This window comes from Taudactylus pleione, unplaced genomic scaffold (genome assembly GCF_031769625.1).
Source record: "Taudactylus pleione unplaced genomic scaffold, aTauple2 ptg000015l, whole genome shotgun sequence".
In the NCBI taxonomy this organism is placed as follows: Eukaryota; Metazoa; Chordata; class Amphibia; order Anura; family Myobatrachidae; genus Taudactylus; species Taudactylus pleione.
Window position 1 is genome coordinate 37359776 of NW_028284417.1, and position 1153433 is coordinate 38513208.

General features: G+C 42.8%; 1 protein-coding gene and 1 long non-coding RNA gene across 3 annotated transcripts; one reads left to right on the forward strand and one right to left on the reverse strand.

The window, feature by feature from the left end:
- Window positions 1-33846: 33846 nt before the first annotated feature.
- ASCC3 (activating signal cointegrator 1 complex subunit 3) lies at window positions 33847-918525 on the reverse strand. 2 transcript variants are annotated; one of them, XM_088472337.1, is made up of 42 exons: window positions 918441-918525; window positions 878495-878644; window positions 877633-877780; window positions 876707-877293; window positions 766704-766824; window positions 759249-759456; window positions 751669-751807; window positions 751465-751587; window positions 670461-670661; window positions 669756-669896; window positions 557160-557324; window positions 499694-499870; window positions 487790-487861; window positions 413992-414126; window positions 298147-298338; window positions 292495-292719; window positions 265147-265266; window positions 264545-264709; window positions 260760-260846; window positions 254555-254731; window positions 254068-254293; window positions 248639-248793; window positions 236563-236661; window positions 234125-234293; window positions 233560-233780; window positions 232932-233017; window positions 230204-230370; window positions 229972-230117; window positions 229424-229544; window positions 224011-224153; window positions 203591-203728; window positions 203385-203505; window positions 202408-202540; window positions 201467-201592; window positions 188947-189058; window positions 181442-181576; window positions 92130-92354; window positions 49784-49935; window positions 49372-49522; window positions 45348-45554; window positions 37598-37773; window positions 33847-37424 (listed from the first exon to the last, which is right to left on the reverse strand). In XM_088472337.1, exons 2-42 carry the CDS (start codon window positions 878582-878584, stop codon window positions 37277-37279), a joined length of 6630 nt encoding a protein of 2209 aa, XP_088328463.1. In that variant the 5' UTR covers window positions 878585-878644; window positions 918441-918525; the 3' UTR covers window positions 33847-37276. The 2 variants fall into 2 exon arrangements, with proteins under 2 accessions (XP_088328463.1, XP_088328472.1); XM_088472346.1 differs by lacking the exon at window positions 918441-918525 and adding an exon at window positions 918369-918427.
- Window positions 918526-981292: 62767 nt separating this feature from the next.
- Window positions 981293-982904, forward strand: LOC148542237 (uncharacterized). The gene is made up of 4 exons (XR_015878279.1): window positions 981293-981508; window positions 981645-981893; window positions 982030-982278; window positions 982397-982904. It is a non-coding gene; the product is annotated as an uncharacterized LOC148542237 (long non-coding RNA).
- Window positions 982905-1153433: the final 170529 nt, after the last annotated feature.

The window sequence follows — 1153433 nt, forward strand, 5'->3', positions numbered from 1 at the left end:
TTAGAATAAAGAATTCAATCCAACCATACATATAAACCAATCAACTGGTTTACATATATACATATATGTTCCTGCTAGGCTGTTTTAGCTGGCTGCGCACCCTGAGACGATTTAAAAATGCTAAAATGCCCCCTACCCTTATGGCAGTGCCCCGCTGAATCAGGTGCTGTCCCCAACCGTGGGCCAAAGTGTTCCGCAGGAGGAAGTTGCAGTGAAACAATGACCGCCGGGTGAATTGATGCAGTGCGCATGCGTGGCATCTGTTCACACTGCAGGGAGAGCTTGTGGGCAGCCCAGCATTTCCATGCATGCTCCCACAATGATGTAAATGGGGCACGTCTCAATGACATACCCTCTTTTGAGTGACCATGCCCCCTTTTCGGATGCATGCGAAAGTGCCCTTTTGACCCTTGCCCTCTAGAATGACTTCTAAAACACAGCTCCAATCATGTATAAACATAACCGTGAGTTCACAGTGTTCAATGCTGTTAGTATCAGGGCACATTTCTCCAGTCACATGATATAAAGCTAAGGAGCTATTGGTTGGTGATCATACTTGATAAGTCAATCGTTCGCCATTAGCAGTTTCCATGGATATCATGTATGGAGCTGCAGAGTTGGGTCATGACATCAAATTCTATGTCAATTCAATAATGTTCTAAACTTTCTGATAAGAAATCAGTTTCCCAAGTGTTTTTTTCCCTTTCCTGCCAACAGCAGCAGAAATAGTGTATGTCTATCCACTTAGAAGTAAGCATATTGAGAGGGCCTACAATCACATGGCAGATACTATTGATAATAAATCCAGAGATATATATTTGAAGCACTTTAGTAACTAATAAAAAACATACAAGGTATAATTCCAAATCATAGGGTCCTCAGACCAAAGTGGAGACCAGGGTATGAGTTTCCAGTAAACAAATTATATATCACAAATCAATATGGAAAATAGTATACAAAGATGAATAAAATAGAAATATACCAATATTATAAAGAATACTTGAGTTGTTTTTTTATGTAGAATGCTGTAAAAGGTGGGGTCGAGTAGTCCTGGATACTCTGCCGATATATTTTAGATTACAGCTACAGCTTAGCATGTAAATGACATAGTGTTAGCCTCAGTTGATGAAGTTGTTGATGGGGTAATTTCTATCATAACCTGGACTTTCTAATAATCAAAAAACAATGTAATGAGCAAGCACAGATGGATATGTGTGTAGTGTACATGTTATGCTATGACAATAAATAATAAATGGAAGATAAATACTCTTTTAAAGTAAAAAAAAAAATTGGTTTTGGAAAACAAAATTTGGGAACAAGAATAGTATGAAAACTTAAAGGGGTTGCCAGGGCTTACCCTGTCCTGTCCCCAGTTATTCCTCTGGAGTCTTCGTTTGCAGTGTGGAGTCTGGCTCTTGGCCATCCTGTTCTCCATGTGTAGCTGGTTTTGTCATCCGATGCGGCTGGAAGTGATGTAGCGGTTAGGCAATGGGTACGGGAGGCACAGTGCAATGACAGTCTATACTGTACAACACATTTCATGCTTCAGCACTATTTCAAAGTTATTTATCCATTTGGATGAGGGTGTTACATACCCTGGCTAATTGTACTTTAATAATAACTTAAAAATGGAAATCAATGCGTGTTTAAATTAGGAAATAAAGTCCAGACTCATTTGATTAATAAAATGTATCTAAAAAATGTAGATTGGTGTTTTTATTCAACAAGGTGTTACAGTTATAGCAGTAAGTGAAATTAAACTGATATATTCATATATTACGTCCTAAGTGTTTTTGTATTGAGAAGGGTGAAATGAAAATGTTTGGAATATAGGGGGTTATTATTATTATCCTTTATTTCCTTTATTTTTATGGCGTCACAAGGGTTCCGCAGTGCCTAACAAAGTACATAAACAATTGAGCAGAGCAAAACAAGAGAACAGTTTCTTACAGTACAAGACAATGCAGGGCAAGCACATGGTATATAAACATTGCTGCAACAGCCAGCGGTCATAATCCTCAAATAAGTAGTATGGTGGCCGAAGTCAAGGGTTAGGCTGAAGGTTATAGTTAGTGAAGGAAAAGCACATGGCGGAAGAGGGCCCTGCTCATGAGAGCTTACATTCTAAAAGGGATTCTTATATTCTTTCTGTAGTGCTTTTAGCTTAAAACATAATTCAATTCAAAGTCTGTATTCAAATCGAAGGGGGTCAGTGTTTTCATATTGTAAATCCAGACACTTGATCGCCCACTCTCCAATAAATATTAACCTTCTTTATCCCATACAATTTCAGTCCTTTCAGTATCTTTATCTTGAAATAATAAAAAATATTTGAGACACTGTGGGTGGTTAATCCTTTTTTTTATAGTGCATATGTGTTCTAAAAACATGGGCAATTCAGTATGTACATTGCAAAATGAAGAAAATAAAAAACAACATGCCAAAAAAAAAATGAGGGGGGCATCTTTAAATTAAGTAGAAAAACTCTTAACTTAGACCAAACTGGCTTTCTTAACATGGGTCTAAAATTTGCACCCAATTTAACATACTGTACATCAAGCAACCTTCTCCTGTCATTTCACCCAGGTCATGGTAGCCCTGAACACCCTCTGCAACACCTGTATCTGCTTCCCGAGGAGTTACAGTGACAAGATAAAAGTAGCTTTCTATATTCTTGCAGGCATACCTAATGTCCTGGGAGCTATAGAGTGCACACACTGGGGCTGAGACCACCTAAGAATAGGGCTTATACCTTATGAATGTGCAGATGGTGTGTAATGCAAAACAAAAAATAATGAGTGTTGTAGCCGGTTATCCTGACATGTGTCACAACGCCTTCATCCTCAGTCAGTCATCCCACCACGATAAATTTGAGGTAGGACAAATGGCAGAAGCATGGCTTCTGGGTATATAGACATTTGTTATACAAATTATTAAAAACTCACAGATATATATATATATATATATGTGTGTTGTTTCACATTTAAACCCGTAATAATTATTTTGTTTAAAGGCTATGGCCGTTTCTCCTGGCTTCTACCTCCATTGTTGCTTCCACAGACTCTGGCAGAGCATAAGTATAATGAGGCACACAAATCCATTAGATCAGAGTTAGAACACCTTTTTGGTCTATTAAATTTGTAGGTACAAGTGCCTTGATAAATCGGGTGGAATAATGTTATATAGTCCAAGGAAAGTGTCCGATATTGTGCTCTGCTACTGTTTATGGTATAATCTGGTGTTACATAAACTTTGCTCCCCAGATTATGAAATAGCCAGAGAGCAGGTAGGTGTGTTGTTACCATCAGGTGGCTCTCAGAGCACAGAATGTGGGAGGCAGGTCAGGCAGTAATTAATTGAAGCCTTTGCACCTGGAAGTACACTTTACACCATTAGGGATGTCCAGGAAAAGTTACTTGGCTAAAGTTATTGTATGGTAAATGGACAAATATTGTTTTGTAACCCATGTAAATAAAGCTGACCCTTAACTAAGGTGTGATATGTACATTTACAAATATTTGTGTGTTAAAAATCAGAGACCAGCAGTTCGGTTTTGACTCTGTTCTTTTTTGGCAAATTAGCGCAAGTTTGGATTTATCTGATTAGCTATCCAAAACATGTGAGAGCCGGATAGCCAATAAGATTCTGTTTTTGAGATCTGAACATAACCGAGTAAAACCAAACCGCTTATCCCTATTAAAAATCATACCAGTCTTAGTAGTGTTTTATTTATTTTCTTAAAACACTGCTGTTGTTCAACTACTATTTCTAGTGAGTGGCCCATAATGTAGTGTTGTACTACTGTTATTTAGAGTTAATCTTCCCTTCCACAGTTCGTTCAATGGGCATGATTCAGTAACACTATTGAGTACGCAGCTGCAATTTCATACGGAATGCTATAGCAAAGATATGCTAATGCTTGCAAAAGTACCGCAGACATAAAGACGCCTACTGCTGCTTTCCCACATCTGTCTAACCTCACACTCATATGTATGCATCAGTTCTATCAACGCACATTGTCCCATCATGCAGCATTTACAACAGGTCTGACCAGCCACAGACACTGCAAGTCTCATCGCACGCAGAGAGTACTCAAGATACGTATGTAATCGCAGTGGCTAATTTATGCCAACCCATGAACCAGCGATCAAATGGACAGACACACCTGTGTTTTACCAACCACTCTCCTGTCACCACCACCAAACGCTCCCAGCCTGTCACTCACTCTGCAATGGATTCCTCAGTGCGTCCGTAATCACAGGGTAATCGTAGCACACGCACAGTGCGGTGCATACACAGTGGCTAGCAATCGCTCAATCTGCGTATGTAATTGCAATTGCGTACACTCCTGAATCAGGCCCTATTTGTTAACATCATTTTTACTTGTCATACATAGTTAAAGCATTGTCATATCGGTAAATAAGATGTAGAAGTTGTTGTAATTTATTTTATGAAAAATTCACATCAATTAAGCATCAGTGTACAAAGATCATGAGACCAAACAAATACAAATATGGCCATCAATAACAATATTGTATGTTGGAAACAAGGCATCTATGTTGTAAAAATACATGTTTTCTGCATTTTTTACTCTCTCCTTTTTGCAGGCTGAGTAGAAGGCGATCCACCAGGGCTTCTTCCACACATTCACCTCTTGTGCGGATTCCATGCCTGGGTCGTGTTGTTGGGGGTGAGGTAGTGTGTGAAGTGCTGGTGGTAGAAGAACGAGCCTGTGTCTCAGGTATGTGTGCTAATAATTGACTTTCAAAAACAAGCAAATTACTGATTATATCCCTTCGGGCATTTTTGGGGATTCTTGCATCCTAAGAAAGGATTCTTGTACTCTAATAAATGATTCATGCATTCTACTGGTTGAATCATGCATTCTGTTTAGCAAGATATTGACATTATCTACACTTGAACACAACCTATTGAGGCCTGGGGGTCACATTAACAGCAGACAATGTACGATTTCTTCTCCTCAACTGGTTATAAATTAAGCCCAGTTCTACCTGCCTGTCCTCAAAATTGTACTCCTGGATCTGCAGCAGGTGTGGCCGTGGGTGCTTGGGCTTGAGGGCTTAGACTTGGTGCAGTAGGTGATGATATACAGATATGTCCTTCCTTGTCTATCCTCCATGTGTTATGAGTTGCGCTACACATGGCACATGAAAGCTGCAGGTTTCCGTGTGACTCGGCCAGTGCCGGGCATCTTTTCCACCGCAAATGGGTCCTAGTCGCAATGCGCCCTAGTGGCAATACGATGTGAATAAGATGTACATTGACTTTGCTGATTAATATATGTGGCATGTGTATGTTCTGTGTGCGACCGAGTCTGTAAAATCATCACAACCTAACGTGGTGTGGAATACAGCCACTGACTCTGTAACTTAGCAGATACAGCTGCAGTCGCACACAGAACATATGCTACATATCGTTTTAATTGGCAAAACTGCTTGTGCGTCATATTCACAATGCATGGGACTAGGTGCGACTGGAAGGGCTGTTTGACGCGACTGCAGCAACGACGACAGAGGACACATCTGTATGAAACAGGTGAATAGTAATCATGTCTTCTTCCTCTCTATGAACAGGGTCTTCTGCAGGTTCTATTGCAGTTGCTGGTGTGATAAAAAGTGTTGGATCTGTGTGGAAATAACTGGTAAGTGTGTTTGTTCAAAGAACAGTTTTTGGCCAGTGCTGCATCATAAGGGCATATTCAATTGGGCGCAAGGTTTAGCAAGTAAAAATCCTTGCGCCCCTCGTGCCCAATTTTGGATTACCGCGGGTATGCGTGCTTCCGATACACGCGGTATCCAATTTTTAAAAAGTGGTTGCGGGGTTTTCAGAGATGAAAACCCCGAGCCGCATAAAAAAATTAATAAAAAAAAAATGACACTTACTTGCCCGGAAAAATTGGTTGTGCTCTGAAAGGTGCGGGAAAAAAAAACCTCCCGGCGCTCAAAAAATCAAAAGCCCCACTCCTAATTGAATAGCAAAAATACTGCACCTGCAGGAAAACCTTGCGAGTGCGGAATTTTTGCAATTCTCGTCCCCAATTGAATATGCCCCATAGTGTTTGGGTTTTATTTGTTTTACATAAAAAATGGAGAATGCACATGGCTTTTGCAAAATGTACCAAAGGACACTGTACAAATAAACCAAAAGATACTGCACTCACTGTAACCACATACAATAGGATGAATCTAAACTGTAGCTTTACTCATGATTGTGCAGCAAAAAAAGAAAAAATAGCTCTAAAACTGCTGTTAAAATAAGACTGCAATTAATGCAAAAAAGCCACACACAAAAATTCTACCTATTAAAAGACTAAGGTGATTTTTTACTATATATTATATACATGACATGCACCAACCATTTTTGTGTTTATATTTCACACAGGTACTCACCTACTGGCTGCGAACAAGGTGGAGTAGATGAGTCCCTTAAAGGCCCAATGACTGGAGGGCTTGTGCAGTTTCAGAAGGAGGTTGCAGTAATGGTGGATGCGGAGGAGCACTTGCTGACCCTACAGAATAAAGAGTATTTTTTTTATTACATTTGAAATGTATCATGTGGCCACTATGCATATTTCATTGGTACATATAAATTACCTGCCACCTCGTCATCCTCAATTAGAGTAGGCCCTGATGTTGCTGGTTTGTTTTGTGGTGCTGTGAATAAACAGAAAACATACAGTAAATACAATAACATTGTAAAACAAAAATCATGTTTTTAATGTCTGATTGGTTGTGGTTACAAGACACCATCTGCATGGGCACACAGCAGCAAAAGTTACATAGGTGCTGCAGCTGCTATGGGCCGTCCGTTATATACATTTATACAATTGTTTTGATTCATTTAACACCATTAGGTATTAGTTAATGCACATTACTATCTATTGATATTACAGCATGAGCCCTATCCCAATTAGGCATCTTAAATGCTACCTTGTTTCTGCAATCGGGACCCTCCTTATCCGCTGCACCATCTTCCTAGTGATATTTTGGAACATGGAACCCGACTGCCAGAGCGAGGTCTACTTGGGTGCAGGGTGTGCAGTGATGGGCCCCCCTGGACCCAGGAACTAGTGTGCACAGCACACCCTGCACCCATTCAAATACGCCTATGTATTACAGAGGTTGGGTATAAGATCCCGGCCGGACTGGATGCCGCTAGTCAGAATACCAACAGTGTTATCCCGACAGTCAGAATCCCGACACCCATAAGGAAAGAAGGTAAGATTAACCCTTACCCCTAACCCTCCCTCCCCAGTGCCAAATTCTTACCTCCCCTCCTAAGTGCCTAAACCACACTTCCCCCTCCCCGCAGCCTAAACCTAACACTCCCTCCCTGGTGCCTAAACTTAACCACCCCCCCTAGTGCTTAAACCTAACCTCCACCTCCCCGCACCCTACCCCTCCCCCTAGTGCCTAACCCTTACCCTCCCCCCAGTACCTAACCCTCCCCTAATGCCTAACCCTGTACCCTAACCTTCCCCCTAACACCCGATACTTACCTTCAGGATGCCGATGGGATTCTGCTGACGGGATTTCGACGCCGGTATTTGCCCGTCAGCATCCCACATGCCGGGATGCTGACTACATCCTGTATTACAGACATCAATGCACCTTTGCACTAAGAATGAATGTAACACATATATGTAATACATGTATGCAACAATTACCATTATAAAGTGAGCATTGATAAAATTGTAAGTACTCACCATGCCATGGCAGGTGATAAGAGTCATGGACATGGAGGTCCTCTACTACTTCTGCTGGTATAATGGCACACATAGGTTCTTCTTATCCCAAAAATCCATCTGGACTGGGGGGCTAAACCTAACCCTTGCAGCCTTCCTCACCTGGATCATCATGTGTTTAACTCCCCTTTTCATTACACTGCCCCGGTTTTCATTTACATGGCTCAATATCCCTCTTAAAGGCATTGACAGCCTGCACCACACTATTCCATATTTGTTTTTTCCTGCGTCTAGTAGTTTGCACATCATGCTACCATACAGCACATCATAGTCCTTAAGTACTGCATTCACAAGGGACATAGGGCCTGATTCAGAGTTGGGAATAGAGTAAGCTATCTCACTTAACTGATCATCTTGGTGAAACCATGTTGCACTGCAGGTGGGGCAGATTTAAAATGTGCAGAGAGATTTAGATTTGGAAGGGACGTGTCCAAACTGACATCTAAAGTGCAGTATAATAATAAAGCTGTGCAGTATTTGTGAGCTACATGCAAAAGCAGCCAGTATTTACACTACATGCAAAAATTTTTATGTATTTACACCCCTTGCATTGCAACATGGCTTGCCAAGGTACACAGTTAAGTGCTATCTCTCTCTCTATTCCCAACTCTGAATCAGGCCCATAATTAAACCTAATACCTGCTTTGGTCTTTGTAGGATGGCTAGAATCCTCTTCCTCTGACTCAAAACCCCCCCTGCTGCGCATCCTCCCCTAACACAGACAACTAAAAACAACACTAAAGCTGGGTACACACTGGCAGATATATTGGCCGATCAATTGATAGGCCAATATATTGGGTGCCTGTCGGCCTATGTTTACCAGCGATATATCTGTGAACGACGTTGCTCATAGACATATCGCTTTGGCTGTGCTGCACAGCTGATGGCAGATATATCTCCAGACATACAATATCTGTCTATCGGCAAGTGTGTACGGGCGATCAGCCGACTGCCCATACACTTGCAGCAGAAGCCGGGGGAGGGGTGCGAGACCAGCGGCCAGAGACAGATGATGGTCATTCAGTGTGTATGAATGACCATCATCTGCAGATATATTTGCAGAGCACTTGATTTGCAGATATATCTGTTCAGTGTGTACCCAGCTTAACAGTTAACACACCTCAGACAACAAGCTAAAACTATCATATTCAAGAAGCAGACAGGAGTTGTTTTTTATGGCGCACTACTTTCAAATTAAAATATAACTTTATTTATTCTCAATAAAACATAAATATTAACAGTGAAATAGATAAGAAATCACAATATACTTATAATGAAGGCTACCATAAAATATTAAACTAGCTGAAGTACCTGGCATTGACGGTTTTAAATCTTCAAGTTATTAAGTTTTATTATATGATGTCATCAAAATCCATCCAGTGGAAAACCCAGAACAGGCTCCATGGGTCAAAGTTCTGCCCGGTGCACTCCATCGTGAGGTCCAACCAGGACCCCAATCACTCCATTATGCATCCTAGACCAATTGCCACCCCTCTGTGAAGGTTTCATCCAAATCAATCCAGTGAAAAGCTCAGAACAGGTTCCCCGGGTCGAAGTTCTACCCAGTGTACACCAACGGGAGGTTCGACTGGGACTCAACCCCCCTAAAACCTGGCCAGTATCCAACTGGACCACCTCGCATTGGTTTCATCCCAATCGTTGCAGGGGTGTCCGAATGCATAACCAGGTAACCAAAAACAAGCAGACCAATTAATTTTATATATAAGATCCACTGTCCCAAACGCTGGGATTCCATCAGTCTGAATGCAGACGCTGGAATCCCGACCACCGGGATTCCAAAAGTAAGTACTGGGGTTATGGGGATGGTTAGGCACCAGGGGGAGGATTAGGTTTAGGCTATGGAGGGAGGTTAGGTTTAGGGTGCAGGGAGGAAGCGTAAGGTTTAGGCACCAGGGGGGGAAGGTTAGGTTTAGGCTGAGGGGAGGGAGGGTTAGGGGTTTGGTTAAGAGTTCTGCTCCACAGCTCGCCGTTAGGCATTGTGACCTGGCCAGGATGCCAGAGTCAGAATTCTGACCACTGGGATCCTGAGTGCCGACATCCCATACCCATCCCATGCTGGTGAACAGTCACTGACAAGCAGCTGAATTTGCTGCTTCTCCCCTGCCTCCTCTTTCCTTCCAGCCCGAAGACACAGCCAGTAGGTGAGCCCTGGACTGACTGGTCCTGCAGCGGATGGAGTAGAGGAGCGGGGAGCAGGGAAGCAGAGAGCCGCAGGTAAGACACAGACCTTTTAGACTGCTCAAAGTGCAGTGTAAAAGGCATCTTCTGATGGGTTTTGGGTGCTGTACATCATCTCAGAATGGCGTACGGTATCACTCACAAGTTCCAAAAACAATGCTTTTTGGAACTTGATGAATTACATAATATCAGTGATATCTCCTGTGTTACATGGTTAATGAATGGCCCTGAGCCTTAATTTTTATAAAAGTAGGTGAAAGTGTTAATTTTCACCTACTTTTGTAGAAATTAAGTGATGATAAACATGGCCCACACACACACACCACACATATGCAGCTTCCGATTAGTTTTGGTGGAGATTTAACAATGCCTAGGAGAAAATCTTCACTTGGTTGTGACAGTGCAGCGGGTAAAAGGGTGCGTCTGACTTGCGTGATCACCGACATCCACCAGGATGTGGACTTTTGCTTTATGGTTGTATGTATGTATATATCTATTTATCAAGTCATTCATTTGTATGTATATTCGTGATAAAGTCGAGAACTACTGAACCGATTTTGATTGAGATTTTACTGAAATGTTCCTTGAGATCATCCAAGGAACATAGGCTATACACACACCAATCCTTTCTCGGCATTATAGAATTCAACAGCTCCTTGTGTAATCTAGAGGATGGAGCCTCTTGGCCCCACGTTACTTTGAGGGGTGAGGCAGCTATTGTTGTCTCCCGACCTCCCCTGTCTGCTGCCAGATGGCCCCTCCCATCCCACCTCCTCATTGGCTGGCTGTAGCATCATGCAGCCCAGGTGGAATGGCTACTGCATCTAGCAACTTCATGACACCACTTTGGGACAGCGGCATGGCAATTGATTGTAACGCATCTTGCTTAGCATGGCCAGTGCATGGTCAAGCTCTGGTTAGCTGGAGGAGTGTGAAACCACATGTTGATGTAACCAGTTGTGGTGAGACGAGTGCGGCCCAAAAGACGTTTGTGTCCTGCAAGCAGAGGATTCCGCAAAGCCGTTTCCGTCTGACAGTCCCTCTCGAGGCCTGGAGCCCATGTCCAGTCACACCAAGCTCCCCATATGGTGTCGGCTGTGTGGTGTGTTGTGAGATGTTTGCGCCACCTGGCTTCGCTCTGTGCCCGGGGAGGTGGAGAAGGGGCTGTCTAGAGCTCAGCTCTTTTATTATGTCTATTCTGCTTGTTTGATTCCTCTGGATCTACCTGGCCATCATTTCCAGGATTACTTCTGTATCCAAAACTTACCCGGGAAACTTTGCTGGAAATATCAGACCGTGAATAGAGGAGCGGACATCCGGGAAGCAATCGGGAGTGCCTAGGGTTCTTTCTCCTTGTCATTGAATAAAATCAATAATCACTCGGCAATGACGGGTAGGCACTGCTAATGAATAAAAAATTTATATTTATATATATTTTATATATATATATATATATATATATATATATATATATATACACACACACACACACATTTTTATACTTTATATTTTAGTATTTAAAATTGAAATATGTAGGGCACAGACAAATAGATGATTTATATTTTATATTTACATACACATATATATACACACACACACATATATATATATATATATATATATATATATATGTCCTGCTTCTCTCCTATTCTTCAGTCCTAAAAAGGCTACAACAAGATTATCTTGCTCAATTTAGTTGCTTTTACCATATATTATATGTGGGTCATATAACAGTATTCTACGTGTTTTAAATCAATTGAAATATATCTGTAGGAACACTATTGATAAACTCAGCAGATCGTTAAAGTCCAGACAGATATTTACAGTTGGGTCCTCCATTTTTGGTGACATATTAGCCACAGTTCTAAACTATGGCAAATGGATCAAGGTCTAATTTTGTGTGAACAACTTTAACATGCAGCCAATGAGGACCTCATATTGGTGTGTACAGTTGTTGACTAAGCAATTGTGTCTTATACAATTTATACTGAAATTAACACAAAAATCCCCACCAGGACTAATGTATTTACTAGCAAAAAACCCTTACTCAAAGAGTAAAAGCATTTGATATAAACCAACTACAAAATAGAACTTCTCTTGCCCATGCTCTCCTTACTATAGTAATATAATTTTAAAAAGAAGTTAGCATGTAACTTTGGCATTATGCAGTGATCCAAAGCTGTTCTCTTCACAAAATCTAACGCATTTGTTTAGAGACCACATCCATTCCTCAATTCCTTGTCTCCCTGGCAACTATTTTCAGTGTAATGTCACAATAGTAGACCTTTCAGCATATGTGCTTTTAAGTCTAGTAAGCAGTTGTATGAACAATTGTACAGTGGACTTTCGTTATACCCCTTACCTTTATAAAACCACCTTTTTTAATTTTCTGTACTAAATTGAATACAAAATGCATAAATTCCAATATGCGACCCTCTTTATTAATGCAACTCTCATTACACTGAAGTGCCAAAAGTCATGGGATAGATGCCTAATATCATGTAGGACTCCCTCTAGTCCGACAAAGTGCAGCAACTTGATGTGACTTCTATTCCACAAGTGGATGGAGGACCTCTGGAGAGATGTTGACCCATGTCATGTGGATAGCTTCTGATAGCTCCCTGTTATATGTGGGTGCAGGATCTTGGGTGCTAATGTACCTCTCCACCACGTCTCATGAATGCTTGATTGGGTTTATGTTGGGCGAATGTGGTTGCCACATCACTCTCCAAAATGCTCCTCAAACCAAATCTAGGCAACTTGGAACCGATGACACAGTGCTTTATCCTGTTGGAATAGTCCATCATTGTGGGGGTACATGAAGTTCATGAAGGTCTGCAAATGGTCATCAAGCAAATGTAATGAATCTCCCCAGTATTTATATAAGTCCTCTAGAGTCACTCTAGGGAGGGCTTCTGCATACAACAACCATCCATTGTTTCAATAGAGTACAACACACTCACTGGTAATAAGGATGCCCCCAGGTTATAACCTGCGGACAGTGAGTGCTTATACAAACAGCGGGAGTTTGCAAGGTAAACCTGGAGTAATAGTACAAAGGTAATATTAAACATGAAGCAACCTACAGCCATGGCCACAAGCAAGATTGAATGCACACTAATAAACAGATAGTGTGAATATCAGCAATACTAAGTATTATGGGAGGGTAATTACCACAGAGCAGCGTGCACTGCTATCAATAAGAGAATACAATATAAACATAACTACATAAAATAGTGGCAATCACATTCAGCTGGCAGTACGGAATTGCAGCATAACATAAAATGCAGAATGGAATAGCAATATAGAAACCAGTGTGTGTTTTGTAGAGTATAATAGCAGCAAAAGATAAGTACATATATAGCAGGATGGAATAGCAACAGTACACAACACGAATGGCTTGCAGAGTGGATTTGCAGCACAATGAATGTTCCAGGTATACCTGCAACAGGTACAGGTAATGCAAGGCAGCACAGGAACCAGGAATACCAAACAGCAGATACAGGAACAGGGACCGGATAGCACAAATTCCACAAGAAACTATCTCCAGCAAGGCAGGAATGTGCTGGATGCCCTATAACAGAAGTCAGAGCCAATCGGATGTGAGCAAACAAAACCAGACTCTGGTAATTACCACTATAAGCAGCTGAGTGCTGCATGTTCACAGAGGTTTCCCAGCTGGGAGTAAGCAGCCTGGAGCAAACCTCACTGTGGCTGTCTTTGCCTATTAACCCTCTCAACTCTGGCTGGAACCTGCTGCAGATAAGAGCTGCCATGATGGCTCATAACAGCAATGCAACGTAGCAGTTTCTAGTCAATTACGTGTTCTGGTAGACCAGCAGACCTAACCCATGTCACATGAGCACACCCCACACCATTATGGAACCACCACCAGCCTTCACAAGGCCTTGTTGACCACTGGAGTCTATGGCCTCATGGAGTCTGCTCCACACCCGAACCCTACCATCAGCCCAAAACAACTGGAACTGTGATTCATTGGACCATGCCACATGTTGCCAGTCATTCAGGGTCCAAATAGAAATGTCACAAACCCAGGTGAGGTGCTGTGTCCAGTGCTGAAGTGTTAACAGGGCACTTTGGTGCCCTGTTCTGCTCCCATATCCCATGGAAGCTAAAGAGCGCTGCTAGTACCTCTTGCATTGAATGTGGATGTGATTTGAGGTAGTGTCACTTATCTGTTACCACGGACATTTCTGGCCAGATGCCACAGGAGCAGGACCGGCTCTAGGGGTGTTCGACCTGAGCGATCGAACAGGGGCACCACCCATAGAGGGCACACCCTTCCCCAGCATCCCGTGGCCCGCGGGTGGTCAAATCAGGGGGTTGGGGCCCCCCACTGCAGCAGCTGTGCGGCGATGCCAGGACCCCAGAGTCTGAATAGATGCTGCGCGCATTCAGTGCTGTGAGAGGGCTGGGGGAAGCCCAGCTAGTGAGGCTCCCCACAGTCTGACATTATTTGGAGGCGTGCCATGTGGGCACGCCCCTCAGATAACATCATGTAAGGAGGCATGGCCTATGATATTTAGCATTGTAGCAATGTGTGCTGCTTAACCATAACAACATGTCCCTGCCTAGATCCGTGTTTGCTTCTTTATTGCCAAACTCCCTGCAGGAGAAGCAGAAACCTTATTTTCATGCAAACTCTCTCTTGATTACACCCATAATTGAGTTTGTCAGTAAGAGAATAAAAGCAACAGTATATGCATAGGTGAAAAAAAATTGTATTTGAGAAGACAAAATACCCTTAAATTTAAGGTTATAGTATATAGACTGTTGGCTGTTTTATCGTGATGTCTAATGTAGTGGTTCCCAAACTTTTTTGAATCACGGCACCCTAGAGTATCAGCATTGTTTTCACGGCACCTCTAAGCCAAAAGTGTCCCAAGGCATGCACAGTTTGGGAACCACTTGTCTAATGTAAGCTTATAAGTTGTTTTGACATCACAAGCTACTAGTTATTTTTATTTTGAAATGTACAATGTATTAAGAACAAGCACTTTATTTAGATTTTGAAATTCTAATATACTGCACAGTGGCTTTTCTATAATGGCTGCAACCATTTTTTAAATACTTACAACTCTGGAGTCCCACACCAGTGCTGCACATATCCTTGGGTAAATGGTGCGGCGGCCATATTCCCGGCATTTTGTGCATGGGCAGGAGAAAAATTGTCAGGAAAATGACCGCTGCTCCATTTCCCCGAAGACATGCACAGTATACTCTGACATAGCACCAGAGTCTACCAGTGCCAACCTTGCGCTGCAGTAGTGGGCACATGCACAGAAGGCTGGGGACACAGTGCAAGAGTCTACTTGCTGCACTCACTTGTGCTTCAATGGCAGATAGAGAGGAGGGGGCCTGAACAAAGACTGCACACAGGCCCCCTGCTCTCTTAATATACCCCTGACTACACTAGTAGGCACTGTTTTTCTTCCCAGGAGGACATTGAGCAGGGAAGCTAACAGGAGACCAATAGCAACTTTGGACATACAAGTCTTTATGGCTGAGATTGGTCAGCCTGTACAAGTGACAACTACCTCACAAGCTTTACACAAAGCTGGCCTGTACGGCAGGGTGGCAAGAAAGAGGCCTCCTCTGAAAAAAATGTCTCATTTACGCTTTGCAAAAAACACTTAGAAGATTCTGCTGCCATATGGCAAAGGTTGTATTGTCAGATAAGAACAAGATAGTAGTTTTAGTAGTTTATGGACTGAACTCCAAGAGCTATGTTTGGTGATAAAGTAAACTTAGTACACTACCTAAGACACACCATACCTACTGTAAAGCATGGTGGTGGCAACCAGGGCCGCCATCAAGGGGGGACCGTCGGGCCTCGAGTCCCAGTTTCAGAGAGAGGGGATAGAGAGGGGGGCCCCGGTATCACTGCAGCTGCAGCAGCAAGCGATGGCAGGGAGGAAGATTCAAGCAGGGCGGCCGCAAGGCAGCCAGCCTGAGTGAGATCGCGGAACAGCAGCCAATCAGGAATGGCCGTAGCCGCTGCTCCTGATTGGCTGCCGGTCTGTGAGCTGTGATTGGCTTGCGGCCCGGCGCAATAAGCTGCAAAATGTCAGCAATGTATCCTATTCTATCTCTGCTGTCCTGGCTGCCACTGCAGCACCACTACCACCCGGGGCCCCATCTCTCTCCATTCTTCAAAAGCAGCCAGCTTGGATTCTAACTGGCCAGCTGAACACACCACTAACCAGGTACTCCCTGACCTTGACATGTGGTGCCCCCCTAGTTCAGCTAGCCTGTCCACCCCCCTGTTCCAGCCAGTCTTCAATACCCTCTGCCTCCCCCCTTGTCCAGTCAGCCTTCTGTTTACCTCCCTCCACCCCGTTACAACCTTCTCTGCCCTGTACCTACCCCCATAGTTCAGCCAGCCTTCCCTTTCCACCCCCTGTTCCAGCCAGCCTTCAATGTCCTGTGCCTCCCCCTTGTCCAGTCATCCTTCTCTGCACTGCCCCCCCGTTACTGCCCTGTACCGCCCCCCATAGTTCAGCCAGCCTTCCCTTCCCCCCATAGTTCAGCCAGCCTTCCCTCCCAGTGCCCCCCAGTCCAGCTAGCCTACCCTATATATTAGAATCAAAGTTGATTTCACTATATATAATATAAATTTAGTTCATGCGTGTGTGAATTTTATAGCAGTTTTTAAACTGGTTTACGCGCCAATTGATGTCATGCCCCACCTCTTTTCCATCCATCCCAGGGGGGGGAGGGGGGCCCTGCCTATTTTGCCAGTACTGGGTCCCACCATTTCTGATGGCAACATTATGTTCTGGGCAACGGGATTGAAGGGAAAATGGATGCAGCCAAATACACCCAAATTCTTGTGGAAAACCTGTGGCCTTCTACTAGTCAGATGAAGATGGGCAGGTTGTTCACCTTAGAGCACAGCAATAACCCATAACCTCTAAAATACCACCAGGAAAACAATGCAGTGACTTAAGGATAGGAAGATGAATGTCCTTGAGTGGCCAAGTCTGCAGTCCATTGCCGCTCACCACAGAATTAGACTGAACTTAAAAAATTCTGCAAGGGAAAATATTCTCCAATCTAAGGCCTAACAGCTGGTAGAGATGTATGTAAACAGACTGATGGCCAACCCTGTTATTTTAGGATTTTGTCAAAATATGATTTTCTATAGAGAAGATCCTGCACTGTCATCACAGAAACAATCACATGTACTGGGTGCTTCCTAATGAGCCACCATAAGACACTGCAAAATATACATATTGTACCTCCAAATCATAGGAAGAGGGCCCTCACCAGACTTCAATGTTAAGTCAATGCTTTATTTGTTGTAATAATCAGCCAAATGCTGTGTTCAATATTAGGGTTAGAGTTAGGGCACAGCCACTGGCCTCAGCACACCCAAAAATGCACCTGACACGCCCCCATTTTCTGGGACATTGGCTGTCCCTGCCCCTTCCCCACCACCAAATGGCCGCAGCATGTCAATCATGCGCAGATCTCCAAACATCGGAGTTGTATGTAAGCCATCGGGGTGTGTGTATAACTCTGAATCAGGCCCAATTTTATTTTATTTTTTTGGCATATTTCAACAGCTCTATTGTCTCCAACTTGTGTGCTTCATTGAGAACTTCAGTAGTGAATTTTTCTGGGTAGTCTCCATCCTTAAATCTTTGAACATAAAGGGTTAGGTGTTCTTCACAAGTTTATTAATTGTTGCAATTTTGTTTATTATAAATTTTTTTTATGTGGTGAAACTATGATTAGGGGATGTTGGTATTCCATTTCCTCCATTACCACTTTTAAAATGTAGGTAACTGTTTGTGTCAATCTTTTTAATATAGTTCCTGGACATAATTATATTGCATTATTCCATAAGTAACAGATCTAAAAATGCTTTGCATCATTTATTGGTATTTGATGAACAACTTAGATTTAAATAATTTTTGAACCTAACATATTCTAAAAATTTAGCAAAACTTTCAAAACCATTATTCCAAATCAATATATTATCAATATATTTTTTAGGGGCAGATTTTTTCCTAAAGTGGAATATTCTGATATAAAAAAGCTTTTTTTTCCAGCATCCCATTAAAATGTTGGCATAGCTAGGAGCGCATATTGTCCCTATAGCGGCACCACAAGTTTGTAAAAAGAACATACACAGACATGTAAAATAAATATGATTCAAACTTAACTCACAGATAAAATCTTGTTGGGGTTTGGTTAAAATGTCATCTTCATTTAAAAATCCTTTGCATGCTGAGTTACCCTTTTGATATTCAACGCAGGTATAGACTGAATGTCAACTGTGACTGATAGTTTTCCTGCTATTTAATATCTTTGATTATATTCAGTATGCTGGTGGCATCCTTCATATAAGACTGAAATTTTTTTACATATTTGTTAATTAAGATATCAATGTATATTGATAAATGTGATGTGAAGGAGTCAATATCTAATGGGACTTCCTGGTGGATTCTTAAAATTCTTGTGGATCTTTGGCAGTTAATAACATACAGGAAAAGTGGTATTGGATGGCATTATGTATTGAAACTCAACCTTGTTGATCAGGTTAATATGTAGACCTCTTACTAATACATTTCTTAAGTCATTTAAGTATCCATCTACGGGGTCTGGTAAAGTATCACTGAGCAATCTATTAGCTTTATTGATGTAATGCTATCTTTTCTTGCATAATAAACCCACACCATATGTCTGCTTCGTTAAATATTCAGTATTACTTCATAATGCTTTAAATGCATTTTTCTCTTCATTGGTTTGTATGATGGTTCCATATTAGTCTTGCAAAGATCTTTTTAATAATTTCATAAAATATGTTGATTTGGCTACCCTTATGCTGGGCACACACTAGATGATATTATGAATACATTTGGCGATTTCCAAGCATCGGAATGACAAATCGTTCATATTGTCCAGTGTGTATGCACTATGTCACTGACAGTGCGCGCTCCCACACGTCATCAGTGACATTGTCCATCAGACCTGCATGCAGGTCCGATGGGTGATATCGTCAGCTGGGGCCATGCTGCCAAATGCAGCATGGCCCCCCGCCATTGTTCCTTTGCTGCCAGCATCGGCAAGTGTGTATGCACTTGCCGATGCCTGCCCCCCCTGCTGGGTCACGTCGCTAACGAGGTCGACACACACTAGACATTGTCTAATGTGTACCGGCTTTTATAATCCATGGGGTAGTATTTGGGGTTTGATTTGATTAAAGATTTAAATGTATTCTCATAGTTTGACATGATTGCTGATTCCCTTTTGGCCAATTGTCTCTTCTGGGTTACTTTATGGACATATTTGTTAAATCTGTTAATTTTTTTGCTCCAGAACAAAGTAGGGAAATTTCTGGTTCAGAGGTTATGTTTGGAATATTAATGTTAGAATGTTAATCTTCTTTTGAAGCGTATTTCGCCCATCACCCCTTTGCCCTGTTCTCTTTAGGGGAGATGCTAGTCTAATGTTATCTAGTGTTATTTTCTGTTAAAATTGACTTGGTGCCAGATATACTGTAAATAAAAATAGCTGTTACTGTTGTATTCAAGACTATTTATGCTGAGAAAGTACAGTAGGTTTTGTGTATGGTGATTTAGAAGAATTATCATGATAATTCGACTTAGTTCTATACTGTTTGGGGACCAATTTCCAATCTTTATAGTTACGGTTCTACTAGTTGCTTATCTGGATATGGGCTGTTTGAATCAACTCCAGTTCTTAATTTTACTGTTCACATTATCCTGTTTGTAAAACCCTTGCACACCATTATCTGTTGTCAGTAGTATTATGACTCTCCTTGATGAAATCACACTGGACGAAATGCATTGGTCTATTTCCTCCAGCTAATTCTTTGGACTCCCTCTGTTGATTGTGCTACACTCCTAGTTTTTGGATATCACCTTGGAGCCAACCTGCCCTATGAAGTTATCATACACTCTCGGAGTTTTTGTGGAGCAGATAATTACTTTGGCCTGATTCTGAGATGAACGCAGTTGAGCTACTTGGCTACTGCGCATGCATGAAAAGTCCATAAATTGTGTACAATATTGATGTCACTTGATAAGGTGTTTGCGATTTCTGGGCGTTTCAGGGTGGAGACTGGGGAGGTGACCTTAAGTGATAGCAAAAAAGGGCTGATTCATTGGCGTGTTATGGGATTGTCAAGTGCGTGTCTGGGAATTAGTAGCTAGAGTAGACCCCAGGCTACTGCAAATCTCAATGGACTGAGGTTGCATCGAAGTAGGAGTTTTTTCAAACTCCATTACAAATGAACAGAGCACCTGGAGTCTCACCTCTCGTACACTCCTTCAAACAGTGGAGCACAAAAGTTAGACAGATTAGCATTTTCATTTTCCCACAACAGCTATTGTGGCTGCATTACCAACCATCTCTGAATCAGGACCTTTATCTTTTAAAATATACATTTGTTTTTGATTTATTGGCTTGTTGCAATAAATTATGTAGATCATACTGCACTAAAGGGGAGATTTAACAAAGCTTTGAGAGAGATAAAGTACCAACCAATCAGCTACTACTAACAATCATTTTTCAAACACAGCCTGTAAAATGACAGAAGCTGATTGGTTGGTACTTTATCTCTCTACATTTTATCTCTCTTCAAAAATGAATAAATCTAGCCCTACGTATGATTCTCTTTCATATGGGCTGATGTGAGATGTTCTCCAGAAAGAGCTTAACAACTTGAACTGATAGAAATTACAGATAAGCTAATAACTTATATATATCTAATACGCAATTTAAGCGCTTTCTTAACCTGCACAATACTTGGAGTATGCACAGGCACTTTTCATTTTTGAACATATACACTATGTTGATTTTCTTGCGTCCACATAATATCAAATGGTGAGGAATCATTGACTCTCATTACCATCTTGAACATTCAGACAGAAGCAAAATACATGGACAAGCTGTTCTATTGGGGCATATTCAATTAGCCGCGGGGTTTACCCCGCGGCTAATTGACGCGCTTGACGGGATTCAATTAGCGGGGATTCCATGCGCGGGTGTCCCTGAGACCCCGCGCGCGAGTCCCCGGTGTTTGATATTACCTCGCACCTCATGTAGGTGCGAGGTAAAATCAGCATGAGGCCGCCCTATTCGGCCTCGCATGAGCAATATTAACACACTGATTCCGCAGTTCTCGCGGAATCACTGTGTTCTTGCGTGGAAGTCCTGTTTTTTGGACGTGGGGAAAAAGCTATTCTATTGAATAGCTTTACCCCGCGCCGCGGGACTTTCACCCATCAATTACTCGCGGGAGAGGTTCTTATATACTACATGCATTCTTATATGCAGTTCTTATATACTACATTAGTAGGCACCCTTTTCCTTCCCATCATCTCAGACTTATACACCTGACCAACAATCAATATATTGGGAAAGAGCTGCCACCCACAATATGACAGTGTATTTTAATGATTTCTCCTTATTTAATAACTATATTGGTATGGTTTTATTTATATATGCTGTTTATAGGAACAATTTGAAACATATTATACAGTAGGTACTGGATTAGTTGCCTGGGTGAAATTATATATTAGAGATGTGCGCCGACCCCTGTGTTTTGGTTATGGATTTGTGTCTACTCGTGTTTTAGATTTGCAAACCCGACCCTTGCGTGTTTTGTTTTTGGATCTGTATTTTTTCAAAAAAAAATCACAAAAACAGCTAAACACATAATTTGGGCCTGTTTTTGTTTCTACAGTATTTTTAACCTCAATAACATTTATTTCCAGTAATTTCCAATCAATTTTGACCACCTCACAATATTGATTTTTTTCATCTAGTTTATGGCCAAAAGGTTGCATCCAGCTAGCTGGCTGACTAAGCTAAGCAACAGCAGTGGACGGCACTAACATGTGGCAGTTCAGCTTCCAACATGGATACAGTGTGTTATACAGTGTGGGTTGGATACACCAATAGTGCACTTACTGTGACAGCAGTGTCGGCAGTGCTGGAGGTGTCCTCAATGCGGAAGTGCCGGCGGTGTTGGCAGTATGGCGGTATTGGCAGAGTGGGGGTCCTTTCAGTGTCCTGAGTGCATAGTGCCGGCAGAGCATAGGTGCCAGCGGTGTCCTCAGTGCAGGAGTGCTGACAGTGTCGGCTGTGCGGGGATGCCCTCGGTGTGGGAGTAGCGGCAGTGCAGGGTCGCTGGCAGCATCCTCAATACGTGGGGAGTGCGGGGGTGCTGGCAGTGTCCTCAGTGCAGGGTGTCGGCAAAGTGGGGGTGCCAGTGGTATCCTCAGTGCATGTGTGCTGACAGTGTCGGCAGTGCAGGGGTGCTGGTGGTGTCCTCAGTGTGGGAGTGCCGCCAGTGTCAGGTTGCTGACTGTGTCCTCAGTACGTGGGGAGTGCGACACAGTGTTCAGTGTTTTATGATATTGCTCTATTTCACATTGCAGTATAATTGTAGGTGAATATTTATTATTGCTTGAATTTCATTAAAACATTGGAATATATTTCTATGTGACTATTAGTGTTCTTGAGAGCACAACCAATTTTTCCTTTTTTCTTTCAGTATACACACTGATTGATTCAACTTTTTCTCATTCGGCACCTGAGACTCAATTTTTATCCTCACTCCCCCTTAGTGGTTTTTTAGGTCAAGAGTTAAGGGAACAAAAAGATGACAATCTGGTTTTCAATTTATCTAATTATTCTCTATCCCCAGCAAAAATATCTCTTATCACTAGGTCTTTCGATTGTACCTACAGCTAAGCATAACACATTTAATCTGGCCATAGATCTTTACAAATTTCTTAGAAAATTGAGGTTATGTGAATTTTTTGGTGACTCACGGATGATCAATAAAATGGAAGTTGAGGCTAACCCTTGTTTTCTAAACCAGGCTTATTTGATCCACAGTCAAATAATCCAAGTATATGAATTTTTCAGAGAATGACTAACATGATTTCAACACACCACGTTCTAGAATTAATTTGATAGTGTGGATTAAAGGAAAGACCTTGAGTCTTTAAAGAATAATGACACAATAGTATTACACCCCACCGACAAGAGTGGGGCGTTTGTAATCCAGAATGCATTTGATTATGACAAGGAAATAAAACATCAATTCATGGATGTAGATACATACATGAAATGTGATGCTAATCCAGTAACAATAATTTAGAAAGTTGATTAAGTGTTTGATTTGTAGGTGCGACATGGTTAGTTAAGTGAACAGTTGCTGAGCTTTTTAAAGGTTGAGAATCCGGTTGTCCGATTCTTTATACCTTACCAAAGGTACATAAGAATTTAGTGGATCCCCCACGTAGGCCCATCATCTCTGCCAGGGGGTCAATTTTACAACCTTTGGCTATATTTGTTGACAGCTTCCTACAAGTGGTCTTGTTGATCCCTAGTTACTTAAAAGATACAGATTTCCTAAACAGGATCAATTCCTTGGGCCTTATACCGGATGGTGCATTATTGGTTTCATTAGATGCATCATCGCTATACACAGCTATACCCCATGATCTAGGTATAGCATCTGTACATAATATTTTAGTTGATACACCTTGTGTAGGACCACCTACAGAATTTATTTTACAGTTGTTGGAAATGGTTCTTATAAATAATAATTCCATGTATGGAAGTGAGTACTTCATCCAAATAGAAGGAACCGTGATGGAGACAACTGTAACGCCGTGTATGCGAATATTTTCATGCACGAGTATGAGTCCAAAAATATCATGCCTAAATATGGTGATAGGATTATTTATTACAAAATATTCTTGATGATATATTCTTCATATGGAATGATATTGAGGACAAACCGATGGAGATGGTCACTGAACTGAATAGCCTGGACTGTATGGTGAGATGTATTTGTAATTTCAGTCCTACTTCATTAAATGTTATATACCTAACAGTTTTTCGAGATGGGATGGGTTTAGGAACAACTTTGTTTCGTAAAGGACACAGGCAGGAATACATTACTTTTTGCCTCTAGCAATCATCCAAGAATAAAGGAGTTTACTGATATCACAATTTTTGAGGGTGTGCTGCAATAATGCTGATCCAAGTATAGCAGAAACACACATTAAATAAATGAATTAAATTTTTGTCTTGGGGTTATTTAAAAAAGATTGTTGAGGGTTGCCTCAACAGGACGAGAAATTAATTATCTGGAAAGACAAAAGTGTTGAAGGAAGAATGGATGATCTATGTAACCCAATATGATAAATCTTCTGTGGTTGCTAAAGCTATTAAGAAACAGTGGCCAAAAATTGCTTCTGATGTGATATTGGGCTACTTAACCTACTGTACAAAAACCACCTATGATGTCACACATGTGTGGTAGGAATTTGAAGCAAATCCTGATGCATCCAGCATGTCTGCCTGTGAAGAGAATACTTGGCTGAATACACAAAGGCCTGGCTGTGTGAAGTGCAGTGCATGTGTCACCTGAAGATCAATGATCCCTTTCCACATCCCCAAAGTGGTATACCTATTAGGACTCGGTTTAAATTATGCTTGTTGATGGAGTTTGTGGTCTATTTGCTGACCTGCCCATGTGGTTTAGCATATGTGGGAATGACCACAGTGTTTTCGTGAGAAAGTGGTGAACCATCAAAGTTGACGACTGATAAGCCTGTGGCAAGTAATTTCCTTCAACATGGACACCAGGTGGCAAGCCTCAAATGCTGCATCATTGACTGAGTGCCATTACCGAATAGCGTGGTTGCCGGATTCTGGAGGCAAAATTGGAGGCAAAATGGATCTTTTTCTTGGAGAAAATGGTGCCGAAAGGCTTTAATGAAAGCAACGCTCAATATTTTTTAAATATTTTTTTTATAATATATTATCTAGTGTTTATATTTGGCTTTGTACACATTGGAATATTGATGTGGTTTACCATCTCCTAGTCAATCCACTCTTTTCTGAAATATTTTTTAAGAATTTTGTTCTTGTTTAGGGTTTGGGTATTATAATACTGTAATATAGCATGTGCTTTTTTCTCACTGTGACGCAAATCCAGCTTTCTATTATGCATTGATTTTCAGGTGTATATGTGTCCCTATTGGTTGCACAATAAAGCTCCTCACTCTGTAATTGATGCTTTATAATAGTATCTACAGGTATATTTGAGCCTGGGTTGATGGTATAATAAAGTTGTATATGTTCTATTCTATAAAAAGTGATTTGCAAGTGTGTTCTCCAATATGCCTTATTGACTATGAGGACGCACGCCGATAGCGGGATCAGAAGTGAGGTCACTGCCTTCCATAATGGAACATGGAAGTTATATGTTCGTACCAGAAGTGAGGTCACTGCCTTCCATGATGGAACACGGTAGTTATATGTTCGTGACTGCTTGTCCCCACCGCAGGGGTATGCCTTTGATGGCCCTGGTACATGTATGCGTTTGGCGACAGACATTGGTGCTTTTAAGAGTTACAGGTGATTATTTCACATAGCATTTGGAGTGGGTAGCACCTGCCGTACCGGAAGTGACGCTTGCATGTCAGTGTGGACATGGAAGCAGTTTGGCGGCAGTTATGATTGCTGGTCTGCTATTTAGGGAGCTGTACTTGCAGGGTAAGTATGTTTTGTGTTTTTAAAGTGCTGGCTGTCTTTTTGATGTTATGATGTGCAGTTGTAATTCTTGACAAAGGTCCAGTTATTGTACCGAAATGTCAAATTGAATATGTATGTATAAATGATAGTACTTCCTATATTTTTTTTAAATTTTGCGAACCCTGTTGATTGCCCCCCCATTACATATATATATATATACACACACACACGCACAATACTGTGCAAAAGTTTTAGGCAAGTGTGGAAAAATGAAGCAATTATATGGATAAGTGAGAAAGGCGCTCCTGGGGATATAGAAATTGAATAGATATTCTTTAGCAACCTCTTCACCTGAGGTGTAAAACTACCTAATCACACTGAATGAATGGTTCATGGGCACTCCCCCCTACTAGTAGACTAAAATATGAACTCTGGATATATCAGAAAAAAATATATATACAACTTTATTTAGCAAATAAATTTCATAAAACACATAAAATTCAATCGTAAATAATAATAAATGGTAAAGAAAGGAACTATCAGTGATTATATAGCTACCTAAAGAAAGAAAATCCTTCAACTCCAGTGATTTACATCCTTCCAAAAGTCCACAAAAATCCAGATAATCCCCCTGGAAGACCAATTATATCTGGGGTAGATAGTCTTACCCAAATTAAGAAATCAAAGGAAAGATAAAAAAGCTGAATGGGCATTCTTTACACAATACAGCAGTAAACGTAAAGATGTAGAAAGAATAGTGAAGAAACATTGGAACATCTTACGCAGTGACCCGGTTCTTAAAGATATTCTTCCATTAAATCCTTCTTTTATCTATCGGAAAGCACCAAATTTAAAGAATAAGTTGGTGAAGAGTTCCTCTGATGAAAACAATAGATCTCTCGTAAGGAGGAAAGGTTTCCATAGCTCCTGGCGATATTTAATTTCTATATCCACAGGAGCGCCTTTCTCACTTATCCATATAATTGCTTTATTTGATTCCTATATTCACCAAGGATTAGTGAAGGCAGCACCAGTATGTTTACCCATTTGGAAAGTAGACGATTGTTAGTAAAAGATGCATTTGATGAACGCATAACAAATATGGAGCTTAGAGATGAAAATCTGGAAACAGCCATGAAGAGATTGGAGACATGGCTTGTAAAAGAGAACAATATCTGGTGGGAAGTAGCAACACTAGAAAAGTACCAAGCCGAACAATTAATTCCAAAGGGATTAAAAATCAATAAATTACCCTCTTTCGGAGACACTAATACCCGTTTTTTTGAAGAATGGAATAATATTTTACGGACTTGTTCCTTCTCTCTTATGGAGCTCATTCTCAAAGAGAGAAGAGAAAAATTAAGGAGTATTAACGATGAAATTGAGGTTCTACAGACTTTAGTGAAACCATTTAAAAATGACGAGGAGTTTGTAATTTTGGAGGAAAGAATAGAAAACAACATTCAAAAGAATACAAGGAAATTAATTCAGAAAAAAACAAAAAAAAGCTTCTGAGAGATCAGAATTTGTTGAACCCAATAAAATAAAGAAAAAAGAAAAAGAAGAAAAGTAGGGAGGAATTAAGTATAAGAGAGAAAACACCTAGACAATATAGAAACCATGACTGGAGAGATAGAAATGAAGACAATCTATATCATCAGGAAAGGAAAAAATATAGAACTACACAAGAATTAAATGATAGATATGGACAGGAAAGGAGACATAAATTTATAGATAGAGAATCCAGGACCCTCAGAGTGGCAAAGACCTAAACGTTTTTGGACAAAGGGAGGAACAATCATAGATGGGAGAAACCCTTACCATTGACAAATAGATACAATTCTCTACAAGATTATATTCCCTCTAGTTATTCAAATCGAGGGTATAGAAGATTCTGACCAAAATTATTAAAGAAGTAGATTAGGAAGAAAAGGGGGAAAAGAGGGGGAAAAGATAATAAAATCAAAAGGAAGGAAAGAGCAAAATTAAAAAAGATCTCTAATAATACAACTTCCGTACCCCCTATAATTAATTCCAAGATAGAAGGAACAAAAATCTTTAACTTAATTTCAAAAGTCCTGGATAAAAATGAGGAAGGACTATTAAAGAAAGGACTCAAGTTTGCCCCCACCCATGAGACTAATCCATTTGAAACATATATAGATCTACAGAAGTTTGTCAGGAAAGTTACCTTGAAAATTTTTTTTTATAAAAAGGAGAAAGAGTCTGGGAAGAAGATTGGAGAAGATGGAGAAGAGATACCAACTACATCATCAGAGGGGGAGATACCGGGATTTAAAAATAAATCACACTTTTTCCCCACCCATATGAAGGGGAACTTCATTGAGACCTTTTCACAACTGGTACAGGAAGAACTTGAGAAAAATTCTACAGATAAAAAAAAAGAAGGATAAAAAGAACTTGACGCGGAAAGAAAGAAAAGCGATCAAAACACTTAAGGATGATAAGAACATCATAGTGAAACCCGCTGATAAAGGTGGAGGTGTGGTGATCATGGATAAAGACAAATATGAGGGAGAAATCACTAGACAACTTCAAGATAGCAAAACATACCAAAAACTTAGGCGCGATCCCACAAGTAAAATAAAGAAAGAAATGGAAAAAATGCTAGACTGGTATGTAAAGAAAGGAACTATCAGTGAGGACGTACATAGCTACCTAAAGAAAGAAAATCCTTCAACTCCAGTGATTTACGTCCTTCCAAAAGTCCACAAAAATCCAGATAATCCCCCTGGAAGACCAATTATATCTGGGTTAGATAGTCTCACATCCAATCTTTCATCATTTATAGACCATCACTTACAGCCTTTAGTAAAAAAGAATGATTCATACTTAAGAGACACTATGGACATTTTAAAAAAATTGGAAGAAATCACATGGGAAAAAGAAAATATGTTTTTAGTCACAGCGGATTTTACATCTTTGTATACTATTATTGATCATGAGCAAGGGAAAGAAGCCATTTCACATTTTTTTATCCAATGCAGATATGACCGAGGATTTTAAGAATTTTATTCTGGAAAGTATTGATTTTATTTTAAGGAATAATTATTTATTTTTAAAGGTGATTTTTATCTTCAAAAAAAGGAACCGCCATGGGGACCAAGTTCGCCCCAAGCTACGCCAATCTGTTTATGGCGCATTGGGAAACTAAGAAGTTACATGAAGGTACCTATGGGGCGAACTTGGTCCGGTGGTTCAGATATATAGACAATATCATTTTTATTTGGAAAGGGATGGAGAATCTTAGACTTTTTATGGATGATTTAAACACCAACAATTGTAATATTTCCTTAACTTATACTTCCAGCAATAAGTCTATTCACTTTTTAGATTTGGAAATCTATATTAAAGATACTCAAATCCACACTAAAGGTTATCAGAAACTCACGGATTCCAATATGTACATCCATACTAAAAGTGAACATCATAAAAAGTGGCTCGAAGGAATTCCGAGAAGCCAGTACATAAGACAGACGTAATTGTACGTAAAATGAAATATTTAAGGAACAGGTTAAAATTATGGAGAAGCAGTTTCTACAAAGTGGGTATGAACCCAATCTATTAAAAAAGGCAGAGGAATTCGCTCTCCAAACAAGAAGGAAAGATCTCCTTATACCCAATTTAAGAAATCAAAGGAAAGATAAAAAAGCTGAATGGGCATTCTTTACACAATACAGCAGTAAACATAAAGATGTAGAAAGAATAGTGAATAAACATTGAAACATCTTACGCAGTGACCCGGTTCTTAAAGATATTCTTCCATTAAATCCTTCTTTTATCTATCGGAAAGCACCAAATTTAAAGAATAAGTTGGTGAAGAGTTCCTCTGATGAAAACAATAGATCTCTCGTAAGGACGAAAGGTTTCCATAGATGTGGACTATGTATAATGTGTCGCTCAATAAAAGGAGAAGGAACAAAAACTGAAGAATTCAATAGCAATGATAGAACATATAAGATAAATCAATTTATTACATGTAACACCAGCAATGTAATCTATTTATTGGAATGCAAGTGTGGCCTCAGATATGTGGGCAAAACTACAAGACCACTAAAGACGCGGATGGGAGAACATCTGAGAAATATTAAAAAGGGTACAGCACCACCCTCTACCTGAACATTTTAAGAAAGTTCATAATTGTTCATTGGAAGGGATGAAATATTTAATTGGGATTGAAAACATCAGACCAAATTGGAGACAGAAAAATATTGATGAAAGATTGGCAAAAGCTGAAATGCGCTGGATATTTAATCTAAAAATGCTGACACCGGGTGGCCTCAATGCTGACTTTGAACTAAAATGGTTCCTTTAGTCCTTGGGGTTTAAATCCATATCCGTTATCATCATTTCCAGCTGAAGTTTAGAGAATGAGTTATATATATATTCATTGTTAATCATTCCATCTAGTTGGATTAGTTATATAAGAAGTCTTAGAGGGCTCTTTATTTTAAATTTACCAATTTATGTTTTTATTGATTAAGGACTCATATCTATATGTCTCTTATTTCTCATAATCATTACCAGCAATATTATATTCTTTTTTTTCTTCTTCTTCCTTTTTTTTTACATGACAAATTGGAACTATACATACATTGAAGGAACTTTTTCCCACAAGGTTGCCCATAAACAAAATGGTGGATAACCGATTGGGGCCCCGGCAGAAATCGAGAGTCCTGCAGGTGACGAACCACGTGATGGATCATCATCAAATTAACACTTGCCCATAAACAATATGGTGATCCATCTACGGAGAAAAGGACATAACATCACTTCCGGTAGACACTGGAAGTTCGGCAATCGACGGGACCACGTGACCAGAAGTGCACGTCATCTCCAGTTGGGCGGCAATGAACAGGAAGTGAGGAGTCCCACTCAGGGAAGATGGGAAATTGGAACTATTCATACATCGAAAGAACTTTTTCCCACAAGCTTGCCCATAAACAAAATGTTGGATAACCGATTGGAGCCCCGGCAGAAATTGAGAGTCCCGCAGGTGACGAACCACGTGACGGATCATCATCAAATTAACACTTGCCCATAAACAATATGGTGATCCATCTATGGAGAAAAGGACATAACGTCACTTCCGGTGGACACCGGAAGTTCGGCAATCAACGGGACCACGTGATCAGAAGCGCACGTCATTCCAGTTGGGCGGCAATGAACAGGAAGTGAGGAGTCCCACTCAGGGAATATAAGTTGTTTTCCTCATCACCATGGAGATCTGGTGGTTTATTAGCCACAAGAAGATAAGATAGGGGATCTTTTCAGGAATGGACTAGTGCGGTTACCGGAAGTGAGGTCACTTCCGGTTTACCGGTTTGTTTTGATCCATTTAAATTCATAAAAATAGTTTTTATATAAACACAATATGTATTTGTCTTCCACATGGGGCCCATACAGGACGCCACATATAGAGAGACATCATAGCAACACATTTTATATTTATGTGCCTTGATATCATTTCCAGTGGGGATAACCCAAACAGGAAGTGAGCTATTTGAAGCATATTTAAACCCATCTCAGTCACAGGTTAGTTAAGCCTTGATAAAGACCCCAGGAGACGGTCGAAATGCGTTGGCGGCAGTGACTGAGGATTGGAGTCATCAGGTACAAGTTTTTGGGCCCAGAACATCCTTCCACTTATTCAGCCTTCTGGAGTTCCTAGGTCCCGGGGTGTTAAGGGGACCCATACTTTCTCTGATGGTAGGAATCCTATTGATTATTATATACTTGACAAGCACTGGCACTTTATTCATAAGGTGTATTCACTATTAACATCGTTTGCAAAAGGAAAGTGTTTTTATTTATATGGAAATTTGTCCTTCTATTGATTATAACATTGCTTTTGAAAGTGTTTTATACCCTCATGTGATTGTTTCCTCTAGTTAACATGAACATTGGGAGGTCTTTTAATAGGTTGGACAACTATATTACCACTTGAAGATTTTATTATTATTTACGATTGCATTTTATGTGTTTTATGAAATATATTTGCTAAATAAAGTTGTATATATATTTTTTTTCTAATATATCCAGAGTTCATATTTTAGTCTACTAGTAGGGGGGAGCGCCCATGAACCATTCATTCAGTGTGATTAAGTGTGGAAAAATGCTTCAAAGTAAGAATGTTTTCATAACTAGAAGTGTTAATAGCTTATTCTTTTATCCATTAACAAAATGCAAAGTGAATGACAAGAGGAGAAATCTAAATTAAATCAATATTTGGGGTGACCACCCGTTGCTTTCAACACGGCATCAATTCTTCTAGGTACACTTGCACAAAGTCAAGGATTTTGTAGAATTATAGTCAGGTGTATGATTAACCAAATTATAGTCAGGTGTAAGATTAACCAATCATACCAAACAGGTGATCGTGATCATCATTTTCATATGTAGGTTGAAACAGCTGTGCAGGAGGCTTAAAACGGAGTGAGGAACAGCCAAACTCTGCTACAAAGGTGAGGTTGTAGAAGACAGTTTCATGTCACAGGTCATACACCATGGCAAGACTGAGCACAGCAACAAGACACAAGGTAGATATACTGCATCAGCAAGGTCTCTCCCAGGCAAAGATTTCAAAGCAGACTGGGGTTTCAAGATGTGCTGTTAAAGCTCTTTTGAAGAATCACAAAGAGACCGTAGACGCAATGGTCGACCAAGGAAACTTAATGCATAAGATGAAAGACACATCATGCTTACTTCCCCCTTCATAATCGGAAGATGCCCAGCAGTGCCATCAGCTCAGAACTGTCAGAAACCAGTGGGACTCTGGCACACCCATCTACTATTCAGAGAAGTCTCTCCAGAAGTGGTTTTCATGGAAGAATTGCGGGCAAAAAGTCATATCTACGACATGGAAAAAAGGCCAAGCGACTAACCATGCATGAAAACATAGAAACTGGTGTGCAAAAAATGGCAGCAGTGCTCCGGACTGATGAGTCAAAATTTGAAATATTGGGCTGTAACAGAAGGCAGTTTGTTCGCCGATAGGCTGGAGAGCGGTACAATTATGAGTGTCTGCAGGTGAAGCATGGTGGAGGTTCCTTGCAAGTCGGGGCTGCATTTCAGCAAATGTAGTTAGGAATTTGGTCTGGATTAATCTTGTCCTGAATGCTGAGAATACAGGCAGGTACTTATCCATCATGCAATACCATCAGGGACATGTCTGATTGGTTTCAATCTTATTCAGCAGCAGGACAACGACCCCAAACATTCAGCCAATGTCATTAAGAACTATCTTCAGTGTAAAGAAGAACAAGGAGTCCTGAAAGTGATGATATGTCCATCACAGAGCCCTGATCTCAACATAATTGAGTCTGTATGGGATTACATGAGAGACAGAAGGATTTGAGCAAGCCTACATCCACAGAAGATCTGTGGTTAGTTCTCCAAGATGTTTGGAATAACCTCCCTTCAAAGTTCCTTCAAAACTGTGTGCAAGTGTACCTAGAAGAATTGATGCTATTTTGAAGGCAAAGGGTTCAAACACCAAATATTGGTTTTGATGTAAATTTCTCTTCAGTTCATTCACTTTGTATTTTGTTAACTGATAAATAAAACAACTATTAACACTTCTATTTTTGAAAGCATTCGTACTTTGATGCATTTTTTTCTACACCTGCCTGGAAACTTTTGCACAATATATATTATATATATATATATATACACACACACACACACGGTCAAGGTGAGGTGACGTCATCCAGATACCAGGGAACTGTCTCCACCACTCATTGTGACTGCCATAAATCCCTGCTTAATCTGCTGTATCATTCATTACCTGCACTTGTAGTAGATCATATCAATGTTAGAAAATCTTAAGCAGAATTAATAGGTTTGAAAAATGTTAACAAAATTTTTAATATTTGTTAAAATTTGTGAGTTTTAACACAGTATACTGCATATTACATTGTCTAAAGTCAGTGACCCAACCAATGTTTCCATGACTTGATCAAGGATTTCAGGTAATTGCTATTTCCAGTTTGTCACGGACACTTACAAATTATTGGCTTCCGTCTCAGTAATTGTACTACTCATACAAAATATCTAGTCTCATAATAAATGCGACATGCCCTCACTGAACAATTCTGTCTTCATCTCAATATGTCATCGCAGGCTATCTTATCTTGTATCTTCACCCTTTAAAGAAAAGCATAAGAATCCTTCTAGTGGCCATTACACAACTTTAATTTATCTTTACTTCAGCCTGAACATAAACTTGAAAGTATTTAAGATTAAATCACCACTGAGTAAAGTACAGGAACTGTAATAAAACAAAAAAAACACAGACAAAAAATATATTGGATTGCAGGGAACTCATTTATTAATTGAAAATTATTATTTTGATCGTCTTTTTGAAATATTGGAAAGCACTATTTCAAATCTTAACCTTAAATATAGTTAAGATCTGTATTTATTACAGATTACACTGTAAAACAGATTACACTGTACAAAGCAATTAAACCTCCCAACTTCGATACAGTTTACTAGTGTTTAGTAAGATGACGCATTGTAATGTACAATTGTACAATATGCAAACATATAGTACAAAAACTTTGTAACATACAACCATATTTGTGAATTTGGCAAAAATTATATTGCATTTACAAGACAGAGTACATTTTAAACATTATTGTGTGCACTTTGGTACTTCTTTAGTTACTCAATGCCTCTCATGCATATGTCTAACTTTCTGGAATCAAGAACAAAAAAAATAAACAAAACAAAGCAAAAAAAACAACAACAGGAAATAGCATTCCCTTTAAACAGCAGTAAAAAAACAAAACAAAAAAGTGTAGTCATATTTGTTAGTTAGACATTGGTTTGCTATGGTGTTCACATCCTAAACTTTGTTTAAAAGTAATTTTGAGATAAAATAATCCTGATTGGATATATTTTCATGTGATATCGCAATCAGAAAATTATTTTAACTGTACAGCTACCTATACCTTAATCAGAGAGGGGAAATGTCCCTATAAAGAAGTAACATCACCAAAACTATCAAATCTGGTATTACGTGTAGATCATTGAATTGAGATTAAATATGGTGTATTACTTACCTGGGCGAGTAAGTTTCTTGTGGCCCCTCTGACCACCCCATGCTGCTGCCCAATAAAGCAGTCCCAGTACCCTGGAACAGCAGAAAAGCCTATTGGCACTGCTCCTTCGCAAGAGCAAGCATAATTTGTATGCAGCGGGATGTACAAGTAGGAGGGTGACAATCGCATTGCCTGTTTAATCAAATGAACAGGACTAGAATACACATAAGCAGACAGGGTTTGCTGTACACTTCCAGGATCTTACAGTTTAAATGACCAGCACATCAGGTATAGATGCAATATAGGACATAATGTTATCATGTTAAGATCTAATCAGTATTGGAACTTTCTTTTTAGATGGACTAGCATTATTTCACCATTTTATGCAAAGAGCAATGAAATCTCATCCAAATATTTTATTTATGCATGCATAAGATGTTATTTGGATAATTGTGTATTACATTTTATACTCTTTCGGGCGATTCAATTGTTTTGTGGGTGGTGATAATTATTGGGCGCCCAGTGTTGCTATTCAATTGTTCTGGCGCCCATTAATTATCATGTTCTTCACGCCAAATTAGACTGGGTTTAGCATCTAATGTGCTGGTTAGGGCGTCCAAACTGCTGTGGGTGCGAGCAGAAATGCCGGTGCTGGTGGTTATCACTCTGAATGAAGCAACAATTGAATTGCTCCATTGTGCACTCAAAAATATAGCCGTCTAAAAAAAACAATCGAATCGCCACCTTATCTTTACTGTAGACAAAGCGGCTAATGCCTGAACTGGATAAAAAACAACGAAAGAACATGCAGGAGTAAACCCAGTTGTAGGCAGAAATATATGTTCATATACTTTATATACTGATCATTAAAGTTTATATGTTGTATGATTTATCATGCTGACTAAAACAAGAGACTATCCATGTATTTGAAATGATGAGCAATTCCCTTTGAAGGTGGAAGATGCTGTCTGCTCAGAAGTGTAGTCCCAGAGTAACCGGATTAAATTAAAACAGCCAATAACATTTCTTTTACTATGTTGCTTAATAAAATGCTTAACATTTTTATGATTATTATTTGCATGTTGCCGATGTTTTATTGATCTGCAATTTATCAGGAGGTAAATGAAACCTGAAAGAGTATGACCATGCACGCCCCTCCCCAGTATCAGGGCCTGCCAGAGCTCATAACGACTCTGCAATTGATAAATGTAAAACCCCATGTGAGCATTTACCAAGTTTTAGAGCACTGCAACAAAACAGTATCATCAAAATAAAATTCAATGTTCCAATCTATATGGAACTGCCCAACACATGACAAACTACCTTGAGAATACTTTCCACTTACAATTATTGGTTACCATAACCTTCAAAAGGTATGTGTAAGCTCCTAGCTTGGCAACCACTGGTCCATATTCTTATTAAGTGCACAAAACACAAAGTCATTATTTGCTTTATCAACACACAGGTGATATTGTATTTATGCCATCATCGAGCAAGGTATTATTGGGAAGCATAGGCCTAAAGAATGAATTGTGAGGACACAGTTTAAACACAGTGAGTGGAAGAATTTGGATACAATGTACATCTTTGAAAGTAAATGGCTTACAAGTACTACACTACTCTGTTTTGTTCAGGTGGTAAACTTTGTTACAGAGATTAGACTGGTCATTCTACTGTACTTCTGATTCCAGTTTTCCTATGCAGATATAAATTACTAATAAAACACATCCTTAACCCCAGGCACAATTATACTAAAGATGAAGATTAGCAAGTGGTTTGTTAACGCCTGTTAGTACAAATTAAAGCAGACTTTTGGAAAGTGTGTATCAACCACTATGATCTACACTGGTTTGGTTATCCATGGTTTAGCATTTGCACAAGCCATTACCTACTTCAGCTGCAAACAACGGAGAATATAAGGCAGGTTTATTAGCAACCATTGAGGCACTGTGAATGAAAGGTTCCAGGAATTGTATAACCCACATATTAGCGTAGTATTATGATCCTCTCTCTAATCAAGGCTTGACAAACTATGGCTGACAAGCTGTTGTGAAACTAGAAATCCAAGAATGTCCAGCCAAACTTTCCAGAGCAGATGAAAAACCATAAGTTCTCCTAATAGTATATATACTGCAATAATTCATCTGCACAAACCATACATTGCAACATTGCACATTTTTATCTTCAAATATACAAAACGCTTTTGATAAACATTCCTAAAATGTGATATTTTTACTCATGTACCTATTGTACACCTGAATAGTAATGGTCCATTGCTAGCACCAACAGTACGATGTGTTGCTTACATGTTATGTCATTTTCATTGTTGTAGAGAATTTCTATACTCTTAAATCAATCATTAATATTTGTCTGTACATAAATCAATGTAAACATAATTATGCATAACCCCTACAGATTAGTCATTGATAAATAATCAGGGTTATTTCTATTTTTTGCAAATATTGTGCTATTTAATGAAATAAAGCAGCAATGGTTCATACACGTTATTAATCACAAAAGGCAACTATAAATAAGGCCGATGTGCCAATGCATTTTTAGTCAAACTCTACGTGTGTATTGAGGTTGAAATTTGACTCGTCTGCAAGAATTATCAAGCAATTCCCTTCAGTTCAGAATGACTTAACAGCTGTTTTCACAACAAAGTTCCAGTAGTGGAAGTGTACAGTTCAGGTTACTTCAGTGCAAGGTCACCCAAGGAAGGCAAGACCTCAGTGTTCACTTGGGCTGATACACTGGCCGGAATAATGTTTAGATATATGTCATACTGTTGGTCCATGCCCAGGTAACTGTCACTCATTAAATACAAAGTGTATATGCACCTAGGAAACAGAAGGAGAATAATACGATTAAGCAATGTTACTTTGTCAATGTTATCATTCAAATTACTAAAATTACTATAAATTATAATCCACGAGCAGTAATTGTAATATTATTGCAATGTATAATGAATATCTAACACTATTCTTGAGCTACTAAAGCAGCCACTACTTACCTTCCAACATTTTCTGGAGTGTAAAATGCAATGGATACTGTGCTCCTGTTTCTTATGTATCCCACTCTTTTTAGTGCAACAAGTTCTTTTTTGTCCACCTCACCCAAGATTAGAAACCATCCCTCGTCCTTTGTTTTTGGGAACTTTGGCGCAATTGCTTTACTGTCTTGTTTTCCCTAAAATTAAAACAATATAATCAGAATAATGTATGAATAAAATAGAGGTAGAAAAATATGCATTACACAATATGTCTTTTTGACATAATATGTAAACCCAGTGAAACAACTTTTTCAAGAAACTACCATTTGTGTCAATTTGTTTATGAATCAAATATGCTTAAAACTGTATGGTACTGACAAATTGGCAATAATTGCAATATAAATGATCACTCTCACAATGTCCCAGATACAACAAACAGGAAGTGAATCTGTGCATATAATAAATCCTTGGTAAAATGCCTGATGCATGTTTCATGGGTGTGTAGCCCACTTCATCAGTACAGTATCATTAATGAGCAAACAGTCATGAGAGCTTCCTAGCGCTGACTGCTCCTGCTGAGGTAATCTCATGGGACTGGTATATTATGTAGATGGTGACCATGTTGACATTCATAATGTCGACATGACAATATCAAGAGGTTGATAATGTAGACAGATATGTCAACATTCAGCAAGAACAAAAGAAAAATACACAGCGCTAAAATGAGGTAGATAATATGTAAATTATAAAAAAATCTAATACACTAACAAATAGTCAATTATTAATAACTGTATCCAAAAAAATCAAAAATGGATCAAATATGTCAGCCGATAATTCGTCCCTCACCATTTAAATGGTGATATCTCGTTGCACTAGATAATGGATGTCAGGGGTTAGAGTCAGCTACAGGCACACTGTAAGAAGAGTCAAGAAAAGTCTGTGTCTACGAATATTAGGGGTCTATTTACTATAGTGCTACAGTAAATAACATTATATATTGCCACTTATTGCAGCTATATAGATATTATGCCACAGCTATATTTCCTGCAAAGGCTGCTCTGGGAGCCCTGCCAAAATTCCTGCTCTTCCCTGTCACCGGCAGCCTAATGTTGCAAGTGAAGGGTTAAATTGATATGAGCAGCAAACATCTACACATACACAGTGGTTTGACTTGGAGGGGATTGAAGATACTCCAGCTTTACTGTTTCCCGTTGCTGAAGAGGAAAGCAAAGTTGGAAGAATTGGTGCTCCAAGTCCTAATTCCACAAAACTCCCGCATTAGCCAGAGCGGGAATCTGCCAGCACTATCATTTTCAGCCACTCCTCCTGCATCCTCCCTGGCAGTGGCGTAACTTCATCCCAGGTACCCAGAAGCAAGATAAATGCTGGTGCCGCCCCCCATATTAAAATATGCCACCTCCCCAGCACCTATGCCAGTCCCAGCTGCCGCCGCCCCCCTATGCAATTCCTTTTATACAATGCCCCAGTAGTGGCCCCCCTATGCAGTGCCCTCAGTAGAGATCCCCTATGCAGTGCCCGCCTATGTAGTGCCCCCCAGTAATGGTTCCCTTATGCAGTGCCTCCAGTAGTGGTCCCCCTATGCAGTACCTCCATTAGTGGTCCCCCTATGCAGTGCCCCCAGTAGTAAGGCCCCTGTAGTGCCCCCATATGATACTCCCAGTAATAATGCTGCTGTAGTGCCCCCATATGATGCCCCCAGTAGTAAGGCCCCTGTAATGCCCCCTGTAGTGCCCCCAGTAGTAAAGTCCCTGTAATGCCCCCTGTAGTTCCCCCTGTAGTAAACCCCCTGTAGTGCCTCCAGTAGTAAGCCCCCTGTAATGCCCCCAGTAGTAAGCCCCCTGTAGTTCCCCCAGTAGTAAGCCCGCTGCAGTGCCTCCAGTAGTAAGCCCCTGTAATAACCCCTGTAGTAAGCCCCTTGTAATGCCCCCTGTAGTGCCCCCAGTAGTAAGCCCCCTGTAATAAGTCCCCAGTAGTAAGCCCACTGTAGTAATCACCCTATAATGCCCCCAGTAGTAAGCCCCCTGTAATAACCCCAGTAGTAAGCCCCCCCTTTGTTGTGGCCCCCCCTGAACACACACATACCAAAAAAATAAATACTTACCTTAAACCCTGCTCCAGTGCTTGCTGCCGTCCGTCCCCGGCACCCGCTCCTCGGAACTATGGGAGTGATGTCACTCTCATAGAGCACTGCGGGACCCGGAAGCTGGAACTCAGGAGTGAGCTCCGTCCTCTGGCTACCGCCGGGGGGAGAGAAGGAGCCAGGCGCCCGCTGATAACACACTCAGTGGGCGCCCGGCAAATGGAGGGGGCAGGAGGTGCACCCTCCGTAGTTACGCCACTGGAGGTGGAGCGCCGATCAGCAGTGGTCCTTCTCCATGCAGCTCCGGGTGACAATGGAGCCAGGTACCCCCTTCAGGGCTGGCGCCTGGCGGGAAAATGACTCCATTGTCTCCAGAGTTCCGCCACTGCTCCCTGGCTACAACACTGGGATAAATCCATCCTGAGATGCTATTACTGTAGCTTGTTGTAAAAAGAAAAGCTTGATGATGCTTAAGAAATTGCTTACAATCACCACACTCATTGAAGTATATGGACATAGCGATAAATTGCAGTAACTATGGGAAAGTCAGAGAAACTTTGATTTGTCTAGTGTTAACCTTTTGTCAAATAGCAAAAAGTGAATTAGAGCAATTTGACGGCTCTTCACCATTTCTTAAATCAAACCCATGATAGACTAATAGTGCGTACACACGGTACGATTAAAATGCACGATATGAACAATAACGATATAGATCATATCATTATCATTCATATCGCGCATTTTTCAGTGCCTCCAACCCATCCAACGACCTGCAATACGCGGGCACGTATGGACGATAAAGATATTGTCCATCGACCGTGCATGCAGGCCAACCTGGTCCATATCGACCAGGTTACTATAGGGACCCGCGATCAACGTTGGTGGTGTGCTGGATGATCAATGTCGATCATCCAGCACACCCGGGAGATCGTTCAACGATATTGTTAACGATAGTCTCCTGTGTATGCACCATTAATCAGGGATAAAATAGTCTAATTTGCTCTAGCCAGCTTTTTATTCATGTCTATAAAATTAGTTACGGGCTTGCAGGCACTACACACTCCATTCTTGGCCTTCAGCACAGGTCTGGATACGTAATAGTGCCAGCAAACTGCTCACAAGCCAGCTAGAGATGGAGCCATATGTGACATAATAAGTTTGAGAATTCCTCTTTTTTTTTCTTTTTTCCTTCATTCGGACCCTTATACAAATGTTTGCTGGTGGACTTTGTATGCTTGGACTGGTTTTTAAACCCAGTCTAGCTTAGTGTATATTTAGAGTAATGTGTACTTTGATCCAATAAAGGATATATTTCTATTAAGCCATGTGCCATTATATTGCAAGTCACAGGTTGTATACTAAAAAAAGCACAGACAATGTATACAGGCTGTCAGCCATTACCGTTCAGTACTATAGACTGAACAAAAATCATTCAGTTGTTTAATGGGCTGGTTTGCATGATTATCGTGCAGTATATGACCAGCTGGAGATACAATTAAACTATATTAGAAAGTATGAGGGACCACTAACAAATTCAAATGTTGGGAACACTGAAAGGTGATTATGGGGTAGTGCAGATTAGGAAAGCATTAGATTATCTGCTGGCTGAGAGAGGAGGGTTTAGTGCCATGATACAACAAGACAGACAGTGTACAGGGACATTTAGATGACACACACCTGGAGAAGGTTAAGAGCCGTTTGGATGGTTATGCAAATGATTATTATTATTACAGGTTCTTTACAATACCCTGTACTAATTTTAATTCTTGTGGTAATGACCTTGCTCTTCTTAAAGTGCATCCATGTGTTCCTAACCTAAAGATTATAATGAGTACTCAGTATAAAGATTATAATGAGTACTCAGACATCTGAAAGGGAATATCAAGCTATGACGTCACCCAAATTACAAATTATGCTATTTGATTAATACATTTAAATCACCTCTTACCCCTCCCACACTCAACCCATTTAGCTACTATCAGTGTACACAATCTTGCTTCCAATTTCATGCACATAAGATTCATAAGATTCAAAATGAAATGGTATGTTCTTCCCCAGCCCTCAACCAGCTCATTTCCTTCCCTGAACCCTCTGGCACCTTCTCTTCATTCAAGCACACAAATAAAGATGAACTATCTAAACTCTTCTCATTTTCCTACTCTACTACCTCTCCTCTTGATTCTATAACCTCCTGTGCTCATCCCAACATTAATTAAAATCTGTAACTGACAGTAATGGAATATTTCCATCATTATTCACGTATGTAGTGATTACTGCCATTATGAAGAAAAAAAAAAATCAGAATTCTGACCCTAACTCTCTCTACAATTACCAGCCTATCTCTTAGCTCCCAAGCCATTTCAAATTACTTAAGTGATTTGCCTACACCCGCCTCATGCACTTTCTTCACTTGCACAACTTATTGGAATCACTTCAGTAAGGCTTTTGTTCTCAAAGCTTCACAGAGACAGCACTGACTAAGGCAGTGAATGATTTGATTACTGCTAAATCAAAAGGCCATTACGTAATTCTTATTCTTCTGGGTCTCTATGCTGCATTTGACACTGCTGACCACTCTCTTTTCATACAAACTCTACAATCCCTAGGTCTTCAGGGCATAGCCATATCCTGGATCTCATCCTCATTATCAAATCACTCTTCCAGTGTTCATTTTTCTGAATCCACCTCCTCTTTGCTTCCTCTATCAGTTGGAGTACTGTAAGGGTCAGTATTAGGTCCCCTGCTTTTCTCAATCTATACCCCCTCTTATTTCAAATGTATCAGCTGTTTTGGATTTCATTATTATCTGTATGCAGATGATAATCAAATCTACCTACCCTCAACAGTTTTGGCACCATCTGTAGTGTTACTGAATGTCATTCTGCCATTTCATCTTGAATGTCATCTCCCTCCTCCAACTTAATCTTTCCAAAACAGAATTAATAATATTTCCACTGGCCAATAGTAGTTAACAACCTGATATCTCTATCACTGTTGATAACTCGACAATCAACCCTACCCCACAAGCTCGCTGCCTAGGTGTCATCCTTGAATCTGAACTGTCCTTTGTTTTCCGTATATGTTATCAAATCATGTTACATACATCTAAACAACATATCCATAATACTACCATATCTTACACAAGATACTACAAAAACTCTCTCATTCTCTCCCGCATGGATTATTGCAATAGTCTCTTTTACTGGTCTCCTACAGACTTTCACCTCTACAATCCATTTTGAATGCAACTGCAATGCTGATCTTCCTCGCTAAACGTTCATCGTCTGCTGCTCCACTCTGTCAGTCTCTCCATTGGTTACCTGTATTCTACTGAATTCAATATAAAATACTTTTACTTACACATAAGGCTATTATCCAAACTACACCAACATACATCTCTTCATTTATCTCAAAATATCTCCCAACTCAACCTCTCAGCTCTGCACAAGATCTGTGTCTCATCCACACATATTACCTGTTCCCATTTATGGTTACATGGCTCTTTTTTGGGGTGCATCCATCTGTGGAATGTCCTCCCACTCACAATAGGACTTTCCTATAGTCTGCAAACCTTCAAGCATTTCCTGAAAACTCACCTCTTCAGGCAAGCTTATCAGATTCCAGAATCATCCACATAACCGCCATAAGCTATACTACCCAATTACATCCTCTTTATACAGTTCACACATAACTTTACATATTTTCTCTTTCTTCACTTTCACATCCTCCTGACCCAGGGCCAACATTCCTGTGTGATTGGATCATACAGCCCACCAAGAACCACTACAATCTGGCTGGACCAACATGAAATATGTAGCACTTACCCTTGTGTATCAATGCCTATTTGCCAATGGTTTTATAAGCCTGCGAGCAGGGCCCTCTTACCTCTTTGTCTGTTATTACACAGTCTATTTTATTGCTGTTTTTCAATTGTAAAGTCAACATGAACCAAAAGCGGTCAAATGCTTATTATAATACAGAATTTGTTTATTTTAAACAACTTTTTTTCTCAAAAGTAAGGGAGTGTCTTAGATGCAGTACATATAAAGGCCATGTTTTAAAATGCATGTATGCTTACTTTACAAATGATCTTCTCTGTGTGAGAGAATTGTCCATGCTAATGTGAATAAATGTCATAACTCACTTCAAATATGAGGTATATACAGATTCAATGCTTTCTTTAACACTTGCATTTGAGACTAATCTTCGATCAAAACTGCATGTCAACCCCATACAACTGGACAGTTAGGAGGAATTGTATAGACATTCCACTGTGCAAGGCACAATAAAAGAAAATAATTTTTGGAGGATACAAAAGCAAGCAAAATGTTTAAGTATGCATCCTCTTTATATAATAATAGCCACATTACTTTTTAACCTACTGCATTATAAAAACAGTTATATATTCATCTAAATCTCCAGCTGCAACGATATACTATATCCACAATAAGAAGCAACTACAAATATGGTCCAGCATATTTGGCATCAGGTCTTTCCAGAAGCCAGCAATGCTCCTTCCTTTACTTTCAGGCAACAGCAGAATAATGAAAATGATTACTGCCACAAACTGTATTGTTATTATACTGGGAAGCTCGCCATGTCAGTTGTACTGGAGCGGTCGACTGTTGCATTTACACTTTAAGGGTGTGAACAGAAAACAGTTTAGTTTATCAGGTCGAATCTATTGAGTTTAAAATAAGAAATTAAACACAATAAGTACATAATATTTTATGTATAGTATATCTGTATAATTGGCAGAGGTCTCATGGACCCCTAGCTATTATACTGTGATGTCCTTATGGAAACAAACTAGCCACACCAGAAATTTAAATGTTGTTTTTATTAACCGTGTACCAATAGGCAATCGTGCCAGATGGAGCCCCAGATGTTTCCGTGTGGGGCTGGTAGACTTTGGGATAGGTGAGTGGGTGAGGCAGGTGGATTTCTCCCCTACCCCAACATAAAGGATCTAGCCCTACATAAACCAGCCTAATTCACACTATGACAGGTGGACCCCATGCTACCTATCCCTGGGCTCATTTTTGTTATGACAGAGTCTAGCCAGGGGATGGTTTCCACGCTAACAGGGACACTGCATACCTGTGGGCAACAGCCCAGGCTGCCCAATACTAGAGCTAGTTAAGGATTAATTTATTTATGTTTGGCACTTTCCTATTAATTTCAATAAAGTTTCCATTTTTAGTGCATGTGCTGGAAATCCTGCTGAAAAGAACAGGAATAATCAAAATTGACTCAGTTCACTAAAATAAAGAGAGTTTGGTCCTAGAATTCCGAATTTTGTTATGATGATTTGGATTAAACTGTTGAATAAAATAGAATTCCCCCTATAAACTACTCTGCAGCATAAATACATGTATGTATTCAGACAGGATGGGTAACACAACTATTTAAAAAATCATAAATTCAGAAGGTAAACTTTTAAATTAATTTGATATCCCTTTACATTTACCAACAATAAAAACAGCTAAATGTTTTAGATGAAGTACACAGAAAAGACATCAGGTGTTTGAAGAAATACAATAAATGTAATACATGGTAACTTATCAAGAAGACAAAATAAAAAATATTGATAAATATAAAACGCAGATCATCACCACAAAAACATATAATGAGTGATTCCTTGTAGGGGCGAGGTCACCAGTTCTGTACCTTTTTGAACCCTGCTCGAAGCCTGTGTAGATTTACTTGCAGCACATATTCTTGATCAGCATGTAACGTAAGCCATTTTTTCTCCTGTAACCCTGGAAAGACTATAGGTATAGGAAGCTCATTTTCTGCTTGTACTGAATCCTCCCACCAACCTTTAATGGTTAATTGAACATCAATCACTGGAAGATTTGACACAAAGTTCCATGCCTATAGCGAGATAAAAAATAACAACTGTAAAATACTACAGTACACATAAAAAACACCTAATATATAAAGAGAAAACGTTTTATAATTATATAAAGGAAGATAACATGTTCTAAATATGTATTTTCATAGATCTAATGAATGTAGACATCCCTCAAAGGTATCACCTAATTTGGCTGTAGCGACTGCATTATAATTATTTAGTGGACTTTCACTATTTTTAAAAAACTGACGCTATTATGTATTCATCTGATGCATTCATGGATCATAGCTAAGACCTGAAATTCCATGTGCCTCTTAAGTAAACTTTACTGCTCACTAACATAGCTTAATAAAAAAACAGATGGCACAAGGACTTTTCAAACCAGTACTGCACCACCTCTCCATCAACCACGGCATTAGCTGTCGTCCATAGATCTTTAACAGGTCCACAAATTGTCTCCGTATTTTCTTTTCTTCAAATTTGTACATTAGACATAAATAACTAAGTCGTGTTCAGAAAATTAACAACCTGAACAGACCCATATGACGTTTGAATATAAGACTGATTCCAATTTATTGTTTTATTGTAACAACAAACTGAATCAAATTAGTTTTGTATTGGTTACATCAAGTGAAGTAATGCTAAATTGCTTGTGTGGAGAATAAAGAAGGCCCTTCTTAATACACATCTATCCATGAAAGGGACAATGCTTTTATAGTCTGATATACTGTAGATATATACATTTATCTACACATATCAAGACAGACATTGGAAATGCACACTAGCTATTTTTGCAGGTACTCTGAACACCAGCCAAACATATTTATCTGAGGATTAATCTTCATCTATTGAATCAGACAAGGACGCTACCATGCATACAATTATTTAATTAGCAGCCAAATCCTCTTCCAGTTAGCAGCCGTTGAAGGCATACTGATGTGGCAAAATATACAAATCTCACAGTAGTACTGCTTTTTCTCATTACTACTGCAATTAGCACTTAAATAGATGCTTTAAACCTGCTAATTTCTGGAATAATTCAGAATTTTTATGTTACCTGGGATTGCCTCACAGTAGAGTCGGCACCAGATTGCTACGCAAATTGAAGTGCTTTTCAGCCAAATAACCATCATCATATCAGACAGAGCCAATTTGCATTTGGTTTTAAAGATAACAGAATGACAATTTATGCAAATATATTAGTTAAGTTTGCTTCTCAGTTCTCCCAGAGCTAATTATAACAATGTCCTGATAATTTTTCATCACATTTGAAACTTGTTGTGAGCTCAACTTACATTACTACAGAAATATGGCAAGTAAAGTCGTGTTCCAATTCACACAAATAACCTTTATTCTGATTCTTTTTTTTTTGCTTTGAGTAATTGAGTTACACATGTAGATATTTAATTGGGTTTATTGAAATGTTATTCATTCATATTCGATTGTTACTAATCTGTATCCACTGAAATTTATCAAAATGCTGTGATTATAAATGTCATTATGTACTGTAGACACAACCTTTATACAAATAACATTCTACAGTAAACTACAAGAAACACTACAAGTTGGTTGTATGAAATTTGTATTATATAAAGTGCGTTTTATATAATAATATATTATTATCGCCACAATTTTACAGACTATTCACATTAATACTGTTAGCAGTACTAGAGCCCAGCTCTTTCCAATATGTAATGTTGGACATGCATTGGCCAATCCAGCTACTTGGGGACTTTTGGCTCCAGGGTGGATGGGGAGAAATGGGGCCCTTCCCTCTTTGGAGAGGGTCTGAAGACTCAAGCCCCCCCGCAGTTTTGTACTGCATTGGGTGACTGGATAACGCATCTCAGGCTTAAAAAAAAACTCCCAAAACCTGGCAGTGTGCCACAAATCTCTGAGGCCTGGAGGCATGTCTTGGAAATGATCCCTGGAGGGATCAAACATTGATTATTCCAATAATTCAATTATTCACATTCTATGCATTGATAATAAATGAAAACAGAAAACACTCTCTGATCATGATTGATATTTTAAATGTATCAACTGTATAAACTATGTAGTTAAAAAAACTCAAAACAGCATGTACAATTTATTGATACATAGCGTTTTATACTGGATGCACTCAAGGGACAAAGAGGTTCTAGATGAAAATGTTTTCCTCTAATGGAAAGCACATAATAGGCTGTGGAGAAACATTTCATGTGTAATAAAAACAGCTTAATGAGTGTAAGCAATATTATATTAAGCACCTAATGAAGTGGATAGCCATAAATTCAGTTCTTTGTTGGTTAACAAGTTTAGTTAAATGTGAATGTCATTTCCATATAAAATATAAGTGAATATATTAATTCTATTTTGAATGCTCTAAATTACATGAACATAGGTAAAAATTAGGACAGGGATGTTAAAAAGCAGAAGCTATTACTTCTGCATACTGCAATTTACATGGCATCATTTGGAGTTAAAGACCTACCAACTGACCATGACAAGAGCAAACACTGAGATGAAATCTAAATCTACACTACATACACACTGTAATATATTACGACATGCAGAAATAAGAAATAATCAACAGTGACACATTAAAACTCCAAATGCCTCCTTTCATCTCCACATTGACCAGCTTCACCTATCTTGGAGGGAAACATGAGCAGTAGCCAGGGCCAGCAACAGAAATCTCTGTGCCCGGTACACTGATGTCTCTGGGGGCCCTACCTTCTCACCCCTAACCCGATCCCGCACATCCGTCCCCTGCATGTGTGATATTTGAAGCATGAGAATGTTAACTGAAAGATATGCCAGCCTTTAAATAAAGTAAAAATACACTATGACTTTCCACACTGTCTCTCTATTACTGATGATGCAGGCTGTAGTTCTTGTCTAACGTCTCTTGCAAGATCTTCTTGATAACAGTGCTGTGGATGCCTCAGGGGTGGGAGGGATGGTGTCTGCAACCAGCCATTCTCAGTCTCTCATCACCTTCCTCAAATTCAGCCTCTCATCACCATTCTCAGCCCAGAAGCCCGCATCACCTTTCTCTGCCCCCAGTCCCATTACCTTCCTCTGTCCCCAGCCCCATCACCTTCCTCTGCCCCCAGACCATGTCACCTTTTGCCCCGAGTCCCCTTAACCTTCTTCTGCCCCCAGCCCATGTCACCTTCTGCCCCTAGCTCCATCATCTTCCTCTGTCCCAATATCCCATCACCTTCTGCCCCATCACCGTCCTCTGCCCCTTCTACTTCCTCTATCCCCAGCCCCCATCACCTTCCTCTGCCCCAGCCCATGTTATCTTCTGCCCCAGTCCCCTTCACCTTCCATTGCCCCAAGCCCATGCCACCTTCTGCCTCATCACCTTCCTCTGCCCCCAGCCCATGTCACTTTCTGCCCCCAGCCCCCTTCACCTTCCTCTGCCCCCAGCCATTGCCATTTCACCTTCTGCCTCATCACCTTCCTCTGCCCCCAGCCCCTATCAGCTTCCTATGCCCTCTTCACCTTCTACTGTATCCAGGTCCCACTCCCATCATCTTCCCCTTCCGCAGCCCTTATTCCTCTACCATCCCCTCCACACCGCAGCTTTTGCTTGCCGTGCAGCAACGTGACCTATGACATCACGCCACTGCGGCCCGGGCCGCTGCTGAGCCACCTGTAAGAGCCCAGCGCTGCCCTCTGGACCCGGTATGGGTGTTCCCTTAGCCACCCCTTATCGCCGGGCCTGGCAGTAGCATCCTAAACATAATTTTGGGAAAAAAGATTTACATGGGCGTCCTTTCAGTCAACACACTCATCTCTTCTCTATGATTCTGTAATACTGTCTTGTGAAAGAAACAGCAAGATTACCTGGGAAATGTGTGTGGCTTGGAGTTCCCGTTCTACAATCGAAGTGAAAATATCTGCTTTGTTTTGACATGCAGCTATCAGCTCTGGAAGACACTCAATAGTTCCTGTCACATCTTCAGAGTTGCTAACCCTTTTTCTGGAGGTCCATTTTCTAATGGGGAAACACATGCAAACCATTACACATGTGTTATGTCTCACACAGTGGATGACGATCACAAAGTATATCCTATAGGAATCTTTCACTTTCACACATTGCTAAATTTCCATTGCTTGTTCTGGACTATATTTTCAAGTCAAGATACACTCTTCTCGTAATCTATTGGGCAAAGCATTTCTTTTATTGTATGAATGAACTTATGCACTATGCCAGGAGTCCTAAGCTATTTATCTGTTTGTTTTTTACTGTATATACCTGAAGAGATGAAGATGATGTTTTTCAAAGTTAGGCACTGTTAATAAACAGGAGTCATGTATCCATCGAGCTTGAATTACCATTTGTACCAAGTATGTTATGTTTAAAACAGTGACCAGCGAACCATGGTGTGCTGCAACATCCAACATTGCCTAGGAAAGATGGGAAAAAATATTATAATGAATCTCCAATTGCACCTTCCAAAAGATAACAAAAAATAAAAATGGTAGGATACATTTAAGCTAATCATAGCCATGAGATTCTTACCCTGCCACAAGTTATGTTTTACGGATTCACAGATTTATCGGTCATCCATGCATAAATAATTACTAAAAGTATATATTTTATATTACATTCATACTGTAAGTGAAGGAGCTGAGTGTAGTAGGGAAAAAATACTTCAGTAAATTCAATAGAGGAGAACCAGGAAATAACTTTCTCCATAGCGATAAGGCCAGGTAAGAAGAGAAAGAATCACTTAACTTGCTTAACTCAGCTGAAAAGTTCTCAAAGTGTAACTCCAATGTAAAATGGGTACCACAATTTACTAGAACATGTCCTGGTACGTGAAATAGGACTTTTGCATGAAATTAACTAGATGTTGTAAAGTTATAAACACATTAGGGCTGAAGCTGGGTACACACCATTGCAATCCCGGCTGATCGGGTTAAATGCTCCCGATCAGCCGAGCAGTGTGTCCCCAGTGTGACCCCCTGTGAGCTCCCTGCAGGCCCGGCCGTTGCAGGAGCGTTATAAGCCATTTATGCAATGGTCGTCGTCGGCCCGATCGCCCCATATCGAGTGATCGGACCAAGGATTATATAGGTGTACACCCAGCTTAAGTAATAAGACCAGGGGTTAAAATGGGCCGGTACAGGGCGAAACTGCGTTCCGTCACTTCTATTTGAAGATTGAACCAGTGCTGCCTCCTCCGGCCCACCTCAGCCTGGCGCCGGCTGAGATTTCATTACCAACCGGCGCCCGGCTCCTTCACTGCAGCACCAGCCAGAGGCTGGCGTTCACTCCTGAGCTCTGGCTTCCGCAGTGTGCACAATGGGAGACAAGTCATGAGGAGCAGCCTGTCAGAAAGCTGCGGTCGCAGGAAGGCAAGTATACTTTTTTTTGTGTTAGCGGCAATACTACAGGGGGCATTACTATTGGGGGCATTACTACAGGGGGCACTACTACAGGGAGGATTACTATTGGGGCATTACTAAAGGGAGAATTACTATTGGGGCACTAATACTGGGGCATTACTATTGGGGGTACTGCGGGCACCACTACTGAGGGCACTGCATAAGGGGCATTACCATTACTGAGGGCACTGCAAAAGGGGCACTACTACTGGGGGCATTGTATAAGGGGCACTACTGCTGTGGGAAATGTATAAGGGGCACTAATACTGTCTGCATTGTGTGTATTAGGGGCACTACTACTGTGGTGATTGTGTATAAGGGGCATTACTATGGGCATTGTGTATAAGGGGCACTACTGTGGGCAATGTGTAAAAGGGGCACTACTGTGTGTCATAACATGAATAAGGGACACTACTATGTGGTGTAATGTGAATCAGGGGCACTATGGGCGGTGTAATGTGGATAGGATTGTGCTACTATGTGGCGTAATTTGAATTGGGAATACTATTGTATGACAAAGCCCCTTTCTTAAGAAGCGCCCGCTGTCCCTTTATTGAAAAATTGCCAAGGGGGGTGAGTTCTACCACTTCTCTAGGACCATTCTAAGCACCGAATAAGACAGCTAGAGAGTGTATCTTGCGTGATTTATGTTGGCACATGCCCAGAGAGCAGGTGCAAGAATATGTGACTATGCAGACTTACGTGGTTCCTGCTCTAAAGCGGCCCATACACGGGGTGATTTTACACACGATATGCATGATTTCGATCGATCGCAACGATCAATTGTGCATATCGTGTGTGTTTTGGCATGCTGTACGACGGCGATGCGCTTCCCGCCGTCGTACATCCGCATCGTAGATCTTATGGAAAAACCATAAGATCTGCGATCCATCATGCTGTTAAATGGGAAAACGAAGCATCTTGTAAGATGCATCGTTTACCATTCACAACAGCATGCGATGTATGGGGCTAAATTTGAAAATGTCTGAAGGTGTCATATGTTTTCAAATTGCACCGTGTATGGGCCGCATTACTCCTGCCTGCTCCCAGAGGGAAAGGACAGGAGAAGAGATCTAATGACAGCGAACTGCTTCTAACTGCTTAATTGTGAATGTACTCTACAGTATCACTGATATTGATAGGTGCTGTTCTCATACCTCAGTCATATAAAATGCTTTTGTGGGTGTATTTTCATAAATGTGTTTTATATCTATTGATGCTTAATGACGTGTGTGCATTGTGTAAGGAAAACAAAAGATGAAAAAACCATGGGCGCTAGCTGTGTGTTTGACGTAATACTACGGCATATTGATGTCAACATGCATCCTTTTTGTGATGCACACACTTATGCATATGGTCCTATTGTTGCTATCATTTGACAGATAGGTTGGTAAAACGGACCTTCTTTAGCAACATTTGTAACCATGGAACAATCCATGGACTACATCAATTATTCCATGGTTACAGATGCTCACAACCTGTGAAATGGAAGCAACAGCCTGTTTCTGCCTGTTATTGTCAGACCATTTCTGGAAGAAATCCTATTGCATAGAATAGGATTTATTTTTCCCAAGTTGCATTACCCAGTTTGAATTTTTCAATAAGGAGAATTCAAATTTGAGTAATATATATCTTGCCTGACAATCTTGAATCATTTCCAGAGGCAGCTCATTTGCTTCTATTTACGCAGTACCTATGGCAAAATCCAAATCTCTCCACATCATGTAATTTCAGCAGTACCACATACTGAAGACTTTAAATAGATTGATTCTACAGTAATTACTCCAGCAATACCAATGGGATTTTTTAGGTAGTGTTTGGATAGTTAAATATGTAAAGATTTTGCAAATCATACAAAACTGGCTTCATGGAGGCAATTTGATGGGACTTAAGGAAAATTACATTATGACGAAGTTTATTAAAAGCTGATCAGTAAAGACTGTGAAAATGTAAACAATTACTAGCAGGTAGATCCCTTTCTGGCAATGGAATCTGAATTTGGTATTAGCTATTAGGGAGAAGCTTAAAAAAAATCTAAGCTTTTTGGAAGCTTGATAAATTAGTCCAGACGGCTATAATGACAATAATGAAAATAATGGGTACTGTGGTTTGCAGTGTTAGTTTTCCTTTACTTAAATTGCACAGATACTTAAACTGCTATTTCTGAATGTTTATAATTCACCTCAACTTAAGGATCAGAGATAATATTAATCAATTCGGTGTTGAATCTGTGTTAGACCAATGACAATCGATGGTTAACAACCATTGATTGTTCTCCACTCTCAATGGCAATAACGTTTTTTTCTCCTTGGCTCTGAGGGTCGGAGTTTAGCCCCAATCCTGATGGCCCACCAATTGCTATTACTAATCAATGAAGATAAACTTTTGGGGTGGAGCACTATGAGTATTTCAGTCTAAGGTGGCTAGAACCCTTAATCAGGCTTTGGGTCCAGTGTTACCCAGTATTAAGCAACTACTCTCTTGTTTCCAGTTGTGCACTGCAACGGAATATGCTTGCACTGTATAAGTAACTGATAATAGGTGCAGGTTCAATTGTTTTTCAGGCCCCATCTAGAGGGCAGACTCTATCCTGAGTAGTACAGGGCTTTTGTATCATGCGGTTTGGCCTGAAACACATGTGGTTCAGAAGTTTGTAAACCGTATTGGATGTCGATTCAGTTTTCAGATTCCACATTTTACTAACATGGGGTTTGGATCTTAAAACCACAATTGATGTGTGGAGGTTCGCAAGCCATATGCAAAACCGCTCTTTAATTAAATATAAGTTATGGTTCCCGATGTCTCTTCAAAGTTGCAGAAAGGTGCTTTTGGACTACCTTGTGAACATGCCTTTATCCAACAAATTGGTACAAATTATAAGTTGATGTATCATTTAGACAAGACCACCAAATGTTGCTCTGTGTGTGTTTTTTCAGCACTTAAAACATAAGTTCCCTTTCTGTTTGCCTAGCAAATAACAGTGCATGATAAACCAGTCAAACTATACATATAACCTACATGTTTTACTGCCCACCAGAGGAAATGTACAGAGAGCTGTTCCTATTAATCTTAGCATTGAATCTAATGTTTTGCAGACAAACAGAAGGCTGTGGTTACTTAAGACAAACTAAACATGGAAAGCTTCTTTCAACAAAGCAGTTGTTTACACATTCAGATCTTTTTCAATTAAATTAGACAAATTCTCAAGAAGCGCAGAACTGGTTTAGTAATAAAAAGATATGCAAGCAAGTGTGCATCAATTATAGTAGGCTTCAAAGTAGTACACATTTGATTCAGCTACATACCGTCAATTTGCACAACATATACGTACACTAAACACACAATAAATAGACAGGTTTTCAAATATTTAAATGCACAGCATTGAAGAGAGTACTGGAATTTTCAGTAACTGATTGATCCTCTGGAGCCAGAAATGCAGCTATCATGTACTTGCCAGGAATTGAATAGCTTGGATACCTGCATTTTGCAGGGTAAGCAATTCTGTTCACACCAAAATTTTTATCAGTCAAACAGGAAGTCAAGGTACCCCTGTATGTATACAGAAGACAACTGCTACCAACATATATTATTTCAAACAGTATACATTTTATAAGATGATAAAATCCAATTTGTTATAAATAAATTTTTTTCCAATGTACTCTTTTCCACAAGTTTATGTAGATCTAAAAAGACTTATTTAACACTGTGATTTAAAATAAAAAAACATAAGACATACACAGGGCACCAAACAAACTGTATTATTATCTGTATTTAGCTCTACATGAAATAAAAAAAAAATATATAAAAACATTTACTGCATAGGCAGTTTGCAAAGTAAATATGTACCTCACTACTGTAAGGAGAAATAAACTGAATATTAAAGTAAACTTGAAATATAATTATTAGTAATTAAGAGGACTCATGTTTTAACCACAATAGGGTTTCAAGTGAAATATCCACTGTATGACAAATGATCTTCTGAGGTAATACTACAATCTACACAGGTGAAAATGTATTGTTTCAATTAGTCAAGACATGATAACTATCGCTTATCAGAGCTTTGAAACTTCGACACTAAAGCTGGGTACGCAATATACAGATATATCATACACACTGAAAGGCCATCATCTGCTTCTTCCCGCGGGTCCCGATGCCCGGGGGGCGTGTCCCGCCCCCATCCACACGGCTACCGCTGTATATGTACACACTTGCCAATGGACAGATATGTCTGCAGACATATCTGTCTATCGACTGTGCAGCACAGCCAATGCGATATGTCTGTGAACGACGTCGTTCACAGACATATCGCCAATATATCAGCCAGTGTGTAGCCAGCAAGTAGAGTTGGGAACTGGGGAGGGAATGGCAGGTTCATGTAATTGTGACTAAAGGCCGATACACACTAGACGATGTCTAGGGTGTACCGACCTCTTTACCAATACGTCCAGGTGGGGTGCCAGTGTCAGGATGGAATTCTGGCGGTCTTCTGCCGGAGGGCAAGAAGTTAGGGTACTATAGTGTGGAGAGAATAATAATCGAGGGGGCTGTATGTAAGTCTTCCTCATCAGCTAGATCCGAATGTTGGCGAGACCTGACCAAAGGCGCGGAGTCTAACTTACGGGTAGATCTCCGCCAGTGACCCCTCCAATTGGGAAATGGGCTTCTGCTGCACCCAGTAAGCAGGTCGCGGCCCCTTGGTCAGGTAGCCGGAACTAGCAAGAAGAGTGAAGTAAGCTTGGAGGTATACAGACGTGGGGTCAGTACTGGAATGTAGTACTGGAAACTGGTACACGGACTATGCACTGAGGTGTAGCTGAAGTATCCAGACACAGGTTAAGTACTGGAGTGTAGTGCTGGAGACTGGTATACGGACTATGCACTGAGGTGTAGCTGAAGTATCCAGACGCAGGGTAGCGTCGGAGTAGAACACTAGGAATCAGCACACGGAGGATGAACTGAAGTATACGCTGAAGAGTCAGATGTAGGGTAGCGTCAGAGTAACACTAGAGAAACTAATTAGGAAATGACACTGGAATAAACACTAGTAAATATTGCTGGGAACAATCACTGGTAGATACAGTGTGGAGTCTGAAACGATGTCACAGCAAATTGTCACTGGAAGTAGCGAAGTTATTCAGGCATCTTCCTGTTCCTGGAGTCCGACTATATACCCTTAGGTAGCTTTCCATTGGAGGAGAGAGTCAGCTGAGCTGCCAAGGCTACCATTGGATGAGAGACTGTCAGGTGATACAAATAACATGGCCGCACCCATGACTGCCACTGCAGGAACTCCAATAAGGAGGATTGTGTGGAAGTCACCTGGGCCCCAGGGAGAATACTCAGTGTGCCACCCTGAACGTGTATTGCAAAATATCTGTTTTGCACCAGTGTATCTGGTTTGCACATCCAGGTGCATAACTACTCCTTCTCTTGGGAGATGCTTCAGTGCTTATTAATTATATGGGTGCTATCTGACTGATCCTGTAAACACAGCCTGTCAGCCTATCAAGAGGTGCAGTTAGAGGGGGATTCCCATTAGCAATAATCCCTCCTTCTCATCATGGCAGTTCTGTGATTGATGAAAAACTTCTAGGAACCTTTCAGCTTTGCAGTCAGGGGTAAATGTAATAGCCCGCGTCTTGGTTTTGCCTTTTAAATGATTGCTCCTGTAAAACATTGTACAGACTCACCGGAATATCGCCGATGCTTACAAGTCACAGGCTAATACATTTACACCTAAAACTTTTGTGGGAATCCGTCTATGTTTTATTTAATTTTAGTTAAATAAAATAGCCACCTTTATATTTTAATTATGTTTTGATTCTAATGCACTGTTTTTATGTCTTTATATTTTTGCTATAGTGTTTTGTTTTTCCACGGAAAATTTAGTTTAATGAAGACCGCAATTTGACTGGTGGTGTGTCAAAGTTCTAGTGTGCAGTGGGGAAATTTAGTTCAGGAGCAAAAAAACTTTCAACACTCAAAATAACTGAATCCTCTTGATTGACTGGTGGATGGAATCAAGTGGTGCCAGTTTAATTAACATGTTTGTTATGCCTTCAGCAATTATAATTGTTATATGCATGTATTTCTGTGTAAGCTCCACCTAGTGGTCAGGCTGATATCTGTTGGTATGAACTTAGGCTGCTAGAGCAAGCTTCCCAGATGTACTCTGGATAGGTATTAGTTACAAACATATTAATTTACACAAGGACCCATGTAAACATGTGATATACATTTCTCCCCTTCACACAGCACCAAAGGAAAGATCTGATGTCAGTTGTGAATCCTTTTTATCCTTGTATTGCATAATATCAGTGTATGTTGTAATTCTTTAATTCATAAAATAAATGCTTTAGTATGATTCTATTACATTGTTCAGAATTCCATGCCAAAGTGGCACATGGAGGCGCAAAATGTGCCCCATAAAAAGTACAGGACAAGACCCACAGAAACAAAATAAATACCCACAGAAACTGTGCTAAATGATAATGAGTTTTAATCTCATGCTGTATCACACATATATATGTGTGTGTGTTAAAATATATATTTTTTTATTTTTAACAGCCAAATATGTTGGCTATTGAACAGGTGTAAAAGAAACACTTGTTTTGTTATTACATCTTGGATGCATTGTATTATTTGCCTTTTTTTCTTATCACCTTAGCAGAAACTCATTCCTATGAGAGAGTAAACCGATAAGATAACAGTAGGAAAAAAACTGGCTAATTTAGAAACAGAACAAAATTAAGTCACCTCTATGTATTATGTTGCCTATAGTAGTCTATTAAAGTAAGCAAGACTGCAGCTGAGCCTTTGTTTCTCTGCAGATTTAAGTTAGCTGGACAGTAGCAGGGAAGCTAATTGTAAATCAAACAGAAGTTCATGACACTCCCTGCTATTCATTAGGACACCAGCTGATACCAGAATTGATCAAGCCTTGCTGTAGTAAGTCAGCAGGTCTCCCTTGACAACTGAAATCAGCTGTATTCTTTAGTAATGAACATAACAACAGTTGTGTTATTTACAAAGCTTTCATAATGATCTGCAGTTTTTGTTGTTAGCAAACTGTATGTACACATGCAGTATTATCTGTGAAGTATACTCTACATCCTGAAGCATCTATTTTTATTCATCATTAGTAACTTTACATTTAAGTATGTGATAAGCATATTTTTGTTCCTTTCAATCTTAAATATCATTGAGGTTACATTTTACATATCTCATCTTGTCAGCAAATCCCTTGTGTAATAGGGAATTCTTTCTCAATGTTGGATTTTGTTCTTAATTAATGTCACTGGTAACACTGTCTTTGGTGTTCACGTCTATTGCAACATGTAGACAGCTAGGTTTATTAACCTGGGATTTGGTAGAAGGCTTTGGAGTGCCTTTAACCCTTCATACAAATCCATCAGTTGCTAAAATTTAGAAGCATATTTAACACAGTTTGATGAATATAAATGAAAAGTTTTGATCAATAATAACTTTAAATAGCACCATAAAGTGGGTGAGTTGAGTATGTTGTTTATTTATTTTTCTAATTCAACACATTTAAAACAAAGAAAATTACATTTTAATTTGTTATCACTTAAGTTCAAAATCACTATGCTAGAAAAAATGTTTGAAGATTGTTGAGTGGTGAAAAAGGAACTGTCCAAATGCCACAAATCTTCCAATTTGTAGACGTGTCCTATAAGCATGAAGAGAGACTTGTAGAGAAGTCTGCTAGATCCAAACTTGATTATGCGGCTTTAAAAGTCTTACGTAGAACAAGTCACATTCAAAATACTTGTCAAACAGCAATCCTATTAGGCAAACATATGTACTAATGAAGATATTTTGCTGCATTTATTTTGAAGATTACATACACTGGGTGATAAGCTTATTAGTAAGACCCAGGGCCGGTGTAATGTGGTAATCTCCTCCCCTTCCCTGTTTCCTCTGCTGTTGGAGCCACCTCCCTTTCTGACCTAAGCACCTTCAATCATATTCTCTTTAATTTAGAACATTTCAAAATACTGTCATAGCTGGGACTCAAACCTATCACCTCACACTTTGCAGTCATTCACCTTACCAATGGAGACATTTGATGCTACAAAGTAAGCCTGTGAAATCTAACTATATGAAGCTACTTCACATTCTCCTTAATGTAAAATACAGTCATACCTGGGATTCAAATCTATCACCTCATACTTTGAAGTCAGTCACCTTACCAATGGAGCCATTTGCTTCTGAAAAGGAAGCTAGTGAAATATAACTATATGAAGCTTCTTCATATTCTCCTTAATTTAAAATATATTCATACCTGGGATTTGAACCTATCACTTCATACTTTGCAGTCACCTTACCGATGGAGCCATTTGCTCCTGCATTAGAAATCTCTGAATGCTATCTAACTATATGAGGGCTCAAATTTATAGTTTGCAGGGGGGCGTCGAACACCCTAGCTCCGACCCTGGTTAGACCTGCCCTTTCTATGTAGCATAGGGGATAAATCAGGGAATGTATGATAGTGTGCTTGCAGTGGGTTATGGAACTATGAAACACTTTAAGAATGTTACTGTCTGGTCTGCTTAGTCTTATTACCTGATGTTTTATGCTACTGAAAGACCAGACAATAGCAAAAAAACTACACAATTTCATGGCTCAAATCTGCAGACATACCGTACACTCTAAACAGAAATGGTATAAGAAAAGACTAAGTGCGCAGTCAATTAGCAGCTAGTTAGAGGTTGTCAGCCTCTTGAGGTATAGGAGAATATATATCTATGGAAACCAGCGCTTGTATTAGCAAAAATTATTATAAAAAAATCATTGACTAAGAAACCAATGTATAAAAATCACATGTATCCCATTTATTACATATCAAGTATAAAATTGACACATAAAAGCTCAATAATTATTGTCTGCTGCTAGGAGGACTTCTGTATCAATAATGAGTTAGACACTAGCTGTAATAGGAATTATCCTCAGGAAAAAAGTATTTGCAAAGTTCATATGCAGCAAATATTTACCAAGTGGAGTAATCTTTAGGCAAGGAAATATGTATCCAACAGTCCAAAATCCGTGTACAGCAGGAGTCACATCCAAGATTTATGCGGCAATGGTGAGAACAGATTAACACGTTTTTCTGGACAATAAACGTCCAGCTTCTTCAGAAAAATGTTTCTTAGTCAATGATTTTTATTAATAATTTTTTGCCAATACAAGCGCTGGTTTCCATTACCGTACACTTTGAAGGTGGTAGGATAAGGTGCCAAATTAAAATGGCAAAGTAGTAATAGCCTTCCCAGTCACAAGGTTTCAATCAAATCTGTTTATAGTTAGAGGGGATTGTAATGGAGTGTGATTTTGTACAGTCCTGGAGATATCAAGGTTTTGTTTTTTATTTGGGTGAGTTGCTTATCTCCATATGTATGTCACCAGGTTTCAATCCAATGTGTTCAGAGTGTATTAGGGATGTAATGGAGTGTAATTTTGTAAATATCCCAGCTTTCTGTGATTTTTTTGGGGGGGATGAATATTGCCATAAATATTAGAGTATAAAATGCAGAAAAATTGCCAGGAAACAACTGTTCTAAAAGCTGAAAGTTGCGGTCCCAATTTTTCATTATATACAAATTGCAAGAAGAATAGGTGTCAGTCATTGCCAAACACACCACAAAAAACATTGCTAAACAACAGAGGTGCCTTTGGGCAGCGATATAGCTATCTGGTCTCTCCTATATAATATATAGGGTAGTCCCCTTCCCTACTTTTCCCATAATAGCTCCATGCTGTTCAGCAGTGAGTATGCTCCTGGGGGGATTTGCATATAATCATGCCCCCCCCAACATAGAGGTAACTAGCCCATTGCTGTATGACTTTGGGTCCTTCCTGGTACCAAATAATAATGCATACATTTGTTCCCCTTATAAAATTACAAATGCTCTCTGGTACCTAAATAAATTTAAAATAATAAATTAGTGCCCACTTTTTACAATATAGGATGTGTTTCCTATTAAAACAAATAATTAAATGCTGCCCCATCTAAATAAATAAATATTCTGCCACCTTATTCATATAATAATAATAATGTAGCACCCCAATTGGATAAAAAACAAAAGATTTTTTCCCCTGACAATATGTACTAAATCCCTTGTTTGTTGCTTGATCCAACACGTTTTATGGATTTATTTATTTTTAAATAGAAACAAAACAGCCCAAACACAACTTGCTTCGAAGGGTCCAGGCTGTGAAATTAGTTACATTTAGTCAATTTGGCTAGTTAGTATTCAGACAGCCAATCAGGGGCTTAGTCTTATCTCCAAGATAAGACACAACAAATCAGGCTCTCCTTAGCTCCAGATCTGTCTGCCACAGAATATACATATTTTAGGTGAAAAAAAAAGGTCTGAATTACAAGTAATGACCACCTCATGCAAGGATTGGCATGGTGCAAGTCAACCACATCAAGGTTCGTCATCAATCACAACAACTAATGAACCTCCCCCTTAAGTAGTCGAAGAGGGTATTGGTTTTAATTTCTTGGCAAGGAACCCATCCTCCTAAATACAAAACTGGATGATTTAGTTCCTCAAAGTCTTCACACGGAAGCCCAAAGTACTACTCAGAAATATTTTAAAGAAACCATATTGTCTAAAAGTTGAGGACCTAATGAAAGGGCACTGACATAGTACCTATTTTCTCACAAAATACAGCCCAACATCTTGTAGACCAATGAATGCTATTAGAGGAGCTGTTAGGAAGAGACAATTGTAACGGCAGAAAAAGCTGGTGATGCTCAGAGAACAAGTGTACCTCCTTTTTCATTTAGACAATGTGTAATTCAAAGGCTGGACTTTATTAACTAACATCTTAAGACAGCTGTTTTCTAAATTGCACTCCAGATAATTGACTTAATGTTTAACCAAGGCAAATTTAATAAGGATTTCAGTAAGACCTGCAGTATAAAGATTTAAGGACTGCATATAGTCTATTTAGATGACCCTGACAATATAAACTTTAAAAAGTATGCTGCAGCATAATGTTGAGGAATGAGGAATACCTAATCAAAAAGTAAGCAAGGTGCAATTGAGTCCAATACAAATTTTATTGATTGGCCCCAACATGGAGAATTAACGGGTTATAAATCATAGCGAGTATGATATCCTAACTTTTGTTTTGACTTCATGTAAGGACTCTCTGATGTACCTAGGGGTCCACATAACTAAAACTTATCAGTAACTTTATAAGGTTAATTACCCTCGCTTTCTAAACATTGATAGCACATGTACTATTTTATTTCTTGGGTAGGTCAGATAAATGTGAAAAAAAAGATTAATTTATTTTCTACGGTTCTGTACTTTTTTCAAACGCTCCTGTTCACAGTACCATCTTGTGTACTCAACTCACTTCAATGCTCATATTGTAAATATATCTGGGATAATAAAAAGCCAATAAACAGTATGTCGGGATATTTTGGCTAAGCAGTCTTCCAGAGTGTCACGGAATCGGGATTTAGTCACTCTTATCCTGTCTGGCAGTGCTTTATTAAGGTGGGTCTATCTATTACAGAGCACTGTCAATCTATTCCGAGGTTCACGGGCTCAACCATGTTGTCTGTGATCAGGTGAGCATTAACATCCAGTCTTTACCTGCTGCTGGGTTCACATGACTACCTCCTTCTATCCCTGACAAGAAAGTCCTATTTAAGCCTGCACCTGAGACCAACACATCGTCGGAACAATGTGGTTCTTTACCTCCCTGTGATCTCACTCACCAGTGAGTAAGAACTACCTCCGATCCAATGCTGAACCTACGCTGCTGACTACTGGATTCCTGTAAGCCACTGCTTCGGAGTCTGTTCCATCTACTCTGCAGTATTGTGCTGTGTCCAGCTTCCAGTCTTAACCTTACCAGCCTGTGTTCAAGCTCTGGTCCCAGTCCAGTTCTAGCCCGTGGTACTACTCTGGCTAGCTGCTGTTCTCACTGGCACCATTGTGGTTCAAACCTGCAGTTCTATTCCGTGGCTGGCTGCTGTTATCACTGGTCCCATTCCGGCTTCACTCTCCGGTTCCACTCCGGCTACTCTGCTGTTACCTCTGGTCATATTCTGGTTCAAGTCTCCGGTTTCATCTCAGGTTCCACACCTGCAACCTCCGGTTCTTATCCGGCTTATCTACAGTCCAAGTCTCAGCTATTCCAGTGATTCCAGCCTGCTTGTATTCTGAAGTCTCCTGGGTTTACAAAGACTTTCCTCTTAAGCCGCAGTGACATCATCTACTAGCAAGTCTCCTGAGTATATCTCTCCTACTCAATGCAGGTTCAAGTGGACTTTATCCTCATTGTGCTTCAGTTTACTTTCTGCTCTGCATTATGGGCCTGATCAGCAAGGATCACTATTGCTAAAGCGTATGCGGACTGCCGACTGTTGCATACTGCGCATGCATCGCAGTGCGCGAAGGCATCACTGCAATTGCAGTGCAATTATGGAGACCACATAGAACCATCGCAGAATGATTGACAGGCAGTGAGCGTTTGAGGATGGTGGTCAGAGAAATGCAGACGTGCCTGTCCGTTTGAATGCCGTTGCATGGGCATGCATAAATTAGCCCCTGCGACTGCATACCCAGCTTGAGTACTCTCTGCATGCAATGAGGTTACCAATTTAGAGGTAAGGTCAGGGCTGCTGTAATTCTGCGTGAGGGGTCAATGGTACTCGATGTTTCCGATGTTTGAGGTTTGCAAGGTATTACAGATTTGAGAGAGGCAAAGTGGGTGTCTGCATGTTGTCCGTGCGAGTGCTTTGCGATTGCAAGCATTAGCATACTTTCGCAGAAGACCTGCGTGCGCAATTGCAGGCGTGATCACATCAGCGATCCTTGCTGAATCAGCCCTATATTGCTTACACTCAGCACTGAAGCTCCTGATTTACTTTGGGACTCACTAGTCACTATACCACTGGTACCACTTTCAATTGTGGATGTTGATCTGTGGGTCCTCTCCCTAGAGTGTTGGGGTTTGCACTGAGTTTCTGCTACAGCACTCATTCCGGTGGTAGGGACTGGGTGCTGGACCTAGACTCCTCCTTGAAGATTTAGGCTCCAATGACCCAGCTCTGATAATCCGTCTGCAGCATCTGTTAGCAGATTCCAGGCGGGCTACCGATTACCTGAATTACTCACTGCTCTCTCAAACACTGGTTCTGGCCCCTTATTCTTATGTTTTGCTCAATTGGTTCCAGGGGCAGACTGGTAGCCTTGCAGGTATCACTGACCTCTCTGAAGGCACCAGGCATTTACCACATGAGTCCCACCCATGAGTAGACTACTGAGTCAACCACCACTATTCTGCTACAACCAGTCAGGCCAGTCCATGGGTCCTAACTTGGATCTAAAAACCCTAAATGTGACACAGAGGAGGACTGGGGCTGCCTATGCTCCTTAGGTATTATAATGCTCCTGTCAGATGGTTGCTTGGCATTCTCATCATCAAACTAAGCGTTGGGTGGATCTGTAGTGTGCCATGGTGGGGGTGGATTCAATTTCATCTACCTTGGCTATTGAACAAACACACAGACCTAAGTTTGCCCTTCCGGTTCCTAGGGTCATGTCCACGCTGTCCAATTGGGAAAGGCTTAACTAGAAATTTATCATCTCCAAATAACCGTCCCCTTAGACTCCATTATGAAACAATTCTTTTTGTCATTCACTATGGCGCATTCTGGATTGTTGAAGTTATCACTTGTTTTTGACATGTTAGAGGTAAATTGCCCTGCAGTCTTTTGCAGATATCCAGGAAAGACATGGAATTCCTCACGCTTGTTTCTATAAATATCTACAAATCTGCCATTTTGTAAACTCCTCATTACCCTATGCACGTCTCATAGCCCTTTCCCAATGGAAAGACTCTGTATATACAGACCCAATGATAGAGGAACCATTTCTTTTATATTCCATTCTATTATGACATTGGAGTCCCTTCCTCTCGCCATGCATGAACTTGCGTGGGAGACGGATTTGGGCCTCTTGCTGGGCGATGACACTTGGGACATGGCATGAACCACCATATCAAAATGCTCAATTAGGTCTTGTTTCTGAGTTATTATTATCATCTTTTATTTATATGGTTATAAATATTGCTGCATAGCACTTAAATAAGCAGCATGGTGTCAGCAACCAAGTGTAAGGTGCTGTTGCACGCAATCCACATGCAATGCCGACGTTCACGTAATTGAGCGATTCTTAGCAGCTGTGCATGTACAGAAATGAAAGAAAAAAAAAACCTATGGTGAGTGCGTGAAACAGAGTTTATGCACAAAGATGCTGATGTGATCGGGACAGACCATATCAGAAATGGGGAGGAAAAGTGACCAGCGTTAATGGGCGGTGTGTAGAAATGAACGCAGAAAAAGTCAATCTCATGGGCGAGTTTTGGGAGCATCATGGGCATGCCAGTGAATTTGGCTGCATTCTCAGATGCACAGCTGCATCCATAGGAGGCCAGAGTCAGACAGTGAAACTGCACCTTTCACAGGGCTGGTGCTAGGGTCAATGGTATGCCGATGGTGGCATCTAAAGAATCACTGGTGGTATTACAACATGCAGAGACGCCAACAGTGAGCGTCTCAGTCCTTGCACATTCAGATGCGCACTTGTACCAGGGGAAGGACTCATAATAGCATTTGCAGCCGTGACTCCAGCAACAAACGCAAGAGTGAGCGCAGCTGCATCTATCTGTGTATCAGGCACAGAACTTCCTGTTTAGATATTTAAGCCCTACAGCAGGGGTATCAAACTCGTGACCATCCAGCTGCTGTGGGACTACATATCACAGCATGCCCTGGTACAGTTTTAGCATGCCTTAACAGCAAAACTGTGGTAGTGCATGCTGGGATATGTAGTTCCACTGCCGCTGGAGGGCCGCAAGTTTGACACCACTGCCCTACAGCCACCACAACCCTGCATTACATCCTGAAGAAGAACTCAACGCTCGAAACGTGTTAAGGACTGCAGGACCACACCACAGCAACCCTATACCTGAACCGCTTGTTAGACACTGCTGGCATTATCAGGATTGCCCTCAGTGCACTTAAAATGCTGAATATACATCTGAGTTGCGGTACACAGGTCTTGGGCCACAAATTGTTGTGTTTTTTTTTTCATATGCATCATTTACCATATAATTTGATGCAGGATTCCAATGTTTCTTACTTATTAGCTATCTGGAGCCTAATTATTTTTGTTTTAATATATTATATATAATATCATATGCTTTTTTTACTTCACCTATTGGCTATTTGGAGCCTAATTAAATAACAAATTTAATACATTATTTTTATATACAGTACTACGCTATATTTTGCCTTCGTTTCTCTATCCAAATATATGAAACTCCATTGAAATCAAACCCTAAGACAAGTAAAACATTTTTTATTCTATTTATATAAGGTTTAGTGCCACTTGGTTTGTACACCACCTTTTATTATTGTGTATAGGGCAGTCCTGGCCAACCAGTGACTTCACATCTGCTGTGAAACATGCCCTGCAACAGATTTGCTATTAGAGACTGCGAAAACTGTGGCAGGGCAAATCTGGACTTGTAGTTTCACAGTAGCTGTAGAGCCACAGGATGGCCAGGCTTGCTCTATACACAATAATAAAATTTTTTTTAAAAGTCACTAATTTGCATAGAACTTTTTTTTTTGTTTTTTGGGGGGGGGGGGAGCTGTTTCATGCCGTTCCTCAGCAGTTAAGCTAAATTTACAATTCCTTTGAAGGATCCAGCATACACAACAAATATTAGCATCCAATGAGCTCTTCTGGTAGGCCTCATTTATGAGAAAGCCACACACTTACACAACCAAGTCAAGGTATAGAATGTTGTAATCAGGGCTTGCTGGTAAGTTGTTGTTAATGTGATCATCATATATTGTTGGAAGAAAAAAAGTATTGAAATGTTTGATTGTAGTTTTCTGGGATGCAGTGGCGGCCCTAGCGAGTAAACTCAATAATTGTCAGAGATCCATGGTCTTTTCTTCTGGGGCTCCCTATTACATCTTTGGATAAACTATCAGATAAGCTAGTCTCCCAGATCCTTAATGCAACTAGATGACTTATAGCTTCTCATTGGAATAAACCTGACCCTCCCTCCTTACAAGCAGTCTACAATAAAATATGGCATATAGCAGCTATGGAAAAGATAACTGCTTTCCTTCACAACAGACACCCAAATTTATTCAAATTTGGAGTCCTTGGTTTACTCTAAATCAGCCCTCCTTCACTAACGCTGCTCCTAGAAATATTGTGGATCTTCTCGTTTAATTACTTATCTCCCTCACAGACCTCACTTGCTGTATGTCTACATGGACGATTAGAGCTCTTTCGTTTCCTTCTCTTTGATACCTCACTTTTCTCTCTCTTTTTGACCCCGGGCAAACTCCCCCCTTCCCTTCCTTAATTACATTAGCATTTATCATCTATGTGTTTGTATTCATTTTCTGTTACGAGGGTTGTTCAAAAAGTAATGCCTAAATGCTCACAACTCAAATTTTATTATAGATACAGATTTGAAAATTTGCAGTAAAATACTTTGAAGTCTTAGTAACAGAATGACTCTACTCAAAAAATTCACCATCTGCCCTCAAACATTTTCTCCACCTCTTAACCCAAGCTGTGAATCCACTTTGGAAAAATTCCAGTGGTTGGTGTTTGACCCAGGAACGTATGGCATTTTTAACAACCTCTATGTCTTTAAAATGTTGTCCCCAGAGACAGTATTTGAGAAGGCCAAACAGATGAAAGTCAGAAGGGGTCAAATCAGGACTATATGGTGGATTTTGGCAATGGCCGCAGATCGAAGTGTGAGGTCTGGCATTGTCGTCGTGTAAGATGACATTTGACAGTGGAATTGTTGACCTTTTTTTGCGGCTGGCTTCTTTCAGCTTCTTAAGCATAATAATGTATCGATCACTGTTGATTGATTGGTTTGGTTCCAAGTAATCGATGAGAATAACACCTCGGCAATCCCAGAAGAATGTGGTCATGACTTTGTTTACGGAATTGCTGTGATTTAAACTTTTTTGGCCTAGGCGAACTTAGGTGTTTCCATTGCTTTGATTGGGCCTTTGTTTCTGGGTCATAAAGGAATACCCAGGTCTCATCTCCTGTAATGACATTTTCCAAAAACGTCTCAGGGTTGGCTTCAAAGTAGGTCAAAAGGTCATTCGCACAATTCCACCCTCTGGGCTTTATGATCCCTGGTTAATTGCTTTGGAACCCATTTAGCACACACTTTACGATGTCCCAAATCATTGATTTATGTTTTTACAGTGCCATGGCTACATTCAAGTTCATCACTGATATCTCTGATGGTCACACGACGGTCTTTCTGAATCATGGCATTGACTTTGTGTTGGTTCTCTGCTGTCACTGCAGTTGATGGTCAGCCACCACGAGGTTTGTCGCACACGGACGATACTCCCGATTGAAAACGCTTCATCCACCTTCTGACATTGCTAAATTCAATTGTATGCTCACCATACACTTTTTTCAGTCTTCTGTGGATTTCTGTAGCACTGCAGCCTTCTTTTTCCAGAAATTCAATGATGGCTCTTTGTTTCATCTTGGATTCCATGGTATTTCTTGGACTACCTAAACAAAAATACATATATAGCTAACAGACAAATTAAACTACAAACTGACAAAGTTTCAAATAAATATTGCATATTATTTCAGAGTTATGAGCATTTAGGCATTACTTTTTGGACAGCCCTCGTATTTCTATGATTATGTACTGCTACATTTGAAAATACAATGAAAAAAAAAAAAAGATTGAAATGTTTATTCTTGGAATATGCATTTTCTTTCAATACAGTAGAGTTTACATAATTATTTATTTAAACAAATGCTACATGTTAATTATATGAACACCACTGTAGCACACCAACGTAGCATGGCCTCCACTTGGACCACTGTTTTCAAATATACTGCTATCTAGCTCAAGTCAAGATTAGCTGAGGCTAAAGATTTGAAAGCAGCAGTTTAAGGGGCCTATTCATTAAACGTAAAAATTCAATTGAGATAATTAGCTTTAGAACTCTCATGGAGTTCTAGCTAATTATAGGTGGAATTCATCATTCCACCTCTCAATAAGTATCTATTCCGAAAAGCTGTCATTTTTGCGATGACAGCTTTTCGGGAAATAGATACTTTTCCCTGCCTACACTACCTTATCGCGTCTGGAAACAGTGCTGCGCATGCGCTGTTACATCTGTAAAACCAGCGCATGCGCAGCACTGCCTACAGATGCGTTCAGTTTCGGACAGGTCAGACCTGCTGCAAAGGACGCTGGATAAAAGGGGACGGGGCCAGCGCCGGGCAGAGAGGAAAAGTATGGTGATACAATTTATACATGAAGCAGGGGTGCTGCTGGAGAAGGAAGAACCTTCTCCACGGGACCCCCTCCATGAATCGCTGAAAGCAGTGAAATGCCCTGTTTTCAGCTAAACAGGACTTTTCACTGTTTATTAATAAACTCCAATATATTTCTATTTGGTACATTGTGTTTGTAGCCTCTGTAGACTAGGTATGTGTGCCGTTTTACCGTTACACACCTTTTATTCTTTATTCGGCAAGTGTCTTCAATTTCTGTTACTACAAATACTGGTGTTATAAGGACCGATTCGCTGTCCTTAAAAGTAGGTGAAAATATTAATTTTCACCCACTTTTTGTAGACTTACATTTTGTCCCTATTTTTTTACCGGAGCTCACAGGAGATTTCAGTGTATGTGGTATAGCAGTCACCGATATACTTTCTCTGCACTGCAGAGGACATTAAGACATTATGATGGTCACTGGTTTCTGTGCAGCATGGCTGTTATTGCGATGCTGTGATGTATGGTGTTCACTGTATTCTATGGTGGTTGTGTTATTTTACACCTTCACCAATATGTTTTTATGTTCTTAATAATTGATGCATGTACACACTATATTTTGTACTCATAGCATATATAAATATATTTTGTGATGCCTTGATCCCACTGTCTTGCACTACAGGAGGTACAGTATCTATGATCTTATCTTACAGTAGAAAAAAAGCATACAAAGTCTGTCTGTCCTGTCTGTGTTCTATATCCTGCTTCTGCCTGTCCTGTCTGTGTTCTATATCCTGCTTCTGCCTGTCCTGTCTGTGTTCTATATCCTGCTTCTGCCTGTCCTGTCTGTGTTCTATATCCTGCTTCTGCCTGTCCTGTCTGTGTTCTATATCCTGCTTCTGCCTGTCCTGTCTGTGTTCTATATCCTGCTTCTGCCTGTCCTGTCTGTGTTCTATATCCTGCTTCTGCCTGTCCTGTCTGTGTTCTATATCCTGCTTCTGCCTGTCCTGTCTGTGTTCTATATCCTGCTTCTGCCTGTTCTATCTGTGTTCTATATCCTACTTCTGCCTGTCTTGTCTGTGTTCTATAACCTGCGTCTGCCTGTCCTGTCTGTGTTCTATAACCTGCATCTGCCTGTCCTGTCTGTGTTCTATATACTGCCTCTGCATGTCTTGTCTGTGTCCCATATCCTATATCTGCCCGTCCTGTCTGTGTTATATATCCTGTGTCTGACCGGCCTTTCCGTGTTCTATATCCTTAGTGTTTGTCTGTCCTGTCTGTGTTCCATATCCTATGTCTCCCTCTCCTGCCTGTGATCCATACCGTGTCTGTACTAACTATATTACCTGAGACCAGAGTCCCTGGGTCAGATACTTAGAGGTCCCTTTGAAGGAACAATAAAATGTGTTCTGTGGCAGGTTGTCAATTTTTCAGCGGGCCCCTGACATTGCATTCCCCTAGTGGGCCCTTCATGTCCCAGTCTGCCTATAACCTATGAAAGCCTGTTGGATTAATGCTACATCAGCGAATTACATGGGTGCAATGGCCACACATATATGTCTACACCAAACATTACTTGATGCAGCCATGCCAGACACAATTACATTATTGTTAATATAGGACTCCCATAGGTGAAAGGAGCTCTGTAGGAACAATACCATGTTACTGAAACACACACCCTTATAGACCTCCTGCGCCTTGATAAAATACAACTAGTCTGGTTAGATGCCAGGTTATCTTATTCCATAAAACTCAGCAAATGCCCTCCAAGCAAGCCTACCATCACTGATTGCAATATAAACCTAATAAACCCCCACCCCCCAAAAAGGCACTTTTTTTTTGACTCTCAGAAAAAACAAAACCGAAAAAAAAAAAAAATTTGACAAAGTAACCTATTTTTGATGCAAGTTAAACATTGTTTCCAAGAATTAAAAAAATAAATTCCACACCACAAATTACAATATGTATTTATATATTAATTTCCTTTGCAACAGTTATTCATAACATCAGCTGCTGTCAAACAAACTTAATTAATGAAAAAGTAATTTCCAAGCACTATCTGTGACTGTAAGAGCTTCAAGTATACCAGCTAGTGCAGACCTAATCAAAATGCTAATGTGAAATGAATTAAAGTTGTGATTAACATTTCACAGCTAATGCTTAAGTGAAATGATCACACCAAATGGGTTAAGCACTAATCATGTTACCCACTCCCATTCAATAAAAGATGTCGGTGGGAAAGACTCGGTTTAATGTGTTCACATATTTATGTGTGCGTGAAATCTTAGCGTTATTTATAATTTATCCAAAAGCTTTTAAAATATACACTATCTGTATATTCCACACTGGTCTCCAAGTCTCCAATGACTTACAAATATTTTTAAAACAGTGACAGCTAAGTTAAAATGCTAACTTGTTTTAAAGTAAAATAAAATAAAATATCCTTTCTTAGAAAGTATCTGCAATATGAACTACTACAAGTTAGCTGCTCCCGGTTACTCAGAGTTCACCATTAGGTCAGTGGGGGGTGAGGGGAGAGATTTACTATTGCCTTAAACTTCACAAAAATGTAACCTCTGTTCACAAACCGTAACTAATAAGCAAATTGCTTCAAGCACATATTAAATGAAATACTCAAATAAATTATGTTAAGCAACTATTTCCAGTCTGTACATGTGTGCTTTTTTTCCTTGAAAGATAATTTTTTATTGTAATAGCCACAACATGAATGTGTTTGCTTGCTCACACTCCTGTTACAAATACCCCACTGCTAAATGTTTTTGACACTTTCTTTGGAAATATGTGGATTTTCAAAAAGTACATAAATTGTGTAGAAAAAAAATCCTGCAATTTCAAAATGAAACTTAGTTCTACAAACTGAAAAATATATATACTGTATAGTATAAAGCATTACGTTAAATGCACTTTATCAATCATACTGAACTTTGTTAAAAGTAAACAAAGTAGTCTTCAATCCCTAGTGACATTTGTGTGAAAAAAAGGAAATCTAGTTTGAACTATGCAGCTCTTTCTAAATTGAGACCTGTTATATAGGAGAGTATCATGTTGTTCAATGTAATGCTGGGCATACACTATACAATTATCTGTCAGATATCTGTCCAATCTGGCTGGTTGGAATGAAAACCTGGTAATGTATAGGAGCAAATGACAATGGACCATTTGCTCACAAACACTGGAAAACATACAAAAATGGTTTAACCAATTTGAACAATTGTTTTTTGTCCGTTTTCCAGTGTTTAAAACCATATGATCGACAGTCATTTGCTCCCATACATTACCAGGTTTTCTTTCCAACCAGCCAGATTGGACAGATATCTGACAGATAACTGTATAGTGTATGCTTTCCTTCTTTACTGATATCCTAAAATTTGCAGACAAATAAAGGTCTAATATGTAAGTATGATAGCTATCCTATTTTTCTTATCATTGGTTATTGTGATTTAAATTGTGCAGACAATGAACCGTTGAAACAATATGGGTATGGACATTGGACTGTATACTGCTGTTCCCCTGAAGATTTGCAAGAGAGAAAGCTGTAATCCACGACAAAAAGGACATGTATTATACTCTGTGGTTCTATTATTCTCATTCTAATGGAAAAATACAATAATAGTGAACTTCTATATTAACTGGTGTCCAATGAGAACGATTTATGGCATTATACTTAGCTATGTATATATTTTACTAAATGAACTACATTGGTCTGTAAAATCAACTGACAATTTTCTAATTGTAAATAATGATACTATATAATTTTTTGTTTCACAAAGCCTAGTATTCTTTTAGTGAAACACTATAGTAACAACATAAGAGTAGCACAACAAAAAGGTTTACTTTTCCAGCACCAACTTGTTTAGGGGGCTACACCTGCAAAGCTTTCTCACAGTTTGTACACAGGGGAATTTAAAGCACTGGTTAAAATAGCATATCTAAAGCAACATGTAACTGATGAGCGCTGACATACTAAAATGAGGGGGGGGGGGGCAGTCACGACTACTGTCCCAGGCACGTACACTCCGACAGAGAATTGAGGCCTGGTGCATTCCTACCACCCGCCCGCTGGTCGCTTCTGTTGCAAGGTGAAAGGGGCCCCTGTCCTATGCCCGCCTGCAGCCGCTACTGCCAGTGTAAGGGGCCCCCAGATGGTCCGCCCGCCCATTTGCCAAGGGTCCCTCCGCCGCTACTGCCAGTGCAGCCAGTCCTGCTGTCCGTTCCCCAGTGCGCGTGACATCATGGCGTGCCACTGAAGGAGAGAGGAGTCGCGGTGCCTGAGGAGCAGCAGCCGGGACCAGAAGAACAGAATAAGGGTAAGATTCATATGCTGGGTGAGGCAGAAGGAAGCTGAAACAACACTGTGTGCGAGGGCTGCAGAGAGTGAGGCAGAATGGGTCTGGGAATGTACAATGCAGGACAAGGACTATATAAATTGCTGCATTTGCGATCATAGCACTCAAATAAGCAACAGGACGTCAGCAACAAGGTATTAGGTGCCCAAGTGGGGAGTAGATGAAGGTACAGTATAAGTAAAGGGATGCACAAGATGGTAGAGGACCCTGCTCGTGAGAGCTTAAAATCTAATGGGGAGGGGAAGACAAACAGGCGTGACACAGATGGTGTAGACAGGGAGGAAGGAGCAGGTAGCAGCAGGTTAGGAAAGCTTTGATGAAGTAGTGGGTCTTGAACGCCCGTTTGAAGATTTGTAGAGAAGTCAAGAGATTGATGGGGAGAGGGAGAGTTCCAGAGGTAGGGAGCAGCACAGGCAAACTCTTGGAGGCGGGAGAGGAGGAAGTAATCAGTTGGCAGAAGAGGAGGCATGCATTTGTTGAGCGAAGAGGGCGGATAGGCGTGTGAAGTGAGATGAGGTCAATTATGTAACTGGGAGAAGAGTGGGTGATGGGTTTGTGAGTGTAAGCACCTTCAATTGGTTTCTGGAGGGGAGGTGGAGGCAGTGTAGGGCTTTTAGGGGAGGCAGATGTTGAACGTTTGGAGAACAAAATAAGCTGAGCAGCAGGATTGAGGACAGATTGGAGTGGAGAGAGGTGGGAATCAGGGAGGCCAGATAAGAAGAGGTTACAGTAGTCCAATCTGGAGAGGACGAGTGAGTAGATGAGGGTTTTGGTAGCATCCTGGGTGAGAAAGGGTCTGATCTTGGAAATATTTTTGAGATGGAAATGGCAGGAGGACTGTGAGAGGTGCTGAATGTGTGGTCTGAAGGAGAAAGAGGAGTCCTGGATAACTCTAAGACAGCACACATTGGGGCTAAAGGAGATAGTTGTGCCGTAAATTGATTAAGAAATTGTGGGAAGTGAGGTTATTTGGGAAGATAATCAGCTCAGTCTTAGACACATTAAGTTTAACCACTTAACTGACAATTTTAAAAAAAAAAAAACGCTCAGAGTTTGTCGTTTTTTTTATGACTAAATTAGGTCAAGAACATCTTTTTAAAACTTATTCAACACGATTTTAAAATAAATATATTTTTTTAAACACCATATACCATAAAATAGCAATTCTTATGGTATACTGTAATGATGGCCATTGACTGCTGTACCATCGATGGTCGATGGGTTCAACCATTAATAGAAACCATCAATTGTTTGAGACTACAGCCACCGATGTTTCATTAACATCGGTTTACAAACCATGGATGATCGGTGACCATTCCAAGTATACTGTATAGTATAGAATCCCTAAGCGTAGGCCCCGAATCAAGTCTTGATCGTACAGGACCGCCATATATGAAAGCCAGAGCGAGGCGCCATCTAACCAGTCTGTTGGCCGTGTAGAAGGATAGAAGACCTGCTGAAGCAAGAAGACGCCGTGGAAGTCCTAGATGGGTGGGGGCCAGGAAAAAGAGCTTAAAGGCCGCCACCCTCCAGGTGAAGACGCTGTGGAAGTCCTGGGGGAAGCGGCAGCCATGAAAAAGAGCTTAAAGGCTGGCGCCCCCCAGGTGAAGGTGCAGAGTTATAAAATATTTTTTAAAATGGTGTCTTTGTTTTATTTTAATATTTCTTTTGCAGGGGGTACTATAGGTACCAGTGGGCCCTTAATGCCCAGCCTGCTGGTACTTGTGGTTCTCCAAGTACCAGCATGTGGGGGAGGCTTGCTGGAGCCTGTAGTGCTTCTGCAAAAGACAATATTATAGGTCTTTCATTTGCACTACACTTTACATAATCAACCCGGCACCCACCAGCCAGGGTTGCCGGGGATATCCCTGGGCTATCAGCCTGGGGTGCCCTGGAGAGGGGGACCCCTTTATTGGGGAGGGTCCCCAGGGAGCCACGGGCTGGGCTGACTAGTGGTCAGGGGTGATTCTGCGGCTGGGGGGCCATGTGAAAGGGTTCCCCTGGCTGTGGCATCACCCCCCCTCCCCCGCTAGAAAGGGTGCGGTGCAGGTTCTGGTAAATACAAGGGAACCCTACTCATTTTCCCCCCTGTATTTCCAGAACCAGGACTGGCTTATAGCGCAGTGCTGGTTGTGCTGAATATGGGGGACCCCTACGTCATTAGTCTCCCGTATTTTGGCAACCAGGACTGATTCTAAAAAGCCTGGTGCTGGATGTGCCTAATATGGGGGACCCCTACGTCGTTTGTCTCCTATATTTAGCACAACCAGTACTGGTACTCCAAAGCTCGGTGCTGGTTGTTTTTTAGGGGGCGGGGCCACGCCATTTTTTTTTTTGACACAGGTTTTTTTTTATTTTTAAACAAAGCAGCACAGACAGGTCACACAGATCACGTCTCTGCTTCTGTGTTTGTTTATTTATACACAGATGCAGGTATCACGGATCTTTCAGATCTGAGCCTGCATCTGTGTGTTGCTACCTCCCTCGGGTCCTGCAGCCCACACCACCTCAACTAACGCCCGCTATCGTCCCCAGGTCCCGGCCGTAGCTAACGCTCGCTAACCCCCCTCTATCGGGTTCCGGCCGCAGCTAATGGCCGCTTCCTTCCCCCAAGCTCACTGCTGCTACTGCCCACACTGACCAGCCATCTCGGTGCACCCAAGTGAAGCCACAGTGAGTACACCTCCTTGAGGCTCCTACTGAGGCTGCGCAACAAGTTGAAAGTTCCTATCGCTATAATGGCGGATTCGTGAGGTAATAGTTTAAAAACTGTAACTTTCTCAATTACCTAAACTCCAAAAGCACCTACCTTGGAACAATAGCTACCTAATAAAACAAACCTGAAGACTAAGGCCCTCATTCAGAGCCGTACGCTCTAAGCAGAGCGCACGCTCTGAATGAGGGCCGGCCTCCATAATTATGGAGCGTCCTCCAGGACGCTCGTATAGCTGTGGGTCACCACCCACAGCCTATACGAGCGTGCAGTTTGATGGTCGCGATGGTCTTGACCATCTCGACCAACGCCACTGCGAGCCGGAGCCTGCGGTTGAGTTTTTCAACCGCAAGGCCCAGAGTGATTTTGGCTCTATCAGAGCCCAAATCACTCCCACTGACATCACTAGTGATGACAGTGGGCCGGCTTCTGACGGTAGGCGTTCCCTTGGGAACGCCCCCGTCAGGGAGGCACGCCCCCGGCACGCCCACCAAAGGGGGCGTGCTGTCAATCAACATCGACAGCACGCCCCCTTTGATCAGACACAACGAGCGAAGGAAAGTCCTTCGCTCGTCGCATCTGGCGCATGCGCACGACGGAGCTCCCGCCGTCGTGCGCATGCGCAGTGGACAACATCGACCCACTTGCGAGCGGACAGCCGCTTGCGAGTGGGTCTGAATCAGGGCCTAAATTCGCCCCCTACCCTGAGTTATGCCTTTCCATAGAGAACAGCAGAAAAGTGGTCCTAATTGAGTGTCAGAAAAAAATGACAGTTGGAACCTTAGATTATTCCCAAATCCTAATTTTTATGTTTTTGCCCTGAATTTGGCATGCATCACCAAGCGACAGTTCTATCCGCCCATGCCAAATTTCCGTACCTCTAATAGCTTTTGAGGTGTAGCCCCTTAAACACCATGACACCCCCTCCGGAATTCTCTGTGGAGATTTCCGTTATTTTAGATTTAAGCCTTAATATAAGGGCACGACTGTAATATATATATATATAAAAATATAAATCTCTTCAAATCCTGCACTCACATCCACATTAGTCTCCAGCATAGGGGTGCACTCCAGCCATACTAATCCACGTTTCAGATAGCAGGCAATAATATCAGTCCCAATGGAGGCACTCACCAGTCAGATGTAGCCAAATTGATCTATTTCAGTAACATGCCAGAAGCCGAAATGGCGACGTTTCGGTCATATCCAGACATTTTTCAAGCCGACAGCATTTGTCAATAGCAGCATCAATCAAATGTACATAATATACAGCCACAGCTCCAGGAACTGTCCTACCATCAGAGCACCATAAATACCGGCATCAATCACATCAACGTGTGCGCCCACCGGCGTGCATACCCATAACCCGGAAGTGATGTCACTTCCTCCTGATCACGCTGTATCCCCGACAGCGCTAGCTTGCATTCCAAGCCATGGAATGCATAATGTAAGCAGTGGTAATACCGCTACTAGCTACGCTTTGCTATTAATACACTGTTCGGATACGTCACATGGGCTTAGAACTAGGGGTGAGCGGGTTCGGATTTCTGAAATCCGAACCCCCCCGAGCCCCCCCGATCCGAGTCCGATCCGAGTCAGGCTCGACTTTTCCCGCCTGACTCGGATCTGACATCGAGGCAAAACGTCATCATCCCGCCTTCCGAGTCTCGCGGGTTTTGGATCCTATATAAGGTACCCGCGTCGGCGCCATTTTCTCACTCGGCTGTGGACAGTGAAGAGGGAGGGTGGGAGTTAGTGCTGTGTAGTGTAGTGTAGTGTAGTGCTGCTGTTGTCCACTACTTCAAAGTCCATAGGGGCTGGCTGTGTTGTGCTGTGCTGCTGTTGTTAATAGGGGCTGTGTCCACTACTTCAAAGTCCATAGGGGCTGGCTGGACTGTGTTGTGCAGTCAGTTCCAAAGTCCTGTGCAGTGTCCCAGTCCTAAAGGGGTGCTGTAGTGTTGTCCAGGGGGTGCTCTGTCCATCAGGGGTGCTCCCCCCAAGTGCTAAAAAAATAATATATTTTCTGTGTTTGTGAATTGTGTGCGCAGTAGCCGCACGTGCATCAACAAAGTAGTGCCAAGCGTGCGCCTGTGTCATAAGTAAAGGGCCGGCTGGCTTGACCGTTAAGGGTGCTGTAACCCCCGAAAGTACACTCCAGTCCAAACCAAAAAAAAAATTATTTTCTGTGTTTGTGAATTGTGTGCGCAGTAGCCGCACGTGCATCAACAAAGTAGTGCCAAGCGTGCGCCTGTGTCATAAGTAAAGGGCCGGCTGGCTTGACCGTTAAGGGTGCTGTAACCCCCGAAAGTACACTCCAGTCCAAACCTAAAAAAAAATTATTTTCTGTGTTTGTGAATTGTGTGCGCAGTAGCCGCACGTGCATCAACAAAGTAGTGCCAAGCGTGCGCCTGTGTCATAAGTAAAGGGCCGGCTGGCTTGACCGTTAAAGGGTGCTGTAACCCCCGAAAGTACACTCCAGTCCAAACCAAAAAAAAATTATTTTCTGTGTTTGTGAATTGTGTGCGCAGTAGCCGCACGTGCATCAACAAAGTAGTGCCAAGCGTGCGCCTGTGTCATAAGTAAAGGGCCGGCTGGCTTGACCGTTAAGGGTGCTGTAACCCCCGAAAGTACACTCCAGTCCAAACCTAAAAAAAAATTATTTTCTGTGTTTGTGAATTGTGTGCGCAGTAGCCGCACGTGCATCAACAAAGTAGTGCCAAGAGTGCCCCTGTGTCATAAGTAAAGGGTCGGCTGGCTTGACCGTTAAAGGGTGCTGTAACCCCCGAAAGTACACTCCAGTCCAAACCAAAAAAAAATTATTTTCTGTGTTTGTGAATTGTGTGCGCAGTAGCCGCACGTGCATCAACAAAGTAGTGCCAAGCGTGCGCCTGTGTCATAAGTAAAGGGCCGGCTGGCTTGACCGTTAAAGGGTGCTGTAACCCCTGAAAGTACACTCCAGTCCAAACCAAAAAAAAATTATTTTCTGTGTTTGTGAATTGTGTGCGCAGTAGCCGCACGTGCATCAACAAAGTAGTGTCAAGCGTTCGCCTGTGTCATAAGTAAAGGGCCGGCTGGCTTGACCGTTAAGGGTGCTGTAACCCCCGAAAGTACACTCCAGTCCAAACCAAAAAAAAAATTATTTTCTGTGTTTGTGAATTGTGTGCGCAGTAGCCGCACGTGCATCAACAAAGTAGTGCAAAGCGTGCGCCTGTGTCATAAGTAAAGGGCCGGCTGGCTTGACCGTTAAGGGTGCTGTAACCCCCGAAAGTACACTCCAGTCCAAACCTAAAAAAAAAATATTTTCTGTGTTTGTGAATTGTGTGCGCAGTAGCCGCACGTGCATCAACAAAGTAGTGCCAAGCGTGCGCCTGTGTCATAAGTAAAGGGCCGGCTGGCTTGACCGTTAAAGGGTGCTGTAACCCCCGAAAGTACACTCCAGTCCAAACCAAAAAAAAATTATTTTCTGTGTTTGTGAATTGTGTGCGCAGTAGCCGCATGTGCATCAACAAAGTAGTGCCAAGCGTGCGCCTGTGTCATAAGTAAAGGGCCGGCTGGCTTGACCGTTAAGGGTGCTGTAACCCCCGAAAGTACACTCCAGTCCAAACCTAAAAAAAAATTATTTTCTGTGTTTGTGAATTGTGTGCGCAGTAGCCGCACGTGCATCAACAAAGTAGTGCCAAGAGTGCCCCTGTGTCATAAGTAAAGGGCCGGCTGGCTTGACCGTTAAAGGGTGCTGTAACCCCCGAAAGTACACTCCAGTCCAAACCAAAAAAAAATTATTTTCTGTGTTTGTGAATTGTGTGCGCAGTAGCCGCACGTGCATCAACAAAGTAGTGCCAAGCGTGCGCCTGTGTCATAAGTAAAGGGCCGGCTGGCTTGACCGTTAAAGGGTGCTGTAACCCCTGAAAGTACACTCCAGTCCAAACCAAAAAAAAATTATTTTCTGTGTTTGTGAATTGTGTGCGCAGTAGCCGCACGTGCATCAACAAAGTAGTGTCAAGCGTTCGCCTGTGTCATAAGTAAAGAACCGGCTGGCTTGACCGTTAAGGGTGCTGTAACCCCCGAAAGTACACTCCAGTCCAAACCAAAAAAAAAATTATTTTCTGTGTTTGTGAATTGTGTGCGCAGTAGCCGCACGTGCATCAACAAAGTAGTGCCAAGCGTGCGCCTGTGTCCTAAGTAAAGGGCCGGCTGGCTTGACCGTTAAGGGTGCTGTAACCCCCGAAAGTACACTCCAGTCCAAACCAAAAAAAAAATTATTTTCTGTGTTTGTGAATTGTGTGCGCAGTAGCCGCACGTGCATCAACAAAGTAGTGCCAAGCGTGCGCCTGTGTCATAAGTAAAGGGCCGGCTGGCTTGACCGTTAAGGGTGCTGTAACCCCCGAAAGTACACTCCAGTCCAAACCTAAAAAAAAATTATTTTCTGTGTTTGTGAATTGTGTGCGCAGTAGCCGCACGTGCATCAACAAAGTAGTGCCAAGCGTGCGCCTGTGTCATAAGTAAAGGGCCGGCTGGCTTGACCGTTAAAGGGTGCTGTAACCCCCGAAAGTACACTCCAGTCCAAACCAAAAAAAAATTATTTTCTGTGGTTGTGAATTGTGTGCGCAGTAGCCGCACGTGCATCAACAAAGTAGTGCCAAGCGTGCGCCTGTGTCATAAGTAAAGGGCCGGCTGGCTTGACCGTTAAGGGTGCTGTAACCCCCGAAAGTACACTCCAGTCCAAACCTAAAAAAAAATTATTTTCTGTGTTTGTGAATTGTGTGCGCAGTAGCCGCACGTGCATCAACAAAGTAGTGCCAAGAGTGCGCCTGTGTCATAAGTAAAGGGCCGGCTGGCTTGACCGTTAAAGGGTGCTGTAACCCACAAAGTACACTCCAGTCCGAACCAAAAAAAAATTTATTTTCTGTGTTTAGCCGCACGTATATATCAAATCGATATAACATAAATGGAGGACCAAACTTTCTCTGATAAAAATAAAATAGAGAAAGATCAAGAACCACTTCCTCCTAGTGCTGAAGCTGCTGCCACTAGTCATGACATAGACGATAACATGCCATCAACGTCGTCTGCCAAGGCCGATGCCCAATGTCATAGTAGAGGGCACATACAATCCCAAATGGCAAAGTTCAGGAAAATGACCTTGAAAAAGACATTTAAATCAGCTGAAGAGAAACGTAAACTTGCCAATATGCCATTTACGACACGGAGTGGCAAGGAACGGCTAAGGTCGATCCCTAGTATGTTCATGACTAGTGGTTCAGCTTCACATGACGATGGAAGCACTCCTCCCACTAAAAAAATCAAAAGAGTTAAGCTGGCAAAAGCACAGCGAAGAACTGTGCTTTCTAAGAAGATATCACAAATCCCCAAAGAGAGTCCAAGTGTGGTGGTGGTTGCGATGCCTGACCTTCCCAGCACTGGACGGGAAGAGGTGGCTCTTTCCACCATTTGCACGCCCCCTGCAAGTGCTGAAAGGAGCACCCACAGTCCACTTGCTGATATGCAAATTGAAGATGTCACTGTTGAAGTACAACAGGATGAGGATACTGGTGTAGCTGGCGCTGAGGAGGAAGTTGGCGAGGAGGATTCTGATGGTGATGTGGTTTGTTTAAATCAGGCTCCGGGGGAGACAGTTGTTGTCCGTGGGATGAAAAAGCCCATCACGGTCATGCCTGGGCAGAAGACCAAACATTCCACCTCTTTGGTCTGGCAATATTTCTATCCAAATCCGGACAACAACTGTCTTGCCATATGTACCATATGTAAAGGTGAAATAAGTAGGGGTAGGGACGTCAACCACCTAGGAACATCCTCCCTTATACGGCACCTGCAGCGCGTTCATAAAAAGTTACTGTCAAGTTCAGAAACTTTGGCTCAGACCGTAAGCAGTCCAGGGACACCTAAATCCCGTTGTCCTGTTGTATCCAAGCGCCTGCAAACCACACCGTCAACTCCCTCCTCGTCAATTTCCTCCTTAGTCAGGATCGGAAGTAGTCCTGCAGGCCATATCACTGGCATGACTGACTCTCCTATCCGGGATTCCTCCGGAGGATCCTGCATTGCTACGCCTACTGCTGCCGCTGCTGCTGTTGCTGCTGCTGCTGGGAGTTGTTCATCATCCCAGAGAGGAAGTAGGAACACCACTACTTTTACTAAACAATTGACCCTCCAACAGTCCTTAGCGAGGAGGATGAAGTACGACAGCAGTCATCCTGAAGCAAAACGTATAACTGAGGCCTTGACTGCTATGTTGGTGTTAGACGTGCGTCCGGTATCCGCCATTAGTGCAGTGGGATTTAGACAATTGATGGAGGTAGTGTGTCCCCGGTTCCAAATCCCGTCTAGATTCCACTTCACTAGGCAGGCGATACCGAGACTGTACAGAAACGTCAGAAAAAGTGTCCTCAGTGTCCTGAAAAATGCCGTTGTACACAATGTCCACTTAACCACGGACATGTGGACAAGTGGAACAGGGCAGACTAAGGACTATATGACTGTGACAGCCCACTGGGTAGATGTATCACCTTACGCAGCAACAGCAGCAGCGTCACCAGTAGCAGCATCTCAGAAACGCCAGCTCGTTACAAGGCAGGCTACGCTGTGTATCACCGGTTTCAGTAAGAGGCACACCACCGACAACCTCTTAGAGAAACTGAGGGAAATCATCGCCCAGTGGCTTACCCCACTTAGACTCTCCTGGGGATTTGTGATATCTGACAACGCCACCAATATTGTGCGGGCATTACATCTGGGCAAATTCCAGCACGTCCCATGTTTTGCTCACACAATAAACTTGGTGGTGCAGAATTTTCTGAAAAGCGACAGGGGCGTGCAGGAGACGCTTTGGGTGGCCCGAAAAATTTCTGGCCACTTTCGCCATTCAGCGACTGCGTGCCGAAGACTGGAGCGCCAGCAAACACTCTTGAACCTGCCCCGCCATCACCTGAAGCAAGAGGTTGTGACGCGGTGGAACTCAACCCTCTATATGCTTCAGAGGATGGAGGAGCAGCAAAAGGCCATACAAGCCTATACATCCACCTATGACATAGGCAAAGGAGGGGGTATGCACCTGACTCAAGCGCAGTGGAGAATGATTTCCGTGTTGTGCAAGGTTCTTCAGCCCTTCGAACTTGCCACACGTGAAGTCAGTTCAGACACTGCCAGCTTGAGTCAGGTCATTCCCCTCATCAGGCTTTTGCAGAAGCAGCTGGAGAAAGTGAAGGAGGAGCTAAGACGGAGCGATTCCGCTCGGCATGTGGGACTTGTGGATGAAGCCCTTCATTCGCTTTGCCAGGATTCCAGGGTGGTCAATCTGTTGAAATCAGACCACTACATTTTGGCCACCGTGCTCGATCCTAGGTTTAAAGCCTATGTGGTGTCTCTCTTTCCGGCCGACACAAGCCTGCAGAGGTGCAAAGACCTGCTGGTGAACACACTGTCAGCTGAAGCGGAACGTGACACGTCAACGGCTCCTTCTTCATTTTCTCCAGCAACTGGGGCTGCCAGGAAAAAACTTAGGTATCCTAAGCAACCCGCTGGCGGTGATGCAGGGCAGGCAGGACCAAGTTTGGACATCTGGTCCGGACTGAAGGACCTGACAACAATTTCTGACATGTCTACTGTCACTGCATATGATACTGTCACCATTGACAGAATGGTGGAGGATTACATCGGTGACAGCATCCAAGTAGGCATGTCAGACAGTCCATACCTGTACTGGCAGGAAAAAGAGGCAATTTGGAGGCCCCTGTACAAACTGGCTCTATTTTACCTGAGTTGCCCCCCCTCCAGTGTGTACTCCGAAAGAGTGTTTAGTGCAGCCGGGAACCTTGTCAGCGAAAGGCGTAGGAGGTTGCTTCCACAGAATGTGGAGAAGATGATGTTCATCAAAATGAATTATCAGCTCTTCCAGGGAGACCAGCCTCCAGAAGGTACAGAGGGACCTGTGGTGGTGGATTCAAGTGGGGACGAGTTAATACTTTGTGAGGATGAGGATGTACACACTGAAGAGGGTGAGGAATCGGTGGATGAGGAGGATGAGGATGACATCTTGCCTCCGTAGAGCCAGTTTGTGCAGGGACACATTAATTGCCAGCTTGTTTTGTGGGGGCCCAAACGAACCAATCATTTCAGCCACAGTTGTGTGGCAGACCCTGGCGCTGAAATGATTGATTTGTTAAAGTGTGCATGTCCTGTTTATACAACATAAGGGTGGGTGGGAGGGCCCAAGGACAATTCCATCTTGCACCTCTTTTTTTCTTTGCATTATGTACAGTTTGGGGCCTAGTTTTTCTAACTGCCATCCTGCCTGCCACTGCAGTGTCACTCCTAGATGGGTCACGTGTTTGTGCCGCCCACTCGTGTCGCTTAGCATAGTCATCCAGCTACCTCGGTGCAACGTCTTGGACATAAAAACACTATTGTGAGGTGTGAGGTGTTCAGAATAGACTGGAAATGAGTGGAAATTAAGGTTATTGAGGTTAATAATAGCATAGGAGCAGAAAAACCTACAAATTCTGTGATTTTAGCTGTTTTTATGCTTTTTTAAAAAAAAATACAGATCCAAAACACAAAACCCAGAACCCAAAACACGGAAGGGTGGTTTTGGCAAAACCAATCCAGATCCAAAACACGAAGAAAGATCCAGATCCAAAACCAAAACACAAAACACGAAAAGTGGCCGGTGCACACCCCTACTTAGAACCCAGGACAATCAAATACTAGCCACGTGTGACAAAACAATGAAATTAGTACTTCCAGAGAGTTACATAGCATAGAATTAACCCAAACATATAATTAAGCCACGTTACTGGCAAAACTATGTTTATCATTCAATTCTATATGCCGGTATCTCAAAAGGTGCCCCCATGGTGTACAAGTAATAGATTAACACAATCCTGCACCAAACTAATAACCCTATCTTACTCAGATTAAATACATGTACATATAAATACTAAGTAGACCCCTATTTTTAGTAATATTTAAAATTATTTTCTTCTTATATATTTTTTCCCATTACCTATAAAAAAACTTTATATCCACGGAGAAAATGCTAAAAAAATGGTGGTTTACCGCCTACAGACTAGCCTGACACATTGTTTCAATAGACTATAATTCTAATATCATAGTCTGTCTCATAAAACATCCAGACTATAAAAATACTCGTAGTGCGTTATGCTCATTCAAACCTCTTGAATAAACAGTGTCCAGCCTATATATCCAACGTGCCTCCAATCTTCTCAATGCTGATTCACGATCACCACCCCTGATTGGCGGTGGGACCCAGTCAATGAGCCTACATCTTAAGGAAGACATCTGATGGCCTGCTTGTACCCAGTGTTTAGCCCCTGGTATATCCGAGGTCCCAGTATTGAGCGCCTGCCATCTGTGATTCACAGCTTCTGTGATTTGCTATCCGCTCTCTAAAATTTCTTGTGGTAAGCCCCCCAATTGGCAAGTCCAAACGGACACGTTAGTAAATAGATTACAAAGTCCATTGTACAGTGCAATCGGTGTCTGATTGGTATGGCAACCCCACTATGCGGTTGGTGGTTCCTGAAACCATTGACCTACAGGTCATACAATAAGTGCATTTAAGCATCCCTTTTTAATTTGTGGAAGCCTTGTCTCACTTGATGTTATAGATGAGTTAGTCGCTGGTCTCATAAGGAGCTGTTTTAGATTCGGCCCACATCTATATGCCATAATAGGCTGATGTACAGTATCTTTCTTCAATACTGGGTCCGTTGCTATAATAGGCCAGTTATTTTTATAGGCTTTGAAAATATCATGAAACTTGTCAAAACAGCTGGTGAAAATCATCCTCTTATCACGGGCTACATCTTTTCTGGGAGAATGATTTAACATCCTCTGCCTCGCTTTAGTCAGACATCTTTCAATTGTCCTCCTATCATATCCATGTTGTTCAAAGCATTCTTTCATCTCACAGATTTGATTTTCAGATAATTCAGAGTCTGTATTAATCCGTAGTACACATAAGAACTGTGAGATTGGAAGGCTTTCTTTCAGCCTTGGTGAATGTTGGCTTGTTGCGTATAATAACGTATTCCGGTCATTGTGTGCTCATTGTGTATTTAAATGAGCACACAATTCTGTGAATTAGCAGCTCCACCATTTTGTGAGTGACAGCAATCTCATTCTGTGTGAGTGCTGAATCTGCAGTTAACCACAGGGTGTGATGGCATACCATATCTGTATTGCGCAAGGAATATGTCCATTAAGGCGTCAGCCTTAATGATCGTAATTTCATTGCTTTTTGGAGTTTGTGTGGCAGAAACTTAATAAGTTTTGTGAATTTTCAGATCATGTCTAAGCAGCCTTAATGGGACATGTGAAACCGTAAGGTTTTTTGCCTATGGAATTTTATAGCTTTTAAAAAATGTATTAACTATCAGGGTTTGGATGAGCAAACCGGGCCACGTGCAGGGGAGAAGGGCAACAAAATGGTACAGTAACGCAGGTGGAAGAGGGGACAGCACACAAGAGGTTGGTTTAGGAGATGCAGAGTGCGAGACGGCTGTAGGCATGTGAGGTAGCGGCAGCAGCGGTGGTGCAGAGCAGTGGCAGCAGTGCAGTGCAAATGGCGCATCAGTGGGCGACAGAGGGCTCACTGGTAGTCCGTATGCACCTGAGAAAAACAAATCAATAAGTCACAGATGGACGAATGCAGCAGTGAGATCCATCTACGCATCTATGTTAAAAATTGGATGTGTAAATAAAAAAAAGCATAGCCCCGCCCCCCCCCCCCAGAAAACAACCAGTGCCGGGCTTTGGTTGTGCTAAATACAGGGGACAAACGATGTAGGGGTCCCCCATATTAAGTACAACCAGCACCAGGCTTTTCAGAACCAGTCCTGGTTGCCAAAATATGGGGGACAAATGACGTAGGTGTCCCCCATAATTAGCGCAACCAGCACTGGGCTCTGAGCCAGTCCTGGTTCTGGAATTCAGGGGATAAAATGCATAGGGCCCCCTGTATTTAACAGAATCAGCACCGGACTTTTTCTAGCAGGGGGGTAATGCCACAGCCAGGGGAGCCCTTTCACGGGCCCCCCAGCCAAAGCATCACCCCTGACTGCTAGTCAGCCCAGGCCAGGGATCCCTGGGGAGTTGGGGACCACCCATTAAATGGGTCCCCCGCTCCAGGGCACCCCTAGTCCCAAGATGATAGCCTGGGGATATCCCCAGCAGGGTTGATTTATGTTGTGTGGTGCAGTAGTACTACAGGTCCCAGCAGACATCCCCCGCATACTGGCACGGAGATCCACAAGTACCAGCAGGCGGGGCACGAAGGTCCTCCTGGTACCTATAGTATCCCTGCAAAAAAAATATTAAAATAAAACAGACACTGTTTTTTAAAATATTTTATTTAACGGGACCTTCACCTGGGGGGCGGCAGCCTTAAGCTCTTTTACATGGCTGCCGTTCTCCCAGGACTTCTATGGCGTCTTCACCTGGAGGGCGATGGTCTTTAAGCTCTTTTTCCTGGTCGCCCAGCCAGGGCTGCCGCGGCGTCTTCTGTCTTAGGCAGCTCTTCTCTGCTGCCTCCTCGCCGCCGGCTGAGTGCACTGCAACTCGCGCTGGCAGTATTTAAGCCAGCTGAGGGGGCGGGGCGATGACGTCGTGAGCCGTGATTGGCTCGTGGCGGCCATTTTTAATTAAAAAAATGGCGTGCTTGGTTTTCACCATTGAATTCAATGGTGAGAACAGCTCATTGGCTGAGAGGCGGAAGGCTCCCATCTCTCAGCCAATGAGCGCTCTGCACCGGGATTTCTGGACTGAAATCCCGCAGCGGAGCTGTCATTCGGGTAGTAGTGTTCTTAGAGAACACTACTAATGTTCCTGGGCTCGGGTAATTGTTTTTTTTTTGGTTTGCCTACTTTGGAATGAAGAGGACAGATCCGCGCAGAGGAGGAGGTGAGTATGATATTTTTTATTACTGGTAATCCATTGGATTGTCTACTGGAGAAGAGGACAGATTGGCTTCAGGGACACTAGGTGAGTATGTGAGATAGTGTATGCATGTGTGAGTACATGTGTGTGTGCATGTATGTTTTAATAAAGTTATACTTTTCTACAGTGTGTGTGTTGTGTGTTTTTTTAATATATGCAGGGGAGGCTTGCTGGAAACTGTAGTTTCTTTATTGGGGGGTCCCCAACTCCCCATGGATCCCCAGCCTGGGCTGACTAGCGGTCAGGGATGATGTTGCGGCTGGGGGGCACGGTGAAAGGGTTCCACTGGCTGTGGCATCAACCTCCCGCTAGAAAGGGTCCGGTGCTGGTTCTGGGAAATACAGGGGGGCCCTATGCATTTTTTGCCCCTGTATTTCCAGAACCAGGACCGGCTCAGAGCCCAGTGCTGGTTGCGCTAAATACGGGGGACCCCTACGTCATTTGTCCCCCGTATTTTGGCAACCAGGACCAATTCTGAAAAAAAGCCTGGTGCTGGTTGTGCTTCATATGGGGGACCCCTACATCGTTTGTCCCCTGTATTTAGCACAACCAGTACTGGGCTCCATAGCCAGGGGCTGGATGGTTTTTTGGGGAAGGGGCCACACCATTTTTTTTTTTACATTGTTTTTATTTTTAAACACAGAAGCACAGACGGGTCTCACTGACCAGTACGTGCTCCTGTGTTTGTTTGTTTTTTAAACACAGATGCAGTTATCACGGAATTTTCAGGTCCGAGCCTGCATCTGTGTACTGCAACCTCCCCCAGGTCCTAATGCCTGCACCACAGCCGCCCGCACCGTCACCGCTAACGCCCGCTACCGTCCCCGGCCGCAGCTAATGCCCGCTATCCCCTACCCCCTCATCCCGGCCACAGCAAACGTCGGCTTACTGCCCCCCGGTACCAGCCATCGCTGCCGCCCGCAAATGACGACCATCTTGCTGCACCCAAGTGAAGCCACTATGACTCCACCTACTGGAGGCTCCTACTGAGGCTGCGCAACAAGTTGAAAAGTCCTATCTCTACAATGGCGCAATCTTAAGGTAATAGTTTCAAAACTGTTACTTTCTAATTTACCTGAACCCCAAAAGCACGTACCCTGGCACAATAAGCTACCTAATAAAACAAACCCCAAGTCTAAATTCGCCACCTACCCTGAGTTATGCCTTCCCCAAACACCCCCATAGACTACAGCAGAAAAGTGTCCGAACTGAGAATGTCAGAAAAATGTGACAGTTGGAGCTTTAGATTACTCCAAAATCCTAATTTTTTAAGTTTATGCACTGAAATTTGGCATGCAGCACCCAGTGACAGTTCTACCTGGCCATACCAAATTTCAGATCCGCACCTCTAATAGCTTTTGAGGTGTAGCCCCTTGAACACCCTGCCCCCCCCCCAGGAAAATTCTCTATGGAGAAATCTGTTTTTTTAGATGCAGCCTTAATATAATATATATAATATAATATATATATACGCGTGTATCAGCCCGGCACTCGCCAAAACAAAAATATTACCGTAGTCGGGTGCCTCCTGTATGGATAGCTGATAAGGTAGAAAATAACCAGCGGCACTTCGAGATTTGAGAAAATGCAAAACGATGTCAAGAAAAGGCAGACATTTCGGGGCACACACGCCCCTTTGTCAAGGTGAATACTTGTGTATATATATATCTATATCTATATATATGTATATATATTGTGTGATTTTTTTTCATGCATTTACAATGGCCAATCACTGTGTCCAGCAGTGATCGGGACAGAGGCGGAGTTGTAGCCAGAAGGAGGGGCAATGGAAAGGGCACTAGGTAACTGCATGGCCAGGGGAGGAGAGAGTGGGGGACGGGGACAGAGCAGTAGCCGCTGACAATGCCGCAGCTACTGCTTCTGTAGCTCTGTCACAGGCAGCCGAGCCGCTGAAGGAAGAGGTGGGAGAGCCGTCGGCTCCCCGTGGATAGAGCAGCAGCCACTGCTAATAGGAGCTGCAGCTGCTGCTTCTGTAGTTCTAATGTCACTGGCAGCCTGCGCCGGGAAAGGAAGGGGTGAGAGAGCCGTCGGCTCCCCGGAAGCAGAGCAGCAGCCGTGGCCAACAAGCCGCCACTGCTGCTTCTATAAGTCACAGCCACACCGGGGGACAAGGGGGTGGGGGTCCCGCCGGCTGCCCAGGCCAGGGACACAGCAGGACAGCCGCGCCGGGACGGGGGTCACGCCGGCTGCCCAATCACTGCTGGCCACAGTGATTGGGACACACAGGAGGAGAATCCGAAGATGCAGAGGGACCAGCAGGTCCCTCTTATATAGGCGGCTGCGGGAAGATCAGCTTTCCGCAGCCGCCCAGTGGGTATTTCTGACTGGTCGTATCAGATACGACCATGTTAGGTAAAGCCCAGTCTGGTATGGTCGTACCTGATACGACTGTGCCAGGTAAGTGGTTAAGAAAGCGATGGGACATCCAGGAAGAGATAGCAGAGAGGCAGTTGGAGATACAAGTGAAGAGACAGGGGGAGAGGTTAGGGGAGTAAAGGTAGATCTGAGTATCATCGGCATAGAGGTCAAAAGAGCTGATGAGTTCAAATAGAGAAGACATATAGAGGGAGAATAGGACAGGCCCAAGAACAGAACCTTGGGGAACATATACCGTTAGTGGAAGTGGGGGGGTGGGAAGGAGTCATAAGAGGAGACAGAGAAGGAACGTCCAGAGAGGTAGGAGGGCAGCCAGGAGAGGACAGTGTCACATAAACCAAGGGAGTGAAGGATTTGCAGGAGAACAGGGTGGTCCACAGTGTCAAAAGCAGCAGAGAGGTCAGGGAGAATGAGCATAGAGTGATGGCCCTTGGATTTGGCATCTAGCTGTAGAAAACCTGGCACATATGCTGCATGTGCAGATGCAGTTTCATACTGAAGTGCGTACAACTCTACATATTGATATACAGGGCAGCAGGAAGGGGTGACCTGGGGGCGGTACCAGCCATAAACTGCAGCCAGTGCCCTCCTCCGGCTACCACGCTGTGTGGGAGCGGGGGAGCTATTTTGTCAGTCCTGGGCGCCACAATTTCTGATGGCAGCCATGTATTTAGGATCCTGTCTGAACAAGAATTCTAAAAACAGAATGGAGTGAATTTAATATCTATTTTACTCCCATTTTTAGCCATCATTTAATTTCTCTCTACTTTAATGGTTCACAAGTTCATCATTCCCTTTCAAAATACATTTGCAGAACAGGGATTATAACAACTGTTAATCATTATTACAATGCAATGCAGAAGCAGCGCTACAACTGTTATTTACATTTGGCTTATTGAGTTGTTTTAAGCATTCATGAGGAACATAAGGTAGCCATGGTAACTATAGCAACTTCGGTAGGGGAGATGGATTAAAAACTATCTATGTAGTGCAGGTGTAAAATAAAAAAAAAAAAAAGTTGGATACAGTCCCCAACACAATAGTAAAGCAATAGAAAATTACTTCTGAGCTTTTCTATTTCCACATTACAGACAGCAAGATGAAGCATTAGCAGAGCACACCTATGTTCTACAAAAAGGTTAATACTATAGGCCTACACATGTGTGGGGAAATAATACAAGAAAACATAACCAACAATTGAATAATTTATTTACATATCTAAACTATTCTGTTTTTTTTATTTTAATCTTTTTTCTATAATGAAAGATACAAAATAAGTCCCTAACATGTGACGGTGTTGTACATACATTGCCTTGCAGGTTAATTTAAACAAAAAAATGTATTAAAAGAACTATTCAAATGTAACATTTTAAAGTTAAAAAACTAGTGCACAATGGGTCTTACCTGGCAAACTCTAATGGCTTGATCTAATACTGTTTTGGTGTCAGTAGCATAGTCAGGACAAGGTAATGTGGACCTGCTGAAATGGGCTTGTAAAAGAAGGTGTGCTTTGGTATGTCCGGTGTCCATGGAATGAGGGTTCACTTCAATGGGAAGGTGTTTTGCCATATCACTGTTCAGTTGGTCTTCGTTGTGTCTTACGGGGAGATCTGTGTACTCTTCAGCATCCTTTAATATACAAAATAAGAAGTTTAAAAAGAAACAATTTGCAACTGTATAAAGTTCAATACTACACCTTAATCAACTATTTAATTCACTTTAATGTAACCACTGCATGGTTGGTGAGACAAAGCCCTTAACGACAAAATGCAAACCTCCATTGTAACATTGTTTACATGGCTATAAACTAAAATTAAAAATCCATAGATTCAAATTGAATAGAACCTCATGAACCATACACTTGCCAGGCTCATAATATTTATCCACTGGATGTTCCACTTTTCATATGGTTTTTACATATCAAACAACAAATGGCAGACTACAAGCACAACAACAATTTCACATTTCACAGCAGTAAGCTAGTGTGGTAAATACTAGAGTGTGAAAAATTACATTACACAGGCTGTACAATATTTAAAATAATATATCAGTCAATATTTTAAATAAATTTGTATGAAGAAATCACACGGGCTGCAATTGTTGGACTGGCTATTAGTATTAGTAACAATGCATTTATTACATGGTGGGTGATCTGGCGTGCCTCCATGCTGCCTGTCAGGAGTAAACATAGTTTCCTCTCACAGTTACTGCTAACAGCTCTGGTGTTATTTGCCTTGCAGAGGGGTCTTACCAATTAAGCTATAGAGATGTACTACCATATGGCTATTCTTCTGTTCTTTTTTTATGCACTAGATGTACAATTAATGACTGCCTACTGACTTGCTAAAGGCTTCTAATATAGAAGCTGCCATTAAATATCCTAATTGCCAACTGTTCTTAATTTCTACGATTTTATGATCTGTATATGCCCCTATTTTTCAGTACTGACCAAATACTCAATAAAATTTCTCATTTTTGCATGTCAGATCTAATTGCTACAATTTATCCTTATTGCCTAGGCTTTGTGATTCAACATTTATTGAAGAGGCGTTTTTAAACTGCAAACATATATTAGAATCAAGTTCCAAAACCTGCCATGGTGGGAACTGTAGTGGTCCAATATGCTTTGATGCAGTGAAACTACAAAAAAGTGTCCATGGAATTTATTCTAAAATGTTAGCAATTATGAATTGTGTGTCCAGCAGAGAGCTTTATACTAAAGAAAGACACCAGACACACAGCAATAACAAAGTGACTTTAACCATAAGAGTACTCATTCAGCAGATTCATTTTCCAGAACTAGTTGGAGGAGTTTCTATTAAGATAAAAGGTGAAGGACAGTTATGGTGGACAATAGCTGCCTTTTTTAAAACTTCAACAGTGGTTCATGTTTCAGGTTGTCACCTTCCACTGTCTTTCCTAATTACTTACCACAGTACCATACCACAGATACAGGGCCGATGCAAGGTTTCTTGGCGCCCTAGGCAAAAATTCACCATACCAACGCTGCTCCCCTCAGCCATCTACTTAAAACCTCACTAACACGCTTTTAACAAAACCTTGGGAACAACATTTGTATGTACACTCTGTGGACAGTAATATGGAAACATATTTTTTCCCCAATAAATTTATGCCACACAGCTGTGCTCCCAATACATATGTTTGCCAGACATTAGTGCCCCAATACATAATTATGCCACATATAAGTGCTATAATAAGTAATTATGCAGCACATCAGTGCAACAATACGTAATTATACCGTACATCAGTGCAACAATACGTAATTATGCCGTACATCAGTGCTACAATACGTAATTATGCTGCACATCAGTGCCACGATACGTAATTATGCTGCACATCAGTGCCACGATACGTAATTATGCTGCACATCAGTGCCACGATACGTAATTATGCCACATATCAGTGCTACAATACGTAATTATGCTGCACATCAGTGCCACGATACGTAATTATGCCACATATCAGTGCTACAATACGTAATTATGCCGCATATCAGTGCTACAATACGTAATTATGCTGCACATCAGTGCAACAATACATAATTATACCGTACATCAGTGCAACAATACGTAATTATGCCACATATCAGTGCTACAATACGTAATTATGCTGCACATCAGTGCAACAATACGTAATTATACCGTACATCAGTGCAACAATACGTAATTATGCCGTACATCAGTGCTACAATACGTAATTAGGTGCCACAATACGTAATTATGCTGCACATCAGTGCCACGAAACTTAATTATGCCACATATCAGTGCTGCAATACGTAATTATGCCGCATATCAGTGCTACAATACGTAATTATGCCGCACATCAGTGTCCGCAATACATAATTATACCATGTTTTAGTGCACGGAATACATAGTTATGCCATATGTCAGTGCCGCAATACATAAATATGCTGCCCGTTAGTACCTGCAATACAGTAAATAATTAGGCCATACATCATTATTTATTGCTTAATTGTAAATTTGAGTCAGTGACCTACTAAATAACATTCCCCGCCCCTTTCTGTTCTCAGTGACAGTACACCTGCTAGCTACAGTATCTTTTTTTTTTTAAGTTCTGCAGAATACACCAGCAGACCCCTCTGCTGCTGTATGCTGCAGTGATTGTATACAAATAATTACACTAACTATACACTCAACCCAAAGCTTGCTGAGCTGACGTACTGTACCAGCGCTGGTTCAGGCTTGGTTAATGTTTGTTAATATTCTACTCATCAGGCTCAGCTCAGCACTAACAGTCCTGCTACCCATCTTCTGCAAAGGAGGAAGAGGAGTTAAGAGAGGGAGAGAGCAGGCCAGTGGGCGGGCGCCCACACTCGTATACAGCACACGTCAGTGCTCCTTGCGCTGCTGACAGCCTGGGCAGACGAGGAGGGGAGACCTCACACTCAGTGCCAGGGACCCAAGGTCATATATGGGTGAGGTGATAGCGGCGACAGCGGCTGGTTAGACCCGCGGCCACCGCTAATTCATTGTAAAAGAAGGATGTCTCTTTGAGCTCTTTGAGACAGCCTTTATTTTTTAGTTTAATTAACTCAGTGACGCCCTTAGGCAGTTACCTAAATCTGCCGGTCCTGCACAGATAGCTACACAGAAATACTATTAACAGTGACTGCTTTATTATTGGAGACTCAAAATACTTCTGCTGTACAATAGTTACATGCGCTAGCACATGAGCAGCTACAATTGTTCTTCCGCTACCTTATGTATCAAGTGCTGTGCACAAATCTTAAGCTCATTTGGACAAGGACATCTTTATCCCTGTGAATATCATGACACACACAAATCACATGCAGTGATATGAAACAATGTACAGTACTGTGCAGTGAAAAGTATAAACATGGCTTTGGATCAAGGGGAATGTGAAAAGACAATGTTGTAACAAGACAGTTTTCACGCACAAAAATAAAAAGGAAAAGTAGCTGCCAAAAATTCAGAACGCACTGGAAGCGCTCCACAAACCTGCTCAGTGTTGCACTGGTGGACTTAGATGGTCTGCCCAGCACATTTGAAGGGGCATGCCTACTCTCTACCCTGGGGATACAGAAGAAGGGCACTGTGCGTAACGTAAATGTTGCATCAAGGTCTAACCACCACTTTACCTGGACCCACTTACATTTAATAATCTTCAGTTTTTCTCCTAAAATACTGCTCGGTTTAGCTAAGTTTATGGCCTGAGTCATATAAATTATGAGAGTGACAAGACTTCCTTAATGTGTTTTTTTATATAAAACAATGGAAAAAATGTACCTAAAAATTATCTATTCTGCAATAGTGCAACTGGAAGGGTATCCAGATGGAAGATTAACAGTCAATAGGTTGACACCAGATGGTCAACATGGTCAAAATGTTGACAGGGACAAAAGGTCGACTGAAATATGGTCGAAAGTGTAGAAGGTCAACAGGGTTAAAAAGGTAGACAGGTTAAATGGTTTTGACACAAAAACGGTCGGCACATGTTTTTCAACATTTTTAAGGTTAGGGTTAGATGCTAAATGTAAAAAATAATAATGTCGACCATTTGAACCTTTCGACGATTTGCACTTTCGACCATTTGTAAGTTTACCTTTTGTCCAGGTCGACATTTTCAGCATGCTGACCTATTGCCTGTCAATTATCTGGTGTCGATCTATTATACCACACCCACTGGAAGGTGCAAAATGTGTCCAATTAAATGCATCGGATGAGACCGTTCTCTGCCAATTCACTGTTTTTGTATATATGTATTTGCCCTTCTCCAAATAAAGATCACCCCTAAAATTAGTTTCAATACTCTCGTTCTGCAATATGGAATCTCATTTTTTCATTTCTCCACGGAACTAAAACTACAGGTGCACCTATTCCACAGTCTGCAAGGAACATCTTAAATCCACCCAACATTCATACAACAAGATCTGTATGAGGAAAGTGGAAGATATGCAGCAGAGAAAGCCGTCAAGTGAAACTACTACCACATAAAAGAAAAAAAAAAGTGGTTTATTTTTCAAAGTAATATTTAGTTTAATTTTCATATTATTTTCTTATGCGCACCCCACTAACATCATCCTGAGAAAAGTATGGCGAAGCTGTTGCCTGGCAGGGCCATTGTCCTGGCACTTGGCAAAAGCGACTGCCGGTGGTAACCTTTGTCAAGTAGCGAAAAAAAAACACTATATCCAGCTACAACAGTTAAGCTGAAGATATAATTTTTATGGCTTAATTAATCAAAGCCATAGCTAGGCATATTGGTGCCCTATGCCAGAAAGAGTATTGGTGCCCCCCCACCTATATTTTGAACAGGGATAGTGCACGGGGAAGACATGTGCCAATCATAAAGGGGGCCTGGCCTCACAGGGATGGGATGTGGCCATACAAAAGTGCCAATTTACATTACACTGCACATTAGTTTCCGTTATTCACATTACACCGTACAGTAGTGTCTGTTATTCACATTACATCACAAAGCAGTTCCACAAACCCCTTAATACAGGTTACGCCACACAGTAGAGCCCCTTATACACATTATGAAACACAGTAGTACCCCTTATACACATTATGTCACATAGAGCCCTTATACACATTACGCTACACAGTAGTGTCCCTTATACATGTTATACCACTCAATCACAGCCCACACTGCCCCCACTCTCACTGCTTCCCGTCACAGTGCCCCCACATCTCTCCAGTCCCACTTATAGCTATCACTGCCCCCAATCACAGCCCACACTGCCCCCACTCTCACTGCTCACAGGCCTCACCTACAGCTATCACTGCCCCCAATCACAGCCTACACTGTTCCCTGTCACATATGTCAATGCCCCCACTCTCACTGCCCCCCCTTATAGCTATCAGTGCCTCAAATCACAGCCCACACTGGTACCACTTCTAGCTATCACAGCCCACACTGCTTCCCCCTCCCTGCCCCCACTCATAGCTCACTGCCCTCCTCACACAGACACCACTCATCTATCTCTGTCCCCAATCTCATCCCCACACTGCTCCCGCTCACACTGCACCCCTCAAAGCTTACTGTCCTCCTCACACTGCCCCCACTCATAGCTCATTGCCCCAACTCACTACTCAAACTGTCCCCTCTAACAACTCACACTGCGCACCCCCAAACTTGCCCCCCTACAGATCACACTGCCCAAACCCCCTCCACCCCCTATAGCTCTAGCACACTAACCTGCAAACTTTGTTGCTGTCTCCTCTCCTGCTAGTACCCTCCTTGTGCTGGACAGCTGGCCTCCACAGTCCACCACACACACCTGGTTGGGCTGACTGCAGTGCTGGCTGATGACTAAACAGGACAGTTAATGCCCCTGGCGATCCTCCTCCTGGCCTGGTCAGCTTGCTGCAAGTTGCTTGTTGTTAATAATGGCTCCCCTCCTTCCTCACTTGGCCCGCCCCCTTCCTCCTCACAGCCAGCCAAGCGCTACGCATGTCTGGCTGTGACATCTCCACTTGCAGTGGGGACGGCAGCCGCTGAGTGTGGTGAGTGGGCCCGGCTGAGGCACCGGCTGCACCACCCTCCCTGCGGCCCTTCCCCTCTTTCCCTCAGCCAGTGCGGCCAGTGTTAGACGCTGAGTGTGCGCTGGCTTTCATGCATTAGATGCACTGGGAACATTGTGGTGGGCGGCCGGTTACGGCCTCAGGGCTGTTGTGGTCTGTGCGGCGACACCAGCTGCACCACCCTAGTTACGGCCCTGTAATTAATTAACCTCTTAAGAGTAAAGCAGAGAGAAAAAATGCCTTATTATGCTTTTGGCAGCGAAATATGAAATGTGTAGCAGAAATGTTACCAGTCTAATCCCAAGGATACATGCAACAGAATTATCCTCAATGACTGCAAGTATTCAGTAACTCTATGGCCAAACCTATTTTCATGTATTTGTGAATGTTGGTTCACTGGTAATAATTTTTTTATCAGGGCAGCACAGAAAATGTAATGGTTAGCATTACTGCCTCACAGCACTGAGGTCGTGGGTTCGATTCCCACTACAGTACTAACTGTGTGGAGTTTGCATATTCTCCCTGTGCTTGCATGGGTTACCTCCTGATGCTCCGGTTTCCTCCCACACTCCAAAAATATACTGGTAGGTTCATTGGCTCCTAACAAATATGAACCCTAGTGTATAAGTATGTGTATGTACATGCGGTAGAACATAGATTGTAAGCTCAGAAAAAAACACAATTCTGGCGCTTTTAGCTAATCACTGTAAATCAAATATAAGAAAATAGAACTGCAGCAGATAACGAACCTCTGTGTATGTTGATAATTTGGAGAAACTGAAAAAAAGCAAAATCTGCGTTGACGCTATATTAAATCAAATAGATGATTGGAAAAGTACTAATGCGATAATGAATGTACATAAATATTTAATATCCACTAAGGATGCCACATAAAATCAATAACAAAAAGAAAATACATATAACACTCTAAAAAATCAATCTGATATTGTACTTTGAAATGATTATAAAATTTTGTAACTATTAAATGTATCGATACAAAAGTTGCCAATAGCTGTAGTCCAGCACAACAGAATAAAACACGTATAATAGATGCTGAGAGCTGTAAAGAGCTGTGGATTATGTTTTGCGCTCATATATATAACTGGTAGAAAATAAATAAGTAAATTGAATTTTTTTTTCAGGACAAATATCACTGCTCTGTTAGCATAATGGAACTTTATTGTAATTGAATTATCTTTGGACAAACATACAAAAATCTCTTTTTGAAGACTGTTGATAAAAGACAAACCACATGAAGTTGACCAAACATTAAATTAACTGGTTTCTTTCAGTTACTGGCCCCAATCCAGTACCCCAAAGCTGTCAATAATAGCAGTTGTCTCCCTCACTCTTCAGTCATTTAGAAGCAACAGAACGCTCTGCGTAAAAGTCTTTGCGGACTTTACAGCTCTGAATTTTCCTGGGAACCCTGTATGGTGATGTCATCACAAAGTTTAAGAAAATTCCCCCAACTGTTGAGCAGCCTTCTGTCAAGGAAAGGAGTGAAAGCGAGAGAGAGAGTCTCAAAGCCTCCAAGTGTGGTTGCTATCGCTGTTACTACTATCGACAAAACATTTCCAACAAATATGGACAAAGTGTGTATAGTATTATATCGAGTCGTAACTAACTAGACAGCCTGTGATAAAACTGGGTTTGAGATTTCTTTAATTACTGTACATTGCACAATGAACACTTAATTGACAAGTTACTAAAATGAATCCCAATCCATTACTATAAAATACCCACTGGGACTGCTGAAATCCACTAAAACATGTAATCTCAAATAAAAACCACTGTTATAATAAAACAATATAAAAATCAAATCCAATTACACAAAAACCTTTATATTTCCAAAGGACATTTCTGGCTTCTAGGTCTATTTTTTCCTCTGCTTTACCTGATTAATAATAACAAAACACTTGAGAGAAACACAGCAAGTAAATGACTAGAATCTCACAACACAATTCACTAAAAATACAAAGTACATCATATAAAGACATACTCTGTGGTTTACAAGACTCAGTCAGACACATTAACAAGCTCAATCTTATTACTTACAGATTGCATTTTTAAACTGGAATAATTGGTTTACTTAATTTCCTGTTTGAAACTTTTAAGTACAAATTGTTAATTCTCTTGTCTTCATGTAGGCAGTAATTAAAGGAAATTGAGAATAGCAAGTGAAGCTTTGATTCAGATACAGGCGAAGATGAATGGAGGGCAGTAGGGTCAGCAGAGTCCATTATATTCTTATGTGAGATGCTGGTGCCAATGCCCTGTCTTTGTTTGTTTAGTGGAGGCTGGACGGACTACTAACTGCAAATCTCTACCTCTGATTTGACCAGGCAGGCTAACATAAAGATGTCTCCCGGTTGCAAATGTTAAATGACAGTGATTGACAATCATACGATGAAGTCTGCTTGTAACCCCCTGCTACTGTTTTCAGATTGCAGCAGAAAAGACAGAATCAAGAAACATTCTTCATAATCACATCAAATGGACCCTGCTGTTCACTCAATATTTTTCATTTTCGTTTCCCTTTTCATTACAAATGACAATCTGTTCTGCAAATGCCAAGAACTCAACAGTAGTAACAAAAGGAAGAATGAATTTATCTGAGCACATTTTGACTGTGTGCTTATTTTATAGTTGTGCTAAAATTGTATACAATATCTGCTTGTGTACCAGCAGAATGCTTGAAATAGCTGCTCAAATTTTATATTAATACAGCAAGTTAGATTTGATGTTTTACACACAAATAAGCTGAGACATAAAATAATGTTTTACCAATAACAACTGTACAATACTGTATATAGTACAACCAATTTTATGATGTAGGGGTCATTCACTTAACTGCAAGGTTCTGTAGTAGCATTGTAGGTAATGTTTCTGTTTTCTGTTTTGGTTAATTAGCTTTACTTAAAATGGTGCAAGCAAATATAAGCAATGTTTCCATCACTGTAATTGTAATTTTTCGGCAATGATGGAAGCTTGTGGCTAATTGGTCTCCAAAGGATCTTATAGTAATTATTATCAGTCACTTATATAGTGCCAGCATACCCCATTGTGCATTACACTTGTGAAGAAACTGTAATAGAACATGACTGGGTAATAAAAAACAGACATTGAGGTAAGAGTGCCCTGCTCACAAGCTTACAATCTATAGGGGAATACACATTGATACAAAAGGATAGGTGTTACCTACTGTATTACGTTGGTCCAGCCATATTGCAGAGGTTCTTGGTGGGCTGTATGATACAGTCACACAGGAATGTAGGCCTAGGGTCAGGAGAATGTGAAAGTGAATATATGTAAAAGTTATGTGTGGACTGTATATATGGGATGTAATTGGGTAGGATAGTTTATGGAGGTTATGTGGGTGGTTCCGGAATTTCATAAGCCTGCTTGAAGAGGTGATTTTTCAGGAAACGCACCAAGGTTTGGGACTAGAGGAAAGTCTTATCGTGCATGGGAGGGAATTCCACAAATTGTGCAGCCCGCAAAAAAGACCTGTAACCATGAATGGAAGCAGGTGACACGTGCTGATAAGAGAAGTAGATCTTATGCAGAGCAGAAAGGTCAGGTTGGGAGATATTTTAAGATAAGCAAAGAGATGTATGTTGGTGCAGTTTGGTTAATAGCCTTGTGTTTAAGTAAAAGTATTTTATATTGAATTTGTTAGAATACTGGTAACCAATGGAGGGATTGACAGAGAGGAGTAGTAGATGATAAATATTTAGCAAAGAGGGTTGATTGTCGAGTTATCAACACTGATAGAGATATTAATTTGGTAAATATACCTGGCCAGTGGAAATATACTTCTGTTTTGGAAAGCTTAAGTTTGAGGGGGCGAGATGACATTCAAGATGGAATGGCAGAAACACAATCAGTAAGTCTCAAGTAGCTTGGAGGGGCATGGGAGCTGAGACATAGGGCTACGATGAGCACAGGAGTCAGAGCTCTACTGATTTGTGAGAGTATAGGATCAAGAGGAGCTGTAGTAGAGTAGGAGGATGAGAAGAGTATGGGCTATTTCACACATGCCGGTTTCGGCCAGTCAGGCAAGAACCGGCCGGCTTTTTTCTGGCACTCAGTGCCTTTCATAAGCAGCGGCTTTGAGCCGCTTTTTATGTCAGGTGTTTTTTACCCATATTGGGCATGCGCAGCAGCAGCGCTGCTGCACAAGCCCGGCCGGCAGAAGCCAGTGTGTGTGAAAGGCCACGGCACCATCCTGCATAGTAGTTTTTTCCGGCTATATCACGGCGACAGTGCCGTGACCGTGTCGTGTGAAAGGAGCCTGTCCTTTCCCTGCAGTACTATATTTCCCAGCCAGTTAAATACCGGGCGGCTTTTTGCCGCCCGGTCAAAACCGGCATGTGTGAAATAGTTCTATAGATACTTCATCTTCATTTGTGGGCTCAAAAGAAGAGAATGTGTCAGAGGGTTCAACAGAAGGAATTGAGCAGGTTGGGGGCTAGGGAAGAGCATACCATTTCATTTTGGATCTTATCAATATTGTCCTTGAAATAGAATGCAAGATTGTAAGCACTGACAGTAGCTGGTGGGTTGAGTGTGGGAGGGGTAAGAGGTGATTTAAATGTATTTAAAAAAGTTGCTTGGGGTTAGAAGCTTCACCAGAGATGAGCAATCTTAAGGGAGTTTCAGTGGTGTTTCTCCCATATTCCAGCAGCTTTTTTATAATTAAAATTGTATTCAATTATATTTATCTAAGTATATATTTCTTTTAACAGCACCTAGTTGCTTTCTTTTTTCCTAAATTTTAACCATGACTTAAAATCAATGTACTAAACATACTTCCATAAAACATTTATTAAAGGAAAACCATTGGAGGCAAGTTTGAGGGCAGAGCCACTATTCAGGACACATGTAATATAAATGTCACCCATTACATCAAATGGTGTTCAATCCTGCAATTCAGTACGAACTATTAACATCACTGAATCATGAAAACTGGTTCAGGTGACAAAATAGCTACATCCACTGTGTGTAGGCACCAAGCACACTTAAAAAGGATCAACAGCAAATTATTAATTGGTAATAGTAGCTAAAACTATAAGCATCACTTCTTTCTTTATAATCAGTTTTCTATTACTCTAATAAGAATAAAAATTACAGAACAAAGATACAAACCAGTATTTTAGTTCTGTAATTTTTCTTCTTATTAGGGTAAATATGAATAATCTCTCAAGTTATCATTACTTGACAAATTATGCAATACATGGTGGTCATTTTGTTGGACAGCATAAAGCAGAGCCCGATTAAGACTCCATGGGGTACTAGGCAAGATAATCGTTTGGGACCCCGTCCTCCGATTCATTGATATCACTTTATTTACTTATTATATGCACACCTGATTCATACTGATTAGTATACACAGATCACACCACTATCACACACATATATCTTATATCACAAACCTGATACACACTGATCACTATATATCCGTCAAACTTATATCTTACATCACACACCTGATACACACTGATCAGTATACACAGATGCCGATATTAAACACTGATCACTATACACAGGTCTCACCAATATTACGTCTAATTACTTACTATTCATGTTAAGAAACTGCAGAACAAAGAAAACATGTCCCTTTTTATATCCTCTCCCCTCACCCATATCTCCAACTGTCTCTCTGCTATCTCTTCCTGGATATCCCAGCGCTTTCTTAAACTTAACATGTCTAAGATTGAGCTGATCATCTTCCCATCCTCCAGCATAACCTCAATTCCCACAATTTTATTATCAATTGACGGAACAACTATCTCCTCTAGCCCCAAAGTGCACTGTCTTGGAGTTATCCTGGACTCCTCCCTCTCCTTCAAACCACACATTCAGCACCTCTCGCAGTCCTGCCATTTCCATCTCAAAAATATTTCCAGGATTAGACCCTTTATCACCCAGGATGCTACTAAAACCCTCATACACTCACTAATCATCTCCAGATTGGACAACTGTAACTTCCTCCTATCTGGCCTCCCAGACTCTCACCTTTCTCCAATCTGTTCTCAAAGCTGCTGCCTGGCTCATCTTCCTCTCCAAACGTTCTACATCTGCCTCCCCTTCCCTTTCAGAATCCAATTTAAGGGTCTTAAACTCACCTACAAAGCCCTCACCCAATCCTCCAGTTCCAAGATTTTCCCGTGCTGCCCCCTACTACTGGAACTCTCTTCCTCTCCCGATCAGTCTATCCACAACACTTCAAACGGGCTATCAAAACCCACTACTTCATCGAGGCCTTCCAGCTCTCATCCTAACCCACTACTACATGCTCTTTCCTCCTTGTCTACCCCATCTGTGTCCCATCTGTTTGTCTGCTCCTCTCCTTTCGAATGGAAGCTCTCAAGCTGCTCCTTATACTTTGTTCCACTCCTTTCTCCCCACAAGGGCACCTAACACTTGGTTACTGACTCCCTGCTGCTTAATTTAAGTGTTTTAATCGCTAATGCAGCAATGTATATAAACCATGTCTTTGTCCTGCATTGTATTGTACTGTAAGTCTCTTGTTCACTTATTTGCTTATGTACTAAGGCGCTGTGGAACACTTGTGGCACCATATAAATAAAGGACAATAATAATAAAACAATAATGTGGCACCATTTAAAAACTACCACCCTATTAATAAAAAACATTTACTGTGAGGAAGAGTTGTGGTGATACTGTACTCAGCGTATTGTAGAAACTTTAGAAATGAGTAATTCAAATATTTGCAATTAGGTTTTTAGTACAGAAGACAATTGAAGACAATTTTTTTTAATGGATGAAGGTGTTATAACCTGGGGATCATAGTAACAATATGTTGATATTTATTTAGTGACATATTTTGTGGATAACAATGCTATGTCCAACTCATCTTTAAGTGTTACTATCTCAGTTTCTTCTAAATGTAACATAACACCTTCACCGCTCGCCGCTTCAATTCTCAGTGACCCGACCACTGCCCAAAGCTCACCTAAAATATGCTACATGTACTGCATCTAGCTCACTGCTGCATAGTGCATGTATCAGGCTTCCTGCACAGCTCATTCATTATATCTCAGCTTTAATACTATGCTGCTGAGCAGGAGGAGTCAGCAGAATGAGAATGTGGAGAGCCCTGATTGGAAGAGCGTAGTGAATACTCCTGTGGCCACTGTGATTTGCTAAGAGTACAGAGAGTGTTGTGCAAGAAACTCCACTCCTATTACACTGCACTTTTGAGCAGAGCTGTCAGGCATACAGCCTACCAGTGCCGCAGAAGTGCTGGCACCGACAAAACTCTCTAATTGAGCCGCCATGCCCTATTCTTGGAATCAAAGCCCTCAGAGCCTTTTTTATTAACAAGATAATTTTTTATTTTATTTAGGCAGCTTGTGGGCCACCTACAAGCAACAGGGCCTTAGGGATCTGCCTAGGTTGCCCTGTGGATAATGAGGCCCAGGCATTAAGTGTAACCTTTAAATGACACAGCCTCTACGTATCAGAAAATTGTACAAGAAATGTCTTAGGATCTGCATCTGTTCATTTAAGACCATTTCCTCCCAAAAACATATGGATTTTGGTAATATTAAAATGATCCATTTATGGGCAGCTTCAAACTATAATCACCAGTTCATGCAGTATTAGAAAGGCTTGCACTTTGTCCTTCCTGGTGAAGTCCAAAGATGAAATGCATTGAAGGAGCGGAGCCCTTGACAAACTAGGCATAGTCAAGAGGGTACTGCATGGTGCTGCAAAATGCTGTGGTAGCCCTTTTGGGTCAGGATACCAGTCTAAATGGCTTTTCAGTTTTACTAATAAAATGTACACTGTAAACAAAAATTGTGAAAAGAAATATACATTGAAAAAATGCTTTCTTTTAATAATAAAGCATTTTGTCTCAATTATAGTCTTCTGTTAACTGAAATGGTAATAACAGGACTTACATTGCAGTGGTACATGCACCTCAATAATGCTTGTTACATAGGTCTTATTACAGCAGTTAACAATCCCTTAATAAAACTCCAGCAAACTACTGATCTAGGTGGGGTGAACTTACCATGCATTAAAACCTATTCTTTGGACTGGATAGGAGGTCATAGTCATTATAGTAATTATGGCATTGAACAAGCATTTAGTCCTGGAACTCATTTGGTAACTTTATTACATATGCCCCCATCCTCTTTCCCAACAGATATCAAAGAGAATATACTTTTGTCTACCACATGTGCGGCCTGGAGACAAACTCGCTCAATGTTAAAGATGTCTTGGTCTCACTCATTTTTTCTCCCACTATCAGATAACCCTCTTTTTCCTGGTGGATGGACATCCCCTTACACAAAAACCTGGTCCCTTCATGGTTTACGTTACTTATGTCATATGATAGATGTTGATACTCAACAGCCTTACTCACATGGTCAACTTCAACAGCGATTTCCTAATTTATCTATTTCTATTTTTCCATATTTACAAGTATCTAGTTATTTACAAAGAACAAAGAGAGGGATTATGTAGACAGATAATCAGTTTAAACTTGATGACGCTCTTCGTTTGAAACTTGGTGATCCCTTTTCTTCTTCCGATATATATTCGTATATAAGACCCACAATAGATTTATCTAAAATAACAGGAGGTCTTGCCAAATGGGAAAAAGATTTCCCCGAGCTAGATTTATCTTTCTTAACTCAAGCCACCAAACGATTAAAGAAAGATTTGATATCCACTTCTTACGCAGAAATGAATTACAAAATCCTACACAGGGCATACTATACCCCTAGATTACAATATTTAACCGGGAAATCTGCAAACGCCAATTGTTTTAAATGTAGAGCACCAGACGCTGATATATATCACTGTCTGTGGTCATGCACATATGTTCAACAATTTTGGGAACAGGTTTATTTGTATATTAAGAATACGTTACACATAGATTTTGTGATGACCCCAGAATGGGCCTTTTGGAACAGATACGAATTATCCTCAACACATACACTGACTAAATCTGAGAAATGTCTTTTGACTAAAATAGCAGCTACAGCCAAAAAAACTATTTTATCCTGTTGGGTTGAACCCAATGTACCCTCTATTAATCTGATGTTGCCAAGAATAGTTTATTTGTTTAATATGGATTGGTCCTTTACATCTATTGACAAAGAAAAATTGTCAGGTAAATTATTTTAAATATGGCTCCCTCTTATTCAAACATTATCGCCTGAACTGAAAGCGGCTCTTAAGCGCAGTTTTCAATGGACGACTTGGTACAGTTTAGCAGTTATGGAAGATCAAACACCTTTTTAAAATGTAGGACAATGCAAGTGTTAATGTTAATGATTTAAAGAATATGTATGGTTTTTGCTTTTCTTCTTTCTCCTTCTGGTAGATTTACGAGGAAACTATTTACAAATAAAGCTGATGATTAGTATAAAGGTTAAACAAGACACTATTACTCCAGATGACAGTTGGAGTAACTTATTCATAATTTAACAATCATTGTGTCCTAGGATTGGGTAATGGTTTATTAAATGACAGAGTGGGAAGGAGAGAGGAGGAAGAAATTGTTTTTGTTCTGTAATAATTCCATATTGTTCAAAAAAAAAAATTCTGTAACAATGTAATACTGTGAGTTTGTGTCAAATAATAATAAAAAAGAAATAAAAAAAAAGAAAATCCCTTAATAAATAGGGCAAAGCAATAACAAGCCCATAATAGTGCTTTTATCTCTGATAAAACTGGTCATCAGACTCCTAATTCTATTATTACAGTGATATATAAATCACATTAAAGTTAAGCTGGGTAGACACTTACCTGAGATATCCGTGTCAGCAGTCCCTGCAGCCAGTGTGTACGGGTGGTCGGCGGGTCGCCCGTACACACATGCAAATGCTGCGATATATCTGCATATTGGCTGTGCTGAAGGGTTGACCTGATATCTCTGTGAACAACGTCGTTCAAAAACATATCGGGTAAACACACCACGACCCACTATCAATATATATGGTTCTTTGTTCAAATTATATATCTGATAGTGTGTACACAACATCACTTGGCACGAAAAAGGTTACAATTATACAGTGTTTTTCAGGTATTGCTTTTTACAAAAATCTAGTAATTATAGACATTTGCTAAATATTATTTTCCTATAGCAAACTAGCAATGTCATGCTGTAAAGTTTTATTACAACTGCAAACCTGAAAGATATCATTAGAGGAGTCAAAGAATGGCTAATGTGCTGTGGCTCATTAATACAAAGCTTTTGCATTTTGTGTCCCTGTCCTGTAGTGACCAACACAGGAAGTGTGAAAATCTCTTTTTTAGATTTCAGTTCAGCTGAAATCAAACGAAAGCCAACACAGATGGCTTCATGGCATGTGCGTAGAGTTTACGCTAGCTCAGATTTATGTGGGGAAAACAAATAAGAGCATTGGGAAAGATCTCTCCCCCACACACAGGAGCTGGCCACATGGTGAACAGCTGGGTGTTAGCAGTCCTTAAATAACAGTAACCACACTTTGCTACATTTCTTCACTGGTAATAAAACAGTAGCACGAAAGGTGTTGGCAATCGTTTGGGCTTAGCAGATCACAACGAAATTGTAATTTTTTTTTATTAAACATGCAACTAGGACAATTTCTGGTGCTGTTACAATAATTGTAAGGCAACTTAGTTAAAAGAAAATATAAAATATAAAATTAAATTTGATCTAGGGATTTGTAATGTCTTATAGATGTATAAAGAAGTTCAAAAGAATTATACATGGTTCGGCAGAAATGAGCTTCAGTGGCCCAGAGCATGCAAGTCATGTGCAAGAAGGCTTATGTTTTACTATATTGTCAACAAAATAATAATTTTAACAAACACAATACTTTAATTACTTCCATAAATAGACAATATCACAAACAATATGGAACTCCAATATATTGACACCAAAGACAGTGTGCCTTTAACCACTTTTCCATATTGTTCTCTTATGGGTGGCACTGTGAGCAGCACCACTGCTTCACAGTACTAGGGTCTTGGGTTCTATTCCAACTAGAGCATATCTGTGTGGAGTTTTTGTGTGGGTTTCCTCCAGATGATACCCTTTCGTGGCATAGCCCAATAACATGCTGGTTGGTTAACGTTAAAGTATGGTAGAACGTTGAAACTGCAAGCTCCACTGATGCTATGTAAAGGTTAATAAATAATAATGCCACATCTTCCAGGCTAATTTTTATGAGTATACTACATGTCTCACATTAGATGTAACTAGCAAACAGTTTCTGAAAATAAATCTCTATAACAATAGTTTGAATGATGTAAATCATTGTACATGTGAAATTAGCTAGCCTCAATGAATTAATCATGTTCTTCATTCTCTGTCTTTATAGAATTCATTGAGTATCAGAAGCAATGATTTTAAAATAAACAATGGAAACAAAGCCGTCACAGTTACCGGCAGCAAGAAAGGCTTAAAAGTTGCTGGTAATGCATTAATATTCAGTGGAAGTGAGAAACCTGCCTACATAAATATATCAACACATCCCCTTAGCCTGCAACACTAGCCCTAGTTATGAGAAATTATGCATGCTCTCATGGTCAGACAGGCATGTCAATATATTATGATTCCATAAAGCAACATAACATTCAGATGACATGGGAAACAGGGAGGAAATAATCTTTCAGTGCAACAAATTCTTTCTAATCAATAGTTATGAAAGTACACTATTCACATGCATAACTATTTATAATAGGCAAAACCAGAAAGAGGACCAAATTTAATTAGTAATGTGCTGTACACTTTTTGTATTATATACTGTATAAAACTACGTAAATTTGCTTGAAAACTTTTTTTTTAAATATTTATTTTTCTAATTTTTTTTTTAGAAATTAAATATGATCTTCAGAATAATTATCCTTTTAAGATAACGACTACAGTATATATACCAAAGTTAGTGCATAAAAGGTTTTACAGAATATTAACATACTAATAGTGTAACAATACTGAAACATCAAGCACTACACTACATGGACAAAAGCATGTGGATAACCCTTCTAATTAGCGTATTTTGACATTTCAGGCACACAGATTGCTCGGAATTGGTATGGGATGCCGGCAGTCAGGATCCCTACACAAGCATCCCGACAGGTCCCCCTCTCCCTACCCCTCCCTCTTTGGTTCCTAATCCTAACCTCCCCCCCTAATGCCTGAACCTAACCTCCCCCTCCCCACACCCTAAACCTAACCCTCCCCCCTTAGTGCATGAACCTAACCTCCCCCTCCCCACACCCTAAATCTAACCCTCCTCCCTTAGTGCCTAACCCTAACCCTAGTGCCTAACCCCACATCCCAACCCTTCTTTACACCCCGCTACTTACCTTCGGTATCCCGGTGGTCGGGATGTCGGCGCCGGGATTGTGATAGGCGTTGGGATTCCGGCACTGGAAATATCAGTGCCGGCATCGCGGCCGCTGACATACTGAATGTATCCCAGAATGCTCAGGTGCATAATATCAAAGCAAACTGCCTTGAAATCTCCAAACAGTAATAGTAGAATAGGTACTACTGAAGATATCGGTGACTTTTAACATGGCACTGTCATATGATGCCACCTTTCAACAAGTCAGTTAATCAAACTTGTACCCAACTAGAGCTGCAACAATTAACAAGGCTGTTATGGTGAAGCTCAGTCTCAAAGTGGTACAGTAGGTCACACAAGCTCACAGAACTGGTCTGATGATTGCAGAAATGTGTAGTTCCTAAAAATCTTCCATCCTTGTTTGCAAATTTCTTTGCCAAGTTACAAAGTGTCGACAGCATAAGAACTGCTCATCCAGACAAACAAGCGTCAGTTCATCATGTGAAAAAAACATCGATCAAATATGGTGAACAATAAAATTTGTGATAGTTAAAAAATATATAACAACTTATTTACAATACAATTCTATTTATTTTTAAATATGTTGTTATATATATTTTTTTTTAACTACCACAGATTTTATTGTTTACCATTTTTGAGTTCTGTGTGTTTTTTTCAGTTTTGTTTTTTATGTGTTGACTACCTTTACACAGCTACCTAATACTGGTATTGGAAGCGCCTTAGGTAATTCTTACTAATTGTTCAGTTCACCATGTGCAATGCCAAATGTTGGCAGGAGCAATGTAAAACACAAAGCCACTGGACCCTGATGCAGTGGAAACAGATGTTTATCTGGCAGTCTTATGGAGAATCTGGGTTGGCAGATGCAAGGAGAACTATTTCTGGTTGATTACTGCCAACTGTAAAGTTTGGTGGAAAAGGAATAATTGTCTGGGGCTGTTTATCATGGTTTAGCCTGTGCCCCATACTTCAGTGAAGTGAAATCATAATGCTACAGCATAAAATTATATCCTAAACAATGGTGTGCTTTCAAGTTGGTGGTAACAATGTGGAAGTCCCTATCTTTTTAAGTATATTAATGCCCAACTGCATAAAAAAATTAATTTTGCTTTGCATTGAATACCTTTGAGATGAACTGAAATTCTGCAAGCCAGACCTTAACACCAAACATCAGTTGTAGACCTAAGTAGGAGCGTCTTAAGAGAGGAGGGGGCCCGTGTGCACTCTCTGTGTGGTGTCCCCCGTCTCCCCGGTGGCTGGCAGCCGACTGACGGAGCCTTAGTAGACTCCGGGCACTAGAGTGTGCCCGGAGTATACTACGCATGCGTAGAACACGGGACAAATGGCCGCGGCTGCCATTTTCTGGTGTTCTGAGCTATGCCTAGTTTGTCAAGGGCTCATGCTATAGCAAGATAATGACCCAAAACGTACCTCCTGCCTATGTCACAACTACCTTAGAGGTAAAGAAGGAGATGATGGGTTTTAAATCATGGAATGGCCAGCACAGTCTGCAGACTTACACCAACCGCATCAAGCTGGTTTGGGATGAACTGGATGTAACAGTGAAAGTAAAGCAACCAACAGATGCAACACATTTGTGGGAACTTCTGTTACAGTGTTGGGAGAAACATCCCAAACACTATATGATTCCCATGCAATTGCTATTTGGATCCATAGATGATGGACAAGCTCAGCCTTCACCAGATGCTACAAATGTGCTCTACCTGCTCCACTCCTTCAATGCATTTCATCTTTGGACTCCACCAGGAAGGACAAAGTGTAATGGTGCCCACACACGATCAGCTGATGTGTACGATTTTCCTTGAAACTCTCCCCGGCAGCTCTGCACACGATTTGGAGCCGTTATCAATTTGAGCCGAGCCGCGTTAAGTTAACACGGCCCGGACTTAACGCCGACTTTGCCTGTTTTGGAGGTGGAAAAGTATTGCGTGCATGCAGGCTTTACCCCGTATTCAATTTGAAAGTGCGCGTAAACGGGACCCGGCGATACTTTAACAAGCGGAAAGTGCTGTCAGTTTTGAGGAAATCAGCCTGACACCCCCCAAATGATTCTCTGACATGGGGGTTCACTAAGGTACCCCCCGATTTTGCTTGCTGAAGGTATTTGGTGTTTTTAAATGGGCTCAATAGCTGCTAAATAGCGGTTTTCTATACCTGATGCAGAATAATATTTAGGAGTTTTTTTTCCAGAAAATAAGTTATCCCAGCAAATTTGGGGTACTTGAAAATGGGGGTCAGCATATTTAAAAGTTGAAAAAATGAAGTTGAAAAAAATCGTGAAAAATCCTGCCGCAAACACCTGTAATCCAAAAAACACTTGGGGCATACTTGGGGGCCCCCTCAGAGTAAAGTTTGCTAGGTTTTAAGTTTGTACCCCAAAATTTAAACTCTGCCCCTTTTTCAAAGTACATTTTTGGGGTGTCCTTAAGTTTTTTTGTAATTTTTTTTTTTACACAGATTACCTTTGGGGGACTGTCTGAAGGCTGCATGGGGGTTCCCACAAAAACCAAAACAGGCGATAATGACGTCATTGGCGGAAACTTAATGCGGATCCGGACTTAACGCTTCAAATTGAATACGGGCCTTGGTGTCCAATCTTCACACGATCTCTCCTACATCCAGACTTTCACAGTAAATTACTCCCAGATTAATAGTAAAATAAAGCCAGAGAATTGTAGTGATACAGGTAAGGGATACAAGTCTCACAGGGCACACTCTCCCGGAAGTTGCGGGAGGCTCCCGATTTTTCAGGTAGTCCCCTGCACCCCCGAAAGAGTAGGCAGATCTCCCGCATCCCACCCACTTCCTAGCGAAGTGAGCAGGATGGGGAGCTTTTATAGGGAATCTGCGGGTCCGTAGGGAGAGGGCTAAAATTAGAAAAAAAGCGTAATTTAGCCCCGCACCCTCTTCGCGGACCAGCAGGTCGCAGCCTTTTCCCGCTAGCTGGTAAAGTAACTGAACTAGTTAATTTTCAGAGCTAAATTCCAGTTTGGACATCTTCATTATACTGATCAGAGCCGGCCCTAGGCATAGGAATGCCTAGGGGTATCTAAGCCCGCCTAGGGCTGGCAGCAGGGGCAAGCTGGGCTGGGTGGTAGGGTGCCATATGCCTCCCGGGTCGGCAAACTTTTCCTTTAGTGAGGGCTGCAGTCCCACACTGCACATGTATGAGTGATGGTTGGGTGACAGGCAGAAAGTGCTCTGCAGTCACTCTGACTATAGCACCATCAGACAGGCTGGGCAACATTCTCTGCCTGTTACTGGGCTGTCTGTTACATTCATGCAGCTTGTGGCTGCACACTGAGCATTCCTTCTCAGTCTGCTCCACTGCAGTGTGCACTGGTACCTTCTTGTCTGAGTCTGTCCCTCCCCTCGGGCCCTCCCAGCTTGAGACCCCTGAGTCTCCACCCCTGCTATCCTTTCTAGTCTCTAACCTGTATGTCACTACTCTTAATCTGACACTTCACTCTACTACTGAATGTATTCCCTTCCCTCCTGTCCCTTGTCAAGACCCTGCCCCCTCCTCTACCCTCCCTGACTGTTTTTAACTCTGTCCTGTCCCCGGCTAAGATCCTAACCTCTCACCAGAAGACCCAACCCCCTCTCCAATCCTGTCTAACTATTTTAATATGCCTCCTCTTGTCCCTGCCAAAGACACTGCCACCTCACCAAGTCTCCGCCCCTTCTCTGTTCTATCCTGTCTCCGTTATCTTTTCCTGTACCCCTGGAGATCCACAGGAAACAGACAGATCCTCCTTCTAGATAGGTAAGTGCCAGTGAGGTGTGAATATGTTTAAATAATATTTGGGGAGAATGGAATACTTATGCAATGGGGAGGGGTAGCAATGTAGTTGTTTTTTCTTAGGGGAGGGAGGGGGTGTTTTAATACTGTTTGTGCTGGGGGTGGTATAATAACGTGTGTGTATGGGGTGGTATTATTGTGTGTGAGGGGTATATTCATAATATCGGTGTTATATATGGATCATGATGGATTCTGCATTATTTTGCGATTACTGCGATGCTCTGCATCTGGGAGCTACTGTGACACTCCCAGATCTGGCGTACACTGCAAACCGCTCTGCATTATATGGCACATCACTGTGATGCTCCCTGATCTGGCGATCACTACTTACCTCTCTGCATTATCTGGCAGTCTCTGCGATGCTCACTGTTCTTGTGGTCACTGCAAACCTCTCTGCATTATCCAGTGGACACTTGGATGTTGTCTTTATTTTACAGTGGTCACTACAAACCTTCATGCATAATATGGCAGTCACTGCTCCCTGATCTGTCTGTCACTGCAAACCTCTCTGCATTATCTGGCGGTCACTGCAATGTTCCCTGCATTATTTGGTGATCTCTGTGGTGTTCACTGTATTATGGTGGTCACTGCAATGCTCTCTGTACTATAGGGTGTCCCACTGCGATGCTCTCTGTATATGAGTCACTGCAACACTCTGTATTATATGGCGGTCACTGCAATGCCCTCCATATTATATGGAGATCACTGCAACGACAATGGCAATGACTGCGATATTCTCTGTGTTATATGGTGGTCACTGCGATGCTCTCTGCATTTTCAGGCTGTCGCTGTTATGTTCTCTGCATTATATGTTAGTCAATATGAAGTTATCTGCATTATATGGCGATCACTGCAATGCTCTATGCATTATCTTGTGGCTATTGTTATGATTTCTGAATTATATGGTGGAAACCCTTATATTTTCTGCATTATATGGCTGTCACTGTGATGTTCTCTGCATTATATGGTGGTCACCGTAATATTCTCTGCATTATGTGGTGGTCACTGTAATGTTGCTTGCTTTATATGTGTCACAAGCGTGGAATTTAGGAGCTGTGTTCCCGGACTGGGCCTTGGATCTGTATTATTTGGCGCAGACGCTCGCTGGAGGAGGCTTGGCTTAATGAAGTTTCTCCGCATGAGAGGGTGCAGCGGACTGACAGGGGTTTGAGCAATGCGGCAGTAACGAGATAGCTAGGAAGCTGCGTGGAGCGGCTGGATAGCCTAGGGTAGACGTTGGTAGCTGAGCGGCTATGTGGAGCGGCTGGATAGCAGTGGGTAGACGTAGGTAGCTGAGTGGCTACGTAGAGCGGCTGGATAGCCGTGGGTAGACGTTGGTAGCTGAGTGGCTACGTGGAGCGGCTGGATAGCCGTGGGTAGACGTTGGTAGCTGAGAGGCTACGTGGAGTGGCTGGATAGCCGTGGGTAGACGTTGGCAGCTGAGTGGCTACGTGGAGCGGCTGGATAGCCGTGGGTAGACGTTGGCAGCTGAGTGGCTACGTGGAGCGGCTGGATAGCCGTGGGTAGACGTTGGTAGCTGAGCGGATACGTGGAGCGGCTGGATAGCCGTGGGTAGACGTTGGTAGCTGAGCGGCTACGTGGAGCGGCTGGATAGCCGTGGGTAGACGTTGGTAGCTGAGCGGCTACGTGGAGTGGCTGGATAGCCGTGGGTAGACGTTGGTAGCTGAGCGGCTACGTGGAGCGGCTGGATAGCCGTGGGTAGACGTTGGTAGCTGAGTGGCTACGTGGAGCGGCTGGATAGCCGTGGGTAGACGTTGGTAGCTGAGTGGCTACGTGGAGCGGCTGGATAGCCGTGGGTAGACGTTGGTAGCTGAGCGGCTACGTGGAGCGGCTGGATAGCCGTGGGTAGGCGTTGGTAGCTGAGCGGCTACGTGGAGCGGCTGGATAGCCGTGGGTAGACGTTGGTAGCTGAGTGGCTACGTGGAGCGGCTGGATAGCCGTGGGTAGACGTTGGTAGCTGAGCGGCTATGTGGAGCGGCTGGATAGCCGTGGGTAGGCGTTGGTAGCTGAGCGGCTACGTGGAGCGGCTGGAGCGCAGTGGGAAGGCTACTTAGCTAAACTAAGAAACTAGTTGCACTGGCAACTTGTGTGAGCATTGGGGATCCTTTTATAGTGGACACTGGGAGCTGACAGGCTGAGAGAGAAGGAGAAGGCTCCTCATTGGTGGAAGTGGGGTCACATGGGCAATCCAAGATGGCCGCGCCCATGGACCGGAGGACAGCGCTTCCTGGAGGTAGTCAGCGGGGACCAGCGGTGAGCAGGAGCCGGCGTGGGAGCAGCACAGCAGCGGGACCCTCCAGAGGACAGCAGCGTACAGCGCGGGAGCCGGAAGACAGCGCGGGTCAGCGCCCGCACAGGTAAGCGACGGGGTCTGATTCTGGGGTCTCCAGGCCGGCGTGTGACAGTACCCCCTTCTTCAAGAGTGGCCACCGGACACTTCCTTGGTTTATGAGGAAATTTCACATGGAACACTTTGACCAGACGGGGTGCATGGACATCGGAGGCATTTATCCAGATTCGTTCCTCCGGACCATAATTCTTCCAGTCGATAAGGTATTGAAGACGGTTGTATCGACAACGGGAATCTAAGATTCTGTCAACTTCGAACTCCTCTCCCTGCTGTGTTTGAACACTAGAAGCTTTAGGCAGGACCTTCTGAAATCGGTTTAAGACTAGTGGTTTTAAAAGAGAAATATGGAAGGAACTTGGAATGTGAAGAAATGGAGGAAGCTTTAACTTGTAAGCCACAGGATTCAGGACTTTGATGATTGGGAATGGACCAATGAATCGCGGAGCAAATTTCATCGAGGGTACTCGGAGTCTTAGGTTTCGGGTAGAGAGCCAGACCATATCCCCAGGTCGGAAATTTGGAATCGCTCGCCTTTGGCGGTCAGCAAATCTCTTGTACCGGGCTGACGTTTTAGTCAGAGAGGAACGAACCTTTTCCCAGATGTTGGAGAATCGTTGAAGGGACATTTTGGCCGCAGGCACATCTAATGTGGGAAGAAGAGGGAAATCTGGCACTCGAGGATGTTGACCAAAAACTGTAAAAAAAGGAGTTGAGCTGGTGGATGTGTGATAATGATTATTGTGGGCAAATTCGGCCCAAGGAAGAAGTTCAATCCAGTCATCTTGGGAGGAGGAGACAAAAGTGCGCAGGAACTGTTCCAGGTCTTGATTGACCCTTTCGGTCTGACCGTTGGTCTGGGGATGATAAGCGGTAGAAAATTTGAGTTTTACCTGAAGGGCTGAGCAGAGTGACCTCCAGAACTACGCTACGAACTGTACTCCCCTGTCGGAGATGATCTCTTGAGGAAGGCCGTGGAGCTTGAAGATCTCTTTTATAAAGCTCTGGGCGAGTAGAGGTGCAGACGGAAGCCCAGTAAGTGGTACGAAATGAGCCATTTTAGAAAAACGATCCACGATAACCCAAATTGTGTTGTGGCCCCAAGATGGAGGAAGATCAGAGATGAAATCCATAGATAGGTGAGTCCATGGCTTAGATGGAATTGCAAGAGGTTGGAGTTAACCGTGTGGAACCCGCCGAGGTATCTTGTGTTGGGCACATTTGATGCATGAAGACACATAAGACCTGACGTCCTTTTTCATCGAAGACCACCAATAGGACCGCTGGATAAATTCTAGGGTTTTATCCATACCCAGGTGACCAGAGAACCGGGAAGCATGAGCCCAATGCAGTAACCTCTTGCGGAGTTCCGGAGCGACGAAAGTCTTCCCAACCGGGGGTATAGAAGATAGTTGAGTAGAGGCGAAGGAAGCGGAATTCAAGATTGGTTGGGGCTGCTCCATGGGTAGATCAGGGTTGCTCGTCATGGAACGGGAGAGTGCATCGGCTTTGAGGTTTTGTGAACCGGGGCGATAGGAGACTTTGAAATTAAATCTGGAGAAAAACATTGCCCACCGGGCTTGACGAGGGTTCAAGCAATTTGCAGATTTAAGATAAAGGAGGTTCTTATGGTCAGTAAAAATGGTAATGGGGTAATGAGCTCCTTCTAGAAGATATCGCCATTCTTCGAGGGCTAGTTTCATGGCGAGTAACTCTTGATCTCCAATGGTGTAGTTCTTCTCTGCAGGCAAAAACTTCCGGGAAAAGAAACCACAGGGATGAAGTTTTTCATCTTTAAATCGCTGGGAGAGCACTGCACCGACACCTTCAGAGGATGCGTCCACCTCCAGGATAAAGGGCCGGGTGGAGTCTGGTTGCTTTAAGATGGGAGCGGAGATGAAGGCTTGCTTAAGAAGTTGAAATGCAGAGGTAGCTTCGACGGGCCATATAGTTGGATCTGCTCCCTTGCGGGTGAGGGCTGTAATCGGAGCTACCAGAGTCGAGAAACCTTTTACAAACTTGCGATAGTAATTGGCAAATCCTAGGAATCTTTGTATGGATTTTAAGGAAGAAGGAAGAGACCAATCAAGAATGGCTTGTAGTTTTGACGAATCCATTTGAAGGCCTGTTCCGGAGATAATGTATCCCAGGAATGGTACACTTGAGACCTCAAACAGACACTTCTCTAATTTGCAAAACAGTTGATTGGACCGCAACCTCAGAAGGACTTGTTTGACCTGGTCTCGATGAGTTTGGAGGTCTTGAGAAAAAATCAAAATGTCATCTAAGTAAACGACCACACACTTGTACAAGAGGTCCCGGAAGATTTCATTGACGAAAAACTGGAAGACGGCCGGAGCATTACAGAGGCCGAAGGGCATAACGAGATACTTGTAGTGCCCATCCCTGGTGTTGAAGGCCGTTTTCCATTCACGCCTGGACGCATACGAATTAAATTATAGGCTCCTCTTAGGTCGAGTTTGGAAAAAACTGTGGCTCCCTTGACTCTATCAAATAACTCTGTGATGAGAGGAAGAGGGTAGCGATTCTTAATAGTTATTTCATTAAGACCCCGGTAGTCAATACACGGGCGCAAGCCACCATCTTTTTTTTTTACGAAGAAAAATCCAGCCCCTGCTGGAGACGTGGAAGGTCGAATGAAGCCTTTATTTAAGTTTTCCGTAATGTACTCCGACATGGCCTGAGTCTCAGGGAGAGATAGAGGATAGGTTCGGCCCCTAGGAGGATTCTTCCCGGGAATCAGATCTATGGGACAGTCCCAATCACGATGGGGAGGTAACAGGTCTGCGCTCTGTTTGCAAAAGACATCCTGAAACCCATCGTAGGCTTTGGGCAGGTCTGTAGAATCCCGTACAACGGAAGATCTGATAGGTATTACCCGCTGAAGGCAACCTTTGAAGCAATTGGAACCCCAGGAGATTATTTGCATGGTGGTCCAATTGATTTGAGGTGAATGTCTCTGTAGCCAGGGTAATCCGAGGACTAAAGAATGAGAGGCTTTGGGAATCACTAGGAAGGATAGTTGTTCGGAATGGAGCACCCCAATGGTAAGTTTAAGTGGTGTTGTACGATGGGTGATGGTTCCACTAGAAATGCGACTACCATCGATGGCGGTTAAAGTGATGACTCGAGGCAACGCTTCCATGGGGATTTGATGCTTCTGGACAAATTCAGTAGTGACAAAGTTCTCTGCCGCTCCGGAATCCAGGAGAGCTAATACAGCTTTGGAACCTCGAGGACACTTTAAATGAGCCTGGATGGTGGAATCAGACTTCCTTTGTGATTCAATGGCAACTCCTAACTTAACCTCTCTTTCATAAGTTAGGAGGAGGCGTTTCCCGGACGAATGGGACAAGTTTTAACTAAATGTTGAGGAGATCCGCAGTACATACAGAGGTTCTGCCTCCGCCTTTTCTGACGCTCCTCAGCCAATAAATGAGAGCGGTTGACCTGCATGGGTTCTTCGCCCAGAGGAGGAGAGGGTAAGCGGGAAACTGGACGTGGCCTTCCACGATCAAATCTGCCTCTTTCCAAGGCACGCTCCCTGTGACGGAGATCCACCTTGTTGCAGAGGGAGATTAACCCATCCAAACTGGTTGGAAGGTCACGGGAAGCTAAGTCGTCTTTGAGCCTTTCAAAAAGGCCACTCCAGAAGGCAGCGATGAGGGCATCCTCGTTCCAATTGACTTCTGAAGCCAGAGTCTGGAACTGGACTACGTATTGGCCGACGGTCCTGCTGCCCTGATGGAGGCGTAGAATATCAGCTGATGCGGAGGTGGTTCTTCCGGGTTCATCAAAGATTTTGCGAAATGTAGCAACAAATTCGGGGTAGTTGGAGAGCAGGGGATCCGACTTCTCCCAAAGGGGCGAGACCCAATCGAGTGCTTGGCCAGAGAGTAGAGAGATGATATATGCCACCCTGGTTCTGGCCGTCGGAAAGTTGGCGGATTGTAGCTCGAATTGGATTTCGCATTGATTTAAAAAACCCCTGCATAATTTGGGGTTGCCATCGAACTTGCTCGGAGGGGAGAGCTGAAGATGAGCAGGAGGTAGAACCGGAGGAGCAGGTGACACCACATGAGGAGAGGCGGCTTGGGAGCCAGCAGGAGCGGGATGAGCCAGTAAGGACTGGATGTTGTCCAGGCGTGACGACATATCTTGGATAAATTGGATCAGCTGAGCCTGAGAGGTCTCCTGTCTTTCCAGACGGGATAGTACATCCTGCGAGGCTTCTATCCCAGATCCTTGACCACTTGCCGAGTCCATCGGGCCAGTGCAAACTGTCACAAGCGTGGAATTTAGGAGCTGTGTTCCCGGACTGGGCCTTGGATCTGTATTATTTGGCGCAGACGCTCGCTGGAGGAGGCTTGGCTTAATGAAGTTTCTCCGCATGAGAGGGTGCAGCGGACTGACAGGGGTTTGAGGAATGCGGCAGTAACGAGATAGCTAGGAAGCTGCGTGGAGCGGCTGGATAGCCTAGGTTAGACGTTGGTAGCTGAGTGGCTATGTGGAGCGGCTGGATAGCAGTGGGTAGACGTAGGTAGCTGAGTGGCTACGTAGAGCGGCTGGATAGCCGTGGGTAGACGTAGGTAGCTGAGTGGCTACGTAGAGCGGCTGGATAGCCGTGGGTAGACGTTGGTAGCTGAGTGGCTACGTGGAGCGGCTGGATAGCCGTGGGTAGACGTTGGTAGCTGAGAGGCTACGTGGAGCGGCTGGATAGCCGTGGGTAGACGTTGGCAGCTGAGTGGCTACGTGGAGCGGCTGGATAGCCGTGGGTAGACGTTGGCAGCTGAGTGGCTACGTGGAGCGGCTGGATAGCCGTGGGTAGACGTTGGTAGCTGAGTGGCTACGTGGAGCGGCTGGATAGCTGTGGGTAGACGTTGGTAGCTGAGTGGCTACGTGGAGCGGCTGGATAGCCGTGGGTAGACGTTGGTAGCTGAGTGGCTACGTGGAGCGGCTGGATAGCCGTGAGTAGACGTTGGTAGCTGAGCGGCTACGTGGAGCGGCTGGATAGCCGTGGGTAGACGTTGGTAACTGAGTGGCTACGTGGAGCGGCTGGATAGCCGTGGGTAGACGTTGGTAGCTGAGTGGCTACGTGGAGCGGCTGGATAGCCGTGGGTAGACGTTGGTAGCTGAGCGGCTACGTGGAGCGGCTGGATAGCCGTGGGTAGGCGTTGGTAGCTGAGCGGCTACGTGGAGCGGCTGGATAGCCGTGGGTAGGCGTTGGTAGCTGAGCGGCTACGTGGAGCGGCTGGAGCGCAGTGGGAAGGCTACTTAGCTAAACTAAGAAACTAGTTGCACTGGTAACTTGTGTGAGCATTGGGGATCCTTTTATAGTGGACACTGGGAGCTGACAGGCTGAGAGAGAAGGAGAAGGCTCCTCATTGGTGGAAGTGGGGTCACATGGGCAATCCAAGATGGCCGCGCCCATGGACCGGAGGACAGCGCTTCCTGGAGGTAGTCAGCGGGGACCAGCGGTGAGCAGGAGCTGGCATGGGAGCAGCACAGCAGCGGGACCCTCCAGAGGACAGCAGCGTACAGCGCGGGAGCCGGAAGACAGCGCGGGTCAGCGCCCACACAGGTAAGCGACGGGGTCTGATTCTGGGGTCTCCAGGCCGGCGTGTGACAATATGGCAGTCGCCGTAATATTCTCTGCATTACAATAGTGGTCACTGCAATGCTCCCTCTATATTACATACCGGTTACTGGCCACTGAGTCATCTAAAGTCTCTCCTGCCTTATGCTAGAAACATAAATATTAGGTGAACTTAAAGAAACCTACCAAAGGAGGATGCCTGGATAGTTGTATATTTTTTTGCGTTTAGCACGTGTTTCTTTAACAAAAAGTAAGCCATAAACAAATGTGTTATTTTTGGTGTCTGTGTATAAACACTAAGCTTGGTGGTGGGGTTATCTGCTAGGGGGCACCAACAAAAAACTTGCCTAGGGTATCAAATTGCTTAGGGCCGGCTCTAATAATCATATATGAGGAAGCCTAATATCGACTGAAGGCTTTTAGGACCACGTTGTTGTGGATACTTTCTAGTCTGATTCCTATAACCTATTTGCTTTAAGTTCCTATTCTACATTAATTAAACTCTGCATACTGCATTCTACGGATAGAAGACAGGTCACATATATTAATTCTCCATCTTATAACATCTGAAGTATTAGAATGTCACATTAGCAAAGATTGTAAAACCAAAAAAAATAAGGAATAGAGTAAATCATTTATGCTGTTTGGTAATCATGTTTATTTTGCAGTTTTACACGTGATAAAAGAGGAAAAAAATTGCATAAGGCTATCTATATTATTAGTAGGCTAAGTAAAGAAATTAATTTTAGTAGTCCTCAATTCAACTGGTCAAATATCCAGGCAGTATTTTGCTTGCTATTTTAACACATTGGGGTCAATCCTATAAAGGTGCGAATTGCGAGCTGCGAGTTGCTATTTTCTCTTCAAATTCGCACAGTGAATTAATTTTGCAAATCCAATTAGCAACTCGCACTGAACCAGTGAGACTTAATTCGCATTTTTCCATTCGCAACTCCCTGAGGGTGAGAGAAATCTTTATTTTAAGGTTAAAAGGACACTGTGCAGAATCCCTTGGACCCCCCCCCCCCCCCCCAATTACTATTTAGGCAATTGGAAATTTCCCATTAACTTACTTAGTCCAATAATTACATGTAATTTTTGGGGGTAAAAAAAAAAAAAAGTCCTCAAATTACCCCCAACTCAACTTTTTCGTTAGTTTAGGTACCCCAAATTTAAGTACAATATTTTTTTCATTGATAAATATATATATATTTTTTTCTTATTGTTTTACAATTTTTCAAGGTGCCCTCAAAATATCCCAAAAATAACTTTTTCCCTACTTTTTTTTTTGCATTTTTCGTTTCATTTGTTTGAGATTAAATGAAAATAGTTTGCTTTTTATCATTTTTTTCATTAAAAAAAAAAAAAAGCACAATTCAGCCATTTGACACCATTTAAAAACAAATTACCTTCCTAATGCCCACATACAGCCTTCTATATGGGTCCTGCTAACAAAATTATCAATTTTGGGGGGTACAGGATGGTCTCCCCACTTTTTTATGCACTTTTCTCACATCTCATTTGGCAGTCAATTCTCACCCCTGCGATGCGAGTACCACGAATAGGCATTTTTAATTGGATTGGAGAGCTCTCGGGTGCGCGCATTAGTGCGAAGTCTGCGAGTTTCAAGAAACAAACTCGCTACTCGCATCTAATAGAATTGTCCCCATTGACTGGTGCAAAAACAAACAAATGTAACTGTACACATGGCAGCAAGCAAATTTCCTTTTCAAGTCATGCATTTTGGTTTATACACGCAGGGACTAAAGCAAAAACAAATACACGTATTTATGTGTCACAATTAGTTGTCAGTCTGTCTGTCTGTCCATTTGAAGCCATTTACCGATTAGAGCTAATATCACATGTAAAGGTACCAAATTACAAATATGATGAATTTCACTTACAGTATACAGTACACTGTTTCTGTAGAGGTAAATTTTGCACCTAGAATTATAAATGGCTAACACATGTTGGCTGTTCATATATTAATGGCAGTATGAATCTCTATGACACCCCTTTAACAATTTGTAACAGTACTTTTGTAGACTTTGAAGACAATATGTCAGATCCGAAAACAGAATACAGCTCAAATTATATTTAAAGAATACCCACAAGTGCTAAGCCCAAATCATTAAAGGCAAAAAACAAACAAAACAAAACAAAAAAAAGGTAGACAACCTCACATTGAGATGTACACTGTGCAGGAAAGGTGGTTATCTGCAAGTTTTCTTCATAGCGCTGAGTGCAACTAAGAATACTATACATACATACCATCCCCTCACGATCAACCCGTGAATCACCGCATCCCCCAAGAGGGGGCGGGTCCACCTCCAGCCAGCCGGCATCTCTCCTCTGGGCTTTTCCCGGAAGAGAGAGCTGTAACGTTGGTAAGTATGATATATATATATATATATATATATATACACACACACATATATATACACACATACATACACACACACTAGATTTAACTGTACGTTTATCTGAAGATGCAACTCCGTATTCAGATGTGGAAACACAAATGTGCAGACGCATATTTATGTTCAAATCTAAATCAGGCCTTAAAGTCTCATTGTCGAAACGCAAGCCAGCCGCAACTATAGCCACCAATCATCACTGCGTGAAATGTTAGACTGAGGGAAAAATTACAGCATCATAGAATACTCTGTATGAATGCACATTTAGCATATATTAAACAGTCACAAAATTTGTCTTTGAAGTTTGTTGAATTTGCAGCATTTTGACAATATTATTATTGTTGATTTTTAAGATGACTCAGTGCTCTGCAGCACCAGACAGAGGGGAAAAAAAGTACATAATACAGCAACATACAAGATAAATAAATGGAGACATGAAATCATCTCTGACCTCATCTCCCTTCACACTCCGCCTGCCCACTCAGCTCAACAAACGCATGGCGTCTCTCCTGCCAACTGATTACTTACTCCCATCTCCAAGATTTTGCCCGTGCTACTGGAACGCTCTCCCTCTCACTCTCTCCATCTCTCTACAAATCATCAAATGGGCTTTCAAGACCCACTATTTCATCATAGCTTTCCAGCTCTCATCCTAACCTACTACTATCTGCTCCTAACTCCCTATCTACCCCATCTGTGTCACGCCTATTTGCCCCTCCCCTTTAGAATGTAAGCTCTCACGAGCAGGGCCGTCTTCCCTCATGTGCTTCTCTGTACTAACACTTTCATCTACTCCTTACTCCCCACAAGGGCACCTAACACTTGGTTGCTGACTCCCTGCTGCTATTTGAGTGTTATAATCACTAATGCAGCAATGTGTATAAACCATGTCCTTGTCCTTCATTGTACTGTAAGTCACTGGTTTCTTGTTCCCTTATTTATGTACTCTGTAAGGCGCTGCAGAACACTTGTGGCGCCATATAAATAATGGATGATAATAATGAGGCCCTGCTTACATTCCAATTGGAAAAGGGTATAGCTGAAACAGGAAGAGCAAGTATGACCGGGACCGTTATGAGGGAGCATTAGTATACAGTAGGTGTCCTCATACACTATTGCTGCAATTCTAATATAGTTATAAGCCAACACTAAATAAGCTGTGAATTTGAACTTTTACGCAGTTTCTCGCTGTGCTGTGCTGCTGCAGAGATTCCCAATGTGAAATTGAGCTGGGATCCCACAAATGTGAGCTCATTGCAATTTCAAACCAGGTTAACAAATTCTCAGCTGAATTTCGAAGGATCCACTGTGAACAGAATGTCTGTGTTTTTATATAACCCTATTAGTAATACGAGTTATTTATATACTTATATAATACTGTAATATAAATAGAATTATTTAGTACATAAGTATACAACTACATTTTATGTTTTTACTAACTGTAAAAGCCAATATGAACTGGAGGCAATATAAAAACAAATGAACACACCTTCCACTTCAACACTCAGGACGTTATTTAGATTAAGGTTTTGTGAAAACAACACTTGAAAACTAGTGTGAAACACAGGTCAGAGGCAGTCAAACGGGTCAGTGATCACTTAAAAATTCTGAAGGGCATAGGTTTCACCAATTCACCTTTTTACTTAAATCACTAAGGTACACACTACTGATGGCATTCCTGATGATCCAGGGTCAAGAGCCCAGAGACCTTTGCCACTATCTACATAGTAATATGAGGTCACTCACAGCTACCAATGCTGAAAAGTAAGTCAGCAGCCATCTACATATATAATATATCGGTGATTTAGCCTAAATCAGTTTACTGTTGTTGTACAATAAATGTACATAGAGTTTATTTTGTTTTGTTTAAAAACTATGCCAAAAGCAAACCTATTAGGCATTTATCTAAGCAAAAGATAAATTGCAGTCTAAATATTGTTGGTAAATTAATTATATTATATAAGGTAATTCATTTTAAAATGACAATTTTCACAGCTGTTCAATGTATAAGGCTATATTATTTATAAATTATCGTGTACTATTCCCGATAATTAAAACTTAATATTGCCACCTAACACGGCAATATGAAATTAAGGATCACGAGGATGTAGTGAAAACCGAGCTACAGATCCCTCTTCCAGTAAATTGTGCAGTAAGTAACCTATAGGCTTCAATGGGTAACGCCACCAAAAGATTGCATTAGCTATCGGGGCCAAGCTCTCGAATGTTGATCGAAAATGTCTGCATATACATTGTCTGAAAATGTCTGCATATACAATGTCTCTGATATCTGCATATACATTTGGGTTGCACTTAATATTTACAGGTGTTTTTCGGGGGATATCCCGCAAATATTGATAGATAGTCTTGTAGTTAACCTGGCCCCTCATTTCAGAAGAGAAATGATAAGTGTCACAAGTAAATCCTGTCAGTGTTCTGCACTCACAGTCATAATGATAATGTCATTATGTCCCATGCTTTTCTTTCAAATATCACCTGTTTTGTAGCCTGCAGCAACTGATGCAATTGCTTCTAATAGGTTATAAACGGGATGCAGTCGGTATCTCGGCTTGCGGGATGCCGACGGTCTGAATACCGGTGCCGAAATCCCAACAGGTCAGGATCCCGGCACCTGTATGCCTACCGCCGGCATCCCGAAGGTAAGTATTGGGGTGTTAGGGGGAGGTTAGGGTTAGGTAGTGGGGTTAGGCATTAGGGGGAGGGTTAGGGTTAGGGTGCGGGGAGGTAAGGTTTAGGCACTAGGGGAGGTTAGGTTTAGGCACCGGGGAGGGGGTGTTAGGTTTAGGGTGTGGGGAGGGGAGGTTAAGCTTAGGCACTAGGGAGGGATGGTTAGGGTAGGAGTTAGGAAACCACTTACCTGTGTTTCCTATGGGTGTTGGGATTCTGGCTGTCTGGCCAACCCATTATAAACAGACACGCTCAGCAATAATGAAAAGCTAGAGAATGCTACGAGTGCTACAGAACACAATAAATAAGAGACATTACACATAACAAATCTGGTTTATGAGGAATTGATTATGTTAACTGGGATTTGATTGTATCCTGGAAACATGTATTGAGGCACTGGATTCGGTGAATGGGTTCTCAATGGAATTTTGAAAGCTTTGTCTTCCAGGGTACATAACCAAACTTGTATCTCAGGAGGTCACACATTTCTCACATTTTCATACTATGTTCGTTTTGCTGCCACACAACAAGACTTTCTTCTAGTCTCCAAACTTTCAAGTATTCCCTGGAAATTCACCTCTTCAGGCAAGCTGATCATATTATAGAACCACCAACTTAACTTCTATAAGCTATTCCACTAATAACTGCCTCTCTACACAGTCCACACATATCTTATATATTATTTTTCTATACATCCCACTGACTCCAGGCCAACAATGTTGTGTGACTGGATCATACAACCCACAAAGAACCTCTGCAATCTGGCTGGACCAATGTGCAATATAAAGCATTTATAAATATGTATCAAATGCTTATTTCCCTATATATTGTAAGCTTGTGAGTAGGGCCCTCTTACCTCTTTATCTGTCTGTTATTACCCAGTTTTATAAAATTACGGTTCTGTTACCATTTTGTTCCTAATTATGAAGGGCAACGGAATATGCTGGCACTATATCAGTAAATGTTAATGCTCTATATTATAATTGGGTAATGTCTGTTCCAGCTCCAACATACATCTGCAGTGTGAGCTGTTGTGTGCAATGCCCCTCAAAGGGCTCCTCCTGCGATGGAGACAGAACAGACCTAGAGCTGCAGAAGAGGAGGGTGTGGCCGGCCACCAGGAAGAGGTAAGTAAGTAGGCTAGGGGTGTGTATCAGAGGAAATAGGGAGCACAGCTGGACAATGTGGGGTTTGGTGCAGAGTGGGAACGGGGGAAACAGACTGAGGCAGGGCCGGAACAAAGCTCTATGCGAGTCCCACCCCCTAAACACTTGATGTCACACCTAGGGGACGGGCTGGGTAGTAGAGCAGGATGCTCCAATCAGATCTACAGGGTGTCTGTCTGAGGCATCCTTTAAATGCTGCAAAGGGATTAATGTGGAAGAGCTATGGGTGTAACTACCAGTGGTGCAAGGAGTGCAGCTGCTATGGGGCCCAGCGTTTAGGGGGCCCATCTTCCTTGTCAAAGTTACATGGGTTATATACATTTTTCATCATTCGGTGGTACATAGGGGCCCTTACAAACTTAACCTAGTTAGGCCCCTGGGAAGAGCCATTGCTATAAAACCTACAGCAATGACAGTATTACATTGTTTTTTATTTGTTGTATTATGTATTTCTTTATTAACAGTTATTTGTATAGCGCACATAAATTCAGCAGCTGTTTACAAAGGATATTTTAGCCATTTACATCAATCCCTGCCCCTGTAGCTTACACTCTATTGGCATGATTCAGAGCCGAACGCTCTGACCAGAGCGCTCGCTCTGAATCAGTGCCCTCCTCCATGAAAATGGAGCGGCCTCCTGGCCGCTCGCATAGCTGTGGGTGTCCACCCACAGCATATACGAGCGTCCATGATGATGGTCGCGATGGTCTTGACCATCGCGACCATCGGGCTTGCGACGGAGACCCTGCGGTAGGGTCTCGCTGCCGCAAGCCCTGGAGTGATTTTGGCTCTATCAGAGCCAAAATCACTCCCACTGACATCACTAGTGATGTCAGTGGGGTCGGCTTCAGACGGTAGGCGTTCCCATGGGAACGCTTCTCCCTCCGTCGTGCGCATGCGCAGTGGGGGAACATCGACCCGCTTGCGAGCGTCCTTCGCTCGCGAGCGGGTCTGAATGACCCCCTATATTCCCTACCACACACAGGTTAATTTTTAGTGGTGCTTGTAATTTCTCCACAGAAAGTTTCACTACAAAACGGGTAGATATTTTACACATGAGCAAGTGTGTCTAAGCCTCCTGCACATGGTTCCATTCTAGATAGATCTTTCCAGACTACAAATACCATATTATAATCAGGGCTGGTCCTAGACATTCTGGAGCTCAGGGCGAAAGTTTCCTTTGGCACCCCGAGCTCGGAGGTGTGGCTTGGTAGGGGGCGTGGCCATGGGTGCAATAAAAAAAAAAAGATACAAACAAAATAAAATACTAATTGTGGGGCCACACGCCCTATACACACATTGACATATGTTCCTTGTCACACACAGAGGCCCTCATTCAGAGGCGGTCGCAAGAAGCGATCGCTCTCTCTGAATGAGGGCGGCCGCTTCTTTTTTTTAGTGCGGCCTCCTGGTCGCTAGCTAAGCTGTGGGTTACCACCCACAGATTAGCAACCGACCAGGGTGATGGTCGCGATGGTCAAGACCATCACGACCATCGGGGCTTGCGACAAAACCCTAAGGTTGGGTATCGGCAAGCGCAAGCCCCAGGGAGCTTCCTGCTCTGATCGAGCAGGAAGCTCCCCACTGACATCATTGCTGATATCAGTGGGGTCGCCCCCAAACGGCAAGCGTTCCGTCGGGAACGCCTCAGTTTGGCCGGCCACCCCCCTGCCTGCCTCCCAAACGGGGCAAGCTGTCAATCACCATCGACAGCTCGCCCAGTTTGGTGTGAGGCCCGTAGCCGTCGCTAGCCGGGTGTCGCGCATGAGCACGTTGGAGCCGGCTCCGACGTGCGCATGCCCAGTGGGCAAACATCAACCCGGTTGCGAGCGCTCAGCATAAGGCCCAGAGTCCCTAGTCCCTCTTATTTAGAAGAAACACAGGGCCTGATTCAGACCCGCTCGCGAGCGCTGAGTGCTTGCAAGCGGGTCGATGTTGTCCAAGTGCGCATGCGCATGATGGAGGCGGCTCCATTGTGCGCATGCGCAAGACCCCAATAACGACGGCCAAGCCATCGTTATGGGTCTCGCACCAAAGGGGGCGTGCTGTCGATGGTGATTGACAGCACGCCCCCTTTGGTGGGCGTTCCGGGGGCGTGGCTGCCCAGACAGAGGCGTTCTCATGGGAATGCCTACCGTCTGGGGCCGGCCCCACTGACATTACAAGTGATGTCAGTGGGAGTGCTTTTGGCTCTGATAGAGCCAAAAGCACTCCAGGGCTTGTGGCAGCGAGACCCTACCGCAAGGGTCTCGTCGCAAGCCCGATGGTCTTGACCATCGCGACCATCATTTTGGCTGCTCGCTATAGCTGTGGGTGGTCACCCACAGCTTTGCGAGCGGCCAGGAGGCCGCTCCAAAAAGTAAGAGGGACGGCCCTGATTCAGAGCGAGCGCTCTGTCAGAGCGTCCGGCTCTGAATCAGGGCCACAGTCCGACTACAATATATAGTAAAGCACGCTGTCCCATGCACTGCTGCATACCAGGCTGTAATTGAAGACGTGGTGTATCATTGTACCTAGATGTAGAGACCTGTGTTTTGATATACAGATGAGAAATAGCGTTCTACATTATGCTTTGTTCAAAACTAAATATTCATGAAAAACTTCTAAATGCATATCCATGACATATTTTTACAATGTAGTAAACCTAGCAACTGTACATTGATAGGTCATTTAGAAAATCATTGTGCATTGCCTGCATTATAAAGATCCATGTACATTATACCATACTGCAGAGTGCCACTACTATACAGTGCTGAGCAAATGTATACATAGCCTCTCTATCACTATGAGGTCTATTCATGATGTTAATTATCGGGGTCCGCTAATTAACATTCTAACTCGCCGCAGATTCTGGAGCAATTCAGTATTGCTCCGGCGCGGTGACAGCTGATCCGAAAATCAGCTGTCCCGCGAGCAGCTTCACTGCTCCTTTTCGAAGCAGTGAGAGGAGTGTGCATGCGTGACCTACAGGTCATGCATGCGCACAAGAGCCCCGACGTCCGGCGGAAGGAGCCGGACAGGGGCGGAGGGACCAGGGATTCCTTCCCATAGGGAAGGAGCGGGTAGTGGGAGCACTGAAGATGGCGAATGCTCCCGCAATCAAGCTCCAAAAATATTATATTTTCGGAGCTTGATGAATTCTGTCCACATACTAGTATATGGGAACAGCGGGCCATTCTGCCAGAGGTAGGTAAGCAGGAGATATCCATGATATCTCCTGCTTTACCTTCTTCATGAATGGCCCGATAACTTAAAAATGTTCATTTTCATCTGCTTTTGCAAAAATGAAGTGATGATGAATAGATCCATCTAGCTGAAAGGGCAGCTATATACTGTCTGTGTGGCTTGAAGTTGAAGCATTTATTTATTATTAATCATTAGGAAAAAAAACTCTCTCAGACGAGTCAGACAGGGTCAGGGGCTCCCCACGGGTGTTTGAGTGCGTGTACTTAGGCAGCGGCTGTTACAAATTGTTTTCTAATTTACAACCCTGTTGAACAGGGAGCAGGGACTGAGTGAGTAGTGTGAGGACGCGTAGTGCCACACCAAATGCCGAGCTGCTGCTGCTCCCAGGTTCCGTGTCCCAGCAGGGCCTGTGCTAGGCTGTTCGGCGCCTCCCTACAAACTATAAATTTGTGGCCTCACTCCCATTTTTTATAAAGGGACAGTGCATGCCAAAAAGGGACATTGTCTAACAAGGAAGGGGCATGGCCACACAATAGTCCCCCAATTTAAATTACACCACACAGTAGCACAATCTAATTCACATTACACCACATAGTGACCCTGATTCACATTACTCCACACAGTAATGTCCCTTATTCACGTTACGACACTCAGTAGTTCCCCTTATTCCCATTACGTTGCACAGTAGTGCCCATTATTCCCGTTACGCCACACAGTATTAGTGCCCCTAATACACATAATGCCACAGTGGTAGTGACCTTTATACACATAATGCTCACAGTAGAGTCCCTTATACACATAATGCCACAGAGTAGTGCCCCTTATACACATAATGCCCAAAGTGGTAGTAGTGCTCCTTACACATACTGTCTTCTGTAGTTGTGTCCCTCTTACACATAATGACCACAGTAGTTGTACCTCTTACACATAATGTTAGATGTGTGGCAATTATTATAGACTGTGCTAGGATGCTCTCTGCTCCTTCCACTCTTTTCAAATTCATGTGCAATGCTGCATACATCACCAGCAGAAGTGCAGAATACTGGGACTTACTCATTGCAGGCAAGATAGGGGATTATGTGTTCTCTGGGTTGGACCCCTTTGATTGTCTTGGGCCGGCCACCCTCCAAGGAATCGGCCAGGGGGAACAGCAAGAGTGGTGGTGAGGTGGGACTGTGGTGAAGAGAAGAACCGTACAGGCTCAGCAGTGCTTACTGTCCCTGCCTGCCACTACCTGTTATTCAGTTTGTCAAACTATAACAGGTAGAGGCAGGCAGGGACAGGAAGTGCGGCTGAGTGCCGCAAAGTAGAGGCAGGGTCAGAAAGCATGGCTGAGTCCCACAAAGCAGAAGCAGACAGGGACAGGAAGCACGGGACAGTGACAGGTCTCCTCTCCCCAGTGCTCACAGTCCCAGTGACGATGTCGGCTGTGCTGGACTCCCAGAATGCTTGGCGCGGCCACAACACGCACCAGCATTCTGGGAGGCAATGGGAGGCCATAAAGACGGTGCCGCGGTCATCTCTTATGGTGGCTCTGTGGGGAACAAGAGCAGCCTAATTAGACTGCACCGACGGGAACACTGCGGCTGCGCTCCCAGGCCGCAGCGCCCTGGGCAATAGCCCTGCTTGCCCGCCCCTAGAACCGCCACTAATTATAATATAAATTGTTTGCGCTGCAAATATTTCCTTTTCATTAAGGTATATGTTTGGAAGGTCGACAATGACAAAATGTCGACATCATTTATGTCAACATCTGATTATAGCCGATTTTAGATTTCGTTAAGCCATTTATGCAAAACTGTATGGTCAACATGCCGACTGTTGACATTATTGATCTCCCATCCATGTCAACATTCCAAATGTCGACATTCAGATCATACTAACACTTTGCATATTGAATTTTTATACCACACCCTTCAGAAATATTATTTATTAAAAGCGTAATATGTCAGGGTAGGCAGCAAGGATGGCATCCAGTGTAAATTATGTATTGAACCTTTCCACTATTCAGGAGAAATTATTTAGCTATACTATACCCAGTGGACATGGGATAATTACATTCACACTTTGTTTTTTGTAACAACATGAAATATAAATAAGCCTTCATTTTAAATGTCACCTCTAACCTTAAATCCTTTGTTACACCCTAACTGGTGGTGCCTCAAATTCAGAGAACATTTTTATGATTATTATTATTTTTAAACAGCCAAGTTAGCCATACTGCCAATTTATTCAACCAGTTTTTCTGACAAGCAAGTTATATGCTTTAAAAATGCTTTATCTTAGGCACAATGTGGGATGAGAGATGGAAATTCCTGTGTTTTGATAGTCACAGGAAAGGGAGTCAAATGTAAAATTTCTATACATAAAAAGTGATATTCCTTTTATACTCATTGATATCCACAGCCCTTTTAGATTAATCCATTTGATGCTTGAAACCAACAATGAGACAAGTCATATCAGACTTGCTGACAGACGACATGCATAATCTAAATATAGATGTGAGATGGGTTTATGGGATAGGTCCAGAATACATTACGCTGACATAATTTGCTATCATTCTTAAAAGTACTTTGAAGGTTTGATATTTCAACTTCTATCAACTTGTCATATGTATCTTATTAATCATATTTAAATTATAAGGGCACGGTCGTGCCCTTATATTAAGGCTAAATCGATAAAAACGGAATTCTCCATAGAGGATTTTGGAGCGTGGGGGCATGGTGTTTAAGGGGCTATTGGAGATACCGAGCTGAAATTTGGCATGGGCGGGTAGAACTTCCGCTTGGTGCTGCAGGCCAAATTTCAGGGCAAAAACATAATGAGGATTTGGGAGCAATCTAAAGTTCCAACTGTCAGTTTTTTCTGACACTCTCAATTAGGACCATTTTTCTGTTGTTTTCTATGGGGGATTTTTGGGAAGGCATAAGTCAGGGTAGGGGGCGAATTTAGACTTGGGGTTTCTTTTATTAGGTAGTTATTGTTCCACGGTAGGGCCTTTTAGGGTTTAGGTAATTGAGAAAATTACAGAGTTACAGTTTTTAAACTGTTACCTCACAATTGCACCATTATATAGATAGTAAGCTTGAACTTGTTGCGCAGCCTAAGTAGGTGCCTTCAGCAAGTGTACTCATTGTGGCTTCACTTGGGAGCACCAAGATGGCTGGTCAGTGCGGGCGGTAGCGGCGATGGGACACGGGGGAAATAAGTGGCCGTTAGCTGCAGCCGGGACGGGACGAGGGGGTTATGGTAGCTGCAGCGGTGTGGTCGACGGTGAGGGCTGCGGGAGCCGGACAGATGCAGTATGCACGGATCTGGGAGATCCGTGATGCCTGCATCTGTGTGTGATAAAAATAAACACAGGTGCACAGAGGGGATCAGTGAGATCAGTCTCTGCTGTGTTTAAACAAAAATGTAAAGTGCGAATATGAAAACATTTTTTTTTTTTTAAAATGGCGTGACCCCTACCTCTCTCCCCTAAATGAACAACCAGCACCGGGCTTTGCAGACTCAGTCCTGGTGGTCCAAAATACAGGGAACAAATGACGTAGGGGTCCCCCATTTTAAGCGCAACCAGCACTGGACAATTCAGAACCAGTCCTGGTTGCCAAAATACGGGAGACAAATTACGTAGGGGTCCCCCGTATTCTGCGCAACCAGCACTGGGCTCTGAGCTGGTCCTGGAAATACAGGCGAATAAAATGCGTAGGGTCCCCCTGTATTTTCCAGAACCAACACCGGACTTTTTCTACCGGGGAAAAATAAATGTTTTTACTGCGCTTAAGGGCTACCCAATTCCAATGATAATCAACTGAATATCAAAAATTAGTACCAAAATAATGAATAATAATAGGTAAAAAACAAAAATATTAAAACAAAAATATTTTAATAAAAAGTATATATGTATCACTTTTAATAATAGAGAAATTTCTCATTCAAAGCACATGTTGACTCATAAACAATAAAAAAATAACAAAAAATCAGTTTAATATAGTGCAGCCGTGTCCGGCTAGTAAAAAACACAAATAAAACAATATTAGTGTGAAAAATATCAATGTAATTTTCCCTCAATAAGGCTTCATTGCTATAGCAGCTAAAAAATAAACTCGTAAGTCCAACTGTTCCAAATGTTGTTATATTAATTTGTATCCAATATTGAGGTAGAATTTAAAACATGTAGCAAATTTCCTTATACGGTGATATCACTTTTGGTTATCCTATATTTCTCTAGCAGCTCCTATCACAAAGTCCACCACATATATATGTCTCTGTGTTTATAAGTAATCCACAGTCTTTTGTAGCAATAATATGCATCAAGGAAGATACATTTTAGTGTATCTAGCACTGTGTGATAATAAACAGTAACTATTTCCCACTCAGCATAAAATAAAGCCGTCCATACAACTCACTTTTTAGTTGTTGGTCCTTTTATCCATAGACGTAGTCTTGCAAATATAGGAGACAATATAGTAATGAGGGACTCAGCAAAATATCAAGGCGATCTCCCACCTAAGGCGCGATCTCCACTGGGGACCGCAGCGGCCACTGCACCCAGACGTCCCGTCCGCCTGAGGTGCGGGAGCTGGAGTCCCTCTCAGCCAAGCCTCCCAAGTCAGCAGCTACGCTATGTGCTGGTACGCTGATCAGCCACACAGGTATACACTGTGGCGATCACGATTTCCTGCTTGAGGGTATAGTCTCCAATTAAGGTTGTAGCGGCTGATACACCTGGACGTCCCGTCTAACAAAGATACGGGAGCTGAAATGTCTCCCGACTAGGTATCCAAAGTCAGCGGCTGAGCTGTATGTTAGTAGGCTGAGCGGCCACACAAGTGTGTATTGCGGCGGTCACGATCAGTGCAAAGGTAAGCGGAGCTGCTAGTGGTTCACCGGAGCAATGAGCAAAGGTAGCGTTTCTTCCTTTAGGATTTCTTCAGAGGGGTGTGGTTATAGGATGGAATTGTCTTCCTCTTTATATACACACAAGGATCTTAGAAAAGTGGATTGTGCACATGTGTAGGTAATAAGAAAACCAATCAAGGTGCAAAAGATAAGCAGTGATGTTGTTCTTATTTAAAGAGTATGAGTTAATGCATTATTTATATTAAAACACATAGTTCAATTTACTCTTTATATAGTATATGATGGTATATAGTACTTTATATGTATCCTATAATCTAGAATTCACACAATAATTAATTTTAATTCTTTTATATATTTATAAGACTTAAGCGCAACTGCAGCTCAGAGACTACATTTTTGGAACAATCCCAAGAAATTATTAAAAACTTCTCAGAAAGAGGGTATCCTGCTGATTTACTTGAAAAAGCTTTGTTAGAAGTTAGGCAAATCGATGGAAAGGATCTATTAAGACCAACATCGAGAATGAATACAAATAAATTTACTAAAATCTGAAAAATGTATTGGCCCCTAGTTTTCTAAAACCCATTAATACAATAAATAAACAATCGACTACTTCCTGGCTTCCCATTCGTCCTCTGGGATTCCATAAATGTGGAGCTACACGTTGCATCATGTGTCCATATACCATGAATAAAACAATAGAAGTAGATTTGTGCTTTTCGAACAAAATATATACACTTAAGGAGTTCATTAATTGCAACACACAATATGTTATTTATTTATTGCGTTGTGGTTGCAATTTAGCATACATTGGTAGGACTACGAGAAAACTTAAAATCAGATTTGGGGAACATAAAAGAAACATCAAAAATAGAATCATGACATATAGTGTATCCCAACATTTCTCCCAGTGTCACAATGGGAACCCAGAAAGCTTGACAATTACAGGTATTGAACATGTTAAATTGACCAGTAGAGGAGGAGTTCGGTATAAGAAGCTATGTAAAAGAGAAGTATTCTGGATACATGAATTCAATTGTCTATCCCCCGATGGTCTCAATGAGACTTTAGATTTAAATCTAGTTCTATAACAGCCTACATACATTTTTGTATATCAATTCCATAATCCCTTTAGACCACATGGTCTTTGTCTTGTTCGTTAGTCATCATCATATATTCCTTTTTGTTTCTTCTGCTTGATTATTTCATTTTGCTACCATTTTTATTATGTACATTGTGCTACAGTTACTTAACTGATGCACAACGGAAGGTTGATGTGTCTACGTTTTGTCTCGTCATCGCTCCTCTTGGCGACGCTAGGTCCCCAGCGAGCCAGAGAAGCATGCTTATGAGACTAATCCTAATACTATATATATACATATATATAGTTATTAAACCTCTGTTAGTCTGAAGATATGCATTATAGTAATATATAAATAACGTTCCACCTTCCTTCATATACGGTTGGGTATCTAGTGGACTCTACTGTTGGGATGATTCCTGACCTACCTCTCGAACATCATGCGTACCCTTAGTGAATACTGAAAAAACAGCATGATTTGATATAAAACAATATATACAATATAAGATCAAGTTTAGACCAATATTGTTAAAATAAGCCTCTTTCTATATTCAAATAAGCCTTTCCTAAATTAAAATGTTTCCAAAATCAAGATGCTTTCAAAACCAAGATGTTTCCAGAATCAAGGTGTTCTGGAATCAAGATGCCACCAAAATCAAAATCTAGATCTATATTAATGATTTTTGATATTTAAATATTATAGACTATGTAATTAAATGTTGAGTCAATTATATATGTATGTGTATATGCCCATATATGTTTATGTGTGTATTTTCTTACTAGAATATTTATTGATTTTTGATTTATGTATGTTAAAGTTTTATTTATTTTTTTATTTTTTTGCTATTCAATAACATAATTTAATACCATATAGTGCAAATTATAATAGGTGTTAGAATAATAATTAAGAGCAATATACTAATATATAAAAGAATTAAAATTAATTATTGTGTGAATTCTAGATTATAGGATACATATAAAGTACTATATACCATCATATACTATATAAAGAGTAAATTGAACTATGTGTTTTAATATAAATAATGCATTAACTCATACTCTTTAAATAAGAACAACATCACTGCTTATCTTTTGCACCTTGATTGGTTTTCTTATTACCTACACATGTGCACAATCCACTTTTCTAAGATCCTTGTGTGTATATAAAGAGGAAGACAATTCCATCCTATAACCACACCCCTCTGAAGAAATCCTAAAGGAAGAAACGCTACCTTTGCTCATTGCTCCGGTGAACCACTAGCAGCTCCGCTTACCTTTGCACTGATCGTGACCGCCGCAATACACACTTGTGTGGCCGCTCAGCCTACTAACATACAGCTCAGCCGCTGACTTTGGATACCTAGTCGGGAGACATTTCAGCTCCCGTATCTTTGTTAGACGGGACGTCCAGGTGTATCAGCCGCTACAACCTTAATTGGAGACTATACCCTCAAGCAGGAAATCATGACCGCCACAGTGTATACCTGTGTGGCTGATCAGCGTACCAGCACATAGCGTAGCTGCTGACTTGGGAGGCTTGGCTGAGAGGGACTCCAGCTCCCGCACCTCAGGCGGACGGGACGTCCGGGTGCAGTGGCCGCTGCGGTCCCCAGTGGAGATCGCGCCTTAGGTGGGAGATCGCCTTGATAAGAGACTGTATACAGCTATATTTTGCTGAGTCCCTCATTACTATATTGTCTCCTATATTTGCAAGACTACGTCTATGGATAAAAGGACCAACAACTAACAAGTGAGTTGTATGGACGGCTTTATTTTATGCTGAGTGGGAAATAGTTACTGTTTATTATCACACAGTGCTAGATACACTAAAATGTATCTTCCTTGATGCACATTATTGCTACAAAAGACTGTGGATTACTTATAAACACAGAGACATATATATGTGGTGGACTTTGTGATAGGAGCTGCTAGAGAAATATAGGATAACCAAAAGTGATATCACCGTATAAGGAAATTTGCTACATGTTTTAAATTCTACCTCAATATTGGATACAAATTAATATAACAACATTTGGAACAGTTGGACTTACGAGTTTATTTTTTAGCTGCTATAGCAATGAAGCCTTATTGAGGGAAAATTACATTGATATTTTTCACACTAATATTGTTTTATTTGTGTTTTTTACTAGCCGGACGCGGCTGCACTATATTAAACTGATTTTTTGTTATTTCTTAATTGTTTATGAGTCAACATGTGCTTTGAATGAGAAATTTCTCTATTATTAAAAGTGATACATATATACTTTTTATTAAAATATTTTTGTTCTAATATTTTTGTTTTTTACCTATTATTATTCATTATTTTGGTACTAATTTTTGATATTCAGTTGATTATCATTGGAATTGGGTAGCCCTTAAGCGCAGTAAAAACTTTTATTTTTCTGTTTGAATTTGGGTGGCGTCCATTAATTACTGCAGCTAAAGGGTAATACTACAAATTTGAATTGGTAGCATTCTTATTACTGTTATTCAAAATGTTTTTTACCCATTAATCTATATATATTTATTTTTCCACTATTTAGTATTCTTTAATATTTGTATCTTACTTTTAAGCGCCAAGGCTACATATTCTTTATTTGTTTTTCTACCGGGGGGCGAATGCCACAGCCAGGGGAGCACTTTCACCGGGTCCCCAAGCCGAAGCATCAACCCTGGCCACTAGTCAGCCCCTCCCATAAAGGGGTACCCCTCTCCAGCGCACCCCAGGCTTAGGCTATATACGGCACCCCGGCTGGTGGGTGCCGGGTTGATTGTGAATAGTGTGGTGCATTTGTTGATAGTAAAAATATTGTCTTTTGCTATGGAACTGCATATCCCAGCAAGCCTCTCCCGCATGCTGGTACTTGGAGAACCACAAGTACCAGCATGCGGGGCATCATGGCACTCTGGTACCTGCAGTTCCACAGCAAAAGATATTTTCAAATAAACACAAGACACACACACTGTTGAAAGTTACATTTTATTAAAACATACATGCACACACATGTACACAAACATGCACACACTATCTCACATACTCACCTAGTATCCCTGAAGCCAATGACGTCCACTTGTAGATAATCCATAGGGTACCTGTAATAAAAAAATTCATACTCACCTCCTCCTATGCGTGGATCATGTCCTCTTTGTTCCATGTAGCATCCCCAGGCTTGGCAAAAAAAAAAAAAAAGTACTACAGTACTACCCGAATGATGGCTTTGCTCTGTTCTCCCAAACCATGTCAAAAAATCCCCCGCATCCGCACCACTGTTTTCCACCCATCTACATCACTTTGGCTCCCCCTATCTGTGCTGCTTAATCTCCCCTCCCTCTCCATGCCTTTCTGTCTCCCCCATCCACCCCACTCTTATCCCATCTGCGCAGCTGTATCTTCTGCTCAGACCAGTTGCATAGACTGCATGTGTGTATTCCAATGAGAACACAATTCTGTGAATTAACAGCTCCACCATTTTGTGAGTGACAGCAATCTCACTCTCTGAGAGTACTGAATCTGCAGTTAACCACATGGTGTCATAGCACACCATATCTGTATTGCACAAGGAACACGTCCATTCGGAATTTCCGAATCGGAAATTCATTGCTTTTTTAAGTTTGTGTGGCAGAAATTCAATAGGTTTTGTGAAATGTCAGATCATGTCTAAGAAGCCTTAATGGGACATGTGAAACCATAAGGTTTTTTGTCTGTGGAAACTATCGAAGCTGGATAATTGGCTGAGACAAGATCAGCTTAAAATTAGATCGTAAAGATGCCATCTTGCAACTGGCCGCAAGACGCAATTTTAGAAAATGAGATTGCAAGATGTCATTTTGTGAATGGCCGCCCAAGCGCCATATTAGGTAAACTCACACTTCAGTACATATGGCGATATTACTATTAGCATCATGCGATTGCATCTTTCACCCTTTCTCATACACACATTTATACGCACAATTGCGTTGTTAACTAGTCGCATATTAGCGAATGCATAAGATCCTGTATAAAAACGCTGTTTATTAGCTTCATGCGCACGCATCTGCCCCAAGTTAACTAGCGTCTTTATATCAAACCCCAAATATTTACACAGTACATATTCAAATAAAAGGTCTCATAAGCTTTAAAGTATAAGATTCAAGTTTGTTCATTTATTATAATTGCTGAGAAATAAAGGTTATTTGTTAGCTAAGGTTTAATACATGATAAGTAAGTCATGTTTGATATTATACTGATCTGCACTCTTTCAACAGCATTTTGATATCGTCAGTGTGAAGATCGCAACATGCATTCTCAACTTATGGACCGCAGAGACTTAAAGCACCGAAATGTACATTATATGACCAACTGTTAGGATGTGCATGAACAGGAAACCAGAGACAACCAGTTGTTAGAGGCTGGACTGTGTCTATTTGAATCAACTTGTTAAATGCTCTGCAACAGATGCATCCTCCTGGGAACCAATGGCATCAGCGACAAGCCTCTCTATTGTGTTGTCTGTTTCTGTGAGAGTATAAACGTGTGTGTTGTGACCCCAGTCTGAGTCTTCTTGCTGAATGCTGATAAACGGGGGTTTCTTTCTGAAGCCTACATCTGGTCCAGAGCGCTGCGTATGTAAAACTGTACTTAGGTCTGTATAATTCTTTGCGCTAAATTGTACTTAGATCATAGCGTATAACTGACTGTACTTTTACTTGAAATATCACTTTGTGCTTTGGAACCACAGGTTCAAGGTCTGGAGTCTTTATTTACTATATGACTGCATACGCAAAATAGCGTCATCCTTAGAGGTTTATAGGCAGGATATTAGACGATATAGGCAGGATATTAGAAGGTATAGGCATGAGTGCATAGAGGTTCTAATTCAATATCCTTAAATATATAACACCTCAACAGTGCACTTCTGCTAGAAATGAATGCTGACCAACAAATTAATTAAGAGTGTCATGCCTTCAGCATAGGGTTTTGTTACACTAATTCATATTAGCAGTCCCACCTAGTGGTCAGGACAGTAGCATCTTAAATCTGATTTATTTTGTCCTTCTCAAGATGCCTTAGCAGTCTAGCAATGCATTCTGAGCTAAAGGAGCTGTAAGCAGCCATTTTCTTATTCTCACATGGTCCCAGGCAGACATCATCTCATATGCTCAACCTAGTATAGCATCTGATGTTTTACCTCACACTGGCTTATACGCACGTACCTGTGTACATTCATACAAGTTCCTCTATTGAATAATAAATTCCGTTCTTCAGACCACATCTGACTGGATTATTGGAAGATAGAGTATTGGTTATGCTGTCTGCTAAAAATTTGTCAGACACTTAGTGAGGGGCAGAACATAGAGACTATGGAAAAAATGGGAAGGGGGTCTACAGGATTTTCACCCTAAGGCCTGCTAAATTATCCTATTTAATATACCATGTGATGGTGGTTAGGAAGCAGAATAGTTTATATGACATAGAATAATGATAGACAGACATGTATGTGTATCTTATCTATGCTTCACAATGACAGAGAGCACCAAGGATTGGACATTTGAGAAAATATACTTTTTGGTACCCTGCTATATAGTTTACAGAAATACCCCTTATTTAAAAGAAGACTTCACTTCAGTTGTCTAAATAAATTCACTAAAATAAAGGACACAATAGAGATAAGTATTTATTGCTGTTACCAATAACCATAGTAACTATTTGAATCAAACTTACTTGTTCGAAACCAAGTTAAATTTTACCCCCCTGAGACATCAATTAAACAGGGCTTTGAACAGTTATATTCCAATGTCATGAAAATAGCATTAACTGCACTATATAATTTGGCATCATTTACTCAGCAGGGAGATGATCCATAAATCAAATATAGTTTTCAAAAATAATACTTTTTCAGTATAAATGTCCCTTCAGTCAAACTCAAAATGTATTCAATCTTTAAATGACAAATAATAACTATATATATATATATATATATACTTTATATACTATGTACTAAGCAAAATGAAAGCAAGTTCTTTTTGCAAATTATTTGGCTTGTGCAGAAACTTTCAAGAAGTTTAAAAAAAAAAAGAAAAGATTTTTGATGCCAGATGTTTTCAAAGATCCCATTTGGATTTTAGCTACTTAGATTTGCAATCATGTTTTTATACATCTAACTGAGCTTCTGTTTCCTCTGGAATCAGAAAATTAACTAGCTTTGTAGCATCTTCCTTGATCTGCCACCCGTGCCCTGAGGATTACAGACTCCACCTGAGCTTGTTTTACAAGCATAACAGAAAAAATTAATCTCTGCTGGCAGCGCTCCCACTGGGACCCTAATGAATAATGATATCCCTCTCTAGCTGCCCTCTCAGTCCGACAGAAAAGCCACTCTAACCTAAAAATGTAGGGGCTGCTGAAACCAATCCAGCTGTGGATTAGCAGTCAGCCAAGCATCCATCTGCTATTCATGACAGAAAAAGAGAACAGGCATATATTGCTCTATATCATAAAGCATTTAAACTGATGGTAATATCATAGGACGCTGTGAGCACTATGGATGCTAGTACTTGAACGTATATATATATATACACACACACATATACAGTATATATTTGTTTAGTTTACCCCTATAGTTTACAGTACTTTCCTCGAGTTCTAGTGAAACAAATTCCAACTATAAATCTGTCTAGTAATATATATACCATACACATACACAGTATATATATATATATATATATATATATATATATATATATATATATATTACTGACCAGATTTATAGTTCGGATTTGTTTCACTAGAACTGGAGGCAAGTACTGAAAACTATAGGGGTAAACTGAACAAATATTGCTGGCCCTCAGACACTCTAAATGTAATGTATTTTGATATAAGAAAACATCACATTAAAATAATAACTTAATAATATTTAGATGTATTACATTGTTCTTAATGTTTCCGTAAGTTTATTTTTGTTTTGTATGCCTTTATCCCATTTATATGTGCCAAATGTTCCAAAGTGATTAGCTCACCTTCGTGTACTGCGATCTGGTTACTGATCTTTCAGTGTCCTCCCTCACTTTTCTGTGTATGTCCGTATGTCATAGTTACTGGTTTTTCAGACCTCTGCTTCAGGCCATACCGCCTCAAAGACTGAAGCACAACAATGTAAACTGGGAGTTGTGATATCAGTGGTTTCTAATCCAGTAAAATGCCAAGTATGCAGTGGTTTGGGCTGATGTAGTGGTATGGGCTAGAGGTAAGCAGGGGGCTGCATCTAATAGCCCTCCCATTGAAGATACAAAAAATATTCAGCCTTATGAAATGTTGCATCTACTAACTAGAGTGTATAAAGTAAATATCCAACTAAGCAAATCTGGAAGGAACTTAAATATTTAAGTATTATTATGGTAGAAAAAATTAGAACCACAAATTTGGACTTAAGAGGTAAATACTGCACAAATATCCTCTTAGGGCTGATAGCCTTTACTCCGGGGCTCCTGCCATGCTTCCCAATTCAAAGCTTTGCTCTGCTGTCCCACTTACCTTTTATGATAAAAATGCTGCAAAGATTTTCTATTGCAGCAATGACAGAAAATAAGGGGTTAAAGTGGGCAGGAACAGGGTGGAACGGAGTTCCGTCGGCTCCTTTTGCAGCACAGCGTATGTGACGTCATGCCATCACCACGGCTACATAGTGCACTGAGAAGCCGTGAAGAGGAGCAAGGGCTAGGGCAGGCACGAAGGTGAGCTGCTTCTAGAGGGACATGGGGGGGAATAAGCTGCTGGTGGGAGACGAGACACAGGGGCAGGGACCTGCTGCTAGAGGGATATGGGGGGATAAGCTGCTCGAGAGGAGACACAGGGGCAGGGACCTGCTGCTAGAGGGATATGGGAGGGATAAGCTGCTGGTGGGAGAGGAGACACAGGGGCAGGGACCTGCTGCTAGAGGGATATGGGAGGGATAAGCTGCTGGTGGGAGGGGAGACACAGGGGCAGGGACCTGCTGCTAGAGGGACCAGGGGGTATAAGCTGCTGGTGGGAGAGGAGACACAGGGGCAGGGAGCTGCTGCTTAGAGGAACATGGGAGGGATAAGATGCTGGTGGGAGGGGAGACACAGGGGCAGGGACCTGCTGCTAGAGGGACCAGGGGGTATGAGCTGCTGGTGGGAGAGGAGACACAGGGGCAGGGAGCTGCTGCTTAGAGGGATATGGGAGGGATAAGCTGCTGGTGGGAGAGGAGAGACAGGGGCAGGGAGCTGCTGCTAGAGAGACATGGGAGGGATAAGCTGCTGGTGGGAGAGGAGACACAGGGGCAGGGACCTGCTGCTAGAGGGACATGTGGGGGTGAGCTCCTGGTGGGAGAGGAGAGACAGGGGCAGGGACCTGCTGCTAGAGGGACATGGGAGGGATAAGCTGCTGGTGGGAGAGGAGACACAGGGGCAGGGACCTGCTGCTAGAGGGACATGGGAGGGATAAGCTGCTGGTGGGAGAGGAGACACAGGGGCAGGGACCTGCTGCTAGAGGGACATGGGAGGGATAAGTTGCTGGTGGGAGAGGATACACAGGAGCAGGAAGCTGCTGCTAGAGGGACATGTGGGGGTGAGCTCCTGGTGGGAGAGGAGACACAGGGGCAGGGAGTTGCTGCTAGAGGGACCAGGGGGTATAAGCTGCTGGTGGGAGAGGAGAGACAGGGGCAGGGAGCTGCAGCTAGAGAGACATGGGAGGGATAAGCTGCTGGTGGGAGAGGAGACACAGGGGCAGGGAGCTGCTGCTAGAGAGACATGGGAGGGATAAGCTGCTGGTGGGAGAGGAGACACAGGAGCAGGAAGCTGCTGCTAGAGGGACATGTGGGGGTGAGCTCCTGGTGGGAGAGGAGACACAGGGCAGGGAGCTGCTGCTAGAGGGACCAGGGGGTATAAGCTGCTGGTGGGAGAGGAGACACAGGGGCAGGGAGCTGCTGCTAGAGGCATATGGGAGGGATAAGCTCCTGGTGGGAGAGGAGACACAGGGGCAGGGACCTGCTGCTAGAGGGATATGGGGGGTAAGCTGCTGGTGGGAGAGGAGACACAGGGGCAGGGACCTGCTGCTAGAGGGACATGGGAGGGATAAGCTGCTGGTGGGAGAGGAGACACAGGGGCAGGAAGCTGCTGCTAGAGAGACATGGGGGGATGAACTCCTGGTGGAAGAGGAGACAAAGGGGAAGAGAGTTGCTGGTGGGGGACACAGGTGCAGGGCGCTGATGGTGAGGGACACAGGGGCAGGGAGCTGCTGGAGAGACACAAGTGGGTAAACTGGAGACACACATGGGAATGGCGCTGGTGAGATTCGGGGGGGGGCTGATGCTTGTGAAACACAGGAAAATGGTGCTGAAGAGATGGTGAGATACAGACATTTTTGACCTAACATTGTGGACAAAAGCATCTAAAATGTACTTCACATTGTAATAGCCCCCAAATCTTCTGGGCACCTAGGCGGCCCCCTGTCATTCACTTTATAGTTTCCTATACACAACAGGGTATGTGTGTGTGTGTAAAGAACAGGACTTCTTCTAATTGTTCTGGCCGCTCAGAGTAACTCCACCTAGTGTGGGGAGGAGAGTAGGCGGCGGGGAAGATGAGTTCTACCACCTCTGCAGGACCACTTTAAGCCCTGCAGAAAATCTTCATTTCGGAGGTCTCTTAATAGATTGAAGTTATTCTTTAACGTTTCAGCCTGGTTTCCTGCTAAGTGAAAGTATGGAACTCCAATCCAAACCTATCCATATTAGTAGTTTTGCAACCTTTTGTTTTACTTATATAGTACCTATAAAACCCAATAAATATGGTGGGAATAATTTCAAGCACATCTTTTAGCATTTCATGTAGTTTGCAACTTCCCAGCTAGCAAAACTAGTAAAAAGGTAAAATACACTAATATCCATGCATGAAGACCCAAAAGAATTTTACAACATGAAAGTGACATTACCTGTTATCTCAAAAATACTATATTATATATTGTACATTTGTATTAAAGATGTGCAACATAATATATATTATTTTTGATTCTGCAGCGGGTGTCTGCTGGGCCCTGCATACTCCAGTCAGATATGGACTGGCTCTGTCCCTATATATTCACATTGTTGCGCTCATGTGAAAATCTAACCCAGTACAGTGCCAAACTTTTACACATGCACAATCACATGAGTGCTTCTTTTTCATATATTAAAGGGATTTCACATAAAGATGTGTAGGAGCATACTGTAATATCCTCTGAAAGTATAATACATCATGCTATGAATAGGCTTATTTATTACAGCTATAACATATGGCTATTACTGCTGTAACTTGCCATCTAAAAGCTTGAGCCTGGAAGACTGGCTAGCATCAGGTGGTGTTAATTTACGAATGGTTTCAGCATGGAAAGTTACACAAAGACTGCCTCGCTGCCACTAAAAAAAGGTCTGTATGAAGACTAAAACAACTACAGCATGCTTGCAATTAAGAATGCACAATGGCATTTACGAATTGCAGTATGTGCCATTACAACTGAAAGTATTAGGTACCAAGCTGTTCCATCCACAGGGAGTGTTTCAAAGTCATGTAAATCATTGATGTGGTTTGAAAATATATGGTATCGTAACCTTATGACTTTTATTAAATCTGTAATTAGGGAAAAGGGAGATTCACAAGCCAGAGGTTGTTCTTCATGCCTGTTTGAATTTTGCCACAAATTATGGGTCTCTGTAGTAATCATGGCATGCTTACTGACAAGGAAGACAGAAGCATGTGCTGCAGGAAGGTTTACTTCACTTACTGTATACACAAAACAAGCCACATTTTGACATGCTTATTAAATAGGTACTGTAGTTGTGGTAAAATTAGCCTACTCTGGGGCAGGGGTGTAAAATTAAATAGCCTAGCACCTGCAGGAGACCTGACAAAACATTTCCATTACCTCTCTAGGCTAACACTGTGCTTCTATGAGCATGGTGTAGAGGTCAGTGCATTATTATTATATTTATTGTATATTTAAATGACGCCACAGAGGTTCTGTAGCACTATACAGAAGGGTAAATCATGAAACAAATGTCATAAATCCAAAATACTAAAGACAAGAACATAACTACATATATACTGTACATAATTAGTGCTGAAACTATAGAAGTGCAAAGAGAATTCAGAGGGAAAAGGGCTTGCAGACAGTTTTCTATCTATGAGATGGGCGGACACAAGGAAGGAGAAAAGAGTAGAGATTAGGAAACAGGTTGGGCATTAAGGAAAAAAGGTAGTAGGATTGAGTGAAGAAGTCAGTATGTTTAAAGGATTGCAGGCAAGTCCCATCAGATATAGAAGGGCATTCCAGTGGTTGCACTTGGCGTGGGAGAAATCCTGAAGGCAAGAATGTTAGTAGGTGATTAGGAAGGAGGAACTTGGGCAGTGATTGACAGAATTAAGTGGTCGGGAGTGTGAGCAGAAATTAAGCTGGGGATGTAGGCAGGAGATGAGTGGTAGAGGGCTTTGTAGGTGAGTCAGAGGAGTTTTCATTTGATTCTGTGGGGGACTAGGAGCCATTGGAGTGACTGGTAGAGGGAACAGCAGAGGTAGAGTGATGATAGAAGAAAATAAGATTGTATGAAGTGTCAAGCACTGTCAGAAGAGGGGTGAGATTTTAGGGAGGCAGGAGAGGAGTAAATTGGGTATGGGAGAGCATCCCAGAGATTATGGACAACACCAGAGAAATCCTGAAGGTAAGAGTGATAGCAGGTGATCACAGGAGGTGGTAATTGGCAGAGCATAGTGAGTGGAAGGAAATGTCAGTGGAAAATAGACTGGAGATGCATGGACCAGAAGAGTGGTAGAGGGGTTTTGTTGGGCAATAAGAGAAGTTTGGATTTGATTCTGTGGGGGATTGGGAGCCAATGTATTAACTGGCAGAAAGTGGCAGCTGAGGTAGAGGGAAAAACATGAGGATGACAGTTTTCATGATAGACTGAAAAGTGGAGAAGTAGTAGTTTGGGAAAACAGAGAGGTAAAGACTGCTGTAATCTTGGTGGAGGCTGATGAGGTTGTGGATGACGATTGGGACTGATCACAAAGATATTCTGGATGTGGAGGTGACAGGGTTGAGAGAGAGACCAACTGTGGAGGGAGAAAGAGAGGCCGGAGTTGAGGATGACACCCAGGCAGTAATCTTGGGAAACAGAGGAGAGGGAGATGTAAACTGAGAGGGGGAAGGAGATGTCCTTGTTGGGGAGAAAATTGATCACTTCAGATTTAGCAATGTTCAGTTTAAGTAAGCAATGGGCCATGCAAGAGGATATGGCTGACAGACAGCAGGTGACGTGGGAGAAGAGAAGTACATTTGGTCATATGCACAATGAAGCACCATTTGGGCTTTTTGGTCTGGAAACAGGGCTTCATTGAGCATGTACCAGGCATAACTACATGCCCTAAAGAGCATCACGAGGCAGTGCAATGGTTAAACCGACACCGCTTAGCTCCTATTACTTCTGGGCCACTTAGTCATTGCACACACTGACATGACTATAGCTCTGCCCCTCCTTTTGGAGCCGAACCTGTAGTGCGTAAAATACAGTAACATGTAAATAGTGATTATTTTCATTATAATATGAAATTTATAGAGAATGCACCTATTAAAGATGGACACTATCCATTGGCCAATGCAGAATTTCTAGAGGGCGGTTTCCAAATACTTGATTTTAGAGTGAGTATGGCCAGCCAATGAAGAGGTTATAATTAGCACTTAACCAGCTTTAATATGCGTCATACAAAGTGTATTGTGTGTCATAATTCCTGCATATACAGGACCAGAGATCACAGTAAGCCATTAGATGCGGCAGTAGGGCCATCCTGCCTGAGCTGAATGTTTTTATTTCAGATGTGGGCATCATTCCAGAGCATTGAAGCAAGTCCGGGCGATTAGGGGAACAGCAAAAGAACCTAGTACTGCCCTGGATATATATGTACATATTAGTCTCTAGCAGTGCACGCCTAACAGTGCATGTTTTCCAGATCTCCTAGTTGGTGCATGGTGTATTTATTACCGGCTGAAACATGTTAAGATCCAATAAGAAAAAGTACAAGTGCACAACTCGAACATTACTAATTATATATAATACATTTTGCAATAAAATTTTGCAATAAATATATAGAGGTTTTAGCATAATCATGGCTGCAACAATAGTCACAATGTGTCTGCAACAATAGTCTCAACAGGTAGCACCTTCCATTATATATATTCAGGGTGTGCAGTCCCTTTTCCACATGTTAAGATCCATAGGTGGTGTTAATTATTTAATTTGTAATACTGAGATAGACATGCAGCACTAGTAAAATTCTATTATATTACCATTTCTATTGGGGTCATGGTTTCCAGGCAACCGGAAACCTCCCCTGCATTTGCCTATGCTAACTGTTAAAATGTAAGTTAGATGTTGTCCTTATATACTAAATACATACCAGCCACTTTTCAAAGCTGTGAAATTGGTGTTAAAATTATAACTTGTAGTTTAACAGTAGTGAAAGCAGCCCTTAAGGGTAGAGTTCCTCATTAGATTGAACTTTAAACTACCTATTTAATGAGACTGTTCAACGAAATCACAACTCAAGATTTTTCTAATGACTGCCGGTAAGGGTGGAATTTAAATCAAGCTCAACATAGTAAGAGGTAATGTGTGCACATTTGAAACATCTTAAAGGGGAGGGTGGCAGGGTGGGTGTGGCCTAACACTTCCAATGGAATGCCTCAACCAGAATTATCCATGTATATAACGCCTATAACTGCTGACTGAAATGAAAGAAAAGCCATATTGCCTACAATCATCAGTTTCCAGTGATTAACACATCTGAACATATGAATGCTGATACTACCTTCTTACACACCCCTAAACCCCTATCAAATATCCACTTATATTAGTATCTGTAAAAGCATCTGTATTTTAACTATATAATTAATTTGTGATAACATTGTTGTAATATGTAGTAGCTTATCTAGTTCATGAGGAAGAAATTGTTCCCTTCCTGTAAGGTGTTTGAGCTCCAACCTTTTGATGGAAGTGCAGGGAAGCTCAGCCTTCCCAGCAGTATGAATAACTGCAAGTACCCCTCATGAGGAATCACTCACTGTGATTTGTGCACACAGTACTTGCCAATACAGTTGTGATAACTCAAATAACTTGAATATAAAAGATTTGTTAGATTAGTTTGTAGTGCAGCATTTCCACAGCAGATGCAACTGCATATTTCCATCAATAGCCCATATATTGGGATATAAAGAGAGAAAGGTTTGAGGTGCTATGGTCTGGGTAAACAGAGATCATAGTCAAATGTGACCTGTTTTTTGTGCTGTGTCAGGCGGTATGGCAGAGTATATTAGAGTATATGCTTAATAGTTCACACTATTATGGAAATTAGGTATTTCATGGCAACACAGTTGGCATAGTAGTTAGCATTACTGCCTCACATCACTGAGGTCTTGGGTTTGATTCCTGAAATGGTCCTCTCTGTGTGGAGTTTGTATGTTCTCATTGTGTTTGCTCAGGTTTTCTCCTGGTACTTTGGTCCCCCCCTGCTACACCCCAGTGTGTACTCTATGTGTGTGTGTGTACTTGTGGCAGAGAAAATGGTTTGTAAGCTCCAGTGGGTCAGGACTGATGTGAATAACTAAATATTCTCTGTAAAGTGCTTCTTAATATGTGGGTGCTATGTAAATATCTTTTATTAAATAAATTATATATGCAGAATACTCTGGTATTTCTTCTTATATACAGTAGTTATAATGTATACAGTATCTCCATGACCACTTTTAATGTCTGCTGTTAAAAGATGATGTTGATGTTGTGATCTGTCGGAGATGGAAGACACCCCCAGGATACAAAGCTAATCATCTCTGTGAGGACAGGATGCATCTTGAAGCACGAGCATGCACAGGCTGCACTCCCCCCCCCCCCAGCATGACAGAGAGACGGGGAGTAGGGGCGTTACTCGAACTTTGTGGGCCCCACAGCAAAATCATGTAAGGGACCCCCCTCACCTACTGACACAGAGAGGTAAAAAAACAAAAACATATTTGACCCGCCTTGATAAAAACACATTGGCCCCTATATGAAAATAAAAACATAATCAGCACTGCAGACAGATACCGAATATATATATATATATATATATATATATATATATATATATATATACACACACATACATACATAAACACCCATAATTCCACATGTCTTCAGTATTAATCTACTATGTTGAGAATAATATAAATAAACAAAAACCATTGAATGAGAAGGTGTGTCCAAACTTTTGACTGGTACTGTATATTTATATACTGCCCGCGATCACTGGAGTTTAAATAAACACAGTGGGAAATGAAAAAAATCTGCAGGGTGCAGTGGGTTGCTTGCTGGGCACCCCTTATAGTTACGCCACTGGTGGAAAGCCTCAGACTGCAGTAACAGTCTCAATGGGGCTATAGCCATGATGCCCATTATAGCCTGCATACTGTATTAGCAATAATCCGTCTTACCTACAGTTCTCTTCTGCGCATGCACAGCCATCAATAGTTCTAACCATACATATAATGGTTTCCAAACAATGTTTAGAGCGATAGGATTTATGTAATGGCGGAAACACATTCGACACAGACCAGTGCTGATGTCCAGCACTGGTGAGTGGTGATAAGGTTGTATGAAATTATCTTGATTATATGGGCAAGTATACGCTTTTGTTAAAGCTTTTCATTCATATCTCCAGTTTTGAGGTGTGCAAATCAAGAACAACCTATAATTTCCGTCCACATTTAATAAAAAAAAAAAATCTTGTGAAGTAAACCACACTCCTGAAATGTCCAAAGGGGATGCAGTTTATACACCGGCGGATTAAATGCCGCCGGTCTATATCCTGACAGTAGAAGCCCGACGGGGACGTAAGATAGGTGTTGAAATACTGATGTCTATCTTAATTAGGACGCCGGAACCCGAAGGACGACAGCACGAACGTGGTAAGTCCGGGACGTCCTTAGCGTTAGCCACTGGGGGGAGGGAGGGTTAGGTAGTGTAGCGGGGTTAGGGTTAGGTTTTGGGGGGGGGGGAGGTTAGGGTTAGGCACCCCTTGTGGGGAGGGTTAGGCACCCCCAGGGGTATGTTAGGGTTAGCCACCCCCCCTGAGACGGTTAGGTCTAGGGTGCGGGAAGGGGGGGTTAGGTTTTTGCACCTATGGGAGGATTTAGGGTTAGGTACCACCCCGGGAGTAAGGGAGGGATAGGGTTAGGGGGGGCGAGGGGAGGGTTAGGGTACTTACCAGTCGACGTCGGGATCTCCTTCTGTCGGGATTTGAACCGGCGGCTAAACAGCCGTCAGTATTTCATACTGATCCCGTCCAAAGCACGCCTATTTTGTATGAGGCTATTTTCCCTTACGGTTGTCAAAAATTAGGAGAACATATAATTATCTACGACTATCCAGACAGCAGAATGTTCACAGTTGCATAGCTTAATTCATGTGATGAGTGTGCCTAATTTGTGTATCTTGTCTACTCGTATTATTAGTTTTGTGAGGGCTAGGAGTCATGTGAGAAGGGCAATGAAATGATGGAAGGAGATGATATAATGCAGTAAGGAAATCACAGAGGAGCCTACTTATCAAAGCTGAATCTGCATGTTTTAGCAGAATTAAGTATGACAGCTACAGTATTTATGAAGACTACATGTCTTGCAGTAGCCTTCCCCACATTTAGCTATGGGGATGGCATTATTGGAGCTATTGAAAAAATTCCGAAAAGCATTTCCAAGCTTGTCTCCTGCTTACCTCTATGACGGAAGCATGGCCAGAGGGCTCTTTTTATGGGCTGAATCTTCTGACAGTTTGGAGCACTTTCGAGTGTTGGACAGGAGCACAAGTGCCCACCGGGGAATGCAGTGGTAGGGGCCAAAGCTTAAGCAGTGTGTCCTGCCACCTGAGAGGGATTTGGCCGAGCACTAGAGGGGACATGCACAGAACAGGGCACCTTTATAAAGGTTTTTTAAACAATTGTAAATTGGATGGCCTATTATGTCTATCGGATACCCTAATGTTGTAGAAGCTACTTTATAATAGGGATGTGCAGGCTCGGATAGGTTCGAGTTTGCACGCCGAGTTCGGATTTTTCCCTCCAAAAAAAAGGAACTCGGAAAGAGGCAAATCTTGCATGGACAAACATCATCATTCTTGGACTTTGTCCAGGAATGATGATGTTTGTCCATGCAAGATGACGTTTTGCCTCTTTCTGAGTTCCGTTTTTTTGGACGGAAAAATCCGAACTCGGCGTGCAAACTCGAACCTATCTGAGCCTGCACATCCCTACTTTATAATAATCTCAATTGATGAAAATAATGCTAGTTGTGATATATGTGAGTTATTTCTGTTAATTCCTTTAGAGCAGGGGTCAGGGAACTTTTTTACCTCTTACCCCAAAATATATTTAGATACGCTGATGTTACCCCCTTGATTTGAAAGGAAATAAATCATACAATGCCCCTGTAGTAGTGCCCCTGCAGTAGTGCCCCCATATAATGCCCCTGCAGTGTTGCACCCATATAATGCCCCTGTAGAGAACTCCAGCCTCCGGCTAACGCGGCGCTGCAGGGAAGGAGCCGGGCGCCCGCTGGAAATTACATCTCAGCGGGAGTCCGCCTTAGAGCCTCCCTGCGGCACATCCGGGCATGCATATGAATCATTCTATATTATAGAATGATTCATATGCATGCCCGGCTGTCCGTCCATTACCCCCAGGAATTTCATTTTTACCACATGTGGGGTAATTTACCCCTGTTCCCTGACCACTGCTTTAGAGCTCTGTAAAGTTTGTGGAACTATCAGTCTGTACATACTGTCTATATAGGAAGAAACAAACACAAATACTCACTGCTCATTGAATATTTACAAAACAAAAGGAGGAAAGAGTAGGTTTTAGTTGCTAAGAACTCAAATGTCTACAATCAATAGTTTAGTTATTTGTGTTTACATTTATTCATGTAACAAATGTTACAATATTTTTTTTCTTATCAAAGATTTGCAAAAAAATTACAATGTTCTATAAGCGATTATAGGGGTGTAATACTCAGGCAAACAGAGGATGACTGAATACTGATTTTGTATTCCATGGAGCAGTCACTACAAAGTAGTAATATAGACTGAACTGTAGATATCTTGTTGAAGACAGCAGATGGGGAAATATGCACTGCCCATCTATAGCACTGCCTTATACAAATTTTCACAGTAATACTTTCACAATTCTAATTCTGCTGCATCAGTGAACCATCACAAAAGTATACTAAGATGTAATACACTAACATAACTTTAGCATTAGTATAATGCTATGAAAAAACTAATAAAACAACTTATTTATCATATAACATTGCATCACATTACATAACTACAAGGCAATTATGCCATCATATCACAAAATACAATATACTACCTTGCTATTTTGATGTATTACATGACAACATAAATGAATATGGCAGGACAGGTAGTAATTAATAATAAAAGGGAAAGCAGGGGACTAATATATCATATGACACTATTAATAAGACTAGCAAGGGAATATATAAAGCATGGCTGTGTAAATGGCCCATGACAAGATATCAATATAACCATTCATAAAGGCAAAGTCATCCACAACTATCTCTGTAGAACCAAGAACTTTTCAAGGGATGATAAAAACTAAAAATGTGGAAAGCACTTTGCTTGCATGGTACTGCAAACCCAAACAAAATTGAAATTTGCACTCTTTGCATAGCAAGTCACACAATACAGGAAAAAAAATAACACTACAGTGGTACAGTAGAAAATCAAATTCTGTGCTTGGCAAACCCAATTGTCCATGATATAATACAGTCCAATGTCCATCATTTATAACACAATACACTCCACATGCTGTCCCAATGCCTGCTCAGGAAAATGGCATGCCAGCATAACAGCCTCCTGACCTCCAAAAATTGGACCTGATTCAGACCCGCTCGATAAGTTGCGCTCGCTCGCTGTGAGCAATTTTCGCCCATCTGTGCATGCGTACAATTTGCAGTGCGCGTGCGCAAGCCATTCTTTGTGATCTGATTTTGGTTGCTCGTAAGCCACTATCAGGTCGCTGCTTTGAGTGACAGATAGTGCAGTTTGTGGGTGGTAACAGGGGAAGCTGCTTGTGAACGGAGGAGTGGTGTTGCGAACGCAGGCGTGTCAGGCCGCCGAAACGCTGTTTAAAGTGCGTGCATAATTAGCAAAGTAGTGTCATTGTACACGTCACCTGCATGTATTTCAGCCCTCACTGATCGCTGTGCTTGTGGCGGGGAAAGGCAATCTCAAGGGCTGCGAGCAGCTCCGATGGCTCACGAAGGTCCCGATTAATCCTACATTTTCTGGGGATGACGTGTGTTGTGAGTGGCAAGGGGGCTTCTTTATACACTTGCGAGCGCACTTTGTCGTAGCTAGCAAAAAAAAAACTGGGCATCCTTACGCGAAGCACATCGAGCACTTAATTTAAATATCTGGCCCCTTTTTGCCAGCGAGCGATAGCATCTTGCGAGCGGGTCTGAATGAGCTCCATTGTACCATGCTCACGTAACAACTTCATGTCCTCTATATAAATTCCCGTGACACAACAAGCAAGGAACAACCTGCAGGTACAATACAAGTACCGCACCCAAGGATTTTCTTTTTATCAACACATACTGGGAGCTTGTTGCATTATGGGCTCCTCTCACTATATGTGTGACACAACCAAAAAGAAAGTCTAATAACTGCCAAATATGGCGCATTTCATAGGGTCTAACTACTTAGGGAAATAGTCTACACCGAAATAATATTCTCAGGATTACAGACTCATCAAACATATCACCATACTACAATGTTATATTTTACTATACCCCAACCCCCTAGAAATATACTGTAATGTTTTCAGTTCATTACAGAAGATATCCAGCATGTATACTATATAGAACCTTTTTTACTGAATGCATCATAAAAGGTCAGAGGGTCAGCAAAATTATTGTAATCTGTTTTAATGATTGATGTGTTAATTTAATCTATATGAAACTTTATATTTATAGATGCTTATTGCGTAAGTTAGTACATATATCCATCTTGTGATTTTTGGGACTGATTCTTCGTCACACGCAGTGCAAATGTTGACAGAGTTCAGCTTTTTCTTTGCTACTGCGCATGCGTCCTGATTGTGTTTGCACAGAGGGCCTTATTCAGAGATGTACGCTAACCCGATGGTTAGTGCACACCTCCGATGGTGGGAGGACTGCGCATACACAGGAGGTGTACTGCGCATGTGCAGCCCTCAGTCTACAAATTCGCTTGCAGTGTCTCCCAGCCGCAGCCTGATTGACAGGCTGCGGCGTTTGGGAGGCGGAGCGGGGGCGTTCCATGGCAGCGTTCCTGGAAGGATAAGGCCAGGGTCTGCGTGGGTGCATGCAGACTTCCCGGCCTCACAAGCTGTCACTCTGGCTTTAGCTCCCAGCTAAAGCCTGGCCGAAGCCGACAACAATCGCGACTGATGGTACTGATTGTTCCGATGGTACCCCAGGCTGCAACCTCGGTCAGAGCGCTGGGATCACGCAGATGCAGTAAGGAGGTGTGTGACATCTCTGAACCAGGCCCAGAGTCTCAGTTGCAACTTTAGATGCACACACATAGAAGTGTTTTGAAAATGTATTGGCTGTTCCTGAGCAGTGACAGGGAGGTGGCTAAACAGACGCACAGAGATAGTCCGTCTTATTGGCGTGTTATGGCAGTGTCATAGGCGTGTCACTGAAATGTTTGTGTACTCAGACAGACATCTGCCATAGGGCTGTTGCAAGTTTTGATGGTGAGACCGATGGTGGCGTTTAAAAGATGCACCAGGCTGTATTACAGTGTCTATAGAAGCTGAAAGTGGGCGTCTCAGTCACTGCACAATCATATGCAGGGATGTACACCATGGAAGGACTTTGTAGTGACATTTGCACAGTGCCAGATGGACGACCGCCAAAATACACAGCTGCTTCTGCGTCAACCTCTGAATCAGATCCTTTATGTACCTTGGGTTTTTAAACGTGTTGCTCTAACAGGAAAGTAGCAATACACAATCTGAATTAAGGTATGTGCCAAGATTCTTCTAATTTGAAGTGTGTAAAGCTGGGTACACACGGAAAGATACAATGGCCGATCAATTGATCGGGTCAATGTATCTGCTGCCCATCGTGCAGTGTGGACCCGCGATATGTTGGTGAATGTCGGCGTTCACCGACATATTGCATCTGTCCATCAGCAGGTGTGTATGGGCAGTCTGCAGAGATATCTGTCCATCAGCAGGTGTGTATGGGCGGTCTGCAGACATATCTGTCCATCAGCAGGTGTATATGGGCGGTCTGCAGAGATATCTGTGCATCAGCAGGTGTGTATGGGCGGTCTGCAGACATATCTGTCCATCAGCAGGTGTGTATGGGCGGTCTGCAGACATATCTGTCCATCAGCAGGTGTGTATGGGCGGTCTGCAGACATATCTGTCCATCAGCAGGTGTGTATGGGCGGTCTGCAGACATATCTGTCCATCAGCAGGTGTGTATGGGCGGTCTGCAGACATATCTGTCCATCAGCAGGTGTGTATGGGCGGTCTGCAGACATATCTGTCCATCAGTAGGTGTGTATGGGCGGTCTGCAGACATATCTGTCCATCAGCAGGTGTGTATGGGCGGTCTGCAGAGATACTGTATCTGTCCATCAGCACGTGTGTATGGGTGGTCTGCAGACATATCTGTCCATCAGCAGGTGTGTACGGGCGGTCTGCAGACATATCTGTCAATCAGAAGGTGTGTACGGGCGGTCTGCAGACTGCCCATACACACACAGCGGCAGTCGCGAGGAGGGGGGGCGGAACACGCCCCCCCACCCGCTCGGACACGCCCCCTGGTCACCGGGACCCGCAGCAAGACACAGATGATGGCCGTTCAGTGTGTATGAACGACCATCATCTGCAGATATATCTGCAGATCACTCAATAGATGAGCTTCAGGGGTAGTAGGATGAGGACCATGCCTCAGGTGGCATTATGTGCAAGGTTATCATTTTACACAGCTGGAACATTGTTTTCAAAGGGCTCTGTTTATTAAGGAAGATAACCCCTCTCTCTGGCTTCATGGCAACACCAGTATCAGGCTTCCATATTTGCCTTTCCTGGTATCATATTCAGTGTGTCAGTATTCTCAATGTTAGTATACAGTGAATGTCTTGAGTGATCCTGCACACTTTAAAAGTGGGCACATGTGTACATCTCCTGACAGCAAAACAAGCTCTCGACTCAGTGTAACTCACTTAAAAAGTCATTATGTGGTCTTATGTGTGTGTATAACCACAATATACAGTTATTTGTCTTTTAATATATAGCTTGAATATGTGTGGAAATAGCTAGATTTTAATTAGATGGGGAACTAAAGTCACTATATAACCATTTGTAAAATAAGCCTCTTTTCTGCACAAGTCTTTAAATGGGACAGTATTTCATCTCTACCTACTAATATGTAGGCTACTATGCACAGTCATACAAACAATAAATATCCAAACACACAGAGAATAAAGAGAGTTTCTTTCCCTTTTACATTCAATATTATCTTGCAGGCAACAAAGATATACCAAATACTCCAGAATGCTACAGCTTCCTGAATAAATAACCCTATGACACGTATTGGAGCTCATACATATGTGGAGTATGAGTAAGCTACAGTATACTGTCTGTGCAATATACTATAACATTTTATGGAATTTTCCTACAGAAAATGTTTCTGACATCTATCAGATTCTTTTGTTGATACACTTTTACATGTCTCTTGTTTCTCTTGCACATTAATGTTCGCTCATCCTCGGCTTAACAAGGATTTGCATTTTATGATCACTGTAAATCATATTATCTTACACATCTTGACTAAGAAAACCTCTATCCCTTCATTACCATCCCTGCAATCTACAGGAAATGTTACAAATTATTCTGTCAAGTGAGATGCCTATTATATTTTTGAATACTCACTTGCAAATTCCTAAAAAGTACAAGTATGAAAAAACAATTGACTGAATGCATTAAAATAATGTTATACCATTATATACAAAATATAGATACAGCTGCAATATTATGTATAAATGATGTGCATGTTTACACATGGGGGCATATTTACTAAAGGGAGAGTTTTTAGAAGTGGAGATGTTGCCCACAGCAACCAATCAAATTCTATTTAACATTTATATAGCACCTTCTAGAAGATAATAGCTAGAACTTGATTAGTTGCTATGGGCAACATCTCCACTTCTAAAGTTCAAGCTGCTGTTAACGGCAAACAGTGAAATGACATATGCTGTAGTGAGCAGAGAGGGTTTGCAATGTCCCTATAAGCAAAATGCACATTCATAAACCCCTGCATCCCACCATCCTCTACCATCACATTCCCACTAAAGAGATTCCTGCAGTTCAGCCATAACAGGATTAGAGGATGCGTAGTTACCTTGCTGTCTTACAATGGACAGAAAGGGTGATAACAATGGGTGTACGGGAGTGAGTCTAGGGGGTATATTTACTAAGGTGACAGTTTTTAGAAGTGGAGATGTTGCCCATGGCAACCAGATTCTAGCTATTATCTTCTAGAAGATGCTAGTTAAATTGAAAATAGAATCTGACTGGTTGCTATGGGCCACATCTCCATTTAAAAAAAACTATAACATTAGTAAATATACCCCCAGGAGAGTTATAATGTACATGGATCAAAGAGAAGAGTTACCAGCCTATATAGTTGGTAAAATTCTGCAGTAATGATGCACTGTATTAGATGAGCTGCAGGACAATATTTTAAAAGATTGTGAACTCCCAATCCCCCATTATTTTTTTTATTTGTTTTTACAGTATCTCACTTTTACTCTAGGTTTTCCACCATCCAATATGGATTTTGAAAAGGTTTATTGCAAATGCTTAAGAATTTTGGTTGGGACCTGAACAGGGGAAATCTTCCATAAATTGGAATTCTGGGTAGGATGTTCATTTTGATGGCTGCAATGTAACCAAACCAGGAGACAAAGTTTGTTCCAAACTGTTAAATCTGAGTGTATGGAGGCAATTAGTTTGGGAAAATTGGCAGTAGATAATTGGCTATATGTTTTTGTGAAATAGGCCCTCAGATATTTAAGCCGATGAATCGCCCATCGAAAATTGAAATTGATTTTGAACGAATGCAAAACATCTGTTGGAATGTTTACATACAAAAACTCTGATTTCTCTGCATTTGTTTTGTAATATAGCTACATTTATTTAAGTTAGGTAGAATGCGTGGTTTGATGACTGTCACAATGACATCATCAGCATAGATTGCTACAGAAGTGTCCACACACATCTATTCTCTGTACGCTACAAGTCGCGTTACAGATAACGCGTGACTCTGTATTGCCGAGCACCTTTCTGTGCAACTTTTTTTCTTTCAGATGTGTCTTATTCACGCAGTGATGCGAATAGGACACACAAGCAGCATCTGCTGATTAAAATGATATATTCTGAATGCGACTGCCGGTGTATCTGCATGTGAAATACTACGTTACGGTGGCTGTGACATTGTAACGTAGCATTTTGGGGGTCCTATTCACATTGCTGTGTGATTAAGACGCATCTGAAGGAAAAAAGCTGCACTAAAAGACGTTCGGTGCCATGGGCTGGCTGGCAACTTTTGGTCTGGGTGCAGTTTCAAGTAAGTGGCCCTGGTTTTTCTATCATCGCAATGGGAAATCGGACGTGACAAAAATAATCCTGTAGGCGTGATCTGTCTAATCTGAATGTAGTTTCAATAGCCAATAAAATAAATGTAAAATTGGTATGTCAAACAGCTATAAACCAACACAACACCTACCAACCCCATCTGCCGGTGATGGGCAAGTCGCAGGCGTGACGGTGTCAGGAACTGCGTTGAGAGTTGTAGTTCAACTGACACCGACAGCGATGGCCCGACAGACATTCTGGCCTGCATAAGGCAAGTTCAATGTCCGATGGTGCAGCCGATGGATCTGCGTCTTTTTTGCGCACATCAGCAGATTCACGCCCTTGGAGAGGTGCATCTCAATGGGACGCCCATTGGCTGCGGCATTACCATACAGGGGCAGTAGCGGCTGCTAGTTAATCTACGGCTGTTTACTGGAGGTTTACTACAAATATAGATGTGTATCTAATGTATCTTTCCAGAGCTTGTGTCTGATAGGCAATGCCATCTATAGACAGCGTTGCCTATAGAAGTCTGTGCAAAAGGACTCCTGGGTCATAAACCTGGGAGTCAATACTTCGCAGGGACAGCTCCCACTGTGCGCATTTTGCATGCATTTGCTGCATCGACAGGAATGAAGAGGACTGGGAATGAGTGGTGTAAGTATAAAGGGACAGAGATGGGAAGGACAGGAGGAGGTGGGCATAGGAGGGGTGACACATACACACTATAGTAAAGGGACATGACACCTCCGTCTGTCTCCTACCCTGCTGTATACTAACCCCGGCCCAGTTAGGTTCTCCATACTCTCTGGTTAGACTGTCCCATATCTGTCGTGGGAACGCATGAGCCACAGTTTCAGTTATGGGACAGATATGTACACATATATATGTTCAAAACAGTAAAGAGGACTACTAATGCAGATAACAGTGTATTGAAATAACAATAACATGTAAGTGACTTACATTCAAAAATATATGGCAGCTCCCACCCATACTGAGGCTGTGTATGGAAGGTCATAATGCTTTGCTATTCCCTCTTACACTTTTCAGCTGGACCATTGAAGAAGAGTCTGTGTGTGTGTATTTGAGTAAGTGTGTTGGGGAAGGGGGGGCCACGAGGAGGGGGGAGGGGGCATTTGGAAGGGGTAGAGGATGGAGGCGAACTGGGCTAGGGGGCAGGAGAAGAAGCCGATGGGAGAGGGGATGCAGTGATGCATATAGGAAGCAGGCGGTGACTCACTCAGAAACTGAACGAGTTTGGTCAAAGAGGAGGGGCCTGCTCACAAACAGCAACTAACTAGGCACTGATTGTGTCGGGGGCGGGGCCACAGATGGGTACAGGGGGAGAGCTCTGGCCCCGGAGCAACAGAAAACAGCACCCCGTCCTGCATGGATGTAACTGACAGCCAGCAGTAAGCAGAGAATGTTGCCAGGATGCTCTAATTGTGTTATAAACACAATCAGAGGGATCGGGAGCACTCTCCTGCTTACTGCCAGCTGTCAGGTATCTGTATGTGCAGTGCGCACTAGAGGCCCTCATTGCAGAAATGTCCCGGCTCGGGGGCAGATGGCACCCTGCCCTCCAGCCCAGGCCACCCCTGCTCGGCGCTACCGAGTCACACCACAGCATGGCGCAACTAGAAGGGCTGTTTAACGTGCAAAGAGGCTAAATGTATGTGGACACATGTTATGCTCCCAGGGTCCAAGAGAGACATTAGAGATGTCCGTGTTGAAATGGATATAAGCTTAAAAAGGCTCCATTACAAATGCGACTATAAAGAGAGACAAAGGGAACCCCTGTCTCAGACCATTTCTAATTATAAAGGGAGATGAAGGAAATGGATTAGCTACAACTGAGGCTGATGGGCTGTGGTAGAACACTGCCAATCCTCTACAGAAGGCACCCCTTATTCCCATTCTCATCGGTTTCTAATGCATTAAGGGCCAGTCTACCCTAACAAAAACTTTTTGTGCATTGAGAGCAACCACCAGTGTCGGAAGGGTGGGAGGTGAGCTATGTGATTAAGGTTAATAAGTCTCTTGTATTATCTGCTTTTCTGTAATAGCCAACTTGGTAAAAATGAATAAGAAATGTTATGAGCAATTAAAATCTGTAATGCTAATAATTTGACAAAGACTTTTAAATCAATATTTAGAAGAGAAATCAGAGATCAATATTTAGAAGAGTGAACAGCCTATAATTGCCAGTTTCCATGTGATAGCATCTTGGCCTAGCGATGGTGGCTTCATGAAGCTTTCCACCTTGAAGCAGTGAGTTAAATAGCCCCAGTAACTTAGGAACCAGGGGGGTGGGGGTGGTAAATGAACTACTTACAGTGCATCCGGAAAGTATTCACAAGGCTTCACTTTTTCCACATTTTGCTATGTTACAGCCTTATTCCAAAATTGAATAAATTCATATTTGTCCTCAAAATTCTACACACAATACCCCATAATGACAACGTGTAAAATGTTTTTTTTACATTTTTGTAAATTTAATTAAAATAAAACAACAGGCCCTATGTCATTTAAAAAATGCCATTAGGAGCATTGTGTTCTTCTTAACGGAGCACTGGGCATTTTGTCATTTAAAAAATGCCATTAGGGGCTAATCCATTTTGATTTAAATATAAAAAAAAAAGTGGTAGTTTGATGTTATCTATTTTCTTTTTCTGTGTACCGTATTTCATGGTACCATATCACATATCGTAGCTTTATTGTTATACATACTGTTATGTCTATATGTGGCTCTGTACTGTTTGATGTTAAAATATTTTCTTTACTGCATTTATTTTTTATTTATCTATCATCTACCTTTAAAAATAAAGAGATATAAAAAAATGCCATTAGGAGCATTGTGTTCTTCTAAAGGAGCACTGTGTGGGCACTGGGACATGTGTAATTTAAAAATATGCCATTGGGAGCATTGTGTTCTTAAAGGCACAATGTAATTTAAAAGAAAAATGCCATTTAGGAGCAGTATGTTGTATGTATTCTGGTTCAGGCACTGTGTTACAAAATAATGATCAGTAGGTGCCGTGCCACCATTACTAGAAGCATTGTGAGTTGTAGTGTTGTGTTGCAGAAATAAAACTGTGTGTGTTCAGGCACTATGTTAAATAATGTTAAGCAGGTGTAGTACCAAGATTACTAGAAGTGCTGTGAATGAAATGAATAAAACATGTGTGTGTTCAGGTTCAGGCACGGTGATAAAAAAATAACGTTCAGTAGGTGCCATGCCACCATTATTAAAAGCGCTGTGAGTCGATATGGATCAGTTGATAGAAGCGCAAGAGCAGCTAGTGCTGCAGCTAGTCATGATAGTACTTAAACATCTACTAAGGCCAATGGTCAAGGACAAAGAAGGTTAAAGACAGCCTGAAATCAAAATAATAATTCACAATGTTAAAGAAAAAAACATCAACTCTAATAATAAAAGGAAAGTTTACTGCCAAAACCATAAAATTAACATTTTCACCTGCAATTGTAGAAATTAAGATATTGGGCCATTCACCAAGAAGGTAAAGCAAGAGATATCACAGATATCTCCTGCTTACATTCCTCCGCGGAATGGCCCGCTGTCCCCATACACTAGCACGGCGACAGAATTCATCAAGCTTCCCTATGGGAAGGAGTCCCGGGTTGCAAAGAGCCCCTGTCCAGCTCTTTCTGCTGGACATCATGGCTCCTGTGCACATGCATGACCTGTAGGTCATGCATGCGCACTAGTGTCACTGCTCCGAAAGGAGCAGTGAAACACTTTGGGGAGATAGCTGATTTTCGGATCAACTTGTCTCCATGCCAGAGCAATGATGAATTGCTCCGACACTTACATCGAGTTAGAATGTTAATTATCGGGGTCATAACAGACCCCAATAACTAACATAATGAATAGTCCTCTATGGCTGAAGAAAAAAATCAGTGTTCAGAAACTTCACAAAACCTTGAGGAGAGTCTAAGGATGTATATAAGTGCTTTGTGTGAGTCTGACATTTCTGACACTGTACCCGTAGAGAAGTCTCCTTCCATCATTTATGCACCCTCTGCATATGTGGGGATAAGCAGCACAAGTAAAGATGGTGACATAGAAATTGAGGATGCTACTGTGGAAGAACACGTGGATGAGGGGAATATTTGTGTATCTGATGCTTATGAGGATGTTGATGTTTTTGTAAGTCAGCCACTCGTGGCAGCAGTTCTTGTCCGTGATAAATAGAAAGCCTTTGGAGGGAATTCAATTCAGCGTGATAATGAATAGCCGCAAGAGGTAGCTCCAGCAGCTATTCAATAAAATGGTAAGTCTGAGAATGCCGGTTCTTGCAACTTAATCTGGGTGTTAAGGCGCGGTTACCGGCATTCTCCAACTAAAATGCCGGGTGCCCGGCTGTCAGCGCCGCGCTAAGCCGGCAAACAGGTGCGTGACCAGCACTTTTGTTGGATTTTTCCTCGCATCCCCAGGGGGGTGCGAGAAGAAATCCTTTTGTCGCCCAAACAGAGCATTGTATTGAATAGCTGCAGGGGGCACACTCCCGCAGCTATTCTACATCGCACTGAATTAAATTCCCCCCATTGTTAGGTCGGGGCAAAAAAAGCCACTACTTTTGTGTGGAATTATTTTTACCCTAATCCTGACAAAATCTGTCAAGTCATCTATACTGTTTGTAAAGCCAAAGTAGAAGTAGGGACGTTAACCATCTAGGAACCTCCTCCCTGTTACGTCATTTGCAGCGAGTTCATGCTAAGTACTAGGGAAAACCTAAAAACTTTGGTTAAATAATACCAAGCAGCCCAGCATCAGCTACCTCCCAACTAGATCCCAGCATATGCAATCTCCACCAAAAACACCTTCATCATCAATCTCCTGCTTCAAATGTGCAAATCCTTGTGTGCCAGACCTGCTGCTGCTACTGGGGGTCAAACTATATCCCAGAAGGGGACTAATTAGACTAGTAGTTTCAAAAAACAACAGACTGTGAAACAATCCTTTCCAAGAAGAAGCAAGAATGACAGCTGCCATCCAGTTGCACAGCGGATCACTGAAGCCATGACGGTTATGCTACTGTTAGAAAAACTCAGGGATGTCATAGCAAAATTACTTACCCCGCTAGGACTCTCCTTAGGATTTGTCATTTCTGATAATGCAAGTAATATTGTGAGAGCATTACAACTGGGTGAATTTAAACACATAGCATGTTTTGCACATGCAATAAACTTGGCGGTCAAGAATTTTTCTGTAATGGTGTATTCCAGTGGGGAGGAGTTAAATATTGTGCAATGATGATATTAACACTGATGAAGGTGAGGATAATGACATCATCTTCCAACTGTAGAGGTCATTAACAAGACTGTTAGCTGCCTTAAGCCCACTGGTAGCTTGTTTTGTGGGGACCCAAACAAACAAGAACTTCAGCCACAATAAAAGCAGTCCCTGTCGCTGAAGTGTTTGGTTTGTTAAACTGTGCATGTCCTTTTTAATATACAATATAAGGGTGGGTCATCTTGCACAGCTTTTCTATTCATTATGGGCTGTTTGGGGGCATTAGTGATGGTCTTTTTTTGCATAGAAAACATTTTTATAGGTTATTTATCTAACACATTACTAATTTACACCAGTTTTAACCCAAAATAATGTGGTGCCTAGCAAAATATAAGAAAAATTAACAGAATCATGGAACATATTTAGTATTATCTGGTAATATGAACAAGAGGATACAAGGCAACATTACAATTTTGATTTTATTGAACAATCAATTAATCAATCATTTTCCTCTCTTCCACTATATACATACATACTCCTCCTCCATTTCCCTGTATTGCCCTCAGGCCTGTGAGCTAGTTCCCTTATACTAAGACTTTGGCCTTTTCTTTTCTTCTCAATTGCTGCAAAACAGCTCTCGCAAGGCCATGTCTTAATATGAATTTTTTAATTAATCGATCAATTGATTGTACTTTATTACCTGCCTTCCACTACATACTCCATCTCCCTGTATTGCCCTTGAGTCTCTGTCAGATCTAAATCTTGATTGATGAAAACATTCTTTCTATGGGTTCATATAGTTTACTAAACTGCCATCCTGTGTGCCACTGATGTGTTGCAATGTTTCATAGATGTGCTATATTCTTTTAAACTGCCGTGTGTTTGTGCTGCTGCTCTGTAGCTTATACCCCTTACACATCGAAGTCCCATGTGTCATCTGGGATTTGGAACAAGGTTCCAACCCAGATCAGACCCAGGACAGACCCCTTTCATATTGTGGAACAGACCAGGGAAAAACCGAGTCCGGCGCCGCTCACATCGGACCCAGGTCTTACGGCGTTGCAGTGGACGCTTGGAGATTATGTTATCTCCAAGCACCACTGAAGCCGGCCAATCAGGTAGCATGCGGCTCGACCCAGGTCAATGTGACTTGTGTCACGCCGTTTACACTGCAGGGTGACATGGCAATGACTGTGTCCAACCTTGCAAACTACCTGTGTTGGATCCCTGGGTCACTGGACCTGGGTTGAGCAGTTTCTACTGATAAAAATCCAGGGTTGATGCACGTTCTAGTGCAAAAACCCGTGATTTTCATGTCAAGTTAAAAGGGCTATTAGTTTAGCCATCCTGCTTTGGCAAATATTGGTGCAAAATATTGTTAGCTGTGAGGTGGTCAAAATTGACTGGCCATGACTGTAAATTAATGTTAATGAGGTTAATAATACTGTAGGGACAAAACAGGCCCAATTTATATGACTTTAGCTGTTTTTATAAAAAAAATTTTTAAATCCAGACCCAAAACACGTGAGGGTACACGACGATAAATTAGAACCAAAACCAAAACATGGGGGTCCATGCACAACTCTGTCAGTGACATGCCTGTGATGTTCCCATCTCCATGGCCACATCCAACTCATCGCCCAGGAATGGCCAGTACAGTGTGAAGACACTTTGAGGCCATGTGTCTCAATCACAACTGTGACTCTGTGCGCTTGGACTGTAGACGAATGTATAGAAGTAAATAATTGCTCAACTACTGTACGTCCGACACCGACATTGCGTCTGACTCAGAATCAGGCCCCCTGTTAAGGAGCGTACACACTAGTTGATGTGCTCACAATGCGATATCGTGAGCGATTTTCCTTGAACTCTCCTCGGCACTCCAGGACACAATGTGCAGCAAAAGCTGCACGATGTGACACAAGATCTATCATGCATGATCTAAGGATTTGCCAATCTTTAGATCATGTGCAATAGCAGAGACACAAACGCTTGCACAGATCAGGAAGATCCGTGATGCATGCATCTGCGTATAAAAAAAGGAAGCACAGATCATGGACGGATCAGTAAGATCCGTCTATGCATCTGCGTTAAAAAAAATTAACACAGTGCAAAAATAAAAACAAAATGGCGTGGTCTCCCTCCCCAAAGCACAATCAGCCCCGGGCTTTTGAGACCCAGTACTGGTTGTGCTAATTACAGGGGACAAATGACGTAGGGGTCCCCTGTATTAAGCACAACCAGCACCAGGCTATTGAGAACCAGCCCTGGTTGCCAAAATACAGAGGACAAATGAGGTAGGGATCCTCTGTATTTAGCACAACCAGCACTGATCCAGTCCTGGTTCTGGAAATACAGGGGAAAAAATGATTAGGGTTCCCCTGTATTTACAAGAACCAGCATCAAACTTTTTCTAGTGGGGGATAATGTAATGCCACAGCCAGGGAAACCCTTTACCGGGTCCCCCGGCCAAAGCATAAACCCCGACCGCTAGTCAGCCCAGGCCGGAGATCCCTGGGGAGCTGGGGACCCCGGTGGGTGTCAGATTGATTATGTAGTGTGGTGCATTTGAAATAGTTAAAAATATTATTTTGCAGTGGAACTACAGGTCCCAAGCAAGCCTCCCCCGCATGCAGGCACTTGAAGAACCATAAGTACCAGCATGCCGGGCATTATGGGCCCGCTGGTACCTGTAGTTCCACAGCAAAAGCAAAATTAAAATAAACACAGAACACCACACCAGAGGTAAAACTTTATTAAAACATACATACACACACACTCACCAATGTATCCCTTAAGCCAATAGCGTCCTCTTCTCCAGTAGAATCCATAGGGTACCTGTAAAAAAAATAATCCATACTCACCTCCTCCTATGCGTAGACCCATGAACTAGTACCGTCTTCTAAGGACAGTACTACCCGAATGACTGCTCAGGCGTGGGATTTCACTATGGAAATCCCGATGCTGAGCGCTCATTGGCTGAGAGAGGCAGGCAAAGGTAACCTGCAAAGGTAACCTTAGGTAACCTCGCGATTCTCACCATTGAAGTCAAGTCTCCAAGTACCAGCATGCGAGGGAGGCTTGCTGGGACCTGTAGTTCCACAGCAAAAGACAATATTTTTAACTATTTCAAATGCACCACACTACATAATCAACCCAGCACCCACTGGCGAGGGGTGCCGGGGATAGCTCCGGGCTATCAGCCTAGGCATGGGGTGCCCTGGAGAGGGGGACTCCTTTATTGGGGGGGTTCCCATCTCCCCAGGAATATCCGGTCTGGGCTGACTAGCGGTCAGGGGTAATGCTTTGGCTGGGGGACCCGGTGAAAGGATTTACCTGGCTGTGGCATTACCCCCCCAGTAGAAAAAGTTACACAGATGCATGCATCACGGTCTCCCTGATCTGTGCATGCAAGTGACGTCGGAATCGTATACGATTCCGAAAGACATATTGTTCAGGCATAAACACTGAACGATATGTCGCCGGATCATGTCAAGATTGGTGGATCTTGCCTGCTGTTGGCAAGATCTGAAGATGCGATGTACGACCCACGGGTACGCACATCGGCATCGTGAGTGGACACTCACAATTTGAACATATTTTACACGATTTGTCATTCTGATGCGTCGAAATCAGGAAAATCGTGCAAATTATCATCTAGTGTTTACACACCTTTACAGCAGGATGCAACCAAGAAAACTGAAAATAAATCCTATAGGAATAGCTGATCTTTATGTGGGGTCAATTCCACTTGTATTGTTTGCAGGAATATGCTAATAACATTTCAAGATAGCTAAAAGTACATTATGCAACTAATGTATTGTAGGTTTTGTAGTTCATTCCTTTGTACTAAAAATGTTTGTTTTTGCTGCTTACAAGGTTAAATTATCTTGATTTCAGGGTTTACATCACAAAAACCTGTAATCTCTATAACGGTGCATACACTTTTATGTCCACAGTTGTTTTACTACCTGCAAAATGTAATACTGTGAAATATTATAATTGGGTATAAACTTCCTAAATCAATGCTTTTGGAATTTTGCAGTGTTCAATGATCCTGTACCCATCGCATGGGAGAGCACAATTGTGTTCATATAAAGACATCTGGAAAGATTAAAGGAAGACTTGCCCTCTACTGGAGTTTAAAGGTTAGTACAACATGAGATCTGCAATACTTTTGCAGTAAAATACATGTATCAAGGCAAGTATTTGCTAGTACCTGGAGGCAACATAATGTAAATAAGTGCTAGGAAAAAGTACACAGCATTTTATGACTGCAGATTATTTAAATATAGAAGCAGTTAAGTAATTGGCTGAAATACTGAAAAAAAACTATATAGTGCTGATCACCAGCAACATTGTATATATATATATATATTAGGGATGTGCAGGCTCGGTTCTACTCGGTTCCGTTCGGTTCTTTTTACCGAATCTTATTGGCTATCCAAAACTCGTGACAGCTGAAACCCAATAAGATCCGGTAAAAAGAACCGAACGGAACCGAGTAGAACCGAGCCTGCACATCCCTAATATATATATATATTGTATATATATCTATCTATATCTGCCTGATCACCAGGCATACGATGAGTATTCCAGTTTTACTGGCTCCTGTTCTGTGACTTACAGCGCTTGATATCTTGTGCTTTATGTATTGAGACATATTGTTGAGCATGGCTATTTAACTTTTTTGGACTTCTAATATATTTGTATTTTTTCATCAAATCAATGGTGTCCTGGTCTCCTTCCTGTCCTGAGATGGACAGGAGTGCATTATACGTATCTACTATGTGACTACAGTACCTGGACTTACCTTATAAGTGTGTGCGATTTTTCCCCTGTTAGATATATATATATATATATATATATATATATAAAATGCATAGAGCCCAAATTATGTATCAGACGTTATATTTACATTTGTTATCTAACTTTGCTACAAAAAGAGTACTGCAGTGTTCTGCAAATTCAACAGTTATTGAATTCTATTGTGTATAGGAAGATTATCGTCCCCCTACATGATTTATGTCAACCATCTTTAGTTGTGAAAGTCCTGTAACTGTTACTTAAATATTTGTGTATGTTTTTAGTGAATTTTCATATGTTTTAGCTTACGTCTCAACATTTAATATTTGCCATTCAGATCAATCTGTGCACAGAGGTTTGCCTCTGAAAAGGGGCATAGTTTTGACAAAGTACTATGCTGCCCCACTTCCCCTCCACTCACCTAAAAACATCTCTGCATTCCCATATTTATTAGGGCAGAGTGAGTTCTATACAGTCTCACCACAATAAATAGGGGCTCAACACTTCCTGTCTGGACATCCCCGCCAGAATAAGAACTACATATACTGATTATATCAGTGATAAGAATTCTCTTACTTAGACATTTTTGGCCCATAATCCATACTTACCTACACTCCTGGAAACTCTCGAAGTTTGCATCACATTCACATCTACTGTAAATTGGGAGGGGCAGAGGTGACATGATTCACTCTGAATCACCTCACTGTGGTCCTGCCACCCATTGCAAAATGAATTGTGGCATTTTGAAACAGGGGCAGAGCTGTGAAAAATTGAATGATGAAGCCACGTTCACTGTGGTTGCCCCGTGGACCTACCCATCCAGGATTTCACAAAAAGTTGGCAACTATGCAATAAACACTGCAATATAATTTAGAAAAAAAAAGTACAAAAGGTGTTTAAAATGCTGCTTGTTTTTTTTTTTTTTTGTTAACCACTTTTGGACAAATGTACAAGGTCTTAAAGGACTTGAATGTGGATTTGATTGGGTGCAAAACTCTGGTAGGAGGCGTTTGGTTAATCGGGTTTGTTGATCGTTCAGGCACATAAATGATCATAAGTTTGCAACATCATGTCAAAAACAGAGATTTTTATTTTGGGACAAAATTGTTTAAATCAGATAAGAGGTCCATTTACAGGTGAGTTGCCTGGACCTGGGGAGGCCACTTAGCTCTATTCCACCACTATTAGGTTTGACAAATCTTGTCTTGCCCTACAATTTTAATAGGAAACATTGTATACCTTACATTTGCACTTCTGCAAGTGACATGTTATAAAGACAGTTCTGATGTCCACTCATTTTAATTTTTTCTCCATTTAACATGTACATGTAGTTAAATCAACCAGTATTTTAGGATACAAAATAGAAATCCTCATAAAGAAAGTAGAGTTCCAAGGACCAGTAAGTGGTTGTGTGCCTTGAGGACAATTTGCCCAAATGAAGACAGTGCAAATAAAGACATTTTTTAGTGTCTGTAAATGTTAGAAATACCTACGTTTTACAAATACCTAATGTTACAAATACCTAAGTTGAGGTAATATATATATATATATATATATATACACATACATATATATATATATATAATCTATTTTACTTTAAATGCTTTGCCTACTATATGTTATTTTAGGTGTGGAATTTAGTGCTGCTTTGTCTTTTGACTCAGAGGCAGGTTTTTACATAATTCCTTTTAGCGTTCCCCCTAGACTATTTCAGTGGGGTGCCGTGCCCTACCTGATTTTAAAACCCTAAAATGAGCCCTGCCCTTATGGAGCCACTGATCACAGCCTGACGCAGGCAGGCCCATAGCACCCCGCCTCCTGCTGTGCTGCTGCGTCTCTGCCTGGTTATAGTTCGGAGGGTGGCCAGGTCGAGAGACTGAATAGATCCCGTGTGCACAGCATCTGTTAACAGTGTGGAGAAAGCCTGGGGGCAGCCTAGCATCTCTGTGAGTGCTGGGTATGCCCCTAGAATTATGAAAAAATGGTGTGTGCCACAAGGCCTTTGGCACGCAAATATGTGCCCCGATTCTTGATAGGCGCCCTTGCACTGTATTTTTGCACTGTGTGCTGGGAGCAAAGAAATAAGCAACCCAGCCTCTTCGTAACAATATTGTTGTTTTAGTGAAAAAAAGTTATTGTCGGCCCTATAAATCCCCTGAATTTGAGCTAATAAATGCACATATGGTTTGTAAATTCAAGGGTCATCATGACACCTTAGAATTGGGTTGTCAATTATATATATAAATCTTTCTGGTTCTTCATTCCAGCACTGGAGGTAATTCTAATTGCATTAGTTTTGAAAAGGTTGGGGCAGACTAATATTTAACTGATGGGTGAAATCTCTTTGTTAAAGTGAATTCAATATTAAAATATTGTACATCAAATCTGCACTGAATGGGTTTCATTCAATGTGTACAGAATTTCTAGAAACACACATGTAATAAAATAACTAAAAAGTGAAACAAATGATCAAATAAGAAAAACATCCAAGTACATTTAAAGAAATCAAATTACAGAAAACTATAATCACATCATTAGCACATTTTGTATATTTGTCTAGAGTTGTTAGCAGTTACCTTAGATAATAAAAATAATAATGTAAAATTTAGTTTTCCCTAAAATATACTGTCTTGGCAAAGTGAGTTGAGTTATAATATACGCTAAGATTTCACAACAGATGGAAGAACATGGAGGGTCAAATTAACAGGTAAGTTGGCTGGCTAAGTGTATTGTTATGTATGTGTACAGTACAGTTGATTTACCATTTAACAAATATATATACATTTTTAAATAAGTGTACCTTCCACATTATGTTAACTTTTTGCATGATCTCATCAATATAGCATTGTTATAGTACTTTATAAGTTAATATTCCCTTGACAATTTCACTTACAACTAATTATCCTATTTAACCTATGACATGTTATTCCCTGATGCTAAAACTGTTAAATGCCAGCATAAGTGAAGAGAAGGCATTAGCACTAGACAGATGCAGTGTTATTGGCCAACAATGGAGGTGTGAAGCAAGTGCCTTAATTACTAAGCTCATTAATTCAGTGTATGAAAAAAAACAGCCAATTGTTGGGGGAAGGGGGGCTCAAAATTCTGTATCTTTTTATGAGTTCCAGACTAAAAAAAACTTTCAAGTCACACATTTACTAGACACTAGAAAATCAACTTAATGACTAGTTACTGTAAGAGGGGTACAGTGAGCACCGTATGCCTTCCACCTCTCCACACTACCACTAAATTTAGATCTGTATAAATAATACAGAATGTGCCTCATATAACTATTTGTAAACATGCAAACTTAGGGGAGAATTCAATTAGAGGTGAAAGTGATAAGCTTCCACGGGTGTTAACTTATCGCGCATATCGACCGATGTATAACCTGTATATGGGTGTCAACTTATAATGCAATCCAATTAGAAAACGGAAGATAAGCACTTCACTATATAATTCTTGCTGGTTTTACACTTAAGTATAGTTGAAAATGGGGAAATCTGCCTGCAACCCCCCCCCCCCCCCAAAAAAAAAGACAAACTAATACTGGATGCCAGTGTAGAAGTCTAGTGGCCATAATAAAAGTATTTGGGGTTCCTAAATTGTGTCACATGGCAGTTATAAGCATTTTTCTCAAACAGTGAAACAATTATAGAATGTAAGAGTTTTTCTGTATAATAATGCTCTACTTAAATTAGTGGTGCATAACACTGCCTGTAAGTATATCTTTGTGTCATTTCAAGCCTTCAAAATACACCTCTAACACCCACCTGCAACCTTAAAATCACCTGTCCCATCCATACAGCACCCCCATATACCTGTCCCATATTAATTAACCCATTTTCCTGCACTCTGTACATTTTCACCCCAAAAATGATGTCATTATTATCCAAATTAAGCTAATTAAAAAAATAATTTTGCCAAATTAATTATTAAGGAGGGTGTCTAAGTGGTTCTGATCCAAGTCCGACATTTTTACCTTAAAATAGGGATTTTCACCTGCTATTAGGTGGTGAAATGTTTTTGCGCTAAATCCTATGAATAAATAGAATATTATGGTGTTAACTTCACCTGTAATTGAATTGGCCGATAACCATTTTTCTAGGCTTATTGCCTCTAATTGAATTCCCCCTTAATGTTAAGGGCTCCAAACAATTGAATTATGATATATCATAATTATACAACTTTCATCAACAGCAATACAAACTGTAACTATAAAATTGTATAAAAAAAACAAAAAAACAAAACTGGTATGTTTGCAGTTAAGCAGAATAAAAAAAAATATGCAAATTATCAAGAGGCTCTAGGAAATGTCTGTGACAGAAAGTGTCATAAATAATGTACTGCCAAATACAAATGCAATTCAGGAACAGATACTGTAACACAGGGGCTGATGCAAAGAAAAGGCTCTGTCAGTTTTCAAAGCATAAGATACATAAAATTGGTCTGTGCATGTCCAGAAATCAGGCCGCATGCAGGAACGTTGAGAGTAGGGGAGAGCGGGTATGAATTACCCAAGCCCGGGCTTGCTGGAGGGGCCCGACAGAAGCTTAGGTCCGCCGCCGCCCCCCCTTCTTCTTACCTCACAGCCAGGGCCGGATTAAGGACTGTGGGGGCCCCTGTGCAACAAACTTGTGGGGGCCCCAATCAATAAAATCAAAGTAAATATATGGGCGATGTTATTGAAAAAAAAAGTATAATGTAACAACCAGCATTGTGTTATATATATATATATATATATATATTCTGTGTGTGCATTGTATATATATATATATATATATATATATATATACACACACACACACACACACAGTCAGGTGCATAGATATTGGGAGATTGACAGATTTTTCATATTTTGGCCTCTATTCACCACCACAATGGCCTTGAAATGAAACAAACAAGATGTGCTTTATCTGCAGACTTTCAGATTTAATTTGAGGGTAATTACATCCAAATCAGGTAAACGGTGTAGGAATTACAACGGTTTCTATATGTGCCTCCCACTTTTTAAGGGGCCAAAAGTAATGGGACTATCAACTCAAAAGCTATTTCATGGACAGGTGTGGGCTATTCCCTCGTTATTTCATTATCAATTAAGCAGGTAAAAGTTCTGGAGTTGATTCTAGGTTTGACATTTGCATTTGGAATCAGTTGCTGTCGACTCTCAATATGAGATCCAAAGAGCTGTCACTGTCAGTGAAGCAAGCCATCATTAGGCTGAAAAATCAAAACAAGCCCATCAGAGAGATAGCAAAAACATTAGGTGTGGCCAAATCAACTGTTTGGAACATTCTTAAAAAGAAAGAACGCACCGGAGAGCTCAGCAACACTAAAAGACCCGGAAGACCACGGAAAACAACTGTGGTGGATGACAAAATAATTATTTCCCTGGTGAAGGAAAACCCCTTCACAACAGTTGGCCAAATCAAGAACACTCTCCAGGAGGTAGGTGTATATGTGTCAAAGTCAACAATCAAGAGAAGACTTCACAAGAGTGAATATAGAGTATTCACCACAAGATGTAAACTTTTGGTGAGCCACAAAAACAGGAAGACCAGATTAGAGTTTGCCAAACAACATCTAAAAAAGCCATTACAGTTCTGGAACAACATCCTATGGACAGATGAGACAAAGATCAACTTGAACCAGAGTGATGGGAAGAGAAGAGTATGGAGAAGGAAAGGAACTGCTCATGATCCAAAACATACCACCTCATCAGTGAAGCATGGTGGTGGTAGTGTCATGGCGTGGGCATGTATGGCTGCCAATGGAACTGGTTCCCTTGTATTTATTGATGATGTGACTGCTGACAAAAGCAGCAGAATGAATTCTGAAATGTTTCCGGCAATATTATATGCTCATATTCAGTCAAATGCTTCAGAACTCATTGGACAGCGCTTCACAGTGCAGATGGACAATGACCCAAAGCATACTGCAAAAGCAACCAAAGAGTTTTTTAAGGCTAAAAAGTGGAATGTTATGCAATGGCCAAGTCAATCCCCTGACCTGAATCCGATTGAGCATGCATTTGATGAAGACAAAACTGAAGGGAAAATGCCCCAAGAACAAGCAGGAACTGAAGACTGAAGACATTTGCAGTAGAGGCCTGGCAGAGCATCACCAGGGATGAAACCCAGCGTTGGTGAAGTCTATGCGTTCCAGACTTCAGGCTGTAATTGCCTGCAAAGGATTTGCAACAAAGTATTAAAAAGTGAAAGTTTGATTTAGGATTGTTTAGTTTGTCCCATTACTTTTGGCTCCTTAAAAAGTAACAGGCAAATATAGAAACCGTTGTAATTCCTACACCTTTCACCTGATTTGGATGTAATTACCCTCAAATTAAATCTGAAAGTCTGCAGTTAAAGCACATCTTGTTTGTTTAATTTCAAAGCCATTGTGGTGGTGAATAGAGGGCAAAATATGAAAATTCTGTCACTGTCCCAATATTTATGCACCTGACTGTATGTATATATATATATATATATGTATATATATATATATATATATATATATATATATATATATATATATAGACGAATAATGAATGAAGGTGGCACTCAGAGACTTCAATATGTGGTGAAACAAGCACCCACAGCGGGGATAGCTTTAATGTGACTTCATATCGACGTTTCGGGGATCGAGTCCCCTTTCTCAAGACAACATGGTGTGTACAGTGCAACAAAGCAAAGCCGTCGGAGCCTGGCACACCTGTTTGGAGATATGTTGGTGAGTGTATTTACTTGTATAAATGTTTGCTTTGTTGCACTGTACACACCATGTTGTCTTGAGAAAGGGGACTCGATCCCCGAAACGTCAATATGAAGTCACATTAAAGCTATCCCCGCTGTGGGTGCTTGTTTCACCGCATATTGAAGTCTCTGAGTGCCACCTTCATTCATTATACGTCTGCATATGCATTAGGGGAAATTACATCCCTTTGGAAGGCACCTGAGCTATTTCTTGGCTGAGAGGACTGGTGAGTGCCGGGTCAGTTTTGGATATATATATATATATATATATATACACAATGCTCACACAGAATATATATATATATATTTATATAAAACACAATGCTGGTTGTTACATCATACTTTTTTTTCCAATATATATATATATATATATATATATATATATATATATATATATATAAGAAATATGCAGGGTCCAGCTCTCCAGGTAATGTAGCAATGTGGCCCGGGTGCCAGCACTATAACTCCCAAAGGTGCACTCCAGGCGCTTTGACAAAATCACAATACCGGCATCTAATATCAAGCAAAGTTTCAGTGCATATCTATCAGCATGATAGCCTGATGACAGTGCTAATAAATATGCACTGAAACGTTGCTTGATATTAGATGCCGGTATTGTGATTCTGTCAAAGCGCCTGGAGTGCTGCAGCTTTGGGAGTATATTATATATATATATATATATATATATATATATATATAAATATAATACAGATTAAATGTATGTGTGTGTGCATATATTATATATATATATATATATATATATATAGATACACTATATATTGTGTGTATTGTATATATGTAAAAGTATACCTGTGTTTGTATGTATATATACATATATATATTATATATACTTACACATACATACGTGCATACAATATATATATAATAGTGTGTACGGTTGTGGTACAGCAGGCTAACTTTGCTTCAGCTCTCCGGCTGACTGCTCTTCTGCTCGCCGCCCAGGGAAATGCTGAGGCAGGGTAGTATATGGCTCCTTGATTGCCGGCTCAGGTGCTATGCCCCGCACGCACTGCAGGGCAGACAGCCTCGCTCTTCTCTCGGAGACCAACCAGCCACAGTCTCGCGAGATTTGACGTCATAATCTCACGAGACTGTGACTGTCACTGTAGTGAGTCTGCTGAGTCCTCGGCAGCCACTGTAAGAGAACAGCTGAGCTACCGGGGGACAGCAGCGGGGAAATGTTAGAATAAGCGCCCAGGGATCGGGAATAGTGTGTGGGGGCCCCGGGACGACTGCCCCTGTCGCCCTGCCCTTAATCCGGCCCTGCTCACACCAGCCCATTACATCATGCTGGTGTGTGCTGGGTTGCAGTGGGAGACTGCTCGCAGTTGCTGGGCTGCAGTGGGAGACAGCGTGCAGCACTGCTGCAAAAGTTTTTTTTTTTTTTTTAAATCCTAAGGGAACGTGGCCACATCTCTCACGATTAAGCCACACCCCCTCCCTGACATGGCTCTCAACGCCCCTGGCTGCATGCATACGCGGAGACTTGCGTTATTCTGACATACCCATATGCCATTGGAGAGGGAAGGTGTGAAGTAATGTAGGCACGTGTTTAAATAACTGCAAACAGATGCACATCGGCTCAGAAACGCATGTGTGTCTGTCCATGACTTATCATTTGCAGGTGCTTAAAATTAGGTGCAAATACACAATTATTATGGTGGTCGCCAGGACTAGTTTAAAACGTGATTAGCTGATTGCGAAAACATGCTGATAGGTGCTTTCTTTGCTGTTTGTGATTGTTTTAGCAAGGTCATTTTTTATTTTTGTAGAGTTGAATTTCATGCATTTAAGTTCCATTGAAGTCTAATTGCAAATGCATATTTTGCAAGCAAAACAAATGGTTAAACAATGGGCATATGTATGTGACTTATGCCAGATATAACCTGGTGCATATGTTACTAGCGCAAACCTGCAGATATTTATCTATAGCTGCAAAGGCAGGTTTTCTGTAAACCCGTATTTTGGGCACAATTGCAGCCAACCCAGCATCAGCCCCAACATGTTTAGAATGGAAACTAAATAGGTGGCAATTAGACACTTTTGATAAAGAATAAACATAAAACAAATTTGCATTCACTTACGGTGAGTATGGAAAGCACATCTTCAACAGTGCAATCTGGCTTTAATCTGTCCCTGAACATACGAACTGTTTGGTGTTTTAGATAATAATAAGAGGATATGCGTCCATAAGTTTGTGGCTCAATACCACGATTATCCTGAAAAGAAGCATCAAACTGTTAAAATAACAATACATACATGTCTAATATTAAGTAATGACTTCAATATATATAATGTTTAATTCTTAAAACTAATTCCAAAGAAATAAGCGAAACAATTTTAGAAATGAAAATAGTAAGTGTCTGAAGACTTGTCCACAGTGTGGAAACTACTATAAAGCTGGTATCAACATATATTAGTTAGATAAGAATGACAGCACTCAAAACTGGATATCCAAAATAAAGCTCACTTACTGTATATGCTACATTATACGGGTGCCTTATCTTTTGTGTTTATTTTTATATATATTAATATTTTTTTTAAAAAGGCAGATGAAAATAGAGGACAGCGAAGACAGGTATAGAACATTTTTATTTTTAAAGAAAAATAAAATAAAAAATGTATAAGGTGTCACTCATAAAGATGATTCTTTAACTGAACAACCATCCATATACAAGCAAGGCTCTGAGATAGTTTGAGGAGTCCACATTATGATGAGAGAAGAGTTCAATAAGGATAAGCTGGGGAAGGATGGTGCCTTGCAGAGCTATTATCCTATGTTTGGATGTCACTATGTCATTGAGATTTGTAGTTGGTGGCCTATTAGTAGGTGAGGCAAGCAGACTATGTGCTCTGTAATTTATAGGGACACTTGTGTAGAATACAACATATGCTAAGTGAAATACTTGTCACACTCTATTAATTACTGCTGTAAATGTGCGTGAATAAATGTATTTAAAGTTTGTAGCAACTGTACACTTTTCTGCATTTAGAAAAAAATATATATTTTACACGCTCCAAGATTCAGGTGCACACTTTTAACACTAAAACGATAATATATATTAAACTCTACAAAAATATAGAGTTGTAGTACACATTTCGATAGTAAATATATATATATATACATATATGTATGTATATATATATTCTGGTTAGTTTTTGTTTTTTTTTACAATTAGAAAGGTAGTTGTACAGAGATGGCAGATTTGCTTTTTTAAAGCTTGACAAAATCAAGTTAGAACATTCTCTTAATGCAACTATTAACTTAAGGGCTTTCAAACTGCAGTGATCAATATGTTAGTGCATTATACATCTCCAAGAGTTTGCCAAAAATGTATGAATTATATTGTATAATGTCCAAATTATGTTCAAATTCTGAACTACTTGTTCCTGCACAGCTGTCTTATGTTACATAACAGTATGACACCTCGTTCTGCTTTGTATTTTCCTGCGCAAATTGCCTATGTTTAATTTGTACCTTGGAGACATTAAAGGTCCCCATTAACTCTACAACTACAGTCCTTGGTACAGTCTGTACTATGGATAGGCACGAACACATGCGTATTTTACTGCACTTAGATCATTCATTTGTTTCAACCACTTAGGAATACAAATACATTGTATCCTAAAATACTTGAAGAGTCACAATAGAAAAAGTAATTTAGGTTCAAAAAAGCAAAACAATGGAATTCACAGCCCTTAACGACTATGACCACCTCATCCCTACATTATCATACAGAGAATTATAAACCACAGAATTGAATGCATTAACAGATTCCTTATTGTCAGTAATATCTTATATATATATATTATTTTTGTGTTTGGTTTAATGTACTTTATTTACATTTCTATATATCAATGAATACATGTTATCATCTAGTATACTTAAATATTTTAAATATATTAGTATACTAGATGATGACAATGTATTCATTAATATACAGAATGTAAATAAAGTACAGTAAACCAAACACAAAAATAATATTAGATATCTAGTCGCATTATATGGTATGACATAAGTTTTAGATCTGAATAGTGATACATAGCAGTTCATTGCACACAGAGAATGAGCGAAAAGCAGAAGAATTGGGTATATTCACCATATAACACTACAATTTAACTTCCAAATGTCTGCAAATGTATTGTGATCCAGTTTGCTTATTGAACTGTGTTTCTTAATTTATACAAACTGGGCTATGATTGCTTGGGAACAAAGCTAGATGACCCAGAATTCAAGCGTGCTTTATACATGCTGAACCAGCTGACCCTATTACAGCACTTCTCCATGGTTCAGCCTTTGCCTAACTATAGCCCAGATGTCTAGTTTCTGTGAGAAGTGGTAGATTTCTGAAAGCCCTGAAATGTAACATGAACAGTGTGCACAAAATAACCAGAGACAGTATTGTATAATTACAGACCCAAACGTATGTACAAATAGGAATGGAAGCACAGACAAGGTTTATTGGACAATTGATATGACTAATAGCACTATTTCTAGTATTTTGAATATGGCAGACCGAAACAGATTTTGGGACAGAGGTTATATAGTTGCTTAGGTTGAAAATTATATATATATTATATATATATAATATATTATATATATATATATATATATATATATATATATACAAGGCCTGATTGAAAAGTAATAAGACTGCCTCTGTTTTTCTGTCCCACAGGTAGACAAGGCAATGCTATACTGATAATTGTGAATGGCATACATCAATGTGTCTAAAAAGGCGTTTGGACTGCAGTAGTCTTATTTGTTTGGTCACAGTGAGTGGAAGTCACAGTGAGTGGAAGATCTACGTCCGTTTCCACATGGTGGATGAGGAAGAAGTGTCTGCGAGATTACATCAGAAATGTGTGATTGAATTTTGTGTTAAACTTGGAAAAATCGGAAATGAAACTCATGAAAAGTTACGGCAAGCATATGGTGGAGAAACAATTAGCCGTGTTGCAGTATTTCGGTGGTGGAAGCACTTCCAAGAGGGTAATATGCGGGTGACTGATGAAGCACATTCTGGGAGACCATCCACCATGGTTACAGATGTCAACATTGCCAAAGCAGAGGAGATGTTGCAAAATGACAGAAGGTTAACTTTATGCAAACTTTTGGCTTCACTTCATCTCATTCAAACGGGTTCAGCATATTGTGACAAGGGAACTGAAAATGCATCGCATGTGCCAGGTGGGTACCCAGAAATTTCACAGAAGAGCATATGCGACAATGGGTTGAATCGTGCAAGAACACCATTAGAATGTCAGAGAGGATACCCGATTTCCTAACATCGATTGTGATGCGCACGGTATGATCCTACAGCACTGGGCTCCCCATGGACAGGCAATTAATGGTGACTACTATGCAAACTTCCAGAAAACCCATTTGCATGGAGCCATGAGGAAGAAAAGACCACATTTGCTGAAGAAACAGTGGTTTTTGCTCTAAGACAATGAATGACCACATGTTGCTGCTGTTGCATTGGCAGCACTGACTGAAATGAAAGGGACAGCCCTGGAATACCCTCCATATAGCCCAGACTTAGCGCACTGTTATTTCTGGGCATTCCCAACCCTGAAAAAACAACTATGTGGAAAGAAGTTCTCAACAGATGATGAAGTGAAAAATGCCACAGCTGCAACACTAACAGTGATGTCACAAGACAGTGCAAAAAATATATTGAATGTCAAGGACGCAACTTTGAAAAAGAAAAATGTTCAGATCCTGTGGAGTCATCTGATTCTAAATAAAAAAAATCAGTCTCATTACTTTTCAATCAGCCCTCGTATGTGTGTGTGTATATATATATATATATATATATTAATACATATATTAGTTCCAAAATTCCATAGGATAAAGGCAGCGCTCACAGTATTAGTGATAATAAACTTTATTTCTCTACGTTTCAGGGGACGCAGCTCCTTTCGTCAGGAGATCATCTGACAAATGAACAGGTTTTGCCAATGGACAGATAAAGAGGTTTGACCATGAACGACACCAGGTGAAACTACAGGAAAGGCTTGAATATGTAAACCCTCCTCCCCAAAAGTCTCATGAAAAATGAACATTTGTTTGTAAATCAGCAGACCTCACCAAACCCTGTAACAAAAGGATCTTTTTCTCTGGCAAAAACACTCACTGTAGCCTGCTGGCAAACAAGATCCCAAGGAAAGCCATACACAGGGTCAAGGGTCAATTATGGCTGCTTGTAATTGACAATCCAACTGTGGGGTTCCAATATCTGCACTGTGGCCAGCATAGCACTGTGGGCTTGAGTTGTACACTATAGCAGCTGCGATCAGAGAGAATTTTCTTCGCGTTTCGTGCATTAACAGTAGCAAAAAAAATGCTCAACTGCAAAAACATTGGCATAGCATATAACTGTGAATCGGGCCTTATGTCCATAGAAGTGCAGAGATCACGGTCACTAACTATGTGAACAATCATGAAATTGTCTCTATACTAAACAGAAGTGCTCTGAACTGGTAATGATGGTTCTGAAGCTCTGATGTCTTTCACATTGAGTATGGGTATTCCTTGAAGTCCATAGAACATATAAACATACTGCTCTTCATCCTGTGAATGAAAAGACTTCAGAGACCCCATTTGAATCATCGAACCCTGAGCTGGGTAATTGAAGAAAATCAATCTCTCTCAATCTCTCTCAATCTCTCTCTCTCTCTCTCAATCTCTCTCTCTCAATATCTCTCTCTCTCTCAATATCTCTCTCTCTCTCTCTCTCTCTCTCTCTCTCTCTCTCTCGGAACAAAATGAGTGACTCCTAGGTCTAGGGACATTAACTGTCAAGGAACAAATCTTTCCACCTGCCCCGCCCCTCTTTGTAGCCTGGAAATGGCTTTTACCCAGGTTAGGACCTAATAAGATGACACCTAAGAACAGAAGCAATTTCAGGGTCTTTTTATACTACATAAGCATGTTCCAGGATTTGAGCCCAAAGGGTAGAATGTGTAGATGCCGCAATTCTTGCCCCCAGTGTCCAAAATCTACTAGGTACTCTAGGGTGTCCCAATCATCCTCCACCAAGCTGAGCAACTCAGCAATTGGACAATATATCATCAAAGAAGTCAACCATCTATTTGTTCACTGACTTCAACCATTTTTGTTGAAGCCAAAGCAAAAAAAAAATACTTATGGACACTCTCCACCTTCCGACATGTACCATCCCTTAAGACATCCAACAACAAATAAGAACAATAGAATTTGGAAAACCTTGAAATGGAGGTATCATGAAGCAGAGGAGATCTCCAGTTAGCTGTATCTTCACTAGATAGAAGATAACTGAAAAGCAATCTGTTGGAGACCTGCAATTTACAGTATGATCCAGCCTTGCTTACACCTGCGTAATGTAATCCTCCTCAGTTGGAGAGATGAAACTAAACCGGATGCTTCACCATAAACTTAAACCACGAAGTATCGCAAATCTCTAAAACTTCATAATCCAGGATATTCCTTGCCTGGTGTACTTACATAAACAAGACATCCACAATCTGATGACCCTTGATCATTTATAAACTAAGAGAAATAATCCTGGTCCAAATTGGGCATCATTTTGCCCTCCTCATATAATAAAGGGTAATATCCTGATTCTTTGTAAGCCTGAAACACCAGAGGCCACTTGCGCAAAGTAGCAGGGATGTGCAAAGTTATTTTTGCTGAGGTATCAATAAGACTGGCCTGTAGAGACGTCGCAAAATCTCCAAACCAAGTCGGCTCCTCCTGAATGGCTGCCATGAATATTGTAGGCTCCTGTCCAACCAAACTCGGGATACAGAAAGACTAACGGATAGTCTAAATTTAATTAAAATTCATATAATTTAATGTTAAGCAATCATATAATTTAACATCTATATTATCTTCTCTAATACATAGATTCATAACTTCAGCATCTACACATAACTAGGTGTAAATGTCATCTCAAATCTCTTCATATCTGATCCTGGTTCTGGTTTGAGGAAGAGGCAGGTAGAGCCGCAGGTAAAGTGCAACACCTACTAAAAAGAACTTTCAAGGTTATCGTTATTACAGTCCTTTAGTTTAGCAGTTTCCTGGGGTTGAACCAGCAACTGAAATGTCTGCAGGATTATCTTTTTGACCTGCACCAGATTGCATTAGGACATGTTCCAAAACAAATGAGAACAGCTTAACCCCTCTCTAATAGAATCTGGAGATACAATTTTAATTCCTAAGAGTGTTGTAGTGCAGTAACAGGGTATTTTACCTGCATGTTGTATAATGTCATAATTTCCATATAGGGTACCATACCATGGGGCGAATGTCAAACCGTCTATATTACTGTTATTTTCTTTTATTTAAAACTGTAAATGAAAATGGTAACTCTACCTAAAATCTAACTTCTAGCCAACATTCCTTTCATCTACCATAGCAGTACTGTAGTAGTCATATCATGCAACACTGTAGATCAAAACAACCCGACCTAGGCTAAAATGGTTCTTGCCCCAAGTTGACTTGCCAAGTGAGAATTTAAAACTTCATGTGTTTCAACAAATTAGAGAAGGGAATACAATATGTCAGAGTCTAATACAGGTGGTGATGTCAATTCAGCAAATATTTAGAAACAGTCTTAAAAATAACCCATATTAAAATCCTAATACAATTGGCAGTGATCTCCTTTCTGTGAATTTGATTTTCATATCATAATTTGCTACTAACTTTATAAGTTAGCACTACAACAGGGTCAGATCCCTAAATTAGAGCCCATTTGGAACCCATAACTTTACAATTTAATCCATCCATGTTTTTGTAAGTAGCTTTGGCATATCTCCCAACAATTATTGTTGGGCAGTCAGGACAAGTGCCGATACGCGCACAAAAAGGGGGTGTGACCAAGCGTCATATGGGCATGGTCTCAAGTCACAGAATTATGATAGAAAAAAAACTTATGATGTGCTGGGCTGTCCTGTTATCCTACCTTAAAAACATTAATTATATGGAATATATACCATGTTCACCTGCTCCTCTATAGATTGGAGGCTCTCATAAGAAGAGCCACCATCCCTCGTGTACTCTTCCTTTCATTACCTATGCCTTGATTATCTCCTTCGACTTTGTATTCTTTCTGAAATCAGTGATTCCGAACCTGTTTCCAGTTCCTATCGACCGAGGTCCTGATTCAGCCAGTGCTGCTTTTCTAGTTATAGTAAATGTATTAGCGTAGGTTGACGGTATTGACTATGTTTTTGTACTACACTTTTTTTCTTATTTTGTACTGTACTTTTATTTGCATTTTGTACAGCGTTGCGGGCCCCATGGGGCTCCATATATAGAATAATAATAACATGCAGAGCAACGGTGAGCAGGACATACCTCCAAAGTTGTCCTGATTGGGAAGGTGGGACAAACCCCTCAATTTGGGACTCTCCTGCCTAAAGCGAGACTTGACAGAAATTACTTTGGTATGTTATCCATCTTCTTATACCAATTTACATTTTTTTTGGAGTTAACTTTGTAAATTGATCTTTTTTTCTACATTTCTTCAATATTAAATACACTTCATGAATTACATTGCAGGCTTCCACAGAAAAAAGCAGGATATGTAGAGAACCTCACCTCACCAATCTCTATGCAGTATGAACATTCCAGGTCAATGAGTGACTTCTCCACCAGATTAGAAAGGAATTTATTCATTGTTTCATGTCCAACATCCTCTAAATTGTAGTAGCTAAAATGTCAAGAACATAAACAAATAGTATAAACTTAATGCAATGTATAAATAACAAATGTCACACAAGCATACAAAAATCAATATGTTATGTTGTACACACATAGTGCAAACCAACTGAATTTTTTATATACTGTCTACACACTGGATGGGATTACAATGCAAACTGAGTCCCATTATTATTATCATTATTAGACAAACCACCATACACACCGTACTTGCCAACTTTTCAATTGCCTCCTCTGTGAAATGCAGTGGGGCATTGAGATGCAATCTCATCTTCTGGCACCAACTGATCAAAGCTGTGATTCGCAGCATCCGGTAGTACAGTGGGGGAGGAGAGCACATTAATGTGATTCAATGTGAATCTCGACTTCTAATCTCCAACATGCAGTGACTGGTCAATTCTTTCTGGAATCCAGGAGGAAAGCACCCCAAAGATTGGGACTCTCTCGGACATTCCTGGAAAGTTGTTAGCATGTCACATGCTAATGGAAATTATAAATCAATCAGATTCCTCATTCTGCCAGATCGAGTCTGATTGGATCCAGAAACTACAAGTAGTTTTCAGTTTAAGACTATGTTAAATGTATTTTTTTGAACCACTAGCTCTTATTAAAAAGGTTGTCCACTTCCGAGCAAAAGCTTTTTAAAAACAGGAATTTATAGATGCTCATTTCCCTACAGTGGAAACAAGCAGAATTGCATGAGATCCAGCAGCCAGCTTCAAACAACCTGGTGGCATGTATTGTATGGCGGGGGCATGTTACTATGAGAGGGTATTGTAAAAACCCTTTTGAAACTTTTTTTACTGTATTGCAGACCTTCCAACAAGTATGGTGGTCAGAGCAGATGGCATGGCAAATATATGTATTTACTTCAAGCATAAAGAGCCACAGATTTTCAGAAAATAACATGTCTTAGACTGTGCTATGCTTACAGTGTTGTCATTATGCAAACATAGGCAATTGCATATGGCACAATGGTTAGGGTGCACCTAAAACACTGTATGAGGAAAATTAGGTCACTCATCCAGTGTTATTAATTCTCCTGTCGTGCCCAAACACAAAGCGCCTGCTTCTGATATGGAGGAGAGGCAGCAGGTAGTCTTGTGAAGCTGCCTGCTTTGGCTCCACCTGGTATGTAATGGTTGGGTGTGCGGTTCTTGTCTAACATGTCACAGCCAAGCATCAAACTCCAATTCTGAGAGGATTCTCCCTTAACCTACATAGATTTTAAGAATAGTAATAGTAATGAGTAAAAACCACTAATAGAGATTTTCATCTGTAGCATTTGGCTTCCCTATAAAGCTGGGCATGCTTACCGGTACTCAGATCCCCCCAGGACTATTCCAAATACTGTATTACTGAGGTGTATATGTAGACAGAAAACTTAACAGGTGTCTTGAGATGTTGTCATATGTATGCCCAATAGCAACACAGATAGAAAAAATAATTATAACACTTTCCCTCATCAGATATAGTAACATACATAAATGTACAAATGGCAAGAAAACAGTAGTTAGAACTGGACTGCAAGTGGATAATACTATTCTACTCACACTGAGTACCGACAGCCATATTGGACAACATATTCATCTAGCTGAATATACATGATAATACAAATAAGCAGCAAAAATAATATTTGCATGCAGATAAAGTGTTAACATAGACTTCCAATTTCAGTGTTGGAAGCAAATAAATTGTGGTCATAAGAATAGCTAGAAATCTCCATGGAGCGGAAGTCTATGAAACTTATTTTTATAATGGTATATGTGAATACCGGATTGTTTAATTATTGCTAAAGAATGAACACAAAGTTTCATACTACTGTAGCTGTATTGAATCATCCAGTCATTATTCTGTCCATGCAGTAAACAGACAGCCCACCATTTTTTATCAGCATGTTATTTCATTTAATTCACAATGAAACCCAGTTTTACAATAATTGACTTGTCAGAAGCTCTAATTTATAAAGCTGGGCTCTGCCAGCCTTCTCGATATTGGTCTCGAGCAGCATACAAGCAGGGTTGAATATTTACAATGCTGTTAACAGGTGCTGAGTTGTTTAATGACTCTAATAGCCAGAAGCGTACTGAGAAAGCCAGCGGGATCACAATTACAGGCTGTTTGAACACAACAATTACTCGTCCCCTGAGAGATGTGAAAGTCAAAGGCAGTTTTATACTAACAGCATCTAGCACATGGGCTAGACCGTCAAACTTATATTAGTATTCCAATGGGGAAAAAATAACAAGCCCCTCTCTACAATAAAAATACAGAAGTATATAAAATATAAACAAAGTTACAAAAATACAGACAATTAATTTCTTATGCCTTCTGTAGCACAAGGGTAACTGCTTCAAATTTGTAAAGAAAGGGAAATGTTAGGATCAGCTGATATGTCTGCTATTTTTCAGTAGGGTCGAAAGTATAAATCTGTACAATGCATTATAGGGAATATGAGTGTAAATTTGAACAACGTAGTTATAGAGTGCAGTCTAGTGAGGTCTACAGAAATTCAAAATGCTTGGTTTTTTTTACCAAATCTTTATTCCCGAAGAGTTTTTCACTTTGTATTTTAGGTTGTGTTTACTGAATGGAGAGTATTATTAAGCATACAGTAAAAACATATATTTACATATCCTGGTTTGAACACATAATGGAGATTCAACTGTTTTGTGGGTGGCTATTTTTTTTAAGTCGCCGGACAGAGCAATTCAATTGTTGCTCTGTTCAGGCATGATAGCCTCCGGCATTTCTGCTAGCACCATCAGGAGGGTTTGAGCAAAAATGTGCGATAAACCCGTTTTACATGGCTAAGCCCAGTCTAATAGGGTGTGAAGACCACGATAATTAATGGGCGCCAAAAACAATTGAATTTCAACACTGGGTGCCCATTAATTATCGCAGCCCACACAACAATTGAAACACCCCCATAAACATAATATACAATCAGTGGCGGATTTTGCCTAGGGGCTGCCCCACCAGTAAAATCCACCACCTTAGTGTAGTCAGTGCAGTCCGTGACTTCACTGGCTACACTGTCAGGTCTGGATTATTTTTGAAACCAGGAAGGATGCAGGAGAGAAAACAGGAACGGGTTTGTAGTATTGGAATGCAACAGGTTTAACAGAAGTATTATTATTCATGAGATGGTAATAGATATATAAACTGGCAGAAAATAAACAAGTCCAAGTGATGTGAGGCTGAAAACAAATGTCTGGCAGAAAAAACAAAGTCCAATAATGAAGTTGGGAACAGATGTCTGGTCGAGAAACAAAAAAGTCCAATGGAGGTGTGACAGAGACACAGAGGACTGTAGTACTGGAGTGGGCTCTGAATCCAGAGAGCTAGAGGAGTCACAAACAGTGGGGTGAGTAATGGAATATAGCACGGTAGATGCGGGTATCCGGGAACAGCCTGAGGTGGAGACAGAGCAGGAAACGGAGCACGGCTGGGACTGCAATAATCACACAGGGAACTCTCTTACAGCTTGCGCTGTGTACACGTTGCACTGGCAACTAAAGGGCGTGCTGAACACCATTAAGTACCATGGGAATGTGCATGATAGGCTGCTGAGAGTTCACACAAGATGCTTTAACCTGATTGGCCCATTCAGGTCACATGCCCAAAACCAAGATGGCGTGCCAAGCAATAGCCAGGGCGGCAGCGCTGCCAGTCTCACCTGTCACCACATGGCTTGTACCCTTAGGACATCCACGCGCACCTTGTATCAACCTCCAGACACCAGCACCCCTACCCGTAGGACCGCACCACACCACCTGCACGGGAATAGACCGCAACTCGCCAGGTATATCAGCTCTGGTCGTGACACTACACTATGTGACTGGCAGTGGCTTTCTATTGGAAGTGCTACCTGCCAGTCACATGTACAAGCAGTCTCAGGGGGAGGTGTCTACTCTACTGCCTTTCCGCTAGCCCCAACTGGCTCCTAGGGGCTGCAGGCGATGCAGCCCTTTGGATGCCGGTGGCATGCATGGCTCCCCGCCGGTCCCAGCGCCTGACAGATCGATTGCGCTGGCGCCGGGACCCAGCCAGGATGGGAGCAGTGGGTGAGTAATTGCACCCTCCCGTTTTCCGCGGCAGCAGCCCTCCTCATCTAAGAGGATAGGAGAAATCGCTGTATACAATACACAAAGTTGGTGCAACATAAAATCCTTGTTGGCAACAAACTATGTGTCAGAAGAAACAGGCAAATCTTTTTGGGGAGCACTACTTGAAGTAGAAGTAGTGCCCCCCAAAAAAAGAGTCTTCTTTTTCTTCTGACCCATTTGACCCTTTTTCTGACTCTGGTGAGCACCACCAACGCATAATGTTTCCCACGTCAGGCTAAAATTTGCATGAAGTTGGTTTAGAATATGTTTTTATACACTTAGGTCCCTCAGGTACGAAGGAGGTAAGAGAGGTAATCATAACCAGTCCTGTGCGATTCTCACCTTTCCTGTTTGGCAACAAACTATGCATGGATTTGCACTGGTGCACCTTAGCTTCCACCAAAGTACATTTTCAACTGATTCAATTAAGCTTCCACCGAATTGGTATGTGTAACAAAATGGCGGTATTTGATAAGGAATCAATATATTCACCAGTTGATAGTAGGAGTTAGGCATAGTGTGGTTATTTCTTGTGGAACGATGGGTAGCCAATTTCACTTTGGTCTGGCACTTCTATATTGGTTAGATAACACCCCAAAGGCTGCAACAACTATCTATCCCTCCTACTATTATTGTGGGAAAGAGGGCAAACGTCTTCTGCTCAGGGCACTAGAATGTCTAGTTATGATCCTGGTTAATAGAAATGTTTTACATAAGGTAACTGGTATTTTAGGTGTTGCAGTTCTTTAATACAGTAAATGTTTGCTCAATAACAGTTGAGCTATAACACAATTCTGAATATCACATCATAGAGTTAAAATGTACAAAATAACATATAAATTGACAGAAATATAGACTGCATCGATTTGTATTCAAGGACAGAGCCACCTCCAATCTTTCTTCTACCAGTCTCTACTAACAGATTTCCAAGGCACAGGAATATGGTCACCTGCTGAATTAATTTTATTTATATAGCACTTTTCCCCAAGAGGGCTCAAGGGGCTTGACAAATAGTATGAACATAATGCTGGTTTACATTTTGATAAAGTACAGAAATAATGTATATAATACAAAGGCACGGCAGCCATTTTGGGTCAATAGTTCCAATCATTATTCATTCACAATATGAAGGGTTCAAGAAAGGCAGCCATCTCAGGTGCACTAAGTAGGATTACGCTGGGCAGAATAGGCAAAGCCTGGAAGATAGGACACATAATAGGGAGAAAAACATAATAGGTGAGATCCTTGCAAAACCATCAGCATCATGCATTGTTCATTCTACACAATATGATTACCAGGCAAGGCAGCCATGTTGGATGCACTACATCGGTTACAATGTGCAATAAGCAATACATAGAAATAAAACAACAAGGATAAATTCAACAGTGACTAGCAAGAGACACTGGGAATGATTCTGTAAGGATCGTTATTGCAAAGCTGCACTCAGGCAGCCTTGCAATTGTGATCCTTGCAGGTATAGTAATGCACAGGAGGCATCACACCCCCTTAGCATTACTTAACCGAGCTGCATTAATTGCTTAATCTGCGTACCATCGGCTGGCTTCGGTGACCCATAGGGTTCGCAGCCGGCCGCTACAGTTTAGAGGAAGAGGCCAGGAAATCTCCGTCAACCGGATATCCTGGCCTCATCCCTCCCCCCCAACGGCGGTAACATGCCTCCGTTTCGGGTAACAGAGGCTGTCGCCGCCCCCTCCCTGCCCCCAAACGGCAGCAGACTGTCAATTACTGACAGTCTGCTGCCAGTTTGCAAGTGGACTCGCAGACCAGTTCTGCACATGCGCGCACTGCTGAATCAGGCCCACAGTGCATAAATAAAATAGTTCCACAGGCTGTTCATCCTGCCTTTGAAAGTACCAGGTGAGGCATCTAGGGTGCACTACATAGGTTACAGTGGGCAGGATGAGCAATTCAAAGAAGTGTAATATGCAGTGGGAAATTACAGAGGAAATAAAAAGTCACATTAGGTTGAAGTGGGTGGAGATACTGGGTAAGAGGAATTGGGAAGATGGACAGGGGAGGGATGTCCATGATGCGGCAGTATGAAAAGACATGAAAGCAGCCAGTGGTCACACTCTGGCTAAGATGATTCTTGGCCACGAGATTAGAAGACATGGACCCAGGTTGAGGAGGGAACAGGAGACAAGGGGCCTGGATTAGTGTCTTCCTCATCCACCAGTACCGGATGTTGGCGAGACCTGACCAAATGCGCCGAGTCGAACCTATTGGGAGGTGTTCACCAGTGACCCCTCCAAGCAGGATTTGGGCTTAAGCTGCACTCAGTAGGCAGGTCGTGGCTCTATGGTCAGGTATCCGGCACAAGTGGGAAAAAAATGGAAGAACACTACCACAGGGTAAGCACAGATATTGGAGGATTGTACTGAAGTGATGAACAGAGAACACACTTAGTAGTTTCAGTTGCAATGCTGGCACAGAAGATGGTATACTGAGTGGGTACTTGGATGATGTTCTAAGTACACACACTGTGGCTTTAGATGCAGCACTGACACAGGAGAATGGTATCACAAGTTGGTACTTGAATGATTTACTAAGTACACACACTGTGGCCTCAGACGCAGCACAGGAGAATGGTATCTTGAAATGGTACTTGAATGATGAACTCAGTACACACACTGAGGATTCAGCAACGGAAAACACTAGGAACAAGTCACTAGAAGAAACGGAGCTTGGAACCTGGAACGCTGAAGTTAACACTGGAAGTAACAACGTTGTACAGGCAACTTCCTGTTGTCCAGAACCTGGTTATATACCCTAAGGTAGCAGTCCATTGGAAGACAATGTCAGCTGCCTGCAACCAATGCTACCATTGGGTAAAGGGTTAGTCAGGTGAAAACAGACTGTAATGGCTGCGTCCATCACGGTAAGCGCAGAAACCACATCACGGAGTGAGCATATGGATGTCCTAGCAAACCCCAGGTATAAAACTCAGCGTGTCACTCGTTGATACAACTGGTGTCTGACCACTCTAGAGATCAAGGGGAGCCGGCGCTGAGGTAACGGCCGATCCTAGGCCACAACCTGACACCAGTATATTACACATAAACGTATGTAAAACTGATGAATAACAGAGATGCCATATTTCAAAATGTGTGAAACATTCAGGTACAGTAATTTTTGTTGCAGGAATACATTTTGTTTGAATTTACCTACACTGCCTGGATTGTACAGACCATCAGAGTAGATAAGAACAGAGTTTCTTTGTCTAATATACACAGGTGCATAGGACGGTGTACGAAGCAACCTATAAAAAACTACCATTATACTCTAATGATGTTATATGCACAATTACACTGCATGGATAATGCATTCCCTCCCAGCCTGAGGAAATAGGCAAAGCAGGTGTGTCACTGGTCTGGAGCGAGATGGCTTAAAGTCTTTCAAGTGTCAATGACAAGAAAAGTTATCAAATTTTAAAAACAAATATACAGTCAGGATGCATAGCAGTTTAAGAAATAATGGAGTGGTTTCACAAGCGCTGTTAGGATCAAATATATACAGAGGACCCTTGATTTCCTCTGCAGTGGATTTCCTATATATTTCAACAGATCAAAGAAAAAGTAGTGATCAACATTAACAATTCCTTTTTCTTAACACTTTGTCTGCATCTCCAGACTCACCTCAAGTCAATAAAATGCGTTCATCAAAAGGTATCTTTTATTCTTCTCTATATATTCTGTGTATCATATAGCACCCCCAATGGTATGTAACTCACCAATTGTTAAGCTGCTACATGCATATAAAGGTTTATTTTTCCATCTGGATTGGATAATCGCCAATGGATACTCTCATGTATATCCCAGAATGATCAAACTGAATCAAGTTCATGTAGAAAAGGATTCCTTGGCACCCAAAACAATATTCACATATACAAAAAAGACAAAGAATAAGAATCCCCCCAAAAAAGTAAATTATGGTTTGTTCTCCTCTACTCCATATTCCTCTCACCATTCATATCCCGGAAATTGGAATGGGACATGGAACCGTTCTTTAGATAGATGTTAAGCCAATTGTAGAGAAGAGTAGATAAACCAGGGGGTCCTCCAGCTCACCAACGCGTTTCGGAATATGTTTCCTTCCTCAGGGTGTCAAGGAAACATATTCAGAAACGATTTGCTGCAGCAAATCTTAAGGTAAACAGTAAACCAATGCCTTGCATATGTTATCTACTTGCAAATCATATTTAGTGGTGCTTTTTTCTTGTTCTCCCTTTATTTGACTCCCATTAAGTGATAAGCATTTCCTTTGTTTTCCTGTTTGTCTAAATTGATATACTAACAAAATTGGGGTTGAGAAGTGAGTCAGAAAAATCACGAGAAAGAAAGTAAATTGAAGATTTCAGCCAATAACTGGATTAAATAAATAAATCTACCTCTTCACATCTATGGGAAAGAGTAAGAGACATCTGTAATACATTCTATTAGATTACTGTGCATAAAACCTAGGATAACACATAGAAAGCCTTTGACCACAAAAATTGACACAAGCTATACAAAAATCAACAATATTAGTTTTAATATGGCTACTAAAATAATACAATGATTTACATTTACAATTGTGCACTGTAAAACAGGGCCGTAACTAGGGTGGTGCGACGGTGCCATGGCACAGGGCACTTGCGGACAGGGGGCGCTGTTTGGGACTGCCAATTTTCTGTTTTTTTTAACATTCTCACTTGAATATTCCCATTATTTTATCCCCAGCATTTTCTAACCTTCCTTATCTCTACCCTAGCCCTTCCCCATGAGGTCATGCCCCTTTTTCGAGTGCGTTATGTTCCTATCTGAAATATATGGGGGCACCAATGCTCTTTCTGGCACAGGGCACCAAAAAGTCTAGTTACGGCTCTGCTGTGAAATGTACAGTCAATGTAATGCTTCCCATTTCTAATGGCATCACAGATACCATTACTTCATTCTATAAACACTTAAACTTCAAAAAGGATAATTGTCCTATCAATAGCACATAAGTGCACATAAAAGTTATATTATTCAAAGTTACAAAATGTAAACTGTGATGATTGCTAATGCAGAAAATATGTTGTACTTTTAAAGGCCTTAGTACAATGTGTATAATGTAAAGGAAACATTATACAACTGTACTGTTTCAGTTGGAAACAAAATACTCTTAAGCTGGCCATACACCTACACGACCAGCATAAGATCAGATTCATAATACGATTTCCCTACGATTCCCCGGAGCTCCCTGGCAATTCCGACAACATGTTTGTTGTTTTTCTTAGCACAGGATCTGTCGTAAGATCGATCCTGTCTCTCACAGGCTCATAAGGGAAACAGTCATTGAAATGACTTGAATTGCTGCACGATGGATCGCATGAACAAAATAAAAGGCACGATCTGCACACGATACGATGGACAAGATGTGCTGCACATCTCATCCTAAGATCCGATTATAGGAGCTGCGGGAGCGCGGATCGGATCTTATCTTACTAAAATAATACACGATTTTCACAAGATCCATCTTATGACTCATCGAAAATCGGGCAATCGGCACAAAATCGTGCAGGTGTACGGCCACAATTAGGGGCCTATTATTATTATTAACAGTTGCTTATATAGTGCAGCATATTCCATTGCGCTTTACAATTTAGGCATTGATACACAAGGATAGGTGCTATTAATCAAATAATATTAAGTATCCCCCCAATGTACCATGAAGGGGCCGCAGCAGATTTCTCATATCTGCCGAAGCCCCTCCATTTCTGACAGCAGCCGCAGCCCCCATAGGTTTCTAGAAATAAGATCAAAATGCGTGAGTTAAAAGGGAGTGGGGGAACATTGACCTTGGACTATCCCAAAATGGTTTTGCGAGTTTCACCCCCCTCACACGGTCATACAGCATTTCAAGAAGTTGTGATTTTCCCATGTGTCACAAAAATGCTTAGTTTAAAAGTAGAGCAATGTGTAAACTTAATTTTTAGTTTTATTGAACAAAATGCCCACTGAATCTTTCTGTATGCTAACAGAGGCTTACAGGGCAGATTGTATGTAATGTGCACACGTGTTTGAGTGGCACAAAAGATTCAGTGATGGTCGTGAGAATGTCGAAGATGATAAATGTTCCTTACACATAAAAAACAAATGAAAATATGGAAAATTTAGAAAATTGTTCAAATTGACAGTTGACTCAGCATCCGAATGATAGCAGAAATGGTCAACATCGCCAAAGAAACTGTTAGGCAAGTTTTGATTAAAGATCTTAACATGACAACAGTTTGTGCTAAGATCGTTCCAGGGCGTCTCACTGCCAAAAAAAAAAAAATCAAAATCGAATTTATACAGTCATTTTTTAACAAAATCAAGTGTTTTCTTAGATAAAGTGTTCACCTGTGATGAAACATGGATCTTCCAGTACAATTCTAAGAAAACACCAGTCCATGCAGTGGAAAACACCATCATCACCAAGAATGAATAAAGCATGTCAAAGCAAATCCAAAGTCAAAGTCATGTTAATTATTTTCTTTGATACCAAGGGTGTTATTTTGGAAGACTGGGTACCAGAAGGCGCAATAGTGAATAAACATTAGTACAAAATGTCCTAGCAACTTTGTGGGAAAGAATTAGAAGAAAGAGGCCAGAGTTGTAGTAAATGGTTTCATCCTCCATCAGGACAATGCACCAGCCCAAACAACTCTCTCTGCGAAGCAGTTTTTGGCCGAGAAATAGATTGCCGTGCTAGAACGGGACGTAGTCAATATGGGGCAGGTATATGGGGCTGCTGTATGGATGGGACATTGCAGGTGCAAGTGACAGGTGTATTTTTTTTAACTGCCCTATAATGACACAATAATAAACGTATACCCATTTTAATGTACCCCTAATTTAACTATAGCATTTATTTTTGCCAAAAAAATATTGCTTTCTATAATTTTTTCACTGTTAGAGAAAAATACATATAACAGCTATTTGACACAATTTAAGAACTCCAAACCCTTGGATTATGGCCACTAACACTTCTATACCATTGCCCTACCTTACGTTACCTTTTCTGGGGTACAGGCTGATTTCCCCATTTTCACCTGTACTTATCGCCTGTCATCTATGCAAGAATTATTGTGCAAATTGGTTATCTCCGGTTTTGCAATAAGATAACACGATACACGGGAGTGCGCAAACATGCGATAAGCGTCCGTCAGAATGGTCCAAAAACTTTTCTCCAGGGAAAATTATAGTTATCGCTGCTGCTAATTGGATTCCATACCCTACCCCCTTAGTGGTATTTCAAAATGAATTGGAATAATATAAAAGCATACATAATTCATAATCTGTATGTAATTTGTCATTTTCTGTCTGCATAAGAGAATTTACAACATGACAACTATCCTCAATTATCACAGATCCTACAAGCTGGAGAAAAACATTTAGCACATCACCCACTAAACCTGGAGGCGACACTAGACACATGTGTCTCTACAATTAATGAAATGTATGTGTACAAATACACTAATAAGTAAGTGTACCTTTCTTAGAAGCCAATCATGTGGTGATTTCATGGTAATACTGCTGTAGAGCCTTCCTCCTGTGTGCATCATTAGCAGCTTATTCAGCAAGTGCCTCTTCACATTCCTATGTATAACGCCACATGCCAGTTGCCCCACCCTCTAAATCAAAAGCTCAATTACACACCCTAACTAGAGCAGCTAAGAATCCATTCCACAGACAATAACACACTGTGATTCCACATATTTGGAAAAAGTTCAATAAAGCAGTTAAACAAACAGGTATATAACACTTACAGATGCTGAACAATGTCACTTAAATCCCCTTATTAGAGGAAAAGCATATGTGTACGAGACTAGCAATCCTTAAAGGCCTTTAACAAACGTAACAAAATAAATCCAATTACATTCCTGGGGTTTTTATACCATGAAAAGCTATAATACTGGCATTGTACCAGAAATAATATTGCCTACTTTGTCATTACTGGGTCATAGAAGTCTATGTTTTAGTAGTAACTGCTTTTTTTGTAAGATATACTCAAGTGTATCATTATTTTAATTGATACAACATACACAAACTATTATTTTTATTTGCCAACTAAATATATGGCCTTGTCTGACATGAGATTAAACCAAGATAATGAAAAAAACAGGAAAAAATAATAACAGATATCTGTATTAATGCCCCAAAATGTAGCCCCTCCAAATGAAAACATGGATTTCTAATGACACAAACTATTTAAATGTAACCATGGAGTATCATCGACAAGACACTGACTATGTCAGGATATCTCACCTGGGGTTCATCACAAGCCGACGGAAGAAGTAAGTCCAAGTGATATAGTCCATGGCATCTTGCTTGGATGTAATGGTTCCAGCTGCTATCTCTGCATTTAAATGATCAGACAGTACCTCCAGCAAGCTAGAGGAAAGGACATGAGAGTGTGCAATTAACTTTAACATAGAAACAGATTTGGTACTTGTGTACTTTACAGACTTATTGCAGAGAGAACCCAAGTGTCCTACACTCATTATTATTATCAATCATAGTAATGTCTAAATCCCCTTCACGGAGAGGACCCTGCCGTCATTCCCAGTGTCCAGCGTCATTCCCTACCATCCAAGTGGGCATAGAGGGGGAATATAGCCTGGTGGCGAGCGTAGCAAGCCGCCGAGCCCAAAGCGTGGTGAGCGCAGCGAGCCAGCGAGGGGACAACTTCCTTCTTTAGGTGGGGACAACTTTTGGTACTTGTGTACGTAAAGTACACAAGTACCATTTAAAACATTCATTGGGTTCTCTCTGCAATGAGTCCGTAAAGTACACAAGTACCACAGATTTTGTTATGATGACACAATAGCACAAACTTGCACTTCAACACATTTTGTAACAATAGTTCTATCATTTTTAATCACAACTATTCCAGCTATGACTACAAACTGTAAGGACTTCTATCAGACAATAGGCTCAATGCTTAACATAACATATAAAACAGGCTAAAGAGTCAATCACATCAATTTAATTCACACATTTCTATAACGGCTTAGGCTACTTAAAAAAGGTTATAGAGAATCCAAGAATATATTAATTTATCAATATTGTGTGTTGCAATATTTTTTTTTTGCTGAAGTCACATTCATTTACCAAAGCAAGCAAAAAAAATTGTAAAGCTTTACCAATATTACAGGCTCAATATAAAATTAAAATATACATCATCTGACATGAAGCCATGTGCTTACCTAGATTCCACTGGGAATGGTTCATAAAGAAACTTCTTGTAGAAATCTTTTTTTATATCGTGAACTAGAATCACAGCTTTGCCTTGGTCATCAAACTGAGGCCGCCCAGCACGACCCATCATCTGAAGTACATCTAATTGAAAAGTAAAAAAAATATGGTTAGACCTGCCTCAAAATTGAATAATTACTAATATAATAATTCAGGTTAAATGTCTTGGTTCCTCAATTTAACTATATAAACCTATGCTCTCAAAATCTGTGTAAAAAGAATTCCACGGAGGAAATTGTATTAATTTGCATATTTATTCAAACTAAACGAAAAAATTTAAAATGTATTCTTCTACAGCTTTCTTATGTTTCAATACAAGTTGGCTACTGAATGGCACTGTTCTAAAAATATCTACATAATCAAATGCAACTTTTCTTAGAAACCTACCACCATTCCTCCTAAGTCTCCATCCCCCAACTCTGCTCATCTCTCCCACTACGTGTCTACCCATAGCCCCATTAGAATGTAGGTTTTTATGAGCAGAGCACTCTGTCATTGAGTGGTCTCCACGCGATTATTTAATCTGTGGATTGTAATTATACAGTGCATATATGTAAATTTGTCAACTGGTCTACTGTTGTCCTGTTATATCATCCTTGTATGTTCTAACATATCTATGATGCTGTGGCTTAAAGTGCCATAAAAGGATAATAAATGATCACATTCCTAATAGCACATTGAAATATCCAGACACTGTCCATAAATGTAACTTATACAGACTGAAAAGCTAAACTAAAGTTATATAACTAGGGTATAACATGACTTTGAAACATATACTTCGACACATGCAAACAGAGAAACAGATCAACTTTAACATAAACAACACATTCAGTATGGCTAGTGAAACCGTGTACCCATTAAGGAGTAATCAATAGGCTCAAAACAGTAAAAATTGGGATGCTTCAAGACACACTATACAACATAGTACCTGTGATGGGATAATCCACATATCTTCTTGTTTTTCCATCATAAAATTCTGTTCCCTTGACAACAACTAGGTGAGCAGGGAAATTAACACCCCATGCCAAAGTACTGGTTGCAATAAGGACCTAGACAATAAAAAAAAAGAACATCAATATACAATTCTTTTCATGTTAAAACACAGATTTCCAGTACATTTTGTGAAATGTATACCTGAATTTTGCAGTTAACAAAAAGCTCTTCTACTGTCTTTCGATCCCTTTCATGCAAGCCTGCATGGTGCATTCCAATTCCAAATGCAAGTGTGAGCTTCAGGTTGGAATCTCTTACGGTTCCAATAATGTCATCCATCTGTATGAAAAAAATAAAGGTGAGCAAAGGATTAAGACTTTACTGCATCAATTTGATTTCATGATTCATTTAACATTACAATTACATGGTCACAGGCAGGGAGCTATAGTGTGCATATAGCAAAACTGTAAATCACATTAACAATCAGATAACTGCTCTCACAAGTAAATATTTTCCATTAAACAAAGATTTAAAGGCAATAAATGTATATAAAACCTGCATGACTTCAATTATTGTATTGCTTGGTTTACTAGGACACATGGACTAATAATCTGTGTATTCCTATCTCTTCCACAAACTGTATACAGGAATATCTACATATACAATTTATAATCACTCTTATGTCGGTGTTTATATTTTGGTCTCTTAACTCCACTTTCTAGTTTGTTATTTTAAAATTACCTCTAGAACATTTTTCTCCACCAATGTCTAGAAATTACTTCTTCTACCCTGCTGAGAAAACAAATGCCAAGTCAGAGAATCGCACCAAAGTTGCTGCAGTCACAATCCAACAATTGCCAGTGTATTGGATTGAGAAGGGTCAATAATTGCCCAAGCACAAGAGCGGACTTGCTTCTGCATATTACTTCATGCTTGCATCGGACTCTACACTCCTATATCAACTCTGGAGTTTAGCAGCTGTGGACGTTTAATTGGTGAGACTGATACCCCTATCACATTGGAATGACGGGTCGCACCCGGGATTTTGTTCACAGGTCCATCCCGGGTGCGACCCGGCTGACATCACCGCTTTCACGTGTCTTGAGCTGGCGCTTGGAGATGAGATAATCTCCAAGTGCCGGCTCTTCCATTGCAGGGAATGGAATGCGACCCGAGTTACCCGCTCACACTGCACCACGAGCCGTGTTGAACACATTTTCAACCCTTCTTGTGAACCAGGGTTAAAACACCGGGTCACTTGACCCAGCTTATTTTAACCTAGTCCTTTCACAATACACCCGGATTGCTGCGTGTTCACATGCAATAACCCAGGGTATTGCTTGTAGGGGGAAAGGGGTATGATTTACATTTTGCTTAGGCTAACGGAGTCAAAGGGACTCCATTGTTCAGAATAGTAGTTTTCATCTTTTTCTGTTTTCTGTCTTTATACCCAGATATTCATACCCACATATTTGCGTGCATGTTTTTGTTATAGTAAGTTGTATTGTGACAGACATTAATTATTGAATCAAAATAGATTTGTTATTTATTTATTTAACTGCTCTATTTTTTGGGATATCGGAGACTCATTTATTTTCATAGCATGGGCAGTGCTCCCAATTTTTTTTTGCACGTCTTGAAAAGAAATTCATCTAGCATCAAGAGAGCCCTAACTTGTACATTAGAATACACTCTGCACCGCATAGAGCAGAACTTCAAACTCTTACATGTCATTCTAAATTTAAATGGACATATTTATACATAAAGCTATCATCTGTATTTGATTTATATTGCTATTTATATTAACTAAACATAATCTTTGACGTTAGCCTGGCTAAACCTTTACATTTCATTAATTCCCTAACAATGTTGATCTGAAGTAACATCAAATTATCATTAGTAAAACAAAGGTTAAGACAAATTTGTTAATATCTAGTGATCTATTCTACATTAAGGGAGCGTTACTTAGGTTACGACAAACAAAATTAAATAATACCACATGGTGAACTAGCATTGCTGTGAAAGAGGGTCTCAAATCTAACAGCAACATTTGTAATCTCATTTATCTTTTGATTTATAAAGGTTTACAAATGTCAAAAATCTGCAAATTACAGCATTTGTGAGTACTGTTGCAAAGAGGGTACTTTGCCACGTTCTGATGTCCAGAACAGGACTCGCACCCTAGGACAAGAGGCAGATAGGGATAAGGATTCTGATGTCTCCTACAGAAAGGTTTTAAGATGCAGCTGGGTATGATTGCTCTGGAATGTGTGAAGGATAAAAGCAGGGCCGGATTAACGGGGGGGCGACAGGGGCGATCGTCCCTGGGCCCCCACACGTTAAGGGCCCCCACACCCATCGGGGTTAAAGTGGACCGGAGGAGGCGGAACCAGTTCCGCCTCCTCCGGCCAACCTAACGCCGGCGCCGCAGGGAGGCTCCTTTTACCAGGCGCCCGCTGTAAACAGCGGGCGCCCGGCACCCTCCCCGCAGCGGCAGCCGGAGGCTTGAGCTCACATGAGCTCCAGCTTCCGGCTCACGCAGAGCACTATGGCAGAGACGTCATGACGTCTCTGCCATAGTGTGGAGGAGCAGCCGAGCGGACTGCAGCGGACGCGGGGCTAAGGATCAGGTAAGTATGAGCTTTATTTTTTTAGTGCAAGCGGCCTACTGGGGGCATTACTGGCGGGGGGGCATTACTAAAGGGGACATTATTTGGGGGGGAGCATTATACCTGGGGCATTACTCGGTGAGGGGGAGGCATTACTACTGGGGGTATGACTGGCGGGGGGCATTATTCAGGGGGGAGCATTACTACTGGGGCATTACTCGGGGAGGCATTACTACTGGGGGCATTATTCAGGGGGGAGCATTACTACTGGGGCATTACTCGGGGAGGGGGGAGGCATTACTACTGGGGGCATTATTCAGGGGGGAGCATTACTACTGGGGTATTACTCGGGGAGGGGGGAGGAATTACTACTGGGGGCATTATTTAGGGGGGAGCATTACTACTGGGGCATTACTCGGGGAGGGGGGAGGCATTACTTCTGGGGGCATTGCTGGGGGGGGAAATTACTACTGGGAACATTACTCGGGGGGGAAGCATTACTGCTGGGGGCATTAATCAGGGGGCATCTCTATTGGGGGCTCTACTACAGAGGGAGCATTAGTATTGGGGCACTAATAGAGGGGCATTACTACTGGAGGGATTTCTACAGAGGGCTCTACTAAAGGGGGCATGTCTACTGGGGGCATTACTATTGGGGGCACAACTACATGGGTATTTCTACTGGGGGATTTATACAGGGGGCATTACTACTAGGGCATTACTATTGGGCACACGCCCAATTACTACTGGGGGGCATTACTATTTGGGGCACAACTACAGGGGTATTACTACTGGGGGCATTTATACAGAGGGCATTACTACAGGGGGCACTACTAATGGGAGTATTGCATAGGGGGCACTACTACTGGGTGCACTGCATACGGGGAACTACCACTGTGGGCACTGACACTACTGGGGGCTCTGCATAAGGTCCCCATTGCGCATACCCCCAGTTTGTCACATTTAATAGGGGTCCCCACATGTTTGTTGCCCAGGGGTCCCCACAGACCTTAATCCGGCCCTGCATAAAAGGATTGTGGGATCCAGTGGGCGGGGCTTCTGACGATGACTAGCAGCCGGACGATAACTAGGGCTGGTGGGGCATAGCTAGTGTCAGGAAGCCATGTCATGTATACGAATGAATGTGCTGTTATAACATTTGTGATGAGTAAAAAAGCCATCTATCATAACTGACCGGTGTGAAGAGTGGTTTGTTTGCACGACCAAACAACCAACAACAAAATAAAAACAGGATTGAAAGGCCAGGATTGAGATATTTCAATAAAGCTAAAAACTTTTTTTTTCACAAATTTGCTTTCATAAATTGATGTTTTAAGATTATCCAAAAACATGTTTAAAGATGCTATATCAAAGCTATTTTATATTTTTAGTCATTTTATTTGATATTATTTCTTCAAGCTGTTGGCAACTATTTTAAGTGTAAAATATATATAAAACATAGACGCATAGAATTTGACTGCAGATATGAACTACTTTGCTCATCTAGTCTGCCCCTTTTTAACCTTATGGTAATCTCAAACTATTTTTGATACATAGGTCTTTGTAAAGATATCTTTATGTCTATCCCAAGCATGTGTAAATTGCTCTACTGTATTAGCCTCTACCAACACTGATGGGAGGCTATTCCACTTATCCACTACCCTTTCTGTGAATTATTTTTTCCTCAGATCTCCTCTGATCCTACCTACCTCCAGTTTCAGTGTATGTCCCCGTGTTCTAATACTTCTCCTCCTTTGAAGAATGTTTCCCTCTCGTACCTTGTTAAAACCCTTTATACATTTAAAAGTTTCTATAGTGTCCCACTTTCCCTTCTCTGCTTTAATATATATATATATATATATATATATATATATATATATATAGTAAGACTTTTTAGTCTTTCTGGGTAAGTTTTGTGGTGTAGGCCAGGCACCATTTTAGTTGCACTTCTTTGTACAGTCTTTAATGTATTTATATCCTTCTAAAGATATGGCCTTGAGAACTGATCACAGTATTCTAGATGAGGCCGTATCAATGAGCTATGCAGTGGCATTATTACTTATTTCTTTCTGCTACAGATTCCTCACCCTATGCAACGAAGCATTTGACTTGCCTTTCTCACTTTCTCATTGCGTTGTTACACTGCTCACCTGCCTTCAAGTAATCTGAAATAGTGACTCCTAAATCCCGTTACTCCTCAGTAGTGTTCATTAAATTGCGTAAATACTATATTTAGCCTTTGAATTATTGAGACCCAAGTGCATGATTTTACATTTTTTGGCATTAAACTGTAGTTGCCATGCTCTTGCCCATTCCTCCAATTTACACAGATCCTCGATGATTTGCTTTAACTCTCCTGGTGTGTCTACCTTGTTCCATCTGCAAAAAGGAATAGTCTCCCTTCACTACCATATGCAATGTCATAAATAAAGATTTTAAATAGCACTGGTCCAAGTACAGATCCCTGTGGTACTCCACTGGCAATTTTTACCTCTTGAGAATTCACTCCAACTCTCTGTTTGCACATTGCAACCATGATCTTATCCATTCAACCATCTTAGAATCCTATCCCAAGCATTCAAGTTAATTTAACAGTCTGCGATGTGGGACAGTGTCAAAAACTTTACCAAAGTGCTTAAAAGCCACATCTAAGCCCTCCCACTGATCTATTACTTTAATCACACAGTCAAAACAGTGAATAAGATTTATTTGACACCCCCACCCCTCCCCACCCAGTAAATCCATGCTGTCTGGAATCCTGTAAGTTGCTGGATATGAGATATTCTACAACTCTTTTAAGAGTGTTTTCATCAATTTCCCTACTACTGATCAGCTCACTGGTCGGTAGTTACTTGCATCTTTCTTGCTTCCACTTTTGTGTAGTTAAACTACATTCGCTATTTTCTAGTCCTCTGGAGTTACTCATATAGCTAATGACTGGTTTGATAACTCTGTTAATGGTGTAACCAGCACCCCTATAAATTCTTTTAGCATCGTTGGATGTATCCCATCTGGCCCCATTGATTTATCCACTTTAATTTTGAGGACCTTCTCCTCTACCTCATGTTTATGAATGTACTTGCAACTTAACTGCAGCTCCTTCCTCTTTCCTTCTGTAGTGAAAATTATTTTTAAGATGATCTGTATTACAGTACCTCGTCTCCATCAACAAGACTCTCACTCTCTGTCTTTACTTATTGATCCTTCTTGTTTTTCTCCTTTCACTTATATACCTATGCCCCCTTTACCTACTGACTGGGCCATTTTCTCTTCAGCTTGTGCACATCTGATTACCTTCTTAGCCTCCTGTCTAACAAGATACACATCATTTCTTAATTATTCTGAGTCTGCTTACATTTGCTAATGGCCATATTCCTGGCTTTCACAATACTTTTCCTTGTGCTTTACTTAATCCTTTTGATACAAAGGTCTGTTCGAAATTTAACACCTTTTCAAGGGGGGTGAGGGGAGAGCTTGAGGGCAGACCAGCATGTCCGTAAATGTTGGGCACACCCCCAAGAGCGATGAAAAGGAGGCACGTCTTAAAGGCCCATACACACCTAAGGATATATCTGTCCAATCTGTCTGGTGGGAAGAAAAATCTGGTAATGTATGGGAGCAAATAATAGAAATGTGCTCCCAAACACTGGAAAATGAACCAGATTTTCCTTCCCACCAGACAGCTTGGACAGATATATCTTTAGGTGTGTATGGGCCTTCCTTTTCTTGTGGCCAGATCCCTTCTGTTCCCTTTTTACGGTCCGGCACCCTGCCCAGTGCTGGACCTAGAATTAACACTACATCTACAAGATACGTGAGCATAACAATAACCATAACACATTAATTTAAACCAATCAACACCATTGAAAGGTACTGTGCATACTATTTACTGAGAGAATACATTTTATTTTTCCCCCCTTAATTTTCTACCAATAAAATGGCCCATTTTAACCACTAAGACTTAGTTCTGAGATATTGTTTCTATAAAAAATTAGTGGCGAATCTATTTTCTTGTCTTGCTGCTCTGCATGAGCGAGATGCCCTATGGTGCAGTTAGTCATGTTCTGCTAAGCAAAGTAATTTAGCCGGGAAAAAGGATAGAGCCCTTTGCCGGAGAATGTACTAATACTGTCAAACTAGCAGCAGGAAGCCCTGGTCACTTCTCACTGACCTCCTTTCTAAATTTCACATAAATCACTTCAGCAAACAAAAGTATTTTACCGATTGGCACAAATCTTGGGGCTTACAGCTCTCATGATGAATCACTGAGAGCATAACACTTTTCCTCCTTACATGATGCCCTTTTTCTGCTGTTTTGATATTGACATTGATATTAAATACAATTAAAAACACATTTAAAATTCACTATTATATGCGTTTACTCATTGTAAAATGAAAAAAAAAAAAATAAGTGAAAACAAAAATGCTCTCAACATTTTTCAGACCAAATGTCTAAAATATAACAGAAAAAAGATAGACTGGAGCACTGTCAAACAATTGCACTTTTTATTTTACTAAAATAATAAATTATAATTAAAAAGAATGCACACAGCCGGTGACTAATAGTTAGAAAGCATATCAATATCTCCTTAAAAAGTTCTCAACAGTATTAACATATATATGCTATCTACTGTAATTAAAACATCCAGGCTTTCTAATTAAAACATCCATAGAAATAGACCTAATAGATTTTAATTATACCACTGATTAAATACTAGGGGGTAAATTTACTGAGATTCTAGTTTGGTCGAGATTTTTTTTTTTTTTTAACTCGATTTGCATTGCCGAATCTTTTTCCCTTTTTCATCTCGCAAATTTACTAAGTGAGTGTTTCTGAAAGTGAGTTTTCCGATGATGATGCAGATCGAAATATCTCCCCCGAGTTGCAAGTTTAGATGAGATTACTCACCCGAGATTGCAATGTTTTCTCTCTGCAAATCTCTCCTAAGCTAGCAGCCTGCACATATCAGTGAGATATGTGAAGGCTGCTTGTGTGTTATACCTGTAAAAAAAGGGTTACATTTTCTAAAAATATATGTAGGGTCCCCCCCAAAAGCATAACCAGCCCCAAACTGGTCAACCAGTCCGGGCTCCAAAAATCACGGGGAACAAACCGAGTAGGGTTCCACCGTAATTTAGGAAGCAGCACCTGGCTGCAGGGCCAGTGCTGGTTTTAAATAGGGGTGAGCGGGTTCGGTTTTACTCCGATTTACTCGGTTCTTAGAGCCACTTTACCGCAAATTCGGATTTATTATATTGGCTATCCAAAACACGTGATAGGCGATAGCCAATAAAATGCCGTTTAAAGATCCGAGTAAATCCGAACCCGCTCACCCCTAGTTTTAAATATAGGGGAAAAAAATTGCGTAGGGGTACCCCTATATTTAAAACCAGCACCAGACCCAAACCGACTGGGGTGTAGCCGCAGCCAGGAGACCCTATTACCGGGTCTCCATGGCCAAAGCATTCTCACCCCAAGCCGGTAGGGGCCCAGCCGGGGATCTTACGGGAGGTGGGGACCACCCAAAAAAGGGGTCCCCCCTCTCCCGAAACCCCAGGCTTGGTCTGGAGCACTGGGCTGGAGTGGTGGGTACGGGGGTAATAAAGTGTATTTTACAGTGGAATTACAGGTGCCAGCATACCTGCCCTTTGGCACTTGTGAAACTACAAGTGCCAGCACCCGTACCCCTACTGTAAAATAAATAGTTAAAAAACCACAGTACACACACACACCGTATCTATTAAAACTGTAATACATACACCTAACCCACTCTCACATACTTACCTGTACCAGCTGGTCTGTCCTCTTCTCCCATGTAGATTCCAGGGATGCAATGTACCTTGAAAAAAGATCCCATACTTGTCTCCATTCTGGCGCCGCTCTCCGTAGCATCCACGTTCTTGTAAAAAAAAACAACGACTTACGAGATCCAAGCGAACAGGTGCAAGTATATGTTGTGACATATACTTGCACCTCACGAAATGACAGATGACCGTAATCATCTGTTTTTTCCCACAGGCCGCTAGCCAATTAGCTGTAGCTTTTCATGTAGCATCATCTCATTTGCTGGGACCCACGTGTAACCAGCCAATGAGCGGCCGCTACACGTAAAGCGGCCACTGATTGGCTAGCGGCCCGAGCCAAATAACAGATGATCAGGGTCATATGTCATTTCACAATTTTTTATATATTATTTAAAATTATTATTATTTAAAACCAGCACTGGCCCTGCAGCCAGGTGCTGGCTCCTAAATTACGGTGGAACCCTACTCGTTTTGTTCCCCGTAATTTTTAGAACCAGGACTGGCTGACCAGTCTGGGGCTGGTTATGGCTTTTGGGGGGGAAGGGGGGGTATTTTTAAAATAAAATCACTATACATTAACTACACATGTAGAAACATACACAAATCACACTGATCTGTGTTTGTTTCTGGCAAACTCGCAGCTCAGGAGGGTGAATGTTTGAAACTTCAATTTCTCTGCGAGTTGCTCTAATCTCACCCGAGATTTAAATCTCGAATCTTAGTAAATTTACAAACAGCATCTTTTTCATGAAAAATACTTGCGAGTTTGCCCGATGGTGAGAAGATTCGAAGTTTGCGGTCTCACCCAAGTTTTACGAGTGAGATTAGAGAACGCATCCCAAACTCACCAGAGTTTGCCTTTAGTAAATTTGCGAGATGAAAAGCATGCCTAAACTCACCCGAGATTGCAATCTCGACCAAACTCGAATTTTAGTAAATTTACCCCTAGGTCTATGTATTCATGCAAGGCACTCAAACAGACTACTAAAAGGTATAATTATTTGCAGGTGAGTGATATAGGAAATTCCACAAACCATCAGTTTTGTATATACTGAAACCATTGAAACTTTGTTGGTAATGCAAGAGCAACTTTGTATATCGGTCACTGTCACAAAGTAACTTTTAAAGCTGGGTACACACCTGACAGATATATCTGCAGATTGACTGATCTTCAGATATATCTGCAGATGATGGTTGTTCATTCATACACACTAAACAAACATCACTGCCATCTGGCCGGGGCTTGTGTCATGCCCCCTTACCCACCAGCCTGTGTAGCAAGTTTTATGGGCGGACCTCTGACTGCCAGTACACACAGCACAATGTGCAGATATATCGGCTGATATAGTTGCCATCGGCTGTGCTGTACTGATGACGCAATATGTCTGTGAACAATGCACACACGATATATCGGCAGTTGAATTGAACGGCCGATATATCAGACAGTGTGTACCCAGCATTAGAGTCTGCACCAAGATATAGAGAGAGTGTCAATAACAGTGTTCTCCCCAGGCTATTTTCTGCGGGCGCATCGCCCGGCAAAACAAGCCTAACGTCCGGCACTTTACCCCGCCGATCCCTGCTGTGGAACGCTGGCCTCTGAAGTGACCGGAGGCTAAAGAAGCTGCCGATCACTTCAGAGGCAAGCGTTCCCAGTGATGCACTACGTGGGTGACTTCATGACGTCACCCGCGACATGAGGAGCCTGCCCTGCGCACCTGCTGGATCTAGTTAGATCCAGTCAGAGTGAGGCAACAGGAGTGGGAGCACGAGCAAGTAAAGGTAAGTTCTGGGCTGGGGCTTGGACCGGGACCAGTCTGGGGGCACTGCCTAAGGGGCACTATTTAAGCCTGGGGGCACTGCATAAGGGACCAGCCTGGGAGCACTGCATAAGGGACACTATTCAAACCTGGGGCACTGCATAAGGGGCCAGCCTGGGGGCACTACATAAGGGACACTATTTAAGCCTGGGGGTACTGCATAATGGGCCAGTCTGGGGGCACTATTTAAGCCTGGGGGCACTACATAAGGGACCAGTCTGGGGGCACTACATAGGGGCACTACTTCAGCATGGGGGCACTGCATATGGGCAAAGCTAAACTGCAGGGGGCAATGCATAAAGGGGAAAACTACAGGGGACACTGTATAAAGGGCACAAATACAGGAGGCACTGCATAATGGGCACTTTTGACTGAGAGCCAGTGGGGGAGCAGCCTGAGACCTGTCGGGCTGGATTGGTAAGGGAGGTACCCCTTTTTCCGGCGCGCGCATAATTGCGAAGGTCCCTACCCGGCTGCAAAAAATTTCTGAGAATAATTAGCATACAAAGTTGCTGAAGTGCACCCAAATAGTCCTCAATTCCAATGCAGTGTGAAGCATAAAAGTGGGGGTCTATTTTAACGAGTTTCCCCTCCTTCGAAAGTGATTGGCGGTGTACCACCTTGAAGAATGCACATACTGTACAATTTAATATTTCAGGGCATGTGTTAAGATCCTAAAGCTGCTCCATGTAAACCCCCTAGAACCCAGGCTAACGAGGTCTTTCGCTACTAACAGCCACCCGCTGTTCCCTTAGAACTAGAAGTGTTCACCGGTACTAGAAGCGTTCAATGGTACATATGGTACATGGCTGTCTGGTCTTAAAACTTGGAGTAGTAGTGGTTTACATGGATACCTCTGGGAACCAGAGAATTGCGTGAGATACTGAATAAGAGAAAAAAATAAGTGGAACAGCCTGGGAGCCACTCGTGCAGCTATGCAACTAGTAGTGCAACTTGGAGAATAGATGGAGTGACTTGAGAGTCTGTGGTGCGGCTTTGAGAGCCGAAGGTGTGGCTTTGAGCCGATGATGCAGCTTTCAGAGCGGAAGGTGCGACTTCGAGCGCTGATAGTGCGGCTTTGAGCCGATGATGCAGCTCAGAGTTGGTAGTAAAATTTGAAGAATTGATGGAGTGGCTTGAGAGCCGGTGATGCGGCTTAGAGCCAGTGGTTCAATTTGGAGAATTGATGGAGTGGCTTGAGAGCCGGTGTGTGGCCCCCCCGGAATGGGCGCAGGCGGAACTACATCTTCCAGCAGCCCTTGCTCCTCCCATCAGCCCCCGGGACTCCCAGCAGCCCCCTCTCCAGTAAGAGGAGAGAGGGGAAGCCACTGGGAGCCGCGGAGGTCTGGCCAGGTAAGTGATTTTATTTTATTTTTTAAATTTACGCGGCGCGGAGTTTCCATCAATGATCCACTGTTTCTTTTTATTGAACCCCGCGGGTATCGGGAGCGCGCATACCCGCAGGATTCCGAAATTGGCCGCAAGGTTTTAGCCTCGCTTAACCTTGCGCCCAATTGAATATACCCCATAGAATCTGTGATAAATTCACGGACCTATGCATTAACAGGGTCGTGGCACCCATTAACACGCTAGTTATCGGTGATTTTTTTTAGGGTCTGATTAGACCCCCCAAAAACAATCCCCGTTAAGTGCAGCATGAGGGCTGCCTTCGGGGCTAATTGAGTAGCCCCAGGGAATCAATTATTCCACAGTAAATTCCGCGGCTAATTGAATTCCCCCCCTATGACAAGGGGGCACCGATGCGGCATGTCTCTCTGCTTTTCTTTTTTATTAAGTTTATTTTTTAAATGCAATCATCACCAAATTGAAGATGATTACTGCCCTATCTTTACTTTGGAAACATCCAAATATGTTAAGGGTGTTAATATTTGTTTATGATATCTTGAAGTACCTTCAATTATAGTTTGGGATTAAAACAAGATTTATAAACTTTAAACCACAATTTTATCTGATGCAGTAATTTATGCCATCATTTTTTTCTTATAATAACTGGTATCTACAGCTAATTGGATTAATAATATGAATATACTGCCATTGCTCTGAATTATATGCAATGTCTGCCAAACATTATTACAAGGTGCAATTCTATCTTTCCTAAAATGAAAAGCAATGTAATTTTTTAATAGGTCACTACATTTTACATTTCTCTGCACTATTTCTTTTTGTATGCAAACATTGGTAAAACCATAGAGATTTAAAATGCCTTACTAACTTACTGCACTGTAAATAAAAAATAAAATATAAAAAAAAGAGTTTGATAACTGTCAATTTCCCTTTCTTCTTACTACACTGGGGAAATAAAACTTCCTTCATGACAAATCCAATCTTTTTCAAAGCCGATTAGCAGTAATTCCTTCTCTTTTGAGTACGTGGAAAATGTTGAACCATTTGTGTATGGTTCGGATACCTGCTTTCCGATGTGTTCAAATTTATTGGTGCAGAAAAAAGCCTTTGTAGAAAGACGGGATTCCATTTGAGTAGATACATTACCCTGTGTCTGAAAAACATTTGAGCCAGGGTATAATTCAGCTAGATGATGACAAAAAGAAAAGACAAGACCAGATTGGGCAAGAATGAGCTAACAGATTGTGCAGCCCAGCATTGTCTCCTTTGAGTGTGATATATTGTTTCAAGATGCTAAGACACATGCTTTTTTGGAGCATATTTGCAGTTGTTGTTATTTTTTTTCCACAGAATACTAATTATTAGCGTTTTCATTTCTGGGCACATCAGACCCATACCATATGTTACAGAGTAATGCCCCTTGAATGTCTGCAATGCCCAGTGACAGAGAGATGTGCCAAGAAACACAAACATGAAAGTTAAGAAAGTATTTTACACGGAGATTAACTAACATCACATCTGCTACAGATGTTAAATGAAGTAAAAACTTCTCTTTCATAATTAAGTGTTCACTTTTTATGAGGCACTTTTGTGTCATAAAAACCAGCTCTCGGGAGAGAACAGACATGTTGGTGCTCTATGCTAACCGCTAAATGCAAACACTGGCAGTAAAACAGAAATAATATATTAAACAAACTGCTCTAATAGATCAGCACTTGGATATGTGACATTATTGGCATCAAGTGACTTGTATGGTTAACGACACAGTATAAAGAAACAATTAGAGTTACTTTAGAATCTGCAATCAAAACAGCTTACTACATATCAGGGTGTCATTGTTTTATTTTTGCATTTAGGACCTTTCCAAATACACAGAGATGTCTTGTTAGTACTTGGTTTATTAATGATGTTTTATGAAGATGGGATTTATGAATCTTTATATATTTTCTGTAGTAAACTCTCATGCCTCTACCTCATCTAGTGGGGTTGGTATGAAAGGCAGAGGTAGTGAAGCTTATATTTTAGGCAGTGCATATTCCTTGCTAGGAAATATGTGGTGGAAATCGAGTCCACTTCTGAAAAACACCTTTCTTGTTGTGTTAACATTACACTCAGGAAAACATTTCTCTTTACTCTGCTATACTATAACTGTTACAGGAGAGTAAGGGTGGGGTCGAGGGGCATAACTAGACCAATGGGGGCTGTTGGATGAGGAGCACCCAGTACTGCCTCCATCCATACTGCTAAGTAACTTGAACCGGCAGTCTCTTGGACCCACCACGGCACCGAGGCCTGAACTATGACATGGACTACTGCGCATACGCGCGATATTTCCTCCCCGGAATTCCAGCTGTATAGACGTGCCCTCTAAGACTCCCGCAGACAGAAAAATATACAGAGCCCTGAGGGCACAAGTGTCCTGCACCACCAGTGCTTACTAACCACCAGGTTGCATGCTGTCGTGCCGTCCAGCGCACTACAACACCAATCAATACCCTTGAGCTCCAGGCTACACCACATAGTGATTATACCTGTTATATCCCTGTGTCTCTAAGCTACATGTTGTTCTAATGCCTAGGGGTGCCGGGGATAGCTCCAGGCTATCAGTTTAGGCCTGGGGTGCCCTGGAGAGGGGGGCACCTTTATTGGGGGGGTCCCCAGGGATCCCCGGCCTGGGCTGACTAGTGGTCAGGGTTAATGCTTCGGCTGCGGGCCCCGCTAGAAAAAGTCCGGTGCTGGTTCTGGAAAATACAGGGGGACCCTACGCATTTTTCCCCCCTTTATTTCCAGAACCAGATCAGAGCGTAGTGCTGGTTTCTAGAATACGGGGGACCCCTACCTCGTTTGTCCCACGTATTTTGGCAACCAGGGCTGGTTCTGACTAGCCCGGGGCTGGTTGTGCTTACATACGGGAGACCCCTAAGACATTTGTAGGAGTGGGAAGGGGCACGCCCTTATTTTTTAAAAACACCTGTTTTTTAAGAAAAATTTCACATGTGGTTCTCATTGAACCATCCCTGCATCTGTGTACATTTTATTAAAGACAGATGCATGCATCACGGATCTCCCCCCGTGGAGGTAGCTTATTTATTTATTAACAGTTTCTTATATAGTGCATCATATTCCGTTGCGCTTTACAATTGGAAACATTTATAGAACAAAACAGGATAATAACAGACAGACATAGAGGTAAGAGGGCCCTGCTTGCAAGCTTACAATCTATAGGGAAATAGGCATTTATACAAAAGGATAGGTGATATATATTGCAATTTGGTCCAGCCAGAATTCAGAGTTTCTTAGTTGGCTGCATGATCCAGTCACACAGGCATGTCGGCCAAATGTCAGGAGTATGTGAAAGAAAGACAATGTGTGAGGTTATGTGTGGACTGTGAGAGGGGATGTAATAAGACATGGAAGCTATGAAGGTTATGTGGTTGGTTCTGGAATCTGATAAGCCTGTCTGAAGAGGTGAGTTTTCAGGGAACGCTTGAAGGATTGAAGACTAGAGGTAAGTCTTACTGTGCGTGGTAAGGCACTTCATAGAGTGGGTGCAGCCCGAAGAAAGTTCTGTAACCGTGAACGGGAGCAAGTAATGCGTGGGGATGAGACGCAGATCTTGTGGTGAGCGGAGAGGTCGGGTTGGGAGATATTTTGAGATGAGTGAAGAGATGTATGTTGGTGTGGTTTGGTTAATGGCCTTATGTGTAAGTAAGAGTATTTTGTATTGAACACGGTAGAAAACTGGCAACCAATGGAGAGACTGACAGAGCGGGGAAGCAGACGAACGTTTGGCAAGGAAGATAAGCCTCGCAGCTGCATTCATAAAGGATTGTAATGGCAATAGCCTGTTTTTGGGAAGACCAGTAAGGAGACTATTGCAATAGTCAATGCGAGAAATAATGAGTGCATGGATTAGAGTTTTTGCAGTGTCTTGTGTGAGATATGGTCAAATTTGGATATGTTTTTTAAATGTATGTAACATGATTTTGAAACAGATTGAATGTGGGGAACAAAGGACAGTTCAGAGTCAAGGATGACACCAAGGCAGCAAGCTTGTGAGGCGGGGTGGATTGTTGAGTTACCAACAGTGATAAAGAGATCAGGTTGGTAACGGTTATTGGCCAGTGGAAATATAATTAATTCTGTTTTAGAAATATTAAGTTTCAGGTGGCAAGATGACATCCAAGAAGAAATGGCAGAAATACAGATGGTGATAAATCTGGAGGATAGGTAGATTTGAGTAACATCCGCATACAGATGGTGCTAAAATCCAAAAGAGTGGATTAATTTGCCAAGAGAGGTGGTATAGATTGAGAATAGCAAAGGACCTAAGACAGAGCCTTGCGGTACTCCAACTGATAAAGTTAGCAAAGAGGAGGCAGAATTCAAAAAACGAACAGAAAAAGAGCAATCAGATAGGTAGGAAGAGAACCAAGAAAGAGCTGTGTCCTTAAGACCTAGGGATTGTAATGTTTGTATTATTATTATTATCATCCTTTATTTATATGGCGCCACAAGGTGTTCCGCAGCGCCTTACATAGTACATAGAACTAATAGGTGAACAAGAAACAAGTAACTTACAGTACATTACAGTGCAGGACAAGGACACGACTTATATACATTGCTGAAATAGTGATTAAAGCACTCACAATAAGCTGCCAGGAGTTGGCAGTCCCGTGTTAGGTGCCCTAATGGGGAGTAGAGAGTAGAAGAAAATGTAAAGAGAAGCACATGAGGGAAGAGGTCCCTGCTCATGAGAGCTTACATTCTAAGGGGGGGCAGATGGACAGGCGTGACACAGAAGGGGAAGATAAGAAGGAAAGAGAATGAGGTGGGTTAGGATGAGTGCTGAAAGACCTTGATGAAGTAGTGGGTCTTGAGAGCCCGTTTGAAGATTTGTAGAGAGGTGGAGAGTCTGATAGGGAGAGGGAGAGCATTCCAAAGGTAGGGAGCAGCACGGGCAAAATCTCGGATGCGGGAGTGGGAGGAAGTAATCAGTTGGCAAGAGAGGCGGCATGCATTAGTTGAGCGAAGTGGACAGGCGGGAGTGTGAAGGGAGAGAAGGTCAGAAATGTATGCGGGAGAGGATTTGGTGAGGGCTTTGTAAGCGAATGTAAGAACCTTGAATTGGCATCTGAAGGGGAAGGGGAGCCAGTGTAGGGCTTGACGGAGAGGGGAAGCAGATGTAGAACGTCTGGAGAGGAAGATGAGCCAAGCAGCAGCATTGAGAACCGATTGTAGTGGAGAGAGGTGAGAGACTGGGAGGCCAGATAGGAGAAGGTTACAGTAGTCAAATCTGGATATGACCAGTGAGTGGATGAGGGTTTTAGTGGCATCCTGGGTGAGGAAGGGTCTAATCCTGGAGATATTTTTTAGGTGAAAACGGCAGGACTGCGAGAGGTGCTGAATGTGTGGTTTAAAGGAGAGGGAGGAGTCTAGGATAACTATAAGACAGCACACTTTGGGGCTAGAGGAGATAGTTGTGCCATCAATAGATAATGAAATTGTGGGAAGTGATGTAGTGGAAGAGGGTGGGAAGATGATCAGCTCAGTCTTGGACATGTTAAGTTTAAGAAAGCGCTGGGACATCCATGAAGAGACAGCAGAGAGACAGTTGGAGATACGGGTAAGGAGCGAGGGGGAGAGCTCAGGGGTGGAAAGGTAAATTTGAGTATCATCTGCATAGAGATGATATTGGAGGTCAAAGGAGTTAATGAGTTCACTTAAAGAGGATGTATATAGGGAGAAAAGGAGAGGTCCAAGAACAGAACCTTGTATGAGAAGAGAGTGGTAAAAGCAGCAGAGAGATCTAGAAGAATTAGGAGTGAGTAATGGCCTTTAGCCTTGACAGTGACCAGATCATTTACTACCTTAGTCAGTGCTGTCTCTGTGGAGTGCTGGGAACAAAAGCCAGACTGAAGTGGGTCCAATAAGTTGTGGGTGTTAAGAAAGTGTGTGAGGCGAGTGTAGACAAGTCTCTCCAGTAGCTTAGAGGGGCATGGGAGCTGGGAGATAGGACGGTAATTTGAGAGAGTGTTAGGGTCAGAATTTTGTTAGGATCAGAAGCTTGGGCCGAGTAGCAACCGTACCTACTGTAGCTACGCCATAGAGTGGGACTAAAGGAAACATGAATCTTCTCATACATTTATATTTCATGTTTTTTTTTTTTAAATCTTGCAGAGTCCTTAGCTTATGAGAAAAAGGCAGCAGCTAGCAAGCCATTGCTCTTATTGTATTTCCCTATACATTAGACCTGAGCTGATACCCGTTTACCCGCAACTGCCAAATGTACTAACAGACAAGAGAATATACGGCAGCCTCTGACAGCACTACAGGTCACTAGTGGGAGACTCAATTTCTTTTCATTAAATTAGCATTTATTTAAACTTTCAAAGCTAAACAGAAGACTAGAAACAACACAAATTCATAATTTTCTTTTATTTTAGGCACTGGCTTTCCAAGTACGGGCTGTCACAGTGGGGCCGGACCCGGCTCTCACTTACCAGGTCCAGGTCAGTGAACGGGGAGTCCCTGGCACCTGCTTCTAGTGTTCCGGTGTCTATTTTACTCAGGACAGCTATGTGTAGGCGGCAGCAGCTCCCCCTAGGGGTGCGCACGCTGACCTGCAGGGAATTTAAAGAGATAAACGCACCAAATGTGATGTCACGTTTGGCGCGAGAATCGAACTCCTCCCTATATAAGGAAAGTCCCTGGGCAATAGGCAGGTGCCAGAGTATAGGCTCTCAAACCTTACTCCAGCATCCCAGTGTTTGCTCGTTGCTGTTCTTGGCTCTGTTCGTGACATGACTCAGTCTCCATTCTGGTATTGTGCTTGTTATTCTGGTTTTGACCTTTGATTCCCTCCGTGACCGATTATCGACAGCTCCCTGGTATCATCATGTCCGTTTGGATCCGACCCGGCTTGTCGACTATGTGGTACGCCTGCTGGTACTCCACTCTCATCCAGAAGAACACCAGCACCTGTATAAGGGAACCAAGTCTGAGGGCCGCAACCTGCATGTTGGATGCAGCCAAGTCTAAACCTTCTTGTGGGGGTCCCTGGTGAACACCGCTGGCATGTTAGACCTCGCGCCTATTATCCGTCCATGAGTTGTGACAGGGGCTCTCTGAAGTGTCATTTTAACTCCCACCCAGGCATAATTATAACAGAAAATGCTGAATTCTGAAATGTTCAGACTCATCTGATATTACCCTTAAACAGTTTTTAAAATAAACAGCATTACTACATACTTGCAGACTTTTCACCCAGGTCGTCCACATGATTATGGAGGGGGGCATGGTCCCAAGAATCACATCATTACTGTCTTTGACCCCTTATACAATGCTGCCATTGCAGTAATGGCTGGGTAACGTGACTCACCAAGAATTGTGTCACTGTGTGTGGGAGGCCAGCCTACTATCTCAGGAGTCCGGGAGAGCTTCCTGAAATGTGTGTCTTCCGGGACACACACATCCATTTAAATTAACACTTAATTACTATCATCAAGTGTTAATTGAAATGGATATTAATGTTACAATTTCTGAGGCACTATTTCCAAATAAGTTTTGTCTTCACATAAGTTCAGAATGTAAGTTTCATGGTATTCAAGGAGAAAGAAAACACCTATTTATTCATGTTAATAATACATAATCCATAATTTATGAGAACAATAGATACATAGAGCAGAACACTGTTGCAAATGACTGCACATGTACAATTGTGATCAGTAAATTCTTCCCTTATTGTAATGTACTGTGCCAATACTACAAGCAGCAACCTGAATCTAAATATGCTGCCGACACACAGCTACTTTACAGTCACTATTTTCAAATGAGAAAGAGAAGAGGATGCGTTTGTCATTATGTTATATTTGAAACTGAAGAACTCACTGAGCTTAAATAAAGGGAGTCCTTATTAGCATAGCAATGGTAATCAGACATTCATGCAGCAAAAAGCAAACTAGCAAACCCATTGGCATAATAATCAAGCTACAGTAACCTGTCATACTGATTAATAGATCATATGCCTGGGGCAAATGCTCAGTGCTTTTTGCTTTGTTTTTGCAAAGATTTAGTTGAGCGCAGGTACAGCCTTTTACCATAATGCAAGTAAATATCCAACACCACTCCAAAGATCTCAAAGTGTTCACACCACTAATGAGTTCCGCTCGAAATCTCCAGGTAATATGAGGGAAAATGTGACAGCTCCAACCTATGTCAGCAAGGTGTTTCACAAGTCATGCACAATAATTCACCAACCAATCTTCTGGTTAAAAAAGCCATAATATACTAATTGACTTCACAAACTGCACTGATCATTATTATACAAAACACTGAGAAATACATTTGCGTAAATGTCACAAAAGCACGGGAATAATGAAGCAGAGCTACAGTTGGCTAAGGTCACTCTGTTCAACTTGCACATGACTTGTACATATATACTGTTACATTTTTTATATTTAGGTTTAAACTCAATTACGTGTTAATTATATGTCTATTTTGTTTATAAAATCTCATACAGATGTGAATGGTAAGATATTCTCTGTAAAGCGCTGCGGAATATGTGTGCGCTATATAAATAACTGGTAATAAATAAATAATACAGTTCGGCTAAAACCATGGTCAGCTATGGTAAAAATAGTGGTTAGGGGTGGCACAGAGAAAGTAGCTTTGGGCGACAACAAATATAAATATGTTACTAAGGCATTATCCCCATGTGCATACACTTGCACAACTAATCACGGAGACAAACCAATACATATGTTTTGCCAAAATTAATTATTCAAACAAACAGATTTCGAGTTGTAGACATGGGACATGGGAATTTAGCAAATACTGCCGTCAAAGTTCCAGGTTTCAAAAAAATGCTTTAGGGACAATTTGGTGATTTTCCTAAAGTTTTATTGATTTGTGAAAATAAATTAAATAAATCACAATAGTAAAATCAGCTTCTTTATGTAACATACACTATTGTGAAAACAAATATATTCATATATTTAATTGGAAATGCGTAAATAATTACCTCTCTTTCGTCCATATTTAGCCACTGTTTGGGGTCATTTTCAGTTGCTAAGAATGCAATTAAATCAATTGCAGTGAGACGTGTTTGACGCCTTGATGACACAAAGATGAGTACAGGCTTTGCTGGTGAATGGCTTCTTATAGCTGTTAACAAGGAAACAAACAAAAGAAATAAAGATATAACATGATGCATGTTCATATATTATTGTATAAAATGTTGAGCTCTGAATAGTACAGTATAGTCCTTTTTCAGCTATTTCTAAAATTGTCTGATCAGCCACTCACACAATCATATTCTCCTAATGTCAATTTTAATTATGATTAAAACACATAGCAAGTTCTTGACTCCAATATAATTATCACACACAATAAATTCTGCAACAGCAACAGAAATATAACACAATGAACCGCAATAAAATTGCCCAATATTCCTTTTAGGCAAAACAAACTCCTTACTCCAAATTCACTTTTTCACTGGAAGCAAACTTAACAGTGTCAATATATTGATGCAGAGTATGGTAGCCTTATCTGTAGTCCTAATCCTGCTCTATATCCCAATCCATATATTCATGCAGAGTATGGTAGCCTTATCTGTAGTCCTAATCCTCCTTTATATCCCAATCCATATATTCATGAAGAGTATGGTAGCCTTATCTGTAGTCCTAATCCTCCTTTATATCCCAATCCATATATTCATGCAGTGTACGGTAGCCTTATCGGTATTACTTATCCTCCTCTATATCCCAATCCATATATTGATGCAGAGTTTGGTAGCCTTATCTGTAGTCCTAATCCTCCTTTATATCCCAATCCATATATTCATGCTGAGTATGGTAGTTTAATCTGTAGTACTAATCCTCCTCTATATCCCAATCCATATATTCATGCTGAGTATGGTAGTTTAATCTGTAGTCCTAATCCTCCTCTATATCCCTATCCATATATTCATGAAGAGTATGGTAGCCTTATCTGTAGTACTAATCCTCCCCATATCCCAATCCATACATATTGATGCAGCGTATGGTGGTAGCCTTATCTGTAGTTCTTATCCTCCTCTATATCCCAATCCATATATTGATGCAGAGTATGGTAGCCTTATCTGTAGTCCAAATCCTCCTCTATATCTCAAACCATATATTGATGCAGAGTATGGTAGCCTTATCTGTAGGGATGTGCAGGCTCGGATTAGTTCGGATTTTCCCGCCAACTTCGGATTTTCCCGGCAAAAATCGGGTCTCAGAAAGAGGCAAAACGTCATCTTTCATGGACAAACATCATCTTTCATGGACTTTTGTCCAGGAATGATGATGTTTGTCCATGAAAGATGACGGTTTACCTCTTTCTGAGACTCGATTTTGGCGGGAAAAACAAAACAAAACAGAATTTGGCGGGAAAATCCAAACTAATCCGAGCATGCACATGCCTATTTATCTGTCGTACTAATGCGCCTTTATATCCCAATCCATATACTCATGCAGAGTATGGTAGTCATATCTGTAGTCCTAATCCTCCGCTATATCCCAATCCATATATTCATGCAGAGTATGGTAGCCTTATCTGTAGTCCTTATCCTCCTCTATATCCCAATCCATATATTCATGCAGTGTACGGTAGCCTTATCGGTATTACTTATCCTCCTCTATATCCCAATCCATATATTGATGCAGAGTATGGTAGCCTTATCTGTAGTCCTAATCCTCCTCTATATACCAATCCACAATTCTGTTAAAAAGCATTTATTTTAATCTTAACTTCTTAATAGTTTGACTAAAATCACAATTATTGTGTGTTCTTAACCCTGTTGCTTAGTGCTAACTAGTAATGAATGTCACCCATCCCACTTGATGAAAAGTATCCTACGAATGAGAGTTGGCATGCATAATCAGAATAATGTGGCTACGTCACTGATTGCCACCCCTTTTCACCCCAAACCTGAACAATATAAAATTTTAGGTGATAACATGAATATCTGTATGTGTTGATTTAATGTTCTATTTTGGTAAGATTTTATATAGTGCACGTATATGTTTCTGATTCAAGTTTTACCGTACAAATTATCAAATAGTCTCCATCTTCATAAACAATGCATCTTTGCATACTTTTATCTTGTTCAATGCAGTTATAGGCGACAAGGGGCCCTTGGGCCGCATGCCGCGCTTTGAACCTTCATCGGCGACCTCCAGATCCTGCTTTATTTGATTTGTTTGTTATTGCTTGTTTAAAATGCCTGCTGAGAGGTTAATACATATAGCGGACTATTCCTTAGTTTTAAAGTATTTTTTAACTTATTACTGAGATCAAAGGTAATTGGGGAATTCATAATTTAACACATTATTACGTTTTCACACCCTTCGCAGGATTTTACCGCTTTTCACGGCTATGCGCATTCAGCGTTTTTCACGCAATCCTAGAGCAAAAGTCAAAATGCAGCATTTGTGCGATAATTTTTGCTCTACTTTGCTGCAATAAGTATAGGTAAAAATGGGGAAATCTGGCTGTACCCCAAAAAAGCCAAACTGATATAGGATAACAATATAAAAGTGTATTAGTGGCCATAATAAAAGTATTTGGGGTTCTAAAAATGTGTCAAATGGCTTGTATATGTATGTTCCTAAACAGTGAAATAATGTTAGAAAGCTAGTGCTGTTTGGCTAAATAAATGTTTTTAAATTGGGGGTGCATAAAATAGCTATAAGTATATATTTGTGTCATTAAAAGACACTTAAAAAACCTTCAAAATACTCCTCTAACACCCACTTCCAATCTTTCAAACACGTCTCATTCATACAGCACCCCTAATTTCCTGCACTTTGTACTTTTTCACTCCAAAATTGACATGACATTATTGTCCAAATTAAGCTACTGTAATCAAAAAAATATATTTTCCTAAATAGTCATTAAGGAGAATGTCCCAGTGATTTTGATCCAAGTCCCAACATTTTGATTTGGTTTTGCACAACTTTTCACTTACTAAGGAGGTGGTCAAAACGTTTCGCAACACCTGTTATGGAGAATTTGAAAAGTCGAGGCTATTAGGATTGCACGATGAGTACAAATGTGCACGTTAAGCCATTTTTTTATTAATTTCCCCCCCAATGTGCGGTACTTCTGAACTTTAGAGGGCGACTCATATGGCCTCTGAAGCATGGGCATAACTACCATAACTGGAAGGGGTGCAGCTGCTATGGGGCCCATCTTCCTTGTCAAAGTTACATGTGTTATATACATTTTTCACTATTTGATGGTACATAGGGGCCCTTACGAACTTCTGCTATGGGGCCTTCAAAATACCCCTGCTCTGAAGTGTTTCCAGTCTCAAATGTTTTCTAACTCAAATTACAATTGGAGAACATTATATGATTTATTTTTAATATTAAAACCAATAATGTATCTGTCATTTTACATTTACCATAAAATTGCATATTATTCACAAGATGTTTGAAATTTGTAGTGCACTTGTTTTCTTTATCACAAAACGTACAGGTTTACTTCTATTGCAACAAACAGCAATGTATAATTTTGTTTTCCGTCATGGTGGCCATCAGGAAATTCTTATCATACTTACATAATTATATCAATAGATTGATGTGACATTTTTACAGCTAATGCAGATGTTTGTATCCAGATATTATGAGTAACATGGGGCAAGTCGGTACCATTTAGAGCATAAATACTTATGCAGTGCCCAAGGGAAAGTCAGTAATGATATAGACTACCATCTAATAAAGGCTGATCCATGTAACTAATCAGGTGGTGTCTAATACAAAGATTACAGCTGTTGAATTATTGGAGATTGCAGGTTTATGCTACAAATGAGTCTGTGGAGATGGCTGAAATACATCATCATTATATACACATACAGCATTGTAGAATCTGGAAACAGAAGATCTAATGCCTTCTTGCTCCCCCAAGAACAGGTGCGATTAAACAGCGAGAGCTTGATTTATTGTTCATTAGTGCTTTTTACATAGCATTTCTGTAGCCAATAAATAATGGAAATAGTCAAGACTAGTTTAAAATTCCCATCAATACTTCTGTACTGTCACAAAGCTAATTAGAAAATCTAAACCGTCATTTTCACAAGGCACTACAGGACATCAGGCAAATTTTATTTCTAAGAATAAGAGATCATAAATACCCAAACAAGAATCGGTTTATCTGTGGGTATAGCATTTAATGTATACACGTTGATTGTTGCTGTAGTAAAGCATTTAGAATGTACATCACATTTCAGGCACAGTTTTGTGAATATAAATTTCACACAATACTATTGTGCAATATGTTAGTTGTTGATAAGTAAAGGATAATAATCTATTTTAATAGAAAATGTCAGTTAAGTATAGCAAAGCTCTATATATTTAGCAAACATGCATGTCTTTATTATACACATTGCTGTAGACCATAAAGTATACAACTAAAAAGTATTTTATGTTTTAATGCAGAGAACACTTTACTTAAATCAGTCTGGATGTATCAATTATTTCAACATTTAGACCAGGGAGCCTAAATAGATAAGTATCCACATTCTATCGTTTTGTGTCCCTTACCACCTCTATTTCCTAATATTCAAGTGCTCTCCTGAGCAGGATCCTGACCAATATTATAACTTATTACTTTGCAGAAAGGTAGGAAATGTAATCTAAAAGCCCTGATTTCACTTCACCATGCAGGTTTTTGGATGTCCTGTGCCTTTGTCAGGCTGCTGTTTAGGTATCTATGCATTTGAAGCAGGAGATGTGAAAAAATGTCAGTATTCTAGTCTCTAAATATGTCTGTACATACATACAGCTCAGTAAAGCTGGGTACACACTGACAGATACATTGGCCGATCAATTGATCGGCCAATATATCTGCTGGCCGTCGGCCAATGTGTACCCACTATATGTCGGTGAACATCGGCGTTCACCGACATATCGCATTGGCTGTGCTGCACAGTCGATGGACAGATATGTCTGCAGGTAAATGGAGTAAGTGGTAGAAGCTGTACCCACAAACTGTTGCTATGTTGGATCTGTTGCTCCATCACATTTGTTTCTCACTGCTGCCCTCTGCTGGTTGTTGCTCTACTCGCATATATACCAAGAATACATTTAAGGCCGGCCCTGTGTTTACCATACAACTTACCCCTGATAATTTTGTCTGATATATGAACTAACGCTGCAGGGCATATTGAGGCTAGATATATGAGTACACATCTGTAAATGGATTTAATGAGCCTTGTGATATATACAGCACAACTCAAATTCCAAATGCGTACAGATCTACTTTCTCAGCATTTTGTCGCATTTTATGGCAAAAATAAAAATGTGAAAGCTCTAATGCAACTTAGGGACTGTTACATATAGGTACACTCAGACTGTATGTGAACCTCCTGAAAAGCGGATTATCCCTTATTTTCATTTAGAGACGCTTACCCTGAAATGTAGGCTTGTTCATACTGGCCATACGAGGACAGTAGTGTTGTCCAGGGAAGCCCTGAATGTGTACCTCCAGAGGAACTGGTCTCACAGATGGCCGAAAGTTAAACAGACCCATCTATAAAGAAAAAGAAAACACCTGTGTAAATAAACTAGTTTGTTTCACTGTTAATTAAAGTTAAAGTACATCATGGTTTATTTTAAGGGAAATGAAAAACGCATACTTTAAAAGCACAGTGTATTCTTGATAACAGATCCATTCAAATGTTTTAGAAAAAATATACACATTAGAGACATTACTTAACCACATAGCGATAAGATTGTATTATGCAATGCTAGCTATGTTTAACTAAGGGCTTGTAGTTTAGTAACCATAAAGTACAGTACAAAGTTTACTTTATTTAGTTATGAAGAGTTTAACATTGTATACTGTGAAAAGAAGACACACATTTATTTTTTACTTTTATTTTGACCTGTTTATTATGTAAAGTGGTTTCTGTCATTACATAAAATACGAGTTGAAAAAGAAGACACATCTCTCCTACCTGTCCAATGCCCAACCAATCTGCAAGGTCTCTAGCATTTGCCAGGGCTGTTGACAAACCAACAACTCGCACCGTCCTCTCTGTGTGTGAGGAAATGAAATTTGTCCGGGATACGATAACTTCAAGTACTGGTCCCCTCTCGTCACCTAAACACAATCATATAATGAGTTCGATCATGAAAATATTAAGAACATTCATTGCTTCTGATTACCAAGTTCATGGCAGTACTTACCAAGCAAATGAATTTCATCAATGATTAGAATGGAGACCTTTTGTACATAGCTTCTGTTTTGCCAGCTCCTGCTGATGCCATCCCACTTCTCTGGGGTAGTGACAATGAGGTCAGCTTCAGCAATGGCCCTCATATCCGGAGTGACGTCTCCTGTCAGCTCTACCACTCTGTTAAGAAATACATTTATTGTTACACTTTTGTTACATTCATTAAGTAAATGCTGCAATATAATGCTGGATTTACTAAACAAGTTACCCATTAGTGTATATAAAATTGTCCTGTACAAACACTATTACTCACAATCCAATGGTTTACATTGTTATCTGTTTTATTAATGTGCACAAAGATTAAACATACTGTAGATTTATGATTACTATTGATCTTTGTGCACTCACTGTGCTTTTGTGTATAACTGCTAGGACATAGCAAACCTGCAGTGTGTCACTGGCTCCAACTTCATGTTAGCACATTACTAAGGGTAAAATGCCAAATATGTAGAGTATATTACAGGAAACGTAACACAATAAACATTTTTTGTAGTGTTAGGCCAAACTGAAAATAGATAAGTCTGTCATTTTTTTTATGTATAGGAAAAAGCACAGGAGACATTTTATTTGATCCATTTACTGAACTCCAGGCATACTCTGTTTCCCTGCCACAGAGATTACATATGGCGCTAGCACATCGGCGAATGAGTGACACATCGGAAAGATTTACCATTCCAGAGAAAAGAGCCAATCAATGGTGGCTTCATACAGAAGTAGACAATCATGGACACAGGGACTGATTCAGATTTGGGAATAGAGTAAGAAAGAGCAAGCCATTGTGCATCTTGGTAAAACCATTGTCCAAACTGATATCTAAATTGCTGGGTAAAAATGAAGCTGTCCAGCATTTGTGGGCTACATGCAAAAGCAGCAATTATTTACCCCACATGCAAAGAAAGGTATGTATTTGCATCCCTTGCATTGCAACATGGTCTGTCCAGGTGCAAAGTTACTTGCTCTATCTTTCTCTATTCCCAAAGCTGAATCAGGCCCGATATCCTTAAAGTTAGCTTCATAGCTGAAGTATTGCAGTGAGTTCACAGACCAGTAATGTTGGGAACCATTAATGTTAAAATCAATTGTTCTGGTGTCCCAGTACCAAATAACATAACCAATGGGAAAGCATACTTTCCTATTGTATTGGCAGATATAAAAATTGAAGGCATGTATGAATGCAAACACAGTGAATAATGTTTAAAGAGTGAGCGGCGAGCAGAGATACTGTTCTGCACATTGAACTGATGAATATGGTAAGGATACACAACATTCACTATTTAAAAACTTACCTCAATACTTAATATTGACCTCTACAGTTGGAAAATAACCTTGATTCCTTGATTCAAAATTATGTTTTTTTTTATACACAGAACTGTACTAACATACAAAATATAAAGGGACAATGCTTTTAATGAGAAAACATGTGGTGTTTTGCTATTAAAAATAATGCCATTTAAAAGTTGGGCCTTAAGCCGCCGCTTAGTAAATAAGCCCATACAGTAAGGAACCATCATTTCACTGACTCAAGGTATACAAATAACCTTGTTGATGAACCTAATCGGTCCCATAATACCTTCATCCAGTCTTCAGTAGTGTACAGACGGTGCTTCATGGCCCAGGTACGCCTCTTTTGCATTGCTGCACAAGAGCTGCAAGTTCTTAACAAATTACTTGTTCCCTATTCTCTGAACTTGACATAATTTTTTAGCTATTGCTTACCTAAACTTTCATTTGTAACCTCTGACAGTTTTAACACTTAGCTTTGTACCATACAATTACATCAGCAACTCATATATTCTTTATAATTTATAGTAACGTGGTAATCTCATATAAAGTGATGATATAGAAACCTACATATGGGATGTTTGTGCTCATAAGAGATTTCATGTCACATAGAAGCTAATTTAACCACTTACCTAGCATGGTAACAGGAGATGCGTTTGCAGCCAGATGTTTTTTATCTAACATGGTTCCATCACATACGTTTTCTGTCCCGGTATTTTAAGAGAAAATCCATTCTGCACATGTGGAGAATGAATTTCCTCCTTCTTGTCTGGCCCCTGGCAGTGATGTAGTGATCTGTGTTAGCTGACATCATTCACGATTTTGCGCCCCAGAATGCCATGTGAATGGCATTCTGGAGTAATGGCACCCTATAATAAAGTTAAATCCAAGTGCAAATAGAGGACTGCGTTCTTTCCATGACCCACTCCGCTGTACTCTGCATGAAATGTGTGGGGGGGAACTGTTAATGACAGGGGGAACTCTATGTCCACTGGGGATGATCTATGAATTCTGGCCAGGACATAGGGTAATTACTAAAAAGGGAATCATTGTCACTGGAGGCGGGGGTGGATTCGATTGACACGGGGAGTTTACTGCTGGTGGGGAGGCGACTCAGGGATGGGGTGATGTAATTCCACTGGGTTATCTATTATCAATGGGGGTAGGGCATAAAGCTACTGGGGGCTTAACTGCCACTGGGGTGGGGTAATGCTACAATGGGGATCTATGGACACCTCTAGGGATATTTTTTTCACTAAAATATTTAAATACAATTTTTACTTGATTTTTTATGTATTAAAGAAGAAAAAACATAAGTTAAATGGTTAAAAAAAACACATAACAACATAATGAGATTCAAGATCTCAACTATGTCAAACTAAATGTCACTAGTAACTTACTTTTTACCAAGCTTTTCTTCAATTCTCACTCTCCAGTCTTCCATTCGTTCACGGACTAGAGCTTTCAGTGGTGCTATATAGACTGCCTATATACATATGCGAGATAGGATAAAGAGACAATGTTTAGGCTATGTATTAAAAAGCAGTCTATAGATGCAGGGTAGTTTCATGTATTGTTACATGCATTCAACATTGTTATATATAAAAGAAAAAAAGGAGTAATTGTAAAAGGTAAGAGCAAGCTATATAATTGTAATAGGTAACCCAACATTGATGTCACATAATGTTTGAGTAATACTATACATTTAAAAATGTATATGGCAATGTTGTATTGAAGACATTGGTCTATTTTTAACCTCAACTGTGACAGAACGTGTATGAATGGCAAATATTTTTAGAAGAACATATACATAGAATTATATGGCATAAAAGTATAAACAGTGAATGAACTCTGTCCTTTTTTGCATTTTAACTTATTAACAAATTTTTTTACATTTACTTATAATTATCAATATGTTTGTCCCATGTGCTCTTGAATTGTTTTTACTGTATGATCCCCACCCCAGCTATGGGGAAATTATAACAAACAAAATTGCCAAAAATACAGCAAAGACATTGAATTCCAAACCTTAGATGTTGGATACTTGTTGAAGACTCTGAAGATGGCCAGCTCTGCCGCTACGGTCTTTCCAGAGCCAGTTGGAGCACCGAGCAGAACATTCGAGTCCGTGTGATAGAGGGTATGGAAAATTTGAGTCTGAACTGGGTTAAAGTGTGTAAACTTATAAAGTGCTTCATATTCTCTATGCCCCAAAGCTGTGACTGGCAAAGGCTGCAGATCCAGCAGTTCTGCAATAGAATAATAAAAAATAGCAAGAACATACTAAATAGAATATAACAATATGTGCAGGACAAATCGAGCACTCTATAGGTAGCACCACAAAACAAATAGAGCCGAGTTTTAATTGAATTGCCTTATAAAAGGTGAAACAAGAAAAAATAATACAAATGTTATTTTTCCCACAGAATAAGGACACCAAAAATGTGTAATTATGTATTTTGTTCACATTAATTTAAACCAGGAGGATTCAGTATATAGAATACTTTTTAACATTTTGAAACACGTCCATTTCTCAATTTTACCGAAAAACAACATTTGTGATAAATGATCTTGAAGTGAAATTAATTCCTACCTGTGTGTGGAGGATGTCTTTCTGGTAGAATGAGATGTTGAAAATTTATTATGCAAACAGCTTCAGCTCCTAACCATCGATCAGACACTGCTCTGATATAGTATTGGGAAGGTAATGGTTCGAAGATGGGTATTGTAAACACTAGAAGTTGTTGTTCTTTTGTGACAACCTGTTCAAAGGAAATTACACTTATTTACTAGTTTAAAGTTTAAACACACCAACATTACGTATCTGTAGACTTGTCTTGGCTCTATGTGGTCTATTAGTTCAATCTTGACATTTGCTACAAATCCGTTTTGCCACTTGTTGTGCTGCAGTTTACCTATCACAAGTTAATTTCTCTGTGAGTTTTTTCTCTCCTTCATTAGCAGCCTAGCACATCTGGCGAAGTGTCGCATATGTCGACAGTAGCACAGAGGAAGCAAAGTCTTTCTGCCTTGTAAGGTTCCTATTGCTGGGTATAGGGTAATGCCATCTCAAGTTGGCATTACCCAGCAACGCTGTCCCTATAGAGGTCTATGGAAACAGGGGCGAGTCACACTAAGTGAGCATCTCCGGTGTTATCCTTTTAATAAATTGAGAAAGGGCAATTCTCAGTTTAATAAATAGATCCCTATATATACTAGGGATGTGCAGGCTCGGATTAGTTCGGATTTTCCCCGCCAAAAATCGGGTCTCAGAAAGAGGCAAAACGTCATCTTCCATGGACAAACATCATCTTTCATGGACTTTTGTCCAGGAATAATGATGTTTGTCCATGAAAGATGACGTTTTGCCTCTTTCTGAGACCCGATTTTTGGAGGGGAAAAAATAAATAAATCAGAATTTGGCGGGAAAATTCTAACTAATCCGAACCTGCACATCCCGAATATATATATATATATATACAGAGATCCGCACTAACATTAAAATCACTGGCAGGTGAAATTAATAACATTGATTATATTGTTACAATGCCAGCTGTCAAGGGGTGGCATATATTAGGCAGCAAGTAAACACTCAGTTTTTGAAGTTAATGTGTTGGAAGCAGGAAAAATGGGCAAGCGTAAGGATCTGAGAGACTTTGACAAGGGCCAAATTGTAATGGCTAGATGGTTATGTCAAAGCATATCCAAAACGGTAGGTGTTGTGGGGTGTTCCTGATATGCAGTGGTCCAAGGAAGACAACCGGTGAACCCACCACAGGGTCAAAGGTGTCCATGGCTCAATGATGTGCGTCAGGAGCGATGGCTATCCTTTCTAGTCTCATCCCACAAGAGCTAATGTAGCACAAATTGCTGAAATGCTGGCTATGATAGAAAGGTGTCAAAACACACAGTGCATCACAACTCTCTGCGTATGGGGCTGTGTAGCCGCACATCGATCAGAGTGCCCATGCTGACCACTGTCCACTGCCAATGGGCAAGTAAGGCTGCGCACACACCTATAGATATATCTGTCCAATCTGTCTGATGGGAAGAAAAATCTGGTCTGTTTTCCAGTGATTGGAAGCAAATCTCTATTGTTATTTGCTCCCATACATTACCAGATTTTCCTTTCCACCAGATAGATTGGACAGATATATCTATAGATGTGTATGCAGCCTTAGTGTCAGAACTGATCCATGGAGCAATGGAAGAAGGTGGCCTGGTCTTATGAATCACAGTTTCTTTTACACCATGTGGACAGCCGATGTGTGTGCATCATTTATCTGGAGAAAAGATGGCAGCAGGATGCCATATGGGAAGAAGGCAAGCTGGAGGAGACAGTGTGATGGTCTGGGCAATGTTCTGTTGGGAAACCTTGGGTCCTGGCATTCATGTGGATTTACTTTGACTCATACCACCTACCTAAACATTGTTGCAGACCAAGTACACCGCTTAATGGCAACGGTATAACCTGATTGCGGGGGCCTCTTTCAGCAGGATAATGCACCCTGCCACACTTCAAAAATCATTCAGGAACGGTTTGAGGAACAAGACAAAGTGTTCAATATGTTGACTTGGCCACCAAACTACCCAGAGCTCAATCCAATTGAGCATCTGTAGTATGAACCATGTGGTCCCTCCTCACAACATACATGACTTAAAGGATCTGCTGCTAACTTCTTGGTTCCAGATACCACAGAATACCTCCAGAAGTCTTGTGAAGTTGATGCACAACACCCATCTACCGACAGCCTGCTTTGGATTTGATTTTGTTCCTCTTATGGCAGGGTAGGATGTGAAGCTCAGTGTCTCTATAGTGATTCTGTAAAATTGCTTCCTCTGTATCTCTTTAAATGCTGACTAGAACAACCTACTTTATACTGAGAAGGCCAAACATGTCAGAAATAGGCTGTCTTTACGAGAAGTGCATGCTCTAATATCCAAATACGTGAGGTATATAAGGTATAAACATTTTTGTGAAAAGACATTTCAGTCTCAAAGCTAGAATAGCATACATATACAATACAGTACCTGTTTCTTTTGAAGCAGAAAATATTCTGAATGATAGATGTGGTCATTAGTAGGATCTTCAACCCAAATCCACCAGGGTTCTCCAACAGTTCCATGCACCTATCAAAACAAAACATACATTACAGCTGCTTGTCTAAGATTATTCATCAGAGCAGGAGGATGGGGGTGGGTGTTACAGGGTGAGGGACAGAGCAGCATGTGGTATACTTGTATATCAATATGATTTGTGCAGGCTATCATGATGAAAATTGTAGAATTCATTAAAAATAAAAAAATACCATGTGAGGATACCCTGAAATTTCATAGCCAGTCCTGGGCTTTTATGCCTCATCTAGTAGTGAAAATTAGGTGGAAAAGATGGCAAGGGGTCCGCCATATTTTTGCCTAACAGCATTAGGCTGAACCAGCCAGAGCTGGTGACACTATAGAAGGGGGACACTGTCATAATCAACCAGCACTAGACTGGTCAGCCCAGGTCTGTAATCCCTAGGTAATTGCCATAAAAAAAGTGGGGGTCCCCCTCCCTAAGGACAACCAGCCATGCAAATAAAGCCCAGGGCTCTTTTCTGCACCAATGTGGCTTTGGGCGCAGAGGTAATAATTATTAATAATATTGTTCTCTACAAGTGTACCAATGCTTCCAGAACATGATGGCACTTGAAGGTTTTAATATTTTATTAAAAAAAAAAACCACACGCCCACCACCCACACCCCTCATTCACCACTTTGGGCCTGATTCTGAGTTGCATGCAGTGTCGACGCCGAAAGCAGCTGGTAGATGTTTAATTCTGTGCTTGCGCCCCAGTCACACAACGTATGTGTCCCCATTCTGAGACACAGGATAGAAATGGAAGCACGGTCTGTCGAATTCTGTGAACTTTCCTAGAAGGTAACATGGGGGTTACTAAGCAGATGTGGGCGTGTCCCTGTAAGCGTCAGCGTCCAAAGATGCACAACCTCTCACATAAGAGGTCATGCTTGGGCAGAGAAACCGCACTTGCCATAGGACTGGAACAAGTTTTGATGGTGCAACGATGATGCACAGAGATGGAACTGCACTGTCACTAAACACTGAAGTGCACTACGACATTGGCATAAGACACAAACGTGGCTGTGGAAAAAGACACCAACATGGCTGCATGTGACGAATTACAAATCCTTAGAAAATGGCCCTCTTTGGTCCATGATCTTAGCAAAACAAAAAAAAACAACACATGGCTGCTCCTTTGGGGAGGCCGGGCACAACGGAGATGTCAATTGCAACACTCTATATAGGAATGAATGGGTCCATATTGATTACTCAGATTGTGGGAACTAGCTAGGGATGGTATTATTATGGTATTATTACCAGGTTTTCACGGTGGGTTCTATTTAGAAGGTCAGTACGACCTTTAGTAAATAATGACTTTTAGCTTTAGAAACTTCCTACAATCTGAAGTGGGTTCTGGCGGATTCTAAATGATATAAAAATCACCGTTTACCAAATTGAGCCCATGGTGTGCACTTACATTTAAAGTGAAATCATTAATATAGACAGTTACAGATATAATAACAATGCCAAACAGATTATACCAAAAGTTTGACATACTTAATGAGTGGATAGAAGGGCAGCCGATCCTTCTGTACTCTAATCACATGAAATGTCATGAAAAGTCAAAGAGCTTGAATTTCTAGTTATTTCAATGCTTTGCATTTTGGAAGGTGGCATTGGAAAGCATTCAACAAATGGTGGGGGGGGGGGGGGGGAGGCTGGAATTTATTTCCATGGTTCTGGTACTTCGGCTTAATTGATGCCACAAAGTAATTTTATTTCTGGGTTGAGTTCTTATTTACATACTTCCAGGGCACTAGCAAAAATAGATAGTCAGAGATGTACACTGTTCTGATAATGGTAGACTGCGCATGCATCAAGGAACCTATGCGATGCCGCCCGCTGTGAGGATTACTTTGCAAAGTGATTCACAGTCAGGAACTGTTTGGAGAAGATAACAGGGAGGGGCGGCAAAAAAACACATGCGTGTCCTGGCCGTTTTCGGGGTGAATCGTAGCCTGCGTCTGCAAATCCTGTACGCAGATTAAGTAGTTCCGACGACTCAGTTCAGACGGCCATTCTGCTTGACCATAGAGCTACTGAAATGGCTGATTATCAAATGGTCTGCGATGGCGACTGCGTATTTGTATGCCTTTGCTTGGATCTGTTAAGATGCAGGTGGGCGTCTCAATGCATTTCGAGTCAGCTACAGCATTAGCATATTTTAGCCCAGCAGTTGCGTACCGGATCGGAGCTGTGAATGCATTAGCCTACATCTCTGAATCAGGCCCAGAGTTGTCAATAAACAACAGTTGGTTGTCTCTACTTAAGATAAGGTGCCCATCCAACTAGGCGATTAAATTGAGCGATTGAACGATAATGATATCGTTATCGTTTAATTGCTTATTAATTGTTTGCAAATAGTTTAGAAAAATGTGTAAAAAAAGACCAGTCTGCTCGTTCAGTGTAGGCACATCACAGACTGACAAACGTCTGCACGATTACAATGTCGTAATTGTGCAGTGGTTTTGAGGTCTGCTAGTGGATGTGCAGCAATATTGCTCCTCCTTTCTAACATGACATTATTCTAACAGTATATTAAACTCACAGGGTGCTATATACAAACATTTTCCAGGACTAATGCATAGATCAATAAAAAGTACATAATTTTCATAAGATGATATACTCTACTATTCACTATATCTATGAGAGGTTGCTTATTCCTGACAAATAATGTAAAAAAAAAATGTACATCCTATTCTAACTACATGGTAACCAAATTGTTTGATGTCTATTCTTACCACTTAAGATTTGTAGACTTTATGACATTTAAAATCTAGCAATCAAGCAAGGAAAACACTCTGTGACATACTGCTAAAATTAAATATCTAATGCTACTTAGACATACCATGATTACCTTGTTTCCCTAAAACTAGATGGGATAAATAAATGTACAAGCAGGTTCAGTCAGAAAAAATATTCAAATAATTGCAAGCTAGATACTATCCAATAACAATTCATTCCACTCATTTATTGTGTTGCCTGAGTGATGCACTGTATTATGAGATAAATGAAGATTACTTCATGAAACTTTAATCAACATTTATAGTATTTCTTACTCAGCAGTGACACCAGGATAACTAATGTACTATGCAAGCATAAATCTCAAAATATAATAAGGAGAATAGATTCAAATAAATTCAACACTTGCTTAGGGACTTAACCGTAAGCTTATCACAGTAACTTTTTGAAATTAACTTTCATAGAAGAAGGAATCAGGCTTGATTGTTCAATAGATGTAAAAACGAGACAAGATAATGAACACATAACATATAAAGGCTGCACTGGGGATAAAGAGCTACAGGGTGTTGACCTTGTAAACTGTTTAGGTCACCACCTACTGGGTGACCGGGTGCCTCTCGTCATGTTCAGACTATGTGATACAAAAGATAGGCAAGTCAGTGTTCTGACCTTAGGGTTAAATCCAACAGCAGGCATTAATGAGCTTTGTACTACTACTGAACATGACAGAACTGTAACCACCTCTTCACTTGGGTAGACATTATCTATCTTTTGTTTTCTTTGGATGCCTTGTTATGTTTTTATTAGGTTCAAAAAATGAATTAAACATCTGTTTATTAGAGTTCTAGAATACATTTAAAGCTAGCCATATCTGCATGTTATAATTACACATGGGCAACAGTTTATTTCTTACTAGATTACATAAATTTATAAACTAATTAATATTATATGGGTGAAAATATATCATATACTGTATATAATAAAGACATTACAAACAAGTACATTAAAAATATAGGAGTTTCGAGACAATACACAAACCCTTAAAACCACTTTTTAAAACCATTAAAATAATAGGTCAAGTAAACACATTGGTTATACTATAGAGTTAAAAGGTATATAGGGGAGGGGCCCTAGACTGCACACCCTAACTACAAGTAATGAGAGGTGCTATCATACTGAGACTTTTTGTACATACACCGAGAAATAGGATGTAGGTGCACCATACAATTACTCATACTTGCCTACTTTTGGAAACCACTTTGAGGGAGATTGTAGAAAGCGACACGTGTAGCGCAGTTTTGGGGGCGTGGTCTGCTCCACCCAAAGGGCGTGTCTAACTCCACCTATGGGTGTATACATTCCTATAATCTGATACCCTAGCTCCCCCACTGACATTAATATCTGTCACACACACACATTACTAGATCTCACTACATACACACACACACTACCAGATCTCATTACATGCACACACACACACACACACACACACACACATTACCATATCTCACTACATACACACACACACTACCAGATCTCACTACACACACACATTACTAGATCTCACTACATACACACACACACTACCAGATCTCACTACATGCACACACACTTACCAGATCTCACTACATACACACACTTACCAGATCTCATTACATACACACACTTACCAGATCTCACTACATACACACACACACACACACACAATTACCAGATCTCACTACATACACACACACACACATTACCAGAACTCACCACACACACACACACTTACATGAGTAGATATAGGGAGTAGGGACTGACCTGCTGCTGCTGCCGGGAACTGCTGGGAGAGCAGAAGGACCCGGAGGAAGACCCCATCAGCTGCCAGCTGCCCAGAGTAGTGCCCGCTGACAAGAAGACAGCTAAGGACCCTGCTGCCAGGACCAGAGGGAAGGAGCCACCGTCGCAGAGGACTTCATGCTGCTGCTGACGCCCATAAATAGGAAGGCCCCGCCGAGGAGACTGGAGGGACAGGGTGACAGCCGCAGGCAGAAGAAGGGCCAGCCCCTGAAGAGGACCAAGAGGACCCTAAAAGGACCAGCACCACCTTGCATGTGGGTAGAAAGGGCCACCACTGTCGCGTCTCCTGCTGAAGCCTCCGTCAGAGGTACTGTGTAAATAGACGGCCACCGCTGTCCATAACCCCGCGGTGGCCGGCCTTCACGTCACACGTTGTGAGTGACATCTCCATTTGTAGGCTCCGTCCGTTGCGCATGCGCAGTGCTAATTTTAAAGGGGTCGATAGAAAAAATCCGGGAGTAGTGGCAATGTTTGCGGGACAGCGGGAGCCTGAGGTGAAAATCGGGAGGCTCCCACTAAAAGCGGGAGGGTAGGCATGTATGCAATTACTATACAAAATTATAATACATTTTACATCAAACACGAGAGTTTTATTGTATCATTTTGTCCAAAGTTATCGGCTTACTGACTAATATTCAAGTCTAAGGCGTAGGACACCCCCAAGCCAGCCCAACCAAACCACACCAAGGCACCACACAAGTGAAGGAAATCAAGTAAAGTGTATTAGAGAAGGGAGAGCAGCTGCGTTGTGATATTAGTGTTACAGGGGTGAGAGATAATTGTGTGAAAATAAGATAATTGTTACATAAATAAAAAAAAAACATTGAATAAGAAGAAAAAAAACTTTGGCACTAGTAACTTTGGCGCTAGTAAAATTACTAAAAACTTTGGACCTAATTGGTTGTTTTAATTACATATATAGCTGCAGAGATTCAAGTTTGAGTTTATGGCTACTCAAAAAGAAACAAAAACTGACGCAAAATGAACAAATATGACCCTGCGCTTATTTAGTTGTATTGTGAGATGGCAGAACTTAAAATGAATAAAAATATATGAGGCAGAACTCAACTATATAAATAACAGAAAGAATCATTTTATAATAGGTAAGCATATTAATTCTGCACACTACATACATATATAAAAAAATTATAAAAACAAATTATAAACAGTATCCAGTGTACTAATAATTGATAAATGCTATAATAATAATGATAATTAATAGCGGACTTTCTTCTTCCGGATCCATAGGGATCCACAAGGATTCCATGGGTAATGTGGTTGGAGAGATCCAGGGACCAAACAGTTAAAGCTTTCAGCTCCCAGGATGCCTTGGGTCCTCCTCCATATATACCCCGCCCCCAGCCACAGGCCTTCAATTGTTCGTTTAGAGTAGCAGGATTCAGACACACCTTTGTAACAGGGGACTGCTCAGGCAGTCCTAAGCTTTTATTTTATGTTTTATTTTATTTTTTATGTTTTTGGATTGGCAGTACTGAGCATCTGAATTAAGACGCATGTACTGTGACTCCGTCTACCTCCGCCGGGCCGCAACACCAGTAACAGGGCTGGTGATTTTTGCGGGTCTCGGCTGAGCTTGCTAGTGGTTGCAGTCCGGACACACGGTTGCAGTCCGTAAGGCAATTCCTCCCTTAAGGGGTATTGCGCGCTTCTGTTGCAGCAAACACACCGGAAGCCGCTGCAGTCAGGGCTCGGAGCGTCTCCATTCCCACTAGACCACCGGGGCCTTATCTTTTGACGCCGGGTTTCGGCAGCAGACACTTCTGCTGCCACGAGGCCAGCATACCTTGCCAGTTGATGCAGCTTAGGGGAGGTAGGTGCTCCCCCGGCAGCTCCTCCCCCAACCGAGATGCAGTCCCTTCAAAGATTTTCTTTGGTGAGGGCGGTTACATCAATCCTAGATATTCAGGATGATGAACCAGCCCCTAGTAAGAAGGCTCCAGTGTTTAAACAAGGGAAGGTGGCCAAAACAGAGTTTCCTAAAACCGTGCAGCTCACTGAGCTTATGGAAGGGGCATGGAGTAACCCGGATAAACTGTTTTATGTGATTAAAGATTAACAGCAATGTATCCTTTCCCAGCTTCTGAATGTACTAAGTGGGACGTATCTCCTACTGTGGATGCTTACATGACGCACTTAGTCAGAAATGCTACGTTACCTATTCCGTCAGCAACTTCTCTTAAGGATTCTACAGAAGGAAAATTTAAACATGTCTTAGGGCAATATTTTCATCATCGGAAGCTGTTACTCGTCCTGCTATGGCTGGAGTCTGGGTAGCCAAAGCTGTTGAAGAATGGACGGGGCATTGGAAGACTCTGTACCAGATGCTACGAGAGAATAGATGATGTACATCTCCCACATACAGGAAGCGGCCTCCTATTTGGGAGGAGCTGCAGTAGATGCTGGAATTTTAGCTTCTAAAGCATCGGCAGCTTTACTAGTAGTGCGCGGGGTCCTTTAGTTAAGATCCTGGAAAGCTGATACAGGATCAAAGAAGGCTTTGGAAACCTTACCTTCCTATGGAAATATACGTTTTGGAGCAGAGTTAGATAAGATAATAGCTACTCTGGCGGCTTCAAAGTCTGCAGGTCTGCCACCTACGGGTACAATAAAATCTAGGCAGTTTTCTTTTTGGTCCTTTCGTCCTCAGGGACGAGCAAAGGAACAATCTTCCTCCAAGCAGTCTAGTTTTCGTAGGACATCCAGGCAACAATCTAAGAGGTCTGGGCCGGCCAGTAGTCCAGCTTCTAAGCTGGACGACAAACCCTAGGCCTGATAGGGCGGGCCTCCTCCTGGTGGGCTCCCAGGGTGGGAGGGCGACTTGTTCAGTTTGCGGATTACTGGCATCAAACAACAACAGATGCTTGGGTCAGAGAAGTGGGCTCTCAGGGGTATGCCCTCTCTTTCCGGAGGCATCCTCCCCAGAAGTTTTTTGCACATATCCTCCATCAGGTGCGGTCAAGGCTTTAGCCCTTCAGAAGGCCATTTACTCCCTGCTGTAGGCAGGGGTAATAATCCCGGTTCCTGTGTTGTAACAAGGAAGGGATTATTATTCCAATCTATTTTTGGTTCAGAAAACCAAATGGGTCTTATTGTCCTATTCTAAATCTATAAACCCTCAACAGGTTTATCCATGTACCCAAAGTTCCGTATGGAAACTCTCCGGTCAATTATTTTGGCAATGGAGCCTGGGGATTTTATGGTTTCCCTGGACATTCAGGATGCATACCTCCATGTTCCTGTTATGCCATCCCACCAACAATTTCTACGAATTGCGGTCCTACAACAAAATGAACAATTTCAGACACTGCTCATTGGCCTATCAATGGCCCCCAGGGTATTTACCAAGATAATGACAGTCATGACGGCCTATCTCAGGTGTCAGAGAATCAGAATACTACCATATCTGGATGATCTTCTGATATTGGCACAAACTCCAGTTGTTTTACAATACCATCTTCAACTGACCATAGCCTGCCTACAAAAGCATGGCTGGATCATCAATTGGAAGAGATCCTCTCTTTCTCCAACACAGCAGATGGTACATCTGGGAGCACTTCTGGATTCTCAGGTACAAAGGTTGTTTCTACCAGAAGACAAAATTGCGGCCCTATCATTGCGAGTATGCAAGCGAAGGGTATCCATTCTATCAGTGATGCAGGTCCTGGGATCAATGGTATACACCTTCGACATGGAGGAGTATGCTCAGTTTCATTCCAGGCCTCTGCAAAGATTGATTCTCTCCAGGTTGAATGGACAGTATCAGCTAATAAGTTCCCAGAGGATACTTCTCACTACAGAGGTTCGTCTCTCCTCTTGTGGTGGCTGAAAAAGGATCATCTGGATAAAGGGCATCCATTCTGGATTTCAGACTGGGTGCTTCTCACCACATATGACAGTCTTCACGAATGGGGGGCAGTGACAGGTCATCACACCTTTCAGGGAAGATGGACAATTCAGGAAAGTCATCTGCCAATAAACATTCTGGAATTGCGAGCAGTTTACAAAGCACTTATGGCACAGGACCTGCTCCACGGTAGGCTGGTCCAGATCCAGTCTGACAACGAAACTACAGTGGCCTATCTCAATCATCAGGGAGACACGCACAGTCATGCAGCCATGAAGGAAGTGCCAAAGGTTCGGATTTGGTCAAAACGTCATCTTCCAGCCATCTCGGAAATATTCATACCGGGAGTCCTCAATTGGGGAGCAGACTTCCAAAGTCATCAGGACATACATACTAGAGAGTGGTCTCTCCACCCAGGAGTGTTTCAGCTCTTGGTGAACAAATGCGGTCTACCAGACATAGACCTCATAGCATCACAGCACAACCACAAGGTCCCCAGGCGAGGGTCCAGAGACTCATCAGCAGCATTCATGGATGCACTGGTAGTAAGATGGGACCTCAAGCTGGGGTATCTCTTTCCTCCAATTTCCCTCCTCCCAAGAGTCCTTAGGAAATTCAAGCAGGAATGCGGAACAGTAATACTAGTGGCTCTGGCTTGGCCCAGACGTCATTGGTTTTCCGACAATAAAAAATCTATCCATAGAGTGTGTATCCTCTTCCTCTATGGCAGTGTCTGCTAACGCAGGATCCCTGCCGGCATCTGGATTTACCTTGTCTGCCTTTGACGGCGTGGCTCTTAAATCTTCCATCTTAAGAGCAAAATGTTTCCCCAGCTCTGTGACTCAAACGATGCTTAGAGCATGGAAGATTGCCTCTGCCCACATATATTACATGATTAGGCATTCTTTTGGTCAATGGTGTTCCTTCAGATAGTATGACCCTAAAGTGTTTAGGGTTTCCCGGGTTTTGGCTTTTCTCCGGGCTGGATTAGACCTTGGTCTCTGCCAGGCCACTTTGAGAGTGCAGGTTTCTGCATTGTCAGTCTGGTTCCAGAGAAAGATTGCTGCATTAACAGATGTTAGAATTTTTTTCAGGGAGTTCTGCCTCCTTTTGTCCCACCGGTAGCACTATGGGATCTGTCTTTGGCTCTTAAGGGGCTACAAGCTCCCCCATTTGAACCTCTGGACTCTGTAGACTTGAAATGGTTGACAGCGAAGACACTTTTTCTCCTCGCTATCTCTTCTGCACGTAGAGTCTCTAATTTGGCAGCGCTTTCTTGTCACTCTCCTTTTTTGATTTTTCACCAGGATAGAGCTGTTCTTCATACAAGGGAGGGTTACCTTCCTAAGCTAGTATCCAATTTTCATGTAAATGAAGAAATAGTAGTTCCAGCTTTTCAGATGCCAGACCTCTCTGTAGGTGAAGCCTCCCTGGATGTAGTTCATGCACTACGTATCTATGTGAAGCATACAAACTATTAAAATCAGATGCTCTCTTTGCATTATATGGTTTTCACAAATGAGGATGGCCAGCTAATAAGCAGACCCTGGCTTGATGGTTATGTATGACTATCTCTCGGGTGTACACATAGGCTAATCTCCCTGTCCCAAACATGGTGACAGCACATTATACTCGGTCTGTAGGGCCATCGTGGGCATTTAGTCGTGGTGCCTCTGATGAACAATTGTGCAAGGCAGCCACGTGGTCTACTGTCCACACTTTTCTTATGTTCTACGCCTTTGATACTTTTGTCTCTCAGGATGCTTCCTTTGGGCAACGAGTTTTCCTTTCTGCTCAGGAGCGTCACCCACCCTTACGGGAACTGCTTTAGGACATCCACATGGTATCCCTGTGGATACCTATGGACCCTGAAGAAAATAAAGAGTTATGGTAGACTTACCATTGCTAACTCTATTTCTTTGAGGTCCATAGGGCACCCACCCTGATGCAACTGGCTGCATTGGGTATTATTTATTTTGGTCATAGATACCCTCATCTTGTCTGAGAGTGCTTCAGGTGTACGATTGTTCTTCCTTCTCTTTCCTTCTCCTGACTTGAGGCTTGTTTACAAAACTGAAGGTCTGTGGCTGGGGGCGGGGTATATATGGAGGAGGACCCGAGGAATCCAGGGAGCTGAAAGCTTTAACTCTTTGGTGCCTGGATCTCTCCAACCACATTACCCATGGTATCCCTGTGGACCCTATGGACCTCAATTAAAAAGCGTTATCAATGGTAAGTCTACCATAACTCCTATTTTTTGTCATTTTAGTACTTTCATAGAGTGTAACTGCTGTTTAGTTCATATCCACATGTCAACAGCTTTTTGTCATATGGATTAATCTTGCTCAAGAGTCTACATGCACCACTGTATAATAACATGCATAGATAAATGAAAATTCAATGCACTTTTCTGGGGATGTTCCAAATAGTTACCCAGTTCCTGTGTGAGGGACCTCTCTCATGGGGGAGTCCCTCTAGGTATCAGACCATGGCTGTTTTATTTTTGTTAACTTACAGCGGGCTGCCAGTGTTAATCAGCAAGTAATAAACGCGAAGTCCTGCAACGTGACGGCACTCATTCCATGGTTCACCGGAAAAACAGGTAACATCCCAGTCAACGTGTCCCCTATAAACAGGGGGCTTTATCAAAGGCCCCCGTTTTAAGTTCTGCCATCTCACAATAAAACCAACCAAGCGCAGGGTCATAATTGTTCATAAATAAAAAACAAACAGAAAGAGTGATATAAAATAAGTGTAACATAGTGATGCCTTGAAGCGGCCCAGCCAAAGCAGCTCAGGGGGCCCCATGCCCCAAACCCACCCCACAACGGATTATTTTATTTGATGTAAAATGTATTATCATTTTGTACAGTAAAGTTTGTATAGTGCACGTACATCCTGTTTCTCAGAGTTAAAAGGTACAAAAGAGTGTTCTGATGTCAGAACTCACATACTCACATACAGAACTCACATACAAGTTATTACACAAATAAATGTGCTATTACATAGTTGTCTAATGTGTACTAATGTGATAAAAGTTGCAACAAACAATATTAGTCCTTGTCATTTTATTTGTCATTCAACTCCACGAATATTGTGATTTCCAACAGAAAAGTAACCCATTACATACATTTATTCTTGTGTATTTTGTTGAGTTTGCAATATTAACTGAAACTTTTGAATATCCAATGATTTAGTAGAATGTGCTTGGGTATGAAACCCCAATAAAGTGAATGCATCAAAATAAAAAGAGAAATGGAGATGAGTGTGTTAGATTAAATGAGTTTAAATATATAAATAGATATAGATTGATGTTTATGATAAGACATAAATAAAACTAATAATTAAATTCACAATCATGCGGTAACTATGTAACTATCCATTTAAAATATAATTCAATTATCATCACCAGTCTCTCAAACTTTGCAGAATTATTCATTTATTGTTTGAATTCGTAAAAACAACTTTAAATACAATCTATATCTATATGATCATTTAGCTGATAAAGGTGGCTATTGTGTCAGTGCTGGTAGTACCTGATCACTCCATTTGAAATCAGGATTGATGCTCAACCGAACTCTAAGTACTGTGCGTGTAATTGGTTGGATAGCTGCTTCCATTGTAATGGATGGGATTTGATGGACGCATTGTTTCACCTTTAGCCCAATGTTCACATGATGCAACATGTGACCTAAATAAAGGTACATTAGGTTAGAAACGTTTGCATATACAAGAACAATAATGCAATCAGACTTGTAAATCAGCTTTTAGATGAGCATATTACAGCTTGCTTGTTTTGCATTGTGGTGTACAAATGACTGACTTTTTTGACCTGGCATGTTCTAATGTTTTGTAATGCTTAACTGGAATTAGTACAGTGCGGTTTTAGTATTAGCAACTCTGCATAATAAGTATTAACCCACTCAATGAATGCTACAAAATTAAAGATTGCTATTGCCACTCAATGAAGGCTACATTAAACAAAGCTATTGATATAATAAAATGCCTTGTATTTTATACTAAGTAATCATAAAGTATCCTAAATACTACTATAAGTGCTTCCCCAAAAAGTCTTATAAAATGTGTGCACATAGTAAGGTTAACACTATATTTGTATGCTCATATAAGATTGCCATAGATAATTTTACCTACCTACAGAACTAGACAGTGTCCAAATGTATTTAAAAGTAAATCTATCAATTATTGATTCAAAAGCAATGTGCAGACCAAATATATTGGTCGCACACAATGAAGTAGGTGTGTTAACGCATACACAGCTCAGAACAAGAAGCTGAGGCTACAGTGCGCACATGCTCACCAAAACTAGACAGTTGGAGATCAGAAAAGCAGTGCTTGGTCTGATGAATTTCGATTTCTGCTGTGACATGTATATGGATGGTAGGGTCAGAATGTATTGTAGACAACATAATTCACTGGATTCATCCTGCCTTGTGTCAATGGTTCAGGCTGGTGGAGGTGAAATGTTGTAAGGAATATTTTCTCGACACACATAAGGCTCCTTAATACCAACTGAGCATCATTAAAATGTCACAGAATCTCTGAGTACTGATGCAGGTTATGTGTATCCCTTTCTGGCTACAGTCTACCCATCATCTAATGACTAATTCCAGCAGTATTCTAATGACTAATTCCACCAAGAAAAGTTTAGTGCATTCAAATGGACTTCACAGTGACCAGGTCTCGATCTAACAGACAACCTTTGGGATATGGTGGAATAGGAGATTTTGCAGCATGAATGTACAGCTGACAAATATGTTACAATTGTGTTAACAATGACCAGAATCTCTAAGGAATGTTTCCATCACCTTCTTGAATGCATAACATGAATGTCAGGGGACATAGGGGGGCCTATCGAGTACTAGTAAAGTGGCCAATGAATGTATTTCTGGTGCTTAAGACAAGGGCAAATTGGGTGATAGCCCGAAGAATCTCTTATTACAACAAAAAATCCATTTTAAATAAAAATGATGTACAAAAAAAAAATCCCTCTATCTTCTCATAGTGCTCATATTACTATTATGTATATTGAGCTAAAGATCTTCAAAACGTAATTAGCCAGATTGACCACTATTTATTCAAGAACATGTTATTAAGTCACATAGCATAAAACTAAAATGAAACACCTAACATTTATAAATGATTACTGGAAAGATGGTGTTTCTATGCTGGAGCTCTGATGCGCATAGAATAAGGTATATGAGTAGACATGATTCTCCAGATACCAGAACTATGATTTTGTACAAAACTATTAAAATCTGTAACATTTCTAAAAACTTGTAACAAATAAAAATGGTCAACTTTCCTGTGCCTATATCATATGTTTAATGTCTACATTTCAGTGCTGTATAAAATTACAATAAATATCACCTAAAACAAATCTGTATTTTTGTTTCTTTAGAATGAGAAGAATACATTTTGTGCATACTAGCTGGAGTTAAATATATATGATAAAATATTGTAATGAACATTTCAACATGTGAAGTACATTTAGACATTTTAAAAACAGACAAAAACATCTGAGACCAAACATGTGATTCTAAACTTATTTGAAGGTTATGTTCCCACTTTAAATTACATTTTGTTTTATCTGGGAGACCCACTGGGAGGAGCAAAGAATACCAGTAAGAGATATTTCCTTTTCGAGAGGGGAGGAGATACGAGATAAAATATATGTAGGAATTTTACACCTGTTTATTTGCACTAAGGGGAATGATTGAATCCAATGTCTAATTTAAGAAACTTATAGAATTCAGTATGAGGCAAAGACAATTGGGATTGTATTTGAGAAAATGATCAAAAGGAATCTCCAAGAAATAGATCATTAAGATTACGAATACCATGAGAAATCCATATAGATAAATGTAATTCTGGGAGAAACGCAGAATTTGACGGCAGATAAGAACCACTTGGCCCATCTAGTCAGCCCCATTTTTAAACATATTGTTACCTCAACCCTTATTGACCCTTGCTTCTTCTGAAGGATATCCTTATGTCTATCCCATGCATGTTTAAATTGCTCTACTGTCTTAGCCTCTACCACCTCTGATGGGAGGCTATTCTACTTGTCCACTACCCTTTCTGTGAAGTACTTTTTCCTCAAATTTCCCCTGAACCTGCCGCCCTCCAGTTTCAGAACATGTCCTCTTGTTCTAATACTTCTCTTTCTTTGAATTATGTCTCCTTCCTTTACCTTGTTAAAACCCTTTACATATTTGAACGTTTCTATCATGTCCCCACTTTCCCTTCTCTGTTCCAAACTATACATATTAACCACTTGCCTGGCATGGACGTAATTTTTCTGTCCACACCAGGCAGCTCTTTATCTGTACTGGACGTAAAATTTTTTCGTCCAGACAGATAAACATGAGGGCGGCTGCAGGAAGAGAATCTTCCTGCAGCTGCGCTCTCAGAGGGACCTTCTGGTCCGTCTGCTTGCCAGCACCCTCTCCCCCTCTGTCTGCTGTGCAGCCGATCACTGCAAATCTAGTCTAACTAGATCATCAATAATTTGTTTTACCCCTCCTGGTGTGTCTACCCTATTATTTACCTTTGTGTCATCTGCAAAAAGATGTAGTTTCCCTTCAATACCATTTGCAATGTCACAAATAAAGATATTAAAAGGCACTGTTCCAAGTACAGATCCCTGAGGTACTCCACTGGTAACCGGTCGGCGTCTTCACTGAATGCCACGTGTTGCGCTGTCCATACGATGTGTAGAGGAGGGGAGCGGCTGGACTGACTGCGGCAACTCACATCACAGCGCACCGCTCCCCTCCTCTACACATCGTATGGACAGCGCAACACGTGACATTCAGTGAAGACGCCGACCGGAAACAGCACCCGTCTCAGTCACACTACAGAGCAGCGTGTATTAGAGCCAGAGGGTTGAGCAAGCGGTCCGGCTGGACTGACTGCGACAACTCGCATCACAGCGCAACGCTCCTCACTTACTTCCCTAGCACACTACAAGTAGCCAAAGAGACACACATATCTGTCTTTTTAGACATAGGGTACCGTATATATTTACGGGAAGGTAACCCCCTCAAAGGGCACACCTACCACCCAGACATTATTGACCCATTTGGGAACATTTCTATTGGCTGCCTTTTTCACTGCAAATCGGTGTGGACATAAACTGAGTTGATACTATTATATAAGGGTACCGTATATGTTTACGGAAAGGTAACCCCTCAAAGGGCACACCTACCACCCAGACAAGCTTGGATCCTTCCATATAGGACTTAGTCATCAGATATATTTTATCAGATTATTTATTATACTCCTATTACCAGAAAGGAGATATAATAGTTTTTATAATAGCTATTCATATCACTAGACACATTGGTACATTGTGTCTATATAAATTAAATAAATTAAAATAAATAAAATATTGTTTTATAACATCCATTAGATCTGTCGTCATCTCCACAATTTTTACATCTGTTAAATCCCCTATATTATGACAAGGTGAGCGCATGGTACAATATCTATTTTTATCTATAGAAATATTACTTGCAGGTAAATGTATTTCAAAAAGATTAATAAATCTATCCCATGCTCTCAAACTCTCAAGTGTAGTTCTAGATGTAAATCCAGAGAGTAGTCCGGAGCCAGATGGAATTCATAATAAATCATATAAAGACATTTTACCTATCAAGACATCTTACAGGATCATCCAAGGTTTATATATTGGGGCCGGAGCCCAATTGCTAATTTGATTGATCATATAGGAAGGTTGATATAATTCAAGTTTAGGAAATGCAAGACCTCCTGCTGATTTGGGCATCATTAAATATTTTTAAGATAATTTAGCTTTTTTATTACGCCATACATATTTATTAAGAACAGCATAAAAGCGGTTTAGCCAATTTGAAGGAAGGATCCTAGGAATAGATCTAAATAAATATTACATTTTAGGTAATAAAGTCATTTTAATTACCGCTATCCTAATTGCATTAAAAGTTGTGTCTGCCTGTGAAAAAATGGTCATGTTTAAACATTGCAATACAGCCACCAACAACTTGTGTTGTATAAACTGTGAACCCCACCCAATTTTAATGCTATGCTTATGATGGGTTAGCAACTTTGCAAAACTAACTGAAGTAAAGAATATCAATTGTCTTGCTGCTCTACTGATATTTACACTGATGACACACCTAATAATTTTTACAAAAATATATGATTACTGAAGTGTACACAAGGTACTATACGTACAAGTGATAATGACAGAGCGTGTATAAGAAAATAGAGAATCAGAATATTATTTATTAAGTAAGACAAACCATGAACCCTAGTCAAAGACTCCTTAAGACACCATGGGATCCTAGGCAAAATTCTGGTTTCGAGACCCATGTCTCCTGTGCTTGAAAAAAATTATAAGATAATCCAGGGCCACCAACATAGATGGCATCTTAGGCTGCCTATTGTGCTGACCTTGCTATACTCCTAGTTACAAATCCATATAGAGTTCCCCAGTACACGCAAAGTACCAAGTTACAAACTCAAGTATAGCATTTCTAATTCTATACATATCGCCCAGTGCATGCATGAATATATGCACCTAACTAATTACACATACTGTACCTTATGTGTTCCATGCACACATTTGATCACCAACATGGCAAATGTTGCCCTATAATCACATACACATGCCTCAGTCACAGTAGCAGATAAAATAAGGCTCAAAGTAACCATGCACAAATATGCAGCTACCTGCAACCTCTCTCACATTTGTTTGCCCATGTGCAGAGAAAGAGAAAGTATTATTCCTTTGCGTGAGATGATTGTTCAATCATCAATGTCTACAAATGCTACATTTTCTTATCATCATTATTCGTGGTCTATCAACTTCAGAATATTTTATGATACAAAGTAAGGCTGCAAAATTCACAACAAAAATTTAATTTCTACTAAGTGAAAGTAAAGATGTCATTATTATTATTACCAATCTCATCTTTCCTCATATCCTTCAATTTATCGACAGTGAGCTTCTTCTCTTCTAGTTTTGATAGCACAGAAGGAGGAAGAACTGAGAACTGTCTCAATGGACTAGCCCAGCCCCACAGACGCTTATCGATGACTTTGCTGAGGTTGAGAAGCCTGTAAGTCATAGCGGGCCATCGCTTTCTGAGGGCTATCTCAAATAGAGCTCGCACAATCCGAGCTGCATTCTGTAAAGATAAATACATGAAAAATTAATATGCTGTACATGCCATGAACCAGCTAACTATCCACTCAAAACTTATCAGGGCTATATTTTTGCATTTAACACTTTAAGATGATTTTAGTTAAATTGAAAAATGACAAAAATTAGAACTGCTACAATGCGTACTACCAGGTATGTAGAGGAAAAGCATAATGGTGGAACAAAGGATCAGTGAGGTTGTTTTTTCTATCAGTTTGTGTTACATACTAAGCTAGAGTCATTTTACCTGTGCAACATATGCAGAATCAGAGATAAGCGAAAAATTGTCCATTTCGCCTCGGCCAATATATGTCTGAAGAAGAATATTTATTTTTCCGTATCCATTTTCCACTCCACCCGCAACGGGCAATTCACAGTAATTGTCAATTAAGTGCTCTAACTCTTCGCTCTCTTCATCACGAACCTACCATGGAAAAGCAACAGATTTTCAAGAAAAAAAAAAAGTAAACCTAAAACATCTAAAAGACTGGAAAATGACAAAGTAAAGGAAAAACCAACTACATGTAATCAGTTTAATTTGGATTAAAGTGTTTTAGCAAATTTGTATTTCTATCATGCTATTTATTTGCTGACTGTCAGAGTTCTCACAGACATATTTCCCATCCTATATTTATTTCCTCATTTGATGGCTATTATATATGCGCAGCGTGTGTACATAAACCTTTCTGTCACACATGCAGATGCTGGTAACGCCAGACTCCTCCTTCTATCTACCTCAGTCAGATGTAAAGACGGAATGGATCAGGCGGCAAAGGTAGTTTTGACAGGTACTACAAAGATGAGCCCTATAATCTAATCAAACACCGGTAGTGTTTACAATGGTCTTACTACACTGTTCAAAAAGGGTGAGAAGAGATGTGAAGTAGGAGAATTATAAAATGTAATTTTTATCTAACAAGGGAAAGCTTAAGAAAATAAGAAAAAAATGATTAGAGAGCCTTGGATAATATTAATTTTGAATAACATTTATGTATTACATCCTCGTGGACATTTACAAAAAAAATACATGTTATTACTTGCTTCCACACAATATCTATCCCAAGCTATTTTACTCATAAGACTGGAGAAAAGTGTTCTCCTGTAACTAAAGCAACCTAATTGAAAGTATATTAATAATGACACATTTACATTTTATTATTCATCACGATTATTAAGGCTGCCATTGACATGTAAAAAATTGCTACACTAAACAAATTGGCCCGCTAACCCCAGTGTCCTGCAAATGATAAGATTTCATTTCAATTTGACCAAAGGAAAACGTCTATTTCTCCAGAGTAGAACAATCTTAAATTAACACTGAATTTATTCATTATGTTCATATTGCCGATATGCAGCTGACGGGTAGCATAAAACATAAATGTGGATCTTCAAAGTCCAAGTTACTATGATTAAGAACAGAAAGTGAGATACAAAGTTTCAAGAAAAAGCACTGCTACACTTCATTTGAATTTTAGAAATCAAAAAGACGTCATAGACCATTTTCTATATATATGTAACAATACACCTCTTACAGTGACATATAAATATAAAGCAATATTGCTGCGTTAATAAATACCATACTTTTTGCTCATTAAGCGTGCCTTATTAATTGTTCACTGAACTGGAGCTGATTGCATATACCCATGCTTTATGCTGGCTCTGCATACAGTTATGATTCAGTTAAAAGTTAACAGGGCCGGCTCCAGGAGAACTTCAGGTATTAGCAGATCTTCATTTGCAATCTCTCTCCCTTCTGAATCTTGTTGTCAGGTCTCAGAGGTAATTGTGCTAGGTAGCTGTGTAACCATTTGGATTCCACAGTATTATTGTCCACTACTACAATTCCTTTAATGCTCTTGTCATTATTTTCACAATTAAAAGACAATAAGAGCCAGAGTTCACTATACACAAAATGTGCACTTTAGTGAAAGTCCGTACACCAAACAATGTCCCAGTTTGCCATTGTCTTGAGTGAAAAAAATGGTCACATGTCTGTCTTTGTAAGATGCTGGCTATTTGTGACAGGTTACAATGAAAAGGGGTTTAGGCGTGGCTAGCGGTGCTGTGTGAAATCTTACAGTGCAATGACTGTAATTAATAACAGTTAATATATAGCAGTTACTCTACTATTTGAATTTAGGGTCATAACCTATTAGCCGTGATAAGTCGCTTTTCAGCAAAAGACGGCTTATCAGGCAAAAATACATATTGGGCTATCCTACTTGCTATTTTCGCACATGCGAATTCTCAATAGGCAAAAGCGGCGAAACGTTTTCATTATCTCAGAGAGGGTAGAAAGATGTGCAAAATTCCTATTTTTGGATAAAAATGTAAGGACTTGATCCAGAACCCCTTGGACACCCCCCTTAATGACTATTTAAGCAAAAATAATGTTTTAATTAGCTTAATTTGCCCAATAATGACATGACATTTTTGGTGTTAAAAAAGTGTTGGATAATGGGTTTACAGTACTGGGATAGGTATTTTGGGGGGCTGTATGGATGAGACAGGTGTTTTTAGGATTGCAGGTGCAAGTGACAGGAGTATTTTAATTTTTTTTTAAAAAGGCACTTTAAAGGCACAAAAATATACACACCAATTTTAATGTACCCCCAATATAAATACAGCATTTATTTTGGGCAAAAAATTATGCTGTTAATAATTTTTCCACTGTTAAGGCACACATCCACTAGACGACAGGCAAAAGACTGCACGATTACGACATTGTAATCGTGCAGTCGTTTGTCAGTCTGTGATGTGTCTACACTGAACGAGCAGTCGTTCAGTGAAGGCACATCAATCATCTGCAAACATGTTGAACCTGATGATATCGTCAGGTTGTACAACATATTTGTACGATGATAGATGTCTAAACGACCAGCGGGAGCGCGGAGCGCTGGTCGTTTTAGACATTTTTTAAACAGTCTGCAAACGATTTTTAAACGATTATCGAACGATAATGATATCGTTCAATTGCTCAACTTAATCGTCTAGTGCAATGATTCCCAACCTCGGTCCTCAAGGCACACTAACAGTCCTGGTTTTAGCGATATCCATGATTGTGCACAGATGGTTTAACCACTTAACTGACGTGGTCATATGGGATGAGAACACAACCAGCTGTGCTTCAGCTGACAAGGTGCGACCGCACTGCCCTGCTGTATTTTTGAAGAGGAAATTAGTTCTACACAAGTGCAGAATGGATCTCCTGTGACTCCACGGATTTTCCTGCGAACCCGGTAAGTTCTGACCGGTTTTGCTGGAAAAATCGTCAGTTAAGTGGTTAATCAAAATAACTAAGGTACTAATTAAGTCACCTGTGCTGAAGTATGGCTATCCCTAAAATCTGGACTGTTAGTGTGCCTTGAGGACCGTGGTTGGGAACCCTTGGTCTAGTGGATGGGCACCTTTAGAGAAATATGCATATAACAGCCATTTGGCACAACTTAAGAACTCAAAACACATTGATTATGGTCACTAATACCCCTTTTCCACCAAAATCCCGGATCTGACCTGGGATTTGGAACACAGGGCCTGATTCAGAGCCGCTCGCAAGTGGCCGCTCGTTCGCTCCGAGCGATGTTCGCACATCTGCGCATGCGTCGTAATGCGAATGCGCCAACCAGTCAGTGCGGTCGGAAATCGAGCGCTCGCAAAATAGCGAGTGCCTGCTAATTTGAGTGACAGGATGAGGCGTTTGTGGGTGGTAATAGGGGAAGGTGCTTGAAAACGGGGAGTGGAGATCCGAACGCAGGCGTGCCAAACGGTCAAAACGGGCGTTTTAAGGGTGTGCATAATTAACAAAGTAGCGTCATTGGCCACGTCACTTGGTTGTCTCTTAGCCTGAACTGTTCGCATGATTGCGGTAGGAAAATCCAACCACAAGCACTGCGAGCAGTTCAGACGCCTTTCGATGTACTCGATTAATCTAATAAATAGCGGAGATGACGTAGGATGCGAGCGGCCAGGGGGCGTCTTTACAAAATAGCGAGCGCATGTTTCGTTCGCTCACTCAGACATAGAGGCATCAACAGACCGCAAAGAGCGAGCGCTCAATTGAAATAGCCGGCCCCTTTTTCTGAACGAGCGAGCGCAAATAGCGTCCGGCTCTGAATCAGGCCCACGGTTCCAAGCCGGGATTTACCCCATTTCCACTGCGGGTTGGCGCCTTTCAAACTGCACCCGGATGCCATGCCGGCGCTTGGAGATGATGTCATCACCAAGCGCCAAAAACTCCAGCTCTCCCCTGAATGCCAGACCAGAGTAAACCGGCGACAAGAGGAGGGAGTCAATCCCAGGGAGAGGGGTGTCCTTTCGGGAGGCTGTGATTTCACAACTGTCACCAGGGAGACGGCAGGGAGAGATTACAGCCTCCCTATATGAAGCGGGGATGGGGTAAAAACCGAAATGGTCCAGACCATACGGGGAGGCTGTAATCTTTCCCTACACGGTGACAGCTGTAACAGACAGCTTCCAAATACCAACCAATCACCATGCAGTAAACGGTTACCCGTTTCCAATGAGCCTGACAAGGGTTTTAGCCGCGTCAATCGACCCGGGATTTTTTTGTAGGAGCCTTTTACACTGAGCGCAACCCGGGGTGACACGGCAATAACCTGGGTATTTTGGCCAGTGGAAAAGGGGTATAATGCATTTTTACAATATTACCCTATCTTAGTTTTACTTATTTCGAACTACAGGCTGATTTCCTTATTTTCAGCTGTACTTTTCGCATATAACACCACAAAGAGTTTTCGGGCGAATGCCGCAACACAACTTTTACAATAGGATTCCGCAAATAACAGGAACGTGCATATGTGCGAAAAGTTACATATTTGGGCGAACGGTACGCAAAGTTAAAACATGCGATAATATATCGTTTTCAAGGCTAATAGGATTAGGCCCGTGTGTGAATCAGCAGCGAATTTGTAATCACTTTGGTATGCATAAGGTATTTACTAACACAGCCATTGTAATGAAAGGCAATGTAATTTTTGATGACAGAGAGCTTTCAAACCATTCATAATTATGCTGTATCTGCATGCACTGCAAGTACAAATCTCATTTTTAACTGAACACAAAACAGAGCACAATTGTGATGAAAGCCATCTTGGTCTTAATAAACAGAAAATAATTGGTGAATATCAGAACTATAAACCTCTAATTTCTTAAGCTGCCCAAACATGTGATCCTTTATTTCAGATTGAGTGCATTCCTTTGCCAGTGGATGAGGCCCCAATATAGAGACATCGCAATATTGGTGAGGACGTACTGATTCTATTTATACCAGCTTTTATGGGACATTACCCTCCAGCGGTGTGTTTGTGAGAAGTACCATCTTTGTGGATTATGCCCCCACGAAAAGAGGAGCCCTAAGTATCAAGTTACGTTGTTTCAATCTGGCCCAGTGTTATAAATAGGAACAAGCAAGACTGATTTATATGTACTGTATATATTCCCCACCTTCTGGTTCTGAGGTTTCACAGCTTATGATTTTTTATCAAACTGAATATTCTTTTATGTATATTTACTGATTGTATCATTATTAAATATTTTTTTGGATTATGAATTTGTATGTATCATGACCATTACATTAGTGCATTTGTTTGTTAATTAAGTAGAAGTTCACAGCTGCTATTTTCTCCACAATTATTGTTAATGAGTTACACCTGTCTGATTACTTATTTGTTCTCAGGGTTCACCTACATGAAGCCGAGTGTCTCATCCGATACAGGAGCTACTGGCCACTAGTATACAGTCAGAGAAAAAGGATTCCAGGGACTGTAATCTTATGTTACCTTTTGTTTTAAGCCAATAATTGGTACATAATCACAGTTTCTGTGGATCTACAGTACCAGCACTCAGAACATATCATTATGAAAACCAATTAAAATATCAGTTCTATGTAACATTTATTTATTTAAGTAATAAATAAGTTACTTGTTGGTGTCTGGATTCCCTTTACAGCAAAAGAAAATATGATTATTAACCATTACATTTGTCAGTGTTTCAATAACACTCAAAACTGAGCGTTACTTTAGCGAGTTAATGTAGTGACATGTTCCCCATGATGTCAATGATCGCATTGTGTATGGCCAGATACACACTTGTATGACTGGCAATCTTGCCTATGGTTGCGGTGAAGGTAAAATTTACCTTCGCCTCGGACCATGCAAGATTACCGGTACACATTAGAAGATTTAATGAACAACGGAACGATATGTCATTCCGTCGTTCATTAACATGCACTGCATGCGATATTGTGTTATTGGCCGGGCAGCAGGCCAATCACACAATATTGCATGTGACCCACGGGAGCACGCAATCGGGCATACACACTGTGCGATATGCCCAATTTGTAATTCCAATATGGCAAATCGGGCCGATCTCATGCAAGTGTGTACGCACCCTATGGTTAGTGGCAGATCTGTGATTCAGTGCCATTTTCTTACCTTGATCTGCTCAAATTCTTCAGCTTTAGAGACTATAGCAAAAATATCTCCTTCCGTTTTGTGGGCATTAAATAATTCATTGAACGTCTGCAAATTAAGAAAATAATGCAGTTAATAACAACTAGACCTAATGTGATTGGCATCGATTTGTACAATTAAGGAAACAGTATCACATGTAGCTTTACATGCAAAGTGGGGTGTTAATATTGCCCTAAATATCTGCACAATTCCTGGGTACAGTAAAACAATATATTTGACACCTTAGTGGTTTACAAGGTACAATGTTACTAAATAACATAACGTACATCTTTTATTCAAGAATAAAGAAAAGAAGCATAGAATAATTGGAGATACTAATTCTCAAACTTGTCACTTACAACATTACACTTCACTTGGAAATGCAGTTAACTCTGGCACAGAACTGCTGAGCACAAGCCAAGGCACTTCAATGGCATTATTTGTCTCCTTACCTCAAAGCTCCACTTCTCACTATGCATTAGGACCTCCGCCAGTCATTCTGGCAGCACGCTCAGACCACTGCTCAACTTCACAGCACTTTATAGATGCCTCTGAGCACCAAATTGGTATCAGATTCTCTCACATCGGTCCTTGTTTTCAATGACTAACAGGCCCACAATGGGTCTGTTTTCTGCAGCCTGATGCTGCTGTGAGCTGTGCTCACAGAGATTGCACAAATATGAAATTGTGACAATCACACAGAAACTAAATGACTGCCAAATTAATAATCAATTCCTCTAAAAATACAAATTCCCTCTTAGTGTATATAACAATTTAAATTTGTGGCAAGTGCAAATTTATAAAGTTTTAGGTTAAACTAAAAACATGTTTGCCCATGTTTTCCAAGGGAAGTCAGTTACAAATACATTCTCCTAGGTTGGCTCTAGAATTAAGCAAAGTTGTGGGGAAATGAAGCACAAATGACATTTTTCGTAGCAGAACAGTTGATTTTACAGTGGTGCAAATGTTCTGGTGGCACAATCTCTGAGATCTGCTGTATCATTCTGTAGAATGGTCATTTTGAATAGAGATGAGTGGTTCGGGTTTTAGCTAGAATCTTCCTGCCCCGTTCAGATCACAGGATGAGGCAAACGTCATCTTTCATGGACATCTGTACTGAGATGACAGCGTAAATTGACGTTTTGCCTCATTCTGGGATCCAAACTTGTTGGGAAGATTCGAGCCAAGAGTGAACCACTCATATCTAATTTTTAACTATATCTAAATTTGTATTTTAAACAAAGGTATATAAATAAAGCAGAGACAATGATGGTCAATTCATTCTGCTGTGTTACTTTATGTGGTTGGTGTAGGACCAGGAGCATTTAAAGGCAACATTTAAATGGCTAAATGTGCACAATTCCAAAGTTACATGCTGGCTGAGTCTGGCAAGTATTTAAAGGAACCATTTTGAAAACTGTTTTCATCTCTAACTGGAATACATTCATATTATGTTTTATAGTATACAGTCACAGAAGTTTGCAAAATAGCTGTGACTGTATGTGCCAGATGAAGATCTACATGGGCCTGGAGCTGACATTTAAGAAGGGCCTATAGAGTGCTGCCACATAGGATGTGACCCACGATGTGGTGCAGAGGCAGAGCCGGCCCTAGCCAATTTGGAGCCCTAGGCAAAATTTTGACTGGTGCCCCCTAACAGATAATTCCACCACCAATCTTTTAGTTTTTCCGCGGACGCCAAATATAACACATTGGTTTAAAACCACTCTTTGCCCCCAGCCCCAGTCACGGGTGCCCACCTTTCTCCCAGCTAGCCAGCTACACATTCATTTTTTGAACACACCTAACATACCCAGAGTTGGAGTGAGAAAGCAAAAAAATTGTCATTAGCCATGGTATAGCGGTGTGTGTTATTGAAAGTATCTGGAGCACTATATATATATATATATATATATATATATATATATATATATATATATACACAAATGTATGTATATATAAAAGTATATATATATATATATATATATGTATGTGTGTGTGTATATATATCTATATACACACACGTATACATACATGTATGCACATTAACACACATATATATATATATATTTATATATGTGTGCGTCTATATATATATATATATATAAATATATTATATACATATATGTGTACATATATGTATAAATGTATGCATAAATAATATACACACATATATATATATATATATATATATATAGATGTATGCATATATAAATATATACACACCTATCTATATCTATCTATATATAATATATATACACAAACATATATATATTATATATATAAGTGTGTATATATATATATATATATATATATATATATATACAGTATATAACAAACATGTGAGATTACACCACCTCCTCTCATAGTCAGTCACTGTCAGACGCAGCACTGACAAAACCACTCTAATATAGCCAAAGTCGGAGTGAGAGAGTGAGAAAGGCGCCTCCTTTGTTTTTTAATTATGCTGCTGGTGCTGTGGCGCAGCACAGCTAAATTTAATGATGCTGTGCTGTGTGTTGTTATTACGGTGTCTTACCTGTGGCCTGCAGTGATTCTTCGCAATGGCTGGCTGGGGGCCTAGGCGTCTATTAGATGGAGGCGGAGCCGCCATGAGTTGTTACTCACGGCTCTGCTCCGCAAAGGCCCATGGGAGGTGTGGCAGCGGCAGGGCATGTGCAGCATGCCCTCCCGTGGCCATCTTGGTTTCTCCTGTAGACAGAATGAGCTTCTATGCAGTCTTTCTAGGTCTAAATAACTCACTTAGGGTGAGGGGCTAGCGCAGCTCACAGTGGTTTCAGGGAGTTGAAGAGTCCCGCGGAGGCCATGTCACATCATAGTGGGGGGGGGGAGGAGAGTTCCACTTGTAGGCTGCCGCTGCACAGTGACACTGCACGCATCAAGGGCCGGATCAGGTGGAAGCAAAGAGTGCAGAGCGAAGTTGTGGGGGTTGTTAATGTTGGGCGGTCAGTAAATGCCAGGGTCTGACCGGCCGTCGGGGTTAGCGCTGATCACCTTTATTTTAGCGCGCTCCTGCACAGCCCCGACAGTAAAAGAAAAATATTGCACATAGGTACCGCCACTGGGCGGTACTTATGTGATGTCTTGTGGTGCAGAGGGGGAGGGCTTGTGAAGCCCTTCACTCACACTGTGTAACCCGTTACAATGCCTGGCTGTGACTCGACGAGAGAACGGAGACGTTTTCCTCCTGGGCTGGCGGGGTCGTCTGGTAGTAGAGTTTGTATAGACAAGCGCCTGGGAGGACGGTCGCTGGCAGCCGTGACAGGAAAAAATGTTTTTCCTGTCAATGCTGTCAGTCTCCTGTGGACAGCGGGCCTATTTTATGGGGAGGCCTGGAGCTGCAGCTCCACCCGCCCCATTGTTAATCCGACCCTGGCTGGGACAACCAGAGAAAAAGACTTAAAGGGCCAGACTGGCCGACAGGTTAACAGATTAGCTATACAAGTACAAAATGTAGTGTTTCCAAACTATGGCTGTGTTTCCAAGCAGGGCCACAGAGAGTGGGGACAAGCCTTGGTACTGGAAGCATCTGTACAGGGAATGCCGACCGCCCCTCAGCCGGGGGCATTCCCTGGACCCTCCGCAGCCCAGCACAACAACTAGCCCCGGCATTTAGTACCGAGTACTCCCCCCCCAGCTTCCCTGTTTCTAATTTTGTATGTGATTCGTAAGTAATTCACAACATTACACTTGTTTTTTGAAAAACTGTAAATTTGTAACATGCTGAGAATAAGTGCATTTGATACCTCAATTGTATTATATTTAATGTAGAAGTGGCTGGAAGTTCTGCCCAAATCTGTAGAGGAAAAGAATCCAGTTCTTTCTTCAAAGCGAATCATTCGGGCTTTGTCCAGCTTTCGTCCCACTTCAATTACCAATTGTTCTCTGTGCTTCTCCAGTAAGGGATCCAGCTGTTGATTGATCCCATTACAAACAAATAAAGATATTACAGCTATTAATGGTATACAGTTTAGTCAACACTGACATATAAATAGTGCACATGTAATGTGCCAATTTCTTTACAAAGTTAAATTAAAAAATGATATAATCATGCTATGAACATGTTTTCATTTCTATGTTTCTGCAAGTGAATATTTCTGTGAGCGACTATATAGTGCTATGTCATTTCAATTTGTTTTTGAGCACAACAAACCACAAAAAGTAAAAATGTACAAAGTTCACTTCTGGTCTAACACCATTTCAGTCACGAAGCCATAAACACATTTAACTAAAACTAAATGAGCTAAAAGCAGGGCTGTTATCATGTTAGAAAACAAAGCAAATATTTATCTTGACATTACAGACTGGAGAATAGGAGATACATATTCATAAGAAATGGATTTCCTACCTGCAACACCTTGTGACTGATGCCGTATACTAATGGGTTTGCCCTCATCCGTACAAAGAGATAAGTGTAACTCAGCCACTTTACAGCTTCCTCCACATTGGTAACTGTTCCAAGGGCAATCTGCAATAACCATCACATGAACAGGTGCCTTGTGAGATATGTGGTATGGTAAGAAAAGGGCAGCATATTAAATACACACATATTTACAAATATAATTATTAGACCCTCGCAGAACATATATATGCAGGCTATTAAATTAAACAATGATAGCAATGATTATTTATGCTACATAACAGTTTATTCAAATTCTTAACAAAGTAAAGTGAATGCTCTCTCTCTCTCTCTATCTATCTATCTATATATATATACACAGGTTGAGTCTCCCATATCCAAATATTCCGAAATACGGAATAATTTTGGCATGACTGAGATAATGAAACCTTTGAATTTTGATGGTGTGTGGATTCAAATGTATGTGACTGTCTCATCTTGCTTATTGCACCGATATTCTGCATAGAACCTCATGCTTGCAATCGTGTGTGGATTCAAATGTATGTGACTGTATCTCTTGCATAGTTTTTTTCTTTTTTTTCTTTCTCTTCCTGTATAGTCTGTATTGGTCAGTGAAGCATAGTTTATGCTATATATCTGGCCTGGTTTTTGCTCCAACTCAGAGCAAGTTATCTCCTTTGATCAGCAAGCCAACTGAGTCAGTTGTAGCCTGTCTTAATCAAGGGTTACCACTCCTTATGTTCAGTCTAGGGGCAGCTGGGGCTGTTTGCAGCTGGGGTTAAAAACACCAAGTGTTAAATGCACAAAGTGTGATTACATAACAGTTAATCAAACAGTTGAACAAACATTGACCAACATCTAATCTAAGGTAATTTCAGATTAAGTTACCATTACTTTAAAATTTGTCTAAAAAAAACAAACCTAAAACTCACCATGTACTACACATTTCTTTTTTTCAACTCCCTCCTTTGTATTTTCTCTAAGGATATAACATCCCTAACTCTCCCTGCATCTCCCCTCTCTGGGCACACTGCCGCCCTATTGAGTCACTCACCTCCTCTAAAAACTAATGAGATTTCTTTTCATCAAAAATTGACAATTACAGCCTCATTGTGTCACTATAAAAATTTTTTACACACCTACAACTATATCTACTTCTCCATCCTTCTGCTTTTATTATCTGGTGACATATCACCAAACCCAGGCCCCACACACGGACAGCGGATATACTATGGAATAAATATCCTGCAAACCTCACATGTCTCCCATCACCCTCCAAATCAATAAATGTGCCTTATAGAATTCACACTTGATCACAACTTATTATTTTACATCTGAACATCTCTTTACAATAACTACTTTTACCAATTTCTACATTTACCTGAGACTGCTGGTTTATACGTTAACCAAACTCTCTAAATAGCCATTCCTTGTGGCGCCATATAAATAAAGGATAATAATAATAATAATAATAATGGTTCAATGTACACAAATTTGTCTAAGGCACAAATTATTAAAATATTGTGTAAAATTACCTTCAGGCTGTGGGTATAAGGTGTATATGAAACATAAATGAATTTCATGTATGTACACAAACTTTGCTTGAGCCACAAAAATATTGAAAATATTGTATACAATTACTTGCAGACTGTGTGTATAAGGTGTATATATAAGACATAAAAGCATTCTGTGTGTATATTGGGTCCCATTCCCAAGATATTTCATTATGATATGCAAATATTCCAAAATACGGAATATTCCGTTATCCAAAAAACCCCTGGTCCCAAGCATTTTGGACATGGGAGACTCAACCTGTATATATATATATATATATATATATATATATATACACAAATCCTTCAAAATATATTTTACTATGTGAGACTGCAATCTATGACACCTGTAATTTTGTGTTTTCAGATATCTATATTCAATTTTCTTATTTTCTCATATGCATAACCCTGTCACTATTAAAATACACATAAGTATGCAAACATGCACACTATTTTGCTAGTGTAACTTCCCCATATTCTCAATTTATATATAGCCTGAATGAAGCAATGCAGCTTCACTAGTCATGAGAACTGCACTGAGGGAAATTTATTTTCACAGCTAAATGGTTGCACATAATTGTATAAAGCTATTACATCCATTATCCTATTTGTGTCATTACACCAATATATGGCAGTGCACATTTACTGAAAACAAATTACTTGGTATAGTGCATAGTGTTATGTTTTGTACTAATTTACTATTTGCATGTAAGTAAACCTGAAGAAGCCTTGCCATTGGCCAAAAATTACTATTTGAAAGATTGAAATGTATTTCTATATTATTTTAGAATGCCACAGATATGCAATTAGAATAAGATGCTTATATATATATATACATACACACACACACACAAGTATGTGTTAATATAAAACTAAGATCAAAGTCTATTTGAAAATATAAAAATGCATAGTTCTCAGATATCGTGTGATCATCATCATATAAACATCATAATGAATTAAGACGGCGTGCAGACTATAAACATATGTTTGTGAAAAATTTCCATATGTGCTGACACACCCCAAATGCACGGTTATTTACCAATAAGCATTAAAGACAAAAAGGACTGCAACACATTGCATTTTTATGAGCAGTAAACTTGTGAAGAGGTAATATCTCAGGCACCTCATTTTTTTGCCCAGTTACACCCATATAGATATAAATAATAGAGAGTATAGTAAATGCACTATTTGAATACCAGCAGCATTAAGTGAAGAACTTCAAACTTGATATCAATTTTCTATTTCAATGAGGATTCTTTATAGAGGGTTATTAAATATGCTTATTTAATGAATTATTAATATTTTGTTTGGGAATTTTTATGCGTATATATCCTTTGAAAAATTTTTTTTTTTTTGCTCATCTCATCTTCAAATTTCTTGCTTTTCATTTTTTCTTATGAGATCAAATTGTTTCCTTTTGATTAACCAAATAAGTACTCACTAAGATAAGAAGTGACTGTAAAAGAAACATTAAACCTCAGGCAATCTCAAGGAAAATTGCTTAATTTTCACACCAGAGATTTGTCATGTCCATATAGGCATAATATACACAAATGTTAGAGTGTATAACGCAAAAAAAAGAAATATAACAATCTGGAAAAAATTTTAGACCTGTAAAGAGCAGCCAGTGGAAGAGCTCTTACAAAGGTAAAATTGTTAGTATAACAGCTCTACCGTTCATTATAATTATTATTAATTTTACTCAATAAACTAGTGAATCCTAAATCCCCTTATGAATGCTTGTGTAAATCATATTTATACAGGCCAATTGTATATTTTAACCATTGTACAATTTAAATTGTGAATTTAGCATTTGTAAAGCGTCTGCCTCCCCGAAAAAAAAGTGTGTGGTGTAATCTGATGCTTGAGTTGACCACTGTCAATAATGACAAGCCCAGCTTTAAAAAACGACGTGATTCGTCACTCTATTCTAAATTCAATGCTGTTTTTATAACCAATTCATCTCTGGGATATGCGCAGCAAGAGAAAATAATTGCTTTGTTTGGTTCGAGAAATGCAGAAGGAATACTAAGAAGCTATTTTTGTCATGCTGACAAAATGAAATTGTTTTACATCTCAAAAAGATTTTCTATATGAAGAAATAGGATCTCGTGTATATATATATATATATATATATATATTCTAAAAGATAATATATAAATACACTGTAACCAGAATGAAAAATACATGCAACTATAAATTATTAAAATAATCTTCAAAATGCTTACTATCATTTATTGAAATGCTCTTATTTAGTTATATTCAAAAATTATGTATAACATTAAGGAGCCCATTCATCCTCACCTAAATGGCCCGTTACATATGCGGAAACGCTGGGGTCAGAGATGCCACCTAATATTGAGAAATCTCAGAAAACTTAAAGCTTTTGAGTTAGCTTGTGAGAAAAAATTTAGACCGTGCTGGTTCTCGGGGCCACGCTCCTTAACCTCTTGCCTTGTGTGGTCGCAACACCAAACTGGGCTTTAACTGACATAGTCGTGTCTGATGCGAACAGTCAGAAATGACTTGGTTCCTTGGCACCCTCGGCTGCACCGCCGTTGTGTCCCGATCACTGCTGGCCAATGATCGGGTACCCAGTGGCACCTTCCTCCCAGCACGGCTGCAAGGGCAGCTTTGACTTCAATAGAAGCAGCAGTCGCTGCTGTGTCCTGATCACTGTGGGCAGCAGTGACCGGGAAGCCGGCGACACCCCACCCCCTCCCGGCGAAGCTGCAGAGCAGTTCCATGGAGATGGCAACTACCGCTCCTGGAAGCCGGCCGCAGCTGCTGCTGTGTCCAGCCGGCAGTGCCTACCCCTCCTTCTGGCTTCTGTGTCTGCACTAGACTATGAACTCAAAAGCTATTTCATGGACAGGTGTGGGCTATTCCCTCGTTATTTCATTATCAATTAAGCAGGTAAAAGGTCTGGAGTTGATTCTAGGTGTGACATTTGCATTTGGAATCAGTTGCTGTCGACTCTCAATATGACATCCAAAGAGCTGTCACTATCAGTGAAGCAAGCCATCATACAAACACACCTGCCCTCCCTCAGTCCCCCCAGCTAACAGTTTTTTACTGTATATACTAATTTTTTTCAAAAATGTCCCTAAAATGGCAATTTTTTTATTATCACGTTAATGTAAGTAACACGAGTTTACATTTTTTGTTAAAAAATGATATTGAATCAGGTTTAAATAGCTCTTATTTACATAATTTGCTAATAAAAAAGTGACAATTTTGGGGAAATTTTTGGAAAGAATATTAGCCAGTTAAGTGGTTAATTAGGGGTTGCGATAAGGGATCCGAGCAGATCTCTCCGCCGCCTGCTCTATCTGGCCCCCGATGATGAATAGGCCCCTAAATGATTACATTAACTCAGCCATTGCTTACATAGGAATCTAACCTGTATTCCAGTATTAAAACACATTGAAAATAGAACCACAGGCTTTTAAAGGGCAAAACTATACAAATGTATTAAAATACTACATAATTGTAAGTCTACTGCATAAAGAAAGAAAAACATGCATATTTAATGTCTAGTTATCCACGTTTAATTTATAGGGTGCGCAACTGAGGGCTATTAAGATCCATGGAAAAATTGTGAGGCCCTCACACATACTGTATATACCGGAAAATAAAGTTATGGGCAACCTTCCAGCTACCATTTAGTTGACATTATGCCCATCTCTGGTAGAACATTATTATCTGCAGTGCTTAGTAAGGTCATGGTTTACAGACAGCCTAGCAAACAAAAAAGCAACATCACAGGAAGTTAGTCTAAACACTTAAAGCCATTCAGAGAGTTCTTGCTGAAGATGCAATGTAGACTGACATCCACATCCAACCCTTTCAGCTCCATTGGCTCTCTGTAAACTATGGTTTTGTAAAACGGGAAGACATTTGCTATAACAACTATTGTGCTGTTTCAACAAACAGTCCTTGCACAAGTCTAGCACACTTTGTAGACTCCTTGTACTTTTAACTGCATGTGCTGCTACAACAGCAACTTATGAACAATGGCGTGGGCATAGGGCAGCATGTATACACTTCACATAATTGTTTATTTTTCTCATTGCACTAATGAATCATTTATTCACATATTAACATTTACATTTTCCCAAATAATTAGCTATTTCTTTATATTCTACTTATGGAATAAGGGTTGCGAACGGAGGGGGGTACACAGAAAGAGGTTAGTTTAATAAAGTAAAGTAGTCTAGTGACCTCATATTTGAACCTTGTCCAGTCTTTTTTTCAACAATGACTGATCCATCAACCTCATCCTGCTATAAAAACACTGTTCTACTGCTACAACCTGAGCTGGCAGAAGCATAGTTGGTGCCCCTTTCCCTAGCACCATCTGTCCCCTTCAGCCAGGGGGTGTGTCCCTGGACAGGGACATCATAGCCCATGTGTTAAATGTTAGCATTATGCACATGTCAACATTTTAACCATGTCCATGTCAACATTCTGACTGTTGACATTCAGAACCTGACGACATTTCTGTCCAGATACCGTTAGGAAGAGGGGTGGCAGGCTTGAATGAAAACATGAGATTTAATGACTGGGAGGCTTAATTAAAGTCTAGTTGAGCATTGAAGGGCATTTCAAAGTTTGGAAGCAGTGCAGCAGAGATCCTTAAGGCTGGAGTGGAAGAAGAAGGGGTTGGCCGTCATTGGCAGTGCGGAGTGGTCTATAGGGAGTGGGAATGGCAGTTATGCTCCAGATGTAGGTGCTGTAGGAGAAAAGTGGTAAAGGGCTTTGCAGATGAGTGAGAAACATTTGAACTTGTTTCTGTATAGGACAGGGAGCAGGTGGAGTAACTAGATGAGGAGGAGGAGCAGCAGAGGAAAATTAGGTATGCTGCAATATTGAGAATGGATTGAAGAGAGGTGTGGGCTAGCGCATGTGTGGTCTGATGACCATGCATGTACTCTAGACTGCTGGGGTCCCACAGCACCAAGTTATTAGTGATCAATTTACTTTACACATATCAGGGATGGCTCCTATCAGAGCCACTGTCCATGGATGGGATTTTTTTTTAACATACCTCCCGATGAAACAGAAAATCGGTGATAAGAAACTGTTATCAGGTCTAAAGCCCGATAATTAATAAATGTGCCCCCATATACCTTCTAGGTAGCATGTTTTAACCCTATATAGTTATTATTATGCTCAACAAACGTGTTTTACATCAACATTTTATCTATATAAGCTTAGGCTAATGTAGTGTGTTCTATTATGTGGCTTTGTGTTGCACAGCTAAGATCCCAAAGTGGAAGGGGCAGACTAGATGGGCCAAATGGTTCTTTTCTGCCATCTAATTCTATGTTTCTATGTTACAACCTGAGCTGTATGTTTTTCATTTATCTCTTTTAAAACACCAAATGAAAAAAAGAAGGCATCATATATCAGCAGATATACTTTATAATACTGCCAAGATTCTCCACAACTGTTATGCATAAAAATAATGTAAACCTCTCTCCTAATGCTATGTCCAGATATGACCAGGAAAGTGCAGAATAAAGTGGCATATAAAAACAAAATGGTTAATGGCTCATCTGTAGTCAGCTTAGAACCAGGAAGTCATTAAAGCGATGTGAGACAGTAAAAATACATGTCAGCAGGTAACATAGACCATACAATTTTCCCACCTATAGCCTAAAAGTAACTCCATTTTCTTATTATATCAGCCATAAAAGTAGTCTTTGCCATATGTATGGTTGGTAAATTCTATATCTTATGGATACATTTCTGTGCAGACATTTAGGGGTCTATTTATTAATTATTGGGTTTTACACATTATTATTGCGGCAATAAAAATGTATAAATCCGGGACTGTATTAAAATACACATCAGGTTCTAGGGCTCCTATATTAGCAAGTCCCTGCGATGTGTAAAAGTATAGTGATTTCTAATGAGATTGCTTTTATTTCTGTTTTAGGGCCAGGCATCACTACTGTGCATGCACACTATTAAGACTACGCATGTGCCAGAGAGGGATTCTATGGATTCCTCTCCCGATGGCTGCTTGGTGAATTAGGCATTTAAGTAACCCCCATAGAAACTATGGGGTCTGCTTTTGCAATCGAAAATGGCGGATCTCCGATATCTGCTGTGATCCGCCGAACATTCAGAGAATCCTTAATATTTGTGTGTACGTCACAAAAAAGTGTACCTGCAAATATTCTTTGATAAATAGGCCCCTTGACGTCTTTTAGCAATTTCTGAAATTTTCAAGTCAAGCATTTATTTGTCAACTCTCCTAAATTGCTAATCTTAAATTTAACATACATTAGAACATAAAATGGTTGTATCCATGGTAACTGTCCCACTTAGGCTGGACAGTCCAAAATATGAGGGCCCTGTTCCATGGATTGGAGAGTTGAGAGGCAAGGTTCTTATTCACTGCTGCTCCACATAGCAGATGCATGTGTCAATGACACATATTTGGGAGGATGTTATGGGGTTAAAGAGAGACTTATGGGGCCAAATGTAATAGGGTTAGAGTTTAGAAAATGTGAGAGTTTTCGCACACTTTTTAAACTCGGCCAATGTAATAGAGTCCGAGAACGAAGCAACAGAGCAAACTTGTATGTGTTTCAGACTCAAAAAACCCTCACGATCTAAAATATCATCCAGATGATTTCCCATTTAGAAGATAAAACTCGACCAATGTGAGCGATTACTGCTAAACTCTCACAATTTCTAAACTCTCACCCTATTACATTTGGCCCAGCATGTTGACAGTAACTGACCAGTAACATCACCAAAACACCGAATTAAATTCAATTATTGGCAATATGCTATTGGCATCTCCTCAATACCTGGCTGTGCACATAATAGCAAGTTACAGTAGCTCCTGCATTGCAAATTGTCCTGTAGATCTTTGTGGGGTGCAAGACAATGTAGATGAATGTAATTTGCGCTCCTGGATGGCAAATCGCATCCATCGCACTGAATTGAATTACCCACACAGAGTTAAGGTTTTATGCTTTTAAGGATTATGACAAACTATTGTAAATTATAAACATGGAACTTAATCATATATGGGGTTCCCCAAGTTCTTTTGGTGGCCCCCAAATGTCTAACTGTATAATTATAATTAGCAATATGTGACCCATCAACACACATTTCTAACATATATAACTCATGTACATGCACTTACTTGAGATCATACATCTAAGTGCCATTCATTATTAAATACAATCGATGTTCAGTATATTGATCATATACAGGTTTCCTTTATTGAAATTACAAAGTATTAAAAAGTTGACCATTCCGAAAGGGACTTTAAACTTTATATTAAGTGTCTCAACCCATCTTCACACTATTACTATAGATCAATCTCAGGACTTGTTATCAAGCAGGGACCTCTGCTGGTTAACTTCCATAATCATCTATTACTGCTGGTCAGGTAGGGTTTCAATATACTTGTAAGAAACGACAGTCAACTCCTAAATGGTTAGTCGGTAGCTAGTCTAATCAGGAGCTGGCTGTAATTGGAGCAACAGTGCTTTCCTCGTGCTCATAGAGCTTTACAAAGATAGGAAGTACATCCTTGGCAAGGTATTTTCACTGAAGTAAATGTGGGGAATAAGGAGAGGTTTACAAAAATAAATAGTCTTTAATGATTCAAGAAACTCTTTGCTTTTGTGACCAGATCAATTTCAGCATTTAATTTAATTAAGACAAGAAAGAAACAAACAGAATTATTTTGTGGCACTGCAACATATGAAATAAAATATATTAAGATTTTACCAGGTTGATTTGATTTAATCTAGAATTTCCAAACAAGTATCTTTTCTAATTACCTTATATATTAGTTTACATGGATTATGACAGAGATTGTAAATTAAACTAAAGTTAGAATATTGGATCAAGTCCTTTCAAGTGTAGAAAACCAATAAAATGCTGTTAATATGCATTAAATATCAACAAGTGGTCTTCTTGTCTCTCATGTGCACAAAATAATAATAATAATAATAATAATAATAATAATAATAAAAGCCAGTCTTGGCAAAGACATATTGTAACTTTTATTCACAGCTTTTAATAGTTGTTTCAAGCAGACTATCAAATCACTTTCACAGTGTAATTCTTTCAGCAGATCAAGGCACTTAAACAAATAATGTGAGTGATATAATCTATACATTCTGTTTGCTGACAGAAATATAACCTAGTTTATTGTTTGCATATTTGGTGTGAGAATGCCATCTGGTGGAAACACACAATATTAAATCTTAAGTATTTGGCGCCATCATGTGGTCACTTTCATAGTGACACTTAAACTAGCTGTATGCACAGGGCATAGCTAGAGATATTTTTTTGGGTGGAAAGAAGAATTAAGAAATTTCCCTACTGTGATTGCTAAAATTTCCAACTCAAAAGATGCAAAGTATTATCCCTTTTCTCATGATACCTACAGGACAATAAATTAAGAATACAAGATGGTAAATAGTACTTTCATGTTGAGTGCTATATTTATTGATGAAGATGGGCGTACAGTCACAACACTGAACTTTGTGCTTTTTGGCTTTCATCTTGTAGGAGTCTGAAAAATTAAATTGCTTTAAGTTCTAATACAGTATTTATAGTAGCCTACTCTCAGTTAATATTAGGCTATATAGTTATCATAGTGTATAATAGTAAATAAGAGTGTAATTAATACAGATTACCCCGAAGTAAGGGGTCCCAAGGCCGTACAAATGGTAACAGTATCGCACCATCTGCCAATGTCACACTTCCTGTTTTTAGCACTTTCATATTTATGGCATCGGTTCCATTTCAAACCACAATGTGATCCAACTAACATTTGACAAATTACAAATGTTACAGGTTTTAGATAAGTGTCGTGTGATCCAGCAACTGTAAGAAGTTAAATGAGGGCACATACAGAAACGTTGTTACCCTGCTTGTAGTTTATTCTGAACACACAACAGCAGCATTCCCCTTAATCAAATATAAATATTCTCGCATCTAACTTTATGGTCAGAGTCGGGAAGCGACTTTCTCACATAGGTAAAGTTCAGTGAGAGCGTATTCACATAATGTGGCTTATGCAGATCAGAAATTATGCTCATATATGCCTGTTAGTACCTTTTGCACCTGCTATAGGGTAGCTGCAAGTGCTCACGGATGTCTTGTAGTGAACTGGGCACATATGCTGCTATGCATCTAGAAATGTGTACCTCTCAGTAAATGTGCAGATAAATGTTGTGAGTAATTTACTCCCCTTTTTGCAGTACCTCAGCATCAGCCCTATTATCGATAATTGCAAATCGCTAAATTTGGGGTCTTATCTAGGGTATCCAATTTTGGACAGTTTCGGGCACCCAAATTTCTCTGGATTTTCTGAACCAATTCCCATGTTTTAACAGGATTCTCACGGTCACTGAGACAGCCACTCACAGTGACTGTCTACAGTCTCAGTGACCACATTTGCGAACGCCACAGTTCCTGATGCAGCATGTGTAACTCACATGCTGCCGTACTGCTGTTGTCACTTATTGCGGGGGGTGAGCATGAACTTCAGCCAGCGGGGAACGAGTGAGTGATCTGCTTAGTAGTATATAAAGCACGTCACTTTCTACTGCTGCATCTTAGCTGGCAAGCTACAGAGAGAGACAGTCACTGGAGTTCCATTGATGGTCTCTCTCTAGTAGTAGGGAAATTAGAAAGACAGATAGGATATGGAATTAGTGTGGGCATCCTGGGGACAGTTGTATTTGTATTTATTGATGTAGCAGGCTAGCAGCAGCACTTTAATTAGAAGGACTCATCAGGACAGGAGTGAGGACTGAAGTAGTAAACAAAAAAAAAATCACACTGACATTACCAGGGATTCAGCCTTTGCATTGCTCTGCCCTTGTATTAAGAAAAACAACAAAAACATACCGGCAGAAAAACCAGCTTGCCACAACAGAAATGTATTCAATTTGTGGTGTACTGTCTGAGTGACAAAAAATAATAAAAATACAAAAAACAACAGATAATAATATATCTATGTACCTACAGTCTGTATCTCTCTCTCTCTCTCTCTCTCTCTCTCTCTCTCTCTCTCTCTCTCTCTCTCTATATATATATATATCTATATATATCTATATATATATATTAAACTAGCGACCCGTCCCTGCTTCGCACAGGAGCAATTTCATAATTTCATCTCGCCACAGCCCCATGCATCTCATAACAGCCTCCTGCCCCCTGCATTTCAACACCGGCCCTTGCATCTCCCCACAGGCCCCTGCTTCTCACTCCTGCCCCATGCATCTCACCACAGCATCCTATATTTCACCACAGCCCCTTGCATCTCACCACAGGCCCCTGCTTCTCACTCCTGCTTCTTACCACAGGTCTCTGCATCTCACCACAGACCCCTGCTTCTCACTCTTGCTTCTTACCACAGGCCTCTGCATCTCACTCATGCCTCCTGCATCTCACCAGTGTCACCATAACCCCCACTTCTGCTGCCCTGCAGCTGACTGAGGCACGGCCAATGGAATTTGCTGGGTAGGGCAGGGGAATCATGGATGAGGGATTTGTATCAGCAGCAAGATCCCGGTGCTGGGGCACCTGTGCATATTTCCGCAGGGCTGCCATCATAAATTATGGGGCTCGGGACTAACAAAATAGGCACGCCCCCTCCACCTCCACAACCCCAGACACTTACCTTAGTTGTCTCCCTCTGGCTGCTCCTCAGTTCTTCTCACACTCCGCGACATGATGTCATGCCGTGTTTGCGAACAGGTAAAACTTTATTGCGCTGACCGACTGCGACGTTGGTAGGAGGCAGCGTGGGAGGGCGGCCCTGGTCAGCTGGGTGAGAAGTGACTCACGTGGGAAGGGGGTAGTAGTGGGCAGCGTGTTTGTAGGAGTGGGCACCCAGCTAGGCCTGTCACTTCCTTTCAAGGGCAAATTTGTATAGGGCGGACAGTACTAGATGCGGGCAGGCCTCGAGTGCCCGGCGGCAGCATTGGTAGGAGGCAGAGTGGGAGGTCTTCCCTGGGCTGGACCTGTCAGTCAGTCACTGATATTGTGCAGTGGGGGAGAGGTATTAGCATGGGGTACAGGGGCAAGAGCAGGTAGTCGGGAGGGGTTTCCATATCCGCCCTTTATATATATATATATATATATATATATATATACACACACACACACACACATATATACACATACACACATACTCCCTCATTAGAAATCACACCCCAAATCCGAATCCCTCTCCCTAGATCTACCTCTTGTTAAATATCAGAATATCTATTCTAATCCTCACTCGGTTGGTCCTGCCATCTCATAGTCCTCCTAATCCTGAATGAATTCTACAGCTTCCTGCTCTCTGATTGGTGGATAGTTCCAGCCATCCACCAATCAGTGCATGAATACATATGCAATACAGTGCATGAATGGCTGGAGCCATTAAGCAATCAGCAGCACACAGCAGCACCCCATTGACTGCAGCCAAACAGTTACAGAGCTGCCGGCCACCGGATGCTGCGTGCAGTCACAGTGTAGTAGTCAGTGTGACTGTGACAGGCAGAAGTATGCTACCCGAGTCCCGACCGTTCTCATTATATTTACAAATGCAATTGGAGCGGCTGGGGAGCGTCCTCTGCCTGCATGCTCCCAGCCCAGTGTTTTCCTGGCTGCCTGTGTGGTTCACTGTGTGCGCTACAAAGGTAGGTGCAGACGGGCCTCCCCGAGTGTCTGGGCCCGGGACTCCAGTCCCCCCCTGATGGTGGCCCTGTATTTCCGCAGCCTCCATGTGCACCCCTCCATTTGGGCTAATCACCTGACCCACTGAATGGATTTTGATGGGGTTTTCACGACTCTATACAGCATTGGTTGAGGAAAGTTTAGGTGTATAAACTATTCATCTGTGACAAAAGGGAGCTGAGCAGTGATGATTTTAGAGAAGCAAGTCACAGAAAAAAATCCTGCACTAAGCTGCTGCATAGGAGCTGTCCAGGGTGTTAAAAACAACAAGAAAGAATCTGAAACTGAGGCTTGAAATGAAGCAAGTCACAGAAAAAACTGAGGGCTGTGGTCAGATTGGCTGTCTTAGATCATCAGAGCTAGCAATGTGCCCTGTTGCTTAGAAGCAGCTTAGAGAAGGGAGGGAGTCAAGGACTGAGCCTCCAATGAACCCATGAAGATGCCCTGATGCAGACACAGTAGCCAGGAAGGAGTCAGGGGAGGCATAGCTATCAAGAATTTAAAAACACAAACAAACAAAACATCGGAACACCATCAAATTATTTCCATTAGACAGTTGCAAACATCGGACCACCACCATGAAATGGTAAAAGCACTACCATCGGAACAAAAACGTTGATGGTTAGTCACCATCGGATTCCAATGTCCATCCCTACGCTGGACTTACAGGCAGGCTCCAGCCTCCACCGTGAAGTGCTCTTCCTCCAGCGTGATGTTCCCACTCACCCTCGGTGAACAGGAGGCACCTCCCATGGAAGTCAGTGCTGTTCTCTGACAGGAGCACCACAGCAAGAAAGCTCTAGAGGAAGCCCAGAAAATACAGGGTACATTGTGCAAAGAGGGTATTGCTCATCGCCATATTCGACAGCTGGGAGGGGTGCGCATGGAGGCTGCTGAAATATGAACAGGTGCCCCACCCCTGGGGACATGCTGCTGATAATGCTTGTGGTAGATGAAATACAAATCTCATCCACATCCCAGGGGCCAGACTGCGATATCACTGCCAGGGGGTCAGAGCAGGAGGATGAACGCGGACAGCACAACAGCATAGGATGCAACCATGTCAGAAAAAGCTGCAGTCACATGTCATGCAACTATGCCAAATTGCTACTGTAGTTTCATAGTGATATAATTCATATACCTACAGATGTAATGATAATGGTGTGTAGAGAAAATGTAAACCTTTTTCTTACGGACTACGCTTCAAAGTGTGGCAGAACTTTATTTGTGGACTTGGTGCACTGTTGTCTGGTGCTTAATAGCAGCAAATTGCTCTAAAAAATAAGACTTAAAGTGCCTTTGGTTACGGTACTATTATCAAGCCTTACATACGCACTAATTTAAATAACGGTGTGTTAGTGTATAAAAAACACACAAACTTTATTCTTGCATGTCAAAGATGTCTGTTTTGGTTTCATTTTTCTTGACAGCTGTCGATAATAAAACAGCAAAACTTGCAGTGCTACTTTAAAAACCCGGGTTGTTCTACAAAAGGTTTGTATACACATTTAACTACCAAACATAGGGGTCAATCCAATTAGCAGCGATGATCTCTCGGGTGTGAGTCATCGTGGTAATGGTCGCACTTTACGGCAGCCCGAATCCACTTAAAAGTGGAGCACCCAAGGTCTCAGAACAAAATTCAGCAAATTTGGGCTTGGAGCGGGTTGCGAAGGGTGTGAGGTACCGTTCCATTGCCGGTGTTGTAACGGCGTTGCAACAGCAACTCATACCTTTCACATTTAATTGGATTGACCCCATAAAATAAAAGTTCAAACCAAAAGAGGCTGTGGTTATACAAAGTTCAAGCGAAATGAAAATTGACGAAGGTCCACCTATGAAACGAAAAAATGTTGTATTATTTTGGGCCTTCAATAAATAGATCACTAGATGCAACTTTATCGGACTGGCGTTCAACATTTTGCCTATATCACAAGATCTAAGGCAATTATTAATTGCTAAAGGGTATATGTTGCCGAGCAGTGCTCTTCTAGAGGCTGTGACATGACATCATTGGGTTAGAGAAGTCGGCACAGGGCACCATAGAGCCCTGTTCAGATCGACTGGAATCCCTAGCGTTAACCCTAGTTAAAATCTTATAAACTTTCAGCATGCTAAACATAATGATGCTGAAAAGAAAGTGCACATGTTTTATACCTTTCATGCATATTTTTATTTAAACATGCCAAACAATAAGAGTATCTTAGTATTTTACCAATACTAGAAGTTTACATATACAGTAAAGCTACTTGTTTTCCTTGCTTAATAAACCTTGCCAGTAAAACTTTACTTGTGTTTTAACTAGGGGTGTGCACCGGCCACTTTTCGTGTTTTGTGTTTTGGTTTTGGATCTGGATCTTTCTTCGTGTTTTGGATCTGGATTGGTTTTGCCAAAACCACCCTTCCATGTTTTGGGTTCTGGGTTTTGTGTTTTGGATCTGTATTTTTTTGAAAAAAAGCATAAAAACAGCTCAAATCACAGAATTTGTAGGTTTTCCTGCTCCCATGCTATTATTAACCTCAATAACCTTAATTTCCACTCATTTCCAGTCTATTCTGAACACCTCACACCTCACAATAGTGTTTTTATGTCAAAAAGGTTGCACCGTGGTAGCTGGATGACTATGCTAAGCGACACCAGTGGGCGGCACAAACACGTGACCCATCTAGGCGTGAAACTGCAGTTTGAAAAAGTAGGCCCCAAACTGTACATAATGCAAAGAAAAAAAAGAGGTGCAAGATGGAATTGTCCTTGGGCCCTCCCACCCACCCTTATGTTGTATAAACAGGACATGCACACTTTAACAAACCAATCATTTCAGCGCCAGGGTCTGCCACACAACTGTGGCTGAAATGATTGGTTCGTTTGGGCCCCCACAAAACAAGCTGGCAATTAATCTGTCCCTGCACAAACTGGCTCTACGGAGGCAAGATGTCATCCTCATCCTCCTCATCCACCGATTCCTCACCCTCTTCAGTGTGTACATCCTCATCCTCACAGAGTATTAATTCGTCCCCGCTGGAACCACAGGTCCCTCTGTACGTTCTGGAGGCTGGTCTCCCTGGAAGAGTTGATAATTCATTTTATGAACATCATCTTCTCCACATTTTGTGGAAGCAACCTCCTACGCCTTTCGCTGACAAGGTTCCCGGCTGCACTAAACACTCTTTCGGAGTACACACTGGAGGGGGGGCAACTCAGGTAAAATAGAGCCAGTTTGTACAGGGACCTCCAAATTGCTTCTTTTTCCTGCCAGTACAGGTACGGACTGTCTGACATGTCTACTTGGATGCTGTCACCGATGTAATCCTTTAACAGACAGACGCACGCTTGTCGCTGCTGCTTTGAGGATGCAAGTGCGGCTACAGCCCACACAATTCACAAAGACAGAAAAAAGAAGAAGAATATTTTTAATGTTTGTGTAGCACACTTTGAGGGTGTCACCACCCTTTAACAGACAGACGCACGCTTGTCGCTGCTGCTTTAAAGATGCAGGTGCGGCTACAGCCCACACAATTCACAAAGACAGAAAAAAGAAGAATATTTTTATTGTTTGTGTAGCACACTTTGAGGGTGTCACCACCCTTTAACAGACAGACGCACGCTTGTCGCTGCTGCTTTGAGGATGCAAGTGCGGCTACATCGCACACAAGTCACAAACACATTAAAAAAATAGTTTTTTATTTTTTGGAGCACTTTGAGAGTTACACCACCCTTTAACAGACAGACGCACGCTTGTTGCTGCTGCTTTGAGGATGCAAGTGCGGCTACAGCCCACACAATTCACAAAGACAGAAAAAAGAAGAAGAATATTTTAATTGTTTGTGTAGCACACTTTCAGGGTGTCACCACCCTTTAACAGACAGACGCACGCTTGTCGCTGCTACTTTGAGGACAGTATCATATGCAGTGACAGTAGACTTGTCAGAAATTGTTGGCACGTCCTTCAGTCCGGACCAGATGTCCAAACCAGCCCTTGACTTATGACACAGGCGCACGCTTGGCGCTGCTACTATGTTGATGCACGTGCAGCTACATCGCACACAAGTCACAAACACATTAAAAAAATAGTTTTTTATTTTTTGGAGCACTTTGAGGGTTACACCACCCTTTAACAGACAGACGCACGCTTGTCGCTGCTGCTTTGAGGATGCAAGTGCGGCTACATCCCACACAATTCACAAAGACAGAAAAAAAAAGAACAATATTTTTATTGCTTGTGTAGCACACTTTGAGGGTGTCACCACCCTTTAACAGACAGACGCACGCTTGTCGCTGCTGCTTTGAGGATGCAAGTGCGGCTACAGCCCACACAATTCACAAAGATAGAAAAAAAAAGAACAATATTTTTATTGTTTGTGGAGCACACTTTGATTAATTCAAAACAAACACACACAATTGTACCTCTTTTCTTTTTAAGAAGTAAAGTGAAGTGTAGACTTTACAAACACAGATGTTAAGAGCAGCACAGGTACTCACACTTGTTTTAAGCAGTGATAGCCAAGTTACATAATGCAAAGTTGTACTCAGGGCCACAGAGAGATCTGTTGGGCCCTTGTACTAAAAGGGGTGTGGCTACACCCCATTGTGAATACTGGGGCCCACTGCAGCTGTGTTCTATGATGCTCACTAAGAAGGTGTGGCCATGCCAACTTTGGGGTGTGGTTAGATCTTCCTGGCAGGTCTGGGCCATTTTTAATGGAACTCCCACCCACCATCCCTGGTTGTCCAAAGTGCTATAGCCTTTGTGTATGCTGTGTTCACACCCCAGTAGTGCGATATGATGGCATTATGGTATTTATTCAGAAATATGAATATTGGATCAAGGCACTGAGCATTTTGCAGATAGAGAAGGTTATTATGAACACTAAAAACTGTCTCTGCATTATTGGCTCTTTCCTGTAAGTATTGCCATGCTTTTAATGCCAATTTAATGTCAAGAATCTCTTTATCCCCAACTTAATAATTTGTTTTCTGCAGCTGAGAAAATGCTAGAAAAGAACCCATATAGATGCAACTTCCTGTGCTCCCGCAAGACTGCTCCCACTCCTAAGGTAGAGGTGTCGACCTTCAAAAAGAAGGGCAACAAGACATTTGGTGGTCTTAAAATAAGTGCTGACACAAAATAATGGGACTGTTGCAGATATCACTTTCTGCGAAGAGTACCAATCTGCACAGACAGTGCAGTAGTTTGGAAGCCATTTCTAGCATTCAGAATTTTACTTCCTTCAATGGAAGATAGCGTAAGAGGAGTAGACAGCAGTGTGCGTAAGAGGAGTAGACAGCGGTATCACTGGGAGTTTGAACTCAGAAATAACTGCAGTGGTAATGAGATCTCCCCTCCTCTAGGACAGAGTTAATGTTTTCTGGAAAAGCTGCAGCTGAACTTGGGCATTGAAATGATTAGTCATTTGTGCATCAGGAGAGAAATGTATACTACCCAACAAGGCCACCTGTTAAGATTTCCCATTTCCTGGAGTATTAACATAAGTAGCAAGAAAATGTCCTGGTTCTGTTATGCCGCCGGTTCCACCAGAGCTGAGATGGCAAACAGGCAAAGCCAGCCACAGTGAAGTTTTGTCCAGCTGGGAAGCCTCTGTGAACATCGAGCACTCAGCTGATCATAGTAGATATTACCAGAGGCTGGTCTCATTTGCTGACATGGGATTGGCTCTGACTTCTGTTTAGGGCAGCCAGCCCATTCCTGCCGTGCCAGAGAGTTTCTTGTGGAAGTCGTGCCATCAGGTCCCTGTTCCTGTATCTGCTGTTTGGTATTCCTGGTTCGTGTCGTGGCGCTGCCTTGTGTTACCTGTACCTGTTGCAAATATACCTGGAACATTCATTGTGCTGCAAATCTACTCTGCAAACCACTGGAGTTGTGAACTGTTTCTATTCCATCCTGCAATATACTGTATGTACATATTTATTGTGGCTATTATAACCCTGCAAAACACAGGCTGGTTAATATATTGCTATTTCATTCTCTATTATATGTTATGCTGCAATTCCATACTGTCAACTGCATGTGTATATGAGTTTATTGCTATACCATCTTGCAATATAACTGTTGTTTGTGATTGCCACTATTTTATGTAGTTGTGTTTATATGCAATCGTATTGTTATTGTCCACAGTGCACGTTGCTCTGTGGTAATTACCCTGCGACTACTCCAGTTTTACCTTGCAAACTCCCGCTGTTTGTATAAGCCCCTACTGTCCAGAGGTTAAGACCTGGCGGCATCCTAAGTACCGGTGAATGCTTCGCACTCTATGGGAACAACGACCGGTTGTTATAGGCAGAAGCCCTCCCTAGTGTGACTCTACGGGATTTATGCAAATACAGGGGAGATTCATTACAGGTTTCCAGCTATATAGACAATTTACAACTCAAGCAATTCTCATGTTCCTCTGGAGTAATGCAGGAATGACCAAATAGCATGGGTTTTTCTGGAGATTGAGCAGAAGGTACAAAACAAGGTGCTAGTCGAAATCTCAAACATTGGCACTTTTCTCTATTTTGGGCACACTGTGCTTGACATCAAATCTTAATATAGTGAGAAATAAGATCCTCATGTTATGTAGGAAATTCTCTGGATGTCATCTTTAATACATCTCGAAAGTCCCTGGCAAAAAGCATAAATGCCTCATCATTAGAGCGCAATTTAGATGGCAAATTTCTAAACTGGACTATATATTGCCCTACAGACTGAGGGCCTGATTCAGACCCGCTCGCGAGCGCTGAGCGCTCACAAGCGGGTCGATGTTGGCCCAGTGCGCATGATGGACCTGGCTCCATCGTGCGCATGCGCGAGACCCGGATAGCGACAGGCAAGCCGTCGCTATGGGTCTCGCTACAAAGGGGGCGTGCTGTCGATGGTGAGTGACAGCACGCCCACTTTGTTGGGCGTGCTGGGGGGCGTGGCTGGCCAGACAGAGGCGTTCCCTACCGTCTGGGGCCGGCCCCACTGACATCACAAGTGATGTCAGTGGGAGTGCTTTTGGCTCTGATAGAGCCAAAAGCACTCCAGGGCTTGCGGCAACGAAACCCTACCACAAGGGTCTCGTCGCAAGTTCGATGGTCGCGATGGTCTTGACCATCGCGACCATCTTCCTGGCCGCTTGCTATAGCTGTGGGTGGTCACAGCTCTAAAAATTCAGAAGGACAGCCCTGATTCAGAGCGAGCGCTCTGTCAGAGCATCCGGCTCTGAATCAGGGCCTGAGTTCCTTGTCTAAGATGCAGAAAGCTGGAAGCAGCAGAAGAAACTCTCCCTAGTTTAATAAATATATTCTTAAAAGATCTCACAGAGAATGTACTGTTGTATAGCAATGGGACTTCTCATTTCCAGAGTTGAGAGGCCGAGGCCAAAGCCTGCTGAGTCAGAAAAATAAACTTATGGTAGACTTACCTTTGTTAACTTTTTTTTTTCGAAGTCCATAGGGTCCACAGGGATGCCATGGGGAAATGTGGTTGGAGTGATCCAGGCACCTAACAGCTAAGCTCTCCACTCCCAGAATGCCTTGGGTCCTCCACATATACCCCGCCCCTGGCCACAGGCATTCAGTTTTGTAAACAATGTCAAGGCAGGAGCACAAAAGAGGAGAAGGAAGGACAATGTACACCAGAAACACTCTGTCAAAGAGGAGGGGGATCAGTGAACATGAGAAAAAATTATCCAATTAGCCAGGTGTGTCAGGGTGGGTGCCCTGTGGACGCTATGGACTTCGAAAAAAAAGAGTTAACAAAGGGCAGAGGAGCTAGCGAGGAGAAAAAGTCTCTTTGCTGTCAACCACTTAAGGTTTACTGAGTCCGGATGTTCAAATGGGGAAACCTGTAGAGCCCTGAGAACCAAATACAAATCCCATGGTGCCACCGGAGGGACCAAAGGTGGCTGAATGCTGAGAACATCCTTAAAAGAAAAATTCTAACATCAGGCAGAGAAGCGATCCTTCGTTGGAACCAAACTGACAGCGCAGAAACTTGTACTCTCAGGGTAGCCAGGCGGAGACCAAGATTTAACCCAGCCTGGAGAAAAGCAAGTGCTCGGGGAAACCTTAAAAACCTTAGGGTCATACTCTCTATGGGAACACCATAGAAAAAAGGAGTGCCAAACTCTGTAATAGATGCAGGCAGAGGAAGGCTTTCGTGTGAACCACGGAGCTGGTGAAACTCTTGGCTCTTAGGATGGAAGACTCAAGAGCCACACCATCAAAGACAGAGGAGATAAGTCTGGGTGCAGACAGGGACCCTGTACTAATAGATCCGGCCATAGAGGAAGTGGGAACAGAGTGTCTATGGAGAGACTCCAAAGGTCCGAGAACAAATAAAGCCTGGGTCTAGCAGAAACTTCCAGTATTACTGTGCCACCTTCTTGTTTAAATTTCCTGAGGACCCTTGGAAGGAGGGAGATCAGAGAAAAGAGATATGCCAGGTTGAAGTCCCACCTCACTGCCAGTGCACCCACGAAGGCAGCTGAGGGAGGCTCTGGTCCTGGATCCGTACCTGGGGATCCTGTGGTTGTGACATGAGGCCATGAGGTATATGTCTGATAGTCCCCATTTGTCCAGCAGGAGCTGAAAGACATTCGGGTTGAGAGCTTATTCTCAGGTGTGTATGCCCTGACTACTTAGGAAATCCGATTCCCAGTTGAGGATTCCGGGGATGAACACTGCTGAGATTGCCAGACGATAACATTCTGCACAGACCAAAATGTTTGCCACTTCCCTCATGGCTGCCCAACTTCACATGCCTCCCTGATGATTGAGGTAAGCTACTGTGGTCGCGTTGTCGGATTGGATCTCGACCGGCCTACCTTGGAGGAGGTCCTGTACCAGAGTGAGCACTTTGTATACTGCACGAAGCTCCAGGATGTTTATGGGCAGGTGACTTTCCTGGGTTGTCCATCTTTCTTGAAAGGTATGATGACCTGTCAACGTGTCCCATCCGTGAATGCTGGCGTCCGTGGTGAGAAGCACACAATTTGGGATCCAGAAGGGGCGATCCTTGTCCAGATGGGATGTTTGCAGCCACCATGAGAGGGAAAGCGGAGTAATTTGTGTACCCGCAATTGTAGGGCCACAATCTTGTCCCCTGGCAGAAATACCCTTTGTGTCTGAGAAACCAGATGTACCATCCACTGTATTGGAGAAAAGGAAAGACTTCTTCTAATTGATGATGTAGCCGTGCGTCCTTAGGCAAGCAATGGTCAGTTGGAAATGGTGTTGTAACACAGCTGGAGACACTGCCAATATCAGGTGGTCATCCAAGAATGGCAGTATCCTGACTCTCTGACCCTGAGGTGGGCCGTCATAACTGCCAATAGTTTAGTAAGGATCAGAGGGGCTGTTGAGAAACCAAAAGGTACCTGAAATTGGTAATATTGCTGTAAGTCAGCAATCCGTACTAATCGTTGTTGGGATGGTGTAATAGGCATATGCAGATACACCTCCTGAATGTCCAGGAAAACCTTAAAATCCCAAGGTTCTATTGCCAGAACAATTGCCCGAAGAGTCTCCATACGGAAACTGGGCACATGAATAAATGTGTTGTGGGTTCCCAGATTGAGACCCATTTGGTTTCTGAATTAAAAACAGATTGGAATAATAACCCCTCCTCAATGAGCAAAAGGAACTGGGATTATCACCCCTGAACGCAGCAGGGAGTGAATGGCCTCCTGGATGGCTAAAGGCCTTGATAGAGTCTGATGGGGGAGTTGTACAGAAAAACTTCTGGGTAGGACGCCTCAGGAAGGCAAGGGCGTAGCCTTGAGAGACCACTTCATGGACCCAGGCATCTGTTGTAGTTTTACAGCAGGTGTTGGCAAACTGAAGAGGTCGGTCTCCCATCCTGAGATCCCTCAGGAGGCCCGTCCCATCAGGCGGAAGGTTTGTCGTCCGGCTTGGAAGCTGGAAGTCTGACCGACCAAGGCTTCTTGGTTTCTGGCTTGGTGGTCCTGCGAGAACTAGACTATCTGGAGAAAAGCTGTCCTTTTGCCTTTCCCTGAGGGCAAAAGGACCGAAAAGAGGACTGCCTAAGCTTAAGATAGCTGTTGATGGTAGACCAGCAGATTTTGAGGTTGCCAGAGTAGCCGCTATTTTATCTAATTCTGCTCCAAATAGTATGTTTACATAAAAAGGTAGGGCTTCCAGAGCCTTCTTGGATCCCAAATCTGCTTTCCAGGACCTTAACCAATGGGCTCTATGAGCAATTTATCTAAGTTGCTGATGCCTAGGATTCCAGCGTCTATCACTGCTTCTCTCATAAGAGGCCGCATCCTGTATATGAGAAATATATGTCAGCTGTTCTCTGGTAGCATCTGGTATAATATCTTCCAGTGCCCCTGTATATACCTTGGATACCCAGGCCGCAGCCATAGCCGGTCGGGTAACAGCTCCTGACAAAGAAAACACTGATTTAAGACAGGCATCAAGTTTTTTCTATCTGTGGGATCCTTAAGGAATGATGCGGACAGTATAGGTAACATAGAGCTCCTGACTAAATGTGTCACCTGAGCATCCATAGTAGGAGGGACTTCCCAATTAGTACATTCGCCAGGTGGAAAAGGGTACAAAGATGCCAATCTTTTCGTAACATGGAACCGTTTATTAGATCTACTCTATGCTTTCCCCATGAGTTCAAAAAGCTGATCAGACTTAGGAAACTCAGCGTTAACCACCTTCTGGCATTTAAACACTGGAGCCTTTGGTGCGATTTAGTGGCTACCGTTCTATTTGCCTGCAACATTTGCTGAAAGGCACTCGGACTTGAGTGGCATAAATATCCAGGAAGGATGTATCAAACATAGCAGGCTGTAACTGCTGTGGGTACCCAATAGTGGGAGGCAGCGTGGGGGTAGTCAACCGCTCCACTAGCTACGTCAACACCTGAGACAAGGAGGACGCCCAGGGTGGCTCCTGTACAGGGGCTGATAAACTGGACTGGAGCGGTGGTAATTTATAACAAAAAGCACCCAAACCATCCTGTATAAAATCCTGAGTGTACAAGCCCACCAAACAGGATCTACAGCCATGGCCAAATGTTTAAAGAATGACACAATTATTGGTTTTCACAAAGTCTTCTGCTTCAGTTTAATGATGGCAATTTGCATATACTCCAGAATGTCATGAAGAGTGATCAGATGAATTGCAATTAATTGCAAAGTCCCTCTTTGCCATGACAATAAACTTAGGACCTGATTCAGACCTACTCGCTAGAAAGCGATTGCTCGTTGCTGGCAATGTTTGCAAATGTTCGCGTGCGCAAACTAGTACGAGCGATCGGGATGCGCTCGCTCGCCCTGCAAAGACAGCCCAGTGGAATAAGTGACATGAGAGGCCGTTTATGGGTGGTAACAGGGGCAGGGCAGTAGTAACAGGGGAGAGGAGTTGCATACGCAGGCGTGCCTGAGTGTTTCAACGCTGTATCAGAGGCGTGCATAATTAATAGGCAGCATCATAGTACACGTCACCTGGTTGAATTATACACTGAAGGGATCGCAGTGCATGCGGGCAGGTATAGTCAACCTCAAGCGCTGCGAGCACATCCGATGGTGCTCGATGTACCAATGTTTTCATGCACTTCCTGGAGATGACGTGCGCGCAAGTGGGCATCTTATGAATGGCTGGTGGGCATCTACTTAAACAAAAGTGATCGCTTGCCAAGACATAGTGGGCGTGCTAATGCCTTGCTGAGCGATCGCCTGCCTTGCTGGGCGTGCGCTGGATTTGCATATGCTGGGAGCGAGCGATCGCATTTAGCGAGCAGCTCTGAATCAGGCCCTTAATCCCAAAAACAATATTTCCACTGCATTTCAGCCCTGCCACAAAAGGACCAGCTGACATAATTTCAGGGATTCTCTCGTTAACACAGGTGAGAGTGCTGACGAGGACAAGGCTGGAGTTCACTCTGTCATGCTGACTGAGTTAGAATAACAGACTGGAAGCTTTAAAAGGAGGATGGAGCTTGAAATCATTGTTGTTTCTCTGTCAACAATGGTTATCTGCAAGGAAACACGTGCAGTCACCATTGCTTTGCGCAAAAAGGGCTTCATAGGCAAGGATATTGCTTCTAGTAAGATTGCACCTAAATCAACCATTTATCGGATCATCAAGAACTTCAAGGAGAGAGGTTCAATAGTTGTGAAGAAGGCTTCAGGATGCCCAAGAATGTCCAGCAAGAACCAGGACCATCACCTACAGTTGATTCAGCTGCAGGATCGGCGCACCACCAGGGCATGCTTGCTCAGGAATGGCATCAGGCAGGTGTGAGTGCATCTTCAAGCACAGTGAGGCGAAGAGTTTTGGAGGATGGCCTGGTGTCAAGAAAGGCAGCAAAGAAGCCACTTTTCTCCAGGAAAAACAGCAGGGACAGACTGATATTCTGCAAAAGGTAAAGGGATTGGACTGCTGAGGACTGGGGTAAAGTTATTTTCTCTGATGAATCCACTTTCAGATTGTTTGGGGCATCTGGAAAAACACTTGTCCAGAGAAGGAGAGGTGAGCACTGCCATCAGTCCTGTGTCATGCCAACAGTAAAGCATCCTGAGACCATTCATGTGTGGGGTTGCTTCTCAGCCAAGGGAGTGGGCTCACTCATAATTTTGCCTAGGAACACAGCCATGAATAAAGAATGGTACCAAAACATCCTCCAAGACCAACTTCTCCCAACCATCCAAGAACAGTTTGGTGACAAACAATGCCTTTTCCAGCATGATGGAGCACCTTGCCATAAGGCAAAAGTGATAAGTAAGTGGCTCGGGGAACAAAACTTCAAAATTTTGGGTCCATGGCCAGGAAACTCCCCAGACCTTAATCCCACTGAGAACTGGTGGTCAATCCTCAAGAGGCGAGTGGACAAACAAAACCCCACAATAGGCAAGAACGGGCGGCCATCAGTCAGTATGTGGCCCAGAAGTTGATTGACAGCATGCCAGGGCGAATTGCAGAGGTCTTGAAAAAGAAGGGTCAACACTGAAATATTGACTCTCTACATAAACTTAATGAAACTGTCAATAAAAGCCTTTGACACTTATGAAATGCTTGTAATTTTACTTCTGTATACCATAGTAACATCTGACAAAAAAAACTAAAAACACTGAAGCAGCAAACTTTGTGAAAACCAATACTTGTGTCATTCTCAAAACTTTTGGCCATGGCTGTACATGAGACCAGCACAGGGTCAGGCCTTGAATCTGCAACTGCGGCAGGAGCAGGCATGGAATCCCTGTGCTGCACAAGGGTTTGTGGAAAATGCCTAATCTGAGTCAGATGCTGTAGAAGCTCTTTTGGATAAGGACTACTAGCAGAATCTATTTTCTTATGGCCAGAGTATACTGTCAGGGCTTTAGAGGAAATTCAACAGATGATGGTACTCCAAAAGTAAATGCTAACCAGAGACAAATTATTGCAGCTTAACCATCTCTGTCTACATGTAAATACCTGTACATTAAATCCTTGGAACACTATGATACTACAGTATTTTTGGTGCTGTATTAAAATTTCTGAAAATTTGGAGATATGAGGTTCGCTAAATCCAGAGTCCCATACAAGGAGTATGGCGTTTGGAGGATCCAGTCTTATGGGAAGGTAAGATATCAGATACACCTGCTTGATTCTCTCTTTCTTACTCTCTACACACATACTGTATAAATAATTTTGAAACTACTTTTTTTAAACACTGGTGGTATGTAAGTAAAACAATCAACTTCTTGGTCTATTTTTTTCAAATTTATATTTAATAAGCAAAAAAATCCTTTTTTTGCATATTGAGGAAGCACCACGTCATATGGTGCAGTGAGTGCAGGCTTCTTTTCTTCTTATCCAACCAAAAAAGGTTTATATATTACAAACTATGAGTGCATTCCTGTCCTGATTTGGTATATATCATCATTCCAAATATGTGGACTTTTTACCTGCAGACATTATAACTTACAGAGTAAAAGAAGGGGGTGTAATGTATAATTACTATATTAAACTTTTGCTTTCATTCAATCCATCTAATAAATTGTATTTAAACAATAAATATAGTTTATTGACTGAAGAAATATCACCGTTAAAAACAAAATCATTTACCTCTGCATTCAAATTGTCTGAAAGACTTTCGAGAAACTGACTTTCAATTGGATTTTGCTGTGTGAGCAGGGTCAGGTAATGGCTGAGTTTGTCATGCGTTGTAATGATGGTGCCTTCCCCAAACTTGTCAAACTGTGGACGTCCAGCTCTTCCAAATATCTGCATTACATCAAGAATTCCCAGATCTACAAATGATCCTCTTTTTGCATCATAGATTTGTGTTCCCTGTACGGAGGAAATATATATTTGTTATTTTGCTAAATCACAGCACAAATTAACACATTGTACTATTTTCACTAACACCAAATTATCAACAAAGGGACCGGTATGGGGTTGGGTACGGGATCCCGGCGGTCAGGATGCAGGTGGTCAGAATACCGACCTTGGGCATCCACAGTCAGAATCCCAACAAAATTATGTAAGTGTCCTAACGCTAACCTCTAATCAGGGGTTAAAGTGGGCCAGAACGGGGCAGAACTGTGCTCCATCAGTTGTATTTGGAGGTGGAATGGTTTCCGCCTCCTCCGGCCCACCTTACCGTGCCACAGCACTCGGAGACTGTAGCATCTGTGACCACCAGTGTGGCTGCCGTTCTGCCTGCCCAGCCAGGGGTGGACCAGGAGGAAGTAGTCTAGCAGCAGCCCCTGTCCCGTCCCAAGCTCTGCCTCCCATTGGTTACATGCACGACGTAACGCGATGACGTCATGGTGCGCGCACACCGCACTCTGTGTAACCGTTTCTGTGCCGATGCCTGAGAAGAGCAGTCCGAGCTTGGAGGAGCTGCCAGTGCACAATAACATGGTCAGGAGCAAGAGGATGCTGAAAGGAAGCGGAGCAGGTAGGCTGTTAAAAAATAAGATAAATTGGAGGGGTCCGGTCTTCAAGTGAAACAGGAGGCTAGAAGGGACACAGGAGGGGACATAAGAGGCTGCAAGGGACACAGGAGGCTGGTGAGACAAAGGGGGGGAGGTGGCAGGAGAGACATATGCAGAAGGAGGATGGAGGGGACAGAGGAGGCTGGGCATTGGAGTGACAGGTAACAGGAGGCAGTGGGGAGACATGCGGCACGATGCTGGAAATATAGGTGGCAGGAGGCTGAAAGTGACACGGGGCACAAGGCTTGAGTGACACAAGGGGCATGTGGCTGGAAAGACATGGGACTGGAGTGGACATGAAGTGATACAAGGGGCACAAGGCTGGTGTGACACAGGGGCAGAAGGCTGGAGAGACACAAGGGGCATTGTGCTGGAAAGACATATGGGCATAAGATTAGAGTTACACGGAGCATGAGGCTAGATTGACACAAAAGGAAGGAGGCCGGAGTGACAAAGTGGGCAGGAGGCTGGAGTGACACAGGGTGGAGGCTGGAGAGACACAAGGAGCACAAGACTAGAGTGACGCAAGAGGCTGGAGGGTACACAGGGGGCACGAGTCTGGTTGATGCATGGTTGTATGAAAATAACATTGGTTATATTCCCACACAGGAGTCTTCCGGACCTTGGGATCTACAAGAACAGTGAATACCGAATGAAAATACTGTTTGCCCAGGGAGAATCAATTTCTTCAGAGGTTTCCCATTGCAGAGAAACCACTGTATAGGTAAGATATTATTTTATTTAATACAATAAACAGTGTAGATTTAAAAAAAACATTTTTTAGGGAAGCGCCAAAGGGTCTTTTTGCCTTGGGATCTCCCTGGTCTAGAACTGGCCCTGACCACACTGCATAGGAGCAGTGAACAGTCACTGAGCACCAAAAGTTATGGTAATGCAGAAGGCAAGTTACCCTCTGACTGATATTGGTATAGTTAAGGAAGCCAATTTTAATCATCAACTCCCAGCACACACTGATATGTTATATTATTATTTTCAGGAGAGGGGACTGCACAGTGATATATGAGAATGAGATAATACAGTTCCCAGCAACACTGTTATGTGGTATTATTATATAGAGGAGAGGGGTCTGCAGTGATATATGAGTAGAAGATAATACACCTCCCAGCGCATGCTGGGAGCTCCTCAAATGTGCCTTGATTTGTGGGTCTTGTTTTGAATGTTCTGTCACATCTTCCAGAAAGTTTCTGGAAATCTGCTTAGTCTTCTTGTATCATTTAGTGATGTATGCTCTGACGGGCCTGACTATATGGTCATTGCATAAATATACTGCCATCATATGTTGTAAAATCTCCACTTCTAAAAACCTGCACTTTAGTAAATATAAATAGCCTAATGTATGAGCTGTGTGCAGGAGAAACCCCCAGACTTGTGAATCTCCATCATGCCTACAGTAATAGAAGAAAACGTACAAAGCTCAACTGTCCGACTTGCTAGGATTTACAGGGGGCTGAGGATGGTGCTGAGGGGCAGAGGATGGTGCTGGGGCAGAGGACAATGATAATGTGACGAGGGCTAATGATGGTGATGAGGTACTGGGGGCTCGGATGAGTTCAAACCCACTGGTCCTGGTCTGGACTCTTTGGAGGGAGACACTTACTGGCCTGGACTCTCTGGAGCGACTGGAGGCACTCCCTGGTCTGGAGGCTGGTCTCCTGCAATTAGCTCCGCAGCTATCTGTGACAGCCCAGCAGGTGAGGTCACTCAAAGTCTTTTCTAGGGACTGGTGGGAATCAATGTTTCTTTAATTTTTACCTGTGGGGGCAATCATTGAATCAATGTGTTTTATTTTTTCCTGTGTAGGCCAATGTGTGTGCTTTTTCCCTGTGGAGGCTGTAGTGTGTTGTTTTTCCCCATGGGAACCAATGTTGTTTTCCTGTAGGGGGTCAACGTGTTTGTTTGGCTTCCTATTGAGGCCAATGTGTTTGTTTTCTTTCCGTGGGGGCCAGGTTTTTTATCCTTCTTGTGTGATGGTTTTCGTCTGCGCATGTGACTGAGTTGCACCATACAAGCATACCGATGGTGTTTGTACAGAGTTGCAGTACAGATTCAGATGAACGCACCTAGTAGTGTTGTGTAGTAGTGTTGTGTTGGGCGTTCGTATGTGGTTACAGGAGGTTGGTTAATTAGACGCAGATGTAACTTAGTATGGGCAGGTTATTGGAGTGACATGGGACATGGGAGTGTTGCTGAAAGTGATTGTGTACGGAGAAACTGAATTGCTCACTTTGTAGGCCATACGGATTATTTGCTCCTAGCATAGGGCTAGTGAAAGTTTCAATGGTGCAACTGATGGTGATGTCTAAAGACGCACATAGCATGATTGCAGCATCTGTAGACAGTACAGTGGGTGCCTCAGTCCTTGCACATTCGGACGTACAGATGTACACCAGGGAAAGGCATTGTAGCGGCATTAGCATAGAGTCGCAGACGCAGCTGCAGCAAAGAAGCATGGAAGGCCGCAATAGTGTCCAATTCACAATCAGGCCCTACTAGGAGGAATCACAAACCTCTTCACAGACCCTACCCCCATTAGGGCAGCTTCCATAAACTTCCTGGGCTGTTTTTTATCCCAATCCGTCCCTGCTCGGTAGCGCTGAGCGTCTTTTCATATAACGTTTTACCTTCAAATGAGGTGTGAAAAGAAGGCAAAAGCAGCTTCTGCTGAATAAAATAATATGCGGCATGCCTATGTTTTGTGTGCAACTGCATGTGTAACTGCATCTGAAATGCTATGTTACAGTATCACAGCCTCTGACACTGTAACTTAGCCTTGCTGCGCAAATAAGATGCATTAGAAGGTAAAAAGTCGCACAAAAAGACGCTCAGCGCTACCGAGTCATGACACTGCATGGCACGACATGCAAGGAGGCTAGATGTATTTGGACAGATCTGTACACACATTGAGGGCCTGATCCAGAGGTGGAGGAAAAGACATCTATTGGCGGCCACCCGTCTGCGACTTTATGCAAATGACGTTACAATCTTGTTGCCTTGAGTACATCCGTGCGGCGAATATGCAAGAACTGATGTACCCACTTTCAGCATCCCTACATGCAGTAATACGATTGGTGCGTCCTTAAATGCCTCCATCAGGTACACCATCGAAACTTGCGCCAGCCCTATTGCAGGTGATTTCTTCATCTGACTATAACTTCCTAAGTCTGTGGCTGTGTGTCTGTCTATGCAGCTGCTTTCACTGACATGCCTGTGACACGCCCACATTTTTCGTGCATTTGTAGCCACCTGCCAGGAACGCCCGTCGTTTTTCCACAACATTTAGATCGCAACAGCACCTTTGGAAACAGAGTGCTGTTTCGATCGCAAGAGCACTCTGTGTAATACATGCATCATAGGAGTTTCAAGATACTAATTACCCGGGCCCGGGCTTGTTGGAGGGGCCTGGGTCACCTGCGATTTGTTTTAGGGGGCATGGTTACGCCTCACAGAAGTGGCCACGCCCGACTTTGCAATTGTGCCAGCACTTTCTCCTTGCTGTGGTGAATGTAGAGCAGGAGAACAGTTCTAAGCTGGTGGTGCAGGGCGAGTTGACAGGGTTCCCAGCAGCAGTGATTTCAGAGGAGATGGGTACGTATATACCTGGGGAGTCGGGCACATCATGGGGGGGACATTCTCCTGTGTCTGTGCTCCTGGAGCTGGGCTGTGCTGCTGCAGCCGGTCCAACCTGAGCACACACAACAGCACACTGCGTTGGGGAGGGGAGGCTGGCAGTTGAGGCAGAACCATCATTGGACATCCTGATCGTCAAGGTTCGGTCACCTACTCCTCTCCTGGGAATACCTAAATGTGAGTAGCAGCAGTGCCCTTTGCCAGATGCCTGGGGACTTCCTCTTAGCACTGCTGCAGCAGCGTGTGGCATCACCTTTACAGTGCTCGGTAATGCACATAATATTTTTAAACAATCCTTTACGATTTGGTCCCGGGCCTGTTCGAGCTATCGATGATCCTATGCCAACATATAAATAATTAAAAAAATAGTAGTAACAACACTGTAGCCTGATATCTCTTATTCAAGACAGAGCAATTGTCATTGTACACCAAATTTTATTTACACTTGTGTAGACTATTAACCTGTGCGTCACAATGAGCCATACTATACTGTCCTGTAAAATAAAATATATTTATTCATTATGGGGATTTTCTGTAGCTGCTGCAGGAACTGGAAGCGAGTAAGGTACAACACAGCAAAATTTACATTTGTGTTTGCCTAAGAGAAATACTGTGGCATAACAAATTAACAATGGAACAAAAAACTTATACTTTTATTTAACACACAAGAGCTGCTTATAAACCTTTGATGCTCTGATCAAGAATTCCTTAGGCATTATTTGTCCTTTTACATGCAGACAAGTTGTAGGTCGCTATTCAATTAAATGGAGCACAAGAGGTTTAACCCAACAGGTCATTTGCATTGTGCACATCCCACAGAAACTGCATTTCCCCTGACTATGATTGTGCAGAACTGAACTGCAAGGTCTGGCTTCAGGTGATTTCTCCTGCTGCAGCTGGGGAATAGGATTTCTGGGCAGAATTTTAATAGATCTCTTTCCTGTCCATTGTTGAACAGAACGCGGTGACCTAAGTTTTAACAACCTGCTATAAATTACAATTGGGTGATATTCGTTGAAATGAACCTCAGCGTATTAACAAAAAAAGTATCATTGTTTCATTTGTTGGAATTTTCGCTGCAAAATAAACAGGAGACAATATAATTCTTTTCTGCAGAATAATCTCTTACCTTAATGATAACAGCATGAGCAGGGAGATTGACACCCCAGGCTAATGTGGCTGTACACACCAGGACTTTGATATGTCCCTGAGAAAAAAGGTTCTCCACCATACTCCTATCTTGCCGCAGCATGCCTGCATGATGAATACTAAATCCATCTGGAAACAACTCTCTTAGCTGCTTATTTCTAGACCTTTGCACCTGTAGTAGACAAAAGCATTTGGGAAAATGACTGATTAGTTCATAATGAAAAGACATTCATGTGTAAAGAGGAAATATGCAATCACGACAATAGTCCTAGTCCTGTTCTTTTGATATTCTAAATACTGCTATTGTTTGCATTCAAACTGAGCATAAAGTATGGCAAAATGCAGCCATCTCTTTGCTGCACACATAACCACTTTTAAATATTCTAATTACATTTTAATGTCGTACATCTGACTTCATAAAGAAGTTTCCTGGTAGTGTGTTCGTACTTAATATATCCTATCAAATTCAAAAATGGATAAGTTAATTCATACACAGACTCCTTTTGCTTGTTTCTTAAAGGAAAGCTACAAACAGGATTTTATTTAATAAATGGTGAAAAATGAATTTGTAACATTATCTTATATTATTGAATTACTGAGATTCTTTTTTAATCTGCAAGTGTAAATTTAGTCTCTGACTAGGCACACGCACATATGGGTGTTTGTTTTGTGTTGCATTCAGTTGCAATCACTGCAGTATGAATTATGTGAAAATAGAAATCATTGATCTTTTTCATGGTCCGTCAACCATTTGTGAAATTGACAGTATGTTCACTACAGAGGTCAATGGTTTAAAATGTTATAACATGCAACTTATCACAGCTATGCACTAAGCATATCATGAGTGCAAAGAAAGCACCAGGGAGTATCAACTTTACACAAATTGGTTGATTTATACGGTATGCAGTCGGGAAGCCGGCGGACCTAACCCTGACAGCCGGCTTCCCGACTGTCATATCCCAGGAAGGGTCTAAAGACAGGCGTTGATATGGCGACGCCTGTCATTAGACATACGCCGGGAGCCCGCCGCCCGGCATCCCGATCAAAGGGACGCTGGGCGCCGAGTGCGGATAGCAGCGTGCGGAGGGAGGGTTAGGTTTAGGGTTCTCACGACGGACTTAGGGATAGGCACCCCTTTGGGAGGTTAGGTTTAGGCGGCGGGGAAGGGGGGGGGGGTTAGCGTTAGGCACCCACGGGGGGGACTTAGGGTTAGCTACCCCCTGGGGGACTTAGGTTTAGGCGGCGGGGAAGGGGGGGTTAGGTTTAGGCACTGGGGAGAAGGTTAGGGTTAGGCACCCCTAAGGGAGGGTTAGGGGGTAGAAATAGGTTAGTATAAACTTACCTGGGGTCGATCGATATTTCCTCCTCTGCCGGGATGCCGCTGCCGGGATTCCAACGGCCGGGCATGGGTACGGCGGTAAAGCACACCGATTCCGATTTATACACATTATAAGGAAACTGTTCATATCAAAGGGAACTATCTTGCAATTCACCCTGACAGCGCCGCTAGTGTGTGTACAAACCCTGTTATCCATGTTCACTACAGAGGTCAATTGTTTTAAAATGTTATAACATGCAAGTTATCACAGCTATGCACTAAGCATATCATGATTGCAAAGAAAGCACCAGGGACTATCTGCCCACAAAATTGTAACATCCACTGTATCAACATACAATACAAGGATGGAACATCAGAAAATTAATAAATCCAAACCTGCATTTTAATAATTGAAAAAAAAAGTTGAAATTTACCTGTACATTTAAAACATAATTTGAAAATAAATAACCCCCTGTTCACACTGGAGAACCTTATAGATGTACACATTTTTGCTATTACACTGCCTCTATCCATACACTTGTTGATGTACTTATTAGTATGTAGATATTAATTCTTGTTTCCACAGACTTAATCATAGGGGTCAGAGTTGTGACACTGACAGCAGATGTGATACGTACTATCTTCCTACAGCTCTGTGTATGTAGGCGATTATACATCTCTCATCTGCTGATCACTGCCTTCATTGGCACACGGCAGACAGCAGTAATGACATTAACATGTACACTTAGCAACATTTATTTCCTTCTTCAATTATTTACCAAAACATCTGAAACCAGTTATTTTTAAATTTGTCATACTTATGAAAGTGTAATTTTGGAATTCTAATCTTCATGAATATATTTTCTGCCTAGTATCAGAAAAGTACACTACAATACCTTACATATTTATCAATTTGCAATACTGACTTTAACTGCAAGCTTAATTAATGATATTGGTTACTATATATTTTGTATAAGCTGGGAAAGCATTCAAGAGGGCAGACAGGTTTTTTATTATTTTCAGTAATACACATTTTACCTTGTATATGTATTTTTCCTTTCCTTTACAGTGAGCCCACGGAGCCCCGTACACTACCACACTATGAGATCAACATCCTTTTATTGATGTATTTTTGTATGTCTGTCACTATTAGTCCTCCTCATGTTCATTGTCCCTTAAAAAAATTAAATGCTACCTTTTAAATATTCAAAAGTATACCAGCCAAAGAGTTTCTTTCCCATCTTGGAAATTGTACTCATTATCACTATCAGAATGCATTTCCACCAGCCCTATACATGCTGCAAGAGTTCCACCTGAAATCAGAAGGTTATTTGTGTATGCTCATCTCTGCATAGCCCTGTCAGGATTAAGCCTGGGATTGGTTGTTACTTACCGCATCGCCGGCTTCCCCTGACTAGCAAGCACAGTCAGCTGCGGCTGTGGGTGACATACTGAGTAATTCTCCCCAGGGCCCAGGTGACTTCCACACAATCCTCCATATTGGAATTCCCGCGGCGGCGGTCTTGGGCGCAGCCATGTTGTTTGTATCACCTGACGGACTCTTATCCAATGGTAGCCTTGTCAGTTCTCAGCTGACTCTCTCCTCCAATGGACAGCTGCCTAGGGGTATAAAGCAAGACTCCAGGAAGTTGCCTGAACAACTTCACTATACCAGTGACTGTTTTGCTGTAACATCATTACATGATCCACGCTGTATTCACTTCCAGTGACTTTCTTCAGTGCTATATTCCAGAGCTATCCTGCCTCTGGATCTCAAGTGTTACTTTCTACGAAATATACTTCAGTCAATGTACCGATTTCCAGTGTTACTTTCTACGAGATATACTTCAGTCAGTGTACTGACTTCCAGTGTTACTTTTTATGAGATATACTTCAGAGCTACCCCGCGTCTGGATCTCCAGTGTTATCTCCCAGAGCTATCCTGCGTATGGATCGCCAGTGTTACCTCCAAGAGCTACCTTGCGTCTGGATGCTAAACATCAGTGCTGCTCTATTCGTGTTTCATTCCACTCTGTGTACTGATTTCGACTGTCATCCTCCAGTGATATCTACAGCACAAACTCGCATACTGATCTCCAGTGACACCTACAGTGCAAACTTGCGTATTAATCTCCAACGGTATCCACAGTGTATCCTGCATACTGATCTTCAGTAATAACTACAGTACTATCCTGTGTTTGGATCTCCCGTGTTATACTCCAGTGTTATCCTGCGTCTGGATCTCCCGTGTTATACTCCAGGGTTATCCTGCGTCTGGATCTCCTGTGTTATACTCCAGTGCTATCCTGCGTACTGGTCAACTGTGATACTTCAGTACTAACCTGTGTACTAATCTCCAGTGACATTCCTCAGTGATAATCTGTGCATCTATAGTACCTCCAGTGACATTTCTCAGCGATACTCTGTATACTATTCTCTAAGTAACAATCTACTGTTATGTTCTGGGTTATTTGTGGACCCGGGTGGTAGCAGGAGTGATCACAGAAGCAGATTTGAAAATAAAACTAGGATTTTTAATAAGTGCTTGAGTAGACATATAATGTGGCAGTAAATAAAAGTCCAGGAATATATAAATGTGCACAAGAGTTCTGTGGTGGGAGCAAAAGGGTTAATGTCCAAGTAGAAACAATTAGAGCTGCCAGGTATGCAGGTAGTGAAACTGAAAATAATCAAGCCAGGTTTGCAGGTAGTGAACTGAAAATAATCTAGCCAGATTTGCAGGTAGTGAATTGAAGCGCAGGATGTCAGCAGGCTCAGGCACTCAGGTATGGGCAAGGGTGATGGAGGAAGCGGGGTAGTCCAGTGGGAGCTAGGAGCTGACAGGCAGACTGGCAGACAGCGAATTCACAGGAACAGGAAAGCACAGAGAACTCCCTCTCAGCTAGGCTGAGATACAACTGCACTGGCAAAGAAGGAAGGCACTGACCCTTCCTAAATACCCCATACCGTGCTGTTACTGGCCGGAGGGAACATGTGACTCACCAGGATTGGCCAGCCGCATCACATGGCCAGAAGGCAAGATGGCGGCGCCCATGCCAAACGGAACGCAGACGCCGCCAGGCCTCACCAGCGCAGAGTGACAACAGGGCCGCACAACAACGCGCGCAGCCAAAGCCCCCCGCCAGACACCAGCTCCGCCACCAGACAGCCCGCGCCTCAACAACCTCACAGGTAACACCCGCCTAGCGCCATGCTGAAATACCCTGGCCGTGACAGTACCCCCCCCTTTTGGGGTGGCCTCAGGACACTCACCAGGCTTCTCCGGATGGGCAGAATGGAATCTCCTGATGAGCGTGGGAGCGTGGACATCACGAGCATCGGTCCAGCAACGTTCCTATGGACCGTAACCTTTCCAGTCCAACAAATACTGAAGATGACCTCTGCGCAGACGAGAGTCCAAGATCTGGGCGACTTCAAACTCAACTCTTCTCTCCGTCTGGACTCGAGGAGAAGCAGGTAGAGCATTATGGAACTTATTCAGGACTAGGGGCTTTAATAAGGAAACATGGAAGGAATTGGGAATTTTTAGGTATGGGGGTAACTGTAAACGGTAGGCCACTGGATTAATGAATTCTGTTATGGTGAAGGGACCGATGAAGCGGGGTGCGAATTTCATAGACGGAACTCTTAGACGAAGGTTCCGAGTAGACAACCAGACCTGGTTTCCTACTTGCATGCGTGGAACTATTCTACGCTTCCTATCGGCCTGGGTCTTATAGCGAGAGGATGCCTTCAACAAATCAGACCGTACTTGAGTCCAGATGGCAGCAAAATTCCGCACTGTGTCCTCCACGGCCGGAACATCGAAAACAGGCAGGCTTCGAAATTCGGGAACACGAGGATGAAGGCCATATACAACCTGAAATGGCGTTTGGTTAGTTGACGAGTGGTAGGAGGCATTATGTGCAAACTCAGCCCATGGCAGCAAGGCACCCCAATTGTCCTGGGAAGATGACATAAAAATTCTTAAGAAAGTCTCTAGATCTTGATTAACTCTCTCGGTGGAGCCGTTGCTTTGCGGATGGTAGGCCGTGGAAAAGTTTAACTTCACTTGAAGAACAGAACACAAAGCCCTCCAGAATTTTGCAGTAAATTGCACACCACGGTCACAGACAATTTCAGCAGGAAGGCCATGTAGACGAAATATGTGTTGGACAAACAACTGTGCCAGGTCAGGGGCAGAAGGTAACTTCTTCAACGGTATATAGTGGACCATCTTAGAAAATCGGTCTATTACAACCCAGATAGTGTTGAAACCTTGAGAGACTGGCAGGTCTGTGACGAAATCCATGGAGAGATGCGTCCATGGACGTGATGGAGTAGGTAATGGAAGCAATTCCCCAGCTGGAGCTTGTCGTGATGATTAATGCTGGGCACAGGAGGAGCAGGAAGAGATGAACTCCATTATATCTGCCTTCATAGAAGGCCACCAATAGTGTCTTTTCACGAACTCCAAGGTTTTCCAAGTGCCTGAGTGCTCTGCGAAGCGAGAGGAATGTGCCCAAGTGAGAAGCTGCTTCCTTAATTCCGGGGCCACAAATGATTTTCCCGTAGGAGGCTGAACTTGTAATGCGGCGAAAACTCTTGATTCCAAGACAGGGGTATTGCTTTGATTTTCAGATTGATCATCACAGAGGAAAGATCTCGATAGGACATCAGCCTTCTGATTAAGTGCTCCAGACCGGAAGGTCAGGGTGAACTGAAATCTGGCAAAGAATATTGCCCAGCGGGCCAAACGAGGACTCACACATTGGAGGTTTTTGAGAAATAGGAGATTTCTATGGTCCGTAAATACAGTAAATGGAAACTTGGCGCCTTCTAGCAAATATCTCCATTCCTTCAACGCCAACTTTACAGCTAGTAGTTCTTGCTCACCCATGGCGTAGTTCCTTTCGGCAGGTGAGAATTTTTTAGAAAAGAACGCACACGGATGGACTCGGTTGTCCTCATAACGTTGAGACAAGACTGCTCCCACAGCTTCAGATGATGCGTCCACTTCCAACAAAAAAGGCCTGTCCAGATCTGGTTGTCGAAGAACTGGTGTGAGATAAAGGCCTGTTTTAGAAGATGAAAGGCAGACTCTGCCTCAGGTAACCATTGGGCAGGATTAGCACCATTGCGGGTCAAGGCTGTAATGGGAGCCAGCAGTGTAGAAAATCCCTTAATGAAGCGTCTATAATAATTGGCGAAGCCCAACAATCTCTGGATGGCCTTCAGTGTCTGAGGTCGGGTCCAATCCAGAATTGCTTGTACCTTCTTGGGGTCCATTTCTAAACTGGAGCCAGATATTACATAGCCGAGAAAAGGTACACTGGGCACTTCAAAGACGCACTTCTCCAGTTTGCAGTAAAGGTGATTTTCTCTCAAATGGGTCAGAACTTCTTTAACATGTTCTTGATGTTTAGCCACAGAGGGTGAAAAAATCAGTATGTTATCCAGATAGACAACAACCGAAACATATAACAGATCCCGGAAAATCTCATTAACGAAACTTTGAAAGACAGCAGGGGCATAACACAATCCAAAAGGCATTACTAAATACTCGAAATGTCCATCTCTGGTATTAAAAGCGGTCTTCCATTCATCGTCAGCTCGGATACGAATGAGGTTGTAAGCCCCTCTCAGATCTAATTTAGAAAAAATGACAGAGCCCTTGCCCCTATCAAACAACTCAGTAATCAGGGGAGAGGGTATCGATTCTTTACAGTAATGTCATTAAGGCCTCGATAATCGATACATGGTCTTAGACCACCGTCCTTCTTGCCAACGAAGAAAAACCCAGCTCCGGCAGGTGAAGTAGAGGGGCGAATGAACCCCTTTGCCAGGTTGTCCCGGATGTACTCGGTCATGGCTTGAGTCTCAGGCAAGGACAGCGGATAGGTACGACCACAAGGTGGTATCTTATCAGGTATCAATTCAATTGGACAGTCCCATTCCCTATGAGGGGGTAAGATATTTGCTTGTTGCTCAGAGAACACGTCGGCGAACATCTGATATTCCTTGGGAATGGCAGAATAAACTAATGGAACTGTCTTTCTCACAGGTCGAATTTTTGGAAGACAGGATTTCTGACAGTCCATACCCCATGACAGAATCTGCATAGAACTCCAATCAATCCTGGGATTATGTTGACGTAACCAGGGTAGACCAAGAACCACTTCTTGAGAGGCCTCTGATATCACCAGGAATTTTAAGGACTCAGAATGAAGTGCTAGAATTCGGACCAATACTGGTTGAGTCTCTTTGGTGACTATCCCGTTAGTTAGAGGGCGTCCGTCTATAGAGGTCAGAGAGATGGCATGGTTGAGAGACAAACAAGGAATCTGAAATTTATCTATGAAACTAGACGTTATGAAATTTCCGGCTGCTCCCGAGTCAAGTAGAGCAGTAGCAAAGACAGGTTTGGGTTTAAGATCAAAGGCTAGGTTAATCGTGAAATCTTTAATTTTTGGAAACGGGTTCATAACTCCTAACTTGATGTCTCCAGGGTCAGTTAGGATTTGGCATTTCCCGGTTTACGGGGGCAGGAGATCAGCAGGTGACTGGACTCTCCGCAGTACAGATAGAGGTTCTTTTGCATTCTTCTCTGACGTTCTTCTTTGGAGAGGTGTGTATGATTCACCTGCATAGGCTCCTCTTCAGTAGGAGAAGGAATGGGTTGGGTAGAAATGGAGGGGGTAAATGACCTTTGCCGGTCAGTTCTGTTTTTTTCAGCCTGACGTTCCCTGAAGCATAGGTCAACTTTGATACACAACGAAATCATGTCGTTCAGATTAGTAGGAAGCTCTCGAGTGACTAGATCCTCCTTTAGTCGGTCTGACAACCCATGCCAGAAGGCCGAGGTGAGGGCTTCCTCATTCCATTTGAGCTCTGATGCTAAAATTTGAAATTGCACGGCATATTGACTGACAGGATGGACCCCTTGTCTCAGTGTCAAGATGTTTGATGATGCTGATACAGTACGCCCAGGTTCATCGAAAATCCTCCTGAAGGATGACACAAAGCCTGCGTAATTATCCAGCAGCGGATCTGAGCGCTCCCAGAGTGGGGAAGCCCATTCCAAGGCCTGGCCGGATAACAGAGAGACTATATAAGCCACTTTGGTTCTTGCAGTTAGAAAGTTGTCAGGCTGCAGGGTAAAATGTATGTCACACTGATTTAGGAATCCTCGGCAGTGTTTAGGATTGCCGTCAAATTTACTTGGTAAAGGAAGATGTAAGCGGGGAGATGATCTGCCTCCTGTATTCCCAGACGCTGATGCGGATGTAGATGCTGGTACTTCAGGGGTAGAAAAGGAAGTGTGCAAACTATCCTGTCGCTTGGACATCTCTTGCAGAAATTGAGCCATCTGATGCTGCATGTTTTCCAGATTTTCTAAACGACCAGAAATGCACCGGAACAAATCCACTCCTGATCCGTGGCCGGCTCCATGGGGCCAGTGCAAACTATTATGTTCTGGGTTGTTTGTGGACCCGGGGTGGTAGCAGGAGCGATCACAGAAGCAGATTTGAAAATAAAACTAGGATTTTTAATAAGTGCTTGAGTAGACATATAATGTGGCAGTAAATAAAAGTCCAGGAATATATAAATGTGCACAAGAGTTCTGTGGTGGGAGCAAAAGGGTTAATGTCCAAGTAGAAACAATTAGAGCTGTCCAGGTGTGCAGTTAGTGAAACTGAAAATAATCAAGCCAGGTTTGCAGGTAGTGAACTGAAAATAATCTAGCCAGGTTTGCAGGTAGTGAACTGAAACGCAGGATGTCAGCAGGCTCAGGCACTCAGGTATGGGCAAGGGTGATGGAGGAAGCGGGGTAGTCCAGTGGGAGCTAGGAGCTGACAGGCAGACTAGCAGACAGCGAATTCACAGGAACAGGAAAGCACAGAGAACTCCCTCTCAGCTAGGCTGAGATACACGTTGCACTGGCCCTTCCTAAATACCCCATGCCGTGCTGTTACTGGCCGGAGGGAACATGTGACTCACCAGGATTGGCCAGCCGCATCACATGGCCAGAAGGCAAGATGGCGGCGCCCATGCCAAACGGAACGGAGACGCCGCCAGGCCTCACCAGCGCAGAGTGACAACAGGGCCGCACAACAACGCGCGCAGCCAAAGCCCCCCGCCAGACACCAGCTCCGCCACCAGACAGCCCGCGCCACAACGACCTCACAGGTAACACCCGCCTAGCGCCATGCTGAAATACCCTGGCCGTGACATCTACATTCTCTACGTGACACTCTTCAGTGATATTCACTTCAGATACTTTCCAGTGTTTCTTGTATCAGTCACTCTCAATATTCCTCTATAGTGTTTTCCTGCTGCCTCCCCACCTAGTTCCTTCGGCTGCCAGTCCCCGGACTGGAATCTCGCGGCCAGGTCGTGACACCAGTCCTCCGACTGAAGATCCCCAGAGCCAGGTCGTGACACGCCCAGGATTCCACCTACTGTACGTGCTCACGGGATGATCTCAGAACATTTATCATACATGCAAGCTTCCTGTTACCACCCAGCTACACACATTCAACTGCAAGTGGAGATGGGTATGCTTACCACGCAGCATGCACAGTGCTGATAATTGCAAGATTTATCCACAAAACAAAGTTGAGAACATTAAGGGGCATATTTATGAAAGGATGAAAAGCATTTTCCACTGAAAGGTTTATTTCAAGTGATAACCCTGCCAGTTGTAAGATTCTCTCTTACCACTTTGGGGCACTATTACTCAGCTTCCTTAGCAATTTTTGTTTCAAGTTTTATGCTTATCGCTGCAATGGGGCTGCCAATGACCAATATTCCTCCTACCCCAATCATGCTGTAAACACTATTCATTCTGAATTATAGTCACTTTGCATACTGCATAATTGATGGTACCTAATGTTCCTAAATTGCCTGCCACATCCTTCAACTTATAAAGTACAATGGACACTGATTTCTAAACAATCACAAAAGCCTTTCTCATAGCTGTATTTCAATATCCTACATTGTCCGCAAGACATTGAAAATCTGTGTATTAACATTTCTTGTCAGCTGCTCTGCAGATATGCATTATAGCATGAATTTTCAATCATATAGATAAAATTACCATAAACATATACACACAGAAAGAGAATCTTGGATGCAGAACGTCTCAAACAACTAATCTCAAACAACAAATGTGATCATATATAAAGAAGATAGTGAAGCAACTAAGCAGAGATTGCAAATAATAACCAAGTAACAACATTCACCGTAATTACATGAATGTAAGGTGATTGTACGATAACACTTCACCACATCACTATTTTTGCCAAACATTTCTTAAGCTAAATAAAAACACAATATACTTAAACACTTGGGAGTGGAACATTATTTTCTATACTCGTAAATCCAAGTCCAAGGAGTGAGACTATGAAGTAATCAGAGTATTTTTACTGGCAAATTACAACAATGTGCCGATTTAGGAGTATATAGAAAAAAATAACACAATTATCAATTTGTGTACTTAATATCTTGCTGTGAAAAACTACCCAGACTGATGGATTTTATTGAAAAAAAAGATAGAAATTAAATGTATTTTTTTAAATAAATATCATAATAGAATAGAGGTTTTCAGGCAAAATTTGCATTTGAAAATTATAATTTTGGTATTTTTTTTCACCGCCTCAATTTAAATGCTTACAGTATGTAGGAATAATATGGCAGCCTATCATTATTGTAATCATTCTCACAGCATACCATGGGATCAAGTTTGTGATGACAGGAATCGTGGCACCATGCCCTCTGCACTTTCCACCTAGACATACACCCTCCAAAACTCCTGGAGGCCAGATTGTACAAGTAGGTAAGTATGCTTTTTGTACTGTCACAATGTTTTAGAAGGAATAAATATATTATCAATTATAAAATTATATCTATTATAACTTATAACTCTCTCCTACATACAGTGCCACATGTATTTATCTGATATTAGAGAATGGGAGCAGAAGAAAACATGGATGACAAGTGCGAGAGAACGCTGCTGTTTCGATTCCCCTGTAGAACAAACTAGATATGTGCAGTTACCTGGTTTTATACAAACACATGAGCACAGTCTTTCTGCTGAGTGATTGCTTTCTGTAATGAAATCAACTACAAACTGTAAGGAGTTGAGGAGCATACTGCAAGCAGCATGTCACTGCAAGAGCACAGCTCTAGTCACTGGGGAATAGAAACACTATGGAGTTACCACATCACAGGGTTGCACAAAAGCATACAATGACCACCTTTAGTCATCTAACTGTGACTGTGTCATTACATTTTGTAAAGAGATAAATATATGAATGGATTTATAAAAATAGGAAGTCTACAAATATATACTTTCCATATGCACTAATCAGCTGAAATAAAGTAGTCACTGCATATACAGATGGGTCCTCATACATCTAGCCTCCTTTCGCGTTAAACAGCCCTTCTAGTCGCGCCATGCCGTGACTCGGTAGTGCTGAGCGTCTTTTCGTGCGACTTACCTTCAAATGCGTGTTATTTGCACAGTGATGTGAATAAATGGCACAAGCAGCTACTGTTGATTAAAATGATGTGCAGCATGCCTATGTTCTGTGTGTGACAACGGGTGTATCTGCATGCAAAATGCTACGTTCAGCGGCTGTAACACTGTAACGTAGTATTTAGCTTGCAGATACACCCACAGTCGCACACAGAACATAGGCATGCTGCACATCATTTTCATCAGCAGAAGCTGCTTGTGCTAATAAGACGCATTTGAAGGTACAAAGTCGCACAAAAGCCGTGACTTTGGCAGGTCATAAAATAAACTGTACACTGTGACTGAAACACTGAGGAAGTTACAAACAGGATGTATGTCCAAGGTTCCTGATATATGGCCCTGATTTTGAGTTGCATGCTAATGCTCCTACAGCTGCGATTTTCGCAGTTGTCGATGTGCGAAAATATGCTACTGCAATAGTGGCCAGGACTTATCGTGAGACGCCCACTTGAGCCATTGCAATAGTCTGCACCTGTGTACACATACGCAGCATTGGATGTAGACCAGGCAAATCAAGTCTGTGGTCACTTGATGTAAGTCTGTGGTCACTCACAGTGGCCACATAACTGAGATGCCAGAGCCATGTTTCTGGATGCAGGATGTGACAAGCTTGAGAAATGGTCGAGACACATCTGCCTTTTTAGCTAACACTCCCTGTTGCCTCCCCAAACACCCCCTTTTTGTCAATAACACTACGAATAAAGACTCGAAATGTGCAACTACGGTAATGTACTTTAACACATGTGCAGTGCGACTTAGATAAATGCGCAGTGGCAAAAAATTGCTCTGTTTGCGAAAACATCGTCATAGCGTACAACTCTGAATGTGGTAATTTCCAGTTAGACAGCAGCCTCATTAGCAGATCACCTGTAAGAGGTGAATACAGTAAAAGGTGTGTCAGTGTGTTGAGGTCTCTCACTATCTGGGGAGTAGGCTAGAAGTCAGCAGGTAGAGATTTCTGCTTGTGACTGTGTATGTGCTCTGGTTTATTTGTTTGTTTCTTGTGTTGGTCATTAGGGGGACAATTTATGAAATAATATTCACAGGATATTCCCAAAAAGATCAATTTTCAGGGGGGGAGCGACAACACTACACATCCCCAAATATTAAGTATCCCCGAAATGTACAAACAGCGGACTGGAGTAGTTATCAGAGTTATCTGCACAGTCCCCCATTTCAATCACAAAAGCAGACACATAACTTTTTATGGGGGCTACTTCGATGTCGAATATACAAACTGCAAAAATGTTTCACATTCAGAAGCTTGGCCCTGGTAGCTAATGTCATCTTCAGACGTTGTAGGCTACACACCGCAAAAGGTATCGGGATAAAAATCCGTAGGATCCCTCCCCAACACTCTCCGTTCGTACATGTGAGCTTGGCCTTGATAGCTAACTCCATTTTTAGATTGGAAGGATCCCTCTCTCCCATAATGTCTGCTTGCAGTCGCTCTGCCACTTCCTAAACCGGAAGTGATCACTTTACTTTTTACACACTGTGTCCCTGCATGTGACTGCTAATAGATTGCCCGGATAATTCATTTTTATGTACCACGATAAAAAATTATATTTATCAGGTCAATAAAGATAAATATCTAATTTATGTTAGTCAGTGCCAGAGAGGCTACTGTCTACTCCAGGAGACAACATCTGTAACTAGATCTCCCAATACTAATTATAAGTTGTTTTTTTTTTAATTATGTTTAAATTAAGTTCACTATGTCAGTTGTGCTTCATATGTCCTTTTATAAACATGTTATAGGTCAAAGTATCCCAACATGTATTTGATAATACAGTACAATGCTTCATTCATCTTTAAAGAATTGTGTCTCTCTTACCATTCAAAGGGTAGGTCACCCTGAACTTAGTAAGTTTGTAGTTTAATCGTCTTTCAAATTTAAAAAAACTAATCTCCTTACTGAAGTACAAAATACTATTAGTCCTTCAGATTAATTTTATCCAGGTTAAATGAAGAAAAAAAGTAAATGCAGGCCATTATTTTACATTTAAATTAAAAATGACAGTGTGATCAGCTCTTTACATTAAACTGACAATGAAGCAGGTAAAGCGGAAAACTCAAGATATTACACAAAAGAGCTCATTCAGACCCACTCGCAAGATGCGATCGCTCGCTGGCAAAAAGGGGCCGCCGGATATTTAAATTAAGCACTCGCACTGTGTCGCGTAAGGATGCCCACTAAGTTTTAGTCAGCTACGGCAAAGTGCGCTCGCAAATGTCTGTAGACGCCCCCTTGCCACTCACTCACAACATGTCATCTCCGGGAAAGGAAGGATAAATCGGGACCAGCGTGAGCCATCGGAGCTGCTCGCAGCCCTTGGGGTTGCCTGAGCCTGCCGCAAACACAGCGATCAGCGCTGGCTGAAATACATGCAGGTGACGTGTACAATGACTCTACTTTGCTAATTATGCACACCCTTTAAACAGCGTTTTGGCGGCCAGACACGCTTGCGTTCGCACATCCACTCCCCCGTTCACAAGCACCTTCCCCTGTTACCTCCCTCAAACGGGTCACTCAAAGCAGCGACCTGATAAGTGGCTTACGAGCTACCAAAATCAGATTGCAACGAATGGCTTGCGCACGCGCACTACGTATTATACGCATGCACAGATGGGTGAGTGACCGATCGCGCCTTAGCAAGCGGGTCTGAAACAGGTCCAAACTGTACGGACATGAGTTTTGAGAATCAACTACGGATTATCAGCACTGCATATAGCAGATGTTCCCAAACTCGGTCCTCAAGGCACCCTAACAGTCCAGGTTTTAAGGATATCCATGAAGTAAACATCACTTTTTTTGTTGGACATTATACCATCATCCACTATCCTTTCCTATTTACAGTGAAAGGTTATTACAACTAAGATGTACATTCAACAGAGGATATCCGTCTTATTTATTAGTCATAATCCATGGACTATACAAGTTTCAAACCTATGGACCTTTTTATTCAGTGACCATTCTCTTTTTAACTAAACATGTATTTCTAGATATTATACCTGAAAACACCATGGCATAATATCGGTACACCATTACATCACTTGATATTATTTTGAGATTACAATTTCTGCATTTGTTGTTTGTGAGATTTTCTAATTCAGATTTTTAAATTTTTATGTCTAAGGAGTAGATTGTATATTCACATCTTTTTTATTTTCAGTATGTGTGTTTCTGACTGTAGCAATGTTAGTCTGTATTTTTAGTGTATTTTTTTTTGTTTGCTATACCATCACAGCAGCTTGGGACACAATAATACTATACCTCACACGGATAACAAATTATATGCATGGCACAGGTGATTGTTCTCTTTAAGTATAGATTAAAGGAAGGCTTAAATAAATTTGTGTCTGTTTTTAGTCACTACATTTTCTTTTTTTATTAAACTGTGTTTAGTTTTTTTTTTCTATTTTTCGTTTTCAAACTATAGGAGTATAGTAATAATGTGCATTTGTAATTGGAGTGTATAGTCAATGGTATTTGATAAAATAGATTTAGTTTCTAACTTCAGAATGGGAGTTGTATTAAGTATAAAAGGGATTTGTTTTTGGAATTATAATGGAGATTGTAATATAAACACACACATAATTTATCCATATATAAAACAGGTGCAGAATTGATAGTAAAAGCAGCATAGATGACATAGTGGTTAGGTGCAGAATTGATAGTAAAAGCAGCATAGATGACATAGTGGTTAGCATTACTACCTCACAGGACTGAGGTCTTGGATTCTATTCCCACCAAGGTCTATTTGTGTGGAATTTATATGTTCTCTCTGTGTTGCATAGTTTTCCTACGGGCCCCCTGGTCTCCTCCCACAAACTAAAAACATACTGGTAGGTGGGTGGCTTCTGACAAAAACAAAATATATAATAACCTCTATGTATCTGCATGTGGTAGGGAATATAGATTGTAAGCTACACTGGGGTAGGGATTGATGTGTATAACTAAATATTATCTGTAAAGTGCTGCAGAATATGTAAGAACTATATAAATGATAAAGTAGACAAAAAAAAGGAATGGGATGTATTGCACCATCTTTGTTACACTATACATTATACATACTTATACATACATAGTTACTTTAATACTGAATGCATTGTATTATTTTCCCTAATGCTAAAATATCAACAAAAGGACTTGCATGTTGCAGGTGGGGGAGGAGGGTCCGGTATATTGGGCAGTGGATCGCTCCGTGTGTGGGGACCACCTGATATGTCTGCTGTTGGATCGGCCGTCGCAGCGCAAGGTGCCTATCGCACCGCGTATGGGCACCTTAACACTAGAGCTGGGTGCACACTGGCAGATATATTGGCTGATCAATTGATCGGCCAGTATATCTGGTGCCCGTCGGCCAGTGTGTACCAGCGATACGTCTTTGAATGATGTCGTTCACAGACATATCACATTGGCTGTGCTGTACCGGCGATGGACAGATATATCTGCAGATATATCCATCAGCAAGTGTTTACAGGCGGTGAGCCAATCGCCCGTCGTGGGAAGGGGGACTCGACACGACCCCTGGCCAGCAGGACCCGCGGCTGCCTGGAAGATGATGGTCGTTCAGTGTATATGAACGAGTATATCTTTGCAGTGTGTACTCACCTTAACCCTCCACCTAGTGACTTACTCTAACCCTAAACCTTCGGTGCCTGCAGAATGTCGACATTGCACATACAGACATTTTTAATGTCAACATCATAGTGTCAACATTATGACTACATCATAAGTTTCATACTTATGGACTTTTTTATTCAGTGACCATTCTCTTTTAACTAAACATGTATTTCTAGATATTAACATTATGACTACATCTCCTTAATACCAGTACCTTCTATTACATTTCTAGCTAAAAATATATTTTTTACAAAAAGAAAAAAAATCTCCCTGCTTAAAAGAGCAAAACTACAAGTATTGATTAATCATCATCAGTACGTCAGATAAATATATGTCATCAATTATCACAGGAGTACACTCATTTGGTTTAGATGTGTTTCCTTGCATCTGTGGTATTGGAATATAAAATGTAATTTTATAAAATTGTCTAGTAAGTTGTAAAGGTGTTCTCAAATGATTTCATCCGATAAAGAATCTTATGCAGCTTTTTTTACAGTTCAAAATTACTTCTGTAGCAATTTTTCTTAAATGTCCTTGAGTGCCTGAAGGTGTATATAAGGTCTGCTACCACTGTCCTAATTAAAATTGATTTCTCTCCCCCCCCCCATATCCGAGAGGTTTCTTATATACCAAACGGCTGACCTTTTTCTGACATCAACACATGCATGATCTGCAAACAGGAATACCTGCCCCTGTCCAGTTTTGTTCTAGGATTAGTTTAGAAAACTCAAACTTTCATGCTGATTGTACTGTGATTTCTAATTAAAAAGTTACTCTACATGAAAGAATCATCCATTCTCCACTGAATGAAAGAACTATTAAACATATATAAAAAAGTTACATTTATAGTGTGTTAAAAGGTACTTCATTATAATAAATCTTAGCACTGTTTTGCACTTGGGAATTGTGATAACTGTCAAAGATAACATCTACATCAAGAGATACATTGAGATTCATCACTTAATTGCCAAGTACAGCCGCTTACACAAAACTGGATTCTGTTTACAGTTGATTTACATTATTCGATCTTGTAAGGCTAGGAAGCCTGAATTGAACTTTGAAATTTGCTTAATTTGCTTGAGGTGTGATCACACGGCTAGCTACATTTCAGTGCTGTGCTATGTTGAATTGCTATGTTAAACTTATAATTAGAGATATATTCTAATAATCACTGAGGGCAAAAAGTGTTTACAATACATTGGTTTAGAATCTTGCTCTAAGCATTGTGTGTCTGAGCTGTTTGTGAATTATTAAACTAGCAATCAAGAAGACTGACAATAAGATTAAAAACCTAAATGAAAGAAAGAAATAAATCTGTTCTATGTTTAAACACTTAAAGGGAAATCAGAATAATTGCTCTCAAAAGGCCACTATTTTATGCAAAGTCTACTTACTAAATTTCTGCATCAAAATACAGCTGAATAAATATCCCTCATCCACGTAAACAGAGCTAGTTCTGGGGATCTAAGCATCTTAGACAAAGCTACAGCCCTTCATTAACTGATATCTAACATGCATATATACAACCTGGATATAAATATTTTTTTAGGATTAACATGCCAATGCACAGTTTAGGACAGCCATCAATTTCACTGAGGGAAATATCAGGCAGGAACTGAGGAATCGCAACTGGTGTTATTCATTAATTTATGAAAGACAAAATCTGGCTGTTGTGTTGAAAGCATCTGCAAATTGGATTCCATGAATATTGCTAAATTAACAAATGACAAGTAACTTGGGGATATCCACATTTGATTTGGACAAGCCATAATTACTAAAAACAGTCTTTTAGGTGAACAAACAAGGTAAGGGATGCCTAGAAATAAAATGTAACTAATTTTCTGAACAATATGACAGCTCATTTTATTTGAAGTACTTTGCAGCTTTTATAAATAGACCAATACTGATATTTCTGCATGCAGATATAAAGCCTTCAAAAGCTTTTAAAAGTAATGCATTTATTTTAAAGTAAAATTATTTAGCACAGAATGTATTAATGTCAACACACAGTGATGTTCTTTGAGTACGCCTTTTTATGATGCATGGAAATGCTGCATAATCTAAAGAGAAAATATACCCGCTATTGAGAATTAATATATACCAAAGGATTTGTACTGTATTAACTTTACATAATTACATATTTACCTATGAAAATCTGTGTTACATGAGTAACTATGGATTAGGAAATGTGTATTAAAAATCTCAGATTTTTGCATCTCTGTGCATCATTTATTGGGAAATTTGCAGTAAACAAAGAAATAAAAAGTAGCAATCTGTGAAGGTTCCAGTGAAAGACAACAGTTAGTGCAAGGCAAAGATCCAGCATGTTAGTTCTCTAAAAATAAATATTGTAAAAATAGATAATGTATAAATCTATCCCGCCGCCGATATCCCAACACTTACATCCCAACATGGGTCTAAATATAGGCATTGAAATCCCGACGCCTATCATTAGCCCCTCTACGGAATCCCAACACCTGGCATACTGAACAAAGGTATGACGGGTGAGTAAGTGTCTAGCCCGCATGTGTGTGTGTGTGGGGGGGTTAGGTTTAGGGTCCCCCAGGGGGACTTAGGGTTAGGCACCTTCCGGGAAGGTTAGGGTAGGGGAAGGGGGGGTTAGGCTTAAGCACCACTAGGGGGGTTAGGGTTAGGCACCCCCCTGGGAGGGTTAGGTTCAGGGTGCGGGGAGGGGTTTAGGCACTAACGGGGGGAGCTTAGGGTTAGGCACTAGGTGGGAGGTTAGGGTTAGGTACCCCTAAGGGAGGGTTAGGGGGGGAGAGGGGAGGGTTAGGGTACTTACCTTCTGCTGTTGGGATTTCGACCCAGCCTGTCGCTGATGGTATTTGATCTGGCGGCTAAACAGCAGCCAGCATTACATACTGATTACCTATGTACTAATAATCGCAGAACTGACGCGATTATTGAGTATCCATATCGCAGGGAATATTTTCATTTTTAATGAAATTAACCCCACATGAGCACAGTCAGCTTCCGGATCTGGCCAGGGGCTGCAATAGAGAGAGATCGAAAGAACTCACTCCTGCTCCTAAGCCTCCAAAGGCTTAAAACAGTTTACATCATCTGAAGATGGTGTAAACTACTAGGGCCAAACTCCGAAAAGCTTTGCTTTTTGTAGTTTGGTACACATATAGTAGTCCCCATTGATAATAATGGAGACTGTGATCTGAAGTGTTAACTAGCACTTTGCAGGAGATTTCTGTGAAACCTTCTGCAGTGTGCCATTAGTACAGTACAGAAAATGCAGTTTCTACATAATTTTATGTAACAAACAGCTTGTTACATAGGCCCCTTAATATCTCAAATTCTGCATGCAAAAATTCTTGATACCGATGACCGGTACTTGGGATGCCGCCTGTCAATAGACAGACAGCGGCATCCCGATGCTGACAATCCTGACAGGGGAACAGTAAAAACTGTAACGCTGCGCTGTTTAACCCCGAAACCTCTTTTCCTGTATCCTAACACTAACCCTCCTACCCCACACCCTAACCCTCCCGGTTAGTGCCTAAACCTAACCCTCACCCCTTAGTGTCTAACCCTAACTTACCTCCCGGTGGTGCCTAACCCTAACCCACCCTGTCTGCAGCCTAACTCTAACCTCCCCCTCCCGCAGCCTAAACCTAACTCCCTTCGTGGTGCCTAAACCTACCCCCTCCCCCTGCGGCTAATATCTAAACAACTAACCCGCCCCTCTATACTTATGATCAGGATGCTAGCTGCCAGGATTCTGGCATCAGCATCTCCACTCTTTGAGATTCCAGTGCCGGGATTTTGGCAGCTGGCATCCCTGACGTAGGTTTATTAACTACATCCCTGTATAACTATACATGTATAGTTAGCTACTCATATTATACAAATTAATTACAAAATCTGTAAGTGGCTAATTTTTGTTTTTTTCAAATTGTAAGTCCCATGTCTACAATATCTGCTCTAGTGTGTCTGTATGATAGTGATTCATGTATCTAAAGACATATAGTTTGACAGACTGCTATGGCTGAACAGACTTCCAAATACAGCAGTGTACAAATAAAAATATATACACAATTTATTAATATAACAATATTGCAGTCGATTGCTATTAATATTATAAAAGCATTCATCAAGCTAATAAATGCACACCTGACAATATTGGTATGGGTAATATATTAATTTCATATAAAAAAATTCTCCAGTACCAATTCAAATAAAAATTCTACGGCTTGATACTTTTATAGATATTTCTCGTCCTGCGGATATAGTAGTTTGAAACAATGTAGCATTCACTATAACAATATCGTTGCTGTAGTGTTAATAAAGCATATGGGATTCTATTGCTTCCAGTGTGCTTACAGAGAGCTGCCCCCTGCGGCTCTATCCCTCCTTTTTAGATGACGTACATGAGAGGGAAGGCCGTTCGCAGCTACTATCGGCTTCAGCGTTTCCTGTGCTCACAGGAGGAGTCCAGCGCACACTGCGGTATCTCCACACGGCTCGGTAGTCCGGATCAAACGGCTGGCCGTGGCTGTATTGAAGTGGCCGCACCTGTATTCCTCCTTATAGATAAGTCACCAGGAATGGTGCAAAAATCACAGTCAGCGCAGCAGCAAATCCTCTAACATGTTTCGCTCCTATTGGGGCTTTTTCAAAGACTCATTAGCATATTTGAGTCCCACAGTGCAAATAGCATATCATTTAACACTTTCTACAATAGTTATTAGGATTTTTTTTTTACGTTTTTACATTAGTTTGTTGTAAATAGCAGTTCTGATTGATATTGGAAACTGCACCAATAAAGAAATGCTTTAGTAACACATCATTTATATTTTCTACAAACCAAATGTTTGAAGAGAAATTTTAAGCAACCTTTACGTATTTTAAGTTGCTAATCTTCTGTGATTTTATATAAACCCAAGGGCAAAGGTATTCTACATAGCCACTAAGGGGTTGTACATTAAAATCAATCAGTATGTCTCAAGCCTACAACAGCACAGTTGGAAAATCAATACTATTTATTACAATACCATTTATTAGGGTAAATAACATTTTGTGTTTCCTAGGTATCCAGCAGTGTAGTTCTGCATTATTCACTAGTCTATAAAACTGCTCAAATTTGTTTTATGCAAAAAGCCTCACAAATGACTGTATCAGCAAATGCAATGTATGTGGATGCAGGTTTGTCTGTATAATAGAATATGAATTCAGATACAGCATAAATACTATAAATATGACAGCACAATCAGACAGAAATGTCTAATAAGTGCTGTGGGTGATGGCACAAACTTTACAAACTTCCAGAATAATCATGGGATCATTTACATGATTATTTTATATGATAAAGGATAAATTGCTGACCAATGTTACTGTTATATATTGCAATGTTACAAGATGGATGTGTGTAAAAAAAACATCTTAAATTGTAGGGGTTTTAGCTCCTTAAGACTCAATGGCTCTATAAATATGCAAGGACAAGTTAACATATGCTAACATCTGATTACTAACGACTAACAATACTTGCAATTGGGCATATTCATCAAACAGGCGATATAATCACAAGTGAGATAAGACCACTTCACACAGTTATTTTATTGTGTTAATTTATCAAACATTGGGTTATTCCAGACAATGATGAATCAGAGCTGCGGGATAATATTACACACCGTGATATTATCTCACGTGAGGTATTACCATGTGTTTGATGAATGTAATGTAAGAACAATGTTTGGATATTCATCTGTTACTGTTCATGGTGATTTTGCTTGTTTTATTTAACACATCTATTCCTGCATTGTTCCTGGTATTTAGAGATCTAATTTACACAGGACGATGGTGAAACAGAAAGTCTAATATGCTTTCATTATCACCAATAATCATTCTGTAATAGTCTATTCAACCACTGAAGAGGCTGAGACCATAATTGCTGAACAGACATGGTAGTTTTATGTTAATTTAGCTTGGGCCAAGCTGAAACACAGACATCTCCAAACAAAAGTCAATGTGACTATCTGCAATCTTCTCCTAAACTGACAATTGTTAGTTAAAAAATATAATAAGCAGAGAAAGAGATTTTGTGATGTCTTATTTTTTTGCTGTACCAAACAATTTCCATTCATTACAATACAGACTACCTGGCACATTTCTCATTATGGAGAGTATTGATCAGTAACTTTGTAAGGGAGACCTGATTAAGAGAGACATATTGAGCATTGCCATATACAATTTCTCTCCTTCCTGTTGATTGTCCATTAATCTTGGTAAACTTTCCAGATCACCACAGGTGACTGCAGTCCTGTTATCATATATTGAGTTTTAAAACCAGACATCAGCAGTTCAATTGAGGCCAGAGTGTTTGTTATTAAATGCAACTCAACTGTGATAAAAAAAAAGTGATTACTTTTTGACTTGACAGAAAAAAAAGTCATTATAAGTAGTCTATGTAAAGCTGGGCATCCACTATACAATTTTCTATCAGATATCTGTCCAATCTGGCTGGTTGGAATGAAAACCTGGTAATGTATGGGAGCAAATGACAATCGTCCATTTGCTCACAAACACTGGAAAATAGCCCAAAATGGTTGTTCAGACAAATTGGTTAAAACTAGGGGTGAGCGGGTTCGGTTTTACTCGGTTCTTATCGCCACTTTACCGCAAATTTGGCTCGATTTTATTCGCTATCCAAAACACATGTTCGGCGATAGCCAATAAAAAGATCCGGGTAAAACCAAGTAAAAGCGAACCCGCTCACCCCTAGTTAAAACACACAAATTTAACCAATATGAACAATTTTTTTGTCCTTTTTCAGTACTTAAAACCATATGATCGACTGTCATTTGCTCCCATACATTACCAGGTTTTCATTCCAACCAGCCAGATTGGACAGATATCTGACAGAAAATTGTATAGTGGATGCCCAGCTTCAGAGTGTTTGCTACAGTTATCATATGATATGTTTCATTTAATATTCAGCAACATATCATATAGTATAAATGATAATGAAGCAGGCACTTTCAGCTATATTTGGTAGTTGCAGTGGCGATCACAATAAGGGTTATTTGCGGTATGCAATCAGGAAGCCGGCTGACGTAAGCCCGGCAGCCGGCTACCCGACTGCTTTATCCCGTCGAGGGTTAAATGACAGGCATCTAAATCTAGACGCCTGTCATTTTTCCGATGCCGGGCACCGCGAGCGGACAGCCGTGGTGGGGAGGGTTAGGGCTCCCGGGGGGAGGGATTTAGGGTTAGGCACCCCCCCAGGAGGGTTAGGCTAGGGGGAGGGAGGGTTAGGCACCCCCGGGGGGAGGTTAGGATTAGGCACCACCCCGGGGGACTTAGGTTTAGGCAGCGGCGAATGGGGGGGTTAGGTTTAGGCACTTAGAGGGGGGATTAGGGTTAGGCACGGGGAGGAGGTTAGGGTTAGGCACCCCTAAGGAGGGTTAGGGGGGTTAGTAAGTACTCACCTACGGACGATCGTGATTTCCAGCGCTGTCGGGCTGCCGCTACCGGGATCTCTTCATTTGTCTGCCTGCCGCTGCCGGGATTCATACCGCTTCCGTTATTTGCTATTATTGCAAATGTATAAATCTGCAGCATAATCATCACTACAATCAGTAATTCACATAAGCCTATTGAAAAAACAGCAATCAAAATAAATTTGCGTGTGTTAGTATAGTATAGCTGTGTTTAAACATGCAGTTAAAGTATACATTAAGTATAAACCAGTGGAAGGAGAAGAATAATGTTATATTCAGCCAAAGGATAATAACCAGTGTAGGTGGAACTTTGGATGCTGCTCTCCCGCAGAGTGATCGTGTGCAGCTGGTCCACTTTAATACCTTTGCATAAGGGAAGCCAAATCCCGCCCATTTTTGTAATCCCGGGATTTAGGATTGAAAAAAATCTCAATCCCAGGATACCTAGTATTGAAATGTACTAACATCTTCTCCCTGCCTGGAATCCCTCTCTCTCCTTTTCTTTCACTTGCCTTCCCAGGCTCAAGTGCAGTATAAGAGGCTGGAGTTCTGTGATGCGACTACTCTCAGTCAGTGATTGGCTGGGAGCGCACCATACCATGATGATGTCACTGCAGTCACAGCCTATCAGTGACTGAGAGCAACTGCATTATGGGACTCCATCTATTCTATGGGCAGCTGGGAAATCCTAAGAGGACCAGATAACACGGCAGTGAAGCTATTAGCCCACTGCCTCCGGCCCAATCCACAGGGTGTTGTGAATCCCGTAACATTCCGGATTTAATTATTATAATCATGGGTATCTCTGGGACTCAAAAACATCTGTGAACCTGGGACTACTTTGAATACGCTGATAATTAGGTCTGCCCTGAGATGATTCACACTGGTTCTTCTCACATTGGCAGATAGTGGTAAAGCAGGGTGCTGTATGTAACAGTGTCTATATGCTGTATGTTTGTTGGAAGCAACATCTGCCTTTCAGTACATGTTGATCTGGTCCCTTCCGACATCATTATCAGCGTATTCAAAGTAATTAAAATAGACCAGCGGAGCCGGCCGGCACAGGCATCCGACTAGATCCTTTTTCTCAAACTGGAGCTCCTCCTCAAAATGGTATAGGTTCCCATAGGCAAACAGAATATTAGGCGGCCACAATAACGGTCTGTTACTAAAAACATATGGAAACTAGCATTTATGCATGTGTAACGGGCTCATTAGTGATAATGAATAGGCCATTGCAAGGAAAACATTGATTTATAAAATGCTAGTAAAATGACATATTAATCATGAATCAATCAAGTCACAGCTTAACTGCTTCTTTACTAGTGTTAAGTGTGGTTGATTTGGGTAGGCCTCATATAATTCAGAGAGCCTGATTCAGCACAGATCGCAATTGCAACTATGTACGCAGATCGAGCAATTTTTAGCCATTGTGCATGCGTATGCACTGCGATTACGCACGCTGACAGGGATCCAACAAAGAGTGAGTGACAGGCCGTAAGCGTTTGGGGGTTGTTGCAGAAATGCAGAGTTGCCTCAGAGTTTTACAAAGGAATGTTTTGCACATAATGCAAGTAATAACCCATCAAATTAACAATTACAGTATATACCCATTGACTTAACAATTCACCAATGCTATCAATACCGTCTCCATCCTGTGTGGCATTTGGGACCTAACATATGCACACTACGAATATAAATTAAAATGCAATTACAGCTTCATGGGGGGAATTGTTTTTTTTGGAGTGGATCGCACAAGGGGTATAGCTTAATAAATTGTGGCGGTACAACATTCTGTATTGCTGCTGTATGCTGCAATACAGTCCCACTGCAAACGAGATAAATGTGATAATAGACCCCCTAAGAAATGTTTATTGCATATAAATAGACAATTGTGGTTCAATCAAACATTAGAAATGTGAAGCACATAACTGTGAAGAATATAATATTCCTTTTCAGCATGCTGCTGAAGTAGTGTAGTAAAATTCATTGTTGGTGCTACACAAGAATAACTAGGAATATGTACATAAGATTTATAAGTTTGCCTTGCCAAACATGAAAATCTTCAAGTAATAATCAAGATAATATCCTGCTGGTACATAAAGGTCAAAACCCTTCTCAACTGCAATTACACTAATATTGATTTCCAATAATGAACTGTATGTATGTTTAAGTTGTTTGTACAGTATACTGCCATGCCAACACAATATATAATAGTTTGATGGTTTGAAGAACACCTGTTTATGTATTCTTTCCTAATTTTGACATAATAGTATATTTAAAAATGTTATAAATATTTGCTGTTTGAAACTCCAGCAGAATTAAAACCAGGAAAATGTCTTTTCATTTCTTGGCTATTAGAACTGCCCTGGTTAATACATAAGCTGTTTAGGAGTTGTTAAAGGCAAGCTTCCATTTTTCTTTGGAAGCATGTCCATTATCTATAACAAAGATTTGCTACCAAAAATGTATACAGCAACATTTTATTTAATAATTTGCCTACTTAACACAGCAACATGATGACACCTATAAATATATATATATATTAGGGGTGAGCGGGTTCGGATTTCTGAAATCCGAACCCCCCCCCGAGCCCCCCTGATCCGAGGCCGATCCGAGTCAGGCTGGCTGGGCTGTGTAGTGCTGCTGTTGTCCACTACTTCAAAGTCCATAGGGGCTGGCTGTGTTGTGCTGCTGTTGTTAATAGGGGCTGTGTCCACTACTTCAAAGTCCATAGGGGCTGGCTGGACTGTGTTGTGCAGTCAGTTCTCCATAGGGGCTGTGTCCACTCCAAAGTCCAGTGCAGTGTCCCAGTCCTAAAGGGGTGCTGTAGTGTTGTCCAGGGGGTGCTCTGTCCATCAGGGGTGCTCCCCCCAAGTGCTAAAAAAATAATATATTTTCTGTGTTTGTGAATTGTGTGCGCAGTAGCCGCACGTGCATCAACAAAGTAGTGCCAAGCGTGCGCCTGTGTCATAAGTAAAGGGCCGGCTGGCTTGACCGTTAAAGGGTGCTGTAACCCCCAAAGTACACTCCAGTCCAAACCAAAAAAAAAATAATTTTCTGTGTTTGTGAATTGTGTGCGCAGTAGCCGCACGTGCATCAACAAAGTAGTGCCAAGCGTGCGCCTGTGTCATAAGTAAAGGGCCGGCTGGCTTGACCGTTAAAGGGTGCTGTAACCCCCAAAGTACACTCCAGTCCAAACCAAAAAAAAAATTATTTTCTGTGTTTGTGAATTGTGTGCGCAGTAGCCGCACGTGTATCAACAAAGTAGTGCCAAGCGTGCACCTGTGTCATAAGTAAAGGGCCGGCTGGCTTGACCGTTAAAGGGTGCTGTAACCCCCAAAGTACACTCCAAACCAAAAAAATATATATTTTCTGTGTTTGTGACTTGGGTGCACTGTGGCTGCACGTGCATCAACAAAGGAGCAGCGCCAAGCGTGCGCCTGTGTCCCATAAGTAAAGAGCCGGCTGGCTCATTTCTTAAAGGGTGGTGTAACCCACAAAGTGCACTACTCTCCAGCAAAAATAAAAAAATATTTTCTGTGTTTGTGTGCGCTTTAGCCGCACGTATATATCAATATAACATAAATGGAGGACCAAACTTTCTCCGATAAAAATAAAATAGGGAAAGATCAAGAACCACTTCCTCCTAGTGCTGTTGCTGCTGCTGGGAGTTGTTCATCATCCCAGAGAGGAAGTAGGAACATCACTACTTTTACTAAACAATTGACCCTCCAACAGTCCCTAGCGATGAGGATGAAGTACGACAGCAGTCATCCTGAAGCAAAACGTATAACTGAGGCCTTGACTGCTATGTTGGTGTTAGACGTGCATCCGGTATCCGCCATTAGTGCAGTGGGATTTAGACAATTGATGGAGGTAGTGTGTCCCCGGTTCCAAATCCCGTCTAGATTCCACCTGCATCCTCAAAGCAGCAGCGACAAGCGTGCGTCTGTCTGTTAAAGGGTGGTGACACCCTCAAAGTGTGCTATACAAACAATAAAAATATTCTTCTTCTTTTTTCTGTCTTTGTGAATTGTGTGGGCTGTAGCCGCACCTGCATCCTTAAAGCAGCAGCGACAAGCGTGCATCTGTCTGTTAAAGGGTGGTGACACCCTCAAAGTGTGCTACACAAACAATTCAAATATTGTTCTTTTTTTTTCGGTCTTTGTGAAATGTGTGGGCTGTAGCCGCACCTGCATCCTTAAAGCAGCAGCGACAAGCGTGCGTCTGTCTGTTAAAGGGTGGTGATACCCTCAAAGTGTGCTACACAAACAATAAAAATATTCTTCTTTTTTCTGTTTTTGTGAATTGTGTGGGCTGTAGCCGCACTTGCATCCTCAAAGCAGCAGCGACAAGCGTGCGTCTGTCTGTTAAAGGATTACATCGGTGACAGCATCCAAGTAGGCATGTCAGACAGTCCGTACCTGTACTGGCAGGAAAAAGAAGCAATTTGGAGGTCCCTGTACAAACTGGCTCTATTTTACCTGAGTTGCCCCCCCTCCAGTGTGTACTCCGAAAGAGTGTTTAGTGCAGCCGGGAACCTTGTCAGCGAAAGGCGTAGGAGGTTGCTTCCACAAAATGTGGAGAAGATGATGTTCATAAAATGAATTATCAACTCTTCCAGGGAGACCAGCCTCCAGAACGTACAGAGGGACCTGTGGTTCCAGCGGGGACGAATTAATACTCTGTGAGGATGAGGATGTACACAACACTGAAGAGGGTGAGGAATCGGTGGATGAGGAGGATGAGGATGACATCTTGCCTCCGTAGAGCCAGTTTGTGCAGGGACAGATTAATTGCCAGCTTGTTTTGTGGGGGCCCAAACGAACCAATTATTTCAGCCACAGTTGTTTGGCAGACCCTGGCGCTGAAATGATTGGTTTGTTAAAGTGTGCATGTCCTGTTTATACAACATAAGGGTGGGTGGGAGGGCCCAAGGACAATTCCATCTTGCACCTCTTTTTTTTCTTTGCATTATGTACAGTTTGGGGCCTAGTTTTTCAAACTGCCATCCTGTCTGCCACTGCAGTATCATGCCTAGATGGGTCACGTGTTTGTGCCGCCCACTCGTGTCGCTTAGCATAGTCATCCAGCTACCTCGGTGCAACCTTTTGGACATAAAAACACTATTGTGAGGTGTGAGGTGTTCAGAATAGACTGGAAATGAGTGGAAATTAAGGTTATTGAGGTTAATAATAGCATAGGAGCAGAAAAACCAACAAATTCTGTGATTTTAGCTGTTTTTATGCTTTTTTTCAAAAAAAATACAGATCCAAAACACAAAACCCAGAACCCAAAACACGGAAGGGTGGTTTTGGCAAAACCAATCCAGATCCAAAACACAAAGAAAGATCCAGATCCAAAACACAAAAAGTGGCCGGTGCACACCCCTAATATATATATATATATATATATATATATATATATATATATAAATCACAGGGGCTCTGCACTCACCATAATAACTAATAATAATAAACATAATAAACACTGGGGTTTTGGTTCATGAATTGATCAATGCATTTAAGCCTGCAGCCCATCGTCACGGGAGCCCACTTCACTGCAAGTCCCTACTCTACTGCTCAGAATCATAACATGGACATAGCCATCACATTAGTGTTAAACTCAGGGTATGCTATCATGGTTTAAAGCTCACAGCAACTTTGCTTTTAAATGTGAGACAGTTGCCAGGCACACCTGTTGCAAAGCACCTAGGAAAACAGCTGACACAAGTTAGATAACTAGTTAATAGGGGTGCAGGAGAAAATGTGATCACAAAAATGATTAATTATAAAAATTATATATATTATATATATATATATATATATATACACATATATATACAAAAAAAGGGAAAAAAGGGCGCTCTAAAAAGGAATAATCTTCACAATTGCTAAAGGCATACAATGTAGCTTTGATAAATAAAGTAATTTGCCAGTCAAATAATTAAGAGATGTGGACGAGCCAATCGAGACTACCAAAATTCTTTTTTGTAACTTCTCCTTTAAATGAAGTTTGGTTTACAAGATCTTGGAGGTCATCAAAAGGAAAAGTTATAAACCACGGATGAATCTGAGCGGGTCGTGTATAGCCACTCCGATTTGAAATTGTTTCCCTTGCAGGATCCACTGCGGAGAAATTTTCTGAAGGTGACTGTGTCATTATATAGTTGATATATTAAGATTCAACCCTGATGAAGTCCTATCAAGGGATGAAACGCATCGGGTTGAAGGTGTCTGTTTAATGCTGAACTCCTTGGGCCCACTACCACGAGCTCGCACCCTTGCGGGTGAGGTAGAGGTTTTTTGGTGCCATCTTCCCATGGTCCAGCAAACTAAATTAGCAACTTATCAAAAAATACATTACATGTAAGCACAATTTTATCATGCTTTGCTGATTTTAATGTGAAAATAAACCATTGTTTCGGGTGTCTTTTCTGGTGCGAGGGTGTATTTACAGGAACTTACCGGATTCATCCGTGGTTTATAACTTTTCCCTTAGATGACCTCCAAGCTCTTGTAAACCAAACTTCATTTAAAGGAGAAGTTACAAAAAAGACATATGGAAGTCTCGATTGGCTCGTCCACATCTCTTAATGATTTGATTGGCAAATTACTTTATTAATCAAAGCTACATTGTATGCCTTTAGCAATCGTGAAGATTATTCCTTTTTAGAGCGCCCTTTTTTTCCCTATTTGTTTGTATGTTGATTCCACTAACAGGGGATCGGGCATTAAGGTGCAGCCTTCTCATTGCGTAAAGTAATATTATTATATGAGCGCAGGATAAGGGCTTTTCTTCATTATATATATATATATATATATATATATATATATTGTGATAGGATCACTGGTAAAGTGGTCTTTGGCAGGTACATTTGTCCCAGATTCCTGTCTTTTGTGTTTTAAACCCCCAGGAGAAAGTCTGCAGTGTAGCGGGCTTGAGTTTCGGTTTTTTGAAAAGCCGGTTTGGGACCTGGGGGTTGTGGGTGAGAGGAGAGGGAGGGCTCCACCCACGGCCACTCCAGGTTTTGGTTCTCGCAGCCTGGTAACAGGCTTGATTGGGTTCCCACCTGAGGGTGGCCAATATAAGCCTAGTGTGTTGAGGGCTGATTGTCTCACCTGGGAGAGCAGGCAGGGAGTTTGCTCAGAGACACTTGAAAAACCTATCTGTGAGTACTGTGCTGTGCTTTGTTACTGGCGAGGGCATTAGGCCCTGCCAGGTTCTGGTAGTGAGGGAACTACCTGTGAAGTTAGTGCCCCGACAGAGCTAGGATTTATATTTATGTTTTCTTTATATTTCTGTCATTGTACAATAAAGACTGGCGCCGACCAGCTTGTACTTGCATCCAGACTGGTGTGCTGCTTCCCTGCTGCTGTGTGTGTGTAAGGAAGGAGTCATCTACCCAGGAGAGGGACCCCCTAACCTAACTGTGTCACAATATATATATATATATATATATATATATATTATATACAGCAGTGGGATGTGCTACTATGTATGATGTTAATAAATAGAGATGAACAAATAATGTTTATATTAATTTTCTAGTAATCAATTAGAAATTTGGTCAATTGCTGACTGACTTGAAGAACTCAAATACACAGTACACTCATTATATAAGAACCATATTAAACTTCGGTTGACATCCAAAGCTGATGTAGCGGATCAATGTTCAAAGCTCAAGTTTGTTGTCAGTTAAAGTAAAATGAAAAAAGATAAACTATAAACTATTGCATATTCAAGCTCATATGACTACATTTCACAGTATTAACTTTTTTTTATTCTTAACCATACAGTATTCAAAGTTTGACCTTGTATGGAAGCTCAAAGAAGCCTTTTGTAAGGGGTTGGGTATGGGTTACCAGTGGCGACAGTCAGAATCCCGACACTACAAGGTAAACTCCCTAACACTACCCCTTACCCCTACCTCTTTGGTGACTAACCTCCCCGCACCCTAAACCTAACCCTCCCCCCTTAGTGCCTAACCCTCCCCTAACACCCGATACTTACCTTTGGGATGCCGGCGGTCGGATACTGCTGACAGGATTACAGTGCCGGTATTTTGATCGTTGGCATTCTGCACGCCGGGATGCTGACTACATCCCTTTTGTAAGGCATGATTTAAATAAAATATATTTTTGGCTATTAATTTCATGAATAGAGGCAATTGCTATTATTTAATTTAACTGTTTAACAGTCTTAACTATTCCAAAGGGAGCATTCAGCTGCCAAAACCAAAAAGTAAATGATCACAGGAAACCAATGAATTACTTGTACAATTAGAGACGAGAACATTTGGTCACTCTTCTCTGAGGCATCTAGAAAGTAATTTAAGATTTTTTTTTGTTTAGTTTTAAATATAATCCAAAGGGTGCACATATTATATAATAAAGTCTTTGGAGAACAGAAATCACTTACATCTAAGTACATTTTCAGTGCTATTCTAGGATGAAATTCCATTAGCCACGATAAGCCGCTTTTCCGCAAAAAAGTCTTAACATGCAAATTTGTACACTAACCTGTTAGCTGCAACTTTCCGCGGGTGCAATTTCTTCATAAATTTTGTGGTAAAATGTTTTCGCCACCTTCTGAGTAGGTGAAAAATTGTGCAAAACCCCTATTTTTTTTTTAGCTAAAAATGTCGGGACTTGGTTCAGAACTACAAGGACACCCTCTGTAATAACTATATAGGCAATAATAAGTATTTAATGAGCCTACTTAGGCCAGTTATGACATGTCATTTTTGGGAGCAAAAGTGCAAGAAAAGTGGTTAATTGATGTAGTACAGATATATGGGACAGGTGTTTTTAAGATTGCAGGTGGGTGTTAGAGGCATATTTTGATGTTTTTTTTATAAATTATATATATATATCTCACACACACACTTGTAGGCATTTTTATGCACCTCCAATTAAGTAGAACATTTATTTTGCCAAAAATACATTTGCTTTCTTTCATTGTTTGACTGTTTTAGAGATATGCATAAAACAACATTTGACACAATTTAATAGCCCCAAATACTTTTATTAGGGCCACTAATACACTTTTATATTGTTATCCTATATCGCTTTGCCTTATTTTGGGATACAGGCATATTTACCCATTTTTGCCTATACTTATTGCCGGAAAAACGAGGGAGAATTTTGGCAACATTTGCGACTCTTGGAATTGAATTGCGCAAAAAACTAGTATGCACATAGACGCGATAAGCGGATTTGGCACGCGAAGGGTGCGAAAACTTTGAGCTAAAAATATTACCACATTATTGCGGCTAATTGAATTCCCCATTAATCTTTTTAACTTTGTATCTGGAATAAACCATGCTGCAATGCAAGGGGTCAAATACATTTATTGTTTTTGCATGCAGGGTAAATACTGGCTGCTTTTGCATGTAGCCCACAAATGCTGGACAGCTTTATTTTTACACTGCAATCTACTGTAGATTACACGTTACATCTTCCCCACCTGCACTGCAACATGGTTTTGCCAAGGTGAACACTTTATTGCTCTTTTTTGCTTTGCTCTCAACTTATGGTGCATACACACGGTCAGATCTGTCAGACGAACGATAGATAACGAATGATTTCAATGATTTTACCAATGATTTCATGAACTACGAACGATTTTTGACAGTATTAAAATGAATGAAAATCTGACTGCAAACACATCAGATGTCAGATATCGTTCATTGTTGCAAGGACACATGTCAGATTTTCTTTCAGATATGAACGATTTTTTAAAATCGTTATTTTACAAATCTGAAGGAAAATCTGACCGTGTATATGCACCATTAGAATCCGCCCCATAATACAGAATACATGGACAATGTATCCCTTTATTTACATATGCAAACCATTCACTTGGGCTTCTAAAATTATGCACAAAGAATATTTGGGTCTAGATCTGACTACATTTGGGAGTTACTATGGTTGATTTCAAATAAGTAAACATATATCAGTGTCTCTGATCGAAGAAGCTGTTGCCTTGGATGCAACCAAGTATGGAGGAACAAGACCAGCCCTGATTATATTTTTTGCTTCAGGGTACCAGCAACAGAAGGTGACAACTGAGCTTTATTCATTGACCATAGTCATTGACCTGGTTTGAAATATTGGTGGGTCAACTATTAGATTTTTGTGCAAAGTTGAGATGCCAAAACACGCGAGACTTCCTGAACTAATGCTGACCACATGGCGATTTTTCTGCTATTTGGTCATTTCAGATGAAATTGGCATGTATGTGACTGAATAAATGCCTTCTTAAACTTCATGCATTTACAATGTGTAGGATTAAATTGGCAGCCCAACAAGTCATATTTTACACTAAGAAACCTACCAATATATGGGCCTTTTTGGTTTACTTTTTAGTCATTGTCTAGTGATAATGACTACTATGAGGACACATCTATTTCAAAGAAGAGTACTCCTATGTGTGATAAGGCCAGCATGGAAACACTATATTTCTGTAGCACATTGAATTTGTCTGATGATCGCCAGACAATAGCTACTAAGGAGCAGCATCATAAAAAACTAACCCTCTTTCAAATGTGGGTGTTCACATATGTGAAGGTTTCATTTTGTAGGTGATGAGGCATGTAGCTCCTTCTACCATATTTGGAAAACATGTTTTCCAAAATGCAGGGTAATATTGTCTGGAGACCACCAGAGAATAGCTCCTGTCACTAAAGACAACAAGTGGGATTCTGCAGTTTTAAGGTACATGCAGACAATGAGTCTCTCGTCGTCTGCAGCAAAATGGTTGAAATAATTAATTATAATTACAGGTTCAAAAGAGACCACTATATCACCTGACCATCAGTTTTTCAAAAATCAAAGCGCAAATCACAATATCTTATAGTAGCAGTTGTAATAGAGATGCAACATTAGACTACATATTTTATACAAGATAAAGAATGATGTTTTTCTATTGCTAAGCTATTTTTGTTTAAAGAAAAATACATTTGGTGACATTTAAATTCAAAGAAAGTATGCTTTTTTAAAACAATAATGACACATATGCAACATTGCACAAAGTGGAAAGAAAGCTCCAAATAAATGTACTCACATAAGACATTCAAAAAGTACTTAGGTGCTTGACTTTTTACTGATCATGAAGCACACACCTCTCAGCAGAAACCTCCTCCAAAAGTGAACATACTGAAATACAATCTAATGCAGTTATGCTCTCCTCACTTTCAAATGAGGGACAGAAATTAAGTTTTTTTAAACAGAGGGGGGAAAGCTACTAATCATGAAAGATATACGATTTCTCCATTCACACAGCTCACAAATTTAATTTCTACTACAAGTGGTAGCAGATATCTGTTGCAACAATAGTAAACAGTAGGTTGAGGCAATCACCCTTTATTATAGAGGGTGATTAACCTATGCTAATGCTGTGAGAGAACTTTGGACACTTGGGGGGTAGATTTACTAAATCAATGTTCGGTGGCTTTGAACATTGTTTTTCAAAAGACAATATTAATTAATGATAAATTAGTGTGGTTTAGCATGAACTACTATTGTTCTTTGAAAAACATCAAAGCACAGTTTATCTATTTGGTTAAATCATACAAACAACCAATTTGAATAATAGTTTTTGCACGTTTTCCAGTATTTGGGACCATATGGTCGAATATCATTTGCTTCGATACACTACCAGGTTTTCATTCCAACAAGCCAGATTGGACAGATGTCTCACAGATAACTGTATAGTGTATGCCCAGCATTTGTTTTAAAATTGTATTGAAGTTATCTCTAAAGGCCCCCCACACACGGTCCTTTTTTTTACGCGATTTATCCGTTTTCGATCGATTGGAACAACACATCCTTTAAAAAGTGCCATGTGTGGGGATGATCACGATCCAATGCCAGCTCCCGCTTTTGTCGTGGTCGTTGATCTTTCCAACATGCAGAAAGATCTTGACCTGTTGTTCATGATATGCCACACATTGTTCTGTGTGTATGCACACTGAACAATGTGATGGCTGACACAGTTGCATGTAGCACAAATCAAGGATAGCCGTGTTACATGCATCTCTTTACTTTCTACAGTGAGTGTGTTCTGTGGTTTTTTAATATTGCTTTTGCTGTGGAAACAGGTACCAGCGTGCCCGTAATCCCCCACATACTGGTACTTGTGGTTCCCCAAACATGCAGGGGAGGATTGCTGGGACCTGTAGTTATAAAGCAAAAGACAAAATTTTTAACTCTTTATTTGCACCACAGTATACACTATCAACCCGGCATCCACTGTTCCAGGGGTTCCAAGGATAGCTCCGGGCTATCAGCCTAGGCCTTGGGTGCCCTGGTTGGTGGCAAACCTTTATAGGGGAAGTCCCCAGCTCCATAGGGATCCCCGGCCTGGGCGGATTAGCGGTCAGGGGTAATGCTTTGGCTGGGGGGCCCGGTGAAAGGGTTCCCCTCTCTATGGCATTACCACCCTGCTAGAAAAAGTTTGGTGCTGTTTCTAGAATTTACAGGAGAACCCTACACATTTTTTTCCCCAGTATTTCCAGAGTCAAGACCGGATCAGAGCCCAGTGCTGGTTGGTCTAAATACAGGGGACCCATACGTCGTTTGTCACCTGTATTTTGGCAAAGGAATTCATTTATTTTAAATATAGCAGCACAGATGGGACTCACTGATCCCGTCCGTGCATCTGTGTTTATTTTTTTACAAACAGATGCATGTATCACATATCTCCCTGATCCGTGCATACATTTCTCTGTTATCGCACATGATCTAATAAATATGCATATCATTAGATCGTGCACGATAGATCTGGTGTACATCATGCAGCTTTTGCTGCACATCGTTCACTGAAGCTGCCAGGAAGAGTTCAAGGGAGATCGCAAACGATATTGGATCGTTTGCAAATCGTACCGTGTGTAGGCCCGTTAGCACAGTGCTTCGTAAACCCAGTCCAAGGGCATACTAAAAGTGCATGTTTTCAATTTCTCCTTGCTGGAGCACAGATCTATTCATAACTGACACATTTTAAATGATCCTTAGGTGGTTCTAATTATTATTTTACTTGTGATTCTTTGAGGAGACCTGGAAAACTATCAGTTAAGCTGGGTACAAACTATAAAATATATCGTACAATTTATCGTTTCGACAGGGATTGGAATGATATATTGTGTGGATCGTATAGTGTGTATGCTGTATTGCGTGTGCAAGGTGGTCGTCCATCGCACTGTCCCATCTGCTGTGCTACAACAATTTAAAAGGCAAAAACCACCTTTTGCATTTTAAATTATTGCCTCTTTTAAACATCGGGCAGATTCGCTGGAAACTCGCTGATGCCTGCAAGTCACATAGTGTGCTCTGAGGACTAGATTGGAGATGCACTGTTAAAGAATATATCTAACTTTTGACAGTAGGACTTTAATGTAGCCTTAATATGGTTATGTCACCTGTATCTATTTGCCCTCTACAGTGATTATATACATTATCTTGCTCAACCTGTTGGTCTGCAGTGCTGACTAGCTGGGCAAGAAAGATTTACATACGCAGTATCACATTGCATAAGTTCAGAGATAAGTGGACAACTAAAAGCAATGTGGCCCAAAACACCACAACTAAAACATCTGTATATATATTTAATAAGTCCTTTCTGAGGCGGGAACCTTCCTGGCACAGCTGGCCAGTCTCCAGGGTTTTAAGTTCGTGGGAAACTAGGGCTCATTGGGGTACACAACATTTTCTCGGCCACCACATACCACAATATTCACAAGCTGGTCTGCTGATTTAGGGTCCACGTGCTCACCCACTTCTGCAGAACTACAGGCAGTGACCTTAGGTGTCAAACCATAACGACCCTTTTAACAATCTCTGGCCCTGTCAGAGTCCCTGGCTGTAGCCGCTTCTTGCTAAAATGGATGAGGTCATGCATTTGAAAGCAGGGAGGCTTAAAGACTTGGCATCCCCAGCGATGAACTCGTTGTTCTGGAACAAACATTGTCACACCCGAGTTAATTAAAATTTAAGTTTTTTAGTTTGTCTTAGTCCAAAGCGCAGATCAAAATATGCCTTTTGCGATTCCCCTTCAGAGGAAGGGTGCCTATAAACCCCACTGATCTTTGGGCAAAATTTCTCTCTCAGTGGTTCTTTCAAAATTTGTTAAATAGGCTTCAACATCATCACTCTGTCATCTTTTGCATAAAATGACTAGCCCCTATGGAGCCGGAGCTAGTTGTGACAGGCGTGGAATCATTTTCATACAGTGCGGCCAGACGCTGGGTCACCTCTTTTAAGGCTTTTCAGTCTTGGTGCTGTTGTCTCCAGAGTTCAGTGTTGGACAATAGCTGTTCCTGATCATCCAATTGCATTTGCCTTCGGGCCTCCTCAATGTCGAATTGCTGTACCCTCGTGTCTTTCTGCTGAGCTGCTGAAGTTTTTAGGAGGACCTTAACTATGTCTTTCATGTATATATATATATATATATATATATAATAGACAAAAAACCTTACGGTTTCACATGTTCCATTAAGGCTTCAGACATGATCTTAAATTTCACAAAACCTACTGAATTTCTGCCATTCAAACTTAAAAAAGCGATGAAATTCTGATCATTAAGACTGACGCCTTAATGGACATGTTCCTTCCGCAATACAGATATGGTACGCCATCACACCCTGTGGTTAACTGCAGATTCAGAACTCTCACAGAGTGAGATTGCTCACTCACAAAATGGTGGAGCTGCAGTCTATGCAACTGAGGTCTGAGCAGTTATGTGGCACCCACATCCCACTCAGTGCCCACAATCTTCCCATTTGGCCACCACAACAAACCTACTGGGTTCCAACATCCTTCTCACTCCATACACATTCAGCTCCCTAATTGCTAAAACTATCATACTCTGTCTATACATGTACACTTTCTTCCCTTATACGCCTCCAATGCTGCCGCTCTATCTTCCACAGTCCCTACGGCTGTGTAGTCTCCTAAATGTGCTAGTCTGTATTTTTGTCTATGGAATTTCATTGTTTTTTTTTTATAATTTAATAACCATCAGGGACGGGAACTAAAAAACGGGCCACCTGCAGGGGAGAAGGGCAACAAAATGGTTGCATTGGTGGTGGAGGAGACAGCACACAGGAGGTGTTTCAGGGGTGCAGAGGGAGACATGGCTGACCGGGCAGGCTGCAGGCGTGTGGGGCAGCGGCAGAAGTGGGGCAGTTGCACTTAAATGGCACTTTAAACATTTTTATTTAAAAAAATACAAAATTTAAGACGTGAAAGATGGGAGTAAGATGCTTATCTTTCAGGAGAGAGAGGTGCAGTCTGGGAAGTCCCAACACGTTTCGTCAGACACACTTTATCAAGGGTGGGCCTTCCAGGACTGCACCTCTCTCTCCTGAAAGATAAGCATTTTACCCCCATCTTTTACTTTTTAATTTTTTTTTTCTTTAAAAATTTTTTTTTTAAAAGAGCCATTTTATTTGCCTACCAGTGCAGCAGTTTCTGATTTTAGTGCTGTTTTATTATTCCACCTATTTCTAGTCTGCTTCTACAGTGATATTTTCTGTAATATATTTTATGCCTGATTTGTTTTTACTAAATAATACTGATGTGATATTTTAACACACCTCTCAGTCAGAAGTTTATGGGCTTGGGAAACCACAGGTCGTTGTCACCCTATTTTTTGCCTTGCTAATTGCTGACACACCCCTGTCCCCTCTTTTATAAATGGGCCCTGTTCTTTGCATGTGCTCTCTAATGGAGGTCCAAGACCCTCTGGTGGCTAGCCACATCCCCTAAGCTTGGGCCCCTACCACTGCATTCCTTAGAGGGCCCTACCTGCCCCAGTCTGACACTGTGTATATATATATATATATATATATATATATACACACACATACATACATACATATATATATATATATATACACACACATACATACATATACATAGAGAGATCACTGTCAATATCATTCTTTAAAAAGTAGGCAAGTCATCAAGATTTATTTAAAAAAAAAAATAAAAAAAATGTTTCCTTCTGCAGGGATTCACCTGACCTTGCCTTGTTGATTTCCAAACCAGATTACCACTAAATGAATGCCTAAATGTCAGTCTATCACCTCTGCTGTCTCCCACAGCACACAGATGAAGTCTGTGGCAGATGCAGTCCTGGTGTTAAATAAAAATCCGTACCCCTGTATTGGAATTCATATTTTCATATACAATGACAGAGGGTCATAGTTCTGCCTTTCCAGAATATCCGTGCAACTTTACACTGTCTGGAGGTGCTTGAAGAAGATAGATTTGTTTATAGTTCTGGACTATTGCACATAACTCTAGACCAGGGGTGGGGAACCTTTTTTCTGCCAAGGGCCATTTTGATATAACATTATTCGAAGACCCGGTGCAGGCCACGCCCCCTCCGTGTGATGTCACATTGGGACAGAGACTCAATCGGCCCTGATTACATCAATGCCTGGAGCATCCTGAGGATCCTGTAAGGGCAGCGGTGTGACCATCTGGAACGTCCCAAGGACGCTCCATGCGGCACTGCTGCATAGATTCTGGCTGCAGGGTGCCATTATAAACACCCTGCTATCCAAATGAGGCTAGCAGAAAAAAGCTCAGAGGGCCAGACCAAATGATTCCGGGTGCCTTATATGGCCCCCGGGCCTGAGGTTCCCCATCCCTGCTCTAGACCAATGTTTTCATACTCCAGCCCTTAAAGGACTGTACTAATGCATATTTTCCCTTATCTCCTTGCTGGCAAACAGGTTTATGCACTACTAACTGACATATTTTAAAATATCCCAAAGTGGTACTAATTATTTCAATTATGATTCAGTAAGAAAATGAGGAAAACATGTACTGTTAGGAAGGGCTGTAACTAGGGGTATGCAAGGGGTGCCGCCGCACAGAGTGCAGCGCTCTGTGGGCAACAGCGTTGCTTCTCCGTGGCCTTTGCCTGGAACCCTGCAGCCAGTATTGCTGTGGCAGTGCCGCCCCCAGTGAGCCCAGACATGTACCCTGCCATCTCTACAGTTGCCCGGAGAGTCCTCAGGACACTCTGGGCAGTACTGCACATCTCGATGTGGACGGCCCTGCTCCATATACACAGGGCACTCCAAAGCCTTGTTACAGCACCTCTGTTAGGGTTGCCTAAGGACTGGAGTTGGGAAAACACTGCATTAGACAACACAAAAACACATGATATTTTAGAAGGGAAGAACAAAGCCTTTTCAGGACTAAACCCAAAAGGGTAGTCTTTAGATATTTGCAGTAATGGAAAATTAGAGATTCTATAGATTTAAAGAGGCGGCTGTTTCAATTGGGTACATCAGAGGAGGGTCCGTTCAAATTGTTTGCCAAATGTAGTTTGAGCAATGAGGGTATCTGAGTGATCTATGCATTTGTGTTTCATACAAATTGACTGTCAATTGGGGTCCAACCAAACAATGTGCATGTGTCAGTCCAAAGTGGCTTGGAGCTTGGATGTGTAATGATGCTGTGGGGTCTGTGCAAGGTGGGTAACAATTACATTAATGCATTTGGGGTATTTGAATAAATATGAGGATAAAATCATAGTATAATCTAGTGGCACAATAACAGTACAACCCATTTTAGCTTACAATAATATATGAAAAAGGAAAGTTTAAAACAATGGTAACCCCAGAATTTGTAATAATAATGCCATAGTAATAATGGATCACTATTTAGGCATTTGGCTATCCTGAATTCATCTCCTTATAAACATATGAGCAGAATAGGTGCCACTGGTGGCTGTACAACTGCCCGCAGGCATGAACCTTAAGTTTGAAACTGAAATCTCATGTAAAATAGTGGGAAGTGTGGATTTGAGGTTATATGCTTCCTTAGTTTGTGCACATTTAGGACTGTTAATAAAACAACAGGTCACAATTTGTTCAGAAATATTGAGTGTAATGTAAAGATAAACTACTAAATGAAAATGAAATAGAAAACAATCAATTTTGTTCGGTATCTGCTTAGTATCATTGCTTAGGGATGCCTCAGTTATCTCATTTTCTTCTTGAACAGTTTTGTCCTTTGTCCAGGCTGCTATTTAGCTAAAATTACACTGTTTTAACACCCTCTTTCAAATCCTTTTAGTTTTAGATAAAAGCTTTGTGACATGAATGTATTCAAGATTACATACTTGAAATGACAGCAAATCATTGCTGCTTCCAAAATTTAGATTTTTACCTCTAAAATCACAGCCTTAAATTAAGCATACCACTGCAAGTGGATTGTGCTGCGTTACATTTACCATTCATAATACCTGACCTTCTGTTGAGCTGTATATGATTAAGATTGCATAGCTCTGACCTTTACTGTTCTGCTGCGAACACTTATAAAAGCAAGCAGCGAAGGCCAGCATGTAATGCGTGCATGTTTCTGACACTGGCCTCATAGTGGCTTGCTAACATTTTTGAAACTGTTGTTTTCTCCCAGGATTATAAAGCACTACTGAATGGTACTGCATTTATCCTAAGAAGAATTTGATTAAAAAGGGACATCAAATATCCGTTTTTACCTTTTAATAATAATTCTGCTTTCTTGTCCTTGCACACCATGGCTTATTTACTCTGTGCAATTCTAATGCTAAAGTATTACTATATAGTGTATTGCAGGGTTAAGATGCAGTTAAGAGCTTTCACAAAAGGAAATGGTTTGACCTCTAACCAGCTAAATATTACATCCCAAACAAGTCTTATGAACACTCCTAAAGCTATGCATTAGAAGAACACACATCTTTATCATTTCTGTTCAATTCCACATCTAGCTGTACAATGCAAAGACGCATGTAATTATGTATTTATTTTTTGTGCTTCAGTTGCAGCGCTCTTGGATCAGTACACAAGGTGTGATACGCTCAGTGCTGCAGAATACTGAGTGAAAAAAAAAAGATAGATGGTCACAGTCTTATTTATACTGATCAATATTATAATTTGGAAAAATAAAGCTTTTAAAACTTTAAAAATACAGCTTAGGAGACTTAAATGCAAATAAACATAAATGTTGCTTAGATAGATTAAGGTCAAATAGGCATCATTTTTCTAGCTCTTGATCACTACATTGTGTTTCTCCATGACAAGGCTTTCATTTGGAAATACTTAATAAATGTTTTCTTATCGTATGGTCATTCATGGTTGCCCACATTTACAGTATTAACTAATAATTGCTGATGGGGACGGGCTGGCCACTTCTCATGATTAGGCCCTGCTCTATTGCAGCATAAGTCCACAAATCATGTGTTCAGGAAGAAGGGTTGAGGGCAAAATGACAATTCTCATAGAATCGCATCATCACTCCTCTTGCAAGGTCCCTGCCCCTTTGGTCCTGCAACAGATAAAAGACAAAAGAACCACCAAGTAGGCGCTTATAGTGTAGTAAGTATTGTCAGGGCCGTTATCAGGGGAAAAGAGGGTGGGGGCTGCTGGGCTTGGATACTGGCAGAACGGGTGGGGGCCTGTTGGCTCCTACCGCCGCTGCACAGCCCGCACTACCCCCTTTAGTGTAGAAGGGGGGTGCACTGCTAACACCTGCCGGCCTGTACTACCAAATAAGTAAAAGGAGGAGGACAAGCTCCAACCAGCACATCATCGTGCTGAGGCCTGCAAACGCCCGCCCGCCCCTTGTTCAATAAAACTTTTTTTTAGCTACTTTGTAGTCGGTGCACATCTTGATGTCACACCACTGGAAGGGAGAGATCAGGGGAGACACAGAGCGTGAGGAGCACTGCCAGCCAGACCAGGAGAAGAAGCCAGAAGGAGCCCTGCCTATTTTGTCAGTCCTGGGCCCCACAATTTCTGATGGCAGCCTTGAGTATTGTAGCTTCTTTAATTGGACAAAATTCCACTGAATTATGCGTACATTAAATATTCTTGAGAAATATCTTATTTTAATATATTTTATTGCGGCTCCACCATATGTCCTCCTTAGTGGATTCCTATGAAGGCATGTTGGACAATCTCTAATACAGCATCTTCTCCAAAAGCTTTATCAAATGTGACATGGTAAACCTTGCACCAGTAGCACCTAGTAGAAGAGGTTCAAGGCCATTCATTGTATAGTATATCTAATATTTAATAAATCTTTTTGAATAAAACATATTAAACACTCTTACTTAAATACTGTATACAGAGCGTCCTCAACATGAATAGGCAATGGATTGTGAAGGACACTGTGTATACACAGAACTATCATCTTCTACCACATCCCTGAAGATATTGTTTTTACGATGAAACAGCTTGGGTGGCATATACAGATGTGTCCTGCTACATCTTTGCTCCATATGCCATGTAGCGTGCTCTGCAAGTCGCGTTATGCTGTGGCGTATGGAGTTGCATCGTAACATACTGAAGTGCTGGAAAATCAGGAGAGTGTAGTACAAGCTTTTGTCCACCAGATGTCACTTTTCCTAAACTGCACTGCGCATACGTAAAAAAAGATAATGCAATGTCTGTATTACCACTCGCTCATTGGCTGACTGAACCTGTCATTCGGTATGCTATAGTGGTCATCGATCGAGAGCTGTAATTGAGTTTGTAATAAAGTATTAAATCATTCGGTGTGCGAATCCTAAGTACACTTTTGAAAAACTATTTATATATGTGCTCTGCCATCATTACTACACCAGTCCACGCGACGTGCCTCATTGTATTGCAGGGATGTGCGGCACTCACTCAATGACAACATGCCTTAGAAATGAACAGTTGGGTTTGAAGGGCATTGTACAAAGCTATCACTGAACTACAAGTCTCAGCCCAGAAAGAGGTATTCTAATTACAAACTGAGTGTGCGTTTTCTGCAGCACGATGCGGCAATGTTGGCACTACTGTGCCACTAGGAGTTTGTACATGTCGCTACTTAACACATAGCCATAAGTGCCGATCACTGCAGCAATGCAGAAAGTGGTGTGCGACGCTTACATACTGTGGTTATTTCATGTCTTTGAAACTAGTGGGGTCTGCATCGCTACCCAGACCCCACTCTCTGCAATACTCTACAGTATGTGATTGGCCCGCCTGTCAGGGCTTACTGTTTTGTTGTATTGTATTCTGTTGTGCCATACTGTATCCATCCACTGTTGTATTATTCACCCATGTAGTGGAGCACTGGCCACCCAGTGGTGAAGCTGTGTATTGCATGCCGTGGATGTTGTCTAGTCTCACTGTGCCTTACTGTGCCATGCCACACGACTTAGAAGCCTGTATGGCACGCTATGAGCAAAAATGTAGCCGGACATATCTGTATCATCCATTTTGAGGTGAATTAACAGAGTAACTCAGAGCAGGGACATTAAAGTGAGCTCTAGCCAGGTCAGGATCTTCAAACATAGTTGGTTTACCATCAATAAATACCCTCAATATAGCAGGATAAAGGAGGACAAATTTTTGTGTTCTGTGTGAATAATTAACTACAAATTAGGGCAAACTCTACATTTTTGGGGCTGTAGGAGTGAATAAATTTTAAAAGATGAAAATGTTAAAATTAAATTAAAATTTCACACTTCAAGGATGTGTTGCTTTCCATAGCCCAACAATATGTTCTCTTTATCATAAAGTTTAGAAATTTAACGATAAATGGGTATGGACGGATATGGCAGTATGCGAACTTTGATCAGGAACTATAACAAAGTGCATGCTCAATTAGAACCACCTCTGAAGCGATGGGAACATTAAGAAGCTACACAAGTAGGTGTGAAAGGTCTGTTCCCTTAATACTCTCAGGTATCCCAATGTATATAAAATTATTAGCCTATAACTGCTTTCAAGGTTAACCTGTTTAGAGGTTAGCAACACAATCTGTCGGGATTGGGATTCAACAGTGTTTTATAAAGACAGAATATTATCTTCATTATTACTTGTGCATTGTTGTACCAGAACCAGGTGTTTTATATGATTACAAATGAAAATATAATTTATAGAAAACTGCATTGTATCCAACTTGTTTTCTAATTGAGAAAACATCTCATGGGAAGGAGGACCAATCATAAAATTCAGATAAAAGTAACTGAGAGGACAGAGCAAGAATCCAGGACTCTTTAGCCTAGGAAGTTTTGAGAGTTACTTGATTGGATTTGTCCATAGTGTTTGAGTGCAATTTATCAACAAATCTGTCAATAAAATGGACAATATATTTGAATAGAAACTCAGGGCTCAATTCAGACCCCCTCGCTTGATGCGTTCGCATGATAAGTGTGTATGCAAATTTCAGCAAGGCAAGCGTTCGCAAGGCATTAACACACCCACCATGTCTTAGCGTGCGATCGCTCTGTGTATGCAGATGACCCACCAGCCTGTCTTAAGACACCCACTCGCGCATGTCATCTCCAGGAAGTGTATGCAACCATTGGTACATCGAGTACCATCGGAAGCGCTCGCAGCACTTGTGGCTAACCATACCCTGCTGCAAGCACTGCGAGTGATTCAGTGTGAAATACAACCAAGTGACGTCTACTATAACGCTGCCTCTTTATTATGCACGCCTCTGAAACGGCGTTAAGACGCTCACAAACGCCTCAGTTCGCACCTCCACTCCCCCGTTTCTAGTGGCCAGCCCCTGTCACCAGCCACAAACGGCTTCTCCTGTCACTCATTCAGCAGGGCTGTCTATGCGCACCGAGCGCACGCTTCCCGATCGCTCGCACTATTTCGTGTACGTGCATTACGATGCATAACGCATGCGCAGAATGCATACAACTGTCTGGCTGCGTGTGAACGCTTCCTAGCGAGCAGGTCTGAATCAGGCCCTCAGTACCACTACTGGAGAAAAAAAAAACATTACAGTTACATCATATCATAAATTTAGAGATTACAGTAATAACAGGAATACAAACTAACAGATTGCGAAATGTAGGAACCAGATACTAGTGGAGATCGGTCAGCTGGTCAGTAGAACAACTAGGGAAGTAGAGTTTCCAAAGTTGGAGCTATTATACCACTGACAGACCCCACAGCAATAATCAGCCAGGAGAACAGGGCACAGGAGAGCACCAGAGTCTTGTCCAGGAAAGCCAAAAATGGAAGTAGCCGTGTCTTCCCTCCTATACAGTTGCCGTATGGTAAATACATGCACGGGTGTATGCAGCTGGTGAGTTCTCCAACAGAAAGCTGCCAGGCAGTGGCGTAAGTTCATCCCAGACACAAGTTATAATTTGGTGCCTCCCCCTGTCACAGCCGCTGACACTGTAATGTAGCAATTCGCATGCAGACAGGCTATAGATAGACAAAGGCAGCATCTGATGGTCTGACATGGAGCTCTCCACTAGTGTATGGTGGCTTCTCAGGTGCCAGGAAGAGGTGCTATGTATTGGGTGGCCGTGACGGTACACTCCGGGTACATAGTTACAGTCCTAAGTGGGGTGAATATTTTGTGGACAATGGAGGAGGTGCCCCTTCAGAGCTGGAACCTGGCGGCAGGCGCCTCAATTTTCTCCCAAAGTGCTGCCAGGCCAATCCAGCAGGACAGTTGCTCACTCAGGAGTTTCATGAAATTAAAATCATGGTGTGGGGCACAAACAGCACAAGGTGCTGTGAACCATGCTCTGACGTACACAGTTGTTACGAACAAACAGAAGTAATGCAGTCCCACTTCCTCACAAAGCAACAGTTTAAACTGTTCTATAAAGAGCAAGACCTTCAAAGAATATATTGCTCCAGCCATGAAATGGAAATCGTGAATAGCACCAGGCAGGGCGAATATGATACCTCTTGCAGGAGTTCCACCCAAATATATACAAACAAGCTCGAAAAATTCTCTGTAATCATCTTGGCAGTGTGTCTCCTGTCACAAAGAAAAAAATTCACTGGCTAGTTAACATTTAGTAATAAGTAAGTATTAAAGTGTACTTTACTCTCCTTACCGGGAGCTTTTCCATGACAATGGAGAGTACTTCCTCTGCTTTCTGTTTCAGATGCGCTGACAAGGGTCTGTCGTCGAAGCCCTGTGACATATGAGGTTTTGTCTACTTCTTCCCAAGAGTCCCGAAACCTCTTAAAGAGAGTTATGTCAAGGCCAGAGGATACGGACACGGTCAACTCGAAAAAAAGCCTTCAGTACCACCTCTAACATATGGTGTCGACAAGCTTTTTTGTCTTCTCGCAAGCGCCGTGCACGGTACAGTGTACTCTTATTCACGTTAACGTTTTTCTGGTCTACTTTGAAAGCACCTGCTGAAGCACTTAGTACACAGGCTGACTTTCTAGTACTCAATTTGGCAGTAAGCCCCTGCTTTAAGCCTACCACAAGTAACAGCGCTTGGCACAAACTTACACGGAAAACCGTAAAATGTGAAAAATTCAAGCCACTTTAGGCATGGGTTAGAGTTGTCCGAGGAAAAAAAAAATTAGGGTGTGACCTGTACATATTCAAACCTCTGAAAATAAGGGACACCATAACCCATGCAATACTGCAGTCAAATGGTATGAAGCAAAATCCACAACAGATGGGTTCTCCAGGGCAAAGTCACAGCAGGACACCACTAGGGCAGGACAGCCATTCAAACACAGAAGTAGTACATTACGGAGAGTACCCAACGTCCAAAGTAGAGAGGGACACCGCTACCACTCCTCCAAGTCCCAAGATACGGCCAACAAGTCTGGTGCCAAGTGCCGGGGTCAGACAGGGAAAGCTCTGCACAAATAGTGCAGCAACTAGGGAAGTAAGGGCAGCGAGCAAGAAAGGTTCGAGATACTGTTCCTGGTAGGTGAGAGAGACCATTCCGCACCAATTGATGGCGTTCATAAACACCTCACAGGAAAGACTGGATTCTGGCGGAAATAGTAGGTCTCCTTTACAAAAAAAGATATCTTTAGTATCTCCAAGTTCTCAAGACAGCAATAAGGAGGACTAGAAATGGTTTACATGAAAATAGAGGAAATTTGAGGAAAGATAAAAATCTATGTGAAGGAGCTGTGGTAAAAAGAGCCATGCGCGATGCTCCGCCCACCAGAAGTCAAATATACAGTATGTAACTCTTTATTTGAAAGTCCCCATCCCTTATGATTTGGAACCCAATGCACTTTACTCACAATGTTAAAAACAATACCTGCAAGTAAGTTTTACCATTTTTTTCTCTAATTTGAAAATATATGTGCTAACATGGCTAGAATGTTAAACAACATTCTTACAAATATATCTGATATGCAAAATGAAGACTACATTAGATTAAAACATGGCTTCCAAATCACCCACTGGGGCTGGATGCCTTCAACATACAGTCAGGTGCATAAATATTGGGACATTGACAGAATTTTCATATTTTGGCCTCTATTCACTACCACAATGGCTTTGAAATGAAACAAACAAGATGTGCTTTAATTGCAGACTTTCAGATTTAATTTGAGGGTAATTACATCCAAATCAGGTGAACGGTGTAGGAATTACAACGGTTTCTATATGTGCCTCCCACTTTTTAAGGGGCCAAAAGTAATGGGACAAACTAAACAATCCTAAATCTAACTTTCACTTTTTAATACTTTGTTGCAAAACCTTTGCAGGCAATTATAGACTGAAGTCTGGAATGCATAGACATCACCAGACACTGGGTTTCATCCCTGGTGATGCTTTGCCAGGCCTCTACTGCTTCCTGCTTCTTCTTGGGGCATTTTCCCTTCAGTTTTGTCTTCATCAAGTGAAATGCATGCTCAATCGGATTCAGGTCAGGAGATTGACTTGGCCATTGCATAACATTCCACTTTTAGCCTTAAAAAACTCTTTGGTTGCTTTTGCAGTATGCTTCGGGTCATTGTCCATCTGCACTGTGAAGCGCCGTCCAATGAGTTCTGAAGCATTTGACAGAATATGAGCATATAATAATACCCGAAACACTTCAGAATTCATTCTGCTGCTTTTGTCAGCAGTCACATCATCAATAAATACAAGGGAACCAGTTCCATTGGCAGCCATACATGCCCACGCCATGACACTACCACCACCATGCTTCACTGATGAGGTGGTATGTTTTGGATCATGAGCAGTTCCTTTCCTTCTCCATACTCTTCTCTTCCCATCACTCTGGTACAAGTTGATCTTTGTCTCATCTGTCCATAGGATGTTGTTCCAGAACTGTAATGGCTTTTTTAGATGTTGTTTGGCAAACTCTAATCTGGTCTTCCTGTTTTTGTGGCTCACCAATGGTTTACATCTTGTGGTGAACCCTCTGTATTCACTCTTGTGACGTCTTCTCTTGATTGTTGACTTTGACACATATACACCTACCTCCTGGAGAGTGTTCTTGATTTGGCCAACTGTTGTGAAGGGGTTTTTCTTCACCAGGGAAATAATTCTTCTGTCATCCACCACAGTTGTTTTCCGTGGTCTTCCAGGTCTTTTGGTGTTGCTGAGCTCTCCGATGCGTTCTTTCTTTTTAAGAATGTTCCAAACAGTTGATTTGGCAACACCTAATGTTTTTGCTATCTCTCTGATGGGTTTGTTTTGATTTTTCAACCTAATGATGGCTTGCTTCACTGATAGTGACAGCTCTTTGGATCTCATATTGAGAGTCGACAGCAACTGATTCCAAATGCAAATGTCACACCTAGAATCAACTCCAGACCTTTTACCTGCTTAATTGATAATGAAATAACGAGGGAATAGCCCACACCTGTCCATGAAATAGCTTTTGAGTTGATAGTCCCATTACTTTAGGCCCCTTAAAAAGTGGGAGGAGAAACCGTTGTAATTCCTACACTGTTCACCTGATTTGCATGTAATTACCCTCAAATTAAATCTGAAAGTCTGCAGTTAAAGCACATCTTGTTTGTTTCATTTCAAAGCCATTGTGGTGGTGAATAGAGGCCAAAATATGAAAATTCTGTCAATGTCCCAATATTTATGCACCTGACTGTATATTAAAATATATGGAATTAACATTTTACATACAAAAGAGATTTAAACATTTGTCATTTAATGCAGTCGTGTCATAAATTATTTACATATACCTAGATAACTTGCAATACACCATCCTAATTGGGAATTGAGAGACTGTGTCCCCCCCTCCCCAAATGACCATCTTACTAGTAGAGAGGTCTGGAAAACTACATAATAAAACTATAAATGTAGAAAACAAGCAGCATATTTATAAAAATGTTATGAGATATGTTGAGAAATAGTTATTCTCCTATTTATGTTTACAAATGTATCTATTAAAGCAATCCCACTTTACTAATCCTGACTTAAAAGATCACCCTAAAATACATTTTTATTCATCCTCCTCCCACAAACAACAAAGCTAGTAAGGAGAACCACTGCTGTAACAGGTCACCTCCCAACACCCATTCACTGCTGCACTTATCAGTGGCAGGTATATACAGTATAACACTAATTCACTGCTGCACTTATATCAGTGGCAGGTATATACAGTATAACACTAATTCACTGCTGCACTTATATCAGTGGCAGGTATATACAGTATAACACTAATTCACTGCTGCACTTATATCAGTGGCAGGTATATACAGTATAACACTAATTCACTGCTGCACTTATATCAGTGGCAGGTATATACAGTATAACACTAATTCACTGCTGCACTTATCAGTGGCAGGTATATACAGTATAACACTAATTCACTGCTGCACTTATATCAGTGGCAGGTATATACAGTATAACACTAATTCACTGCTGCACTTGTATCAGTGGCAGGTATATACAGTATAACACTAATTCACTGCTGCACTTATATCAGTGGCAGGTATATACAGTATAACACTAATTCACTGCTGCACTTATATCAGTGGCAGGTATATACAGTATAACACTAATTCACTGCTGCACTTATATCAGTGGCAGGTATATACAGTATAACACTAATTCACTGCTGCACTTATATCAGTGGCAGGTATATACAGTATAACACTAATTCACTGCTGCACTTATATCAGTGGCAGGTATATACAGTATAACACTAATTCACTGCTGCACTTATATCAGTGGCAGGTATAAACAGTATAACACTAATTCACTGCTGCACTTATATCAGTGGCAGGTACATACAGTATAACACTAATTCACTGCTGCACTTATATCAGTGGCAGATACATACAGTATAACACTAATTCACTGCTGCACTTTTATCAGTGGCAGGTATATACAGTATAACACTAATTCACTGCTGCACTTATATCAGTGGCAGGTATAAACAGTATAACACTAATTCACTGCTGCACTTATATCAGTGGCAGGTACATACAGTATAACACTAATTCACTGCTGCACTTATATCAGTGGCAGATACATACAGTATAACACTAATTCACTGCTGCACTTTTATCAGTGGCAGGTATATACAGTATAACACTAATTCACTGCTGCACTTGTATCAGTGGCAGGTATATACAGTATAACACTAATTCACTGCTGCACTTATATCAGTGGCAGGTATATACAGTATAACACTAATTCACTGCTGCACTTATATCAGTGGCAGGTATATACAGTATAACACTAATTCACTGCTGCACTTATATCAGTGGCAGGTATATACAGTATAACACTAATTCACTGCTGCACTTATATCAGTGGCAGGTATATACAGTATAACACTAATTCACTGCTGCACTTATATCAGTGGCAGGTATATACAGTATAACACTAATTCACTGCTGCACTTATATCAGTGGCAGGTATAAACAGTATAACACTAATTCACTGCTGCACTTATATCAGTGGCAGGTACATACAGTATAACACTAATTCACTGCTGCACTTATATCAGTGGCAGATACATACAGTATAACACTAATTCACTGCTGCACTTTTATCAGTGGCAGGTATATACAGTATAACACTAATTCACTGCTGCACTTATATCAGTGGCAGGTATAAACAGTATAACACTAATTCACTGCTGCACTTATATCAGTGGCAGGTACATACAGTATAACACTAATTCACTGCTGCACTTATATCAGTGGCAGATACATACAGTATAACACTAATTCACTGCTGCACTTTTATCAGTGGCAGGTATATACAGTATAACACTAATTCACTGCTGCACTTATATCAGTGGCAGGTACATACAGTATAACACTCCTTCACTGCTGCACTTATATCAGTGGCAGATACATACAGCATAACACTAATTCACTGCTGCACTTTTATCAGTGGCAGGTATAAACAGTATAACAGTAACACTAATTCACTGCTGCACTTATATCAGTGGCAGATACATACAGTATAACACTAATTCACTGCTGCACTTATATCAGTGGCAGCTATATACAGTATAACACTAATTCACTGCTGCACTTATATCAGTGGCAGGTACATACAGTATAACACTAATTCACTGCTGCACTTATATCAGTGGCAGATACACACAGTATAACACTATTTCACTGCTGCACTTATATCAGTGGCAGGTACATACAGTATAACACTAATTCACTGCTGCTTTGCTATGAAGAGCAGCAGCTGCATGCCCTTCACATGTCACTCAGCACTCTACCACATCCCACTCACACGTAACTCCACATACCAGTCACACATCCAACATTCCTAAAAATGATTTCCTGCACTGCCAGAACCCGCAAAAGAAGGTGGGAGAACATGTACCATAAAAGGCACTCTCTCATGCTCCTTCCCTTACAGGTTGTGCTATGTGACATCCAGTGATGTGCGGTCAGGTAAGGCAGAGCCTTTCCTGTCATACTTCGGTATAATCTACAGTTATTACTATAAAAATCATAAGAAAACGTAAAAAAATATTATAAATATCTTCTTTGTATTATTCTAATAATTGTTATAGTCAAAACTCTGGAGTAAAAAGTGTATGGCAGGTGAGGCACTGCCTCCACTGTCTACCTTTTCCGCACATCCCTGATCAAAACACACAAAACTTCCTGCACCTTTGTATAATGCCCACATGAACCCTCAGGTTTATATATGTATGTGTAAATCTGGCTCTCATACTAGCCAGTGCCTCCCCAGCCATCCTCACCGCACGTCACTGGTGACATCCCTGCATTGTGCAGAACAGGTTAGGAGAAGTAGGACCTGACTGCTCTAGTTCAATATTATACCAAAGCAAAGTATCAGTATCAAAATACAGATCTCGAGCAGCTGGATGGGGACAGCAAGTAAAGACCCTCCCCTCATCCCAGAGTGCTAATTTTAATTAGAATCTGATAGGTTTAATATACAAGTTGGATTAACCTTATATGAATAACATACTAAATATTGTTGGCAGGCTACTTAATGATTTCGAATGTAAAAATTATTAAAACACTTTTAATTAACAGTTCTGAACCTTTTACTTAATACTTATTAATACAGATGTAATTTTAACCAACAACACATACAGTACATATTGTAGACACATGTGCTGCTTATTATGTTGGGCTTCTACATTGCAAAAATGTACTTCTTATATTTATAAAGTTAATTAGAAAGATTACATAATTGTCTTCTAAGAAAAGCATCAGTGCCTTATTAGAAAAATCAATACTTGCTAATAGCATTGCAGAATTTCCAGCCTCAGAAAGAATATTATTCATTATCTAATGGCAAAATACTTAAAGCAGGGCCGGATTAAGGGGAGAGCAACAGGGGCGGTCACCCCGGGGCCCCAACATACAGAGAGGCCACCACACAGGGTCAGTGACCCTGCTGAGAACAAGTGTCCAGGGGCACCTGTTCCTGGATGGGGGCTCAGCTGCTGTGGCTTTTTGTTCTGAACTTATGCATGGATATGCTCCGTGTGGCTTAGAGGGGGCCCCCACAATTTAACTGCCCCCGGAGCCCTAACTCGGTCCTGATCTGAAGTTACAAAGATGAAAGATTGTAATAGAAGAAGCCATTGATGTGGTAGGTACACTAATATAAGAAGGTGCTAAATAAAGAGAGACAATATAGAAACTCATAGGTTAGGCACTTCAATGTCTAAGCTATGATTTTCGGGATGTAGTCAACAGGTCTACACCACAATGTCGGCAGTTATGATGTTGACATTGTTAAAATTTAGACAGGTAACGTGCCAACATTGTCAGAATGTTAACAGGTTAAATATCAACATTAGCGTTAGGCTACGGGTGGGAATGTACGGCTGCAGGGCAAGATAAGGGGTACGTTGATGGGGGGAGGTTAGGGAATAGGGTTAAGAATAGTGGAGAAACACTTACCGGAGCGTCAGGAGACCGGAGCTCTGACACAGAAGTGACACTCACATGACAACCGGGACCCGGAAGACGACAGGAGAAGGTAAGTCACCGCTAGGCCATCAGGATGAAATGTTGACATCATAACATATCAACATTTCATCACTGTTTACATGATGAATGTCAACAATTATAACCATGTTGACATTCAAATGTCGACATAATAAATGTCAACATTATGACGGTTGACATTTTGTACCCAACCCATGAGTTTCTCATCCTATACGGAGTCAATGTTTTTATTATGTCCTTTCTTCTTTATTAAAATAAAGAATCTCTAAGGGCCTTTTATATACACGCACCTCATTGAACTAAATGTTACAGACAGTATACAATACTTTCTCAAGAATAAAAGCTGAATGGTTACATTCTGTCCCAGAAATCCAGCAGGGGTCTCCCTTTACTCGAGTTGAAATACATCCTGATATTCTTTAGAGTTCAGTTTAACGATGAGAATAAAATCTGAAATGGACCATTAGCATTTACATCAGCAGAGAAAGCTGCTGCCTTTTCACATTTTGTTCCTCCCGAACTTGTCTGTATGATACGATTTTAGACAACGAACATTTTGCTGTTGACAAAAGGATATTGCTAAAGCCCATTAAGCCATTTGGTTTTTTTTTTTAAATCTACAGAACATGTTATGGAGAGGTTATGTCTCCCTGGGCATAGATATATACTGGGTTTTCTAAAGGTTAAGCATCACATGCTGAAAGACAGACCCCAGATACAGATGTGTCCTCATACATCTAGCCTCCTTGCGCATTAAACAGCCCTTCTAATCGCACCATATTCCGTGGTGTGACTCGGTAGCGCCAAGTGTCTATTGTGCAACTTTTTAACTTCAAATGGGTCTTATTTGCACTGTGATGTGAATAGATAGCACAAGCAGCTTCTGCTGATTAAAGTGATATGCAGCATGCCTATGATCTCTGTGCATCTGTGTGGTGTATCTGCATGCAAAACGCTACGTTACAGTGTTACACCCGCAGATGCACAGAGAACATAGGCATGGTAAATATCATTTTAATCAGCAGAAGCTGCTTGTGCTGGCTATTCACATTACTGTGTGAATCAGACACATTTGAAAATAAAAAGTCATACAAAAGATGCTTGGCGGTACTGGAGCTCCCGCGTTATGTGTGGTACGACATGTAGCGCATGGAGGATAGGATGTATGTGGACACATCTGTATTCTAATTAAATAAGGAATCTTCCTTATTTTCTAAAAGGGAAGTATCTTAATTTGCGCAGGTTTAATTGCAATACATAAAGCATACTGATCAAAGTATCAAAACAAAATAAAAGTGATCTGATTAAAAAAGCAGAGGAAGTACTCTCCTTAAGCATAGTGAAAATATAAATCAAAACGGACAATTAGCCAATTTGTTTAAATATGATTCTTCATTTTGGAATAAATGTGCGGTGTCCCTTGGATTATATTCAGCAAGTAGGACATTCAGGGTCTGATAAGAGGTGCACATAATGCAGATGTTCAGAGAAAGTTGAGCGAATACAGTATTTGCAACTGCACAAAATATTTTTTTAAAAACTGTGCATCTTGGTAAACCATGCTGCACTGGAGGTGGGGCAGACGTAATGTGTGCAGAGAGATTAGATGTGTGAGGAGGGTGTCCAAACAGATCTAAATTACGGTGTAAAATAAAGCTGTCTTGCATTTGTGGGTTACATGCAAAAGCAGATGATATTTACCCCACATGTATTTGCACCCCATGCATTGCTATATAGTTTGTCCAGGTGCACAGTTATTTGCTATTTCTTACTCTATTCCATACTTACCGATTTCCCAAATCTCCTCCCTGGAAGAAGCCTGGAGGGAAGACGTTGCTGTCAGCTTTGGGGGCGAGGCCAGATTGTAGACGTCATTATGCCCTGTCAGCTTTATAGGAAAGATCCATGATTCGAGGGTCCATGAGGAGGGGGCGGGGCTAAATGACGCAATTCACATCATTTAGCTCCGCCCCCTCCATACGGACCCGAAAATTCCCAGTAAAATCTCTCCATCCTGCCCACTTCACTAGTCTGTAACTGTAAAAAAAAAAAATCTCTATATATATATATATATATATATATATATATATATATATATATATAAAACATGTCTCTTGCTCTAGTAAGCAAAAATAAGCGGCACTCCTCCGGACTTAGTGAAATAAGAAGGTGGTTTTAATCCAACATAGACCATACTAGGCGGTTGAGGTCCCTGTCGGACCTCCCGTTGGTGTACGCTGGGCAAAAATTTGACCCGGGTAGCCTGTTCTGGGCCTTTCACTGGATGGATGTGGATGAAAACTTCACAGAGGGGTGGCAATTGGTCTGGGATGCCGAAAGGAGTGATTGGTGTTTCGGTCGGACCTCACGGCAGAGAGCGCCAAGCAGCGCTTTGACCCAGGGAGCCTGTCCTGGACCTTCCACTGGATGGATTTGGATGACATGAAATAACTTGAAGATTTAAACCCGGGAAATGCCAAGTACTTCAGCTAGTTACCTATATAATTCAGAACTGAACTTGTCTGATGATGAGGCCGGGAATGTTTTGCAGACTGGCATCTCCATCTGTAAACCCTACTTTCCTCGATCTCCATGATCTTGGTCCACTGAACCCTACCCACTACTTCAGTACCATGTAATCCAGGGGTCTTCAACCCATGGCCCGCGGGCCACCAAAGCTATTCCCCGTGGCCCACCGACCGGGGAACCGTGGAGCGGTTCTCCGAGGCCCACCGCCAGGCTCCATTTGACGGGTGCCCGCTGAGATTTTGCTACCAGCGGGCGTCCGGCCGGCTTTCTCCCCAAGCCAGCGGCAACTAGAAGCTGGAGCTCACTCCTGAGCTCCAGTTTCCGCAGTGTGTAGTGCACTATGGGAGAGACGTCATGATGTGTCTATCATAGTTCAGAGGAGCAGCCAGACGGACCGGACGGCAGCAGACACAGGAGTGGGGCTTAAGGTAAGTATTAGGGTTTTTTTTGTGTGTGTAAGCGGCTTCACTACAAGGGGCACTACTAGGGGCCATTACTACTGGGGTCACCACTACTAGGGGCATTACTATTGGGGGCATTAGTACAGGGGGGACTACTAATGGGGGCATTGCAAAGGGGCACTGTATAAGGAGCACCACTATTGTGGGCTCTGCATAAGGGACACCACTACTGGGGGCATTGCATAAGGGGCACTACTACTGGGTGCACTGAGTAAGGGGCACCACTACTGGGGGCACTGTATAAGGGGCATTACCACTGTGGGCACTGCATAAGGGGCATTAACACTACTGGGGGCTCCCAGTAGTGGCAATGCCCCTTATGCAGTATAATGTGTATTGCCACTACTGTGGGCACTGCATAAGGGGTACTACCACTACTGGGGCACCACTACTGGGGGCAATGCATAAGGGGCACCACTACTGGGGGCATTGCATAATAGGCACCACTAAAGTGTGCATTGCATAAGGCGCACTACTGCTGTGGGCATTATGTGTAAGGAGTACTACTGCTGTGGGCATTGCATAAGCGGCACGACTGCTGTGGCACTATGTGTAAGGGGCTCTACTACTGTGGGCATTATGTGTATTAGGGGCACTACTAATTGTGTAAAAGGGGCAATGCTGTGTCATACATGAATAAGGGACACTACTAGGGGTGAATCAAGATTGTGCTACTGTGTGGAGTATAGCTTAGTGGCCCTCGGGCTTTGTTGAATTTTTAATGCGGCCCACACTGTCTTAATGGTTGAAGACACATGATCTAATCCATTTAGCCTGACTGTTAATTTAATGAAGTGGCAATGTATTTAGGTAGTCATCAATCTCAATGTGTAATCCATAGTATTGTGTCACTTACAATATTGTGGGCTCTATTTAGTAAAACAAAAAATGTGTTTTCTCCAGAATTTTAAAATTTTTCTCTTCCACCTATTACAAGAGAAGGAGTTTTCATACTGCTTTTCTTCCTGATGCAGCCCCCGTAGGACTCAATGAGGGCTGATCAGTTATACTGTTTAATGAGAAAAGAAACATTTCTCTTCTCCAAACATATCTCCCAAAAGTAATGCAATTTCTATGCCGATTAGAAGTAGGAGTAAGCAGAGAAGATCAATATCTCCATCTGCTCTCTTTCGAAATGCACCTGTGCCCCGGCTCCTCCTCCTTCCATTGCATGTGTCCCTCTTGGACCAATATCTGATGTTAGGAGAGAGGAGTCAGATGGCGGCACATGTGCATTGCAGAATCTAAGTCGCTTTGGAAATGCAAGTAAAACCTTCAGGCACTGGGACATCTTCACCGGGACAGACATTTTCCATAGAATGACATTTCATATAAATAGGATGAGATGATTATTCCGATGTGCCACAGTAATATGCGGTGTTCTTGAAATGCTTATCACAGTTTGTTTTCTACTAATAGACCCCTGTATTTCTTACAAAATACACTGGAGGGCTTACTGTATCCTTCTACTAGACAATATATTTGACATGTAATTTGTATTTCACCCTCCATGTCATATTTCTACATATTTTTTACACTGACCATTGAATCTACAGTGTACCAAGATGGCTTTCTCATGTTGGCAGGATGTACAATACATGGGATAAAGATATGATAAAGATATTTGATGGATAACTTATGATGTACAGTATGCATTTGATTTGATCTAGACATGTGGTGTGTTTTCTGTAGTTCCACTACTGTGTATTATATTGCTTAGCCAGCCATATAGTGCACCCAAGATGGCTGCCTCACATGCTTGTAGATGCAGGAAACTGATGTCCTAATTGTTATCACTATAACTGTAATACATTGCTGTATCGATTGTAGTGTGTCCAAGTTGGCTACCTTGCCTTCATTGTATTATATGTGGTTATCCTCAAATTCAAAGAGCATAAAGTCCTACTAGAGAAAATTACTTTAAAAATAAAATTATTATTATTACCTTTCTAGTGATGTGAGACCTTCAGAAAAGTGGTTACTCACAGCTACCACAAGGCAGACATTCCCCCGGAATCCATTACTATATTTGTACAGTTACACATGTAAAACAGCCAATAAGTTGTATTTTTCTTTATCCACCATTAAGAAATGGTATAACTAACATCAACAATCTGGAAGTATTTTCACTGGTCAAGCTAAGTTCCATTAGCACTTTCCAACATTCATCTCAAATCAGATATCCAGCTGACTCCATAACACCAGCATCCCAAAGGGTTTTACAAGCAACCACCTATTTGCAATTAATTGTAAACAAAACTTAAATGAAATAATAATAATAATAATAATAATAATAATATATTGGTGTTAATTCAATGAGGTGCAAGTTTGCAAATGTGAGTTTGTTACATGAACCTTGCATACATCATAAGAATGTGTACACTCAAGAAATGCGAGATTCAATTACAAATGCCAAATCGCTGTATTCACAGCGAGGGTATGCAACTTTTTTTTATAAAATATGACCTGGGAGAAGAGTATGGAAATGTTGGAAAACCATCCTGGACCCCAAAAAACTGGCAACTAAGATAGCAGGACCACATGGAAGGCTGTCAGTGGCCATAAGGAAAGTACTGAAGGTTTTTAAAAGGTGACGAATGACTGATTTTTGCACGTTTTATTCATGTATGAATTTGTAAAAATGAAATTATAGCGAGCAAGTGTTTTTCAGCAAATTAAAGTCTTTCCAGCATTTTGGAGGACAGAGAAATGTCTGTATAGTAATTTTACAGTGTTTTTATACAAGTTTGTAAAACACTTTTACCTCTCCTCTGCAAGTTCAAAAACCACTCTACTTTCAATAGAACACCTCCACACACCTGTCCCACATCATTTACCCCGCCACACACCTGTCCCATATAATTTACACCTCCAAACACCTGTCCCACATCATTTTAACTTCCATACTAGTCTAGTCCCACATCATTTAGATCTCACCATACCTGTCCCACATCATTTACATCTCACCATACCTGTCCCACATCATTTACATCTCACCATACCTGTCCCACATCATTTACATCTCACCATACCTGTCCCACATCATTTACATCTCACCATACCTGTCCCATATCATTTACATCTCACCATACCTGTCCCACATCATTTACATCTCACCATACCTGTCCCACATTATTTACATCTCACCATACCTGTCCCACATCATTTACATCTCACCATACCAGTCCCACATCATTTACATCTCACCATACCTGTCCCATATCATTTACATCTCACCATACCTGTCCCACATCATTTACATCTCACCATACCTGTCCCACATCATTTACATCTCACCATACCTGTCCCACATCATTTACACAAACACACACCTGTCCCATGTCATTTACAGCTCCACATACCTGTCCTACATCATTTACATCACCACGTAACTGTTCCACATCATTTACACCTCCACATACCTGTCCCACATCATTTACACCTCCACATACCCGTACTGCATCATTTACACAAACACACACCTGTCCCATATCATTTACACCTCCATATAACTGTCACACATCATTTACACCTTCATATACCTGTCCCACATCATTTACACCTTCACATACCCGTACTGCATCATTTACACAAACACACACCTGTCCCATATCATTTACACCTCCATATAACTGTCCCACATCATTTACACCTCCATATACCTGTCCCACATCATTTACACCTTCACATACCCGTACTGCATCATTTACACAAACACACACCTGTCCCATATCATTTACACCTCCATATAACTGTCCCACATCATTTACATCACCACGTAACTATTCCACATCATTTACACCTCCAAATACCTGTCCCACATCATTTACACCTCCACATACCTGTCCCACATCACTTACCCCTTATTGAGCTTTTTATATATATTCACCTGAAAAGTGACATGTCTTTATTTGCCAAATTATATAGATTGTAAGCTTGCAAGAAGGGCCCTCTTACAGGGGCAGAAGTATGGGAGACAATGGAGGCGACTGCCGCCGGGCGCCAGCACTGAAGTGGCACCTCCTCCATCACCCACAAAATATACACCCCATTTAGGGCTGTAAATATGAGGGATAGGGGGGCACTATATAATAACTTGCCTCCGGGTGTCTGGGACGAACTTACGCCACAGCCCTCTTACCTTTATGTATGTGTTTTACGTATGTCTTTATGTATGTATGTATGTTTTTTACAACCCAGTCAAATGTTAATATTGATTCAAATTGTAAAGCGCAATGGAATTTGCAGCGCTATATAAGATACTGTTAATAAATAAATAATTTAAACCCCTCCAAGTGCATGATTATTCATTGGGATCAGTGTACCAGAGGTTTTGCACTATGTCCTGTCATAATTTAACTTATAATATTTTTCATACCTTTTGCCCTGCTCATGGAGATGCACACAAAAAAGAAACCAAACTTGCTGGGAAAATGCAATACGATTTTGGAATTGAATTTCAAATGCAATACACAGTGCAAATTTGCTATGAAAATGGCTTACAGGACCCAATTCGCAACTAATTGAATTGACTCACCATTTACATCAACTGAGAATGCATTTTTGCAGGAAGCTTTTAAATTAATGGGACAATCATACTGTTTTCCCAGCAGAACTCATATCAGAAAGTTGAAGTGTCAGAAATGTGTAATCTGTGCAAAGAAAAATCATGTATTTACAGATATAACACCTTAGTCAATTTTGTACAGAAACATTAACACAGTTGAAAACAGACATACTGCTGAAAATATCAGTAGTAAAAAATGTGAAGTCCTAAAGAAGGATAAAGGCCTATATATTAAATGACAAAAGTCCCATGGCTAATAAAAACCCATGAGTCAAGTAGTCTCCGCTGGCGAGAGCACAGTTGCTGCCGGCGATGTCATTCACTGGATTTGCTGGTGATAGCTTCCCTTGCAAAGCATGGGGGCATCTATTTAACAGGCACTTCAGCAGTATTTGTATCACATTTTTCATCCCTTTACATCAAATGTTTAATCAGTTATTCAATTATTTTGATGTTTTACCCAGCACAACTTTTTCTTTGGTTTATGTTCATAAACTTAAGAGGAAAATGACAAGCTATCTTAACAGTTGTTGCAGGGTGAAACAGTTATATTGTTTAACTTTTTTCTAATACCTGTACCTTTTCTGCTCAGTACCATTTTTCTGTGCTGTCTGATTTATGCACTACCAAAATCCATGTTCTTATATAACCATATCAGGATGGTGAGAATCTACTATATAAAAGCAAAAATGTATCCTTATGTCTTTCAATACAAATCAACAGTTTACAAGCCACGATCGAGAAATTTTACATACGAGCGGAGGCAACTAAAAAATATTAATTAATGTTAATTTTTAATTAATGAAAAAACACAATTTTTGCTTAGCATTCACAGTCTACAGGTCAGGTACGGAATTACAAAAGGATTTAGCTTATCTACTATTTTTTCTTTTCTATCTTCTCTACTAAATCGAAATTAATTACTGTTACTTTCTAATTAGAAAACACAATTTTTGCATAGCATTCGCCCTCTACAGGTCAGTTATGCAATTAGAAAAGGATTTAGCTTATCTACTATTTTTTCTTTTCTATCTTCTCTACTATATCAAAGCGAAAATTTGTCCTTCTGTACCTCTGTCTTTCAATACAAATCCACAGTTTACAAGCGAAGATCGTGACATTTTACATATGAGTGTATTAAAACACGGGGAAGGCAACTAAAAAATTTTTAAATCGAAATTAATTACTGTTAATTTTTAATTAATTTAAAACCACAATTTTTGCTGGACGAAGAGAGCTTTAGCAGGCTTTGCCAGCATTCTCAGCTCTCTGACTATACCAAATTATGCAACAACATTTACTTCTTTCTTCCAACTGTGTCAAAATGATGACTTTGCAAGGACCCTGCTGTACTGCGAGCTGCCAAAATATTACACATGGATGGTCATCCTGGTATCAGAGCAACAGAAGCTCTTGGCCGTGTTTACACTGTACATCCTACAAATTTTGAATGCTTCTATCTCCGAAGTTTGCTTTACACCGTTACAGGTCCTACTTCCTTCGAAGACCTTAGGACTGTTGATGGGGAAGTTTGTCACACATTTCGTGAGGCCTGCCTAAGGAGAGGTTGGTTGGAGGATGATGTGTAAACAAACATTCTTAAAATCCCGGGCAACGCCGGGTACTCCAGCTAGTAGAAAATAAATGTAAAAAATCCTAATTGCAACTAATTCCTAATTACTAACAGCTCATGCGTGCACTGGCTACTAAGATTCTCAAAGGCCAGCCTGGCGAAATGGTAAGTTAACCTTAACGCTCTAGAGTCCTAATTCAGCATGCACTGCTGATGGCAGATTCCTGATAATCGGGAAACTGCGCAGGACCCATTCTGTACATGTGCAATAAGGGTCTGCAATCAAGCACGAAGTCCTGCAGCAGACTGTCAGTGATTGACAGTCTGCCGCCAATTCTGGGAAGGGAGGGGGCGGCAATGGCCTCAGTTTCTCAAAATGCACTCATAACACCTTCTGCTGCATTACCATATTAGTGTTATCACAGCTGCTACCATGTTAGTGGCTGCGACAGCCTCTGCGTGTTCTGCTGAATCAGGCCCTAGATTAGCATTAGCAAAGCAACAGAGTATCATTAAGCTGCCCGGGTGATAAGTGGCAACAGAAAATGATCCATATCACCACATATTAGTGAAAAAAAGACCTAAGCTATTTGATTTACAGCAGTGATGTCAAACTCGGGCCATCCAGGTGCAGTGGAACTACACATCCCCGCATGTCCTGACAGTCTTAGCATGCCCTAAGAGCAAAACTGTGGTAGTGCATGCTGGGATGTGCAGTTCCACTGCAGCTGAATGGCCCGAGTTTGATACCACTGATTTACAGTATTAACTGACAATGTAATTGACATAAGAGCAGACAGAAAAATTATATGTATTCCATGGATAATCACACTTTTTAACCCCGTTTTATCACCCCTGTTTTGAGGCCAGTTCCGGTATTTGAACTTGTCACATTCCAACATCAATATCACATTTTTTTTTATATAGTACAAATGCAAATTATACCTCGTTATTTTTCAGAAGACTTTTTATTTTCCAAAAACATCATTAGCCTTTTTACTAATTGTAGCACCTAAAATATATATATTATATTATATTCTTCTGCATCAGTTCATTGTTCTAACATTGCAACCAGCATGATCGTCCATACAGTATTTTGCCAAAAATCTACACTTGAAAATTATAATATATTTTGTTTTGCAAATTTTCACCTATCGAGTTAATGCTCACTATGTTTAAGTATAATTTCGCAGTCCAACAATGTTACCATTTTTTAAACTAAGAAAACCACTACATTAAATGAGGGGATAGAAAGAAGCCTGGTACAAGCAGAGCCGCAAAGGACCTGGCGCGCCAAGATGGGCTATTTGGCGCGACTGCAGCAACAATGTATGAGGACAAATCTGTATGCCCATAATTTACCTCTCTCCTATCTACTGTCAATATGGCCTTTCCACTGAAGTAAAAGTGGAACCTGACTGGATCTTAACTGATCTCTATTCGTATCTAAAGGTGCCCATACACGGTGCGATAAATCAGCCAATCCGACGGATTGGTACGACTTGGCTGCTATATCGTACCGTGTATGGGCATATCATCGGATAGTGTGCGCACTCGTGGGGTCGTACATCGCACCTCCAGATCTTGCTGCAGGTTTAGTCGATCCGGGGATGCGATGTGCGATCCCATGCAGCGCTATGCGGGTGTGGAGAGGGGAGCCGGCATATCGGTCGGTCGGCCACCCGATCGCACCGTGTGTGGGGGCCGCCCGATATGTCGGACATCGGATCCCCCGTCGTGTCACACGGTGCATATCGCACTGTGTATGGCCAGCATAAGAATTGCATATCAATTTAACTATATTCATTTTATAGCTTGTATATATGGCAATTAAATTTAAATGAGAAAAAAACCCACAAAATAATGTTCTAGGGTTTGAAAAACCCAAAGACTGGATACAGTATTAATGGCACAAAAATCCCAACTTTAGAGTCATAAAATGTTCTAGGAGTGAATACTGCAAAATAAGCACATTAACAAAGTAATGTGGAAGCAGAAACAGAGGTGAAGATGTCACTATGCAGGTCATTGGTAAGACGATACTTAAAATAATGTGTTCAACTTTGGAGGTTATACTGCATATCAAAACGACACAGAGATTAATGCATGGGCTAATAAATCATTATTGTTTGTATGGGAGTGTTTAACATTGTTAAAAAATGTTTAAATTATTATTATCCTTTATTTATATTGTGCAGCAATGGTTCCGCAGAAACTAACAAAGTACATAATCAATACATAGAAAATGCAGGGAAAGTACATGGTATATAAACATTGCAGGAACAACTATCATAACACTCAAATAAGTAGTATGGTGGCAGAAGTAAAGAGTTAGGTTCTGTAAGTAAAAGTAAGAGAAGGAAAAGCACACGAGGGCCCTGCTCGTGAGAGCTTACATTCTAAAAGGTAAGGGTAGACAGACAGGGGTGACACAGATGGGGTAGATAGTGAGCATGGGGCAGAGTGTTAGGAAGAGAGATGGAAGGCTTTGATTAAGTATTGGGTCTTGAGAGTCTGTTTGAAGTTTTGCAGAGAGGTGGAGAGTCTGACAGGGAGAGGCAGGAAGCAACATGTGCAAAATCTTGGAGGCGGTCGTGGGATGAAGTAATCAGATGGCAGGAGAGGCAACATTCATTAGCGGAGCGAAGAGAGCAGACGGGAGTGTGAAGGGAGATAAAGTCAGAGATGTAACTGGGAGAGGAATGGGTGAGTGCTTTGTAGGTGATATTGGTAAATATTGTTAAATGAAAGAGAAAGTTATTTCAGTAAAAATGTTGTCTCATATTTTATATTAGGTGCATTGGTCACCAATGTCTGGCTTTTACTAATATATTTATGCTACAGTACAAGCAACACTAGATTTATAAATAGCATTATGTAGTATTTCAGCCCATTAAATATAACAATAAAAATAGGTATAATAGTAAAAAATGTAGAAAGCTAACAATAGTTACTTGGGTAGTTTTAAAAAAACAAACATTTAAATATATAAGGAGTGTCCTATGTTACTCAGACTATGGTGCGTTTTGAATAAATGTACAAACATTAGTGGATATGTAGTACAAACCATCAGCTTTTAGAGAGTGTACCTGATAGACATTTACCATTACATGGGGGTTCATGTTACAAATAGAGTTAAAGAAACACTAATATAGCTTATACATAATGTTTTTTTATGGCCATAGTTACTTGTTAATAAAAGCTTTAATAGCTGAAATACTACAGATGGGACCACATACATCTAGCCTCCTTGCGTGTTAAACACTTCTAGTCGTGCCATGCCGTGGTGTGACTCGGTAGTGCTGAGCATCTTTCTCTGCATCTTTTTACCTTCAAATGCATCTTATTCGCTACGTTACAGTGTCAGTAACCCTGTAACGTAGCGTTTCGCATGCAGATACACCTGCAGTCACTCACAGAACATAGGCATGCTGCATATCATTTTAATCAGCAGAAGCTGCTTGTGCAATCTAGTCATCACATTGCTGTGCAAATAAGACGCATTTGAAGGTAAAAAGACACATGAAAAGACACTCGGTGCTACAGAGTCACACTATGCTCCCGCGATGTGTGTGGCACGACTTGTAGCGCACGGAAGATCGATGTAAGTTGTAAAATATTACACAAATATAACTAAACCATGGAGTTACTGCAGATGCAAAGGATGGCTGAGCAGAAAGACTAAGTTGCAGATAAATTGTACATGGATTGTAAATGTACGTATGTTAGGTTCCCTATGGGAAAATTACTTCTAAAACAAAAACAATACAATAATAAATTAGTGCTGGTTTTGCCTCTTAAGATTATAGTGCAGCTATTTATAAAGCCTGAATTGCCTACTCTTGGGACAGACCATGTAACATTGGTTTTATACCAGTGCACGTTTATGGTTTTTATATACAGCGGGTAAAATAAGTATTGAACACATCAACATTTTTCTCAGTAAATATATTTGTAATGGGGCTATTGTAATTTTCACCAAATGTCAGCAACAACTCATGCAATCCACACATGCAAATAAATCAAACCATAGTTGTTCATAAATTAAGTTATGTGTAATAATGTGAAATGGCACAGGGAAAAAGTATTGAACACACTGAAATTACTGGAATGTATTTAATACTTCGTACAAAGACCTTAGTTGGTAATGACAGCTTCAAGACGCGTCTTGTATATAGAAACTAGTCGCATGTATTGCTCAGGTGTGATTTTGGCGCACATTCGAAAAGGGGGCTTGATCAATGAAAATGGGGCATGTCTTTATGACGTGTCCCCTTTTTTTTCACTCTTGGGGGCGTGCCCGGCACTTACGGACATGCCTGGCAGCCCCCATGTGCCCGGCATCCATTCACCGGCGGTTACCGCTGCTTTGGCATTTTCCCCACCCGCCGGACACTGCGGCCCGTGGGTAGGGGACAGAACCCAGAGGCTGTTTCAGCGGTGAAACAGCCTAGCGGGAACGCTACAGTACCGTATGCTGAAAAACTGCCCCACATCATGATGTTCCCACCTACAAACTTCACTGTTGGTATGGTGTTTTTGGGGTGATGTGCAGTGCCATTTCTCCCCTTCCAAACATGGTGTGTATTATGGCATCCAAAGAATTCAATTTTGGTCTCATCTGACCAGACTACATTCTCCCAGTATTTCACAGGCTTGTCCAAATGTTGTGCAGCAAACTTTAAACGAGCTTCAACATGCTTTTTCTTCAACAATGGAGTCTTGTGTGGTGAGCGTGCATACAGGCCATGGCGGTTGAGTGCATTACTTATTGTTTTCTTTGAAACAATTGTACCTGCTAATTCCAGGACTTGCTGAAGCTCTTCACAAGAGGTCCTTGGCTCTTGGACAACTCTTCTGATAATTCTTTTCACTCCTCTGTCAGAATTCTTGCGAGGAGCACCTGGTCGTGGCTGGTTTATGGTGAAATTATGTTCTTTGCACTTCCGGATTATGGCCCCAACAGTGCTCACTGGAACATTCAGAAGTATAGAAATCCTTCTATAACCAATTGCATTAGTATGTTTTGCAACAACAAGGTTGCAAAGGTCTTGAGAGAGCTCTTTGCTTTTACCCATCATGAGATGTTTCTTGTGTGACACCTTGGTAATGAAACACCTTTTTATAGGCCATCAGTTGTAACTGAACCAGCTTATATTAATTTGCAGTGACAAGGGGTAGGATTGCTTTCTAATTACTGATAGATTTCAGCTGGTGTCTTGGCTTTCCATGCCTTTTTGGCACCTCCCTTTCTTTGTGTGTTCAATACTTTTTCCCTGTGTCATTTCACATTACTATACATAACTTAATTTATGGACATCTATTGTTTGATATATTTGCATGTGTGGATTGCATAGGTTGTTGTTGACATTTGGTGAAAATTTCATTACAATAGCCCCATTACATATATATTTACTGAGAAAAAGGTTGATGTGTTCAATACTTATTTTACCCGCTGTAAAATCTGAAGAGCAAAATTAAACAGATAAAATTTTACAATCAACCTTCCAAAAGTTTATAATTTAAAACATTTGATTTTTCATGAAAGAGGGAATACATGTGATTGCCAAGCTTTTCCAAATATTAGATTATTTTTATAAGTAGTCCTAGAAAAGAGATGAAATAGCTTATTTAAAGGAGGTATGGACATTACGGAGAATAATGTGCATGCATACCTAATGAGACATTTTTTTTACAATTTTGACTTAATTACTTATAACTCTGCATGTGTCTATATTTCATAGCACATCATGCACAGCATTTACATGTAAATAATTGAAGATTTATTTAAAATTCATACTGTACTTATGCAGTTTCTTCTACAGACAACTAACCCCAGGTTATAACCGAGAATATGGTTTAGTTCAAGGGCATTAGCTGGATAACAATCTACTTCACGTTTTGTTGTCCTGTAAAATCATACTCCACATGAGGTCAAAATTAATATTAAAAAGAAAAACATGTAACTAGAAGTATGCGTGGATTATTATCACAGTAGTGAACTAGAGTTAGTTGATGAGTCTGCTACTGTAAAGGAAAAAAAAGCTCACAGTCTTCCATTTTTTAAAGCCCTTGAGTGTGTAGGTATCACAAACTTGATCTTAAATGAAAAACGTGCCTAACATGATGTGGATACTTTGCACCTTATATTGCAGTGGAGAGCAGTATTTTGCTGCCAGTTTTGCACATGGCCTGATGCATTAGGCAGGTAGTTTAGAAATGATCTAATCGGGCACTCTAGAAACCATTCCATTTAGTTTAATGTATGAATTGGAGCATGAAATGACAGAAAGGAAGCAATTTTCTTGTGCACATTTATATTCCTAAATCGCAGAAATGTGTTATCTACATTATATTTTTTTCACTTAGATCCTCTGAGTATTTTACCCTCAGCTTAAAAAGTATAAAGGAGAGATATGGTACAAAAACGACCAACAAAAGGAAAGAATATACAATACAGGAGTGTACAGTACTGGTATTTCACAGTGCTCAGTAATAGAGGTTTAAAATGTATTTTATCACATTTTACTGACTATGCAATATAGCAATATGAGAGTAATTAGCAACAGTTGCACACATTTGCAAATTAGTTTTGTGCATTCAAAATGTGTAATAAATAAAGTCATTCATAGGTCATTTCAAATAAAAAATCTCTCTTTAATAAAGGAAATGTTTATTTGGAAAACAAACAAACAAGTGTCTGTGGGATCTTTTATTATTGTCTTATCAGAGAAAACATTTGTATGAGTTTCTGTGAGCTCCAGTAACTTTTCTGGCCTTCCAAAGAGTGGTTAAGGTCAGAAAGGCAACCTGCAGTGAGTTCCCAGTCATGTGCTTAACAATTGTTGTAGTAAAATAAAAGTAAAAATGTCTAATAATAATAATAATAATAATAATGTCTAATAATAATAATTTAAAAAAATTAATTATATGCATTAAATAGCAGCTAAAGTTAACATTGCAATATCAATTATGTATATTTATTCCTAACAGATTTAACAAAAGACTTTTTGTTAAATATTGAATATTTGAAGTGGACATGCCCTTTACCTGCATTATACAGGTTGAGTCGCCCATATCCAAAATGCTTTGGACCAGAAGCATTTTGGATATCGGATTATTCCGTAATTCGGAATATTTCTTATATTTCAATGAGGTATTTCAACGATGGTACCCAGGAGTGAGCACACAAATGCATTAACATTACAATACACCTTAAACACATAAAATACACACAAAAATCTTTTATTTTGTGCATGAGACAAGGTTTCCAAACCTATAACAAAGTTGGTGACTGTAGAGGGAGGTACACAGTGTCCAGGGCAGCTACAGAGGGGGTACACCATGCCTAATAGTGACTGTAGAGGGAGGTAGACAGTGTCCAGGGCAGCTACAGAGGCAGTGGCGTTACTATAAATTTTGGCATTTTGGTAAAATAATTACAGGGCCATTTATATGCAATTTGGCTCCCAGTGCAGAAGTTAAAAATGTGCCCCACCCCCCTAGACAGTTTGCAGTATTTTTCCTCCTTGTAGTAATGCCCCTTACACATTATACCACACACCTTAATGCCCCTTACACATTATTCTACACACCATAATGCCAATTACACATTATGCCACACACTGTAATGCCTATTACCAAAGTGACACTTACATATTTGCCCCCTGACACCATTTTATACCCCACATTAAGGCTTCTAATTACTTTTAAATTACCTGCTCACTGTCAGGGGTCTTATACAGTGCCCCCAGTAGTGGCCCCCCTATGCAGTGCCCCATATATAGTGCCCCAGGTAGTGGTCCCCCTATGCAGTGCCTCTTATATAATTCCCCCAGTAGTAGTCCCCCCTTATATAGTGCCCCCAGTACTAACCCCCCAGCAGTGCCCCCAGTAGTAGTCCCCCCAGCAGAGCCTCCAGTAGTAGTCCTCCCCCAGCAATGTCCCCAGTAGTAGTCCTCCCCCAGCAATGCCCCCAGCAGTAGTCCCCCACCTATGCAGTGCCCCCATCAGAAATCCCCCATTTATGCAGTGCCTCCAGCAGTAATCCCCACCTATGCAGTGCCCCAGCAGTAATCCCCACCTATTCAGTGCCCTCAGTTGTGGTCCCACCAGTGAAGTGCCCCCAGTAGTGGTCCCACCAGTGCAGTGCCCCAAATAGTAGTCCCACCAGTGCAGTGCCCCCAGTAGTAGTCCCACCAGTGCAGTGCCCCCAGTAGTAGTCCCACCAGTGCAGTACTCCCAGTAGTAGCCCCCCCAGCAATGCCCCCAGTAGTAGTCCCCTCCCCCTCAGCAATGCCCCCAGTAGAAGTCCCCTCCCCCCAGCAATGCCCCCAGGAGCAGTCCCCCCCCAGCAGTGCACCCGGTAGTAGTCCCCCCAGCAGTGCTCACAGTAGTAGTCCCACCCAGCAGTGCCTCCCAGTAGTAGTCCCCCCAGCAGTATCAGTAGTAGTAACTCCCACAGCAATGCCCCCCAGTAGTCGTAACCCCCCCAGCAATGCCCCCCAGTAGTAGTCCCCCCCCAGCAGGACCAGTAACCCCCCCAGTAGTAGTCCTTCCCTCAGCAGTACCAGTAGTTAACCCCCCCAGAAAAGCCCCCCAGTAGTAGTAACCCCCCCGGCCAGACAGACACACACACAAAAAAAAAAAAAAAGACCTCCACTTACCTTGATCCCCGCCCCGGCATCAGCTCCTCCGTCTGGCATCCTCCCGGGCCGGCCCACTCTGCATGATGGTAGAGCTCTCCCATCAGCCACTGCGGGAGCCAGAAGATGCCCAACTCCCGCAGTGGGAGCAGCAGCCGATGAGAGTCTGTTTGACTCTCATCGGCTGCTAAAACAAACACACAGCTGCCGGCAGCTGTGTGTTTGTTAAACTAATAGTGTAGTGCGGACGGCACTTATGTGCTGTCCGCACTACCGCCCTGCCTGGGTGACTAACAGATGCTAGAGGTCCAGTAGGACCTCTAACATCTGTCTCCTCCGAGGCAGCGGCCTTTTTTGGAGGGCCTTTTTCTGCAGATTTCATGCGGACTGCTAGTCCGCATGGAATCTGCAGCCACAGTGCCCCACAAGCCCCCGCGCCCCCAAGCCACAGCAGGGGCTGCGGGGGTGGTAGTTACGCCATTGTACAGAGGGGGTACACCATGCCTAATGGTGACTGTAGAGGGAGGTACACAGTGTCCAGGGCAGCTACAGAGGGGGTACACCATGCCTAATGGTGACTGTAAAGGGAGGTACACAGTGTCCACGGCAGCTACAGAGGGGGTACACCAAGCCTAACAGTGACTGTAGAGGGAGGTACACAGTGTCCAGGGCATCTACAGATGGGGTACATCATGCCTAATGGTGACTGTAGAGGTGGATATACCATGTCCAGGGCCAACAGAGGGAGGTACACAGTGCCCAGGTCAGCTATAGAGGGGGTACAACATGCACAGGAAAAATAAACATACCTTAATCTAGGCTCAGTAGAGCTGATGGTAGCCACTGGTGCCTGGTTCAGTAGGTGCTGTGAGGGGGGGGGGAGGCGGGTGCTGCTAGGCTCAGTGGAAGACGGTGGCCTGCTGGTGCCTGTCCGGTGGGGGGTCCGGCAGGTGCTGCTGTGCTTCCTGGGGCTGAGGCTGGCCGCTAGTGCCTGTCTGCCGAGTGCTAGGGGGGAGGGGGGGCAGCAGGTGCCTCGGGAGGTCCGCAAATGGGCTAACTGGAACAGACGGTGGCCTATGCGGGGGCCGGCGTGTGCCGGGGTGGGTCCAGCAGGTGCTGCGCTGCTCCCTGGGGCTGAGGGTGGCCACTTGTGCCTGTCCGGCCGGGTGTTTTGGAGGGGGGCAGGCGCAGCGGATGCTGCGGGAGGTCTGGCACTGGGCTAAGTGAAACAGACAGTGGCCTGTGGGGAGGGGGCGGTGAGTGCAGTGGCTGGGGGATGGATCTGACGGGTGCTGCTGTGCTCACTAAAGCAGAAGGTGGCTGCTGGTGCCATGGGTGGGGGCGGTCCTGCTGGGCTCACTGAAGCAGAGGCTGGCTGCTGGAGCCTGCCCGGTGGGTACTGCGGGGGGTGTCCGCTGTGCACAGTGGAGCAGAGGGTGGCCGCTGGTGCCTGGTCCGGTGGGTTGACGGGTCCGGCAGGTGCTGCAAGTGCAGGCAGAGTTCTTGTCACCTATCACCTGTTCAAGCCCCCGATGATATCATGACGTCAGGTCACAGCTGCACGAAAACTACGGTTTTCAGAATATTTCGGTTTATGGAATATACGGATATGGGAGACTCAACCTGTATAAATAAAATAATCACGTTGGGATGGGGAAGATATTTTTTTTCCAGGGAGATTTTCTAGAACAGATAAGTTGAGGGTGTGTTCAGCCATTTTTTACAACTCACAAATTTACTAAAGGCAAACTCTCTGCAAAACACGGGTAAAAACACAAATAGAAATAAATACACCATCGGCCAAACTTGCGGGTACTTTCCATAGACAAAAATACAACACGGGAATTTACCAAGAATCATGATTATAATCACAGGTGTAATGTTAGCAAACTCGATCCAAAATAGAAGTTTTAAATAGCCTACCTCCTGAGCTGCGTGTTTAGCAGAAATATACACAGATCAGCGTTATCCGTGTATGTTTCTGCCTGTAAATAACCAAAAGAATAACTAGCCACGGGCTCTGTTAGCCAGCCCTGGTTCTAAAAATATGGGGGACAAAATGCTATCAACAGCCACGCCGCTCACAGCCAATCAGCGGCCGCTTACTCTAGAGCGGCCTCTGATTAGCTGGTGGCCCTGCAAGTGTCGGAACCCACAGGGTGTTCGTCACTTGCCGGGGAAGAGATGTATGTAGAAACACATACAGTACATATCTTCAGTGTCCGAATTGGTCTGGGTAAGTCGGTTTGTTTTTTGGTATGGCCGCAGGTTTGGGTAAGTGTGTACACAGCTTTAGAATACAAATAGTATGCTTTATAAGCATTATTTTACAAAGAAGGTATATACTGCTAATAGAGACTTCTACACTGGTATTGTAAAAATGAATGTTGCTTACTTTGTTGCTCCTAAAACATGCTGCTGAGACAGCTGCCTTATACCACTTAATAATAGATACCAACCATATGAAATTAAAACAAAACTCTCATTCACTGGAAACTATTTAAAATGTAAGAGATTACAATTCTACACACACTGAACCTAATTGTCATTCCTCTAAGGCAGGTGTGGCCAACAAGTGGCCCTCCAGCTGTTGTTCAACTACAAATCCCAGCATGCCTTGCACCAGTTTTAGCATGGCCAAATAGCAAAACTGTTGCAGGGAATTCTGGGATGTGTAGTTCTACAACATGGGGGGGGGGCACTTATTGCCCACCCCAACTCTAAGGGTGAAACTCTATAGGAAAATGTATTTTCTGTACACTTGCTAAGCTGCAATACAGTAGACAGACACTCAAGGGCGCTACAATGAATGCTATTGCTGTGGGGTCCAGGGACTTAGGGGGCCCTGGACCCATGTTATATACTGTAGTTGCATACCAATTTCCCAGTTTTTCCTGTTAAGCAATTGGGTCCGGCCCATTGCCCTGCCTGAATGGGGTGACATTCCAGTTTCAGTTAGAAGGGGCACTGTAATGTGGCATAATCTGAACTGAAGGGCACTTTAATGTGGCATAATCTGACCTGCTCATTGTAATGTGGTATAATCTGAACAGGAGATCCCTCTGTTGCATAATATGAATAAATTGAGGCACTATAGTGTGGCATAAAATGAACTTGGGGCTCTGTAATGTGGCACAATGTGAATTGGAGGCACTATAGAGTGACATAATATGTACAGGGGGCAATGTAATGTGGCATATGATATGGAACACTATGTCAATGTGAATTGGGGGTACTGTGTGGCATAATGTGTACAGGCAGCCCTACAATGTGACAAAACGTGAAATAGGACACTACTATGGCTCATAAAATAAACTAGGGCACTACTATGGGGAATAACATTTACTGAAGGGCACTTTCATGTGGCATAATCTGACCTGCTCATTGTAATGTGGTATAATCTGAACAGGAGTGCCCTCTGTTGCATAGTATGAATAAATGGAGGCACTATAGTGTGGCATAAAATGAACTTGGGGCAATAAATGTGGCATATGATATGGAACACTATGTCAATGTGAATTGGGCGTACTGTGTGGCATAATGTGTACAGGCAGCCCTACAATGTGACAAAACGTGAAATAGGGCACTACTATGGCTCATAAAATAAACTAGGGCACTACTATGGGGAATAACATTTACTAGGGCACTACTATGGTTCAGAAAATGAACTAGGACATTATTTCGGGGCTTAAAATGAACTACTGCAGCAGAAAAATGTAACTGTAAATGCATAGGGACAGGGGCCCCTTCAAAATGTTGCTATGGGGTCCACAAAGTTCTCCTATGCCCCAGCTGGCACTATTATAAAGCCTTTGTGCTGTTACAATGCCCATCCCAAAAACAGCACCAAGGATGTATGTAGTGACCCTTTTAGTTTTCAACTGAACTAAAGGTGATAAAGGTTAACACAGAAAATAAAAGTATCTGTGTGTAGCTTAAATAAAGACAAACTGTATAACAAGACTAACTAAGAATTCCTGAGTAATGACAAATATTTCAGCCACTTATGTCAGCAAAACATTTATTCAGGGCCAACATCTGAGACAAAACCATTATATATCCCAGAGAAAGGGGTATTTAATATATACTTGTCACACAACGTAAAAGGAGGAGCTAGGTTAATGCCCTTAGCAAAGGGATTATGGCTGCTTTATCACACAGATTCAATCACACCCCAAGTGCCAAAGAGAAAAGTAGAGCCTATACAATCAACCAGGCCCACAACACTGCAGGTTAAATCTCACAGTTCTAGGATAAAGGTTGTTTTCTCTTTTTTTTAAGCTTAAGCAAATTTTACACAATCTCCTGCAGCTTGACTACATACTGCAGGCTGGTAAGAGGCAATATTGTGGATGTAATTAGTAAGTAATGTAATTAATCTCAGTGTACCACAGGTTGGAATGCATTATGGATCACTACACATCACTTGGCTACCTCCGTAAATAACTCCAATGTGTAATGACTAGAGATGTGGGCCGACCCCCGTGTTTTGGTTTTGGATCTGAATCTGGTTTAGGATTTTTTTCCTTGGTGTTTTGAGTTTAGGTTTTGGTTTTGGATCTGTATTTTTTCCAAAAAATGATATAAACAGCTAAAACCACATAATTTGGGCCTGTTTTTGTTCCTACAGTATTATTAGCCTTAATAACAATAATTTTCAGGCATTTCTAGGCATTTTTTAACCAGCTCACAATATTGATTTCACTATTTTTCACCAATACAGGCCAAAGGCTGCAGCAAGCTGGCTGGCTAAAGTAAGCAACAGAACAGCGGCACAAACGCACGGCAGTTTAACAAAAAATAGGACATCTATGAAACATTGCCACACAGCAGTGGCAGACAGGATGGCAGTTTAATAAACTATAATAATGTCAGTCGACAATGCCCCAAATTGTGCCAAATATAAAGGAAAGAGGTTCAAGATGGATTTGTCCCTCCCACCCACTCTTATATGGGATATTAAAAAGGACTTGCACAGTTCAACAAACCAAGCACTTTAGCCACTAGGACTGACACTTTCGTGGCTGAACGCCTTGGTTTGTTTGGGCCCCCACAAAACATTTTTTGGAAGGGCTATCTTCAATTATTAAGGAGGAGGTTGAAGATGAGGGTGTTGGTGGAGGAGATTGCATGTGCTGGTTTAAACTGCTGGTAGCTGATACTGGACTGCTTGTTATTAATTTACAAATTATAATTTTGTTAAACAAATTGCATGAACTTGCAGCAAATTACGTAACAGGGAGGAGGTGCCTAGATGGTTAACGTCCCTTCCTCTGCTAACTTTGGCTTTACAAATGGAACAGATGCCTTCACAACTGTTGTCAGAATTTAGATTAAAATAATTCCACACCCAAGAAGTTGTTTTCTGGCTTTCTTTTTATCATTAGCAAGAACTGTGCCACTAGAAGGCGCTTGGATTCCACAGAGAGGGGAGCAGGTAGGTGACACTGGACTTGTTACATTGAGTTTTGGATCTTGGCGACATACACTTTGATATTTGATGAATGCGCTCCAAGTGGCATAACAAGGAGGAGGTTCCTAGGTGGTTTAGGTCCCTCCCTCTACTCACTCTTGCTTTGCAATGGTTACATATGGCTTGACAACTGTTGTCCGGATTGGGGTGGAAATAATTCCACACGTGAGAAGTGGATTGTTTTGTCTTTTGCCCCGGCATGACAACAATGGGCTTTGGCTTTTTCAATCCATGGGCAACAGCTGCTGCCTTACTTACACAAAGGACATCCTCGGTATCAACATCCTCATCACCAACATCTTCATCATCAACATCCTCATCATCCTTAGCATCTTCAACTACCAAAATATCCTCCTCCTCCATGTGCAATTCCACAGAAGCATCCTCACTGACTACGTGTGCAAGATGTTGACTGCCCTTCCACACATTTACAGAGGGCACACAAATGTTGGAACTTGGATGATCCTGCAGTACACTAGTACTTAGGTCTGGCTCACACATGGCAACCGCGGTCACACTTGCACTCTCCTCGGGGATTTGTGATTTCAATTTCTCAGGGCACACAGTTGGATTTTCCGGAGCGGTCTTAACAACTTTCACATTTTTAATTGGACCACCACCAGTACTGCTACAAGCAAAAGGGCTATAAGAATCAGCAGTCTTAATAAAGAAAGGCCAAGGCCTTATCCTTTCCTTGCCACTTCATGTAGTGAATGGCATATTGCCAATTTTTTGTTTATCTAAAAGCAAATATCCTTTCAATTTTTTTTTCTTAACTTCAGTAAAACTTGCTTTACCATATCGATGGCGTGACTTAAGCTCTGGGGAATGGGCCTTCATAGACGACGAGGAAGTTGACGACCTTGCACTGCTGGCAGCAGCTACAACATGTGGTTCTTGGCCTTGCTCTCCTGTCATGTGACAGCCCTCCATATTTTCTGCGGTTCGAAAGCAGTGTCACAAGCACCAATAGTGTAGCCAAGGTGCGGTTACAAAATTCACACACGTGCAGTCGTGCGCACACACAAAAAAAAGACAATTCATTTTTTATGCTCAAGAACTTGGACCAGACCAGTGATTGATCAAGACTGGAGTGGGGCGGCACTAGGTTGCAACTTGCTTTGCTGGCTGGATACACGCACACACACAGACAGTAAAAGATCAAAAAAAAAAAAGACAATCGATTTTAATTTTTTTTATGCTCAAGAACTTGGGCCCAGAGCACAGATTGATCACGACTGGAGTCGGGCAGCACGTTACGTTGCAGACTTGCTAGATCTTGTGCAGCTAAGCCTAATACGCACAGACACGCAGACAATTATTAGAAAAAAAGACAATTGATTTTTATTTTTTTCAGCTCCAGAACTTGGGCCCAGAGCAGCGATTGATCATGACTGGAGTCGGGCAGCACTAGGTTGCAACTTGTGTTGCTGGCTGGATCTTGTGCAGTTAAGCCTAACACGCATACACACACAGAAAAATATTACACTAAAAGACACTTTTTACAATATATATAAATATTTTTTGGGGGGGTTTTTTGGAGTTCAGAACTTGGGCCCAGATGGACGCAGCACCAGCCCAGATGTATTCTGCACCAGCCCAGATGGACACAACAGACAGCAGAGCACCAGCCCAGAATGGATGAGCACTGCAGCACCCCAGGACACAACAGACAGCAGAGCACCAGCCCAGAATGGATCAGCACTCAGCAGCACCAGCCCGGAATGGATCAGCAGTGCACTGGTCCAGGACACAGCACCACTCTCCCCCAACCCTCCAGTACCCACCCTTCCTGTTCAGTCTCCACAGCCGGAGTGAAATGGCGTCCGTAACGTGGTCCCTATATACATTGATCAAAGAGACATAAGCTCGCAAACCGCTAAATTTTCGACTCTATGGTTTTGTCTTGGTTTCGAGATCTGAGTCAGGCGGGAAACTCCGAGCCTGCTTAGATCCGACTCAGATCTACAGAATTCGGGTGGGCTCGGTTCTCTGAGAACCGAACCCGCTCATCTCTAGTAATGACTATTGTACTATCACACTTACAAGGACTCCTAAGTCTATTATGTGTAACATTGCTTAAAACACATGGCGATGTTAAGCAATTGCTAATGACCACATTCTGCACTTTTGTCATATGGTACATTACATTATTCCACTTCTATAAATACATTTGACTAATGTGAACACATCACTCCATTGTATCACCATGTCAGGTTTCAAAAGCAATATTTAGCTTGCTAAAACATCAATTTCTATCTTAAATGTCATATCAATTTAAGCAATAGGCATAGTGTAAAGTCTAGACGCTGTTACATGAAATTACAAAATGCCCAATTTTCCTAATTAACTCAAAGAGATAATTCTTTGGCATTAAACAAGTCTTACAAATTTTGTGCAAATGATTCAAAATAGGAATGTCTGCCAGACCACCAGTCATACTGTAAAATCATCTCAAGCTGTTTCTTCAAAATATTAACTAGAGCTGCCAGAGCTGGCACGAGATGGTGCCCATTTCACTCACTGACTGAGCAAGCAGTGAGATACTACACATTAACCAGCTGAAGACCAGATTTGACCTGATAAAATCCACCTCGTGCCAGCTAAACATTCCTAGAATTGTTGGACTAGAGTAGACTATAGTATAAGAAGCAATTGCGGGGATTTCTTGCACAGCAGTACATCTGGCTATTCATTAATTAAGAAAAAGAAATTTACAGAAGAACATGATACATGTTAACAAGGCGTTTTATAATACATAATGTTTGTGAATAATGAATAAATTGGCAACATTAAATATTTATATATAATATTATATAACTTAAAGAGGTTTTAAAATATTATACTACATTTTATATATATATATATATATATATATATATATATACTACTGCTCCCAGCATATTCTTGCTGCATGATACTTATAAAGGACTACTGCTCCCAGCAGCATATTCTTGCTGCATTATAATTGTTTGTCCCTGCCCGAGCTGTACTAGGTAAAGGACTACTGCTCCCAGCATTTTCTTGCTGCATGATACTTGTAAAGGACTACTGCTTTGAAAAATTAACTTAGATGTAATGTTAAATTAAGTAGTATATCACTGCATTGTATCTGTAGTTGATGGTTTAGAATATAGTTTTATGTTTGTGTTTTCTTATTTAGATTCTAGGTATATAGACCCAGATGCTAGCTTAATGGTATGTGCTGTTTGTTTGTTTAAGGTAATTTATTGCTTGCAATAATAGTGGGAGTGTTTTGGGGGTAGTTAGAAATTAGTGGTTTCACATGCTAGGTCTCCTATGTAAGGTTCATTAGAAGGCTGGACTAGCCTTGGCTGGCATGCCCTATCTTTAGAAGTGTCCTATTTTAAAAGTGTCAACTTCTTTTTAAATCGATTTAATTGGCGTTATATCAGCGTTAAACAGCAGTGAAACAGAAGGAAACCCACCAAACTACAAACAAACAACAACCTCACCATTAATTGGACAAAGTGGAATGAACAATTGTGAGGTCACAGTCTCCATACTAATAGCTCCTGTGGATACATAACCAGGACTTTCATTATTGAACTCCCTGTCTGGTGGCTGCATAAACCTGGTGCCTCCTTTGCTACTATTGCTGCTGGCTCTGTGCTTTACATATAATCCTAATGCATACTTATCTGTGTTATGTCAGTTTACCTCTATAATAATGTACTTTTACCTTAGCTCATCTAGCTCCTACCACTGTCTGTTTTATTACTTAACTTCTGCTCCCACCAAATCTCCACTTTTTTATACTCAATAATAAACTTTTGCAGTACATACTCTTTTCCCACACTGTACTATTACTTGCGTTTCTGGAAATCTGCTCTCTCCTACATTCTGTCTTCATTCCACTTTTAACTTTTCTTCCCCTATTTACATCATCCTTACTATTACCATGTTTTCTTCAACTCCCACCTTCACTCAGTGTCTACCTAATCTTTTGTCCTGCCCCTTGCTTCCACCTTTATCTTTTCCCCCTTGTCTCTTCCATTTCCTCTTCCCCTTATCTTCTCTCCTCTGTTTATCTTCCTCCCCATCTTCTCCCATTACTCCACTTTCATTCTCTTATACTCCACAGGGGTCCTACAACCTCACTTCTAATCCCTCCTCCCACTCCCCTCCCCAGGTCACTTCACCCCACATCATTAATTTCCCTTCCTGCCCACCTTCTACTGGCTCCCCTTTTAGCACTGGAGTCCGCACCATCGCTACACTCTATTCAGCTCGGTCCCCCAAATTAATCTCACCCCCACGCTACAGCAACCCTGATAATCTCATTCAAATCTCTCCAACAAACTCTGTCCCTCTATCCTGTGCCCTCTGGAATGCCAGGTCAGTCTGTAATAAACTGGTCCCGACCCATGACCTTTTCATCTCCAACTCCCTGAATCTCCTAGCTATTACTGAAACCTGGATTCTACCCTCTGACACCACTTCTCCTGCAGCTCTCTCCTCTGGGGGCCTCACCTTTTCCCACACCCCACGACCTGGGGGTCGCCATGGTGGTGGTGTTGGGGTCCTTCTATCCCCTGGTTATTCATACCAACCCATTCCCTCTGAACCATCCCTCACATTCTCTTCATTTGAAGAACATGCTATACGCCTCTTCCACCCAGTACACCTCCAAGTAGCTGTCATTTACCATCCCCCTGGTCCTCCCTCCAAGTTCCTTGACAACTTTGCTTCCTGGCTCCCTCACTTTCTCTCCTCAGACCTTCCCTCCATTATCCTAGGTGACTTCAATATTCCAATTGATATCCCCACAGAATCCTCTGCCTCCAAACTCCTCTCCCTCACATCTTCACTTGGTCTCTCCCAATGGACCTCCTCACCCACCCATGTGAGTGGCCATGTGCTTGATCTGGTCTTCACACACTGTTGTGATATTTCTGACCACCTCAATTCCCCATTCCCTCTTTCTGACCATCACTTTCTCTCTTTTACCCTGTCCCTCTCTCCTTCCCCTCCTCTACCTCCAAAAGCCTCCATTACTAAGCGTAACATTGACGCTATCGACACAGGTTCCTTTTCTTCCCTGCTTGACTCACTTCTCTCCCCTATCCTCTCTCTCTCCTGCCCTGAACAAGCCACTTCCCTATACAACGCCTCCCTTACTTCTGCTCTGGACTCTGTTGCCCCAGCGATCACTATTCACACTCGCAGATCTACTCCTCAACCCTGGCATTCCAAATGCACCAGATACCTGCAAAAGTGTTCTCGAACTGCCGAGTGACAGTGGAGAAGATCACGCTCTAAGGCAGATTTTCTCCATTTCAAATTTATGCTCTCATCCTATAGTGCTGCGCTCTCCCTCTCTAAACAGTCATACTTTATTAGAGGACTCCTCTCAGTCCTCTAATCCCCAGCGCCTCTTCACTACTTTCAACTCCCTCCTTCGCCCACCCCCTCCTCGTCTCCCCTCCTTGCTCACTGCCCTTGACTTTGCTACCTACTTTACATCTAAAATTGATTCCATACGTCAGGACATCATATCCAACCAGTCCCCCAGCTTTCCACCTCCTCCTTTCCCAAATCACCCCTCCCCATCAACTTTACCAACTCTAACATCCTTCTCCCCTGTATCTGGAGAGGAAGTCATGGCCCTCATCCGGTCCTCCTCCCCTTCCACCTCCCCCCTTGATCCCATCCCCTCCCGCCTCCTCTCTCTCTCTGCCTGCTCCCATCTTGCCCACCTCATTAACCTCTCCCTCTCATCAGGCACTGTTCCTTCTGCATTCAAACATGCCCTTGTCTCCCCCATTCTTAAAAAACCTACCCTTGATCCTAACCTTCTTTCTAACTACCGACCCATCTCTCTCCTCCCCTTTGCCTCCAAACTCCTTGAGCGGATTGTCTACAACCGCCTTACCACTTTTCTTTCCTCCCACTCCCTCCTTGACCCTTTTCAGTCTGGCTTCCGTTCTCTCCACTCCACTGAAACTGCCCTCACAAAAGACAGCAATGACCTCCTTGCTGCCAAATCCCAAGGCCACTACTCTCTTCTCATTCTCCTTGATCTCTCAGCTGCTTTTGACACTGTGGACCACCCTCTCCTGCTGAATATCCTTCACTCCCTTGGTCTACGTGAAACTGCCCTCTCCTGGCTGTCATCCTACCTCTCTGACCGATCATTCTCTGTTTCCTCTCACGACTCCTCTTCCCCCCCACAGCCTCTTACAGTAGGTGTTCCCCAAGGTTCTGTTCTTGGTCCTCTCCTATTCTCCCTCTATACTTCCTCTCTAGGTGAACTCATCAGCTCTTTTGACCTCCATTATCATCTCTATGCTGATGATACTCAAATCTACCTTTCCTCCCCTGATCTCTCCCTCTCTCTTCTGACTCGTATCTCCAACTGTCTCTCTGCTGTCTCTTCCTGGATGTCCCAGCGATTTCTTAAACTTAATATGTCTAAGACAGAGCTGATCATCTTCCCACCCTCCCACATCACCTCACTTCCCACTATTTCTTTATCAATTGATGGAAAAACTATCACATCTAGTCCCAAGGTGCGCTGTCTTGGAGTTATCCTATACTCATCCCTCTCCTTCAAACCACATATCCAGAACCTTTCACAGTCCTGTCGTTTCCATCTCAAAAATATTTCTAAGATCAGACCCTATCTCACCCAGGATGCTACTAAAACCCTCATACACTCACTGGTCATCTCCAGATTGGACTATTGTAACCTCCTCCTATCTGGCCTCCCCAAATCCCATCTCTCTCCTCTCCAGTCTATCCTTAATGCTGCTGCACGGCTTATCTTCCTCTCCAAGCATTCTACATCTGCCTCCCCTCTCCTACAAGCTCTCCACTGGCTCCCCTTCCCTTTTAGAACCCAATTTAAGGTTCTCACGCTCGCTCACAAAGCCCTCACCCAATCTTCTGCCATATACATCTCTGATCTCATCTCCCTTCATGCTCCTCTCCGCCCTCTTCGCTCAACTAATGCACGCCGCCTTTCATGCCAGCTGATTACTTCCTCCCACTCCCGCCTCCAAGATTTTGCCCACGCTGATCCCCACCTCTGGAACTCTCTCCCTCTCCCTATCAGACTCTCCACCTCTTTGCAATCCTTCAAACGGGCTCTCAAGACCCACTACTTCATCAAAGCCTTCCTGCTATCATTCTAACTCCTTGCTACATGCTCCTTCGTCCCCATCTGTGTCAACCCAGTTTGTCTTCCCCCACCTTTTTAGAATGTAAGCTGTCACGAGCAGGGCCATCTACCCTCTTGTGCTTCTCCTTACTATAGTGTCATTTACTTCTTACTCACCACTAGGGCACCTAACACTTGGTTGCTTATGCTCTGTTGCTTATCTGGGTGATATGGTCACTAATGTAGCAATATATATTATCCATGTCCTGTATTGTATTGTTCTGTAAGTCACTTGTATACATACTCTATTGGAATATTTTTATTCTGCATTTTTTAAGACTTGCATTAAGCTTTTCTTTTCAAACCTGCAGCTTTTGATTTGATTGTGAAATACCATACGGTCATGCAATTTACAAGACATTTTGTTCTTCGGTCATTTCACCCTATCCCATTACACCTCTGCATGTCAATGAGCTCAGAATTTAGTCCAGCAGCGCGGCAATGATCAAAACAGTGAAGCAGGTTTGCTAGTGGCTAAACAGATATTCCAAGTTTTGAAGGACAGATATCTAATATTAGAGTAACATTATCATTTGTTTCTGCTGCTAAGCAATTTTTCCAGCAGTAACTATGAGCTGCGTTGCTTCCCACTCACACAGGGTGCAGTGCTGTTGACTATTAAACTGTTAGAAGCTGAGCATAGGTCTTAGAGATCAGATAGCAAGTAAATTGGTGAGGGGCGAGCAAGCAGCAGAATGAGAAAAAAACATTAAAGGACACATAGGAACATTCGATACAGAAAAAGACAGGAGGATTAAATTGAAAAATAAATGAAAAAAATATAAAAGAAAGAAAGGAGATAGAAACCATAGCAAACCAATGGTTATAGAGAAGAAACCTGATCACGTAGAAGATAACTAAAGAGAAACATAACAAAAGGTGAGTAGTCTATGAAGGTTTAACAACATTGGGACACATACCAATGTACAATGCAACATCTATAGAGGAATTTATTAGATACTGTACAGAAATTATGAAAAAAATGTTTTGAAAACCTGGGAAAAGTACATTATTGCTGCTGTTAATAATTTCTGTCAGACATCAGGTGAGATTATTATTGTGCCACTTACCGCAGCAATGTGTGATGTATTAGCACAGCAATGTTTTAAATTGAGAGTCACTAGAGAGCTAACCCACCCCTCCGGTGAACTCGGGGCCTGATTCAGACCAAGCGGGTCGATGGTGGCCCAGTGCACATGCGCACGACAGAGCCGGCTCCGTCATGCGCATGCACGAGACCCGGATAATGACGGGCAAACCGTCACTCCGGGTCTCGTACCAAAGGGGGCGTGCTGTCGATGTTGAGTGACAACATGCCCCCTTTGGTGAGCAGGCCGGGGGCGTGGCTGTTCAGACGGAGGCGTTCCCAAGTGATGTCAGCGGGAGAGATTTCAGCTCTGTTAGAGCCGAAAGCACTCTAGGGCTTGCGGCAACGAGACCCTACCACAAGGCTCTAGTCGCAAGCCCGATGGTCGCGATGGTCTTGACCATCGCGACCATCTTCCTGGCTGCTCGCTATAGCTGTGGGTGGTCACCCACAACTATGCGAGTGGCCAGGAGGCCGCTCTAAAAAAACAGAAGGCCGGCCCTGATTCAGAGCGAGCGCTCTGTCAGTGCGTTCGGCTCTGAATCAGGCCCTCTGTGCCATCTGTATCACAGCAGACCAGTGCGGAGGTGATACAAAATGGGTGGTAGCATTGCGCAAATGCAAATAATTGAGATCTAATTGCAAATGAACCGCACATACGCAAAGACGTAAGGAGGTGGTGGTGTATGTAAGTATGAACACATAGAGCCATCCTCAAATGTTTGTGTGTGTAATTAGACAAGAGACCAGAAGTTTAGCTGAGTAAATGGCCTTCATGATATGGCAGCAGTGTAATCAAGAGAAGAAAAAAAGACTCCACTGTGGAAATCTATGATTTCTCCACATAACGTCTTTAATACACAGTTTGGAGAAGCAGTAGTAACTCCCCCAAAAAAGGAATAACCACCGCTTGATACATTAGCCCCATGATCAATCAGTGTTTACTTCTACAGTTATTATGTAAATTAAGGTAACAAGGTAAAACCAAGTGCACCTGTGGAAACGTACAAGACATTTTTCAATGGTTTTCTTGTAGTTTTTATGTATCCCACACTAAATTAGACAAAACCCCAATTTCACATATTTATACAAATTAAGACACTGTGCAAAATGTAATAGGATCTGGGGGCCTAATTCAGACCCGCTCGCGAAGCGCAGGACGCTCGCAAGCGGGTCGATGGTGCCCTAATGCGCATGCGCACGACGGAGGGAGCTCCCTCCGTCAAGCTGTCGCTCCGGGTCTCGCACCAAAAGGGGCGTGCTGTTGATGGTGACTGACAGCACGCCCCCTTTGGTGGGCGTGCCGGGGGCGTGGCTGCCAGACGGAGGCGTTCCCATGGGAACGCCTACCGTCTGGGTCCGGCCCCACTAGTGATGTCAGTGGGAGTGATTTTGGCTCTGATTGAGCCAAAATCGCTCCAGGGCTTGTGGCCACGAGACCCTACCACAGGGTCTTGTCGCAAGCCCGATGGTCGCGATGGTCTTGACCATCGCGACCATCATCATGGACGCTCGCATAAGCTGTGGGTGGTAACCCACAGCTATGCGAGCATCCGAGAGGCCGCTCCAAGTTGAGGTAGGAGGGCCTTGATTCAGAGCGAGCTCTCTGGTCAGAGCGTCCGGCTCTGAATCAGGCCCTGAGTTTGTAGCAATGACAAAACACGCATCCAGGGGTTTTGCTATTGTGAGCATACATGTCGGGCAATGTAATAGAGTGAGATTGTTTAATTCCTTGTATTTTAAGAACCAGCAGCAGGCTCTGTTGAGTCGGCCTTGCTTGTGAAAATACAGGTGAAAAATTATGTTGGTGTCCTCCACATTTTCATCAACCAGCAGCAGGCTGTAGTCCTGGTTGTGAAAATATGGGGGACAAAATGAGTAGGGGTCTCTCGTATTTTCCCCAACCAGCACCAGACTCTTTTTAGTGGGGGTGTAATGCCACAGCCAGGGTCACCCGGCCAAAGTATTATACCTGACTGCTAGTCAGCCAGGCCGGGGATCCCTGAGGAGGAGGGGACCACCCATTAAAAGGATTCCCATTCTCCAGGGCACCCCAGACTTGGGCTGATGGTGGCTGCCGGGTAACTGTTATTCTATTTGTGTTATTCAAACATGCTGGAATACAGGTCGAGTCTCTCAAATCCGAATATATGCCAAAATACGGAATATTCTGAAATACAGAATTTTTTAGCATGACTGAGATAGTGAAACCTTTGCTTTCTGATGGTTCAATGTACACAAACTTTGTTAAAGGCACAAAGATGAGACACCAAACACTTAAAGCTTCAGCTCCCAGGATGTACTGGGTCCTGCCCTTAGCCATATGACTGCAGTTTAGTTAACAAGGCTTAAGGCAGGAGAAGGAAAGTGGAGAAGGAAGAACAATTGTACACCAGAAACACTCTTACACAAATTGAGGGAATCTGTCCCAGAAAAAATAAATAAAATGTACCCATGCAGCCAGGTGCGTCAGGCTGGGTGCCCTGTGGGCCCTATGGATCTAGAATAAAATGAGTTATCTAGGTACTGTAAGTCTACCATAACTCTTATTTTCTTCTTCAGGGTCCATAGGGATCCACCGGGATACCATGGGGAGGTCCTAAAGCAGTTCTTCTTGGGTGGAGGACGCTCCTGAGCAGAAAGGAGAAATCGTCGCCCAAAGGAAGCATCCTGAGAGGCAAAAGTATCAAAGGCATAGAACCTAAGAAAAGTGTGGACAGAAGACCACGTGGCTGCCTTGCACAACTGTTCAGCAGAGACACCACAACTAAATTCCCATGATGACCCTACAGACCAAGTAGAATGTGCTGTCACCGTGCTTGGGACAGGGAGATCAGCCTGTGTGTACACCTGAGAGATAGTCATGGGTAGCCATCTCGCCAGAGTCTGCTTATTAGCTGGCCATCCTCGTTTGTGAAAACCATATAATACAAAATGAGCATCTGATTTTCTAACAGAGTTTGTGCGCTCCACATACTGTAGATACGGAGAGCACAAACTACATCCAGGAAGGCTTCACCTACAGAAAGATCTGGAGCCAGAAAAGCTGGAACTACAAATTATTAATTTACATGAAAATGGGATACTACCTTAGGAAGGTAACCCTCCTTTGTACAAGGAACAGCTTTATCCTGGTGAAAAATCAAAAAGGGTGAGCGACAAGAAAGTGCTGCCAAATCAGAGACTCCACAAGCAGTCTAGAGGTTTAAATGGGGAAGCTTGCAGCCCCTTAAGAACCAAAGACAAATCCCATGGTGCTACCGATGGTACAAAAGGAGGCTGAACTCGAAGAACTCCTTGGAAAAAAAAAATCTAACATCTGGTAATGAGGCAATCTTTCTCTGGAACCAGACTGATAGTGCAGAAACCTGCACTCTCCAAGTGGCCAGGCGGAGACCGCTGTCTAATGGAATGGAACTGAGCATACCCCACCATGTCGAAGGTGGATACCACTGATCCCAGGACCTGCATTGCTAACATAATGGATACCCTTCGCTTGCGTAGCAGCTTGCATATTCGTAATTACAGTGCCACAATCTTGGCCTGTGGCTGAAACACCGTTTGTGCCCGAGAATCCAGCAATGTTCCCAGATGTACTATCTGCTGTGTTGGAGAAAGTGATTATTTCTTCCAATTGATTATCCAGTTGTGCTTTTGTAGACATGCTATGGTCAGTTGAAGATGGCTTTGTAAAACAACTGGAGTCTTTTAACCCACATGCATGTGTATTGAGTAATCGTCTCACTCAGTTTATCACCCGATGGTATCCCTTGTGTTAGTCACGGTGCTGAATGGCAGATATGATAAAGCCAGCAGTGGTAATTACCAGTCGCCGTGTAGTATTCAGATGGAGCAGGGAACCACGATCAGGGGAAGCGGCAGCCCATAAGTCCTTAGCCTTTCCACAGGTGGGCACTCTCATTATGTGTTTCTCTGCCTCAAGCCCATCGCAGTTTCCTCAGACAAGCAACGGTGTATCAAGTATATTTCTCTAGGGAATTTTTGTCTTAGAAATACAATTTTTTGACAACAATATGTTTCCCTAAGGATACAAATTAACTTTCCCATAACGGAGGTACAATTTGACACTTTTATGATACATACATCATATTAGACTCCTTTTTTGATGCTTTGCTACCAAGCAGCATTTTTGGAGCTATTTAGGAGTTGAGTCAATTTGTGCATATAGTACTTTACCAATTTTGTGGTGCATGCTGATTTTATTGTGATATTGTGTATTTATATTATTTTCTTTGATTCATACATTTATTTCTTTATATTTTTATGTTTCATATTGTTTATGTATCTCCATGTGTGTTTTAATTTTAAGGTACGATTTTCTACTGTCTATTATGTGTTATTTTATTAAAAATACACCTTTTATTTGATTAGCGCCTCACAGCTTTTTTATCTGTTATCTATCTTTTTTGGGAAAACTCCAGTTTTCCCCACTTGTGGAGGGCTGGCTGTCAATTAGGTGAAGCTCAAATTCTAGAGACAGACCTTGGTATTCTCTAGGTATTAGTACTTGGGTTTTCTATACATTACAATATGCATCCTGAATGTCCAGGGAAAACATGTATTTCCCTGGCTCCATTGCCAAAATAATTGATCAGAGAGTTTCCATACGATTTAGTATAGGGCGATAAGCCCCATTCGGTTTCTGAACCAGAAATTGATTGGAATAATAACCCCATCCCTGCTGCAACACAGGAACCGGGACTATTACCCCTGCCTGCAACAGGGAGAGAATGGCATCCTGAAAGGCCAAAGACTTAACCACATCTGATGGAGGATCTGTGCAAAAGAACTTCTGGGGAGGATGCCTCCTGAAAGTAAGGGCATACCCCTGAGAGACCACTTCTCAGACCCAGGCATCTGTTGTTATTTGATGCCAATAATCCGCAAACTGAAGAAGTCAGCCTCTCACCCTGGGATCCCCCAGGAGGAGGCCCGGCCCATCAGGCCGAAGGTATGTCGTCCGGTTTAGAAGCTGGATGTTTTGCCAGGCCAGACCTCTTAGTTTGTCGCCTTGCGAAAACTAGTCGATCTAGAGGAAGACTGTTCCCTTGCTCGTCCCTGAGGATGGAAGGACCGAAAAGAAACTTGCCTAAACTTTATAGTCCCCATAGATTGCAGACCTGCTGATATTTGAAGCCGCCAGAGTAGCTATAATTTTATCCAACTCTGCTCCAAAAAGTACCTTACCATAGAAAGGCAAAACTTCCAGCACCCTCTTTGATCCTGTATCAGCTGATGCTTTAGAAAGTTCAGAAGCTAAAATTCCAACATCTACTGCAGCTCTGCCCAGATTGGAAGCCGCTTCCCGTATGTGGGAGATATACATCCTCTGTTCTATGGTAGCATCTGGTAGAGAGTCTTCCAATGCCCCCATCCATTCTTCAACAGCTTTGGCTACCTAGGCTCCAGCCATAGCTGGACGAGTAACAGCTCCAGATGATTAAAATATTGCCTTAAGACATGCTTCAATTTTCCTATCTGTGGAATCCTTCAGAGAAGATGCTGATGGAATAGGCAATGAAGCATTTCTGATTAAACGCGTTACATGAGCATCCACAGTAGGATATACAGAAGCTGAGAAAGGGTACAATGATGTTATTCTTTTATTCACATAAAACCATTTATCCGGGGTAACCCATGCCTCATCCATAAGCTCAGTGAGCTGTTCAGATATAGGAAACTCCATCTTGACCACCTTCCGGTGGTGATTAAACATTGGAGCCTTCTTACTTTGAGCTGGTTCATCATCCTGACTATCTAGGACTGATTAAACCGCCCTCACCAAAGAATGAACATCCACGGTGGACAGATGGTCCTCCTATTCCTTCATGCTAGACCCTGGAGAAGAACCCTGCACATCATCTGATTCCTTTGATGATGCATCTGAATCCATATGTTGAGCAGACTGATAAAAAGATAACTTTCGCTTAAGCACCTTAGTAACTACCGGTCTGCCTTCAACATTAGATGGTGCCATACTCTGACTAAAATGACTATAAACATCTTTCCAGGAAGGATGCATAGGAAGTACAAACATAGCATGCTGTGGACACCCCATCCAAGGAGGCATTGTGGGAGCAGCCATACAATCCACAAACTGCTTCATTACCTGGGATACCCAAAAACATAAAATAAAACATAAAATAAAACTTAGGACTGCCTGAGCAGTCCCGTTACAAAGGTGCATATTGATCCTGCCGCACCAAAACGAACAACTGAAGGCCTATGGCTAGGGGCGGGGTACATATGGAGGAGGAGCCGAGGCATCCTAGGAGCTGAAGCTTTAACTGTTTGGTGCCTGGATCTCTCCTACCATAATATCCCCATGGTATCCCTGTGGATCCCTATGGACCCTGAAGAAGAAAAATTGATGCTGTTTTGATATATTGATTTAGATTCATCTTCTATTCATTCACTTTGCATTTTGTTAATTGATAAATATAAAACAAACTATTAGCACTTCTATTTCTTTAAAGCATTCTTATTTTTTACATTGAAGCATTTATCAACACGTGCCTAAAACTATTGCACAGTACTATATATATATATATATATATATATATACACACACACACACACACACACACATATACTGTACATACAAATGTATCCTCATACATCTAGCCTCAATACCCCACGTGGCGTGAGACGCCTTGCGGGAGTGAGCTGCCAGGTCCCGTAGTGCATTTTTTGCGCCTGACAATGCGTCTTAGTAACAACACAATGTGACTAGGATACACCAGGAGACTGTGCTGATTAATTAAATAAGCAAAACTTGTATGTCTTTGAGCAACTGATTATGTACACGAACCAAAACGGAACATGGTGTGGAAAAAAGCCACAGCCGCTGTATTGTAGAATTTAATATTTAGGTTCAGAGGCTTAAGGGCCCCATACATGGTGCGATATAGCAGCCGATCCGACGGATTGGTACTATATCGCTGCTATATTGCACCGTGTGGGAGCATGATATCGTCCAGTGCGCGCACCTGTGGGGTCGTACATGGCACCTCCAGATCCTACTGCATGTACACTTTTGTAGATGCGATGTACGATCCTATGCAGCGCTACGCGGGTGGGGGCGGGGGGTGCAGGAATATCGGGCGGTTGGCCACCCGAACGCTCCGTGTGTGGAGACCGCCCGATATGTCGGCCGTCGGATTGCAAGGTGCATATCACACCGTGTATGGGGGCCTTAAGTCGCACACATACAAGTGTTGCACATCTATCACCCAGTTTCAGCAGGGATTTACAGATGTGTCCACATACATCTAGACTCCTTGCGCGGTATGCAGTCCTTCTAGTTGTGCCATGCCATGGAGTGACTCAGTACAATCAAGAGTTTTCGTGCAACTTTTTCCCTCAAATGCATCTTATTCGCACAGCGATGTAAATTGGACGCGCAAGCAGCTTCTGCTGATTAAAATGATAGTGGCATGTATATATTCTGTCTGTGTATCTGCATGTGAAATGCTACGTTACAGTGTCAGCGGTTGTGACACTGTAACATAGTATTTCGTATGCAGATACACTGTGAGGAGATCCGTGTATGGGTACACTCACCGGCAAAAGTAGTTAAGGCGTGCTGGTAACACCTGTTTCGGGAATCGGTGGCTGTGTTTAGGACTGCCAACAGAAATCATGGGGCAGATAGCTCCATGTGTAAGGTGTCTGACTGCCATGCAAGAGGTGAAAGGTTTTAGTCCTGGGTATGACAGTATCTTGAAATGTAAGTTATTTAATAAAAGAGGATGTGACTGAAGGTGCTTGGGGAGGTGGTCAAAAGGAGGGGAGTTGGGTATGATGTAGCCGGTCGGCCCATGCACGGCACCTTCTCACTGTTTACAATTTGCATTTCAAATGCGGATTGAAGTAAATAGGGCCCTTAGTGAGGTAGCAAGAGAAGGCAGTATTGTGAGATGACCATACAATTTACAAGTAGCGGTAACACTGCACAACAATGAAAATGATTCCGATGTGAAAATAGTTACTTCTAATTGTTTTCAGCATGCAAAGAATGACTATAACATTTAAAACTCTCAGTTAGCTCTGAGTTCCAAGATATAGCCCATTTATGACGATGTAGGGGTATTCCTAGTGAAGTGGGCAGAATGGAGAGAATCTTACCAGCAATCTGCGTTCCACGCAGAGTGGGCGAGGCCTAATAACCCAATTAAATGAATCAGTTATTTGTCCCCTCCCCTATTCAAATATATGCAATTCACGGGATTACCCACACAAGATAACTGTGGTGCACTGAGTGACAAGCATAGTTAGCAATTCCACCAAGATATTTCAGCAATGGAACAAAGATATCAGGGTAGGTGAATCACTACTGTTGGCCAGTGACAAGAGATGCCCCAGAAGAGGAGTACAAGCGACAGGATACCTTGGGGATGTCCCAAAGCAGTATCCTTTAAGGGTGGGAACGCTCCTGTGCTGAAAGGAGAATCCACCGCCCGAAGGAAGCATCCTGAGAGGCGAAGGTGTCAAACCTGTAATACCTCACGAAGGTATGGAGAGAGGACCACGTAGCAGCCTTGCAGATCTGGACTGCAGAGGCACCACGTCGAGCTGCCCACGAAGGACCCACAGACCTAGTGGAATGAGCCTTCAAAGAAGGAGGAACCGGCAAACCTTCATGAAGATAAGCTTCAGAAATAGCCATACGGATCCAGGCTGCCAAAGTTTGCTTTGAAGCAGGCCAACCCTTTTTACGGAAGCCATAGAGGACAAACAAGGCGTCCGACTTCCTAAACGAAGAAGTGCGGTCAACATAAGTCCTTAAGGCCCGCACAACTTCCAAAGTGGCCTCACCCACTGAAAGACCAGGTGAGTTAAAGGCCGGAACAACTATTTCCTCGTTAACATGAAACTGGGAATCAACTTTGGGAAGAAATTCAGGCCGAGTGCGGAGCACTGCCCTGTTCCCATGAAAAATCAAGAAAGGGGGTCTACAAGAGAGAGCCCCTAAATCAGAAACACGTCTGGCCGAAGCTATGGCCAGAAGGAAAAGAGTCTTAGCTGTTAGCCATTTAAGATCCACTGAGCCCAGTGGTTCAAACGGCGGTCCCTGGAGAGCCCTCAGGACCACAGTCAAATCCCAAGGCGCCACAGGTGGAACAAAGGGCGGCTGAATGCGGAGAACACCTTGCATAAAGGTGCGCACATCCGGGATTGTAGCAATCCTACGGTGAAACCAGACAGACAGGGCCGAAACCTGTACCTTCAAAGAAGCAAGGCGAAGCCCTTGATCTAGTCCCGCTTGTAGGAAGGCGAGTATCCTAGACAGACGAAACTCCCGCGGTGCATAACCTCTCAGTCGACACCATTGGAAGAACGTATGCCACACGCGATGGTATATCCTCGCGGACGACGGTTTCCGAGCTCGCAACATGGTACGCACTACAGAGCTGGAAAACCCCCTGGATCTCAACATGGCTGTCTCAACAGCCACGCCGTCAAAGACAGCCGAGTCAGGTCCGGGTGAAGACAAGGACCCTGCGACAGAAGGTCCGGTCGTAGCGGCAGCCACAGAGGACTGTCCACGGACAGACCCTGAAGGTCTGAGAACCAGTGCCGTCTGGGCCACGCGGGAGCTATCAACAGGAGCGTCCCTCCTTCCTGTTTGAATTTCTGGATTACCCGTGGAAGAAGGGAAACCGGAGGAAACTTGCGAACCGGAACGTCCACCGGACGGACAGAGCATCCACCAGAGACGCCTCTTCATCTCTTGTGCGAGACCCGTACACCGGCAACTTGTTGTTGTGTCGGGACGCCATGAGGTCGATCTCTGGAAGACCCCACCTGTCCACCAGCAGTTGAAAAACGTCCGGGTGCAGGGACCATTCCCCCGGATGAACGTCCTGGCGACTTAGAAAGTCCGCCTCCCAATTTAGCACTCCCGGGATGAAGACCGCTGATATGGCCGGAAGATTGCGCTCCGCCCATACCAGGATCCGAGACACCTCTACGAGAGCCGCCCGACTTGGGGTTCCTCCTTGCCTGTTTATGTAGGCCACGGTGGTAGCGTTGTCCGACTGGACCTGCACCGGACGAACCCTGGAGAACCCGATGTGCCTGCTGGAGAGCATTGAAGACCACACGGAGTTCCAAGATATTTATTGGAAGCTCCGCTTCTGTCGGGGTCCACCTGCCCTGGAACAAATGTGGACCCGAAACTGCTCCCCAGACCCGAAGACTGGCGTCACAAAGATCCTTTGCTGTCCCGAGTCCAATAAGGCTCCGAGGTGCAGAATCCGCCGAGACGGGATTAGAGTGGACTTCTGCCAGTTGATTAACCAGCCGAGCCGTTGCAGCAGCGCAATGGTCAGGTCCAAGTGGCGTAGAAGGAGCTCTGGAGATCCTGCCACTAATAACAGGTCGTCCAAGTACGGCAACATGCGGGCTCCCTGCAGCCGCAGAGAAGCCGCCATGACCGCCATCACCTTGGTGAACACACGCGGTGCTGTCGCCAGGCCAAAAGGTAACGCCCGAAACTGAAAGTGGTCGCTGCGGATTGCAAACCTGAGGAACTGTTGATGGCGCAAAAGAATTGGGACATGCAGGTAAGCGTCCTGTATGTCCAATGACACCATGTAGTCCCCAGGTTCCAGCACCAGGAATATGGACCGTAGGGTCTCCATCCGAAACTTCGGCACCCGCAAAGACTTATTGAGAGCATTGAGGTTGAGAATCGGACGATACGACCCATTGGGTTTCTGCACCAAAAAAAGATTTGAATAGAAACCCTGGCCCCTCTGGGAGAATGGAACAGGCACTATAACTCCAGCCTGGAGCATAGTGTGCAAGGCCTTCCGCAGCTCCGTGGCCTTGTTCAGGTCTGATGGTAGACCCGTGGTGAAGAATCGAGCCGGGGGTCTGTGCCAGAAAGAGAGGGCGTACCCGTGGGAGACCACCTCGAGAACCCAAGTGTCTGTCGTGGTGACCGACCAACACCGGGCGAACTGCAGCAGGCGGCCTCCCACTTTGGGATCCCCCAACGGGAGGCCCGGACCGTCAGGCCGCAGGCTTGTCATCAGGCTTAGGGGCCGGACGTCTGGTACTCCATGCCTGCTTCCGGGGCTTGGCCGATTTCTTGGGGCCAGCCTGTCGGGGAAAAGACTGTGGTTTGGGCCTGCCCCGGGCCCTATAAGACCAAAAGGACGATGGTCCTGAACCAGAAGGAGCCGCGGCCGACGGGAGACATGCCGATTTGGCTGCCGCCAGCGTGGCCACAATCTTGTCCAGATCTGGACCGAAGAGAACTTCTCCGTTGAAGGGCAACGCCTCCAAACCCTTTTTGGAGTCAGCGTCCGCCTTCCAGGATCGCAACCACAAGGTGCGACGAGCAGCCACCGCTGCTGAAGAAATTCGAGACACCAGTGTACTAATGTCTAAGGCCGCCTCGTTGATATAAGTGGCCGAATCACGGAGATTACTAATCAACTCCGTTTGTTCGGCCGGACAGTCGGAATCAAAGGACGCCTCCAATGAATCCGCCCAGCGCTCCATCGCTCTGGCAACCCAGCAAATGGCCATAGCCGGCTGCGCTGCCCCCCCCGCAAGGGAATAAGTGGACTTCAGGCAGATCTCCACCTTGCGGTCCGTAGCATCCTTAAGGGAGGACATGGATGGCATTGGCAATGTGGCACTACGGACAAGACGTGTCACATGAGAATCCACCTGTGGAGGGGATTCCCACTTTGCAAAATAATTATCCGCGAACGGATAAGCCACCGCCAGGCGCCTCTGCGGCTGGTATCGCTTGCCAGGCTGTTTCCACGCCTCCTCTAAATGGTCCATTAACTGACCCGAAAGAGGAAAGACTGTGGCGTCACCCTTCACATCCTTAAAAAAGGCATACTTGGATTTAGCAGCTGGGGGAACTTCGTCCTTAATCACCAAGGCTGTGCAGACTGCCCGAATAAGTCCAGGAATATATACCTTGGACCTAGCGTCAGCGTCCCTAGTATGGAGAGGTTCCTGATCGTAAGGATCCAGAATCTCCCCATCATCAGACGTCCCTTCATCATCCTCATAAGGAGCCAACAGAGACGCCACCGGCCATTTGTGTGGCCGCATCACAGTCTCCCCCTGCAACACATCCGACAAGTGCTGTAACAGAACTCGTCAGGGAGTTAACCCATGCCGGCTCCTGAGAAACCGGGAGAGGGGAAATAGGGAGACTGCGGGGTACCACCAATTGTCTTGAGAAACCCTGCATGGGTGATGACACCACTGACTGCTGGGACAAACCCATCTGTGTAAACGCGGGCTGCGGAGCTAACTGGCCCACTAAGGTTGTAAGCGCCTGAGTGAAACAAGCCCAGGGCGCCTCCTGTACCGGTGCTGTAACCGTAAGAGGCCGCGCCATTGACAAACACTGCCGGCAGAGGCCCTCCGCGCTACCCTCCCCCTCCGCTAAAGGTACTTTACACGTAGTACACTGTAGCCGGAGAGGAAAATCACTTTCAGACATGATGGTACTAAGTATGTGACCCCTCTCACCAATTGTATTTTAAAGAGGTGAGAGACCACCCTGCAGCACCGCACCGCAAGGGCTTAGCAGAAAGAACAGGGACAGTAATAAAGCTGACAGTCAGAATAGAAGATACAGGCAGCAGCGCTAGCACAGTCACATACAATGCAAAGAAAAAAGAAAATCAATTCCTGCACTAACCAGCGCTGATCACTCAACTACGCAGACACAGGGTCTGGTAGGACACAGCGCTGCATACACAGACCTGACCACAGCGGAGGAGATGTTTGCGGGGGGACCCAGACCAAGATGCTTCCTTTCAGGCTTCCAGCAGCGTTCACCATGCGTTCAGGAAGATGGCCGCCGAGGAGTAGAGAGGAGGCTGGCCTGGGGGAGGAGCGCTGCCACAGGACCAGTCGGCAGAGTGCAGAGAGGGCTGTGTGCAGCGGGGGAGGCGCCGGCTGTGAGACAGGGAAGGCGCGCTCCCCTGGCATGCATTTAACCCCTGGGACGCCGCAGCGCTACCGCTCTGCTGCGGTCCGCTGTCCCAGGGGGGTAGTGGAAGCGTAGGTTCTTACCTGGCTCCACGCTGCAGCCAGTCCCCAGGGAGCCCCCTGCCTGGGGACTCAGGACCATGTAACAGCGGGGACCCACCGCGGGACCCCGCTGCTTACCTTGCTGTCCCCCTTGAATCCGGCCATGGTCCGGAACATCTGGGGTCACCGCTAGCTGTGACCCCAGATGCTCACCAGCATCCCCGGATCGGTACCGGCGTTCTGGTACCGGCGGGGGTGTAGGGAAGACAGCATGGACGTCAGGACTGACTGTCCATGCTGTACATCCAGTTGTGCAGCCACAGCTGCATGCAGAAAAGCTTCAGGGGCTCTTCTTAGCCCCCACTCCAACAGGTGCACCCGACTCCGGCAGGGCACCAAACTAAACTGAGGTGCCTTGGCTCGGGGGCGGGGTATAGGAGGGGGACCCTAGTGCATCCTGGGAGGCTGAAAGCTTAACTCTATGGTGCCCGATGACTGACGTCACACCTATACCCCAAGGTATCCTGTGGATACCCTATGGACCCTGAAGTAGAAATCATTTTAGTTTTTCTTGACCTCAAATTAGTAATGTATGACTATTTGTAGAAAGGAAACAAATTAAAAGTATTAATTTGTTGTACAGTTTAATCGCACACAATAACCTAACATTTATAAAATAATGATTTTGTGCTAACTAATAAGCACAAATATTGTATGTTGATATTAACAATTAAAGTAAGCAAGTTGCTATGTTTAATGGAAAAGGCAAAAAAAAAACAATAAACAGTGAAACTTGTTTATAATAGAATGAATGTTCATGCTGTGAGACTGGATAACTGAGCAGGCAGGTATGCAACGATGCCAAATCATTTCAGTTTGCTTGTGAACTTTCAGCTTCACGCTTCTTATTTTCAATTATAAATGTACAAATCATACGTACAAATTAACATTCAGAGTATTTGTCTCTAACAATTGAGAATTTTATTTAAGAACAGATGTTTGGACTAGGTCCAAGCTAATGCACGTTGCAAAGCTGGAACACAAAACAGCGGGATGACTCTATCTAATAAATCTTTCTATTGTTTCCTATACTTTAGTATGATAAATACCTGACAGAACAGAAGGCAATATATCCACAGCAATTCCAGACAAGCTTTAATCATTACAACTTTAAAACATTCACTTTTAATTTTGTTAATTTGTATAAAAGATCATTTAAATATATTGGTCAAAATTCTGTAAAAAAAAAAGATCACTTTATAGACAACTAGATTATGTAGTCTCTGTGGAATGAAAAGAAGGGTTACATTTTATAAAGAACTGTGCATGCATGAGTCTACTTATTACGTGGTGTTAAGTTTTTTTTTTTTTTTTTTTTTTTAAATCCCCGCTTATCAAAGGAATAAGTTATCAGCTATCACCACAATTTATCCATAAAATATCACAGGATAAGCTGGGGGTACTGGCCCAAATAGTAATTGTTAACTTACCACTTTGCCGGACAAATTTGAGGGGCTACTTGTTTCAAGCATGCAAAGAGGAACTGAAAGCCCAGACTTACTATTGTAAAAAAAAATTGTGAGAATGTTTAAATAAAATTAATAAAAAAAATATTTTTGCAAGCCATAAGGCTTCTCACGCTACAATATATATGTCCCTATGAAACAGATACATGTTCCAGCAAGTTTATGCGTTACATAAACAAGGGACAAATAGTAATGGTGAATGCTGAGCAGCCTTTCACCGTTAGGAAAGATACAAAGGGCTTCATTAAGAGTTGGATATAAATACATGCCCAGAAAATATGTCTGCACACTCACACTTTTATGTGGAGTTTTTTTAAATTGGTGTTCATACGCATTCAGTATAAAATAGCCCACACAGATGAGTCTGGATTACAGATATTAGATCGTCACCATTATCAACAAGTAAACCTGCACTGGGTTTATGGATATGTAAACAATGCAGCTCCTAAAAGACACATCTGAAGATATAAAAATATCTAGCTAATAGCATATTAGGGACATTCACTTGCATGGGAACACTTGTACAAACCCCTCTAAAAATATTCTAAATATGGATTCAAATTGTGTGTCTGGGAGAATTTTGCACAAGTGCACTGTTCCAAGGAGCAAATGGACTTCTGTCCAACTCTATGGGGGTATCCAATTAGCCGTGATTGGCAAAAAAAACCTGGGATTTTTTGCCCATTATCGACAATTTTTTCCCCCCCGTATCCTCCATCGGGGGCGAAAAAACTGCAGTTTTCGTGGATTTTTTTCTTGGGACACATCAGGTCCTGAAAAGCAAAGCCTCGATAAGTGCCGGCGTCTGGCGGGCTTCTCAGCCAAATGGATAGTTCCAGGGAATCCATAAGCGCTGAACAATGTTCAGGAGCTAATTGGATGCCGCCCTAAGTGAGACTCATTGGGGCACTGGTTATTTTGTGAAATAAACAAAACTGTCAAAAGAGAGCTACTAGAGAGATGGCAACAACTAGTTCTCTTACGTTACACTCATTTTTCAGGGAATGCTGCACAGGTTTGTAGCTTTATGAGCTTTATTTAGCATTCACAGAGCAAAACCAGTGCTGATTGGGAAAAAAATGTGCCTTCAGTGAATTGTGTGTCTTGTAGGGGTGAGCGGGTTCGGATTTCTGAAATCCGAACCCCCCCGAGCCCCCCTGATCCGAGTCCGATCCGAGTCAGTCTCGACTTTTCCCGCCTGACTCGGATCTGAAATCGAGGCAAAACGTCATCATCCCGCCTTCCGAGTCTCGCGGGTTTTGGTACCCGCGTCGGCGCCATTTTCTCACTCGGCTGTGGACAGTGAAGAGGGAGGGTGGGAGTTAGGGCTGTGTAGTGTAGTGCAGTGTAGTGTAGTGCTGCTGTTGTCCACTACTTCAAAGTCCATAGGGGCTGGCTGTGTTGTGCTGTGCTGCTGTTGTTAATAGGGGCTGTGTCCACTACTTCAAAGTCCATAGGGGCTGGCTGGACTGTGTTGTGCAGTCAGTTCTCCATAGGGGCTGTGTCCACTCCAAAGTCCTGTGCAGTGTCCCAGTCCTAAAGGAGTGCTGTAGTGTTGTCCAGGGGGTGCTCTGTCCAACAGGGGTGCTCCCCCCAAGTGCTAAAAAAATAATATATTTTCTGTGTTTGTGAATTGTGTGCGCAGTAGCCGCACGTGCATCAACAAAGTAGTGCCAAGCGTGCGCCTGTGTCATAAGTAAAGGGCCGGCTGGCTTGACCGTTAAAGGGTGCTGTAACCCCCGAAAGTACACTCCAGTCCAAACCAAAAAAAAATTATTTTCTGTGTTTGTGAATTGTGTGCGCAGTAGCCGCACGTGCATCAACAAAGTAGTGCCAAGCGTGCGCCTGTGTCATAAGTAAAGGGCTAGCTGGCTTGACCGTTAAAGGGTGCTGTAACCCCCGAAAGTACACTCCAGTCCAAACCAAAAAAAAATTATTTTCTGTGTTTGTGAATTGTGTGCGCAGTAGCCGCACGTGCATCAACAAAGTAGTGCCAAGCGTGCGCCTGTGTCATAAGTAAAGGGCCGGCTGGCTTGACCGTTAAGGGTGCTGTAACCCCCGAAAGTACACTCCAGTCCAAACCAAAAAAAAAATTATTTTCTGTGTTTGTGAATTGTGTGCGCAGTAGCCGCACGTGCATCAACAAAGTAGTGCCAAGCGTGCGCCTGTGTCATAAGTAAAGGGCCGGCTGGCTTGACCGTTAAGGGTGCTGTAACCCCCGAAAGTACACTCCAGTCCAAACCAAAAAAAAAATTATTTTCTGTGTTTGTGAATTGTGTGCGCAGTAGCCGCACGTGCATCAACAAAGTAGTGCCAAGCGTGCACCTGTGTCATAAGTAAAGGGCCGGCTGGCTTGACCGTTAAGGGTGCTGTAACCCCCGAAAGTACACTCCAGTCCAAACCAAAAAAAAAATTATTTTCTGTGTTTGTGAATTGTGTGCGCAGTAGCCGCACGTGCATCAACAAAGTAGTGCCAAGCGTGCGCCTGTGTCATAAGTAAAGGGCCGGCTGGCTTGACCGTTAAAGGGTGCTGTAACCCCCGAAAGTACACTCCAGTCCAAACCAAAAAAAAAATTATTTTCTGTGTTTGTGAATTGTGTGCGCAGTAGCCGCACGTGCATCAACAAAGTAGTGCCAAGCGTGCACCTGTGTCATAAGTAAAGGGCCGGCTGGCTTGACCGTTAAGGGTGCTGTAACCCCCGAAAGTACACTCCAGTCCAAACCAAAAAAAAAATTATTTTCTGTGTTTGTGAATTGTGTGCGCAGTAGCCGCACGTGCATCAACAAAGTAGTGCCAAGCGTGCGCCTGTGTCATAAGTAAAGGGCCGGCTGGCTTGACCGTTAAAGGGTGCTGTAACCCCCGAAAGTACACTCCAGTCCAAACCCAAAAAAAATTATTTTCTGTGTTTGTGAATTGTGTGCGCAGTAGCCGCACGTGCATCAACAAAGTAGTGCCAAGCGTGCGCCTGTGTCATAAGTAAAGGGCCGGCTGGCTTGACCGTTAAAGGGTGCTGTAACCCCCGAAAGTACACTCCAGTCCAAACCAAAAAAAAATTATTTTCTGTGTTTGTGAATTGTGTGCGCAGTAGCCGCACGTGCATCAACAAAGTAGTGCCAAGCGTGCGCCTGTGTCATAAGTAAAGGGCTGGCTGGCTTGACCGTTAAAGGGTGCTGTAACCCCCGAAAGTACACTCCAGTCCAAACCAAAAAAAAATTATTTTCTGTGTTTGTGAATTGTGTGCGCAGTAGCCGCACGTGCATCAACAAAGTAGTGCCAAGCGTGCGCCTGTGTCATAAGTAAAGGGCCGGCTGGCTTGACCGTTAAGGGTGCTGTAACCCCCGAAAGTACACTCCAGTCCAAACCAAAAAAAAAATTATTTTCTGTGTTTGTGAATTGTGTGCGCAGTAGCCGCACGTGCATCAACAAAGTAGTGCCAAGCGTGCGCCTGTGTCATAAGTAAAGGGCCGGCTGGCTTGACCGTTAAGGGTGCTGTAACCCCCGAAAGTACACTCCAGTCCAAACCAAAAAAAAAATTATTTTCTGTGTTTGTGAATTGTGTGCGCAGTAGCCGCACGTGCATCAACAAAGTAGTGCCAAGCGTGCACCTGTGTCATAAGTAAAGGGCCGGCTGGCTTGACCGTTAAGGGTGCTGTAACCCCCGAAAGTACACTCCAGTCCAAACCAAAAAAAAAATTATTTTCTGTGTTTGTGAATTGTGTGCGCAGTAGCCGCACGTGCATCAACAAAGTAGTGCCAAGCGTGCGCCTGTGTCATAAGTAAAGGGCCGGCTGGCTTGACCGTTAAAGGGTGCTGTAACCCCCGAAAGTACACTCCAGTCCAAACCAAAAAAAAAATTATTTTCTGTGTTTGTGAATTGTGTGCGCAGTAGCCGCACGTGCATCAACAAAGTAGTGCCAAGCGTGCACCTGTGTCATAAGTAAAGGGCCGGCTGGCTTGACCGTTAAGGGTGCTGTAACCCCCGAAAGTACACTCCAGTCCAAACCAAAAAAAAAATTATTTTCTGTGTTTGTGAATTGTGTGCGCAGTAGCCGCACGTGCATCAACAAAGTAGTGCCAAGCGTGCGCCTGTGTCATAAGTAAAGGGCCGGCTGGCTTGACCGTTAAAGGGTGCTGTAACCCCCGAAAGTACACTCCAGTCCAAACCCAAAAAAAATTATTTTCTGTGTTTGTGAATTGTGTGCGCAGTAGCCGCACGTGCATCAACAAAGTAGTGCCAAGCGTGCGCCTGTGTCATAAGTAAAGGGCCGGCTGGCTTGACCGTTAAAGGGTGCTGTAACCCACAAAGTACACTCCAGTCCAAACCAAAAAAAAATTATTTTCTGTGTTTAGCCGCACGTATATATCAAATCGATATAACATAAATGGAGGACCAAACTTTCTCCGATAAAAATAAAATAGAGAAAGATCAAGAACCACTTCCTCCTAGTGCTGAAGCTGCTGCCACTAGTCATGACATAGACGATAACATGCCATCAACGTCGTCTGCCAAGGCCGATGCCCAATGTCATAGTAGAGGGCACATACAATCCCAAATGACAAAGTTCAGGAAAATGACCTTGAAAAAGACATTTAAATCAGCTGAAGAGAAACGTAAACTTGCCAATATGCCATTTACGACACGGAGTGGCAAGGAACGGCCAAGGTCGATCCCTAGTATGTTCATGACTAGTGGTTCAGCTTCACATGACGATGGAAGCCCTCCTACCACTAAAAAAATCAAAAGAGTTAAGCTGGCAAAAGCACAGCGAAGAACTGTGCTTTCTAAGAAGATATCACAAATCCCCAAGGAGAGTCCAAGTGTGGTGGTGGTTGCGATGCCTGACCTTCCCAGCACTGGACGGGAAGAGGTGGCTCTTTCCACCATTTGCACGCCCCCTGCAAGTGCTGAAAGGAGCACCCACAGTCCACTTGCTGATATGCAAATTGAAGATGTCACTGTTGAAGTACAACAGGATGAGGATACTGGTGTAGCTGGCGCTGAGGAGGAAGTTGGCGAGGAGGATTCTGATGGTGATGTGGTTTGTTTAAATCAGGCTCCGGGGGAGACAGTTGTTGTCCGTGGGATGAAAAAGCCCATCACGGTCATGCCTGGGCAGAAGACCAAACATTCCACCTCTTTGGTCTGGCAATATTTCTATCCAAATCCGGACAACAACTGTCTTGCCATATGTACCATATGTAAAGGTGAAATAAGTAGGGGTAGGGACGTCAACCACCTAGGAACATCCTCCCTTATACGGCACCTGCAGCGCGTTCATAAAAAGTTACTGTCAAGTTCAGAAACTATGGCTAAGACCGTAAGCAGTCCAGGGACACCTAAATCCCGTTGTCCTGTTGTATCCAAGCGCCTGCAAACCACACCGTCAACTCCCTCCTCGTCAATTTCCTCCTTAGTCAGGATCGGAAGTAGTCCTGCAGGCCATGTCACTGGCATGACTGACTCTCCTATCCGGGATTCCTCTGGAGGATCCTTCATTGCTACGCCTACTGCTGCCGCTGCTGCTGTTGCTGCTGCTGGGAGTCGTTCATCATCCCAGAGAGGAAGTAGGAACACCACTACTTTTACTAAACAATTGACCCTCCAACAGTCCTTAGCGAGGAGGATGAAGTACGACAGCAGTCATCCTGAAGCAAAACGTATAACTGAGGCCTTGACTGCTATGTTGGTGTTAGACGTGCGTCCGGTATCCGCCATTAGTGCAGTGGGATTTAGACAATTGATGGAGGTAGTGTGTCCCCGGTTCCAAATCCCGTCTAGATTCCACTTCACTAGGCAGGCGATACCGAGACTGTACAGAAACGTCAGAAAAAGTGTCCTCAGTGTCCTGAAAAATGCCGTTGTACACAATGTCCACTTAACCACGGACATGTGGACAAGTGGAACAGGGCAGACTAAGGACTATATGACTGTGACAGCCCACTGGGTAGATGTATCACCTTACGCAGCAACAGCAGCAGCGTCACCAGTAGCAGCATCTCAGAAATGCCAGCTCGTTACAAGGCAGGCTACGCTGTGTATCACCGGTTTCAGTAAGAGGCACACCGCCGACAACCTCTTAGAGAAACTGAGGGAAATCATCGCCCAGTGGCTTACCCCACTTAGACTCTCCTGGGGATTTGTGATATCTGACAACGCCACCAATATTGTGCGGGCATTACATCTGGGCAAATTCCAGCACGTCCCATGTTTTGCTCACACAATAAACTTGGTGGTGCAGAATTTTCTGAAAAGCGACAGGGGCGTGCAGGAGACGCTTTGGGTGGCCCGAAAAATTTCTGGCCACTTTCGCCATTCAGCGACTGCGTGCCGAAGACTGGAGCGCCAGCAAACACTCTTGAACCTGCCCCGCCATCACCTGAAGCAAGAGGTTGTGACGCGGTGGAACTCAACCCTCTATATGCTTCAGAGGATGGAGGAGCAGCAAAAGGCCATACAAGCCTATACATCCACCTATGACATAGGCAAAGGAGGGGGTATGCACCTGACTCAAGCGCAGTGGAGAATGATTTCCGTGTTGTGCAAGGTTCTCCAGCCCTTCGAACTTGCCACACGTGAAGTCAGTTCAGACACTGCCAGCTTGAGTCAGGTCATTCCCCTCATCAGGCTTTTGCAGAAGCAGCTGGAGAAAGTGAAGGAGGAGCTAAGACGGAGCGATTCCGCTCGGCATGTGGGACTTGTGGATGAAGCCCTTCATTCGCTTTGCCAGGATTCCAGGGTGGTCAATCTGTTGAAATCAGACCACTACGTTTTGGCCACCGTGCTCGATCCTAGGTTTAAAGCCTATGTGGTGTCTCTCTTTCCGGCCGACACAAGCCTGCAGAGGTGCAAAGACCTGCTGGTGAACACACTGTCAGCTGAAGCGGAACGTGACACGTCAACGGCTCCTTCTTCATTTTCTCCTGCAACTGGGGCTGCCAGGAAAAAACTTAGGTATCCTAAGCAACCCGCTGGCGGTGATGCAGGGCAGGCAGGACCAAGTTTGGACATCTGGTCCGGACTGAAGGACCTGGCAACAATTTCTGACATGTCTACTGTCACTGCATATGATACTGTCACCATTGACAGAATGGTGGAGGATTACATCGGTGACAGCATCCAAGTAGGCATGGCAGACAGTCCATACCTGTACTGGCAGGAAAAAGAGGCAATTTGGAGGCCCCTGTACAAACTGGCTCTATTTTACCTGAGTTGCCCCCCCTCCAGTGTGTACTCCGAAAGAGTGTTTAGTGCAGCCGGGAACCTTGTCAGCGAAAGGCGTAGGAGGTTGCTTCCACAGAATGTGGAGAAGATGATGTTCATCAAAATGAATTATCAGCTCTTCCAGGGAGACCAGCCTCCAGAAGGTACAGAGGGACCTGTGGTGGTGGATTCAAGTGGGGACGAGTTAATACTTTGTGAGGATGAGGATGTACACACTGAAGAGGGTGAGGAATCGGTGGATGAGGAGGATGAGGATGACATCTTGCCTCCATAGAGCCAGTTTGTGCAGGGACACATTAATTGCCAGCTTGTTTTGTGGGGGCCCAAACGAACCAATCATTTCAGCCACAGTTGTGTGGCAGACCCTGGCGCTGAAATGATTGGTTTGTTAAAGTGTGCATGTCCTGTTTATACAACATAAGGGTGGGTGGGAGGGCCCAAGGACAATTCCATCTTGCACCTCTTTTTTTTCTTTGCATTATGTACAGTTTGGGGCCTAGTTTTTCAAACTGCCATCCTGTCTGCCACTGCAGTTTCACGCCTAGATGGGTCACGTGTTTGTGCCGCCCACTCGTGTCGCTTAGCATAGTCATCCAGCTACCTCGGTGCAACGTTTTGGACATAAAAACACTATTGTGAGGTGTGAGGTGTTCAGAATAGACTGGAAATGAGTGGAAATTAAGGTTATTGAGGTTAATAATAGCATAGGAGCAGAAAAACCTACAAATTCTGTGATTTTAGCTGTTTTTATGCTTTTTTAAAAAAAAATACAGATCCAAAACACAAAACCCAGAACCCAAAACACGGAAGGGTGGTTTTGGCAAAACCAATCCAGATCCAAAACACGAAGAAAGATCCAGATCCAAAACCAAAACACAAAACACGAAAAGTGGCCGGTGCACACCCCTAGTGTCTTGATTAGAAAAAAAGCTGTGTGTTGTATAATACTACAAAGAGGCCACTATGGTTAACAAAAAACATTTCTCTTTGAAGACTGTGGGAGGTTTAGACAAAACATCATCTTTATCAACAAAGATACAAAGAAACCTTTAATATTTCTGGTGCAACGACAAATTATGGGGTAAACTTACTAAGATTCGTGTTTGGGCGAGATTGCATTCTTGTGTGAGTTTAGCCTGTTTTCCTGACTTGGAAATTTACTAAGGGCAAACAGGTGCGAACTTGCAGGAAACGAACATCAAAATTCGCACGACCAAATACACCATCGGCCTAACTCACAAGTACTTTCCATAGGAAACAATACAACATGCAAATTTACCAAACACTGAGTTTTGAACTCACAACAAAATAGATTTTTCAAATAGACTTCCTCCTGAGGTGAGTGTTTGCATGTGCTCACAGGTGTTTCAAGTTGCAATTAGTGGGAACACTATGATGATGCCTATAAAAAGAGGCTAATCAGCTGCATTAATTTGTGTGAAGCAAAAATAACAGAAAATACTACCAGTGCTATTCACTACATGTGGCTGGGATATCAGAGGCTCTACCACCAGGCTGGAAGGACCCAGGAGAAATAAATTGAACAGGCTCATGAGGTAATGCAGGTACCACAAAGGCTGCGCAGGCCACAGTTTTTAAGAGGCATTTGAACCTGAAAGCATTGGCCGATGGCGAGGTCATACAGATGTCCTGGATGAACCGCAACATCATATTCTATCTGTATGACCAAGTCAAATTGGACCTAGACACTGACACAGTACTATCCCATGCAGTCTCAAGACTGCATAAACTTCTTGCTGTGTTGCACTTTCTGGCTACTGGTAATTTTAGTATGCGACCGGTAGAGTTGTCGGGATATTCCAATCAACATTCTCATGGTACCTAACTCAGGTAAAATGGCAGCATTTCAGCCACTAATGGATATCTGCATCTGCCTCCCTAGCTAGGAGTCACAGTGACATGCAGTCAGGTTAGGGCATGCTTAATGTCCTGGGTGCTATTGACTGCACTCGCTGCCCAGATAGTATTTTTGCAGCGGGTCCAGCCTTTCGTCCAAACAGCATGTGTGGTATTTCATGACCTCCTGCATAAGGGCCATGTTCTCCTCCGCAGAGAATTTCACATTGCACCACATCTTGGTCTTGCACCTCATTATCTCCGTGCCTCTCCTCTGCCCTGGAGATATACCTGTCCCCCTCCCAATACAAACAAAAAACACACAAAAGACAAATTAACACAAACATCCTCTCCTACTACCCACATACACCACACACAAAAAAACACTGGCAGGACAAAAGAAAGATACACAATGAAGACAAAAAAATTAGACAAACAGATAAATAACAAGACAATAAATAAGCACAAAACAACTTCCACACACCAAGCAACAATCGTTTCTACTAGCCAAAAACTCTCCTACACCACTAAACGCACTCCTCACTGTCCCTCTACAAACTCCAGCCAACAAAACCCTCAAAAGGTTGGGCTGTGACGTTTATTATATGCTTGGGCAGTGTGTACATGACGTGAATGCTTAAACCAATCAGAACATGTTTCTAGGATGATGCATGCATTCTCGTGTGTGTGTTTTACAAACACATCCATACTCACACGTGTTTTGCCAAAAACTTGCACGAAAAAACCCGTTTGCATTCATCATCGAAAAACATAATTTAGCAAAACTCGCTTCTTGGTAAATTTTGGAGCTTGGTCTCGAAAAACTTGTACGTGTTTGTGCGAACCTGTTCGAGTTTAGTTTTGCCCAAATACGATTCTTAGTAAATTTACCCATGAATCAGTTAAAGATTTTTCATTAACATTTGTAAAAGCCCACCATTATATTACAACTCTGATTAGGGCATTCTCTAACACTGAAAACTCATTTGATAAATACATCCTGCAAAAACTTGTATCTAAAAATTCTATATCCTGTTATCATTTAAGTTTAGGACAAATAATTGACCATTACAACATTAATAAAGGATTTAAAACAATGGCTCATCTATTTCTTTCTATTTACTAAACCCTTCTTAAAATACTTACAATACAATTTTTATACTTATTTAGTAACAGTTTTTCATACAGCGCACAAATATTACGAGGTGTTTTACAGAGACTATTTTTAGCCATTCTCATCAGTCCCTGCCGAAGTAGAGCATGGAATCTACATTCCATATCACAAAGACACACATACAAATTAAGGATTATTTATTTCTCAGCAGCAATTTAACCTACCAGCATGATTTCTGGAGTGTAGGAGGAAACCAGAGCACCCAGAGGAAACCCAAGCAAAGACTGGGAGAACACACAAAATCCACACAGATTGACCACAACTATGACGTGAACTCATGACCTCACAGTGCTGTGAGGCAGTTATGCTAAACACAAAACCAACAGTGCTGCCCTAAATAGACTATGACAACTAGTATGGATCAATAACTTTTTTTCTAAAACTAATAAATAGAATGTATTTTTCCCCACATAAACAATTTCTTATGAGCATAAATAATTTAGTGAAATGTAAAAGCGTTGTTCTACTGAAGCAGATTTGTCATTCCCATTAGGATTATCCTATAATTAGAAGATTTTGGCCACAGATTAAACATGATGTTCACGGAATGGGCAATATCTGGTATCCCTACTGCAAACGTATAACAAAAGATCACAATTAATTATTCTAGTCCTTAGTTCAGCTGCTAAAAAAAAACAAAACCTATGCTTCTTCCTCTTTTTACTGTATTAGGAAAAATGACATTATATTTAAAATGGACTAGATGGAAACATTATTTGAATAGGAGAAAACAAGTGGAATGATTTTTAAATGTTTGGGAAAGTTACTGTATGTATGTATGGTACATTATTTCCTTCTATACAGAAACAATTTTAAAATAGTTTGCGTCTTACATCTTGGAACAAGCTTAGGGTATGTATAGGTAATCCACCAATCACAATTTAATAGTCGTAACAACATTTTTACATGAGCAAATATGAACATGTAATATATACCAATTTTATATACTGGCAAATAACATATTGTATCTTATTTATTCTTGTATGATGTAATATGCATCAATAAAAAACTCAAAATAAAATTATTATTTACGGATACTCCATAAAAGCATTGAAATTATAACTTTTTTATAATATTTATCTGCAAATACAATGTAAGTGTTGCTTAAGATTATAATATTTATTAAAATATTTAGGTCTTATCAATGTATGTATGAAGTAGGAGTCATGATTGTTATAACACTTATCAATACTCATGCATATTATTGTATCTTGGCCAAATATTTATCAATTTACTGACATCAATTTCAAGTTCCTGCCTGGAATATTCTGTGTTACAATAAAGAATGATTTTATCAATTTTATATATATATATATATATATATATATATATATATATATATAAACAAGGCAGCTGCACTCAGCAGGATCACTCAAATAAAAACCACTTCAAAGACAATCCTTAAACATGATCGACGTTTCGGGTTTATTTCAACCCATCTTCAGGATACACCAAGGTGTACGGGTTGAAATAAGCCCGAGACGTTGATCATGTTTAAGGATTGTCTTTGAAGTGGTTTTTATTTGAGTGATCCCACTGAGTGCCGCTGCCTTGTTTACATTATTCTATTTTATGACTGGCCCCGTGTTTTTAAACTGCATTTGAATGGGAGTGCTGACGCATATATGGGAGTGCCTATATATATATATATATATATATATATATATATATATATATATATATATATACATATATTAATGGAACCAAAGACATTTAAGAGATAAAACAATAAAAATTATTTTTTTGCCTCTTCTCTGGCTCAAAATGTAAAATTCCATTTAATAACATAAAGAACACTTTTATACAGGATATATTTTTGATGGGCAGTTTTATAAAACTTACTTGACATGTGTAATGATTTAAACAGGAAGGTTTTAATTTGCCAGAAATAAATATGAAGCTGAAATGTATGCAGCTTAGTTTCAATACTAATTGAACGTCTAATGGATAAAAATTAAAACCATTTTCCAACTGAAAAAGCCAAAATTAAATTTTTATTTTTCTGCTAACTAGCATGAAAAAGAGTCACAGAATTATGCATATATTTCCATGTACTGATCAATGTTTCCTCGCTAAGTGAAAACCTGCAGTTTCCCATGGGAAATAACTAAATTAAAGACACAGACGCATAGAAGCATCTCAAGCACTGAATGCAATTACCTGCTTCAGCAACATATTCTCAAAGGCTTAACAATCACGACATTATTCTTGTCTTTCCAAATTTATATAAAAATAAATATGATATATAGTACATACTAAATGCTCACAGATTTACAAAAGTGCTAAAAAATAAAAACCACACAATAAATTTTGTTTCTGCAACTAATGGTGCATACACACGGTCAGATATGTCAGATGAACGATTTGAATGATTTTACAAACTATTTGAACGATTTCAGACAGTATTAAAATGAACGAAATCGACCAAATCTGACTGCAAACACATCAGATGTCAGATATTGTTTAACGGGAACGCGTATTGTTCATCATTACAGGCACACATGTCAGATTTTCTTTCAGATATAAACGATTTTTTTAAAATCGTTATCATTCAAATCTGAAAGAAAATCTGACCATGCGTATGCACCATAAGACTATTCTACTAGACCAGGCATGTCAAACATGCGGCCCGAATAAACATTTTATGCGGCCAGAGAGTGTGGGCTCACATATACATAATACGCAACCCACACCCCTGCCATGATCGGAGCTCAACTCCGATCGGGCACTGTTTACTTTGTTTAAAGCTGGCAACGCTGGTTTCTAAAGCGATCAGAAGCCTCTGTTCGCTTCAGAGGCCAGCGTTCCCAGTGACTCAGCGCGCGCCATGACGTCATGATGTCACCCGCGTCGCCTGTGTCTGTCACTCTGGATCTAGTGATGACGGCGTGGACTGGAGCGGTGCCCAGAGGCCATTGTGAAAACAGGTAAGTACTGCACAGGTAAGTGGGGCCTGTTCTATACTGGGAAGAGGCACAGCATAAGGGGCATTACTGGGGGCATGACATAAGGGGCTCTGCATAAGGGGCATTACTGGGGGCTCTGCAAAAGGGGCATTACTGGGGGCACATCATAAGGGGAATTACTGGGGGTACAGCAAAAGGGGCATTACTGGGGCTCTGCATAAGGGGCATTACTGGGGCTCTCCATAAGGGGCATTACTGGGGCAGTGCATAAGGTGCACTTCTAGAGGCATTACTGGGGCACTACATAAAGGGTACTACTTGGGACATTACTGGGGGCTCTGCAAAAGGGGTTTACTGGGGCTCTGCACAAGGGGCATTACTGGGCGCACAACATAAGGGGAACTACTAAGGGGCATTGCATAATGGGCACAAATTCAGGGGGCATTGTATAAGGGGCTCTAATACAGGGGGACTGCATAAAGGGCACTGCATTGTTTTTTATTAATAATATAGCTTTCAAAATTGCATATAAGACTCTTTTTTTTGTTGTGGCCCACACACTATTAGACCTTGAATATTTGGCCCGGTTGGTATTTTGAGTTTGACATGCCTATACTAGACCCTATCAGCAAAACATCCCAGTGTGTCCTGTGTAGTCTCTGGATGCTCAATTCCCATATAAATTAAGACACAAGGGTGTTTACATTTAACATCATTGTTAAAGAATTGTCGGAAGTGTGATTGTACATGTTATAGATTTATGAATACCTTAAACCAGATTAAACTGGATCTTGAAACTTGAAAAATTGGGTGAGGGGGAATTAAAAATAAAGAAGCACAACTTCCCAAATGACAAATAGCTGTGCCCATTGCATGAATGTGGCACATACTGTACATTTTTAGACTGTAATATGAACAGACCCATTCCTGTGCTTTTCCATTTTCCTTTACTAGAAGACAGAGCACGTTTTTAATTAATCAGTAAAACTATTTTAAGAAGCACCACCCCCAAAACAACAACAAAAAAAGTAAAAAGTCCAAAGAATATATACTATCACAATTATCATTCATAAATTGACAGAAACTGTGTTGCCTATGTTAAAATGGTTAATAAGCTTTCTGCTAAATATGTAATTTTACATTAACATGCTTATATGGCTAAATTGGCAGGAGAGATAAGGAAATACACTCAATCTTTAATCAGACTAGAGATACAAGTGGCACTAAGTAGGGCATGAAGCCCCCTGCTAATTGCAACATCTAAAATTAAAGCACATTCTCCACTACAAACTAGCAGCATATTTTAAAAAAAATGTACTAAAGAACTAGTGCATGTTTGTTCCCCACAAATGGATATAGTTAAAATGTTACACTAACAAACTCATGTTTTTATCTTGTGAACATATTTTGTAGGACTGACAAGTTCAAGAACAAGGTAAAGGTGGATAATTCAGCTCTTACCTGCTTTTCAGCATGACCATAATCGGATCCTTGGTTTGGCAAGAAATATGTAATGTGGCCATTGTTTTTTGCTAACTCTCTCAAGGCCATTGCTGTCCTCACAGTGGAATTTCTGGCATGAACAAATACCATTACCTTCACGAATGAGAAGAAAACACAGATAAAAGTGAGATTAAGACAAAACATGCAGTTTAGTTATATAACATGCACTCATGCTAAAAGTACATTCAATTAGAATAACTGCAAGTGCAAATTCAGTCAAGAGTTTTAAAAGTAACAGTTTGTGCATGACAAATACAGCTCAAATATATGTTTACACATTATTTAAAGGCGAATTCTTTAGAAGTGTGCCTAAAATGTCAAGCTTCACTATTAGACTAAAAGGAAAAAAAAAAAATAATAATAATTTGTCAAGCTAACCAACCGCATCACAGTCTCCCGTATTGGTCTGTCCCTACACTGACACTCAAAGATATGAGCATTGCTCTGCCTCATTTGGCTCTAGCTATCACACCAATTTTAAATACAAATTATGATTCTTCCATGGGTTCAGGTACTGGCTTAAAGAGACAGAGCCACACCCAAGCATATCAGTTAATAAGCAGCTGGGGAATTAGCGGACAAAATTTTACTTCCATATGGAAAATTGGGTTGCAATTTGAGTGTCAGTGTACAGACTGACCATTAGGTGAGTGCTGAGTTTGTATGATTTTTTATTTCTTCTTCAGTGTAGTATATATAATAGCGAGCCACCCCGGCTTCGCACGGGAGCAATTTTGAATTTACGCCAATAGTCTTTTTTAACCAAGGTCTAATAAGATTGCCTTGTAGAAGTTTTTCTTCCTGACATCTTCTCCTAAAGGTTTAGTTTTGATGTGATGCACAAAAGGGCCACATAAGATTGTCCATGAGAAAAAGTGTCTCCACTTAGGTCAACTCCAGCCATGTTAGGTGTCTGTCTTTGTGCTTTATTTATTGTCATTCCAATACAGACTCTTGCCGGGAATTGGACTACGGTAGTTTGAAATGAAGGAATCGTTTTTCACATAAATTAAATAGAAACACCATTGGAGACAGACACTACACCTCATCTCAGGTACACTACTCAGTGTTCTTTCATCAGGGCAGCGTTCTGACACTACCCTGCAATGTCCACATGATATCAGAGTTGTAGTACAGAGGTAACCGTGATAGCAGAAATGTCCTTTGGTTTTCTCTATGTGGTCCAGCCAGCTGCTCTCTCACTATCCATCCAATGTGATTTACAAAAGGAAAGGAAGCAGAGGAAATATGATTTGTGGCCCCAGACCTTTTTAATACACTTCTATACATGATCATTCTGGGAGGCTATTTTTATATGCAATGCTATAAATGTTTAGGGCCATACCCAATTGAGAGTGCGATTTTCAGATAAGAAAGAAGGGCATATATTGCCCATTGTTCATTACTGTGGCATGTTAGCTCCCAATACCCTTTTGATAAATACATCCTGCAAAAATACAAAAAATAATACAAAAAAATTAAAACAATTTTTAAATAAATACCTATGCGAATTTAAAAAAAAAAAAATATGGGGAAATCAGCCTCTTCCCCACAAAACAAATGAAATGATAAAATATATACAGTCAGGTGCATACATATTGGGACATTGACAGAATTTTCATATTTTGGCCTCTATTCACCACCATAATGGCTTTGAAATGAAACAAACAAGATGTGCTTTAACTGCAGACTTTCAGATTTAATTTGAGGGTAATTACATCCAAATCAGGTGAACGGTGTAGGAATTACAACGGTGTCTATATGTGGCTCCCACCTTTTATCACATGCGGAAAAAAACCCTGCAGCGTGAGATTTTTCGGAAAATTCACTTCTAATTGGATATGCCCCTTAATATCGGACTGTGGGTTGGTTACATAATGTTTCCTATTAATGTCTATGCACAGCTGTTAATATACTGTATGAAGCATATAATTGTCTGGCTTATTAATTTTTCATAGACATCCTGGTCATATTATATACAGTAGGAGGGATCCGGCCAAGATGCCGGCGGACTGGATACCAGACGTCAAAATACTGACACCTGAAATCCGACGCCTGCAGCTAGAAGGGATCAAGATACTGTCGTCGGCATCCCGACTGCCGGCAACCTGAAGGTAAGTATGCAGGTTTGGCTTAGGCCGGGGATGTGGGGGTTAGGTTTAGGAACCTCCCGGCGGATGGGGTGCTAGGGACCGTCCGGGGAGGGCTAGGCACCACGTGGAGGAGGAAAGGGTTAAGCACTGCCTGGGGAGGGTTGGGTTTAGGGTGCGGGAAGGGGGGTTAGGGTTAGGCACCACCGGGGGAGGGTTAGGGGGGAGAGAGGAAGGGTTAGGTTACTTACCTGTCCGTCGGGATCTTCATCATCGGGATGCCGCTGTCGGTCTACTGACTGCTGGCATCCCGTCTGCCGGTATATCATACAGGTTCTGATATAGGATATATAATAGGTCTGGGTGATACATTACCAGCTATAAGTGGTAGCAGGTAATATATTGTCAATGAGATAACACTGTCACTGAAGGAAATTACGTATGTGGCAAAATTTAGGTTTATTAGGTTGCTTAGTATTAGTGAAGTGAACTATTTAATATCCTTTTGTATACACTTACAGTACAGATATTATATTGGTTATTTAAACAGCGTACTGGAGTATTTTCAAATTTTCTCCTGGTTGCCATTAAATTGTATAATAGCCAACCCTTTTATTTTACTATGAAGTAAACAACTAGGTATTTATACAAATTAGGAGGAGAAACAGACCAATGTGGTCACCTAATTGGAAAGAATCTCTTACTTCTACCCTCTTCCCTAAGATTTACTCACATATATTTTATTACATATCGAACAGAAGTACATTTTTAACTAATTAAAAAGTGTGCTCCCAAAAAGGTCTGGCAGAAAACTGTCAGTGATTGACAGTGTGTTGCCATTTCTGAGTGGCGAGAGAGCAGCGACGGCCCCCTTTTCCAAAATTGGAGGCGTGACGCCGCTGTTGGGGGGAGTAAAAGGGCTCTAGGTCCCATCTAACTCGACTTGCGTCATGCGTCTTTTGTGCTTCATATACAAATTCAGTCGCAAGGTCTGTTGTGCTTCATATACATATTGAGTCACACACAGATATACAAATGATATATATGAAATGAATCAGTGCAATCTCGTGAAGCAGTTTGTCTCATCTGATTGTGACCAAGACACATTATCGGGTGAAAAAGATGTGAAAAAGGGGATGTAGTCAGGATGCCGGCGGACGGGATGACGGCCGCTGATATCCCGACACGGGAATCCCGACCACTGGCATCCCGAAGGTAAGTATCTGGCTTACCTTTAGTGTTAGTCCTGGGATATAAAGGTTAAGTTTAGGCACTCCCGGGGGGAGATTAGGTTTAGGCACCCCTGGGATTTTTAACATGAAAAATTTCACAGTTTCCCTGGTGGATTAATGATCATCAATAGCAGGCGATCTGCATTTCCGACTGGTCAGATTGGAGAACAGGTGAAATGGCCATCTGATGCATGGGGGCATGTAGTTCTGGAAATCTTCCTGTTTGAGTACCTGTTAGCATCAATAGTAACATAATCCTTTCTGATCAGCAGTGTGTGCAATAATGTAGAAATGAATGAGAAGATGGTGGTATAATAAAAGAAGCAATTTATTTTATAAACAAACAGGAACATATATGCTGATATTCCCAACATTTCTCCTCTGCTGCAGTGTAGTGCAGAACTTGAAGCTCAAAAGATCAAAATGTAGTCACACGCCTGACAGACTCTTAAAGGGCAAAACAAACCTCAAAGTTTTGGGCAATGCGGAGCTGTGAGGGAGTTCTAGGTACTCTGAAATCCCCCCTTAATACACCATTGTACAATCAAGTGGAAACAGGTCCTCGCGCCCAATTTTGGATTATCGTGCACTCCCGATACCCACGGTATCCAATTAAAAAACAAGTGGTCGAGGAGTTTTTTTTTTAGGAAAAAAGGATTTACAGTAAAACTTACCTTGGTTAACTCTCTTTTTGCGAAGTCCATAGGGTCCACAGGGAGACATTGGGGTGTAGGTGCGACCTGGAGGACCAAACACCAACAGCAAAGCTTTTCAATCCCAGGATGCTCCGGTCCTTCCCCCTATACCCCACCAGCAGCCTGAGGGCACTTCAGATTTGTTAACAAGCCCAAGGCAGGAGCAGGATAGGAGACTGGTACACTCAGGAATTACACTCTCACACAGAGAGGGAAACAAGTGACCAGGAGAAGAAAACCCACAGAAGCTAGGAGAGTCAGCGCGGGTGCCCTGTGGAACCTATGGACTTCGAAGAAAGAGAGTTAATCAAGGTAAATTTTACCATAACTCTCCTTTTCTTCTTTAGGGTCTATAGTCCCAAAGCAGTTGTTCAAGGGCGGAACTCCAGAGCTAATAGGAGAACCCTACGCCCAAAGGAAGCATCCTAAATGCCAATTGTATCAAAGGCATAAAACCTAAGAAAGGTGTGGACAGAAGACCAGGTGGCCACCTTGCATAGCTGTTCAGCTGAGGCGCCACGCCGGGCTGTCAACGAGGGCCCCACAGAGCGAGCAGAATGACAGAGACTATAGTCGGCACATGAAGGCCCACCTGAGTGTAAGCCTGTGAGATAGTCATGCAAATCCATCTGGCCAGAGTCTGTCTGCTAGCTCGCCATCCCTTCTTATGGAATCCATATAGGACAAAGAGGAAGTCCAATTTCCGGATGAAAGCAGTATGTAGATCTTTAGAGCATGGACCACATCCAAAGAGGCCTCACCTGGCGAGAGGTCTGGTGAATTAAAGGTCAGAGCTACAATTTCCTCATTAAGGTGGAAGCAAGAAACCACCTTGGGAAGGAAGCCTGGGCATGTTCGAAACACAGCCCTGTCCTGATGAAATATCAAAACGTGTGAGCGACATGAAAGCGCCCCCAAATCCGATACCCTATGGGCAGATGCTATAGCCAGAAGAAACAGTCTTCGCAGTGAGCCATTTGACATCCTCTGATTCCAGGGGTTCAAATGGAGGTTCCTGAAGTGCTTGGAGCACCAATGACAAATCTCATGAAGTCACAGGAGGGACAAAGGGAGGTTGTATTCGTAGAACACCCTGCATGAAAGTGTGAACATTCGGTATAGGAGCAATTCTGAGCTGAAACCAGATAGACAAAGCAGAGACCTGCACTTTCAGAGATGCTAGGCGGAGGCCTAGATCCAAACCAGCTTGAAGAAAGGGAAGAACTCTAGAAACCTTGAAGACCTGAGGAAAAATGTATGCCATATTCTGTGGTAAATCCTGGCTGAGGCTAGTTTACGTGCCTTTAGCATGGTCTGGACCACAGAGCTGGAAAAACTCTTAGCTGTTATAAGATATGTTTCAAGGGATTCAGTATGATATACCGCCGGTGGTTCGAATCCCTACAGTGGCAGCCCGGCAGGGGTGAATATCCCGATTGTTCATTTTGGTAAGTCTAGCTAACCTAACCCCCCCCCACCCTAATCCTCCCTTAGGAGTGCCTAACCCTAACCTCCCCAAGTGCCTAAACCTAACCCCCCTTCACCGCTGCCTAACCCTAACCTCCCCCCGGGGGTGCCTAACCCTAACCCCCCTTCCCCTAGCCTAACCCTAACACACTCCCGGGGGGTGCCTAACCCTAAGTCCCCCCAGGAGCCCCTAACCTAACACACCCCCCCTCGGCTGTCTGCGCCAGGCACCCGGCATACCTTCAATCGGTATGCTGGGTGTCGGGCACCTGGCGTAGGTCTAATGACAGGCGTCGGGATTACGACGCCTGTCATTAATACCTTGCCGGGATTAGGCAGTCGGGAAGCTGGCGGTCGGGATTTTGTCTGTCAGCTTCCCGACTACTTCCCATCTCAAGAGCCAAGCCGTTAAAGACAGACGGGCTAGGGCTGTATAAATGGACCCTGAGACAACAGGTCTACTCGTAGAGGAAGCTAAAGAGGAACGTCTATGGAGAGCCTTTGAGGATCGGAGTACCAGTGACATCTGGGCTGGGCAGGAGCTATTAACAAGACTGTGCCTCCCCCTCCTGTCTGGACTTTCGAAGCACTCAAAAGCAGGGATATTGGAGGTAAGGTATATGCTAAATGGAAGTATCATTTCACCGACAATGCATCTATGAAGTCCGTGTCGTGGTCCTTTGTTCTGGCTACATAAATTGGAAGTTTGTTGTTGTGTCTGGAGGCCATGAGATCCACCTCTGGAATACTCCATTTGTCCACTAGAAGCTGAAAGACTTTTGAATGTAGAGACCATTCTCCTGCAATCACGTTGTGACGACTGAGGATTTCCACCTCCCAATTGAGAATCCACGGGATGAACATTGCGGAGATGGCTGGGAGATTGTGTTAGGCCCAGGTGAGAATGCGGGACACTTCTGTCAGTGCTGACTGACTTCAAGTGCCCCCTTGGTGATTGAGGTAGGCCACAGCCGTGGCGTTGTCGGACTGTACTTGTACTGCCCTGTTTTTTCAGAATATTCTCAGCCAGAGTGAGAGCTCTGTAGACGACCCGAAGTTCCAGGATGTTGATTGGCAACACTGCCTCGACTGGGGACCATTGGCCCTGGAAGAAGCGCTGGCCGGTTACTGCGCCCCACCCTCGGAGGCTTGTGACCGTGGTTAGGAGAGCCCATTTTGTGATCCAAAAGGGACGACCCTGGTTCAAATGGGAAGTATGTAGCCACCAGACTAGGGAAAGGAGAACCTATGGGGGGAGGCTCATCGTCTGGAATTTGAGCAGATAGTGTAGCCCATTCCACCTGGAGAGGATCAGGTGTTGCAGGGGCCTGGAGTGAAACTGGGCCAACTTCACCATGTCGAAGGTGGACACAATTGATCCCAAGGCCTGCATTGCAGAGTATATTGACACTCTGCGATTGTGAAGCAGTCTGTGCTATAATGCTGTAATCTTGTCCACCATTAGGAAGAAACTCTGAACTCGAGAGTCCAGGAGGGCTCCCAAATGTACCATCCTTTGAAAGGGTGTCAGGGAAGACATTTTCCAGTTGATCAGCCAACAGTGCATTTGTAGAAAGGCAATGGTTACCTGCAGATGGCTGTGAAGAGTCTCTGGGGAACTTGCCAACAGCAAGAGATAGTCTAACTACGGGAGCAGTCTGATCCCTTGACGATGAAGAGAGGCCGCCATAAAGACCAGAGGGGCCGTTGAGAGGCCAAACGGCAGAGCCTGGAATTGGTAATGTTACTGCTTGTTGATGAGAAGGCGCTATACAGATGTGCCCACATACATCTATCCTCCATGCACTACAAGTCGCGCCAGACGTGGGAGCTCAGTGTGACTCGGTAGCGCCAAGCGTCTTTTCGTGCATCTTTTTACTTTCAAATGCAACAATGTAAATAGATAGCACAAGCAAATTTTGCTGATTAAAATGATATGCAGCATGCCTATATTCTGTGTGTGACTGCGGGTGTATCTGAATGGAAAACACTAAGTTACAGTGTTACAGCCGCTGACACTGTAACGTAGCATTTCACATGCAGAAACAACCTGCGTCTAGAAGGGCTGTTTAACGTGCCAGGAGGCTAGATGTATGTAGACCCATGTGTAGGTACATGTAGGTAGGCGTCCTGAATGTCTCGGGATACCATAAAATCTCCAGGCTCCATAGCTAGGATAATAGAATGGAGGGTTTCCATACAAAACCTGGGCACCCTGATAAACTTGTTCAGAGACTTGACATTGAGGATTGGCCGATGAGACCCATTGGGCTTCAGAACTAAGAAAAGGGTAGAATAATAGCCATTGCCCAGTTGTGAGGAGGGAACCCAAATTATTACTCCTGAATTCAGTAACGACTGAATGGCTTTTTTGAGCAGCAGGGCCTTGGTTGAGTCCGATGGAGGTCCTGTGCAAAGAACTGCTGGGGGGGGTCACCTCAGGAAGGAGAGGGCAATTCTGTGGGAGACCATTTCTCTAATGCAGACATCTGACGTGGTTTGATGCCAAACTTGGGCGAATTGAAAAAGTCGGCCGGCCCCATCAGGCTGCAGGCTTGACCTCAGATTTGGCAGGTGGATGTCTAGTAGCCCAGGCTTGTTTGGCCCTAGGCTTGGAGGCTTTGGCTGTCGTCTGTTGCCGTGGAAAGGACTGACCCTTGGGTTTGCCTTGAGGGCAGAAGGACCAAAAGGATGACATCCGTGGCTTTGTATTATATGCAGAGGGCGGGAATGCCGTCTTGTTAGTCGCCAAAGTAGTCACAATTTTATCCAATTCTGGACCAACTAGGATGTCTCCTGCATAAGGCAGAGACTCTAGAGCCCGTTATGATTCTGAATCTGCTTTCCAGGAACGTAGCCAAAGAATACGGTGGGCCACTACCGAAGTGGCAGATATCCTGGAGGCCAGGAGAGCCAATATCCATAGCTGCTTCACCTAAGTATGAGGCTGCATTTCTAATGTGAGATATGTAGGACAGCTGTTCTCTCGAAGCATCAGGGGGAAAAGTCTCTTCTAGGGCTTCTGCCCAACTCTCAATGGCTTTTGCCACACAGGCCGTAGCCCTAGCAGGATGAGTAATGGCTCCTGTAAGTATATAGATTTATGACAAGCTTCTATAAGTCTATCTGTGGTCTCCTTCAAGGAAGTTGCATTATGAATGGGCAAGGTGGCATTTTTAAGCAGACGTGTTACATGAGAATTTACCGTTGGGGGAACATTCCATTTAGTACAATAAGTAGCTTGGAGCAGGTAAAAGGAATTGAACCATTTTGGAATTTGCAACCTTTTACCGGGCATATTCCAAGCTTCACTCATGTGATCAGATAGCTGGTCAGAGTGAGGAAACTCTGGCAAAACAACCTTTTGTTGCTTAAAAAGTGGATGTTTTTCTTAGGAGCGAGTACACCCTCTTCTATTTGTAGAAACGTTTTAACAGCTCTCACAAGAGCAGGTATATTTAGTTTAGAGGTTGGCTCCTCTTCTCCTGAGATGGAGTCAGAGTGAAAGAGATCTTCATCTTCTGCCTCTCCAGATGATATCTCAGAATCAGATGACTGTGTGGATTGGGAATATCATAGTATGTTTAGTAGGTAAAGGTTTATCTTTTTGCAGCATTTGCTGAAAAACCGTAGAGGTATTAGTCAAACTCTGTACTGAGGTACACAGTACATCTATCCATAGGGGAGGCAAATGATTTGCAGGGGGTAACTGCTGTGGTCATCCAATAGGGGGAGCTACAATGGGGACTGCTGCTTGGTCCACAAGTTTTGCCAGCATTTGTGAAAAGGCAGCACGGGGTGGGTCCTGAGGGCGAGACACCGAGGCTGATGGACCTGGGGCTGTGTAAGAACTGAATGAGGTCCTCTGTGGCTAAACCACAGAGCAGGATTTACAAGATATCAGAGTAGGAGAAGCAGCATCAGGCTGCTTGTTATTCTTTCCTCTGCCAGACATAGGGCCAAATAGACACCAACGAAACTGAAGTGCCCTCAGCTGAGGGCGGGGTATAGGGGGAAGGAACGGAGCTTCCTGGGATTGAAAAGCTTTGATGTTGGTGTCCAGTCCTCCAGGCCGCACCTACACCCCAATGTCTCCCTGTGGAGCCCTATGGACCCTGAAGAAGAAATAAGACTTGCTCTGAAGGTGCGAGATAAAAAACATCCCGACACTCAATATCTAAAAACCCAGCACCTAAGTGAATAGCAAAAATCCCGCACCTGCAGGAAAGACAACGCAGGTGCGGGATTTTTGCTGTCCTCGCTCTTAATTGAATAAGCCCCTATGGGGTGCGAGGGAAAATGAGCGAAGATACATCACTGCAGAATGCCTTTATGACTTGTCCAGAGACACATCACAAATAACTAAATTGCCCCCTAGCATTTGAAAGCATAACCATTATTATACCAACAACAATATCAACACTACATACAAAAAAAACTAGTGGTTCTTTAAGTGATTCTTCCAAAAAAAAATTCAGACAGCAACATTTCAAGTGATTATGTTTCAAAAGGCAGCATTGCTGCCAGCCCATTGTAACACAATAGTAGTACCAAAAATACTTACAGTATATTAGAATATTTTGTAATATACACAGGACAACAAAGGTGGCTTGTAGATAACATGTATTAATCCTTTTTTGTGTGCGCAAACTAAATAAAAACTGGAAAGCTTCTGTATATCGCAGGACACAATCTTAAAACAAACTAGTCTATAATTAAACCTTAAAAATGAAGTTTGTGGCTACTAAAGCAAATTATGTTTATTTGTTTCTCTTGCAAACTTATTAAACCAGAGTTTGAGATTTCAATATGCACAAAGCCAAAAAAGCATATAACTTTTTGAGAGCTTAGAAATGTAACCAAAAACAAATTCAGAGAAAAAAACCCTTTCAATAGGTTTAAAGTGAGGTTTGCTTTAATGATGTAAACAATGGTTTAATTTGCACTGCAGTTTGGTTTAATGAGGTATAAAAAAGTGTTTTAGCTTTGGTTCTTTCTAGACTTGTTTGGATTCTTTGCCCGTATGCTCAATGAGTAAAATTATGCTTAGCTATTCTCTTAGATCTACAAAAAACCGCTCTACTTGAATTCCATTGATTTGAAAGAAAATGAACACATGGGATGTATTGTTATGGTTATGATCATGATGCAATATTGCAGAAAAAATAATTGTTTATGCTTTAAGAATGTTTAAAGCAACAGATTGTGTCTAGTCTGAGAATGCACCTCTCGTTTTAACAGCCCAAATTGTTAAAAAATCTATTACAAAGGAACGAAGATGATTAATAGTATACTTCTCCCTGTATATATCAAGAAAAGAAATCTAGGGTGCAAGTGACCTTTTGACTGTAGAATGTTGTGCCACATTATGAAGGATATAGTTTAAATACCAATCCAAAAAGCAGGACAGAGGAGTTAGTGCAAAGTTGAATGAATTGGATTCCATTTCAGAAAAAATTGATAAGAAAAAGAAAGAAATGTCCATAACAGTGCACTTCAACAAAAAAATGATACATAAAATATAACTTTTAATGGTTTAATACATAATATTTAGGAATTAAAAAGCGAAATATTAAAAGGGGGGGGGTTAGTGTATGTAATGTACGTGAATGTGTAAATAAAATGTGTGCGCTCCTGATCCACTGGATGTCCAGATGTAAATATCAACAATTATTAGACATGTATATTGAACAGGTAAAGATCGTATCCCCTTAATGATATAATTCTCAAGTGAGATGGATGTATGATCTATATCAGATATAAATTATATTTAAACAGTGTGAGGGACAACGTCCTTTTATAACTCTGTAGACATTAATATCTGGTCATTTTTATATATCAAAGCAAACGTTTGACAGTATCCACTGTTACAAAGTGGGTAGTTCTTCCTCTGATATCATATATCACACAATGTATCTAGATTGTATCATAAACAATGTGTAAAGAATATCTTTTCACTGTTCAAAAAAAGCACATATATTGGAGAGTAATTCTCCTATTGATATAATCATTAACCGGTTTTCACCGTATTCCTTCTCCAATCTAAATGAACAGTTCACTCTTTATAAAATAATATCATGCACAGCTAGTAGGATTCTTTGTGTGCACATATGGAGTTCCTTTACTTCTGTTATTAAACCTATTATTGTCCCCTCATACAGACTGTGTGGTTCTTCTTTATAATTATCACTCTTATAGTGATGAGATCTTATGCTTATATCATGGACATTTCAGCATCTTAAATATCCTATAGTTTTAATATGGTTATGTTCCTCTCACAGGGATTTCTGACCTTATTTCTTATATCATATATCACATATCCTCTCATCATTGTATGTGCAAATATTGCTGGGAAATACTTTATGCAGATGTTGGGTATCTTTATTTCCACTGCCCTATTCCAACCACAGATCTCTATGTGCTGAAATACATATCCGGGGGGGTCCCCTCCTTGATATATGGTTGCACTGAGTAACTGTGTTAGTGATGGTTAATAGTGTTTGTACACTTTATCGTTATTTCAGACTTGTGTTTCCATTACACATAAGTTTAACCGCGGCAGCCTCTCATTAATTACACTGCAATACACATGTCTCTGTATATATTTCAACAGCAATCTCCTACTAGTTGCGCTGCTGCATACATATTTTAATCATTATTAGGTAGGCATTCCTAATCTCTCAGCGCTCACTAGTAGCGTATCATATCATATTTAGGACATCACAATGTAAGGAGCGCCGCTGACCGGCGCGGCGTTTCGCTGGATAGCTTTATCAATGTAAGCCGAGCCGCTTACCGGAAGTCTCTTAAATACCCTCAAGTGTTTCTAATAGCCAATCCAGGATTTCTTGGGCTCATTCCTCCAATCACATGGCTCCACACCTCCTGGTACTTCCCCCTTTCCCTCAGATTGACAGGTTCCTTCTCTCTTCAGTGAATATTCATTTTACTTAATCACGTCCCTCAGACTGAAGCAATCCATTCCCGATAACTAATACACACGTAAATAGCACTACAATCGAAGTCAGGAAGTTGTCTTCATGTAAATATTAATAAGGGGCATCTCCAGGTCCTAATCATAAATCATCATGAAATTAGTTGTTACAGATAAAAGAGAATTAGTGTCACATCGGGTCCCTTCAGATATAGGGTTTATTCAGGTTAGAGGAAGGATTGTCGAAAAGTAGATTCTGCTGGTTTTTTAAAGGGGTTTTCAATACACATCTATTTTTATTATTATATATTTTTTAATATGAGGCAACTCATTCCTTATAATATAAAGAATGCGTATGATATGTATATCAGTATATTAATATAGAAAAACATAATAATATTAACACAAAACTCCTATTCAAAAAAATTAATATATATTTAATATATGAATAAATAATAAGTGCCTATTAGATTAATCTTATATTATTAATAAGTGTCCAAATGATACATAAAATGGTGATCCCCATTTAGATGTGTAATAAATATAATGTATATATTAATATAAGAATACATGTGACAATAAAAAGAATAATGAAAATAATATGTGCTAATATACATATATACACTAAAATATAATAAATTTATCACATATGCATGTATTGGTTCTAAAGATCAATGTATTTATATCATAGCATTATGTGCCCTAAATTGTTGTATACCCAAGACTCAAGGGTATATATATCCTCAAATTGACAATTTTGTGAATAAAATATGTAAATTTAAAAGTGTTTGTGCTCCATATACAGATAATCGTGCCAAAAAGTGCATATTAAATAAGAGAGAAAAAAATCATTATAAATCTTAGGTTCCTCATATGACTAGTGATAAGAGAGGATAGTGATACTCCTAAATCCAGATATGTATCATATTTGAGATATCCATGTTGTTGTTTAAATTTGAAAATAATCTTCAAATTTTTGGGCTGGTTTCTTCATTGCCCCTACTAATATCTGAAATCAGATCCCATATCTACTGTGACTCACATATCCTTGCTCAGTTTATTCCCCTAAAAAAGGTGCATAACTGTTTTCTTCATTCAATCCCATTGGTGTCAAGGTGTTCATGAGAAAGATTAATCGAGTCTCCTGTCTCAGCAGTTCTTTATCTACATCTCCACCCCTGATATTCAGACTAATTCTCTTCATCCCATATGCTCGTAAACCATTCGGATTCCCCCTATGATATTTTAAAAAATGTCTCGCTATTGGGGTCAGAGGTTTGAACAAACCACGATCTCTTTCTGCATTTTTGATACTGTTCAGATGTTCAAATATCCTCTTTTTAAAAGGTCTTTTAGTCTTTCCGATATAGTTTTTCTGACATGGGCATTGTAGATTGTATATTACTGCTGCAGTGTTGCAGGTTATATATTCATTGATGTACCATTTTTTATTGAATCTGTCATGGTATGATTCCATTGTGGCCATTATAGGACATGCCTTTCATGTTCCACATTTCCGGGACCCTTTCTTAAAATATAACTGTCTAGCCGATGATTCTAAATGGCTTCTGGTTAGAATGTCTTTTAGATTCTTTCATCTTCTCCAGCTCATTGATATTTTTCCTCCAATAATCTTAGCCAGATCATCATCCGTGTTTAATACATCCAGATGCTTTTGTAAGACATCCTGGATATACCTCCATTCTTTACAGAAGGTCCCTATGAATCTGACAGTTTCATCCTGGCCCTTTTCCTTTTTAGGTGTCAATAATTGATCTCTTGTATATCGGTAAGTTTCCTTATACCCTCTTTTAATCATTCTACTACTATATCCTCGGCATTTCAACCTTCTAGTCAGTTCTGCTGACCTCTCCAAAAATGTGTGTTCTTCAGAGCAGTTTCTCTTCATACGGAGAAACTCTCCTTTGGGTAGACCCTTCAACACTGAAGGCAAATGCGAACTTTCTTAATGCAGTATACTGTTTGTAGATGTTTTTTTACGATATAGGTCTGAGGAAAGATGTACATCTTCCTCCATTTTGAGGGTAACATCAAGAAAATTAATACTCTCTTTGCTCGCTTCGTATGTCAATCTGAGATTCAAATCATTGTCATTCAATTTCGTCAGGAATTCTTGGAATACCTGTATATCTCCTTCCCATAGTATCAAGAGATCATCTATATATCTCAGCCATAATATTATCTGGCTGGTATATAAATCGTTATCCTCACCAAAAACTACCTCTCTCTCCCACCATCCCAGGTAGAGGTTAGCATACGTAGGGGCACATGTAGTCCCCATCGCAGTCCCTCGTACCTGGAGGTAGAAGTGGTTGTTACATACGAAGTAGTTCTTGGTGAGGACGAATTTCAAAAGGGATATCAGAAATCTACTGAAATCTGTTTCATGACCCATCCTCAAAAAATAGTCAACCGCTCTTAGGCCATGTTCATGGCCAATACTCGTGTAGAGACTCTCCACGTCACAAGTTATGAGCCACGTATGTTTGTTCAATATCACATCATGTATCTTACTCAATACATCTGGCGTATCCCTAACATATGATGGTAGAGTTACAACATGTTCTCTTAGATGTGAGTCCAGGAATCTACTTGCATTCTCTGTGAGGCTTCCCATTCCTGAAACGATGGGCCTTCCAGGGGGATCAGTCTCATTTTTGTGAATCTTTGGGAGCAAATAGAGTGTTGGTATTTTGGGATTCTCTTTTTTCAGATAATCAAAATCCCTCTTAGAAATCACCCCATTTCTCCTGGCCATCCCTATCATGTTGTTATATAGGTCAAGAAAGTTCTGTGTTGGATTAAATGTTAGTTTTTTGTAACATGAGCTATTGTCCAATTGTCTATTAAGTTCCTTTATGTATTGATCACGAGGCCACAGTACGATATTTCCACCCTTATCTGATGGTTTGATTATCGTATCATCCCATCGTTTGATTTCTCTTAAGGCTTCCCTCTCATCTCTCGTAAGGTTGGATTCTTAGGTCTTTTTAATAGTCTCAAGATTGTTCAGATCTTTACTGACCAAATCCATATAGACCTTAATCTGTGGACATATTGAGAAATCCGGACAGAATGTAGATTTCTTTTTTAGTTGAACCCGAGGAGTATCTGATAATTGTTCAGGGATGGTAACCTCAGACAGTTCTTGAGATTCCTGTACAGATAAATTCCTAAGTTCCTCCAGGATAGAAATTGCTTCATGATCCTCTCTAGATGTGCTTACTGTACTTGGGCATATCTCCAAGGTCTCACCCTTTCGTTCTTTATCGAGAAAAAATTTTTTGAGGAGTAATTTTCTGACAAAAAGGTTTAGATCCTTTTCTAGTTCAAATCTATCACATGTTTGTGTTGGAGAGAAAAAGTCCCTTATTGAGGATCTCCATCTGTGGTATTGTTAGTACCCTATCGGTCAAATTGATAATCCTAAGTCCATCATCCGACTATTTCCTGTATCGACGGAAATCTCTGTGTTCCTCCCTCCATTCCCTGGGACCTCTTTTCTCTCTTCTTTCTCTTCCCCCTTCTAATCTTGTGATATCTGGTCTTAGACCATCCCTGTTCTCCATGGGGGTAAGTCCTAAAAAAGTCCTCTGTGTTCCTCGTTGGGTGATATGATCATGAGTGGCCTCACTTCCAGAAGATTCAGCCTCAGAAGTAGAATAGCTAAATCGATTATCTGTTATTTTTCTTCTTATATGTGACCATCGATATGCATTGTTTGTTGCAAAATCATTAATGTCTCTCTGAAGTTTGTTCCTTTTCCTATTAATGATCTCCTTTTCAATGTTATCTACTTCGCTTCTATATTTGTCATAGGTTTTTTGGAATCTATCTATACTCTCAAAGGGTTTAAGCTTATCTCCCAAAGAAGCTTCATGTTACATTACTAGAAATTACATCCAAAATTGATATCAGTCTTGATAAAGGTCCACATTTGGTCTGAATGATCAAGTTTCTTAACTGGCTAATCATTTTTCAAAAAATGTCCACAAAATTGTAAACATTTTTTATTAGAAAATGATGTTAACAGCTATTTAAACATGATTCAATTATATTTATGTACAAAAATGTAAAATCATGGTTAAATAGCTATTAATTACATACTGTGATAACAAAAAAAATACCATTTTGGGAACGTGTTTGAAAAAAACAAACAAAAAAAAAACGCCTTTATGGTTTAAAAAAAAAAAAAACTTTGCTGAGGTACAGGTATATACCCGCGCACTTTATCACCTTTGCAGCAAGGGAGTGCCGGCTATCCATATATATATTCCAAAGTGTCCACACTCCAATGCACCTAGAAATATTGGCGGGGTGCTCAATTTACAGACATAAAAAGTTAAAAAAATTTCCAAAATGCATACAGAGGAATATAATCAGCACTCACCAGGTAAAGAGGCATACAAAAAGTTTAATTTACCATTAAAGAAATAAAGTGCAGGTATTCAGTCAACGTTTCGACCCCATATTGGGACCTTCTCAGGACATAACAGCGGCTCCAAGTGGCTAGACAGTCAAGTGCACAATGAACACCATCACCACTAGCCAAACTATATACCCACACTAAGGCGCACTGCATGCTGGAATACCATAAAAAGATATAGGAGATAAAAGTATTCCAGCGCTCACATTAAGTAACTGCAAAGGCTCAAGATGCACATACCTTAGTGGATATAACACAATAGACGGTGCACTGATCAAATAGCCTTAGGGGCCTTAGTGGTGATGGTGTTCATTGTGCACTTGGCTGTCTAGCCACTTGGAGCTGCTGTTATGTCCTGAGGAAGGTCCCAATATGGGATTGAAATGTTTACTGAATATCTGCACTTTATTTCTTCAATGGTAAATTAAATTTTTTTAGGCCTCTTTACCTGGTGAGTGCCGATTATATTCCTCTTTATATATATATATATATATATATGAAAAGAATAATCAAAGCGCAAGTCTTATTTTTTCTCATAAACAGTCCCAATGTAAATTGATTTCTGTAGATCTGTGTGCACTGCCTTAATAGACCGGCGTCTTTCCCTCATTCAAGATTCCCCGTATCCAAAGTACAGGTAAATGGATGCTGCAAAATAAATAGAGGGAGCGCCTAATAGTGCATTATCTCCAAAACATTTATTTATATCCAGTACAAACAACCACAAGTCTTGAATCACGTACCGGACAATGCGGTCAGACCACCGCAAGTAAAAACAGCTTGAACAAATGAAACGAGTCTCCGGGAGCCAGTGAGTGGTAACCTCGGTAGTCTCATACCATGTGGAAAGTAACGCTAGGCCACGCCCCTACGCGTTTCGTCACTAGGACTTCGTCAGATAATGCACTATTAGGCGCTCCCTCTGTTTATTTTGCAGCATATATATATATATATATATATATATATACACACATAAAATCCCTGCTGTCTGCTGCACTCACTGCTTAATGTTATAAATAGATGGTGCTCCAATATGGACAATGGTCCTGTGCACATAAATCCAAAGAAATGGGCACTCACCGTTCAGTAGAAATTAAATGAAGCTTTTAATTTCTCACAAACATCAGTTTAGATAGTCGGCGTTTCGGTCCGCAAATGACCTTTTTCAAGACCAACAAAACGTCATAGTCACCCGAGACCCATAACCCACACTTACCCAGAGCCGACTTAACTAGTGTGTTCAATGAACAGCATACGTCCCCCCCAACATCGAGGAGACCACAACCAGAAGTACATGCACGTAACCTCTTAATGCGTAAATACCTAGTCACCATTATGTCAGGAACCAGCGCTCATGTGCATGGATCCAAGGAGGGACAAAGAGGAGCTGCACAGATAGAGAATAGCACATACAAATCTCTGCTGATGCGAACCGAAAGTGCCATGCGCAGCTCATGGAACTCATCAATGCAGGAAGTAGCGCCACAGCGATGGGGGTGTGCCCAAAAAGGGCTTGTACCTAGGCAACAGTATTATTATCCTTTATTTATATGGCGCCACAAGTGTTCCGCAGCGCCTTACATAGTACATAAAACTAATAAGTGAACAAAAAAAACAAAACAAGTAACTTACAGTAATGTGAAGGACATTATATACATTGCTGCAATAGTGATTAAAACACTCGCAATAAGCAGCAGGAAGTTGGCAGAGACGTGTTAGGTGCCGTTATGAGCAGTAAGGAGTAGAAGAAAGTGTAAGGAGAAGCACATGAGGGAAGAGGTCCCTGCTCTTGAGAGCTTACATTCTAACAGTATAAATATTAAGGGCCATATTCAATTAGGCTGCGAAAACCCTTTATCAGCTATACTTTATCGTCGATAATGTCAATTTTCCCAGAGCGAAAAGTCTATGCATTGGGACCTGCCAAAAACTATCACCATTGAATAGATGGCGAGAACAAGTGCAGAATTGGGGATTTGGGGTGCAGACTTCCAAAACCACCCTGCACCCCTTGGACAGTCCCCCAAAGATATTCTGTGTCAAAAAAATTTAAAACAGGACACCCCAAAAAAGGTACTTTCATTTTGGTGACGAAAAAAAAAACTGGAGGACAAACTTCTAAACTAGCGAAATAGACTCAAGTATGTCCCCAAGTATGCGGCAGATGTGGTTGTGGCAGGTGGATTTTTCATGATGTTTAAAACTTCACATTAGCCACTTTAAAATATGCTAGTAATCATTTTTATGTATCCCAAATTTGATGGGACACCTTATTTAAAAAAAATAAAAAAGCACCGATTGAGACCGTTTAAATACCCCACATACCTTTAGCAGGGCTATTCTGGGGTACCCATAGTGATCCCCCATGTCAGTACATCTTTTGGGGGGTGTCAGTCTGATTTCCTCTAAAATGACAGGAAATTTCACCGATTTCCTTTTCGCCTGGTCCGTTTTTCACCGAAATGAATTTGAATACGGGGAATCGCAGGGACGAGTGCGATAAGTTTTCACTTCCAAAACCTCAGACGACGGCAAAAAGTCCATTGCCGGACTTTTCGCCGTCATCGGAGGTTTGAATATGAATATGGCCCTAAATATGGATAAATATAAGCCTAATCTGGCTGTAACCCCATAGTAGACTACTAATGAAATTGGCTCACAAAATGAATACTAAAAGTATCGTAATAGTAGTATAATCACTAGAACAGTAGAGTCTGGCTGTAATACAACATACATACATCAAAACTAACTACTAGTTAAATTGGCTCTCGGAAAGAATACCTTAACTAACACAGTGGTCATAACATAATCGCTGAATCGATATAAAGGTAAATCAATAGAGATAAAATAAAAAAAAAAACATCTGCCTATTAGAACAGGTAAATCGGTGGTTTCCCTTATTTTCTTGTGAAATAATTTGTATGTTGCCCAGTTCCAGTGACTTTATTACACATTGCATATGAGTGTGATCATTACAATTGGTTTTGCCTGAGTCTTGGTTTTAATTGGAAAATTAAATCACACATGGCTAACTTGAGAAAGCATCTGGCAATCAGTGCCCGCTAACACAGGTCATCTCTCTCTGCTAATGACATTCCCTCAATACAGCAATACAATCTCAAAGGTAATGCATGAAACAGACAGAAGGGTCTGAATACATTGGTATTATACATAGTATTTATACCAGAAATGCACAACATCTCTGGTTGGCTGTTATGAGGCTGGGGTTTTCAGTATTTCATGTACAGACACATACTGTATCTAATTCACATTATATTTTCTAGTAGAAAAATGAACACAAAAAGACAGAATATCAGTAAAATCCACACAGATATGTACATGGAAAAGCTTCTAAACATGAACACAGTTTAAGGAACATTGAATTGCTAATAACTAAAGGGCCCCAAACATCTGCCTGCAGTTTCCCCGAATCCAAGATGCGGCTGCAACCGCCAATCTGCCAGTCAGAAACTCCAATCAGCGGCCATCGATGACCGGTGATCCGTGAATTTCGTCATGTTAAAAATCCCCAATGTGCTGATCACGATCCAATTATGGTTGGGATCGTCAAAATCAGGGAACCGATGCCCCGACCCCGGAGTCTGGTGATTGGGGAATTGCCCCAATTCATCGCTGATGTACTTAATTGTTAATTATTTAACAAATGAAACTACTATTTAGTTTATTGACCATGATTATATTCAACTGTGTTAGACTATCTTATAGTGCGAGAAAAAGACAGGCATTCCCAATCTTTCTATGTGCCAGAAATAACCAATGATGTAATAATATAAATGATATAAATAAGTAAAATATAAAATTGTTTGAGCAGGGAAATTCACATTTTGCCCTGTACAAAACTTCTGTTACTATATATTATCTGGTTAAACCTCAGTTATAAGATGATGACATTGGTTATATTTCTACATAAACAGGCATCTTCCAACAATGCAGTCTCCTATTTGAATAGTGACTACTGGCTGAAGATGCCGTCTGCCCAGTGAGGCTCAAATTCTTCAGAGGTTCCCCATTGCAAATAAATCACCAAATAGGTAAGAAAAGACTTTTGAGCCGACTTGCCGGTACCTAGTGTGTATAATCCCCCAAGATTTCTGTTGCCGGCCCTGCTCGCCTCAGTGGCTTGCCACAGTTCCTCCAGGCTCTAAAAGGAGGGAGTATCCTGCACACACTCCTTTCTTCTAAGTAGCTATTCTACTATTTCTATCAATGCGAACCACCACACTACCCACACTTCTGTTCCTCCAACCTCCGGCCAATGCAAAAATGCTCTCTTTACTCCCCAATCCTGACCCTCAGAACACACATAATTTATAATGAAAGCACAACAAGTAACATAATTTACAGCATTAAATGCATATTTTCTCACAGTTCTGTTTATTGAATTATTTTGCTATTTTATAGAAAAAAAAACTAGTAAACATGTAACAACAATAATCTTAACATCGAGAAAAAAGTAGCTAAATACTTATTGTACGTATTGCCCAAAAATTATTAAATACATATGCTTTACATACATATAGAAACTCTTATATAGGCTTAATAGAGGAGGAGTCCTGTGTGCAGTCTCCGTGTGGCCTCTCTCCCTGGCGCAGTTGCTGAGTGGACTCTGACCATGCTCCAGGTGATTTCTCGAATGCTCAACACTTATCTGTTAGAAAAGGGCAGTTACACCATCTTCCCAGTTATTTCTGTGGCGCCGGAGAGGTAAGTATGATGTATGGGTGTAGGTTGTGAGATGTGGGCCCCACTGCACCTATTATGTATCTGCCTGATTTTATGAGCACAACAAACTCTCTCTTAAATCCCCTTTGTGAATTAGCAAATGATATCCTAATTCAACTGCTTTTTAAAATTGAAAAAAAAAAAAATAATAATAATGTATATAGATTATAATACTGCTCACTCACTCAAATATTGCACCCCGCATGCAACAATAGCCATGGTTCTATGCATTTTATCAGTAAAACCACAAAAGGAATACCATACAAAGCTTGGAATCAGAAGCCAGCCTGTGCAGTGACACATGGGATTGCTGCAATGCAGCATGTTTCTCTTTCGGTTTCCCCTTTCTACATATGATGGAATACAAACGCTACCACATATAGTACTTTAGAAAACAGGACTACACTTAATTGACTACGTTAACAAATGTCCAGCATACATATTAACCGAGTGACATAGGAGAAAAGAAATCTGTATCCATTTACTAATTTTCTCTTCCACCAAGTACTCTGAACAGCTTTTTCTACACTTCAGGGTCAATATTTTTTATCACTTAGGTTCTGCACACACTAATACATTGTCTTTGTCAGTTCAGCTTAATTAAATCCATTTGATAAGCCTCATCTACTTAAAGAGAGGTGGGGAAATGTGTGAAAAACTATGTCTCTAATTTAAATTCTGAAGTCACTTTGAATAAAAATGGTAAATTCATCTATATGTTTCCCCTGCAAAGCTATTTTGTATGCAAGTACATAGCTATATATATTATATATATATATACACACATTATATATATATATATATATATATATATAAAATCCAGAACGGGTGGCACTCACATGCAATGTAGACAAATATTAGGTGCCCTCCAGTGAAGCTCCTCAACGGGGGCTCCAATGTATATACGATCCGGCGGCACTCAATGCAAATAAAACTCAGACAGCAGATGTATAGATCAACGTTTCGATGTTACACCATCGTCATCAGGATTGTGATGACGATGGTGTAACATCGAAACGTTGATCTACACATCTGCTGTCTGAGTTTTATTTGCATTGAGTGCCGCCGGATCGTATATATATATATATATATATATATATATATATATATATATATATATAGTAATCCAGCAGTCCGGCACTCATCCAAAGTAAAGAAAACTATTTGCTTGGGTGCCCTCCCCGGGCAAGGACAATCACTCCATATGTATAAATCCAAAGAACGGCGGCACTCACAGGACTTGAATCACACAAACACTAGGTCATAGCAACTCCAACGTTTCAATCTTTATAAACAAGATTTCCCTGACTTGTTTATAAAGATTGAAACATTGGAGTTGCTACGACCTAGTGTTTGTGTGATCAAGTCCTGTGAGTGCCCCCATTCTTTGGATTTATATATATATAAATATATATATATATATAAATATATATATATATATATATATATATATATAGTCACTCTTATGTTCTCGGGATCCTCAGATGCAGGGCTTGGAGCCTGGGCCCTGAAGAAAGGAGAAAGCAGGAGACGGGGGGCTTGTATATATGCATACTTGCCTACCCTCCCGATTTGGTCGGGAGCCTCCCGAAAATCGGGTGCTGCTCCCGGGAAGGCAGGCAATGCTCCCGGCCCCTGGCGATGTGCCCACCCATGTGCCCACCCCCCCGCGCTTTTCAGTACAAACCCCGGCAGCAGGGGGGCTGGTGACGCGATTCGCGCTGAATCGCGTCATCGTGGCTCCGCCCCCGGCTGCACAATGCCATTAATCACGGCATTGTGAAGAGGGGGAGGAGGAGCCACGATGACGCGATCGTGCTGTCATGGCCCATGCTCCGCCCCCTTTGACCGCGTCATGTGCCGGGGCCCGCCCCCTTCGGCCGCGTCACGTCCCCAGCCCTGTAAGCCCGACAGCTCCCTCCCGGAAGGAGGGAGCTAAATGTCGGCAAGCATGTATATATGTCTTCCTCATCCACCAGCACCGAATGTTGACGAGACCTGACCAAAGGCGCAAAGTCTAACTTACTGGCCAGTGACCCCTCCAATTGGGATTTTACCTTAGCTGCACCCGGCAAGCAGGTCGCGGCCCTTTGGTCAGGTATCCGGTACTAGTGGGAAAGAAACAAAAACACAGGAAGACACAGGAGGGGTGCTGGGAGAGTATAGTAGCATTGATACTCAGGGAGCGTCACAGTCACAGGTAGTGAATAAGTGTACTGGGATCCAGAAGCAGATATCAGTTATATGGGCACTGGGGATCCAGACGCAGATATCAGTTAAAGGTGCACTGGGGATCCAGACACAGATATCAGTAACAGATGCACTGGCGGGTCCAGACGCATATATCAGTAATATATGCACTGGGGATCCAGACGTAGATATCAGTTATTTGTGCACTGGGGATATAGATGCAGATATCAGTAATATATGCACTTGGGATCCAGACACATATCAGAAATAGATGCACTGGGGATCCAGACGTAGATATCAGTTATTAGTGCACTTGGGATCCAGATGCAGATGAATGAAATAAGAGCTCCGGGGACCCGGACGTGGGTTAGTAAATGCACTAGGGATCCAGACACTGATAGAGCTCTAATCCAAAGCGCTGGTCTCCGGTACTGGGTGGTGTATATAGTAGCCACAAGCAAAGAGAGACTGGAACAAAAGACAAACTAAACTCGAGAGGAGATATGACACACTCGGAACTCGGGATGTGGCTAACACTGGAAGATACACTGGAGAATACTGCGTATAAACTAAGCACAGACCAACGTGGAGCCTGGAACAAAACCACAACAAAGCAACACTGAAGTAGCGAAGTGTATAGGCAAATTCCTATTACAAGGAGCCTGGCTAAATACCCAACAGTAGCAGTCCATTGGCGGACCTCGTCAGTTGGCAGCTAACAACGCTACCACAGGACAAAGGTAGTCAGGTGATACGGACTGTCATGGCTGTGTCCATGATGGCAACCACAGGAACCAAGTCACGGCACAACCCAAGATGTCCTAGCGGACCCTAGGAGTAATCCTCAGCGTGTCACTCGCCGCAGCACCTGACGCCTGACCGCCCGGGGGATCATGGGAAGCCGACGCTGAGGTGAGCAATGGCTGATCCCAGGCCGCAACCTGACATACATATGTATATGTATATATATATATATTTATATATAGAACAGGATTAGGGGGACAGGTACCATCTCCATGGGTAGACGGTAGTGAACAGCAGTCAAGAGAACACACAAGCAGGGGCTGGTGCTACAGCATTCGGCGTCACCCTGCTAACTGTAAATTTGCGCCCTCTCTCATTTTTTTTATAAAGGGATAGCGCTCGCCGAATGTATGGTATGATGTCTCTCCCTACACACACTGCTAGAGCCGGAAGGCGAAACTCAGGTGTAAGAGTGAGCTCCAGCCTACGGCTGCAGGGAAGGAGCCTCCCTGCTCCACAGGGTCAGCTTACTGCATTGCGTCGGGCCTGCACAGAAGTCCAAGGTTTCGGGTACAACTGACCTCAGCCAATTTTAGTCAATATCTGTCCAGCACTGACGAAATATAATTATCTCCAAACTGTCAACTACAAACACATTGGAAGTTTCAGCAAGTATACAGTAGCTCACTTGTAAGACTTAGAAGGTTTTCTCTGACAGAGACTCTGCAGTCCATTTCCTCAGGTAGTGAGAGACTGGATGTCCAGCCTGACAGCTCTTTTCACATATTCACACAGGTCCAAGTACTTATGGTAAACATAAAATATTCAATATCCTGTAGTAGTGTTCACTCTAGCTCCGGCGGCAGGCAGGGCGCCGGAGCTAGAGAGGGCACTTCCGTGTGCGCGCCCGAAAAGGGGGCGTGTCCATAAGACGCGTCCCCTTTTCGTCATTATTGGGGACGTGCCTGGCACTTACGGACACGCTGGGCAGCCCCCAAGCGCTGCCGACAGGGAGAATAGATGCCGGGCTCATGCGCCCGGCGTCTATTCTCCGGCGGTGACCGGGTCACCGCACATTTCCCCACCCGCAGGGTACACTACGGCCCGCGGGTGAAGACGGCACCCGCAGGCTGTGAGGGCAAGGCGCTTTTTGCCCTCCAGAAGGAGGGCAGGGCGCCGCGCCCCTCTAAAACAGCCTAGCGGGAACGCTATTTATAAGCAGCCACCAGGTCAATCACCCTTAAGGGTGACCCGTACCTTGGATATAGACAACAAACAACAATTGGGGCAATGTTGCCCACTGGCGCTTGACATAAATTACTAAAAAAGTACATCTATTTTGAATAGCCCCCCCCCCCCCACACACAAAATAATGATAAAAAAAAAATTATTTGCCAGAATCACACCAGTGCCTTCATCTAAAGGTTATAACAAGGCCATGCTCTGCAAAAATGTCAAGTTATAGGAAGAGGTTAAACATAGTCAGACATTGTTAGACTGTACCCCGTGCTTTCTTAGATACAGTAATATTATCCTCGAAGAACAATACAAAAAGATCTATATAGGTTTCGCATACACACCACAGCAGCCTGTGAAAGACTGGGAGCCTTCACCAACAAACCCCTTTATACAAGTGTTCAAAGAATAAACGTGATCACAACGGCGCTTATAGTAAGTCCTACATATAAAAACACACAAAGATGATTCCTGTACCAATCACCCGAAATGGATATATTTTAGAGTCTTAGGGGTAAATTTACTAAAGTGAGAGTTTTTAGAAGTGAGTTTTAGATGTTGCCCATAGCAACCAATTAGATTCTAGCTATTAAATGCTACTTAAATGTTAAGTAGAATCTGATTGGTTGCTATGGGCAACATCTCTTTTAGAAACTCTCACTTTAGTAAATTCACCCCTTACTCTTCAAATTAATAGATAGAAGTTCTCTCTTCTCCTTATCAGTAGCAATTAATTTCCACACTCCTCAGGTACCTTTTGTTCATTAAGTAGTACTCTTAAAAATAAGCACAAAAAACGCAACAAAATAGTGCAATAATGCCTTTCAAAATTTCTTATTTTAATAATGAATTGCACTCACATAGATATAAAAACATCAAGCATATATCCACCAAACTGTGGGTTCCTCCTGAAGTAAACTTGCTTCTAAGATGGTCAGGCTATGCCTTCTGTTTGTTGGGCTGATACTCTTAAAAACAAGCACAAGAAATACCAGACCAATAGCGCAATAATGCTTTTCAAAACATTCACAATTTTATTCTATTGCACTCACATAAATAAAAACATAAAAGCATATATCCACAACACTGTGGGGTTCTCCTGGTATGGACTTGCTTCTGGGGAAACAGCTGGGCGAATTAAAATCACTCTAGGTATGGAACAAGTGCAGGCTCCCTGTCTCACCCTTTCCGGATATTCCCAGACAGTATTCTCCTCAGCAATCCTCCCATTTCCAGCGTCACCTGTCTAATGCATTTCGGACTCTCTAGTCCTTCATCAGAGGCATGGTGACGGTGATCTAGGGACTCCTTAATTTAGCCGCCCTAATATTATCCTCATGCCCTTTAAAAATTTCAAGGTAGAGGGAAAAAAAAAAACACTGCTGTAATCTTTTTTTCCGAGCAATATTTAATTTGCTTCACATAGCAATTATGCAGCTTGAACAGTTTCAGATATTTCTGAGAACTTAGACAGTCTCTATGGACTTTCAATCATACAGTATGCATAATACTGGTAACCATAAGATAAAACTGACTTGTTTCTTTAGTCAAGCGTTTAAAGAAGTAAAACTCTTTCTATGACATGTATTTTTCAGACACAAGTTGCAGTTTTTATGAGCCTTTGACATTTTATGAAACATTTAAAAGGACAATTTATGTCAAAATTTACATTTTCTTTTCATACAGGAAGCATGATGGTAAAGTGTTCAGTGTTACCATGATTTTTCACTGCAACTCAGTTCAGATTAACTATAAATGTGCCCTCATTTACCTTGCCATATGGCACAAAACGCAGTGCAGACTTAGACGCTGTGCCATGGATATTGTACTTTCATACTTTTGCATCTTTTTCACACTGCAGTCGCACACCAACAGACTTATAATGGCTGGGGACTTATGATTTGCACTTTTATCCCAATGGTGGCACTGTAAATTTGCACAATGAAGTATGATGGCGGGGTGCATCGGTCACCGGACTCTTGCCTTTTTTAAAAATCAGATTAGTGTATTTTTGGCACTGCTATAGAATGCAAAACCTCTAGTGCTGTACAGTGTACATGCAACTTGTGCTATTATCGCATAAGCAGTGTAAAAAAGACGCAAACTGCCTAAATTATTGAGCATAAAAGACGCATAAGCAAATAAAGCATAGAACTGTCAACTTTCAGAGATCATCATGGTAACTATCATTCAGTAAACCATGAGATCCTGCAGGTGATGTAATTTAGAATATACTGTTTACCTCATTCAGATTAGAGAACTTATTACTTAAAAATATTATGTTTGGACAAACGTTCTCTCTCTTTCTATTCTATTTATTAATAGCAAGGGAATCAAGAGGAATATTTGAGTGCTTGCTGACAACATACAGTAGTTCGGAAAAGCAATTAATATAAAAAAAATGCATCTGGCTTGTTTTGGAGCAGATAAATTTCGCTGTAGACAATGAGAGGTGGTACTTCACAATACTTGACAACAAATCTGGATCTCTTTGAAAATGGGTCACGGCCATGTTGCAGTTTGTTTGGCATTATGGCAGTTAAAAGGTAAATTAAGAATTACGTTTTGTTGCAGTGTGTGTGTACCCTGCAGGAGCTAGAGTGAAAGAAGGGGAGCTGGGGGTACAGATGTGTCCACATACATCTATCCTATGTGCACTACAAGTCATATTACACAATATGTGAGCGCCGTGTTACTTGGTAGCGCTGAGCGTCTCTTTTCGTACAACTTTTTTCCTTCTAATGCGTCTTATTCGTAAAGTGAATAAGACGCACAAGCAGCTTCTGTGGATTAATATTATATGCTACATGCCAATATTCTGTGTGCAACTGCATGTGTATCTGCATGCGAAGTGCTCCGTTAATGTCAGCAGCTGTGAATATTGGCATGGTCCATTATCATTTTAATCAGCAGAAGCTGCTTGTGCATCCTATTCACTTTACGAATAAGACGCATTAGAAGGAAAAAAGTTGTACGAAGCTGCTTGTGCATCCTATTCGCATCATTGTGCATATTAGATGCATTTGAAAAGAAAAAGTTGCAAAAAAAGACGCTTGGCTCTGCCGAGTCACGCCACGGCATGGCGCGACTAGAAGGGCTGTTTAATATGCAAGGAGGCTAGATGTATGTGGACACATCTGTATTTGGGCAACTGCAACCCGGTACACCACATACGGTAGGGACTAGAGACGGATAGTGACTTATCCCTTGCTGACAACAGCATCCTAAATCAATGCTCTGCCTGTTAACCCTTAGTCTTGAACCCATGTAAGCCTTTAGGAGGCACAAGCAGCAGTAATCTGCAAATAATCGGCAATCTGCATTCAGCATAGCACGCTGAATCAGCCCCTAAAATTAAAACAGTTTCATCAAATGAATAAAACAAATTTGGGAAGTGGTTATCTGAACTGTATCCTACTAGATGTAGATGGCATTGTCAAAATTACCCAGGTGTTTTTTTCTCACTTGTGACATGAACACATCTCCATCAAGAGTGTATTGATGCAATTCGTCCAGTATTTACCAAAATAGCCCTCTATTTAGATAACTATTTTTCTGATATCCTAAAACAAAAATTCTTTTGATCCAGAATGTACAACTACAGACTAGTACAGATGGGTCCACATACATCTAGCCTCCTTGCGCATTAAACAGCCCTTCTAGTCGTGTCATGCTGTGGCGTGACTCGGTAGTGCTGAGTGTCTTATTACCTTCAAATGTGTCTTATTCGCACAATGATGCAAAAAGATCGCACAAGCAGCTTCTGCTGATTAAAATGATATGCAGCATGCCTATGTTCTCTGATTGAGTGTATCTGCCGGCAAAATGCTACATTACAGTGTCAGCGGCTGTAACACTGTAACGTAGCATTTTGCATGCAGATACACCAGCAATCACACACAGAACATAGGCATGCTGCATATCATTTTAATCAGCAGAAGCTGCTTGTGCTATCTATATGCATCACTGCGAATAAGACGCATTTGGAGGTGAAAAGACGTACAGAAATATGCTGAGCACTACAGAGTCACAATGAGCTCCCGCGTTATGTGAGGCGCAACTTGTAGTGCACAGAAGATAGGTGTATGTGGGCACATCTTCAAACCTTCCACTTCAGGAAAAGGAACACACTTGTCTCCAAAACACTGCTTTTTACATTCAACAAACCCATATGTTTATTGCAAGTTTCTGACTGCTGTCTTCTACTTGGACTAGCATATTTCTACATTCTGGTACCATGACAATTTTTTTTTTTTTTTACCTTTGGCGAGTACCCTTTTTTTTTTTGCAAATATAAATGTGTGTGTATGTTCAACCAGCATGAGTTAAACATAAATATGATATGGGAAGCAGCAATTATTCTGATTTTGTAACAAATGAACAACAGAGTCTACCTTCTAATCACACATTTTGTATCTTTAATCCATCATCAGGGAACACAAATGCAACAACATTGTAAAAACACATACAGTGATACGGCACCAGATCGGATGAGCAGCATATATAAAATACATACTGTATACATACATTGCGTAAATGTATTCAATTCGTACTTATAATTATGATCAATAGTATAGCCTTGGTACAGATAATTTTTACACATATACCCCATACTTGTCTAAGCATTTGTTCTAACGGCACACAAAGGCATCTCTCCTGGCATAGAAGAAATCAGTGTCAAGTACCTGAAGCCAAGACATGACGGCTTGCTTAACTTTACCATTGGTTGCAAATCGCCTTCCACCCAGCTGCTTCTTTAATGGTCCAAAGAGATGAAAATCATTCAGTGCCAGGTCAGGGCTGTAGGGAGGATAGTCGAGTAACGCCCAATGGTAGTGCAGTAAAAACTCACGCATGTGGTTGGCTAAGCGCGGCCTTGCATTATCATGCAGCAATACAATGCCTGTTCGCAGGAACCCAGGTAATTTTTGAAGAATTGCCCTCTGTAACCTGCTAAATGTGTCACAATAGCGGAAAACATTCATAGTATCTCCCTTGGTGAGGAAATCAATAAGAAGTAAGCCATTCTGCTCAGAAAACACGGTCGCCATGACCTTCTTTGCTGATGGAGTTGTTTTGAATTTTTTGTCGGTGGGAACGATGTATGTTTCCATGTCATGGATGCTTGCTTAGTTTCCAGTGTCATATGATGCACCCACATTTTATCACCTGTAACTGCAGTCCCTCCTCATGGTACCACGTCAAGTGCAAGTTCTGCTTTGGTACCCAGCATGAACACTTTTTCCTGTACCCCATTTTCTCATGAATGATGTTGTTCACAGTATACACTGAGATGTTCAGTTTGTCAGAAATATCACTAACTCAAATTTATCTGTCCTCCTGAATCAGACCGTCAATGCGGTACAAATTGTCATCTGTGGTGGATGTGCTAGGCTGGCCGGATCGCTGCTCATCTTGAATGTCTGCCCTGCCATTATCAAAAGAAGTGCACCAAATCTGTTTCCGTAACATGACGTCATCACCATACACCTCCACAAGTTGGTGATGAATTTTAGCTGCTGATGTGCCCTTTAGAGGCATAAATATGATCACACTATGAATCTCAATATTTGAGCATGTTTCCATCAGCCCCACCATCTTATAGCTGATGTTGGGACAATATGAAATGAGGTACAGTCTAATGGTTGTGAGGTGAAGCAGTGGTCTATCTGCTATTACTTATTTGACTATAAAAATGTTGTCTCTGTCTGTTCGTTACAAGTTAGTGCAAAAATGAAAAGTTAACCAGTTTGTAATGAAAACTTAGAAATAGCCTGCACTCTTTTTCATCTTAATCCATCAAGTTAAAGCTGAGCAATAACAAAAACAACATTTATTGACATCATCAATGCAAGAGATAGATGAGACACTGTGTGCGTGGCCGGTAAGGGGTGGGGGGAGAGGACCTTTGGGCGCGTGTTCACTTGAATAGGATAGGTTACATAGTCTGTGCACAGGGCACAAAGTGACATTGGTGTATTGAGTGAAAGCGATGCTGGCACCAGTCTGTATAGCACTGCTGGTCATGTGGGCCACACCTGCGACAGGGCCCCTATGCAAAGCAATACAACTACTGTATAAGACCTCAAATTAAAAAAAAAAAAGTTACCAGAAGCGGTTTCGGCGGGGTGTCACGGCCTGCCTGATTTCAAAAGGCTAAAATGTGCCCTGTCTTTATGGTGGTGCCCCACTGATCACAGCCAGATGCCAATGGGCAGGGCACACCCCATAGAATGATGGAGGGGGTTTGACCTTCCAGGAGTCCACAACCCCATTTTGGGTGCATGCCCTACGTCTAGATGAAGAAGCTAGAATGATCACTAAATATACTTCCGTGCAACTCTAAATCAGTCCCAATGTGTCAAACTCTGTGTCCTTTGCTCGCCTAACCGCCTTTCTTTTGAGATTATCAAAAGTTGAAAATATGGCATCAACACCATAAAAATTAGGTTTGTAAGATGAATGAGGAATCTTAATAATGTCTTTGCTTTTAGGCTGTAGAAGATTAGGTTTCCCATTAAGAAACGTTAGCATCTTCCTCCATAGTTTACATGACTCATTATTTCAGTTGTGCCATGCTCCAATCTAATGGTTAATTTGTATCTCTCTCATTAAGTCTCTTTGAAATGTCTTTATCCAAAAACACACATATATATATATCTCACAACAGAAAAGACGTGGACCTCATCAGGTTAACAGCTCAAAGTCATGGATGTAGTATTGTATCCCCAGGCATAGTAACAGCATGATTCAGAACAGTGTTTCACTGTGATGTTTTCAAAAATTGGTGCTAGAGAAGATGTATGCAGGATAGTTACCACCATGGATGAGACAGATTTAGATTTCTTGGGAGCCAACTCTAAGCATGGGGGTAAACCTGAGCCAATTAATTGGGCTCTACCTTGCTCTGCTCCCAGACTTACAATCAACCTAATTTCTAAAGTATGGCTGCATTATCTACACAACCATGCTGCAAACTGCCAAGGACATAATTAAGCTACAGTATCTCTTACATGTTGCAACAAGATAACAAGCTTATTTATCACAGACGTGTTTCATACCACTCTGTATGTTGGAAGCATCTTAAAAAGTTGTTCCCTTAGTGATGGGAAGAGGGTGTCAAAGTAACTCTCCCAGGTTCAGTAATTTTTTTCCATTTTAAGGGAAGCTTCCAACCAATCAATTCTAAATACAGTATATAGAATATCTGTTCTAAAAAAAAAAAGGGAAAATGCAGACTGATGGGCTGTTTCTACATCTGAAGGATACAATTTCCGCCACATATATTACTAATAGTAGTTTATGAACTCACTTTGCCATTCTTACGCCATTGGGAAGGATACCAAATATGGCCCACTCCGGTGTTAAGGACAAATAATTAACCAAATGGCGAGTAACATAACTCCAAACTTGAGTCCAAAACTGGCATATCACCAGACATGTCCAAAAACAATTAAACAAATGCACCCTTACAGATCCACATCCGGGACAGGAGTGATCCTCCATCAATCCTATCAGGTATCTCCGATGAGGAGAAAGATACAGTATGTTCTATGAAAAATATTAAGAAAAAGTTCTACATATGACGCTGCCAGAATCATTTTTATAGAATTGTCCAACAATCTCAACAGTCTGAGTGGATAGGGATGGAAAACTGATCCCTCCATTGGGAAAATCCAGTGGTTAATTTGTCATATTGTAACGGAGTGTGCAAAAAGGAATGTGCAAATATAACTTTGTGGGTAGGATTTTCATCAAGAGATTATCCATAGGATTATCCCAGTCATCTGGTAACAATGCTCTGACAATTGAAGATATATAGTGCTGAGCTTGGAGATAGGATCTACAGTAGGGATGGACCTAACGACAGGGTAAGTGGTAGTACCTTGTGAAAATAGCAATGGTTTCCTAGTGGAGGGGTCGGCAAGCTGGCAAACAGAAGTAATGCCCGATTTGAACAATAAGGTGAAAGGATATCTCGCTTTGCCATGTTGAAAACCAGAATTATGTGTCAGGGTTAAAAAGAGAGATACGGGTTTAGGGAACGTTTGTGCCTGAGTATATGCCAAAGCCTATGGGTGGACATCAATAATGGGTTACATTGAACAGAAGGAGGTATTTCACAATCATGTAATTGTAAAAAAAAGGTAGTTAAGGTAACTCCTTCCAAAAAAGCAGATTCCAAGGATGTATTGGTATATATGTCCTGATTATGTAGCCAGTGTCTCAAATAACGAAGGTGAGCTGCATGACTATAAGAAGTAATATTAGGTAAATGAATGCCCCCATCAGCTCTAGTTTATTGGAGCTTCAAAAAACCTATTCGAGCATCCTTACCATTCCAAAAAAAACATGAATCATCCTTTCAATCGCCAGCATATCCCTTCTAGTCAAACGGACAAAAAGAGAATGGAGAGGATAAAGCAGCCTTGGGAATAAAACCATTTTTACTAAATTGTCTTATCCCAAAAAAAGAGAGATTAAGATTGTGCCATCTTTCAGTATCTTCTCAAATACTTTGCAAAATAGTTTTCAGATTAAATGTGTATAGGTTAGTGAGATTCTTTGGTATTTGTAGCCCTCAATAAGTAATGGATTTAGATGCCCATGTAATGGGTATATCACATACCCAAGCCGGCCTTATATAACCCTTACGAAGACATAAAGTATACGATTTATCATAATTAACTGTGAAGCCTGATATCAAACCAAACTGTTAGTCGTTCCATAAAAGGTACAAGGGTCTCTCTCGGGTTTGATACTTATAAAAGGACATTGTCTGCCAAAGCAGAGATCTTTATAGCTTCTTTACCAACACTAATCAATTGAAATAACGACCAATTTTGTAACACTCGGAGCGTAGGGTCTAAGGTGAGATTAAAGAGTAGGGGTGATAAGGGACAACCGTGTCTTGTAGCCCTGAACATAGTGATATTGTTACGAGGAGATCCCTTTATTACCAAGGAGGTAGTAGGTTTGGTATAAAAAAAAAAAATGTAATCATCTTTATAAACGTAGGACCGAACCCTCTCCTGGCTAATATATCTTAAAGATATTTCCAGGAGACCATATCAAATGCTTTAGAGGCGTTAAAACGTAAAAGAAGGCATGGGGAATCCGTATTAAGGTTAGCAGCGATGATTGCCTCAATCACAGTTCAAATCCCTTTGACAGTGTCTACCCCTAATGAAATTCATAGAAACATAGAATTTGACGGCAGATAAGAACCACTTGGCCCATCTAGTCTGCTCCATTTTTAAACATATTGTTACCTCAACCCTTATTGGTTCTTACTTCTTCTGAAGGATATCCTTATGTCTATCCCATGCATGTTTAAATTGCTCTACTGTCTTAGCCTCTACCACCTCTGATGGAAGGCTATTCCACTTGTCCACTACCCTTTCTGTCAAGTCATTTTTCCTCAAAATTCCCCTGAACCTACCACCCTCCAGTTTCAGAACATATCCTCTTGTTCTAGTACTTCTCTTTCTTTGAAGAATGTCTCCTTCCTTTACCTTGTTAAAACCCTTTTTATATTTGAACGTTTCTATCATGTCCCCCCTTTCCCTACTCTGCTCCAAACTATACATATTACGATCTTTTAGTCTTTCCTGGTACGTTTTGTGGTGTAGACCTTGCACCATTTTAGTTGCCCTTCTTTGTACAGTTTCTAATGTATTAATATCCTTCAGGAGATATGGCCTCCAGAACTGAACACAGTATTAGAGGAGAACGTACCAATGACCTATAGAGTGGTATTATCACTTCTTTCTTTCTACTACTGATTCCTCTCCCTATGCAACCAAGCATCTGACTTGCGTTCCTCATTGCTTTATTACAATGTTTGCTTGCCTTCAAGTCACCTGAAATAGTGACTCCTAGATCCGTTTCCTCTTCAGTAGTTTCCAGTATAGTGCCATTAATACTATATTTAGCCTTTGGATTTTTGAAACCCAAGTGCATGATCTTGCATTTTTTGGCATTAAACTGTAGTTGCCACGTTCTTGATCTAGTATACATAGATCATCAATCATTTGTTTTACCCCTCCTGGTGTGTCATACCTTTGTGTCATCTGCAAAAAAGCATAGTTTCCCTTCAATACCATTTGCAATGTTACAAATAAAGATATTAAAAAGCACTGGCCCAAGTACAGATCCCTGAGGTACTCCACTGGTAACATTTCCCTCTTGAGACTGCACTCCGTTTACTAAAACTCTCTATTTCCTATCCTGCAGCCATGATCTTATTCATTCAACTATCTTTGTATCCAATCACATGCTTTCCAGTTTATTTAACAGTCTGCGATGTGGAACAGTGTCAAAAGCCTTACTAAATTCTAGATAAGCATATACATATATCTATGGCCCCACCTTTATCTATTTCCTTAGTCACCCAGTCAAAAAAGTCAATAAGATTGTTTGACATGATCTCCCCCCAGTAAATCCATGCTGTTTGGGATCCTGCAAATTGCTGGATTTGAGATAATCTACGACTCTTTCTTTTAAGATTGTTTCCATCAATTTCCCAATTCCTGATGTAAGACTCACTGTTCGGTAGTTGCTTGCCTCTTTCTTGCTTCCACTTTTGTGATCAGTTAATAGTGGGGTAAGAAAAGATTGTAAGCGATCTGCCAATATTTTTGCCAGCAATTTGAAATCCACATTAAGGGATGGGGTCATTGTTCGGCTTAGGTATGAGTGTGGTGAAGGCCTTATTAAAGGTAGGAAAAACTGACAGGTCTACTTGAATATAATGAAAAAACTAAAAGAGCGGGAATGATATCATGTTTCAAAAATTTGTAGTATTCAGCGGAGTACCCATCATGTCCTGAGGATTTATTGGGGTGAAGAGCTGAAATCAGCCTCTAAAATATCCCTTTGCTCAGTAGTAAGACTAGGGAGGTTTGCTTCATCAAGTAATTTAACCATTAGAACAGGATCTGATGGGGAGGCTTGGTAAAGTAATGTGTAATAATTCTGGAACACTGCAGCAATAGGTTTTAGTAAAAACGGTTGTGGATTCAGGGTCATGGCAACAGGATGGTGTCATTTGAATGATTTAGTCATATTAGCCAGAAGAGTGACAATTTTACTCCCCCACCGAAAATATTTCTGTTTCAAAGGCTGACCCTTTTTACTTTTTATACTGTTGATTGCTGCCATTTGTTTTCTACTTAATAGCACAAACTGTCACAGTTAATAATGACTAAGGCCCTCATTCAGAGCCGTACGCTCTGAGCAGAGCGCACGCTCTGAATGAGGGCCGGCCTCCATGAAAATGGAGCGTCCTTCTGGACGCTCGTATAGCTGTGGGTCACCACCCACAGGCTATACGAGCGTGCATTTTGATGGCCGCGATCGTCGAGACCATCGCGACCATCGAAATTGCGAGCCGGAGCCTGCGGTTGCGGTTTTCAACCGCAAGCTCCGGAGTGATTTTGGCTCTATCAGAGCCAAAATCACTCCCACTGACATCACTAGTGATGTCAGTGGGCCGGCTTCTGACGGGAGGCGTTCCCGTGGGAACGCCCCCGTCAGGGAGGCACGCCCCCGGCACGCCTACCAAAGGGGGCGAGCTGTCAATCAACATCAACAGCACGCCCCCTTTGATCAGACACAACGAGCGAAGGACTTTCCTTCGCTCGTCGCGTCTGGCGCATGCGCACGACGGATCTCCCTCCGTCGTGCGCATGCTCAGTCCAGAACATCGACCCACTTGCGAGCGGACAGCCGCTCGCGAGTGGGTCTGAATCAGGCCCTAAGTTCCTGCATTCATACTGTACAATAGATGTATGTACATATATTTGCTGAAAGCCCAAATTGCATTACACTCATAATAAGAACAATATTTACCTAATTAATATACTACTCATTGCTTTAAGTTGGCAAATCTTGAATTTTAACTCCTTTGTCCCAGTCAGGACAGGTTTACTTGGCTTTTGTGCTCTACTTCTCATTGAATGAGTGTGTGATTGTTATGTGGAGTTGTTAAGATCGGTGTTCTTTCTTTAACCTGGGCATGCAGGGTGCTCACAGCACCCCATAGTCTTAAAATCTAGATAATTCTGAAACATGGTTAGCAACACTGCCATGTTACTGTCTATATTTCAATTAGAGTTTATAGCCAACGCCACTCCACGTGCTATACTATTTTCTCTGTGAAGTGAATTTAGTACCAGGGTGCTGTGAACACCATAGGTATGTAGGTACGTTATACTTTTTTGGTATTAGAATTTTCTGATTAGCATAATTCAGGGAATTGTGTTGATTTTTTGCTTTACAGGAAGTAAATACGAACAAGAACTAGTTATGTTGAGTGAGTTATAATTTCAAAAATGTTGTAATTTTTATGTGTGTTTATGTATTGTGACTAATTATATGACATTGTAATTGAGTCTGAATTGTTTCCTGTATGCTATTGTTTTACACTTGACCTTATTTATTGTATATCATTGATGCTTCAAGACTATTTCCCAAAATGGATTATTCAAACTGTGGGCCTGATTCTGAGCTGAACGCTCTGACCAGAGCGCTCGCTCAGAATCAGGGCCCTCCTACCTGTTTTTGGAGCGTCCTCATGGACGCTTGCATAGCTGTGGGTTACCACCCACAGCTTATGCGAGCGTCCATGATGATGGTCGCGATGGTCAAAGACCATCGCGACCATCGGGCTTGCGACGAGACCCTGCGGTATGGTCTCGCAGCCGCAAGCCCAGGAGTGATTTTGGCTCTATCAGAGCCAAAGTCACTCCCACTGACATCATTACTGATATCAGTGGGGCCGGACTCAGACGGTAGGTGTTCCCATGGGAACGCCTCCGTCTGGCCGCCACGCCCCTGGCACGCCCACCAAAGGGGGCGTGCTGTCAGTCACCATCGACAGCACGCCCCCTTTGGTGTGAGACCCCGAGGTAAAGGTCTAGTACTTGATGATAAAGGTCTAGTGAATCTATACATGATGAACAGGTGATCTATTTTTAAACGTATCATGTGCAACTTTTTTTTGGGGGGTGTTGTGAGCACCCCACTTTTGGTAAAAGCCGAAGAATGGGTCCTGGGGGTGCGGATGTGAGAGAGAAGGGAGGACTCCATCCACAGGGCCGTTTCAGGTGTTAGGCCTTTCAGCCTGAGAGCAGGCTAATTAGGGATTACACCTGGAAGTGGCTTGATATAGCTGTGTAAGAGTTTTGATGCAGTTTCTCACACACCCTGGGGAGAACAGACACTAAGGTTTGTTCAGAGACACTGGGACCTGTTGAAAGTGCTGTGTTTGTGGTGAGGCAGTAAGCCTTGCCACTTGTAGAGAGGAAATTAACTGTCTAGTCAGTGCCCAGCCGGGCTAGGGTTTATTTTATGTTTGGTTTATTTGATTATTGGTGTTGCACAATAAAAACTGGTGCCGAGCAGCTTGCACGAAAACCCACGACTGGAGTGTTGTTTCCTGGCTCCTGCGTGTAAGGAGGTGTCCATCTACCACAGGAGAAGGACCCCTAGCCCGATCATATCACAGTATATATATATATATATATATGTGACTGTACATATGCATAAATACATGCATTTACAATGCAAACAATGTTTCTTCAAAACATATCAAAAGGATGAAGCACTTCTGTATATTAACACTACCACAAAATCACTGAGGAAACATGCTATTGGATTTTATTTTAAAAGAAGGACTGAACAATTCTGTATCCCACTATGTCCTTCATTATCTCTGCCTGCTATCATCCTACAATGCACAGTGTTTCCTCTCTCTCCTGCAATGCACAGCATTTGGTCTTATGGATTTCTTCTTATTTTTATATATGTTACGCATTTCCCTTCTGACCTTATTAAAGGCAAATTGTCAGTCTACCAACTGAAGTATGGTTTATTTAGAAACAGATACATTTAAAACAACAGTATTTTTCAGAAGTAGGGCATTCAACGGTACCTAAATAGAACGTTAAACAATTTTATTATATATAATGTAGGGCACTTGCTGTGATAACATGTATGTTATGATACTCCAATAAAGCCTTATTCAAACTACTACATGCGAGTGCTGGTCCTATACTGTACCCAGGATGGATGGGGTGACTGCCTTTATGGCAATCCTCACTTGGATCTTGCACCACACAATTGGGTGTAATTTATAGCTAAAACTTTGCATCTTAACAGTGGCAGCTTGAGACAGATCCTGATTAAGTGGGAAAGATTTATTACAGGGGAGCAGGAGTACCTGCAGGGGGAAATGCTCTTTCCACTAAGTCAGTGCCTAAATCTACATAATATGCTTGGCAGGTACTTTTGACATATTTCTGACACAGTCTTTGGATTGTGGTCTTTTACAGATTTTAGGTTAAGCAAAAAGGTGTGGAGCAGATAATGGAGGTGACTAAAGACATTAGACATACACAGTGTAAAGGCATTAGACACAGGTGGTGTAAGCTACTATGGGGAAAGTTGGTACTGCAAATAAGAGGTGATAAAATGCCAACCAAAGGGTATATAAGGGGCCTGAAAAAATATTTAATATTAATAAGTAATATATTTTAATATGTCTGTAAAAAAAAAAATTTCATACTAGACAAATTTTAGCCATGTTGCTTTGAGTCTCTAAGAATTGTTTATTATTTGTTAACTGGCATACAGTGCTACAGTAACTACATGTTAAGGTGATTCAAATAAACAGCATTGTCAGACTACATTATATTATTGAAAATGCACCTATATCTGCAGATAGTGGAGAACCAAATGAAAAGTCTACAAGTATCAGGAGGATGACTTTTTTTAAACGACACACACATTACAGATATTCATTCTCCAGTTTTGCTCTATTACATTTAAGTGAGCAGAGCCATATCACTTTAGCATGAACCATAGAGAACATCACTTTAACAAATATAGCTAGTGAAGCATAGCTCTTTTGTTTCTGCAAAAGATATCCAATAAAGCATATCAATCTTCCAAATTGATTTGAGCACACTGATGTTGCTTTAACAAACTAATGTTAATTTCCCAAGCTAACCCTTTGTATTGAACCTAGTGGAGCAGACTACAAGACAGGGCTCCATTCAGCTCCATTACATAAATTGAAATTAATATGTATTTTGGTATTTTTGCAGAAAGTTATCACCACTTTTCAGAAACAATGGAAATATAAACTGAGAACATAATTGCTGCTTTAAAAAAAAAAGAATAAAAAAAGGAAACACTGCATAGAAGTAGAAGAATCAATTCCTCATAACAGATGATACAAAATTATTATTATAATTTTTTTTAACCCAATATGAAAAATAATCTCACTATCAAGCAGGCTACAGTATATACTATATTATCTGGATAACAATATTATGAAATGTCAGACATAACCCCATGCTTGTGGGTCTGTTTATTTGTTGTACGTGTACAGTGGCATAATGAGGGGGATGCAAGTGGGGCAAGTGCCCTGGGTGACATGACAGGCCCAGCAGAGGGAGGTGCCATCAGCCAGGACAATGTACAGTGTGGAGATGTGCTGGTGATAAGTGTACCTGCGTGACTGGATCAATACTGTACCTTAGACTGCAATGTCAAAATACCTAACACATGAAGATACAGTATCTTACTACTAACTGTTGATATGTCCTATTGGTATAGAACCTAGCAGGCTAACACTAGCACCAGCGGAATTGTCAAATAGAATTTAGGCCACACAGTATCCTTAGCAAACTTGCAGGTTTATTAGGGAACAGCAGAAACATACACAGCAGTGTTGTGACTATGCAGCTGTGGTGATATCAGGGGTAATAGGTACTCACACTCTTAAGGAGCTATGTGCTGCATGTCTGTGCAGCACTGTGACACAACACAGTAAAGAGAAAGAGGTCACACATACGCAGTAACACACCCAGTGGCCATCTGTGTAGAGTTGTCTGGTCGGCTTTACTATAAAGAGACAGTGCTGGAGTGCAGACCCTTCCTCGCTCAGAGCTGTCTCTGGTCACATAAAACATATTTTACCTAACTCAAGTAAGTAAATCTCTTCTATCAATTCTCCATTTAAGAAAGTTGAGTCAAAGTTTGTTTGGTATACGAGTTTCCGGATGCACACAATCTATTATATTTACAAACAAAGTGAAAATTCATTTTTTTTTTAAGTATTCGCCAGAGGAATTTATGAAAAGTTGCATGCACTCAAACCACTGGGTGAAGCAGGTGGAACAGTCCGAAGCAGTTATGCCTTCTACATGCTGGATGAAGGTCTCCATTGCAGCTTCCGGTGACTCAAAACGAATCCCACACATCATGCGATTGATATGTGGGAACACGAAGATGTCGCAGGGGGCCAGATCTGGACTGTATGGTGGATGACCAAGCTCCTGGATGCATTTATGGGCCAGAAAATAAACTACTTTCTTTGACTTGTGGACAAATGCATTTTCGTGATTGAGGAAGACACCAAGAGAGCGAGATCTTGGACGGTGCCTGGAAACGTCTTTCAGCACTTGCTGCAGGTACTGGTTGGCGTATCAGTCCCCAGTGACGGTGCACTGCTGCAAGAGTGGTATGGTGGCTACATGACCAGCATTGGTCACAAAAACAGCCACCATCTGCTTGGCCATGCAGCACTTTGCTGTGGCAGCGCACGTCCAACTTGGTTCCACCGGGCCGAAGTTGTTAGGTCTTGGGGTCAAAACTGTACATCCAGAATTCATTCCCACTGATTATCTCCCAGACAATTTGAGAGACCACCATCAAACCTCGCCAGCATGTTGTAGCTCCAAGTCACGCAAGCCTCCTCCTGCTCTCGAGTAAGCTGAAGAGACACCCATCATGCAGAAACCTCGCCCAGGCCAAGCTGTGTTGAAGTATAGAGTGAATGGATCCCGATGAGTTGTTTAGGTAATGATTTAACGTTATTTACTCTACCATGGCACAGTTGAGTAGATTTCACCGTAGTCAATCCCAGAGTTCTGTGTATATCCTTTTTCTGTACTATGATACTCCATATGCCACAGTATAGCTCGACTAGCAGGGGACTAAATGGCGTATGGAGCACCACACACCACTTTCTTGAGCACACAGTTCATCAGCCTAGTGCTGATGTACTGTGTCCAACTCCGACCGGCCTCACTGGGCATGTGCCTGAGATCCCATGTGCAGCCCCCAGTGCCGCCAGCAGCAGCCGCAAAAGCGCTGACATGCTGACAGTGCCGCAAGTGTGCAGCTTAAAACGCACAGTCAATTTGTAATCCAGAGATCCCTCTTTCACTCAGACCCCACTACTAGTTTCTAAGTCATGAAATCACTATAGTATCTAAGTCTGGGATGCACTGTGTGTCACTCCCAACTGGCTCTACAGGGCATGCACAGTACTATGAGACTCCATACGCCACAGCATAGCGCGTATAGTAGGTGCAACATGGCGTATGGAGCGCCGCACACCACTTTCTTGAGCACACAGCACATCAGCCTAGTGCTGATGCACTGTGTCTCACTCCCGAATGGCTCCATTGGGCATGCACCCCCAAATGCCACAAGTGTGTAGCTTAAAACACAGTCAGTTTGTAATCCAGAGACCTTTTTTACTGTACTGTAGTTTCTAATAAATGAAATCACTACAGTATCTACAGTAAGTCATGACATCAGTACAGTGTATGAGCACCGCAGCTGGGACAGCGTCGAATGTGCCAACAATGTAGCAAGTATGCAGCATAAAACAGTCAGTTTCGCTACCCAGACATCACTACTATAATAGTTTCTCTGCAATACGCTACAGTATGTGATTGGCCCGCCTGTCACAGATAACTGTTCTATTGTACTTAGTTCTGTAGTGCCTTAATGTAGTTTTAATCAGTGGAGCACTTGCCACCCAGTTGTGAAGCTGTGTATTGCATGCCGTGGATGTTGTCAAGTCTCACTGCACCTTAACACGCCACACAGCACTATTCTCATGCCGCGACTTACAGACCTATATGGAGTGCTATGAGCAATGATGTAACTGGACACATCTGTATCATTTTTGACAAGACAGGCTTATAATAGGTAAATGGTTCTGTCTGTATTCAGCTTTTTACAGAAGACCCGTTTGTTTTGAACTTTCCTTCAGTGACTCAGCCTGATAACAACAGTCAATGTATTGTTCTCATTCAACATGATACATTCCACGGATTTGGGATTCAGCTTACGGATATTTTTTCTTTAGGCATGTGGGCATATGCTTTGCATCCAAACACTGTGGGCGGGATGTACTGTAATAGAGATAGAGGGTCTGATTCAGAGCCGGACTCTATTTGCGCTCGCTCGTTCAGAAAAGGGGGTTGGCTATTTATATTGACCGATCGCTCTTTGCGGTCTGTTGACGCCTCCATGTCTGAACGAGCGAACAAAACATGCGCTCGCTAGTTTGAAAAAACGCCCCCTGGCCGCACGCATTATACGTCATGTCCGCTATTTATTAGATTAATCGAGTACATCGAAAGGCGTATGAACTGCTCGCTATTCTTGTGGTTGCATTTTCCTACCGCAATCATGCGAGCAGTTCTGGCTAAAAGACACCCCACTGACGTGGTCGATGACGCTGCTTTGTTAATTATGCACACCCTTAAAACGCCCGTTTTGACCTTTAGGCACGCCTGCGTTCTGATCTCCACTCCCTGTTTTCAAGCACCTTCCCCTGTTACCACCCACATACGCCTCATCCTGTCACTCAAATTAGCAGGTATTCGCTATTTTGCGAGCACACGATTTCCGACCGCACTGACTGGTTCGCGCATGCGTATTACAACCCGTACGCATGCGCAGATGTGCGAACATTGCTCGGAACGAACGAGCGGCTCTGAATGAAGCCCAGAGTCTGCCTTGTAAATGACTGCAACTTTAAAAAAACAATAGAGATCAGACTGCATCCCGCACCTCTGGCAGACTTTATCTCTATTACATCCTGCCCTGTGAGATGATTGATGCTTGACTTACTTCCAAGCTCATGCCTCTAACAGTGTTTTGCCTTTCACACTTTTCTAGACTTGTGTCACTTAGCATAGTCCAAAAATTTTCACAATTGAGCCGTTGGCATGCTCACTGACACCATTTTGGTCTAACGTGTATGCAATGGTTAGTTGGTGCTCAATGTCATACTACTTTAGGAAGGCTGCTACATCTCCATTTTTGTATTCTCCACCATTGTCAGATCTCAAGGATTTTATCTGACCAGTTTGAATTTCTACTGATTGCTTGTAATCTGCAATACTACTTAATATTTTACTCTTTGCTGGATGAAGTAAATGTGTGTCATTCTTGTGAAGTCATCAATGATTGTTAGTAAATATCAGTATCTACTTATCGATACCACTTCCATCGAGTCACACATGTCTGCCTGCACCAATGCCAAGTGACAGCAGGCTTGCTTACCCATTGCACAACTTTCACATGTCAGTCTCTGTGTCACTCATGGGTATTCCAATCACCATTCCATCAAGGAGTTTCTAAATGTCATCATACCCCAGGTGCCCTAGCCACCTCTGCAATAACTACATAGATTGACTTGCATTACAGGCAGTGATTGCACTACACTCCTCTGTGTCTAGGATGTAAAGTTGCTGCATCGGGTTGCTGTTGCTAACACAGGGTCTCATTCAGACCCGCTCGCGAGCACAGGACGCTCACAAGCGGGTCGATGGTACCCAAATGCACATGCGCACGATGGAGGCTGCTCCGTCGTGCGCATGCGCGAGACCCGGCGAGCAACGGGGAAGCCGTCGCTCGGGGTCTCGCACCAAAGGGGGCGTGCTGTCGATGGTGAGTGACAGCACGCCCCCTTTGGTGGACGTGCCGGGGCGTGGCTGCCCAGACAGGCGTTCTGAAGAGTGTATGCTGGCAATTGACAGCTGATGTCCGGACACATGACCGACCACCACGTGATAAGTCGTTACGTGATGAGGGAGTCCCAGGGATCTGGACGGCAGAGCTTGTGGGATTGAGCCGGTCTTCCTACAAGGGAGTCACTGGTGCATGCAAAGAAGGGTGTGTCTTGACGCGTTTCTCAGCCATATGGGGAAGGCTGTTTCATCAGAAGTAACAGCCCCTATGTTGGGCCATCTATTTATACTTGGTTAATCCAATCCGGAGTGATTCCACTACTAAGACATTTATTTATTATTAACCCCTTGTTACCTACTACATGATTGATGGCCATAATAAAAACATATTTATTTTACCATATATAGATATATATATATATATATATATATATATATATATGAGGTAAGTAAAATCACCATGACAGATCATACTACAAACAACAAATAAATCCAAACTTATATGACATATTCTATTTACTACTATATTCCAGCATTCTCATAGATATTATGGAGATTTAGCACATGTATAAAGCACATTTAATTGGATTATAAATCATATAAAAATAAAACTTAAAAATGTATTAAATATAAAACACCCCGATAGACAGATGAGTACATTTCCATGACCATATAATATGCATAAGTTTAGAAATAGAATTAAAAGATTCTATCAATGTATATATATATATATATATATATATATATATATCCGTATCCATTATTAGCGATACTATATATACACGTATCAGATCCAAAGGAGAAAGGGAAAAAAACAGGCATATAACAAATCAACCTGACACTATGAACAGATACTACATATACATCAAAACCTACATTATGTGTAGGAATATCTTTATACAAGAGACAATATTAATAGCAAGTTTCTATATCACTCTCCCCTTTTGGGTCAAAATACTTGACTCTCATATTACTATTAAACACGGAAATGCCCTTATTCAATAGTCTAATATCCATTACAGATATTCTATGATCTAAAATCCACTGAGCCAAAGCTACTAATATATATTGCCGGTACTCCAGCCGGAACGGGTATAGTTAAGAAATGGGATCATTGTAAAAAGGTTCTAAATGATGTGCACCTAACAATGGGAATATGTATAGAAACATGCAAAACCGTATAGTGGCCCTGATTCAGAGCCGGATGCTCTGACAGAGCGCTCGCTCTGAATCAGGGCTGTCCTTCTGAATTAGCTGTATTAGCTGTAGAATTGTATTAGCTGTGAGTGACTACACACAGCTATAGCGTGCAGCCAGGAAGATGGTCTTGACCATCGCGACCATCGGGCTTGCAACGAGACCCTTGTGGTAGGGTCTCGTTGCCGCAAGCCCTGGAGTGCTTTTGGCTCTATCAGAGCTGAAAGCACTCCCACTGACATCACTAGTGATGTCAGTAGGGCCGGCCCTAGACGGTAGGCGTTCCCATGGGAACGCCTCCGTCTGGCCAATCACGCCCCCTGGCATGCCCACCAAAGGGGGCGTGCTGTCACTCACCATCGACAGCATGCCCCCTTTGTAGCGAGACACATAGCGACGGCTTGCCCGTCACTATCCGGGTCTCGCGCATGCACACGATGGAGCCGGGTCCGTCATGCGCATGCGCACTGGGCCAACATCGACCAGCTTGCGAGCGCTCAGCCCTCGTGAGCGGGTCTGAATTAGGCCCAGTGTTCTCCCCAGAAATTTTTTCCAGCCGGGTGGCATCAAAAAGTAGGCGGGTGGGGGTCTTCACAATTATGCGCGCGCCAGGAAAAGGGGTATCTCCCTTACCATTCCAGCCCGACAGGTCTCAGGCTGCTCCCCCACTGGCTCTCAGTCAAAAGTGCCCATTATGCAGTGCCCCTGTAGTTTTCCTCTTTATGCATTGCCCCATGTAGTTTTGCTTTGCCCTTATGCAGTGCCCCCAGGATTAAGAAGTGCCCCTATGTAGTGCCCCCAGACTGGCCCCTTATGCAGTGCCCCCAGGCTTAAATATTGTCCCTTGTGCAGTGCCCCCGGCTAGCCCCTTATGCAGCGCCCCTAGGCTTTGTGTCCCTTATGCAGTGTCTAAAGGTCCCAGAGGCAGTGAGATGCATAGGAGACAGCAGCAGGGGCCAGTAAACCAAGTCCCCAGGGCACCACTAAGCCTAGCCTGTCAGGAATAAGCCCAGAAAATGACAGCAGCGGAACCAGAGGACGGGACCAGAAAATGGCGGTGAGCGGGAGACTTCCAGAGCAGCTGATCAGCTGTGATCAGAGCAGCTGGGAGCCTTCTGGAGAAGACACACAGTCAGGCAAGCTCAGCACAGAAGACAGGCAGCAGTGTCACAGGGAAGTGCAGCACCACAAGGCAGAACTTACCTTTACTTGCTCGCCGCTCGCGCTCCCACTCCAGCTGCCTCGCTCTGACTGTATCTAAGTAGATCCAGCAGGCTCATGACGTCACCCGCGCACTGCATCACTGCCTCTGAAGCGATGGGAGGCTTCTTTAGCCTCCGGTCACTTCAGAGGCCAGCGTTCCACAGCGGGGGTCAGCGGGGGAAGTGCCGGCCGGTAGGCTGTCTCTGCCAGGCGATGCGCCCGCTGAAAACAGCCTGGGGAGAACACTGCCGTATATAAATCTCTAGGGTGTTGGATGATATCATCGGATCAAGGGTCTAAAAGAAACAACACTGTTGAACCCACAGGGACCTGAAGTGTCCACCCTATGGTGTTCCCTAGAAACCCTGAGTTAAACCCTATAGCCTATAAGTAAACCTGAATATCCTGAACCTAAGATGAACTAAATTCCATTCAATTCGATATCATCATTCAATCCATCTAGGACTAACGTTACCAGTCTAAAGATCCAATAGGCCTCTTTCCTACATAAGGCCCGGAATCTGTCTCCTCCTCTTACAGTTGGTTTTATTTGTTCTATATCTTTTACTTTAATATTTTTGATATTACCAGAGGGACACATCGAGATATGATTGGGAAGACTGTGTGTTTTTAGATTTTTCAAAACACCTCGTCAGTGCTCCAGAAATCTGGTGTTCAAGGTCTGGATAGTGTGGCCTACATATTGAATCCCACAACCACATGTGATAACATATATCACATATTTCGACTGACAATAACATAATCAATCTTGAATACATTTTTATCCGTGAATGGCACTACGGTATCACTTTTGTGGTCCGCATGCGGATATGTATAACAATTATTTCGTCCACATTTAAAAAAACCTTTAGGTTTAGGAGCCAACCACGTCAGACTGGAATCACCTCCGGGAATACTCCCTTGGTAAAAGTACCTGGCTAGCTTTACTATAAGTCGATAGGACACAGCACAGGAGTGCATTCCTCTGCAACACAAACAACTTATTCAGCCTTCTTTAAAAAATAAAAATAAATAAAAGATGTGGCAGAATAACTAGACTCTCCTCTCTCTCTCTCCTTGGACTCACAAGTTAAATCAAACTTCCTCAAAGCAAAGCAAATATCATACAGCCTAGTTTTAATTGGCTTAGTAAATACTTGTGTCCAAAATTTAATTATTCGAAGACAGACAACAAATTTTAAGTATTTCTGGTTCCAACTTAAACGTTTTGCAACCAAATACTCCTCGTCACTATCACCTGAATAATTAAAGTGTTGATTTAGTTAGCTTTGGGTTACAATTTTAATGTCAGAGGTAACCTTGGCAATTTTCAGATCACCCCACATGCCCAGCAGACTATGAAACATTCCCCAAAAATGTGACCATCAGATCACTTCATATGTTATGAGAGTACCACATATGCCTATCAGAATTCTCTACAAGCCCCTTACATATGTATATCAAACTTGCCTTCAGACCTCCTACCTTGCCACATGCAATTAACAGTCCCCTCAGACCTCCATACAACCCCATTGACCTCAAAATTTGCCCCATAGATGCCCATCTGACCTCCCCACATACCATCAGGCTCCCACTTGCCCCTTATATGCACATATCTCTCCACATGCCAATAGATATCCCCACATGCTTCTTGCATGACAATGAGAGTTCCCATTATGCCTAACAGACATACCCACATGTACATCAAACTTCCCTTTATGCCAATCTGATCTTCCCAACAACTCCTTACCCTATGAAATGCCCTGGGAAGAAAGAGAGTCCTACCCAGTAATAGGACAGTGTCCTTAATGAAGTCATCACTTAGTATTCTTGTCTGCTCACTATAAACTTATACACAATAAACAAAAAGAATATATATATATATATATATATATATATATATATCTTTGAAAAAGCTGCACTTTGGGGAAGGGAAACGTGTTAGTGCCACCAAGGAACATCACCCCAACTTTTCTATCATACATATTGGAGGAACCTTAAAGGACTATTGCACAATCCTAATCATATGGAGCCTTAAAGGACCAGCACACTGGGAGTAAGCCTACATACTACAATTTGGGACATTACCACATATGAACACCGTATCTTTTGAGGACCCAGACTATTACCGGATGATCAACATCTAAAAGGGACATCCTAAGTGTCCTATGCTGTTAATTTTGGCATCCTAAGTGTTTTTCCTTCAGGAGCTGTGCATACTCAAGCAAAGTAAGGACTAAAAGTTGTGGGTGAGACCAGTATCCTTTCTACTGAACACAAATTAATTTTCTGTAATTGTAATTCTTAGGCACAATCATCTATGTATATGAATAAATTGTATATTTTTGATATCTAGACGACTGCTATACCTTCTTTTTACAATTTTTATGTAACGTGTTCATTGTGTATATGTTTTGCTGTCACTATAAACTTATAAAGGAATACAATCTATTTTCCCTCTGAAGAAGTCTATTCCAAGATAATGTGTAGGGCTAGCCTATGGACACAAACCATAACTTCTAAACAATAATATTGTGTTTAGCTTTCATTTTTATAAATGTACTTATCTTAAAACTTTAGAAACTTTGATAGTAACACTTTGCTAATATTCTGTGAAAATAATGCATGTAGACATAACTTGTTTCATGTTGTGTATCTTTCATTACTTTATAATATTGTTCTGAGGCACTGGGTGCGGATGTCAGCAAGATGCACGGCTGCAGACTTCTGGATGCTGCCATCATTCACATGGAGAATAGCAGGGTATAAGGTAGGCAAACCTTGGAAAATTGTCTACTGTTTTCAAAAGCCCAGGGCAATTGGAAATGAAGTGCCAATGCTCCAACACCTTTCTTCTAATAAAATCTGATGCAACAGTGTAGGTGCTACAAATGTTTAATTTATCTGTCCCCTTGTTAATTGGAGTGGTCTTCTTTTTAAGAAGATCTTCCCTTGGGAGCTCTCCAATCCTCACTAGGGCCTCTTCAATGTTACTCTTGTTGTACCCCCTATCAATTAATATTTGTTCATGGCTTGTAGGGCAGATGTCCTATCTATAGTATCAGAGGTGAGATGAACCAATCTCAGTAACTGTGAAAAGGGCAAGCCTCTTTTCAAGGGCCATGGGTGAAAGCTCTGGACTGTAGTAAGGTATTCTTGTCCCAGTCTTTAGTGTACATACTCAAAGACAATAACTTGTCCTTTAGAGAAATTGATGCATCCAGAAAGTTGATGTGTTGATTATGGAGTGTGAGGCTTAACTGAATGTCCCCCAGCCTAGTCTACAGACAGGTATACACTTTAACAGTTTTGCATTGCCATCTTGCCATATTAGAAATAGGTCATCTATATAACAAAAATAACATAATATATCATCACATAACAGAACATTGGAATTAATGTGGCATTTTCATATGCTGTCATGAAGATAATGTCATAGGATGGGGCCTTATTGGCCCCCTTCGCCCGTGGTGGAAGAAACAATTCTCTAACAATAAATATTTTTGTTTACTATTATACCCATCAGCAGCAATATGTATTTAGCTGGAGGTCCCACATAATGAAGACTGTTAATGATACACTTCTGACAAGCTTGTAGACCTAAATTGTGTAGAATATCCTGATATAACTCTTCTTGGCTGTCTTTATCAAACATAAGAGTATATGTGTCAGTGAATAATCACTTGTTCTGCATTAGCACTGTCACACTGCAGTGTTTAAGTTAATTTTTTTATGTTAGTGATGGACATTGATATTCAGTGAATGCACTTTAAAAGCAGCTTACAGCAGCCAAAGTGCACAAAAATACCCAATTCCGGAAAAAAAAAACGTAAAACATTCTGAACAATTCTTCCACTTAAAAGTGTTGCAGAAAACTGGTAAACAGTGCTGTATTACAAAGATAATCCATATGCAAATAGTTAATGGAAAAAAAAAACCACTTCACATGTCAACTGAAATGTTTTATCATTGACCACATCCCAGAGAGAATACTCCTACAAAAGGGGAATCAGATGGCTCTACAGACTGAACATTCTGGAACACAATGGGATAAATGAAAATTTCAAAATGGGATGTTTATTATATGATGATAGGGATTATATTTTATTTGTGTCACTGTCATGTGACCTACAGTATATATCTCATTTATCCTTTTTTTCACACTTGGCTGCCATGTATGGGGCTGTATGTCACTACTGATTGCCATGACACTGCTGAGTGTCTTATACACTCGGTCCCGCATGCACAGGAGGGAAATAGGTCAGGCTCTGTTTACACTTCAAGCCAGTAATATTTCAGACTATATTAAACTTCTAACAGTTCAAGCATTTCCATTATATAGACATTTAAGAAAAGAGAAAACTGTACCATAGTGTCAATTCTAAATGTATTAAAAGTTTTAGTAACAAGTTTAGTATATGAGGTTCAGAAGGATTATTATATTCAGCATACACTAACATTTTGATAAAATTTATGTCTATTTATATCTCATTTAATTCCTGGATTCTTGACTTATCTATTAACTGAAACAAAGCAAATGGATGGAAGGAATGTTCTAGCTGTTAATACAGTATATTTACTTCACATGTACTTCACAAGTGTGTTTCAACTTGTGTAACCACTTTTAGGGGTCTATTCATGATGCTAATTATCGGAGTCTGTTTGGACCCCAATAATGAACATTCTAATTCGATGCGAGCGCTGGAGAAATTCATCATTGCTACATCGGCTGCTGTCTCCCCGAAGGGCATCACTGCTCTGAAACGAGCAGTGAAACTTTTCAATGCTTCTTTTAGAGCAGTGACGCCAGTGAGCATGCATAACCTACAAGTCATGCATGCACACAAGAGCCCCAAAGTCCGGCGGAAGGAGTGTAGTGTATAGGGACAGCAGGCCATTCCGCCAGAGGAAGGTAAGCAGGAGATATCTGTGATATCGCTTTACTTTCTTGATGAATGGCCCAGACACTTAAGTTTTACAATTGCAGGTGAGAATGTTCATTTTCACATGTTTTTGTAAAAATTAACTGATGATGAATAGATCCTCTTAGTATTATTTGAAAAATGGTTTATAACTGAGGAGGCTGAACCAGTACCAGTTGAGGGCCAAGCTGCTGTGGCACCCAAAATGCCAACTCAATAAGCATTTTGTATGACAAGAGATAAACCATAGTGATCAAGTATAACACAAAGAGCAAACACAAGACCACTTTTGCTATAAATACACAAATTATTTTAATGTCATGGGCCATTCATATACTGAATGTGTTCCATACAGTTTTTCTTCAAAGGGGTTTTCTTTTAATGCTAATTATTGAAAAATTCAAGCACACATGAGCGATACATAGACTAAAATCCTCAGATTGCATTGATGAAAGCAGTTCATAGGGTACAGCTCTACTACACTGATTAGTAAATTGCCCAGAAAAAACTGAAGCAATAAAAATTCATACATCCTAACATTCAAATACAGAAACTGATAGTATGTAACTAAAACCAAACATTTAATAAAAGAAAAATATAAATGAATTGCTGCTCATACTTTAATAGGTTTTTTTCTGTCAATAATATTGGAGCAATCCATGATACAACTGCCACTTACTCAATACACTCCCATCATGTTTTAATCTCTGATAGATTAATACTATCTCTGTTTTAAATGCTTGGCTGAATAGCTCACAAACTCTGCTGCTTATTATTTATGCTTGAACACTCAGCCAAGCTATTTGGGGGTACACTCAGTGAAACATTTTATGAGTTTTACCTAGAATTACCTTTAAAATCAATATATGTGCATTATCCCAATGAACACACTTTACAGTTAACATAACAGCTATTCATCATGCTGTGTGCCCATCAGCAAAGAACACATTTGCTGCTCTTACATGGTCAAAATTATTTATTAAAGCTGGACTAAGCGAACAGGTATATATATATATATATATATATATTATGTTTGTTAGTAAGAGGTCTAGTTAGACCAGTGGTTCCCATACTGTGTGCCTTGGCACCCTGGGGTGCCTCAGGGCACTTGCAGTGGTGCCTCAAGCTGGTGGTCCAGTACCAAATAAAATAATTTTTAGTCAGTGTGAAAGGCAAAACCAGTGCAAATGGATGCAAATCAAACACTATATGGACAAAAAGAAGTGTAGCCCTGTCAACCACCACATAACTGAACCTAAGAGTGACATACAGTATAAGCACAATTTACTTCATTACATTTTTGCTAAATTTCTCAATGAGAAACTTTTAGCAGAGGGGTGTTGTGAAGAAAAATATGATACTCTAGGGGGCCGTGATTTGAATAAGTTTGGGAACCACTGAGTTAGACTATTTATTATATACAAATATCAAACACTTTAAAAACTTATGAAAACACCATGATGCAACCTCTTGCCATGTGACATACTGTACGTAGTGCATATCTTGCTATCCATATTGGATATATGAGAGCAATTGTACAAGTATACTGCATGAGACAGCGAGGATAGTTTCTTAATACAAATTTGTAGCAGGAAATATGTACAGTTGGCTACACTACACACACTCAGGAAAATGCGTACTAAAGTAAAGAAATGACCTGTGTGCACACTCCCTAATCTCATCCAAACAGTTTGGGCAGCCAGGACAGGTTACCACAATAACAGAGTGACCCACGATACAAGTGTCACATATCAAATTAATCAGCACAGTCTCCTGGCACGTCCTAGTTCCATCACATTGCGATATAGACACATTTTCGCCAAACAAATGCCCAACGCTAGCAAAGTTACACGGGACCTGACGGCTCACTCACACAATGCATATTGTGCTGCATGGCGTATTGAGGCTAGATGAGCAAGGACATATCTGTATAGTGGTGCCCTAGTTAATGTTATTCCCCATAGAAGTGCCCTAGTTCACAATATACCACAGAGTGCCCCCGTTTCATATTATGTCACATTGTAGTGCTCCAGGTCAACATTCTGCCACAATGTACTGGTTCTAGTACACATGCCACACAGTTCCCCTAGTTCACATTATGCCACAAAGTGCTTAGCTAGCAATTCCAGGAACCTGGTAAACAACTTTATGACCTGGGTGCAGTTGAGTCAGGCCCCAAAGGTGGACCCAAGCCTCTGGGCTCCATAGCAATGGCACTCCCTGCACCCACTATAGTTACACTCACAACAGTGAGGGGAAGAAAAACTACAGGACAACTGGCCCTACACTGAATAACATGATATCCCTTACATCACTAACACATATATTTTGCAGTTCCATGTGCCTGGGTTTTAGACATTTATTTTATTGCACAGCGTACACAACAAATTGAATATGCATGTGCAATTTGTGATCTGCCTACAGAATATATCATAAGCAGTACTGAGCTCACCATGGTAGCTATATTTGAAAATATGCATTCATAGAGCAGTTTTACAAAAGCACAACCAGCTGTTTCAAATCAATAATGCATGATCAATAAAGAATACTACCAGTAATACCTTAAAGCAAAATCTTTTTTTCTTTAAATATAAAATATAACCTGCAAAACTAATTGTGTTTTGTAACATCAGCAATAGCAATTTTTAACTAAGATTTACAATTATTCTGCACTTGACATTATGTACTGAGATATACGCCAGCAGCAGCGTGGTGAGCAGGCGTACATTGTCACTATGGGATGTCACTGGGTATAAAGGTATGCACCGTATCTTTTGTCTGTAGTTCTTGATAAAAGTCGCCAGACTGAAACGTTGAACTTTGACCTTCCTGAGTCGTGAGTCTTCTTTGCACAAGTCCTGTGAGTGCCGCCGTTATTTCCATACATGTTTGGCGGTTTTCCCATTGGAGGGCACCCGGGCAAGTATCAGTTCTTTTTGTGGAGTGCCGGCCATCTTTTGCAGTATGTATATATATATATATATATATATATATATATATATGGGAAGACCTGCACCGTACACACATAAAAGTGCAACAAATAATAACTACGAACCGTCAAATATAATGTAAACGTGTACTGATGTTGTATATGGCCATTAAAAAAAAAACTAACAGTGTTACAAATGCTGTCTTATGCTCTGAAGCAAATCTGTTCCTTGGGTGTAAGAAGATTAGTAGCGGTATAATCACATATTATACTATAACAATGTTCTGACAGTGTAAGAGGCCCAGAAGTGATATAAAACACTGAATGAAAAACAAACAGCAGGCAGGATCATTAAAGGAGACAAAAGAAAAAGCATAAATGTAGCTCTCGGCACAAACTCTCTCCAGGAAAGGCAATACTTATTACCTAATACAGTAGATATTTGAAAGCACATACAACTAAACAATGATGATGATAAAATAGTTCAGTTGCCTAATATCCACAAGTTAATTGTAAAATATCCCCTTCTGCATGCCTCTGCTTCTCATTTCTATCAACTTTTTGCTCAATGAAAACAATTACTCCGGCAAAATTGGATTAAGTAAGTAGTAAGCAGTTTTGGGTCATTTTATATGTAACTTCCTTAAATAAGTTGATTATCAAATAATAGTCAAAATATACTGTAAGTTGTGCAATAACTGAGATAAAAGTTTTCATATCTGTGAGGCTGACATCAAGATATGAATGCAGGTAACTATCCACAAAAGCCTGGATTACTAAGTGTTTTTATTGCATGAAATTGCAATAATTTAAAAGAAAAACATTATTATTATTATTATTATTATTATTATTATTATTATTAATTCCTGTAGAGATAGTCTATTTAGATAGATTCAGTTTCTGTGATTATGTCAGCACAAATGACACATTTCATATAATATTTATAAACTATTTACATTTACAGTTTTTATAGAGTTAATATAGTTCGAGGTGAAGTGAATCATTGTGCTAAAAACTTAAGGTAAAAGTTGTGCTCTAGGGATCAATTTTGCAAGTCTGAGGAAGAAAGTCTATAAAAAAACCTTGAGTATAAGTAAGCTATTATTATTAATATTATCCATCTTTTTAAGTTATACAAGAGAGATAGCACACTGGGAAGAAGAATGATAAAGCTGCACATGCATTTGGTAATTCAAAGTGAAGCCTACAAATGAGACGTCTCATTAGCTGGAGCAGATGGATAAAAATTAAAGGCTGATTCGCCAACTTTTAATTTCCCAGTAGCCAGGAAGAGCTTGGAGTCTTGCAGAGTATGACTGTTGAAAAACCAACATGAAAAGATTTTCTCCATCTGTCAAAACACATGCCGGAGTGAAATACAACTACCTCCCGCTGTCCTTTCTTCTGTAAATGGCAGGGATATGCAGAATGTATATTATACACACGGCTATACTACTGTACTTATATATAATAATTTAACAGGTTTTACATCAAGAGAGCATATAAGGCAGGAAAATTGAGATATCACATATAGATCTAGGAAAACTGCACCACAATCACTCACGTCTGCAAGGGAATATAATCCTAGCGCCACATAAGAAAACTGTATTTCTAAATATTTAAAATGGATAAAAAAAAATCACTTGTTGACATTTCCCTAGAGCAAATTTGGAAAGCACTTTCTAAATTTGTAGGCTCAAGCTTTAAATAACTTGTTTTTATAAATTGTTCATACCTGCTAGATTAACATTGTTTTGAAAAATTCTGCAGAATTCTTCCTGGACACAATTTCAGCTTCTGAATAAGAACCCTGCTTTTCTAAATCTAATTCATTTCTTCCCTGTTGTCAAGTGACTTAAAATAGCTGCTCAGTCCTCAGTGAAGTCTAGCTGCCATTTTGAAACAGTGACAAGAGTAGTAAGTAGTTCAAGACTCCATTTACTAATGCTGGAATAACAGCCTCCTGTCCCAGTACTGTGACCAGAAACAATTCAATTTAATTTAGTTACCATGCAGGTGATCTATGCTAGTGGGGAATGTAAATGGCTTCATAGTACAACACAATGTCTGAATGAGCATTTCAGTACACTGTGTTCTGTACAAAGGCTGATGCAGTCACTATCATGCATATGAATTGCAACAATCAAATGTGAAACAAACTTATTTGAAGACTGAAATAATTAGCTTTTGTAACCTTGCATATCTATAAACTGTAAGTGTGTTTTCATTGTTATTCCACTCCCGCGCTCTGAAAAAAAATCCTGGATAATGATCCCCTTTTCATGGATCGGGCAGTACAGACACATAGGTGCATCAACTTATCACTGATTCTGTGGGGGCAATTCAATTGTTTTAGAAGACCCCAGATGGGTGTCTAAACAAATAGGCACCCAAAGGAGCAATTCATTTGTTGCTCCATTCGGACGCCTAAATGCGGGGGTGCACATGTTTTTTGTCACAGCCTCCTGAGGTGCGAGAAGAAATGTGTGCTAAGTCCTGTTTTTTGGGTGCCCTAATGGTGGTTTGAGCACCACAACGGCTTCATTAGATGGGTTTGGGTGCCCGAACTGAGAAACAATTGAATTGCTCTATTTGAATTGCCCAAATGTAAAAAATTGGAAAAAGTCAAGTTTTTTGTGCCTGAAAAATTATCGAGACAAATTGAATTCCTCCCTATAATTTATAAACAGATATTAATCATTTTAATGGTAAATAAAGATTTAAATATATTCTACAGAATAAATATGATAACATTTTAATTTTCATAGGTCATTTTGCTAGAGAGCTCCTCATTTTAGTATAGCTTGGCCAGCAGTCCTTAACACAACATACGGCAGTATTTCTAAAGATGTTCATTAAAAAGTGTAGAAAATAGCTAAAAGCTCTCTATGGACAACACAAAACTTAAACAAAGAGCATACAAGTAAACAGACATGAAACCTTCTATTCAGAATGCCAAGAACATTATACTGTATGTTTTGGACATAATAAGCAGTGCAGTTAAAATTGGACATAACAGACCAGATGCGGAAATAGTGGTAATGTGGCTATTATGGATCACCCCACCTTTGAGACTCATACTCCCCTGAGGTCCTAGCCCAGAGACCTCCACTTTTTGCCTTGATCAATCATACTCAGAATTGGACCTCATTCTGCTATTTTGAGAGCAGAAATGGTGGAGGGGAGGCACAGTAAGCTAGACTGACATTACCATTGGTAAGGGCCCAGTGGTGCTCTGCCTGACACAGGTACAGGTACTTGACACCTACATTAAGCACCTACAAGAATAGTTAATGACAAATGTGTTTCTATACGCTACAATGACATTTCCATGTTAGTCATGGTATACATACAGTATAATATATATATATATATATATATATATATATACTAAGCGGCCACTTTATTAGATACACCTTTTTAGCACTGGTTAGGGTCCTTAAGGGACTGGCTGATTAATTCCCCACTACTCATAACCCAATGGGAGCCAACTTTTTACTTGTTCACTTAAGGGACTGGCTGACTCACTCTCCATTACTCATAGCCCAATGGGACCCGACTGTTTACTTGTTGACTACTGTGCTACTTTCAACTTGTATACTGGTTACTCTGCGTCATCCACACTACCAGTTGACCGGACCTATGCTACAGGGAACTGTGTTACAGGAGACTACTCATATACAGTACCAACAGTCTGGACCGGTGTTACATGGGACTATCAGATTTGCAAAGCTTTGCAAGCATTGCTAAAGGGACCTCCCCATTGTCTTGGACACTGGATCTGGTAACTATCATTCTGCGTAGGTTTCAGTTTATTCTAGCACCAAGAGACTGCTCCTTGTATGGACTCACATACAGTCAGGTGCATAAATATTGGGACATTGACATAATTTTCATATTTTGGCCTCTATTCACCACCACAATGGCTTTGAAATGAAACAAACAAGATGTGCTTTAACTGCAGACTTTCAGATTTAATTTGAGGGTAATTACATCCAAATCAGGTGAACGGTGTAGGAATTACAACGGTTTCTATATGTGCCTCCCACTTTTTAAGGGGCCAAAAGTAATGGGACAAACTAAACAATCCTAAATCTAACTTTCACTTTTTAATACTTTGTTGCAAATCCTTTGCAGGCAATTACAGCCTGAAGTCTGGAACGCATAGACATCACCAGACGCTGGGTTTCATCCCTGGTGATGCTCTGCCAGGCCTCTACTGCAAATGTCTTCAGTTCCAGCCTGTTCTTGGGGCATTTTCCCTTCAGTTTTGTCTTCATCAAGTGAAATTCATGCTCAATCGGATTCAGGTCAGGGGATTGACTTGGCCATTGCATAACATTCCACTTTTTAGCTTTAAAAAACACTTTGGTTGCTTTTGCAGTATGCTTCAGGTCATTGCCCATCTGCACTGTGAAGCGCCATCCAATGAGTTCTGAAGCATTTGACTGAATATGAGCATATAATATTGCCCGAAACACTTCAGAATTAATTCTGCTGCTTTTGTCAGCAGTCACATCATCAATAAATACAAGGGAACCAGTTCCATTGGCTTTTTTAGATGTTGTTTGGCAAACTCTAATCTGGTCTTCCTGTTTTTGTGGCTCACCAATGGTTTACATCTTGTGGTGAACCCTCTATATTCACTCTTGTGAAGTCTTCTCTTGATTGCTGACATGGACACATATACACCTACCTCCTGGAGAGTGTTCTTGATTTGGCCAACTGTTGTGAAGGGGTTTATCTTCACCAGGGAAATAATTCTTCTGTCATTCACCACAGTTGTTTTCCGTGGTCTTCCCGGTCTTTTGCTGTTGCTGAGCTCTCTGAGGCATTCTTTCTTTTTAAGAATGTTCCAAACAGTTGATTTGGCCACACCTAATGTTTTTGCTATCTCTCTAATGGGTTTGTGTTGATTTTAAAGCCTAATGATGGCTTGCTTCACTGATAGTGACAGCTCTTTGGATCTCATATTGAGAGTCGACAGCAACTGATTCCAAATGCAAATGTCACACCTAGAATCAACTCCAGACCTTTTACCTGTTTAATTGATAATGAAAAAACGAGGGGATAGCCCACACCTGTCCATGAAATAGCTTTTGAGTTGATAGTCCCATTACTTTTGCCCCTTAAAAAGTGAGAGGCACATATAGAAACCGTTGTAATTCCTACACCGTTCACCTGATTTGGATGTAATTACCCTCAAATTAAATCTGAAAGTCTGCAGTTAATGCACATCTTGTTTGTTTAATTTCAAAGCCACTGTGGTGGTGAATAGAGGCCAAAATATGAAAATTCAGTCAATGTCCCAATATTTATGCACCTGACTGTAGGCCCCAATTAATCATAACATCTGGGACTGAGTACATATATTATGTGTATTGAGTGATTTTTTACTTTTATCAGTATTGGGCTATTTCATTTTATATATTTATACATAATATGTATTTTAGTACTGTGATCTTATGCATATGAATTTATGAGATTAAAATTTGCACTTTATATGTGATTCATGTTTATGACTGTTACTATAGAGCACTATTTTTTTCCACTTTCTTGCATCATATTTTTGTGAGGACTGACTATCCTCTTTTATATGCAGCTGCTCACTAAAACTTTGGATTTAATATCCTGTGGTAGCGTCACCTTGGTAATTTTTAATTATCCGTCTCTTCACATGTCCACTTATCTGCCACACTCATAGGTGGTGCTTTCACAATCTCCCTGAAATGCTTTTTCAAAAGCAGGCACATACGTCAAATATATAGGTGTGCCTAATAAAGTGGCCACTGAAGATTCACCCTTTTATTATTCTTATATTACTATACTAAATGTTATTTGTAAGCCCATATCAGAGATCAATTCAGTCCCACAATTTAAAACAATATAATACTGCAGGCATTTTATAAACGAAATTCAGTGCAAAACAGCAGTTGCATTCAGTTAATTTTACTGGATCTCTACAGCCTGACACTAAATTTGCAGCTATGGCCCGATCCTACCTTTAAAATAATGCTTACTAAGTATTCCATGTAGAAAATAAATCATGGCACCTGCTTGCTGCTTTTATCAGCAGTAGCGATAAGAGCTTTATAGTGCTCGGCTTATACACTGATTATGCAGTTCTGTTTATTTAATAAAAAAAAAAAAATATTTTTTTTTTTGTACATTTCTATTTAACAGTATCATATACGTATACTGATTATGTAGGGCCTACAACCTCTCCTGTTCTATCAGCCTTACTAGCAGATTTACTAATAGGTTTAATAAACTTCTTTAGCCTAAAATAAATATAAAATACTTATAATCTGAAACATAAATGTTTTCCACATGCAAATGACAGATTTGATTCTACATAATAAATATATTAAAGGAAACAAAGTCGGAAAAAAACAGGGCTTGTGTTAAAAAATATAAATGAAAAAGACATCTAGCACTTATGAGGATTATCACACCTCCAAAATTCATAAGGATACAAAACTAATATTAGACAGAACTATAGTTAGATGACTTTGTAATAATAATCTAAACTTCACAAGAGATTTCATCACAACAATATTTATTGTATCAATAATGGAAAAGTAAATTGAATGTATACATTTTACACTAAAATGTATATACTTATGCTGGGAATACACTGTGAGATGAAATGTCAGGCTGATAGACATTTGTTCTGACTAGCTGAAACCATCAGAAATTGTGGCCATACTGTACACTGTGAGATATTCCTGGGTGTGTATATACCTCCAAATAGATTACGTCCTGCTAGCTAAGCAATGGCTTTATACAGATGACAGGTACACACCACCTTCCCTCTCCTACAAACCCTACACTTGCTCCCTTTCCCCTTCAGAACCCAATTCAAGCTTCTCATACTTACTTACAAAGCCCTCACCCAATCCTTTCCCATTTACATCTCTGATCTCATCTCCCTTCACACTATCGCCCGCACACTTTGCTCCACAAATAAATGCTGTCTCTCCAGCCAACTAATTATTTCCCCCCACTCTTTCTTCCATGATTTTGCCCAGACTGCTCCCTACCTCTGGAACGCTCTCCCTCTCAGACTCTCCACAAAACTTCAAACTGGCTCTCAAAACTAGGGATGTGCAGGCGCGGATAGGTTCGAGTTTGCACGCCGAGTTCGGATTTTTCCCTCCAAAAAAAACGGAACTCAGAAGAGGCAAAACATCATCTTGCATGGACAATCATCATCATTCTTGGACTAAAAAACGGAACTCAGAAAGAGGCAAAACGTCATCTTGCATGGACAAACATCATCATTCCTGGACTTTTGATGATGTTTGTCCATGCAAGATGACGTTTTGCCTCTTTCTGAGTTCCGTTTTTTAGTCCAGGAATGATGATGTTTGTCCATGCAAGATGACGTTTTGCCTCTTTCTGAGTTCCGTTTTTTTGGAGGGAAAAATCCGAACTCGGCGTGCAAACTCAAACCTATCAGAGCCTGCACATCCCTACTCAAAACCCACTTCATCCATCAAAGCCTTCCAGCTCTCATCCAAACCCACTGCTCTATATGTTCACTGTCTACACCATATGTCACAACTGTCTGTCTAGCCCTCCCCTTTAGAATGTAAGCTCTCACGAGCAAGGCCCTCTTTCCTCATGTGCTTTTCCTTCCCTTACTTATACTATCTCCTACTCCATACTCCCTACCATGGCAACCAACCCTTGGTGTCTGCTGCCCTGCTGTTATTTCACTATTATGACCACTAATGCAGCAATGTTTATAAACCATGTCCTTGTACTGCAATGTTCTTTTTTCATTGTAAGTCAGTGTTTTATTGTTTTGCTCATTCTGTTTCTACACTTTGTGAGGCGCTTTTGAATCCGTGTGGCGCCGTATAAAAGGATAATGATAATAATAGTAACAATAACAAATAATGTGATGCCTGTCTGGCACAGATCTGTATCCAAGTGAGACTAGAAATTACTGTTACAGGTTGAGTCTCCGATATCCAAAATGCTTGTGACCAGGGGTATTTTGGACAACGGAATATTCCGTATTTTGGAATATTTGCATATCATAATGAAATATCTTGGGAATGGGACCCAAATATACACACATAATGCATTTGTTTGCTATATACGCCTTATACACACAGCCTGCAGGAAATTTTATACAATATTTTCAATAATTTTGTGGCTCAAACAAAGTTTGTGTACATACAAGAAATTCATTTATATTTCATATACACCATATACACACAGCCTGAAGGTAATTTTATACAATATTTTCAATAATTTTGTGGCTCAAACAAAGTTTGTGTACATACAAGAAATTCATTTATATTTCATATACACCATATACACACAGCCTGGAGGTAATTTTATACAATATTTTTAATAATTTGTGCTTTAGACAACGTTTGTGTACATTGAACCATCAAAAATCAAAGGTTTCATTATCTCAGTCAAGCCAAAAAAATAAGAGTTATGGTATAACATACCTTCGTTAACTCTTTTTCTTCGAGGTCCATGGGGTCCACAGCCATTACGTTGGGGTATGAATTCCGGTCACCAAACAGTTAATACAAACGAGCTCTCTGCTCCCAGGATGCACCGAGTTTCCTCCTCACATACCCCACCTCCTGCCTCAGGTAGCCAGTTCGTTACCAAGCTCAAGCAGGCAGAGACAAACAAAGAGTAAGAAAGAAAAGACCCATACTTACGAGTCCAGACTCTCAAGAGAAGGAACTAAGGAAAACCTCCCCCAGAACTACAGGTGCGCCTGGGTGGGTGTCCTGTGGACCCCATGGACCTCAAAGAAAAAGAGTTAACAAAGGTATGTTATACCATAACTCTTATTTTCTTCTTCGGGGTCCATGGGGTCCACAGCCATTACGTTGGGGATATCCTAAAGCACTAACCCTACGGGCGGGGACGCTCCTGACTCTCTGAAGAGAGGAGAATCCTACACCCGAAGGAGGCATCCTGAGAGGCAAAAGTGTCAAAGGCATAAAATTTGACAATGGTATGGATGGAAGACCATGTGGCTGCTTTACATAATTGCTCAGCAGAAGCACCCCGGCGGGCCGCCCATGATGGACGTACCGCCCTAGTACAATGTGCCGTCACTGAATCCGGCACACGCATACCAGCCTGTGTATAAGCCAATGAAACTGCCATGCGAATCCACCTGGCCAGTGTCTGTTTAATGGCTGGCCAGCCACGCTTATGACAACCATAAAGCACAAAAAGTGAATCGGACTTCCTCCATTTGCTCGTGCGTTTAACATAAATTCTCAACGCACGGACCACATCTAGGGAAGCCTCACCTTGTGAGAGACTTGTGCCCTGAAATGCTGGAGCTACCATTTCTTAATTAATGTGAAATTTAGACACCACTTTCGGAAGGAAACCCTCCCTAGTACGTAGTACTGCTCTATCTTGATGAAATATCAACAACGGCTCCCGAAAGGAAAGCGCAGCTAAATCCGACACTCTACGTGCAGATGCCATAGCAAGGAGGAATACCGTCTTTGCTGTTAGCCACTTGATGTCTATTGAATTTAAAGGTTCGAACGGTGGAGCCTGTAAAACCTTCAGAACTAGAGTCAAGTCCCACGGAACAACCGGGGAAACGAAGGGAGGCTGAATCCTCAACACCCCCTGAAAAAAGGTCTTTATATCCGGTCTCAGAGCAATTTTATGTTGGAACCAGACTGAAAGAGCTGACACCTGTACCCTTAAAGAGGCCAGGCGTAGCCCTTTTTCCAGACCGCTTTGAAGAAAATCCAGCACTCTGGATATCAGGAATTTATGTGGATCAAACCCTTTCAGTTCACACCACTGAAAGAAAGTATGCCAAACCCTATAATATATACGGGCTGAGGATGGTTTCCGTGCCTTCAGCATCGTCCGTATAACAGACTCGGAAAACACCTTTTCCCTCAAGACGGAGGCCTAAAGAGCCATGCCGTCAAAGATAGCCGATGAAGATCCGGGTACCAGCAGGGACCCTGTAGCAACAGATCCGGTCTCAATGGCAGAGGCCATGGAGTGTCTATGGAGAGAGACCGCAGATCTGTGAACCAGTGCCGTCTCGGCCACGCCGGAGCTATTAATATGACGGTGCCCTCTTGTTTGATCTTTCTGACCACCCTGGGCAGAAGAGCAAACGGGGGAAACAGATATACCAGCTTGTAGCGCCACTTTACTGTCAGTGCGTCTACAAACTCGGCTCTCGGATCTCTTGTCCAGGATCCGTACCTGGGAACCTTGTTGTTCCTTCTTGATGCCATCAGATCTATTTCTGGTAGACCCCACCTGTCCACAAGGTTCCGAAAAACCTGTGGATGTAGGGCCCATTCCCCTGCATTTATCTCTTGCCGACTGAGAAAATCGGCCTCCCAATTCAGGATTCCTGGAATGACACGGCAGATATCGTGGGCAGATGAGTCTCTGCCCATACCAGGATTCTTGATACCTCTGCCAAGGCGGCCCGACTCCTCGTGCCCCCTTGATGATTTAGGTAGGCGACCGCGGTGCGATTGTCCGACTGTATCTGCACCGACCTGCCCTTTAAGATTTCCTGAGCCTGCACTAAAGCTTTGAATATAGCTCTTAGTTCCAGGATATTTATCGGTAGCCGGCTTTCCGTCACTGACCACTTTCCTTGGAAAGTGTGTGACCCCGTCATCGCCCCCCAACCTTGAAGACTGGCGTCGGTTTTGACTAATGTCCAATCCGACACCCAAAAGGGGCGACCCTGTCTGAGATGCTTTGTCTGCAACCACCAGGTCAGGGACAACCGTACCTCTGGAGAGAGATGCAGCAGCTGGGACCTGATCGTGCGATGATCCTTGTTCCAGCGAGACAGAATGAATTGCTGCAGTGGTCTGGAGTGGAATTGAGCGTATTCCACCATCCTGAAGGTGGCCACCATCGACTCCAGGACCTGCATGGCTACTAGAACGGATATTTGCCTGTTGCGAAGCAACCTGCGTATTCGAGATTGTAGAGCAAGGATCTTCTCCTCCGGCAGATATATTCTCTGCACCACGGAGTCCAATCTCGCTCCCAAATGACACATCTGGTGTACCGGACAGGGTGACGACTTTTGCCAGTTTATGATCCAGCCGTGACTGTACAGACATGATACTGTCAGCCTCAATCCTGTAACTGCTGTGGGGACTGACCCAGCAACAGGAGGTCGTCCAAGTAAGGCAAAATCCTGACGCCTTGGCGCCTGAGGCATGCCATCATCACTGCCATCACCTTGGTGAATACCTGAGGGGCTGTGGACAGGCCAAACGGCAGGGCCTGGAACTGAAAATGTTCCTCCCCTACCGCAAAACGAAGAAATTTTTGATGAGCCTGTGTGATTGGGATGTGAAGGTAGGCATCTTGTATGTCTAGGGACACCATATAGTCCCCCTGTTCCATCGCCAACACAATCGATCGCAATGTTTCCATCCTGAACTCGGGGGCTCGAACAAATTTGTTGAGCTCTCTCAGATTTAGAATAGGCCGGTATGACCCATTCGGTTTCAGAACCAAGAACAGATTGGAGTAAAACCCAATCTGGTTCTCAGGCACCGGAATCACTACTTCTGATGCTAGTAAGGCAAGAATAGCCTTCTGAAGGGCCAAAGCTCTTTCTGAACCCACCTGCGGGTTTACACAAAAGAACCTTTGAGGAGGAGTCCTCAAAAACGTCAGGGTGTACCCTCGGGAAACAACTCCTGAACCCAGGCATCCTCCGTCGTGAGGTGCCAGGGCTCTGAGAACCGAAGCAGTCGGCCCACCACCCTGGGATCCCCCAGGGAGAGGCCCGTCCCATCAGGCCACTAGTTTATCCTGGACCCTAGATCCTGGACGTTTGTTCTGCCAGGGCTTCCTGGGTCCTGCCTTTCTTGGTGGAAATCTCGCTGAGGGCTGACCTTTGGCCTTGCCCTGCGGCCGAAACCCCCGAAAGGACGCCCTCTTCAATTTAGAAGAGGTTGTTGATGGTAAACCTGCCGTCTTTGAGGCTGCCATGGAGGATACAATTTTGTCCAGTTCTGGACCAAAGAGCACACCTCCTGTGAATGGAAGGAATTCTAGGGCCTTTTTGGACCAGACATCTGCCCTCCAATCCTTCAACCAGAGGATCCTACGTGGAACCACGGACTCAGCTAAAACTTTAGAGGAAAGGATCCCTGCATTCAAGGCGGCATCACCCAAATAAGAGGCCCCTTCTCTAATAAAGGAGATCATATCCAGTTGCTCCTTACAGGCATCTGGTAAAGACTCCGTTAGAGTTTTGGCCCACTCCTCATTAGCTCTTGCTACCCAGGCAGTGGCCATAGCTGGGCGGGTGGCCGTTCCTGCCAGCGAAAAAATTGATTTGAGACAAGACTCCAGTCTCCTATCCGGGGTTTCCTTCAGCAAAACTGCTGGGATTAGCAAAGTGGTACGTTTAATCAGCTGTGCCACATGCGCATATACTGATGGTGGATTCTCCCACTTGGCACAGTCCTCTGCTGGAAAAGGATATAGAAGCGCCATTCTTTTAGAAGAATGGCTCATCTTATCCGGACGGACCCAGGCTTCCTCCATAAGTTCTGATAAATGTTCAGACTTTGGGAATTCTGCCTTAACCACTTTTTGGATCTTGAACAGGGGGGCTTTCCTAAGCGGAAGATCCCCTTCCTCGATATTTAACACCGATTTTACAGCCCTTATCAGAAAAGGGACATCGGCTACTGGGAAATGATCATCACCCTCCTCGGAGCTAGACTCCTGCGAAAAGTCCTGTGCCTGTTCCTCCTCGGAGGAGGCACTCGAGTACTCACCCATGTAAGGTGGTACATGACGCCTAGATTTAGGCTGCTTTGGCTTGACAGCCTGAGGCTGAAAAACCCCAGAGCACGATGTCATATCCTTACCAGCACCAGGGTCCATCCAAGGCGGCCACATCATGGGCATAGGATGCATCTGCTGAGGCAAACCCCAAACCGGTGGTACCGGGGCAGCCAGCCGTTCCGCCACCTGAGCCATAACCTGAGAAAATGATGCCCAAGGAGGCTCAGGGCCTGAAACAGGCAAACTCAATTGGTGTGGTGGATGTCTGAAACAGTTCCCACAAAGCCCATTTTGTAGAAAGTCCTGTGGGGACAAACCTGCCTTGCAGGCTACACAGGATATCAGCAACGGGGCTCCCGCCACCTGACCCTCAGACTCCTTAGACATAACACTATGCCACAGGTTCTGAGTGTATATGTGCTGCTTTCTACTCTCAACCCACACACCTGTAGCAAGGGAAGGGGAGAGACAGTGACAGTATACAGGAATTACAGTTCTTTTACAGAAGAAACAGTATCCATAAACAACAATCACATGTCATGCATAAATACTCTGCGAGCCATATGCATATAAGCTCTCACTACCATAATCAGCCTCAGCTTAGGTAGGATAGAGCCCTGTAAAAACATAGACCAGCAGTAGGCAAGGTATACAGGGAGACTGCCCAGCGTCCCTCTTGTAGGAGCAGCGTTCAGAAAGCAACTGACATACACTCTGGCTGCCCTATATGGAGGATGGGAGGAACAATCCACAATCAACTGTGCCAGAGGACTGAACTAGCGTGTGGATTGGGGGAGGGGCCGCCAGGGAAGCGTACCTCTCCTATGCTGCTTGGACCTGCCCGGTAAACTGACCTGGCCGCCACAAGCCCCGGCTGGTCAGGAACATCAAATCCCGGCGGTGTAGGCTAGGAGAACAAGCCGTATGCCTCCTGACTGCAGCGTGCCTCCGGCCAGTCTCACCGCCGGAGGCCGGACTGCCACGTGGTCCCGGTGTCAGCGGCCGCCGCGACCACCAGCTTACCTGCCATCCCCTTGATCCGGTTGCGGTCCAAGGCCAGAAAGCCCCTGCCGAATCCCCTGCCGAGGCTAGCGGTGCGGCACCGGAGGAGGTAGTTGCAGCGCGTGGCCGGTGCGCCTCCAATCAGGCGCGAGGCTGCTTCCAGGACAGCTCAGACCACTTTACAGTAAGTAGGTCACTAACGACTGGGAGAAGCAGGCAGGCATTAATGGGGGCAGCAAGGCTCAGAGTCACCGCCCCCAGCAGCAGTGAACATACCGGACACAATAAGGACAAGTAGAGGACCGTCTGGGAACACGGGCTGGAGAGCTCCATTGCTTCTCTAACTCCCTGAACTGGAAGCTGAAGGATGATGTGAGGACGAAACTGCTGTGTCTGGGCATGCGCAGCAGATCACCCTCTGACATATATGCAGACTTTTGCAGAGAGCTCTGCCGGTCAGAGCTCTCTATCTGAGAAATTACCACGGATCACGGACTTTGCTGAGACAGAGGCACATCTGTCTCTGGCTCCCCCCCAAAAAAACTGGTCCGTCAATAGGGGTTTCTGAGTATTCAGAAACCCCCACTGTGTGTGATACTGGGGTAAGGTGTAATCAGGGAGATTGCTCGACTCTTCAGGGAGTCAGGGATATTGCTACTATTTCAGGGCAAGTATGGTCTCTAGTTAAAGATACAACAGCCCCGCTCTAGAGGCAAAGTCCTGAGCCATATGGTTTGTAAAAAAAAAAGCATCCACTTGCTTTGATCTTGGTCTATGCACTTTATCTGGTATGTTGTCTTCACAAATGACTATTGATATAAATTAAGTTACTGAGCTTATTAGTGTTTTAAAACTCTCTATTATTTTTTTTAAATGACATGCTATACAATTGTTCTGCTGACCACAAGTGTGCTTAGTACTACTTAGTGTATAAAATTTAGGGATATATGTATACATTCATTTTTACATGACATTACTGAAAAAATAAATATTTTTGTGATCAAATCTCATGTGGAGTTTGGCTTTTCATTGCTGATTCCCCTAAATATAGTGCTGCCTAATCTTACTTTTGTATCCTGGAATATATTTTCTTTATTATACAGTATGTTACAAGGCACTGAAGGGTGGTAAGGATTCTCCTGTGTTCCATTTAGTCTATCAATGTGCTGTTTCCTGAAAGCATGTGCTAAAATCAGTGACAAATCAGATTATTTATAGCAAAAAGGTAATTACATTGCCAAAATGTACAGCACACCATAAATCAAGTAAATCACTTTGTTTTTACATGTTTAGGTACAACATATAAACCTATAATTTCCAGGACACAGTAAACACATAATTGTAAAACCATGCAATGCATTCAAAACTTTACAAGCATTTAAATAACAGTAACAAGCATCAATTAATTAATTTGTTGTTTATGCATGCCTTGCTTGAGGTTTTATGTAACGTCTTAGTATATCTTTGTAGTTCTTTTCTTTTCACCAAAGATGTTATATCAGACAGGCAGAGTTTTGTGTTTCCGACATCTGCCTTGTACAAACAATATAATTTGTGTAGTATATACCTAAAATATAATAGATATAAATGGCTGCAAATAAAAAATCTTCTTTGTAACAGTTTTGATGTCATTATTTTTAACTGATGAGTTCTGACATCACCTCAGCGTTTAAATCAAACGGTAATTTACGAACTAATGCACCCAATACTGTAAATTACTGTGGGTATTAGAAGTCACCTCAGATGCCTTTATCTAGTATAAAAGACTCTGCCTATAGATGTGTCTTCATACACCTAGCCTCAACGCACCATACGGCACGAGAAGCCTGGCATGACTTATACCGCTTTCAGACATACCGAGATTCCTGGGAATTTGGCCTGCCTCGGCCAAATTTCCGGGATGTCGCGTATGTCTGAAAGGTACCTACCCGGGAACACATTCCCAATTAGCCAGTCCTCCAATCGATCAGGGAATTTCCCAGGACTTAAGTCCCGGGAAATTACCCTGCTGATGTCTAAATGGTGCTACCCGGAAATCTACTCCCAGGCTTCACCAAACAGCTTGTGATTGGCCGGACACGGCTGCCTGTTGAACATGTTCAAAGAAGCAGATGATACACAACGGAACTTGGCGGAAAAAAAAATCTGTGGCCATTTCATCGTATGACTTTGTATACAGATTCAAACTAATTCGCACACAGATGTACAAATGTTGCACATCAAATTAATTAGTGTAATCTAGCAAAGTAGTTTTTTTGCCTCCATTTGTTTTATTGTTGCAAATTAAACACACACAATTTGAGCGAAAAAGATGTTGAGACCTGGGATTGTTTGGTACGGAATCGGTATGATTTACAGCCGGACGATGGTCCGGCGGTTGGAATCCCGACACCAGCTGGCCGGCAGCAGTGGAAATCCAGATCAGAGAGGGAACATAATTCCCACCCCTAACCCTACCCTCCCCCCAGTACCTAACCCTAATCCCCCCTGTAAGTGCCTAAACCTAACCCCCCTCCCCGCTGCCTAAATCTAAGTCCCCCGGGAGGGGGTGCCTAACCCTAAGTCCCCCCCCGGGGGTGCCTAACCCTAACCCTCCCTCCCCCTAGCCTAACCCTAACCTCCCAGGGGGGGTGCCTAACCCTAAATCCCCCCGGGAGCCCTAAACCTAACCCCCCGCAGCTGTCCGCGCCCGGCATCCCTTCGATCGGGATGCCGAGCGCCGGTCTCCCGGCGTCGGTAAAATTACAGGCGTCTAGATTTAGACGCCTGTCATTTAACCCTCGCCAGGATAAAGCAGTCGGGAAGCCAGCTGTCGGAATTAGGCCCGCCGGCTTCCCGGCTGCATACCTTTGGCACAACTGAAGCCACAGTGTATGAGGACATATCAGTCCAAGTTTGTGACTTTATATGGTCTCATTCCTTACGTTTCCCAAAAGAAACATGTAACACAGTTAGAAGCAAACAAAACTTGGAAAATACATCTATTATTCTCTTTTTCTGCAGATCAAATAAAGCCAGTGCAATTAGTGAAAACATGTGCAATGTAGCAGAAGTAAAGCATACATCTAGGTCCGTAACAATCACAAAGTAAACTCTAATATGTTTATCAGTGATAGGCAACCTGATACAGATCAGAAGGCACGGAATAGGTATGAAATACCACCGGCCGCATGGCCGGCGGTCGATTCCCGGCAGCGCCTGGCCGACAAAAGCAGAGTTCACGGCAGCGGAAGCCCGACAGCGCTGGAAGGTAAGCATAAACTAACCTAACACCCTAACCCTCCTTAGGGGTGCCTAACCCTAACCTCCCCAACAAGTGCCTAACCCTAATCCCCCCTCTAAGTGCCTAACCCTAACCCCCCCTTTCCTCGCTGCCTAAACCTAAGTCCCCGGGGGGGTGCCTAACCCTAACCCTCCCAGGGGGGTGCCCTAAACCTAACCCTCCCCCCCCCGCGGCTGTCCGCTCGCGGCGCCCGGCATCCCTTCGATCAGGATGCCGGGCGCCTGTCTCCCGGTGTCGGGAAAATGACAGGCGTCTAGATATAGACTCCCGGCATTTCACCCTCGCCGGGATATGACAGTCAGGAAGCCGGCTGTCAGTATTAAGGCAGCCGGTTTCCCGATTTATACCGAAGGCACAGGCCAACCCTATAGCCTTCAGAAGGGACACACATTACCATTAATATCATTAAGTTAAACCAGTATATTTAATCCAACAAAGAGCCACCTATCTGTAATAACATATTTGCAGACCTTTAAACATGTTACAAGCTAGTACTAGCAAATCTAAGAAAAAAGCAGGAAGAAAACTGGAGACCTCAGGTAAGGGCCAAGAGGGCCGCCTGTTTCTCGTCACCGATTTACATACAAACTTATAACAAATTACAAAATGAAATGATCCCTCTGTATAGCATTAGCTTAAGTAAAAGGATACAATGTGCATTATAGTCAAATTGATGGTATAAAGGGGATGGAATTGAATGAATACATTTTAATGCACAGTTATGCAGAAAATATATATTTTTTAAGTGATATTGGCATGATGAAGAGGGAATGTCTATAACATGAATATACTTTACATATCAGCAAACTTCTCATTTGAATTTGACTGATGCAAATCACAAATCATACCTGTCTCCCAGCTTTGATTTCTTTAAGAACATTTTCGTAACAAACCTCTTCCATATCATGAAGTTGTTGAGTCTACACAAGAAAAAAATACAAGAAACAAATATATAATGACTATTTTGAATTCATTTAGTGGAGAGGTTCCATTGGAATTGCACACCAGTCACGGATTAACAGTTGGGTGGTTGACCAGGGGCCTCTCCACATTGCTAGATCACCAGCACTGTGACATATGTGAACTGGGGTTTTCTGTATGGAATAATGTGAACTGGGGAAGCTACAGTGTGTTTAACACATTTGTGGTACTGAGAGTATTTACACATTATAATTTTTAATAAGATTGCCAGCATATTATAATGACAATTTTATTTGCCCTTTGATCCCCACAAACTAATACAATATAGGCTATCCAGCAGAAAACAACCTTGCTCATTTCTGGTCATACCCATAGAGGTGCAAGCACATTTTTCACCAATAATTACCTGTAAAGTGTGTAGACTGAACATTGTGCTCAATTGAATCTTCCCAATTGTCAAGTCTGTATAATCAGACCTTGCATGCACAAAAATGACCAATTGGTTTATCATAGATCCTTCTCAAGCATGCATATTATTTTTGGGCCACCATATACACTGATATTGGGAAGCATGTGAGAAGCTTAACTTAATTTGAAGACACTTCATCTTATAAAATAGTATTCAAAATGGCATTACTTTCCTTTATTTACCTGCCCATACATACAGAGAATTACAAATTAATGAATGGTCAGCCTGGTAACGCACAATACAGGGTGGTCCATAAGTGTGGAAACACCCTTATAAAAAGGAAATATTAATCCAGTGTCTACACATATGATATGGGAGTGGGGGAAAGCTCTTTAGGGTGTGTCACATACATTTAAACTGTTCAATTCTCAGATATAACAGTACTTGTGTGTTATTTGTTTGCCACAAATCCAGTGGGAGCTTGATAACCAATATCGTTATGATTATGACGCATATCAAGATCACTGTTATCAGAATCTGTAAACTTAATTATTTTATCATTATCAATTCTATATGGTAAATTGTCATTGGCTAAGACAACTACTGTGGTTTTTTTTATGTTTTTCCCTAGCAATTACAGATAAATATATTGTCCTGTTACAATTTGGGTATAGCGGATGCTGTGTTCTCTAATGGCAGGATTTCCCAAACAAGGCCTCATATTTTGTGTCTAAAGATAGATTATGGCCCTGACAAAGCGAGACTGTGAAACATAGGTTGGCTGTTAAGCTGAGTATGGAGATACCCGTGGGTCTCAGTATTACTGCACATGAAACACTTTAATTGAGATGTTAAATACCCCGAGAGAGAGCTGATATATGTGTACATATTAGGTGTGGATGCTGTAGCACCTGTTACTTATTCATGTGAATAGTACTATACTACTGTGTGCCATATCAGGTGGAAGTTACAACTACCAATAAAGAGATAACAGATGATTGTACATCACCCATATTAAACGCACACAACAGTGGTATATGCTATAAGGGGAGAACCTACTGATAAGGACAATTAATGGGAAAGAAAAACACTTTATCCAAACTGTTCACATTAAGAAGTGTTACTGATGCTGTCCAATGGGAAATACTACTTTATCCAAACTGTTCACATTAAGAATTGTTACTGTTACTGTTCACATTTATGGAGCGTACACACGGTCAGATTTGTCAGACTTGTCAGATTTGTCAGATGAACGATTAAACGATTTGAACGATTTTACCAAAGTTTTGAACGATTTGAACGATTTTTGACTGCATTAAAATGAATGGAATCGTCCAAGTCTGACTGCAAACCCATCAGATGTCAGATGTCGTTATCTGACAAACGGGAACGCGCATCGTTGATCGTCCATCGTTCAGGCATGTCAGATATGAACGATTTTCCTTCAGATATGAACGACTGAACGATTTTTAAAGGAAAAATCTGATCGTGTGTATGCACCATAAGAATTGTTACTGTTACTTTTCACATTAAGAATTGTTACTGTTACTGTTCACATTAAGAAGTGTTGCTGTTCACATTAAGAATTGTTACTGTTACTGTTCACATTAAGAAGTGTTACTGTTCACATTAAGAATTGTTACTGTTACTGTTCACATTAAGAATTGTTACTGTTACTGTTCACATTAAGAAGTGTTACTGTTCACATTAAGAATTGTTACTGTTACTGTTCACATTAAGAATTGTTACTGTTACTGTTCACATTAAGAATTGTTACTGTTACTGTTCACATTAAGAAGTGTTACTGTTCACATTAAGAATTGTTACTGTTACTGTTCACATTAAGAAGTGTTACTGTTCACATTAAGAATTGTTACTGTTACTGTTCACATTAAGAAGTGTTACTGTTCACATTAAGAATTGTTACTGTTACTGTTCACATTAAGAATTGTTACTGTTCACATTAAGAAGTGTTACTGTTCACATTAGGAAGTGTTACTGTTCACATTAGGAAGTGTTACTGTTCACATTAAGAATTGTTACAGTTATTGTTCACATTAAGAAGTGTTACTGTTACAATATTGTGTTACCTAGAAACCACTGTATGTGTGACCATCAACTGGCATTAGATAATAATTACTGCTCCAGGAGCAATTGGATAATAACTATTACAATATCTTAAGGTCTAGGTAACCTTGCTTTAATTAATTAAATGTTAATTCATATGAACACCAAAAATAAAAAAAGCGAGACAACATCTCTGTGCTATAATTACATTTACAGATAATACTGTACATCCACTAGACGACAGGCAAAAGACTGCACGATTACAACATTGTAATCGTGCAGTCATTTGTCAGTCTGTGATGTGTCTACACTGAATGTTCAGTGTAGCACATCGATCATCTGCCATCATGTTGAACCTGGCGAGGTTGTACAACATATTTCTACAATGATAGATGTCTAAACGACCAGCGGGAGTGCGCATCGCTGGTAGTTTTAGACATTTTTTAAACAATCTGCAAACAATTTTCAAACGATTATCGGACGATAACAATATCGTTATTGTTCAATCGCTCAATTTAATCGTCTAGTGGATGTGTGCCTTAAGACACATATTTTCTATTTTTTTATTTTATATTGCATGTTATAATATTATTGTTGTTATTAAACAGACTGAATAAAAGTTATATTTTATTAATTAATCTTCTTTGTGCACCACAAATCTTTTGCTCTCCTCTCTGTGTTCTATATCTCAGCACAAAGCCCACCAGCATAGCAATAGTATCTGTCAAGAACAAATGACGGTTATCTGAAAAGGAGATGCCACAGGCCTGGGCATTATTTGCTAGGGAAAACACCACACGTTTTAAAAGCTCTCTAAATCTAAAATGCAAATTACCTAACATAACTAGCTACTAATAAAAAATATTACTAATAATATTTATAAATATGCGTGTAAGACTTTCGGCAGCTTATTACAACTGAGGATATTGAGATAAAGACAGTCAAATGTTTTCTTAAACTCAGATTTCTTGTAAGTAACCTCATTGAAGGACACTGCAGGCAGTCTTTTTTCTGACATAAATGAATGGTAATAGATAATGTTTGCACAAAGAGTCAGTGACAGCAGTGATATAGGACACTGTTGAACAATGATTTTCATATGTACAGTAGCACGGAGCACAGAGTCGCAGAACAGAACTGGATGCACGGTAGAAGAAATGTGAGAGTCCTTCCTGGACGGTGACTGGGAAGTAATAGTGGGGAGCTAAAAAGATGCACAGAGATATTGCGACTTATGAGAGTGCCGAAGGTGTGTCATGGAAAACAGTTGCATAACTTCTGTACAAAGACACTAAACTGCACACATAGGAGACCAAACTCAGATGGAGATACTGCACCTGCTACTGCAAGTTTCAATGCGGTATACAGCGTCTACAGGCACTAACAATGGGAGTCCCAATCCCTGCACATTCAGATGCACAGATGTACACCGGGGAAGGGCTTTGTAGCTGCATTAGTATAAATATGCAGCCGTTACTGCGACAAAAGAGACAACCACGTCTGCCTCCAACTCAGGTGCACAATGTCACATTTCAAGTTATGTCAGTGAACAAAAAGTTTTATATAAAGAATATCTGTAAATGTTACTAGTCGTTAATTTTTATAAGGCAATTTGGATTTTACATATAATGCTGGCCATACACGCTGCAATTATCGGGACGATCCGCCCGATATCGGCGGATCGCCGCGATAATTGTAGCGTGGGGGGGGCGACCGAGGGTTAAATATTGCTCGGTTGGGCATGCTGGATTGTCCAGCATGCCCGTCCGATGCGATATTTACCCGGTAACCCTTCGGCCGCATCGGGCAGTGTATGCCCAGCGCGGCCGACAGACATTTCCTGTGTTCCTTCCTAGGAGAGGAAAATGGAGGAGATGGGGTGGAGGCCACCCACCACTTCCTCCCTTCTGGCTGGATCACATCTACAGATTCCGTGCCCATTCTACTCATTCTGACTCATCATATTTCTGGCGGCTGCAGGCATTTTCATAGCGGCAGGTCCCGGTGCACTGCAGTGATTGCACCTCTGCTAGTTCTGCCACTGGAGAATGCACTAACAGGCATAATCAGACCCACCTCCAGCTGCCACAGCATGTGATTGGTGGGAGAGGTTCATCCCACAAAGCCTCCGTCATAGCACAGACAACTCAGCTCACAGAGCGCAGGCTTACTGTCACTGATTTTACCCCCTGGCTGTGGGTGGCACCGCCGGGCGGCGCCCCCTCCTTAGCCGGCGCCCCTGGCGAGTGCCATCCTGGCCAATGGGTAGATATGCCCCTGACAACAGCTTTAATCAAATGTATTCTTAAACTTAATGGAAATAAAAACTCAAAATACTCATCCTCTGAGTACCAAGATTTATTATGAAACTGTACATTATAAAAAGTGTCATATAGCAATAATGTATTGGGAACTATAGGCCTGATTCACTACGATCGCTATTGTGATTGCAGATACGATTATGCACACAGGCCCGCTGCCAAAATATGCTAATGAATGCAATTGCAAAGCTGTCGCACTGACACCATAGAGCCGCCCACTACTGCTATCTCACATCCGTAATACCTTGCAGTCCTGCGTATACATTGGGAATATCAAGTAACAGCTGTCCCCACGCACAATTACAACAGGTCTGACCTGTCTCAGAAATTGCTAACCTCGTCGCACGAAGTGTGTATACAAGCTGCGTATGCCGACACAGTGGCTAATTTATGCACACCCATGCAGCAGCGTTCAAACGGACAGGCACACCTGCGTTTCTCCAACCACTCCCCTATTACCACCCCCAAACGCTCACAGCCTGTCACTCACTCTGCAATAGATTCTTATCTGCGTAGGTGATCGCAGTGCAATCGCAAAGCTGACTCACGCACGTGCAATGTGCTGCATAAGCATGTGCAGTAAGCACCACCAGCCGATCTGTGTATGCTGTTGCAGTTGTGATCCATCACGAATCAGGCTCTATGTACAGTATATTTACCTAAACATAATATAATGCACAATAAACAAATGTGCATTTCAATAACTAAACAAGTAAAATGTCATTCTAGCATATTAAAAAAAAACATCCCAAATGATTTGAAAATATGTGCTATATTTCAAAAGCCTCACTGCAAAGACCTTATCATGTAATAGCAGAGGACAGCGATGGATGATTTAATATGCCACATACCATACCATACCATACACACAATGCTTGTGTAACTATTTGTTTCTAAAATCCGAAACCTATATTTAAAGTGAAACGTATGCAGTGATCATTAACAATAATGTTTTCAGTTGGCTTCATGTATATGCTATGAGACAGTTAACATCTGTTTATTATTTAACTAATTGTTTCTGCTACAAACATGGGAAGCATTATTTGCTGGTTAGAATAATATATTGTACATGAGTATATTGTACTCTGATCTGTTGTTTACTTTGCTAACCCTGTAAACTATAGATATCTACAGACATATAGATTAATGATGTTCATATTACTCATGATTTTAGAAGTATTACATAATTTAAGAGCTCCAATGTCAAGGATCAACAAAGCAAGATATTGGCATCCTCATCTTTTTGAAAAAGATGGTACAAGTTTGCCAAAATGGGTACAGCTGGAATAAAACTTTAACCCTTTGCGAAAGAGATGAACCCAAAACATTATAGGCCGTATTCAATTTCAGGCGAAAACCCGTTATAGGCGATAATGTATCGCCAATTACGTCATTTTTGCCTGTTTTAATTATCCCCGTATTCAATTTCAAAGACTTTTCGCCAGTCTTCTGCTCCACGGGAGGTTTCTGTCCTCCCTGAGCTCGCCTTAGGACACCTGCGATACGGTTTGACAGGTGTACGGCCCCAATACGAAAAGTCTTTGTAAAAAAACGGGGATAACTTTTCTCCATACAATAGGTGGCGAAAAAAAGTGCAGAATTGGGGTTATGGGGTGCAGGCTTAAAATAAATAGTCTGCACCCCTGGGAATGTCCCCTAAAATTAATGTGTGTCAAAAAAAGTTTTTTAAAAAATTGGGACACCCCAAAAAATTTACTTGAATGTTGGGGTTAAAAAAAAATATGGGGGACAAAATCCTAATGTAGCTAAATAGATTCCAGAGGGGTTCCCAAGTATGCAGCAGGTGTTTTCTTCATTGCGGGTGGTAGCAGCAGGTGCATTTTTGAAGAATTTTTAAAAATCATTTAAGGGACTTAAAAATATGCATACCCATTTTCATGTACCCCAAATTTGATGGAAGTAGTGGTTGGTCTTTTTTTGTACAAAAAAAAAAAAAGCTAAGTGCTATTCCGCACCCCTTCTTCACAGGCGCATTTATGCACCTGCAGCGGCTATTTAAAACAACCGATTACCTTCAGAGGGCAAAAACGGAGGTACCCATAGTGATCCCCCATGTGTGGACATCTTTAGGGGGTCCAAGGAACATTTCCCGAAAATTCCCTGATTTTTTCGATACCTACCTTTCCGCTGGCTCCCGTTTTCGTACGATCCTTATCCCCAAAAAATAAGCGACGATGGCGAAGAGCCCGACCTCAGACTTTTCGCCATCAAATTGAATACCCCCCTAAATCTACAGTGGTGCATGTTGTTTTACATTGGAAATATTGTTTAATTCCCTCATATTTGTTAAATCGCATAAAGCAGGCAATGGTTCCAATGAAGTCTCCAGTTACAAATTTGTATATATGCATGTGGCAGGGGATCACTGGAGACTTTAGGGATCTGAATCTGGTAAATGGTACATCGATTGTAAGCATAACACATACTTTAATGTTCATTTAGCAAACTACAATATATATATATATATATATATATATATATATATACACATACCCATCAGACATAACATTAAAAAAAAGACTGCCTTATTTTGTGTAGGTCCCCCTCGTGCCACAAGAACAGCTCTGAACCGTGGAGGCGTGGACTTCACAAGGCTTCTGAAGCTGTCCTGTGGTATCTGACACCAAAACGTTAGCACATGTAATATATACACAAATAGATGATTATCTTATCAGAAACCCACTAAGGTGCAACGTGCAAAAAAGTGCAGCAATTTGACAAAATTGACATTAATGGTGAGTATTTAGACAAATCTTAATGTGATGCCAATACTGTGTCAGAATAAAGACACCATGAACTCTTTGTCATGTTCCTCAAACCATACCTGAACAATTCCTGTAGTGTGGCAGGACACATTATCCTGCTGTAAGATGCCACTGCCAGTGGGGAATACCATTGCCATGAAGGGGTGTACTTGGTCTGCAACAATGTTTAAGGTGGTACTTGTCAAAGTAACATCCACATGAATGCCATGACCCAAGGTTTCTCAGCAGAACATTGCCCAGATCATCACACTGTCTCAGCCGGCTTGCCTTCTTCCCACAGTGCATCCTGGTGCCATCTCTTCCCCAGGTAAAAGACGCACATGTCCTGGCCAGCCACATGATGTAAAATAAAATGCGATTCATCAGACCAGGCAACCTTTTTCTATTGCTCCATGGACCAGTTTTAACACTCACGTGCCCATTGTAGGCACTTTCGGTGGTGTACAGGGCTCAGCATGGGCACTTTGACTGGTCTGAGGCTCAGCAGTCACATATGCAGCAAGCTGTGATCTGACACCTTTCTATCATACTTATAGAATAGAAAAACCACCAAACAGGGTTCTAATAAACGAATATAATAATTAAATAATTTATAGCTGCAAACACCTATTAGCCTGTGTAAGCAGCATCACAAAGGGGGTGCAAGCCGCACCCGGGTATCATCCGTCGATGGGTGACACCAAAGTGTTGACTCCTTAGTGACAGGAGCTGAGTGCTGCACTGTAGCATTATGTGCAGCACTCGGCTCCTGACACAGGAAGGGAGCTGGCACTGCACATAGACTGGTCCCCAGTGACAGTCCGCATCCCTGGGACTAAAACAGGGGTTCGGGCAGCGAGGCCACACCCCCTACCTGCAAGGCCACACCACCTTTTTGTAGGCAGGCGGCTTTCCCGTGCACACCAAAAACCCTGTCTGCACCGGGCGTCACTACGGGGAGGTACACCACTGTCACACAGAGACTAGAAACTAGTCACAAGGAATACAAATATAGAAATGTTGTTGCGCTAATTACATCCTGTTAATTAAAACACCCATACACTGCGCAAGGCAGAGGTAAATAACGATCAATACGCCAATTGAAAAATTAACAAATCATTTACACCAAATTAAAATAAATCACAATAAATTAGTACAGATAAAAAGACACTAAATATAATGCTCACTAAATCATACTATACGTCATGGTGGCTCACACTAAGCCGATAGAAGAAAAGTGTTTGAATGCCATTATATTTAATATCTAATCTCATATGTCTAATATGCAGGCGGTCCAATTAGTATCTCACCAGATTAATCCAAAAGGTAAGTATAATACGTTCCCCCACTTTCAAACCTCCGCGTCTATAGCAGTGATAGCCACATCAATCCTCGGTATTCCCATGGACGGATAATATACGCCAAACACCAGTATCAGTGTCTCTTTGACAAAGCCTCCATTACGGAAGCGGAACATGTCAGAGGACACTTGTCTTATCCCTGAATACTTACCTGTGGTGTGATCGGCAGTAGCCAATTTATTCATTGCTGTGGAAGCCATTAATCTAACTGAGCGGAGGTCCTGCCTGACACGCTGGACGTGCACGCTGAGGCTGCCACAGGCTGACTTAATTACTGCCCTTGGAGCTGCTACTCCAGTCAAGCGTGGATACTGATACCGATGCCGGGCGTATATTCAATAGCCGCCCATGGGAATACCACAGATTGATGTGGCTATCACCGCTATAGACCGGAGGTATGAAACTGGAGGAACATATTATACTCACCTCCTAGGATTCATCTGATGAAATACTAATTGGACCAAATGCTAAAACAATTATTGTTGATTGTTCTTTTGTGGACATATGATATTCGGTATTAAATATAGTGGCATTCAAACACTTTTCTTCTATCGGCATATCGCAGAGGTTCTCAAACTCAGTCCTCAGGACCCCACACAGTTCGCATTTTCCAGGTCACCTAGCAGGCGCACAGGTGTATTCATTACTCACTGACACATTATAAAAGTTTCACAGGTGGAGTTAATTATTTTACTTGTGATTCTGTGAGGAGACCTCAAAAACATGCACTGTTTGGGGTCCTGAGGACCGAGTTTGAGAACCTATGGCATAGTGTTATACACACTATGTACAGTATGATTTAGTAAGCATTAGATTTTGTGCCTTTTTATCTGTACTAACTTATTGTGATTTATTTTAATTTGATATAAAAGATTTGCTATTTTTTCAATTGGCATTTTGATTGTTATTTATTTCTGCCATGCCCATTGTATGTGTGTTTTAATTAGCGGGATGCCGAGGCGTGACCCGGTAGCGCCAAGTGTCTTTCCGGGTGACATTCACATGTGTCTTAATCGCACAGCGATGAGAATATGATGCACAAGCAGCTTCTGCTGATTAAAATGATATGCAGCCTATATTCTTTGTGCGACTGCAGGTGTATCTGCATGTGAAATGCTACGTTAAAGTGACAGTTGCTGTTTGTGCTTCCCAAGCATATCATTGTGCAATTAAGACACATGTGAAGGTAAAAAGTCACACGAAAAGACGCTCGGCGCTACCGAGTCACACTGTACTTACAATTTATTTGTAACGTGAATTGTAGCGCACAGAGGATAAATGTACAGATGTGCCCACATACATCGATCCTCCATACACTGCAAGTCGCGCAACACAAAGCGGGAATTTCTGTGCGCCTCGGCAGCGCTCAGCGTCTTTTCGTGTGCCTTTTTACCTTCACATGTGTCTTCTTTGCACAACGATGCGAATAGAAAGCACAAGCAGCTTCTGCTGATTAAAATGATATGCCGTATGCCTATGTTCTGTGAGCGAGTGCAGGTGTATCTGCATGTGAAATGCTATGTTACAGTGTGAGTAGCTTTAATACTGTAACGTAGTGTTTAGCATGCAGATACACCCGCAGTCGCACAGGGAACATAGGCAAGCTGCATATCATTTTAATCAGCAGAAGCGGCTTGTGCGCTCTATTCGCATCATTGTGCGAATAAGATGCATTTGAAGGTATAAAGACGCATGAAAAGATACTTGGCATGGTGCAACTAGAAGGGCTGCTTAACGCTCCAGGAGACTAGATGTATGTGGGCCCATCTGTAATTAACGCAACACTATTTCCATATTTGAACCTTTCTATCATAGCAAGCATTAACTTTTTCAGCAACTTGCAATACAGCAGTACTTCTGTGGGAAAGGACCAGACAGGCTAGCCTGTGCTCCTCACATGCATCAATGAGCCTTGGGCACCCAAAACCCTGTTGCCTGTTCACCGATTTTCCTTCCTTGGTCCACTTTTGGTAGGTAGCTAATTTTTTTTGTCTTGTTGACATGTACCATAACATTAATATTAGTAATATTGAACTATAATATTTGTAGCATGTTTTGTCTACTACGAAACATAGCACAGTGCATGTTCAAGCTTGCCCGTCATTGCACCAGTTGTAAAATCAAGGTCAGCTTTCACAGATACAATTAAGCAACTAACTGCATGTCTTTATCAAGCTATTCATTTTAATTCAAATGTGCAGCCAAACCACAATGCGTAAGGATAATTAAGGAGAAGCAATGGCAGTTTTTATAGACAGATACTTGATACAATTAATGAAGGTTAAAATATGCATGATCCAATATGTGCCATATGGCAAATTATCCTTTTGTGTATAAACTTGAAACCAATCCCTTCAGTTAACAGGTATCTCTCTTTGCAGAACTACAGATAAGACAACATTAACCCTTAACACTAGCAAAGCATGTCAGTAAAAGGAGAGCAGAAGTAAGCATTATGACAGGATGTAAACACTGTTTCAAAGTGGTGTGTACAATAATATCAAGACTAATGAGAATTGCCATTTATATGTGGCAGGAACAAAGACATTTAATGAAAGAAAAGACACAAGCAAGTAATCAGATGCAACTGCATCTCATTTTAAAGGATACCTGTGTCTTGGTATGATAGTGCACTAGCTGATTTGTCCAATTATTCAGAATACTTCTGGTATATGACTGCTATTTTTAAGAAACTATAATACAATGGATTACAATTGTATATTAAGAACAATAATCTAAAATGATTCTGTAAAAAATAGAAGTGGCATGGAAATAAGCAAGGACTATTTTATTAAGCACAGGTGATTACACTGGAAGCATCTGGAGGACACGGATACAATAATTAACATGAATGATTTTCGGCTAAATTATCCAGTGTGTGTGTGCAGATAACAACATTTATACTTGCCTTGTTGGTTGACTTTATTCCAATAAATGTCTGTCCAAGAGGAACAGGTCGAAATCGTCCATCAAAGTAGAAAAGGCCAATAAAAGGATTGACATGAAGAAATGAAGCCACATCTAGGTAGTTAGGAAGAGTAGCTGATAGGCCCAATATTCTAATCATACTCTGGGTTGATTCCACCTTAAATATAGGGAAAAAAGGACTATGTTAAGGGAATAAACAAATTCTAAATATGAAAAGCTAAACATTGCATTTAGATGGGGGCACTATCTATATATATATATATATATATATATATATATATATATATAAAATAATGATGCCGCTAATTATAATAATGCTAATTGCATCACAATATTTTTGGAAAATGTTTCAACAAATGTAAACACATAATTAAATTGCATCTTAACATACATTTCTCTCTCTGAATAGAAATCAAGACCAATTCCCCTGGAAACTCATTAATTTAAGAGATTAGATGATGCTTTATTTAATCAGACCATATACCAGCCAATCATATTGCTTACTGGAATGACAGGACTAGTTTCCAAATTGACCTTGCATACGGGAGGTCAAACTAAAAAGATTCAGCCCAAGGAGCCGGATAACATGTGGGGTAGATACAGTGAGTAGCTTAACACACATGGATAACTTTCAGAAATGAGCTACAGCACATTCAGATATTAACTTGTCAATTACAATTAGACATTTTCAAGTACTGCACCAGATATGGGTCCAAACTTTGTTATATCAGGCAAAATAGCAGGTATTTCGATCTATCATGTGCAAGTGTAACCATCATCAGTCAGTTGAATGTTAGGAAATATATAAATATATATATATAATAGATAAGGAAAAAATATAATTTATCTTTACTATGTAATTCCTATATTTAACATTGATCGGTTTAAATCTAAATTTCTAAACAAAAATTCAAACCGTAATAGTCCAATAATCGACACATGCGTGTATGTCAAAGTATAGGAAATTTTTTTACCAGAGAAAATATGCATCCTCTCTAAAGGAACTAAAGTTCTGAGAGGTAAATTAAATTAGCTGCGAAGGAGGCGAATTGCCGTCAATGACACCTCCGTCAAGAAACCTGCACATTCTATTCTATAATATCAAATAATGAACCTCTACCATATACCATAAAGATATTAGAGGTCACTTCATAGTTCCGTGACCTGTAGGAAAAGGAGTAAGTCCATAACGTATAAATATAGCCTCACAACTCCTTGGTGACATCTTAAAGCCTTTTTATTTTATAGTATGGGGTACACTATTTCAAATCGTTTTTGATAATACATCCTTTCACATTTTTGTTTTATGTTAAGCTTTTAGAGCAGACAAACATGATACTGAATAAGATAAGGGATTCAGTAACATTCATTTATATAATCAAAGAGGGAAAAGGGAAGGGGAAAAGAGTTTCATCAAGAAAATATATTTATAAGACCACCCTATTTCAAATATCACCTTGATTTTCAAATCTTATCAATACTTATTATTATAGGGGTGCTACCCCGGGACAGATCAATATTCACATCACAAAAGAAGAAAAAGGCAAAAGAATCCCATATGAGTGCACACTGTCTCACAATATATTAAAACATAACCTTTATTATTGTTACCTAAAACACAGCAAAATATAAAATAAGCAAAATTCACAAAGAAAAATCACAAGAAAAAACAAAGAAAAATCACATAAAATAATCTCAAATCTGCAGTAGTGCTCAGTCCAGTGTCTCTTATTTATACACATAATAGTGTTATTATATATATATATATATATATATATATATATGCTCTGGGCTGGAATATATGGGCATTAGGGGATTGTAAGTCATATTGGATGGGCACGGGATCCCAGTGGTCGGTATCCCGACAGGGTTAGTATGTCGAAACTTATCAGTCAGTGTTCTAACCTTCCTTGGTGCCTGACCCTAACCTCCCCCCCAGGGCCTAAACCTAACATCCCCACCCAGCACTCTAAACCTCCCCATTTAATGCCTAACCCTACTCCTAGGGCCTAAACCCTGCCCCCAACCCTGCTACCTACCTTCGAGATTCCGGCGGTCGGGATGCTGGCGCTGGGATTCTGAAAAATGTTGGTATATTGACTGCATTCTGAGGCATACATAGAGGCATGAGGAGGCTGACATAAAAGCGGCATGGATGACTCTTTATTAGAGTGGTAAGAAAATGGCATTAAACCAGTCACAATTGTTGTAAACCTATTGCAGTTTTGACCACCACCCCGACCACATCTCCTAGTCACACCCCTCTCTGGTAATCCGGTCCCCTAAACCTTTCATATTCCATAACATGACCTTTGGGAGAGCGTGAGTTTGATATGGTTGGCTTCATGTAATAACTAATCACCATGTGTTTCAAATGGTGAGAGATACTTAGTACAATGATCAGAGACCTGTAATATTGTAATTCTCTATATAATGTACGTTTTCAGATTCTGTACTAACAATATTATTATTCTGTCTCAGAATAGGATTGTATTTCAGTATCAAAGGGTAATGAGAGACTAACAATTAAAAAATGCAGAAACAAAAATTATACATGCAGTCAAATATGCATAATGTTCATGTGAATAAAGATATGAAACAAGAATTGAGATTAAAAATTACACATGGCCGTATTAAGACCTTTAGAAGCCCTTAGCACTTAAAAGATTTTGGTGCCCCCATATATATTTTGCTCCCACCCCAAAAAAAACGCAAAGAAAAGTTATCTCCAGAATTCTTACCAAGGTTTTTAAAAACCTCCAAATTTGGAGAAACCACCCATCTGGCAACACTGTACCACTGCACTCACGCTCAGACAGCCAACATGATTAAGACAAGAAAGATCACGTGAGCCTCGGTGGACCGTGTGGAAGTTTACCAGTTGCAAGAGTCTAATTTTGTAGTATTCCCAAAATTAATGTTATATCATTAAACTCTATTATTACTATTTTATTATTTTGATTATTATATATAGCCCCTTTTTGTGGAAGTGGCACTCCATATATTAAACTGCATTAGAATTCAACTTATAAATATATATTTTTTATTGCTGTAAAATAAATACCGACAGCAGCATCCCGACCAGAATCTCATCAATACTAGACACCTCTACCATTTATGGCTCATGCTCTTAGTCTTATCTTAAATCACAAAAGACTGCTTTACTCATGAACATAAAAGAGATGTTAATTTGTATAGTAAATAGTAAAACATTATTAATGAAGTTCTGTAACAAATAAAAACATTCTCTGTATTCCCTGCTTTTATCCTCTAACCAGTTGATCATTTTCTAGTACTGATGCTTGTTGAGTCAAAAAGTGAAGAAATTGTTTTTGTTGCATACAATGAGCCCACGTGGCCCAAATGGTCTGATTGTAGTGGCTCTACTGTATCTTTTTTGGTTATATTAAACCTCATGATTGCATTCTTCCATTATACTCATATTTAGCTTTCCTTCGCTCAAAATCCCTCCTCTCATTCTCACTGGGTAGAGTCAATTCCATTTCATGAACTGGCCAAAACATTTAATGACCACAACAATTAATGCTGCTCCTATGTATCCAATTTCTATTAATTCTTATATAAGAATGTTGTGATGACCCAAGCAACTCATGTTGTTTCTTTGGACGTGCCTATGATTCTTAGCGAATATCTTGCCCATTCTAAGAAGCCTAATGACATAGCTAATATAATGCACCATAGTGTATAGTGAAAATGACCATTGTTGTTAATTTTTGGCAAATTAAACAGTGCCTAATGACTACATATGAAGCATATTATACATTACAACAGAAAATATCAAGCAAACAAACCATTTTTTATTTTAACTTAGGCAAAAAAGTAAAAAAAACATTTGACAATTGTCTTAATTATTACAAAAACAGCTGACCAAAAATATACATTTGATCATCATTGGGAAAGAACTTCATGCATTGTCCAAAAAAACCACACCAACTATCTTTATATGTAAATTAAAACGACACACACCATAATAAATGTAAAAATATACAGCAATCCACAACATTAGAACCAATGAGAGGTGAAGTGAATAACATGGAGTACCTCGTTACAATGGGAACGGTTTACCGATGGGATATAGTAAACACTCAGTTCCTGGAAAATGGGCAAGTGTAAGGATCAGAGCAACTTTGACAAGGGCCACATTGTGATGACTAGACGATTGAGTTAGAACATCTCTAAAGCAGCAGGTCTTGTGGGGTGATCCCTGTATGCAGTGTTTAGGACCTACTAAAAGTGGTCCAAGGAATGACAGCTGGTGAACCTGCAACATGGTAATGGGCAACCAAGGCTCATTGATGCTCAAGGGGAGTCAAGGCCCATCTGGTCCTATCCCACAGAAGAGCTACTGTAGCACAAATTGCTGAAAAAGTTAATGTTGGCTATAATAGAAAGGTGTCAGAACACACAGTGCAGTACAATTTGCTGATATGTACTAGCAACAGACCAGTTAGAGTACTCATGCTGACCCCAATCCACCACCAACTGTTCTTGCAATGGGCACGTTAGCCTCAGAACTGGACCATGGAGCAATGAAAGACGGTTGCCAGGTCTAATGGATCACATTTTATTTTACAAAATGTGGATGGCCAGGTACATGTGCGTCTTTTCCGTGGGGAAGAGATGGCACCAGGATGCACTGTAGGAAGAAGGCAAACCAGCCGAGGCAGTGTGATGCTCTGGGCAATGTTCTGCTGGGAAACCTTGGGTCCTGGCATTCATGTGGATGTTATTTTGACACATACCACTTACCAAAATATTGTGGGAGACCAAGTGCACAACTTCTTGGCACCGGTATTCCTTGATGGCAGTGGCGCCTCTCAGCAGAATAATGTGCCCTGCCACACTGTAAGAATTGTTAAGGAATGGTTTAAGGAACATGACAATTAATTCAAGGTGTTAACGTGGCCCCAAATTCCCCAGAGATCTGTGGGAAGTGCTGGAAAAATATTTCCGAGCCATGTAGGCCCCAGCTCGCAACTTACAGGACTTACGAGTAAAGGATCTGAGGCTGAAGTCTTGGCGCCAGATACCACAGGACTCCTTTAGAGGTCTTGTGGGGTCCATGACAGGTCAGAGCTGCTTTGGCGGCTCAGGTTTATTATCAACATTAAGATATCTTCATGGCCTAATAGATATCAACCAGAGAGAAAGGAGCTCCATCTTTGTATTGAATCAATTTTAAATCGATCTTTAATTGCATTTGTTACACTTGTTTCACTGCCATCACTTTTGACACATTCATAGATCTCCCCCACTTGCTACAGGATGGCATCAGTGGTTGCTCGGCACCCGGCTGACGATATCTGGAATATATGGATCACATGGTGCACCTCTTCGCCACGCCCCCAGCCACCGGGAGAGTCCAGTGCCCTAAGCGCCTCCTTAATGAGCACCTCTGCTAAGACACTTTTTTTTACACTCACATTCACATGTCCTGATGAAAAGGTTCAAGAGGCATTGAAATGTTGACTTATGTGAACAGTATCTTTGTAATAGACTGATTTGACTGAAATGTATGAGTGCCGCCATTTGGGCATATACAGCCATACAGGAGGTATTGATTTTGTATACATAATGTAACTCGGGATGTAGAAATAAGGACTCACGACAGGCAGGTACTCGGTAAAGCAGTGTCTTTAATGGCAGCAGACACTGCACTTTAGCATAAATAGGTTTAGACCTGCACACACAGGCACATAACAAAAATAAACAATGAAAGTAAACGTACCAGCCACTCCCAGTGCTTAATGGTCAGTCTGCTTGCAATGGCCTGCAGCCACAATCTACCATGCTCCTCTAGCACAGCCAATCTCATCAGTCCCTAGCACTAAGGAAACTTTGGCCTACTAAACTGGCCACTAGCCGGCATCAGTGCCCAGAGCACTGGGTGTAAGAGTTTTAACCCTTTCTGTCTCTCAGTGATGAGCTGCAGCTGGGCCTGTGCAACTGTGAAAACCCTGAGTTCCACACCTCCACTGCTACTGTAGAATGCACACATTCTAGCCACCCCTGGAGGGAGCTGATCCCACAGTAATGTGGGCAATTCAGGTGAGAGACAAACCCACTCACCACTAATATATATATATATATATATATATATATATATATATATACACATATACACACACACATACATACATACATATAGACACAGGCTGCATCTAAAAAACTGCAATTCTCCGATAGAGAATTCCGGAGGGGAAGGGGCATGGTGTTTAAGGGGCTACACCTCAAAAGCTATTGGAGGTACAGAGCAGAAATAAAGGGGTCCCCCTCTCCAGGGCACCCCATGCCCAGGCTGGAGCAGTGGGTGCCGGGTTGAGTGTGTAAAGTGTGGTGCAAGTAAAGAGTTAAAATATTGGCTTTTGCTGTGGAACTACAGTTTCCAGCAATGCTGGTACTTGGAGAACCACAAGTATCTGCAGGCGGGGCATTACGGGCCTGCTGGAACCTGTAGTTCCACAGCAAAAGCAATATTAAAAAACCACAGAACACACACAACGTAGAAAAGTAAAATTTTATTAAAACATACATGCACACGCATGTACTCACCTAGTATCCCTAGAATCTGTCCTCTTCTCCAGTAGATAATCCTATTGATTACCTGTAATAAAAATTCCATACTCACCTCCTCCTAAGCGTGGATCTGTCCTCTTCATACAATCCCGTGTCTTGGCAAAAAAAAAATTGAAATATGCGGACCCTCGTACATTAGTAGTGTTCTTTGAGAACACTACTACCCGAATGACAGCTCTGCGCTCATTGGCTGAGAGAGGCGAGGCTTCCACCTCTCAGCCAATGAGCTGTTCTCACCATTGACTGCAATGGTGAGAAACGAGCATGCCCTTTTCAAAAATGGCGCCTCAGCGCCATTTTTGAAATTCAAAGATGGCCACTGTGAGCCAATCATGGCTCGCAACGTCATCTCCCCGCCCCCTCGGCTGGCTTATATACAACCAGTGTGAGGCGCCGTCCACTCAGTCCGTCAGCTGGGGAGCTGGAAAGAAGACCAGCTGAAGCAAGAAGACACAGGGAATCCTGGATGGGCAGTGGCCATGCAAAAGAGATTAAAGGCCCCCGCCCTCCAGGTGAAGACGCCATAGAAGTCATGGGGGAAGCGGCAACCATGTAAAAGAGCTTAAAGGCTGCCGCCCCCCAAGTGAAGGTGCGGCAAAATAAAATACTTTCAAAAATTGTCTTTTTTTATTTTAATATTTCTTTTGCAGGGGTACTGTAGGTACTAGCAACTCCTTAATGCCCTGCCTGCTGGTACTTGTGGTTCTCCAAGTGCCAGTATGCGGGGATGCCTGCAGGGACCTGTAGTACTACTGCAAAATTAGAAAAGGAAATAAAAAATAAATAAATATAAATTAAATAAAAAAATATGTGGCCACAGAAAAACAGACAAAAAAATCGGCATGCATAAAAAACGGGGATATTTCCCAATGAATAAATGTTAGTATAGATATGTGAGTTTTTTCTTTTTATCTTTTTGTCTCTTTATCCAGGACTGTATGGAAATGAATCAAAAAGTCTGTTGGATTTGACTTAAATAATAAAAAATGAAATCAGTGTGCACAGCCACCAAATGATGGGCTTATTCCACGAAATTAAAATCAATTTGTAGTGGGATTGAACATTAATATAAGTCACGTCTGGGGATATATTGCAGAGTCCACTAAATCGTGGCTAACACAGTCTCTGTGTAACCAATAAACTGGTACCGTATTGCCGCTTTGCTGCGTAGATCTTGGGGGAGGCCTCTCCTAAAAGCATCCAGCAAAAGAATCCTCAGTGCCCGACATGTGTCCAGAGACGCCGACCGTGGTGCAGCGGTGGAGTTCACAGACTGCTGTAGTGCATGCCGCCTGCTGGCTAGGAAATCGGCAGTCTCATCCTCTGGTGGAGCCGCGGTCAGCTGAAGATTCAGTGGGATGTAGATGATAGTCCCGGGTGCATCAGCGGATGGGGGTTAAAAAATCTAACGCGTTTCTCAGCCTGTAATCTCCAGCTGTTTCCTCAGTGGTATAGCCCTTCTCTTTAGTCCGGACTTTAAACAGGAGATGCTAGTTAACTAATTGAGAACAGTTGTGACCCACTTATTGCACACATGAAACCAGGATTATAGAGAACTGAATAAGGTGGATACATATATGAATTGAACTCAATCAAACTCACAAATCTATACTAACATTTGTTCATTGGGAAATATCCCCCCTTTTTTATGCATGCCAATTTTTCTTGTCTGTTTTTCTGTGGCCACAGTGGTTCCTTTCATATTTTTTGATTTCATTTATTTTATATTTCATTTTGTCATCTATAAATTTTATTTAAGGCCTATTTAATATGTGAATTTTATTATATGTATTTTTGTGATTTCATGACTATATCTGCATATATTAAATTTAGACAGTACTAGTGTCATTCAGCGCTCCCAATTGTTTTTGTTTTTCCATAAGGTTTTCAAAGGGGTTAGCCACTCCTCCCTGGTGAGCGGCTTCTAGATTTATCTATTGCCATTTTTGATGAGCCTACCACATCTTTCCTTCCTACTACTGCAAAAGACTATTTATATTTTCATATGCACAACACAATCAACCCAGCACCCACCACCCAGGGGTGCTGGGGATAGCCCCGGGCTATCAGCCTGGGCATGGGGTGCCCTTGAGAGGGAGACCCCTTTATTGGGGGGGTCCGCAGCTCCACAGGGATCCCCAGCCTCAGCTGACTAGCGGTCAGGGGTGATGCTTCAGCTGGGGTGCTCGGTAAAAGGGCACCCCTGGCTGTGTCATCACCCCCTCGCTAGAAAGAGTCTGGTGCTGGTTCTGGTAAATACAGGGGGACGCTACGCATTTTTTCCCCCTGTATTTCCAGAACCAGGGCTGGCTCAGAGCCCAGTGCTGGTTGAGCTGAATACGGGGGACACTTACATCATTTGTCCCCCATATTTTGACAACCAGGGCTGGTTCTGACTAGCCCGGTGCTGGTTGTGCTTAAGTACAGGGGACCCCTCCGTAATTTTTTCCCCTGTATTTAAACACAACCAGGACTGGCTGTTAAAAGCCTGGTGCTGGTTGTGTTTTGGGGAGGGGGGGCACCTTTTTTTATTTTACACATTCAATTTTAACATAGATGCGTAGATCGATCTCATTGCTGTGTTTGTGCATCTGTGACTTATTGATTGGATTTTCTCAGTTGCATGCGCACTACCAGTGAGCCCTCTATTGCCCGCCGATGCCCCTTTTGTACTGCACCACCGCTGCATGCCTACAGCCGTCTCGCACGCTGCACCTCCCAAACCACCTCCGTTGTGCTGTCCCCTCTTCCACCTGCGCTATTGTACCATTATGTTGCCCTTCTCCCCTGCAGGTGGCCCGGTTTGCTCATCCAAACCCTGATAGTTAAATAAATTTAAAAAAAAACTATGAAATTCCATAGACAAAAAAAACTTACGGTTTTGCATGTCCCATTAAGCCTGCTTAGACATGATCTGAAAATTTACAAAACCTATTAATGGACGTGTTCCTTGCGTAATACAGATATGGTATGCCATGACACCATATTGTTAACTGCAGATTCAGCACTCTCAGAGTGAGATTGCGGTCACTCGCAAATTGGTGGAGCTGCTAATTCACAGAATTGTGTGCTCATTGGAATACACACATGCAGTCTATGCAACTGAGGTCTGAGCAGAACATAAAGCTGCATAGATGGTAAAAAAGTGGTGTGGATGGGGGGAGGAGACAGAGCGGATTAGATGGGGGAGACAGAAAGACTTGGAGAGGGGGAAGATAAAGCCGTACAGATGGGGGGAAACCAAAGTGATTCAGATGGGTGGAAAACAGTGGGGCGGATAGGGCGGCAAAGTGATGCAGATGGAAGGAAAAGAGTGGTGCAGATGGGGTGACGAGAGAAGTGCAGATGTGGGGGAGACAGAGCAGCACGGTTTGAGGGGACAGAGTGACGTCTATGGAGTAGTACAGAGAGGCATGGATCTGGAAAGACAGAGCAGCGCAGATAGGTAAAGACAGATTGGTGCGGATGAGAGAGTACAAACTAGCACAAATGGGAGAACACACAACAGTAGGGATTGGGGAAGTCAGATTGGTGCGGATGGAAGGGAAGACAGAGTAGTGTAGGTGGAAGATGCAAATGGAGGAAAGAGTGGCCAGACGAGGGGAAGACAGAGTGGCAAGGCTGGGGGGAAGGCAGTGGTGAAAATGATATTGGCAAATTGAGATGACAGAGGAAGCTAGGAAGAAAACTGTTATTTCTACTCTGTTGGGCCTTTTTCAGTGGAAAACAATGCCTTTTGGCTTGCATGGTGCCCTGGACTCTTTTCAGAGGTTAATGGACCGGGTGCGGTGGCCTCATCAGAATTATGCTGCAGCATACTTGGACGATATTGTCATATATAGTCAGCATTGGAATGCCCATGTTAATAGGCTTAGGGCTGTTCTTCAGTCTTTAAGAGAGGCAGGTTTTAAACTGCTAATTTGAAGAAATGTGTTCCAAGTAAAAATTAAACCAGGTACTTAGGGTATGTTGAGGGCAGTGGGTGTCTGAAGCCCCTTGTGAGTAAGGTACAGGCACTAGCTGATGACCCAGTTCCAACTACCAAGAAAGAGTTAAGGTCCATCTTGGGTTTAGCAGGCTATTACAGAAGGCTTTTGCCTCAATTTCTACCTTAGCAGCTCCCTTAACAGATCGTTTGAAAAATTCTGCTCCAAATAAACTAGAGTGGTCTAGGGACTGTCAGTCTGCGTTCACCAAAATTAAACATATTTTGAATAAAGGTCCGGTTTTGAAGTCTCCAGATTTTACCAAGCCTTTTGCCGTACAAACGGACGCCTCAGATGTGGGTTTGGGGGCAGTTTTGTGTCACAGTTTGTTGGCATTGAATACCCTATTCTATATCTTAGTAGAAAGTTGTTTCCACAAGAGACCAGAAGTTAAATTTAATAAAGTGAGAGTTTTTAGAAGCGCGTTTTAGAAGAGATGTTGCCCATAGCAACCAGATTCTAATTAACATTTAACTAGCACCTTCTAGAAGATAATAGCTAGAATCTGATTGGTTGCTATGGGCAACATCTCTTCTAAAACTCACTTCTAAAAACTCTCACTCTCAAATTTAGTAAATTTACCCCTAGGTATTCTGTAATAGAAAAGAATGCCTCGCTATAAAATGGGCTCATGAGTCATTGAGATATTATCTTTGTGGGGCCAGATTTACTGTGGTTACTGATCATGCACCGTTAAAATGGTTACAGTCTATGAAAAATTCTAACGTAACTAGGTGGTACCTGGTTCTCCAGCCATTTTCTTTTGAAGTCCGGGACAGACCAGGACGTCTACATATGACTGCAGATTTTTGGGGGGCGAACTGGGCTGGAGAGTCGGGCTACCGCCGCGGGTGATTTAGGTTCGCCCTTTAACGGGGGAGGTATGAGACAGGGTGGGTCTCTCCCACATTCTGAGGAAAGGGTTGACCTCCCTGTAGCTAGGGAGGAACACACCCTTACCTCAATTAAGACCAGCTAAGGTATAAAAACCTGGTAAGTTTAGTAAAGTTGGGCATACACGTCCAGATAAAATGTCTGTCAGACCGACAGACATTTTGTCTGGCAGCATGCCAGCCGCAGATGTCCGCGGCATACACTGTGAGATTTCTCTCACAGTGTATTAGCCCGACATCTGCGCTCCACCCCGGGGGAAGGGAACAGTTCCCTGTTCCTTCCATGGGAAGGAACATAGGAAATGTCTGTCTGTCGGCAGCGGCTGGGCATACACTGCCTGATGCGGCTGACAGTTTACCGGTAAATATCGCATTGGACGGACATGCTGGACAATCCGGCATGCCCGACCGAGCAATATTTAACCCTCGGTCGCACCCCCACACGCTACAATTATCGGGTCAATCCGCGGATATCGGACGGATCGCCCCGATAATTGAAGCGTATATGGCCAGCTTTAGTCAGTGGAAATGTGAGGGAGAGATTGCACCTTTAGCAGCTCTCCCTATGCTGGACAATCTGGACCATGAATGTGCTGGGAATACTCTGCTTGTTTGAACTGCTGTCTCACATAAGCTGTATTATTGCTCCTGAACTCTATTTGCCTTATGTAAGAAGTCATTACACTGGTTCTGCCTTTTCAAGTCTGGAATAAAAAGCTTACCTGTTGCATTATCTCAGTCTCCCATTGGTCGTCTGAACTTACCCTCTACATATATCCTCATCTGTATTGTCCCTGGTGGCCCAACGGTGACTTACCTGCTTACAAAGGCTGCAGTGGCTCCAGTGTGGCTTCCGGGTCACGGCAGTCATGTGTCCATCACTTCTGGCAGAGTCATATGATGCTCCAACATTCAGGTAAACTCCGGTAATATCTGTGTGCAACAGTCTGAATCTGTACAACGGAGCATGGTGTTATAAAAAAAAAGCCTCTGAGGCTGCATCATACCACCTCATATACAGATTCAGACTCTTTCGCACACAGATATACAGGTGTCTCATATCAAATAATTCAGTGCAGTCTTATGAAGCGGGTTTTGTTGCACAGGACCTGATGCGCCAAGAAGGGCTGTTTGGCACAAATGCAACAATAGTGCAAAAAGGACACAATTGTAGGGTGGTATGGACTCTGTTGATGTGCAAACGTGTTCTCTAAAGACAATTATTCTTCACCATCTGGGAGTCTGGCAAATTTACCTGGGTTTGGTGGATGCCATGAGAAAACTTCCTACAATATGTACTGCCAACTGCAAAAAATAGTGGAGGAGGAATAATGGTATGGAGTTGGTTTGCATGATTTCACTTGTCCAGTAAAGGGAAATCATCTTAAAGCATGCAAAGACAATATAGAGAGGTGTGCTTCCAACTTTGTGGCAACAGTTTAGGGAAAGTCCTTTACATTTTCTGTATAAAAATGTCCTCAAGCACCAATAAAGGTCCATCAAAAAATGGCTTTGCCGAGTTTAATATGGTCGAACTGAGAGCCAAGCCTTAACGACAATCATTAACATAATGCTCTTGTAGCTGAATGGATGCACATCTCAAACCTAATGAACTCATGTAAAACAAATAATAATAATAAAAATAAGATATATATACATAAAATTAGAAAATGCCAAGGTTCGGCACCCACGGCATAGATTCAATAAACAGACGATAGGTAGCGTTTATGTATCAACGTTTCAGTTCCTTGCTGAACTTTTATCAAACAAAAAGAGAAAAAGTATTCCTATGTTGAACTTTTATCAGCAAGGAAATGAAACGTTGATACATAAACGCTACCTATCGTCTGCTTATTGAATCTATGCCGTGAGAGCCGCACCTTGGCATTTTGTATCCTAAGAATCTGTGAGGGCACCGGCAGCAGCTACCTTTTTCGTGTGTAATTGGGAGCGCCAGGCTTTCTGTGATTTTATATGTATATATATATATATAAATCAATAGAAGAAAACAGCGCCAAATTTGTCCACTCTGTTTAACGTGAAATACCTTTCACAAGTGTGTGTTTTTTGTTTTTTTATTGGTAAATCTAATAGAAATATAATAGAAATATTATACATATATATATATATATACATATACTATTTGTATATGTAGCACTCCCTTGATAAGTATAAGGTGTCTGCTTGGTCAACAAAAAATGGTGGCCATGGCTAGGCCACCTTGGTACAGGAAACAATATGACAATATAGCTGACCACAAGCGGGTCCCTGACCTTGCACTTTATGAACTCTTCCCAAAATACTGCTGGAAAAGATAAGCTATAAATCCGATTTATTTTAGAAAATATATATTTATTTTTCACTAAAAATCGCTATTTATTGTCTTTTAGTACTAGCTTTTTATCCATTATTTCTGTGTATTTATGTCATTGTGTGTTGTCTATGAATTGTTTTATTTAATTAAAAAAATTTTATGCACATTATTTATGCAGTTTTATATATATTTATTCATATATATTACACGGTTGTATTTATTCCACAAAGTCACTTGTATGTCACGGTCCTGGATAAGGACAAGGATATAAACACAAAAAATTGTTTTTGCACAGGTTGCGAGATTTGCACAGGTTTAATTGGTTCACTGTATATGCACTAGGAGGCGCTTGTGGTCAGCTATATTGTCATATATATATATATATATATATATATATAAATATATATAAAATATATTATCCAGTCGGCGGCACTCAAAAAGAATGAGACTCAGTCTTTAGTTAGACCAACGTTCAATGCTCTATTCTAGCATTTTCGTCAGGGTGCAACTGGTTGGAGGTGTGTGCATGCACAGGTTCAAAAGGATCGCAATCCTGAGCATGCGCACAAATTAGCACACTGGCCTGCTTCTAGAGCCCGCCTCGGCTGCAGCCCCTAGAAGCTGGTAAGGGGCTAAAATTATAGCAGGGGAGTGGAATCCCATGGCTATTGCTCTTTGCTAATTGCACTCCGCACTGTCAGGCCAAGAGGCAGAAAACACCTCCCCCTGGGACTTCCTGTTCAGCTTTGATTAGCATGAAGCACTTCCTATGGGAGTTACTATAACTGCTAGATAGTCCCTGCTGAAGGTGGATTTTACTCGGGTTGCTGCAGACCCTACGTAAAATCCGACACTGCTGGGTATATTAATACATTTTCATTATATACTAATAATAAATTCAACCCACTGTCATCTCCAATGAAAAAATACTAAGGTAAGAAGACTTTACTGTAAATTTTTGTTTCGTTTTTTAAAGAGTATGAAACTTCAAATTATACAATATGTAATAACAATGTTTAAAACAATCCGGAAAATGTTTATATTCCAAACAATTCGCAAAGTTATATAAACCATGCACTCAGGGATGCAGAGAGGTGGAGGTGGGTATGTACAACACAGACGTTTGTTCTGTATTGGTCTAGGAGTGTTGGGGAGGCAGAACCATTCCCCCTTCCCTCCAGTTTGCACTTCGCTACGGCAGTGCAATATAGGTAAATAATGAATAATTGGGCATAGCCACAGCCCTGTGACCACATCCCACAGCACCAAGGCCTGCCAGAAGTCTCAGCGGTCCTGCATGCATTACACAGTTTACAAAATAAGTTTACAGAAAGAAATTATAATAGTAGGGTTAGATGTCATTCCTCTCTACTGGTAGTGGTTCTTGGCAATACAGCTAAGGAAACCCTAATACTCGATATATTATTTATCTTGATAAAACTAACACTAAGTCAGGCGACTATGGCACAGGATGCCATGTCTGAATAAAGTTCCCCACATATATACACATTCACTGAAAATATTCTAGCACTTTGGGAAACCAAAAGTAAATACAGTCATGTCTGCCTGATGGATTACAACCAAAGAGCTAAAAGTGGTGGGAGATGAACTGCTATTTATCATTTTTAAGGTTCCCTTGCCAAGGCAGTCATCCCTGAGGACGCAATAACTCCAGTTATAAATAAAAAAATTTTTAGAACAAAAATAATGTACTGTAGCTATGGGATTAGTTCACTAAATACTGCTGCGTCTAACATTGGAACATAGAATTAAAATTTCCGATTAGGCTAAAGTGGCTTTTTTACTAGAAGCACTAACATTCACTGTTCATGTAGTACAAAATACTTACTTTATTTGGCTTTTCTAAGCAATGAAAACAAATCTAAAAACAATAAAATAATCTCATATGTTTGAAAATCTTTGTTTTCTTAAATGTTGTGTTTGTAACATCTGCTAAACAACACCATAAACAAACTTTTAAATAAACTGCAGTGTTATGCAGCATATATTTCCATTAATTCACTAACAGCACTGTTTAATAATATGTTAAAGTTTATAACATACTCACAGACTCTCTCGGTAGAGAGAACGTCTGGTAGAGTCCCAATTTTTTTTGTAGTCCCTCAAACTTCCTAGTGAAGTGGGCTGCAGGTTAGGGAGTATAATGCCAGGAAATGCGTATATGTGGAGGGGTCCCAATATGACACAATTCTAGATTAGTGTGGCCCCACTCCATTTTTTTAAGCTTAATGGCACATAGCACCCAGACTCACTCCCTCAGTGGCCAGCAGCAACTCCTCTCTGGGCTTCTCCCAGAGAGGAGCTCAAAAAAATTGGCAAGTATGGTTACAAAATCTGACTGCACAATGTAATTTCTGAACATCATATGGAGTATTGCTGCAGCCATGCCTGTACACGGTTTCAGCCTATTATTTTGAAAGTTTATAGAAAATAAATAAATGATACTTAAAGAAATGTTTTCCCCATCTTATTTTAACACAACTGGTTCTAGAAATTCATGGAAATACATTGCATACTTACTCTACATTTATTCTTAATCACCTTTAATAACACGCTAGAGTGATTGCTTTGAATGAACATTACCCAAAAACACTCCAATGAACCACTGATCCCAGTGAGTTCTGAGCTAATCATCTCTCAAAATATATATTCCATAGACAAAAAAACCTTACGGTTTCACATGTCCTATTAAGACTTCTTAGACATGATCTGAAATTTCACAAAACCTACAGAATTTCTGCAACTCAAACTTAAAAAAGCAATGAAATTCAGATCATTAAGACATGTTCCTTGCGCAATACAGATATGGTATGCAATCCCACCCTGTGGTTAACGGCAGATTCAGCACTCTCACAGAGTGAGGTTGTTGTCACTCACAATGGAGCTGCTAATTCACAGAATTGTAGGCTCATTGGAATACACACATGCAGTCTATGCAATTGAGGTATGAGCAGTTATGTGGAACACACATTCCACTCGATGTCTACAATCTTCCCATTCGGTCACCACAACAATCCCACTGAGTTCCAATATCCTTTTCACTCCATACATCCATCTTATTCAGAACATACATTCAGCTCCCCAATTGCTAAAACTATCATACTCTGTCTATGCATGTACACTTTCTTCCCCTATACGCCTTTATGCTGCTATATCTTCCCCAATCCCTACTGCTGTGTGGTCTCCCAACTGTGCTAGTCTGCATACCCTCATCCAAACCATTATGTCTTGACCCATCTGCACCACCCTGTCTTTCTGCATCCGTGCCACTGTTTCCTTCCATCTGCACCACTGCCTTCCCCCTAGCCACGCCGTTCTGTCTTCCCCTCATTTATGCCACTCTTTCATCCTCCATCTGCACCACTCTGTCCCCACCACCCGCACCATTCTCTCTTCCCACCCATTCACACCAATCTGTCTTCCACAATTCCTGCTATTGTGTGTTCTCCCATTCTGCTAGTCTGCATTCCTCATCCGCACCAATCTGTCTTTATCCATCTGCACTGCTATCATCCCGCATCCATGCCACTCTGTACCCTCCATCCATGTCGCTGTCCCCCCAAACTGTGCCAATGTTTCCACCCATCTGTATCTTTGGCCCCTCCCTATCTGTACTGCTTAATTTCCTCCCTCTCCACGTGTTTGTCTGCCCCATCCACACCGGTGTCTCCTCCCCCCATACACCCCACTCTTATCCTATATGTGCAGCTCTATCTTCTTCTCAGACCACAGTTGCATAGACTGCATGTGTGTATTCCAATAAGCACACAATTCTGTGAATTAGCAGCTCCACCATTTTGTGAGTGACAACAATCTCACTCTGTGAGAGTGCTGAATATGCAGTTAACCACAGGGTGTTATGGCATACCATATCTGTATTGCACAAGGAACACGTCCATTAAGGCGTCAATCTTGAAAGTTCAGTAGGTTTTGTGAAATTGCAGATCATGTCTAAGAAGCTTTAATGGGACATGTAAAACCGTAAGGTTTTTTTGTCTATGGAATTTCATTGTATTTTTTTAAATATATTAATTATCAGGGTTTGGCAAACCGAGCCACATGCAGGGGAGAAGGGCAACAAAATGGTACACTAGCGCAGGTGGATGAAGGCCGGGACACAGGAGGCATTTTGGGGGTGCAGAGGGAAAGACGGCTGCAGGGGCGGGCTGCAGGAGTGTAGGGCAGCGTCTGCAGTGGGGGTGCAGATCAGTGGCAGCAGTGGGGCAGTGCCCAGGGGAATCAGCGGGCAACAAAAGGGCTCACTGGTGCTGGGCATGCACCTGAGAAAATAAAATCATTAAGACACAGATGTATGCATCCATGTTGAAAATTGAATATGTGTAAAATAAAGAAAGGATATCCCCCCCCCTTCCCTTTCAAGCACAACCAGCCCCGGGCTTTTCTCTGCCGGTCCCGGTTTTGGAAATACAGGGGACAAAAAACAAAGTGATTCCCTGTATTTTCTATAACCAGCACCAAGCTCTTTCTAGCAGGGGATAATGCCACAGCCAGGGAAACCCTTCCACCGGGTCCCCCAACCAAAGCACTAACCCTGACCGCTAGTCAGCCAAGGCTGGGGACCCCTGGGGACCCTCCCAATAAAGAGGTCCCCCTCTCCAGGGCACCCCAGACCTCGGATGATATCCCGTGGCTATCCCCGGCACCCATGGGCGGTGGGTGCCAGATTGATTGTGTAAAGTCTGGTGTATAAAGATATATTTTTCTTTGCAGGTGAATCTCAGGTCCCAGCAAGCCTCCTCTGCATGCTGGTACTGGGAGAACCACAAGTACTATCATGCAGGGCATTACGGGCTCGCTGGCACCTGTAAAGAAAATATATATATATAAAAAAACCACACAATACACTTTAATATTGTAATAGTTTATTTTACAGCATCTTCACCTGGTGAACGGCAGCCTCTAAGCTCTTTTCCATGGCCGCCACCGCCCCAGGGCTTCGTCATCTTCACCTGCAGGGGCCATGCCACCAGGGCTTTGGTATCTTCACCTGGCAGGCGCCAACCCGCCAGAGCTTCGGCATCTTCCCCTGGGGAATGGCGGCTTTTAAGCCTTGTGTGATTGCAGCCCACCCAGGGCTTTGGCGTCTACATCTGGCGGGCACCAACCTGCCAGGGCTTCGGCGTCTTCGTCTGAGGAGTGGCAACCAATTAGCTCTATTGGAATGCTGCACCCTCCCCCATAGCTTCTGGTGTCCTCTTCACCTAGTGGTTGGCAGCCTTTTGCATGGCCACCACCCACTTACACCTAGTGGTTGGCAGCTTTTGCATGGCCACCACCCACTACCTCTTCCGGTGTCTTCTTTCTTTAGGAGCTCTTCATGGCTCCCTCCCAGCCGTCGGATTGCCATGCTGCTGCCTTATATAAGCCAGCCAAGGGGGCGGGTCGATGTCGCGAGCCGTGATTGGTCCAGACATGATTCAGGGAAAAGTTACTAAGGAATAATAGGATCAACGAACAGGGATCTTTGCAATGATCTTTAATCTGTCAATTGCCAAATGTATTGCCCCAAAATGTTTCAAATCAAAAAATATTACCCCTGTCCCCAAAAATGATAAGGCTAAAGTACCAAATGATTATAAGCACGGGTGTGCCAAGAAGTGCATTACAGTATAAGTCCTTTGTTGTCTTCTCTGTTTACTTATGATTGTGCACCAATGTCTAGTTCTGTTAAAATGATCAAATTTGCAGATGACATTGTTGTCAGAATGATTAGTAGTGAAGAGACAGTGTACAGAAATGAAGTTTTTCTGTTAGCAGAATGGAATGGTGACGTTGGTTACACACTTGTTGATATATTGTTCATGTATACATAGGGGGAGGGGCCCTAGATTAGACACCCTAAGCATAATGGTCCTGATTCAGACCCGCTCACTACCGGAGGCAGCTCGCAGGTCTGAAGGGTGTTTTATTTTATTTTTTTGACCGGCCTTCTGGCCGCTCGCTAAGCTGTGGGTGACCACCCACAGCTTTAGCGAGCGGCCAGGTAATGGTCGCGACCATCGGGGCTTGCGACAAGACCCTTGTGGTAAGTTCTCGTCTGCCGCAAGCCCCAGTGAGCTTCCGGCTCTAATAGAGCGGGAAGCTCACCACTGACATCACTCGTGATGTCAGTGGGGCCGCCCCCAAACAGCAGGCTTTCCTTTGGGAACTCATCCGTTTGTTCAGCCACCCCCGACCCACCTACCAAATGGGGCGAGCTGTCGATCAACATCGACAGCCGCCCCTTTTGGATGCGAGCGTTGGAGCGAGTGATTTCTCACTCAGTCCGGGGCTCGCGCATAGCGCTTCCGAGCGGGTCTGAATCAGGCTCAATATGAGGTGCTACCTGCTGAGACTTGTAATGCTGCAAGCAGAAAATCAGAAACAAAGGCAAGTGCACACTCCCTGTCTGATGGAGGTCACCTGGATATGGTGGGCAAGCCCATAATTATGGCCATCATTTGCTAAGAACCTCTTGGATGCAATTTAGCAGAAGTATTATTAGATTTAGCATAGTTAGAGTGTGCACTTGCATGTTTCTGATATTGTTCATGTATGTAAACAACATTATTCACAGACATATCGGGTCAGCCTTGCAGCACAGCCGATGCCGATATAACTGAAAGATGCCGATACATCTGAAAGACATATTATATATATAGTTATACCTACATTTGTGTCACTCACAAATGTTGTTTTGTTTAATACATCCTATTTTTTCACTTACATCTGCTGAAGAGTATTTAGAGCAGTGGTCGGGGAACAGGGGTCAATTACCCCACATGGGGTAAAAATTAAATTACTGGGGATAATGGACGGACAGCCGGACATGCATATGAATCACTCTATGCATGCCCGGATGTCCGTCCATTACCCCCGGCTGTGCCGCAGGGAGGCTCTAAGCCGGACGCCCGCTGAGATGTTATTACCATGTTCCTTCCTTGCAGCGCCGCGTTAGCCGGAGGCTGGAGTTCTCTTCTGAACTCCAGCTTCCGCCTCTCTCCATGCGCACTATGGGAGAGACGTCATGACGTCTCTCCCATAGTTCTGATGAGCAGCCGGGCAGACAGGACGGCGGCGGATGCAGGAGCGGGGATTAAGGTAAGTGTTTTTTTGTACAAGCGGCACTACAGGGGCGTTATATGGGGGCACTGCTACAGGGGCATTATATGGGGGCACTACTACAGGGGCATAACTATGGGTGCACTACTACAGGGGTATAACTATGGGGGCACTACTACATGGGCATAAATATGGGGGCACTACTACAGGGGCATTATATGGGGGCACTACTACAGGGGTATAACTATGGGGGCACTACTACATGGGCATAAATATGGGGGCACTACTCAAGGGGCATAACTATGGAGGCACTACTATATGATTTCTTTCCTTTCAAATCAAGGGGGTAACGTCTGCGTATCTAAATATATTTTGGGGTAAAAGGTAAAAAAGTTCCCTGACCCCTGATTTAGAGCATCTTAGGTGTTACATAGTGTCTGGCGACCATTATCATCCACAACATATATAAATATATATAGTTTTTATAAAGGTTGCAAGACCGAAACTTTGAATACTGACACAGCTTGTCGTCTATTCATGAACATTACATTGGAGTGCCGCCTATATCCCATTGTACATTGGAGTACTGGGTTTCTCTGGAGGGCACCTGGGCAAGTATTAATATATATATATATATATATATATATACAGTATATATATCCAGGAGAGTGTCTGCACTCACATCCTCATCATAGGCAGCTTGTTGGGGTGCTCCCTCTGGAGCAGAGATCTGATCCAGAATAATACAGTCAATAGGTAGGAAAAGTGGTACTCATCAGAGCATTTCAACAGGCAAAAGTTGATTTATTGCTTACATATGTCGACGTTTCGGTCAGACATGACCTTTATCAAGACCACCACCAGGGCAACAATCTTGCAAAAAACAGCACATGTCTAAAAAACAGCATATGTGGATTTGCTGCAAAGAAAAACCTTCTTCCCTCAAAACAGTGAATTGAGCACGTGTTTCCACACTTAACTCACAGTTCTTTTTGCCCATTTTTGACTAACTGGAGCTTTCAGGAAACTTGTTGACAATTTGGAATGTAAGAGAGCAGCACAATCACACATTGATAATGTTTGATTATTTCCGATCACTTCGCGCTCACACCAGGGCCGGATTAACAATGGGACGGATGGAGCTGCAGCTCCAGGTTGTGACAGGAAAAAAATGTTTTCCTGTCACAGACTGCCAGCAGCCATCCTCCGGCTCCAGCACTCTCACCTGAGACCTGAACTCCCTTGCAGATCCGTGCAGGCAGTGTGGTGGCCGCTCCTCCCTTCAGCTCTCTCCATATTCGGGGTCCTGACTGAGCCTGTCACTCACACTCACAAGCTCCGCCCCCCAGACTACACTATTCATAAGTTTGGACCGGCACTCTCCACAATTATTGTTCCTTGCTCTGGTGCCCTCTGGAACTTAATCCACAGCTAAACAATACAAACAAGCAGCGGCACTCAGAGGCACATGAAAGTTCAAAAATCAGCACACACTTTTGTCAAGGTGCAATCCACATCTGGATGCCGCCGAGTCCCCGGCTAGTGACGCCATCAACTCCGCCACGTCCGGTAGTCATGGCAACCATGACGCCGGGCGGGCTAGAGGAACATTCAAAAATAAATTCACATTAGAAAAAAAAGAGATCCACCACCTCACCAGGAGCGTGCTCAATATAAAAATATAGAGCCTTCATTCCCCTATGTGCATAGGAACAAGAAAGCACAGGCATGGAAACAGCATATGCAGATAGGGTAGAATCGCATGTAAACCAGGTGCCTGATAGATTACATCAAAGGGCACTGACAAGTGTAATTATTGTACAATAATTTACAATTGTCAGTGCCCTTTGTGTAATCTATCAGGCACCTGGTTTACAGGCGATTCTACCCTATCTGCATATGCTATTTCCATGCCTATGTTTTTTTTGTTCATATTATATACAGTACCAGTCAAAAGTTTGGACACACCTGGTTTTTGTTTACTTAAATTAATTTTCAACATAGTAGATTAATACTGAAGACATCAAAACTATGAAAGAACACACATGGAATTATGTTGTAAACAAAAAAAGTGTTAAACAAATCAAAATATGTTTTATATTTTAGATTCCTCAAAGTAGCCCCCTTTTGCATGGATGACAGCTTTGCACACTCTTGGCATTCTCTCAATAAGCTTCATGAGTGAGTCTCCTTGAATGGTTTTGAATTAACAGGTGTGTATTGTCAAGAGTCAATCTGTGGAATTACTTGCCTTCTTAATGTGTTTGAGACGATCAGTTGTGTTGTGCAGGGGTAGGGTTAGTACACAGTGGACACCACTATTTGACTACTGTTGTAGTCCATATTATGGCACCAACCACTCAACTCAGTAAAGAGAAAGACAGTCCATCATTACTTTAAGACATGAGGGTCAGTCGATACGGAAAATTTCAAGAACTTTGAATGTATCCTCAAGTGCAGTTGCAAAAACCATCAAACGCTATGATGAAACTGGCTCTCATGAGGACCGCCCCAGGAAAGGAAGACCAAGAGTACTTCTGCTGTAGAGGATAAGTTCATTAGAGTTACCAGCCTCAGAAACAGCTACTTAACAGTACTTCAGATTAGAGACCACATAAAGGACCTCATTCAGAGTCGGTCGCAAGTGCCGATGTGCTCGTAACCGACTCGATGGTTAGTCCTGCGCACGCGCAGCGGCCGCACTGCGCGTGTGCAAGCCCCGGAGCGACATAGAAACTCTCTGGAGCTCGCTACCAAAGGGGCGGCTGTCGATGTTGATCGACAACTGCCCCTGTTTGGTAGGCGGGCCGGGGGGGGGGGTGGTTTCCAAAATGGAGGCGTTCCTTTATGAACGCCTACCGTTTTGTGGGCTTCCTGTTCCATTAGAGCAGAAAGCTCTTTATGAACGCCTACCGTTTTGTGAGCTTCCTGCTCCCAGGGAGGGGCTTACGAGTGCCCAGACCCAACCTTAGGGTCTGGTCATAAGCCCCAATGGTCGCGATGGTGATCACCATCGCGACCATCAACCTGGTCGGTCGTTAAGCTGTGGGTGGTAACCCACAGCTTAACGATCGACAAGGAGGCAGTCGTTCAGGATGCAAGCGGCCGCCCTGATTCAGAGCGACCGCTTGCAACTAGCGACCGCCTCTGAATGAGGTCCAAAGTCTTCACAGAGTTCAAGTAGCAGACAAACCTCAACTTCAACTGTTCAGAGGAGACTGCGTGAATCAGGACTTCATGGTCGTATTGCTGCGAAGAATCCACTACTGAGGATGAACAACAAGAAGAAGAGAATTGTTTGGGCCAAGAAACACAAGAATTGGAAATTAGACCAGTGGAAATCTAAACTTTGGTCTGATGAGTCCAAATTTGAGATTTTTGGTTCCAACCGCCGTGTCTTTGTGAGACGCAGAGAAGGTGAGCGGATGGCTTCTGCATTTGTGGTTCCCACTGTGAAGCATGGAGGAGGAGGTGTGATGGTGTGGGGGTGCTTTGTTGGTGACACTGTTGGTGATTTATTAAAAATTCAATGTACACTTAACTAGCATGGCTACCACAGCATTCTGCAGCGCCATACCATCCCATCTGGTTTGCGCTTACTGGGACCATCATTTGTTTTTCAACTAGACAATGACCCCAAACACACCTCCAGGCTATGTAAGGACTACTTGACCAAGAAGGAAAGTGATGGAGTGCTGCGTCAGATGACCTGGCCTCCACAATCACCCGACCTAAACCCAACTGAGCTGGTTTGGGATGAGTTGGACCGCAGAGTGAAGGAAAAGCAGCCAACAAGTGCTCAGTACCTCTGGGAACTCCTTCAAGACTGTTGGAAAACCATTCCAGGAGACTACCTCATGAAGCTGAGTGAGAGAATGCCAAGAGTGTGCAATGCGGTCATCCAATTAAAAGGGGGCTACTTTGAGGAATCTAAAATAAAGCTGTCATCCAAGCAAAAGGGGGTTACTTTGAGGAATCTAAAATATAAAACATATTTTGATTTGTTTAACACTTTTTTGTTTACAACATAATTCCATGTGTGTTATTTCATAGTTTTGATGTCTTCAGTATTAATCTACTATGTTGAATATAATTTAAATAAACAAAAACCATCGAATGAGAAGGTGTATCCAAACTCTTGACTGGTACTGTATAATATATATATATATATATATATATATATATATATACATACACATATATATATATATATATATATATATATACATACACATATATATATATATATATATATACACACATATATATATATACACACATATATATATATAATGGCACAGATACACGGATTCAAACACCTTGAAGAATCTGTGTATCTGTGCCTTTGACTTACTTGCGGTCAGCCGCCATGCTGACAGGGAGAGAGCACCAGGTATCATGTGTATAAAAGCACATATATAACAGTAAAGTAAGTCAGGAAATTGTATTTAAATGATAGCAACTACAGAGTAATATGGCATGAAATTTATGCACATAAACCAGTATGCTTCACATAAGGACAGTACTGCCCATTTGTTTGCATGAAGAGTGTAACTACTGGGTGGCACTCAACGCAGGAAATTGTATTTAAATGATAGCAACTACAGAGTAATATGGCATGAAAGTATGCACATTAACCAGTATGCTTCACCTAAGGACAGTACTGCCCATTTGTTTGCATGAAGAGTGTAACTACTGGGTGGCACTCGAGGCAGGAAATTGTATTTAAATGATAGCAACTACAGAGTAATATGGCATGAAAGTATGCACATAAACCAGTATGCTTCACCTAAGGACAGTACTGCCCATTTGTTTGCATGAAGAGTGCAACAGATAAAGTAACTTTATACAACCTCTTCAGTTTTTGCTTAAACACACCACTTCTGTTTTTATTCTTGAGTCTGTATGGTTTATTTTTTGTCAAAGTAATGCTGCAATGTGCTTCAGTTTTACAAATATCTTATTTTATGTGCATGCATGCAGCTGAATGCACTGTAAGATGTCATGAAATGGGCATTACAAGTGAGTATTGTTTTGACAAAGATAGATAAAATAACTAGCAAAACTCATGCTACTTCACTGAAACAACAGAATATAGACACAGATGATCAATCAGTACAAATATGTACGAATGCTGCCAATCTCTACAGGTAAAATAAAAGTACAACGCTACAGAATTCAAACAGATTAATTTCAAAGCAGATATTATCCCCCAAAAATGTATGTAATTCAAAGGAATATAAAATATATAACAGAAAATGTATTCCTCTTAAGCTGGATACACACCAGATATATCTGCAGAACAAGTGATTCAAAGTTAATTACCATAGCTTCATTATTGTGGGACTCATTTCCAGAGAAAGGGGAAGAGTGTACTTTTTATGATATCCATACGTCTTCTCGCGCACAATGCCAACACTACGTGTTAAGCTACAGTACAACCTTTTTAGTTTAGTTTATAAAGCCATCAATTGTGAGGAAACAGACAACAGAGCAAACACTGAAGCACATCCAGAAACACTGTTTTCTTTCATCATTAAAATAAACCCTCTGCACTGTGAGACTTCTCCAAGAGTTACCTTGCAGCCACCCACTTCCAGAGTCCCAAGAGAACTGTGCTGTCCGTTAGGCTTGGTGACGTGATTCACGCTGAATTGCATCAGTGCAGCCCCTGCTTTACAATGATGGTAAACATTCAATGTATATCTGGGGGTGGGGCCTCTATGATGACACAATCATGTCCCCCACATTGCCTGGTCGCACCACTCTAGCCCGATTTGGCTGCCCCTTCCCACAGGGGACAGCCAGAAAATAAGTAATTATGGATCTGTGTAACAATACCTGTCCTTATCCAGTTGAAGTTAGAATGTCATAATAAAGACAAGTGAACTGGGGGAGAGATTAATGACAAAGGAGAAAGTGGTATGTTTAGTGGAGTCAGGATGGGACATATATAACCACCACCACTTAGTACAACTGAAAAAACAAAACAAAACAAAAAGATCTGAATGTGTGTTCTCAGCTAGAAATTCAGATCGCTTGCATGAGGTACCAGTAATGAAGTATGACAATGTGGGCATCTAATGGCACTGTAGACATTGGACCTCTTTCAGAGCCGCTCGCAAAATGTGAGTGCTCACTCTGAATGAGGGCGGCCGCTTCCATTTTCTGAGCCAGATTCCTGGCCGCTCGAGCGATCAGGATGATGGTCGCGATGGCCAAGACCATTGCAACCATCGGGGCTTGCGATGAGACCCTTGAGGTAGGGTCTCGGCTGCCGCAAGCACCAGACAGCTTTCGCCTCTAATAGAGCCTCAATCTCTCCCACTGACATCACTGGTGACGTCAGTGGGGCCGCCCACAAACGCCTCCGTTAGTGAAGCCACCCCCCGCCACGCCTAAAAAATGGGGCGAGCTGTCGATCAACATCGACAGCCGCCCCTTTTGTAGTGAGCCCCAGAGCGAGAGAATTTCTCTCTAGCTCCGGGGCTTGCGCACGCGCAGAGCGGTCACTGCGCACGCACAGCCAAACATCGACCCGCTCGTGAGCGCTCAAGTGCTGGCAAGCGGGTCTGAATGAGGTCCATTGTCCTCTACAAATAATCTATCTAGCCTTCACTAAATAGAAACTCCTGATCATTTATTCATATGTCCAATTTACCAAGCTAATCATTGAGACATGGCACTGGCTGGTGTTTCTGCTACAATACATTACATGTAGGATAAAAACAGTAACTGGAGGATGTGCAACAGTTCAGAGATTTGGACAGTCAGTTCATAGCATTCAAACTTTCTTTGACAGGAGTCACTGCTTCCCAACAATTCAAAAAAAAAAAAAAAAAAAAGTTACAGTAAAAGTATTTCTATTCTTGATGTTGCATTTTTCCAACACTCATACTTGCAGAACTCTTCTAAGTGAGAAATCATTTTCTGTGTTCATTCATATACCATATGTTTTAGATGGCCCCAGTATGGTTGATTTTGAGACATTTCAGATCATTGTCTTGCTGAAAGTAGCCAACTGCTTCTCAGCACCAGTATTTTTACTGGCTCTAATGGCCCCCATACATCAACAGGCAATTCAGTTTGCACATGTTTGTGTAAAAAATTGGCAATGTATGGGGTTCACCGACCAACGATTCCGACCAAAAAGTAATGTGAATTGATGAACCAGGTTGTCAAATATGTTGAATTTCACAGGCCAATCAAGCTATAGATGTAGTGTATGGTAACAATTAGTAAAATGCAGACAGTTACTAGTATTGTACTAGTTAAATGGGCACTTTCATGATTCACAGATCTGACCTTTGATGACAATGATTTGCAAATAACTGTAAAATGACAGTAATGTATATGGGCCAGGGCATATCGGTGCATTGGAGAATAGTTAAATTGGGGGAAAACGCAGAATCTGTGAATCTTTCTATATGGGCCCATTAGAAAGTGCCTTTTAGGATTTGATGACATTTAGCTGAATCCATTCACTGTATCACTGGCTGACACAAAGCCCCGAACTATAATTTACCTACCTTCATGTTTAACTTTCAGCCCTTATCGCGGCAGCCGCCAAGATGTTAACCCATAGCTCCAGGTACTTATGCTGAAATCTATGGGTAACACACATTAACGGCAGATTTACCGCCGAGGAAAAGGGGCTTTAATTGAGTAGCCTTGGGTGTAAAAGTCCAAGACTATCACCCTTTTCCCCACATGGTAAATGAATGAGGCTAATTGAATCGGCCCTATGTATGATTAGTAGATGTTTTGTATAAGGCAAACTGTACTATGTTCAAGTGATCCTTTAACACTAACATTTTGATGTTGCATGAATGAGAACAAAATATGACCTAAAAAAGTACAGGTCATTAAACGATCAATATTGACTAATTTAAGGCCTGAACGTGCCTAAAATCTGTACAAAGCAGTCTTAAAATGCATAAAAACTAGGGGTGTGCACCGGCCACTTTTCGTGTTTTGTGTTTTGGTTTTGGATCTGGATCTTTCTTCGTGTTTTGGATCTGGATTGGTTTTGCCAAAACCACCCTTCCGTGTTTTGGGTTCTGGGTTTTGTGTTTTGGATCTGTATTTTTTTGAAAAAAAGCATAAAAACAGCTAAAATCACAGAATTTGTAGGTTTTTCTGCTCCTATGCTATTATTAACCTCAATAACCTTAATTTCCACTCATTTCCAGTCTATTCTGAACACCTCACACCTCACAATAGTGTTTTTATATCCAAAAGGTTGCACCGAGGTAGCTGGATGACTATGCTAAGCGACACGAGTGGGCGGCACAAACACGTGACCCATCTAGGCGTGAAACTGCAGTGGCAGACAGGATTGCAGTTTGAAAAACTAGGCCCCAAACTGTACATAATGCAAAGAAAAAAAAGAGGTGCAAGATGGAATTGTCCTTGGGCCATCCCACCCACCCTTACGTTGTATAAACAGGACATGCACACTTTAACAAACCAATCATTTCAGCGCCAGGGTCTGCCACACAACTGTGGCTGAAATGATTGGTTCGTTTGGGCCCCCACAAAACAAGCTGGCAATTAATGTGTCCCTGCACAAACTGGCTCTACGGAGGCAAGATGTCATCCTCATCCTCCTCATCCACCGATTCCTCACCCTCTTCAGTGTGTACATCCTCATCCTCACAAAGTATTAACTCGTCCCCACTTGAATCCACCACCACAGGTCCCTCTGTACCTTCTGGAGGCTGGTCTCCCTGGAAGAGCTGATAATTCATTTTGATGAACATCATCTTCTCCACATTCTGTGGAAGCAACCTCCTACACCTTTCGCTGACAAGGTTCCCGGCTGCACTAAACACTCTTTCGGAGTACACACTGGAGGGGGGGCAACTCAGGTAAAATAGAGCCAGTTTGTACAGGGGCCTCCAAATTGCCTCTTTTTCCTGCCAGTACAGGTATGGACTGTCTGACATGCCTACTTGGATGCTGTCACCGATGTAATCCTCCACCATTCTGTCAATGGTGACAGTATCATATGCAGTGACAGTAGACATGTCAGAAATTGTTGCCAGGTCCTTCAGTCCGGACCAGATGTCCAAACTTGGTCCTGCCTGCCCTGCATCACTGCCAGCGGGTTGCTTAGGATACCTAAGTTTTTTCCTGGCAGCCCCAGTTGCGGGAGAAAATGAAGAAGGAGCTGTTGACGTGTCACGTTCTGCTTCAGCTGACAGTGTTTTCACCAGCAGGTCTTTGCACCTCTGCAGGCTTGTGTCGGCCGGAAAGAGAGACACCACATAGGCTTTAAACCTAGGATCGAGCACGGTGGCCAAAATGTAGTGGTCTGATTTCAACAGATTGACCACCCTGGAATCCTGGCAAAGCGAATGAAGGGCTTCATCCACAAGTCCCACATGCCGAGCGGAATCGCTCCGTCTTAGCTCCTCCTTCACTTTCTCCAGCTGCTTCTGCAAAACCTGATGAGGGGAATGACCTGACTCAAGCTGGCAGTGTCTGAACTGACTTCACGTGTGGCAAGTTCGAAGGGCTGGAGAACCTTGCACAACACGGAAATCATTCTCCACTGCGCTTGAGTCAGGTGCATACCCATAGGTGGATGTATAGGCTTGAATGGCCTTTTGCTGCTCCTCCATCCTCTGAAGCATATAGAGGGTTGAGTTCCACCGCGTCACAACCTCTTGCTTCAGGTAATGGCGGGGCAGGTTCAAGACTGTTTGCTGGCGCTCCAGTCTTCGGCATGCAGTCGCTGAATGGCGAAAGTGGCCACAAATTTTTCGGGCCACCCAAAGCGTCTCCTGCACGCCCCTGTCGCTTTTCAGAAAATTCAGCACCACCAAGTTTATTGTGTGAGCAAAACATGGGACGTGCTGGAATTTGCCCAGATGTAATGCCCGCACAATATTGGTGGCGTTGTCAGATATCACAAATCCCCAGGAGAGTCTAAGTGGGGTAAGCCACTGGGCGATGATTTCCCTCAGTTTCTCTAAGAGGTTGTCGGCGGTGTGCCTCTTACTGAAACCGGTGATACACAGCGTAGCCTGCCTTGTAACGAGCTGGCGTTTCTGAGATGCTGCTACTGGTGACGCTGCTGCTGTTGCTGCGTAAGGTGATACATCTACCCAGTGGGCTGTCACAGTCATATAGTCCTTAAGTCTGTCCTGTTCCACTTGTCCACATGTCCGTGGTTAAGTGGACATTGTGTACAACGGCATTTTTCAGGACACTGAGGACACTTTTTCTGACGTTTCTGTACAGTCTCAGTATCGCCTGCCTAGTGAAGTGGAATCTAGACGGGATTTGGAACCGGGGACACACTACCTCCATCAATTGTCTAAATCCCACTGCACTAATGGCGGATACCGGACGCACGTCTAACACCAACATAGCAGTCAAGGCCTCAGTTATACGTTTTGCTTCAGGATGACTGCTGTCGTACTTCATCCTCCTCGCTAAGGACTGTTGGAGCGTCAATTGTTTAGTAAAAGTAGTGGTGTTCCTACTTCCTCTCTGGGATGATGAACGACTCCCAGCAGCAGCAACAGCAGCAGCAGTAGGCGTAGCAATGCAGGATCCTCCGGAGGAATGCCGGATAGGAGAGTCAGTCATGCCAGTGACATGGCCTGCAGGACTACTTCCGATCCTGACTAAGGAGGAAATTGACGAGGAGGGAGTTGACGGTGTGGTTTGCAGGCGCTTGGATACAACAGGACAACGGGATTTAGGTGTCCCTGGACTGCTTACGGTCTTAGCCAAAGTTTCTGAACTTGGCAGTAACTTTTTATGAACGCGCTGCAGGTGCCGTATAAGGGAGGATGTTCCTAGGTGGTTGACATCCCTACCCCTACTTATTTCACCTTTACATATGGTACATATGGCAAGACAGTTGTTGTCCGGATTTGGATAGAAATATTGCCAGACCAAAGAGGTGGAATGTTTGGTCTTCTGCCCAGGCATGACCGTGATGGGCTTTTTCATCCCACGGACAACAACTGTCTCCCCCGGAGCCTGATTTAAACAAACCACATCACCATCAGAATCCTCCTCGCCAACTTCCTCCTCAGCGCCAGCTACACCAGTATCCTCATCCTGTTGTACTTCAACAGTGACATCTTCAATTTGCATATCAGCAAGTGGACTGTGGGTGCTCCTTTCAGCACTTGCAGGGGGCGTGCAAATGGTGGAAAGAGCCACCTCTTCCCGTCCAGTGCTGGGAAGGTCAGGCATCGCAACCACCACCACACTTGGACTCTCCTTGGGGATTTGTGATATCTTCTTAGAAAGCACAGTTCTTCGCTGTGCTTTTGCCAGCTTAACTCTTTTGATTTTTTTAGTGGGAGGAGGGCCTCCATCGTCATGTGAAGCTGAACCACTAGTCATGAACATACTAGGGATCGACCTTAGCCGTTCCTTGCCACTCCGTGTCGTAAATGGCATATTGGCAAGTTTACGTTTCTCTTCAGATGATTTAAATGTTTTTTTCAAGGTCATTTTCCTGAACTTTGTCATTTGGGATTGTATGTGCCCTCTACTATGACATTGGGCATCGGCCTTGGCAGACGACGTTGATGGCATGTTATCGTCTATGTCATGACTAGTGACAGCAGCTTCAGCACTAGGAGGAAGTGGTTCTTGATCTTTCTCTATTTTATTTTTATCGGAGAAAGTTTGGTCCTCCATTTATGTTATATCGATTTGATATATACGTGCAGCTAAACACAGAAAATATTTTTTTATTTTTGCTGGAGAGTAGTGCACTTTGTGGGTTACACCAGCCTTTAAGAAATGAGCCAGCCGGCTCTTTACTTATGGGACACAGGCGCACGCTTGGCGCTGCTCCTTTGTTGATGCACGTGCGGCTACTGCGCACACAATTCACAAACACAGAAAATTTATTTTTTTTTGGTTTGGAGTGTACTTTGGGGGTTACAGCACCCTTTAACGGTCAAGCCAGCCGGCCCTTTACTTATGACACAGGCGCACGCTTGGCACTACTTTGTTGATGCACGTGCGGCTACTGCGCACACAATTCACAAACACAGAAAATAATTTTTTTTTTGGTTTGGACTGGAGTGTACTTTGGGGGTTACAGCACCCTTTAACGGTCAAGCCAGCCGGCCCTTTACTTATGACACAGGCGCACGCTTGGCACTACTTTGTTGATGCACGTGCGGCTACTGCGCACACAATTCACAAACACAGAAAATAAATTTTTTTTTGGTTTGGACTGGAGTGTACTTTCGGGGGTTACAGCACCCTTTAACGGTCAAGCCAGCCGGCCCTTTACTTATGACACAGGCGCACGCTTGGCACTACTTTGTTGATGCACGTGCGGCTACTGCGCACACAATTCACAAACACAGAAAATAATTTTTTTTTTGGTTTGGACTGGAGTGTACTTTGGGGGTTACAGCACCCTTTAACGGTCAAGCCAGCCGGCCCTTTACTTATGACACAGGCGCACGCTTGGCACTACTTTGTTGATGCACGTGCGGCTACTGCGCACACAATTCACAAACACAGAAAATAAATTTTTTTTTGGTTTGGACTGGAGTGTACTTTCGGGGGTTACAGCACCCTTTAACGGTCAAGCCAGCCGGCCCTTTACTTATGACACAGGCGCACGCTTGGCACTACTTTGTTGATGCACGTGCGGCTACTGCGCACACAATTCACAAACACAGAAAATAATTTTTTTTTTGGTTTGGACTGGAGTGTACTTTGGGGGTTACAGCACCCTTTAACGGTCAAGCCAGCCGGCCCTTTACTTATGACACAGGCGCACGCTTGGCACTACTTTGTTGATGCACGTGCGGCTACTGCGCACACAATTCACAAACACAGAAAATATATTATTTTTTTAGCACTTGGGGGGAGCACCCCTGATGGACAGAGCACCCCCTGGACAACACTACAGCACCCCTTTAGGACTGGGACACTGCACAGGACTTTGGAGTGGACACAGCCCCTATGGAGAACTGACTGCACAACACAGTCCAGCCAGCCCCTATGGACTTTGAAGTAGTGGACACAGCCCCTATTAACAACAGCAGCACAGCACAACACAGCCAGCCCCTATGGACTTTGAAGTAGTGGACAACAGCAGCACTACACTACACAGCCCTAACTTCCACCCTCCCTCTTCACTGTCCACAGCCGAGTGAGAAAATGGCGCCGACGCGGGTACCTTATATAGGATCCAAAACCCGCGAGACTCAGAAGGCGGGATGATGACGTTTTGCCTCGATTTCAGATCCGAGTCAGGCGGGAAAAGTCGAGCCTGACTCGGATCGGACTCGGATCGGGGGGGCTCGGGGGGGTTCGGATTTCAGAAATCCGAACCCGCTCACCCCTAATAAAAACATGCAGCTTGTTCGCTTACAACACAGAAAGTTACAAGATCATCATTATTCATAGGGAAATATATGCAGTCTGAGTGGATTCGACTCATATCTTTCAATAAAGTCACATTACTTACTAGTTGAAGTAAATTGCATCCAGAATACATGTGAACTGAAATAGGAAATCTGGCATTATAGTTGGCTAATAAAAGCAATTAAGCAAAAAAAAGAAAAAGAAAATAATAAAATAAAAATAAATAAATAAATGTGGTTCTGTAGTTAAATATTAAACCAAGTATTTCTGAATATTTGCTGCATTGTGAAACATGCTAGACATCCTGAAAATTCTAGAGGAACACAAAAAATTACAAAACATTAAAAAAGATGATTTCAGGAAAAAATAAACATGAACAAACTAATAACGAACGTTATTAACAATTTAGGTTGTTTTTCTGGTGAAAATAAAAGCAATTATTTTTCACTTATCTACTTGTGAATTGGAGATTTCAGTTGATTTCATGGGACTGATTCAGGGGTGCAAACAGTTCATGCATGGCTCTTTTGTACTTCTGTCTGACGGTCTGACTAAACCTTGTGACATCCACTTTCTATATCTGAGCAATGCTCAAGTGTGCTGGTGGGTCTAATTTATCCACCAACAATGCACATCGGTCACATCATATCCTCCAGCAGCCCCTGCCTAGCACAGAATCTCCCTTGTAGCATTCTCAAAACATGGCAAAAGAGAATGCAGCCACTTGCTGAAACCTATGACATTCCCATAACATACCCATTACATCTCCTCCTTTTGCAATGACTCCCATTGCAGATGTCATCTCAAGTAATAGTGAAGTTGTACACAAACGTAAGCGATCACACACCTTAGTTCAAACGTGCGCAGTAAGGGCTTTTTTTTTTGCACATGTGCAGTTGCAAAAGAAAATCGGTCAACTGCGCACACATCGCTACTGTGTGCACCTCTGAATCAAACCCTATGTCAGGTACTACGTAATATGTGGTTCCATATAAAGTAATAACAATGATAAAAAATTATGACAATGCATCAATTCAGTCTACAACCAAAAATCTGGGTTTTAACATGCCTCCTTCACTAAAAAGATTATAAGCAAGCAGAACAACTGCTGATAGATTTTTTTGTTTAACATTTTTGGCCAAACGGTAGTGGAACAAATGGATCATATCCTGCATTTGGGACCAAGAACAGCTGTAGTTTTTCTGGAGTTAATTTGACCTATTCCTGTAGTCAGATGTCCGCACATGCTTATAGCAGTTGTCTTTTGACTGTATTTCCTAACATGCTTGATTCAATCTTAACTGACCAAAATGTTAGAAAAAAAATATATATTAACAAATTAGGGTAAGAATATCTGTATAAAACTAATTTGACACAATTTTATTAACAGATAATATTTTTTTCTGCATGATATATTACTGTACAGCACAAAAAAAATGTGAATTCATTTTTATTAATTAGAATTTTAAAAGTTAGTTAACCGAATTTTACCTGTAAATTTTGAAACATGGTACAGCCTAAAGTCTGTACTTACACTCGTTTGCAAATTTTCTTGCTCTTTTCATCTCTCTTTAAGATTTTGTTACTGAATAGTCTATTTTTGCTGTAAGAAGATCAAGTAATAGGAAATGCCTTATTGATGGTCATAAGGGGTTAAGGGCTGGTTCCTGGCAACCATAGCTTGTCGTGGAGGCCTTTGCTGAATGGTTATATTCAATAAGCAATTCTGCCAAATCCATTATAAATTGGAAAAGGTTTTTGCCACTTTGTGTTAAAATATAAAAGTTTTCCAAATTACTGGGTGGGTCAATATACGGACACAATTTCTTACCCCTTTTATGACTTTTAGGGTAATTTGTTAAATGTAAATCTACATGATCTACCCCCCAGTCATTGTGAAATCCCTTAACCCTATCTCTAATCCTCCCCCTAACCCCAATACTTACCGTCTGGATGTCAGTGGTCAGGATGCCAGGATTCCGGCGCCAGCATTCTGAGCGCCAGCATCCAAGCCATCGGGATCGTAACTACACCCTCTGGGACGGGATGTAGTCGGCATCCTGGCATGTGGGATGCAGACGGTCTAAATAATGGCCCCGAATTCCCGACAGCATTGGGATCCCGGCACCAGTATCCAGACCGCCGGCATCCCGAAGGTAAGTTTCAGCAGTTAGTCGAGGGTTAAGGTTAGGCACCAGGGAGGGAGGGTTAGGTTTATGGTGTGGGGAGGGGGAGGATAGGTTTAGGCACTAGGGGGGGTGGGGGGGGGGTTAGGTTTTGGCACCAGGGAGGGAGGGTTAGCATACTTACCTATGGGTGTCGAGATTCTGACCAGTGGCATCCCGATCACCGGCAATCCATACCCAACCCCTCTGGGACATCTTTCCTGATTAACCTTAAGAGTCTCATACAGATCAGTCCAATGCATTTAAAAAAAATCGACCAGTTGAGGTGACATGTAAAAATTGTCTGTTGGTGGATGCCGATGTTTGTGCAATTGGCCAATGTTTTTTCGCAATGGTTTACTGACCTCAGCAGTAGTGAGTATTTGGACGCATATTGACAGTGAGTGCGTGTTTATGGGAAGTAACGGGATGGCTAGTGAAACGTGGGCACGTCACAAGCAATTTGTGGGCATGTCGTAGCCGTCAAATGCGACTTTATATGGAATTGCAATGGCCACAGCAGCTTAGTGTTGCCGGACACTCTGAACAGCTATAGGGTTCCTAAGAAGTACGATGGTGTGGCTTTGTACGCAAGCAGCAGGGACTAGAGAAGCAGCCTGTGGGCGCGTCTGTACAAATTACAGAGACTGCGTCGTTACCAAGAATTCTCAGTACCGATACGTACAAAGATGCAGTTATGACAAGATTAGAGTTCATATTGAATTTGGCCCAATATCCCTAATTAAGACAATATGCCATATTTAGCAAGGGTTTTAACAGTGTAATTACAGACAACAGCAACATTGTCTTCCTCACTGGTATACATATTGCTTCCAGAATTAATCATTGCTATTGCCAATGAATGAGATTCCAGCACAACCTCGGTATGGAGCATAAAGTTTATTAGATGATTTAGGACTGCATTTATATTAGTAAATTGTAACAAAACTTCTCACTAGAACTGTGTACAGTATACAGGTGTTTTACGGTGTTGGATCATACTGGTGGTGGGAACAACAGATGGAACAAATGATTAATGTATTTCTAGGGTTTGTAAAATTTTCCAATAAGTTTGTAACTTTGGAAATATACTTTTGTATCATTTACACCTCTCATATACTTCTCTCAGAACTTCAGTCTTGTTAGAAGGAGTTAGGATAGAATGGGCATTTCTGTTAGGATCACTTAAAGGGGGATAGACAGCTGCAACAGGAAGATATTTTCCGGCAGCAGCTGTAGAGAAAAGTTGCATCACATCAGGGCCGGATTAAGGGGGGGGGGGGGAGGAAGGGGTGGTCGTCCAGGGGCCCCCACACTTTGGGGGCCCCCACACTACAGCAAAAATTGCCCTGACCTGGAAGTCTTCTGGCACTGTGACAGTGTATCCGATGTCACCATGCATGCCACAGAGAACCCTGCATCACATCAGCTTCAGCTTCGGTTCTGTCCTGCCAATCTTAAGCAAAACGCAGCCACATTACTTTGAAGCAGGGACGCTGAAATATGGCCTCAGGAAAAGGGGGCGTGGCCTAATTGCTGGCGACGTGGCCACGCCCCCTTATGATTAAAAAATAAATAAAACTGTATGGGGGGATCACTGACTGGCAACAGCAGGGGATGCCATTGTACTTTGCTGGCTGCACTCAGGAGTAGACACTCATCAACCCGGCCAAAACCAACGAACAGGATCCCCACTGACTACTGCATAACACGGACAGGGAGCAACATCCAGCAGCACCTGTTACAGCACTGCTACATGGAGGACTATTGGAGGTATGTACCGTATCTGGACTATTTGAACTGTACACAGTACAATACGAACATTTTTATTTTCCATATCTCCTTTCACTTTTCCACCCACGATCCCTGTCAATGTCTTATTGTTTGTTTATTTATGTAAGTCCTGGGTATATTGGTTAGCCCTGCTTCACTGGCTCACATTAGATAGTTAAATTAGAAATGGTGTTTGTACATAGATTATAGGTATTTTTAATTGTTTTGGCCAATATATTATTATTTGTATAAACTGTAATAATAGTACTGATAATTAGTATAATAAATATCTTTAACCATGATTTGTATACAGACACTCATTCAGTTATTACACATATGCTTATAACTTTATTTGCATTCAGTTAATACCCTTTTTTAATATATCTGTTATTTGTGAGTTAGGAGTCCTCCTTTCGAAGCTGCTCCCATACCAAACTTCAAGTGAGTCCCAACTTGAAAAGCACTTACACCAACCATATCCTTATACGTCATGTCTGCTTCCGGGAGCCGGACATAATATTTTATGCTGCGATGTTGCCAGTCAGTGCATACATAGAAAGGGACATAGTAGTGGCAGTGTTGGGCCGCGGACGTTCAGGCAGGGGGTTGTCATTTTTTTTGGTGGGGCCCCCACATCTTGGTTGCCCCAGGGCCCCCACAAGCCTTGATCCGGCCCTGCATCACAAACAACACCACCAGGCAAATGATTAATAACAAGATCATGATAGTGCATCATAGATATTATGGGACCAGACATGCAGGCTCTGGACTTGATTCTGAGTAGCAAGCCACCTACATGCTGATGTTCACGTAGTTGAGCTACTAGTTGCAACTGCACATAAAATATTATTTCTAAAAAACCCTAAGGCCATAGTTGCCTACACTCCCGAATCCTGCGGGAGACTCCCGGTTCACTGTGGAGTCTCCCGTTGCCCCGGAAAGTTAAATAAAACCCCGGATTCCCAACTACTTCCTCTGATGTGATGAGGCGGAGCCTTTATGACAGAACAACATGAGCAAGCCCGGCGCCATGGCACGGTCACCAGGTCCCCAAGACTGTACAGGCACACTTGAAGTCTGTCCCACCCGCAAGAGTTTTGTCGGCAGTGACTGCAGGAGGGAGGTGTGCACTGCGCTTCACAACAGCAGTGCATCAGCAGATCTTTAGACTGGAGCGGAGCGTCTGTACAGGCTTGCGGAGCTCCCGTCTCCTCATACAGACATATGTCAGAAGAGACAACTGAACTTCCCTAGCGGATCGGCGGGAGTGTCTAACAGGGATCGCGGCACACTCACCTCCCCAGACTGAGGCTAAGCTGGTGTACTGGAGCTGCACGTCAGGTAGCAGCTGTCCGGACTGGCAGAGCTGTTGGCCCTGCAGTCGAGAGCAGCGATGAAGCGCTGGGGAGCTCAGAGGAGAGGGCGGAGGAGGAGGAGTGCCTGTTTCCCAGGGTGAGTGTTGGGCTTTAACTACAGCAACTCCTTAAGCTGGCACTGCCCCATGATGTGTGTGTGTGTTGTAGGCTGGCACAGACCCCTCTGTGTGTGTGTCTGTAGGCTAGCTCTGAACCCTGTGTGTAGGGTGTATGTGTTTGTGTGTAGTCTAATTCTGCCCTATGTGTGTGTGTGTGTGTGTTGGCTCTGAACCCTGTGTGTAGGGTGTATGTGTTTGTGTGTAGTCTAATTCTGCCCCATGTGTGTGTGTGTGCTGGCTCTGAACCCTGTGTGTAGGGTGTATGTGTTGTGTAGTCTGATACTGCCCAGTGTGTGTGTGTGTGCTGGCTCTGAACCCTGTGTGTAGGGTGTATGTGTTTGTGTGTAGTCTAATTCTGCCCCATGTGTGTGTGTGTGTGTGTGTGTGTGCTGGCTCTGAACCCTGTGTGTAGGGTGTATGTGTTTGTGTGTAGTCTGATACTGCCCCATGTGTGTGTGTGTGTGTGTGTGTGTGTGTGTGTGTGCTGGCTCTGAACCCTGTGTGTAGGGTGTATGTGTTTGTGTGTAGTCTAATTCTGCCCCATGTGTGTGTGTGTGCTGGCTCTGAACCCTGTGTGTAGGGTGTATGTGTTGTGTAGTCTGATACTGCCCAGTGTGTGTGTGTGTGTGTGTGTGTGCTGGCTCTGAACCCTGTGTGTAGGGTGTATGTGTTTGTGTGTAGTCTAATTCTGCCCCATGTGTGTGTGTGTGTGTGTGTGTGTGTGCTGGCTCTGAACCCTGTGTGTAGGGTGTATGTGTTTGTGTGTAGTCTGATACTGCCCCATGTGTGTGTGTGTGTGTGTGTGTGCTGGCTCTGAACCCTGTGTGTAGGGTGTATGTGGTTGTGTGTAGTCTGATACTGCCCCATGTGTGTGTGTGTGTACTGGCTCTGAGCACTGTGTGTGCCTGTGTGTGTGTGTGTGTGTGTGTGTGTGTGTGTGTGTGTGTGTGTGTGTGTGTGCGCGTGTGTAGGCTGACATATGTTTTCACTGGCACAACTTAGAAATATACTATATTCAACAGGCAGGTCAGAATGTTCCACACACTTCTGAGTACTATTAGATACGCTCATAGACAGAGCATGACATGCCCCCTCAGCGCCGTCTTGCACTTCGCACGGCGCATTCTAATATCGTTTATAGTCTCCCTGAAACTAATTTTCAAAAGTAGACAAGTATGCCTAAGGCACATCGTTACACAGTGAACACTGAAAGGTGCTGTTGCGATCGATTCAGATGTATCAGGAAGGTTATGGAAAAGTGATGGCCGTTACTGGCCGGTGGCTAGTAGTGCACGCAAAAATGGTCTGTTCAGTGGGTGTATTATGGGAGTTTTGCGGGTGTGTCAATGCAAGTGGTTGTGTTCACAGATGCACAGCCACAAACACAGAAGCCCGTAGTCAGATGGAGAATCCGCACCTGCAATAAGACTGGTGCAAGATTCGATAGTGCGACCAATGGTGGTGTATAAGGATTTATCAATCGGTATTACAGCGGAGTACAGGGTGTCTCAGGCCTTGCATATTAGGCTGCATGGATGTACATAAGGCAAGGAGTATGTAGGCCATTTGCATAAGCTCACAGACGAGTGAACGCCGATGTACCTGTACGCAGTACTGTTTACACAGTAGTGATGTGTGCACTTAGAGTACAACTCAGAATCAGGCCCTATATTTGGCTGTGATATTACAATGTGATGTGACCAGCATTAGCTACCTAAGAAAGGCAATAAATGTAAGTGGTTTTAAGCTATAAGGCAATACAAATCTAAATAGATGTGTTTTCACGTAATCTCATCACTTGCGGAATATTAATGAAAGGGAAAAAATCCTGCCATTATTTAAATGTATAAGGCGTTATAGTATACTCTGAATTGCTAATTAAATTGCATATACTGTAGTAAAAGAGATAAGTAGGCAAGACAGCATACACCTTCCAAATATCTTGCTAAAGTAGGTTCTATTTGATGGGACTACTTTGTGAGTCGGGATGTTGGGATGTAGGCAGAGCCGGATTAAGGGGGGCATACTCACTGATTGCAAATAGCAACTCCTATGATACTACTGTCATATGCTAACTGCAAACATTGTCTTAGTTGTTAATTGCACCATTAGTTATTATTTTAGCTATGTCCAAATTTTAATTGTGCCCACATTTTGGTTGTCGACCTTATGATTTGCCTATATTTTAACTGTATCTATATTTTGACTGTCAACATTTTGACCCTGTCAACATTTTGCATGTTGACAAATATTTGCATCACTGCTTTGTTTAAAGTTAAATCCATTTTTGATACAGAATTTAGAGCAGTGATGGCTGAATTGATGTTTACTGCCACTTTAAAACTTCAGACTTAATTGTCATAATTTCCCTGGCTTCTGCAACTCACAGGCTGCGACATAGGGGCCATAGTATATTGTTTACAGGACAGGTGTATATATTAGTCTAAAAGTATATAGTCACAACTAGTCTAACAACAACAAAAGCAGAGGCACATCAGTAAATAGGTAGTAGATAATTGGGTACAAAAAAAGGTTTATTCCACTAGTATATTCCTATTTTAATTCTATTATGCTATTTATTCCACAACCATTAATTTTATAGGATACTAAGGTAAATAAAAAAAAAAATGATTAAATCCACTTGCTGATTAAATTGAGTGATTGAACGATAACGATATCGTTATCGTTCAATCGCTCATTAATTGTGCACAAATTGGGCATGAAAAAGCCGGAAACTACCAGCGATGCGCGCTCCCGCTGGTCTTTTCCAACATCATTCATCGTCTGAACATGATGGTCAATCTGCCGATAACTACAGATTGCCCATGTTCAGGGATGAGGGAGGCTGCCTACACTGAACGACATATCGTTCAGTGTAGGCACTGCAGGGGAAGAGGAACGACTGTACGATTACAATGTTGTAATCGTACTGTTGTTCCACTATCTGCTAGTGGATATGCATCTTTAGAAAAGAGAAATACACAACAACTACAATTCTGAGACAATGTTCATTACTGTGCAATGCAACTGGAAAACTTACAATATGTGACCCTAGGAATGGAAGGCTGAAAGGATTTGTTTCTTTTTTTCCTGTACTGTCATTCTTTCACCATCAATCATTGCTCCTAAATGACAAGCCTATCATCTATCATGCTTCACATTGGCACTTGGATTTGTGATAATGTCACCTTAAGTAACTATTTAAAAGAAAGGTATACTGCAAAATGCTCTAAAATTAATATTTCATGCTTAAAGAGCCAATTCTTCAGAATAGAGAAATATATTAAACATTTCATGGAGTTAGGAGAAAATTAATAGATTAATACATAATAAATTAAAATAGCTAAAATACAGAATTATGGTATAACATACCTTTGATAATTCCTTTTCTTCGAAGTCCATATGGTCCACAGGATCTACCTTGTAGTATGTAGTTGGATCACTTCCAATACACCAAACAGCAAAGCTTTGGAGCTCCCAGCATGCACTGGTCCTCCTCCCTATATACACCGCCCCCAGCCACAGGCATTCAGTTTTATTGTGTGGTGCATGGCAAGCCAATTGCATCTGTTATGCAGCAGGACTGCCTAGGCAGTCCTAAGCTTTTATCTTTTATGATTTACATTCAGTTTGTGACCGAGCGTAACGGCAAGAGACAGAGAGTGGAGAAGGAAGTACAACTTCCACAAGAAATACTCAACATACAAAGAGGGAATCTGTGAAAAAAAGGCTAAAGAACAGATCCCAACTGAAGCCAGGTGCATCAGGGTGGGTGCCCTGTGGACCCTATGAACCTCAAAGAAAAGCAATTATCGTAGGTATGTTATACCATAATTCTGTATTTCTTCTTCGGGTTTCATAGGGTCCACAGGATCTGCCTTGGGGACGTCCTAAAGCAGTTCCCTTAAGGGTGGGGACGCTTCTGAGCAGAGAGGAGAATCCGTCGCCTAAAGGAAGTATCCTGGGAGGCAACCGTATCAAATGAATAGAATTTGAAAAATGTACCAATGGTAGACCAAGTGGCTGCCTTACAAAGCTGTTCAGACAAGGCACCATTGTCTTACCGCCCACAATGGTCCAACAAACTGAGTGGAATGTGCTGTCACCTTGTTAGGAACAGGGAGACCAGCCTGTGTATAGACTTGAGAAATAGTCATACGAAGCCAGCGAGCCAACGCTTGTTTGTTTGCTAGCCAACCTCGTTTGTGAAATCCATATAACACAGAGAGAGAATCTGATTTCCTGATGGAACTGGTCCGATCTATTATATGAAGTGCTCGAACCACATCCAAGGAAGCTTCACCTGTAGACAGGTTTGAAGACTGAAAGGCCGGGACTACAATTTCCTAATTTATGTGAAAACGGGAAACCACCTTAGGGAGGTAGCCTGCCTTGGTACGGAGGACAGCTCTATCTTGATGAAAAATCAGATATGGCGAGCAACATGACAATGCTGCCAAGTCAGAAACTCTGCGAGCTGAAGAGATGGTGAGGAGAAAAAGTGTCTTTGCTGTCAGCCATTTCAAGTCCACCCTATTCAAGGGTTCAAAGGGATGCGACTGCCGTGCCCGGAGAACCAAAAACAAATCCCATGGTGCCACTGGTGGGAGAAATGGAGGTTGCAGCCAAAGAACCCCCTGAAAGAATGTTCTAACATCCGGCAGAGGGGCAATCTTACGCTGAAACCAAACTGTCAAATTCAAAACTTGGACTCTCAAGGTAGCCAGGCGAAGACCTAAGTCTAATCCTGCCTGCAAAATAGCAAGTACTCTAGATACCTTGAACACTTTAGGGTCATATTTTCTGTGGGAGCACCAAAGTCTTCCTTGCTCTTAGTATCGTCTGAATTACAGAAGCAGAGAAACCCCTGGCATTTAAGACGGATGACTCAAGAGCCATGCCATCAAAGCCAGCCAAGGTAAATCCTGGTAAAGGCAAAGACCCTGTATTAGCAGATCCTGCTGTAGAGGCAGTGGAAGTGGACTGTCTACAGATAGACGCGTCAGATCGAAGAACCAATGCCTCCTGGGCCAGGCAGGGGCTATTAGTATCATCCCCCCGCCCTCCTGCTTGAACTTTCTGATGCGCTTGTACAATCTAAGATGGCGTCGCAGAAGGCTGCCTCAGGGCTGTTCTCCTTTTACTGTTTGTGCGCCTGTCTAATCCGGTCTCAGCGCTGCTGCTTTGGTATTCCAGGGACGAGCTGATGGGGCTGAGTGACCTTACCTTAGTCCTGCCGTTCCTTGCCTGACCAGAGGTGTTGAAGGTGGTGGCCGGGGGTGCAGCTGCTTTCTGCGGGTCCGGAGGTGCGGAGGCTGCCTAGAGTGTGCTTGGAGCTCCCTGGAGGATTAGAGATGCCGGGAGTGCTGGAGCTAGAGCGGCTCTCGATGGGGTTGGTAGGGGAAGCTGGAGGCCTGAGCCGAGGACTCTGGAGTTGGCTGCGCCTGAACTGCTGCCGGGGATAAGAGGTGTGGAAGGGGATACAACTGCTGTTCCAAGCAGGTTTGGGGGGCCAGGCCATGTGGGGGCTGCTAGCAGGGCCAGAAGGAAATGCTGGAGGGGGAGGCGTGCTGGAGCCCTGGTAAGGTGGAGGAGGCGAGGGCATCGGTCTGCGCTCCCCGCAGTGGTTCTGGCCAATGTCCGTTCTCTGTGTAACAAAATGGATGAACTGCTGCTTCTTGGTAGGGGGGGTCATCTATGGGACAGCTGTGCTATGTTTCACAAAGACTTGGCTGGGAGAGCACGTTTCTGAGAATTCACTGCAGCTGCTGGGATATGGGCTACACAGAGGGGACTGGGACAAGGAACTCTCTGGAAAAACAAAGGGAGGGGGGATTTGTTTTTATAGTAATGAAGGCTGGTGTACAGATGTCACTGTATTATGTAGGTCATGCAGCCCTCAATTGGAGTTTTTTGTTATTAATTGTAAACCTTTCTATTCACCGAGGGAGTTTGCCTCATTTATTTTGGTTGGGGTATATATTCTACCACAGGCTTGAGTTAATGAGGCTTTACAAAATCTAGCTGCCTCTATAATGGACATGGAGAAAAAGTATCCAGACTCACTGCTTATAATATTAGGTGACTAAGAGAGCAAACCTTAGTCAGGAATTACCAAGGTATAAGCAGAATATTAAGTGTCCAACGAGAGATGCTAATGTATTAGATCATTGCTATACAATCTTGAAGGGGGCCTATCGTTCCGTTCCTCGGCCGGCACTGGGCCTTTTCGGATCACTGTTTAGTCCAGTTGCTTCTGACTTATAAGCAGAAAGTAAGATCCGTGAAGCCTGTAGCAAAGGCAGTAAGGAAATGGACTAACGAGGCAAAATTGGAACTCCAGGCATGTTTTGATTGCACTGACTGGAATGTTTTTGAAGCTGCTGCTGCTGATTTGAATGAACATGCTGATACTGTGTCATCATATATTAGTTTTTGTGAAGATATGTGCGTGCCAACAAAAAGATTTCGCAGCTTCAATAATGATAAACCTTGGCTTATGGCACAGCTTAGGCAACTTCGCAGGGCCAAGGAAGAGGCTTATAGAGGTGTGGATAGAGTTGTGTATAACCAGGCTAGGAATATCCTATCCAAAGAGATTAAGGCGGCTAAGAGATATTTTGCTGACAAGTTAATTGAGAATTTTTCAACAAATGACCCTGTGTCGGTGTGGAGGGGTCTCCAGGCTGTCACTAATTATAGGAAGGCAACAGTCCACCATGTTGTGAGCCAAGATTTGGCTGATGAGCTTAATGGCTTTTACTGTAGGTTTGATGAATCCAATTTTTTATCAGCTACTAATTTGAACTTTACTGTTCAAGTGGAGGATCCTCCCGTTATTTCTACGGGAATAGTACCTGTAATAAGGGTGGGGGTGGGGGTGAGGGATGTAGAAAAGTTGTTCAGAAGCCAGAGGTCTAAGAAAGCTCCTGGTCCAGATGGGGTATCGCCATCAAGTTTAAAGATCTGTGTAGAACAGCTGGCACCTGTTTTTACGAGAATATTTAATCACTCATTGGAGTCATGATTAGTTCCATTTTGTTGGAAGTCTTCCATGATTGTTCCAATGCCTAAGAAATCCTCCGTAAAGGGGTTGAATAATTACAGTCCAGTGGCGTTGACGTCTGTGATCAAGAAAACGTTTCAGTGAATACTGTTAAACCACCTGAAGGACATTACAAGGCCCCTATTGGACCCTTTGCAGTTTGCCTATCGGGTAAATAGGTCAGTAGATAATGCAGTAAACATGGCATTGCATTATGTTCTTCAGCATTTGGATTTGCCAGGAACATGTGCAAGGGTATTGTGTGTGGACTTCAGCTCGGCCTCGGTTCCACGTTTATTGTACCCCAAACTTGTTAGTTTGGGGGTTCCAGTGGTTACTTGCTGCTGGATTGTTAATTTCTTGGAGGATAGGATGCAGCAGGTTAGACTTGGGAGATTTACATCAAGTGTGAGGATGATTAGTACGGGGGCTCCCCAAGGATGTGTTATATCCCCCCTGCTTTTTTCCACATATACAAATGACTTCACTTCGAGTGACCCATCCATGAAGCTCTTGAAATTTGCGGACAATACCATGGTTATTGGCCTCATCCGGGACGGTGAGGAGTTCACTTATAGACGAGAGACTGAGCGGTTGGTACACTGATGCAGTCTTAATAACCTGGAGCTAAACCCGCTTAAGACGGTGGAAATGATAGTGGATTTTAGGAGACACTCTTTTGTAGTACCTCCAGTCACTATTATAGATAGTGTGGTGTCTGTGGTGGAAAACTTTAGGTTTCTGGGTTCTATGATATCCAGGGACTTGAAGTGGGTGTCCAATATAAACGCCATTATTAAGACCTCACAGCAACGGTTGTATTTCTTGAGATAACTCAGGAAGTATAACTTGCTGAAGGAATTGTTAATTCTTTTCTATACGGCGATAATCCAGTCAGTTCTGTGTACATCGATCACTGTATGGTATGGATTGATAACTAAACAGAGGAACAGACTGGACAGAGTAATCAGGGAGGCAGAAAGAATTATCAGTGTTAAACTTCCTCCTATTAAAGAATTGTATCTGACTAGGATTGAAGGGCGAGCAAAAAATATTGTGAGGGACGGAACGCACCCTGGCTACGACTTGTTTCAGCACCTCCCGTCATGTAGGCGTTATAGATCGTGCTGGGTTAAAACTACTAGGCACTTAAATAGCTTTTTTCCTCAGGCAGTTATTGTGCTGCATAATCAGGGATTAGCCTAGGGAATATTAGGTCCTGGCATCTGTGACATATTGTATTATTAGTATGCTAGTGTTTTTATTTTATTTTTATGGGTGTGTTATGGCTGCTGTTTTTTACATGTTATGGGAGGAGCAGCCGCCAAAACGAATTTCTTTGTATTTTTCTACTTGGCCAATAAAATCCGGTTCCGATTCTCTTAAGAGGAGGGAGATTGGAGGAAAAAGGTATGCCAACCTGAAGTTCTATCACACCACCAGAGTGTCCACGAAGGTGGCTGCTGGATCCCTTGTTCTGGACCCGTACCTGAGGACCTTGTGGTTGTGACGTGATGCCATTAGGTGTACGTCTGGTAATCCCCACCTGTCCACCAGGAGTTGGAACACATACGGATGAAGAACCCATTCTCCAGCGTGTATGTCCTGGTGACTTAGGAAGTCCGCATCCCAGGTGAGAACACCTGGGATGAATATTGCAGAGATTGCTGGAAGATGGCCTTCTGCCCACAGCAGAATCTTTGCCACTTCCTTCATGGCTACCAGACTTCGTGTGCCTCCTTGATGATTGATGTAGGCCACTGCCATCACATTGTTGGACTAAACCTGGACAGGCCTGCCCTGAAGAAGGTCCTGCACCAGTATGAGTGATTTTTGCACTGCTCGAAGCTCCAATATATTTATTGGTAGGTGACCTTCTTGGTTCATCCACCTTCCCTGAAAGGTGTGATGACCCGTCACTGCTCCCCATCCTCACAGACTTGCGTCCATGGTGAGGAGTACCCATTCTGGGATCCATAATGGACGACCCTTGTCTAAATGAGTCGTCTACAGCCACCAAGAAAGGGAGAGCCGAACCTCTGGTGAGATGCGAATCATCTATTGCTTTCTCCGATGATACGGATCATCCCACTGGGCCAGAATCCACAGCTGTAGGGACCTGGAGTGGAACTGGGCATAAGCCACCATGTCGAATGTGACTACCATGAAGCCCAGTATCTGCATAGCCAAGTTAACTGACACTGTTTGCTTGCAACGTAGATTGTGCACATGAGACTGTAGACTGAAAGATCCTCTGTCCCAGAGAGTCCAGCAGGGCCCCCAAGTGAACCAACCATCTGCTGAGTTGGAGAAAGAAATGACTTTTTTCCAATTGATTACCCAGCCGTGCTCCTGTAAGCAAACAATGGTCATCTTTAGATGACACTGTAACAGCTCCTGAGATAGTGCCAATATCAGGAGGTCGTCTAGATATGGCAGTATCCTGGCTCCCTATTGCCTGAGACAAGCTGTCATGACTTCCATTATCTTGGTAAATACCCAAGGGGCTGTGGCCAGACCAAAGGGTAGAGCCTGAAATTAGTAATGATGCTGATCCAAAGCTAACCTCATAAAACAATGGTGGGATCTAGCAATCGGGACATGCAGATATGCATCTTGTATGTCCAGTGAGACCATAAAGTCTCCAGGCTCCAACACCAACATAATTGATTGCAGGGTTTCCATACGGAATTTGGGCACCTTGATGAATCTGTTGAGAGATTTCAGATTCAAGATAGGGCGGTGTGACCCACTGGGTTTTTGAATCAAAAATAAATTTGAATAATAACCCCTTCCCCTGTTGCATCACAGGAATGGTGATTATGACTCCTGACCTCAGTAGAGCCCCAACAGACTCCCAGTAGGACCAAGCTCTGACCGGGTCTGTAAGAAGGGCTGTGCCCACAAACCCCTGAGGGTATGCCTCAGGAACATGATGGCATAACCCTCAGAGACCAGCTCTCGCACCCAGGCATCTGTGGTTCTGAGTCTGTGTGAACTGTAAAATTCGGCCTCCAACCCTGACATTCTCAGGGGGAGGCCCGCCCCATCAGACAGTAGGCTTACCGTCTGGCTTAGACGCCGGGCACTTGCTGACCAAGATTTCTTGTGCTGCGGTTTCCTGTGGGAAGGACTGTCTAGCAGAAGACTGTTTCTTTGTCCTACCTTGAGGACGAAAAGACCGAGATGACGACTGCCTCCTAGAGGTGTACATGGATGACAAATCAGCCGACCTCGGTGTTTCCAAAGTCGTCGTTATGTCACCCAACTCTGGTCTGAACAGTACTTTCCCTGCAAAAGGCAAAGATTCTAGAGCCTTTCTGGCCCTGCATCTGCCTTCCAGGTCTTTAACCATAAGGATCTTTGGGCTGCCATTGAGTTAGCCGAGACCCTAGGAGCCAGAATACCTGCGTCAATAACCGCTACCCCCATATACACAGCTGCTTCTCGCATCTGACTGACTGCTGCTCTCTGGTTGCATCAGATATAGTATCCTCCAGAGGCTTTGTCCACTCCTCCGTAGCTTTGGCCACCCAGTCTACAGCCGTAGCTGGTCTGGTAAAAGCTCCAGATAATGAAAACATTGATTTCACATAATTGTACATTTTTCTATCTGTAACCTCCTTTAAAGAGGATGCTGCAGGAATGAGTAATGTAGCGTTACTGATCAACCTTGTCATATGAGCCTCTATCGTCGGGGGAACTTCCACTTGTTACACTCTGCTGGTGCAAATTGGTGCCGAGAGGTTATATTCCTTGCAGCATGGAAATGCTTACCAGGAGTATTCATGCTTCAGACATGAAATTTGTCAGTTGACCAGACTGAGGAAAATAATCCTTAGTCACCTTCTGACGTCTAAAGACTGGATACCTAGATGTCAGTAAAACCTCCTCTTTCCTCTACTGAGGACAGATCTAACCACTCTTAGCAAAGAGGGGATATCCATACAAGTGACTAATGGTCTTCTTTCACTGAGACAGACCCAGAACTCGGATATCAGAGTCTGATGAGGAGGCAGAGTCAGACTCTAAAAGGCCATGAATGACAAGCACCTCTCCTATGCCCCTGCTTCACCGCTACTGGTCTATCTGCCTGCGGATAGGCCATAGACGGTGGCATACTAAAGTGAGCAGTAGAATAAACCCAACAGGAATTCATGGAGGGCATAGACATAGAAGGACACAAATGCTGTGAACACCCCATAGCATGAGGCACAGCAGCCGTACTTCTGCGGCTTTGTCCACTAAGTGCGACAAAATCTGAGACCCAGCGGCCACTCAGGTGGCTCTAGTGCCGGTGTAGGTGTACCGGAGATCCAAGGTAGCTGTTACAACAGTACTACACAATCCATCCTAGTTAACAACCTGCTCAGACAAGGTTGCAGCACAGGACTTACATGATCATAGCACTGGCAGCTCATCCTTCTCACCCTTACCTTTAGACATGACAAATGTATAAATGGTATAAGGTATACAGTATTAATGCAATGTGACCTTTATCATTGAAAACACTACACACACCTTCACAGGGATGAGAAGAAACACAGTGATAGATATAACTGACAACTTTGAGAAAACAGGAAGAATAAACACAGCAGCTAGCATTTATAGTCACATACAATGCATAAATACGCACATTTGCTAAAGCAATATGGACTCTGAATCAACTGACCAGCCACGAGGAAGTTGTGGTAGGATATAGAGTGTGCTATATGCCAAACCCAAGGGAGAGGTATATAGAGAGACAGACCAAACCTCTCAGACCAACCGCTACCGCAGTGCACGGAACCAATGCTAAACTGCGCACGTCTTACACACGAGGAATCGCTTACCTGACATCTCCATGACCCCGACTGCAGTCCCGGACCTCAGCGTTAAGCCACGCTGAGGTGTGCCGAGAACCTTACGGCATATAGCGGGGGCTGGTGTTTCGGCGTCGGTGGAGGTAGACGGAGTCGCAGTACAGTGTCATTACCGGCAGCTGGTACTGCTAAACTCTAAAGTTTTGAAAACCAAGGTAAATCATAAAGTAAATAAGCTTAGGACTGCCTAGGCAGCCCTGCTGCATAACAGATGCAACTGGCTTGCCATGCACCACACAATAAAACTGAGTGCCTGTGGCTGGGGTATATAGGGAGGAGAACCAGTGCATGCTGGGAGCTCCAAAGCTTTGCTGTTTGGTGCATTGGCTGTGATCCAACTACATACCCCAAGGTAGATCATGTGGACACTATGGAACCCGAAGAAGAAATGTATGGATATGCATCTGGACAAATGAAGGTGCAAGGTTTTTTGTAGCATATAAGAACCATACTGCCTGATGTTGCACCATGCTTGCCAACTTTCCAGGACAATCCTAAATTCATGGGGGCTTTCCAGGACTCATGAAAGAGTGGGACAATTTCCCACATGCTGCACACTTCCCCAGTGAAGTGAGCAGCCAGGGAATTTGAGGATATCAACCCACCCCCACTGTAAAATGCTGAAAATTCTGCCTTTGAAACACAGAGAGTGGAGCTATAAAAACTGGACTGCTGTGTCACACAACACACTGAGCATGGTTGGAGGAAGCTTTTTTTTTTATTTTTTTTAAGGCTGGCAAGTACGTTTTGCATTAAGAGTTGGGCTAGTGTATGTCTCCCTCCAAACTCTAAATCTGTATGCATATTAAAACCTCCCAACTTCAGCATAACAACGATTTCCAAGGGTCAAACTGTACCTTACAGGTGAATTTATTTCTAAATCCAAATAGGGCTCTTAGTAATTATCCTTTTTTCTGTGTATATCTTTCCCTCCATGGCCAGCCTATCCCTCCCCTACTTTCTCGCGTGGATAGCTCCCTCATTATGGACCCTTCCAGGTACTATGCTATTAGTAAATTTTAGCAGTCAATATTTTTGACTTCCAATGATGTCTGCTCTGTCTGCTTCTTTTAGTGATGTTACAGTAAATGTCAAGGGACTTAATATCCATGAAGAGTGATCTAACATGTTAAGATCTGTCATAATGAATTTGCCACAACCCTCTTTTAAACCGGGTATTTTAATGCCCTATCTTTGCGGGATGTGATTTGTAAACATCAGAAACACTCAGCCTTAGACGATTGTATAATAGTTAATGGTCATCCAGATGTTTAAAAGGTATCCCATAGCATACACTGAGATTTAATGAATACTATACATTGCCGGTATCCAGTATTTTATGTTCTCAGAATGTTAAAAAATTATTTTAATTTACATAGTGTGCAATATTGTAGCTATACTGTAGGTTTTTATTTTTATGCTTAGTTCAGAAAATATTTAAGTAGTGGGTGTTAGGAGATAAAATGCTGTATAGATATCAGAGATCCTTCATGCCTAAATATATGAACATGATGGGACACATTTAGACCTTTTCTTTTTTCTTGTTGTTAACAAAAAGAAAAATACTACTGGTTATTCTGGCATTGAACAAATCAATGTCATTGTAGCCTAGATCTTCGCTAGGGTCCTATTTGCTGAAGCTCTTACGGCTGTTCATAATTTTAACGTAGGCAAAGTGGAAATACAAAGAGCACACATCCTAGGATGCATAATATGAACAGACAAATTGTAACTTTTGGATTTCGAACAGCTGGAGGGTAAATAAACATTAAATGCAGGACAAAACAATTCTAAATGGGCTACTGTAAGTAGATCAAGTCGTACTTAACTCACAAAGTCACAAGACACAATAAAAGACCAAAGCGAGTTTTGAAATACTGAAAGTATGGTGGCCAAATAAAAAATAAAATATCACACAATTAACCAAACAATTTTTTTTTAAAAATGGAATGTACTACTGGCGCATACTTATAGAGAAATAAGCAAGGTAGAGGGAAATAACAATGGGGAAAAAGGTAATAGGAAAAGTAATAAGGAGAAATAGAAAGAAAGTAATCCACTTGGTGCAGTACAATATATTTAATATGTATATAGATAATAAAAAAAGGCGAGATATGCCTGTACATAAAATCTGGTATTAAAATATACACTTAATAAATCACATCTAATAGTCTGGATATGGAGGACTATATCCAACAATTTAAAACATACCACAAAAGTATAGCCTGCGGAGAGGCAACATATAATTGAGACAAACTCGCTGCAAATTGGCCAAAAAACACAATAAGCTAAATGCATATTGCACTTAATCAGTGCATACAGTCTAGTCCAGAGATCTGTTCCAGTCGTCACAGTGGCTGTATTAGGATCCACAGTTGTAACCAAGTATAGTCTCCTAGTTTGAAATGCCACACTTTTGTGTGTGGCCCAAAATGGACGTGGGTAGGATGCCAGCTGTATAGTATATTACTGCTGGGTAGGATGGTTACATACGTGACCCAAAGGTGGTAATAATCTTCACTCTGTATATGGCACTCACCCTCTCTGGTGTATTCGTAACGCCAATGTCCCGTTATCCCAGCCTTTACTGGTCCGGTTTATAGTTGTAGCGGGGAGTCAGAATAGCCGCTGTTTTCCTTGCTGGCCGAAGTTGTCACGGACTCCCCTGCTGTTTGGAACGCAGTTTGGAGCGCACGGCCGCACTTCCGGTTACTGCGTGTACGTCCTTCCGGTATCTCGGGGTAACAGAGATATCTGAGAATAGGGTTCCTCCAACTAGTTTCTCTCCTGACGAAGCCCCACAAAATGATCAAAAAGTCATTGTGGTGTTGGATTGTGGCGTCTTGCACTGGTGAGTGCAAAAAGTTCTTACCTACCAGTAGGTAAGCTTATGGATGGTCACAGTAATGTGGTCGGTGCTGGGTCTCTTCTGGGTTCCAGATATAACTTGCCCCGACGTGTACCGGTCCTCCCACTGCTGGCTGTGGGATACACCTCCTGAGGTCTTTAATCTCCATGTCCTGGTTCAGGGTGAGCTCTGCAGGTGAGCTACTGCACCCCAGGAGACCGTGGATTCTGGTAAGACTGCTCTCTATGGTGTGTTGTGGCTAGATGTCACACCGGTCCAAGAGAGGCTGCCTGTCGCTCCGGTGCTCATGGATGGCCTGAATTGGTGGGTGATCCTCTGTTGTTGCTGAACCCAACGTGCCCGTGGTGTTATGGTGATGCTGCTCCCTGGTGTAACCTTGGGGCTGGATACTGCTTCAGTCCAGGATCGGATGCCGGTTGCTGTAGGAGCTCACGGCTGTACTGGACTGACAGGTGGTTTCTATACTTGTACGGTGTAGCGGTGCCTAGGGAGTGTGCACATCAGAGGCACTGATGGAGGTGGGACACCCACGTTAGGTGGACCCGGTTCGGATACCAACACTTGTTGGTCATTATCTTAACCCTCCACCTCTCCCTGCCAAATGCCTAAACCTAACCTCCACCCTAATGCCTAAACCTAAGCTCCCCCTCCCTGCACTCTAAATCTAACCCTCCCACCTTAGTGCCTAACCCTAACTCTCCTCCTAGTGCCAAATCCTAACTCTCTCCGTAACCCCAGCACTTACCGCTGGGAAGCCGGCGCCGGGAGTCTGACAACAGTCGGGATTCCGACGTCGGCATTATAAGCACTGGCATCCCAACTGTCGGGGTATTGACTGTATCCTGTTTCTGCTATGTGGTGATATAGGAAGTAAATTGTTAATTAAGCACTCTGACCACCATAATCCATTGAATGAGTGCTTCTCATGGGTATCCCTATTATGAATCATGTAGTTACGTGGGAATTACAGATTACAGTAAATTATTGTATAAAACTCAATTTCAGCCCATTGTTCCCTGTGCCAAGAGCTATCGCCTGACTAACTATTAATCTACAGCATTGCTATGTTGAAAGTGCTACTGTTTGCAACAGGAAAGGTCTGTACTCGTACTTTAATACAAAGGGGAGAGACTCTAGGTGCAGGGTGCTGATCAGTGAGGAGGGCATAATTACATTTTCAAAAACATAATTTTAGATGTAAGCTAGCTGTAGTGACACGTCATGTCTAGAATTTTGGTGGTTATTTCACTCTGCGGGGCCAGTAAAGCTGCGTCAGAAGACGGAGCCACTGGCCTCTGCACGCCTTGTTTTCAGAAGAACAAAACGCCCCCATTTTCAAGAATGCTGGCCATCACTGCCCCTTCCCTGCCCATAAATGACCACAACGTGTCAATCAAGCTGTGTCTTAGGGAGTAATGTGACCACTGTTGCATTCAGTGATCGGCACATGTGCAGTACAGATCCTGCAAATGTGTCAATCATTAAACATCAGAGTTGTGCATAAACTATCAGGTTTACATACAACTCTGAAGCAGGATGTTAGTCTCAAAATGCCATTCTGTATGAGATGCCTGGCGTGAGTACGCCACCAGGTCCGCTGCGACTCAGCTTGCATCGGGTGTCTTTTTCACTCGAAAATGTGTTATGGTTTGTCACATTCATTTGCAACTATTTCACGAGAATGTATTGATTAATTTGATATGTGATACTTGCATATCTGTGTGTGGCTAGTCTCATCTGTATATTAAGTGCTATAATGCAGCGGACGCTGCTTTTCACACGCCAAAAAGCATCGTATACAGATTCAGTCACACACTGAAAAAGATTCTCGACGCAGACGTAGTCAGTCGGGACCTGGCGCGCAAAGAAGGCTGTTTCAACAGCAATAGTGTATGAAGACATATCTGTAGTCAAAGTGCCACATTTGAAACTGCCCTGGCTCCTCTCACTGCACTCAAGGTTTCCAGTATATCCCAGTGGATAAAAAAAGAGAAATCCTGTTGCATTGCGTGTATAATAACAACCACTCAGTGGTCTACAACAGCTCTTTTAAGAGCTACTACTAGTAATCCTCTACTTTACGGAATGTAATGAACAGGAGCTACCCACTGCAATCAATTTATCAGCTGTCCAGTGCTGAACTCCCATCTTGAGTCACAGCTTTCCATGTTACCCTGCAGTCCTGAAAACAAAGCAAGCGACATATAGGTCCTGCAAAAGCTACACAAACCATTCATAAGATAGTTTTCCAGTTACCAGTGAAGGTGCCTGGATGTGACATCAAAGTAGTGTACTACAACTGGTGTGCAGCTGGTACTTACAGTGACTGTCAGCTGGCAACTGACATCAGTAGCAGTGGTGACTAATGTGACGTTATGAATGGTAAGCAGAACCTCAAGGTATATAACAGACACATTCCCCGAAAATGGTCACAGAATAAGAAAGTTTAACAATACTGACAGTCTACAACCAAAAATATTATTCACCTAATACACTGTCAAAAATAATACAAGAATAATGTCTAAGCACTATATAATATTTATGGTAATTATTAATTAAGATATCATTTAATCAGGAGAACATTTATTATAGTGCTCTTAGAATTATGAAAAGAAGTGTGCGAAGGTTATTTAAAATACCAAACAAAAATGTTTCTATTTTTGCTTTAGAAAAAAACTATATACAACTAATACACATGTGAAAAATACAGCATAGTGCTTTTTCTCCTTGAAAAATAATAATACTTTAAATGTTTTAGACTTATATGAATAATTAAATAACTGGCAGAAATAACTTCTGAAATAGAAATCGCTACACAATATTCTTCAACTGGATGTATGTAAAGCCAAAAGAAACCAGTGGTTCTTGAAGCGTCATGCAAAACAGTCTCTAACCTTTGTGCCCAGGAAAATTCTACCATCTGCTACTGGCAGGCACAGAGTTTATCATAGTGCAATACAAACTATTGCGATTCCTGCTTGTAAAAAGGCAAAGTACTGTACACTGGGATTTGTGCTTACCTGTCGTAATGTCCGTGCCACTAAACTTTCCAAGACTGGTCCTCTGTCTTCATGAAGCAAATGTACTTCATCTAATATCAGTAGTCTCACAAGCTGGGAAAGTGCCACATCTCCAACACTCTTTCGAGTAACAACATCCCATTTCTCTGGCGTGGTCACAAGCATCTGTGTAAATAGAATAATTCACTTGAATCTATGGAAAGCAATTTCTGAGTACAAAGCAAAAATTTGAGACTGAATCATTTTTCACCTAATAAGCTCAAATGCCATCTGTTAGTGACTGTGGTACCTGTTGCATTGTCTCACACTTTATTTTATTTAAGTTTAAAAAGTACCACTTTTGGAAATCAATATTTATATATGAAGCTATTTTTTTCACCAAAAAAAGATGAGCATGATTTTATATGAAAGTTAATGTCTAATTTATGCAGGTTTACACATGACATGTGATTCTGTTTATAGAGCAAATTTGGTCTGGAGATGTCACTTTTTCTGTTGGATGAAAATAATTAAGCTTACATTGAGATGAGATAAATATAACTTACTGTACATGCATTGAAAACTCATCCTAAAATTTGACTAGTACAGTATATATACACTATGATTAAGATGTCAGTGGCACACAAAGTGTATACTATATTTGTATTCTACCTTTTTTATTTTACCATTTCAATCAATGGACTATTAAACATGCTAATCAATTAACTTTCCATGTTGAACTTGTGTACCCATTCCACCCAAAAGTTAATAAAACATCCTCATTTTCTATCTAATATAATCAACTGCTGATAAAAATGTATGTGGGAAATGTATCAAGCCTTGAAGACCAATACAGTGGAGAGTTTCTGTCATTTTACAGGCTGTAGGGAAGATGTATTAAGATAAAGTACCAACCAATCAGTTCCTAACTATCACTTTACAGGCTGTTTGAAAAATGAGTTAGGAGCTGATTGGTTGGTATTTTGGGGTCCATGTACTATGTCTTGGAGAGAGATAAAGTGGATGGAAATAAAGTACCAATCAGCTCCTAATGTAATTTTTCAAACAAAAGTGACAGTTAAAAGGTGATTGGTTGGTACTTTATCTCCATCCATTTTATCGCTCTCCAAGGCTTAGTACATAGACCCCCTTTATCTCTTTCTCTAGGGCCTGATACACCTACCGGGGGAAAATGCAGGATTTTTATGGGGGGGTTGTCTGCATTATATATATATATATATATATATATATATATACACACACACATATACGTACACACACACACAAGAAACCGTCCAATTGTACAACACTCCACCAGGGGATCAAACACAGACCAGGCCAGCACTCCATACATATGTAGGTCCACATAAAATAGTAGTGCCCCTTATGCAGTACCTTCTAAAGTAGTGCCCCAGATACAGGGCCACCTAAAGTAGGTTTCCTTATGCAGTGCCCCTAAAGTAGTGCCCCATATGCAGGCCGGGATATGTTTAGGAAGTCGGCGGCCGCAATCCCGACCACCGGCTTCCCGAAGCCTCTATCCCGCCTAGGGTTAAATGACAGGCGTCTAAAATCTAGATGCCTGTCATTTTTCCGACGCCGGGTGCCGCGAGCGGACAGCCGCGGGGGGGGGGGAGGGTTAGGTTTAGTGCACCCGGGGGGGAATTAGGGTTAGGCACCCCTCCGGGAGGGTTAGGCTAGGGGGAGGGAGGGTTAGGGCTAGGCCCCCCCCGGGGGACTTAGGTCCAAGCAGCGGGGAAGGGTGGGTTAGGGTTAGGCACCTAGAGGGGGGAGGTTAGGGTTAGGCACCCCTAAGGAGGGTTCGGGGGGTTGGTTAGGTTAGTTTATACTTACCTTAGGGACAATCAGGATTTGCAGTGCTGTCGGGCTTCCGCTGCCGGGCTCTGCTGTTTTGTCGGGCTGCCGCAGCCGGGAATCGAACTGCCGGTCATGTGGCAGCCGGCTTTTCATACCGAATGCATGCAGGCCCCCCTAAAGTAGTACCCCTTATGCAGTGCCCTCTAAAGTAATGCCCCATGTGCAGCCCCCCCCCCCTCCCCAGCCCAGTACTTACCTTACCATGCTGGCTCCCGTTCCCGCTGGCTTCAGCTCCCGCTGCACCGGTGCCTCTGCTCTGACTGGATCTGTCTAGATCCAACAGGCGCACAGGGCAGGCTCCTCAAGTACCAGGTGACGTCATCTGCGCAGTGCATCACTGGGAAAGCTGGCCTCCGAAGCCCCCTGTCACCACGTGTGTAGTTATTGACAATTAGTAGGGACACTAACCACTGCAACCAGTCAGTGAAATCAGTACTTGAAAGTTAAAAGGCATAACACAAATCTACATGAAAAAGGGTTGTGCTGCTGTACTAATAGTGCATTAACCAAAATTGTTCCACATAGGAAACTTCGCTGAATCATGAAAACATTTAATAGACACATACAATAATTGACACTTATAAATGACTATGGTAGTAATCATAAAACTCTCTATAGAAAAATGATAACAGTTCATAAATGAAACAATGGTTGTAAAATGCTCTTGAAATTCTGATAATTGTATCCAATGCTGTTTTGGTTCAATTCAATAGCTCACTGCTGAAGGTAACATGACAGTGAAATATCCCAAATAGTGAGCTGAACAAGAATTTTCCTCTTACGCTTGAATTACATGTGTGTCAGCATTATGCTGGGACTTGTGATGCGCCGGAGCTCCTTAGTATACAGCCCACTTAGTGTCGTGGGGGAGAATGAGGAATACAAGCACTCCGCTTACAATGTGAATGATGGAAGTCACTTTGTAGGAGCAGGACCAGGGTAGCGGCTGTGAGGGAGACAGGTACCTGGCCGACACCGCGATCTTACAGCGGCCTCGTGTCTCCACTAGTGGTTTGTCCACCGCACTCCTCAGTGTCCTGGTCGCCGGCTGGCTGTGCTCCAATGGGCGGCATCTTTCTCATATGATACAAGTTCAAAGCGGCGTTGGATAACGGCAATTGAAGAGTATCCAAAATTGTAGCAGCACTAGTCACAGTGTATAGAGACCCCTTCGACGCATTTCGCTCCCCCTCTTGTGAACTGGGGTTTTTTGTGTCTCAGTTTGTATTGTGTTTATAACACAAATCTACAGTCTCCTATAAATCCTGTGTAACTTCTTAGGTGGTATGCATGTTGTGATTGTTATTGACTAAAAGATTCAACTGCCTATTTAAAAATAATAAATATGGAATTTATAATTAAGGAATAAGGAATTCTGAAGTGGCAAAAATTTAGCTTCAATTTTGTATCTACAATAGTATATAATTGGTGCAACAGTCGACTCCTATTAATCAGGAAGACCCCAGTGTCTGCCAATTTATGGATCCAACTATAGCCTCCTAGATGTTCCTTTTGGGGTTCAACAACCACTACTGTCTCCATTATAGAACAAACAAAAAAAATAGTCCAGGGTCAGTAAATCAGCATACTGCATCCACGTATATAACACCAGCTTATCTGTACACACAGAGCTGTAACCAGGGAACAGATAGGGAAGGTCAGGAGATGCTGGGGACGAAATAAGAGGAAGCTACAAAAGTGAGAATGATAACAGAAAATTGACAGGCCTTAACAGCGCCCCTAGTCCTGCGGTGCCCTGTGCCATGGCACAGGCCGCACTACCCTAGTTACTGCCCTGTGCACACAGTTCAAAGTTCTCAGATATTAAAAAGGTACTCCAATAAGATTTCTGTTTTTTGAAACTGACAAAACAGTAATTATGTTATTTGGGAGAAGGGCTAAACTTGGAAAGGGTACAGCACTATAATGTAACCCTTATCTACTGATTAGAACAAACTCCAACGCAAATCTGACAACCGAGTCCAAGCATAGTTATTTGATCTTACAGCTTAGCCATTAATTTGGTTTGCATATAGACACCATGGGGGGAATTCAATTAATGGATGCCCGACGGATCAATGTAATTGTTTTTGGGCGCCCATTAATTATCGCACTTGCCACACCCAAATAGACCAGGTTTAGCCGTGTAAAGCGACTAAACACGTCTAAAGTACTGGTAAGGGCGGCCAAACTAATGTTTGGGTAACCAAACCACTGAGTTCTCACACATTTCTACTCGCCTCCCCAGGAGGCTATCAGCAGAAATGTTTGCGTTTGCTCCGGAACGGAGCAACAATTGATTTGTTCCATCATGCGCCCACTAGTAACAGCTGCCGGGGAAAACAATTGAATCGTCCACATGACATCCAAAATACATTATTAACTCAGTTTGCTGTATAGAAACAAAAACTTTCTAACCTGCATAGCACAACTGCCTATTAAAGACTAGCATATGTAATTGGTACAGTATGTTAGAACTGCCAGTACACCTTTACATGCTCTACAGCTCAATCTACCTTTGTGGTGGGGTCCTCCACATCATCTGTTACCAGAGAAGACGTAACCAATTTCCTTAAGGAGTCACAACAGACTACACAATAAAATCAAAACAAACTTAATTTTCATATATCCAGTGTCACCATATTTTGGTATTAACACTTGTAATTAAGCACTAAAAGGCCACACAGTATGCTGGCTACGCTTAATAAAACTGTATAGCATGTGATGCTGAAATAATTACAAGGAAAATGTCACCATGTGTTGCTAGAATAATCCACCAAGGATCACTGATCACTATTTATAATCCGACAAACAGAACATGCAGTAAAAATTCTGCACAATATAAACAAATTTGCTAATGAATAAATTACTCACTAAACACAAATTACAGTATGTAGTATGTATTTTGAGTCACTGTATTTCAAATTATATATATGTACAGTATATATATATATATATATATATATATATATAAAATGGTACTGAAAAATGAAATCTATACCACATGGGGAAAACGTGAATAGCATTATCACAGCTCACCCCCAGCTGTGGAATTATTATTATCATCATCTTTTAAGGGCCACAACTTTTACACAGCACCGTACAAGGAAAACATAGTTACAGTTCACAGTAACAGAGAATAAGTACAATGTATGATGTCATGTTATAGCAAAAGTACATAGTAGAAGTACCACATAACACCGCAGACTAGGTAGGACAGATAACTGGGACATAGGTAGAACAACTCGATGCCGCTAGCAGGAGCCGTGGGTGGGAATAATTTTAGTATTTGTGTATTTACCCAGAGAATGGGTAAGCAGACATAGTCAGATTTGCTGAAGTGGAGATGGAACACTGATTAAATGAAATGTGCCGATCAGTCCTTGATTATTTACATACGTTTGTAGAATATTTACTTGTCTAGCATTCACCAAAAAGTGAAGAGTGCATGCAGACCTATTGATTTCTATAAGAAACACTATAAAAAAAATGCTATAATTTATAAGCTAGACTGGGCCTACATACTGTATGTGTCCTTACACATCTTTGCTACAGTTGTGCCAAACTGCCCCTTCTCTGCGCGCCAGGTCCCATGAGACTCTGCTAGCACAGGGGGTCTTTTTTCATAAAAAGATGTGTCAAAGTTGCATGCCCCAGCAGACTGAGCTGATTAATTTGATATGCAACACTTGTGTGCGACTGAGTCTCTGAATCTGTATATGAAATGCTACAATGTAGCAGCCACAGCTTTTCTTTATTTCAAGTTCTGTTGTGGTTTATATACAGACTCAGACATACACGTGTCACATTTCAAATTAATCAGCACGGTCTGCTGGTGTGTCCTAGTCCATAAGCATTGGCGAAAAAAAGACGTCCAACGCTAGCAGAGAAGCACGAGACCTGGCGGCTCCTTCACATCAGGCAAGTTGTGCTACGTGGCAAATTGAGGCTAGATGTATGAGGACACATCTGTAAGCGAGATGCAACTGTTATTACTTATAAACTAACCATGTCAACCATTGAGATAAGCAGCTGTACTTTAACACAACACTAATTAGCAAACTGTAATGAAAAATACTTAGCAATGCATATTATAATTTTCAAGGTGTGAAACAAAACTGATCCAAGCTCTCTAAGCAATTTGTAGAAGTCATGCTGTATTATGTGAATATTATTATTCCTTATTTATTAAAGGAAAGGTACTATCTTATATTTTTTGTAAAGGTACTTTAATAACTAATATTGTAGTTCTACAGCCAAACAGAAATGTAGCCAAAAGGTCGACAATGACGGAATTTATGTCGACAGCTACGATGCCAACATTATTAAAATGTTGACAGGCAAAGTGTCGAAAGAGAACTATTGACATAGTCAGCAGGTAGATATGAGGGTTAGGCAGTGGGCGGGAGGGTTATGGAAGCTGCAGGGGGTTAGGCACTAGGAGGAGAGTTAGGGGTAGGAATTATGGTTAGGGGAGAATCACTTATTCAACCCGGAAAATTGGAGGTCTGACCCAGAAGTCAGTTACACGACCACTGAGACCTTGAAAACGCAGCCGATCATGTAGTCATTTCATCACTGTCTACATGATGAATGATAACATTATGACCATGTCGACATGATGAATGTCGACATCAAACCCAACCCAGTCAAACATACAGATGTGTCCTCGTACAATACTGCTGCAGTCACGCTAAATAGCGTCCTCGTACAATACTGCTGCAGACACACTAAATAGCTCCTCTCGATATGCCAGGTCCCATGCAATTCTGGTAGCTATGAGCACCTTTATTGCCCAAAAAAGTGTTTTACTCGCAATGCCAGAGGACTAAGATGCACCACGAGACTGCACTGATTAATTTAATATGTGACACTTGTGCAACTGGGTCTGAATCTGTTTATGAAGGGCTACGATGCAGCTTTTATTCACGACAAGAGCTACCAAGCTTCATATACAGTTTCTATCACACACAGATATACAAGTGTTGCACATCAAATGAATCAGTGCAGTCTTGTGGTGTATTTTAGTCGCATTACATAATGACTAAATGCATTTTCGGGCAAAAAAGATGCTTGGTGCTAGCAGAGGCCCACGGGAACCTGGCGGCTCATTCGCACCAGGCATCTCGCGCCACATGGCTAAGTACGAGGACACATCTCTACAAGGGAGAAAAAATAGAATAAAAATACCTATGATAATGCTTTCCAGAGAATTTCAGGCAGTATATTCATTTCTTTTAGATGTTGTACTGAAAAGAGTTCAGATTAAATTACAGGGCTTATTTTAAAATGAGTCAAACACTGGGTATACAAAACTCCCACTATTCTTAGCAAATTTTAATTGAATTCTAATCTGCCCCCAAAACTACAGCATTTCATGAAAACTTCCCTATTGTCATGACTTAGGTGTGAAGCCCCAATTTGCATGACCCATGAACAAGACTGAGGATCTCATTCAGAGTCGCTCGAAGCGGTCGTACGGAAAAAGGGGCCGGATAAGCAAATGATTCCCTCGCAAGTTGCACCCCTAAGTTCGGATCGGTAGTTGGCCGACCAAGGGGAGGAAGCGGTCGGAAGACGAAAAAATACGCCCCCTTCTTGTACGCATTGCACGTCATCTCCGGGCATATAAGGATTAATCGAGACCATCGGGAACCATCGGAACTGGTCGTATAGCTTAAGGTTGACCATACCCTCTCTTAAGCTCTACGATCGTGTCAGTGTAAAAACCTCCCATGTCACATGTGCCATAACGCTACTTTGTTAATTATGCACTGCCATATTCCGTATGCACTCCCATAAAACGCCGTACGCATAATGAAACACGCCTGCGTTCGGATCTCCACTCCCCCGTTTTCAAACACCTTCCCCTGTTACCACCCACAAACGCCTCCATCTGTCACTCAAACTACCGACCTGGCTGTGTTCAAGGAGAGAGAAATTTCTGATCGTAGCGGCTAGTTTGCGCACGCGCATTGCGAACTTTATGTATGCGCAGTATAGCGAACATCGGTGGCGTACGACCGTGCGGCCGCAACGACCGACTCTGAATGAGGTCCCGTGTCCCCAGCATGAGCGCCACATTAGTATGTATGTACGAGAGCATTCTCAAGTGAGGGCACATGTCCACTATACAGGGGATATGCAGGTTCAGTTCCATGCGAAGGAGGGAGGGGATACCAACTCCTCTCCCATATTAGCAACTGGCACAGCTATCAATTAAACTGTAGGGTCCAATGACATCACTAAGTGCCCATCTAAGCCCCACACCGGGACCGCTGACCATTGTAATTCTTAGGATGCAAGATTGCAGGCCTAAAATGGGCCTACCATCATGCTGCCTGTAATCAAATGGGAAAGGCACCATGGAAAGAGCCGTAAATGCTGCAGGTGCAGAAACAGCAATGGGAAGTCATGTTGAGTGATCACATGCCCACCATGTTAAGCACCAAATATTCATCATCCCACAGCTTCACAGAAGACTCTGCTGGTGAAAATCCAGCCTGCTGGTCCTTGTAAGGATAACATCAATGGTTTGCCACTGATGAGGGAGATCTAACGGTTCTCCACCATCGATGGTAGAGAGGCAGCAAAGTTTATGTTTTGTGTCTTCTTTTCCCAGTGCAGGGGACATGATGTTTGACCATCCAAACCCTGGGAACCTGATAGGCCCACATAAGTCAGCTGACATAACCCAAGATCCAGTACTCACATCATGGATTAACCCACCCCAGGCTTATACAGGCTCCTGCAGGGATGAGTCATGATAATTGTATAACAAACCCCCAGCATTTGTCAGATGGACCTTCCCTCCAGGACCTCCCAACATGGACAACAGTTCCCATGAAAAAACAGAATGGGTATGATGACCCTGACACCGGAAGCCCAAAGGGAGAACATCCCAACAGGGCAGGTAAGTACCCTATCCCTACCCCCCCTAACCTTCTCTGTGGTACCTAGCCATAACCCTTCCCCCTAGAGGTGCCTAACACTAATCTCCCCCCAATATTCTAACCTTAACCCCACTACACTTCTTAAATCTAACCCTCCTGGGGCGGATGCCTAACCCTAACCCCCCCCCCTTGCCCCGGGGTTGCCTAACCCCAACCCTTCCCCATAGGGGTGCCTTACCCTAACCTCCCCCAAAACCTAAACCTAACCCGCTATGCTCCCTAAACCTAACCCTCCTCCCAGCGGCTCACGCTAAAGGCGCCCAGGATTTACCTAGTTCGGGCTGGTGTCTTTCGGTGTTCCAGCGTTGGGATTAAGTTAGGTGTCGGTATTTCGATGCCTATCTTAAGTCCCTTGTCGGGATTCGGATGTCAGTATTGAGACTGGCGGTCTTAACTACACCCATAAACAACCAACTTTGAGCCTTTAATCAACTATCAAACTGCAAAAGATAATAAATGTTAGACTGCAAATGTCCATGAATAACATTGGCTCTACAAAAATTACCATCTAGACATCCTCCACAATCACCCAATGATCAAAGTAATAATTAGTATGGGCACACAAAGATGTCAATGTAAATAATATGTCGATATAATGGTAAAAATAAATCTTTACCTGGAGACAGGTAAAGGGGGGGACTGCCCCTGGCCTGGACAGAGACCCACCCTTCGCCGACAATCATAATCCTGCTGCCGGACTGCCTCCAGCTCCTACCGCCTGTGCTGTGCTGCACAGCCTGCAGCCCTGCAATAAAGTTTTTTCTCTTTTTCTTTGGAGTCCGGTGAATTTGACGTCACGCCGCGCCACTGTGAGAGGACCCGCTGCGTGTAAGGAGCAGGAAAGTGTAGGGCTGTCTGTCTGTCTGGGGCTAGGGCTGGACTGGAGACAAGAGTCGGACAACAGGCCTGTGCTGGAGAGACAGAAGGGGGCTAGAGGTGTCAAATGTTTTACTAATATGTTTTTTTGTGTAGGGTGCTTTGTCAGCCCCGGGCCCCACCATTTCTGATGGCAGCCCTGCCTGTAGATCTACTTAAAAGCCCTATTTAAATAAATATTCCAATTGGATCCAAAAATGGTTGGCAGCAGTTTACTGAAATCACTGTAAATAGTTCTATTTAAACTAATTTTTTTTTTACAGTTTTACAGTTTTTTCAGTTATTTTTAACAACATAGAGAGAGTTAATCTACAGTATATTGTAGAGTCACACTTTAATATACGATGGCAATACAATGTTAGGAAAATAGAGTCTTCCATTATTTGTTTAATGAATTGGACCTTGTGTGAGAATTTATAATACAAAACTTGTACAAGGACATTGCTAAGTATCTTGCTGTCAGCCTAAATTTTTCTAAGCCCATGTAACCTTATTTCCGTGTCCAAACTTTGCTAGAATTATTATTAGGTTTTGCTACAGGTTTACTTTTCCCATAGGGAATAGTGTAGACGAGAAGCATTTACATTTTAAATCTTGCTGAAGGTTACATTTGGAAGCATTACACTGCTTACCACAAAACAAATAAATATGTATTTTACTTGCTAGAATTAAAAACATTAGCATCTAAAATGTGCATATTTAAATTAAAATAGAATGGGTCAAAAACATTTTAAAGCTGAGATTATACATTCATCGTCTCACAAATATTTAAATGTAAGCTTTCTCATATCTTTCTATCAGCATTAACATTTAATGATTTCAAACTATGTATGATGTGATCACACTAACAAGTAAATAACCAAATGTGTGCCTGTAAATGAAAGTACAGATGCAGTGGTAAGTAACTAGAATAGAAAAGACATTATTTGTGTATCAGTCAGTAAATCCATCATGGGTTAATTAATCATACTAGTCCTATTTAAGGGCTCATTTACATTTATTTCAGAAAGCATTACTCACCATTGAAAACAAGTGTTTTATTGCAGATTAAAATAACTCAATTTGCAGTAAAGGTAAATACTTTACCACACTAAATAATTACCATAATAATAATTATAAAATGCAGTTTCCACATTAGGTAAATGCATTGCTACATTAAATATACCGATACAGTTTGGTGCCACTACGCTATTTTGGACATTTGATAAACATAAATTTGTGACTTGTGACAAACCCATGTAACTCTTCTATAAACCAAACATATGCTACTCAAGAACCTTTCACAGGGACAAACTGTTTATGCCAGGTTACTCACAGCTTGCAAGTTGGTCTCTCTCTCTGAATTAACTACTGGATACAAATTAAGTATATAATTTTAAAAAATATAATAAACATGACATTTAACATTAATCATGACTAGTAATTTGTATGTAATAGATGTAGTGCAATGCACAATAAGATCACAGGACACACAAAATTGGCAGGAGATCTGTGTAGTAACTATGAGGGCCGGATTAACGGGAGGGCGACAGAGGGCATTTGTCCCAGTGCCCCCACACATAAAGGGCCCCCATAATACCCGGATCCCGGACAGGGGAAGATTAGGCCGCCGGGATGGATCTGGCTGGGCTGGTCCCATCATCTCCTCAGTGGCCGCCCATCATCCCTCCCCTGGGCCGGCTGCCGCGATCGGGCAGCATTAGTCGTTAGCTTCTGCACATGTGCAGAAGATTACTTAGGTCAACAAAAAATGGCTGATGGGGGAGCAGATCCTCTCATAAGCCTTAGCGGAGCCAGCCAGTCAGTCAACACTGACGGGTCCGCCTCAAACTCCGGGCCTCTAGCTGATTGAAGCAGCAGCCAGGAACAGGAATGAGCCCGCAGGCGACCAGCCACGGTTGTGCCCTTATATTAAGGCTGAATCGAAAAAAAGGGGGGGCATGGTGTTTAAGGGGCTACACTTCAAAAGCTATTGGAGGTACTGAGATGAAATTTAGCATGGGCGGGTAGAACTGTAGCTCAGTGCTGCATGCCAAATATCAAGGCAAAAACATAAAAAAAATGTGGATTTGGGAGTAATCTAAAAGTTCCAACTGTCAGTTTTTTCTGACACTCTCAGTTAGGACCATTTTTCTGCTGTTCTCTATGGGTGAATTTTGGGAAGGTATAACACAGGGTAAGGGGCGAATTTAGACTCAGGGTTTGTTTTATTAAGTAGCTATTGTTCCAGGGTAGGGCCTTTTGAGGTTCAGGTAATTGAGAAAGTTACAGTTTTTAAACTATTACCTCATTACCCAATTGCACCATTATAGAGAAAGGAAGCTTTAATTCGTTGAGCAGCCTCCAGCAGGTGTACTCAATGTGGTTTAACTTGGGTGCACCAAGATGGCTGCCTTTGCGGGAGTTAGTGACCCGACAGTGGCAGCGGGTGGAAGCGGGGACACATCGGCAGTCGAGCGGGCGTCCGCAGTGGTGAGGGAGATGTCAAGATCTTACGAAGAATGAAGACACCAGAAGTCCTAGTGGGCGGTGGCCATGCAAAAAAGCTGACACTGGCTGCCGCCCACTAAGCGAAGACACCAAAGCCCCGGCGAGTTGCCGCGGCCAGGCGAAGACGCTGATGCCTTAGCGTGTTGCCACCCGCCAAAGATGCTGAAGCCCTGGCGGGTTGGCGCCGGCCACGCAAAGATGCAGGAAGTCCTAGTGGGTGGCGGCCATGCAAAAGAGCTGGCACAGGCTGCCACCCACTAGGTAGAGACGCCGAAGCCCTGGTGGGTTGGTGACCACCAGGCAAAAACGACAAAATCATGGGGTGGCGGCGGACAAAGTCATGGGGTGGCAGCGGCAACAAAAAAGAGCTTAAAGGCTTCCGCCCCCCAGGTGAAGGTTCAGAGAAAATAAATGATATTTAAAAAAGTAGTCTGTTTATTTTAATATTTATTTTACAGGTGTACTACAGGTATCAGTGGACCCTAAATACCCAACTTACTGGTACTGGTTGTTCTCTAACTACCAGAATGCGGGGGAGGCTTGCTGGGACCTATAGTTTACTGCAAAAGACAATATTCTTTAAAATGCACCACATTACACAATCAACCTACCGCCCATGGGTGCCAGGAATAGCCCCGGGCTATCAGCCAGGCCTGGGGTGCCCTGAAGAGGTGGATCTCTTTATTGGGTGGTCCCCAGCTCCCCAGGGATCCCAGGCCTGGGATGACTAGCGGGCCAGGGTTAATGCTTCAGCTGGGGGGGGGGGGGCACGCTAAAATAAAGTCTAGTGCTGGTTCTGGACAAAACAAGGGGACCCTACGCATTTTTCCCCCTGTATTTCCAGAACCAGGACTGGCTCAGAGCCCAGTGCTGGTTGTGCAGAATATGGGGGACCCCTACATTGTTTGTCCCCTGTATTTTGGCAACCAGGACTGGTTCTGATTAGACCTGTGCTAGTTGTGTTAAATACAGGGGACCCCTATGTAAATTTTTCCCCTGTATTTTCACAACCAGGACCGGCAGTGAAGAGCCCAGGGCTGGTTGTGCTTTAGGGGGAGGGGGCCACTTTACACAATCAACCTGGCACCCACCGCCCAGGGGTGACGGGGATAGCCCTGGGCCATCAGCCCAGGCCTGAGTTGCCCTGGAGAGGGGGAACCACTCTATTGGGGGGTCCTCAGCTCCTCAGGGATCCCCGGTCTGGGCTGACTAGCAGTCAGGGTTGATGCTTTGGCCGGGGAACCTGGTGGAAGAGTTCCATTGGCTGTGGCCTTATCACCCCGCTAGAAAGAGCTCGGTGTGGGTTATAAAAAATACAGGGTATCAATTTGTTTATTGTCCCCTGTATTTCCAAAACCAGGACCGGCAGTGAACAGCATGGGGCTGGTTGTGCTTGAAAGGGGCGGGGGAGGGATATCCTCTTATATATATATATATATATATATATATATATATATACACATATGCACACACCACAGCAATCTGGTAGCACTTGGAGACTTGTGCATAAATTTAAATGCTTGTTGATCCAACTTTGTCATCAGGGAAGCAGAGCAAGTGTGGCAGCGCATATATTTGATAGGGGTCCCCACAAGTTTGTTGCCCCGGGGCCCCCACCAACCTTAATCCGGCCCTGGTAAATATTCACAAGGATTAATGTGTCAAGAGTTGTAGTGCTATTTGTCTACTGTATTGTAATGTACTGACTTATTGTTTTGCCCTCTGTATGGCACTGAGGACCACTTGAGGTGCCCTACAAAGTTTATTAATAATAATAATAATAATAATAATAATAAAAAGGTATGACTAGGAGAGCCTCCAATAAATCAATCATATTTATTAACAATATATAAACTAATATACTATGGTTACACTCACCAAAGTGTTTATGTAAAAAGCATATTAAAGTGCCAGGGAAGTGCGAGTCTGAAAGCAACCCTAGGAGGGAGGGTTAAGGCCAGGCACCACGGGGGGGTGGGGGTTAGGTTTAGGCATGAATGAGGGTGACTTAGGTTCAGGAACTAAGAGGGAGGTTTAGGGTGCGAAGTGGGCAGGGTTAGACTACAAAAAGGGAGGGTTAGGGATCACGATGCCGATGCGCGTGCCCGCTGGTCGTACATTGCATCCTCAGATCTTGCCTGCTGCTGATTTGCCAATCTCATACACGATGTTGTGCAATAGATTTTGTGCACGATAGATCTTAAGTCAGATTGGACACTTTTTAACACCATATCGTGTCCTGGAGTGCCGGGGAGTGTTCAAGGGAAATTGGACATGATATTGCATCGAGAGCACATCGCATAATGTGTAGGCTCCTTAAGAAATAGCAAGTAACTGTGTACCTGGACAAACCATGTTGCAATGCAAGGGGTGCAAGCACATAAATTTTTTTTGCATGTGGGGTAAAGGGTAAAATATGAGATATGGTAAGAACTTACCCTTGTTATCTCTATTTCTACGAAGTCCATAGGGTTCCACAGGATACCTTGGGGTATAGGTGTGACGTCAGTCGCAGGGCACCAAAGAGTTAAGCTTTCAGCCTCCCAGGATGCACTAGGTCCCCTTCCTATACCCCGCCCCCGGGCCAAGGCACCTCAGTTAGTTACCAAGCCATAGGCCGGAGGAGGAGAAGGAAGAGAGAGAACAAAGATCTGGACACATACAAGAATCACATTCTCACCAGAGGGAGACGGAAAACCGGTGACCAGAGCAAAGCCCATCTGCAGTACAGGTGCGACAGGGCGGGAGTCCTGTGGAACCCTATGGACTTCGTAGAAATAGAGATAACAAGGGTAAGTTCTTACCATATCTCATATTTTCTACTTCAGGGTCCATAGGGTATCCACAGGATACCTTGGGGATGTCCCAAAGCAGTATCCTTTAAGGGTGGGGACGCTCCTGTGCAGAAAGGAGAATCCGCCACCCGAAGGAAGCATCCTGAGAGGCGAAGGTGTCAAACCTGTAATACCTCACGAAGGTATGGACAGAAGACCACGTAGCAGCCTTGCAGATCTGAACTGCCGAGGCACCACGTCGAGCTGCCCACGAAGGACCCACAGACCTAGTGGAATGAGCCTTCAGAGAAGGAGGGACCGGTAGGCCTTCATGAAGATAAGCTTCAGAAATAGCCATACGGATCCAGGCTGCCAAAGTTTGCTTTGAAGCAGGCCAACCCTTTTTACAGAAGCCATAGAGGACAAACAAAGCGTCCGACTTCCTAAACGAAGAAGTGCGGTCAACATAAGTCCTTAAGGCCCGCACAACATCCAAAGAGGCCTCACCCGCGGAAAGACCCGGTGAGTTAAAGGCCGGAACAACTATTTCCTCGTTAACATGAAACTGGGAAACAACTTTGGGAAGAAACTCGGGCCGAGTGCGGAGTACTGCCCTGTTCCCATGAAAAACCAAGAAAGGGGGTCTACAAGAAAGAGCCCCTAACTCAGAAACACGTCTGGCCGAAGCAATGGCCAGAAGGAAAACAGTCTTAGCTGTTAGCCATTTAATATCCACTGAGCCCAGTGGTTCAAACGGCGGTCCTTGGAGAGCCCTCAGGACCACAGCCAAATCCCAAGGCGCCACAGGTGGAACAAAGGGCGGCTGAATACGGAGAACACCTTGCATAAAGGTGCGCACATCCGGGATTGTAGCAATCCTACGGTGAAACCAGACAGATAGGGCCGAAACCTGTACCTTCAAAGAAGCAAGGCGAAGCCCATGATCTAGTCCCGCTTGCAGGAAGGCGAGAATCCGAGACAGACGAAACTCCTGCGGTGCATAACCTCTCGGTCGACACCACTGGAAGAACGTCTGCCACACGCGATGGTATATCCTCGCGGAAGACGGTTTCCGAGCTCGTAACATGGTACGCACCACAGAGCTGGAAAACCCCCGGGACCTCAGCATGGCCGTCTCAACAGCCACGCCGTCAAAGACAGCCGAGTCAGGTCCGGGTGAAGGCAAGGACCCTGAGACAGAAGGTCCGGTCGTAGCGGCAACAGCAGAGGACTGTCCACGGACAGACCCTGAAGGTCTGAGAACCAGTGCCGTCTGGGCCACGCGGGAGCTATCAACAGGAGCGTCCCTCCTTCCTGTTTGAATTTCCGGATTACCCGTGGAAGAAGGGAGACCGGAGGGAACAGGTATGCGAACCGGAACGTCCACCGGACGGACAGAGCATCCACCAGAGACGCCCCTTCGTCTCTTGTGCGAGACCCGTACACCGGCAACTTGTTGTTGTGCCGGGACGCCATGAGGTCGATTTCTGGAAGACCCCACCTGTCCACCAGTAGTTGAAAAACGTCCGGGTGCAGGGACCATTCCCCTGGATGAACGTCCTGGCGACTTAGAAAGTCCGCCTCCCAATTTAGCACTCCCGGGATGAAGACCGCTGATATGGCCGGAAGATTGGGCTCCGCCCAAACCAGGATCCGAGAGACCTCTACGAGAGCCGCCCGACTGCGAGTTCCTCCTTGCCTGTTTATGTAGGCCACGGTGGTAGCGTTGTCCGACTGGACCTGCACCAGGTGACCCTGGAGAAAACGCTGTGCCTGCAGGAGAGCATTGAAGACCGCACGGAGTTCCAAGATATTTATTGGAAGCTCCGCTTCTGTCGGCGTCCACCTGCCCTGGAACAAGTGTGGACCCGAAACTGCTCCCCAGCCCCGAAGACTGGCGTCCGTTGTCAACAGGACCCAATTTGGAACCCAGAACGGACGTCCCTTGTTGAGGTGGGTCGTCTTTAACCACCACGCAAAGGACAGGCGAACCTCCGGGGAGACCACAATCGTCTGGAACTTCAGAGACTGAGGCAGCCCGTTCCACTTGGACAGGATCAGGTGCTGCAGAGGTCTGGAGTGAAACTGGGCGTATTCCACCATGTCGAACACCGACACCATGGAGCCCAGTAACCTCATCGCCGAGTGTAAGGACACCCGGCGGCTGTGCAGACAACTGCGCACCCTTGACTGTAAAGCAGAGATCTTGTCCTCCGTCACGAAGATCCTTTGCTGTCCCGAGTCCAATAAGGCTCCAAGATGCAGAATCCTCAGAGACGGGATTAGAGTGGACTTCTGCCAGTTGATTAGCCAGCCGTGCCGTTGCAGCAGTGCAATGGTCAGGTCCAAGTGGTGTAACAGGTCGTCCAAGTACGGCAACATGCGGACTCCCTGCAGCCGCAGAGAAGCCGCCATGACCGCCATCACCTTGGTGAAAACACGTGGTGCTGTTGCCAGGCCAAAAGGTAACGCCCGAAACTGGAAGTGGTCGCTGCGGATTGCAAACCGAAGGAACTCTTGATGGCGCAAAAGAATATGGACATGCAGGTAAGCGTCCTGTATGTCCAATGACACCATGTAGTCCCCAGGTTCCAGCGCCAGAATGATGGACCGTAGGGTCTCCATCCGAAACTTCGGGACCCGCAAAGACTTGTTGAGTGCTTTGAGGTTGAGAATCGGACGATATGACCCATTGGGTTTCTGTACCAAAAATAGATTTGAATAGAAACCCTGGCCCCTCTGGGAGAATGGAACAGGCACTATAACTCCAGCCTGGAGCATAGTGTGCAATACCTTCCGCAGCTCCGTAGCCTTGTTCCGGTCTGATGGTAGACCCGTGGTGAAGAATTGAGCCGGGGGTCTGTGTCGGAAGGAGAGGGCGTACCCGTGGGAGACCACCTCCAGAACCCAAGTGTCTGTCGTAGTGAACGACCAACACCGGGAGAGCTGCAGCAGGTGGCCTCCCACCCTGGGATCCCCCAAAGGGAGGCCCGGACCGTCAGGCCGCAGGCTTGTCATCTGGCTTGGGGGCCGGACGTCTGGTACTCCATGCCTGTTTCCGGGGCTTGACCGATTTCTTAGGGCCAGCCTGTCGAGGAAACGACTGTGGTTTGGGCCTGCCCTGGGCCCTAGATGACCGAAAGGACGATGGTCCAGAACCAGAAGGAGCAGCGGCCGACGGGAGACAAGTAGATTTGGCTGCCGCCAGCGTGGCCACAATCTTATCCAGATCCGGACCGAAGAGAACTTCTCCGGTAAACGTCAACGCTTCCAGACCTTTCCTGGAATCTGCGTCCGCCTTCCAGGATCGCAGCCACAAGGTGCGACGAGCAGCTACCGCTGCTGAAGAAATTCTAGACACCAGAGTACTAATGTCTAGAGCCGCCTCGTTGATGTAGGTGGCCGAATCACGGAGATTGCCAATCAACTCCGCCTGTTCGGCCGGACAGTCGGATTCAAAAGAAGCCTCTAATGAATCCGCCCAGCGCTCCATCGCTCTGGCAACCCAGCAAATGGCCATAGCCGGCCGTGCTGCCCCCCCTGCAAGGGAATAAGCGGACTTCAGGCAGATTTCTACCTTGCGGTCCGTAGCATCCTTAAGGGAGGACATGGATGGCATTGGCAATGTGGCACTACGGACAAGACGGGTCACGTGAGAATCCACCTGTGGAGGGGATTCCCACTTACCAAAATAATTATCCGCGAACGGAGAAGCCACCGCCAGGCGTCTCTGCGGCTGGTATCTTTTGCCAGGTTGTTTCCACGCCTCCTCTAAATGGTCCACCAACTGACCCGAAAGAGGAAAGACTGTGGCATCGCCCTTCACATCTTTGAAAAAGGCATACTTAGATTTAGCCGCTGGGGGAACTTCGTCCTCAATCACCAAGGCTGTGCGGACCGCCCGAATAAGTCCAGGAATATATACTTTGGACTTAGCATCAGCGTCCTTAGTATGGAGAGGTTCCTGATTGTAAGGATCCAGAATCTCCCCATCATCAGACGTCCCTTCGTCATCCTCATAAGGAGCGGACAGAGACGCCACCGGCCTTTAATGAGGCCGCATCACAGACTCCCCTTGCAACAAATCCGACAAGTGCTGTACAGAACTCGTCAGGGAGTTAACCCACGCTGGCTCCTGAGAACCCGGGAGCGGGGAAATAGGGAGACTGTGGGGTACCACCAATTGTCGTGGGAACCCCTGCATGGGTGACGACACCACAGACTGCTGGGACAAACCCATCGGAGTAAACGCGGGCTTCGGAGCTAACTGGCCCACTAAAGCTGTTAACGCCTGAGCGAAACAAGCCCAGGGCAGCTCCTGTACCGGTGCTGTAACCGTAATAGGCCGCGCCATGGACAAACACTGCCGGCAAAGGCCCTCCGCGCTACCCTCCCCCTCCGCTAACGGTACTTTGCACGTGGTACACTGTAGCCGGAGGGGAAAATCACTTTCAGACATGATGGCACCACGTATGTGACCTCTCTCACCAATTAAGTATTAAATAGGTGAGAGACCACCCTGCAGCACCGCACCGCAAGGGCTTTAGCAGAAAGAACAGGGACAGTAATAAAGCTGACAGTTTTGAGAAGATAAAGTTACAGGCAGCAGCGCTAGCACAGTCACATACAATGCAGAGAAATAACAATTCCTGCACTAACAGCGCTGATCACTCAACTACACAGACACAGGGCCTGGTAGGACACAGTGCTGCATACACAGACCTGAGCCACAGCGGAGGAGAGGTATGCGGGGGGACCCAGACCACGATGCTTCCTTCCAGGCTTCCAGCAGCGTTGCAGAGAAGATGGCCGCCGAGGAGCAGAGAGAAGCTGGCCTGGGGGAGGAGCGCTGACACAGGACCAGTCAGCACAGTGCAGAGAGGGCTGTGTGCAGCAGGGGAGGCGCCGGCTGTGAGACAGGGAAGGCGCGCTCCCCTGGCATGCATTTAACCCCTGGGACGCCGCAGCGCTACCGCTCTGCTGCGGTCCGCTGTCCCAGGGGGTAGTGGAAAGCGCAGGTTCAGTACCTGGCTCCACGCTGCAGCCAGTCCCCAGGGAGCCCCCTGCCTGGGGACTTAGGACCATGTGACCAGCGGGGACCCACCGCGGGACCCCGCTGCTTACCTTTGTCCCCCTTGGATCCGGCCATGGTCCGTAACATCTGGGGTCACCGCTAGCTGTGACCCCAGATGCTCACCAGCATCCCCGGATCGGTACCGGCGTTCTGGTACCGGCGGGGGTGTAGGGAAGACAGCATGGACGTCAGGACTGACTGTCCATGCTGTACATCCAGATGTGCAGCCACAGCTGCAATGAAGAAAGCTTCAGGGTCTCTTCTAGCCCCCACTCCGACAGGTGCACCCGACGCTGGCCGGGCACCAAACTAAACTGAGGTGCCTTGGCCCGGGGGCGGGGTATAGGAGGGGGACCTAGTGCATCCTCGGAGGCTGAAAGCTTAACTCTTTGGTGCCCTGCGACTGACGTCACACCTATACCCCAAGGTATCCTGTGGATACCCTATGGACCCTGAAGTAGAAATACCCCACATGCAATACTGGCTGCTTTTCTTTATAGCCCACAAATACTGGGCAGCTTAATTTTTACACTGCAATTTATATTTCAGTTTGGACAAACCCCTCCCAAATTTAAATGTTTCTGAACATTTTACATCTGCCCCACCTGCAGTGCAGCATGGTTTTGACCAAGATACACAGTTACTTGCTCTTTCTTACTCAAGTCTGAATCAGACCCTAAAGTGTGGCCCCAAAATGAGAAGTAAGGGGGTCATTCAGACCCACTCGCGAGCGGCAGTACGCTTGCAAGTGGGTCGATGTTCCCCACTGCGCATGCGCACGACGGAGGGAGCTCCGTCGTGCGCATGCGCGAGACCCGGCGAGCGACGGGCTTTCCATCGCTCGGGGTCTCGCACCAAAGAGGGCGTGCTGTCGATGTTGATTGACAGCACGCCCCCTTTGGTGGGCGGCCTGCCAGACGGAGGCGTTCCCATGGGAACGCCTAACGTCTGAAGCTGGCCCCACTGACATCACTAGTGATGTCAGTGGGAGTGATTTTGGCTCTGATAGAGCCAAAATCACTCCAGGGCTTGTGGCTGGGAAACCCGACCGCAGGGTTTCCCTCGCAAGTCCGATGGTCGCGACCATCTTTTTGAACGTTCGTATATGCTGTGGGTGGTGACCCACAGCTATACGAGCGTCCAGGAGGACGCTCCATTTTAATGGAGGATGGCCCTGATTCAGAGCGAGCGCTCTGGTCAGAGCGTCCGGCTCTGAGTCAGGGCCTAATTCCAGTCAAATCACTTGGTATTGGCAAGGTCATTAAACCACATAAAGCTAAATTGTTGGATCTTTTCTGTGTATGAGACAGCTGTGTCATTTGTTTGTCTATAGCATATTCAATCACTGCTCTTACAATCTCAAACTCTAAGTTTACAGTATCCCAATTATAAGGTATGGGCATTGTCATTTTAAGAGTTTTCAGAATAGTTTTTATTAAAAAAATATATATATACAGTATATATAAAAAAAAACACCCTAAAAATCTTAAACCTGCAATCACTATTACTCCCAATAATAGAACACTAAAAACTGTACATTGCAGGGGTGCATCTAGGGTTGGGGGGCACGTGCCACGGGTGAGCCAGCATGGGAGCCGAATAAGTGTTCCTGCTTTCGACAAATAAGGGAGCTTTTCTGCAGAAAGGGAAGTAGGCCGACCCAGTGAGCAGAAAGACAGGACAGTCAGATGCATAGTTATCCCTCTCCCATATGCATTGCAGCAATAGCCTGTGCGGCCCATGTCTCCCCTGAATGCCCCTCCTCCTCCTTACTCACAGCCTCGGTGGGACAGGCCCTGGCAGGCTGATGTTTCCTGAATGCTGCAAGAAGATCAAAAGAAATCTGTAGCAGGTAAGTTAGGGTATGTGTATAGATTGTGGTAGACATATTAGTAAGAGGGTAAGCGGTTACTGCTTTATTGGGGACAATTAAAATTTAGTTTTATATTTTTTAAAAGTGACTGAGGGACATATTTACAACTAACTTCATATATAATAATATATGAATGTAGTCATCTCCAGTAATACTGTATGCACTACAATAGTCCATAGGCTACTGCGGGCTAGCACTATCTTTGGATGGCATTAGCAGCTAAAGGTGTGTTAATCACAATGTTATTTAGAGGGGTATTCAATATGGGAGCGAAAAGTCAGTGTTGCACTTTTCGCTCCACATCGGAGCTTTTCCTGGGATAAAGTATCGCGCGCGCCTGCTTTATCCACGTATTCAATTAAAAAGATACGAAAAGGTGAGCCGGCGAAATAGGATCGGCGAAAAAAAAGGGATTTACCTGGAATAAATTGTAGGACCCCCCTAAAGCTGTCAAAACATGGGGGATCACTATGTGTACCCCCGTTTTAGCCTGCAAATGAAAGTCAGGGTTTTAAATAGCCACGGCAGGTGTTTTTTTCCGACATTGAAGAAGTGATGCAGAAGAGCACTTAGGTTATTTTTTTCGTTTTTTTAAGTGGTCCCATCAAGTTTGGGGTACATGAAAATGGGTACTAGCATATTTCTAAGTCCCTAAAGTTTTTTTTGTTTTTTTTTAAATTCTGCAAAAATGCACCTGCCGCTAATAATCTATTCTAGAAAACACCTGCCGCATACTTGCGGAATGGCCCTGAACCTATTTCCCTATTATTAAACACTTTTTTTTCTTTTTTTTTACCCCAAATTTTTTTATTAATTTTTTGGTGTGTCCCTATTTTTTTTTTACTTTTTTTGACACAGTTATTTTTAAAATGTCATTCCCAGGGGTGCAGGCTATTTTTTTTAAGCCTGCACCCCTAAACCCCAATTCTGCACTTTTTTTCGCCACCTATTCAGTGGTGAAAAGTTATCCCCGTTTTTTTTCAAAGACTTTTCGAACCTGCAAAAAGTCTTTGAAATTGAATATGAGGATAATTTAAATTGGTGAAAATGACGTCCCGATTCCGAAATTTTTGCTCTAAATTGAATACCCCTGTTAATATCTAAAGTGAACACAAGTTTCTTAGTGCTGCTAATAATAAAGCAGTCATCACAATATACACTCACTAGGAGAACAACAAGTTAATTTTAGTGTCCCCACTTTTTAGAGGAATTCCAGCCTCTGCGTGTCTCTCTATTATAGCGTAACCGCCCCCCGGCTGGTTCAGCCTAGTGTTGGTTATTAGAAAATAAGGGGAAACCCACAATGTTTTTACCCCAATATTGTCCAACACCAAACCAGTCTCAGATATCCAGGGCTGTTTAAGGATTTGGCAAGGGGACCCCACGCATTAAAAAAGTAACTTATTTTACTATTAACCACAAACCCAAAGGCCAGGGCGTGCATGCTGGTAGTTCCTTGGAAGGGAGCCCATTTTATTTTTTAAGTCCACTCTTTCCAAAGAATTCCAGCCCTGGGCTGACCAGTTTGGGGCTTGTTGACGGTATGGCAGGTGACTCCACGCTGTGTGTTTCCCTGCTACAGCAACAGCCCCCCCTCCTCCCGGCTGGATCAGCCTGGTGCTGGTTATAGGAGAATAGGGGGAACCCTACACCAATTTTTTCCAATACCAGATCAGGCTCAGAGCTTTTAAAGGATTTTTAACAATTTTGCTGCTACTAGCAGCATCTAAAAAAGCAGCTTTGGAGAAGTGTGCTGGTAATATATTTTCTACTAGACTTTTAATTTTTAGGTCATTAGTTCTTGATTAATGAAAACATTCTATAGGGTTGTATAGTTTATTCAACTGCCATCCTTTTTTCCACTGCTGTGCCACTATGTTTTATAGATGTGCAATATTATTTTAAACTGCCATGTATTTGCTGTTCTGTTGCTTTGATAATTATGAATTGTAAATTATCAATTTATTGTACTAGTCTTTTACTTTGCTGTTACTCTGGCATTAATCGCACACCGATGATTTCTGATTTGCTGGTTGTTTTGGTAATAAATTATATTTTTCTGCTAGGTTTTTACTTTTAGGCTACTAGATCTTGATTAATGAAACTGAAAATATTCTATAGGGTTGTATAGTTTTTTTTAAACTGCTATCCTGTCTGCCATTCCTGTGCTACTTGGTATTGTATATGTGCTATAGTATTTTAAACTGTCCTGTGTTTGTGCCGCTGCTTTGTCGCTTCCCTCAGACAGTTCGCTGCAGCCCTAAGCCACTGTCGGTGATAACAATATTGTGTGGTGGTCAAACTGACTGGAATTTAATGTTATCGATATTAATAATAATGTACGAAAAAGCAAAACTGTTATAATACTGTAGGAAGAAGAACAGGTCCAAAATACAGGATTTTACCTGTTTTTATAAATTTTTAAAGAAATCCAAAACCAAAACATAACGAAGATTTAGTACTAAAACCAAACCACTGGGATCTGCACACATCTCTAAAGCTGCATACACACCCACAACGATTGTTTGAACGATTATCGTTAAACGATATCGTTTAAAAAAAATTGTTCACTTTCTGAGTCAAACGATGAACGATTATCGTTCATGCGCGTTCACGTTTGTAGTTCAGTCAGACTTGTCAACTCAACGATTTTCATTAAGTTAATATGCAAAAATCGTTTGTAGTTCAAATAAATCATTCATTACACTTTAAAATATCTGACAGATAATCTGACAGAAAATCGTTCATAAAATCGTTGGTAACAAAATCGTGTGTGTATGCAGCTTAAGACTCAGTGGCATCTTTATTAGGTACACCAGCTTATTAGTACAAAAAAATCTGAAAATCACATGGTAGCAATAAAACATATAAAAGCATGCATACATGGTCAAATGGTTCCGGTGTTGTTTAGACTAAACACAGGAATGTGGAAGGAATGCCACATAAGTGACTGTAGAAGTATTGTTGGTGCCAGAACGGGTGGTGTATCTCATAACATTATGACCTTTTATTTTCATACACACCTGTCCCTAAAATTTAAAACAAGTTTTATGGGAAAAAAAAAAAAAAAACATTCTGTGAGTGTATGTTATGTGGTCAAAACACAACTTAAAGATGAGAGATGTCAGAGGAAAATGGCCATAGTTGAAAGGAAGATGACAGTGACTGAAATAACCATGTTTTAGTACAGCGGTATACAGAAGTGGATGGCATACAGTAGCAGGAGACAAAACAGGGTTTCACCGTTTTCAGTTTAGAATAGGAAAATGAAGTTACAGTGGGCACAGGCTCACCAAAACGAGATAGTTGAAGCTTGGAAAAACTTTTGCCTGGTCTGACGAACTACAAATTTTGCTGCAACATTACAGATGGCAGGGTAGGAATATTGTGTAAACAAACTGTATCCATCCTATCTTATATCAATTAATGAATTAATGATCATGTGCTCATCCCTTTTTGGGCCACAGTCTTCCCATCTTCTAATGGCTACATCCAGCAGGATAACGTGCCATGTCACAAAACACATGCGATTTTAAGCTGGTTCCACCAACCTGACAATGAGTTCAGTGTACACCTATGGCCTCAATGATCACTAAATCTCCTTTAAACAGAGCACTTTGTGATGTGATGGAACAGGTGATTTGCAGCAAGAATGTGCAGAGAAAAAAATCTACAGGAACTGTGTGCTATTGTTTTAAAGTGGACAGCATTTTATAACTTTAAACATGACGGTAAGCTGTTATTTTTCATGTTATAACAACAGCATATGTATGTAAAATGCTCCAAGTACCATTTTAGCCATGTCATGATCCTAGCGCGGTAGCGAGGTTGACATAGTGACTGTGACAAATAAGATACAATGACATAAACCAGAAGTTATGCCATGCCCCAATGAATTTATAATCTAAGACTTGAAGCAAGTACATAAAGTAGCAGAATAACAATAGTAACAGTTGGTGAAGGTACATGTACATGGATATAGCCAAAGTGCTAGTTCCTGGCCTCGATAATTGATAATCACATTCAGAGTGCTAGTTCTGGAGCTTGGTAAATACAGGTACAACACTAAACCCTAGATCTAGGTAGCTGATAATTACAGGCACAATGCTAGCCTCTTGCTCAAAGCAATAGGTAATTGCAAGTATTGTAGTTCCTTGCTCTGGGCTTCTGATCGTCACAGAATAATATGAGATATGGTAAGAACTTACCCTTGTTATCTCTATTTCTACGAAGTCCATAGGGTTCCACAGGATACCTTGGGGTATAGGTGTGACGTCAGTCGCTGGGCACCATAGAGTTAAGCTTTTCAGCCTCCCAGGATGCACTAGGGTCCCCCTCCTATACCCCGCCCCCGAGCCAAGGCACCTCAGTTAGTTATCAAGCCATAGGCCGGAGGAGGAGAAGGAAGAGAGAGAAAAAAGATCTGGACACATACAAGAATCACATTCTCACCAGAGGGAGACGGAAAACCGGTGACCAGAGCAAAGCCCATCTGCAGCACAGGTGCGACAGGGCGGGAGTCCTGTGGAACCCTATGGACTTCGTAGAAATAGAGATAACAAGGGTAAGTTCTTACCATATCTCATATTTTCTACTTCAGGGTCCATAGGGTATCCACAGGATACCTTGGGGATGTCCCAAAGCAGTATCCTTTAAGGGTGGGGACGCTCCTGTGCAGAAAGGAGAATCCGCCGCCCGAAGGAAGCATCCTGAGAGGCGAAGGTGTCAAACCTGTAATACCTCACGAAGGTATGGACAGAGGACCACGTAGCAGCCTTGCAGATCTGAACTGCCGAGGCACCACGTCGAGCTGCCCACGAAGGACCCACAGACCTAGTGGAATGAGCCTTCAGAGAAGGAGGGACCGGTAGGCCTTCATGAAGATAAGCTTCAGAAATAGCCATACGGATCCAGGCTGCCAAAGTTTGCTTTGAAGCAGGCCAACCTTTTTTACGGAAGCCATAGAGGACAAACAAAGCGTCCGACTTCCTAAACGAAGAAGTGCGGTCAACATAAGTCCTTAAGGCCCGCACAACATCCAAAGAGGCCTCACCCACGGAAAGACCCGGTGAGTTAAAGGCCGGAACAACTATTTCCTCGTTAACATGAAACTGGGAAACAACTTTGGGAAGAAACTCGGGCCGAGTGCGGAGCACTGCCCTGTTCCCATAAAAAACCAAGAAAGGGGGTCTACAAGAAAGAGCCCCTAACTCAGAAACACGTCTGGCCGAAGCAATGGCCAGAAGGAAAACAGTCTTAGCTGTTAGCCATTTAAGATCCACTGAGCCCAGTGGTTCAAACGGCGGTCCTTGGAGAGCCCTCAGGACCACAGCCAAATCCCAAGGCGCCACAGGTGGAACAAAGGGCGGCTGAATGCGGAGAACACCCTGCATAAAGGTGCGCACATCCGGGATTGTAGCAATCCTACGGTGAAACCAGACAGATAGGGCCGAAACCTGTACCTTCAAAGAAGCAAGGCGAAGCCCATGATCTAGTCCCGCTTGCAGGAAGGCGAGAATCCGAGACAGACGAAACTCCCGCGGTGTATAACCTCTCGGTCGACACCACTGGAAGAACGTATGCCACACGCGATGGTATATCCTCGCGGAAGACGGTTTCCGAGCTCGTAACATGGTACGCACCACAGAGCTGGAAAACCCCCGGGACCTCAGCATGGCCGTCTCAACAGCCACGCCGTCAAAGACAGCCGAGTCAGGTCCGGGTGAAGGCAAGGACCCTGAGACAGAAGGTCCGGTCGTAGCGGCAACCGCAGAGGACTGTCCACGGACAGACCCTGAAGGTCTGAGAACCAGTGCCGTCTGGGCCACACGGGAGCTATCAACAGGAGCGTCCCTCCTTCCTGTTTGAATTTCCGGATTACCCGTGGAAGAAGGGAGACCGGAGGGAACAGGTATGCGAACCTGAACGTCCACCGGACGGACAGAGCATCCACCAGAGACGCCCCTTCGTCTCTTGTGCGAGACCCGTACACCGGCAACTTGTTGTTGTGCCGGGACGCCATGAGGTCGATTTCTGGAAGACCCCACCTGTCCACCAGTAGTTGAAAAACGTCCGGGTGCAGGGACCATTCCCCCGGATGAACGTCCTGGCGACTTAGAAAGTCCGCCTCCCAATTTAGCACTCCCGGGATGAAGACCGCTGATATGGCCGGAAGATTGGGCTCCGCCCAAACCAGGATCCGAGAGACCTCTACGAGAGCCGCCCGACTGCGAGTTCCTCCTTGCCTGTTTATGTAGGCCACGGTGGTAGCGTTGTCCGACTGGACCTGCACCGGGCGACCCTGGAGAAACCGCTGTGCCTGCTGGAGAGCATTGAAGACCGCACGGAGTTCCAAGATATTTATTGGAAGCTCCGCTTCTGTCGGCGTCCACCTGCCCTGGAACAAGTGTGGACCCGAAACTGCTCCCCAGCCCCGAAGACTGGCGTCCGTTGTCAACAGGACCCAATTTGGAACCCAGAACGGACGTCCCTTGTTGAGGTGGGTCGTCTGTAACCACCACGCAAGGGACAGGCGAACCTCCTGGGTGAGCACAATCGTCTGGGACTTCAGAGACTGAGGCAGCCCGTTCCACTTGGACAGGATCAGGTGCTGCAGAGGTCTGGAGTGAAACTGGGCGTATTCCACCATGTCGAACACCGACACCATGGAGCCCAGTAACCTCATCGCCGAGTGTAAGGACACCCGGCGGCTGTGCAGACAACTGCGCACCCTTGACTGTAAAGCAGAGATCTTGTCCTCCGTCACGAAGATCCTTTGCTGTCCCGAGTCCAATAAGGCTCCAAGATGCAGAATCCTCCGAGACGGGATTAGAGTGGACTTCTGCCAGTTGATTAGCCAGCCGTGCCGTTGCAGCAGTGCAATGGTCAGGTCCAAGTGGCGTAACAGGAGCTCTGGAGATCCTGCCACCAATAACAGGTCGTCCAAATACGGCAACATGCGGACTCCCTGCAGCCGCAGAGAAGCCGCCATGACCGCCATCACCTTGGTGAAAACACGTGGTGCTGTTGCCAGGCCAAAAGGTAACGCCCGAAACTGGAAGTGGTCGCTGCGGATTGCAAACCGAAGGAACTCTTGATGGCGCAAAAGAATAGGGACATGCAGGTAAGCGTCCTGTATGTCCAATGACACCAAGTAGTCCCCAGGTTCCAGCGCCAGAATGATGGACCGTAGGGTCTCCATCCGAAACTTCGGGACCCGCAAAGACTTGTTGAGTGCTTTGAGGTTGAGAATCGGACGATATGACCCATTGGGTTTCTGTACCAAAAATAGATTTGAATAGAAACCCTGGCCCCTCTGGGAGAATGGAACAGCCACTATAACTCCAGCCTGGAGCATAGTGTGCAATACCTTCCGCAGTTCCGTAGCCTTGTTCCGGTCTGATGGGAGACCCGTGGTGAAGAAGCGAGCCGGGGGTCTGTGCCGGAAGGAGAGGGCGTATCCGTGGGAAACCACCTCCAGAACCCAAGTGTCTGTCGTAGTGGTCGACCAACACTGGGCGAACTGTAGCGGCGGCCTCCCACCCTGGGATCCCCCAAAGGGAGGCCCGGACCGTCAGGCCGCAGGCTTGTCATCTGGCTTGGGGGCCGGACATCTGGTACTCCATGCCTGCTTCCGGGGCTTGACCGATTTCTTAGGGCCAGCCTGTCGAGGAAACGACTGTGGTTTGGGCCTGCCCTGGGCCCTAGATGACCGAAAGGACGATGGTCCCGAACCAGAAGGAGCAGCGGCCGACGGGAGACAAGCAGATTTGGCTGCCGCCAGCGTGGCCACAATCTTATCCAGATCCGGACCGAAGAGAACTTCTCCGGTAAACGGCAACGCTTCCAGACCTTTCTTGGAATCTGCGTCCGCCTTCCAGGATCGCAGCCACAAGGTGCGACGAGCAGCTACCGCTGCTGAAGAAATTCTAGACACCAGAGTACTAATGTCTAGAGCCGCCTCGTTGATGTAGGTGGCCGAATCACGGAGATTGCCAATCAACTCCGCCTGTTCGGCCGGACAGTCGGATTCAAAAGAAGCCTCTAATGAATCCGCCCAGCGCTCCATCGCTCTGGCAACCCAGCAAATGGCCATAGCCGGCCATGCTGCCCCCCCCTGCAAGGGAATAAGCGGACTTCAGGCAGATTTCTACCTTGCGGTCCGTAGCATCCTTAAGGGAGGACATGGATGGCATCGGCAATGTGGCACTACGGACAAGACGGGTCACGTGAGAATCCACCTGTGGAGGGGATTCCCACTTAGCAAAATAATTATCCGCGAACGGATAAGCCACCGCCAGGCGTCTCTGCGGCTGGTATCTTTGGCCAGGTTGTTTCCACGCCTCCTCTAAATGGTCCACCAACTGACCCGAAAGAGGAAAGACTGTGGCATCGCCCTGCACATCTTTGAAAAAGGCATACTTAGATTTAGCCGCTGGGGGAACTTCGTCCTCAATCACCAAGGCTGTGCGGACCGCCCGAATAAGTCCAGGAATATATACTTTGGACTTAGCATCAGCGTCCTTAGTATGGAGAGGTTCCTGATCGTAAGGATCCAGAATCTCCCCATCATCAGACGTCCCTTCGTCATCCTCATAAGGAGCGGACAGAGACGCCACCGGCCTTTTATGAGGCCGCATCACAGACTCCCCTTGCAACACATCCGACAAGTGCTGTACAGAACTTGTCAGGGAGTTAACCCACGCTGGCTCCTGAGAACCCGGGAGCGGGGAAATAGGGAGACTGTGGGGTACCACCAATTGTCGTGGGAACCCCTGCATGGGTGACGACACCACAGACTGCTGGGACAAACCCATCGGAGTAAACGCGGGCTGCGGAGCTAACTGGCCCACTAAAGCTGTTAACGCCTGAGCGAAACAAGCCCAGGGTGGCTCCTGTACCGGTACTGTAACCATAATAGCCGCGCCATGGACAAACACTGCCGGCAAAGGCCCTCCGCGCTACCCTCCCCCTCCGCTAACGGTACTTTGCACGTGGTACACTGTAGCCGGAGGGGAAAATCACTTTCAGACATGATGGCACCACGTATGTGACCTCTCTCACCAATTAAGTATTAAATAGGCGAGAGACCACCCTGCAGCACCGCACCGCAAGGGCTTTAGCAGAAGAACAGGGACAGTAATAAAGCTGACAGTTTAGAGAAGAAAAGTTACAGGCAGCGCTAGCACAGTCACATACAATGCAGAGAAATAACAATTCCTGCACTAACAGCGCTGATCACTCAACTACACAGACACAGGGCCTGGTAGGACACAGCGCTGCATACACAGACCTGAGCCACAGCGGAGGAGAGGTATGCGGGGGGACCCAGACCACGATGCTTCCGTCCAGCGCTTCCAGCAGCGTTCACCATGCGTTCTGGAGAAGATGGCCACCGAGGAGCAGAGAGGAGGCTGGCCTGGGGGAGGAGCGCTGCCACAGGACCAGTCGGCAGCATGCAGAGAGGGCTGTGTGCAGCGGGGGAGGCGCCGGCTGTGAGACAGGGAAGGCGCGCTCCCCTGGCATGCATTTAACCCCTGGGACGCCGCAGCGCTACCGCTCTGCTGCGGTCCGCTGTCCCAGGGGGTAGTGGAAAGCGCAGGTTGGTCGCCTGGCTCCACGCTGCAGCCAGTCCCCAGGGAGCCCCCTGCCTGGGGACTTAGGACCATGTGACCAGCGGGGGACCCACCGCGGGACCCCGCTGCTTACCTTTGTCCCCCTTGGATCCGGCCATGGTCCGGAACATCTGGGGTCACCGCTAGCTGTGACCCGAGATGCTCACCAGCATCCCCGGATCGGTAACGGCGTTCTGGTACCGGCGGGGGTGTAGGGAAGACAGCATGGACGTCAGGACTGACTGTCCATGCTGTACATCCAGATGTGCAGCCACAGCTGCACTGAAGAAAGCTTCAGGGGCTCTTCTAGCCCCCACTCCGACAGGTGCACCCGACGCCGGCCGGGCACCAAACTAAACTGAGGTGCCTTGGCTCGGGGGCGGGGTATAGGAGGGGGACCCTAGTGCATCCTGGGAGGCTGAAAAGCTTAACTCTATGGTGCCCAGCGACTGACGTCACACCTATACCCCAAGGTATCCTGTGGATACCCTATGGACCCTGAAGTAGAAATATACCATATATAAAGAAAAGCATTATGTTTTCTTAAACAAAATCTATGAAACACACATTGCAGTAGTAATAGTCACCAGTGTTTGTTAATTATTTGTTAATTATTGGATTTTAGATTTTATTTAAATGACAGATAATTTGCTTTAAAAATTATTTCTTTGTATAATATTTGTACAATTGCTGTGTCTGATCCAGGGAGAAACAAAAACTTGACGGAGTTTTTTGTTTTCCTATGGATTAACACATTTAGAATTTAAAAAATGTTGAAGTGATGAACATTTCTCTTTCTTCAACCTTGCCAACTATGTAATTATATATGTTTTCCTGGATCACTACAGACCTTCACATTATTCAAATTGCCGTAGTTTTCAATTGATCAGTTACTGATAAAATTGGGTAGGTTAATTGACCATCATTCACATTAGTTTTTGGAACTGAATACACTATATTGCCAGTTATTGTAAAATAGTAAGCTCATTAAATAACAGAAAATGCAAAAAATGGTTTTGTAAATGTCCATAAGAACACTTCAGCAAAACAGCTTACAATGATTTTCCTGCAAAGACAGTTAACATTGTTGTTTAAGAAATGTCTGACTATTCATGAGCAATTCAGCAGAATGAAGAGATTGTGAGTAATCACCTTAGTGGTACAGGAACATTACATTCAAAATCAAATATATGGCTCTTCAAAGTTTTAAGTATCGTAATACAAAATCCTGGATTTTAAAATCAGCAATTATTAGACAAGTTTGAAATGTGGACCACATCAATGATTCCATTATTGTATATTTGGGGAAAAATTAAAAAGCCCTGGCACACTACTGATAAAATACAAGCTTCGGCAAAGCAAGTATTATATAAATGGCATGTTACCTGTTAAGCAAATTATAGTTACCGTTCGTTGAAACAAATTAGTCAATCAGCGCACACTTCTTCCTCACTAACCTGACCTTAAAAAGAACTCCACCCACAATGTATTCTGTTGTAAATCCCCCTTCCAAAAACATAGGCACCAGAAAAGTGAATTTGTTTTGAACCATGGGACTTCCAAAACACATTACATTCACATAGAAAAACTGAAGTGGAACCTTTGGAATGTACGAGGCTGCCTCATGAGATAGACCTCCAAATGGGAAAAAACACAAACCTCACATCTTTGATGAGCCAAGAATAGTAACAACGACGTCACAATAAGGGCATGCCTAGTGATTTTGAAGCAATAGGGCTGCCACATACAAAACCATTCATTGTCACCTGCCGCAGTGGAATGTGTATACCACACAATTCAGCACTGCTTTGCTATACAAAGTAATCAACAGGACATACCTTCCAACCTTCTGACCCATGTTATCTTTATTGGGATAGAGGACAGAGCCCTCAAATCGAGACTGTATCAGCTAAATAAATGCTGTATGTGTGATACCCATGGGTCTATAGGAGCCATAGAGGCTGTCACTAGCTGGAGCAGTAGGGTGCCAAAAAGGGACAAGCTGGTAAAAGGGAAAGCATTCATTAGTTGTATGATGCAGTGGAGATGGAGAGACACCGAGGAGCGGAGAAGGTGAGCAGGGTTAGGTGCCACATGTCCATGAGCAAGGACTGGGCAAGCGACGACACTGAAGTGATGCCAAGTGAAACTGAATACTCGCTGATGGTGTACATGGGGGTGGGGGTGGGGGGGTGGGCCTAGATTGCAAAGTGATTGTGTCCTGTGGACTGCAGCAGAACCATCTGACATCCATAGACAGTGTGGCAGTGCTGGGAACCACAGCAGAGATCCGTGGAGTTAGAAGGGATATTTGTCCCTTGTGAAGGCATAGAGAATGCATAGTACTGAGTTACCCTATTATTTACAAGAGACTAAGCTAGAGAGCTGAATAAGCCGACAGTGTGATTTTTGTCTTGGTTAATTTACTATTGAACCAGAGTCTTAGGGGGGGTATTCAATTAGGCTGTGAAAAGTCGGAATGACGCCGATGACGTCATTTTCGCATGTTTCAATTATCCCCGTATTCAATTTCAAAGACTTTTCGCAGGTTCGAAAAGTCTTTGAAAAAAAACGGGGATACGTTTTCACCATGTTTTACATGGCGAAAAAAAGTGCAGAATTGGGGTTTAGGGGGTGCAGGCTTAAAAAAATAAGCCTGCACCCCTGCTAATGTAATTTAAAAAGGAACTGTGTAAAAAAAAAAAAAAAAACCGGGACACCCCAAAAAATTTGTTTGAAAAAACTATTAAATTAGCGGAATAGCCTAAGGGGGGGGTCCCCATGTATGTGGCAGGTGTTTTCTAGAATGCAGGTGCTAGCGGCAGGTGCATTTTTGCAGAATTTTGAAAAGTCATTCTAGGGACTTAAAAAAATGCTTACCCCTATTTTCATGTACCCCAAATTTGATAGATTTATTTTTTCATTTTTTTAAGTGGTCCTAAGTGCTCTTCTGCATCATTTCTTCAATGTCGGGAAAAAAAACACCTGCCGCGGCTATTTAAAACTCCGACTTTCTTTTGCAGCCAAAAATGGGGGTACCCATAGTGTTCCCCCATGTCTGGACAGCTTTAGGGGGGTCCTACAATTAATTCCCAAAAACTCCCCTTTTTTTTCGTTCCTCCCAATTCGCCGGATCCCGTTTTCACTGATTTTTCATTGAATACTGGGATAAAGCGGGCGCGCTTTATCCCAGTAAAAGCTCCGATGTGGAACGAAAAGTCCACCATGGACTTGTCGCTCCCATATTGAATACCCCTCTAAGAGTATAAAGAGAGGAAGCCATTTTGTGAGAGAATAATAAGATGATTAAAGTGCATTTTGGGACTGAACTATTGATACTGTAAAGTGCTGAAGATTGTGCTACTAAAAATGGAACTGTGTTTATTTTGCTTTATTATTGGAAAGTAAATATTTTGATCTCTGGAATCAAGAAAGACCAGAATTAGATGCTAATCCTATTATTTTTGCCTATTTTGGATTACAAGTACATGTAATTTATAGGATAGTGACCACCTAGTAAAAGTACTCCAACAGATTAACTTTGTGTTCCCTTTAAAGTTAATGACTATCCAGTTAGGAGTTTTGCTAGTCTGCTGAATAATAATCTGATTTGCTATTTCATTATGCACATGTTTTGCCAAGGTTACTGTGTTTTGAGAATGTAGTTTACTGGAAAACTAAATTGTCCCTAGTTATATAAAAAGAGGTGCTACAGCAGTTAAGTTTAAGAAGCTTATTCAAATACTACTGTCTACTTACTACCGTATTGCTAACTACGGTCTTAAATTTGTCATATTTCATCTATGCCAAGTTGACTGTCAGTAGTATGGTTATCATTATTTTCTCCTTCGTGACATTCCCTGGATTCACATCCTCTTACAGTACATCCCCTTTAACAAATCAACTAGATTATGCCATTTATTAAAGGTCGTCACATTGTTTCATTTACCATGTATAAAAGGCTAGCCCAGAGGTTCCCAAACGCGGTCCTCAAGGCTCCCCAACAGTACAGGTTTTAGAGATAACCATGGTTGAGTACACGTGACTTAATTAGTACCTCATACAATTTGATTTAACACCTGTGCTCAACCATGGATATCTCTAAAACCTGTACTGTTGGGGAGCCTTGAGGACCATGTTTGGAAACCTCTGGGCTCGTTTGGGAACCTCTGGGCTAGCCTATTTGCTACAGCCTGCAGCAGATAGAACTTGTAAAGCTGTTGTCAGAGAAGAAGGATGATCCGCTGAAGCCAACTCAGCTGTAAGGTACCACCTAAACCGAAGTTATCTGTGCCCACTCCCAACATCTGGGCTGCCACATATATGCACTAACCTAATTATAAAACCATGTTACTTGTTGGAGTTTACTGTATATATATATATATATATATATATATATATCTCTTAAGGTGGAATTCAATTGTTTCCAGCTCTCATCACTCCCGATGGAGTTATTAAATTGTTGCGCCTCTGGGCGCCCAAACTGCAGCTTTCGCGTTCACGCCCAGCACTTTGGTCGGGGGTAGCCGTTTTACGTGGCTAAACCCGACATCATGGGCGCGATCAGCGCGATTATCGGCATCAACTGAATAGCACCCTGCGATCTCCCGTCACATTAGACGGGAGATCGGGTGCACTAAAACAATTGAATTCCACGCTTAGAGTGTAGATCTAAATTGTGCCTCTTTTTTCTGCATTAGAACTACAAGTCTCAGCATGGTAGCACCTCTTATTCTAATTTTATAATGTTTAAATTAGAATGTGTAGCCCAGTCCCCCCTCCTGTGAGAGACTGCTAGAACTGGGTGTCTTTTTTTTGCCAAAAATGCAATTAGGACGCATCAATAGACTATGCTGATAAATTTGATATGTGACACTTGTATATTTGTGTGTGACTGAGTCTCTGAATCTGTATACAAAGTGCTACAAGGTAGCTTACACAGCTTTTTTCATTACAAGTTCCAAATAATAAATAGATTCAGGTGCACACAAATATTCAAATGTTGAATATAAAACTAATCAGCACAGTCTGCTGGTGCTTCTTAGTTGCACCAATACCAGCAGAGTTGCACAGGACCTGGCGGCTCACTTATGGAAAGCAAGTTGTGCTGCGTGGCGTATTGAGGTTAGATGTATGAGGACACTCCTGAGCAATTAAGAGAACTCGTTGCCCAAAGGAAGCATCCTGAGAGTCAAAAGTATCAAAGGCATAAAACCTAAGAAAAGTGACCACCCACAGCATATGCGAGCGTCCATGATGATGGTCGCGATGGTCTTGACCATCGCGACCATCGGGCTTGCGACGGAGACCCTGCGGTAGGGTCTCGCTGCCACAAGCCCTGGAGTGATTTCGGCTCTATCAGAGCCAAAATCACTCCCAGTGACATCACTAGTGATGTGGGGCCGGCTTCAGACGGTAGGTGTTCCCATGGGAACACCTCCGTCTGGCAGGCACGCCCACCAAAGGGGGCATGCTGTCAATCAACATTGACAGCACGCCCCCTTTGGTGCGAGACCCGGAGCGATGGTGAGCCCGTCGTGCGCATGCGCAGTGGGGGAACATCGACCCGCTTGCGAGCGTCCTGCGTTTGCGAGCGGGTCTGAATGACCCCCAGAAGACCACGCGGCTGCCTTGCACAATTGCTCAGCAAAGGCACCACGAGTAAATGCCCATGATGGCCCTACAGACCGAGTAGAATGTGATGTCACCATGTTTGAGACAGGGAGATCAGCCTGTGTGAACACCACATAATACAAAAAGAGTATCTGATTTTCTAACAGAGGGTCTGATTCAGACCCAGTCGCAAAACTGCGCTCGTACGCAGCCTGTCGATGTTTGCATTCTGCGCATGCGTCGCAGTGGGCGTGCGCGAACCATCCACTGCGAATGGGAATCGACCGCAGCAAGCACGCAGAGGCTTCATACAGTGATTGACAGGTGACCGTTTGAGGGTGGTGACGGGGGGTGGTCAGAGAAACTCAGATGTGCCAGACGTGTCTGGGCCTCTAGACGCCGTTTCAGGGGCGTGCATAATGAGGCCCCAGCGACGGCATTCCCTGGATTCACATCCTCTTACAGTACATCCCCTTTAACAAATCAACTAGATTATGCCATTTATTAAAGGTCGTCACATTGTTTCATTTACCATGTATAAAAGGCTAGCCCAGAGGTTCATACAGTGATTGACAGGTGACCGTTTTAGGGTGGTGACGGGGGGTGGTCAGAGAAACTCAGATGTGCCAGACGTGTCTGGGCCTCTAGACGCCGTTTCAGGGGCGAGCATAATGAGGCCCCAGCGACGGCATACGCATCCTAACGTCTAGCTACACACACAAACATTAGCAATGTCTGCGGCAGGGTCAGGTCTACCACAATTTTTGCGTGTGGGTCCGATGGTTCCCGATGTTCTTAATGTTTTTTCTGTCTTGCAAGAATGTAAGTGAAGGGAAGTAGGCTGCATTATGTAGTGTTGGGTGTCTACTTATTGTGCTGCGGTTACATTGCGTATGCGGTCATTAGCATATTTTCGCACCGACAGGCTGTGTGCGAACGCAGCCTTGCGACTGGGTCTGAATCAGGCCCAGAGTTTGTACGCTCCACATAAATACAGAGAGCACAAACTACATCCAGGGAGGCTTCACATACAGAAAAGTCTGAAGCCTGAAAGGGTGGAACAACAATTTCTTCATTCACATGAAAACAGGATACTACCTTGTGAATGTAACCTTCTCTTGTACGAAGAACAGCCTTAACCTGGTGAAAAATCAAAAATGGGGAGCAACAAGATAGCGCTGAAAAATCAGAGATTCTGCGAGCTGAAGGGATAGTGAGAAGAAAAAGTGTCTTTGCTGTCAACCACTTCAATTCTACAGAGTCTAGAGATTCAAATGGGGAAGCTTAAGAACCAAAATAAAAATCACACTGTGCTACCGGTGAAACAAAAGGAGGCTGAACTCGCAAAACTCCTTGAAAAAAAATTCTAACATCTGGTAATGAAGCAATATTCCTCTGGAACCAGACTGATAGTGCAGAAACCTGCACTCTCAAAGTGGCCAGGCATAGACCTTTGTCTAATCCTGCCTGAAGAAAAGCCAATATCCTGGAAATCCTTAATATCTAATGATCATACTTCCTATGGGAACACCATTGACCAAAAGAATACCAAACTCTGCAAAAGATGCAGGCAGAGGCGGGATTCTTTGCCCTAATCATCGTCTGAATTACCGAACTGGAAAAACCTTTCGCTCTTAGGATGGAAGATTCAAGAGCCACACCGTCAAAGCCAGATGGGGTAAGTCCAGATGTCGAAAGGGACCCTGCATTAGCAGATCCTGTCATAGAGGAAGAGGGTATAGACTGTCTATGGACAGATTCTGGATGCCGGTGAACAAATGATGTCTGGGCCAAGCCGGAGCCACCAGTATTACTTTTCCGCCTTCCTGCTTGAATTTTCTGAGAACTCTTGCGAGTAGAGAAATCGGAGGAAAGATATGCCAACTTCAAATCCCATCTTACTGCCCGTGTGTACATGAAGGCTGCTGATGGGTCTCTGGACCTGGACCCGTACCTGGTGACCTTGTGGGTGTGGCGTGACACTATGAGATATATCTCTGGTACAACCCATTTGTTTACCAGGAGCTGAAACACTCACGGATGGAGAGACCACTCTCCGGCGTGTATGTCCTGGCAACTTAGGAAGTCTGCTTCACAATTGAGTACCCCCGGAATGAATATTGTCGAGATGGCCAGAAGATAACGTTCTGCCCAAATCAGAACCTGTGTCACTTTCTTCATGGCTGCATAACTTCTTGTGCCTCCCTGATGATTGAGGTAGGCCACTGTAGTCGCATTAACGGACTGGATCAGGACCGGCCTGCCCTGGAGCAGGTCCTGGGCCGTGATTAGTGCTCTGTATACTGCTCGCAGTTCCAGAATGTTTATTGGCAGATGACTTTCTTGATTTGTCCATCTTCCCTGAAAGGTGTGATGACCTGCCACTGCCCCCCATCCGCAAAGGCTGGCGTCTGTGGTGAGAAGCACCCAATTTGGAATCCAGAAAGGGTGCCCTTTGTTTAGATGATCCTTTCTCAGCCACCACAGGAGGGAGTGATGAACCTCTGGAGTGAGAAGGATCCCATGAGACCTTATCAGATGATGCTGTCCATTCCACCTGAAGAGAATCAATCTTTGCAGAGACCTGGAATGGAACTGAGCATACCCAAACATGTCAAAGGTGGATACCATTAATCCCAGGACCTGCATTGCTACCAGAATGGATACCCTTCGTTTGAGTATTCACAATGACAGATCTGCTATCTTGTCCTCTGGCAGAAACACCCTTTGTACCAGAGAATCCAGAAATGCTCCCAGATGTACCATCTGCTGTGTTGGAGAAAGTGACGATTTCTCCCAATTGATTATCCAGCCATGCCTTTGTAGGCAGGCTATGGTCATCTGAAGACTGTTTTGTAACATAACCGGAGTCTGCGCCAATATCAGAAGGTCGTCCATATATGGCAGAATTCTGACTCCCTGATGCCTGAGACAGGCCATCATGACCGCCATTATTTTGGTAAATACCTGGGAAGCCATGGATAGGCCAAAAGGTAGAGCCTGAAATTGGTAATGTTGCTGAAGGATAGCAAACCAAAAAATTGCTGGTGGGATGGTAAAATAGGAACATGCAGATATGCATCATGAATGTCCAGAGAAATCATGTAATCCCCCGGCTCCATTGCCAAAATAATTGACCGTAGAGTTTCCATACAAAACTTGGGTACATGGATAAACCTGTTGAGGGTTTTAGATTTAGTATAGGGCAATATCCCCATTCAGTTTCTGAACAAGAAACAGATTGAAATAACAACCCCTTCCCTGTTGAGACATAGGAACCAGGATTATCAACCCCGCCTGCAGCAGGAAGTGACTGGCTTTCTGAAGGGCCAAGGCCTTGACTGCATCTGTGCGAAAAAACTTCTGGTGAGGATGTCTCCTGAAAGCAAGGGTATACCCCTGAGAGACCACTTATGAGACCCAGGCATCTGTAGTAGTCTGATGCCAATTATCTGCAACCTGAAGAAGTCATCCTCCCACTCTGGGATCCCCCAGGAGGAGGCTGGCTCCATCAGGCCAAGGGCTTGTTGTCCGGCTTAGAAGCTGGACATCTTGCCGAGCGAGACCTCCTAGCTTGTTGCTTAAACTTGTGTAAACTAGTTGGCCTGGGGGAAGACTGTTCCTTTGCTCATTCCTGAGGACAAAAAGACTGACAAGAAACCTGCCTAGATCTAGTTTTTGACGTAGATTTCAGACCTTCAGATTTTGAAGCCGCCAGAGTAGTGATTATATTATCCAACTCTGCTCCAAAAGGCACCTTTCCATAGAAAGGTAAAACTTCCAGCGCCCTCTTAGATCCTGTATCAGCTTTCCAAGATCTTAATCAATGGGCCCTGTGTGCCACTATTGATGCTGCTGATGCCCTAGAAGCTAAAATACCAGCATCTACTGCAGCCCCTCCCAGATAGGAAGCTGCTTCCAGTATGTGGGAGATACTCATCATCTGTTCTCTGGTAGCATTTGTTAACGAATCTTCCAGTGCCCCTATCCATTCTTCAACAGCTCTGGCTACCCAGGCTCCAGCCATAGCTGGACGAGTAACCGCTCCAGATGACGGAAATATATATTTTTAAGACAGGCTTCAATCTTTTTACTGTGGAATCTTTCAGCGAAGATGCTGATGGAATAGGCAATGTGGCTATACTGATTAAATGTGTTACATGAGCATCCACAGTAGGAGGTACCTCCCACTTAGTACATACAGAAGGTGGGAACGGGTACAATGATGTTATTCTTTTATCCACCTGAAATTGTTTAAAAGGGTTACCCCATGCCTCCTCAATAAACTCTGTAAGCTGTTCAGATACAGGCAATTCCGTTTTGACCACCTTCCGGTGGAGAATAACATTGGAGTCTTCTTACTATGAACCAGTTCATCATCCTAAATATCTAGGACAGATTTAACCGCCCTCATCAAAGAAGGAACATCCACTGTGGACGGCTGATCCTCCTCCCCAGAGCTAGAGCCTGGAGAGGAACCCTGTGCATCATCTGATTCCCCTGCTGATGAGTCTGAATCCATATGTTGGGCAGACTGATAAAAAGATAACTTGCGCTTAGGTGCTTTGGTTACTACTGGTCTGTTATCAACATTAGATGGTGCCATACTCTGACTAGAATTGCCATAAACATCCTTCCATGAAGGATGCATAGGAGGTGCAAACATAGTATACTGTGGACACCCCATCCAAGGAGGCATTGTAGGAGCAGCCATACGATCCTGAACCTTCATCATAACCTGAGACAAAGAGGAAACCCAAGATGGCTCCAGTCCAAGGACAGGTAAACTAGATTGGTGAGGTGACTCTTTATAACAGACAACACACAAACCATCCTTTACGTCCTGAGAGATCGGGGTTGGGGAGGAGCTGCCAGGGGAGCACCTACCTTCCCTAAGCTGTGTTAACCAGCCGGGGACGCTTGCCTCATGGCAGCAGATAGGATCTGCTACCGGTCCCCGGCATCAGACGATAAGGCCCCGGCTGGTGTAGTGAGGATGCGGACAATCCCGGGCCCTGACAGCAGCAGTTTCTGGTGCGTCCCTGACACCGGAAGTATGGACTGCCACTCGCGATTCCTCGTAAGCGAGGAATCGTCTTAACCAACATCTCCGAATATCCGGTGCAGTCCAGGATGCAGCATTGCTGCTAGCTAAGCTCAGCCGCAACCCACCAAAATCACCAGCACAAGAACTGATGTTGCGGCCCGGTGGAGGTAGAATGAGTCGCTTTATCAGTGTCTTAATATAGACGCGGAGTACTGCTGACTCAAACTTAAAATCGCACAATCCAACACTTTTTGAGGAATGGGTTCCATGAAAGAACCCATAAGGACTCCACTTTTGAAAATAAATAAATAAATATGCCAGACTGGAATTTGCAAAAATGCATATTGACAAACCACAATGGCTTCTGGAAAAAAAATCCTTTGGAAAGGTGAGTCAAAACTGTCACATCAGCTCTACAGTCACAGATGAAAAAAAATGCTTTCAAAGAACAGAACACCAAATCTACTGTAAAACATTGAGGAGGCACAGTTATGTTTTGGGGCTGCTTTGATGCATCTGGCACAGGGAGGCTTGAATATATACAAGACACAATGAATTCTCACGACTATCAAGGCATTCTGGAGCAAAACATAGTGCCAGGTGTCAGAAAGCTCTTTCTTAGCTGCAGGTCATGGGTCCTCCAACTGGAAAAAAGAAATAAAAAAACAGCTAAAAGCACCTAACAATGGATAAGAACAAAGCAATGGATTATTCTGAAATGGCCTTCAAAAAGCCCTGATCTAAACATCTATGGAAAACGTTGAAACATACAGTCTGAAGGCACCTATCAAACCTGACAGAGCTGAATCAGCTTGCTGAAGATTAGTGGGCCAAACTATCTGATGACAGGTGCAGAAGTCTCATTGAGAGCAACAGAGATCTCTTGATTGCAGTGATTGTCTCTAAAGGTTGTGAAACAAAATTTTAGGTTCCAAGTCACAGCCTTTTTGTCCATGCCATTTTCATCTGTTTTATTATTTAAAATATTCTGTTGAATAAAAAATTAAATGCAATGTCTGATTTCTATTAAATATAGAATATATACTGATGTCAATTTCAAGTTATTTCAGAGAAAAAAATGGGTTCTTGTTTTTTTTTGTGGGTAAGGCTATCAACAAATTTGACTGTCTATGAGCCCATAGCTGACAAAGAACTCAAATACTTTGGCAGGAAGGAAAAAGCTGTGTGTGTGACTGTGAAATAGGGATGATTACTGAAAAAAAATATTTTTATTTTACAACCCTTTATTTTATTTACATTTATTTATTGTAGAGCAAAAAGAAAAATATACAATATATTTGTCAAAAACAAAACAAAATACAATACCTTACTACAAGTCTAAAATGTTTCTTGACAGAGAATGCAGATATAAATTGTTGTGTTTTTTTTGTAAAGTTTCATATATAGAAATGGTATAATGGCATCGAAAAACAATAGACAACAAAACTTTATAAATAGAAATTAGATTCTAAAAGATTGGGGATTTTGAAAAAGATCCATCAACACACACAGAATATAAAAGAAAAAAAAAACAGGAACCACATAGAGGCAAACAAAAGTATGAAAAACATAAAAATACATAACTTAGAGTAAATATATATGTGTGATACCCATGCTGAAACATGTACATGCGGAAAAAAACAAAATAAGAGAGACAACCACACTACCTGTACAAGTATTTTAAAATGAAAATATTATAATAAAAAAATAATTAAGACTGCACCATGTGATAATTTGAAAATATATAATACATAAAAAAATTTATTAATTCTATCTCAATGCTTTCTTTAAAAATAGAAAACCATAAAAAGCAAAATCTGACAAATGGTTATATATTAACACATTAATACATTGTATCAGCTGATTGCTAAAAATCTTTCAAAGATCCACAATAAACTTCTATCTATTGACACAAATCCATGTTGTGTGACAGCAAGAAGCAGTACAATCAGAAAAGATCCACTTGAACTAGAGTTGTTTTTAGCAAATAGCGTCTGTCTAATATAAATATTTTGTCGCTTACTTCTTGTAACAAATTAAAATGAAACTAGGTAAGTCCGCCACCAGTATTGTAATAATCACCAAAGAAAAACTGCTAACTCACTGGATCCTTTTCCATAAAATAATGTTCACACTGCACATTATATATTGAAAAGTTAAGTAGCAAAGGGAACGCCCCAGTAGGTGCTACTGCACAGGTATTTCAGTATCTGTGCAAACAAGAGGCTGTCCTTATGACTGCACCCAGGTACGGTAGCGCTGTACCACTCACCCGATCTCTGTGGGTCCCAATGTGGGTAGTGTGCAGGAAGCAGTGTTTTTTCTGCACTAGCATCTCTAGCTTCAGGATCTGTGTGCAGCAGGCAGTGCATGGCGGACACCGTACTCAAGGTTTCAATTCAGTCAGACGCAGTCAGCCGTAGTGTGCAAATCACAAAAAAACAAACTATCTAATCTATATATCTGGGTGGTAAAGAATATATCTCTATATTAAAAGTGGTCATACGCCTTTCAGAGTAAAGTGTGTCTAGCACTGCAATTTTCCATTCATTCAAAGTGGGGGCAGAGCTGGAAATCCAATACTTAAGGATTAGTTGTTTAGCCACTGTAACCAAAACTGTCAGTAAAGACTTCCAGGGGCCTAAGGAGGGTTCTACTGCCCATGATGAGAAAGCAGCAAAAAGAAAAGCTACTGAGCTCTTGGGGATTTTAAGTTTCAATGTGTAATTTAAGTAATTTCATACAATGGAGCGAAAGATCAATCGAATTTGTGCTCTCAGAGTGTGTAGCAGAGCCGCCGAAGCAAACCCTTTAATTTATTTTTTCTGGATAGGTGAATATACCTGTAGCAGAAAAAAAACACCTGATTTCTACATTTCAGTACAAAATTAGTTGCATTCGTGCCTCTAATGTGCATTAAATAAGAAACACCATTGCAACTAGTCCCATCAGCTGAAAAAACCTTTACACCACTTCAGAGTATGCTATCTTGGCTGCAAAATTATGCTCTTCCCTGTAAAATTGGGTACACTTGTGCAAAAATAGGCCTGTGGTGTTACAAAAAAGCATGTGTGCTGCAGTTTTGCACTTCAGAAGCTCACAAATGTGAACTTTTACCATATCTTGTATGCATTAAAAGTCAAACAGTAGGTATTTTTTTCTAAGCACAGGCTTCTGTTAGTAGCAGAGTACTGTTTATTTGTGATAAAAGTGTAATTACATGATAAAATGAAAATGCTTTTAACACATTTCTAATGGCAGATGCCAGACTAAGCCTGAGTGATTCAATGAGTTCTGTCGATAGTTCTAAAGAAAGAAATAAGACTTAAAAGCAAATAAACTTATAGACTAATCATTCCATGTTACAGCATTGACTATGCTTCTAGATTCTGAAACGACTACTTTATGCACACAACAGTTGCATATACTCCAAGGGGAAACCAATTGAGAGAAGCAATTTCTGCAGTAGGGTCATATTAACTGTACTGCAAAGTAATATCATAAGAACACCTGCTCCATGGATCTTCCTAGGGTAAAAACAGTCTGTTAAGAGTCAGTGCAAATCACATTTTTAATAGCTGGACTGCAGATGGTAAAGAACAGCTTGTGTGCCTTGAGAAATCCAGCTATTCAATATTGTAAAATAGACAATTAACTAACCACATGTAAGTTTAAATAATGGCGCAAGTGTTTTAAATGGAAAATTGATCCCAGAACATTACACAGCATTTCTTTTGTCGTTAATCACTATGCTAATTATGCTTATGCTAACCCCTGATATAACAATGTCAACTCTGATTGTTGCCAATGGCTCCTTTAATCAGATGTGACAACTTTCTACAAGTGTTAATCTCCAGAGATGTCTCGCTTAACTTGTTGGTCTCACCCGGAATAATATTTTCTTACAGATGTTTTTTTTTTTACTTTTTCTTTGCTACAGCACTCACTTCAACAGAGAGCAATGATTGGCACAATGCATGAAGCATATAGGTGTTATAGTAAAGCAATAAGCATTTTGGATTCAAATCCAGTTAATTATATTTAGGTCAAGGATGACAGGTTTCAATTACAGATCCAGAATGTAAGAATTAATTGGAAAGACTTCACATACAAAGATAATTTGACACTGTGCAACTGATTGGGAATACACAGTTACAGGAACAGAAAAGCACAGAGTTTAATTTACAGTCCTATTGCAAATAAAAATGTTACAGACAAGTAGAAATAAAATATGTATTAAAAATAAATTTATTATGAAAATAATGTTTTAAAATGTGCAATCCCATGTAATTTCAAACAATGTGTAATAAATATATTACATAAAAACACCTATAAACAAAAAGCATTCATTAAAGTAACACCACCCAGGGCTGGACTGCAGCGAGGGAATCATATACAAATGTGCTACTGAAATTATGCACCCTGCAATTGGATGGAAATGGAGGATTAGTGCCATTACCAATTCCTTTATCACAAATTTGTCACAACAGCAATCACCACACAATGGTTGTGTCCCCACTACAGAAAAAACAGCTACATACACATTAGAAGGATGAGGGAGGCGGGGGTGGTTTGGAGTAAGAGAGAGCTCGAGCAAACTGATTGGTGAGAAGTTTGATGGAATGAGCTTTACCATTACTGTTGTTTTTAGAATGAAGTTGCCTGGAAATGGACTGCCGGGGGATACTTAGTACTACCCAGATTAATTTATACAGACTTTTCCATTTAGAATATCCTATTAGAGGAACTGATATCACAAATTATATATTTTTGTATGTTACATTAATTACACATTCTAACCCAGTCTGATACATTGCTTAACTATATGCACATGCATTACTGCAAATTAAGGTAAGGTATCGATAAATTTTCTATGAACTGCATGGACAGTAGGTCCTCTTTATTTAATACTGGGTACACACTAGACCAGGGGTCAGGGAACTTTTTTACCTTTTACCCCAAAATATATTTAGATACGCTGACGTTATCCCCTTGATTTGAAAGGAAGGAAGTCATATAGTAGTGCCCCCATATAATGCCCCTGTAGTAGTGCCCCATATAATGCCCCTGCAGTAGTGCCCCATAGTTATGCCCCTGTAGTAGTGCCCCCATAGTTATGCCCCTGTAGTAGTGTCCAAATATAATGCCCCTCTAGTAGTGCCCCAATATAATGCCCCTCTAGTAGTGCCCCTGTAGTAGTGCCCCCATAGTTATGCCCCTGTAGTAGTGCACCCATATAATGGCCCTGTAGCAGTGCCCCCATATAATGGCCCTGTAGCAGTGCCCCCATATAATGGCCCTGTAGCAGTGCCCCCATATAATGCCCCTGTAGTAGTGCCCCCATATAATGCCCCTGTAGTAGTGCCCCCATATAACGCCAATGTAGTGCCGCTTGTTCAAAAAAAAAAAAAAAAACACTTACCTTAATCCCCACTCCTGCATCCGCCGCCAACCTGTCCGCCCGGCTGCTCCTCGGAACTATGGGAGAGACGTCATGACGTCTCTCCCATAGTGCACATGGAGAGAGGCAGAAGCTGGAGTTCAGAAGAGAACTCCAGCCTCCGGCTAACGCGGCGCTGCAGGGAAGGAGCCGGGCGCCCGCTGGTAATAACATCATTCATATGCATGCCCGGTTGTCCGTCCATTACCCCCAGGAATTTCATTTTTACCCAATGTGGGGTAATTTACCCCTGTTCCCCGACCACTGCACTAGACAATATGTTGTCCAATCACGCAAATCCGATCGACATTCACAGCAAGTTCAACACCGAGCCAGCAACCTCCCCACAGTCCCCACCGGTGGTCAGTGTTCAGTATACCAAAGCACGGGACTCATCGATAATATGCGCCTTATTCGGCAAGCTGGTCACCTACACATTTGGGCAATAAGATTTGTTCATATTAGCCGGACGTGGCTTTCGGGCACCATCCGAACAAAGATTAATAGAACATCCGTAGTAAAGAAATGGATTGAGAACTTTCTCTCCTTTTTCTCCCTATCTGTGGAATTTATTTATGGATCAGACTCTTTGCTGATACAAAAGAGACACTTTAAAAAGGATTTATGAGATGGCAGGGGCTGCCATAAGCCAGTTTACTCCATCTAACTGTGGTGATTCGAGACTACAACAGAAATAGTGTTTCAATATGAGCTATTGAAATTACTGAAAGAAAAACAGAGTTGATAATTGATTCTTAATATCTGATCTTTTCCTGAAATATACTGCATCTAAATATCAGACAGACACCGGTGTATTTTGTTTGAATCATTATTCAATTTTAATGTTTATTTTCATTTTGCATATGTAAATATATTTTATTCGTATTCCGTATATGAGTATTGACTGTTTTATCATTTAAATAAATGGAAACATTTTCTACTTTGAATCTGTATCTCTCTCTCTCTCTCTCTCTCTCTCTCTCTCTCTCTCTATATATATATATAATTAAATACTGTGTGTCACAGTGCTGTTAATTTCTCTATTTTGCAGCTTATACACACTGCTTGAAGGTAATTTTATACAATATTTCTAATACTTTTGTGCCTTGAACAAAGTTTGTTTACATTGAACCATCAAAAAGCAAAGGTTTCACTATCTCAGCCATGCTAAAATAAAATTCTCTATTTTGGAATATTTGGATATGGGAGACTCAACCTGTAGTTCCTCCTCCCCCTTTGCCCTTGGTTCTTGTTGCTTGCGAACAGGGCTCTTGCCTTTTAGACCTTTGTATTTGGACCTGGCTACACTCCTCTTTAAGAAAGATGAATGTGACTGATCACTGGCAGATGTGTGTCAATCTTCGAAAATTACCTATCCACTCATTTCTTCTATTTCTTTTAAATCTGTTAGCACTCCTAAAATTAAATTTAGACTCACTACTCTGTAGTCAGCTATATATCTGCAGATCTTTATAGTCCTCCTCAACACGTTTGTATTTATTCTTTTTGAACACCAACAAATCAGAGTAAAATTGATTCACACTTATCTCAACTTTAGATAGCCACTCTATGGAAGTATCGTCTTTCAGTATATCCGATCTTGTATTTTCACAAATCACAATTTCCTTATCCAATAACTCAATATCAGCATTGACTTGCAATAATTCAAAATTGGACACCATTGTTTGCAAAAGGCAATATTTGATCTGCCTATTGTTGGACGATTTATGATTCTGAACCCTCAAAATATAATTTATTTATTTTACTTATTTATTACAAGTTTCTTATATAGTGCAGCATATTCCATTGCACTTTACAATTAAAAACAACATTAATAGAACATAACTGGGTAGTAACAGACAGACATAAAGGTAATTTTCTCTGTATAGTACTGGGAGAGGGTCAGACCATGCAAATATAATACAACTTTTATTTCCTTAATTTTAATGAGTCTGAAAATACCTCAGAGGGACTATCCACATCAAAGCCAATGATCTCATGTCAGCAAATAAAATACGGGAAAAGTCTTTATTCTCAATTATCTTTACCTGAATCAATTCATCAGAAAATCACTGTAGAATCCATTCTGGAAAAATAATATAATTAAAAAAAGAATATCTGCCAAAATGTATCCAAAAAAAATGTGAAGCACAAGCTAAAAAGGTGGTGCTAGCCAGCATATAATAAGTAATCAGTTCTACATGAAACCAGCAACACACACTCCAATGATAAAATGAGGAGTGCAAGGCACATATTGTTACTTAATTGAAGAAAAAGAGCCAGCACCTCCTTATACCAAGAGTTCACAATGTATCCATCATAATGCAAAAAGCATTACATCCATATATGAAGTACATACCAAAGAACAAATGTCAAGATGAAGGGACTTGGTTAACATCAGTGCATGAAACCTAATAGCAGCATTTCAGGTTAAATACTCATCACAAGTCACCATCCTGTACACAGCACCCGACAGCCGTTTCGGTGCGATAACCGAAAATTCAACATGAGCATAATACACAATGCCAGACAAGCCATGAAATACCTGCACATTAATCAGTATAAACACACTCACCTGTGAAGTTGCAAACTACAACAGCCACAGCTGGGCTTAGTCGCATGTGACGTTCCGAGACCGAAACTAGTCACAGGTTACAGCGGCAACTGTAAACAATCCATATAAACATATAGTCCACAGTCACCGCCCATAAGAGATGACGTGGCGGTAGTCGAGAGGACATAGTAAAGAAACAAAAAAGATCTATAAATCAATCATAGCAGCCATTAAGCTCAGCATTAGTACAGCATACTAATATCAAAGAGCTATAAATTGTATTCATAATGAAGTGTACTGGTAATAGCGGATAAACATATACTGTATATACAAAATGTACAGAGATATACTGTATCAATTAGGTAGGAATTTATGTTAGAAAATCATAACTATACCCGGTGGCCTCTGAGGAAATTCTAAAATCAGATCCAATATTACATCACCATAGCGGTGAACGTTTGTTATGTTGAACTGTTGCAGCGTTTTATTTTACCTGAGTGCCGCTACTATGGTGTTATATATGTGATGCGACAAAACCACTTCACGAGCCTGCACTGATTAATTTGATATGCAACACTTGTATATCTGTGGGCCTGATTCAGACTTGGGAATAGAGTGAGATATCTCTCTCAACTGATCATCTTGGTGAAACCATGCTGCACTGCGAGAGAGAGATTTAGATTTGGGAGGAGTGTTTCCAAACTGACATCTAAATTGTAGAGTAATAATAAAGCTGTGCAGTATTTGTGGGCTACATACAAAAGCAGCCAGTATTTACCTCACATGTAAAAAAAAAAATTATGTACAGGTTGAGTCTCCCATATCCAAATATTCCAAAATACGGAATATTCCGGAAAATACAGATTTTTCTTGGCTTGACTGAGAAAATGAAACCTTTGATTTTTGATGGTTCAATATACACAAACTTTGTCTAAGGCACAAATTACAAATATTGTATAAAATTACCTTCAGGCTGTGTGTATATGAAATATAACTGAATTTTATGTATGTACACAAACTTTGTTTGAGATACAAAATTATTGAAAATATTGTATAAAATTACCTGCAAGCTGTGTGTATAAGGTGTATATAGCACATAAATGCATTCTGTTTGTATATTTGGGTCCCATCCCCAAGATATTTCATTATGATATGCAAATATTCCAAAATACGGAATATTCCGTTATCCAAAATACCCCTGGTCCCAAGCATTTTGGATATCGGAGACTCAACCTGTATTTACACCCCTTGCATTGCAATATGGTTTGTTCAGGTTCACAGTTGAGAGAGATATCTCACTCTATTCCCAACTCTGAATCAGGCCCTGTGTGCGACTAAAGATGGCCATACACTGTGCGATATGCACCGTGCAACGCGACAGGGGATCCGACATATCGGGCGGTCCGCACGCACAGTGCGATTGGGTGGCCGACTGCCCGATATACCGGCTCCCCCCTCCCTCACCAGCATAGCACAGCATGGGTCGCACATCGCATCCCCAGATCGACTGAACATGCAGTAATATCTCAGGGTGCGAAGTATGACCCCACAAGTGTGCGCACTATCCGATATCATACCCATACACGGTACGATATAGCAGCCAAATCGTACCAATCCATCGGATCAGCTGATTTATCGCACCGTGTATGGGCACCTTAAGTCTGAATGTGGCATCAACCTCTGGCGTTAATATCATACTTATAAATGTACATTGTAATCCTACGAAAAAAACATATAAATTCCAATGATCTCATACTCACCCCCACTACAACTTTAAAAAAATTTAACATGCTGTTTCACTGCCATTTTCATAACACTAGTGGGCAACTGACCCATGTGTTGAAAATTGGGTTGGCTGTGCTTTTAGGATGGATTGTAGTGGAAACAAGACAATAAGAATGATATATAATAGTTTGTATGAGATAATAGTTGCATGCACAAGGATCTACATTTTTCACTGTGTTACATAGAGGAACCATTTACTTATTTTGTTTCAATGCAATAGGCACAATGTAGACACAGATAGAATTAATGAATAAAGGACAGGGCAGAGACAAATACTACACCCAGGAAATAATGCTGCCACTTGAGATGTTTATGTTAGCGTTGGGAAATATAAATAATTGGCGCTAATTTGCTTAGCACCAGATATTGATTCATTTTGCATATTTCACACAACATATTGCTTTACTTGGTGTAGTTGGCAATAAACAAAACAATATACTATTCACCAACTATTGTTTAACTTTGCATATGAGGCACCAGAAATGGCTTATCATATTATACCTGGCACAAGATATGGCAATGCATAATGTCACTTTTAGGGTTTCTAGCCATTTACAAAAGTTATGACAAATTCATTGAGAAATGCTCATACTTACAGTATACTGTAAGTGCCTCTGAAACCAAAATAGCATTTTAAGAAGAGCCAGACCCAGAAACTGTTGCATCATATGGAGTCAGCACCAGCTCTGTATACATAATGCAAGGCAGGGAAGGTAAGGCTATTGAGGGACATTTAAATGATATGTTATGCAGCAGGAGCTGCTAATCACTATATCAAAAATAAAATAAATAAAGCTGTAAAGCATCCGTTCTTCAATTACAGAGGAGAGGATAATGCAAAACAAAAAAGCATTATATAAGGGTGGTTCAATAAGTAAGGTAAAAAGACCTCTGACATGTGTAATGTTCTAATTTCCAGCCAGGCCAGAGCAGGTAGACCGCTGCTTTCCCTCACGGCCATTAGACTGAGCCTCATATCCGTCATAAGCATAAGTTGAAACATGGTGGGTCTGGCGAAAACATGGTCAAACATGGTGTGATCAGATTTCTGCATCTAAAGGGCACATCAGCTGAAACTCATCGCCAACTTCGAGAGGTGTACATAGATAACAGCATGTCACGTACACAGGTTTGGTGCACTGTCATTGATAATGGCAGGAAAGACATTCAAAATGAGCAATGATCCGGCCGGCCAAGCAAATCCAATACAGGTGGCAATTTGTGCTACACTGAAGGTTTGATTCAGGAGAACAGATACATTTGAGTTAGTGAAATTGTTGACGAACTGAACATCTCCGTGGGTACTGTGCAAAATATCGTTCAAGAGCAACTGGGGTACAGGAAAGTGTTCACGCTGGGTACCGAAGCAAATCACAGAAGTTCACAAAACAAATACATATGTGTCCGGCTACATCTTTGCAGATCGCGCTACAAACGTGTGCTCGCATCACACCATGTGATTACCCAAAGCAGCATACGCTACGGTATGCTATGGCGCACACTGCGATCGCACCATGCAATCCTATGGAGACGCATGCGAACGCAGTGCGCATATCCACTCGCAGGCGCACACCTCTCGCCATGTGTAGAGTTATTTGCTGCGTACGCAGCAACGATGTAGAAGGACACATCTGCAGGATGGGATTGTCTTGTGCACTTGACACAGTACCACAAGGAGGGATTGAAGTTCCTGTTGCGTATTGTTACAGGAGATGAAACGTGGGTGCATAGTGTGACATCGAAGATGAAGCAAGCATCCATGACATGTAAACATGCATAATTCCCACCTTCAAAGAAATTCAAAACAACTCCATCAACAAAGGCCATGGCAACCGTGTTTTAGGACCACAAGGGCATGCTTCTTGTTGATTTCCTCACCAAGGGATATACTGTGAATGATGTCCGCTGTTGTGACACATTAAGCCAACCACATTGGTGCTGCCTTTGGGAGGCACTGGACCATCCTCCCTACATCCCTGACCTGGCACAGAGTGATTTCTATCTCTTTAGACCATTAAAGAAGCACATGGACGGAAGATGATTCGCAACCAACGGTGAAGTTCAGCAAGCCATCATGTACTGGCTTCAGGCACTTGACACTGATTTCTTCAAGCGGTGATAGATGCCCTGGTGTACCGTTGGAACAAATGTATAGACAAGTATGGGGACTATGTAGAAAAATAACCTGTACAAATTGATGATACGTATCTGTACGCTTTGCCAGGTCATTACCTTATTTATTGATCCACCCTAGTATATAAGAGGAAAAACTTTAAAAAAAAATAAAACACATGATTTTTAGTAAGCAATATATAATATGCAATAAACCATACAATATATCAAATAGCCTAGTATGGAGCCAGAAACATTACAAAGTAGTTTTTCAGACCTTGTAATTTCACACCAGGATACTCAGCAAGCACAGCTGGTATTCTGATTTTTTTTTTTAAGCTAAATCAAAGATAATTGGACTTCTGAGAACCTTTACATTGTCCTCTGACAGAACGGTCTTGCTTAGAGCATTAATTGTGTGAACAATAAAGACTGCCTTTTGGCTGAATTTATAGTGCCCTACTTGTATGCGCAAAAGCACAAACCAATAGATATGTCAGTTTTATAGCATCAATTTTTGTTAAGGTGGTAATGAAGGTTTCCCTAGTACAGTGTATTTTAATACACCGGCAAATTCCACAAATAAATATGCCATTCAAAGAAGTTTGAAGACTGAATATTGACACAACTGGACACTGACAAGTGAACTCACACTATTTTTATTGTTTGCAGGGCAGTGTGGATAGAATTACTGCCTCACAGTTCTAGGGTCTGGGCTTTGCTTTTAACCACCTGGCGGTATCCATGTGGAGTTTGAATATTCTCCCCAGGTATTTAAAATACATTTCACATACATAGTTTCAGTATTTATTAAAGATCAACTGTGGTGCATCAAGCATTTTAAGGCGGGCTGCTGTTATGGTTTATTGAGATAGGCAAAATAATTTGAGATTTATGCAAATGCTCTATAGTGATTTCACTGTTGACTTGAACCACGCTGCTTCACCCACTACCATGGAATTCTGCCACCAAACTGATTATTGATAGCATTACCTTTTTTCTTTTCATATTTACTATTGTAACAATAGTTCACCTAAGTTTCTTACAAGAACAAATTATTTATTACAATACATATATAGTTTTAAAAAACATTTATGCCTTGAAAATTGATAAATAGTGCTTGCAGTATTTTATAAGCAAAGCATTTGAAGAGGGAATCAGTATGTAATGCCGGAGGCCGTTTAGCCTCGCCTCCGAATCAAATCCGACAGCAGCCGCCTGACGGATCGAAATCCCGACTGCAGCAGGTAAGTACGCTAACCCTCTCCTCTCCCTACCCTAGCCCTCCCTTAGTGGTGCCTAACCATAACCTCCCCCCATTAGTGCCTGAACCTAACCCCTCCTTCCCGCTCCCTAAACCTAACCCTTCCAGGTTTGCCTAACCTTAACCCCCCCCCTAGTGGTGCCTAAGCCCCTTTCCCAACACTAACCCACCCGGGTGGGGGGATGCCTAGCCCTAAGTCCCCCCGTGGCTAAACGCTGACACACCCAGCTTACTTTAGTTCGGTATGCCAGGTGTCAGGATTTTGTAGTGGGTCTAATGATAGGTGATCTTTAGTCACATGTTGGGATATAGTCGGGCGGGATAGCGCCCGCCGGTATCCTGACAGCATCCCTTTGAAGAGAATGTCCTTTTCAATGTTACGCCTTAAGGGAAATTTCAGGTTACTGTAGAAGAGTACCTGTGGAAGTGATTGTGATCTATTGTTAAACCGGCTACACACTTGGCCAATATCGGCACTTCAAATCATGCATATCGGTTAGTGTGTACGCACTATTGTGCGGTCCCGTGGGTCATATGTTACGTCTACCGGTCGGCGTTGCTGCACGGCCAACCGGAAGATATCGCATGTGATTAGGTGCCAATCGTGTAGTGTGTACGGATGATCAGACAATAAGTCGATCCTATTTGGCCAATTTTGACATCATATGTTGCCAGTGATCGTATACAATATATCGTTTGGTCATATGCGATATCGGATAGTGTGTACGCTCAATTTCATATGTTCTGGCTTCAAGAGAAATTGGATGTAAAATTGGTCCAATTAGAAGTCGTTCAGGTGTGTACCCACCCATAACAATAGTAAATATAAAAAGAAAAAAGGTTAGCGTTCCCGCTAGAGCTGTTTTAGCGGGACGCCGCACTCTGCTCGATTTCAAATGGGTAGAATGCATCCTGCCCCTTTTCGCGGCGCCCCACTAACACAGCTTGCCGGCTAGGGATTATTGATAGGCGTTGAAACACCGACGCCTAGCATAATCCCGACGCCGCAATCTAAAAACGACGGGGGACCAAACGAGGTAAGTACGGTCCACGCGTCCTCATAGCAGCGGGGGTGGGAGGGTTAGGTTTAGGGCACCCCGTGGGGATTTAGTGTTAGGCCCCCCGGGAGGGTTAGGCTAGGGGGAGGGGGGGTTTGGGTTAGGCATCCCCAGGGGAAGGTTAGGCACCCCCACGGGAGGGTAAGATTTAGGGTGCGGGGAGGGGGGTTAGGTTTAGGTACCCCAGGGGGGAGGTTAGGGTTATGCACTAAGGGGGGAGGTTAGGGTTAGGCACCCCAAAAGGAGGGTTAGGGGGGGAAGGGAAGGGTTAGGTAGTTCTCCGCTGTCCGGCCTGCCGGCGTTGGGATTTCGACTGCTGGGCTCTTGTCCGGCGGTCATTCATACTGATCCCCCTATCAAGTAGTAAATTAGTGCTCTAACAAAAAAATAAAACACAGGATTTAAAACCTTAACTCAGAGGTTCCCAAACTCAGGCTCCCCCAACAGTCCAAGTTTTAGAGATATCCATGGTTAAGCACAGGTGGTTAACTCAAATTGACTGACGCACTAATTAAGTCATCTGTGGTCAAGCATGGATATCCTTAAAACATGGACTGTTAGGGTGCCTTGAGGACAAAGTTTGGGAACCTCTGCCCTAACTTATCCACAGTCTGTTAGCATATAACAAAATTTTGATGGAGACAGATGGAGTTCAGCAGCCCAAACCCACCCTTTCCAAGGTGCGAGTTCAAGATAAGAACAAGTGTCTCCACTAAAGTTCAGCCCAATTCAGCCAGCCACTCAATGTGTTTAGTTGTTCTCACAACTTCCTCACATACAGATGTGTCCTCATAAACCTAGCTTCAATATGCCGTGAGTGAGCTGTGCCAAGCTGCTTAGTGTGTTTTTCGGTTTTATTTTGCTCTGAAGTGCCTCTTAGTTACAATGCAATAAAACCGCTTCACAAGACTGCATTAATTAATTTGACATGAAACACTTGTATATCTTTGTGCGATTGAGTTTGAATCTGTACAATGGAACTTGTCGTGAATAAAAGCTGCAGCCACTATATTGTAGCACCTCATAGGCTCATATACAGTTTCAGGCTCAGTCGCACACAGATATACAAGTGTTGCCTATAATATTACTCAGTGCAGGCTTGTGAAGTGGTTTTGTCGTATCGCATTGCAACTGAGACTTGCATTCGAGCTAAAAAGATGCTTGACGTTAGCAGTGTCCTGTGGGACCTGGTGCGATGAGAAGGACTGTTTGGTGCAACTGTGGCACAAGACTGCACCAATTAATTTGAAATGCAACACTTGTATATCTGTGTGCAACTGAGTCTGAATCTCATTCATTCGTCATGCGTTGTGACGAAGACAGACATTAGAGCGAAAGAGACATAAATAAGACTTTACACTGCAAAATCTAGTGAAGGCAGAGCTACTATGAAACAACATAATATGTGTAAGTTGCAATTAGAGTTAGTGTAGAACTTCTCTACACTTCTAAAATGACCAAACCCACATCTCAAATAATCCCAGTGAGGTTATTGGGTTTCCTAGCAACCTCTCTGCAGTGAATGTGTTGCTTGACAAGTCCTGTGTCACTGACTGCCGAGGTCCTTATTTACAATATGTACTCACCCGCCATTACCACCCAATGGTTCTCAGTTATGATCTGCCCATGTCAACTTAAATACACTATGAGTAGCCATAAACTGGTTAACCTGGCAGTTACTATGCTTTTAAACATACATAAGTCTTACTTTTAGTTGAAAACACTTCTAACTGAATATTGTTATTAGCTCCAAAATTCAATTACTGTAATTTAACTAATTAGTTTGACTACTAAAAAAGTAAATGTTATAAAGAAGTAATGTTTAATTATCTTTGCTAATAAGTTTGAGGTAGCTTAATGTAGAAAGAGAGAATCCCCGCTGTTTTCTAATCTAGCCTTAAACGGCTTCTTGGATGAGGAAACTTATTGAACCGACAAACATCATAACTTCAATTACTTAGACAGCATTTCTGAATGCAGGAAACATTTTTTTTCTACCAGTAAATAATAGAAACAAATAGCTACAATGTGAAAAAAATATTTCCTGCATATAGGACACTGACATTTTTATTCACCTCATCATATTGCACCTTGTTTTTTAGACAGCATCACAAATAATGAAAATGCTTATTTTAAAACTCTGTATACAATATCAGGTACATTGTCAGTTAAGCCCTTTGGGAGTATTTCTTTATGATCTTTTCCTTAACATGTTGTGCTTTATAGGTGTATGAATGATGGCAAATAAAATACTGCAGTGTTATGGTTTATGTTTTGGGTGATGTAGATACTTGATGGGCTACAAAATACCGAAAAAAATATTTTCCCAATGAACCTTTTTTTCCATGAAAAATTTAAACTGTGTTTAAAATAAATAAAAAAGTAATTAAATATTTCCTTACACTAACTTTATCAAAACTTTGATCAAGATTCCGTTCTATTTGCATGGCATTTTGCAATTCACTTAATCTACATGCAAAAAAATGTATTACTATGTTAATCATAGCTTTTTCAAACCTCCAAAAAAAGTAACTATAATAACAGAATTAATTGAATTCATCGAATTCTGATATATATAACAGGAGGAATCTAGTAATAGCAATTTTAAATTTTGCCATAAAACTAACTCAAAGCCAATTTATTTCAAAGGACAACAGATTTTTTTTTAACAGATGCAGAAAACCTATAGAAATATATTGCTGATTCAAAGAACTGGAAAACACTCCTCATAACTGGCTGTTCACATTAATTTCTAAGGGCAATGCATTTTAATTAGTTTTCAGCACCCCCTAAAAAGCATTGTTGAGAAGCACATTTTCCACAGCAAAGTAAAATCACCTGAAATTGCCTAAATTGAAAAATAAAATGATACATTTAACAGATTGGAGAATGAATTAACAGTTTATTTATGGATGTTGTTGGATTTAAAAATCTGAAAAAAATCACACATTCATAGATTTTTCCTAAGCTTTTTAAATGTTGCGTCTCTATTTCCCAAAATGTTTCCCAAGTAACAACTATAAGAGAAACATTTTAAAAATCGTACAATATTGATTCAATCAATACTTGCCATTCCTATACAATGAGGACAAGCAGAACAGAACATCTCAAAAAATAAGCTCAAGTTTTATTCTGTTGCCATGGGGGAGGGGGGGGACACTGACATTTTTACAGAAGAAAAAAAATTGCCTATCTTCTTTGTGTACTTGTCCCTTGCCTCATTTAATTTGGCAACAATTTGGGTTCTGTACAGATTAGAAACTAGGCACTTATTGAATTGCATGTTCAAAATTCATAGGATAGAGGAGACAGAGTAAATTTAAAAACCTTTGGAACCTGAAATCTCCAGGCTATGTGAAGATGTGATACAAAAGGTGAAGAGCTGCACAAAGAAGCCAATACTATAAATCAATATTAAAAGATTAATTACATTTTCTTTGAATAATCATACCCAATATTTTAACTGCATTACCTATGTAATTTATAATTATATTCCTAAATATATAATATCTTGTGAACAGAGCCGGCCCTAGGCATAGGCAAACTAGGCAAATGCCCAAAGGCATCCCAAGCCTATGGCCGACAGTAGTGTTTGGGGCACTTAGAGGCAACCAGAACTGCACTTCCACCATCGGAGCTCAGCTCTGATCGGGTAGTTCAGCATGCAGAGGGAGAGTAGTTGACAATGGTAGTGGGTAGCAGAGAGTGGGCAGCAACTAAAATGGCAGCTGGAGGGTTGTTGCTCATTCACAGCCACAGCAGCTTCACATCCCATGGGCCTCTGCAGAGTACAGGACCAGAAGGCTGCACTGACTGGCAACTACAAGGATGGACTGTGGACACAGCTGCATTTTCATCTTCCGCTTCATAGTCAGCCTGGCAGATTCTGGCTCAGCGTTTATGTGTGAGAGGTGCTGAGCTGAATGCTGTGAGGGGTGCTATGTGTGCTGACTTTCTGAGGGGTGATGGGTGTTGCTGTCTCAGCTGCTGCTGTGATCTGTGCTTCTGGGTGAGGGGTTCTGTGTGGGAGAAGGGTGCTTTGTGAGGGCTGCTGTCATGTTGTGCTGGAAGTGGGTTGCTGGGTGAGGGGTGCTGACATGTTGTACTGGGAGAGGGGTGCTGACATAATGTGCTGGGAGATGGGTGATGGGGTGTTGATATGCTGTGCTGGGAGAGGGGTGCTGGCATGCCGAGCTAGGAGATGGGTGCTGACATGCCGAGCTGGGAGAGGGGTGATGACATGCCGGGCTGGGAGAGGGGTGATGACATGCCGGGCTGGGAGAGGGGTGCTGGCATGCCGAGCTAGGAGATGGGTGCTGTAATGCCGAGCTAGGAGATGGGTGCTGACATGCCGAGCTGGGAGAGGGGTGATGACATGCCGGGCTGGGAGAGGGGTGCTGACATGCTGTGCTGGGAGAGGGGGGCTGACATACTGTGCTGGGAGAGGGGTGCTGACATGCCAGGCTGGGAGATGGGTGCTGACATGCCAGGCTGGGAGATGGGTGCTGACATGCTGTGCTGGGAGAGGGGTGATGACATGCCGGGCTGGGAGAGGGGTGATGACATGCCGGGCTGGGAGAGGGGGGCTGACATGCTGTGCTGGGAGAGGGGTGCTGACATGCTGTGCTGGGAGAGGGGTGATGACATGCCGTGCTGGGAGAGGGGTGATGACATGCCGGGCTGGGAGAGGGGTGATGACATGCCGGGCTGGGAGAGGGGTGATGACATGCCGGGCTGGGAGAGGGGTGATGACATGCTGTGCAGGGAGAGGGGTGCTGACATGCTGTGCAGGGAGAGGGGTGCTGACATGCCGGGCTGGGAGATGGGTGCTGACATGCTGTGCTGGGAGAGGGGTGATGACATGCTGTGCTGGGAGAGGGGGGCTGACATGCTGTGCTGGGAGACGGGGGCTGACATGCTGTGCTGGGAGAGGGGGGCTGACATGCTGTGCTGGGAGATGGGAAGTTACCGCCGATGACGCCATTATCGCCTGTTTTGGTTTTAGGCGAAAAGTCAATGCATTGCAATAGGCGGTAAAGTTTCGACTATGAATGGCAGGCGGAAAAAAGTGCCGAATTGGGATTTAGAGGTGCAACGTTTCGGGAACCCCCGTGCAGCCTTCAGACAGTCCCCTAAAGGTAATCTGTGTCAAAAAAAAAAGGAAAAAAAAAAACTTTAGGACACCCCAAAAATTTACTTTCAAAAAGGGGGCAAAAAAAAAATGTTGGGGTACAAAGTTAAAAACTAGCAACCTGTACTCTGGGGAGGTCCCCAAGTATGCCCCAGGCATTTTTTGGTTTGCTGGTGTTTGCGGCAGGTGGATTTTTCACGATTTTTTCATGTTCACTTTTTCAACTTTAAATATGCTGACCCCCATTTTCAAGTACCCCAAATTTGCTGGGATAAGTTATTTTCTGGAAAAAATACTCCTAAATACTATTCTGCATCAGGTATAGAAAAACGCTATTTAGCAGCTATTGAGCCCATTTAAAAACACCAAATACCTTCAGCAAGCCAAATCGGGGGGTACCATAGTGAACCCCCATGTCAGAGCATAATTTGGGGGATGTCAGGCTGATTTCCCCAAAAATGACAGTACTTTCCGCTTGTTACAGTATCACCGGGTGCCATTTGCGCGTACTTTCAAACTGAATATGGGGTAAAGCGTGCACGCGCGCGATACTTTAACGCCCAGAAAACAGGCGAAGTCGGTGTTAAGTCCGGGCCGCGTTAACTTAATGTGGCTCGGCTCAAATTGAATACGGCTCTTAATGTTTGTTGACAGCCAGTGGCGTAACCCTGGAAATCGTGCCCTGGGCACCGTAACAGGCTCAGCAGAAAGGGGCGCCGCCAGCCAAGGCATTGTGACTTTAATAGTATTTTTATAATAAGAAATAAGATAAATTCTGCATAAACTGACTGCAAGATGAAGTGTGGCAAAGGTAAATGAATCCTGATAGATTTTATTACACAGTACATTGGATGCGCTTCACACCCCCTCTTCATTTTTTTTTTTTTTACTCAATGCACAATTATTTGCAATGGAAGCACTGTCATTTTAATATGATAATTTGGATCTGAGAGTGGCCCTTTTGAATGTGTCATTACACCATGAATGACCAATTAATATACCAGTCACCTAACACAATAATAAATACAATTATAAACAAATCAAACTTCTCTTAACATTATCAAGGTAGAAATGAGGTGGTTAATAAAGCAACAATGGGAAAAAAAAATCAATAGTGCATATCTAAATGTAAAATAAAATAAAAATACAACATACTTCGCTAATTAATATCACAGAAACCCACAGCTCTTACAATACAATGACATGCCCAAATAAATTAATTAAAAGTCTAAACAATAATGTGACATCTTGTGTGCAAAGCCATGAATGGAATATAACTGAAGTTAAACCTAAATCCTATATCGGTCCAGGATCCGCGCGCTGCAGTAATTAGACAGATGTCATGACATTTTATTGTCGCCAAACCATAGCGGGCAGAGACTGCAGTTCGAGCAACTAAGACCGTGTGGGGTGAGCACTTGGTGACTCCTCTCAGAGGAGCAGTCACTTTTGTTTGGCAATGTGCAGAGCCATTGATGGAACTCGTTCCTCCTCCAAACACAACTCACGGAACGCAGTCCCGTTCCACTTTAAACCCTGCAAAGAATGACAAAAGAAATCTTAGGGGACCATTCAATTGTTTTTGGGGCGACCATCGGTAGCGTTCCTGCTAGGCTGTTTTAGCAGGGCGCTGTGCCCTGTCCTCCTTCTGGAGGGCAAAAAGCGCCCTGCCCTCCTTCTGGAGTGCAAAAAGCACCCTGCCCTCACCGCGCAGCGTACCACTAACACAGCCTGCGGGTGCCGTCTTCACCCGCGAGTCACAGAGTCCCGCAGGTGGGGAAATGTGCGGTGATCCGGTACCGCCGGTGAATAGACGCAGGACGCATGCGCCCGGCATCTATTCTACCTGTCAGCAGCGCTTGGGGGCTGCTTGGCAGGTCCGTAAGTGCCGGGCACACCCCCAAGAGTGATGAAAAGGTGCCGCATCTTATAGACACGACCCCTTTTCAATGGCCATGCTTCCGCGTGGAAGAGCCCTCTCTAGCTCCGGCGCCCTACCTGCCGCCGAAGTTAGAGTGAATACTACAACAGCCAATTGTTATGCTGATGGTCGCGCCTGCCATGGCACCTATTACTTATGGCGACAAGGAAAACCCATTTTGGGCGCCTATTTATGCTTGTCACCTCAAGAGGGTGCGAACAGAAATAATGGCAGCCCGCGGCACTCGCACCTAATCGGAGAAACAATTGAATTGCTCCGTTGGGTGCTTATTACTTACAGCGGCACTAAAAACATTTGAATTCCCCTCTTAAAAAGAAAAAAAAAAATCTTAAGAAAAAAAATATCAGACATTGCTACTGGGCCGTTCGCAGTGGTTTGCAAGCTGCATCTGGCCCATGGGCCACTAGCACCATAGCCCTGAATAAGTTACACAGAGATGTAGGAATTTTATTAGCTTTTAAATCTATTTTAATTATAAAAAATAAAGATCAGTTTTTTTAAACTACTGTTCATTGCTCTTGCTCTTGCTGAGTATGGTAAAATTTCACAGCTAACTTAAGGATTGTCGATAAATCAATCGCTCCATTTAACACGCTTTAGCGAAGCCTAGTAATCACTCTCATACTGGCTCTCCAAAACAATGTTTGAATGTACATGAACACAAGCTGACTTTCTGAAACATGTCTGCTTCACGTTGCTTCAATTCAAATATTGTCTGCTACAATTGTTATTAATGCTGAGTAAAATATATCAGTTATAATGTGATGCTCATTTAGGGGCTGATTCTGAGTCGCACGAATCTCTCTTCACGGATGCAAACGGTGAGGCTTTGCAAACAGTGCATGCTTAGAAGCAAAAGTACACTTGTTTGTGTATGTCAGTACTATTCTGAGTTGGACACAACTTGGCCATATCTGTCTCTCCATGCAAAGCAATCACATGTAACCACCCTGACTTATAGGAGTGTCATGGTTTGGATTGTGGGCTTGTATCAAAAACTCTGTGCAATTCCGAGTTGTGCGTATAGGGAAGGGAAGCCTGTTCATGATGGATATCTTGCACCCAGGATGTTGCTGGAGCAGATACTAATGATGATGGTTGCGGCAAACTGCATAAAAATCAATGAGCGGCACGGTTTCTACTTGCACGAACCACCGCATCAGGTGAATGAATAGTCACATCAGTATTAAGTAATAAATCTGGCTTCTGCGGCTGCCCACAACTACAGATACTTTGCATGTGACTCAGAATCAGACCCTTAGTGACTTTAAAAGCAACATATTATGCTATATTGCAGCATAACTTTAATATGTATTAACTAGGTTAGAAAACATTGAGAAATGCATTGACTATGACCACAGGTTTCTCAGAGAAGGGCAGAAATAGTGAACATTGGGCCTGATTCATTACGTATTGCTCTTGCAATCGCAGCCGTGATTACGCACACAGTCTGATGCGAAAATATGCTAATGTTTGCAACCGCTCAGTCAGCATAGACGCCCACTACCACTGTCTCACATCTGTAAGACCTCGCAATCCATCAAGTAACATCGGACCCTCACGCACAATTACAGCAGCTCTGACCGGACTCAGAAATTGCAACTCTTGTCGCAGGCAGTAAGTACTCAAGCTACGAATGCAGTCACAGTGGCTAATTTATGCACACCCAGGAAACGGCGTTCAAACGGACAGGTACGCCTGCGTTTCTCCAACCACTCCCCAGTCACCAACCCAAATGCTGACGTCCCGTCACTCACTCTGCGATGGCTTTGTATCTGCGTATGTGATCGCAGTGTGATCGCAATACTGGCCTGGGCACTGCGGTGCATACGCATGCACAGTAAGCACCATCGGCTGATCTCCGATCTGTTGCAATTGCAATACATGATGAATCAGCCCATTGTTTGTAGATAAAATATATGCATGTACAAATGATACAACTTTAATGCCTGCAGCAATATAGCTATTTATAACTTGTGCTGCCTTATTGAAAATGTCTGCACTTTGCTAATATACTTCCAGTGTTTCATGAAATGAATTAACATTAAAATTAAGAACAAAAAAACTAAATATAAAAAAATCTCAAACTGCAAACAGTACAAATCTGAAAAAGTAAACATAGATAGACAGATAGATAGCTAGATAGATAGATAGATAGATAGATAGATAGATAGATAGATAGATAGATAGATAGATAGATAAACAATGTAAATGATAATTTCCCTGCTAAGTGGTTTTACATTTGCCAGATTGGAAATTTATAGACATTTGATTTACCTGCAGGTGACACTGTTGGGCTTATCCACAACACTTGTCTGCTATGCCAAGGATCAATGATCTGGCTCAAACACAATTTCGTACATATCTGTATAATCATTTAGGACATTTACAGAGGCAATGAACTAATGGTTATTACTTCTGTTGGTATATGTAAAAACAGAACTGTCTAGAAAAAATGTGCACATTAACAGGGGATAATTGTTTTTGAAGAGTCAGTAAATGCAAATGTTATCACAGCCATAGAGAGAAAAAAAGGTTAAAGAAACGAAGAAAAAAAAAAAAGAGAGAATTTTCAAGCAAACTTCTATGGGAAAAGTATATGTTTGTAACAAATGAAAGTTGGCTTACATTTAGAAATATCTTGTAAATTACATTTTCTCAGAACAGAAAAGATATGATGTTGTGGGGAAGGATTGTTTTTTTATTTACCTTTAACTTGCTTGCAAAAAAGTTTATCCAAAATTACAGTACAATAAATTACCATATGCAACAGCTTCCACACTAAAGTAAATGTGGTGTGTGTTATTTTTTTTTTTTTCTGGATTTAAATGAAACTACATAGGAAAGTGGAGGCTATAATGAACACTTTCTGCACAATAATCACCTCACTCTGCAGTTAGCCACACAATTTCACATTTGAATGAAAGATATTGAGCCTTAACTGTTCACATGCTCACCCCAAACACATCACATACCTTAAATAATTGATTGTTGTTATTCCAGCTCTATTTATAGACTTTAAAATCTACAAAAGCAAATGTACAGATACAGAAATGTGTGGGGCTCTACATGATGACAAAGTGAAAGGCTGTATTCCCACTTCTGTTCTGCACCTTACAATTGTCCATAGACACGAAAAACATTATGTTATGGTGTTTGGTAGATTTGGCTGACATTCAGAATGTCGACTTGTCAAATGTCAGCATTAACAATGTTGACAAAGTGATTTTCCATGTACGTTTCATCTAACCTATCCCTAACCCTAAAATTGGGTGTCAACATTCTGGCGGCATACTGTTCAAAAAAATATATTATGTCCTATTCACACTTGTGCTGGGAAAAGGGAAGAAACAGTATAAAAGAACTACATTTTGCATTATATGCTTTCTAATTTTGTCTTTTGTATGTGTTTGGTATGTGTATTTCATGTGTTCCACTTTTAGCTAGTACAACATTAAAGTCCGCTTTAACACATGAGAAACAATATGCAGCAGCGTTCTAACATTTTTAAACAGAGAGTTTAAATATTAGAAACCAACACCCAATTATCCTATCATCAATGTATTTTCTTGCATTAATGACTGAAAAAAAATCACAGGTGTGAAAGAGCTCCAAAGCATCAGTGTAGTAATAATACAGTATGTCTCTACAATATGTCAAACTAGGCTGTTCAGTTTCAGCAACAAAATCCCTATATAGCCCACTACTTACAAACCAGAGATTAAATTGCCCCTAGAAACTATACAGGCTTAGGAGTTTGGTTTATTATGTGCAGTCATATGGCCACACCAATTATAAAGATCCAAAATACCAAGGTCCTGAAGCACAAACCCCTTGTGGCAGCCATATGGAGGTCATGCCACAAGAGACACCAGTTTCAGGAATAGACATTTACAGAGAAATGATTGTGCTAAAGTAGAGTACAGCTGCTTGCTCAATCTAAAAAGATAAAGGACTACACTGTAAATCTAGTAATTTTACTACAAAAACATGTAATGGACACAATATAAATGTTGTTGCACATTTTATTCTGCTGCGGGCAAATATAGTGTCATACAAAGACTGCAAGTATACTTTTGCGTGTGTGTCTGTGTATGTATGTTTATTTATATACACACATACATACATACACACATACATTCAGTGGCTACATGAAATGTGTTAGAAATGTAAACATCCTTGCTACTTACCCAATTACTAAAGCTATATTTTAGACCAAATATGAAGAACTATTATTTTATTTTATTAGGCGCAGATTGCAACTGGGAGTTCAACTCTTACGACTCAATATCACAGTCCATCAGCTGACAAAACCCATCAGTACAGTCATCCATATTACTCAGAAGTCCTGATGCGGCTTGCCATCCTCAGCAGTACTCACCTTATTCAAGTCTGACACTCTTATCATGGTCTCTGTCTCACCATTCACTTCTACTTTGTCATCACTGCTACAATTAATCATCTGTAATCTTTTGGATGCCAGAATCTATTCAGCTTTCTAAGCTTTTACTCCATTCCAGAATAGCAATCCCAAGTGAACAGCACTGAAGCATGTACATGTGTTACACAGTAAGCGAACTTCAGCAATAGAAACCCACAAAGAATTCAGTGCAAATTCATCAGCATTTTCAACTAATACTGCATGTACAATTACAACATTGCTTTTGCTTATTGGTTTATACTTATTTCAGTGCTGGAAATATGTAACCATTACCATACATAGATTTCAAAGCCAAAATAGAATTAAAATAATTTAAGTTCCTGTAAACAAGAGGAGATTTGTCCCTCTTTGGTTAGTAAAGCATGTCAAACTATGCATTTTACAGAGTTTGCGCAGTGAACGTGTGTCCTAAATGTAGGCAACAACCAAGAAACATCTCTGCTCATGAGCACAGCTGAAAGAGGTAAGGATATTGGAACAAACATCCAATTTAAATCTTTTTACTCCCATTAACATTGGGAGTAAATAACCATTGTTATGTGGAACCAGGCTCAGTTTCATTTGGGTGGAGGAGTTGTAAAGTATCTGCTGGCTAATTCTACATTTAGATCTATGCAGTGCTAAGGCACAATACACCGAATCTACTTGATTGGAATGGCTTGGTTAGAAGGAGATAAATAAGAGGCAGAAGATTATTCCTTCATAAGATACACATTTGGGACCTGGGTAAGTTATTCTAAAACTATGTGTATAATAAAATGCATAAACTTGCACGTATGCAGGCCTGGTTTATTACTAACAATCAACAGTGCTCATTAGCACATACCTGAAACGAGGTGCAGAAGATATGATTCCAAACAGGGGTATTTACGCTTATATCACACTGTTGCGTTGAAACTCCCTCACTGAACTTTGACTACGTGAGAACTCCCCATTGAAACTCAGTTATGCCTCTTCCATTGTAACTAAAGACGCACCTAAAATGTGTATAACTCTGTTAAGTGCACATGGAGTATGCACAGCGTGAAAACCCACAAAATATGCTCAACAAACAGGAATAAATTTGACTCTGCATCCAAAGGCATATGGGAATTCCCTGACTCACACGCTTTAAATAGAAGGTAAATATAACTGATCCATGATCAGCAATCCGTCAGGGAAATTCAAAGTTGAACATGTTAAAAATCCCGGATTCTGTGATTCAGACGATTTTCGGGTCGGAACCAGGGAATCGAGATTGTCCAACATGTTGCATTTCTCCAATTCCCCGACCGAATGGGGAATTGCCCCAATATATGCTTGATGTATGGGTCCCATTATTTGTACGGTGAACAATTGCTGTTGGGAAAAATAATATATTGCCCACTGAAAATCACAACCATGAATGCAACATTGAATTTGCATGGTCAGTATGCTATTTTATAGAATAGACTATGTCTGCGCTTTTGCCCCTATTTTATTATAGGTGGCAGGAACACTGCAATCATTGAGAAAAACGATACATATAAAGCTACACGGGAGCGTCAAATGGCTAAACTGAGGTAGCGCAAATCCTTTTCCAACTTTAGAAGCGCTCATGCCATATTTTTATGTTTCTATTGCTGTGCTTTAAAACCTCAAAGTTTATAATGAGCACTTCAACCACTTTGTGTGACGTAGTTTTTTCAACTGGAGACCTATCCAAAACAGTCCTGTCAGCATTTTAAAAGCTATTTGATTGATGGCATCCTCTCTATTCTCTCACAGAAATTAATTCAGTTTGGAGAGATTAGAATTGGAGCTTTAAACATGAAGAGAAAATAGCTTATTTGACCCCTTGGGTAACCTGATGCCTTCTGAGGAGCTTAGATAAATGTTATCATGTTTTCTTACATATCTATGTTTGTATTTCTTGGATGTGTTCCCAATTTCCTGTTAGGGTCAATATCAGAGATTCCCTACTTCTTTCGCCATGTAGCCCAGCTGGCTTTTGGCCTGGCATTTCATGGCCTAGTTGGGATCATCGTATGTCAGCAATTTTTTGAAAGCAAAGTGTCATTAACAACTACAACTTAGTTAGATTTAAAAGTAATGGAAAATAAGTTGTTGCAAATGGCATGATCTTCTGAAGGTATTCAATTGCAGTGTTTGGGTAGCTTACCATCATTTTTGGCCAAAACTCATAGGTGGAAGCTACAAAGAATCTCTACATCCAGAATAGTTTTAAAATTCAATAATTTCAATCCATAGGTCATCCTGGACGTTACTGACTTTAATAAAAAAAAAAAAGATTCCTCATGAGCATGAATACTTCACTCCGAACTTCTAGAAAGTACTGCAGAAATTCTTCTCTGATACAATAATTGGTAGTCTCTGTGACCTACCCAGAAAACGTGATATGGCCCACCATTTGGAAGCCCCTGGTCTAGGCATTAAGATTTGTGAAAACCACATAATCCCTCAAAGGATTAATGGCTTTCTTGTCATGTGGGGGCTGCACAAAAAATGCATTTTCATTCGTAACCAATGTGATGGTCTAGGGACTCCACAGATAACATCTACTTTTTATTCATTTTCTTTAGTCTAATCCTTAAAACTTTGGTGACTTGCCCAAAAGAATAAATAACAATTTTTCATTAAAATCATTTGCCTAACACAGTTTCCTGTTATTACAAGTGAATCATAGATCTCTACCATCATATCACCGGCAAAAAGAACTGTACATGGAAACTGCGCATATATCTACTTTCTTAGCACAATTAATTTGTCCAGTGCTTACAGAGTATAGAAAAGTATCCATAAGGAAATTATAAATGGATAAATGGCAAAAAAAAGTAAGAAGGAAGCAAAGGAGATGTGAAAGACTGTAAACGAGTTCAATAAATATTGAGATAAGCATTAGGGTTTATTAAAAATAAATTAGAGCAAACAAGAACAAGGTGCTGCTAAGTAAAGGATAAATAATTAAGAGAAAGAAACTGGACATAACAGATAGACCAATTGGTCTTCCTCTGTTGTCAGTAGTTTGTGTTTACAAAGGAAAGGAGAAATGAGTTTAGAGATACAAAGTAGGTTTTTAATCAAAATAGCTAAGTGTTGTCCAGTTCTATGTGTATATTTAATCCATGTGTAGTTTATTTATAATTGTATGTTAAACTATTTTTAATATTTTTCTTCTTCAATATCCTAAGTTCAAAAGACAATGCAGTTGATGTGTGCATTCTTAATAGTCGATATTTAGGATAAAATACACAAATACAAATTGTTAAAAACATTGAAAAACTAGTAGGAAATTGAATAGTTGTTTTGAGTGTATTGTCAGCTGTGGATTTAAGATGTAATGAGCCATTAATACATATTTTATGAGTCCTCCATGTAAACTAAATCCTCTCATTTGTAGCTACAAATGGATAACCCAATGCATTTAATTTTCATTGCCACACCAAACAAGCTCACCCAAGGTGAGAAATATTGTCAGTATTCAAATTCTTCTAATGTGAGGAAAACACTTTGCCAACGGATCAGCCAGCTGACTGACCAACTGATTTAGTAAGTATGCGACTGTGATTACACACTTACCAATTGGCCGACCGATATGTCTGGCCGCAGGAACCAGTTGTGATGTCGGTCACCCGTAAGCACGGACAGATGTGCATCTGCTGTGCTGCATGGTCGACACAATATATCTGTAAACAACGTGGTTCACAGATATATTGTGTGTATACACCGACCCAGAGTCAGGACAATATATTGTTCATCGGCTGTACAAATTATATATAATCCAGTGTGTACCCAGCATAAATCTCTCCACTGATGGAATAATATTATACGTAAAAACAGTAGATAGGTCTATTCAAGACCATGGAGCTGCACTTACTCATAAATTCCAATTGTAACTTGTTCCAACAGAGAACAGGCAGTTATTTATATGCATATACAAATAACACATACTGATTACACTATTAAAATGAATAAACACGTGTAAGCTGTCATCAGTTTGATCTTTACCCAGGCAGTCAACTAATGGAAAGTCCTGTCAAAATTTTAAACCACTTTCCATCAAAATTTTAGAGAGGAAAAAGCAGGTTGATAAAAATTAATTAGAGAGAGAAGATTAAAAGACAGTAAATTACAAATGAGAGTTAGACCAAACAAAACAACAGACATGTAGAAAAAAAGTATGAGATGAACACTATACTAGGGGGTTATCTAAACTTAAAGGAACTATGTTACTGTCAGGGCATTGTATAGATGAATTCCATTAATAATAGTTCAACTATTGCTCAAATGATAACTGTACTCGTATACATGAACTGTTATTTTGTAAAGGTAAGGTCATTGAGGGCAGGTAATCAATGCCCTTTTGTTAAGGTTTATTACCTACATAAAAGGGTTCAAGAAATATCAAGTTTATTGGATGAAGAGAACATGGAAGGTTTTTCATTAGAATGTAAATCACATGTGCAAATCATGATGTTATCCTGTGAGTAGGAAAAGCAATCACTTGTTCAGGATTGGTAGACAAAAGCACTTTCATCTATGTCTCATACTTGCCAACTCTCTCTGATTGTGTGGGAGACTCGCTGAAATAGTAGCAATCTCCCTGATTTCCACCTTGCCCCCATTATGAAGTTGTTATATATATATATATATATACACACACACACACAATCATATGGGATCATTAGAAGAATTTCCCTGCTTTGGTTATAAGGCACAATGATTCATATGGCAACATACATTTTTTGAAAAGTATCAGTGTGTTTTCATCACAAAAATATGAGCTATGGTAAGAACTTACCCTTGTTATCTCTATTTCTACGAAGTCCATAGGGTTCCACAGGATACCTTGGGGTATAGGTGATGCCGTCAGGCATTGGGCACCATAGAGTTAAAGCTTTCAGCCTCGCAGGATGCACTAGGGTCCCCCTCATATACCCCGCCCCCGAGCCAAGAATCACATTCTCACCAAAGGGAGATGGAAAAACCAGTGACCAGAGCAAAGCCCATCTGCAGCACAGGTGCGACAGGGCGGAAGTCCTGTGGAACCCTATGGACTTCGTAGAAATAGAGATAACAAGGGTAAGTTCTTACCATATCTCATATTTTCTACTTCAGGGTCCATAGGGTATCCACAGGATACCTTGGGGATGTTCCAAAGCAGTATCCTTTAAGGGTGGGGACGCTCCTGTGCTGAAAGGAGAATCTGCCGCCCGAAGGAAGCATCCTGAGAGGCAAAAGTGTCAAACGCGTAATACCTCACAAAGGTGTGGACAGAGGACCACGTGGCCGCCTTGCAGATCTGGACTGCAGAGGCACCACGTCGAGCTGCCCACGAAGGACCCACAGACCTTGTGGAATGAGCCTTCAGAGAATGAGGAACCGGCAGGCCTTCATGAAGATAACCTTCTGAAATCGCCATACGGATCCAGGCTGCCAAAGTTTGCTTTGAAGCAGGCCAACCCTTTTTATGGAAGCCATAAAGGACAAACAAGGCATCCGACTTCCTAAACGAAGAAGTGCGGTCAACATAAGTCCTTAAGGCCCGCACAACATCCAAAGTGGCCTCACTCACAGAAAGGCCAGGTGAGTTAAAAGCCGGTACAACTATTTCCTCGTTAACATGAAACCGGGAAACAACTTTGGGAAGAAATTCAGGTCGAGTGCGTAGCACTGCTCTGTTCCCATGAAAAATCAAGAAAGGGGGTCTACAAGAGAGAGCCCCTAAATCAGAAGCACGTCTGGCCGAAGCTATGGCCAGAAGGAAGAGAGTCTTAGCTGTTAGCCATTTAAGATCCACTGAGCCCAGTGGTTCAAACGGCGGTCCCTGGAGAGCCCTCAGGACCACAGCCAAGTCCCAAGGCGCCACAGGTGGAACAAATGGCGGCTGAATTCGCAGAACACCTTGCATAAAGGTGCGCACATCAGGGATTGTAGCAATCCTACGATGAAACCAGACAGACAGAGCAGAAACCTGCACCTTCAAAGAATCAAGGCGAAGCCCATGGTCTAGTCCCGCTTGTAGGAAGGCTAGCACTCTAGACAGACGAAACTCCGGCGGTGCATAACCTCTCGGTCGACACCACTGGAAGAACGTATGCCACACGCGATGGTATATTCTCGCGGAAGACGGTTTCCGAGCTCTTAGCATGGTTCGCACTACAGAGCTGGAAAACCCCTTGGACCTCAACATGGCCGTCTCAACAGCCACGCCGTCAAAGACAGCCGAGTCAGGTCTGGGTGAAGACAAGGACCCTGTGACAGAAGGTCCGAGCGTAACGGTAACCGCAGAGGACTGTCCACGGATAAACCCTGCAGGTCTGAGAACCAGTGCCGTCTGGGCCATGCGGGAGCTACCAACAGGAGCGTCCCTCCTTCCTGTTTGAATTTCCGGATCACTCGCGGAAGAAGGGAAACCGGAGGAAACAGATACGCGAACCGGAACATCCACCGGACGGACAGAGCATCCACCAAAGACGCCTTTTCGTCTCTTGTGCAAGACCCGTACACCGGCAACTTGTTGTTGTGCCGGGACGCCATGAGGTCGATCTCTGGAAGACCCCACCTGTCCACCAGTAGTTTAAAAAAGTTCGGGTGCAGAGACTATTCCCCCGAATGAACGTCCTGGCAACTGAGAAAGTCCGCCTCCCAGTTTAGCACTCCCGGGATGAAGACTGCTGATATGGCCGGAAGATTGCGCTCCGCCCATACCAGGATTCGGGACACCTCTACGAGAGCCGCCCGACTTCGGATTCCTCCTTGCCGATTTATGTAGGCCACGGTGATAGCGTTGTCCGACTGGACCTGCACTGGGTGACCTTGGAGAACCCGGTGTGCCTGCTGGAGAGCATTGAAAACTGCTCGGAGTTCCAAGATGTTTATTGGAAGCTCTGTTTCTGCCGGAGTCCACCTGCCCTGGAACAAGTGTGGAACCGAGACTGCTCCCCAGCCCCGAAGATTGGCGTCCGTTGTTAACAGGACCCAATTCGCCACCCAGAACGGATGACCCTTGTTGAGATGGGTCGTCTGCAACCACCAGGCAAGAGACAGGCGAACCTCCGGAGTAAGCACCATCGTCTGGGACCTTAGGCTCTGAGGCAGTCCATTCCATTCGGACAGGATCAGGTGCCGCAGAGGTCTGGAGTGAAACTGGGCATATTCCACCATGTCGAAAACCGACACCATGGAACCCAGTAACCTCATCGCCGAGTGTAGAGACACCCGGCGGCTCTGCAGACAACTGCGCACCCGCAACTGCAAGGCAGAGATCTTTTCCCCCGTCACAAAGATCCTTTGCTGTCCGGAGTCCAATAAGGCTCCAAGGTGCAGAATCCGCTGAGACGGATCAGGGTGGACTTCTGCCAGTTTATTAACCAGCCATGCCGTTGCAGTACCGCAATGGTCAGGTCCAAGTGGCGTAGAAGGAGTTCCAGAGATCCTGCCACTAAGAGAAGGTCGTCCAAGTACGGCAACATGCGGACTCCCTGCAGCCGCAGGGAAGCCGCCATGACCGCCATCACCTTGGTGAAAACACGTGGTGCTGTCACCAGGCCAAAAGGTAACGCCCGGAACTGAAAGTGGTCGCTGCGGATTGCAAACCTGAGGAACTGTTGATGGCGCAAAAGAATAGGGACATGCAGGTAAGCGTCCTGTATGTCCAACGACACCATATAGTCCCCAGGTTCCAGCGCCAGAATGATGGACCGCAGGGTCTCCATCCAAAACTTCGGTACCCACAAAGACTTGTTGAGAGCTTTGAGGTTGAGTATCGGACGATACGACCCATTGGGTTTCTGCACCAAAAACAAGAGATATGGTAAGAACTTACCTTTGTTATCTCTGTTTCTACGAAGTCCATAGGGTCCACAGGGTTGACCTTGGGGTATAGCTGGATCTGGATCCACGGGCACCACGCAGTTAAAGCTTTGCTGCTCCCAGGATGCACTTGGGTCCGTCCTCCTCTATACCCCGCCCCCGGCCACAGGCACCTCAGTTGGTAAGCAGCTAAGGCCGGAGGAGGAGACTAAACAGAGAGAAGGAAGACTGGAACACACAAGAAACCATACTCACAGAAATGGGAGATGGAAAACCGGTGACCAGCCACACAGCCCATATGAAGCCAGGTGCGTCAGGGCGGGCGCCCTGTGGACCCTATGGACTTCGTAGAAACAGAGATAACAAAGGTAAGTTCTTACCATATCTCGTTTTCTACTTCAGGGTCCATAGGGGGTCCACAGGGTTGACCTTGGGGATGTCCCAAAGCAGTTCAACTAAGGACGGGGACGCTCCTGTGCTGAAAGGAGTACCCGGCGCCCAAAGGATGCATCCTGAGAGGCGAAGGTGTCAAACGCATAGAACCTCAAAAACGTTTGAATTGAAGACCAAGTGGCCGCCTTACACAGCTGAACAGCGGAGGCGCCACGTCTAGCAGCCCAAGAGGGACCCACAGAACGAGTGGAATGAGCCTTAACAGAGGCTGGCACAGGTAAACCTTCCTGTGCATAAGCCTCAAAAATAACAGAACGAAGCCAACGGGCTAACGTTTGCTTGTTGGCAGGCCAACCCCTCTTGTGAAAACCGAAGAGGACAAACAATGAATCCGACTTCCTAACCGGAGCAGTCCGGTCCACATAGATTCTAAGTGCCCGGACTACATCTAAGGAAGCCTCACCAGCTGAAAGATCAGGTGATTGAAAAGCTGGCACAACAAGTTCCTGATTAATGTGGAACTTTGAGACCACTTTGGGCAAAAACTCAGGACGAGTGCGGAGCACCGCTCTGTCCTGATGAAAAATCAGAAAAGGGGGGCGACAGGAAAGCGCCCCCAACTCTGACACCCTCCTGGCAGAAGCAATTGCTAGGAGAAAAACGGTCTTGAACGTCAGCCACTTGAGGTCCACCACCTCAAGAGGATCAAAAGGAGGACCCTGCAAGACCCGTAGCACCACCGCCAAGTCCGAAGGAGCCACAGGAGGCACGAAGGGAGGCTGGATCCTGAGAACACCCTGGAAAAAGGTGTGAACATCCGGTAGTGTAGCAATCCGTCGCTGAAACCACACGGACAAAGCAGACACATGAACCTTCAGAGAGGCCAGGCGTAAGCCGAGGTCCAAACCTGATTGAAGGAACTCCAAGATTCTGGAAACCCGGAACACCTGAGGATCATAGTTTCTGGATTCACACCACTGAAAGTAAGTGCGCCACACCCTGTGGTAAATCCGTGCGGAGGCAGGCTTGCGTGCCCTAAGCATGGTAGCAATGACCGAACTGGAGAAACCCCTAGACCTCAAGACGGCTGTCTCAAGAGCCACGCCGTCAAAGACAGCCGACCCAGATCCGGGTAAAGGCAGGGCCCTTGAGACAACAGGTCCCGTCGCTGAGGAAGAAGGTACGGAGCGTCGATGGAGAGACACCTCAGATCGGAGTACCAAGGACGTCTGGGCCACGCCGGAGCAACCAGCACGAGCGTGCCGCCGTCCTGCTTGAATTTCCGCAGAACCCGAGGAAGTAAGGATATCGGAGGAAACAGATACGCCAGGTGAAACGTCCATTTCACCGACAGCGCGTCTACCAGACTGGCGCCTGCGTCTCTTGTCCTTGACCCGTAAACGGACAACTTGTGATTGTGACGGGAGGCCATCAAGTCCAGCTCCGGCAGCCCCCACCTGTCCACGAGTAGCTGAAACACCTCTGGGTGAAGCGACCATTCCCCGGGATGCATGTCGTGACGGCTGAGGAAGTCCGCCTCCCAATTGAGGACTCCGGGAATGAAGACTGCCGAGATCGCTGGAATGTGACACTCCACCCAAGCAAGGATGCGAGACACCTCCGACATCGCTGTCCGACTTCGAGTTCCTCCATGGTGGTTGATATACGCCATCGTGGTGGCATTGTCGGACTGCACCTGAACCGCCTTTCCGTGAAGAGCGGGACCGGACGACTGCAGGGCCTGATAAACCGCCCGCAGTTCCAGAATGTTGATGGGAAGAAGAGCTTCTTCCGCAGACCAACGACCCTGAAGTGACAACGAGCCGGTCACTGCCCACAACCCCGAAGACTGGCATCCGTCGTGAGCAGGACCCAGTCCGGGATCCAAAAGGGGCGCCCCTCGACCAGATGAGCTGTCTGAAGCCACCAAGCCAAAGACTGCCGAACCTCCGGGGACAACACCAGCAACTGAGAGCGGATCCGGTGAGGTAATCCGTTCCATTCCGATAGAATCAGCCCCTGCAGGGGCCGGGAATGGAACTGGGCAAATTCCACCATGTCGAATGTTGACACCATGGAGCCCAAAACCCTCATAGCCGAATGGACCGACAGGCGGCAACTGCTCAGGCAACTGTGTATTCTCAGCTGCAGGGAGGAGACCTTCTCCGGGGTCAGGAAGATCCTTTGCTTACGAGAATCCAGCAGGGCTCCCAAATGAACCAACCGCTGAGATGGAATCAGGGAGGACTTTTTCCAATTTATCAGCCACCCGTGCGCTTGCAGGCAAGCGACCGTCAAGTGGAGATGATGAAGCAGTACCTCCGGGGAACTCGCCAGCAACAGGAGGTCGTCCAGATACGGTAGTAGCCGTACATTCTGGTTCCGAAGATGTGCGGCCATGACCGCCATAATCTTCGTGAACACCCTCGGTGCCGTGGAGAGACCAAAGGGTAGCGCCCGGAACTGGTAATGGTGTTGAAGAATAGCGAACCTCAGATACCGCTGGTGCGAAGGTGCTATCGGAACATGGAGGTAGGAGTCCTGGATATCCAGAAATACCATGTAATCCCCCGGTTCCATCGCCAGAATGATGGAACGTAACGTTTCCATCCTGAACTTGGGAACTCTGAGGAATTTGTTCAGAGACTTCAAGTTGAGGATAGGGCGATGAGAACCATTGGGTTTCCGCACCAGAAACAGAGAAGAATAGTACCCCGTCCCTCGTTGTAATTGAGGAACGGGTACAATGACCCCTGCTGTCAGCAAGGACTCTATAGCTTCCTGAATCTGTAAAGACTTGGTCGTATCCTGAGAAGGACTCGTGCAGAAAAACTGGTGGGGTGGTCTGTGCCGAAAAGACAGGGCGTACCCCTGGGAGACCACTTCTCGAACCCAGGCATCCGTGGTGGTATTGTGCCAGCACTGGGCAAATAGAAGAAGTCGGCCTCCCACTCTGGGGTCCCCCAGAGGGAGGCCCGTCCCATCAGGCAGAAGGTTTATCTTCCTGCTTGGAAGAAGGGCGCCTGGCACTCCAGGGCTGCTTCTTGGGCTTAGAAGCGGCCTTGGTCGTCGACTGCCTCGGGAAGGACTGACCTTTGGCCTTGCCCTGAACCCGAAAGGACCGAAAAGCAGAGCTCCGTACCTTGGTAGGAGCAGAAGCCGAAGGGAGGAAGGCTGATTTAGACTTAGCCAGAGTGTCCAAAATTTTGTCCAAGTCTGGACCAAAAAGCAACTCTCCATTAAAAGGTAAGGCCTCCAGTCCCTTTTTGGAGTCAGCGTCAGCTCTCCAAGACCTCAGCCACAAGGACCGACGCGCCGACACAGCTGCAGCCGACACCCAAGAGGTTAGCAGGCTTGCGTCTAACGATGCTTCCCCAATGTAGGAAGCCGCATCCCTCATTTGACCTATCAAAGCTCTCTGGATCTCCGGAGCATCTTCCGGAAAGGTATCCTCTAAAGCATTGGCCCAGCTCTCGATGGCCTTAGCCACCCAAGAGATGGCCATGGACGGACAGGCCACCGCCCCCGAGAGAGAGTAGATAGACTTCAAACAAGTCTCCACCTTCCTGTCCGTGGGATCTTTCAGGGAGTAGATCGACGGCAAAGGCAGCGTAGCGCTTTTAATTAAGCGGGTAACGTGGGAATCCACCGCTGGAGGAGTTTCCCACTTCCTGCAATGAGCCTCCGGAAACGGATAGTTCGAAGCCAACCACTTCTGTGGTTGGAACCTCTTGCTGGGCAACTGCCAGGCCCCTGCCATATGATCCGTCAATTGATCGGACAGGGGAAAAACAGTCAAAGCTACCATGGCCTTTTAAAAATTTGGGTATTTTGACCTGGGGGCGGGCACATCCTCCTCAATGTGAAGGATGGCCCGCACCGCCCTAACCAATGCCGGCACATTAATGGAAGACTTAGCCTCCATCTCCTGGGCCCCGGCATCCGAGTCAGAGTCCTCATGGATCTCCCCGTCATCTGAAGACACGTCCGTGTCAGTGAACTGAGCCGCCAGTGAAGCCGGAACGGAACGCTTGGACGCCCATGGGGGCAAATCACTGTGCAACATATTTTGAAAAGCCAATGACGAAGCCGCCAGACTCTGAACAGAGCTGGAGAGGACGTCCACCCAAGGCGGGGGCACTGCCTGAGGATACCCCTGAAAAGGTACCATCGACTGCTGCGGCACCGTGGGGGATTGCACGTATACCGGCAAACCCGCATAAGGACCCACAGTCTGAGACCCGGGAGGAGACTGCACCAGACGAGTCACACCCGGGGAACGGGGGATGGTAGGCTGGGGCAACGCCCTAGAAGGGGCCGCAGTCGGGACCGCAAGTCGGTCCGTGATTGACGCCAGCACTTGCGTAAACATCGCCCACGGAGGGTCCTGCGCCACCGGGGGATTAGAGGGTCCAGGTACCAACTGGCACCGCCTGCACAGACCGTCCTGAGACAAATCTGCCCCGTCAACCCCTGCCGAACAGCGTCGGCAGGAAAACAACACAGGAGCCTCGGAGCGCTCATTCCCCTCATCAGACATGACACAAACTTTTTTTGCAATAAAAGAGTCTCACCGAAACGAGGTAAGGCGTATAACACCAACGCACTCCCAAGTATGCAACCCAAACAGCCCACAATATGGTACTGAGGAGCACACCGCAGTATGTGACGGACCTCACAAATACGTAGATTTATATAAGTGAGGTACCCAGAAAGAACACCCCTCCCCCACGCACCTGCGGGCCGTAGGAGAAGGAAAGGGATAGGTAAAAAGCTGACAGTAAGTAGAAAATAAGCACAGACAGCAGCACTAGCAAAAGTCACATACCATGCAGAGAAGTTATACTCACTGCACCTTCCGCTACAATCAACCTCCCAGATTCAGTGTCTGGGAGGGCTATAGCGCTGCGAACACCGTCCTGAACAGGGGAGAGGTACGCAGGGGGACTGGTCCACTGTAAGCCTGCCTGGGAGCTCTGCAATGCTGCCTGAGGAAGATGGCCGCCGGAGAGCTCTGAGGAGGAGTGGCCAGGAGATAACAGCCCAGCGACGCCAGCACACATGAGAGAAGGCGCGCTGGGCTGAGGGGAGGAGCGCTGAAGCAGGGAAGGCTGCCTCCCCTGCTAGTACTAAACCCCCGGGGAAGCCGGTTCCCCGCCGGTACTTACACCCCGGGGGCCAGCGGTCACGCGGGGTATTCCTGAAGAGGGGGAGCCCGCCGCCGCTACTAGCGCCGCCGGTCTGTCCCCAGAGACCGGCGGCATGAAGACTGCATTATCCCCGCGTGCAGCGCTGACAGCACTGCACGCGGCTTACCTGGCCCCGTGAGTCCGGCAGCAGTCAGTGGGAGCTCCCGGAGCCATGCTAGTACTGACTCAGGGGTCCCGCTGCGATCCCCGGATCAGTACCGGCGTCGCAGCGCCAGCGGGGCTGTTGGAGCGGCAACGTAGACGTCCAGATGCTGCCGCTCTGTAGACAGTAAAAATAAAATAATAAAATCTTCGTTTTTTAAAAAAAAAATAAAGCTTAGGGGCTGCTTATGCAGCCCCACTGCGCAGGGTGACCTGACTCCGGCCGGGCACCAACTAAAACTGAGGTGCCTGTGGCCGGGGGCGGGGTATAGAGGACGACGGACCCAAGTGCATCCTGGGAGCAGCAAAGCTTTAACTGCGTGGTGCCTGTGGATCCAGATCCAGCTATACCCCAAGGTCAACCCTGTGGACCCCCTATGGACCCTGAAGTAGAAAAGAGATTGGAATAGAAACCCTGGCCCTTCTGGGAGAATGGAACAGGCACTATAACTCCAGCCTGGAGCATAGTGTGCAAAACTTTCCGAAGTTCCAAGGCTTTGTTCCGGTCTGATGGTAGACCCGTGGTGAAGAATCGAGACGGGGGTCTGTGCCGGAAGGAGAGGGCGTACCCGTGAGAAACCACCTCGAGAACCCAAGTGTCCGTCGTGGTGACCGACCAACACTGGGCGAACTGCATCAATCGGCCTCCCACTTTGGGATCCCCCAAAAGGAGGCCCGGACCGTCAGGTCGCAGGCTTGTCATCTGGCTTAGGGGCCGGACGCCTGGTACTCCAGGCCTGCTTCCGGGGCTTGGCCGATTATTTGGGGCCAGCCTGTCGGGGAAAAGATTGTGCTTTAGGCCTACCCTGGGCCCTGTAAGGCCGAAAGGACGACGTTCCTGAGCTGGACGGAACTGCAGCAGACGGAAGACATGCTGACGTGGCTGCTGCCAGCGTGGCCACAATTTTGTCCAGATCTGGACCAAATAGGACTTCTCCGTTAAAGGGCAAGGCTTCCAGGCCCTTCCAGGAATCAGCGTCCGCCTTCCAAGATCGCAACCATAACGTGCGACGAGCCGCCACAGCAGCCGAAGAAATCCGTGAGGTCAGGGTACTGATATCCAAAGCCGCTTCATTAATATAAGTGGCCGAATCCCTGAGATTGCCTATCAACTCGGTCTGTTCAGCCGAACAGTCGGAATCGAAGGACGCCTCTAACGTATCTGCCCAGCGCTCCATAGCTCTGGCAACCCAACAAATGGCCACAGCCGGCCTAGCTGCCCCCCCCCGCAAGGGAATAAACGGACTTTAGGCAGATTTCCACCTTACGGTCCGTGGCATCCTTTAAGGAGGACATGGAGGGCATGGGCAACGTGGCACTTCGGACAAGGCGTGTTACATGGGAATCCACCTGTGGCGGAGATTCCCACTTGGCAAAATAATTGTCCGCAAACAGATACGCCACTGCTAACCACCTTTGAGGCTGATACCGTTTGCCTGGCTGTTTCCACCCTTCCTCTAGGTGGTCCACTAATTGCCCCGAAAGAGGAAACACTGTGGCATCTCCCTTAACATCCTTGAAAAAGGCGTATTTGGATTTTGATACTGGAGGCTCCTCATCCTCAATAACTAAAGCAGTACGGACTGCACGAATAAGGCCAGGTATATAAACCTTAGACTTAGCGTCTGACTCTTTAGGACGGGGAGGTTCCTGGTCAGAAAGATCCAGAATCTCCCCATCATCGGACATCCCGTCGTCATCCTCATAAGGAGCAGACAGAGACGCCACCGGCCGTTTGTGAGGCCGCATCACAGACTCCCCTTGCAACACTTCTAACAAATGCTGTACAGAGCTTGTTAACGAATTAACACACGCAGGCTCATGAGAGACCTGAGGAGGGGAAATAGGGAGACTGTGGGGTACCATCAATAGTCTCGGGAAACCCTGCATGGGTGACGACACCACTGACTGCGGGGACAATCCCATCTGAGTGAAGGCAGGCTGCGGAGCTAACTGGCCCACGAGGGTTGTAAGCGCTTTGGCGAAACAAGCCCAGGGCGGCTCCTGTACCGGAGCCGTGACCGTAATCGGCCGCGTCAATGAATAACACTTCCGACATAGCCCCTCCGCGCTACCGTCCCCCTCCGCTACAGGTACCTTACATGTAGAACATAAAAGCTGGAGAGGAAAGTCACTTTCAGACATAATGGTAAGTATGTGACCCCTCTCAGTGATACTCGTTAGTATAGTGTGAGACCACCCTGCAAGCACCGCAAGGGCTTTAGCAGAAAGATCAGGGACAGTGAAATGCTGACAGAAGAAAAAGAAAGTACAGGCAGCAGACGCTAGCATAGGTCACATACAATGCAAAGAAATCAATTCCTGCACTATCAGCGCTGATCCTCAACTACGCAGACTCAGAGCCTGGTAGGACACAGCGCTGCATACACAGACCTTAATCCAACGGAGGAGAGGTATGCAGGGGGACCCAGACCGCGATGCCACCGTTCATCAGCGTCCAGCAGCGCTCACCATGCTTCTTCCAAAGATGGCCACCGAGGAGCAGAGAGGAGGCCGGCCAGGGGCAGGAGCGCTGACACAGGACCAGACAGCTAGAGCAGAGAGGGCTGTGTGCAGCGGGGGAGGCGCCGGCTGTGAGACAGGGAAGGCGCGCTCCCCTGGCATGCATTTAACACCTGGGACGCCGCAGCGCTACCGCACTGCCGCGGTCCGCTGTCCCAGGGGGTAGTGGAAGTGCAGGTTAGTACCTGGCTCCACGCTGCAGCCAGTCCCCAGGGAGCCCCCTGCCTGGGGACTTAGGACCATGTTCAGCAGGGTCCCACCGCGGGACCATGCTGCTTACCTTGTAGTCTCCCTTGGATCCGGCCATGGTCCCAAACATCTGGGGTCACCGCTAGCTGTGACCCCAGATGCTTACCAGCATCCCCGGATCGGTACCGGCGCTCTGGTACCGGCGGGGGTGTATTTTTTTTCATTACAAGACAGCATGGACGTCAGGACTGACTGTCCATGCTGTACTTCCAGATGTGCAGCCACAGCTGCAGAAACGAAAACTTCAGGGGCTCTTCATGGCCCCCCTCTAACAGGTGCATCCGACTCCGGCCGGGCACCAAACTAAACTGAGATGCCTTGGCTCGGGGGCGGGGTATAGGAGGGGCACCCTAGTGCATCCTGGGAGGCTGAAAGCTTTAACTCTATGGTGCCCGATGCCTGACGTCATCACTTATACCCCAAGGTATCCTGTGGATACCCCATGGACCCTGAAGTAGAAATAGATCTTACCAACTGCTTTTGGGCTCATTAACATTGGGATGTAAGTCAGTATCATGACACGCCTCTCAGATGTAGCAGTACAGGTCCACTTTACTGCCACGCTCATAGGTGCTACTTTCACAATCTTCCTGAAATGCCTTTTCAAAAGTAGACAAGTATGCTATGTCTGTATATAGATAACTTGAGGATGCTCATCTGGCACCCAACACAGCAGTATTCAAAAAAACATCTAATCAAATGGTGTGATTGAATATAAACAGAGATCAAAGACTTTACAATATATTATATGATTTTGACAAAATATTATATTACTACCACAGATAGGAGCTTCCAAAATCAGCGACATATACCTAAAGTTTTTACACTGGTCGGGTGTGATTTGAGAGTCCCTAGGACGTATGGTTTGGGAGAAATTAGGTATCTAACCAATCACATATCCCAGGGCAGTCATATCTACAATCATTGTATAGCTTTTATAATAGAGATTAATGTGAATATACCAGTTTCATGTGGCTCGTACAGAGGGGATATTATGTACAGATATTTGGACTTAGGTTAAAAGTTACATGGGCAGCCCTGGCAAGGACAATGGGTTAATTAGCTGGTCAGTTAATCATCAGGCAATTGGTCATGACATCACCATGGGGAGAAGGAACAGTTCATAAACGGTAAGGGAGACCTTTGTTCTATAAAAATAAATTCTACCGTATATAAACATTTACTGACAGTGCCAATGCGTAATGTAATGATGCATCATGCCTGATATGTATGCAAACATTTTTTTCATCATTATTATAGAATTGTATCTATTGTTTACACACAGTGGTGTCTGTGGCATGTAACAACATCTCCATGTCATCATCAAGTGGAGCTGTGGCCAGTATTGTAACGTTGGTTAAAAGGCTGTCTTATCGTGACTAGTGTCTAATCCTGAGTGCTGCCACTGATTAACATTATACACAGTTGTCACAGTGTACAGTGTGTGTATATAAACATACACATGCATGTATACATACATAATCACGTACACATACATAATGGCAACATAAACTTCATTCACAGCACAAAATACTATCTTGGCAAGCTGCCCATGTGCTCTGATATCCTTCACTGTTCTCATAGGAACTGCAGTTGTTTTAGATTCTTGTAATTGACAGAGTATATATGCAGTTCAATGCAGGTCTGAAATAACAATTGCATTGTGCACGTAGCATGTACAGTAAAAATCCACAGGAAAAAACAGCAAAAAGGTCAGTGATCATAAGCTCATTCTGCAGAACAGCATTCATACTTGCTGAAAAAGCTATTCAATCTCAAACTCATGCTCTATATGATTAACTGAAAACCATACGGTCAAGTAAGGAAACAAAAGCTTTCTGTAACTGTCAGCATTAAGACCACATGGAGATCTAATTAACGGTTTAAGCCAGATATTAATGAAGAAGAAGAATATGCTAATTATTTTGGCTGAAGGTAAAAAGTAATTGAAATTGTATCTAAAAGGCTCAGAACAGATTAAGAAGTTGATCAGCAGGAGGCGCCATGATAAACTCAAAAACAAAACCTGCCAAGAGAAAACATGCTTAAACACTCTCGGTCTCAGCTCTATATTGGAAGAAAAATACATTTTGCTCTTCAGCTATCTTGCTTCACTAAATATAAAATGGCTCAAACAAATAATATTTTCAGAAAAGCTTTGACTGTAATTTCATAGGGAAATGAGATGGCTATTTTATGCATGATAGAAATTAACGCAATCATTATGCTAAAAAAAAAGCATAGTCGGGAATGTGTGTGTGGAGGGGTCTTTGCATAGAGACTCCAAAAGTTATAAGAGATTTCTCTTTAGATGTGGGTAAGCAGAAGGTCAACTGAAAGTCATGCTTTATTGAAGTACAAGCACTGAAGGCCTGAAACGGATTAGCATTTGAAGTACTATAGCTGTCTTTGTGCAGAGAACATTGCACTGATAAAAAAAAAAAAGTTCCTTATAACAGAGAAACCAATTTATAGATAATTTAGCTGTAGTAGGTCTTTACAATTTTTCAACAATTGTTCTTTAACAAAATAATTTATATATCATTTAAATGAAGCATGCTAACTGCTACTACTGTTTCGCAAAAATTGCAGGCAGTGCCATTATATCCTATCAGATATAAATGACAGACATAATTATAAGTTTCTAAAGGGCACATATCCTCGCAAGCGATACAAAGGAACACAATGAAAATTGTTGGCGTCTTGTAAATAGCACGGGTCGTTGTACCCCATTATCAAACTCATTGTACTTTATGTTTTCTTGTAATATTAATGCCCTAATGGGATAAGCACAGTTATAGTCACTCAAGGGATAAACTTTAAATAATTGTACCCGTTTACATGGTGTAACTTTATGAAATTGAGTATATACAAGGATTTTTTTATTTATTTTTTTAAGAAGAAAATGGTCTTGTTTGATATTACAAAAAGATACATTTGTTAACAGTATGCCTTGCTTGAATGCTGCTGTAAGGAAATAAAACATGCACGGACCATTGCATTATGAGACGGGAGTCGGGAGCCTTTCTCCCATAAAGTACAAAATAGATTCCATTTTCTAGAAGGCAATTTTGCATGCTGCCACTATGCCATAAAAATGTAAAAGCTATTCACTCAATTGAGTATAATGAAATTTACCAAATAGCACAAAATGAAATAGTAAGGTTGTTCTGGTGAAATGTATTCTGTCTGCTTATGAGTGTGATTTGTTTCAAAACTAGGAAAGCCATAAAAGTTGGCAGTAAACTACACCATGTTCATTTTAATAAACAAAGTATTGAAACTCAAAACAATGCACTCTGCTATACCCATTCCCGTGCACAAAGACAGACAAACATTTCTCTTACCAAACAGCAAATGTACTTCAAGCTTTACCATGATAAATGTGCCATACACCTTCTGTTCTCTACAACCTGAAAATGTATGTCTCAGCAATGGGAGTTACAAAACAGTCATTGTAAGGACAAAAGCAGAATTTTTAAATTAGTCCCATAGTGTCGCAGCATTGTGTAACCTTTGTCTCAGAGATTACATTGCGTCCTGAGATTTCTGACACAACACAACATGAACAAAGACAAGCCAATTCCACTGGTAGAGCCAGAAAGCAAAATAAAACCATAAAGACAAGATTTTAAATACAATAAAAGTTTATGTGTACTTGTCCAACACAGTAATAAGCATACCTGCTGTTTTCTGGATAGATAGAAAACAATGAATATATATATATATATATATACCAGTCAAAAGTTTGGACACACTTTCTCATTCAATGGTTTTTGTTTATTTCGATTATTTTCAACATAGTAGATTAATACTGAAGACATCAAAACTATGAAAGAGCACATATGGAATGTTGTAAACAAAAAAGTGTTAAACAAATCAAAATATGTTTTTTATTTTAGATTCCTCAAAGTGGCCCCCTTTTGCTTGGATGACAGCTTTGCACACTATTGGCATTCTCTCTATCAGCTTCATGAGGTAGTCTCCTGGAATGGTTTTGAATTAACAGGTGTGTCTTGTCAAGAGTCAATCTGTGGAATTACTTGCCTTCTTAATGTGTTTGGGACCATCAGTTGTGTTGTGCAGAGGTAGGGGTAGTACACAGTGGACACCACTATTTAACTACTGTTGTAATCCAAATTATGGCACCAACCACTCAACTCAGTAAAGAGAAATGACAGTCTATCATTAATTTAAGACATGAAGGTCAGTCGATACGGAAAATTTCAAGAACTTTGAATGTATCCTCAAGAGCAGTTGCAAAAACCATCAAACGCTATGAAGAAACTGGCTCTCATGAGGACCGCCCCAGGAAAGAAAGACCAAGAGTTACCTCTGCTGCAGAGGATAAGTTCATTAGAGTTACCAGCCTCAGAAACTGCTACTTAACAGCACTTCAGATTAGAGACCACATAATGTCTTCACAGAGTTCAAGTAGAAGACAAATCTCAACATCAACTGTTCAGAGGAGACTGCATGAATCAGGCCTTCATGGTCGTATTGCTGTGAAGAAGCCACTACTGAGAATGAACAACAAGAAGAAGATAATTATTTGGGCCAAGATACACAAGGAATGGACATTAGACCAGTGGAAATCTGTACTTTGGTCTGATGAGTCCAAATTTGAGAGTTTTGGTTCCAACTGCTGTGTCTTTGTGAGACGCATAGAAGGTGAGCGGATGGTTTCTGCATGTGTGGTTCCCACTGTGAAGCATGGAGGAGGGGGTGTGATGGTGTGGGGGTGCTTTGCTGGTGGCACTGTTGGTGATTTATTAAAAATTCAAGGCACACTTAACTAGCATGGCTACCACAGCATTGTGCAGTGCCATGCCATCCCATCTGGTTTGTGCTTACTGGGACCATCATTTGTTTTTCAACAAGACAATGACCCCAAACACACTTCCAGGCTATGTAAGGGCTACTTGACCAAGAAGGAAAGTGATGGAGTACTGCGTCAGATGACCTGACCTCCACAATCACCCGACCTAAACCCAATAGAGCTGGTTTGAGATGAGTTTGACCGCAGAGTGAAGGAAAAGCAGCCAAGTGCCCAGCACCTCTGGGAACTCCTTCAAGACTGTTAGAAAACCATTCCAGGAGACTACCTCATGAAGCTGATTGAGAGAATGCCAAGAGTGTGCAAAGCTGTCATCAAAGAAAAAGGGGGCTACTTTAAATCTAAAATATAAAACATATTTTGATTTGTTTAACACTGTTTTGTTTACAACATAATTCCATGTGCTCTCTCATAGTTTTGATGTCTTCAGTATTACTCTACTATGTTGAAAATAATTTAGATAAACAAAAACCATTAAATGAGAAGGTGTGTCCAAACTTTTGACTGGTACTGTTATAATATATATATATATATATATATATATATATATATACACATACATATATACATACATAACACACATATACCAAGAAGATTCCGGAATCTTCTTGGTATATTTGGGTACACAGCACGGAGTGCGTGCATGTTTACCCATTCAAGCCATTCTTTTCGTTTATTGGGATTATCTGCTGCTGCCCATTTCTTCCTGTTATACTGAAGATTGAGGAATTATACCATCATATACATTGGATATCTTTCCTACAGTCTCCTTATTGTGTGGATTGTGCTTGGCCATAACATGTCTGTAGCTGAACTCGGTACGGACTCTGACACCTTGTTTTCGCAGATTGATCCTACACAGAGCTTCCGTTATTCTGAGGCTGAAGCAGATGCTATTTTATGTAAGGATCATTTTGCTGATGTTCACTTTGATACTCCTAGTGAAGACCTCTATAAAGAATGGTTTCGACTGAAAGAAAGAGAATTAGATTATCAGTATCATGCCATTACTTTATCAGACTACTATAAATCTAAACAGATACCGAGAGGATTTAGAATCCGCAATATGCCCACCATAGCCATAGGCAGATACAGTGTTCCGTTCTGCCGTAAAATGGGTTGGCATTCTGACAAAATGCTCACTGGATTTAATACTCTTAGTCATAGAGGAGTCTACTAAGGACTTAGGTGATACTAAAGGAGAAGTTGGCCAAATTCGAGGATGTACATAAATCTACTCTTGTACAGGACACTGCAAATTGTTGGCTAGACAAACTACAACAACAAGTGGATCAGTATAAAGCCGACTTAATTAAATATAAACGTGACAAGCGGCTAAAGGTACAATTGGATTACCAACAACAACGAGTATACTCTTGGTTAAATAACTCGGCAAGAGGTAACTTTCAATCCCGCAAATTCAATAGGCCAAGGCGTACTTTCGTTCAGCAAGGATCTTCTACATCTTCTATGAGTGAAGGTGAGAGCCTTCCCCAGACATCTAATTCAGTGAGAGCTTACCCTTTAGGGGTAACCACCCGGGCTGCTATCAACAGCCCAGGTTGCGACCAACCCGTCGGGGTGGGCAAAACACGAGGCAAAGCCGCCACCCGCAGACCACCACGGAAGAGATAATATGAGATATGGTAAGAACTTACCCTTGTCATCTCTATTTCTACGAAGTCCATAGGGTTCCACAGGATACCTTGGGGTATAGGCGATGGCAGCAGACATCCAGGCACCACAGAGTAAAATTTTCACCCTCCCAGGATGCACTGGGGTCCCTCTCCTATACCCCGCCCCCGAGCCTCAGGCCACTCAGTTTCGTAACAAGCCATAGGCCGGAGCAGCAGCAAAAAAGAGAGAGAAGACAGTCTGGAACACACAAGAATCACATTCTCACCAGAAGGAGACGGAGAAACCGGTGACCAGATCAAAGCCCATCTGCAGTACAGGTGCGACAGGGCGGGAGTCCTGTGGAACCCTATGGACTTCGTAGAAATAGAGATAACAAGGGTAAGTTCTTACCATACCTCATATTTTCTACTTCAGGGTCCATAGGGTATCCACAGGATACCTTGGGGATGTCCCAAAGCAGTATCCTTTAAGGGTGGGGACACTCCTGTGCTGTAAGGAGAATCCGCCGCCGAAAGGAAGCATCCTGAGAGGCAAAGGTATCAAAAGCATAATACCTTACCAAAAATATGGACAGATGACCACGTGGCTGCCAATCACCGCTGAAGCGCCACGTCGAGCTGTCCATGAAGGACCCACAGACCTAGTGGAAGAGCTTTAATAGAGGATGGAACAGGAAGACCTGTGAATCCATCCTGCCAAAGTTAGCGTAGTGGCAGGCCAACCCTTTTTATGGAAACCAGAAAGGACAAAACCGAGAGTCTGATTTCCTAAATGGACTGGTACAGTCAACTTAAATTCTTAGCGCCCGTACCACAGCCAAATAGGCCTCACCAGCAGACAGGACTGGGGAAGTAAAGGCAAGCACTGCCCTGTTCCTAGGAAAGATGAGAAAAAGGGAGGTCTACATGACAGAGCCTCCCATTCTGAGATCCTACTGGCCAAATTAAAAGCCAGAAGGAATACAGTCCTAGCCGTAAGCCATTTGAAATCCACTGAGCCCAGTGTATCAAATGGCGGTCCTCAGAGAGCCCTAAGGACCACAGCCAAATCCCAAGGAGCCACAGGTGGAACAAAGGGATGCTGAATATAACGTACACCCTGCACAAAGGTGCGGACATCAGGAAGAGTAGCAATCCTACACTGAAACCATACTAACAGGGCAGAAACCTGCACCTTGAGGTAAGCAAGGCGAAGACAGTTATCTAAGGCCACCTGTAGGAAAGCCAGCCTCTGGATATCGGAATACCCGAGGAGCCTAGCCTCTAGGGCGACACCTGAAAGAAAGTATACCATACCTAATGGTAAATTCTTGCAGATAAAGACTTCCGAGCTCTTAGCATGGACACAGCCCCTGCTAACTATAGAGCTGGAAAAAACTCCTAGACCTTAAGAGGGCAGTCTCCACCACAGACAACCTAGGTCTGGGTATCAGCCAGGATCCTGAGACAACAGGTCCGGGCGTAGAGGCAACAGCTTCGGAGTGTTAACTGAGAGGCTCCGAAGATCTGAGTAATAGTGCTATCTGGCCTACGCTGGAGCTATCAGCAGGAGCGTGCCTCCTTCTTGCTATTACTGGAGGAAGAAGGGATAACGGAGGGACGAGGTACACAACTTGGAAGGTCCACTGGACCTACCTACGTCTATCAGAAGAGTCTCATCTCTGAAAGGCTCCACTTGTTCACCAGAAGATTGAACACCTCCTGATAAAGAGGACATTTCCCTGAATGCACGTCTTGACGGCTGAGAAAGCCTGCTTTCCATCTGAGGATTCCTGAATGAACACTGCCGATAATGGCAGGGATATAGCCTTCCACCCAAGCCAGAATTCGGGACACCACTGTTAGTGTCGCCTGACTTCGGGAACCTCCTAGGTGGTTTACATAAGCCATCATGATGGCGTTGTCAGACTGTACCTGCACGGTATTTCCGTGGAGGACCTGTCCTGCATGCTGGAGAACCCTGAATACTGCTCAGAGTTCTCAGATGTTTATGGGAAGCGCAAAAACTACTGGTGTCCACCTGCCCTGGAACAAGTGTGGGCCCGTCATGCTTCCCAGCCACGGATACTGGCGTCCGTCGTCAGAAGGACCCTGTCCGCAATCCCAAAGGGGGTGCCCCTTGTTTTTAGGTGAGCTTTCTGCAGCCACCAGGCCAGAGAGAGACAAACCTCCGGGGAAAGCCTATTGACTTTATCCTATGGGGCAACCCATCCCATCCGGAGAGGATCAAGTTCTTTAGAGTGAAGCTGGGTACTCTCCACCATGTCGAACAGCGACATCCTGGAACCCAGGAACCACATTGCCAAGTGAATAGACACTCGGCGACTCTGCAGGCAACTGCGTACCTTTGCCTGTAATGCAGAGATCTTTTCCTCAATCACAAAGATCCTCAGATGTTGGGATATGGAGCATCCTCTGTGAAGAATCAGAGAGGACCATTTCCAGTTTATCAGTCAGCCCTAACGTAGCAACACAGATATTGTCCATTGCATATGGCACTGAAGTATCTCTGGAGACCGTGGTAACAACAGGAGGTCACTCGGATAGGGTAACAAGCGGACCCCCTGCATCCGCAGGTGGGCTGCCATAACTACCATGACCCTGGTAAACCGTGAGACGTGGAGGCCAGACCAAGGGGCAATGCCAGAAACTGGAAATGCTTATCGACCACTGCAAACCTGAGGAAAACACTGGTGTGCTAAGAAAAGAGGGATATTCAGGTAGTCACCCTGAATATATCCAACGACACCACAAAATTCCCAGGCTCCATTGAATGATGGAATGCAGGGTCCCTCTCCCGAACCGAGGAACCCTTAAGAATTTGTTGAAGGATTCGAGGTTGAGAATGTCCTGGTAAGACCCATTGGGTGTCTGTACCACAAAGAGGATGGAGTAATACCTCGTTCCCCTTTGGGGCAACGGAATAGGTACTATAACTCCTGCCTGGAGCATAGAGTGTAACACCCTCAAAAATTACAGGGCCTTGTCCTGAATTGACAGAAGACCTGTAACGAAAAACCTTCTGGGAGGCTTTTACCGGGAGGAAAGGACATACCTTCAAGAAAATACTTCTCTTACCCCAGTATCCGTGGTGGTCAGACACCAGCACTGGGCGAACTGGAGAAGCCGGCCTCCAACTCTGGGGGCTCCCGAGAGGAGGCCCGTCCCGTGAGGCTGAAGGCTTATAGTCCAACTTGGGAGTAGGACGTCTTGTACTCCAAGCCTGTTCTTATGGCTGAGCAGATTTCCTGGCTACTGACTGTCTTGGAAAGCTGTATTTTAGACTTACCCTGGCCTCACAGGGCCGAAAAGACAAAGTCCCAGACCCTGATGGGACTGTAGCCGATGGCAGACACGCAGACGTAGCTGCTGCCTACAGGGCCACAATTGCGTCCAGACGAGGGCCAAACAGGACTTGTCCCGTAAAAGGCAAAGCATTCCAAATGGAATCTGCGTCCGCTTTCCAAGAGCGCAACCACAGGGAGCGGCAAGCCGCTACTGCTGCCGAGGAGATTATGGAAAGGAGTAGGCTATATGTAAGACCGTCTCATTATGAATGTGGCAAAGTCTCTGAGAATTTGCCACTATCCACCTGCTCTGCTGGAGAGTCAGTGTGCAGAGATCCAGTTACCTACTCAGTGTTCCATGGCTCTGGCCCCCAGCACACGGCCATAGCCGGCCTGGAAGCCCCTCCAGCAAGGGAATATTGGATTTCAGATATATTTGCACCTTGCAATCTGGAACCTCCTTCAAAGAGGACCTGGAGGGCATGGGCAACGTAGCACTCCTCACTAGGCGTGTAACATGAGAATCTACCCGTAAAAAGGTAACTCCCATTCGGAAATGTAATTATCCGCAAAAGGGGTATGCAAAAGGTCAACCGTTTTTGAGGCTGGAACCGCTTACCCGGATTTTCCACGCCTCCTCTAAATGATCCACCTGACCAAATAGAGGAATTACAGTGGCAACACCCTTATCCTTAAAGAAGGTATATTTGGATTTAGCCACGGGGGATATGTAATAACCAAAGCCGCACGGACTGCCCGTAGAAGGCCAGGTATATAGACTTTAGACCCAGACTACGCCTCCTTTGCACTAAGGGGCTCGTGTCTGAAAAAGTCAATAATGTCACCGTCAGCAGACGTCATGTCTTTACCCGTCTGAGACCCAAAAGGCCGTTTAGAGGGCCGAAATGGTGACTCCCCCTGTAAAACGTCCATCAGGTGCTATACCATTTGGACAATAAATTCACCCACACAGGCTCCTGCGAGACCTGGGGGGGCAAAAAACAGGATACACTGGGGTACCATCAACTGTCCAGGGACCCCTGCATGTGATGAGACCACCACAGGCTGTGATAACCCCTTGGGGAAATGCAGGGGGCGTTGCCCACAAAGGCTGTAAGCATTTTAGCCAGCCGAGGGCGGTCCCCTTTTTTGTGCAGGCACAGTGACAGAAATGGGGCGTGATATATAATACAACATGCCCTCCATAAACCCTCAGCGTCTACATATCCCTCCGCTAACTGCACATGATATCAGTACATTATAGCTGGAAGAGGATATCCTCGTTCACTTTCCGACATGAGGAGTGTGAACGGAGCGTATGTGACCTCCCACACAGAAAAACCACGTTTACTGTGAGGTAATAAACACCCTGCGACACCGCACCGCAAGGGCTGTAGCAGAAGAACAGGGATAGGAAAAGGCTGACAGTCAGAAATGAAAGTACAGGCAAACAGCGCTAGCATTTAAGTCACATACAATACACAGATAACATCCTGCATTACAGGCACTGCGATCAACTACACAGACCAGAGCCTGGTAGGAAACAGTGCTGCATACACTGACCTTAATTGAAGGAGAGGTATGCGGGGGACCCGGACCGCAATGGCATCTGTATCAGCTTCCAGCAGCGTTTGCCATCCCCAGCACATGTAGTGAGAAAATGGCCACCGAGGAGCAGAGAGAAGGCAGGGCCCGGGCGAGGAGCGCTGACACAGCCCGCTCAGACTGCTGTGGAATGGCACTGTGCAGCGGGGGAGACGCCGGCTGTGAGACAGGGAAGGCGTTCTCCCCTGGCGTGCTATCAACCCCTGGGACGTCGCGCTGTACCGCACATGCTGCGGCCCGCTGTCCCTGGTGGTCTAGTGGAAGGCGCAGGATCAGTACCTGGCCCCACGCGCAGCCGGTCCCCAGGGAGCCCCCTGCCTGGGGACCAAACAGGACTGTGTTACCGGCGGGTGCCCACCGCGGGACCCCGCCGCTTACCTTGTTCCCCGTGCATCCGGCCACAGTCCAGGTAGCCGGGGATCACCGCTAGCTGTGACCCCAGCTACCTACCAGCATCCCCGGATCGGTACCGGCGTTCTGGTACCGGCGGGATGTAGGAGTGACAGCATGGACGTCAATACTGACTGTCCTATGCTGGAGCACTCTAGTTGTGCAGCCACAGCTGCGAAGAAATATTCAGGGGCCTTAAAAAGACCCCCCTCTGTACGGTGCGACTGGTCCGGCCAGGCACCTACGAAAACTGAGTGGCCTGAGGCTCGGGGGCGGGATATAAGAGAGGGACCCCAGTGCATCCTGGGAGGCTGAAAATTTAACTCTGTGGTGCCTGGATGTCTGCCGCCATCGCCTATACCCCAAGGTATCCTGTGGATACCCTATGGACCCTGAAGTAGAAAAATACGATTTTTAATTTGTCATCTGTAACTTTCACTCCTTCCAAACACAGTGTGTTGGCTAAGGGACTCTCTTATATTCCAACCAGTCAATTTGATGAGTTCCAGTGGAAAGTTGACACTTATAGACTTAATCGCAAGCTACGTTTACAAGAGTTCTTTGGGAAACAACCTAAGCCATCTGTGCAGGACTCTGATGTGGTTCCTGAATTTTTGAATAAATTCAAACCCCAGTCTAAATTTGACCCAGCTACAAGAAGTACATCTATTAAAACCTTTACCAGGATGGTAGACCAACGGGTTCAACAATTGCCCATTGGTTTAAATGTTGGTAATAATTTATCGAGCGATGAATCTGATGCATTGCGGTCTTTGGAAAGTAGGTCTGATGTGGTAATTCGCAGTGTCGACAAGGGTGGTACTGTGGTGATACAAGACCTTGAGGCTTATGATAGGGAGTGCCAACGACAGCTGCTCAATTATGATACTTATGAGCTCCTGCCGAGGGACCCCACATATGCCTATAAAAGAGAGTTAGATTCAGTATTGGCTATTGCAGTTTCAGAGGGTATGATTTCTAATGAGTTATGTTCCACCTTGATGGTTGATTTTCCTATTGTCCCTTTATTTTATACCCTCCCTAAGGTACATAAAACTTTAGTGAGTACCCCTGGCCGACCTATTATTTCGGCCAGGGGATCACTATATCAGCCGATTTCGGTCATGCTGGATGGATACCTTAATGTATGTGTTCAAAGCATACCTTCTTATTTGAGGGATACTACTTCCTTGTTGATTAAACTGAAGGATTTTGATACTTTACCTGATGATACTCTTCTTTGTAGTGCAGACGTTACCTCACTTTATACTTGCATACCACATCAGCAAGGTCTAAAAGCGGTTGAAAAACTTATTAGGGATAAACCATTATATACGGGTCCCCCCATCAGTCTTTTTCTAAAATTGCTTGAATTGGTCCTGACCAGAAACTCGGCTGTGTGATGGGGTCTAATGTGGCCCCATCGTACGCCAATGCGTACATGTATATGATTTAACAACAACTATTTAGTTCTGTCGCCGATGTTTCCAGCTAATTGTTATTGTATTGTAGATTCATAGATGATCTATTGATTTTCTGTTCAGGTCCAAGAGATGAACTGCAAAATCTTTTAGATACACACAATCGTTCGGGTCATGAGGTGCAATTGACCTTTACTATTGATAGCGTTAATATACACTTTTTGGATGTTAGCATCTCATTGAAAGAGGGGGTGCTTAATACTGATTTGTTTGTTAAAGAGACAGATAGAAACACCATTCTTAGACACGACAGTTTTCATCCACTATCTTTACGTCGCGGTTTACCCTACTCTCAAATGTTGAGGGTTAGGCGTATTACCAGTGACCCGGCCCAATTGGAATATCAGTTGAATTTAATGGTTAACAAATTTGTAGCGCGAGGTTATAAGTTAAATGAACTTTATAAGATCAAGCAGAGAGTGTTGGACTTGCCCAGAGAAATGACCATCAGTTCTAATCAGACGAAGAGTTTATCAGCTCAAGTCATGCCCTGGGTTAATCGGTTTAACACTAGAAGCACAGAAACAGCCAGAATTGTAAAAAACCTCTGGCCGTTAGTCAATACTGATAGTGATCTAACGACTCTAAAAGGTTCTAGAGTAATGCCATGCTATACTCGTGCTAGAAACCTTAGGGATCGTCTGGTGAAACTTGATGTGGCCAAGTTGAAAAAGAAAAAACACCAACATTTTTTATCTTTAAAAAATGGTTACCATCGATGTTTGGGATGTATAACCTGTAGGGCGGTGATTTTGGGTGATACCTTCAAGCATCCGCACACGGGTAAGAGATTTTCCATTAGGTTCCCAGTAACGTGTAGTACATTTGTGGTATATATGCTGTTTTGCCCATGTGGACTTAACTACGTGGGTAAAACAGAACGCCAAATCAAAAAGCGTATGGCATTACACCGGTCGGCTATCCGTTTAGGTATCAATGCAGGATTTAGCGAACAGCCAGTTGCTAGGCATTGGATAGCTTTAAAACATGGAGTGGCGGATCTAAGGTTTAAAATCATTGATCACATCCCATTTAATATTAGGGGTGGTAATAGATCTCTGAAATTATTGCAAGCAGAGTGTCGTTGGATCTTTAAACTTGATACCATGGCACCCAGGGGGCTTAATGAAACCCTTGGCTTGCAACGCTTTCTATAGGTATAGTAGTCTGTGCTGCTTATATTTCTATACTTGTTCATGCAATATAATATCATAGTATTATGATCCTGTTGCTTTGTAGACTGTCTATGTGGATATTTCCGTTACGTATAGTCCGCTGTATATGTTCTATACATAGCTGTTATATCTATTATGGTTGGTGTTTCCCATATGGATATAATGTGATTGAAATTTGTAGTCAGTACAGCATAATTATTATATATGTGCTTAATGAAGTATTTATATTATGCCGTGGTTATTGTATATGTGCTTAATGAAGTATTTATATTATGCCATGTATATTGTTGGATATCCCCCTGATAATGTTTCTATACTTACGGCAACAGGTTTGTTGCCATGACTACATGGGTGGTGCAGGTGGTCCGGTTACCTCGCGGACACTTCCCGATGACGTCACGCTGACCGCGACTCTGCTCTTTGGGTGCATGTTTGCTGGGGCCGATGGAGGTGGACGCTGAGTTTCCGGCTCACCTGGATCAGGTAATTTTTAATTGTTTGTCTATTTATGTGTTTTGTATTATTGTATGTGTGTATCCCAGACGAAGGGCTGACGCCCGAAACGTTGGATTGACGCAATAAAGCTGCCGTTTTTGCTTATTATCTAGTCGTGGAGTGCCGCCATTATTTGCTGATTATATATACATATATACACACATTTTTGTATGTGACTAAATATAATTAAATGCTTATTCAAGCTGTTTTTTTTTTTACACATAAAATTATGTAGAAATTGGAGTTTCTGCATAATTTTATGCACTGTACCTACAGATTTCAACATACATCTAGCCTGCTTGCGCATTAAACAGTCCTTCTAGTTGTGCCTTATTCAAACAGCGATGCGAATAGGACACACAAGCAGCTACTCCTGATTAAAATGATATGCGGCATGTATATATCTTGTGTGCAAATGCCAGTGCATCTGCATACGAAATGCTACGTTACAGTGTCAGCTGCTGTGACACTGTAACGTAGCATTTCGCATGCAGATGCATCGCTGTGTAAATACGATGCATTGAAGGGAAAGTCACTCAAAAAGATGCACAGCGTTACGGGGTCACTTGGCGCTCATGTGTTAAGCTTTTCAGAGTATGGCCCTGGTAGTTTACATCATCATCAGATGGTGTAAAGTGCTTTAAGCCTATGGAGGAGCAGGATAGAGAGATATTTTTATATCTCTCACGCAGCCTCGGCCGGCTCCGGAAGCGGACACTGTGCACATGCGCAGTGTCAGCTTCCCCAGGAAAGAGACTTTCACAAATGTGAAAGACTTCTACTAAATGCTGGAGATATAACTCGCAGGGACAGGAGCTACCGCAATTACTGTTCCTGAGAGTTCCCCTTTGTACATAGCGGGGATATTTTATTAATAATGAAAATAGCCCATGCAATATGGTTACATAATAATCGCGGCAAGTTCACGATTATTAGTACTTCGACCCCTTATTCTGTTATCCCTATTCTTAATGAATATAATGAATGGTGCTTAAAATCTGACACTGACTAAATTGGTATTACACAAACTCAACAGGAAAAGATTTTTGCTCTTCAATATTTTAGTGACTTTTTTCTGTCTGCAAAGATCTCCATAATATATGAGCGTTTTCTAGGGAGTTGTTTAATTGCTCATGACAGGTGCAAGAGAAAAAACAGACACTTGTATGTTGCATATGTTTGTTTCAGCTTTTTTCCTGCTGGCCTGACATTTTGCAGGGGTTTTTTTTGTTTTGTTTTTTAAGAGTTGTACCACACTAGATATATTCTGCTGCATTTTTTCATCCAAGAAGAAAGCAGCTTTTTTAAAATATGTTTTTCTATTAAAACAAATGAGCTTTGTCTACTTTACGTCACATGAGCAGATTGTTCAGACAGCTTTGAAAAGTATACGTGCATTCGCTTTAACTACCTTTCACATAAGCAACTTTTTTATGTTGTCCCATACTGCGTCAATATTATGTATGAGGTATAATTATAAGGGCACGGGTAATTTGAATAAACTGAATTCTAGGCCTGGGGTGCCCTGAAGAGTGGGACCCAATTATTGGGGGGTTTCCCAGCTTCCCAGGCATCCCTGGCCTGGGCTGACTAGCAGTCAGGATAATGCTTTGGCCGAGGGACCTGGCCAAAACATTATCCCTGAATCTGCAGTTAACCACAGGGTGTGATGGCATACCATAATCTGTATTGCACAAGGAACACGTCCATTAAGGCGCTAGCCTTAATGATCGGAATTTCATCACTTTTTGAGTTTGAGTGGCAGAAATTCAGTAGGTTTTGTGAAATTTCAGATCATGTGTAAGACGCCTTAATGGGACATGTGAAACCGTAAGGTTTTTGTGTGTATGGAATATATATATATATATATATATACACATATATATATATATACACACACACACACACTATATGGACTAAAGTATTCGTACGCCTGACCATTACACCAACAGGGACTGTAATGACAATGAATTCAAATACATATACTTTAATATGGAGTCGGTCCCCCTTTTGCAGCAATAATAGCTTCCACTCTTCTTGAGTGTTTCTGTGGGAATTTGTGCCCATTCATTCTGTACAGCATTTATGAGGTCAGGCACTAATGTTGGACGAGAAGGCCTGGCTCACAATCTCCGTTCCAGTTCATCCCAAAGGTGCTCGATGAGGTTATGGTCAGGGCTCTGTGCAGCCAGTCAAGCTCTTCCACACAAAACTCATCAAACCATATCTTTATAGTACTTGCTTTGTGCACTGGGGCACAGTCATGGTGGAAAAGAAAAGTACCTTCCCCAAACTGTTGCCACAAAGTTGAAAGCATGGCATTGTACAAAATGTCATGGTATGCCGAAGCATTAAGATTGCCCTTCACTGGACATAAGGGGCCTAGACAAACACTAAAAAACAACCCCATACCAAATAACCCTCCTCCATCAAACTTCACAGTTGGTACAATGCAGTCAGGCAGGTAACATTCTCCTAGCATCTGCCAAAACCCAGACTAGCCAATTTGACTGCCAAACAGAGAAGTGTGATTCATCACTCCACAAAACACGTTTCCACTGTTCCACAGTCCAGTGTCGGTGTGCTTTACACCACTCCATCCGACGGTTGGCATTGGACTTGGTGATGTGAGGCTTGCATGCAGTTGCTCGGCCATGGAAACCCATTCCATTAAGTTCCCGTCGCACAGTTTTTGTGCTTACATTAATGCCACTGGAAGTTTGGAACTCTACAGCTATGAAATCAGAAGAGCGTTTAGTGACTTTACACACCATGCGCCTTAGCAGTCGTTGACCCCGCTCTGTTATTTTACGCGGTCTTCACCTACGAGGCAGAGTTGCTGTTGTTCTTAAACGCTTCCACTTTCTAAAAATATCACCTACAGTTGACTGTGGAATATCCAGCAAGGATGAAATTTCACGAGTCGTCTTATTGCAAAGGTAGCTACAGATGGGTCCACATACATCTAGCCTCCTGGCGCATTAAACAGCTCTTCTAGTTGCGCCATGCCATGGTGTGACTCGGTAGCACGGAGCGTCTTTTCGTGCATCTTTTTACCTTCAAATGTGTCTTATTCGCACAGTAATGCGAATAGATAGCACAAGCAGTTTCTGATTAAAATGATATGCATCATGCCTATGTTCTCTGACCAAGTGCTGGTGTATCTGCATGCGAAATGCTACGTTACTGTGTCAGCTGTAACACTGTAACACTGTAACGTAGAGTTTAGCATGCAAATACACCCGCAGTCACACACAGAACATAGGCATGCTGCATTTCATTTTAATCAGCAGAAGCTGCTTATGCTATCAATATGCAATATGAAGGTAAAACGATGCACGAAAAGATGCTCAGCGCTACGGAGTCACACTGAGCTCCTGTGTTGTGTGGAGCGACTTGTAGCACACGGAGGATAGATATACAGTATGTGGGCACATCTGTATCACAGTAGCACGCTTGAAGTCACAGAACTCTTCAGAACGACCCATTTTGTATTACAAATGTTTGCAAATGGAGACTGCATGGCTAGGTGCTTGATTTTCTACACCTGTGGCAACGGGTCTGATTGAAACACCTCAATTCAAAATTCAATAATTAACAGGTGTGGCCAAATGAGTTTGTCCATATAGTGTACATTATACATACTGTATATATATATATATATATATATATATATATATATATATACACACACACATATATATATATATACACACACATTCATATATATATACACACATACATATATTTAATATAATAATCGAGAAAGTGTGTCTGTCTGTCCATTTGTCCTTTATGCACGGCCAGTTTGTACCTAGCTCCATCAAATTTGGCAAGGTGGTGTAGTTTGACCAGGATTAGGGTTTTTTTTGCCTAGATTTGAACTTCGTTAGGGCCACACACTGTCACACTATTCCTAAAAATGGGAACACTCTTGAATTACACATGTTCCAAGGCTGGCTCCAGTGGAAATTGGCAGTCTGTCAAAAATCTGTGTGAAAGCTGCATATCCATTTAACCTCACAGTCTGCGCAAGTTTCAAACTTTATGACTCATGCAAGTTCATATTAAATCCAGTCCTTTCTAAAGTGACCATATATATTAGTCAGCCCTCTGTGTTTGCATGCAAGGGCATAACTAGAACTTTGGGGGTCACATAGCAAGCTCTTAGAAGAGCCCCCCAGAGGTAGAAATAACATATACATTTGCCCCACACAGAGTGCATTCATGTTTTGTCACACAGAGCCCATTCAGGTTATGCCACACAGTAGTACATCTTATACACATAAGGCCACACAGTTGTAATGCCCCTTATACATTATGTCACACAGTAATGCCCCTTACATAACACAGTAATGCCCCTTACACATTATACCACCCAGTAATGCCCTTACCCCATAGTAGTACTGCCCCGTGCCCCATATAAAACCTTATTCCACACAATAGTAGTGGCCCTTACAACATTATGCCACACAGCAAAGCCCCTTATAACATTATGCCCCACAGTAATGTCCCAGCATCAGTCATCAGCAGCCAGCAGGTGTGGATTTGGTTCCAGACTGCCAGCTAATTACAGCTGGCGCACTAGCAGGCATCTGCAGACATGAACAGATAGCGCCGGCGCAATTTGAATCTGGCGACGGCTGCGAGCCAATTGGAGCTTGCAGACCAGCAGCCAATCAAGAGCCGCCACTGCTGATTGGCTGCAGGTGTGTCAGCTCTGATTGCCTCGCAACCAGTGGCGCTGTCTCTCCATGCCTGTCAGTGCGCCAGCTATAATCAGCTGGCGGACCGGTGCCAAATGAACCCCGCTGACACCCGGCCCACCACGGTGACTCTGACTGGATCGGTCCACCTTGTGTGCGTGACTGGGTGCAAGGGGAGCAGCAGGCCACAGAGGCAGCTCAGGCACTATAGCAGCTGCACCCCTTGCACTCACAGTACTTATGCCACTGTTTTAATGGATGGGGTCCTTTTCAGGAACAATGGCATGCGGTTATAGGTGATGACAATTTAAACAAATAAAGGCTGCAGGTGAACTTCAGGGTCATGTCTTCAATGTGTGTGTGTGTGTGTGTGTGTATATATATATATATATATATATATATATACACACACATACACACACACACTTCATGGCCATTATCACAAAACTTACTTAGAAAGACTAAAAATTATTAATATGTATAGTTTGGAGCAGAGAGGATTTTAACAAGGTACAGGAGGAAATCATTCTTCAAAAGAAGAGAAGTATTAGATCACGAGGAGATGCACTAAAACTGGAGGGAGGTTTGGAAATTTTAGAAAAAGTTCTTCACAGAAATGGTAGTGGATAAGTGGAATCAGCAGAGCTGGTAATGGCTATAGGCCTAATTCAGCAGTGGACGCAAATGCAATCGAAGTTGCTAAAATAAGATAATGATTGTTAAAGTACATCCGATATAAAGACGCCCACTGCTGCCTTCTCATTTCTGTCCAATGTCGCTCTTCTGCGTAAACATCGGTACCATCGACGTACATGGTGCAGTCATGCAGCATTTACAAGCCTGACCAGTTGAAAGCATTGCAAGTCTCCTCGCACGTAGAGAGTTCTCCTTCTGCGTATGCAATCATAGTGGCTAATATATGCACTCCCATGAAATGTCGTTCAAACGGACACACGTCTGCGTTTTTTAAGACCATCCCCCCGTCATCAACCCAACCGTTAACAGCCTGTCACTCACTTTGTAATGGATTTCTCTGAGCGTCCATAATCGCAAAGTCATTGCTGCACACGAGCAGTGCAGCTTATACTCATGCGTGATGTCAAACAATCACCCAATCTGCGTCTGTAAACGCCATTGCATCCGCTGCCTAACAAGGCCCTAAGCCAGTAGAGCAATTTAAGCATGCTTGGGATAGGCATAAGAATATCCTTACAAAGAACTGAGAATCAAATAGGGTTTGAGGTTGTCTTAAGGTTAAAAAAGGGTAGACAAGATGGGCCAAGTGGTTCTTATCTGTCGTCAAATTCTATGTTTCTATATCTATGTAGGAGTTTTCAGGGACCATTCTTGAAAATACCATTGAAAATGCTGTAAAGTAATAGACCATATTTATTATCTGGTTATTTTATTGAAAAAACTGCTTATAATGGGCAAACATTGGACGATATATCGTTTGTACAGTCGACGAACAATATATAATCCTGACCGTCAGTCAATGTGTACACACAATATATATCTGTCAACCAACTCTTTGACAGATATATTGCACCATCCATGCAGCAAGGCTGATGTGATATATTTGAAAGATACACTGTTACTTGCACATCTGCCTGTGTGTACGGGCGACCAACCAACTCATATGCTGGCCATAGGAACCAGCAACAATGACGTCACAACTGGTTCCTGCGGCCAGACATATCGACCGGCTGATTGGCAAGTCTGTATGCACAGCTACATACTTACCAAATTGGTCGGGCGGGCAATCAGCCAGTGGGCGTTGGGAAAATTGTGTACCCCACATTAGAGTGGAATAGAATTTAGTGGAATAGAATGTAGGAAGTATACAAACTCGATTTCTAGATTTAATAAAAAACTATGTCATCACATTTCTCTACACAAAGAAGGGAACACAACTTAATGTGTACATTTATATCTATTATTGGCATGCCCCATGTTGTATATATCAGGAGTAAGCAACCTGTGGTACTCCAGATGCTATGGAACTACACATCCCAACATGCCTTGCACAAGTTTTGTTGTTAGAGCTTGCTGGGATGTATCATCCCACAGTAGCTGGAGTGCCACAGGTTGCCTACCATTTCTGTATATTATTGTAGATGTAGAAAGTGTATTCTATTTCCACGTACACACTCAGGAGACATTTTCAATTTCCCAGAACCCTCAGCTGAGAAATGGTTGGTTGTATGAGTGATGGGCTGGTCTTTTTCACAGAACCAACCACCTGATTGCTTGAGGAGAGGTAACAAGTGCTTGTCCTGCATCTGCAGGAAGCAATTGAGGCAAGCTTCTCTACCTCTGGAAGAAGGGAATCTTAATGTAAAGTAGGTGGGTATGCAAGCTAATAATTCAATTATGATGCGAGGGTTAACCATTTAATGGTTGCACGCACACAACCACCTCAGCGTAATTTTAACAAGTTATGTGACTCGGGCCCTGATTCAGAGCCGGACGCTCTGACAGAGCGCTTGCTCTGAATCAGGGCCGTCCCTCTTACTTTTTGGAGCGGCCTCCTGGCCGCTCGCATAGCTGTGGGTGACCACCCACAGCTATAGCGAGCGGCCAAAATGATGGTCGCGATGGTCAAGACCATCGTGACCATCCTGCTTGCGACGAGACCCTTGTTGTAGGGTCTCATCTGCGCACTTGGGTAACATCGACCCGCTTGCGAGCGGGTCTGAATCAGGCCCTCAGTCCGTTGGTGGACTAGAGCTGCTGCAATCTCTCTTTTCTTCAGCTCTGGAGGGGATGGTGGGCTCCACGCTATCCCTAATGGTCCAGGGCTCACAAAATGCATCTAGAGCAGGTACTGTATCCATAAACTGATTTCCTTATCCTGAGAAAAAATAATAATTAACCCCACAATGGTGCTGCACCTCAAAGCAGCAAAGGCTGCAACCGGGTTACCAACTCGAAACAATGTATACAAAAAAACAACCACCTCACTTGCGCTTATTGGTGCATACACACGGTCCAACTTTGCAGGACGATATGAACGAAAACGATATTATTTATTATATCGTTCATATCATTGACTTTTTTTGCATTGAATGACCAACGATGCGCGTGGCTGTATGGACGATAGCGATATCTGAGGTCCACCGTACATGCAGGCCACCTTGATAGATTTCATCATTTAAATACTGTCAGATATCGTTCATCGCTCATGAAATCGTTCATGATCGTTGATGAAATAGTTCAACGATATTGTTCATTTTTAAAGTAGAAAAAAATGTTCAACGATATCGATGATCAAGCAAGTTGGACCGTGTGTATGCACCATATGAGTAGTTCCTTCAGTAATTCATGTGACGTGTCCAAAATGTACGTGTTTTGTTTTTTAGCTATTTATGTCACTGTTAGAATAAAAATTGCTTTTTTACCCTAATTAATTGTGATTGAGGATTTTATATGGGACAAATCTGTTCCTAAAATGGGTATTTGATAATCTATTAAGCATACAGTGTTGAAAAATGGTACACACTATGTTGCATTCTTTAATTTATTTCATGAAACCAATAAGGGTCATTTGACCGAAGATACCATTACCGGATAAGTTGTCATTTATTATCAAACACGGGTGTGTGTATATATATATCTATATATATATCTATATATATATATATATATATACTGTCAGGTCCATAAATATTGTGGACATTAACAGAGTTTTCATATTTTATCCTCTATTCACCACCACAATGGCTTTGAAATGAAACAAACAAGATGTGATTTAACTGCAGACTTTCAGATTTAATTTGAGGGTAATTACATCCAAATCAGGTGAACGGTGTAGGAATTACAACGGTTTCTATATGTGCCTCCCACTTTTTAAGGGGCCAAAAGTAATGGGACAAACTAAACAATCCTAAATCCAACTTTCACTTTTTAATACTTTGTTGCAAATCCTTTGCAGGCAATTACAGCCTTAAGTCTGGAACGCATAGACATCACCAGACGCTGGGTTTCATCCCTGGTGATGCTCTGCCAGGCCTCTACTGCAAATGTCTTCAGTTCCTGCTTGTTCTTGGGGCATTTTCCCTTCAGTTTTGTCTTCATCAAGTGAAATGCATGCTCAATCGGATTCAGGTCAGGGGATTGACTTGGCCATTGCATAACATTCTACTTTTTAGCCTTACAAAACTCTTTGGTTGCTTTTGCAGTATGCTTCGGGTCATTGTCCATCTTCTGTACTGTGAAGCGCTGTCCAATGAGTTCTGAAGCATTTGACTGAATATGAGCATATAATATTGCCCGAAACACTTCAGAATTCATTCTGCTGCTTTTGTCAGCAGTCACATCATCAATAAATACAAGGGAACCAGTTCCATTGGCAGCCATGCATGACCACGCCATGACACTACCACCACCATGCTTCACTGATGAGGTGGTATGTTTTGGATTATGAGCAGTTCCTTTCCTTCTCTTCCCATCACTCTGGTACAAGTTGATCTTTGTCTCATCTGTCAATAGGATGTTGTTCCAGAACTGTAATGGCTTTTTTAGATGTTCTTTGGCAAACTCTAATCTGGTCTTCCTGTTTTTGTGGCTCACCAATGGTTTGCATCTTGTGGTGAACCCTCTATATTCACTCTTGTGAAGTCTTCTCTTGATTGTTGACTTTGACACATATACATCTACCTCCTGGAGAGTGTTCTTGATTTGGCCAACTGTTGTGAAGGGGTTTATCTTCACCAGGGAAATAATTCTTTTGTCATCCACCACAGTTGTTTTCCGTGGTCTTCCGGGTCTTTTGGTGTTGCTGAGCTCTCCGGTGTGCTCTTTCTTTTTAAGAATGTTCCAAACAGTTGATTTGGTCACACCTAATGTTTTTCCTATCTCTCTGATCGGTTTGTTTTGATTTTTCAGCCTAATGATGGCTTGCTTCACTGATAGTGACAGCTCTTTGGATCTCATATTGAGAGTTGACAGCAACTAATTCCAAATGCAAATGTCACACCTAGAATCAACTCCAGACCTTTTACCTGCTTAATTGATAATGAAATACTGAGGGAATAGCCCACACCTGTCCATGAAATAGCTTTTGAGTTGATAGTCCCATTACTTTTGGCCCCTTAAAAAGTGGGAGGCACATATTGAAACTAGGGATGTGCAGGCTCGGATAGGTTCGAGTTTGCACGTGGAGTTCGGATTTTTCCCTCCAAAAAAACGGAACTCAGAACGAGGCAAAACGTCATCTTACATGGACGAACATCATCATTCCTGGACAAAAGACCAGGAATGATGATGTTCGTCCATGTAAGATGACGTTTTGCCTCGTTCTGAGTTCCGTTTTTTTGGAGGGAAAAATCCGAACTCCACGTGCAAACTCGAACCTATCCGAGCCTGCACATCCCTAATTGAAACTGTTGTAATTCCTACACCGTTCACCCGATTTGGATGTAATTACCCTCAAATTAAATCTGAAAGTCTGCAGTTAAAGCACATCTTGTTTGTTTCATTTCAAAACCATTGTGGTGGTGAATAGAGGCCAAAATCTGAAAATTCTGTCAATGTCCCAATATTTATGGACCTGACTGTGTGTGTGTGTGTGTGTGTGTGTGTGTGTGTGTGTGTGTGTGTGTGTGTGTGTGTGTATATATATATATATATATATATATATACACACACACTTCACAAATGTTCTTTTTCAGACACATTTAGGTTCTCATATTTTTCACTATTGATGTTTTTTTTTATGTGATCACCAGCACATTTCTTATACTGAGTAAGTAGCAGCCACACATATATTCGAGGATACCACCCACAGCTATTGTGAGCGGCCATGATGATGGTCGCGATGGTCAAGACCATCGGGCTTGCGTCGAGACCCTTGTGGTAAGGGTCTCGTGGCCACATAGAGTCACAATAGACTCAAATAGAGCCGGAAGCTCTCTCACTGACATCACTGGTAATGTCAGTGGGGACGCCCACAAACAGCAGGCGTTAGCTTGGGAATGCCTCAGTTTGTAAAGCCACCCCCCCCGCCAAGCCTATAAAATGGGGCGAGCTGTCGATCAACATCGACAGCCGCCCCTTTTGTAGTGAGTCCCGGAGTGAGCACTTTTTGCGCTCGCTCCAGAGCTCGCGCGTGCGCACTGGGCCACCATCGACCCGTTTGAGAGCACAATGCGCTTGCGAGCGGGTCTGAATCAGGCCCTTCGTGCGGGCGCACCGGCCACACCATCCAAGTTACGGCCCTGGTCTTGACTGTTCTATCTGCCAGAGCAAAACCTAATTAAGAGCCTTCATTTGTTTTATGCTTTAGATGCAGTGTCACCCAACACTGAGAGGCCCTTAAATTGAGAAATATCAATACCAGCATCTATCATGAAACAAAGAATGGGGTAAATATATTATAGTGGCACGCATCGTGCCACTATAACTCTTTGTGCTTCGCCTCTTTACCGAGGCGAACATGAAGCACTAAAGATGAGATGTAATAACATCTCGTCTGCCTGAGTGGTGGAGTGAAACTCCCCTCTTTGGCGATACCTGTCTGAGCACACAGCGCATCAGCCTAGTGCTGATGCGCTGTGTCTCCCTTCCCAGCCAGCTCCAATGGGCATGTGCGTGATCTCACAAGCATCGCGAGATCTCGCGTGCAGCCCAGAGTCGGCAGCCGCCGCAGCAGGGTCAGTGCTGTCTCTGCAATAGTGATAGGGCAACGACAGCTGCAGCTGACGATATTGATAACTGCAGCTGTTCATACATTGCCCAGCATATCAGCCCCTGTCACTTACCACACAACCTCACAATAATACATGGGGAGAAGCGGTGTCAGTGCACATAACGTGCGCTGAAACCACTCCTCCCCCATATTGCCCCTTCATACATCTCCCCCAATTTATCCTGGAAGGGTCTATCTGTACAATAAGGTTTTCTATAGGTAATGAATAATTGCTATATATTCTGACAAATGGGGTAAGAGCAAGGTATGTAGACAAACAATAAAAAAATTATAAAGAGCCAAACCTTTACATTGTCTCCTATAAATAATTATACTAAAGAATTCAACATAACAGTTGTTTGGTATGACCCTAGATAATAATTTGGTACACTTCTGGGGTGTGAGAACCCATGGGTGTGACAAAATGAATAAGGTAAGCTTCAATACTTTTGTTGCAGTCAATAATGTAGTCAAAATAGAGAGAAAAGGCAATCTTCCAGTTAGTTACCATTTTCAGGCAGGTCTATTGCTTTTAGAATTATGTTCCTTTCTATGATCCCCTGCCAAATGTCCAAAGCTTCCATGCAAAGGATCATCAAAAGATTTCCCCATTCTGTTTATGTAGGACATAGCTGTCATATTGTGCCAAGAAGAACTAGATCATTGTGTGCCTCAAGAGGTTAAAGAGATTGAAAAGTTATTTTCTCAGCTCTCAGTTCTAAAGTACTTAATATGAAGGCTATTCTCTTCCCTGAACATTCTCCTCATATAGCTGTGTTGGGAGAAATCTTTCTATGCCAGACATCTGATGTTGTCGTTAAAATCAGAGGCGGGTCAAATACAGGCCCGTAATTTGAAATTATCAGTAAATCCCAATTGGAAATAGGTAAATCATGCCTGACTAGCAGTGACAGACTTGTAAGTAAAACCCTAAGGAGAGTTTTTGCAAGAGAGGGATATTATTTTTCCAGTTAATGACACTAAATCTTTGAGAGAGATTGTGGGCTTTTGCAAGAAATTCAGAGCCAAACTCTGTACTACTACCTATTTCTCTGAATGAGTCAGGTCCCATTATTGTAGGCATGTACTGGAAGGATAGGTACTTTGCCATGATTCAAACTTAGGGATCTTGCCTATAAAGGCTGTTGCTCTGCTGACTGAGCTATAATGGCTGTTTATGGTAAAGTCCAATTCTATTAAGAAAGATAAGGTTATGTCCCTGTGGTGTACAAGGACTGTATTTGCAGATTTTGGTATTTGCACATTGTCCATGTATACCACACGCAGGACTCCCAGCATATGGAGAGGTGAGGTGACTATTTTCATTCCAAGGAAGAATGTATAAGGTGTGTTTGAAAAGAAAAATAACATGATAGAACACTGGTACAGTAGGTATTCCAATACAGCCGTAACCTTCTGTTGTGGAAACATCTATCTTGAGAATGTGCCTACCTCAGGAAATGCTTCTTTATCACCAGAATCCATTTTACCTCAGAGTCTCCGGACTGCTGTGATCCAACTCGAGACAGCTTCCACCGGTGGCTGGATACGAGGGTCTGATTCCGATGGAGGAGAGCGGTAGCGGTTCATGCCTTATGGGGTCTGTTTTAACCAAGTGGTAACCAGCCCACACCGTTTTTACTTATGTATAAACATTGAGATACCATGTATGATGTATGTTGATTACCATTTTATGTAATAAATATGGTTAATGCACTATATTTTATATATATATATATATATTAGGGATGTGCAGGCTCGGTTCTACTCGGTTCCGTTCGGTTCTTTTTACCGGATCTTATTGGGTTTCAGCTGTCACGAGTTTTGGATAGCCAATAAGATTCGGTAAAAAGAACCGAACGGAACCGAGTAGAACCGAGCCTGCACATCCCTAATATATATATATATATAACACAATATTAGGCACCAACATGTCAGAATGGTTTGCTGAATACTCTTTTTAAAAACTCTTCAGACCCCACCATATACATAAATTGCAATACAAATCCAGTAGGTAATATAAACAAAGTCCAGATGAATAAAAGCATAAAGCAAATGCAGTACTTTTCAACCTTAGTTGAACTTACCTGGGTTCGTAAAATTTCACCTTTTGACAACTGCATATCACCAGTCAGCTCTTTCACTGTGATACCCAGTGGCTCTAGACGCTTGCTGAAGTAATTTGTCATCTCAGCTGCCAGGGCCTTCATAGGAGCTACATATACAATCTGCACAAACGGACACCAAGTTGATAAATGAGCAAAACTCACAATGTCATTTGTCCCAAAGCAACCAGTACAAATCACAATTTATTGTGAAATATGATTCAAGGCACTTACAGTGAAAAATCTTAATAGTGATATATGAAAAGTCGTTATCTTTGCTGGATAAGTGTGCAGCTGTTTAGAGGACAATGGATTTTGTTTATATAGCCTCATCACTTTGAAAATTGGTTCTGCATCAAAGCTAAATGCATTTTCATAGCTTTTCACATGGGTAATAAGATTTTCAGGACACAAACAAGGATTGCTGTAATAGTAATGAACTAAATCAAGCAGCGTTCTTTATGTGGATTAGAAATGAATAATACCCTTGAAAACTTCTTCCTTTATTTACTAGTATGAGTGTAAAACAAATTTTAAACAGGAAATAATCTTTCAACTAAGTTTTAACGTTAAGCTTGCACCAGGCAACTCTATAAAATAATGTTGTTGTATACATTGTGTAAGATATATTACAAATGACTACCAAAGCAGCCAATGAAATTCTAGAAAGACAGGTTAAATGCATACCTTAAATGCATCCTTTTTAATGACACCATGTTCAATGTTTTGGCGAATTTCATGCAAGACTGTAAGCATGGCAATGTTAGTTTTGCCAGCACCAGTTGGGGCACAGATGAGCATGTTCTCGTTTGTGTTGTAAGCCGTCTCAAAAACAATGGATTGTATACGGTTCAGACGCTTCACTCCCTTGAAGACCAGCTGTCCTATCTGAAATTGAAAAATTTAGAAAGAAGTACGTTTTACTCCAGAATAAATTGTGGAAGTAGGATACAAGTTTTAAATTCTGTAAATTGTGAATATGAGGAATGAGGCAGCTAAAAGTATGAAAACAAGGATGAGAAGCTAATCCATGTTGTAAATCCAATTAAGAGTTTAATGTGACATTAAGCTTCATCAGAAAAAAAAAAAGTTATGGTAATTCTATTTAAATATAATCATATGCTAATCTGGTTATGTGTGTGTTGGCAATTCTACAGTAATAAATGAAAGACATTCAAGAATTTTTTTTTAATCTTTGAAAGTACTCTCCAGATTTGTCATGCTGAGGGTCACATGATCAATATTAATACATACCGGTGGAAGAAACATTGTTAAATATGTTATGGAAGTTTGGGGACACAAAAAAAACCCTAGAAGGGCCACATCCAATATACTGTAATAAGCAATTTATAATCCCAGTTTCCAAGGTTAACTGGCTTCTGATGAAACTAACTCCTATGTTGCTTCTTTGTATTTTGTTTGAGACAAAGTGCATTTCTGTCCTAGGAGGGTATGGGGACCATTATGATAATGCACAGGCTACCTTGGTCTACTGTCCAGGGGCTGAGGCAGCTGAGAAAGCCAGAGATACATGTGCCTCCGGAGTTGTAACATGGTACATTTACTTACTATTGAAACAGTGAGTAGCAAAGTAAACCACCGGAGCATGTTATATCCTTTTACTGTAAATTGCTTCCTTTTGCCCAGCCTTAGGCTAGGAGGGAGAATATTTATATAATCCTGCCCAATAGACCGGAGCCAAAATTCTTCTGTGCTATTTATTCTCTAATAATGTATATCATCGGCACTTTTTTATATTTTTTGAATTTAAAGGACTGAAGGATGAGGTTCCCAAAGCCCTGAACTATGTTTTTCTTATAGGGGGCAGAACAGTTTGGAATCATTGGATGTTTGAAGATCCTTGTCCATGAAGGTTTATGGTCTGTATCATTACACACTTTTGTTTTTGTTACCTTTTTAAATGCACTTTTAAGTCACAAAAGCACCAATACCAAGCCAAAATATAAAGTAGGGTTTTTGTTGTAGAGGATTAAAGGCCGGTACACACTAGACGATGTCTAGTGCATACCGGCCTTGTTAGCGACTGGACCCGATGGGATGGCGGAAAGTACATACACACTTGCCGATGCTGGCAGCGCTGAAGCGACAGCGGTGGTCATACTGCATTCGGCAGCATGGCCCTTGCTAACAATGTCACCCGATGGACCTGCATGCAGGTCCAACGGGCGATGTCGCTTACTGCACTACTGGTTGCTAAGTTGTAGTAGTTAATTGTCAAGCAAGGAATATAGTTTAACATGCAATCATATTGGTAAAAATCCATCTCATCTTTCTACCTCATTAAAAATGCACTCAATGGTATTAAGACGACCAAGATTGATTGGGTCAATGGCAAAGACCCTTTAAATATTTCCACAGCAAAGGTGCCAGGAGCATTGTCTGGCTAAAAAAAAATAATAATTACTTTACAAGCACAGCTTTATCACACGACGCTCATCATATTTATATTCAAAATGCATTTTTTTTTTTAAGAATTGTTTTTGCTGAGAAAGACTGAACTTACTCAGGCTGGCCAGTTTGCTGGGCCAGGAAACTGTGTCTGTGGATGCAGCCCCTGGCCTTGCCACTCCTGGTAAATGGTGCGGACACGCCCGTTTCCGGAAACGCCGGCCACCCCTGCACCGCCCCTTAAATGCCTCTGCCTGTCAATCGGGCAGAGGCATAGAAGGGGCTGCAGGTGATTACGCAGCACCCGATTTGCAGAACGGGTCCTGCGCATGTGCAAATTTCCAATAATCAGGAATCTACGTTAAGAATTGCACGCAAAAATTAGTGCTGCACATATACATTTCACAGACATTGGTGACAGTTGTGGAAGGGGCCGAAGTGACAGCCGAAAATTATTTGGTCCTGTCAGAGTAAAAGGGGTCAGGTCCAGAGAGGTATATAAGAGGTATACAAGAACTGTCAGCAGCACTAATAGCCAGTCTGCTGTTCCCTCCCTCCAGAGCTCACACCGCCCCCATTGACCTGAGCAGTCGCTGAGCTATAAACATTGGGCTGTATACAAGCTGCCAGTCACAGGAAGGGAGGCGGGGGGGGGGATTGGGGCAGTAGGGGGGCCCAAGCCATGCTGTGGGAGGCCAGTGACAGTGCAGGTCAGACTGCTGTTTCCTTCCAGCGCTCACCTCTCTGATGCCTGGGCTGTAGCTATAAACCAGAGCTGCAGACACATAGCCGGGTACAGGAGTGTAGAACCGGTACCGGGAATCATAGTAGGAGCTGTGATTATCTTACAGCAGCAGTAACCCTGAGGTTGCTGATACCCAAAGGAGGGATTGATATGCGGTGACAGCTGTAGTTTCTAAAGGCAGAGCAGGTCAGAGCACTGTGCCAGTGGTCCAGATGGTGAGAAGGATAGAGCTTCCCCCTGCACTCCTAACAGCCTGGAGGAGAGGTCAGGGAGAGGAGGAGAGAAAGTCAGGTTGCAGAACAGGAAGACAGCTGAGATGTCTATAGTTAACTGTTATACCACTACACAAGTTAACCAGTATAGACCATTTGTACTACTCTGCAGCCAGTATAATTACTAAATACCACGCTTAACTATACTGATACAATGGATTTAATAGTACAGCAGAAGTCGGTATATCGGCAGCAGCTAGCGGTCTATTGCATGAGTCTACAAGACATTAATTGTGAGAGCAGCCAGTTGGTGCGGCGGCTGATGCCAGCCTATTGGAGCCCAGTCCTGGTGCATATTGAGAGGTCTATAGCTGCCCTGCACCTCCCACATTCAGGAACACTCACTGTAATCATGCAGCAAGCAATTAACACCCTCAGTGCTGTATTAGCTATTAACTCTTTCACAGTTGCGTTCCAGCAGTTTACGCACTTACAGCTGGGTCCTCATACATCTAGCATCCTTGTGCGTTAACCTTGTTTTACCTTCAAATGCGTCTTATTTGCAGAGCAATGTGAATAGATAGCACAGGCAGCTTTTGCTGATTAAAATGACATGCAGCATGCCTGTATTCTGTGAGCGAGTGCGGATGTATCTGAATGAGAAAGGCTATGTTACAGTGGCTGTAACACTAACGTAGTGTTTAGCAGGCAGATACACCCGTAGTCACACACAGAACATAGGCATGCTGCATATAATTTTAATCAGCAGAAGCTGCCTGTGCTATCTATTAGCATCGCTGTGCAAATAAGACGCATTTGAAGGTAAAAAGTCACAAAAAAGACAAAAATCACACGGAGCGCCCGCATTGTGTATGGCGCAATTTGTAGCGCATGGAGGATAGATGTATGTGGACACATCTGTAAGTCAATTAGACAGTGCATATATATAGTGCCACCGTAAACATTGTACAGCCATGGTCAAAAGTTTTGAGAATGACACAAGTATTGGTTTTCAAAGTCTGCTGCGTCAGTTTTTATGATGGCAATTTGCATATACTCCATAATGTCAAGAAGAGTAATCAGATGAATTGCAATTAATTGCAAAGTCCCTCTTTGCCATGACAATGAACTTAATCCCCAAAACAACATTTCCACTGCATTTCAACCCTGCCACAAAAGGACCAGCTGACATCATGTCAGTGATTATCTCATTAACACAGTGACATCATGTCAGTGATTATCTCATTAACACAGTGGAGAGTGTTAACAAGGACAAGACTGGAGATCACTCTGTCATACTGATTGAGTTCGAATAACAGACTGGAAGCTTTAAAAGGAAGGTGGAGCTTGAAATCATTGTTCTTCCTCTGCTAACCATGGTAACCACGTGCAGTCACCATTGCTTTGCACAAAAAGGGCTTCACAGGCAAGATATTGCTGCTAGTAAGATTACGCCTAAATCAACCATTTATCGGATCATCAAGAACTTCAAGGAGAGAGGTTTAATAGTTCTGAAGGTTCAGGGTGCCCAAGAATAGCCAACAAGCACCAGGACCATATCCTACATCCTTTGATTAAACTGCAGGATCGGCACACCACCAGTGCAGAGCTTGCTAAGGAATGGCAGCAGGCAGGTGTAAGTGCATCTTCACGCACATTGAGACTTTTGGAGGATGGCCGTGGTGTCATGAAGGGCAGCAAAGAATCAACTACTCTCCAGGAAAAATATCAGGGACAGACTGATATTCTGCAAAAAGGTACAGGGATTGGACTGCTGAGGACTGGGGTAAAGTTATTTTCTCGGATGAATCCCCTTTCAGATTGTTTGGGGCATCTGGAAAAATGCTTGTCTGGAAAAAGTTTGTTTGTTCCTCTAATAAAGCTGGGTTATTCTGGATATTCCTAGTAATTCCTTTACCAATTACCATCTTAATGATCACATATGAGTAGGTTATAAATCTCCATTATATTAAATAACTGAGCTCATTACTAGAGTCTTCTTCCTTTGGGTAAAATAACCCTTCCATACAAAGCAAGTTTCTCCTGCAGCGCTAAAGTTAATGCTGCCACAGAGTTGACTGACATTTGCCAACTTAAATACTGTTATTTGTGTCTTCTCCTTTAATACATTGAACTGGGCCAGCATGCATATACTGCTGAAGTAATAAATACATGCTGTTTTCTATACAAATCTGGGTCTCTGATGAACACTGGATGCAGCTGTTTAGCTTACGTCCAGTGTGCATCTACTGTAGGGTTCATAGACATAACCATATAGTATGTTTGAGTTACAATTAATCTGTATTAGTTTACTCTGCTGCCTTTAAGTGTATATCATCTACTGCAGTACTTTGAAATGATCAGCAACTACAGCCATGGCCAAAAGTGTCCAGAGTCTATAATTGTGGCGCTGGCCGTGCACCGCACAGTGTGCTGCCGGCCGCTGGACGGAGAGGAGGGGGCCCGTGACGGAGACTGCACACGGGCCCCCTCCTCTCTAGAAACACCCCTGAGTGTGGGTCAAATAAAATAGTTTTTTGTTTTGTACCACTGTATATGCTGCTTTTCAAACAAATAAGCTAATAATGTAATAAATAAAACACATTCACTAGTACAGACCAGGTTAATTAAAGAAGAAAAAAACATATTCCTAATGTAAGCACTGCAGTGCATGAAAATACAATTTGGCCTACATAAGGTGAAAAACTGATACAGAACCTCTGCCAGTAAAAGAGTTGATACCAAAAAAATACTATTATACAGTAAAAACTCAGTGAAGGGTATAAAATGGGTACCATGTCAATGGTAAAATACTGATATCTATCATCATTTAAAAATATTATAGTGGATTTGTCTCAACCTTTCTAACCTAGTAAGCCTATTTAAACAAAACTTTATGATTGTCACAATATACTCTAACTCTCACTGGTTTTAACTTCGTTTTTTGGAAAAACACAGTTATACCCAGCTTCTTATTGAGCAAGTGAGCGCACATATTATTTTAGTATGTGAACATCAGAAATTGAACCAAGCCAATCTTGCAGTTTCTTTTTCCAAGCTTTACTGTATAAAAACTTTACATAATGATATAATTGAAATCTATCAACTATCAAAAAACATTATATTGTACAATAAAGGACAGACTGAGTGAACGAAGAGATATCGCCAAATGAAACCAATATGTTGTGCAAGACTCTTGCAGAGACACTGAATCTCCATGCATGGTGAAATTTTCTTAGTACTAATGGTTACAGGACTAGGGGCCTGATTCAGAGATAGACATTAATGTGATCGCAGCTGCGATTTTACACAGAAAGCAGCTGCGAAAATATGCTATTAGTTCCAAAGCTTAACAGAGCATAGGGATGCCCACCTGCCTTCTCATCTGCGTACGACATTGCGTACCAGAGTAAATCTAGGTAACATCAACACACTTCGACCAGCAATGCAAGCCTTGCAGAAGGTCAGACCTGTCTGAAATACAGCGGCTCTCCATACACACAGAGAGCTTTCATGCTGCATAGGAGATCGCAATGGCTAATTAATGTACGCTCATGTAACGACGGTTAAAAGGTAAGAAAAACCTGTGTTTTTCACACCACCCTGCAGTTACCTCTCTCAAAGTTGACTATCTGTCACTCACTTTGCGAATGGGTTCTCTGTGCGGGCGTAATAGCAAACCAAATTGCTACATGTGCGCAATGTGGCTTATACGCATGTGTAATGGAAAACATTTGCTCAATCTGCATAAAAATCGCTATTGCGTATGTCTCTGAATAAGGCCCTCTAGCCTTTATTTTAGTAAAGTTACTTACAAATAAATTTACATACTGTGTCTACGGTATATTAGTCAACATGGACAGGTTACTTAAAAATCGATTTAAAAAAAGCGAAAAGGGGCAACTACTATTTTTCACTTTCTATAATTATAGTCAGATGAGCATAAAATGTGCCATTTTACAGCCCAGAGAAAGTAAAATTGTGGCGTAAGTTTATTAGACATTTATACTTTCCATTTTTACAAATTAACACTGAGGGGTCTATTTACTAAGCAGTGTTAGGAGACAGAGTGAAAAGTGATAAGGAAGTGATAAGGTGCCAGCCAATCAGCTCTCAACTGTCATTTTTCAAACACAGCCTGTGAGATGACAGTTGGGAGCTGATTGGCTGGAACCTTAACACTTCCTTATCACTTTTCACTCTGTCTCCTAACACTGCTTAGTAAATAGAGCCCCAGAATGTGTTAAGAATATATTGGTAGGAATTATTCAGCACAACGTGGTACCACAATTTCCATCTGTGCACATTACCATATATAAGGTTCAAAGCCGGTTCTAACCAATTTGGTTCCCTAGGCAAAATTTTGGCTGGGGCCCCCTAGCAGATGATCCCACCACCAATCTTAAAGTGGGTACACACCTGACAGATATATTTGCAGATCCCATCTGCCCACTGCACTGCCCGACAGGAGCTGAGCTCCGATCGTGGCGGAGCGGGGGTGTTGCAGATCTGTGGAATGCCCTTAGATATTCCAGATGCCCTAGGCATTTTGCTTAGAATGCCTATGCCTAGGGCCGGCTCTGATAAGGTTAGCCAAACATCACCAATATTTAGGTCCACCTCTATGGGATGCAAGGGAAAATGATCAAAGTTGCCTTTACTTGACCGTTCCAGAGACACACAGCGGTCATCGCTCAGAGCTGAATTCTCCTCATAGACTAAATTTTATAGAACTGCACAAACATTTTAATTATAAGCCCCAATTAGGAAAAGTAGTTTACTATGTAGTATTGTTAATAATATCTGCTGCTATAAAAAGAGGAAATAATAAGGATTCTAAAGTTCTTTTCCTACACATACAGTACTTGTTTACTGGAAAAACTCTATTAAATAGTTTGGAATTTACATTCATATCCCACACTTAGGGGTATAGTTACTAAAGTGTGGGTCTATAGAAGTGGAGATGTTGCCCATAGCAAACAATCAATCTTCTAGAAGGTGCTACATAAATGTTAAGTAGAATCTGAGGTTGCTATGGGCAACATCTCCACTTCCAAAAACCTGCACTTTAGCAAATATACCCCTTACAGCTAATTTTAATAATTTTCTATAAAAGAAAATGACATGCAGGGCAAATGTGTATGTGTATAGATTGTCGAAGCTGAATAATTGGCTGAGACAAGTTCATTTTAAAATTTAATCGCAGCGACGCCATCTTGCGAATGGCCGCAAGACGCCATCTTGAAAATGAGATCGCAAGATGCCATTTTGCGAATGGCCGCCTAAGCGCCATTTTAGGTAAACTCACATTTTAGTACATGTGGCGATAATACTAATAGCACCATGCGATTGCATTTTTCATCATTTCCCATACGCACATTAATAGATACAATAGCGCTGTTAACTAGTCGCATAGGACTTTGTATGAAACCGCTGTTTTATTAGCTTTATGCGCACGCATCTGCCCCAAGTTAACTAGCGTCCTCATATCAAACCGTGGATACCCACACATTACATATTCACACATAAGGTTCAATAAGCTTTAAAGTGTATGATTTAAGTAGGTTCAGTAAGTTTAAATGCTAAGAAATAAAGATATTTGATAACTAAGGTATTATACATGCTAAACCAGTTGTGTTTGGAGTTGTACTGATGCGTACTCTTTTCACAGTATTCCGGTGTTATCGGTGGGGAGATCGCATCATGCATTCCCAAGTTATGGATCGCAGAGCCTACAAGCAACCATGTATATTTTAGAAACAACTGTTAGGATGCTGACGAAGGCGTGAAGAGGAAGACCCCCAGCTGTTAGAGGCAGGGAGAGTCTGTTTGAACCAGCCTGTTAAATGTGTTGTAACAGATGCTTCACCCCTGAGAACCAATGATATCAGCAACAGACTTCCCTTTTGTCCTGTTTATTCTGGGGGGTCTAAAAATAAGTGCACGAACGCTGATTCTCAGTCTTCGTGCTGAATGCTGAATGACGAGGGGTCTCTTGCTGAAGCCCATATCTGGGTCCTGCGTATGTATACTGTACTTGGGTCTGTATAATTTCCTTTTGAGCCTAAATTGTGTCTTGATCAATTAACGTGTAACTGTCTGAACTTTTACATGAATATCACTTGTGCTTTGGAACCACAGATTCCACGTCTAAGTCTTTATTTTATGGTGTGATTGCGTACGCAAATTAGCGTCATCCTTAGAAGGTATAGGCAGGACATTAGAAGGTATAGGAAGGTATAGGAATGACATTAGAAGGTATAGGAAGGTATGTATAGAGGTTCTGATCCAGTATCGTTAGTTGGGGGCTCGTAGTGAAGTCACTTACCTGCTCACACGGTACATACGGTCATCGATATTTCAGCAAAGGGTGGAGTAGCCACATGCAGGGTTTGCCTGCAACCGCTTTGTGCTGAAAAATCGCTATCCGTCTCCGTGTGAATCAAGGGAGGTGACTAGAATCCAGGGACAAGAGAGGAAAAAGTTTGTTTTCCTCTGTTGATAGAACCTTACGTTTAAAGGGGTGTCGCAGTACTGAGAACGCGGCTAAGTCGCAGGTTTGCGCATAGCAAAGACGCACTTTTGCGTGCGCAGTTAAAAAGCCATTATACGGTTGTGGGGTAGTCGCATTATTGTGTATGCGGCTGGTCGCACAATAGCGTATACATACTTCCGGTTGTGCTGCCACGTGTTTGAACAAAGCCATTGAGGTTTTCATTTTTTTCTATTACCAATATCTGGGTTAACGTGTATTTTTCTGCGCAGGAAAAAAGTGTGTAACAGTGAATATTTGTTGAACAAAGTTAAGGGTATCGTATGATCCTTAAAGGCTAGGTGCAAGGGTTAGTCTAGCCGCTCGGTAAGCAGCTTTACCGTTCTATACACAGTAGCAGGTGTACATGTTGTCTTTGTTGTAGAGAGATGCGTGAGAGTAGCCGACATACAAACTCTCACAGGTGTGGAAGTTGCCTTACTAAACCTTATCCGGGTGTGGAAGTTGCCTTTTCAAATCTTATCCTGGTGTGGAAGTTGCCTTACTTAATCTTATCCAGGTGTGTGGGCACCGCCGACTTAAATCGTCCACAGGTAAGTGAAAGTGTCTTGATTGTCTTTCACCGGTTTAATTCTTTATTGAAAAGCGTATGAGTTGTCTCAGAATGGGAGCCACGCAAACAGTAGAGATGTTAGGCAATGATGTGCTGCTAATGGAGGTGCCGATTGTATCGGCCAGTCGTATCATGCATACCAAATACGGTACTTATGCAATAAGGTATTGTGATTTATGGTTTAATATGACGAGAAAGAGTGTTAGACCGTTTCCCAGAATTTGTAGTTTCGATAAAAATGTGTTAGACAATGTCCGGAATCACATCAGTTTGATGCGCTCCCGAGAGAAAAAGGTTAAATATTTTGAATGTTTAAAACTGTTGCAGCATGAAGGGGATGCGTGGCTTAACAATGTGCAAACGACGCAAACTAGCGTCACGAGCACATTGTCAGAAAATACATCCGCGATGCTAAATTGCAATACGGGCGAGCCGCAAAATGGCGCGCACGTGCAACAAGGTAGCGTCGTGGGGAGTATTGTTAGCAGTTCACGCTCACCTCCCCCACCTTATGTGGATGGAGGTGCAAGTACAGTAACCAAAAATACCCATAAAAATGTAACAAGCAACTTGAACCCTCTCTTAAGCAACCATAAAGAAAATGTACATGATGCGGATGATGAGCCTATTGTAATGTCTGCCACTTCCCATGCTGTGCAGATGATAGATGCTGCATCACCACAATCACAAGTGGTGCCGCCATTTCCATCGGTAACAGCAAGGGAAGTGTTAATGCCTTCTGCACCCGTAGAGGAAGATGTTCATACCATACGTAGCAGCAGCAGACTAAACCCCCAGCCAGGTAATCAGGTCAAAGGTAGCAGCGCTACCGGTCTGCATCCCATTCGGACAATAACTGTTCCAAATGGAAATACAGACGCAAACGGTATAGTGCCCACGAGGGAAGTAGTAATGCATTGTCCTTGGACAAGAGCAGAACTAAATTCCATCATAAATGATTTCTCCGATCCCAAAAAGGAATTAGCCAAATGTCAAAGATTTTTGAGAAATTTGGGTAGTTCACATGAGCCCACTAATAAAGGTTGGCGTGTGGTGTTAAGGGCCTGCCTACCACGCAATACTGACGTGACAAAATTTATCACGGATTGTGTATTGGATGGTGACGTTCCCTTAACAGACCAAGTAAACCAAGGTAACAATTCCCGCATTGTAACTCAATTGGGTATATATTTTCCAGTAGTAGTTAACTGGAACAAAATTTTCACCATTTAACAAAAAGAGAGTGAGACTGCAGAAGATTACTGCGATCGGGCTCTGCAGGCTATCACCCAGTACAATGGGATAGAAGATATTAAAAATAGCACTCACCACAGGGGAATGATAGTTACGGTACTTGGACGGTCTGAAAGAGAGTTTAAAAACTCGGGTTCAGACCTCACAGCCTGGCTGGCGGGGACTTACAATAGATACCCTCATAGAAACAGCTATTGAACATGAAAATAACATCTCCAAAAAGAGAGAAGCCCAGAGCGAAAAACTAATGGCTGTCAGTATACAAGCTCTGGAGGGAATGACGGTAACATGACAGCCAACAGACACACTTGCACACACACTCACTTCTGAACAAGTATGTGCTCTCACTAACCCCACTCAACAACAAACACAACTCTATCCCACTAACCCGATGCAACCACAGGTCCCAGGCTATCCACCAACTTCTTATCCCCCCACAATACCCTTACCCTCCCTATCCTTACCAATATCCACCACCTTTACCCTCTGCGCAAACCTCACAACACCACGTCTTCACCCGAAACACGAACATGTTTTAACTGTAAACAAACAGGACACTTAAGTAGAAACTGTACAGTAAAAGGAGTAGGGATCTCACATCAGGGAAGACCTAGATATCCCCATAAGGGATATGCACAGAGGCCAGCAAATGTTCAGCAAGCACCAGCTCCAATTGTAGCCGTAAATGCTTTATTGGAGAATGGTAGCCAACGCTAGGGGTCAGGTCATACCTGTAGTCTACAGAAGGTCAGGTTAACGGGAAGTACTAGGGAAGAACCGGTCATGATGGTTGATGTAGCTGGTACTGAATATCCTTTTCTTGTAGACACAGGGGCGACCAGGTCGGTGATAAAATCTCCCGTTAATTTGCAGGTGACCAACGAGACAGTACCAACAATGGGTGCAACAGGTAAAGTGGAACATTATCCGTTAACAAAGTCCACAGAGGTTACTATTGGGCCGTTGCATACCAGACATTCTTTTCTCCTGGCTGCTGCGGCTCCTACTAACCTACTGGGCAGAGACTTGTTATGTAAAATGGGATGTGTTATATATTGCACCCCTGATGGTGTATTTTTAGATATCCCAGAGAGAATGATATACGAGGTGCGGGATATGTTAGACACTCCTCAAAGGATAATGTATCACTCTACCGTTTTAAATGAAACTCCATCACAAGTAGATGAAATGCTGTCCCTAATTCCAGATTCCCTTTGGAATAAAGATGGACAGGACACTTGATTAATGGCAAACGTAAGCCCAGTAATGGTAAATTTAAAAAGCGGAAGGCAAGCTCCAAAAATTCCCCAGTACCCACTAAAGCAGGAGGTAGAACTAGGGGTTTTTCCAATAATTGAGCGATTATTGCAACAGGGAATTTTAGTTCGTACAGCTAGTGTAGCCAACAGTCCCATCGTTCCAGTGAAGAAGAGTGGTGGGAGGGGTTATAGGCTGGTACAAGACCTTAGAGGTGTTAATAAGGTAGTAGAGAGCCAATTCCCCGTAGTGCCGAATCCAGCTTTCATTTTGATGCAAATCCCACCAAATGCAACCCATTTCACTGTCATTGACCTCTGTTCAGCTTTCTTCTCTGTGCATCTCCATCCTGACTGTCAGTATCTATTCGCATTTACATACAGAGGTTTACAATACACATGGACACGATTACCCCAAGGTTTCATAGACAGCCCCAGTATTTTCTCCCAGGCATTGCACGACTGTTTACAATCTTTTCAACCTGCCAATGGATCTGTTCTAATTCAATATGTGGACAATTTATTGCTATGTTCAAACTCGTTTATGTCATGTTTGAATGATACAAAACTTTTGTTACTTCATCTCTCACAAACAGGACACAAGGTGGCTAAGGACAAACTACAGCCATGCCAATCCAGAGTAAAATATTTGGGACACTGCCTAACCCAGGGGTTACGACACCTTACAACAGATAGAATCCAGGCCATACAAAACATGACACTGCCGCAGAATCAACAGCAAATTCATACCTTCTTGGGAATGTGTGGATACTATAGAATGTGGATACCAGGTTTTTCTATTTTGGCCTTACCTTTACAGGAATTAGTCTCTTCCTCAAAGCCCGATCGTGTCATACACACAGAGGAATCAGAACAGGCTTTCCTCAATCTTAAGGATAGTCTGACAAGAGCTCCTGCATTGGGAATACCCGATTATGAAAAACCTTTTGATTTGTATTGTACAGAAGCCGATGGTTGTGCTGCAGGTGTCCTTACACAAAAACATGATGATGCCAGTAGGCCCGTAGCATACTACAGTGCCAAATTGGACACGGTAGCAAGATCACTCCCCACCTGTTTGAGAAGTGTAGCAGCTACCGCTTTATTAGTGAGTAAAAGTGAGGACGTAGTATTGGGCCATGATATGATTGTCTACACTCCCCATGCTGTATCTGCTCTGTTGAACACAGCTCAAACCAGACACGCCTCCTCGGCTAGGTTCACCAAATGGGAACTAGCTCTAATCGCTGCTGCAAATATTACTGTTAAACGTTGCAGTACGCTGAATCCAGCAACATACCTACCATATGTACAACATGATGTACAAAGGGTGGAAGGAGAGGAGTTGCAGTCGGGAGGTGAGTTAGGCAGACAGAATGATACACACGATTGTATGACATATCTGAATCAGACCTTTACTGCTAGACCTGACATACATCCACATTCTCTAAAGGTGTGTCATGTAACTTTTTATACGGATGGGAGTTGTCATAGACAAACAGACACAGGTGAATTATGTACAGGTTATGCTGTTGTAAAAGACACAGACACCATAGAAGCTAAACCTCTCGGTCCTCCTCACTCAGCCCAGGTGGAGGTAGCACTGACTAGAGCATGTGAACTGGCAGCAGGCAAATCTGCTAACATTTACACTGACTCGAGGTACGCGTTTGGGGTGGTGCACGATTTTGGGGCTCTATGGCGTCTGAGAAATTTTATGACAGCAGCAGGCACACCAGTTGCACATTCCCGACACATAAAACATCTTTTAGAAGCAATCCAACTGCCCAAAGCAGTGGCAGTAATTAAATGCAAAGCCCACACATGTGAGGATGACCCAGTGTCACTGGGCAACAACAGAGCTGACGATGCTGCAAAATGGGCAGCAGGGTTAAAAATGTTTTCTCCAACTGAAACAATTATGTCATTTCAAACTATTGATATGCTGAAATTAATTGAGATGCAAAATTTGTGTTCAATTCAGGAAAAATCCATTTGGAAGTCCAAGGGGCGTGGGCAAGAGTCCTCTGGGCTCTGGAGGGACGGACATGGTAAGCCAGTAGCCCCCAAGGCATATTACCCCAGCCTGGCTGAGGCAGCACACGGTCTGACTCATCTGGGTAAACAGGGTATGTGCAAGTTGGTGAGGGCATACTGGTGCGCACCAGGTTTTTCTTCACAAGCAGAGAAGATAGCAATGTCCTGTCTGATCTGTTTGAGAAAGAACATAGGGAGATCGATCCCTAACAAAACGTCCCACATTCCACCGACTGATGGACCTTTCCAGGTGATACAAATTGATTTCATCCATTTACCACCCTGCAGGAACCTTATGTATTAGTGTGCACAGACGTATTTTCTAACTGGGTTGAGGCTAACCCAGTGGCCACTAATACTGCTGCGTTTACTGCTAAGAAAATAGTTCAGGAATTTGTATGCAGGTACGGTATCCCTAAAATCATCGAGCGTGACAGGGGAACCCATTTCACAGGTGATGTTTTTCAAAATATGTGTAAGCTGATGGGTATTAATAGCCGACTTCACACCCCCTACCGACCGCAAGCCAGTGCCAAGGTAGAGAGGATGAATGGGACTATTAAAAATAAGCTAAGTAAAATCATGGCAGAGACTGGACTAGGATGGCCAGAAGCTTTACCTTTGGTCCTACATAGCATAAGGACCACTCCTAGACCTCCTCTGAATCTGTCCCCATTTGAAATATTGTTCGGTAGACAACCTCATTTGATTATAAGTCCACAGGAAGATCTAAAGGGTAGCAACGAGGTAACTGTGAAGTATCTTATATCAATGAGTAAGCAGTTAAAACAACAGCAGCAAAAACTGAAATTGCTGTCTAATGATATGCCTGAAACGAACTGTCATGATGTTGAACCAGGAGAATATGTAATGATCAGAAATTTCTTGCGTTCAGGTTGTTTGACTGATCGGTGGGAAGGTCCGTACCAGGTGCTGCTGACGAGTACTACATCTTTGAAGGTGGCCGAGAGAGATACCTGGGTCCATTCCACTCACTGCAAAAAGGTCAATCAACCGGTGGAGAAACAAGTCAGAGACAAAGCTGATAGCGTGGATCTGTCGCTTGCGAGCTTGTTCCGGGAGGATTGAAAAGGTCGTAGTAAGATACCTGAACTGAGAGAAATTTGCAGGTCTTGTTGTGATAATGGACGGGCCTGCTATGTTCATTTTCATATTCTCTTTTAGAGTGTTCACCACCCTGGTCAGTCCGGGGATATCCAGTGTCTGTGATGGGGGACCGATTGAGGAAACGGGAGGTGATGGCAGTGCTGATGGAGTGGAATCAGGAGGAGTGCAATGCCAATCAGAGGAGTGCCTTTCCAATCTTAGTACTGTTATTGTTAAAAGAGCTGTCATTCCGGATACTCGGGGAAGGTGTGGAGGGTTATCGCCTGAAGATTCCTGTATTTGTGAGCTTTGTGGGTCCCTAGTTGATGAGAACTGTATCCAACGGTGCCAACCTAAATATAATCCGTACTGGGGTGGGTATCCTCTAGAGGATTATCATAGCATGGTAGGCAAAGTGTTAAACCAAACTGATAGCTGGGTGTGTTCACATGTGCCCTAGGGACAGCATAACGTAGGGTTGGTGCCATTTCCGCTGAATATCACGGAAATTTTAGAATTACAAAAAGGGAAAACATTGGATGGAAAATTCCTCTCATCCAAACCACCTCATTTCAAACTATCAATTCCAAGTAGATAGATCACTTTTGTGTTTAAACATAACCAACCCCAATAAACCCGGGAGTTGGGAAGTGACGGGGAATAATCAGACGATGACCTTCTCACAAAGAGCTGACAATGAGTCCATAAACCATGATCTGCTGTGCTCCATTAAGTCTGGTGGGAAACATTTGAGGTATCGGTATACATTGAGTTCCACCAAAGAAATTATTGGTAAGGTGCCAAATGGTTATTGTGCTAAAATAATACAGCCAGAAACTTGCATGTACCAGATGGAAGAACCAGAAATAGGATTGTTTGCAAGGGAAATGTGAATAATGATAATGATGCATACCATTCCTTATGTTCTCCCTGATAATGTATATTTCATCTGTGGAAGAAAAGCGTATAAATGGCTCTCCCCGAGTTCCGAAGTGTTACCTGGGAAGAGTAGTCCCAGAAGTTATGACCCTCACACATATCTTCACACACAATATGAACACAGAGGCAAAATAAATATGGTACCTGGTGATATACATAAAGCCACTCAATTAATCAGTGAGACAACTGGCTTTCAAGTTCTGGTCGCATTGGACCCCACCAGGATCGCTCTGGTACATAAAATTTTAGATATATCCAGGAACTTGCTAAATTAATAGATAATATCACCGAGATGTACGATGACACATTCAGGTATACAGGGAGAGAATTGCAAGCGTACAAGAAAGAACTGGTGCAACACAGGCTAGTGTTGAATTATTTAACTGCTGTTACTGGAGGGTATTGCGTAACATTAGCCACCTAATTTGGAGTAAAATGTTGCACCTATGTCACCAACGATACCAGCGACCCTAAGGAGGTGATAGACCTGAAGATGGATGAAATTCTGCAGCTAAAGTGGGAGTTTCGCAAGAACCATAACGCTTCAGTGGCTGAAGTAGGGGAAAAGATAGAAGGATGGGTGTCATGGCTGAACCCAGTGAAATGGTTCTCAGGTCTAGGGGAATGGGTCCAGGAAGTGATCGCCAGCATAGGCAAATTCTTAATCCTTATACTGATTGTCATCATAATAATTGGCATATGCGTCCAGTGTGTTCCTATTGTGTTGAAGTATGGAAAATGTAAAAACAGAGTGAAACGAAAGAATGAAACCATGATGGTGGTTAGTAATGAGAATATGTATACTGAAGCAAATATAGAACTGCATTACAACCCTGAACTAGGAAATACAATCGTTTGATGTATTATATTTAGACATGCATAGAATGTATTATTGAAATGTTATTCATAGAACACCTCAGATGATGTAAAGTCTCAATTCCCCTTCAAGACTGCTATTATAAGACTGGTGCATTCCCACACCTTTCACATGATCTTCCAAGATCCGCGGTGTGCGTATAATAGTAGTTTTATGTCCCCACCCAGAGACACATTATTGATGGATAAAGAACCACCTTGTGCCATCCCATAATAACACCAAATAATATGTAAATATAAGCCTAAATTAAATTCAAATAGCAGATTGTGATAGCATGTTTGCTATCAAAGGATGGACTGTCGAAGCTGAATAATTGGCTGAGACAAGTTCAGTTTAAAATTTAATCGCAGCGACGCCATCTTGCGAATGGCCGCAATACACCATCTTGAAAATGAGATCGCAAGATGCCATTTTGCGAATGGCCGCCTAAGCGCCATTTTAGGTAAACTCACATTTTAGTACATGTGGCGATAATACTAATAGCACCATGCGATTGCATTTTTCATCATTTCCCATATGCACATTAATACATACAATAGCGCTGTTAACTAGTCGCATATTAGCGAATCCATAGAACTTTGTATGAAACCGTTGTTTTATTAGCTTTATGCGCACGCATCTGCCCCAAGTTAACTAGCGTCCTCATATCAAACCCTGGAAACCCACACATTACATATTCACACATAAGGTTCATCCTTAGAAGGTATAGGCAGGACATTAGAAGGTATAGGCAGGACATTAGAAGGTATAGGAAGGTGTGAATAGAGGTTCTGATCCAGTATCGTTAAGATTACCAATGTGAGCTATACATTGGTACAACCCCTTCCTCCACCAGTAACTATCACTCTCTTGTGCTTGACCCTCCAGTGAACTCAGAATGAAAAATCTCTCCATGATACTGCATCAATAAATTAGGATTAGATGGAAGCCACACAATCAATGTTACTAAAACACCTGTTTAGCAGTAATAAAAGGCAGTCCAGATATGGAGCACTCTGTGATTACTTTACCACACAGAGCTCTCGCAAGAACGTAAAATTGAAACTTCTGTATGACTACCACTAAGGTCACATTTATGCTTCCACATTCTCAAGGAAAGAAAAAGGAGGAAAAGGACCTGGATATGGAGGACGTGTGAAGTAGAGTAATTAAATACATTGATTTTAGAGATTGCGTTCCACTTGCTTAGTGCATGTGTCACCATAGTTTAGAGATATTAATTCAGGAAGTATGAAAGTGTGCTCCATGGTGGAACAAACGTGTAATTTCTGCCTGAAGTAAACGTTGGTGATCACTAATGGGGATGTAATGATAGCAGGTATTAGCAATTATGCTCCATCAGCAGTCCTATAAAGTGAGCAGGTGGGCGAGTTTGGTGTAGGCACAAATTTTTCATTGTGGTTGGATGTATTGGTGGTCTCGAAAATGGTTCACGAATGGGTGTGAAACAGGATGTTGAACCAGATACACTTAAATTTTGGGACTAAGGGCCTGATTCAGAGCCGCTCGTAAGCGGCCGCTCGTTTGCTCCGAGGGATGATCGCACAACTGCGCATGCGTATGGGTTGTAATACGCATGCGCGAACCAGTCATTGCGGTCGGAAATTGTGTGCTCGCAAAATAGCGAATGCCTGCTAATTTGAGTGACAGAATGAGGCGTTTGTGGGTGGTAACAGGGGAAGGTGCTTGAAAACGGGGAGTGGAGATCCGAACGCAGGCGTGCCAAACGGTCAAAACGGGCGTTTTAAGGGTGTGCATAATTAACAAAGCAGCGTCATCGACCACGTCACTTGGTTGTCTTTTAGCCTGAACTGCTCGCATGATTGCGGTAGGAAAATCCTACCACAAGCACTGCGAGCAGTTCATACGCCTTTCGATGTACTCGATTAATATAATAAATAGCGGAGATGACGTAGGATGCGTGCGGCTAGGGGGTGTTTTTTAAAAAATAGCGAGCGCATGTTTTGTTCGCTCGTTCAGACATAGAGGCGTCAACAGACCACAAAGAGCGAGCCCTCTGTTTAAATATCCGGCCCCTTTTTCTGAACGAGCGAGTGCAAATAGCGTCCGGCTCTGAATCAGGATCTAAGTGACATCAGTAAAAAAAAAAAAAACATTTTTTCAAGTGGCGAGTGCTCCATCTTTTTCTACCTATCTACAGTGTATGTATATATATATATATATATATATATATATACACACACACACAGTACACATTAATTACACATAAGCAATAAAAAGTGCAGTGAAAAACATGATCATAACACTATAATGTCAGTGCTTCTTGCTCAAGATTCATCTTGGCTTCATAGCGGTTTATAAAGGAGGAGATGGCATTGCAAACTATTTCAGTTCACTATTAAGTAAACTTAAAATAATTCTAAGTCCGCTTTGAGTGGTTTGAATTAATTTGACTTTCAAGCATAAATATTTTATTTTCCTTGTTATTGTTACCGTCTTTAGGATATCACAGAGCACCCTGTGGAAGCCGGATGATTGGCTGAGACAGAATCTGTTAAAATTAAAATCTGCATGACGCCATTTTGCGAATGGCAACAAGATGCCATTTTAGCGAATCTCACAAATTATAAGTACATATAGCGATGCTATTTTTTAGCTTTGTCCGATTCCCACGCAATAGAACAATGTTAAAAGTCCTCATTATATAAATACATACATTTACCAACACATAATATTAACAACCCTGCAAAACACGCACCACGGTGTACTCCACAAACACGTAGTCACACAACGCTAACTAGCGTCTTTTCTTAATATCCTTAAACTTACACATTGCACACTTACATAGGAAGGTTCCCTAGAATTAAGCTTAATATCCAAGGTTTTATTCATTATTAATTATGTAATAAAACGACTGTATTTAAGATCTCAGGTTTAGTACATCATAAGCAGACCGTGTTTGGTGCCATTCTGAACCACTGTTTATTTGCAGATTTCCGGTTCCATCGGCAAGGAAATCGCAACATGCGTCTGGGAATTATGGATCATAGAGAGATAGGCATTGAAATGTACTCTGCTCATGTAATGTATTTAGCCAGTTAAAACTTGTTCTTCGGCGGGAAAACGGACACAAAGAAGCTGTTGGAGGCTGAACTATGGCAATACAAACTGACCTATGCACTGCATCGTAAAAGGAGAACCAGGACGAAGAACAACCGGGATTATGCAAACTTGTTCTATTGTATTGCCTATCTCTGCAAGGGTTTATATGCAAGCACCCTGAATCTGCTGGTCAGTGATCTTTTCTTTGCTGTTGACGGAGGTTTCATAGTTGATGCCGGGAATCTGGATTCAGAGCGCATGCGTATGTATTCGACTGTACCTAGTGATTGTATAATCTGTTTGCGCTAATTGTATTTAGATCCCAGAGAGTAACTATCTGCTTTTTGGTGAATAATATCTTTTTGTGCTTTGGAAACACAATCAAAGTCTGGAAAGCAATTATTTCTTGTGCGACTTATAACGCTGAATAGCGACATTTAGAGTGTATAGATAGGTAGGAATCAATAACCCCCACATGAGATGGAAGAAGTGAGCAGCAGTCTATTTTTTTTGTGTTGAAGCGTAATAATCCCAGCTGCGTAAGGGAAACATTTCCTTCCACAACATATAGTGCACCACCTCCTTCAATTTTAACAGTGGCTTGAATATTAAACGTAAATGGATTTATACAATATATAAAAGTTTGAATGGTGTTTAAAACAACACTGCATTAGTTACTGTAGATCATGGGAAAAAAGTTTCTAACACACTTTGTGTACACTTTAGAAGGCTAGCACAATGTTATACAGCTTTCTCTATTATGAATTTGTACAAGACTGTCAAAGCCACATATCAGATGACAAGACTATGGTTAAGAGCACTGCCTCCTTACAGCTTCTCAACATGATTGATAACTAGTAAAACCATGCTGGAAGCATGGAGTGTTTGCAGTAGTCCAGAAGTTTGTAAAAGCAGATTCTCCCATCTGCATGGATTCAATGTGAATCAGTCAAAATACATTTGAAAATTAAGCTGGCCTAAAGCTGAAGAGAGTATAATTTTCCTTCCATATCTATGCTATAGAACAGCAGTAGATTTCTGCCACTGTTATCTTTATTCACAGCACAATTTAACAAATGGTTTTTAATTAGCTATTATTAATGATTACACATACCTCTGAGTGCAGAAGCAAACAAAAGAATATGGTTTCCAAGCCAACGGTTAACATTTTATCATTGCTAGTAGATACAGCTGCTTAAATATATATTTTTGTACAAAGTAGAAGATGTAATTAGTAGATTATAAACAAAAACATCTATTTCATTTATCTAGAAGCTATCCTAGAATGTTTAAGGTTTAATGATCAATGAAATACTGGACAGAACTAGAACATTTAGGCTATGCAACTGGCTTTGTCAGTCTAGCACACAAAAAAAATGGACTGAGATTGAAACTTTTCTTAATCAAAACACAGCTTTCAATGACATAACGTCTACAAAGAATTGTAAGTACACATAATTAAAGTGTAATCATCTGAACACAATTTACATGCCCATTTATTTTAAAGTGATAGAACCACAATGTTTGGATTAATGTTACAATATATACTGTATATTATCATGCTTCTAACAATTTAGCTACCGGGAAAATAACTAAAATCAGACTGGTAAATGACACCTGAAATTATATAATGATAACACTGCTTTCTGTGTATTAACATGTACTTTGTGCAGACTGCACAAGTGTTTTTCACGGTGTGTTGACATTTACATGGTTCGTTAAATGGAAAGAGTATTATTTCATCTAGCAAAAAATACAGTTTCAGAAATGGTTCTACACTCAAATAATCATGCTTTTTAACAGCTCTACCCTTGGAATTGTGAATATAACATCTAGAAAAGTTACATAAAGAATATGAACAAAAAGAAGGGAAAGCAAATATATATATATATATATATATATATATATATATATATATACACATACACACACACACATGTATGGACATACACACAAACACAGAGTGATTTTAACCTGCTTTTCCAAAACCAACCCCCCAGAAAATAAATAAAAATAGACTGAATTGCTAATGATATTTTGGCTTGCCAGTTGTAATAGTCTAGAACAGAGATTCTCAAACTCGGTCCTCACGACCCCACAAAGTTCATGTTTTCCAGCTCACCCAGCAGGTGCACAGGTGTATTCGTTACTCACTGACACATTTTAAAAGTTCCACTAATGGAAATAATTATTTCACTAGTAATTCTGTGAGGAGACCGGGAAAGCATGCACTGTTTGGGGTCCTGAGGACCGAGTTTGAGAACCCGTGGTCTAGAAGAAAAAACATGCAACTTTAACGGACTGTGTAGCAGATACATTTGCATACAATAGAGCAAAGAAAAAAATATTCAAGATTTAATTTTAGATTTAGAGGAAGTCTAGAAAACATTCCGGGACTTTAAATAGTTAAACAATGTGTTACATAACACATTTATTGCTAACATTTTCAATATTTATGTTTGGCTTCTGTAAATTAACACCACTTTCAAAATTACAGTTCTTTAATATATTGTTTTGTAACAACGATTATATTTTATTTTCATGAGGGGCTTACATTTTACCATTGTAACTCGCTCCCTTTGTCAGATACTTATATTTTCAGTAGATAATACAATTGGAGAGCACATGTCATGGACGGCTTCCAATAAAGGGAAATAATCTCTTACTGTTTAACTAAAAACACAAATGTTTCTAACATTCAAAGTAAGCCTTGGGCATTTAGATGCTATCATACTGTTACAGAGGTATATTTTAGTTAACCAAGTGTTACATTATTGCATATTTTGGAAGACCCCCTCCTCTAAGGCAGGTTATTTGGACAACCTCTTGATACCAAGTACAGATGTGGGTTTATAAAGTCCACCCTAGTTAACATCAATCAGGTTAACTATCATGTGGCAATTTGAAAAAAAAAGTCAAACTACTACCAATAATACAAAAATATAAAAGGCAATCTAAAAACAAAATGATAAAATGTCAAAGCACATTTAGAAAAGAATAAACGATGTTTAAAAAGATGATTCTACAAATATATTCATATCTATTATTGAATCCTTTTGGGCACAGTAAATTCATTGTGGAGATACAAAAAAAAAAATTGTTTAACAACAGTTTTTAGGGCAATGGATCAGCAACATGCCATTCACTTAGGTGTCTATACATACACTAAATGGTCACTTTCAATTTAATATGCCATTGGTGTTCATAAATTAATTATTTCTACATTCAGATAGTACTACCTACCAACTGTAAGCTACAAGGGGAAAAAGAAGGAATGGGATTGTAATGCCGCCAGCAGTTTAGCCGCCGGTTCAAATCCCGACAATGTGAGCCCGGTAAGTAAAGCTAACCCTCCCCTCTCCCCCCTAACCCTGCCCCCCACCCCCACCCCGCGGCTAAGTAGACTTACCTCATTCAGGCCCGCATCATTCTGGATTCTAGCATCAGGATTGATAGGCGTCGGTATCTCAACGCCTATCATACATCCTTAGCTGGCATTTTGGCGTCAATATAATACTAATTGGAACATCTCACTATCTAAGTGTCAATTCTATGCCGGAAACTTGAAACCAATCACTGGCATTTATTGTCTATAGACATTGTTTCTATTTATTTTATTGTTTTATTATTTAATAGTTATTTTTTTTCATGTTATATTAAACAAAATTTGTTTTATTCTATATGTGCTCCCTTGTTCTGTATTTTACTAGTTTTGCATTGCCTAGGAGGCACTGCATAAGGGGCACCACTACTGTGGGCTCTGCATAAGGGGCACCACTATTGGGAGCACTGCATAATGGGCATTACCACTTTGGGCTCTGCAAAAGGGGCACCACTACTGGGGGAAATGCATAAGTGGCATTACCACTGTGTGCACTGCATAAGGGGTATTACCACTACTGGGGGCATTGCATAAGGGACACCCTTACAGTGGGCATTGCATAAGGGGCACTACTGCTGGGGGCATTATGTGTAAGGAGCACTACTGCTGTGGGCATTATGTGTTAGGGGCACTACTACTGTGGGCATTATGTGTATTAGGGGCACTACTACTGTGGGAATTAAGTATAAGGAGCACTGTTGTGTGTCATACATGAATAAGGGACACTACTATGTGGTGTAATGTGAATCAGGGGTGAATCAAGATTGTGTGGCGTATAGATTAGTGGCCCTCTGGCTTTGTTGAATTTTTTAATGTAGCCCACACTGTTTTAAAGGTTGAAGACCCCTGCCCTAGGGCATACTTGCCGAAATCTCCTCTCCGGGTAAGGAGATGCAGATGACCATTTAGTGGGCCGGAAACTTTACATCATTAGACCTCACCCCCATCATGGAAAAATGCAGGAATTTGCGGATCCGTGAGGAGGAGGTGAGGCTAAAATGATGCAGTCGCGTAATTTTAGCCCTGTCTCCACTCTACGTACTCGTGATTCCTGATAATAACTCCTCATCCTGCCCACTTCACAAGGAACATTCAACTATGCATTTTTATCTAATCAACCAATTTGTCTAAGCATGTTGCAGAATATTAAATAAATATGATATAAAGTAGATATACAATTCTACAAATGTTGAACTCAAGGTTACCAAAATATGATAAGTAGATACAACTATATGAACATATACTACAACATTATTGATCTACAAATCAATGCCAATGAAGCTGGAGGAAGGTAGATTTAAAGGAAATTTGAGGAAAAATGACTTCACAGAAAGGGTAGTAGATAAGTGGAATAGCCTCCCATGAGAGGTGGTTCAAGGCTGAGACAGTAGAAAATGTAAATATGCTTGGGATAGACATAAGAATATCCTTACAAAGAACTAATGATCACATAGGGTTGATGTTACCAAAAGGTAAAAAAGGGCAGACTAGATGAGCCAAGTGGTTCTTATCTGCCGTCAAATTCTGTGTTTCTATGTAATGCTAAATAATTATGCTAAAAGCTGAAAACTACCTATTTGAAGTTTTAACTATACACATTCCCTTTATAGCATTGTGTTTTCTAAAGAGCTGGTGGCCTTATCTGTTTGGAATATACTAGTAATTCCATCAGTAATTTAAGAAGTTGAAATTATCCTGGAAATACACAGACCTATTAAATTGTGAAAGGAAAACCAATGCTAATTTTTTTCATAATGCACGTGTAACATGTGCAGTATGAAAATGACTCTGTAGCAAGGACGGGCTGGGGCTAACATTTGGAACAGGCTTTCATTTGCACACAGGAAAAGAGGGTGTGGCTACAAGTCTCAAAGGAGTGTTTCATCCAGTCTTAAAGCGTCTCACACAGTATGCAACTGCGCTACAGATGTTCATGCCTGTGATTTGAGAAAGCCTGCCAGCCAGAGTTCCGGGAGGCGGAGCTGTTTGATCAGGCCTCCAAAGACCGTGCATTGTAGCCTCATATGTCTCACTTTAATTACCATATTTTGTCAAGATCAAAAAACATTTTTCACTGTAACTACTTCTTAACTGACCATGTCTGCACTTCAGTATGTTTATGAATTGTGTTATATTTCAGAGGCATAGTAGTCCCTAAGCTCTGCAATATTATTTTTTGGTGGGGTTTGCCTTAACTTTCACTTGAGTTTAAGGATTTATTGCTATGTGTTGTGCAAATCCACTTGGATAAAGGGATTTATTTTTTTTCTACCACTGAAAGGTTGACTTGTTTAAAAAGTATCACAATCTAGCTTTGTTAGTCTAAGCATTTCAAGCAAGAAAAGAGGATGGAAATGTAACATTTTCTTTAACCATTTATTTTTGTAATACTTGGTGGAATTCACAACAACACATAACACTATTTTACAGACTTAGGGCCATATTCAATTAGCCGTGATAATATGAGATATGGTAAGAACTTACCCTTGTTATCTCTATTTCTACGAAGTCCATAGGGTTCCACAGGATACCTTGGGGTATAGGTGTGACGTCAGTCGCAGGGCACCAAAGAGTTAAGCTTTCAGCCTCCCAGGATGCACTAGGTCCCCCTCCTATACCCCGCCCCCGGGCCAAGGCACCTCAGTTAGTTACCAAGCCATAGGCCGGAGGAGGAGAAGGAAGAGAGAGAACAAAGATCTGGACACATACAAGAATCACATTCTCACCAGAGGGAGACGGAAAACCGGTGACCAGAGCAAATCCCATCTGCAGCACAGGTGCGACAGGGCGGGAGTCCTGTGGAACCCTATGGACTTCGTAGAAATAGAGATAACAAGGGTAAGTTCTTACCATATCTCATATTTTCTACTTCAGGGTCCATAGGGTATCCACAGGATACCTTGGGGATGTCCCAAAGCAGTATCCTTTAAGGGTGGGGACGCTCCTGTGCTGAAAGGAGAATCCGCCGCCCGAAGGAAGCATCCTGAGAGGCGAAGGTGTCAAACCTGTAATACCTCATGAAGGTATGGACAGAAGACCACGTAACAGCCTTGCAGATATAAACTGCCGAGGCACCACGTCGAGCTGCCCACGAAGGACCCACAGACCTAGTGGAATGAGCCTTCAGAGAAGGAGGGACCGGTAGGCCTTCATGAAGATAAGCTTCAGAAATAGCCCATACGGATCCAGGCTGCCAAAGTTTGCTTTGAAGCAGGCCAACCCTTTTTACAGAAGCCATAGAGGACAAACAAAGCGTCCGACTTCCTAAACGAAGAAGTGCGGTCAACATAAGTCCTTAAGGCCCGCACAACATCCAAAGAGGCCTCACCCACGGAAAGACCCGGTGAGTTAAAGGCCGGAACAACTATTTCCTCGTTAACATGAAACTGGGAAACAACTTTGGGAAGAAACTCGGGCCGAGTGCGGAGCACTGCCCTGTTCCCATGAAAAACCAAGAAAGGGGGTCTACAAGAAAGAGCCCCTAACTCAGAAACACGTCCGGCCGAAGCAATGGCCAGAAGGAAAACAGTCTTAGCTGTTAGCCATTTAATATCCACTGAGCCCAGTGGTTCAAACGGCGGTCCTTGGAGAGCCCTCAGGACCACAGCCAAATCCCAAGGCGCCACAGGTGGAACAAAGGGCGGCTGAATACGGAGAACACCTTGCATAAAGGTGCGCACATCCGGGATTGTAGCAATCCTACGGTGAAACCAGACAGATAGGGCCGAAACCTGTACCTTCAAAGAAGCAAGGCGAAGCCCATGATCTAGTCCCGCTTGCAGGAAGGCGAGAATCCGAGACAGACGAAACTCCCGCGGTGCATAACCTCTCGGTCGACACCACTGGAAGAACGTATGCCACACGCGATGGTATATCCTCGCGGAAGACGGTTTCCGAGCTCGTAACATGGTACGCACCACAGAGCTGGAAAACCCCCGGGACCTCAGCATTGCCGTCTCAACAGCCACGCCGTCAAAGACAGCCGAGTCAGGTCCGGGTGAAGACAAGGACCCTGAGACAGAAGGTCCGGTCGTAGCGGCAACCGCAGAGGACTGTCCACGGACAGACCCTGAAGGTCTGAGAACCAGTGCCGTCTGGGCCACGCGGGAGCTATCAACAGGAGCGTCCCTCCTTCCTGTTTGAATTTCCGGATTACCCGTGGAAGAAGGGAGACAGGAGGGAACAGGTATGCGAACCTGAACGTCCACCGGACGGACAGAGCATCCACCAGAGACGCCCCTTCGTCTCTTGTGCGAGACCCGTACACCGGCAACTTGTTGTTGTGCCGGGACGCCATGAGGTCGATTTCTGGAAGACCCCACCTGTCCACCAGTAGTTGAAAAACGTCCGGGTGCAGGGACCATTCCCCTGGATGAACGTCCTGGCGACTTAGAAAGTCCGCCTCCCAATTTAGCACTCCCGGGATGAAGACCGCTGATATGGCCGGAAGATTGCGCTCCACCCAAACCAGGATCCGAGAGACCTCTACGAGAGCCGCCCGACTGCGAGTTCCTCCTTGCCTGTTTATGTAGGCCACAGTGGTAGCATTGTCCGACTGGACCTGCACCGGGTGACCCTGGAGAAACCGCTGTGCCTGCAGGAGAGCATTGAAGACCGCACGGAGTTCCAAGATATTTATTGGAAGCTCCGCTTCTGTCGGCGTCCACCTGCCCTGGAACAAGTGTGGATCCGAAACTGCTCCCCAGCCCCGAAGACTGGCGTCCGTTGTCAACAGGACCCAATTTGGAACCCAGAACGGACGTCCCTTGTTGAGGTGGGTCGTCTTTAACCACCACGCAAGGGACAGGCGAACCTCCGGGGTGAGCACAATCGTCTAGAACTTCAGAGACTGAGGCAGCCCGTTCCACTTGGACAGGATCAGGTGCTGCAGAGGTCTGGAGTGAAACTGGGCGTATTCCACCATGTCGAACACCGACACCATGGAGCTCAGTAAGCTCATCGCCGAGTGTAAGGACACCCGGCGGCTGTGCAGACAACTGCGCACCCTTGACTGTAAAGCAGAGATCTTGTCCTCCGTCACGAAGATCCTTTGCTGTCCCGAGTCCAATAAGGCTCCAAGATGCAGAATCCTCCGAGACGGGATTAGAGTGGACTTCTGCCAGTTGATTAGCAAGCCGTGCCGTTGCAGCAGTGCAATGGTCAGGTCCAAGTGGTGTAACAGGAGCTCTGGAGATCCTGCCACCAATAACAAGTCGTCCAAGTACGGCAACATGCGGACTCCTTGCAGCCGCAGAGAAGCCGCCATGACCGCCATCACCTTGGTGAAAACACGTGGTGCTGTCGCCAGGCCAAAAGGTAACGCCCGAAACTGGAAGTGGTCGCTGCGGATTGCAAACCGAAGGAACTCTTGATGGCGCAAAAGAATAGGGACATGCAGGTAAGCGTCCTGTATGTCCAATGACACCATGTAGTCCCCAGGTTCCAGCGCCAGAATGATGGACCGTAGGGTCTCCATCCGAAACTTCGGGACCCGCAAAGACTTGTTGAGTGCTTTGAGGTTGAGAATCGGACGATATGACCCATTGGGTTTCTGTACCAAAAATAGATTTGAATAGAAACCCTGGCCCCTCTGGGAGAATGGAACCGGCACTATAACTCCAGCCTGGAGCATAGTGTGCAATACCTTCCGCAGCTCCGTAGCCTTGTTCCGGTCTGATGGTAGACCCGTGGTGAAGAATCGAGCCGGGGGTCTGTGCCGGAAGGAGAGGGCGTACCCGTGGGAGACTACCTCCAGAACCCAAGTGTCTGTCGTAGTGAACGACCAACACCGGGAGAACTGCAGCAGGCGGCCTCCCACCCTGGGATCCCCGAAGGGGAGACCCGGACCGTCAGGCCGCAGGCTTGTCATCTGGCTTGGGGGCCGGACGTCTGGTACTCCATGCCTGTTTCCGGGGCTTGACCGATTTCTTAGGGCCAGCCTGTCGAGGAAACGACTGTGGTTTGGGCCTGCCCTGGGCCCTAGATGACCGAAAGGACGATGGGCCAGAACCAGAAGGAGCAGCGGCCGACGGAAGACAAGCAGATTTGGCTGCCGCCAGCGTGGCCACAATCTTATCCAGATCCGGACCGAAGAGAACTTCTCCGGTAAACGGCAACGCTTCCAGACCTTTCTTGGAATCTGCGTCCGCCTTCCAGGATCGCAGCCACAAGGTGCGACGAGCAGCTACCGCTGCTGAAGAAATTCTAGACACCAGAGTACTAATGTCTAGAGCCGCCTCGTTGATGTAGGTGGCCGAATCACGGAGATTGCCAATCAACTCCGCCTGTTCGGCCGGACAGTCGGATTCAAAAGAAGCCTCTAATGAATCTGCCCAGCGCTCCATCGCTCTGGCAACCCAGCAAATGGCCATAGCCGGCCGTGCTGCCCCCCCTGCAAGGGAATAAGCGGACTTCAGGCAGATTTCTACCTTGCGGTCCGTAGCATCCTTAAGGGAGGACATGGATGGCATCGGCAATGTGGCACTACGGACAAGACGGGTCACGTGAGAATCCACCTGTGGAGGGGATTCCCACTTAGCAAAATAATTATCCGCGAACGGATAAGCCACCGCCAGGCGTCTCTGCGGCTGGTATCTTTTGCCAGGTTGTTTCCACGCCTCCTCTAAATGGTCCACCAACTGACCCGAAAGAGGAAAGACTGTGGCATCGCCCTTCACATCTTTGAAAAAGGCATACTTAGATTTAGCCGCTGGGGGAACTTCGTCCTCAATCACCAAGGCTGTGCGGACCGCCCGAATAAGTCCAGGAATATATACTTTGGACTTAGCATCAGCGTCCTTAGTATGGAGAGGTTCCTGATCGTAAGGATCCAGAATCTCCCCATCATCAGACGTCCCTTCGTCATCCTCATAAGGAGCGGACAGAGACGCCACCGGCCTTTTATGAGGCCGCATCACAGACTCCCCTTGCAACACATCCGACAAGTGCTGTACAGAACTCGTCAGGGAGTTAACCCACGCTGGCTCCTGAGAACCCAGGAGCGGGGAAATAGGGAGACTGTGGGGTACCACCAATTGTCGTGGGAACCCCTGCATGGGTGACGACACCACAGACTGCTGGGACAAACCCATCGGAGTAAACGCGGGCTGCGGAGCTAACTGGCCCACTAAAGCTGTTAACGCCTGAGCGAAACAAGCCCAGGGCGGCTCCTGTACCGGTGCTGTAACCGTAATAGGCCGCGCCATGGACAAACACTGCCGGCAAAGGCCCTCCGCGCTACCCTCACCCTCCGCTAACGGTACTTTGCACGTGGTACACTGTAGCCGGAGGGGAAAATCACTTTCAGACATGATGGCACCACGTATGTGACCTCTCTCACCAATTAAGTATTAAATAGGCGAGAGACCACCCTGCAGCACCGCACCGCAAGGGCTTTAGCAGAAAGAACAGGGACAGTAATAAAGCTGACAGTTTAGAGAAGAAAAGTTACAGGCAGCGCTAGCACAGTCACATACAATGCAGAGAAATAACAATTCCTGCACTAACAGCGCTGATCACTCAACTACACAGACACAGGGCCTGGTAGGACACAGCGCTGCATACACAGACCTGAGCCACAGCGGAGGAGAGGTATGCGGGGGGACCCAGACCACGATGCTTCCTTCCAGACTTCCAGCAGCGTTCACCATGCGTTGCAGAGAAGATGGCCGCCGAGGAGCAGAGAGAAGCTGGCCTGGGGGAGGAGCGCTGACACAGGACCAGTCAGCACAGTGCAGAGAGGGCTGTGTGCAGCGGGGGAGGCGCCGGCTGTGAGACAGGGAAGGCGCGCTCCCCTGGCATGCATTTAACCCCTGGGACGCCGCAGCGCTACCGCTCTGCTGCGGTCCGCTGTCCCAGGGGGTAGTGGAAAGCGCAGGTTCAGTACCTGGCTCCACGCTGCAGCCAGTCCCCAGGGAACCCCCTGCCTGGGGACTTAGGACCATGTGACCAGCGGGGACCCACCGCGGGACCCCGCTGCTTACCTTTGTCCCCCTTGGAACCGGCCATGGTCCGGAACATCTGGGGTCACCGCTAGCTGTGACCCCAGACGCTCACCAGCATCCCCGGATCGGTACCGGCGTTCTGGTACCGGCGGGGGTGTAGGGAAGACAGCATGGACGTCAGGACTGACTGTCCATGCTGTACATCCAGATGTGCAGCCACAGCCGCACTGAAGAAAGCTTCAGGGGCTCTTCTACCCCACTCCGACAGGTGCACCCGACGCCGGCCGGGCACCAAACTAAACTGAGGTGCCTTGGCCCGGGGGCGGGGTATAGGAAGGGGACCTAGTGCATCCTGGGAGGCTGAAAGCTTAACTCTTTGGTGCCCTGCGACTGACGTCACACCTATACCCCAAGGTATCCTGTGGAACCCTATGGACCCTGAAGTAGAAATACCCCGTTTTTGGCTAAGAGTTTACGCCGGTGACGTCATTTCGCCAGGCAAAAACTTATCCCTGTATTCAATTCCAAAGACTTTTCGCCGGTGCAGAAAGTCAATGCATTGGAATAGGCGAAAAAGATTCGCTTATGAAACTAGGCGGAAAAAAGTACAGAATTGGGGTTTGGGGTGCAAACTTGCGGGAACCACCCTGCACCCTTGGGACAGCCCCCCAAAGGTAAACTGTGTCAAAAAAAAAAAAAACTGAACACCCCAAAAAAGTACTTTCATTTTGGGGGCGAAAAAATACAAAGTTGAGGGACAAACATAAAAACTAGTGAAATAGACTCCAGAGGGTCCCACAAGTATGCCCCAGGTGTTTTTTAAGATTGCAGGTGGTTGCGGCAGGTGGATTTTTAAAACTTCAAAATATGCTTGCACCCATTTTCATGCACCCCAAATTTGCTGGGACTAGTTATTTTCTCCACTTAGCCGACTTTTTGCCGGCCAACTGAATATGCCCCTTAGTGGCTCGACCCTATTAAGATGGTGTGTATGTATATGATAGATAGATAGATAATGGATTTTTGCTCATTTAAGAACAAAATAACAATTGTAGACTGAGGCACAATAAATATATGAAAAAAATCAGCATCTCTTCATAGTATGTCAGCCTTATTTGGTATTGTCTAAAAAATATAACTTCTTTTTAAGAGCAAAAATAAATAAAATATATGTGGATAGTTAAAAGATGCAAAATAAAACCCAATAAAAATCAGGCAATTACACTTGCTTCATTAAACCATTGCTTTATTGTGCTGATAAACAGCATTTTATTTGTTTCTTGGTTTAATTAGTTATTTTTTAAACTTCCATGAAAACTTCTTTATAATGTCAGCACTCATAGTATATTCTAATTATATACAAACTAAACACTTAGCAGCTGCTGTCCTTTAATAATACTGTGTTAATTCAGAAAAGCAAGTTTCAGTAGCTTAGACTTTTAGGCATAACCATGGCCAGCTCAAGGACCATTCCATCGGTACTGCCGCACAAGAGCTCCACCCCACAGGACACTAAACCGATCTAGACTAGCAGGCAAGGTGTCATCACCGTACTTCACTGTTGGTTGGAAATCGCCTTTCACCCAGGTGCTTCTTCAATGGTCCAAAGATATGGAAATCACTCGGTCCCACGGATGTAGACAAGATGGTCCTGTACCTCCCAAGGATAGCATTGTAACAACTCACGCTTGTGGTTGGCTGAGTGTGGCCTGGCGTTATCGTGCAGTAATATGACACCTGTTTGAGGCAACGAATTGCCCTCCGCAACCGAAGCATGGCCTTGTGGTCCCAAAACATGTTCGCTACAACCTTCTATGCTGATGGAGTTGTTTTGAATTTATTTGAAGGTGAGAATGATGTGTGTTTCCATGTCATAGATGCTTGCTTCGTCTCCGTTGTCACATGATGCAATCATGTTTCATTGTCTGTAATAATCCCTCCTCATGGTACCACGTCAAGTGCACAAGAAACATTCCCATCCTATTGGTTTTGTGAATTGCTTTGGTACCCAGAGTGAACACGTTTTCCTGTACCCCAGTTGCGTCTGTCCTGACGTTATCAAAGGCAGTGCACCAAACTGAAACCTGTTTCCGCGTTCTCACCGTACACCTCGATAAGTTGACAATTAATTTCAGCAGCTGATGCGACCTTCAGATGCAAAAATATGATTAGACTACGCAACTCAATGTTTGACCATGTCTTCACCAGCCCCGCAGGCTTACAACTGATGTTGGGACAGTATGACTGAAATGAGGTGCAGTCTAATTGCCATGAGTGAAAGAAGTTGGGAACGGGACCCTGGCGGTTGGGAAGCCGGAGTTCACCATACCGACAGCAGCATCTTGACAGTCAGAATCCCTAAACCTACAAGTAGCCCTACCCTAAACCTCCCTCTAACCCACCTTTCTCGCAGCCTAACCCCCCCACCACCTAACCATAACACTCCCTTCCCGCAGCATAACTCTAAGCACACAGCCAATCTTCTACATACACCATCCCTTTAACCGTTCATTCACTGAATGAGATACTATTTCTAGATTTTTTTTTTATTGCTAGTCTGCTAGATTAGACTATTTGCTTCAAAACAATAATTCCACCTACCATGGTTCCCAGAAGTAACTTATTAGAGTCTATTTTAAAAATGTTGTATTACCTTAGACAAGCTAATTTTTGTTCTCTGTGTGGTTTACAAAACATTACAGAAAAATAAAGTGAAACTAAAAAAGACACACATATTAAATAGAATACTTTGCACTTTAAAGGTACAGTATAAGAGCATATCATCCTCTCTCTTTCCAGAGTCACCGCCTCCTCTATAGGACCTCTGTAATCTTATTCAGTTCCAAGGGCACAAAAATTTCCTCAGTGATACAAGAATACTGCCATGGTATAATAATCTGCTTTATTGACTACGATTTACACATCCACTATACTGCAAATGCCCATGCTCTCTCTCCAAAGCCTCCAGAATTCCAAACTGTTAAGCCTGACCTACAAAGCTCTCAACAACACTCCAGAGATCTCAAAATAGTCTCACACAATTATAAAAGGTACCACATTCTATCAAACATTTTTTTTTTAACAGAAAACATGGTATTTTGGGCCTGATTCAGACCTGATCGCACAGTTGCGTTCGCACGCAGCCTGCAATGACCCCATATGCAATGTAACAGCAGCACAATAAGTAGACAGCCAACACCACATAATGCTGCCTACTTCCCTTTACTTATGTTCTCACAAGACACCAAAAACATAGGTAACTTCGAGAACCATCGAACCCATACGCACTAGTTGTGGTTAACCTGACCCTACCTCAGACATTGCTAATGTTTGTGTGTGTAACTAGACGATAGGATGCGTATGCGGTCACTAGGGCTTAATTATGCACGCCCCTGAAATAGCGTTTAAACGCCCAGGCGCGCCTGCAATACACTGACCACCCTCCCATCACCACCCTCAAACGCTCAGATCCTGTCAATCACTGTATGGAGGCTCTGTGTGCTCGTTGCGGTCGATTCCCGAACACAGCGGCCGGTTCGCGCACTGCGATGCTTACGCATGCGCAGACTGCAAACATCATCAGACTGTGTGCGAACGCAGCTGTGCGATCAGGTCTGAATCAGCCCCTATGTTCCAAGTCCAATCTAAACTGAATGTATGAAAATTGACTTCATATACAAACAAGCCCTAATTCAATTTAATACAGGTTACAGAGTGATCATTTCTTCAGTTGCAATGTAATGTACAGTACTACAAAATGTACAAAAAATAAATAAAAATCTTATAAGAATTAACTAACAGAAGAAATAAGTGGTCCTCAAATTAAGGTTGCATTGAAGACAAACAGCATACAACAGATCGACTGAAAACATTCCAGTGTACTTGTGACTTGTATAGAATAGGTTATAACACATACAACAAAGGTCTACATGGGAAAATTAATAATGAATAACCATTCATTTTCAAACATCACAGAAAAGGATCTCAGGATACCCAGAGAGTATATTCCAATAGTATATGGAACGCAAAGAGATAGACTTACAGATACTCACACTCCTAAAATAACTTTCTGAACATGATAAGTTGGGGTGATGGTGACAGCTGCTCAGAAAAACCAAGTGCACTAGAATGTATGATTGTGCAGACAAGATTCACATGTTCAATTTCAATTTAGTTCGGACGTTTTCATAAAATAAATCATCTTACGCATAATGCACATGCTCAGGAACATATATTCACTGTACTAAATATTGTAGACATATACTAGACACATGCATAGCACAATTGCTGCAACCTTTGAGCAGGACATACCTTGAGATGTGTCTGACTCGGCTTATGTACCTAAAACTGTTTTACATGCATTTGTTCCTATGAATGATCAGAACACAAATGTATCCAACTTTAACTTCAGCACCAATATATTTATATACAAGGGTGAAATTACATTGGATGCAGCGAATAGCGGGCCTGGAGGAGAGGGAGGTCCAGCAAAGCAGGGTCCGATGCCTCCAATCTGCTCCCAATAGAACAGAACTGAGGATTCCCTCTGATCTCTAAAGAATGGAGCAGGGACCCAGGAGGCTGGTGTGGAATCACCAGGCACCTACTCAAATATTGCTATGGAGCCCGGTCATGCACTGTTCCACTCCCGTCTATATCTATACATATCGATATTTGTCACCTAGTCTATTGCTACGTCAACTCAATGCTGTTATATGATTGTGCAGGGCTCTCAAGTCCTTTTTGAGGCATGCTAGGAGTGTTCACTGATCAATTGTAGGTGACACAAGGGGTGTGTTGTTTGAATATTTAATTGCCATTATGAAATTTAGATCGTAGAAAGTCACTGCTAAAACTTGGGGTTTACTTGTTAATGCAGATCTGTTTGTCTAGGTACCACCTAAACTTCCTGAAGTTTTAGGAATTTTGATAGTGGGAAATTCATTTTAGATGCTTTCGAACACTGTATGCCATAAAACGTATTCAATTTTGTAAGGCTTGTGTCCGTCACCCCTTCTCATCATTCCCTTGCATCACATGACCTCCTACTTTGCATAGCACAGGTGATAAAACAGCACCAGGAGCACATCTAAGGTCAAAGTAAGAGGACAGTGCAGTCTGCACTGAATGATCTCCCATAATTCGCCTTGGAAAAGAGCTACATGATTACTGCTCGAGTCCTTCACTAAAGCAAGGAAAGCATTTTAAACCAAACTCAGATTTGCACCAGTGTGCTGCAAAGTTGTTAGTGTTTATATTTGGTTCCATATACACATGCAAACAGACATTCTTCACCATGGTACACAATAAACACAACAATCACAGCCATTTCATAAATGGAAAATATGGCCACATGGAGGCCACACTAGATTATCAGATGTGTTTGTTATAGATAGATATATCATTATTTGATTAAATGTATTGATTTAACTTATTGCAGAGACTGAGGGTAATGTGCAGGCCTTATAAAAGGGGATGCTGACGCTTACATTACCGGCGCCACCGCCTAAGGTAAGTAGTGGGGATGGGGGGAGGATTAGGTACTATGGGGAGGGTTAGGCACTAAGGGGGGGGGGTTAGGTTTAGGGTGCAAGGAGTGGGAGGTTAGGTTAGGTTCAGGCACTAGGGAGGGAGGTTAAACATGGAAGGTTGGTGGTATTGAGAGGCGGAGGGTTAGCATACCGTCCAACAAGTGTTGGTAGCCTAACCCTTTTGGGATCCCGGCATCGGGATTCTGACCGCCGGGATCCCGACTGTCGGCATTTCATACCCAACCCTATAAAGGTTAGAGGGCCGCCCATGTGTCTGTTTAAAATGATCAGGTTGCCTATCCAGGACCCGGATTAAGGGGGGGGGGGGGCGACAGGGGCGGTCGTCCTGGGGCCCCCAAACACAGAGGGCCCCCACCTCTAGCTCATGCTGATAGAGCAACTTCCCCCCCTGCTATTGTGGCCGAAGTGGGGGCGGAGCCAATACGTTAAGCCCCGCCCCCATATGACCCGCAAATTGCCGGATTACGGCGTGAGGGGGCTGAGCCTAACGAAGGGAACAGCAGCTGCATAAAATGTAAGTGCATATGCACTGTTTTATTTTTATATATATATATGTATGCATGTGTTTATGTGTATATATGTGCATGTATGTGTTTATGTCAATGTATGTATTTGTGTGTATATACAGTATGTGTATGTGGACCCTGTTCCCGGATGGGGGCTGAGCTGCCACGGTTCTGTGTTCTGAATTCCACAGCAAAGTCAGCGCTGCTGCATAGAGCGCAGAGCGGCTGCCAAGTCCCCTCATCAGCATCACGTGACACATCATGTCCGTGATGCTGATCACTGATGTCGGGCTTCAGGAACTGCTCTGTGCTCTATGCAGCAGCGCTGACTGTGCTGCTGTATTCACAACACAGAGCCAGAAGGTAAGTAATCAGGAGGGGTAGGCTCCGTGTGGAGGGGGGGAAGGGGGGGTAGGCTCCGTGTGTCTTGGTGGGAGCCCCCACAACTTAGTTGCCCCCACAAGCCTTAGTTGCCAGGGCCCCCACAAGCCTTAATCCGGCCCTGTGCCTATAACTTTATTTAATAAACTACTAGAAACTAGGCAGGGGTATAACATGGCTCTAAGCATACTTAAAAACAAACTTCAACACATAAGCTTTTGAATACAGTAGATTGCCAAACTGGAATGTGATATTTGGAAATCATATGAGCATGTGAGGAAATATGTTACATATTTCACCATTTTTCATACATTCTTGCATCTCAAGGACTTATGTATATATATTTTTTGAGCTGTTCAGTTATATACAAAAAAACAAGGGGCTAAACATTAGCAGTGCATCACCTGGGAATACAAATAAAAGCCAATAGCAACTAGAATACTATTAAAAGGTAAAATTTAGAGGGCTAGGCATCAAAAACAGCAAATTAAAGTCATTTCTTATTCCCCCACCCCTCCCTTAAGGCTTACACTGTTTAAGATATGACATATGATAAGCAGCTTGCAGCTCGTGATGAACAGCGCTGATATGTGCATTTAGTAAGAAAACCCTAGAGAATAAACATATCTAAGCAATTTAGACCAAAAAGTTATTGTGCCAAGAGAGTAGTGGCAACAAACCTCAAGAAGGCTGGAAAGAAGAGATAAAGAATATGGTACAGTAATTTATCTCTCCTTATTCCCCGTGTACTTTTTCTTGATGAGGAATTTTATTGTTCACAAAGATTACAAACACAGCAGGCATGGATCATGCATTTTAGGGACTACCTCATTTCCTTTTTATTTTACAAAACTGGGATAAAAATAGAAAATAATTTGCAGGCAACGGATGCAGTGGACGTGTATAAGGAATCATTCTAATAGTTGAGAATAAAATTAATATTTTCTTTCCTATCTGAGGAGAATGTAAGTATCTGCCTGATTACATATTTTGCATTCCGTTTTGCAAAGAGCAGCTTAGTGTTTGCTATGCAAATTAAGTAAAAATTGGATTTCTAAACAAATTCACCAACTGCTGAACACGCTTATTATATTTATTAAAAATATTAATACTGTGTTTTACAAGAACAGGTCTCAAGGTACTTCAAACTGAAAATGAAATAGCAAGCATAAACGAATGACATTGCTACTGTATTATTCTAGGAGAAAATAATAATAGCAAAACAAAGCTTCTATGAATACGTGCATAGATATTATGGCATTTCTCTGTATCAGATGATAGGTTTAATACCCTCTCAAGTGTTATTTAGACACTTACAAGTATAAAAGGTATAAATAAAATGTTGCCATACTGTATTTGAAAGGAAAACTTCCCAAACCGTTCCTCCCACCTTGGCAGCCAACAGAAATTTGGTAGAAAAGTAAGCTACATAGTGCATGTGCGCACTTTTTTTTCCCTCTCCAGCACTACTTGTAGCAGTACTTTAGGCTGAACCCATTTCAACAACTGCAAATAAACTGGTGCTATTAAGGCTCTAGCAGATACTGGGTCTGATTAAAAGTTGTATCCTATGCCGCTGTTTTGTAAATGGAGCAATTGTATGCCACTACACATGCGTCAAATTACATTACTTAAACACAGGTACCTGTAATACGGTGACAGAGAAGAGACCCCTCCCCTTAAAATTTTAAATATTGCAACACACAAAGACGTGACATGAAACACACCACATATATTTACGTCCAATAGTTGGTTTACTTGAACTTTAAACAATATACAGTAAATATGGCATTTAGTTATATTATACACAATTCTTTTAACCTGTTTTATGTAGCATGATTCTTACCTAGATACAGGAGAATCATGGAACAAATAGATCCTATCACATAATTTCATAGTACAGGTTGAGTCCCCATATCCACAATGCTTGGGACCAGGGGTATTTTGGATATGGGAATTTTCCCTATTTTGGAATATTTACATACCATAATATGTCTTGGGAATGGGACCCAAATCGAAGTCATTTATGTTTCAAACACACCTTATACACACAGCCTGAAGGTAATTTTATACAATATTTTTAATAAGTTTGTGCCTTAAACAAAGTTTGTGTACACTGAACCATCACAAAGCAAAGGATTTACTAGCTCAGCCATGCTTAAAAAAAAAAAAAAAAAAATCTGTATTTCGGAATATTTGGATATGGGAGACTCAACCTGTACAGTTTAATATATGAAGCCCAGGATGATCGGTACAAACTCAACAGATTGTACATAATATTAACCTAAAAAAATAAACAAAATAAATGCAAACATGACTTAAAATTTGTTTGCCAAATTTGTTTGGCAATCTTTTTGAAATATTTTCAGAAGATGCACATTGGTATAATTTTGGTAGCAGGTGTGGTATTATTTCTTAAAAACTACCCATCTGGGGGGCGTGGCCTGGATGAGCATGGTGTAGGAGGTTAACTCCATAGCTCTCCAGCCCATAAATCCGATACCTATTATCCCAAGACTCCCACTCGCAACTTGGCATTGGCATCAGTTGGATTACACACTCTTCCATGTCCTGAGACTGCTTTGGAGTCTCTGAGGTTGGCGGCTGCTGTATTCTCGGAGTGGTTTTTTTTTGTCCTCTGCTACATCTCCGGGTGCGGCCGCCATCTTGGATTTCAGTCCAAGCGGCTTGTGACTCGAGCGCTGTCTCTGCAGTGTCCTGTGGCCCCAGTTCTGCTCCTGTAAGTTATCTGCTGTGGGCTGCTGTAATACTACTGGCTTGCAAATTCACCTAGGATCTGCGCTGTCCGATCCGGCCGCCATTTTGGATTCCTGGCTATGCACAAGGGAAGTTCTATGGTTGTATGAATAATCTCCTGCTTGCTCTATATGCTTTCCTGAGGTGGAGGTACTTTTGATAATGCTGCTGTCTGCAACTTTCCTGTTATTTCTAGCCTTCTCTGCCTTGCTGATAATTTTTTCTGGACTGTGTGTTATTTATGGACCGTTTTCTTAAAGCTATTACCGATTCTGGAGAAAGGCTGGCGGGCTCAAGTGATGAGGCTGCAAGATTTGCCTGTTTTACGTTATGGCTTGTCCCAAGATGTGGCTCGGCTTCCTGAAATGGAGACTTGTGATCTCATTTTGGAGGGAGGTGATCCACCTGTTACTGGTCGGTCGATAACCTTCAAGTCCCAGAAAGTGGCATATTGGATTCCATTTGCTGCTATAGATGGCTGCTCCAATAATATTTAATTGCCTCCTTCATCTTAAGATTCTGAAGACCTACTTGCACCTGTTCAAATCCGACTTTTGGACTTTCAATGTTTGCGAATACATTCAAGTTTGAGGATTACTCAACTGTTGGGTTCTTTGAATCTACACCGGTTCTTGCAAAAATGTGTTTTCCTTTCCCATCAGCTATGACGAAGATTTGGGACTTGTCATCTTAGTATTATATGTACTGTTCTATGGGTGGTATTCAATTGTTTTCGCGGCCTGGATCTCCAGTCTTAAGTGACAGGAGAGCTGAAATGGTGAGCCCATCAGGAGCAACAATTGAATAGCTCCTGTCGGGCGCGAAAGGGGGCAAAACAATTGAATACCGCTGTGTGTTCTCAGATGGTCTATGCAGAGACTTTTCTTTTCTTTTTCACAAGAGGCTGAGTCCTGGCCCGATTAATTAGTTTAGAGTCTTTTGTTTTGTCTCACTGCTGAAATTTTATATGTATGCTATTCTGATCAAACAATTTCTAATGACGCATTATCAAAACTGATTACTTTTTTGTTTATCATTGTATCTGCATATGCTGATTTTCTGCTATTTTTAATTTTGTGTGGGGTTAGTGTTCAAATATATTTTCATGTGTGGGAGTAACCATATATTTGTTTAGGCTGGAGAGCTGGGCCATGCTGTTGGCCATTAGTTTATTGCCTGTTAAAATATGGCCTTAAGTATTTTATTTAAGTTTTTAATTTATTGTTTTTAATAGTTATGTAAGTCTACCATCCGGTATTTGGGATGGGTTTTGTAGATAGATTAGTGTAGTTTAGTGGGAGGCGGGTGTTCGGAGATCCAAGTAATACTAGGTTGGGTTAGGTTATACAGGGTGGGGGGTTATGGGGAGGTTTGTTTTGGGTGTATTTTATTTGTTTTGTTTCAATATTTTGGCAGATATTTGTTGGTGCGCAGTGCGGTTTGTATGATTAAGATTATACTCACAGTGAATTTAAATATTTTACTTTGCCTTCTCTAAGTTTTTTTGTTTTCAAGATTCACGGGCCCAAATGGTGCCTTCAGGTCTGTGTATATTCCTTTAATGTGTTAGGGGCTATGAGTATATCCTGTATTTGTCGAATAGGTTTATTCGTTCTTTATACCGATGTAAAACCATTTATATAAAGCATATTACCTGCCATGTTTATCTTTTTTTTTTTTCTCTTTTATTTGATTATATGAAAAAAAAGTATTAATAAAAATTATTGAATTAAAAAGAAAAAAAAACTATCCATCTGCACAATGAGTCATTACAGATGTAACATCTGACCAAAACAAGTAGCACTGTAGTATTCTACATTTTGGTCTGGTGCTCCATCCTCTTCCATTGCATACTGTACATTGAGAGATGTGACTAAAATAGACTGAAATTGAAACCATATGCCTTCCAAATAAAATGTAAGGGTCCGCATGATAGCTGCACACAAAGAAAATAGCATGTGGTTCTGTTTTGACTTAAACATTGTATATTTTTCTCCAAACAACTGGCTACAGGAAATTAAGGGTTAAACATATAGGGGCCTTACAGGACATGAAATAGAAAAAGCTTTGTATTCTAAAGTAAGATGAAAAAGAGAATAATGTAAAATCAGAGTAGTAAGAAAATGAGCAGATAATAAACTATTGACAACTTTTTATATTGCTCCATGTTTTGAAATAATAACAAAATAAGCTTGGACATATTCCTTGGCTGATCCTTCCATTAGTTAAATTTAGTTGGTTTTAACCGTTCAGGCAACATGTTAGAGTGAGACTAAGTTAACAAGTTACATGTGATTATAAACATCTGAAATGGAAACCATTTTCTGCAAATGTTGCTTTTTCCACATGACAAGTGTGGCATTATGGCCATCCCAGAGTTCTACACCAAAGACATCTGGGGAATTGTAATTTTAGAAATAATGTTTTCAAATTTACTCCCAGAGACTCTGAAGAATAAGAAATGAAAGACTGAAAAAAATATTAGGCCAAGTAACAACAATTATCTAAATTTCACACAGTAACCAAGAAATTTCAGGGATAGCAAAACGGAAAAAGAAAAAATAATCAATTCTGGATAAAGATTTGTGTGGCGAAGAATAGTAGTCATAACATCATGTTGCAGAATGTTGTAGCTGAAAGGTGTGTCTCCTAAATACAGGAAAGGCATTAGGGAAATAATTTGGTTGGAATGTTCAAGAGAATTATATAGCCATAACATGCCAAAGTACCAGACTAAGATAAATATTACATTTAAAGTCAGTAGGGAAAATATAACTATAGCCAGTAAATCTACCATCAATAGTAAGGAAATTAATTAATTCCTTTCACTATTTATGGTGCATACACACGGTCAGATTTTTCCTTCAGATCTGAACGATAACGATTTAAAAATTGTTCAGTCGTTCATATCTGAAGGAAAATCTGACATATCTGACATGCCTGAACGATGGACGATGAACGATGCGCGCTCCCGTTTGTCAGATAACGATATCTGACATCTGATGTGTTTGCAGTCAGAGTTGGACGATTCCATTCATTTTAATGCAGTCAAAAATCGTTCAATCGTTCAAAACTTTGGTAAAATCATTCAAATCGTTCATCTGACAAATCTGACCGTGTGTATGCTCCATTAGACACCAACATTTTTTTTTTTTTAATTGCAATATTCAAAGCAATATGTTATTAATATCACTGCATTAAAACTGCAATAATCCCCATTAGATTATGGCAGTGAACAAAGTGATTAACAAGATAATCATAGTTTTATTTAGATAATAATTTAAAATAGGCATATGTAGGTGGGGTTTTTTTTTCCACTTTATTTCACTATATTATCTATGTATAATAGACAAGGTCCCCAACGACCATTTACATGACAATGCTGTTACTTCAGGCCCAATTGTACTTCAATGACCACAAACCAGTGCTGACGTTTAGCACCCCACATAACCTCCATTGGGGCACCAGCCCCCACTGCAGGTTTCCTTGTTTAAAGCTGTAGTGTGATTAGCCTGTAGCTAATTTCTACTTTAGTATGGGGATCTCATGTTTATTGTTCCCATTTTATTGGTAAGCAGCTCAGAATATATATTGCAAAAAAAAATATTTTCTTTAAGAGTATTTACTTATTTACAAGCTTTTACCATTAATTTACAGTATAAAGATCATTAATTTCAATGGAATTTTAACACACACGAAAATTATTAGGCTATTCCAATGAAAGGGTAAAGCTTTCTTCCACATGCACCTGGATGCATTTGGAAAACATATAGACACATCCTGCAAACACAGTATGCTTACACTGCATGTTATTAACATAACATGTCCACACATTAAGGTTTTTTTTTTTGTCTTGTGCAAACACAGCACCACTGGCAAAACAGCCTAAATGCACTGTAATACCTGAGCTTTTTAGAAATGGGCCTACACATTCAGAATAATTATAATAATTAATAACATTTGATAAATTGCAAAATAAGGATATATCAATGTATTTAGTTACATTTGTCAAAGAGCCTTTACAAGCCATTAAATCAGTCATGTGAATTGGAAGACCAAATTAAATAGCAAGACCCGACAGCTGGACCAAAGAAATACATACAGTATAGACTAAAGAAAATGTAAAGTAATTTTATAAATATTTTAAAATATTATTTTATCTGTGAATTATTAAATTACCTGTGAAAAGCTGTGCAATATGTAGGTGCTATATAAATAGATATTAAACCAATCTTTGAAGCTACTATAGTAGGGCACTTTATCACTATATACAGTTTACAGCAACTATCTTCTATTAGAATAAGTTTCTGCCATAGATTTGCATTTGATATTTGAAGATAAACCAGTAGAAAATGTAAAAAGTCAACACAAGCAGCCCCTGAGTTCAATTTATTTGCAACCAGCCGGGCTTTCCAGGACTTAAGAGTTTGTGATCAATTCCTTTACATTTATTTTTCAATGAACTGTACAATCTGATAAGTCCCATGCATGTAGTGCTACTGGCTTTGCTTGAGGCTCTCTCAGTCCACACAGCAGGGAAACCAAGAATGTCAGCATGACCTCATTGTGTTGCTGAAATAGCAAGGAACAATGACTGCAGGTGGCATGCAGTTAAAGTGACTGTGAACTGGTCCTATAGCAAGCTAACAGAGTTTAATTTCTAATGGAACTGCAACTGAAGCTTCTAAAAGGAAGGTGACTTTTAAATATGCTTTTGAAAAACTGCCTTCAAACCAAATATCCTATTTGGAAATCTTAATCATCTGTAACTGCAGTATCCTGAGGTGTACAGAGGGGCATGTGTCACATTGCACTACTCTTCTTGACCTAGTCACCAATTCGTAACTCACACAGGCATATAGAACACATACAAAATGATGAAATATAATATTATATATATATATATATATATATATATACATACACACACACACACCTCAGAAGTGAGATCTGCACTCATACACTAAAATTGTAATTCAACCACTGGGGTGCTTCTCAGTGTTCACCCAGCAAGTGCTCCACGCATGAACAGAAAATAGAAAAAACGAGTGCACTCACCAGATTCTAGTAGAAAAAACAGGTAACAACCTGGTAACAATGCCTACCTGCAGTCTGGAGGTTATGTATCTCTACCTGAGGAAGGTCTCCTGTAGACCGAAACATCGTATTACTTTGCTATGTACTTCTTGTAAATATTGAATAAATTGTTACCTGTTTCTTTTCTACTAGAATCTGGTGAGTGCACTCGAATATACTTATATTATATATATATATATATATATATAAATATATATATATATATATATATATATACACATACATACACACACACACACACGTGTGTGTATACACACTGAAGAGCCAAAAGTTACGGGATAGATAGCAAATATCATGTAGGACCCCTCTAGCCCAGCAACTCATCGATTCCACAAGTGAATGGAAGATGATGACTCATTCCTTCTAGATAGCTTCCAACAGCTCCCAGGTATTTGTAGGTGCAGGATCTTGGGTACGAAAGAACCTCTCCACCACGTCCCAAAAATGCTCAATTGGGTTCAAGTCGGCGAGCATGGTAGCCACACCGTCCACCGGAACTCTCCAGAACGCTCCTCGAACCAATTCTGGACAACTTGGGACTGATAACACAGTGTATTATCCTGCTGGAAAATTCCATTATTGTGGGGTTACATGAAGTCCAAATGGTCATCAAGCAATGCAACGTAGCAGTTACCAGTCAATGACTTCATCATGTGGACCAGCGGACCCAACTCATGCCACAGAAACACACCCCACCCAATTATGGAACCACCTATCGGGCTGCACGGTGACTTGTTGACAACTGGAGTCAATGGCCTCAAGATCTACGCCACACCCGAATCCTACCATCAACCCGCATCAACTAGAACTGACCCATCGGACCACACCACATGTTGTCAGTACTCCAGGATACAAATAGCGACATCACGAGCCAAGGTGAGGCACTGTGTCCAGTGTTGTAGTGTTAGCAGGGGCACTCTGGTGCACAAATCTGTGAATTAGCAGCTCCACCATTTTGTGAGTGACAGCAATCTCATTCTGTGAGAGTGATGAATGCAGTTAACCACAGGGTGTGATGGCATACCATATCTGTATTGTGCAAGGAATTCGTCCATTAAGGCGTCAGCCTTAGTGATCGTTAGTTCATTGCTTTTTTTTAGTTTGAGTGGCACAAATTCAGTAGGTTTTGTGAAATTTCAGATCATGTTTAAGCAGCCTTAATGGGACATGTAAAACCGTAAAGTTTTTTTTCTATGGAATTTCATTGCTTTTTTATAATTTATTAACCATTAGGGTTTTGACGAGCAAACCGGGCCACCTGCAAGGCAGAAGGACAACAAATAGGTACACTAACACGGGTGGAGGAGCAGACAGCACACAGGAAGTGTTTTAAGGGTGCAGAGGGAGAAACGGCTTAGGGGGTAGGCTGCAGGTGTGTGGGGCAGTGGCAATAGTGGGGGTGCGGAGCAGTGGCAGCAATGGGCATGCACAGAAGCATCAGCGGGCGTCAGAGGGACTCACTGGTGCTGAGAAAATCAAAAATAATCAGAGAAAATCAAATCAATAAGATACAGATGCATGGACGTATCATTGCGATCCATCCATGTATCGTTTTAAAAAATTAATGTGTAATATAAAAAAAAAAAGGACGTGCCTCCACAGAACAACCAGCATCGAGCTTTTGAGCCCCAGTGCTGGTTGTGCTAAACACAGGGGACAAATGACGTAGGGGTTCCCTGTATTAAGCACAACCAGCACCAGGCTAATCAGAGCCAGACTTGGTTGCCAAAGTACAGGGGCAGAGCGATGTAGGGGTCCTCTCGGAAAAAACTGAATTTTCCCATAGAGAAATTCCGATGGGGCATGGTGTTTAAAGGGCTACACATCAAAAGCTATTGGAGGTATGGAGCTGAAATTTGGCATGGGCTGGTAGAACTGTCGCTCGGTGCTGCATGCCAAATTTCAGGGCAAAAACATAAAGAATGAGGACTTGGGAGTAATTAAAATTTCCAACTGTCAGTATTTTCTGACACTCAATTAGGACCACTTTTCTTCTGTTCTCTATGGGGGATTTTTGGGAAGGCATAACTCAGGGTAGGGAGCAAATTTACACTTTGGGTTTCTTTTATTAGGTAGCTATTGTTCTAGGGTAGGTGCTTTTGGGGTTTAGGTAATTGAGAAAGTTATAGTTTTTAAACTATTACCTGACAAATCCTCCATTACGAAAATACGAAGTTTCAACTTGATTCGCAGCCTCAGTAGGAGCCTCCATCAGGTCTACTCACTGTGGCTTCACTTGGGTGCACCAAGATGGCAGGTCAGTGCGGGCGGTAGCAGCGGTGGGCTCGGGGAAAGGAAGCAGCTGTAAGCTGCAGCAGGAAAAATGCATAGGGTCCCCCTGTATTTACCAGAACCAGCACAGAACCCTTTCTAGCGGGAGGGCTGATGCCACAGCCAGAGGAGCTCTCTCACCAGGCCCCCCAGCAGAAGCATCACCCCTGACCGCTAGTCAGCCCAGGCCGGGGAACCCTGGGGAACTGGAAACCTCCCCTAATAAAGAGGTCCCCCTCCTCAGGACACCCCAGGCCCAGGTTGATAGCCCAGGGTTTCCCCAGCACCCTTGGGCGGTGGGTGCTGGGATGATTATGTAGTGTGGTGCATATAAACATATAAATATTGTCTTTTGCAGTATTATTACAGGTCCCAGCAGGCATCCCCGCACACTGTTACTTGGAGAACCACAAGTACCAGCAGACAGGGAATTAAGGGCCCACTGGTACCTATAGTACCCCATCCAGGTGCTTCAGAGGCGTCTTCCTGCTTCAGCTGGTCTTCTCTCCAGCTACCCAGCCATCGGACTGAGTGACTGGACGTCGCCTCGCTTGCTTTATATAAGCCAGCCGAGGGGGCGGAGATATGATGTCGCGAGCTGTGATTGGCTCGCGGCGGCCATATTTAAATTTAAAAAATGGCACTGAGGGATCCCCGGCCTGGGCTGACTAGCGATCAGGGGTGATGCTTCGGCTGGGGGGCCCGGTGAAAGGGTCCCCTGGCTGTGGCATCACCCCCCCCCTTGCTAGAAATGGTCCGGTGCTGGTTCTGGTAAATATTTTTCCCCCTGTATTTCCAGAACCAGGAGCGACTCAGAGCCCAGTACTGGTTGCGCTTAATACGGGGGACTCCTAGTCATTTGTCCCCCGTATTTTGGCAACCAGGACTGGTTCTGAAAAGCCTGGAGCTGGTTGTGCTTCATACGGGGGACCCTTACGTTGTTTGTCCCCTGTATTTAGCACAACCAGTACTGGGGCTCCAATGCCCGGAACTGGTTGGGTTTTTTTTGGGGGGGGGTCACGCATTTTTATTTTTTTACACAGGTTTTATTTTGAAACACAGAAGCACAGACTGATCCCATCCATGCTTCTGTGTTTGTTTTTTTAAATACAGATGCGGGTCCTAATGCCTGCTACGCCGCCGCTAACGCCCGCTGCCGTCCCCGGCCGCAGCTAACACCCGCTAACCCCCTACCACTTCTCCCCTGCATCCCGGCTGCACCAAACGCCGGCCTCCATCCCCCGGTCCCGGCCCCCGCTACTGCCACAGAGTTCAGCCATCTTGGTGCACCCAAGTGAAGCCACAGTGAGTACACCTGAAGGCTCCTACTGAGGCTGCGCAAGGAATTGAAACTTCCTATCTGTATAATGGCGGATTTGTGAGGTAGTAGTTTAAAAACTGTAACGTTCTCAATTACCTAAACCCCAAAAGGCCCAAGTCTAAATTTGCCCCCTACCCTGAGTTATGCCTTCCCAAAAATCCCCATAGAGAGCAGCAGAAAAGTGGTCCTAATTGAGAATGTCAGAAAAAAGTGACAGTTGGAGATTTAGATTACTCCCAAATCCTAATTTTTTTATGTTTTTGCCCTGAAATTTTGCACGGAGCACAGAGCGATAGTTCTACCTGTCCGTGCCAAATTTCAACCCGGTGCCTCCAATAGCTTTTGAGGTGTAGCCCTTTAAACACCCTGCCCCCCCCCTTTGGAATTCTCTATGGAGATTTCCATTTTTTTCTATTCAGCCTTAACATAAGGGCACGACAGTGCTCTTATAATATATACATATAGAGAATTAGAAACTGCATTTGCACAATTGATTGTCCCGGACAGTATTTTCATTGTGAACCAGTAGGATCTTAAAGTAAATTTTAAATGTTAGTAGAAATTGAAAAAAAAATAAAAAGTGCAAAATGATACATGTTTAACCAGTTGCTTGGTGTGGTCACATCCAGTGGCGTCCCTACTTGCAGGGGGCAGGAGGGCTTGTAGTGTGTGGCCTCACGGGTGGGGCAACATGTGCCCCCGTTTCCGGGATCAGTGACCAGGCATGCCCCCCAAAAGCCACAGCATGTCAGTCAAGCTGCCGCTTGGGGGTGTCTGCGGGCACGGATCCCTCAACATCGGAGATTTACGTTTATCATCGGATGAAAGTCCATCTTTGAATCAGGCCCATAGTGTTTCTGTCCAATCTTGTACACTTTTTATGCAGTTTGGCGAAGGGCGTAAACAGCCTATGGAACATATGGACAAATAACAGAACAAAAGTTTAAAATGGGGATACTACCATCCCACCTGCACTAATAATTATGCAAAAGTCCTGAGTGGCTGTAACTATTCCCATTACAGCTGCAAAGTATATAAACATTTCAAGTGACAGACATGCCTGTATTGATGTCAGTCACAGAATTGGGGTCAATGCAGCACAACACGTGATGCTGAAGTGCTGCTGTATTTGAGTTTCTTCTGTAGAGTGGTAGTGCAGGAGTTTGCAGGATGGGTAGAAGTCAGCAACACTACCAGGCTGTTTACTGGGGTAGTGACTGGGGCACCACTCTGTACTTTGCAGTGGTGACCAACTTCACTTTCTCTGCAGCCCAGCAACTCCTCCAGAAGCGTAATGTGCATGAAAACTTGCTTCAGAAGCAGCGACTCACAAATGGCAAAGCCAGGGAAATCTCCCCTATCTCCACCTTCTCCTGGGAATGCAACAGGGATGTTCATTCATCTGAGTAACACTTGTAGGCTTCAGATATACTCATTGGATTCTGTGAACAATGAAACTACATTTCTTCTTCAGGGTCCATGGGGCTCCACAGGGAGACTTTGGGGTGTAGGTGGTGGATAAGGACCGGACACCAAACAGTTAAGCTGTTAACTGCCAAGATGCAATGGTTCTTCCCCACCTATACCCCGCCCCTGAGGCAAATCAGTTTGCTTGGTGTCCAACAGGAGTGGGCTGCCTAGGCAGCCCAAAGCTTTATTTTTATGAAATACTTTCTCTCTCTTTCACTACTGAGCGCGCAGCATCAGACTGTCCGCGGGACGTCTGAGCTGCCGCTTCATCAGCACTCCGGGCGCCACAACGCCAGCTGTGACTCGTGCTCTCGGCGGGTACTCCGGGGACCTTGCTAGCCGGCTCCTCGGGAAGACCCAAACTGCAACCAGGACTCCAGGGGAAGGTAAGGCGGGTCACCGCTCGCGGGGACAGACCGGAGGTGCTAAGCGTGAGCACCGGCTCCGCCCACGTGATCCACTAGACCACCAGGGTACATATGGAAAGGGAATCCAGCATCCCGGTGGTTAAAAATCAGACTGGGGAGGTCTTCGAAGAAAGAGTTAACAAAGGTAAGTCTTGTCTTATAACTCATTTTCCCAGCATGCTGTTTAAACACAGATCTCTCAGCCAATCGCTGCAAATGTGTGTCAATCTTTCTTAATGTTTCCTGAAGAAACAAGCAGGTGGGGAGAATACACATACCATATATACACACCCCCTGGCCGAAGCAGCTGCAGAGCTGCAACATAAGTCGGCATGGCTGTGACTGTTTTAGGGGGGTGATCACTATCCCCCCTCCCCAACCAAAGTGTGAATCTGAAGAAAAGCAAAGAAAAATAAGACCATAGAAATGAAAGATAAAGTTATAGATAATGCTCCAGATAGGAAAAAAGACTACAAAATAGAAGTAACACATTTTCTTCCTTCACTATTCAAATAGGGGAGCCACACCAACTGCCAATGATGTTTGGTAGCACTTGGGATGACAGTTGGTGTTGGAATACTGAACTGTGCTACAACCACGATGAGACAGTCAGTTAGTCAGGACATTGCACAAGGGGAGGAAACATTTTAGCCCTTTTCACCCCCTTATGCGTCGAATTTCCATTCTTAGCGGGCACCTACAGATGTAGCCACGCTCATCTATGGCATGCTTGGCGCGACTAACGTGCCAGCGGCTATGGTGTGCGCACACCATAGACTTCAATGGGGAAATCACCGACGACGAGTGCTCGCAGCCTGGCGATTGCTGCACTATGCACGTGCACAAGCATCGTGGCAATGATGTACATATACTCCCAGATTACCATGTTTCTAGGTCCAGGGGTTTGGGCTGGGCGTTGATGAGTCACCTTAGATATATGGTGGTACGAGAGAGTTGCAGCATAAATGTGCACCAACAAATCTGCAGCAACTGCGTGATGCTATCATGCCAACATGGAGAAGAAATGTTTTAACAGCCTTATGAATCCATGGTAAAAAGATTTCAGGCTGTTCGGGAGCAGGAAAGGAAGTTTTTATACCTAGTGCTACAAATGTGACCAAGTATGTGTGTGGAGGAAGCAATTATTTGCTATATTTATAGCACTCTAACATAAAATACAGCTGAAAAACCTATTTATGTGAAAAAATTTAAGCGTATAGATGTATTAAACACTACTAATCCCAAATTATATTTAGGGTGAGAAAAAAAAGTAAACAAATGAATTTGCCTAAATATATATATATTTGAAACTAAAATGACTGAACCAGCTTCCAGAAATATGACAGACTTTCCACTTAAATGGCTTTTAGTACAGCCGCTGCTACAAAATAGCAATTCCTAGAAGACTTTCAGCTTTGCATAATTTCTATAAGGTGGTAAGGCATAATGTCCATAGTAATGTAATGGTGCAGGAAACAGTAACATATTTATATTTATCTACTCCATCTGCAAATGAAAACTTTTCTCTCCCACTATTCATGGGATGCAAGGCTGTGTCTTATTTATCTAGAAATCCAAAAATAAATAGTGCAATTTGGAAGAAAGGCTTCGGGGGAATTCTATTAGGTGCGAGTTTGGTCCCACGAGGCGAATTCACCGCAAATTCACACTGCAAATTACATTTGCAATTCAACTCCAAACTCGCATTTCTTTTTCAGGGTAAATTTGCCTGTTTTCGTTTGCACCCCCCATGAGCAGGTGAAAAGGTAGGAAAAATATTTATTTTAATCTAAAAATGCCGGGACTTGCTTCAGAACCCAATGGCTCCCCCGTGACTAAATAGGCATTTGGAAGTTTCAATTCGCTTAATTGAGACAATAATTACATGTCATTTTTGGTGTGAAAAAAATAATTGGCCTCAAATTACCCCAATATAAACTTTCTTGTTAAATGTACCCTAAATGTAACAGAAATATTTACTTCAATCAAAAATAATTTTTTAAAGTTGCCTCAAGTTACCCCAAAAAACATTTTTTATACACTTTTTTTGTATTTTCTGCTTATTTCCTTTGAAAATAAACAAAATTCTACAGCTTTTTACATTTTACTTATTTATTTTATTTTTTTTAAATGCACAAATCAGCCATTTGACACCTTTTAAAAGTGTACTGTACTTTACTTATGCCCACTTACAGTCCTCTATATGATTCCGCTAACTAAGCTATCACTTTTTGTGGTCCAGGAAGGTCTCCTCACTTATTTATGCTATTTTCCCTGTTCGCTTTTTGGATAGAATTCGAACACTCTTGCTGCGAGTAGTGAGAACTGACATTTGTAATGTGCGTATCTCGGGTGTGCGCATGAAGGCAAAGTGTGCGAATTTAAGGTGAAGTGTACGAGGTTAACGCCTTTTGCAAACCCACACCTTATTGAATTCCTCCCTTAGTTCCTTGTGAAAGAAGTCACAGAATAGTGCAATAACTATTATGGAGGTCCAACAGAGAATTAGGACCATAGGGCCACAGTGATATTAACTGATAACCTTTCCAAAGGATAGTATATAAACATGGTAATTTATGCACTAATGTGTCTAACTTCACCCAGCACTGCTTACTTGGTAAAATTATTAAAGCAACAAAACATTATTGAAAGAAAGAAGTTTATTGATTTTGTAATAATTCCTATGCATTAAGCTAAGAAATCCACTTTTTATTTAGGTCATTAATTATGTGCTGTAACTAAAAGGAAATGGAAATGGCATGTAACAAAGAAATAAATCCTACCTCAAGTACCCACTTTAGGTAAAAAGCACAAGCCATTTATCAGGGATAGTGATTCTTAAGATTGAAGCTTTTTTTTCCCCTAACTTATGCAAACTAAACCTAACCTAATGCAGCCAATGAAACACTTGTCAATCACTTAACAGAATGCATTATTATAGATAGCAAGACAGGATGGAAGTATAATACGGCTCAATAAGGACACTCTAATGCTGTTACTGTATTTTGACTAATGCCACTTATTTCAGCAGATGAATTTATGTTTAAAGAGGTTATATGATGCTCAAGAATTTAAATAATACATAAACCCTTTTTTCACACTCAGTGTTATCATATATTCTTCTAAATAATGTGAATTTATCTTATTCTGTCAAATTCAATCTGAATATATAAAGCAGCTATTTCCTCACTTTTGTGTTGACTAAAGGGATGTAGTCAGCATCCTGGCGCACGGAATGCCGACGGTCTAAATACTGGCGCCGGAATCCTGACATCGTCGGGTAACCGGCTCCAGTATCCCGACCGCTCGCATCCCTAAGGTATCGGGGAATAGGGGAGGGTTAACTTTAGGGTTAGGCACTAGGGCAGGGGTCAGGGAACTTTTTTACCTTTTACCCAAAATATATTTAGATACGCCGACGTTACCCCCTTGATTTGAAAGGAAGGAAATCATATAGTAGTGCCCCCATTTAATGCCCCTGTAGTAGTGCCCCCATATAATGTCCCTGTAGTAGTGCCCCCATATTTATGCCCCTGTAGCAGTGCCCCCATATAATGCCCCTGTAGTGCTGCTTGTACATAAAAACAACAAAAAAAAACCACTTACATTAATCCCCGCTCCTACATCCGCCGCCGTCCTGTCCTCCCAGTTGCTCCTCGGAACTATGGGAGAGACGTCATGACGTCTCTCCCATAGTGCGCATGGAGAGAGACGGAAGCAAGAGTTCAAAGTGCTTAACGCTGGACGGACAGCACTATAATAGAATCATTCTATTATAGAATGATTCATATGCATGCCCGGCTGTCCGTCCATTATCCCCAGGAATTAAATTTTTACCCCAAGTGGGGTAATTTACCCCTGTTCCCTGACCACTGCACTAGGGGGAGGGTTAGGCACTATGGGGGGTTAGGTTCAGGATGCGGGGAGGGGGAGGTAAGTTTTAGGCACTGGGGGGGGGAGGTAAGGTTTAGGCACTGGGGGGGGGGGAGGTTAGGTTTAGGCACCGGGGAAGGAGGGTTAGGGGAAGGGTTAGGATTAGTGGTACTATACTTACCTACAGGTGTCGGGATTCTGTCAGTCGGGATGCTGCTGTCGATATTCTGATCGGCGGCATCCCGACCGTCAGGAACCCATACCCAACCCGACTTAGGCATACTGTTTTGTGCATTGTTTCAAAGCACTGAAGGATTTTCAGGGGTAAACGCAGGAATTCTAGGAGGGGAATTTCCAAACGCTTGATTGTAAAGCAAGTGTGGTAAGTCCATGAAGAGGGCATAATTCAGTCCATGAATAGGGCATAATTACCAATTAAACAGTTATAATATGTCATACGAAGTATAGTGTATGTAACAATTCCGACATATACAAGACCAGCGATCACAGTATGCCATTATATGCGGAGTAGCGCCATCCTGCCTGAGCGGAATGTTTTTATTTCAGATGTGGGCAACATTCCAGATCATTTGAGGAAGTTCTGGAATCTGAGGGAGCAGCAAAGGAATCTTGCACTGCCCTGGACATATATGTACATATTGGTTTCCTTATGCACTGGATAGTGTATTATTATACAGTATCAATAATTGACTCTATAGATGGTCTATATCAGTACACCCCTAACAGTGCATGTTTTCTAGATCTTCTAGCTGGTGCACGAGTGTATTCATTACTGGCACACACACACTTTAAGATCAACATGTGGTGCTAATTATTTCATTTGTGACACTGAAGGGATCTTAAAAACATGCAAATTTAGTATTATATGCCATTTCTAATGTGGTCATCATGGTGTGGACTGGGGAGGGGTGTTTCAGGCATCTGGAACCCATGCATTTGCCTATTATTTTAGATTATCATTAACTTAAGTGCTGACCAAGAGAAGTTCATTATATTTTCAGCAACACATGGAGGACCAGGGAATAATATAGGGGCGATTCAATAAGTGAGTTGGCAGAAAATTGCTTAACGCTGGTTAAAAATCGGTGGCCATAACTTTTTTCTATACAAATAGAAATCTGGATTAAGCTAAACACAGGTCTCAATGGGAGTTCAAGTAGATTTCAGTGTGCCACTCCAGACTATAGTATTAGCGGCTGTGACCCTGTAACATAGTATTTTGCATGCAGATACACCCGCAGTTGCATACAGAATATAGGCATGCCACATATTTTAATCAGAATAAGCTGTTTGTACACAGTTTGTACAAAGGCTGGTTAAGTACAGGTGGTGAAAGCACAAGGTAAACAAAATATGTGTAATAGTATATACAGTAATACAATCATATTGATCATTATTATAAATGGTACTATGTTAGATGTTTGCATGTGACTCAAAAATTGCTCAATGAAAAACTGATGGCCCTCACTCCTCAGTTTTGAGAAATGTGATCATGCCTAGATCCAACTCTTCCACAATCCAGAACACAGATTCTAATAAGTGCTGGTTTGTAGAACAATAACCTATATAAACAAGTAAGCAGAGAAGAAGGTGCGCAACTAGTGTAATATACTTCTAGATAGATGATTAAATCTATCAAACCAAATACTTGCTCATATGAATGGGAAAACTAATTAAAAAAATAAAATAAAAACAGTGGGTATTATTCCATCATTACACAGACTGTATGCCGGTTTGTCCCATAAAGGTTCCTTCTGTTTAAGGAAGTAACTATTAAAGTGGTGAATACAGTACACTGAGCAAATTAAGTTTTTTGGGTATACAACGCAGGAGCCAATCTCTTTCGAATTATAATTTTGTAGTAAATAAATTTGTATAAAGTCGCAGATTAAGCATAACAGGGCATGGTCCGTGTTCTATTGGACCTGTCTTTTTCCCTAGATTGTGTACTTTTTTTCTCAATTTTGCTACTTATTCCTCCATTGTTCTACTTTTTCGTCACTTCTGGTTCTTTGATTATAGTGTAGTAGGGGGATGATTCAGTAGTGGACGGAAACGCGCAATTCCGTCCTTGCAAAGACGCGAATAAACCAACGTGTGTCGAACAACCCCTGCTGCATTTGCGGTCCCAGCACTGTGAACGAGGTCGCAGGCAGGGATAACCATCGTTGGAAGGTGCCGACTAGCAAAGTAAGCCTCAGCTTTCTCAGGCTGGCCGGCTGGTGAGGCCAGGAAACTACATCCGTGGACGCAGATCTTGGAATTGCCACTCCCTGAAACCGGGGAAGACACCCCCCCGTTTCGGGAGTGCCGACCGTCCCAGCTTCTGCACCACCCTGTAAATGCATCAGACAGAGGAATACGGGGGGCCTGTGTGCAATCACACAGGACCCACTCTGCAGATGTGCAAAACGGGTCCTGCGCAAGCACAGATTCCCGATGATTGGGAATCTGCGTGCAGCATTGCACTTAAGTGCAATGCTGAATCAGGCCCTAGGTTCTTAGAATTAGTGTTTTGGCAAAGCTAAGTAGCAAACTCCATGGCACGCTAAACAGGGCTGTTTGACACGATTTGAGTATAGGTGTATGTGGACTCATGCAATAAAAAAAATCAGTCATCCTAATCTGAGCAAAAAAAATTCAAAGTATTGTATACAGTATGTACAGTAAAATGTTTTGTAACTTTCGCAATACAAATAAATGAACTACCTTATATTAATTATCCTCCCATAAAAGACGTAGGACATTCCATGCCAAATCATCACAAAAAAAAATAACTTTTCAACCCGACCGTCTCAGATTTTCATGATATTTTGTAGGATGATAGACGACATAAAGCAACTTTTATATGTAAAATTGTAGCCCTTAGTGATACACAGAACTCATGCAACAGGGTTGCAAAAATGACAAAAAACTTCAAATTTATGCTTGCAAGGTCAACTAAACCAATCATAACTTTTCTTCTAATTGTGGTAGAACTTTCATGTTGGTCTTGTTTTGAAGCTAAGGGTCCATAGTTTTCATAAAGAATAGTTTTATATTTAAATATTGACTTTTACATTTCAAGGTCACATGATGTGAACTTCGACCTTGAATATCTAAAAAAAAGTATATGTTTAATTTTTTAGTGAATAAAGTATGTTATGCACTTAAATACAATCTCACTTTGGTATAAGTTTCATTTTGGAATGCCTTTGGGAACAGGAGTACAAAAATATTAAGAACGGCAGTTGAATCCTTTTTGCACTAACCATGCAACTGGCAAGTTCAGACTTGTCTTGTTGTTAGGGATGGACATCGATGGTCGATGTTTGCCGACCATCAATGTTTTTCTTCCGATGTTAGTGTTTTAAACATTCGATGGTAGCTTTCCGATGTTTGCTGCCATCAAATGGTAATCAATGGTGTTTCGATTGTGGCTTCTTTTCTTTAAAAACTAAAAGCTATGCCTCCCATGGCTGCTGTGTGCTGTGTCTCTGCCTCTGATAACCTTTCTGGCTCAGAACTTCTGCTGGGATCATTGGAGGCTGTCTCTCACTGCCTCAGACCTGGCAGTCCCACCCCTCTCTGCTAGCTCTGATTGGCTCTCTGAGTCAGTGAGAGCCAATCAGTGTGCAGTCTTGGCCCTGCAGCAGCTGTCACTCACAGACACACACAGAGTGACAACGTTTACACCAGCAGAGATGGAGAGTGATTTCTCTGCTGGTGAAGTAAGAGCTTCGTTTTCTGTGTGTTATAAGTATATTTAATTATGTTTTTAGACTTCACTTTCTTGTTGCTTTAAGTGCCTACAGCAGCATGGCAGTGACAGTGTTTCCCATTCTCCTCCTCATCCTCAGTCAGGCTCTGCCTGCCTGGCCTTTTTTTTACTTTGTGTCTGAGCCCCTCCCCTAACCCCACCTCTTTACTATTCAAATTTATAGTTTTCACCATTAAATGCTTTTGATGCGATGGTGGGCTTCCGATGTCCATCCCTACTTGTTGTGTCTCTCTGTGTTCTAGGGATGACCATCGGTGATATCCATTGATGGTACAATAATAATAATCTATGGTGAACCATTAATGGTATGCACCACTCGATGGGCACCACTGTCGGGTGTTTTCCAAGCCACCAGCTAATCAAAAAACAAGGGACGGGGCTTAGGTGGCGGGGCTTAGTGGACAGCCAGGGGGCGGAGCTAATCTATGTGTCATGAGCAGAAAAAAAAACATCAAGTTCCATTTCGCCATCGATGGAGGAAAAGAATTGGCTCTCTGCCATCGATGGCAAAACAATTGGACATCGGTAGTAAACAATCGATGTTTGTAAATTATTGATGGTCGATGGCCATACCTACTGTGTTCTTCTCAGACTGGCTGCAGCTTCTACATTGAGATCTAGTGATAGAAGGGACTAAGGACCTCCTTCAGAGGCGGTTTGCAAGAAGCGATCGCTCTCTCTGAATGAGGGCGGGCGCTTCTTTTTTTTTTGGTGCGGCCTCCTGGTCGCAAGCTAAGCTGTGGGTTACCACCCACAGCTTAGCTAGCGACCAGGGTGATGGTCGCGAAGCTGATCACCATCGCGACCATCGGGGCTTGCGACCAGACCCTAAGGTTGGGTCTGGGCACTCGCAAGCCACAGGGAGCTTTCTGTTCTGATGGAGCAGGAAGCTCCTAACTGACATCACTGATGAACGCCTCCGTTTTGGAAACCACCCTCTCGGCCCGCCTACAAAAAGGGGCGAGCTGTCGATCAACATCGACAGCCGCCCCTTTTGTAGCGAGCCCTGGAGTGAGAGAGTTTCTCTCTCGCTCCGGGGCTTGCTCACGTGCAGTGCGGCCGCTGCGCGTGCGCAGGGCTACCCATCGACCCGGTTGCGAGCACATCGGTGCTTGTGAAAGGTCTGAATGACCCCCTAAGACAGTTTACCTAATACAGGGCCTGGTTCAGAGATGTATGCTAACAAGATGGTTAGTGCACATCTCCGATGGTGGGAGTACTGCACATCTGCAAACCTCCGTCTGCGAGTTCGCTTGCAGAGCCTCCCAGCCACAGCCTGATTGACAGGTTGAGGCCAGGGTCTGCGTTGGTGGATGCAGACTTCCTGGCCTCGCAAGTCACCAGGGCCCGGTCAGGCTGCGGTAAGATTCAGCAGCCACAGCCTGGCCGAATTGTTACAGGTTTCCTTTTGCAATAGGTTTCTTTTTTTTCATTCTTTTCCTCTTGATAGGTGATGCTCCCACACTGCTTAAACTTTCATTTAATGACTGCAAAGCTGATTGAGTCATGTTTGTTGCCACTTCTGTGTCACTTTCCTCATCAATTGATGGGCTTGGTCCTTCCTCAGCAGTTAAATAATCCCTTTTAATTTTTCCTACAGTTATCACAAATAATTTGATCACTATTGACATGTGGCTGTATCTTAATCATCCATGGTAGCACCTTCCCTAATTGTTTTCTACTGCTGATATGTCCTATAATATCAAATGGGTTGCAGCACTGAGTCCTAATGTACTTCTTCTCCATTTGTCACGCTCTTGATAAAACTACAAACGCATGGGAGCCTCCAGAAAATCGAGTGGCGCTCCCGGCCCCCGGAAAAGCAGGCAAGGCTTGTGTCATAACGGCCCTGTGCCCTACTTCACAATGCTGGTAATCTCTGCACTGTGTAGCGGTGGCGGGACCAAAATGATGTGATCGCGTGGTCATGCCCCCCCCAGTCCGATCCTAAAGCCTGGTAATATACCTAGCCACACCCCCTATGCACCACCACACCCCCCAACTATGCCATCCTGGCTGCCCCCTCCCAGAAGCAAGTATGTCTTGTATCACTAGTTCTCAATGCAGAAGCTACAGCCAGACTGAGGGGTGTTTCACCATAGATTAATTTACCCTTGATGGTTATCACCGATGGTGCCATAGAAGGTGACCATCGAATGAAACCCACCAATGGCCATCCCTAGAACACAGAGAGAGACACTACAAGCAGGGCCGGTTCTAGACATCGTGGAGCTCAGGGCGAAAGTTCCCAATTGCGCACGCCCCTCCCCCTCCCCCCAAAAATAATAAAGAAGTAACTTTTTTTTAGATGGCATTCCTCTGCACGCGCACTTCCGGAAAGGGGGCGTGTCCTTGCAGAACACCACCAATTCATCACACTGTGGGGGCGTGCCCAGCACTAACGAAGGTGCTGGGCTTCCCCAAAGCTCTCCCCTCGTGGCGAATAATTGACATGTGCAGTAATGCCCCTTACACAGTGGGCGGAATTCAATTGCTTTCGCGGCCCAGATCTCCCGTCTAAAGTGACAGAAGATTGCGGACCGCTATTCAATTGTTCCAGCTTCAGCGCTGATCGCGCACAAAGTGGTTGGGTTTAGCAGCATAAATCGGCTAACCCCGACCAAAGTGCTGGGGACGATCGTGAAAAGTGCCGTTTGGGTGCCTAAACAGGTCACTTTTCGCCGATTTCAGCTCGCATCCCTCTGGGGCTGATCGCGCCCAACAGGAGCAACAATTGAATAGCACCGTCGGGCGTGATGGGGGCTGGAAACAATGGAATTCCGCACAGTATGTCTTATAGTGTTCACTCTAGCTCCGGCGGCAGGCAGGGCGCCGGAGCTAGAGAGGGCAACCTTGTGCGCGCGCCGAAGGCGCGTGCGTGCGCACGAAAAGGGGGCGTGGTCATGAAAAGGGTGCGTGTCTATAAGACGCGTCCCCTTTTCGTCATACTTGGGGGCGTGCCCGGTGCTTACGGACATGCCGAGCAGCCCCCAAGCGCTGCAGAAAGGGAGAATAGATGCCGGGTGCATGCGCCCGGCGTCTATTCTCCGGCGGTGACCTGGTCACCGAATGTTTGTCCACGGCTCCCGCAGGCTGTTAGGGCAGGGCGCTTTTTGCCCTCCTCCTGGAGGGCAGGGTGCTTTCTGCCCTCCAGAAGGAGGGCAGGGCGCCGCGCCCCGCTAAAACAGCCTAGCGGGAACGCTATGTCTTACACAGCAATGCCCTTTATAACACATTATGCCAGATGCAGTAATGCCCTGTATAACACATTATGCCACGCACATTAATGCCCTGTAAAACACATTATGACACACGCAGTAATGCCCTGTATAACACATTATGCCAGACGTAGTAAAGCCCTTTATAAAACATTACGCCACAAGCATTAATGGCCTTTATAGCACATTATGCCACATGCAGTAATGCCCTGTATAACACATTATGCCACACAAAATAATGGCCATTATAACACATTATGCCACATGCAGTAATGCCCTTTATAACACATTATGCCACATGCAGTAATACCCTGTATAATACATTGTGACACACACAGTAATTCCCTTTATAATACATTATCCCCAATTCAAATTACACCACACTGTAGTCCCATATTCATGTAATGACACACAGTGGTGCCCCTTTTACACAATGCCCAAATTAGCGCCCCTTATACACAAGGCCCACAGTAGTAGTGCCCCTAATACATGCCCTCAGCAAGTGGTGCCCCCCATGCAGTGCCTGCAGTGGTAATGCCCACAGTGTTTATGCCCAGAGTAGTACTGCCCCCATTGGTAATGTCCCCTATAGTAGTGCCCCCATTGGTAATGCCCCCTTTAATAGTGCCCGCAGTAGTAATGCCCCCTATAATAGTGCCCACAGTTCTAATGCCCGCATTAGTAGTGCCCCCAGTAAAAATGCCCCCTATAGTAGTGCCCATAGTAGTAATGCCCCATTAGTAGTGCCCCCAGTAGTAATGCCGCCTATGTTAATGCCCCCATTAGTAGTGTCCACTGTAGTAATACCCCCTATAGTAGTGCCTCCAGTAGTAATGCACCCTATATTAATGTCCCCATTAGTAGTGTCCACTGTTGTAATGCCCCCCTATAGTCGTGCCCCCAGTAGTAATACCCCCCTATAGCCATGCCCCCAGTAGTAAAGCACCCTATAGTAATCCCCCCTATAGCCATGCCCCCAGTGCTGGTGCTTCTGAAAAAAAAATACAATGAAAAAACAAACACAATACTTACCTTAAGCCCCGTTTCTGCGTTCGCTGCCGTCCGGTCCGACCGCAGCTCCACCACGGATCTATGGAAGAGACATCATGAACGTCCCTCCCATAGTGCTCTCTGCGGGAGCCGGAGTGTAGCTCCGGCTCCCCGGATCTATGGGATAGACGTCATGACGTCCCTCCCATAGTGCTCTCTGCGGGAGCCGGAGCTCAGGAGTGAGCTCTGGCTTTCAACTGCCACTGCAGGGAGGGAGCTGGGTGCCTGCTGATAACAAATATGGAGCCTCCCTGCGGTGGCTGTTTTGTTTTTTTTCTTTTCTGGGATGTTTTATTTTTTTTTCTCCTGGGGATTCAGTGGCGCCCTCTAGGGGCCAGCGCTCCGGGTGACGGCCCTGTTAGCCCGCCCCTAGAACCGCCACTGACTACAAGACAAGTCTGTACCTGCCAGTTGCATGGTTAGCGTAAGAAGGGTTCAACTGCAGTACTTTTTTTACTCCTGTTCCCAAAGGTATCCCAAAATGTAACTTATACCAAAGACAGATTCTATTTAAGTGTATAACATATTTTATGTACAAAAAAATTAAACACACTTTTTCAAGGTCAAAGTTCACATCATGTGACCTTGAAATGTAAGTCAATATTTAAATAGGAAACTATTTTTTATGAAAACTATGGCCCCTAGGCTTCAAAACAAGACCAACATGAAAGTTTTACCACAATTAGAAGCAGAATTATAATTCATTTTAGTTGACCTTGCAAGCAAAAATGTGACATTTTGTCATGTTAGCAACCCTGTTGCATGAACACAGTATCACTGAGGGCTAAAATTTTACATCTGAAAGTTTCTTTATGTCGTTTATAATCCTACCAAATTTCATGAAAATCTGAGATGGTCGGGTTGGACGCTGTGATGATTTGGCATGGAATGACCCACATACTGTGTTGAGTGATAACTAGGCTTTATTTGAACCTTAATACTAAACACTTATATCTCTTAGCACTAAATGGAAAAATAATTTAGGCTACATCTCAGATGAAGACAGGGGCCAAACACTTAATAGCAGAAAGGAAGCCACTTCATGTCCACTATATACTAATGCATCTGTTTGTACTGCATTGAGAACATCATACTCCTACAGACCTACTTAAAATGGGCAATAGGATCGATTACAACTGCCTGAAATGTGGGACCAAAAGTACTTTTTGGGATATGGTATAGGAGTGGTCTAAGATAAACAGAATTTGGCTGGCGGTGTGTAATTGTGTCCAAACCACAGTGATTGCAGACATATGTGACAAGGCCTTACAGTTCTACAAACTGTATTTGGGAAAATGTGATGGTGTAAAAAAAAAAAAAAGAAGGTAAACTGCAAATGTGAAGTCAGGAAAATGGGTCGCCTGAAATGTAGTAAGGGGGGGCATGTAAATCAGGGATGTTAAATGGAGATTTGGCTGTATTTCAGTATCAATTTACAACCATCCTCTGTATTAAATAACTGCACAGCTTGGTGCATTTACATTGTTGGTCCTCAACAAAGTCAACATTTATATACCTAGTACTTGAGTAACCTTGTTTGTGTCCAGCTTATGACTGTAAGTTAATGGCCAGACAAAAGTGATAGCAGGAAATATGCACGCTGTATTTTATCATACTGATAAAGGCGTGCTTCTGAACAGACTCATTTCCATTTACTTAGCAATAAAAACACTTCACTAGATAAGACACCTCTTACATGAAAATGTATCCTTTTCATTTTTTTAATGACAGCTTTGAGAAATGTTATTCTATACAGGCGGGAAAAAAAAACTACTTCAATAGCATGAAAAGCAATATGCACACAGCTTTAATATGAATAATGGCACAGCAACCATATGCATATCTACAGGCATGTGCTAGCACAAAGGAAATGCTGGGGGTGTAAGTTTTTTTTTTGTGGAAAACTCGGTTGCTACAGCAAGCAGGATGTGTTTTTTTTATGTGCTATTTTGATTTGTAATCAGCAGTTTTAAAAATCGATTGGTTACATCTTATTGTGGCATATGCAGATGCACTTGTTTCACTGTAGCAACTGTAGCAGAACAGCCACTCTTGGCGCTCTCGCTCAAGCATCTTTTTTTTGTGTCTTTTTCACCAGAAAAAGTGTCTTAAGATGGGTACACACTGGAACAATGTTGGGCAGATTTGCCGATTCATAATGACAAATTGTTAACATTGATCAGTGTTTACATTCAATTTCAGGTGCCCGCGGCCGCTAGCGACGTCATCAGGTTTGACGTGCTGCATATCAAACCTGACAATATTGCATGTGACCTAATGTATGTTAATGTAGGCTGAATTCAGTCATTCATTAATCACTGTATTGTGTACAGGCAATCATGCAATGTCCAGGGACCCCCAGCCAATCAGTTCCCAATTGTCATCTCACAGGCTGTGTTTGAAAAATGACAGTTGGGAGCTGATTGGCTGGTACCTTATCACTTTTCACTCTGTCTCCTAACACTGCTTAGTAAATAGACCCCTGAGTCTGAATCTGTATACGTAGTGCACTTCTGGTACAGTACTAGTTTTGCTGGCAAAACACCCCGTTCGACACCCAGACCAGTGGATAGTGCTAATACAGATCACTTACCTATCCTACAGTGGAGTAGGAGTACAGCCTGCCACAAGGAGAGACAGTGGTGAAGCAGCACCTCCATGAAATAATGTGATTGGTATAACCAGAATTCTACAAACACAGGTAACTGTCCTATCCAACACAGGACCTGCATTTTGCTCTACAAATCCACAAGTAACGGCCAACTACTTAATTACTGTGAGCCCAGAGAAAAAGATATACGTATAACTTTCATCCTGGACACAATTAACCTCTAACCTTACCTACTACCTTGGAACAATCCATCTAAACTGCATTGTCCTGGACTTTCTACATAGATTACTATCCTTGCAATCAATCCCCCGTTTGTTTTTTTCTTCTCTCCTCTACGTCCCTGATGTCTGTCTTGTCTTGCAAAGTCTGTTTATAATATACCGGTATTATGACGTTTTAATTCTACTTGTTATTGTATTTTAAGACTTAAACCCTCATTTGAAATATCATATAAATCATCAATAAATCCCCTTTTTATACTGATACAGAGAGAACTGGATTTCTGTTTATGTATGATACACTGTAGTCCGGTTATGCGCTAGGAATCTTTGTTTTATATGATAAAGCAGCAGCAGTTTTTTTCCACTTCAAGTTCGTTGGTACTTCATACAGTGTATGTATATATATGTGTATATATATATATATATATACATACATATATATACACATACACACACACACACACGTCGCATATCACATTAATCAGTGCAGTCTCCTGATGCACAAGCAGAATCGCTAGGGACCTGGCAGCTTACTCACACCAGGCTTCCCTAGCAGCATGGTGTACTGGGACGAGATGTATGAGGACACATCTGTAGTTGCTAGATGAAATCACAATGGTTCAAAGCTAATAATGGACACATTCTGATCAAAGCTTCATTAGAAACCATAAGTAATTTTTAGGGCTCCATCCTTCCAACTGCGAAGAGGGTGGTTGCTTTTGCACAACTGCACACGTCCTCCTTGCAGCATGATCTCACCCCTATGGGGCTGTGAACAAAAATCCACAAGTCCAGACATACTGTAAATGCGGTCTACAGCCAGACTTACTCGCACCGCGAGGGAGCTACTAGTTATAAGTAAATTATAATCACATACTACAATTGCAACACAAATTGAATTTCTTATTTGCATATTTATCTAAAATAAAAAACTTATTAAAATACAGTGAAACGTTCAAATCCAATGGATCCAAATCTCCCCATCAAGCATTGTAATATGGAGATTTTCCTTAACTCATGCAAACAGAATTTAAGAAATAAAGCACTCACAACCTATTGATTTGCCTGTTTTAAATAAAGTGTAAGATATGCTTTTTATTTTAACAGTTGTGTTTCTTGACTTACACTTTTTGTTGGAATAACTTCCAATACATTCATTGTACTATTTTGCAGTTTATCCGCTAAATTTAATTCACACCTCAATGTCTGGGTTCTAGAGTTGAGGGATAATGTAATTACTAATCAAAACTACACATCTATTATTTTTATTAGCTCAAAATGATTTTTAATGAAGAGAATGTGATAATGCAGGGAAAGTTTAGTCAATTTCTATGGAGAAATTTCAAGATAAGATTTTTAAGATTTCAAGATAAGTTTTTTATTTACGACCAATATTTCTATATTAGATATTACCTTGTACTAATACTCTGTTATTATAGTTTCTGCTGTGCCCTAATTGTGGATTTTTCATTACTCTTACTTTTGTTTTATCAATAGGTTTATTATTATATGTTTAAATTTGAGGGGAAAAAAAGTCCATAAATATGTTGTGTGTGTGTATGTATGTATAAGGGACTTAACGATCATTTAGGATTAGACAACGTCCTATAATTTAAGTTGCTATATATCTTTTTTAGTTATTATCTCCTAAAGCATGCACTGCAGATGATCCAGTGTTTATCTGATAGTGTACCATATCCTAGTTCTTTGTTCTAGGAGTCAGTCTGTGGATTAGTTTTATGTACTCCTGTGGAAATAATTGCTACATTTTGTTATTAGCAACCATGTAGGTAAGATATTTTGTTACTAGTATTCTATTAGATTACTGTATAGACTAATTCAATGTTACCAGATGGTTTCGTATGATGTATGATACGTTCTTTATATTGGTGTGCTTTCTGTATTATTAAATGCTCTATTTCTACTCACTCATATAGCTAGCATTTGAACTATGTATATTTTGTTATATACTGTATTATATACAGTCAGGTGAATAAATATTGGGACATTGACAGAATTTTCATATTTTGGCCTCTATTCACCACCACAATGGCTTTGAAATGAAACAAACAAGATGTGCTTTAACTGCAGACTTTCAGATTTAATTTGAGGGTAATTACATCCAAATCAGGTGAACGGTGTAGGAATTACAACGGTTTCTATATGTGCCTCCCACTTTTTAAGGGGCCAAAAGTAATAGGACTATCAACTCAAAAGCTATTTCATGGACAGGTGTCCATTATATATCCATTATATATATATATATATATATATATATATATATATATATATATATATATATACACACACACACATATATATATATATATATATTTTTTTTTAAACATCTATGTCAATGGTACTCAGTGCACAAAAAGTGAAAGATGCAGCAGAGTTCGTTATCACCAACGTTTCAGTGCCAGGGGCATTGAAACGTTTGTGAAAACTAACTTTGTTGCATGTGTCGTTTATTGCACTGAGTGCCGATGGCATGGATGTTTGAGTATCTGCCACCTGCTGGCTGGGTGTTCGGAGGGCACCTGCATTCATGTCAAGATATAAGGATGGCACTCCAGGAGATTCAGGTAGAGCTTAATCAGATAAATAAGCCACCTGGACAACGAAGGATGTTCAACGTTTCATGAATCACTTCATTTCATCAGGAACAAAGTGGTCTATTTATCTGATTTATATGTTCTATGCATTTTTTATTCATATATTGCTACAATTATGAATTGCCCGATAAGCAGCTGTCAGCAGCCCAGCACACGCTGCTGTGTTCTGGATTGCAGTGGGACCAGGGAGACTGTCTCCTCTCCTTTGCTGTGCGGGGGTGAGGGGGAAGTGACCACACGGATCACCTCCCCTCTCCTGGATTTGCCCCTGGCTGAAGGCTCACAGGGCCGCCCTCCACAGCGCATCAGCAAATAAGCTTTTTCTTTTTCTTTCTAAGGGGGGGCTTGGCTAAACATCCCGCGATTAGGACAGTTTTGGGGCTAACTGAATTAGCCCGGGAGAGCAATTAGACAGTGGTAATGTATCGTGGCTAATGGAATTCCCCTCTTAGTATGAAATAGAGAAATAAAATATAACTCTTACTTCATTAAGGATAAAAAAGATATATTGAATACCTGCATGGACAAACACACAAGAAACACACACAAACATATTGATGTGAGCAGTAATAGTATAATCACAGTCAGGGGTACTGGCCTGCGTTACTTGGGTGAAGTATTTAGAATATGACCATACCCAAGTTATGTATTACATCAAATCTAAACATAACGGTGCATACACACAATGATTTTGTTACCAACAATTTTCTGAATGACTTTCTGAACGATTTTCTGTCAGATTATCTGTCAGATTTTTGAAGTGTAATGAACGATATTTTGAACTACAAACAATTTTTGTAACTTCCCTTAATGAAAATCGTTCAGTTGGTCAGTCAGAATGAACTACAAATGGGAACGCGCATGAACGATAATCGTTCATCGTTATAATTCAGAAACTGAACAATTTTTTCAACGATTGAACGATAACTACGATGTTATAGTTAAATCATTAAAAAAATCATTACGTGTGTATGCACCTAAGAGTTAAGTATCATGACAGATAGAGCTGTTGACTTATCCTTAATAAAGGATATTCTTAATGCTATGATCTCTGCAGTATCCTAGAGCAATTGTTTAACATGGCGGCTGTTTGGTGTCTCTGTGATAAAGATTACATATGTCTATCTAATAGCCAAATTGAATTAGCTGCGGTAATTGGAAAATTTACCGTTGCTTAATTTAACATGCTTACCCTGCGGTCTTTCTACATGCACGCTCCCGCTAGTCAAGTTATGCAATTACAAAAAAAAATGCTTATCCTGGAGGCTGCACTGTAATCCTGATGTTAGCGACGTTATGTGTGGGGAAAAGTGTACTCCAAAACAGGGGAAAATAACATTGGATAATAGTACAGAAGGCTACTAGTTGCCATAAGCAAAGTATTTGGGGCTCTTTTTGTATTTTTTTTTTTTTTACTAACAGTAGAAAAAACAAAGAAAGCAAGGATTAGCAATTAAAGCCTCTAGATTAAGTTTTGGGTACATAAAAATACCTAGGTGGTGATTTTTACGTAATTTTAAGCCAATTTCAAAAATTGGTTAAAAAAAACACATGTACAGTCAGGTGTATAAATATTGGGACATTGACAGAATTTTCATATTTTGGCCTCTGTTCTCCACCACAATGGCTTTGAAATGAAACAAACAAGATGTGCTTTAACTGCAAACTTTCAAATTTAATTTGAGGGTAATTACATCCAAATCAGGTGAACGGTGTAGGAATTACAACGGTTTCTATATGTGCCTCCCACTTTTTAAGGGGCCAAAAGTAATGGGACTATCAACTCAAAAGCTATTTCATGGACAGGTGTGGGCTATTCCCTCGTTATTTCATCATCAATTAAGCAGGTAAAAGGTCTGGAGTTGATTCTAGGTGTGACATTTGCATTTGGAATCAATTGCTGTCGACTCTCAATATGAGATCCAAAGAGCTGTCACTATCAGTGAAGCAAGCCATCATTAGGCTGAAAAATCAAAACAAACCCATCAGAGAGATAGCAAAAACATTAGGTGTGGCCAAATCAACTGTTCGGAACATTCTTAAAAAGAAAGAACGCACCGGAGAGCTCAGCAACACCAAAAGACCCGGAAGACCACGGAAAACAACTGTGGTGGATGACAGAAGAATTATCTCCCTGGTGAAGAAAAACCCCTTCACAACAGTTTGCCAAATCAAGAACACTCTCCAGGAGGTAGGTGTATATGTGTGAAAGTCAACAATCAAGAGAAGACTTCACAAGAGTGAATATAGAGGGTTCACCACAAGATGTAAACCATTGGTGAGCCACAAAAACAGGAAGACCAGATTAGAGTTTGCCAAACAACATCTAAAAAAGCCATTACAGTTCTGGAACAACATCCTATGGACAGATGAGACAAAGATCAACTTGTACCAGCGTGATCGGAAGAGAAGAGTATGGAGAAGAAAAGGAACTGCTCATGATCCAAAACATACCACCTCATCAGTGAAGCATGGTGGTGGTAGTGTCATGGCTTGGACATGTATGGCTGCAAATGGAACTGGTTCCCTTGTATTTATTGATGATGTGACTGCTGACAAAAGCAGCAGAATGAATTCTGAAGTGTTTCGGGCAATATTATATGCTCATATTCAGTCAAATGCTTCAGAACTCATTGGACGGCGCTTCACAGTGCAGATGGACAATGACCCGAAGCATACTGCAAAAGCAACCAAAGAGTTTTCTAAGGCTAAAAAGTGGAATGTTATGCAATGGCCAAGTCAATCCCCTGACCTGAATCCGATTGAGCATGCGTTTCACTTGATGAAGACAAAACTGAAGGGAAAATGCCCCAAGAACAAGCAGGAACTGTACACATTTGCAGTAGATGCCTGGCAGTGCATCACCAGGGATGAAACCCAGCGTCTGGTGATGTCTATGCGTTCCAGACTTCAGGCTGTAATTGCCTGCAAAGGATTTGCAACAAAGTATTAAAAAGTGAAAGTTAGATTTAGGATTGTTTAGGTTGTCCCATTACTTTTGGCCCCTTAAAAAGTGGGAGGCACATATAGAAACCGTTGTAATTCCTACTCCGTTCACCTGATTTGGATGTAATTACCCTCAAATTAAATCTGAAAGTCTGCAGTTAAAGCACATCTTGTTTGTTTCATTTCAAAGCCATTGTGGTGGTGAATAGAGGCCAAAATATGAAAATTCTGTCAATGTCCCAATATTTATGCACCTGACTGTAACTCCCAGCTGCAAGCTTTTCCATCAACACAACACCCCCACATAGAGCCTACCTTCCTGCTGCCGCATCAACCACCAAGTGCCGCTGACCTCTACATGGTCCCCGACACCAGCTTTTAACTGCCCCAGTGGTCTAGTGAGGGAGCGGACGAACCAGTTGCCCCACTGCTGCGTCCTCCGTTTGGTTTCCACCGCCGGAGGTAAGGACTGCACAAAACGAGGAATTGCCTTACCTGTTCTTCTCCGTTTGTCCAGCTGTAGCCCAGGGTCCCCAGTGGAGCGGCTAGCAGAGCCCCGTTGGCGCCCGCCGTAATCACTGGAGTTGCGGCGCAGGCGGAGGTAGTTGGAGCAGCAGCACAGCTGCCCATTAGGACGCCTTACTGTTTGCTCAGATAAATTTAAAAAGTAGACTCATAAAAATAAAGCTTGGGGCTGCCTAAGCAGTCCCCCTGTTCTAAAGGTGCAACAGGTCCTGCCAGCACCAAACAAAAAACTGATCTTCCTTTGGCTGGGGTATATGTGGAGGAGGACCGGTGTATCCTGGGAGCTACAGCTTTAACTGTTTTATGTAGGACCGGTGTATCCCTGTTTTTTGCTAAATTATGCTATTTTAATTGCAGTATTAACCATTAGGAAAGGGGGGATTGCCCCAGAAGTCCTGAAGTCAGTCTCAAAATTTTTACAAGTAAACGCAGCATCCTAAGTGGATAGGAAAAAAACATGGCTAGCCGTTTTAACGGTTAAAGCGACTACTTGAATTCGGGGAAATAATGGTTTATCTATATAGTATTGTCATTGAACAGAACCATATTGTCAAAATTGTTATTATGGTTCTGTTCATTACTATGAAGATTCGCTATCAAGACAGACAAATCTAATCCATATATAAATTGCCAATATATTCATCTATACACAATAAATGTGGCACACATGCAATTATAATTACAACATTATTTGGATTTACAATAGGAAATTAAACCTCTCTCATATACAGGATGTTTACAAGCTAAAAGCTACAGATACTTACTCAGTTTTTTGTTCATCCAACAAGTTTTCAATGGTGCAGATGAGTCCTCATACACTGTTGTTCAGGTAGAGGCAAAAAGCCCCTCTCGGCACACCAGGTCCCGAGTGACTCGGCTGCGACTTTGAACGTGTTTAAAACGAATTCCTGTGCTGTTAAAAGTCGCAGCCCAGTCTCTAGAACACTGTGAGTGGTGTTTTGCTGCATCTGCGATGCAAATAAGATGCAATATGTAAAGAAAATTATAGTATGTAACCCCCCTCAGAGCGCCTCAGTCACGTCGGGAGTCTTGCGCCGCATGGTGTATAGTCGCTAAGTGTATGAGGACACATCTGTAAAATTTACAAACTGACAACATACAAGAAGAGGATATGACCATACATAGATTTAGAATCCAACAGACAACTAAAAAAACTAAAGAAACAAACAGCGTGGACAATAAAGAGGACATACAATTAAGGGGGGGGGGGTGACAATAGGTTAACAAGATAAAACATGACATAAAATAAGTAGCAAGAGAATGTAAGGGTAAAGTAAGGGGTGCACATAAGAAGCCACTAAAGCATTCTAAGGGTCATGTTAAGGTATTTGTGATTATACGCATACTAATATAATACTGTAACCTGGTTGGATCTACTAAATAGGAGGGTACTTGAGATACTCTCTAAGGGCTTTATTTAGAGTCCATCTGAAACGCCATTTTCAGTTTGAAACGTGACTTGAGATATCTGCAACTAGGGGGCTAATACTGGGGATGGAATGGGCATGGAGTCATGGGAAGCGGGCACGGGTGTGCAATCGCAGCTGAAAGTACAGTAAGGGCGCAGTGTGGAGGTGTATTTGCAGAGTGCATCTAAATTGGTAGCCGAGAAATCTCATTTGCAGCCTCCTGAGATTTGTGTCCTCTGAACCTAGTGTAAGTGTAAAGTTGAAAATAACTGTGTGTGATTGGTTGAAAACACTGAAATCACACCCATTTATGCAAAACCCCTAAAGGCTGGTGTAACAGTGTTTTAAGAGTGATTTTACACTGCAGTAAACATTAGTTTTAGAAAAATAAAGAATTATTCAGACTCAATTAGGTCTGGGGAAGCCTACAATTATATTGTAAAGTGTTGTAATAAAAAAAAAAAAAACATTTTATATTTAGCTTTTGAAAATAAGCCTTAAATTTTAAATAATTGAGATTGCCCACAATATATCTGAGTTAAAGTTACATGAAATTTTCCCCTTTTATCATTCAATGTTTTCACTGTCTATGGGGATACTGTACCTGTGCCTACATTCAGATGGGCCTAGCTAGTTTGTTGCTCATAGTGCGACATTTAGGTTTCAGAGTCGCCCTATGGAACGTTGCGTGATGGCTGTACTGTGGCGTTCTATAACGAAATAGAATCCACGGCATGTAATACATTGCTTAACCGCTGGGTGGCGAGTGCTCCACTGATGAAATTTGTACTACTGAATACCATATTGTAGAAGTGGATGACAAGCGGGCCAATCAAGTTCACGCAGTGTACAGTATTTGCATGTTCGCACAACCAATCATTTTAAAACCGAATCCTTTTCAATGCTCGGGACGCAACATTAGTGTAATTACCGCATTGTTATGCCGGCATAACCGGTATACTAGTACATGTAAACACATAACCCCACCATTAGTGAATTATCATTCACTAATGGTGGGGTTATGTGTTTACATGTACTAGTATAATATTTTGAAAGGAAGACACATTTTTATTATTATTATCATTATTGTTATCATCATTATTATTATTGAGCTTCTCTCACTGCACCCTCCCTAACTGCAGCATGTGGGTGGAGTGCACAAGATTCAGTAGATGGATGTGAAAGCCTTCCTGGTCTAGTGCAGGGGTGGGGACCTTTTTTCTGCCGAGGGCCATTTTGATATATATAACATTATTCGCGGGCCTGGTGCAGGCCACACCCCCTCCGTGTAAAGTCACATGGGGGCTAGGCCACAATCGCCAGTGATGACAGCAATGCCCGGATCATCCTGAGGATGCTCCGGGGAGCTGTAAGGGCAGCGGTGTGACCATCTGAAGCGTCCTAAGAGTGCTCCAGGCTGCACAGCTGCATAGATTCTGGCTGCGGGGTGCCATTCAAGGCACCCTGCTAGCCAGATGAGGCTAGCAGAAAAAACCTCAGAGGGCCAGACCAAATGGTTCCGTGGGCCTTATACGGCCCCTGGGTTCTGAGGTTCCCCATCCTTGGTCTAGTGGTAGAGCGCTGGTTTTACATTGTCATGGTCTAGGGTAAAAATCCCACCACATCCCAATGATTGCTTTAGATTCATTCCTCTATAATTTCTTTCTTCATACAGTACAGTGATACGCACTAATCGAGTATCAGACGTACCCAAAGGTGTAGGGGTTCAGGGGACTTGAACGCAATCTTAGTTTTAAATAAGACCACATGATTTCTTGTTCCATAAAGTTGCAGTGGAGGATCGAAGGCACTGCATTGCTCCACAACCCCTTGACACAACCATACAGCCATGGGGTGCAGGGGCTCCAGTGTCGGGTTTCAGACGCACATTAATCGTCAGGGGCCCAAACAGCATAGGTCTCTCACACATTCTTTCAATAGGTAAAGTTATTCCTAAGCTTAACCCAAACCGTAATGAAAGTATGTGTCTACTATTTTTTTTGTGTCGACCTTTTGACCAAACCTTATCCATAATAAATTAATATCAATCTACATAAATAATTATGTGTCTGCCATTTTGTGTTGACCTTTTGTCCAAACACTAACTGTAAAAATATACAGTACTACTTAAAAAATTAGCATGTGTCGACCAGTTACGTCGATCTTTTGACCGAACCCTAAATATAACAAAAAATGTGTCGACTATTTTTGTATCGACCATTTTTGTGTTGACCTTTTGACCATGTCGGCTATTTGTACCCATCGATCCATATTGTAGAAGTGTATTGATATCCCAGAAAAGCAACCCAATCACGGTCGGGACACTTCTGTTGTGTACTTGCATGCCACATGTTCGCATAACCAATTTATAATAACATTGCAGAAGCTCATTGAATGGGACGCATATTGGCAAACACACTGTACTGTATAGTAATGCAATTGCTGTGCTGTTATAAAATAACCAACACATTATCAGCTAATGAGTTCACATTAGTGCGTCACAACTGTAAAATGCAGATACATACATATTTTTTAAATAAAAGTAATTTTTTGTTAACTTCCCCCACCCTCCCCCCAGGCGTGTCTCAGATCCATTTACAATAGGCTACGTAACTTGTAGCTTCAGTGCTATGCACTTGCCGTACCACACCTCACAAGTAAAATTTATGATTACAGTGTACGTCACTGTTTTTACCTTCCCCCATCCCCTGTACATACAGGTATCTCGGCACCCAGCGTCGTCCCCGTGCTCCCCCTCCGGCCCTTCCCTCACTGCTCCCTCCACCTTGGGTTGTGCAGCAATGCAGTGCCTTCAGTCCACCACTGCAACATTGCTGAACAGGAAATCATGTAGTCTCATTGAAAACTAAGGTTGCGTTCAAGTCCCCTGAACCCCCAACACCTGTGGGTGCGTCTGACCTGCCTCAGCACCTGACGCTGTGGGTGCGTCTGACTTGCTGACCTGAACCCTTACACCTTTAGGTGCATTTAAAACTAGATTAGTGCGGATGGTATAAAAAAAAAAAATTGAGAAAAGAGTCTAAATTCATCATGATTATGAAATAATATTTTCTGTGGTGGGACATGGCTGTGGTGGGACATGAAATAATATTTTCTGTGGTGGGACTTGGCTACCACTAGGCCAAGAAGGCTTTCACATCCATTTATGGAATCCTTGTGCACTCCACCCACCCGCTATCATTAAGGAGGGTGCAGTGAGGGACACAGTACCTGAGCATTAGAGAATATTACTTCATACTGTCTCATTGAAAGCTGTGCGTGAGTTGTGACCCCGTCTGAGCCTCAGACAAAAATATAAAAAAAAATATTTTTTACAAAAAGTACAGGACTGGCACATGTATTGTACTGTAATGATTTAAAACTTTATTACGCATTTTTCTACAGCCCTGATTCCATAGTGTACCGAATCACAGATTCTGCCTGCCAATCGTCAGGCGGTGATACAGAAAATGCATTGGATATTGGACACATGCGCAGTGTAGTTAGGAAAAGCAAGCAATATCACAATAACGTAATATGAATGAGAGCGCTACAATATAATCAATATTTATTAAAGCATTTATTACTCTAAACAGCAATTAGCAATAATAAAAACAATAAAGTGCATAAAGCCTATAAGTTGAAATCTTACATTAGGGATTCTACACATTTTTTTAATATGTTAAAGGCTGTTGAGTGGAAGGATGACTACATCTTCATCACTTGTGATGTGGAATTTCTATATTCTAATATTCCACATGAAAAAGGTCTTAGTGTATTGGAATATTATTTGAAGGGTGATGACTCTCTGAGTGATGTAAGATAGCAATTTATTTTGGATTCAGTTAAGTTTATTTTAACACAATTATTTCACATTTGATGGTAATTATTATTTACAGGTGTTAGGTACCGCGATGGGCACCAGGTTCGTGACAAATTTCTCCAATCTCTATATGGGACACCTGGAACAACATCTTATCTGGGAAGGTCCATTCGGTGCGGCCCCTTGTGTTCTACGGGCGGTACATAGACTATTTTTAGTTTTTAATAGTGATTCACGTTCTGCACATGCATTTGTTGAGCACTTGAACACTAATGATTATGGATTAAATTTCACTGGATCTATTAATAAAACTTCACTTACTTTCTTGGATATCGCCCTTGAGATTAAGGATTTTTCTGTTACTACATCCACTTTCCAAAAGGACGTGGATTGCAAAAGCTATTTGAATTTTCGGAGTTGTCATTTTCGTCCTTGGTTGGCTAATATTCAAAAAAGTCAATACCTGAGATTGAGGCGTAATTGTTCGGAGTTAGGACAGTTTTACACTCAGGCAGTAGATCTTACTACCTCCTTTATAGAACAGGGATATCCCAAGGGGATCCTAAAGGAAGCCTTTGAATTGACTTCTGATAAAGATAGAGACAAAATTCTTAAATTGAAAGTGTCAAAAAATAGGGAAAATGATCTGAGTGATACATGTGATCTTAAGTTCATCTCTAAGTTTAATAGTCTCTCTGGTGAGATAAAAAGAGTGATTAACAAAAATTTCCCAATATTGAGAACGGATGGGATACTATCCACATGCATTGGGGCAAAGCGTCGTGTTATTTTTAAAAAGGCTAGGAATCTTCAGAGACACTTGGCTCCGAGTCATTTTGTAACAAATTTGAAAACGAAAAAAGAAAGCAGTATGACCTGGTTGGATAACCATCCACCGACAAAGGGTAACTATAGATGCAGAAAGTTAGGTTGTATCGCCTGTAGTTTTATGTGTGACAAAAGTAGATCTATCACATCATTTTCTAATAGTCAACCTTTGATGTTCTGGGCAGTATTAATTGTAGGACTTCCTATGTCATTTATGTTATCTTGTGTATTTGTGGAGTTCAATATGTGGGAATAACCACTCGTTTGCTCCACACAAGATTCATGGAACATAGAAGAAATGTCCTAAGAGGTATGAAAACTCATAGTTTGTCATCTCATGTTAAGTACAAACATGCAGGAGATGTCAAAGTCCTCAAGATTCAGGGTGTTGAACATGTTCAATTGACGGACAGGGGAGGTGATCGTTTTAATCATCTTTGTAAGAGAGAAGCATTATGGATCTTTTCCTTGGGCACCTTATATCCAGATGGTCTTAATGACAATATTGAGCTTAATAATATAGGTGATTAGGCTCGGGTTCCTACCTGGCATTTGTAGTCTCTGAAGTATTCTAGCCATAATGATTATTGGTTAATATTTGATAAAATATACAATTTATATTGTTTCATTTGAGACAGTATGGTTTTGATTTTGTTATATTTCAATAATATTTGTAATTTGTTAATGTTTTTTTTCACTATATTCATTAACAATTATTGGTTTAGGTTCATTATGGTTGAGGTGTTCTTTCTATGATCCTATGTATCTGGATAGGCCACTAATCCATATTGAGGGTTTTTTTTTGTTTTTTTCAGTACTACTCATGTCAACCTTGGGCTGATATTTTGATAATCTATATGGATAATAGTTCAGTGTTGGTTCCTTAATTGTTGGAAGCAAGTAGCACCCTAATATAGAAACAATGGGATGTTTACACAAATATTTATACAAAAGAATAATTTTAAATGAAACTCCTTTTTATATTTAATTGTTTTTTTGTATTGGAATGGTTAATGTGTCTGGAGTTGGATTCAAACTTGGGTCTCTGTGGGGACTGACTTGTGCATTAGACCACTAGACCATTTGGTCTGTTGTTAAATCGAGAGGAATTTACTTGCTTCTAACATTTACAATTGATTCAGTCTTGGGAGACTGCTGATTAACCAATTAATTATATCTCAGCCAGACAAAGCTTATTTGGATCGAATTGAGTTTGTTTGGAGATACATATGATATCACCTATATACATCGGCGATGCCATCATTAATATCTATATGTATTTTTTAATATTAAATTATATATATCTTATGTTTATTTGTATTGATTAATGATTATACAGCTGATTTATATTTAATTATGCTGATTATTAAGTGCTATTAAGAGTTCTACTAAACTGGCGATTAGTTGAATTAGGGTTTAAATACCCATCCTTGACACAGTGAGATTTACCTTCTGATGAAACCGTTATAAATACAATAACGGAGAAGCGCGTTAAGGACTCGGATATACTAGCTATTATTTTCCCTGTGCATCAGTTGATGAAGTTTAAGGCTGACTCCATTTGCATCGATAACAAATACTGAGACCGCGGCACGAGTGGCACTGCATCTCACAGCTGAACCTGGGAGCTTGAGACGGGTGATCCTATACACTAAAACAGGACAGAGACTGTGAGTACGCCGGCAAGTGAGTGCTGATAAGCGGAATCTCCTGCAATACATGCCCTGGAGACAATGTCATCATGAATTGCATTTAGCCTGTTTCTCTGCCTAGTCGGCGAGTGGGCGGCAGTCAGCAGAACTTAATTTTCAGGATTCCTAATTAAATCGCTGGATACCTGGATTTACAAAAATCATCACTGTGCCATTTAACTGGGAATATAATTGTTCATTGAACTGATTATGGATGATTTTTTCCTTTAAAAAGACTCTTTCTTTTTTGTATAGCTGGTATAGATCATATATCTCTTGATATTTTTATATGATTGAGCCTTATAGGCTTTATGCACTTTATTGTTTTTATTATTGCTAATTGCTGTTTAGAGTAATAAATGCTTTAATAAATATTGATTATATTGTAGCGCTCTCATTCATATTACTTTATTGTGATATTGCTTGTTATTTCTGTTTGTGGAGTGTTCCCAAATGCTCCTTCTTGAGAGCTGCTGAATCAGCTGTTTGTAATTAATTTTATTAAAGTGCGCCTCATATATGATCCTTTGGAGCATATATAGAGTTTTTAGTTAGGAAAAGCGACTTTTTCCAGCGCCACGGTGCATTACGATTAATACTGAAAGGCGCGACTCAAGGCATACCGTGTGGCGCGAGATGCATGGCGCGCTATATGGCGTATGGAGCAACAAACTAGCTGGACCCATCTGTACATCCACTCACATCTCTGCATCTAAAGCAGCTCCTGTAGAGCAAAGTGTTGCTCATAAGATGAAGGAAATTGGTGCCTTACAGTACAAAACATGATAAAAGGACATTTTAATACACAGCTAGTCTCACATTGATTTTCATTAACAAATGTGAAACCTTGGTTTAGTTTTTGCATGAAATCTGTAACAGAAAGCGGCACTAGTAGCTATCTTCAGGTACATGTCTATTTATCATGCCAACTTTCTGTTAAAACATTTTTTGGTCTCAAGAATGTCACCATAATCACTATTTACTAACCTCATCTAAATCTTTAATAAATACTGGCTTCTCTTCAAAACCAACAGGCGGCTCAGTAACAGGGATCTTCACTTCTTCATACATTTTGTTGTTTTCTCTCTGAATACCTTCTGGCAGAAGTAGCTGTGGAGGTAATAATAGAGTGTCAGTCACATGCTTTATATGTATTGCAGTTGGGATATGATAAGGTAACTGACAAAATACCTTTGCGCCACCGATAAATGCAGAGGTTTTCATGGCTTCTGCATGTGAGTCATAAACATTCGGATACATATATCTTTCACCATAGTCTCTTTCTCTACTCAATATTGGCATGGTTCGAGCATTTGAAAGAGCCTGTTCTCTGTAAATACAAAACAATTGTAAAACCTAAAATAAGATGTGCACAAATGCATTTTGTGAAAAATTAAGCATCCCTGTAGGTATAAAGCTGATTTTAACTATAAGGACTTCTACACGCAGGCATTAAAAAACAGTAGTTAGAACAGAGCATTACTGTATATAAGCTTCCGTGTAGCACAGTATACTAAGCACTTAATAAGCATTCCCTAGAACTCCATTGCATTGTACCAAGCAATAACACTTCTAAATGCTGCAAGCAATGTTGGAAATGATGTGAAACAAAGCATACGCTTGTCATAAACTGGGTGTGTTTTAGTTCATTTGCTTAACTTATTTTTTAATTATCTGCATCAAATTACATTTACAAGGCTTCAATATTGCATGTTAAAGGTTTAAAATGAACAACCAAAGTGTATGAAGTCTAAGGTATAATGCAAAGGTGCAACTACAGTTTCTCTTTGTCAAAATTCATATCATAAAAAAACAAAATCAAATTATTCCCCATTTTTATTCCCTTCTCAACTACAAAATGTAACTATTTCCCTCACCTTGACATAATTTGTCTTGGTAAATGTGCTCTAATACAACCAGCCTATAGAGAAACTGATTTGGTATATATGGGGCAAATCATGGGAAAACTAAACATGAGAATGTCTGTTTTAGTTTGTTTATAGTTAGCTAAATATGATCAAAGCAAATATACATACATACATATATATATATATATATATATATATATATTTTATAAGGGCCCAGTCATGCCCTTATATTAAGGCTGCATCTAAAAAAAACTTACTTCTCCATAGAGAATTTTGAAGGGGGGGGCAGGGTGTTCAAGGGGCTACACCTCAAAAGCTATAGGAGGTACGGATCTGAAATTTGGCATGGCCGGGTAGAACTGTCGCTTGGTGCTGCATGCCAAATTTCAGGGTAAAAACATAAAAATTGAGGACATGGCAGTAATCTAAAGCTCCAACTGTCACTTTTTTCTGACATTGTCAATTAGGAACCTTTTTCTACTGTAGCCTATGGGAGATTTTTGGGAAAGCAAAACTCAGGGTAGGGGGCGAATTTAGACTTGGGGTTGTTTTATTAGGTAGCTACTGTGCCAGGGTACGCACTTTAGGGGTTCAGGTGAATTAGAAAGTTACAGTTTTTAAACTATTACCTCAAGAATGCGTCATTATAAAGATAGAACTTTTCAACTTGTGGCACAGCCACAGTAGGAGCTTCCAGCAGGTGTAGCCATAGTGGCTTCACTTCGGTGCAGCAAGATGGCCGTCGTTTGCGGGCGGTAGCAGGCAAAGCAGCGGCGGGGACACGGATGCGGGTGTGGGGACCTCAGCGCCTGCGGCGATTCGCGGTTGTCGGCGGGGGACGCGGGTGTCGACGGAGGAAGGTCCGGCGGCTGCGGAGGGTCCATCGGCGGAAAGGGCTTTGGCGGCGGGCCTGGACCAGAGAGGATTCAGAACCCGCCAGCCATTATGCCGAATACGGTAGCAGCACCCATTTCAAAAATGGCACCTCAGCGCTATTTTTGAAATTCAAAGACGGCCGCCGTGGCCATCTTTGAATTTTAAAATGGGTGCGCTGCCGTACTCGGCAGAATGGCTGATGGGGACTAGTTCCTTTCGGATCCAGGCCCGCCGCCGACACCCGAACAGGCGCCGGTCCCGCAGCTGCCGTCGATGATTACGCCGCGAGCCAATCACGACTCGTGACTTCATTGGAGGCGGCGGCACCTGCAGAGGACCATAGAAGCCCTGGGGAGGTGGCAGCCACTCCCCTGGTGAAGACGCCAGAAGCCCTGGCGGGAGGGCGCCTGCCAGGCAAAGACGCCGAAGCCCTGGCGGGTTCGCGCCCGCCAGGCGAAGACCCCAAAGCCCTGGCGGGTTGGCGCCCGCCAGGCGAAGACGCCGAAGCCCTGGGGGGTTGGCGCCCGCCGGGCGAAGACACCGGGAGACCTAGTGGGTGGCGGCCATGCAAAAGAGCTGACACAGGCTGCCGCCCATTAGGTGAAGACGCCAGAAGCCCTAGCGGGTGGGCGCCCGCCAGGTGACGACGCCGAAGCCCTAGCGGGCACCCACCAGGCGAGGTCGCCGAAGCCCTGGCAGGTTGGCGCCCGCCGGGCGAAGACGCCGCAAGTCTTAGTGGGCGGCAGCCACGAAAAAGAGCTATCACAGGCTGCCGCCCACTAGGTGAAGACATCGAAGCCCTGGCGGGTTGGCGCCCGCCAGGCGAAGACGCCGAAGCCCTAGCGGGTTGGTGCCTGCTAGGCAAAGACGCCATAAGTCCTAGTGGGCAGAAGCCATGAAAAAGAGCTGACACAGGCTGACGCCCACTAGGTGTAGACGTGGAAGCCCTGGCGAGTTGGTGCCAGCCAGGTGTAGACGCTGAAGCCCTGGCAGGTTGGCGTCCGCCAGGCGAAGACACCAGAAGTCCAAGTGGGAGGCAACCACGAAAAAGAGCTATCATAGGCTGCCGCCCACTAGGCGAAGACACCGAAGCCCTGGCAGAATGGCGCTCGCCAGGCGAAGACGCCGGTAGTCTTAGTGGGCGGCAGCCACGAAAAAGAGCTTTCACAGGCTGCCGCCCACTATGTGAAGTCGTCGAAGTCCTTGCGGGTTGGTGCCCTCCAGGCCAAGACGCCGAAGGCCTGGCAGGTTGGCATCCGCCAGGCGAAGTCGCCGAAGCCCTGGCAGGTTGGTGCCCGCCAGGAGAAAATGCCGAAGCCCTGGCGGGTTGGCGCCCGCCATGAGAAGATGCCTAAGCCCTGGGGTGGCGGCAGCCATGCAAAAGAGCTTAAAGGCCGCTGTCCCCCAAGAGAAGACCTGTAAAATAAAATATTACAATATTAGTGTGTTGTGTTATTTTAATATTTTTTTTTTACAGGTGGACTACAGGTGGCAGTGGGCCCTATTGCCCCGCATGCTGGTACTTGTGCTTTTCCAAGTACCAGCATGCAGGGAGGCGTGCTGGGAACTATAGTTCACCTGCAAAAGAAAATATTCTTTAAAATGCACAACACAATCAACCCAGCACCCACCACCCAAGGGTGCTGGGGATAGCCCCGGGCTATCAGCCTGGGCCTGGGGTGTCCTGAGGAGGGGGACCCTTTATTGGTGGGGTCCCCAGCTCCTCAGGGATCCCCGGCCTGGACTGACTAGCGGTCAGGGTTGATGCTGCAGCTGGGGGACCCGGTGAAAGGGCTCCCCTGGCTGTGGCATCAGTCCCCCGTTAGAAATAGTCTGCTGCTGGTCCTGGAGAATACAGGGGGACCCTACTCCTTTTTTACCCCTGTATTTCCAGAACCAGGACCGGATCAGAGCCCAGTGCTGGTTGCACAACTTACGGGGGACCCCTACGTCATTTGTCCCCCGTATTTTGTCAACCAGGGCTGGTTCTGACTACCCCGGTGCTGGTTGTGCTTAAATATGGGGGAACCCTGTGTCATTTGTTCCCTGCATTTAATCACAACCAGGACTGGCTGCCTGTGTTTAAAAATAAAACAATGGCGTGGCTCCACCCCCCTCCGCACCCAGAAAACAACCAGCCCCAGGCTTTGGAGCCCCATTACTGGTTGTGCTAAATTCAGGGGACAAACGACATAGGGGTCCCCTGTATTAAGCACAACCAGCACCAGGCTTTTGAGAACCTGTCCTGGTTGCCAAAATAAGGGGGACAAATGACGTAGGGGTCCCCTGTATTTAGCGCAACCAGCACAGCGCTCTGAGCCGATCCTGGTTCTGGAACTACAGGGAAAATTCAAAGATGGCCGCCGCGAGCCAATCACGGCCTGCTTAAATAGAGCCAGCGCGAGCTCAGTCCGTCCATTCAGTCCGTCATCCATGGAGCTGGAGAGAACAGCTGAAGCAAGAAGATGCCTGGGAAGCTCTGAATGTGCGGCGGCCACGCAAAAGAGCTTACTGGCTGCCGCGCTCCAGGTGAAGATGCCATAGAAGTCCTGGATGGGCAACGGCCATGTAAAAGAGCTTAAAGGCCGTCGCCCTTCAGGTGTAGGTGCGGCATAATAAAATACTTTTAAAAACAGTGTTTGTTAGTTTTATTTTAATATTTATTTTGCAGGGGTACTATAGGTGCCAGCAGGCCCTTAATACTCCGCCTGCTGGTACTTGTGGTTCTCCAAGTACCAGCATGCGGGGGATGCCTGTTGGGACCTGTAGTACTACTGCAAATGACAATATTTATATTTTCTTATGCACCACACAATACATAATCAACCCGGCACCCATCGCTCGGGCTATCAGCCTGGGCCTGAGGTGCCCTCAGGAGGGGGACCCCTTTATTGGGGGGGGTCCCCAACTCCCCAGGGATCCCCGGCCTTGGCTGACTAGTGGTCAGGGGTGACGCTGCAGCTGGGGGGCCCGGTGAAAGGGCTCCCCTGGCTGTGGCATCACCTCCCCCCCCGCTAGACGGTGTCCGGTGCTGGTATTGGGAAATACAGGGGGAGTCCTATGCATTTTTTCCCCATGTATTTCCAGAACCAAGACCGGCTCAGAGCCCTGTGCTGGTTGCACTAAATACGGGGGGACCCCTACATCATTTGTCCCCCGTATTTTAGCAACCAGGACAGGTTCTCAAAAGCCTGGTGCTGGTTGTAATTAATACAGGGGACCCCTAAGTCGTTTGTCCCTTGTATTTAGCACAGCCAGTTAATTTTTAACATAAATACGTAGATCTCATTGCTGCATTCGTCCATCTTTGACTTATTGATTTGATTTTCTCAGGTGTATATGCACTACCAGTGAGCCCTCTGTCGCCCACTGATGCCCCCTTTGCACTGCACCGCGGCCACTACTCTGCACCACTGCTGCTGCCGCTACCCCACAAGCCTACAGCCATCTCACACTCTGCACCTCCCAAACCCATACCTACCAACATTTGAAGATGTTGAGGAGGGACAGGTCTCGCCCACGAAAAGTGGGCGTGGCTTGCTGTAAAAGGGGTGGAGCCTCGTGGTTTCCCCCGTTTTCGTCACTTTGGGGGCGTGCCCAGCATTCTTCGAGACGCTAGGTAGCCCCCAGGCTCTCCCTACACAAGAGAACAGATGCGCACGGCATCTGTTCTCCTCCTGCACACCCGCTGCTCTACTATGCATAGCAGAGCGGCAGTTTGTGCTCCCCCAACTTCCCCCCCCCCACCGCGGGACACTGCGGCCCGCGGGCGAGACAGTCCCAGAAAAACGGGACTGTCCCGCTCCAAAAAGCAATGAAATTACGTTCATTAAGGCTGATGCCTTAATGGATGTGTTCCTTGTGCAATACAGATATGGTATGCCATCACACCCTGTGGTTAACGGCAGATTCAGAACTCTCACAGAATGAGATTGCTGTCACTCACAAAATGGTGGAGCTGCTAATTCACAGAATTGTGTGCTCATTGGAAAACACACATGCAGTCTATGCAACTGAGGTCAAAGCAGAGAATAGAGCTGTGCAGATGGGATAAAAGTGGTATGGATGGGGGGAGGAGACACAGCAGCGTGGATAGGTGAGACACAAAGGAATGTAGAGGAGGGAAGGTTAAGCAGCACAGAGGGGGGGCTTGCCAAAGTAATGTAGATGGGTAGAAAACAGTGGTGCGGATGGGGGGAAACAGAGTGGCACGGTTTGGGGGGACAGCGGTGTGGATGGGGGAAGAGAGTGGCATGGACATGGGAGGACAGGCAAAGACAGATTGGTGTGGATACAGGAATACAGACTAGCACAAATAGGAGAACACACAACAGTAGGGATTGGGGAAGACAGATTAGTGTGGATGGGTAGAAAGACAGAGTAGTGCGGGTGGGGGGAGTAGAGAGAGTTGCACAGTTGGGGGGCACAGAGTGGTGCACATGCAGATGAGAGAAAGACAGCAACATGGCTGTGGAAAAGGCATGGATGCAGGGCGGTGCGGCTGGGAAAAAACATTGGTGCAGATGAGGGAACACAGACTATCACAGTTGGGAGACCACACAGCAGTAGGGATTGGGGAATATATAGCAGCATGGAGGCATATAGGAGAAGAAAGTGTACATGCATAGACAGTGAATGATATTTTTAAAAATAAGGGAGCTGAACGTGTATTCTAAATTAGATAAATGTATGCAGTGAGAAGGATGTTGGAAGCCAGTGAGAGTGTTTTGGTGATCAAATGGGAAGATTTTGGGCACTGAGTGGGAGCCACATAACTACTTTGACCTCAGTTGCATAGACTGCATGTGTGTATTCCAATGAGCACACAATTCTGTGAATTAGCAGCTCCATCATTTTGTGAGTGACAGCAATCTCATTCTGTGAGAGTGCTGAATCTGCCGTTAACCACAGGGTGTGATTGCATACCATATCTGCTTTTTGGAGTTTGAGTGGCAGAAAATCAATAGGTTTTGTGAATTTTCAGATCATGTCTAAGCAGCCTCAATGGGACATATGAAACCGTAAGGTTTTTTGTCTATGGAATATATACACATATACATACAGTACACATAATCATCTTTTGCAGATCATATATGTTACAGAGTAACAAAAAATAAAGACACAAAAAGTGCAGTGTGGAATTATGTGTTGATTTTTAGATACAATGCTGATAGATTCCAGGATATTCACAGATAAACAATGAAAAATAAAGCTGGTGCATGATATTGGGTCAGAAATAAATATACTGCTGCATAGTGTTCCCCGGAATTAAGTCTCTGGAGTGACCCTAACAAGATAAAGCATAAGGAAGAGGTGGAGGTTTATGCAGCAGCCTGGTGTCAGTGTCACAGTCAATTTAGCAATTCACCTGCTTTAAAACAAAGAGGTCAGCAAGTGTGCATAGCAACACACACCTAATAACAATTGCAGCAAATTATAGCCACAATTTGTAGGCATTGGCAACTCAATAACTGCAGAAGACGCTCTTATTTACAGTGCTGTTGTCCTCACTCTATGCCACACAACAATGTAGAGATCACAAGTTTTATGGGCTCAATATTTAAAAAAGCCAACAAGGCTAGAGGGTTTTTTTTTTCTTCACTGCAGCAATGCCATGCCTTATTTGCTTTCCCTTTTTTCCCTATATTTCAAGATGACAACATAGAAAATAGCACCCATTAATCTCAAGAGGAAAAACAGATAGTTTCAATGCATTTAGTACAGACTTCATAAATCTTAAACTAGTGGTGTGTACAGAGCACCTAAGGAAGATAGCTTACCTCCTTAATCTGCATTTTTAAACCGCATGGAAGCGACCAAGCAGATTCTAATTAAGCAGATCACTGCTTCCTTATCCTAGAAAATTAGGTTTTCATAGAGAAAAAAAATTCTATACTTGTGCTAAGACGTGACCTGAAGTTGAAATCGTGTAATCTCCAAAAGCTGAACTTAAAGAAAATAAATGATTAGGATACATTAAAGTAGCAATTACAGCTGAAACATTTTTCAGCTTTTGGCATTTATTACCTTTGCATCCGCAGTTCCTTGGGATCAAAGCCTATTAGTCCTTCTCCAGAAATCTCTACATCCTCGCCTACTCGTTTTTCTCGTTTGGCATTCCGTTTTTCTTCTCGACGAAACTGTTTCATTAACTGCTTTTCCTGCTCAGACTGGACAGTGACTTGACAGCCATAGTTAGGTTTCATAATTTCCTCAGCATTTCTTTTAAGATGATCTAAAACATACCATAAACACAGCTTAAACTGGGCTGCTTAATCTTATGAACACATATCTATTTAATTTATAATATAATGCAGATAAACAATATAATCAATAATATTTACCAAGTTTGCACATCAATACATTTAGGGGTGACAAAAGGAGCTAAGCAGTGACGATTTTAGTGAAGCAGTTACAGAAAAAAATCTTGCACCAAGTTGTTGTATAGGACCTATCCAGGGTGATTCAGAGGTAGACCAGTTGCAGTAGCGGCTGCGTCTTTTGGAGCAGCCGATACTGTGTTTTTATGATCATACCGTGGCCAATGGGCATCCTATTGAGAATCTCACTAGTGTGGACTGATTCCACCGAACAGCGTACCATCGGCAGGTCCACTGGACATTGCACCTACGTATGGAAAGCATAGAATGTCTGAATGACCATGGCTGCCGATGTCAGTGCAACTTCATCTCTAGACGCAGTCGCTGACACCGGCACGCCCACAACTGGTAGCCAACCCGTCCCCCCAATTACCACCCAGAAAGGCCCAGCGGAATTGCATCAATCTAAATGCAATTTCGATCTATGCCTCTGTTCGGTAGTCGCCAAAGCGCATGTGCAGTGCAGCCAAGACACATGTGCATAGGGAAATCATCAGACACTTGTGCCCAATGGCTTCCCTGTCTTCATCTCTGAATCACCCCCTGTAGTGCTGTAACAAAAGCTCTTGCAAATCTTATAGAACCAACTTTGTATTAAAGTACTGGTATTTGAAAAACTGCTTTCAATCCCCTAACTGCCACACTTGCTTTTATCGAAACACATATCAGTTACAATGTGTTTCAAAGTTAATTTATTTCAGAATGTTTCATTTTATAATATGTTCAAAACAAATTTCGATGGTGTGTATCCAGTATAAAGAACACTACTTGTTAATAATATTTTGCATTTGCCTACCACAGTGTTAGAACTAAATATGTTATTTGGTATAAAGACAATAATAAAGCAACTACTCAAACACGAACAGAAAACCCAAAAAGGAAAGATCAGTCAAAATGAATGACCTTTGATTAGAGGACGTGCAGTGAGAATGGCAGAGCAGCTACAACATTCAACATCAGGGGGTGTGTATTGAAGGAGAGATGAAAGAACCACACAGATTCACACAGCTCTTGTTTACTAGGAAAATTACCAGGAGCGAAACAATAAATGGAGTTACAATGCAGTTCATGGACAAGCACAAGTCAAGGAGTAGAGTCAAAGGTGCAAGAATGTAAAACACAACAGCAGAAAGGAGTCATTCTTTAGGCACTGTACATGCCAGAACCACACACTCTTTCATTGCCATCAATTATATTGTGGTTTTACTGCTAATAGATACAGACTGAATCTGGCAAGGGATAGAAAAAATATTTAGAAACAATGAAATCAACAACCTTCAATGGAGATGTGAAGGATACATGACAGGAACTAGAGAGACTAGGCACAAACTAAAGTAAGAGAAATTGAAAGGCTGATAAAAGGTGCATTGGAAGGAATGAAAGGATGTACAATTAAATTACTGCAAAGGAGGTGCTGTGTCTCTTCGTGAAGGGTAAAACTAAAACGACAGCTTTATTAAGACAAAGGATAAGTGACGGCAATAGGGGGAAAGGCAATCTAATGGGGAATCAAGAGGACATGATACACTGTAGTATTGATAGCTCCAGATTGATAGTTAACACTGGCTGGTAGAACAAAATGCTTTAATTTTTTAACTCCAAATGCAAACCAGCCTTCACCAAATGCAAAACAAGAAGCAATGCACACACATACAAGGCACATCTGACTAAGCATCATGCCACAGCAAATAAAGAAACATTGAAAGAGATATCGAATAAACAATCTTTATAGCATGTATGCATGCATGCATATTTGTTGAAATTTAAATTTTCAGTGCAGAATATTCAATCATTCAGGTTTATTAAAAAACACCAGTTACAGATGTGTCCTCATACATCCAGCCTCAATAAACCATGCCGCCAAGTCCGGTCCAACTCTGTTTGCACCGAGCCTCTTTTCCAACTGAAATTGCGCCTTAGTCGCAATGTGATGCACCAGGAGGCTGCACTGATAAATATGATATGCTACCCTTGTATATCTGTGTGTGACAGAATCTATAAACAAAGTACAAATGGACCTTGGCGTGAAATGAAGCTGTGGCCGCTGCGTCGTAGCACTTTGCATACAGATACAGACTCAGCCGCACACAGATATACAAGTGTTGCATATCTAATGAATCAGTGCAGTCATGATGCGATTAAGACGCATTTTTGGGCGAAAAAGATGCAAAAAAAAGATACTCAGCGCAGGAGTTGCATGAGACTAGGCATGCCGAGAGGGGCTGTTTGGCGTGACTGCAGCAATAATGTATGAGGACGCTTTTTTTTTTTATTCTTTATTTAAAGTGTTCATGGAAGTAGAAAGGCTGAACATATGAATGGAAATATGAAGATAGGAAGCACCAACAATGAACCACATTTTCAAATATAAAGAATACATTTGGAAGCAAAACCTGTAAATAGAACAGAGGACACATCTTTAAGTGCTGTGTTTAAGTTCTGTTTTGTGTGAGTCGGACATTATGTCCTTCCACCATTTAGCACTATATGATGTGTGTACTCAGTGACAGAACAACGAAATGTAGCAATATATCATGCATGCCGTACCCGCTGCATGAAACGTTGTACAACGCGCAATATATTGCTACAGAAGCATTGTGTCGTTCATTGCATCATCCCATCTGCTGGGCAGAAAAGCAGATGGGATGATGCAATGAACTACCATCGCTAATGATGTTCGAGTACATAATGCTAGATCCATACAATAAATTGTTCTGATCCACAACTAAACAATATATTGTGCAACCGATAGCTTCAGAGAGGGAGACCTGTGTTTAATGAGTGCTAGGTTTATTTTTATGTTTTGTTTATTTTTGTTCTGTTCAATAAAACTAGCTACAGTCACTTGTACAATAGCACTGGACTAGTGTACTATTAATTGACTGCTGTAGAGAAAATTTGACCATTTATCCCAGGAGATGCCGCCCTGATATAATGCTACACAAGGTAGAGAATATGAACACTGCACTTATATTTCAGTAATAAAAATCTATATGAAAAATTTTAAGTGAAAGACATTTTTTTTGTCTTTTTCTTTGAAAAAGACTTTTATATTGTGAACTTCATGGTGGTGAATTCATCAGATGCTTAGTGAAGCCAGATTATACTTACGACCTGCACTAATGGAAAATATGGAAGACATAGTTAAGGCCTTGCTAAAAGCTACATCGGTTTAGCAAGCACCCACCAGGATGCACCAATTAGCCATTGAGGAGGCCTGGAGGCAACAGCAATTGGATGCTGAGGAGAACCAGAGGCAACAGTAATTTGTCTATCGATGAACTCCAGAGGCAACACCAAATGGTTGCTGAGGAAAACCGTAAACAACAGCACATAAGAACGTGAAGGCTTAATAAAGGTAGTGCAACATCTAGCAGCACTGTCCGGAAATGCTTCCACTGATGTCACAACTAGCACCAGCTCCATACGTTATAGTTATTTTCTGCAAATGGTGACAAAAAGTGATGGTGCTCAAGGTTATTTTACCATTTTCCAAAAACACAGTTCAGAGAGAAAGTTGACCTCTAAGCTGATAAGTGGGCAGGCCTTAAGGCTTTTTGAGTTAAGCCTTACTGATTCCAAGGAGTGTCATGATATCAGTTTGAGCACAACTAGTTCATCTTTTGGGATACCAAGTGGATAAGCCTCCCTGCTCTCAAATGCATGGCCTCATCCATCTCACCAAGTGGCTACAGCCAGAGACTCTAAAATAACCACAGATCGTATTGTGAAAATGGTGGAGAGGTATGTAGCGTGCAAGAAACTGTTGAGAGTACCCTAACGGCCCCTAGTTTCACTACGGTGATCTCCAGTGACTTCTGCTAAGACTGTTGCAGGGAAAAAGGGTGCTGGAAGCTGGAATCTACTTAAATACCCAGAGACTGTAGGCTTGGCATCTGGAGACTGGTCAGCTGTGCCCACATTTCTCTGATACTGGCTATGCAAACAGCAGAGTATCTTCTTTGCTCAGCTAGCCTGCACTGCAGGCCGACAGGCCAAGTCAAATATACAAATGTGTATAATCACTGTAGAGGGGTAAACAGAGAGAGGCGCTATTAGATTCTGGTAGCCTGGTTACTCTTGTAAAAGCAGAGTTGGTGAATCTTTTCAAACATCAGGCGAAAACTATTGAATTAACCTGTATACATAGGGATACCTGGCTCATAAATAACTGAGGGACATCTATAAGTAAAGAAAATTGCTGAAATAATTTTACAGTGGTTTTTCTGGCTAGAGGTCCATAAAGATGTATCTGAATACTGTGCATCCTGTCCTTAATGTAAGTACCTTGCTCCCAGGCCACATTATAGAAGTCCGCTTGTCCTATTACCCATTGAGGTCCCGTTTCAGAGAATAGCTATGGATTTTGTTGGACATCTTCCCAGATTCATCAATATAAAAATGTGTCCTCACTCGTCTTCGCTGCAATCGCGCCAAACAGCCCCTCTTGGCGTGCCTGGTCCCGTAAGACTCTGCTAGCTGAGGGGGGCTTTTTTGCGTGTTTTTTGACGAAAATGCATCTATGTCACAATGTGATGCGACTAGGACGCACTAGGAGAATGTACTGATTAATTTGCTAGGTTACACTTGTAGATCTGTGTGCAATTTAGTCTCTTAACTAACGTATGAAGTGCTAGGATGCAACGGCTGCAGCTTTTTCCCACACTAATAGTTCTGTTTACAGTCTCAGTTGCACACAGATGCAGTCTTGTGGTGTGTCCTAGTTGCTTCGAAATTGCGACTCATATGCATTTTTTTTTGGCACGGGACTTGGCGGCTCAATCACGTCAGACATGAGTCTAGATGAGAGAGGACACATCTACATTTTGGTAGTAATGGATTAAGCTACCAGATACCCGGATGCGATAACACTAGAGAACTAGTACATGTCATCAGCTGTATGGGAATACCTAAGAATATCCTATCTGATCAGGGTACCCCATTTATGTCAAGAATCATGAAGGAAATATGCCACCTGTTTAAGGTTACTCATCTAAGGACCTCTGTGTAACACCCTTTAGACTGATGGCTTAGTTGAGAAATGTAACAAAAGTCTACAGTATATGCTAAAGAAGGTGGTAGATAAAGATGGGAAAGATTGGCACTATTACCATATTAATTGCTGGCCATTAAATAAGTTCCACAATCGTCCACAAAGTTTTCACCATTTGATTTGCTGTATGGGAGACACAAAAGGGGTTTGCTGGATACTGCAAAAGAGATATGGGAGGGGCAACCCAGTCCTTATAAAGCTGGCCACACATCTAAAGATCTTTCCAACCAGCCAACTAGTTGATTGGTTGGAATGAAAATCTGGTAAGGAATACACTCAGCAATTTGCTCCCAAACGCTGGAAAATGGACCACATTCTGTTGTTGGAACAAATAGTTTAGATCAAACATTTAACAAACTTGTCTGACGACCATTTTCATCTGTTTTCTGGCATTTAGGAGAAAATTGCTGATCATCACTTACTCCCATTCTTTACCAGATTTTCATTCCAACCAATCAACAAGTTGGCTGGTTGGATGTAAGTTGGTCTAGTGTGTGGCCAGCTTAAGACTGTTATTGAGCATGTTTCTCAGATGCAGAAATAAATAGCTGCAGTTGTGCAGATGGTGAGGGAACACTGAACAGGCCCAACAGGTACAACCGTAATGCCCAATTACGTATGTTTGCTCCTTGGAACAGAGTGCACATTTTTTTCCCACAGTAGAAAGTGGCAAGGACCGTTTGAAATCATAGACAATTAGGTGAGGTTAATTATAAGGTGTACCAGCCCAGGAAAAGAAGGCCAGAACAGATCTACCTTGTAAATCTGATAAAAACCTAGAAGTATAGAGTAGCTCTGTCAGCTACCCCGGCCCCTCCGGTAACCTCTGTACCTTTGGTTCCCAAAGTAACAATAGCCAAAACCCTCTAAATTATTTAACAGCATGAGGCTAAAGAATTTATCTTAAGAATTAGAGATTTCTTATCTGAAATACCTGGTAATACAACAATTATTAAAAATTACAATTACTAAACCAGGGATTAAGGTTAACATAAAGCCCTAAAGAATACCCGAAACCCAACGGGAGGTGGTGTCTAAAGAAATGTAAAAAATGTTTGAGCTAGATGTAAGTCAGGAGTTACATAATGAGTTGTCAAGTTCAATTGTACTCATTCCGAAACCCGATGGGAGCTTTCGCTTTGGCCTTTATTTCTGTAAATTGAACAGTGTGTCTTAGTTTGATGCCTACCTAATGCCTCACGTAGATGAACTGGGTTGGGTATGAGATCCCGGCGGTCGGGATGCTGCTGGTCACAATACTAATAGCGGCATCCCAACAGTCAGTATCCCGACACCCATAAGAAAACCAGGTAGGTCTAACCCTAACCCCTAAACTAACCCTCCATCCCCAGTGCCTAAACCTAACCTCCCCCTTTCCCTAAACCTAACCCTCCCCCCTAGTGCCTAACCCTCCTCCTAATGCCTAACCTAACCCCACTACCTAACCCTAACCTCCTAACCGACCGCCGATGCCGGCGGTTGGGATTCTGGTGCTACTTGGGGATGGAAGAGGTGAAGTATCTTCGGTTACACTATAGGCAGAGTTCTGATAAAGCCCCAACTTAATAAAATTGAGGCAAAACAAATTTGGCCATGACCCCTAGAAGCAGAGAACTTTCCTAGGAATCTCGGGGTATTACAGAAGGATTATGCCTAATTTTGCCAAAATTGCTGTTTCTTTGACTGACTTTACCAAGGGAAAACAGTCAGTTATGATTACATGGAATCCTTTCCCTTCCTTTTTTTTAAGCGCGCACCCTTTCACACCACACTGCTAATCCACACTTGCCAGGACAGCTTGTTAGCCGCAACTTGTTACTTATTGGGACATAATCACCAATTCTTATTCATTATTATTCTGGACCAACACTTTGGACATTGAACTTTCCATTATATCCAGGCAATTATCAAAGCTGCATTCTGGAACATCATTTGCTCTATCAATTAATATTATTTTATTCACTGTATATTGATTATTACTTTGTGTACCTGCACCTATTTTCCATATAAGGATATGCATGATCAGTAAGCAGTTGTAGCATGCCTTACCTTGTAAAGGGCACATATTGTTATCAGTTTTCCATCCAGGGTATTTTGCCACAATTTTTTGCCTCTGTTGCAAAAGCACTTCTATGACGGTTAATCCATCAGGACCAAGTAGTTCAAATAACTATAATAAATTAAATACAATAAATGTTGTAAAGCAAACACAGAGATAACACAATAAAAAAACTAACAACATTCATGCTACTTTCACAAATAGGATCATAATTTTAATATAACTAAAAACTGTGTAGAGATGTTGATACAGTAGATCAAGTACGTGATCACATGTAATAAACAATATAATTTAAAGTAAATATATATACAGCAAGGAAAAAATCAAGCAAGGTGTTTGATGAATTCAGATGATTACAGCCAAACTGCATGAAAATAATGTATTGTGTTTTGTATATTTAGGAAAGATAATGCACAATTAATATTTTGTAAGAATAGTTAAAGAAAACAAATTTAGATTAGATTATTGGAAGAGTCATCAAAAAGCAGGAAGATTAAAAAAAAAAATGTGGTATTCTAGCTTAATAAACCTATTGTATATGGGTGATTTTCAAATAGGATATGTGATCTGTAACTGCTTACAATTTCCATCAAGTAAATAAAACACAACTTCAGCTTAGCTCAGATCTCAGTACTGAAGTTAAGCTAAATGTTTGCTGCAATATGTCATAGATCATTGCTTTTCTCTCTCAGATCATACTAAAGAAAATACAATTTTTTTCAGGAAACATATAATGGTTTGATAGGTTTAAATCAGTAACTTTACAGGAAAAAAAGTCATAATTGTTAAATGCTTAATATGTTATTTGCATTGAAGAACATTTAAATGTTTTTCTTTGTGTTAACACAAAATGGAATACAAATCTACACATCATTTAACCATCTCCATCCAATACTTCTCTTGATCACGGTTTAGTTTTCCGAGCAGCTGACAAGTTACATGAAGGAAATCTTCAAAATTATAGAGTGGTGGAAAGTATGTATTTAAGTTTCTTCTAGAATAGCCGTAGAATAGGAGGAGCAGACCAAAATAATTTAACAGTGCAAAAAAAAAAAAATCTAAATAAGCTAGAAAGAGTGTCTGTCGGTCCTTTATGCACGGCCAGAGGTTTGGACCTAGCGCCACCAAATTTGGCATGGTGGTGTAGTTTGACCAGGATTAGGTTATTGCCTAGGTTTGAACTTCAATCAGGGCAACACACTGTCACACAATCCTTAAAAATGGGAACACTCTTAAATTACACACGTTTCAGGGCTGGCTGTAGTGGAAATTGGCAGTCTGCCAAAACCAGGTGTGAAAGCTAAAAAAGTATCCTTTTAACCCAGTCTGAGCAAGAGTCAAACTTTATGACTCATACAAGCTCATATTAAATCCAGAGATAGTTCTTTTTAAAGTGACCATAAAAATTAGTCAGCCCTCTGTGTTTGTATGCATAACTAGAACTTTGAGGGCACATAGCAAGATTTTAAAGTGACCCCCCTGAGGTAAAAAAAACACAGATTTGCCATCACACAGAGCCCATTCATTTTATGCCACATAGTAGTACTTTTTATACACATTATGTATTGCAGTTGTAGTGCCCCTTATACATTATGCTACACAGTAATCCACCTTACACATTATATCACACAGTAATGCTCTTTAGAGATTATGCCAGAGTAGTAGTGCCGCATATAACACATTCCACACAACAGTAGTGCCCCTTACACATTATGCCACACAGTAATGCCCCTTATAACATTATGCCACACAGTAATGCCCCTTACACTTTATGCCCCTCCAGCAACTTACCTCCCAGGGTCCCTCCAGCAGCCCCTTTGCGCCATCAGCAGCCAGCAGGTATGGATTGGTGCTGGGCAACCAGCTAATTACAGCTGGCGCACCGGCAGGCAGCGACAGACATGGACAGACTGCACTGGCACATTATGAATCTCGCACTGGTCACAAGGCAAACGGAGCTTGCGAAACGGCAGACAATCAGAAGCCGCTGTTGCTGATTGTCTGCCTGTCCACCAGCTCTGATTACCTCGCAATAAGTGATTCTGCCTCTCCATGCCTGCCTGCCGGTTTGCCAGCTGTAATCAGCTGCGGGCCGGCACCAAATCAACATCGCTAACACCCGGGCCCCCCACGATGGCCCTGACTGCACCGGTCAATAGTGTGTGCATGACTGGGTGGAGAGGGAGTGGCATGCCACAGAGGCAGCTCGAGCACCATAGCAGCCGCACCCCTTGCACCCACGGTAGTTACACCAATGTTTGCATGCATGTAAGCAAAGAGTGCTGTCCTTTTTTAGGATCAATGGAATGGTGTTGTAGGCATGGACAATGTAAACAAATAAAGGCTGCAGGTGTACTTCAGGGTCCAGTCTTCAACCCAGCCAACGCCGTGTATCCCAGCTAGTATACACACACACACACACACACACACACACACACACAGACTGCATGTATTAAATATGTCTGAAAAACAGTAGTCTGCTATTATATTTGTTAGAGATTATGGGCGGTATTCAATTGTTTTCGCGGTCCTGATCTCCCGTCTAAAGTGACGGGAGATTGCGGGCCGCTATTTAATTGTTCCTGCTTTTTGCCCTGATCTCGCCCAAAGTGGTCGGGTTTAGCCGCGTAAATTGGTTTCCCCCGACCAAAGTGCTGGGTGCATACGCGAAAAGTGCCGTTTGGGTGCCCAAACAGGTCACTTATCGCCCATTTCAACTTGCACCCCCCTGGGGCTGCGAGCTGAAATGGAGCGCTGGCAACTGATCGCGCCCGACGGGAGCAACAATTGAATAGCTCCGCCGGGCGCGAAGGGGGCTGGAAACAATTGAATTCCGCCCTTAATGTCTAGTTCCTCTTAATACATTCTCATTTAGCCCTGTTATCCTCTCAGAGCATTTTCACATACAGTAGAGAGAAATTTGATTCTCCAGCATCGACTCGCGACGTCGGCATTACCATAAATGGCCGATATGTGCACAGCCCTAATAGTGTCTTCATGTCTTTACATAGTTTGATTTTGGCCTCTTTCCTCCTGGTAAATTAAAAATTTCAGCTATCCTGTTTATGAAGGTCCTTTGGAAGAGTGCTTTTAAAGTGGCAGGGCCAATCTGCAAGGCACTGTCTCCAAAATACTTCACTCACAATTCTACAAGCTCCGACCCTTAACCTATCAATAATCCAAAAGGTGTGGAGTTTCCACATTCCTTTGTCTGAGAAAAAGCTTACAGTCATCATTCATTGGGGAGTGGTCATAAAACCCTCTACGTAGCTAATCTACACCACAGACTAGAAATGCTAGCCTATGCAGGATAAGGGCCAGATCTATATGTGAAAGATTATGGTAAAGATGTGTTCTCCTACACTATTGCCGCAGTCATGCCAAACAGCCCTTCATGGTGCGCCAGGTCTTGTGCTGAGCAACTTTTTTTTACACCTTTTTCACTCGTATGTGCGCATTAGTCACAACGCAATGCAACAAAACCGCTTTACGAGGCTGCACTGATTAATTTGATATGTGACAATTGTACATCTGTGTGCGACTAAGGCCCGTATTCAATTGCCGGCAAAAAGTCGGAGACCGCGAAAAAGTATCGTGGATGACGTCATTTCGCCAGGTGGAAAATTATCGCCGTATTCAATTGCAAAGACTTTTCGCATACGCGGAAAGTCAATGCAATGTAATAGGCGAAAAAGTTTTACCTATGAATACCCAGTGGAAAAAAGTGCAGAATTGCGATTTTGGTGTGCAAAGGTGTGGAAACCACTCTGCACCCTTTGGGAAACCCCCCAAAGGATAACTGCGTCAAAAAAAAAAAAAAAAAGACGAGGAACACCGCAAAAAAAGCACTTTGAAAATGGGGGTGAAAAAGTACAAAGTGGGAGTACAAATGCCAAAAACTATCGAAATAGACTTTTGGGGGTCTGCAAGTATGGCGGAGGTGTTTTTTTAATTGCAGGTGTTTGCTGAAGGTGCGTTTTCTGCGCTTTTTAACACTTCACTTTAGCGATTTTTAACTATGCTTACACCCATTTTCAAGTACCCCCAATTTGACAGGAATACTTATCTTCTCCCCAAAAAACTGCTTAATGTTATTCTTCACCACTTGTGCAAAGACGCTATTTTGGAGCAATTCACAGCACTTAAGTACCCCAAATAGCTTCAGTCGGACTAATCAGGTATATCTACATTGATCCCCAATGTTAGTGCATCTTTTGGAGGGTGTCAGGCTGATTGTCCCAATTCTGCCAACACTATCATGGCGAATAGCGGGAGCGTGAGCAAATAATTTCCGCGGCTAAAACATGCGAAGTTGGCAAAAAGTGCGGCATGCCAAAAAGTATCGCAGGTGCGAAACTAATTGAAAACGGCCCTAAGTCTGAATCTGCATACGAAGTGCTACAATTCAACAGCAACGCCTTTTTCGATGTACAGGTCCCGACTCAGATATAGGGGGGTATTCAATTAGGCTGCAAAAGTCGGCGATGACATCATTTTCGCCTATTTCAATTATCCCCGTATTCAATTTCAAAGACTTTTCACAGGTTCGAAAAGTCTTTGAAAAAAAATGGGGATAACTTTTCACCATGTTTTACATGGCGAAAAAAAGTGCAGTATTGGGGTTTAAGGGTGCAGGCTTTAAAAAAAATAGCCTGCACCCCTGGGAATATCCCCTAAAAACGAACTGTATCAAAAAAAGTTTTAAAAAAAATAGGGACACCCCAAAATAATTATTTTAATTTTGAGGTAGAAAAAAAAAGGGGGAAAAGTGTTTAAAAATAGCAAAATCGGTTCAGGGGTATTCTGTCTATTAACGGCAGGTGCATTTTTGCATTTTGTTTAGGAACTTAGAAATATGCTAGTACCATTTTCATGTACCCCAAATTTGATGGGAACACTTTTAAAAACGAAAAAAAAAACCTAAGTGCTCTTTTGCATCACTTCTTCCATGTCGGGAAAAAACACCTGCCACGGCTATTTAAAAGTGCAGAACACATTCTGCAGGGCTAAAAGCGGGGACCCACAGTGATCCCCTATGTCTGGACATCAATTAGGGGGGTCCCAGGATGAATTCCCTAAAATTCCCCTATTTTTCCCGATACTTACCTTTCCGCAGACTCCTGTTTTCGCCAGCTCCAAATTGAATACGAGGATCAAGCGGGCATGTGCCCGATACTTTATCCCCAGAAAAGCTCTGATGTGGAGCGACAAGTCCAGCATGGACTTTTCGCTCCCTAACTGAATACGGGCCATACTGTACAAATGTTACATATTGAATTAATCAGTGCAGTCTTGTGTAGCAGTTTTGTTGCTTTGCGACTAAGACACATATTCAAGCAAAAAAAAAAAAAAAAGATGCTACACCACTCAGCCCAGCTCACTCGAGTCAGGCATCTCGTGCCACATGGCATACTAAGGCTAAGTGTAGGAGGACAACATCTATAGGTTGTGGAACTGCAATAATACTGTTGTAACTTAGGGTGTTGTCGACTAGTCCCATTTTGTCAATTCATTTGACAAAGATTGATAGTCTATTATTGGCAGATATTGCAGAATCCCATCAGCTATGAACGGTCTGGTCAGGCATGTTATCAAAGTCTCCCAAACACAAACAGGCATGTCTTGGGATTGAACCATGAAAGAGGCGCACTTTTTCACTATTGTAGGAGGTAGGCAGAAATATAAACATCACGAACTGTGGGAGAAACACAGTATCTAAGTATTGGCCATTATAGCAATTTTGGACCTGTTCTATGATAAAGTAAAACTGATTTTTAACCAGACTGCACTTGAATTAGGGGAATATGTGGCATGATAAGCCTACCCTAACCTACCCATGATCCTTTTTTCTACCAGTATATATCAACAATGGGTGTTTCCTGCAGAGACCAATTAAAGGAAAACTTGTTAAAATGGGTAATGAGCAATCCACATAACAAAGCGCTCTCACACACATCGCTACAAAATTATTACTGTTCTGTGGGAGCCCAAACTGGAGGTCTTCAGCCCAGCCAGCCCACTGCATGTTGCAAAGTGGACAAGAAGTGGTAATTTTTCATCAGCTACTACCTGGAACTTGGTCACAGAGCAGCCTGATGACTAGTGTGAACTGGGAGCGGCTGTTTGGATCATCCAGAGCTAAGTCTGGAAATATGGATATTGTATGATGCTCAGACTTTATAGGAACATCTTGCTTTATCAGCTTAAGTAAGTCATCCCAATCTATTAAATGCAGAGGTTTGTAAACAAAAAAAACCCAGGTTTACAGGAAAGTTCCTGGATTACAGTCCTTTCAGGCCAGCCACCATAATGTCGTTTCTCCATTGCCTGCCTACTAGGTCTGGCATACAAGTGGTAATTTGTGCAGCTAAAACGGAAAGCTCTGCTTTCAAGGGGAGGTAAAATCTCCCAAGTGTGAACATTAAGAGGGACATCAATGAAACCTTCTAAAGAAAACAAGCGAAGGAGTTGCCCAAAACAACCAATCAGATTCTAGCTATCATTTTATACAATGTACAAGATAAATGATAGCAAGAAACTGATTGGTTGCTACAGTATGGACAGCAACTTAACTAGATCTCTTTTAAAAGTATGACAAATCTCCCCCCCTCTCATCTTTTAGATCTAAAGTTGATCTAAGTTGTGTGACCCGGACTTCCTGTTGTCACCATGCTGTGCTGAGTGCTCTGTTCCCTGCTCCGAGTTCAGCCTGGGAGCGGAGGCGGGGTTGCAGGGCTACAAACCCTGCCTTGCTGCTGCTGTTACTCATGTGCAGTGGGCGAGGCTTGGCGTTCCACTGACGTTGTCGCTGCTCCCGGGGAGTGGGCGGAGCTGGGATGGTGGAGCGGCCGATGTCCGTGGTTAGCGATTGGGTGAGGAGACGCCGGTGGCTATTGGTTGAGCAGATGCGGCCGATAGCAATTGGCTGCTGCGGCGCTGCACATAGCGGGTCCTGCAAGACCTGGTTAGTACTTGTAGCACGTAAAAATGCGCTATAGCGTGTATTTTGAGAAACATGCTGCCACCCCCCACTGTGGGGGTATGTGTGGAGGTGCGGAGGGTAGATTCAGGGGTATGATGCCAGCCAGGAAACTTGTCCACTCTTCTGGCCGCCCGGGAGCACCACCCCATTTTTAAAGCTCCATAGCGGGTCCAATGTTAATCTCACTAATACCCCATTTCCACCAAAATCCCGGGTAGGAATCCTGGTAGGACCCGGCTTTAGACCCTGTTTCCACTGTATTCCCGGGTCGGCCCGTTAACAATAAACCTGTGTAAGCCCTGTAAAAGCCTATGGATGTCATTCAAAATTGACTTTTTTTAGGCTCACAAAGATGAGGTCACAAAAAAAAACAACAAAAGGGAGGGTCAGGCTGCAGTATAGGGTGCGGGTCAGCCTGTGGCTGCCTTTCTGCCTGGGCTGCACTGTAGGTGATTAATAGGGTGTGTGAAAGTCAGCTGCGGGGAATTCAGGCTGTGTGTGTTTACCAGCGCTGTTCCGATCTGCCATGCGTCTCTCTCCATCCTCTGTGGAACACTGACAGAGGACATCATCTGCCAGTTCCCCAGAAGCTCCAATCACCGTGTAGAAGCGTTACCCGGATCGCCTAACCCGGGGATAGTCCGTTTCCACTACCGCGTAACCCGGGTTCGAACAGTGTTCAACCCTTCTCGAGACCCGGGTAGGATTGCCGGGCAAATGAACTTGGGTAATTTTTTTTGGGAGCAGTTTCCACTGCGGCCCTATCCTGGTAGACCAATCAATAACCCGGGTTATTTGGGCAGTAGAAAAGTGGTATGAGAAGATCTTTCCTGGAAGATCTCACTATACCTCCTGGATTCAACTGTAATTAATGCAGATGCTACCCCAGCAAATCCAAATAAGAAATCACTCAAATAAGTATTCAAATGTATTTATTTTTGGTCTACTTCTTCTCGGATAGAACACTGACTGGAAATGTATAGAATTATTCACATCAAAAGCAATTAGCAGGTCAAAGTTTAAAACAATGTATAATGTGTATGCTATTGGTGGTGGCGGTGGTGGTTATTGAAAGGAGGGCTACATTGTTATTTTCATATTCCATTATACATACATTTTTATACAGTTAAGCCAAAATCGCCAACAAGAGCAATAGTTTGAGGTAACAAGAGACATTTCCAAATAGTACATTACGTTTTTTTGTCTTGGATCTACATTTCATTTATAGCTTTAGTTGCACATATAATGCCTTAACCATTTATTCAACAGGCTTAACATAAATCCTCTACAAAAAGCAGTACATCCCAGGAGATGTATCTGTTCTATCTCTTGAATTTTGATTAATATTGTTATTCTTTATCTATGAAATAACATTCCACGGCACTGTAAAGTTAAGCTTAGTTCTCGTTTTCGTTGCATTTTTAATATGCAATAATTTGTAGTGTGCAATTCAAAATAATTGAATGTGTAATTAGAATATGAAGCTTCTCTTTTCTCTCTTTACTGATGTTTTTGTGCCTCTTGTAACATAACACTGATGGATAAGATCTCCATCTCTTAAAAACTCATTTGATTCACCTGCTATACAATTAAATGTGTTATCTTTTTCAGACTCCATGGCAACCCTGATTAATCCTTGGTCAGCCGAGTGAAGACAGGAAAAACTTGACACCACCTGGAAGGTATATAGTGTGACGCCTCCTTTAATTGTCTTTTAACAGTCTCATCAGCTAAGCAAGGTAAAGATTAGACTAGAGAGTTTTGTTTTTAAGCAGACTTACCTAGTTGGACAGGACAAAAGCCCCAGGTCTGTACTCTACTGCTAGTGATAGTAAACATGGTAAGCAGGTCTAATGATTAAAATATAGATGTTTATGTACAAACATTCAATAAATAAATTTCCAAAAGGAAACCTTTCAATTTCAAAAGTCTGTTGTTTTCTACTGTTTTTCTTTTTGTTTTCAGAGGTCTATACAAATCAAGTTGATCGCTTACATATATAAAAGGCCCTATGTGCACGTAAAAGGTTTCTTTATACTATTCAGATGACCAGGGATATAAAACCAATCTTTCCTACCAGTAATAATTATATGATAAAACTTAATTAGTAAGCTACCCTATGTCCCCATAAAGGTTTCTTTCTCTTTCCTATCTTTTTAATAATCCTCACTTTGTGTCAGAAGAAATATGTCTTTGTCTTTTACAAGTAATCAGAAACAAACTTAGGGCCAGATTCAATTAGCCGCGAAAAAAACAAAAAATTTGACGACGGAGAAGTTTTTGCACGATTTGCATGTTTTCGCATCTTCCATCTATGCGCGTTCCCGTTTATCGCACTATCCTATTACAATAGACACAAAAACCCATTTGTGCAAAACTGTACATGCTCAACCAGTGAAAAGTACAGCACATTTTGGGGAAATCTGTCTGTACCCCATAAAAAGCCTGACATAGGAAATCAATATAGAAGTGTATTAGTGGCCCTAATAAAAGTAATTGGCATTCTTAAATTGTATGTTAAATGGCTGTTATATGCATATTTGTATAAGTGTGGAATTATAAAAAGCAATATTTTTGGAGAAAATAATTGCTGCAATTAAATTATAGGTACATTAAAATGGGTGCAAGTATATTTTTGTGACTATAAAGGGCACTTTTAAATTTTTTAAAAAACACCTGGTACAGCCACGTGATAGGTTTAAAACACATATCCCATCGATACAGCTCCCCAAAATACCTGACCCACTACTTTAAATCCATTTTCCAACACTTTCTTAAATTTTTACCCCAAAAATGATATGTCATTATTAGGGGGAGTTAAGTTAAATAAAACAATATTTTTGCCTAATTAGTTATTAGGGAGGGTGTCCAAAGGCTTCTGAACCAAGGGCCTGATTCAGACCCGCTTGCTAAGATGCATGCTCTCACTGCTGCCAATGTTATGCAGTGTGTATGCATTGTGCACATGCGTATGTATTGTGCGCATGCATCGCAGTGCGCATGTGCATACCTTAGCGAAAGTTCACAGTGCATTCACTCGCTGCACATAGACAGCCCAGCAGAGTGAGTGACAGGGGAAGCCGTTTGTAGGTGGTAAAAGGGTCTGGTCATTAAAAACGGGGAAATGTAGGTGCAAACGCAGGCGTGCCTGAGCATCTCAATGGTGTTTTAGAGGTGTGCATAATTATAAGACAGCATCATAGTACACGTCACCTGGCTTGTTTTTACACTGCAGTGCTTGCGGAAGGGTATCATCAACCTCAAGCGCTGCGATAGCATCTGCTGTCCCGATGGTTGCATACACTTCCTGGACATGCCGTGCACAAGTGGGTGTCTTAAAACAGGGTGGTGGGTACCTGCATTAAGGATATTGACTTAGAACCTCTATACACTCCTGCCTATACCTTCTAATATCCTGCCTATAAACCTCTAAGGATGACGCTATTTTGTATACACAGTCATATAGTAAATAAAGACTGCAGACCTTGAACCTGTGGTTCCAAAGCACAAAGTGATATTTCAAGTAAAAGTACAGTCAGTTACACGCTATGATCTAAGTACAATTTAGCGCAAAGAATTATACAGACCCAAGTACAGTAATACATACGCAGCGCTCTGGACCAGATGTAGGCTTCAGCAAGAAACCCCCGTCTATCAGCATTCAGCAAGAAGACCCAGACTGGGGTCACAACACACACGTTTATACTCTCACAGAAACAGACAACACAATAGAGAGGCTTGTCGCTGATGCCATTGGTTCCCAAGAAGGATGCATCTGTTGCAGAGCATTTAACAGGTTGATTCAAATAGACACAGTCTCTAACAACTGGTTGTCTCTGGTTTCCTGCCTCATGCACATCATAACAGTTGGTCATATAATGTACATTTCGGTGCTTTAAGTCTCTGCGGTCCATAAGTTGAGAATGCATGTTGCGATCTTCACACTGACGATACCAGAATGCTGTTGAAAGAGTGCAGATCAGTATAATATCAACATGACTTACTTATCATGTATTAAACCTTAGCTACCAAATAACCTTTATTTCACAGCAATTATAATAAATGAACAAACTTGAATCTTATACTTTAAAGCTTATGAGACCTTTTATGTGAATATGTACTGTGTAAGTATTTGGGGTTTGATATAAAGACGCTAGTTAACTTGAGGCAGATGCGTGCGCATGAAGCTAATAAACAGCGTTTTCATACAGGATCTTATGCATTCGCTAATATGCGACTAGTTAACAGTGCAATTGTGCGTATTAATGTGTGTATGAGAAATGGTGAAAGATGCAATCGCATGATGCTAATAGTAATGTCGCCATATGTACTTAAGTGTGAGTTTACCTATAATGGCGCTTGGGCGGCCATTCGCAAAATGGTGTCTTGCGATCTCATTTTCTAAAATGGCGTCTTGCGGCCAGTCGCAAGATGGCGTCTTTACGATCTAATTTTAAGCTGATCTTGTCTCAGCCAATTATCCAGCTTCGACAGCATACACTATGTGATCGCTCTCTAAGAAATACTGGGCGTGCTAATGCATTGCTGTGCGATTGCACTGCCTACGCAATTTGCATACACATCGTGTGAGCGATCAAAACTAGTGAACGGCTCTGAATCAGGCCCCTAGTCCTCACATTTTTAGCCAAAAATAGGGATTTTGCACATTTTTTCACCTGCTCTGAGATGGTGAAAACAGTTTGCCGGTTTTTGTCTAGGGAGTTTTCGCACATGAAAAAAATTCAGCAATATGCAGTAATAGGATTTTTGTGCGAAAAGCTTGCACAAGTGAACACTTTTCGCCAAAATACAGCTTTTTTTGGCTAATTGACTGTTACATTTCTATTCTGGCAGTGGTTCCCATAAAGGTTTCTTTTTCAACTGGATTGTTTCCCCTTCATTCAGATGTTACAATGTATCCTTAATCACCTCACCCAGGATACATCAGCATATGGGGCGAGATGTGAAAAATCACAATCATGCAGCATTCTAATGGCCCGCATACATCTACCGATGGATCACAGGACCGGCGGCCATGGATATTCCGCGATCCGTCGGCGGATCTGTGAAATTCTGCATGTTAAATTTCAACGATGTGCCAAACACGATCATATTATGTTCGTGTTCGCTAAATCAGTGAAATACAACATGTTGGATTTCATCGATCCTGCAATGCCGGGTTGCAGGATCGCAACATTGCGGCGATCCATCGTTAGTGTAAGGGCTCCTTTAGTTAAACACCTCTTTATTAGTTCACAAAGGGATATCTTATTAAAATAATGTAAAAAAAGATTAAAAAAAACAAATGTATCTATATACACAGACTAAAGTGAGCCTCGTACCAGGCAGACGGGAGATCAGAGGTAAAGCTTCGATTGTGGTGTGCGTAAGGATCATGGTAAGCAGGTCTCTTGAAATTTAAAAAAGCCCACACTACAATGCGGTGTTACAGAATGTAACCAGTGCAGCTGTAGGATGAGTCAGTGCACGAGAAGTAGCAACTAGATACAATGCTGCATCGCTGAATACTACTAGGGACTGCAGTATGAAGCTGAAACCAATTCCCAAGAAGCCTAATGACATACATTCTAGGTAAGCCCCTAACTAAGGGGTTTTGCTTGTTAGGTAACAGTTTTTCATCTTTGATTTTTCTGCCTCCATTTTGAGGTACTCTTACTTGGCCTGTAGAATACAGGAAAACTAGCAAAACCCATGACATTGCTTGTTGTGCTTGTGATAAAGATTCACCTGATGATTACAAAAAAGCATTATGTATGGATTTTAGGTAAGGGTCTATTGATTCATATGAAGACTCACCTGATAATGAGGGAGGGACAATTAAAGAACGAAGAACACTTAAGCCTAAAATACTATATACATTAAACAAATTCATAAAACAAAAGAGGATGCACTTTCTACAAGCAATTAATAAAAATTATTTATTTTTATGTGGGGGGGATAGGAATAAACAAAGAATATTTATAGCCCATAAGGTGATTAATGACTTGCTGGATAAGGATTGGAATCAGTTGGAGAAAGGAAAAACTTATTTTAAAATATTGGACATTATTGGGTTGCTTGTTTGTAGCTCTAGTCTAAACTTCACAGGAGCTATTCAAAACTCCCGTACAGTACTGTAGCTCTAGTCTAAACTTCACAGGAGCTATTCATAACTCCCGTACAGTACTGTAGCTCTAGTCTAAACTTCACAGGAGCTATTCATAACTCCAATACAATAGCTCTAGTCTAAACTTCACAGGAGCTATTCATAACTCCAGTACAGTACTGTAGCTCTAGTCTAAACAGCACAGGAGCTATTCATAACTCCAGTACAGTAGCTCTAGTCTAAACTTCACCGGAGCTATTCATAACTCCCGTACAGTAGCTCTAGTCTAAACTTCACTGGGGCTATTCCCGTAGCACTAGTCTACACTTAACAGAAGCTATTAATTAATGGGAGCTATCAATCTCCGATGGTGGGGCATCTGTGCATACCCCACTCTGCACGAGTCCTGTGTGAACGCACACAGCATGATTGACAAGAGTCAGTCGTTTGGGGGAGAGGAGGCAGTGGTACTGGCCTGCGCTCCTGGAAATGGGGGTGTCGACCCAGTTTCCTGGATATGTCAAGTCTAGAGACTTCGTCGGAGGACGCAGATTTCCTGGCCTCGCAAGCAGACAGGAGTCGGCCTGATAATTTAATGTTTTTGTTTTTCTCATTGAGAAAGTTGATATTAAGCTATCAACATGAGACTTCTTTTTTGTAATAGGATGGTGTGTGTCTTTAAGAAGTGATTAAAAAATTTATTCTGAATTCAGTTAGAGACAAGTTCTTAGTGACCTTCGTAAAGTAGAGAGATTGGAATGTTCGAAGATAATAATGTATGTCTGCTCCCATGCTTTCTCCCTCGACTCCCTAACAATTTGCTCTTCACTCCTTCAAGTATAGATAATAACATAATGAATACTAACAATGAGTGGTTATATTGAAATATACTGAGATGTACTGGGAAAACTGCTTATGTTGCAATGTGAGATTACTATGCTTATAAAACGGTATGACACGAAATTATAGCCAGAGAAATCTTAGAACACAGAAACTGCTGGTCATGTGTTGATTTCTCTCCAGAGTATTCTGTTCAAGGGGTTCTGACACACATAAATAGCTCAGGCCTGGAGATCGGCCACAGGTTTATTTTGAATCTGTCACTTGGCGGTCCTTACCGAGATTTCCGTAGCTGATCCAAGGACGGACACGACGGGAGTGACCAGGACAGCGGACTCTGACTGTAACCCGGGTGAGTGGTTTCTTCTGCTCAGCCAGATTACAAACTCCTGTGTCTGTTTAAAGGTTCAGGTATGAATATCTATGTGTCTCAGACTCTTGTTTTTTTTGTTTTATTTTATGAAATGACATGTCTAATGAACCTTTAAAAATGTATACAGACTATAGTCCTTATAGATTTAAATGTGAGAAATGCAAATGTGTTATTGTTATTTAACAGTCTGATAATTGGTTTCTTTGGTCGGTATGAGTATTGTCCCTTGATACACCTTGTGAAACAAACATAGGAGGTGCCTTTTGTCTTTTGGTAAATTGCTATATTGATGGAGATTATCTCCAGACCAGAGTAGGAGAATTTTGGGATTTGTTCATTCTAAATCCCAAAGGTACGGTCATAGTGTGCCCAGATCTACTAAGGATACCCACCTTAGTAACAGAAAAATAGACTCTGTCTAGTTTTTACCTCACACAACAGAACAGGACTTAATAAATCCACAGATATGGGTAATATGGTGCACCTGTCTGATTGTCGGACCCCCACCCCCATGGATATCATGCGCACAGATCTACGTTCTGGGGCAACAGAAGGGATGTCCAAACTCTTGGACTGTGTCTGGTTTCATCCCCTTAGTTGGAATTACCTCACACAACTAAAGAGACTGGCATCCACAGGAATGACACACACCACCCAATTAAATTATAACAGATACATAAGTTATATGGCCCCTACATAAAGAGTAACAAACTTGAAGGCAAACTTTTGAATTTGATTAAAGAGACACCTGTAAGGACAGTAGGTCCAAGTTGTTCGGTGGAGAATTATATTGCTAAAAAGAAGATGTAGAGCCTGTAGACTGAAGGTATCATATACTGAACCCAGGAAAGATACCAGAAGTTAGGATGGGGATAAGAAAAATACATGGAAGTGTGAATGTCCTCAAGTTAAATTGTGGTGAATGTCCTCAAGTTAAATTGTGGATAGAGCTATGTTGTGATGATTGTAAATAAAAGAAGCTATGAATGAGGATTAGTAGGCTTAAGAAATAGTTAATGTAGAAGATACATAAATCAATGTGTATGTTTCAATAAAATCTAAATGTAATGTTAGTGAGATATTCAGATATTTGAAGGTATAACATAATTGTTCTTGTTTTAGTTAGCCTTTTATATGCCTAATTCACAAGAGGGTTAGTGAACATCACACTGAAGTATTTACAAGAAGTGTTGGAATATGAAGCTTATTGTGAAGGTAAAATTAATAGTATACCTGCCCAAAATATCCCACAAGGACGTAATCAATCTGTCACCTGATTACTATCAGCTATGTAGACAGAAACATGAGGATTACGGAGCAAATTTACAAAATGCTAGGGATCTGACAATGTTTAAAAAATTCATTCCTAAGTGGCTTGAAACCTGACTTGCTTGAAGCCCTTAAGACAGCCGCTCGGAGTATACTAAGTTAACTCCCGATGTGCTCCTCACAATCACAAGATCCATTGAGGAAGATGAATTAGATAAGCAAAACAAAAAAATCCCAGCTACAGCCTATTTATGTTGTGCAATCATAAGGACAACAACAGTTAGTGCCATTTGGGCAAAATACTGGCGCACACCTTAAAAATAGGCCAACAGACTGAGTAAAAGATCCCGAACTTGTATGCAGAATGGTTTTTGTTTTCACTGTCTTCAAAGAGGACACCTTAAAAAGGATTGCCCTCGTCTCAGTGAACCCAGAGCAGAACACATAGACAAACAAGCATAGGAAGACAGCCCTCAGAGTCACATACTTCCAAATGTAACCAGTCCTAGTGGCCCACAATGTACTGTACCTATCTGGGGCCACCAAAAGCATCATTTAGTCCAAATTAATCCCACCAGAACTTTTAACCTCTTCTGTAGTCCCGGCCACTGGACTGGATGGTGAAATGCAGTATTTACCAAAAGACAAAGCCATTGCAGATTACTGTAAATAATGGTGTGACATTAGAAACAGTTTTTAGTCTCAGAAAACTGCCCACTTTGGCCCTCATTCAGAGCCGTACGCTCTGAGCAGAGCGCACGCTCTGAATGAGGGCCGGGCTCCATGAAAATGGAGCGTCCTCCTGGACGCTCGTATAGCTGTGGGTCACCACCCACAGGCTATACGAGCGTGCATTGTGATGGCCGCGATGGTCGTGACCATCGAAATTGCGAGCCGGAGCCTGCGGTTGAGGTTTTCAACCGCAAGCTCCGGAGTGATTTTGGCTCTATCAGAGCCAAAATCACTCCCACTGACATCACTAGTGATGTCAGTGGGCCGGCTTTTGACGGGAGGCGTTCCCGTGGGAACGCCCCCGTCAGGGAGGCACGCCCACCAAAGGGGGCGTGCTGTCAATCAACATTGACAGCACGCCCCCTTTGATCGGACACAACGAGCGAAGGGCTTTCCTTCACTCGTCGCGTCTGGCGCATGCGCACGACGGAGCTCCCTCCGTCGTGCGCATGCTCAGTCCATAACATCGACCCACTTGCGAGCGGACAGCCGCTCGCGAGTGGGTCTGAATCAGGCCCTTAATCTTTTAAGGGCAGATTAACTGTCAGCATTGAATGCCACAATAGAATACAGATATGGGGAAGTGACTAACTTCCAAACCAGGACTTCTTAGAAGAATAGTCTTTGATACAAGAAATGTACTAACAGATCTCATTAACGTTGTTAACTCTGAAAGCCCACACCTAAATTAGATATTTGCTAAAGTCCCTGATATGCTATGGGCAAATGGTAAAATGGATGTAAGGCTACTGTCCATCCAGCTCATGAAAATTAAACTTAAAGCTTCATGTGCAGCCAGTGAAAGTTAAATAATACCCTTTAAGACCAGATCAAGTGATTGCAGTGACCAAACAGGTAGAAGATTACCTGAAAGCAGGGGTTCTTAGGGTATGCCATTTCCAGTCGGAACTAGCGCTGTTTCCTATTAAAAAGAAGACCCCAAATCCAAAAGGATACAGAATTTTCTGCACAGTAAAAATTGTAAGGTATCTAAAAAAAAATTGCAACCCATATGAGCTTCTAGGACATTGCATATCACACCAACCTAAATATCTTACAGGAGAAAGAAAAAGTGTAATTCAAAAAGCAGATGTCCCACACACATACAAACAGCTTAGAGGTTTTTTTTTTCTTTTAAGCTTACATACATATTGCAGAGATTGGATACCTTATGTAAATAAATTGCAAGTTTTGTATGATGCATTCAAGGGACCTATACAACAGGGTCCCCTTCCATTAACACTTAAGTAAATTGAAGTCTGCCATGTTTTAAAACAAGACATCATTAAAGTACCAGCATTAGCTTTACCCGATTATAGTAAGCCATTTACACTGTTTTGCCATGAGTCTAAAGGCGCACATCCACATGCCGATAATACTGAGCGATTGCACAATTACGACATCATGGTCATGCAATCGCTCAGTAATCGTGCACAAATCGTGTACTTTTATGTCGTAAACGACCAGCGATGAGTGCTCCCACTGGTCGTTTCCGACATCAATCATTGAGTGAACATGCTGGTCAATCTGTCGATAACGACAGATTGGGCATGTTCACAGATGGAGGGTGCCTACACTGAACGCTCAATCATTCAGTTTAGGCACAGTACAGACTGTGAAACGACTGCACGATTGCTATGTCGTGATCATGCAGTCAGTTTTTTGGTCTGCTAGTGGATGTGCTGCTTAACTCACATACTTAGGGGGTCCTTACACAATCACATGGAAACAAGCAAAAGCCTTTGGCAAATTACACTTGTCAGCTAGACCCTGTAATCAGGGCAACAGCCACTTGCATATAGGCAATGGCAACAATAGCCCTCATATTAGAAAAAAGCGCTGACAGTGTTAGGACACCCCATTAGGCTCAAACAAAACATTTGTCTGCTGATAGGCTTATGAAATATGAGGTAATTTTACTGACATCAAATATCACTCTTAAAAGGTGTAATGTGTTGAATCTTGCGTCACTGCACCTGCAGGAGTCAAAAGATGGGAGAGGAGATGATATTTCCCCTTGTACAAGTACAAACAATAGTAATTGTGACAGTGTCAAGGAGGACTCTGAAAATACACATACTTTTTCGATTGTGTTGTGTTGAATTTATGAAGCAAAAATCATTGTCCTTATCGAACTTTTCTGATGTTCCTTTTGTAGATGCAGACCTTACTTTCTTTGTAGATGGTTCCAGATACTATGTTGATGGAGTTACACACACAGGATATGTTGGCCACGTCAGAGCACTGTCTACTGTATTCCAGTTGCCCCAAAGGCTTACAGTGATAAAGATAGAGACACACTCGAGAGACTACACCCGGAGCTGAAGGCAATAGACTGGTAGACCAGGCCACACGTGCTGCTGCAATAAGTCACTACTCCCAGGGTGAGCCCACTTAAGTGGTATATGCCACCCCCAAGATTGACTTAAGTACCCTTATAAAACTCCAGGCATAAGCTCCAGAGGCAGAGAAAAAAGCATGGTCATAGCTAGGAGCTAAAGAAACAAATGATGAGTGGGGGGGGAAGGTCAACGTTTATGTCTATCAAAAGCATTTTACCCAGTTATGGCCCAGATAATACATGGTAAGGTGCATTTGGGGAAAGATACAATGGTGGCTATCACCAACCGTAATTGGATAGCTCCGGGATTTGCATAGACAGCACAGGCCTTTGCAACAGTATGCCTAATATGTGCATTGAACAATCCGGGTAAGTCTGTCCTAACCCCTTTGAAAAGTACTCCCTAGACTTAGTATTCCTTACAGAGGATACAAATTGATTTTATACCACTGCCCAAATGTTTCAGATATGATGTCCTCTTGTACGAGCCTCTTCAGTCACTGACCCTAATGGTGGGAGTGTCGGAAGACAGATGCAAAGATGGTGGCTAACAAAATTAAGAAAATCATGACTAAGGTAATCTGCAGATATTGGCCCTGATTCAGACCCGCTCGCAGTTGCTGGCCGCTCGCTGGGTCTGTGAGCGTTGTTTTTTTTCCTCCGGCCACTCGCAAAGCTGTGATAATCGCGACCATCGGCCTTGCGACGAGACCCTGCGGTAGTGTCTCAGCTGCCGCAAAGCCGAGTGGACTCCCTGCTCTAATAGACAGTAGTGATGTCAGTTTGACCGTCCCACAAAACGCCAGGCGTTCCTAAGGGAATGCCTGTATTAGTCCAGCCACCCCCCTTACCCGCCCACAAAACGGGGCGAGCTGTTACTCACCATCGACAGCCGCCCTGTCTTGTTGCGAACCCCGTAGCGACTGAGATTCAATCGCACAGCGGGGCACGCTCCCGCGCGACGCAGTGCGCAAACATAGAGTGGCCCTGAATCAGCTCCATTATGCGCTATGTATCAATCCTACAGAAACAATTAACTAAAATACATAGTTAGGTGTTTTCTTCTACTCCAGTCCCTTATCTTGATACAGGTATCCACCGTTTACAACCAGGAGACGGGATGATAATTTGGAAACATACCAAGAAGGCTGTTGAGCTCAGATTTGAAGGTCCATTCCAAATCCTGCTGACTACACCTATTTAGGTGAAACTTCAGGGAAAGGACACCTGGATATATGCCTCCCACTGGAAAATCTTCACCCAAGGGGAGTTGGAGTAATTTGAAATTATGAAATAATATATGTTGTTAAGCCCAAAGCCAGACAAAGGTTTGTGGGGATGTATACTTTGCTTTAATTTTGTTATAGCTTTAAATTTTGAGGTTTTTTTATCACAAGCATTAAGCTGAGTAACTACACAAATAGTAGTATATCAAGAGACAGGAGGCAGTAACAATATCTCGACTCAGTGTCTAGAATGTTCACAATATAGAAGCTTTAGCCAAATTGTTTGATGTTACAGATGAAATATTTGATGTGCTTGAAATAAACACTAATGAACTGCAATTTATAGTAAAGGTTATGGGACAGTTTAGACTGGTTCTCGACTATCTCACGACTGCTGAGAGAGCTATGTGTCACATAATGAGACTAGCCTGCTGTATTTATATAGCTGATAACTTTTCTGACCTGATACATGAACATATGAAAAATCAAGGAATAAAGGGATCAGTTTGGAAAAGCTCATAATGATCCAGAGTATAATGGTAATGGATGGTTTTCCTGATTAAACCCAGCTAAATGGTTTAAGGAATTTGATAGATGGATATCAGGACTCCTTTCACTTATTGTTAACGACTTAGCTTTGTTTGTAATCATTTATATTGCAGTAAAATTAGCTATTTTTCTGATTAAGAAGTTATTTACACTTAACTGTTGTTTCTCCAAGGAAGCTACACCAAAGGCCTTGATGATAACTCAAATCTATGATCAGATCTATGCCCAAGATGGCATTCCAAGTTGCACCACCTGTGGGAAAAGCCTAACTCAGGATGACAATCAGACATGTGGACAATGCAAGACAATCGTTTCCCTGAATATTCATGACAAGATGGACAGGATAAAATATGAGATATGGTAAGAACTTACCCTTGTTAACTCTATTTCTACGAAGTCATAGGGTTCCACAGGATACCTTGGGGTATAGGTGTGACGTCAGTCGCAGGGCACCAAAGAGTTAAGCTGTCAGCCTCCCAGGATGCACTAGGTCCCCCTCCTATACCCCGCCCTCGAGCCAAGGCACCTCAGTTAGTTACCAAGCCATAGGCCGGAGGAGGAGAAGGAAGAGAGAGAAAAAAGATCTGGACACACACAAGAATCACATTCTCACCAGAGGGAGACGGAAAAACCGGTGACCAGAGCAAAGCCCATCTGCAGCACAGGTGCGACAGGGCGGGAGTCCTGTGGAACCCTATGGACTTCGTAGAAATACAGATAACAAGGGTAAGTTCTTACCATATCTCATATTTTCTACTTCAGGGTCCATAGGGTATCCACAGGATACCTTGGGGATGTCCCAAAGCAGTATCCTTTAAGGGTGGGGACGCTCCTGTGCAGAAAGGAGAATCCGCCGCCCGAAGGAAGCATCCTGAGAGGCGAAGGTGTCAAACCTGTAATACCTCACGAAGGTATGGACAGAGGACCACGTAGCAGCCTTGCAGATCTGGACTGCAGAGGCACCACGTCGAACTGCCCACGAAGGACCCACAGACCTAGTGGAATGAGCCTTCACAGAAGGAGGAACCGGCAGGCCTTCATGAAGATAAGCTTCAGAAATAGCCATACGGATCCAGGCTGCCAAAGTTTGCTTTGAAGCAGGCCAACCCTTTTTACGGAAGCCATAGAGGACAAACAAGGCGTCCGACTTCCTAAACGAAGAAGTGCGGTCAACATAAGTCCTTAAGGCCCGCACAACATCCAAAGAGGCCTCACCCACGGAAAGACCAGGTGAGTTAAAGGCCGGAACAACGATTTCCTCGTTAACATGAAACTGGGAAACAACTTTGGGAAGAAACTCGGGCCGAGTGCGGAGCACTGCCCTGTTCCCATGAAAAACCAAGAAAGGGGGTCTACAAGAAAGAGCCCCTAAATCAGAAACACGTCTGGCCGAAGCAATAGCCAGAAGGAAAACAGTCTTAGCTGTTAGCCATTTAAGATCCACTGAGCCCAGTGGTTCAAACGGCGGTCCCTGGAGAGCCCTCACGACCACAGCCAAATCCCAAGGCGCCACAGATGGAACAAAGGGCGGCTGAATGCGGAGAACACCTTGCATAAAGGTGCGCACATCCGGGATTGTAGCAATCCTACGGTGAAACCAGACAGACAGGGACGAAACCTGTACCTTCAAAGAAGCAAGGCGAAGCCCATGATCTAGTCCCGCTTGTAGGAAGGCGAGAATCCGAGACAGACGAATCTCCCGCGGTGCATAACCTCTCGGTCGACACCACTGGAAGAACGTATGCCACACGCGATGGTATATCCTCGCGGAAGACGGTTTCCGAGCTCGTAACATGGTACGCACTACAGAACTGGCAAAACCCCCTGGACCTCAGCATGGCTGTCTCAACAGCCACGCCGTCAAAGACAGCCGAGTCAGGCCCGGGTGAAGACAAGGACCCTGTGACAGAAGGACCGGTCGTAGCGGCAACCGCAGAGGACTGTCCATGGACAGACCCTGAAGGTCTGAGAACCAGTGCCATCTGGGCCACGCGGGAGCTATCAACAGGAGCATCCCTCCTTCCTGTTTGAATTTCCGGATTACCCGTGGAAGAAGGGAGACTGGAGGGAACAGGTATGCGAACCGGAACGTCCACCGGACGGACAGAGCATCCACCAGAGACGCCCCTTCATCTCTTGTGCGAGACCCGTACACCAGCAACTTGTTGTTGTGCCGGGACGCCATGAGGTCGATCTCTGGAAGACCCCATCTGTCCACCAGCAGTTGAAAAACGTCCGGGTGCAGGGACCATTCCCCTGGATGAACGTCCTGGCGACTTAGAAAGTCCGCCTCCCAATTTAGCACTCCCGGGATGAAGACCGCTGATATGGCCGGAAGATTGCGCTCCGCCCATACCAGGATCCGAGAGACCTCTGCGAGAGCCGCCCGACTTCGGGTTCCTCCTTGCCTGTTTATGTAGGCCACGGTGGTAGCATTGTCCGACTGGACCTGTACCGGACGACCCTGGAGAACCCGATGTGCCTGCTGGAGAGCATTGAAGACCGCACGGAGTTCCAAGATATTGATTGGAAGCTCCGCTTCTGTCGGCGTCCACTTGCCCTGGAACAAGTGTGGACCCGAAACTGCTCCCCAGCCCCGAAGACTGGCGTCCGTTGTCAACAGGACCCAATTTGGAACCCAGAACGGACGTCCCTTGCTGAGATGGGTCGTCTGTAACCACCAGGCAAGGGACAGGCGAACCTACGAGGTGAGCACAATCGTCTGGGACTTCAGAGACTGAGGCAGCCCGTTCCACTTGGACAGGATCAGGTGCTGCAGAGGTCTGGAGTGAAACTGGGCATATTCCACCATGTCGAACGCCGACACCATGGAGCTCAGTAACCTCATCGCCGAGTGTAGAGACACCCGGCGGCTGTGAAGACAACTGCGCACCCTCGACTGTAAAGCAGAGATCTTTTCCCCCGTCAAGAAGATCCTTTGCTGTTCCGAGTCCAATAAGGCTCCGAGGTGCAGAATCCGCCGAGACGGGATTAGAGTGGACTTCTGCCAGTTGATTAGCCAGCCGTGCCGTTGCAGTAGCGCAATGGTCAGGTCCAAGTGGCGTAGAAGGAGCTCTGGAGATCCTGCCACCAATAAAAGGTCGTCCAAGTACGGCAACATGCGGACTCCCTGCAGCCGCAGAGAAGCCGCCATGACCGCCATCACCTTGGTGAACACACGTGGTGCTGTCGCCAGGCCAAAAGGTAACGCCCGAAACTGGAAGTGGTCGCTGCGGATTGCAAACCTGAGGAACTGTTGATGGCGCAAAAGAATAGGGACATGCAGGTAAGCGTCCTGTATGTCCAATGACACCATGTAGTCCCCAGGTTCCAGCGCCAGAATGATGGACCGTAGGGTCTCCATCCGAAACTTCGGTACCCGCAAAGACTTGTTCAGAGCTTTGAGGTTGAGAATCGAACGATACGACCCATTGGGTTTCTGTACCAAAACAAGATTTGAATAGAAACCCTGGCCCCTCTGGGAGAATGGAACAGGCACTATAACTCCAGCCTGGAGCATAGTGTGCAATACCTTCCGCAGCTCCGTAGCCTTGTTCCGGTCTGATGGTAGACCCGTGGTGAAGAATCGAGACGGGGGTCTGTGCCGCAAAGAGAGGGCGTACCCGTGGGAGACCACCTCGAGAACCCAAGTGTCTGTCGTAGTGACCGACCAACACTGGGCGAACTGCAGCAGGCGACCTCCCACTTTGGAATCCCCCAAAGGGAGGCCCGGAGAGTCAGGCCGCAGGCTTGTCATCTGGCTTAGGAGCCGGACGTCTGGTACTCCATGCCTGCTTCCGGGGCTTGGCCGATTTCTTAGGGCCAGCCTGTCGAGGAAAAGACTGTGGTTTGGGCCTGCCCTGGGCCCTATAAGACCGAAAGGACGATGGTCCAGAACCAGAAGGAGCAGCGGCCGACGGGAGACAAGCCGATTTGGCTGCCGCCAGCGTGGCCACCTTCTTGTCCAGATCCGGACCGAAGAGAACTTCTCCGGTAAATGGCAACACCTCCAAACCCTTTTTGGAATCTGCGTCCGCCTTCCAGGATCGCAGCCACAAGGTGCGACGAGCAGCCACCGCTGCTGAAGAAATTCTAGACACCAGAGTACTAATGTCTAAGGCCGCCTCGTTGATATAAGTGGCCGAATCCCGGAGATTACCAATCAACTCCGCCTGTTCGGCCGGACAGTCGGAATCAAAAGACGCCTCTAATGAATCCGCCCAGCGCTCCATCGCTCTGGCAACCCAGCAAATGGCCATAGCCGGCCGTGCTGCCCCCCCCGCAAGGAAATAAGCGGACTTCAGGCAGATCTCCACCTTGCGGTCCGTAGCAACCTTAAGGGAGGACATGGATGGCATCGGCAATGTGGCACTACGGACAAGACGGGTCACGTGAGAATCCACCTGTGGAGGGGATTCCCACTTTGCTAAATAATTATCCGCGAACGGATAAGCCACTGCCAGGCGCCTCTGCGGCTGGTATCTTTTGCCAGGCTGTTTCCACGCCTCCTCTAAATGGTCCATTAACTGACCCGAAAGAGGAAAGACTGTGGCATCGCCCTTCACATCTTTAAAAAAGGCATAATTGGATTTAGCCGCTGGGGAAACTTCGTCCTCAATCACCAAGGCTGTGCGGACTGCCCGAATAAGTCCAGGAATATATACCTTGGACTTAGCGTCAGCATCCTTAGTATGGAGAGGTTCCTGATCGTAAGGATCCAGAATCTCCCCATCATCAGACGTCCCCTCGTCATCCTCATAAGGAGCCGACAGAGACGCCACCGGCCATTTATGTGGCCGCATCACAGACTCCCCTTGCAACACATCCGACAAGTGCTGTACAGAACTCGTCAGGGAGTTAACCCACGCCGGCTCCTGAGAAACCGGGAGCGGGGAAATAGGGAGACTGTGGGGTACCACCAATTGTCGTGGGAAACCCTGCATGGGTGACGACACCACTGACTGCTGGGACAAACGCATCGGCGTAAACGCGGGCTGCGGAGCTAACTGGCCCACTAAGGTTGTAAGCGCCTGAGCGAAACAAGCCCAGGGTGGCTCCTGTACCGGTGCTGTAACCGTAATAGGCAGCGCCATAGACAAACACTGCCAGCAGAGGCCCTCCGCACTACCCTCCCCCTCCGCTAACGGTACTTTACACATAGTACACTGTAGCCGGAGAGGAAAATCACTTTCAGACATGATGGCACCAAGTATGTGACCCCTCTTACCAATTATATATTAAATAGGCGAGAGACCACCCTGCAGCACCGCACCGCAAGGGCTTAGCAGAAAGGACAGGGACAGTAATAAAGCTGACAGAAGAAAAGTTACAGACAGCAGCGCTAGCAGTCACATACAATGCAAAGAAAAATCAATTCCTGCACTAACAGCGCTGATCACTCAACTACGCAGACACAGGGCCTGGTAGGACACAGCGCAGCATACACAGACCTGACCCAAATCGGAGGAGAGGTATGCGGGGGGAGCCAGACCACGATGCTTCCGTCCAGTGCTTCCAGCAGCGTTCACCATGCGTTGGAAAGATGGCCACCGAGGAGCAGAGAGGAGGCTGGCCTGGGGGAGGAGCGCTGCTGCAGGACCAGTCGGCAGTGTGCAGAGGGGGCTGTGTGCAGCGGGGGAGGCGCCGGCTGTGAGACAGGGAAGGCGCGCTCCCCTGGCATGCATTTAACCCCCGGGACGCCGCAGCGCTACCGCTCTGCTGCGGTCCGCTGTGCCAGGGGGGCAGTGGAAGCGCAGGTTCTTACCTGGCTCCACGCTGCAGCCAGTCCCCAGGGAGCCCCCTGCCTGGGGACTCAGGACCATGTAACAGAGGGGACCCACCGCGGGACCCCGCTGCTTACCTTGCTGTCCCCCTTGAATCCGGCCATGGTCCGGAACATCTGGGGTCACCACTAGCTGTGACCCCAGATGCTCACCAGCATCCCCGGATCGGTACCGGCGGGGTGTAGGGAAGACAGCATGGACGTCAGGATTGACTGTCCATGCTGTTCATCCAGATGTGCAGCCACAGCTGCATGAAGAAAAAGCTTCAGGGGCTCTTCTAGCCCCCACTCCAACAGGTGCACCCGACTCCGGCCGGGCACCAAACGAAACTGAGGTGCCTTGGCTCGGGGGCGGGGTATAGGAGGGGGACCCTAGTGCATCCTGGGAGGCTGAAAGCTTAACTCTAAGGTGCCCGATGACTGACATCACACCTATACCCCAAGGTATCCTGTGGATACCCTATGGACCCTGAAGTAGAAAAGATAATTAGAGACTGAGGACTGTGAACTTGCCCTACAGGGGATGGGTCAATGCTCCCAGGAGGGGGGTGAACCTATGTATAAAGTTCCTGTAGATTGGCTTATATATATATGCACCTGTTCTTAGTTTAGCAAGAGCATGATCCTGATTAGGTAGATAGTATAGGATAAGTTCTAAATAAAAGATGGGAACTGAGAAAGTTGATATTAAGCTATCAACATGAGACTCCATTTTGTAATAGGATGGTATGGGTCTTTAAGAAGTTATTCATAAATGTATTCTGAATTCAGTTAGGGACAAGTTCTTAGTGACCTTCGTAAAGTAGAGAGATTGGAATGTACCGAAGATTATAATGTATGTCTGCTCCCATGCTTTCTCCCTTGACTCCCTAACAATTTGTTCTTCACTCCTTCAAGTATATATAATAAGATAATGAATACTAACAATGAGTGGTTATATTGAAATATGCTGAGATGTACTGGGAAAACTGCTTATGTTGCAATGTGAGATTAATATGCTTATAAGACTGTATGACACGCAATTATAGCCAGAGAAATCTTAGAACACAGAAACTGCTGGTCATGTGTTGATTTCTCTCCAGAGCAGTGGTCGAAGTGGGAATTTTGAAGTGGGGGTATGGAATATTTAAAGTCCTACTTATGTGTCAGAAAAGGGGGCATGGTCCCTTAAAGGGGTGTGTTCTTAAGACACGCCCCTTTTCATCAGTGTACTGTACCACATTGTAGTACCCTTTATGCACATTATGCCACACAACAGTAGTGCCCCTTACACATTATGCCACACAGTAATTCCCTTTACAATTGATGCCACACAGTAATGCCCTCTACAAATTATGCCATTCAGAATAGACAATTGGTAGGTTAATAGCAGGTTGGTAGTATGTTGGCAGGTCATAGGTAAGTAGAGAGTAGACAGGTAAGTAATAAGGTATGTAGTAGGAAAGTGGGCAGTAGGTATGAAGACAATAGGTAGGTTTATAGCAGGTAGGTGGTATGTAAGCAAGTGGTAAGTATGTAGTGAGCAAACTGTAGATAAGTAGTAAGGTAGGTAGTAGGTAAATTAATGGGTAGTTAGTAGGTACACAATGTATGTAGGCAGGTGTTAGGTAAGTAAGTAGAGAGTAGGCAGGAGACAAAGTATAAGTTAAACGTATATAGTCGGGCACCGGCTCCCAGGGGCAGATTGGGATGGAAAACCAGCCCAGGAAATTTCTGGAAGCAGGCCTAATTGAGGTGGGGTTAGTTAAGGGGGCGGGGGCTGTAGAGGGGGGTGAGATCTAGGCCATAACAGGGCAGTTGCCGCCTGGGCCGGCCTCGCCAACACTAAGTGTGCAACGTCATGACATTGTGCGCATGACATCCTGACATCGCGCGAAAATGGGCGCAGCAGTCAAAATCCAAGCACCAGCATCCTGGCGGTAGGTATTAGGATTAGGGGCGGGCTAGGTTTAAGGTTAGGGGTTAGGAGCTAGGGGGAGGGTTAGGCTGCGAGAGGGAGGGTTAGGCTGCAGGTGGGAGGGTGAGGGTACTTACCTAGTTGGGTCGGGATTCTGACTGTCGGGATGCCGCAGTTGGTATTGTGACCGCCGAGTCCGTACCCAACCTAATTGAAAGTAATTTTTGTATTGTGTTTGTGAATGCTACGTAAGGGGTCACCAAACCTAAAGTACAAAGTAAATTATATAACAGAACTATCAACAACATTCAGAAACCTTTCACTTCTCAGAACTAATGATATTTAAAAGAAATGTGAGATCTTGGTAAGGAAAGCAAACTCCCTGGGCGGTATGTATCAAAGCTTACCGACACGGTCTAAGCTCTTGAATGGTGGTGCTGACTTCATCGGGTTTCTTTACATAAAGTTAACGTGAAAAAAAAATGGGAAACAGCGTCATTGAACTCCCGCGATGCTGCATACACAGCTGATGGGTCAAGCGGCTGCGCGTACGTAACAAGGGAGGCGGAACTACTTTTGACATTAACTTTATGTAAAGAAACCCGATGAAGTCAGTACCGCCATTCGAGAGCTTAGACCGCGTCGGTAAGCTTTGATACATCCCGCCCCCTATCAGTTGTCCCATTGAAGAATACTAGGCTTAATTCACTAGAAGACAATCGCAGCTGCATTCTCTCACGGATCGCAGTTGCTAAAATATGCTAAAGCCCTCCAAAGCACAGCCAAGCACAAGGACGCCCACTGCTGCCTTCTCTTTAATGTATGCCGACGTGCAACTGTGTACACATCGGTACCATCGCCGTACATCAGGCAGTCACGCAGCATGTAAGTCATGTCTGACCAGACGCAAACACTGCACTTTTCCTGACACGCAGAGAGGTCTCATACTCTGAATGCAATTGCAAGGGCTAATTTATGCACGCCCATGAAACGGCATTCAAACATTCAGACACACCTGCATTTTTTGGGCCACCCCAGCAATACCTCCTCCAAATGCTGACCTGTCACTCATTTTGCGATCACTGTGAATGCGCAATAGTAAACAAATGCTCGTTCTGCGTAAATATTGGCATTGCGTTCTCTGGTGAATCAGGACTACTTAACGCAGTTTTATAACCATCTTTTACAGGCAATGGCTGAGCATAGTACATTATACTGCACATAAAATGTGAATGTACAGTCACACATCTCAAGTTATGGTATGGAAACTTTTACATAAACATGTTTAAATGTGATTAGCTGTTTTTTTTTTTTTGTATTATTTATTTCTAATGGTCCTGTAAGGAAAGTAACACATGGGTGCTTTAAGTGTTTGCATGTTTTAGCCCCATGACCTGCAATTACACTGTCATGCAGGTACAAGCAGTTTCTTCCTACCTTGTCCTCCTGTCCTGTGAAAAGAGCAGGGAGACAGGACAGTCAGTGTTGTGAGGAGGGACATGTATGCAGTGAGTACCTCAGTCGAGGAGCAGGAAGTGGAGGGCTGATTCGTGCAGCCCACTGAGCCCGGTGATAGGAAGGCTGGTGACCCTTGGGGAAGGGCCAGCCAGTAATGTCGGACAGGTCTGGCTGCGCTGTAGCTGACAGCGCCTGTCAACACCTTTCAACGATCAGCACTGCTCCAGCTCCTATCGTGGCAGCCAGCCAGCCACAGTAATGACCAGCAGGCATGGAAGAGAGTGCGGCCACTGAGGGGAGCACGGGGCCCGGCCCAGTGGGAGAAGTCCCGGCGGCTCCTCTGCAAGTAAACAGCCAGAGCCCCCGAAGGACTGGAGGGTGGGAAGCAGCAGCGGGGACAGAGACGCTGGTCCCGATCAGGGTGACAGCAGCAGCGGGGCCCGCGGGAGGGCACAGTGAGTCCCTACAACTAGAAATCCACAGGACCGAGCCCCTCTAAGGTAAGCTGCTGCTGCTCTGCACTTCTCCTCCTGTGATCTGCCAGGGCTCCCAGGTCGGCAAACTCCAAGTGACACGCGGACCTGTCAGCCTGGCTGGGAGCCCTGATAGAACGCAGGGGGAGAAGTGCGGAGCAGGAGGACCTGTCCAGAGCACGGAAGAAGTGCAGTAGGCAGCAACTTACCTCGGGGGAGAGGGGGCTCAGTGTTCATCTCCCGCAGTAGGGACTCAGTCTCCTGGATTTGTAGTTGTGGAGATTCTCTGCGCCAAAAGTTACCTTTCCTTCACACCTCCCACACACACTGGTTTCTCCTCCGGGCCCAGCAACGGAGGAGTGATTGCCACATGAGTTGAGCTCATTTCCTGTTCACACTGGGGACGAGACTGTGGTAGTTCCGTCCTGTTAGGGCAGTGGACGGCAATGCAGGGCTCAGTGCTTGAAGTGCCGGTATACCATACCGTTGTATACCGGCACACTTCGAGCACTGCTCCAGAGTATTCTGTTCAAGGGGTTCTGACACACATAAAGAGCTCAGGCCTGGTGATCGGCCACAGAAGGTTTATTTTGAATCTGTCAATCATCAATAGTTTTTTATTTTAAGTTTAAACATATTATGGGGTACAAAAAAAGAAAAGGTGAAGGGGAGGGTAAAAGGAGAAGGGAGGAGATATCCTGTCCAAGACTTTCAGCAAGGTTTGGGGGTTTCAACGAGAATCATTGGGTTAACAGGGCAGACAGATTTAGGTGTCCATAGAAGATCAGCTAAAGCATAGGTTGTACATCATACCTTTCCCAAAAGTACTCAGTTTTTAATTTTAGAAGAAGTCCAGTCCCGAAGCTGGGCCAGGAGACAAGGTTCCTGATACCCGGCCAAGTGTGGAAGCGTTAAACTGCCCTGTTTGGCAAAATCATCCTAGAGTATGCTATTTTTGGAGGGTGATGTTCCCATGGTCGCAATGTTGATCTGATGCAGCACTCGGATCACATATGCTGACAGGAGACATCTTTTTCCCTAAGATGCCTCCTGCAGCATTAGCATAATTACACAACACTGTTGTGTCCAATGTACTGCGTCTATCTCGGAATCAGGCCCTAGAACACTAATTTGGGCTTTTATAGGAAGGGGGTTCATTTAAAAATCCTATGGATAGAAAAATGGAAAAATGTTTTTAGATATACAATTAAAACAGCTATGGGTTTGACTTTTGTCTCCAGATGATTCACAATTTGGATTGACAATCTATATACTGATACTCTACTCAGAAAGTATACAAAACACATTAAGAAATATGGAGTGTGGTGAGAGGGGTGGTCTCTCCCCTGAATTGCCCACATTCTGGTGGGATCAGCTCCCTCTAAGGGAGAGGAAAACAAGACCGGCACATTCTGCAGCTGCAGTTGACATTTGGAACTCCGGGTTTTCTGGGCTGCACAGCTCAAAGTGGAAATACGGAATTCCGGGTTTTCCAGGTCGCCCAGAGCCAGCATGAAATCAGCAGCAGAGGAAGAGTTTAAAACTCTCATTCACCTAGTCTTCCATTCACTGATGCTGAATAGCGGACTGCGAGTAGGCCCAAGTGACTGTACTGCCAGGGACCAAGGGCTATGCCGGGAGAGAATGGCCGATTATAAGCACGAGGAGTGCTGGGACCATTTATGTTTAATTACACATGGGCCCAGCTAGTTTGCTGCTCATAGCGCGCTATTCCAGGCCTCTGTGTCGCGCCATGAAACGTTACGTGATGGCTGTACTGTGACATGCTGTGGTATTCTACAATGATAGATAAATAGATAGATACACTGCTTAACCTCTGGGTGGCGAGTGCTCCACTGATGAACTTTTTACTACTGACTACCACACTGTTAAAGTGGATGACCCTGTAATGTGTACAATACAATGTCTACAGTATAGCGGAAATGCCAAGTGGTGGGATGTCGAGAGAAATGTTTTGAGTCTAGGGTCACAGGAGTGCTTTGTGAATCAGTAGTGCCAAGAGACTTTTTGTGCATCTTTTTTTACCTTCAAATGCGTCTCATTGGCACAAGCAACTTCTGCTGATTAAAATGATATGCAGCATGCCTATGTTCTGTGAGCGAGTGCGGGTGTATCTGCAAGCAAATCACTACATTACAGTGTTATACTTGATGATACTACAACGTAGTGTTCGCGTGCAGATACACCCGAACTGGCTCAAAGAACATAAGCATGCTGCATATCAGTTTAATCAGAAGCTGCTTCTGCTATCAGTTCGATTCGCTGTATGATTCAGACACATTTGAAGGTAAAAAGTTGCATAAAAAGACGCGCTGCCGAATCACGCCATGGCATGGCACGACTAGAAGGCCTGTTTAACGTGCAAGGAGGCTGGATGTATGAGGACCAATCTGTTTATGTATTTGTATAAATAACAGAATTCACACACCACCAAGTGATTTAATTTTAATCTTGTAGTGAAGATTTAAAAAAAAATTAAAAATAAATATCCCTTTCCATGACTCGAACCCGGGACACCAAGGTGCAAGGTGCACACCTTAACCACTAGCCCACACACACCAGCCATGTTGAGAATTGCACCTGTCGTGTACAGTATGTGATGTTAAGTGTGCGAATTAAAGCAGGCAATGAGTACAATGTCAATAGCGGGCTCAGCATGCGGTGGCATTGAATAGAAGCGAATGATGGTGGGGGTGGTGGTGAGCCATACCATGAGCTCAGTGGAGTTTAATAGCGATGCGTGATGGTGGGGGGAGGTGGTGAAGGAACTTGGGTGGCCATACACAGAGAGGAAGAGAGGAGGGAAGTGCAAAGTAGTGTATTTTAAAAGTATTGAACCTGACATGATCTCTCTTTATAAAAAATTTCCCCCCGTTATGTGTGCAATAAAATGTCTACTGTATAGCGGAAATGCCAAGTGGCGGGATGTTGAGAGAAATGTTTTTAAGTTCAGTAGAGTTCCTTAAAATAACTGAACTTCAGTTGCTCTGTCTTTCAGTAATGCTTAGTGTGCGTCTTCTGGTCAATGTAAGCTTCGGCTGCTTTATTGGGACTTGGTACAGTAATATACATCTAGGGTCACTTTTAGGGACAGGGACATTGCAGCACAGTAATAGAGATGAGTCCACATATATCTATCCTCCGTGCGCTACAAGTTGCTACACATATAGCGCAGGAGTGCTGTGTGACTTGGTAGCGCCGAGCGTCTTTTTGTGCATCTTTTGTACCTTCAAATGCGTCTTATTGGCACAAGCAGCTTCTGCTGATTAAAATGATATGCAGCATGCCTACGTTCTGTGAGCGAGTGCGGGTGTATCTGCAAGCAAATTACTACATCACAGTGTTACAGTCGCTGATACTATAACGTAGTGTTTCACATGCAGATACACTCGCACTGGCTCACAGAACATAGGCATGCTGTATATCATTTTAATCAGCAGAAGCTGCTTGTGCTATCAATGCGCATCACTGTGTTATTCAGACGCATTTGAAGGTAAAAAGACGCATAAAGATGCTCGTGCTACCGAGTCACTCCATATTAGTACAGTACATGCAAACACATTCATCACGTCTCAGTGAAAACTGTGTGTGCCTGCGACCCCTGTCTGAGCCCTTGAGACAAAAATATATATTTTTTTTTTTTAAAGTACAGGACTCACACACATAATCTACTGTAATTATTTAATACTTTATTACGCATCTACAGCCCTGATTCTATGACCAAAATGCTGTACTATAGTGTACCGAATCACAGCTCCTGTCAATCATCGGGCGGTGATGCAGAACATGTATTGAAAATCTGATGCATACGCTGTGTTTAGGAAAAGTGACACCTGGTGGACAAAAAGTTGTATTACACGATATGACTTTTTTTCCAATGTTCCGTTATGAAACATTCTGTGTGACGCGACTCAAGGCTACTGTGTGGCGCGAGATGCATGGAACGCTACATGGCTGTATGGAGCAACAAACTAGCTGGGCACATCTGTACTTATTTTCTGTATGTACCAGTATTTTCAGGCCTAAGCCTGAGTATGCTGTTCTTCAGTGTCTGCTGCCAGCAAAAAGACACTGTGTAATCACAGGAAATCTGCCTACCGAGTACTAATTTCAAGTACCCATTTTACAGGAGATTATAAGGAAATTACTTTGTCAAGCCTCAATGGATACATTTATGCTTGCAGATAAAGGTATAGCATCCAGATTAGTGGCTAGTGAATATAATTGTGTTCATGGAAAGCAAAAAAAAAAAAAAAGCTGACTATAGAACATTACCCTTCAAGGTGGTTTTCTCTTTGGTATAAAACTGGACATGACGATTCAAAATGGAGCTGAAAATAGATATCAGTAGCACATGAAGAATACAAAATCATTTTCTGTATCTTTATGGCAACTGGTCAAAAAGGTCTGTCTGATCATAAGATTTCCATAAATATCAAGGCTTGAATGCTTTCTACATAGTACCTTTTGGACCAGAACCAGGACCTCTTGGACCAGGACATTTAAGATATGAATGCAAAACAGAATCCCAGGTAGTATGAAACAGATATTTTTGTGAAGTTATAAGCACCACATTCTCAAGTGCAATAGATATCATTTTGAAATAGCATACAAACACTTTCGGAGAAAGCAGTGATTTCCCTAGTGCCAGCTTCCCAGAGGATAGTAGGTTTACAAACAGGTGAATGACTTTGTTCGATCTCAATCACATTGTAAAAACTAAACATTTGTGCATGGAATCGGTAAGTTACATCCTCAGGTCTATAAAAGGAGGAGATATCTTGTCACTACCCTCATTCAATCAAAAATTTTACCATAGAATTGCATTCAAATATGATGAGAAATCAAACATGAGTTTACTAGAATACAAATTGAGACTTGCAGCAACATTAATTCAAATAGGTGAAAAAGAACAAAAAAAAAGGGGAAGGCCTTCTAACTCTAAGGGCCGTATTCAATTAACGGCAATATTATCGCATCAAAAATTTATCGCCGAATTGTCATATAAAAATGGAGAAAAAATTTCTCCATTTTAAAAAAGGGGGAAAATGGGCAAAATCCCTATTTTTGTGTAAAAATTTGGAGATTTCTTACAAAACCCTTTGGATAGCCCCCCAAAGATTCTTTAGCTAAAATTATTTTTCGTAAATTGCGTACCTTGGTGAAAAACGAACGCTGAAATTTTGGTCCAAATATTTTTTTTTCCGTGAAAAATGCAGTTATAGTATTGGGGCTGGTATTTCGGAGGGACATAAAGATGTGCCAAGTGTTTTAAACATCGCACGTGGCTGGCGCAGGCGTTTTTTTAGCATTTAAAAAACCACCTGCGCCAGCCATGTGCAATCTTTAAAACACTTGACGCATCCTTATGGCCCTCCGGAATACCAGACACAATACGTTAAATGCATTTTTCACAAAAAAAACCCCCCAAAAATTTATCAAAATTTCAGCGCCTGTTTTACGCCAAAGTACACAACTTACAATTTTATTTTCCGCTAAAGGATCATTAGGGTGGCTGTCCAAAGGGTTCTGTAGGAAAACCCACATTTTTACCAAAAAATAGGGATTTTGCTAATTTTTTCGCCTGCCCTAGGCTGGAGAAAATTTTTCTCCAGTTTTTAGGTGAAAATTGGCAGTTTTTCGCCGTCGGCAAAATCGGCCGATCACAGACGATTCGCAAACGACGCCGAAAACGGACGATTTCGCTTCTAATTGAATAAGGCCCTAAAGTGGAAATAACTACAAAAAAAAAGGAAATAGTTGGAAGAAGGTTGTACCTGAAATAAAATTGGAAGGAGCATGACATTATCCAAAAACAAATAATGGATCTTAAAAATCCTCTACGATACCACGACAAAAACTGTACAAGATGCACTCGCTACATTTGCAGAAAATGCAAATATTCAGTGTGTCCAGAATGTTTCATTATTTCATACTTAACCACCAAAGACCAATGTACACATACAGTATGTGGCCAGTTAATTTTTTTGGCTTTTCACCGCTAATAAAAAAAAAAAATGTTAGCTTGTTATTTATGATCTGTTCAATAAAATGTATTAAAAAAAAATATTATATTTCTCTAACATTTAAAAATTCATCCCTGAAGAGGTTACGTTTGGCCTCTCTACATCTCCAATCACCTTTACACCAACCCTGATGGCAGCTCAGGAAGCAAGCAACTGCAGCTATTCTGTAATCTCTTCTTTTACAGGAACATAGATGAATCTAAAATTCCACCAAAAATCACATGCTCCCTTCAGGGCAGCTCCAGTTTCTGGGAATCCAGATAGACACAGTGAGAGACTAAGTAGCAGTGTCACAAGCAGGAGCGGATTGGGATGGAAAACCAGCCCGGGAAGTTTTCTGGAAGCAGCCCTAATGGGGGAGGGGTCTATGGAGAGGGCGGAATATTCCCTTCCCATATGGCTTGGGACGGAGTTGCAGTCATTACAAATACCTTGCATTTTGTACAGCCATGCGTCTGCATTTGCAAGGACTAAGACGCCCATCTACAGATGCTGCAACTATGTTCTGTGCATCTTTAGACCCCACCATCGAAACTTGCACCAGCGCCATGCTAGGTGCAGATCTGTCTGAGTTTAACTTCCAAATTGAGCGATTCAGCATCTCTGTACTCAACCACTTTCAGATGCACGCCAATCCTGACAGGTGTCATAGTTATGAGAAGCCACTGAGGGGAGCACGGGATACTGCCCCTGGAGATATCTAACAATCCAGAACTCAAAACACAGCAGAAAGTTACAGCACAACAACAATTCTCTTCACCCCTGGTTGATAGCGCCAGGCTGCCCCAGACAGAGCTATTCAATTGTTGCTCTGTTCGGGTGCATAGAGCTGCGGAAGCACCCATTTCTTTGCACAGCCCCTTGGGAAGGCGAGCAGAAATGTGCGATAAGTCACCAGTTTGGCCGCCCAGGACTATAGATGGGTTTAGCCATTTTACGCGCCTAAACCCTGTCTATTTTGGCGCGACATGTGCGATATGTATGGGCGCCCAAAAACAATTGGATATAGCACCCCGATACCCCATCAATTTAGACAGGAGTTAGGGTGCGATAAAACAATTGAATTCCCCTTACAGGGACCTGTCGGTGAAAGCACAGACATACAGCATGGGGTCTCCTTAGTGATATACACTTACAACAGCTTGTATACACCAACACACAACTCTATATAACAGCCCCTATATACTGACACACAGCTCTATATATCACAACCCCTATATACTGACACACAGCTCTATATAACACCAAAGCCCCCTACAGTGATCGCACTGAGCCAAAAAAAATATGGGTCCCAGGGAGCCCTCACTTTTAAAAATCAGGGTCATACCTGACATTTTCTGTGTCCCATCTAAATCAAGGTTTTCTCTAAATCTAACAATGCAGCAGCTACAGCCCATGAAGCATGTAGCAGATGACAATGGTCCCAGTAGGAAAAAACACACACATTGGCCCCAGTAGGAAAAAAAGCACACACATTGGCCCCAGCAGGAAAAAAAACACCACATTGTCCCCAGCAGGAAAAAAAACACATTGGCCCCAGCAGGAAAAAAAAACACAAAAATTGGCCCCAGCAGGAAAAAAACACCACATTGGCCCCAGTTGGAAAAAAACAAACACATTTGCCCCCACAAGAAGAAAAACACACACATTGGCCCCAGTAGGAAAAAAAACACACATTTGCCCCCGCATGAAGAAAAACACACACATTGGCCCCACATGAAGAAAAACACACACATTGGCCCCAGCAGGAAAAAAACACACACATTGGCCCCAGCAGGAAAAAAACACCACATTGGCCCCAGTTGGAAAAAAACACCACATTGGCCCCAGTTGGAAAAAAACAAACACATTTGCCCCCACAAGAAGAAAAACACACACATTGGCCCCAGTAGGAAAAAAAACACACATTTGCCCCCACATGAAGAAAAACACACACATTGGCCCCACATGAAGAAAAACACACACATTGGCCCCAGCAGGAAAAAAAACACCACATTGGCCCCAGCAGGAAAAAAAACACAAAAATTGGCCCCAGCAGGAAAAAAACACCACATTGGCCCCAGTTGGAAAAAAACAAACACATTTGCCCCCACATGAAGATAAAACACACCCATTGGCCCCAGTAGGAAAAAAAACACACACATTGGCCCCAGCAGGAAAAAAAACACAAAAATTGGCCCCAGCATGAAAAATACACCACATTGGCCCCAGTAGGAAAAAAAACAAACACATTTGCCCCCACATGAAGAAAAACACACACATTGGCCCCAGCGGGAAAAAAAACACCACATTGGCCCCAGCAGGAAAAAAAAAACACAGACATTGGCCCCAGCAGGAAAGAAAAAACACATTGGCCCCAGTTGGAAAAAAACAAACACATTTGCCCCCACATGAAGAAAAACACACACATTGGCCCAGATAGGATAAAAAAAAATACAAACACATTGGCCCCCACAGGAAAATATATAAACACATTGGCCCCCACAGGAAAAATATAAACACACTGACCCAAATAGGAAAATATATACACACTGATTTAAACTAATTGCACTGCAGTCTGTCCTGCTCTGTCACTGCATCACTGTAGCGAGAGGCAGCATGCAGCTACATGATGTAATCTCACCGCATCACCGTCTCTGGGTCACACCAGGATCAGGCTGCATCTGAATCACATGGAGAAGTCCAGCGCTGCCAGGCTACAAGGATGCAGCACTGTGGGTACAGGCAGGCTTACATCAGAATATGTAATGAAAGTATAAATTAAACAAGTAGGGCTCCCCAATCCGAGGCACACAGATAGTGGAAGCGGGCAGATGCTCACAAAGGCTGGATGGGCAGAGGGAAGTGTATAGATCCCCTTTAGTTTTTGTACCGTAACATCATCAGCTACTGTCCAACATCATTCCCCACCATCCACTTGGGCATAGAGGGGAAATATAATGTTGGAAGCGTGGCGAGCAAAGCGAGCCCGCGAGGGGCCAAGTTTCTTTTTTTTGGTGGACTGTATGGGCAAGGAACCGCACTTCCGCCCTCAGTCCACGTCACTTCCAGGTACAGAAACTGAAGGGGAAATATACCTTTCCATGGGCAGAGACATATGGGGAGGGTGGGCAGAGGGACAGATGAGGACTGGGGCAGAGACACATGGGGCTGGGGCAGAGGCACACATGGGGGCTGGGGCAGAGGCACACATGGGGGCTGGGGCAGAGGCACACATGGGGGCTGGGGCAGAGGCACACATGGGGGCTGGGGCAGAGGCACACATGGGGGCAGGGGCAGAGGCACACATGGGGGCAGGGGCAGAGGCACACATGGGGGCAGGGGCAGAGGCACACATGGGGGCAGGGGCAGAGGCACACACGGGGGCTGGGGCAGAGGCACACATGGGGGCTGGGGCAGAGGCACACATGGGGGCTGGGGCAGAGGCACACATGGGGGCTGGGGCAGAGGCACACATGGGGGCTGGGGCAGAGGCACACAAGGGAGCTGGGGCAGAGGCAGCAATGAAATCAGATCGGCTGCCTGTCATTACAGTGCGCTGGCTGCAGGGAACAGAGTCGGCTCTGCAGAAATTTGTATATCGGTGTGGTGAACAGTCTCTGCACCTTCCCTGCTCACCACACTACACTGAGCTCTGCACAGCCGCCGCACTGTAGTGACAGGCAGCCAATCTGATTCTCTGCTAGGCTGCCTGTCACAGAAGTCACTCCATGCTGCCGGGCCAGTGAGTATGGACAGCCGCCCAGCAGCCATCGGGCAACAACCCGCCCCTGGTAATGATAAAGGGAGGCACCTCCAAACAATCTTGGCGACCCTAGGTGCGGGTCCCGGAGGCCGCAGTGCAGCGCGCACTATAGTGTGTATATGCAGCCGCTCTGCCTTAACTCAGTCCGGAGCAACAGTCACAATTAAACCCCCACCCGCTACATGTTTACACTTACCTGAGGATGTCGTCATTCGGGGCAGGAGCAGTCGTCAGCACGCCAGGTCAGGAGCCGTATGTTCCTGTAGTGATGCCGTATGACAGGAAGGGTGCAAATGTAACACCACAGTCCCCTATATAAAACCAAAGCCTCCTATATAACAGACCCCATAGAACACAGTCCCCCATTTAACACCACCCCCTATATAACACTACATCCCCTATATAAAAACAACACAGCCCCCCATATAACACTACATCCTCTATATAACAACACAGACCCCTATTTTACAACACAGCCCAAATTAGGTAACACAGCCCCTTTATAACAGTAGTGACAGTCACCTGCAAGACTCACTCACCAATCACTGTCATGATACTGCCAGGCAGCCGGGATTGAAGATGAGAAGATAATCCATTCCCTCTCTGAGTGGCAGCTGGAACTGGCTCTGAGACCCCCGGGTCCAGATACTGCCTGGCTCCTCCCCTTCCTGTCACACAAATCCCTGCACACATCCCAAATGCTGCGCTCATTGCTCTGTATCTAAGGCAGGAGACGGGGCTGTGTGTCTCCTTGCTTCAATACAGAGAGTGGTATACAGTGATACCAGTGTATAGGCATCAGCAGTTGGCCTTTGAAAAGCAGCTGGGTGGTCATTGATTCATATATTTTTCAAACATTGGGCCTGATTCAGCGGTGGACACTAATACACAGGGCTGGCGCTAGATTTCTCAGCACCCAGCACCGTCCTGTGCTCCACTCACACTGCCTTGTCCCTGCTCCCCTTCTCTCCCCCTGAGCTTAAACAAGAACTAGAGCATGTGGGTGGAGGGCTGGGTTTTCTGGAGCCGGCCAAGTTGCAGTCCTGGTGCTCTTATGCGGCCTCACTGCCAGAACGTGCCTGGAGCCGGCCCTGCTAATGCACGTGCAACTGCAATCCCGTATGATGTGCAAATTTTACAGCTTTGTATTGAGACGCTCACCAGCAGCGTCTGAAGTCCGTCGAGTTTGCACAAACATACGCATCATCGGTTGCAATATACATCTTTTGAAAAACCCAATGGCTCCTCAGAATGTTCGGCAGAAATAAGCTGCCAGAGCCAAAACCACTGCGTACTAATTGGCAGTCGCAGGCACAGACATGCCCCCAAAACATTAGCAACACACCTGCGTTTGAGTAGCCAACCAGTTACCTACCACAAACGCTTCATCCAAGTGCACAATGCGACTGCCGCGGTAATGAAATTTGGAGCATGCAACTTATACGTGTGTGCAGTATAAAACAATTGCTCAGATGCACAAACATCGGCATTGTGTCAGACTCTGAATCAAGCCTATTATCTACTGAAAGTCATTACTTTAGTAAATATACCCCTGGGTGTCTTCTGAAGTGCAGGTTTTTAGAAGTGGAGATATTGCCCATAGCAACCAATCAGATTCTAGATATTATCTTCTATAAGGTGCTAGATAAATGATAAGTAGAATCTGATTGGTTGCTATGGGCAACATCTCCACTTCTATAAACCTTCACTTTAGTAAATATACCCGCCAGTGTAGAAACAAGATGAGGATTCTGTTTTATGCATGAGCTGATCTGTGATTAGTATTTTTTTTCCTAAAGGAATGGACAGAGTAGTCACGCTATACAATTTCCGGGTTTGTCAACTTTCCTCTGTCTTTACTCAGCTGACCCAGAATTAACCCACACGTGAAGACTGTTATGGAGTTCCTCAAATAAATGGAATCAGGTAAACATTATTTGCTTATTTATAAAATAATTCTCTAACTTGTATAAAGAGCTATTTAACTAGTCTCTGCTGCCTGATCACTAGAAAGACATGACTGGCTGCCAGGAGCAAGATCTGAGCCACAAACGGATCCCATGTCTCGGTTAGTATATTTTTTTTAGACCACTAGGGAAGTATATACACACAGTAAAGGGTCACACTATATACCTTCTGGGGGATGTCACATTTTTCCTGCTTTTCTCATCTTCTAGATCTAGAATTAAGCCTAATGTCAGGGCTGCCATGGAGCAATTTAAAAAAAAATCATGTAAACATAACTAGGCTGATGCAGTGTCACAGAGTGGTTTGTGCACGTTCTCGCTCTGAGCTTGAACAAAGCATACACAAGTATATACAGTCCATAGTCAATTTCCCCATATGCAAAAAAACAATGTATGTATTTGCACTCTGTGCATTGTAACATGGTGTGTCCAGGTACACAGTTATGGTACATACACACGTTCAGATCTGTCAGATGAACGATTTTTACCAACAATTTGAACGATTTTACAAACGATTTGAACGACTGAACAATTTTAGACAGTATTAAATTGAATGAAATCGTCCAAATCTGATTGCAAACACATCAGAGGTCAGATATCGTTATCTGACATAAGATATGAACGCCTGAACGATTTTTAAAATAGTTATCGTTCAGATCTGACACAAAATCTGACCGTGTGTGTGCACCATTACATGCTCTATCAAATATGAATCAAGCCCTGTGTTTTCTCAACATTATATGAGTACACAAGATGTGTATGTTTATGTCAATATACACACCCCTTAGTGGATTTTTATGTCAGCATGAGGTAGATTGCTACCAGATCAGACTGTATATGTATCCTGCCAGTGGGTTCTAAATGGATGGTGGCAGGAAGTATGAAACAAAATAAAGAGAAAATTACAAAACTATGCTGTGCAATTTAATTTAAGTAAATACAGTGCACTCATAATACTGTATGGCTGCAGAAAAAAAGGCTCCATACCCTATTACAGACAATTTATACACAAATATATATATATATATATATATATATATATATATATATATTTATATATATATAACGTTTGATGCATTCATTTTTTTTTTTAATAGTTACACACAAATATTTTAACCAAACTACACCAACATACATCTCCTCACTTATCTCAATCATATCTCCCGGCTCAGCCACTCTGCCCTGCACAAGACCTGCATCACTCATCCCCACTCATTACCTGCTCCCATTCTAGGTTACAGGATTTTTTCGGCCTGCACCCACTCTGTAGAATACCCTGCCTCTCCAAATAACTATCCTCTAGCTTCCAAACCTTCAAGCGTTCCCTGAAAACTCACCTCTTCAGACAAGCTTATCAAATTTCACAACTACCCACATAACCTCAATAAGCTATCCTAACCAATTACATCCCCACTATAAAGTGCACACACAACTTTACATATTTTCTCTTTCTTCACTTTCACATCCCACTGAACCAGGGCAAACATTCCTGTGTGACTGTATCTTACAGCCCACCAAGAACCTCTGCAATTCGGCTGGACAAATATGCAATAGGTAGCACCTATCCTTGTGTATTAGTGTCTATCTCCCTATAGATTGTAAGCTTGCGAGCAGGGTTCTTTCACCGTTTTGTCTGACTGTTATTACCCAGTAAAGTGCAATTATGAATTAAATATTCAACTCACTGTACATAAAAAGACGACAAAAAAACTAAACCAAATTAACCTTTGCAAAGGCTATCAAAGGTAAAAAAAACATAATGTAGAGATGTAGGCAAGCAATGTGTATTTATGAAAGTGTCCCCCATTCTGTATACATTAGAGTTAAACAGGTAAATTACTTGTCAACACCATTCAGAGGCCATCACTACAGCCCATTATAAAACAAATCTGCCCAATTATGGGGAGAACAGAAAGTACCTAGAGTTCTACACAGTCAATCAGATGTGTTATTTGCCGGTTTCATAAGATACATTGACTCTAAAAGCTTTCCAATTACAAATCTCTTATCAGATGGACAATTGAGATAGATGCATACTGTTCAATTTGGTTACTTGTTCCCTAAAAGGGTGATATGTTACTAAAAATATTTAATGAATAATGATTGACATAACTACTGTAGATTTGATACAATGGAGCAAAAAAACAGGAATTGCTTAATACATCAACTATAGAACAGACTACAGATGAGTTGCCTTGGCTAATGTCTAATAGGTAATTTTGCTATCAGAGAAAAAAAGATGTCTGTTTTGCAAACAAAAAATAAACAATAAGGTTGCTAAACATTGGTAATGAAAACAATACATCTTTATAAAAAGAGAACATTAAGCCCTATCTTCTTAGAAACCAACAGACACAAAAATAAATGTATTTTATAAAATGCTAAACAGCACTTCAGTTTTGAAAACAACATGAACACTGTATTATACAAAGCCTACCTACAATTGTTCACCAAGCCTACCTACAACTGTTTCATACAACAGTGACTTCACATCTGAACATCAATGTGGGAAGCCAGATTGCCTGACGCTGATGATATTTGACATTTTACTGTACTTCAGTGAAGTAAACATTACAGCACTTTGCATTCATGTTAGTAAATTCTAAATATAAAGGTGCATACACACACAACGATTGTGTTACCAACGATTTTATGAACGATCATCTGTCAGATTTTTTAAAGTGTAATGAACGATTTTTTTGAACTACAAACGATTTTTGCATATTCCCTTAATGAAAATCGTTGAGTTGGTCAGTCTGACTGAACTACAAACGTGAACGCGCATGAACGATAATCGTTCATCGTTTTAACCTAGAAAGTGAATGATTTTTTTCAACGATTGAACGATAATCGTTCAAAAAATCGTTGTGTGTGTATGCACCTTAAGAAATAAGTGTTTAGTGACATTTTACTAGAGGAAAATAGCAAGCACACAGCTACTCCAAGCTGGTGGATGGATGATCACAAGTCACCATGCAGCACAAGAGCAAAAACCTTCCCCAGAACCAGAAGTACAGTCAGGTGCATAAATATTGGGACTTTTACAGAATTTTCATATTTTGGCCTCTATTCACCACCATAATGGCTTTGAAATGAAACAAACAAGATGTGCTTTAACTGCAGACTTTCAGATTAAATTTGAGGGTAATTATATTCAAATCAGGTGAACGGTGTAGGAATTACAACGGTTTCTATATGTGCCTCCCACTTTTTAAGGGCCAAAAGTAATGGGACTATCAACTCAAAAGCTATTTCATGGACAGGTGTGGGCTATTCCCTCGTTATTTCATTATCAATTAAGCAGGTAAAAGGTCTGGAGTTGATTCTAGGTGTGATATTTGCATTTGGAATCAGTTGCTGTCGACTCTCAATATGAGATCCAAAGAGCTGTCACTATCAGTGAAGCAAGCCATCATTAGGCTGAAAAATCAAAACAAACCCATCAGAGAGATAGCAAAAACATTAGGTGTGGCTAAATCAACTGTTTGGAACATTCTTAAAAAGAAAGAACGCACCGGAGAGCTCAGCAACACCAAAAGACCCAGAAGACCACGGAAAACAACTGTGGTGGATGACAGAAGAATTATTTCCCTTGTGAAAAAAAACCCCTTCACAACAGTTGGCCAAATCAAGAACACTCTCCAGGAGGTAGGTGTATATGTGTCAAAGTCAACAATCAAGAGAAGACTTCACTAGGGTGCATATAGAGGGTTCACCACAAGATGTAAACCATTGGCAAGCCTCAAAAACAGGAGGACCAGATTAGAGTTTGCCAAACATCTAAAAAAGCCATTACAGTTCTGGAACAACATCCAACAGACAGATGAGACAAAGATCAACTTGTACCAGAGTGATGGGAAGAGAAGAGTATGGAGAAGGAAAGGAACTGCTCATGATCAAAAACATACCACCTCATCAGTGAAGCATGGTGGTGGTAGTGTCATGGCGTGGGCATGTATGGCTGCAAATGGAACTGGTTCCCTTGTATTTATTGATGATGTGAGTGCTGACAAAAGCAGCAGAATTAATTCTGAAGTGTTTCGGGCAATATTATATGCTCATATTCAGTAAAATGCTTCAGAACTCATTGGACAGCGCTTCACAGTGCAGAGGGACAATAACCCGAAGCATACTGCAAAAGCAACCAAAGAGTTTTTTAAGGCTAAAAAGTTATGCAATGGCCAAGTCAATCCCCTGATCTGAATCCGATTGAGCATGCATTTCACTTAATGAAGACAAAACTGAAGGGAAAATGCCCCAAGAACAAGCAGGAACTGAAGACATTTGCAGTAGAGGCCTGGCAGAGCATCACCAGGGATGAAACCCAGCGTCTGGTGATGTCTATGCGTTCCAGACTTCAGGCTGTAATTGCCTGCAAAGGATTTGCAACAAAGTATTAAAAAGTGAAAGTTAGATTTAGGATTGATTAGTTTGTCCCATTACTTTTGGCCCCTTAAAAAGTGGGAGGGCACATATAGAAACCGTTGTAATTCCTACACCGTTCACCTGATTTGGATGTAATTACCCTCAAATTAAATCTGAAAGTCTGCAGTTAAAGCATATCTTGTTTGTTTCATTTCAAAGCCATTGTGGTGGTCAATAGAGGCCAATATATGAAAATTCTCTCAATGTCCCACTATTTATGCATCTGACTGTAAATTCAGAAAAGGACAGTCATAATTGCAGGCAGCTGACTGTCAAGATTTCTACAATGACTGGATTATCTTTCATGTCTCCACTCATTCCAACCACACTACTCCACCAGTAGCTGCCCAAAAATAGCACTCGCCAAAGGCTCCCTTAATATTGGTATCTGATAATGCTTCTGCCCTACAAAACCTACACACATTTTATTCACCAACTCTTACAATTGTTATTTCACTACCTTCTGTGTCAATTGCCCCCACAAATCTTAGATTGCAAAATCATTTGGGCAGGAACATTATACCTTCTGTTTAATGTCATTGTATGAAATTCATATGCATCACTGTCATTGTACAGCACTACACCTATGTAAAGCCAAATGCTTATTTGGCTTTACAAAGCTGTTATTTTTAAGTCAGGAACTGGAGACTCTTAATATATTTAAATAAAAATACACCAACCTCCTGTTAAGTGTAATATTAATTTTATTGTGTACAGTGCATCTATGTAAACAACGCAGATTTAGCCCGTATTTTCTAAAATGTTATTTATAAGAGAAAAAAAGAAAAACACATTGTAAAGACAGCATATAACAGTATACAGTATAGCAAGCAGGCTATGATGGCAATAACACTTATTCTGGGTACACACTGGCCAACATATGGGTAGTTCAATTGAACGGTCAAAATATTGTGTGTGTCAGCCAATGTGTACAGATGATATGTCTGTGAATGATGTAGTTCACAGACATATCGTGTTAGCTGTACATTAGTCTTCCCATTAGACTGCTTTACCGAGGTGCCGAGCCCTGCCCGATTTTTAAACGGGCAAAATGCACCCTGCCCTTTTAGCAGCTCCCCGCTAAAATAGCCTGTTCTGTGCCCTACTCACCTCCGAACCGCTGTGTCCTGTTGGTAGGAAAAGTTGCGGTGACCGCACGGCATCTATTCAATGTGAGGGAAGAACTTGGGGGAAGTCCAGCACCTCCATAAGTGCTGGGCACACCCCAAGTGGGACAACTGGGTGAGTGACACCCCTCTCCCCATTCGGTCATTCCCCTTTTAGGGAGCGGGCCATTGATTGGCAAGTGTGCATCACTTACCAATTGTCAGATAGGATGGCGGATCGGCCGAACGGCGGATCGGCCGAACGGCAGATTCATCGTCCTAGTGTGTCCCAGCTTTAGTCAACAATTTCAACTTTTTTTTCCACAACATGAAGGAAATACTGTAGGGTGATTTTGACCAAACTGTGAATGCTGAATGCGAATTTGGTTTTCGATTTAGGGGTCTGCCCATTCGTTCGGGCTAATCTCCTGAACCACTGGACAGATTTTGATGGGGTTTTCACTATTCTATACAGCATTGGTCGAGGAAGGTTTATGAATCATTCACCTGTGATAAGAGCCGAGCAGTAATGATTTTAGTGAAGCAAGTCACAGAAAAAATCCTGCAACTACCTGCTATATAGGAGCTGGCTTGGGAACTGAAACCGCAAGAGACCGGTTGCGGTGAGATGCTGGGGGAATTGTTAGGAAAGAACTCCAGGCACGAATGTAAGAAATGTGTCTTCAATGACATACATCATCCTATATTTTTATAGTAATTCAGCTCTTTATACAGTTATTTTCTGCTTTTTATTTCCTAAAAACCCACCAACCACATAATAAGGATTTCCATGCACTAATTCTGCTGTGTTGTTTATCTTGAAAGGTTTTGTCTTTTAAATGTAGTCAATTTTGAGGGCCTACAAATATACTTTCAATCAAATTGGCATCACTCAATTTTGGAAAATTACCTTTTAAATGTTAAAAACCTTCACCATTTTTGTCCATAGCCTTTACAAAATGTTTCATGAGGCCTCACTTAATGGAGGTAAAAGCGCCATTTACAGGTTTCACTACAGGTACATACTTGATACTGCTTCTCTGCCCACCTGGTCCTGTGCGACTCGAACGTCTTTGTCTTTTTCGCTGAGTCGCACACAGATATACAGATTGAGTCTCCCATGTCCAAATATTCCGAAATACAACATATTTTTAGCATGACTGAGATAATGAGTCATTTGCTTTCTGATGATTCAATGTACACAAACTTTGTTTAAGGCACAGCATTATTAAAAATATTGTATAAAATTACCTTCCGGCTGTGTGTATAAGCTGTATATGAAGAATTTCTTGTATGTACATAAACTTTGATACTCAAATGATTAAAAATATTGTGTGGCATCGCAAGTTTTTTCCATAGCTACCAAAAGAGTCACCTGTACCAACGGGTTGGTGTTCCCATAATGTAGATAACACAGCTTTTAGACTCAGTTTAGAAGAATCAATGAATGATCTCTATTCTTCAAGGTTTTGCAGAAACCATAGGGCCTAGTTCATCCATCAATCCATTTACATCTTTGCAGACGCAAAAGGAACCTTGCATTTCATAGTAACATTCAAGGTTTACTTTGAATTTTGTAACTACAGACATCCTCGTGTCTTTAGCAAGCAAACTTCAACAGAGCGTCCTGGATCCTAATATTTTGTCCTGTTGCTTTGAAACTTCCAAATCCCTAACGACGTTGAGTGTGATGCGACCGCAGCCAGCAATGATTCAGCTGGCAAAATCACATCACATGTGACCGCAACGCCATACTGCTTCCCACGGCTGTTCCAGAGGAGATCCGTTCTACACTTGTGCAAAACGCATCTCCTCTGACTCTCCGGACCCCCATGGAAGTGATGCGGTGGACTGTGACCGCCGGCTTCACTTCCGGAATCACAACCCAGTGCGACAAGGGGAACTTAGTTCCCCTCCAAGCACTATTTGGCTGATCTCTGCAAGTGCAGAGACCAGCTTCAACAGGGGAACTGATCATCAGTTCACCCTGACACACACATCTGCGCACCGCATATGGAGGAGGGGGGTGTATGCCCATGGGGGTTGGGGGGTATCTAGCATCAGTTGGGGTGGAGGAGGAATAATATATATATATATATATATATATATATATATATGACATCGGAGCAGTAAATAATGATAAAAACAATACTTGTTACAGGGTAGGAAGAGGGGCAAAGAAAAATTGGGTTTTTACAGGGGAGAGGTTGGTTTGGAAAATGGGGATTTATTTATTTATTTTTACTACAAATGTGGTGTGGGGGGGTATTATTATTATTGATGACCCTTGGGGGGCCTATTGCTTATAGGATTGTGGGAAGTTATTTTATAATGGGGGCCTATGAACACAGGAGAATGGGGGGGTTGTAAAACACCCCCTAGATAGATATATATATATTTTAATTAAATATATTATTAAAAATAATTTTCAAACAAATAAAAAAACAATACTATCTGAGCAGTTTACGAGGAATAATATTGTGAATTCACTGGTTAAAAAGCAGCAAGTAACTTTGCATCCTGGTAAAACCATGTTACACTGCAGGTGGGGAAGATTTAAATTTGGGAGGGGTGTCTCCAAACTGAAATCAAAATTGCTGTGTAAAAATAAAGCTGTTCAACATGTGTAGGCTATATGCAAAAGCAGCCAGTATTTACCCCCACATGGGTCATTCCACATCAAATAAACACAATTTCCAAAAATATTCTACCTTACATTCTCCAATTTCAATTAAATTTGGTATAATAAATCTTGCCATGGGTGTATAGAAAAACCCACAAATCTGTATTATATATCATATGAAAGCCCATAAAAAGAGGTTTAAAATGAGACCTTCCCCAAGTCTCTATCTCAATAACGTGAGCTGCATAAGCAATTTAAAAAACTGTTAATAGCAATTTGTTAAAAAATTGCAGCTTTAAAGGCATATAACTTCAAAACCAGTTTACACATCAGCCTAAGACTTTGAATTTATGTTCACACCCAAGGCATCAATTATTATCCAAAATTTCATTACAATCTGAAACGACCAGGCTGAAACTCTGTGTTGATTTGGTGTGGAATAACCCCCATGCAAAAAAAAAAAAAAAATTTAATTTTCAAACGGGCCCTCAAGACCCATTACTTCATGAAGACCTATCAGCTCTCATCTAACCCACTACTACATGCCCTTTCCTCCCTGGCTACCCCATCTGTGTCATGCCTGTTTGTCTGCCCCTCCCCTTTAGAATGTAAGCGCTCACGAGCAGGGCCCTCTTCTCTAATGTGCTTCTCCTTATACTTTCTTCCAATCCTTACTACCCACAAGGGCATCTAAACACTTGATTGCTGACTCCCTGCTGCTTATTTTGAAGTGTTATGATTGCTAATGCAGTAATGTGTACAAACTATGTCCTTGTCCTGTATTGTACTGTAAGTCACTGGTTTCTTGTTCACTTATTTGTTTACGTACTTTGTAAGGCTCTGTGGAACACTTGTGGCACCATAATAAAGGATAATAATAATAATAATGATAATAATCGTGTATTTGCAGCCCTTGCATTGCAACATGGTTTGTCCAGGTAATTAGTTACTTACTCTATCTTACTCTACTCCCAAATTTGAATCAGGCCCTCAGATCGTCAGTGATCGCGCTGAGCAAAAAAAAATAAAAATGTTGGACCCAGGGACCCCTCACTTTAAAAAAAATGGGGTCCTACTCCACTGTTTCTGGGTTCCTTCACAATTTATGCTTTTGAGCTCCCCATATGCTATGAGACTACCCGAAATGCTCTACACATACTGTACAATATGGATAGTCAGTCACCAAACACCAGGTTATTGGTAATGGAATAATCTGCAGCTGCCACTATAAGCATTACGTGTTACTACATCCAAAAACAACCCATACAGTATGTTACAGAAAATCAGTAAAATCTAATGGTTGGATGGGGACCTTAAAGCTGGGTACACCCTGATAGATATATCGCCTGTTCCACTGAAGGGGCGATAGGTCTCTAGCGCATCGCCAGGTGTGTACAGCAGATGTGTCTGTGAATGACGTCGTTCACAGACACATCTGATTTGCTGTGCAGCACGGCAGATTGACGATATATTTGAAAGATATATTGGTCATCTGCTGGTGTGTACGGGCGACCTGCTTATCGCCCTTAGACATGCTGCAGGACCCGACGTTGATTGACATCTCAACTGGGTGGACAGTTTAATCGCCCGCTCAGTTGAACGGTCAAGCCCGGCACACCATTGGTAAGTGTGTACACAATTACCAATCGTCAAATAGGTTGGCGCATCGGCCAAGTAATTATTGGTTTAATTGTAAGTATGCAATAGTTATCTTCAAACAGATGACTGGAGCGCATTATAAGCCATTGTGAGCAAAGCTTGTAGTAGGTCATTTTGTTTGCACCTGGGACTGACCACTTAACAATGCCCCTTTCTACTTCATTATATGCCCCTGCCTCTTGGTCACTGTGTGTTTACTTTCTGTGTGCCAAGTGTACAACATAAACCCCCGCCGACTTATGTTTTTATTACTGCAGGTGTCACACTTCGTGACAGCAATAACCTGACTCCAAAGTGAATTAACCTGACTCCAAAGTGAATTTCTCTCATATGAAAACCACATGCAGCAATAAGGCAAACGATGCAACCACTACAAACATAGCAGGACACATAATGTGGCTATTAACTGGGACTTGATATGCATGCAAGTTAAATTTGCAGCACCCTTTATAAGAAACCAAATCTGAGCTAACCTTTGGCACTAAGGCACTGGTGAAGTCTGTCAAGGCTCGCCCCATACCTGGTGCCACAGTACCAGTGTGGGCAATGGGAACAGAGAGCCGGTTCCCTGCTACCATGTGACACCCGAGAGGAGAGAAGGATGGAGGTCTGAGGCGGCATGCAGAGTACAGCCGATGGGAGCAGAGAGGGTGGAGAGCTGGAGACCCTCCTACCACGTGACACCCTTGAGGAGGGAAGGACGGAGGTCTCAGGCGGCATCCAGAGTGCAGCCGATGGGAGCAGGGAGGGTGGAGAGCAGGGGACCCACCTACCATGTGATACCCGGCAGGAGGGAAAGACTGAGGACTCAAGCGGCGATTGGACAGTGAAACGCTGCCGCCGCGGTGACTGATTAGGGAGACGCTGACAGCACATCCTGAAGGACCCAGTCATTTTTTAAATATGGCTCCCTCTCTTCCTGCAGCGCGTAAAAACGCGCTATAGCGCGTATTTTGTGATCAGTGGATCATAATAGTTCCGAAACAGTTCTACTGAAATTCAGTTCATACAGATTCGTTTCGTATACTGAAACTTTATCTACAAATTACGCTACAAATCAGATCAAAGGTCAGATACTTGAGTTATATTTATTGCTGCATCAAATCTAAACCAATAATATGAAATGGCATTTATTTCGTATTGGAAAAGTTTACGAAAAATCAGATAAAGCATCTATGTTGATTTCTCATCATTCTGGCAGTTGACAGACTGTAGTGCGATTCCCTCCTTCATAACATAGCTGCATGATGTACAAAAAAAACAGATTGAGTTATAAAAAGCAGCTTGATTTATAACTGCAAGGACACGGGAACTATACTTACAGTATATTAAAGTTTACAGGAATGCATTTCTACTGTACATAATACTATATATTAAAATGGCTTCTAACTTCATACTAAACTCTCTCATCCCATTCTCTGTTGACCTAAATCAACACATCCTAAAGCACAAATCAAGATCAGCAACCTCAAAAATAATCTATGGGAGAACAGCAGTAACACACAACAGGCGGGAAACAAAAATGCAACTTGCCATTTTGAATATAGGAGTCTCTAAAATGTTAAAAGTAGATGAAGTTCTCACTAGAGAGTACTACAGTAAGTATGAGTTGAGTACTCTAAAGTGTAGTTTTAACAATTTTGGTACAGGAAAACAAGGCAATCCATGCCCATGTAAGAGATACACAGATTAAAGAGCTGATGCATAAAGCAACCCAAGTAAGATAAGGTGTTATCTTAGAGGAGCTTAAAATTGGGCTGTTCAAATGCTGTATAACTGCTCTCTATAGCAAGCACTGTTACAAAAATAATACTACTACAAAATCATACTATATAGATTTGTCTGAGGACCGTTAACAATACTAGCTCTTATCAACTGCAGCATCACCAACATGTATAACAAAAGTATACTCTTTTTATATATAACATGTACTGCACTCCAGGGCTGGATAAAGCCTTAGGGGGGCACATAAGACCTCCTCTTCTTGTCAGCACTGCGCCCTGGCTGTGCCCACTGTGTGTGTGTGTCTTCTCCGCCTAAGGCAGCAGCTGCAGGAAGGACATTCTCCTGAGACTTCTATCTGGCAGAGACGTAGCTAGACATTGTAGTTCCCTGGTGACAGACCCCATAATCTGATTCTGCTGCATACTCTGCAAGTCTTCTAAAGACCAAAACGATCAGGGGCTAAAACACCCTCACCTATAGAAAACCATTATAAAGTGCTTACTCGGACCAAAATTTGGAAGAGTCCAGTTTGGCTTTGAATTTCCTTACTTGCTTCAAAGAGCTTTGTTTGTTTGCATGTTTAGACTTCAGTATCATTATGAGGCATATGTGCAAATAAACACTGATAATGATGACTAGCAATAAACCAGACGCATATGCCACAGATGTGTACAGCTCTGCATATGTGGGAAAAATATGAGATATGGTAAGAACTTACCCTTGTTATCTCTATTTCTACGAAGTCCATAGGGTTCCACAGGATACCTTGGGGTATAGGTGTGACGTCAGTCGCAGGGCACCAAAGAGTTAAGCTTTCAGCCTCCCAGGATGCACTAGGTCACCCTCCTATACCCCGCCCCCGGGCCAAGGCACCTCAGTTAGTTACCAAGCCATAGGCCGGAGGAGGAGAAGGAAGAGAGAGAACAAAGATCTGGACACATACAAGAATCACATTCTCACCAGAGGGAGACGGAAAACCGGTGACCAGAGCAAAGCCCATCTGCAGCACAGGTGCGACAGGGCGGGAGTCCTGTGGAAGCCTATGGACTTCGTAGAAATAGAGATAACAAGGGTAAGTTCTTACCATATCTCATATTTTCTACTTCAGGGTCCATAGGGTATCCACAGGATACCTTGGGGATGTCCCAAAGCAGTATCCTTTAAGGGTGGGGACGCTCCTGTGCAGAAAGGAGAATCCGCCGCCCAAAGGAAGCATCCTGAGAGGCGAAGGTGTCAAACCTGTAATACCTCACGAAGGTATGGACAGAAGACCACGTAGCAGCCTTGCAGATCTGAACTGCCGAGGCACCACGTCGAGCTGCCCACGAAGGACCCACAGACCTAGTGGAATGAGCCTTCAGAGAAGGAGGGACCGGTAGGCCTTCATGAAGATAAGCTTCAGAAATAGCCATACGGATCCAGGCTGCCAAAGTTTGCTTTGAAGCAGGCCAACCCTTTTTACGGAAGCCAAAGAGGACAAACAAAGCGTCCGACTTCCTAAACGAAGAAGTGCGGTCAACATAAGTCCTTAAGGCCCGCACAACATCCAAAGAGGCCTCACCCACGGAAAGACCCGGTGAGTTAAAGGCCGGAACAACTATTTCCTCGTTAATATGAAACTGGGAAACAACTTTGGGAAGAAACTCGGGCCGAGTGCGGAGCACTGCCCTGTTCCCATAAAAAAACCAAGAAAGGGGGTCTACAAGAAAGAGCCCCTAACTCAGAAACACGTCTGGCCGAAGCAATGGCCAGAAGGAAAACAGTCTTAGCTGTTAGCCATTTAAGATCCACTGAGCCCAGTGGTTCAAACTGCGGTCCTTGGAGAGCCCTCAGGACCACAGCCAAATCCCAAGGCGCCACAGGTGGAACAAAGGGCGGCTGAATGCGGAGAACACCCTGCATAAAGGTGCGCACATCCGGGATTGTAGCAATCCTACGGTGAAACCAGACAGATAGGGCCGAAACTTGTACCTTCAAAGAAGCAAGGCGAAGCCCATGATCTAGTCCCGCTTGCAGGAAGGCGAGAATCCGAGACAGACGAAACTCCCGCGGTGCATAACCTCTCGGTCGACACCACTGGAAGAACGTATGCCACACGCGATGGTATATCCTCGCGGAAGACGGTTTCCGAGCTCGTAACATGGTACGCACCACAGAGCTGGAAAACCCCCGGGACCTCAGCATGGCCGTCTCAACAGCCACGCCGTCAAAGACAGCCGAGTCAGGTCCGGGTGAAGGCAAGGACCCTGAGACAGAAGGTCCGGTCGTAGCGGCAACCGCAGAGGAATGTCCACGGACAGACCCTGAAGGTCTGAGAACCAGTGCCGTCTGGGCCACGCGGGAGCTATCAACAGGAGCGTCCCTCCTTCCTGTTTGAATTTCCGGATTACCCGTGGAAGAAGGGAGACCGGAGGGAACAGGTATGCGAACCGGAACGTCCACCGGACGGACAGAGCATCCACCAGAGACGCCCCTTCGTCTCTTGTGCGAGACCCGTACACCGGCAACTTGTTGTTGTGCCGGGACGCCATGAGGTCGATTTCTGGAAGACCCCACCTGTCCACCAGTAGTTGAAAAACGTCCGGGTGCAGGGACCATTCCCCCGGATGAACGTCCTGGCGACTTAGAAAGTCCGCCTCCCAATTGAGCACTCCCGGGATGAAGACCGCTGATATGGCCGGAAGATTGCGCTCCGCCCAAACCAGGATCCGAGAGACCTCTACGAGAGCCGCTCGACTGCGAGTTCCTCCTTGCCTGTTTATGTAGGCCACGGTGGTAGCGTTGTCCGACTGGACCTGCACCGGGCGACCCTGGAGAAACCGCTGTGCCTGCTGGAGAGCATTGAAGACCGCACGGAGTTCCAAGATATTTATTGGAAGCTCCGCTTCTGTCGGCGTCCACCTGCCCTGGAACAAGTGTGGACCCTAAACTGCTCCCCAGCCCCGAAGACTGGCGTCCGTTGTCAACAGGACCCAATGTGGAACCCAGAACGGACGTCCCTTGTTGAGGTGGGTCGTCTGTAACCACCACGTAAGGGACAGGCGAACCTCCTGGGTGAGCACAATCGTCTGGGACTTCAGAGACTGAGTCAGCCCGTTCCACTTGGACAGGATCAGGTGCTGCAGAGGTCTGGAGTGAAACTGGGCGTATTCCACCATGTCGAACACCGACACCATGGAGCCCAGTAACCTCATCGCCGAGTGTAAGGACACCCGGCGGCTGTGCAGACAACTGCGCACCCTTGACTGTAAAGCAGAGATCTTGTCCTCCGTCACGAAGATCCTTTGCTGTCCCGAGTCCAATAAGGCTCCAAGATGCAGAATCCTCCGAGACGGGATTAGAGTGGACTTCTGCCAGTTGATTAGCCAGCCGTGCCGTTGCAGCAGTGGAATGGTCAGGTCCAAGTGGCGTAACAGGAGCTCTGGAGATCCTGCCACCAATAACAGGTCGTCCAAATACGGCAACATGCGGACTCCCTGCAGCCGCAGAGAAGCCGCCATGACCGCCATCACCTTGGTGAAAACACGTGGTGCTGTTGCCAGGCCAAAAGGTAACGCCCGAAACTGGAAGTGGTCGCTGCTGATTGCAAACCTGAGGAACTGTTGATGGCGCCAAAGAATAGGGACATGCAGGTAAGCGTCCTGTATGTCCAATGACACCAAGTAGTCCCCAGGTTCCAGCGCCAGAATGATGGACCGTAGGGTCTCCATCCGAAACTTCGGGACCCGCAAAGACTTGTTGAGTGCTTTGAGGTTGAGAATCGGACGATATGACCCATTGGGTTTCTGTACCAAAAATAGATTTGAATAGAAACCCTGGCCCCTCTGGGAGAATGGAACCGCCACTATAACTCCAGCCTGGAGCATAGTGTGCAATACCTTCCGCAGCTCCGTAGCCTTGTTCCGGTCTGATGGGAGACCCGTGGTGAAGAAGCGAGCCGGGGGTCTGTGCCGGAAGGAGAGGGCGTATCCGTGGGAAACCACCTCCAGAACCCAAGTGTCTGTCGTAGTGGTCGACCAACACTGGGCGAACTGTAGCAGGCGGCCTCCCACCCTGGGATCCCCCAAAGGGAGGCCCGGACCGTCAGGCCGCAGGCTTGTCATCTGGCTTGGGGGCCGGACGTCTGGTACTCCATGCCTGCTTCCGGGGCTTGACCGATTTCTTAGGGCCAGCCTGTCGAGGAAACGACTGTGGTTTGGGCCTGCCCTGGGCCCTAGATGACCGAAAGGACGATGGGCCAGAACCAGAAGGAGCAGCGGCCGACGGGAGACAGGCAGATTTGGCTGCCGCCAGCGTAGCCACAATCTTATCCAGATCCGGACCGAAGAGAACTTCTCCGGTAAACGGCAACGCTTCCAGACCTTTCTTGGAATCTGCGTCCGCCTTCCAGGATCGCAGCCACAAGGTGCGACGAGCAGCTACCGCTGCTGAAGAAATTCTAGACACCAGAGTACTAATGTCTAGAGCCGCCTCGTTGATGTAGGTGGCCGAATCACGGAGATTGCCAATCAACTCCGCCTGATCGGCCGGACAGTCGGATTCAAAAGAAGCCTCTAATGAATCCGCCCAGCGCTCCATCGCTCTGGCAACCCAGCAAATGGCCATAGCCGGCCGTGCTGCCCCCCCTGCAAGGGAATAAGCGGACTTCAGGCAGATTTCTACCTTGCGGTCCGTAGCATCCTTAAGGGAGGACATGGATGGCATCGGCAATGTGGCACTACGGACAAGACGGGTCACGTGAGAATCCACCTGTGGAGGGGATTCCCACTTCGCAAAATAATTATCCGCGAACGGATAAGCCACCGCCAGGCGTCTCTGCGGCTGGTATCTTTTGCCAGGTTGTTTCCACGCCTCCTCTAAATGGTCCACCAACTGACCCGAAAGAGGAAAGACTGTGGCATCGCCCTTCACATCTTTGAAAAAGGCATACTTAGATTTAGCCGCTGGGGGAACTTCGTCCTCAATCACCAAGGCTGTGCGGACCGCCCGAATAAGTCCAGGAATATATACTTTGGACTTAGCATCAGCGTCCTTAGTATGGAGAGGTTCCTGATCGTAAGGATCTAGAATCTCCCCATCATCAGACGTCCCTTCGTCATCCTCATAAGGAGCGGACAGAGACGCCACCGGCCTTTTATGAGACCGCATCACAGACTCCCCTTGCAACACATCCGACAAGTGCTGTACAGAACTCGTCAGGGAGTTAACCCACGCTGGCTCCTGAGAACCCGGGAGCGGGGAAATAGGGAGACTGTGGGGTACCACCAATTGTCGTGGGAACCCCTGCATGGGTGACGACACCACAGACTGCTGGGACAAACCCATCGGAGTAAACGCGGGCTGCGGAGCTAACTAGCCCACTAAAGCTGTTAACGCCTGAGCGAAACAAGCCCAGGGCGGCTCCTGTACCGGTGCTGTAACCGTAATAGGCCGCGCCATGGACAAACACTGCCGGCAAAGGCCCTCCGCGCTACCCTCCCCCTCCGCTAACGGTACTTTGCACGTGGTACACTGTAGCCGGAGGGGAAAATCACTTTCAGACATGATGGCACCACGTATGTGACCTCTCTCACCAATTAAGTATTAAATAGGCGAGAGACCACCCTGCAGCACCGCACCGCAAGGGCTTTAGCAGAAAGAACAGGGACAGTAATAAAGCTGACAGTTTAGAGAAGAAAAGATTACAGGCAGCAGCGCTAGCACAGTCACATACAATGCAGAAAAATAACAATTCCTGCACTAACAGCGCTGATCACTCAACTACACAGACACAGGGCCTGGTAGGACACAGCGCTGCATACACAGACCTGACCACAGCGGAGGAGAGGTATGCGGGGGGACCCAGACCACGATGCTTCCGTCCAGCGCTTCCAGCAGCGTTCACCATGCGTTCTGGAGAAGATGGCCGCCGAGGAGCAGAGAGGAGGCTGGCCTGGGGGAGGAGCGCTGCCACAGGACCAGTCGGCAGCATGCAGAGAGGGCTGTGTGCAGCGGGGGAGGCGCCGGCTGTGAGACAGGGAAGGCGCGCTCCCCTGGCATGCATTTAACCCCTGGGACGCCGCAGCGCTACCGCTCTGCTGCGGTCCGCTGTCCCAGGGGGTAGTGGAAGCGCAGGTTGGTCGCCTGGCTCCACGCTGCAGCCAGTCCCCAGGGAGCCCCCTGCCTGGGGACTTAGGACCATGTGATCAGCGGGGACCCACCGCGGGACCCCGCTGCTTACCTGTCCCCCTTGAATCCGGCCATGGTCCGGAGCATCTGGGGTCACCGCTAGCTGTGACCCCAGACGCCCACCAGCATCCCCGGATCAGTACCGGCGTTCTGGTACCGGCGGGGTGTAGGGAAGACAGCATGGACGTCATGACTGACTGTCCATGCTGTTCATCCAGTTGTGCAGCCACAGCTGCATGAAGAATAAGCTTCAGGGGCTCTTCTAGCCCCCACTCCAACAGGTGCACCCGACTCCGGCCGGGCACCAAACTAAACTGAGGTGCCTTGGCCCGGGGGCGGGGTATAGGAGGGGGACCTAGTGCATCCTGGGAGGCTGAAAGCTTAACTCTTTGGTGCCCTGCGACTGACGTCACACCTATACCCCAAGGTATCCTGTGGATACCCTATGGACCCTGAAGTAGAAATATGCTATATTTCCAAGAACGTTTGAGTTATGTACATTAATTTTACTTCCAGGTATGCATCTATCCTCATGTGTAATCTGTATCACAATCACAACAACCTAAATGGTCCATTTCAAAATCACAAGAAGAGGCACGGAAAGGCTACAAAAAAGGAGACAGGATCTAGTGTTATATTATTATTTATACCATGTTAGTTGTATTTGAATGGTAATCTCAAAATATCCAATTTTAACATGACAGATTTCCTGTGGCAGAAAATGAATGAATTAAAAACGAATTAAATATCACGCGGAAAATTCATTTTTTGATTTGCAAGAACAGCATCACTATAACAAAAGGAAAAAAAGTTCCCCACTGTGACTTGTGAAGATACATTGGTTAATGTGGCAAGAAAAAGACATGGGTAGTTGCACTAATTGTTCCTTGTAAAACAAAGCGCAACAGATCCCTATTTTCACAGGAGCTGCAAGAAATATCAAGAGAGGCCTCGACTTATAACTATACTGGTCAGACTATCTCCTCTAGATAGCTTCTGTGCAATACTTGAACTTTTGCACAATCTTCAAGTATATATCGCCAGACATTTTTTTCCACAAGAATTATGCTTTCCTTATTTTCTGTGTGATAAAGAGTATATATACTGCAACACGATATGTAACGGTGCTTAGGGGGAATGAGATAACAAATCCAATTGATTCCTTAATAGTTTTAGCCAAGATAAATTTATTTCTAATGGCCTTTTGACATTTACCAAATGGTGTGATCAGTCTGAGTCCACAGTTTTACCTTTCGGAGAAAAAGTAGACAACTGTAAATCTAACAAGCTAAAGAAAAAGATTAAATGTTGTAAATATAAAATCAGGGTTAGTACAAGCAAACATGTAGCACAATAGCTGCCTACCTCCAGAGAGCATCTTGCAGATAAAACTTTTCTATCCTTAAGCTGCATACACACACAACGAAATGAACGCTTTTAGTAAAAGATTTTCATTCATTTTTTCAAGGGAAAAATGAACGAAAATTGTTTACTAAAATCGTTCATTTACTAAATGTAATGAATGATTTTTTTGAACTACAAACAATTTTTGCATATTCCCTTAATGAAAATCGATGAGTTGGTCAGTCTGACTGAACTACAAACGTGAACGCGCATGAACGATAATCGTTCATCGTTTTAACTTAGAAAGTGAACGATTTTTTCAACGATGAACGATAATCGATATTGTTTATCGATAATCGTTCAAAAAATCGTTGTGTGTGTATGCACCTTGACTTATCATGTGTCACTTGTTAGAACGATAAACCGTAATCAGCAATAACCATACTCCGAAGGGTAAACAGATCACTAAAATGTAATAACAATAATAATAGTATTAATAAATGATATTTACGACAGGATGTCCTTTATTTCCCAGTGTTTGTTAGTGTCATGAAAAACAGAGCTTCTACATGACTCAAAATAATGGGAGGCAAAGTAGTCCAATTGTACAGATTTATTAGTTTAAATTATGGACAGCAGAGTATACCAGTTATGCATGTAAATACTGCTTGTAAGAGATAACCAACTAGCAAAACTCTAATACTGTATCTGACTGGTGTCTAGTGTATGCGTTTTAAGCACTGTTGTAATTGCTTGTCAGCACAACTAACTATATATGCATAAAAATATAGGATATTGTCTGAAATGTATAACCAAGTATTCAATCCTAGATGTGTAACTGCTGTCCGATACACTTAGAATTATGCTGGTGGTGTGTCAGATAAAATCCAGTGTAATTGGTATTGGGCATCCCGCAACCCCCGTATAATAAGATATATGGAACTTACCCTTGTTATCTCTATTTCTACGAAGTCCATAGGGTTCCACAGGATACCTTGGGGTATAGGCGATTGCGGCAGACATCCGGGCACCACGGAGTTAAGTTTTCAGCCTCCCAGGTGCACTGGGGTCCCTCTAATATACCCCGCCCCCGAGCCTCAGGCACTCAGTTACGTCACAAGACATAGGCCGGAGGAGGAGAAGAGAGAGAGAAGAAAGTCTGGAACACACAAGAAATCACATTCTCACCAGAAGGAGACGGAAAAACCGGTGACCAGAGCAAAGCCCATCTGCAGAACAGGTGCGACAGGGCGGGAGTCCTGTGGAACCCTATGGACTTCGTAGAAATAGAGATAACAATGGTAAGTTCTTACCATATCCCTTATTTTCTACTGCAGGGTCCATAGGGTATCCACAGCATACCTTGGGGATGTCCCAAAGCAGTATCCTTTAAGGGTGGGGACGCTCCTGTGCTGAAAGGAGAATCCGCCGCCCGAAGGAAGCATCCTGAGAGGCGTAGGTATTAAAAGCATAATATTGGACGAAAGTATGGACAGATGACCACGTGGCTGCCTTGCAAAGCTGAACCGCCAAGGCGCCACATCGAGCTGCCTACAAAGGACCCACAGACCTAATGGAATGAGTCCTAACAGAAGATGAAACAGGAAGGCCTTCATGAACATAAGCTTCAGAAATAGCCAGGTGAATCCATCCTGCCAAGGTTTGCTTAGTGGCAGGCCAACCCTTCTTTCGGAAGCCATAAAGGACAAAGAGTCGAACTTCCTAAAAGAAGCAGTGTGGTCAACATACATTTTTAAGGCCCGCACCACATCCAAGATGGCCTCACCAACCGAAAGGTTCGGAGAATTAAAGGCCGGCACAATAATTTCCTCGTTGATATGAAAACTAGACACTACTTTCGGAAAAAAATCAGGACGAGTGCGAAGCACCGCCCCGTTTCTATGAAAAATTAGAAATGGAGATCGACATGACAGTGCCCCCAATTCCGAAACCCTCCTTGCCGATGCAATGGCCAGAAGAAAAACTGTCTATAGCGTAAGCCGTTTCAAGTCCACTGAGCCCAGTGGTTCAAATGGCGGTCCTTGAAGAGCTCTTAGGACCACAGCCAGATCCCAAGGCGCCACAGGTGGAACAAAGGGAGGCTGAATAAGCAGTAGGAGGCTGAATAAGCAGTACACCTTGCATAAAAGGTGCGGACATCAGGAATCGTAGCAATCCTACGATGAAACCATACAGACAGTGCCGAAACCTGCACCTTCAGAGAGGCAAGGCGAAGACCTTGATCTAAACCTGCCTGTAGGAAAGCCAGCACCCTGGATAACCAAAAACCCGAGGAGCATAACCTCTAGGGCGACACCACTGAAAGAAAGCACGCCATACTCGATGGTAGATGCTGGCAGATGAAGGTTTCCTAGCTCATAGCATGGTATAGACCACCGAGCTGGAAAAAACCCTGGACCTCAAGAGGTCAGTTTCAATAGCCACGCTGTCAAAGACAGCCGACCCAGGTCCGGATGATGACAAGGACCATGAGATAACAGGTCCAGACGTTAAGGCAACAGCATCGGAGTGTCTACTGAGAGACTCCGAAGATCTGAGTACTAGTGCCGTCTGGGCCACGCTGGAGCTATCAATAGGAGCGTGCCTCCTTCTTGCTTGAATTTGCATATCACTCGAGGAAGAAGGGAGAACGGAGGAAAGAGGTACGCATACTGGAAGGTCCAACTGACCGACAGAGCGTCCACCAGATAAGCTTTTGCGACTCTTGTTCTTGACCCGAACACCGGCAGTTTGTTGTTGTGTCGAGAGGCCATGAGATCTCCAGTAGCTGGAACACCTCCTGGTGAAGAGACCACTCTCCTGGATGCACGTCTTGACGGCTGAGAAAGTCTGCTTCCCAGTTGAGGACTACTGGTATGAACACTGCCAATATTGCAGTGAGATGCCTCTCCGCCCAGGCTAGAATGCGGGACACCTGTCAGAGCCGCCTGACTGCGGGTCCCTCGTTGGCGATTTATATAAGTCACCGCGGTGGCGTTGTCTGACTGTACCTGCACGGGTCTTCCGTGCAGGACCTCTCTTGCCTGCTGAAGAGCCTTGAACACTGCTTGAAGTTTTAGTATGTTTATTGGAAGAGCAGCTTCTGCTGGTGTCCACCTTCCCTGGAAGAAGTGAGGACCCGTCACCGCTCCCCAGCATCGTAGACTGGCATCCGTTATCAGAAGGACCCAGTCCGCAATCCAAAAGGGGCGCCCCCTGTTCAGGTGAGTAGTCTGCAGCCACCAGGTCAGAGACAGATGTACCTCCGGGGAAAGCATCATTGTCTGTGTCTTTATCCGCTGAGGCAACCCATTCCATCTGGAGAGGATCAACTTCTGCAGAGGTCTGGAGTGGAACTGGGCAAACTCCACCATTTCAAACATCGACACCATGGAACCCAGTAACTTCATCGCCGAGTGAATAGACACCCAGCGACTCCGCAGGCAAAGGCGAACTTTTGCCTGTAATGCAGAGATCTTTTCCTCCGTCACAAAGATCCTCTGACGTTGGGAGTCCAACAGAGCTCCTAGATGGAGCATCGTTTGTGATGGTACCAGGGAGGACTTCTTCCAATTTATCAGCCAGCCGTGAGTCTGCAATACAGAGACTGTCAGTTGCAGATGGCACTAAAGTTTCTCTGGAGACTCCGCCAACAACAGGAGGTCGTCCAGATAGGGTAACAAGCAAACTCCCTGCATCTGCAGGTGAGCTGCCATAATTTTGGTAAACACTCGAGGCGCTGTGGCCAGACCAAAAGGCAGTGCCTGAAATTGGAAGTGGTCTTCGACCACTACAAACCGGAGAAAACTCTGGAGCGCCGAGACAATAGGGATATGCAGGTGAGCATCCTGAATATCCAGCGACACCATGAAATCCCCAGGCTCCATCGTTAAAATGATGGTACGCAGGGTCTCCATCCTGAACAGAGGGATTTGAGGTTGAGTATTGGCTGGTAGGACCCATTGGGTTTCTGTACCAGAAAAAGATTGTGGTAATACCCCAATCCCCTCTGAGACAAAGGAACCAGCACTATGACCCCATCCTGGAGCATAGAGCGCAATACCCTCTTGAATTCCAGGACCTTGTCCTGATTGGACTAAAGACCTGTGGTGAAAAACCTGCTGGGAGGCCTCCTGCGGAAGGAGAGGGCGTACCCCTGAGAAACCACTTCTCTTACCCACGTGTCTGAGGTGGTCAGACACCAGCTCTGGGCGAATTGCAGAAGTCGGCCTCCTACTTTGGGGTCTCCCAAAGAGAGGCCTGTCCAGTCAGGCCGAAGACTTGTCGTCTGACTTGGGAGCAGGACGTCTGGTACTCCAAAGCCTGCTTCTTTGGCTTGTAGGTTTCTTGGCGGCAGCCCACCTCGGAAAGGACTGTACCCTGGGCTTACTCTGCATTCTATAGGGCCGAAAGGAAGAAAAACCCGACCCTGATGTGACAGTAGCCGATGACAGGCACGCAGACTTAGCAGCCGCCAGCGTAGCCACAATTTTGTACAGATCAGGGCCAAAAAGGACTTCTCCATTAAAGGGTAAACCCTCTAAACCCTTCTTGGAATCAGCATCCACTTTCCAAGAACGCAACCACAGGGTGCGACGAGCTGCCACAGCTGCCGAGGAGATCCTAGAAGCAAGAAGGCCTATATCCAATGCCGCCTCATTAATGTAAGTGGCTGAGTCCCTGAGATTACCCACCAACTCCACCTGGTCAGGTGATGAGTCTGGGTCCAGAGCCGCCTCCAAAGTATCAGCCCAACGCGCCGTGGCTCTAGCCACCCAGCACACGGCCATAGCCAGTCTGGATACTCCTCCTGCAAGGGAATACATGGATTTGAAACATATTTCAACCATGCAATCTGTAGGATCTTTTAAGGAGGACATGGAGGGCATAGGCAATGTAGCACTCTTCACCAGACGTGTGACATGAGAATCCACTTGTGGAGGGGTTTCCCATTTGGAGAAATAATTTTCCGCAAAGGGATATGCCACTGCCAAACGCCTTTGAGGCTGGAAACGTTTACCTGGAGTTTTCCACGCCTCCTCTAAATGATCCACTAGCTAACCAGATAGGGGAAATACCGTAGCGTCACCTTTTATATCCTTGAAAAAGGCATATTTAATATGGCCACGGGGGGTTCGTCATCTTCAATAACCAAGACCATGCGGACCGCACGTATAAGGCCCGGTATATAGACCTTAGACTTAGATTCCGTCTCCTTAGTACGGAAAGTCTCCTGGTCAGAGAGGTCAAGTATCTCTCAGTCATCAGACGACATCATCCTGATCATAGTGATCAGTCTGAGACTGCAGCTGTCGCTTATGCGGCCGCAATGATGGCTCTCCCTGTAAAACGTCCGACAGGTGTTGCATCGAAGTGGACAATGATCTAACCCACGCAGGCTGTTGTGTGACCTGAGGGGGTGAGAGCGGGAGACTCTGTGGTAGCACTGACTGTCTGGGGAACCACTGCATGGGAGACGACACCATAGACTGCTATGAGAACCCCCATTTGGGGAAACACAGGGGGCGCCGCTAGCTGGCCCACTAGGGTTGTAAGTGCCTTAGCAAAACAAGCCCAGTGCGGCTCCTGCACAGGTGCAGTGACAGAAATCGGGCGTGCTTGTCGAAAACACGCCTTACATAACCAGTCACAGATGCCATCACCCTCCACCAGTGGTACAAAACATATATAGTACACTTTGGCTGAAGAGGAAAATCACATTCACTGTCAGACATGATGAGCGAACCGGAGCTGTATGTGACACACCACACTGACAAATACTTGTATAGTGAGGCAATAACACCCTGCAACACCGCACTGCAAGGGCTTTAGCAGAGAAGATAGGGATAGGTAAAATGGCTGAAGTACAGACAGCAGCACTAGCATTAAGTCACATACAATGCAGAATAAACCCTGCACTATTAGCACTGTGATCAACTACACAGACATCAGCCTGGTAGGAAACAGCGCTGCACATTCTGACCTTGCACCGGAGGATAAGTATGCAGGGGGACCCAGACCACGATGCCGCCATTATCAGCGTCCAGCAGCGCTTGCCAAGTCGTTAGAAAATGGCCGCCGAGAAGCAGAAAGGATGCTGGCCAGAGGGAGAAGCACTTGCAGATGCCAGACCACAGTGGAAAGGCCGTGTGCAGCGGTGGAGCCGGCTGCTGTGCAGGGAAGGCGCACTCCCCTGACATGCATTTAACCCCCAGGACGCCGGACGTGATCCGATATCGCAGCCCGCTGTCCCAGAGGGTAGTGGAAGCGCAGGTTTATGGGGCCTGGCTCCACGCTGCAGCCAGTCCCCAGAGAGCCCCCTGTCTGGGGACTTTGGACTGTGTTGTTCAGCGGGGACCCGCCGCTTACCTTGTCCCCCGTAAATCCGGCCCCAGTCCGGATAACCAGGGTCACCGCTAGCTGTGACCCCAGTTAGCCACCAGGATTCTCGTATCAGTACCGGCGTTCTGGTACCAGCGGGGTGTTGGAGTGACGGCATGGACGTCAGTACTGACTGTCCATGCTGTGCACTCATTTGTGTGCAGCCACAGCTGCTAGAAGAAACTTCAGGGGCCTTAACAGACCCCCCTCTGTACAGGTGCATCCGACTCCGAGCCGGGCACTGACGAAAACTGAGTGCCTGAGGCTCGGGGGCGGGGTATAGGAGAGGGACCCCAGTGCACCCTGGGAGGCTGAAAACTTAACTCTGTGGTGCCCGGATGTCTGCCGTCATCGTCTATACCCCAAGGTATCCTGTGGATACCCTATGGACCCTGCAGTAGAAATAGTCTTTCCTTATGGTGATGACCCACCATGTGGGGTGAGTGTCTTCCATGTGAAAATCCACTTTAATTCCTCCGTATATTTATCCTTCTGATAACAGTTCGTTCCCTGGTTAATTTCCCAATTATTTCGTGCAGTAAGACCAATATCCCCCAGTAAGGCCAGAGGCTAAAACGCAGTAAGGCATAAATTCCAGGTTAAGAGTTCACAGTTATGCAATTACAGCGCCCTCCAGAGGGGCGAAAAGAAATCCCTATAAAAGTGTACCTTCTGGGCTTATCGTGGGCAGCAAGTCCCGTGGCTAAATGAATTCCCCCCATAGATGATAAAGAAAACAAATGGTTTTTCAAAGTATAGTATACATACTCGGCAGTCTTTAAATAATACTGTAGGTACAGTACTATGTAAACAAGCTTATTGTGAACCTTTTTGGGCTAATGAAAATAACCACAGTCATCCTTCAAATTTCTCTGGTTTCTACACAGTATACGTGAAGTGGCATGCTAATGTTTCATTTTTTTTACTTAGCAGATGTAAACATACTAATATAAAAATAAGCAACAAGTGATATTTCATGCATTAATGCGAACCATCTAATGAGAGAGCTCATGTGTATTCTGAGGTCTGAGAGACATATGTGAAGAGCTGATTGATATGGGGAGTTTCGGATTATACTCTAAGTGAGATCAGACGGCTCATGAAGGCATTTCACAGCAAGCAGGTCTGAGAGCATAGGATGAAATTTGGGAGCTAGGGTGGGGCATGTGGGGGCATTTTGGGATGTATGATTAGAGGAGCCAATGTCATTTTGAGGTTATTTTTCCAGTCCTAAAATTAAGCGTTTAATAGTTTGACCACTGCCCATGCAACAATTGAAGTAAATCGGAGTGTTCATCACTGACCACAGCCTCTTCATATGAAATCTGTCTGTTATAATGGATATTAAGGTATACAACCTAAATTTCTTTACACAGAAAGAAAATTGGAATATGGGCATTTTTGACTGATATTAAAATAGAAATAACAAAAAATGCGTACAGACCCTCCTCCCCTCAAATACTGTCTTGTTCTGAAACCAAGAAAATAGGAAAAAAAAGTCAATATCTGTATTCTGAAACAGGTCTCTAAGGGTTTTAACTTGAAATTCTTTGAAGAGAATCTTGTATTAATAGTTTATTGAGCGATCAGTCCACACAGCAGGGCTCTGTTTCAATGTTCATTTAAATCTTTTTTCTCCACTTTCCACAGTGGGTTAACTCCAATGAGGATACGCATTATAAAATTGAAAAGTTAAGGAGAGGACAATTTCTCAGTCTTTTTCCCTTCAGCACTATTACACTGTATCTACACTTGTCTGCAATTCATTTTGAAAACATTACTTCAGAACTTTTGTTACACAGCACAGAGTGTATGTATGAATAAACAAAAAAAATATATAATTAAGCACCTACAAATACCTTAATTTGGTAACTTTCTGCTTAAATCCACCAATAAAATTGAAAACAAAAGAAAATGATAAAATATTTTAACAGTGCACAATTCCATATGGAACATAGAGAGATACTGTAAGTAACAAGAAAGACCAAAACGGCACATTACAGCTGAGTAGTGTAAACGTAACATTTTATGTTCTCAACTGAACTGGCAATACAAGCATACAGAACACACACAGCAATAAAGCAATTAAGCATACCTACCAACAATAAAAGAGGGAGACTTGTCTTACCTGGTTAAGTTCTTTTCTTTGAACTCCATAGGTGACATAGGTACATGCTGTCAGATGGAGTCTGGGCACCAAACAGTTAAATTATGCAGACTTGAGCAGCCCAGGCTCCTCCTCCCCTATACCCAACCCCCAGTCAAGCCAGTCAAGTTAGCAAGCCCAAGGCAGTAGCGGAAAGAAGGAAAAGGAAGACCGGCACTCACACAGAAACAAACACCCTAAGAGAAAGAGAAACCAGAAAACGAGTAGAACCCCACAATCCAGGTGTGTCCCCGAAGGAGTTCAAAGACAAGAACTTAACCAGGTAAGACATAAGTCTCCTTTTTTTCGTCACATTCCATAGGGGACACGGACTACGCAGGGACATCCCAAAGCAATTCTTTTAAGGGAGGGGACGCTCCTGAGCGTCCCAAAGGCCCCATCCGCATAGGCAAAGGTATCAAATGCATAAAAGCAGACAAAAGTGTGAGCAGAAGACCATGTGGCTGCCCTGCAAAGCTGCTCCGCAGAGGAGCCACGACAAGCTACCCAAGAGGTACCAACCGGCCCAAGCAGTGACCGAGCAGGAAGGTCAACCACCACGTATGCGTGGTGGATGGTTAAACTGAGCCATCTGGCCAAGGTCTGCTTTGAAGCCGGCCAGTCCCGCTTATGGAAACCAGAGAGGATGAAAAGGGAATCCAACTTCTGGATATCTCTGGTACATTCTACATAGATTCGGAGAGCCCTCACAACATCTAAAGAGGCCTCCTCCGCAGAAGCCTCTGGAGAATGAAAAGCCGGGACCACAATCTCCTGATTGAGGTGGAATCTGGAAACTACTATCGGATGGCAGCCTAGCCAAGTCCGAAGAACAGCCCAGTCCGAGTGACAGAGGAGAGCGACATGACAGCGAGCTCAAGTCTGACACTCTCCGAGCAGAACCAATAGCCAGAATGAATATAGTCTTCCACGTGAGCCAACGAAGGCCCACCAAGTCCAAAGGCTCGAAAAGAGACAACTGAAGAGCCAGAAGTGCCCGGTACAAGTCCCACGGAACCACCAGAGGAACAAACGGAGGCTGCACGTGGAGTACTCCCTGAAAAAAAGTACGGACATCAGGCATCAAGGCAATCTGTCTCTGAAAGAGAACCGAAAGGGATGAAACCTTCACTTTTAAGCTGAAAGGCGAAGCCCCAAATCCAGACCCTCCTGTAGAAACGAGAGGAATCAGGAATGCCAGAAGGATCTGGGGTTAAGACCCCTACAAGAACACCAGGAGAAGTATGTACGCCAAACCCAACGATAAATTCTAGCGGATAAGGGTTTCTGCGCATTCAGCATGGTACAAATGACTGGCAGCGAAAATCCTTTCGCTCTCATGACGTATGTCTCAAGAGCCACCCCGTCAAAGCAAGGAGAGTCAGATCCGGATGGAAGCACAGGCCAAGAGGCAGAAGATCCGGCTGTGGAGGAAGAGGCAGTGGAGTGTCGATGGAGAGGCTCAGAAGATCTGCATAACAAGCCCTCTGCTGCCAATCGGGAGCTACCAAAATCACGGTGCTGCCTTCTGACTTCAACTTGCGGAGAACCCTCGACAGATTAGAGATTGGTTCTCTCTCAGAAGCGAGACTGGAGGGAATATGTACATGACATTGAAATGCCAACGAACCGCTAAGGCGTACACCAGAAGAGCTCCCGGATCTCTGGTGCAAGATCTGTACCTTTGTACCATGTAGTTGTGGCGAGACGCCATTAGATCGATGTCCTTCAGGCCCCAACGATGAACTAGAAGATGAAAGACATCTGGATGAAGGACCCACTCGCCTGAGAGGATGTTCTGGCGGCTTAGAAAGTCTGCTTCCCAATTCTGGAGCCCCGAAATGAAGATCAGCGACAGAGCTGGTACATGAGAATGCGACTCACCTCCTTCATGGCGTCACAACTGCTAGCCTGATGGTTTATGTAAGCGATGGCTGTCGCAATGTTAGACTGTACCTGGACTGGGCAATGCCAAAAGGAACTGCTGAGCCTGACAGAGTCCTGAAGACAGCTTGAAGTTCCAGAACATTGATTGGGAGGCAGCTTTCCATCGACCCTGGAAGGACTGATGGCAGGTAACAAACCCCCACCCGCAAAAACTTGCGTCCATGGTGAGGAGGAACCATTCCTGAATCCAGAAGGGTCAACACTTGTCCTAATGGGAGCCCTGGAGCCACCACGTGAGGGAGAGACAAACCTTTTTAGATAGGATGATTGCCTGCAGCTTATTCTGGAGATGGGATCCATTCCAACGAGCAAGAATCTCCACCTGGAGGCCAGGAGTGAAACTGGGCATACTTCACCATGTTGAAGGTGGAGAACAGAGAACCCAGGATCCGCATGCAGGCATGTATTGACACCCGCCGATGAAGTAAGAACCCTCGAATCCTGGCCTGCAGTTCCCGGATTTTGTCCACTGGGAGGAAAACTCTCTGGACCCTGGAATATAAGAGGGCCTCCTGATGGAGCGGACTGAATCAGGGAGGACTTCTTCCAATTGATGATCCATCCGTGCAATTGGAAAAGATCTATTGTCAGACGGAGGTGTGCCCTGAGCATGTCCAGAGATCTGGCCAGGATAAGAAGATTGTCTAGGTAAGAGAGAATTCTGATACCCTTGCGCCGCAAGTGAACTGTCATGATTTTCCTGAAAACACGAGGAGCCGTGGAAAGACCAAAAGGCAAAGCCCGAAACTGGTAGTGCTCCTCCCTGACCGCAATCCGGAGAAAGCGCTGGTGACTGAGCCAGATAGGAACATGTAAATGGGCATCCTGGATATCCAAGGAGGCCATGAAATCTCCCAGTTCCAGTGCCAGAATGAACCCGCAAATACTTGTTGAGGAACTTGAGGTTGAGGACTGGAGTATTTATGGAAAATTCACTCACTACAAAATAATTCCATCAGCAGTGCAATTTCACCAATTTCCCATTCCCTCTCTGACAAATCACCATGTTTCTTTTAACCATTCCCTCACACCTTTACCAACTATCTCTTTCAAGGCTACCATCACCAATAGTAATCTTGAGGCAACTGACTTTAATACCTTCTCCTTCGACCTTTACTCACTTCTCTCCCTGATTGTCACACTCCCCTGCTTGAACAAGCCATTTATCTCTACAAAAGTACCATTATTTGCACTACTGACTTTTTTGTTAAGGCTGTCATTCACCTTTGCACCTTTATTGATGAGGCTGTCACTCAGCAGATTTATGTCTAACAATACAAATGTCACCATATATGTTCAAAAGTTTTCTGGAACCACCAATTGATACTGGAGAAGATCGTTCTCCATTGCTTACTTCTTCCACTTCAAATGTATGTTCTCCTCCTACAGCACTGCATTTGTACTTATTTCAAAACCTATCCAGTCCTCCAGCCCCCATTGCCTCTCCACTATATTCAATTCCCTCCTTCACTTTACAGGAGTTAACCTTGATTCCATCGTCTCTTTAAAACCCCACAGTTTCCTTCAAACTCCAGATTCAGGCCCTCTCCAAGTCCTGCTGCTTCCACCTTCGAAATATCTCAGGAATCACTCTGGAGGCAACAAAGACACTCATACACTGACTCTACATCTCTCAACTGGACTGCTTGGACCTCCTCTTATCTGGTCTCCCCGACTCCCTCCTCTGCAGTCCATCTTCATGATTGCTACTCAGCTAATCTTCCTCTCTAGCTGACCTGTTTCTACCTGCCCTCTCCAGGCCCTACACTGCAGAATACAATTCAAACTCCTCCTACTCACCTTTAAAGCCATCACCCAATCTTCTCCTGCCTACAGTTTAAAATTATCTGATTGCACAATCCATTCCATTTTGCTTTGCAAATTACTGTCACCTCTCTCCCAAATGAGTACCTCACTCCACCAGCATTTCATATGTGCTACCTACCTACCACTTGAACGCTCAACCTCTTCCTATCAGACTCTCCACCTCTCTCCAAAGCTTCAGACTGTCAAAATCCATTTCTTTATTAAAGCCCACCAGTTATCACCCTAACTTGCCCTCTAGTGTTTTCCTTGTCCTTGACCATACCCTACGAATATGGCACTCTTCTTTCATGTGCTCTTCCTTTCTTCCCTTATTCTAACTCATCTTCCTACTTGCCATCAGTAGCTCTGAAATGTCAGGTCCTGCCGACGGGGCATTTATTGTTATGACTATACTGTATATACAGTAATGTATAGATGGCTTGCACCCTCATATGCTATGCGTTGTTTTGAAATGCAAGTATTTTGCAGAACAGATCTTGTTATGTCTGCACTGTATCTGTTTATGTATTGTTTGGCTCTGCAGAAGCTTTGTGGCACCATATATAAAGGGTAATAATAATGATAAAATAATAATAAAAATGTGACTAGAAAAACTGGTTACAATAATACCATTCATTAACCCTTTTGCCGTTGTGGGTTTTATCGACCCTGTGCTAAGCCGATTTTACTTCTTTAGAGCTGATCACAATTCATCATCAATCAGTATTTTTTAATGCAGTTACCAGACAAATTATGTATGTTTTGTTTCTCAGAAGACATTGAAAATTCATAAAAAAATATAGTGAACCATCTAACACTGCAAATAAAACCTACCCAAAGTTTTCAAAAAGAAGGGTTTTTTTTTTTTTACGGATATTGCAAGAAAGTGGACTAAAGGCAAATTTGAGTTTTTCTTACATTCTATTTTATATGACCACCAAATACTTTGGAGTTTTTAAATCGGCATTGATTCACCTTTCCATAAAAGCAGGATTCCATATGTAGTTTTTCATATGAAAATCTGCACTTGAAAATTATGCTTTATTTTTTTTTTTGCTAGTCTTCGCCATTTAAATGCTTACAACGAAAAACATGGTAGCTAAATAAAGCTTACCGTTATGAAAACTACTGCACACCACATTAAATCAGGGGACTTTTGATTTTATTGGGCACAAGATGGGGGAGATCTGAACATTAAAATCCCCACCATCACCTTTGGATTACTTTGTTTACTAATAATAGTTGTACGCGTCTAGTGACCACTAGAAAATAACTAAATGTGGGTGCCCATGAATGCATAGATGTTAGCATGGGGGAGATAGAGCACTTAAAGTGACCTGCTCCATCTCTGGAAAACAATGTGATCACCAGACAAGGAAACACATTTGAAACACGGGAAACCCTCTATCAAATGTGAATTCCACTAATTTATTAAAGACAGGATGGGGTACATATTCCTGGTCTTTTTCATGTATGCAGTATAGGGGTTACTAGGCAATAACTTATAAGGGGGCATACAGACTGAAAAAAACAATTTCAAATGAGGGTAGCCCCAGCTTGGTAGGTGCCAGGATGGGGAAGATAGGGAAGATGGGGAAGATAGGAGATACCTCCACACCCTGCACTTCCAGGCCTTTATTTTTGTAGAGCAGGGTAAGCCCCACAGTCCTTTGACATTTTCATTGGGTTTCTTCAATGGTGTAATTAAAGCCAGGCTTGCTTCTGATGCTTCCAACCAATAGCAGTACTGGTGGGTGCTGGTTAAGTATTTGCTTTATTTTTTCCAAGTCCTTCAATGATGGAATCAACTGCAACTTGTCTTCAACAGTTTTTAATGTACATTGTTGTGGCAAAGTAGTAGTCTTCCACATTTGAGGAAAGGGTTAACCCTCTGTAGCTCAAGAAAGAACCACACCATTTCCTCAATTAAGATGAGCGAACCTGTTTTTTTGAGTCAGTCAGAGTGAGAGACAGGTAGGTGTGCACCTTTAGCACCCCTCTAGATGCTGGATACTACAGACAGTTGCCTGTGAATGCTGTTTCTTGTAATCTATACTTTTATGTTTCTGGTTTGCTACTAGTAACCCTGTGTAAGTATCCATTGCACTGGCTCTGCCTTTCTTTTGCTGGAGTAAAAGCTTACTTACTTTGAAGCACTTCAGTCTCCCATGGTAGCCTGAATCTACCCGCTACAGTGATGAAGAGGAGCACTCCAACTAGCCCTTCGCAATAGAGGGGTTAAAGAAAGTTTTTTCCACCAGTGAATGTTTCACCATCCAAGCATTGATTCTCATGAATTTGGTTGCTATGGGGCAAGGTTTCTTTTGAGTCCAAGGATTAAACAGCAATAAACCATATCCAAGCAATCATGACTTCACTAAAATAGGAACATGCAAATACACAAACTGCAGTATAACTTATTTATTTATTATTTATTACCAGTTAGTTATATAGCGCACACATATTCCGCAGTGCTTTACAAATAATATTTGGCCATTCACACATCAGTCCCTGCCCCAGTGGAGCTTACAATCTATATTCCCTGCCACAAGCTCACACATATACACACTAGGATTAATTATTGTTGGGAGCCAATTCACCTACCAGTATATTTTTGGAGTGTGGGAGGAAACCAGAGCACTCGGAGGAAACCCACACAAGCACGAATATACAAACTCCACACAGTTAGGGCCGTGGTGGGAATCAAACCCACGACCTCAGTGCTATGAGGCAGTAATGCTAAACAATGACTTGTGCAGAAGCTTTAAAAAAAAATGCAATATAAAATTAGATTTACATCACTATGCTGATGTTATATAATAAAATAAAAATATAAAATAAATAAGAACGATATATACAAAAATAAATCATAATTTCTGGGAACCACTAGACTTTTTTTTGCTGTTGCTTTCTTTGTATAGCCAAACAAGACTTGTTATCTCCACAATTATTACTGCCAGCACTTGAAATCCTACTGCTTTATTATTCTTGTCCTAATTAGGTTTTAAAGGAAGGTGAAAAACATTTCAAATCAGTATGATATGCTAAAGCAATGTGCTTAAATCTTTTTTGAATAATCAGATGTCTTGGTAGGTTCTATACTCTCAGGAAATAGGATTAGGCATCACACATGCTAAACCCACTAAATTAAAGTGTAAAAACATCCTAGTTTTCTTCCTTGCATCTTGAAAAGAATTTGTAGACAGTTTAATAGAGTAGTTGCTTTCAACCCACAGACTATTTTGTACACAACATAACATTTATTCATAAATAGAGTCTTCCATTCTAGTAATAAAGTATATCCGATTTACTAATAACAGAATGCTAGAGGGCCTCATAAGCATAACACATTAACATGAGAACTGAAAGACATTCTTCCTTATTCAGAAGTAATAGGAAAATATCAAAGTGCAATCCATAATGATGCAATGCATGAGAAGTAGTTCAGATTCCGGTACACAAAATGCCGGCGGTCGCAGTACTGCTGCTGGAATCCCGACAAGGGTCAGAAGCCCGGCTCCATAATCCCAGCAGCCGAAGGTAAATTTTAGGCACAGAGTTAGGGTTAGCACTAGGGGGAGGGTTAGGGTTAGGCTGCAGGGGAGGGGGGGTTAGGGTTAGGCTACAGGAAAGGTGGGTTAGGGGTAGGATCAGGGTAAGGGTTGGTTTACTTACCTGCAAGCGAGTCGGCATGTCAACCTTCGGGATTCCGGCATCAGTGTTGCGCCCGCCGGCATTCTGTGCGCCAGGATCACGTACACAACCCCAATGCACGGTGTATGCTCATGTACAGATCTACATTTCTAAAGCCTAAGTTGCAATAGGTGTTGACTGAACAATAGAGGCATTGTTATTAAATGCAGGTTAGTAATGGCAGCTCCAAAAGTCATCCATGAAAGTGGGTATCTCACAATGCCACATAGATCAGTACTGGACAAATCCCATCAGACAAATAGAAGTCTTGTAAGACATGCTTAAAATGTACCGTCTGGTAGTTTTGAGTTCTGTCTATGTACAGTAAGTGATGGACTCTTACCACATATAAACAGAGGAAAGCAATGATCTAAAAGGTACTGGTAGGTGGGATATCTTAAAAATACAAATTTGTCGTTACACTCCTCAGGACCCCACACAGTTCATGTTTTCCAGGTCATCCAGCAGGTGCACAGGTGTATTCAATACTCACTGACATGTTTTAAAATATGCACAGGTGAAGATAATTATTTCACTTGTGATTCTGTGAGGAGACCTGGAAAACACGCACTGTTTTGGGTCCTGATGACAGAGTTGCAGAACCTGTGTAATAGAGCAATTACACAAAAATACCATGACCAATTGTCTTGCTGTTTTGTAAAAATTGTCCAACTGCTGAGGAACTGTCTGAACACTTTTCTGACAGATTTGTACTACTTTCACATGACAACTTATCCCAAAACTCTTCAGTTTGGAAAGTGCTACAGTTGCTTGCCTGGAAATCTACATTACAGCAGCCACTGAGAAAAATTAATGCACGCATTACTACGTAGCATAAAATAAAAAATCCACGAACTACCATTATTATTTAAGTAATAAGTACAAAATCAAAGCAAACTACAAAAATCAATGTATAGTGCATAACTACATCTGCACAGATGTGAAATTAAAAGGGAGCAATACACAAAGCTGTTCGAGCCATAATCTAAGGAGTCTTACAACGCCCCCTCGGGAGGTCACATCTAAGCCTTACGATTAGTGATAGATACATGGAGAGGAAGACTGTCTTGTGAATTCATTTCAAATCAATTTACTTCTCTAATATGCACTGAAACAAGTTATAAGCTCCAATAATAACATTTTATCCCATTGAAATTACAACCGAGAAATTGCTTCTCCAGAGAGATGCAATCAAAACTAGTGAATGCCCTCAGCATAGGTAACCTGTCAATTAATGTGCTCACTTGTGAAAGCAAAATGTCGAGTGAGCTTTTAAATTCTCAAGTACCTGCTTTTAACCTTATGTACAGCCCACTGAATTAATTATAGCACACAGAAATAAATAATCCTCCCATTACAAGCAGTCTTAATTAAGTTGTAAAGTGACCTTGGCTTTGGCATTGTTAAAGTAGTTAACAAAGAAGGTGCCTCAAAATAAAAGCTATTAATTACTCCCAAAGCTATTACTGGGACAAAACAGAACTAACACGATTTACTTAAAGTGAAACGAAAGCCCCATCATATTGTGAGTGCATGTGTGTATACATACACACACATTGTGAGATATATATATATATGCACATATACATACATACACTACCGTTCAAAAGTTTGGGGTCACCCAGACAATTTTGTGTTTTACATGAAAACTGACTTTTATTTATCAAATGAGTTGCAAAATGAGTAGACATAGTAAAGACATTGGCAAGGTTAGAAATAATGATTTTTATTTGAAATATTATTTTGTCCTTCAAACTTTGCTTTCGTCAAAGAATGCTCCTTTTGCAGCAATTACAGCATTGCAGACCTTTGGCATTCTAGCTGTTCATTTGTTGAGGTAATCTGAAGAAATTTCACCCCACACTTCCTGAAGCACCTCCCACAAGTTGGATTGGCTTGATGGGCACTTCTTGCGTACCATACGGTCAAGCTGCTCCCACAACAGCTCAATGGGGTTGAGATCTGGTTACTGCGCTGGCCACTCCATTACAGACAGAATACTAGCTGCCTGCTTCTTCCCTAAATAGTTCTATGATAATTTGTAGGTGTGCTTTAGGTCATTGCCCTGTTGGAGGAGGAATTTGGCTCCAATCAAGCGATGTCCACAGGGTATAGCATGGCATTGCAAAATGGAGTGATAGCCTTCCTTATTCAAAATCCCTTTTACCTTGTATAAATTTCCCACTTTACCAGCACCAAAGCAGCCCCAGACCATCTCATTACCTCCATCATGCTTGACAGATGGCGTCAGGCACTCTTCCAGCATCTTTTCACTTGTTCTGCGTCTCACAAATGTTCTTCTGTGTGATTCAAACACCTCAAACTTCGATTCGTCTGTCGATAACACTTTTTTCCAAACTTCCTCTGTCCCTCTGTCCAATGTCTGTGGTTTTTTGCCCATATTAATCTTTTCCTTTTATTAGCCGGTCTCAGATATGGCTTTTTCTTTGCCACTCTGCCTAGAAGGCTAGCATCCCGGAGTCGCCTCTTCACTATAGACGTTGACACTGGCGTTTTGCAGGTACCATTTAATGAAGTTGCCAGTTGAGGACATGTGAGGCGTCTATTTCTGAAATTAGAGACTCTAGTGTACTTGTCTTCTTGCACAGTTGTGCACCGGGGCCTCCCACTTCTCTTTCTACTCTGGTTAGAGCCTGTTTGTGCTGTTCTCTGAAGGGAGTAGTACACACCGTTATAGGAAATGTTCAGTTTCTTGACAACTTCTTGCATGGAATAGCCTTAATTTCTAAGAACAAGAATAGACTGTCGAGTTTCACATTAAAGTTCTCTTTTTGTGGCCATTTGGAGAGCATAATCGAACCCACAAATGTGATGCTCCACATACTCAACTAGCTGAAAGGAAGGCCAGTTTTATAGCTTCTCTAACGAGCAAACCCGTTTTCAGCTGTGCTAACTAATTGCACAAGGGTTTTCTAATCATCCATTAGTCTTCTAACATGCTTAGCAAACACAATGTACCATTAGAACACTGGAGTGATGGTTGCTGGAAATGGGCCTCTATACACCTATGTAGATATTCCTTTAAAAACCAGACATTTGCAGCTAGTATAGACATTTGCCACATTAACAATGTATAGAGTGTATTTCTGATTAATTTAATGTTATCTTTCTTTCAAAAATAAGCAAATTTCTAAGTGACCCCAAACTTTTGAACGGTAGTATATTATATATTTATATATATATATATATATATATATATATATATATATATATATACACACACACACATACACACACATATATATATATATATATATATATATATATATATATATATATATATATATATATATATATATACACACACACACACACACACACTCTCTGCCTGATGTACCCGGGTAGACCTAAAATACTGACTGTTTCCATTTCCATCTCACCAATCCAGTAACGCATTAATCCTTCACCTCTATAGTAATACAGCCCCTCCCTGACTGCTATAGTAGGGCGTTACTTTCCCTCACCTGTGTACTAACACATTCCACTTCCTGGCCTCTATAGTACCACATTTCCACCCCTGGCCTGTTTTCTAGCACATTTGATGTTCCCCTCCTTCACCTGTGTAGAAATACAATCCCTCCCTCACACACCCTCACACCTGTAGTAACACATTACCCTCAGTCACACCTGTAGTGACTTATTCCCCTCTGTCACCTATGGAGTAACACATAACCAAACCGCTTACTCCTGTAGAAACACATTCCCCTCCCTCACCCGTGTAGTAGCACATTCCCTTCATTCACCTGTGTAGTAAAATATTCCCCTCCCTCATCTGTGTAGTAACATAGGCCCTGATTCAGAGCCGGACGCTCTGACCAGAGAGCTCGCTCTGAATCAGGGCCGTCCTATTTGAATGTGGAGCGGCCTTTTGGATGCTCGCCAAGCTGTGGGTTACCACCCACAGCTTATGCGAGCTTCATGATGATGGTCGCGATGGCCAAGACCATCGTGACCATCGGGCTTGCGACGAGACCCTGCGGTAGTGATTTTGGCTCTATCAGAGCCAAAATCACTCCCACTGACATCACTAGTCAGCCACGCCCCCGGCACGCCCACCAAAGGGGGCGTGCTGTCAGTCACCATCGACAGCACGCCCCCTTTGGTGCGAGACCCGGAGCAACAGCTTGGCTGTCGCTGTCCGGGTCTCGCGCATGCGCACGAAGGAGCTCCCTCCGCCGCGCGCATGCGCATTGGGGTAACATTGACCCGCTTGAGAGCGTCCTGAATGAGACCCATAGTCCCCTCCTTCACCTCTATAGTAACACATTCCCCTCTCACTGCTGTTGTACCACATTTTCCTCTCTCACCTCTGTAGTAACACATTCCTTTGGCAGCTCTTGGGAATACATTAGGGACTAAATGTAATAGCCTGCAAGATGGCGCCGTTGCAGGAATACATGAGAGTATGTTCGTATTTTAAAGCAGCAAGCATTTAAAGGATAAACCAAGCTGGTTTAGCCTCTTAACATGCTAGCTGATTTAAAAATACAGGCATACTCTCATGTATTCCCTTTTCACACTCTTAACAGTTGAATTTCGAAAAATCCTTTATTAGTGGGTACAGACATCAACGTTTTGGAGCATCCGTCCCGTCTTCCAGACCATACCTTCCTTCCGGACAATGGGATAAGACTTTGCTAGCACTGGGAATTTTTCGCTGAAAATACATCTAAGCCGTAATGCGATGCAACTATGACACACCAGCAGATTATGCTGATTAATTTTATATGAACAACTGTGTGCGACTGAGTCTCTGAATCTGTATACGAATGCTACAATGTAACGGCTGCAGCTTTATTTCATTCCAAGTTCCGTTGTGCTGTATGTATAGACTCAGGTGCAAACAGATATACAAGTGTCGCATATCAAATTAATCAGCACAGTCTTTTGGTGCGTCCTAGTCGCGAAAAAGACACCCAATGCTAGCAGAGTAGCACAGTCTTGGCAGTACACTCACGCCAAGCAAGTCGCGCTGCGTGGTGTACTGAAACTAGATGTACAGTATGAGGACACATCTGTATATCTGTACATGGCGCTGCTGCGTTCACAATCCTAACAAATGAAATCAAGTACAGCAAAGTGGGCCAGCAAACCTGTGTGTGAATTTTCCTACTATCATGCCTATATATTCATATTCAGGTTTAAGAATTTTGTGAGAAGCCTGGTTGTGGCACACCTAGAAGTTTCTATACACAAGTTTGTACACACATTTTGTGAGCTCTTGCCAAACGTCCTGGGATTAGATGACCATTTCATATTGAAATTACATACATATATGTGTGTACACATACAAATAACCTGTCATTTTTTTATTGAAGTATATAAGCTGACGTAAGTGTTTTAAAACACTTAAATACTGGTATACAAGCTTTGTTTTACTAAGTTATCAAGCCTAGTGCCACGTATTGCAAGTGTTCTGTATTAAGCTGCCAGCTATAGGTCAGCCTGTTTGGAAGGAAGCGACTACATGTTGAGTCTCCCATATCCAAATATTCCGAAACACAGAATAATTTTGGCATGACTGAGATAATGAAACCTTTGATTTTTGATGGTTCAATGTACACAAACTATGTCTAAGGTACAAATTATTAAAAATATTGTATAAAATTACCTTCAGGCTGTGTGTATATGAAACATAAATGAATTTCATGCATGTACACAAACTTTGCTTGAGCCACAAAATTATTAAAATATTGTATAAAATTACATGCAGGCTGTGTGTATAAGGTGTATCTTTATCCCGATATGTAGGGAATGTTATTTGGTGGCATTCTAGCTAGAGCTACAGACATGAGGAAAATCCACATGACTGAAATGGACGTTGGGCTCTTATTGATGCTGTACATTTTTCAATAAATGTAACCACTTTCTTCACTAATGCTGATCCTCTTTATCCATCTTTACAGATTATATATTATAAAGTATCGGTTTATTTTTTATGGATCTTGCACAGTGTCTAGTATCAATTTTTCTTGGACACGTATTGAGCGCTGTCTCTTACCCATATGCATACATACATATACACAAAGATATATATATATATATATATATATATATATATACATACATACATACATATATATATATATATATATATATATATATATACATACACACATACATATATATATATATATATATATATATATATATATACATACACACATATATATATCTAAATATACACACATATACATACTTATATGCACACTTACTTTATTCAGAGTCCGACAAGGACGGGTACGCAATACCAATAAATTTTTCACTATATCACCAATGCATTTAGCTTGCTTGGTCTTTTGCTCTCATGTGTATAATGTAATAAACAATAAAGTAAAGTAAAAAAAGACCCTAAAATCCAATGTTTCCTGAAGAGACTTCAAAAGCTGAATGATGTATGCAGTGTCTCTTGGGATCAATGAAACAAGCGTCTAAATTAAAAAGGTTTTGTTTTGTGACACATCAGAAAAGAAAGGGAACACATAAGCAATTACATTCAATTATAAGCTACATTTCACTTACACGTTTTATAGTATTGTTTCATTACTTTCAGGGTTTTGAGCAGTCATTTGCTGCAATTCCATCTTTTCCTAATACCTCTTAATTAGTTATCGTTTATATGGTTCCATTTAATGCCCTTTTGATTTAATTTCTATTCTGTCTGGCAGTCGTAATATTATTTGTTCACTGAATCTAAATGGTGAAATTGCTCATCAGAAGTAGCTCCTGGCACAGATATGCTGTAAGATCACTATCCACAAAAAATTTTGCTGGGTGTGAAGCCATTTTGTAAGGTTATTGAAATATTTAAAGAGAACACCTAAACCCAAAATTGTCTTGTACATGATGTGGAGGATAATGTATACAGTTCTGTAGATCATAAAGAAATTAAAAGTCACTGAGCAGTTTAAAACAAATTCATACTAAAGGCAAAAAACCTGTTACTGCCTAATTGGCTTCTAATATTCTTAATATGGATATTATTCTTTATAATAATATGAAACACACGCAAATGCCATCGCAGCTGCGATCCCTCACAAAAGCGAAAAGATGTTAATGTCTCCAAAGCTTAACCGAGCATTGGGACGCCCACTGCTGCCTTCTCATATACATCCGACGATGTGCAACAGCATGACCATCAGGAACATTGACATAGATCACGCAGCAACACAGCTTCTGAGTAAATCTGACCTGTCTCAAAGGGAATGGGATTGAAATACCGGCGTTGATAGTGCGACAGATCCCTACGGGCGCTGGTAAGTACCCCAACCCTCCCCTCTCCCCCCGCTAACCCTCCCTTAGGGGTGCCTAACCCTAACCTCCCCCCAGGGGTGCCGAAACCTAACCTTCCCCAGGAGGGGTGCCTAACCCTAAGTCCCCCCCGGAGGTCCCCAAACCTAACCCCCCCCCCATCCCCGGGCTAAGTGTTATACTTACCCGTAAGAGGACGATCGGGATAGCGGGGGGTCGGTTTTCCGGCGCCGGGATTAAGATAGGCAGCAGCATTTCGACGCCTATCTTAAGTCCCTAGTCGGGCAGGTCATGGCGGGATTTAGACCGGCGGCATTGCGTCCGCCGGTCTCTTAACTACATCCCGTCTCAAAGACTGCGACTCTACTGACACGGTGAGAGATCTCATGCTGCAAAGTAGATCAAAATAGCTAATTTATACACGTGAACCACCTGCGTTTGCCTAGCAGTTACCTCCACCAAACCCTGACTACCTGTCACTCACTTTGCGAGTGAATTCTCTGTGCGAGCCTAATCGCAAATAAATCCCAGCACGTGCACAGTGCAGCTTTCAAGCATGCACAATGGCTAACAATTTCTCAATCTGCGCAAACATCTGCATTTTCGTGCGGATCTGAATCAGGCCTACTGTACACTGAATAATAAACACGGGCAAAGACAGAGACATCAATGTGAAAGAGTCTAGCCTCCTTCCTATCCTTATACATATTTCCACTGTGGTCACATGGATATTTCATACTCTTTTACAGAGACACTTTGAAGTATACAGCTGGCTTCTGGTCCATTTCACAAAAAAGAGGACACATTTTGTAAAATATAAAAGTATTCCAATATTCATTTTCTGTGTCCTACAAATTAGATCATAGATGAAGCAACATTAACCAGAAATATAATGTTGGTATCTACATTATTAAGTAAAGAGAATATTATGTAAAGTTAACATAATTCTAAAGAAGAAAATTTTGATTTTGGATGCAATTTAATGGTTGAATTTCCCATATTGCAAATGGGAGTTCCACAATTTACCACTAGGTGGTGTTACTATTAGAATATGGTGGTTGACCACGTGTTCACATGCAAAAGCAATCAGTGTCTGAAGCTGAATATTGAAGATAAACATCAGTATAACTACGGTAAGTTGTAACGTTAGTTACAAAACATGAATAAGTTTCCTTCAGCTTTGGAAGATGTGTAATTTTTAGATACCATAAGGTATATGAGGATTCTGGACATCTAACCAATACATCAATGTTCATTGATGGCCATTAAATAAAATACTGTAGCTTATGGTAACTAACGTTACACATTTTCTCTGTAGCTAACGTTACTGTCTTCTGTCACTATTGTTGTGTATTTAAGTCAATATCTTAGGCTACATAAATGTTATCTCCTACTTTGTCCTCTTTTATAACTTACTACGGTTAAAGCACACTATTAGGAAGCTGCAGCACTGTCTACACATGTATTTTTAATACATTTTTCATTTTCTTATTTATTTTCCTTAGAATGGTCTTTAAATATTTGTTTTAATTAGGCGCCAAGGTGTTTGTGTTTTTGTTTTTCGGATTGAATATTTAGATTGATTTACACCGGGCAGCCTTTCACCAAATTGGCTACTTTAAAATGCCTCTGAGAAAGAATGGAGAGGAGATGGCTTATTTAATCACCTAGAAAATCTATGCATCAATGAAACTAAAACATTGGTGGGATCAGATCCTGTTACAAAAATATCTGGATCAGTATCTCATCCCAAGAAGTCTGAGGATCCTGAAATCACCAACATTTCAGGATAATATGCAATTTGTCAAAGAATGGAATGGGATCCTGGAATCATGCTCTAAGAATTTAATGAAATTACTCAATGGGTTTAGAGAATCAAAGGTAAAAGATCTGCAGGAAGAAATAGATAAAACACACTCTCTACTAACGGGGTTTAAGGAGGATCCAGCATTTTTAGAAAGAGACAGTAACTTAAATATAAAGATTGAGGAGTTTGAGAAATCTCTCATAATAAGGAAAAATAACAAACTCAATAGAGATAAACAAGATATTGAAAGAGGGGAAATTCACTCTTTTAATAGAAGGAATAAGTCAGATTTTAGTAGAGGTTTCAGAGATGAAGGTCAAAATGGTTGTAGAACTCAGAGAAACCAAACATACACATACTCTATAAAAAACAGTTTTAGGAATGAACACCTGTATGAAAGAAGGCCATTCAGAGAGGACTAGCAATCAAACTAGATCTAGGCCCAACTCAACCTCTGACATTAAGGAATAGATTTGAGGTTTTCAGAGATGTCATAAAGGGAGAACAGACTTTGAAAGAAGAAAAGAATGGGGGGACATCAGACACTAAAGGAAAAATAGGCAGGAAACAACTGATTATTTTAGGGGAGGGACACAGGTTCCAAAACAACCTGGAGCGAAACCACCCAGAACCAAGATGGGGTTCAAAACGACTAAGAGATATAGAAGGAAAAAGCTCTGAAAAAGCTAAACAGAGAAGGCCTACAGGGTGTCCCAATAGTCCTTTATCATAAGGATGATGAAATTATTGAAATTTTAGAGTCTCTAGAAGCAGAGAATACGGGAGAGATCAAAATATATGGTCTTAAAAGAGATTCTCAATTATTAAAGTACAACAAATTTAAAGTAAATCTAATTTTTATCCCCTACAATATAGAGGACCATTTGCAGAGCGCTTTTTCAGAGCAACGATGGAGCAGTTTAATATCACGTGTGGTAAAGCAGAAAAAGGGTTTTTTAGAGATAACTTGGGCAAACAGCAAAGGATGGCCCTAAAAAAATCTTTGTGAGGACCCCAATATTATCATCAACCAGGCGGATAAAAGGGGGGGGGGAATTATCATCCTCAATATTGAAGACTATCTGATGGAACCATACCATCAACTAGACAATAAGGATTTCTATGTAAGGTTGCAGTCAGACCTGACTGAACCTTACAGGAGAAAGCTTAAAGACTTGCTTGATGATGCCCTAGCCGGGAGTGTGATTACCAGGGATGTGTATCATTTTTTATTTTCACAATTTCCGGTCATTCCCACATTTAATTTTTACCCAAAAATACATAAGTCATAGACCAACCCCCGGGTAGACCCATAATCTTGGGGGTTGGGTCAATGACTATCAATTTGTCAGCTTATGTAGATAATTGTTTGCAAATGTAAGTAGTGGTGTTAGCGGGAGGGTTAGGGTCAGGCAGTAAGGGGAGGGTTAGGGTTAGGCACTAGGGGGGGAGAGTTAGGTTTAGGCACTAGGGGGGTAGGAGGTTAGGTTTAGGGGAGAGAGGGTTAGGGCTATTAGGATACTTACCTAAAGGTGTCGGTAACCTAACCCTGTGGGCATTCTGACCGCCGGGATCCTGAGCGCCGGGATCCCGCACCAAGGTGTAAACCCATGTACAACGTATGAGCCGCAATCTGTTTAGTCCATGGGTTTTTGTGATGGTGCAGCACTATTGTGTGTCTATTTGATTTTGGGGTCTTGGTGTGTGTGTGTGTGTGGGAAAGCAGCTTAAAAGGTCAGTGATTGTTGTTTTTTCTTGCAAACCCTTCACTGCAGTTCATTTTTGGGCTGCATGCAGTCGATAAGCATGGGATAAATATAAACTTATTGTGAGGGGTCAATCCAATTAGCCATGAGGGGTGTGAGTTGCCATTGCAACGGCGTTAAAAAGCCGGCAAATGATCGGCACCTCGCACCCTTCGTGGCCCGCTATGAGCCCGAATTCGCAGAATTTTGCTCCGCGAATCCAGGCTGCCATAAATTGCGGCCATTGCCACGTTGATCATCGCGGCTAATAGGATCGACCCCTGAGAATTTATAGCTACATCTGTCTTTGTCACAACAATAAAACAAAACAAATAAACTAAAGAAACTTGAAAATAATAATATCAAACTAGGCACTGAAGTGGGCATGTAGTTATAATACCGACTTGCGGCATCCCGGCTGAAGAAATCTCGGTGCCGGGATGCCAGTACCCGGCTACAAGACCGGCGCCGGAATACCGACAGAAGGTGACATCCTGACGCCGGAATCCTGTCAGCCAGGATGCCGAACTTGAGTATAGCGGGGATGGTTAGGACCTAGCCACATGGGGAGGGGCAGGGATAGGTTTAGGAGTCACGGGGGAGGTTAGGGTTAGGCACCATCAGGGGGGTTTAGGTAGTAAGGGGGGAGGGTTAGGTTTAGGCACTAACGGGGAGGGTTAGGATGTGGTTAGAATGTAGAATCTGAGGGTTAGGGGGACAAGGGGGGAGGGTAAGCATACTTAATCCAATCCTTTTCGGGATCCTGAGCATTGGGATGCCGCTGTCAGTATATTGACAGCAGACATCCCGACTGCCATGATTTCATGCCCATTCCACTGAAGTGGGCTGACTACATGGAACATTAAATATTATGATATTACACATGTTTTAGATGTGTTTTTATTTTATTTGTTTTGCACATGACATGTGTGCTGTGGTTTGTCAGCACTCAAAATGCCTTCAAATTGTCTAAATTGTAGAAATTGATATATTAGTCTTACTGGTATTGGATGTGTGTTTATGTTTTTTGCAATTGTTTGTGTTTCATTAAAAGGAAAGTCGTTTAACTTTAGTGCACTTGAATTGGTGTTGAAAATATGCCAAAGTAAAAAAAATACTTTACAGAATAAACTGTTACAAATGGAGATGTTTTCATGCAAAATGTAGTCAGTATAGTTAAAATATTCACTTTCATCCAGTGTAGATATCATAATATTGGGTGCATTGGGCTCCAAATTACCATTTGTCCAATAAAATTGGCTGGTGATACTGTAAAACATCTATTATAGTACTATTTAAAGCTTCAGCAGGTTTTACGTGATGCACAGAAGTTGCTCTTCTGTGTGCTGTTATCTTAATAGATTTTGACTGCTTTTTACACCTCAGGGGCTCTATTTTGCAGCGTTTTATATACATGTAAAACTGCTGTTTGTCTATTATTGTTAATGGGGAAAAAAGCTTGGATCAAGCAAGTAAATGTAGTTACTGTATAAAGCCTCACAGATTCCATTTGCATAGCAATTTTTTATTATTAATTTCAGACATCCGCCACGGTACAATCAGATTAGGAAACAAGAGGGATAAATCAGGCTGAGATATCTGTCTATCATCAAGGTTTACATTTTTCCTTCCCAAAAAGTGTTCATAGATCTTAAAGGCACTCCAAGTAATAGGAAAACAGAGGCAACAGCAATTTCCCTATCAGTATTTTGTAAGATATACTGTTTTTCTAGATACCTTAATGGAAGACATATATCAAGTGACTTAGAGTATTGCTTTACACCTATGCATCCTGCAATATCTCTGCATTGGCGCTACATCAATGTATGTCATTCAACTTGTACTTTAAACACTTCTAATTACACAATCATTTCAGAATCGTGATAACAAGTAACAAAGGGAGAGAGTATGGTTGAGATTAAATTGTGATTAAAACAGTTTCAAAACAAATAACTTTAAAATTGTTTCTGAGCAAAGGGTTTATGGCAAATTGTAATCTACATTTTAGAACAGATACACTGCAAATTCTAAAAACTATTACATAGGTAATGTCAGTGATGTGAAGAGAGAGTATTTCAGGAAGAAAAATATTTGTTCCTCTAAAAGCAAAATCAGGCTTCAATGTTATACAAAGGGGTCAATTTATCAAGTAAATACGAGGTGTGGCTATTAAATAATGAGACTGATTATATAATTTGTGTTTAATTATATTACGTACATTGTAACTACATTCACCTTCTATGTACTCCCGTTCTGCATCCACACACCTCTGCATTCTTATTTACCATTGGTCAAAGCTGTGCTGTTCCTATTATCTGTCAGCTGTCTCAACAGCTCCGTCATTTTCTTCTTTACCTTAGTCACTGATGCAAAACGGGTTCTCTTGAGTACAGATTTGACTTTAGGGGCAAAAAGAAGACACTCAGTGCTAGGTCTGGAGAGTATGGAGGGTGTTCTAGCACTGCAATATGTTTCTTGGCCTAAAACTACTCCACAGAGAGAGCTGTGTGGGCTGGTGCGTTGTCCTGATGGAGGATGAAACCATTTTCCACAACTCTGGCCTCTTTCTTCTGATTCTTTCCTGCAAAGTTGCAAGAACAACTTTGGTAATGTTGATTCAGCATTCGGATGCTGAGGCGACTGTCAACCTGAAAAATGTTCGATTTTTTTTCGACATTTTAATTTTTGTGCAAGGCCTTCCAGGACGTTCATCATCTTAGACATCCACACGACCATCACTAAACCTTTTGTGCCACTCAAACATGGTTAGCCTACGGAAAGATTCAGTGGGTGTTTTGTTCAATATAACAAAAAAATTTAAGTTAACACGTTACGCTGTTTTTGAACTAAGCATTTTAACGACGTACGGGAAAAACACAACTGTTTCGAACGTTGTGTGACAGCAAATTATTTGTGTGAGGGGGTAAAACTTGCAAAACCGTTTTCGGATAGTCTACAGTCAATCTCCTCCCACTGCCTTTTAACTCATGCATTATGGTTTTATTTTTTACAAGTACAGTCTCGTTATTTAATAGTCACACCCAGATGGTGCCTTAAAATCATGCAGAAACTGCAGTTTCAGCACATTTAAGGCAAATATTAGTACCAGGACTATTTACCAATAGGTTAAACTATCCTTCAGTCCACTGTCTCCATATTTTGCAAACTGCAGAAATTTACTAAATGTATTACCAAACTCCAAAACAAATACATTTTCTCACTTTTGTGCCAATTGCTCACACCATCTTTATATGGCATTAGCCTAAGTAACATATAGGATACCTTTTCACCTGAGAGGGATCTTTGCATCCGTCTTTCCTAATGGCACTACTGGGGTACCAGGTTAAAGAACAATGTAGAACTAAAGGTTTATATTATATTGGATATAATGGAGCATAAATCTTGGCGCAAGCTAGTGTACTTAACTAAAATATGTATATAATTGGCCTCACTCCTGGCAGTTACTATTCCAACGTGTTTCCCCTGTCCAGCAGGCTCATCAGGGCTATGTTACTGTACCTCATTGAATCAAAAATGTAAGATTTTTATTCTATATGAATTGTTTTACCTACTATATGATTGTTCTGAATAAATGTGTTTTTTTTATTATAACCATATTGTCTGCAATCCATATTGTGATCCACACATATTTTAGTTAAGCACACTAGCTTGCGCCAAGATTCATGCTTCATTATATCTGATCTAATACTCAAAGAAAGGAAACTTTATTTATTGAATCTAATTGAGCTGCATCAGAGTGCTATACAATTACATACCATATGCACAGGTGACACACAATTCGTTAAAGGTTTATATTAGCTGTGTTAAAGGTGTACAGTTTCTTCTACAGTCAACATTTGCATACCAGCATTAAGTTAGCCAACTTCTTGATGTAAATAGTTTTCTTCTACACGTTTTGTAGCATCATCAGTGCCAGTTTTACGCACATTGATTCAGAATGATCACATGCCATCAGTGTTTTCTGCCCACATTAACAGTATATTTAAATAATGCTCAAGCTATTGATAAGAGATAGTGGGGCTAAGTTTTTAGGCAAAGACATCTAGTGGCTTCACATGAGAACCAATAGGTTAGCAAGGGCACAGTGCCTTCTGAGACTTATGAAAAAAATACTTATCTGGAGTATATTATCTGTGCAGCTGCACTGATTCACAACCTGACATATCAAATATATCTGGTTTATCTGGATAACCAAATCCATTATGCTAGTACAAGCCTCCACTGGCCATACACTGTGCCATCACAGGGTGTGATTACTTAACACCATCATGATGTCTTCAGAAAAATTCAACTCAGCTACTACCTTACCACTTACTTCAGGGCTAACAAAAGTGTGGTCTTTTGGCTTGTTGTAGCCTTTTAAATCTTTAATGCAGCCCCAGCTTCCCTAAGAATTCTATATAATGAATATTTTTTATTAATTGAGCTGTCAAAAACACATTCATAGCAGAATGCATTGTATGTTGCTTTATTAACCACTTAACAGGCAGGTATTGTTCCCAAAACTGACCTACAACATTTTTATTTTTTTATTTTTTTTTGGGGGGGGGGGGCACATTTAATTTAGTCAAAAAAATATTTTTAACACATGGTCCCTACTGAAGATTTATAAACACACACCCCCGGCCCAGGGCAAAAAAGACCTTTGTGGCATCAACAAATTCTACCACACCCGTTCTAGTAACCAGATACCAACCCAGGGTATCACAACTGAGAAATTAAAGAACAGCTTCAGAGGCACCACAAAACACATCATCTGATATAATTCCTATTAGGACAATCGTGTTGCATCCCTTTAAAGTTATACACTTGTAATTTTGCATTAAAGTTCTGGTGGAAAAGAAACTTTAGTTTATTTTGGCAAGCTACCCGTACAAATTAGTATGTTTTTAGATATATTGTAGCTGCAAATTTGAATCAGAAAAATTGGCATCCTAATTTCAAATATACTACATAAAGTAGCAAACTGATAGAAGTTTCGCAGCTGTTGAAACGTAAGAGGAAGCTTTCAAAACTTACACAGTATTAACTCCCAAGTACAAAATGTAATTTGGTTTTTGTAAGTTTACACGAAGCTTAAAAATGGGAATAAGATCACACAGAATGGATCCACCAGGGCCGTTTCAACCCCAGAAGATAGAATCCAACTGCTTGTCTCCTGGAACCCGAGGGCATTTCCTTAAAAGTTTCCAGCAGTCCGCACACTGAACGAGAATGGTCTTAAACAAAAGACATTCTGCCTGACATATCCTTTAGTTATTCGCCGTTTCTGTAGATATGTCTTGCTGGCATTGTTTACAGTATGTCTAGGGTTATAAAGGCAACTGTATCATAGGCATTTTATTTCACAACTGTCTGACACTTAATGCCATTTCTCTAAATATGTATTTTTTGGTTATTTGGTATCTTCTAACTACTGATAAATGTACGTTAGCTAATACAATGTTAAGTATCTGTTCTAAATGGAGTGGTGGTGGGAGGCCAGTACCCCCCACTTCCTTTCTATGTGCCACCTCCGGGGTTGGTCTCCTCTAGCCCCTTTCGGGTGCTATTTAGGTTTTCTCTTTTTCTTTTTACTCCGTTTTAGTTGCTTCTACATTACTTTATATAGTTGCGTTTATGTCCCCCTATTTCGTTTATTTTTTCCAGATTGGGTACACAGTATATAGCTTTGTTAATTTTTCTCCAAGTCCATTTGTTTTGAAATCACTGGTTTTGCCTTGTGCAATGGCTAAATGACTGTCTTTAAATGTTAAAGGTTTAAATTCACCTAATAAGAGGCGACTCGATCTGAAATAATAAGTATAAGGTGCACATAGTTGCGGTTCAAGAAACACATTTTATTAAGTCTTCCACTCCTAGATTTTCTGACTCTCAGTATCCTCACTGTTATGTGTCTAATAGCCCTCAGAAAAAGGCTGGTGTGGCCATTTTATTTTCGCACACTTGTAATTTTGTGTTGGACGAACAAATCACAGATTTTAATGCCCGCTTCCTCATACTGATTGGGAAACTGGAGGATCAGGTTGTTACGATTGCTACTGTTTACACCCCGAATACTAAACAAGTTTTATTCTGTATGAAATTTTGTACTACCCTCCAAAAATGTTGTAAAGGATCAGTTATCCTCCTAGGAGATTTTAACATGGTCCTAAGCCCGGGTATGGATAAATCTACCACTACATATAAAGTTATGCTTTCAAACTATCAGAGATCATTCTCATATGTTTAGCCACATTTTACTTGAGTATAATTTATATGATATCTGGAGGGCAAAGAATCCGTCATCAACAGATTATACATTTTACTCACATGTACACCACTCCTATTCGCGGATAGATTTAGCGCTTTTAGACAAGTGGATGTTGCAGCAGATTAAAAGGGCTTATATCCTGCCTATAATATGATCTGATCATACAACTCTTGTTTTGTTTTGGGATGTAGGTTCTATTAAAGCCCCTCCCAGACCCTGGCGTCTTGGTGACCACATATAAAATGGCAAAATATTTCTTAAACACTTACAATGTACTTAGAGATCAATAAACCAGAGGACACATCGTTGTTTACATTCTGGTGTTCCTTAAAAGCTGCTGTACGGGGTTCCGCAATTCCACAATTCAATCTGCGGCACGACTTAAGAAGGTTGCTATTAAAACCCAAGCGGACCTACAACTTAAGTTGGCGGATCTGGAAAGTAGACATAAAACCTCTCCTCTAAATGGTAAATTATATAGTGAACATCTTAAGGCCCAGGAGGAATTGAATGTGTTATCGCTAAAGGAGGTTCATAAAGCTATCTTTAAATCAAAACAGAAATTTTATGCCTATGGTGACAGGGCTGGGAGATTATTAGCGCAGAAATTGAGGGGAAAGCTGGTAAGGGAGATGACTCAAGATGTCTTTAGTACTGTGGGGGCTAAAGTAACTGATCCCTATAGCGAATTCTTTCGCAGCTTACTATTCCAAACTTTATAACTTGGCGGTCGATCCCCAAGTACCACAACCTACAGCAGTGGGTATTGACAATTTTTAAAATTCTATCCAGTTATCTTTGTTGGATGAAACATCTGCTCGTTGACAGAATTTTCATATTTTGGCCTCTATTCACCACCACAATGGCTTTGAAATGAAACAAACAAGATGTGCTTTAATTGCAGACTTTCAGATTTAATTTGAGGGTAATTACATCCAAATCGGGTGAACGGTGTAGGAATTACAACAGTTTCAATATGTGCCTCCCACTTTTTAAGGGGCCAAAAGTAATGGGACTATCCACTCAAAAGCTATTTCATGGACAGGTGTGGCTATTCCCTCGTTATTTCATTATCAATTAAGCAGGTAAAAGGTCTGGAGTTGATTCTAGGTGTGACATATGCATTTGGAATCAGTCACTGTCAACTCTCAATATGAGATGCAAAGAGCTGTCACTATCAGTGAAGCAAGCCATCATTAGGCTGAAATATCAAAACAAACCCATCAGAGAGATAGCAAAAACATTAGGTGTGGCCAAATCAACTGTTTGGAACATTCTTAAAAAGAAAGAACGCACCGGAGAGCTCAGCAACACCAAAAGACCCGGAAGACCACGGAAAACAACTGTGGTGGATGACAAAATAATTATTTCCCTGGTGAAGAAAAACCCCTTCACAACAGTTGGCCAAATCAAGAACACTCTCCAGGAGGTAGATGTATATGTGTTAAAGTCAACAATCAAGAGAAGACTTCACAAGAGTGAATATAGAGGGTTCACCACAAGATGCAAACCATTGGTGAGCCACAAAAACAGGAAGACCAGATTAGAGTTTGCCAAACAACATCTAAAAAGCCATTACAGTTCTGGAACAACATCCTATTGACAGATGAGACAAAGATCAACTTGTACCAGAGTGATGGGAAGAGAAGAGAAGGAAAGGAACTGCTCATGATCCAAAACATACCACCTCATCAGTGAAGCATGGTGGTGGTAGTGTTGTGGCGTGGGCATGTATGGCTGCCAATGGAACTGGTTCCCTTGTATTTATTGATGATGTGACTGCTGACAAAAGCAGCAGAATGAATTCTGAAGTGTTCTGGGCAATATTATATGCTCATATTCAGTCAAATGCTTCAGAACTCATTGGACGGTACTTCACAGTGCAGATGGACAATGACCCGGAAGCATACTGCAAAAGCAACCAAAGAGTTTTTTAAGGCTAAAAAGTGGAATGTTATGCAATGGTCAAGTCAATCCCCTGACCTGAATCCGATTGAGCATGCATTTCACTTGATGAAGACAAAACTGAAGGGAAAATGCCACAAGAACAAGCAGGAACTGAAGACATTTGCAGTAGAGGCCTGGCTGAGCATCACCAGGGATGAAACCCAGCGTCTGGTGATGTCTATGCGTTCCAGACTTCAGGCTGTAATTGCCTGCAAAGGATTTGCAACAAAGTATTAAAAAGAGAAAGTTAGATTTAGGATTGTTTAGTTTGTCCCATTACTTTTGGCCCCTTAAAAAGTGGGAGGCACATATAGAAACCGTTGTAATTCCTACACAGTTCACCTGATTTGGATGTAATTACCCTCAAATTAAATCTGAAAGTCTGCAGTTAAATCACATCTTGTTTGTTTCATTTCAAGGCCATTGTGGTGGTGAATAGAAGACAAAATATGAAAATTCTGTCAATGTCCCAATATTTATGGACCTGACTGTATTAACACATTTTATAAGAAGTTTAAAGATACACTAACCCCAATTTTGGTTCATCTTTTTAATGAGGTCTCTGAGAAGGATTTTTTCCCCAAAGAGATGTTGGAAGCGGGTAGGTAGCATTCCCTAAACCTGGGAAGAACCCTACTTTGATCTACGACTAAAATTTATTTTAGAAGGAGTGGATCCCTCATTCCTAATTTACGATTTGATAATTGGAAAACCAAGGGAGCGATCTCCTTAAATGATGTAACATTAGCTGGCACTTTGCATTCCTTTTCTCAGATTCAGGAGTTATTTTCTATATCGGACAAAATAAATTGTATAACTATCTTCAATTGCGCCACTGGCTGGTTAAGCTCTACACATGCTCCTCATTCAGGGTTTACTGTCCCTAGACACTTATATGCTAGAGTTGTTAAAGTTTCATATAAAGGGGTATAACTTGGTGGTATGCTTTATTGTTAGTACACAGATATCTCCTTAACTCCATTCTTTAGCGAAACTGGAGGCAGATCTGTCTTCTTTGCTTACTGAAGAATCGCATTCAGTATTTCATACATGTTTTCGGTTATATAAATGTGTTTCTCATGTTGAACAATTTTATAAACTTCTTCATAGACCGTATTTAACTCCAGAGAATGTACATATGAAATGGCCGTCAGTTTAGAATCAATGTTGGCGCCACTGCGGCCAAGTAGTTACCTTATTCCATATGTTCTGGTCTTGCCCAGTTTTGTCTCCATTATGTACTGTAACTTGGTATTTAATCGAATTTCTAAGGTTTTAAACACTTCCATATCCCCAGATCCCTTTCTTGCTATTTGCCATATATAGTATGTGGAACTCACTGATAATGACCACTATATAATGAGGCATATACTTATAACTACCAAGTTGCTTATTGCTCAACATTTGCGTTCGACTGTTATTCAGAGTATAAATACTATCGAAACCAAGATACAAGCCCATTACGAATTTGAGACTGCAGCTTGCCCATATTCATCTTCGGCGTCCAACCCCGATTCGCTGGTTTAGCTGGAGTGAATATTGGGCTCATAAGCAGTTAGCAGCTGCCCAAAGAAGTAGTCATTCCCCATCTCGGTAAATGGATAATAATTTTACTTTTTTTTATTATTTATGTGTTTCTTATGCTCAACTAAAGAACTGTATATTTTGCTGTAATCCCTTATTGTGATTTAATTTCTTGCATCCTATTTTATATGTTTTTAAATATTTCAATTCTGTAGTTGGAGTATTGCATTGTTTTTTTATCTTTTAATGGACTGGTGATTCTACATTTTTTCGATTGCTATTTGAAGATCAATTGCTATGATCAGATCTATGGATATTCTTTAATATGTGTACCCCCTCCTCATTTTTTTTTCTTTTCTCCCTCCATTTGTCTTACTTTGTTTAAACTTGTAAAAATTCTATAAAAATTAGATATTAACAAAAAATGGGACAATAATACAATTTGGTAATAAAGTATCAGTTACCATTTAGTTTTTCTATGCGTGGATATTAAAACAGAATGAAAAATATCACCATATCACATAGATCGATTACTACTCATTTTATAAACAATCTCATGCAATGTATCATAAACCTAAAACTTACCAGGACAAAAAGTTGTACTTCTTGCTCATAAAATTTATCGATGTCATTTAGAAAGTCTAATGTTCTCTAAATCTTGACAGATTCTAGGATAGCTTTTTTAAATGAGTTTGGCAGAAGCTTAAGCAACAACATTTGCATTTCACTTGCGTGTGGTAATATATCATACCTTGATCTAAAATGACATTGAGTCTCATAATCCAGGAGGCATAATTCTAAGATAGAGATATGCACTACACTCAGCAATAATACCGCAAGTCATCCAAACCAAAACTCAGCATAAATTCCCTATTACTATCCCTATCAGCATGTACCAAAAAATAAAAAAATCAGGTATACATGATACTTGCCGTCTCAAAGAAAATGTTTTAAACTTTAACAATCTTTTAATTGGCTAATTTGTGCATATTTTAAAAATGTAAAAAAAACTCTAGAAAGCTAACTTTATTTTGTTTAGATACAAAAAAAAAAAAAAAAAAAAAACGAAAAAAAGTTGAAGAAAAAAAAAAAAAAAAAAAGTTGATTTTGGGGTAATTTGAGGCCACTTATAAAAAAAATATTTATTTGTAACTCCCACCTGCAATGTTTAAAACACTTGTCCCATTAGCTTAATTGGGCGCACACACCTTTGACTTATGAGGACACATCTGTACTTATTGACCCAATTAAGCCAGCTGAAAACTTATAATTGCCTAGTAAGTCATTAAGGGGGTGTGCTAGGGGTTCTGAATAAAGTCCTGCCATTTTTACCTTAAAATAAGAATTTCCCCTGACTTTGCACCTGCTACTGACATACAAGATAAAATCTGCGTTGATTCCTAAAGAAATTGGTGCGCCTGAATTTCTCGAGGCCAATTGAATAAGAAAAACAAAACATTTTGCCTTCAATTGGAAATACTCCATTACATGATGTAAATTTTGGATTTAGGGGGGAAATAATTCCATTGGTGAAATCCTGGAATTGTACTTTTACAGTCTATTTTTAAAAACTTTAGAAACACCTCAAAAAGACTACCTGGAAAATTTACTAAGGTCCATTTTAATCAATAAAATAGACTGACTCAATGCCAAATCATCACAAAAAAAGTAACTTTGAACCCGACCATCTCAGAGTTTCATGAAATTTGGTAGGATGATAGACAACATAAAGAAACTTTCATATGTAAAGATTTAGCCCTCAGTGATACACAGTGCTCATGCAACAAGGTTGCAAACATGACAAAAAAATTTCAAATTTACAGTGCATCCGGAAAGTATTCACAGCGCTTCACTTTTTCCACATTTTGTTATGTTACAGCCTTATTCCAAAATGGAATAAATTGATTTTTGTCCTCAAAATTCTACACACAATACCCCATAATGACAACATGGTGTATTTGAGATTTTTGCAAATTTTATTAAAAAAAAACCCCAAAAACTAAGAAATCACATGTACATAAGTATTCACAGCCTTTGCCATGAAGCTCAAAATTGATCTCAGGTGCATCCTGTTTCCACTGATCATCCTTGAGATGTTCCTACAGCTTAATTGGAGTCCACCAGTGGTAAATTCAGTTGATTGGACATGATTTTGAAAGGCATACACCTGTCTATATAAGGTCCCACACTTGACAGTGCATGTCCGAGCACAAACCAAGCATGAAGTCCAAGGAATTGTCTGTAGACCTCCGAGACAGGATTGTCTCGAGGCACAAAGCTGGGGAACTGTACAGAAAAATATCTGCTTCTTTGAAGGTCCCAATGAGCACAGTGGCATTCATCATCCATAAATGGAAGAAGTTCGAAACCACCAGGACTCCTCCTAGAGTTGGTCGGCCTTCTAAACTGAGCGATCGTGTGAGAAGGGCCCTAGTCAGGGAGGTGACCAAGAACCCGATGATCACCTTGTCAGAGCTACAGCATTCCTCTGTGGAGAGAGCGGAGAACCTTCCAGAAAGACAACCATCTCGGCAGCAATCCACCAATCAGGCCTGTATGGTAGAGTGGCCAGATGGAAGCCACTCCTTAGTAAAAAGCACATGGCAGCCCGCCTGGAGTTTGCCAAAATGCACCTGAAGGACTCTCAGACCATGAGAAACAAAATTCTATGGTCTGATGAGACAAAGATTGAACTCTTTGGCATGAATGCCAGGCGTATATGTTTGGAGGAAACCAGGCACAGCTCATCACCAGGCTAATACCATCCCTACAGTGAAGCATGGTGGTGGCAGCATCATGCTGTGGGGATGTTTTTCAGTGACAGGAACTGGGACATTAGTCAGCATAGAGGGAAAGATGAATGCAGCAATGTACATATACATCCTGGATGAAAACCTGCTCCAGAGCGCACTTGACCTGAGACTGGAGTGGTGCATCTTTCAGCAGGACAACGACCCTAAGCACACAGCCAAGATATCAAAGAAGTGGCTTCAGGACAGCTCTGTGAAAATCCTTGCGTGGCCCAGCCAGAGCCCAGACTTGAATCCGATTGAACATCTCTGGAGAGATCTGAAAATGGCTGTGCACCTACTCTTCCCATCCAACCTGATGGAGCTTGAGAGGTGCTGCAAAGAGGAATGGGCGAAACTGCCCTGAGATAGATGTGCCAAGCTTGTGGTATCATATTCAAAAAGACTTGAGGCTGTAATTGCTTTCAAAGGTGCATCAACAAAGTATTGAGCTGTGAATACTTATGTACATGTGATTTCTTAGTTGTTGTTTTTTTTTATTAAATTAATTAGCAAAAATCTCAAAACTTTTTACACGTTGTCATTATGGGGTATTGTGTGTAGAATTTTGAGGACAAAAATGTATTCCATTTTGGAATAAGGCTGTAACATAACAAAATGTGGAAAAAGTGAATCGCTGTGAATACTTTCCGGATGCACTGAATGCTTGCAAGGTCAACTAAAACCAATTATAACTTTTCTTCTAATTGTGGTAGAACTTTCATGTTGGTCTTGTTTTGAAGCTACGGGTCCAGAGTTTTCATAAAGAATAGTTTTATATTTAAATATTGACTTTTACATTTCAAGGTCACATGTGAATTTTGACCTTGAATATCTAAAAAAGTGTATGTTTAATTCTTTTGTTCATAAAGTATGTTATACACTTAAATACAATCTCTCTTTGGTATAAGTTTAATTTTGGGATGCCTTTGGGAACAGGCGTAAAAAAAATATGAAGTACTGCAGTTGAACCCTTCTTGCACTAACCATGCAACTGGCAAGTTCAGACTTGTCTTGTAGTGTCTCTCCATGTGTTATAGAGATGGCCGTTGGTGGGTTTCCATCGATGGTCACCATCGGTGATATTCATCGATGTTAAATTAACAATCTATGGTAAACAGACTGAGAGGTGCAAACCATCGACTATCTGTAGCTTCTGCATTGAGAACTAGTGATACAAGACATGCTTGCCTACTGAAACAATTTTTATGCAATCCGTCACAGATGTATGGGTACCTATACTCCCCAGCCTTTTTCGCGGCTAATTGAATACGGCCCTTGACTGGCTAATATTTTTACAAAAAAAAAAGTCTCCAAAATTGTTGATTTTTAACTTTATTAACAGATTTGTGAATAAAAGAATACTGAATAAAAGGTACAAACAGCTCTTATATAAATAATTTGATGATTGAAAAAAAAAAAATGCAATAATTTTGGGGACATAAACACACACACTCTAGCTGTAACTTGCAGCATTGTCTGGCTTTTGTTTATCAATTTTTGTTTTCCTCTGTATCCAACCCCCCACCACCGCCAATCTTTCCCCATACGTCTCTCTCTGCCTCCACCACTGTTTCTCTGCATAACTGCCTCTTCAATCTCTCCTGTAACTCCCTGACACTGCTGATAGGGATCAAAAGTCACATATATTATATAGAGTAAAAGGTAATGGTAACTGGCGTCACCATACTATGACTATGGAAATGCCCACACCTGCATCAGTGGAAATCTGACATCTCGTGAGTCAGTTTGAACACCGGCTAGAATGCTCAAGGCAAGGCGGCATTAATTATAGCAGTTCGAATGGGGCATGATAGTGGGATAGTGGCACGACAGATGGGACATTCCATTTCCAAAGTGTGCGGACATTCAACATTCCTCAATCTACATTGTCACGTGTGTACCGGGAATACATCATGGAAGGCATTACCACCCACCGTGGTAGGTGCAGTGGCCGACCACGGGTGCTTAATGATCGTGACCATCGGAATCTGGCTAGACTTGTCCGTGGTAACAGTCAAGAGACACTGGCTCAAATCACATCTACATTCAATGCAGGAGGTACCAGACGCATGTCCAGCAGGTCAGTACAGCGTTCTTTAGCTTCCATGGTACATGGAAGCAGAAGACCCACCAGAGTGCCCCTGTTAACACTACAAAACTGGTCACAGAGACTCACCTGGTCTTGTGATGTCACTAATTGGGCCCTGGAGGACTGGCAACATGTGGCGTTGTCCTGCAAGCCACGGTTCCAGTTGTTTTGGGCTGATGGTAGGCTTCGGGTGTTGCAAAGACATCATGAGGCCATGAAGTACAGTTGTCAACAAGCCACCATGCAGGCTGGTGGTGGTTCCATAATGGTGTGGGGTGCGTTCACATGGCATGGGTTGGATACACAGGTCATTCATTATCGGTTGTTTTTTCAGGGTTGGGAATGCCCAGAAATCATAGGACGCCAAGTCCGGGTTATATGGTGAGTGTTCCAGTGCTGTCCCATTAATTTCGGTCAGTGCTGCCAATGCAAAAGCAGCAACATGTGGTTGGGCATTGTCTTGGAGCAAATACCACTGTTTCTTCAACAAATGTGGTCTATTCTTCCGATGTGTGCATAGTAGTCACTATTGTCTGTCCACTGGGAACACAGTGCTGTAGGATCATATTGTGCACATCAAAGAACAGAAGAAGCATGACTTTACATGCCAACGGAATCACACTGAATTTCTTGGGCAGAGACGAATTTGCCTGTTTCCAATCCATACACTGGACTGTTGTCTCAATTCTGGATCATAATGACGAATACACGATTCATCACACATCACAATCGATGTTAAGAAATCGAGTATCCTCTCCAACATTCAAACAGTGTTCTTGCATGATTCAACTTGTCGTCGCACCTGCTCTTCTGCAAGATTTCTGAGAACCCACCTGGCACACACGCGATGCATTTTCAGTTCATTTGTCACAGAACCCGTTCGAATGAGATGCCCAGGACCGGCACTTGGAGCATTCAACCAGGGCGTTCGAACAGGGGCGTCACCCCATAGCGGGCGCACCCCTCCCAACCATCCCGATTTCAGCGGGACAGCCCAGTTTTCTGGCACTGTCCCGCTGATCCACTAGTGGGCCAAAATGTTCCGAGGGTGGCCGGGAACCCCCAACACAGCAGCTGTGCTTTGCTAAGCTGAGTGCTGCGATACCGGCTAAGCTGAATAAATGCAGCACGCTGAGAGATTGCCCAGTGCTGACGGAGGGTTGGGCTTGCCCCCAGCCTGACGTAAAACAGCAGGCGTGCCATACGGGCACACCTCCCAAGTGGTGTCATCTAGTAGATTGGCCTAAGTAAATGAGGTCACGCCCCCTTTCCAGCATGGGTTAACAGGCACTGTTTCGTTCTTGCACAGGGCGTGGCTCCACCTGGAGCTGGCCCAAGGAGATGCCAAGTGAAGCCGAAAGTTTGCGTAAAGTTAACTGTCATTTTGCAACATTATCTGTAACCGTGGTGGATGGTCTCCCAGAACATACTTTGTCAGTCACTCGTGTATTACCCTGTTTGAAGTGCTCCCACCAGCGAAATACTGCAGCACGCCTACTTGTTTCTCTGCCGTATGCTTGCCGTAACAGTTTAATTTCCGCTTTTTCCAGGTTTAATACAAAATTATATCACACATCTCTGATGTGTGGATATATGAAATGTCCAATAAAACAAGAATCCCCTGTATGGGGGACAACTCACACTAGGGAACCTTAAGTACTCTGTGTGATCAATTAATAAGCATAAGTAATTGATTGATCACACAGAGTACTTAAGGTGCCCTAGTGTGAGTTGTCCCCCATACCTTGAAAAAGATCTGCAGTGGCAGATCGAAACGCGTTGGTCACAGGGGATTCTTGTTTTATTGGTCATTTCATATTGGCGATTTCCTTGAATGAGACGGTATATTCTGGACTTCATTGCTCTACCTATCAGGTCATCACCTTCCATATTAGCCATACACACCGTTTTTCTCCTGTTTATTATGAGGACGAATATATATGGTGACGAGCCGATGAAATACTGAATCACACATAAAGAAACCTTTATGAGTCGTTGCAGCATATACTGAATGTGAGTAGGGCACGCAATACTTAGCTTCCTTTGAAATCCCCCATCAATTAAGTGGACTTTTCTGGGAATCCATATGGTGGGAGAATAAAGATACCTAGATACGAACATCCTCACACATTGGCATGTGAGTTTGGGTACGCCAAATTTCACAAAGTCTAGATTGAAACATCACAATTTCATAACATCATACTGATATATGATAAAAATATTGTATATATTGTTATTAAGGAATCTTTGTATGTTATGTGTTTTTTCATATGTATCATATGGGGATCGGCATGAATTTATGAAACATTAAGAGGAATGATAGTTGGAAAAACTCTCTCTCTCTAAAAAGTATTAAGTATTTTTCGCATTTTCTTATATCACCTATATCATCTTCTATATGTATACCCAGCACCACATTGTGGCACAATAACTTTGTTGGGTTTTATTGTTATGGCTGATCATTAGGATTGTCCATAGCTCCCTGCTGGCTGGGAGGGACAGAGAACTGTGGGAGGCGGGACTGCAGTGCCTGTAGCCGGTGGAGAGAGAGAGACTTCCTGCAGCCGGATACCACAGCCAACAGGAGGAGGCTAGAGGTTGTTTTTTGAGGCAACAGAGGGGCTTTCCGGGAAATCATAAAGTAGCTTACAGCACCCTCTTGCAGGCTTCTATGACAAGGTAGCATTAGTTGTGACCATGTGAGGAAATGCCCATCTTGGCATGGTCATATCTCAGGAAAGTGGTTAAAAAGTATTGAGGCTCCATTTCTTTTCTCGGTGTGCAAATTTTAATTTGTTTTTAGAATGGGTGTTTTTATATTGTGAGCCATACATTTATCATAGAGTACCTAAATAAGGATAATTGTAAACCATAAAGATAAAAAAAAAAAAAAAATTATAATATAATATATATATATATTTATATTTATATTGTGATAGGATCACTGGTAAAGTGGTCTGTGACAGGGACATTTATCCCAGATTCCTGTCCTATGTGTTTAAAATCCCCAGGAGAAAGTCTGCAGTGTAGCAGGCTTGAGTTTCGGCTTTTTGAAAAGCCGGTTTGGGACCTGGGGGTTGTGGGTGAGAGGAGAGGGAGGGCCCCACCCACGGCCACTCCAGGTTTTGGTTCTCGCAGCCTGGTAACAGGCTTGATTGGGTTCCCACCTGAGAGTGGCCAATATAAGCCTAGTGTGTTGAGGGCTGATTGTCTCACCTGGGAGAGCAGACAGGGAGTTTGCTCAGAGACACTTGAAAACCTAACTGTGAGTGCTGTGCTTTTGTTGCTGGTGAGGGCATTAGGCCCTGCCAGGTTCTGGTAGTGAGGGAACTACCTGTGAAGTTAGTGCCCCGACAGGGCTAGGATTTCCGTTTATGTTTTCTTTGTGTTATTTCTGACATTGCACAATAAAGACTGGCGCCGACCAGCTTGTACTTGCATCCAGTCTGGGAGTACTGTTTCCCAGCTGCTGTGTGTGAAAGGAAGGAGTCCTCTACCCAGGAGAGAGACCCCCTAACCTAACTGTGTCACAATATATATATATCAAACAAACAATGGTGGCACTCCAAATGTAACAGTGTTAAAGCCGGGTCAATAGACCACCGACATGTTTATTGTAAATCAACGTTTCAGTCCTTGCGGACCTTCGTCAGGAATAAATTACAAAACATAAAAATCGCTTACCTAAATACACAAGAAGGCTCCACCACGAGTGTGCACCCCGCGCCAACCTCCCGAAGCTGAGCCATGACGTCATCAGCGTGCACTACATAGCACACGCGGCGTATGGTAATCAGCTCACCATAGCAACGCTGCAAACATAACAGCGAAGCCAGGAAAAATGAGAAGTGATAAAGGAAAGATAAACAGAACCCAACATATATAACAATAAATGGTATACATGAAAATCAGATGAATCATAGTTACATCATATATAAGAGAGAAAACGTCTAATATTGAAAATGGTAAAGAACACCATACAAAGCATGTAAGTGAAAGCGTTTCATTCAGCCCATTAGGCTGCACAGTATTCAAACGGAAGATCCAGCGGGCTTCCAATTGCAGTAGCAAGGTAGACCTATCTCCCCCCCGTTTATTATCAGGGATATGGTCAATCATCTTGTATCATAGAGTAGATAAATTATGCCTACATTCCTTAAAATGTCGGGCCACAGGCTGATCATAATCCTTCCCTGATATAGCCATACGTGTTGCCGATCTATGTAGTGCCATCCGTTCTCGGAACTGCCTGTTGGTTTTGCCTATATATAAGTATCCACAGGGACATCTAATATAGTACACCACAAAATGGCTGGTACATGTAAGAATATGTTTAATTTTAAACTTATGGCCAGTATAAGGATGCACAAAGCTATCACCTATTTCTAGATAACTACAGGTTGTGCATCCAAAACACCTGTAGTTTCCTGGTTTTTTAGTCAAACATTTTTTGGGCATAGCAGCATAATCAAAACCTGTGATGTTAGTGTGGACTATCCAGTCCTTCACATTACGGCCCCGTTTGTAACAGGGAAAAATTCTAGAGTTTTTAAGTGCGGGCAGAGCCGGATCATTCTTAATCATAGGCCAAAAATGGCGAGCCCTCCTAATCATAGTTTCACTGCTAGCACTAAAGCCATTCACCCATACAATATTAGCTGGATTCATAGATGTTACCTGCGGTATTGGAGCATTCTGTTTAGGGGCTAATAAGGCTCTCTCCTTGGACTCCCTGTGTAAAATCAGCAGGGTAACCTCTAGCCAAGAAATTATTCATCATCCTATCTAACTGGAATTTTTCTTCCGTAGGATCATTACAGATACGGTGTACTCTCAAAAAACGGGAGTACGGTAAACCTTTTATGAGATTTTTGGGATGATGACTCGATGCCAAAAGTAAATTATTTCTAATCAGCTGGTTTACTGTAGATGGAAGTAAAAATCTTGTGATTCCTAATATGTATCGATACATCTAAAAAATGTATCTCCTTGTCACTAATTTCAAACATAAATTATATGTTAGGGTCAATAGAATTGACTACCTCCATCATGGATACGAAAGAATCACGAGTGCCGTACCAAATAAGGAATACATCATCTATGTACCGCCTGAAAATTTTGATACAATCAGAAAATGCTTTGTTAACAAAAAACAAGTTGTTCTCCACCCCAAAACATGAAAGCGTTTGCATACACTGGAGCTGCACAAGATCCCATTGCGCAGCCCAGAATTTGTAAATAGCAGCCATCAAATAAAAAATAATTACGTTTCAAGGTAAGCTCAAGCAGATGCAAAAAGAAAGACAAATCGGGACCCTGGTAATAGGGATTGTTAGTTAATAGTTGCTCTACCGCCCTAATTCCCCTTTCGTGAGGGATATTAGTATATAAACTAATTACGTCAATGGTACATAACCAGTGGTCATCAGGTAGTTCATTGAACTTATCAAAAATCTTAAGAAATTCAGTCGTGTCCTTAAGATACACTTTTTGTGCTTGGACAGCCGGTTGAAGGTAGAAATCGATATATTTAGAGATGTTATAGTATAATGAATTACGTGCCGAGATGAGCGGTCTGCCGGGAGGATGTACTGCATCCTTGTGTAGTTTTGGTAGCATATAGAAGACTGGTACGCTGATGACATCATGGCTCAGCTCCGGGAGGTTGGCGCAGGGTGCACACTCGTGGTGGAGTCTTCTTGTGTATTTAGGTAAGCGATTTTTATGTTTTGTAATTTATTCCTGAGGAAGGTCCGCAAGGTCTGAAACGTTGATTTACAATAAACATGTCGGTGGTCTATTGACCCGGCTTTAACACTGTTACACTTGGAGTGCCACCGTTGTTTGTTTGCTACATCCCTGTTTTGCGGGGGGCACCCACCTTACACTTCCTGGAGGAAGAGTGCCAAGCCCGTGGCTGTTATATATATATATCTCGTGCGGCTATATGTAGACACACACACGTGTCATCTTTGCCCCAAATCGTGCGGCAAAGCGCGAGCGGGAACAAAGCATGGCGTAGCATGTCGCGTGCACTCACTGCTAACCGCATGGCGTGATGCGTGTGCACGTTTGTAGCGCGATCGGCAAAGATGTAAGATGACACATCTGTAATTGAATAAGTATGCCAGTAGTCTTTTTATAATTTATTAACTTTGAACACTGAGAAAAAAAAATATTTTTCTATTCTACCTTGCAATATTATTTAAGAGCAATGATGGACAGCAAGTTTAAGTCTTCGCCACTATGAATTTAGGTTCAGGACTAGTCTCTGCAGACATATCTGTCTATCGGCAAGTGTGTCCAGGCTGTCTGCAGACCACCCATACACACGCAGAGGCAGCCGCAGCCCACGCCCCTGACCCGCATACCTGCCAGCAGGACCCGCGGCTGCCGTATATATGATGGCCGCTCAATGTGTATGAACCACCAGAATTTAAAGATATATCTGGTTTTGCAGATATATCTTTCAAGTGTTTACCCACCTTTACTGTGCGGCTGCAGCTCCCGTGTTTAATGCCCCGAAGCTATTAAATTTGCAGCTTGTTTTCTTGCGCATAACACATAGATTCCGGGTTAATTGCCAAAAGCTATGAGTTAACCGCACATGGGCAGCCACAGTGAGCCCGAAAGCCATACTTATTTCAGACAGATCTTTTGCATTAAGGACAGGCCTTATGTGAATATGGACTTATAGGAATGACGACTACTTTCACAAGCGAATGGACAAGGGCAGTGTGGCCGCAGAGAAGCGACCAACTCTGAATTCAGTTGAAGATCTGCATTAATTTCCGAGCTACAGTGCAGTTGCATCGGACTCTGAATCAGCCCTTGTATGCACAATACATGTCACTGCTGAAAAGTGACTGAACTTGAAGTGGTAATCAACACATGCAAATCTAAACACAAATACAAGTAGTAATCTGCAGCACTATGAAACATGGCTACCCTGTGCTTTAAAAATGTATTTAATAAATGACATATTAAAAAAACTAATACCCAAAAAGAGAATGCACAATCAAAATAACTATAATAAGATATAAAATCTGCTGGGAATTCAGAAGTCATCTAAGAATCCAAGTTTAAGTAAATTACTTGCACAATTTCTGACAGTTAAAAGGTAACAAACCAAAATTGAGAGAACTCAAAAAACTTCTTACAACAGACTGCGGCAAAATCTATATCGGCCAAACCCAGCTGTGATAGTATTTTAAAGAATACAGTCATTTACTTACTCTAGTTAGGAATCTCTGATGGATTGTGAACTCCCACTATTATTTTATTTCCTGCAATGATTTTATTGATTGTACGTTATCCTTCTGGATATGAAGAATTTTTTAAATATACATTTTATTTACAAAATTAGAATATTTTAATATGGTTTTATGAGGCACAAGGCAGGCATATGTGCTATATTCTAAATGTAAGAATAATCCACTAAATGAGTTACAGAGGTTGGGGATTAATGTATGGAAGATCAGTTGGAGTATTCGGGTTGACAAGCAAGTTGGTTACTTTACACTTTATCAAAACCAGAAGTGAGCACATTATATCATTATTAGTAGTAGTAGTATTAATAACAATGACTGGTAAATCAAAGCCTCATATTTAGAAGTTAAGTGTAATAAGAACATTTAAGAAATTGTTTGCATTTCATTATTAACCTGAAAAATACACTGAAGGCATTTCCCCCATGTGCATGGAAATAAATATTTATAAAAATGGAGATTTACCTCATTCTGAAGCTCATCATTGGTTTTGGGAGACTCCAGCATCTGAAATATAGTGCTGCACAAGTCTTCCACTGTAGGACCTCCTCCTGTATTACTTTGTGAACTATGAACATATTGCTCCAATTCATCATAGAGTAAAGAGCCCCCATCTTCATTGCCACAGTAAGTTTGTCTTGTACAAGTAGCATGTGGGTTTTGAGAATGTACTTTAAGGTCCTTATGAAATTTCAAGAAGTCTAAACTGATATCATTGTCTGTTTCGATGCTGCCATCTAATGGAATGCCTGCAGTCTCTTCAAGATCATACATTTCAAGAGAAAATTTCAAATTTTTCCCAAATGACACATTTTCTTCAACACCGTTTCCTTGAAAAAGCAGTGCAAGTTTCTTGAGTTGTTCATCACTCAACAGTGAAACAATTTTACATGTGGCATTACAAGCTGCTGTTGCACATGTTGATGGAAAAGGACCAAACATATTTTTGATGGCCTTGGTTTCATCATAGCTGACATTTTCTTTACCGAAAAAGGTCTTGAAGAGAAACACAGACCCACATTCAATTGCCTCCTGTCCATAGTCAGTCCCCACTGCAAGTAAGCAAAGCAATCATTTTGGCATACAGTCTGTGTTTATGATTTAAAGTAATGTGTGCCATCTCCCATGTAATAACTTAAACCTTTCACTTCAAGTCACAAGCACTACAATAAAAATGACAACATGTGAGAATTACAACCCCAAAGTCACACTTATGTAAATATTTACGTTTGAATTATTGAACCAAGGATAGGGAGATTGAAATTCACTTGCTGCAGAACATGCAAGTGAGGTTCTCCTCTACCGTGACTAGTCAGGCGAAAAATTACCAAGTTGAAATCACAACACATCATGAATTTCAAAGAATTTAAGTTTAACAAAAAGTAATTTACCGATCTGTTTTGCAGCCTGTAATATTTCTTTTACACCCTCGTTTATTGCTTCATGCTCCTTGTCCACAATGCCAGTGACAAATTGGCTTATTTTCTTCCAAGTAAGGTCAGACTCCAAAAGTTGCTCACGCAACTTGGTTCTCTTGTTCTGAAGAAATAATGCAGTATAGTTAGAAATGTCTCCTTTCAAACATCTTCAAAATTAAATGTTTCAAAAGAAAATGTGTAACCAGAGTGTGAATGCCACTCCACAAAACTACTGTATTAGAACATAAAATGCAGTATAAAGAAGCGAAGCCCCAAATTCACACTTAAAAAATTGTCTGACTTTTACAAGAGTCTGCCCAGAGCTGAGCCAATTCCAAACTCTAATATGCACATTAAACTTAAATAGGAGGGATCTAAATGACACAATTATATCTGTTTTTATAGCTCCTGGAAAGATAACTCTGTACCTTACTAATTAAAAGTGCAATCAAATCCGGGTTTAGAACTGGTTCACTGAATAATAAGAATTCAGTGGAACCAGAAATTTTTGCTAAATATAATTAGGATTTGGCTGAATCTCAACTGCAACACATAAAATAAAATGCTCACAGATCTGTGCATAACTATTGAATTCTGCCAGACACTGCAAATGGATCACATTTAAAGGCAGCAGAGAGCAAACTGCCATTTTTTTTAATGGATTGCTTTAATGAAAAAGGGGTGCTAAAATAGTTTTACATTTTATAAACTGCAGTTCTTTGTAATGCTGGCACAACAGTTTTTCACAGCTGCTTACTGCAATACATAAAACATTATACTATCAATGAGTCATTCAGGATGTTTAGCACTTTGCGTCCCTTATAAAACAATTTACCATCAAGTCAGTCGAGTCCCCCCTGTAATCATCTTGCTTGGTGACATTTGAGAAGGAGCGCAGCGCTCCTGTGAGACGAGGCAAAACCATCTCTTTCTTATTCACTGATCCATAGGATGACAAATAGGATTCTGCTGTAAAATGTAACACCTAAAATGAAAACAGGGGGAAAATATTTTGTAAGTAAAAATAAATGGGAAAAACAAGCATGAAAATAGTTTTTATAAAGAGCAACAAACCACACAAAGAAAATAAATAAGAAGTGGTCTAAATTGTTTGTTTTCTTATTAGGAACATGCGGCTATAAAGATTTAAGTTTCTTTATAAAATGGTGTGGTACAGTACATTGAGAGAATTAAAACCAACATGATTGGACACACTAGATCACATGACCATGCATTACAACTGCACACCTAATGGTGCATACACACTGTACGACTATCATGAACGATATCGTTCATATCGTTATCGTTCACTTTTTTGTAGTCACCAACCTGACAACGACCAACGATGCGCGTTCCCACATGGACAAAAACAATATCTATGGTTGTCCGTACATGCAGGCCAACTTGGACCATATAGTCAACTTTGCCTGATCAGAGATGTGGCAGGATAACTCACTGAAAGATATATTTCAAGTTGTTGATGGTACAGATCGTACGGTGTGTATGCAGCTTTAGGCCTGGTCTACTTCCAACTGTAATCTGAACCTCATCACAAAGCCACAGCTGTATCACTCCACAATTTCAATGAATAACATCTCTCAGAGATAGAGAAACACTGTTCACAGAAAAGCAGCACATCTCTGCCTCACTGACATTCACATTTCTGACAGAAAAATGTCAAGAAATGTCCAAATTACTACATAACACAATGGACCTGACATTAATCCTCACCAAAGAACTTGAACAGGACTTACCTGAGCAGCCACTTCAGAGTCCAGCACAGCAAACACTGAGCAGACATGCCAGCCCTGACCTTGAAGCAGCATTAAGCACATCCTGCCAGTAAAATTCACTGTACAACACGTTTTCTTTCCAAAATGAATCACTCTTACAGCGAGAGTGGTCATTACTGTTCAACTGTTTTATTCACTTACACTGTTATCCAGTTAATTGTTTATTCATTAAAATAATTCAAATTAAACAGCCTATTCTGAACAATTTTCTCCTCCTATTCTGTATCGGTTTCACCCTACATCATTCTCCACGTAGAACTATTTTGTCACAACAGGGGCCGTTTTATAAGATAGATCTACCACTCTTGGTCGTGTGTTACAGCTTGGGTGGTTGCGTATATCAGAGTGCGATCGCACACCCATGAGTGGCATATCATATACTTGCATATAAAACACACACATTTATGTTTTTTAACTATGTGAATGAGACAATGCACAAATCATTTTATGGATATGAACTCCTTTCCCATTAGTTTCTATGATCGGAAAGAAAGCAGCACACTTATAGGTAAAAAAGTCTGCAGGAAAGAACATTAAGGGGAAAATGTAATAGGCCTAAAGCTAGCTGAATGTAACAGGTTGCAATTTTGAGGCTGGGTCAGCAACCTTCCAGCGATGTGTAGCAGGTTAGAAGTCACACATCGCTGGCATTCCAACATCTTTACTGAAAATAATGAAATAATTGAAAAAACAAAAAAGGTCCCCCCTCTAAACAGAACCACCACTAGAGCTTCTACCTAGGTTGGTATTGGAAAAATCAGAGAGACTGAAGTATTTAGCTGGGGAGTGGTGGTAGGTGAAGCGTGTTTCAGTGTATGACGTGTGAAATCAGGGAGTGGTGGTGAGTGAGAAGCATTTCTGTGGATAAGGCATGATGTCAAGAAGTGCTGGTGAGATGGTTATTTCTGCGAGTGAGGGACATTACAGTGGGTGAGATATGGTGACAAGGAGGAATGGCTGTAAGTGAAGGGTATTTTAGTGTTTGAGGGATAGTATATGTGAGTAGTATCGTGAATGAGCGGTATTTCAGTGGGTTTTTTATTTACTGAGGAGCATGTAAGGTGGGTGGGAGAGATAATGTAGTATAGGCAGCAATACTAATGGCGCACATACACTTGCCGATTTATTTGAGCGACTGAACGATAATGATATAGTAATCGTTCCATCGATCATGAATCGTGCATGAATCAGGCACATTAATGCCGGAGATGATCAGCGATGTGCGCTCCCGCTGGTCGTTTCCGACATCAATCATCGCCCGAACATGCTGGTCAACCTGACAAAACGTCAAGTTGAGCATGTTAGGGGATGATTGAGGTGCCTACACTGAATGACTGATCATTCAGTGTAGGCACAGCACAGACTGTCAAATGACTGCACGATTACAATGTCGTAATTGTGCAGTCGTTTCTATGTCTGCTAGTGGATGTGCACCTTTACACCTGAAACTGCACTGATACTTTGTGCTTTTACCATTCGTTACTACATGCATACTCCATATACACAGAGCTGTAGCCAAGGTCGTGTGATATTTGCCGCCACCAAGGGTGACTACTATCACGACCACCAAAATTCGAAAGGTTGTGTGTGGGGTAAATTTTGCCTTTTATTTATTTTATTTCTTGGGGAAGGGGGGGGGGGTTGTAGTTACAGCTCTGCTCCAAAACAGTCAAAAGTAATCAAAATATGGATTACATTGTAGTGAACAATTTTATGGATGTAGGGTGGATTGAGGAAGAGAGGTAGATCAGCGAGAAAACAAACCGTAAAGAAAGGAAGAAAAGAAGAAGAAACAGACAGAAACAGTAGAGAAAAAAGAGAAGGAGGAAATCCTAAATGGTGGAAACCATTCAAAAGGATGAGGTAACTTGACCTAACTCAAATGGAGAGAGAGCAATTTGTGAGGCAAGCCAAGGGCCCTTAAATCTTGTAAAAAGGATTTGGAGGAATTATTAAGTACAGTGGTGCATGAAAGTTTGTGAACTCTTCAGAATTTCTATATTTCTACTAAAATTTGGCCTAAAACTAGCTCAGATGTTCACACAAGTCCTAAAAGTAGATAAAGATAACCAAATTAAACAAATGAGACAAATTATACATGCTCATTTATTTAATGAGGAAAATTATCCAATATCACATATCTGTGAGTGGCAAAAGTATGTGAACCTTTGCTTTCAGTATCTTGTATGACCCCCTTGTGCAGCAATAACTGCTTTTAAACGTTTCCGGTAATAGATTAGTCCTGAACATCGGCTTCGAGGAATTTAACCCCATTTCTCCGTACAAAACAGCTTAAACTCTGTTGGTGGGTTTCCTCCCATGAACTGCTCACTTCAGGTCCTTCCAGGACTTTGACTTGGCCATTCCAAAAACTTTAAATTTATTCTTCTTTAACCATTCTTTGGTTGAATGACTTGTGTGCTTTGGTCGCTGTCTTGCTGCATGACCCACATTCTCTTGTGATGAAGCTCATGGACAGATTGTATTGATATTTTCCTTTAGAATATTCTGGTATAATTCAGAATCCATTGTCCCATCAATGATGGCAAGTCGTCCTGGACCAGATGCAACAAAACAGGCCCAAACCATGATACCACCACCACCACCACATTTCACAGATGGTATGAGGTTTTTATGCTGGAATGCAGTGTTCTCCTTTCTCCAAACATAACGCTTCTCATTTAAACCAAAAAGCTCTATTTTGGACTCATCCGTCCACAAAACACTGTTCCAATAGGCAGTTTTCCCAAATTTTTGTCCAGTCATCTTTGTTCAGTGCGACACACAGGTCTGTCTCCCAGGCAGGGTGATCCCTCAGACAACAATGAATATAAACAGGAAATTAAAACTTTAATCGAGGATCATCTAAGAAAGAGAGTTTCTAAAGTTGTGAGGGATCTAGAAAATACCTGCCGTTTAACCTTAGAGTGAAAGTTTCTAAGCTGAAGGAATTAATAAAAATTCCTAGAGGGTATGGCCAGCTGGGACTGAAAATCCGAAAAAGAAGAAAAATCATCATCCCGAACAATATCATTTAAATATTGTCCTCTTTCCAAAAATTAAATGGATTTCTGGACGTATCTAGAGGAAAATCGGGATTATGAAAAATCATAACAATTGGAAAAGGACATGGGCAATCAAAAATTTCCGATGGGCACCATCCCAAATGGTGAAGGAGTGAGCTATAATTGGATGAGAGGAAATCATTCTAGGGCTCCGTGGCCTAGGAAGTCAAAGGAGTGATGTGACAGTCAACAGCCTCTAACTATATGCCTTAATTTCTGCAGTCCGAAATTACACTATAAAACACATTGAGCAAGTTGCGCGGTCATATAATATTTCTTGAAGTTTGTAATGACAAGTCACCCACTGCATGAAGGGCGTTCGAGAATCTTTAGACAGACACGAGGGCGCCTACCTGCCCAAATGAAATGGGATGTGTATGCCTCCTGAAATTTAAAGACATATGAAGGGACAAAGATCGGAAGGGTTTGGAAAAGGTAAAGGAGCCGAGGGAGAACACAAATTTTAACTTAATTCACCCTACCTATCCAAGAAATAAATTTAGAGAGAACACAGGGATAATTAGCTTGAAAAAGTTGTGTGATAAAAACACAGAAATATTTTATTTTCTGTGTGTGCCAGCAAAGTGGATATTATTATTATTATTATTATTATTATTACCAGTTATTTATATAGCGCACACATATTCCGCAGTGCTTTACAGAGAGAATAATTGGCCATTCACATCAGTCCCTGCCCCAGTAGAGCTTACAATCTATGTTCCCTACCACATGCACACACACACTAGGGTTAATTTTGTTGGGAGCCAATAAACCTACCAGTATATTTTTGGAGTGTGGGAGGAAACCGGAGTACCCGCAGGAAACCCACCAAGCACAGGGAGAATATACAAACTCCACACAGTTAGGGCCAAGGTGGGAATTGAAACCACAACCTCAGTGCTGTGAGGCAGTAAGGCTAACTGTTACACAGTCTGTGCTGTCTTTATCTCTTCCAAGGAAGACTTAATTAAATTAGGGATGTACAGTAGACGTCTAAAACCTCTGTTTTGGAAGTTTTAATCATATATCCAGACTATTGAGAGTATAATTCAATCTCAGCAAAAAGGGACTGTAGGGACTAACACAAATTAAATAAGGAGAACCACTAGAGCTGTTTGTACAATGCACGTACATCAAAATTCTACCACACATGTGTATAAAGGTTTGTGTTCAACCAATCCGTAGAATCAAAACACTCAGCCCAGTAGAAAAGACACTTACATCTTTAATCTTCCACTTGTGCATAAAAGGTATCTTTGTTTTCAGCAAAACAGCATGACCGGGTGACTTTTTCAAAATTGGAAAGAGACTTACATGCTCAGAATGGTTTCTTTCTCTCCAGCATCATTAGGGTTAATTTTATCCAGCTGGTAAAAGCAACTCTTAAACGTATGTGACAAAAACCTTTGGTCTAATAAAAGGTATTTACTCACATAAATTCAAAAAAAGACAAATGTAAAAATATAAAATATAAAATGGTATAAACAAAAAAAAAGTAAAAAGAAACAATTCCAAGTGAACAGGTATATGTATGCAGATACTGTACCAAAGTGTGTCCATTCTCGTGCTGCAGATCACGGGCAGATGGAAATCAATGTTGAACGTCCTTCCAGGGACATTGGTAAAAACTGAGTGTTTTGAGTCTGCGGGTTCGTTGAACACGAAGAAACCTTTATATACTATACATGTGGGAGAACTTTGATGTAAGTGCTGTTCAGATTTCCACGGACAGAGGATAAAAGACCCACACGCTATACTAATTTTAATACCTGGTGCTTTTGCTTTACATTGTACAAACAGCACTAGTTGTTTTCTGCGTCAAGTGCCAGAATGAGCGAGGGGATTTTCTGAGCATGTATGGATTGGACCAAAAAAAATAAAAGACCTTATAGGGAATATATATATATATATATATATATATATATATATATATATATATATACATACATACATACACACACACACATATATTATATATATATATATATATATATATATATATAGACATCTAATAGATGTTACTTCTAAATATTAGACTCTAGCAGTTATTTTTTTAGGCATCGTGATCATATGGCTCCTGGACGCTGTCAAGCTTTGGGACAATACACAATCCAAATCTACCCTCCACTTTGTAATTTTGTACATTTGAAGGTTGCAACGGACTTCATTTTGGCCAGCACCCCATACAACTATCCATAGGTATTTTTAATCAGAGCAACCTCATTCTTACCCCTATATTGTGTATTTCAGAGGCACAAAGTATTAAAATCCTAATTGTTAGTGTAGGTTCTCATTTAACAGATGTAACCTTGTCATAGTAGATGGGCATCCACCGTTTGATCATAATGTGCACTAAGAACATCACTATTATCCTAGTAATGAGTTTATAAACCCTCCATATTTGCAAAGTGTATTTGACAATGTGCACCTGCATTTTACTATCATTATTATTATAATTTATTTATATGGCGCCACAAGTGTTCCGCAGCGCCTTACAAAGTACATAAACAAATAGTTTGACCAGTGACTTACAGTACAATACAATACAGGATGAGGGCAAAGATAATATACAGTGCATCTGGAAAGTATTCACAACGCTTCACTTTTTTCCACATTTTGTTATGTTACAGCCTTATTCCAAAATGGAATAAATTCATTTTTGTCCTCAAAATTCTACACACAATACCCCATAATGACAACGTGTAAAAAGTTTTTTTGCGATTTTTGCAATTTTAATTATAAAAAAAAAAACTAAGAAATCACACGTACATAAGTATTCACAACCTTTGCTCAATACTTTGTTGATGCACCTTTGAAAGCAATTACAGCCTCAAGTCTTTTTGAATATGATACCACAAGCATGGCACACCTATCTTTGGGCAGTTTCGCCCATTCCTCTTTGCAAAACCTCTCAAGCTCCATCAGGTTGGATGGGAAGAGTCGGTGCACAGCCATTTTCAGATCTCTCCAGAGATGTTCAATTGGATTCAAGTCTGGGCTCTGGCTGGGCCACTCAAGGACTTTCACAGAGTTGTCCTGAAGCCACTCCTTTGATCTCTTGGCTGTGTGCTTACGGTCGTTGTCCTGCTGAAAGATTAACAGTCGTCCCAGTCTGAGGTCAAGAGCGCTCTGGAGCAGGTTTTCATCCAGTTCCGGATGCTGAAAAACATTCCCACAGCATGATGCTGCCACCACCATGCTTCACTGTAGGGATGGCATTGGCCTGGTGATGAGCGGTGCCTGGTTTGCTCCAAACTTAACACCTGGCATTCACGCCAAAGAGTTAAATTTTTGTCTCATCAGACCAGAGAGTCCTTCAGGTGCATTTTGGCAAAGTCCAGGTGGGCTGCCATGTGCTTTTTACTAGGGAGTGGCTTCCATCTGGCCACTCTAATATACAGGCCTGATTGGTGGATTGCTGAAGAGATGGTTGTCCTTCTGGAAGGTTCTCCTCTCTCCACAGAGGAATGCTGTAGCTCTGACAGAGTGACCATCGGGTTCATGGTCACCTCCCTGACTAGGGCCCTTCTCCCCTGATCGCTCAGTTTAGACGGCCGGCCAACTCTAGGAGGAGTCCTGGTAGTTCTGAACTTCTTCCATTTACGGATGATGGAGGCCACTGTGCTCATTGGGACCTTCAAAGCAGCAGATATTTTTCAGTACCCTTCCCCAGCCTTGTGCCTCGAGACAATCCTGTCTCGGATGTCTACAGACAATTCCTTGGACTTCATGCTTGGTTTGTGCTCTGACATGCACTGTCAAGTGTGGGACCTTTTATAGACAGGTGTATGCCTTTCAAAATCATGTTCAATCAACTGAATTTACCACAGGTAGACTCTAATTAAGCTGTAGGAACATCTCAAGGATGATCAGTGGAAACAGGATGCACCTGAGCTCAATTTTGAGCTTCATGGCAAAGACCGTGAATACTTATTAACATGTGATTTCTTAGTGTTTTTTTTTTTTTTTAATTAAATTCGCAAAAATCTCAAAAAAAACCTTTTTACATGTCATTATGGGGTATTGTGTGTAGAATTTTGAGGACAACAATGAATTTATTCCATTTTGGAATAAGGCTGTAACACAGTGATTTTCAACCTTTTTGAACTCGCGGCACACCGAACAAGATTTTAAACTTGCCAAGGCACACCATCTGTGCCCATAGAGAAAAACACTCAAATTGGTCCCCATGGGGGAAACACGCATTCATTGGCCTCCCCGGAAAACAAAATTAAGCACATTGGTCCCTAGTTAAAAAAAAAAAAAAAAAATCACACTGGCCCCAACAGAAGGCAAAATACTACACTGGTCCCCCAGACAGCAAGATAAAACACACTTGCCCACAAATTATAAAAAAAAAAAAAATCACACTATCCCCCTCAGAAAGGAAATAATATACACTGCCCCCACATAAAAAAAACACAATTACATAGGCCCCCACAGACAGCAAAATAATATACATTGCCCCCACATAAAAGAACACAATTACATTGGCCCCCACAGACAGCAAAATAATACACATTGCCCCCCTACCTGGAGCTCCCTGTCCCTTGATACCATTTTACTGGGCAGATCCTGACAAATTTAGTCCTTCAGCAGCGGTTGGTGCTGTCTTGCAGCAGCCTTTCACATTTACAGCTCATCAGCAGTGAGCAGTACTGTGCCGGCTGGACAGTGACGCGGCGTGCGTGACCCATGTCACATCGCCGCATCTCCATTAGTACGACCCAGGCAGCGGCTGAGCCACCCGGAAGAGCTCAGTGCTGCAGAGGCATAAAGTTAAAAGTTAAGGTGCATCTCCGGGCAGCGATAGTTAAGCTGCGGGGGGCATCTCCGGGCGGCAATAGTTAAGCTGCGGGGGGCATCTCCGGGCGGCAATAGTTAAGCTGCGGGGAGGGCATCGGGGGGCATCTCCGGGCGGCAATAGTTAAGCTGCGGGGGGGGGGCATCTCCGGGTGGCGACTCTCTCGTGGCACACTTAGGAACCGCGGCACACCGGTTGAAAATCACTGCTGTAACATAACAAAATGTGGAAAAAGTGAAGCGTTGTGAATACTTTCTGGATGCACTGTACATTGCTACATTAGTGACCATAACAACCAGATAAGCAACAGAGCATAAGCAACCAAGAGCCGTATTCAATATGAGCCGAGCCGCGATACTTTTTCGCCGTCCGGACTTTCCGCCTACTTCAACTGTTTTACAGGGGGAAAAGTATCGCGGCCGTCCCTGCTTTACCCCGTATTCAATATCGAAGTACACGAAAACGGGACCCGGCGAAACTGAAACAGGCGGAAAGTACTGTCAGTTTTGGGGAAATCAGCCTGACACACCCCCAAAAGATGCTCTGACATGGGGGTTACCTATGGTACCCCCCAGTTTTGGCTTTATGAAGGTATTTGGTGTTTTTAAACGGGATCAATAGCTGCTAAATAGAGTTTTTCTATACGTGATGCTGAACAGTATTTAGGAGGTTTGTTTTCAAGAAAATAAGTTATCCCAGCAAATTTGGGGTACTTGAAAATTGGGGTCAGCATATTTAAAAGTTGCTAAAGTGAAGTTGAAAAAATCGTGAAAAATCCACCTGTCGCAAACACCAGCAATAAAAAAAAACACTTGGGGCATACTTGGGGACACCCCCAGAGTAAAGTTCGCTAGTTTTTAAGTTTTAAACCCAACATTTTTTTTTTTTGCCCCCTTTTTCAAAGTCATTTTTGGGGGTGTTCTTAAGTTTGTTTTTTTATACAGATTACCTATGGGGGACAGTCTGAAGGCTGCACGGGGGTTCCCGCAACGTTGCACCCCAAAACCCCAATTTTGCACTTTTTTCCGCCTCCCATTCATAGGCGAAAGTTTTCCGCCTAAACATTGCATTGACTTTCCGCCTAGGCGGAAAGTCTTTCAAATTGAATACGGGGTAAAAGTCAAACAGGCGAAAATTACGTCATCGGCGAAAAGTTTCCGCCAAAAACACGCAGAAACGGACTTTTCGCTTCAAATTGAATATGGCCCCAAGTGTTAGGTGCCTTACTGGAGAGTAAGAAGAAGATGAAAGTAAAGTAAGGAGAAGCACAAGAGGGTAGAGGGCCCTGCTCGTAAGAGCTTACATTCTAAAGGGGAGGGGCAGACAAACAAGTGTGACACAGATGGGGTAGACCGGGAGGATGGAGCATGTAGCAGCAAGTTAAGATGAGAGCTGGAAGGCTTTCATGAAGTAGTTGGTCTTTAGAGTCCGTTAGAAGGATTGTAGAGAGGTGGAGTGTCTGATGGGAAGAGGGAGAGCAGCGCAGGCAAAGTCTTGTAGGCGGGAGTGGGAGGAAGTAATCAATTGGCATGAGAGGCGGTGTGCATTTCGATTGTCATGTATTATTAATTTATACATGTACATCTATATACTAGTAAAGGGACCCTGCAAATGCAGAGTCACCTCAGTCTCCCCCCCCCGCACTGTCAGTCACCACCCCCACTCTATATGTTGCTCCGCCCCCTCTGTGCAGCTCTGCCCCACTAATTCTGCCCCACTAATTCTGCTCCCATACCATCTAGACGGCCATCATGCTTTCTAGCTAGGTCTGTGCCGTCTCTAGCAGTGGGAGCCGTTGGAGGTGCAGCGCATGTCAGAGACAGAACAGACATTAAACTATCTATATATCTATATATACTAATGGTGACCGATACAGAAATAAAAATATTAAACCCATTAATACCAGCAAGCAGAAGGAGCGGCACTCACATTTAGATAAAGTGCATAGGTAGTGGGACAGATGGCGATGACTTAAGAATCCTTGCAGGGCGGTAGAGGAACTGGGGGCATTGGAAGTGGCACTAAAACTTATCCAGCTCTTCATCAGCAGTGACCAGCAAATGATGGGTCAAAAATACTAATGTTTGTATGGATAGTTAAACAGATGATAGATAGATAGATAGATAGATAGATAGATAGATAGATAGATAGATAGATAGATAGATAGATAGAGGCAGTCACACATTAACGAGGGTAAACCATATTATAAATAAAAACAAAAAAGCAACAAGATTATAATGTTCTCAGATTAAGGATAAATAAATAAAAAAAAACTGCTGTTAATATAAAAACTAAGCTGTTGCTAATAAGTAAATAAGATCGCATTTACATTTTTTTCTTATTTAGAGATCAAAACTTTAATAATGTGTGACTTTGAGAAGTTGGGATTTTAGCTGAAAACAAATGGGAAAAAAAGAAAAGTTTTTGGCCAGTAGTACAGTTTTGGCAAGTGAGGCAGCGGTGATGCATGTGTTGTCAACACTGAGAAGAGGGGGAATGAAAGGTTAGTGACAGAGTGAAGGGTGGTAAAATTGGATTTCAGTTTTTGTCATATTAAGCTGGAGGCTGCTGGATTTTATCCAGCAGGAAACAGAGGAAAAAGACTGAAATATGAGCCATGACCTGTAAAGGTGAACAACAGGAAACGATGGGAGGTATTTGGAGATTATTCATTTGATATGTACAATGCAGTCAGCAAAGAAGAGGCTCAAAGAAAAGTAAAATCTGCACAAGATTAAATAAATAAAGAAGCTAATTTGGGGCTGGTAAAGAGGAACATGCAGTGCAACATGGTTTTACCAAAGTTACTTGCTCTATTTTGCATTGCCCCCAACTCAGATTCAGCCCCATACTGTAGGTAATTTTGCTTGTCACACTCTTGCTTAACAAGCAGTTCATTTGTGAAAGCCTTGTCCAGGGGTCACGCTGTCATTATCTATTATGTTAACCACATTGTGTGTGGAAATCAGCCTGTACCCCCCATAAAGTGCAAACACTGGATAACAGTATAAAAATCAATACAAGTTGATTTTTGTGTCATTTTAGCCACTTTTACAAATGTGTTAGAAAAAAACATCAGTAACACCCACCTGCACGCTTAACCACTTAACTGATATTTCTTTTAAATTTAATAATGTTTATACTATATTTAAAAATAGATATTTAAAATATATATATATACCTGAGGGTATTTTTCACCCCCCCCCTTGTCCATAGGCCCCTTTTGTGAAATCACCGCACACCACTACCCCCCCACCAATGGCAAAATCCCCAGCATCACCAAACCACACAACCCTGTTGGTAATAGACCTCAGTGGCAGAACCCCCTCCCTCACTCCCAGTGCCCATTGGCACCTACTGTTTAGTGCCCCCACGTGTCTATAATAATATATATATATATATCTATATCACACATACAGTCAGGTCCACAAATATTGGGACATTGACAGAAGTGGGAGGCACATATAGAAACCATTGTAATTTCTACACCGTTCACCTGATTTCGATGTAATTACCCTCAAATTAAATCTGAAAGTCTGCAGTTAAATCACATCTTGTTTGTTTCATTTCAAAGTCATTGTGGTGGTGAATAGAGGCCAAAATCTGAAAATTCTGTCAATGTCCCAATATTTATGGACCTGTCTGTATATACACACACACTTCTTTATTTTTGAAATATTAAATATATATCCCCCCAAACAGAAATCTTTTTGAGGGGCAGCATAACCCACCCCCTATCCACCCCCAGTGCCAAAAGATGATTACTCCCCTTCCTGTGTGTCATAGCCCTGGAACCTCACGTTATTGCAGAGCACAGCGATGCGTGGGGCAGGGGAGACCATTAGTACTGCTGCTTCAGATGATCTCTGCACCATATTTGTGCTGGGAGAATGACTATGTTCCCCATCTAGTACTTTTGGTTCAGGCACATGCGCCCCAGAGTGCCATTTGGAGCAGTAATGTGACAATGTTTGCAGCTAATAAACAACAAAACATTTGCGCCCAGCCACATGAAGTCACATTTGCCCATATAAACAAGTTAATGCTCCTAAATGAATTCGGCCCGTAGTGCTTTCATTTATAATTATGCATAAACAGCAAATTAGTGGAGACTTACAGTGTAAGCCTCCATGAATGTGGAATTTATATTAGATAGATAGATAGATAGATAGATAGATAGATAGATAGATAGATAGATAGATAGGATAGATACAGATGTGTCCACATACATCTATCCCCTGTGCACTACAAGTCGCGGCAAAATTTACGCGGGAGCTTCGTGTGCCTTGGTAGCGTCGAGTGTCTTTCCTGCAACATTTTACCTTACAATGCGTCTTATTCACACATTGATGCGAATAGCTAGCACAAGCAGCTTCTGCTGGTTAAAATGATATGCAGCATGCCTATATTGTGTGACTGCGGGTGTATCCGCATGTGAAATGATAAATTACAGTGTCAGTGGCTTAACACTAACGTGGCGTTTCTCATGCAGATACACCCGCAGACGCACAGAGAACATATGCATGCTACATATCATTTTAATCAGCAGAAGCTGCTTGTGCTAGCTATTCGCATCAATGTGTAAATTTGGCGCTACCAAGTCACGCAACGACATGGCACAATTAGAAGGGTTGTTTAAGTAGGTTAGATGTATGAGGACACATCTGTAGATAGATAGACAGACAGAAAATATGAGATATGGTAAGAACTTACCCTTGTTATCTCTATTTCTTCAGGGTCCATAGGGTTCCACAGGATACCTTGGGGTATAGGTGTGACGTCAGTCGCAGGGCACGAAAGAGTTAAGCTTTCAGCCTCCCAGGATGCACTAGGTCCCCCTCCTATACCCCGCCCCCGGGCCAAGGCACCTCAGTTAGTTACCAAGCCATAGGCCGGAGGAGGAGAAGGAAGAGAGAGAACAAAGATCTGGACACATACAAGAATCACATTCTCACCAGAGGGAGACGGAAAACCGGTGACCAGAGCAAAGCCCATCTGCAGCACAGGTGCGACAGGGCGGGAGTCCTGTGGAACCCTATGGACTTCGTAGAAATAGAGATAACAAGGGTAAGTTCTTACCATATCTCATATTTTCTACTTCAGGGTCCATAGGGTATCCACAGGATACCTTGGGGATGTCCCAAAGCAGTATCCTTTAAGGGTGGGGACGCTCCTGTGCAGAAAGGAGAATCCGCCGCCCGAAGGAAGCATCCTGAGAGGCGAAGGTGTCAAACCTGTAATACCTCACGAAGGTATGGACAGAAGACCACGTAGCAGCCTTGCAGATCTGAACTGCCGAGGCACCACGTCAAGCTGCCCACGAAGGACCCACAGACCTAGTGGAATGAGCCTTCAGAGAAGGAGGGACCGGTAGGCCTTCATGAAGATAAGCTTCAGAAATAGCCATACGGATCCAGGCTGCCAAAGTTTGCTTTGAAGCAGGCCAACCCTTTTTACAGAAGCCATAGAGGACAAACAAAGCGTCCGACTTCCTAAACGAAGAAGTGCGGTCAACATAAGTCCTTAAGGCCCGCACAACATCCAAAGAGGCCTCACCCGCGGAAAGACCCGGTGAGTTAAAGGCCGGAACAACTATTTCCTCGTTAACATGAAACTGGGAAACAACTTTGGGAAGAAACTCGGGCCGAGTGCGGAGCACTGCCCTGTTCCCATGAAAAACCAGGAAAGGGGGTCTACAAGAAAGAGCCCCTAACTCAGAAACACGTCTGGCCGAAGCAATGGCCAGAAGGAAAACAGTCTTAGCTGTTAGCCATTTAATATCCACTGAGCCCAGTGGTTCAAACGGCGGTCCTTGGAGAGCCCTCAGGACCACAGCCAAATCCCAAGGCGCCACAGGTGGAACAAAGGGCGCCTGAATACGGAGAACACCTTGCATAAAGGTGCGCACATCCGGGATTGTAGCAATCCTACGGTGAAACCAGACAGATAGGGCCGAAACCTGTACCTTCAAAGAAGCAAGGCGAAGCCCATGATCTAGTCCCGCTTGCAGGAAGGCGAGAATCCGAGACAGACGAAACTCCCGCGGTGCATAACCTCTCGGTCGACACCACTGGAAGAACGTATGCCACACGCGATGGTATATCCTTGCGGAAGACGGTTTCCGAGCTCGTAACATGGTACGCACCACAGAGCTGAAAAACCCCCGGGACCTCAGCATGGCCGTCTCAACAGCCACGCCGTCAAAGACAGCCGAGTCAGGACCGGGTGAAGACAAGGACCCTGAGACAGAAGGTCCGGTCGTAGCGGCAACTGCAGAGAACTGTCCACGGACAGACCCTGAAGGTCTGAGAACCAGTGCCGTCTGGGCCACGCGGGAGCTATCAACAGGAGCGTCCCTCCTTCCTGTTTGAATTTCCGGATTACCCGTGGAAGAAGGGAGACCGGAGGGAACAGGTATGCGAACCTGAACGTCCACTGGACGGACAGAGCATCCACCAGAGACGCCCCTTCGTCTCTTGTGCGAGACCCGTACACCGGCAACTTGTTGTTGTGCCGGGACGCCATGAGGTAGATTTCTGGAAGACCCCACCTTTCCACCAGTAGTTGAAAAACGTCCGGGTGCAGGGACCATTCCCCTGGATGAACGTCCTGGCGACTTAGAAAGTCCGCCTCCCAATTTAGCACTCCCGGGATGAAGACCGCTGATATGGCTGGAAGATTGCGCTCCGCCCAAACCAGGATCCGAGAGACCTCTACGAGAGCCGCCCGACTGCGAGTTCCTCCTTGCCTGTTTATGTAGGCCACGGTGGTAGCATTGTCCGACTGGACCTGCACCGGGTGACCCTGGAGAAACTGCTGTGCCTGCAGGAGAGCATTGAAGACCGCACGGAGTTCCAAGATATTTATTGGAAGCTCCGCTTCTGTCGGCGTCCACCTGCCCTGGAACAAGTGTGGACCCGAAACTGCTCCCCAGCCCCGAAGACTGGCGTCCGTTGTCAACAGGACCCAATTTGGAACCCAGAACGGACGTCCCTTGTTGAGGTGGGTCGTCTTTAACCACCAAGCAAGGGACAGGCGAACCTCCGGGGTGAGCACAATCGTCTGGAACTTCAGAGACTGAGGCAGCCCGTTCCACTTGGACAGGATCAGGTGCTGCAGAGGTCTGGAGTGAAACTGGGCGTATTCCACCATGTCGAACACCGACACTATGGAGCCCAGTAACCTCATCGCCGAGTGTAAGGACACCCGGCGGCTGTGCAGACAACTGCGCACCCTTGACTGTAAAGCAGAGATCTTGTCCTCCGTCACGAAGATCCTTTGCTGTCCCGAGTCCAATAAGGCTCCAAGATGCAGAATCCTCAGAGACGGGATTAGAGTGGACTTCTGCCAGTTGATTAGCCAGCCATGCCGTTGCAGCAGTGCAATGGTCAGGTCCAAGTGGTGTAACAGGAGCTCTGGAGATCCTGCCACCAATAACAGGTCGTCCAAGTACGGCAACATGCGGACTCCTTGCAGCCGCAGAGAAGCCGCCATGACCGCCATCACCTTGGTGAAAACACGTGGTGCTGTCGCCAGGCCAAAAAGTAACGCCCGAAACTGGAAGTGGTCGCTGCGGATTGCAAACCTGAGGAACTGTTGATGGCGCAAAAGAATAGGGACATGCAGGTAAGCGTCCTGTATGTCCAATGACACCATGTAGTCCCCAGGTTCCAGCGCCAGAATGATGGACCGTAGGGTCTCCATCCGAAACTTCGGGACCCGCAAAGACTTGTGGAGTGCTTTGAGGTTGAGAATCGGACGATATGACCCATTGGGTTTCTGTACCAAAAATAGATTTGAATAGAAACCCTGGCCCCTCTGGGAGAATGGAACAGGCACTATAACTCCAGCCTGGAGCATAGTGTGCAATACCTTCTGCAGCTCCGTAGCCTTGTTCCGGTCTGATGGTAGACCCGTGGTGAAGAATCGAGCCGGGGGTCTGTGCCGGAAGGAGAGGGCGTACCCGTGGGAGACCACCTCCAGAACCCAAGTGTCTGTCGTAGTGAACGACCAACACCGGGAGAACTGCAGCAGGCGGCCTCCCACTGTGGGATCCCCCAAGGGGAGACCCGGACCATCAGGCCGCAGGCTTGTCATCTGGCTTGGGGGCCGGACGTCTGGTACTCCATGCCTGTTTCCGGGGCTTGACCGATTTCTTAGGGCCAGCCTGTCGAGGAAACGACTGTGGTTTGGGCCTGCCCTGGGCCCTAGATGACCGAAAGGACGATGGTCCAGAACCAGAAGGAGCAGCGGCCGACGGGAGACAAGCAGATTTGGCTGCCGCCAGCGTGGCCACAATCTTATCCAGATCCGGACCGAAGAGAACTTCTCCGGTAAACGTCAACGCTTCCAGACCTTTCTTGGAATCTGCGTCCGCCTTCCAGGATCGCAGCCACAAGGTGCGATGAGCAGCTACCGCTGCTGAAGAAATTCTAGACACCAGAGTACTAATGTCTAGAGCCGCCTCGTTGATGTAGGTGGCCGAATCACGGAGATTGCCAATCAACTCCGCCTGTTCGGCCGGACAGTCGGATTCAAAAGAAGCCTCTAATGAATCCGCCCAGCGCTCCATCGCTCTGGCAACCCAGCAAATGGCCATAGCCGGCCGTGCTGCCCCCCCTGCAAGGGAATAAGCGGACTTCAGGCAGATTTCTACCTTGCGGTCCGTAGCATCCTTAAGGGAGGACATGGATGGCATCGGCAATGTGGCACTACGGACAAGACGGGTCACGTGAGAATCCACCTGTGGAGGGGATTCCCACTTAGCAAAATAATTATCCGCGAACGGATAAGCCACTGCCAGGCATCTCTGCGGCTGGTATCTTTTGCCAGGTTGTTTCCACGCCTCCTCTAAATGGTCCACCAACTGACCCGAAAGAGGAAAGACTGTGGCATCGCCCTTCACATCTTTGAAAAAGGCATACTTAGATTTAGCCGCTGGGGGAACTTCGTCCTCAATCACCAAGGCTGTGCGGACCACCCGAATAAGTCCAGGAATATATACTTTGGACTTAGCATCAGCGTCCTTAGTATGGAGAGGTTCCTGATCGTAAGGATCCAGAATCTCCCCATCATCAGACGTCCCTTCGTCATCCTCATAAGGAGCGGACAGAGACGCCACCGGCCTTTTATGAGGCCGCATCACAGACTCCCCTTGCAACACATCCGACAAGTGCTGTACAGAACTCGTCAGGGAGTTAACCCACGCTGGCTCCTGAGAACCCGGGAGCGGGGAAATAGGGAGACTGTGGGGTACCACCAATTGTCGTGGGAACCCCTGCATGGGTGACGACACCACAGACTGCTGGGACAAACCCATTGGAGTAAACGCGGGCTGCGGAGCTAACTGGCCCACTAAAGCTGTTAACGCCTGAGCGAAACAAGCCCAGGGCGGCTCCTGTACCGGTGCTGTAACCGTAATAGGCCGCGCCATGGACAAACACTGCCGGCAAAGGCCCTCCGCGCTACCCTCCCCCTCCGCTAACGGTACTTTGCACGTGGTACACTGTAGCCGGAGGGGAAAATCACTTCCAGACATGATGGCACCACATATGTGACCTCTCTCACCAATTAAGTATTAAATAGGCGAGAGACTACCCTGCAGCACCGCACCGCAAGGGCTTTAGCAGAAAGAACAGGGACAGTAATAAAGCTGACAGTTTAGAGAAGAAAAGTTACAGGCAGCGCTAGCACAGTCACATACAATGCAGAGAAATAACAATTCCTGCACTAACAGCGCTGATCACTCAACTACACAGACACAGGGCCTGGTAGGACACAGCGCTGCATACACAGACCTGAGCCACAGCGGAGGAGAGGTATGCGGGGGGACCCAGACCACGATGCTTCCTTCCAGACTTCCAGCAGCGTTCACCATGCGTTGCAGAGAAGATGGCCGCCGAGGAGCAGAGAGAAGCTGGCCTGGGGGAGAAGCGCTGACACAGGACCAGTCAGCACAGTGCAGAGAGGGCTGTGTGCAGCGGGGGAGGCGCCGGCTGTGAGACAGGGAAGGCGCGCTCCCCTGGCATGCATTTAACCCCTGGGACGCCGCAGCGCTACCGCTCTGCAGCGGTCCGCTGTCCCAGGGGGTAGTGGAAAGCGCAGGTTCAGTACCTGGCTCCACGCTGCAGCCAGTCCCCAGGGAGCCCCCTGCCTGGGGACTTAGGACCATGTGACCAGCGGGGACCCACCGCGGGACCCCGCTGCTTACCTTTGTCCCCCTTGGATCCGGCCATGGTCCGGAACATCTGGGGTCACCGCTAGCTGTGACCCCAGATGCTCACCAGCATCCCCGGATCGGTACCGGCGTTCTGGTACCGGCGGGGGTGTAGGGAAGACAGCATGGACGTCAGGACTGACTGTCCATGCTGTACATCCAGATGTGCAGCCACAGCTGCACTGAAGAAAGCTTCAGGGGCTCTTCTAGCCCCCACTCCGACAGGTGCACCCGACGCCGGCCGGGCACCAAACTAAACTGAGGTGCCTTGGCCCGGGGGCGGGGTATAGGAGGGGGACCTAGTGCATCCTGGGAGGCTGAAAGCTTAACTCTTTGGTGCCCTGCGACTGACGTCACACCTATACCCCAAGGTATCCTGTGGATACCCTATGGACCCTGAAGTAGAAATACTAAATTCTAAACCCGACGCTGGAAGACCTGCGGTTCTAATCCCGACAGGTAAGTATTTTCCTATTGACCAACCTAACTCCCCCTCCCCCCCTAGCGCCTAACCCTAACCTACCTGTAAGTGCCTAAACCTAACCCCCCGCTGCCCCTAGCCTAACCCTAACCCTCCCAGGGGGGGTGCCTAACCCTAAGTCCCCCCCGGGAGCCCTTAACCTAACCCTTCCCCCCACGGCTGTCCGCGCCCGGCTTACCTTCGATCAGGATGCCAGACGTCTGGCTCCCGGCGTAGGTAAAATGACAGGCCTGTCATTAGACTCTTGCCGGGATTAGACAGTCGGGATGCCGACGGTCGGCATTGCGACTGCATACCATAGATAGATAGTAAGCGTCTGTTTCACCTTTAAACACGGCCAGAGTTTTGGACCTACTGTAGCTCCACCAGATTTTACATGGTGGTGTAGTTTGACCAGGATTAGGTTTTTACCTAGGTTTGAACTTCGTCAGGGCCACACACTGTCACGCAATCCCTAAAAACGGAGACACTCTTTAATAACAGGTTCTGGGTCTGGCTCCAGTGGACAGAGTGAAAGCTATAAAGTATCCTTTTAACCTCAGAGTCTAAGCAAGTGTCAAAGTTTATGACTCATGCAAGTTCATATTAAATCCAGAGTTAGTCCTTTTTAAAGTGACCATATATATTAGTGTTTGCATGCAAAGGCGTAACTAGAACTTTGGGGGCCACATAGGAAGATCTTAAAAGGGCCTCCCCCAGAGGTAAAAAAAAAAAAACAACATATACATCTGTCCCCACGCAGAGCACATTCATGTTATGCCACATAGTAGTACCCCTTATACACATTATGCCATGCAGTAATGCCCATTACACTACACATAGCACACAGTAATGCCCTTTACAGATTATGCCACATAGTAGTGCCTCATATAACACATTAGTCCACACAATAGTAATGCCCCTAACACATTATGCCACACAGTAATGCCCCTTACACATTATGCTCTTCCCCAGCAACTCACCTCCCCGTGCCCCTCCAGCAGCCTCTCGCCTCCCCCTGTGTGCTATCAGCAGCCAGCAGGTGTGGACTTGGGGCTGCGCCACCAGCTATTTTCAGCTAGCGCACGAGCAGGCAGCGGCAGACATGGACAGCCAGTGCAATTTGAACCTGGCGCCAGTCTTGAGCCAATCGTAGCTCGCGGACTGGCAGCCAATCAGGAGCTGCCACTGCTGATTGGCTGTCAGTCCGCAAGCTCTGATTGCCTCACGACCAGCGTCACTGTCTCACCATGTGCGCCTGCCGGTACGCCAGCTATAATCAGCTGCCGGGCCAGCACCAAAACACCACCACTACCAAGCAGGCCCCCCCTCGGCGGCCCTGACTGGACTGGCCCTCCTTGTGTGCGTGACCGGGTGGAAGCTCGAGCACCATAGCAGCGGCATCCCTTGCGCATATATATTATATATATATATACACACATACAGACCTCATACATCTCGCCTCCTTGCGCGCCAAGCGTCTTTTTGTGCGACTTTTTGCCTTCAAATGCCTCTTTATTCACACAGTGATGCGAATATCTTCTGCTAACTAAAATGATGTGCAGCATGCCTACGTTCTCTGTGCGTCTGCGGTGTATCTGCATGCGAAATGCTACGTTACCGTGTTACAGCCGCTGGCACTGTAATGTAGCATTTCACATGAAGATACATCAGCAGTCACACACAGAATATAGGCATGCTGCTTATCATTTTAATCAGCAGAAGCTGATGTGCATAAGACGCATTTGAAGGTAAAAAGTTGTTCAAAAGACGCTCGGCGCTACCGAGGCACACGGAGCTCCCGAGTTGTGTGGAGCGACTTGTAGCGCATGGAGGATAGATGTATGTGGACACATCTGTATACATATATATTAATTACACTAGGTCCGGGGCAGGGTGTAGAAAAAACAGCAGAAAGAACAATGTAGCGTGTACGTCGAAAAGGGGGTGTGGCCACCAGAAAAGGCCCCCTTTCCATTACTCTTGGGGGCATGCCTGGCACTTACGGACATGTTGGGCTGCCCTCAAGCTATCCCTTCTATGTGAATAGATGCCGTGCACATGTGCAGCAGCATCTATTCACCGGCGGTGATCGCTGCACCACAATTTTTCTCACCCGCAGGACACTGCGACCCGCGGGTGGGAACGGCACCTGGCATGTTGCATTAGTGGAGCACCACCAGAAGGGCAGGGCACACACTACTTTTTTGAATTCGGGCCCCACTAAATCAGCCCAACGGTATCGCTCGCATATATATAATTATAAATACGCATCATTTGTCCACATTTGAATCTCTGTGAAACAGAAACAAGAGCAGAAAAAAAATGTCAAAAAAACTTAAATAAAATATTAATCATGTGCAAATTGGCCACAAAATCTTGCATATTTTGTTAACGGATTTATCCCTTAAGTGTTACCTGTCCAACCCCAACACCGCTATATACCAGAACTAGCTGAAAGCAAGATATTACTAACCCAACGCCGAATGGCAAAGCAAAAGCATACAGTATTCCTAGTTTATACAATTTAGGGTGGGTTCGTTATGATTTACGGTTCATGGTTTATGGTTCAAATCCCGGCAGCGGCAGCCCGACAGAGGAGGAAATCCTGATCGTCCTAAAGGTAAGTATAAACTAACCTAATTCTACCCCCTTACCCTAACCCTCCTTTAGAGTGCCTAACCCTAACCTCCCCCCTGTACCTAACCCTAATCCCCCCTCTAAGTGCCTAAACCTAACCCCCCCCTTCCCCGCCGCCTAAACCTAAGTCCCCCGGGGGGGTGCCTAACCCCCCCTTCTCCTAGCCTGACCCTAACCTCCCAGGGGGGTGCCGAACCCCAATTCCCCCCCTGGAGCCCTAAACCTAACCATCCCCCCCCCCCTGCGGCTGTCCGTAAAATGACAGGCGTCTAGATTTAGACACCTGCCATTTAACCCTCACCGGGATTAAGCAGTCGGGAAGCCGACGGTCGGCATTGCGTCCTCCGGCTTCCCGAATGTATACCTTTAGGGTGATCACTTCATTGGAAATCATAGCCTATTTACTGGTTAGGTCAGGGTCCGACAAATTTTTGGAAAGTTAAAGGAGCCTATCCATTAGCAGATAAATTGAACGACATATATCGTTCAGTCGTTCAATTTATCTGCTATGGATAGGCCCTGAACGATGAGAGCTGCGCACTTTCGCAGCCGATAAATTGAATCTTTCATCTCACCAACATGTTGGTCAATTATCGCATATCGCCAGTGATCACAGTGAGTTACAAAATTTGTGGGTCCCAGGGACCCACCACTTTAAAAAAATGGGGTCCTACCTGACCAATTCTGGGTCCCATAAAAATTTATGCTTTAGAGCTCCCCATATGCCTCTCAGACCTCCCCACATCCCCCTAAAATGCCCATCTAATACCCCCAAGAGCATAAGATATCCCCACAAGCCCCTTAAATGCATGTTTTAATGCCTCCACGATCTTTCAAGTAATATGGCTTGTCTGTTCACAAAACCCATAGTGAATAAGTAGGTTTACCATATCATCACTTTAAACTGGGACACTCACGGATTACACAGGTTCTGTGGCTCATTAAAACCAGGTGAAATCCAGGCATGAAGTCAGCCACAGAACCTTTTGTAATTAATTAATGTGTCCGGTTTTAAAGCGATAGTATGGTTAGCCTATGAATAACGCTTTAGGTAATAGGCATATTTATCAAAGGATAAATGCCCGGTCTTTACACATTATGCCGCACATTAATGCCCTTTACACATTATGCCACACAGCAATGCCCAGCCTTCACACATTATGCCACACAGCAACGCCCAGCCTTTACACATTATGCCATGCAGTAATACCCCTTACAAATGATGCCACACATTAATGCCCTTTACACATGATGCCACACATTAATGCCCTTTAGTCCCCCTATGCATTGCCCCCAGTAGTAGTCCCCCTATGCAGTGCCCCCAGTAGTAGTCCCCCTATGCAGTGCCCCCAGTAGTAGTCCCCCTATGCAGTGCCCCCTATGCAGTCCCCAATATGCCTCTTAGACCCCTATGCAGTGGATGTAGCTGCCCCCCAAATAGAAGTGACCTGGGCATTAAGCCCAGGTCACTAAAGGGCAAATTGGTGGGTCAACTACTGGGGACCCACCTATTTGCCCTTTAGTGACCTGAGCCTAATGCCCAGGTCAGACACATATTTGGGGGAGGCAGATACCTTCAATTGGGCCTAATGCTCCCTATGTAGCCCGGGCCTTGTGCCCGCCTATATACCCACAGGCCTATTGACTGAATTTATGCCACGGGCCTAGTGCCCGACAACCCTGGTGGTCTAGGGAGGGGTAAATAACGGTGGCCCAAGGCCGCCTACCCGCACAGTGGAAGAGGCTTCGGGGGAGAACTTCGATAGCACTTTTACTTTCCACCCCCACAGTCCTCTCCGGTCCTCAGCTTCAGTCTTCCTTTTTGATCGCGCCGTCTTCTGGCCTCTTGAAGGGCGCCGGATCTGTTGCCACGCCGCTCTTCACTTGTCTTTGGGAGGTCTTTACTCCTCCCCTCCGCCGACGGACTGAACGTTCGTGCTCAGCAGCGTCTGTTCAAGACGCCGCGAGTGGGCGGGGCTATGACGCGACGAGCCGCGATTGGCTCATCGCGTCTGCCTCCTATTGGCTGCTGAACCACGAGCCAAAAGCTTGCGGCCAGTGCCAAACCACCGCCGCTACTTGGCTTCCGGGCAGCGAGCTCCGCTCAGCTCGCGCCCGGAGCCAAGCTTCTCCCGCCGACACTGGTGGAAGGGACCAGGCGGTCCCTTCATCAGGTACCCTCCGCGGTGGCTTACCCGGCGCTGGTAACAAACACTGTCCCAGCGCCGGGCACGGACGCTGTGCCGTTGGTGGGACAAGACACTTGATCCCAGCACGTCTTTCCACAGCAACAGCCAATGAGAGTCTGACTCTCATTGGCTGCTCTAACAGACAGCGTTATGTCTGTCTCTGCAGGGGGACGCGCTGTGCTGCAGCCAGCTGTCAGGGATTGGCCACAGCACAGCGCGTCCCCGGGGACTTTAAAAAAACCTGATATCGGGTAAAATACGCGCTATAGCGCGTATTTGCGAACACTGTATCGCTGCCAGATATTAGGAATATCTGGCAGTTTATATGCGGTAAACGACGAACGACGAAAGATATTAGCAGCAGCTACAGAGGAAAAAAATCCACTCCTTGAATGATGTCATGTGATATCGTTCATCTTTTGCCAAAATCTGTCATGTACATGATAGGTCTCTTTCTGCACAGCCACCGGAATTTTTAATAACTATCTTTTGTCTTACATCTTTCAGAAAAACATCTGCTAATGGATAGGCCCCTTTAGGAGCCAGACTATCACCTGCAAACAAAATATATGAAAGCTTCTACAGAACACCGCTCATTCCACTTCAATGCCCCTCAGGCTTCACGACATGCCATCAGACCCCAATACATGCCCATCTCCAGTGCCCAATTCATAGTATGGCATACAGTACCACAATGTCCTCAATACATAGGGGGGATTTCAATTAGAGGTGATAAGCCATTATTGTGTGAAATGTTTTCACTTTTCGTGAAAAGTGGTTATCGCCCAATTCAATTGCAAGTGAAGTTAACACCCAATAATTCTCCATAGGATTTAAAGCAATTTTTTCTCACCACCTTCTGAGCAGGTGAAAATTAAGCAAAAATCCCTATTTTAAAAGGTAAAATTGTTGGGACTTTGTTCAGAACCACTGGAACGCTCTCCTTAAAGACTAATTAGGCAAAATAATTTTTTTAATTAAATTAATTTGGCCAATATTCATATTTGAAAATGTGCAAAGTGCAGGAAAATGGATTGATTGATGTGGGACAGGTATTTGGAGTTGCTGCATGAATGAATTAAAGTGTTTTAAGATTGCAGGCGGGTGTTGGAGGTGTATTTTGAAGTTTTTTTTTTAAAAAAGTGGCTTAATCTGGCACAAATATATATGTACAGTACTTACAGGCATTTTTATGCACCTTTAAGTAGAGCATTATTATACAGAAACAACTCTTGCTTTCTATACTTATTTTCACTGTTTGAGAAAAATGTTTATAACAACAACAGCCATATGACATAATTTAAGAACCCCAAATACTTTTTTAATGGCCACTAATGGACTGCTATTCTGCTATCCAAAATTAGTTTGTCTTTTTTGGGGTATAGGCATATTTCCCCATTTTCACCTGTACTTAACACGTGTAAAACCAGCAAGAGTTATCGGGTGAAACACTTATCACCCGTGTTCGAATTGGACTGCACGATAGGTTAACGCCCATCTACAGAAGTTAAGTGAAATTATCGCACAATATGCTAAAACATCACTTTTGCCTCTAATTAAATTCCCTCATTTAAGGTATGCCACACCTTAGTGCATCCAATACATAGTATGCCACACTATAGTGCCTCAATACATAGTATGCCACACCACAGGACATCCAATACATAGTATGCCACAGCACAGGGCATCTAATACAGAGTATGTCACACCCCAGTGCCTCCAATACATAGTATGCCACACCATAGTGCCTCCAATACATAGTATGCCACACCATAGTGCCTCCAATACATAGTATGCCACACCATAGGGCATCCAATACATAGTATGCCACACCACAGGGAATCCAATACACCATACAGTATGTCACACCCTAGTGCCCCCAATCCATATGTCACACCCCAGTGCCTCCAAAGACATAGTATGCCACACCATAGGGCATCCAATTCATAGTATGCCACACCATAGGGCATCCAATACATAGTATGCCACACTATAGTGCCTCAATACATAGTATGCCACACCACATGACATCCAATACATAGTATGCCACAGCACAGGGCATCTAATACAGAGTATGTCACACCCCAGTGCCTGCAATAAATAGTATGCCACACCAAAGTGCCTCCAATACATAGTATGCCACACCATAGTGCTTCCAATACATAGTATGTCACACCATAGTGCCTCCAATACATAGTATGCCACACCACAGGGAATCCAATACACCGTACAGTATGTCACACCCTAGTGCCCCCAATCCATATGTCACACCCCAGTGCCTCCAATACATAGTAGGCCACACCATAGGGCATCCAATACATAGTATGCCACACCATAGGGCATCCAATACATAGTATGCCATGCCACACCACAGGGCATCCAATACATAGTATGCCACACCAAAGGGCATCCAATATTGTTCCATACCATAGGGCATCCAATACATAGTATGCCACACCATAGGGCATCCAATACACAGTATGCCACACCCCAGTGCCCCCAATACATATTATGCCACACCCCAGTGCCCTAGTATATAGTATGCCACATCACAGTGGGATTATTCCACTTCAAATCAACACAGGATTTCAACCTGACCATTTCATATTGTATTGAAATTTGGTATATTAATTGATGACGTTGGTGTGAAGATAAATTCAAAAGCTTAAATCAGATATCCCTTCACATATACCTCAACATGTAATGTTTAGAGATACCTATGGGTAGGGATCACACCTATTCCCCTTGTGTCATAATTTGGAGCAACCCCTCATTCCCTTCACCCCTACACAATTCTAAATTTTTACAATGGCATGATAGAGGTCTAAGTTCAGCATCAAATGTTTTTGACCCAAGGGGACATATTCTGCAATTTAATTTTTAAATGTTTCTCCAACTGCATCATCATATTAGTTCTTTGAACTTGCCTACTCAACCCTCTTTACCACATGACCAACTTTTGAAAGTCCTTAACTTATGCACATGTACTACTTTTAAATTAAGGTACATCTATTGTGAACTTATTAGTTTGCCTTTAGACCCACTTTGGGAGAGACTGGGAGCACAATGGGAAAAAGATATTCCTTCTATATCCTCTCCTTCTTTGCTGCAGGCGCATTATGATTCAACCCTGAGGATTTTACATTCGGCTTACCTGCAGGAAATTCATATCCGAACAATTCAGAGACCATACTGGTCTCCGGCCTTACGTTCCCTTATAGTTCCATCATATTCAGGATTATGTCCAAAGTGCCACCACAATTCTGCTACATAATTGCCATTGTTTTTGGGAATGTGGCCAAGTTAAACATTTTTGGAACAAGGTTATGCTATTTGTCAATTCTATCCTTTCAACATCACTGTTACCTGAATCTTTAGCTTGTATGTGTATTAATTTCTCTAACAGGAATTTGGTTATTTCATTACTCACCTTTGCGATTTGCTATTGCAAAAAAGGTTATTTTAGTGCATTGGCTGGGATCTGAAAAACCAACAGAATTACCAGGCTGGGTCTAATTGACTTCATAGGTGGGCAAATACCTGACTTACTTGTAGCTGGGCAGCTGCAGAAACACTGGGGTGGAGATGATGTGGAGCTCATCCTTGTGAAAATGTCTGAGGTCTATAATTGCGTCCTGGTAGATGTTCTCATTCAGCAGACAAGGGCCCGCTCTGCCCCCGCTGTTAGTGGCGAATGTACATTCATGCTCTGCAGGAAGTAGCTGATGGCAAAGAGCACCTGGTGTATGAGCTGCCCGGAGAGCTTCCTGACAAACCAGTCCGCACTGTCCAGCAAATGTGGGAGGGCAGTTACACAACAGTCCTCTGCAGTACAAGCCTGCCTGGGACTCTACACTGCTGTAATAATCAAAGATCCTTCGGGGATGTCCAGCACCGTTCTCTCCACTCAGGGACCTGGAAGCTAGCCTTGATTGTGATGACAGAATGGAGGGTGGAGGAGGCTGGGGACGTCATCAAAGTGGCGCTAAAGCTGGGAGGAGAGCAAGGCCAAGGTATGGATACTCTGCAGTGCATCTTGCAAAACCAGTGCAAATTTAGAAACAGAGTGGCAATCAGTAGTATACCCGCCTATAGAGCTTCCAATCACAAAAAGGTTGGATTGGGTACTCACTTTGCATTACTACCGATGGATGCGATAGTCATGCAATGTGGAGTGGACAGAGCATAGTTTTGTTTATAAACAAAACCTCCCTCTTTTCACTGACAGGCCAGGGTCTCTGCAAATCCAGTCACCAGGTGTAAAATCTTGGCGTCCTGGCTCCGGGGATTTGTTGAGCAGGGGTTAGGTTTATTTTCCCATTATTCATATAAAATAACACACTATTCTAAAATTACAGATTTATATGTGCTTGAATTAGTGCAACTCTTAAATACTCCTTCATACCTAATAATTATTAATGCTAATCTCATGGTTTAAAAACAGCACGGATAGACTATTAAAATAGAACAAATAGCAATCAGTCCTAGCCTGATTATGTAGCTGGATAGCAGGTGCCGTTAGTTTGCACCCCACGTCAGGTATCAACGGAGAGGTCCTGGGATGCCATTTAATAGCGGTGTTCACTGCCTGTCAGGGGCAGCACCAGTCAGCAATGTCACGCTGAGAATTCCTTGGTAGATGGAAGCAGTCAGGGGACTGTATAATCAAAAGGCACAACTGAGAGCCCCAGGATTAAGAACCTAGTGGTGTCAGTTCTATGCCAAAACTTTGCCTTTAGCCAGCAAATATAGATTACAAACAGTATTATATGGAGCGCTCTAATATTCCGTCTTCCCATAAAATATTATTATTGATTGGAGGCACTACTGTATGGCATACTATGAATATGGGGTATACTCTGTGGCTTACTATTAACCACTTAACTGAATTTTTTTTTCCTAAAAACCGCTCAAAATTTGTCAGGTCTTTTTTTAACAGTGAATTAAGGGCCTGATTCAGAGCCGGACGCTATTTGAGCTCGCTCGTCCAGAAAAAGGGGCTGGCTATTTAAATTAACCGTTCGCTCTTTGCGGTCTGTTCATGCCTCTATGTCTGAACGAGCGAACAAAACATGCAAACGTAATTTTGAAAAAAACGCCCCCTGGCCGCTCGCATCATACATCATGTCCGCTATTTATTAGATTAATCGAGTACATCGGACGGCGTATGAACTGCTCGCTATTCTTGTGGTTGGTTTTTCCTACCACAATCATGCGAGCAGTTCTGACTATAAAACAACCAAGTGACGTGGTCGATGACGCTGCTTAAGTAATTATGCACACCCTTAAAACGCCCGTTTTCACCGTTTGGGACGCCTGCGTTCGGATCTCTACTCCCCGTTTTCAAGCACCTTCCCCTGTTACCACCCACAAACGCCTCCTCCAGTCACTCAAATTAGCAGGCATTCGCTATTTAGCGAGCACGCGATTTTCGGCCGCACTGACTGGTTTGCGGATGCGTATTAAAATCCGTACGCATGCGCAGTTGTGCGAACATCGGTCGGAACGAACGAGCAGCCGCTTACGAGCGGCTCAGAATCAGGCCCTAAGTGAAGAACATCTACTTTAACTTATCCAAAATGATTTCATTTAAAAAAAAAAAAGATTTATTTTTTTTTTGTAATATTTGTAAAAAATTGTTTTTTGAAGCATTGGAACATCACCATCGGAAACATTGCGACCATCGCGACTTTCCATTTCACAGCAGCTTCAGGCACACTTGGGGTTGAGGGGGGAGGTAAATTTACCTTTTCCCAGCGGCTGCTAATCTCTACACCAGCTGGGTGGGGGGGTCCTGTTGTGCTGACCGATCAGCAGTGATTGGCAACACTACAGACACTGGGGGAGGGTGCAGGCAAGCAGAGGGACCAGAAGGTCCATCGGAGAGCAGCAGCTGCGGGCAGATTCTCTTCCTGCAGCCACCCACGCTGTTTATCTGACTGGTCGTAATATTGCGACCAGATCAGATAAAGCACTGCTGCCAGGCAAGTGGTTAATTGGGGGCATACTGTGTGGGACAATATCAATTTGGGTAAAATTGTGTCGCATAATATGAATTTGAGCCCTACTGTGTCGCATATTATGAATTGGGGGCACTACTGCACGGCATAGTTTGAATTGGGGGCGAGTATGGGCATGGGGCAGAATCTGATAACCATTGAAGAGACGTGTGGTGATCTGATGGCATGTGGGGATGTTGAGGGGCATTGAAGGGACATGTGTTGTGGTCTATACAAGTTTTCATATATTTTGGTAGCCAACGATGGTTTGGCTTCTAAACTTTAAAGCTGGCCCTTAGATTTTGCAAAAATTTGTCGAGCCAGGTTTTATTATATAATGGAAATGTGTGTTACCAATATAATAGATTATATTTGTAAAAACGCAGCATGTAAAAAACAAACGCAGAACAAATGTAAAGAAATAAAATTAAATACAATAGCACTATTTTCTTATTTTTAAAAGTAGCACAGGTATATAATTTGAAACAGAGACACAAGTTGGAACTTAATACATATATTCGGACATATACAGAGTTAAAAACATCATTGCTACTGGACCTCTCCTATCCCTTTCCTTTGTGCAAAAAGTATGTCTGAAAACAAGTGTATTTATGCATACGCACAACTCTGCATAGGCCACAAATTCCATCAACACAACCTCATCCATCTACATCTTGCTGGTAAATGGTCAGACCTTCAAATAAATTGTTCTGATGCTAATGCTACTGCTTTTAAGAGAAATATCTATGGTAAATACATAGACACAGTTATAAACCACTTAGAAGCAAAATTTCCAGATATGCCAATCATATCCTGTTGCTTAAGAGTTTTCAATATAGAGAGCCATGATCAAAATGAGGCTTGAGAGATTCTTTTTGAGCATTATTCTAAAAATGGACGTCCTGCAAATTTTAAACTATGAAAGTAGTAAAACTATCTAGATTCAAAGCAAATAATGAAAAAATAAAAATAAATAAACAGCACTGCGGATAGGAAATACTGAGGGGCTGCAAATGTGTCCATAAAAAACACAATAACATACAGTCATGTGCATAAATATTGGGACATTGACAGAATTTTCATATTTTGGCCTCTATTCACCACCACAATGGCTTTGAAATGAAACAAACAAGATGGGCTTTAACTGCAGACTTTCAGATTTAATTTGAGGGTAATTACATCCAAATCAGGTGAACGGAGTAGGAATTACAACGGTTTCTATATGTGCCTCCCACTTTTTAAGGGGCCAAAAGTAATGGGACAAACTAAACAATCCTAAATCTAACTTTTACTTTTTAATACTTTGTTGCAAATCCTTTGCAGGCAATTACAGCCTGAAGTCTGGAACGCACAGACATCACCAGACGCTGGGTTTCATCCCTGGTGATGCTCTGCCAGGCCTCTACTGCAAATGTCTTCAGTTCCTGCTTGTTCTTGGGGCATTTTCCCTACAGTTTTGTCTTCATCAAGTGAAATGCATGCTCAATCGAATTTCAGTCAGGGGATTCACTTGGCCATTGCATAACATTCCACTTTTTATCTTTAAAAAACTCTTTGGTTGGTTTTGCAGTATGCTTCGGGTCATTGTCCATCTGCACTGTGAAGCACCGTCCAATGAGTTCTGAATCATTTGACTGAATATGAGCATATAGTATTGCCCAGAACACTTCAGAATTCATTCTGCTGCTTTTGTCAGCAGTCACATCATCAATAAATACAAGGGAACCAGTTCCATTGGCAGCCATACATGCCCACGCCATGACACTACCACCACCATGCTTCACTGATTAGGTGGTATGCTTTGGATCATGAGCAGTTCCTTTCCTTCTCCATACTCTTCTCTTCCCATCACTCTGGTACAAGTTGATCTTTGTCTCATCTGTCCATAGGATGTTGTTCCAGAACTGTAATGGCTTTTTTAGATGTTGTTTGGCAAACTCTAATCTGGTCTTCCTGTTTTTGTGGCTCAGCAATGGTTTACATCTTGTGGTGAACCCTCTATATTCACTCTTGTGAAGTTTTCTCTTGATTGTTGACTTTGACACATATACACCTACCTCCTGGAGAGTGTTCTTGATTTGGCCAACTGTTGTGAAGGGGTTTTTCTTCACCAGGGAAATAATTCTGCTGTCACCACAGTTGTTTTCCGTCGTCTTCCGGGTCTTTTGGTGTTGCTGAGCTCTCTGGTGCGTTCTTTCTTTTTAGGAATGTTCCAAACAGTTGATTTGGCCACACCTAATGTTTTTGCTATCTCTCTGATGGGTTTGTTTTGATTTTTCAGCCTAATGATGGCTTGCTTCACTGATAGTGACAGCTCTTTGGATCTCATATTGAGAGTCGACAGCAACTGATTCCAAATGCAAATGTCACACCTAGAATCAACTCCAGACCTTTTACCTGCTTAACTGATAATGAAATAACGAGGGAATAGCCCACACCTGTCCATGAAATAGCTTTTGAGTTGATAGTCCCATTACTTTTGGCCCATTAAAAAGTGGGAGGCTCATATAGAAACCGTTGTAATTCCTACACCGTTCACCTGATTTAGATGTAATTACCCTCAAATTAAATCTGAAAGTCTGCAGTTAAAGCACATCTTGTTTGTTTCATTTCAAAGCCATTGTGGTGGTGAATAGAGGCCAAAATATGAAAATTCTGTCAATGTCCCAATATTTATGCACCTGACTGTATATAAACAAGCACAATACATTTAAAATAAAATAGAAAACAGGTGCATCTGGGATACAAAGGTATAAACTGTATTAATATGACATGTTACGATAAAAGTAACAGTTGCATTCAATAGAATGATACACTCGCTGAAAACTGAGCTAGAATAACCTATATAAAAGACTGTCTATCCCAAGCACAAAAAAGTTCATAATGTGACTAAATGCATAGGTAAAAGTTCACATATAACGCTTAGTGGGGAGCCTAACAGCCTCGTCCAGCTGTAGGGTTCAATGATTAAATTAGAGTCCCGTAGGTAGTTGAATTGTTAACCCCATAAGCTCATGTGTGATAAACGATACCATATACGTAAGTCTTTATAACACCATGCCCTAAGCCGCATTACAACAATTCACATGTAGCAAGTGCCAACCTTCGCTCTTCACTGGATAGCACTTCAACTGTTATTCATGGTTTAGGGTCAGCCGCAAATCTCAATTGGCTGTCACTGCCCGCTGTTAATGCCTGCTGTTAAGTGCGTCTCCTGTAAGGCGTCGGCTCTGTATCAGAAGCCGGCACCCACTGTGATATACAGGATCAGTTCCGTCACCAATGTATATAGCTGGATATGACGGGGTGTATATATTACCAGCTCCACGAACCTCCAGATCTCCCCTTCATAGCCGAGGTAGCTGTTATAGATGGCAGACAGCTTGTGTGATATAATCCCAGTGGCGGGGTAAGTTCCTTTAGACAAATATCCAGGCTGAGCTAAAATTGTTCAAAGGGCTTCATTGCACTAACGCGTTTCTTCCCATTCGGGAAATCCTAAGAGGCCTCTGAGGAAACCCCCAATGGGAAGAAACGCGTTAGAGCAATATACAGTTTATAGTATTGTATCACAAATGCACCTGTTTTCTATTTTATTTTAAATGTATTGTGCTTGTTTATATATGTAATAAATTGTATTTTTATTGGACACATTTGCAGCCCTCAATATTTCCTATCCGCAGTTTATTTATTTTTATTAGTTTCTTTCTTTGGTTTGCAACTATTGAAACAGCAGCGTGGAGAGAGAAATATCTACTGAGGAACAGTTTTATGTTTTGAATTTTTATGTGGATATCTCCATCAAGTGACTGAAGCTACTAACTTTAATTTTTTTTGTTGAATACTTTCAAAGCAAATAATGCATACATTCAAGTGTTTCATACTCTGGCTGTGACTAATGGGCGCTCGACGGAAAAATTCAATTGTTGCTCCGTTTGGGCGCGAATGCTACAGGTGAACAATTTTCTGTTCGCACTCTCCTGAGGTGGCGAGCAGAAATGTGCAAAAAGTCCAGGCTGTGGGTGCGCGAACTAGGACTTTAGATGAATTTAGCAGTTTTACACGAGTGTAACATAAAAGAAAAAGCATGGGCATCCCAAAATAATTGAATGTCGTTCCCTAGCCAGTTACTTTAGACGGGAGATTAAGCACAATAAAACAATTAAATCTCCCCCAAAGACTTTTCTAAATTTAGCAAAACTAGCTGCTATTGGACTCTACTCTAAAACAAATTAAAACCTGTTTAAGGAATCTTATGAAGCAGAGCACACTAAATAAGCTTAGCGTTCCTGCTAGGCTGTTTTAAAAGGAGGGCAAAAAGCACCCTGCCCTCGCAGCCTGCGGGTGCCGTCTTCACCCGCAGGTCGCAGTGTTCCGCTGGTGGGGAAATGTGCGGTGACCCGGTCACCGCGCATGCGCCCGGCATCTATTCTCCCTGTCTGCAGCACTTGGGGGCTGCCCAGCGTGTCCGTAAGAGTGATGAAAAGGGGACGCGTCTTATAGACACTCCCCCTTTTCAGGGGCGCGCTCACGGAAGTGCCCCCTCTAGCTCCAGCGTCCTGCCTGCTACCGGAGATAGAGTGAACACTATAAACTGATGCGGATTTCACTAGAGGGACCAAGGACCTCATTCAGACCCGCTTGCAAGCGGGTCGATGTTTAGGCCCTGCGCATGCGCAGCGGCCACACTACGCGTACGCAAGCCCCGGAGCGAGAAATTCTCTCGCTCCGGAGCTCACTACAAAAGGGACGGCTGTTAATGTTGATCGACAGCTCGTCCCGTTTTGTAGGCGTGGCGGGGGGGTGGTTTCTCAAACGGAAGCGTTCCTTAAGGAAGGCATGCCGTTTTGTGGGCGGCCGCACTGACATCAGCAGTGATGTCAGTGGGGAGCTTCCTGCTCGATCAGAGCAGGAAGCTCCCTGGGGCTTGCGGTTGTCGAGACCCAACCTTAGGATCTCGTCGCAAGCCCCTATGGTCACGATGGTCTTGACCATCGCGACCATCAACCTGGCCGGTCGCTAAAGCTGTGGGTGGTAACCCACAGCTTAGCTAGCGACTAGGAGGCCACACTTCAAACCCCAAAAGCGGCCGCTCAGAGCGACCGCTCGCATTTTGCAAGCGCCTCTGAATGAAGGCCTAGATCCTGCAGAATTTATTTATGAAAAAGCTGTAGACAACTGGGCTTCTAAGAAGAATGAATAAATAAAATGTTAATCTCGAGTTTAAATCAATATAGCCTAGTTAGGATTTCAACATTTCATTATTGTGAAGGCCCCCACCAGGTTACTTTTTGATTCCACTCGGCTTATAAAATTTTCTGGGGAGAACACTGGGGTGGTTATGGGGTGTTTGCATGAAGGCCTTCATGCAAACACCCCACAACCAAGATCCGCCACTTCAGCTACAAGTGAAAATGAAACTGAGTTACGTATGACTCTGCATCACCTGTAGTTGCACACACCTGAGGATATGTCCATAAACCCAATTTATATTCAATCTGTACCAGCTCTTAAGGCTCATACACACTAGACGATAAAGTGAACGATATGGACGATAACGTTATCGTTCACGGCTTTCAATAGCTTCCAGTGTGTATACATGATATCGTTAACGTTGCGTGCTCCCGTGGATCATTAATGATGTCTGCTGTCGCCTGAACTTGCAGAACAATCTGACAATATTGTCAGATTCTGCAAGTTCGGGGATGTGGGGAAGGTCTTTTCTTTATATTTACAACATTTGCAATTATATATGCAAATATACAGCAGAAAGAAAATATTTGAGAGAAGATGTTCATTATGAGAAGGTAATTGTTCCTACACAAATCGGTTTTCACGCTGCTTACCAGGCTACTATTGCATAAAATGCCTTATTACTGTATAATGGCCTGCAATAAAGTATATGTCAAAATGATATACAATGTGAATATCTTTCCCCTCCAATCTCCAAACAACTCATTTAAACAAAATATCTGAAAACGGTTGGGAGACCATTGTACACTTGCCATTCTGTGTCTAAAACAGGAAAGATATGATCAAGATATGTCTCTCCTGACATTCTCATCCCCATTACTAGTGTACCATCTAGCAACCTGCACCTGTTACAACCCATGCAGTTCCTCTTTGCTGTATGGGGTGTCATTCTCTGCTCTGGTGCTTCTAGCACACTCTGGTGTGTATCTCAGCAGTTTGTTACATAAGCTAAGTATGCTAGAAGCACCAGATCAAAAAGCGAAACCCCAGACAGGAAAGAGGAACTGCACAGGTTGTGACAGGTCCAGTCAGTGTGCTAGAATTAACACAAATTACCTTATGTAAATCCCTTTATTCCCAATAACCATCCATACCTTTCCTCCTTGCTCCTGGAGATCAATGACATACACCAAAAAATAAAATTCAAATGTGATCTCACAGTATTATAGAACATCAAGTACACTTTATCTGAGCAGAAAAAAATTACTGTTCTCCAATATACTAGTTTGCTGCGTAATCTGAGGAAATGTATTGTTTCTTAAAGGTCATCATAAAATTGTAACTTGTGTATGTCAAAAATTCAGTTCATATTGTAGCAATGTTGAAGTTTACAGTCTAAATCCGACGGAATGTGATTTAACGATGCATCGCGATACAGTCTGTACACACTGCGGCGTTGTTTTATGGTGCATTTAGCAGCATGGCCTCATTCATCGCATGTCTTATCTGCTCTGCTGTGTGGTGAATAACCCACGTGTACACACGAACGGGCGTACACACTAAACAATTTATGTACAGTACCAGACAAGAGCTTGGACACACCTTCTCATTCAATGGTTTTTGTTTATTTATATTATTTTTAACATAGTAGATTAATACTGAAGACATCAAAACTATGAAAGAACACATATGGAATTATGTTGTAAACAAAAAAAAAAAAAAAAGTGTTAAACAAATCAAAATTTGTTTTATATTTTAGATTCCTCAAAGTAGTCCCCTTTTGCTTTGATGACAGCTTTGCACACTCTTGGCATTCTCTCAGCAGCTTCATGAGGTAGTCTCCTGGAATGATTTTGAATTAACAGGTGTGCCTTGTCAAGAGTCAATCTGTGGAATTACTTGCCTTCTTAATATGTTTGAGACCATCAGTTGTGTTGTGCAGAGGTAGGGTTAGTACACAGTGGACACCACTATTTGACTACTGTTGTAATCCATATTATGGCACCAACCACTCAACTTAGTAAAGAGAAACGACAGTCCATCATTACTTTATGACATGAAGGTCAGTCGATACGGAAAATTTCAAGAACTTTGAATGTATCCTCAAGTGCATTTGAAAAAACCATCAAACGCTATGATGAAATTGGCTCTCATGAGGAAAGGAAGACCAAGAGTTACCTCTGCTGCAGAGGATAAGTTCATAATAGTTACCAGCTTCAGAAACAGTTTCTTAACAGCACCTCAGATTAGAGATCACATAAAGTCTTCACAGACAAATCTCAACATCAATTATTCAGAGGAGACTGCGTGAATCAGGCCTTCACGGTCGTATTGCTGCTAAGAAGCCACTACTGAGGATGAACAAGAAGAAGAAGAGAATTGTTTAGGTCAAGAAACACAAGGCATGTACATTAAGACCAGTGGAAATCTGTACTTTGGTCTGACGAGTCCAAATTTGAGATTTTTGGTTCCAACCGCCGTGTCTTTGTGAGACGCAGAGAAGGTGAGCGGATGGTTTCTGCATTATTATCATCATTTATTTATATGGCGCCACAAATGTTCCGCAGCGCCTTACAAACTACATAAACAAGTTGTAGACAAGCGATTTACGGAACAATACAATACAGGACCAGGACATGGATAATATATATTGCTACATTAGCGACCATAACACCCAGATAAGCAACAGAGCATATGCAACTAAGTGTTAGGTGCCCTAGTGGTGAGGGAAAAGTAGATGAAACTAAAGTAGGGAGAAGCACAAGAGGGTAGAGGGCCCTGCTCGTATGAGCTTACATTCTAAAAGCATGTGTGGTTCACAATGTGAAGCATGGATGAGGAGGTGTGATTTGCTGGTGACACTGTTGGTGATTTATTCAAAATTCAAGGCACACCTAACCAGCATGGCTACCACAGCATTCTGCAGCGCCATGCCATCCCATCTGGTTTGCGCTTACTGGGACTATCATTTGTTTTCCAACAAGACAATGACCCCAAACACACCTCCAGGCTATGTAAGGACTACTTGACCAAGAAGGAAATTGATGGAGTGCTGCATCAGATGACCTGGCCTCCACAATCACCCGACCTAAACCCAATTGAGCTGGTGTGGGATGAGTTGGACCGCAGAGTGAAGGAAAAGCAGCCAACAAGTGCTCAGCACCTCTGGGAACTCCTTCAAGACTGTTGGAAAACCATTCCAGGAGACTACCTCATGAAGCTGATTGAGAGAATGCCAAGAGTGTGCAAAGCTGTCATCAAAGCAAAGGGGGGCTACTTGGAGGAATCTAAAACATAAAACAAATTTTGATTGAATACTTTTTTGTTTACAACATAATTCCATGTGTGATCTTTCATAGTTTTGATATCGTCAGTATTAATCTACTATGTTGAAAATAATTTAAATAAACAAAAACCATTGAATGAGAAGGTGTGTCCAAACTTTTGATTGGTACTGTACAATTTTGTGAAACTGATCGCATAGTGTGTACCCAGCATTAGGGTACAGTAGATGACGAAACGGCTTCTTACAGCTTCGCACACATTAACTACCCATCCCGGTAGCTGCTTCCTGCTTGTAGCTTTTGGAGGTGCAAGCAGAAATAAGCCACTCACTGTAACTTGCTCAGAAATTATAAGCTCAATTAAATCTGCCCCCTAGAGCCCTAAATCATACTAAAAGCAGTACTCAATGAATACTATAAGCCAGCATTTCCCAAAACCAGTCCTCACGTTCACTAAGAGATCTTGTTTTCTACACCAGCTGTGTGTCAGTCAGGAATGAATGCAGTGCAGCTTACACAATGTGACAGTTAGTACTGACAGCACCTGTACCCAGTCTGGGGGGCTGGAAAACGCAACCTGTTAGGGGTCCTGAGGGCCAAGTTTGAGAAACACTGGGGAATATGTACTAAGCCTTGGAGAGAGATAAAGTACCAAACAATCAGCTCCTAACAGCTTTGTTACAGGCTGTGTTTGGAAAATGACAGTTAGGAGCAGATTGGTCGGTCCCACTGATATAAACCATTCTTCCACGTTATCTCTGGTTAGGGCTCCACATCCCCTGAATTTTCCTAGGTAATCCACTTATTTCCCACCCCAAATATTCTAACTCTAGAAAATAACTATTGCCATGACACTCAGCTTCACACATTATGGCATTTCAGACCGTACTAAGCATAGGAATAACAGTAGAAAACACTTTATTCTACATTACCACGTCCCATACTTTTACTTTCCGGTATAGTGGTGATGCTGCCATATACTGAGAGAGCACATGAGGCACAGTGACAGCACAGGTGAGGTGTGCAGAGACAGAGAGATATGGAGAATATGGGTGTGGGGTCTTACGTGTATTACAGGGCTACAGACATGCAGAGTATGGTGGTCTCGCAGCTGCCCTGCGCCGGTCCGCTCACTTACCTAGGCTGGTAGGTTAGGTAACTGACACCAGCATGTAACCAATGAGAGAGCTCAGTGCCGGCGAACAGTGCGTTGCTTATTGGCCAGACACTGAGTGGCGTGGCAGTAGGCAAGCGGAGGGGTATTTTCACGTCTCCTATTGGTCCATCCAGACTGTGTAATAACTGCGCACGGCATTACGTCACCTGCACGCGCACACGAGTCTATGTTTTCAGCGTGTCTGGTCACAGCTGCAGTACGGAGACTGGCAGCGCGCAGGGTGATGGCGTCATTATCCCGTGACCATCACTTGTACACTACACATACACATCTGTATGGGCGGCAGCTGGTTAGTGGTTCCATGTCAGCCTGGTCCTAGTTTGCACGGTGCGGATGGTGGCAAAGTGCGAACCTGGCTCATCACTGCCTAGTGACGCCTACTGCACGTCCGCTCAGTCAGCGCGACTTTGGCCACCACAAGCTCAGCAACAGGCAGTGTGATACGCACAAGTAGGATAGATGACGTACCTTGTTATGCAGCATGCTAACACTGTGTTTTTATGTCATATGCAATTCAAACTGTGGGCCTGATTCAATACGGACTGCAACTTCGATTGCGCACGGAGGTCTGCTGTGAAAATATGCATTGCATGCAATGCCTTCGCATCAGCCAGCATAGAGATACCGACTACTGCTAATGTATCTCACATCCATAATATCTTGCAGTCCTGCGTATACATCGGGAACATGAGTAACATTGGCCCCTAAGCACTATTACAGCAGCCTCGTTGTATGCAGTGAGTACTCAAGCTGCCTATGCCATCGCAGTGGCTAATTTATTAAATGGCGTTCAAACGGACAGGTACATCTGCGTTTCTCCAACCACTCCCCCGTCATCAACCCGAAATGCTGAGTACCTGTCATTCACTCTGGTGGCTTTCTGTGGTCTGCGTGATTGCAGTGCAATCGCAGTGTAGCCGTTGTGCACGATACGCAACAATCGGCCAACGGCGTACGCTGTTGCTGTTGTGATCCATAATGAATCGGGCCCTTAGTTTGCTGTATACATAGCACAACATCCAACTGCTTGGCAACAAGTACTGCAAAGAGGGGTGAGGGAAGTGGCTTTGATAGTTTGATGAAAACGAGGCTTAATATTGATGCAAGATAGTGTTAGCACTAGGGAAGAATGTGATGTAGTTGACATCCCGGATGCCAGTGCTGGAATCCCGCCAGCATTCCAACTGACTGTAAGCATTGGGGTTAGGTACTAGGCGACACATATAGGTAAATAGGGTTACTTTCCTATATGTGTCGGGATTTTGACGCCGAGATCCCCTACCCATCCCGGAAGAACTATTGTAGAATTTTGTTAAATCAAATGTGAGCTCGAGGCATTTTGTACAGTTACTGATTGTTATCGCGTCAGATCTTTTGATATTTTTTTTATTGCTGTTGCATACCCACCAACATGACCCCTTCCATCAGTTACAAAATGCTCTGCTCCTGGACTTCCCACTTTATGATTGCAGTCACCTCTGTTAAACTAGTTAATTGATGAGAATTGTGTTTAAACACAGGTGAGGGCAATCATAAATTAAGTAGTTAGAAGTCCAGGACAAGAGCATTATGAACCTGATGGAAGGGATCATGCTTTAGGGTATACTGCATTTTAGACAGTGGCCTCTCAACATTCACACAGCACCACAATAAAAATTGTGTTAAGTGGCCGCTCTAGGCATTCTTAACATTTGTCTGAGACGAGTACTATCTTCCGTCATTATAGGCGGGTCCCTTCTTGTGCAGATACAACTACAGGGGGAACAAAACTGTTGTAATGTTTCTCTTGAAGGGAACTGATGATCAAGTAGCTAGGTCACAGAGCAGAGGTGGGGCAAAGACCAGGGAAATGGAGTCTGAGATGAATTGTACCTAACCCCACTCTCATATAAGATGTCTAGGCCAGAGGTTCTCAAACTCGGTACTCAGAACCCCACACAGGTTACGTTTTGCAGGTCACCTAGCAGGTGCACAGGTGTATTAATTACTCACTGACACATTTTAAAGATCCACAGATGAGCTTATTATTTCAGCTGTGATTCTGTGAGGAGACCTGGAAAACATGCACTGGGGTCCTGAGGACTGAGTTTGAGAACCTGTGGTCTAGGCTTTACGCATAGAATCCTATGAGAAGCTTCCCATCTATCATATTATCCGGAAACCGGTATACTGGTTATTTCCCCATCACATACTGTTGTGCTCTATAAAATTCCCAAGGGATGCATTGGTCTAATGGTAGATCTCACTGAACATAGAAATCCCATATTACTCTGCTTTTTACACCAAAACATTTGGGGTATCTGGTTAGGATGTCAACAGTAACCATATCGATGTTAGAATGTTGACAGGCAACATGTTGACATCCTCAGGATGTCGACATCGGAACTGTTGCCTTGTGAAATGTCGACATGTTGAGGATGCCGATGGTCAGGGTTAGGCTGTGGACGGGAGGTTTAGCCAGTGAGGGGGAGGATTGGGCTCAAGTTTTTCCTAGGGTGCAAAGAAACCTATTTCCGGCCCTGCAAACACTGTAAAAACACTATGTCAACATAATGTCCATTTCAACATTCTGAATGTTGAGATTCAACCATGCATTTATTTATTATCAGTTATTTATATAGCGCACACATATTCCGCAGCGCTTTACAGAGAATATCTTACCATTCACATCTGTCCCTACCCCAGTGGAGCTAACAATCTATGGTGTCTATTTACTAAGCAGTGTTAGGAGACAGAGTGAAAAGTGATAAGTCAGTGATAAGGTGCCAGCCAATCAGCTCCCAACTGTCATTTTTCAAACACAGCCTGTGAGATGTCTGTTGTGAGCTGATTGGCTGGCACCTTATCACTGACTTGTCACTTTTCACTCTGTCTCCTAACACTGCTTAGTAAATAGACCCCCAAATTCCCTACTACATCCTCACACACATACTCACTATGGTCAATTTTGTGGGGAGCCAATTAACCTACCAGTATATTTTTGGAGTGTGGGAGGAAACCGGAGGAAACCCACGCAAGCACAGGGAGAATATTCAAACTCTGCCCATGGTGAGCCATGGTGGGAATCAAACCCATGACCTCAGTGCTGTGAGGCAGTAATGCTAACCATTACACCGTCTGTGCTGCCCGTCTATGCCTGTGATGCATACCAAATATGGCCTACCACAAACATATATATATATATATATATATATGTGTACACTATATAGACAAAAGTAATTGGACACTGACAGCAAAGAGATCAACAAGATTTTATTGACATCAGTACTTTGTAGGTCCACCACGTACAGTGATTACTGTAGACACTCTTCTTGGGAAACTGTCCACAAGTTCCTGGATAACAGCAGGCGGTATGTTTGCCATTCTGCCTTAAGTACACTGACCAACTCTGACACTGAATGTCGAGTTGGCCTAGAAGGCACCCGTCACTCCAATTCATCCCAGAGGTTCTCAGTGGGGTTAAGATCTGGACTGTGAGCAGGCCAGTCCATCCGGGTTACCACATTTTTTAAATACCAGACCAGTGTCGCCCTGGAAACATTACAGGTGGCTTTGTCGTGCTGATAAAAAACATTTGTTGCTTCCATGCAAGTGCATGGGCCTCCCTACGAAAAGTTCTTGTCAAAACCGCCACATTAGCGGCCATTTGGAACTCGTGTGCAATGGTATGCATGGGACTATTTCACTTCATCAGGGTTTGTACCATCACACTTGTCTACATAGTGTATATTACACCACTGATCCGCAGTAACATTGATTATCTGGTTACAAGCTTCTGTCAAGGGGTGGGATATATTAGGCAGCAAGTGAAAACTCAGTTCTTGAAGTTGATTTGTTGGAAGCAGGAAAAATGGGCAAGTGTAAGGATCTGAGCCACTTTGACAAAGACCAAATTGCAACTGGATTAGAGCATCTCCAAAATGGCAAGTGTGTGATGTTCCCAGCATGTAGTGGTTAGTGTAAATAGCAAACACTATTACCTTATATACCTGTCGGTGCAGATATTAGCCCCAAGGTGTGATTTAATAAAAAAAAATTGTCAGCTTTGTATTAGACCTGGTAAATTTGTGACAAGCAATGAACAGTTCACTGTTATCTGTGCAGGCTCTGCTGCCCCCCCTTCCCCCAAATGATAACCAGCCTCAGACCAATTAGTCAAGGGTGATATTGAAAAATAAGGTAAAAAAACAGTGTGGGGTCTACTCTATTTTTCAATAATCAACCTGGCCTGGTGACACTAGCAGGGAGACCTGCAGCGTGGGGCCCCCTGCCACAGCCCCAGAGTGGTCAGGGCTAGAATCCCCAGGGAAATGTGACCCCCCCCCTCCCCCAATTAAAAAAAAAAAATTCTCCCCCCTCTCTAGAGACAACGAGCCCTGGGCGGAAATTCCTGGACACTTCTCCACACCCCTGGGTTTTTGGGGTGCAATTTATTATTAATATTGTCCTTTACAGGTGGACTACAGGTCTACCAGCACATGATAGCACTTGGAAAACCATGGTGTCAGCCTGCCTGGGCATCTAGGGCTCATTGACATCTGAGAGTACACACACATACACATTACATACATACTCCCCCACACACCTTTGTTTTCCATTTTATTAATTGCTTAATCCATAGGGTACACTGCTCCTCGGTCCACAGAGCATCTCAAACAATAGGCAAAAAAAAAACCCTTATGGACGAGGTAAATGCTCCCCCTTGGAGCCCCTACTCTGTTTTCCCCTTTAGAATGTATGCTCTCATGAGCAGGGCCCTCTTCCCTTATGTGATTCTTCTTTACCTTACTTATATGCTATCATATACTCCCTACAACAGCACCGAACCCTTGGCCTCTGCCATCCTGCTGCTGATTTGAGTGTTATGTTCGCAGATGCAGCAACGTGTATAAACCTTGTTCTGCATTGTTTTGTACTGCAAATCACTGTTTTCTTGTTTTACCCATTTGTAAGGTGGTGCGTAACCCTTGTGGCACCATAATTCATTGCGTAATACAGACATGGTATGCCATGACACTATATGGTCAACTGCAGATTTAGCACTCTCACAGAGTGAGATTGCTGTCACTCACAAAATGGTGGAGCTGCTAATTCACAGAATTGTGTGCTCATTAGAATACACACATGCAGTCTATGCAACTGAGGGTTCCCCATCTCCAGGGCACCCCAGACCTAGGGTGATAGCACGGGACCATCCCCAGCACCCCTTGGCGGTGGGTGCAGGGTTGATTGTGTAGTGTGGTGTATATGAAAATATAAATATTGTCTTTTGCAGTAGTACTACAGGTGCCAGTAGGCATCCCCACATACTGGTACTTGGAGAACCACAAGTACCAGCAGGCGGGGCATTAAGGGCCCGCTGGTAGCTATAGTACCCCTGCAAAAGAAATATTAAAATAAAACAAAAACACAGTTTTTAAAAATGTTATTTATTTGCACCTTCACCTGGGGGGCGACAGCCTTTGAGCTCTTTTTCATGGCTGCCGCTTCCCCCAGGACTTCCGCGGCGTCATCATCTGGAGGGCGGCGGCCTTTAAGCTCTTTTTCACGGCCGCTGCTCATCCAGGACTTCCCAGCGTCTTCTTTCTTCAGCAACTCTTGTCTGCTGCTACCTGGCCAACGGACTGGCTGGAAGGTGCCTGGAGCTGGCTTTATTTAAGCCAGCCGAGGGGGCGGGGCGATGACGTCACGAGCCGTGATTGGCTCGCAGCGGCCATCTTTAAATTTCCAAAATGGCGCTGAGGCGCCATTTTTGAAATAGGCACGCTCGGTTCTCACAATTGAAGTCAATGGTAAGAACCGCTCATTGGCTGAGAGGCGGAAGGTTCGCCTCTCTCAGCCAATGAGCACTCCACACTAGGATTTCTGTGCTGAAATCCTGTGGCGGAGCTATCATTTGGGTAGTAGTGTCCTTAGAGGACACTACTAATGTACAAGGGTCCGTGTTTTTGCATTTTTTTTCCCCAAGACCCTGGATTGCCTACTTTGGAACGCAGAGGACAGATCCACGCATAGGAGGAGGTGAGTATGGATTTTTTATTACAGGTACTCCATTGGATAATCTACTGTAGAAGAGGACAGGGATACATAGGTGAGTATGTGAGATAGTGTGTGCATGTATGTTTTAATAAAATGTAACTTTTCTACGGTGTGTGTGTGTTCTGTGTTTTTTAATATTGCTTTTGCTGTGGAACTACAGGTACCAGCAGGCCCATAATGTCTTGCATGCTGATACTTGTGGTTCTCCAAGTACCAGCATGCAAGGGAGGCTTGCTGGGACCTGTAATTTCACAGCAAAAGCCAATATTTTAACTTTAATAGCACCACACTTTACATAATCAACTCGGCACCCACCAGCCAGGGGTGCCGGGGATAGCCCCGGGCTATCAGCCTGGCCTGGGGTGCCCTGGAGGGGGTTGACCTCTTTATTAGGGGGGGTTCCCAGCACTCCAGGGATCCCCGGCCTGGGCTGACTAGCGGTCATGGGTGATGCTTTGGCTGGGGGGCCCAGTGAAAGGGCTCCCCTGGCTGTGGCATCACACCCACCCCCCGCGCGCACGAGCTGGAAAGGGTCCGGTGCTGATTCTGGTCTATACAGGGGGACCCTACACATTTTTTTCCCCTGTATTTCCAGAACCAGGACCGGCTTAGAGCCCAGTGCTGGTTGTGCTGAATACGGGGGACCATTATGTCATTTGTCCCCCGTCTTTTGGCAACCAGGACTGGTTCTAAAAAACCTGGTGCTGGTTGTGCTTAATACGGGGGATCCCTACATCGTTTGTCCCCTGTATTTAGCACAACCAATACTGGGTCTCCAAAGCCCGGTGCTGGTTGTTGTTTTTTTGGGGGGCCACACCGTTTTTTTTTTTCAGTTTTACACAGTTTTTTTTTTTTAATTAAACACACAAGCACAGACAGGTCTCACTGATCCCGTCTTTGCTTCTGTGTTTATTTAAACACTGATGCAGGTATCACGGATCCACCAGATCCGAGCCTGCATCTGTGTGCTACTACCTCCCCCGGGTCCTAACGCCTGCACCACTTCCGCCGCTAATGCTCGCTACCGTCCCTGGGTCCTGGCTGGAGCTAATGCCCGTTACCCCCGGGTCCCGACTGCAGCTAACGCCCGCTTAATTCCCCTGAGCTCATCGCCCCTACTGCCCGCAGATGACAGCCATCTTGGTGCACCCGAGTGAAGCCACAGTGAGTACACCTGCTGGAGGCTCCTACTGAGGCTGCGCAATGAATTGAAACTTCCAATCTGTATAATGGCGGATTCATGAGGTAATAGTTTCAAAACTGTAACGCTCTCAATTACCTGAACCCCAAAAGGCCCTATTCTAGAACAGCAGCTACCTAATGAAACAAACCCCAAGTCTATCAATTGTTCATTTTGGAGTATATTTAGTAAAAGTCTGCTCTCTATTATAAACACAGGAGGCCTGTTTAATCATACCACATATAGGTTTTATTAAAAAGCATAGACACATATGTTAAATAAAAAGAAAATTATCACATAAATGGCAGCAATCGTCTTATGAGACAATCAAATAACATAAAAAACATATATATATATATATATATATATATATACTGTATAACCAGTTCATCCGGAAAGTATTCACAGTGCATCACTTTTTCCACATTTTGTTATGTTACAGCCTTATTCCAAAATTAAATAAATTAATTTTTGTCCTCAAAATTCTACACACAATACCCCTTAATGACAACGTGTAAAAAGTTTTTTTGAGATTTTTGCAAATTTAATTAAAAAAAAATCTAAGAAATCACATATATACTAGGGGTGTGCACCGGCCACTTTTCGTGTTTTGTGTTTTGGATCTGGATCTTTCTTCGTGTTTTGGATCTGGATTGGTTTTGCCAAAACCACCCTTCCGTGTTTTGGGTTCTGGGTTTTGTGTTTTGGATCTGTATTTTTTTTTAAAAAAGCATAAAAACAGCTAAAATCACAGAATTTGTAGGTTTTTCTGCTCCTATGCTATTATTAACCTCAATAACCTTAATTTCCACTCATTTCCAGTCTATTCTGAACACCTCACACCTCACAATAGTGTTTTTATGTCCAAAACGTTGCACCGAGGTAGCTGGATGACTATGCTAAGCGACACGAGTGGGCGGCACAAACACGTGACCCATCTAGGCGTGAAACTGCAGTGGCAGACAGGATGGCAGTTTGAAAAACTAGGCCCCAAACTGTACATAATGCAAAGAAAAAAAAGAGGTGCAAGATGGAATTGTCCTTGGGCCCTCCCACCCACCCTTATGTTGTATAAACAGGACATGCACACTTTAACAAACCAATCATTTCAGCGCCAGGGTCTGCCACACAACTGTGGCTGAAATGATTGGTTCGTTTGGGCCCCCACAAAACAAGCTGGCAATTAATGTGTCCCTGCACAAACTGGCTCTATGGAGGCAAGATGTCATCCTCATCCTCCTCATCCACCGATTCCTCACCCTCTTCAGTGTGTACATCCTCATCCTCACAAAGTATTAACTCGTCCCCACTTGAATCCACCACCACAGGTCCCTCTGTACCTTCTGGAGGCTGGTCTCCCTGGAAGAGCTGATAATTCATTTTGATGAACATCATCTTCTCCACATTCTGTGGAAGCAACCTCCTACGCCTTTCGCTGACAAGGTTCCCGGCTGCACTAAACACTCTTTCGGAGTACACACTGGAGGGGGGGCAACTCAGGTAAAATAGAGCCAGTTTGTACAGGGGCCTCCAAATTGCCTCTTTTTCCTGCCAGTACAGGTATGGACTGTCTGCCATGCCTACTTGGATGCTGTCACCGATGTAATCCTCCACCATTCTGTCAATGGTGACAGTATCATATGCAGTGACAGTAGACATGTCAGAAATTGTTGCCAGGTCCTTCAGTCCGGACCAGATGTCCAAACTTGGTCCTGCCTGTCCTGCATCACCGCCAGCGGGTTGCTTAGGATACCTAAGTTTTTTCCTGGCAGCCCCAGTTGCAGGAGAAAATGAAGAAGGAGCTGTTGACGTGTCACGTTCCGCTTCAGCTGACAGTGTGTTCACCAGCAGGTCTTTGCACCTCTGCAGGCTTGTGTCGGCCGGAAAGAGAGACACCACATAGGCTTTAAACCTAGGATCGAGCACGGTGGCCAAAATGTAGTGGTCTGATTTCAACAGATTGACCACCCTGGAATCCTGGCAAAGCGAATGAAGGGCTTCATCCACAAGTCCCACATGCCGAGCGGAATCGCTCCGTCTTAGCTCCTCCTTCACTTTCTCCAGCTGCTTCTGCAAAAGCCTGATGAGGGGAATGACCTGACTCAAGCTGGCAGTGTCTGAACTGACTTCACGTGTGGCAAGTTCGAAGGGCTGGAGAACCTTGCACAACACGGAAATCATTCTCCACTGCGCTTGAGTCAGGTGCATACCCCCTCCTTTGCCTATGTCATAGGTGGATGTATAGGCTTGTATGGCCTTTTGCTGCTCCTCCATCCTCTGAAGCATATAGAGGGTTGAGTTCCACCGCGTCACAACCTCTTGCTTCAGGTGATGGCGGGGCAGGTTCAAGAGTGTTTGCTGGCGCTCCAGTCTTCGGCACGCAGTCGCTGAATGGCGAAAGTGGCCAGAAATTTTTCGGGCCACCCAAAGCGTCTCCTGCACGCCCCTGTCGCTTTTCAGAAAATCCTGCACCACCAAGTTTATTGTGTGAGCAAAACATGGGACGTGCTGGAATTTGCCCAGATGTAATGCCCGCACAATATTGGTGGCGTTGTCAGATATCACAAATCCCCAGGAGAGTCTAAGTGGGGTAAGCCACTGGGCGATGATTTCCCTCAGTTTCTCTAAGAGGTTGTCGGCGGTGTGCCTCTTACTGAAACCGGTGATACACAGCGTAGCCTGCCTTGTAACGAGCTGGCGTTTCTGAGATGCTGCTACTGGTGACGCTGCTGCTGTTGCTGCGTAAGGTGATACATCTACCCAGTGGGCTGTCACAGTCATATAGTCCTTAGTCTGCCCTGTTCCACTTGTCCACATGTCCGTGGTTAAGTGGACATTGTGTACAACGGCATTTTTCAGGACACTGAGGACACTTTTTCTGACGTTTCTGTACAGTCTCGGTATCGCCTGCCTAGTGAAGTGGAATCTAGACGGGATTTGGAACCGGGGACACACTACCTCCATCAATTGTCTAAATCCCACTGCACTAATGGCGGATACCGGACGCACGTCTAACACCAACATAGCAGTCAAGGCCTCAGTTATACGTTTTGCTTCAGGATGACTGCTGTCGTACTTCATCCTCCTCGCTAAGGACTGTTGGAGGGTCAATTGTTTAGTAAAAGTAGTGGTGTTCCTACTTCCTCTCTGGGATGATGAACGACTCCCAGCAGCAGCAGCAACAGCAGCAGCGGCAGCAGTAGGCGTAGCAATGCAGGATCCTCCGGAGGAATCCCGGATAGGAGAGTCAGTCATGCCAGTGATATGGCCTGCAGGACTACTTCCGATCCTGACTAAGGAGGAAATTGACGAGGAGGGAGTTGACGGTGTGGTTTGCAGGCGCTTGGATACAACAGGACAACGGGATTTAGGTGTCCCTGGACTGCTTACGGTCTGAGCCAAAGTTTCTGAACTTGACAGTAACTTTTTATGAACGCGCTGCAGGTGCCGTATAAGGGAGGATGTTCCTAGGTGGTTGACGTCCCTACCCCTACTTATTTCACCTTTACATATGGTACATATGGCAAGACAGTTGTTGTCCGGATTTGGATAGAAATATTGCCAGACCAAAGAGGTGGAATGTTTGGTCTTCTGCCCAGGCATGACCGTGATGGGCTTTTTCATCCCACGGACAACAACTGTCTCCCCCGGAGCCTGATTTAAACAAACCACATCACCATCAGAATCCTCCTCGCCAACTTCCTCCTCAGCGCCAGCTACACCAGTATCCTCATCCTGTTGTACTTCAACAGTGACATCTTCAATTTGCATATCAGCAAGTGGACTGTGGGTGCTCCTTTCAGCACTTGCAGGGGGCGTGCAAATGGTGGAAAGAGCCACCTCTTCCCGTCCAGTGCTGGGAAGGTCAGGCATCGCAACCACCACCACACTTGGACTCTCCTTGGGGATTTGTGATATCTTCTTAGAAAGCACAGTTCTTCGCTGTGCTTTTGCCAGCTTAACTCTTTTGATTTTTTTAGTGGGAGGAGTGCTTCCATCGTCATGTGAAGCTGAACCACTAGTCATGAACATACTAGGGATCGACCTTAGCCGTTCCTTGCCACTCCGTGTCGTAAATGGCATATTGGCAAGTTTACGTTTCTCTTCAGCTGATTTAAATGTCTTTTTCAAGGTCATTTTCCTGAACTTTGCCATTTGGGATTGTATGTGCCCTCTACTATGACATTGGGCATCGGCCTTGGCAGACGACGTTGATGGCATGTTATCGTCTATGTCATGACTAGTGGCAGCAGCTTCAGCACTAGGAGGAAGTGGTTCTTGATCTTTCTCTATTTTATTTTTATCAGAGAAAGTTTGGTCCTCCATTTATGTTATATCGATTTGATATATACGTGCGGCTAAACACAGAAAATAATTTTTTTTTTGGTTTGGACTGGAGTGTACTTTCGGGGTTACAGCACCCTTAACGGTCAAGCCAGCCGGCCCTTTACTTATGACACAGGCGCACGCTTGGCACTACTTTGTTGATGCACGTGCGGCTACTGCGCACACAATTCACAAACACAGAAAATAATTTTTTTTTGGGTTTGGACTGGAGTGTACTTTCGGGGGTTACAGCACCCTTAACGGTCAAGCCAGCCGGCCCTTTACTTATGACACAGGCGCACGTTTGGCACTACTTTGTTGATGCACGTGCGGCTACTGCGCACACAATTCACAAACACAGAAAATAATTTTTTTTTTGGTTTGGACTGGAGTGTACTTTCGGGGGTTACAGCACCCTTAACGGTCAAGCCAGCCGGCCCTTTACTTATGACACAGGCGCACGTTTGGCACTACTTTGTTGATGCACGTGCGGCTACTGCGCACACAATTCACAAACACAGAAAATAATTTTTTTTTTGGTTTGGACTGGAGTGTACTTTCGGGGGTTACAGCACCCTTAACGATCAAGCCAGCCGGCCCTTTACTTATGACACAGGCGCACGCTTGGCACTACTTTGTTGATGCACGTGCGGCTACTGCGCACACAATTCACAAACACAGAAAATAATTTTTTTTTGGTTTGGACTGGAGTGTACTTTCGGGGGTTACAGCACCCTTTAACGGTCAAGCCAGCCGGCCCTTTACTTATGACACAGGCGCACGCTTGGCACTACTTTGTTGATGCACGTGCGGCTACTGCGCACACAATTCACAAACACAGAAAATATATTATTTTTTTAGCACTTGGGGGGAGCACCCCTGATGGACAGAGCACCCCCTGGACAACACTACAGCACCCCTTTAGGACTGGGACACTGCACAGGACTTTGGAGTGGACACAGCCCCTATGGAGAACTGACTGCACAACACAGTCCAGCCAGCCCCTATGGACTTTGAAGTAGTGGACACAGCCCCTATTAACAACAGCAGCACAGCACAACACAGCCAGCCCCTATGGACTTTGAAGTAGTGGACAACAGCAGCACTACACTACACTACACAGCACTAACTCCCACCCTCCCTCTTCACTGTCCACAGCCGAGTGAGAAAATGGCGCCGACGCGGGTACCTTATATAGGATCCAAAACCCGCGAGACTCGGAAGGCGGGATGATGACGTTTTGCCTCGATGTCAGATCCGAGTCAGGCGGGAAAAGTCGAGCCTGACTCGGATCGGACTCGGATCGGGGGGGCTCGGGGGGGTTCGGATTTCAGAAATCCGAACCCGCTCACCCCTAATATATACACATACAAATTTTGGGATAATACTAATATAACTTCTCAAGTTATCAGAGGATCAGATGTTCCATCAAATCACTATGAGTAGCAAATCTGCAACATAGTTGTTAATTTTTCTTGTTAATAGACATGATATGTTGCTTATTTTTAGAAATGTTATCAAGCAAATCTGGCAAACCGGTCAATTATGCTGGGCATCCACTATACAATTTTCTCTCCAATCTGGCTGGTTGGAATGAAAACTTGGTAATGTATGGGAGCGAATGACAGTCGATCATATGGTCTTAAACACTGGAAAACGGACAAAAAACAATTGTTCAAATTGGTTACATTTGTGTGTTTTAACCAATTTGTCTGAACGACCATTTTTGTCTGTTTTCCAGTGTTTGTGAGCAAATGGTCGATTGTCATTTGCTCCCATACATTACCAGATTTTTATTCCCACCAGCCAGATTGGACAGATATCTGACAGATAATTGTATAGTGTATGCCCAGCATTAGGCTGGGTACAAACGTAAAGATTTTCTGTCCAACCATCCAACTAGTTGATTGGTTGGAATGAAAATCTGGTAACGTATGTGAGTAAATGATGATCAGCAATTTGCTCCTAAATGCCAGAAAACAGATGAAAATGGCCATCAGATAAGTTTGTTAAATGTTTGATCTAAACAATTTGTTCAAACAACAGTTTTTCTCCATTTTCCGGCATTTGAACAAAATTGCTGATTGTCATTTGCTCTCATTCCTTACCAGATTTTCATTCCAACCAATCACGTAGTTGGATGGTTGGACAGAAAATCTTTACGTGTGTATGCACCTTTAGTCAGCAGCTGTTTAGGATATAAAGGGGTCAATCCTATTAGGAGCAAATTGCGAGTAGCGAGTTTGTTTCTTGAAACTCGCAGCGTAGTGCGCTCCCGAGAATTCTCCAATCCAATTAAAAATACCTATCCGCACTACTCGCAGCGGAGTGGTGCAAATTGACTGCCAAATGAGATCTGAGAGAAATGCATGAAAATGTGGGAAGACCATCCTGAAATGGATAATTTCATTATCAGGACCGTATAGAAGGCTGTTTGTGGGCATTACTAAGGTACTGTAGGTTTTTAAAGGGTGTCAAATGGCTGATTTGTTTTGTTTTTTTTAAATGCAAGAAAATCTCATTATTGGACTAATTAAGATAATTGGAAACTTCCAAATGCCTAATTAGTCATTAGGGGGGAGTCCAAGGGGTTCAGTACATTGTCCCAACATTTTAACCTTAAAATAAAGATTTTCCTTTCCATCTCTCACCCTCAGGGAGGTGCGAATGGACAGTTGCGAATTCAGTTTGACTGATTCAGTGTGAGTTGCTAATTGGATTGCAGAATGAATTCGCTATGTGAATTCGAAATGTAAATAGCAACTCGCAATTCGCACCTAAGTGGATTGACCCCTATGTCTGTTCAGTACTGGCATCCCAATAGATATCTAATTTCAGCTGTGTAATAGATCGATTTGTATATATTTAATTACCTCAGTTTCTATAAGCTGAATCTGGTCATGTACCCTTGTTGATACCCATTGTGGTAGCGTGGCCACGCTACAGGGGACCGTATCCTTACCGGGAGCGGCGGCTGGTGTTAGTATACGGTTAACGCCGCAAGCTGTTTCTGTGCTGTGCAGTAGAATGCGATCTCACCAATATGACACAGCAAATGACCAGAGCCAGAGTTTTAGCATAGTGAGTACAAAGTCAACACGTTTTGTCCCATGGAATGCTGGGACTTTTTCAAGACTGTACCCAGTTTCATCCGGGCAGACCTTAGATATTTACTGTTTCCATTTCCATCTCACCACTCAATTAACATATTACTCCTTTGCTCTATAGTAATGCATCACTGCTATAGTAAGACATTACCCTCCCTCACCTATCTACTAACAAATTTCACTCCCTCATCTCTGTAGTAACACAATATCCTTGCTCACCTCTGTAGTAATACATTTCTTTTCCTCGCCCATGTTGTAATACATTCAACATTCCCCTCCCTTACCTGTGTAGAAATACAAACCCTACCTCACACCTAGGTAGAAAGGGAAAAGGGAAAAATCGACGCACTGACCAATAGTAATGAAGTGTAAAAGTACTGACATATAACCACTATTCCCTATTCATATCAAAATTCTAAATTTCGGGCAGTGGAGGTGCTCACTAGAGTAGAAACCTGGTTGCAGACAAAAGAAGAAAAAGAAACTCTATTTTGTGAGCACTCATTAATAATGAAGAAATGATTAAAACATAGCTTTTAATATCAACAAAGATATATCTATATTAGGGGTGTGCACCGGCCACTTTTTGTGTTTTGGATCTGGATCTTTCTTCGTGTTTTGGATCTGGATTGGTTTTGCCAAAACCACCCTTCCGTGTTTTGGGTTCTGGGTTTTGTGTTTTGGATCTGTATTATTTTTAAAAAAAGCATAAAAACAGCTAAAATCACAGAATTTGTAGGTTTTTCTGCTCCTATGCTATTATTAACCTCAATAACCTTAATTTCCACTCATTTCCAGTCTATTCTGAACACCTCACACCTCACAATAGTGTTTTTATGTCCAAAAGGTTGCACCAAGGTAGCTGGATGACTATGCTAAGCGACACGAGTGGGCGGCACAAACACGTGACCCATCTAGGAGTGACACTGCAGTGGCAGACAGGATGGCAGTTAGAAAAACTAGGCCCCAAACTGTACATAATGCAAAGAAAAAAAAGAAGTGCAAGATGGAATTGTCCTTGGGCCCTCCCACCCACCCTTATGTTGTATAAACAGGACATGCACACTTTAACAAATCAATCATTTCAGCGCCAGGGTCTGCCACACAACTGTGGCTGAAATGATTGGTTCGTTTGGGCCCCCACAAAACAAGCTGGCAATTAATGTGTCCCTGCACAAACTGGCTCTACGGAGGCAAGATGTCATCCTCATCCTCCTCATCCACCGATTCCTCACCCTCTTCAGTGTGTACATCCTCATCCTCACAAAGTATTAACTCGTCCCCACTTGAATCCACCACCACAGGTCCCTCTGTACCTTCTGGAGGCTGGTCTCCCTGGAAGAGCTGATAATTCATTTTGATGAACATCATCTTCTCCACATTCTGTGGAAGCAACCTCCTACGCCTTTCGCTGACAAGGTTCCTGGCTGCACTAAACACTCTTTCGGAGTACACACTGGAGGGGGGGCAACTCAGGTAAAATAGAGCCAGTTTGTACAGGGGCCTCCAAATTGCCTCTTTTTCCTGCCAGTACAGGTATGGACTGTCTGACATGCCTACTTGGATGCTGTCACCGATGTAATCCTCCACCATTCTGTCAATGGTGACAGTATCATATGCAGTGACAGTAGACATGTCAGAAATTGTTGCCAGGTCCTTCAGTCCGGACCAGATGTCCAAACTTGGTCCTGCCTGCCCTGCATCACCGCCAGCGGGTTGCTTAGGATACCTAAGTTTTTTCCTGGCAGCCCCAGTTGCGGGAGAAAATGAAGAAGGAGCCGTTGACGTGTCACGTTCCGCTTCAGCTGACAGTGTGTTCACCAGCAGGTCTTTGCACCTCTGCAGGCTTGTGTCGGCCGGAAAGAGAGACACCACATAGGCTTTAAACCTAGGATCAAGCACGGTGGCCAAAATGTAGTGGTCTGATTTCAACAGATTGACCACCCTGGAATCCTGGCAAAGCGAATGAAGGGCTTCATCCACAAGTCCCACATGCCGAGCGGAATCGCTCCGTCTTAACTCCTCCACTTTCTCCAGCTGCTTCTGCAAAAGCCTGATGAGGGGAATGACCTGACTCAAGCTGGCTGTGTCTGAACTGACTTCACGTGTGGCAAGTTCGAAGGGCTGGAGAACCTTGCACAACACGGAAATCATTCTCCACTGCGCTTGAGTCAGGTGCATACCCCCTCCTTTGCCTATGTTATAGGTGGATGTATAGGCTTGTATGGCCTTTTGCTGCTCCTCCATCCTCTGAAGCATATAGAGGGTTGAGTTCCACCGCGTCACAACCTCTTGCTTCAGGTGATGGCGGGGCAGGTTCAAGAGTGTTTGCTGGCGCTCCAGTCTTCGGCACGCAGTCGCTGAATGGCGAAAGTGGCCAGAAATTTTTCGGGCCACCCAAAGCGTCTCCTGCACGCCCCTGTCGCTTTTCAGAAAATTCTGCACCACCAAGTTTATTGTGTGAGCAAAACATGGGACGTGCTGGAATTTGCCCAGATGTAATGCCCGCACAATATTGGTGGCGTTGTCAGATATCACAAATCCCCAGGAGAGTCTAAGTGGGGTAAGCCACTGGGTGATGATTTCCCTCAGTTTCTCTAAGAGGTTGTCGGCGGTGTGCCTCTTACTGAAACCGGTGATACACAGCGTAGCCTGCCTTGTAACGAGCTGGCGTTTCTGAGATGCTGCTACTGGTGACGCTGCTGCTGTTGCTGCGTAAGGTGATACATCTACCCAGTGGGCTGTCACAGTCATATAGTCCTTAGTCTGCCCTGTTCCACTTGTCCACATGTCCGTGGTTAAGTGGACATTGTGTACAACGGCATTTTTCAGGACACTGAGGACACTTTTTCTGACGTTTCTGTACAGTCTCGGTATCGCCTGCCTAGTGAAGTGGAATCTAGACGGGATTTGGAACCGGGGACACACTACCTCCATCAATTGTCTAAATCCCACTGCACTAATGGCGGATACCGGACGCACGTCTAACACCAACATAGCAGTCAAGGCCTCAGTTATACGTTTTGCTTCAGGATGACTGCTGTCGTACTTCATCCTCCTCGCTAAGGACTGTTGGAGGGTCAATTGTTTAGTAAAAGTAGTGGTGTTCCTACTTCCTCTCTGGGATGATGAACGACTCCCAGCAGCAGCAACAGCAGCAGCGGCAGCAGTAGGCGTAGCAATGCAGGATCCTCCGGAGGAATCCCGGATCAGAGAGTCAGTCATGCCAGTGACATGGCCTGCAGGACTACTTCCGATCCTGACTAAGGAGGAAATTGACGAGGAGGGAGTTGACGGTGTGGTTTGCAGGTTCTTGGATACAACAGGACAACGGGATTTAGGTGTCCCTGGACTGCTTACGGTCTTAGCCAAAGTTTCTGAACTTGACAGTAACTTTTTATGAACGCGCTGCAGGTGCCGTATAAGGGAGGATATTCCTAGGTGGTTGACGTCCCTACCCCTACTTATTTCACCTTTACATATGGTACATATGGCAAGACAGTTGTTGTCCGGATTTGGATAGAAATATTGCCAGACCAAAGAGGTGGAATGTTTGGTCTTCTGCCCAGGCATGACCGTGATGGGCTTTTTCATCCCACGGACAACAACTGTCTCCCCCGGAGCCTGATTTAAACAAACCACATCACCATCAGAATCCTCCTCGCCAACTTCCTCCTCAGCGCCAACTACACCAGTATCCTCATCCTGTTGTACTTCAACAGTGACATCTTCAATTTGCATATCAGCAAGTGGACTGTGGGTGCTCCTTTCAGCACTTGCAGGGGGCGTGCAAATTGTGGAAAGAGCCACCTCTTCCCGTCCAGTGCTGGGAAGGTCAGGCATCGCAACCACCACCACACTTGGACTCTCCTTGGGGATTTGTGATATCTTCTTAGAAAGCACAGTTCTTCGCTGTGCTTTTGCCAGCTTAACTCTTTTGATTTTTTTAGTGGGAGGAGGGCTTCCATCGTCATGTGAAGCTGAACCACTAGTCATGAACATACTAGGGATCGACCTTAGCCGTTCCTTGCCACTCCGTGTCGTAAATGGCATATTGGCAAGTTTACGTTTCTCTTCAGCTGATTTAAATGTCTTTTTCAAGGTCATTTTCCTGAACTTTGCCATTTGGGATTGTATGTGCCCTCTACTATGACATTGGGCATCGGCCTTGGCAGACGACGTTGATGGCATGTTATCGTCTATGTCATGACTAGTGGCAGCAGCTTCAGCACTAGGAGGAAGTGGTTCTTGATCTTTCTCTATTTTATTTTTATCGGAGAAAGTTTGGTCCTCCATTTATGTTATATCGATTTGATATATACGTGCGGCTAAACACAGAAAATAATTTTTTTTTTGGTTTGGACTGGAGTGTACTTTCGGGGGTTACAGCACCCTTTAACGGTCAAGCCAGCCGGCCCTTTACTAATGACACAGGCGCACGCTTGGCACTACTTTGTTGATGCACGTGCGGCTACTGCGCACACAATTCACAAACACAGAAAATAATTTTTTTTTCGGTTTGGACTGGAGTGTACTTTCGGGTGTTACAGCACCCTTTAACGGTCAAGCCAGCCGGCCCTTTACTTATGACACAGGCGCACGCTTGGCACTACTTTGTTGATGCACGTGCGGCTACTGCGCACACAATTCACAAACACAGAAAATAATTTTTTTTTTGGTTTGGACTGGAGTGTACTTTCGGGGGTTACAGCACCCTTAACGGTCAAGCCAGCCGGCCCTTTACTTATGACACAGGCGCACGCTTGGCACTACTTTGTTGATGCACGTGCGGCTACTGCGCACACAATTCACAAACACAGAAAATAATTTTTTTTTTGGTTTGGACTGGAGTGTACTTTCGGGGGTTACAGCACCCTTTAACGGTCAAGCCAGCCGGCCCTTTACTTATGACACAGGCGCACGCTTGGCACTACTTTGTTGATGCACGTGCGGCTACTGCGCACACAATTCACAAACACAGAAAATATTTTTTTTTTTGGTTTGGACTGGAGTGTACTTTCGGGGGTTACAGCACCCTTAACGGTCAAGCCAGCCGGCCCTTTACTTATGACACAGGCGCACGCTTGGCACTACTTTGTTGATGCACGTGCGGCTACTGCGCACACAATTCACAAACACAGAAAATAATTTTTTTTTTGGTTTGGACTGGAGTGTACTTTGGGGGTTACAGCACCCTTAACGGTCAAGCCAGCCGGCCCTTTACTTATGACACAGGCGCACGCTTGGCACTACTTTGTTGATGCACGTGCTGCCACTGCGCACACAATTCACAAACACAGAAAATAATTTTTTTTTTGGTTTGGACTGGAGTGTACTTTCGGGGGTTACAGCACCCTTTAACGGTCAAGCCAGCCAGCCCCATACTTATGACACAGGCGCACGCTTGGCACTACTTTGTTGATGCACGTGCGGCTACTGCGCACACAATTCACAAACACAGAAAATAATTTTTTTTTTGGTTTGGACTGGAGTGTACTTTCGGGGGTTACAGCACCCTTAACGGTCAAGCCAGCCGGCCCTTTACTTATGACACAGGCGCACGCTTGGCACTACTTTGTTGATGCACGTGCGGCTACTGCGCACACAATTCACAAACACAGAAAATAATTTTTTTTTTGGTTTGGACTGGAGTGTACTTTCGGGGGTTACAGCACCCTTAACGGTCAAGCCAGCCGGCCCTTTACTTATGACACAGGCGCACGCTTGGCACTACTTTGTTGATGCACGTGCGGCTACTGCGCACACAATTCACAAACACAGAAAATAATTTTTTTTTTGGTTTGGACTGGAATGTACTTTGGGGGTTACAGCACCCTTTAACGGTCAAGCCAGCCGGCCCTTTACTTATGACACAGGCGCACGCTTGGCACTACTTTGTTGATGCACGTGCGGCTACTGCGCACACAATTCACAAACACAGAAAATATATTATTTTTTTAGCACTTGGGGGGAGCACCCCTGATGGACAGAGCACCCCCTGGACAACACTACAGCACCCCTATAGGACTGGGACACTGCCCAGGACTTTGGAGTGGACACAGCCCCTATGGAGAACTGACTGCACAACACAGTCCAGCCAGCCCCTATGGACTTTGAAGTAGTGGACACAGCCCCTATTAACAACAGCAGCACAGCACAACACAGCCAGCCCCTATGGACTTTGAAGTAGTGGACAACAGCAGCACTACACTACACTACACAGCCCTAACTCCCACCCTCCCTCTTCACTGTCCACAGCCGAGTGAGAAAATGGCGCCGACGCGGGTACCTTATATAGGATCCAAAACCCGCGAGACTCGGAAGGCGGGATGATGACGTTTTGCCTCGATTTCAGATCCGAGTCAGGCGGGAAAAGTCGAGCCTGACTCGGATCGGGGGGTTCCGGGGGGGTTCGGATTTCTGAAATCCGAACCCGCTCACCCCTAATCTATATATATATTAATTTCTACTTCAGGGTCCATAGGGGGTCCACAGGGTTGACCTTGGGGTATAGCTGGATCTGGATCCACGGGCACCACGCAGTTAAAGCTTTGCTGCTCCCAGGATGCACTTGGGTCCGTCCTCCTCTATACCCCGCCCCGGCCACAGGCACCTCAGTTTTAGTTGGTGCCCGGCCGGAGTCGGGTCACCCTGTCGCAGTGGGGCTGCAGGAGCAGCCCCTAAGCTTTATTTTAAAAGAGAAATTTTTTATTTTTTTCTACTTTTTTACACTTTTAGAGCGGCAGCATCAGACTGTCCTTTAGGACGTCCACGCTGCCGCTCCTTCTCCCCGCTGGCGCCGCGACGCCAGTACAGCTCTGGGGATCGCGGCGGGACCCCAGAGCCTGTACTAGCCGGGCTCTGGGGACTCCCTTGACTGCTGCCGGACGCGACGGGGATCAGGTAAGCCGCGGGTCGCCGCGTGCGGCGGCCCGTGGATACTTTACATGCAGTCAGAAGCCTCCGGTCTCTGGGGACAGACCGGAGGCGCTAGCGGCGGCGGCGGGCTCCCCCTCAATTGAGGAATACCCCGCGTGTCCGCTAGACCACCAGGGTAACAGGCTGGTAGCGGGACTGGCAACCCGGGGGTTAATTGCTAGCCAGGGGAGGCAGCCTTCCCTGTCTAGCGGCTCCTCCCCTCAGCTCAGCGCGCCTTTCAACTAGCAGTCTGGCGTCGCTGAGCTGCTCTTATCTTACGGCCACTCCTCGTCTGAGGTCTCCGGCAGCCATCTTTACTGGCACATCGTTGACTCCCAGGCGGTATCAAGTGGACCGGTCCCCCTGTGTACCTCTCCCCTGCTAAAGAACAGTGTACACAGTGCTATAGCCCTCCCAGACACTGAATCTGGGCGGTTGATTGTAGCGGAAGGTGCAGTGAGTACTAACTTTTCTGCATTGTATGTGACTATTGCTAGTGCTGCCTGTCTGTGACTTATTCTCCTTGCTGTCAGCTTATAACTATCCCTTTCCTTCTCCTACGGCCCGGCAGGTGTGTGGGGGAAGGGCGTTTTTCTGAGACCCTCACTTATATAAAGCACGTATTTGTGGGGTCAGTCACATACTGTTGTGTGCTACACAGTACCATATCTGGGCTGTTGTGTCGCATACTGGTGAGTGCGCGGGTGTTAAAACCGTAATTCCTCTGGTGATACCTATTTCTTGTGATTTACGGTATCATGTCTGATGAGGAGACTGAGCGCTCTGTGGCTCCTGTGTTATTTTCCTGCAGACGCTGTGCTGCTGGAGTTGATGGGGAGGACTTATCTCAGGATGGTCTGTGCGGGCAGTGCCAGCTGGTACCGGGCCCCTCCAACCCCACTGTATCACAGGACCCTCCTTGGGCGATGTTTTCACAGGTGCTGGCGTCTATTGCGGACCGGGTATCGGTCCCATCAGCGGTCGCTTCTAGGGCGTTGCCGAAGCCCACCATCCCCCATTCCCCGGGGGTTCCACAAATGTTGCGGTCTCCCCCCGGGGCCCAGACTGTGGGTCCTTACTCGGGACTGCCTGTGTATGTGCAGTCTTCCCCAGGGACGCGTCAGTCTGTAGTGCCTTTGCAGAGTTTTGCTCCGACGGCTCCTCCGCCTTGGGTGGATGTTCTATCCAGCTCCGTACAGAGTCTGGCGGCTTCATCCTCTGCGTTTCAGTCCATGTTGCAAGGTGATGTGCCACCAAGGGTGTCTAAACGTCCGGTTGTGAGTTCACTAGCTGCGCAGTTGTCGGACTCGGAAGTGTCCTCAGATGATGGAGAAATCCATGAGGACTCTGACTCTGATGTCATGGGGCAGGAGGTGGAAGCTAAGTCCTCCATTAATGTTCCAGCCTTAGTTAGGGCGGTGCGGGCTATCCTACATGTTGAGGATGATGCGCCGGCTCCTAGGTCGAAGTTTCCTAATTTTAAAAAGGCCAAGGTGACTTCAACTATGTTCCCCCTGTCTGATCAATTATCGGATCATATGGCGGCGGCCTGGCAATTACCCAGTAAGAGGTTCCATCCACAGAAGAGGTTGGCGGCGAACTATCCTTTTCCTGAAGCTCATTGCAGGAAATGGGAAACTCCGCCGGCGGTGGATTCCCACGTTACCCGCTTGATCAAAAGCGCGACGCTGCCATTGCCGTCTATCTCCTCTTTGAAGGATCCCACGGACAGGAAGGTGGAGACTTGTTTAAAGTCCATTTATTCTCTTTCCGGGGCGGTGGCTCGCCCGTCCATGGCTATCTCCTAGGTGGCTAAAGCCATTGAGGCATGGGCCAATGCCTTGGAGGATACCTTTCCTGATGAGGCTCCGGATATCCAGAGAGCGTTAGTGGGACAGATGCGGGATGCAGCTTCCTATATTGGGGAAGCGTCTTTGGATGCCAGCCTGCTCACTTCTAGGGTGTCGGCTGCAGCGGTGTCTGCTCGGTGCTCCCTGTGGCTGAGGTCCTGGAGGCTGATGCAGATTCAAAAAAGTGTCTGGAGGCCTTGCCTTTTAATGGTGATTTACTATTTGGTCCGGATTTGGACAAAATAGTGGATACTTTGGCTAAGTCCATGTCGGCTTTTCTCCCTTCGGCCTCTGCGCCGGCTAAAGTGAGGAGCTCTGCCTTTCGGTCCTTTCGGGTTCAGGGTAAGGCCAAGGGCCAGTCCTTCCCGAGACATTCGGCGACCAAGGCCGCACCCAAGCCCAAGAAGCAGGCATGGAGTGCTCGGCGCCCTTCTTCCAAGCAGGAGGATAAGCCTGCTGCCTGATGGGACGGGCCTCTCTCTGGGGGACCCCAGAGTGGGAGGCCGACTTCTCCAAGTCGCCCAGTGTTGGCACAATACCACCACGGATGCCTGGGTTCGAGAAGTAGTCTCTCAGGGGTATGCCCTGTCTTTTCGGTTCAGGCCGCCCCACCAGTTTTTCTGTACGAGTCCTTCTCTGGACAAGACCAAAGCTGGTCAGATTCAGGTAGCTATAGAATCCTTGCAACAAGCAGGGGTCATTGTTCCCGTTCCGCAGTCTCAGCGAGGGACGGGGTACTATTCTACTCTGTTTCTGGTACAGAAACCCAATGGTTCTCATCGCCCTATCCTGAATTTGAAGTCTCTGAACAGATACCTCAGAGTTCCCAGGTTCAGGATGGAAACGTTACGTTCCATCATTCTGGCGATGGAACCCGGGGATTATATGGTCTCCCTCGATATCCAGGACGCCTATCTCCATGTGCCCATAGCACCGGCACATCAGCGGTATCTGAGGTTTGCTATCCTGAACCATCACTACCAATTTCGGGCGTTGCCTTTTGGCCTTTCCACGGCTCCGAGGGTGTTCACCAAGGTGATGGCGGTTATGGCTGCCCACCTTCGGGTCACGGTCTACGTCTGTTGCCGTACCTGGACGATCTTCTGCTGCTGGCGAGCTCCCCGGAGGTGCTTCTTCGACATCTCCAATTGTCTTCAAGCACACGGGTGGTTGATAAACTGGAAGAAGTCCTCCCTGATTCCATCACAGCGGATGGTTCATTTGGGAGCCCTGCTGGATTCTCATCAGCAACGGATTTTCCTGACTCCGGAGAAGGTCTCCTCCCTGCAGCTGCGGATACACAGTTGCCTGAGCAGTTGCCGCCTGTCGGTCCATTCAGCTATGAGAGTTCTGGGGTCCATGGTGTCTACATTCGACATGGTGGAATTTGCCCAGTTCCATTCCCGGCCCCTGCAGGGGCTGATTCTATCGGAATGGATCGGGTTACCTCACCGGATCCGCTCTCAGATGCTGGTGTTGTCCCCGGAGGTTCGGCAGTCTTTGGCTTGGTGGCTTCAGACGGCGCATCTGGTCGAGGGGCGCCCCTTTTGGATCCCGGACTGGGTCCTGCTCACGACGGATGCCAGTCTTCGGGGTTGGGGGGCAGTGACCGGCTCATTATCGCTTCAGGGTCGTTGGTCCGCGGAAGAAGCACTTCTCCCCATCAACATCCTGGAACTGCGGGCTGTGTACAGGGCCCTGCAGTCATCCGGCCCCGCTCTTCACGGAAGGGCGGTTCAGGTGCAGTCCGACAACGCCACCACGGTGGTGTACATCAACCACCAAGGGGGAACTCGCAGTCGGGCAGCAATGTCGGAGGTGTCTCGCATTCTTGCTTGGGCGGAGTGTCACGTTCCAGCGATCTTGGCAGTCTTCATTCCCGGAGTCCTCAATTGGGAGGCGGACTTCCTCAGCCGTCACGACGTGCATCCCGGGGAATGGTCGCTTCACCCAGAGGTGTTTCAGCTACTCGTGGACAGGTGGGGGCTGCCGGAGCTGGACTTGATGGCCTCCCGTCACAATCACAAGTTGCCCGTTTACGGACAAGAGACGCAGGCGCCTGTCTGGTAGACGCTCTGTCGGTGAAATGGACGTTTCACCTGGCGTATCTGTTTCCTCCGATATCCTTACTTCCTCGGGTTCTGCGGAAATTCAAGCAGGACGGCGGCACGCTCGTGCTGGTGGCTCCGGCGTGGCCCAGACGTCCTTGGTACTCCGATCTGAGGTGCCTCTCCATCGACGCTCCGTACCTTCTTCTTCAGCGTTGGGACCTGTTGTCTCAAGGGCCCTGCCTTTACCCAGATCTGGGTCGGCTGTCTTTGACGGCGTGGCTCTTGAGACAGCCGTCTTGCGGTCTAGGGGTTTCTCCAGTTCGGTCATTGGTACCATGCTTAGGGCACGCAAGCCTGCTTCCGCGTGGATTTACCACAGGGTGTGGCGCACTTATTTTCAGTGGTGTGAATCCAGAAACTATGATCCGCAGGTGTTCCGGGTTTCCAGAATCTTGGAGTTTCTTCAATCGGGTTTGGACCTCGGCTTACGCCTGGCCTCTCTGAAGGTTCATGTGTCTGCTTTGTCCGTGTGGTTTCAGCGACGGATTGCTACACTGCCAGACGTTCACACCTTTTTCCAAGGTGTTCTCAGGATCCAGCCTTCCTTCGTGCCTCCGGTGGCTCCGTGGGACTTGGCGGTGGTGCTGCGGGTCTTGCAGGGTCCTCCTTTTGAGCCGCTTGAGTCGGTGGAGCTCAAGTGGCTGACGTTTAAGACCATTTTTCTCCTGACAATTGCTTCTGCCAGGAGGGTTTCAGAATTGGGGGCGCTTTCCTGTCGCTCCCCTTTTCTGATTTTTCACCAGGACAGGGCGGTGCTCCGCACTCGTCCTGAGTTTTTGCCCAAAGTGGTCTCAAAGTTCCACATTAATCAGGAACTTGTTGTGCCAGCTTTTCAGTCACCTGATCTTTCCGCTGGTGAGGCTTCCTTAGATGTAGTCCGGGCACTTAGAATCTACGTGGACCGGGCTGCTTCGGTTAGGAAGTCGGATTCTTTGTTTGTCTTCTTCGGTTTTCACAAGAGGGGTTGGCCTGCCAACAAGCAAACGTTAGCCCGTTGGCTTCGTTCAGTTATTTGTGAGGCTTATGCACAGGAGGGTTTACCTGTGCCAGCCTCTGTTAAGGCTCATTCCACTCGTTCTGTGGGTCCCTCTTGGGCTGCTAGACGTGGCGCCTCCGCTGTTCAGCTGTGTAAGGCGGCTACTTGGTCTTCAATTCAGACGTTTTTGAGGTTTTATGCGTTTGACACCTTCGCCTCTCAGGATGCATCCTTTGGGCGCCGGGTACTCCTTTCAGCACAGGAGCGTCCCGCCCTTAGTTGAACTGCTTTGGGACATCCCCAAGGTCAACCCTGTGGACCCCCTATGGACCCTGAAGTAGAAAACAAGAGATATGGTAAGAACTTACCTTTGTTATCTCTGTTTCTACGAAGTCCATAGGGTCCACAGGGCGCCCGCCCTGACGCACCTGGCTTCAAATGGGCTGTGTGGCTGGTCACCGGTTTTCCGTCTCCCATTTCTGTGAGTATGGTTTCTTGTGTGTTCCAGTCTTCCTTCTCTCTGTTTAGTCTCCTCCTCCGGCCTTAGCTGCTTACCAACTGAGGTGCCTGTGGCCGGGGCGGGGTATAGAGGAGGACGGACCCAAGTACATCCTGGGAGCAGCAAAGCTTTAACTGCGTGGTGCCCGTGGATCCAGATCCAGCTATACCCCAAGGTCAACCCTGTGGACCCTATGGACTTCGTAGAAACAGAGATAACAAAGGTAAGTTCTTACCATATATCTTGTTATATCTATGACAAAAGACAACACAAATAACATATAACATAAATCCACCCACAATACAATCTGTAGGAAGGTCTATGGTCTATGGATATATACCAATCTAGTGGTATGTCCTATCTCATAGATCAATCCCTATTAATCAATGCAGAGGAGGTCGGTGGTTAATAGAGATAGATACCTCTAGTAGTAATCACAATAAAATAAAGGTGATTATAGTATCATTAAACAAGCGGCGAAAATATAAAGCAGCATAGTTGTCATGTAGTGCCCCAATAGCACTGTTCGAATCACACCAGTCTATGTGACATGCCTCCTAAGGAGAATGAAATAACAGAACAGTCAGGGTGAAGATTGTTCCACCTATAATTCTACTGCCCCCCACTTGGCACAAGGCCATCAGTGAGGAGTGAGAGATCATCCAGTGGCGGTTAAACCCCTAGAAACAACAGTGTAACTGCAACGTTACTCGCTATTTCACTTCTGCTGTTAAGGGTCTTACATGGCGCATTGGACCCTTAATGAGAGAGTTACTCTGAATGAGATCGTTGTCAGTTAATAGAATTGATAGAAGAAAAAGGTGAGTAACTGTCATTGATTGTGATGCTGCAAGTATATAATCACAGATATTACGACACTGATATAACAGGTGAGTCTTGTCCTGTGATATAACAAGCAAAAAGGTCTTAAACCGATATTACTAATTATATACTGGTGACTTAAATCTCATCGTAATAAGGCCTTGTGCAAACAAATGAATGATATTAGAGGCGTAGTGAAAGAATTCAAAATCACATAGGTCGATATAGTATGCCTCCTAAAGATGAAGTAACAAGACAGTCAGGGTGAAGATTAATCCACCTATAATTCTACTTCCCCTCACTTGGCAGAGGCCATCAATGAGGAGTGAGAGATCATCCAGTGGCGGTTTAAACCCCTAGAAACAACAGTGTAACCGCAATGTTACTCACTAATTCACTTCTGCTGTTAGGGGTCTTGCATAATGTATTGGACCCCTAATGAGAGAGTTACTTTAAATGAGATTGTCATCAGTTAATAGAGTGGATAGAAATGAAAAAGTGAGTAAACTATCATCGATTTTGATGCTGTTGAACTGTAATCGCAATTACTACAACGATGATATACAATGCAAGTCTCGTCCTGAAAAAATGTGTGTAAAAGGTCTTAAGCTGGTATTATGAGTAAATTGCTGAACAGTTAAATCTTTTCATAATGAGGCCTTTCACAAACAGACAATACTGGAGGCATATTGGTATATAGGAGAAATATCTTTTAACTTATAATATACCCGGCCTGATGGTTCATGCATACAGATCGCCGGGGCTAAGCATATGCTGACACATTAGTGAACATATTAGTTTGATTATAATAGATTTGGACAGAAAAGGCCTATCATTTTTTATATGCACCCAATGTTATGAATCTAGGCATTATTCACCCAATAGTTTATAGGGTCAAGTATATAGTGTGAAAGCAGTGTCTTATCTTAAAGAGAACAACTAAGATATAGTCTTGATAAAACAGAGAGCACAATATATTTGTGATAATAAAGCCTCAAGTGTATCTGATTCTTAGCAACTGGATATACTGCATATTATTATTCAGTAGCTTGTAATCACAAAATCCCAATCAAGTTCTTTCATACTATTCAACAACAGTGTATCTCAAAAGTGTTTCAGATAAGCAGAGGTCTCTCACTTACAATATATATAGAATGTCATAATCTGTAGGTAGTTAGATATCTATTTTACATAATGTACTGATCCAAAACGCTGCATATAATGATATCACACTGTGTGCATATTAGCAGCCAAATAAGCTTTTTCAGAAACTCAATACCTGAAAGATAAATACAGGTTCAAATCCTAGTAAGTAAATACTCCAATTAAAGCGACCCATCATATCCCCATGACCTGAGCCGGGCAGTCGCCGCACAGCGACTCACCATGTCCACGACACAAGGGACAGGCAGTCGCCAAAAAGGAGCAGCAGGCAAACAAACAACATGAATATGCCGACTGGTTGATGGGGTGTCCTGCGTGGCGCCTACGCAGTCACCCTCCTGCTGACGCACGTTTCGCCGGAAAGGCTTGTTCACGGAGGAAGCAGCTACTGTATAGCAGTCCCAGGTAAGTCTAAATAGTTATACTGTACGCTGTCAAATCAGACCGCTGCATCTCTTGATTGACAGCGCGTTAGGCCAATGAGCGAATAGCCAATCACACCATTAAATCACTTGATTGCCAGGACATCTGGCCAATGAGAGAACAGCCTGTTAATAACGTATTCTCGGAGGTAACAATGAATGGTAGATCTCAGTATCTGATAGAGCAGCCCGCTTATATGTCATGGCTTTGGCCAGGTGGCTCTCCTTAGATTGTAGAAATATCAGTTATACACTGATTAACACATAAAAAGAGCTAACATAAATGGTGAGTCACGAGTATCTCTTCCTTGATCAATATCCATAAATATGGGAGTTCTGCATTATCAGACTTCCCAATAATATTCTTAATAAATCACTAGTTAATGTTAATTGCCATTTTTTATATCACACTGCCGAGTTACAAGTCTAGCCTTCTAATGTTTCACAATACAATAGACTGAAACCTTAAATATAGGTATAAGTATAAGCAGGTGGTCCCTATAGGTATTAAGGAACCCAAAATTATAAAGAGAAAAAAATTTTGTTGCAAAAGAAAAAGTAAGAGCTGCCATTTCATTACCATGGACCAAAATAAATATACATAATGATAAAAAATATAAATAAATGAATCAAAATTAAAAATGAAAAGAGGGGTAAGGAGATAGGAGACACAGAGAAAGGGAATATATAACTAATTAATGTAAATGAGAATAATTTGGTTTATTCTATTTAAAGTAGGCAAGTCTTAGGGGAATAAGTGTAAGATAATCAAGGTGAATAGAAAGAGGAAAGAGAAGAAAGGAAAAGAGGTGTGTGTAGTGGATGAAAATCACGAGAAAATGATTGTAGTGCCAAAATATATTATACAAAGAACTATTCAGAAATAAGGTGCAAAATCACTCAATATATAGTGAGGAACCTCAGGTGAAATCTTGAAAAATAAACAAGTGTTGTGTACACCTGTAAATGTACATAGACTTCTTAAGATGTATGTACGTGCATTAGGGCACATCTATTTATACAATACATGTATAATAAATGTGCCATGAATTGATGGTAAACATACCATCAAATAGTGAGCCCAATATCTTCAAAGTGAAAGAAGAGGTGAATACTAAAAATTATTGGGAAATGCCTATTCTGATATTATAAACTATATTTAAATAAATCCCTAATTATACTTAATTAATACTAAAGTTGAACATAGCTATGGCCACGAAAGATTACAAAAAGGAGCTGTAGCTATTATATTCATTCATGCCTCTTGGGGTTAACGTGTCCAGGTTGAAAATCCACTCTGTTTCTTTTTTGAAAAGGGCTGAGCTGAGATCTCCTCCTCTAATGCCCATTTTAACTCTTTCTAGGCAAGTTACTCGTAATTCATCAGGGACACTATCATGTTTTAGTACAAAGTGTCTGGATTCTGAGGATAGTTTTTTCATCTTGGCAATATCTGACCTCGCATTCTTGATATTATTAACATGCTCTAAGACCCTAACCTTAAGGGCTCTGGTGGTCATACCAACATATTTGTATCCACAGGTATATATTAGGCAGTAAATGACCCCTGTCATTTTACAATTGAAGAATTCACGGGTCTGTATAACTCTTCCATACTTGTCCTGTATGGGACAGGTAATGCCTATATATTTACAGGCTTTACAACCTCCACACGAAAAAGTGCCCACTACCTTAGGTTTTCTTCTTGGCATATGTTCGTAGTGACTATGAGTGAGGAGATCCCCCAGATTCTTTGCTCTTCTCCAGCTCATGGATACTTTTGTTTTTAAGCAATTTTGTAAGTCTGTATCCAACAGGAGAATCGACCAATGTTCCTGAATTTTTTTAAGTTTGTACCAATCACTGCTGAACTCCCCAACAAATCTTATCTCTCGTGTTTCTTCTTTGATCTTCGGTTTAGGGAAGACAAGGGTATCTCTTTCAATCTTGGACACCTGATGTCTGGCTTTGTTGATCGAGCATTTGCTATAGCCTCTGTTTAGTAATCTGAAGGAGAGATCTTCACATTGGCTTTTAAAGTTCTCTTTGGAATAGTTCCGCCTGAGGCGTAAAAATTCGCCTTTAGGTAAATTAGAAATAGTAGGCGGGAAATGACAACTTTCTTCAAAGAGGAGACTGTTGGTTGCTGTTGTTTTCCTGTACAAATTAGTAGTGATCTCCCCATCACTTTCTTTAATGATTCTCAAATCAAGAAAAGGGATACTGTTGTTACTAATTTCCCAGGTAAATTTCAAATTCAGTTGATTAGAATTCAAAGTATCCATAAACTCCAGGAATTCATGCTCTTCGCCTCCCCAAATAACAAATATGTCATCGATATATCGTAGCCATTGTAACACATATTGAGTGTATTTTTCGTTGGTTTCAGCAAAAACCACCTCGCGCTCCCACCAGCCAAGAAATAAATTGGCATATGTGGGAGCGCAGGTGGAACCCTCACCTCACCCTGTATTAACACATTACTCTCATTCACATCTGTTGTAACTTATTCCCCTCCGCTATGTCTGGAGTAACATATTACCCCCACTCACCCCTACAGTAACTCATTCCCCTCCCTCGCCCGTGTTGTAACACATTCCCTTTCTTCACCTTGTAGTAATGTTACAAGTCTCGGTCATGACTTGCCTCCTTTGAGCAGTTTACCCAGTCAGGACGGGGTTACTTCAGTTTCTCCTGTCACTAGGCGATCGGCTCGCCTCAGGAAGTGCCGTATCATCCACTATGCAGCGTGATTGGTGCTTCCTTCTATTTGTACACACTGGACTTTTGCCGCCTCGCTGACTATAGCATATGAGTGAGTTCCATCAGCTTGGCTGCATGGTCAGCATTCTGTTCCTCCGCGAGGTGCAGATTTTGACCTTCCTGAAGTTGCTTCCGTGCTACCTCCGGCACTCCAGCTTCCCTACGGCTTCTTAGCCGCACCTACACCTCCGTGCTACCATCGGCTCCCCAAGCCGCAGCACCGACTACTTACTCTTCCTCCAATGGCTCTTGCCGCACCTTTGGCACCTTTCTCCAGCTTCTTCTACGGCTTCCAAGCCACAGCTTCACCTCCGTGCTGCCGTCAGCTCTCCCAGCCGCAGCATTGACTTTTTATTATCAACCAACGGCTATTGCCGCACCATCAGCACATTTGCCACATCATAGGCTCCCAAAGCCACAGCATTACCATTAACTGTCTACCCACAGCTATTGCCGCACTTTCGGTACATTTGCCGCATCATCGGCACATTTGCAGCACCATTGGCATACTTCTCACCATAGACTCCCTAGTCACATCTCTCCAACTGTATTATCTGCTCTTCCTATACAAGACTCCTTCTTTCCATCTCAGTATTCCAGTTGACACTCCTGTAAGCTGCTACTACTCCGAGCAGTAAGTCCAGACGACCGCCTTAATATCGGTGAGTGATTTATCTCTAAGGGAACAACAGGCGGTTGTTAGTGGCGGAACACCTTGTAGCCAGAGTTCTAGACGGCTTACTTGGAGTGGTCACTGGTAAACGTAACAAGTAACTGTCACTACTCTTGGATGGACTATGGATGCGGCCCTTATTTAGGGAGTTGGCTAGACTGATGCCTGAGGCGCGGAGTGTAATGTGCCAACGGTATTCACCGGGGACCCTCGCAAGAAGGTATGGACTTGGCTGCGTCCGACACATAGGTTACGGCCCTCAGGATAGGTTCCCTTATACAGGTGCTGGTAAACTCTGGATGCAGTGGAGGAGACGTATAGCTTAGTCGACAGGCCGGGTCAGAACCAGACGGTACCAGGGAGCAGGCGTAAACAGGTCACAGGGAATAGCCGAAGTCAAAACCAGATATCAGATACAGTACCAGGAGTCAGGCGAAATCAGGGTCACAAACGAAGCCAAGGTCAGAAACAGGTAATGGAATATCACAGGAACACTGGAGTATGGTAAATGAGCCTATACTCTGGCACAGGAGTGTTCCCAGAAACTTCCTTTTAAAGGCAGGGCTAGAATAGGGGCCTCCGGTGATGTCATCAAAAGAAGTGCACTGGCCCTTTAAATCTTCCTGCAGAACGCCGCGCGCACCCCTGGGGAGCCGCGGCCGCCTGCACACAGCTGCAACAGCAGCCAGCGCCGGGATATCCCTTCTGCCATCTGCCGAGGGAAGGGACAGAGAGCCGGAGGAGGCTTTGTCGGCAGTTGGCGCCGGGTTCTCCCCGCCCACATCTCGCTGGAAAACCAGTGCTGCCGGACCCGGTAAGAGATGACCAGGGTCCGGCACACTGTGACAGTAACACAGTTGACATCCCCCTCACTCACCTCTGTAGTAACAGAGTGTCCCTAACACTACACTCCATACTGTACACTTACCCCCAAACCCTGAACCCACTACTATATGCTTACCCCCTAATCCTGCACCCAATACTGTGTCCTTATCCCCCTAACCCTGCACCCAATAACGTACCCTTACCCCATAACCCTGCACCCAATATTGTATTTTTACCCCCAATTCTAAAACCACTATACAAATTGAGAATCCACACCAACTGCCAGTGGTAACATCTTCACTTCTAGAAACTCTCACTTTAGTAAATATACAGTACCCTCTGGTGTTTGAATATGAACTATGCTACAGCCACAATGAGACAGTCAGGCAGGACATTGCAAAGGGGGAGGAATCATTTTAGCCCTTTTCACCCCCTTAGGAGTCGAATTTGGAAAAATCCCTTCTTAGTGGGGACCTACGTCATGGAAGACATACAGTGGTGCTTGAAAGTTTGTGAACTCTTCAGAATTTTCAATATTTCTGCTGAAATTTGGCCTAAAAATAGATATAGAGAACCAAAGCAAACAAATAAGACAAAAAATTAGACGTACTAATTTTTTTATCCAGGAAAAAGATCCAATATCACATATCTGTGGGTGTCAAAAGTATGTGAACCTTTGCTTTCAGTATCTGGTATGACCCACTTGTACAGCAAAACTGCTTCAAAACATTTCTGGTAATTGTTGATTAGTCCTGAATATCGGCTTGAAGGAATTTTACCCCATTCCTCCGTATAAAACAGCTTCAGCTCTGTTATGTTGGTGGGTTTCCTCCCAGGAACTGCTCGCTTAAGGTCCTTCCGCAAAATTTCGATTGGTTTAAGATCAGGACTTTGACTTGGCCATTCCAAAACTTTACATTTATTCTTACCATTATTTGGTCGAATGACTTGTGTGCTTTGGGTCATTGTCTTGCTGCATGGCCCACATTCTCTTGTGATGAAGCTCATGGACAGATGTCCTGATATTTTCCTTTAGAATATTCTGGTATAATTCAGAATCCATTGTCCCATCAATGATGGCAAGTCGCCCTGGGACAGATTTAGCAAAACAGGCCCAAACCATGATACCACCACCATGTTTCACAGATGGTATGAGGTTTTTATGCTGGAATGCTCTCCTTTCTCCAAACATAACGCTTCTCATTTAAACCAAAAAGCTCTATTTTGGACTCATCTGTCCACAAAACATTGTTCCAATACTCTTCTGGCTTATCCAGGTGATCTTTAGCAAACTGCAGATGGGCAGCAATGTTATTTTTGGAGAGCAGTGGCTTTCCCCTTGCAATCCTGCCATGCACACCATTGTTGTTCAGTGTCCTCCTCATGCTGGACTAATGAACATTGACATTAGCTAATGTTAGAAAGGCTTTCAGTTGCTTAGAGGTTGCCGTGGGTTCCTTTGTGATCTTGCAAAATATTAGACGCCGTGCTCTTGGCGTGATCTTTGTTGGTCGACCGCTCCTGTGGAGGGTAATGATGGTCTGGAATTTCCTCCATTTGTACACAATCTGTCTGTTGATTGGTGGAGTCCAAACTATTTAGAGATGGTTTTGTATCCTTTTCCAGCCTGATGAGCATCAACAACTTTTCTTCTGAGGTCCTCAGAAATCTCCTTTGGTCGGGACATGATACACTTACACAAACATGTGTTGTGAATATCAGACATTGATAGATCCCTGTTCTTTAAAAAAGACAGTTTGTCCACTTACACCTAATTGTCATCCTATAGATTGAAAATACCTGACTTTAATTTCACCTTCAAAATATATGCTAAGCCTAAAGGTTCACATACTTTTGCTACTCACAGATAAGTGACATTGGATCATTTTCCTTAAAAGAAAAAAAAATGAGCATGTCTAATGTTTTGTCTCATTTGTTTGAGTTGATCCTCTTTATCTACTTTTAGGACTTGTGTGAAAATCTGAGGTAGTTTTAGGCCAAATTTCAGCAGAAATATAAAAAATTCTGAAGGGTTCACAAACTTTCAAGCACCACTGTGTCTCTCTCTCTCTCTCTCTCTCTATATATATATATATATATATAAAGTACAAGATAATTGGAGTGCAAATCAATGTACTCCCCAGAAACTACTGGGAACAATCAAATGGAAAAATATTTCTGAGTCAGTCCCGGTTCTCGTCTGATTTACAATGCTGGTCATTTTGCACAAATACCACATATATCAGATGGGAGTCTTCCCCTTCCAAACACCCGTATCCACAATTGAGTCACATAAATTCTACAACAAAAGGAAACGAAGGATGCGTCACATAGTGCATTAAAACAATTTATTAGATCAATTCTTTGAATAAGGTATTAAATCACGTACCGACGGTGGCGGTCAAACCACCACTAGTAGAAAAACTTGAAATCAATCTTTTACATGTAGACACAGCATACTCAGCCACTGGTTTAGTATCACATTATGGTCACGCTAGGCCATGCCCGTACGCATTTTGTTGCTTGGACTTCGTCAGAGGGCAGCCCTCTGACGAAGTCCAAGTGACGAAATGCATAGGGGCATGGCCTTACGTGACCATAATGTGATACGAGACCAGTGGCTGAGTATGCTGTGTCTACATGTAAAGGATTGACCTCAAGTGTTTCTACTAGAGGTGGTTTGACCGCCATCGTCGGTACGTGATTTAATACCTTATTCAAAGAATTGATCTAATAAATAGTTTTTTAATGCACTATGTGATGCACCCTTCATTTCCTTTTGTTGTGGAATATATATATATATATATATTTAGAAATGTCCAGTGCAGGAGCGTGGCCTGGACAGGCATGAAGTGGGACATAAGTTTTTTAACTCTCCAGCCTATTAATCCTGCTTACTTATCCTGAGGCTGCTGGAGGACCCTCCTTTACCTGGTACAAGCTCTTCCCCTGACACCCTGGGGGTGCTTATTCTGGACTCCATTAGACAAGTGTGTACACCTGCCATTCTGAACTGTCCTGACCCTCCTGTTCTGAATGCCAGGGTGCCATCCTTGTTGTTTCCTGCTGTCTCCTCCCTGGACCACGGAGGTCTCTCTTGCTCCCCGCGGGGCCTCCCACGATGGTGGACAGTCTCCTGGGTCCTGCTGCTGCCGGAGATGGGGTTGCTGTCTGTTTCCAGCAGTACCGCTTTACTCCATTCTGTAGATTCCCTGCAGATGGTGGCTATCATGGATCCTGACCTCTGCTCTCGGCTGTTGCATCAGGGACCGCTACTCTGCTTTCCCACTGGATTGTGATTTTTCCTCTGAATGCTGTTGACTACTGATCAAGGCTTCTTCCTTGGTGGCTGCTGCTCTCCTGTGACTGCTCCTTTGCTTGGGTTTGCGGTGCTGGCTGTCTGCTGGGAATTCCTGCTCAGTGCTATCCTGGAGTTCTGCTGGCCCATGTGAGACTCCTGCAGCTGTTATTGCCACAGCTATTCCTTCTGACTGCTCCTGTCCTGCTGGACATAATAACATGTTTGGAGCCTGCTGGGAATAAGATACTTTTTCTATTCTTACTATTGGACTGCATCTTTCTCCCCAGTCTCCCGTTCACCTCTAAACTGTGGCATTTTGGCATTTTGTTGTTATATCCCATCTCCTGTTGTCCTGCTGATCTTTGTCTTAAGCTGGGTACACACCTAAAAGATATATCTGCAGATCGACTGATATACACACTGAACAACCATCATCTGGCCGGGGGTCATGCCCCAACCCCCCCTCCCCAAAGTCCCTGTCATCAACTGGGCAGTACAGCCCATGTAATATGTCTGTGAACAGCGTCGTTCACAGACATATCACTGGTACACACTGGCCGATGGGTACACCATATATTGGCCGATCAAGTGATCGGCCAATATTTCTGCCAGTGTGTACCCAGCATTAGCCTCCTGTGCAGTCCACCCCTGACTCAGATTTTCATTTGTTGCCGATACCTACTGTTACGTATATCGTCTGTTGTGCACAACATGGTTCGACTCCTTCAAGCGATTATTGTTTTGGGACAGGGTAGCGGCTCACGTACGTTGTGGGCTGAGTTGCTTCTTGTACGTCAAGCTATGTTTCAACCATGGGATAGGATTGCTGAGCCCGAGATCTATGGTTCCATTCTTCAGGACTGTTCTGCTCCTGTCACTGGCTAGGTGAACTCCTTGGAAACTCAGGGAATGGTGTGCCTGGTTGGGAGATGCTAAGGATGTTATTGCTGGCTGCTGAGGCGCACACACGGTGCTTCCTTCAGGACCCTCTCATTTTTAAAGCCTGAATCCCTCACTGCCTTCACTGGGTAGTTATTAATTACTATTTTCAGTTTTTTTATGTTTGGGAGATAATGGCTAGTGCAGTGGTTCCCAAGCTTTTTGAATCACAGCACCATATAGTATCAGAATGTTTTTCACAGCACCGCTAAGCTACAGTAAAAGTTTCTTATTGAGAACTTCAGCAAAAATTACTAATTAAGTAAATTATGCTTACCTGTCATCCTTAGGGTCAGCTATGTGGTGGTTGATAGGGTTGCGCTTCTGTTTTTCCACATATTTTATGATTGTCAGCCACCAGCACTGGATTTGCCTATCACATTCCAGTGAAAACCACTGAGCTAGTGTATATTTTGTTAGTCTCATTGTAGTATTCTGATATATACTTGTTTCATGCCAGATTTCCATTGACAGGTCCACATTTTAGCAGCTTGATTTAATGTTAGGTGCTGGGGGGTTGGGTACGGGATGGCGGCGTTCGGGATCCGAGTGGTCAGAATCCCAACGCTGGCATCCTGACTAGGTTACTTTCCCGACGACTGATAGGTAAGTATCCTAACCTAACCCCGATGCCTAAGCCTAGCCTCCCACCCTAGTGCCTAAACCTCCCCCTAGTGCCAAACCCACCCCTCAACCCTACTACTTACCTTCGTGATTCCATCAGTCGGGATGCCGGCGCTGGGATTCCGATAAGTGTCGGGATTCTTGCTTCGCCATTCTGACCGCCGGAATCCCCGCTATTGGGATATTAATCATATTCTGGTGCTGGGGTATGACTGTCTTTCTGTCAGGACTTTGACTATTTCAGTACATAAAGATAAACTACACTTGCCGAATTTCCATTGTGGTCGTTGGAGGATCTATCCTCCAACGATAGATCACATGCGTTCATCACATGCAGTGTGCAGAGAGTTAAAGTGATCATCTGTTTCTTAGGTGTCGTCAGGTTGTTGGATTCCTTGATTGCTTATTATTCCAAACCTGATTCTATTTGGGTAACATGTTCTGAACTTCCTATGGATCACAGACCTCTAGTATAAAGCCTGTTACTAACTATGCCTCATTGTCTGTGAAATGTTATTTTCAGGGCTTCCTTAGACTCCTGCCAGATCCCCGCTGTGCCTGGTGTATGCTATGGACCTCGCTACATTCCTGCTCATGTTCTAGTTCAAGTTCTGATACAGGTTATCAGCTACACTACAGAGCTCAGCATTGTTTTTCCGTTGTTATCCTGCTCTATTATTGCTTTTCCATTCTACGCTGCACTATTTGGTTTACTTGTTATTATTGGCTCATACGGACACTGGGGTTACTTCTTCTACAGTTGTCAACTGTACCGTTACAGTCTATCCTCATCGCAATCACATCACAGGGCTCAACCCTGCTCCGGACGTTCATCCTGCCGCAGGGCTCAACCCTGCTCCGGACCTTCATCCTAACGCAGGGCTGAACCCTGCTCCGGACCTTCATTATGCCACAGGGCTCAACCCTGCTCCGGACCTTCATCACGTCTCAGGGCTCAACCGAGTTCCGGACCCTCATCACGTCTCAGGGCTCAACCCTGTTCCGGATCTTCATTACGTCTCAGGGCTTAATCTCGTTCTGGATCTTGTTACATCTCAGGGCTCAACCCTGTTCCGGACCTCCGTCACAATACAGGGCTCAACCCTGTTATTGACCTCCATTCTATCCTGAGGCCCTAGCCTCGTGTCGGACTCGAGGTTTCACCCCACACCAGTTCAGTGTGTACTTCGAACTTTGTTTCTCACAGGGGCATACCCCTGCACCTGTTAGTGCATGTCATGAACTTTGTGTTATTGAGATTTAATGTGGAACTTTGCCATACAGTTTTTGTTCTTGAATAAATTATATTTACTTTTATTTCGTGCTAGTGATATTTCATGAAAAGGTCATTCCTAAAACCACCTCAGTTCATACTACCTAGTAAGCCTGACTTCCCAGGAGTCTCAAGTGTCTGTAGCCGTGACAGTTTGCACAGACCTAAAAATGAACCCGGATCTGGAAAGGCTACTGGGTTACAGGTGCTCCAGGGTTTGACCGTCCGTCTGGAAGTACAGGAAAATTCAAGTTCAAGTTTTGCAATGTTTACAGGATCTTTCTACACGCTTGGATAAATGTAAGATACCTGCTATGAATGCATCAGTGGTTTCTGCTTCTCATTTACGTCTACCTACTCCAACCTCTTATGACAGTAATCCAAAAACCTGCAGAGGATTTCTCAGCCAATGTGAGATTCATTTTGAGTTATTACCGCAAAGTTTTTCCACCCCTCGTATTAAAGTGTCTTATATAATGTCATTATTGCCTGGTACTGCTCTCGAATGGACCTCTCCTTTATGGGAGAGAAATGATGCTTTAATGTCTAATTACCAAGCTTTTGTTTCTACTTTTAAGAGGATATTTGATGAACCTGGAAGATCAGTGGCCGCGTCTGTGGACATTTTGCGATTGAAAAGGGAACATCTCCAGTTGGTCAGTATGTGGTTTGTTTTCAAACTATAGCGGCAGAACTTAAGTGGAATAATGAAGCATTAAGAACAGCCTATTGGAATGGTCTTTCTGAGAAACTTAAAGATGAGTTAGTGACTCGAGATCTTCCTGAGAATTTGGATGAGTTGATTTCATTGACTATTAAGATTGATTTGCGGATGTGAGAACGAGGGGTTCAGAGGAGTCGTACTGAGCATACAAAAATTTCTCTTCCCCAGTCTCATTCCTCTCATGGTACAACTGATGAACCTATGCAAATGAATAGATCTAAGTTATCTGAAGTAGAGAAGCAACGTAGGAGGCATTCTGATTTGTGTTTGTACTGTGCGTCCTCTGAACATTTTTTGGCTAAATGTCCAATAAGGCCGGGAAACGGTCATCCCTAGTTGATGGAGGGGAAGTCAAACTAGGGGTTCTCTCAAAGAATTTCCCCAAAAAGGATTGTTTAATCTCTGTTAGTATTCCTGATTTTGGTTCTTCGTGTCAAGTGTTTTCTGCCTTGGTAGATTCTGGAGCAGCTGGCAACTTTATTTCATCTTCATTGGTTCAAGAGTTGCAGATTCCTGTTGTCAGATTATCCCATTCTCTTTCCCTCTCTGCAGTGAATGAGACTAGAATTTCTAATGGATATGTTACGCATCAAACAAAGTCTATGAAGCTGAGGGTTGGAGCTATGCATGAAGAAAGTTTAGAGTTGCTGGTATTACCTACTTCTATGTATGATAGAGTTCTTGGTTTACCATGGATAACTCTTTATAACCCTCATATTGATTGGACTTGTTCTCAAATCCTTTCTTGGCGTCCTAAATGCAAACTAAATTGTTTGATTCTTGCTGTACGATTGGCTGAAGTAAAAGTAGATGTTCCACCTCTCCCACAGCCTTATGATGAGTTTGCTGATGTCTTTTCTGAACAGGCGGCAGACGTACTTCCACCGCATTGTCCCTGGGATTGTCCTATTGAACTTATTCCTGGTAAAGTGCCACCCAAAGGTTGAGTATACCCTCTCTCTGTCCCTGAAACTCAAGCCATGTCGGAGTATGTGCAAGACAACCTGCGGAAGGGATTCATCAGGCCTTCCTCATCTCCCGCTGGAGCGGGATTCTTTTTTGTAAAGAAAAAAGATGGTGGACTTCGCCCATGTATCGATTTTCGAGGTCTAAATGAGATCACGGTAAAAAATAAATATCCTTTGCCTCTTATCACAGAGCTGTTCGATAGAGTCAAGGGGTCTTGACTGTTTACTAAACTTGACTTAAGGGGAGTTTATAATTTGATCAGAATTAAAGAAGGAGATGAGTGGAAAACTGCATTTAATACGCGAGATGGTCATTATGAGAACCTCGTTATGCCTTTTGGCTTATGTAAAGCTCCCGCAGTGTTCCAGGAGTAGGTGAACTCAATTTTCCGAGATATACTTTTATCAGTTTGTTTATCTTGATGACATTTACATTTTTTCCAGGAATCTTTGTGATCATCGTATTCATGTCAAAGAGGTACTAAGTCGTCTTTGAGCTAATAAGCTTTATGGTAAGATCTCTATGTGTTTTTGAGGTCCCGGTTATACCCTTTTTGGGGTATATTATCCCTGGTTCCGAACTTCAGATGACCCCCGAGAAGCTGAAGGCTATACAAGATTGGGTTTTGTCCGCTTCATTAAAGTCTATTCAGAGATTTTTAGGCCTTGCCAATTATTATAGAAAGTTTATCAAAGCATTTTCAATGATTGTGTGGCCCCAATTTCTGCTATGACTAGAAAAGGGTCTAACCCCAAAGTGTGGTCCCCAGAAGCATTGAATGCCTTCCAGACTGTCAAAGATGCATTTTCTGCGGCTCCTATTTTAGTTCAACCTGATGTTGAGAAACCATTTATATTGTAAGTGGATACATCCACTTATGGAGTTGGTGCTATTTGTCCCAAGTGGCCACAGATGGGAGAACAGTGTTTTGTAGTTTCTTTTCACGAAAGTTTTCCAGTGCTGAGAGTAACTATTCCATCAGGGACCAAGAATTATTAGCTATTAAGTTAGTGTTAGAGGAATGGAGATATTTGCTAAAAGGTGCAAAGCATCCAATTACCATTTTTACAGATCATAAGAATTTGTTGTATTTGAAGACAGCTCATTGCTTGAACCCACGACAGGCTCCTTGGGCACTCCTTTTCTCCCGTTTTGATTTTATCCTCAGGTATCGTCCAGGTTCATTGAATAAAAAGGCAGACGCACTTTCTCGCTCAATGTTGGAAGAGAAGGAACAACATGAGGATCAAAGATACCCTATAATAAACTCTCTGGCCTTTTCTTCAACTTCCATCTCTCCTGATCCTCCTCCTGGAAGGATATTTGTGGCACCTGAATTATGAGGTAAACTCCTTTCTTGGGCTCATAATTCTCATTTCTCTGGACATCCAGGGGTTCATAACATGTATTCATTCCTGCAACGTTCATATTGGTGGTCCTCCATGAAAAAAGATATTCAAGAGTTTATACGTTCTTGTTCTAAATGTGTACAACATAAATCCTCCCAGCAGTCTCCTGTGGGTCCCCTCCATCCACTACCCAACCATGGACCCATCTTTCCAAGGATTTTATTACAGATCTTCCCGAATCCAGGGGGTGTACGGTTATATGGGTAGTGGTGGATCGTTTTACCAAAATGGACCATTTTTGTCCTTTGGCACAAATTCAATCAGCCCCCAAACTAGCACAAATTTTTATCAAAGAGATATTCCGTCTTCATGGACTTTCTTCTGAAATAGTGTCTGATCGTGGTGTTCAGTTTGTTGCTCGTTTCTGGAGGGCGTTATGTTCTTCATTACAAATTAAATTACAATTTTCTTCTGCATATCATCCTCAGTCAAATGGACAAAGCGAAAGAGTGAACCAGGATTTGGAGACCTTCTTGAGAATGTATATTTCCTCTTCTCAAGACGACTGGATGGATTTTTTGCCTTGGGTTGAGTTTGCTCATAATTTTCACTATTCGTCTGCTACAGGTGTTAAGTCCCTTTTTCGCCAACTGTGGATGGCATCCTCGAGTTCCTGAGCTTCAATCAGTTCCTACAGTGGACGTGCCAAAGCTACTCTCCAACATTTTTCCGGAATTTGGAGACAGGTACATAAGTGTCTTAGGAAAGCCTGTCATAATTATAAAATTTTTGCTGATAGAAAACGTTCGGCTGTTCCTAAATATTCTGTCGGTAATCGTGTCTGGTTGTCCACTAGAAATCTTCGACTTAACGTACCCACTATGAAATTTGCCCCCCGGTATATTGGGCCTTTCCGTATTGTAAAAATTATCAATCCAGTGGCATGTAAGTTACAGTTACCTCCAACTATGCATGTACCTAACTCCTTTCATGTCTCCTTGCTTAGACCATTGATTCTTAATCGGTTTCATGACAGCTTTCGTAAAGTACCTCCTATAACAACTTCTCGAGGAGTGGAGTTTGAGATTGATAAGATTCTGGATTCACGTAAGCATCAAAATCAGTTGCAATATCTGGTAGACTGGAAGGGCTACGGCCCGGAGGAGAGATCTTGGATTAAATACTCTGATGTCGATGCTTCTAAGTTGATACATAATTTTCATGCTAAATTTCCTTTTAAACCTGGTGGGTGTTCGGAGACCACCCAAAAAAGGGGGGGTACTGTCAGGACTTTGACTATTTCAGTACATAAAGATAAACTACACTTGCCGAAGTTCCATTGTGGTCGTTGGAGGATCTATCCTGGTTGCTGGCTTTCATCACATGCAGTGTGCAGAGAGTTAAAGTGATCATCTGTTTCTTAGGTGTTGTCAGGTTGTTGGATTCCTTGATTGCTTATTATTCCAAACCTGATTCTATTTGGGTCACATGTTCTGAACTTCCTATGGATCACAGACCTCTAGTATAAAGCCTGTTACTAACTATGCCTCATTGTCTGTGCAACGTTACTTTCAGAGCTTCCTTAGACTCCTGCCAGATCCCCGCTGTGCCTGGTGTATGCTATGGACCTCGCTACATTCCTGCTCATGTTCCGGTTCAAGTTCTGATACAGGTTATCAGCTACACTACAGAGCTCAGCATTGTTTTCCCGTTGTTATCCTGCTCTATTATTGCTTTTCCATTCTACGCTGCACTATTTGGTTTACTTGTTATTATTGACTCATACGGACACTGGGGTTACTTCTTCTCTACAGTTGTCAACTGAACTGTTACAGTCTATCCTCATCGGAACCCCATCACATCGCAGGGCTCAACCCTGCTCCGGACCTTCAACCTTACTCCGGACCCCATCACATCGCAGGGCTGAACCCTGCTCCGGACCTTCATCCTGCCGCAGGGCTCAACCCTGCTCCGGACCTTCATTTCGCCGCAGGGCTCAACCCTGCTCCGGACCTTCATCACGTCTCAGGGCTCAACCCTGTTCCGGATCTTCATTACGTCTCAGGGCTTAACCTCTTTCCGGATCTTGTTACATCTCAGGGCTCAACCCTTTTCCAGACCTCTGTCACAATACAGGGCTCAACCCTGTTATTGACCTCCTTTCTATCATGAGGCCCTAGCCTCATGTCGGACTCGGGGTTTCACCCCACACCAGTTCAGTGTGTACTTCGAACTTTGTTTCTCACAGGGGCATACCCCTGCACCTGTTAGTGCATGTCATGAACTTTGTGTTATTGAGATTTAATGTGGAACTTTGCCATACAGTTTTTGTTCTTGAATAAATTCTATTCACTTTTATTTCGTGCTAGTGATATTTCATGAAAAGGTCATTCCTAAAACCACCTCAGTTCATACTACCTAGTAAGCCTGACTCTTTCCCTGATGCTCTTTCTAGATTTCTGATTTCTCTTTCTGGCTTTATACTTGTCACAATGCTACCCATTATTCTCCTGTTTTGGCACCTTCCGTGCCCTAACGAAGCACCTTCAAGTACCAGCTTCATTTCTGTTATATTGTCTTAGGTTTTAATTACTGCAAATAATGTGTTTTACCTAACTGTTATGATATGCTTTGAGTTGCTCATTTTGTGTTTTATTTAATGCGTATTGCTTCTGTCTGGTCTGTCATGTTTCTGTATTGTTTCTCTTTTTATTGTTGCGTGTCTTTATATGTCTTGTAGTTTCCTATTGTACATTAACCATGTCTTCTGGATATTAATGTATTCTTTGTTGGTGTAACTTTTTCAAAATTCAATAAAAATACTAAATTTAAAGAAATGTCCCACACAAAGTGACCAAAAACCTCAAATGTTCATTACTCTATCCCAGGTGGAGTACCAGTAATAAGGTGGCAGTGTGAAAGGCCGCCCCAAACCCCTTGCGGTGGGGGACGGTGGAGGATTCGGGTGACTGATCCCAGTCAGGGCTGCCAACAGAAATTGTGGTTCCCAATACTAAGAAAATAGGCAGAGCCCCCCTGGGGGAGAGCATAGGGCAGGGAAGGCTGAATCTTATTGGGGGGGGCAGGGTAGGGAAGGCTGGAGTAGGGAGGAGGCACAGGGGAGGGAGGGCTGTTAGGAGTAGGGGAGAGGCACAGGGCAGGAGAGGCTGTCTGGACTTGGGGGGTGGGCAGATGCACAGTGAAAGGCTTGCTGCATTAGGAGGACCTGTGTACTTACCTATGTACTTCAGCTGGTCCAGAGAGAGCAGGGGCCTGGGTTGCAGGGCTGCAGCAGTGCAGTTATGCACCGACAGCCAGCTAGAAAGGGTCGGTGGCACTTCAAATATGGCACTAGCCGCGAGCCAATCACAGGCTGGCTGCCGATATAATGCTGACCAATCCATTAATGTTACATCCGGCCCCCCTCTCTCTCTGGGCCCAGGACTACAGGCCCGGCAGTACCCCCCTGATGGCGGCCCTGATCCCTGTCCCTTCCAGCAGCGGGAGTCTGGCTCCAGGACCGCTTGTTGGCTCCCAGCGCTGATCCAGCGTTCGGGCAGACTTAGCTCCAGCTGCAAGCCAATCACGGCTCGCGGACTGGCAGCCAATAGGAATCGGCCATGGTGAGCCAATCAGGTCTCGTCGCATCATAGCTTCACCCACCGGCAGCATCATGTATTGGACGCTGCTGGGTGGGAGAGGTCAGTCCATCTGCAGTGAGTGAAGAGGACGGACCATCCTGCAAGAGCTCCAGCGGCTGTGGAAGCGGCCAGAAGACGGCGGGCACGGCCATTGAAGATAAGAAGATGGCAGCTTAGCCTGGAGGCAGAGCTTCAGCTGTGGACCGGGGAGGACTGTAGTGGTGGGCTGAAAAAGCACCTAATGAAGCACCCCACTGCAGCCTCTTCCAACAATACAGGTAAGCGGCCCTAGGCCACCACCCCCTACCTATAAATTTCCCCTAGACCACCAGCGTAGTCAGGCACTAGGCCTGTGGCCACACTTAGGCAGTAGGACTGTGGACAATTAGGTGGGCACTAGGTTTCATAGGGGGCATTAGGCCCTATAGCTTCTTATTGCCCCTGATAGGAGTGAGTGACCTGAGTGTTCGGCCCAGGTCACTAATAGTGGGAATAGGTGGGCGATACTGCCCCTGCTCACCCTAAATATAAAGTGGCAACTAACTGATCCTCTCAGGCAGGCCCGTTGGCCTGAGCCCTCAATAAAGTGCTCTGGGCATTAGGCCCAGATCACAAAGTGTGTGCACACTATTAGGTAGGCCCATACACCTGAGGCATCAGTAATAAAAGTGGACTCTGGGCAATAGGCCCAAGTCCCTTCTCTGTGCCCTGTAGTATGCAGGTTTATAGCCTGAGGCATCTGTAAAACTCTGGGCATTAGGCCCACGGCACTGAGCCTTTGAGAGTGACTGGGCAGTAGGCCCAGGTAACAATTATCGGATAGGTGGGCCCCTGCATAAATATATACATATCAGAGGTGTGTTGTCAGCTCTGGCTGGTTGTATACCTTGTTTGGAGGAGTGGCTCAGCTCCCCGCACCTGTAGAAAACTGATACCCTGTGGAGAGTTGTCAGGCTTCCACCAAAACAATGGTTTTGTTCAGCTAGAAGAGGAGCTGGTCAGCTCTAGTTAGGCAGGTAGCAAACATTTAAAGAGACAGTACCATGATTTGTCCGTTGCGAAATTCCCGTCTATCATTGCAGTTGTTCCATGCAGTACAAAGGTTAGAACTGTATATTGTTAAATGTGCCACACTACACACACAGGACCTCATTCAGAGGCGCTCGCAAAATGCGAGCGCTCGCTCTGAATGAGGGCGGCCGCATCTATTTTCCGGCCCGGCCTCCTGGCCGCTCGCTAGGCTGTGGGTGACCAGGTTGATGGTTGCGATGGTCAAGACCATCACAACTATCGGGGCTTGCGACGAGACCCTTGTGGTAGGGTCTCATCTGCCGCAAGCCCCAGTGAGCTTTCGGCTCTATTAGAGCTGGAAGCTCACCACTGACATCACTCGTGATGTCAGTGGGGCCGCCCCCAAATGGCAGGCATTCCATCAGGAACGCCTCCGTTTTGCAAGCCACCCCCCCCGCCCCACCTACAAAACGGTGCGAGCTGTCGATTCACCATCGACAGCCGCCCCTTTTGTAGTAAGCCCCGGAGTGAGAGAATTTCACTCTCGCTCCAGGGCTTGTGCACGCGCAGTGCGCTGCTGCGCGTGCGCAGGGCCTCTACATCGACCCGCTTGCGAGCGTGTCTGAATGAGACCAACAGTGCGTTGAGGCCGATGTTGTATAAGTTTAGTGGCGTGATACACTTAATTTAGGTTCAGACCCTGCACGGCTGTTGTGTTTTGTTGTCTTCAGGCGAGTGGGTGGACGAACATCAAGAGTTAACATGGTGAGAAACATCTTTGTGTGTACTGTCTCTTCTGTCTGTTTGTCTCTTCCTGGCTTTCTTTCCTTCTGGGCGGACAGTGCGCCTTGCATGCCGGTGCAAGGTTGAGTCCTTCACGTGGTGTGCGAGTACCTATAGGTGGAATTCAGGATCTGGGGCCAGAAGTCTTCACTTAAAACCCAAATCCCTGTTTCGAACGTTCCTCGGTCCTGTAGGGTGTATCGATCGGCGTTGAGGAAGGACAGCTTTCACATCATCTGCTTCCTCCTAGGTCATCGTGTCCGTGACTAGTTTGGTTTACCAGGACAATCTGTTCACCGTATGGCCTGAAGGTGAAAGGGTGCAACGCCAGGCAAGCCACAAGAGTACACCTACACGGCAGCAGACACCGTACTCCTCTTACAGCAGTTCCCCTTCAAAACACGACTCTGACAGTGGTTTACTTGCTCTGGCTAGGTTTACTTGCTGATGCTAGTGTATTCCTGAACGCAGATTCCCGATGGTCGGGAATCTTGCGCAGGCACCTCACCTGTACTGCGCATGTGCAGTACGGGTCATGCATGTTCGCACACAGACTGGCAGTGATTGACAGTCTGCCGCCATTTGTGGGCAGGGAGGGAGCAGCGACAGCCTCCGTTTCCCGAAACGGAGGCGTGGCGTAGCCGTTAGGGGTGAGGGAAGAGGCCAGGTTCTCTATCGGCTAACAGAGGCCAGGATCTCTGTCAACCGACTGAGATTTCCTATCCTCTTTCATCTGCAGCGGCCCGGCTTGCGTGACCCCATGGCTCACTTAGCCGCCTGATGTTCTTGCAGATTATCCGATTAATAAGTAATGCATGCAGAAGGCGTGATGCCTCTTGCTGCATAACCATAATTGCATGGACGTCCTAAGCTGAATCAGGCCCTTAGAATGAAATAGAGAACATTACACATGTGAGAAGTCGCGTAAAAGACCACTCTGTCTCGCTTCACAATAATGGACACAGGGTTGTGCCATGTTATAGTAGGCCGTTCGTAATGTGCAAGTTTTCACAAAAATTGCCTGTTTTTCTCCATAAAACATGCAAGAAAATAACCCTTTCACTTGTGCTAAATTAGCGAAAAGTAGTATAATTTTAGTGGAAATCCTGGTGTGTTACGGTTCCTAATTCTATTCCTGCACTTCATTCTGCAAATGCCAGCAACCATTCTACATAGTGCACTTCAGTCAGCAAGTACCAATATCCATTCAACAACGTGCACTTCATCCAGCAAGTACAAGTATCCATTCCACTCTCTGCACTTCATTCAACAAAGTCAGTGATTGGTAGTCAGCATTTGGGGGTGATAATGGGGGAGTTGTTTAGAAAAATGCAGGCGTGTCTGACCGTTTATAGTACGCCATTTCAAGGGCGTGCATAAATTAGCCATTGCGATCGCCATCACAGCAGGGACTTTAAAAATATGGCCTCAGCACAGAGCTGAAAATACCCTAGGCAGTGAAAGAGTTGCAGAAATGATCACCTCTGAGGCTTCTGAGCTGGGTATCATTTGTCTTTCTCCATATGGTCAGTTTAGTGCAAAGATATTACCAATAATCAGTTAAAACAATATATTCGCTACAAAAACCTAAAGGAATAAATTTGTAGTTAGTGTATTAGGGGCCTATTCATCATGATAAAAAATTGTCATGTGACAATTATGTTTTAAACTCGCAGCGAGTTCACTGCAAATATCGGAGGTATTCATCATACCTCATTTACTTAAATATCACTTCTGAAAAGCTGCTTTTTCTGTGGAGACCGCTTTTCTGATGTGTGAGATATATCATCCTCCCTTCTGATGCTGCTTTGATATTTTCAGACACTTGTTTCTGGGTGGCTAGGCAATCTCTGACTCCCTAGAGACTGGGGACTAGCTCAAAAGTACCCCCATCCCTGATAGCCCCCTCGGTTTTACAAACCCAGAACCAGCTCCAGAAGCCTGGTAGAAGCTGAGCTAGAAGCCTCCACCTTCAGGGTGTCTGGATCTTCCAGCTAGGCTGCTGGTTCCCTGTCACAGATTAACCTGAAAGTTTGATATCTCTGGGGGCTGGGGACTAGCTGAAAGTACCCCCAGTAGCACCAAGCCCACTACAATTTTCAAGTCTGGAACTACCTCCAGGAGCCTGGTAGAAGCCAAACAAGTAGCCTCCAACTGTGGGGTGTCCAAGGTGTCTGCAGCAGGAGTGGGATGCTTGACTTTTGACCCTGATTCTCACCTGTTCTGGGCACCCCAGAACCCAGCCGGTGGCACAGTCCGGTTGCACAGGGTTCAAGCTTTCAAACAAGCCCTACCTGGCGTCCCCCCACATGGAAAAGTGCTCCCTCATTCCCCCTCTGAACAGTACAGAATGACCCAACATCTCAGAAGTGTATATGGAGAACTTAGGGTGCTCGCACTTTAAAGCAGACCAGCTCCATGCACTCCCGAACTTAACCTGTGTTACCGTTGGAAAGCAGACCCCCTATCCAAAAAATTGGAGTCATCCATCTGCACTGCCACAAAGGGGGGGCTACAGCCACACAACCAATGACCTCACAAACAGTACCACCAATGGCAGAGGGTGTTTCACCTATGATCCCGGGTTCGACCCAGTTCCCAGACATTTAGAACCTTGCCATCTGAGAGCTGAGAATCCCTTTCTGACGGCACCAGAACTGTGCTTTTGGACTGCTGCCAGTCAGAGATACAGTCTCTCAACAGGTACCAGGTCCGGCCACAGAGACAACCCAGGCAGCTTGGCTCTGGGTGCCGCCTGACGTAATGGTAGTGTATAGATCCCCTTCAATATTTGTACCTGGAAGTGATGTGAGGGTGGAAGTGAGGTTCCATGCCCATAAAGTCCACAATAACAAGAAATTTGTCCCCTTGCCACAGGTTTTTATTCCCCCTCTATGTCCACGTGGATAGTAAGGAATTGCGTTGGACAGCAACTGATGTCGATCAGGGTACAAATACTCAAGGGGATCTATCCACTACCCTGAGGTAATGGCAGGGTGAGCCCTGTTTTGAGTCTTACCCTGTACATTAAGAACCCTTTGTCTCTAGACCATCATGGGAAATCCTATTTAAATATTGGTTTGTACAGAATATATATTAACCAAAAAAGCACAGTACTGTGTTTGCTAAGCATTCATTGTTTTATGTATAAGAACAAAGATATAAAAAACCAGGAGGATCAGGAACCTCTGTCCCACCTGCAGCCAACCCAGCAACAATTTATTATCCAGTGCGCAAGGAACCAAGCACCATTGTTTTATGTAATTATAGTGGTACAAGTAATTTGTAACTTACAGTAATTGTGTTCCTGTAATACATTATTTGCAGCAAACAATATATTCAGGAACTAATGAGACAAAATATGTAAATATTGTAACTATTCATGGTTTCCCAGGATTTGGTCCTCTGTAAACATACATAAACATATTCATGTCATGGGTAGTTGGGTAATTGTAGAGCTCTGAAGTATTTAGTAAACCAATAGTCAGTAAATTGTTTATAGAAACATACAGTAAAGGGCACACTCTGCAAAGGAGGCTGTAAAGGCAAATAAATTATATAGAAATGTGTCAGTGTGTCTAATACAAAATTTATTATGTTGGCCATGTGTAAAAATGCACTTTTTCTTATACAAATGGTTACTCATTAGTTTATAAACCAACAAGATCCATACATATGTCCTTTCAAACACTGTGGTTAGAATTTGTTTCCTTTTTCAGTGGTTGTCAGTAATCGATAGCCAGCAAGCAGATATACAGTAAGTTAAAGTTTCCAGGACAAACACATCCATAGGTGTGATTACATACAACCTGTCAACCTATCAGCATGATCTCAGATCTATGCTGTGCAGTTTTCTCTAAGGCATGTTCATGGATTTTACCCCAATAGTCATGTAAGGCTGTTTTGCAAAACAGTTCCACATTGCTATGTGACATTTGCAATGTTTTTGTTTTAGGATTATCAGTACTTGATATTACAGCAGCAGGGCCGGATTAAGGTCTGTGGGAGCCCCTGGGCAACAAACTTGTGGGAGCCCCTTATGCAATGTCCCCAGTAGCAGTGCCCCTTATGCAGTGCCCCCAGTAATGATCCCTTATATATTGCCCCCAGTAGTGGTCCCCCGATACAGTGCCCCCAGTAGTGACCCTTATTTAGTGCCCCCAGACCCAGTAGTGGTCCCCCCCTATGCAGTGCCCACGTGAGGGAATGGGTATGAAATACAGCCGGCCGCTGTAATAACCCTAATCCCCCCTCTAAGTGCCTAACCCTAACCATCCCCTTCCCCACTGCCTAAACCTAAGTCCCCCGGGGGGTGCCTAACCCTAAGTCCCCCCCGGGAGCCCTAAACCTAACCCCCCACGCAGCTGTCCGCTCGCGGCGCCCGGCATCACTACGATCACTACATCTAGACGCCCGGCATTTCACACTTGCCAGGATATGACAGTCGGGAAGCCGGCTGCCGGTATTTAGGCAGTCGGCTTCCCGATTGCTTCCACACTGTAGTAATTCCCTTATGCAGTTCCCCCAGTAGTGGTCCCCCTATGCAGTGCCCCTTATATAATGCCCCTTATAAAGTACCCCCAGACCCAGTAGTGGTCCCCCCTAGGCATTGCCCACAGTAGTAGTTCCCCCCTATACCGTGGGGCCAGTAGTTGTCCCAACTATGCATTAACCCTAGAAAACGCCCCCCCAGTGCCCCAATGAAGTGGCCCTCTATACAGTGACTCCTATAGCGGCCCCCCTATGCAGTGCCCTCTGTAGTGGCCCGCTCCCCTATGCAGTGTCCCCTGTAGCTGCCCCCCCACCATGCAGTGACCTCTATAGCGGCCCCCTCCCCTATGCAGTGACCTCTGTAGTGGCCCCCTCCCCTATGCAGTGTCCCCTGTAGCTGTCCCCCATGCAGTGACCTCTGTAGCGGCCCCCTCCCCTATGCAGTGACCTCTAGCGGCTCCCCCTATGCGGTGTCCCCTGTAGCTGCGCCCCCATGCAGTGACCTCTGTAGCTGCCCCCCACCATGCAGTGACCTCTATAGCGGCCCCCTCCCATATGCAGTGACCTCTGTAGCGGCCCCCTCACCTATGAAAGTGTCCCCTGTAGCTGCCCCCCCATGCAGTGACCTCTGTAGCGGCCCCCTCCCTTATGCAGTGTCCCCTGTAGCTGTCCCCCCATGTAATGACCTCTGTAGCGGCCCCCTACCTTATGCACACACAAGCAAAAAAAAAATCACCTGAATCCCCGCTTCTGACGCGGCCGCCGCTGCGCGCTCCTAGTCCCGGCTCTTCCACTGCACTATGCGAGAGACGTCAGCGTCATGACGTCTCTCCCATTATCAGCAGATGCAGGGGGGGAGCTGGAAGTCGGAGCTCCCTCCATTGTGCAGCAGCCAATGAGAGTCTGTCTGACTCTCATCAGCTGCTGTAGCATACACACAGCTGCCGCCGGCGGCTGTGTGTATGTCACTGTGTAGTGTAGACTGCGTTCACTGCGCGGTCTACACTACACTAGCGGAGGGGTCACTAGCGGCGGGTGCAGACAGCGCACTGCTGCTAGTGGGGGCCCCACCGGGATGTTTGGAACCCAAAAAGTTAATTCAAATTGCTGCTGAAATTCTAAACCAACATTTAATAAAATAATTAATAGACTAAGATTTCTTACAGAGGGATTATACTGTACACTTTTTTAAATCTTTTGTTTACACACAAATATGAACACATTTGAATGCCCCTGAGCTTTTATGTGACACTTTTAATTTAAAATATATTTGTGACAATGAAATTAAAATTGAAGTGTTACAGAACTCAATATACACTCAGACCACTGTTGATGGAAATATACCAACCAAGCCACAGAGGTTAAAGAATGAGTGCATGATAACTACTTTCACCAGTGGATGGATGGGGTGGAGCAGTCTCATAGATGCGTCCGATTCTTATATTCAACTGAGTACTAAAGGAGATAAACTCCAGTATTGATTGCTGGAAAGCTCAAATCATTCCTTCCTAATATTACATTTAGCTAACCCTTCTAAATAATTGTAAACCGTTACATACAATGTCATTAAAATAGGTAAAATCGATGTAGCCCCAATATGTTTCTCAACTAACAAGCATTGTCAGGGGACTTTTAAACACAAAAAAATGGCTTATTTTTGCTCGTATGCAGAGTAAAGCACACTCCAAATGCAGACAGCCGGGCATTGGCACCATATTTGCCACATTTGCACCGTCCAAAAATAATGTAATTCCACCTATTGTATATTCAGAGTACACACGAACAGCCAGAAATTGGCATTGGTAGCATGCTGTATGCACCAGGTTTCTGACAGATGTATTTACATTTCAGCCAAACCAGAATGCAAATATGCATATATCCTCAATTAGGCTCAATGGCCATTACATACAGCTGAAACGAAACTGATGTTAGCCCTTTAATACGAATATTGTAGATTTATGGTATAGCCGTCTTATGCTTTATAACCACTTCACATATGTTTTCTTACCTCTTAAAACATGTAAACATTTAAGCTGGGTACACACCTAAATATTATCTGTCCAACCATTCAACTAGTTGATTGGTTGGAATGAAAATCTGGTAACGTATGCGAGTAAATGATGATCAGCAATTTGCTCTTAAATGCCCGAAAACAGATGAAAATGGTCGTCAGACAAGTTTGAACAAATTGTTTAGATCAAACATTTAACAAACAGTTTTTGTCCATTTTCTGGCGTTTGGGAGCAAATTGCTTATTGTCATTTACTCCCATACGTTACCAGATTTTCATTCAAACCAATCAACTAGTTGGATGGTTGCACAGAAAATGTTTAGGTGTGTACCCAGCTTAACACAATTTGCACATGGAAATGAATTTTGGGGCCAAATATAACAGCCTACGATTTGCGGGAGCCAGTGAGATAGTCATTAGATTTAAAGCAGCAATTATTTTAAAGGCCAAACCAACATTGTTTTGCCTTTAAAGTTAATGCCGCTTTAAATTTAATGACTATCTCGCTAGAATTGTGTTGACTCCCGCAAATCGTGGTATTTTACATTTGGCCCTTCGGCTTCAACACAACACATTGCAATATGTGCAATAATATGTTACAACGCCATCATTTATTAAGTTAACCCTCATAAACCCCTAATGTAAACAATTAATTCTAAAGGAACACTACAGTAAAATAATTCCTGGTCTTATGATGGTTCTTGTTATTAAACTACACTCAAGTCACAAAAAGATATCATATTTATGTCTTAATTGCTGATCTTTCTTACACCAGTTTCTCTATATATATCGATCACAGCAGGTGTTATGTCACTGCCCAATTTACAAATGTGTGTACCTACTGCCACTGCAACACTTACCTTTTATTCACTGGACATGACAAATACAGTCAGGTCCATAAATATTGGGACATTGACAGAATTTTCATATTTTGGCCTCTATTCACCACCACAATGGCTTTGAAATGAAACAAACAAGATGTGATTTAACTGCAGACTTTCAGATTTAATTTGAGGGTAATTACATCCAAATCAGGTGAACAGTGTAGAAATTACAACGGTTTCTATATGTGCCTCCCACTTTTTAAGGGACCAAGAGTAATGGGACAAACTAAACAATCCTAAATCTAACTTTCACTTTTTAATACTTTGTTGCAAATCCTTTGCAGGCAATTACAGCCTGAAGTCTGGAACGCATAGACATCACCAGACGCTGGGTTTCATCCCTGGTGATGCTCTGCTAGGCCTCTACTGCAAATGTCTTCAGTTCCTGCTTGTTCTTGGGGCATTTTCCCTTCAGTTTTGTCTTCATCAAGTGAAATGCATGCTCAATCAGATTCAGGTCAGGGGATTGACTTGGCCATTGTATAACATTCCACTTTTTAGCCTTAAAAAACTCTTTGTTTGCTTTTGCAGTATGCTTCGGGTCATTGTCCATCTGCACTGTGAAGCGCCGTCCAATGAGTTCTGAAGTATTTGACTGAATATGAGCATCACTTCCGAATTCATTCTGCTGCTTTTGTCAGCAGTCACATCATCAATAAATACAAGGGAACCAGTTCCATTGGCAGCCATACATGCCCACGCCATGACACTACCACCACCATGCTTCACTGATGAGGTGGTATGTTTTGGATCATGAGCAATTCCTTTCCTTCTCTTCTCTTCCCATCACTCTGGTACAAGTTGATCTTTGTCTCATCTGTCCATAGGATGTTGTTCCAGAACTGTAATGGCTTTTTTAGATGTTGTTTGGCAAACTCTAATCTGGTCTTCCTGTTTTTGTGGCTCACCAATGGTTTGCATCTTGTGGTGAACCCTCTATATTCACTCTTGTGAAGTCTTCTCTTGATTGTTGACTTTGACACATATACACCTACCTCCTGGAGAGTGTTCTTGATTTGGCCAACTGTTGTGAAGGGGTTTTTCTTCACCAGGGAAATAATTATTTTGTCATCCACCACAGTTGTTTTCTGTGGTCTTCCGGGTCTTTTGGTGTTGCTGAGCTCTCTGGTGCGTTCTTTCTTTTTAAGAATGTTCCAAACAGTTGATTTGGCCACACCTAATGTTTTTGCTCTCTCTCTGATGGGTTTGTTTTGATTTTTCAGCCTAATGATGGCTTGCTTCACTGATAGTGACAGCTCTTTGGATCTCATATTGAGAGTTGATAGCAACTGATTCCAAATGCAAATGTCACACCTAGAATCAACTCCAGACCTTTTACCTGCTTAATTGATAATGAAATAATGAGGGAATAGCTCACACCTGTCCATGAAATAGCTTTTGGTCCCTTAAAAAGTGGGAGGCACATATTGAAACTGTTGTAATTCCTACACCGTTCACCTGATTTGGATGTAATTACCCTCAAATTAAATCTGAAAGTCTGCAGTTAAAGCACATCTTGTTTGTTTCATTTCAAAACCATTGTGGTGGTGAATAGAGGCCAAAATCTGAAAATTCTGTCAATGTCCCAATATTTATGGACCTGACTGTATATTCAATTAATATGAAGTAATACATACTAAGGGCCTGATTCAGCAGTGGATGCAATGCTGATGATTACGCAGTACGAGCGATGAGTTGTGATTGCATTGCGATTACGTACGCACAGAGGATCCATTCGCAAAGTGTCATGCGATCAGCATTTGGTTAAGTAAATGCAGACGTGTCTGACCATTTAATTGCCTTGGAAGTGTATAAATTAGCCATAGTGATTGCATTCACACTATGAGACCTCTCTGCCTGTAAGGAGAGCTGCAGTGTTTGCTGCTGATCAGACCTGGTGTAAATGCTGCATGACTGCTTGAATTGCGTCGATGGTACCGATGTTTACGCAGGAGTGCGACATTGGACGGATATGAGAAGGCAGTAGTGGGTGTCTTTATGTTGGCTGTGCTTTGTCAAACATTAGCATATTTTAGAAAATGCCATCCATACACGGTTGCAGTTGCAATTTCATTTGCGTCCGCTGCTGAGTGAGGCCCAATGTACTACCACCCAATTGTGAAAAATGTTTATAGTACATGTACAGTAACTTTGACAAGCAAGATGAGCCCCCCTAAGCTTACCATAATTCTCATAATGGGGCTGATTCTTAGTTGGGAATAAAACAAAACAAGCAATTAACTTTGTATTTATAACAGACCTTGTTGCAGTGCAAGGGGGGGGCAAATACATTTATGCTCCTTTATCACTCATCTGGGGGATGCCAATACTTCGTGCTTATGCATAGTAAGGTATGGAGTTGGACACTAGCTAATTGAAAAGTGGCTCCCACCCCCATATAACCCCTCCCCTTCCATCCTAAACTCAGTCTTGTTTTTAGTGCCTTGGAGTGAGGCACTGGCTAGGTACTAGCTTTTAGTTTGGTTTTATTTTGATGTTTGGTTTGGGTGCTTAGTTCCTGGCAACAGGCAACAAGCACTAACAGAGTGGGAGTTTAATAGGTTAGAGGTCTGCGTAAACCCTGTATCCCACTCTAAAGACAGACACTGAGAGAGTCACCAAACTACATAGTCCCTGGGTTTCTCTCCATGCCAGACACACATCTGAGGGTGCCGCTGGCAAAAGAGGAATGTGACACCTTATTTCCGGGCCGCTGGCAGTCTCCGGAGAACGCCGGAGGATATGATTAATCTGGTGTTCTGAGTGAACAGGATGTCGTGCCTGGCCACGCCTCTCCCAGGTATTTTACTTTCAGCAGCTCACGTGGCTGCAAAGCCATGTAGCAATCTGATAAGAGCGGCTGAAGTTCTGTGTGGAAGAGCTCACAGCAGATACTGGGGATGGATGCTAACAAGATGAGCAGTTAACTAGGATTAGGTGTATTAACCTGGTGTTTTCTGGGCCTATAGTTATATAAGCACCTTCTACTGCACTTTTTCTCAGGAATTTAGGCAATAATAATGTATACAGGAGTATATAAGATTTTTTAGGGGGAGATTAGGGATGGGCACCCCCAGGGAGAGGTTAGGGTTAGGCAACCCTGGGAGGGTTAGGTTTAGGGAGCAGTGAGGGGGGTGTTAGGGTTAGGCACCCCCGGGGGTATGGTAGGGTTAGGCACCACTAAGGGAGGGTTAGGGAGGGGGGCAGGGGAGATTGGGGTACTTACCTGCCTCTATCGGGATCTGTATCCTGTTGGTTAGCCACTGTCTAAACAGCTGCTTGCATTTCAATCCCTTTCCATCAATAAACTGGAATTAAGGGCAATTCGATATGCATTAATTCATTCTCAATGCCATCTAAGGAATATACCAGTGCGAATCCAATGAGGCAATGCCACAGCAGTTGCTTACATTAACAAGCAGGGTGGCACATGCAGCTGGAAAGCAATGGGGGAGGTTTTTTTTTATTTCAGCAATTTACATTCCGGAAGTGGACAACTGGGAGGTGGACTTCTTAAGTCACTACAGTGTGCATCCAGGGGAATAGGAATTACACCAGGAGGTGTTTGCAGAAAATAGTTGCCAGATGGGGATCTCCAGACATAGATCTAATGGCTTCTCGTCTTGACAAAAAACTTCCAAGGTACGGATCTCTGTCCCGGGATCCTCGGGAATCTGGTGGATGTCCTGACAGCACCTTGGTATTCTAGCTGGGTTACATCTTTCCTCCTCTGGTAATGTTACCAAAGGTAATTAAACGGATTCCATCAGTGGCACGACCGGGCATTCTGGTGGCTCGAGACTGTCCGCGCCGTCATTGGTACGCAATTCTTCGGATCATGTTGGCAGACGTTCCATATTGTCTGCCCCTGCATCCAGATCTGTTGCTTCAGGGTCCATGCCGTCACCCCAATTTGCCTCGTTTGGCTTTGACGGCATGGTTCTTGAATCCACTATTTTGAGGGCTAAAGGGTTTTCAGAATCTGGTGAAAACCATGATACAGACTTGCAAACCAAAAATTGTATGTGGTGTATAATAGTATAAGCCCCCTGTGTATACTATTAGGTCAAAACTGTATAGGGGGGTGCTACCACTAATCATCATAGTGTAATCCCACATATAAGATGCCTGTTAGTTAAAGTCACATGGCATATAGTGTATTCTTGAGTTTAACAGCAATATCTCTTAATATTGAAATAATTGTGCTATAATTCAACAAATAAGGTGCCTATTACTCAAGATTTACATGATAAACGGGTATTCAATATGGGTGCGATAAGTCCGTTTCTGTGAAGTTAACGCGGGAATGACATCATTTTCGGCGATGTAACTTTTACACCGTATTCAATTTCGAGTTTACGCAAAAAAAATGCGTAAACTTTTTGGCGCTATGGCTTTTCGGCGGGTGATACGTCTCCTATTTTCAATAATTGCTTAACACCGTTTCCGTATTCAATATGAAAAATGCGTAAAAGTATCGGAGTTTTGAAGTGACTTATCGCAGTTTTTTTTACGCCAATCGGAGGGTGGGGAAAAATTAGATTTCAGTAATGGGTGTATTTTTTTTTGACAAAAAACAAGTTTTTGGGACTCTTAAATCAGCGTTTTTAATATTACCTCACCACACTTCCTGGTTTGACCTCAGGAGTATTTCCTGTCACTGACAGGAAGTCAATCACTCCTGGGTAGGGACATTCAGGGAGAGGCAGCATCTGTGCAGTCAGCTGTATAAACTTTGCGTTTTCCAACACTTTTGAGGTACTTTACTTATTTTTTTATACCAGCTACAAAGATGAAGCAGCATACTGACACCATCTGGATGTTCATGGTCCGTGCATCAGTGGGGTCTCGTCTGGCCATGGACGAAGGTGGTGATCAGGAGGCAGCTCCATCGGGTGAGTTGGTCCGTGAGTCAATTCCACGCCCGCGTCAGTTTTGCACTAGACGTGAGCTGGATGGTCTCCCCGAGGTAGAAGTGATAAGGATTTATTGCTTATCTAGCTCGTTAATCTATGCACTGTATGATCAAATGGAGCCGGACCTGCAACCACGGAAGCGCTCAAACAATGCAGTCAGTGGCATGTCAAAGCTGCTGGCTGCCTTGCATTTTTTTGCGTCAGGCACTTTCCAGCCGACCCTGTCCCAAGTCGCTGGTTTTTCCCAACCAACATTTTCGCGTATTTTAACGCAGGTCCTCAAAGCATTCCTCAATTTGACGACCCAGTACATAAAATTTCCTGATCACGATAGTGAATGGAGGGAGACCAAATTTGTTTTTTTTCAAATTGCTCAGTTCCCCAACATTCTGGGCGCGATAGACTGCACCCATGTGGCTGTCCAACCACGCAGACATTCGAAGGAATGTTTTCGCAACCAAAAACATTTCCATTCCCTCAATGCCAACTTAAGAATTACCAATCTTTTGGTGGGCTTTCCTGGGTCGGCCCACGACTCCTTCGTCTTAAGCCAGTCGACATTAGCTCGGGACTTTGAGAGCAGCAAATTCCAGAACGGCTGGCTGTTGGGTGAGTAGCATTTATTTCATTTTTATTGAAAAATGTCTTAAACATTGTGTCGGAAAATAATAAAAAACTGACGTTTGTGATTTGAATTTGGCACCAAATAATTTGATGTTGGTATTTTTTTTTAGTTTTATTTTTCAAATCATGTTACGTCATTGATTACTCTAACTTCTTTTTTTTTTTTTTCTTTTAGGTGATGCGGGTTACCCCAATAAAAGCTGGTTGTTGACCCCATTATCCAATCCCAAAAGTGATGCTGAGAAAAGGTATCAGGCAGCACACATAGCATCGAGGGGTGTAATAGAAAGGACCTTCGGTGTACTTAAAAGCCGCTTTCGGTGCTTAGACCGCAGTGGCGGTGGGTTGCTTTATTCACCGGAAAAGGTTTGCAGCATTGTTAATGCATGTTACATTTTACACAACATTTGTGTTGCAAACCGTTTTCCGGTGCATATTGATCCTGAGGTTTGCCAGTATGCTGACCTTTCCTCAGCACCGCCGGAAGGTATGGATGACGGAGTCTTTTCGCCCAAGGACTGATCGAGGATTTTTTTAATTGTAAGTATTAATTTTTTTTAAATTAAGTGTATTTTCCAAAATGGGTTAATTTCAAAAACTAATATTGTTGTTCAAATTTTGTTTTGGTTGGTGTTTAGCTTGATGGGATTTTTTTGGTTTGGAATTATTGCCGCTCATTTTTTTGTTCATGTGGAAGAGTTGGTTTTTTTCCGCCAGTTGTGGAAGTTGTTTTTTGTTAAGGTACGTTTTGATTTTGAAAAACAAACAAAATATGAAATGTCATAGACAATGTGTCTTATTTTTAAATGTATCAAATTTTTCTATTTTGTAGTTCTGTTTCAAATTATTATTTTGGGATGGTTGGTTGATGTCTTTGTGCGATGGAGAAAGTATCCTGAGGCCTCTATAGTTCCCCAAGCAACCTTATCCACTCGGCTTCCATGACTACTTGTGCATGCCTCCAAAATGTGGGTCTTCATGCTGTATGTGTGTTTCCAAGGCTCGTTGCTAAGAAGAACAAAGATGCAGCACTTTGAACATGGTGAGTTGCAGTGGGTTTTTTTACTTTTTTTTTTACTTGGTGCAAATGTAAATTTGTTGGCTAATAAAGTTTTCCAGCCTTTTTATTTTGCGGTTTGTTTTTCCCTGCTACTCTTATGTTCATCTATTTCAGTTAATCGTGCTGTCGTTCGAGGACCTACCCATGGAGAGTGCATTTCACCTGAGTCCAACAATGCCCTGTCTGGCTTGAGTGCAATTGGAGAAAGTATCCTGAGGCCTCTGCAGTCCCCCAAGATAACCTTATCCTCTCGGCTTCCGTGACATCCTCTTGTCTGATCATCCCAAAGGAAGGTCTTCAAGCTGCACGGTTGTTTCCAAGGCTCAGTGCTAAGAAGAACAAAGACGCAGCACTTTCAACATGGTGAGTTGCATTGTTTTTAATTTGTTTGTTTTTTTGACTTGGCGCAAATGTAAAAGTTTTTTTTTATTTTAAATTTATCAGCCTTTGTTATCTTGTGTTTTGTTTTTCCCTGCTACTGTACTTCTATATTCATCTATTTCAGTTAATCGTACTGTCGTTCGAGGACCTACCCGTGGAGAGTGCATTTCACCTGAGTCCAACAATGCCCTGCCTGGCTTGAGTGCAATTGGAGAAAGTATCCTGAGGCCTCTGCAGTCCCCCAAGCTAACCTTATCCACTCGGCTTCCGTGACATCCTCTTGTCTGATCATCCCAAAGGAAGGTCTTCAAGCTGCACGGTTGTTTCCAAGGCTTGGTGCTAAGAAGAACAAAGACGCAGCACTTTCAACATGGTGAGTTGCAGTGTTTTTAATTTGTTTTTTTTTTTACTTGGCGCAAATGTAAAAGTCTTTTTTTATTTTAAATTTATCAGCCTTTGTTATCTTGCGTTTTGTTTTTCCCTGCTACTCCTATGTTCATCTATTTCAGTTAATCGTGCTGTCGTTCGAGGACCTACCCATGAAGAGTGCATGGCACCTGAGTCCAACAATGCCTTGCCTGGCTTGAGTGCATTTGGAGAAAGTATCCTGAGGCCTCTGCAGTCCCCCAAGCTAACCTTATCCACTCGGCTTCCGTGACATCCTCTTGTTTGACCATCCCAAATGAAGGTCTTCAGCCTGCACGGTTGTTTCCAAGGCTCGATGCTAAGAAGAACAAAGACGCAGCACTTTCAACATGGTGAGTTGCAGTGTTTTTAATTTGTTTTGTTTTTTTCAGTTTGCGCAAATGTAAATTTTTTTTTTTTTTTAATTTATCAGCCTTTGTTATGTTGCGTTTTGTTTTTCCCTGCTACTCCTATGTTCATCTATTTCAGTTAATCGTGCTGTCGTTCGAGGACCTACCCATGGAGAGTGCATTTCACCTGAGTAAAACAATGCCCTGACTGGCTTGAGTGCGATTGGAGAAAGTATCCTGAGGCCTCTGCAGTCCCCCAAGCTAACCTTATCCACTCGGCTTCCGTGACATCCTCTTGTCTGATCATCCCAAATGAAGGTCTTCAGCCTGCACGCTTGTTTCCAAGGCTCGGTGCTAAGAAGAACTAAGAGGCAGCAGTCTTATATAGGTATGCTATAGTGTCAAATAGGTTAGATGGCTTATGTTGTAAAGCAATTTGTGATATGTTTAATCTTAATGTGTTTAATCTTACCCCTTTATTTTTTACCTATACAAATGTATTCCAGAATACACCACTTCCTTTGAAAACCCACCCTGTGAAAGTCACACTCAGGACTTTTGAAGAACCTCATGGCAGACAATGTTGCGTTTGGTGAATGTATGTTTAAGCCTATGCAGTCGGAAAATCCACTTTACTAACTCTGATACCGTAAGTATTTCTTGCTACACCAATCAAATAAGAGCTTGCACCCTGCTTCTATGTTTCCAGGCTCGACGCTGATAGGATGTAAGTCGCTGCAGAATAATGTTGGGGAACTGAAGTCAAATAGAGGCATGGAGCTGTTGGTTTTTAGTAAATGTCCAATTTTAAACTCTAATTTGATGTATGTGTTTTTTTGTTTCTTATGGTGAAGTTTTGCCTGATGTCCTATGGGATTTTTTTCCTTTTTGCTTGCTGTTTTCCTGGCCATCGCCCTTTGGACAAAGAAAGTAATTGGATTACTTGAATTATAAATTTGCCTTTTCAATTATTGCTAGTAAGTATCCTCATTCTTGTGTAGTACCGTAAAAATATCTATGCCACATCGCTTCTATGATGAATTCTCCTCTCAATATCTAAAGGAGGACCTTCAATATTTGTATGCACCATTTGTTTTTGGTCTAAATTGAAGGTATTGTCAATTAATCTTATTATGGTATTTTACAATATCATTACAGTGTTAATATTTTATTTATTTATTTATTTTTTTTTTTTAACTCAGAATGGAACAAATACCTTGTGAAGATATTGACCATCAAATTACTACACTGCATAGGGGTAGCAGGGAGCACTGCCTTGTTGTGACCCTTGGAAAATAGGATTTCTTAGATACAACTAAAGGTATTTTGGGGGGGGGGGTTTTGAGAAATGTTAAACTAATTTTTATTTGAAAAAACATATAATAATTTTTATGTGAAGTAAATAGTCGTCACCGTTGGTAGTAGTGGCGTTTTTATTTTCCAAATATTAATAGATTTCTCAAGGCACAACATGTATGGCTGATATTAGCAGCAACCATGGATAATTGTGTCTGTACATTGCAATAAATGGCTAAGTAGTATGTACATATGATCTCAGTAATCTCCATTTTGGCCACTGTAGTTTGCAGCTTTTGAACGTAATGTTACCCACTGTAGACATTGGATATTTCCATTTTTATCACACCAACGTAGGTTTATCCAGAAATTTGTGTTCTAAGGTCTTTTTCCATCTTAAGTTCCTGGCCGTCTACATGTGCAGAAAGCTGTAATTTTTGACATCCAACAAAGTATGTCAGGTTTTATTTTATAATAAAGTTTAGCAGCATAAACAGGTTATTAGTTTAAATATGGGGATGTTTTTTGTAAATTTTTAAACCTACGCATTAAATGGCATCGAAATCGTATTATTATCAAAATAAACAATGTGATCTATGTTTTCATCTACTTAAGATATGTAAAATAATTGATTTTGCTTACATATTATATTGTTTACTACATTTATAGTAATTTCAATATAGATAGCTGAAGTTGAATTAATGCTTTTAAAATTGTTGCCTATTCACCATGCCAACGATGTAGAATTTTAAAAATTGTTTTTGTTTTTTGTTTTTTCCTAGACCACCTTAAACAACTGTATTGAAGAATTGGATGAAGTCACATCTGTACTGGTGTTATTTTAAAAAGAATAAAAATCTTTTTCTCTTCAATAAAGTGAACATTTTTTTTGTAATTTACATACGAAACTACAAGTTGAGGTCAATTTCCACTGTGTGTAACTTTGTGAAAATAAACCTTCAAGTTTTTTGGGGAAAATTTTGTTTGTGTTTTATTTTTTGAATAAAACATATGTAGGGTTGCCATTTATCAGTTATTGTATGTATCTATTACTTAAATGTCGAATAACTGCTATAAAGGAATGTTTTTGCATTTATCTACGTGTTTTTCACAATTATGTTTTGCAGTGGATTACGCCAACAATGTTTAAAGGCGCAGTAGCGGGTGCCACTCCAATGAACACAAACACGGACACACCGTGAGTCTAGACTAGACTCACGGTGTGTCCATGTGGTTTTTGATTAACCATTCGAGTCAGTGGTCAAAGTGGGAATTATGAAGTGGGGGTATGGAGGTAGTCTGCATGTGCGCCGGGAAGGCATACGCCAAAAATGAGTTTGGGTGTTTTGAGGAGAGTGGCTACTCAAAATGGGGGTGTCAGCATCCATCTCTTACCCTTTGCACCCATAGGAAATAAAATGAACACAAATAAAACACAAACGGGGTGAATTCAATTGTTCAGGGTGGCGTCTATGCTAATGGGTGTCCGATGGAGCAATTCAATTGCTGCTCTGTCGGGCTCCCATTAGCTCTCGAAGACACATTTGTTCTTGCAGTATCCTGACGTGGCGAGAAGAAAAGTTTGTGGTTTGTTTGGCAAAACGGTAGTTTGGGTATTGAAACAATTACTTTAGAGAAGTTTAGCCGTGCATATTTTGCTTCTGTGTGCTTCAAAAAAAATGGGTCACCGTAAATTTGAATTGCTCTCTTGGGCGCCTGGTACTTTAGACACCCAGAAGAAGAGAATTTCCCCCTACAGAGTTTCCATAAAAGAAATTTACACATTGGCACTGATCGGAAAATATAAAAATACATAGGCCACCACCGATGGATAGGAAAATGTAGTGGGGTAGACAGAGGTAATAAGGCACACAGTAGTGATGGGATACACAGGGGTGGCGAGGGACTCAGAGGAGGCCTGGGACATGGGTGGCGGGGTACACAAGGGATGGTAGGGTACACTCTACACAAGTGTGGATTCTGGTATTAGTCACCAGTTAATTTTGTACAGACCTATGGAGGAGACTGTGTGAGCTAATGAGGAGACTGTCTGACTATGATTGAGGTCTGTAATGGTGTGGAGTGGAGAGGTATCTATCTGGAAGATTGTGGAGGACTTGGAGGGAAGAGCAGTGCAGGTGACAGTGGGTGGCAGCAAATACTATACTTAGAGGCCGCTGCATTAGTAATAACTCCAGGGCTCAGCCATCCGCACCAACAGTCTTAACGGCAGACCTGTTTTGACCCGCTCTCCTGTCACCAGTGGTGGAAAGGCAACACAGGCAGCACTCTGGAGGGATTTGCAGCGTGGTTGAGTGAGGCACACCCGTCCGGCAGGGGAAGATGCGCAAACAGGCGGGCCACGGAACTCTGCAGGAGACAGACACACAAAGGCCAGCAGCAGTATGCTACAGGCCCCGCAACATGGTAAGAGTTATTGAATAACGGCAAAGGTAGCCTTATCCAGACTGTGCCGCAGCGGCCACTAACGGATGCTGTCAGGGTGGTGGGGGACGGCCGGCACAGCAGGGCTCCGGAGCATGCCTGAGTGAAACTGAGTTTGTCACTCTGCACTCAAGGCACGCCTCGGTACTCAGCTGTGCAATACTGACAATTGACAAAAAAACTGGTGCTGGAAGTGGCGGTATGTTATTCCGTTGCATACTGGCACACTTCAAGCACTGATTTTAGTGCTACCCGCTCCTGCTGCTTGTCTGTTTATTTTATAATGGGAAGGCAGCTCCAATTACTAATATATAGGTGTTAGTGCCAAGTATTGACACTAATACATATATACACACACACAGACACACACATATATACACACAGACACTAACTAACAGCTCTGTAAGAAAAGTATTATTTCTTGAGGCCTATTAGGAAACAATAGGTTCTTAAAGGGGAAAAATTTAGAAAAACAGCCTTAGCGTAATTGCTTTCAACGTGTGATTTTATTCATATATATATATATATATATATATATATATACACACACATACATAGAGATAGATATAAATATATATATCTATCTATCACAGGTTAATAGAAGTATGCTCTTATTGTCAACATTATTTTTAACTCAAAATGTATACTTTCCCAAAATTCTTCTAAAAAATTTGGGTTTATTACAAAGCTGTTATTGTGGGTGGGTGTATATATATATATATATATATATATATATATATATATATATATATATATATAGATAGATAGATAGATAGATAGATAGATAGATAGATATAAAAATAATCACACATTAAAAACAAGTACGCTCAGGCTTTTTTCCAAAATTATTTTCTTTCAAAATCTTTTTCCTAATAGGCCTCAATAAATATTAAGTTTCTTGCAAAGCTGTGTGTGTGTGTGTATATTATACACATACACACACATTAGCACCATGTACACTCTGGTTATTACCGAATTTCACGTTATTTAATATAGTTAACGGACTTAAAAACCAACAGTTATTAATGATTTAATTTTGCAATGGGATCAGGGCACCCAGTACCGCCCATGTTCGCATTGCAAAATGCGATCATACAGGCTGAATGTACTATAAGGCACATTCAGGGATACGGGCTCCGAAAGGAGCCCGTCCCTGCGATGTGGCCGGAGTGCATGCGGGACTGCTGCGCATGTGCAGTCCTGCGGGCTGCACATGAGCGGCCCCCATTGCCGGCAGAGGGATCTAGGAGATCCCTCCGCCGGCTGAAATGCGGTAGGTACCCATAGACTACAGCGACTAATGCTATCTTCAGATGGCGTTAGATGCTGGGGACAATATCGGGAATGTTTTGCATTCCCAATATTGATACATTTTCCAGCATCGCATCCCCCATAGAAAGCTATGGGGGATGTGGCTGCGGCCAGCAATGGAGGGATCACAGTAGGTTTCGGTAGATACCTGCTGCGGTCCCTCTTTCATACATGCGGGGGGATACTTAAAATTTGAAGTAAACACTGGAAAACAGGTGCTTTCGTGGAAAGTACATTAAAGTAACATTCATAAATGGGCCCCTATGTCTTGTCTACCACAAGTAAAGCACCTTAAGACAACACTGTAGTTTGAGGCTGATTTTGCATACATCCCTTTAACGTTTGGAGGCACACAAGCCTCATACAAATGACCCATGTGTGCCTCAAAACAATATAAAAACATGCAAAATCAACCACAGAGTACAGTAACCTAATGTAATATATCAATAATTACAAAACACCCATAATTTACTTCTAAAATGAAACAGAAACAGTAATGAAAAAAAAGAAGATTTATATTATTGAAAAGATTGTTAATTGAGCAATACGAATACATTTTTAGAGACGTTTAAAGATCATATTAATTTTATTTCTAAACACTTTCTTGAACATGTTTTCTTTCTTGGGGGTCTGTTTTTTTTCTGAACACCCAGTAATCTAAAAAAAAAAAAGAAACACAAATATTATATCAGAAGATTAACTTCAAAAACATCATTTTACAATTAATCATCTGGATGAAAGACTAAAATATAATGAATATGTACATTAATACTCACCAATGTATAATTATTCTAAATGGTTGTTATCATGAAGTTCTCGCCAAATAACGTACTTGAAAGACGGTTCACATAATATGGCTCCCGGGGAAAAAAACTTAAATTATTTGTTTACAAAAATACACACAAATATTATTAACATACAATCATAGGATAAAAAATTTAATGTAAAAAATAAAAAAAGTGGGCTCAGAAAGCAAGTATATGACCATATTGAAAATAAGTCAATATTTTGGGAGCTGTCATCATTTACCCACTTCACATACAATCCCATGTATGTTTTGGAAACGCCCTAAACTCCCATTAATTATCCTGTTTTGAGGGGGGGGTATGGAAGGAAGTTACATGTTAATTAAAATAATTACACATTAAAAAAAAAAATTATCATACGACCTGATATTTGTTAGGAAATGTAATATCTTCATGAAGGTCCTTCATCCTCCTTTTCTGCTCTTCTGACAATTGCTCCTGGTGGGTCTGGCATTGTTGGACGGCGTCGTTGTGTTGGTCTTGGCGGTGCTACCCGTTGGTAGATATATGCTGGTGGATTAAACTGCTGGGCCTCCTGACCATACCATGGCTGCGGTGTTGCATGGGCATAGGCTCGTGAAGATCCATGAAACGTTGTTGTCCTGTGTGTTCTAAGGTACATCATCATGTTCTGTGTTATTTGCTGAAGAGATGTGGTGATCAGGCTGTTGCTGGTGGCGATGTCTCTCTGTGATGTTGCCTGACATTCGGCGTTTTCAGCCATCCTATTGAGTGCGGTGGTCATAACAGACAGCTGATGTTCAATGCCGCGAAATCGCTCCTGGCTTTCCAGATGTTCCTGTCTTCGCTGTCTTTGATCCTCTTGATATGCTTCAAAAAGTCTTTGAATGCTGGCATCCATTTGTTCCAGTCTTCGGTCCACGACGTCCCTGAAGCTGTTCTGGCGATCTTCCATGTCTTGAGCCAGTTCAATAAACTTGTCCACTTGTGCGGGTGAAAGGGGCTGTTGAACTTCAGCCACTACTTGAAATTGTTGAACTAGGAATAAAACATAAAAAAGAAAAACTGTTAGAAAAATGCTGAAAAAAAACTTTACAACAAAAAAAAAACCAATGAGGCTGACATAGGTTTTTTGTGTGCTTGATTTGTAACCTAACAAATAATAAAAACTAAAATAAATCTTTTAATTTCTAAAGCTAAACAAACTACACACTATTACTAAGCAATCAACTTATTTTTTGATAATGCTAAAATGTTACCCTGAATCCTTGTGACACTTTGGGGTCTTTGTTCCACACATTATGTGACGCTGATGTCTGTTGCTTCTTCTGGACGTCTGATCCTGGCGGTCTTGTCTGCTGCGGTGCGAGAAATCTCCTTTGATGGTTTGGGAGCTTTAGTTTAGTGTAAAAATTTACATTATAACCCAAAACATTATCATTAGAGGGAAAAAAAATAATAATAAAAAAACATTACTTTTTTCAACTGAGGTCCCTCTGGGCACATCTGGAGCAATCATACTTGTCCTCCGAACTTTGGTTCTTGCTCCTGTGTCTTCTGTTCTTCCTCCAGTGTTCTATTTTCTTCCTTGAGGTGTTGTCTCTATTTTTTTAAGAGAATAAATAATCTTGTAAATATTATAAATGTATACGGAAAATCATTAAAAATAATAAATAAATAAAAAATTACCGTCCACACGAGGAGTAGCGCAGTCATGGCTATCTATTAATCCTCCGACTCCTGAAACCATTATTGGATTCATCTGTTTCTGGATCTCTTCCTCCCATGGCAGCCAATGCATGGTGAGTTCAGGTCCACCGCCGGTTCCTCTCTTGTGCTGTCTTTGCTTCTTCATCTTCTCCTTTGTTTGGCGTTTGCAGTCTCCATACCTAAAAAATAAAAAAAGTGTTGTTAAACATTTAAGACCAAAACATGTAACATCAAAAGATTTTCCATGCATCATCCAAAAACACTGTAAAAAAAACATTTAAAATTGGAAACAAATTTATTACACATAATACATTAGAATCAGAGTAAGACCAGTGATGTGTGTACATCACATTTTGTCCAATGCTACAATCTGACAATAAAATCATAAAAAAATGTATGCTTTCAGTTTACCTCTTCTTGCACACGGCTCCATCACGTGTATGGCCAGATGTTACTGTTACCCTGGAGGCAATCTCATCCCAGATTGCCTTCTTTGCCCTTCAAGTGGTTCGCTGGGCTCGGTCGCCGAAGATCTTCGCGTAGTTACGGTGCACGCCTTCAACGAGGGTGTTATTTTCTGCCTCACTAATTGTGGTGATGTACATGTTTTCAAAAAAAAATGACACATGTAATTTTTTCTTAATAAAAAACCATGCATTTAGTTTGTGACACCAGGAAAATGACGTCATCTGAAAACTGAGATGTTGGAACGTTTCCTTACAAACTAACATTACCGTACTTTTTTTAAAGAAGATTGTAAAAAAAAAAAAAACAGACAAGGAAACTGTCACTTGCACAACAGCGGGCGCACTACAGTCATTGGGGCCGCAAATTACCTAACGGGACATGCATGCTCCATGCACTGTTGTAAGCGCCCATTGGGGAGCTGTTGGGACACATACCTATAGCTGGTATGTGGATTTCCACATACCACTAGCCTGTGGTGCTCAGGAAAGGGGCTACCCTTTCTTAGGGAGTCTCCGATTCCCCCAAGATCACCGGCTTGCTGTGACCAACTTGGGGTGTCATGCTTTGCACCTAGACCCCTGGTAATTGGGTCTCCGGCCTGTGTCAGTACACGGCGGTACGTTTGGGTCTGGTGCTAGTCTTTAATATAGGGGGGAACCCAACTTCTTTGCCCCCTATATTTAAAACCAGCACTAGTCCCTGCAGCCTTGTGGTGCTTTCTTAAAAAACAGTTGAACACTACACGTTGTGTTGCCCATTTTTTAAAAAACCACCACCGGCTGCCAAGCCTGGAGTTGTTTTTTTTTTTTTGTTAGGGGGGGGGCATAATGTCATTTCTTTTTTTATTAGAAATTATTTTTCAACAAAATTAATAAAAAAAAAAATATTCTCCAAAAAATTCAAGGGATCCCCCTAAAGATGTGTAGACATGCGGGGATCACTATGGGTACCCCCATTTTTAACTACTGAAGGAAGTGGGAGTTTCTAATATCCGCGACAGGTAACTATTTGCGGGTTGGAAAGAAAGCGCAGCAGAAGAGCATTTAATAGATTTTATTGCGGAAAATAACTATGCCCATCAGGTTTGGGTTTTTTGAAAATGGGGGTCAGCATTTTTTCAAATCACTAAAGTGAGTTGATAAAAAAACCATGTAAAAAACTCATGCCGTAAACTGCGAAAATAAAAAAAACACTTAGGCCATACTTCGGGACCCCCCAGAGTCATGTATGCAGTTTACTTTGTCCCCCCACTTTTCAATTATAAACCCCCTTTTTCATAATCCTTTTTTTGGCCGGGCCTTAAATTTTTAAAACTATTTATGGACACAGATTACCATTGGGGGACTGTCTGAAGGCTGCACAAGGGGGTCCCTAAATGTTGCACCCAAAATCTTCCTTTTATTAACGCCAGCCATTCATAGGTATTTACTTTAGGGCCTATTACATTGCATTGACTTAATGCCTAGGCTGAAAGTCTTTCAATTAGAATAAAGTGGAAAACTTACAGCTTTAGTGTTGGTGGTACAATTTTTTTAAATTAAAATATCATAATTTTATGCAAAACCCACTTCGCAGGCTCCCGTTTTCTTAGGTTTCATATTGAATACAGGATAAGCGGTGGCGTGGCCGATTTTTTATCCTAGGTAAATGCTCCAATATGAAACGTAAACTTCAACAGCGAAGTTTACTTTTCATATTGAATACCGTAGGGCTAAAGCTGTAGAAACATGGGGGATCACTATGGATACCCCCGTTTTTAGCCTGCAAATGAAAGTCGGGGATTTAAAAAGCTGTGGCAGGTGTTTTTATTCCCAACATTGAAGAAGTGATGCAGAAGAGCACTTAGGTTTTTTTTTTTCGTTTTTTTTTTAAGTGCTCCCATCAAATTTGGGGTACCAGAAAATGGATACTAGCATATTTTTATGTCCCTAAGGTACTTTTTAAAAAAATCCTGCAACTGTACACCTGCCGCTGTTAATCTATTCTAGAATACACCTGCCGCATATTTGCAGAATAGCACTGAACCTACTGTATTTTCCTATTTTAAAACAGTTTTTTCCTTCTTATTTTTTTTTAACCCAAAGTTGAAAACAATTTTTGGGGTGTCCCTATTTTTTAATTTTTTATTTTTTTTGTTCTTTTTAAAATGTCATTTCCCAGGGGTGCAGGCTATTTTTTTTTAAAGCCTGCACCCCTAAACCAAAATCGGCACTTTTTTCCCCAAATATTCAGTGGTGAAAAGTTATCCCCGTTTTTTTTCAAAGACTTTTCGAACCTGTGAAAAGTCTTTGAAATAGAAAACAGTGTAAAAGTCAAACCTGCGATAATGACGCTATAGATGCGATATTACCGGAAAAAAAGGAGTTATGGCTCCATATTGAATTAACCATTGAGCAAAAACTCAATTTTTGCGTTAACACACCTATGACGTCATTATCGCAGGTTTTAGTTTTACACTGTATTCAATTTCAACGACTTTTTTCAGATTCAAAAAAAGTCTATAAAAAAAAGGATATAACTTGTCACCACTGAATAGTTGGGGAAAATAGTGCAGAATTGGGGATTAGGGGTGCAGGTTTAAAAAAAATAGCCTGCACCCCTGGGAATGACATTTTAAAAAGAACTGTGTCAAAAAAAAAAAAAAGGGACACCCCAAAATTTTTTTTTACAACATTGAGGTAAAACAAAACAACAAAAAAACTGTTTCAAAATAGGGAAATAGGTTCAGGGCTATTCTGCAAGTATGCAGCAGGTGATTTATAGAATAGTTTATTTGCGCAAGGTGCATAGATGCAAAATTATTAATAAAGTACTTTAGGGACATAAAAATACGCTAGTACCGTATATACTCGAGTATAAGTCGACCCGAATATAAGCCGAGGTACCTAATTTTACCCCCCTGGTAGTGCCCCCAGTATTAATCCCCCCCCTGGTAGTGCCCCAGTAGCAACATCCCCCCTGGTAGTGCCCCCAATATTAATCCCCCCCTGGTAGTGCCCCCAGTTGCAATATCCCCCCCTGGTAGTGCCCCCAGTATTAACCCCCCCTGGTAGTGCCCCCAGTAGCAACATCCCCTCCTGGTAGTGCCCCCAGTATTAATCCCCCCTCCTGGTAGTGCCCCCAGTAGCAATATCCCCCCCTGGTAGTGCCCCCAGTATTAACCCCCCCTGGTAGTGCCCCCAGTAGCAACATCCCCCCCTGGTAGTTCCCCCATTTTTAATCCCCCCCTCTGGTAGTGCCCCCAGTAGCGATATCCCCCCTGGTAGTACCCCCCTGTAGTAGCCCCCCCAGTAGAAAGAAATGTAAAAAAAAAAAAACACTTACCTGTAACCCCGCTCCTGGTCCCGATGCTGCTACAGGCTCCTCCGCTGCTTTGCATAATGGGAGAGACGTCGTCATGATGACGTCTCTCCCATTACCCACTGCGGGAGCCGGAAGATGGCTCCCGCAGTGGGAGCAGCAGTAGCCGCTGAGAGTCTGACAGACTCTCATCGGCTGCTGATTACACCAAACACATAGCTGCCGGCTCCGGCGGCTGTGTGTTTAGCAGTGTGTAGTGCTGACCGAACTCCGTCCGGTCAGCGCTACACACGCGGTGCAGGCTGTGTCACAGTGACACAGTCTGCACCGCGGCCCGCATGGTACGCTACTCAGCAGCGTACCATGCGGGCATGACTCGAGTATAAGCCGAGGGGGTGCTTTTTCAGCACAAAAAATGTGCTGAAAAACTCGGCTTATACTCGAGTATATACGGTACCTATTTTCATGTACCCCAAATTTGATGGGAGCACTTACAAAAAGGAAAAAAAACCCAGCAAAGTGCTCTTCTGCAACACTTCATCAATGTCGGGGGAAAAAAATACCTGCTGTGGTTATTTAAATCCCCAACTTTCATTTGCAGGCTAAAACGGGGGTACCCATAGTGATCCCCCATGTTATTACAACTTTAGGGGGGTCCTACCATTTTGACAAGGAAAAATTTGTAATTTTCACACATATCCCAATACGCACCTTCCCCTTTTCCTAGATTTGAAATCTGAATACTGGGATACAGCGGGCGCGCGCCCGATACTTTGTCGCAGAAAAAAGTCCAAAATGGAATGTAAACTTCGACAGTGAAGTTTACGTTTCATATTGAATACCCATTGAATACCCCTACATGTGTGAAAAAAGAAAAATTACCTCCGAAGGCTGATCTCCACGGTCCTGTGATGTCCCCCCCCCACCGTACCACTCTCCCTCTGTCTTGACCCATCTTCCTGTGACGCCTGCCACTCGTCACCGGTGTCTGGAGTCTGTTCAGAGGATGAGGACGAGAGGGGTACTCGGCCTCTCTTCTCCCTTGACATTTCTTCTTTTCGGTACCTGAAATGACAAACAATTATTAATATTTTTAAAGTGGTCAAGGATATTACATGCAAATACATTTGTAACTGTTGCTCTTAGCCTAACGCCTAAAAAACAATTTGAAAAAACTATAAGGGTGTACACCGAAATTTGTCAGATAATAAGTCAGTGAGCTATGGACACAAATGTAAGAAATTAAAAAATAGAGGCTAAAAATAAAAATACACCCCTCCATTTTTTAAATGGTATCAAATGTTATCATGTACAGTTAAGTTAGGCAAATTTATTTGTATGTGGTAAATGCGGCCCTGCCATTGATGTACTTACTGCGGTTTGTTACCGTCAGGGCTGTAGCTAGGGTAGTGCGGCCGGTGCCATGGGACAGGGCACCACAGGTAAGGGGGTGCTGTTTGGGGCTGTGAAATTTCTGATTATTATCATTCTCTCTTATAGCTTCCATTTATTTAATCTTCTGCATCTCCTGGCCTCCCATATCTCTTCCCTGACCCTTCCCTATGAAGCCATTCTCCTTTGTACTTTGTGCATTATGTCCCTTTAAAAATTGTGGGGTGCACCAATGTTTTTCATGCGACAGGGCACCAGAAAGTTATGGTACACACCATGTTAAACACAGCCATACCTCTACATTTTGGTAGCCTGTGCCAGATAAAAACATACTCACCCTACAATTTTTAAATGGACTTAATGCACAAAGTACAAAGGAGAATGGCCTCATGGGGAAGGGTCAGGGAAGACATATAGGAGGCCAAGAGATGCAGAAGCTCAAATAAGTGGAAACTATAAGAGAGAATGATAATAATCAGAGATTTCACAGGCCCAAACAGCACCCCCTTACCTGTGGTGCCCTGTGCGATGGCACCGGCCACACTACCCTAGCTACAGCCCTGACGGTAACAAACTGCAGTAAGTACATGAATGGCAGGCCACATTTAAAACCACAAAAAAAAATTAGCCTAACTTAACTCTACATTATAACATTTAATACCATTTAAAAAAAATAATTTTTTTTCTACAAAGCATTATAAACATTTTAAATACTGAAAGTGTACATATGTTTGGAGGGAAAGGGGCATTATAGAGGTACATCACTGCATGAGTGCATGGGCCAGGTGACAGTTTGGTATTGCAGTGCATGTGCTTACAGGGAACAAGGCACTATACGCTTAATAATATGGCTTGAGTACATGGATCAAAGTTGATGTAAGTGTACATGTGCTTAAAAGTGACTAGGGCACTGCTGTTCAATATAAAATAGTACAGTTAATGGGTCAGGATGGACTTACAGGCAAGACGTTAGTATTTATTAACGTTTATTATAACAGTGCCAGGGTCAGGGTGCTGTTAGTGTGCATGGCTTTACAATACAAAACACTTATGGCCCTCCAGCTACTGTAGAACTACACATCACAGCATGCCCTGCAAACATTTTTAACATAACACTATGCTAACATTATGGCAGGACATCCTGGGATCTGGAGTCCTACAAAAACTGGAGGGCCATAGGTTAAAGATCCCTGCCATCTAGCGCGTGGGGGGGAAGGGGGGGGGTGGTGGCTGGAGGGGGGGGGGAGAGGAGAGGGGGTGATTTTCTAAAACTGAAAAAAATATTAAAAAAGGGGCAAGGTGTGGCTAAGGTATGCACTATAGGGTATAGGGACAGATTGCACTTACCTAAAACAAATAGAAATATGACAGATCTCTTCCTCCACGGGCTGGCTCCTCTGCTCCCAGTCGCTGTCTTCTCTCCTCTGGGTCCTGGATTGCTGGTCACTGCTGCTGCTGTCTCTCTTGCCAACTTTGTTCATCAACAGGTGCCCTTGTCAGCAAGCCAAATTGATCAGGGACACTGCACTCTCCACAATGCAGGCTGATCAAAATGGTGGCTCACCAACAGCCAATCAGAGCCTTATATAGTCCCTGGGGAAAAAGGCGCCAGGCCAGCCATCAGTTACCCACCCCCTTGCAAATCCCGCCTGACGTACAAGTCCCCGTCGAAAAGTCTCCACCTCCCGATTCGCGGCATTGGCTAATTTCCGCATCTTTGGGCGTTTCCACTTTTTCAAATTGAATATGGGGATAAGCGACGGCGCGTAACTTTAACGCAATTTAAAACTGCGATGTGCGGCGTTAACTTCACCCGTCAAAACGGCGAAGTTTACGATTTTATATTGAATACAGCTGTAAGTCTGTTCTTAATTTAAGATCCAATCCAAGTGTGAGACACGTACTAGCCCAATGTTAACGGATTTATTGTATATCCAAAATAATATAGTTAGTAAGGAGGTTGATATTCAATTTTATATTTATAAAGGGAGTTCAATTGGGTCAGTCAGTGAACCAGAGTGCTTTAAGAAAATGTATAAACAGAAATTGATATTAAAGGTACATACCTGAAAAATATATATTCTTTTCAAACTTTATCAAAAAGAGTGTCTTTACAAGAAGTTAAGGTAAATTTACCATCATTTATATCTGTTTTTTATACACCAGATGCTGTATATCAAATAGGTATTACTTCTCCCCACGTGCCTGTGAGGTGAGAGTGAATACTAATATATGGATGTAAAAAGGGTAAATATATTATATGGTTAATATTTATCCCTAAAGCTTTAGTATCAGTGATTATCCGCACAATTCAATAACAGTTATTGATATACAACAGGGCACAAAAATGAAATTGTTCCACACTGCTTCTGGGTATATTGAATATGCAAATGTTAGAGTGAGATATGCATAATCTGCTAGTCAGGCAGTTCCACACACATGCAGTCACAAAGCGTAATGTGTGCTATATTTGTGTCTCCAGAAGCTACACTAATAATAATCTCACTCCTCTATTATCTATCTGGATATCTGTTAGCTGGTCTGCACAGTTCACTTCAACATATTCTTATTGAATAATTTTTTCATTGGTAAGACCGAGTAACAGGCATTTCAAACACACAGCAAACTAACAACGCAGCGTTTTGCTTGATAGCTTTGTCAAGGATAAATATTAACCCTATAATATATTTACATTCATATATTAGTATTCACTCTCATCTCACAGACACGTGAGGAGAAGTAATACCTATTTCATATACAGCATCTGGTGTATAAAAAACAGATATAAATGATGGAAAATATATGTGTCAAAATATATTTGTGATATGACTGACATTAACCCCGTAGAGTGGTGATTACTGTTAAATTGAATGTAGTTTTATTGCTTGTGACAGCTAGGTTATTTACAGCCAATATGATTAATTGTCCACCAGTTCTGTTATATATGCTTTACGTTGGAAGTGTATCCTTAGAGTAAGTAATTAAGAACCTCATTCAGAGTCGGTCGTTGCGGCCGCTCGATCCTAAGGTAAAAGGGGCTGGATATGCAAATGAAGCACTCGCAAGTTGCGTCGTTAAGATGGGATCGTTAGCTGGACGAGCGAGGGGAGGATGCGGCCGTAAGACTAAAAATACGCTCCCTTCTCGTTCGCATTACACGTCATCTCCGGGCATATAAGGATTAATCAAGACCATCGGGAACCATCAGAGTTATTCGTAGAGCTTAAGGTTGACCATACCCTGTCTTAAGCACTACGATCAAGTCAGTGTAAAAACCGCCCTTGTCACATGTGCCATGACACTACTTAGTTAATCATGCACTCCCATAAAACGCCGTTTGCATAGTCAGGCACGCCTGCGTTCGGATCTCCACTCCCCCGTTCACAAGCACCTTCCCCTGTTACCACCCACAAACGCCTCATCCTGTCACTCAAACTAACAACCTGGCTGTGTTCAAGGAAAGAGCAATTTCTGATCGTAATAGCTAGTTTGCGCACGCACAATGCGAATTTTACGCATGCGCAGTTTAGCGAACATCGGTGGCGTACGACCGAGCGGCCGCAACGACCGACTCTGAATGAGGTCCTAAGTTCCTTATCAGACTGTTTAAACTCACTAGTAATAATATAGGATAATTGTTTAACACCCATAAAAAGTGAGTAGTATAAACCAAGGGTAAGATAGAGTATTGGTAGTGATATGTGTTGGGATGCAATAGATCATGGGTTCTAGACCCAGATGGGTATACATTTTTTCTTTGATAATTCACGTTATGTATAGAATTAACTATTGCTACATTATCTATGCTATTTGTGGACATAAGTTATTCGACTTAGTATGACTAGATAATATAAGTCTATTTATTGATTCTTTGCTTATGATACACGTTAATACTCTGGATTAGTTTTTAATAAATCAGCATATGCAAGATTCCACTGTGAAAATTTAAATGAATGACACTGACTCAGATTTGTTTCAGCTGATGGACGTTCAAGTCAAGCTTGAGATTTTTTCAGGAGGTGGATAATAATGTGGATCTCAGCAGGTGCATCTAATATAGATTGCTGATGCACCACTTAAAAGATCTTGTGTTGCCTTAAAAAGGGTCCCTAAGGAGTCACCAGTCACTCTTTGATAAAGCACCCATACTGCGGTGCGAAACACATCAGGGTGTGGACCTTTTCTGGACAATTCAGTGACACTTGCCTGTTTTCATCATGGAGCTCCAGAAAACGGACACACGCTTCTTAACTGGGCAGACAACATGTGCAGAGGTTGAGGCGGGGATCGAGCCGTAGCTGACTACAAGATATTAACTTGTCTGTCAGGTACTTGCTGTCCCAATTCTCCAGCTGGAGATTAGCCTCCCTCCCTCTCTCTCCCCCTGTCAACATACAGAGGATCATTCAGATTTCCCACAGTGGAGACATATCAGTATTTATATGTGCCCTATGCTCACATCCATATGGAAATATGAAACATGTTGAACTTACTTATGCTGAAATGGTATAGCCCAAAACTGCGAGATTCGATCACCTGATGTAAATTACATTTTACTTCACTTGAGAATACTCTGATATAGGCGTGGACACAGCAATTGTTTTGTCAAACATCTGATTTATTGGAAAAATTTAGACCCACCTCCTGTAATAATCAAACTAAGCTCTTCTTTGAGATGACGTACATCATCCAATACAACAGAGGGATCTAAAAAGATCCCTCCCTGCTGTGTTCTCTTAACTTCCTGAAGCTGCCTCCCGGCTCCCCGAACTCTCTTCCATTGAACTGGGAGCAAGGGAGAGGGCACAGCGGCGGGGGTCTGAGGCTGCATGGTTGCACTGTTTCAGCAGGAGCAGGTGAACGCACAGGTCGTAATGGGGGGAGGGGCTGGACTCCTTGTGCTGCTTCACTGTCTCTTTGCAGCCTGCCTTCAAGCTGCACATGCGCAGCTTCAAGAGAGGCTGCAAACAGACAGTGAAACAGAAGAAATGTCCCCTTTTTCCGAAAAGCTGTCTCCGCAAAAGAAGCTGCTTTTCGGAAGTGATAATCTAGTATAGGAGGCATGATGAATGCCTCCTATACAAGAATTGAAATCGCAATGAGTTCAATCCTTAATTATCAGAGAGGATATTTTTCCCTTAATGAATAGACCCCTAACTGTCTTATGTTAATAAGATAACTTAGTATCATAATAAAAGTGTTGATCTTTTACAGTTTCTTCTCCAATGTTGTTGGTTTGTGTTCTGTTTGAAATGTAAAGATAAACTGCTGGACTAGATGTGCTCTTAACTTGCTTTATACAAAAAAATCTTTATGTGACCTTGGGCTGGATTTGCTTCTTTGAGAGATGTAATAAAATGAAACAACATGATTCTGCTGTAAAAAATCATAACCTTTTAATAATAAAAAAATAGTAACACTATATGCTGTTACCATAAATCTAAGGTCATTAGGTTTAATCTCTTTACTATGATTGATCCCCTTCAGACAGTGCAATACAAATATCCTAATCCTTTACATTGTTTTGCCAGCCACCTAGTGCAGCATGTTTTCATTGAATCACTCAATAAGACTATTTGTCTCAGGTTAATAAACAGAGACTTTAAGGCACTTAATTTGAATTAATTTGCAAGGTGTATTGGTATAACCTCATCTAATGTAAATAAGAACCAATGTCTTGTGGCAAATCATTAAATAACATATTGTTTACTGGTCATAGTACCAGTGTTGGGAGATTTAGCAGGTTATCAGAGGCACAATGTGCACAGATATTATCATTGTACAACTACAAAGAATGCCACTGTTCAGTCATCACACAATGAGGCTGGAACCATTCATAATTCTTTATTTTTGTTCTTATCTATCAGACAAAGCAAAAATAAATTTTGTCTTTTTCTCCATCTTAATTTTCAATGGACAGCCAAGGCTCATAAAACATATAAATCTACATTTAATGTTAAACAATGAGTTCTCATGGATGAGTTAGAAGCAAAACAATGAGTTAGAAACAAAACCTACAGCATGCATATATACTGTACATGAGACTGCACAGCAGCAATTTCATCTCTCCAAAGCCCTCTGCATCTCATAACAACCATGCCAGGTTTCCACAGTCCCCTGCATCACACCACAACCGCCTGCTTCTCACTCCTGCCCTCTGCATCTCACCAGTAACACCACACCCCCCCCAGTGCTGCTGCCCTTCTGGGAAGGGTAGGAGGATCATGGATGAAAGAATTGTATTGCAGCTACCCAAAGCATTATCTGCAACATGTTCCCAGGGCTGGTGCACCTGTGCATATTTCTGCAGCCTCCATGTGCACCCCTCCCCAGCTGATGAGCAATGTCCTCTTTGCACAATGTACCCTGGGCTTCCTGTTGAGCTTCAACGACGTGGTGCCTCTGTCCAAGAACAGCACTGACTTCCATGGGAAGTGCCTACTGTTCACAGAGGGCATGTGGCTGAGCAGGAACATCACACTGGAGAGCGAGAACTTCATGGTGGAGGAGTGGAAGTTGCAGGTTCAGCATAGGGATGGACATCGGAGTCCGATGGTTACTAACCGTCAATGTTTTTGTTCCAATGATAGTGTTTTTACCATTTGATGGTGACAGTCTGATGTGTGCTCACCATAAAATTTAAATAATTTGATGGTGGTCATATGCTTTTTTTTAAAAAATTCCTGATAGCTAAGCCATCACTGGCTCCTTCCTGTGTCTGCTTCAGGGCATCTTCATGGGTTAATTGGATGCTCTCTCTCACTCTGTCTTCCTCAGATGTGGCCCTGTTCAGTACTTGCCTTTCTCCCCTCTCTAGGCTGCTGCTAAGCAACAGGACACATTGCTATCTCTGATTGGCTCTCACTATCTCTTGCTGTTTCAGCACCCTGGCCAGCTCCTACAGTAGCTTGGTGCAAGATTTTTTTTTGTAACTTTGCTTCACTAAAATCATTACTGCTTGGCTCCTTTATGTCACAGATGAATGGTTCATACACACTTTCTTGACCAATGCTGTATAGAATAGTGAAAACCCATCAAATCTGTCCAGTGGTTCAGGAGATTAGCCTGAACGAACAGGCAGAGCCCTAAACTGGAGACTTTTGTATATATAGAGATACTGTGTATAAAGAAAACTTGCACAAGGATATAAGTAGTGCAACAATTTCATTTCTTGACTGATCTGTTTTGGTGCTACCATCTGGACCCTTCAATATGTACGCTTATGATAATTATTTGGCTTGTCTAAAAAAATGTATAATATACTGTAAATATAGTTCTTAAAGGCACAAAAGGGCTACTGATAAATTACACCTTATGGTGTGTTATAACTAGGCAAACACACACCCTTCACTCTGTGGTTCAATACAGGAGGGCTTATTCTAAAATCACACAAATCAAAGGGATGCTCAAAAATATACAACATAAAGATATAAAAAGTATATACACTTTTCACATCACACTGTCTAGAGAGAGGCCATTGTGCTGCTACAACCCCATATGTTTTTTTTAACTGAGTGCAGTGGCATCACTAGGTTGTCGCAGGGGGTGCAGAGCTGCACTACTATTGTGGTGTTACCCCCTTGGATGGTGTCACCAAGCAGAGCTGCAGTGGTGATGGATGACATACTTTGTGCTAGGAGAGGTTGGGGCTTCCAGCAGCTCCCGGAGTGCTGGGCAAGCCCCCAGCATAATGAGGATTGAGGCGTGACACACAGTCATGCCCCCGAAATGGCACAAATAAGGGGGCATGGCATCACAGGGTCTAGAGATGCTGCACTTGGTGTCACCACTCATTTGATGCCTCTGCCTTAGTGCATTGAATGCAAAATAATGGATAAATATATGAAATATGCTGCAATTTAACATGACCATTTCAGCCTCCAGCTGGGAACCTATGCCACCAGGAATATTAAAACTTGTGCCAATTAGGATTCTATTAACCACCTAACTGGCTAATATTTTTTCCAAGAATCGCTCAGAAATTGTCTTGTTTTAATGTTTGAAATAGGTCAAGAACATCTATTTATAACTTATCCAACACAATTTTATATAAAAAAAAATATTTATTTAAAAACACATAACATTACTATTGATCTTTCACATATTGTCGAGTGATTTATTGGAACATCGGGATCTTACATGAGGGCTGCTTGACTTACATTTCCAAGAGACTGTTTCTTTCTGCAACCACCAGGCTTCCTGATCAGCAGGGATTGGCACTGGGGGAGGGTATAAAGATGCAGAGGGGCCAAACGGTATCTCTGAGATTGGGGGCTTTTTAAAGATTATCTTCTAGCAGCAGCCTACTGGGTGTTTCTGGCTGGTAGAATCAGATGCAATAATTTCAAAGAAAGCCCATCCTCCTGGCGTGGTCGCATCTGAAGTGACCACACCAGGCAAGTGGGTAAGGTATCTGTCAAGGTAATTTTGACTCCTTGCAGCAGTACTCTGGTCCACAAAACCTAAAAACAACCAAATGCTTCAACTGAGATCCCAGTGTTTCTTCCGGTTAGTACAAATCACTCTGTTTCACTTTATACAAATCAAGACTGGCTTCATACAGCATAACCTAGGATCCTCAGTGATTCATAGGAGTCCAAATTGTAATCCCATGAATGGCTTATAAATTACCATAATGACTGGATAGGTTAAAGGTCACCATCAGATAACATTTCAATTATGGTGCCCAAACTCCATTGTTATATATTATTGTGGCAAGCAACTAAAGTGTGGGATTTTACAAAAGCTAGCATAATTTATGTGCTCATTTAAACCTTTAGGTCTTACATTGCCCATTGTAAAATTCAATATTGAACTAACCTCAATAGTCTATCTACTCCAGTGGTTCTCAAACTCGGTTCTTAGGACCTTAAACAGTTCATTTGTTTAGATCCAGTGGCGTACGAAGGGGGGTCGTCCGGGGCACGTGCCCTGGATGCCATCAGACCGGCAGTGTGGGTGTGCGTATGTGGGGGGTGGTGGGGGCCATCCAGGTCAGTGCACAGTACAACAAACACACCACTGTCGGCACTAGGTAGTACACAGTGAGTGTACTACCCAGCGGCAGTGTGTTTGTTTTAGCAGCAATTGAGAGTCAGACAGACTCTCATTGGCTGCTGCACCCACAGACGGAGGCTGTATTAGAGGCACTACTGGGGTGCATTGTATAAGGGGCACTACTGGGGGCACTGCGTAATGTGCACTACAACAGGGAGCATTCCATAAGGGGCACTTCTATAGGGGCACTGCATAATGTACACTACAACAGGGGGACATTGCATAAGGGGACTACTACTGGACACTGCTACTGGGGACATTGCATAAGGGACTCTACTACAGTGAGCATTGCATGAGAGCCATTACTACAGTGGGCATTGCATATGGGGCACTACAACTGGGGGCATTAAGGTGCATATGGAACAAAAAGGAATGTTCCCAGAGTGATGAGAAATGGTGGTGTCATGTTGACATGCCTCCATTTTTCAGTGGCCATGCCCCTTGTGGCATTGGCCCAACCCACTATTTCAGCGCATGCACATACTTGGCTGGGGGGGCTTCCTTTTTTTCATCATGCCCTGGGCTCCAAATACCCTAATTACTCCATTGTTTTGATCACCTGTGGTTCCTTAAAATGTGACAGTTGTTAATACAACTGTGCTCTGATGAGCATATATCTGTGAATCAACACACTTCCTTGAGTATATATATGTGTCCTGCTACATCTTTGCTCCATATGCTATGTAGCGAGCCATGCTATTTGCGCCCTGCTGTGCCGAAGCTTGGCATTCTAAATCACATCATGCTGCAGTTAGTCGCAATGTAACGTACTGAGGTGCTGGAAAAGCTGGAGAGTGTTATACAACTTTATGTCCACCAGATGTAGTTTTTCCTAAACTGCACTGTGCATGCGTCAAATTGGCAACCAAGCTTCTGTAGTGCCGCCTGCTGATTAGCTGACGGAACCTCTCATTTGTTAGACTATACAATAGTACTGATCTGCGTTTTGTCATGAATCCAGAGCTGCAGTTGACTGTGTAATAAAGAATTTAATTATTTGGTGCGTGAGTCCTATGATTTACAGGATAAGAATACATATCTGTATTGGTGTAAAGATGCACAAGCTGCATTTCATAAAAACAGAGCAATTCACGTTCAATATTCTTAAGATACTCTGCTGTACTTAATACATTGCTCTGACCTTGCCACCAACTTTAATTTCTGTGTTATGCCACCCATAACATAGTGGGTTTACTCTATAGTGGTTTACTCTAAACCACTATAGACATTGTACTGTACTCATTACAGACCATCCATACTGTATACTATTGCTACATGCTGCACATGCATCTTCACACCAACACAGATATGTATTCTTTTAAAACACAGGACATACACACCAAATGATTTAATCATTTTATTTAAACCTGTATAGTAGATTACAAAAGTAAAATAAAATTAAAAATACTGATTTACAAAATGATATTGTCTTTTTCTGGGCCTTGAACATAAGGCACGAGCTATGGAAAGCGCTCATCTTACCCATTTGCCCACATATGTCAGCCATAGCAGCTGTTACACCTGTTGTGAATATCATGTTAAGTTTGCATCTTTACACCGAGTAACACGTACAATTCGATGTCTAACACGTACAATTCGATGGCTTAGGGGTAAATCTACTAAAGTGAGAGTTTTTAGAACTGGAAATGTTGCCCATAGCAACCAATCAGATTCCAGCTATTATGTTCTAGAAAGTGCTAGTTAAATGTTAAGTAGAATCTGATTGGTTGCTATGGGCAACATCTCCACTTCTAAAAACTCTCACCTTAGTAAATTTACCCCTTAGGGGTAAATTTACTAAGATTAGAGTTTGGTGGAGTTAGCAATCTCTGGGGAGTTTGGGCATTTTTTTCCACTCGCAAATTTACTAATGACAAACTCGGGAGAGAAATTTCCTTTGCAACGGGAAAATACTGGAGAGTTAGCAAACTCTTCACTTCACCATCGGCTAAACTTGAGTAACTTTTCACTAGTGAAGATAGGATTAGGGAATTGACCAAGTTTATAAACTCTCATGAGAATGGACTTCACTCCTGTAAAAATTTGTGAACTCAATTCACCTGCCTGTGAGCTTCGAGTTTGGCAGCAACACACACAGATCAGTGTGATCCATGCATGTTTCTGCCTATAAATAGTAAAAAAAAGGGTTACATTTTTTAAAAGATGTAGGGTTTCCCCCCCCAAAAAAAACCATAACCAGCCTGGGCTGCTCATCCAGTCCTAGTTCCTAAAATTACAGGGTACTAAACGAGTAGGGCTCCATTGTAATTTAGGAACCAGCACCTCGCTGCAGGGGCAGTGCTGGTTTTAAATATAGGGGGGGAAAGTGCATAGGGGTCTCCCTATATTTATAAACCAGCACCGGACCCAAACCGACAGGGGTGTAATGCGACAACTGGGAGACCCTATCTCTGGGTCTCCATGGCCAAAGCATTCGCACTCCAAGCCGGTCAGCCCAAGCTGGGGATCTCAGGGAAGGTGGAGACTCTCAAGAAGGGGTCCTCCCTCCCAAAACCCCAGGCTTGGGCTGAAGCCCGGGGCTCTTCCCCACACCCCTGGGCTGTGGGTACATGGTAATAATGTGTGAGTGATGTATGTGGGAGCAGGGCCGGCACTAGGCTTTGCTACGGCCAGCGCCGTCCTGTGTTGCCGCCCCTTCCGTCCTCTGCTCCCTCCCCCTGAAGCTACATATTCTCTATAGCACCGGGAGGGTGGGCATTTCCAGCGCCTGATGGATATCATGGTGCTCTGGGCAATGGCCCGGCTTGCCCGGGCCTAGAGCCGCTACTGTGTGTGAGTGAGGTAGGTATGTGTGTAATAAAATTTTACTTTAGATGGTGTCTGTATTCTGTCTTTTTAATCTTTATTTTACAGTGGGGTTACAGGTGCCGGCCACCTGTTGGCACTTGTAGTTCCACAATTACAAAAGGGCAGGCATGCTGGCACCTGTAGTTCCACTGTATAGTGCAATAGTTTATAACTATTTAACACATTGTTACCCCCATACCCACAGCTGAGGGGTGCGGGAAAGAGCCCTGGGCTTCAGCCCAAGCCTGGGGATTCAGGAGAGGGGGAATCCCTTCTTGGGAGGGGTCCCCACCTCCCCTGAGATCCCCAGCTTGGGCTGACCATGCTTTGGCCATGGAGACCCGGAGATAGGGTCTCCCGGTCGGTTTGGGTCTGATGCTGGTTTTAAATATAGGAGGACCCCTACGCATTTTTCCCCTCTTATAGGTGCTGGTTCCTAAATTATGATGGAACCCTACTTGTTTTGTTCCCTGTCATTATTGGAACCAGGACTGGCTGATCAGAACGGGGCTGGTTATGTTTTTTTGGGGGAACCCTATGTAATTTTTTTTTAACATTTAACCCGTTTTTTACAGCTACAACACACAAGCAGCCTTCAGGTATCTCACTGATATGTGCAGGCTGCTTGCTCAGGAGAGTTTTGCAGAGAGAAAACACTGCATCTCGGGTGAGTAATCTCCTTCAAAACTTACTACTCGGGGGAGATATCTTGATCTGCATCAACATCGGCCATCTCACTCTCAGCTAAACTCCCTTATTAGTAAATCTGAGAGTTTCAGGAGTCTCAAATCATCTGAGATTCGGCAATGCTAATCGAGTTGAAAAAAACAATGACTCAATTCTTAGTAAATTTACCCCTTAGAGTCTAATGCAGCTGGGTGGCATAACATAGAGATGAAGGGATGCGGAAAGTGTGGATCAATACATAAAGCTGTCACAAGCTGGTGCACTGCGAATGCAGGACGAGACAAACAACGGGCGAGCTTTCGCTGAAACTCCTACCTCCTGTCCTTCATTCTGGGATCGTTCTGGATTGGCTCTAGCATCTATTTCTTTCTGGTGCGAACACTGCTCTGGTGCGGGTGATAGCATTTCAGGTGTTTCTGGCTGTCTCCTGTTTTCCAGTCGAGTATCCAGTTATCCTGTCAGCTTTATTATTTGCCTGTCATTTGGATCATCTAGGCGGCACGGTTCACAAACCTGCTCTCAGCCGTTTGTGTCTTCCAGGCGGCACAAGGTGTACTCAGTGTCCAGAGTGCGCAACCCAGCGTCCAGCTGCTTGTGTCAACCCGGCAGCACAGGCCGCACTCCAGCGTTCAGCTGCTTGTGTCAACCCGGCGGCACAGGCTGTAATCCAGCGTCCAAAGTACGCAACTCAGCGTACCAACGCTTGTGTCAACCTGGCGGCACAGGACGCAATCCAGCATCCAAAGGACGCAACTCAGCATACCAGCGCTTGTGTCAACCTGGTGGCACAGGCCGCAATCCAGCATCCAAAGTACGCAACTCAGCGTACCCCCGCTTGTGTCAACCCAGCAGCACAGGCCGCAATCCAGCGTCCTAAGTACGAAACTCAGTGTACCACCGATTGTGTGAACCTGGCAGCACAGGCCGCAATCCAGCATCCAGCATTACCAGCCCTCAAGGCTGTTGCAGGACTAACCTTCCCGGACAATACCTCAGTTTCTAACAAAAGCTGTACAGAGTACTTTAAGAATTTTCAACCTGAAATGATCTCTCTTTTTAAAAATCAGTGCTTCTTTAGGCCAGGCGCTCTATGAAAAATTGCTCATGTGTCTTTAGTCCAGGTGTCTTTACACCATTTAATGATAGTATACAGTAATGAATACAATAAAATGTCTATAGCAGTTTAGTCTTGACACAAATTGATCATTTAAAGCACCTTGAGGAGTGACTGTTTACACTGCCTGAACATGATTGGCCAGCCTCATGGTTTCATCAGCCACTGCTACAGTATTGTATTCAGTACTGTAGTTTTCATCCATGGAGCATTCGCCACCTAGTGGTTAAACTGTGTTTTAAATGGCGTGTAGGCTATCGAGATATAAAGTACGCCATGCCATGCCATAATGCGTATTGACATGCCATGGCAGGAAAGCCAGAATACAGTGCTATGAGCAAAGGTGTAGCAGGACACATCTGTCTATAACCTGTATCCATCTATGTACTAGAAAAAGGTAATTTTCTTGTACTGTAGCACACATCCTTTTTATTCTTATCTCCAGTGTTTCCTCTTTGGTGAGAGGAAAGTGATGACCATCACTGTGCTGCATCCAACCTCATGGAGATTGCTAGACTTTCCTGGGAATCAGGGAGATCACCACTTTTTCTGGAAGTCATCCTTGGAATCAGGGAGAAGTATGTATAGTGTTGACCACTAAAATGGAGGAGAAACACGCATTTTACCTGTAAAGCTCTCATTTGCTGTTCCTCAATGTCAATAATACACTTGGCTAGGAACTGTGGCACTCATCCAGACTATGGAATAAAGAATATAACATCTGTGGGTGTAAGGGACACATTCCAAAGGGTAGTGGTGCTGCCTTGGACACCTAGGGGGTAAATTTACAAAGATTCAAGATGGTCTCGATTTTCAAGGAGATTAATCTCGCTGGAACTTGCCAATATTTGGGTGATTTAATCCCTTGTTTTTTACCAAGTTTACCAACAGGCGATTTGAGGCTATACGAGTTGGCCAATGGTGAAGCAGAACGAGATATCTCTCCTGAGTATCTCGTTTTGCAGGAGATTACTCACCCAAGATTGCGGTGTTTTTTCCATTGAAGTCTATGCTGGGAACCGCGACATTGTATCTACTGCTTTAACCACAAGGTTAATTGAGGTCACCCTTGTGGGTTACAGCAGTAGATAAAATGTTGCTGTTCCCAGCATAGACTTCAATGGAGAATTCTCCTAATATATAAGTCTATGGGGAGACACACTGACTGCACACAGCCAAAGAGCGAACTGCTCCGACGGAGATGCCCGCTGATTGGCTGGCGGCTCCTTCAATGACGGGCACATGTGTGCCCTGGTCATTTGCATGGAGTAAAGGTATGTGTACGCACACACATACCTTTGCTCAGTCCACTTGGATTCGGGTACTCGTTTTTTATTTTAACCCTTTGGATGCCTACTTGGAGAAGAGGACATGACCTACGCATAGGAGAGGTGAGTATGTATTTTTTTTATAGGTACCCCTATGGATTACTTTGGATATTAGGTGAGTATGTGTGGTAGTGAGTGTGAATGTGCATGTATGTTATAATAAAATGTTACTGTCATGGTGTATGTTGTGTTTTTTATGTATTGCTTAGGTTGTGGAACTACAAGTGCCAGCGGGCCCGTAATGCCCTGTATGCTGGTATTTGTGGATCTCCAAATACCAGCATGTGGGGAAGCTTGCTGGGACGTGTTTGTTCCACAACTAAAGACAATGTTTAACCATTTCTTTTACATTACACATACACTATCAACCCGGCATCCACCACCCTAGGGTGCCGGGGATAGCCCCAGGCTATCAGCCTAGGCCAGGGGTGCCCTGGAGAGGGGTATCCCTTTATTGGAGGGGAACTCAACTCCACAGGGATCCCTGGCCTGGTCTGACTAGCGGTCAGGGCTGATGCTGCGGCTAGCGGGCCCAGTGAAAGGGCTCCCCTGGCTGTTGCATCAGTCCCCCGCTAGAAAGGGTCCAGGGCTGTTTTAGATATAGGGGTAACCAAATTGTTAACCCTATATTTAAAACCAGCTCTGTCCCTGCTGCCTGGTGCTGGTTCTTACATTTACAGTGGACCTCTACACATTTTTTTCCATGTAATTTTAAGAATCAGGACTGGCTGGCAAGCCCGGGGCTTGTTAGTCTTTAGGGGGGAACTCACATCATTTTTTCCCTAAAATTAATCCTATTTTACCCATTTACAGAAATAAACATATCACAATGATTTGTGTATGTTTCTGACCATCTCGCAGCTCAGGGGGTTGAGAGTTTGAAAAGAGATTTTGACAGAGAGTTTGCTCCTATCTCTCCCGAGCTTGTCATCCCGATTCTTGGTAAATTTGAGAGATGTATGTTTTAGGTGAAAAGTACTTCCGATTTGGCCCGATGGTGATTTGATTCGAGATTGCTATCTCACTCGAGTTTTACGAGTGACATGAGAGAAATCTCTCTCTAACTCACCCGACTTTACCTTTAGTAACTTTGCAAGCAGGAAAAAAATGAATAAATCACCTGAGATGGTCATCTCGACCTATCTCAATTCTTAGTAAATTTACCCCCTAGAGTGCTTCAGCACTGTGGGGTTTGACTACTTGCCAATATATGAATTGTTAAGAAGAATACCAAACGAGATCACTGAACATTGAATTATACAGATTTTAAAACAAACCAGTGCTTGTAATTTACAGTTTCCAGTCTATATTTCAGGTGGCCTACATGAGATTTAATGCATGTTTTAGAAAAATCCATAGAAATACCTTTATATAAATAATGATTGCCAGGGCTATTTGCATCTCTGCCTTGAAAATTGTGCTAGACAGAGTGACCAGAATAAAGTATTATTACAGTAAAATTATTCAAGTCTCAACATCAAAAACATGTACCTCCTGAGCATATTATTACTGTGTGAAATATGAGAAATAATTGGATAATGATTAGAAACACAATTGCAATTTGCATGCTTCTGAAGAGATAAGGAATGTGTGTTCTCACAGCAGTGAATGGAACAATAATAAAATCTATAATCCTTAATACCACACGGGCAGTAATTAGCTGTCCGGGTCTATTTTACCATACTGTGCTATTCAGGGTGCCTTTCAATCTTAGGTTTTACGTGAGGAGCACAGCAATTCTTGTAACCACTTCTCTGATGATAACTTTAGCATATTTTAAACAGTTACAAAAAACAAACATCTGTATTTACCTGTTGTTAAGTAGTTGACTTTTCACGAAAGTTGCAGTTCATTATTTGTCATTCACATGTCATTTGTTCTCAAACCAGTTATTGATGAATTTCTAAGATCGATGTAATTGCAAACACCAGTTTCACAGACTTGTCATTCAGCACCAATAACTGCAATATGTGTCCATATACTGTATGTTTGTATTTATTAAACAGTATTTGTAATGTCATCTTGAATAACAGCAATAGGACAGCCTCATTAAAAAAGCCTATTTGCAATGTATAGTTAATGACGTACAGGTTTCTTAAGATAATGAATTGCCAATCAGGACATTGTGAGCTTCATACAATTTTATTACTTGCTATACATTGCTCAGGTGCACTGTGAGCATGATAGATGATCCCGCCCATGCAGAGCATGGGTACAAGGACTGTTGACTCGTATATGTATGTGTGTGTATATAGACACTGCAATAATTATAATAATAGACACTTAAACCATGAAATATTAACCACCAATGGAATTGGTCCTCAGACAAGTTAATTGGAAATAGCAATCGTGTTCCTTAGGGTCATCTGTAAGTATTATTATTATTATTATCATCATTTATTTTTTTGGCGCCACAAGTGTTCTGCAGCGCCTTACAAAGTACATAAACAAATAAGTGACCAGTGACTTACAGTACAATACAATACAATGCAGGACCAGGACATAGATAATATACATTGCTACATTGGCAACCATAAGACCCATATAAGCAGCAGAGCATAAGCAACCAAGTGTTAGGTGCCCTAGTGGGGAGTAAGAAGTAGATGAAAGTAAAGTAGGGAGAAGCACAAGAGGGTAGAGGGTCCTGCTTGTAAGAGCTTACATTCTAAAAGGGAGGGGCCGACAAACAGGTGTGACACGGATGGGGTAGATGGGGAGGAAGGAACATGTAGCAGCAAGTTAGGATGAGAACTGGAAGGCTTTGATGAAGTAGTGGGTCTTGAGAGCCCTTTTGAATGATTGTAGAGAGGTGGAGAGTCAGATAGGGAGAGGGAGAGAGTTCCAAAGGTGAGGAGCAGCACGGGCAAAATCTTGGAGGCGGGAGTGGGAGGAAGTAATCAGTTGGCATGAAAGACAGTGTGCATTAGTTGAACAAAGAGGGCGGACAGGAGAGTGAAGGGAGATGAGATAAGAGATGTAAATGGGAGAAGATTGGGTGAGGGCTTTGTAAGAGAGCATGATAATCTTGATTTGGGTTCTGAAAAGGAAGGGGAGCTAGTGGAGGGCTTGCAGGAGATGGGAGGCAGATGGAGAGCGTTTGGTGAGGAAGATGAGCCAAGCAGCAGCATTGAGGACAGACTGGAGAGGAGAGAGATGGAATTTGGGGAATCTAGATATGAGGAGGTTACAGTAGTCCAATCTGGACATGACCAGTGAGTGTATGAGGGTTTTAGTAGCATCCTGGGTGAGATAGGCTCTGATCTTGGAAATATTTTTGAGATAGAAACGACATGACTGCGAGAGGTTCTGGATACAGTATGTGGTTTGAAGGAGAGGTATGAGTCCAGGGTAACTCCAAGACAGTGCACTTTGGGGCTAGATGAGATAGTTGTGCCATCAATTGTTAAAGAAATAGTGGGAAGTGAGGTTATGTGGGAGTGTGGGAAGACGATCAGCTCAGTCTTAGACATATTAAGTTAAGAAATCACTGGGACATCCAGGAAGAGCTTGCAGAGAGACAGATGGAGATATGCGTTAGTAGAGAGGGGGAGAGATCATGGGAGGAAAGATAGATCTGAGTATCATCAGCATAGAGAAGATAGTGGAGGTCAAAAGAGCTGATAAGTTCACTTAGAGAGGACGTATAGAGGGAGCATGAGAGAGGTCCAAGAACAGAACCTTGGGGAAGACCTACTGTAAGAGGCTGTGGGAGGAAGAGGAGTCATGAGAAGAAACAAAGAAGGCTCGGTCAGAGAGGTAGGAGGACAGCCAGGAGAGGGCAGTGTCACTTAGACCAAGGGAGTGAAGGATATGCAGCAGGAGAGGGTTGTCCACCCTCTCCTGTATACCCTCGCACCAGAAGAAAATACACCCATGAAGTAGGTAAAAGGCCAAAAATTATACCATAATTAAAAATATATATTTATTATACATAAAAACATATTTGACAACGTTTTCATAAAAACATGCTTACATCAATTTTATAACTTTAGATGCTGAGTTCAGTCCTCAATAGGAAGATGTAATCAGCCTCTGTCGCCTCCTATTGGTGTGAGCTCTCAACAGTGGGAAACAAATTGTACTGGCGTTAAACATGATTTATCTAATGACATATCTTAAAATGCTAAAATTATGTAATTGGACCATAAAATGTAACAATAACTATTTTTCTTTTGTGATACAAAATTACTTTATGTGCACTGGCTCAGTAATAATTGACATATAAATGTGTGTTTGTATGTATTTGGGTCCTACTAACAGTGGACCTTTTGGGAGGTGCAGCTTTTTATATAAAGTTTACATCTCAGAGCTGATTTATATTTGTTTTATTGATTTATTTAACTTTTAGCGCAGTTTAAAGGCATCTTTTTTTCTGTGTGTTGATTGTGCTTCGGCACTTACAGGGCTTCCTCCAAGTAATGAAAAAAATAGCAGGAGACCCTGCTATATATTTGTGCGGTCTCCTGCTATTTTATTCATTACTTGGAATAAGTCCTGTGAGTGCCGCAGTGCAAGACTATATTGTAATTGCACAGAGCACTGATGGCACCCAGGCAGCTACAAGTTTGGAGAGAGTGAGTGCCAGCCTTTGTGTATATATATATATATATATATATATATACACAGTATATACTGTATCACTACTGCTCCCATGAGATGCTGTTTTATTGATTGCCTCAGCACAGTTTTGAAAAATTTATACTAGGTAAATTATCACTACTGCTATATTAAGAGCAGTTTCTATAAAGGAAGTTAGGAATGTATTGTGAATCTGTGATGGTCCCCTCCCTTCTCACAAATTGTTTATCTTAGACTTTATTGCATCCCAATTTAGTGTGTATTGAGCTCTGGGAGTGGGGTCCCAATCAGTGAGAACACAGAGACATGTTTGTAACTTTAGTTATTTGTGCTCACTAAGGCTGCATAGACGAAGGCTGTGTTAGATGAAGAGTGTTAGTTATCAAATTGTAATTACACTTATAATCTAAGTCGGAGTTACGCCGGAGTTAAACTGGAGGAAAACAAACAAACAAAATTATACCATAATTAAAAAAATATATTTATTATACATAAAAACAAATTTGACAACGTTTTCATAAAAACATGCTTACATCAATTTTGTAACTTTAGATGCTGAGTTCAGTCCTCAATAGGAAGATGTAATCAGCCTCTGTCGCCTCCTATTGGTGTGAGCTCTCAACAGTGGGAAACAAATTGTACTGGCGTTAAACATGATTTATCTAATGACATATCTTAAAATGCTAAAATTATGTAATTGGACCATAAAATGTAACAATAACTATTTTTCTTATGTGATACAAAATTACTTTATGTGCACTGGCTCAGTAATAATTGACATATAAATGTGTGTTTGTATGTATTTGGGTCCTACTAACAGTGGACCTTTTGGGAGGTGCAGCTTTTTATATAAAGTTTACATCTCAGAGCTGATTTATATTAGTTTTATTGATTTATTTAACTTTTAGCGCAGTTTAAAGGCATCTTTTTTTCTGTGTGTTGATTGTGCTTCGGCACTCACAGGGCTTCCTCCAAGTAATGAAAAAAATAGCAGGAGACCCTGCTATATATTTGTGCGGTCTCCTGCTATTTTTTTCATTACTTGGAAGAAGTCCTGTGAGTGCCGCAGTGCAAGACTATATTGTAATTGCACAGAGCACTGATGGCACCCAGGCAGCTACAAGTTTGGAGAGAGTGAGTGCCAGCCTTTGTGTATGTATATATATATACACAGTATATACTGTATCACTACTGCTCCCATGAGATGCTGTTTTATTGATTGCCTCAGCACAGTTTTGAAAAATTTATACTAGGTAAATTATCACTACTGCTATATTAAGAGCAATTTCTATAAAGGAAGTTAGGAATGTATTGTGAATCTGTGATGGTCCCCTCCCTTCTCACAAATTGTTTATCTTAGACTTTATTGCATCCCAATTTAGTGTGTATTGAGCTCTGGGGGTGGGGTCCCAATCAGTGAGAACACAGAGACATGTTTGTAACTTTAGTTATTAGTGCTCACTAAGGCTGCATAGACGAAGGCTGTGTTAGATGAAGAGTGTTAGTTATCAAATTGTAATTACACTTATAATCTAAGTCGGAGTTACACCGGAGTTAAACTGGAGGAATACAAACTCAAAACCAGAATACTTTCGGAACGACAACAAGCAACATATTTATGTGATTTACCAAAATCACCATCTTCTGCTTTGTGAATATCCAGGAAACTCCTTAGTGCACTCACTGCTTGGACATTGCAAGTACACCCCTATCTGCGTGCAGCTCTTCTTGATTGATCTTTCTTGATCATAACACTTCGGACTGGATCGGCTCGGTACATTGTAATTTTTGCCTTCTTACTACATAAATTCTTGTTTGTATTGCCTTTTCCCATTGTGTCAAACTATCCACTTTAATCATTTGTTTAATAACTAATTCCTTCTCCCACTACTCACACACCTCTCTTTATATATCACTTTTTGAGCTGCGCTCATGCATTAGCAGCACTGTTATTTTATCTGTATTTTTGAATGTTTAACAACTTTAATCCACACTGTCTCTATCACACAGCCTCCACTCCAGTTTTCATCTCACTTATTACCTCATCCACAGCATGAACACCCTTACTTCAAACACCCCCCTTATTCAGTGCCCACATAATCCTCTACTTTATCCATCCCTATCCCACACCTCTTGTCACCTCCGCTTGCTGTTCCCCCTTTTTTCTCTCATCAGTCTGCTTTCCAACCCTCTGCTTCTTTCCCCCATCTTTCCTGTTCCTCCACTCTCAACCACCTCCCTCCATGGCCTTGCTACCTCACCACTGGTTCTGCCTGTCACCTCCAGGGCTGCCAAGAGAAATTCTGGGCCCTGGTACTGCAACATCCTCTAGGGCCAAAGCATGTTGGGCATGGCTGCACCCTTTTGTGGTTGGGTATAGAATGTGAGATGCACCCACTCACAGGAGCATGGCATAGCACCCAGCAGCTGGAATTAAAGTAGTCACTACCATATTAGGATGGCGGGACAGTCCCATAATAGCTGCATTTTTTATCAGGAAGGATTTAGATGCTAAAATGTATCACACAATAATTAAAGTGCTACAACTTTATTTTATACATCTCTCATGTAAATAACACATAATCAAAATCAATTTTCTGTCATAGCAATAGATGAATGAAGGACTTATTTTGACATAACATCAGGTTATCTTAAACACACACATTCCACAGCACATGTCCTAACCCACTGCTCCATGCTCCTTCCTCACTATCTACCCCATCTGTGTCGCCCCTGTCTGCCCTTCCCCTTTAGAATGTAAGCTCTCACGAGCAGGGCCCTCGTCCCTCACGTGCTTCTCCTCCCCCTAATTATAGTATAATTTACTCCTAACTCCCCACAACGGCACCTAACACCTAGTTGCTCATGTCCTGCTGCTTGTGTTATGCAGCTATGTTAATAAACCATGTCCTTGTCCTACATTGTTTTATATTACTATTAACTGTTTTTCTTGTGTGCTCATTTATGTACTGTGTAAGGCGCTGCGGAACCTTTGTAGCACCATATAAATAAAGGATAATAATAATAATATATAATATATATATATATATATATATATACACACGTTCTGGAGTATCTTGCTCAGTAGAACGGTCAGTGGTGCAGTGTCTAGGTGTTCACTACACAGCTTGTCAGGGTAAAACAAACATAGGGGTGCTTTAATGTCGTTAGCACATAGCAACAGAAAATATCAAATGACTTAGCTCTCATTCAGGGCACTATCTCACATGTTTAACACTATATAAGAGTCGCAAGGTCCTCCCTACCTCCTGCCGGTATAGACACTGGCCTGCTTGGCTGCTACAACTCCACCTGGTCTGTATCCTCTGGGCAGCCATAAGGTGTGGGGACACACTCCCTTTTTCTTCCTGTGTGGGTGGATCCCTCCTGCCCAACACAGACTCAGTGACTCACCACTGCTGCCGCCTAGCTTTTTTCTACCACATATCCCCCTCCCCAGCTCTTCGGCTCACAACACCTGGGTTGAGTGACTCGAGACAATGCAATTTCTTGGCAAAGTCACATTTCACTTTCTTCCTCATAACCTTTCGCAACACTCCGGAAAAACATCCTGACACCACTGTCATCAAGTGGTCTCATCTTCCAAGTTCCTGTGTCACTTCTTTTTATTTCCTGATCTCATGGAACTCTCGATGTTTATGTCAATGCTCCAACAGTTGTGTAACAATTTCCTCCATTTTAACACCTTTAATTATTTTCCATAAACCTCTAGCTCAACATTCTCTATAGCCGCATTTATCTCGTTTGGTCTGTACTTAGTAACTTTAACACTTTCAGATGTCTCTTAATTTTCTATGCATTGATCAACCAGGCAACAAAGACCTCTTGAGCTTTGAATCGCTCTGCAGCAGAAAATTGCTGACCAAGAAAAATTCCATCAGGAGCAGACTTTTCCAAAGACACTCTCAGCACAAGATCAGATTTCAGTGACTGCTTTCTGAGAACAGAAGGCCTGATTCAGACCTGCTCGCAAATTGCGGCCACTCGTTGGCAAAAAGGGGCCGGCACTGCAACTCGTAAGGACACCCTCCATGTCTTAGCGAGCCCCGGCAATAAGCGCTCGCTAGTGTATAAAGACGCCCCCTTGCCACTCGAAACACACGTCATATCCGGTATTTGAAGGATTAATCGGTAACAACGAGAGCCATTGGAGCTGCTTGCAGCGCTTGAGGTAGACCTTACCCTCCCGCAAGCACTGCGAGCAGTCCAGGGTAATAAACAACCAAGTGACATGTTCAATGACGCTACTTTGCTATTTATGCACACCCATTAAACTCCGTTCTGACGGTCAGATACGCCTGCGTTCGCAGCACCACTTCCCCGTTCACAAGCACCTTCCCCTGTTACCACCCACAAATGGTGCTATCACTCATTCCACTAGGCAGTCTTTTCAGGGCGAGCGAGCAAAATCTGATCGCTCGTATGCGCACTGAGACTTATACGCATGCGCAGACGGGCGACCATCGTTCAGCGCGAACGAGCGCAACTTAGCGTCCGGGTCTGAATCAGGCCCAGAGTCTTTGAATAAAGAAGTACCAACATTCTCAAGATAGTCAGTTTCTACTGGTTGACTAGATCCTTCAAATTCTGCGTTAGGTTTGAAATGTTCCAACCTCTTTATTAGATACAATTTTAAATATTGAGAATTAAAAGTAACTTTCTGAGGGTTTGTCAGTTGCTTTAAAATAACTTTTCACCTCTGTGGCCATGGTTGCAGTAACATCCTCAAGAGAAGGGGCTTCATTATTTACAGGAGCACAGCTCTTCACAAGACAGTTAACATAAACTTTCTATAAGGTTTTGTTTTTAACTGTACAAGTTTGTGACCTGGTCATATTTAAATCATTCTGATCACATGGCAACATTAGAGTCTTATCCTGGGAAGTCATATACATTTTTGTAGACTTCTGTATGTCTTGTACCATTGTCTCGTGGGCATTTGTTAACTGCATATCACCAATTATAACAAATCCTCACTTTTGTTACACTATTTCAGATTCTGCAGCATTTATTTTATACTCAAGCTCTGGTTCTCTGGTTCATTTTCACCTCCACACTATGCAACTGTTTCTGTCTACTAAATAGACATTCTTCAAGGTTCATATTCTCTTTGCAATTCTTAACTCCCAGTGTATGCGAGTCCAGTGCACGCCCAGCAAGGCAGGCGTTCGCATGGCAAGGCATTAGCACGCCCACTATGTCTTGGCGAGCTATAACTTTGTGTATGCAGACGCCCACCAGCCATTCATAAGACGCCCATTTGCGCACGTCATCTCCAGGAAGTGCATTAAAACATTGGTACATCGAGCACCATCGGATGTGCTCGCAGCGCTTGAGGTTGACTATACCTGCGATCACTTCAGTGTGAAATACAACCAGGTGAAGTGTACAATGACGCTGCCTGGTAATTATGCACGCCTATGAAATGGCGTTGAAACACACAGGCACGCCTGCGTTCCTACCTTCACTCCCCCGTTTCTAGTGGCCTGCCGCTGTTACCACCCACAAACGGCCTCTTCTGTCACTCATTCAACTGGGCTATCTATGCTTGGCAAGCAAGCACTTCCCGATCTGTTGCAGTGGTTCATGCACGCGCATTGTGATGCATACACATACACAGAATAGTTTAAATCATAAGAAGCGCTCGCTCAAAATGTATATATATATATATATATATATATATATATGCAATAATAAAATATTGTGAAAAATGTAAAAAATTACTCTAATATAACATATAGTATACTAATATATCATATTTTGGGTATCAAATGGATCTGCACAACCATTCATACGAAGATACAGAAAAGGGGGACGGGAATCAGACAAAAATAAAAATGAAACAAACTAAATTAAATAAATAAATTAATCAAAATAAAAATAAATAAATATAAAACTAAAAATATAAATAAAAATAATAATAATAAAAATATTAATATTGATTAATTTATTATCTATTTATCTATTATTTATTATCTATTTATCTATTGTCTTTGCTGATTTCCATTCCTTGTATTGTTTGACGTTGCCTCTTTGATATTCTGTGTTTCACAGACAGCAATATTTGCAAACTCTTAATTTGTTATGACACTACAGTGTGATGCTAGATAAACGCACAGAGTCACTAAGTGAGATCTTCCACCTATAACACCAACCCATTGTTCCCTTAGTGACTGAATATGCACACCAGTACTTAGGCTGCCACCAGGTCTTACTCTCAGCACAGTGAGAGCTTATTTTACTAACACAAGCAAGTCACAGATGGTATGCAAATGGGAAGAACCTGAGCTGGCAATCTCAATCTTGGCGAAGTCTGAAGCTGAATACCTAATAATGGACTTGGCGAGAACTGTTATGCAAGCAGTTGAACAATAGGCAGGGCAGTTCCCTGTTGCCAGCAAGGATGGTAATACCACAGATATGATAACACACCAGAGTGCGAGTGCGAGTGGAGTGCAGGTAGTGATGGAGGTATGCTGTGGTAGGAGCTGCACTAGATTGTAAGAGTCACACATATAAATGAAAACTTCTGACTTGTACACAACTGGGCAACAGGAAGGAACAGTGGCTGTCTACAGATGGTGCAGCTGAACTGTAGACTTAGTTATAGATGATTGATAATACGGCAAAGTCACAGGTTTGTAACACGGCTGGGCTGCAGGCTGGTAAAGAGACTGAGGCACAGGCTGTTAATGCAGCTGGACTGCAGGCTGGTAACAGCTGGGCCACAGGCTGGGAATGCAGCTGGTAATGTGGCTTGGCTGCTGGATGGAGATCACGATCACAGCAGACTGGGAGGTACTCAAACAGGAACACAGATGAACAAGCACAATAAATGGCTCTGATGAGACATGAGACTGGGAACACAATGGAATCAAACAGACTGGACACTAGAAACAGACTATCACCAGCAGGCAATGCCAGGACTGACTGCAATTTAGCAGGAAGAGGAACCAATGCAAGCCAGCCTTCTTGATTGCAGACTAAATTGTAGCTGAACTGTACACAAACTCAGAGCTTGTTTACAGACTGACTGCAACTGAACAGCCAGGACTAGAAATTGCTAAGGCAGTCAGAAATCCTGGTAAGTACTTGGCAGGTGGCAGCCTTGAGAGCTGGTATGCACTTAGCTTGTTGCAGACTTGAGAGCTGGAATGCACTTGGCTAGTGGCAGCCTTGAGAGCTGGTATGCACTTGGCTAGTACCAGTCTTGAGAGCTGGTATGCACTTGGCTAGTGGCAGCCTTTAGAGCTGGTATGCACTTGGCTAGTTGCAGACTTGAGAGCTGGTATGCACTTGGCTAGTTGCAGCCTTGAAAGCTGGTATGTACTTGGCTAGTTGCAGCCTTGAAAGCTGGTATGCACTTGACTAGTTGCAGCCTTGAGAGCTGCTATGCACTTGGCTAGTTGCAGCCTTGAGAGCTAGTATGCACTTGGCTAGTTGCAGCCTTGAGAGCTGGTATGCACTGAGGTATATCAGAAACTACTGTAAATGTTTATTGCTTGCTTGTATATATAGACAACAAATTTCAACTGAAACCGAGGAGTTGTAAATAGCAGATAGTGCACATATGCACTGAATTGCAGTGCAGACAGCTGGGTGTTATTTAGCTGATTGGCCACACAGACACAGAAGCTGCTGAGACTGCTGGAATGAATAAACCAAGGTGCACACAGAACTGAAGTGTAGCTGACACTGTAATAATGTACTTTCAAGGGATATACAGACTGAGGTGTGACAGGCACTGCTCCGATGACTTGCAGGTAAATCACACCTACACTGGGAAACGGCAGCCACTGCTTAGATGTAAATTGTAGGGAGTACAGAGATGCTCTGATGCCTTGCAGGTAAATCACACATACATAGAAATATAGACAGCACTAATAGACAATATAATGTATTTAAATTATATTAAAAACTAATATTCAAATAATAAAAAATAATAAAATAACAACACAATAAATGCTGATATTTCACCGACCGGTATATCCACTTATTATAGCATAAAAAGCTTTAGAAAATTTATAAAAACAGTCCCGAACTATACTCTGCTGTTTCAATAATTCAGACTGATTTAATTATGCTGGGCATACACAGCCAGATAAAATGTCTGTCAGACCGACAGACATTTTATCTGGCCGGCTGCCAGCCGCAGATGTCGCCGGCATACACTATGAGAGAAATCTCACAGTGTATAGCCCGACATCCACGCTCCGCCCCCAGGGGAGGAGACATTTCCCTGTTCCTTCCGTAGGAAGGAACACAGGAAATGTCTGTCTGTCGGCCGCACTGGGCATACACTGCCCGATGCGGCCGACAGTTACCGGGTAAATATCACATTGGACGGGCATGCTGGACAATCCTGCATGCCCGAGCAAGCAATATTTAACCCTCGGTCGCCCGCACACACGCTACAATTATCGGGGCGATCCGCCAATATCAGGCGGATCGCCCCGATAATTGTAGCATGTATGGCCAGCATTAGGGATTAAGGGCCTGATTCAGAGCTGGACGCTATTTGCACTCGCTCGTCCAGATAAAGGGGCTGGCTATTTAAATTGACCGTTCGCTCTTTGCGGTCTGTTGATGCCTCTATGTCTGAACGAGCGAACAAAACATGCGGACGTTTTTTTGTAAAAAACGCCCCCTGGCCGCTCGCATCATACGTCATCTTCGCTATTTATTAGATTAATCGAGTACATCGAAAGGCGAATGAACTGCTCGCTATTCTTGTGGTTGCATATTCCTACCGCAATCATGCGAACAGTTCTGGCTAAAAGACACCCAACTGACGTGGTCGATGACGCTGCTTTGTTAATTATGCACACCCTTATAAAGCAAGTTTTGACCTTTTGGTACGCCTGCGTTTGGATCTCCACTCCCTATTTTCAAGCACCTTCCCCTGTTACCACCCACAAACGCCTCATCCTGTCACTCAAATTAGCAGGCATTCGCTATTTTGCGAGCACACGATTTTTGACTGCACTGACTGGTTCGCGCATACGTACTAAAACCCATATGCATGCGCAGATGTGCGAACATCGCTTGTAACAGCTGGGCCACAGGCTGGGAATGCAGCTGGTAATGTGGCTTGGCTGCTGGATGGAGATCACGATCACAGCAGACTGGGAGGTACTCAAACAGGAACACAGATGAACAAGCACAATAAATGGCTCTGATAAGACATGAGACTGGGAACACAATGGAAGCAAACAGACTGGACACTAGGAACAGACTATCACCAGCAGGCAATGCCGGGACTGACTGCAATTTAACAGGAAGAGGAACCAATGCAAGCCAGCCTTCTTGATTGCAGACTAAATTGTAGCTGAACTGCACACAAACTCAGAGCTTGTTTACAGACTGACTGCAACTGAACAGCCAGGACTAGAAATTGCTAAGGCAGTCAGAAATCCTGGCAGCGGATTGTAACATCATTATATCTTTTGGGGAGCATTCTTTTATTGTGTCTTATAGAAATGATGTTCTGCGATTGGACATACACACTGGCAATCTCTAACTCAGACACACTTCCAGCTGTTGGTACTGTTTATCCAAAGAAACAAACTTGTGCTGTGATTCATATTCATGCTTCACATTCCATGAAACATGTTTCATGGAATACTACTGTACATCCCTGAATTTTATACACTTTTATTTGTAATTTCCCACAGTCTGTGTCACTTGTTCTCTTAGCAGTATCCATGCATGATACATTCCACTGACTTGGGATCCAGCTTATTTCTCTTCTCTTTAGGAAAGCATAGTGTAGACACTGTTTCTGCCAAAAACATTTTTCTAGGCACTTTTCTAGGCCCACATCACTCAGCATAATCCACGCTCTCTCCACAATTGTGCACTTGGTTCAATCACTGATAACATTCTGTCCTGACATTTACGCACTGGTTAGCTGATGCTTTATGTCATATTTCTTTAGGGAGATGGCTACATTTTTATTTTTGTATTCTCCGGCATTGTCAGAATTCAAGAATATTAACTTTTGACCTATTTGAGTCTCCACCAGACTTTTGTAGTCTAAAAGTTTGTTTACTACTTCACTCTTGGCTTTGATGAAGTAATGTGTCATTCTTTTGAAGTCATCAATGAATCTTGGGAAATATTGGTATCCACGTATTGATTGCACTTCCATTGGCCCACACGGGTCTGTATGCACCTGTGCTACTGGTGTCTCAGCTGTGGTAACTGACCTTGGGAAGGTAAATTGGGATTGATTGCACACTATGAAGATCTTTTATGCCAACCTCTCTGTTTTGCTTAAGGCTATTCCCATCACCACTCCATCCAGGAGTTTCTGGATGTTATCATACCCCATGTGGCTTAGCCACCTATGAACAGCAATATGGACTGGCTTGTCTTAGAAGCCATCATCACACAGTACTCTGCTGCTGTTGCTATCACAGTCCCTCTTTTATTTTGCACAACACATTTTCCCTCTGTGAACTTAACCTAGAATCCATTGTTTTCTAGGAAGCTTATGGCAATGAGGTTTGTCCCCAAATCCTGTACGAATAACACATCCTAGATGTCTGTGACTACTGGTTCACCATTTATTCTCAGACAGACCATGATTGTCCCAGCTTTTGTGGACCTTGTCTCCAATCCCTCTGACTGTTATAGAATCAATGATGTAAGCGATTCTTGTTTGCAACTGAAATCCCTTGTGGCTCCCGAGTCCATGCCCTAGCAATCAGTGACTGTCTGTTACATTTAAGGCTGACTGGTTTCTTTTATCACACTTCTTCTGCACATCACTTGAATATTTTAGTTTGCATTCAGAGGCTCTATGTGCCACTGTTAGGAACTGTGTTTGTTGTGGACCTGGGGTGGAAACTGGAGCAGACAACAGAACAGGTTTAAACTGAAAGGTGGGTTGTTAAATGTGAATGTTCGTAGACATGAACAATAAAAAATAAATAAAGTCCAGTAATAAACAAACTGATATAGGTGGCTGAAGGGAACTGTAGTGAATGGGAGTAAACAAATATCCAGATCAGTGACAGAGATGAATCCAGATAGACTGTAAGAGTGAATTGGATATCCTGGTTTGCTGAATAGTGGCTGAAGGAGATACCCGGTAATGCTGTGATGATGGCTGAAATGGAAATCCGGAATTGCTGTGATGATGGCTGCACAGGAATGGGTTAACTGAGGAGACAGGTTCAGGCAGGAGTGGGTTAACTGAGGAGACAGGTTCAGGCAGGAGTGGGTTAACTGAGGAGACAGATTCCGGCAGGAATGGATCTGGTGAAAGGTGCAGGGCTGATCTCAGTGGAGAGCAAGGCAAGGCAGAGTGGTGCAGGCTATGCAGGGAGCCAGAGGCCGACAAGGAGCTAGGGCCTGCACCGGAGCACAAGACTAGGTTTCAGGAGAGCAGAGAACTCTCTCTCACAGCTATGCTGTAAACACATTGCACTGGCAATGACAGGGTGCTCCAAACATCGTTAAATACCCAGTAGCGGAATGTGATAGGCCAGAGAGAGCAGGTGACCTACAGACAATTGGCCTGCTATGTCACATGGCCAAAGACAACATGGTGGCACCCAGACACCTGTGACACAGAGATGCCGCTAGACTTACCCTTGCCAGGATGGCCCAATGCTGGCAGACCTCTACGAACAGCCAATGCCAGTCTCCACACGCCAGCTCCCCCGACTGAAGGACTGCGCCACAGAGCCATCACCGGTAAGGACCGCAACCTCCACACCGTGAAACCCTGGTCATGACAGCCACCTTGTGACATATGAAACACTTGTACTTAAGCCTTTTGGGCTTAGTGTGCTTTTTGAGTAAAGCAGCAGTTTAGTCCCCATGATCTCTGTTGATTGCTTAGTCAACCTGGATTTTAAAGTAATATGAATCTCAGGGAAGATTCACTATTGAACCATTACCAGGAAAATGAAGCTCATAATATACAGTGAATCGATTGATTATGGAGTTAAAGAGAGTCAATTGATTAAGAGTCAATTGATAAAAGATACTTGAAGAATCAATTGATAACAAGTTGATTGATAAGGAGCAGTGAGGCTAAGAAGGCTTCTAACAGAAATGTGGCAGTTGCAGCCTTGAAGATTGATAAATACTTGGCAGGTGGCAGCCTTGAGAGCTGGTATGCACTTAGCTTGTTGCAGACTTGAGAGCTGGAATGCACTTAGCTAGTGGCAGCCTTGAGAGCTGGTATGCACTTGGCTAGTACCAGTCTTGAGAGCTGGTATGCACTTGGCTAGTGGCAGCCTTTAGAGCTGGTATGCACTTGGCTCGTTGCAGACTTGAGAGCTGGTATGCACTTGGCTAGTTGCAGCTTTGAAAGCTGGTATGTACTTGGCTAGTTGCAGCCTCAAAAGCTGGTATGCACTTGAATAGTTGCAGCCTTGAGAGCTAGTATGCACTTGGCTAGTTGCAGCCTTGAGAGCTGGTATGCACTGAGGTATATCAGAAACTACTGTAAATGTTTATTGCTTGCTTGTATATATAGACAACAAATTTCAACTGAAACCGAGGAGTTGTAAATAGCAGATAGTGCACATATACACTGAATTGCAGTGCAGACAGCTGGGTGTTATTTAGCTGATTGGCCACACAGACACAGAAGCTGCTGAGACTGCTTGAATGAATAAACCAAAGTGCACACAGAACTGAAGTGTAGCTGACACTGTAATAATATACTTTCAAGGGATATACAGACTGAGGTGTGACAGGCACTGCTCTGATGACTTGCAGGTAAATCACACCTACACTGGGAAACGGCAGCCACTGCTTAGATGTAAATTGTAGGGAGTACAGAGATGCTCTGATGCCTTGCAGGTAAATCACACATACATAGAAATATAGACAGCACTAATAGACAATATAATGTATTTAAATTATATTAAAAACTAATATTCAAATAATAAAAAATAATAAAATAACAACACAATAAATGCTGATATTTCACCGACCGGTATATCCACTTATTATAGCATAAAAAGCTTTAGAAAAATTTATAAAAACAGTCCCGAACTATACTCTGCTGTTTTAATAATTCAGACTGATTTAATTATGCTGGGCATACACAGCCAGATAAAATGTCTGTCAGACCGACAGACATTTTATCTGGCCGGCTGCCAGCCGCAGATGTCGCCGGCATACACTATGAGAGAAATCTCACAGTGTATAGCCCGACATCCGCGCTCCGCCCCCAGGGGAGGAGACATTTCCCTGTTCCTTCCGTAGGAAGGAACACAGGAAATGTCTGTCTGTCGGCCGGGCTGGGCATGCACTGCCCGATGCGGCCGACAGTTACCGGGTAAATATCGCATCGGACGGGCATGCTGGACAATCCTGCATGCCTGACCGAGCAATATTTAACCCTCGGTCACCCGCACACATGCTACAATTATCGGGGTGACCCGCCGATATCAGGCGGATCGCCCCGATAATTGTAGCATGTATGGCCAGCATTAGGGATTAAGGGCCTGATTCAGAGCCGGACGCTATTTGCACTCGCTCGTCCAGATAAAGGGGCTGGCTATTTAAATTGACAGTTCGCTCTTTGCGGTTTGTTGATGCCTCTATGTCTGAACGAGCGAACAAAACATGCGGACGTTTTTTTGTAAAAAACGCCCCCTGGCCGCTCGCATCATACGTCATCTCCGCTATTTATTAGATTAATCGAGTACATCGAAAGGCGAATGAACTGCTCGCTATTCTTGTGGTTGCATATTCCTACCGCAATCATGCGAGCAGTTCTGGCTAAAAGACACCCAACTGACGTGGTCGATGACGCTGCTTTGTTAATTATGCACACCCTTAAAACGCATGTTTTGACCTTTTGGCACGCCTGCGTTTGGATCTCCACTCCACGTTTTCAAGCACCTTCCCCTGTTACCACCCACAAACGCCTCATCCTGTCACTCAAATTAGCAGGCATTCGCTATTTTGCGAGCACACGATTTTCGACCGCACTGACTGGTTCGCGCATGCGTACTAAAACCCATATGTATGCGCAGATGTGCGAACATCGCTCGGAGCGAACGAGCGGCCGCTTAAGAGCGGCTCTGAATCAGGCCCTAAATCAGTCCAAAAACTCCTGTTTCAATAGCATATAGCTGTTATGATTGAAATGACTTTCAGCTGGAGTTTGGAGAAAGACAGGCAAGCAGCTTATTAAGAGGCATAAAAGCAACAGTGTAGTTTGCAGAGGAAAAAGAAGCTGCGGAGAACATCGTGGGACAAAAGGTGAGTATTGGATCTTTTTTTCCAGGTACAACCATTGGATACTTTACTTTGAGAAAGGGACGGGATACTTTACTTTGAGAAGGAGACGTGAACATATGGAGGAAGGTGAGTATGTGTGTGTATGTATGTATGTAATAAAACTTTATATTCACGGTGTGTGTCTTGTGTTTTTTACACATTTCATTACAGGTGAACTACAGGTCCCAGTGGCCCCTTAATTCTACGTATGATGGTACTTGTGGTTCTCCAAGTACCAGCATGCGGTGGAGGCTTGCTGGGACCTGCAGTTCTATTGTAAAGACAAAATTGTTTTTTACATTTTTTCACACTACACCTACACTATCAACCCACCAACCACCGCACAGAAGTGGCAGGGATAGCCCCTAGGCCAGGGGTGCCCTGAAGAGGGGGACCCCTTTATTGGAGGGGTCCTCAACTCCCCAGGGATCCCTGCCCTGGGCTGACTAGCAGTCAGGACTGATGCTGCGGCTGGGGGGCCCGATGAATGGGTTCCTCTGGCTGTGGCATCAGCCCCCCGCTAGAAAGGGTCCAGAGCTGATTTTAATTATAGGGGTACCCCTATGCAATTTTTTCCCCCTATAATTAAAACCAGGACTGGCCCTGCAGCCAGGTGCTGGTACCTTATTTATGGGGGAACCCTATTAATTTTGTTCCCCATAAAATTAGGTACCAGGACAGGCTGGCAAGTCTGGGGCTGGTTAAGCTTTAGGGGGGACCCTATGTAATTTTTTAACAAATAAACAAATATATATTAGGTATTCAGGCAGAAACATACACAAATCACACTAATCTGTGTATGTTTCTGCCAAGCTCACATCTCAGGAGGTGAGTGTTTAAAACTTCAATTTAACAGTGCGTTTGCTACAAACTCACCCGAGATTGTAAACTTGATTCTTAGTAACTTTGCGAGTTTCATCTTTTCCATGTAAAGTACTTCCTAGTCTGACCGATGGTGAGTTTAGTTGAGTTTGCAAACTCGCATGAGTTTTAACAGTGAGAAGAGAAAACTCACTTCCAAACTCGGACCTGTTTAGTCTTAGTAAATTTGCGAGTTTGAAAAAAAGGCTAAACTCGCATGAGTTTGCAAACACAACCAAACACAACCAAACTCGATTCTTAGTAAATTTACCCCTCTGGCTCTTAATCGACCCTGTACTCACAATTCTCCCAAGAGATATAAATGGTATATACCAACTCGTTTTCAAATAACACAGTGCTTTACGCTTTTCTCTGCCTACTTATACACTCAGCGGCTTCCTCAGAAGCATACACTGGGAAGCGGCAGCCACTGCTTAGATGTAACTTGCAGGGAGTACACAGACGCTGAACACAAGGAGCTGGAACACAAGGATGCAATTCTCACTAGAGCCGGAAGCCACAAACAAACGCTATAGCCGGCATCAGATCAGAGAACCAGCAGGGGTAAAAAAGTAAGGAGTTCCAATCATCACAGGGAGATGGAGACAGAGCATTCAGGTAATGGGACATTCAAATAGATGAGTAGCTGCACGTAGCATCCAGAGTCCAGTTAGCTAGGAAGTGACTGAGAGCCACAGCGGCACATGTAACATAAAGCCACCAACAACAAATCAAACTCAGACGTTATATTCTGCAGAATTTACATTACAACCTCCTTGTCATCCACGTGGACTCCTACAGATGTCAATTGCTAAGATATGGCTAACATCTTGTCAATTTACATATTCATGTCTCTGTATGCACTCAGTTACTGGTACTCTACAGTGTATGCCTCAGGTTTATTCTCCTCACAAGTCCATTGTCTTTATATGCTGCTTGCAGGGCTATCTCATGTGCTGACACTTTCCTGTGAATTATGGAATTCATGTGCTGCTCCACAAGTAGGCAGTAGTTTTCATGGCTCTATATGCTTCATTAGGATTTATATTGCCACCCTGATTATTTATTTGTGATCTTCCATAGTGTTTCCCATTGAGCTTGATCTCCATAGCAAACGTCCAAGTGGCATAGTTTTCTGAACCTCTTAGCTCGGTGAAGGTCATACTTGCATTTTCTTTCTGCTTATCCAAAACACAGGAGTGTTCTGTTTATTTTACACTCGGTTGCCTGGGCCCATAAGCTATTAATATAACCTTTTGGTTGGGACCTAGGTGGTCACAACAGGTGTCAAGAGGAATGTGGAAGTTAGGTCACACAGATGTCCTTAAGCAGGTTAGCAGGTTTATTAGTAACAGCAGTATACAGCGGAAATGCAGGTATTAACAGTGGTAACAATGGTGATGTCAGTTGCAGCGCTAATACTCAGGGCAATAGCAGAGATCACCAAGGGTAAGTGTGGTATATGCAGGGTAACACCTAGGAGGAACTAATGGCCTAGCAGCTTTGCAATTCCGTATTTGCATTATGTATCCAAGCTGTGTTGTCTAATGCAGCATCGGACACTCTGTGGAACATCAGCCAGCTAAGGTGACCCATTGGGGTTATGCAGCCGGTGCTCCATTAGCCGACACAGATCCTGGCTTCATCGGGAAACAGAGGCCCATCGCTGCCCCCTTCCTTCCCACAAACGGCAGCAGACTGTCAATCACTGACAGTCTGCTGCCAGTCTACGTGGGGGATATTAGACCTGTTCTGCATGGGATGTAGTTATGTGACCAATGGCCGCAAGGCTGCCAGTCACAATCCCGATGCCGGAATGCCGGCTAGGGATTTATGACAGGCGTGAAGATACCGACATAGAAATAACAATGCAGTGCTTTGACTGTTGATAGTATATAATAATCAAATTAATTTGATAAAAAAACATAAATAACATAGAATAATCAGAAATTGCATAATGTATACTTCCAAGTGTACAATGCACATAAGTCACGATGCAGAGAACACCACTCTCATTCAGGAGAAAGGGACTTTCCAATGGGTGTGTATATACCAAGTCCTGTTTACTGATAGATGAATGTTCCTATTGGCATAGTAACCATATGCAGCACTCGGAATCCTTAGATGACATGGTGCACAAATCCATTGCAGGAGCAAGGAAAAAAGTCCCAAGATGATGGAATCCTAATGGTGAACCCTTTGAAAAAGCTGCCACTTGTAGACAGCGAAACGCATCAGGTGACCCAGCCTTTGCCCTCAAGTGACTTTGGGACTTGCCTATTACAAGCCTGAACCAACTTCCTGGATTCATCATTAGGATTCCATCATCTTGGGACTTTTTTCCTTGCTCCTGCACTGGTTTTGTGCTTATGCAGAACGGAAAGGGATTGTATTGCTGGTGGCTGTATAGCCACCATTTCAAATCCCAACAGCGGCTGGCCGAAGGGAGGAAATCCCTACAGCGGAGTACTTTTTTCCTTGCTCCTGCACTGGTTTTGTGCACCTGTCATCTAAGGATTCTGAGTGCTGCATATGGTTACTATGCCAATAGGAACATTCATCTATTGGTAAACAGGACTTGGTATATACACACCCATTGGAAAGTCCCTTTCTCCTGAATGAGAGCAGTGTTCTCTGCATAGTAACCATATGCAGCACTCGGAATCCTTAGATGACAGGTGCACAAAACCAGTGCAGGAGCAAGGAAAAAAGTCCCAAAATGATGGAATCAGGTCAGGGGATTGACTTGGCCATTGCATAACATTCCACTTTTTAGCCTTAAAAAACTCCTTGGTTGCTTATGCAGTATGCTTTGGGTCATTGTCCATCTGCACTGTGAAGCGCCGTCCAATGAGTTTGACTGAATATGAGCATATAATATTGCCCGAAACACTTCAGAATTCATTCTGCTGCTTTTGTCAGCAGTCACATCATCAATAAATACAAGGGAACCAGTTCCATTGGCAGCCATACATGCCCACGTCATGACACTACCACCACCATGCTTCACTGATGAGGTGGTATGTTTTGGATCATGAGCAGTTCCTTTCCTTCTCTTCTCTTCCCATCACTCTGGTACAAGTTGATCTTTGTCTCATCTGTCCATAGGATGTTGTTCCAGAACTGTAATGGCTTTTTTAGATGTTGTTTGGCAAACTCTAATCTGGTCTTCATGTTTTTGTGACTCACCAATGGTGAACCCTCTATATTCACTCTTGTGAAGTCTTCTCTTGATTGTTGACTTTGACACATATACATCTACCTCCTGGAGAGTGTTCTTGATTTGGCCAACTGTTGTGAATGGGTTTTTCTTCACCAGGGAAATAATTCTTTTGTCATCCACCACAGTTGTTTTCCATGGTCTTCCGGGTCTTTTGGTGTTGCTGAGCTCTCCGGTGCATTCTTTCTTTTCAAGAATGTTCCAAACAGTTGATTTGGCCACAGTGACAGATTTGATAGTGACAGCTCTTTGGATCTCATAATGAGAGTTGATAGCAACTGATTCCAAATGCAAATGTCACACCTAGAATCAACTCCAGACCTTTTACCTGCTTAATTGATAATGAAATAATGAGGGAATAGCTCACACCTGTCCATGAAATAGCTTTTGAGTTGATAGTCCCATTACTTATGGTCCCTTAGAAAGTGGGAGGCACATATTGAAACTGTTGTAATTCCTACACCGTTCACCCGATTTGGATGTATTAACCCTCAAATTAAATCTGAAAGTCTGCAGTTAAAGCACAACTTGTTTGTTTCATTTCAAAACCATTGTGGTGGTGAATAGAGGCCAAAATCTGAAAATTCTGTCAATGTCCCAATATTTATGGACCTGACTGTATATACACCAATAGGAAAGTCCCTTTCTCCTGAATGATAGTGGTGTTCTCTGCATCTTGACTTATGTGCATTATACACTTGGAAGTATACATAGGAACAGGCTTTAGTATTTGAGTATCACGAGGGAGAGGTGCATGTTTACTCATATTGTTTTTATGCAATTGCTAATTATTCTATGTTATTTTTTTTTTTAATTAAATTCATCCATTTTGATTATTATATGCTATCATCCATCATAGCACTAATTTGTTATTTCTTTTTTCTATGCATTTGTAAGGGTGTGACTATCCCTTTATATTTGTAGCTGCTTGAAAACCAGCACATCCCAGCGCCTACTACTAACCTCTTAGTAATTGCACTGTGTCAAGATACCGACGCCTGTCATAATCCCGACGCCGGAATGCAGAATGACGCGGGCCCGACTGAGGTAAGTATGGGCGCCTGTCATCTTAGCCATGTGGGTAGTTAGGTTTAGGGCACCCCGCGGGACTTAGGGATAGGCACTCCCCCCGGGGAGGGTTAGAGTTAGGCTAGGGGAAGGGAGGTTTAAGGTTAGGCACTCCCAGGGGGAGGTTAGGGTTAGGCACCCCCCGGGAGGATTATTTTTAGGGTGCGGGGAGGGGTGGGGTTAGGTTTAGGCATTAAGGGGGGAGGTTAGGGTTAGGCACCCCTAAAGGAGGGTTAGGGTTAGTGGGGGAGAGGGTTGAGGGGAAGGTTAGCTGTACTCCACTGTAGGGATTTCCTCCCTTCGGCCAGCCGCTGTAAGGATTTGAAATGGCCACCAACAATACAATCCCATTCCATTCTGCACATGCACAGAATGGGTCATGCACCTGCGCAGATTCCCGATCTAGCGTGCACTGCTGAATAATGCCCTAAGTAGTGTGCATCTGCACAGTACTGTAACACACGGCCGTTTCTAGGGGCAGGTGACCCGTTCAATCGCACGGAGCGCTCTGCCCTGACCAGTGTTTGCAAAATACACGCCGCGCTTCAGGCAGCGTGGGACTCATTTTTTTATAAATTAATGCCAAGTTCTGCATCAGCACTGTCAGAGTCTCCCTCTAACCAATCACGGCAGGCGGCTACAGTATCTTCGCAAGCGCACGGTGCAGCCAATAGCCTCCTTCCCTCCTCTCCTCCTGAGTGTCACATGTCAGGAAGAGGCACACACATCAGCCACACTGACTCCGGACGCCGGCTGAGACCTCTGTCCTACTCCTGCTGGCTGCCCTCTACACACAGTCGCCTGAGACTGTCTGTCCCCTCTCTGGTCTCACTAGGTGGTTGGGGCTCAGCTGTCTGCTCCCATCTGCTGTGCCTGCACTCCGGACTGGGCATGGGACAAGTGCAGCAGAGTGCACCAGGTAACTGCACCTCCACGGGGGAAGGGGGGTGGGCGTGTGTGCATGTAGCATGTGTAATGATTATGTCAGTTGTGCAGGGTGCAGCATGTCGTGTAATGTATGTTGGGGGGTGCATGATAAGAGAAATAGGAGGGGGTCTGGCTGATTGGCAAATGGGGAAGGGTCTGGCTGATTGAAAAATGGGGAGGGTCTGGCTGAATGACAGGGGGTCTGGCTGATTGACAAACATGGAGGGATCTGGCTGATTGACAAATGGGGAGAGGGTCTGGATGATTGACAAAAGGGGGGAGGGTCTGACTGACAAATGGGGGGAGGGTCTGGCTGATTGACAAATGGGGGGGAGGGTCTGGCTGATTGACAAATGGGGGGGAGGGTCTGGCTGGTTGACAAACAGGGAGAGTCTGGCTGAATAACACGGTGGGGGTCTGGCTGATTGACAAACAGGGAAAGGTCTAGCTGATTATCAAACGAGGTCTGTCTGATTGACACACGGGGGAGGCTGAGGGACACAAGAGAAATTGAGGCTGAAAGACACGGGCAGGAGGCTGTAAAGGCAGGAGGCTGGAGTGACAGGGCAGGAGGCAGGAAGTTGGAGAGATGGGGCATGAGGCTGTAAAGAAAGGAGGTTGGGGAGACACGAGGCTGCTGGGGATACACGGGGCATGAGTCTGGTTGAACCACTGTTATATTATGGTGACATTGGTTATATTTCTACACAAACAGGCATCACCTGGACCATGTGATCTGCTACATGAATAGTGAATACCGAATAAAGAAACACCATCTGCCCAGAGAGGATCAGTTTCTTCAGAGGTTCCATGTTGCAGAGAAACCACCATACAGGTAAGGTGTATTTAGAACAGAATGTAGTAATTCAACTCCAAACTCACCGACACGTTTTACAGCAAAATGCATTTTTTCCCTTGCATGCTCATGATTATGGGAGACGGTGGGGGAAAAATATATATATTTTTTAAGTTAGCAATGCTTAGACAAAGTACCGAACCTCTCGTACACCTTTGACAATGAATAATCAGGCACTTGGAGGCATTTAAAGAGCACAGTATGGCCAATACTAACATGACAGTTTTCAAGTGTTAAAAAATTGGTTAAATTATGTGGGACAAGTACCTCCCGGTAAGTACCCCTCAGTTTCCCTTCCATCTCCCTCCCTGTAACATCTACTCATTGTTCCTGCTCTCATCGTCCCTGTAACTTCAGCTCAGTGTCTCTGCCTTCACCCTCCTTGTAACTCCACCTCAGTTTCCCTACCCCCAAAAGTGACAAATTGGGGACATGTCACTGGGACACGCCTCCTCCCAGTTTGCCACGCCCCCTTCCAGGAGCGTGCGCGGCTCCGCCGCGCGCAGCAATGCCCTTTCCACACTCAGTGACCTGCACTTCAAATATCATTGCATTGTTAGTGATGTCACTGATTACATGGCTCAGAGAAGTAAATATTATAACGGGGGGGGGGGCAAATTTTGAATGCTCGGACTGGGAGCCAGATTGGCTAGAAACTGCCCTGCTGTAACACTTTACACAGTTGCACCCATCAGACCGCACATGAGCTGGGTTGGAGGTCATACCTCCTGCAAGCTCTGATTCCTAGTGCTTGAAGTATATAACAGAGAAGAGACAATGGTGGCGTGCATTACTCTCCAACACAGTGCACCTTACACCTATTATTTCTCTGTACTGTTTGCAGTGTTTCCTGTCTGCCCAGGCTTGGCTCTGCCCCAAGAGCACTAGTTAGGTTGTTTGGCTCCCGGCAGCAGGAGCTATTGGGAGCTGAAGTTTAATTTGAATTTGACCACTGCCATGCGGGCATGCGGTGCTGCATGGCAGTTGGTGTCTGTATCAGTGCAATTCTGCTGCTGGTGCTTGTATCAGCGCAATTCTGCAGTACATTTTGCCACCACTGCTCTATGACTTACTCTCTAGAAATATCTGCGAGAGAAAAGTGTTTGAAGTTGCCCAGTTTCCACAAAGCTAAAGCTTGTTACTTTATTCACTCCTTTTGTAGACAATTCATTTACAATAATTTTTCTCTGACTTTGATTGTATGAGAACATTGATACATTTTAATAGACTACAGATGTAGCTACGCTCATTTATACAGCGATGCGTGCGCATCGCAGCATGGATGGCACGACTACTGTGCCTGTGTCTATGGCGTGCACGTGCATGCCATAAACTTCAATGGGAGAAATCTGGCCGTGCCTAGACGCGGCCCAGTGAAAGCTCCACTATGCCATGATGCGTGATGCTGTTGGCGTATTGCGTCAATGATGAAGACGACTCCATCTGTAATTCACTGGTCCAGGTAATTAATTTACAATAGTGAGACTACTTGTGTGTACATATACATTATAGTGCATTGGTTGTTTGGTAATTATTTTGTATTGCTCACCCTATATAATAGATTTAGGTAATCATTTACTGTATAGGCAACATAAAACAGAATACTGATTGGTTGATTTAGTATGGGTCAGTCTCAGTGGCGTACCAATGGGTGTGCGTGTGGGGCACCTTGCCCTGGGTGCCATCTGACAGGCTTGGCAGAAAGGGGCATTGCCAGCATGGGCAATGTCCATTTCTGGGATCAAGCGTTGATCCTAGCGCCGTACAACTTGCAGTCCCATGAGATAAGTCCCCGGGAGGACACATCTAACCACATTGTTCCCAGCGGCACATGATATTTACCAGCGTCCGTGAGCACTCAAGGGCAGGCTGTCACAGGGAGCATTTGAGCCCTGTTACGTTGCTGCTCCTCACTTCTCTGAATCCCCAAACACTAGAAACCCTTCATCCATCTTCTGTTACTGAAATGACCAAAATGTTTTGTCTGAGTGTGTGTGCAGGTGGCCTACACTATCAAATTGTACTTTGTAGTTCTTTCTACAACTCTATTAACCCCTGATTTGTTTTAAACCATTCTGGTAAACACTTGCCCTGTTTAGTTCTCTAGTTGGCAGGTGATATTTGTTTTTAAATTATATGACTTTCCTTAAAAAGACATCTCCGCCTTCCCAGTCATGCAGAACAAATGTTCCATCCCTGCCAAGGGGTTTTATCAATATTTACAACTCAGCCACTTCTATCTAATCTGTATTCTCTCACATAACCAGCCGACCCTTAACCACTGTTTATGCCAACTGATCATAAAAAAGATCCTTATGAGGGAATATCTCAGTCTGAGTTCACTGAAATACTATTTATTGAAGACTGGACTGACATCTAGAAAAACTTGGTGAGCATCTCTATCTGTCTTAAAAGTAAAGAAAATAACTAAACTATTTTCTTGTTGGTATTTTATTATCCCATCTAGAGTTAATAGAATGTTTTATTCATGCTCTGATACATTTTACAGAGTTTGCATCTTAAGGAGTTTCTTATTTTGTATTTGTTTGAAGCCAGTAAACCTAAATGGATTCTGTAATACAATTAACAATCTCATTCAGTCAATGACTCAAGTTGACATCCCTTTTACGTCAAAATATTTCCTGCTTCTCGGTCTCTTTGGGCCACTAAAAAACTAAAGATATCTATTATAATAATATTAAGAATAATAAAATTAATAATAATTTCAGAAGGTCTGTCCAGCCTAATAGGGCATGCACAGTGAAAGCGTGGATGCGTGCCGCCCATCCAACTACTCCTACTGTAAGGGAGATGGGACTGACCCTAGCCGGAGAGCATAGAGTGTCATAATCGGTTGCAGTACCATTCCTACCAGTGGTGCTTCTCTTCCCTGTGATGCCTTACAGCCAGTCTACATACCTGATCTGTCCATTATCCTGCAGCAGCTGTGAGCTGCCCCGGTGACTCTCTGACTTAAACATGCTCCACAGTGCATTTCCTGCCAGATCATTGTGTCAGAACTTTGGTGTCAGACTTCTGGTATTAGATTCTCTGTGTCAGAGTGCCATACCCATGCTTGCCTTGCTTGATACGCTTCTGGAACTCCTCAGCTTTCTGTGTTGCCAACAGACAGCTCCTAGTGTCTTCATGAATACCAGACCAGCATCTCCTCTGCATTCAGGTTATTATTATATTCCTGGTAATCTGCAAACCTCAGTGTTATCCAGGACATTATTATTTATATTCCTGTTCATCTGTAAACCCCAGTTCTATTCAGAATATTATTCATATTCCTGTTCATCTGCAAACTTCAGTGCTATTCAGGACATTATTATTATTATAATTAGTATTGCAGTCAACTCATAGGAGTAGCGTGGAACCATGGCCTGGAGATAGTGCATGTCATAGCGCCCTCCCTTGTACTGAACTGTGCCAGTGAGGTATGGCCAGTCTGTAGGGGAATACTGCAGTGAAGAGAAAAACAGCAAACAGTGGTCCAACTGGGGGAATAGAATGCTTTGGTGATCTGACATTAAGGTGTAGCTTCTTTGGCACTGCTCTATTTATGTATAGCACCTAGGATCTGACTTTTATCTCCTTTGAATCATTGTTATTAGTCAATAGAGGAGATTGTATTATATATTTTGATCATTTAACTTAAATTGACAGAACACATGTGCTAGAGTGAAATTCCACAGGGTGCACAGTTTATGACTTCAATTACTGCCCCAAGCAGCTGTCACTGGAGTGGGAAGCTCCTTTCTCAACTATGCGCTTACTAAATTTACATTGCACCTATATTAATGAGAGTACTACTAACCATGTCATGTTCTGTCTACCACAATTAGTATTCAGGTATCCAAATATTCTTTAAAAGACCTTTCAAATAACACTGTGTGGTCATGCCAGGGAACACCTAATTTCTTTAAATAACAAAGCAGTGACTCTATTTAAACTCATACCTTATAACTGAAATTTAGGATATTACCTCAGATGTGTAACTATTAAGTCCATTGAAGCACACTGAATGAATGAATGAATAAGGAGAGAAGGGGGAGGGGATCAAAGAGAAGAGGGGAGAGGAAAGTGCCGATCAGAGAGGGGAGGTGACAGAGGCCAATAAGAAAGGAGAGGGGCAAAGCCAATCAGAGAGGGCCAGTGACAGAAGCCAATAAAAAAGGAGAGGAGAGGGGTGATGGCAGAAACCAATAAGAAGAGGAGAGGGGTGTTGACAGAAGCCAATAAGAAAAGGAGAAAAGAGGGGTGGTGACAGAAGCCAATAAGAAAAGGAGAGGAGAGGGGTGGTGACAGAAGCCAATAAGAAAAGGAGAGGAGAGAGGTGGTGACAGAAGCCAATAAGAAGAGAGAAGAGGGAAGGTGACAAGCCTATAAGAGAGGAGTGGACAGGGGCAAAGAGCCGATCACAGGATAGAGAGGGGAGGGAATAAAAGAGGTGAGAAGTGAATGTAATCAATCTGACAGGAAAGGGGAGGTGACAGAAGATGATCACAAAGGAGGGAGGGCTGGAGTAGAGGCAATCTGTGCAGCTTGAGGAAGCATAAAATGTAGAAACGGATCTCAGATCCATAACTTATTTAGGATATAGAGCAAACAAACCGAGATAAAACTAACAGGTGGCTGTCACACTATGCAGTGCCCCATGAATTCCTGAACCCTGGATGGCACCCTCAGTCCATTTTGGTGCCCGGAGCTCATGCTCCACTGGTACCACCCTCGCTACAACCCTTAGTCTGCTCCATCTGTAATCACCTGTGTATTTCAGTACATTGATGCTATATGTATTCCTGAATTACTGTGCCTGCTACCACTAGCTTACCAGCTGTACTCCTGTGTTACCTGTTATATTAGCCTGCTTGTACCTGCTTCACTATTGCACTTACCCTGTGTGTGCATCAATAAACTTTACTGTTCATTATCATTCAGTAGTCCTTGTGTGGTTTCCAACAAAGGCACACACACACACACTCACATACACACACACACACACACACACACACACACACACACACACACACACACACACACACACGAATTTCCCTGTGAACTGTGACATAGAGGACTTGAGAACATGGTAAGTATGGTAGCAGGGGGTAGCAAGATGGAGTTTGGGGTGGGGGGGTTGTGGGACAGAGCAGGTGAGGGCATGATGGGATGGCACTGGGAGGGGGGCTTCGGGCAAGCAGTAGTCAGAAGGGGGGTACAGACACAGTTCACATACAAATACTCACCTGGTCAACCTTGTTCGCCCTAATATAACCCCACAATTAAACTGTGGCCTGTGACTTTGCCCCGAAAATGCTCCACAACCTGCGACTCTGCCCCCAAAACACCCTACATCCAGCACAAACACCCACACAACACGCTCATGTCACTGACCCCACAACACCACACAGCTGTCCACGCACCAGAACTTCTTCACCAGTCCCAGAGGCATGCAGTGCCGTAGCCACTTGAGCAGCAGAGGAAGGACGCTCCATAAATCAGCAAGACCAGGAGCCCAATTTGCTCACCATCAAAGATAAGAGAAAGGTAAGACATGAGAATTGACTGTGGGAGACATCTCTGTGGTGATCATAGGTAACCAGGTAGGAAGAACAGTCAGTTCCAAATGGGGAAGACAGGGAGAGAGAGAGTGTGTGTGTGTAAGTGTGTGTGTGTGTAAGTGTGTGTGTGTGTGTGTGTGTGGGAGGGTGGAGTCAGAAAATGGGGGATAAAGAAAGAACTGTGGGGGAGAGGAAGAGAACTGGGGACAGCAGAGACAATGGGGGAGGAATGAGAGAAAATGGTGGAAGAGAAAAACAATGGCAGGAAGAAAGAGAAAATGTCCAGGAGAAAGAACTGTAGGAGAGAGAAAATGGGGTGAAGAGAAAAACAATGGGAGGAAGAGAGAAACGAATGGGGGGAAAATAGAGAACTGGTGGGCCAGAGAGGGAGAGAGTACTGGGGGGATGGGGGATTTGAGAGAATGGGTAAAGAGAATGAACGGTGTTTGTTGCAGGTTCTGGCCAGTGCTGCTGAGAGGGTTAACAGGTAAAGATGGCCACAGTGAGGTTTATCCAGGCTGATTGCTCCTGGCAAGCCTCTGTGAATATGCAGCACTCAGTGCTTACAGTGGTAATTACCAGAAGCTGGTCTCGAATGCTCACATGTGATTGGCTCTGACATCTGTTATAGAGCAGTCAGCCCATTCCTGCCTTGCCGGAGATAGTTTCTTGTGGATGTCGTACCATCCGATCCCTGTTCCTGTATCTGCTGGTTGGTATTCCCGGTTTGGTATGCGTTCAGCATCCCGGCGGTCAGGATGCCGACACATACATTATCAGCATCAAAATACCAACGTCAGTCAGCATCCCGGCACCGGCATCCAGGCCGCTGGGATGCAGAAGGTAAGTAACGGGGTTGGGGGGAGGGTTAGGTTTAGGGGTTAGGCACTAGGGGAAGGGTTAGGTTTAGGGTGCGGGGAGGAGGACGTTATGTTCAGACACTAGGGGGGAGGTTAGGGTTAGGCACCAAAGAGGAAGGATTATGGTTAGGGTAGGAAGAGGGGGAGGGTTAGCATTCCGACCACCAAGTGTCAGTATGTTAACCTTGTCGGAATCCCGGCATCAGGATTCTGACCACCAGGATCCCGACTGTCAGTATTTCATACTGACTCTTCCCGGTTCCTGTCCTGGTTCTGCCTCGCATTAGCTATACCGGTTGCAAGTATACCTGGAACATTCATTGTGCTGCAAATCCACTCTGCAAGCCATTGTTGTGTACTTTTGCTATTCCATCCTGCAATATATGTACATATCTCTTGCTGCTATTATAATCTGCAAAACACACACTGGTTAATACATTGCTATTCTGTTCTGCATTATATGGTATTCTGCAATTCCATGTATGACTATGAATAGGTGCCTGGGTGCCCTCAGTAATGTAGGATGCAAACAGTGGAAAGTTTTGGCAGTCACATGTCTTATTTAGTCAAAAACTCTGGTGAGTTTCAGTTTTATTCAACTTTTGACAGTTAATTAAATCGAAAGTTGATTAAAACTGAAACATTTTTTTGACTAAACAAGACCTGGGAGTGCCGCGGCTTTCCACTGTTTATATATATAATACAGTATATGGTCTGGCACTCTGGAGTAATACAGTAAAAGTAAGGGTGCCCACCTCAGTACAATACAGAATGGTAGATCCCTTGGTCGATGCTATGCAACACGATTCAAGGAAAAGACAGGCGACATTCCTTGATTGTCAAAAACTGTATGTATTCAAAATAACAATCACATCAAAGTGGTCTGTGGTCAACGTTTCAAGACCCTAAGGTCGTCTTTTCATCAGGACTTGTAAACTATTAGTGAAATAAAGACAGTGTCCGTCCTTATATGTGCTCCATTCAGACGCTGTCCTTCCTTGTGTCGCCCGGCAGCTGTGGGGACGACCATGTGACGCTTCGCGAGATGCAGCGGAGATGAATGACGTCAGCCGCAGCTTAGCAACCACTGACACCGATCCCGCAGCTGTCAGGGGGACACCACAGGAGGAGGCGATAAAGTGCACTGTACATGTAATGGTGATATAAAAAGTATCTATCAATAAATATAGATATAAATACAAACTCTGGTGTTGTATGGTGTCATAAAACACATAAATAAAAACAGCATATCTTAAAAATGGTATGCAGTCGGGAAGCCGGGGAACCTAATCCCATCAACCGGCTTCCCGACTGTCATATCCCGGCAAGGGTCTAAAGACAGGCATCGATATGCCAACGCCTGTCATTAGAATTACGCCGGGAGACTGATGCCTGGCATCCCAATCGAAGGGACGCCGGGCGCCGAGCGCAGATAGCCGCGGGGGGGGAGGGTTAGGTTTAGTGTTCCCGGGGGGACTTAGGGTTAGGCACCCCCCCTGGGAGGTTAGGGTCAGGCTAGGGGAAGGAAGGGGGTTAGGGTTAGGCACCCCTGGTGGGAGGTTAGGGTTAGGCACACCCTGGGGGACTTAGGTTTAGGCAGCGGGGAAGGGGGGGTTAGGTTTAGCCACTTAGAGGGGGGATTAGGGTTATGTACTGGCGGGGGGGAGGTTATGGTTAGGCAACCCCTCAAGAAAGGGTTAGGGGGTAGAATTAGGTTAGCTAATACTGACGATCAGGATTTCCACTGCTGCCGGGATGCTGGTGTCGGGATTCCAGCGGTAAATCATACCAATTCCCTTAAAAATTGCATAGAGGCTATCGTATTAAGTCTGTAGATCCATTTAGTTTCACATTGTGTGAGATTTTTGTTTTGATATCCTCCACGGGTAAGTGGAGGGACATGGTCTATGATTTCATATTGCAAACTGGATAATTGATGTCCATTTGATTTAAAATGTCGAGCAACTGGTTGGTCAATGTCCTTTCCTTGTTAAGCTTGACGAATTGCGGACCTATGAAGGGCTATTTGTTCCCTGAAAGTTCTTGATGTCTGACCTACATAATATAAACCACATGGACATATTATAATATATATGACATACTGAGTAGTACATGTTAATACATGTTTAATATTATATTTATATCCAGTATGAGGATGTTTGAAATAATTTCCAGTAGTCATATATCCACAAGTGACACATGATATACATTTGTAGCACCCCGGTTTCTTTCTTTGTATATGCATCAAGGATGTTTCCGAATGTTGATGTACTGTATATCCGTTTTCATGAGGATGTCCTTGAGATTTCTTCCTCTCTTGTAACTTGGCATTAGTGTTTTATGTTGTAAAGCTCTAAGGTCTTATCACCTGTAGCTACTGGCCAAAGAGATGTTATAGCCCTGGGTACTACTGGGCTTGCCAGAGAATATTTTGTTACAATAGGTATCCTGGTAGTTTGATTTTTCTTTTGAGCACTACTTAACAGGGTTTCTCTAGATAGTGTTAATACCGACTGTTTAGCTGTATCTAAGATTCTCTTATTGTATCCTCGTGCAGCAAATTTGGTTATAGCTTTGTCCAAAGCTTGTTTTAACTCAGAAGGGTCGCTTGTGATACGAGCAACGTGCATCATTTGTGACTTAGGTAAGCCGTTTTTGAGCGCTTGAGAATGGCAACTGCTAAAATGCAATAAGGTGTTATGATCGGTGTCTTTATTATACACTGTTGTCTTAATGTATCCTTCAATGATGCTAATGTTGACATCCAAATAATTGATGTTATTAAAGCTCTATTGACTCGTTAATTTAATGGGATTATCCATTTCATTAATTTGTGCGATCAAAGAAATTAGTTCTTGTTCACTTCCTCCCCATATCATTAGCAGGTCGTCTATATATCTGGTATACCAAATGATTTTATCTACTATTTCTTATTTGTTGAAGAAAAAAATGTGCTCTTGCTGAAACATAAAAACATTGGCGTACGCTGGAGCCACATTGGACCCCATCGCACAGTCCATTTGTTGTATGTAGAATTGTCCATTGTGAGTAAAATAATTGCATGTTAGTGTGAATTCCAAAAGTTGCAGAAAAAAAGAAATATCCAAACCAGAAAAGTTGATGTTTTCCAAAAAGATCTTCATAGATTGAATTCCCTGCTTATGTGGTATGACTGTATATAATTTTTTTACGTCCATGGTACACAATATGGTCTTAAATTAACGAGTCAATACAGCCTTAATAACACCAATTATTTGGATGTCAACATTAGCATAATTGAAGGATACATTAAAACAACAGTGTATAATAAAGACACCGATCGCAACACCTTATTTCATTTTAGCAGTTGCCATTCTCCAGCGATCAAGAAGGGCTTACCTTAGTCACAAATGATGCACGTTGCTCATATCACGAGTGACCCTTCTGAGTTGAATCAAGCTTTGGACAAAGTTATAACCAAATTTGCTGCACGAGGATACAATAAGAGAATCTTAGATACAGCTAAACAGGAGGTATTAACACTATCTAGAGAAACCCTGTTAAGTAGTGCTCAAAAGAAAAATCAAACTATCAGGATACCTTTTGCCACAAAATATTCTCTGGCAAGCCCAGCAGGGGCAGAACTATGGGAGACAATGGAGGCACCTGCCACTGGGCTCCAGCACTGAAGGGGCACCTCCACCATTGCCCACAATATATTCACCACACTTAAGGCTGTAACTATGTACCTGGAGTGTACGTCATGGCCGCCAATACATAGCACCTCTTCCTGGCACCTGAGAAGCCACCATACACTAGTGGAGAGCTCCATGTCAGACCATCAGCTGCTGCCTTTGTCTATCTATAACCTGTCTGCATGCGATTTACTACATTACAGTGTCAGCGGCTGTGACAGGGGGGGCAACAAATTATAACTTGCCTCCGGGCGTCTGGGATGAACTTACGCCACTGAAGCCCAGTAGTACCCCGGGCTATAACATCTCTTTGGCCATTAGTTACAGATGATAAGGACCTTCCAGGCTTACAACATAAAACACTAATGCCAAGTTACAAGAGAGGAAGAAATCTCGAGGACATCCTCATGAAAACGAATATACAGTACATCAACATTTGGAAACATCCTTGATTCATATACTGTACAAAGAAAGAAACCGGGGTGCTACAAATGTATATCATGTGTCACTTGTGGATATAAGACTACTGAAAATTATTTCAAACATCCTCATACTGGATATAAATATAATATTGAACATGTATTAACATGTACTACTCAGTATGTCATATATACTGTGTTATAATATGTCCATATGGTTTATATTATGTAGCTCAGACATCAAGAACCTTCTTGGAATTAATGGCACTTCATAGGTCTGCAATTCATCAAGCTTTACAAGGAAAGGACATTGACCAACCAGTTGCTCGACATTTTAAATCACATAGACATTAATTATCCAGTTTGCAATATAAAATCATAGACCATGTCCCTCCACTTACTCATGGAGGAGATCGAAACAAAAAACTCACACAATGTGAAACTAAATGGATCTACAGACTTATGGACTGATTCAGACCCGCTCGCGAGCGCTATGCGCTCGCAAGCAGGTCGATGGTGGCCCAGTGCGTATATCCACGATGGAGCCGGCTCCGTTGTGCGCATGCGCGAGACCCGGATAGCGACGGGCAAACTGTCGCTCCGGGTCTCGTACCAAAGAGAGCGTGCTGTCGATGTTGAGTGACAGCACGCCCCCTTTGGTGGGAGGGCCAGGGGAGTGGCTGCCCAAACGGAGGCATTCCCATGTGAACGCCTCCATTTGGGGGAGGCCCCACTGACATCATGAGTGATGTCAGTGGGAGAGATTTCGGCTCTGTGAGAGCCCAAATCTCTCTGGGGCTTGCGGGAACGAGACCCTACCACAAGGGTCTCGTCGCAAGCCCGATGGTCGCAATGGTCTTGACCATCGCGACCATCTTCCTGGCCTCTCGCTATAGCTGTGGGTGGTCACCCACAGCTATGCGAGCAGCCAGGAGGCCGCTCTAAAAAACAAGAAGGCCGGCCCTGATTCAGAGCGAGCGGTCTGTCAGAGCGTCCGGCCCTGAATCAGGGCCTTAATACGATAGCCCCTAAAGGTCTTAATGGAAAATTAACCTGGAATGCCTTTTGTAATTATTCTCTATTTTTCCCATAACCTTTTGTTCTTATGTAAGGCTCCTTCTTACATTTGCTAAATATTTTTTAATTGATATTTTGTAATTGATAATTTCTTTATTGATAATTCTCCATTGATTATATTTGTCTTCATGTATTTTCTCTATGCAATTTTTAAGATATGCTGTTTTTATTTATGTCTTTTATGACACCATACAACACCAGAGTTTGTATTTATATCTATATTTATTGATAGATTCTTTTTACATCACCATTACATGCACCGTGCACTTTATCGCCTCCTCCTGTGGTGTCCCCCTGACAGCTGCGGGACCGGTGTCAGTGGTTGCTAAGCTGCGGCTGACGTCATTCATCTCTGCTGCATCTCGCGAAGCATCACATGGTCGTTCCCACAGCTGCCGGGCGACACAAGGAAGGACAGCGTCCGAATGGAGCACATATAAGGACGGACACTGTCTTTATTTCACTAATAGTTTACAAGTCCTGATGAAAAGACCTTAGGGTCTTGAAACGTTGACCACAGACCACTTTGATGTGATTGTTATTTTGAATACATACCGTTTTTGACAATCAAGGAATGTCGCCTGTCTTTAATTGCATGGGTTGTTGCTGACATTTGGGGAAAATGTAATTGCAATAGCCCCATTCCAAATATATTTACTGAGAAAAATGTTGATGTGTTCAATACTTCTTTTACCCAATGTATATACAGTATATATAAATAAAACACTCCCACCCAGAAATTCCTATATTGGCTCCTGCCCACACAGAGTCGGTGTGACCCTGCCAAGAGCAGGTGTACAGTGGCACCTGTTCCCAGATGGGGGCTAAACTGCCAAGGTTCTGTGTTGTGAATGGAGCAGCACATCAGCATCACGTGACACATCATGTCCGTGATGCTGATCACTGATGTCGGGTATCAGGAGCCACTCTGCACTATATGCAGAAGTGTTTACTGTCCTGCTTCATTCACAACACAGAGCCAGAAGATAAGTAATTGGGAGGGGGGTTAGGGGTAGGCTCCGTGTGGCAGCAGCAGGGGGGAGGGGGTGTAGTAGGCTTGGCGGGGGCCCCCAATACTTTGTTGCCCCAGGGCCCCCACAAGCTTTAATCTGGCCCTCGTCTTAGGTGTTGTAGGTCTGTCACTGAAGTGGTTGCGAATGCATGATCGTTTACTTTGGAGGCCATACTTTGGTGGACAATCTTCACCTAGCATGTGGCTGGGGTAAATTTTTGATAGCGCACTTGATGGTGTGACTAAAGGTTGCATCTAAACATGCACAAAGTGGTATTTTATCATCCAAAGACACTCAAAGTGGGCATCTCAGTCCTGGCACATGCAGACGCACGGCTATACACAATGGAAGTGTTTGTAGCTGTATTAGCTTAAAGTCACAGAAACAATACCTGCAAAAGATGCGCAAACAGATGCTGCAGCATCCGACTCAGAATTAGGCGCTTTGTTTTTTTCTTGACCTGTATATTGTCTATGGCTGGGTTCCCTTCCCGTTAACTTACATCTGTCATAAGGCATGTTGGCTTCCTCCCTAGATGCAAAATATTGGTCCTGCAGTGTAGAATGTGGGTTGTGTTATCAAGTGTATAGTTTCATGCCTGTACTTACTGAGAAATATTCATACCAAGGTAACCGTTTCTACAAGTCGTCACATTTGCTCATCTTCTAGTGGAAGAAATGGAAGACTGGGCCTTGAGATTTTCTTTTTGGTACATGTGAATTAAAGGATGAGAGCCTGCATTTATGGGGCATTTTGTATCCTCTCAAACACAAAGGACATTTTTAGACATTTCTGCTATTGCAAAATTTGCAATAAGGACAGTTCCATCATATCACGTCAGTCTGTGGAATGAGCAGTAGTACTGTGATAATAGATTGGCCTTGAAGATTAAATGTAATTGAGGCAAGTTCAACTTAGCCACACATTGCTACAAATCCTCAGCAATTTTGGCCATCAAATCACCAGATCTACTGCCCGGTAGTTTGGGAGGTTCTAGTTCAAATTGTTGGTGATGTATAGCATTTTGTCTACATCTGAAACAGGCCAATATGCTGTCGAGATTTATTAAGTATCAGTTTTGAAAAAATGCTTATTTCTCATTGACTGATTCCAAAGCATGAGATTGCATGCTTTATAGCTCAAGTGCTCTATATAAGGATGTCTAGTCTATTGGATAAAATTAGCTGACAGGGGTTGCAGGAGTTAATGGAATGAGAATAGAATAGGTGGTTGGAGTTTTGTGAATTGGGGAGTGTAAGTTGATTCCTGAGTGTTGTGTCTTTGTGCATTTGTATTGTTATTGTTTTGGTCTGTTGTGCATTTACTGTTTTATTGATGTGTGAGTGGTGTGTGCTTGCCGTATCCTTTGGATTTCTGAGGGTATGAGGAGTTTAGAGAGAATGAAGAGGAGGAGTAGGCTGGGGGAATTCAACAGGTAAAGGAGGAGGGTGTGCCTAGGAAAAACAATATCTGGCTGCTATATGCGGCTTCTATATGAGGAAAATTGTGCCCTTATTCCTGTGGTGAAAATGTTTTGGGCCTGTGTCTGTGTGAATTTGAAGAGGTGTAAGCTCAGCACTGTAAAATACTTTTACCTGAAGAAGGAGGAAGACATAACTGGAGTGCACATCACCACTGGAGACATTCCAGATGGAGTCGCCATTGCTGTTTGGTGAGTTTCCTCTGTGTTGCGGCATTAGTGAGCTTGAACCTGTTAATATTCAAACTCAGCAAATGGGAGACCAGGGAAGTCAGCCAATCAGAACTCACAATAAGCCTTTTCAATTTTGGTGCCATGGGGAGCCAGGATTGGTTACTAGCTCCACTCCCTCTTCAACTTAAATTAGCTAACAAGAGCAGAGAGGACTTAGCCCATCGTTGAAGGGAAGAGCTCTTGAAGACTGATGAAAGATGATGCTGTGCCAAACAGGAGAAGAACTGTAGCTGGAAAGACAAAAGATGGTGCATTAAGAATAAAAGATGACAAAGTGCTGGTGGCAAGGAGGGTCTTTTGAAAATAGTTGGCACATGCCTGCTCGCCTTCAAGTGGAAGATCTGTGAGAGACTGAGAAAGATTGAAATAGAGGAGGATGCCTTGAGATTTTGGTTGAAAAGTTCAGTGTCATCCACTGCCTAGTAGAAGATTCCAAGGGTCAAGAGGACAGAGACTTAGATATAGACAGAAAGCAACTCTGGCTTTGTTAACAGGTAAGTCTCCACAGGATAGTGGCTGTCTGTATTTCTTAGGGGCCTCACTACCACCAATCCCTCCGAGTCACCTCCAGTGTCTACATTACATCCCCTGCCCTCACTGCCCATTATAGTTAAGCATTAGGACTAATTTCTTTGGCCCCATATCTTTGGACATTAAGCCTTGGAATCTTTCCAGAGCACCTACGCTCTGTATTTTGGTCCAAGGCACTCCAAGCACTACATACTATAATTGGGTAGTATCACATTCAGCACCAGCAACCTGTCCTGTGAATATGCAAACCCACAGATATTAATAATATTAGGATCAATTATATGAATAAACACACCTCTAGGTTGGTACTAGACATCCTAGGTGGTATTTATTTTTACTAAAAACAATTTCTGATGATTCTTTCTAAAACAAATACAGTATGTAAGTTTAGTGGTTAAAGCAAAGGCGTCTTTATAATGGGTGTAAGGTGTGTGGAGCACATGGGCCCCTGGGTCCAGGGGGGCCCTCACCGAACACCATGCACCCATAGTTAATAATACTCACCTTTCTGCTGATTCCGGTGTGCTGCTCCGTAGCGCAGAAACAGTGCTACAGAGCAGCAAAAAGTCACTGGGAAGATGGCAGCGGGCATTTTCCTGGTGACCTGTGCATGCACAGAAAAGATGTCCCCGGGATAAAGGCGCAGGCACCATTTTCCCGGGGGGGACCGCACATGCGTAGTAGATTCTGGCATGAAGCCAGAATCTACTGCAATCAGTGCGCTGATAGAGAGGAGGGGGCCCAAACAGAGACTGCACACGGGCCACCTCCTCTCTTTAAACACCCCAGATGTGTTCACATATACCAATCCTTAAATTGCACTAAATATCCTCACAGACTTTGCACCATACATCCTGCCAAAGAAATTTGCACCTTATGTGAATCATTAATGCGACAAAGGTACATTGCAAGGGTATGTAGTTATGTGTCACAATCCCAACAGCAGAATACTGGCTAGGGATTAATGATATGCGTCGAAATACTGACGCCTTTCAGAATCCTGACGCCGGAATCCAGGATGACGTGTGCCCGAACGAGGTAAGTCCGGAGTGCCCGTCCTGTTAGCCGCGGGGGGGGAGGGTTAGGTTTAGGGCAGTTAGCGGGGTTAGTGTTAGGTTTTGGGGGGATGGTTAGGGTTAGGCACCCCTAGGGGGGAGGGTTAGAGTTAGGCACCCCCATGGACAGGTTAGGGTCAGGCACCCCCCGGGAGGGTGAGGTCTAGGGAGCGGTAAGGGGGGGTCAGGGTTAGGCACCCCTGGGGGGAGGTTAGAGTTAGGCACTAGGGGGAGGTTAGGGTTAGGCACCACTAAGGGAGGGCTAGGGTTAGGGAGGGAGAGGGGGGTTTAACATACTTACCTGCCTTTGTCGGGATTTTCGTCCTGTCGGGCAGCCGCTGTCGGGATTTGAACCGCCAGCATTTAAATCCCATTCCCATTGCAAGAGTACCATGAATACTGAGGGAGTGTCTAAGTCACACCATATGGTGCAGAAATGCTAGGTTTATGAGGACACGTGTGTAGAATCGTGGTGCTCAGTATTGTATGCCTTAATTGTAATCTACAGTAATATTGTACTGAATGTCAATACCGGATTAGAAAATTGTAGTAAAATTCTGGTATTGTGTTATTGCGTTTTATGATTTATTGTCACTGTTTATTGCAAAATTAGGTATCCCGTAGTTTACCACACCCAGGGGGGTATCCGATTATCGGCGAATAGCGATTTTTCGCCGATTATCCCCGTTTTTCACTGATGTTTTTTTTCTTCATATCTTTTTATTTCGTCCTAAATAATAGGATATTTTAGGTGAAAACACATAGTAGCTGTGATAAGTTCACGGATCTATGTGTTTTCACTGCGGTGAAAAAACAGCACTTTTCATGGATTTTTGGGGGGACACATCATATCCCAACCCCCCCTCCCCACTATAAGTGCCAGTGTCTGAGGCTCTTTGGGGCTAATTGGATAGCCAAGAGGGATCAATTAGCGTCCGAACAATGTTCGGGAATAATTGGCTACCACCACCAGTCTAAGAGTTTGTGCTGTACAGAGTACCATTTAGTTTGTTCAGTTGTAACTTTGGCATCTACTGTTCTGTTTAGCTGCGTTAATGTGGATGAAATATAGTATTGAGGACTAGTCATTCTGTTGATGGTGGGCTGCTTATTTTGTCACACTATAGGTACAGACAGCAGTGATTCACAAGTACCTTACAGTCCTTGGATTGTCACATTTTTTTTCCAGAACTGATCCAGAAAAACATCCTGAATGTAGTTGTGGGCATGGCGAGTGAGTTTAACCCCTTTCACATCTGCCACTGAAAATGCTATAAGCACAGCTAGGAGGTCACTAAAGAACTTCTGCAGCAACTCTCTGACATTAAAAAAAGAGTAAAGGACAAATTGTTGGAGGAGAGCCACAGTGGGAACAGATGATGGCCCACCTCTAAATGTGGAGTTTGCAGGCGATATATTGTCCTCCCTTAGATTCTGCATTGCGTGCATGTTCAGGAGACACACACTTCTCACAATCTCAGTCTGATGAGTAAAGTGAGCATTATGTCACTGCAAGCATGTATTTAACAGTTCTGAGTATTCCATTTTACAAAGCTTCATTAATTTAACTAAATTTAATGAATACCATCTACCTTACATATGTATATAAATAAATGTTCCATACCTAACCTAGACATATCTAATCTAGACATATCTAACCTAGACATAACTGTGGATGTGTGATGGGGTAACCATACTGAGTGCAATCTTAACAGGAGGTGTAGGGATTGTTTTTTTGGCTACTGTAGTAAAAAATTACGACTTGTTGGGTGTCTTGTTTCATTATTGCCTCCAGGAAAATATAGATCCTGCTTAATAAAAACAAAATAGTCCATTGTGTACATTCAATTAGTCTTCTCAAATGCAGCTTCAGAGGCCGCAGACAGCCATTTACCCCTATTATGAAGGAGAGGCTGCAAGCTAGTCTCCCTACAATTAAGAAAAACAATGTTCTTGTGTAGTTAAACCTACATTAATGCAATTCTGTAATATGCAGCATACAGCAACTATTCACAATATCCACCACCTGTTCAGGATCAAGAGAACCACAGCACTAGATTTGTCAAGCTGCTGTAACCAGTTTTTAATCAACCCAAAGGTACGTTCTATCCCATCCGTGGTTACATGATCCTCATTATATTTGTTATAAACAGGAGTCTGTAAATTCATTAATCAGTGACATCCATATTCTAAATCACCTGAATTTACATAGAGCAAAAATGTTGATCTCTCTAAACCATATTTGGATTTGATGGAGTTCTCCCAGATCCCAGGAGAGTGTGCAACCCTCACATCGCCCACCACTTCTCTCCTGAAGTAGGTGGGGCATGATGAAACATTTTGCTATGAATCAATCATTGTGGCCCTGCCCCCACTAACATATAATCTGGAATCATTGCAAAACATTTTGGATGGTGGGACCTGGATCTTATGCTGAGACTCCTCCTGTACTTCTACTCTTCAATGAGGCATACGGTCTCAGATACAAAAAAACCCCTTTAAAATATTACCATATATAGTCATGTTTCTCACCAATCACAATTTAAGAAGCTCTAATAGGACACCTAGGTCACAGTTGTATGATTTACTGTACCTGCCAGAAGCAACGCTATTATTTTTCTGGCATGTTTGCAGGTGATTTGTGAACTCACAACTTATTACATGTGGCGATTTATATTCAGGACACTGAAAATTTGGATTGCTGGTTATGGTGAGTTGTATTTGAAAATCACATTTGTTTGGCAATTTTCTCATGATTTTGCCTTTATTATTACAACAGCTTGTAAATCACCCCCAAAAAGCAAAAAAAATGGAAATTGAATCAACTTGAACCCCTTTACATTTCTCGCAAAGTGACAATAATACTATTTCCACCATGTGAACTTGTTGATGGGTCTACAAGTCTACAAAAGTAGGTGAATATACATTTTTAGCTGGCAATCCCTAGACCATAGGTTCTCAAACCCGGTCCTCAAGGCACCCTAAAAGTCCAGGCTTTAAGGATATTCATGCTTGACCACAGGTGACTTATTTAGTACCTCAGTCAATTTGATTTAACCACCGATGCTCGACCATGGATAGCTGAACTGTTGGGGTGCCTTGAGGGCCGCGTTTGGGAACTTCTGCCCTAGACAGAAGCTGGTTTTAAAAATATTTTTGCCCAAAACAGAAAACACTGCAGACTGCATTTTTGATAAGTGAGGTCCACTATGTCATATAATAGAAAGGTTACTGAAGTCTCAGGAGAAAATGTATATCTTTTATGCAAGTTATAGGTACTGTATATTTTAGAACAATGACCAAAAAATTAGAGGGGTACAAATAATATCTTTTAACTAATGCTCTTTTACATAATTTAAATGATAATTCTCTTTGCACAGGTTATCTTTGATATTTAATTTTCTTCTGACATGATTTGTTCTATGGCTGTATAAATAAACCATGCAGACCACTTATTATGTATATAGTAGCACAAGCACTGTACAAAATCACCTTGCATGAAATACTACTGAGCCTATTTGGCTAGCAAAACCTTTATACAGGGCTTATCAGTTCTTTTCTGTCTTTGTCTCTCTAACTTTTAAGCACATCTGTAGTATCTATATGTTGTCTTTGCTTTTTGTTCAGTTTAAATTGCATTTTAGTGTTATGGTTTGTCAGTTTTCGGATCTAAAGCTAAGCCATCAGTGTTACATAGTTTGAAGTACAAGAGATTCTAAAGCACATTGTTCTAATGGCATTCACTTATGTATTCTGTTAAAACCACTGAGTATCCTTACTGTTCTTTACAGACATTTATTTGTTCTCTGTAACATAAACTCTGTCCTACTCACAATCCATTAAATGGGTTGTTCACACTAACTTGCCAATGTTTTATTTGACAGTCATTTTAGAGCTACACATGTGAGTAGATGCTGAATACTAAATGCAATAATGGAGCATTTGAGGGTGCTCTATATACTGTATGCAATCAAGTATCCAGCAATCTCTATGCCAGAGGTTCCCAAACTCCATAATTACAGTCCACATTTTAAGGATATCCATGCTTGAGCACAGGTGGTTTAATTAGTACCTCAGTCAATTTGATTTAACCATCTGGACTCAAGCATGGATATCCTTAAAACCTGAACTGTAATGGTGGAGTTTCTGCTCTATGCAATAAAAATATATACACACCCATGCAGTGATTTTTTTTTCAACTTACTGTAAGATGATTCCAAAATATGACATTTGTAGAGGAAGTTTGCTTATTTTAATTTAATGAGGGTTGTATGAGCATTTGAGCAAATGACTAGAAGAAATTAGGAGCAGCTAAATATAATGATTTTTCTACATGTAAAATAGGAAATGCTTCTATCTCTCTATAAACCTTTGCACATGTGGCTCAGAGGGATGATACTGGGCATGTAAAAAAATTGGATAAATGGCAACTTAATTTACAGGCTTAAACTAGGGGTGTGCACCGGCCACTTTTTGTGTTTTGTGTTTTGGATCTGGATCTTTCTTTGTGTTTTCTGGATTGGTTTTGCCAAAACCACCCTTCCGTGTTTTGGGTTCTGGGTTTTGTGCTTTGGATCTGTATTTTTTTGGAAAAAAGCATAAAAACAGCTAAAATCACAGAATTTAACATTTTTTTTGTTCCTACGCTATTATTAACCTCAATAACATTAATTTCCACTCATTTCCAGTCTATTCTGAACACTGAACACCTCACAATATTGTTTTTAGGCAAACAGGTTGCACCGAGGTAGCTGGATGACTATGTGTGGAGAGCCGTACCAAATGGCTGATCCCAGCATCGGCACAAGAAGAGGAGATGTGTCCCCTGCAGGACACATCAGCGTCCAGCGCTGGGATGCTATTTCTGCTCCCAGCATCGGGGAAGCAGAGGCAGCGGGTGGCCGGCACTGGGACAGAGTATCTGTTCCCAGCGCCGGTCAAGCGTCGGGCGCGGCGCTCTGTACTTGGCTCCGGGTGCAGGCTTATTGTAGCCCGCCGCCTGGCAGTTTGGTTACAGCAGAGGGTGTATGGCTCTTGCGCGAGCCGCACATGGCTCGCGGGCCAGAAGCCAATAGGATGCAGATGCGACGAGCCAATCGCGGCTTGCCGCGTCATAGCCCCGCCCACTCATGGCATCTTGTATTAGATGTCGCTGAGCGGAAAAGAGAGTTCGGCGGTGGAGAGGGAGGAGAGAGGACCTCCCGAAGAGAGCCTCGTGGCAACAGGACCAGTGGCTGTTGAAGAGGCCAGAAGACGCCACTGTCAAGAAAGAAGACAGGCGGCACCCGCTGGAAGAAGAGAAGAGGTGGCGCAGCGGGCCAGGACTGGCCAGCAGCCGAAGAATGCGGCTGACGACCAGAGCGGACTGTGGGGGTGGGAAGTTAAAGAGCAAACAAAGCTTCCCCCCGCAGCCTCTTCCAATGGAGCAGGTAGGCCCTCCATGAGGCCTACCATATACCCCTTCCCTAGACCACCAGGGTTGGCGGGCACTGGGCCCATGGGGCATTGTCGGGCACTAGGCCCATGGGCAAATAGGTGGGCACAAGGCCCAGGCTCAGTAGCGGGCAGTAGGCCCTATAAAAGGTACTAGGCCCAGGACACTATTGGGAAAAGTAGGTGGGCAGCTTGTCCGAGCCACCCAAACCATAAGGTGGCCTGGGTATTAGGCTCAGGCCGCTAAGTGAGCCCCACAGTTAGGCAGGCCCATAGGCCTGAGCCCAATATAAAGTGGCACTGGGTATCAGGCCCAGGCCACTACCAGAGCCCATCATTAGGCAGGCCCATAGGCCTGAGCCACAATATAGAAAGGGGACTCTGGGCAGTAGGCCCAAGTCCCTCCTATGCCCTGTATTAGGCATGCTTAAATGCCTGAGCCACTGGTAAGACCTTGGGCATTAGGCCCAGGGCCCTGAGCCCATTAAGAGTGTATCACTGATATAGAAAATTGGCAGCCCCTGTGTACTTGATTAGAGGTGTGAGCAGAAACCCCCATGGAGAGCTGTCAGGCTCCCATCAATAAGCTAGTGTTTGCCCAGTCACTAAGAATAGGAGCTGGCCAGCTCTGTATAGGCAGGTAGCAGGCATTTAAAGGGACAGCACCCTGTTTTGCTCTTGTGTACTTATAGTCTGTGATTGTTGTTCCCATGCAGGGCAAAAGTTTAGTTATTGTTATACATGTTGCACTACACACACTGTAGGTTGAGGGCGATGTTGTCTTAGTATGTGTAGTTGAGTGACATAGGCTTAGTTTCTGCACGGCTGTGGTGTATATCTCCTTACAGGGACCTGTAGACGAGTGAGTGGATGAAGAGCAAGAGTGGACACGGTAAGAAATATCTGTGTGTACTGTCTCTCCCTGTTGTTTGTCACTACCTATCCTTCCTTGCTTCTGGGCGGACAGTGAACCTTGCATCCCAGTGCAAGGACGGGTCTTCACTTGGTGTGTGAGTACCGATAGGTGAAAACTCGGGATCTGAGGCCAAAAGTACCAATGATGATCTTCACTTAAAGCCTAAATTTATCCTTCGGTTCGGTAGGGCATGTCGGTTGACGTGAGGAGGGACGGTATTCACATAGTCTCCTTCCTCCTAGGTCATCGTGTCCATGTTCTATTTGGGAGTTCCAAGACTGCCTGTTCAACATATGGCCAGAAGGTGAGAGGGTGCGACGCAAGGTAAGGAACTGAAGTACACCTACACGGTAGCAGGCACTGCACTGCACCCCTCTTACATTTGCTAAGCGACATAAGTGGGCGGCACAAACACGTGACCCATCTAGGAGTGGCACTGCAGTGGCAGACAGGATGGCAGTTTGAAAAACTAGGCCCCAAAGAGTACATACTTGGCGCTGCTACTTTGTTGATGCACGTGCGGCTAACGCACACACAAACACAGAAAAAGAAAGAAAAGAAAATGATTTAATTTTTTTGGCCACTTTGGGGTTTACACCACCCTTCAACAGACTAACCAGCCCTTGACTTATGACACAGGCGCACGCTTGGCGCTGCTACTTTGTTGATGCACGTGCGGCTAATGCGCACACAAACACAGAAAAATAAACACTTTTAAAATGTTTTAATTTTTTGGGACACTTTGGGGGTTACACCTATCTTCAACAGACCAGCCGGCCCTTGACTTATGACACAAGCGCACACTTGGAGCTGCTACTTTGTTGATGCATGTGCGGCTAATGCGCACACAAACACAGAAAAAAAATATTTTTTTTGCACTTTGGGGGAGCACCCCTGATGGAAAGAGCACCTCTTGGAGAACACTACAGCACCCCTTTAGGACTACAGTGACACAGGAGCCACTGAATCTCCCCCTCTTCTGTCTGCACACAGCTCCTATGGACAACACAGCCTTTATGGGACAACAGCACTGCACAACACAGCCCAGCCAGCTCCTATGGACAACACAGCCTTTATGGGACAACAACACTGCACAACACAGCCCATCCAGCCCCTATGGACTGTGGATACAGCCCCTATGGACAACAGCTGCACCAGCACAGCAACCCCCACCCTCACTGTCCACAGCTGGAGTGAAAAATGGTGCAGATGCGGGGACCTTTTATAGAATCCAAAACCCTTGAGAATCCGACAGCGGGATGATGACATTTTGCCTCGATTTCAGTTCCGAGCCAGGCGGCAAAAGCCGAGCCTGACTCAGTTCCTGGCTCAGATCGGGGGGAGTTCGGATTTCTAAAATCCGAACCCGCTCATGCCTAGCTTAAACCCACTGTAAGGGCTCAGTAACCTACCCCAACGGTCTACCATTTGAAATACCTGAGCCTATTGCTATGATTCTTTTTTTTTAATGTTTATTATTGAGAACTTTTACAAATGCATAGGGGAGGAGGGGTACAGAAACAAAAGGATGGTGGGTAGAGGGGGAAGCCATGAAACATCAGAGCATATATTTTAAGACATAGAAGCGAAATGGGTAGGTGAGGGTGTTAGGATACCTGAGAGTCCTGTAAAGAAACAGTAGAAGGGGAAAGAGTAGGGTCAGTAGAAAATTTGTGCCATTTGAAACACTTGATTATTGATGAAGAATCAGAAATGGAGTAGGTAAGACAAAAGGTTAGTGTCACCTTGGGTAGCTTGGTCAGAACCTCAGATTCTGGGGATGCAAAGGGCTCCTTACCTGTACTCATGGAAGACCTTAAAATATTTATAGAGGCTGTGGGGGCAGCTCTAAATGAGCCTGGAGTTGAGAGAAAGGTGGCATAGAAGATCCATGTAAGACATCATCAACAGTAACAATTCCCCTCGTACCCTACAGAGACAGGTTAAGATCCAGGATCAATCTGGAGAGAGCTTCAACAGAAAAGTTTATGTTGGAAGAGCTTGTCCCAAATTTTTGGAGTGTAATATTGCAGCAAAACACAGGTTCAAGGGAGGTCTATTAAAGAGTAACCAGGTAGCAGGGCTTTCTCCAAGTCAACCTAAGGCTTTATGCCAGGAGGTAGTGGTCAGTCCTGAAGCTGGATACATTCTTCATAGTAAATCAGGAGATTAGGAACACAAATCAAACCCTGCAATTTCCAGCTAACTGGGGTTAGGAACCTGCCGGAGCAGACGGACTTCCTGGGTATTTGTGCTGACGGTGAGAGGTGCCTTGTGCTAGCACGAACACCAGAGTGCAGCACCTCGTGTCCCCTGTTATTAGCAGGAACTGCGGATATATTGCCGGAGTCCCTCTCCCACTGTGGATTACACTGATGCACGAACACCGGAGTGCAGCACATCGTGTCCCCTGATATTAGCGGGCATTGCGGATCTATTGCCGGAGTCCCTCTCCCACTGTGGATTACACTGACGGCGTGTAGCTTTTTTGTTTCTATTAATATTGGAGTATACAACTTTGCTATTTTCATCCAAGTCGCTCTACCTGTACTAGGAGCCATACGGGACATCACCTTGGAATTCCCATCTAGTAATTATGGGGAAGCGGTGAGTGCTTCACACTCACAGACATTCTATTGCCCTTCCTCCTCTGTTATATATATTTTTTTTCCCCTCAACCATTGGGGCTACCAATCCATTTACTATTGTTTTAATGATGTTTTATGGATAGTAATGTGAATGAGATTTATCAGACTATATATGCAATTCATGTAACTTCAATTTGTCCTATTGGATTTTGCTGGTATTAATTTTATTAGGAACTGCAGTTCTAGTTTATATGTACAATAAATTGTTATATATTTTTTATCAATTATTTTTAATATTGTCTTTGTGAACACAAGCGCAGACATATATTCTTTGTCAATTTCCAAAAATAAAAGAGAACCAATTTATGAGCTTGCATCAGAACAGGAATGACAAACAGGATTGTACGAAAGACATATATTAGCTTTAATTAAGACTATCATCTTGAAAGTTGCTAGCTGGTCCAGCCAGAAAACCTCAAAACCCATCCAGGACAGAGTAGAGATCTGTATGATCACTGGTTTAAGGTTAACATCAAAACCCTCAGCGAGAGGACTAGGGCAGAGGTTCCCAAACATGGTCCTTAAGGCACCCCAACAGTTCAGGTTTTAGAGATATCCATGGTTGAGCACAGGTGGTAAATCAAATTGATTTAACCTGTGGTCAAGCATGGATCTCTGTAAAACCTGGACTTTTAGAGTGCCTTGAGGACTGAGGGCCTCATTCAGAGGCGGTCGGAGGATGCAAGCGGTCGCTCAGAAACTGGGCGGCCGCTTGCATCCTGACCACCCACCTCTGTTTCGGTCGTTAGGCTGTGGGTTTACACCCACAGCTCTAACGACCGCTAGGGTGATGGTCGCGATGGTCAGAGACCACCGCGACCATCGGGGCTTACGACGAGACCCTAGGGTAGGGTCTCACTTGTCGTAATCCCCGGAGAGCTTCTGGCTCTGTCAGAACCGGAAGCTCTACACTGACATCACTAAAGTGGGGCCTCCACCCAAACGGTAGGCGTTCCCATGGGAACACCTCCGTTTGGGCTGCCACCCCCCCAGCCCGCCTTCCAAATGGGGCGACCTGTCGGTCGTAGCGGGTCTCACGCATGCGCACGAAGAAGCCGGCTCCCTCGTGCGCATGCGCACTTGACAAACATCGAGGCGGCCGTGCGGTCGTAGACTGTACGGCCGCCTCTGAATGAAGGCCTGAGTTTGGGAACCTCTGGTCTAGGGATATGGATCAACAGGAAATCGCTGGGATATCAAATGGCAGTGCCTTAATTTTTGTCATATTCGAAAGGAGGCACAGCCATATGCATCCAGTGCATCATGTAAGACAGGATTAAGGTCTTTGAGCTGATTACAAAGAGTAGGCAGAATTGAAAAGATTGATTAACTGCAGCTGTCTTTCTATCCATTCCTAATAAGGAAGTTTTTAGTACAAATCTCTCACTCTTTGTTCACTTTTGCAAAGAAACACCCTGAGCAGCAGAATTTGGTACACAATTTAACACTACCAAACTGTATTACTCTTCTTATAGGATATGTGGAGACAGGGCCGTAACTAGGGTAGTGCGACCTGTGCCATGGCACAGAGCACTGCAAGGCAGGGGGTGCTGTTTGGGCCTGTCAATTATCCTGTTTGTTATCATTCTCACTTGTAGCTTCCTCTTCTTTATCCCCATCATCTCCTGGCCTCCCCTATCTCTTCCCTGGCCCTTCCCCATGAGGCCATGGCCCTTTTTGAGGTGCACTATCTTATGTCTCTATTTAAAAAATGGAGGGGTGGGGGGCGCCAATGCTCTCTCTGGCACAGGGCACCAAAAAGTCTAGTGACGGCTCTGTGTGGAGACATTTGGAATTGTTGTTTAGTGCCTTATTGTCACAACCGGTACTGTGACTACCTCTGATGAGGTTAGAAACCGAGGGGTTTTGGATACTTGCAGGGAAATGACGGGGAGTGATAGACTAAGTCTCCCAATTGCAGTCAAACCCAGGTTTGGCGAGACCTGCCTAGAGGCGCGGAGTCTAACTCAATTGGTGATTTTCTCCAGTGACCCCTCTAACTGGGATATGATTTTCGCCGCGGCAAAGGGAGCAGGTCGTGGCCCTCTGGACAGGTACATGGGAGTGATGAGAGACCAGAGTAATATACTGAGACAACTAACACAGGAAACACTGGGAGTAGCACAAGGGAATGGAAAGGACGGAGACACAGTATACGATGATGCCACTTTGGGGCGCACTGGGAGAGTAGACAGGACTTGTATAGAACGTAGGGATGAAGTACACAAGGATGTGTATTTTGTACACTAAGGTGCGGCTCCGGACACACTGGCAGATGACTTGAGATTAGTATACAGGTATGTGTATTTTGTACACTAAGGTGCGGCTCAGGACGCACTGACAGATGACGAGATTCGTACATAGGAAAGTGTATTTGTATACTAAAGTTCGACTCCGGATGCACTGGCAGATGACGAGATTCGTACACAGGAATGTGTATTTGTGCACTAAGTTGTGGCTCCGGACACACAGGCAGATGACAAGATTTGCACACAGGAATGTGTATTATGTACACTAAGGTGCGGCTCTGGACGCACTGGCAGATGACGAGATTTGTACACAGGAATGTATATTTGTACTCTAAAGTAAGTCTCCGGACGCACTAGCAGAAGAACTGGAGATTGTACACAGGCTTGTAACTGGAGACACGCAAGGTAACTAATGATTGATATGGAAACACAGGAATGGAGTGCACAGCAGTGCAAGTGAGATCCAAAGGAAGAACTTGTGGTGAACACAGGGTGGATACACGGAGGTCACAAGGAAAACACAGGGAACCAGGAACACCAAGGAAAGTAATATAGCCTCTGGAACATAAGCCAGTTGTCACCAGGAATAACTACGTACAGTCATATGGTGAAGTTGAACAGCAACTTCCTGCTGCAGGAGTTGGACCTAAATACCCCTAGGCAGCTGGTCATTGGATCCTGAGATCAGCTGGGACACAAGCAGGACTGCCATTGGAGGAGATTGGTCAAGTGAGATGAATCAACATGGCTGCGCCCATGCCTGCTAATACAGGAGCCAGGACACACGCATGAAAGTCCTACCTGACCTTGGGGAGAATCCTCAGCCATAACCCACCACTGCCACTGACATCTAAATGCCTCGGAGCCTAAAGACACCAGTCCAGTGGTGAGTAAAGGCTGATCCCAGGCTGGATCCTGAGAGTAACCCCCCTTTCAGGGTGGACTCTGAAAACCAAAACATGCACAAGGATTTCTCCAGAAAAAATTACAGGAATACAAAAAGGTTTCCCAAAAACTTGAAGAATGATGGAGCAAATTTCATAAACTTCAAAAGATTTCTACTTGAGACACGGGAAATAAAAAATTTTACTCAGAAAAAATTTGTTGAAGATATAAGAAAAAAAATAAATTACAGTCCCACAAACTTGAAAACAACTTCTAGAATCACTATGAGGACTTAGTAGCTTTACAAAGCTTGAGCTGATATTTGATTGGAATGATGTTTTCTTCTTCCATACAGATGGCTCTTGAACTGTATTCTCTTGACAAGGGAGTAAGGTGGTACATCTGAGTTTGATATCAGAAGGTGGAGAAATCAAACTAAAACCTTTATCAGAAACAGAAATCGAAGACGGATCTACAGGAGTAAATTCCCTAATCAGAGCTGTACTGAAAGCTTTCACATCTAGTAGAATTGGATTCTTAGACTCAATAAGTGGGTTAGCCCACTCCAAAGCTCTCCCTCTGAAGTTCATAATGAGGAATTTAACAAGATTGGTGGAAGTGATATAAGACGGATCAGTTCTTATTAATGTGTTAAAGTACTTCAGCAATGCAGTGTATTGGGGCATCTCTCAATCAAAGACTATAGGCATCAATGTGTTAGATGATTCCAGAGTTACAGAATTTCCCTTGGAGACCAGATCACTTGGAGATTCTTTAGCCTGCAGTTTGGGTGATTCAACTAAGGTTGATTGAATCTCCTCACTCAACTCACCAGAAGAACCCGAATGAAACTCAGAAGAATTGGAGTTGGTATTAATTAATACACAAAGGCCATCTTCAACTATAATTTGAATTCCTAAGCCCTCTGATTTCTTTCTTTTGGACTCTTCACCATCACATCCCTGGATGAGGTAATTAATTTTATTACTAATATTTTCAAAGACTTTGCCTCCATGTTCTTCTATTAATATCTTTTGCCTCTTTTTTTGTTATGGATTCCAATACCCCTGAAAATGTGAATGTTAAATCCTCCAAGCATTTGTTTGCACCCAGGGGACTCTGCTTGGAGTTGAAAATTTTGACTGTGGAACTAGTCTTGTCTTCAGGAGAAAGAATGATTGGAAAAAACAAGTCACTTGAAACCTCTCTCTGGAGAGAGACCTCTGAAGACTTCTCCTGAGATACACCACTCGAAAACTCTGTCTGAGGTGTGCCACTTGAAACAGAGACCCCTTCTTGGGATGTGAAACTTGAGATGGAAACTCCCTCTTGGGGTGAGAGACTTGAGACCCCTACATGGGCTACAGAACTTGAACCCACTTTTGAGGTAATAAACTTGAAATTTCCTTTTGGGATATGAGACTTGAGACCCCCTCCTGGGGTACAGCACTTGAAAACCCCTGCTGGGGTATCAAACTTGAAACTTCCTTTAGGGATATGCGACTTGAGACCCCCTCCTGGGGTACAGCACTTGAAAACCCATGCTGGGGTGTAGGACTAAAAACCCCTTCCTGGATAAGTAGACTGGACATTTCTTCCCAGGGTACAAAATGTGAAACCCCTTGTGATGCAAGATCAAAGACTCCCTCCTTGGGCAAGAGACCCAAACCCCCCTCTTGGGGTACAAAATTCAAAAACCCCTCCTGGGGTATAACACCATAAGACCCCTCCTGGGGTATAAAACCAGAGGACCCCTACTGGGGAATGGGACTTGAAACCCCCTCTTGGGCTATGAAACTTGAACTCCCCTCCTGGGGTGTGAGACTTGAGGCCCCCTCCTGGGGTATGAGACTTGAGGCCCCCTCCTGGGGTACAGCAATTGAAAACCCCTGCTGGGGTATGTGACTTAAAACTTGTTCCTGGGGAAGTTGACTTGATATTTCCTCTCCAGGTATGGAAAGTGAAACTCTCTCTTGGGATGCAAGATCAGAGACTCCCACCTGGGGTGAGAGGCCCAAAATCCCCTCTTGGGCTAAGAAACTCGAAAACCCCTCCTGGGGTATAACACCAGGAGACCCTTCCTGGGGAATGAAACTTGAAACCCTCTTTTGGAGTGTGAAGCTAGAAACGAAGGCCCTTTCCTGGGATGTAAGACTCGAAATGAAGGCCCCCTTCTGGGGTGTGAAACTAAAAATGAAGACCCCCTCCAAGGGCATAAAACTCAAAATGTAGGCCCCCTCCTGGGGCGTAGGACTTGAAACCCCTTGCTGAGGTATGGGACCTAAAACCCCTTCCTAGGGAGGTAGAATTGACATTTCCTCTTGGGGTATAGAACATGAAACCCTTTCTTGGATTCAAGACCAGAGACTCCCTCCTGGGGTGAAGGACCCAACATGCTCTTTTGGGTAAGATACTTGAAAACCCCTCCTGGGGTATGAAACTCAATACAGAAAGACCTTCCTGGGGTGAAAAACTCAAAATATTAGTGGTAGGAAACAATTATTCCGAAGACATTTCTTGAACTATAATGGAAGCTACTATTGGAGTATCACAAGTTCCATTAGAAACTTCAGTACAGTGTACTCTTACTGGTACAGAAAACTCAGGTGAAGCACAGTTTCTTGATGAGGCAAGTTGTTCCTCCAAAGGTGGTAATACACCCACTTCTGGCGTGGTGACCTCAGACTTCTCCTCAGTGGATAGTAACATAGTTACCCTTCCAGAACCTATTAGATTACAAGAGTTCTTAGTACAGGGTTCACTTGGTTTGAGTCCATACCCACCAGAAACTCGTGTCCCCGTGAGCTTTGTAGAGCAAGCCATTCTCCCCAAATTTCCAAAACATGAATGGCAATAGCTAGTAGTTGGACCCCAATTGAAAATTTAGATTTTCTTATCTTGGATGGACCTACCTTCCTTGTCTGGATTGAAGGATACAGATACCTCTGATGGTGGATGGCTATAACCAACAGTATTGACATGGGCGCTTCCACTTTTCTCACCATTTCTTGGTGGATGAAGAACACACTCTTTAATAAAATGATCTTCATGACCACAATAGAGGCAAAGGTATAATTCTTGGCATCACTGGCATTCACCCTCAGTAAGTCTAGGGTGTGGGAAACTGCGATGCCTCTCTCCAACTTGACTGGATGGAATGGTAACCAACCCAGCCATGGCACCAGAAACCCTAGAAAAACTTTGAAAAATCCTGGGTAGAAGACATTGGAATTGCTCCAGTAGCTGGGAAAAGTCATAAAGTGTCTGATGTCACTGGTATCAGACAGCTGGGAGGTCAGAGGAGACTGGGAAGGTGGACGAGAAGTTTTAAGATATTTTTTTGCCTTGAACATAGAAGCAACTCGAGATTCTGATGAAACAGACACACATGGTTTTCCAGATGGGCCTTATAAGGCACTTGGAGATAGTGAAGTGAGAGCAAAAGAACATATTTTTATTTGGCCAGAAAATGTTTGCAATTGTTGACTTATGAATTGTAGAGTGGTCTAGTGAGTTTCTATGCGGGAACGTAATTCATGAAGATTGGATGGATCCAAAAACCCGGCAGCTTGCATGTTATGGCATGTTAAGTACTGTGACTACCTCTGATGAGGTTAGAAACCAAGGGGTTTTGGATACTTGTAGGGAAATGATGGGGAGTGGTAAACTAAGTCTCCCAATTGTGGTCAAAACCAGGTTTGGCGAGACCTGCCCAGAGGCGCGGAGTCTAACTCACTTGGTGGTTTTCTCCAGTGACCCCTCCAATTGGGATATGGTTTTCGCCACACAAATGGAGCAGGTCGTGGCCCTCTGGACAGGTACCTGGGAGTGACAAGAGACCAGAGTAATATACTGAGACAACTAACACAGGAAACACTGGGAGTAGAACAAGGGAATGGAAAGGACGGAGACACAGTATACGATGATGACACTTGGGGGCACACTGGGAGAGTAGACAGGACTTGTATAGAACGTAGGGATGAAGTACACAAGGATGTGTATTTTGTACACTAAGGTGCAGCTCCAGACATGCTGGCAGATGACTTGAGATTAGTATACAGGTATGTGTATTTTGTACACTAAGGTGCGGCTCCGGACGCACTGACAGATGACGAGATTCGTATACAGGAGTGTGTATTTGTATATTAAGGTGTGACTCCGGATGCACTGGCAGATGACGAGATTCGTACACAGGAATGTGTATTTGTGCACTAAGGTGTGGCTCCGGACACACAGACAGATGACGAGATTTGCACACAGGAATGTGTATTATGTACAATAAGGTGCGGCTCCGGATGCACTGGCAGATGACGAGATTTGTACACCGGAATGTATAATTGTACACTAAAGTGCATCTCTGGATGCAGAGGCGTCACTAGGGTTGTTGTCACCCGGTGCTGTAACTCATGGTGACACCCCGCTCCACCAAAAAAAAAGATCAGGACCAAGGTGCGGTTCTGCACTCACGCTTCAGTGCTCTTCCTAGAATGCCCTGCATTCTGGGTCCTGGGCAGAGAAGAGAGGATGGACTGGACCAAAATACTGTTGTCACCACTCTGCCTGCACCTCGCCCCAGAGTTACTATCAGCAATAATGGGGCCCAGTACAAGTGGATCATGCAGGGCCCCACCCCTTGACCCCCTCAAGTACCCTTTCCAAGGCCTGGTGAGTGCAAAGGTTTAGCGTGGAGTGCTGTGTGATTTAATAAAGGAGAATTGTGCTTACCTGCCATCCTTAGATTCAATTATGTTGCATTGATCATGGTTGTGTTTGCGTTCTTCCATGCCTCTTCTGATCAGCAGATAACAGCCATGGTTCTGTGTACAACATTCAGAAGATGAGGATGGAAACACATAAAGAGGGGAAAAGTGGAAGACAAGTTGTAGTCTGGTGGAATAATAGCAAAGTGGATGGTGGGAGCAGATAGGAGAAGAAGGTTGAGGAAGAGATGGGATAATGTGAAATAATAAGAAAAAACTTACAGGGGTAGAGACACACATGTGGAGTGGAGGAGGGGCAGGTGGTACAGAAGGGCATAGGCACACATGGGAAACGGAGTGTCAGGTAGACACACATGGGTGGGTAAAAGAAAGCAGAGGGACACATGGGGTGTGGAGTGTGTGACAGAGGCACTTATGGGGAGAGGAAGGAGTAGAGGCACTATTATGGGGAAGGGAGGGAAACAGAGGCACACATACGAAGCTACACAGTGTAGAGACAAATTCACAGTGCACTTGCTGATCGCAGATTCCTGATAATCAAATGCAGGACCCATTCTGCAGGTGCGTAGAATGGGTCCTGCTTAGTCACATACACACTGTTGAATGCCTCTATCTGATTGACAGGCAGAGACTTTTAAGTAGCAGCATGGGGTGGCCAGCATTCCCAGAATCGTGGGCATGTTCGCCCCGTTTCCTGGGATTGGCCAGCCCAGGATCTGCGTTGTTGATCAATGTAGTGTCCTGGGCTTGCAAGCCAGCCAGCCTGAGGCTTACTCAGCTGGCTGGAGGCTTGGCGCTGTCCACTATCGCGACTATCGACCACGACGGTCGTGATTGTGATCCCAGCCTGCATCCTCCGTCGCAGTGCTGGGATCACAAATGCAGCAGGGGGTGTCATACACTTCCCGCTGAATTTGCATCATAGCAAGGATGGAATTGCAAAGCTGTCTGTGTGCAACTTTACAATTGCGATCCTTGCTGAATCAGGCCCAAACACAGAACTGCAGACATAGGGGGGAGATAACTGCACTATTTACTGTGCTGCACTTGCAATATTCTTCCTGGGCTGTGTGCCAATGCGGTTCACACAAGTCCCCTTCTGGCCAGTAAGGAAGCAGAGAGAGACAGAGAGGAGGAATAATAGTGGAGGGGTGAACTCCCGGGGCAGAGGCATAGTGAACAGGGAAGATTATATAGATCTTGAAGCACACTGAGAGCATTCCTGGTCCCTAAATGAGGGTAGACCAGTGGATGTGACCAGGAAGTGTGTGCCTGCAACAGCGCTCTCTAATGGCCCCCAGCCCACACTCTCACCTGCTGTGATAGCGATGCAGGCATCACCCACTCCTCCCCCTTCGTCCCAGGATAGACAAATGCTGGCTCCTTCTTGTTAGGGCTGGGAGAGAGATCTGCAATGCTGTGGGGAGGAGCAATGGGCGGGGCTGAGTGACAGACCATTTTCCTGCTGCCCTGGTCCTCGCTCTAGTCTGACCGGGAGCCCGCAGCGAACAAATGATCCACCACCCTGATTGCGCCCCGCTGCCCCCCCACGGCAGGGATGGTAGCGGGGAGCGGACTGCTGTGATGGTGGCAGTGCATGCAGAGGGAGTGCTAGCAGGAGTGTGGCGGCCCGGCGGGGGTGGGCTGCGGGCATTATTGAAGCTTTTGGTGTCACCCCCTTGGTGGCACCCTCCGCACCCCCCTTGTGATGCCACTGTCTGGATGCACTAGCAGGAGAACTGGAGATTGTACACAGGCTTGTAACTGGAGACATGCAGGGTAACTAATGATTGGTACAGAAACACAGGAACGGAAAGCCCAGCGGTGCAAGTGAGATCCACAGGAAGAACTCGTGGTGAACACAGGGTGGATACACAGAGGTCATAAGGAAAACACAGGGAACCAGGAACACCAAGGAAAGTAATATAGCCTCTGGAACATAAGCCAGTTGTCACCAGGAATAACTACGTGCAGTCATATGGTGAAGTTGAACAGCAACTTCCTGCTGCAGGAGTTGAACCTAAATACCCCTAGGCAGCTGGTCATTGGATCCTAAGATCAGCTGGGACACAAGCAGGACTGCCATTGGAGGAGACTGGTCAGGTGAGATGAACCAACATGGCTGCGCCCATGCCTGCTAACACAGGAGCCAGGACAGAGGCATGAAAGTCCTACCAGATCACGGGAAGAATCCTCAGCCATAACCCACCACTGCCACTGACATCTAAATGCCTCGGAGCCTAAAGACACCAGTCCAGTGGTGAGTAAAGGCCGATCCCAGGCCGGATTCTGATACTTATTGTATTTACTTTCTTAAGAGATTGAGGAATTTACACCTCTGAAATTATATAGGGTGCATTTTAACTTATTTGTTATTTTTGTACTGTATATGTGAATTATTTCTTCTGTTCTATTCACCACTTATGAGAACCATGACCAGATTGTCCTCACAGTCATGAGTGTGTTTCTTCTTATACTACACAATTTCTTCAGCAGTTGTTTGTACTATTTTATGTGTTTATTGTATATTTTTTGTCTTGTAAGTGACATTTCATACTTACTTTAGTGACATTAATAAAAGTTAAGTTTTAAGGAATTCAATATGAGTGCCCCTCTGGTGAGTCTTTTTTTACCTATACCAATATACAAGAGTGGATAATTTAAATACTGTATAACACAGAAAATAATTCTTGAAACAAATACCCAGGTCCAGGAATTTTTCCTGTGCAGGGCCGAAACTAGGATATCTGTCACCCGGTGCAAGGCAGCAATTTTGTGCCCCCCTCCCTTCCCGTACCTGGATTTTGTCCTTGCTCCTCCATAAGGCAGTGCATTACTCAGACGTCCCTGGTATAGTGACTTACATTATTCCATACACCATAATGCCCATTACACATTATGCCACACACTGTAATGCCTATTACCAAAGTGCCACTTACATATTTGCCCGACACCATTTTATGCCCCACAGTAATGCTTCTAATTACATTAAAATTACCTGCTCATTGCCATGGGGTTTCATGCTTGTTGTCAGGGGATTTATGCTCATTGCCAGGGGGTTTCATGCTTGTTGTCAGGGGTTCCATGCTCGTTGCCATGGGGTTCCATGCTTGTTGCCATGGGGTTCCATGCTCGTTGCCATGGGGTTCCATGCTCGTTGCCATGGGGGTTTATGCTCAGCCAGGGGGGTTTATGCTCGTTGCCAGGGGGGTTTGAAGGGAGAAGATGCAGCTCTCAGCATCCTCTCCCTGCAGTGCCAGCGTTCCCGGCACTTCCGGGAATGCTGTGTGCATTGCGCTCTGCTAACAGACACTAGAGGTCCAGTAGGACCTCTAGCATCTGTCTCTTCCTTGGCGGTGGCCATTTTTTTATGGCCATTTTCAGCAGAGTCCATGCGGACGGCTAGTCCGCATGGAATCTGCTGAAAACGGCCATCGAAAAATGGCCGCCGCCAAGAAAGAGACAGACACTGGAGGTCCAGTAAGGACCTCTAGCATTAGTCTCCTCTTCGGCAGCGGCCATTTTCAGATGGCAGAGTCTGCTATTTCACCCCCCCGCAATCCCCTCCCGGTGCACGTGCACCTCTAGCCCCCCTAGTTGCGGCCCTGTCCTGTGCATGTTTGATTCCTAAAACAATGCAAATACTCGCTACCAATAATCATCTCTGCCTATGTATGAGCTGCAAACAATATGCTATTTCGGACTTAAATAGCAGTACTGTGTCTTTGGGGGAGCCAATTACTTGCTCACTTACCCAAACCACAAGGGAGCACATCCACCAGCACCACAACTCACATGCCATCACCAGCTTCAACTCCACCCTGGATTGGGCTGCACAGTCAAGCACTGCATTTTCTCCCCCTACTCAGCCTTCTAAAAGGTGAAGATAAAATCAATGTTGTTATGTTTGCACCTAAAAATTTTTTTATAACACCATCACAGTACTTTATATTTGTCTATTGTTGTTTGTAAAATAATTGCATTGTTTACAATTGTAATGAACACTATCAACTTTGTTCAACAAAGCTCATTAGAAGAAGGTGTGACATAATAAAAAAAGATACACCATTTTTGCTTTTTATTGAGTGATAAGGTTACTTTTCTGACACTGTTTGCATAATGGTAACACATTGAATATATTAAGCTGATTTAAAAATGGCTTTCATTCAAATAAACATACTTAATTATGATACAAACATTTAGAGGTAAAATTTTGAGAGATACTTTGCTAAAAGTTGCATATGCAGGGTTAAGCCCTAGTTTCTCTTCAAAATGAATTACATAGAGTCATAACAGGAACAATAGAATTGTTATGGAGTTTACCATGTGTGATTAACAAGCATAATAGTTGGTTGCATTTTTGGATTGGGTACACAGATTAGAATTACATTTTAAAAATTTAACAATGCTACCTTATTTACGGACATGATTTGGAACAGTGTTTCCAAACTGCTTTTTTCATTATAACACACAAGCGCATAGTAAATGTTAGTGAGAAGGTGAAACTACCAATGTTGTGAATTATATTTAAAGGTGAAAATGCTGTGAATCACTGATTGCCTAACTTGCAGTCACTTTCTGTGATTACAGAGTCATCTGATGTTAAAAATACCCCTGCCTGCTCACTGTCTATTGCATAATCTGGTGGTAGAGGCTGTTGCAAGGCTAGATTATGCTTATAGACAGCAGCAAAGCACAATGTCAGACACTTTAGATGGTGAATAATGCAAAATCCTATCAGATTTGTCTAGCCACCTGAAGAAAAAGTGCATTATATCACTGATCTAGTGATCTTATGCATATCATTATACTTATGTTCAGCAGGAGTATCCAGAAGTGACAATAGAGTCAGAAGCCAGGAGCAACAGCCATTGCCAGAATTACCTATAAAAATTTGCAGATTAATGTTCTAATAACAAAATTAACACAGAGATAGTAAAAAAAAGCTACATGAATGTGTACATTCAGATGTGTCCATGCTCATCTAGCATCCATACAACATGTAGCATGACTAGCTAGTCATGTCTCATACTCATGTATCAAGTTGCGTTGTAGTGTATTCAGTTGCAACATAACATATTCAGTCGCAGCACAGTATACTGAGATGCCAAAGAGTGTAATACCGGTTTATGCCCACCAATTGTCTTTTTTACTAAACAGCATTGCCCATGCGTGAAATCACTACAGTATAGCAAACACTGACAGATGGGCCAATCTCCTACTGTACAGTGTAAACTGATCCGTTGCTCATGAAAGAAGATGCTGTAAATTATATAAACTATAAAGTATGGAGAAATGAAGTACAGTACAAAACACAGTGAAAATTAAAATACTAAAATACAGTATGTGTACAGAGAAATTAAGTACAACACAGTAAACATTTAAAATACTTTATGTGACTGTTGCAGTCGCAAAGGACTTGTTTGCAGCTGCGGCATTTGCATACTGTATTATTTTTAGCTGCTGCTATAATATAATGGATAACAAAATCAAATTTATTCTTCAATACCACTGTCCTCAACATGAAGCAAACCCCAGTTGAAGAGTATGTTAAGCATTCAACATACTACCACAGAAGCCAACTATTCGGATGTGCACCCATGCCTTTCTGATGGCCTCTATTATTATTATTATTATTATTATTATTATTATTATTATTAACATTATGATGCAACCTGGGCAACAATGAGTGAGAACACATTTGTATCCAGCAGCTATCCCTCTGGCATTAGTCCTGCCTCAAACTTATCATAGAGGGATGAATGACTGATGATAAAGTTATTGTGGCATGAGCCAGGATACAACACTTATTATTTTTAGTTTTGCATCACACACGGAAGTTTGTCTATGCAGTCCACACCACCTGAAGGCAGAAATACAATATGCAGCCAAGACCCCTTGTCATTATTGCTATTTGCTATGTTGATATTTTAAGCAAGATACAAGGTTTTAGCTGTTGGTAATCTTCACTATTTGTATATCACAATTTAGTGTGACTCACCTTTGCACTTTACTGAGGTCCAGCTGACAACTATCAGAATAGGGAGTGTATATTCTGCTAGATTTATTTCACATGTTTCCACTTATAACAGGTTAATTAGGTACATTGGCACCAAGTTTATTCTTTTTGTTTAGGATTCATGATTTACACAATAAAAGGAGTCATCTTTGTCAAAAATATATTCAATTAAGGTAATCAACCACAACATAGCACTAGTTCACAAGACGCCATAGATTCACTATTTTGGGATATCGAAAAGTTTTTTTCTAAAGAAATTAAGGTATAGTGGTATGTTAGGGCACTGGAAAATTTTCTATTAGTTAATAGGATCCCAAGGGGTTTGGGGATCCTAAAAAAACACATTTGGAAGTATATTTACTAAAAGTTGATTTTGGTAGATTTTTTGGCAGATTTTATGTTTCAGGGTCTAAATCACACATCTGCTAACAGATTATCTTTTACATCTTTTTTTATAAACAATGTAAAAAATAATTTCTAAGTAAATGTGTGATTTAGAAACACAAAATCGACAATACATTGACCAAAAGTCAACCCAAATCTACTTTCTGTAAATATACCCCAAAATCACACGTTTACTAACAGATGATTTTTGACATTATTTAAAGAAATTCTGTCAAAAATCTTCTGTTAGTAAATGTATGATTTAGACCCTGAAATACAAAATCGACCAAAAATCGACCAAACATTGACCTTTAGTAAATATACAGTACCCCTTGGATTGGATAATCCAGAGTTTATGAGAGAATGGGACAAAACATGACTGTTGCATTAACCTCAGGAAATTATTCTAGAAATAAATAGATGAGAATATCAAAGCTTAAGAACAACATATGGAAACATTCATAGACAATAAGATTTTTAAGTCAAACATGATAATATTAAAAAAGAAACTAGAGTAAGTATCTGGTCGGGTCACTCGGTTTGTTATTTTGCCAAGTACGGGGATGCTACGGTGAGTGGTGCCAGGATGTAGGTTGTATGGGATCTTTATTCCAGGTACACCCATTGCATTCTATGGGAGAAGCAGATTTGAACATCTGGCAGCAGGTAAGTATATATGAGTGAGGTAGGTGAATGTATTAAAGTTGTACTTTAGATGGTGTGTGTGTACTGTGTTTTTTTAACTATTTATTTTACAGTGGGGATACGGGTGCCAGCCACCTGCTGGCACTTGTAGTTCCACAAGTGCCAAAAGGCAGGAATGCTGGCATCTGTAGTTGCACTGTAAAATACAATAGTTTTTAACTATTTCCCCTATTATTACCCTCATACCCACCGTTCCAGGGGTGCGGGGAAGAGCCCCAGGCTTCAGCCTAAGCCTGGGGTTTCCAGAGAGAGGAGACCCCTTCTTGGGGGGGTCCCCAACTCCCCTGAGATCCCCAGCTTGGGCTGACCAGCTTGGAGTGTTAATGCTTTAGCCTTGGAGACCTGGTGATAGGATCTCCTGGCTGTGGCATTACACCCAAGTCAGTCTGTGTCCAGTGCTAGTTTTAAATATAGAGGGACCCCTATGCATTTTCCCCCCATATTTTAAACCAGGACTGGCCCTGCAGCCAGGTGCTGGTTCCTAAATTACGGGGAACCCTACATGTTCTTTTCCCCATAATTTTAGGAACCAGGACTGGATAAGTAGTTTGGGGCTAGTTAAGCTTTTGGAGGGGGACCCTACGTAATTTTGTTTAAATAAAAACACTTTAACTTAGGTATACATGCAGAAACATACATAAATAACACTGATCTGTGTATGTTTCTGCAAAACTCGCAGCTCAGGAGGTGGAGTGTTTGAAACTTCAATTTCGCTGTGAATTTGCTACAAAAAAAATTAATACAATTGGTGAATGCATAACCTATATTATGAGTTGTTCTTATATATACTTATGTGTGAATGTGATAATTAGATGGAGAACATTTGAACTGGACCATGTCAATATATGTATACAACATAGACATAACTTACAACATAATATACAAAATATATTTACATTACAATTTTTATTTACAATACAATATATTAAACAAACATAGTATAATAATAAATGCAATGATTGCAATCAATTGACTTATATGAATACAGTTTAAAGCAATAATGAAAAAAAAGACAGGAATGAAAATTAATCTAAATTAACCAATAAAACGCCCTACTACTGACCCAAAATGACACAATGGGCCAAATGTAATAGGGTGCAATTTTGTAAAATTTGCGAGTTTGATGTTTCATTTGCTATTTTTCTTTAACTCTGAAATGTAATAGGGAGCAATAAAAGGCAAATTCGCATGTTTCTTACCTTTTCCAAAATCTCAATTTTCAACCGGATGTTTTCCAATGTTAAAGATAGAACTTACCAAATGTAATAGTATGGGGGTTATTAAATCGAATCTGAAACATTACTAAAATTTGCAAAAACTTTAGACCAGGTTGAGATAGGTGAGTTTACAGACAGTTGCATAAAAAAAACATCCAGGTGAACTCAATAATTCACAATAACATCCCTATACAAACCACACCTACAGCCATTGCACCTGTGAGGGATTTAGAAATTGAGTTTGTACAGTCTTCATTGGAACGGTATGAATGTGGCCTGCTTACTATGGAGGAGCTGCGCAAGAGGAGGGCACAGGAGCCTCACCAGATCCAGGTCCCTATTAAGCTTCTTGCCAGCTGAGGATATAGGGCCTGAATCAGTGCCCTCCTACCTAAAAATGGAGCGGCCTCCTGGCCGCTCGCATATCTGTGGGTGACCACCCACAGCATATGCGAGCGGCCAAAAAGATGGTCCCGATGGTCAAGACCATCGCGACCATCAGGCTTGCGACGAGACCCTGCGGTAGGGTCTCGGTGACCGCAAGCCCTGGAGTGATTTTGGCTCTATCAGAGCCAAAATCACTCCCACTGACATCACTAGTGATGTCAGTGGGGCCGGACCCAGACGGTAGGCATTCCCATGGGTTCGACTCCGTCTGGCAACCACACCCCCGGCACGCCCACCAAAGGGGGCGTGCTGTCAGTCACCATCGACAGCACGCCACCTTTGGTGCGAGACCCGTAGCGATAGCTTGTCGCTGTCCGGGTCTCGCGCATGTGCACGACGGAGCTCCCTCCATCGTGCGCATGCGCATTGGGGTAACATCGACCCGCTTGCGAGCGTCCTGCACTCGCGAGCGGGTCTGAATGACCCCTAAAGAGTGAGGATGGATCTGGACTCCCTCTCAGATCATGAGGTGGTTCAGTTATTTAGATTGCACAAAACTCTTGACCCTATATGAGCAGATGAGAGATGATTTGGAGCTTTTGGCTGGCAGCAACTATGCAGTGCCTGGGCTGCATAAATTAATGTGTGCCCTGCATTTTTTTGCCACTGGTGTCAGTCAGTGCGTGGTAGAGGGGATGTAGTTATGTGTCACAATACCGACTGTTGAATGCCGGCAAAGGATTCATGATAGGTGTCGAAATACTGACGCCTATCATAATCCCGTATTGTGAACTGCATTACAGTGGTAGTACCTGATTTTGGTACATTTTTACATATATTTCTATTTCTGTCTTATCAGTAAAAGTATTTGCCTGTCAAAAAATCACTGTTCATGGTTTTTATGCGTAGTCCATGTTTTTCACTCATTTTATGTGTAGATATCCATCTATAGCAAAGGACAAAGCGCAGTGTATGTCCTTTCTGGTTTTACAATTCATTGTTGTTAAAGTTTTGCACTAAACTTTTTACACTAGCTGCTAGTTTTTCTCTGCTATTCTTAATTAACTACATGAGCGCCAAGAGTTACTCGTAGAATTTCTACCACCTGTGGTGTTTATTGTATTACTGCACAGTTTTAAAAGAACCATGTGCTTACTGACTATAATACCCTATTTAGTTCAATTGTAATTGTCAATTCTGATTGTATCTGCTTTTGGTGCCATGTGTAATGTCCTCCAAAATTTGCAGTATTGCAAATAGTAATAGTAGTCAAATGTAAATGGTAGAGTGTTTAAACATTTGTCCCTTTACACATTTTTTTTTCAAATTTTTCTTTGTGTATTTGTGTTATCAGTATTTTAACACACTCTTTAATCAATCAGGTGACTCAGGATATGGGTGACAGACTTGGCTTATGACCCCTCTGTTGAGACCATGAGGCCCTTTACAGCACTGTTATGCACACATTGTTACATGGTCAGAAATTGAGCATACGTTTATGGTGCTGAAGAGCAGGTTTCATTGTTTGGACTGGTTGGCTGGCATCCCTCTTTATGATGTGCATAAAGTGTGTGACATCATCCAGTTATGCCGCATGCTCCATAAACTGGCCCTGGGGCAAGGCCATGATGATCTTGGGGACACTGTAGCAGTTGTGGAGGAGCTGGACCCATTACCATCAGAGGGCGTTGTCAATAAAGAGTGTGGGAATGAGATTCATCAGAGGATCATCCAGCAGTAATTCTCACATAAGTATATTTTACTCAATATTTAAGAATGTGAGTATGTTAAACTTTTATGCCTACAATATAAATATTTAAAATGTTTGTACATTACACAGGGGACTGAGCTGTATCCATCAAAAATACTATATCGATCTATATATTGTGGGCAATGAATGTCTGATAAATTTGTTCAAATTACTTTCAAACCCCCTAAAACAAATTAGTGTGCAAAGATGCTTTGGTAAATAATTATAACCAGACAAAATATAATCTTTAGCACAGTTAGTGCACTGTAACATGTACTTTATTCCAAAGTATTGAAATACTCAAAATTTGGATTACTCACAAATCCCAATGTTTGAACTTGCCATACAAAAGTAAGAAAACATAGATGATGCAAGGAAAATTGCCTAGCAATAAAATAAGACAACACTTGACTTCTTGGCCACTGAACATACTTGAACTAAAACTATGCCTTTCACTGCACCACCACATGTGCATAGACTGTGGCGAGGTGGAGTGGTAGGTGATGGACTCAGTGAAGTTGTATATACACTACTAACAGTGGACACAGGTGGACCCTGTATTATGCCCCTCTGCCCTAATAACTCTCTGTGAAGGGTAAGAAGTGCCTCGGTCTGGGAATGAATCATCAAGCAGCCTTAAATCTATATTGTTGGCATTCTAATTTGTGTTCCCTCCACCACTCTATTAGCACTAGCAATTTTTTTCAGTAAATGAGTTATGGCATCCATTTGGTGTGTTTGTTTCTCCATAAAGAATACCTGCTTCATTCTAAAACTATCAAGGGACAGAGCAATCTCATCAACTTAAGGGGGACGTTGAGGTGTGGGTGTAGGCTCTGGGGGATGTGTGTTCCATTTGCTGGGTGTTGTCTGTAAGCACTTGTGTGTTATCATCCACAAGCACAACAGGATCTACTGTGACTAATACGATCTCCTGAGCAGCATCTTCTTCCTGATGGTCAAGTTGAAGAGTTGGTGGATGTGGACTTGAAGGACCTAAAAACATAGGTAACGTTTTTCATTAATCTTTTATAGATTTTTTTTTTGGGATGGGGAATGCTAGATATTTTTTTGCTACTGCATTGTTTTCAGTTTCTGCCCACATGACCTTTTTACAATGTTCTGTTGGTAAATTTTAGGACACTATCCTAATTAATGTTTGTCTGCTATATGGATATTTTGCCGTTGATTGGTAATGCACATACTAATTTAACTTTTTCACTACATTTCTATTTTAGCACATACCTGCAACATGTTCTTCAACACGTGAACGAGCTCTTTTTATAGAAGCCTTCTGTCTTCCTGGAGCAGATGCAGAACAATTCCAGACATTATTATTTGGCCCATTACATGTATTTAAAAAATATTTTGAACAGAACAAAAAAAGTGGCTCAACAAAACTTCTGTCTGTTGTTTCTAACATAACAGTGCAATGGAACTTTCTGTGCTAGCGTATCTCACAAAGATATTGATATGTTTTATTATTTTTTTATTTCCTAACATTATTTATAGAAAAGTACATGGATATGTACCTTATTAATGGACTCTAAGGGGGCAATTCAAATGTTCTGCCGGTGGCTTTTTTTAAAGACGCCCAACAGAGCAATTCAATTGTTGCTCTGTCAGGGCATGATAGCCACCGCTGCCGGCATTTCTGGACACACTCAGGAGGGTGCGAGCAGAAATGTGTGTGAAACCCCCTGGCATTAACGCGCCCTAACCAGAATTTTAACCGGGTTTAGCCGTTTTACACAGCTAAACCTTGTCTCATAGGCGGCGAAGAGGGCGATAATTAATGAGCGCCCAGATCAATTGAATAGCAAACTGGGCGCTCATTAATTATCACGACCTAAAAAACATTTGAATCGCCCCCAAACTGTATGGGCATCTTAGCATGCCCATACATTTAAAACATTTTACTCTGTTCAATTTATGTCACAGCATACTTGTATGTGTTGTTCTACAGCAGCAGCTTATCGTCCACCAATAGAGCAGCACTGACACCCAAGTTATTTATGCTAGTACAAATATGTAATATGATAGTCTTGTTATGTTACTCACCAATAGGGGCCTGTGTTGGAGTGCGGTGTGTATCCTCGATATGAGTTCTGGATGGAATCTCTGGTGGTATGATCTGTTTTATCTCTTGTTCAAAACAGACAAGATGAAAGTAAAGAATTGTCTCTTACTAGTGTACTAAAAGAAAATAAGTAAAATATAACTTTTATTTCTTAATTTATTTTAATTAAGAAATAAAAGTTATATTTCACTTATATTCTTTCAGTGCGCCAGTAAGAGAAAATTATTTCCTTTCCTCTTGTCCATTTTTACACTTACTTATTGTCTATGGCAGCACCCCCATGATAAAAAACAAATTAATTGTTATCAGATATTGGGGACACAATGATATTTGCCATAACTTACCTACTAGTGCAGAAGCTTTTCTCTCTTTTTCCCTATCCCTGATAATAAAGTGTATTTATCTCTTGTTCAAAATATGTGTAATGTATGGGGATGTGACACCCACAACCGGTCCTGCGGGACTGCTTAACTTCATCAGCCATTTTTCCCTTTAACACACATTTTATGTCATTAAAATGTTTTTTAATGTTTGATATGTCACGTCTGCAGCTTCTGACAGCATTAACAGCTTCTGTGATGCATACACACATTTGTTTATTTCTAGCCAGGGGGGTACAGTCTGTGAGTTCTCCCAGGAGACGTGTGAACACTGGTACCATAGCATGTAACAGTGCTGAATTTTCTTCATAGATGAAGTGAATATTGCGCCCACAGCACACCTTCCCGGGCAGGCTAAGCCTCCTCTCGCTCCTCCTCTTCATCCTCCCCTTCATCTTTTTCTCCTCCTCCTGTGTGTCTTGATTTTCCTCCTGCGCTTCCTGGTCAGACATACCTTCCTCTTCCTGATCACTCTCTCTGCCTCACAAACACCTACTGAATCTCCTCCTCCTCCAGCATCTGCTGAACTCCCCCAGCTCTCCTGCTTGCCATGCTGCCACACTGTCTCTGCAGACCACACATCCCCTCTCATTCACTTAGCTCCTCACTTCCTATCAAAGGACAAAATGGTGGATGATGGGTTTATATAGGGTGTGTGATGCCTAAATCATGGGACTTTGCTCTTCCAATGGTTGTGTATATTCGTGACAGTTTGCCTGCTGAAATGAATCTCGCATTTCAATTGGTCCGAAAATTGTTGGTTTTCCAGGGAGCATTCTCACAAGAAGTCACATGCGAACAACGTACTGTATGTGGCTGAAATATCGCAACCTAATACATACGCGAACTGGGACTCATACTCGCAACTTAAACACCTGTGATTCGGTGTGAATGCATATGTACAAAAAAACTCACACTCTATTACAGTTGGCGCAATATCTATGCCTTCATTAATCCAGTCAGGAGCAAAGTTTTATACACATAAATCCAATACATTTCTTTCTTGGAAAGTACTAGATTTATGTTATAGTGATACAGTGGAACATGTTCCAATATTGTAAACTTATAATAATCAACAAACAACCAAGCAAGCACCTGAGAAACACAAGAGATATGAAAGTGTATTTTTGCAGCAATTAATAAAAGAGGTGATTATCAACCTCAATGTATAGACAATATTTGAAGGAGATCACCGTGCTGATTAAAACCTTTACCTATAGTTACAGTCTCTATAAAAACCAACGTAGTTTTTAGTAACTATTATAGTTTATGAAAAAACATATAAAATATGTATGGTAACAGAACATAACCATATCCAAAAATAACACATACTGTACATTAATTTTATTGATATTAATATATATATATATATATATATATAAAAAGAAAACTGAAGTCAACATGCAAATGATTTATATACCAAGAATCCAATTATATCAGTATATAGATCCTAGTCCAGGTTCTGTGACTAGGGGGCAATTCATCATTACATAATTATCAATAGTGATAATTATGTTTTTTCTGCTGAGTCAGCTTTTCGGTTGTCAGAGACTTTTCTGCTGCTGCTCTAGTCTTTGTAGACTCTTCACATCCTGTCTTCAAATTGCGCATGCACAGTATGAAGACAGGCTACAAAGATTCGCGGATGACCTGAGCAGTAAGAGAAAAGTGAGAGTAGACAGATGGGACAGAGAGGGACAGGCGAGAGCGCTGACACCCACCACCTGCATGAAAACTCCTGTCTTGCGGCAGGCAGCCAGACCATAGGCAGCCAGATCTGAAAAAATCCCTCTGATGCACAAGCTGCCTTGTAAACAGCAGCTTGTGAACAGATTTGGGGACTGTACGCCATCTCAGGGTGACATACAGTTTCACTGTCAAGTTCCGAAAAAAGTATTTTCTGAACTTGATGAACACCATAATATCTACATCCCCATACTAAAGTATGGGAACTGTGGAAATTATTGGGGCAGATTTGTAACCAGGAGATATGAGTGATATCTCCCGCGTTACAGGGATGATGAATGGCACTGACTCATATATATTATATAAACTAAGTGATAATGAATATGGCCCTAGGTGTCTTGCCTAAGTTTCTTTAGACAAACCATGAATTCACAATTTTGAAAAAGACCAGCAGAAATAGTATTCATATGGTAAAATAAGGCAGCCACAGACATTTTGATTAGTATAAGATGAGCGGGTCAATATCTCTACCGCCAGCTCCACACAGTGTGGTTAAGAATGGTTGATGAGTAGTATAATTACATATACGGTACTGTATTAATTGGGAGTTCCCAATATCTAGCAAGGGGGGGGGCAGAGCTGCACTAAATTGTGGTTGCCTGGTTTAGTCAGGAGTGTATGTTTCTATTGGGAAGAACCAGGGAGACCTATACTCCCTAGCATAAGGTAAATAATGTCAACAATATCCCAGCACAATTCACTACTGAGAAAAATACACTCCAATTTGTGCTGATTTTTTTTATAGTCTAATAGTGTGAATGTTTTATGTTGAACTATACGTAGTGTATACCGGTATTAGGATACATTTAGTGCAATAACAACAATGCATTTCATCTTCCACTGTGGACTTTTTTTTTAATAACCCAGAGCAAACCATTGCCTCCCTTCTTTCACCCCTTGCTACCCAGACCATACCTAGCACCCACCACTAGCTAGCCAGACCACCCTTCACCACCCTAACACCCTCCTTAAAAAGCTAAAACCCTTCTCTTGCAGCCCAAAACACTTCCATGCCACCCTATCACCCACCCTTTGCTACCCTGACCACCCCTAGTGACCCTAACACCTACCACTTGCTAGCAAGACAACCTTTAACCCCCATGGTTCCCCACCCATAGAGGGGCTAGCACTCATCACTTGTAACCCAGAACACACACTTGCCAACCTATCACCGAACCCTTCAAATTAAAATTTAGTTTATATTAATTAATCCATAATTATATGATGATGGCAATAGTATTATAATATTCAACTGTTTACATATTGTTCCATGTTGACATTTTGATTTTCTACATTTTGTATCTGAATTAAACTTAGCAAATCAGTTACAATGTAGTGTTGTTGTGTTAGTGTGTATGGGTAAAGCTAACAAAAAAAAAAATTTTTTACTAGGATACAACCATAGTCCCATGTTTCAACAAGAAAAACCATGGCAGTCCCATTTAAGCTCCCCACGTTTCAAGTGAATATAGATGTAAACTAGGGATGTGCAGGCTCGGATAGGTTCGAGTTTGCGCGCCAAGTTCGGATTTTTCCCTCCAAAAATCGGGTCTCAGAAAGAGGCAAAACGTCATCTTTCATGGACAAACATCAACTTCCATGGACAAAAAATCAGAACTTGGCGTGCAAACTCGAAACTATCCGAGCGTGCACATCCCTAATGTAAACTGCTGCAGAAGACTAAGCTTACTGAATGTCTGCTGTGCACACTGTGGTTACATTCATCAACATTTGAAAATAAATAACCTAACAGTGAATAACATAACAGTGTGCTTAATTCAGCAGCGGATGCAAATGCAATCACATACAAATCACAGTTGTTAAAATATGCTATTACCTGCCAAAGCACAGCTGACATAAAGACGCCCACTGCTGCCTTCTTATATGCATCCAATGACACACTCCTGCGTAGACATCGGTACCATTGACATACATCAAACAGACATGCAGCATGTACGCCAGGTCTGATCAGTCGCAAACACTGCAGCTCTCCTCATGTGCAGAGAGTGCAGTCACTATGGATAATTTATACACGCCCATGAATAGCGTTGAAACCGACAGACACAATTGCATTTACTTAACCACCCCCCGTTATCACCCCCAAACGCTGACCACATGACACTCACTTTGGATCCTCTGTGCGTAATGCATTGTGCAATGCACGCACAATGGTAAATACCAAACTGCATAAACATCTACATTGCAGCCGCTGATGAAGCAGGCCTAATGATCATATATTTTCCTGCCTGGACCAGAGACAATGTTTTTCCTTTGTATTTTAACAGAGGAGCTAACATTGTATGCTATGTAATCCTGACTATAAATATTCTTTACATGTCTACTTTATTTACATTTTTTTTCTTTAAATACTGTATACATGATTTTTGAGTTTTGAGTTAGTATTATAAAATATAAGGACTTATTTACATAGCATTTAAAGGCAACACTTGCATTGAACAACAACGTCCATATCAAAATCTAGCATTTATGTGGTGCTGATTTTCTACATATTTAGCTTAAACAATGAAAAATGAGTATTTCAACTATGTGCAAAAACAGATTAGTTGAAAATGAATGAACAGTCATGCCTTACATTTATAATATGTATACTGACAGGCTTTTATAGTGTCCCACGGATGATATTTTGTGCTTGCTATACATCAGAACTGACCTGATATAAACAACAACCATTTTACTGTCACAATTACAACTTTCATTTTCTAAACACAGTCTTGCATATTCTGTAGGGGAGCTCCACCCCTTTAATTGTGTGGAGGGGCACAAAATGAATCCTTGCATATTATTTGAAACACAATTATTGTTATTTTGATGTAGATTTTATTTTAAAGTTTTATTCAGATTTTTACAATGAGAAAATATTAGCTTGATTTTCATACCAAGACTGACTGTCTGGTGGGGTACCTGTCTTGTAATATAAAATATTTTAGTTCTAGGAATAAAACAAATAACTTGACATACAAAATAAATTGGGCCAGTACCTAGCTGTAAAATGCAAAGAGACACATGCAATTGCTCTCTTAGATCAAACTAATGCACCCTGAAGAATAAACGAGAAAACAGTAACATATAACCACCTGCTCAGTGCAACAAAAAGAGGCATATCACTGACTCATTTTGTATAGAAAAAAACAAAAACTTTGTGTAAGTTTGCCAACCAGACAATTGAGACAGCCAAGTGATGACAGAATTATAACTCACTTGTTTTCAAAGCTATTGCTGCCGAGATGTGAACTAGACATACTTCACAAGCTACTGCAGGATAAAAGGAAAAGGACAAATTATAGCTGAATGGAAAAAAAATATTAAAAGAAAATCAAATTTTATGAATTGATTTGTAATTTAGGTGAAAATATCTTCAATTTACTGCTCTTATTCTGTCCCGGTTAAAGGGGCACTATATGTTTCTGTTCTTTCAGTGAAATAGTCAATACTTGGTAGGTGAACTGGAATGTGGCCATTAAGATGCCTATTGCAAAGCAGTGATTACTAAAATAGACTTGAAAAGCATACTGGTAAATGTACAGTAAGAATAGAAGGAAAATGTAGACAATACGTTCCTTTTCATAACAGTATGGCCAATAGAAGTTTGTAGTCTTATTCTTGTGCTTCTTGACTTCATTTAGTTGTTGTGTCCATAGAACATAGGTAATAAGAATTAAAAGATAAAATGTATAGTATTGACTCTCAAATGCCCATTAATATAAAGGAGAAGTATAGGTATAGGAATTCATTGTAGATCTTGAGTTATCACACATTTGATGGGGATATCGTACCCAAACTCACAATTAGACACCTGATGTGAAGCTCATAAAGGTTTCTTTCTTGTTTTTACATCATGTACATCCTCCACCCAGAAGAAATATAAAAAAGGGTAGCATACCCTGGTCCCTGACTCACACATTAACAGGTAGAAACAGGTATATAAAGGGTTCTTTAGGTATAGACAAGGATGCAATGATGGAGTACCACACTCACGGTTAAAAATGTTGAAACCCTCCTATTTTCTTTTAAATCCAGTCAGTGTTAATTATGTCTTTCCACCATATTCAGTTTGATATATGAAAGAAACCAAGAAAAAAGGGGGGTGGGGGGCGGGGGGTGTAATCAAATGTGTATAATATTTTTTTTTATTTTATACATATTCCCCCATAGTTGGTGGAATATGCCAATGACATTCCAGAGCGGGCCTCCCTGATCACCTCCTACTACTCTCGTCTTCACGATTTCTCTTATGAAGATGACAGTGGGAAGAGGTGATTGGGGAGGCCAGCTCAGGAATGATCTCCAGTGCCCAATCACACTTATCTCCAACCTTCTATCCTATAAGAGCACATGCTTTTATGACTCATCTCTTTACTCAAGCCTGTCACTTCTCCTTCCAATGTCTAATGTTTCCCATGTATACTCTTCTATCCCTCTCTCTGTCCTCCCATCTCATAGAATGCACGCTCCTTAAAGCAGGGCCAACTCCCCTATGTGTTCTCAATGTAATTATGTTATGTGTGTGAGAGAGGATGTGAGTGACAGATATTGTTACTATGAGGGAATGGGTCTCTAGCAGCACGAAGCCTGATTTTAATCATGATTTAGCCATTCCTTCCAACATACTGTACTAGCAGGCTGAGTCACACAGGGAAATGTGAAATTACATAAACAGGGCATGTCTGTGTCACATAGGAGCGTGGCTATGTATGCTAGACTGCCCCTTCTCCTGACTACACATTACCATTACACATACACTATGACAGGTACAAAGTATTTATATGCAGGTTATACATTTTATAATTAATATACCATTACCCCAACCTGGGGAGGGGCACAGTGTATATAGGAGAGGGCTGATTGGTGTATTTAAAAATAGATTTGTATGTAATTACATTTTTATTTTCCTATTAATTAATAATAAAGATTTTCCCAAACGTGCACAACAAAGCAATACTTGATTGCTGATGCTAAAGTCATAAGAAATATGTTTTGCTCCATCTACAAGTCTAGAAGAGACATTTTATTTACTGTTATCATTTTAGTTCTGTCAACATTATTAAAATTGTTGTCTTGTTTGGTTTTTACATTATTAGCATAATCTTTTATTAGCTTTGTGCATTTCACCTATCACAGTATATTTGAAAACCTTACTTTTAGGGATATGAAAGATGCTTTTTCCTTGAAGATTATATTTATTTACTTTTATCAAACAACAAAACAATGAATTTGTATGGTATTTAAAGTGTGATTCCTGTTTGCGCACCAAATCTATAATAATAAAGCTTTTTCTGTTTTACTGATAAATTCTCAGAATGTCACAACTGCAGCACATATTTGTCAATTTGCATTTTCAAAACATTTAGCTTTATTATATGTAATTGATGAAATCGTGTTTGTATTTTGTTTGTTCCTATATTTCATTCATTAACCGTAATACAAAATGTGCTCATTTTTCTTTCTGTGTCTTTGTAGCAAACTATCATTGTAAATCACATTATTAAGCTAGCTAATATATTATCAGACAGGAAAACATTTTCAAATCCCATGCAATCAGTGGAGCCCAGTTATAAGCAATGGATGAGAGTGCTAGAGCAAGTACTATATCCTGTCTTTACCTTAGGCTAACATATACTGTATAGCAGCTCACTACAGGTGGATAGTGGTAGTCTACCCAGTGACATCACAAGGGGGGTGCGGGCTGCACCTGGGTGTCACCCGCCGAGGGGTGACACCAAAGTGCCGACTCCTCAGTGACAGGAGCTGGTTGCTGCACTGCAGGGGCGGATTGGGAAATGAAAGCGGCCCTGGAAAAAACTATGGAAGAGGCCCCATGTGCGCGCGCCGTAAGTGCGGTCGAAAAAGTGGGTGGGGCTTAGTTGCAAGGGGTGTATCCTAATGTAAAATGCCATGCTCGCAAGCCACTCCGGCCATTTTATCATGCTGGGGGCATGCCCACCGCTCCAGGAGCTGATAGCCATGCCCCAGTCCTAAACACAGCGAGCATGTCAATGTGCATTTTCTTACCTGTATGATTTCTCTGCAGCAGGGAACCTCTGGAGAAATTGATCCTACCTGGACAGACAGTGTCTTGAGTCGGTATTCATTATTCATGCAGGAGATCACATTGTCCGGAAGCCGCCTGTTTGCGTAGGAATAAAGCCAATGTCATCAATGTAACCCTGGTTAGGGTTACGGAGATAATTCATATATACAATTGAAACAGGTATATATTTTCATTCATCTATTTACAGCAAAATGCCATTTATGAGGTAAATGTTGGATATACTGTAGGGATAGATGTGATGTGATGTAAATATAAGTAAATATGTGGAAATGTATGTACCCTGTGCATGTTAGATATCTATGATGTCAGTGGACTTTGGTGCTTCATGCTGCAGATATACATTTCACAGACATTGGTGATAGTTGCAGAAGGGGGCGGAGTAATATAGATGGGAGTGAATCGGTTCCTGTCAGGAAAAGAGGATCCGGTGAGAGAGAGGACATATAACAGCTGTTAGCAGCAGTTGAAGGGCAGTCTGCTGATCCCTCCCTCCAGTGCCTGCCCTCCTGTGACCCGGGCAGCCAGTGAGCGGCTATATGCTGCCGGGCGCAGGGGGGCAGAGCCGGAGATGGAGCCCAGCCGGAGCTGGGGAAGAAGGTGGAACAGTGGCACCCACCCTGCCTACCTGATGATGCCAGAGAGGCAGCGTTGTGGGACGTGGACTAGGCAGCATGAGTGGAAGTGGCTAGGAGCCACGCAGGAAGTCCCGGCGTCAGCCGCCACATCAGCGGGGAGGCAGCTCCGGAAGTTCTGGCTACTGTCCAGTGACAGGAGGGCTGCCTGCTTGGTGGCAGGCTATGACAGAGCCGGGGGAGAGGGAGACACTGCAGCTGATGGGGTGAGGCTATCAGCAGTCATCCCTGCACAAGCAGCTGGAGAGCCTGTGTGCACACAGCCCCTGTCAGTGAAGCAGACTAGTGTCCTGCCGGGGCAGGCACTAAACGCTGACGTGGTCATAAAGCTGTCTATCTCCCTGGAAAGCACCAGTCATCGGCTGTGAGTAACCATAACTTGTGCCCTTACAGGATGCAGAAAAAGCTGTGCAGTCACACAAATAGCAGGCCGTGTTACCTGCAGTTACTAGCCTCATGTACTATATCTCTAATACTCTCTCATTAATACCAGACTGACTAAAGAGGTGGGGGAGAGAACAGTTTACTGCACTTATTCAGACAAAGCTGAAAACTGGTATATTGACATTTGATCACACAGTAAAGTAACTATTCAGTTTTGGCTTCTGATAGCAGAGATCCACAGGAACTGCAACCGGACTTTTAGAACTTAGTATTTAGGAGGAAATCTATATTGATATATTGTTATTATTTATGCATGATGTTACTGCATTGTTCAGATAAACATATGTATGTCAATATACAACACAGTACACTGTTATGTCATATAATGAGATGAATGTATGTTCTTATTTACTTGGAATTTCGTCAATATAAAGAACGTTATATCTATATGTAATTGTGTTTACTTACCTGGAGGTGTGATGCAAGCATCCAAAAAGTATAAGGAACAGATGTCTTTGTGTTATAATATTGTTTTCAACTAACATGCCCCTTCTACACACTACACTATAGGGAGTAATATTAATACTTGAGTGTATCCTTGGGCTTACATAGGCAAGTCCTATATATATTCTATGGGTTTTCCCAAGTAGACCCATACCGACAACCAATACTTGGGTGGAGGCACTGATAAAATAATGGTACACCACTTAGAGAGAGGTTAAGGGTGGGTACATTAGGAGTAATAGAGGTGTTAGTAACCTGGTGACCCTATAGAGGTAGAGGGGGGTTACATCAACATGCAACCAGAATACATAGTAACAGAAGAAGGCCCCCTTTCTCTCACGTCATGTTCCCTTAGCACAGAATATCCCCACTCCCCAGACAGATCGTCCCTTAGAAAACAATATCACCCTCCCCCACAAACAGATCATCTCCGCCTAGTACAGCAGATGATCCCCACAGACAGCTCATCTCCCCCTAGTACAGCAGATCCCCCCTTCCCCAGATCATCTCCCTTAGCACAAAATAGGGAATCGGTATGAAATACCAATGGATGGGGTGCCGGCTGTCAGTACACTGACAGCAGCATCCTGTTGTTTCAAATTCCGACAGGGGAACGGTGAGTACTGCTCTCCTGTCCTATTTACCCCCTAACCCTTGTTTTTTGTACCCTAATACAAACTCTCCCTACCCCGCACCCTAACCCTCCCGGTAAGTGCCTAAACCTAACCCTCCCCCTTAGTGCCTAAAGTGCCTAACCCTAACCTCCCGCTGTTGGTGCCTGAACCTAGCCCCCCCTGCTTGGAGCCTAACCCTAACCTCCCCCCTCCCATAGCCCAACCCTAACCCTCCCCCCCACCACGGATGATACTTACTTTGTCCCGGTGTCCTTGCGATTTGGATACCAGCTGCCGGGATTCCAGCATCTGCATCCCCAGTCATGTCGGGATTCCGGCGCCGGTCTTCTTTTGGTGATTGGGATTCCGGTGCCAGAATTTCGGCAGCCAGCATCCTGATCATCGGGACATTAACTACATCCCCAAAATTGCCCCTTCCCTGCAGACAGAACATATCCCCTTAGTACAGAATAACCCCCCCACTCACAGACAGACAGACAGATTATCATTCTCCCACCCCCCCAGACTAGTACAGAATAGCCTCCTGCCCCCCATGCAGAGGCAGATTTAGACCTCATCAGGCCCTAAGCAAGATATCACTTTGGGACCCCACTCCCTCAGCTGCATGCAATTTTATACACAGACACTGTCATTATAGCCGCACACACACACAAGGCCCCCATAGCCGCACACACACACACGACACCCATAGCCGCACACACACATACACGACACCCATAGCTGCACACACATACACGACACCCATAGCCGCACACACACATACACGACACCCATAGCCGCACACAAACAGATGACAGCCATAGCCGCACACACGGGACACCCATAGCCGCACACACACGGGACACCCATAGCCGCACACACACGGGACACCCATAGCTGCACACACACAGGACACCCATAGCCGCACACACACACGACACATATAGCCGCACACACACAATGCCCTTACTGACAGATACCACTTTCTGACACAGATAAAGACACTTACTGACACAGACACAATTACTGACATCTACCCCTTACTGACACAGATACAACTTACTGGCACAGACACCACTTACTGACAGACAGTACTTACACCACTTACTGACACAGACAGCACTTACACCACTTACTGACACAGACAGCACTTACACCACTTACTGTCACAGACACCACTTACAGACACAGACACCACTTACTGACACAGACACCACTTACTGACACAGACAGTACTCACAACACTTACTGAAACAGACACCAGACACACGACACACAGACTTATTTAATATGCAATCATAAAGCACACAGCCATCATGACATACACAATACTCCCCCCCCCTTTCCTTACCATTGGCACTCACCTTTCTGGGCTCCTCTCTCTGGTCACACACAGCACAGAGCAGTGGAGAGAAGGGCTGGCTGTGAGACAGAGCAGATCCTGGCAGCTGTCCAACAATGTGCTGAGACAGTCTGCTGGGGCTGGAACTAGGTAAAAGACCTCCCCTGCCCCCAGCCCCGATTGTCTCCTCTCCTGGCTAGTGGCTCCCCCTCTAATTGTACTAACCAGGTCCCTGAGGATCCCAGGCAGCCAGCCCCGATTGTTTCCTCTTCACTCTGTCCCCTCCCCAGGCTGTGAAGTTACAGTTTAACTTCACAACCTGTGGAGGGGACAGAGTGGAGAGGAGACAATCGGGGCTGGCAGGCAGGCATGGTGGCCCTCCCCTCTTCCTCCGTGATTCACTTACCGCCGCTGGCCATGGACCAGCTCCTCCTCTGTGTGGTGCTTGCTGTCTGTGATGAAGCAGCAGCAGCAGCAGCACCAGCACCTTCCCTCGGTGGGTGGGGACTAAAAGGAAAGCCTCACGTGAGAGAGGCTCAATGGCCGGCTGGCTGGCCGCTTTACTAGCTGTGACAGGCAGCTGACGGGCTGCCTGTCATGCAAACACAGGGACAGCCTGTGACGTGAATCGGGGGGGTGGGGCCACAGATCACAAGCGGCCCCACTGACCAATCAGCCCACCGGGATTTATCCCGCTGAATATAACGGCCAATCCGCCCCTGCTGCACTGTAACATTAAACATTGCGTACAGCACTCAACTCCTGATACAGTGAGGGAGCCAGCACATGAAGTAGTCTCCGGGGATAGTCCACATATCCTGGACCTCCCAAGTGAGTTAAACTGGGGTTCAAGTTGTGAGGCCACACCCCCTACCCACAAAGCCATGCCATTTTTGCTCTATTATCACTATTGTCTGGACTCTGCATCAGGTGTCACATAGGTGAGTGGCGCCACTGAGTCTATCCATAACTACATGGGAATGGATGTCTTAGAAACGCAAATACTACATGTTTGGGGCTTCTGCAAATATAAATCCTCATTTAGTGCAATCAGTTGTAGGATTTTGCACTGCACAACAAGTGCATTTTAGTTGCTCCATGAAGAAGTTTCCCAATGCTCCTGGTTTATTTGTTTAGTGGCAGCACAGTGGCGCAATGGTTAGCCTTGCTGCTTTGCAGCACTGGGGCCATGTGTTTGATTGTGACCAGGGCCCTAGCTGTTAAAATGCACTTTTTATGCGTTTCTCTGCCTTACCATGAGTAATGCGTCATAAGCAGCTGATTGTATGTTAAGGCAGAAAAACGCGTAAAAGGAGAATTTTAAATGCCAGGCGGTGATTTACTGTCTTACATTGGTATACGTCCTGAAAAGTTGGAAGTTCTGAATGGAGTGGTCCTTCTGATAGGCTTAAATATATGGATTTTACCAGCAGCCAAGACGCGAATAAACTTTCTACTCACTGGTGCTAATTCAAGGAATCTCTAAAGGAAATCAGGTCGGGATCCCAGCGCCAGTATCCCGACTGCCGGCATCCTGAAGGTAAGTATTGGGGTGTTAGGAAGAGGTTAGGGTGCAGGGTTAGGGTTAGGCACTAGAGGGAGGGTTAGGGTTAGGCACTGGGGTGGTAGTGTTAGGATTAGGGTGCGGGGAGGGGGAGGTTAGGCTTAGGCACTAGGGGGAGGTTAGGGTTAGACACCTGGGGAGGGAGGGTTAGGGTAGGGGTTAGAAAAACACTCCTGTATTACCTATGGGTGTCAGGATTCTGGCTGTCGGGATGCTGCTGTCGGTATTCTGACCAGCAGCATCCCGACAGCTGGGATTTCGTACCCAACTCGTTTTATTGTACATTACTTTTTTATTAATGTATATTTTATTTGTTAATATGACAACCAGCGATTCTTTCATTTGTGTATATTTTTAGCCAGACATCACTGTCAGCACTGAAATGACAATGGACAGTGGTTTATGAGAGGAGAGTATGATAACTCAGTCAACACTCTGACCACTGTAGATAAGACCAGGAAATAGGACATGGACACAGCACTCAAGCAATGGACACTAAGGAATGTAATGAGTTTTTCTTAGATATCTTATTTCTCTCTTTATGATGCAACAGCCCTCACAGTCCTCAAAGCCTAGAGAACTTTGCTGAGTGGGAGAGAATATGGAGGTACATTAACACTTGGGTTGAAAATAGTCAGTTTGTACAGTTCTCCTTTAATCAATGTACTGTACTTTTGAATTATAAGAAAACAAGCATTATAACTTAAATATTTCCAATCTCAAATTTTTCAGAGAAATCATAACTGTCAGGGGTTGGTTTTCTTGTGGACCCGGGGCGGATACAGGAGGGTACACAGAACTGTAGAAAAACTTGGAATGTTTAATGAATGGAATGGTAGACATGAAAAAGCCAAGTCCAGGGCAAAAGTGGAGATGGGTCGGAGTTAAATAATAAGTCCAGCAGCAAATAATAAAATCCGGAATGAAGGTAACAGGAGTGGAGCGATAATGTTTAGGTATGTCCAGAGGGAAACAAACTGTAGACAGGGGTCGATGTGGTAAGAAGGTAGTCTGGCTTGTGAGTTGGATTACAACAGCAGCGGGAGGAGGAGTTGCTGGTAGGTGCTGGGAATCCTGAGGCTACCTGAAACCGGCAGGTAGCTAGGCAGAACCGAAGTCAGCTGCGTAGAGGAGCTCAAATAAGTGTGACCAGACTCGGCTAATACATGTTGCACTGGCAAAGTAAGGAAGCTGTGAACTCCCTTAAATCCCCAACAGCAGAGTGTGATTGGCCGGACAGAACAGCTGACCTTTAGGGGATTGGTTCCCTAGGTCACATAGCCCAATGTAAGATGGCAGTGCCCATAGAACTACAGTTTGGGAACACTGTGCAACCTTTCCATGCTGGCACGGCCTACCAACAAGGAACCACCAGATGCACCCCGTGCCAGTCTCCATACTCCAGCACCACCACTGGATGGCCCACGACAGAGCGCCCTAATGGGCAAAGACCGCAGACTTACCAGTAAGGAACCCCTGGTTGTGACAATAACCAGGTATTCCATTACCTTATGTAACTCTTGCTTTCTGTTCACATTTATCAGATCATAATTACCTGTTCAAGTTGTTGTCCTGTTATAGTCATACTATGTAGTAAACTGTCTCTTGAAGCCAAAGGTAATTTCATTAATGTCAGTGAGAAGTTTTTAAGATTTGTCATGAAATCACTACACTGGATATGTGAAACTAAAATGATTCTAAAGCAGTATTTTCATATTCCAGCCCTCAAGCCTCATAGAGGAGCAGATTTAAGGGATTTTGATGTTTTGGCACAGGTGACTTAACTACTGTATGGTATGGTATGATGTTAGATGTTATAGTGGTGGAAGGTGGGGTGGGGTCATAAGCAGGGTCTTGGGACATGTACAAAGCACTGGCCCATGAGTAGAAGCCCATCCTTAAAGTAACCCAGTTGAGAGTAACTATGTTTCAACCATCAAGGGGGTACTCCCTGTACTGGTAACACCAGAAAAAGGAAAAAAAGCCACCTAACATGATCAGATGAACTGCGGCAATACGTTGTGCATTGCATGGATCATGGAGGCCTGGCCAGCACTTCTGACATGCTTCACCACCACTTGGCCTATTCTCCTCCTTTTCAATGCCACACACCTATTCAACCTGTAAAATATGTATTTCCTCAATTGTCCAGCCAATTGGGACAATGCCTCAAAATGGGACTGTTAAGCAGAAATCAAAATAGTTGGGAGGTATGCAGTCTGAAAATATGAATGGGCGTATGTGGCTAATGTTGTGCAACACACAAACAATTGAGAGGCAGGCAGACATGGGGAAACAGAAATTAATACAAATACAATATTGTATAGTAATAGGAACACAAAGGTGAATAATAAACAGATGCAGAGGAATAGGGGACACAGATGCACACATTAAGGGGGTGTCAGAGGGGTGTTATGTAGTCATAATGTCAGCATTTATAATGCTGACACCAGTATGTCAACAGTTATGATGTCAGCATCTAACAATATAAACATGACATGTTGACATAGTGAAAATGCCAATGTTAGGGTTAGGTTTAGAGTTTGGATAGTATACCTGAAAACTGGTTTGTCGACATTGTCACCATGTCAACATTTCATCAGTGTTGACATGGGGAATGTTGCCTAATATACTGAATTCAGAGTGATATATGGGGAGACTGGTATGCATACAAAATTAGAGACAAGCAGACAAAAGCAAAGGAGAGAGAGAGACAGACACATGGTAAGTACCTGAACTAGATCACAATCTTTTGTATTGTTCTGGCTGATGGTTTATTTTACATCTTTTTCCAACAGTATATGATCCTATTAAACATGGGGGTTCTACCAATAACAAGTTCCATTCATAACACACTACACACACACAATAGATGGATAGTGGAAACTTATATGGTATAATGCACTTTGCATTTTAATTAGTTAAAAATGTATCTCTTTTTCATGGTTCAGTTATATTACCAAACCACCAACTTCTGTCTAATGAGTATACATGATCTTTCTCTTTTTAATTGATAGTAAACAAAATATAATAAAAACACAGCAACTAGTGTCTGGCGCGCTTGGAGCGCGTGTCTGAGCACCAGGGCCGTAACTAGGGTGGTGTGGCCGGTGCCTTCGCACAGAGCGCAGGCGCCCTGTGGGCGGAACTGGCCCCCACCACCACCATGGAACTGTTAAGTGCCTCCACTGCCTAGTGCCTGCTGCAATGCATATTAGTAGCGGTGCACCCAGCTCCTTCACTGCCGGGCACACCACTATTAATAAATATTTGGTAAAGCAGCTTGGATGCGAAACGTATGTCAAACGGACCCAGTTTGATGGACACCTATATGTCCTTTTAGTATTAAAAAATAACCAAACTAGTTTCTATTTAGGCAGTTAGCAATACATTGTTTTTTATTTTTATTTTGCAGCAATACCTCCTGTTATGTGCATAATGGTGTTGATGTGTATTTAAACCTGTTGTGCAGTGTGACTCTGTGAGTGGAGAGTAGCCCTCAAGGGGATTTATCTTCTATGCTGATAGCAGCAGCTATATGAAATAATAGTAATACAATGACACTCTCCAATGTGCAATTGAAACATTGCATCTATAATAGTGTCACATATAGGGTTATGTTGTACTTGAGAGGTAGAAAAGTGCTATACTGGTTAATATGAAACTATATTCAGCAATTGCTAGTAGGTGAACCTAGATCAGCTTGCCCATTGAATGGAGGATCCTCAGACATACTGAAAGATTAAATTAACAAGCTATATAACAATCACCAGAAGGCATAGCAGTAATTTTATTTACAGACAGGAGGGGCAATATACTCTGCAGTGACATTTCCTGATTATAGCTCACACAGTGATAGAAGAAACCTAACTATAGATCAGGGGCGCCGAAAGGGGGGGAGCGGGTACAGATTACCCAGGCCCAGGCTTCCTGAGGGGCCCGGCGCCACTCCCCCCCCCCCCTCACAGCAGCCCAGCACACAGCGTGTGCTGAGCTGAAGTTGGAGACTGCTCGTGGCTGCTGAGCAGCAGCCACGAGCAGTCTCCTATGCCTGTGCGGGGGAGCGATCACACTGATCGCGCCCCCCCTGGCTTTGCGCCGGGCTGAGGGGGCTCAGAGCGCTCCCCTCCCCAGCGCGCGGCGCTGCAAATCTTTTTTTTTTCTCGGCAAGGGGGCGTGGTCACGCCTCCCGCGATTAGGCCACGCCCCCTATTACCGGGGCCCGCCACGGCTCTGGCCATAATATGTATATGTTTGAGAAGGTGATATAAACACCCACTAATTTGCTGTAATTATATTTTGGCCAGAGTGACACCAGACACATTTCTGCCATATAGCTAGGAACGAGTGAAAGTGTTCTCAATAGACTGTGACTGTAACTGTGTGCATGTTACTAGCAGACATTTAACCTGTGCACATAAATGATTTACTGTGTCTGATATCTGCCTGTGGTTATAAATAAGTATCAAGAAGAATCTCCCTGAGAGTAACTATCAGTGTGAAAAGTGAAAAAATTCTCAAGTGCTCTAAACATTATTTGCTTAAACATAGTAAGGGTATCTAATCACCCCATGGGAATATAGTAAGGGTATCTAATCATCCATTGGGAATATTTTACACATGAAATTAGATTGATATATGTACACTACCTTAGAAGTCTAGAACTGCTGTGTGATTATCTCCTGGATAACACACAATTGTGTTAAAGCGGGTACCAGATTTGTAGCTGGTTTCTATAACACAGATTGTTGAACAGTATGACTGAATTACACATGGTTTACTGGTTATTGTAGAATGATACTGCAGGCAGATATACACTATTTGTACCTGCACAGAAAAAGGGCTGAATAAGGGCCTGATTCAGAGATGGACGCAATTAGCGCTCGCTCGTCCAGAAAATAGGGGTGGCTATTCAAATCAACCGTTCGCTCTTTGCGGTCTGTTCACGCCTCCAGGTCTGAACGAGCGAACAAAACTTGCGGTCGTTTTTTTAAAAAATACGCCCCCTGGCCACTCACATCCTACGTCATGTCCGCTATTTATTAGATTAATCGAGTACATCGACCAGGATATGAACTGCTCGCTATTCTTGGGGTTGGTATTTGCTACCACAATTTTGCGAGCAGTTCTGGCTATAAAATAACCTAGTGACGTGGTCAATGACGCTGCTGTTTTAATTATGTACACCCATAAAACGCCCGTTTTGACCTTTAAGCACGCCTGCGTTCAGATCTCCACTCCCCGTTTTCAAGCACCTTCCCCCGTTACCACCCACATACGCCTACTCCTGTCACACAAATTATCAGGCATTCGCTATTTTGCGAGCACATGAATTTCGACCGCACTGACTGGTTCGCGCATGCGTATAACGATCCGTACGCATGCGCAGTTGGGCAAACATCGCTCGGAGCGAACGAGCGGCCGCTTACAAGCGGCTCTGAATCAGGCCCTAAGTCAACTGATTTGACCTTTTGTGGATAACAGAGATGTCACTTCTGAGAACAGCAGAATGAATGGCAGTGGAGACTGATCCCAGCTGCACAAAGATAAGCATATTTGTAACAGAAAAAATAGTTACTATGTGTAGTTGCATGACAGTTTCATTCTGGTAACCAGCGGGATTCAGAGTATGTAAGTGCCACTAGCAGATAGAGGTGCGTTTTCAGGTGTGGAGGATTTGGAGAGGTAACACCAATAAATTGAGGTTGATAACTGCCCTGGATAATAATACACCCCCACTACCTAAAGCTGCATTCTAGCTTAAGGCCGACATGCTAAGGACTGGGGTAAATATCCTATATTTGAGGTGTCCATTTTTTAACTGACAATATAAACTACATACAGGTTACAGTACATATCACTTCACATTCTGTTTTTATAATTCGCTTTTATTTTATGTAATAAAGGTTACATTTTAAGAGACTCTGCTTATTTGAGTGCCCCAATTTAGAAGGTATACAATCGGGAAACCGGCTGCCTTAATACCAACAGCCGGCTTCCCGACTGTCATATCCCGGCGAGGGTGAAATGCGAGGCGTCTAGATGTAGACGCCTGACATTTCCCCGATGCCGGGAGACAGGCGCCCGGACATCCGCGGGGGGGGCACCTGGGGGGGACTTAGGGTTAGGCACCCCCCCTGGGAGGGTTAGGGTTAGGTTAGGGGGAGGGAGAGTTAGGGTTAGGCACCCCCCCAGGGACTTAGATTTAGGCAGCGGGGAAGGGGGGGTTAGGGTTAGGCACTTAGAGGGGGGATTAGGGTTAGGCACTTGGGGTGGAGGTTAGGGTTAGGCACCCCTAAGGAGGGTTAGAGTTAGGGGGTTAGGTTAGTTTATACTTACCTTAGCGATGATCGAGATTTCCAGCGCTGTCGGGCTTCCGCTGCCGGGCTCTGCTCATCTGTCGGCCAGGCGCTGCTGGGAATCGAACCATGCGGCCGGTGGTATTTCATGCCGATTCCATTTAGAATACTACCCCTTTTTTTTCTTGCATGAAATACTGGAGCGGGTAATGCCAGTGACTGTTTTCTGTAAAAGTCTCCCGCAGTGGCTGCAGGAAGAGATGGAGAGACGTCATGTGGTCAAGTCTCTCCTGCAGAAGAGATACGGGATGGTGGCGGGTGGCTAATCAGTGGAAGGTAAGTAACTTAGGGTCTCATTCATTATCAATCGCAACTGCGACTACACACGCAAACAGCCAATTGTGTTCTGCGCATGCGTATGCATCGCAGTGCGTGTGTGCAAAGGTCTCACTGCAATCGGACTGTGATCGCAGTGACTACGCCGACCAATCGCAGAATGATTGAAAGGAAGTGATCATTTGGGTTTGGTGATGGGGGGGTGGTAGTTGGCGAAACACAGGTGTGCCCGTGCATTTGAACGCCATTACAGACGAGTGCATAAATTAGCCACTGCGATGCCATACGCAACTTGGGCTTTTACTGCATGTGATGAAGTTAGCAATTCCTGAGTAAGGTTGAGAATGATGTTACCGATGGTTTCGCAGACTCGCTAAGTATTACGGATGTGTGTAAGGTAAATTGTGCGTACTTATGTTTGGCTGCGACAACATTGTGATTGCAATCATTAGCATATTTTTGCAGTGAGAGTGCGTGCAATTATGGAGTTGTGATCGCAAAAGTGATCAGTACTGAATCAGGCCCTTAGTGTTAGGGCTTGAACTGCCACTGGAAGTTTGGGCTGGAAGTGACACTGGGGACTGGGACTGGAATGAATGTAATCATGATTTACTAATAGAGGCATGGGGAGGGGATTGGGGGGGTTGTGATAATTTGTGCTATAATGTGTTCAGGGCATTACTGGATGGGATAATGTGTTTAAAGCCACTACTAATGTGTGGCATAATGTTTATAAGGGCACTACTAATGTGAGGAATAATGTGTAAGGGGCATTATGGTGTAGCATAATATGTGAGGGACAATACTGTGGCATAATGTGCACGGGCACTACTATGTGACACTGATGTTTTTGGTCCGCCCACCTCTCCAGTAGGTACAAGGTGCTACTACACCTAACTAGGCATAACTACAGTTGTTCGCACCCAGGGTAAATAAAGGAAAATTAAATATATTCATTAAAATACTGACTGAATACTTATATTAGTACTCATACACACACAGGTAACAATATTAAGGAGGTGTTAGAGCAAGGCAAAACATCACTATGACAGGGATGAATACCACATGCGCACACACACTCAAATATGAAGTGAACGGCTAGGAGCATGGAGGCCGCCAAAGCTTTAGGGGCTTTGATAGTGTGAAATACATTTTAGATGCATTTTTTCTAAAAGGTCTCATCAAACGAGTCTAAGTGGCATTTTTATCAAATAATATTTGTGGCATACAATACTTGAGATCTTTAATGGCCAGTGTTAATTCCAGTTCAGTAACAGCCCGAGTGAGAGAGGTGATCTGGTCAGTAGTCAATTGTGGCAGGGAACAAAAACAATCTGACCATAAGATGGCACTGGAAAAAAATCTAATGTACAGACAAGAGAAGGTACAAAAAAACACCAAACGTTTTACAGCCTCCTTTCGTTACATTTTTAGTCCATTCCTTCATACACGATAGAGATCCTCTGGGTTCCTCAGTATTATGTGTGTCCAAAAACCAAAACAGGAAACAAAACACAATTTTTTGTTCTTTTAGATATACTTCTTAAGAGATACCAAACATCAAAATGTCAATAAAGACAATACTTTATGGTTAAAAGAAAACCCCGCACCCCGACTCACATATAGGTAAGTGGGGGAATTCCTATCTGGGTATCGTTTAATCTCCCTCCAAATCTGACTAATATATAACAGCTTATCTGCCAATGATAAAGCATAGGTGGGTGCGTACCCTACTTACAGGCAGGAGGAGGATAACGAAGCTCATCGAGGTTTCTTTGATAGATTCTCCCAATTCCTTCATGTGTGTAAGTATGCAGTAAATTCTTCCCCTCATGCGTCCCCGAGATTGTGAAAAGCAAGGTGGACTAGAGGCTAGTACTATGTAGGCGGCATAATGAATTTATCCATAACCCTTCCGAAAAATGCATGGGGGAGAAGATCAAGGGGCATATGTATCAAAGCTTGATATGAGATAAAATTCTGAGATATAGATCACCAACCAATCAGCTTCTAGCTTACATTTTGCAGGCTGTGTTTAAGAAATGATAGTTTGGAGTTGATTGGTTGGTGATATATATTTCACAATTTTATCTCACATCAGGCTTTGATACATATGCCCCCAAATCCTTTGTTGCGTATGAAGATTGTCAAATACAGTACACTTGTTGAGTGAGAGTCATTGAAAAATCATCCTTCCATGTAAAAGTTTTGAGGAGCAGATGGGGAGAGCTCCATTATTTGTGGTCACTATATATCATGATGAGGGCAATGCAAAAACAAGCTATTGCTAAAAAATGTCATGGGGTTGTTACAGGATGCAGGATAGCTGTGCCTGTGACTTGCCTAGTAAAATCCAAAGGAATGGTCAGGCTCTGCAGAGGTGGGAGATGTTGGGATATACTGCAATAAAGATGGCCCCTGGCTGTTTTACTGGTACGGGAGCCAGAGATTGACTCGCTATCTTCATGTATCTTCTGGCAACTATTGGAACAGAAGGCCACCATCAGGAGTAGGCAGTGACGTAGTGAACCAACAATCGTCGTTGGCAGATAGGCACCAGCTTGATGAGGTACTGATGTCCAGTGCCAAGCTGGTGGCAGTGTCTGTGTAAGTAGGCTGCGTTATGCAGAGTACTCCAGGTGACTCAACGTTCAGGGGGCAGCGGGTTGTATGTGAGGTCAGGACTGCCGAATGTGGTGATGTAAAAGTAGGAAAAAAGCACCACAAAGTGAGGAGCTCAATGGCGATGCTGCTGTTCTGCTCAGTGTCCAAGCCATGCCCTTCATGAAAACAAATTTTAAACAACATCAGCAGAAAACAATATCTGTTAATGTAACTGCAAAATAATAAAGTCCTCTAAACTGGCTAATATAAAACATTTTAAATCGTTGATACTTCATTTAAATTCAGTGACAGAAGCAAAGAGTGAAGTCTTCCAGGGAATCTGCATGCAGCCTCTAGACATCCAGGTAACTTGTCTGACATTAAAGATTCACTCTGTCCTTTACTTCTCCATTCTTAGTCTTAAGACAAGGTTTCTCTGTAAAACTATTTCTTTATGGATTAGACCCACTGTGAACATCTTATTTTAATAACCTTTTTTATGAAACAATAAAACACTACACAGTGACAATAAATGTAGTTCTACACTAGCAAACGTTTTACAAACCCATGGTGTTTTATATACAGGACCTCACTGAGCAGTTCTAGTTTAGCTGTTCTGATTTCTGAGTTATGTTATGTTGATTCTCAAAATAATTTGAAAGATCTATTTGTGATTCACCAGGGTGAAATGTTCTAGGGGCAATACAGACTTATAGTTATTGTTTAAACAGCCTCCAGGCAGCGAGGATGTGCAATCCCTCACTGGCTGGTACATAAATTCACTACACTGCAGAGCTCCTATCATAACAATATTTTTTATTGTAAACAGCAGTCACTGCTGCAGATAAAAGCCTTAGGATACTTAGGCCAAAATATTTTTTAACCTTGTAGATCCCTATGTTATACAGAGCTAAAATACAATAAGCTTGCTTAATCTAATTTTTTTTCCCTTCCAGTTTTAGGACATATAATGTGAAATGCAAAGTACAACATATCAAATTTATTTATTATTTATTTATGTAATGTACACATATTATGTGGCGCTTTACAGAGTATATTTAGCCATTTACATCAGGCCCTGTACCAGTGTAGCATTCAACCTGTATTCCTTACCACATGGACACACACTAGGGTTAATTTTGTCAGAAGCTATTAAACCTTAAAGTCTGAGGATTATTTTGGAATATGGTAGGAAACCAGAGAACACTCACACAAATACATAAATACCATACAAACTCCACACAGATATGTTGGTCAGGAATTGAAATCATGAACTCATTGCTGTGAGGCAGTAATGTTAGAGACTACACTCCCATGCTGCCTAAACTAGTATTTTAACTAATGTGAAATTAAATTTAGACTGATTTAAATTATATAAAAGAATAATGATAGTGTTTTTTAGTAATGAATAAAAGGGAAAGGAGGAGGATATCGTAGGGGAGGGACACAATAATAAAAAAACAAACATGATAAATATACTTACGAGGTACCAACATGATGGACATATAAAACTAAAAAGCAAAAAAAAAACAATGGAAAATGAAAAAATATATTTCACAATCTCTAGAGTGCCAACCTGCTTATAGACAATACCACAGGTTCTCAAACTCGGTCCTCAGGACCCCAAACAGTGCATGTTTTCCATGTCTCCACACTGAATCAAGTGAAATAATTTGCTCCACCTGTGGACCTTTTAAAATGTGTCAGTGAGTAATAATTACACCTGTGCACCTGCTGGGTGACCTGTAAAATGTGAACTGTGTGGGGTTCTGAGGACCGAGTTTGAGAACCACTGGACTATACTATCATATTGTAATTAAAAGCCAGTAACAGAGATAAATTTTTCCCTGCACCTTCAGTAATGTAGACATGTCACCTTTACCAGTTCATCACAGAAGAGGAATAGTATTTTTTTTTTTTTAAATGTAAATAATTTAAATAAAAGTTGGACATTGGCCCTGTCTGAAGCACAGTATTTAGCACAATTGACCAGGAGGCTTGACAATAACATGGTTAGTAAGAGGGCATCACATAAGTAAAAGTGAGCGTAATGTGGGTGTTCATACGGCTGGCTGCACAGTTGAAGGTATTGAAGAAATATTAAGGATTAGTGAACAAAATGGAAATGAGAGCTGTAAATAGATCTGTTGTGATTGGTAAAGGGTGTATAGTAATACTAGGAGCAGATCATACATTTATATATACTCTGCAGGGGAATATAGACAGTATGACTATGATTATCATAATCTATGCAAATACCCATGCAGAGTGTCTATGGTTTGTACTTCCACTCCACATTTAGACTAGCCCACAACCAAAACCAAGGCAAACCTTTAAGGTGCTGGCATTCTACCATGTCAGTTATGAATTTGGATTTGCAGAATATGAAACTATGCTTGTTATTTGCCTCCACATAATTGTTGTATGAGAATAGACTACTGACTCATTGTTGTGCTGGATTTACAACTACTTTGTTCTTCAGGTCACCACAGTCTGACTTTTAGAATAACTTCTGGCTACTGTAAGTCTTCCTGGACTGTGACAACAGATGTAGACCAAAATAATAAAGGGCCCTAGTGCAGAAACAGTAATTGGCCACTTGGCTCCCCAATCCTCCATAGACATATACCTCTTTAGTGTTGTTATGACTAATACAGTGGTAGCATATAATGCCTGCAGTGACCCTTATTCTTTAACCAATAGTTTTACACAGACTATGCTAGCCATATGCCAAGGTATTATGCCAGGCTGTTGATAATTTTAGAGAGAATCTGTCAGTAATTCAATTTGTAGAATTTTAATATATTCATGAACTAATATTGAATATAGACATGAACTAACAGACTTACAACTTACTCACAGAGAAACATGAGGGAAAGGGAGGGGATGACAATGAAGGTGCCGTGCAGCAGTGCATGTGTATGCCATCCGATCTATCTTACCTCACCACCCCTTCACGGCCAGGTGAGACTATCAGGACTGCAGAACTGACAAGTGTGGATATCCGCAACTGCACTCTGATCCCATAAAGGAACTTACACACAGAACTAATTTTTTGGGAAGGATAATACCAACCTAAAACCATTCTGGACCCATTTTTTAAATATTGGACCAGCTTTGGAACTCCATATATGTTAAACCAGGACTGTATAATTTTATTCTCAATTTATATTCTCCCAATTTTTACTCTCACTCCTATATTTTTACTCTGCAATTTTTATTTTTATTTTCATTTAATTTTTTATTTTTAAACATTTTTCTCTCCCTAATATATATATATATTTACACATATATTTTTAACCTCCCCTCATTGTCATCCCCTCCCTTTCCCTCATGTTTCTCTGTGAGTAAGTTGTAAGTCTGTTAGTACAATATGAGTTCATGAATATATTAAAATTCTACAAATTGAATTACTGACAGATTCTCTCTATAATCATTATAAATTTTATTATAAGCCCTTTAGTTGTTAGGACACATATGATCCAAGTCACACCTTCTCTTAAATAGACTCAATATCCACAAGGTGAGCGCTAGCTGCCCAAAATCAAATCCCTATATTAATCTAAGAGAGTGGTGACCTCAACAGGAATAGCTGCTCCCAAACTCATTTCAGCTATATTTAGAAGAGTGCATGATAGATAACCTATTTTTCTGTTGATAATTTTATTTGTAAGCCTTATGGTATGGATTACCAGTAAGACTTTTTTTTGTCAAGAATAGAAAATTCCAAAAATACTATCCTACTGTATATGCTGTAAGCACAATCTCATATGTAATTTAATAATTCAAGTGGTTAATGAATTTGTTAGTAGTAGAATATGTTTCACTGGCCTATGTCACGTTTAAAAATTAGGAATCATATACCTCATTCATTCTTGGTCCAGTTTGGGGATTCACAAGGTTGCATTTTTTTATATCTTCTGGTTTGAGTTGCAATAACTTTTGTTTCACCAATGTAGCTTGGGTCATGGGTTGCAAGTGAAAATTATGGAAAAAGGAATTTCAGTGTATGGCAATGATGGTTACTTAACGCTTATGTAATTGTTACAATCAAGCAAGGCTGGCAGTAGCAGTATTGTTACTCTAGGCCAGAGGTTCTCAAACTCGTTCCTCAGGACCCCAAACAGGCCACGTTTTCCAGGTCACCTAGCAGGAGCACTGGTGCATTTATCACTCACTGATACAATTTTAAAGATTCACAGGTGGAGCTAATTATTTCACTTGTGATGCTGTGAGGAGACCTGGAAAACATGCACTGTTTGGGGTCCTGAGGACTGAGTTTGAGAACCCGAGCTCTAGGCAGCACATCCCCCTTTTGGGTGCCATCTCCTGCTCTTCTAATTCTGGAATTGTGGCATTGCCATCATATCCCAGCCCATCACTAATACTGAGGAAAAACTTCACAGGTAAGAAGCTGTTAGCTCCGTCTCCTCCATGCCAGCCACCAGCATTGGTGCCCTAGATGACCGCTTAGGTTTGCTTAATAGTAGCCCCTGCCCATATTTTGATTAAAATTTGATGCAATTCTCAATTTTTTCTTGTTTAGAAATAAATCAACCTCAAACATTAGTAGTTTGTTACATATTTTTGCAATATTGTAACCAATAACTACAATTTGATCTATGAATTCAGCTGCCCTGATCTATAGTGTAAAATATAATTAAAAAAGTGTTTACAATAATGTGAGACTACAAAATTTCTAGAAGAAACCTGATGTACCAGGTTACAGTACTTGTGGTTTTCACCTTTAACAGGTCCCTTTCCCTTAGAGTGTAAGATGCTCAACAGTAATTGTCTGCCCCAGGTTTTAGGCGTGTATAATGAAATTTACTCTAGGGGCTATATTTACTAAAGTGAGAGTTTCTAGAAATGGAGATGTTGCCCAGAGCAACCAATCAGATTCTACTTAACATTAAACTAGCACCTTCTAGAAGATAATAGCTACAATCTGATTGGTTGCTAAAGACAACAACTCCACTTCTAAAAACCCACACTTTACTACTAGAGGTATATTTACTACTAGTAAATATACCTCTAGTAGTAAATACATAGGATACATAATTAATTTATACTTTGCAGATACTCACACAAGCCACGACCTGTGTCTGCATGGTGTTAATTTAACAAAACTATCAGAAAAATGAATTTATGTAAGAAAATTATAACTAATGCTAATTTTCCTCAACAAGATTGAATGGTTCACATATTAAATACAACATTTAGGGGTTTATACATCATCCCTTAATTTTTACAAAAGGGGGTGAAAATTAACATTTTCCACTACTTTTGTAAGAATTAAGGGTCAGGACGGGATTGGTATGATTTACTGCCGGCTGGTTCAAATCACGATAGCGGAAGCCCGGCAGAGATGAAGATCCCGACAGCAGCTAAGGTGAGTACAAACCAACCTAACCCCCCCTAACCCTTCCTTAGGGGTGCCTAACCCTAACCCCCCCTACCCCGCTGCCTAAACCTAAGTCTCCCAGGGGGTGCCTAACCTCCCTCCGGGGGTGCCTAACCCTAACCACCCCCTGCCCCTAGCCTAACCCTAACCCTCCAGGTGGTCTGCCTAACCCTAAGTCCCCACTGGGAGCCCCTAACCTAACCCTGTCATTAGATCCTTGCCAGGATTAGACAGTCGGGATGCCGACGGTCGGGATTTAGACTGTCGGCATCACGACTGCATACCATCAGAACTATTCATTAATAGTTTAACACAGATATCTCCTGGTTACAATTCTGCCCCGATAATTTCCACAGTCCCCATACTTTAGTATGAGGATGTGGAAATAGTGTAATTCATCAAGTTTCGAAAAAGCTGTGAGTGATACTATACACCACCCTGAAATGGCGTACAGTATCCGATACCATGCACAAGCTGCCGTTTACCTCTGGCAGCTCTGGGCTGTCACAGGTTTCCTCCTCAGGTCCTTTTGTGCTCACCTGCATCTACTGAACAGCGGTGGCTGCACGGGGGCCGGATCTCACACCATGGGGGAGTGGGCCGATAAGACACTGGCTGCGGGGAGGGCGGGCAGGCCAGATTGGACACTGGTGGCCATTGGGGGTGGGACCCAGATCAGACACCGGCTGCCGCGGGGAGATGGGAGTCGGATCAGACACCAGCACCCGTGATCCAGATCAGTCACCGGTAGCCGCAGTGAGGGGGGAGCCAGATCGGACACCGGCAGGGGTGGGGGGGATGGAAGCATGCTGGACCACAGTCTCAGCTCTCATTCCTGGCTGCTGCTAGTGGCAGGGACAGGTTGTGGTGGTGCCTGGGATGAAGAAAGCAGGTAATAGAGAGGGGGGCTGGCGCAGTGTGAGGTTATCTTTGTGGATACCTCAGTTGCAGGTGAAAAGTATCATTTTTCCAAAAAGTTGTCTGCAAAAATAGCAGCTTTTTGGTAGTGATACTTTTGTTAGTGAGACATGATGAATATCTCCAAAATATTTTTTAAACTCGCAGCGAGTTTAAAACATAATTATCACTAGTGATGATTATGTAATGATGAAAAGGCCCCTTAGTGTAATCAATAACAAAAAAAACCATTTTGCAGAATAGACAGATTTGTATATATTATTTCACATTCATTGTATAATTTCAAGATGTCATTGCTATTAGTGCTAAAATATTGCTAATGGGTATTAAAACCATAATAATATTCCATTTGCTGCACTTATAGGTCGGGAAATGCACATTACATACATTACACATTTATTTAAAAGGTTCTACGATACCATTAAAATCTTTAGGAAAATAGCATTCCCTATCTTAATATATACCCTTACCACTTTCTAATCATTACACTATAGCTAAGTGGAGAAAAGTGTTTTCTGGATTATCTTGTAAATAACCTCCATAGGTTGTTAGTGGAGTGTCAGCAGGTGTCCAAGCACAACTGAATAAAGTAGAGCACATCCCAGCATATCATTTTCCATTTTACCATTTATGGGACTGTTTCTAAATTGGGAACAAATCAAATAAATAGGAATAACTTTACACTTTGGCAAAACCATGTTAGACTGGAATGCAGTCAGGAAACCAGTGGTCAAAATACCGACTGCCGACTTCCCGACTGTCACATCCCAGCATGGGACTAATGATAGGACGCCGAAATCCCGACTCCTGGCATACCAAACGAAGGTAAGCTGGGCGTAGGGAGCGGACAGTCGCAGAGGGGGAGGGTTTAGTTTAGGGGCTCCCAGGGGGACTTAGGGTTAGGCACCCCCCTGGGAGGGTTAGTGTTAGGCTAAGTGAAGGAGGGTAGGGTTAGGCACCCCCAGGGGGAGGTTAGGGTTAGGCACCCCCCTTGAGGGTTAGGTTTAGGATGCAGGGAGGGGGGTTAGGTTTAGGATGCAGGGAGGGGGGTTAGGTTTAGGCACTCCTGCGGGGAGGTTAGGGTTAGGCACTAGGGGGGAGGTTAGTGTTAGGCACCCCTAAGAGAGGGTTAGGGTTGAGGGGGGGGTTAGGGATAGCATAGTTACTTGCCTTGTCGGGATCTTCACTCTTCTGTCTTCTGGCGTCGGTATTACATCCGCTGGGCTCATGTCCGGCGGTATGTCATATCGATTCCTGTTAGACTGTAGATAGGGCAGATTTGAAATGTGCAGAGTGAATTAGGGGTGGCTTCAATTATAAACAAGCTGCTGTCAGTATTATTATTATTATTATTATTATTAGTAGTAGTAGTAATATTAGTATTATGGTAGGCCGATTCTGCATGCACCACCATGTGCTGCGAGGAGAATCAGCCTCTAAATAAATGCATGAAGTGCGGCTTCAGCGCTTAATTATATATGCCCCTTAGATTTGGAAGAGGAGAGTCCAAACTTAAATCATAATGTCACAATGTTGACATATGCAGTTAGGGTTTAGCTGCAATTTTGGTTAGAGTTAGTCTGCAATTCGGGTTAGTTTTAGGCTTAAATGTCAAAGTCGACATTGTGACTGTCAAAATTTACAAAGTTGACCATTTGAAAATGTCGACATTATGTCAGTGTTGACTGGTAACTGTCGACATTTTGATCATGTCAATATCCTGAATGTTGACATTATGGTGTCATCATAATGAATGTTGACATATTGTATCACACCCATCTAACTAAGGCTTAGCTATATATTATGTGCTACATTCGGAAAACAGACTCTTTTAGAGGTACAATTTCAGGCTTACTAAAATATATTAATGTTATAACATCACTAACAAATCATGTTTTTGGCATACGCATTCTATCTGATTCATGTAATAAAACAGGGTTTATTTTTTGTAAACATTTTATAAACCTTTTACCTGTATTTCCTTTTCAGTCTTTGGCAGACATGAACAAACATCTTACTCAGTTGTGTAAAGTCATGAAAAAAATGCATCCCCAGAAGGTATATAGTGTGAGTCTTTCTTTCCTTTAGTCTATTTTTTTCCTGTCTTAGTTGACAAGCTAATTTTTATGTATGTAGTGTCTGTCAGTGCCATAGTGAGGGAGGTGAGCCATTGCCCAAGACATGATGCCTTGGGGGCAGCATGGCCACTGCACATCCCAAGGCCATACTGGTTGTTCATGCTGTCAAGCCTCAAAGTGCCATGAACTGGACTGATAAGGGGTCCTGCCACCAGTGCTGAAGATCCTGCCATATACTGTCTCTAACTCACATACGGCTTTGAATCAGAGGCAGCTCATGGCCAGTGTCATTGATGCTGTTGAAGCATGATGAATTGAGGAAAGCACAAGGGAAAGGGACACATTTCTCACATCTCACAGAGGCCACTGTGTTCCCGTCCCCACTAATGTACTTCCCTTGTTCCCCATCTCTGCTGACATCAGGCAGTCAGATTACCCAAGTACTGCAGCTGCTTCCCCATGCCTTTAGGTACTACACTGCCCTCCCAACTCTATATTCCCCATATTAGCAAAAGGCTGCAGCAAGCTGGCTGGCTAAACAAAGCAACAGAGCAGTGGCATAAAAACACAGCAGTTTAAAGAATATAGCACATCAAGGAAACATAGTGGCACTGCAGTGGCAGACAGGATGGCAGTTTCATAAACAATATGATCCTATAGAATGTTTATGGGGCAGCACAGATGGTGTAATGGTTAGCGATACTGCCTCACAGCACTGAGGTCATGGGTTTGATTCCCACTATGGCCCTAACTGTGTGGAGTTTGTATATTCTCCCTTTGCTTGCGTGGGTTTCCTCTGGGTACTCCAGTTTCCTCCCACACTCCAAAAATATACTGGTAGGTTAATTGGCTCCCCACAAAATTGACCCTAGTGTGTATGTGTGTGAGCATGTGGTAGGGAATATAGAGTGTAAGCTCCACTGGGGCAGGGACTGATGTGAATGGGCAAATATTCTCTGTAAAGCGCTGCGGAATATGTGTGCTCTGTATAAATAACTGATAATAATAATAATAATAATAATAATATAGAATGTTTACATGAATCCAGAACTAAGGCAGATGCCTGAGGCCAACACAGGTAAATGGAGGTGGACTATCTAGTGGGAGCCAAGTGAAGCTTTAATTATTGATTATTAGTACTATTAGTAATCAATTAATAAGTATAAAAAAGCAAATCTGAGACATGGAACAAACTATTAAAAAGCAAGCATCCAAAATACCAATGAGATGTTTAAAAGGGAAACTGAATCCAAAAAGTAAATTACAGGCCTCAGGACAATACAAAAGATTCAAGGCAGAGTAACAGCCTAGTCAAATTCAATAATTATTAATTACATGTTTATGTGATTTGGTGACACCACTCTGTATCTGTGGAGATGCTGTAGGAAAGACGGCCTATAAGCCTGGATGAGAAGCTGGTTATAAATTGCCTTGCAAGATACAGAAGAACATGAACGCCCCAATAAAGTACAGTAGGATACACTGCCTTTAAAAACCCATAATGAAAAGTGGTGCATGATGGAATTGTCATTGGATCTTCCCACCCACCCTTATGTTGTATATTATAAAGGACATGTACCAATCACTTTAGTGACAGGGAATGCCTGTGGCTGAAGTGCTTAGTTTTTTTGGGCCCCCACAAACCAAGCTAACAGTGGGCTTAAAACAGCTAACAGTGTTGTTAATTATCATCAAAGTTAGAAGATGTCAATATCATCTTCATCATTATCCTCATCACTGTTGTTAATCTCAGTAGCTTTCTGTACTGTGCTGCAGTATGGTGGTAACGCTTTCCCCTTCTCCCTTTGTCAGGATTTGATGTGTATGTTTGTATGGCTTTTTGCTATTCCTCCAGTTGCTAAAGCATATAACCACCAGGTTGCTATCTCTTGCTTCAGTTGGTGGCATTGCAAATGGAACTATTCTTCTACATGCAGTTGCTGAATGTTGAAAATGCCTAGAAATATTATGGGCCATAGCCAACATCTCCTGCAGGGCCCTGTCCATTTTACTATAACATTCCTGAGTTTTTCCATCAGATTGGCACTGGCATGCCTCCTAGTGAAGCCAGTGATACAAAGTGTAGCCTGTCTGTGAATAAGCTGGCATTGTGTGTTAGTTACAGTACTGATGCTGCAGATAGTTGGTACAATATAATTTACTAGGCCAAGAATAACTTTTCTTTAATGTCCCAGTACAGATAAGGAATTGCATTCTGGTAGAATGGAACTGAGATGGAATTTGATAGCAGGGGCACATGACCTCAACTAATTTTCTAAGACCAGATATATTGATGGAGGATTTTGGATGCAGATCTAATACTAACATAGCTGTTATGGCTTCAGTGATCTGCTGTGCAACATGATGGTTCTTGAGAATTCTGGATAGGAGAGGAGTCAGTTTGCCTTTGCAAATTGGATCCAGGAGGACAACCTCCAATCATTAGTGAGGAGATTGATGATGAAGGTGATGGAGGTGGAAATTGAATGTACTGGGATCTATCTATGCTGTTGGTAGCTGATGCTGGACTACTTGTTATTATTTTACCAGATTTTTCAGATTTTGATAAATTATTTGCATGAACTCACTGCAAATGATGTAACAAGGAGGAGATGCCTAGATGGTTAACTATAAGCTCTAAATTTACTAAGAATTATGCTTTTTGCCGAGTTTAAAGATGATTGGCATCGCTGGAATTTCTGAGAGACTTTCAGATCAAACACAAATTTATTAAGAATCGTGTTTGACAGAGTATTGTTTTCCAATGGCACATGCAATCATGTTTATTCATCTTTTATCCCATGTTGTTTCTGTCTGACCGTGACCAAACACTCCCGAACATGAAGTCTGCACAGATCAGTGAGATCCGTGCAGGCTTCTGTATGTGCATACTGTTCAAAAGTATAAAAACAATAGATAAAAAAATGGCATGGGGTCCCTTCCCCAAAGCATAGCCAGCACCGGGAAATATGGGAGAAAAATGGCATGTGGGTCCCCTGTAATTCAGTGAACCAGCACCGTGCTCCTGTACCGGTCCTGGTTGAAGAAATATGGGGAAAAAGTGTAGGGTTCCCCGGTATTTCTTTCAACCAGCATTGGGCTCTTACTAGCAGGAGGGTAATGCCACAGTCAGGGGACACACTTGAGGGGGTTCTCTTGCCAAAGCATTAACCCCCCTTAACTAGTCAGCCCAGGCAAGGGGTTCTTGGGGAAGAGGGGACCCCCCAATAAAAGGGTACCACTCACCAGGTATTTTCAGGCCAGGGCTGAAGCCGGGGCTCTTCCCCGCACCTCTGGGGAGTGGGTGCGGGTTTGATAGTGGTAAAGACTAGATTGAAAGTAATATTGTATTTTACATTAGGACTACAGGTCCCAGCAAGTATCTGCAACATGCTGGTACTTGTTGAATCACAAGTACCAGCATAGAAGGAATTAAGGGCCTGCTGATGCCTATAGTGCCCATGTAAAAGAAATATTAAAATAAAGACAGTACACACACTGTCAAAAGTAAAAATGTAATACATACTCACACTATACTCACCTTGTCACTGGTGCTGATTGGTCCCCTTCTCCAGTAGAATCCCAATATATATTTAAAAAAAACATACTCACCTAACCTTTGCTGCAGGTTGGTCCTCTTCTCCAGTAGCATCCCCAGCATTTAGAAATAACAAAATGCAATCCTGATCCATCTGGACACAGAAGAGCTGTATGTGTATATACATAAAGCTCTTCTTCGCAAGTGACATGACCCACAATGTTTCCTACACTTGTAGGGCCAACAGCTAATCAGTGGCTGCTACTATAGTAACTGGCTGCTGATTGGCTGTTATCAGCCTGGATGTCATTCAACAGCCAGGCCACTGATTGACTAACAGACAGGCCAAACAGTGGCCTGGAGAGAGGCGACCTGGACTGACTAGTTAGGGGGTTAATGCTTTAGCCGGGAGACCCTGTCAAGTGTGTGCCCCTGGTTGTGGCATTAGCCCCTTGCTAGTAAGAGCCTAGTGCTGGTTGAAAGAAACACAGAGGAACCCTATGCACTTTTCCCCATATTTCCTCAACCAGGATGAGCTCAGGAGCCCAGTGCTGATTAATTGAACTATGGAAGACCCCACACTGTTTTTCCCCTGTATTTCCTAAACCATGGCCGGCACAAAAAGCCTGGTGCTGGTTATGCTTGGCCATTTTTTTATCTATTTATTTACACCTTTTTTACACTATACACACACAGAAGCCTGTACGGAGCTCACTGATCTGTACAATATTTTGCAAACACATTGCTTACAGGGCAGTATGTTTGAAAAGTCTGTTTTGACTGGAGTTTAGTGTTTTTATGGATAAAGAAAAACATGCGCTCCCAGCTTCTTTTTCTTTTTCCAACTATATAGGTTAGCCATCCTATTCTGGTGAGCTGCATTCACATGTTTCTATACAGACCCATCAGTGGAGCGCCTAGTTTTGTTTGGTGTTATGTTTTTACGCATGTGTTTGAAACACGATTCTTGGTATATTCCTGTGAAGTATCGTTTCCTATGGAAAGTACGTCCAAGTTTGGCTGATGGTGTATTTAATTCTGTTTTTAAACTCATGTTTTGCAGTTCAAATCTTGTTTTTACTCCTGTGTTTGCCTTTAGTAAATCTCTCTGTCAGGAAAACAGGCTAAATTTAATCCTTAGACTCTCATTATGAATCTGTGAAGTTTGTGAACACACAGTTTGTCCTTCAGCCTTAGGGGCATATTCAATTACCCACAAGCTCTTTGTGGGGAAAAGTACCATGGCCATTTTTTCATTAATGCAGGTTGTTGCAATCTTGAGTCACGTGCTATTGAAAAAAATTAGTTGTAGTAATTTTTCTGGCAAAACTCACATTCTAAATTTAAATAAATGTACAAATTAGCCTGTTCCCCCAACGAAAAAAGTGAAAAAGGTTAAAAAAAAAGAAGGAAAAATTGATTTGGGGGCAATTTGAGGCCAATTACAATAAAACACAATTATTATAAAATATAAAATACAATAAAAATAAAATTTTCATTTAATTATAATAACAGTCTTGAAATGGTTAATACCAATAAAAAAGTGCCTTGTTTACACTTTTTGCAGCTGTCAGGGACACATCTATTAGTCTGCACATACCCAGTAAGCACAGTCAATTTAAATTCATTAATTCAAATTTTAATTTCATTATTATAAAAGCCTTGAAATGGTTTTTTAAACACCAAAAAAAAAAAAAATCATATTTATATTTGGGGTGCAGTTGTCAGGGACATGTCTACTCTACACACACCAACTAAGTGCAGTAATATATACTGCCTTTAGGAAACATACACTCTTGACAAAAATTCCATTTTAATTAAATTATTATAAACAAGTGAATTGTTTTTTTTTTTTTAATTTCTAGCAAAACAAATATATTTTTCTTATTTATTTTCTGGGTGCAGCTGTCAAGGACATGTCTACTCTATACACACCCGCTAAGGTGTAGGGGTAAGACTAGGATTGAGCCCTGTGCACCTGCCCTTGCCTAATCTTTTTTTGGCAAATGTGCAGTCCTTGCAGAATAAGATGGATATATTACAGGTCGAAAAGGCGGATAAACACTTTATGAGGAGGTGTTCGATTTTCGTTTTTACGGAGTCATGGTTACACAGTGGCATACCCGACAGGACAGTTGGGTTGGAAAATATGACTCTTTTTAGGGCTAACAGGACCTTGGCTTCTGGCAAGCAGAAGGGTGGATGGGGCGTTCATCGTGGCCGGTGATTTCAATGGAGTGGATCTAAAGGCTGTTTTGCCCAAATTCCATAAGAATATTGGGGTGCTGACCCGTGGAGGAAATATCCTGGACCAGGTTTATACGAACTTTAAACTTGGATATGAGACTGTCGTTTGTGCCCATATAGGTAAATCTGATCATGTGTCACTTTTTTTGGTCCCTATGTATGTTCCTATTGTAAGGCGTGCTAGACCGGCTAGAAAAAGTGTTCATGTGTGGCCTGATATGGCTATTGAGCACCTGAGGGATAATTTAGAATGGACGAACTGGGAATCTACGGTAAATGGTTCAGTTGATCTGGATCTACTGACCTCTATGGTTATAGGCTACATAAATTGCTGTGTGGAGAGTGTAACGATTAAAAAGAGTTTTAAGGTGTTTGCAAATGAAAAACCTTGGTTAAATGGAGAAGTCTGTTCCCTTTTAAGGGCACGAGATAGGTATTTTAGGTCTGGGGATAAGGTCGGGTATTGTGCCGCTAGAACAGATCTCCATAGTGGTATTAAGCGGGCTAAAGTGGCCTATGCGGCTAAAATGGAAGAAAATATTAACCTGAGTGGTGACCCCAGGAGCTTCTGGTAATGTCTGCAGAGGCTCACTGACTATAAAGCTAAGGCATTAGAGATTGGGAGTGGGGATAGTTCTTTAGCAGATGATTTAAATGGGTTTTACTCTCGATTTGATGGTTGTAGTAACGTTGATGTTCCACTATTGGATCAAAGGGTAATGGAGTCGCCCTTGGTGTTGCATGAGATGGCTGTCCGTCAATGTCTGCATGCTGTAGACCCCAGGAAGGCGGCGGGTCCGGATGGCATCCTGGGTAAAGCCCTAAGGGAATGTAGTGATCAGTTAGCTGGGATTTTTATGGTTGTTTTTAATCTTTCTCTGTCTACTTGTTTTGTTCCTAAATGTCTAAAACGCACTACAATTGTCCCGATTCCTAAAAATGGACCTCTGAAATGTTTAAATCAATACCGCCCCATAGCCTTAACATCGCTTGTGATGAAAAGTTTTGAAAGGCTGGTATTGAATCATGTAAAATCTCACTTTGTAGCAGGGTTTGACCCGTGGCAGTTTGCTTTTAGGGCAAATCGTTCAACAGAGGATGTTATTTTAACTGTTTTGCACCAGGTGCAAGCTCATTTGGACACTAGGGATACCTATGCAAGGATTTTATGTGTAGATTTTAGCTCAGCGTTTCACACTATCGTACCTAGCATTTTGATTACCAAGCTGTTTGGCTTAGTATTAAATGGGTTTACTTGTAGGTGGTTGCTAAGTTTTTTATCTGACAGACCACAGATGGTTAGGATGGGGAAAACTAGCTCCAAGGAGTTGGTGTTGAATGTCGGAATGTCGCAGGGTTGTGTATCGAGCCCTGCTCTGTATTAATTGTTCATCCATGATTGTGTGTCCCAGTCTCGGTCTGTTAAGATCGTTAAATTTGCGGATGATATCACTATTGTTGGCCTAATAACCAATGGGGATGAACTCACCTATAGAGCTGAGGTGGATAGAATGTTTGAGTGGAGCATTGTCTCCTTAATACAATGAAAACAAAAGAAATTATTTTTGACCTTAGGAAACGTGGTACTCCTGCACAGGCCCCTGTGTGCCTAGGTGGTTTGTTCATTGAGGTAGTACCCTCCCTAAAGTTGTTGGGGTTCTATGTCTCAAACAATTTGTCATGGTCCCTAAATTCAGCCTTCTTGGTTAAGAAGGCGCACCAATGTTTGTTCTTTTTGCGCCGTTTGCGATCTGCGAGTGTGAATAGGGGGACCCTGTTAAATTTCTACCGTAGAATCGTGGAAAGTGTCTTAACCTATGGTATTGTTGCTTGGTACGGGAACTGTACTGTGGCTGAATGGAGGGCGTTGAATAGGGTGGTTGGATCGGCTAGTAGAATCATTGGAGTGGTGCTACCGCGCACACAAGAGATATACGAAAACAGGCTCCGGAAGAAAACTAGTTCTATCTTAGCTGATTCCATTTATCCTAATCATGTTCTTTTTGAGAAATTGCCATCAAATAATCGCACAAAGCTCTTGCAAAATAGTTTCTTCCCGGCAGCGGTGCGTTTGTTAAACAGTTAGGGCCTGATTCAGAGCCGGACGCTATTTGCGCTCGCTCGTCAAGAAAATAGGGGTGGCTATTCAAATGAACCGTTCGCTGTTTGCGGTCTGTTCACGCCTCTAGGTCAGAACGAGCGTACAAAACTTGCGGTCGTTTTTTGGGAAACTACGCCCCCTGGCCGCTCGCATCCTACGTCATGTCCGCTATTTATTAGATTAATCGAGTACATCAACCAGGGTTTGAACTGCTCGCTATTCTTGTGGTTGGTTTTTGCTACCTCAATTTTGCGAGCAGTTCTGGCTATAAAATAACCCAGTGACGTGGTCAATGACGCTGCTGTTTTAAATATGCACACCCATAAAACGCCCGTTTTGACCTTTAAGCACGCCTGCGATCGGATCTCCACTCCCCGTTTTCAAGCACCTTCCCCTGTTACCACCCACATACGCCTCTTTCTGTCACTCAAATTATCAGGCATTCGCTATTTTGCGAGCACATGAATTTCGGCCGCACTGAGGGGTTCGCGCATGCGTATTACGATCCGTACGCATGCGCAGTTGGGCAAACATCGCTCGGAGCGAACGAACAGCCACTTGCGTCCGGCTCTGAATCAGGGCCTTAGTTCGAAATGGTAATTTAGTGTGTATTTTAGTGTAATTTGCTGCCTGTTTTACTTTATGGTATGTTGCTGTACTCTTTTCGTTGGCATCACTTGTGCTGTCAATGACAAACAAATAAAGTATTATTATTATTATTATTATTAAGCACAGTAATATAATGTTGCTTTTAGGAAACACACATTTTTTAGGATGAGATGTTTTTTTTAAATACCAGCAAAAAAGGGTAGTTTTCTTATTTATTTTAGGGTGCAGCTGCCATAGATACATCAATTTTACACACACCCAAAAGCACATTAATATATGCTGCCTTTAGGAAACACATTTTTTGAAAAAACAAATAAAATACATTTTAAATTAAATGTATTTATTATAAAAGCCTTAAAATTTGTTTTTAATACCACCACAAAAATATTTTATTTTTGTAATTATAATTTTTTATTAACAGGAAAATAGGTCTTCTTTCTTTGGGGTACAGCTAACGCAGAGTAAAACATCACTGTATTTTATGTACAAATAAGTATTAAGTTGAAATCACACTGTCTCTACCCTCATACATAAGTGATATATATATATATATATATATATATATATATATATACGGTCAGGTGCATAAATATTGGGACATTGACAGAATTTTCATATTTTGGCCTCTATTCACCACCACAATGGCTTAAACAAACAAGATGTGCTTTAACTGCAGACTTTCAGATTTAATTTGAGCGTAATAACATCCAAATCAGGTGAACGGTGTACGAATTACAACGGTTTCTATATGTGCCTCCCAATTTTTAAGAGGCCAAAAGTAATGGGACAAACTAAACAATCCTAAATCTAACTTTCACTTTTTAATACTTTGTTGCAAATCCTTTGCAGGCAATTACAGCCTGAAGTCTGGAATGCATAGACATCACCAGACACTGGGTTTCTTCCCTGGTGATGCTCTGCCAGGCCTCTACTGCAAATGTCTTCAGTTCCTGCTTGTTCTTGGGGCATTTTCCCTTCAGTTTTGTCTTCATCAAGTGAAATGCATGCTCAATCAGATTCAGGTCAGGGGATTGACTTGGCCATTGCATAACATTCCTCTTTTTAGCCTTAAAAAACTCTTCGGTTGCTTTTGCAGTATGCTTCGGGTCATTGTCCATCTGCACTGTGAAGCGCCGTCCAATGAGTTCTGAAGCATTTGACTGAATATGAGCATATAATAGTGCCCAAAACACTTCAGAATTAATTCTGCTGCTTTTGTCAGCAGTCACATCATCAATAAATACAAGGGAACCAGTTCCATTGGCAGCCATACATGCCCACGCCAGGACACTACCACCACCATGCTTCACTGATGAGGTGGTATGTTTTGGATCATGAGCAGTTCCTTTCCTTCCCCATTCTCTTCTCTTCCCATCACTCTGGTACAAGTTGATCTTTGTCTAATCTGTCCATAGGATGTTGTTCCAGAACTGTAATGACTTTTTAGATGTTGTTTGGCAAACTGTAATCTGGTCTTCCTGTTTTTGAGGCTCACCAATGGTTTACATCTTGTGATGAACCCTCTATAATCACTCTTGTGAAGTCTTCTCTTGATTGTTGACTTTGACACATATACACCTACCTCCTGGAGAGTGTTCTTGATTTGGCCAACTGTTGTGAAGGGACTTTTCTTCACCAGGGAAATAATTCTCTGTCATCCACCACAGTTGTTTTACGTGGTCTTCCGGGTCTTTTGGTGTTGCTGAGCTCTCCGGTGCGTTCTTTCTTTCTAAGAATGATCCAAACAGTTGATTTGGCCACACCTAATGTTTTTCCGCCTAAAGATGGCTTGCTTCACTGATAGTGACAGCTCTTTGGATCTCATATTGAGAGTTGACAGCAACTGATTCCAAATGCAAATGTCACATCTAGAATCAACTCCAGACCTTTTACCTGCTTAATTGATAATGAAATAACGAGGGAATAGCCCACACCTGTCCATGAAATAGCTTTTGAGTTGATAGTCCCATTACTTTTGGCCTCTTAAAAAGTGGGAGGCAAATATAGAAACTGTTGTAATTCCTACATCGTTCACCTGATTTGGATGTAATTATCCTCAAATTAAATCTGAAAGCTGCAGTTAAAGCACATCTTGTTTGTTTCATTTCAAAGCCAATGTGGTGGTGAATAGAGGCCAAAATATGAAAATTCTGTCAATGTCCCAATATTTATGCACCTGACTGTATATATAAATATATATATATATATATATACACAATATATATATATATATATATCATAGACAAAAAACCTTATGGTTTTACATGTCCCATTAAGGCTTCTTAGACATTATCTGAATTTCACAAAACCTACTGATTTTTGTGCCACTCAAACTAAAAAAAGCAATGAAATTGCGATCATTAAGGCTGATGCCTTAATGGATGTGTTCCTTGCACAATAAAGATATGGTATGCCATCACACCCTGTGGTTAACTGCAGATTCATCACTCTCACAGAATAAGATTGCTGTCACTCACAAAATGGTGGAGCTGCTAATTCACAGAATTGTGTGCTCATTGGAATATACACATGCAGTATATGCAACTGAGGTGTAAGCAGAAAATAGAGCAGTACAAATGGGATAAAAGTGGTGTGGATTGGGGGCAGGAGACAGAGCAGTGTGGATAAGTGAGACATAAATGCGTGTAGAGGAGGGAAGGTTAAGCAGTACAGAGGGGGGTGGTGACCAAAGTGATGCAGATGGATGAAAAACAGTGGTGCGGATAGGGTGGAGGAACAAAGTAATGCAGATGGGTGGAAAACAGTGGTGCAGATGGGGGGTTAAACAGAGTGGCACGGTTTGGTGGGACAGCGACATGGATGGCGGTAGAGACTGGCATGAACATGGGAAGACAGAGCAGTGCAGATGGTTAAAGACAGATTGATACAAGAAACAGAGAATACTACTCAGTGGCACTGCACTTCAAAGCTGCAAAGGTATGTAACTTGTCACCAACTCCTAAAAATGCAAAACATAAAAATACAACCTCACTTGCGCCTATGAATTTAGTCCCGAAAGTTCATATGGTTCTCAAGTTGCTCCAATGCGGTAAATCCACAGTACATGGAAAAAACAATGAAAAAGGAAGGGGAGCACAATAGTGTAATAAAGTCACTTCTTAGGCACACACAACCGCAAAGATGTGTGCGATAATATAGACAAGGTGAACAAGGGGATCCTCTCCCAGCGTAAAGTTCTCCTCCCTTGAAGAAATATCACCCGAATGTGAGGGAAGAAAAGTATACGCTGAGATTCTCTCATGTATGCTTACTTCCAACAACGTAGTTCTTGCGTATAAAATAAAGGTATCTTTGGGTTGTCAAAAGCGTAGTATCATCACATCAGATAGAATCTCATCCACCAATGGAAAATTTAAGAGATCAAAAAACAAGGCAGTCACCAAGTTTATAATATAATCCAAAACTTGGATATGTTTATTAAAATAGAAGGAACCCTACCATCAATGATGATCTGATGCTCATCTCTGTATTCTTATCAGAATAAACCTGGGTATGGACAAAAACGCAGAGGTAGCAATTGTAGATGGTAGGGAAACCACACAAATAAAAAATGAAAGAAAAAATACACTTTTCAATGTGTTTCGGTGCTCTGCGGTGCCTTTTTCAGGATGAGTGTCTTATCTATAAATTAATACAAATAAATCCAATTAAATACATTTAAAAAACAATAAAAAAAAAAATACATACAAGTATACTTCCATTTGTTTAAAAATCTTTCATGATATCCAAAAATTAATATACATAAATTCATATAAATATCAGTTATAAATTATGTGCTTGATTTGTTAATTAATCTCATATGTTATAACTTATAACACATCACAAAAGTTCACCATTACGTCCATATAAACTGTTAATTATGCACTAGATGTATTTGGTAATTTTTACTCATCACGCCTATACCAATATTGTTAATATTCATACAATTCTGATAGGAACAAGGCACTTCACAGTCCAAAAATCCAGGGCAAAAACTGAGAAGAAAAGCCCATGTAATATGTAATCTCTACTTTTAAAGTTACTAACAGGAGCTAACCTGCAGTAAGGAAACAACATACAATCTATACATTTAAGATCACTAACAGGAACCAACCTGCAGAAAGAACTACATATAGCACTTACCACTATTCACTCTAGTGTGCCAATTCGTGGCTACCATGCTGTTCATGTTAAATAAAGTTTTATAGGGCAATGACATCGGGACTGTCACGTGACCACCGTGCACTGCGGCCCACACGTCACTTTGGTTGCTAGGTGGTGATCCGGGGACTCTATGTCCCATATGTGTGTGTTAGCCAGAATACAAATAAAGTTTTGTTGTAAAAAACTTTCTTATGCTCCCACACACAGACACCTTCTGTGCATTTAAACATTTCATCCTTCTTAATTATAGGAGATGATCAGGTAAATGGAGAAATAAATTAATTATTTGAAAGACTCTTATTAAATCTTATTCTCGATCAATTTGTTGGAACTTATATTTAGTGTGGAGACACCGAGCTGTTGTTGGTAAAAACTACATGTCACATGAGGCACATGGGCACCTGCATCACAACACAAACTCCACCCTCTATGTTCAAAACAAAAGCCCTCTACACACATAAACCCATCACATCATGTGCTGATACCTAATATTTACATTCAGTCCCAACAAACAATCCAAATATAGAGTACATGTATGTGCTACAGAGCTTAAATGTACTGACGAAAAGTACAATTTTTGAAAAGGGCACGCTCGGTTCTCACCATTGAAGTCAATAGTGAGAACAGCTCATTTCTTGAGAGGCAGAAGGCATGCCTCTCAGCCAATGAACACTCCGCACTGGGATTTCTCGACTGAAATCCCGCAGCGGAGCTGTCCTTTGAGTAGAAGTGTACTTAGAGGACACTACAAATGTCCATGGGCTCGCGTAATTGCGGTTTTTTTTGCCAAGACCCTCGATTGCCTATTTTGGAACAAAGAGGACAGATCCACGCATAGGAGGATGTGAGCATGGAATTTTTATTACAGGTACTCCATTGGATTGTTGCTTTTGCTGTGAAACTACAGGTACCAGCAGAACTGTAATACCCCACATGCTGATACCTGTGGTTCTCCAAGTACCAGCATGCAGAGGAGGCTTGCTGGTAACTGTAGTTCCACAGCAACAGCCAATATTTTTACTTTACTTGCACCACACTTTACACAAATAACCCAGCACCCACCACCCAGGGGTGCCGGGGATAGCCCCGGGCTATCAGCCTGGGGTGCCCTGGAGAGGGGGGGCCCTTTTTTGGGGGGTCTACAGCTCCCCAGGGATCCCTGGCCTGGGCTGACTAGTGGTCAGATGTGATGCTTCGGCTTGGGGGCCCGGTGAAAAAGCTCCCCTGGCTGTTGCAATCCCCCCACTAGATGGAGTCCGGTGCTGGTTCTGGTAAATACAGGCGGACCCTATGCATTTTTCCCCCTGTATTTCCAGAACCAGGGCCGGCTCAGAGTCCAGTGCTGATTGCGCTGAATACGGGGGACCCCTACTTAATTTTTCCCCCGTATTTTGGCAACAAGAATTGGCTCTCAAATGCCTGGTGCTGGTTGTGCTTCATACAGGGGACCCCTACGTCAGTTGTCCCCTATATTTAACACAACCAGTACTGGCTTTTCAAAGCCCGGTGCTGGTTGTTGTTTTTGGGGTGGGGGCCACGCCATTTTTTCTTTACACAGGTTTTATTTTCTAATTAAACACAGAAGAACATACAGGTCTCATTGATCTGTCCCTGCTTCTGTGTTTGTTTTTTTTAAACACAGATGCAGGTATTACAGATATTCCAGATCCGAGCCTGCATCTGTGTGCTGCTACCTCCCCTGGGTCCTAACGCCTGCACCACCACCGCCCACACTGCCGCCGCACTGCCGCTGCTATGCTTGCCAACGTCCCCAGTTACAGGACACAGCTAACGCCCGCTAACCCCGCTCCCCCACATCCCAGCAGCAGCAAATGCTGGCTTCCTTCCCTCCCAGACCCGGCCCCCGCTACTGCCCACAAAAGGCAGCCATCTTTCTGCACCCAAGTGAAGGCCCTATTCTGGAACAATAGCTACTGTACCTAATAAAGCAAAACCCAAGTCTAAATTCGCCCCCTACCCTGAGTTATGCCTTCCCAAAAATCCCCCATAGAGAACAGCAGAAAAGTTGTCCTAACTGAGAATGTCAGAAAAAAAGTGATAGTTGGAAGTTTAAATTACTACCAAATCCTTTTTATGTTTTTGCCTTGAAACTTGGCACAAAGCACCGATCGACAGTTCTACCCATCCCTGACAAATTTCAGTTCCCAATAGCTTTTGAGGTGTAGCCCCTTAAACACCCTGCCCCCCTTCTGAATTCTCAATTTTTTTCTATTCAGCCTTAATATAAGGGCACAACCTTATTATATATATATATATATATATATATATATATATATATATATATATATATAATACTGTAGTATACTGTCTGGCAAACACACAGTAGCCTCTCTCTCCCTCAGTGCACTGGATTGCAGTTGTTACTAGCTAGTGTGTCTGACAAATACACATACACAGTGAGAACGATGCCTGCAGCCAGTTCTCTCTTCCCATCTACTCCCCATCCATCCACTACTACAAATTTCTCTGTCCTTCTAATAGCATCCTAATGGTGTTTTTAAGACCAACTAAAGGCCACTCCCTCTCCTGGTGCCTGATCATAATAGAGGGACTGTTAAATGCAATCTAAAACGCATGAGATTTAACATTTATTTTTTAAAAATGTTTTATTATTTACCCAATTTAAAAGGTTTTTTAAAAAAAATTAGTTTATTTGTCTTTAGTATTTTTCAGGAAAAAGCACAAAATTTATGAAAAATTATATAATTATATGGTGGGGTAGAACGAAAATGGCACCAAACTTTAATATTGGGGGCATGGGGGAGGGCTGCATTGTACCCAGGGTGGTAAAATCTCTAGTTTCTGCTCTGGTGTTTGTTATTTATGTGCTACACTTAATGGTTACCATCGCTTTATGATCACTTTGACCCACCTCCAGGAGTGCAAGCAGAGCACATGGGGTGGTTTCCTTAATAAGCAGTTTTTAAACATAGTAAAGTTAGAACTGCAGAAGGTCTTCTAGCTGAGGGAAAGGCACCAGGAGCTCAGATGGGAATAAATGCCACCTTAAAGCAGTTTTGCTATAACATCTTGCTCTGGAAAGATTTTAGCTTGAACCCCTTAAATTGCAGCTATTCCCACCAACAAACATTGTGTTCATACTGTATGCTCACACAGAAACTGCTACATAGCTTTATGTCTTTGAGTTTAAATAAACTACTGCTAAATGTGCTAAACACAGAATTATAAATATAATATAAATACCAAGGAACAAAACAAAAATAGAAATATAATAAGGGATGTGCAGTCAGGGGAGGCAGAGCCTCACCCGTCATTAATGATTAAAATAATACAAAGAAGATACTTATGACACATATTCTGTATAATAAGTATCTGCTTTATATTATTCTGTAGGGTTGATGACAGAGTGTAATATTATGTTTTGTTTGGGAGGCACTGAGAGTGGCGCCCCCTGCTGTTTATAGTAAAAGATAGTAAGCGGGGGGCGGGGTCAAGCCACGGGCAGTAAAAGCCCATTGAAAAATAGCAGTAGAAGTGGCACCTATAGAAATGCCTCAGTGACAGGAATGTGCTTTCAGTCCACATCAAAGCACATCCCTGGCATTGATGCAGATGTGATTGGGCATCAGCTCTGACAGTGACTGTATCCGGCTGTCTTTGTAAGTGCTGAACTCTGTGGGAGAGTGTCAGTGTGAGACTCTGCAATGCCCAGGTAGCATGTGAATGTTTGGTTAAATACATAAAAAAAATGACACTCACAGTAGTGGCTATTTTATTGTCCAGGTCTTACATTTACTTAATAGTGCCACACCTGCTATTAGGTAAACTGAAGCCCTGGATAATAAAATTGTTTAAATCATAATGTTCCATTCCTTCCCCAGTCCCACTCCACGCACACTTACACTTTATTAATAATTTATTTCACACCTGTCCTTCACAATATACTAGCCTAGCCTGCTCATCACAAGTTTGTCAAACTTGTGGTAAGCAGGCCACTCAGGCACCAAGGTCGCTGCGTGGACATTGGTGTGGGTAGTGATGGTAGTGGGAGACAGCGGCGGTGCTAGCGGAAGGCAACGGCGGTGCTAGTGAAAAGCAGCGGGAGTGCTAGCGGGAGGCAGCAGTGGTGGTAACGGGAGCCGGTGGCGGTGTTAGCAGCAGTGATAGTGGGAGGCGGTGGCTGTGGTAGCGGGGAGGCGGTGTGGCAGTAGCGCTCACCTCAGCGGCGGGACTCGGTAGAGAAGATTATGGCTGCAGCTTCACCCATTTAAAAAATGGCACCGCAGCGCTATATTTGAAATCCAAGATGGCTGCCAATGGCCAATCATGGCTCGCCGCATCATCTTCCCGCCCCCTCGCCTGGCTTATATAAACCAGCGTGAGGCAGCAGCATGAATATCTGCCACCGGGGAAGGAGCAATTAAGAGGTCCTGAAGAAAGAAGACGGCCGAAGTCCTAGTGGGTGGCGGCCATGTAAAAGAGCTTAAAGGCTGCTGCCCACTAGGTGAAGAGGACTCCAGAAGCCCTAGGGAGGTGGCAGTCATGTAAAAGAGCTTAAAGGCCACCACCTTCAGGTGAAGATGCTGTGTAATAAACTTTTATTAAACAATCAAGTTTCTTTTATTTATTTTAATATTTTTTTTTACAGGCGGACTACAGGTGTCAGCAGGCCCTTGATATCCAGGCATGTAGGCACTCATGGTTCTCCAAGTGTCAGCATGCTGGGGCAGGCTTGTTTGGACCTGTAGGCTGCCTGTAAAGAACAATATTATTATACCATGAACCCCGTACCCACCGCTACCAGGGGTGTGGGGCATAGCACTGGGCTTTCAGTTCAGTGCTGGATATTGCTCTGAAGGGGAAATCCAATTTGAATTTTTTGGGGATCCCCACTTTCCGAGAAATTCCAGCACTGGGCTGTCTAGCTTAGGTGTGGTTAATGTGATGGCAGGGGTACCACACACTGAGTTTACCCCCTGCTATAGCATTATCCCCCATGCTGGTTCAGCCTGGTGCTGGTAACTGTTAAATAAGGGGAACCCTATGCTTTTTTTTTTTTTGCATATACGGGGGGGTTAATCAATCAGTGTCTCTCCAGCCATTGACCTCACCGTACGTCACTGAATATAATATACATAACAAGGAACTATACAGTAGAAAAAAGGGTGTTGTGCACCACAGAAACTAAATTTCAAACATCTATACTAGTGTGTTTCTTGAGTGAAATACTTAATACTTATTAAATGTAGCCTTGTTGTACGGCATAACTTGTCTTGACTTTCAGCAAAGTAATCTATTACATCATCATATGACAGCTGTTGTGGGACCATGGGTCTGATTCAGGAGTGCACAGTATTGCAGCGGTGACAGCTTCTTTTGTCCCTGTCACAAGCCGTCATAACGTCTTGTTTGACATCAGTACTCCAGATGGCTCTCTCGCGCCTATTTTCTAGAAGACAAGGATGCTGGGCTGCTACTCCATGAGGTCCTCCTACCTTACTGCTCCTTCACCTCCTCCCTGCGCCGATTGGATCTTCTTCCCTTTTTACCTCTGCTGGTTCTCTGCTCGGATGCTGGCTATAGTGTTCAGTATGTAGCTTCCGGTTCCTGTGAGTAAGTTCATGTTTCTGTATGTTCCAGCTCCTCATGTCCAGCGTGTATTTCAACTGTCTCTGCTGCACTTCAGCGTCTGTGTGGACTATCCACCAGTTACATAATGGCAGTCAATACCGCACTCCAGCGTCTGTGTGGACTATCGTTAATTACATCAACAGTCTCTGCCGCACTTCAGTGTCTATTTGGACTTTCTACTAGTACACCACAGCAGTCCCTGCCACACATCAGCATCTGTGTATACTACCTATTTATATCACAGTAATCTCTACTGCACTCCAGTGTCTGTGTAGATTCCCTGCTACATATCAGCCCTCAAGGCTGCTACCAGCCAAGTATACCTCAACCCTCAAGGCTGCAACCATCCAAGTGCACATCAGCCCTCAAGGCTGCTACCAGCCAAGTATACCTCAGCCCTCAAGGCTGCAACCAGCCAAGTACACATCAGCCCTCAAGGCTGCTGCCAGCCAAGTACACATCAGCCCTCAAGGCTGCCACCAGCCAAGTTTATATCAGTCCCCAAGGCTTCTTTATTAATTGACTCCTCATCAAACGAATTCTCAAAACTTTATCAATTGACTCCTCTAAGCTTCTTAATTAATAGACTTATCAAAGCCTCCATATCAATCGATTCACACCTCTAATGATAATCCTTCTTCCTTTGAATTCTCCCAGTGATTCATAACAGTCCCAGAGTGACTGTGTCTTTATGCTAATGCCAAAACCAATAGGATTCATACAGAGATACCCATCGGCTTTGGCACTAATTCTCTGCTGTGCGTATTAAGATTCACCATTGACCGCATAGACTACACCATCAGCCACACCATCAGAGATTGCAGCAGCCCTATGACAGGTGCAATTTTTCTGTCTGAACATATCTGCCAGGGTCAGTGTAACTGCTTCTTAAGGCACAGGGGTAGATGTACTAAGCCTTAGAGAGAGATAAAGTGGTGAGAGAAAAAGTACCAACCAATCAGCTTCTAACTGTAATTTTTCAAGCAAAGCCTGCAAAGTGACAAAAGCTGATTGGTTGTTACGGTTTAGTACATCTACACCACAGTTACTGCCCGCAACATGCCTGCATCTGGCTAGTCACACCTTTTTACCACCAAGAACTTCCAAAGAAATTACTTTCTACAGTAAACATTGTGATGCATATACAGTGCAACTCAAACAATTACGCATGCTGAAAACATTGGCCGCTTGCATGTGACATACACCTCTGAATCAGGCCTCATAAGATTCACACTATTTATGGAAAAGCCAGTGAGGTGTTCTAGCTCCATTGTAGAGCTCAGGTAGGTTTTAATCAGTTTAAGCTTACAGAAACTGCTTTCAGCAGCAGCCACCATTACAGGAAGAGTGGCAGAGATCCTCAGAGCTACCCACATACAATGGCAACTTGACAACTACATCTACTGTAGCTGTATAGAGGTTGACTGCATCGGTTTACTCACATACTGGATGCTGTTGGGAATGTCATTTCATACTACTATGCAAATGGAAAAGCAATAGGAACTAATCTGGGCTTCACCCACAGGGTCTTCAGTAGTTTTCCTCACTTTAAGAAGAGCCTCTTTGAGTTGCACAGTCTGGTACCTGACTGCATAAATGCTTATGAGCCTTCTCTCACACCTGGACTCTTAATATAAGATCAGAGTGGTCTTGACATGTTTCAGGAGAATAGCCCATCTATGGGTGGAGTCTGAGAGTAGTGTGTATATTTTCATGAAATATCCAAAGTAGCCAATAACATCTGCTGAGATCTTAGCAGCAGGTTGGGCGCACACATGACTGATGGTCAGAATGCCAACACTGGAATCCGACACCTGGAATAAAGTTATCTAACCCTTCCCCTAACCCTACCCATAACCCTCCCCTCCCACAGCCTAACCCTAACCTTCCCCCTGCAGCCTAATCCTAACCTTCCTATCTGCAGCCTAAACCTAACCCTCCCCTTACCCTAATACTTATTGTTGGGATGTCAGCGGTCGGGATGCTGGTGCTGGGTTTCTGAGAGGAGGAGGAGAACAGAAAAGACATAGGGGAGAGAGAAGGAAACCAAGAATGAGGTAAGAAAAGTGAAGAAACAATAGTAAAAAGAGGAGACAAGAGAAGTATTGATAGAGAATGGACAAACACAGTAGTGAGAGCTTTGCTTTTAAAGTTTAGTACATAAGGCTTTCTGTGAAATTTCCTGCTTTGTGTTATTAGTACATAGCAACAATTCATAAATGTATGCAGAAACTGCTGGTTCTACATAATTTTATGAAAAATAAGCTTGATACATAAGCCCCAAAATCCTGAATCCTTGATAGTCACAATGTTCATACGTCAGTTCTCGCAGCTCCTTAAAATTCTTATTTCTGCACAAATGGGTCCACCACGAAAAAAATTCCTAGTGAAGTGGGCAGAATTTGGAAAATGTTCTTGCTAATTGGCAGGTCCATGAGTAGCGGGCGGGGCCTAATGATTCTATGATGATCGCATCATTTAGCCCATTCCCTGACTCAAATATGCTGTTTGTGGCATTTCACCACGAGGGGCAGGGCTTAATGATGCAGACATCTGACCCCGCCCCCAACATGCTTCTGCTCCCTGGGCTTCTCATAGGGAGGAAATTTTACAAGTCGGCAAGTGTGCATCAGGCTCAAGAAGACACTATATTGCAAGGAGGTAGGAGTTAGATCATTTGTACTCACTCATCAGTAGTCCTCTTTGCTGGGCTCTACTATGTCCTTCAGCTATAGTGTGAGTGGGAGTAAGTAGCCCACTAATATGTGTGCAGATGCAAGCTAAACACACACTGTATGTATTGTAAAAAAAGGGTTTATTTCCATGCTGTATATGCAAAAGTAGTGCAATAAACACTTGTAAACAGACTATCATAAAATTACATGCAAATGTTAGACTATGGTGTATGTTTCATTTATATATATTATACTTATATTTAGTTTATAATGGGGATCTTTAGATCACTAAAAACAACCAGGGTTGGTGACATTATAGCAGAGAAACACACAACATGGGGTCCCCCAGCCATAATGTCAACCAGTTCTAGACTACTCAGCCCAGTGCTGTCATTCCTATGGAACTGGGAACCCAACAAAAATGGGTCCCCCCTCCCCAAGGTCAATGTGCCCTGGGCTTTTCTCCTTATCCCTGGTACCATTTTATATGGGGTTAATTAATGAAAAATATTAATATTATTATTGTTCTTTACAGGTGAACTACTGGTCCAAAAGTGCCTGTCTGGACATCATGGCATTCTGGCATCTCTAGTCCAAATGTAAAGAAAATAATAAACAGTACTCACACAGAGAATATTGTAATATTTTATTAATATTTAATTAAATAAAGACACCTCCACACTCCACTATATTACTCAAATCCAAGGAAACACATCCTCTACATTCCAAGTAGCATCAGGCAGCACCACAAATGAGAGGTCACTCATGAACACTCCATAGGAATAAATGGATCTGTGCTGATTTATCAGTGGATGGGAAATTACATGCTCTGACCAAACAAACTGTATAAGAAAGGGTGAATATAATAGGCATATAAAAATACATAGCATATAGACTTTTTAACATTCAGATTGCAGGAATACATCACATGGGCACCAACAGAACTATCTAATCTACAATATAGTGATGATTAACAGTGGCTATCTTATTTTTGTTCTGATATATATAGTCTCTAGTGTATTAGCAGGTCCTGTTTTTTTCCAGGATTGGTTGTAACTATGAAAACAGAATAGTTGTAGTATTTTTCTGTATTTACCCAATAATGGTCGAGACATTTTACATAGACCCCTGAGCTTGTCGGTTTGGTTCATGACATATTTTCACTTTCACTTCACCCATTTTATAAGTTTTTGCAATATGCGAATATTGATATAAACACTTGTTGTCACGTCACTAGGAAGGTTGAGACACAGGTCGGGACCCCCTGGGCTAGTGAGGTGTACTGGTAAGTTAGTGAAGCTTGATGGCTGGATAATGCTTTTCTTCATGTGGCCCACACAGGGGAATAAAAGGTGGATAGCTGCAGTACTGAACACCACAACTGGATTGCAGCTACTGTGGGATAAGTGTTATCAACTGAGCAGAGTCAAGTAGGGCTGGTAGGTACGTAGATCCTATAGGGTATATTTGTGTCAGAGTCTTGTTTGTGAATCACACTGGGAAAGTGAGACAGAGTTAGGGCTGATCTCTTAACCATCAGTTAGGAGTGTGTCTCCCAACGTTTTGGGATAAAATCCTCGGACATGATCAGAACAAGCACAGTGAGACACAAATTTTCCCAAAACTGCAGTACTCATTATTCAGGAGTAAGGCAAGAGTGACTTAATTGCATAGGTAAGTGCATAAATCCTTCTAAGCTGGTTGGGGCAGGTTGGAATTATAGGGCTAGATGAGTCTTGGGGAGACTGAACCTGCCTCGTTCCTGAACTTTTTCCCAGATGGAAACACACTTATAAATAAGAGTTGTAGTATATCTCAAATCCAGGAAATTACAGGATCTCAAACAGCATGGATTTACTGGGGGGAGATCATATCAAACAAATATTATAAAATTGTTTGACTGGAAGGCAAAAGTAATAGATGAAGTGGAGAGGGGCTTTAGATATAGCTTATCTAAACTTTAGTAAGGCTTTTGACACTGGCCCACATCACAGACTGTTAAATAAACTTGAAAGCCTGGGATTCAATAGAAAAACGAACAAACTATGCAGTGAGCACTGTAGTTCCTGGTGCTGATATTTGTAGATGTACTTAGCACTTGCTGCAAGTAATTAAGGTCTAGTTTAGGACCCTAAGGATGCACCCTTAAACAAGAAAAATATATGAAAATGACTGCGCTTGGTATTAAGTAATACTCAGTTTGAGTTAATGAGAAGTATATAGTAAAAAAATATACAAATCTATATCTGTATATAATAAAGAAGATCTGAGGGCGCTAGAAAGGTGAAAATATACAAATGTGGACACTGTATCTTAACCACACAATTAGTCCATTAGTTCCTTGTTATGGTGAACAAGTCTTTCTTTGATTAATTCTGGTTCCTTGGACCAATGAGGGTGGATTCTTCTTGTATCAGTTCTAGGGATACCCCATCAATGGGTTAGCTGAGACTTCTTGGAATTAGACCCGCTCACCAAAAAATCACCCGAAACATGGCCGAAAGTCCTTTTGTTAGTAAAATATCAATTTGTTTATTTTTTTAAATTTAAAATAATTTTCAAGTAAATGAGATTTGCTTACTTCCAATAAAATGGTGACTAATTTCCAATGCCTATGTGGGGAAGATGTAACTTCACACCATCACCCCAAAGGGTCTGAGCTCTATGGCTGAAAACCTCACTGGTGGCAGATGGATTTTGACAAAAAACAGACCCTACGCGTTTTGTCCTCAGCATGGACTTCTTCAGGGGTACAATTAAAATGGGTAAATAGTAGATTGGACAAATTACTACACAGATGCATACAGAGAACAGTATCAAAAATGTGGCCAACAATACTTTGGATCAGAATGAAAGAATTGTTCCGCAAATTCATGTCAATACTAATGCTCCAAATGTAGCCTAAGAAAATGTTAAAACAAACCATCAATTGTGTGCCCAGGAGAACTTCCATTGGTAATGGTGTCAAATGTATATGTGTGTATGCTCTCTATTAATAAACAGGAGGCTTGTTTAAGTTTTGCCAAAAATGGTTTTTAATATAATTTTACAAATATTCGGTGGGTAGTGCACTGGAGTGACTGTGCCTATATCGGCAGCTAATAAAGAGATTGTCCAATTCTCCAACAATGCAGCAGTAAAAGATTTACAGCGCTCACCCTTATGCAAATGTGGATATTAAATACGTGGTATGAAATACAACAACCTTTATGTTACTTGTAGCGGTGTAGTACTGATTGAAAAATATAAATAGACACAGAATGGGTGTGTGGATAGGGATTTTTACTTGTAATCTAGAGAACATACATCAATATACATCAATATAGGTATTAAAATGATCAGTATTAGTTGTATACCCGCACAATGTGGTGGATACACTTGCCACCATGTACCAAGTGGCACACACAGTGGTGGTCTGTACAGATACCAATGTAAGTAAACAGTGAAAGACAAAAATTGGGTAGGGAATTGAATGTGATTACTCTCTGATAGCCTGTATCACACCCCTGTTGTACATAGGTTCAATAATAGTTTATGCATGCTATGGAAGTGGAGATAAGGTGACGTCCCGCTAATCTCAGTGAGCGATACCTTTGATATGCGTCCAATCATCCTTTAATGTGGTGTTGCGTGTTGCCCAGGGTGATGCTGTGATGGTCCAGGGGTAGCTGGCTGAGGCCGGCAGCAGGGATTGCTCTGTGGTGCGGTGCTCTGTGTCGCGCAGACTAAGATAAAAAGCACATACGTATACTAAAAACACAAATAAACACTGATATTGCATAAAAGAACAGCAAATCTCACAATATACTGTACATGTATATCTAAATTCACATATAAACCACAGATACGTCAAAGATATATAAAAATCTATTTCCTTTTGCATCACTTGGAATCCAAACCATACATAAACTGGTTTGTTGTGATAAATGGGTCCGCAAATTAGTTATTAGTTGTTTAGTTAGTAAGAATGTGGTAATTTGTTGCCAATCTAGAGTTCTCACAAAAAAGCAAGCAAGCCAGTCATTAGTTAACAGCTGTTAGTATGTAGTTTCTGAACACTGACATCCCAGCAGTTCACTTACTAACTTGATGAACAATCTCTTAATAGCTAGATTACCTCAGTCTGTATATGCTGGTATCCTGTTGCACCTCACTTTGTGATGACAAACAACATCTCTATGATTGTATAGCCTCACAGAAGTCCATAGTCTGGGTGCTTTTTTCTCCACAGGAAGCAGTGGCTGGAGGTATAAGCAGTGTTCGTGGCAATATGAAGCAGCTTGCTACAGCAGTGTCTGGCTGCTCATGGGTGAATCCAGACAGGTTGCAACATAAGATCGAGGTGGTGGAAGGGACCAAGGGTGTCTGGAGGAATGTGACATCAATGCATTTTGTCCCGTAGATGGCTGGGCTTTCTCAAGACTAAAGAATAGAGCTTCTGCTGACTCCTTATATACCTCCAGATTCTCATTAGTTAATCAGTAGCACCTGGATCTAACTTTTTTGTGTTCCTACTTAATTTACTATTTTTAACTGTACAATGTGACCACTTATGGCTACAATCATACCGTGATTGATCTACTGGATATATCTGAATATATCTAAATAAGCCTACAGTTTGTTTTAACAGGAATGAAAAAACCTTATTATTTTATCCTAGTTTAAACATGAATAAAAATGATTAAAATACATGATACTTAGTTTTGTTAGCATCAATAAACCACATGAATGCTTAGATGATATTTTGGATGAAAGTAAATTAAACTCAATATGAAATCCTTTGTATTAATACATAGATAAACATTAATATAGAGACATTCCTAATATATTATTTAGAAAAGTTTTTTTCATTCCAGCTAAAACAAACAGAAGGTTTGTGTAGATATATCCAGCTATATATTGGTGATGCTCATGCCAGGTAAGACCCTGAAAGCAAAGAAATAATGTAAGCCATCTTGATCCTGTCTGTAGGGAAGTTCCCAGGTTGAAGTTCAAAGTGAAAACTACACTGGCCGAGGAAGCATTAGCAGAGTTTGGGATTCTCATCATACTGCGGTAGGAATTCAGAGTCTGGAAGTAGAAGATGGATAATTAGGTCTCTCATGATCAAGCTTTGAGAGTGCAGCTCTTTTATTTATGGAGACTTAACTAGTTTTGCAGGAACTTCAAAAATTGTACTTGGTTGGCTTCATTTGTTTTCATCTACTAGCCAAATATTGGCCAGGATCCATTTTAGGGGTATGTCTTCCTGCTGAGTCTATTGCACTAGTACAAACTTTTACAACACTAGGAGGGTTAAGACTTGGCTTGGGACCCCTTGGGATAGATGGATCTACTGGTAAGTGTCACAATTTTAGTTCTCTAAACCTACTTACCTTACCTGCACTGTCACTATTTCACATGGCATGTACCTGCAGCCCAGATTTCACATGACCTTCAAAAAGTGATCCTGGGTTATAGCATTTCCTTAGTCTCTGCACGGTATGGGTGCTGCAATATTGATTTTCATCAATTGACCTTTCTGCTCCTATTCCTAAGCCTGGACATTCCACATGATCTTCGCAGCCAATCCTTTCTCAGAGTGCACTATTTATGTTCTAAGTTAACTAGGACAATGCTAGTACAAGTTGGCACATCACTAGTATCTGGTCCTGGGTCAGCAGTTCTGCCTGTCACTTGCTGAGTGCAACCAGCATTCTGGATTCCTCACTGCTCTGTGCTGTGCTAGTGGTCTCCTGTGATTCACAGCCTTCTATACACCAGTGTGATCCTGCCTGCATTCCTTCAAAGACTTGCTGGAAGCAATATACATTGCTGCCTATATCTACAAGGGTGGTTCATTAAGTAAGATAACAAGATCTCTCACATATGTAATGTTCTCTATTTCATTCTAATTTCCCACCAGGCCAGAGCAGGTAGACTACTGTTTCCCCTCACGATCATTACACTGCACCTCATATCAGTCATACTATCCCAACATCAGTTGAAAGATGGCAGGACTGGTGGAAACTTGGTCAAACTTTGAGGTGTGTAGTGTGATCAGATTTCTTCATCTAAAGCAGGGGTCTTCAAACTTGGCCCTCCAGATGCTGTGGAACTACACATCCCAGCATGCACTGCACATAGTTTTAGCATGCTGTTATATCAAAAAGGTGGCAGTGCATGCTGGGATGTGTAGTTCCACAGCAGCTGGAGGGCGAAGTTTGAAGACCCCTGATCTAAAGGGCACAGCAGCAGCTGAAATTCTAAAAAGGTCACTTTTTCTTTACAAGTGGTTGAAGTGAATCATAAGACTATGTTGTTTTTCCCTATATATGTAATACATTCCTACAGTGTGCTTCCTATGAGATTATGTCTAAATGGATTGTTATTCCATATATTTTCTTTCTCCCATTTCACCACATAGAGGTTTGCATAGTTAGGTGTGAAGGATGTTCCCATGGCTGTACCTTTTGTTTGGATATCAAAATTTCCATTATATCAAAAATAATTATGTTAGTGGATGAACTCAATATTGTTCATCAAATAGTTGAACTGTGAGTTTGGAAGCTCCATTAGACTTGATAGATAATGCTCTGTGCATTCACATCTGATGTGTTTTATGTATGTGTACAATTATCTTACATCACTTGTACATAATGTAAACCTATTTTTCCATTCCATTTTCTTTTATTTGTAGGATATGCATTGTGGGCCTGATTCAGAGCTGGATGCTCTGACAGAGCGCTCGCTCTGAATCAGGGCCGGCCCTCTGGTTTTTCAGAATGGCCTCCTGGCCGCTCGCATAGCTGTGGGTGACCACCCACAGCTATAGCGAGTGGCCATGATGATGGTCGCGATGGTCAAGACCATCGTGACCATTGGGCTTGTGATGAGACCCTTGTGGTAGGGTCTCATTGCCGCAAGCCCTAGAGTGCTTTCGGCTCTATCAGAGCCAAAAGCACTTCCACTGACATCACTTGTGATGTCAGTGGGGCCGGCCCCAAACGGTAGGCGTTCCCATGGGAATGCCTCCATCTGGGCAGCCACACCCCCAGCCCACCCACCAAAGGGGGTGTGCTGTCACTCACCATCGACAGCATGCCCCCTTTGGTACAAGACCCGGAGCGACGGCTTGGCCATCGCTATCCGGGTCTCGCACAATTGTGCACGATGGAGCCGGCTCCATCCTATGCATGTGCACTGGGCCACCATCGACCCACTTGCAAATGCTCAGCGCTCGCGAGTGGGTCTGAATCAGGCCCTTTGTCTTTTAGATGACTTTCCTGTTGACAGGCTATTTTTTGCAAGAAGTGGTCAATATACTTGGACAAATTTGATGGTAATGAGCCAATCCCTGAAACAATTTATCTTACTGGGGGATTGTTTACGTTTTTGTCGATTTTTGATAGCTGGTAGAAAATAGGTAATTTGGGATTTTTTATTATTTTCAAATTGTAATTTTTTTTGTTAAAGATCCTTAGTCCCAATCCTTCTTCTGGGTTTTGGACTAGCTCCTTTTGAAATGTGTTTGTCAGATCTCATTCCAGTTTTTTTAATATATCCATACCAAATAGAAGTCTTTCTACTTCCTGTTCATATTGGCTTCTAGAATCACCAGCCCCTCTCCTTTATCTGTAGGTTTGATCACTATAGTTTTGTCATTTTACTTTAAGCATTCCATCTCTTTACTAGTCAGTTTATACTTTATTTTGCTTTTCTCCGAACATTTTCTTATATCTTCCTCAATTAATTTTGGAATGTCTCTATGTGGGATCCTTTAATATGAGTCGGATAGAACATTGAGTTAGGTTTAAATGTTGTATGTTAATATATTGAGCCTGTGTTTATACTATCTATTGTAACTGGTTAGCAGAATATCGAGTGCAGGAACACTGATGCAGGTTAGAAGAATTTACAGTGTAGGGACAATGGTGCATGTTAGCAGAATATTCAATGTAGGAACACTGATGCAGGTTAGAAGAATATACAATGTAGGGATACTGATGCAGGTTAGAAGAGTATACAATGTAGGGATACTGATGCATGTTAGCAGAATATCCATTGTAGGGATACTGGTGCAGGAACTGAAGTGCAGGATACAAAGCAGGAACTTGGAGCCAAAGCCTGTAAGTAGTTGTACTGGCTATGTACTTACAGCACTTCCTGCTTTAAATAGGGCAACTTCAGTCACATGACTGGCACTTGCTGTAGTCTGACTGGTCAGGCATCTGTATGATATCACATCAATATGGTGCCACCCATTATCCAGAGCCCCAGGAACCATGGGAAAGGATACCAGCCATGTGTAGGTAAGTGTTGGGCGCTGAGGTGCAGCACTCTGGGGAATCTGCAGCACCAAAAGGTACACTGCTAGACTTGGTCACAGAGCCTCTGAATCTGGTGTATACTTGTAGGTTTTATGAGATGCCTTTCATAATGGAGCAACAGGACTTGTAGCTTTTAATCAGAAGAAAATGCAATATAGGTATTATATTTAATGAGTAAGCATTGCTCCTGTAATCGAGTAAAATAATATCTTGGGATATGCTGAAGTAGTAATATGCTATCTCAAAACTCAAATACCAAGACTGTAACACCAATATTCATTTTTTTTCAGTAAACAGAGATATTCTGATACATAGAGCAAGCTGATAGTGTTATTACAATTATCATCCTTTATATTTAACATTCCTCAACAGGAAACTGGTCGCGGTTGGTCCAGCGAAACGCATTAAGTGGTTAAACACAACAGCACTGCACAAACTTTGGATGTGACTCCTGCTTTATTGTGAACTTTTTGTGGACTTACAAAAGTCCACAAAAGTCATCTGTGGACATTATTGTTTTACTTGGATCCAATATACAGCTACAAGTGGCCTGATTCTTCTAACCCTACCAACTTCGGATTTTCGCTAATGGGACTGCTTTTGTCTACAAAATACCACCTGGTACTGTAAATATTTCTGTCTACACAATTAAGTGACTGTCCTAAAAATAATTTCTAATTATCATTTATTACGACCACACTAAGGAGTCCTCCTAAGCAGTTGTTTTATAAAAACGCACCTTGAGTTTCCCTTATGCTGCTAATATACAGTATATACATTTTATTGTTTATTGCTTTTAATACTATAATAAATGTGTTGATTTATTGCTATCCATCCTTTTCTCATATATATATTTTATACTAATCTCAATTTACTGTTCAGCGCTGGTTCCTATATTATTTTTTTCATTCTGTGTAAATTTAGAGGCTGACAACCTCTTACCAGTAGCTAAGTGAGAGCACACTCAGGTCTTTCTTTTAACTCAAGTTAAACAATGAAAGTAATTTGTGGCTGATTGGTTGCTCTGAGGTTATGAATTTTTACATTTTGAAATTAAATCTCCCCAAATTTAAAAAAAAAAGTGGAAGTGGTATATACAACGATGATATAAAAATGTGCTTGTTAATGCATCTCTACATTTTTTTCCTTGTAAAACATTTCCAGACAGGGATGTAAATAGATACAGTACACATTAGTAAAACTGGTACACTATTGCTGTCACTGACATATTTTTGTGTACTGTGATGAGTTAAGTAAGGAAATAGATATTTTTATTTACTCCCATCAAACAACATGCAGTTTTTACAACTGGCAAATAAAGCTGAAGCTATAACAATATAGAAACTATTGGCTCAGCATAATATTATTTTCCTAGGTTGATGTTTTAAGGTGTAATATTATATAATGACATTTACTGTATGTGTTCTGCACGAGAATGCAAAACAGATTTATGGGTAGTCTACATAGAATATGTGCAGTTCTGAAAAATTATGAATGATTTTATTGTGCAAAAAAAACATTAATAGTGTATTAAAGAGATGGGTATTATTTAGGGACCTCTTTATCAAACATGCACAACTGAAGTGCCTGCCATGCAAAAATGTACACTTTGATAAACTATTGCATAAAAAAAGCACATTTTCAATTTGTTTTCTCTGTCATCGGCACTACACTAATGAGAAGACCAATATAATTCCTGGTAGATCATGCAAATCTCTTTCTCCGGCAGAGCTTTGCCGTTGGCATACTGTGCATTGCGACTGCAGTAACAGCAAAATTACTTAAACAATTCAGTCTGGATAAAAGTCACCAAAAGACCTTCTAGTTACAGCAGGATAACAATAATGAAATACTAAATGTGAGTTTTTATATTTTGTCTTGGGCACAATTAACATTAATATTATATAACACAAAGAAAACAGTTGCTTCATTTTCTGTTTCAAAGCAATCCTCTATGTTAAATTATAACGAACATGACCTGACCTACATTTAATGTTTTATTATGATGCAAGAGTTTATTATGCAATTATTGTAATTTCAACTAAATAATAAATACATAACCAAACAATACATTTCCAAAACAAAAGTCATACTGTACGTTCATGCTTTTTTTTTTTTTTAATGAATGTGTGATGTGACAAAACATATCGGCATTGTGTAAACATTTTCCAGTTAAATGATTAATGTTGTTAATCAAAACATGTGCTTTGTTATTGCGTTGTGGCCATGTGTAGATTGTAAGGTCACAGACCAATATCAATGTGACTAAAAATAAATTTGCAGACGTCACATACTCATGCCAAACAACCATAAAATGCTGAATTTGGTTAAATAATTGAACAAGTGGCAAGAGTTAAAAAAATGTACTTTACAAATCAGACAAATAAAACATGCTGTTCCTGCTCCCACTAGCAACTGCTGCCCTTAGACTTACTCAGGCTCGATATTTTGTGAAGATGCTATGTCTTACTGTACAGTACCTACAGCTAGCCAAACATGCTGTGGTTTTGCAGCCTCAGAAACATTCCCACATATAGCAACATGTGTGGCTTAAAATGACTGCTTTTCATTTGTGACAGTGTATTTGACTGGCTGGATTTTAACCAATTTGTGTCACTAAGTTCAACAATGATACTGTTACTTGAGTGAAGCTGCAAGGATTAGTCTGTCTACAGTCAACATTAGGGTTATTAGACAGGGTGTATTAACACACAAGGGTGCCCGTGTGCAGCGGGCACCCCTTCTCCAAGCAGCAGACCCACTGCCCCCCCCACACCCTATTGTCTAAGGCAAGAGGATACCCCGGTGCCATCTTCCCAGTGATATTCGGGAAGATGACCCATACACCGAACACCCTGCATGCACTATACGTATACCTATGCTACCAAATCATCCATGTAAGACCAGGCACATATGTAATACACTTGATGCTTAACTGTAAAGCAATTAGTTCACATATAATCTGCACTTTTTAGTTTATTCAAAGCAGGCATTATGTAAGTGAAAATAATGTATGTGTATTTAATAATGCATGCTGCATGCCCGCCATTTCCACCATGTTGATATTATGGTGTCAACCTGATGCATGTTTACATGATAACCATCGTCCTAACATACCACACCCATCACAATGGGCATGGTTACTCCCTGGAAGGTGTGTCTAGCATTTTTGAAGTGTTGAATCACCACCAACATCCTTGGTCTCCCCCATAGACACCTCCCCATCACTGCCAGTACATATCTGCCATTACTCTGCTGTGCTCCCAACATTCTCTGAAAATCAGGACAAATTAGATGAGATGATGAGACAGGCCCCAGAATTTGGATAGTTGGGAGTTGCTAATCAGTGTGTAGTAAAATAACCATCATTAATTCTTATAAGATTTCCACATGATGCATAATATTGTGCCAATAGTATTATTTCTCATTAATGAATTCACAAATCTGTTGTTAATGGTTCAAATAAAAAATATATTTTAATGCTGTAAAAAGTCATTTGTTGAATTTTGTTGTTATTATATTGTTGTTTACATATTTGTATAGTGCACTAATCTTTCCAGAGAATATAACCATTTCCAGCAGACTCTGCCTCGCTGAAGCAAGGATCCTACATTCTACCTGGATTGTCCTAATTTAAAATGTCTATGAATGCTACAACTTGTGATAATGACTCATTGCCTAAATTTATTACTAGTCTGACTCTTGACTATTTTAATCTTAATTTTTACTTCTATTCTGTGCAAATTTGGTATACAGTAGCACTGTGTAATTTGCTAACTCTTGTACATCCTACTAGGGGCGCCGAGGCTGGGGGATAGCGGGTGCAGATTAACCGGGCCCGGGCTTCCTGAGGGGCCCGGCGGGGGCCCGGGTATGGGGCGCCCCCTCCTCCCTCACAGCAGCCCAGCACACAGCGTGTGCTGAGCTGCAGTGGAAGACTGCTCATGGCTGCTGAGCAGCAGCCACAGCAGTCTCCTATGCCTGTGGGGGGGAGCGATCACACTGATCATGCCCCCCTGGCTTTGAGCAGGGCTGAGGGGGCTCAGAGCGCCCCCCTCCTCGCGGCACTGCAAAGCTTTTTATTTTTATTTTTCAGGAAGGGGGCATGGCCACACCTCCAGTGATTAGGCCACGCCCCCCGTTACCCGGGCCCGAAAAGAGCCTGCATCCTACTAATGCTAGGTACACACTAGTCAACATATCAGCCATTCTATTGAAGGCCAATATATCGTATGTGTGTTGGCCAGTGTGTACAGACGATATGTCTGTGAACGACGTCGTTAACAGACCTATCGCATTGGCTGTTCAGCACAGCCGGTGGCAGATATATCTGCACATCGTGCTGTGTATACGGCGGTCAGCCAACCGCCTGTACACTTATTGCAGATGCCACCAGGCAGGTGTCGCGATGCCACGGGACCCCCGGCCAGATGGCAGATAGCAGTGATGGTTGTTCAGTGTGTATGAACAACCATCATCTAATCGATCTGCAGATATATCTTTGAGGTATGTATCCTACTTTAGTCCTCACAATCTATAGATTGCATAGAGTTTTTTCAATTGTACAAATTGCCCATATCTTTAAGTCTCCCTATTTTGATTTAAGCAGTACTGTAATAGTATACATACAAAACACACTCTTTCTGTACTTGTCATCCCCCATGTTCAAATACCCAGGGAATACTCAACTGGTGAATTTTTATACACTTGTGATATCCTGACCACTAGGATTGACTTGTGTAGTAAGGTGTGGATTTCTTATCAAATACAGTTCCTGGTTCATCTGTTAGTCTTCCAAATTATTCAAAACAAATATCAACAATAACTTGAATTTATTCGCGCATAACCTTTTCACCAAAGTGGTGCAAGACAAAGTTGAAACAACAATTCACATTAAAACAATGTATACATGCATAAGACTACAGGAAAGACACTCGGATCCCTGGGTAATTTTATTTAACAGGAACACTTGTGCTGCAAGGTAGAGGGGTTAGCAATACACTATTTTACCCACACCACATATAATAATACCATTAACTGTTTGTATAAAACAATATTTGCAACCTAGTGAACATTTAGTCCCTGAATGTCTGGCCAGAACCCCTTGCGTTGGTGCACTTTTCAATAACCAAGGCCTTAAGGCTATGTTGCTAGGATATCTGAAGTTATCTGTGAATGCTACACTGCCACTGATGGTAATACTGTCGCTGGCCCTTGAATGCTGCAAGCCTAGGCTTGGAACCTCTTTAAGATAGTTTCCTGACAAGCTCCGGGTGACACCACTCCAGACAGTCCAGCCTTTCACCCTGTAAGCGGCGCCCGCTGCCAATCTCACAGCTGTCCGGTGAGTGCGAGGACCCTGCGCTGTATCACGCTGCCTCAGGACTAACTACCAGTCAGCTGGGCAGCTCCTCTTAAAGGCTCTGTCCGGGTCCTTGACACACGCCGGCTCTGTTCCCGCTGGGTGTGCGTGCTACATTACAGTTACAATGGCCATATATCATTGTAGGAGGGCGAGCTGGGCTCACCCTCAAGTCCAGTGGGGCAGTCCAGTCCCTGCGCCACCTCACCATTAACAGTCCATGGCTGGGGACAGTTCATAATCCCAGGGGTGGGGGGGTAAATGGGAATAGAGACAGTCCAGCGGGCATAATATAAGGCATACAAATGCCAGTGTCCAGTACATAAATAATACACATCACAGCCCTGGGGCATCATGCACACCCAAATAAATATTAGACACATCTATCCCACATAAACCAGGCATCTTGTTAGTGATACTCCCCAGGAATGACACACTGACTGGCAAAACATTATGTTTTTATTGCCATGTGCTATTCATTTAAAACAAGGTGACTGTTGTAAAAACACATTTTGTTTCTATTAATCACTTACCAGTGGCTATCTAGGTGTACAAATACATTGGCAATATCGGTATTTGGAAACTTAAATACTGTAACTAACAACACCAATGACAGGTGCAGAAAAAATGCTTTTCTTTCACCAATAAATGTATTGTAAGAAAACAAAAACATCAGTTGCAATTACACACATTGATTGGCATGAAAAAGCTTTTTGCATACATTGATTGGCACAAAAAACCTTTTTATTTCTGCAGTTGTCACTATCACTAGTCAATCACTCCATCAAGCCTCCCCGCTAAATGAAAGCCTTTTTGTTTATTGTATTTATTTCTAAAGAATATTTACTTGCATAACAAAAATAAAAGTATCCCTCAAAATGTGACATTAAGCACATGATAACATAAATCCGAACTTGCACTAGATTGGCGAAAAAAAACGAGTCATCTCTATTGAAAACAAAGTACACCTGTCCATCTGTTGTTATGGAAGCATCTAGGATCAGTACTGTAAATTCAGCCCAATTAATGCTATACATAGAGGTTGTCCATTACCCTCAGCACATAATTCAAACCCTAAAAAAATACACAAATACTTTGTATGACTGACTGCAACGCCTACTGTATATGAGGGGAACTGGAATCCTGTAAGGAATTACTAAATAAATAAATCTACAGGGGTAATGTCTGATTGTCAAATGGGGCCCATAGGCATCACATGAAACAAAATCTCAAACATAGGTCCCCACAGGAAAAAGAAAAAAGAAAAACACATAGGCACCCACAGGAATAAAAACAAACACATACAGATGTGTCCTTACACATCTTTGCTGCAGTTATGCCAAAAAGCCCCTCTCGGCACACCAGGTCCCATGAGACTCTGCTAGTGATGTGACTAGGATGCACCAGCAGACAGTTCTGATTAATTTGATATGCGACACTTGTAGTCTGCTGATGTGTCCTAGTTGCATCGCATTGCACCTTACAGTAGATGCCTTTTTGGCAAAAAGAGATGCTTGACGCTAACAGAGTTGCATTTGACCTGGCGACTTACTCACGCCAGGCAAGTTGTGCTGCGTGGACTATTGAGGCTAGATGTACAGTATGAGGATACATCTGTAGGCCCACAAGAAAATTAAATGGCAGAAGCCCACTGAAGGGGCATTTCCATTGTCAAAATGGAACAAAAAGTGCCCACTGCGGAACTAATGCTATGGGCCCGCAACATGTGTCACAACAAGCAGCAGTGCGCTGCTCAAGGGTAAGTGGTCATCCTGTGAAAGAAACAAGATCAGCCCATGCTGTGCAAAACTATTGTCTAACAAATGTGCACAATGAGCGGCAGCAGGCCTGCATACATTTCTCATGCTGCTAGGAGCCATGGCCAGACGTCAGTAACCAACAATTTTGGATGACGTGAATGCTAATGTTGTGCACAGTACACCAACAAAAAAAAATGGTAACCTACTGTAGGGCAACACCAGAGGGGAAGCGTTAGGTTTAGGGTGCAGAGAGGGATGGTTAGGATACCAAATGGCAGGTGTCAGTATCCTAAACCTGTCGGGATGCCGGCGTTGGGATTCTGATCACTGGAATCCCAAGCGCCGGCATCCTGTACCCAACCCAGTGCCAACCTAGTACTTTTTGCTTTTGTTTGTTGTCATACTAGATGCGACTTTCATAGGTGCACCTCCACCCCGACAGAGCAGCGGCACAAACGCATCGCAGTTTAAAAGAATATAGCTATCTATGAAAAACAATTCTAAATAAGTGCAGCTCAATTCAAGTTCAATTCTAACAAAGATACACAAGAGCCTGTGTGCACTGGATTGCAGGTGCTAGCTAGTGTCTGACAAATAATCATACACAGTGACAAAGATGTCTGCAGTCTTTTACTCATTTCCCATCCACTCTATCTACCTACAACTCTTTCTAATGGTGACTAGTACAGTATGTAGTATTGCAGAATGAACTACAGTCCACACCCTCTCCATGACTCGGTTCTACTCGGAGCCTTAACGTGATCTGAGCCGGGACTTGGTTCGACTTGGATCCCCAAAGTCCTTGTCTGTTTGGTTTTCGGCAAAACCAGACCTTTCACAGGGCACCACAGGTTAGGGGGTGCTGTTTGGACCTGTCAATTTCCTGTTTATTATCATTCTTGCTTGTAGCTTCCTCTTAATTCATCCCTAGCATCTCCTGGCCTCTCCTATTTCTTCCCCGGCCCTTTCCCATGAAGCCATGGCCCTTTTTTGGGTGCATTATGTCCCTTTGAAAAATGAGGGGGGCGCCAATGCTCTGTCTGGCACAGGGCACCAAAAAGTCTAGTTACAGCTCTGTTATAATGTACATAGCTATTGCTATTCACAGTTTTGATATGAGTATATTTATTTATATATTTTTCATCCCACCAATCAGTTGTAACTAATGTTAGATCTAAAACAAATATTTTTTGTTCCTGTAAATCTAACATAATTCTAATGCTGGCCATACACTCTGCAATTATCGGGACGATCCGCCCGATATCGGCGGATCGCCGCGATAATTGCAGCGTGTATGCGGGCGACCGAGGGTTAAATATTGCTCGGTCGGGCATGCTGGATTGTCCAGCATGCCCGTCCGATGCGATATTTACCCGGGAAACTGTCGGCCGCATCGGGCAGTGTATGCCCAGCGCGGCCGACAGACAGACATTTCCTGTGTTCCTTCCTACGGAAGGAACAGGGAAATGTCTCCTCCCCCGGGGGCGGAGCGCGGATGTCGGGCTATACACTGTGAGATTTCTCTCACAGTGTATGCCGGCGTCATCTACGGCTGGCAGGCAGCCAGATAAATGTCTGTCGGTCTGACAGACATTTTATCTGGCAGTGTATGCCCAGCATAAGATTTATGTTAGATGAGAGATAAAATTGTGAACACAGCTTGAAAAATGTAAGTTAGAAGCTGATCGGTTAGTGCTTTATCTCTCACAATATTCTCTCTCTCCAGTCTTTGATACATAGGCCCACAATGTATTCAAGTGATCCATAAAATTCTTAAATAAATCATAATATCCATCCTACAGAATTAGCATGTCATCTATATATTGTTTACAAACTTTACTTGACAAAAAAAGGATTATCAGTTTCACTTTCACTATATCTATTTACCCACTGTCCAAGATACAAATTTGCAAAACTCACTGTGAATGGAGTTCATATTGCTGTGCCACAACTCAGGATTATGAACCGTTTTTGAAATCTAAAATAATTATTTTTTAATAAAATGCAGACAATCAACCATGTTTCTTTCATTCATTGACTTCAGGATCATTGTTCAGATAACACCAACAGTGTTGATTCCGTTATCATGTAGGATGCTGATATATAATGCCTCAATGTTTATCGTACACCATTATAAACTATTAAATCATTCATAATGATTTAGATATTGTCAAACATTTGAAGAGTCTTTCACATAAGAAATCAATGTTACCACATACTGTATTTTTTAATATAATAAGAAATCAACAAATGTAAATGCCAAGCATATTTTGCATTGAAGAGAGAGGACAAAGTACAGTTGTTGAGGCCCAGATAGTTCCACTTTGCAATTGCTAAAAAAAGGGAAACTTATGTTGATTTAAACTGTTTGCCGAATCAGAAAGACATGTAAGCAGGGGCGTTTCTAGAGAGGAGGGGGCCCGTGTGCAGTCTCCGACATGGGCCCCCTCCTCTCCCCCTATCGGCCGACAGAGCACTGAGCTGTGCGTGGCCAGCGCCGGAGTTATAGACTCTGGGCACTAGAGTGTGCCCAGAGTCTATAATGAAAGCACAGGTCACTGGGAAAATGGCCGCGGCGGCCAATTTCCCTGTACTGTGCATGCACAAACGATGGGAAAATGGCCACCACGGCCATTTTCCGGTAATTTTACAGCACCTGACCCCCGTGCCGACGTGGGACTCCGGAGAAGTAAGTAATATTATGGATGCAGGGTGTGCGGTGCGGGGCCCCCCTGGACCCAGGGGCCTGTGTTCCCCGCACACCCTGCACCCATTATAGATATGCCCCTGCATGTAAGGCCTGATTCAGAGTAGCATGCAATTCCATCTGCATATAGATCTAGCATCTTGTAGCAGATTGTGCATGGGCCTTCATATGCATCATAGGCTAAGGGCCTGATTCAGACCGGCTCGCGAGCGCATAGCACTGCGTGTGCACAAGCCCCGGAGCGAGTGAGAAATCACTTGCTCTCGGATCTGGCTACAAGACGGGGCGGCTGTCGATGTTGATCGACAGCTCGCCCCGTTTTGTAGGCGGGTCGGGGGGGGTGGCTGCACCAACGGAGGCGCTCCCAAAGGAACACCTGCCATTTGTGGGCGGCCCTACTGACATCACACGTGATGTCAGTAGTGAACTTCCTGCTCTATTAGCGCAGGAAGTTCACTGGGGCTTGTGGTGGACGAGACCCTACCACAAGGGTCTCGTCGCAAGCCCGATGGTCGCGATAATCGCGACCATCGCCAGGCCGCCCGCTAAAGCTGTGGGTGGTCATGCACAGTTTAGCGAGTGGCCTAGAGGCCGGAGTTAAAAAAAAACGGTCCGTCCTGATTCAGAGCGAGCACTCGCAAATAGCGAGCGGCTCTGAATCAGGGCCTAAGTACATACGATTCAGAGTTGCACAAATCTCATTTGCACCTCTACTTGTGACTGATTGGGTATTCTATAGGCATTTTATGCTAATGAAATTGCAGGCTATGCAGAGGGGAGTCTATACGGAGATCCATCGTCTTTCATGCAGATATCCTTCACCAAGATAATCCATGCATATGACGATGACTCTTTTTGTCAGTAGAGGGATGTGATCATATAGATTTGGCCAGCTCTGAATACAGGTGGAAATCTGCATTTATTTCTAATTGCATAAAGCAGCTAGAATTCTGGCTGCTTTACGTGTGACTGTAATCTGGTAATCTTCATGCGCTATCATGTACTTTGCACCACTGATGCTAAAGTATATGATAAACAGAGGTGTAGTATTAATCTCAACAGATAAATAAATTTTAAGAAGACCCTAAACCATTCAGCCAGCACAATCAGACCAAAGTCCAATACTAAAAGAGCTCTACCAGTGCACTAACTTAGCTATAGCCATAAAGTCAATACATTGTGGTGAACATTTTTAACTGTGTTAAAGATTAAGTTAAGTATTATTTATTAGAATGTAAATGTGTAGGTTGAATGTGAATAGAAGATTACTGGGACTAGGATTTGGTAATTAGAATTTGATAATTTGTTTTGTTGTAAGGTAAGGCAATGTTAGTTTTAGGACATACGGTTTTAGGGTAATTTATAGAAATTGCTACAAGGTGGGGATACTTTATTTGGGAATCAATTTAAACTGTGAAGATACAGAATAGTATTAATTAGAGTAAAGGTAAAGTTATCCAGTTTACTTTGTTTCCAATTAAATATTTAATGTAGTGGGAAATATGTAAGGTAAAGTTAACCTAAAGTTTTATAAGTTTCTTTCATTACAAATTATCCACTGACTGTCCTGCTAATAGTTTGATATCTGAGATAATTCATTTTATTTGACTGATTTATTGATAACCTTCCTTGAAAAAGTGCCAATACCTCAAGGGATTATTCATTTTTCCCAAATGTAACAGCATGTATTTGTGTGTTAACTGGTTGGGTGAGGGAGGGATCAAGGTTAAATTGAATTACATATGTCTTAATGATTTGCCCAAGCTGACCCCAGGTGAACCCCTTTCTTGGAATGAAACCAAAGCCTAGGGTGGAGATATGCCTATGTTGCAAGACTTACTACAGTAGAAGATTGAAGTAACACTTTGTGACCTTGCCAATAAATGCTTTGTAACTACCAAGTGTTGTTATTAATATAAGTGGAAAATACTGTATTAGCAAAATTGTGAGCTTAAAAGTTCAGTTTAGTTTACAGGAGTTCAAAGTGTAAAATGTCATACAAAACCTAGACTAGGAAAAACATCTTAGTTTGCTTTGGGGGGAAGGCATAAAACCTGACAAATCAGATGTCAGTTGCAAAAAATACATGTGAAGATATTAATTGTATATTTAAAATGTTTGTTCTTCCTAATTGTGATAAGAATATACATGCCAATTGTTTGTGATGACTATGGGCTCTATTTACTACAATCCGCAAATTGAATGCAGATTGTAGTGTGATATTAACGACTGAATTCGTATTGTGAATTAAGGCAATATTACAGGGATTTATTACAAATCCCTTGCAGGGACAGAGCTTGCGATAAAGCTCTGTCCCTGCGAATCCCATTCGCACACTAGCCATGGTATTTTCGGAAAAAATACAGTGACAAAGTGCCCGCGCATGTGCCGACCGACCGCCATTGCTAACCCCCGGCGCTAAGCCCCATCCCCCATGATCACGGACCCCCCGCAACCCCCCCTCCCTTAATTACACTTACCTGCATGATCCGGGCCTCCGGTGATGTCCTCCATGCCTCCGGTCAGGTGATAGCCCATACTGCACTGGGACCCGATCACCTGATGAACGGGCCGCAGTGCACTATGGGAGACCAGCTGACCGGAGGGAGGACATCACCTGGAGCCCCGACCACCGGTCCCTGGAGTCAGGTAAGTTAATTTTTTTTTGCTATTTTTTTTGCAGTGAATCAGCTGCAGTGTGTTTAGACCACAAAGCTGATTACTGGGACCGACTCCCGGCTCTGCTCTCCCCGTTAGAGCAGACCAGGAGTCCGGTAACTGGGGGAAACCCTGGATAATGCCACCTCCAGGTGGC

Excerpts from the sequence above, each read along its gene's own strand:
- ASCC3 (XM_088472337.1), bottom strand. The coding sequence starts at position 878,584 with ATGGTTTTGCCTCGTCTCACAGGAGCGCTGCGCTCCTTCTCAAATGTC. Across the intron at positions 669,897-670,460 it reads TTAAAAAGGATGCATTTAAG|ATTGTATATGTAGCTCCTAT; the intron begins GTATGCATTTAA and ends CCGTTTGTGCAG. Across the intron at positions 557,325-669,755 it reads GTGAAATTTTACGAACCCAG|ATGCTTGTGACCACGCCAGA; the intron begins GTAAGTTCAACT and ends CTATTTACACAG.